Source organism: Struthio camelus, chromosome 21, assembly GCF_040807025.1.
Source record: "Struthio camelus isolate bStrCam1 chromosome 21, bStrCam1.hap1, whole genome shotgun sequence".
NCBI lineage: Eukaryota > Metazoa > Chordata > Aves > Struthioniformes > Struthionidae > Struthio > Struthio camelus.
Genome location: NC_090962.1, coordinates 1,301,992 through 2,263,117, shown reverse-complemented (window position 1 = coordinate 2,263,117; position 961,126 = coordinate 1,301,992). Strand labels below are relative to the sequence as shown.

The following is a 961,126-nucleotide window of genomic DNA, read 5'->3' as shown; positions in this document are numbered from 1 at the left end:
TGCTAGAGCCACCATGTTAATGTGTTTACCACTGTACCCCTTTAAAAACCCAGATAAGACAATCATAGAAAATGTCCTTTCTCTCTGGCACTTTTAAGTGGTTTGCATGACAGGGCTGTACTGCCAGCCTTGAGGACTAAATTCCTGTAGGCATCCATAGACGGTGTAAGCAGCAGGGTAAACTTTCCTCCAGCCTCCAGGCTGGCAAAGGGGCACATGTGGAGCATGTGAGTGAGTGTTCTGGCCAACTTAATGCAAGAATTATGCACTCTTGCATGTTTTGTGCATGACACCTATCCTCCTGCCTCTGCCAGGGAACTCAGCTACATCTTGCTCTACATTTATGTTAATCAGTGCCATGTGAGCTGCGGTCTCATTAACATAAGTATTTCCCATCTCAGCAACAGGGCTGAGACCCAGCATTTGTCGTGCGTATGCCACCAAACAGTTTTGAGACTCTAAAGCAGCCCAGATAGTGGTAACTCAGTGGGAGCACAAATTCCCCAAAAGTGCTTTGAAATACCCAGACCCCATCAGTCAGTCACCTTCTCAGCTCTGGCCAAGGAAGAAGAACAGCTTTTGACTTAGACTGGATGGAGCAGAGAATCTGCTGGGTTCATGCACTTCCTTCATCATTTTTTTCAAAGGTGGTGCTACTCGATTTTTACAATGGGCTCAGCATCTTTGAGGATCTGGCATCATTGCCAGCCTTTCAAATGTCAAAATTTTGGCTTCAAGAAATCAGGAAATGGGCTGAGTCATAGACATTTATAATAATATTTTGATGTTTTTGATCAAAGGAAAAGTATTTTGATGGATATTTCACTTGCTTTTTGATTGTTGAGCATTTGGACTATGTTTGGAACACACTGTTAGTTTTATCTTTTTAAAATCATGCTGCTTGGAGGCAGTATTGGAGGCCATAAGTATTACGAGTCTCATGATAAAATCACAAGACTTACAAAAAGGTGTTGCCAAGCGTTTTGGGAAGAAGTTACCCTTCAGAGAGAATATTTCAGAGGACCAGGTTTAGAATCAGAAGCGCCATTCCTAAAGTTGGTCCCCAACAACGACTTGTTGCTATTGACAAGATGGGAATGACACGTTCATGACAGATAGGATGGTAGCCATCTCTCCCCTTTCACGAGCAACAGTGAATGTGTCAGATATGAACTTACTCAGCCTTAGCTGGGGTGGGGGATAATAGTCGCAGACCTTCCTGGCATCCTGTGAGCCTGATTTGATTGTTCCTGACCTTGGGAACAAGTTTGTTTGTAACATGAAGCTGATTCCTCCCTATGCCCCAGTGAATCCCTCCCACCCCTCCGTGGCATGACCTCCCCCTTCCTTTGAGGCCAGGCTGAGTTTTGGGATGTGAGCTTCTGGCTTCCTGTGCTTTCTCATGCTCGGTGGCTGTCAGTCACCATGCTGGGGAGCACAATGGACGTGTGTCTACTGAAAGTGTCTAGGGACTCAGTGTCAGATCCCACCCTGCTGGACAGGTGGGTTTTGCAGGGTGGAGGCATATCTTTGACATGTTCAACTGGCACACGAATGAAGAGATCATGTCTGCTAAAAGCTGGCAGCTGCCTTGCCAAAAGGGTTTTTCAAAAGCAGGTTTAACACAACCCTGAGCCGGGCAAAGGACTAGCACAGGAACACATACAGTGAACTGAAAGCCTTTGTCCACACATGGCGTACAAAGCAGAGCTGGCTCCCTCACCACCACATTGTCAGATGTCAGAGTTAAGGGAATCTAATGCAATCAGCATTAGACTCTCTACAGAAAACAGTCTAGGGGAAGATTAAGAGTGGGACCAGGACCCCCAGAACATCACCTAATAGTTGATATATTATAGTTGCCCTATAATCTTTTGCAGCAGCAGGTGCTGGGAATCAGGCACAAAGTCTCCAGGAGCTGCCATCAGGAAACTGTGCAGACACCTGTTGCATGCAGTCAACAATCAGCCTCCAACACCGTGGCTGCCTATAGCACCGAATTTGTTAACCGAAGCAATACAGAGCTTTTCATTTCTAAGTCACTGGTTTTACCTAGGCCAGGCCTCTAGGGCCAGACATTGCCTTGTAATCTCAGGGCATTTTCTGACAAGAGAGTTCATATCTTTCAGGGCACGCTGCACCCTCTCCTTGGAGGAGTTCCAGGCTTAGAATAACTGGAACTGCTGCGAGGCAGCTGATCAAAATGAGATGGTGCCGACAGATCTGCACAAGGACTGAGGACAGCTGCAGCTTAAGACTGAGATTTCTGGTGGGTCTCCAGGAGTAAACAGAGTAAAGCTTAGTTTACTTTCCAGAGAGATCAAGTTCATTTCTATTGAATAGATCATTCAGTTCAGTATTTCCTAATTGAGCATTTTAATGCATCTTCCTTTTCAGCCATTTCATGGGCTTGAACATATTGTTTCGAATAACATTTTCAGAAACCACTGCTGAACTTGAGTACAAAGGAGATGTTTTGCATCTGCTTATCTAAATGGTGCATGACTGCAAATGTAGTGGCAGGTACTCCGAATTCTCCCACAAGCTAGAGAGCTGGGTCCTTTTCAGAGATGACAAAGCTAATAAAAACCAAAGTGGGTGTTGAGAATCTTTTCAAACCAGGTATCTCAAATGGGCCACTTGGAAACAGAAGCGCTGCAACCAATAGGCTATTTGAAATATTTTGGTTTTTTTTCCTCTCTGCCTCATCTTCTTCCTCTGTAAAACTTTGATAATAATACACCCTTATCTCACAGAGGAGGTCGCTGAGAATTCATTAGCTGGTATTTGTAAAGCACTTTGAAAATGCAAAGCCAGTGTAGTATTCCTGGTCCTCTGAATGCTTTCCATGTTATTAAAATCAGGATTTCTGAAAGGCTTATAGGGGATCAAAACAGCATCCCAAACTTGAAAGGAAGCAAGACTGTTAAACCATCAACTGCCCCCTCCCCCTCCAGCCAGACGTTAAGCCCTAAAGAACTGAAGTGGCACAAGGAATTACTTTCCCAAGTTCCCCCAGCTGGGCTGACAGGCCTTGATCAATGGTTTTGGCCACAGTAAGTGCTATGCAGATGGCCTACCCGGAGCAAGGTCCCTCTAAAGTACAAAGAGAAGTCAAACACCATTTCTAATTCAGCTTGTAGCATGGCACACTTCCTTTATCCTCTGCCTGAATGCAGTGAATAGGAGAGTGGTGTGGGAAACTCGAAGGAACTCCAAACTCACACAGTCTGAGGGTCTGTAAGACACTCCTGTCCTCAAACCACATCTGCCTGTGACAGAGAGAAGGAGAAAGAGTGGCAGAACGAAAAATCAGATTATAAAAACCTGCACAAGGGGAAAATAAAGACCAGGTGAAAAGAAAAAAGTGAAGGAAGCTATACAGACAGATTGAAATCACGACAGGCTCAAGCAGGGGACTGCCAAGCAGCAGACTGTGGAACAGCTAGCAAGAAACGATAGAGAAATGAGCTGCAGGAGCAGAATCTTATTCAACAACCAGCAAGGCCAAAGCAAGTTGCCCCAGTGAAGGCTGCAGAGGTGCTTTCTGAGCCACACACTCCGTTTTGCCTCTTGAATTCTCCAGACTAGTTTAAAATGTCCCCAGGAAACAGAGACCCTTGACAAGTGCTTGTGTATTTATATAAACTGGTGCGACTAGTGAAGCTCGTCCAATCCTAATGTGCCCTGACGTGTTAATCTGATTTGCTATTTGTTGTCGCTTAAACACGGCGTTTCATCACAGGACTAATTTCCTCCTGCCAGCTTGGAGATCCTCTGCTGCAGATGAGGTATTACCACAGTTCAACATGGCCCAAAAGAATAACATGATTTTTTCCCAGGACCATCCGGACAGTCACTGGTAGATCCCAAGAGACTCGGCTGCCATGTGCCACTTGACACTCAGACATCACACATCCCAGGCTAGTCAATACCTCTGTCCCGCTGTTTTTTATCAAAGGCTGGCCTGCTCAAATATGCTGGCAAACGTTACAGGTCACTGCCAATAATGGGACAGCAAGACACTGACTCTCTGTCTCCATGTGCCAGTCAGTGGGCTTGTTTCCTCAAGCAAACTTGAAAATGTCAGGCTTTGAAACTCCGTCCATGCAGGTGCCCTTTCAGGTAGCCATCACTGCAGTTTTGCAATGGGACTTTTGCATCCCTTTGGTGCACAGTACTAAGGACAAAAGATGACTCTTAAGGAGCATGGGGATATCATGATACTTCTGTGTGACCTGCATACACTCACCTGGGCCTTGTCTTACCTGAAAAGTTGATGCCTGCTTATGTGCAGATGTTACTCTGGTGCTAATTATAGCTCAGACAGGGAACTGCATGCCAACTGAGGCACCTGTGTCTGCAATCCCCCTGATTTTTACTCTCAGGTACTGACCATGAACCTATAGAAGCTGGGCTTGGCTTTTAAGAAAATTAGGAGACAACCTCTAGGTCAGACTTTATGCCACTTCAGGTGAAGAGATCATTTGTGTTTATATCATTTTACTAGAGATCAGAATAAGGCCCTTGAAGTACAAAGGCTACAAGCCAAATTTAGCAGTCCTTTTCGCTCTTTATGTAGGCCTGTCTACTTCCATAAGGAGTTGAGAAAGGTCACCAGGATCAGACCCATTTTGATTTTCACCTCAGTGTGATGCCCTCAGTCCTCTTTAGGACTCAGCGCTGACAGAGTCTCCTACATCGTGCTGTCTTTCCTGTTCTACATTCAGTACCTTTGCTCTGCCTTTACTGCCAAGCATTTTGGCCCTGTAAGTGACTTATTAACATAAGGCTATGGAAGTTTGCATGCATCTGAGTTTCCCACACCATTTCTTAACTATATGCATTCTTGTCACAAAGGAAGTGTGCCTGACTACAAACCGCATTAGCAATGGTGCTTGCCTTTGCATTGTATTCAGTGGGAAACCCTGCTCCCAAAAGGCCATCTGGGCAGCGCTTATCAGGAGGGAAGCCATGGAAGCAATGACCATCTCTCACGGCTTGGGAAAGCATCAGCTTCTTTCAGTCCTTCTAAAAAGTTAACATCTGGCAGAGATTCTGGGGGGAGGCTATTGCTGATGCCATATTTTAGATGTTATCAAGACCCAGTATCTTGGGATCCTAATAAATACTCTATCCAATATCGTATATGTTTGGAATCATAGTAGAAAATGACTAATTAATTCCAAATTCATTATCCTTGCTGTAAACGCCACTGTCTCTACTAACCTTATACTAGGGATGCATTTTTGTTATTGCTTTTCTTTGGGATTTCCAAGTGAAGCAAAAGTGAAGTATTTAAGTATCTAATTTGGATAACTCTTCCAAAATGGTCAGTAACTGGATAGTTTTTTTCCCTCACAGACTACAAAACTACAGAGAAAATAAACTATTCTAAATATATATATATTTATCTGAGATACTTCAAAAACCATGGGTGACACAGAAGGAGGAACTAGGAACCTCAGTGGACTTATCACCTAGGGGAGATTTTGCAACATTCACCATTTAGAGATTATATTAATTAATCCTCACAACAACCCACTGAATATAATAATCGTTATTATCCCACACATTCTAAAGATAGGGGGCCTCTGGCAGGGAGTGGTTAAGTGACTTGCTCAAGGCCACAGAAGAATAGCTAGCATTCAGCCTGCTCAGGGGCAAGCTTTGTGTCAGTGGAGAAGAGGCCTTGAGCGCTGACACGTGGAGTGTGCCAAGTGTGCAATCACTACCACAGCGCAGTCAGGCAAAGTGTTATTACAGCCTTCTACTACTGTCTTTTCCATACGGTTGGCCAAACGTGAGGCAGGTAAGATGCTGTGGAATCCCTCCTAGGAAAGCTGATACTGCTTTTACTGGGCTATGTTTTTGGTAAGGTTCCTATGCCATGATTTCATCTCCTCCCAGACTTGCACTCCACTGAGTCTGTGGCCAGAAGGCAGGAAGTCTGAGGGTGTGTGTTAGAAAAGCAGTGTCCACCCATGTAATTACTAAACAGTAAGAGAAAAAAAGGTCCATCACATCTCAAGTACATAAAAAACAAACATGGAACTGGGGAGGGATTTTTTCCTCCAGGACTTGATGCTTAGGGTCCTGGAAAAAAATCAAGCGGGCATTTTATCCTATACAATTCATTTCTTCAAGAAGCTATGTGGCATTTTACTTTCTTGGAGCAAGAAAGGAGGCGGGGGGTTTTCATCCTCTTTTCCTTTCAGCTAAATGTCACAATACTGAATTAAGCAAAATTTCCGTGAAGACCAAGGAAGTAAGGTGGTTCAGACTAGTGTGACTGGTCCCTTAGAGCTGCCTTTGTAATCCCCCGGAACATGAGTGGGAAAAATAAGAAGTTTGTGTGGAAAATCCTGCTCTAGAGATCCCAGGTGGAACCGTCGATGGGAGCTGTGAGCAGCATGCTCACAGCAGTGCGCTCCATCATGTGGCTCGGCTGAAGGGCAGCAGCTGGCTGCTCCAGCACAGGCAGTGACAGTCACTCTGAGCTCTCACCTCTGTTTGTCACAAACATCTCTTCAGAACCACTGCACAAATCCCAGAAACCACCAGAGCTGGCTGATGTGACAGAAGACAGACAAGTGCAGTCTGAATCACCTGTGCTTTACACACATCAGCTCTAACACAGTTCTATCATAGAAAGTTAATTTTTTCTCTCCCAAAATAAAAGTCCTAGATGCAGGAATGCTATAATGCAGAGATTCCTGAGAAGTAGGCTTAGTTTCATTGTTCTGTACTGTGGTTATTGCAGAAAAGGCATCAGATATTTTAAACAGCTTTGTTAGACTTAACCTGGAGTGGGTGTTCATGTGAATTGCACTGGAAGGGGAAATTATGGCTCTTCTTATAGCTGCTTATTAGTGAGCTAATCTGGCAAACAGAAACTGTCCTAGCAAAATTGTCAGTGGACTCTGCTGATTGAGGGGTTGGCACATTTCTTCTTCATGCACTTGATTAGTGAGCTCAAGAGATGAGTTTACTACTCAGGAGTTTCTGTTTCAGAGAGTTTCCCCAAGAGGGACGCAGAGAGCGCAAGATTGGTTTCAGAGGTGGCATAACATGGGCTCAAAGATAATCCACAAGCTTTGGGGAAAACATGTGAAATGGCGTCACAAAAACTTTCCCACAACTAGACATAAAAGACTCAAAGCTCAACAGCTGCTGCTCTGTAGAAAAAGAAGGGAGCCTATTCAAGGGCAGTACAATGGGAATGGAAAAGCAGATCCTGGAAGAGGTCATTTAAGCCTTACCTGGTCTTAAGAACAAATGAACTGGAGAAAGAGTGAGAGAGAAATGTATGCATGTGTCTGTGTATTCACATTAAATAAATGCATGAACACACAAACATACATCTATATTAATATAAACACAAGCAGCGCTTACTTAGTACCTTTTCTATTTCAGTAAAGGATCCCCAAATATTGAACAATAATTTATCTAATGATTACTATTCCTGTATTGCACGTTACAGACAGAGATACTGTATCGTATGTTATAGACAGAGATATTGAAGCTCACAGAGACAAGTGAGTTGAACTGATTAGGTCACATAGCACATCCGGAATAAATCTGGGACCAGACCCCATGAGTCCAGATGTGTGGTTCATGCAGCAGCCTGCCCACTCCATCCTTTTTGTAGTATAATAAGGGCAACACTGCTGTCAGCCTTTCTGCACGCAGTTCTAAACTGCAGGTACAGAGCATGGAGAAAACTGCAGCCATTTCCTTCTCTGACTGTTTTGTGGGTGTTGGTTTAGAGCTCAGAAAAGAAAGCAGTGCTTGCACAGGCGGAAGGCAGGATAAATGTAGGCAGATCTGGTTCACATGAATCTCTAGGTGTGCACTTATACTCTGCAAATCGTAACACCATTAATGCATCTAGCTGCAAAAACCACTTGAACAGAGACGGTTCATCTCAATACAGATAATGGCCTAGTGGAAGATAATGATGACTCAGGAATTCTACTGCTAACAATCTCACAAGCTAAGGGAATTTGTTCTGCACCTCAGTTTTCCGGTGTGCATAGCTGAAACAAAAACAATCAGAGTAAACTGAGCGGAGGGGGCAGGGTGAGTGAGAAAGCAGCATGTGAGACTGAACTGATGTTCTGAAAACATTCTGAGATCTTTTCCCTCTAAGACTTATCTTACATTTCTTTAAAAAAAAAACCCCATAAAATACTTGCGACATGTTTTGTGAGTGGCCTGAAGAGGTGCGTAAGATCTTATGGGCAGAGGGAACAAAGATCAGAACAGAAAGAATTTTGAATAACTGGGTGTGTTTAAATTTAAATGTACGATACCTTTGTAGTGAGCCAAACTGGAAGCTGTTTTCTGCTTCACTTGGGCAAAGCTGGTGTCTCAGTCATCTGAGGGAGAACAACTGACTCTGGGTTACTGTGACAGCAGGGCAACTGAATTAATAGAAATTCTGCTCTTTATTTCAGAAACCCCGAAACTGCTTGTGTGTGTGCATGTGCCTCTGTGGGTCCTCAGAGAGGCACGCATCCCCCTCCCCACCCCATAAAGCTGCCCAGATTAGTTTAGTTCCCGCCATCAGCACCTGACCTCTTCCTTCCCAAATGCCGTGTTCAGAACGCTGCTGATGGGTGGCGTTAGTCAGCAGCCTTTTCTCACTGAGGGCCAGCTCTTTCCCAGCCTCTGACACGTAATTCTGATCCCAATCTTTCACGTAACACACACTGCCCACCTGCTCATCTGGGAGAAGGTCATTATCCCCAGGCTATTCATTGGCAATGGAGCATGCAAGAATAGATGCTTCTTCTATTGTGTTGCCTATCTCTCTGATTGGCTATGGAGTGTGGGAAACTCAACCAAGACGGAGACCCACAGGCTCTCCGTGAGGTTACGCGCTATAAAAGTGGGGCAGAGCTGGCTCCCAGCAACACGCTTCTCCTGGACTTCCACGCTTCGGAGATCTTTCTTCCTTGTTCAGGACAAATGGCTCCCAGCACTGTTTTCATGGCACCTGACAATCTGCTGACAGCGAAAGAGAAAAATAAAGTAAGTACAGACACAGCAAGGCAGCTTGGAGCCACACTCTCAGCTGTTGTGACAGCAGTTTTCACCAGCTGAGAAACTGGTCCACATCGTTTAGAAACAGTGATGTGCAACTAGTAGTCTTGTGAAATGGCAGAGAAAAGATCCTTCTAATAACGTCTCTTTTCCTTCGCTTTTTACAGCTCAGGAAGCCAGTGGTGGAAAAAATGCGCCGTGATCGGATTAACAGCAGCATCGAGCAGCTGAAACTGCTCCTGGAGAAGGAGTTCCAGAGACACCAGCCCAACTCCAAGCTGGAGAAAGCCGATATCCTAGAGATGACTGTCAGCTACCTGAAACAGCAGAGCCAGCTGCAGATGAAGAGTGAGTATTGAATTTTGTTGCTGTCTATAGCTTATTGTAAATCTGTGACAGTTAATGAAACTCTAGCCATGAACAACTGCTCTAAACTATTCTTTCTATCTTCTCCCTCCCTCTTTTCTTCCCCTTTCTAGCTGCAGGATGCTTCCGTAAAAGCTCTCAGTTTGACTTCAGAGAGGGCTACTCTAGATGTCTGCAAGAAGCTTTTCATTTCCTCTCTCTCCATAAAGTCCAAACAGAAACACAGACCAAACTTTTAAGCCACTTCCAGAAGAGCCAGTCAGCTGCTCCAGAGCTTCCCTTTTCTTCCGGCAACCGCAGCACCCCGAAGCAAGGATCTCCAAAAGACGCCAATACTCTCTGGAGGCCCTGGTAGTCAGGGAAGTCCTTGCTTAATGGACCCTTGCCTTTTAGAGTCCAGAGGAAGGATCTGACTGCATCTGATAGTCCAGCTCTGATCCTCTCTTCCGTAGGGAATATTATTTTCCCATGTATTTTATTTGTGTGTGGAAAGAATGGAATACTTTTGACTTTTATGGAATCCTTTGGCAAAAGTTCAGGCATTCTGTTGAGTGGTATTGATGCTGTGTAGACAATAGTACACAGCATGTCGCCCAGTCAGAGGGCAGATGTCTTCATAATGAAGAGGGTATTTTTGTAGATGTTACAGTTGTGACAGGCGGGAATTGCGGTAGGAGTGATTTCTCTAATACTGCTTGTAAGAGCCATCAGCTTTGCTCTGGCTTGACTAGTAACACTCGTTTGCTCAGTCATTCTAGAGAATAGATTTATCACCCCTTAGTTCATGCACACTTGGTTAAACACTGCTTCCCCTACTTGCTTACAACTTATACAGAATCAATGATCAGGGTTTTGTTGTTGTTTGTTATGGTTTTTCTCGAATGACCCTTTCATAGTCCTAGTATACAAAGTGCGACGGATGAACAGAGACTAGGAACTATGTGGAATATTTCTACCATTTTGCTGCTCTTTTCATTTTAGAAAAATAATGTGTTACTGCTTTATGTTAAAGAAAGGATAGTAGATAAAAGGCTTGATTGGTTGATGTTATACATTTTGGCTGTAAGCTATGCTTTTTCTAGCATTTTCATAATAATAATGACTTTTGTCTGTACTGAGTGGTTTAATTCACTGTGGATGGTGTTTCTCCCATTTCTGGGACAGCCCTATGGCTTATATGCATACCGTGTATGCGTCTTGGTGTTTGTAGCGAGCAATAAAAACACATTTGTGAGCAACTTCTGCCTGGGTCCTTTCCCTCTGAATGATATGCAGTCACTTGGACCCCCGAAAAAGACCAATGTTACCTCCAAAGAAGCAGGTTTTTTTGTAAAGTGAAAGGAGCTCTTATTCTTCTCTACTGTATATATTCTCACAACACCCATCCCAACAGTCCCTTATACCTTTAATCCCACGGCATAAGCAAGTACTAGTCTCGCACAGATTCTATCAGCTGAACCAAATGGAGACCTTCATTAGGCATCGCTCCTCCTCTCCACATAAAATCTTCTTACCTGAATAGTTAAGCCTTACACCTGGCCATTTGGTCTCACTATAGGCAGCAGGTACTTTCATGTGATTTCTTTTTCACCTGCTGCTGAGAGGAAAGAGACTAAATCACTGCAGTGGTGTGAATCCTGTAATGCCTTCTGGGAGCTCAGAAGGGAAAGCAAGTCCTCCCCCAGGCTCCTAGGAAAGAGCTGGACTGCAGCTCTGCTTGCTGCAGCACACAGCAGCGATGCTATGGCCGCGGAGGTCCCGCTGACGTGCATGGGTAACTGTTACCCTGGTGAGGACACACAAACCTGTTGTTGCAGTTGTGCCTGGCTGAACTGTAACTACTTGAGCATCCCTTGTCAGAGCTTGCGCAGGTATTCCTGAACCCGCAGGACGTCAGATCCTCTGCATGTCTCTAACACTGCAGCACTAGCAACCTGGGCCTCAGCACCACCTGCAACCCCTCTCTGCTCCTGCACACAGGCATGGGTGGAAAATATGTGTGAGGCAGCTGGTCTGTGCTCAGCTTTGGGCCGCAGTAGTTCTGCTGTCTGCCAAAGGTAGCTAGTTTAAAACTATTTTGGGTATCAGCACAGAAGCAGCAGACACACCCAGAGCAACGAAATGCACTTTGTATATCTACCTGGCCTGAGATCACAAAGGACATTTGTAGTGAGGGAAGACACCTCTCCGGCCCAGGCTATCTCATCCTCTCTCAGCACTCTTTTGCCATTAGCTTGCTGCCTCGGGCAGCAATGTAGCTCTGTTGTCAACACTAATACACCATTCTGGGCCCTCCGAAAAGCCAGGACCCTGATTCTAATCAGTGACGGGAGCTGATCTCTCCTCTCATTGATACAGAGGAGTAGCGTAGAAAAAAGGAGTTGTGGAGCCTCTTCTGTCCAGGTAGCATTTACTGAATTGCTAAATGATAGGTGCCTAACACTTTTTTTAAAAGTCTCTATTGAGTGTTAATGCAAACATATCGTTAGAAATGTTAGGATCTTGATCACCTGGAAAAGCCAAGATCCTCTTCTTGGTTGCGTGTCTTAAATGAACAGCTCCATTTCTTTTGTGTGGTGGACAGGCACTTAGGAAACAGCAGTACCATTAGAAAAAAAATCTCTACACCATCACAATAGGAAACATCCATAGTCTGCCTCCAGATCAGGGAAATTATTGCAGTTTGGGCTCTGTGGTAGGAGATCTCAATGAGTGACAGAGTCCCTGGGCAGCCTATTCCTCTGGAGTTCTTGGCAATATCTTGTAAAATGATCCTTTAATTTCATTTGCGGATCTGAGATGTTACTATAATGTAAATAGTAACAGTAATAATGACATGATGTTATTATCCAGCAAGTGAATTGGCATATATATATATCCACCAGGGGTCACAATTACTGTAAAAAATTTCCCCTGGGGCCACTTACACTCAACTGCAAAAGCAATAAAGAAATCAGCTCAAGCAGAATTTTAGGGTTTTCCAAATGTATGTTTCATGAAATTTTTTGTTTGCTTGATTTTTAATGTCCAACTATCAGATGTCAATGAATGCTGGAGGTTTGTCATGACATTAGATAAGAAATAAAGCACTGGAAAAACAGGGAATGAAATTCAGAAGACACGCATCATGACCACAGACCAAAATGATATTGGAAATGCATTTAGAATGCTTTTTTTTTTTTTTTTAAAGGGCAGAACTTTACATTGACTGTGTCTTTTTAAATGGGTTCGTCATTACCCACAGCACCTTTGTAGCTGGTGCATCCTGTTTTGCAAGATGAGTGTTTGCACAGTCTTCATGCTAGTTTTTGTTCTCCAAATACAGATAAGCTGCATACAACCTGCTTGCATTAGAACACTGATGCAGAACTCCGATGTTCTTTCTTGAAGCAGCTAATGTCTTCTGCAAAGACTTCAAGCCCAAGCATTAGGCATCTGAATACAAAACTAAGTATATAACAATGTGATGGTAATTAAACCAATTTCCATCTTCCAGACAAAAAAAAAAGGTAAGTATGAGTCAACAGCCTGCGTACTGAGATATCTGTTTCTAGACATTTGTCCAAATCTTCCAGTGCTCTTAGTGTAGAAAGCAGCCCTGAAAATGTTCTGTAACTTCGGTCTCATGTATACATGAGAATATTACATGATCCAGGATTAGCTGGAGCTTGAACTGCAGTGGATTCAGGACTCCTGACCTGGGATCAGAGCTTTGGTATGGAAGCAGTGAGAGGGTTCAGACAGCTACAGAGGGCACAGGGGCTCTGGCCTCGGTCAGCTCTGTGACTAAGCAATAACGGTTGGAGAAGCCTTACCATAAACAGATGAAGGTGCTTGCAATCCTGTCCATTTTTAGTTCCCACCTGCAAGGGAAAACCTGAACCTTCCTAAAAGCATCAGACCTGGGCAGATCAAATATAGCCTGCACCTATTAGAAACACAATTGGGAGCCTCTTCTAGGATGTTGTCGTTCCCCCCCCCCCCCCATAACAAGGCCCCATGGAATAGATTTCCCTCTTACTTAGTCTTGAACTAATCCGTTCTTATCCCCTGCCCAAGTAGTTTTAGGGCTACTTTTTCCCCTCCTCCTTCTCTTCTAGCAATGAAATTGGATTCTAGCTTTGACTTGGGCTCCACCTTCCACGTCGCAGAAGGCCATAGCTGTAAGGAAGTTCCTAGGCAAGGACACGCATGTAGAACCTCCCAAACCCCAGACTAGAATTTCCAGTTACTGCACTGTCATCATCTTACCTCAAATATCAAATGCTCTTGTCACAAGACTCGGTCACAGGATCAACTGACTCCACTGTCATGTGAAGCAAACAGTGTGGTTCAAATCGGAACTTACTCAATATTTCAGCTCATTGTCTGAGGAAATAATGCATGTGTGTCCGCAAGCAGGAGTTAAGACATTAGGGTAAGTTAAGCAGGGCTAGAATAGGCCTGTGGCACTATGCAGTGGTCCTGCAGCAAGGAGAAAGTAGCAAACTTCAGTAACTACTTGCAAGAGTTGTTGATTGGGATGTTCACTGAAAAAAGACAAGAGCAAGGGAACCAGTCCCAGTTTGGAACTGGTTGTCTGGTCCCTGCCGCATGCTGCAGCCTGCCTCCCTTGCCCTCTGATGCGTCTAACAAAGACACGCTGTCTGTCTCAGCCTCACGTTATCTGCTTGGGGAAGCTGAAATGCACACTGCTATGCCGGCGCTGCTCTCGAAACAGGAACAACAACAAAAGGCTGAGTCTGACTGGCTATTTCAATGAAACCTGAGAGAGGGTTGGAGGTCTCAGGAATATTATGTTCCCATAAATTTCGGGAAAATAGGCTACTAGATAGAGAGGGGGATTCCAAGTTGCCATTTTCCTGAGGGAAAGGCTGAAACAGGAAGTCACCTGTATTGTTACGTACTAAAAAATTCAGAGAGGAGAGGAAATGGTACAAGTCTTTCTACTAGAAGAAAAGCTTTGATCTGAGCTCGTACCTAATTAGGCACAAAATAATTCAAGCATGAGACACAAAGCCACAGGAAACTTGTCCTCATAAGTTCCACTTCAGAACTTATCAGTTGTTCCACATTTGATCATAATAGGAAATTTATCTATTTTCATTTTTAAACAGAGGCTGCATCAAGTTTGTTCATTTTTTCCTAGGACAGAGAGTTGCACTTAAAGAGCACAGCTGTTGAATTTTAGACCAAAAAAGTAAACAGACCAATAACATTATAGGCAGTTAAAAATAACCGGAAAGCGTGCAAAGACTGCTGCTATGTGAACTTCCAGGTGCTGTATGTTTTCTACCAATGACCAACCCCATCCCCCCCCCCAAACCCTATGGTATCCAACTGGTGGTTTTTAATCTTCTGCTAAGTGACCAAGGACACATAGGAGGCTGTTTACAAGCAGCTCTGTGTGGCCCCCGGCGCACGTTTCCCTCACCGTGCGCTTGTGTTTCCCTACAGAAGCCGGCCGCCGGCGAGGCAGGAGGTGAGGCACGGTTACAGCACCTGCCTTGGAAGTGTGTCTTTGCCCTTGATTCTGTGGCAATTAACTGTGTGGAGCCGAAAAGCATCTCTTCCCTTTCCTATACGGTAAAGTCTTTGACCAAAGAAACAAAAGGCCTAACGGCTTTAGTGTTTACATTTTGTTTCCAGAAGGCATGCTGAGTTTTTGAATACTCACTCTGTTTTGCACGTTAAAACCAAGGAAAGAGAATAATGTAATCTTACTTGGTATTTTGTGAACTACAAAGTATTTCCTTTTGAGACATACGTGTGGCAGGGATATTCACATTCCAGGAGGTTTTATACTTGCATTTGTTACAGCTCCAAGTCGTGTTAGGTGCTGTACACAGGTGGGGGAGCTGCTGCCCTGAAAGGTCTAAGATCTAAATGCACAAAAAAAGACACAATGAGGGAAGAAAAGGTGTACTATCTCTGTTTTACACGTGGGGAAACTGAGACACAGAGTATTCGGTTTGTCCAAGGTCACGTATGAGATCTAAAACCAGAAAAATGTAGGTCTCCTGAATCTCACTTTCATTTCTGCTCTTCAGTTAAAGCAAACTCTCTTCAGAATCCTGGCTGGCTTCTCCTGGTCAGCACCCGGATCGTGGAAAAGGTGAATGAGAAGGGCCAAGCTGGCACTGTTTCTTGCCAACAATACTGCGAGGAGCAAAGCCCCCCCAACCTCCTCCGTTCCCTAGGGTGTCACTTTACTTGAGGTCTTTATGGTGCAGCAGTTGTTGTCCAGAATTCTAGGAGCGGTGCTCTCGTCTCGTCCCTAGGTTATGACTTTGTGCCTTATCACTTTCTGTTCTCACAAGCTATGCCAAATATCTAGGTGGCGTCCATGTTTTGTGGTGTCTATGTTATCTCTGGCTGGGGTTTCTCTGCTTGAGGTCTCCACCCACACTTTACAGATATGCACCTGGCTGGTGCATCACTGATTAGACAAACTGCAAAAGAATCCCAGTTACAAATGTCTAACCAAAGCTTGTGTGAGTCTGCATTCAGCCATTCACAAAAACGGCCACCTCTGCTCTCTAGGCCTTGTCTCAGAATTGGCTACTGAACTGGACCTTGATTACTGCCCTTAGAATCACCACTGAAGCATTTTTTGGTCTTGTTACTTTAAATCTATCAATTCCAAGTGGACTTCCCATATCGAATGAGAAGAAAGGATGTGCCTTTTGAATAAACACAGATCAAGAGGTGGCTGGCAGACATGTCCTTTCCACCAGCTGGATGAGTGCTGGATAACCCTCTGTATTGACTGTAGAATTGATTAAGCTGATGACTTTCCATTTTTCAGAGTACTGCAGTGTACTGATGGCATAACCCACTGGCCCTGCCTGCCTCTTTGGTTGTGCACTCAGACATATGCTGAGCAGGGTTAACTTTCCATTGGTGCGCAGGTCACGTGCCCTGCCCTGCACTGTGCTGTGTTGCACTGAGCCACAGAGGGACAAATAGAGCCTGAGACACTTTCACTGAGTTGCATCCCCCATGGAGTTTTGCAAGACTCAGAGGGATGTTCCATGGCCTCTTTCCCGAGAGCTTGGAGATACCTTGGAACATTATCATATACCTGATCCTTATCCTTGAATAAGGATCCTGGCTTATGCACTTGTGTAAAGGAAGGGACAGCTGCGTGAAGAAGGGAAATAAGGCCTTTGCCTTCCTCAGAGTCCTAAAAGGCTTCTCTCAGGACCTATTTTTTCTTTTTACTTATGCCCTGCAAATCAGTATTAAATCATGTGAAGACAATGACTACCTACTGTCTCCTGGCACTTTAATGCAGCGTTTCTCTGCCCTAACACCCAGGAGAGTCTCTTTGCTTTGGAAGAAGCAGGCACAGCTGCCTGTGGTTGCTGGAGTCTGATGGAAGCTGTTATACACTTATAGCAAGCTCAGGCTTCTTGTATCCAGAAATGGTGAGGGGAGACATGGAAAAAAATGGTTAGAAGACCTTGGTCCGCAGTTAGGGAGACAATCAGGAATGACCTGATTGCTGGAATACGGCTGAACTAAATATGTACCTCCCAACCAGCCATGGGGCCTTTATGTAGGACAGCCCCTTGGTTTTCCAAGATCCCGTTAGATCACACTATTAGGCAGCATTACTGATTTCTTGACTTAAAAAGTCAGTGCTATATTAGGGCTGAATGCTGCCACAGCCTGAGGGGATCCTAACACTGAAAACCCTGTTGCAATTGTGGTAATACCAGTGAATTCTAACTGTGAAACCCATCCCAGGGCAAGGCTAAGCAAGCTCCGACCCTTCCCTGTCACATGAGCAGTGATGTGGAGGAAACTGAGGAAGCTGCAGTACAATAAAATCAACTCGTGTCAAGAAACCACCTGCGATGACTTTACTGTGCAGGAAAGTAACTCTGTCTCCCAGCTACCATGTCGAGAAACCCTCAAGCTCTGTCATTATGTAAAAAAGAAGCTTGACATTAATATTTTCACAATTGTACTTCTCCATTTTTTAAGTCTAAAGCAGGTTTCACTTTCTGTCAGCTTATTTTGTCCACCCTAAATAGCAAAACACATTGGCATAATCAGAGGAAAGTTGAGCAAGCAACACGTACAGCCCCATCAACACCAGGAAAAATCTTCCTTCAGACCACCAATTTATACAACCTGAGCATTAACCTACTGAAAAATTAAAATGGCAGCAACAGGATTTTGGCACATAAACTCTTAAGGGAATCGATCATAACATTGGGAGTGATAGTAGTGAGCAGCCTATTCATAGAAATGTGAGGAAAAAGGTTTAAACTATGGCCAAAGTGGGAGCAACTAGCTTTCTCCCTAAACGCTGTGCTGTGCTTAACTGTAGGTAAAGGAAATATTAATGACGGAAAAAGTCATTTTTTGGCCATTTTCCCTTGCACTCTAGCTACTGTGTGCAGGTCTATACCAGGTTGTTAGCACTGAAAACTTGAGAGAACATGTACATATTTACAGAGGTACCTGGCATCCAAGATACTTTCACCCATAAATAACTGAAATGGAGCTTACCTCAGTTCTCCCTCTCGTTCATCAAATATTAACACTTGCCATCCTGTAAGGATAGCTTGTGTTTGTGCTGCAGAATGTAGTTAGTGAAAAAAACAACACCACCACCAGAATCAATGATGGGCCTTAAGGTCTTTGAGAGAAGTTTTAAGAATGTGCACTTTCTCTTTAAACAGCCTACCCAGCTTATCCTTTTCAAACCAGCTGGCAAGCAAACGGCAAAGTTACAGCTGGGACTGATAACAGTTTAACTAGGCTTGTGCTTTGTGTACAGATACGCTCCATGCGCTGAGCGCGTGCCAGAGACCGCCAGCCACAGCACGGCCAAAGTCAGCCCTGGCACTGCCTCCCGCTCCTGGGCGCTCCGGTCGTCGCGAGCCACGGCACCTCGCAGGCGCTGCGAGCCAGCTACGCGTGCTGCCGCTGGCACAGGCCAGCGGTCCTGCCACCGCCACTGCCCTGCTCCTCGAGCTGGCACGCTGCGGCTGCAGGCGGGAGCAGGCCCGGGGAGGCGGGATGGACACTTATGCTGCACGCAGCCCTCCGACCGCCTCGGCATGATCAGTTCCAGCCTCAGCCCTTCCCTTCTCGCCTGCTTGCTCTAGCGCAGCAGGACGGGTGGAACGGGACGGAAAGGAGCCAGACCTCCTCCTTTCACTGGCACTGTTGCTTGGTGGCAGGTTAAACCGACCGGGAACCTCTGGGGTGATTGCTCTGAGAAGTTTAGACAAAGGTGTTAACAGAATCACGAAACGCTAATAACTGAGTTTAAAGCCTCTCAGGAAAGCTGTCTTTGCTATGCAGGCAGGTATTTCACTCTTAACAGGTTTGGACTGAACATACAATGCATGAAACGTTTGAGCGGAGTTGGCTTTAGCTGCTGAACACCCTGGTTTGCCTGCTCCGAGAGGGTCACGGGCGCTCTGAACGGCAGCACAGAGCCCCCACGCTGTGTGCTGCTTCAAGAAATGCTGTTTGCTCCTTTCAGAAACCTGTCTTTCCACGTGTCTTTTTTTTCTTAAAGAAAAAGGTGGAAATTTGTGTTTACATATAGTGCTTCCCTGTAGCATTCGAGGAACAATGACCCATTTCAACAATTCACGTTTAATATTCATGGCAACAGCTGTTTTAAAATACTCCCTACACCGGACGGTAATCCAACCATCTGCTGAAAGGTTGAAGCTGACTAAAAGCAAGAACCTTAAGTGGTTTATAAATCAATCTTGCAAAGACCGAAAAAACCCATAAACACTGCAGAAGGAACTTGACCAAATTGCTACTGCAGACTTTGTTGTTTTGCTCTCAAGCTAAATAATTTATCAGCTACTCATCTGCAACTTCTTTTTTCAATAATTGATTATTTTCCAGTTAGTCTTGCATACATTTGTGAACATGTTTTCACAAACAGAGAGAAAAACTCAGCCTCCTAGCCCACTTTTGGGCCTGATGGCTTCACTGCCAGAATCTTTGCTGGCTTAATTGTTCTGGAGACTAAGAAAAGGCCGCTGCGGGAAACGCGTAGCCGCTCGCTGCTCGTGCCTCTCCGGGGGTAGAGGGTGCCTGCTTCTGCCTCGCTCAGCGCGCCCTCCCCGCCTTCATGCTGCAGCGCTGGAGGGGCCGGGAAGCAGGGCCAGCTCCGGCCCAGGGCCGCCCCGCGGGGGCGGCGGTGACCGCTGTCCTGGGCGCCCGGCTGTCCCCGCCTGGCGGCTCTCGCCCTTGCGCTTTCGCTTTCGCTGCCTCCCGCAGCGGCTGCAGGTCCCGCTGCCGCTGGGGCCCGGCCCGGCCCGGCCCGGCATGGGGCGGCAGCTCCGGCAGCCGGCGCGGCGGACCGCGCGCCTGGTGAGTGCGGAGGGGCCGGCAGAGGGAGGCCGCCGGCTGCCCTGCAGGAAGGGGGGGAAGGGCGCAGCAGGCGGAGCTGCGGCCGGGAAATTCACCACATGAGTGGTCGGGGCGGCGGTCTGCGCATGTGATCGCGGCCCCCGCGAGGTAAATAGGGGCCTCGGGAGGGAAGAGCGGCCGAGCTCGCTGCCGCTTGGCCCCCTTTTCTCTGAGCAGGGCCCTGAAGCGTTGACTCCTAAACGTATCCTCCTAGGTTGTGAAGGTTTGCTGGAGCTGCAGATACAGTTGGCTGAAGGATAGGCCGCTTTCTGAGGAGTTTGCTGGGAACATTGACAGTGGGGATATTCAGGGTGTTTCAGATAAAAGCATCTTATTGGTGATCAGTGCCATATATTGCCAAGAGTCCCCTTGCTCAAGATGGCAATGATTTCGATAGGTGAGCATTTTGTTGGTAACCTGCAAACTGGAAACCCTTTCTTGTCTTGCCTAAAGATTTTTGCGATTTTCCTGGTAACGCAACTGAATCGTGCGGATGCGTTGGACTGTGGGCTAGGAGAATATCCCATAGGTGCTGAGTGCTGCCCGATGTGTGCTGCTGGTATGTAAATGTGGGGTCTTTGTTTAAAGTTGTGTCCTGTGACTTTAAACCCTTCATTCACCATGTCTGCTTCTCAGAAGGGTGCCCTAATCCCTGCTGTGGGTCATGGGGTTGATCTGCTTTCTTTACTGTAGCTGTCTATGCCCGTGGCCCCCTGACGATAGTCTTGCAACTCACAGCTGTGAGCATCATTCCAGCATGTCCTCTTCAAGTTTGCCTTCAAGCTACTCTTGAAATAGCACTTTCATTTTGGGTTTTAGATTTTGTTTTAGGATTATTCTTGCAACTGCTACTGCTATTAGGATACTTTGGAGGTCCTTGTATTTTATCTATAGTAGCTATGTGTGGTTTATGCTGATGTCACTCCCTGGCCACGTAAACTTTGCTAACAGAGTCACTTTTGTTAGTTGTTTTGTTTTTTAGGACTTCGGGTTTTCAAGCATTGCACTGCAAATTCCAGCACAACGTGCATGCCTTGTGTTGAGGATACATACACAGACCATCCCAATGGTCTAGAACGCTGCAAGAAATGTAAATTGTGTGATAAAGGTAAGGAGGATAGTAAAGGACCAGTTGAGTTTGAATGGGCTTTTCATGCCTTTCTTGGGTATGTTCTCCCCTTCCCCTTTCTCCCCCCATTCTCTGGATGATATGGTTGAAGCATGAAGAGTAGAGAGGCTCCTGTCACTGTGCAGACTTCAGAAAATTATTGATCTGGGGACTGAAGACAAAACTGGCATAGATCTCAAGCTGGCACCACTGGAAGTATGGTCTGTAGCCTATAACATTTGAAGGTTGCTTTAGATTGCAGCATGGTGTCTAACGAGCTGTCTTGGAATATTGGGATAAGGCAGGCTCCTCCCTCCCGGGCAGGTAATTTGAAAACCTCTGAGTTGGGGGTACTTTGCTTATGGATTTTAAGTCGGTTAGCACAGATGTAAATGTGACACAAGATGCTGTGTCTGTGTGGGTGTGAGGAACAGCGCTCCTTTTATACATTTAAAAAAAAGGAGTCACCATCACTAATCCTGTTAGTTCTGGTCCTTTCCAGTATATCAAGGTGAGACTGAATGTACGCTTTTGTTCTTGTATCTGTTGAATTTACCTGTGTTAATAATGTGGTTGTACATGTGAATTTCTTCTAGGAGCCAACCTGGTGCCAGAAGTAGTATGTACCTCTACGAAGAATACAGTGTGTGGCTGTCCCCTGGGATATTTCTGCAGTTATTTGGGGACTGAAGACTGTGAATTTTGCCAACGCTACACTGTCTGCTTTCCTGGCACTGTGGTGAAAGAAAGGGGTAAGCCAACACAGCATCGCTAACAACCAAAAGCAAAACCTTCCTCTTGCAGAATGTATTTGGAGCTTGACTGGGAGGAAGCTGGCTGTCAGTTCATCCAGAAAAAAATACCGAAGAATCAATGAGAGTGTCTTTCAGAGGATCAGTGCACAGCTGAAAGCTTGCAGCATCCATGGAGGTCCTAGATGCTGAGGTAGCTGATGTGGCCAAGACTTTTTTTTCCCCCTGTATGCAAAGACAGAAGTGTGTGAGCTTTTGTCTATAGTGAAGAGTCTGCAGTAATCACTTGGTCATTTACAAAGACCATGCTGAACTGAAGCTCCTTTTGGTCACGGGTGCAGGTGGAAATCCTGTTGTCTTCTCCTCTTCTCCCTCATAGGCACAAAGACCACTGACAATGTATGTGAAGCTTGTCCTCCTGGAACCTTCTCAGCAGCCAACATGTCAAATAGCTGTACACCATGGCCTAGGTAAGCAACTCTCACTCTTCGTCAGCATGGGACTGTTCTCATTAACTGTTGGGTCTGCATTTTGCTTTCTTTGAAACAGCAGTTTCCTGCTTCAATAAGGCCTTGAGTCTGTCCCCGGCCACGCTTTCTGGGGAACAGCTTAACTTCTCTCTTACTTATAAACCCACTAACATGACAGATTTAGCCTTCAGCCCCCTGTCCCAACTTATTACTGCACAGGGGAATCTCAGAGCTCCTGCAGAGTTGGATTTGGATGCAGGAGGAGCAGTGCACTCCTCCAGGTATCTGGGTTTCAGTAGACATGTTCCTTAATTATAGTGGAACACATTACAGTTTGCTTCTGAGGAGAACCAAATTGCATTTGCATATAATAAAGAGTAAAAGTCAGTTCCTTCTTTAATTAGCTATCAAGTCGGAGAGACCTTTGTGAATGCCCCTGGATAGGGATGTGTGATGAAAACAGTGCAACGTTTGCTGACGTGTTTCAATGTGAATGTTTCTCTCTTCACATCAGGCTTAAGGAGAATGGCCTGGTACAAGAAGAGGAGGGGACTCCTTCAGATGCAGTTTGTGCAAATTGCTTGCCTGTTACAGCTATTGTTGGTGCTGTTCTTGGAGTTGTGCTGGTTGCTGTTGCAACTGGTCTTATATATATCTGGCAAAGGAGGAAGAGGAAAAATTATGTGCTATGTAAGTAAGAACAGCATATGTCTGAAGGGGTAGTTTTGCAATAGTTAGTATTCTGAAGAATAGTGTTTGTTTCAACCAGAAGATGTTGAGCTATAATCTTAACAGTCAATTAGAGATGATCTGTAAGGAAATTGTATCATTTCTTTGTGCCACAGTTAACTGGTTGTATTGATGCCTCCCTTAGAGGCTGTGCCCGTGCGGGCTCACTGCTGAACCACTTGAACATACATCTAAGGACAAGCTAACGTGATTAGAAAAAGCAGTAGTATAGAATTCATCTTATTGCATTTTGATGGGACTATTACCTTTTCTTTGCAGCGGTGCAGGAATCAGAGGTGAGTAGCTCTTCTTTTTTGTATGTTGAAATCTGAAATAGGTTTTTGTTTAGTGTTTGCATGTGCTATGTGTTTTGTGGGCTCAGTGTGTATCAGAAGAGCTTGTGGATAAGGGGAATGTCTGTGAGTTCCAGAATCCCCAAGACAATGCAGTATAAGTTTATTTTATGTGACTCTCATTAGAGGATTTGGGATCTAGTCCCAGTGCTGTCATTATCTCATGACATTGTCTAAGAACAGATGTCCAGGGGGATTTAGGAGATGGACTCCTACTGAAAAATAGGAGTCTGTCTTATACAACTGTGTTTGTTTATCTCTCCATTCCATGACATTGTATATCCTCTAAAAGTTTCCAATAGCTATTTGCAAGATCTGAGATTTGTGCAAAAGGTGGGGTCATGTTTCATAGGAAAAACATTGAATGGACTGTATAGTTTGCACTTCTGATCTGAGAGAGGACCAGCAATAACTTTTGGCCTTAAGGAAGGGGAGCAAATGAGAGCTCAAGCTGTTAGCAGTGCCTAATGGAAGCTGACTCTTCATACTCTCTTTTCCTCTGTCGTGTTCTAAAGAGTGGACAGCAGGGGCAGGCATTGATATTAACCGTGGAGAACGGGGATCAGACAACTGTTCCCATGCAGGAGACGAGCCAATTCTGAAGAACCCAATACCTGAATAGCCATTTTTGTCTGAACTATTGTAGTCAATGGAGATGGCAGAGAAAACTTCCCAAACGTTTGTAGGGAAAAGGACAGCTTATTGGCTTGAAAATAAAAAGGAGGACCTACAAAGGAGCTAAGGAAATAGCCAGCTCTAATGGTATCTTCTGAAGCATCAAAGCTGAGCGATCAAGGACACAGCACTGGTCAATGTCATCAGAGGTTTTAAAGCTTCTTCCTTTTACATCCTCACTTTATGGAATAGTGGCCTGTGTGGTGCTTCAGGCATTTCTGGATTAACAGAGCTGGAGTTTCTTTCTTTGTTTCTTACCAGCTTGGACAGTAATTACTTGGTATGCAGGTAATTATTCCAAAATGTCTCAGTGGGAAAAGATATTTTTTTCATTTCAAAGATACCACATAACATCTACATAACACATTTTCCAAATGAATTTTGTGCTTCTTTTACTTTTATTTTAAAAAGTGAAGATTGATGGAAAATGCATCTGGTACTGAAAGAAAGAGGTTTTTAATCACCCTTCATAAATGAAATGTACATACTCACTGCCTTTTGCTAGTCACCTCTGCTCAAATCTGTGATCATGTGTTACAACAAAAAAATGTAAAGGTTCCACAGGAACATTATGTCTAGAAATAAAGTTCTTAACAGTGAAATCACACTCTCCTTGTAAAGAATCCTTCCCGTTAGCTGAACAAGTGAAAACCCTGAGCTTCTTGGTTATTGGCACTCTATTAGGGAAAAGTATTATTCTTATAGAACATCATGATGGAAGTAGATTTCTGAGGAAGGTTTTGGTGAAGATGATAATGCTTTATTTATCAGCTCAGCCTGAGGTGAAGAATTGTGTATAAAAAGAGGTGTGAAAGAGATGCAGAGGGGCATGGAGAAGACAGATGATGATGGATACAGTGGGAGGCCTGAGCAAGTCCTGAGGCTGATGGTGTGAGCATTATGAAAGCACCAGAGTGACAGGATGAGAAGATTGTGTTACATGGAGTGCAAAAGGAGCTATTCATGGAATTACAGAGAGGCTGACATGGGAAATGTCTTTGTAGTTTCACTTTGAATGGCTCTAAGGAAGAGCAGAGGATCATAAGAGAGGGAGGAGAACATCTTGCAGTAATGGAGATGGTTTGTCTATGTCTTTATTGCATTGAAACAATCTGAATTCACATTCACCCAGGCCATGGATATAGAGGCCACTGCTCTTCGACCAGCAAACTTGCACAGCATTTTCCCATATAACTACGAGGAATGGAAGAAAATGGGAAATGGTAGTCTCTTTGCTGAGGGAAAATATATGATAGACAACTTCTTTTTTTCTTTTTTTTCTTATCTTTGCTAGTTCTTTCAGCAGAATTAGTTCTATATCTCTTTGTAAAATAGTGACATTTCAGAAGTGCACTCAACATTACAATTTATAAGAATGCTTATAGGTGGCTATACAAAAGTATAGCAACATTGTAAATCAATCTGCAAGCAATAGAAAGTTAAAGGTTTTAGAAAATGCCTTAAAATTCCTTAATTTCTGCTCAGTATGTGCAGATCTGTCCAATGAAGAAATTCAAATTCTAAGAATGAAAGTGTGTTCTTGTTTTTTTAGTCTTTTTTTTAAAGTCCCAATAAAAGTTAAGTTTATGCAAACCTTTGCCTTGCAGTAATCATGGAAGTGCGAACTGTCCACAATTTCTTTTACTCCAAGCTATTTTTCCATTTAAAAAAAAGAATGCCTACAGTGTTTACAGTTTAAATGTCAAAGCTCTGCAAGTGACTAAAACCAGAAGAGATACAGGCTCATTGATTGTTGTGTGTATGCTGCAAGCCAGGTAGAAAGAACTTGACTAGCCCTGACTACACTGCATTTTTAGAGTTAGTCAACTACTTTCAGTAGCTAAATGCGTGACTAGTCAGTAAGGCAGCTCTAACATACCCTTCTGAATGTCAGTAGTATCTGACAAATGCATTACTAGTTTTGTATAATGTTGGCCACTTTTGTGGTGGGTCTGATATGACTTACTGGATAGGTCACAATGAACAGTAAGGATATTCACTAAACAAACACAATTTTTTACCTGACCTTATTTCTCAAAATTACTTCTTTGGTAGCTGGTTTATATTTCATAGGGTTGGATGTCTTCCACCTTTTGGCTCACTGTAGAACGTGCTAACTGTTAACCACTGGTTGGTCCTCTGTAATGCGTGTGTATGAAGAGTTACTTCCATTGTTGAGTAAAAAACTTTATTTAGCAAACTGTGAAATAAACTCAAAACCCCAAATGGAAAGAGTTCAAAAAGCAGCACCAAGAACACTTCAGCCCTCTCTGTGGCTACATGCCAGCCATGGGGTAAGTACTGGCTGTTTTTTATCTTATAACTTAACCTCACTATTAAAGACCTACTTTGGCAATGGTAGCATCCTGATTTTGCACCTGCACTAGTGATATGTGTGGCTTTGAACAGACTTCAAATCTTACAGCTTTGCAAGTCACAGTACTACTTTCAGCTCATATGTAGCAGATGTTACTCTGCGCCTTGCTGGCTGACATGTAGGTTGTTTTCTTCCTTAAACGCAAATTGTGAAATTCATTACCTGGCAGTAACATTTCTGACAGGATGCCTGGCTTTTTGGCTGGCGTAGATCTTGCTCAGAACATGGTGGTGTTCAGGTCTGAAATTTCATTGCTGTTCATCTTTGCATAATCAAGATCTGTTAATTCTCACCTTGGGTCAATTAGAGTTTGTAAACCTCAGCTGAAAGGTGCTAAACATATGTAAACCTTTTATAGGTGTTGCAAGTGTGCTGGCAGGCTGCTGGACTATGGGCTGTCTGGTTACAGCCTTACAGTTTTTGTGTGTGTGGGTTTTTTTTTTTTTTAAGATGATGATGATAACATACACCAGATCCTGAGTTACTCAGCATTACTTCTTCACTGAGATGAACTTTTTAATTAAATAGTTACAAAAGCAGATGAAGATCTTCAGATGGGAGAAGAGCTACATATTGCTGTTATTCAGTGCTGTCATTTGGAGGAGGGATTTATTTTAATGTTTAGGCAGCAGTGGCTCCCATGATCTTCTTACAAGGAAACATCTGTCCTCCAGCCTAGTGATTACTAGATGGTCAGAAGTTGGAGACAAATAATATAAGGGAGGGATTTCCTGTGCCTCCTTCTCTCCCTTGCCCCCACCAGCTTACTTGCTGCTCTCTTATACAGGGTTCAAGTCCTGAAATCAGCTGGAGGTGCAAAAAACAGTGTCTCAGCCATGCCCTCTCCGCTGCTTGAGGCACTCACAGTTTAACTTGCCCTGAAGTCTTTCAGTAACAGGTGCTGCCCAGACTCTTATGCAGCTTGGGCATGGCTTTACAATATCGGACTGTTGCAAATGTCTTAGAATTCCTCTTGAGCAGAGATACGTTATGCCTCTCTTTTGCAATACTTGCCAGATCTTTATTCTTGCATGCCCTTATTTCACAGGTACACAGAATACTTCCTGATTCCAGTAAAAATATTCCTATATGAGCAGTCCCTGCCCATTCATTACCCTCTTCACTAATGATGCCTTTTTGCAATCTTCATCACTGCTTTTTGCCTCCTGACTGAAGTCCCACTTAACTCATTTCAGGATGCTGCAAGCAACCTCTTGCACCAATTGTTCGTCAGCTGCTCCAGCTTATTTTATGCTGTCCTTCAGACATTGCATATACCCTGCATGCTTCTAGCCTAACTCTTGCATTCTTTTACCTGTTTGCTAGCTCTGCCCTCTTCCCTCACTAGAGGGAAGCTTGTTCCTATTTGAAGTGATGGCTAACTTTTATCCCATACAGATGGATAAGGAGGTGCATCCTGGCTTCTTGACTCATGTAAGTCCTGGGAGTGCAGATGATGGCCTTAGCAAGCCCTGTGGAAATCCAGAGGGGAAAGGAAAGTGAGTGCCTTGGAGCTTGTGTGGCTGCAGCTGGGTAGCTGCTGTGGATCTTGCTGAAGTGGCAGCTAATAAGCGGAAGCATGTCCTGACTGTCAGGAGAAAACAGCTGACAGGAAGACAGGGTCCTTGGGCCTTCATTCCTCGGAAGGGCAAGGGGTCCCTTTCACATTTGCCTCTCTCTATAGAGGTTAGCAGAGCTCTGGAACAAAAGCTCCTCTTGGAGTTGTTTTGGGGGTGTTATTGAAGTATTCACAGGTATGACTGCTATGCATATAGCAGCCTTCTTCAGAACAGGGTTTCCATGATCTTTCCCTCATCCCTTCTCCATCCATGGGACAGAGCTTATCACCAGTCCGCAGTGAATTACCTGGTCAACGGGGTTGAAGTATGTCTTTTCATTAAGTTGTGATGTGACAGGTGATTTAAACTTATTGGGCATATCTTTGGAGAACCATTAGATGCCATCTTTAAAACAGCCTGGAAACGTTACTCCTTCATTGCTCCTGAGACTGGAGAGAGAAGACTTGTGGGGAGAAGTAACCTATGATTAGTTCTCTGGGACTAACACCAAAAAGAATGGTTCTGCTTGTATTTCCTGTTGACTTGAGAAACGAAGTTAGTCCTGCTGACCACTAAAAAAACGTTTAAGAGATACTGTCAGGCAGTTGGGCCTGGGTGGGAGCTCTTGATTTCTATGACTTCATCTGCAATTGAGACAAGACAACGTAGATAAGCTGGGAGCTTTGCACAGGTAATAGGAGAAGGGATGCAGCATCAGACTAGGATCAGCAAATAACTAAGTCACAAAAAGCATGCTGGGTGCCTGCCCTAGCAGCAGTGTGTGTAATAGCTAAAGCAAAGGTGTATGTTTGATGTACTTGGGAGTCTGAAAAACTTACTTAAATGTTTTGGTGTGTCTTTTTGTGCTTTAAAAGTTGGAGCCTGATATGCCACCAGGTGGCAGCATGGGAGAAGGAAACACTCCATTTCCTCTCATTCTAGAAAACCAGGTATCAGAGTATTTCTTCCTGGTAAGTGTGTAGCAAAGCTTCTCCAAGGCTTAATGGTTGCCTAGGAATCTAGAGTGGAATGAGATCTCTAGCCAAACATCTCCAGGTGCAGAATTCTTCCACTGGGATAAAATATTTTCTGCAGGAGCTTGAGATTTCTGTATAATCGCACGTATTTGTCCACCACTTTAGTTGCTGGAGGTTCTGTGTTGTGGCTGGGGATGAGGGGGTATTAGAGAGGGCTAAAATGCAGGCTGTTCCACAAAATCTCTGACTGAGGACAGGTACAAACATATGTTATACACAGCTTAGCCTGGAAGTGACCTCTAGGAACAGGCTGTAAATGACAAACAAAGTACTTTGTGTAACTCAGGCTTGCTGGCTGTCATTTTTTTGTTGGCTTGGATAAGGCACAGTATGTGGTTGGAGAACACTGTGTGTAAAAGCTCTGCAGATTATGAATATGCATCTTGTTACTTGGAGTGCATAAGCTCTGATTCAGTAGTGAGAGCTCTGGATTACTGGGCATTCCTTTTTGAAGTTATTACAGATCTTGTTTTGGTGGCAAACAGTTGCATGTAAATAGCACTATATACGTTATTTCCTTGTGCAGGTGGAGAAAAGATGGCCTTGTAAAGGACTCCCTAAGTGACTACGTTCCTTTGAAAACAAGTGTGAAAAGTCACGATAAATCTGCAACAGATGAAGAAAGCATGAAACTTCAGGTAGGAGCAGTTGTTGCTTATAGCTGAAATTGGTGTCCTGATTTAAAATGGGGAAACTATTTGTAGCCTAAACTTTACCCGATTACAGGGTAAATGATAATTATTATCATATGAGCAAATGGTCCCTGTACCACTAGAACTGGGACTCAGACATAGAATGCTTGTAAGGCTGTGCTCTGCCTGCTCTAAAGCTTGTGTCCACAAGCTGGGAACGTACCTGCTGCCACCAGGAACAGGTGCTGTCAGATGCTGGACTGTCCATGCTGTTTATCTGGATGTTTGATTATAACATGATATTTAGCAAGCTGTGCTGAAAAATTTCATGTGACAGACTGGAGGATTTTGAAGCTTGGTCAAGTCAGTACCAGCATCTTGCTAGAAAGATGTTATCTGCTCTAAGCTTTGAATCGGCAATTCAGTTAAAACTTATATGCGAGGGAAACTTGCAGATGGAACAGATGTCAGACACCTAGAAACCTAATGCCATGAAGTGAACTAAGCATGCAGTAACAGACCCTGCTTAACAAGCCACTGTCTTCATTTGGAAGAGCCCTCTGCATTTATCTCTTTGTAGATGTTCACTCACTGATGGTTTAAGATCAGTGAAATTCCACTGCTGACTCTGTCCTCAACTTGAACAGTTTCTCACTTATGGTAGCAGATCTCCTCTTATTCTGCAACCCTTGTGCTGTTTTCAAGAGGCCTCTGGACAAACCTTTCCAGATATGCAGCTTTGATTCTGTAAAGAGAGTTGTGGATATGGAGCTTGTGTGTCAGCTTTCTAGCCTCTCGGCTATTTGGATTTGCAGGGTGGACTCTTGTCATTTTAGTGTTGAATTCTGTATATGTATCTGTCTTAATACTACAATATGTAATCAACAGTTTCAACCTATTGCTTAAAGGGAAGTGTCTGTTCAGAAGTATTTGTGCCTAAATGAATCCTTGGTAAAACTGGTTTAACAAAAGCGAGCCTTGTGATCTAGCATTTCTTCCCCCTCACTCTTTAATCTTTCCCTGGAGCACTTAAACAAGGCTTCTGAGACTTGTCAGTTGCTTGGTAGAGGCTGAAGAGGAAATGTATCAGGGACTCTGCAGTTCTTGACCGGACCTTGTACTGTGTCCTTGCTTTTTTCTGACTTGTGCTCTGCTGCCTGTGCTATGTAAAAACATACGATGAGCATTCTTTTTTTTTTTAAACCATACCTATAAGGCTGCCAGCCAGACACTATCTCAGTCTTGTGTTCAGTCTTCTCTGTCCAGAATAGTATGGTACGTCAGACTTTGGATGAGAAGTTGTTGCAACTACTGAAGCAATACTCTCCAAACTGAAGAGGAAAAAGACAGCAGCTTGTTGGACTTTGTATGTATATTCATTATTGCTCCTCCTAAAGAGCGTGGTATGTGTAAACAGCTCCTCATGAATCACTTAACAACAGCTTTCCAAAGTAGTTGCAATTGTCCTTATCTCTTCACTTACACATGAACTGGTTTTAAACTAATTGTATATACCTCCTGAGACTGGGGGATGTGGGAACAGGACAGTAATTAGTGATGTACCCTTGTCTTTATTTGTCATTAAATTTAATAAAAGTCACTGATGTTTTGCTTTGGAAAAGGTAAGTTTTTTTGTTTGTTTTTGTTTTTTTTAATCAAGTTGACTAACATTCTTAACTCCAGAAGTAGAGGAGGAGAATCAGTTTCTTAGAATCAGAATAACTCTTTGCAAATGCCTGAGAGGGAATTGGAGGTAATTTGAAAAGAAATTCAGGTCAGGGCGTGGGCGTGGGACACTCCACACATCCCTTAAGGGAAAGATGTGGACATCACAGCTTGAAATGACTTGGACTGTTCTCCTCTGCGGATGGTGGTTCTCCTCCTCCTTGCTAATTTCTCAGATAATAACACAATTGTACCAGTCTCAATGGGGTACACTGCACAGAGGTTAATAAGGGATGAGACCAGTGCCTTGATGGTGATTATTGGGGCCCTGGAGAAAAGGAGCCAGAACTGCATAGTCTATGAGAACGGGTCTAAGCTGGGTTTTCTGGAAGAAGCATGAAGAGTCTCTGTCTTATCTTTAGTATCTTTGTAGCAGGAAATAACTGACCAAAAGGAGGTACAGGAGTTTATCCTATATCTGTTTAAACACTTCTGCATATAAGAGCTGTATTAATTGCACTGAAGGAAATTATTTTTTCTCCTCTTCAGCCTGTTGTGTCACTGGGGTGCTGGCTTTTTCTGCCCTTCTCAAAATTTTGAAAAACCTCAAATCCTCGATCGTCATCTTAAGTCCAGTAGCATCCTACCAGCTTGTGTATAATGCTGTGGCACAGCAGGACTAGCACCAGACCCATCTCTGGGTGGTACCTGATAGCAGAGCGCACTGAGGTCAGCAGGATGTCCTCCTTACTCATTTCTAGACAAGTTGCTCTGTGATCCGCTAAGCATCAAAGTCTTATCAGGCTTTGCAAAGGCAGCCTGCTGCAATGAAGCTGATGAGGTTTGACAGTGGATCTCTAGAATTGTCATAGCATCAGTACCTTGCTGTAGAGCTGTTTTGGTGTCAAGGATCCCTGCTTGGAAGCTCAGACTGAGTTTCCTTCCCTCTGAACCCAAAGGTACTGACGTATAGCAATACAATGCTTGATTTCATTTAATGTGTGTTGCAGGAGGACAAGACTGAAGGCATGAAGTGTCATTAGTGTCCCTGTGGCTTACAAGCTTTCAAGACTCCTGTTTTGCCAGTCGCTGCCTGCACATGATTACATGCCATGGAAAAGTAACACAGTTGTCAGTAGGGAGTGCCATCTCCTAGCTTGTTTAAACTGACTGTGAGCTTAACTCTGTTCACGTTTCATCAAGGTCACCGGCACCTAGAGTGATATAGGGGGCTTTAACTGTGGAGGGGAGGTGTGACTGCAGAGCCAGCAATAGGGATAAAGTAGAAGGGCACGCGCAGGACTTTAAAGGAGGTTGTAGCTTCTGCACTTGGGTTGTGCTGGCACAGACACAAAGTGACAGATGGAAAGATTCTTCTGCAGGTGGGAGGCGTAATAAACTTGCATGAAGAAATAAGTAACTTCCATGTGCTGTAATAATAACTTGGAACAAAACCTCCCAGGCACATTTTAATTATCCCTTCAGCAGCTGCACGTGCCAGAACTTCTAATGGCACATCTCCAGAGCTTAATGATTTTGCAAAGTAATTAACTTGTCAACCATGTGAACCTCCTCCACCTGACCTCTGCACAGTTGTACGCTCTTTCCCTTGCTTGGCATATATATATACAGTGTTGTCGCTTTCCTGAGTTTCCTTGCAGTAGGCAGCTACTGCCTAGCAATCTAGTATCAGAGTTTCATAGTCCCTCTGCTAAGACTTCAGTGAATGAATACAAAATATGTGATTCTCAAGGACAAAACCCTCTGGTGAAAATGGTAACAAAGAACAATAGTTTCTACTTTCAGATAAGGATTATGTGCACATCTTACTAGCCCCAGGAACACTTCTGATAACTATATAACAAATGCTAGGTAAATATTACTTTAATAGTTATAGTATAGTGGTAACTGTTACAGTATTATAATAACTGTCAATAGTGCTGTATTACTGATCATAACTTCGATAGACTCTCTTCCCCTGTAATCTCATGGTTTCGCTCTTGTACATAACTCTGATCTGCCTCATGAGCAAGAGACCTTTCCAGCATGTTGGGGACATTCTGGTCTATATTACCTGTTCCCCAAACATAATCACTTTTTTATTTCTTGCAGTACATCAGATGACGAAAAACAGCAGCATGAAATATCTAAGCAAAAAATGAAGCCACAAGGATGCCTTTTGTTCTGTTACTATTTGTGGTAAACTTGCCTTCTTGCATTAATAGTCTTGTATCATAGCTGAACCACTGCAAATAGGAATAAGTATTATATGTAACAAGATACTGTGCCAGATCCTATCTATGAATTTTTAATATTGCCAATATGAACAATCAACAGTACGTATTAATTTCTTGGGTTTTCTCCATATGTTGTCTCCTGGATTTTTACATTAAAAAACTCCTCCTCAAATTCCCTTCTCTTTTCAAAATCTGCCACTAAAAGATACAGGCTACCTCATTTTTAATCCTAGGATAACATTTTTCTCAGAACAAGCTGAGAGCATGGGTGTCTATTACTAATGATAGCTAGGGACAAAGAATAAGGACCCTTTTCCCCCCGAGAGCCTTGTTGTGCTGTGAACACCTGGCTTCTCAAGGCTCGTGAGGACAGAGGAAAGAAAGGTACTTTAGCCAATTTAGCTTACTGGAAGACCCACATGAAAATATCAGATACACAAGGGAAATAGTCTTTAATTACCCAAATATGGAATTTAATTATATTGTGTGCACAGAAATAATAGGGCATGAAAAATCTGGGTAAGTGAAGATAGACAAAATGCAGTTAAATACACTTTATTTTGCCTGCCACCATACACAAATAATTAAATTACAAAAGCTGATTTTTCAGAGCCCTTCACTCTCTTGGAACCAGCCATTTAATGTTTAAAAAAATAATTAAACTCCTTCAACTAGGAAACAGTAGTCAAATGATCTTTCTATGAGCATCAGTTTGAGATGTGATGAGAAATGCGAACCACACTCTATAGCCAGAATAAAATTTGGACAGCATTTCATTCAAACAAAGGTTGCAGATCATGTTGAGTATGTACTTTTGAAATACAAAGTTTCTCCCCTAATGCATGTAGAATCCAATCCAGGAGCAAATGCAAACCTAGTCAGTGTGACCTATCAGTTTTACAACACATGGAACAGGTGCATTGGGTTAATTAAAGAGCAAAAACACTTTTAAAGTGAATAAAAATGGAAAATAATTAGACTTGTCTTGGACATCCAGGTGTAAACATCTTAAAGCACAAAACTTAGTCTTCATAATTCTCTTCCCATCCTTCATATGCTGGCATCTTTCCTCTTTAATAGTTGTATATGGAGAGTAACATAATTGGCATGAAGCCTTGTAGGACATCAGAATCTCACCAATCCACTGCTACATCTGTAATCTACTTACATAGTTCTAGACGAGTCAAAAGCTGGTGGTTGGTCAGAGTTTGAGTTGAACCTGGATTAATATCTAAATTAAACTAAGTTATTGTTCATTTGTGTTTTACAGAGTCTATGTTATCTCCTAAACTGGCTTTTCCACTTGTATCATTTTCCTAAAAATTTTAAGTAGGTATGATTTACTATGATATTCCATGAAACTGTTTCATCTCCTATTGTATTTTGGTAGCATCCTTAAAGAATCTGACTTCAAATGATTTTGATGGTCGCTATTAGAGAGAACTAGAACTTACTAAAACTGAAAAGTAGTAAATGTAGTGCAGCTACTGTGAATTTTGGGGGTTTTGTATCCTAAGCTAATCTAGCACTGAGGGGAAGTACCAGGAATGCACAGTACCTTATCCTACTATCCAACAGGAAATAAACATCATCTTATGCATCTCAGTAGAACCACAGTTTTAACATATGAAATCCTAGAAACTGTACAGAGGTAAGAGCAGGACACCTATGGGCCAGGTTCTTTACCTCCAGGTTTCCTTCAAGAGCTTTTAAAGTCACTTAGAGTGAGCTTAATCCTAGTGTAGAAAATTGTGACCTTTTTAAAGAAGGCTCTTGGAGCTTGTTAGTGCACTCTCCTAGTCATTTTTTTTTTTGTTTTCAGTGCGGATCAGTTCTTCTAAGCTCATCAGGCACTTACAGCAACTCCCATCTGAAAAATTATCCTTTTCTCTCACCTCTCTGCCTTGAATCTGGATCCTTGTTCAAATTAATGTGATCAAGTACAGTTCTCCTCAGTTAATAGACCTAGCTGAAATTAACAAAACAACAAAGTGTAGTTCAGGTAGCATTCCCTTGAGGAGGTCCATGTATATAGTCATCTGAGGTGCACCACAGAAACGAATTAGATTTGAAGCAGTTTTTGTATTACTGTTAACTGAGGTGAAGGCCAAATTATGTCTGTGCTTTGTGTAATATTTGCTTGCAACAGACAGCTCTGTTGGTGGGTGCTGAATAGCCTTTTCTGAATCTTTTGAGGAGATATTAAATGAGCATTCAATAAACTTGCAAATAAACCCTATGTTACTACTTAAGTCTCTCTTCTATATGTCACTCTCAAACTTTGAAAGGCATAGAAGAGAGGTTAATCCCTGAGGTAGTGCCGATTCTTTGAGAAAGTAATCCTCTAAGATTACTTCTAAGGTAGAAATTAAATGTAAATGAACTGTATGTTCTCACCTGCAGTAAAAGCTGTAATTCTTTACAGACTGATTTCACTGTAGGCAGTAAAACTAACATTCATGCAAAAGTTATGAGGCTTCATTTAGTGATCTAGCCAGCTCTTATTGTCAAATGGCCAGAATACTTCAGTGGGTCCTCTCTTACAGGCTAATCTGCTACCATTAAATGATTTTCATTTCCTTCTATGGTATTTAGATAATCAAACATTTTGCTAGTGGTGCACTAACTACTTTAAGCAATTGAATAATGTGATTTGGCACTTCATAAACTAAGCGCTAGTAGTGATCATCTTGCTTTCCAGTGATTTGTGTGCCAGAAAGAAAAGCATTTGCAAGAAGAATATTTAAAACTCACTATTAAGGACTGACACTTTAACGTAGTATCATTATATTAGAAGGAAGCCACCCAGAATTTTCTATAGTAAAATGCTTGCTGAATTGGTGACTGTGATTTTTTTTTTAAATTAAAAATTAATACTTGTTACATTTTCAAGTGTAAATATTGAAAAATAGCCTATTGCGAAGTGAAAAGGCACAGGTTTAAAAATAGTGTAGTTGTTTCCATGGATACGTTTGCTCTTTGGCAAAAAGTATTTTATACACTTCTACAAGAATAAGCATCATCTTCAATATATCTCTCAAGGAAGGGACCCTGTAATTTTAACCATAACAATAGAATTCGTACTTTTAAAAATGTGATCTTTCTACCTTACTTCAAGGTCATGTTACAGTTGCTCTTTGGAGCAGAAGAACTCAAGTGCAGTAGAAGAGTGCAGCTTTGTGTTAAGCCAGCAGCCGGCAGGCATTTTAACATATAGCTCACTTTGTAAAATATCAAGACAAATAGCAACCTCTTACAACAAAGCAGTAATCAAAGTGCAAGTGGACAGTGTTAGACAGACAGCACAAGAGTTTAAATTACCACTAGCCTGAATTTGGGGAAAAAGCACCAGAAACTGAACCAGACTACTGAAAAAATAGTTTTGTGAAACATCTTAAGTGGGTTTGCTGAGTCTCAGGTATAATTGAAAGACACATTAAAATTATTGTTCCTTGCTGAAAAATAGATGTATAGTTGTTTGTTGGTTTGTTTTTTTTAAGAACTAGTCTTTGTAACCCTGATGTGGTTTCTTAGTAACAGTCAGGATGTCATTTGATACAGTCATTTTTGTTCTGGAGCATACTGTGGCTTTCAGCACAGCCCATCAGTCACTAAGATACTTGCATACTTCCCAGTGGAACCATAAGAGCTTCAGTGCTGTAGTTTCTTTGATTCTTACTACAGCAGCTGCACCATTAGCCTTGGCTGTGACTGAACAGGAGAACATCAGGCACATCATTGGCATATTGTATCGCCAGAGTATTTGTTATTCTTGCCAGTTTTCTATTTGGCTACCACACTCTGCATTTCTCTGCAGGATGCATGGCTGTACCCTTTTTACAATGGAACACCTCCGAGAAGGCCTCAAAGTTCTGCAAAGATCCCATCACCCTAAACAAAGAGAAGGAACTTATTTACATGGATGCAGTGCATGGAGACCATTGCTCTGGAAAAGAGTAAGCCATATCCATGAAGTGAATTAGAATCAGATACTTCAATTACGGTCTCAGTGTGTGAGACATTCTACCTCTATGCAAGAAGAACATAGCTAATATGACTAATGAAATTCTAGAACAAACAGACAGCCTATTAGGTGGATTCTGGTGCATTCTCTGTAACTTGACAAATTAACTAGGCAAATCAAAGGAAAGTACCCTTCTTCAGCAGTTTCCTAGGAGGTATCGGAGAAATTCTGAAAGTTAGTCTAGTTTTTCTTGCTTGTTAGAATATAGCTGCTGGCAGATGAGCCACTCTCTCCTTTTGCAGTATATTGGAGTGATGGGTTGACCCAAAACACATCATCAGTTAGTAAACCACTTAGTAAAACCCACCTGTATTTCAGAGGGCTGTGAACATCTGTCTTTATTGACTGGCTAGCATATTCTGGTCGGTAGGAACCACACCAAACCTAGACAAGGAGGATTAATAATTTGCAGGTCAGTATTAAAAGGAATTGAATTTGGGGCCGTCTCCCTGTTTTTCAAAGTTTTTTCCTAAAAGCCATCCCAATTTGTTGCAAGATAGCTGGAGTTATGTTTTATAGTGGAGGCAGACCAAAATACAATTAGTTACTAATTAGTTTATTTTTTTTCAAGTTCTTAGATCAGGATTTGATGCTTTAGGACAGATATATTAGCTCTTGGTTAATGTCACCCAAGTGTTTCCTGAAAGAGATGAGCTCAAATCAGACAGTCTACAAACTGCAACGCTAAGTCCCCTACTGACAAATACTTGTTACTCTTAAGAATGTAAACACACAGGTGTTTCTTGTCTAGGCCAGAGGGTGAAATTCAACTCAGCAAACGCCTTGTTTCTGCATTGGAATAGAATGGCCTAGAGGAAAATAAACGGAAACAGTGGCAACATCTGTTACTTGAATACTAATTCAGATTCCTGGGTTGCTGAATTTATATTTCTCAAGCATTAAATCTACTCAAGCACATAACCATAACACATATGGCAATAGCAATTGCAGAGAATGGATGAAACCCTGCCTGTGTTGAAAGCAAAAGCAGTTTTTTCATCAGTTAGGGGAACCAATGCTTTACATGAAACGGCAAGCCCTTGAAAGTTGATGTCCCCCATATGTTGTTGTCTGACAGTCCTTTTGGTTGCTAGGTGCCCTATTTTCCTGTATCCTTACTCCAGTAGGTTTCAGTAATGCCCTCAGACAAATTAATGAAAACTCTTTCCTCCAATCATTAAACTGTCTTTCACATCTGTCTTGCAGACCTTTTGATGAGTACTGCCGATGGTGAATCTCTTACCAAATGGAGCTCAAGACTATGATTTTCTCCATAACCTTTAGGATAATCTAATTTATACTTTCATGTAGCATGTGGTGGGTATCCATATGTTCTCACCTGGGCAAAGTTGAGGAAGAAAAGCTGTTTGTGGGACAGATCCAGTCCAGGCAACTTTGGCTCCATCCCTTCCCGTTCAAGCCATTTCAAATAGGCCTAGATATGATCAGAGAGTCAATTCAGAAGAGCAGCAGGTCTGCTGGTTCAGACACGATGGGTTTTTGAATGTTATTTTTGGGGTGATACATTTCAGTGACAAGGTATGTGAGTCCAACATGTTTTTCCTTCAGTATTTTTATAACTTTTATCTGCATAATATAACTGGTATGGCTAATTTTTTGAAGAACTTGTCATTGTAAGTATTTTGTTACTTTTCCATAAAAAAAGATGAAACACACAGGTATAATTTGCACTCATCTTTTGAAGTACAGCACTCTCTGAACTAAAAGCTGTTCAGAAAATAGTTAAAAAAAGAAAACCCCATAATCTAAATGGAAGTGGAGTTTTAGATTAGTAGTTGTTATTTGCCAGTGGATCCCCATTGCAAGTATCTACTTGTGTTCTTTAATGAGTCACCTGGAGATCTACTCTGAATTTCTGCAGAAAGGTGGCACACACTGTTTTTCCAAAACATAAGACACTAGCACTCTGATGGACCACTGGTGTGCTATTGTGTCTCAACAAGCAAGCATGACAGCTGTTTACAATTACTATCTTCTTGAAATATTAGATCAATACAATAACTGAGATTGAATGCTTGTGATTGCAGTGAAGTAAAATCATCAGCCTGGATATGACTTTTTCCATTAAAATTTGTATCTGGTATTAGAGTGTTAAGTCTTCTCCCCACTTTTATGGTGATGATTTCTATCTCTTCAGGTAACTGCTCAAAAAATAGCTGGTAATAACCTTGCTCAAAGTTAAAACCACTACCCATTATCATTAGACATTAATTGGCCAATTTTCTTTTTTAGGAATATCGACATCGTGGAGACAAGTTAATGTGTCCTCATGCTGGTTAATTTCAAATGTTTTATTACCTTATCCTCTTAGTTGCTGAGATAGTCCCAAAGCACACAAAACTTAGGAAAGGTAGAGGTAGGGGTAAAAATACATTCAACACCATAGTGCCTCAGAGGATTTTGTACTCAGGCCTTTTATGTCAGGCCACACTACTTTTCCACATTTTAGAGCCAAGTAAGTATTCACTTGAAAAAAGTAATTAATTTTAATGGTATCCATCAGAGTCAGAAACATCATTTTAGATTTCTGAAAATTAAGGATGTTCTTCTATAAACACCCTTAACTGTTCCCACATTCAAAACACCAGGTATAAAAAGTTTTACCATGACAACTATTAGAATTATTCAGAGAAAAGAACATTCCATGCTACCACCTTAGCTTCACATAGGAAAAACCTTCCTGCTGATAAATACTCTGTTCTTATTCAGAGTAAGGGTTTGTAAGCCTGGAGGATTAAAGATATTGGACCTTCCTGAGGCTGGAAGGTGACTTTTCCTGATACAGCAGGAGAAATAAGATGACATACAATAGCATTTTTAAAAGATAACACCAAGATGGACAACACAGTTTTTCAACTTGCAGCACGAAGGTAGTGCACTGAAATACAAATTACATTTCTCCTGTTTTGAAAATAACTGACTAGTTGTAAAAACCTTTTACCTTGGAAAGAGACAGCACTTCTGAGATTATCAGTCCTTGCATTTTTATTCTACTTACAGGCTGCACGGAAATAAAGAGTAGCAAGCTAGGGGAAACTTCTTTGTGTTAGTTTCCTATAGCTTATAGGACACATAAAGAAAGCAACAAAAGGAGCCAGGCTTTCAAAGCCAAATGTTTTCATAGATATGATCTGTATCCCCTTTCAGGAGGAGATGGTATATCCATCAATTCTTTCCATGTCCTACCTTACTTGTCACTTTTGAGATCAAAGATGAAAAGCATGAGAGAAATAAACTTGGAAAAAAACAGCTGCTGTGCTTCATAACATCATCAAACTGTGTTGCCAATAAACTGGTGTTCTGTTGCCATGTGAAAAGCTGTTTGAAGTTGTAGCTCCCACTTTCAGAATTAAAGGAAAATTAGAAAATGGAGGGTCTTTTACCCTTTCTCCTACGTAACACTGTGACTGTTTATGAACATAGCCTTTGTTTATCTGAGAGATACATATGCAGCATCAAGCATTTGGTGGGGCACCAAACTATAGCTAGGAGAATTAGGTCATTTCTCCTGAGTGCAAGAATGCAACAATACTGCCATATGATTGCATCCATGGGGACATAAGATTCCAGACATAAAACTGAGGCTTTAAGTTTTTGAATATGGTAATAAAATGTTAATTGTGATATTTTCTGTGGTCTATGACGAATCAGTGACCCCACTGCTGGATCCCAGGGAAAAATTAACTCATAATGTATTTGAAAGTTACCTTGTAAGCCTGCCGGACTCCTCCATTATCTGCAATATTTTCTCCTAATGTGCTTATTCCACTGACCTGTAACAGAATAATCATTCATTTAGCCTATAGTCAGTAACTTCAGTCACCCTAAGGACCACAAGTTCAAGCACAGTCATAAATCACAGATAAAACAGTCATGTCTGGAACAGAAGGCAACAGTGACTTTGTGCAGGACAAAGAAAAGAAAGAATGAAAGTAAATAATAATTAATAGCTTTAAAGTTAAGAATGAAAGTAAATAATAATAGCTTTAAAGTTGTAGACTAGAACAGAAATTTAGCTAAGAATATAGCAGGAACAGACTGTGGGCTGCTAGGAAGAACATATGCTAGCAGGACTGAGGATAGTATTTCCTACTACAAAACACAATAGGAAATACTAAGTTTTCTCCTCCACTCTCCCCAACCTAACAGGGTCTTTCAGCAAAAGCACACATGGACCGAATTCACCATCAACCCAATTGCACACATATATTACTGTTTTTCTAGGCTCTATTAGCTTTCCTGATTTAAGACAAACAACCTTTGTCTCACATTTCCAGAATGCTTACCATTTTAGTATTTGGAGTTTTATGCTTACTGTCTAAAGAGAGTCTCCATTTTCATTCACTTTTTTTGTAATAAAATCCAGTGGTGTGGAGGTGGTTGCTTTTAAAGGCAGCAGCCTGACCAGGCTGGAAAGGATGCTGATGGAGCAGGGCAGGGAGATGCCCTGAATCAACTTTTAGTTTGTTGTCTTTTTCTGAGTCTGAAGAAGTGATATGGAGAACATTTCAAGGCAAAATCTTGCTTTTAAAAACATAGTTTGGTGTTCTACTATTTTAGTTCACCTTTTCAGCACAGCATTCTGGGAAAAGTAGACCTATAAATATGTCTCCTCAAAGCCAGCTGAGGTAATTGAGGCTGAGGGTATGGATAGGGAATACTAGCCTGATTCAACATGGGATTTTAGCATTAGGATTAGACCTCAACTTAAATTTATAGTTTCTATCTGTAAAAACCTTTGACTTCTCTCTTCAGAAAATTTATTTTAGCCTTGTTTTCATATTGTGTCAAAGAAATTGTTTTGAATCAGCATTTTTCTAAAATATAGTTTGTTTGTTTGTTTTTTTCAAAAAAAAGGAAGCTTTTACTGTCTGTTTCACTCAGTGGCTAGCACTCAGATGATTCTTTCTGGCTTTATCTCAATAACTTTTTCAGAAACTATTACTTTAAATCCTAGAGAAATAAGAATCTGTCCCATACTACCAAAATAGAACACATCATCTTCCTCCTATTTTTTTAGACAAAGCTATTTAATTGCTTTGTTGAAGATAGCTTTTATAAAGGAAGTAAATGTAAGATTAGAAGTTTTTACTTCAAATGATAGTGGGAACTACTGAGTTATCTTCTCATCTCTAGGCACTAGTTTAAACCCTGTATTACAGAATTTGAACCAAGTGCTTGAAGCTTTGTTGTTGTCAAACCAGCAGCAGCTTCTGCTCCCTCTGAATGTTCTAAATAGTACCGTTCCTGGGGACTACACTTACATTTTGTCCTCCAGCCAGCTCCCATGTGTAGTTCCCATACTGATAAACCATGCAACGAGACTGCTCCTTGAAGTGCATAGCTGAGAAGTTGCTCCACCAGTCATACATATTTCCATCTTTATCAAAATTCCGACCTGTGTGTAAAGCCAAGAAAAATGGAAAGCTTTGAATGACAGCATGGCCTCCAAGTTAATCTGAGCAACCACTCTTCTACAGTGGCACCTGTTTCCTTTTAATGTTAGCGCTACACTTCCTCCCACTCTTTCCTCCTTTGATTTAGTTGATTTAATACACCCTTTTGTATTGTCTGCGCTCCAGAGATTTACCAGAAATATTTTTAGTAAGGTTGGTATTGCCACAGGACAAGGGAATGGACTAGATCACTTGTGGCCATTTCATCGCTACTCCCTATTTTTCTATCATTTCGTGTTCAGTCAACACACCTGACTTCAGTTATAGCACTAAAGCCTAGTTGTAGTTTCAGCTGGATTATGCAAACACCATATAATAAAATTCATTACCTCCTTTTAAGTGTCTAAGGTGCTTGTTCTGTGCGTCCATGTGAGAAAACTGAGGATCATAAGAGTTAATGACTTTGCCACAAAAGGAGAAAGCTGGAAGTACAGTTCTGGTGTTGCTGCTCTCAGCCATGTGGCTAGAGCATGCTTCTTATTTGCTATGGATCTAGATTCACTAGGCTGTATTGTGTGCTTATATATAAACTGTGCAAGCTTGATTAACGTAAAAATATTCAAGAACACCCATGTATAAGACATTACTGACTTAAGGTATCAAAAGTGAGTTTTTGCCCAAAACTATTTTAGATAGTGTTCTAGAGAAATGATAAAGTCAATTTATTTTGAAAGTTTGGGTTTAAAAAGTCTCCAGTGACTTTAAGACGCTACTAACAGCTCTTCTATCCCAAGAATGTAGTTCACACATTTCTTTTATGTTAGGAGCTAGCATATCTGCTTGCACTGACAGTATTTCTGAACTGATGATGCTGCAAAAGTAACAGGTTTTCTTAAGAACTCTCATTAACTCAATGTATTTTTAAAATCTGGTTACTTCTCGTGTGACCTGCTAAGTTCATGAAACATTCACACAAAAGAATGTTAATACAGTGTGACTGCATTGTTCCCCAACAGTGACTTATTGGGCATATGTACATATGTGCATGCATACTTCAGTCACAGCAGTGTGTACATTTAATTTCCTACAGAATAATGAGAGAAACTGTAAAAAGAATATTTTCTCAGATATCTTCTCACCGTTGTCATCAAAGCCATGAGTTATTTCATGCCCAATAACCATTCCTATCCCCCCGAAGTTTAGTGCTTGTAGTTGATGTTTGCTGAAGAAGGGAGGCTGTAGAATCCCTGCAGGAAAAACTGCAAAAAGAGAGAGAGAGTATGAGTGAGATAGATAGCTTTATTTTTGCATGGTGGCAGACAGGTTGGTTGTTTGGTTTAAGGGTCAAGAAGGAATCTAAAATATGAGGTGATTAAAGACACCATCACATCTCCTTATGGGAAATTGTTTCTCTCTTGGTAAACAGACAAGGACAAGTTATTAGTGGTTTAATTCAGCACATCTGGAACTACAGTATCTGCCTATTTGAGAACCAAGCATCATTTATATTTCAGCTTTAGCCTCATTTTATATATAATGTGTGCTGAAGTGAGTAAAGCGCAAAATGTTTACTACTTGTCCTCTGGAAATAGGTACAGTTTGTGGTTTAGAGCCATTTTATAGGGGAGCTAATGGATGTTTTATTGCTTTACTTTTGTTTATGTTAAATAAAGGTTAGCAGTCTTATGCAGGTTACCAGCAACACTCAGTGTGTAAAACATGCTCAGCAGTACTTCCTAGTGACTACCAATGTGGATGGCACTTGGATGCCACTCTTTAGGAGGGAGGAGAGGGAAAGAGATCTATCTTCCTTCAGTGTACTGAAAAAAGCCTCAAATAGAGTCAATAGGATTTAGTCTTCATCCTATGTATGTAAGATGAAATACAAATAAGCTTCTAGAGAAATTAAGATGCAAACACTTCATTCTAACAAGATATTCTCTAAAAAGTGACATACTGAAATTATATAGCAAATACTCCATTCAAAGACACAAGGCTTTTGACTATGCAACAGATTTTATCCATGCAGTTTTGGGGAATAATGTAAGACAGACTGCAGTAAGATGAAAGCAGAGTACTGAAAGTAGTTTGGAAAATTAGTTTCTTCAGACTGGAGACAAGAAGAAATAGGATTTAGCCCACATCTACACTAATGTGGGTAGCTGTGCTTGGATTTTGGCTTGTATATTCGGGTCCAAGTAGCTTCAGCCAGTTGCTTCCACTCTGCTTGTAGGGGAAAAGCTCTAGAGGGAACCAGTCTTCAAGGTTTGAGTTCTCTGCCTGGAAAACTGGCTCACAACTGATTACAGTCAGCATAAAAGCAGTGTGAATAAATAGGGAGTCTGACTTTAAATACAAGCATAGCTCCAAAATGACATGCGATAGTATCAGCAAGCCACAGGAGCACCCCATTAAGGCTGAAGGACTGGCTGTAGCTTTTACTGCAATTAGTAGCAAATAATCTGCAACAGCAACTACAGCCTTGAGCCGGACTTCTGGCCACCTGCACCAGCTCAGAGCTCAGTGAGCATGGGGAGTGCAAAGCCAGACAGGTTCATCATGTCTTACCATGTCTGAAGATCTTTTTGCCTGCTAAGAACAATAGAGGTCAGGCTAGCAGCTGTGCAAAATCTCACATATCTGACATCCTGTCTGACATCCTGCATGTTTCTTTAATCTGGTGTGCCTCTTACCAAAATAATTTCAGTACTGTCTGTACAAATGGCAAATGGGGAGCTGCCCATATGATTACCAGGAACGTGGAAACACGAGCATAAGCGGCCCAGAATACACTGCGAACACACACTAGTCTCTGAAGCTGGCACTCATATAGTTGCAGGTAGTGTCTCAGGTTTTCAAACATAGGGCTGTTTCAATTACAGTACATGAACTGTGCCTGCCAGGTTGAAAAAAGTTGAATATTCATCAACAAAGCAACTGCTCAAGAGAACAGCCTGTCTACCTCGCTCAGAATTTCCATAAGGGCAGAGGCAGGATTGCCTCTGGATAGCAGATTCAAGCCCTTGTGGTACAGCAAATGATTAATTAGTTCCATACAGCTGTTCAAATGGTTTTAAACCTACCTATCTGGTTCCGATTGGGGGAATAGAATGCATTGACCACTGCAGCTCCAATTATCCATCTGAAAGTAAATATTGAATGCAAGTTAGCCATGAATTTTTGGAAACATTCTCTTCATTGAATTATTCTTGTTCAAAATTGTAGGTGGCACAAACGGAAAGGATTGGGGTCGGGAAGAAGGATGCCACTGGACACAGCCATATAGAGATACTCATACCAGGAAATAACTGATCTCTCATTTATTGGCATCTTTCATGCAAGAGAAATCCAAGTTAAAGCAAGATATATTTTTGTGCTTCAGTGTTGAATAGCCACATTAGGGTGAAATGTGGTAGCTGTTTACCAGGTCACCTAAGCACTATAGGAGAAAGGAAATGAATAGTATTACATCCAAAAAGAAAATTGGCATTTAGAGGACTTTGTGAGGAGCAGAAGGCAATTACTCAAATTGGAAGTTAGAACCAAGCTTATCTGTTGAAAAAATATTAATTAAAACTGAATAACCATAATCATTGCAAATCTGCAGTCAGAAATACGCAAGTGTCTACATTTGGAATCCAGATATTTCATAGATAATGAGTATTAACTTTGATAAATAATTTTTGTTTGAAGTAAGCCACTTTGGGAAACTCTCTCTACTGGGTTTAGAGAACTATTCTTGGTGTCTCTCTTCCCCTCCTTCTCTTTTACCTGCCTCAAACACTCCCAGCCATCCTGCTTTACTGAACAGTTCAATAACAGTCTGAAATCATGAACTTGGGATACACATTCAGCAGCATTAACGTAAGACATTCCTCTTCCCACACCTCTTGTCCTTACAGTATCTTGTGGTGCCCTGGTTGCTGAATTACCCTGACAAAATTGCTTGTGCACTACTCTGGAACTGAATCAAATTCCCTGCTTAAAAAATACAGAACATGTTTATGTCTTTCAGGAGTTTTTAAAAGCTGTTTAAAGCCTGGACTGTCTAGCAGAATAAAGAGGATGGCTTAGCACAGCATGGGAACAGGAATAAGTGACAGGAATAGGTTGTTCTGATATTGCCACTAACCTCCTGTAACACAGGCATAGAGAGGGAGCAGGGATCAGCACCTAGGTTTGAGGGGAGACTTTGGAAATTTTCAAGACAGTTTTGCTCTGAAAGCCAGTCTGTTGTCAGAATACATTCTGTCTTGGTCCATAAGCTTGAAATGAAATGTTTGTAGCTGGCTGGGTAGCTTGCAATAATTAACCCTTCCTCTTCTCCCTATAAAAGAAGAGTCTATGACTGTGAATAATGGCTTCTTTTTCTTAATTGTAATAATTAGCTAATAACATCAGCAATTTTAGTTGTACGCTCTCCTTCAATGTAATTAATTAAACAATGATCTGGAGTGATAAGTGGTTTTATGTCTCCTTGGGGAAACCTTCTGAGCATCTGGGTAGACATCACTAGAAAGCTGCAGATCATTACATGAGAAAGTGCAAATTACTGGTATTTGACATGTCACCAAACCACCAGGCAAAGAAGGCCCAATTCAGAGCACAGAGAAATCCATTAAAAGACTCCCACAAACATGCTTTCAGCCACACTAGATTGATCTAGAACAGAGTTCATGGATCAATAAAACTAACGTTGTGCAAAAATTTTTGCCACAAAGAGCCTCAGGATTGGTTCAGTCAAGTAATGAGGAAGCAGAAAAAATGCTGTTATTTAGCTGACTGATCAGAAAACTCAAAATGTGAGCACACAGTAGACACTTAAAAACTTCCAGTGAATTACTGATGAATAACTCACCACGAGAGTTATAACCACTGTCACAGGAAGAGGGACAGAAAAGACAAACAGGCTTTGCAACAATTAACTTGACCAGTGCTTCCCTTCGGAGAGTTTTTGTTTGCTTGCTTATTAATAACTCTGTGTTATTTTACATTTTGTAAAGTGGTGTTGTTTGAAATTCTTTTGGGAATTTGCTTTCCTTTGTCTCAAGACATTCTCATAAGCATCACGCAGGCTGGAAGCACACTAGTGAGCAACACATATAGTTGGTGTTAACTCCCTTGCTTCTGCCTCCCATCCCAAGTGTCTTTGTCGCTAATGCATTCAGCAGTAGCTTTGCCAGATAGCTGTGTTGGAGGTGTCCAAGTCAGGTTACCAATTAGACTAATAAAAATTCAGATTGGCTAGCTCATAGCTCAGGAATCAGGTCAGATTGCAAGGCATTTGTGGTTGAACATGCAAGTCAGTGCTTCTGGATATATTCCTGCCATAGACTTGGCAGGAACTCATCTACATTTGAAGGTCTGGAGGGGTGGCCCTGGTGAAGCTGTGCAGTAACGCTTCTTACTGGCTAGCAATGCCTACTGCTCATTTTGAAGCTGTTTCTTTTAATTTATAAACATGCAACTTTTATTTGATTGTTTTAAAACAAGCGCTAGCCTCTGTCTAAAAGTGGAAAACTGCGAGGCAAGAGCCAGACAAATACAGGAGCAAGATCTAAGATTCACTCAGGATGCATTCAGGGAGACAAAAAATGGATCATGAAGCAGCCAAACCTGCACTTACGACAATGAGTTCCTGAAAAATACATTCACACCTTACTAACTGCAGACTGTGAAGTGATTGGCTTGAAATGCAGCTATTTAACTTCAAGTGCTGTATCACTGGATGCTGCAAACTGAAGATGGTCTTGAACTGGATCCAGGGCTCAATTTCCCCAAGATTGGGCCTATTTCCAATAGAATTTTGGCGAGAGTATTTTAAGCTTTTTTTTTTTTCCTGGTTATTAATTTTAGAGTCTCCATAATAACGGTTAATTCACCTCCTCCTTGCTGAGTTGCTGGAAAGATCTGTCACTGCTTTTGTGTTAAGTAGCTTCAATGCAATATATGAATGTGAAGCAGCTCGATGAAGGATTAGAGAGATTGAGAGAACTGGATGAACCCTTACCACTAAAGGCATGTGAAGAACTGTTTAATTTTAGGAAAAAACTTATCATTAAAAGATCACAAACATAAACTTTCTCACTTATCCACAGCATATTACTTAAACTTATTCACTGTTATTTCAGAATTTAGGATGTGTATGTACTGTGCAGTCCGGACACTCACATATCTTGGTCAACTCTCTCTCGAAGTTTCTTCAGGCTCTTTTGGGCTCCAGCTCTCAGGTTTTCCAGGATGTTTTCAAAGTAGTTGTGCTCACTGAAGTTTAACTAGAGAAATAGATAGCCCAGTAGATTAATAAGCTGTGTTGAATGAGGAATTCCTTGTGCCACTGAATGTATCTTCTAAAACTATTTTGATTGCAATGTATCAATAGTTAACACTTTGCAGGCATTTATTTATAAAATATTCAACACAATCAAGTTCGTATGCTGTCCATCCATTTGGAAATGGCAGTTGCATAGGTATAATTAGTTTAAGTAGCACGGCAGTATGTTTAGGCTATTATATGCACTTATCGAGGTGCATATAGCATACTTACATTAGCATATTCCTGATCTAATTTTTCATTATGATCTTCCAAAATATAATCTGGATAGCCAATTTGTTCTTTAATTGCCATTGCCTACAAGAAAAGAGAGTTTAATGTTTCCTCTTAACTGTAATTTTTTAAAGTTTCAATGCATATGGCGGTTCAAATTCCCACCTGTTTGTGAGAATTTGGATACAAATATCGGATATACTCAGACCTTGATAAAATGCACCTTATTACCTAGTGAGACTTTTTTTAAAAAAACCCAGGCAACATACAGTCTTCCTCTCATCTCCAAATAAGTTCAGCCACTATGGCAGACTTGCTAAAGCACCATATGACAGGACTTGGGCTTAACCCTTATTTAATCCCTTTTCTCTTGCTATTGCAACAGTGCCGATGGTCCTAAAGTCAGTGAAAAGTTTGCTTTGGGAGACTGGATTGGATTCAGTTGTCATTTTAGTTGATATGTAGGGTATCATCTTTTCTCCTCATTTCTAACTTGGTTCAAAGGACTCATTAAAGGAATTAAAAATGTTTGTGAGCTAATGAAGGATTAAAAAGAAAAAGCCAATTTAACAAAGGATAACAAAGGATAATGTCCATAGAACATTAATGTTTTTTTCTCTCCTAGGGAATAGGGATTCTACAAAATTCCAAAGATTTCATATTCACAACAGAATACTGAAGTTGCTTGTTATCTCTGACCTTCTCACGAGCTTTTTCTTTAGATGTCTCATCCATCCACTGCAACTCATCTAGGGTCTCAATGAACACTTCACGGATTTTGTCTATTAAATCTCGGACCTAAAGAAGAGGCAGTAAGAAATTAATCACTGACATGCTATTTTCTCGGTGAAAGGCTTCCTACTGAAAGCTGATCTCTTCAAATTGTTTGTTCTAAAATGCATTCTTATGCCTTGTAACTCCTGGCTGATGGACACTCCTTTATTTGCGAGATACTAACTGGAGGCGCTAATATGGAGCCAAGGAAGATTCTGACTGAAATAGAGAAAATTAGTTTTTTGGGAGTATATATTACTTTCTTTTTTCAGGGAATTTGACCAAAATTATATCATCATATGGTTGCCCATATATTTTTGTTCTTGATGGAATACATTGTGTCTTGCAAAAAGCAGAGAAAGTTGATTTTTCTGTCATCATTTGGCTCTGTTGGTACATATGCAGGGAGAAGTGGTGAATAACTGCTACAAATATTTCTTAGGAAGTTTTACACAGATGTTCACATGAAACAGGTAGTGGTAGTAATGAAGAACCCCATGATGAGGCAGCTGAATGGACTGTTCACACCACAGCCTGAGCCCATGGCTCTTGCCCTTCAGGATGGCTTTGATTAAAGATGCCTTTGGAAAATACACTCCACATCTTTAGGGTATATAAAGGAAACAGAAATGCATCCTGGGAGATCTGGATAGGTCCTGGGCAACTTGATCTAGGTGACCCTACTTGAGCAGTGTGGTTGGACTAGATGAAAAAGGTACAGTAGCATAAAGGGTATATATACTACATACCATCCTCTTACTCTCACCAGCAAATGTCTCCCTGACATACAATGCTCCCACTGCATTCTCCATGTTGTTGTTGACATAACTCACACACTCCCTCCAGCGGGCTTCTTCCAGTGTTGTCCCATAAAGTGCCTGGAATATACAACATCATAGCATTAATTCTGCCTGCACAACTTTTTTCCAGATCCTCTGCCAAGTCACTGCCTAAAGAGGAGGCTAACCTAAGACAAAGGTTTCCATTCTTGTGATTGCTCTTTTCTCAAATTTATGTTTTGGGATTACATGACATAACCATGTCACTGTATTGACAAGGACTGGATTTGGTGACAGAGAGTCTCCCCCAGTACTACAGTCTATGGTCTCTTTAGGAAGAGAAGAGATACCTTCCTGTAGCTGGCCCGAGCATCCTTGAAACGCCGACTCAAGCTACTGACTCGATCAATTATCAGTCGCCAAATGAGGTAGTTCTGGATGGTGCTGTGTGGAAAAGCAAAGTTGAGTTTAATCCCCTTTAAAAAGCAACTCCAGTGCAGTCAGTCAGAGAGGAATCTTAATTTTGAACAGAGATGATAAAGCAAGCAATTGCTGCCAGTCATCAGTTTCATAGCATCTACAGGTGTCTTGCTGTTATTTAGCACAGGCTGATTAACTGTAAAGGCATCCAGACTGAGGACTGTGCTTCCTGGTCTGTTCAGGGACTACATTTCTTATTTTTTCCTATTTTTCCCTTCTAGAGTGTAACAAGAGCTAAACCCCATGTCCTATTTTTTATTCCAATGATGTAACCTTTTCTAAGCATTCACCAACTAGATGAGATGCTTAGTACATGAGATCTCAGAAGATACTAATGGAATTTTTCTTCTAGTGCCCTTTGGAGAAAGTGAAGCATTACTCCTGTTTTACAGTAAAGTGGTATGATTTCTTCTCAGAGAAGCTCTGGCAGAACTAGAAGGTGGGTCCAGTAATTTACATTTTTGCAATACTTCTGTGACTCTTGTGCTAGATCTTCCCCACTTTCTTTACCTTGCTGAGTACTTTGAGATAATTGCTTTCAGCTCCTGCAAGTAGGGCATTCCATATACAACAACCTCCTCTTCTGGGTAGACCTGAACACTTACTGAAGACATGACACCTTGGATGAAGAAGGTCCAGTTAAACTCCTAGGCAGAGAAAGAGACAGACACACGGACGTCAGGTGTTTCAGTGCCTTATAACTGTCTTGCCTTTCTACATTCTCTGGGACTGTACTTTCTACTGTTGGCCGTAAAGCCTATATAGGAGTAGGGCAAGCCTACTGCATATACACATCCTTGCTTATTGTTCTAGCAGCACTGAGGTCCAGCTGCTCTTAGAGTATCGTGCTGGAAGAATTTACTGCATTCACATTTATGTTGACTGACTATTTGGAGGCTTGGCCATGTTATTTCCAGAATTTGGTTTGGAACCACTATGAATCAAAGACCTGGTTCACTTGTTTCTTTTATGCATAGGACTTTAAAGCATTTCCTTTTCCTTGGGATTCATCGATTTCATTTCCTGCTTGGTGTAGAGACAGAAAATACAACAAATGCTGTAGATATAGTGTTGTTCAGCAAAAAAAGGCTTTTTAAAGGACTGTTAAGATTAAGAATTGAAATTATTTTATAGCCATTTTTGTTGCATCACTGTGATGAATTCACAAAGCCATTACCAATTTGACATGATAATAAGAGGAGGTTGAAAGTAGTGGACTGCTCATTAAACACTTACATTCAATGCAAACTTTTCCTGCAACTGTTTCAGAGTCATTTTGTTGTATAACAAGGTCACATCATGCCTTTCTTCTGCAGGGATAGTTGCCTGAAGACATTCACAAGGTTATTACTAGAATCAACTGACACAAGTGTCAATGGATGGAATCACATGAATGCACATATACACACTTAAATATTGAGAATAAACCAGTTTCTTTTGGAAAATAAAGTTCACTTAATGGTGTCCAGTGCTGCTTTCTACATTTAAGTACAGCAATTCATGCCCCACTGATTAACTCAATAAGAAGTTTCAGTAGCATGTTGAGCCAAGAGATTCCCTCCATCCTCTTCAGAACAGAAGACAATGCTTTCAGGAGTCTACAGCACCCTGAAATTACTGAGGATGCAAGGAAGTTGGCCATGGGGTTACCATAGTGTATGCTTAGCAGAAGGTGGGTTATCCTGCTTTAGCAAGCTCCCAAGAATAAGCATGGCTGGAACTAGAACAGACATAGTAACAGTGTATACAGTAGACATAATTACAGACACAATTATACATACAGAAGCTCTGATTTCTGGGCTGCCCAAGCCATAGCAAGTCTCCTTCCTCCTGCTCTCTTCTAGGCTATGAGTTTTGTGTTGTGTTGAAAAGCTCTGCACAAAAGAGCAAGAGAGACTCTTTTTTCCCCGAGCATCCTCACAAGTTCTTGATTTCTATACTCACATTTGCAATCTCGGTTTCAAGCTGCATAACTTTTGACATTTCTTCTTGGACGAAAGAATCATCTTTAGACATATTCTTGTCTTCTCGGATCATTTTGGCAATGGCGATCATGAACTGCAGGTAAGCTTCTCTGACCTGCACATACAAGAAATAAAACCAGTGCATCTAGCATCACGAGGAAAAAGTATGCTGTCTGTCATTCCTCATTCAGCTATCAATTCATGTTATTTTAGCTTTTACAGTGTCCTGTGCAAAAGTTTGGCCCAGTGCAAATGATATGGCACAGCGTTTGTCCTTATCGCCACTGCAACCCCTCTCCACTCCATTTTCTTGTCTTTTTTCTACTATAGTGGATACTACTGCAATACCTAGGAACTCGATTGATCCTTGAATACATCACAATGCAGTTGCCAGTTTCTAAATATGTAGTGAAAGCAACACTTCCTGTTTTCCTACGTAATCCAACTCTCTGGAGTTCTGGTTTAAAATTACTACTTGAGTAGAAGGCTCTGTGTTTTGAAATACACTATGGGAATTGTGATCCCTCCTAGCTAAAACATCATGGTAAAAAAGGAAGTTTAAAGTTCTCAGACAGTAATACCATAAATCCTCCAAACCCTTTGTTTTCAGTGGCTGAAAGAAAAGCTCTCTGTCTCATGGTTCCTAGTGATGTCTTTGCTTATTTCTAATAGGAAGGTATAATTGTGATTTATGCCTCAGAATGGGCCTTGGGAAGATATCTGGCTGCTGAGGGAGTACAGTTTTTTGATATAGGAAGGCTTAATATTACCTATTATCCTTTCCTCCTCCATAGACCTTGGAAACCAGATAAACACAATAACTGTTGTGAAATGGAGTCTGGGCAGCTCCATGATGATGATTTATGTTTTTAGGCTGAATGCGGAGGCCTTAATCAGGCCAGACTCCCACAGGCTTCCGTAGGAGTTTTGCCAAAAGATGCTGGACTAAGCACAGGGGGAGTACAGGTCATCAGAGTTTGGTTCATTGTTTATGGGAAGTGAGCTGTTAAACAGCAAATAAAAAGGGGTTGTCTCTCCTCTTTATTCATTAGGATTAAAAGCAAACCCTTAGCCCCCCCCCCCCCTTTTTCTACTTTTAACTTTAAACTATATTAAATACTACTTGTTTTCTTTTGCTAATTTGGGATCCTCTATGTATTGTACTTTTTTACCTCCTACAAGTCCTTCTAAGTCTGACTTGTGTCCAGGGATGTATAAATATCCCTGTTTTCTAATATAACTGTTACTATAAAAGTGAAAATTGCAGAAGAGAATCGTACTTCCAGCAGCTACCAGCGCACTTCAGAGCAGCTCTCTGCTGTTCCCAATGCAACTATATGTGGAGGCTGTTAATCTGTCTCATAATGTACAACTCAAGACGTTGACAGTTTACAAAGGTAGCCAGAAAAAAGAGGTGTTAAAACACAGTCCTTTCAAAATTTCATAGCACTGTATTTTAGACTATATTATATCTGGAAATATATTCAAATATATTGAAGTCAGTGGAAAGACTCCCACTAGTCTCACTGACTTTTGGATCTATCTTTACAACCGCTAGACAAAACAGAGTGTGAAATGCTGATTGTTGTTTCCCTGTATTCCTTTCTATTCACGTTAGGAAAATTAGTTTAATGCTAGGTTGCAAATCCTCCCTATTAACATGATGTAACTGAGAAAATAAAAAGTACTACAGCAGTATTTTCAGTTTGGAAACTGATAAATTTTCTAGCTATGTTTGCAACAGTTTACTAACTATTAGCAACTTGAATGGGGCCTCTCATAGCTTCCATGTAATTTGGCAGAACAGAGAAAAAAGAAAAAAAAAAGAGAAAAAAAAGAGTAAAGAGTAGCAGATTCTCACCAGCTGATAATCTGTTCCATGTAAAAACTTGAAAATGTGAAAACTTTTGTATATTTTGCAGTTTAGCAAAATGCATTTTGAGGTACTGTATGCCCAGCTATGGGAGAATTGTCACACTGGATCATATCTATAATCTCTCTTTCCAGTATCTTGTATAATAGTAGCCAGAACCAGAGGCTTTAGATTTAGATGTAAGTGAATCCAAAATAATCTACAGCAAAGATGTGAGCCTATGCTTCAAAATTAGAAATTGTTTTAAGCTATGAAATATGCCAATTTTATTTTCCCACAATGCTCTTCTTGTCCATATGAATTAGCTAACTCTGGGTAGACTTGATATTCCTACACATTTTCATTTCTTCTGTAAATCATACAAAATTTTGGTATAAGTAGAAGAAATGTAGCAATGAATGTCACAGTCTAATTCTGATTGTTACATAACGTGAAAGTTTATATATTTGAGTTTTCCAAAACACAGGGATAATTAATAAAAGCTGTTTTAGTAGCATGCTGTAAACAAATTACAAGGAATACATACCCTTTGATAGTTGCCCCCATTAAAGTAGTAGTCTCTGGATGGCATTCCTAAACTAGGTTGGTCAATCTGAAGGAAATCATACACATTTCTATAGTTAGTGATGAACAGGAACTGGTGTTGTCAAGGGGTCCTTGAAAGGCATCACGAAATGCTGCACATGCCATCCTTTCAGTGTCAAAAGGACCAAGAATACACTCTTACCAAACAATCAAGGAGAATGTTAGCCTTCTAGAAACCGGGGTGAGATTGAAGCTATAACCTCTCTCTCTGAATTTCTAGATAAGGACAGGATGGCTACTTAGCATGAGTTATTAAGCAGATCTTTCAGTAACCACTGAGATTTCAGAATAAATCTGAGCAACTTAGAAAAGAAGCTGCTTCACTCCAGGACTAGACTTCATGCGTAAGAATACATGAATGAGCTCTTAAATATTATTTATGTACCTATTTTAAGAACATATGGTATCCTGCTATATATTACACTGCGCCAGCATTTTGCAAATCGTAAGACTTTACAATCCTTAAACACTGTAAATCAGCAAAGGTCCACAGATTTCATTAAAAGCAAAACAAATTATGGTACCAACAAAATGTCTCCCAATGTGAATTTGAGATAGATCTGCAGCTTGGGGTACACAGAACTGTTGTGTACATTTTGCCTGTATTGTGCATACCCACTGATTTATGGAAAGCTAATCTGTGTGCAGTGCAAATAACTATCCAGTATGATTTTGGGATACATAAATAATGCCCTGCAACCTTCTTACATAAATGATGTGTCTGTTGGAATCCCGGTCATCATTCCATACAAACATGTCAATCAGGACACGTTTGTTAAATCTGGAGTTCATTATGGAGAGTTTTTCTTCCATGCTCCAATTTGACTCTGGGAGATAAAAGAGAAAATATTCATTATGAATCAATATATATCAGGACTGATTAAGCTGTATAACCTGCAAGCCTATTGCCGAAATCTTTTAATACCAGACAGGACATCATGTGAAGATATTTGTACAGGACATTCCCAGAGTGGCTAGAAATGGCTAGACAGCATTCTCACAGGTGTTACCTATTTCAATGATATATTAATCATTTACTGATTACTTTATAAATGCCCATACATAGTATAAAGCACCTTGACCTTGCCTAGTTAGGCAATGATGCTGCAAACTCTAATTAATATGCAAGTATTAGAACATAGCTATATCGATTATATTCCTTTTCTTTTCCTTTTTCATATTGATCCTTCAGCTTTCCTAATAACATCTTAAAATGTCCAGTGCTCATGAATGAGATCTTCTAATACAGGTATTATATTTATAGTATCTTATTTACACAGGTCACTGCATGCTAAACGTGTCCAATACCCTGAACTTTTGTTTATCAAGAAAAAAATAAAACTCAAGATGTAATACAATGACATCAGCCTAGTTAGTGCAATAAATAATTCTAACTACACACTACTGAACTGTTTAGGGCACAGCATTACTTTTGGTGTTATTCCAGTCTGCAGAAGCCACTGGCCAATCTCCAACCATCGTTAAGACCTCTAGTAGAGGCAATGAATCTCGCTGCTCTATAAGACCTGAGAGAAGAAAAACAAGTACTGTAATTTTTTTTTTCATTGAAAAAGACGAAGAAAAATAAGTAACGTCCTTAACATATTAATTCTGCAACTGAATCTGTCCTGGCGGAGAATAAGAGTAATCTGCATACCATGAAATCATCTGTCTACTATACCAGTTTTCGGAAAAGCAGTGAAAATTCTTCTATTCACTTCTGTAGGGATTTAGATTGAAAGCCTTTGGAAAGAATGAAATGGGGCACATTTCTTCATCCAGAAAAGAAGGCTTTGCATTATTAACAGAGGTAGATAACCAACATTCATCCTTTTGGTGTCCCAGAATGTATATACTAAGCCTTTTAGATGCATCAATGCATCTTTATTCACCTGAATGAAGATCAGCTTTCCAGGTAAGGCCATGTGGGTTAGACAGCTATTGACTCGACTTTTGCTTGAGCTGTAGGTTTGATATTGAACAAGAATACCAATGGAACAAGAAGAGACTCACTCTCATTCATGCATGACTTGTAAAGTATTTTAGCTTTCTGAAATGCTTCTCTGTCCCCTTGATCTGAAGTCTCCAACACACCTGGGGAAGGAACCGTTGCAGTGAGATTTTGCCCTGGAGAGCTTTGATCTTTCCATAGAAATGACTGAGAACTCAGGGCTATGATAAACACTTGTTATCTGAGGCTTCAACTACTGTGAAACCAGAGTGCTCTTTAAAAGTGCTCTTAAAAAAAAGAAAGTGTCAAGAAGAAGGACACACGCATAGCTTGTCCTGCTCCCTCTGAAGTCAGCACCAAATCACCTATGGCTAATATTTCAGTGGGAATAGAATGTTTTCACAAAATTGATGTAGTAAGAGATGGAGAGATTAAAGGACTAGAGGATTTCTCTGTATAATGTGCAGTAGACAACATCTGAAACTAAACACAAATGTATAACCAAAGAGAAAAAACAGTGCAACCTCATTCCTACCTTTCAGGATGATCTCCAGCTCATCTCTCAGGATGTCAAAAATGCTGTATCTGGAGCTAGTTTCTGGGATAACATGCCGGTTGAGCCAACCCCCACAGGCATACTGGTAGAAATCCGTGCAAGGTTCAGCTGTTGGGTCCATATTCTGAATTATTCTAGCAGCTATATATCAAAATCAGAGAGTTAAGTTCCACAGACTGCCCAATAACCTCTGGGATTACCAAAAACTGCTAAGAAGGTGCTTGGCAAGAAGGCACCTTGCCTATACTGCTCATCCTGGATAACACTTATTCTCATTGTGAAGACTCCAAGAATCCTGTTCTCTATTTACAGATGCAGGGAAGTGTCTGACAATAGACATTTGCACTGCGATCACATTGCTTGCAGATGGAGCCTCTGAATGGCAGAGTGGTAATTTTCCCACAGAACAGTGCCTTATAAGCATGTTCACGGGGCTAGGCACCCTTCTCAGCCTGAGCTCCTAGTTCAGGTACCTAGCTGTGATGCCAGTTTCCAGGGGGCAATTGAGAATACCTGTGTTGCAGTCTTACCTCTTTCGATCACATGGGAGCGAATAAGTTAGATGCCAAAAATGAGAAGGTGAATAGCCCTATGTGTACAATGCATTCTCTTCAAGAGAAAATTAGGTCTAAGGCAATTTTTGTGCTGCTTTATGGATGACTTATGTTGGTTATCAACATCCTTATGGCTCAGGCTAAAGCCAGAGGACTGTTGACCACACTGGAAATTTTCATGTTCTACTTCTTTATGTACGATATTCCTGGCAACAAAGGAAGTAATACAATGGAGAACAAAAGAGGACAGCTATACTTGCTGCCTGAGAAAATAATAACAATGTGCATCTGCCCCAACGGAAAGTTTCATTCCTTACAAACTTCTTCAGTCTTAGTGCCTGATCTATTGTTTATTCAGGGTGGGTAGAACTAACAGCAGGTAAAACATCACCTCTGCAGTAATCATTCATAATAAGAATCATTACCTGCTGTAACACATCCAGGTGTGGTGCATATGTTGCCTGAACTGGTGCCATAGTGAGTGACTGTAGGGAAAGGAATAAGAAAGGAGATAAAATTAGTTGTTTAGGAAAAATCACCGCCAATGCCATTCACCAACAGCCATTCACCAACCTTAGTGACAGGTGTGTTTAATTTCAGAGCAAATGAATGTTACTGCCAGTAAAAAATCCAGTGACAACTGTGAAGATTTCACTTATTGTCAGATTTATGAGGAAAAGTTCTGTGAAAGCTGTACTACAACAGTCCTGACGGTGAGTTTCAACTCACCTGGAAGGCGGATGAGAACAAGTCGGTTTCCTGCTAACTGGCTCCGCAGTCTCTCCGACACATACTGAAAGTATAATGTCCACTTCTATACAATATACTGAGATGCTCTGAGCATCTGAGCTTTTTCTTGACCCTCAGAGCCACAGTGACTGAGCTTGTAGAAAAGCTCATAGCTGGATTACTGATTTCACACTGTTTTTGAGTCACAAAAATCAAACTGAAGCAAAGAAATGATTTTCACTTTTTAAAGTGTGAATAAAAGAGACCTGCGGCCTGGCCAAAATTTCAGGTATGCCCTGTAAGGATACTCCTTTGCTGTTCAGCAGGAAGGTTGTTCTCTTCAGTAGTGCTTAAGGCTAGTGAAACAGTGTGTACCAGAGCTCTCCCTTAGGAGACTGTGGACCCATGTTCAAGTTTTTGCTGTGCCTCTTGTGAGATGAACTGAAAAGCCAATTTCCAGTGATCCCAATACAACTCAGCACTCCAGAAAGCATATCTAAGTGTAGAACAAAGTGCTAAGAGCTACGATTGTACTCGTATCTGCTATTTCAGCTGTGACATAAGCAAACCTCTCTGATAAAATATGAATTTTGTTCCATTAAGACCTAGGATAAGCCCCATTTATCACTTTCCTGAATAGTCTGAAAGCAAACAAACTTAGGAATCCTAGAGACCTTAGCGATTTGCCAGTTTCTCCCTGCACAGGGGGGGTGATAGAAGGAGTGTGAGAAGAAGCATGAGAGGGAGCACGGTCAATGAAACCTCAGTAGAAGCATCTTGCTGCAACTTCTGAAAATAATATGTGTGTGCTTCTATTACATGGGGAAATGGGTCTGTCTCCTCATTCCAGCCGAAGCTGAGAGGTGTAACTTGTAGGCGTCCTTTTCTCTTTTTGACCCCTCAGTCTTGGTCTGTGAAATTTCTCCAGCAAAGAAGATACACAAAAAGCCTATGTGCTGCTGATGCATCCGTGGTGAGCTGAAACTGGAACTGGAGAAGTGCTAGCTCTTAACGCTTGGTCCTCTATACTAAAGGTACTGTTATGAGTTTGAAGGCAGTGATACAGAGGGTTTTGCTGTGAATTCAGAGCTGTGAGTTCTGCTGTGAACTGATGCTGAAGTCCTGGTATATGAATGCATAATTTTTTTAGGAAGAGTACTCAACTGAATGTATTTGTGATGCTGGTCATGTCATTCCCTTGTGTGCCTTTAGCTATAGAAAAGGAATGGGAGGTATCTAAGCATCCCAGCATGATGAGTGGCCTTGGCCCTGAGCACAAGAAAATTAATTTTGCTGTCTTAATTTCCATCTGTGAAAATGGAAGAGTTTAATATCTACTTCTGTCTTCTGTTATGTTAGATAGAGCACTACTTTTGTCCACACTGGAAAAGGGAAAACCTGCCGCCACCACCACCTTCCAATAGGATTAGCATGTTTTTAAACTTTTTTAAAAAATATCCTTACACTAGAGTGCTTGCAGAAAAGTTACTCAAAAAAATTCCTTCCAATGAAAACAAGTGTTTTACACGCGAGCAAACAAGATTACATTAATTCAGAGAGAAAAAAAAACAGTGGGGAAGAAAAGAGGGCTTTGAAGTTCTTCAGTGGAAACAACATAAAAAGCCCCCACTGTGATTGGGAATGTAACATTCAGGGTTCAGTTCAGTGCGGTTGTGTTGTGTGAGGGTAGATCTGCATTAGAATAACTGCATGCCTTATTAAGGTTTAGTGTCTAGCAATCTCAGCTCAGGGTGAGCAAAGTATCTGTAATAATTTAAAGCTTCACATACAGAAGTTTTGCATTTTTGTAGAGGATGAAACTAATGAAACTTTCCTAAACTCTGTAATAATTACCAAAAAAAAAAAAAAAAAGAAGCCCATGGTCTTTCCTAGTAAAAAAAATCTCCCTTTGGAGAAAAGGAACTAGTAGTTCAAAGCCATACTGAAATTTTCCATAAAGGGGAAACAGTAGAGGGCAAGGTGAAAGGAGTTAGATGCACTGTAAGTATGCCACATTTCTTTCATCATTTCTTAGGCACCAGACAGGACCCATCTGTCCTTTTTTAATCAAAGCTTCTGCCTTTAATATACCCTGAAAATGTATAACTTCAGTTTCTGGAACCAAAGTGCTGTCAACAAGATTCTAACTCCCCTCATTCAAAAAGCCCTTGTGATTGGGAAAATGTAACTGAGCTGCATAAGCAGGGAAGCTAAATCTGTTTTGAAACCTTGGTTGCACATACAGAGCTCTGAAACTATGCCACAAAAACAGATAATTAAAAATGGCTGTTGAGGGGCTCAGTTTACTTTGAAAAGTGGCTCCTTTGTTTTTCTATCAATTATCTCTTTTATGCCTCAGTACCATTCCTCACAAAGAACCAAGCCAACCTGACTCTGTATGAGATATAACCAACACTGCCCTGTTTTACTTCACAACGTATTTATTGGGACTTTGCTCACTTGACTGAGGCTTTGTGACTGCACCTCTTGAACCTCAAATAACTAGAAACAGAAATGTAAAATGCACCCTCTGAAAGCCTTGGCTGCACTACTTTATGAACTTTACATTCTCAACCTACTTTGCTAGAGAACAACCCCCTGGTTTTCAGCATAAACATAGGTAGTTCTTTGTATATTTGTTTTTCTTGCTGGTTAAATTTTAGTGACAGGTTCAGCTAAAATGACATAGAGACTCCTGCTTTGACATCCACAGAAAAAAAGCTGCTGCAAGTACGGAGATGGGAAGGATAACTTATGGATTTAACAATGTTCTGTAAATAAAACCTAAAAGCCAAAACAAAGCAAATATCTAGCAGGATTTAGATGGATGTGATATGAAATTTCTGAGCATAAAATCGTAACAGCGAGGCATGAGCTCATGTCCGACACTAACGTAAGGCATAAAGACAGTGATCTATAGCAGGGGAAAATCAGTACAATTTGTTCAGTTCTGAATTTCATGTTCTCCCTGCTGCACAGAAAGTGAACATTGGGGTGGAAGAGTTTGCGGGGAATCAAAACTTGTCTCTTTTCATATCTAACCTTAACTCTCAGCTAGCTGCATACTGTCATTGTACTACTTTCCAGTACTCTCTTTTTCTCTCTCCAAGATGGACTGGAGAAATGTCTTCCAGGGAATCTCATTTGGCAGTCTCAATAAATATCAGCTTCACTCACAGATGCCTGATGCAGGAGGGGCTTTATTTCTAGGTTTATGGTCCAAGATGGAGCCTACATACTCTGAGCACAGATTGTTCCTGTACCACTTCAGGATCCAACCTCTTACAACATTTTTTCTGTTTTAAAATTAATCATTTAATTTTCCCACCTTTCTCTTCTTAGCTACCCTTCCTTGGGCACACTTTTTAAAGGGCTCAAGGAGAGAAGTCAGAAAAACAGAAATGGACCAGAAAGATTTCATCATTGGAACTACTTTGTACAGCACTAGGTTCTTTCATGGCTGACAAAATTCAGCTCAGCTTTGTTAAGCTTGCATTCACTCCATCAAGAAAGCCATACTCTTCTTCTGCAGATAGTCCTGTAAGGAGTAAAAAGCCAATGAACCCTCTGCAGCCTGAACACTATATTCTCATCTGACAGAGCACCTGACAGAGCACCGTCTGAGAACTGACAAAGGAAGGTAAGCTTTCATTTAGCTAAACAGAAGGACTGGCCAACTGGTCACCAGAGAAATGGCAGAATTCAGCTTGGACCTGCTTTAGACCCCAACAGATTAACTCTAGAAAATCCCATTGTCTTAACTTGGGTTTAGAGGACGCTATAGAACAGTATGACATTTGCTGGTCAGTAGCAGGTTTTAGGAGTAATTTTCTGAACGTTCTAAGCACTGTAATTCCCTTCAGCAGTTTATCTTTATGAATGCCATTTTTTTTGAACATACAAGTCCTTTATCACTTTTCACAGCCTTAGTGAAGTCTCTTTTTAGACAACAAACCAAAGCAAATCATGCTCTAAAGACTCTGAAGTTCACTGTGTTTAGTATTTTGCCACTGTGTTTTTTGAGGATTGCAGATGGCTGGGGATGCAACACATTGAAACAATTAGATCCACAGTTGTCATCAAGCAGTTAAGTGTGAGCTTCACCTTTCAGCACTTTATCAATCTCTTGCACAGTTCTCATCTGCATAAGTGCTGTCAACATTGCAGACTGCCTTTGTGGCTATTATAACAGAGATTTGTTTGCAACAAATAACATAACTGCTGAATTTAGCTTCTTTTTCTCTGAGAGGACTGCCTCTATCAGATGCCACTTTCTTCAAACTGACTCCATAACAAAATACTTTCTTTTTTTCTTCAGTCTTTCTTAGGAGTTATTATCTACAGTCTATCTGTGAGCATGGCTGAAAGAGACAGAATTGGAATTTCAAGCAAGGATCAATAGATTGTGAATATCTGCCCGCTTTTGAGGCCCTGTGTTTCCTCTCATTCCCATTGGTTTTACATTCACATAGCTACACCTGAGTAGAACTGAAAAGAGCCTTGTCACCCAATGTCGTTTCATTGTGAGTTTTATGTTGGCTGCCACTTCTTTAAATTCTCCATCTCCTTTGAATAGATGCCTTAGTAATGAACACTTATGGAGCCAAAGAATGACAAGGCATCAGTCTAGGAAACAAGTTGGATCTCAGCCACAACCTTTTCTTAGTGTGCTAGTGCCCACTTCAGGTATTGCCCTCAGTCAGCATGCTCTTGTGAACCCATTCTTCAGTGCACATTTACTCCATTCACAGCACAGGAGATACAGGGGCACAACATGACTTTGTGAAATCCACTCCCAGAACAAGATGCTCCCCAGGGGTACAGGCTTCTTCAAGCAGGGGCTGTATTTCTATTTTTTGTCTGTAGACTGCCTAACAGGAGAGGGTATAGGGGCATGAGCAGGCCCTCTAGCTCTGTGACAGCCTGTATAATAGATGTGAATAGTGACAACCTGTGGAGTGCAAATAAAATATCTGCTATCTGTGAGAAATACTACAGACTTGGAAGCCAGAAAGTGAATAAAAAATTCAACTAAATGAATAATCTGACTTTCAAGTAGACAGGACTGGCAATTAGGTGGCAATGTGAATCTTTTTGCTGAGCTATAAATGCTTTGGAATAGAGAAAGAGCTGTGAAAAGGCTGCCAAGATATATGTGTGGGTGATTATGGAAAGATGTAATAGAGAGCGTGGTACATTCAGACTGAAAAATGAATGAGTGCCTCTCTTTCTGTATTCACCCAAATACTTCCTTTTAGCTTATTTAGTCGCGTTTTTTGGGTATGAAAATTTTGTAAATCCAAAATCCCCTTCTAGAACTGTTTCTAGAACTGTATAACTGCATTGCTGTGTGAGCTGCCGTGTTTTTGCTGTCTGGCTTTATATATATAAAATCACAGTCATTATTAACATGTATTACATGCATGGTTGCTGTAGCCAGAGGCCCACAACACTCTTTCGCAAGCTATTATACGATCAGAACAAAAAATATACACCCTGAACCACAAAGCCTATATATACACGTTCATATATTTTAAAAAAGAGAGAACACAAGGCAGGATAGGTAATCTTTTTAATTCTCCATTAGCTAAATAACATTAGTTTTTAGGAGCCTGTCTGGTTAGTATTATTCTGATAAAGGATGTATGAAGAAGGCATGGAGAGATCTGTGAGCTGAATCAGCTTTTAATAAGCAATCCAGTGTCCCATTCACATTTCCACCATTAACATTTGAGTGAAATCAGAAATAGAAAAATCCTGAAGATAACATTCTTGGTTCTATCACAAGAATGCTGCTCAGCTGCATTTTCTGTTGCTGTGTGGGATTTGTCCAGCTTTGAGCAAGAAACGCTTTTCTTTTGGTAAGTTTAAGACAGAGTTCAGCCTTACAACTGAGTGCTGGGTATGGGCCTAAATGTAGCTTCCAGACAGAAATGAGTGGAGCATTTGACAAAACTTCTAAAAGTACAAAAATTGTTCCTGTTCTGCACTGGAACATCCACAGGATGCACTGAAGAGCTCCTGCTTTCTCAGTTTCTTAGCCCTGAATACGCATACAGGCACTATGTTCATCTCAAAGATGGTGTAGACTAAAGCTCCTGCTGCCTGACTCCTATCTGTGAATTATGTAAAGCTAGCAGCTATTCCAAGGTATGACTATATCCCAGTGTCTCCTGTTGTAGCAGTTCAACGCTGTATACCTAAATATGCATGGAGGGAGAGAGAGAAACTGACTCTAAGCCAGTGCTGAAGACATTTATCTAAGGCATGAGAAAACAGCCAGGAGGAGCTGTACACTGTACAGGACAAGCAGGTTATCAGTTATGCTACCATTTTGCACTCACACTGTGCTAAGGAATGTCTGTCTGTCATTGAAAATTTAATTGCAGCTGATACAAGCCTGCAAAATGTTTACATTTTGGAATTGCTTTTTCTCAGATATGTCTTTCAGAAAAAAAAAAAAAGAAAAAAGCATTTGCACTGGCTTTATTTTTGAGGGAGAACATAGACTCTTCCCATGGATTTTGGATGAGACCCACATTTGGGCAAATTTTAATAATCTTGCCTGAATTTCGATTTGCCTGAATCCAAGGAGCAAGACGTAGACCAGGTTTCTCAAATGCTTTATGGATCCAAGCAGCAGATGTCTGCATAGCTCAATATTTTGATAAAGGAATTTCTACCCTAGGACCTAGCTCTGGGGATTTTTTTTCTTCTGCCTCCTGGGGTAATAGGCTAAATATGAGGAACTTTCTGCTGAGTATTATGAATACCTGAATCATTATGAATATCTGAATACTCAAAGATTTCTTCTAGCCCTGGAACAAATGCTGATAACATTCATTTGCTGGCAGCACACGAGTAAAAACAACAAAAACAGCTTTTATCATTGAATTGGTACTTGGAAACGTGCAGTGCTGGTGCACTTACGAGTGCTGAAGAAAGCAGTTCACTGCAGGCAGGGGATGCAGAGACAATGTAAGGAGAAAACAGTGGCTTGCTTTAGTTTTGCTATTTGAATATATTAACTTTATTCTCTAGTATTTCAACAAAGCTCTGAAACCAAGAGGCCATCATGAAAACCACAAACATGATGCAGGTGCTGCTACCAATCCTGTTTATTGCTTCAGAGAATTTTTAAATAGGACTTTGCATTTAAGGTGCTAACGAAAAACTTAGTTCTGAGAGTAAGCATGCTTTCCAGTGAAACATATTTAGGTGAAACACCTGGAAGAAAAACACCTCGTTATCAGGTTCCTGGCAAGACATTTGCACAAAAGTCACTGAACCACACATCACCTAGAGTGGAAAAAGCCCAATGTAATATAAAGAAAGGTATCTGTCTCTCCAGTAGCTCACTGAATTTTAAAAAAGAGCTTTCACATTGTAATAAGCAATCTCTCACGTAGATTCACTAAGCAGTTGTTGCTTTATAACTTCTGGCTATAATAAATCTAGACTCAGGCTTCTACAAAATATGGAAATCTCAAGCCTTACGCACACACATACACACACACTTTACCCTGTTATTGCAATTTTTTTTTTATCTTTGTCAAAACAGTGTTGGATACAATAAAATGCATAGAAAACCTAAAACACCCAACTCTTGCATCACATAATTTAATAATGAAATAAAATCCAACATAATCCTCTCTGTGCATAAGCTTGAACAAGGCAGAGATAGCGAAGTCCCTCACATAGGTGAGGTCACCTTCTTCCTGTAGTTTTCATTTAGCTCTGCAGAAAGCCTTATATGTTGTTTGCAGGGGGAAGGAGGGGAATTATTCATAGGTTCCTTACCTCTGCTGCTGGCATACAGAATCACCAGGGCGACCGCTGCACAAGTCATAATGAGCAGCAAGACAGCCAGACCGATTGCCACAATGCTCCAGGATTGCTTTCCAGATTTTGTTGATTTTTCCACAATATCCATTTGACTTTCTGATTTCCCCATTATTGTAACTCTAAAACGAGGAGGGGAGCGTAAGAAATCATTAACAGCACAGCTAAATCAATATAGGGGTAAATGCATAACAAATCAGGGAGAAAAAGGAAGTAGAATAAAAGCAAAGACAGACAAAGAAAACTTCCAGATTATTACATGTATTTGTCCATTTGATTGTCCACAGATTTGCCAACCTCATTCTCCATCTCCTGTGCCTACCAGATGGATTGCACCCAGGGTGTGCTGCTGGGGGTGCTGCTCTGGGTTATGCTATCCTAGACTCTCTGTGGTGCAGTGTCATAACTTCAAGAGCTTTCTTTGGGAAGTGTGGAAAAGTCTCATGACCAGGTTGGGCAACTCCTTTCTCCCAAAAGCCAGTCCCCAAAGGGGAAGGAGGGAAAAGATTGCCTTCTTCCAGTCCCGATTTCAAGAAGTATCCTGCTGTTTCAAAAAACTTTCCTCTTTTCCTCTGTGGATGTGAGTAGCTCTGCTGGGCTCTGTTAGCAGCAATAGAATCCAAAAAGAGATTCTTCCAGGTGTCAGCGTCTTCAAGCTGTGTCTACTCTGTCCTTAGCAGAGATGAAGGGTTTGGAACGCAGAAAGCTTACAGAATATGTGTCAGCTCCTAGGTTTGCAGGAGCTTCCGACCTGCAGCTTCTCGGTCTTCTCAGAGCCATACCCAAACTTCTGAGCTCAGCTGTGTGCAATTCCTAGCTTCAAGCAAACGCTCCTGAGCAGCAGGGGGAGGAGAGGTTGCATCACGGAGGCAGACTGAGGGCTATGTACTCAGAGCCTGCAAGCAGCACAAGCTACACTGCTGCAGCTTCTACGAAGTTTCCCCTAGCTTTCCTGAAACCTACTTCATCTCAGCTACCAGATTATTTGGCTGTTGTGCTCACAGGAGGGGTGTGAAGTCAAAGGGGTGCAAAACTATTGAAATCCCCTTGCTCTGGCTGTGCTGGCAGGTTTTGGGAGTGATACATGGAAATAGCTTCTTGTTTGAAAATACAGTGATATACGGATTGTTGCATAGAATTCCTCTTGTATGCTGTTACTTGGAAAATTATTCGGTAACAACTCTGAAGGACGGTAAAAGCAAGGGCAGAATGGGCATGTGATTTCCCTTGGATTTTATTTTATTTTATTTTATTTTATTTTATTTTATTTTATAGTCATATCCAGAATTAGCTTTGGAATGAAAGGAGTAGGAGGTTGTTTTTTCCCTGTAGGCTGCTTTATTGAGCTAATGTAACTCACTGCCAAAGTTAACACTACATAAATCCTAAGGCTGGTACCTCTCTTGACCTGAGCACTTCACCAACACTGAGTTCTGTGTGTGTTCAGGAGGAAGTGCTGAGGACAGAGCGGCAGTCCTGTTTACTGGGAATGCACACACAGAATGTTCCAAGACTAACAGCACAGCCTTGCTTCCCTGAACGGAGTAGGAAACAAACAATGAATTCCAGTCTCTTCGGCCAGGACTCCAAGCCTCCTCTTCTAGTCAGCACTTGCCTCAAAACCTCTCTGAGTGTTTGCCTTTGTTTCAGGGTCATGTTACGTTTTAGGCTTCTGTCAAACGTGAAGGCAGCTATTCTGATTCCTCCATCTGAAGAGGAGCATAAGAAGACAAAGGTCTGAAAAAAATGGATGCACCATACTATATTCTCACCACACTTGTAAATATGCGAAAAATAGCTACAGAAGGGAAGGTTATCTAGAAGGACAGTTATACAACTAATATGAGTTAAATGATCTCTTATATCTTCTTGAGGGAGTTCCACATCTAGCACAAGGTTATTTCCCTATGCATGTGAACCTTACTGGTGAACAGATTTATTATTACAATGCAACGTAGCTGGCTCTGAGGAAGGTCTACCTAATTAAGGCCCATAATACTGCAATAGACAAGCACCTCACAGGATTTAATGTAGTTATTCTTGCAACATACATACCTGTGGAACACTGAAGGGCATTACTCTTCCCATTTCACAGCATGGAGATTCAAGATGCTGAGAATCTAGGAGCTTTATTCCTACTTCTTTCTGCGGATGCCTGCTGTAGGCACTGTGACTAACATAGTTTCTGAGGCTAAGAAAGCTAGGAGGGATTTGACCGCCTACTACTCTGGATGTAGACCCTAGCTCCCCATGTAATCAAGAGACAGAGTTATTATGAACACCTAAATAGGCATCTATAATAAATAACTTGAACATAGCCCAAAGTGCCTTAATCAAGCAATCAATGGCCACGAAGGACATAGATCTCTCTTATGTCCCCAGAAAACTCATTGATTCCCACAAAAAGCATTGCCATAATCATAAAGAAAATCCTGCAGAACTTTGAGGGGAGGAGGAAATGGGAACCATATCAAGAATCTTTTCCTGCACCTCTAATGGCTTCGCTTCCTTGCAGAGCTGAGGAAAAGGTGTACCATTTCCAATAGGAAATGTAGGGAACTTTGGGTGTAGCAATGACATTGGCTTGCATTTAATAAAGATTATCTCAGGTCAATCTGAACTTTAGATGGGAAAGTCAGTGGTGACAGATCAGTGAGGACAGATAGGTATCAGTGAGGAATACTTTAAGTAGGGCTGAGCCTGTTTTGGATTAAAGAATGTAGGAAAAAGGAGAAATGGATTAGTGAGTTTATCATGTCCCTTCAAGTCATATTTTAGATTATTTTTTAACATTTTTTTCTACAGTAGGTCAGTATCTGGGTGAGCAATAGCAGTGGACCACTCAGAGCAATCATCTAACAAAAGTCCGTGGTGGTTGGGGAGAAGTAAAGGAGTTACCTGACTATTGATACTATACTCTATTGGGAATATTTTATCTATTTTATCTTCTTAAGCTTCAAATCTGGACTGACTGGCAAATTCAGCATATGCTTTAAGTGCCGTAGGTATATTTACATTGTCTTTTCCAGGCAAATATAACCAAGTCAACTGGAAGCTGCAGGACCGTGCTCAGCAATAAGCCTGAGCCAATACAGGCTGTTAATACAACCAGAAAGGTCTATAAGCTTAGTAGTGTTTGTAGCAGCTAATGAACATCCACCCAATCAGTGTGTGCTTCAGACACTTAAATTATACAGAAAGCAGATAATGAAATCAAATGTACTGGACCTAAAAAAGTTGCGACTGATAGTTGTTTTTAAGGTATTAGTGAAATAATCCACTAAGCAGTTTGACTGATGAAACAGACTGGAAAAATTTGGCATGGAAAATCCTGAAGAGAATCCCTTTGTACCTTTTAACTCAGGAGGAAACATTTTTTTTCTATTTGACACAACTATGGGCAAATTCTCCCCTAAGGAGAGGCAAGCAGAGCTACTATTAAAATCAGTCAAAGGAACTGTGAGTATGTATGTGAGAGCAGATTTACGACCTTAATGTAGACATACTGAGCGTGGGAAGACTTGAATACTTTTAAAAGGTCTTTTATTGGTATGAAAGGATCTTGTCATTGTTTGTTTTATCGGTCAGGACATTATACGCTTTCAATTTGTGCTAAAGTTTGTAGAGGGAGACACGAGCTATAAAATACAAGTTGATAGACACAGACATAGCAATAATAGGCAGTATGAAGGATTTTGATTTAAGACTGCATTATCTTGTTTTTATTAGATGTTTCTCTTCATGATGGGAAAGCCGATAGCAAGTGTTTAAATTGCCATGCTGTAAGAAAGTCAAAGAAGGACAGTACTTTTCTCCTGTATGAAGAGAAGCATCAGCCACTGTAAAGAACGTATTCGCAAAATCATTAATTCTGACTGTCTTGCAACTTTGTGTGGCCACTGAAATAGAGTAATCTGTCATTTCAACTGGTCTCCACCAGTGCACTGAGGTCCCTGTTCTGTTCATTGCTTTTAGGAGGGAGGAATTATTTTAGTCTCTGATATAGTGTCAGTATCACCTTGTACCCTTTATGGTAAAGGAGACCTGGTGATGCAAGGTGGCAGTATTTTTTTTTAAAGTTTCACAGACTACTACACTATTCATAAACCTTTTCCCTTCTGAAGTGCCTTTCAAACAGAAATGACTAAAAGAAATTCAGTTCTGTTGTACCCTGATGGGAAAATTGAGGCACAGGAAAGTGGTGTGACTTGTAAAAGTTACAAAGGAAGTCACTGCCTGGGAAAATGTTCACATGCTGGTCCTTCATCTGCTAGTCTAGTTCCTGACCCATTAGACCCTTATTTTACAAATGAGTTTAAAAAGTGTAATCACTATTTAAGTGAAGGAGAGTACCAATCTGGGGAATTCCTTTTCTAGAAACTGAGAAAGAGTTGGTATGAAAATGTGTGTTTTTCTTCCCCAAAAGCAATTTAGACGCAAAACATATGAAACAATGAGGCGTTTGCTGTTTGCATTGGGTTACTTTGAAATGATTTTCCCCCTTTTGCTTGCTTTGTAACTAAAGGAGGTCCCTCTGTGAATTGGCAGATGATGAATTTGGATTTGTAAAGAGCCTGCAATGACAAGATTGCATTTTTTAAAAAGCCTCAAATGATAGATTTCATATTAGGAACCTGAGAGGGTGGCACGTGAGTTGCCAGTCTGGACAACTTCCTACAACTGCTTTTACTGTGGATGTTAAGACCCCAAACACAATTATTTGCTAAAGAGATGCTTCCTCAGCCATAAGAGATCCCAAAGCACACAGAACTATTGCACTTCTGGTAGAGAAGGAGGGAAGCTAGTCTGGAGTTCTTACACAATGCTTTTCTTGTTAAGAAAATTTCTCAAGTCTGGGGGGAAATTATGGTCAGAGAGCTCCAGCCCAGAACAGCAAATAGTCTAGCTGTTACCTCACTTGCTTGGGAGACTCTACTTGATTCACAGCTGTGAATATTTTTGTTTTTAGATTTCCTTTGGAGAATCTGGAATAACTGTGGCTACAGCTGGGACACTGCACTGGGAGGAAGAGAGTATTCAAGTATACTACAATCATTTTTCTTAGAAGTTTGGTTGCTGTGTCTTATTTGCCTACCATGTCAAATTAACCTTCAACTCTTGGTTTAGAAGGAATTTTTTTTCTAAAGACAAAATTGTGGAGGGTTATGCATATGCTTTTTTTCTCCTGTGTGTTTGCTTTATGGTCAGCCATGTGTACATCATGAACCACGCACTAGCATTACATGAGTATGTATCACCTAATTAGTTTTCTGCCACTCCTGGGGTTTTGCACAGTCTCTCCCCAGTGTCCTCACTGTGGCCTTCTGCATGTTAGTCTCTCAACAACTCATTTAGGTTACTCGTAAGACAATTTGTTGTGTTTAGTACTGATATAACTGCGTGGTCTGAGTCACCTGAATAGATGATATAATGGTTGTTACTCTCTGTATACTCTAAGAAATCAGGGGCTACATGGCCAGTATGGCTGCTATTCACCAGCTAGCACTCTAGGGGTTCTCCTGCAGGTGCTAAGACAGCCAAATGTTTAAACAGCTCAACCTCCTAAAGCAATCAGAAACAAACAGGATGTGGTGCGGGCATCATCTTTAGTATGATGTGGTTTAAGCATTGTTACCTTGGAAACCAGCTTTCCAACTCTTATCTGCAACACTTTTTATCCCCTTATAAACTGATCCATACTAAGATATGAGAGAAAATTACATACCTCTGGATGCCAGGGTTTTGTTCTTTGCTCTGAATACATGCAAAAGGTCACATACAAATTTTGATTTCTCAGGCAATCATCCAAAGCCTTTAGAATGATGTGGGCATACAGCTGCTCTTATGTAATCACTTCTTTAGAAGGAGGGTAACGCAGAGAGTTTTGAGGGGCTCTAGTGGGCTGGCTTTGGCAACTACTTGCAATGTAACTCATATCCTTGGCTAGTATCTATTAATATGTGGATATGCCAAAACAACCCTGGCCAAGCCTCCCGTGGGACTTTAGAATCACTGAAAAGTTTTTGGCACTACGATGTAGTCTGTGTTTATTCTATGCAGTCACTCCAGCATTAAGCAACTACTAACTTCGGGAGTTCCTCAAAGACTTCCCTTTTGTAGGAACTACTTATAACTAATGGCAGTGGAAAGAGTATTCCTCTTCCTTTTCTGGCTTGTTAGGGTTGATAAGCAAATTTACCCAGTGAAAGATATAAAGCATCAAGATATAAAGCATCCAACCTGATCTCTCTAACAGCTATTCCAGCTTGAGCACTGACAATAGCCACGCTCAGGGAATGTGGGAAAAGACAGCAAGTTCATTCCTGCTCCGAGGAGAATTTATCCCTAAATGCTGCATCCAAACAGCCCGTACTCTTGTAAAGTCAGAATCCAGACATGAATGCTGATTTGCTGTGTGATATGGGGTAGGAGCTGACTCATATTGTTTAAGTACTTGGAATTAGTCATTCTGGCATTGTCATGTAACTCCTGACTGGAGGGTTAGTTGATGGAAATAGGTCAGGTGGCAAGGTAAATTGGTGAAAGTTTTCCGTTCTTAAATCAAACAGACAAGTAATTCATCACTATTCTTCACACAAAGTCCCATTCCACAAGGGGCTACAAAACTTCAGCAGAACTTCTAGTGGAGTGTAATGTGGCTGTGATGTGGAACTTCTCTCTGCATTTATTATCCTGGAATGGGCAAACACGCTATTCTGGCTGCTGCTGGTGCATCGAAACATGAAGAGCTATCTCTTTTTTGACACAGTAGCGCTATTGTCAAATAGGCAAAATGAGATGCAGCTTCCAAGAAAGGACTGGAGAATCCCCTGCACATCATCATACAGTAACATCTCTGAAAATTCAGCACAAAGCTTGCAGAAAGGGTGTTGCTTTAGTAGTTGTTAATCACGTCTTGACTCTGGCTTTAGAAATGTTAACTGATTAGCTGGAAAGCTTCTGTTTTTGCTGTTTCATTTCCCAACTCTTTAATGTATGTACATATACAAACATCATATCTACATAGGGACTGCTCTGACACACCTGCAAAAAGCAGCACACTGCAGAATGTAGCAAACAAGCATTCTGTAATGTTTGTTGGATGGACATTTTTCTTCCAATACTAATTCAACAAGATTGCTATGTGGAAAGATATTTTCTCTCTCTCTGATAGAAACAGCAGAAGCAGCTTGTTTTGAAAAGTCATCCATAGATGAGAAAACAACAAAGACAAGTACTTTTCCTAGAATTTCTTACTTTTTTGCCCTTCATTTTCCTTTGTGTTTTTCCTTTCTTATTTCTTTCTGAGCCCTTTCAGTAGAGAAAAACACAGTAAAATGGGATCTTGTGTTCAATTTAACTTAGGAGATTTTTAAGGTGACACCTTAATTCTAGTGGGGACACAATAAAGAATGTAAATGAATGTGTTAATATGCAAAGCACATGGTTATGTCACCTTGCATTGCAGCTTTGCATTTCGCTTTATCTCTTCTATTGCTTTGGATTCTGTTACTGATGGATATCAAACATTATGCACTCAGAATAGATGCGTCAATTAAGAATGAGGTTTCTTTCAACATGTGAAATCTTCATTTTTAACTTTCACTCAGTTTTATTCACCATATACAGTCCAGCAACAGTCTCTATCCCCATCCAGGTAGAAGTGCAAGAAGAGATCTGAAATCACTTGCATGTGAAACATGTGGTATTTCCTCTTCAGCGCAGATTAGAAATTACACCTCCACTGTTTCTCTGTGTGTGAGGCCAGGGTGTGGAGAGCATCTGGGAAACTCTTCCAAAAGACTGCTTAAAAATTCTTTTTTTACTTACATATCTGCCTTTAGGACAATAAAGATCCACAAGTCTGGAAAGATAGCTAATTTCTGTTGTGATCTAATTTCAATTTTCAAGTTATACAAATGCCAAGCTCTGTATATTACTTCTGTGTATATGAATTAATGTAAGTAGGAACTCACCTAAACCAAGAGGTATAATGTGTGCCTAAAACTGACAGGCTTGCTATCAACATCGCTAATATCATTTAGTAACCAAAACGGTATGCAACATTCCAAATCCGTAAAATGTTGGTAAATGTCCTTATTAACCTCACAGTCTCCTCCGTCTATGCATTTGCTTTCTGAAGAGTGCAAGGAGTATTTAAGACACTATCATAGAAATAACTCTACATGCACTTGCATCTATTTAAAGAGGTAGAAAGTACAGTTAGATACAGAAGACAATCTGAACCTATAGGGTAACATTAAAAAAAACAGCATAGCTCCCAGGAAATAAGCAATAATACAGTGAATGTCCCCAGGACAATGGCTGGATGCTGCTGGATACTGCTTCATTGTAGGGGCGATGCAGACTACAGAACACAACTCATTGCTCAAAATAATGGGTTTGTCTTTGAAAGTCAGTGTAACCTATGACTGTCAACTAGTATATAAAATAAAATCAATACTCAAATATTTTCTGCTAGCTGGCTACCCGATGTGTGTAGTGTAAATAATCCACAGTAGATGCACTTCCAAAATAGATTAGAAAAGCTCAAAGTTCAGATGCTGTTTCAAAACTCTTCCTTAACCTCCCTGTACAGAGAATGATCTTTTGAACATCATGAAAATAAAAAATATCAGATGTTAGTGGTAGGAGGTGTAAAAGGTATGCAGTGATTTCTGCTGTGAATTTCTAAATTGCATGCACTCTGCACAGAGAAGCAGGTGAAAATGAGAAGCTGTCTTACCTCTGTCTTGTGGAGAATGATTTTCAGCTGCAGAAGGCAGGTGGCCTGTGTAGTTTCTGGGACGTAATTGGAATGTTTACATTTTCTGGCAGTGGGAAACAAATAGTTATCATCAGTACTGATCTTTTTAACATGCTTTCCCCAAGAAATGGTTTTGCAAAGTACTGTGCTTACATCCCCCCCTCATGCATTCACTCACACGCAGGGGGCTTAGAACGTCCAATGAATTAAATGCTCTGCTTGAACACTTATCAGGGAGCACTAGAAAGGAGTTTTAACCCTTTCCAGCATATTTGAAATCAGTTGATTTTATATCTAGACTAGGAAAAAGATGGTGCAGCAGGCACGATCAGTGCTGTTCTTAATGGGACAAGATGATTTCCTGGCCTTTTAGAATTCAGAGATATCTCTCTTATTACAGCAATTAATTCTTAAGAAAGTTGGGTTTAACAATAACATGCTTTAATTCTTTCCCAAGAGATTTTCAAGTACCTTTAGCAAGAAGACTTCTGGAAGGAAATGTCTCATTTTCCACACATTTAGTTTCACTACAGTGCTGAATGCTTCAATTATATTTATAATGATACAACATTCTCAAAATATATGTGCATGACAAAAAGTATATGCCATATTGCCATATGGAAAGATGGATTACAAACAAAATGACTGTAAAACATTTTAATTTAAGTTATTTTCATCTACACATCTCTTACATGAGAAATTTCAGTGGTGTTATCCATGAAATGTACAGTTTATAGCTTTCTTATGAAAGAAGGTATTTCCTTTTAGAAAGGAAAGATATTCAGATCAGTTAAAAAATTTAGAGTATATAATCATAGTCATATGCATCTAAACAACATATGTATGTCATTTAATTAAACACAGAAGACGAAACTCTTAAGATCTTTCTCAATAAATCATTACACTTAGTCTCAGCAAGACTGTCCACGGTGTGAAGTCCTGATTTATTAAAATGCTTATACACAGGCTTAACTTTTAGCAAACTTCCCCTTTTCACCCCTTCCTTACCTTCTTCCTGCATGCCTACTGACAATTAGGACCCTATTGTGGAAGCTGGAAGGCTGCACTCAGCCTGAAGATGTATTGAACTCACAACCTGAATGAACAACTGGTTCATTACGGTGTTTTTGTGGAAAGTGGTTGCGACAGTATTGGAAGCTGCAGCATAAAAGAAGATAGATCTGGTCAGTTCTATCACAGTGCTGGAGGTGCCAGACATCAGGAATGGACCCTGGCTCTGGAAGCCAGAGGGAGACTAGTGTCTGCCTGCCCAACAATGCAGACAATGACAGTCCATCTAGATGCATCACTGTGGTCAGAGGTTCCTCATAAGTACTATTTGGTTGGCATATGGCTCACTCTCTGAAGTGAGCCATCTATGCATACAGTATAGGATTTCTAACTGGCATGCAGATTCCAATTCATAGCAAGGACTCTGGGGCTAAAACCTGGGTGTTCTCATGCCTAATAAGAAGGTATCTAAATGCTTTTATGGTTTCTCGCCCCTTGTCATTATCAACAAAACAAACACAAGATCTGTACCAGTGGGCAAAGTGTTCGCCCATTTTGTAGAGCTGACATTCTGCATTGCTATCTATCTTGTTTGGCCTTGCACAAAATAATTGATTTTATCTGATATTTTGTTAATTTTCCCCTTGAAGCATCTTATTACTCATATGAAGGGTTTGGTTTACAGAAGATGCAGCATACTGTGGGGTGCCTAGGACACTTCATTGTTCTCACTGTGGGGTGAGGCTCTGACTTTACTTGCGCAGAAAGAGTTGTTCAAATAAACGAGTGGAGGTGCAATATCAGTCACAGACAAAGTGGGGACCTCCACCAGCATTGCTGATTGGGGAATGGGTTTGATGAGAATCCATACCTCTTTTACAATAACATATCATCTTAAAAGCACTTTGCACCCAGAACCAAGAGATACTGACAAGCCTCTGAAATGGAGTATTATCCTCACTTTACAGATGAAACGAGTCACATAGGGAACCAAAGTCAAGATTAGATTAATAGACATTGATGCCAGAAGAGCGATTATGTTTTGCCTGGCATCTTGCAGAACAGAGCAGAAAATTTCAAACTGATTACTCCATTAAATCCATAACCTCTGCTTGAGCTTAGAAAAAGACCTCCAGAGCTGACATTAACAAATCACACCATCTTTAGTTAAGTGCTTCCAGGTCACTATTGGAAGTGTGCATCATATTTCTAGTACGAGTTTACTTAACTTCACTTCTAGCTGCCTCATTTATTTTTGTTTGATTTTTTTTTGAAGAGGCCCCTCTATTGTCTAAAATTTCCTTTGCCTTTCTACTTCCTAGAGATAATTATTAAGTTGTTTCTTAACCTTCTCCCAGATAAGCTGACAACATCGAGTTTCTTTCTTTCTTTCCTCTATAGGAGTTCTTAGCTCATTCTTGTAGACAACATAGGACTTAGTGGATTTTCAAAATAATTAAAAAAAAATCCTTTAAAACGTGAATTTTAAAAAGTGTTCATAGTATTTACTGCTCATTCCTCCTCTCTGTTCCACCTTGTCCATTTTTTTATTTCTCTGCTGCATTTTATTTAATTTTTGGCCCCAATCCTATTGCCATGCCTACAGTATGGGAGTTTTAGAAATGTGAGTGGATCAGTATTTGTAGGATTGGAGCCTTCATTAGTACGGTCTTTATGCATTGCTACTGATATGCAATGTAATAAAAATAATAACAATGCAATCAACTTGAGAATCCTTAACTCTACAGGTGATATTCAGGTGACTGATCACAGACTACTAAAAGGCAGTTTTCTGGTAAAATTACCAATTTAGTTTAGCTTGAAACAAATGAGGAATCAAAGATCCTAATCTCACCTCTGGAACTCCTACCACTTCAGATATTTGTTTTCCTGTTTAATACATTGTTTAGAATGTGTATGAGCTGAATAACCTGATGTTCCTATGAAAGTTTGGAAAAGTCTAGGAAATAGATTATTTCAGAAATGGCAATACATTTTTAGTAGAATATTATGGAAAGGAGAGGATAATTATAGGTGAAGCTCTTATGAGGATCCTGAGTCATCAACAAATGAAAATGTTTTGTGTATAGGAATAGACTTAAGCATGTGCTTAATAGATGTGTTGAATCAGGACTGAGCTATCAGATCCACTGCCAGTTATAGTCAGTTAGAAGCTTTCCTGTTGAGAAGTGACTTGGGTCCTTCAAAATGACACAGTCTATACTGACCTGTCAATTCTGTGGCATTTCCCTCTACATCTCTACTTAATGTGTGATTAGATTGCAGTTCATCAGTCAGGTTTATTAGGAGGCTTGACTGGATTGCATTAGCTGGCATTTAAGCCATCCAAAACAGTTGAGAATGCAATCAATGAAAACATCCAAACACATTAATGATGTGGACATAGCATAATGTATGTAAATGGCTAATTACCTATTTTCTTCAGTAATTAGATTTTATTGCCCAAGGATGGACAAAAGATGCAGAAGAAGAAATAGCAGTGCAAAAATACAGTTGGCAAGATTGCAAAAAACAGCAAAGGGCAAGATATAAATGTCTATATTGTTAAAACTCTGTCTTAAAAGAACCAACCCTGCACTGTTACCAGTGTTCAGAAGTGTTCCTAATATTGTAAGATTTCAATGTAATTTTTAGAAAAAGTACTGAATATATTACCAGTGTTTGAATGTCTCATAATATGACATCTGAGGTTTCTAGGCAATCAAGATGCTCCATGAGATGGTCATTTTAAGCAGGAAAAAAATAATCGCTGGCTGTTTCTCATTTTATCCACTACTGATTTGGATCTGAAACTGTGGCTCCCTTGTGACTTCAGATCCCCACACATCATGCTGTGTGACACTCACGGAGCATATTTGCTGGTTTGCGTTAGGCATACACGACACTTACCTGGAGATGAACGTGCAACTAAGGGGCATAATGAAACGCAGAACAGGAACAGAATGGAATCATTAACAACCTCCCATGTTTCCTGCTCCTTCCCACAATCCCCCTCTGGTTCTACTGCTAAATTTTCTCCTTACTTACTATGATGCAGTTCAAGAATGAGATGTGTAAACCTATTATCAGATACTGTTCTTAATTTCCTCTGTGCTCTGTGGGGAAATATATTAGTTTATTCTCTCTAACTGTTGACTTTTTGGAGTCACACAGGGAGCATATGAATACAGAAATTTTCCGGCTGGATCTTTCAATTATTAAGGTGCTAAAGGTAAGACACCTAATCACACAGTTAAGCTGGCAGGTTAAATTCTTTCTTGCATTGTGTGCAAAACAAAAACTCAGTCCTTCTCAGGGAACACAGAGCAGACTTGCATTGTAAAACTGAGCATCTTCCACTCTCTGCTGACGAAACTTTGGGATTGGCTCATGTTCTCTAACCTTGCCCTTTAGGATGGCAATTTGTTCTCCAGCTCTCCTGATCCCTTCTCACCTGCTGAACGCGACAGATGATAACCACATCCTGCATTTGTCTTCTACCCTCCAAGCACTCTAGTGGTAAAATAAATCACCGGTCCCAGGCTTGGGATGTCAAGGATGTACACATCTATGAGGCAAGTGCAGATCTGTAGTATTCATTGGCATCCTACAGAGCAGACAAACATGAAAAAGCTGTTTCTGGAAGCCACAGCAGGAGTAGGAGGAGAGAGGAAGAGACTTCTGAATCTCACAGCTTTGGAAGGCTGTGCCTTCTAAGTAACGAGTCATTTTCCTTAAGGTGTCATTGAGTAATGGCGGACTGAACCAACAGATTCCAACACAGACCACTTCAGCAGAAATGGGATTAAAATAGCCAAGACTCCAAAGGCAGACTACAATGCCAAGGATAATTTCATGTAATACATTAAATTAATGGCGACAGTGACTCCTTAGAGCCCTGGCAAATTGGAAATTGCTTGATGTAGAAGCAGTACAATGATAACACAGTTAATCTTGCCCAGAGAGATGACAGTAAAACAAATGGCTTTTAGATTAGTTGTCATTAAAGTGAAACATCTGCCTCTGCAAGTCAAGTGGAGTATCCTCACTTAGACACTAGGAAACTCATTGAAGTTACTGGGTCAGCATGACTGTAAGTCAAACCCAAATTTCCACTGTGATCTAAATCTGAAAAGCACAATGGATTAGACTGAAAGTCAGGAAAATGACTTCCCAGGGAATGTGTTAACTTCAAAAATGCATTTGATCAGAAGCTGAAGTTGGCTGATGTATTTAGATTCTCTCAGTACCTGGGAGCACCTAAGTAAATGAAATGGGAAAAATAACAGAAGTTATATGAGTTCAAAGGAAATAAAATCTTCTTTTTAAATAACAAAACTTCAAAGTTTAACCCTGTATGAGTTCTGAAAAAAGTTTCCAGCTGAATATTTAATCCCAACCAATTTGCCATCATTTCTAAACTGTTATTTGCCTGCTGGGCTGCAGAACATAAGGTCAGGAAACTTTATTTTTGTAATTGCTATTTGTTCTATAAATATTCTCACATCTGCTTTTCTTTTTATATCCTTGTAAGGAATTTGAGTACTTTATAAAGCCAAGATGGTTTCTACATAAATGATTGCTTGCCAACCTCAATCATGATTTCAAAGCCTTCTTTCATTATTCATTACCTGGTGACAATGTGCAACAAGCTTTCTCAGCTTCTCTACCTCCCCATGCAGATGAACTGCAATTATTACACCCTAAACAGTGCATTGCTGAGGTTGCAGAATACTTTAAAGCAACAAAAATCAGGAGAAGACAAATGTTTAGTAGTGTCTGCACACAGCTCAGAGCTGAATGAACTACGGGCACTTAATCTTTCCTGGGGCTGAATGTAGCTTGAGGCTAGTTTCAAAGTAAATTGGTACCCAGTTCCACTATTTACATATGTTCACTAGGCCATATTCTCTTCTTGATTAATCAATGTTGACTCATATGAATATACTTGAATTCTTCACAGTTGTCCAGCATTTATATCACATTGTTGTAGAAATATGCCCTAAAGGCGTTGTTACGCAAGAGACTTTCAAGTAACAGGTGCTACGACAGAGTTTCTGTTCTAAACATCTTCAATCATGAGTTGTGCTTCTCAAAGCAGTTGGAAACAGCTCCATAATCTTGATAAATTGCAGCTTATCCTTAAAAAGAAACATACAGAAGTGACCACTGCAGTTTTTCTATCAAGATTCTTCAATCTCCTGTTAGAAAGTGGCATTTATATAATGAAATAATTGGTGATTTAGCCAAATGGTCCCAGTTCCAGCTATGGGTATCGTATGACAGATAAGAATGAGATTTATTGTCCTGAAGAGGGAGGGAGATGTTTGTTAATAAATATTGATGGATTTTTGGTTCATAACCATTATTGGTGGGGAAAACTGGCCTGAAAGGAAAACAGCCAAAACTAGCTCCCTCATGAGAACAATGCCCTCTCTACAGACTTCTGTGATAGCTTGTTTAATGGAGCAGCAGTCTGGCTAGAGCCAAACTCAAGTGCAGCAGTACCATTAACACATCTGGGATAGTCTTCATGGCCTCACTAGCATTAATGAAAGACCACAATTAGCCTCAGAGTTATAACTAAAGCCAGTGACGGAAATTTTCTTTTAAAAATGCTGGGTACTCAGGATAGATTTCTTCCCAACAAACTGCAGCATGTTATTTTTGAAAGATATCTTCTGGCAAAGCCTAGTTATAGAGCAGTGCAGGTATGTGAATGTGAAGGCACGGGAATGCTTTTGGTCTTTAGGTGCATCGGCTGGACAATAGCTGACATGAATGGGTCACAGTTAATCCTGCTTGCTCCCCAGGATTCCAGAAAATGAGTGTTAGAACAGGTTGTGGTAAGCGTGAAATTCTGCTGGGCATGCATAATGCAATTACACTGCTAATCAAACCGCTCTGACTGTGACTAATCAAAAGTCCTATCTGATATTCCAGTAAATTAGTTGGATGAGCAAACCCATAACAGAGGAATAAAGAACAAATCGTAAGCTTAGGCACAGGAAGAGATAAGAGTTTTGATCACAGTGGTTTAATGGGGACAGAAAGAACACAGAGCAGATAAAGAAATAAAAATGCTGATGAAAATAGTTAGGACCCACTGAGAGAAGCAGTCATTAATCTCCACCATGGCTAACAGATAAGTAAACTGGTAATTGAAAGAGGAGTGCTAACAGTAACGTAGACATGAAGCTGTAAAGAGATTTATTATTCTGGTCAGTCAAAAACTCCCAAATAAAAATTAAGCAAAAAGAATCCAAAGCCCTAAAAAAGTACTTCTCAAAAAAGGCCAGCAGAAGACATGGAAAAATTCCTACCTGTTGATTACTATTGAAGAAAAATCACTATTCTTACCAAGCTTGCAAGTGTAGCCAACGTTAGTTTAAGGATATAATTTCCTGCTTGGAAAGAAACTGCTCTATAGCAACTTGGTGCCAACAGGAAGCAAAAAGTACTCTTCACCGTTCCTAGGATTAGAATCATAGTAACTTTTCTTGGCTTTGAAAGGGAAAGAAGCTCATTTTTAACTGTGTTCCTAAGGCAGAAAAAATGAAGTATTTGGAGAAGAAAAAAAAAGATGTAAGGTTACAGATGTGATCATTATCTATTGGGTTGATTGCACAGATAGATGCTGAATGCAGTTTCTTTCTGGAACCCTGTCTTTCAGAAAACAACATAACAAAGAAGGAAATGTTCCATTTCCCTTTCATCTTAATCAAAGTAGGAGAGCATTCTTCAGTGTTGCTTTAATCTTTATTTTTGATAGTAGTTTTTATTTTTCTCCATGGTTGTATTACCACACTCCAAAAACATTGGGAATAATTCCCTTGGAGCTGCCACTTCAGTCAAAACAAATATACAAGCTTGCTGTTTTGGGCCCCAATTCATTGTTTCCTTTTCGCAGAACATATGCCTACTGCTCCCAAATCAAGCTAGAGACTCCCACTGCATAGGTGAAACAGAATCGTATAGAAACCGGGTATATCAACACTGTCTTTGTGCAGCCCCTTAAGTCTGGCTGTCCATACAGGTGGGGAAGCTACTTATGTAACAGCGGGCAAAAGCCCTGAGAGCACGTGAGATGCTGATTGTCAGGGCTGCCCAGCACGGATAGTGGAGGACGGAAGCTGAATCACTGAACAGAAATCACATTACCGTTGTGGCTACTGCATCCAGTCCCGATTTCCTACTCATTTACCTTGTACATTGATTCCCTCTTGATTAGTTCATGCTCCAGTGCTGCCTTTCATCCATGAATATCCAGGGATGTGAAAGATCATATTTAGCAGGCTCTGGCAGACACCCTTATTAAGAAATTATTATTTCCATTATCTTCATTGGCAAACTGAGACAGAGATCTGGAAGTCAGAGGTAAAGTCTAAAGTATAGCTGCCTGTGCATCCCTGATAATAGGGTATTAGTCACAAGATTGGATGTTTCATCTGTCAGATCTCATCCTTCCTATCACTTACGTTCTTTGGGACAGAACAATAGTTTGCTTTGCATTTGTACTGACCACTCCCCTGTATTGGTGCTGAGCATTCCAAATCCAACAGACTATGACACTCAGAAGGGGGATAGTCGAGTGGTGTAACACTGATGATGTTTCGCACATATAAAACACATTTAAAATGTTATATCCTAATACTTCAGACTGATCTTTTTGCCTAGCTCATAAAAAGAAGGGCACCTAATTGAGCAGTGTGTATTAAAGGAAAACAAATAAATAATAGGAGATATGTTATTATTATTCATAAACTGCAAGCTATTTGAATGTTTCCCTTCACTGTGACTGGAATCAATGTGTTAGAATTAGTCTAGATTAGCCAGACAAAACAGTTATTTCATAAGCAGAAGTTTAGGTAAATCCACAATAATTAAAAAAAAATACTGTAATAATGCAGTTTGCCATTCTTGTCCTGTTTTCTTCACATGGCTCTCTTCGTCAGTTTTGTTTTACTATCTGAAACCTTCTACTTCTGGTCTTGCTGTGCCATATTCAATGATATGTAATCCACTGCATATTTATCATGAGCTCCTCATCCTTCCCTTATTCTTGCAGCCTCAAAAACAAACTAGTAAGTAATCAGACACTGGAAAAGCCAAAACTAAATAAATTAATGTATGCTACAGCCTGATGCCTCTCGCTTAAGTCTTGCTTTCAGCTTCTTAAGTTCAGTAGTGTTTTTATCGACTATGAGACCATAATCTGTGATTTTCCAGGCCTCCTCATAACGGTGCATTTCAAAATAATATTGTGCAATCTTATGAAATGCTTTGGCTAAAATTTCCCTACCAGGGCCTTTCATGATGCTGCAAAGTGCCACAGATTCCTCCAGCTGCAGTGCCTCAATATACTCCTTAACTGCTGCTTCTTCCTCTGATGCTGATAATAGCAGGTGTCCTTTTGAGCAGTGGTCCTCAACACGCGTTTTAAGGCTGTTACAGCCATGCTTCTGAATCACTTTCTCCATGTCTTTTAAAGCTCTGCCGTATTTTTTCAGATGCACAAGGCAAGCAGCTCTCTGTCGGAGATATCTTGGATTATCTTTGCTTGACAAGATAGCCAGGGTATAATAACCAAGAGCCTTCTCATAGCGATATTCCTTAATCAGCATGTTTCCTTTTTGGGCCGCTACCTATGGACAGAAAGTTAGCTAATATTAGTGATTAAAAGTGAAAGAAAAAGTAAAATATCTAGTCTGGCTTGGCTACAGACACAGATAATAACCTAAGTCTTAGATACTTTTTCAAATGTTAAAATTGCATCTAATTGAAGAATGAATAACTGGCACAATTTTTGCATGCAGATACAAAAATTCTGGACCAAGGGGCACTTGCTGATCTTGACAGTTTCTGAACCAGACTCTCCTTTGCTCCTGCATATTTTGCCAAAAGTTTAAGTTTTGTACATTCTTTAAAAATGATAGTGAAGTGAAAACTGAATGATCAAACTACAAGTAGATAGTGTTCATCTCATGAAAGCAAGCCTCTGCCCCGGTCTGCTCTAACAGGTAACTATATGGAAATAGCATCTGCTGGTCAATACAGTTAGCTCCATGTAATAATAACATAAGATACTGGGATTGTAACTGAAAGTGAAAAATTCTGTTTCTTTGTCACTTGTGAGGGTATAGAAGATAAAAAAATTCTTGTGTGCTTAGAATCACAGCTGCATTTTAGTGTTGGCTATAAAAAAACTTCTCAGCCTCTCTCAGTGCAGTAAGCAAGAGCTGGTTAGCATGGAACCTTAACACTGAGTACTAGTTATCTCTAAGAGCATTTTTGAGACATCACTTTTAAAAATGCAAACATGATTATGTTTTGTACTGTGCTATTTGGATTGTGCTTTTTCACCTATAGAAGCAAATTAATTAGTTTCCTTTGTGCATATGCAATTCACAATTAAATGCTCATTAGGTCCCCATTCTGATGGTTCCTTTTTTTCAATTCTCTTTAGCTAGCAGAAGTGTTCTATCTTGTTCAAAACCAGCTGATCCTGAGATGAACATGATCAGATCCCAAGGGAGAATTGCCCCACAAATATTGCATGTGCTAATAATGAAGGTCGGCCTCTCCCCAAAAGTGTCCCCAGGCTATAGGACGATCTAGCCAACTGATGACTTTGCTAAGCATTAATCTTGAGAGCAAGTGAACTATCTGCCCTTACTGGAAGGGAAAAACAACAAGAAGGAAATAGAGAAGGCTGAAAGAGCCACATATTTAGGTTCATAAAAGTCAATAAAGAAAACTCCATTAGAACTATTTGCCTCTAATGGACTTCTCATTATTTTCCTTTACTGCAAATAAATGAAGCTTTTACATGCTGCAGCAGAGTGAACATTTAAGTTATAAACAAGACTGTCACCAGCAGTCTAGGTCTTGAAAAGGCTGAGCCAAACAAGCTGAGACTTCGAGTATAGGATAGATTTTTTTCATCAGTCTCATCCCATGGGATATCACACATTGCCCTCATATGCTCATGCTACCTAAAACTCAGTTAGCACAGCCACTGTCTCAGTAGCCACTCCCTTAGCCCTCTCCAAAGGCCACACATAACAGCCAGCTCAGGTCGTCTTCCACTCTGCTTGTGTGCATTGTTTTTGTATCTTGGTTGACCTGGATGAAAACCAACTGCTGTTTAATGGAACTAAGGAAAACAGGCTCTGGACCAAGTGGGTCAGTATTGCAGGTCAAATCTGAGCAACTCATGTGAGACCAGTGACCTGAAATAATTTAGCCATTCCTAACAGTTTAGGAAGAACTCTAGTCCAATTATTTTGATGCAAAAGAATAAAATCCTCCATGCAGTCATATTTATTAGAGACAAACTCTCAGGTTTCCAACACTAGAAACAGAGATGGGGTCCACCTCAAATAATGTAAATCACTAGCTTTAATACTTCTGGCCATAAAAATGTAAGGCAGCCTGTCCACAGACATCTCGGCTCTCTGATTACGTAGGCATTTAGTATACTTAGTAGAGTAGCAAATTTAATTTGTCCTGTCAAGTGTTTTTCAGGCAACTAGTCAAAACAGGTTTTCTTAGTGGTAGGATTTTAACAGGGGATCAAGGCAGAACTGCATCTTCATGTGAGCAGCATCCTGACAAGAGACCTTTTTTTTTTTACTAGAAATTCTAAAATGCTAGATCACATTGTTCTAAAGAGCTCAGTGTGGTTCCTCAAAACACATAGTATTTGTATAGTTAAATGGCATTTTTTCAGTCCTCTAAGTGCATTTGTTTTCTCAACGGCAGGAGAAACGAATATATATTTTTTTATTCTCCTGGTGACTAATCTTATGCTGAACCTGGTAGTGTGCAAACCAGAATCAAGTTGGCTCACTGCATCACATATGACAGTCATTACCAGCTAGGATACAGCTTTGGCTTCTTCACATTTCTCTGATAACGTCAAATGTAAGCAAGTCATTTTCCTTCCACACTCACAGGAGAAAGAAGCATCTGAGAAATAAATGATTCTGTCATTCTGATTTTCAGTGGTGGAATAAGCATGGTGATCAGGCTGTTGGATTCTCTTTTGGCTCTGCCTGATTTAAAGGAACTGAGCTGGTACCCATTTTTTTGTGTATGACACAGATTAATTAGCAGCTTGTTCACATATCTTCTTCTGAACAAAGACAAATATGAAACAAAGACCTATGGAGAGGAAGTGCCCAGAAAGCCAGAAGGATTTTGCACTACTGAGCTCAACTTCTGGTCTCTGTCTTAGTACTGAGTCTTTTTTTTTACCATCAGCTTTGTTGCAGGTGACTTCAAAAAGCCAAGAGCAGGCTACAAAAGTCCATTCTCAGATAAACTTACATCCATCTTCAAACTCATCGCTAAAGGTTTGATTATTGTTTCCAGACTCTGAAATACTTGTCTGAAATCTGGAAGGGCCTTAGCAGGCCACAGCTAAGAGGTAGTGATAGGACCACTTGCTGGATAGGTCTCTGTGTTCCCTTTCTACCATCTACTTTTCTCACTATGTGGTAAAGGTCTGAAAATACACATACATTTTTGTTACTCTCTTAGTTCTGGTGCCTAGTGACTAATCTTATGTTGAAGCTGATTGACCACGGTTCAATTCTTTAGAGAGAAAACAGGAGTGAGGAGTTTAATGGACATGGAATTACAGCCAAGGGTTAGTCTGGGATCAGTAATACTGGAAGAAGCAATGATAAGCCTAGAGCTTTGAAAGAGGGAAGGATGTTTTCAGAACAGTCTGGAAAAAGTCCTTCCCTTCTTTACCTGCAGACCCTATTTTGACCAGAAAAGCCTTTGTATTCTCTGAGCACCTATAGGGTGATGCTCAGGACACAGGCACAGGGCATAAGAAATATGCCTGGCGGTATTTATGCAATTATAAAGGAAGTCATAGCTTGCTTTAATCTGTATGTCCTAGTGAAGTCACATCTTTTACAGATTTCAACAAAATAAACATTTTAAATTCTCTAGTTGGCAAATTTCAATCTCTTATTTTCCATGACAGGCAGTTCTGTAACTGCTGCACAGAAGGCATGTGGAACGATGAATTCTACCACTTTAGGCTGAAGACCTAATTCAGACACAGCCCACATAGCTTTTGAGATCATTTCTGCAGGACGCAGCTCTGGATAACCTAAGGCATGTCACCAGCCAACAGAAACTGCAGCTCTGAGGAGCTGGGCAAGGAGCTGGCAATCAGTCATACATTTAACCTTTGACGTAGGAAACTGAAGGGATGAAGCTGTACTAGTGACAAGCAAACTCCCTTCCTCTGACCTTTTGCAGTTTAATAAATCTTTCAGATTCCTATTCCCATGTGGCTCTCCCAGTTGTTTTACAGATTCCTTAGCATGGACCCCTTGGACTATAAATAATGAGAGTATTTTATTACTTTGTTTTTCATGAAAAAATAAAAAGTACCTCAAGGAGCTCTCCTTCCTCCACCCTTTCCTATGCAGCTCATTGTAGAATTATTTTTAGCTTTTCAGACCAGACTCCAGGACAATGATGATATATTTCTACAATACCTTTAATCTCCAAGCACTCTAAAAACAATGTGACAGTGTGTCACATGTGCTTTTGTGTGTAGAGTGCTGAGTGAGGGCTGACAGTCAGCTATAGCTCTCCTAGAAACACTCTGGGACACTGAGTAAACCACTAACCTCTTCATGGCTTTAGTCTCCTTATTTCTGAAATTGAGATAAAAAATACCCTCCCCCCAGGAGTGTAATTAGGAGCCATGGCACAGTACAGCCATCTTTGATTTTCTGGCACAAATTCTGTCTGTAAGCCTTTTTGCTTTTAGAGATCTGCCTTTCACACATGAACTGGAATAATCTTGTTGGCAAAACAAAGTGCTACAGGAAATCCTTTGAGACACCATGCAGGTGAGTTAACCCATTTCTCCCCCACCCCAACAAAGTACATATTTATCCCCTTTGTGACAAAATATATATACAAAAAAAAAATAGTGATTCTGGGCTACTCAGTGATAAAAGTAATCACACTCAGTAAATCTTTGCAGATAAGAGAATGTGGAAAGACCCCAAGGTGCTTGAGTCCAAATGTTTACTCAGTCGCACAAAAGCCCAAGATCAAAGATACAACAATTAGTCTTATTTTATTTCCGACACTGGTATTGAGTTCCAGTTTTGAAATCACGCCAGCCAACCCTGTTCTCTCAAGTGGCAGAGAAACTTTTCAGGCTAAATAAGCTACCACTAAGGAGTTTTATTCCAGACCCACTTCCACAGCTGCTAACAAAAGACAGAAATAAAATGCCTCTCCCCTTTTTTAAAGGTTTCACTAATCTGTGGCACCAATGAGTTCTTAAAACAGCTGTGCAGTTTAAGCTATACAAAAATTACAATTTTTTCTTATTGACAGCATAAAAATTCCTCCTACGTTTTCTCAGGAAGCAGCATAGAGAGCCTTAACTGTGAGATTCCCATACAGTTAGAGAAATGTGGCAGCAAGGGAACCTCAGCTCTAAAACTTTTTTCTTCATTTACAGACATTTCCTTAAGGCCTTCAAAGACATTGCAAATTGGCTCTAAAATCTCCTAACTCTTCCCCAGAAGACTGAACTTTCTACATTATCTGGAAGAGAAGGGCTCTTTTCACTGTAATGGGGTTTATCTAGGGACTGGTAAATTAATACTTGTTTACTTATGTCCTCCTGCTGTTTTGCTAAAATACACACAAAGTACTCCTCTCAAGATGCATTTAGTATATCAGCATGTTGTTTGTTTTATAACCCAGGAGAAAGCATAATAATATAGCTTCTCACCAGGGCATGCACAATCTACAAATTGAATAAAAGGAAGCAAACTGATTCTCAGAACACGGAGCTTCTGGATAATTAGAATTGCAGATGCTTGAGTGAATGTTAAAACTGCTCACCATCAATCTCACTTTGTCCTAGCTTATTACTGGACATGGTTTTTCAGAGCTCGGTGCAATTTTGGGGAGAAACTTGAAAAAAATACTGAAAAGTCCACACTCACGGGGACGGGAGCAATGTGCCATTTTTGTGTTTTAACTAAGAAAACCAATATCAAACCTCTCCAACCTCAAAGACAAGTCATTTTATAAAAACATGAGTATGTTTAGATTCCTAAAGGTTACACAAAAGAATAAAGGGATTGAAGCATTTAATGTGACTGAATCAGAACCTTCAGTTTCATTTCAGCAGGAAAATGAACAAAACATGAATTCCCTTTCCCCAGGGGTCAGCTATGTGCACCATGTAACTCATGCAGAGTATAATACTAGCAATGACCTTGTTAAATCTGTAGCTGTCCTTCACATCGCCTGCATCTTAGCCTTGGGTCTAAACAGGTCTCATGCTAGGGAGACCAGCGAGAAATTTCCTCAGTGGTAAGAAGTGGATATTGATGAATTATTAGAGACAGAAACAAAGTCACTGCAATGAAAGAAGCCTGGATTCTTCTCTATTATCTACTCTGACTGTCTGCAGTCAAGGTTGGAGGAAGAAGCTAGTTTGTTCCTCGTTCTGCCGAGCAACGGTGTTCCCACAAACTTCTGTTCAAGACAAGGCAAGGAACATCCATATAGCATAATCTTGCTTCCCATTTCTTTCCCCACTAAATCCACAGATGTAGCATCAAAAAGGGTCATACCTGAGAGAGATGCTGCTGTTGCTTAGGGTCTAGGAAGTTCAGGAGAAACCCCAGCTCCCTTTCATCCTTCTCAGCTAGGTCGCTGAATGAGTGAGCTGCCACTGGCACGTTCCTCTTCTTCAGCTGAAGCACAGCTAGTCTTGCATTGGCAAACTCATCAGCAAGAGAGTGGCCAAATGCCTCCTGAAGGTGAATAAGGGCCTCTTCATACCTTCCTGTTGGTTAACACCAGTACAAGCTATATAACCCATTCCATGTGCAGACAGAGACACCAGCAAAACTTACTAAAGCAGGATTTAGGTAGCTTCAGTGTTCAGTCAACATCTAGGGGTATTAATTACTTTACACCTTTTCCCAAAACATTTGCAAACTTCTCTTGAAAACTGCTACATAACAATACACTTACACTATTGCTGCCAAGAAACGTTTACCATCTATAACCCTGGAAATCTCATTACCTCTGCAGCTGGTGGAATGATTCCTGCATATAGAAGTTGAAAAGCACTTCCAGGTATCCACAGCAATAACTGTGCCCATTCACTTAGTCTGATCAACTGTATAAAAGGATGGGAGCTTACCATTTGCAATCAAAACATCTATATAGAAGATGTGATATTGTGCATCCTTGCAAATTTTAATTAGTACTCCTGCAATCATGAGAAGGTCCCTAAGAGTCTCTTCCTTTGAAAGATCTTTAGTAGCAACAAGCTCATTTAACACAGTCCTGCCATGCTGAAGAAGCCATTGAGTGATCAACCCTTGGGCTTCATGCTTTAAGGACAGGATTGCTGGGATCACCACTTCTGCCTCCACCTTCAGCGCCAAGGTCAAATCTTGCACTGCCTCCTAAATAAAAACAAGAGACTATGATGAAATGGTAACAATAACAATGTATTGATAAACTGCTCTTTTCTAATACTCTCAGTTCTCAGCTATCCCACAGGTCAGCTGCACATCTTTGGAAGCTCTTTGCTCTCCCCTATCCCCATGCTGTGGGTTTCCATTTGCAAAGCTGATGTAAGAGTGTGAAGACAGATTTGAATGGCTATTTGCAAAGTGCTTTGAACTCCTCAGATTATCATTTGCCAAAATTCTTACAGCAGCAATAGAGATGCTGAGAATGACAGTCTTTCTTAGTGCCCTTCAGTTTTGGTGTCTACATTTAAGAAGCAGTTCTATTTGATGCTTGAGAAAGTAAGTCTGTGAAACAAAAATAACCAGACAGAGATTTGCAGTACAGCAGTCATCAGGGGATTCTGTGCTCAAGGGAAAAACAAAATAGCGTGTTAGAAGAAAGTTAAGCACACTGACCCCAGAAACAACTGACCTTGAGGAAGATGGGAGCCACATGTTGCATGCTGTGGTATATTTACATGGGAGGGACTCTAACAAGGACACAAATAAAAGATTTGGAACATCTTAGTTTCTTTTCTTGCTTTTATTCATTTGCTTTCTAACCCAAGAGCAAATCTCCCACACAATTCTTTGCTCTTCCTTATTTATTTAGATTTTGAACAGTAAATACACCACCACCATGCAATATTATGGAAAAGTGGCCAATGAGCCCAGATACAAAGTCTCTCCAGTCAGGAGAGACCTTTTGTCTTCTAGATCTCAGCAAGAGTCCAGCTGAAATGGTCTTCCCATGCTTCCTCTCAGCAGCCAGGAGAGAGAGAGGGAAAGACAAGTTGAACATAAAGCAAAGAGCTTATTCTTCTCCTAGACTGGATTCGGTTCTAGCTCTACCATTCAGTCCATTAGAAAAATATTCTCTGAAAAATTTAATTAGACTAAACAAGACCATTGTGGCTCATTTTTAGGGTCCTTCAAATTTTTTTCTTCTTCAAACCCAAAATGGCACCTAATTACAGCTTTTAGAATTGGTTTAAAAAGCAAAGAAACCAGTGCCTTCTATTTTCAATCAACGACTAAGCAAGCAAATACAACTAGTAAAATTAAAGCCTGTTCCTTACTGTCATACTTTTGCTATCTCAGAAAACAGGCAGGCAGGCAAGCAATCACAGTATTATCAGTGGACCAGCACTGAGGGCTTCTAACTTGGAGCATTTTACATTTAATGGACAGTTAATAATTACAGTTTCCTTATCAAAACAGTTCAACTTTCATAAAGAGAGATGATTTCATAAACAAGAGTTGATTTTCAAAATCCCCTTCAAAGCTGTCCGTTTTGGTTGGATTTGGGAGGGCACAATTCTCCGCACCTGCTTCACTCTGTCTATAAATTAATTCAATATGTATAAACATCATCAATTTCAGAGGTTCTGAAAACAGAGGCTATTTGGTCTACTCTTGCAATGAGCTTTAGATCTGGCAGCACACACTGTTTGTGTCCTTCAGCCTATTCATCTAAGGGAATATTGCTTCTAAAAATGACTACAAGGGACTTGGGAGTCAGGACTCAGGATTTAAGAAATACGGCTTCTATTTCTACCTGTCACTTACTATCAGATAATAAATTGTTAAGTCATTTATTCTTTGCGTCAACTTTTCTTTTGCTGGGGTCTTGTTCTTTCTCTCCTTCATAGTCATGGATGTAGGATGAGTAGATGTTTCAAAGCTGCCTTGAGTCTAATAGCTTTCCTATCAGTAGGAACAAAGCCATAATGGTAAGAACTCAGGGTACCAGGAAGATTAGTACCATCTCTGCTATACTGATTGCATACATTGACTTCTCTTGGAATTGGATCTACCTTGTTGAAGGCACTGTCTGTCCTAAGAGATAAATCAAAATTGAGACTTGTATTGAGACAGTTCAGCTAGGCAAGTTTTAAAATGTTATGAATTCTCTACAATGTTCTGGTACATAATTATGGAACAGTGGGTGTGTGCATAACTATATATATATATTTATTTATATATACATATCTGGGATGGAGGTAGTAGTTTAATTAATTAGATTTTGTGTACAAAGCCTATGTAGGGGAAGTTCTCTTATAGGAGATTCTTCTCCTCACCTGGACATTTACAAAGCTGTGCAAACAGACATGAAATCTGCTTATGGAGCTATCTACAAGAGAATAAAATTAGGCCCATCTTTGCAAGCTGTTCTCTATGAAACAGCTGGGACAGACCTGGGACTTTCACTTTGCAAGGATATGAAATGAGAAATTTCTTTTCTACCTATAAAATACTGAACATACTCTGAATTTCAAGAATTAATTATATATAGTATTTTTAAAGGAATGCTGATATTGACTCCATTTGGGTCACTTTTTTTCCCAGCTTGTATGTAAAGTTTTACTAATTTCACTTGACATGCATTTGCTTGTTTGCTCATTTGGAAAACTGCAGGTTTTTAATGAGAGTTCAGGAAGAGCCATCTAACGGGCCACAAAGCTGCACAAGAAACACCCTGCTGCAACTGAAAGTAGACTTTTCATGGACTTTGAAGGGAAAGAGCAGTTAGCTTGTGGAAAATCAGAACTGTCAGAGCTCAAAGAGGTGCTGCTAGTGGTACTGAAAGTCAAAGGATGTGTTTTTCAAACTTTCTTATCTTAATAGTATCTTTTATTTTCTTTTTCTTTCCCAGATCTCAAGCCCTAATCAAACTAAGCACATGCTGCCTCAGTTCTAAACTTTAATTCCAGTAAAAGATCAGATTAAGCAGCACTTATTTCCTCCAGGGTTTCCTTTAAATTGAAAATCACAATCACTGGAACAAACAATACAATAATACAATAATACTTACAATAATAGTGATATGCGCTGTAAGGAGAGTCTGAGATAGGGTTATCACTTTGTAAAACGATGAATTTTACTTGCTCGGTGGGACTGGCTAGTTGAAGAAAAGGCTACTGTCTGGATTTCAGTACAATACCCTAATGTGAGAATAATCTACTTCCATTCCCAAAATACCAGCCATTCCCCTAGACTCACTAAAAAAATGATGGTTATCTGTTTGTGAGAAAATCTAGCAGAGCAATCCATCCAGTGGTCTGATAGGGCTTGGGAACCAGCTCTGAAAGTATATCATTACTCAGATGCAACAAGGTTATTTATAAACTGCTTCCCTACTGGGTAACTCTGAGCACTGCAAAACAGCAGTAGCAAACATTCCAAAAATTAGTAAAAGCACAGTAAAACAGGGGAGGAAAATGAGACAACGCCCACAGAGAGCAGGTGTCTGAGACATCTTCTGCAAATACTAAAATAACTGTACATATAATAAACTGGCAAAGGAAAGTATTCCTGGAATACTCAGGAAAATAAATGAAAACAAATTGTGATCTTGTACTCCTAAGCACCTAGTTTCGAAAAAAGTGAAGAGCTTGAAAAGAATGAATCTGTTCTGTTCATGTGTTGCAGAACAGAATTGTTTCCACCAGCAGAACTGGTCTTCAAAAGAGTAAGTGCAACCAGGATAAACTAGCACAAATCCACACGCTTGGTTGGAGTTACGCCATTTCACATTTGCAGGGGAATTGGTGTGATATACAGATAAAGTGTAAGGTTATCAACCATATTAGAAACAGATGACTCACACAGACATCTGACATGATTTCCAGGTGATCAACTGCAATCTCCAAAGTGCACTGTAACACTAATTGTACACATATAAACTTTCCACAGATGACGGAGAAGGACTCATTAAACCTTGGAACAAACTCTTCTTTTTGCTTTTGTTTTTTGTTTGTTTACTGCATGTCATCTAACATAATATCATGCCATGAATGTCATCATTGTCTGAGCAAATTCTGTAAGAAACTCTTTTGATTTCAGTGGGCCCGTGATCAAGTCTATGGTACCTTATGCTAATATTGCTTAATACAACTAGAAAAATCTCCAGTAAATCATACAGCGATAATACCTTCTGCTGCTTCAGAGCAAGGTAAATGAATCCTCGTCCACTCAGAGCTTGCACATTCATAGGGTCCTGCTTTAGGATGGCATTAAAATCATAAATAGCAGTTTTCTTCTGGCCAAGGCGTGCATAACATCGAGCCCTAATGAGGAGGGAATCTTCTGCATAGCCACCTAGAGGAGAGAAATGTAGCTATCCTTATTTGAAAGGTCTCAAGTACTACTGCTCTACAACAAGGTGCGGTAAAATCCCACTGTGTGCAGATTGCTGATCCCCACCAAAGGGTTTCAGAGGAGTTAAGTGAAAATGATGTGGTAAACCTGCATGTTATGGAATGGTGATTGCAAGGATGAAAAATAAGCACCATTTTATTCAGAGCTGTAGCAAGGGTGGAATAAGAGAAATGTGCTGGATGGAGGTAAACATGCTAGGGCAAGGAATCACAAACCACACTGTGACTGAAAGGAGGGTAAGGGGGGTGCTGGAGAGGATATCCTAGGGAGGATGTCCTTGGAATGATGATATGTCTCCTGATCTGCATCTGCAGGACTAGAAGGACCCCTGGATTTTTTTGCAGTTTGCAATGCTGCAGTCAACATTCATATCCTTGTATTCCTGCTTACATTGTCATATTCCTAAATATTGTTCTGTCATCCATACATCCACTGAGCCATGTTTGGTGCTTGTAGGAAGGCAATGAGCTTCCAAAACAAGGCTTTAAATGAGCACGGTGAGCAAAATCTACCCTGTAGTCAAATGTAAACTTACTCTTCAGTTTCCCCGTGATTGTTATGCTTTGGGATGTTTATCAATCAAATGTCTAAGCTCTACTGTATCTTCCCTCTGAAAGCATAATTGGCTGTTAATGCATATTTTTAATAGTGTAATTTGTATTAATATTCCATTCTCATTCTATTCTAAGCTGATGTGCCAAAAGAATATGGAAGGCAAGTGGTAATTTCCTAAGTAAAATTTCTACAGTGATGTTTTCCCAAGGCATCCATTTCTAACTTCCTGCCTCCACTGGAGAGGAGGAGAAGGCTGTCAATGCTACAACTGCAATAAATGCAGGGGACATGGAATCAGGAAAACATATCAGTACTGTCCCAGTTGGAGAAGTTTGACTGTTTAGACAGACTGTAGCATTTTGAATTGCACAAAGTTCTGCATGCAGATAAGAAACTATGCAGCCAATCACACGGAAGAGTATGTGGCTCTCTAATGAGTCTGACCATTTGCATTTTCAGTCCTCTGTTTGGAACCTGGGTTTGGTGCAATGGAAAACGAAGAGAAGCTGTGCACTGAAGGTATGTGGCTGTGCAGTGATAAAGTGTCCCATCCTTAGCTGTATGGCTTGATCCATGCAAGAATAAGCAGCCATTTCATGGACAAAGTCTAAGCTCTGCCTCTCCATGGCTTTGCTTAGTAAGTGTGAAGTCCAGTCGTAAATGACTAGCTCCTGGAAGCATCCGGGGATAATTTGGGATTCAGAGGGGGTATATTTTTCTCTCTAGCTTTTGTGAATCAAAGCACCTGCAAGTCTGTTGATCACATTGGGGCCAGAAATACGGTTCATATCACTGCATTGTAATAATCTCCTTGCAAGTTGCTGCCTAAGTTGACTGGCTCAGCTGCTAACCACAGCTGCCTTCCTTTACTGGCAACTCTTGTATGAATTTCTTATCTCTTGGATTTGCTTTGGCCAAAGGTCTTAGTTCTCTATCTTCCAAAAGAGGTGACAGAAAACCAAAACAAAATAAAACAAAAGCAGTTGTATACCATGCTAACCTAAGAAAGAATACAGAATTTATATAGTATGCTGAGTTTAGTATGTGGGGTATCTGGTTACACATACAATGGATATGTAACACACCTCTGCTTCTGAAAGTATGTAACTAATGCTCAAATTCCAGGCTGCACAGACTTGCTGCAATTCCAGGCAAAAAAAAAAACGTACTTGGAATGCAGCTATTTTGGCGCTAGATCCGTTTCTGAGATTGGCTGCAGGAATGGGAATAAGCTGGCAGATGACATTTTCTATGACAAGTCAGCCTCATGGTTGAATGTTTTTACAACATGCACATGAAACTACAGAGTAATTCCACTTTGCTTGAGGATATCTGATGAAGTGCAGTAATACTTAAGTACTAGTTTCCCTTATTCTTGTTGCCAGCAGAATGCCTATCACGTACTATTGAAAGGAAAAAAAAAAGTCTATGTCAAGTTGGTTTCCAAGAGACAGTTCCCTACCGAGACTAGCAGAATTCTGTCAAAGAATGACTTTTTCACTGCTGAAGTCTTGGAAAATATTTTCTGGAGTAAGTTACAAAGACAAGTTTGCTCTGCTCTAGTGTCTAGTGGTGTACATGTGTCAATGGCATTCTGCAGCGAAATGGTGAGTTGTGGTTTCAGATTGCTGCTCAGTGCTGGAGTTCAGTATAGCTTTGCTAAAAAATCCCTAACCTCAGAAAAAGCACTCAGTTTCTCTGTATCTCAACATCAAGCACTCAGTTTCTCTGTATCTCAACATCTAACTTGTGAAACATCTTTCATGGCTTGTTGGGATCATCTGAATGTGTTTGATACAGGCCACAGAAACATTAATGAGATAGAGAGACAAAGCAGTTTGGGTGTTGTGCTAGCCTAATACTAAAATCTGCCTAAAAGCTCTCCTACACAGCCAGCAGACCCACCCATCAATGTGAACCTGGTTATTCTCTCTGTGACATGAATCTAGCCATATTTCTCCCTTATGTATGGCTGACAGCAGAAACCAGTGTACTTTACACTTGCTCTATAGGCCACCAAGGAACAGGCAAACCTGGAAAAATAAAAAAGCCTGGGCTACAATATGTGCAAAAAACCTAGTCAGGGCACATATTTTGCCACTAGGATGAATTTTTACATCAGTGAAAATTGTTGCAAGTAATAAAAAGAAAGATAATCAGTTCTGGAAATGGCTAAAATGATGTGTACGTACATATCTATATACACACAAAAAAAGTAAGTCTAACAGTGATTTACAGAAAGAAAGTAAAGACTCTTTGCTGAGAGCAGATGTATGGCTGCAATTTGATTTATAAACTGTAACTGCCCTACTGCAACTGAACTCTAATGTTCCAGACAGGAACAGGAACCACACTGTGCCAGGCACACAAAAAACACAGGCCCCCACTTCAAAGAGTCTTCAGTCTAGTTAAAGATGCCAAAAGAAAGTTGTAATAAAACATGGAATGAGTGGAAAAGGTAATAGAATGAAAATCATAAAATCACATTGCTCAAAAAGCTCAAAAGCTTCCTGGCTTCTAATAAAAACAAATACACGTCAATAAACATTGTTTCTCCTCAAACAGCCATGACTGCTTTTCTGATTGCCTCAAGGATTCAGCAAGAGAGGATCTCCTCAGGAACAGCCAAAGAAAGCAAAAGCACTGGCCTGTAATTATTAAGCACTGAATGTTCAAATGCAGGTAATATTTTTTTCTGCCTTCTTGGGGATACCTAGACTCAGAGGGCTGGCAGTACAGAGGAATTCCATGTTTGCCAGTTCTCGTGAAACTACTTTAGTGAATTTTTGAGGAGATCTGGAAAGTTTCACCCTTGGTTATTGTTCCCTAAGGTCTTCCATGCATATTTATGGGGACCTCTAAAAGGGAGTATTGTGATTCTGCTCTGGAAAGCAGGAAAAGTAAGATGAGGCTGCTGTAAGAGGGAATGTATTCACACCTCCACACCTATCCCTCCACCACACCTTTCTCCAAAGATAACACTAATGTGCAACAAATGGAGACAAGCTACCAATGACATGACCATTACTTCAGGATGTGAGCTGGTTTAGGATCCAACTGTTCAGAAAGAATCCCTGCAGGTTCTAGTATGTTGGTGCAAAAGCAGCACAAAGGAGAAAAGAAAGCTTTACAGGGAAGATATGTAAAGGTGGAGGTACAAGGCCACTTTGCTGTTTTGATCAGGTGAAGTTAGAAGATATATATTGTTTTGGTTAAGACAGTAGCACAAATGAGACTGTCTCATTTACTGCCACACTTATATGCACCAGAATTTGTGATGTTAAGATTCTTTTTTCTGTGCTTTCAAATAAATGCTGCCCGAATAAACACATGCAGTTGAGTATGAAAAGTCTGGTCCATTCATCCACTGGATGCAGAGCATATCTCTCTCTGCCATCCACACGCCCCTTCCTTTCAAGGTGATTTTGATAAGGATCTTAATTTGCTCAGGGTTGCAATCAATAACTGTGGCATCCCTATATTGGATGACCAATCTTCACTGCCACTGTAAATATTTTTTCACAGGGAGGTGAGCAAATGCAGCCTCTTGCACAGCAGCCTGCAGAAAAGAGCCAGCAGACAGGCTCCTAGCAATTCTTTTTCAGAACTGAAGCCTTTTCTCCCTCCTGATATGCTCCAGAACTTCTGTACCAAAGGTTATTAAGGCTCTGAGGCTCTATCAATTGGCTCCCATGAAGACAATGTCTATTTCTTAACAAGCATCTGCTCTAGCATGTGGAGTGTTGATAAGCGGGAATGCACTGGCTGGAATGGAACCATCTCAAAGCAATTAACAGTTTTCTTTTCCATTTTCATAAAACAATCTCTCTTCTCCTAAATGCTGCTGTCATAATATGTGCTTAGAGCAAAAGGCAGATTTCTACACAAATATGGTTTTACTTGGAACATGCCAGCAGTGTTTCAAAATTAGCCTAATCTCTCTCCTTAGGAAAAGCTGGGATAATGATGCATGTAACTGGATGCATTCACTCTTTTGCACTGGACTGGAACCACACTATCATTGCTGTGCTGGTACAAGAGGGCAGCTTGTTTGCTGCAATGACTGTATTTACAGCAGGTTATTTATGACAAAACAGGAGGTACCAAACAAATTTAATTGATGGGGAGGTTTTCAGGACTAACAGATTTAACAAACTGAGGCTGGAACAGATGGACCTTCTACACCTCTACATCGTTAAGTTTAAAATCAGCCCAAGCTGGCTGTCTTTCAGTAGCCTTTTCAAATCACTTACCAGCTAGCACCTCCTCTCAAAGTTACATTAAACAAATGGGATGACGGTGTCCTTTTTCTTCGAGGGGAGTTTCTTTCATTTACATGACATTGTGAAGTGACCCCTCATTCAGTCTTTCAAGGACTAACTGCTCGTGGGGACCAAATTCCCCTCTCTTTTATCGCCAGTTTGGCCTTAGCCTCTTTAAGAAACAATTATATTGTATTTTAGAGGAAGTTCTCATCCTCTTCTAGATTAAGATTAACTTTCTGGGAAAATTTCCAAAAATTGTCCAACCTAGTAGCAGGACAACAACAGTGCCAAAAAGCCCTGGCTTCTCTTCTTGACGTTACCAGTCTTTAATCCTTACTTCATTCACCTGGGTCCAATGAGAGTTACTTACTGAAAATCAAGTTTTATAGAAAGGAAAGTCATTCTGGAAGATTTCCTTGAGATGTTTCCCTGTATTCTGAGCATGTACCTGTTGCTTTGGTAAACCAGCCTCTCTGCATTAAGTACAGAAAAATCCCCCTGCCACCCTACTTTTCCTTTACCATGAAAGAACAGCACTGCACTGCACTGCTTAGCTTAAAAGGGTCTTTTTTCCCCACATTACAGAAGGAAAGTATAGCAAATAAAAAGGAGAAGAATGATCTAGTGTCTCTGAGAAGATAACTTTGCTAACATTAAAACATGTGGTTTATTCAACAGCATAGCTGTATGTACAAGAAACCCTGTAATCATATTCATGAAAAAAATTACGCTTACAGATCAGCTTGTCCAGACCCATTACTCAGAAGCAACCTATAACAACAGAACTGTAATTGCAGTCTTATGTTCAGTAACAGTTCTATTGTAACAAAAGAGTATAAAGTATGAGGAAGAAAAGCATTGCATTTCCTGTGCACTCTGCATACTGCATTTCTGGAGCAGGAGAAACAGGGAAATGTTTATATAGGAAATTCAAACCACCAGCTGGAAATAGATGCGTTAGGGGTATTAATGATCTTTTCTAAATTACATAGGAGCTGTGGGTTCTCTGCTTAAGGTTCTCTGTGCAGTCTCTGTATTGATGCGACCTAGTAGAGGAGGGTTATGCCTGAATTTAACTTTTAGCATGTGAACAGTGCAATTCAAGGTTATTCTCAGTTGTGCCTCAGGAGGATTTCATGTGCTAAACGACAGAACAAAATCACTTGCCGGGTCTTCTCCTAAACAGGCGAAGAAAAGGGGCTGATGTCCCCAGACAACTAAACTGAGCCCTGGCAATCCATTTCAAGGAGTTCACAGGCTACTTATTAGGCATTAAGAATTACAGCCACTGCTTAACTGCACTACTTCAGGGTCTAGATGGGCTGATACTCTAAACAGATTTTAACCTGTTATTCCCCTTCTTTTGAAAGTCTACCATTTCTGTCTTCTCATTGGGGGAACTGATGGATGAGAATCAGACATGCTTGCCCACCCATTGATCTGACCTCCCAAAGAATTAAATCTCCTGTCAAAATGTTGATAAGCCTACCTGATGCAATGATGGCAAAGGAAAGGTAGGAAACAGCTTCTTTGATGTCAGCATCCTCCTCTTTGTTCTTCAAGATGGTTAGCGCTCTGAAATGGCAGTGAGTTTGCATCAGCTTTCGGTCTTCATCTTTGAAAATGTCCATGATTGGCAGGAGGCAGGAGGTATCTCCAGTTTTGATCACCTTCTTTAGCAGCTTAACAATGTGAGAGAAAAAGGGAAGATAGTTAAATTGATGTGAAAAGTCAAATGAAGTCAGAAGCTGCTAAAAACAGAAACATTGCTGCCAGGTGAAACCAACATGCTCTTTCCCAGTACTTCCCCACACTTCACTGGGGCTTCAACCAGCCTTGGACTAATTTTTGCTTCATATGCATATGAATGTGAATCTGTTCCAGTTAATTCCTCAGCTGGCCCTAGAGTAAAAGCACGTATGAGAGAACATTACTTCTTATCTTTTCTCACCACCTCTGCAGCTGTGGAAGACATTCTGGGGAAATATTTATGCTGCTTTGCTTTGGGCAAGATCAACTCTTCCAGCCCGGCAGTTAATTGCTTTGATAAAGAGAGCTGAACCACAGGATAATTGCCCCAAAGAGGAAAACTTTCTGGAGAACAGAAGGATTTCAGTGACCCTTTTTGATTATAAAACTGAAACCAGTGAATTTATGGAAAACGAGTGAAGTTTCTTTTAGTATTGCTGCTGGGAATCTGAGAAAAGTATGGATGCAAATTCACAAACTGTGGTCCTCCTGGAAGAGAATTTTTGCTTGACACACAGTCTCCCTGCCTCCATTCACTAGATTGCTAATCACTAAGCAGCTTTTACCACATTTCCTAAGGAAAAGAATCAAAAGACTCAAAATCTCCCATTAAACCAAACATGCATAGCACGTACTTAACATTCAAATCTGAGCCAGAGAAGCCAGAAAGGCAAGAACAAAGTCATCTGGATGCACCAGACACATCCATTCAACTTATATCTTTCTCTATTTTTCCTAAAAGATACAAGTGTCTGGGTGCTGACAGGCAGCAGGTGGGACAAAAAGATTTTGAGGAGAAATTTTCAGTCCCACCTATGTTCCATCCAGGATTTGTAGCAGAAGCCACAAGTAGAAATCCAGCTTCCAGGGACAACTTATGGACTCTGCTAAGTCAGGGTATTCATTACCCACCCTCACAAAGGCAGCAAATTATACAAAAACTTTATTTTTCACAGTGAGTATAGTGGTGACAATAAAACTTTTCTCTTAGTGGCTAGTAGAATTTATCATGGCATTTTAAAAAATGCAATAGTTCCCTCTGATGGCAAAAGCTGGTAATTCAGTTTTGTAATCTTTGGCAGGAAAATCAACATGTTGCCTTCTTCTCCACGGTTTCAAACACAAGTCATTTGTCACTAAAGAAAGAGACCTGTGGATTGTTATTTGAATTTCTGTCCTTTCCCCACCCCCACCATGCTTGATTAGGGTAATCAGGAAGGCTCATGGCTTTATCTTTTAATTTCCTCCAATGTTATGTTCATTTCTTCTAACAATTTCACATGCAGCCTCTTTATTTTTCACAGAAATTGTCCAGTGAACCCAAACCATTTTTACAGTGAGACAATATTGAATGTATTATTTTTCTTAGCCTATATATGCAATATATGGTAAAGTTCTACTTATATTCGCAAGAATATATTTCCCTCTGAGACAGCTCATGCTACAAAGCAGTCGAGTAAACACTAGACTGTCATTAATAATAAAAAAAAATCATCATTTTTGATCAAATGAATTCTAGAGGTTAAAGAATTAGTCAAATTCAAGCTGGCAGTTTGTGTCTAAGTCAGGAGTAAGTTCCCGTTAGGAATAAGTAGATATTCCGCCTCTTAAGCCTTTGCCAGACCAAGTGCCCTTTGTATCATTCTTGTTGGAGGCTTCTGGTTCCTGATTTGTTTTTTAAATGTATATACTGCTGCTGCTCTATCCCACAGATACCAGGCATTTTCAGTGAGCTATTTTGCATGTTGTGCTTTTACAGTGACAACACGTGCCTTGTTAAATTCCAGGCTTGATTATAGCAGAGGCTGTGTTCATGCATTAGACAGGATAACTTCCTCAAGTGCCAAAAGGAAAACTTTGTAACTTGATTTAAAATGCGGTATGTCAATAGTTTCTCTCAAAATTGCAGGAAGAAAGCAATTTCTGGTTCTGTAATGCTATACCTTCGACCCACACCAAATCGGAGCCCCTTACTCTAATTGCTCAACTTTCACTTTTTGGCTACCTGATGGGTCAATATTTGACGGAGGAATGCAGTTATAGGGTTTACATTTGATTATGAGATTTCCACCAACCAGCTGGTGGGGATGGAGAGGTCGGGATGGCAGCAGATGCTTAACAACACTCAGTAACTTTGCATGCATTTACTGGAGAATACACTTCACATCTACACCACTTTATTTTCAGAGTCACATCTTCAAATCCTGACAGACTTTCTGCTTCAAACAGATAGGGTCTTGCCAGCTTGTGAAACATTAAGATAAGGCAATTGTTTATTAATTTTCCTGTTTTCTCATATAGGCATGAGAATTGCAGAGGCCTGTAAGGCTGTATCTCTGTGAAAGAAATGTAGTTGTTCTCCCTTCCCTCCTCTAGGGGAAAATTACCAAGCCATCAATATTGTCACTCAGGGCAGGATGCCCAGTCATGCTCTACTTAGCTAAAGTCTCTGATGAAAAGTGTCATTAAGTATAATGTGATGAATGGGCTGTATTTAGCTAAATGTCCTTGTGTGGCCTGTGCTAGAGACAGAAAGTGCCACCTATGAGGCCTACATTTGGATCATAAAAGTTATGCTGGAGGTTGAACTACCTAAACCACATCTGAGCTCTGAGTTTCACTGTGCCAACAGTCCTCAGTGTTGCTGCTCAGGGAACTTCCTCAAACACCATACTATTTAGTTTAAAATTGGAGATGCATACGACAATGACATATTGCATATGACAATGTAATTTGTAATTACACTGCAGTATTCAAGATTCTGGAAAAAGCAGTATTAAGTTAGGATCAGACACAGCTATTCAGAAGGGAATGACCCTGAAGATGAAACCGTACACTGCCCTGAAAATGGCTGCTTAGAAAGTTGCTTGAATTTTAAAATTGCCCAGCAAGAAGGGAGGTTAATTTTTCATGAAAGTCATCAAGGAAATTTTCCTAGCTTTTCCTGTCTTTCTCAAATAGCTCTGCCTAGAAGTTTGCAGCCATTCCTGAGGAATGTCTTTAAGCACAGGCTGGAATGGATGTAGCCCCATTGGAAAACCCACCATAGGCTGTGTAATGGGGTAGGTTCCCACTTTGTATCCGCTGATGAGGCAGCCCCACAGTGCAGCTTATGTTCACAGCCTTGCAGTTGTCATGTAATGTTGAGGAGCAGGAGACAAGCAAGGCACTGTGCTGGAAAACTCAAAGCCCTTGGAACACTCTCTGGCTCTCAAAGTAATCCTTCCTGAGTTCTACCATGCATCTTCCATTGAGCCAAAGGGGTTGTCAGCCACCTTCACCATACTGTCACTGATCACTCTCTCACTCTCACTGCTAGCCAGCTGGTCTTTACCTGGTTGCCATCATACAAGAAACCTTTCTTCAACTGCAGAAGTGCAAGTCTAGACAGGATGGGAGCTCTTTGCGGATTTTTGGAGAGAGCTACCAAGAGGAGCTTGTGAGCTTCTTCTACCCAGCCCATTTGGTACAGGGCATCAGCACAGAGGATCCGTGATGCCTCATCAGAAGTGTCCAACTCCAACAAGAGAGAAGCCAGCTGGTAAACCCCAAGGGCATCCCTGAGGAAAAAGGAAAAAAAAAAGACCAGCTTTAGAGAAAATATGCTAATGACAGTAACAGAACGTTATTGTCTCACCTGTCAGTTAAGGAGCAGGAATCAGTCCAGTATCAAAATGGATGATATATTTTGCCATATCCAGCATCACAGAATTCTTTCCTACTTAAATGCATAATCATCATCTCTCTATAAAAACATGTTCTTAAGCAGCTGTGGCTCTAAAGAAAGGCTAACAAAGAGTTAGTGATTCGCAACTGGGGTTGCAGCTGATACCACAATGGGAAAAGTAACAAGTAACAGAGATAGTGAAAATAAATCTGTTGTTTCTGCTGAAGAAACGTGTGTTAAAATTAGCATGGACTAGAGAGAATTGTTTTATTAGGTAACTTCTTGTTCCAGAAGCACTAGTCTGTGTCTAAGGAGGCTTGTGTTTGTGCCCTGGCTCTGCCAGTGGTATACTGGACAAGTTATCACATTTTTCTTTGCCTCATTTATACCATTCACAAAATTAGAGTACAGATCCCAAGTGCTGGGTGTGAAATGCTCACCATGTATCTGAAGAAATTTAGACAACTGAAGCGGAAATCTCTGTCTCATTCCATTAATAAATACTGAACAATCATCAAACAAAAATAGCTTTTGCTGACTCCTGTCTTAGGCCAACTGGTATCTCATGGATTAACTGCCATAGAAAGACTGAGCTGATTTGGCTACATGGGATCATATCATATTATGACATAGCAGCAAAACAATATTTTCCTGGAATAAACACACCTATGAAGCTTTATTTCAACCAGTTATGTCCATTAGGAATGCTTTAAAAGGGTCTATGTCCTATTCTCAAGTACCCTCCCTATTACTTAAGCTACACTGTCTTTTTGTTAGGAATCCAATCAGCCCTGTTCCTTTTTCTGTCCATGGGCTGAACCGTCTCCTGGGTACCTCTTCTTCTGGAGCATCTTTTGTCCTTCTTCTTGGAGGACCTTTACCAGCAGTCCTCTTTGGTTCCACGGCACGTAGGACTTGACTGTGAAGATAGTTTCTTCCAGCTTCAGCTGGCAAGCTGTGATATAATCTAGGGCTGTCAAGTAACGGCTACCACCAGAAATCCGGATAAGTCCACGCCCACATAAGGCTTTAATGCAACTGTTAGGATGCGGGGAATCATGCTCAACAACCTTTTGGAAGTCCTTCAGGGCTTGCTGATGGTCATGAGTGTGGAGGAAGCAGAATCCTCGCAAGACTAGGAGAGTGTTGTAGTAAGTTTTCTGCTCTGCTGCCAAGAGCAGGTCACAGATATCCAGGGCGTTTCTGATGCATCCACACAGCAGCTGACAGTCTGCCAGCCGGACGCTGAGCTCACGCTTGGACCCTGGGGAGATCTGAAGGAGGAACTGGACTGTCTGGATGACAGGAGGGAGCAGTTCAGCACCACCATTGCCTCGGAGTTCAGTCCGAGCACGCACAGCCTCCCTGTACGCGGCGAACTTCACCTCCAGGAGAGTTCTGGCCTGTTCTTCTATCCTCTCAGTGTCATGTGATGAGAAAAGCTCCTCAAAGTGCTTCTTTGCCTGAGCAGGGGTTTCTGTGAAGGCTTGCACTAAATCCTGCATCATTTCCTGCATCCGTCCACCCAAGAAGAAATATGCTGCAGCCCGTTCCAAGAGCAGACCCAAAGCTTCTTCATCTCTGAGGTTTTTATCAGCTGTCAAACGCTTGAGGGCCTTGCTACAAACTGCCACACACTCCTCGAATTTGCTTTTCTTAAAGAGATAAGCTGCATGTGTCTTGCAAACCCAGATATCATCCGGTGCCACTGCAGAGAGGAAGTCATAGCAGTTGCCCAGCCATTGGTCCAAGGCACTGCTATCTGTGCTTTCTTTCTGACGTGCTGAGAGATAATTATGGAAAGCCTGGATGACCTGTGGCAGGTGTTCCCTTTGTTTGGTACGCACGTAGGCTACTGCCTCCGCCTGATGCATCACAAAAGCTTGGACATAGTCCACAACTCCATTTCTAGCTTGCGTCCCTGACAGCACCCATGCCAACGCCCTCAGCAACAGCAGCTCCACTGACTGCTTTGGGCGAGCCTTGAGCAAAGCATTGCATCTATTCAACACCTCCTCTGAGTGCCCTTGCTTGAGCAAGGCTTCAAGTTTATATATGGAGGACACCACATTGTTGGGACTTAGGGTAGAGAGAAAGGTGGCAGCTATTCCCACACCGAGGGACACAAAGGCCAAGTTGTTGCACCGGATCTTGGGAATCTGACTGCTGCCTTTGCACCACATCTCCAAGGTGGCTATCACTTTCTCCCAGAGCCCTTTGTCTAAAGACTTCACTTTCTGTATTGCCACGGGGGCACCGCAGCTGAAGGCAGCCATGTAGAAAGCAGTGGCTATTGGCAAGTCCTCCTGGGCTAGATGCCAGTCTCCCTCTTTGCAGAGCAGTGTGGCAAGCCCCTGAGGTGACATTTTCAGTGCTTAGATCTTCACCAAGTAGCATCACAAACGTAACGCTGCTGGTGCCTGTAAAACAGAAAATCAGCAACATGAGGGACTGCGGAATGCCTTTTTTTTTGTTTTTTGTTGCGGGGGGGTGTGCTCTAGCTGACAGACCACAAGCAAGCTGAAGCCCTGCAAAAAGGCCAATGCTTTGTCATTGACAGACATTGGAGAGCAAAGCCAAGAGAGGAAACAGGCTACAGAGATTTTTAGTTCACATCGGCATCACAGTAAATCAGAAGGCAGTCACATAAACCTGGTTAGTGTTCCCTGCCCCATCGATGCTCCAGGGAGTGGGGTTTGGGGGGCCTGCTGGGCCTTTCCCTCCCTGGCTGAGATGTCAGTTTGATAAATTTTTAATCATCAGATGAGATGTCAGTCCTGGTCAGGGGCAAGGAGGAAACAGAACAATCCCTTCGTTGTTTGTGTGCTGTTCGCCTTTCCTCCTTTGCCTTGGAAAGGGAGGAGGAAATGTCCACTCTCTCCCCTTGCTACCCCGGGGGGTCAGCAGGAAGGATTAGTTTTAGTGCAGAGTCAAGTTCACGCAGAGCGCCTCTTGCGTAGGGCCTAGACACCTGGGGTTTACTCCTCCTGGTGAGGGGCCCTCGCGCGTGCTTGAGATCCCAGGCTGGGACCTGCCACGCACCAGGTGCCAGGACCAAACAGCAGAGAGCACAAATACCTGAGAACAGATGTCCGACGGAGGAGCTGGGCACAACCGCGCAGGCCTGGCGCCTCCATGGCCCTGAGTTGGGGTCCGAGGGCCCAGCACGGCCTGCTCCCGCCGCAGAGCCTGCGCGGCGAGGCGAGGCGACGTGAGGTGAGGCGAGGCGAGGCGAGGCGAGGTAAGGCTATGTGAGGTGAGGCGAGGCGAGGTTAGGCGACGCGAGGCGACGTGAGGTGAGGTGAGGTGAGGCGACGCGACGTGAGGTGAGGCGACGCGAGGCGACCGGGCGGGCAGGGAGCGGGGCCAGGCCGCCAGGCGCACCGGGCCGCACACCGCGTTGCCCGGAGACCGCAAACACTGCCACCGGCTCTGCTCCGGGCAGGCAGGAGCGCGGGGCGCAGCCGCCGCCGGGCTGCGCGGCGGCGGGGGCGGCGGCGGAGCCTCCCCCGGCAGGTGGCGCGGGCGGGCGGCGCTGGGGGGGCGGGCGGCGGCCGCGCGCGCCGCCTGTGAGGGAGCCGGGTGGGGGCTGCGCGCGGCGCGGCGCAGCGAGCGGCTGCTCCCGCCAAGCGGCGGGGCGGGGCGGCGGGCGCCTGAGGGGAGCTGAGCCCTGGCGGGGGCTCCGTCCCCCTCCCGGTGGCGGGCTTTCAGACAGGATCTGCCCTGCAACAGGCAGAGGAGACTTTAAGATTTGGTTCAAGATGAGCTTTTTTTTGACAAGGTTTGGTTTTCGCTTTTATTTTCTTCTCCTAAGAGACCATTTTAGATGCGAAGTGCGTTATACTGGAAGGGGCAGCCAGAGGGAGAAACTGATACGTAAAGAAAAGTAAACCTGATCACTTGACCTTTGGTGTGACTAGATAAAGTGAATTAATTACTACAGGCAGCAGACAGTGTCTGTGGTGGATCCTGAGTTTTTAGCCTTAGTTTTTAATAGTCAGAAACGTTTTTAGTAGTAGATCAGTGATATTTTTAGGATGTGTTGAGGCTGACAATGTTCCTTTAAGCCAGGGCCAATTCTAAAGTCCAGGCTTCTCCTTATTCTTTGATGTTCAGAGGAGAAAAAAGGCTCTATGATTAATAGATATTTTTGACACTGTATTAAGGGATTGACCTTTGCTTTGATTACTTTCATTTTAATTAGCCTAATTAGCCATCAAGATATAATTTAGTGTTGCTGTCACATTAGGCCACAGGTGATATTGTCAAGAAAGACTTGAGGGCATAAAAAGAAACAGTTCTGAAATAGAAATCACATTAGAAGGAGCTGAGTTGATCAAACACACGCGCCTCTTTGCCCCTCCGCTGAGGTTCGAGCGTGGCTTGTGGGAATGAAAACGAGACTGGTGCTTTCAATGGATTGTGGTCCAGGCTACAAAAATCATTACCTATAATTTGACTTTGCTGCATGACTGAGTGGTGTGGAAGTTGCTTCCAGCCACGTTTTGCCTTGTAGATACAAAGACAATGGAGGATACCAGTATCTTCCATTCATCATTTCTAGCATAAAGAATGCTCGGTCTGGGGTTGGTTAGGGATCCGTTGTGCTCGCTGATACACGTGGGTGTTGCAAGGGATGCTGTTACAATCTGTATCAACAAGACTGGCCAGAAAGGTAGCGGCAACATGAAGAAATGATTCTGTTTATTTAGGGTCATACACTAGGTGGTATGAATGCAGCCAGTTCTAAGTTACGCATCTAACTTAAGCTCGAATGAATTTAGGTTCCTAACTTTGGTCCTCATAGAAGTAAGAGGAACAGGATAACAGCATCTGCAAGAACTCAAAGATATAAGAAGGAGAGGATATCTTTCTGGTGGAAAGGGTTGTGACCTGGTATGATTGTGCAATTGATACCTGAGGTGTGTGAGTAGAGGTTGGTGTGAAAACCTCTGTTTGTATAAATTGCAGGAGCAGGACTTCAACTTAGAGGTCCTGGCTTCTAACATTGTTCTTAAGCCACCAGGCAATTTACTGCTTGTCCCATGGGCAGATGTGCCAAGCCCTTTTTCTAGGAACACACACACAAAAAAGCATGGAGAATGTTTATCTAAACACTTATTAAATATTAAGCATACTGCAATAGCTCCTCCTGATGTCTCTAACTAGTGATTAATCTTTAAAGGCAGGTGAGTGGGGAGGGAGTAAACACAGCACTAACAGGTGGAGGGCCCTGCAAAGCAGGGGATGCACTAGTGCATATCTGCAATACCCTTTTCCAAGGAGACGTGGCTCAGAAATCCCGCACTTATGTTTTTTAAGTGCTCTCAGTGCCTGCAGTACATATAACAGGTTCTTCCCCTCAGGGCCTATAAATGCCAGACGTAGCCACGTCTGAGTGTGAGAAACCATGATTTGGGAGTCAAATGCATGCATTTGGTACAGAAGATCAGGCTTAAAAATGAAGAAGATAATGAACTTTCTTTGATAGTATGGGGCCATTAGCTATTTAAAAAAAAGCCTGTGATTTATTTGACTGTCATTCTTTGCTCTGAGCTGTATGTTGGTTGGAGAGTAGACACCAAATTCTGCTCTTGTATAGCCTGATGTAAGCATGCAAGACAATGGAGTAAACTAGTATAAGAGTGGGCTGAAGATGGCTTGTACTAAATTTTTCAGGCTGGGTGACTGAGTGCCCACAACACTGAAGTGAAAAAGCTCTGCTGATGTATTTAGCCGTTAATCCACATGATGAAATTTCATCTCTATCTGTATTTAGTTCCACACCCACAGTCTGCCAGGAGAGTTAGATTTCTGATAGCTGTGTTGTCAGACTGAATTAGGATATTCGTCTCCTTCTTGTGAGGGAAATCTGCACCTCGGCATTGTTTCCCTACGACCACAGCTGCTGTTATTCCTTTGGGTTAAAACAGCAGATTCCAAATGGAGACCTCTAAACTTTGCTATGATAGATCTTTCTGAAACTTTTGATTTTCTTTTTTAAGTAAATATTGTTAGGAAAACCTACATGAAACTATTCCAGGATATTCAAGTTTTCAGTCAGCCTTATATATATTGTTCTTTATACCATACAATAGTCTGCTGTTTAGTCAAACCTTTCTATACCCCAGATAATCACAGAGGCATAATACATCCTGGGAAAACTATAAGATGATTAAATTGGTGTTTATAAAGGGCTCTGAAACATGTGGGTGAAAGAAGGCACAGGTAAGAGAAGAAATTTTAGTTTTGTCATTTTTATAGTCCAACCCAATTACTCAGAGAGCTGAATGAATTTTCCAAAATTTACTCCTTTGCTCAAGCTCCTCAGTAAGGCCTCGAAGAAGCGACTATCTGAACTCTTCACTTGGCTTTGCCCCGAGTAAATCATCCCCATTTGCAGACAGGCTTAAATATAAATGTGTCAATACATTAAACATCCTAGAACTCTCTGTGTGCATAAAGCTATATGGTCACAGAAAGCCAACACTATCTCTTTATGTGCTAAGCTATTTTCATCCATATTCACCCCAGTGAGAATGACAATGCAAAGGATTACAAGGCTCCCTGGTAAAGAGCAGGATTAGGATGCACTTGAGCAAGATTACAAGAAAAAAGTTGTCACTCCATTAGAGAAAGAAGTAATCCTTTTGTTTATATTCTAGAGATTAAAGCAATAACAGCACAAGACCCCCAAAGGTCACCACACACATACTTTGCTGTCACAGTCATTGTCTATGATTTAGCTGTGGGATTCAGCACTGCAGCTGCATAAATTAATTAATTTGCTAACTCTCTATGCTAAGGGTGCTGAAGCAGCTCTCTGTATGGGGCAGTAAAGAGGATCTGCTTATTCCAGGGGCAGATTGGTGTATTTGATTTTGAACAAAAGTCCATGATATGAAACAGTTGTTTCCAAAGATTAATAGTAACTCTAAAGTAACAGCCATTCTTGGTTGCTGAAACTACATGTGGTTCTTGAATACTGGTGAGAGGGCTCATCCTAGAGTTTCTGCAAGGTTTCTGCTTTCCTTGTCTACTCTCACAGTTATGATGTTTATGACCCTCAGCAGTAATTACCTTTAATCAGCTTACTTTCAATTCAAAAGCAGTTATCTTAACTGAAAAGGACAAGCCAAGCATTGCATTGTCTGAGATCTGAGAAGGAAAAACTCCTTTAAAGCACAGTTAGGTCATGCCCAGCAGTCCACTTCCAACGTGTTCATAGCAAGCGCACACACCTTAGTGAAGTTATCATGTGATGGAGCAATCCATCAACAGCTGTCTTGCTCTCTGATGCCACATCCTCTGATAGAACAGCTCAAGGGTAGACGTTTCTAACTGAAATTTCCCACTCTGTTTCACTAGAATTTCCCAGCCTAACTTTGCAAGTGCAAGATTTTCTAGATAGAGAGTCACTGCTGAAATTAATGGCAATTGCATCCTGTATGATCAGGGAGCAAAACTAGCCTCTGAACAGCAAACATCTCAGCTTACTAAACTTAACATCTCTTGCACCCTTGTCCTTAAGACAGCCGACGCGGGTCCTGATTTTTCAACTTGCTCAGCACCTTTGTGTCCACTGGGGAAGTCACTGGAGGAGCCTGGAGCTCACTTGAACGAAGTCCAGGATATGCCCAGGAAATGGCAGTCCAAACAAGTGATTGTGCTCTCTGCTTCCATTCCTCAGAATTCACAATGGCCATTATCAAGTTTCATTTCTGTTGTATGTTTTTTGCCTTGCTTATTTAGGCTATGAACTGCTGAGGCCAAGGATAGTGCCTGATGTGGTGGACTAAATCGGACCACCAAGCACTGATATAATAAAGAATAACAAACCGTAAGGTATGGAAAAGGAAGCCTTTTCAACATCTCATTAGATAGTCTGCCAACTCAAATTAAAGCGACATTGTTAATCAGCCCATTTTATTCCTTCTCTGTTTGAAACTTCCTACTTTTATTTTCTCTCATTTTCCCCTCCCCTCTTTATAGGCAAATGGATAAAAAGCATTGTTAGGGGGTACACTACTTGGTTACACTAAGTTTCCAACGTACATTGGTTTGAACTAAGTTTGTCAACCAGGCATGGAAACATTAATCACCCAGAAAAATAACACACAGTGAAATGACTTTTCAAAATGTCGTTGGTATAATTATCATCTTGGCCATTACATTAAATGCCACCATTTATAACTGTAATGTTTAAGTATGCAAACAGTAATTAACTTGGTAATGAACTGAGGACCCCTGTGCCTCTCTTCCCTCAGCTAATTTGCATGTTAATTATCATTAGCAACCGGGGAAACAAGTTATAAACAGCTTAATTAGCAGCTTAATCATTTTTACAAGAAAATGCACTGCACTTTGATACATGAGCAAGAGTTAGATTAATGAAGTCAGATGAAAATGTTTTTCCTGTGCTATTCCCTGCTGTAGCACTGTGCTTGTAATTGGGCGATCTGGATTACAGGCACACTCACAAACATACGTACACACAGAGATATGTATGCACACGCTTATGTTTCAGGTGTCTGTGCCTCATTTTACGAACAGGCATTGTTTCTGCAGGAAGCTCTACCAGCATTCTAAGAGGAATTGCCATTCTCTTCCATATCTCCTAACAAACATTTATGTCAAATAGCCACTAGAAAAGCATGTATTCCAGTGTGATCAACCTGAAAGCCATGAGGCTGTTTTTGTTAACAATTCTCATTTAATTATGTTGTTTCTAGGCCCTCTTTGCTATCATTCGATTTGTTTCCACTTGTGGTCACTGCAGTATGAGGAGGTCCCTTGTTCACTCACTACTGCGTTGGCTCTGTTTCAAGTGCCAGTGTTACCCTTTTCACTGTCCCGCCTCTAGCTACAGCTCAGCTAGGTGCTATGGATGCCACCTCCTCAGGCTCCATGGCCAGCACTGTGTCTGTTGCTTCAGCCAAAAGCACATACGTTCAGAAGCAGGTGTTCCAGGCTTGCTGCTGGTGCTGTCATTCCAGTTAAGGCTTTCACATTTCAGGTTGGGCTCCCAGTCAAGGGCTGAACTTGTCTTCTTGAACAGCAAGCATTAACTGTGAATGCCATTAGCAGTTCTGAAGTTCATAAGAAAAAAATAATTTGCTTTCTCTTTTTTTTTTCTTTCTGGCAGAAACTTTCTGATGTTTTAATGGTAAATTTAGGTATGAGAATTTGAGGTTTTTTTAGAAAATCATGCTTCTACTCCCCCAATATAAATTATAATGAACAATAGTTAGCTCCCATTTATTTTTGAAGAGTTTTTATTTTTAAGCCTTTTTTATTACATCCAGAAGTAGAACAAAAGAGCTGAAAACAGGTCTTGTTACTACAAAGGACATAACGATAAAGAGAGGAAAAGCTCAGTAAGAAGGAGAAATGCTAACTGTGGTTTTACCCTAGTATGTCCGACTGTGGGTATACATACATGTAAGCAGTCACTGATCCTCTGTTCATCCATTTCTATGGGTGTTTTGAAACCTTTTTGAGTAAAATATCCGGATGAGGATCACCCTGTTGCTTATACAATGAATAAAATGTCAATCTGGGAATTATTTCCACATCTATTTGCCAGGAATGCCTTTCATTTGATCAAGAATCAATCATTTGATGAAAGACGGTAGAGATTTTGTCAAAACATGAGAATTCATTGTCCAAGGAGGCTGTGGAATGTCTATCATCAGAGATTTTAGGAATAGGTTAGATAAAGATGTCTCAAGAATGGTTTAGGTATTATTGATCCTGCTACAGGATAGCAGGGTACATGTTAGGTATGAAATCAGACAATTTTATGTCATGTTATGGTTGCCCAGAGAGGTTGTAGAGTCTACTTCCTGGAGATACTCAGAAATCGTCTGGACACAATTCTGTGCAACATGCTCTAGGTGACCTTGCATGAGCAGGGGGGTTGGACTAGATGATCTGCAGAGGTCCCTTCCAACCTCAACCATTCTGTGATTCTCTGATGTGGCTGCAGAACAATGCTTGATTGGGAGATCTGGGATCTGACAAAAATCATTTCACTACAGGTTTGCTTCCTTGTTCAAAGAAATCCAGGGACTCTTTCCATAAAAATAAACATTTTTTTTATAATAAGAAATATCTGCTTGTACAAAATTAAATTTAAAAAGTATTATAACCTTGATGCTACTCTTCAGCTATAGTGATAATATAATGCCCTTCTGCCTTGCCAAACCGTTGCCAGTAGAGGGTACCAGTGCACTATTTGTAAGGATAATTTTCTTTAGAAACCTTGGAGTTTTTTTATTATTATTTTGTGTAGTTAGCTGAGACTAGCACAAAAGCAGGAAGCTGCTACTTTGTGCGGCTTGTCAGTTCAGCTCACAGAATTTGAAATCAAGTGACTGGTTGCAAATTCCTGACTGTTACAGGCAGAACGAAGGAGTTTAGAGAGGGAATCTTAAGCTGCCTTTTTTTTTTTCCCCAGACAGAAAGGTTTTGATTTTGGACCTTTTGGACCTGCTACATCAGAGTGTGAAAAGATTATTAAAGTGAACTCTATGGAGCTAAGGGAAGTTGGGTTTCTGAGTCTGAATGACAGTTTAGCGAGATCTTACACTGCAGGAGCTGCTTCCTCTCAAACTAGTACTATGGAATTTAGCCAAAAATGTTTCTTCTTTAGAGCCTATGTAATTTATAATAATGCAGAACATCCCTGAGGAATGCCCTCTAGAATGCTTTATTTTTTGGGTTCGTAACTGTCCTGCCTCCCAAAAACAAAATGCAGCCATAAGTCACTAAACACTGTTCAAGTCAGTTTTGCCCCTGACTTCAGTATAGCCAGCTTTTTGGCTCTGAAAGTTTGTTTTAGTAGCTTTGAACCCAGCGAAAGTCAGCTCTGCCAAAGTCAGCTCTGCTTATTGAGTAGTAGCTGTGTCACTAACTTCAGTTGACTGTGGTCATGCCCTGTTGAGCCACAGCACTTAGTTTCCGTATGAACAACAGCTCGATGACACTATCCAATCTGTGAAGTCGTCGTCTGTTGAACTGAGAAGAGAACCCAGGTCCGACTATGACAGTCCCATTACATCTCTTGATCTGCAAAGTCCCGGAGTTGAGTGCATTTGGAGACAGAAATAGCTTATTATTGCTAGAGGTAGCATGCAGACTTCAGGGCTCACCCAGAAAGGGGGAAGCTTGCATTAAATGTTCATTGCTTTACCTAATCTCTTAGTTGACAGCAGGGATCAGACACTGGGACTGGCAGTTTGTCCTTTTTCCTCAGGTACCTGAGGAACAATTGTCACATATTTTACAAATGCACACAGAGAAAACCTCTATTCAGTTAATTTACTAGCTGAGATGATGAGTGACATAGGTAGAAGAGAGATACAGCGGAAAGGCTGCAGTTGTTACAGGTTAGTGTGTAATTTTACCAAAGAAAAGAAAGTAAATACCAGAAGCGGAATAAATTGTTGCATGAGCCCAAGAACAGCAAGCAAGCGTAGAGTGCTCCAGTCAGATCAACAGCCCAGCACAGCTCAAGCAATGTCCCAGTCAGTGAAGCATGGCTGATTTACACCAGCTGAGGATCCAGCCTGGTGTATTTTATCTCCTCTGCCACTAGCCCCATCATTTCCTCATGAGGGGCACTGCCCTGTGGAATGGCAACCAGTAAAGAGAGAGCTTCCTGTGCTATGTTCCATAAATTCTTTATCAGCTCATGTAATCAGATAGCATAGCTGGATGTTGACTTTGTTACGGTACCTGGAGCAAGTCTCTATATGTTAATTTAAAGCCATAAAACTACAGCTTAGGGTTTCAGCATCCTAATTGAAACTTCCTCTTCTTGAAGGCATTCATGCTACAGCAGAATAATAATCATCATAAAAAAAGCAAGATGCAGATAAAAGGAAAGTGCACTGCTTCAAGTAACCCATAAATGCCAGGAGAACTCTGACACCTAATGTCAAGCATACAGCAGTGCTGAAGGATCTACACTGGACTTTCTGCTTTCTTTTGCCAGCAGTCCAGCATGAAGCCCCATAAGGAGTTCTGTCATTGTCAGAAATGTGGTGCTTTGTTTTCTTTGACAGAGAGTGTCCTATATTTGAACTGTCATTGCATGAAAAGTAGCATTGCTTAGCACAATGGGGCTATCTTCTCTAATCAGTTGCATTTAATGACCCCTTTGACATCTTGCTCTTCTGCTGTGGAGATGCTGCTGAGATCACCAACAGAGCTGAAGAGCAGAATGTTTGCTCCCAAACTGCTAAATCTGGATCCTGAAAACATTCGCTGTCAAGGAGGTCCCTCACAACTGCAGGTCATGTCCTGAAAGTCTCTCATTTGTTAGCAACGGAGTGGGATAGGGAGTATCTAGGTGGAAATAAAGGAAGGAGTCAGAAAAAGGAGCCAGGACAAGATGGTAGCATACTCAGCACCAGAGGAAAAATGGATAGGGATTGATGGAAGTTTCTCATTGATTTCCCTGGGGTGAACTGGCCCTTTGGTGGGGCCTTTCTGGACACAGTCTCCAACCCACGTGCACTGACAGTGATGTCTGAAACTAGAGGCTGGAGCCACATACTCTGAACAGCCTTTGTCTCTGCAGTCAGACGAGGCCCCAAATTTAACACTGATAGGCTTGAGCCTGGATTCGGGCTTGGTAGCTGGCTCCCTTCCTTTGATCTGCTGTTTCTTCTGTTTCAAGGCATAAGCTCTGCTCTGTTACACCCACCCAACCCAGGGTCTTCTCTCCAAGAAGACACTGAAGCAGCAGATGCTTAATGAGGAGTTTAAGAAGTAGTGCTTGGAAGCGAAGCAGAAAACTTCAGCCTGCTGACTAGACTGTGAAACAAATGCTATAACAGATCAAAGGGAAAACGAACTTATGGATTGATAGATGCCTGTAGTATATAAATTATTAAGCACCAGGTAACAGGTTAGATTGATATTGTGCCTGGAGGTTTATTTTTCTTTTTTCATTTTTGCTTCCTTTTTTTCTCTTTTTTTTTTTTTTTGAAGAATTGGAGAAAACAAAATATTTTTCTAATTAAGTAAATCTACAGTGCTTGCTAACGGGGCCCGTCTGTGTGCTTGTCACAGGGCACAGGGAGAACTGGAATAATGATTTTATTTTTTCATTAAATAGAATTATAGGCAGTTACTCAAAGCAACTGTGAGTCTAATTGAAAGAAAACCATTTCGTTTTAATTTACTTTCACGGTTCTGGATGATAAAAGAGTATGTTCACTGGAAAATTAAATAAAAAACACAACATGAGGAAGCTTGAAATAATGTTGCTTAGGCACAGGTGGGCAGGGAGAGCACCGTGTTTTCCTGCTAGTTATTAGTGAATTCAGATACTAGCACTTCCTCTTGCCCCTCTAAAGGTGCTTTTCTCCTCCCTCAGGGCCCTTCCCAAGCTTTCATTTCAGCTTCCCCTCTTTCACTTCAAAGGCATCCCTTTGTTTTCCAGTTCAGTCCTCCCTACATTAACCATTTAAGTTTGCCTCTTCCTGTAGGGTTAAGCTATAACTTCCCCTGTCCCTCCATATATGACAACAATCGGATAGTGAGTACTCCTTTGTATTCCCCAAATGGTTCTGAATCCCAGGCACTGGGATTACCAGGGACACTAGGAACAAGTGGGGAGCGAGCAGATTGTATGGAGAATTAACTGAGGCACTAAACCAGCCTAGGACAATGCTGTGTTACTGTGTTGCTGAAGTCCAGAAATCACTTCACATGAGTATGAGAGCAGCAGGATACTAAATACAACTTGGAGGAGTGCAAGTAGGGTTACTCCAGAATGCAGTATGGGACATAAGATGTGTCTGAGGACACAGTTAACACCCAGAGAGAGGGTGCAAAGGAGCAGTCAGAGCAGGGAGCTGTAACTCTGAATTCCTATCCATGCTTCATATTACCCTGGTGAGAAGTGTGATCCAGGGCACTGGGTTTTCCTTTCATTGCCATTAATAAGCCCTTTCGTTCCAAGCACCGGTCTTAAGCTCAAGGCTGTACTTTTCTGGGCCCAGGCTGCAGGGGCTCTTTACAGATTTGCCAATATCTCATGAGTTGATTGGATTTCTATTCTCTCAGTAGGGCTGAAGTGAGCAAGCAAGGTTGGACCTGATCCTTTTCAGCCCTGAATAGCTCCAGAAGTCTGGACACTGCTCAGTCCAACTGCACAAGCACATGAGGGGTTAAGAAAATGGGAACTGATTAATCCCATCATGAGGGTAGTTATCTAGCGGTGGTGCTGCCTTTGAGACAGACACATCTGGCAGGGTCACAGCATCAAGCAATGGCTGTAGCACTGAGGCAAGGGTCTGTTTCCACTAACTGTTTCTGCTACTTCTTACACTAAGTACTTCCTCAAAAAAGAATGAGATAATGTTTCACTGTGGCTGCTGTTAGACTTACAGGGATACCATTTGCTCCATCTCTTGGATTCACTCAGGCCAGGACAAGATTAAAACCAACCCTTCAATTTCCTTTTTTCTTTAGGAAATTAATTGTGGCTTTTCTGCTAGTGAGTCAAGACACACAAGCTTATTCAGGCTCTCTCCTGGCCCTGTGTTTGTCTAATATACCTTCAAGGTGCACCTGAGGAAAACAAGAAGTTAAGGCAGCAAGGCTGCTATTGGCAATTAACACTAAACATCATTTTCTGCCTTTTATAAGCTCCTGTGTATATATGGAAGCCAGAGCAGGGCCTGGGCTTGTCACTTTGGGAAATGCTTTGTGTTTACTATTGGAAAATATGAAAAACAAAAAGGCAGTAAGAACTTTCCATGAAACAAAAAAACTATTTTGAGTCTATGTATAGATATCCTGTTACACTAAAAATCTGATTCATTCCAGTTTCATCTTTATTTCATAATGTTCCCTAGTACAAAATTTAAGAGACCATTTCAAAAGAAAATTGGAATCTTCTGTTTTGCTTTTATTGAACTGCTTTTAAGAAATGTTTTTGTTACTGGCTTTGCTTGAAAAGAGCTTCTTTCCACAAACTATTCTGCTGCTGATAACATGAGGCATTCCAGGGAAAGAACTTTCCCTATAATGCTTCTTGATGAGCTCTATCTTGGGACAGGATGGGGCAGGCAGTCAGGATGATTCAGAGCACTGGGACAAGATATCTATACTCTCCCGTGGGTAGACTTAGTTGGGAGTTTTCCAACAAGAAGGGATTTCATTGGAAAATGCTGGTTAGGCAAAATTATTTTTCTTCTATCCCATTCCCAGAAACACTAGTTTCTTTGTTTCATGCTAGCTTACCTAGCAGGCTGCTGGAGAACCTGGGCCTCTGGGATCAACAGCTCCAAGGCTGTCCCAGCACAACCATATCAACTCCTCCCTTCAGAGAATATAAAGCCTTCCAGGTTGTCTGGGGGAGAGCTGTCTGCCTTAAAAATCTCCTCAGAAGCAAGCAAGCTGTCACTCTGGGATCCATTTGAATCATGGCTTGTGTTGGTCTTGCAAAAGTCTTGCCAAAAGAAGGGGTTAAAAATTTTTTTTTTTTTAATTTTTAATCAGTATCTGAATTGATGGGTTTAGTTAAAGAGAATCCCTAGTGAATGGATTCACTGTTCTTTACAGACAGTTATTACACTGGGAGGAATGGATGACCAGGTCCTGTTGGATTAGGTGCCTTTTTAGATTTGGATGCTTCCAGTCCAATCTGGTGAGATGAATAAAAGACAGGAGAAGTGGTGCTGAATCTCCTGTTCTTATCAATGGGGAAGTTTCTTCCATTCTGAACATCCTGACAAAGTGCTCTGACAAATAAAAAACATCTTATCAGCTACCTGATAAATGCTTCCTTCAAATTAAAGATTTTTTCCAAACTCTTTAATACCTTCCTAATGTGAAGCACAATTTTTCTCCTCTATAATCACTATATCAAAATTTAATAGCAAATATTAATAAAACACGCGTAATGGCAACCTGCATTCTGAACATAGCTGCCTTGCAAAAGCTGTCTGTGAGCTCAAGCAGGAGAGTGTTTAACCCTTCCCAGGTGCTCAGTGGGTAGTGAAGACACTTAGTGTTTGTTGCTACCACATGGAGCAGACCTCAGTGGCAGCTTGTTAGCAAGGAATGTATCCTCTTCATCTGTCTGCTGGGATCATTTCTGTTTTCTAAAATATTTCTTCTGAGTCCGTTCTGGTAGGGAAATTTAGATTGACAAGATGAAGGACAGGGGAAAACATTATGAAGGGAAGGCTATTGCTTACGTGTATATGTTTAAATAATGACAGGGTGGAGGAAGAATGAGGAAGGAAGGTAAGACCACTCCAAGAAAGAGATAACTAGGGAAACAGGAAAGCAAGCTTGAACTTACTTTCTTGGCCCAATCAGCAGCATGGTTAATTACTGTCTTTTTATCCTGACTATCACTTGGGTTGTGTCTCTGTGTGTGGATGTGTGTGTGGGTGCTTTGTGCAAAACGCCCTCTGAAATACAGGAAAGCGCTTCCTCAGCTTGCTTCTTGTGTGCTGCATCTCCCCGCACTTCTTCAGATGTTCAAGATCTTGTGCTTTGTTCCTTCTGGAGATGGTACAGCCCCTAGCACAGTGAGCTTCTGATCTCAGCTGTGTTCAACAGACAGACAGATGTGCTTCCTTCACCTGGCAATTTGCTGACTGATTTTGCCCCTTTTTATCCCAAGCCCTTAGAGCAAAAACTGACAAATGTAATTTCACTTGGTATGTCTAGGGAATTTGGATAACTGGCTTTTAGAGTATTTTTAATATTGGAGCTTCAAATACTGGTAGAATTACAAGCCCAGACGCTTTAAAAAGTTGCCTGAGCCCCAAAATAATGAGGTTGGCTTAAAAACACGAGTTTATTGTTAAAAGTTTTTGTTTTAAATTATATTGCATTCTGGGTTTTGAAGTTTTACATTTTCAGTGTTCAAGCTTTAGTCTGTAACATGAGGGGTAGAAACTTGCTATAAAGGAAAACTCGGTTAACATGTAAACACAAACATGTAAACACAAACATACAAAAGCTGCAGCTAAATGCCAAACGCTGAAACTCATGACAAAATCTGCATGGCTGACAAAACCATAAAACCTCAGGTACACTTAGAGGAACAAACACAGGAAGCAAATATTTCCGTGGAGGTTTGGTTCTGCTGTTGCCTCTGTGTTTTGCTTGACTGTTTTACGTAAGCATGTTCTGAGGAGCTAAAAGCAGTGGGAGCTCGTTCTTTTACGGTCATTTTTTAATCGAATCATGGAGTAAAATATTCTCACCTGGAAGAAGTCTGTGCTGCGATGGAGGGAGGAGAGAGCAATTAGAAAAAGAAAATAAAGACATAGGCAGTGGGTGGCAAAAGGGAGAGAGGTACACAGTGGTGAATGTGAAGGGTGACTTGGAAAGTAGAGGGATGCTATTGAGGAACAGCAGTAGGAAGGAAAAAGGGGGGGGCTGAGGGGAAAAGCAGGAGACATGGTAAGTTAAGTAAATTCACATTTATTTCTCCAAGAATTTGCTTCAAACGCTCTTCCTGCCCTCACTGAACATTTGCTGTTTGGACACCCTCCACTATGGGGAGGAACAAAACCGCTCTGTTAAAAGCACCAGTGGCGGAGGTGAATACCAGGTCACTGGCAGGCTGCTGTGTTCAGTGTCTGTGTGCTCCACCTGAGGCACACTGTGCATGCAGAGGGGTGAACCAGCAACGTATGAAACCTTTGCAAATGCCCCCTGTCCACGGTCCACCCTGTACTCGTGGTCTGGTACAGGAAACCAAACTCCGCTGCTAATTATTAGTTATCTCCAAAAACTCCTTGGCTTTCAGGGGAGCTAGTTCAGATCTCCAGGGAGCAGTGGTCATGGTAAGGTTTATTAGCATCGTCTTGACAGTGTTTAAATGCCTAACGGACAAGCTAGACCATACAGCTGTAATTCTATCCTGCACTGCCAGTCAGATGTGTTCAGAGAGAGATGGTCCCTGTTTAAATTAGGCCCTTGAATATCAGTACAAATGAAAGGGTTTTCAGCACCAAGGAGGACAGAATTATTTTTACCCTTAGCTAACCTCAACTGTTGCCTGCACAGCAGAGAGCAGATATGTTCCAGCTTATTGGGACTACAACCAACCTATTGTTTTCGTCCAGCGTGAGATAAAATGAACAATGGGAGACATTGTTGTTGGGGATCTGTTGCTGAAGGTTTTAAAATGCATCTTATGTTGTGAAGGCATAGGGCATCTGCAGTGTAACTGTCTGGAGACGTTACTGTACAGTCTTAGGGGGTCTCCTTTACACACAAATCACTGTTTTAATGAGGACTGCCTATGGAATCCTACATGATTTCAGCTTTCATTGCCCTAGGTTTAGGGGCTTCTCTAGACAAAAGCGATAACACTTTAATAATTATAACCTGTTATAATTTATCTACTATGAACTCCAGTCATGCCACTATAAAATTTATTACATCACAATTGCCAGTGCTAGCACAACAGGAAAGTTATGCAAGGAAAACTATACTTTTATAAAGCATATATCTAATGAAAAGTGGCATACCTGTTCTGGGCCAGTCCAGTTCAGCTGTCGTTGATACACGTAAGCTCTTTGCTCCCAAAGTTGCACAATGAGAGAAGAGTTAAATCTACTTTCATTAAAAGATACCACTTCACTGATACGTGCCATTTAGTCCTTTATGGATGAGATCTGTCATTTTAAAGAAAGCAGGACTACCTGTAATTAATACCTAGTCCAGTGTGATTTTGATTTTATTCTTTTCTTCCAAAGAATTTATAGCTGATGAATTCAATTCTGCTCTTTTGAGAAAAGAACATTTTTACTTCAAAAAAATATGGTTTTTAATTTACTTATTTCTACTTTTGGTGGGAAAATTATTATTACTCTTTTCATGAGGAATTTTGGAAGTTTTATTTGAAATTCCCTGCAAAAATTATTTGGCTTTATCACCCACAGACAAAGGTCTCTTACAGATGCACACTGAATTGCTTTTTGGGATGGGGAATACCTTCCCTGCCATCTGAGCTAGAAGAGAATAGTTTCTGTAGTCCGCATGACTGGCTGATGATCTGACAATTGAGCAAACCTAATATTTCATCCAGTTGAAGCCTTGGTGCCTGTAATAATAAGTTTAACACATTCTGTCCAATAGGTAGCTTTTCTCTTTTGAATGTAAGGTGCACTGGCTTTCCAACAAGGTACTGGATCCCTAGATCCCAGGCATTTGCAGGAATGTGAGTTTGCTAGTAGGGTTCAGTCCCTCTGTGAGGGCTGAACAGGGTAGTAGGGTTCAGTCCCTGAGAAACAGGGGCAAGATTTTGAAATATGACAAGTAAATTTTTTTTTTTTTGGAAAGGCAGCTGATTTATCTAAGTACCGCAATGACAAACCAGCTCCTCCAGCCAGGGTGCTCTAAATCACTACTCATTGTAGGAAACGTGGGCCTAAAGTTTCATTGATCAGTTATTGATTACTAAAGGCAGAAGGTGGAGGAGGATGAAACACAGGATATTTCTTGGCATGGCATTCATCCGCTCTCTCTGAAAAATTGCTGGTGAGCCCTGAAGCCCTGATAAGTAACACAGACTCCATCCAGGACAGAATGCAGCTTACAGCTGGATGACATTTTACACACGTTTAGAATGTCTCGCAAGATGTTCTCCAATTAGTCATCATCACTCACAATATGTTTTACATATTACCACACAGTTTACAGTCAGCCAGACTAATACAATTGCAGCGCAGCTGCTCACAGCAAGACACAAAGGTTATGGCACTGTGTACATAAGCAAGCTGTGAAAGTTACAGGCATCCAGCTCCTTTACCCTCTTATGCTTTTAAAAGCCAACAGAAGCAGAAACAAATAGCAAGCGCGCCTCTCATTTCAGCCCTGGAAAAACATTTGAGAGCATGGAGTGAAAGGAGGGATTTTGTTTTTATAATTTGATTCCCATTGCTGCGGCTGCAGCCAAAGCCTTTGGATTCTGGAAAAAGTTCAGAAGTGCTGCTTTTTGGAAGAGGTGGTGTTTATTGGAAAATTACATCTTGCCCAGTAAAAGCTGACAGTATAAGTACTCTAGTCTATTAAAAACTACAGAAGACACCGTTAAGAGTTTATTTAATGATTGCTACAGATGGAGTTTGGGAACTTGGAGCCTGGCATTGGTATATTGGGTTTGGGTTCTATTCTGAAAACACAGCAACCATCATTTATTATTGGTGATCCCTCACATCCACCTACATTGTTAAACTAGAATGAGCTGCCAGAACCAGGCTCTGACTAGTAACCAGGCGGATTTACCAAAAAAAAAAAAGGATCAGAGGTCAACATAGCAACTTAGAGAGAACAGCTAAGACACTGGGCCAGAGGAAGCCCAAGGCTGGCAAACTTGGGATGCTGGCCTGAGAGCAGACTCTGGCTCAGATCAGGCCTTGACCCTATGACATTTCCTGGAACTCTTTGGATTATGGGAAAAAAAAAAAACCACGTTGTGGAAAGGGAGGAATCTCTCCCTCAAAACTGCCAGGCCTCATCTAAACTCCATTAAAATATAACAAGTGTCACAGCTATCAACAATCTCTGAATCAAGCCCTTAAAGCCCAAACTATCCTTGCCTCAGAGAAAGAGCTCTGTGTGGTTAGAGGAAGCAAATGTCACAACCTTGAGTACTAGGAAACACAAAAATGTATTGCTAATAGCTGTTCTGCCAGTAAGGAAGGGAAAGATCTTCCCCCTCTTTGCTTGTGGAAGCCTTCTACTCTTTTTCCATTAGTTGCCCGGTCTCTGTCTGCAGATCATTAGAAAACCCAGATATGTCAGAAGAGGCTGAGTGCTTTCTGTCACTGGTGTTACAGAATGGCAATCTTAGATGTCAGCTTGTAGTATTGGAAGAAGCAGGTAGGGCGCTGTTCTGTTGTACTGTACTGTACTGTACTCTGTTCTGTTCTACTTCATAGGCTTTCCCTGCTCTTCTCCTTGGAATATGGGGGCTTTCCTGTAGTACATTTATGGAGCAGGAATAACATCTTTCAGGTGTTTGTCAGATTTTCTTTGGGAAAGGAAATGTATGAAATGAATTGTTAGGATTTTGGAACTGTTTTGATAGGTATATACATGTTGCTCTATATATTCATGGAAGAAAACAGGACAGAACAATGGCCTTGATATTTACAGCAGAGAGTGGTGAGTACTATGAAGTTCTTACTTCCCAGGGAACAGGCATAGATAGCCGCATACACACCTTTTCCTCTCCTGCCGCTGTTCATTTTGTTAGTTTTTAACTACACAGATGAGGATATCATGTTGTTAGGAACACCTGAGCTTCTATACATAAGATGGGTCAGGAGGAAGTTCCCTATGAGCAAGTAATTCCAGCATTGTCCGTTACATGGTGTCACTGATGTACTGTGATAGCATAGCAGGACATGATGCAACCACTCTTGCCCTATGTCTCTGCTCCTGGCAATGCTGGTCAGCCACACTTAATTGGAAAAATAGATAAGCCTTCAGCAAGTGGTTGCCTCTCTAGTGGTATCAGATGTTTGAGTCTAGTCCAGCCCTACTGCTTTCCCTTAATTCCAACTACTATATTTGCCTCAGTGGTGCTTAATGTCTGTGGGCTTCACACGCTGACACAAGCTTATTGCCTAGAATTTGTATGATTCCTGCTCTAAGTGTATTGGCCATTAGTGGTAAGTTCTTGTGCCATGGAGTGGAAGGGTTATGAAAGTTAATGTTATGTTTTGGTTTTGGGGTCTATTGGCTGGATGGAGATTCCAGGGATCTATGTAAGTTCTGCTCTCTGTTGCTATGATTTACCTGACTTGGGATCACCTACAGTGATTTAGAAGCCAGAATCTCCTGTGAATTCTGTCTTCTCTCTTTACTGGCCCGTGAGCCTTGGAAAGTGGGGGAGCTTCCTGTGCTGCTGAGAGGAGCTGCCTTTCCCCTGAGCATCAATTGCATTTTTACTGTAGCCAGCAATGTGTGTGTCTGCATAAAGATCTGACCGTCGCAGCTGTTTAGGGCAGGTTCAGTGTAATTCAGCTTTACAAGCAGTGTTAGGCTAAATCCAAATCAACATTGCTTTCAGCAAAATAAAGTTATAATTCTTTTGGCCTGCTAACAAAGTACATGTTGCCATATTTGTCTTTCGGAAGCAAAATAAAATATGACACTTACTGACAGCCTGCTTCAAAAGTGGAAAGGCCTGATCTCACTTACATGCTGAGACTCTGGAGGCAATCCATTATTGCTCCTGACTCGAGGGGCACAGCTGCCATCAGAATGTAACACAGTGCAGAGGGGGAAACTCATGTAACAGGAGTGGCTGTAGCCTCTTGTAACTAGACAACTTACTCTGCTGGACCACATTTCTTTCAGGAGCAATATTTTCAGCATTTAGCTCATATGGTGGAGCCAATATTGAAACTCATCCATGAGACTTTCCTGTAACTACTACTGAAATTAACTACAATTTTAGTACTTAGTTCAAAGTTAATGAAGGGGCAGAAATGCTGTGGACTTTTATCTTGATGTGCTGGGCTCAAGCTACATTACTGACTTGCAAAATCTCACTTAAAAATTAGCTGTAAATCTGATGAAATTCTATCACAGAAAACTGGAGAATCCTAAGTCAGTGGTTTGAATTCAATAGTATGAACAGTGTTGTGTGACTCCTCAGAGAGCATCCCTAAGACCCAGACCACTATTTACTCAGTTATCACAATTTTAGTGACATCTCTAGACTCTCATCTACCTAGCCCTTAGGGAGTTCTATTCTCTGTGGGTGGAAATAGCCTCATTAGCCTAGTCTACATACTTGAACATCATCTTGTAGTGCTATTTCTCTCCCCAAAATTAAGCCTGGAAAAAAAAGAGAAAAAGAGAGGTATACATGCACACACCTATGTTCTCTGTCTCTCTTTCCGTTGGAGATATTCCCCTTGTACTCATGCCACTTTGCACTCTTTGGACTTTCTTCTACCCAGCTGCATACTCTCTCATAATACTTCCCCTTCTGAGCAAGTACAGAAGATATCCTCCGCCCCTCCTTGTTCCCCCCCCCCCCCCCCACTGTATGGTATTTAGGGAAGTTCACAGCTAAGACAATGGCTGCTCTCCTAGCATTATTCTGTACCCCTTCAAGTCTGATTATGTTACTTTGGTGATAAATAGTTATAATAAATTTTTTAATAGTATGAAGATAGGTCGTTACTTATCATCGCAAGGCTGTGTAAAGATCATAAATCTGAAATAAAAGCCAGTCGTTTGGTTAGAGAATCCAAAGCCTCTCTATTTAGAAGGATTCATTTCCCTCATCCCCTTCAGTTAATAATTCTCTAGGTCCTCATAAATATCACAGGCAAAGGAAAACAATGGCCTATTCTTGCAGTTCCATAAAATGTATGATGCTTTGCCATGAGTTTTTACTTCTCAGCTTACATGTGAAAAATTCAGCAGCAAACCAGAGGTTGCAATGTGAAGATTCTTGCTGAGAGATTCTTGCTTTTTAGGCCAAAAAAGGAGGTGGGCATAAAAGTATTCAAAGAAAAGATAATCTCGCAGAAGAAAGAAAAGAGGCAGCAAGGAACAAGTGCGTGCATCCTTACATGTTCATGTGTGTGTGCATGCATGCGTATCTCTGTATTTTCTTATATTAGGTTATAAAATCTGTATTAGTAGTACAAATCTAAAAAATCTTGGTCCAGGCTTCTCTGTTTCAGCACCTCTAGCAGCTAGACTTAAAACAAGCTTGATTAATTTATTATTTTATCAACTTACATTTCTGAATATTAGGGCAGAGGAGCATTTTCCAGTTCAGCTCTCAACTGTAAAAGGGAGAAACAGACTTCTGTTAATGAAAGGTGAGATTTTGATCAGACCATGTAGTTTCAGAAGCTTATGAAAAGTGTCTTATGAAAGACACTGAAATAATGGCAGTTGAGTCATGAAGATTTCCATACCGAATAAAACACTGGAGAAAAGCACATACTGTATTCCCATTATAAAGAAAGATTAGGAGCACTTAAAGCCAAAGTGTGAGCAGGCTTCATGCAAGAGTAACTAAAAAAGCTATAGTGCCTACTGTATGGCTGGCTCCTTAAGTATCTAACTATACATCCGTTACAGGTGGGACTGCTGCTAGCTTGACCACAGTTCAGGAGTTAGTATTGGCCAAGAATTTATAACCCAGATGTACAAGCTTTTATCTTTTCCTAAAAATACCAGTTTTTCTTGTGGGAAAGGTTTCTGGCAAATTCTTGACTTGATTGTTTTTTGGGAAAAAAATACTTTGAGTTTGTCAAAATGTGTTAATTTGACATTTTAAAAAATTAAATTGTCATTTTTCTGGTTGAAATGACTTTTTGCTTTGAAACTTAAGCTAACTGAAGTAAAACCTACTTTCAAAATGTTCAAAATCAAAATGAAATGTTTTGAAATTATAGAAAAATATTATGTTTGACAGAAGTGATAAGATTTTTTCAAGCGTTTAGTTCAGGAAATTGTCAGTTTCTAGTTTTTGTCACATTTAAGCTGATTTTTTTTTCCATATTTTGAGATTCTCTTGCAAAAAATATCCTGCCTATAGAGCTAAAATCCAGAATTCTCACAGCATTCATCCCTTCCAGGACCATATGAAATAGCCTCTAAATTAAGTACCCCAATTTGGATGGTTAAGACCTGTAGGACTTCCTAGCTGGTCAATACATAGGCTTCCCTAGGAAAGCATTCAGAGCTGGAGCTTAGTGTGACTCTATGGGGGGAAGAGGAGCCTCTATTCTGTTCATACTGTGGAAGAATCCCAGGGAGATTGTATGGGCTGAAATAGCTAGCTAAGCTGGGTACCTAAAGCTGTGAGATAACTTCCTCTTGACCTTCACGTCTGCCACGTGATTATTGCCTTCCCTTTTCCTTCCTCTCCAAAGGGAAAGGAAATGGAATGAGGAATTAATACCTTTTTTCAAGCAACCGAATATCCTAGATGGTTACTGTGCGGCATTCTTCTGTTACAGAAAGGCCAGACTTCAACTGCAATCCACTTGGAATGGAAAATGGTCAGATTTGTGGTTCCAGAGCTAAGTTGTGCTTTGGTGACATGAAGATCCGCTCTAGATTCTGGTTACCAACAGCAGTTGGTGGTATTTGTTGCTTGTAACCTAAATCATAGCACCATTTCTGATTGTTAAGAGCATAGTAACTATTTAATGTGATCGCACCTGCCCTCCCTTCATTTGCCTGTTATTAGCTACCCCAGTATTCTGCTATCTGTACTGCCAATACAGTAAAGGAGGACTATCTTCTCTTATATTTCTGCTCTCCTGCTTAAAAAGAGGGAAGATTGGGAGGTGGGGGGCAGGAGTGCCATTGTGGGATGGGTGTGCTAATGCTCAGAGTAATCCAGAATGAACTTTGTTGCGGGTAGAAGGGAGGGAGATTGCTGTGCTGGTGCTCAACAGAGAAGTTCAGGAGAACATATTCAGGAGAGCAGACACCCTGATTGAGTTATGTGCCTTGCTTTGAACCAGAAACTATATAGGCTATAATAAGTCATGGCACTGGAGGAGAGCAGAGCTATTGCTTGGGACACGGCAAGTTGTGAGAAGGAAGTATAAAAAAATAGAAAGGAAGAGAAAGAAAATTGGCTATTTTTAATAAATTGTTTGAGCGGTAGTATTAGCGGGCTAGGCTTTGCCTTGGGATTAGGAGCCAGCTTGGGAATCAGTAAGTGCTATCTTTGCTTCATATAACCTCATTAACTCTCTAATGTCAAACACATTCTACAGCTGGGCTCCCTGGTTGTGTCTCTGTGGCCTGCCTTCCTCCCAGGCTAGCAGCCCATCTCATAAGCATCTCTGTGAAACCCTTGTAGTAAATGTTAGTGATCTGTTCTTAGCTGTTATTGTCTCTGCCTTCAGATATCTAAGCAGGTATACACATAAGTCCAAGATAAACACTTCCTCGGCCCCTCATTTATTGCAGATATAAACTCCTATAAAGCTCACCACTGTGCTAGCTATCATGCCCTCTATCGCCTTTTTGCAAAATGTAATCCATAAAATGCTTTCATGGTAACCTTATACATCGGCAACTAGTGATAACATCTCTAGGCCCCCGTGACAGACAGGAACTCGCAAGCATGGAGTTAATAATGCAAACTTTCAAAAAATGAAACTGGCAGAAAGAGACGAGGAGGGGAATAAAAGGGGCCGGTGTGGCTGTAATTGGGACCATGTGAGCTTCCTTAGAGAGGGATTAAGGGAAAGAGACAGGCCTTGCCCGCGAAGATTAGTTTCAATTAGACGGGCTGGAGGCGAAAGTCAGGACTTGGTGAAAGATTAAAACAAGAAGGGAGAAAGTTTCCATTGCTTTTGCTCCGGGCCTACACAAGAGGGTTCAGTGAGATCATGCTAATTGAAGGCAAAGCTTGCATGGAAGTTAGGAAGAACTCGCATTAATTGATTCGATGCTGTGATTTTTTTCTTTATCCGCAGTGTTCTTTTGGGTTGTTCCTTTTTTCAGTCTTTTTTTTTTTTTTCCCAAAACATAAAGAGGGAGAGGGTGAAATCAGCCACTGTTTTCACTATGATTAAAATGAACCAGAAGAGAGAGCAATGGACAGTCATCTGGTGCCATCTAGTCAGTGTTGTGTTCCCTTTCTGTAGTCCTCTTTCAGCTTAGTATCAACTATTAGAACCAAATTGATGGTGTCGTTGTTACTACTGTACAGCTAAGCTCCTTGTTTCACAAATTAAAATGTCTGTTCCCTTGACAGATTCATCTTTCCCACAAGGAGATCTAATTTAGAGCATTATTTAAAAGTACTCTCTGAAATCTATGGTATGGGAATCAACCAGGCTTGCATTTTCCATTTCTGAGGTTGAGTAAAGAAAATGCATGGTTTGCCTACGGCTACCATGAAGAGGAGCTTTTCAGGAAAGGGTGAACAAAATAGTTTAGTCCATCTCTGACTGGGAGCATTCAGCACAAATAGAATTGTGATAGTGGTGAGGAAATTCTATTGCTTTTCTCCTCCTGCTGCTCTCTTCCCTCCTTCTAGTTTCAGTGAAAAAGGAAATCGTGAAATCAGAGAAATTAGAAATGGAGAAAGTGTGCTTATGTCCTCACTTAGTACAGCAAGCACTGAAGTTATGATTGCACCACTTCCTTTAAGAGAAGACTATTCCAAATCTGAATAGGCTTCCATGTTAAGAATTTTCTCCTCTACCCCCTTGAAAATACTGAAAGTTATAGCAAAATGTACATCCCATCTTCCTATATTAAATCAATATTTTTATTCCATTAAACTTGTCTCTGAGGGGCAAGAGACATCATCTTTTGCCAGATTTCTGCATCAGATTGTCGCTCTGTGGATTTTTTGTTTCATAAAGCTTTGGAATTACAATGCCTAGTCAATTATAGTTAAATGCATTTTCACAGCCAGCCAGAAAAACATTAGCACTAATCAAAAACATCACATCAACAGGGATTCCCAAAGAGTTTTTTTTGTTTGTTTTTTAAAAATGTTCTCTCCCTAAGAGCATCAAAAAACAACTATGAGTGTGATCTGCTAAAATATGAGAGAAAGAATTTATGCGCTAACTGCAGTGAGATCTGTCTTTCTTCCAGATGGCAGCTGATGCAAAATGTTTGCATTTAAACTAATATTGATAATCAGCAGGGGAGGTCACTCATGACAGTTCTAATGCTCTAGTAGTGGTTTGCTACCATCCTCTGTTTTTGGGCTTCACATATGCACATTGTTTCATTTCAGTTTCTTGGTTCATGTTGCATTTTTCAAATCCCCGGTGAAATTAGATACTGGGGGCTAATTGCTCACTTTTTTTTTTTTTTATTTTTCAGTTTAGAAAATCAAAATGCTTCCCTGCAGGATCTCACTTGGCCACTAGATGACTCTGTGTGACGTTTTGCTCACCAGTGAAAACATGATACAAAGCTGGAACCCAAGCTGTATGGAGCAGTGTTTGTGTGTACAGTCGTGACTGTTTTGTCTCTTAAATATCCCTTGTTAAATACACGCATCCTTTCAATATGTCATGGCAGCCCATTCTTAGAAGGGCACACAGCACCGGTGGCTTTCCTGTGGCACATCTGCAGCAGGAGCTGGCCTTCGTGTCTGACAGGTTTTTCCAGCTATGAGAATGACACTATGAACATTTTTTCAGTGAATGTGAATGCATCTGAGATGTGGGAGGCTGCAGCTGACTGCAGCTAAGAAAAAAAATGCTTAAAAGTTCAGTGTAAGACTGCACTGTTGTTAAACTAGAAATGAAACCACTGAGCAGAACAAATTGACCTAATCTGCTACCTCTGAATGGCACCTAGATACAAGCATTTCTTTGTAATTACCATATTTCTTTTGAATGGAAACACTGACAACGTTCCAGTTTTTCCCAGTTGAAACCTAGCATCCCTGATTTCCTCTCCTCACCTACCATGCCTTCAGGCCCCCCCCCCCCTTTTTTTTTTGGCCTGGAGTTATTACATGGAGGCCTGATAAATGGATGCTATGAGTGAATGTTTTCCAAACATTGTAGGGACTATTAAAAAAGTGGTTTTCCTTCTTCCCCTTCTTCCTTTCTCCCTCCCCCACAACTAATAGCGCACAAATAGCAGTTCATGTGATTTTGGCCACTCTCCACTATTCCAGGCAGACTTCAGGAAATCTTTTGATTTATAGTTGGGGCATCCAAAGGCAGCATGCTGCCTGCTTCCTTAAAGGATGCCTATTAGTGACATTTAATAAGTTTGAGGCACAGTATTTCAGATTGGGAATATTCATATTTTAGTCTGATAACTCTATACTTAAAAATTGATTTAGTAATGAAATAAGCTCCTTTCATGATGCTTGTTGGCTTTAGGGTCTTTGTTATGATAGACTGTTCTTGAAGTTTAATTTACCAAAGTAGAGCCAAAGTTTTCTATCATTATTCCGTGAGCAGTCCAGCTGAATTCAATAGGGCTATTCACGTTAATAGGTAAAGCTAAAGGAGCATTTGGGACCCAGTTCAGAAAAGCCATTAAGCATGTGCTTAAGGCCCACTGTCCTTTTGGTTCCCTGCCGGCGTAGGTGGCTATTCTAGGAATATCACTTCTGGAACGCTCTATTAGGTTTGTTGGTTAGTGAAGTGACACATCTGGTCTCCTGCAGAAGTGTCACCTGGAATGAGTCTAGCTCAGGCCAAATTTGGAGCTATAGCTGAGTAGCATGTGATTTACCCTTGTATTTGTTTTTCATCTTCCTCTATGGCATGGTGATAGTTCACTTGTAATGGTCATCAAATAAATCCCCTGCTATTGCAGGGTCTGCAGATGTTAACAGTGTGATTGTTTTTTCTTACTCTCTCTTTTAGTACAGAAGAACTAGTTTACTACTGGACGTTAATGCCTTGTGGCATACAAAAAACCTTGGAATTGCTCATATTTGACTTCTCTGGGCTTAATGTATATTGTATAAGTTCCTTTACAGTGAAGGATAAAATTATCCTACTTGTCCACTCACATCCTGGTTACTATTTTCAGTATAATATAGTCCAGTAAAACCATCTGAGATGGGTGCTAGCATTGTGATAGCTGCTGAATGGGCTGTTGTAGAAAAACACCTACACCTCATATAAGACAAAATGAAAGAAAGAAAAGCAACATTACTATCTAATAAAGCAACATCTCCTCTCTCCCTTCTTTCCCCATCTTCCAAGGTCCAAGGTTCTGACTGTGCACCATGAGGCCTGAAAGTACTGAGTGGGATATTGGTATGAAAACATTTTGGGTGCTGTATAGTATTAAATGGTCCTTTGAACATATCAAAATTACAAAAATCCGATACAAGTAGAGATACAAAAATACGTCCTCTGTTGTTGACTTTCTTAGACATTACCCATCTGCCAGTTTTAATGACATGCTAATAGCAATACAACCTAGTTACTTACAGAAATGCGTAATCGTTGAGTAGATCTACCTATGTCTCTGGCCTGAAAGTTGCCGATAAGGCAATGACTTTCTGATGCAGGGTCAAGGGGTTCCACTCTCATTTAGGGGAGATTTATTTTCTCTGTTTGGCAGTGTTTTGAGGGAAGACTTATCTTTCTTGTTGTTCTGTACAACAATGAATGGTGCTTACAGCAGTGAGGTTCTGTCTCTTTTTGTTTCTGGCGGTACCAAATTAATGTTAAGGTTAATAGTAATTTTTACAATAAAAATAAGTCACTGACTATGATGCACTAGCCCAGCATGAAGTAATCAATTTATATCAGCTAGAAACTTGCACACTTTTGTGAAATCATCCCCTGCTGATTAAGTCAAACAGGGCAGTTGTGAGTTCAGGAAGCCAAGTGCTGTTCAAAAGTCTTAGTCTATTTTACAGTTTTGACAGGTGACCTTCAGCATTCACTTTTTCCTGAGATCTCCTGGTTCTCACTTGTAAAAAGAGGAAACAGCACCTCTATTTATAAAGTGCTTTGAAGACAAGCCCTACATGGCCTTGGTTCTGCTGACCGCTTTATAGAAGGTGCTCAACTTATGATAAAATGAAGCTTGATACAGTGAAAGCATTATTACACACTAGGCCAAACTGTGAGATCCTTGGCCAATTCTGACATGAGACTGAGAGTAGCAGGGATTTACCTGGTTCAAGAAATATATGGAATTCTGCCCAGAGGTAGGAATATTTTTATCAGTTTCGACCTTTTTTTGAAGGGAAAAAGCATAACTGCACTCACAGACATCTAAAAGCTCTTTTGGGGAGGTAACGTCATGTTTCCCACCAATTTGAAAAATATGCTTATTATGAAGTAGCATTTCTCTTTCTCTCTTTCTAATATATTTCTCCTTATATAATTTCTTTTCTCCTATACCATTCATTCTTCATCTTAAGTGGAAAAATTTCAACATTAACTATGAAGCAAATGCATTCATCCTTTGACACAGCACTCTGATATTTGATTTATCTGCTTTACTTCTTCCTGGATTATCCTAGCAGGTAAAGTTTCTCCCAAGAATAAAATAAACCATGCAGCACAGAGTTAAAGAAATCGGAAAGTTTGTGCACTCTAAATTCAATCTTGCACTCCTGAAGTAGGCAAAATTTCCTGATGATTGTGCTCCAAAATACATAATGTGAAGGCACCATATTAAAATTTTTTTGACAAGTTTGATGAAGAGGCACATGTAATGAAGAAATACAATGCAATACAAGCTGCAAAGACTTTATTCCTGCAGTCTCTTTTGCAGAGCCCTTTGCAGGACAGGGGCCTTTGTCTATTGAAAAAATGGACCAACTAGCCCTTTCCCTTGTCCCGCTCCTCCCTCTGCTTCAGTTAAATTCTCAGATCGTGAGGGCATGTAGGGAACAGCTGCTTATGATCTCTTCACAAGTGCTGGGTCATTGGTAAACAACCATCCCTCCACCCTCTTTGAGAAAAAAAAATTATACAAAAAATGTATTCATTTTCCCTGATGATGAAGAGTAATGAAGAGCACGTGCAAGCTGCAGTAAGAGAGAGAGAAAAAAATGACAAATTAAATCATGTCTCATTTGACAACCCTTTAAGTGTAACAGATCTGCACTTGTGCTGTCTGACAGGCATGATTGATACCACGGAGCACTCGTCAATTTTTAAACACACAGACTGAACAAAGAGTCACTTCATCCTAGTCCTTGTAGTTTACAGGCAGCCCTGTGCTACACCGGGTAAGCACCCCTTCATGCCGTGGTGTTTTACTTGGCAGCACACTACATCTCACTGTTTGGACAACTATATTTATTTTTATGATCCTTAAAATATTGTAACCCAGTCAACTCAACAGTCATTTAAGGTAATTTTTGGTCTGAACAGAATTTATTTTCTAGACTCCTTTACGATAATATATGTTTGTTGTGGGCCAAATTCTTTGTGTAGGTACCTCTGTTTCTGTGCTGCGTTCATAGCTGTTAACTGGGAGAGAGTCACAGCAACTAGTAATTTCTAGTAACTTGGAGTCTAAACCTCTTCATTTTTTTTTAACCATGCCAGTCATGGATAATATTTAACATGGGAAAACAATACACTCTTCCTTAATCTTATTTGTGTATAAACAAACAAAACAAAACCACAGCTGAGCTATGTAAGATGACTTTTTTGGAAAAACTCAGTCTGAGACAGACTTCAAAAAATTCAGCGTGAACAGTTCAAGGTGGAAAATGCAAAATAGGTCCTACTGTATGAAAAGTCAGAGTCTTTAATTATCAGTGTTTTGCTATTGCACCACAGTAACACAGCTACTATAGGACTTTCAAATGGACCATTAGGAGTTGGAAGGTAATATCCTTTTGAATTTCACATTTCACTTTGAGCAGTCTAAAAAAAACAGCCTTTGCACTTGCACATCTTTCATCCTGAAATGATTATATAACATCATCAGGATGTTTTTGTATGGGATGAGTCATCCATCAATGAAATTCATACACCTCCATGGCAGGACTTGTCTGCTACATGGTATCGAGAACTACTCAGCAATTTAAAGCAGAAGAAGTGGCAGAAAGACCCCGTGCAACAGCACTGCAAATAGACTAGAAAATATATGATCCTGTGGAAAGAGACAGATGAGTGTAATAGCCTTGATTTTTAAGGGCTTAAACTGAACGATCCAAAGTAGAGTTCCTGGAGCAATATCTCTTCTTACACTGGGCAAGGAGTTCTGAGTTTATGGGGAGCATTAATGATCTCTCTTATCTCTAGATGTGCTTGACCCATGTTTGTATGTTTCTATGAAATGAGCTATTATCAGCAAAAAAATCAGTATACCATCATAGCTTAGTATCATAGTGGTGTCGTGAACTAAATTTGCGGTCTCTGTAAGTCCATAGGCCCTCTTTAGACTGGGAGTTCAGAGATGCTTACATACATATCAGCTGTGTCTGCGCAGGAATGAATTCCATCATCTAGGCTTTCGTTCTGTGTTTGTATCTTTACTGCTAGTGCTGGGCCCTTAACTCCATTAAGGGTAGATGCACAAGTCTGTTTATTTAGACTTTTTAACCTGACAATTCCAATCAAGCTAATTCATCCGAAAGAGACCAACCATCCTTTTATTTATTTTAAACTATTTTACCAAGGTAACCCAATCCAGACCATCTCCATATCTTGTTTACAAGAACAGCCTTGGTGACATCTGTCCTGTGTAAATGTCAAAAATAAAGAAAAAAAAGAAAAGAAAGACCCAGCAAAAATCATAAAAACATCAGAATTGTTATTCAGACACACATACCAAAATAAGCCTCAAATGTCATTGCCTACACAAATCAGAGGAGAAAAAAAGTCAGAAAGAGGTATCAGAGCCATGAAGGCTATTGTCAGGGCTGGGATTCAGGCCACAATAATTTTAGTCAAATTTGTTGAACGCTGTGGATAGTGGTTGTTCATCCTCTTTAACCTCTGGAAGGCAGAGGCAGAAGTGATGATGAGAGGTAACTTTGCTAAGCGAATTGCACTAGGTTGTATCTTTTGTCTTTCTCTGATGTTTCTTTGAAGGTTTAAGGTTGATGATATTTTTATTACTTTTGTGAACGTATGTGTCTTCTACACAAAATGGAGCTCTCTAACGGATAACTTAAAAATCAGTACTATGCGAAGGTAGAAGAAGCATTTCTCCTGTGGAAGAAATGGTTGTTTCATGCTTGTAAAGGTGAAGTGTTTATGAAGCAACAGGAGACTGTCTTTTCCTGATATAACTGAGCAGATACATCAGCAGGAGAAAGGTAAAAAGAAGTGAAGAATGCTATAAAATTCAGAGCCTTGGGCCTTCCTATATCTGAATGGTCAGAAAGAAGTTTGTACCATGTTTGCGAATATTTAGATATTAAGCTACACATCGATTCTGAACTGTGCTAGAGGGATTTTACCTCTTGCTAGAGAAAACCTATTTATTTTAAATGATACTATGACGTAGCTTTCTAATATAATCTGATATAATTCCACTACAAGAGATTAATTTGGACTAAAATCACAATTGCAGCAGGATATTTAGGAATACTGCAGCAAATTAAATTAGATTATTGGATGTAAGTGTGACCACACTTTGTGGTGCACAAAAGCGGAGGAAAGCTGAGCAGCTCCCATTGCTGAAATGCTTCAGCAGTGCTTGATGGCTCATCTTGATCCTTGCTGATCCCTGAAAACTCTTGTATTTCAGGAAGAGATGGAAGCCTACGGAATTTATTTGTCACTTGAGCCAGCAGTGGCCATCAGAAATGAAATCTATGTAGTCCTTTATTATTTGACATTGTGTTTTGGGTTCTTTTTTAAATTCACTGCTGCACAACGTGTGGTTTGGAGTGTATTTTATGTTGGTGGAATGCTTCTTATTGACAGACTGTAGAATAACAGTTTCTGCTTATGCACAGAACGCGTAGTACAGTGTGGGTGGCAGCTGCACATTCTTGCTCTCTGCCACCTTTGGCTCGGTGCTGGTCTGGAAGGGCCACCTCTACAGTATCTGAAAAGAGAACAGACACTGTGGGTAGAGCTGGTAGAATTTTAGAATTCCTGTAATTTGGGAAATTCCAACACACCCCCAAACTAAGAAATATGGAAATTATTATTTTGCAAATGAAAATTAAAATGTTTGTTTTGTTCAAAAAGCCACTTCTGACTGAAGAGAAAAATTTTCACATGAACTGTTGAGTATCTGGCAGATATCCCTTTGTTACTGAAACTGGAAAAAAGGATGTTAAATTAGGGAGAGAAAAACTGCCCCAGTGATCCTTTGGACTTTAACCAAATCTGCCAGAAATAAATGTAATGAAAAACATTGTCTGCATGTTATGCAAGTCAAACAAACATACCTGAGAAAGCTCTTTAAATGTATTATGACTGAGACAGACTTGCTCTACATTAAATGAGCCACATCTGCTATTGGTATTGCACTCACATCCATGAGAAAGGAGAGATTAAAACAAGATACCAACATAAAAATAGATTGATACAGGAGAAGTGAGTGGGAACTCCTGGAAGGAGATTGTTAGATAGTGGCTGTTGGAAATAAATCCAAACCCAATTGCAGTAGAGAGAAATGGACTTTCTGTTGTACCATTTTCTGTAATGCAAACCTGTGTGGGTGTGTGGGTGGGTGGGTGGGTGGGTGGGTGTTGGGGGGGGCTGTATGTGATTGTCATTATGAAAAGCTTTTGCCAGCACAGTAGCTCAGACATCAGGGGATAATGCATTACACACTGATGCTTTCCAGGATATTGATTCTAAAGCAGTTCTCGTGGGTTGTTTCTGTCAGCAGATGTGAGTTTGTGAACCACAGCTTCCCACAGGCTGTTGTACGAGGTTAAGATCCTTCCAGTCTTACTTCAGAGGAATGCCTCCATCTTTCTGTAGTCTTCAGGTTTCACCCAGCACCACTGCTCTTTGAGTTTGAAGGTTCGTATTTCAGACAATGGAAAGAACAATTGGGAAAGCAAACCCCCATTTCTGTTACAGCATAATCCTACCTGGGAGAAAGGCTCACTTGTTACTTTAAACCCACCGCCTGTTAGAAGAAAATACTCTGCTGAGATTAAAGTACCTCAAAGGGGAGGTGTGTCACTTCCTGCCTTGTCAGTCCCTGCTCAGAGCCTACGCTATTTCATAGGCTCAGTCGTGTGGGGTCTGGCCAGAGTTCGGCTATGGAACTGCTCCTGAAAAATCAGGGACCGGGTGAATGGGGTTGATGACCCTAAGACGAGAGCATCAGTGATTCAGTGGTGTGTCACTTAGAGCTGCATTACAAGCAGTGGCACCTTTTGGATGCAGTGTAAATATAGGGGCCTTGGTCACCTGTGGCCATTAAGGAAATCCTGGAATGTTGACATTGTGTTGAGTAGTGGTAAGATCAACAATTTAGCTGAAAATGAGTAATCGTATATTACTAAATCCTTACCTTCTGTAGTTTCAGATTAATGCAATAAACTTTGCTTCCTGCCCTCAGCTAGTTTACTATATGCCTTTAGACACTGCCACATTCCACTTCAGAGGCAGTAGCTGCTGATTGTTGGGTAAATTGATCCATGTATCAATTGTAACACTTCGTAAGAAATTTATCTTACAGTCACAAAAATATAAAAGGAAGTCAGCAAAATGAGATTTTCTTCCTTGGGACCTGGAGAACCTGGTGGTGTCTGTGGTTTTGTGAAACCTCTCATACTTTATTTATTTTTATTCCTTTGCTAGCCTTTGGGTAAGGATTACTTTCAAACAAGCTGGTTTAGTGTTTGCATAACACAGGCTTAAATTCACTTAGAGATGGATCATTTTTCAAGTAAAATTCCCCCGAAAATAATTACAAGTATTTGGGGGCTCTGGGGAAAACATCAGGAAACTTTCTTTTTGAGGTCTGATAACACCTGATAATTAAAAATAAAAATCCATTTCTCAATCCTGACCTTCCTCCCTCCGACTAGGGCAAATTAAACTGAACTGCAGAAGTTCAAACATGCTTTTAAATCCAGCATCTTCACTTTTGGGTAGGTTCTGCATTCCGTGAATGATTTCTTCCTGGGAAAGTGTCTCAGATTCATATTAATGAGGATTTCATGTTTGTGGTTAGGAGAAATTGGTCTTGTGGCTTAAGCAGCCTCAGGACTCTCATTAAGCACAAGAGGTTAATAATCCAAACTAGCAATTAACTAGCTATGGTCAACTGAGCCCTATTGCTTTTGGCTCACAAGCAGCTAGCTAAGCTGGTGCCTTGTCCTTTGCAGTCTTAGAGATGCAGGTGAAAACAAGGAGACCAAATGAGGTTAGCTACAGATGAGTTATTTGGAGATGAGAAAGGAAGGGGAAGGATTGCCTCTCTGAATCTGCTGGCTGCAGTCTTACTAGTACAGCCTAGAATGTGCTTCATCCAACTATCAGCAGGATTAAGTTTTGTTTGTTAGTCGAGAGCTTGAAAGAAACAGTGCAGGTATTCCTGACATTGAAGAATTGCTGCTGAAATCGGAGGGCATTCACAAATTAGCTTTATCCTTCTACAACCAGTGGAAGCTTTAATTTTAATTGCATAGACCCCAAACAAATTAAAAAGAAGCAACCAAATCAGTTATCGGGTGGGCTTCCTCCAATGTCCTGATAGCCCAAGGTCCCAGAGGCCTCTGCAGAGACAAGAGGTGCAGCTGGCTTCTGCCATGTCCCCCCTGCTTAAGTTTAAAAAGGTAAAAACAATTCTAATCTGTAAGTGATCTTTTTTTTACAGTTGTGGAGCTAACTCTGTTCCCAGCAGAAAAAAGTTTGGCTGGCAGGGGAGAAGCTTCAGCTGCTGGTTACCTGAAAGGAAATGTGTTCTAAATGCATGGGAGCCCCCAGCTTACTGCAGTGTGGGCCCGTTTCTGAGGCTTCTCTCTCCTTATGTCAGGAAAGCCGTCTCTGCACTAGCAGTTCCCCTCGGGAAGAAGTGCCTGGGACTCTAGCCTAGCCATACATCTCTGTCAAAATCTCTATGAATAAATTAACCTTTCTAAAGATTAGTGCACCCTAATACCTCGGGGTTTTTTTTTCTTGTTTTTTAACAGAACAAATGCTAAAAATGCCTTGACAGGCCTTGCTAGGTTTTGTGCTGTGGATCATCTACAAAGCGTTATACTGGGAATGGCTTTAAAGGCACAGCCATGTGATTATAGACAGTACTAACTTGTCTTCTCCTTTGGAGAAGGACTTTAATGCATAGCAAAACATACCATTATGAACAGGAAATCCTCATTAGGATGAATAATAAAAAAAACTAACAACAACCCTCTTGCTTTTCCTTCTAGAATGCCTCAAATTAAAACAACTCCCAGTGCTTCTCAAGTGTTAGTGCAGCAGAGCAAAGAAATTATCTGATTGAAACAACTTTGAAGATTTGGTAGCTACACTTAACGTTCAAGTAGCTAAAACATAGGTTGCCAAATATATCTGTGAAACAATGGACTCAGTGTCAGCATCCTAACTGGACGCTGTCCTGCAGACTTCTGCTTGTTTGCTTCTTTACTCGAGCCCTTATTTCAGTAGAACAAACTGTTGGGAGGTCAGGTATCTGTCTCTCTGTTCTCTTGCCACTGAATTGCTGGAATTGATGTGATACTTTCCAGGCAGTGTGTGGGGAGGGTGGTCGTGGTGAAGCCATTCCAAAGATGGTAGAGTGTGTTTTGATTTTTGATCCTTTTGAGATGCATTATGGGGAGGAAGCTGTCTGCTATCAGAGGAATTAGTCAAATTCCTTGTCAGATGTGCAATCCCATTAAAAATGCATTATCTGTTTTCAAAGCTTAAGTATGGGTGTTGGTTGAGAGTCTTTAAAATATTATTGTAAACTTTCACTGAGAAAAAGTATCCATGAGTCTTTCATGAAGGCTAATCTCACTTCAACTACCTTAAACCATCAACTTCTGGGGTGGCCTTCCCAAGCAATACTAGGCGAGAGCGTACAATTATTCTGTGAAAATCCTCCTGGAAGATGTATGCATTTGTTTTAAGGCATTGTTAGCAGCAGCTCTCAGCACTTAGCTGATTTATTGTGAAAATGATTCTGTATCTGCATGCCTCCTGAAATTCTCCCTTTGCTTTTCAATCTGGCATCTAGAGACCAAATAGCTATCTGAATCCGGGACTGAATGTGTCCTACATGAGATACCTAACAGGTTTCTGCAAAGATTAGTTCAGAATACTTTAATGTATATACACCTAATTTGAATATCTAAAAGTAGATGGGAGGAATCTCAGTAAAAGCTTTAAAGTATGAACTTGTGAAGGGAAGCCCCACAGTTTTTTCTACAAAGGATGAGTAGGCTGCACTGGAGCATGCAATATTGTTTATTTTTTGAGATGCATGCCTAGGGATTTTTTTTAAATAAACATACACTGATGGCATGCAGAACTTTTTCTCTTAGTAACTATTAGTTGCAGCACCATACACTCTTACTAGCCTTTCTTATTATTTTTGACATAAAAACAGGATTTCCATGAAAATCTCATAAATTTGTGATGCTTTTCACGGACATTCACAATCATAAGATTATTCCAATTCAGTATACAGTAGCCACGACACATGATAAACACTGTCCTCTGGCCAGTTGAATACCCTTACACAGGTAGTTCATCTAGACCTTTGCTTAGCTGAATTGTTAGAGTCTTAGAACAATGGTATTTCCACCATTTCTCTTTGCAATCTAACAGTTCATTCTCAAACTTTTTTAAAATAAGCAGTTTAACTCAAAAGTTTAAATTCAGGGCAAGATGGGATCACTTTGTGGTAGTCAATTTGCTTTATTCAGCAGTATAATACAAACATCAGAAAAAAATATTCTCATTCTGTACAATTACTTTAATACCTTTGTCACCGCATTATCTGACCACCTCTGGAATAGCTAAGAATCTGCTAATCAATCTATGCAATGAAGCAATGTATTTTAGTGATGATAAATTGGGCTGTCACCTTTTAAGAGGAAAGAAACAGCCTTGGACTGGCCAGAGATTCTTGCTAGAACTATGTCAGCACAGAGGGACATGTTTCGTGCTACTTTGTTTTTCTGTTCCATGAGAGCGGTTGGCAGAAAATAGGCAAATTCCACAGGTCTGGCTGAATGCTCTGGCACCACACAGTAACCATGTTTCCTGCTTGGTTCTCTGGCAAGTTGGTTTCTATAACAACTTCAATCCTCTGACTGAAGTCCTCTCCACTACAGGTGAATGAAACACAGCTCAGTACTTATCTCTTGAAATGACAATAAAGTAATGGGTTCAATCCCTGTTGGACATCATTGCCAGTCCACCTGTTAAAATATTTTTCAAACAATAAAGTATGAAAGTAGTACATACACATCATAAATATTTGGGATAATGTGTTATGTTTGAAAGCTTTTACTGTGCTTTGATTTTATTTTGATTATGGCTAAACTCCCAAGGGAACATTTTGGGGCCTGCAAACAAAGTCTGCAAAATGAAATAAATTGTGCTGGAAGGTGAAAACCAGCTTCACTCTATCTTTAACCAGTCCATATAAAAATTCAGCCTAAGGTTTAGCGACTGAGAGGTTAAGGAGAGTTTTACTTTCCCTTCTGCTTGGTAAATCAAGGAGCACCAGCAAATATTCTCATGCACCCATCCAGGTTTGGTAAGCAGTGGGTCTTGAGAAGCTAAGCTGCTTTCCAGTACTTTTTGAAGTCTTAGGTCTGCAAAGTTCAGATTGCCACAAACATCAGAGGTAAAACGCTGCCTGATATTCTGTTTAGACATCTTTGTAACCAGATAAAGCTGTAAGAAAGGAAATATCCTGGCATTGTAAGTCTACTATGTACTCACAAAGCAAAGAAAATCAAACCGGTAGGAGCACCTCGGTTTTCTTCCTTACTATTTTCATTAAAGCAAAACACATGTGGTCCTCAGGTCTTTGATAGCATGATACTGTGCATTCAACTATCTGCAGCATGATGCAGCTGCGATACAACTTATTTTAATGCTCTAAAGCAGAAAGGGTGGTGGCACTTTAACATTTCCTTGCTCGAATAGGTTTATATCAAAATTTTATGTTATTTCAACAAAGTAGAGTGTTTACCATAAATACTGGGGCCTGCAGAAAGCTCGTGGCAGCACTGTTCCTACTGTGAACCAGCAGTATGTCAAGCCTGAACCAATTTAAGAAGCTATTGGCCATATGATTTCAATATTCACAAGCGGAGCAAATTTGTGAGTGGGTTGTTGGCCAGTTTCATAGTGAGGAGCACCTGTAGTTGATCAGCACCGCTCATACAACTAGGTGTCAATGCACAGGCAGAATAATAACAAGAATCCAGTGTGTACAGGGATCACTCAGCTCGTGGGGAGGTGTTAACATGCGAGAAGAAAGAAAACATTATGGTGAAATGTTTTCATTTGTTGGTTAGTCAGCAATCAAGTAATTCTCACAATAGTGAAAGAAGTGGGGCAAGATATAAAATATGACAAGGCAGATAAGGAATGGCACACCTGCAGCTTCTGCTGCCCTGCTGCTAGCTGGAAAGCTCAGAGGTGCATAGAGTCAGTTAGATGTAAGGCTGACAGTGGCAGAAAGTGATCATGAACTTCTTTTGCCAAACAGGAGAGCTACCATTACCCATAGATTTTGCCTATCTAAACACAAGCGCTCTTAAAATGGCAGTGCACTTGTGAGACCCAATCAAAGGATTGGTGAGGGGGCCTGAGTTCTGGGCTCCATCTCCTTGGAAAACTTGGGTGGACCTCTACCCAGTCCTCAGAAACATCTAATGGTTGGCTAGTACGGTTCAAGGAGACCATTGCAAGGACTCAGTCATGTCCATTTGTCAAAGAAGAGAAGGACATGAGGAACAGCTAGCTCTGGAAAAGCTTATGAAGATACAAGAGGGATAAATCTCTTAGAATCTTGCAAAATGGAAGTGGACTCTCTGGAAGTCACTTTAAGACTTGTGCACCTTAGGAAGGATCCTTCCTAGCTGTATCCTGAGCTATTACTTACATTTTTGGCAAGGATGTAATTTCTTACCCTATTTCATAGATTTCTCCTTCCTCCCAACATCCAAAAGGGTGCTATCAGCATATTTTTGTATTCTTTCCTTTGCAGCTGACTTTTGGTATTTTTTGCCACCTGGAATGATTCATTTATCTGAGTAGTCATAGCACTGCAGTGTCATGATCCAGGATTAGAAAACTTGAACTGTCACATGAATGTAGGACTCTGTCTGAACGAACATGGATAACCTTCTGATCTCACCTTCCCCTATGGCAAATGCCTAGAGCTGCAGTGTCCTGCTTTAGTTATTTTGTCCCTTTGACTTTATCTCTGTTGCTTTTTTTCTACGTTGCTTAGTTATTCTTAACTTTACAGAATGTGTATAACCTAATGCAGGTCACCCATACATGCTATTGGCAATGTGTGCTAGCTTTATTTTGTTCATAGCATGCTCTTCTGCACATCTGAAATAACACCAATCTTTTTTCTCCCTCCAGATGAAAAAAACCCTGAGCATACATTTTGTTTTGCCAGTCGCTCTTTCCTGTCACTTGCGATGGCCTCTTCTCAGGAGGTAAGAAAACAACTCTGCGTACTTTTTACCAGTGGTAATCTGTTGTTTTGGCATTCTGTGAATGACTGGTTTCAGGCAATTCTGTCAATGTGCCTTGCCAGCGACCAGGTTTTGGATGTTTGCTTTGGGAACATTTTGTGGTTGAGTGGCTGTGTTCCATTCCACATGTAAACATGGGCAAAAATTCACATTTAACAGTTCTAAACAGTTGGACAGTGGTCAAAGAAGCTATCCCTCTTCTTTTTAATACACTGAAATTTTGCATGAAGTACAGAACAATTTAGTAGCAGGAATGCCCAGGTCCTGCCAAGCGTATGATTTCGTTTTATTTTATTTTATTTTTAAAAATGCCTAGCACAAAGACTGAGCCTTTATTTGGAAGGAGATGTCAGGAAAGCAAAGCTTAATTGAATCTCAGACCTTCCAATTGGAGTTATGTCAAAAAGGAAAACTGTCTTTTCCCTCAGCATGCACTTGTACTGGAGGCCAGTTTCCACTCTCATTTGCATGAGTTTCAACTGCAGTATCACCATGTGTGACTGTGCCAGTGTTGCTGAGATCAGAATTGGGTCCTCAGCTATTTCAAGCTTTGTTTTTACTTTCTTAATCATTTGATTGTTCACAGTATTAGCCATTTGGTTACTTGCCTTGGCCACTCAGAATTCTGAGTCTGGCCCCAGCCACAGGACCTATTGTGTGCTCAGCACTTTTCAAATTCCAGATCTGTGTTACTATAGGTTGCACACTGGGCCCCAGTGGGAACATGGAATCTATGCATCCCTCAAAACAAAAAGCACTGCCGTGCAAGGGGCTTGTGACAGCCCTTTGCTGAGGGATTATTTTCTTTTGGGGGTTTTCCAGCTGTCTAGTGGAGGCATCTCCCTCAGGTCCTCAGATAACAGAGCCCAAGCTTCCTATGTAGAATCAATGGAAAGTGGCTTTTCCCACATCACAGGGCTGGAGCCTGCCTGCCACACCAGGGAGCAAGGGAGCACTCACAGCCCATGTCTCTTTGCTTCCCAGGCAGGCCCCGCTCTGTCCACCAGGCTTTTATTGCCTTTATTAAGCATTGCTGCAAGGTGCTGTGTTAGTTCTTGGGGGAGACATTCACTATACAGAAAGTGTGAAAGGCATTTGGAAAAAGCGATTTCATTCGCAGAGTTCTGTGCGCACTGTGAGGACCGTTTAAATGGACGTGGAGGATAAAAAGGCCTTTGTCCCCAAACTCTGCCCTGGTTAAAAGGGAGAAGGAAATGGATGTTTTCCTGTCTCCAGCATGATGCATTTGGGTACCAGGCAGGAGATGAATATGTTGGGCCCAATGTGTTTGGGCTACTTTGTTTTACACCCTGGATCATTTGTCCAAAGCCAAGCCCTTAAGCATGTAACTCGCACTCCTTTTATCCACTCAGTGATGGCCATAGCTTGTACTGTGTAGATTGCACTTCTTACTCCAACACATATTTATGATAAGCTGACATCCACTGTTTAATATAAAACTGCATTTCCATCACTGTTGATTTGAGCTACAAATATGCCATTTAGGCCTCTGACAGTAGGATCTTTTCTACAAGAGACCCGGGAATAGCATAGCTCAGCATTTCAGGCATTTGTAGTTTAGAAGCACCTTTTGGGTTGCTGAATGTCCCAGGTATATTTCTATCATGAGTTTTCATGCATCGTCTACAGAGTACTGATGATCTCTGGTAGCACTTGTTGGTGTTCCACATATTGCTTGATCACATGATGCTGGCATACGGCCTTATTTCCAGCTGCTAAATTGCATTCAAAGGCCATTTAAAATACTTTCCTAATAATACTTGCCTATAAAAATAGTTACTGTAGCTGCTGCAAGGATGTTCTAGGAGCTGGTCCAAGAGACAGTCCCTACTTAGATGAGATCCACCCTGCTAAAAAATAGCTGAGAAATTTCAGCCTTAGCAGAATTTCAGCAGAAATTAACAGACAGCAGCAGAGAACTGGCAGCGGAAGTGTTAATCAAAGCATGTGCACGCTCACTTCTGCAGCTGATGAATAAGATAGGGAGCTTTGCTTGTTGGGCAGAGTTCCTAAGCTGTTTAAATATGTTACAGCTTTGCTTTTAAAGCAGAAGAGCTTGGATTAATTGAGTAAGTGGCACTTAAGAGACTGTAGGTTAGGAGGGAGCAGAGTGTGGCTAAATGCAGCTTGGGTGTTCTCCCTCTCCCTCTCTCTCCCTCTCCTTCTCCTTCCCTCTCCCCCGCCCCCTCCCTCTCTCCCTCTCTCCTTTTTTTTTTCTTTAAATCTGTGGTTGCACTTTCCCTGTAGCTGTGGGGTTAGGACAAAACCGATCAACTGCAGGTTTTATTGCCAGTGAGCTGAGACATGCAGCTGTTTCAATTCTTTGATCACAGAAGATAGGAGAACAAGCAAACCCAGTGCTGATGCAAACTTCTTTTTTATTTGAAAAACCCCTCTGTACATGCTCAGGGCAGCTGTTTGGACTCCCAGAAGGTGGCAGGGATAAGGGGGCAGGGGCCAGGGGACATCTGGCAATACATACTTACGGCATCTCTGTGACAGATGGTACCTGTTGATTCTTCTTTCTGGCCAACTATAACCAATCCTCTGCTTGCCATTTCCTACCAGTTCCCAAGTATGTTTGAAATGCAGCTAAAAAGTGGTTTTCTCCGTATTCAGAAGAAACTCTTGGAAGCTAGCATGCTTCAGTCTCAATTTGCACATCTTGTTTTCTTTCTCATAGACAGGAAGCATGTTTACCTCAGCCTTATCTGACCAGTTAGCTTGACGCTTTAACTTATCCTTCCGTTATCATTAGTTCGTCAAGGCAAAACCTTCCAGGACTTTCTGACTCACATCCTGGAAACCTCTTTTTTTTTTTTTTCTGGATACTGTCTTTTGTTTTGCAATGGGGATTTAAGGGCAAACATTAGAGAAACTCTTTATTTCAAGCACTAAGCCCATACCAAGGATCTGTATTATAGAGCAGGCAAAATTTTTTAGAAGCAGAGAGGATGTTTTCCCCATATTGAGCTAGCACATCTCCTCACTATGAACTTGCATTTCTAACTAGATTCATGGCAGACCCAAAAACACGGCAGATGGTTGTACTGGACAGATCTGCACAGATCTGTTCACATCTTCAAGGAGACCTGTAGCTGTTAAGGGCCTTCTACTGTGCTGCACTCAAGAACATGTGGAATAGTCTGGTAATGCACAGTGTCTGCTGGAAAGTCAGTTTGGAAAGTGATTATTCTGAAGTTATCAGTCCTCTTTGGAAATGTGCTGAAAGTTCTCCTGTAGCACCCTCTTCTTGTTCTCTCCTCAGCATCATCAGTCTTTGACTGTGATCTTTTGAGAGGACTAGTTTCAGCACTTTGTTGTGCTCTGATAGCATCAAACATCTGATGTTCTGGGTTGATGCTAATATAATGATAGCGATGGGGCAACGTGGAGTGTGTGTTCTCTGTGCTTGGAATGGTCTCTGTTGTTTTGAATGCAAGGGCAAAGCATCTCATTTTGGGATGTTAAAATGCTGATTTGCAGTGTTACGTACTGTTTTCTCTGAGTTTCTTTTTCAAATTAGTTAATTTGGCTCTGAAACACTTCAAAGTTCAAGTATTTATATTGTTAATTGGACAACTTTAACAAGGCAAGATTGCATGTATGTTCTCAAAAATGGGATCCTTTATTTTTGTTTTCAGGGGAAAGCTGTAATGCTGGAAGCAATGGGATTTTTGTAAGTGAATTCTAAATGAAATAAAAGAATTCTTTCAAGGTTGTCTAATTCAGCTGTAGGTATTTGAAATAATATTTTGTTGTGTTGCCTAATTTATTGCTGTCTTCATTTTTCATTTACCATAAGTGGTATGACAGAGAGAGACATCACTTATTTCATCCTTGTGCATTACTGGAATATGATACTTCAGGCTTTTGGGATCATTATCTAAGTAAAGACTATGTAGTCTGATTTGACCTAACTTTTCAAAATTAAAAAACTAAAATTACTTTCCTAAAGCTGAAATTTTCTGAAGTACCATGTGTGTCGGGAACATAAGTCAGATGGCTCCTAAGCAGTTCCTGCGCTTTTCCTTGACGCACTGGAATGACGGGTCACTTTTAAAGGTTTGATTTTATAAATTCTAAGCATTTATTGACAGCCCATATTGACCTCAGTGGTACTCAGCATATATGGAAATCAGACCACATATTTAGGAACCCCACTCTAGGCATATGGCTTTTAGTCATGGAAGGAACCCTGCGTGAGTTCTTATCTTGACATTACTATAACAGTCTTTACCAGTAGGTGGGGTTCCAATCCTGTTTAAAAGAAAATGGAAAACCTGTTGTCTGTAAATGCTCGCTCCTCTTGCACTTACATACACAGGCTGGCCACATCTGGAAATGTTTGATTTGATATAGTGTCGTTTTACATTGCAGAAATGAGCGTAAGCGGTTTTTTAACCCACCAAGTGAGAAATGTGATCTGGGTTTTACTACCGACCCTTTAAATAAAAAACAGATCTCTTATTAAACCATTATCTATCAAGGATATGGAGAGAGTTAGAAATATCCCAGGATCAAAATCAAAATTGAAATGGACACGTTTCTGTCTACTGTCCGGTCCTGACAGCCTGGTTCAGTCATGCAGAAGTGCAGAGCTGAAATACCTCACAAGGGGAAAACCAGACCCAGAGATACAGGATAAAGAAACACAGCTCATATCCTATCCCTGTATCTGTATTTGCTTAGACCATTACCATTTAACTACAGGGCACTACTGCTCATAGGAAATCACTGAAATGTATGCTTCTTATCAAGATTTGGATAAAACCCTCTCTTATGAGCTCCTTGAGCAGCAATAGATCAGGAGATGCCAACTGGGTTCCTAGGGTTCCCTTCTTGCCAAAGCCAGTATATTGACATCTGTGTCATCTATGCAAGCAAAAGAAAGCCAGTGCAGCAAACTCCTGACTGGCAAAATAGAATTCAGAAATGTACTCTTCTGAGCCAGTTAAGTTGAATTTGGTCCTGTGTGTATCTGTGCTTGAAATGGAATTGCAGCTGATCTAGAGCTCTCTGGGTTCCTGTTTAAAGGCTGCATACTAGCTAATGCAACTAATTCAATTACATGCTTTCACCTCTATTTGATCAAATGGTGCTTCCTCTTTGATATGAGTACATCCCACTGGCTTTAATACAGTTGCTCACGTGAGCAAAACCAGAAGGATTTGACTCTCTGTAAATTATGACAGTTGGCATCTAAAATGAAACAAAGATCAGATCTGAGATGGATTTTTGCCATCATGTTGCATTTAAAAGCTCATATTACTTTGGTTGTATTGCATTGCATCACACTCGACTGAGTCCAATGTGTCATAAAGCTGCCTAATGTAACTGTACACTGCATAAGTGCAACAGAATGCTTCCGAAAAGCAATATTTCATGCTTGCTAGTTAACACTTTGGCAAAGATTAAATCCACGAAAAGTAGGTATGTCCAATTGTTCTTTTGGATCAGCAGATAATTCATTACCCACATTATCTTTTTTTTGAAATGTCACTCCATGTTGTAAATCACTACAGTCCTGCTCAAAATGGCAGCACAGTGGGTTTTTTTTAAAGAGCAAGTTAAATTTTAGGGCGAATTGACATAGCAGTTTTTCCCTTCAAGTGGAGCTGCCCATTTCCAAAGTCAAAATTGCTAGTCAGATGGGGATTCTCAGCAGGAACACGTTATTCATCTCAGAGACTTCTCAAGCTTCAGCCTTTCTCTGGGAGCTTTGAGAAGAGAGTACCCCAGACAGGCATTTACCTGGGAGGAAGGAAGTGGGTATTGGGATTTAGGCGCTCAAGAGCTCTTGTTCTGCTTTCGTGTTTTGAATGATCTTGGGAAAAAGGATCATTTGCCACTCCTTGGGCCTCAGTATGCCTGTCTAAAAAAGTTTGGATGACTGAATGTTATCTTGGTGGTGGGAAGTGAGGCTTTCATAACTAACTGCTGGAAGCTCTGACGAAGGCACAGCATTGGGATATAGCTGACAAGCTAGGGAAGGGGAAGGGATAAGCCAAGTAGCTGGAGTTGCCAGTAGTTCTCTCCCCGAGGAGGAGGGGAGGTCGGTCAGTGAAATTGTTGGGAGAGGTGCTGCAGATAGCTGCTCCATGTGGTGCGAGGGAGAGACAGGTGCCTTCCACTAACGCAGAGCATTAGAGGCTCAAAAAGCCATGGAAGGGGAAGAGAGAGCCTGCCGTTTTATGTAGCAGTTTGAATTCCTGAAAGGGCATGGAGAGTGGGAGAGGCTGGGAGGCAGCTGGGGCTAGATAAATGGGGAAAGGGAAACCCTCCTGTCTGGGTAGAGCTTACTAATGGGAGTGGTGTGAGAACCAGTTTGCTGAGAAGAGTCGTTTTTGCTGGAGGTTCAAATCTGACTGACTGGTTAGCAAATGAGAGTAGCCTGTTGAGGCACAATGGCACTCTTCAGTGTGGTATAAACCTGAGGCAATTCCAAAGGTGTTAGATTACAGTAAGAGCACATGTCTGCCCGTTACAAAGGATTGCTCTTAGAGTGCATGGTGAAGCAGGCATCTTTCACCCAGTAGAGGAGACTTCCAGGCCCAGGTTGTTTTTCTGTGATTTTGACAGGGGAACAGGAAATATCTCAAGTTAAGAGTTTCTCCCACACTACTGAAACTGGGGAAAAATATAATCCAAGTCATACCTTAAGCACTAAGAACTTGATCCAGCCCTCAGTGCCTCTTTCCTTCACGGGGAGTTGGCCTCGGATAGCCTCGCTGCCAGCCTTGTGCCTCAGCCACTGGCCATTCTGTCTCCACTCCTGGTCAGGGCCCAGACAGGCCCGCTCAGAGCTGGACTGCAGCCAGGTGCAAGATTGCCAGCTCACAAGTCCTAGTTTCTCCCTACACCGCTGATACCAAACAGAGCGTGTGCATTTGTGTGGGTGGGGGTCCTGTGTGCAGTTGCTCCTAAAACCATCCAGTGGGACCATGTGCAGAGGCTGCTCCACAGAGAAGGATGCCCGTTTTAAGATTTCTCCACCAAATATGTAATAAGTCCACAGGATTTCAGTACCTGCAAGGCTGGCAAGGAGGAAATCTGTTTCTCCGCATGTGCTGACTGTGACACACGGCCTTTCAAAGCAAAAATTGACCTTTCTCAGTAGTGATAACTGAAATAACATTTCACCATATTGTAAAATTAGAGACACTTCAGCAACTGCTACAAGTGTTGTGAGTTTCCCGCTTATCGAATTGAAGGGGTAATTCTGATCTCTCCTGTGCTGAATCCTTGATTGGCTGTCACCCTTCTTGACATGCCCTGTTGCCTGCAGTGGATTGGCCAGGGGCAGATTTATATCCCCCTGTCACAGCCAATAGAAATATAGTGGGTTTTGAGTCACTGTTTAGTTACAGTGACAGAACCCTGATTGGGTGAAGCTTGTGATTTATGGGTTTTTGCTGAAGAGTAACTGAGTTTTATCAGAACATAATGATGTGGTACTAATACTCATTGCGAGGCAACATGGCTGACCAGTTTTGAAAGGTCAGCTTTTGACCTTGCCTGTGTTTTCAGTAGATCTTGTAGTGTTGCATGCTGGCTTGGGTTACCTACTCATAGCAAACAAAACCCCAAATCATATCTTTCTTTCTTTGCTGTGGCCTATAACCAACTACCTTTCTCCTCCTGCCCCCACCCCAGGGAATTACTTTTAAAGAGGAGGGGGGAGCTTTTCAAGTTCATGAGTGTGCTGCAGTTTTCACTGGCTCCATGTGATTGATTTCTGATATAGGGGCGCCTTACACTTTCCAGAAAGAATGTCAGCTTCCATTTTTCAGCTTGGGAAACATAAAAGTGAGAAAAGGAGGCTATCTGGAAGAAAAGGATGGAATCCAAGATATCAACTGGAAGAAGTGTCCATGATTAGATCATCAGGAAAAAACACTTAGTAGACGTGTATCTTTAATCTGAAATGCATATAGAGACTAGGTTGATTCAGAAAGGAAGATAAGACAGGTAGAGAATGCTATTTAACTGCTGCTTTTAGTAACGGGCCTGATCCAAAGCATACTGAAATCAGTAGAAAGTGAACATCTTTGAGCTCACCTTGTAAAAGCACCATTCAAATCCATTTATTGTTGCCAGGGATGGTAAGAAATTGCACTTGTTGCAAATAAAGCAGGATTTATTTTCTGCATTAGTTAATAGTACTTCCTTTCTTCAATCAGCCTTCAGACTTGAAGGTACAAATCTCAAATAGAACAGCCAATCTCTTAGTAACATTTTAACTAAGCTTGTTTCCTTGAATAAACATTAGGATCCTCCAGCACTTTCTTTTTTTGAAGATTAACAACCTGATTGCCCAACCATGGTGATTTTGGTGTGATATGAGTGTCTTTTTCCCCAGGTTCCTTTACAGATCTCCAACTACATCATTTTGTAGGTATCATAGGGAATATTAGCCCAGATGTATACAGCTGTATTGGTGAGTTACCAAGCTCATGGGTAACGCATTATTTCTGCAGCTGCTTTGTAAGACATTTACTGTCAAGTAGGTTCAAAAGATTCTACATGCACATAAATCTCAGTGTCACCAGTATAGACTAGTACAAATTTGCAGATATTTACACAACACAATACCATTACATACTAATTTTCTGAGTCATTTTTATATCACAGGGAGAGGGAAAACATACATACTTTTCCTGTGAGCATCAGTTTGGAAGAAATAACATTGTAATTCATATACATACATAAAATCTTATAGCTATTATTTAATGCTCTTTACGCTTCAACTCCTATCTGCACGTGGAACTTGTTTGCTCTTTATGTTTCTTCTTGGACTTTACATTCAGCTTCTGATATGTCTCTTATGCTGTTAGCCTTGTTCAGGTAATGACCTATTTCACATTTGGTGCCAATTAGGGGACATTACTGGCTACTGATACAGTTAAAAATACCCAGAAACGTGTTAAATGTGTGGACCAGATTCTGATCCATTCACTCTAAACTAAAGCAACATTGATAACTTCAGCTGAGTCACTCCTGATTTATAGATCTGATTTATACACAATAGATGAATTTGGCACTAAATTTTTCCCTGCTATAGTTATATTTGCTTTAGAGGACTAAATATACTGCAGGCTGCTGCTTGTGTGGGTTTGGTTGTAAGTGCGTGGGCCAAACTCAGTTTTGCATATGCTCTAGTATTTATAAGAAAGCCCCTTGGGATTGGGTTTGGAGCTTGAGATTCATAGGTTACATTCTTACTTGGAGTGATCCTAGGCAAGCTGCTAAACCTCCTCTGCTCTAACCCCCTCTATTCAAGTTCTTAGAAGAGGTATAATTTCTTTATCCAAAACCCATGATGATTGCCCAGGAGTTCTGATTTTTGAAACAATTTGAATGTCCCCAGTTGAAACTTTTTAGTTTTGAACACTTAGTCTTTTTAAGCCTATATTGAAAATATTAACAGACTGTTTGTGAAAGAACATTTCCATTTCCATATGGAAAATGACTGAAGGGTATACACAAAATTAAGACTTGCCTGTTGAAACTTTAACAGATTTGTCACACTGTTAGTCTCAGAGCTAATCCATGCAGAGATGAAAAGAAAGCAATTCAGTATGGATTTGTAACCTCCTCACAGTCTGAAGGGCTGTTCTGAATGCTGGGCAGGATGCCTTTTAAGTTTTCTTAGATATTTATTTGCAGCTGGACAGTCACCTCTTAAGGAAATGCGTTGTGTCTACCTATTATAAAACAACTGTTGTAGAGGATATGCCTTAACTTCTAGATTCAGCCTCTGAGGGGATCTGGCCTTCAACCCTGCTTCTCTTCAACCCATCACAGATAAACAGAGTACCAGAATGTGCCTTTGATACCAGGATTCCTGGGAAAAGGAGTGCAAAGAGCTCCAGTGGGTCTGGAAACCCGAGAAAGGGAAACAGCTGAAATAATGTTCTTGTACTTGGGAATTTGCTCCTGATGCCCTGCCATTCCTGTCATCTAGATGGTCATATTCAAACAACTTTTGATTATATAATCAGCCTGAAATGTTGTCCAAATTCCAATGTGTCTTTGTCACAGCTGACAATGGGGGAGACCAAAGAGCAATGGAAGTTTGACCTGCTTTAGGAAAATATGCAAGAAACAGTGCTTTGTAGTACCTTGTTCCACAGTGATGAGCCTGGAAAATAGGCTGGTTAATCAGGAAAGAATAGCCTTTCTGCCATGGCCCAGACAAACTCTAATAATTTATGAAAACATACCTTTGTTCTAGTCAAAATAGAAGAAGATACAAAGAAATCCCCTGCACAGATATGCAATTTCCCTTTTTATTTGCTGGAGCAATAGCTGTGAAAACTACATGAAGTTGTCTAGGTTTGGCTAGATCCTGGTGCCATGTGTCCCATCTCTGGTTTGCAGTTTTTCTCTTTCGTTCCACTCAAGAAGGCAAAGAGAGCTACCAAGGTCAAGATCTGCTTGACAGATACTCTTAGACATCTGCTGTCCAAATCACTTGCAAAAGGTTCAGGCTTTGCCATGACAAATACAGTAGGCAACCCAGCAAAATATGTAGCACCTTATGATGAGATTACTTTAACCTCAGAGAGAGAAAACTTGGAAATCAGTGCATTTTGCTGTGTACCCCACTGCATATGCGTGATTAAGGACAGCAACTGTACATGCTGGAGCAGTACTTTAATCTCAGGGTGTTGCATTGTAATTTCTGTTTTGTTAGCTCTTATCCCAAAGTATTTCTGCCTGAAAACTGGGCTTTTCTGTGCACACTGTAGTTTATGTATGCAACATGGACCAAAAGAGACAAAGAGTGAAATTTGCAGGCTGCAAGAGGCTATCGTTTTTCTTTTGTTTTGGTGAGTTTTTTTGTTGCATTCCAGTTCTGATCCTATCTGCTAATATTGTAGTTTGGCTTCACTCCCTCATAGTTTGATGTCCCAACTTTTCCTTGTTTAGCACAGGGAAATCATAAGCTTGTAGTGAGTGATAGCCAGTAGGTCTGGGATTGATTACAAACAAAAATCCTAGATAAGATCATAAATTTAACCCATCCCTGTGATGTGATCGTATCAGGATTCAAGTACGTCTAAAAAGTTGTTTCCGATTTTCAGCCACTTCATCTGGTTTCCATACATCCCAGCTGGGAGCAAAGTACTCTCGCGGTGGACTCTAATCCATGCCAGCCTGGCTTGGGAGAAGCCCTTGTTTCTGTTATTATTGTATTATAAAAATGGATAGGAATGATTCAGACAAGATGGACATTTCAAGGAGGATCAGTTCAAACACTGCCGAGATAAAAAGGACTGGTCGATAATAAGAAAACAAGGCTGCTTTTCCACCCTGCTTTTCCACCCCACTGAATCAAAGCAGATATGGCCAGTCTCAGCAAAACCAGACACTATGGTGTTTAGCGCCTACTTCTCCGTTTCAGAAAAAGATATTTGTACTCAGCTCACCATCCTTCTGAAACGGTTGTTTATCTCTTTTTATACACATCCTACATCTGAGCTGCTGTAAATGACTGCTGGGATCCAGTCTCTTTGCCTGAAACCAGATTGAGCCTTACACCTTCTGCGGTGCAGGAGCCGATGTTCTCCCATCCATCCCCTCACCCTGTGGTACCAGGTGATTTAATGTTACTGTTGCTTTAACAGCCTCATCGCTGCTCTGGCTACACAGTAGTTGTCTCCTGTGTGACTGTGCCTGGGAAAATCTATTACTGGAGTGCCATTAATCTGAGGCTGCCGCCTCTGGCACTTTCTGACTCTTCTATTTAATGGGCCTCTGCTTCCGGAGCTCTGGAGACATGCTGTTTTCCTCTCTTGATCAGCTTTGTTTAATTATCAAAATATTTGATGCAGAAAATTGACATTAGTTGTGAAGGTTTCTGCCTTCCTCCTCCTCACAGCCTCCCTCCCTGCTTTGTGGTGACATTGAGATCTTCTGCATGTACCACCTTCACCTTAAAATAGAAAATCGCTTGAACAATCATTTGCTTGTCCAGGCACAAACTGCATTAGCAAGCCACAAGTAGAGCTGCTGTAACCCCTCGGCGGTAGCCTGGTGCTGCGCCCCACCAAGCATGAAGAGAGCCCGCTACATAGGTAGCCTAGCTGGACCTTCACCTCTTCCCCGCAAAGGTAACGGTGAAGCCAGCCACCATTTTTGAAGAGCTTGGAAGGGGGAAGCCCCTGAATTCCTCTATCTGTCCTCAGAGTGAGCTTGTCAGTCAGTAAGCAAGAGACTCAGAAAGATTCAAAATCATGGAAGTCACTTAGGAGCTGAGAGTTCCTCATCCTCCTCCTATTGTGAAAGCAGGAAGCTTTGATTATTCTTAATAGTAGAAGTCTTTCGCTCCTGGAACTATTGTCAAAGGGAAGTGATAGGTTTTCTGTGCCAGAAATCTTTATACTGAGACTGGGTGCCATTCTAGAAAATACACTTTTTACAAACACAACTTACTAGGTTTAGTGCAGGGTAAAGGGGGTGAAAATCTCTGGGCTCCATTGTTCTAATCAGGCCAGAGGAGCTGATGTTTCTTTTTGGTCTTTGGGTGTCTGCCTCTTCCACACTCTTTTCAGCGCTGCCTTGTTACAGAACAAAAGGAATTTAAAGAAGATCCTAAATTAGTATCCTTCTTTTCACAGATCATGCCTTTTATTTCTGCAACCTTTCTGTAAAATGCAATGAACAACGAAATATGACTGGGAGACAAAGCAGGAGAGCTTTTTATGTAATGCTGGAAGACATGAGTACCATTAGCATATTCTTTCGTTATGTGTACCTGTCTGCTTCACTATACTTACTGCCTTTCCACTAACATTTGCTGCTCCCTCTTTCTCTCTGTATTTATTTCTCTCTTTCTCTCTCTCTCTCTCTTTCTCTCTTTCTCTGTCACATGTGCTATACTTTGCTCATCAAACAGAGAGGCTGAAAGGAAGGTGGGTAAAGTACAGATGGAGCCAATAAAAGTTATCCAGCTCACTGTTATAGTGACTTTCAACAACTAAATCACATTCCGGCAATAATTACCCTCTTCTACCAGCAACACCTTAGATGCTGTTACCCATCAAACTGGGAATAACTGCTATTTGATGTTAATATAGTTTGTCTGGGTCCCACTATGAGTATAAACATTTTCAATTCCACTTATTAATTCATATTAGAGGAATTATATTTGCCAATTAATTCATATTAGAAGGCTATCAAAGAGGCTGGAATGTTTGAGCAAAGTTTTTTACAGTGAAAAGTAACATTTGATTAACTCCAGAACATTTTGTAGATGAACATGGATTTTGATGAGGAAGCGTCTCAGCATCAGGTTGTCTTCTCCAGCCAAAGATGGAGGGATACCCTGCAAGCTCCAAAACAGATGATCTGACAGAACTGAAGTGTTCAGAACAAAGTGCTCAAGTGGTTTTGTTTTTACCTCCATGTAAACAGAAACAATGGCCAAGACCTCAGAAACTGCTTTATTGCAGTATTGTTCTCTAGCCTGGTCTTGTGCCAGGTGACCACTGGCAAGTGAAAGGAAGCATCTAGGTTACTATTCTAACCTACCTCACAGCTTAAGTAGCGCATATGATTGATTGATTCTGCGTTCTCTCTTCTGCTTTCGACCATTGCCCTTCCTTTATGGTGTATAAGAAACACGGTGAGGAAGAGTGAGATGTGCAGGCAAAGATACTTCTCAGAGATGTCCTGCTACTCGGTGCCAAATGAACTGTGGACCATTTGTCCACAATATGCTGCTGACTGTCTTGTTACTCAGTCCCCACAGATGATAGAAAGTCAGGGCTAATGCAGACAAGGTGCTTGGGAATGTGGGAGTAAGATGGGGAGAGAATATTCAAAGGAATACCTGCCAGTTTTTCTCACCGGTAGATCTGTCTGTGTCCCTTTCTTTGTCTTACCTCCCTGTGATTCAGGGTGCAAAGAAGCAAAAGGAGAGAGGAAGGCTGCCACCAAACTCCCGGCGTGATCTATGTATAGTAGACAACCAAAATGTTGCCCTTTGGATTCAGGTTTATTAACAAACTTTTCATTAAAGCTCCCACACTTCTTGAAATAAAGGGGAAAATCTGAGGATTTGCAAAAAGCCTGATTAGTTACTCTGGCTAATCCAAGGCTGTATAATAATAATAATATATATTTATATATATAGACAGAAAAAGACAGAATTACACATTTTTTCCTGTTTGCATGGATTAATCTTGTATGGTTTAACATCTTCAACCTTTTATCTTTCTCTCACACTGCTTTTATACCAGGAGTATTTCTGGTAAAGTCAGTGAAGTTACCAGTGTGTAATTCTGAATTAAGCCATGGATGGCAGCTATGCACACCTCTGGTAAATAATGAGTGCACCACAAGAGATAATCAGACTCAGACTCTCCTTATGAATATCCACTGTTGAAAGATCAATTATGTTGAGACGCTGTTTGAGACTCAAAAATGCAAAGCCTAGTCTAGTAATAGGTGTTTGTTGCATCACAGATTTGGGCGTAAGGAAAAAGAATATCGCCAGCTTCATTTTTACTGCAAATGAAAATAATCATAAAGATACAAACCACCAAGGTGCAAAATGAGTTTTCCAATTCATAAGCACAAGCCACCAGGAGTTAAAACCTCTTGGTTTCTTCCCATAGTGCCCCAGGCAATAGTTTTCATATATATTTCTCCATGGTCAGAAGTCAGAGCAGACCACTGCTATCTAAGACCTTGACTTTTTTTCCCTGACAGTTACAATTATTACAGCCCGGGGGACTCATTTTCTCAGTCTGGCCACCCGCTGACCTAGCCTGCAACCAGAATACACTTTAAAACAAACAAACAACAGCTCGGCTCCCTTCGTCTCCTCCAGCTCTGGAATATTTTTACACCGCACCCTTTGCAAAAGGATATTAGCCATTACTGCTGAAGGCACAATCACATTATCAGCACCATTCTCTCTCCCTTCCTCCCTCTCCTCCCCCTAAAGATAAATTTTTTATGTTGCTATTTTCTTCTCTTTTATATTTGGCATTCGATATTTATGTGATAAACTGCAGAGCTGCTACTAAATGGGCCCTGATACAACTTAGTAAATATATACCAACATCCAGACTGCACTGTATTACTTCACTGTGTCCTGGGCTGCTAAAGATCCTCGGAGATAATGTTTTGCTAAATAAAGTTTATGCCTTAGTATGGGGAAAATAGATAGATATTTATTTATTGTGGAATAATTGCTTGTGTATTAAATGACTGCTGTTGTTGCTGATAAAATGACCTGACTGATAATCCTGTCTCTCACTGTTGGTCTTTCTGAAGTGCACTCATGCCCTGCGTTTCTCTCTCATACACAGAACATTGCTATGCTGGAGCATCTATACACTGCTGGATGAGTAAATAAATAATCCATAGCTAACAACTTTTCAACAGGCGATTGTCCACTGTTGTAGTCAGGAAATGTACACAAGCAAAACCTTGACTTTTGTAGGCTAAACTTTTAGACAGAAGTCTGTGGTTAGAAACTCTGCTGAACTGAGGTGTGATTCAGTAAGTGATCCCAACAAGATCCAGATACAGAGGCAGGCCTCATTTAAAAAAAAATATTTAAAAAAAAGAAGGAGATATAGCAAAAAGTTACAGATCAAAACTGAGATGGAGGTAACTCACTTTCCTCTAAAATGCACAAACATTTTGGTACCCTCTCTGTGTCATTGTTTAACATACCTAAAGTTTTTAGCCAAGTTTGTAGCATCCTTAGCTTTTTTTTTCTCTTGTATGAGAAAACCAGTTTAAACTAGGGAGTTGCTAATCAGTCAGTATACACAATATTCCTTCCATATACACCAAACAGTGGCCGATGTTCAGTGAATGTTCCCAGCTGTGCTTGACTGATGGGAAGCATCACTCAGTGTCCTGTAGAAGCACTGCATCCTGTGCCTGAGACCCCATATGGACCCACATTTAGAAGCTGTTCATAAAGCACTGTTTCTTCAGGGGTAGGTACCCAGGCATGTTATTAACCTTAGCCAATGCTGAGATGCGTTTTTATGGAAGGAGCATTTCCATTTTTAATGATATGCCCTTCCTGATAATAGGATTTGTCAAAGCATCACAGAATTGGAAAAATTAGAATGGGGATGACATATGAGAACTATACACCCAAGATTCACAGGGCATAACATTAGTTCCTGTACTGCTTATACTGGAGCTGATGTTTTATCTAAACCAATTTGATCTTTCCAGGAATAAAGGGGAAATTATTCCAGTCTGGATTCACCACAGAAAAGCATTAAACAAAATACTCGAGCAACCTCTAAAATATATATATTTGTGAGATGACCTGTTTCCTCTGTGATAACATAGATGAAGAGGGTGTATGCATGTATAAACACACACACACAGAGATGTACATTCAGGAGTCATTCCTGTAATCTTCCTGCTACTTTCCATTTCCAAAATGGCTGGATTTTCTTTACTAGCGCCTTTTCTAGCAGTATTTTAATTGCTGAAATCATCAGCATAAAGTACCATCAATCAAAATAAGGTTTGTCAGACTCCCGCAAGCTGCTAAACTTTGCAACACAAAGCCACCTTACAAAGAGTTTAGCTCTATAGAAATCGCAGTGAAATGCTGTGAAGACTCCCAGAAAACTTTGCATGATGCTTCAAAATACTCCACAGGGCTCCGGTGCTCGTTACCTTGTGACACCATCTTCCTGTAACAGATGCTGTAAAAAGCATACAGTGCTCTGTGGAGTGATTACCCTGGGGTCCTAAACATTCAGCACTAATATTGGAAAATTTCAGATCTCACAAAGAAGACAACAAGGACTTTGATTGTGCCTGCTAAACCTCCTGGTAAGGAGCAGGTCACTTCTTTCCAGCCTTCTGAGCCAGATGCGTAGATATTTTCATGCCCACTTGACAGGTGACTAGTTTACCAGACAGGGTTGTCAGCGCTGCTGGGGGTTATCTGGATTTAGCTGTAGGCAGGAACTGAACCACAATGAGCATTAAGAAAGCTCGCTGTTCTTCGTTTGTTTAGAGACAAGCCATCTCATACTTATTTGAAGCCTTTTTTATTGAATTCACAGTCTTGTGCCAAGTACTGAAAGATTTACTTTGGCTATTGCTGTAAGATGGAAAGCATATGAATGCATGGCTGACTGCCAGCCATGGGTAAGCAGTGAAAGGTCTGGTACAATGGATGGTTACATGGAGCAAATGTGAATGCGCTGGGCAAACGTGACTAGAGAAGGGCCTTGGCATTCAAAGAACTGTTTGAGATTTAATCCAGTGACTGAAGTAGGGTCAAGAGATAACACGTCTAACCTGCAAAGCTTTTAACTGTGCAGCAGCTGAAATGTAGCAAGCTACAGGTATACATATGCATGTTGTCTGAAGTAACAGCTGCTTGCCTCCCCTTGCAGACTCTAGCTCTTTCACAGGCTCCATCTGCAAAGGCGAAGACCCAGTTGGGCTTATCCAATGCAAGGCACCCCAAATGCTGTTTTATATTTCTTGCAGATGTTGCCATCATTTTGTTATGGTACAATTTCACATATGACTCCCTGCTGCATCTGAAAGGGGCACATTATCTCAATTAATGTTTCACAGCAAACATGGCACTGATAGTATTCATGGGACTAAAGACTATTACCATTTGCATGGTGACTAGCACAAGAATTATGACTATGTGTGTTTTCTGCAGCAAAATTTGCCCTCAGGCTCCCTTTTTTTTCTTTTTTCTTTCTTTTTTTTTTTTTGCTTGTGACAATGTTCCCTTTTTCTTCCTCCTTCTGTTTTGATTTCTACTTAAAGTTTTATGGCTCTGTCCCCTCCAGGGTGCTATTATCTTGTATGCTAATAGGGCTATGCATATTCTATTAGCGTTGTCAGTGTGAGATAAGAGGCGCATTCTGTAAGGAGCACTCAGGGGGTAATAATCACAGCAAGGGGTCTCAGTGTTAGTACATTATCAGTCATCTTCACATTTCAGTGGAGCCTGTTTATGCACCTCTTCAGCTGCGCAACTCAGACACTGAAAATTGCTGAATGTTTACGGAAACTGTTGTAGAGGAACATAATGGGATTTAAGATTGACTTGATAATAAAGGAGCCTTCTCCCTTGTTCTTTCCAGATACAAGATGTTTGTAACTGCAGTAAGTAGGATAATATGTTATATGGCTGTTAGCAGCTAAAAGCAGACTCAGATCTGTATTTCAAGCAATAGAATAGCTATCTAGGAAGAAATTTCAAAAGAGTCCACACCATCTCAGAGATTTCTCTTTCTTTCTCACTGTTGTACATGGTAATGCACTAATGCATGCACATCAAGAAGGCTGACTATTTTTACATGCTTTAGTCTTGAACTTTGAATGACTATAAGTAAGTAGGCTCATAGAAGGAAAGCCTGGTGACAGCATGTGAAGGGTAAATCAGTGACCATTTGCAACGTTCTTTCTTACTTAAATAACGTTCCTTGGTCTCGGCAATGGCTGACTGCATGTAAAATAGGTATCATGTGAGCGTTTTCTTCAACTGTTGATGATGCCACAGACTGATGAGGCAATGGGTTTCCTGTTGTTGGAGATGCCTGTTATTTCTTCCAGTTCACCTGTGTTCCCACTAAGATTCATGGAGGATGTAACCCTCTATGCAATCTACTGTTGTAGCCATCCTGTGGCAGCCATCAGCATACGCTGCTGGCAAGAGTCCATCTACTGGGGTAAGGTTCTGGTCCCACTCTTGTCTGTGGCACTTCTGGAACTGGTAATAGGCAAATCCTTAATTTGCAAAAGCTTTGGGAAAATGCAGTCTCTGTTTCTACTTTTCTGGCCCTCGCAGTTTTGAGGGAGCCTTACACATTGATAGATTTTCAGTGGAACCTGTAGGAGAAAAGGTAAAGCACAGTGCTACTTCTTTGTATGTAATGTTAGCAATATATATATATGGCATTGTATATAATATATATATTATATATACCTGGATTCTACTGGGACTCAAAGTTATAATTTACTTGGACTAAGGATGGAAATTAAAGTGTTTGTTGTGCATTTCTTAGGAAGGTGGAAGCTGTAATTAGGACCAAAAGTCAGGGACTCTGCAAAAAATTCAGTGCCTGATTATGCAGACCATGTGGCAATAACCTAATGAGGAATGACAAAATATACTGAGGTGAGAAACTAATCACATATTTAGAGTGAAGAAACAAACAATTCTTGGAGACAAATAACAAATCTTTACTGTTTCCTTCCTACAAACAGAAAACTAAGCATCCTGCCATGGGCAAAGCCTTTAGGAGAGCCTTAAAATGTCACTCAGTATAAATATGCAAATTCCTAAAAGCACAGGTGCCTAGTTAGATGTTCTAAACTTAATTCCGGAGAAGAAGGAGTTATATGCTAGTTACACCTAGACAAACGTAACAAGGAGGAAAGGGCTATGTTTTGGATCACATCTTTAGTACTTAAGATTACACGTGGATATGAACACTCCTTACTTTAAAAATATTTGTCCTTGACATTTCCAGGCACATGGCTCACACTGAATGTATTCAGCTCCATCTCCTGAGGGTCTTAGATTAAAACCTCTGCTTTCTCACCTTGTGATCTGGCATTAATAGCTGATAGAAAAATCACCTACATGACTGACATCTTCCTAGAAATGTGAAACTGTGGAATTAATGAATGCCATACTGGAAAGCAGGGGTCAGTTTGGAAATAGGATTTCTGTTGCCAGCCATCCAGTCATGAACTGGACAATCTGCCATTAATTTTTTTTTTCTTTAGCATTGAGAAAAATTGGTCTGGAGAATAAGGCAGTCAGAAAATAAGTAGCTGTGTTTCTTTGGCCACTGGAGGTTGATGGACTTCTGTGGCTTGTGGAAATCAGGCTGACTTCTGCCTTACCAGCTTTATTCAACAAAAGCTGGTAGCACAGTCTGGGTAACTGCTATATTCTTTATCCTGCTGTTAATAAAATCATCACGAAATCTGCAGCTTCAAGAAGCTTAGGTGGCTCAGAGGATTGCTAGTCAGACACTATGTCACTGTAGGGTCAATGATAGCAGTGCAGTATTGTTAGACAGCTGAGCTACCAACCTGTGGATGGTTAATGACGTGTCAGGGAAAGGATGTTTTATGTTTATGGGAGAGAGAGACTTTCAGCTGATGGAGACAATTGGAGAGAATGGGCCATGGAAAAGTCTGTTCTATATAATTTAAAATTACTTTCAGCAGGGCAATATGAGAGAAGTGTCTTCTTGTCTTGGTGTTTAGAGATCTCTTATCACCACAGCAGCAGTGCTAATATTGTTATTGCCTGTTTTCTACTTTTCTTCTGCATCGTCTCCAGTTTTGTCAACACTGATCTTGTCAACGTGGCCATGATGAAATTATGCAACATGCTGAAATAATACTACTCAGAAATGAAACAGCTCAACCCCTATACAAGTCTTCACTAGCATGGATTTAAATTGCTAGGAGTTCTGTGGAACTAATGATGATCTCAGTCGAAGAACTGCACTTTCCTAGAAACTAAAAGAATTCATTGAAGAAATAAAGTTTTTTTATGTATTTTTCAGGTGAAATCAAAACTTGGAAGCATTTGCTTTTCAGATCTTGGGGAGGATGGATTTGCTTTTTCCTCTTACTTTCCTTTTTCCATTTTTCTGTTCACCCTCTTTTTCTAACAGCACATGAAAAAAGAAAAAGAATGAGGATAGATACACAGGGAGCTGGAAGAAAAGAAATGGAGAGGAAAATCTTTTACTTGCTTACACTTCTTACTTCGGAAAGAACAGGAACATTTGACCAAAAAATACAAGAATCCTGGAAACACTTCATTTGAGAGTGGAGTGACATTTTTCATTGTTCTGTCAAGATAGCTGCAGCTACTTCTTTCTAGCTCTGCTGCAATCATTATTATTGCTTCTGGATTCACATTGGTTATTTTGGCTTCCACAGGTGAAACTGCAGAACTCCCGAGTCTGTCAGCTAAGCCAGAAAACAAATGCAAAAAGGGAAAAGAATGAAACACCTTTTACTGCTCTTTCTACTTGTCATCAGAAAAAAAGTTGTGTATGTGCCCCAGTCCCTTTCTGCATCCACATTATATTTTTGCAGTGAATGCCAGTAACTTAAGCAAGGGTTAAATTTCCTTTCTGGATTCCCTCTGGGTTCCCATCTGGATTCCCTAGATGTGTTTGAAGGAAGGTTAAATTTAATCAAAAATAAGTTGTATTAAGCAATCACTGTAAATAATCTTTCTTTTTAAAGGGTCATAATAGCTACCTTTGAAAGAACTAAAAGGTTAAAAATGGTAAAAGACTTGAAAACAAATCTATCTATCTGATGTTTTCTGCGAGTTCGCTCTTGATACAGAGCAGCTTTTGGAAAAATAAATCCTGAAGCATCCTGGCTACCTCAGTCTGTGGGATCTATAGGTGATTTATAAGAAAAGCACTGGGCTACCGGCATATTGCAGACCGCCTTATTCTGTCTGAATTGTAGAACTCCTCCTAGAAATCGTGCAGGTCATAACCAGGGACCAAACCTCTCCATCTCTGAGAGCTGTGCAAGAGTCATGATGCTGGAAGACAAGAGGGGACTCACATTTACTTGCACATCTGAGAGTCATCCCATTTTGATCAGTGAGCACATGAACATTGCACGGGGAGAAATGTGGAAGCAATTACTTTAAGAGCCGTCTTTTGGGCAATTCCCAAAGAGACATCAGACCCTGTATTTATGAAGCCTATTGCATCGGGCCCTAATGAAGCAATTAAGCAAAGGGTCCTCTGCGTTTGATCTAAATGTGGTAATTTTTACAAAAACATCGCCGAGTGATAGATACCCATAACTCAGAGTCCTTAATTGTACTTAATTTGTTTGGAATACGAATGTGCATTTAATTAAGCCAGGGCTTTGCCCACATGTTTAAAGTAGGGCTGTCAAGGAAAATTAAGACCCAGTTTGTTTTCAAAGTTGCTGGTTTTTATCAGGCCAGGACAGAGATCTTCGAACAGAAGGTTATAGATAATTAGGCAGAGACCTCAAGCCAAAAAAAAAAAAAAACGCAGAGACACTGTACAGCTGAGAAAGCAGGAAGAAAAACTCCTTGATGAAGAAACATAAGAATCGGCTGTTCACATAGTAAAGTCATGCATGGCTAGTATTTTGTAAATGTGACCTGTTGGTTAAAATGTGTTTTGCATTCTTAAACTCCAGCAGTGTGGATGGAGTCTGGCTGAGTGTTTAATGGCAGAAGCGGCTGGATCCAGGATGAGAATTCATACCACACTCAGGGACCACTGAGTAGGGAGAACTCATGGCATCTCCATCAAAAGACAGTAAAAAGGAAAAGGCAAAAAGCATTTTGCTTGTTTACTTGGATTTATTGAGTCTAAAGCATTGGACATGAGAGTTGGTTTTATAAGTGTCTCTTCACAAGCACAGAAATTTTGTGGATGTTTGTTATCCTCTCAGGAAGATAATTAGTCTGATGCATGGAAAGGGAGTTTATTCCTGGATAAGTAGTGCTTTTGACTCGCTGACTGTATCACTGCAAGCAGCAGAGTGCACTTTTTCACAAGCAAAAATATTTCAATAGAAGTGACATTTGGGGAGGGGAAATGTTGACACAATGCGGATTTAAATCTGCAATCTTTCTTGTTTAGTGGGAAAAAAAATAATGTAGTTAAAAGTGAATAACACTTCAACGCTTAAGAGAAAAAGACGATCACAATTCTGAAAAGTTAGTTTCTCAGCACAATAGCAAACAAAGTCCATGTGTAGACACTGTAACTTCCAATTTCTATGACTCCTTCAAGAATCACATGCTGGCTATCAGTTTCTCTCTACACTGTCATTTTTAATGTTATGGTGAAGCATTTATGTCAAGAGACCCTTATTGTGGAAAAGACTTTCTGTGCTGTTACCTTGCAGTCTAAATAGATTACATGGCCAACAATGCTAGCTGTGCACAAGTCATTGTCAGATGGCAAACTGTGTTACAAAGAGAGTGACTTGTCTACTGAAAGAGGATGCATCTGTAACAGAGCTGCAAATTGAACCCAGATTCCCTGCACTGAGGGAATATAGGGCCTGAATGGCAAAAAACATACTTTCTCGAGTGTTTTGTTGGGCAGCCACTCTGAGGACAGCTGCAGTTGTTTCTTAACTATGGATCACAAAACATATGGAGAACCAATAGATTTTTAAAGGAAGACTCACTATGGACAGAATTATCTCCTGTTTCTGGATCCATCTTTAATTGATCTGCAGATAAATGAAGCTAGTATCTCACTTGGATATGGTGCCTGGCCTTCTCTTCTTGGGTGGCTCGGCTCAATTTAAAAGCTGGCAAAATACCCGGAACGGCACCAGATCTAATTTAGTATAAAATTAGTCGACTTCAAATAAACAGAATAAAATAAAATAAATCCTATGGTATTGGAGTCCTCTTGGCTGGATTGCTGCATGTCTAGTAAAGATTTATGACATGCTGTCACTAGAACGCTAGAAGGAATGTGTAGCGCTGGAGTGCCCTGCAAGCACTTTACCAGGGACCTCTAAGCCTGCAATGTCATGGGCATGTAACAGATTTGGAGACCGCCAAAATAAGATGAAGGGAAAGAATGCTGTGGGTGCAGAATGGCAATAAGTGGGAAAGGTGAGGCGAAGCAAAGGCAGGGAGGCTCTCAACTGTGACTGAGCCAGGGGTGCCATCACACGTTCCAAAGCCACTCGGAGGAGGTCTCTCTGGTTTTTAATGTATCTGCTTAAGCACATTGCACGAGTTTGCAAACACAGGCCCAGAACACAATTCTTCTCATGGTAAATGAGTATGTCAGCCGTTTCACCCTCTTACTGGTGTTTAAAATTTTTGCAGCAATAACAGAGAATTTGAAAGGACATCAGAGGCAGATTTACGGGGCTCCTGGGAAATCAACTGTTTCCTGTTTCAACAGCTTCTTCATCATAACTTGCTTTCTCAGTCATTGAATGATGTTCTATTAATCTTGGTGTGCAGTGATTACTATTAAATGCAGAGCTGGGTTGAACCTCAATTTGTGAAATAACCTTTTCTCTGTCTTCAGTAAGTCCAACACAGTAAACTTTGGGCAGAGGTCTACTGACCAAGTGGGTAATTGTGTTCCAATTCATCCTGTGAATAATGCAGATAAAAACCTTTAGTGAATAATTCATTTTGCCTCCACTCCTTTTAAATTAGTCTATTCATGTATGTATCCTTTCCAATCTGCCTTTCTGTATGTATGTGTGTATTTACATAGCAATGCTGTAATTCTCAGCTGCTTAAATATGAAAGTAATATAACTATTACACTTTACACATGTCCCTGACTATGCCACAATTGCATATGTGTAAGTAAGCTTTGAATATTGTACCATAAAATTCAGGATTTGATTGCAAGATGGCACATGACACACTGTATTTGCTGCTACGATAGCTGTCTAGGATTGATGTTAAAACAGTTTCAAATGAGGGCAAATCATTTTGGCCTGGCTATGAGTTACAGAACAAGTGTTTTGGGGTCTTTAATGTTCAGATGAAGGTTTTCTACAGTGATGGACGTTGCCAAAGATCAGATCAAATGTCCAGAACTTTACCTTCCCTTTACCTTGCCCAGTGGCTTCTGGATCCTAGCTCAAGCAATGCCACAAAGCCTATGAGCAGGAGGAAGCACTTGCCTTTGGGGGTGGCATTCCCTCAGTGGTATGGATGGCACTGAGTTGTTTGAGCATCATTGGTATGTGCCTGCCGGTCAGAAGCATTTGTAACAGGTGCATTTGAAAAGCCGAGGGAAGGAACTTATTTTCTGATGGGGTCAGATTTGTCAGAGAAGTTCCAAGAAGCATCTGAACTTTCATGCCCGTCTGACTTTGCGTGGCTCTGGTCTGTGGCAGTGTATAAGTCACATTCAAAAACTGTCACTCACTGAGTGGTGGGTGCTTTTGTCAGCCAGGCTGCTCAACGCATAGTTCTGGAGACCGAGGTACCATGACAGCCCATAGGACTGACTGAGTGGCTAAAGGTTTATAGTAACTCCAGTGGGAATCATTCTTTTGCCTCAGACAGCCAACAAGTTGCAAGAATGCAGCTCCTAATGAGACCTGACAGGGCAGATGGTTTGTCTTTGACTGCTTGAAAGGTCCCACTCTGCAGAGACAGGCAGACACTCACTTTGTCTCCTTGTTGTGGCTTCTTCAGTTTCCAGTCCATTAAAAGTGACATATCTGATACAGAGCCTGTCTGTCATGCTGTCCCTGGAGGGGCACATCTTCTTGCCTTCCTGTACTCATACCAGGGCTACCTGCTCACCCTTTTCAGGCAGTATTGGGCCTCAGGTGAGGACTGCTCCACTGGGAGCTGGATCACAGCTCCCCAGCCCTGCCAAGCCCCATCACACACCCCTCACGGCATTTCATGGGCAGTGGCAGCTCCTGAACAAACCTCTTCCAAGGTGGAGATGTCAGTGCTTAAAACAAATCTACTGCCCTTTCTTTTCAGAGTGGGTCAGAAAAAGTCATGTATATATATATACACACACACACACATATACATGGAATTATGTGTGTGTGTGTGTGTGTATTTGTATTCTCCTATATCACACTGGAATTGTCTTCTTTTTCTCTGGCTCCATAGTACACTCTGTTTTCCTATTTTATCGGGTATTTTTTCCATTTTATTACAGTTTTGTGTCTGATGTTCCAAAAATTATTTTCCTAAGATTAATCTCTAACCCACTACATTAGGAAAGCTACATGGCAGTCTTGAAATAGTTATTATTTGGAGCAAGCACTTTTTTCAATTCATAGAAATCTTGATTTATAATTAAAAGATTGGAGAAACTGAAACAAGTTTTCACAGTATAATGCATTACTCTGCTCTGGTTTTGTCTGACAGACCTGTGCTAATTACTCTGTATGGCTTTGATACAAAGCCAAGAAAGGGTTGTAGAAAAATGTGTATCACTAAAACTTAGGTCCCTGAAGTCAAAAGTAAAACAAACAGTGAGAGATCATTATCCGAAGCAGATCCTTACTAGCTGTGTAGAGAAAAAAGTCACTTTTTTTTTCCTTGAGATCCAAGTAGTATTCCTGTCTGTATTTGGAAATATCATGAGTTTGTAGAGTTAGGGCAGACAGTGCATTTATTTTGCATTATCCCTTTTACCAATAACATTTTTGGGATTATGCTTTTCCTTTTGATGACAAAAAGTTAGGAACCCAGGGACCAGCTTCTGGCTCTGGCAGGGACTCTTTGTGTGGCCTTCAGCAAGTCACTTAACCTTCCTGTGAATCAGTTTACTGATTTGTAAAAGGAGTATTATAATAATAGGCACCCCTCAGGGGCTCTTCTAGATTTAAATAATTAATGTTAGTAAAGCAGTTTGTGAGCCTCACATCAAAGGTGCTAAATAAAGACCATATATTAATATTTTTGTTCCAGCTCTTTACAAAAGAAACAAAGCAGTAGTCTGACAAAGGTTGGATTTAAAGTTGGGAGTTAATGTTACAGTGCTCAGAGTATATTTTAATTTCTGTGGTCCCAATTTGGCAGAGCACTTAAATCCATTCTTAATTTTAAAAAGACCCATTGGTTTCCATAGGCATGGCTCACAGTGCTTTGTTGAATCAGGCCCTATAACAGAACTGGCAGAAGTAAAGGATGGACTGTGGATATATGTGTATACGTGTATCTATGTGTGTGTATCCTTTTGTGTTTATGAACTCATTGCAACAAGAGTATAATCAGCAAGTCTCATAAAGGTTGCAAAATTCATCTAGGATGCAAATCAATAAATGTAACAGAAGAGAAACTACAAGCTGTGCATTTCCACAGAGGCTGAGATTTTGTGGGATGGATAGATGCTGCTGAGCATGACCTAATGCCAGGGGAAAAAAAAAAGCAACCACAGACCTCAGCATCTAAACAGTATAAATATTGAACCAGAGGTCCTTGAGTAATTGTCCTTTCTTCACTCTAGGGGTGAAAAGGGTACATTAGACATTCACTAGCAGCAAATGGCACCTGACATCTCTTTAAGTGAAAGTCAGCTTGGAATTTTTTTTAATGGCCAAGCATAAATCTTTTAAATTATAAATCAATAAATAGTTAATTCAATAATAGGAATCTTTTAAATATTTAATGAGTCATATGCAGAATGGCTCTGTAACTGGATGTTGATGAAATTGTGTCAAAGGAATTTGAATCAAACTTTTTTAAACTCCTCATATGAAAATAGTTATTGATTCAAAGATAAACTATGCGGACTGTAGCAAAACTAAGGGAGGTAGAAGGGTTTAGTGTACATTTTCTTACCCAAGAAAAGATAAAACTACTAGCTTATTTTTAATGATGTATTCTTGGGATTTTCAGGTTTTATAAATGTTTCCACACAGCAAATGAGTAAAAACCTATGCAGTGAAGGTTTTGTGTGTGCATATTCATTAAACTCCTGTTTTAACGGCAGCTGTACTCTCAAATAAAAGCGTTGGCAATCTGCCTCTTATTAAAGGACTCTGCTAACCAGCATTGGCCTGGGTATCTGTGAAGTACCTCCATCTGAACCCGCCAAAGTTTAAATGCATCTAACAGAGTTTCCAAGTGAAAGAGAATGGGAATTGTATCTAACTATGCTAGCCCTGAATTTATTCCTTTGTAAGATAAAGAAAATTATGTCTGGGGAGGTCTGTAACAAACAGTCACACCAGCTAACTATGTGCTACTATAGGTCAACAACACTCTTCTTAATTACCCTAAATTGGAGGAATCTCATGCTCAATCCTCAGACCACATTCAGTGCACTGTTATTTTGTAGCAGATGTGGCATCTTCAAATTTTGTGGAGTCTAACCTTTACTTTCAGAATAACAATCTAGCGTTCATGATTACAGTTAGTCCTCTAAGTGGATACATCAAGCCAGTGTTACTCTCTCCTCAGCTGTCTGAATATTAGGTCTGGCAGTATGAACATAGTCAATTCTTCAAAATTCATTTCAGTGTTGATCCTGGATATTATTGACAATTCTTATTTATGTATCCCTGACCAGTCAGTGTTGATCCCTTTTCAGATAGCGTAGTAGAAAGGATAGGGTTGAGAACAAGAAACAGGAGTTGCTTCAGTGGGGGAAGTACAGACGAGTAGACAGGAAAGGTGCAAAGAGGGAGAGAGAAGAAAGAATGAGGACTGTCTGACAGACAAGCTGAAACTGTTTTTTTCAATGAGATGCTGAATGACTAGTTGAGTTTGCTCTGGGTGTGTTTTGCATGCATTCAGTGTCACACAGAAGCAGGTCCTGGCATTAAAGGAGCAAAAGAGGATTTTACATAAAGCCTGTTCACCATTTTAAAAGTTTCCTGCTTTTAAGCCACTCACCAGAAGAAATGATGTCTCTACATTCCTTTACCAAAGATAGTAACAAAGGTATTTCATATCACCATCTGAAAAAGTGATACATGCTATCAGAACATTCAACCTCTGTAGGAAGTAACACCTTATTGTACCCATTTTACAGATGGCTAAACATGTTTATGTTCTAAGAAGGCAAAACATGATGGCACAGAATTCATCTTACTGCCTTCAAGGGGTAGTCAATACCAGCCGAATCAGTACCTTACCTGAAGTGTGACCTATTGTTTGCTCTATACTTCTATATGTAATCAATTCTAGTTGGTTCAATATTTCTAGCAGATTAGCGATTCATTTGTATTCTACACACCTCTGCTCTCCCTCTCTGTGTGTATACGTCTAGAGAAGCTGCCTGCGTATCCTTGTTTTTTTTCCCCAGGATGACAGCTACCGTAACAATGACAGTAGATTAATATCTCCTTAATCAGCCAAATGAACATGACATACAAGGGTGACAGTTCAATTTTCTGCTAATAGCTTGTGCCTATCAGAGCCCTTCTATTCCAACAGAGGTTTATTTCTGGCAGAGATCATATGGTTCTGGGAGGACCCCAGCTCCCCACCAGCTCGCAGACACCCATTAAATACATCACATAATACATAGGTGTTACTCACCCGCCTGTCAGGACACTAGCTGCTTGGGAAATTAAATGAGCCCTGACGTATGGAGAAACACTGTCACTTAGCTGGGTGAAGCAGCAGCATGTATTATTGACTACATACTGCTGCAGGTCCCTCTCTCTATTGCTTGTTTTTTTTTGTTTGCTTGCAGACTTCTTGCTCTTGAAACATGGATCAGACACTGAGTCTGTCTCCTGGGGAGACACATAAAGAAAAGTAATGATGAGGAAGAGTGGAGGGGATAGTAGTTTAGGTTGAAGTAATACATTAAATGTTAGTCCCAGAACTGGTTGTGCTCAGGGTTTGTTGCAGGTGGGATTTCAGGAGGATCTGATTTCCAGTTTGAAACGTAATCTGCAGAGTCTAATTCAAATCTTTCTTTTTCCGCTTCCTGTGGCATTTCGACTGAAGTAACCCCTGCTACTGTAAAAGAAATTGCAATTCTTTCCAAAGGGTAGCCCTAACCCCTCCCCCAGGTTAAGCCAGTGTCCAGCCTCTCTTTTTCAGGCTTGTAATGCAACACCTATGCTTAGGTGGGTACCACCACCGAGAAGTTGAAATAAAGCTTGGAATTTGTCAGGCTGCATTTCTGTGAATACAGTACCACTGTCTGCAGCTGAAGCTTCAGCATACAAACTGCACAGTGCTGATAGTCACTGTTACACTGGGGGGCCAGAATGATAGCAGTGTGTATACTGAAGGCCTGGCTTTGTTGCTGATGTGTAAATGCATCTTCAGCTCTTGGAGGTCCCATTCTGTACCCCTTGCTGCTCCCTGTGGGACCATAATTGAGCAGGAGTTTGCTGGATGAACCCCAGTTATTTATTTCCATAGTGACTCATATCAGCCATCTGCCTGCTTTTGTTTAGGCACCCTTACAGTGCCCTTCCCACATACATGCAACTGCTTAATTTTGCACTGAGTCCCACTCAAATATATAAATCACATTTGTAGACCTCTGCAAACCTCTTCCACAGGCAGGGATTTCTCTGAAACCTAATGACAGACTCATTTCATCACATTCTGGTTTTCTTACTGAGCCTTTTTGCACAACTCTCAGCAGTTTGTTTCACAGAAGACAAGAGATGTGTTTATTTTTGAAAGGTAAAATGCAAGTAGTTTCAATGAAAAGGTTTCCAAGACAAAATTAACAATAAATTACTCAAACAACAACATTAAAAGATATCCATATGCTTGTAATTATGAGGCCAAATCCTTCCAAAGAAGGGTTCTGTCATTCCCTATACTTGTTACAATCGCTGTCATACAAACGTGTTGGTTATTTTTATCATTTTTTTCTTCTTGTTACAGGTTTTGTCATAAGAATAAGTCATTAAGGTTTTACGCCTAATAAATTCTCTGAATTACAGTCTAAGGATGCATTACTTTAATTTTTTCCTCCGTATTCTGTATTTTAATTGCCTATTTCCCACTTGCCTTTTTTTAATGACTCATTAGGCTTAAGGGGAAAGAATAAAATTTAGTCCACCTAAGATATTGCATCAAGGTTTGGACACCTCAGAAAAGGAATGATATGTTACATTGTGGAAAAATGTCACTTTTCTGTCTTGAGAGAACACTTCAGATTTTGAGTATTAGAGATATTCAGAACAAAACAAAAATTCTTAAGTGAACTCTGGGCAAAATTATTTATTAAAATGATTTAAGCAATTATTTCTAATCAGAAACACGTTAAAGATGTGCATGATTGTTATGAGAGGTTCAGAAAACCCTTACTTAGGGTATAGATGCGTGCATAACCTTGAAAGTGTAAATGGTTCTTCTGGGTTCATTGAGACAGTTCCAAAGATTAAATTCAGGCAAGTGCTTAAGGACATTGTGAAATCAGGACCAAACGGAATTAGAGGTGAAATTTTTGGTTAGAAATTCTTTCATGAGCTTCATGGATTGCTGTCTGCTGTCTGGGAGCGAGGTGCAGACTGAGTCCACATGATGGTAGACAGGCAGTCACACTGATACAGCACCTGCTGGGTCTCTGTTCTGGAGCGACGGGAAACACTGAGAGCTTACTGCCTGTCCTAGCACTACCACACGCCATCAGAAATGTGCTCCATGATAACCTACCACAGTACATGCGTAAGCAAACTAGGCCCTGAAACGCCTCTTCAAATGCAACTGCAGGATCAGTTTACCATCCTTACTGTAAAAACCCACATCTCATACACAGAGATACAAGCTTATCCTTGATGTTACACATCAGAGAGATGTGAGCCCTCTGTAGAAGATTAGCCACAAATTTGAGCTGTACAAAGCCTTTTCTTCTAGGTGGTCCTAGGGATCCATTTTCCTGCATGTACCATGCCTACTGTAGGACTGTCTCCTGGCTTGTAGCATGTGATCAGTTAACGCACATAAATGTGGCCCCCACATGCATATGAAGTAAAGAGTTTCATGAGCTTCTGCTTAAATTTTGTCAGGCTATTGCCCTGGGAAACTCACTTTTTTTCTTTCCTTACCTTGACAGACTTTTTAAATTGGTCACAGATTTTTATGAGCCATCACTGGTACAGATATTTTTAGAGCATTTCAGCTTTGACACAAAGTCATTAACAAGCCAGTTTCAGGCAGAGTGAAACCCTTGGCCTGCACACTTAGCAAGCCTCTATTGAGTTTACTGAGTTGGCACAACTGTAGTGTAGAAGCAAGAAAGGGGGTTAGGAAGTTGCAACAAGCCCCTTTGCAATTGCCTCATCATCTGCCTCAGCTTCTCTATTGCAAGGTCTTTTCAAAGCCGTAGCACAGTGTGTGGAAGACTTCCTGTTATTGTTTGTCTTGGATGTTCCAGAGCAGAGACATTGCACTCTCACATTTTCCCAGTGTAGCATCGCTGCCACAGGCTCTCCTGTTTTTTGCAGGAGAGGCTTGCAGGGAATTCAACTGTTGCACTGCCCAACTCAGACAAGGTTTTTGCTTACACTTTCTTATACTACTTTTCAAAATATCCACATGGTACAGAGGCACTGAAGAAATGAACTTGGAAAAACTGAGACACATAAGATCCGGTAAAATAGCTCTATTTCTGCTACAAACTTTGAGACACTCAGTTTTCAACATTTGAAATATAGTCATTGTTTCTGTGGAGCTTTTTTGGCAATAAAAATAGTTCCAGAGAGTGTAAATCACCTTTCAAATTTACAAATATGCTAGTTGTAATGCACAGTTTGCAACCTGAAAAAGTAGAGCTTGGCAGAACGTTACCTACATTTTCAATAGAAACCTAACTGGAACTAGGGAGCAGCTGCAAAAGAAGTGGCTTCCATGGCATTGTAGCCTTCTTCACTTTGCATTGATGTGCTTTCTGTGTTCCCTTTTCATGAATAGTTCTGTAAATATTATTTACAGAATGGTTATGATAATCAATATTTGATACTTGCACATTGAATTACTTGTGGAGAGCGAGTTTAAAATGTAACTGTAACGGTAGCTTCTGCTCTCCCAGCCACTAGGAGTGATAGCTAATCCACGGGTTCTGCCCCTGCTGCAGAACAGCACAGCATGTGGGAGTGGTGAGGATGAAGCTGTGTGCTTCAGATGGCAAGACAATAAATAACCGAAACCGAGAAAAACACTGGAGTTATGTAATGCTGAATAACAAATTATATTTAAGAATGTGGGACCTCTGATATTGGGCAGGTACAGAGTTAAAATTCTTACTGTCAATGGGCAGCCATTATTTGTTTCATGACTTCAGCAGGGACTGGGACTGGCGGCCAAACTATGTTAGGCTTTCTTGAACGCATAAAGTGTGCCCACAGTGCCATAAGAAGAGGGACCAAATATGATGAAAGAGCTCAGTGGATGGATTATCAGTTATTTAGGTGTTGATAGTTTAAAAAAATTTTAGGAAGACCTAAATAGCAAGTTAAAAGCCTATTGACTACACACTGGCAAAAGCAGTGCCGTGGCATTAGTTTTACAGTTGTGAATACCACACGAATCTCTCTAGAGGGAGGCAGAGAGCTATTTCTCTATGAGGATTTGATAGTTGATGTGTGCAGCACAATCAAGAGCAACAAAAAAGCACTCTTCATGAAGTATGTTTCAGGTGGTAGCACAGGTTATGCTAGTGGCAAAGTCCTTAAATATTCACCTCCATCACTGGCTCAGCAGGGTTTTGCTCTTGCAAAACCCGTATGGCACTTTCCCTGCAATTGCAAATCTCCGATTGTAGCCCTTCTTGTGCAGAGCCGGAGGGTGCTTTGAAGAAACCTGCTCTGAATTGGGTTCTGTCTAATGAGGACTAGAAGTCACAACAAAGTAGTCTAGTCCTCACATCTGTGTTTCCAGGATGGTGGCTAATTATTTCCCAAATGCAATTATAATTTAAATGCACTTCCCAATACTTTTCCTTCCTATGCTGACCGTGAGCAATTTGCTATGAATATCTTCTCATGCATATTCAGTGATTTCACCAGGTGCTTACTTGGGCTTCATTCATTCACTAAATCACGAATTTTGAGAATTGCTCGGTGTACTCAATGTGAGATAAAATCCTCTCTCATTGAAGCTGATGACAAAATGCCAGTGAGTTTCAGCCCAGATTTTCAGAAAAGCTTCTCTTCCACTAAAGTACTTTTCTCAGATCCTAAACCAGCACAATGATCTAGATAGTAAATAATTTTATTTAGGATCCAGGTTTTCAACAGCGCAACGTTTGCATACATAGTGAGGCCTGTGCTTTTTTGAAAATTAGACTTACAATGAACACTGCTGACTGCAAACATGGCCATTTCATAAGCCCTATGTCTTGGAAACCCAGCCTCACCTGGTGGGTACAGGAGCAGGTGAAATCTGGCTGGCACTCCTGTTTCTCCGGCTGATTAGAGCATCATGAAGTCCTGTGATCTGAAATTCATTTCACCGCAAAACACAGGATAAAGAAGTCTGCAACTTGTTAGCTGGAAAAATCCATACCAGTGTGTGGGTCTCACAAAAAGTTTGCAGAGGCACTGCCACAAAGTGATTGGAATGCAGGCCCAGTTAAAGCACAGACATCTGCATGTTTGTTTGCAGACCATGTTTTGTCTCTGAGAACCCAAGTCCCAACGTACGTTAGCTGTTTAAAACCAATTTTATTGCAGTTAAAATTGAATATGACCATTATGCTAGAAAATATGGCCTATTTCCTTTTACTAGTTAGCATTTAAACGTGTTTTACAATTCAAATGAGCCATGCAATTAAAGGTGACATTGCCAAAAGTGGACAGACTAAAATTAGACATTCCTGCTGTGCGTTAGAGCTTGGCCCACATTTAGATCATGCTGTCTTTGTGCTGTACCTGTCTGCTCCAATCTTATGAGTCAACAGGATACTGAAATGTTCCAGAATCCTGTTCCTTCTGTTTTTCTGTTCTTTCTATATTCTAGTATTACCCTATCCTTCTTTTCCTTTGCAGTATTTAATGTTCATGCACATGCTTGTGCACATGCAAGCACATGCACATGCTTGTACACGTGTGCACCCAAACACACATGCACAAGCTGCAATGTTTTAGCATTTTTGCATCGAGAGCTAGAAGCGCTTCGTTGTTATTATACTTTGTGTGAGCTCTTAATTAGAAACAATCCCTGTGTCAAAGAGCTTACAATCCAAGCAGCAGGCAGCAGATTGGCAGAAAGGAAGGACAGTTACCTGTGCTTTTTAGATAATAAACCTAAACCAAAGGGAAGCTTCAATGGTGCTAGAGCCAGGCCACAGTCACTTACATGTGCTTTGATCTATGTAGCTCCAGTTTAATATACAGTTAGAAGGCTTTTCAAAAAGGTCGTCTTTCTACCTGTGGATGGGAAGATGGAGAAACACGGTGGGTGTCTGACTCTGAGGAACACACAGGAGGTCACTGACAGCAGTGGTAACAGTACCCAGAGTTCCTGACATCTTACCTTTTAAATAGCCGGATATATTAATTAAATATATAACTGTATAATCCCTAGGTAACCACTGACATGATTACTAGTTAATATTTAACAATGTAAAGCATTCTGCCATGGTTTGGGAAGGACATGTTAGTGTGAAAAGTCCTGAAAGTTTCTTTATTCAATAGCACACAAATTACAAAGTCAAAAGTGATGAACACCTCCCAGGAAATGCTTGCTGTTCTTTGCACGCAGGGTGGGGCCGTAGGGAAGTTCTCCCTCATTTCAGGCTCGGCTCAAAACATTTAGTGTTGGCATTCCTCAAGTCAGTGAAGTCAGTTAAGTCCTTATTTAGCCCACTGTAAGGTCAGGCCTTGGCTATGTATGAGGTAACTTGGGTTAATTCTCTCAAACTGGTTTTGTATCAGTACAACTGAATTGCCCTGCATGACAGTATTGCTTTATATCAGGCAGGTGAGGAAAAAAGTTAGCACCTTTATGGGAAAGCAGGCAAGGTTTTAGTATTTGCAGTTTTGCACTGTGTGTGCACAGATATGTGTGTGTACCTCAAAGTCAGGCATAGAAAGGGCATTCAGATTTGGGGGGGGGGGGCAACAACTCAGAGTAAAATAAAATAAAATAAAATAAAATTAAATTAAATTAAAAAGTATGCTTTAAGTCACCCAGTACAGTTCCCTGCCGAGACAGAATTATATTCTACGGTGCATAATCATGTAGTGTTTGCGTAGTACCAATAAGGTACTAGGTGCTTTACAATGTTCTGTGTCACAGAATCACAGAACAGTTGGGGTTGGCAGGGACCTCTGGAGATCGTTTAGTCTAACCCCTGCTGAAGCAGAGTCACCTAGAGCAGATTGCCCAGGACCGTGTCTGGATGGCTTTTGAATATCTCCAAGGATGGAGACTCCACAACCTCTCTGGGCAACCTGTTGCAGTGTTTAACCGCCCTCACAGATGAAAGTTTTTTCTTATGTTCAGACCGAACGTAAGACTTCCTGTGTTTCATTTTGTGCCCACGGCATCTCATCCTGTCACTGGGCACCACTGAGACAAGTCTGGCTCCGTCTTCTTTACAGCCTTGCGTCAAGTATTGCACACGTTGATAAGATCCCCCTCAGCCTTCTGTGCTCGAGGCTAAACAATACCAGCTCTCAGCCTTTCCTCATATGACAAACGCTCCAGTCCCTTAATCATCTTAGTGGCCCTAATCATTTGACTTTTATGTTATAAAATAGCATATAAATCTGCTAAGATCTAGCTGTATTGCTTTTCTTTTTCTGAAATGCCCTTAACTACGTCTCATTGGAGTGCTAAACCCTGTCACGGGGAACATACATGTAACCATCTGATTCCAGGAGCAATGAACTTCTTTTAAAAACTAGTCACTTTTTTATGGCACCGGTTATAAGATCCTGGTCTTTTCACACTGGGCCAGTCATTTGAATCCGGACCAGGTTGGTAGTTATGTCTGCTGAGTGACCTATATGAAAAGAGTTCTTGGTTTCGATCCAGCTCCTGATGGAAAGATGCCCAAGTTGCTGAAATGACCCTACCATCTGGCAGTGCTGTTAGGCATGTCAGCAACAGGGTGAAATGGGGATGTGCCATGGAGCGAGAGCCCACGCTTCACTCCTCAGGGTGGTCTCCTCAGGTCAAAGTTGAAACACACTGGTGATGGTGACACAAGGTAGCTTGCAATGCTGTATCTGTTGTACAGATGTGCAGAAAGCTTCTCTCTCTTGCAACATTATGGTGGCACTGTTCTGACTCACTTTAGAGTTTCTGTAGGTTAATAGGTTGTTGCTACAGAGTGAACACTTGAAAAAGTTAAGGACTGCAATCTGATGCCAGATTCTGCTCCAAGTGTAAAGGACTTTTCTGTACAAGTAATTCCTAGAGTGAATAAGATATTTACAGAGGATTATGGCAATGCAAAAGAAACTGAAATTAGGGTGCATATCTGTAAGACTGAAACCGCCTCCTGCAGGACATGATGAGCTCTGTCTCTTGCAGCCTTGAGGTCAAGGTTGCTGTCTCATTCCAAAAGAGATGCCACAACCCAAGCAGTTGTTACAAATTTGATGTAAAAATTACTGCAGGAGGTTCTTTGGTCTGTGCTGTGTAAGAGGTCATCCTAAGGCATCTTTCTGAGCTGGCCTTAAAATCTGTGAATCAAGGGACTCTTTATAGTGAAAAAATTGACATGTGGCAATATTTCCTCCAGAGATTTTTATTGTCAGCAGTAAAATGCCCTTCTGCTTACCCTTTAATAGCTGCAGGCTTCATAGCTGAACTCAGAGCTCTTTCAAAGACTGAGGTTAGTATGTGTTAGCACTCTTATTTGAATTCTCTAAGCCCCTCCAGCTACCACACTAGCATGACTTGAGATTTCTAGTTAGCCACTGGACTCTTATATGACAAGCCAAGAGTTCCCACCGCATGTCACCCTCACCTCTGCCATCATGTCAGCAAGTACAAATATATTCCCTGACAGAAAGACGTATAAATCCCAACTGTCAAGAAACAAAGCAGTTTTTAAACTTTAACGAGCAGATGAATGGAAATAAAATACCAAGAAAGTGAAAAAAAAATTGACTAAAATGTTTTTTATTTTGGAATTCGGGGAGAAAAAGTGTGTACACTAAATAATAAATAAGTTATACAATGTTTTTACAGCTTCTTTCATATGCGTGAATATTTAAAACATGCAAAAACATGGAAGAGGCATTTACTAAGAACAAAGAAAGAATTTATTTTATGTACAGAGAGTAACATGGGGAAAACAGAGAAATGCATGTTTAATGGATTGGTGCTCACAGAAGGGAGATATTTCCAAGTGTGAACATATTTGTAGACAAACCAATCTGACAAGTTAGCTTGGAGAAGATGCATTTACAACGGAATTGGCCTGGGAAGCAGAATTTTGTTGTGAGGGTGTTCACTGGTGTAAACAATGCCTGTTGCTTTTTGGCAGCCAAACTGCCAAGTCTCCCAGCTATCTTGGAATCCCTCAGACCTGGGTTTTCGTACCTGAGTCCTTGTTATATGTAGCCAGCAAAAGAGACACTGCTTCTTTTCATACTTTTATCATTTTTAAAGCTAGACAGGACCAATTACGACCCCTTAAAGTGTTTTTGAAGCACAAGAAAGAGAGAGAGAGAGAGAGAGAGAGCGAGCGAGCGAGCAAGAAAATACAGAGAGATTTTTTTTTTGCCTAACATACACCACAAAGGCAGAGTATTTCTTTCAGCATGCTAACAGGTATTATGTGAAATTCAATTACAAGGAAGACTTAGCAGAAGTCATTCCAGCTCCGGAAGCTGCAGAGAAGCAAAAAACCAAATCACAGATCTAGAATCCCTTAGTTATTAGGTGAACGCAAACAGCAGTCCTTGATGGTCTTGTTTTGATTCTGTAATGGATCTCAAGAAATCTGGGTTCGACTCCTGTTTCAGCCACTTGCCCCTGCCTGAGACTTTGGGCCTGTCACTGCATTTACACTGTGTCCCCCATCCCTATGAGTATCACAAGCATGGTAACGTTTTCTTTTTTCCTTTTTGTGGAGACCTGTTTCTTACTACTGGTGTTTGCAGCATCTACTGCAGTGAAGCCTTGGTCTTGGCTGAGGACTTTCCTGCTGACAGAGTGGTGAATGCCTGTGCTGTGATTGAGGAAAGAGAATAATATTTTCACAGGAATAAGGAGGGTCACAGCCTAGAGAAGTGTGGTGTATGAGATTATCAAGGACCTTCTCCATGGCTAACTTGGCTTGTACCTATGTGTTTGGAAACAGCTGAAAACACTGGCAGAAAGGCCTGTTGCCATGACTGGCAAAGTCTCATTATTCACTGTTCTGTGGCTTAACATTTAATGCTTGTTTAACTGGATTTTTTTCCTGACTTTTGATTTCTGTTTGCCAACTTCATATTTTAATGCTTATTTTTATGGAAATATTTATAGTGCACATATTGCACATAAAACGCCATCATAAAGCTTTTTTGCTTCAGTCCTGTTGAAATAAATGATGATATTATTATAATCATTTTATAGGTTTATATCTGTTCTATAAAGAAAAAGACCTGCGGCTGCTTGAACCATCAACCCAGCCTGCTTTTACAGCTTTCTGTAGTTGCGGTGACCTCATGGAGCTGCTCAAACTCTTAGTCCGTTTCCCAGCTGAGGTGGGCATACAAAGCAGAATGAGCAGATAGAAGATACAGGGCATTGCATGCACACATACAGCCTGTCTGATCTCTGATCAGAAGCTAGCATTGACTTAATATTGCACACAGTGGTACGTGTTATATTTTATGGTACTTATTACAACATGAAAATCACACTAGTCACTTTGCAAGTGAGGTGCCAGGGAAACTCTGGCCTGGTGAGATAAATGCATGAGCTGAATTAATTCTCAAAGTTTGCACAACACTTGCACTTGTTAGTATAGACACTGCTGGCTTTTGTGTTTGTGTATGCAATGTACTGGTTTGTGGATGGGAATACCCAGAGAGTTTGCTAATGCAAGGGGGAAGCATATATTTGGCAGACTGACTGCAGGTGTTTTTGAAGCGTTACCTGTGATGTACCTCTTTCAGTGAGACGGAATTAGAAAGCTGCTGAAGAAGTTCTCTTCTTTGTGGGTGTTAGCAGCACTGTATGAATTGTGGTAATTCTCTGAAGCAAGTGCTGTGTTTTCTTCTTCCTGCCTGAACATTATTTGAGGTGCTGGATGAGTTTTGCTCCTCTAACTGAAAAGATAGGGAATCATTTCCAGACCCAGGACTTAGCTAGTGGCAAGGCATTCGAAAGCTAAGCATACTAAGCATGTGTTAGTCCTTTTCTCAGCTGGGACATAGACGAGAAGAGGAGCAAGTATCAAATTAGAAAGATAAGGGCCAAATAAGAATACATATGTTTGTATATGTTTATATAAATATGTGCATGCATGTACACTCACAGGCTTTATAGATAAATTTAAAAAACACTAAGCAAACAACTGTAATGTACTGTGTAGGCTTACAGCAGATTTTAAAAATTAATACTCAAACATGAAATTGCTTTATACAAGAATGAAACCTTTTAGTAACTTCTCCATCCTAGGAAAAAAAGGATAATGAATAATTCAGCTATGCACCAAGAAAACCTATTTGCAGGAAAAGTGGAAAATAAATCTGAGTGGGAACTAATCCAGACCACCTATGAGAATCTGGTTTAGGAATGATAAGGATAATGCTAGATACAGCATGAGATTCTCTGTCATATTTTTATTATTAGTGTTATTTACCATCATTGATCTTATTTGGTGTAATAATGCCAAAGAATCATGTGTCTGTTAGCACTGTGACAGGTCCTTTAGAAACCCAGAGAAGGGAAGGGCTGTCCTCCAAATGCTACCTAGTCAGAGAAGGCAGAAGGAAGGGGTATCACACACATACATAGTTTCTAACATGTTGGACTAATGCCATAATGTAAAGGTGATTTAAACACTGTGTTTAAACTGACTTTTTACACGCAAAAAGAATAAACACTGAGAGAAAGAGACAGTGGAACAGTGGATGAAGTCAGCAACATTTGCCACTCTGTGAAACTTGTTCATAGTATCGTCCTGAAGACTTTACCTTAAGTTTGCCTAATGTTTATGGATATAACAGAAAGGAGATCTTGAGCAAGAAGGCTGTCATTCTCTTATCTTTGTCACAGTTCACAGTTCAGCATACTCTACTGTGTGCTTATAGCCAGCGTTCCTCAGCAAAGCCAAGCACGTGTTAGAACAGCTATGCTAATTAGGACTGGTTTGCCTGTAGGACAGGTCCCAAATTTGCTCTGTGAAGAAATAAATGCCTTAGTTATCCCAGAATAAGCCTACAACATAACCCAGTGTAATAAGCCTCTATTGCAGTGTTCAAATAATACTATAGAATTTAAAGAATTTTAGAATCGATCGGTGGCATTTTAGAACAAAGTACACCTTTGAAAACACTTGCTGTGTCCTATTTATTGGAGCTTCAAAGAGGAAGTATAGTTCAATGGTTCAAGAAAAGTTGATACCAAGACTCGCAAGTAGGGGAGGATAGCATGATCTATCTCATAGATTAAGGTCGTTACCTTTGCACAGTGCTTAGAATGGCTGTGGTGGGTGAGTTTCAGATAAACAAAGAGAAGGTACAGGGAGAGTACAGTAGAAGATGAAACTGGGATTAAAACGTTTAGGGGATGGGTGGAGAGAAAAAATGGAATCTATTTTGATTTGATCTGAGCCTCCATGTTAAATGTTTTATTTGTTCACAATATTGAACATGATTTATTCTCCAGTTCCATGAATATCACACTCAAGGCATTTATTGTTGCTCTTCCTATGCTTAAGCGTATCCATAGCCAGGAGCCTACATTTGCCCCTACTAATGCTGTGCAGCTGACTTCTTAGCTGTGAGTCAATCAGATCTGAGCAAAGTCACTTTAGCTGAATAACTGGGAAGCACCTTTGTCTCTAGCAAAGACCGCTTGAGGTGTGCCACGCTGTGTTTGAACTGGAACTCTGTTGCAGCGCTCACAGTATGAGCCCCGCACTTTGTGTGGCCACTTTCTTTTTGACCTGTACGATGGCATTGAGCAAAGGTGGGATGGGGAGGTATTCCTGGTAGAAAGGACTAGTGTTTCCTTACTTGACAATTTACTTCAGGCACAAATTTGTTTGCTGCCCTTGAAGCAACCTAGTCAAGGCTGTGTGGTCCATTTGGAAGCCCGATCCTGTTTCTGATTCATATGAGGCACTGTGCACAGACTGGGTCCTTTTTCTGCCATGCTATAAAAGAGCTGGGTTTTGCGTACTGTGCTTTGGAATGAGCCCCTTGGAGGAACAGGCTCCATAAAGTTTTTATAAGCCATATTTTATAAGGTATAGTGAGTTGAACGAAAGGAGTTTTTTCATGTGTATGTATGTGCATATGATTCAGCGCTAATACACTAGTTCAAGTAATTCAGCCTGGCAAAGAAGGCTGGACCACAGTCCCATTTTCTGTATAAGTTGACCTGTAGGATGTAGATCAGAGTAAAGGCTATGGGGAATAGTACGGCAATGATTAGAAAGACATCATCTTAAGAAACCTAATATCTTCATAGGAGGAGAAAGAATCTCCTTGTCCTAGCCCACCATGTCCTCTAATGATGCAATATGAGGATTTTGTAAGTGAAGGACCAACCTTTTCCAGATTAAATTTTGTGGGTTTAAAGAATTTCTTGTAAGAAGTACTCATAAAGTGACTGTACCTTATGTATCAGATTTATTACCCTTACTCTAATTATAAAGGATGGTGTAGGTATATTAATGCACTCCTGCTGTGGTAGAGTGGGAGTATGAAAGAGAAAACAATACAAGGGATTGTTTCTTTTTTTTCTGCAACAAAGATTTATTCCAGTAAAGCCTAGAGCTCTTGCAACTCTGTGCATCTCTGAATGCAGAAGTCCTTGTATTGGATGTTGGGCACATGACACATTTACGCATCTCTTAATCTCATGGGCTCGTAGGAAGATTCCACAAGAGCAAATCATTCCAGTTACACTCCCGCCTTTTCATAGGAACATCATCTGGAAACAAGCTTATATTTTCACTCATTGGAAACTAAATGATTCATGTATTTATTAACATTTTATGCTGGGATGTCCATGAAACACTTCTTGTTTGAAATCTACTCTAAGAACTTTCCCAAAGAAGGGACGCTGCAACCTCCACAGAAATTAAAACATTTCTGCCCCAAAAGCGGCAGCTGTTTCACACGGCTTAGTGAAGCGTAAACTGCTCTATTCAAATGAAACTTCAGGAGGAATTTAGGCTTCTGGAATTTCCAAATTGAAGAATGTCTCTAATACCTCTACAGCAAGAGAAAGTGCCATGGGAACTTTAATGAGCATGTGTGGTCAGGAACTCCATCTTACATCTTACATGAAACTAATCTCTTCTAGTGGCACAGAGCTCCAGGGAAACAATCTTCTATCACTCACATTTTTTATAGCTCCATTTCTGGAGACTTGGAGACCTGCATGGGTGGATTTTACAGCTGTGCGGATTTCCATAGTGGGCTTCATACAAAAGCAAACTAGCTTGAAGTGTTATGAGAATGGAGGTTGTGTCGTACACAGGTGTTTTGCTTTTGAAACTAAGGATATTCACTGAAAGAAGCAACTGTAGACCTCCAGTATTCTACACAGCTCAAGTTTCAGCTTGCCTCTGGGTTTCACAATTTGCTGGGAACGTTGTACATCTCACAGAGATAGCTAATGACCATGGGACGTACTGTATGTTAAGATACACATGAACTGGCTGACAGAATAGAACACAGCATCTCTTTTCTTAATTGGTTTACTTGCCACAATTGGACAGTTTTCTCAGAGGAGCATTTTAAATTAACCTAACACACATTGCATTAGTTTGGATTTCATTTTCTTTATGATTCAAAAATTAATCACATTGTGAAAAACATAGTAGAATACAGGAAGCTTATGTGGATGAGCAAACAACCAACAGCATACCTTACCTTTCCTGCTCAGTTCCACATAACTCGGACCAAGTCAGAGTTGTCCGAAGGAAAAATAATCAGTCATTAACACAATTTTTCTGCCTAACTTAGGGGGGTGCACGTGTATTTCACAGGTTTAATTTCTATTCGGCACTAATTTCAAGCCAATATGCACACCAGAGGTCCCTGCAAAGTGTTAAGTAGAAAAATGAGTTGTAGATTTAGTGTCTGAGGTGGTCTGCCTGATAGTTGTGACGCTGATTTAAAGCATGGGCAATAGTGGAGGAATTGTTAACCAGATAAAACTGTTTTTGTGATTTTTCGGTTTGAATTTGTTTTGCACTCTGAGACCTGGCCTGTGGTTTCAAATGTTAAAAACAGCCTCGAGAGCAAAGCTCAGGAAAGCTAGAATGTGAGGCTGAGGGGGCATGTTGCACTGCCTAGTTTATGGCACCTAACTCAGGAGGTGAATCTTCCTCTGTAGTCAATAGTGAAATTCCTCCAAGGAGTCGCAGATTATGCAGTTAGGAGCAATGCATGGGGGCAAGAGACTGAACCTCACAGTGCTCTAAGCACAACCTGGGCTTTAAGCACAATTAGCCCCTGCAGAAGCTCAGCAGTCTGCCACATGTTCTTAGCTCTCCAGTCCATGTTCCAAATGGGAATTTTGCTTGTAGGACAGAGTGCCTAGCGGTAGCTACTTAGAAAAATCATTGACATGATTCACATTGACATCCTCAGCTTAGTGTAGCTGAAAGCAAGCATGAAATACTCCTGAGTCAGGCTCCATAGACTTACGACATTTTAAATGTAGCCATTTAAAATGCTTTTAGAATTTAAGTTTTTAGGAGTCACATGTTCAGTCTTTACTCTGCAACCGCAAAGCCTAGAAATGTCTCCACCTTCCTCCCTCCTTTCCCTTGCAAAGATGACCACGAGGCTGGTACGATCATACAGCTCCAGCAGCAGCAGCTAGAACACAAGACCTTGGCCCATTGAAATACACCATGCTCTTTGATGTGTAAAAAACATGTGTAAAAAGCTTATTCTGGCTCAGTGCAGAATTCTACGGTGGAAGCATTTCATAGAGTTGTATATAATGGTAGGAGCTGCAAGAGAGGAGAGAATTTGGTCTCAATATTTCGTAGTTAAAAGAAAAAATTAGCATCATTCCGCAACAATAATTTAGAGGCGGTCAAGATTTTAGCAGTTGTAAGGAATATTACCTGCTATAAAGTTTGAGTGGTGTTGAATTTACAAAAAGTGCCTGATGTAAAATCATATTGTCAGGAACAATTAGCCATGGCGCATAAAAAACCTCTTATAGAGATTACACTTCCCAGATTGTTTTACAGAAAAACTTTGCACTAATGTTATGCTTTGAATGCCTTTTGCCGTGAAACATTTAAGAAACAACAGTTTATAGTCTCAGATCTTTATGGTTTGGAAGAATGAACACTCCCCTCATGTTAGGCCAAATTGATGTTTTAAATTCAGGAGAAACCCCATCAAGTTATAAAAAGGAGAGAACGTCCTAAGAAGAAAGTGGTCAAATCATTCCAAGATGTTATGGGTTTAAGGGGTTTTTTGAGTTTTTTTTTTCCCTACGGAAAATTTTTCATGATCCTGGGCATATGGTCAAAAAACACAGAAGTGAGATATTTTTAGACAAGCACATTTGGTATAAAATTACCCACGCCAGTGTGTACGCAGGGGCAACCTGGTCTGTCCATACCACTGTGGGACATTAATGTAAAAGGGTGTGCCTTTTCAGTGCTGTTAGAATGGACACTTTTCCTGCTAGAGCCTAGTGATCTGGCCTAGGAATGCAGAAGGTGAGCCTGGAAGTATTCTGCTCCTCTTGTGTTCTTTGATCCACTGTATCTGCTCTGAGAGGCTCCATGTATTCCCTGGGCCAGTCTCAGGGGAGAACTGCTGCAGGGATGTATTAACCATCTCAGTGCAGAACTCTCCCTGGTAGAAAAACACGGGGTTGAGAAAAAACAAGTATCTACAAAAAGCTGGACCACTCCACCCGCATTCCTCTGCTCCCAACCCCTGACATAACCATGACAGTGGAATGGGGCTGAGATATTGGGCTGCCCAGGCAGGAGAGGAACCCGCCTGTTCCCTTCTTAGCAAGTAAAGGACAGCCTTTCCCCACAGAAGGACAACAAGGTTTGGCAGATCCTATAGGTATTTCTCTTGTGTGCCACAACAAACCAGAATAGTCCTTTGGGCAGCTGTAAACCCACAGAGAGAGGGGACGGTGGAGAAGCAATCTTAAGATCAGAGAGATGCCAATGGCTATGCTATAGCTTACCCTTCCCTCACCCATGGCCAGCAATTTTGGGGTGCAGTCATAATTCATCCCTCTCTGTCTTAGAGCCAGCAATGCCTGTCTGTTTCTGGGGCCCAGTCTTGCAGCTCAGACTCATTTGAGTGATTTAGGATCCAACTTTCTATGATCTGCTTGCAGTTTTTTCCAGCCTTGTCAGCACCACAGAGCTAAGGCATCCCTGGCAGCTCAGACTGGATTCTTTTGGGCCTCACGCATCATCACCAGTCTTGCCAGTTAATTCAGGCTGAGGGTGATGATGTGTGAGGCAGAAAAAGCACAGCCTGGCCTTCAGGTGCTGGGCACAGTCACCACAAAGGCAGGCAGGAAAATGTTGTTTCCATTTGTACACTTGAGCAAGCGTGACCTGGGAATCCTTGAGGCTGGAAGAGATCCTGGACCACAGTGAGGCTTAGTGCTCAGCCACTGATGCATTTGAATTACTGAGCAATGACTACGGGAGCATGGCTGTGCCACTCTGGGCCATATAAAACCAGGATGGCACTTCAAGGCCAGGTGAGAACCCTTAGCAAAGAGAAATTTATTCAGCTTGGGAAAACAGTGGGGAGTCTCTACCTGACAGTGGAGCAGGGGTCTGCCAGTCCGCTTAGCTTAGCTGCCGAGGGTCACCTTTCTAAAAGCTTCGTGGTTGGCAGTAGGACTTACTTGTTGCCTTTAAGCTGAGATATTGGAGTTGACTGGACTTTTCTTTTGTTGACTGCCCTGGAAAATGCTGCTTTTACCCTGCCTGGAGGGCAGCAGGACAGGCTTCTTGCAGCTAATTCCTTTACACTGTGCGCTGGTGGAATAGGCAGGTGCTAAAAGAATAAAGAGCCTGTCCTCTGCTGTTGTCTTTCTACTGCAACCAAGAGCAAATGGCTGTAGATCTGCAATGTCAGCAGTCAAACTCCCAGCCTCTCCTGAGTCCTGTACCCCCATGCTCCTGGGTGTAGAGAAGCCTGCCAGGATAACTCCAGGCACAAGGGAGGCTTGACTTCTGGTGCGGCAGGGACATGTCACTGTGGTCAGGGCCTCGCTTGTTTAATTTGTGTGTGTCTGAGTGTGTGCATGTATGTGTGTATATGTTTGTGTGCAGAGGTGTATGTGGAAGGTTTAACTTTGTTTTGTTCTGTTTAAGTGGTGATGGACACATGACTATTTTTAGGAGTGGCCAGTAGCACTCCTGGCATTAGATAAGTAAACGTACACCAAGATGAACTCTGAGTGGTATTTCTAGTTCCAGCCACCCCCTATTAGGAGATACGGGACCAAAAATAACTGCAAAAGCCTATAGCCATGCAGAGAACACAATATAAAATGCAGACCAGGAAGCAGACTGAGGCATGATCGTCAATAATGCTTAAATAGCATTATCCACATGGTTTCTGGCAAGAACGAAAAAGGCACACCACACGAGATCCTGAAATATGTGTGCAGGTATGCACTGAGTTTATTCTGGTGCAAGCCAAAGTACGGCCCTAATAAAGAAGCCACATGTCTCACATTGTGTGTTGTTCTTTTGCACTGACACAGGAAAGGCTTTATCAAGATGGCAGCCAAACTAGATGAGGCTTTGGATGTGGAGGTTAGAAAGAAAACTTATCCAGGCATTGGATAATATGCACGTTTGGGAAGGTTGAGGGCATCACATACAGTCACAGCCCTGCAAACGCTCACATGCATAACAAGACCATTGTGAGTAAAATTAGTGGGATTATCTTGTGAGTTGTCATTCTTCTGTTCATAAATTCAGGCTACATCCAAGAGAAAAGAAAAGGTGAGATGGAAGACATATATCTGTGAGGTGGCTGCAAGATCAGACAGAACTCCTCCTTTCAAAAGTGGTATTTAGAGTGACTCACACTGCCCAGAAAATGCCAGGACTTGATCCAAAGATGACTGACATCAATAACAGTTTCTCCAGTGACTTTAAGGAAAGCTGCATCCTTTTACTTGGTAGTAACCACTTCTTGTGATGAGCTTGGTACTCAGGCAGTGGTGTCATGCACTTAGAAATGCAGCCTTAAGCTCTCCTGGATACACTACTGTTTACTCCTATTTCCATTAGTTTATTTATAGACCTAAAAATCTCGTCACAAAAGATTTCATGAGAAAGATGGTGGTACTCTAAAAAGTAAAATACCTCAATTGTACTAGTTTGTTAAAATACTTATAAAATTAGAAATCAGATATAAACTAGGCATCTATGCCTTCAAGGTGGGATTCCTCCAGTGAAAAACTGGAGTGACAGTATTTCTTTCAATTTAAGATTATGTGATATGTTAACTTGGTCTCAGAAGCTACAATGTTTCTCTTATTTATGTGGCTTTGATCTAAAAGCTGTTTATTTATGCTTTATTGAACTATAAAACATCCAGTAAACATGCCTTATGCTTTTATGATGTTCTGCATGAATTCTGTCATGAAAATGTCACGGAAAAATAATGAAGATCTTTATCACGTTGCTGCTGGTGTCTTCCTTTGGAAATTCTTATGCTTTGTGTTTCTGTCCAGATGACTGTAAAATTCATAAGGCTTGCAGATGTTTTGCCTGCTAAGCATCTGGAAAAGGAAGTTTTTCTTTGAGAAATCCCAGTGGCATGGTATCATGCTACTGAGAGCATTATCAGAAAATAATGATTTGGGACATTCTCTCTTTGGAAAAGCCTCTTGCTGGATATCTGTTCTGACACTCTGAAGGTATTATTGTGGTGATGGGAGTTGCTTTCTATGTTCAGATACTTGTGACAAGATGAATTTTGCTGTAGGACATGCTTCTTATTTGCAGTATCTCACAGCAGCCAACCAACTACCAGAAACACCTGATCCAAACCTGAGTCACAGGCTCTCTGCCCTAATTGCACTGAATTCTTGCAGTGTGGCTGGATAAGAAGTCTCAGGTCTGTAGAATATCAGTAGTATCCTGAAGTACCTAACAATGTAGTACCTTCCTTCCTGGTTTTAATATTATCAGTGTTATTTTAAAAGAGCCAAGAAGGAAATTCTGGTAGACCAAAGTCAATGTAGGTCTAGTTGTTCTAAACTCTGCATCATAGTTTAATCTAGCAGACAAAGGGTTAACCTTCTCCATTAATGAACTAAGAGGAGGCCCAGGTGAGCTGCAGGTCCTTTACTGGCTTGGAAAGCATGGTGAAGCCAGCTGTGGGTCGAGCTGTGGGTCAGGGATCTCTAATTAAAGCAGGCTGTGGTTAGGCCTTCTCATTCTTGCTAATGCTCCTCTTGCCAGGGAGGATCCATGTTCTTTGGGTTTCCTCTGGTACGTTTAGGGCTTTTCTGTGGGAACTTGAAGAGCTTCTTTGACTTTGTTAACTATCTGCTCCTGCAGCAGGAGCTGGTTTTGGTACAAGGGATTTGCTTGTGTGTGTGTCTGCCCGTGCTACCTGCTGTTGCATGGCAAGGAACTTTTGTGAGCTGAAGCTGTGTGGCTTGCATGAGGAAGCGTACCTTGTGCCTTTGCAAGGAAATGCTCTCTCAGTCCCTCATGCAGGTGGTCCTGAGAGGATAGGCGATGTTGTGGTTGTGTGAGCTCTGAAGTAGGGGTATAGGAGGGTAAGAGAAGCTGTGGATGTGCCCCTCTAGACTATGCCTAAGAGCCTTGTGAAAAACATTACAAATGGCATGTCATGTATGCTTCTCGGCTCTCTTGCCAATTGATATTAGCATTGCTGCGCCCTGTCTCACCCTCATTGTAGTAATATAGTAGTCCCAAACTCCTACCTCGCATACTTGAAGTAGAGAGCTTGGAAATTAGAGGGTTCTTATTTTGGGAACACAGGCACCTCTGGATCACAGGCTTCTCTTTGAGGGAACGTGGCATATAACCCTTCTGTTGAGGTAAATGGAAGCATATTTTCACAATAGCGGAAGTGTCTGGGTTGAGAAAAAAAATACCCCAAATGTCAGAAGGCTCGCTCTTTAGTGTTCTTCTTCAAGTCCCCTTTTATGGAGTCATGCGTGGATTTGCCATAGATGTGTAAGAACTGGCAATACTGGGAGATGGGGTCAGCACATGAGCTTGTTTTAGAAAAGGGAATTGGTACAAATGAAAATATAGCTTCCTGGATTACATATGGGGAGAATGCAGGGCTGTAAGGGTGGCCAAGAAAGCATAGAAAGTTGAGTTTTCTTTCTGACACCCCTTCTTACAATTTCCATTTCTTATGGCTATTTTTCCATCCTTTTTCAGTGAAAGGAGTCTTCCTGCCACACAGAAGACAGAAGTGCTGTCAAGTGAAGTCCTGTACCGTCATTAGCCAAGCAGGTTAGTTTTATGTGCATGAGAAGATATGAGTGTTATTAAAGTTGTGGGTCAGTAGTGAGAAGGTATGGGAACCCGGAATATTTCAAACAGAAATTATTATGGTTCAGTATTTCATAAGTATGAGACTACACCAGTCAGGATCTGGGGCTAACATTGATAGTTCCTTCTGTATAAAATGTGCACTTCGAGTTACTCTGAGACCTATGCGCACAAGTCCCTTTTGGCAGTCTGAGGCAGGAGCGATTCAGAAATGTGAAAATTTGCTTCCTTTCCATTAGAAGAGAGAGCGAAAGGCTAATTCCGTTTTACAGTCGTCTTTGTACCAATATAGTTTGTATGTTGCATTTGACCTCCTAAAACAAGGTTAAACCACAAGGATCCCCTTGAGAAGCTGCTATTCATCTTTTATATGTGAAGATTTTCAAGTATAGAAAGGGGATAAACCTAATACGGTGTTTAATGGAAAAAAATTATGACACCAACAACACATCTGTGTCTGTAATTTCACAGGTTTTCTTTCTGTATATTTATATATGTATATATGTATAATTTAATATCAGCCTCAGGGTTGTGGTCTCACATGTCATCAGCCTGCAGGAAACTGGATCCTTGGACTAAGTATCAGATGAGTTGCTAATGTTTGGAAGAAAAGCAAAAAACATGCTTTAGGTCTCTGTTTTATGGCTGTTATTGAAGTAAGAATTTGCGATTGTAACTTGATGCTTGCCTCACCAGCATGTTTTCGTTATTGTCTGGATAATTGAAAGTCCAGGCAAATTTGGATGTTAGGAGTATTATATGTGAAAGTCTTAGTGGTCTGCACAGCTGAATGTTGAGGTCGTTCAGATTAAGGATGAACATGTTTCACCATTTTATGTAGGCTTAAAGATTGTTTTATTCCTCACCGCCACCAGTTCAGACACAGGCTGATTAACGTGTGTGGTTTACTTCCAGGTCTGACTATCCAGCAGACTGTCACACACAAGCTCTCAGACTCTCGTGACTTGTGAACACAAGTATAGTAGCTTCTCAGAATTACGTTGCAGCAATTCACAGTACACTATTCACAATAACGTTATCAACAATAAAGTCGCAACAGCTTTTATTCCGTAAGGAAACGTGCAAAGGGAAGGGAAGTGAGAGTGTGGTTTGAGCTACCTTGTGTGGCTCTAGGAAGAGACTTGGCTAGAAGTAAAACTGCACAAGATTCCTTTTAAACTTGAAAATGACATACTATTATTACTGTTCATTGAGGTCTAAGTCCCTGAAATGTGTTGTCCTTTCCAAAGGTTCTTGGCAGAAACTTACTGCGTTATGTTATAGCATTCTAATGATACTTATTGGTGTATCAAGGAGCTGCCTTTGTGACAGCGCTTGTGGTGGGGAGGGCTGGTCTGTTGTATGAAAGTGTACTTGTAGAAGGAAGCTGCTAGCTGCAGTCTGAAAAATGAAGTTTTAACATTTCATCTTCTGTTAGTTCGTGTAGAAACTCGCTTGTCTCTTCACATTTATGTGAAGTGGGTGGTCCTGGTCCAGTTCATGGGTTCCAGGGTCATTTTTAAAAAATAGAAAATAAAAAATTGGTTGGTTAGCAGGAGCTGACAGTTATTGAAAATCATCTGAGATCTGAAGGGACAGATGATGGGGAGCTAACCTGAAAGGTGGCCCTCCATGTCAGGGTGAGGCATAATGACAGTGGCACCTCTCTCTGCCATACTCCAGGCCTACTCCTGTTCCATGGATAAACACATGATTTCAGTCCACAGGATTTATGCCTTTAGCAGCTTCCCCACTAAGTTCACTCAAAAGCTGACATACATAGAGGAAGGTAAATGAGGTTTATAAGCTAATCCTTATTAAATGGGCATAACTGGAAAATTAAACCAAACAAAAACCTTAGGCGGCTTTGAAAAATGCCACAAGACTTTTTTTTTTTTTTTTTTGCCAGATTTCTGAATCCTTTAATTAGATGCACATGTCTCCACTGTCTTAAAAACCAGGATATGATCATTCATTTACCTTCACACACGAGGGGCAGCTAGTTCAGTGCAGTGTTCAGTCACGGAACAAGCAGACACAGGACAATGTGAAAGCAGACCTGCTTATTGCTAACCCACTGTTTGGGTAAAAAGCCTTTGAACAATTGGCAAAAGCTAACTCAGTATTTGAGTTCTGCAAGGAACTAATTACTTGCCTGGACTCTACCCACATACCAACTTCTACCCCCATAAATCCACTGAACAGCAGGCATCCATGAAAGTCCTCCACATTTCATTTTTTGAATCAGGCTCTTTATGTGTATCTCAACTTGCATGTGGAAGATTCATGGCCTGAGCTGCCTTAAGTATTTTTGTTATGAATAGGAACCCTTAAACATTTCCTTCTCATTTAATTTATCATTTTTTTTCAGGCTTTCAGCACTGTGTGCAAGCTAGAAATAATGGAAGGCAAAGTTCGTCCCTGAGAAAAGGGATCTAAAATAATAAAGCATACAGTGGGAAGGAGAGGAACAAGGAAAATAAATTAGCCATTTGCAAGTTGGGAAGACTTCTATGTTGTGTGACTGCTACGATGCAACTTGGTGTCTCTCAGTATTGACCTGATGCCATGGTCAAGTATCCTACTGGGCACAAATAGAGAAAATGGTAAAGAGAACAATGACAATAATAGCAACTGTGTTCTGTGCTTGCAGCTGGGCTTTAGGATGTGAAGGTGTGTAGAGAGGTCGCTGTTGAAATAATCTCATAAGGATGACCATTGCCAGAGATGTATGCAGCTCAGTAGTTCCAACTCTCCAAGGTTCTCGTTAATAATTAATTATCAAGTACTGGTGATTTACTTACACTCATGCCAGCATTTTCTCTCCATGTGGGCTGGAAAAGTTAAAGCTGTGTTTTGAATTAGAGGTTCAAACAAATCTGTTCAACTCAAAAGGAAACCGAGTTGAAAATACTGACTTCCTTCCAGTCAGGCTTCCCAACAATAAACCTGTTGAGATTTCACTTGGAAGACAGTCGTGGATTTGCTAATACTTTTAGTGAATCTTATTTTTCAGCTTGATTTGTCTGTTAAATTAATAACAGAACACAAAAGCCTATTTGGCTCAATGCTTTGTTTACTATATTTTAAACAGAATAAGAAATGATAAACTTCAAGAAAATGTAGATGGTATAGAAAATAGTGTTCCAATCTATACAGAAGTCCCTGGAGCATGCAGTGAGAAAGACTTGTATACTGATGATGATAATGTTGATGAAACACGTGAAATATTTCAAGTCGCGAGTAAATGCTTTGTGTGCAGCTGGGCCATCAGCTAAAAAGTCAGACTACTTGTTTCAGCTGCTAACAGAACTTTTTGCAGGGGCAATTTTGTTAGATTTTTTTTTTAAGTATAAATTTTATCCATCTAACGTTCAACTATGTACTGTGTAGATGTGGTGTATGCACTTACAAAACTGCAGATCACCACCAAAGGAAGAGTGAATCTTACCATTAGCAAATGATGTGGTGTGTGCAATGTAAGTTTTCAAAAGTTTCTTTTTCAGTCAGATCATGCTTTTTATAAAGCAAGTGACAAAGTCCCAGTTGGCTTTAGGGGGAGCAGTTCTCATCTTGCTGGTGAGCTCACCTGCCTACTTGCTATCTGCAACTCACAATCTGCTGCTGCTTTGAACACTCCAGCATCCCTGTTAAGCTGAATGTTGGAAATGAGGTGCCCAAACAAAATGTGGTTGCCTTCCCAGAAATCTAGGCTTATCACCTCCAGGGCTGCTCTGCTTTCTACTGACTCAGAAGGGGAACATTCTTCACTGGTGGTTCCAAACCACCCAGGGAAGTGGAAGAAAGCCTTTATGGTTTCTTCTAATCTGGTGCTGGAACTCTGAAGGCATTGCATTGGTTAGCAGTGATTCAGAATGTTAACCGCTAAATCCATTAGAGGAATTTATAATTCATTTCAGCTATTGCAGAGTTTTAGCACAATAAGATCATTATTGCCGTGAGATATCCTTCAGCTCGTTAATTTACGCTAGAAATGCCTTCAAACAGGATATCGTGCACAGCTCCCCCCATAGGTTTTAGGGGTTTAAATAAGCTCAAGAAATAGTTCCTGCCAGATACTATTTTTGCAACTGTGCATCACTACTTGCAGGTTGTGTAAAAGCTGACTTAGCTGACTGTTTGCAGTTGTCAAAGGTGGCATTGCAATAAGAAGTGCTAATTCTTAATTCTTAATTGTGCTAATTATTACTGCTGGTGTTCTTTAAAGGATTAAATTCTCCCATAACTGAATCAAGCTCTTCAACATTCTGTAGCGGTTTTGCATCAAAGAGATGAGGTTTCTGTTGCTTGCAAGACTGGATTCTAATTTAGGTGATAGTGTTATAAAGCCAGGGGATCTCCACTATCATTAACAGTTCATTTCAGCTATTTCATAACAATGAGTTGTGGTGCAAGGTGTTAGAGAAACAGTTATTGTGACCTGGTAAATGACGTGGACGTTTATGGAAGAGGGACTCCTGTAATAGTGGTACAACCTTAGGCTAGGGAGCAGCACTTGGTAGGGGGACCTTTAACAACAAGACATGGCAGTATGATGTGGGAAGGTGCTAATATTGAAGGAAGGACTGGGACCAACCTAGAGATATGATGGGAGAAACTGAGAATGAAGCCTGCAAAATGCTACCTAGGGCCCCAAGAACCTCATGCTGCAGAAGCCATTCTAGTGCAAATAGGGTTATTGTAAAGGCAGTCATGAAAGTCAGGTATTTGGCTTACTCTGGGGAAGTTAAAAATTAGTATAAAGGCTAGGGGTAAAAATCATTTGCCAAAACAAATTGATATGCACCAACCAGCTTGAAAGTTAGAGAGTTTACAATTTATGAGCAGTTGCTCTTTGAATGGAGAAAACTTCTAAAATGTGAGGAGAATATTGAGATGTAGATATGATTGGAGTAGGTTTTATTTCTTTTTGCCTTTTCTTTGCTTTTTGTTTGTTGTCTGTTTTTTGTTAGAGTCTTTTAAGGGTGGGAGGGGAAATTTGCTATTGACTGCTCAGTACTTCTGACGGAAGAGACCTAAAATTTGCTTTTGAAAGCTATGCTATCTGTGTGGAGGGAATGCTTTCACTGCACTATGAACTGAGGTCTTTCATTGCAGCTCAAACCACTCTCCTCTGTATCTCTGTTTGTTTGGTTTTTTTAAGCATTAAAAAAAACAGGCTGTCTCATTGGGATTCAGAAGGACTTAGTCTAGTTCAGCTGGTTTTTACCCAGCTGCAGATGTATACATCCAAGCTTAACCCACTCGCAGAGAAGGCTCAAATAATTTTTTTTTCCAGTTTCTCTTCTCTACACTGACAAGAGTGAAGTTCTCTCACTGGGGAGTGCAAGGGCACCTTAGGGCATCTTGACATGAAGAGAAATGCTCCTGAAGGGAGGGATGAGTGAGAAAACACTGAGGACACAGTAGGGCTTTGCAGGAATCCCACAGCTAGGTTAGAGCTCACTGAGGTTGTGTTCTCCTTCCCTGCATAGATAAGCTAGCATAGATACCAATATATGTCTGCTTTCTGAAGCAAGGACTGTGGAGGACTTTTTCCACAAAAGGAAAGGCAGTACCAACCTGGATGCTTCTGCTTGTAATAAATGAAAGTTGTAGCTTGTCGTTCAGCATGTGTTTTAATTGTTAACATTTGAAATGTATCCTTTGCAATGTTATTTTTCTTTGGAAGACTCTAGTTAGGGCATGGATATGAGGGCGCAATAAGCTGAGCTCTGTGCCTTGGCTGTTGCAGCCTTTCTGCACTGTTTAATACCTGCGAGATAGATTGACTTGAAAAATTTGCCCCGAAACTTAGCATATAATTCATGCGAGGATCAGCAGGAAAGACTCGGTGATATTTAAATTAGCAGGCCTGTTCTGTCAGTTATACATTTCAGTTTCTTAGTGATTTCAGATAAGTCCAGCCTTTGATTGGTAGTCTGAATTTCCCCCTTCAGACTTAGGATTACCTCAGGTCCACAGTCTGTTTCACCTGGGTTTTAAGCAAAGGTCTGCACTGAGCTGTCAGTACTACAGGCATCTGGAGAAATTTAGCATTTGGGTTTGGGCATTCAATCAGATGAACGTAAACCTACCTGCAGACGTGTTCTCGGTGAGTGTTAGGTGAACACAGAGCAACCATGAGTTCAGGCAGCTCTGAAATGCTCTTAGGATTGGGTTGGGATCCCTTGGCAATTTCTCCTGCGTTTGTGCCCTTGATTTAGTGTTTGATATTGTTGGGGCTTCTTGGACAAGTTACCGCTCAGTGGTGGAAGAGAGGCATTCACTGTTTGGCCCACTAGAAACACAGTGCAGTTTGCCTCTTAGAAAGCTGGAGTAGAGACTGGTTGGTCGTAGACATCCCTGATTGTTTTCTTTCTTCAACCACCTCTGTGCACCAGAGCCATCTCAGTCCTCCCTGTTGTCTTCAGCTTTCTTGGTTAAATGGGGAAAAGAAAGCTCCTTGGCAACTTGCCATGCTTAACCCCCCCTACCCCTGATTTATTATCACTGAAACCAGCTGCAGATGTTGGCTGGGCCAGTGCTCTGCAGCCAATTAGGGAGTCTCATGCCGAGATTACTGGTCTGTTTGCTTGGCATTCAGAAGAGAACATGGCTGAGGGGAGTGGGTCTGTGCAATAAAAATGATTTTAAATGAATTTTAAGAAGAGGAAAAATCAGATTCACCTAGGTAGGTTTAAAAATAAAAAATAAAAATACAAAGCTGAGTGGCTGGAACACTGTTTGAGGGCAGGTTGGCTCAGACTTTGAGGACTTCCTACAGGTTTCCGTTTCTTAGGTCTTTCACTGTGCTAATGAACCCTAAAATTCCATGCTGAAACTCACCCGGACAGTGTGTCTGTTTGTGTGTGCTTTCAGGGCTTGAAATTTATCTCGGGTTCACTGAAAGTCTGTCTGAACTGCTTTTGTGTTCAAGAGAAACTTTCAGTAAAGCTGGCCCGAGCTTTCAGTAGCTAACCAAATCCCATCTCAGTCTGTCAGCATGGGGAGTCAGTCTTGGAAGTTGTACATTTTAGTTCCAATGCCTTTTTGCTGTCCTGTCCGCTGTACGTGGTAGTAGAGAGATAAAATGTAATTTCCAGGGAACTCTTCCATGAATAGAAACAGTATTACTGATGACTATGAAAAAGGGTAGATGGGAAGAAGCCTAGTACTGAAAATGTTTGTGAAGTGTATACTATTTTCAAGACAGACATTTCCTTCTGAAGTTAACCCATCATTTGATTCAAATTAGTCATGATTCTAGATGATGGAAACTCTTCAAAATTAGTCTGACTTAAAACCTGGTCCCATTTTTATTTCCTTGGTTCCTTTTTTACTGTTATGTTTTTGGTCTACAATCTATTGTTGAAAATGTGACAATAACTTTGTAGTACTGTATTTCCAATGCTCTACATATTGCCACGTGACCTACTGTATCAAAAGCTTTTCCAGCTGTATGGATTTAAGGTATATTGCCAACTTATAGTTGCGATGCTATATGTATCTGACTGAGCAATTGCAGTTTGAGGAAAGTATAGCTGAGAACCATGTGAATCAAACAGGGGAAAAAAATCATCTGACTGTAGAGTGAAATAAAGATTTGGAAAAAATTGAGAAAGAGTAAAAACTGAGAATTTTATCCATAGATACCATTATCACCTATAGTGGCAGGATGCTCCCTTGCATAAAAATGATTGTATCCCTTTTAACCCAAGCAAGAGACTTAAACTTTACTTTTCCTCAACACTGCTTTTTTTTTTTTTTTCCTTGGCTAAAATACTACAATTCAGGAAAACAAAATCTGAAAGGTATGTTCTGCTAGCTCTTTTCTGCCACAGACACTCTTAAAGTCAGGTTAGTGAGTATTGTGTGTACTTGTTGCCTACCCTTTGGATAAAGGTATGATTGCTCTCCTTTACTAAGTTAATAGGAAATAATGAAAAAAATGCTTAGAGTATTAGTTTAACTCCTGTATTTTCAGATCTTGATATCTGGATTTAAAAGTAGCCCATATTGACCTACTCAGGTATCCAGTGTGGAGCACTCCAAGTGAAATGCAAAAGCTAATCTCAACATTTAACCAATTGGAATGAGTTGCTTACATACACAAGGAAGATCAGAGCCCATTAGCAACCAATATTAGATTAGATGAGACTAAACATTACATAGTGTGATTTTTTTTGTTTTTTTTTTTTTTTACTTTTAGAAGCGGTTTATTGTTGCTATAAGGCAAAGCACTTCTCTGCAGCATGGTTCAACTGTTTAGTCTTTCCTTGAGAGCTCCCTCGCTGGTACGCACGGGATGCATGAAGGAGATCTCACAGTTTCAGTGGCTTATCTGGAGAGCAATCTGATGCACTGGCCCCAGAAGAACAGAGGGATGAAATCTGATAACCAGGCTTTACTCAAAAACTTAATAGCAACATAAAAGACTTTATTTTCTCTTTTAAGGTTTGAAATGTATTTCCTTATGAAAATGTGGTGTTATGTTACCATAAATGCACAAAAGGGTTTTGCAAGCAAAGCCTTCAATAAAGTGTCACAGCTACTGTATCCTATGGACAGTTAGAGTAGGTGCAGCGGGACACTTCAGAACAGCTGAAAACATGCACCTAAAGTTAAACTAGGAAAATGTTTGAATGCTGAAAAGATTCCCCACTAATGAACCTTAATATAGCTGGCCAATCTTCTCTGGGCCAAGTGAGAAAAGTATCTTCCCCGTTGGCAAAATACGGTCTTTTTCACTTTGGGAGATGAAACACTGGAGAAATAATTATTTGTTTTGTCTTTGCTTTGTTTATTTCTAAAACTGAAAGTTGGTTTCTTCCAGTAGGAAGTGCTGTCACCACCTGGACAAATAAACTGTGTCTGAAGTATCATTGTTCTGCTGACTGAAAAGTTGTGCTTGTAGGCAGAAATGATAGAATGCTAGATAGCTTTTTTTATATTTCTAGTTCCTCTCTTAAGTGAGATGACACGAACATGGTCTACTAGATCTCATGAGGGAACTATGTAATATTTGGCCAGTTGAGTTGTACCTGGATTTCTGAGAGCCATGAGAAACCATAACAAATAAGGTTGACTGAGGCTGCCTCTTGTTCTTTCCCTTGCCCATTCCTCCTCCCCCCCCCCCCCCAAAAAAAAAAAAAATCCTTTAGGCTCTCAAGAAGTTGATGTTGATGAAGTTTCAGGTAACTAGGGGTAACTTTCAATTGTGAATGAAAGCTGAGCAAGGCAAATCCCACGTTCTTCTAAGATTTGTTGCAAACAATGTGCAGCTTTAGTCTAGTGCTAGGTTGAGAAATGTTGCCAAAACCACATTACATCAAAATACTTCCAGGTTTTTTGATTCAGAAGAAAAATGTAAGCAAAAAATTCTAGCAGAATAGAGGCAGCCCATTTTCATACTATAACCAAGTGTCACTAGGGATTTTCAGTGATTTCTTGTAAAGCTTTTTTGTATTTTCTATAGTACAGTACTGCTAGAAATTTGAAATTGAAGTGATGTTTTGATACAATCAAATATTTCAATCAACCCAGGCTTTTAAAATTATTTAATAGATTTTGATGTTGTGGAGATTTACTCTCATCTAAAAAGCCCTGAATTTTGAAATCGCGTAATCCTTCATGAATTGGAACACCCTCTTCTGCACAAATCTGATCTTCCCCTCCTATAAAATGGTGTAAAAGCCTTTCTTTAGAGGAAGAGTGTAGTTCATATGGACCTGCCATCCACTCATGTCTGTAGACTCTGTGGAATGATGGCCTTATAACAGCAGGCACCATGTGCCTGCAGTCACAGCTCCAAGGGTCTGTGCGCTCTAGAATGGGTCTGTGCTCTCTAGAACAAAGGAAATAGCATTAATATACGTATAAGTAGACACCTGGAGAGCCTAGGGTCTTTCCTAACATCAGCAGTCTAGAAGTAGCTGTCTAGTGTCAGAGAGTCATCCATGTGTCCTCTAAAACTGATAGAGTAAGAAAGAGAGGGACACTTACAAGTTGTAGTATTATTTTTAAGCTGGAGTGAATCATCCCACTTTAATTCCCTCTGTCTCCCCGTGGTCTGGGGAGGATTTTAAGTGACTATCTTAGATCAGGTACCTAGTTTTCTGGGTGCTAATGTGTGGTGGGGATGAGTTCCCACAGAGTGGTTTGTGCAGGGTCCAAAGGACATCAGCAAAGCAAGGAATGGTCTTCGATCTCCCAAATCCTAGTAGACTGTCTTAACTATAATATTATTCTTTCTTTTGGTACTTTTGTGGTATATGGAAGTGTTTTATTAGTATGTGGTTTTGGATAAAACATAAAAATATTTGAACAGACCAACAGCAATTGCATTAGTAGTGTTTGGTAAAATTGAAGACACAATATTCTGTTACTTAGTAAGCCTTCATGGATGATTTTAATCTCTCCAGTTTTTAATAGAATGGAAACTACAACTCAAACTGTAAGTCGGTCTGTTGGTTAGCTTTTACACTGTGCATGAACAAGCTAGGTGTACAGCTTTCTGGTGTGAGTGACAGAATACCTGTTTGCTAAAATGCAGTCCTCTAGGTCTTGAAGGGCTCTGCTCCTGTTGAGTTTGGGAGATACTGCCAGCTGTAACATGCGCTGCTGCTTTTGCACCTTGTACCTTTTGCACATTAGATGTGAACCAATAAAGAGCCCTATAATATACAGAAACAGTCTGGGTAATTAAAGGTGAGAGTTTTCCTTGCCTTATACAGCAATCTTTCATTTAATAGGGTGCTACATAGTATAAATTCACTATTTAATTGTAGCCTGTCAGAATTCCCTTTCATATTTGCAAGAGTAGGATAATTGTCTTTGCAGTGTTTGTGGTTCTCAGTCAAAACAAAAGGAATATTCATTTACAGCATACAAATTCATAACAGGATTAGACTGGGTAAAAGACATGCGCCTATTATAAGTGGTTAACCTAAGCATTATTTTGCCACTAGTATTTAATTTTGGATAGACATTGAGAGAGAGATGGAGTGAAAAAAACACGTTGTAAAATCAAATGGAGAACGCTTTCCCCCTAATGAAGCGCTAGAGCATAATCCCTCCTAAAGTACGCTCTTAGCGAAACTGCCGCTAACAAGAGAGAAGCCAGGAGAAGTTGGTGGGCCAGGAGCGACAGGAACATCCCGTCAATGCACTGGGTTTAATTGAGTTCTTTCACTGCTTATACAGTTTTCATAACACTTGGAGATGTAGAACGAAGGCAGTGGCTTCTGTTTCTGATAGACTCCTTTGCAATGAGATTTAATGGATTAACCAAAATGTTGTGAAAAAATGGATCTCTGATTTATTACCTGCAATTTTTCGCTTACTGCAGCATTTTTTATTCAATCAGTGTTTTCCACCCTGTTAAAGTCTTGTGTGAATAAGTGCTATGTTGTGTTTCTGGATTTGCCTGGAGGGCTCATCAGACGACCCTTTGCCTACAGTCCCCACCAGGCCATTTAAACAGGAAGTTTAATTTTATAGTATTAAAAAAGAGAAAACGGTACTTAATTATCTGGCTGTGAAACAGCAGTACTCTTTCTTAATTTTAGTAGCTAATAAAATGCTGTTCCTGCAGTTAACTACTTCTGGTCCAAATGCACTACAATTTTGGCTATTTGAATAGAATATTTTATGAACTGTTATATATTGCACTACAGTTTTTAAGCTCCACTATGACATATTTCTCTCAAGATTTATTAGCATTTTTTATTTAAAACAATATATTAAAGAGAGGAGAAAGAGTAATCTTAGCTAAAATTCAAATATTAGAAAAACATAACATAGACCAAATCTTTTCATTTAGCTCTCCCCCTCCCCATTGCTATAAAAAAGTTTTTTTGGAACAACAACCCACACCTGCATCATTAATTCAATATGTCTTCCAACATGACTCAAATCATAGTATCAGTTTCAGGGGCCATTTGCTACTTAAATGACTTTACAAAAACAGAACAATGAACTACCCCTATGCAATCCTTACCTTTACTCCGGGTAAAATAACCTTCAAGATCTTTTATGTCCCAGTATACCTACTCCTCTGCTAACAGTTGCCTTTCTGCCTCTTATCCCTTACCCCCTAAGCAAACAGTCCCTCATTAACTGTGAGGTCTGTTGTGTTGCAAGTGTCTTTATGAACTTGTTAATGCCTAAAGCATGGGTAGCCTGTCTGCGTTGAGAGAGAAGCCCCTCTGGAGGCTTTCAAAATTGGAAATTATTTGGGGAAAAGGCCTTTTGTCACGATTGTTGCTGCTGGGAGCTTCCAGCCTATTGACATGAGGGCGGGCAGAATGATCGGACAAACCAAATATAGATTTCCTACTGAAACAAAATGCACGCCGAACACGGACAAGAGAACAACAGCCTCAGCCTGGGTTTCCCTTGGAGTAGTTCACATCTATGCAGTGACAATGAAGGCAATGTTCCTGCAGAGAATTTGCAGGAACCTCAGTGGGGAAAAAGCAGTTACCCCTTCTCAATTAGTGTCGTGTAATGACCTGGGACTTGATCCAGGAGAGCACTTAAGCACAGTGAAATCAAGGGGATTAGTCATGTGCTGAAAATGACACATGTTCTGCTGCACTGGGGCCTCGGCGCTCGGTGCAAACCAGTGCCGGAGGAAAAAAGTTCGCCACTCTTTTGATAAGGCTGTGACTTTTTTCTTCCTTCCCAAGATGCTGGTGAAAAGTTAGCTTAAACATGGAGAAGCAAGATGAGTGAGTTTGTTCTCTCTGTTTTTCATGACTGAGAGAAAGATCTTTTGCTTCTGTCTTCAGTTTTATTCCCGTCAACTGATTGGAGGCATAAAGGGATTCACTTTGCTGGAGATGGGCATCCAGCAACAGGCGTTTTGTGATCCTTCATCACCCTTTTAGCCAAAATACTTTCTAAATAGGAAAACCACTGGAAAAAAAAAATCAAAACAAAAGGATGAAAGAAGAAAACCTCATACAAATCCAGCATGGCTACTCAAATTCTGTGGCCTTCTCAGCAGCACTACTTTCAGTGAATGTGAAGGAATATGTGCTAAAGAGAAGATGCTTAAAGAAACAGTGACAGGGACGTGGAGACTCTCAGATCAAGAGATCAGGGACATATATGAACAGCTGAACTCAAGCCTTTAATGAACAGGAAATTCTAATTGCAAAAAAAGTACACTAAACGTTATGTTCTCAGCTTTCTTCCCTTTGAAAGCCTTGGACTTCTTGCTCTGTGTTAAAACAGACACATTTTTTGTTTTCTTAAATATGAGTCTTAACCAATGGCAAGAGGCTTTTTAAAGTTATGTCACTTTAAGTGCTACTGAACCAACATGCTACCTTTTAGGAGCAGCACAGGCAATGTGAGGGAGATGAACTGAAAAAGTGGGCTGTATTGTAATGCAGAACGAGCAGTCCCATCCGTTTGGCGCTAACCAGTATCTCTTTGACCCTCCTGAAGTAGGAAGACTTATGAAAGGAGGATTTAATAGCTGCATTGGTTTTTTCATTGTGATTTAGGTTGCCATCACTGCATGTGTTGTATTTTGCATGGCTGAGGATGACCACTGGAAAGCTGATTGCTGCTTAGGTCTGGGATGAGGAGAAATGCCTATTTTAAAGCAAGTGCTGATAACCTCCAATAACAGTTTCTGTGACGCTCCACCCCAACTCCACCACAGCTCATAGTCCCCTTGTAGCGGTTGATTCTAATGGAAATAGCTTTCATTTCAAGAGCATATCTTCTTTTTGCAAGGATGGGTATTTTGGAAGGTAGAGGGACCACTGCAAGTCAGTTTGCCACCTTTTGTGAGCACCCTTAACTTGCTTCGTCAGGGCTGGAACGTAAGGGTGGCTGCAACAAGCAGTCCCCAAACAAAAGAGGGGATTTTAAAGGGGAAAAATAGGAATCATCTCTTCATGTTCTGGAAATATGTAGCACATGAGGAAGACTGCCTGTAGTTTAAACTCAAACCAAATTTATCCTTGATTTGAGTTTATTCACACCCATGTATTATACCTCCAAAATAAACTTATCCAAATACTACTTAGCCTGCAACAGGACCCTGTGATTTGGGTTTTTAATGCAGCTTTAAATACTTGCTGTTCATAATGAAAAAGCTGTGGCTGTGAGAGTGCCTCTTATAAAAACCATGTAAGCAGCAGCTTTAATGGATGTGCTGGTCTTTGTCTAACTGAACTTTTCCAATATCTTTTTTAATGAGTCTAATTATTCTGAGGGCTCCCACATGGCCTGTACCAGTCTTCTGTTCAAACTTTTCCTAACTTATTTAGGTAGTTCTCTTCCTAGGTGCTTTTTTGAGACATTAACATATCAAAGCTAGCAAAATTCCCATTATGAGACTGGGGCCATTTTCCTTTCTAGCTAACAGTACTGCACTCCAGTTACAGTAGTGCATCAGCATGTCAAAATCCTCCAGGCACTTATTTCTGTCACAAGCTGTTGGATGGAGGAGTGCTGTTAGCTTTATTTTACTGATTAGAATTGAGATCTGAATCCTCAGAAGTATTTATTAGTAGGAACTGTAATGGCAGATTTCTAACCTACTTGCTTTTGCCGCAAATTGTAGTGTGTACGTGTACAGTCATTGGAAAAGAGACGCTTAAATGCATGTGATGAACTCAGATTGAGGAATTTGCGAAATGAGGCTCAAGAAGGCTATGGCGCAGGAATAGAGTAGGATTGTAGTCTTCAGAGCTGCACGCTAATGTTCATCACTCCCTGTCAAGTCCTGTTATGTCCTTACTCTAGACTAGTTTGTCTCCTTCTAGCGGACAAAGAGTTGCACGTTTAGTGTGCAAAAACCACATGATCATAGCCATCCTTTCGTTAGCTTTTGCAGTTTTCCAGTAAGATATTCTCAGTGCCAGTCCTTAGTTTTTCCTAGGGTTGCATCTTTTTTTTTTTCCTCTTATATTACCCTCACCTAGGTACAATCTTGCTAACTTCAGCAGGATATGTCTTGAGTTGTTCAGGGATAAGTGAAAGTTCCTGGGTGTCCTGTCAGGTGGGCAAGAAATTAAGAGTGGATGACGCAGACCACACATACATAATTCCTTATGAGTCAGGTTGCTTATGAAGGAAATTATTATTTGTTTGCATAAGGGATAATACCCTAGTGAGCATCTGCTTAATCTTAGCTGTCACTTAGCAATAGAGGATATGCAATTCATGCTGTCTCCCGCTATATCTAGCAGCAACCAGTTAAAAAGGAAACTATTGTCATCAATTACATGAGTCAATGCTTTAGAGAAAGTGTCCTTCACAGCTGTGTTTCCATAATTTAGTTGTGTGTAGTTAGTTAATTTGCAGGCTTTAAGAGATTCGGGCAACTATCAATATTAACCATATAAGCATACTTTATACCAGCAAAAATAAATGAGGTTATCATTAATATAGAACAGTGTCTGTTAGAAAGCATGCTGTACTGTCCCTTCCTCACACATGCTTTCTCATGTGTACTCATAGCAGAAATGCTTCTAGCAGTTTCCCCCCACCACCCCTGCAAAAAAGCTTTCCTTTTTATTAGCAATGCAGCTTCCACACTGCTCATCATATATCCAAAGCCTGGCTATGAATTGCTCAGGGAATAAAGTTGCCTATTCAGTGGCTAGAAGCTGCTGCTTATTTTATCCATTCTGGTTTATTCAACTCTAATATTAGTGACATCTAAAAATCTTCCCAGGTCTATTCCGGGTACTCTGTCTGAACATGAAAATATTTCTCTGATGACAAAAAATGCCTTGTTGGTATACTTAAGAGTCTTCAAAGGCTAAATTGGGATTGGATGGGATCCAAGTTTCTGAAGCGAGAAGGCACTGGGGGCAGAGAGAAGGTTTTATACAGTCTATTCCGGGGAGAATGACAAGGAAGCTTGTCAGGTTTAAAAAAAACATATCTCTTATTTCTGGAAGCTTTGGGCCTGAAGCAGAGCTCGTTGTTCTGTTAGAAACTGGAAAAGCTCCACTGAAGCTCATAAAGTAACTGTAACCAGAGTAAAGGGTTCAAAACCGGGCTTAATGTATCTGAAACATGAAAAGGTACTGAAAATGGTTTTCATTTCACATCAGAGTTGTTTGTCATCTGTATTACAGTTACATTGAATTCCAGATCTAGAATTCAGAATTGAGAGGAAATATGTCAATCAAGAAGGGCTCTGCAAAGTGTCCCTCTGGGATGAGGTAACGGCAGATAACTGTCTGCAGAAAATCGTGTGCAGCGCTACGTTGGAGGCTTTAGATTAAGCAATGAAGGAAACGGAGAGAAAGTTTGAGAATCGAACACGAGATCACTCCTTGAACGCTCTGAAAGTCTTGTGGTCAAGGGCATTAAGAGGAGCTGACAGATCGAAGGGTAGTGAAGCAGAGATCCTGGTCTTGTCAGACGGCATATGGAGATCATTACTGACCCTCTGTAAAGTGGTCTTCTCTCTGCCAGTGCACAGTAAACCCAGAAAAAAAAGTTTGAAGTTGTACAGCAACCATTATCTTTCTTTCTGCCCCAAGTTATAGTATGGTAAACTGACTTATTCATAGGCAAATGGAACTCTTCAAGCACTGGGGCAACATTAATTGATTTCAGAGGAGTAAAGAGCGTGATGTTAATTGGTAATGGCTGGACTTCATTAATTTTAGGAAAATGCCTGAGACTCCATGTAAATTGTTAGTACTAACTGTTGCAGTGGTGATTGCTTAACTGAAGGGCCTGGGATAAGGAAGTCTGGCTAAAGCGTAACCTGATATTAGATGTTAGACAATAAAAATCATGCCCATTCTGCATGCGTCGCAGAGGGGGGTCTGCTCTTAGTTTTTGCAGCTGGGAGAGGCTGTGTGAAGATCTTACTTAGCCATGTTCTAGTGCCTCTGTGAGGGGGCAAAGAGTCCTAGCTGTCTGAATAATGCTGAAAAGAAAGATGGTTAGTAGGCATACAATTAGAATGGAAGATGCAAAAAAATCACTAAGCAGATAAAGGTCTCCTTCTATGACTGCACTAGGAAAGAAAGCTCAAAATCTAAGAGCTGGTAAAGTATTCTTGAATATCAAACTTGCCTGCAATTTTTAAGGAGACAATTTCACTTACATTTCTGACATCTGTCCTTAACTTTCCAATCTTGTTCCAGAGAGATGTGGTAGAGATGATTCTGTTGTTGAGAAATTTAAAACTTTCTAGTTATCAGAAAAGATTTTATTCGTAATTGCTTAGAACAAATATAGTCTCTGCATGTGAAGGCCCGGAGCGGGAGAAGCTCTGTAGCTCTAGCACAGGTCTTGCTTTGGCTTTACGCATGGTGCGTCTGCCTGTCCTCCTGACCAGACCTACAGCTGTGTGTGCCACAGGCCAGATGAAGAATGAGGATATATCACTCCTCTGCTGGTTCCCTTCAACATTCTTAAATTATCCAGTCAGTGGTAAAGAGAAGGCACTGAAGAGAGCATGGCAAGATCAGATGCCCCCATTTTAGCATGTGTAATGGCTGCCTATTGCAATAACTTAAACAAGGCCTGTGGTGAGTTTGTGGTCCATTCAACATCTTTCCATCAATGCAGAATTTATTCCTGAAACTCATGCATTGATTCATCCAGAAGCTCAGACGCAGGAAGCGTTAGGAGAGTTTCTAAGACTTACATTTGGCAAAACATTGAACTACAGAATCCTGACAAGCCCTTCAATGTTAATGTCTATGACTATATGTGAAAGAAGACTCAGAAATCCTCCCAAATCTACTTTGTCTTGAAACCATACAAAACTGTGCACCTTTTAAGCTGTTCTTTATGCAGAGTTCTCTTGGTCTTAACTCCAGTGACGCCTTTGGTTTCTGACTCCTTATAATTTTTGTATTAAGATAATATACCATTAAGTAATGTGCTGGCCAATCACATCGTGATTGCTTCTTGTTATTTTAGATGCCTATCAGGGTTAAGCAGCCATTAGTGTTTACCCACCTGAGCCTTATCACTATGTGCACTTAGTAACCTGGATTCATTTGCCATTATGTAGATTTCTTTCTTTTTTTGGTTGACACACTCATTCTTTAAAGACAACAACCTGAAAGAGCCTGTTATAGATGTGAGCTTGTCAGTGATCCCTGCTAAGCAGGCTGAAATCAGACTGTTTGTACTTTGAATTTGCTCAATTGGTGCTTTTCCATTATTCAGCCTGGATTGCTGCTGTGCACCACCCCTGTCCACTGCATTAAATGTCTATTACCTTGTTTACCATAGTCATGTTAAATGCCAGCTTATGAATGTCAATTTGTTCTCCAATTAGCTATGCCTTATTGACTTGCCCTTAAACTTTCAAGCATAAGCTTTCTGAAGTGCCTATCACTATAAAACTCTGATTTGTTTAATTTTTTAAAGGGATATAACTTTAATGTGTCCTTTTAGTTTGCAGCAATCTTGGTAACCTGTATTTAAAGTGTGTTGTTTATGGAATGGGGTTCATTCACTAGCTTCATAGTCACAAAATATTAGTACAGATACGCGTTTAACTTGTATGGGTAACGCGTTAATTCTCTTTTCCTTCTGGATGTGGCATACTAGCGGGAAGATGCAAAGATTTAACTGCCTCTTCCCAGAGCTCTGAAAGGTAAATGTAAATGCTTTGTCAAAAAAAAAAATTAAGAAATCCATTTACTTGAGCATCTTGCCTATTTTCTCTGCCACTTATAGGAGGAGAGGCAACTAGGCAGCAGGCCTGAGAATGCTGCAGGGAAGGTGGGCAAAGAAAACACAAGCTCTTGGCTCTATGGAACAAGTGAATACACACCTGCGACAGAATCCCTGTGCTTTGGGCAACCTCCCACAAACAGTGTCAGCGCAGGACTAACTCATTACCCTGTGAAGTTCTGCAGTAGGATGCAAAGAGGAATTATGTTAAGAATCAAACATGCTCCTTCCTCTGTCCCACCAGGTGCATATTGGATTCTGTAAGATGCAGAGTACCCTCATCTCCACAGGATCAAAAGTCCTCAGCACCCCAGGGCACGTTGATGATGAGGCACGTCTCTGGCACAGCCTTGGTCTGTGTACCACAGTCTTAGTGTGGTGCTGAGCCTGTGCCCCCTGCCCTGCCAAGGGGCTGGTGTGTAGCTCAGCATCATGCTGACGTGAGCAGGCAGCCCTGGGATCGGTTCCCCCGGCTGGAAGCAGAGGCAGAAAGAGCTCCTGTCTGTCTGTCTGCAGTGTGCCATGTCAGCAGGCTTGCAGCGCTCCTGCCTTCTTGTTGATAACTGGCTGACAATGACAAGAGACGCTTTTCTTTCATGGCTGTGCTGACTATCTGTGGCAAGGTTTTTAGCTAATCTATGGGCCTGAACTGTGTCCCGTGCTTAGTCTTTTGGACTCGCTCTCTGTAGAACAGCCTCTTGTGTGGGCTACCAGCAAACACTGAACTGAATATGCTCAGCAGCACAAAACTGTGACTGTTACTGAGCTGCAGGAGAAGCTTTATCTTGAGCAATCAGCAATATAATGCTTCTTCCCCACTGCACACACCGGTCACTGGACGGGAATCGTATGTGTTGCAAAAGCATGACAGGTGTGTGCTGCTATCACATTTGTGACAAGCTACCAGAAAAGCAGAAAGCAAGCTCTGGGAAGGCTGAACTAAGTGGTTAAAAACCAGCCAACCTGGTTTCTGGCTTTTCTCAAGTTTCTCAGATGGTTTGCTTTGGACGTCTTTGACAAGTATCTCAGCACTGAATATACCTAGAAGTAGTGCTTGCCTCGGACTTGCTGTTTGAGTGGTTGCTGGGAATTGTTTGTCATGAAACAGATAATAACACACTGGCCCTGATGGCTTATTTTTCTTTCTCGACTCTTAACTTCAAACATCCTTTTCTGCCTTAGCTTTTCCTTCCCCCCTGCCCTTCCAACTAGGAAGGGTTCCCTTTGATTTAGAGAATAATGCCATGAAGATATGACACCAGCAACATTTTATTCTGATTTCTTGTGGCTGTCCAAAGGTGGTTTTATTGTCAATTTTAAAGGCTATTGGCTGGAAAATCAGAATTAAGAAATGCAAAGAAATTTTTACTCAGAGCTCTTGGCGAGGTAGGCGTCATTTCAGTTTTTCTGTCTGTTGTAGATTTAGCTCATGAAACCTTGAAGGAACTCGGCCCTGGATATCTCAGATACCCTCCTCTCTGCCAGTGTGATACTGCTGATGTTCAAGCTGTTTGACTCCCAGTGACCTTCTCTGCACCCTTAGCAGTGCTAGATGTTACTGCTGGAAGCAGAGCTTTTCTGAGGGATTCAGAACTGCAGTTACTTCTTACAGTGCTTAGGCTGAAGTCTGTGACCCTCACGCTGTTAGATGCAGTGGGCTGGATCCTGCATTTAGCCCTTGGATTTTAATAGCTATCAACTGCTGAGAGTCAAGCATGGTGAAATACATAAGTAACGTTATCTTTCTAATTCTTCTGTAGTCTCTCATTTCCTCCTTTCTTCATCCATTTTCTCCTTTCTTTATTTTGCTAATACATCTCAGACCCCCCCCCCCACCTCCTGCCCCCCAAAACCTGTACAGTTTGGTTCACTGGTTCCCCGAGCTCCCCAGATATTGCTTTTACTTGCTGAAATGCACATTCCAGGTCAGTGCTGCTTGATTGTATCAGTGCTATCCCTGAGAAAAGAGGCAGGAATCCTGGTTCAATTCAAGTCAATCAGACCAAGATTTCTCCTCTTATGGAAATTGAATACACTCCGAAAATAACAAATCTTTCAAGGTCAGCATTGGAGTTTTTCTTTTGTTTTCTTTCTTAGCCAAGCTATCCAAAAAATTACTTTACTTTTCTGAAGAAATCTCTGGCACAAAAGCATAGAAAACTCTTAGGAAGGATGGAAAAACAATGGCTGTGGGCTTTTTGCTGCGTGGTGTTTTTTTTTTCTTTTTCTTTTTTGTTAATGAGTAGAACAATATAAGACAAGTGTTAGTCGCATCAGAGCAGTGTCAATAAATGGCTTTTGCAGTTATCTAAATACTTAAGCTTCGCTTGGGTGTTTAATCTCTTGTAAAAGCTGTTTATTGCCTTCTGTACTGCTCTGCAAGGCACATTATCCCTTAAGTATATGAATGACACAATTAGTCCTCTTAGACTTACCAAAATACTGTTGATTAAAGGTCAAGCATAAAAATTCAGATGCCACTCTCCTTAATTAAGAAAGCTAGCCCTCCTGCGTAAAGATCAGTATCAGTAGTAGAGGAAATCACAGTGACGGGAAGAATCAAATGGATTTGGTTCTATGGTGAGGGTAAATGCTTTGTGGCCACGTTTGGTTTCTAGGTAACAAATTGAAATCACAAAAGGTGTTCATAAAAGTCCATTTGACTATTAGTGATCTTATCAAAACAGATTGTTAACTTCAGTATGCTGTAAAATGTAAACGGCATTTATAGGTGGCATCACAAATAACAGGCAATCAAACCTCATTAACACTGTAGTTTATAATTGCAGATTACTGTAATTTGTGAGGTATTCAGGATTTTGCAAGGGTGTTATTTCTGCCATTGGGGGCTAATGAACAGTGGAAGAAACTTACAGCAAGTTTAGTCTTGTATTCTTCTTTAGAAACTAATTGACAAAAGATGTCAAGCTTTGGTTTCTAATCGGGGAGAAAAAAGGAAAAACAAATGTTACATTGAAATCAACTCATTGGGAGAACCTAAACGTTTTTGATAAACGAACAGTCACCTATAAAGGCTGCTTTTACTTCCCCCCTTTCAGAGGGAAAGAAAGAAATGGAAAGTAGGTAATGTACAGTGAGGAGATATCAGTTCATGTGTCTGTTCTTTGAACTCTCGGCTCTTTTAACTCGCTAGCCATTTAATAAACTTTCATATTTTGGCTTGTTTTCTGTCTTCTAGACAGCAAGATAAATCATTTCTTGTAGCCCTTCCTCATGATTTCAACAAGCTTGGGCAGTTCAGATGATTATTCCATAAGTATTCAAACTTGTGGGTGTACATCCAAACTCTTAAATGTTTGTTGTTTGTCTTGCACTTATTTACTTTCAAGTAGCATTTGATTGGTACAATGAAATGACTGTGACACATGTTCTAACTAGAAATTAGGAAGGAATCCAAACCAAAAAGTTTAGAGCAGAATTATCTCAGATCTTATGAATGTTCATAGTTAGTTACTTGAATATGCATGGTGTTATGCATATTAATTAGTGTGTCTTTCTCTAGGAGCTCAGTATCCAAATAGGAAGGAAAATTTTGAGGCCTCTACATGATACATTTGCTGATTTATACCTCATTCATGCATGGTTTCCCATATAGGGAAACCTATCTAGTGAATTAGGCATGCAGCAACAATTTGGAGATTGTGTCTGTCAGTGATCAATGTGATTTGAGGCAAGTCATTCAGCTGCTTTTTTTCTTTTCTTTCTTTTTTTTTTTAATGTGACTGTAATTGTTTTGAACTCCTGATATGAAACGTTTGCCAAGGTCTTGCTTTTGTGAGGTGCCGAGTATCTCCTTTAATTAAAGAGCTGTAGGTCTTCAGTCCTTCTACAAATTTGCAGCTGAATGCCCATAAACTGAAGCTGATGCAATCAGTGGTCAGTTTTGAAATGGTGGAATTTGTTGCTGTAAATATAAAGCAAGAGTCAGCATCATCCTGAAAGTTATACTGTAGCTCAGGGAAAAATGATGGGATGAGTTTGTAAGGTCTGTAGTATTTGAGAAGCTGGACTAGATACCCTCAGTAGTGCCTTTTGACCTAACTTGCTATGAAATGTCTCACCTTAACTTATCAGGTTCAGAGTCCCCATCTATAAAAGGGGAAGAGTTATAACTACCTCCCACTCCAGAATTTGCTAGAAAGGAGACTCCATAAGAAAATTGGTTACATCCTCCCATGTTTGTCATCACTTCTAAAGTCACCCTAGAAACGGAAGTACCTCTCTTTGCTTTGCATGATCTTTGAGGGAAATGTGATCTGTTAAATAGTTAAGGCATACACACCTATGCCTTGCTGTTGATGGAAAACATTTCTTCCAAAGAGAAAAAAACCTTAGATTATTGTCTTGGCTTCCATGCCTTACCACCAAGGAGTTCTGCTGCTTTAATTTAGTCTAGTTATAATTGCTGAGGTAGATTAAACTTGTAATGATATTGACCCAATTACCGTACAGAATACACTGTTTTCTTACCCTGGCGTTTTACCTGTGTTGATAGATTTCATGTCATCCCCGAACCAGTTATGTCACTGTTACTAATGCAATTTGATCTGCAGGACTACCTCTGCCTTTTTTTTAACTAAGCCTCTCTGTTCCTTAATTCCTCTCTGAATTTCTGATTCTTCCATAGAGCTTCTCCTAAAGTTAAAAGCAGAAGTCATGTTTCAAAACAGCGTTGACTGTCTGCCCAGCTCCCAAGACAAATCAAAGGGGGAGCAATCATGTTGGTCGAGTTGAAGATATCTTCAAAAAGGAAGCTTATCATTTGGTAGAATAACAAAGGTAAAACGTACTCTGGCAGTGAACAAATCTTGGAGGATCCTGATGACCATCCACATATTTAGAATACATCCCAACTATCTACAGGAAAGAAAAGTTAAAAGAATCAATTTGATCTGCAGGATTCCTGGGTTTTGGTACTATCAGAACCCCTGCAAGCCCAGATGTACAGCTGGTTTCAGACCTGGAACTGGGCTGAGGACCACACTAGAACTGGCAAAGCATCCTGCCAGGCTTCTGAAACGTAAAAGATTGCAGCCTTTAGTATGCACCACCAATAGTAGCTGCAGCATGAGTGAGTAATCCTCTTAAACCCCAGCAGCATCTGTGCACATTCATTTAGCATGCCTCAGGACGGCCTGCAATTGCTTGCAGATTTGCCTGTACAGCAATGACAATAAAAGATGTAAAAGTTTTGCTTTTCTACTGCATTCATGATTCACAGACAAAGATAAAAATGCAATTGAAGTTGCAAATCCAGCTGAATTCCTTCAGCCAAAAATACCTCAGTTTGCAAAGCAAAAAAGAGCAATGCTCAATATTCTCGACAAAGCTAGTTTATCTAAATTTAGGAGATATCCTCAAAGGTGAGCCTGGAAGGATGTCATATCTAACTCTTATCTTTGAATCCCGTATACTTATGTTTATTAAAATCAATATAATCCATTAGCCTACATTGTTTCCATTTTTAATAATCTATTGATATATTGCCTGGGCTTTTATGGGACTAAACAAATTTCCTCTTTATGTGCCCTGTAATAGCCGGAGGTCAGGTTGGTTGAGAGCAGTTGCTGTATATAAATGTTTATTTACTGCCTGACTACTGATTGAGAACATTTCTGGTCCACAGGCTTCAGATGGCTTTTAAACTAGAGATTTATGGCTTACTTCCTGTTTTCCAGACGCAGTACGCTATTTTTAAAAAAAAGTAATGAATGCAAGGTATTGTGAAAATAATAGCCAGGGATTGCCCCAAACTAAACATTTAGAACATGGACTATCGGGACCTCCGTTATTTCGCCATTCATTTGTTTTCTGCTGGGGTGTGTTTATGTATGTTAAACTTTCTTCTGTTTCATTTTTCTTCTATGGTCCTCTGAAAGATGACAAGCAATCAAGTCTTGAGGATGTGATGGTACTAGTATGTCTTTCTCGTCTGGAGTTAAGCTTCTCGAATAGCTGAAGTGCCCACCTCAGCCACTCAGTGGCCAGTCTGGAAAACTGAGTAAGAACCTGACCAATTTTTGCCTAGCAACTATCATTTTATGGCAGCCTCTCTTCTGTTAGGTCCTAGTTCAGCAAAACATTTACATATAGGCTTTGCTTAAAACGTGAATGTAGGTCCTATCTTCATGTGCTCTCTTGCTTTTGTGCTTCTCACTAACAGAGTTTTGCAGAATGTGCTTATTTTTAAGCTTGTAAAAGTAACAGTTGAAGTAAAGACTTGTTTGGTTTGGAGCTTCGTATATGTATTTCTTGGAAGCCACATTACATGACACATCAATTAAGCAGACTTGTTTTCCTGTATCCCACGTGGGATATGCATCTGCTTCCTCTGTTAAATGTTAAACATGCTCCAGTCTTTACTCCTTCCACTTAAAGCTGTATCTGAAGTAATACATTCCGAGTTGCCATTAGGTTTTTGTCCCCCAAAAGTGTGCAAATTCACCTGCCTGGCTAAATGCTAATAGATCCTCTGTCCCTACTGCTACCGGACAAAGAATTCATGTTTTTGTGACATTGTGATCAAAAACCTTACTACTATAGTATCTTAAATTGATGACAACATATAAATAGCTAATATTGCTACACAGCTGCAGCAACAGGATTTTTGTAACCAGTATTCTGCATGAAGTTCTTTGTCCCACACTTGTATCTGATGCACAACCATAGTCAGTAATTATGAATGACAAATCATAATTCCATACAAGAAAATCAACCGTTATCTAGGATGTTCTTGCATCCCAGGGATTCTTCCACGTGTAAATCCTGATAGTCTAAATTTCTTGGCAGCAAATTGGATGCAAGTACAAGAGCAGTTGACTATAATTGTCCCCTGGGGATGGGATCATTTATTTATTTGTTTTTACAGTTCTCATTTACCCAGAGAATATCACTTCCCTCTGGATATAATGTGGCTTAGAATCATCATTGTTATAAGTGTGTTTTACATCCTTGTGGAAAACTGGTGATTTTAGAGTCGAAGTGTAGCTTGCAGGAGGCAGCAATTTAAACAGGCAGATGGGCTGTAGGTCTAATGCAGAGAGAACTGCTGGCTATAACATGTTCCGTCCTGTGTACTGAGCCAGATCTGGCGCTATTGACATCAGAGGGGAATTTTTCGCCTGGTTTCGGAAGGGCTAATTATATCTACTACTGTGAATACCTTTTCCCTGAGCCTGTGCCTTACTTGATGATTTAGATGGCAGCCTTGACCGGCAAGGGCTAGTGGCTGGCTGGCTGACTGGACATATGAGTACTGAGCAGGCATGGAGTAAGCCAGCTTTGGTTTGGATGTCCTACAGTTGTGTTAGCTGGATCTCTGGAGAGCTTTTAAAACAAGTTCTCACACCAAGCTATCATGACTCAGCAACCCTGGACAAGGCTATTGTGCATCCCCTGCAGCTCAGAGGACAAAGGCAGTAAGCTGTGCGCTGCGTAATCACACCTTCCTGGAACATCACCTAAAACATAAGCTCCATTCTTATTGGAGACTCCTAAGAGCTGCAGTAGTACAGATGATTCATAGTAATGAACCAGCTGAGTCCTGCTTAGTTTTTCTTGACCTAAGGCATTGCACAGCATGTTGCTTCAAACAAGAATCAAGCAGTGGACCTCTCACTTTGTGATAAACTGTCATGCTCAGGAGTTTTGTATCTTGACAAAGGAAAACAAAGTTCTTTTTATACATCTTCACAAGCTTCTTTAAATGTGTACATGTGACTCCTAGTGCTGTTCTCTGGCCCCTAGATGATGCTGTTCATCTGTCAGGGAAGGTTCTCACGTTACAGAGCATGCCCTTGACAGCATTTGAAGTGTTTTGGTGATGCTGCGATATGAGAGGCTTTGGGACATATGTGCCAGCTACTCTGCGTTTCCTGCAGTGGAATGAGAGTGAAAAGAGGTTGCTGGAAAAGCGTTGTATTAGAGTGGCCCTGGCACACCAGCGTAGGCCATTTCTGTGGGTTTTATGTGCGTTTTTTAACCTGATACTCTGTAAAAGAGTCCTAATCAAAGCAATACACAGCACAATGTGGAGTGTATCCTGCCTGGGAGAGACAGAGCTCCTTCATGGAGAATATGCTTGTTAAAACATGTAATGAGAGACGTAACAAATCCCCAATACCTTGTAAGTTGTTCATTAAATCTTTAATTATGCCAACATTTTCTGTAATATAAATGTATTGTTCTTTATGAATGTGCTGGGCACCAGCAAAAAAGCAGCAGAGAGGCACTAGACCACTCAGGGCTGAGAATACACTGACCACTCGCCCCCATTGCGTTGCTCGCAAAAGTTCTAGGAACGTTTCTGCCGTCTCTCTGCATAAGAGAAGCTCAACTCTTATGCAGGGGTCTTTGGTTTTTTTGGACAGTGAGGCATGGATCCTGATACACGTGTGCACTGACAAGACAGAAGAAGTTAGAAAGCATCAGGGGCTTGATTCAACACCTGTTAGACTCAAGTAGACACTAATAGATTTTAAACAGAACCTGCAAATGCTTAACAGGATTTTCAGAAGCACTTGGGTGTCTAATTTCCATTGATTTCACATGAGGGAATTGGCCTTCACTTACAGAACATATTTACAAACAGAGATTCCTCCATGTGTAGATCCCACTGATCTGTAAATTGCTTGGCAGCAAATTGAATGTGAATATGAGCACAATTGGCTGTAATTGTCCCCAGGGTATGGGATGATTTCTTTGTTTTCACAACACCCACAATATCCAGATTTTCCTGAAGGGATGAAACATGGGGTTCCAAGAAGAGCAAGTCTCCTGACTGCTTTAGAAAATCCTTGCTTTTATTTTTAAATGTCTGGATAGCTTTAAAAATCAGTGTGTCTTCCCATTGTCTTCTGGAACAATACTCAAAAGTTGAGAGGCTCACCTCAGCTTCTCAGCTGCTGAAAGGAGCTGATAATGATATAGAGGAGGATTCAGTTTCCAAGAAGTATCCCCTTTGAGGAACAGGAAACAGAGTACCTGTCTAATAACTTCCAGATTCCACCTGCTTCTGAAAAATACTTGAAAATAAAAAATACATATTTTACGTCAACACTCAATTTTTTACACTTTCACCTTTTTACCTTTAGCCTTCATTTTATTTTGAAGTGGTTGCCAGCTTGAGTTTGTGTGATTAGAGCATGAATGTGATTGTAACTTCTCAAAAACTTTTGGTGAAAACGTCCCTTTAAAAGATTTTTACTGTATGAGCTGCTTGCCAAGTATAGTTTTGTGTGCTCATGACAGCTAGGAATTAACTAGCCCAGTTTGATACCTGGTGAACGTAATTACTGCATAAATTCTGAAAGTTGTGTCCCGGCTGTTCCAGTGGCTTGGACATCTCAAGAAAGATGCCTGCTTAGGGGCAAAGCTGCTCTTGCCCCTCACTGCTATGGATAATATGATTTATTTCCCCAGAGTAATAAGTAAATGCTGTAAATGCAAGCATTAGCGATGAATCTGAAGAGTACCAACTTCTCACATACCCAAGCTAATCCGATCAGAAACTTAAAACCATTACATCACAGAATAATTAACAGCTTAGTAACTGGAGCAAAGTAGCTAAGATCCCAACTATTCACTCTGGCTATGCATGTAAACAAAGCCAAACTGAACATAACTCTTTATTCGATCTCCCAAATAAAAGTGATCAGATGCTTTGCAGGGAAGTGCTGTGATGAAATAGGATGCAGTAGTGAGTTGCAAGTCCTAAAGGAGACTTGGTAATTACTTACAGTTTAAAGGAAACGGAGTAACTGTCCCAGAGATCGAGGAAAGCTGAGAACAAAAGCAAATGAACTGACTTGTTATTAGCTTTAAGAAGCTAAAGGTGGGCCAGAGTTGAATACTAATGATCCACCTGCAGGTCAGTCAAATGCCCGCATAGAATAAGCATGTAGTCTCATTTCCCCAAGTTGTGAACAGTGGAGTGGATCAATTCTTGCTACCACGACGAGAAATAAGCAATTATTTATCAAATCTGTTCTCTGACTACTTGGAAAGGACTCTTGCTTTCCAGTGGCAAGGGTGTGCCATCCCTGCGGTACTCAAATCTTTTCAAAATCATGTCCATGAATATATTTTCTTCAATTTGTTGAGCATAATTTTCAGCGACTGCTAAGGCAAGTGAGATACCTGATCACTGTCCTAACCAGCATGGAACCACGCAGACACATTTTCTCTGTTAGAAATGGCCAGCAGACTTGAGTGTTTATGTCAGTATTTGTTGTACTGAAGAAAACCATCTGTACTGTGCTAAGCCTAACTGGGAAGCTCTTACTGAGAGCTTGGTCACATATACGCTGTCATTTCTTTTCTTGGGGGAAAAATCATTGTTTTAAATGGAAGCCAATCTGTATCTAGGTGGGTTAAGCACTTATTCAAGAAATTAGGGTTAGAATAGTAGTAAGTGTCTTTTCGGTCACTGTAAATGGTAATACTTGACTTCAGTACATTCAGATGGACTCCAGCAGAACTTGATGCCTCATACTGCTGGAAAAACGTTCATCTCACCCAATATGGATGTGACATTGGTTTAGCCCTTCTGTGGCTCTGTGTTGTACCATAAGACGAGAGTATCCACTGACTTTAACAGATGTTGAAGATTCTCTGCGCCAGTTAGCATCAGGCCCTTACTCTTCATTTATTTTTTCCTAGGTTGCATCTCAGGAGTTCAAATTTTTCATTGTTAATTATGAAATAGCTATGTGGATAACCCCACAAAGAAGCCCTCAAATTGTCGCTGTGACTAGCACCGATTGCTTGTTTTAACTATACTACCAAGCCTGTCAGAAAAAGATCGGGGCCCTGCTGCACCAGGAACGGAACAGCTAGGCGATAAGCAGGGTGTTCTTGCTCCTGGAAGTTCACAATTCTGCCCTGCGTATGACCAAAATCATCATCTGTGGTGGGACTGAATTAGTTTAAAGAGTTTTACACCCTGAATGAACTTGGCTTAGAGCATTTCTGTTTACTTTCTTCCCTTCCACAATCTGCAAGCTGTCAAGCTTCTATCCTTTGTTTGGATGTTAATTTGGATTATCTAGTCATCAAGGAAATCATTAACTTTTTATTGCCTTGTAAAATCAAAGTAGGCGAGGAGTGCACCCAGTGATTTTGGACTTCGGCAGCAGAGTTGCCTGAGAGCTGCAACAGCAGGTTTTGATGTGTTTCTTTTTCTTTCTCCTCCCTCTCTTTGCTTTTGAGAGAGGTCTGAGGCTGTGGGTGCCAGAATGAGCAAAATGTCCAGCAAGTGCAATGTGTAAATTTTGAAAAATATTAAACATGTGGTTTGTGTTTCAAAACCCAGAAAATATTATGAAAGCAATAAAATATCCCTACTGCAGGCAGCCTGAGAGGGCTCTCCCTTTGTGAGCACATACATTCAGATTTAGTTATATGTCATTCTCTAGCCAGCCTCATTGCAGGAGAGACAAACTGGATCTTATTTATGTTGCCTTGAACCAGGCTGTGCAAAGAAGCTGTAGAAAATATTGAAGCAGCAGCTGCACTGTGTCCCTAATGGAGCCCATTCCAGACCAAGGTAAAAGGAAGGTAACAGAGCTGTATCTCCATCCATGGATTTTGTGTAGAGCACCTGTGGTTACTCCACCACCAGGAACTCTCATAAAAGACTGATACATAACCTTTCGAACAGAGTTGCAGAGAACACAGGTGCCTTGTTAAGGTCTGCAATGCTGATAATAGTTAATAATGGTCATGCGACTCACCAAATCTGTCTTTTTATCTAATGCTTGGTTTTCAATGGGAATTTGTTTTATCTTGCTGAAATCTTACCTCATACTGATGGCCAATATGAGACCTCTGAAATTAATCCTCACTGTCTTAAAGAGGGGCTTGAGTGGCGTACTGACCTTAACAAATTGTGGAGGGGTATATTTCATCTTGCTGACAAGATACTTTGGCCTGTATATGTACGCACAGAAATTCAATGGCCAAGAGATGCCTAACAGTGTCGTAAATTGTCATATAAAAACTTGAGAAGAAAGAATTAAGTCACTGCTGCATCTGCTAGAAACAGTTACAGCTCGCGATAGGAATTGGTGTTGCTGTGGCTTCAGATTTAATCAGAGCTACAGCTAAACAAATCATTGTTTAGGGAGCATGGACAGTTTATTATTGTATTTTTTTAATAGTCTGTGACCTGCAATAGACTTTAGGTTGGGTGTTAATGACCAAAGGTTTTGCAAGTAATTAAATTAGCGGAAAGCGCTATCCCTGAGAGGCTGAAGAGTGCATTTGAGAACAGGCATGCATCTATACTTTGCTACAGAGTCTTGTACTTACTCTACTAGGCTAGCTATGCGTAGCTTAAATGGAGTTGACACTCATTGATCCAGGTGGCTTTTTTTAACCAAAGTCTTTTGAGTTAAACAAACCACTGCTGTTGCATTTTATTAACTTATTAACAAAATATTATGCAATTATGATATGGCCATTTAAATCCTAGAATACAACCATCTGTTCTTTTTCATTAAACAAAATACACAACGTGAGTATACATGGCGTGAGGTGTATAAACTCATGTATACATCACAGAAAGGTTTAACACATTCCAGTTGAGAATCTCATGCATGTTTGTATGTGTGTATGCATATATATATAAAATATATATATGTATTTTTTAAGTTGGACTCAGACTTTACAAAGAGAAGGCATGGACTGATAATATTTACTGCAGTACAGGCCTGACACATAGCTTAATAACATGTGCATTGTTCTAGGATCCAGGCACAAGTCACAGTGAGTCTTCTCAGCTTCAGCAATTCTGTTGTTTCTATGAAGCCATTGTTATCTTTATCTATTGTTATCTTTATCTGTGCAGTGTCATTCTCCCTTGGTAATTTGTTAGGCCTCCACATTTCACTTATGGTTTTGTGCCTGTATCAACAAGATTTTAAAAGTGGATGGGAGGTCTGTAATAAATAAAATAAGGAGCAACCTTAAGTTTCACCCAAAATCTCAGATCATAGCTTTTTTGAGGGTAGGAAATAAAAAGTCAATAACCTGCATATATATAAAATTTCATTTCCTTGCTTCGTTAAATATCCTGGTTCCATGAAAGAAAGTTGTGATAGTTCTGCTTGAAAAGAGAGTGAGATTCATTGGAAACCTCACTAGAAGGCCAGTTCTTCTCATGGCTCAAACACCGATTTTCACACCCTGGAAGATCGGATTTATTTACTTTATTTTATATCAGGGGCTGCTTTTATTAAGATCATACATTATTCATCCATTTCTGGCTGCCTGATATAGAACCACCTCTTGCATGTGTGATGAAATCTGTGGGGCCTACTCTGAAATGCTGACTTATGTGGAGTTAATTAGCCATGAATTAGAAAGAGGGGGCAAAAAAAGCCACAGAGGTGCCACCAGGAGGAGGTACTGCCAAGACAAGCTAAGCAGCAGCCTGGAGTATAATGGGTTAATTATTATGTTGGATTCTTAATGAATCAGAGAGGCACACTCAGTTGGGGTCTAATTAGTGCTGCTGAGCCCTTACCTTGCATAGGCTGTAAGAGGGCGCTGGGAGATGTCTGTAGCAAATGGAGTGAAAGCGATTAGGGAGGGGGAAAAGAGTTGGCCTGCAGTAGGGCATTAGAGGATGTGACTGTGAAGCCATAGAGGAAACCCTGGTGATTTTACTTTAACCTGCCAAAAGTGCCTAACCCAAATTCCTGGGTAAAGTAGTTTGTGCTAGCAGTGGAGTCTCAGTTAAGCTCTTAATTTTTTGTCACTGCTAATTGTTCTAATTCATTTTCTTCCCTCAGTGATGGTGAAGTGCCCTGCAGAGGATCTTTGCTGGCTGAGGGACTGCTACAGCAGTTGAGTGCCTCTCTGACTATGAGCTGTTCTATGCTGTTGAGATCTTGCTTTTGCAGCTGGAGCTCAAGTTGGTGTTAATGGCCTGTGTTGGCCCAGTATTACTCATCCCCAGACAGCTGTGAACCTCAGATATTGCAGGGGAGAAATGCAACAGCTTTTGAAAAGTGCATGGCAATATATTGGGAGAGAAAGTAAAGGTAGGCTGTAGCCCCCTTGGAGCTTCAAGGGAAGGGATGAGGGGCAGCATATTCCTTCATGTCTGAAAGAAGGCCTTCACTTTCTCAGCCATGCGGACTCTGTGTCCGCTATACAGTGAGGCTGTGAAGGTCTATAGCTTATCAACTACATGGCATCACCAGTAATGCATGTGAGGTTTTAGACCACCTTTTCCATGGATCGGGCCTGAAGAGCTGTTCTAAGTTATGTGAAATGATTCTTGAGCATTTCCTGTGCAGTGTGCTCTAGATGACCCTGCTTGAGCAGGGAGGTTGGACTAGATGATCTCCAGAGGTCCCTTCCAACCTTGGCCGTTCTGTGATTCTGTGAAAGAGTAACTCCTGTTAAGGAAAAGTTAAAGAACCTGATGGTGAGTGTAAAGAAACAAAAGCCCTAACTCCTAAGTGGAAAAGAATATTAGATTACACCCACAAGATCTTTCTGTTGTCCACATCAACAAAAGACAGTATGTTCAGCTTGAATATTGCTTTCCTCTGTAATAATGAGCTGCTACCTTTTTAAAGTAAGTTTTTGTGTGCAGTACTGGACCTTATACAGGATAAAGAACAGCAGTGCTGCCTGTCTTCCCATCTTGCTCCTTCTGAGAGTATCTTGCTAAATGTGTTTTGCATCACGGGGGTCTCTGTTCAGATTGATCATCTGACCCTTCTATAGAAAAGCTCCTTGCAGATACCTGTAACACAACTATTAACTGAAAGTAGAACAAATGTCAAAACCACTCCTCTTCTCCCCATACCTGCTGAGTGTGTGTTTAACCCTGTAATATGCTCTATTTCTATTAACCGGCTGGTCCAGTCCCTCCATCCGAGCCATGTAGCTCAGTACAGGATGTTTCAGGAAAGGATACTGTTAGATTTTCACAGAGTAATACTTGTATTTTACCTTAAATGCCAAAGGTCTGGGGATTTTGTGTAATACTAGGGCAAAAGCCTTAGGATTTGGACCCAAAGACATCTGGTGACTGGTCAGGTAACTCTACTCCTTCCTAAATTTCTTAGGGTCAATAGCTAAACATTGTCATTCTGAGCCCTGTATGTAGCAGCCTCCTTAGCTGGAAGATTCGTACCTCTTCTTGGACCCTGTCACTTGGCTGTGCTGTATTACCACTAGGGCTAGCCGTGAAGTAGAGAATGAGAAGTCCTCAGCAAGAACAGAAGCCAAAAGAACCCAGGAAAAGGAAAGGGTTTTGTTTTGTCCTTTTTTTTTTTTTTTTTGAAGTCCAAAGAAGGGATGGGAAAAGGATGTAACCATATAAAATCAATGTATTTAAAGTATTCTGTGCTGAAGCTTTGCATGTAACTTTGCCTACTGTGTACTGTATCTTTAAAACACTAATGGGCCCACTAAAAAAAACCGAACCCATGACAGTCCACTAGCAGCTAACACACTAACAGGTTCTCATCTGACACCAGTAGGGAACCAAAGATATTTTATTATTTGGAAACTCCATATAGGGAAAGCCAGCCTTGAATCTGTCATTACTCCAAGAACCACACCTCCCCTGGGAGTTAATTATTTTCTTAAAATGCAACTTGTACTGTTAGTTTAAAACATTCCAACTGTGTTCGCACTCTTTAAATCTTCTGTAAACCTTAGAGTTTAAATCACTTGCAGATAAGAGTAATTCTATTAGAAAAAAAATGTTTGGTGGAAGGGGAAAGAGAAGGAAATAAAAGGGCATTGATAGAAGCGTCCTTTGGGTGCCCATTGCCCTGTCACCTTTAGAACTTGGCAGGAGTTGGAGCCCACAGTAACTTTATAGGTCCTGGCATGGAATGAAACGAAATAGGTGCATGCCACATTTTCCTTCCAAAAAAACACCAGAGAGACTTACCTCCTTTGTAAAAGAGGCTGAATATCTGAAATTATATGTTAAATTAAAAAAAAAAAAAAAAAAAGTAGCGGGACTGACAGCTCCTAGCCCTTTCTGAGCTTCTGTTTTGAAAGAAGGCATTGGGCAAAGGGCTGTGTCTGGCTGTAGTCACATTTGGTAACTGAAGGGCTTGCAAAAGTGTTTAAATAAAGGGCACTACTGCCGTGTTTGACCATCTTAGCTCCTCTTGCTTTGGCTCCTTTCTCTACTTTCATGGGAATTCCAGGGCATTAAAAAAAAAGAGCTCATTGCTGAGGGTTTGCCATGAGTGAGCCAGGGCGAGAGCGTATGTGTCGTTTTTGGAACTGTCTGTACAGTCATTCGAATGTTGTGTTGGCCAGGCTCCTAGAGTTAAGGGTAATTCAGTGGTTCCAGAGCTTGGCCTTCTCCCCCCCCCCCCCCCCCACCCCAACCCGTCTCTCTCAAATTTGTTTGGGCTGAAAATCAGCTTCCCGAGTTCTTGGAGTACTGTTTTCCTGTTTAACCAAAGAGTGTATTGGTTGAGCTGTTTTATTTTAATCAGTGCTGTGTACCAAACACCACAAACCTGTGGGAACTTTCCATGAAAGAAGAGAGCTGGGTAAAAGCAAAGTGCACACCGTTAATAATTTGGAGTGGCATTGACTATGGCTCTAGTAGCGCAGCTGTAGAAAAAAGAAGTACCTCTCTCTAGGAATCTTCTTCAGATTGACTGACTCCACATCCCTACAGCTGGGTGCTACCTGCTGGGGGGGACAGACAAGGGTTGTGAACATAACTGTCCTCTGGTGCTTGTGAAGCCAGCAATGATAGTGTCCAAATGCTGCTATGACTTACAGGAGTTCTCTAGTAGCAGAATTAATAGAAGCCATTATTTTGTGAAGCAGAAATTCTATCAATCCATGATAAACGGGGGATTTTATGGAGCTGTTAAACTCAGAGATATCCTGAAAGTGGAACCATCCCCCAGGCTTTTACTGGGTCAAAGGGACTTTATAGGAGAAGGAGAACCATTTCCTGCTGAATCTCAATTTCTGCAAATAAGAGCATTACACAGAATTATTCCCTCCTCTCCATCCCTCAATATCTCAGCTTTGTAAAAGTGATTTTGATATTGCACACATACCTTAAGCACACATTGAAAGAAGTATGTGCTGCTGAACATCTGACTCAGAGCCTAAATGTTGGAGCACTATACCAACAAGCTAATTTACAAGTGACTCTAGTAGCAAACTAGACCCTGAAACCGTTGGGTTAGTTACAGAGAAACAGAAAGAAAAAAGATGGTCTGTGAATTATAGGGCTTTCTTTAACTTGTTCTGAAAATAAGCATGTATGATGCAATAAAGAAATTTGTCATGTGCTTCTGTTTTACTTTAGATGGGTGTCTTTATGAATATTCCTAATTTAAAGCAGATGAGATATCAGTGCTAAATAAGTTAACATATTTGCTGTGCACATAGTTTGTGAACAATGCTCTGCATAGTGAAGTCATCAGGCTGCGGATGATGATGATGGTGAACATTACACCTTAACATGTAAGAGAGTCAGGAAGATGGATTCTTTTGCACATTGCCATATAGGTCAATACTCATACACTGCACCCTGGGATTTCTCCTCAATGAAGTATCATGTCCATGATTTATGTCTAAAGGAATCTGAGTTGTGATACCGTGTTGCCTTGGCTCTGTTGGTAACACTGTCACCTTCAGGCTAGAAGATTATTTAAATCCTGCGCTAGGATTTAGTTTCTGGCTGGTGGAGTAGAGCTGCCCTGTTAGCTGAGCTATTCTTGGGATGACATATTGGAAAGGTATCTCCTGTGGTTGTGCGGGTGGGACTTCAATCTTTTGGCACTTGGAAGAAAAGCAGGTGTCAGCCAGAAGTGAGGAACCCCTCTCACAAATTTAGTTGCATCTTTCTCAGGTTTTTCTGGCTTTATTTTTTTCAGGTGCCTTGTTAACTCTATTGTCACTGAGACAGTGTGTGACAGCATAGATACAGTATGTGCTACGTCACCTGCGTATACAGAATTGATGAAATTGCGTTCTGCTCACTGGGAGCAGACATGCTGCTTCTCTCGTGGAAGAGCACAGTTCTTTCAGTACAGGCCTGTTGTCTTCTCCTACCAGTGAAAGTACTGCTCGTGGGCCTGATGAAAGTCAGCGTTCAGTGGGCTTTGGTTTATGCTGTAAGTAACAAGTGTGGTGGTGGTATTTGGTTTTAATTAATACTTTTTATTTTGGGGGCCCCCATGCATTAAACCTGTGTGGAATTTGGCAGAGGTTGTTCAGCGAAGGTCATGCAAACTTTGTCTTTGGTTGGGCTCTACGCAACTTCTTACCTCCTGAATTTTGCTTTGAGATTTTGAGTTGAACTGACCCAGTCTCCAGGCTGAAAGTGGCAGCTGCCATGTTTTATAAGCTTTGATGCAGATTTGCAAACTTTATCGAAGTGTACTGGCAGGAGGCTGTTCCTTGAACACATCCCACAGCTTGAATTACCATTTAACAGCAAGAAACTGAGAAAAAGACAGATCACAAGACAGACACCCCCTGCCCCCTTCCCCCCCCCCCACCCATGGACCTCAGTGAGAATTAGATGTGAGGAGCTCTGCAAGATCATCCTGTAGCTGAGCACAGAGCTGTTTCAGGTTCCTCGTGCAACACAGTCAAAGGACATCTCTAATTTAAGTACATTGGAAGTGCAAGAACCTCCAGGAAAGAGAGGCTGACACATTTTGAGAAAATGATTCTGCCAAATTTTCCTCTCTGAATTAAATGACACCAGAGTCAATGCATGGGATACGGCAGACATCATTGTAGCACGTCTTTGCCACACCTGTCTCTTCTCTGGACCAAAGAAAAAGCAGAAAGAGACCAAATAATAGTTTGTGCCATCTGAACTTACGGACAGACTGGATGATGCCGTAGTGAAGCAGCATAAGAAAAGCCTGTTTTCACAAGCTTTTTTGCATGGTTTTGCAGATGCCAGAAAATTTGTGTGGTGCACCTGTCCAGCTCGAGTTTAGGTCTCTTTTCTCTGCATGTTGTCTATCTAAGCTAACCTTCTCTACTTTTTATTCTGTGCCCATTTGTCTTACAGAGAGACCTAGGAAGGTGATGGCTTTTATGATACAGATAGAGTTCCTCTGTTCTGTAAAAATATCACTAGCGATATAAGCAATGAAAGGATTTTTTTTCCCAGATTAGTTTTATTGAATGAAAACTCCTTGCACTTAGGCTAAATCAGAACAGATCAAGAATATTTTCTGGAGACATTCATGTGCTTTTTCTCCAGGTTACTTAAAGCAAGGAAAACATTTTGTACAAAGGGATTCTAACATAAGCACAGAACAGTCTTTATAGACTACTCTCAGCAGAGTAGGATACATTTAAGATTATCTTTTTAGGCAGGATAAACCTGTATAAAGGGCAAAGCTCTGCTTCACCAAACTAAACTGTGTGTAATGAGACACCGAAGCACCCTGAAAATAATGAGCTGCTAAATGAATATCGAGTTAAAATAATAAGGACAAAATTCCTAACAGCTTTGGAAAGAAAAGAAAAAAAAGTGGTATAAAGAAATGCTTACTTGCTTACAGAGAAGAAGGTAATGTGCTTGAAACATGAGAAGCCCTGGGTAATATTGCTGCTCTTTGCAGTTTACCCAGATGGGCTAAAATATTCTATTAATAATTAATAATTTATACTTGGAGCTTGGAAGTACTTTGCAAACTTTAAGTATCTTTAACTATCTCTTTAAAATCTCTCTAAGAATGAAAGCGATTCTATTTGACAGAGCTGGAAGTGAGGCGCTGACCTGCCTGCAATCACAAGTTGACGGAAAGGAAGAGTGTGACTGTGATTGTGGTCACTGGGCGTTATTAGGTCTCTTCATGCGCGCACGTGTGTGGCGCAATGGAAAGAGAAGAGAGGTAACCCAGGTTTTATCTAGCATTTCCATGTGAGTCACAGTAGACTGCCAGCAGACAATCTTTGTCCAAGTGCTGCAGCTGAATAGGTTACTGAAATGATTAACACTGTGCAGGTCTCTCTTACAAAACCAGAAAAGAGCAAACTACACATCCAGTGAGTGCCTATTGCAGGAAAGTATATAGCATTTTGAAAGCTCCAGGCACACTGAAAACCCCACCGCATGCGAGCTGAGGCTGGTAACACCAAGATCGTCACTGGCCCCTCAGAGTTGGACTTTTTGCCCAGCGAGGCGCTGTGCTCCTCGTCAGCCAGCACGGGGCACTGCTTCTACAGGTTCTGCCTCGCTCTCGCAGCCCGACGAGACCTCTCCCTGTCTTTTTGCCTTATCAGGGTATTGATTTACAATTAATCTTTCATGTTGTTTTGCAAGGACCTTGGGATAGGATTCTATCACTTTTGTTTATCAGAAATCATGACTGTCCTTGCTGCCTAGGTGAGGTGCAGAAAGTACCCAAAGTTTTTCAGGAGACAGAATTTAAAGGAGCTTGTCTAGGCTGCAAACGCAGAAATTGTGTCTGAACTGAACATGTACTTGGCTGAATTTTACCTTTTTCAGCATACTTATTGACTATCATGTTTCTGCAGTAAAGACTGTCATCAGTAGCTTATTTCCTGTAGGGGAAGAGCTGAATCTTTTATTTAAAATGCGAATCTAATAGATTTTTTAGGTACTGTGCTCGTCTAGTCAGGTGACCTACAAAATAGTCCAGGGTTCACCCCACACTGTGGTCCGCCATTGTCTTCCAAGTGTGAACTGAAGGGCAGCCAGGGAGCTGGTTAGGCCCTTTGCTTTTTATTAAAAGCCTTGTAGATGCTGCTGGGGCAGTAAGGACACGTACGCCTTAGCCACAGTGCTATTATATACTTAGATATGATGACACACAATATGTTGTAGCAGTGCTGAAGTTGGGATTGCTTCGAACTGGAATTCTACCACTGGCTGCTGACTGGTTCTTTCTTTTCACACAGTAGAAAAAGTTGTCCTCTGGCATTAATTCCTATCCCAGCTTAATCAGAATTTCTCATCCTACTGGAGCATAAAACAAGGAGTAATTAATTTTAATGTATCTACAGCTTCTTCAACAGAAAAGAAATATCTTGTACCCTTGGCTCTCCTTGGTGTGACTAAGCTTCATTAAGATTCTTGAAGTTAAAAAATATACATAAAGAAATGTGCTTTGTATGACATAAAATCCCCTTCTGTTTTAACTTTTGCCTACTTATCTTTTTTAGGGGAACATTTTCCCCTGTGAATATCTTCCCTTCAGAACACCAGTGATATAGGACAAAGCTGTAGGTATAATTTATACAGATGTAGATGCATTGCAACAGAAAACAAGTGTCAGAGCCGACTACTGGGAGGTGGTAAAAAAGTTTGTGGAGTTGCAGGGAAGGTGTCATTAGTATTTGGTAGGACTGGGACTCAGCACCTAGCACTCCACAGACAAAGCTGGACAGGCTGTTACGCTGTGGACCTTGTAGAAAGTGGCTTCTGCGCTGTGTTGAAGGCAGCTCAATAGGCAGAGATGATTTAATGAAGGCTATGTGAGATATTTCATCTGGGTAATGAAGTATGAATTGCGTTGTCGGCCATAAAAAGATCTCATTCCCTTTCCACTCCACACACCAAGAAATGGAAAAACTAACTGGCAAAACTGGACAACCAAGGCTGAGCAAGGCCAAGGAAGGGGAGTTTTGGATACATTAGCTAGCTCAGAGAAATTCAGAGTATTGTACAAAGGGAACAGCAGAACATTTATTTTGCTCTGCCTCAAAACTTCTTGATTACTCTCTTCATCTGTATGTCTCTATTTTATACTTTTAACATAAAAACAAGGCTTTTTTTATGCTTGGTGACCTGAATATTGGGCACATGTTATAGCATTTGAGTGAAGAGACAGCTAAGTTGGCCGAGGATAAGCTTAGGAGTTGGCCAGCCTTTCCAGTGTGAGCACATTACTCTTACTGAAGAGCTGAGGCATCTGGGGAAGTTCATCCTTGTGCCAGCTTTCATTTGCAGTATCTACAAGTGTGTCCAGCACTATTTTTTAGATTGCATTTGCTTGGGTATGGTTTTTTCCCCTCGCTGGTTCCATTCTAGGACCCTTGAGCTGATGAGGTTGCAAGTAAAGTAGCATTCCTTGCTGCCTTAATTTTGTCAGTTGGGAAGATTTAAAAGTTAATATTTATGTAAAATGATCTAATATTCATCTTGCTTGACACGTGTTTATTTAACGTATTCAGGTGAGGGCTGTATTTATTTTTTAAGCTACTTACATGTTAAGGTACTTCAGTGATGCATGCAATTTTAACAAAACCTATCTTCCTCTAAAACCTTACAATGGCAGTTCTTCAAAAGATTTTTATTTTAGTTCTGTAATTACCTTTTTTCTAAAAAAAAGTTATAGATATTTGTCGCTTCAGGACAAAAGCATTTTAATGCAAAAGTCCTATAGAGTGAACAGAAAATGATAACTTTTTACTGACTTTTGGACATTACAATGGGATTCAGCAGAAAATACATTTCAAATGCTCCAGAAAGTCTTAGTTAATTAAATTCCATAGACCAGATCTTCAACCTGTAGTAATCATTGCAGCTTCATTGGTTTGCACCTACTGCACAGCTAGACCCAAATATGTCCTCTGAAGGTCTGCAAGCCCACTAAATTTCTAGAGAGCTCTATAGGTCTGAACTGCTGTTAGTTCTGTGGGGCCTTTTCTGTAAAGGTGGCCAGAGGTTTTCAGTATTTGCTGAGAAAGAAGAGCAATACTGCATGAAATAATCTTCTAATCAGAATTCCCTCTTCACTTAAACTCTGTTTAGATGGACAGTTAATTTATCTCTGTTTAACTGCTGAATCAGTCCATCCATCAAAGTTACAAAAGCTAATTAGCTGGCGTCAAAGCAGCAACAGCTCTGATACACAGTGGGGCATGTAATATCTTACAAAATTGCAGTAAGGGATACAGGGCACATTCCTCTCCATATGCCTGAAAGCTGCCCGTGCGGCCCAGGCGTGGAATCCCTGCTGGTGTTTGCGAGGGCTGGCTTTGGTAAGAAATCTAACTTGTGCTGTCGTTCGAGAAACTTTGTTGGGTAGCATCCCCTCTGGGTACTTGGCTTGACCTGCCCCGTCAGGCGGAGGGAGCTATCAGCGAGTGCAGCCGTTCTGCTGAGTCCGGAGGGAATCCATGGAAGCCCCCTCCTGCCTGCTAGCAGAGAGCAAGCACATTGCCTAGAGGCCAGGGTGGAAGAAGATTTTAACTGAAGGAGAGGTAGATGGAGGACTTGGAGACTGAGCTCAAAATGGCATAGATTGTCCCTATAATATTACCGCTCCCCGGGCTTGGACTGTAGTCTGTCACGTACATCCCCAGAGCACTATGTTGTTTGAAATTTGGCTCATTTCTTGGGAGTGAGGCTTCCTTTTTGCAAAGCCCTTGGTGCTATAGGCACTTTCCACAGTACTGCTATTGTAGCAATGAGTTTTTAACTAACTGCAGACCATATACAGGTACAAAAAAACCCATCCACTGAAGCCACAGAGACACAAGGAGGAACACCATGGGAAGAATAGCCTGTGCATGAAGTGGAATTGTTTCCTTAGGGTGTTTCCTTGGCTGTTTGTTTGCAGACTTTCCTTTCTTTTTTTTTATTGCTCAAGAGTGGGCAGCAAGGCAAAATGTGAGGGCGGTAGCTGACTCAGCAGAAACTGCTTGAAGTGCAACATCTTAGACAGATTTATGGAGGGATCTGGATGAGGGGAATGAGGCACTTCTGCGGACATCCAAAAGCAAGGAACAGCAACCCTCAGCAGTCTGTGTGCGTCTTTTCCGAGTTCCAGGGTGGGCCAGATATGTCAGCTTTTTCCCTTGATAGAAATGAGAAAATAAAAAGAAAGAACATACATTAGCAGCATCTCAGGTGATGCAAATATGCTCCAGCAGTAGGGCAATTCTTAAGAAACACGAACCTTGCTTTCATGCAGCTATCCATTAAGAAATATCACACTCTCAACAGTATTATTTCCTAGCAAAATGTCTTATAAAGCTTTCTCGCTCCTATAGCCATTTTCTATCCCTGTTCTTTAAACCAGAGAAACTATGTGCTACTTATTAATATCCCTGCTCTCGTGCTGTATGCAATATGGTCCATTTCACACTAACTCACCTTCGTTCGGTGTGTGTTATCATATATCCATATCAGCCTTCAAGCTCTCCGCAGTAAATATGCACTTTGTTGAGTACAGAACGCCCAGGAAAAGTTCTGCTACCTACTAGTGTCGTGAGCCCGAGGTCTGAGGCTGTCTAATGCAACACCCAAACAGAAGGTGAACGTGGGCCTTGTCTGGTTTAATACTTCAAGGACTCTGTGTTGCCAAACTTCAAATGATTATTTTAACCATATGAAAGTAGCATGGTTCACCATTCTTGTGTATTGTTTCACGTGCACTCGTTATAATCATTAAATTTGGCGTACATTAAATCCTGATAAATTACTCGATGCTCTATTTGTCATGCTCTAAGACAGCACCCAGCCTGTGTTTTCTTAACACATGTTCCACGTTAACTGTTTTCATTGATTATGAATCCATAAAAATACATGTGGGACAGAAGGTATATAGTACGGTCATGTCTGCCGACTCCTTCCCATTCTAATTGGGTAGCACAGCTATTTAATAGAGTCTGTGGAGTCTGTTTAACTACATACTGCCAGAACAATGCTCTATTCATGTTTTCAGCAGAACACTAGTGATTGGACTAATATCTTTAAACTAGAAAACAAGTCTTAATTGGAACAGATGCTGCAAATACCAATGCAAATGGCCAGCTCTTGTGTGATCAAAACCAGGTACAGTCCATTGATTTGTTTTTAATAGCAGCTTTCATTTTTTATTAGTGTATACAAAATTCACTAACACTATGCAAAAAGTCAGTAACAATATTCTGAAAAATCACCTTGTTTAAAACAGGCTCTGCCATGCATTGTTTCTGGCAAGGTGCTATTAAAGAGTTTCCGTCCTATTTGGCAGATTTTGTTTCATATCACGTTACTGAAACACCCTTCTTTATTTTCCTCTCTTTTAGAATTTGAATAATCCCAGAATAGCTTGGTAACAAGCTATTGACGTTATATTTAAAAATCTGTTTAGATATGCACATACATTGCAGACAGACGTTCAGGTTAGATCAAGCTAAATAAATCCTCCGTCCTTGTAAGCAGATGTATGTGTTAGATTGTGATCTGCTTGCTTTCGGTACATGCTTTAGCAAAACAGAACATGCATTCCCCAGGGCATAAAGCTTTTGTCTTGGCAGTGTTTGGCCTGGGGAAGTTCTGAAATGTTAAGAATACAATGATTTTTAAGCTGAGAATAAAAGGGGTATGTGATTTTCTAGAACAAACTGGCTATGTCTTTAGGATGTATGAGCTATTTGATAGCAGCAAGAATATCACAACCTGTTTGAAGGAGAGTAGAGATAAATGTATTACGGTACACCTGATACTTGTGAGTAGTTTATCTGTCTCTTTGGGTATGCAAATATTTTCAGTCACCTCAGCAGTCAGTGTTTATAATTGGAACATATATGTGCATATTTATATGTGTTATTGCATTCCCATACCTTTTCAGTGCCACAGTAGAGCACAGAGTTATAAAAGGACAGAAGAGTGTCATCCTGGGATGGTCTCTTTGTTCCAGGTCAAAAATCTCCGTAAGTCCGTATGTTGTTAGGGAAGGGCTCTCCTGGCAAAGGTGCTGTAGACTATAGCTCCGAGCCAGCCCCTGAGGAGCGCTGCCAACCAAAAAAGGGGGCTGGGTCATGGTAAGGGGGAGAGGCAGGGAGGAGTGAGACTGTAGCATAACATGATCCATCTGTTGTGGCACCAAAGTCAAGGGACAAAGTTACAGGAGAGGCCCTCCAGCCCGGGGGTGGCCCGCTGACGGGCCCAAGCGGCCGTTGCCCCTCTCGGCTCGTCTGTGAGTAGTTTGGAGCCTCGTCCCCAGTCGCACAGGCGCCGTTGGGGAACACTGACCGCCGAATACAAAAGCTGTGGCATCCAGAAATTTTCTTACTCGGAACAAACTTTATTTCTGTGAGAGCGCTGCTAGAATTGCCCCTGAGAAAAAGGTGCTGTTTCTCAGTGCAGACTATGAGTTTTTAAAGAAGAGGAAGTGTAATTTTTGCAGGTTCTCAACTGGAAAATAAGCATGTTATTGCGAATTTTCTGTGAAGAGAGTTTAGCTTTGTGAGCTACAGCAACACAAAACAGACGAGCAGAAATCTCCTTGTGAAATTCTACCGAACAGAACAGCATTCATTTCAAACAGCGCTAAAAAGCCGTACAGCTATCAACAGGACCTCCTGCTTAAAACTCAGGGAACAAGTCATGCACGCTGACAATGACACAGCTTCCACCCTTAATTTGTATCACTTTTGCTCGCTTTCACGTCTATTACTGGCTAATTCCACTCCTGAGTACAGAATGCCAACATTTAATTCCACAGAGAGGGGTCAGCACTCAAAGTGAGACAAACGAAGAAACAGCGAGAAGATGATCTGTGATAACAAAAGAAATGAGAAATGAAATGGGCTAATCAGGCATTGTTAGTAACATTTCAAAGACTGCTGCAAGGCCTAAATTTGAAGCTGACTGCAAGGATAAGATGCTATTTCGGTCAAAATGAAAAGAGAAGTTGCAAGCGAGGAAAGAAGGAAAGATGGCCCTGATCCCTATTTTGAAATTTATACTTTTGTACTGATTTTTATTTTGGAGAACTTTGTATCACTTAGCTTTGCAAGTGAACATGTCACAGAGGCTTATTAGGCATGGGGACCTGTGCTCTGATGCCTTGGTGAGGTGTGGCCAAGGGTGTGCTGTGGGTGGAATGACTCCATAAAGGGGACCTGTGAAGCCATAAGATATCCACAGTTACAGATTATTGGGAACACAGCTAGCAAAGCAGAGGATGTAATTAAAGATAAATCCTACTGCCCTGTCTTTCTCTCCACACTTCAACAGGGCCAGCATCCCTTAGGCCTGCACACAGTGCTCCTGCGCAGACACGCTCCTACAGGCTTGCTGGCGGTGGGCAGCACCCAGTGGGCTCCCGGCACGCAGGAGGGGCAGACCACAGCATAATCGGGCCGGTACAGCTGGTCCTTGGCTGAAGTGCTCGGATTTCCAACAGCGGGACTGAGGGCCGCACTCACTGACCTGCAAGCAGGCTGCTCCGTTCATCTTCTGTAACCACAAAGATCACGTACAGACTATTTTGAGCGCTGGCCACTGATGTGACAAGCAGAGGCCCTTAAAAGGAAGCCCATCCATTCAGGTGTGGTTTGAGGTCTTACGAACAGAACAAACCTTTAGTCTCACTCATCTATTGTTCGGTTTCCAGCAAAGCCATCTGAATGCTTGGCTTCAGCAGAGAGAGCACCAAGGTGTGTTTTGTCCCGTCAGGTATGTTGAACAGATGCGACATTTGAGGAGGCCTGGGGATTGACTTGAGGAAAAAAGGCTTTGCTCACTACCTACCGCAGCAGGGACGGGTCAGAAGCAGGACCTGTGAGAGAAGGGATTTGGACTGGTTTCAGGAGGGGTGTCCCAAAAGGGAGCTGGATTCAATTTGGCATCCTTAGGAAAAGGAGGGCCTGTCAGTCATCCCCCGCTTTGTAAAGAAGTGAAAGGTATTGTGCTCGGCCAATGGAACGCACAGGGACACTGAGCACCGTGCAAGCGGAGGCATTTGCAATTTAAACAGCAGTCACTGTGGGCTGGACAGTTCTCTTCCTGTCTACTTACACTGGTATTTTTTATTCCCCCAAAGAGAGAGAGGGCACAGTTTGTGTTAGCTATTGTTACTCACCAGGCAAGAGGACTGTAGTTTTTGTAGGAGGGCTTTTCAAACACTATCTTTTAATGTTTATCCAAAGAAAATTAAATCCAGTATTGTGCGTTATAAAAGAATCTTCTCTTGAATGGCTGGTACAAAAACATTAATTGCAACAAATAATCAAAGGGCAGTGAGTAGCTGTTTGAAAGTCGGTCTTTTTCTTGATATGCTTTTTTTGGAATAAAAGCAGCTCAGTACAAAAGCTGTGAATTTCTCCTTTTATTCTGAAGGACATGTGAAAAACTATAGGCTTGTAGCCAAACAATTGACTTAGTTTTATGTAACCAGTTTAGATATATCAATGTATATGTATATGAATTGATTAAGCCCACGTAAAATTATTCAGAGGCTCTGAAATGATGCTCTGAAAAGATTTGGTGAACTCTATTATTTTTATTTAATCCTAATATTGTTGTAGGTGTGCACGGAAAAGATTGCAGGTTGAAAGCTAACACTAATGAATCCGATTATGAGCAGCTTGCTTAAGGCTGCACTGTCACAGCATAAGCTTTGTGTTTAGTGAATTTTATGCTGAGAAATCATACAGAAAATTGTGTTCTACCATAGTCACAATTTCTTTATACCATGGCCAGAGACACAGATTTTCCCGTATTCCCACTGATGTGTTCCTCTTTCCTAAAGACATGCTGCTTCTCTCGTGGAAGAGCACGGTTCTTTCAGTACAGGCCTGTTGTCTTCTCCTACCAGTGAAAGTACTGCTCGTGGGCCTGATGAAAGTCAGCGTTCAGTGGGCTTTGGTTTATGCTGTAAGTAACAAGTGTGGTGGTGGTATTTGGTTTTAATTAATACTTTTTATTTTGGGGGCCCCCATGCATTAAACCTGTGTGGAATTTGGCAGAGGTTGTTCAGCGAAGGTCATGCAAACTTTGTCTTTGGTTGGGCTCTACGCAACTTCTTACCTCCTGAATTTTGCTTTGAGATTTTGAGTTGAACTGACCCAGTCTCCAGGCTGAAAGTGGCAGCTGCCATGTTTTATAGGCTTTGATGCAGATTTGCAGCTTTTCCATGAGGTAGACACACAAGCTTTTTTCACTCCCAAGTTTTCAACTGGGCTGGTGTTCACATGGAAGGAATCTTTTTGTGGGATACAGCTTATGGCAGGTATAGTCAAGATCCATGGGAAGGTATTTTTACTCTCTATCACTAGTGTCCTTAATCTGTGACAGCTTGGAATGGAAAAGGGGTTTCTTCCTTTAGTGGCAAGGCTGAAAGGGCTTATCTGCCTCACCACATCACCTTCATGTGGAGCTCCACGAATGAGAAGGGCTAAAAGGAAATCAAACTGGGACTGGCGCCCTAGAAGGGTGCCAAGCAGCCAGCTGCTTCCTCCATACAGGCATCTGAGATTGATGGAGCTTTCCATCTCATTGGGGCTTTTTCCTATCCCAATTTTGAACTAGAAAATTCAGGTGGGCTCTTGCAGAAGAAGGAGGCTTCAGCAAGCTTTTCACCAAAGTCATGCTGGGAACAATCTGATGCTAACTCACAAAACATGGTTTTCTTTTTTCCTCTGAGACTACTTCCTTCTTTCACTAGGACCTAGACTGCAACCAACCAACCAAACTCAAGCAATAACCGTTTTGAAATACAAGTGAAAGTACCAGCGATACTGGAGAATAAAAATACCAGAGCCATGGGAAATCCTAGGAGGGTAGCCAGTGGAAAGTACAGTTGCTCCTGTAGGGAGCGTGATCTGGTTGTTGAACTGCTGAATTAATGAACTCTCACCAATGAAGTTCCTTTCACATAGCGCTGAAAGGGGTCCAGATTTCTTGCGTTGTCTTAGTGGTTGCTCTCTGATCCCAGAAGGGTGGATAATAATGTTATAAATGATTTACTGCCATACGGTATATGTTATGGGAGGTTTATAGAGATCAAATCGCACAGTGAGCTGGAAAATCCTCTTGATTGTTGAGGCTGTTCCCTGGCTTCTGTTGGCAGTAGTACATTAATGGCGTGTGAGGGAGTTTGTCTTATTCAAACAATAGCGTAGGCATTATAATTTAATTACTCCCATCATTAGGCCAGTTTTGTTAGAAAGAAAAAAAACACCCACAAATGAAAAAAACACTGAGTTTTTTTCTTAGCTGCATGTAATGAAGGGCTCAGTCCTTTCTGTAGGAAGTCTTCTTTCCAACACTGAATTTGCTGATAGTGTCACAGAAGGCTTTTACTTTCCACTCCTAATATCCTGGACCAGATTTCTTCCCTGGTTTCTTTATCCCTGAGATTCAGTGTCTTCCTAGCAAGGATATCCTGGGCCAAAAATAGCAGCCTCCTAGCTCGATCCTTGGAGTAAGAATAAAGTTTATTCCTTGAGAAGAAGAATTGTCAGATCAGGAAGAGAAGACTCAAGTGAATTTTAAGTATTACAAATACCGTATAACAAACAAGTATATAACGAATAGGAGTAAAGTGTTTCTTGACCTGTGACCCTGCAGGCTGTAACATGAAGTTCATCTCTGCTTCAGAGCTAGTATCCAGTGGTACTAGCGTGGGATGATCGTCCCCAAGATAGTGGCACACTTTCTCTTTGATGTATTTAAAGGCTCCTTTCATTTGTTTATTTTTGCTGTCAAATTACTTCACTTAGTCCCTTGTGTAAGTCAGATACTGAAGGATATTATTACATTCAGTAAACAAGGAAGTGGAACCTGACACCTGAATGACAGTAAATTAAGTTAGTTGCCAGTCACAAGGGGCCAGGTTACACATGTGCTGGACTTTACTCAGAGGCATGTCCTGCGCACGGCCCTCCAGCGAGAGAGCCCAGCTATTCGTTGGTTGCCCAGGTCTGCAGAGAGCTTGTATTTCCTGGAAGGCACTTAGCACTTCACATGCCATATATTACAGGGGATTTCTCTCAGTGAACTCATAGAAAAGCTGTAGGAAAGTACTAACTGGAAACATTTCCGGTATAGCACAAGCGATAGACAATGATGGACAGTAAGTTATTTGAGACAAAGGCTTCTATCTGTATTTATTATTAAATTATTTATTTATATTAAGAGTTCCTAGCACAAATATTGTATCTAGTAATACATGTATGCTTACTGTCTAAGTAGGGAAAGCAAGGGAGAAACGGGATGGGAGGAATTGAGGCAAGAAATAGTAAAGAGAACAAAGCCCTGTGAATCCCTGTAGGGCACTCAGTGAGCCCTTATTGAGATGTTTTATTTATGATAGACTGTTCTATTGAAACGGTATCCCAGGTCTCCCCCAGGAACTCAGTAGCACAAGGCAGCATGTACCAATGTTCTCAGGTATCTTTTCTTAGTGTAGTCCAAAACTGAAGAGTAGACAGTTCTCCTCCATTCCTGATTGGACACGGCCTGTCTGTTCTCATTCACAGCTGCACACAGCATTTAATTTACGTGTATGATCCTCTAACACCATGGTGACACCAGAGGCTTGTGTGGAAAAGTTTTATCAGTAAAATATTTGATGTGTTTTTTCATTGCTTTCCGCTGTAATTAAGCAGCTGATGGTGTTCTTGGAACGGTACTGTGAGGAGGAGGAGTTAGTTGGTTGGAAAGTGTTTTGAGGCTCTTGGTTATAAGGTGCAGCGCAAGGTCTAAGTATCATTCTTACGGCTTTCTACTGCTGCTATCATTTCGGGTTCAATACTCAGCTTCAATAATAATTTCGCCAGAATAATTTGTGGCATTTGTAGTTCCACAGTGAGGCCATCTCTAGCCGAAAGATGACAAAAGTCATTAGTGGTCTTGATTTTTATATCAGCAAGCATTCTTTGTGCCCATTACCAGCAGAGGACATCCTCCGCTTTACTGAAAATGAGCAGGCTTTCTCTCGCAGGACGAGCGTGACCCTGAAGAGCGCCCAGCAGAATCCCTTGGAGCGGGCAATTGGTTTTCCACTGTTTGGGTGAGAGCCCTTCATCTGCGCAAAAAGGAAAGTGAGCAAGCAGTGCTGTGTAGAGCTGTTTGCCGAATGAGCCTCTCCAATCTAACAAACCGCCTGCTGTTCCTTTGGGGGGGTGGCTCTGTGTTTTTTGTGAGCCTTACCTAGCGTTACCTGTTGTGCTGGCACAGAAGGCCAGGGGGGCTTATGCTGCCAGCTGTAATCACTGCTCTGTGGCATTGTGCAGCATGAGGCTCTTATTTGCTTTGTTTATTCAATCTCTCATCACCCTGTAGGCATTTATTTCTTGCCCCAGAGTCACGATTACTGCTTTAATTATTAGCGTTTCCTTCGCCAGCAGTTCCATAGCTTTCATTCCCTGAGTCAGCAGGGCCTGCTGCAATTGAAAGCCTTGAGTGCTTTACCCTACCGAGACACAACTGTAACTCGATGAGCCATTTGCAATGGCAAACCCGTTTTTAAACTCCCAAACCTGAACAGCCTCACTTCAGTAAGTGCTGCTGCCAGGAGTCTTTGGAAATAATGACTTTTCATGTCAAAGACTGGGATAATTTGAAGGGACAATGAGGAGTAGTTTGAGGCCTAAAGTTTGAAATACCTGAAAATTATTCTAATTGGATGTGTTGCAGGAGGGGGAAACCTCTTTATTTTAAATACCTCTTTAAAAACCAAATTCATCAGTTAGATTCTCAGAAATAGGAGAGCAAAGTCATGGTTTATTTGGGATCTGGGCAAAAGAGACAGCGACTGAATTCTCTTCATTGGTTCTGCAACAGAGATTAACTTGCAAACACTGGTCTGGGTTTTGAAGTCCTTGCTCAGTTTGTACTCAGACCAAACTCTGACTGAGCTACCTCTAGATATATGGTTGAGCAGCTGACAGATGAAGTCTGATACGAAATCAGAGAGCACAGGAGTTTTGTGAGGATCTAATTAAAACACTAGCCTCCTGATGCTGGAAGAGTGCCACAGTTGCATTCAGCAGTTGCTTGGTGCTTTCTCTTTAAATGGCTTATGAGATTTTAGTTTTAGAATTAAATTTCTCTCTCAGTATGCCCCAGTCTTTTGACTTCTGGGCTAATTTGAGTAATCATGGTCCTGGTTTTGAATATCTTCGATTGGTAGAACAAAGTTTTTCATTGCAACCTAAATGTCCCAAGCCATTGGAGAAAAACAAATCTAAACAGATACATTAAAATATGAGAATTTGAAGATGTGCAAGGGAAAACGACAACGTTTATCCAGAAATAAATCTTCTAATAAAATGATGCTTTCTGTTAAAGGAAGCTATGAGTGGCTCCCACAATACTTCTGATTGCAGCATGATGGCTTTTACCTAGTAAAGTTCCCAATTGCTTATGATTTTTCAGTCAGGAGGATCTATTTCTAAACTCTATCTGCATTAGGTGCTTTTCCGGTTTCCATGGTAACTAGGCAATTCTTCATCTTTAGCCTATCTGGCTGTACAGTATCTTTCTTAGGGAAATACTGCTACATCCTTTTTATAAATGCGCAACCAGAAGTGCAGGGAACTAAGTAATTCGCCCAGGGTTATAGAGTTCGTCTGCAGCTGAATAGGGATAAGAACATTGCTCTTCTAAGTTCCAAGAAAATGCCTTCACTGCCAGGCTGTCCTTTTTCCCAGGAGGTATTTGCTGTATCAAATCAGCACCAGCTGAAGGTTGTTTCCCAAGTGTTCTTTTTCTCAGACTCGGAAAAAGCGACTTTCAGAAATGAAGAGGCTGGAGTTCCTGAGTGATACAGAGCAGGGCAAGTAATGAAACAAGAAATCAAAACTTCTAAGTAATTTATTCAGCATAAATGCCAGCCACATTCTCTGGATAAATAACTCACAATGAATAATTCAACCAGTGCCATCACTGCAGGACCTAGGAAGAGGATTGGTTTTGAATCATTTGGCCTTTTTCTTCATGAAAAGTCCAAATCAAAATCCCAGATCCAAGCACAGTGTGTTCCAACTCTGGATCTGGATTTTGCTTTTGGCTTGGCTTGAAATGGCCAAGGCTCAGATTTGGGCCTGTACTGAGCACTTTCAATCCCTTCTGAAATTCAGAGAAACTCCAGGAATTCAGTAGCTTGTAGGATAAGATTCAAAGCCACCCATGCAAAACTGCATCTATAGCCTCAAAACCTTTGGAAAATAGCGAAGCACATTGGAAGCTATTGAGGAATCCTGGGTTAATACAGCACACAGAGTATGGAAAGGGCTGGTGGCCTTTGGAACAACTTCTCACATTAATTTTCTTCCAATGCTGACAGCTTTGATTTATTGCATTAAGGCTGGTTAGAAAACACCCAGACGTGAGGGAAGCCAAGAGTTCTGGAAGGCGAAGGAAAATATGGTAAATGCAGTGATGAATAGCACTGGTAGATAGACAAACACTGCTCTGCACTCCTACTGCACCCAAACATTGTCTTAGACAGAGTGAAGATGGGAGCAGAGGTTTTGCTTGTAGTTTGAGTATTTCTCCTTTCACTGCTAATAAGTTGAATATTCTGCTAGAAATCCTGTGGGAGCCGGGCTTTTCTTTTCATGTCAGGCAAATGCCAGTCGAAGCACCAGCCAAAGGAGGACTTTAAAATTTAAGGAATAAATACACAGGGCTCAAGAAAGTTCTTTAAACTGTTTTGTTATGTGAATTCAGTGAAATGGTTTCCTGCCTTTCCCTCTCCCTGACGCACAGCAACAATCAAACGGGCTCTGTATCTGTAGCTGGTGCCAGAATCCTGAGACTGTAGCTTCCCTGTTCACCGGTCCATGCTGTCTTCTGCATCTTGTATGTCTGTTTTAATGTCACAAGAGTTGCTAATAGCCAGTTCTAAAATGAGACATGTTTTTTCTCGAGCCTAGGTGCAGGGAGAAGCACATTTGCAGCATTTTGCCTTTACAGGTACCATCTCACCAGCTGCAGAAAATCCATCTACCACATGGCAGAGCACCTGAGTGTCTGTAGCCTTGAGAACAGCCCAGGTGAGGACTATCTCTGGAGATACAGCACACTGAAGATCTTTCTGTACTGTTTCTGGCAGTGCTAGCTGGAGTTATCCTCTTCAAATCAACAAGCAGAGGAAGTTTTTCTTTAGATTTGCTGCCTTATCTTCTCTCAAATAAGATTTGGTGGTGGGCTGCTGCACCAGTGTAGGTGTTTGAAGTTGAACTGATCACTTGAGATGGTAAAAAAAAGCAGATATATGAACTTAGTGGCTTAACTTCTCCTTCAGCTGCTTCTCCAAGTAAATGTTTGTAAAGGACATAACTATCAGCAGCATGTAAGCACCAGGCAGTGGCAAAATAAGGACACAAATGTGGTAACTGAAAAGGGTGCTGAAAGCCTAGTTGCCTGTCTGTGCTGGTGAAAGCATAATGTTGCTTGCAAATTTTTCTTCATGAGGGATCAAATTAATGTCTTATTTCCCAACAGAATTTGGGGGAGATCATGTAAAGAGGGTTTTCTTGGTTACCTAAACAGTCTGTTGAGAAGCTCTGGCTGCTCAGTGCTCTCATATCAAATTCATGTTTGCGAAAGAAGAATTTTCCCTGCAAACTAAAATGAACCAAATAGCTGAGAAACAACGCATCGTGAAAGTTTTGTCTTTGATTTCGTCAATGGTTTTAAACATTTAGAAAGCACAATGTAAACATCTTAAGAGAAATCTGTGCACTTTCTCTTGATGTTCAGAATTTTTGGGATTTATAAACAGAAAGGCTTCTCTCAGGGTGTGGAACTGATGTTTCAGACTTTCCACCAAGGTTATATATGTTCATGTCGCTTGCAGCTCTTCTCTCAGCCTAAATTGCTGGCACAGTTTCCTGAAATGTTTCTCATTAGTAAACTCTTCATAACCTCCAAAACTGCAATAACTGTAGAATAAAATGCACCAGAATGCCAGCTGGAGTTGGCACTTGGCACAGAGCTCTCTGAGCTGTTTGCTTAGCTGGATTTGAAGGATGTTCCGGACCAACTAACAGGACATGTGACTGAGTTTTGACCTAAACCGCTGGCCCATTTCCAGTGATCCTGCATACTTCATGGGAACGCTTTCCACTTGTCACTTTCATACCTCAGACACAGCTTTTAACAATTTGTGCATAAACCCAAGCCCAACAGCCATTAGAATTAAAGCAACGAGGAGTTTCCAGACCAGTTTGTTACGTATTCAATGCTGAATTAACAGTTTTCCAAGAGTAAGGGAGCCCTGCTTTTCCTTTTTCGCACCATTCAGTCTCAAAACTCCCAACATCTCTGATGTCTTGTATAAATGCTCTTACCTGTGCAGACATGGAGCCACATATGTAACAGGGAACAGCACACACAAGCTGTAAGCAGATGTCAGATGGCCAGCTGCAGGCCATGTCTTCATGCCATCCAGCTGTGCTGAAGTGGTGTGATTTGTCTGGGAGGGGGAGAGGATGCTTGCAGGATTATAAAAAGTTTTGCTTTGCTTTTATTTTCCTGTCAAATGTTATTATTTGTACTGCTCAGGTGCTGAGAGGCAGCAGGTGCAAGTTGGACTTTCCTCTCTGTCCGGATGCAGGAGATGGTGTGTGAGATTACTGCAGTTGTTTTATAGGTGGTCACTGCAGTACAGAGCTGCAGGCACAACGTTTATGCTCTGACAGGAGCTAGGAGAACTAGAAGTAGACTGTGCATCTCTTGGCTCCCATACCTGTGTCTTAATTCTGAAATCTTCCCTTCTTACGTTAGTATTCTGGGGCAACCTGTAGGAGGTGGAGTTACTTCAGAGTGGAGCTGTGAGGCTTCAGTTATACCGTTTCCCCAGGAAAGGCTAATTTGTGGCTGAGTGATTGGAGTTCAGCTTATCAAAATTATTTTACCTGATTCAGAGCATTCATACAATAAGGAATAACAATCTTCTCCTGGCCTTCTGTTCATTTTTGAATAATCAAGTGTATTATTTTAAATATGTGAATGTTCAACCAAGACCTTTATTTATGCATAATTTATATCATTTCTTAGCTATAGATCTTTTTTTTTTTTTTTTTTCCCAACGTGGAAAATGACACGCAAAGTCTGAGTGGTTCTTGGATGCTGAATTCCAAATTCCTTGAATTAAATTTGAATCCCAGTGGGGTCTGCACCTTCCCAGCTCTTCATCACTTGCAGGGCTTATTACTTTTTAGATGATACTATTAAATCCAGCCACCCCCAGAGATACTGGTTAGACCTTGTGAAACTCAAGAGTAAGAGACCACGAAAGAATCCCCAAAGCTGTTGCAATTTAGCAATGCAGTAATTTAAGTTTCCTGTCAAAGGACAATGAGTTTTAATTTTTTATATAGTTTATAATTTGTATACAGTATCAATTTGCCTCCCTCCAATACCTTTTAGGAAGTAGAAAATAAACATGTTTTCCCCACTGACTTAGATCCTTTTTTCTATTTAGCAAGCATTGATTTTACTCCCTTCCCCAGTGTTTTTGTTTGCAGCCCAAATTAACTGTCTTTGTGGCTTTGCCTTCCAGAGGGCCTCGTCCAGGGGCGTTAGAGGGAGCGGGCCCGGGCGGAGGAGAGCTGCCCCTTCCTCCCCGGCGCCCGGCCGTGGAGCTGCCCCCGCGCGGCCTCGGCGGTTTGCCGCTGAAAGGGTCTCGGAGCCAGTGCGGGGAGTGCGGGCCTGCCTCTCGGGTTATCGCGGGCACTAAGAAACGTTCTGAAACGTTTGTGTTTCGTGCGGAAGGGTGGAGAGCCCAGCAGCCTTCCTGGCTCTGAGTCGCTCGCTGACCGCGGCCTGGGGCCCCGAGCCTCCGGCGGCCTCCTGGCTGACTGGGCACTATCCGCTTCCACGTGCCGGCTCGCCTGCTTCCTCCGGGAGCTCGGCAGGCAGATAGTCCTGCCCGGCTTGCCCGAGCCCGACCCCCGGAGGGTGGCCAAGCCCGGCCGCAGGCCCGAAGGGGAAGCGCCAGGCAGTCTCGCGCTGCTCGGGAATCAGCGCAGCTGGGCCAGGCTGCCTTCACCGGGCGCAAGGGACCGACGCGTCCATGGCGCAGCCCGGGCCAAGGAAGGAAGGGTACCGCCACCCTTTCTGGCGCTGGGCGAGTGTCTGAACTCTTCCAAAAACTTCCCTTGCTGCAGATTAAGCCCACTGCTAGCATCTGGAGATTAGAGGGAAGCCTCCTCTGGGCCAGGCTGTCGCGTGAGCAGTTAACCCTGCGTGTGCCCCTGGCCTCGGTGTCACGAGAACTGCACACGCGGAGTTAACTGCTGGGTTTCACATGGAAACCCCGTATCGCAAGTCAAGGATCTGCAAAGAAAACTGAAGAGGATTTTGGCCATGTAGTGCCCTTAAAAACGAATGCAAAAGGTTTCGATAGTATGTGAAATCTGCGGATTGTTGTTTTACATTTAAAAAGTGTTGCATATAAAAAAAAAAACCTCAACAGGAGTCTAAATAAACGCAGGCAAGTGAGTCGGCAAGAAGATGTAAAATCATCGGGAAAGGCAGCGTTTGCTTTCATATGGGGATTACTGTAAACACTAGGAGCGCATGGTAACAATTTGTAGCCCATGTGTTTTGAAATATCATAACTGGTGTCAATAAACACATTAAAATTTGACTTCAAAGAGCATTGTGGATGTTTGGAGTGTCACGAAAACATTGCAAAATGGGGATTTTAGATGGAAACAAGTATGGGAGCAATCAAACACAGCTCCTGTGTGAAGAAAGGGATCTTGTCGAGTTGTTAGAGCTAAGCATCTGTGATGGTGATTACTGCTTCTTACTGGCTACGAACTGCACTCAGCGCCTGATTCCTTTCACACTGTCGCCCTTGCCTTCCACCCGGCCTGCTTGTTTGTCTCATCCACCTGTTATGTCTCATTTTACAGACTGAATTCTTTGGAGCAGGGCCTGCCATTTGCTCTTTATTCCCATAGTGCCCGGGTTAGCCTGATTGATTTCCATGCACTATATCAATATAAATAATAAATTCATGTTGTATTTCTACCAGAATGATTTGTGGCATAGATAAAGTGTTGTTCTTATATGCTGACAAGCTGCCTTGGTGAAAGTTTCTAGTGTCACTGCAGCATTTGATGCCTTTTTAATACTTCAGGCACTGTGAACCACTGGCCCAGGCTTTTAGGATGTGGAGAAGATGCCGGTGAGCAGCCTCCCTTCCCTGTGAATAGTGGTGTTCTGAACAGAAGTATTTTGCTGCTTACTAAAGCCTTCCTCACTTACACTTCCCCTGGGTTGAAATACCCTCTTTTCCTCGTATTTTCCCTTGAAACATGTTTCTGATGCATTTGGATTCACTCTATGCGTCCACTGCAATTTATTACACAAATCACATGTATGCTCCTGGGAGATGGGTCTAGAGCTGTGATCTTTCAACTGTGTAAGAATAGACTTCTAACGTGTGGGCTTGGCTAGTACTGTAGATAAATCCCTTGGTTTGTTTCTGGGATACCCCAAGTGCTGGGATACCAAAAATGCTGAGTTACTGCTGTACGTACAAAGGCAATGTTTTCCTGCTTGTACGACTCTCTGCCTTGAGATTTATGCCGTCACATGCCACCCTCTTGTTCTTTCTTATTTTGTCCTTGTTAATGTATTTAGCATATCTGAGGTCAAAAAACCTTCTCCTGAGTTACAGCTAAACAGCGACTGTTGATTTTACTTTTGCATGCAACAAAGATACTGCAAAAAAAATTCTCAACTATAGTACCCAGAAATAGTCCCCAACCTAGGCTTGTTATCTTTATACCTAAAGCTAGTTCCAGCTAAATAAAATGTGCACATATATACACTGGACTGATGCCACAGGAATATGTAATGATTAATGAGGAGGTTTGATTGTAAGAAGTGAGATACAGAAATATGATTTCTTTGAAGCTTCATGGCAATCAAAAAATTGCAGCTTAAAATGCACTTGGAAAGCTCTATTGGTCACCCTGTTGACAGACATGCTGTCACAGATCTTTCTTAGCCAGCAGCCTGACATCTGTCCTCCCCGTTCACAGAAGGAAACAAGCAAACTATAAGCCGAGAAGATACCAGCATTTTAGGGAGGATTCAAAACAAGGGTGGAGATGAGAGGAGGTAGAGCAGGAAGAGGGAGGGTGGAGGTGTGCCCCAATAAAGTGGCAGGTATAACTTGCCTAAGAAGCTCAGTTATTTCATGGAGAAATGTATGCCCATTCATCAAGTTACTTGTCAAGGTTATGATGGATATGACAGGTCTTACTTGGAGAGGCATGTCTGAGATTTCCTAAGAACTGAATTAGTCAAAGAAACTCGATTGCCTGTGGAAAACTGAGAAAGAATCTGAGTGGAGTGAGTTTGGGGTATGACCAAACCTCTTGGGTATGTCCCCTTTCTGTGTGAAACAGAGAATATCATGATTGTCTGGGTTTCGTGGAAGGCTTCTGTGATGAAAATTAGTATTTCAGAGGTTTCCTCTCTATTTGGTATACTATAATCATGTCATCTCCACTGCTGCCCTGTACTGTGCCTGCTCTCAGTTAGGTTACGCTCAGAAAACAGTCAGCTGAGGATGACAAGGCCCACTGAAAAGCAATGAAAATACAGAGAACACTCCGAAATAACCTGGTGCAGGAAAGGATGGAGAGCAGCATCTCTCAGTCAGTCTCTGGTCCTATTTGTCTCTCTCTGTCTTTGGTAACTCCTTCTAGGTTTAGAAAGACTTTTATCCCCGTTACTACGGATATTACACATTAGTTCAAGTTGTTGGGGTTTTCAGGCATACAGGTATGTGGGCATACAGGCTATGAGTTACCATGGGGCCTGCTGTTCCTTTTCCCTACCTCCTGTTTCATCCCAGGTAAACTCAGACCTTTCACAGGGGCTCATTGCCCCTTTCTAGGTGCTTTCCAGGCTGGCCTGATTCACTCAGCATCTGGCCTGAGTTACAGGTTTGCCTCCGGTAGTATTTGGATAGAGGACTGGTGTGGAGGAAGGATGAGGCCTAACTTGCCTGGGGGAACCATTTCTGTGCAGGCAACATGGTCAATAAAGTGCAAAGCCTCGTACAAGCCAGTAAGTGAAAATGTGTGCTTAGCACTTACATATATTATAGGTGAGCAAGAGTGGCCTATAAACAACGTGTTTAACTATCTATGAATTTTTACAATCCAATATCTGTGGGACAGAGCTCATACGTTTGGTATGTCGTGAAAAGTACATTACTGTGTTTCCAATGCACCTCTCAGCTTTGAATTCATGTGCAATCCCAGTGAGAGGTGGCAAACAATGTATACCATCGAGTTAAGGCATTTGCAGCTACTATGAGAGGAATTTGGTTGTCTCAGTCCTGTTCCTGATGTCTCTCTCCACACTGACAGTGCCTGGTAAACCTCAAAGGCCAAAGACAGATGGGCTCTCGGAAAATGAGCTCTCTGCTTTCCTGAGCAAAGTCCTCTCGTGTCAGGTTAAGCTACACTGCCAGGGGAACGTGCAGAACTTTTGTTGCCTCAAGGTGCCTCTCTTCCATGAGCTGAGATCTTCGGTTTGCACTGAACACAAATAGCAAATTCACCTATGTTCTTACAAATCCTATAGTAACAAAGCTAATTCACACATGCCCTTATTAAGGTGAGTTATGACAGTACCAGTATGAGGGACTAGATGAGCATTTGTGTATCTAGGTTGAACTGCCATTTAATAATCACAGTCAATATTCCCTTGTTTTAATACTAAACATCATTTTCAAAACTGAATACTTCGCTGTAAGCTGCATGCAGACCATGCTGGATTAAATGGGGCTTCCAGTGGGATGACTATAACAACCTCTTAAATGATTAGGACACCTGTTGACATTAATATAGAAGCTTGCATGAAAATAAGTGTGCCACACACTGAAATATATGTACACAAATAATAAGAGGATTAGAGAAACTGCTAAAATGGATAGAGTGGCATTTAGCATGAACATGTCTGGAATCTAAGCAAAATGGAAATAACATACACAGAGCTGATCCCTTGTTAGACGGCTTCTTTTTTTTTTTTTTTTAAGTAGTTCATCTGGGGCATAAAAGTCTCTGCACCAAGAGGTCATTTGCTTACTTTAAAATTTTTGTTTAATATATATCTTTGCTTGGAATCTGCCTCTGATTCATAGCCACCTTCATTTAGTAGCTGGCACCTTTGCCATGCAAGCTACAAGAAAAAGTAATTAAATTTAATAGAAGCCACCCTCACTTTGAAGCTGACTTGGATTTAGAGCCACAGGGAGAAGCAATTAAACTCCAGCAGCCGAGGATTTGAAATGAAGTTATATAGTGATTTTTTTTAAGAAGAAAGTTTCTCCCTAAATGCATTTGGATTGTCAGATCTGATTGGATCCAAAGGTATAGCCTGAAGTTTCCTTCTTTGGAAAATTTTCTCTTGAAGCAAAAGAAAAAAAAAAGTAGATATGAAGCAGGGTCAGTTGTGAAGGTTTAGGGTATTTTAAATCCTCTTGAACAAACTTCCAAAGACGAGTTTATTCTTCTTCAGCAAAGTGCTGAGTGGGAAAGGTAAGCACAGATGGGGCCATCTGCGTGTCTTATTTATTTACAAGCTGGCCAACACAGCAGCAGCCTAGGCTGTAGGTGTGTTAGGAAAAGGCATTTATTTGCACTAGAAGGTATTACAAGCATTGTTTAAAGCTGCCAGTGTTTTTTTAAAGCAGCAAGAGTCAGAAATTATTTTTTTCACATGTGTGATTTCACCAGAAAATATTATTTAAATTAAGTAACAGGGACAGAAAAAAAAGACTCTGAAATGCTATTGCCAGTGCCAAACATAGTCCTAACTATTTAAAAATATTCTTTGAGAATTTCCTATAAAGGATCAGAGAGGATTCAGTAACAAATATCTGCTTCTAATGCAGATATTATTCAGAAAAGCAAATTGACAGTTCTGTTAATACTTACAAGGAAGTAAAATTTTCCTGAGCTTCACCAACTCTTGGAAGTATTTGTAGGCTCTTAGCTAAGCCAGAGGCATGTGTGAAAAATGTAATTATTGTCCTGCACGTATTTTGCAATGCGTGCTTTTACTTTCTGGTAAAAGACTTGATTTTAAGTTCAGTACAGGAATAAGTTTCATGGTCCATGACCTATGGATCAGACCAGGTGAACTGACAGTCCTCTAACTGGAGACACAGTAAAGCTATGCTGACCATTTTTCAGGGAAGCGTCTGGGATTGGGTGACTCCCTGGGAAAACATATTATTATATCACTGGCCATTATGAGGTAGTTGGGGGCAGACATGTTAGAAACAGCAAGCTATGCATCCCTGAAAAGACTTCCCTGGCAATGGTGACCAGCCTGTAAAAGGGGACCGGAAAGACAGCGCCGTGTGTGACGTCAGCACTCCCCGCGGTGCCCTAGGCTCCCCGAAGTAGCTCGCAGGGAGCTACTGGCTCTACGAAGAATGTTTGACCCCAACATTTTGGATGTCCCAGCTGTAATCTTTGACAATGGATCCGGGTTATGCAAGGCAGGTATCGCAGGTGACAGTGCTCCAAGGTCAGTTATTACAGCAATTGTTGGTCGCTCAAAAGCCAAAGCTACAATGCTGGGAGCCGGACAAAAAGAATATTATATTGGAGAAGAAGCTCAGTCCAAAAGAGGGGTCCTATCTTTGAATTATCCAATCGACCATGGCATAGTTACATCCTGGGATGACATGGAAAGGATCTGGAGACATGTCTATGAGTGTGAGCTGAGAATCAAAGCTAGTGAAAGGCCAGTGCTGCTGACTGAAGCCCCACTCAATCCTCTACAGAACCGGGAAAAAATGACAGAGATCATGTTTGAAGGCTTTATGGTGCCAGCTATGTATGTTGCAGTCCAGGCAACTCTGGCTCTCTATGCATCAGCACGTACCACTGGAATAGTCATGGACAGTGGGGATGGCGTTACCCACACTGTCCCCATATATGAAGGATATTGTTTACCCCATGCTGTCTCCAGGCTGGATATTGCTGGCCGGGATATCACTGAATATTTTATGAGGCTCCTTTTGGAGAGCGGGCACTCTTTTGTTAGCACAGCTGAAAGGGAAATTGTGAGAGATATCAAGGAGAAGTTGTGCTACGTGGCTTTAGACCCCATCCAAGAAATGAAAACAAAACCAGAAGAAATCATGAAAGAATACAGACTGCCTGACGGCAATATCATTAAGATAGGCAATCAGCTCTTTCGTGCCCCAGAGACCCTTTTTATGCCTGCAAACATTGGAGTTGAAGCCCCTGGCGTGCACAAAATGATCTTCAATAGTGTCATGAAATGTGACATTGATGTGCGCAGGAATCTTTATGGCAACATCCTGCTCTCAGGTGGGTCCACTCTCTTCCCTGGCCTGGATGAGCGGATCCTGAGGGAGATGCAGCTGCAAGTGCCTCCTGGCATTTCTGTGAGGATCATTGCCCCCCCTGAGAGGAAATACTGTGTGTGGATTGGGGCTTCCATCCTCACCTGCCTGACATCTTTCAAACAAATGTGGGTCACTGTGAGTGATTACAAGGATTTTGGGGCAGCCGTAGTCCACCGGAAATGCTTTTAAGGAGAATGCCAGACCAAATGAATGTCTTGCTACAACATAGCATGAGCAAGAAACCCTGCTGAGGGCTGACTGACCTAAAAGGTGCTGCAGTTGTTTGTGTGTTTATTGGCTGAGAAAACCTTTATGAAAATAAAACATTAAACACATTGGTAACGAGGACTTTGAGACATCTTACTGTTTATCGTCTCCAGGGTGGGCCCAATATGTTCATACCTACCTCATTTCACAGCTTGGAGCTTTGTCTGCACATTCTCTTCCAAACCCTTACCGTGGGGTAACTGGAAGCATAACAAGACACAACTGCTGTTTTCTTGCCTAGTTTAAGAGATTAATCTGGAGTGATTAGAGCTGTTGTCACTGATTCCACAACATTTCTAGCCCCAACCATTCTTGCTGGTCTCATCAGACTAGCATTGGGACTAATATATAATATTGGGACTGCTGCAAGTGGGCCTGTGGGAATCTGCTTTTGACCTTGGGATTTAAAATCCACCACAGCCTTCAAGCAGCAGCTTCTGCACAAAATTAGTCAGCATCCCACATTTTTTAAATTGAAATTAAAATGAAGTTAGATTAGATGCAAGGCATTTTAGAACTTTAATCTGTGTAATCTGTAATGGTCATCAAACAATCGGCGTGTAGGCTATTCGTTGTTATGCGTTGCAAGAGTAACCCTGAAGCACCACATGAGCAAAGGTAACAATTGTGAACGCTAGCCAGAGAGAGAGGAGTCACATTGATCTTTTGGACTAGTAGGACTTGTCTGGTGAAACCAAGAAGATGCATTTCGAAGACAGATCTTCAGACCTTTACAACTAAGCTTTCCAGGCTTGATCTTTGCATAAAACTATTAAGGGGATGTTGTAGGAATGTTTAATTCAAAAGCTTTGGGTATTTCAGCTGTTATTTTTGACAGTGAGTCACAAGCGTGTAAGGCTGGGCTCTCAGGGGAATCTGGCCCAAGACATATTATTCAGTGTGTCATTAGGCATCCTAAGGAAGAAGTGTCAGTGTCAGAAGAGAGTCAGAAGGGATGGTGTGTGGGAGAGGAAGCCCAGCACAGACCAGAGGTGTTGTCTTTGAATTATCCTGTTGAAAATGACGTAGTTACGTTATGGGATGACAGGGAGAGGATTTGGATGCTCATCTATGAACATGAAATGGCAAAACAAGCAACTGAGAGGCCAGCGCTAATGACTGAGAGCCCTCTGAGCCCTCTAGAGAACAGAGAAAAACTAATACAGTTGCTAAGGTTCAGGGTGCCTGCCTTTTATGTGTCTGCCCAAGCCATCCTGTACACACTCTGTGCCTCGGGGCGCATCACAGGCCTAGTCACAGACAGCAGGCATAGCGTAACCCACCCGATAGCAGTCTACAAAGGGTGCTGCTTACCCCATGCAGTCTCGAGGCTGGACATTGCAGGCAGAGACATTACAGAGCTGCTCACAATGCTATTTTTGGAAACGGAACCTTCTTATGCAAAATTTATGGAGAAAAACAGTTTTGTGGAAGATGTCAAGGATTGTGCAATATGGCTACAGGCGCGGAGCAGGAGCTGGCCAAGAAGCCAGAAAGCATACAGGCCGCCCAGCAGAAGTGCTGTGAGGATTGGCACTCTGCTCTTCCAAGTATCTGAGGTCCCCTTTGAGCCACACAGAACCAGCAGCGAGGGACCTAGCCTTCCTAGGATGTTTTCCCACAATGTTAAAAAATGGGATGGCAGCGATTGTAACGCTTCATATAGGAACATGGCGCTGTCTGGACACTCATCTCTTTTTAACAGATTAGACAAGTGGATTTTAAAGGCATTAGAATACCAGGTCCCCAAAGGTGTTCCTATAAAGATTATAGCCCCTGAAGACAGACAATTTTCTTCCTGGATTGGTGTTTCCTGAGCAGTTTCAAGCAAATGTGGATTGCTGCAGCTGACTGTGAAGAGTTTGGCCCTGGCATTGTAAATAGAAGATGCTTTTAAGAGGACTTAAATAAACCCAGCTGTGATCTAGGTTGGACATGAAAAGGGAGAGTTCATGCTTTTGTTAGTTAAAATGAATTGGCTTTAAATTATTTCTCCTGCCTTTCAGCTAACAGTGTCATAATAAATCGGAGTTAAGTTTGACACATGGGAAATGCTCCTGGCCTTTCTCGAGGAAGCAGTATTGTCAGTGCAGTGGCGGAGGGCTGTGAGCTCAGAGGAATCGTGCCTATTTGTGACTCAGGGATCTAGAGCATTTCACCTGATGTTCTGTGTTGGCAGTTGCTGCCAGGGAGAGAGCTGCCGCAAGACAGCCCCTATCCTGCAGAGAATGTCTGACCCTGCAGCCGCTGGGACCCCCGCAGTGATTTTTGACAATGGCTCTGGACAGTGTAAGGCTGGTCTGTCGGGAGAGCGGGCACCCCGTTCGGTTATTTCTACTGTTGTGGGATACCCGAAATCCAAACTTGTCATGTGTGGAGCCGGTCATAAGGACTATTATATCGGGGAAGAGGCCCAGTCCAAAAGGGGCGTCTTATCTTTTACTTACCCAATGGAACATGGAATAGTTACATCCTGGGATGACATGGAGAAGATTTGGAGATATCTGTATAAATACGAACTCAGAATGAAACCCAATGAGAGGCCAGCACTGCTGACCGAGACCCCTCTCAATCCTCTGTCCCATCGAGAAAATATGGCTGAGACCATGTTTGAAAGCTTCCAGGTGCCTGCCCTTTTCGTGGCTCTGCAAGCACTAACAGCCCTTTATGCCTGTGCCCGAACAACCGGACTAGTGCTGGACAGTGGCGATGGTGTTACTGTCACGGTCCCTGTCTATGAGGGCCATTGCTTGATACAAGGCATTACCAGGCTGGATTTTGCAGGCAGAGATGTAACTAAATACCTTGCTAGGCTCCTTTTGGAGATTGGGCATTCCTTTGTAAGCACAGCAGAGAGAGAAATTGTGAGGGATATGAAGGAGAAGCTGTGCTATGTGGCTTTAGATCCTAGCCAAAAAATGCAGGAAAAGCCTGCAAAACTTATACGCGAGTACCTTCTTCCTGATGGAAATGCAGTCAGGGCAGGAGACCACCTATTCCGAGCTCCTGAAGCCCTTTTTGTGCCTGCTGAGGCAGGCATCCCCGCACCAGGGGTTGGGGGGATGGTCCTCCAGAGCATTGCCAAATGTGCTGGGCGTGTCCAGATGGACATCTTAAGGAATGTGGTGTTATCAGGAGGATCGACTCTTTTCCAAGGTTTCAAGGAGAGGCTTCTGAAAGAGCTAAAGACACAAATTCCTCACACAACTCCTGTCAAGATCATCTCACCAAGAGATAGGATGTGCTCCGTGTGGATTGGTGCTTCTATCCTTACCAGCTTAACAGCATTTAGAAAAATGTGGGTCACCAGGGAAGACTATAATGAGGTTGGACCAACAGTTCTCCACAGAAAGTGCTTTTGAAACGTATGACTATCCCGGAAATTTTTTTAAGTGCTGATCTGAACAGCTGGAGAGCAGCTAATAAATCAGTGCAAAAATAATTGATTTGTAGTAAGTTATTTTATAGCTTGGTAAAGAAAGATCCCTTGTGCATTGGATTAAAGAAAGAGTCCTTGTTCAGAGCATTTTTGCTATCCAAGATGTTGGTTTTAGTTCTAGAAATGTGTTGATCCCTGCTAGAACTGCAAACGGTTTGTCGGACTTTTAAACACTTGAGAACAAGCCTCCTCCATCCTATGCCCATGGGGGCTGGCTCCCTGCCATTCACTATAAACTTCCAAAGGTTGGAAAAGAGATCTCTGATGGAGAAATAGAGGGCTCAGGGGTGTTGCTGACCCTTTGCTGTAGCACTGGAGATCTCTTGTAGCAGTCTTGGAGAAACCCAGAAAGGACTGAGCTTCTAAATTTCTTTTTGCACATGCAATGAAAATAGGCTGATCTGGGTGTTAAAGCAGAGCTCTCAGACCTAGAACACTTCTGTGCTATTAGTGGCCTTGCCGTGTGATTCACTCTGTCACACCATGTAAAATGTTGCCCTGGTTTGTCTATCTGCAGGATTTAGCTAATACTCTAGCGTAAAGACTATATGGGTCTTCATTTAGATAGCTTAATATAAGTTTAATTGAGATTAGTAAAACAATTTGAGAGCATGGGATGATATATACTTATTTTGGTTTTAATCTAGGAGATCTCTGAAGAAATTTTGTGATGTCAGGCATCTAAGAGAAGGTGAAGGCAGCTGTCCCTAGCTGACACTGATTCTCTTTTGGGAAAAAAACGAACATGTTAGGAGAAATTGCTGTTTCACTGCCTCATCAGTGAGAGCTAGGGAAACTGAGAACATAATCCTGCAAATATTTGCTGAATTACTAAACAAATCTGTCTTGCTGAGCTCACTTTTTGCAAATAATTACAGCAAATAAACTTAACTAGAGTAAATATCATGGATAATTGATTGGATTTCTGAAATGAATTGTGAAATTCGTAACAAAGTTGTGAATTTTTAGTAATGAAAGTTGCATTTAAAATAAACAATTTGAAATTGATGCAGTTTTAGAGATCACCTTTATCCATATCTGCAAATGTACATACTACATCCAGTCAGGCAATAGACATCCTCTTGCAATTTATGAAACTCATTTGCACTATGATTTATATGTTGTTCAAAAATTATTTGTGAAAAAGATTTGAAGATACTTCTGAGAACTTCATGTGTTTGTTCTAGACCAGTATGAAAACAAGAAAAGAGCTGATATCTGTCTTGTTAGTTATTCAGTACAGTGTCTGGGTATTTTCATTCAGTGCTAGAGATGAATCTTCAAACTCATTGATGCCCTCTGCTGCCTTGGGACTGATTAGTCATCTCTCACCTCACCTCCCTGCCCTCTGAAGAATCGCAAGGTTGTTTTCTCTTTCTACAAGATATTTGCAAATGCAGGCTCTGAACGCAGGCAAAACTAGCTCCTTGCCCCGTTGTCCACAGAGCCCTGAAGCATTTCTTCAGCAGGGCAAGGGGAAAGTAAAAAGAGCTGGAAGAGCCAGCTGCAGAGAACTGTGAGAAAGGGAGCGGAGGACAGTTCGTGGATGAGTCCAGAATTGCGAGGGGGTTTTTTATACCTACACTGCAAAGTGTGAAGTGTAGGAAAAGAGTTGGGTGCAGAGCAGGCTTAGCTCACATTTTTTAGATTGCTCTCAGCAGGTTATGTAATACAGCACATGTTCCTCCCAGAGCCTATTTATAAGGGTTGAGGGTGTAGATGATAGCAGGATATGGACAACTGTATGGATCAGGACATGCAAAGAACCTGCAGTATAGATCTACCCATACGAAGTCTCTGTAAGGGGTCAGTGTCTGGAGTAGGCAGCAGTATTAGTAATGCCATCTGTCCCAGCAATCCTTGCTCATTATGGAGGAGTTTTTCCAGTTACTGCTCTGGATAATCCAGTAAAACAGAAAGGAAATGCTTTCCTGATCATGTCAGAAATGACCTTCCTTTACACCAGTCAAGTACTTTTTCCACAGCTCCCCTGACTGTGCCAGCTGCGCTTCTCCGAATGTGTGTGGTGGTTTGCTAGTACACTGACATCTCCAGCAGCAACTACAGCAAGACCCTCTTAACCTCATTTTCCCCGATTATCAGAATTAAAGAATAAAGCAAAGAGTCCAGAGTCAAACACATAGCTTTTCTGCTCCACTTGGGCCCTAAGGCTTCAGATAGTTAAGAAATGTGTTATTCCATCAAGTTAATGCAAGTACTCAGAGCGCTTTTAGGGCTGTTATGAAATCTGAATCAGCAGTCTTGAATCTTTCTTCTATTGCAGTATGTTACCTTTTAGCAGCCCACTGGAAATGTGTAAACAAATGAGGTACAACTGTAGACAGTTTAAATATTTTACAGCTCACTGACTTCCATATGAGGAGGGATTTGCAGTAACTTAAGTGTTTAGACTCTTGCTCCAATAATCTAAGGCAGATAAAAATGCAAACAACGGTGTGCTGCAAGGTAGGGGAAACCTGAGAGAATGGTGCAACTCAAGGTTGTTGTCAGGAAAGAGAAAAGAAAGATGAAAAGAATGATAAGCCCGCAAACACAGATACAGACAAAAAATGTATTTGGAGTGACACCTAGCAGGGCTCTTGTGTGTGCTTTTAATAAGATTTCACACTTGGAGAGCAAGATATTGCCTGATGTAATCCAGTAATTCACTGACACCAAAACTGTTTTACATCAGGGAACCTGGTTCAGCTCCCCCCAGCTGAAAAATCATTCAACAAACCGCTATTACAGGCACAGAACACCCACACTACTGGTTTGGCCTGGCTGTTTCCATTTACCTGTGAGACATGACTTTGCTCAAGGACACAGAACCAGATAGCGTAAGTTGGCATACGTTCCAAGAGTCTAGACTTCCTATCAACCTCTTCAGCCTTTTGATCACCTTGTGCTTCAGAGTCACTGTGCTGGGCACTGTGAATTCATTACTTTATTTCATGTTTACATTGAAGAAGTCTGAGGTCTTAATCCTCTGGGACTGCATCCCCTAGGCTCTCATGCCATAGGACGTGAGTTGGAAGAATACTTCCTTATAATCTAGTTCCACCCGTATTCTACCTGTCCTCTGGATACATACAGGAGTTTGCTTGTGAATGCCTGTAGTGTTTCTGGCCTCAAGAAAGGAACTAATCTGCTGAGTATAGGAGCGGTCGCAAGGACTGAAGAGGGCTGTATTAATTCCTAGATTTAGCAGTGATTCCTTGTGGAATGGGGAGTCTAATCTTGGGCAAATCAGTTGAGAGTTCCCACTCATAAAAACCCTTCTTTTGGTCCATCCTTTACTTCTGCAAGCTGTTTGGGGCAAGTACTGTTTCTTGTTACCTACCAGGCGCAGCACCCTGCAGTGCTGCGCTGGGCTGGCTCATGAAGTGACAGCCACCACGCATTACCCTTCTCCAAGGCAAACCCAACTTTAAGAGCCCATATCAATGCAAAGATGTGGGACTTTGGGGCTACAAAATCAGAAACACAAAGTCATTTGTGAAGTTTGCACTGGAATTACATAAACATCTCAACCTGCTCTTGGCAATTTTCCCCTCCCTCCCCAAGTCTCATTTAAGTTTCAATCCAGCAGCAGCTCTTTATTTTCTTTTAAATGTCAAACAATTCATCATTTTGCACTTTCCACATTCCCTGTGAATCTAAAGGTTTTATTGGTATGCAGTAATGTCAGCCTGGGACAATGCGTACTGATTACCCAAAACAATGTGGTTCCTGTCACCCTGCCCATTTTTGGCTGCGAGCTCTTGAGAAATGTACAAGGACTCTTGCTTTCTCTCTCTCCCCCCTGTTATCATATGCACAATGAAAAGTTGTTCAAATATACGCTAGACAAATAGTGATTATCTTTATTATTCAAATCACCTGTCCCATGCCCTCGTCTGTGTTGAGCAGTGTGAGCATGCTGCCATAAAAGGTGACCTCATCCCTGCTTTGCAGATAGGTCACGAGGAGGATATTGATGGGCAGGTGTTTCTGAAAGCAGCTGGGTAGAGACTGCCAAATCTATTTCTTTAGAAGAGGCATAGAGGAAGGCAGGGAAATGAGCCCTCTGATTTCCCCACATATGACTATGCTTAGAGCATCGTACAGAGATATCTGAAGTTGCAGATGTCCAAAAATGCAGCCCATACTGTCTTACCATGGGAGTGCTGGTAGCCAGGCTTAGCAAGCAAGGCCGGATGTGAACTGTCCAGGTAAATTTGGTGTTTCTTTACCATGCATGGTCAGAATGAAGTGATATCAGCAGGCTGGTGCATGCAGCCTACCACTTACAAAAACAATCGTTGCTTTTAGGAATATGGCAGTTGTCAAATAAGCTCAGCAATGTGACCATAGAGATCAATAGCTATCTCAAAGACTAGCTGAGACCCAGTGCAGTCAGGAGCACCTAAGAATTAAGCAGTAAGGCAAAGAGTCCCACAGTATACAGACTTCTCCAGGGTGTCCTCATGAGCTGGCTGTGAAAAAAAGCTCTACCATCATGTAGAAGTGTCCAGAAAGGGTAATGGTGTTACCAAAAGCAGATATATACCGGTCCTGTTGTTGAATACAGGCAACTCCGTCAGTTCATTTACTGAACAACTGACAAGCCTACTTCCATTTCTCCAGCTCTGTGTATCTCAGCGAGTACCTGAGTACGAGGGTTTTGATGTGAAGGAGTTAAGAATACTGCAGAGCTTTCCCTGGTGGAGATGTTGCTACATGGAGTATTATTTACCTCTTGCTGAGAGAGGCTCTGTACTCATTACACACACACACGCACGCACGTGTACACGTGCACCCACACATATACACACACACACACTGACTCTATTAGGCCATTCCATACAAGTATTCTATTATAGAGAGGTATATTTTTTGATTTGGAAAACTTCAGAGTGCTTTTTTTCACACACAAAGTTAGCTTCGCTGAGATTCATTAGTCCCTTTTCCCCCGGAGTGTAAATGGATCTCTCTTAGTTATGCAATGCGAGGGTACACAACCATGAAAAGTGCAGAGGCAGCCAAAAAAAGCATTGTTCTGAACTCAGACGTGTAAAATATTCATATTCAATAATAAAAAAATAAAAAAACAGCCCTTAATAAAAATTTCACAAAATAAAATACGCATCGTTATTCCATCCCCAGGGCTGCAGCAGCTTCCAGACCAACATGTTACATGGGTTTCCACAGCCTTGTTTTACCCAATTAATTCAAAACCAATTCGCTCACAGTATTAGGTACGTAAATTGATCCTGATTTCTCAAAGGGCCATGTATCTATGACTTTGGTTATAGCTGGTAGAAGCTGTGACTGTTCAAAGCCTCCACCGTGTAGGCCAAACAGTATGTATGGCAAGACTGTCCCTGATGCTAATGGTATATCTGTGCATTGAAATGCAGTGCTAGGCATAGACACACAAGCCAGCTCTGAACAAGCAAGAGAGCTCTTTTAGCACGGTGCTTAGACCAGCTCAGTACACCTTCTTTCTTGAACGGGTGAATTAGCCAAAGAAAGAAACATCTTAATATGGCTGAGCAGCTCTCCATAGCAAAGGTAGCACGTTTGAAACAAGCTGAGCCCTCTCCGTACAGCACTGAATTATACCCTGCAGAACTGCCTGTGGAGCTTTCCACACAGAAGGCAGAAGAAAAGAAATAATCCAGTCCCTGTTTTACTGAAGGAAAACAGAGGCAGGTGGAAATAACTGCCTGGTGCGGGCCGTCATCAAAAGATGTAGCAGAGCCAGGAATTTACTTCAGATTTTCTGCATTCCCATCAATTGTCATAGCCGCGGGGCCAGTCCCCAGACCTCTGACCCAAGCAAGGGGTGGCTGCTGTGGTCTCCACCCTATCCACTTGGCTATTTTTTAGCTCTTCAAAACATTCTGTGGCTCTGCTTTTCAGGAGGTGACTCTGAAGCACCGGTGGCTTGGGGGTTTCACCACAGGTTACACCGCTGAGCTCCTCTGAACGCTGACGCCAATGGAAACGGCAAATTCATGCACTTGTCTCAGGGACTTTGTTCCATATCCTTTAGGGCAAAATCAGAACTAAACACTAATCCCCTGCTTCAATAGCAGCACTGTGCTGCCTCCAGTGACTAGGGGCTACATTGGCCCTGAAAGCCCAGCAGCAGGGGAGAATATTAAATGATACTATAAATATTGCTAAAGAAAAGAGAATTCAGGAACTAGAGGAAAGGTTCTGAACTTAAAACATTGTGCCTGGCAGTGAAATTTTATCAAGATATATGGGAGAAAAGAATGAGAAACTCCAAAACAACCAATGCTTCAGATGTTTCTTTTATCTAAAGTATAGCTAGTTAAATGTTTCACATAGAACAAGTCCCAGGGAACATAAATCAAGGATGTAAGCTACGTTTTATAAAGACCTCAGAATATAAGTTCTTTACCTCCCACATTCTCAGGCCAAATGTTTTAACTGGAAAAGTATGTGGGACAATAAGCATGCATACTACCCATCTCTTTAATGACCATTCCCACCAAGGTGATTTGTTCTGTGCCCACAGTCTGGTATTTATATACAAGGAAATGAAAGGAACAAAAACCAATCCTTCATAAAACCCGATGCTGGAAAAATTGTAACCACAAGTGACAGTTTGGAAGGAATGAAATATACTGTGATGTGACAGCTGTCAGTCATGTTTGTGATTTTTCTGCTTGAGGAGGGAAAAAGAGTGGTAGAAACTGCTTATTCTCTTGCAAGCTCCAAATACGCTTCTAATAGGTGTCGAATATGAGAAACATCACTGGGCTTTCTAAAAAGGGGATTGGGAAGAATTAAATATTTCAGTGATTTTGGGTATCATTGTCATTTGCCTTTGCTTATTACATTTTCCAATGGCATTGGATAAAAAGCATTTTTCTTCTTGAATTGTTCCTCTATGTAATTCATATACAAAAAATAAAACTAACTCACCAGGAGTGTAAAGAATGTGCCATTCAACCTAGAAAAGCCTAAATCCTAGGCTGAGTCCAACTGCTCGGTGCATGTGGTCAGAAAGGGAGAAAAACTGGTATGGATGTGCTATGCAGGAAGGCAGTCTCTCAGGTATTTCCACACGGCAGGCATGCCAGTACTGTGCGTTACAAGGGCTCTATCTGTGGTCAGCGTGGAGAAGATGGGCTGTAGGAAGAGACTTACCAGCTGGCTCCAGAGGACGGGGGCTGGAGGGAGAAATCTCTTGCACAAAGGGGAATAGGAGTACACAGAGCTGGAAAGAAGAGGTCATTGCTTGATGGCTTCCTAACAGGAACATAATGGCTGAACGTTCATAAAGTTGGCTAGAGAGCTTCTGCAAGGTGCCTGAGCAGCCAGCAGAGCGGGCTTCAGTGCAGGGGAGCACCCTCTGCCTGAGGGTGCAGACTGATGAGCTTGCTTGTCGCTGTTCAGCTGGCGCTCTGAGAGCTCTGCTTCTCTCCAGAAATCTCCTCAGTTTTTCTTCCTTATACTTTGTGGCTGTGGTTTCTGCAGAGGCAAATAGTAACATGCTGACAAATCTCCCTCTTCAGCAAGACTTCCTGAAAAATCTTTTTCCTGTCTTTCGAACACTTGGCCACACTTTCTTCCTATGTATTTTTTCAGGATCGTGTTATTACACGAATGTGCTGAGCAGTATGAATCTAGCTGGGAAAGTCAGTCGAGCAGTGGAGTCCCTTTGCAGGCCCTAAGAATGGCTGCAGGTTTGCAACCTCACCCACCACAGTCATCTTGGATGCAATTTATTGTGTCTCATTATGCTATCTGCCTCATTCCTGTGTCTGAGAAGGGAGGATGTTCTGAGAGCCTTCACATGGCCTGCTGCACAAAACCACTTCCTCGCTATCCCAAAGTTCAGAACATCTGTCTTAATTTGTCTGGCCCACGGTGCTGTGCTCTTACAGCCTTACAGAATTTACTGCTTGTTTTTGCAATGAATCTCTCTCACCAAGAATAAAGAGAGGAATTTGCTGGTGTTAAAAAGCATTATTCTCTCTGTGGTTCTCAAGACATCAAATGTAACCCCGATAACGTCAGAGCCTCAGACTAGCCAAGGAACCACTGGTGAGCCACTTAGTCCTTATAATGCAGATGAGTTGAGAAGATTCTGCTCTTCAGACCCTTTGCTGCCCTGACAAATCCACAAGGTAATGCACATGCTGCCAAAGATGTTTCTATGGGTCATTCCTGAATTCCTGCAGAAAATAATATTTCTCAGAACAACACTGCTAAACTATTAAACTGTGCTGGTGGTCTGATGATACTCTCTGAAGTCCTGTCTTTTAGCCAAAGTCATATATATTTCCTAGAAGCACATGGCCCTAGAGAGGAAATCATGGACTTTTAAGGTATCCAAGACAATAGTCCAAATGCTGTTTTCAGCTACACTGCTTTAAACTCACTCTATTCAATGGATTTACTTTGAACCTGAATACTTTGCTGATGTGAGTGAGATCCTTATCCCTTTACAGGGATCCTTCCCAGAGGGGAAGAATGGATCTCTGTATACACAGAGTGATTGAATAACCTCCAGATTGCTCACCTGTAGGTTTTATTCCCAGATCTGCCACAGGCTTTCTAGGGCAAGTCACCTAGACCTCGACTCATCCCATCTGACCTTATGCAGTTAAAGGAAATAACTTTAAATTCAGGTAAAGAAGATAATCAGTGGAGAGAGGGAGAGGGAGAGGGAGAGGGAGAAAGAGAGACAGAAGTAGGTGTACTTCTGAGCTGCTGGGCTCTTAACACTTTGCTGAAGAAAAAAAATTTTGGGACTAGCTTCCAAATTCAGTCACCTTCCTAATGCATATCAAGGAAAATGAACCCGAGTCTTTGTCTTCCTGAGCCTCAATTCCAGTTGTGTGGTACATAAATACTGTGAAAGACATTTCAGTAATTTAGAAGGTACATTTTATTTTTGTTATTAGAAAATTGTTTCTGAAGTCTTGAAGAAACAAACAAATAAAAAATGTTATCACTAATACTTAAAAGCAAAGAAAGATGTTAAAGTAGTTTCTGTTTGAGGTGGTGATACTTCAGGGCTATGCCCTGCTTCAGGGTAGATCTACCTGATGTTGAGTATTTGCTGAGTTTCAGGTACTTCACTTTGCCAGGTCAAATACTCAAAGGATGGTTTCACCATCGGAAATGGGGGCGAGGGTGGGAATAGTCAAAAAGGGACCTGTAAGGGAAATATCCTAAAATAACTGAAATATTGTAAAGGCTTTCACTTTTAAACTGCCTTATCAAAGCCACTACTTCTAGTGCCTAAACGTTGGATGTCCTGATTACATGCAGTTAATTAGATGTCCAGCTGACAAGCAGAGACATCTCTCAGTGAACTAAAGTTTGGGATAGCTGACAAGGTTACTCTTCGAGCTGCTTGCCTTACCCCTCCTGCATGGACATCCATGTAGCAAGCAGATGACTCAGCTCCTGAACTACTACTGTGTACAGCACAGCGTCTTAAGGCACGCTGAAATCAGTGATGGTTTACCTCAAAATGTCAGGCTGTAATTGCAGAAGAACAGGAGCTGTTGGGCTGCTGTGTGTTACGCCAGTATGTTTGACTGAGTATTCATACAAAGGGCAGCTTCTCACCAAATGTAGCCTTTGAAAAGCCATGGGTTGTCTTGTGCCCTGTTGCTCCTCAGTGGAAGGAAATGACCAGATACTGAGTGCAAAGAGTAAAAAACCATGGATGTGCCCCAGCATATCTGAAGGAAAAAATCTACTAGTGTACATTGTTCTCCTGTGTTTTGGCTTGAGTCTTTCACTGTCTGTCGGGAGGAGATGCTGTGAGCTGCCACAGCAGCAGATGTGCCTTTTCAACTTGTATGGAGCTCTCCTGATGCTCTAGGGGTCCCATGGACAACAGAATCTGTCCTTGCAGGGCAAATGAAGGGTGGGGGGCTGTTCAGAGCAAAAGGTTCCTGAGAATCACCTGGTCTTTTATCCTCAAACAAGGAACAGCGGATCACACCCATAAATAGAACTAGCACAGCCCCAAATGGCCAGTATTACGTACTGAAATAACCAGTCTCACATATCAGCCTGCCTGAATCATTTAATAGTAGTTCCACCAGTTTGACTTATGTCCAACTGCTTTTATTTTCAATTTATATTTATAGAGAAGTGTCCGTGGCACGAGCAACTAAATGTGTGGAGATTTTCTTTCAGAAGCCACAAAAGGGATTAAAACCAACAATAATCCATGAAATTACTTCAGAATTTTTTTCTCCTAGAAAGTCCTGCGGAATTCCCCAGCTCCTGACCTGTTCCAGTTGGCACCATCATGCACTGGAGCTCTAATATCAATGGAGTTTGTAATGTTTCCAATTTTTCTGGTGAGGGATTATATGAAACCGAAATAATTCTTTCCATGGGGGATTACATAGCCACTTTAGTTGTGAATATTCCACTCCATGAGTAAGGAACTTTTTCTTGGGTACCTGTTTCTTCTTTGGCTGGGAGACCTAGTGCTGTTTAAAAAAATCTAGGCATAAATCCATTTCATTAATTTCATTCCTAATCATTTAATTCCTAAAGGAACCTGATTAAATAGCATATCAAAGGATCAGCCTTTACTTTTTGGCTGGATGCTCTTGGACAATTAATTCTGTATAAATCATATGACACATTGTTACCCATTTCAGTGATGAAATGCATCTGCACAGCTAATTAGATAAAAACGCACCTTGAAAAACTGTCATCCACTGATGAAAATGATTCATATTTGCGGGAAGATTGCTACTGATTTACGAAAGTCTGGATCAAATGTCTACTCTCCATTTTTTTTTTTCTGTTCAAGTACCAAAGAGTGCTTCAGGGATTTTTTTGGCAGGGGGTTTTGAGCAGGAAAATAGGAAATGAACTGGAAAATTTGAAGACTACAGCAAACAAGAAAATCCTGGAAGGAACACACTCTGTAGATCCACCCTAGCCATTAATAATATGGAAAGATTTCATTAGAAAAAGAGAGGTGAGGGAGAGAGAAAGAAAGAATGTAAGAGGAGGCAGTGTTAGCATCAGCATGCACAGGATTTCCTCACTGGTTGAACTTACAGACTGGGCTTTTGCAGTGCATTTCTGTCATTATAGGCAACAGCCGCTGCATTAAAAATTCCACTTCTCAAAAAGCTAATAAGCCCCAAGTGTTGTAACACATAGCAAGTGGCTTTTGCAACAGTTCTGTGGAGGCCGATCTGCTGGGGACTGTGTGGAGAGGAAGGTGCACAGGTGAGAAGCTTGTTTGAATTGGTCATGCGGCAGCAGTATTTGTGCTGAACTCATTCTGCCCTGGGTACAGCACGCCTGCTTCTCCTCTTTGGTTATTCTTTTTTTTTTTTTTTAATTTCAAGATTTCCAAGAGCTCACTTTATTCACTGAGCTCTGCATAGTGAGTTTATTTAGCATTAAACATTCAAGGTATTATGGTTTGTCTTCTGCTATGGCCAGAGGATCAGGCGAGGTGCTCCTCTCTGCCTGGTTTTCCAACAACAGCACACCCAAAATTCCTTAATTTTCTGCTCTCTTGGTGAACTGAGTTGTCTCAACATGCGTATTAGATCTCCCTTTGTAATGTAATAGATCTCCATCAATTATAACATGCTTTTCTGTTAATATTCTCAGACTAGCTGTACTCCATGCAATAAAAATATATTTGGTCAGCCAGTATGCTTAGACAATGTATTTATGGTGGCAGTTCTGTCTCTTCCCTCTCAACCATTGACACAGCCATGAAGAAATTTGCCACGTGTGCAAAGCTGCCTCCACAGGTGTTACAACCACCTGTGTTTGTTGCTGCTTTTGTAGCACAGCTCACTCGAAAGTGCAAGGGAGGACTGATTGTACCAGCGTTTGCTGCTCTGTGCGGTGCTTTTCACTGCCAACGGGCGACAGTGATGCCGCAGGCCCTAACGAGGCCCAGCCCAAAACCTGATAAACTGAATCCAGCTGGTTCCATTCACCTTAATTATAGCACCTGCTTCAAGTTAACTAATTCTATATAAGCAACTGTGAGCCACTTCCTAGAAGGGTCAGTTTGCTGTCAGAGAAGGGCTTATTGGTTCTGAAGTTCTGTCTGCACTCAGTCACGAGCCAGGAGACTTCATAACCTGTTTTAGGTTTGTATGTTCTTCCATTATTTTGAGGTGGTGAATTGAGGGTCAAACCTGTAGCATTCAAAGACAAACTGTGTTATGTTCTTTTATGCATCAGTAAAGCCTATGCAGAAAAGATTCCTTATGGGCACCCACAAGGGATTGGAAAATCTGCAGTCCTAGCGGGAAACTTGTGATGTCTGTAACTTTTTATTGTGTGTACAAAGAAAGCTCTGCTGCCCTGTTAGGTTTAGAGTCCCTACCCTGCTACCACAGAGATTAGTCTGCAATGGGATTTGGGGGGAAGTTATTCCATTGCAAGGGAGTAAGCTACTTGCTTAGCCTTCACAATGTAATATTTCTTGCAGATTTGATGGTCTCTGATGTTATCATTATGGGTGCCTGATTTCCCCTGTGTCAAGAGAAGTCTGTTTTCACTGCAGTGGAAGAAGGAAACAGCAGATGAGGACCTTGTAAGTAAAAAGACAAAATCTGTTTCCTTTCTAGGAAATCTGAAATATAGAAAGTTTTAAGGCCAAGTGCACATCAAAGGAAAAGTGGAAGAAGTGAAACTAGGGAGCTAAGGCAGAAAGTTATTTGGGAAACCTGAACTACTGCAAGGGCCTCTATAATCTGTGATTGAAATGTTGTTGATTCTGAGGCAGAACATGCTGTATATTCAACAATTATGAGTAACAGTTTTGGCCACATCTAACTGAAGCATCAACTGAAAATAATTAACAAGGGTTGTGTGGTTAATAGGCAAGCACTACTGCTCTTGAAAAATACAGCGGGCTCTCCTGTATTGCACTGAGTCTCATGAGCTTGCTGCAGTCGCCGTGTTTCATGTATGTCTAGATGAATTGCTGGGGTTTTTTTAGTGTCTATCTGAATCTGCTGTTTTGAAGCTTCCATACTTCTAGTTCCTGATAGGATGTTGTGTGGGTTTTTTGAGGAGAAAAGCAAGGTTTTTGGTGGTTTCTGAACTGAATAATTATAAAAGACCTTGAGGTGCATCTCGCAAGGGGTATGTTGGAGCCAAGCTGCTAAGCTCTGGTTGCTAGATGCTGAGGGTAGAACTTGCTTGACTTGATCAGGACAGCCCAGTATCTCTCCACCCTGCTCCCCTACCTAGCCTGGGGATAACATGCAGAAGAGAGCTGAATGTTTTGGTACTATATGAAACAAAATTTTGGATTTTTGTTTGGTGGTCACCAGAGCTAACCGTGAAGCTTTCTGTACTGTTAGAGGACAAATTGCGCTTCAGCTATGTTGTTGGAGTACAGGGTGAAGGGAAACTTGTTGTAATCCAGGTGGGAAGTCTCAGGAATTGTCCCTTTCTCTGTGAGGACATAGCCATGTTTAGGCTACAAATGCATCTGCTGCTATTAAAGAAAAATACAACTGCTTTCTCACTGCATTTATTAATTCATTCATGCTGCTTGTTGGAAACACCATCATTAAATTCCTTCTGGGGTATAGTCTGTTTTAAAGAAAATTCTCCATGGAAAAGGCTTTCCTTTAAATTTAGTACAAAACAAAATCCCAGCTAGTTCTATTTATAGATCCAGGGCATGAGAGATTTTCAGATTTCAGGGTAGCTCTGTATCTTTCTCCCATAAAAAACATGTTCAACATTTTTTCTCATCCTTGCAGTACAAAATTACTTTACTGTTGTGATCTCTTTACTAAGACACAGGCACTTGAGTGACAAAGATGTTGATTTTACCTATTGAATAAGCAGTTCTGCAAGTTGTGATTCTACTGTTGACTGATGTGTTCTGGGTTCAGTTTATTCTTTAATAGATCTTTTGCTTCTGTGAGCTTGTGACAGTTCAGATGCCAAAGCTGTTATATTTGAGTATTTGCTGCATCTTGACTATATGTATGACAAATTTTGGTGTATTGCTAATATAGAAACATTCAGGATTTCATTGAGAGATATGTGCTCAAATGGAAAGTAAGAAAAACAGCTAGATGGTAAAATAGTCAGAAATGTGAATTTCCAATAACTTGCACGATGAGAAAATAAACTTAGCGTTAGTTCATGTGTATTTAATAGGGGAAAAATACTAAATGGTGGTTTGCTTGGAAAACCAGCAGTGCCTGGGTGAATGACATCACTGAAAACATAAATCTTGTTTTCTATGATTTATTTATATTAAGACAGTTTTGAATGGTTTTGTTTAAAGTGATAGTTTTCCCTCTTTAGTGAAAGTTAGGCTGTGATAAACAGGTCCAGCTGTAAAAATTAAAGGCTGAGGTGAAGCTGAGGTGATTACAATGCAGAAATGCTGACCTGCTTTGTTGCCACAGTCTTCATGAAGCTGAGTGTTACATGGAAGGTCTCAAACAGAGCAGCAACTCTTAATTATTTTGAAAAGAAATAATAGAAGACACTGGTCACTTTTTCCCCTGTTGTGACCCAAATGAGTTTTACTAGTTCGCAGTCTTTGTTTACGCCCTAATTGTGCCCTGCCAGCCCAAGTTTAGTGGCCAATATACTCGGCAATAATGTGCTTCACTGCCTGAATGGTTCATTCAGCTGAGCTTTATGACAAATTAATTGATTAAGACTCAAATTCCCTTGAAAATGTCAAGCCCTTTTGTCATCTTTAATTGATTTGCATTTTGGGTTGCTTAAGAGCAGAGTTAAAAAGCTGTTAGTAGTAATGTTATAGAAAATATGTTCCCCATATGAATGAGTGTTATCCCTCTTGTAATGTACCCAAATGGCTGAAACTGAGTAAGCCTCCTGTTCCTCAGGATATACTTGCTAAAGGCAAGTGCTGCTCTTATTTAAGCCATTTAAAATCACTGCATGGGTGATCTCACTCCATTATTTTTTAAGGAAACTTCAGTTCACTCTATTTAACTTTATTCTTCAGAGGAATGAAACTGTTTCCCCCTCTCACTTATACTAAGGGAACAAAACTGCAGCTGAAGGGTGGTCAAGCAATTCAGCATACATCTGTTTTGAGGTCATAAGAATCTGGAGTGAAGATAAGAGAAGGTCTTGAAGTATATTTCAGAGAACAGTATTGGCAGTCTTTGGCAATTGTAGCCAATAGCAGAAAAACATAGTAGCTTTTTCTCAGTCTGATCACAAAGAAGTATACAATAGTGTTGCGCAAAGATTCTCTGCAGGGACTCAGAATTTTGAAAAGTAATGCATGATTTTGAAAATATACATTTTAAAAACAAATTTTAATGAATTTAGATTTGAATACATTTTATTTAAATATTTGGGATACATTTGAGTGAAATTGGAAATAGATATAATTTTGAATACATTTGAGTGAAATTGAAAATAGATATAATTTTGAAAATGGTATCAGAGCCAGTGTAATCTGACCACAGGACTCAGAGCCAGGGGGTTTGTGTTGGGTTGGGTTTTGCATTTGTTCCAGTGCAATGTGCTTACCTGCTCTGTGACAGGTAAGCTATTGCCATTGTTTACATGGCAGCTTCAGAGAAGACTTGTTCTGAAAACTAGAACCTCTCTTAGAGCACCATGCATAGCTTTGTTATTGCGTAGAGGATGCATATAACCTCCTGTAACACTATTTAGTGTCTATTTTCTTTCATCATTGGCTCTGAAGCTATTATTCCAGGCAGTAGAATGAGCAACTGAGTTCTGAATGTCTTGTCATTTGGGTACAGTTGTACCTGGGGCGCTCTTAACCTCTACAAAATGTCTGTCGTGGGCTGGAGCTGAGTGTCTATGAAGTGAAGGGCTTGAATGCGTGCTCCTTGCACACCCCGGGCTGCGTGGGTGCTGAGCTGTGGCAGTTTGAGCTCTTGGGCAGCTAGGTCCCGTGTTGCTTTTTAACGGTGCAGGTAGAGAATAAATTGCCCTGCAGAACCCAGGGATCTGCAACATGCAGACTAGGGGACACAGGTTTGTTTGCAGTGTGTTTCTTGGGAGTTACCATTCAGAGATAAACTGATAGGTATTTAATTTCTTCTTGCATTCAGCAAATGCTGCCAGTAAGGTGTGGTAAGCTTTTTCAGGGAAGTCTGATTGGAGGAGCTTCCAATCAATAGAATGAAAGTAAAGTTAATCTCCCATGCCTTAGCTGGATAATTTATGAGAGTTTGTTTCTTCCCTGAGTATATTCCTCTAGGAAGACTATTTTTTAGGTATTGAGCAAACGCTATTATTCAGCAGTGTTATTTGACTCGAGTATCAAATTAATTTTTATTTTAATGCTCTGCCAATTGTAAAAAGCCCATTTCCTACACAGGATGTAAATGAGCACTTTCATTTTTGACAGGGCATGGTGAATGTGTCTAGTACTATCCAAAATGCAGCGTTTCTGCCCCAAAGGTCCTGCTCTTTCCTCTGTTTTAACACGAGTCTTCACAGGAATAAACTCGGGGGAATATGAGTCACTGTAGGAACAAGAATATGGGCAAGGGTGGGCTAATGGCTTATAAATGGTACAGTTGTAGGTACAGAAGTGCAAAGCCTGCACTGGTTGGAAAGCTGGTTGGAAAATGGCAGTCATAAGGGAGAGGGGCGTTTATATTCAGAGAACCCATTGAATGTTTATGTATATGTTTGCATTTCATTTTCTAACCACTTTTAAAACTGAGCTCGATTTCTTCCTTTTTTTTTTCTTTTCCTAAACTGTTCCTCAATTTGCTTATCACTAGCTATGCCTCACTGCTCTTAATAACAAAACTGCCAAACACTGTTCCCGGTGGGATTGCAAACAGTTCTCCTGTAGACAATTTGTGAAGTAAAAACTATGCATGAAATGTCGAAAAGCCCAGTGAAATCTTGCTTGTAGATGTTTGCTCTTCGTGAGTTAGCAGAAGTCGGAGTCTGAGGGGTCTGCGAAACCTCAGGTTTCGGAGCGCCGAGACTGGAACGCGGGCAGTGCATCGCGATTCGTCCCTCCGTTGCTGCCATCGCTAGGTGCTGAGACTTCAGCCCCCCGGCTCACACAGTTAAAGTAATAAGCAGGTCATTCTTACAGCTGTAAAATAAAACACCGCTGCCACAGCGAATGTGTATGTGTGACTGGAGAAAGGTTTCCCTCTCGCTTACTTAAACATGATCCTCTTTCCTCTGAAGTTGATTGCCGTCCTCTGTAGCGCAAGAATAGAGCGGGGTAGGAAATATTTCAGTGGCTTGAATTTTGATCTCCTCCATGAGGACCAAACGAAAACCTTGTGAGGTTTAACACTAAAAACGTGGGTAAAGGAGGGGGAAAAAGCAGGAGGACTAACAGCCCAGAACATAGGTGTTTCTCTGGTGTGTGGAGGTCTCTCTATCCCTTGTGCCCTGACCACTTGCTCTTCTGCACTGGATCATGTCATCTTGCGTTTGACTCCGTAGCTGTCAGGATACATAGTCACTTGTAAATAACATTGCAAAAAAAATGTGGGTTCTCAAACCATTATTTTCCGACGATGAAAAGTGTCTGAAAAATTCCCAGGTAGCTCTGTCTACCCCATAAATAACACTGAAGAGAAAATTAGGTGGACAGCAATACATGGGATGAGGGGAAATGAAATGATCCAAATTCATGTGTGGTGTAATTCTCTTAGTTCAGTGAGTTCTGCTCAAGGAATGAAGTTGACTCATTCTTCCTGGATACAATCCACCTCTCATGGAAATCGATGAAATTTTCTGTTGCATTTTAATGCACGTACCTACAGTTACTTTCTACAGTAAGCCTTCATTAATTTGTAAATCTAAATGAACTCCTGGTTCCCTACGGTTAAAAAAAGTATTTTTGGTGCTGATGGCTTTCCCTTGGGCTGGGAAATATGAAGGCAGCACCGGTCACTTAAAGGGTGCTTTTAAGTACTTTACCATCTCTGGTTATGATCTACAAACCCGAGGACAGGAGCTCTTTGTACTACATACACATATTATTTCATAGGCGCATTTATACCGCTTTGGGGGTTGGAGGGGAAAAAACGTGGTCCTGCCAGTGCTCCTGTGAGCCGGGGAGGTTCCTCTAGAGGTGGAAAAACGCATTTGCGGAGAGGTTCGGCTGTGCTAAAGGAGTTTTCCCGAGGGCTGCCCGGCAGGCGGCCGGGCGGGGCGGGGCGGCCCGAGGCGGCGGTGGCGGGCAGCTCGGCGAGCACGGGCTCGGCAGGCGCTGCCGCTGCCGGAGCCTCCGCTGGGAGCCGGCGGGCGGCGCCGATGGCCCGGCCGGGCGGAGCGGCGGCCGGCGCCGGTGAGGTGGCTCCGGAGACCTGGCCGGGTTCATGGCACGTGCGGCGGGGCCGCCCGCGCTTCTCGCTGCGTTGCGCAGCCTCGCGGGTGAAGGAGAGAGCACGGCACAGGCACTTCGCACCCCATAAGTTTTTTCCTCTCCCGCTAGCCCTCGAGTTATGCTCTGAACTGGCCTTTTCTTTCTGTTTGCTTTTTCTTTTATTTCGGGCGGGGGGGGGGGGCGGCAGAACTGCTTTGTCTTAAATGAATAAAATATGTTCGCGTCCCGTCGGGCCCCGGTTTGCTTCCATTATGCACCTTTATAAGAAAAGGAGTTAATCATGAATGGGTTGTCACCGGCTCTTTGCACTTTATCGCGTTCCCCAAAGGAGTTTAACGCCCTCAGCTCTTTGGATCATCATCTTTTAAGATGATTACAAAAAATGGGGGGAGGAGGGTTTGAAGGACCAGATCCTCTTGCCTTTTAAACAGCTTTCGAAAACTCGGGAAGAATTAGTCTGCTGCGTTTGTTATGTGTCTAAGATGCAGAGATGCTTCTAGGTCCGCTCCGTATAAACACGTCTCACTGCCTTAATTTGTCGTTCCTCTGTAGATGAACACCACCTATTCAGCATGCAAAATAGTTTTATCTATCACAAATCCACCTGAAAATATTTCTGAAGTGCAAAACTCTGTGTTTGAAGGAAAGGGAGCTTTTGGGAAAGCATTTGATTTTTACTTCTCCTGTTTGCTAGCAAAAAAAATCGTGTTCTTAATTATGGCTTGGGGAGGGCTATGCTTGGAAAGTTCTTCCAGAAAAGTAATTCTAAACAGTGAAGGGGGGGGGGAGAAGGTCTACGATGTTTTATTTTAATAATCCTTTGCAGGCATGTGAGCCGTGCTTTGTAAAAATTAATGAATAAAAAAAAATCAGGAAGAAAGGCACGAACAATACAGCCTTTAAAAACAAAATCTGCGAACTTCTGAGAATATGCACTCTTACTGAATACACCGGATTTCTCTCCCTGGCAAAAGGGGAGGTTTTGTTCGTTCGGACAGTCCTTGAATACTGTTCTAAAACTTCTTTCAAGGGGGAACTGAAGAGAGAAATGTTAAGTTCTAAGAGGAGACAATACGTTAGCATCTTTGAACGGTCCCTTGCATGCAAATAAGGCTTTCGGCGGTTTAGAGGAAGCTTAATTGGAAGGTGGAGACGCGTGAAGATAAGGCTATATGGGGACCGAATCTGCAAGAATCCGTTCCCTCCCAGATCGGGATCCGGGCGGGAAAGGAGCTGGCGCCCGCTGCGCCAGGCGCTGCCGGGGGGGCCCAGCGCGGAGCCGGGCCGGGGCCGGGGCCCGGCGGCCGTCGCGGGCGGGCTGCCCCGCAGGGGCCGGGTCGGGGCCCCGCCTCTCCGAGCGGGCGCTGCCCCGGGCCGCGCACCCCTGCCTTCCCCGGCGCTCCCGTGTCAGCCCCCGAAGGGCTCTTGTAAATAAATCCGTCGGTTTAAAGTTTCTATAATTTTCACCTAATGAATTTTTTTCGTTAATGCTTTCCCCGCCCCCAGGGGCATTGTCAGGCCGGGCCCAGCCAGCCCTGGATGGCTTTTTCATAGCTCTTGGCTGTGCACAGACCCTTCTCGGGATTAGTGGTCGGACTCCTCATTTCCTACAGCCATAAAAGGTCTTGAACTCAATTAATAGCTAATAATTATACAGCTAACTCCGCTGCAGCCGTCGTTAGCAGGGGAGGTGCGGGCAAAGCAGTGGTCCGCCGCATCTGCAGCAATGGCAGTTGCAGTGGCCTCGTGTGAAGCCGGGGGAGCCACGGGGCCGCCTCGCCCGCTGCCCCGCGCAGCTGGCGCCGGCGCGGGTCTTGCGCGCAGCGGAGGCGGCCGAGCGCCGGCGGCGGCTGGGAGGGCCCGGGCCGCCGCCTGCTCCGCCGGGTGGGACAAAGCGAGGGGAGGAGAGGCAGCTCCGGACCCCGCTGCGGTCTCGCCGGTAGCTCCGGCGAGGCTGGCCAGCTCGGAAGGCGCTGGTCTTTGACAGGACAGCACAGGAAATCTGTACGGGTTTCGCCTCACCTCTCCCCCCCGTAAAACGTAAAGAAACTCCCCTTGCGTTGCAAGCCCCGAAGCTGGTGCCCGGATTGCTGGCTGCGAGTTGTGCGCGTTTGGCTTCAGACTAGTTTGAGCAGAGCAGAGCGGTTGCTGCCCTTAAGGAAAGGAATTTCTGCACCGATCCCGCTTTGCTGATTTGCCTCTCCTCTTCAAAGAGGCATCTCGCAAGGGTTAACACGCCAAATCAGCGCATTTCGCCGAGTGTTACAGCTCACTTATACCTTTAAGTAGGGGGGAGCTCGGGCAATTTAAAGAAGAAAGCTGAGAGAGACCGTTTTAGCATCTTCAGAATGGCGCGTTTCGGTTGAACAATGTGTCTGATCGAGAATCACTTGTCCAGCACCTGCTTCCTAGTGACACTGCTTCTGCCTCCCGCAGGAGAGGACAACCCCCAAAACTCCAGGGGAACGAGAGCCCTCTGCCCTGAGAGACCGGGGGCTCAGGCTCCTTCCGCTACGAAACGGGTTTCTAAATTAGAGCGCCCATCATTTCCATCTTGCTTTCATTTGGCAAGCATTCTCTGGGCAAAAATATTTTGATCCAGAGTCTAAAAAAATTGCTAAACTCTTTAATTTCTCTTTATTCCAAGAGGTCGTCATGGTTAAAATTGCTGTGTTTGCATCCTTCCAAAATTATTTTGGGTTATAGCCTGGCATTTTAAAGAGAACAGTGCACGATCTTTTACAATTATAATTAAAATACCGTTCAAGATATATGCTTAAATGTGAATGTTTTCCTTTTACGACCTCTCCTTTTAGGACATGCATTTTTACCTTACCCTGGACCAGCAAAGCGTAGCCTTGCACAGTGGAGTGTAACGAATTTGAAGGAATTCTTATAGTTGAACATGTTTTTTTGAAAAATCTTAAATGGCAATTTACACGGTATATTTTCACGGCCAGAGGAACCAGTGCTTTCATCTGGAAATAAGAAAAAAAAATCCGATAAACATTTTGATGCAAAGACTTGATTTCGGTGCAGATTAAGCATCAGGAAAGTGAGCTGCAGGACAGTAACATGCACGGACAGGTTTTGCAATGATATTAGCCTCATTTCTTCTTCCCCCTTCCCTTATTTCACTAGTGAGTGAATCAGTAAGGATGACTTCAGAAATGCCTGCGTTTTGTACAGTACACCTTTTTTGTACTGTACGCCTTTCCTCTATATCTTTTTCCAAAAAAAGCGATGTTCCTTCAGGAGCTGCTTTTAAAGGCGTTCGGGTAAAAAAAAAAATTTTTTTTAAAGCGAAGAGCCTGCAACTGAAACTAGGTTTCCCCAGGAAAGGAGCTACCAGAGTGTATTGGGTAGACCATATGCCTCCTTAGGTCTAGCCGGAATCAGTGTTTACCTGAGCATAGAGAGCGTTTGCGGGTGGCGCCACAGGAGGCACAACGGGTCCGCTCCCGCGGGCGAGCGGCGGCCGGGCCGGGCTCGGGGCGAGCCGGCGCGGCGCTGCCGGGCCTCGAGGGCTCGCAGCCGCGGCCAGCCCGCAGCCGGGCTCTGGTTTTCCCTCCCGCCTCGCCTCGCCTCTCCGCGGCCGCTCGGTCGCTCGAGGAGGCAGCAAAGCTGCTGCTGGGAAAGCAAACAAACTTTCTCCCCGCCGACCGGCGGGCAAGGGGGGCGCGGGCTGCTCCGGGCGGGGGGCGCCCGCCGCGGCCCCGCTGCCGCGGCTGCTGCTGACCCCGGAGCCACCCGAGCGGCGGCGGCCGGGCTTCCAGGCTGTCCTTAACTGCCCCCTTGCGCCTGCATCACGCAGGGACCCGGGGCTTTAAACCACGGCCGAAAGGTGTTGAAATTCCTTGGCACCGGCGCGGATGAAAGGCAAGCTGTTCTTTGCTTGCGTGGATTTAAGGCAGATCCCGATTACAATGCGGTGGTTGTGTGTGTGCTTCCTCCGCTTATTAATGGCAGATTAGAAAGGAAAAATCTCTAGGGAAGCGTGTGACATTCTTACCGCCTAATCTGTCCGGGGCTCTCTGACCCTAACGGGAGCAGTCCCTTCGTATGCCGCGGGGGGCTTGCGTAGTTTAAAATATTAATTCTTGGTCTAATCTTCCTGCCACGCTGAGCAGAAACAACAAGTATTCTATGCGAAAATCCTTGGGAAGAGAAACGGGTTACTCTGCATGTGCGGCAGCTCCCGCACAAGCCGAACTATCTCAACCATTTTAATCTTCTTTACTGCTTAAAAGTACTTGTGCACAACAGCTTGCAAAATGCCCCCCCTCCCCCGGCGGCGGGTTGCCGAAGCGGTGGAAAGCCCGAGCGCCCAGTCCTCGCACCCAGGCCGCCCGCCCGCGACTCGAGGGAGACCGAGCGGCTTTACAGCTGTTTTTAAACAAAATCAGTCAGGCAGGCTTGCACGCAAAGTTTCACCTGGAGCGTGTTTTTAAAGCCGGCTTCATAAAATACCTGGGAACACAGGGCTTTGTAGTGAAAATGCCAGGCAACCCACCCGTAAATTACACCCACTCCAGCGCCCCCCTTCCGCGAGTTGCAGTGAATCCCCGTTGAAATGCATGTGGCGTGCTACGGAGTTTGTGTGTGTTGAAATGTATATTAGCTGAGCGAGGAAGCAGAGATGAAGGTGCAAACAGGGGCAAGGGAGGATTATATAAACTCTTAAAAGTGCGTTTCACTAGCGTCGGCTTGTCTGTGCCCCCAGACAGAGCTGCCACCAGCTTGCACCCCAGCCCGGCCGGGCGGTGGCCCTTGCTCGGCGAGCCGCGCTGCAAAGTGGCGAGGCTGCTCGTTTCCGCGGAGGAGAAAACGATCAAGGCTCCGCGTAAAAGCAGCCACCTCCAGGGGAGTCATTTTCCCCCCCGGCCAGCTGCAGGGGCGCCCCGGGCGCGCCTTAGTGAGGGCTCCGCGCACACTCGCGCTAAGCTGCGGGGTGTGCGCGGGGGCCGCGGCCCCTTGCCCTTCCTGGGCGCCGGCCGCAGGGGCCACCCGCTCCCTGCGCCGCGCCAGCTCCCTGGCGGCCACCTGGGGTGACTCCAGGGAGCTGAGAAACTTCCTGGCCCGTCTCCCCTCTCTCTCTCCCTCCCTCCCCCCGCTAATTAATGCGCCGCTCTCCGTGCAAGCAGTACGTACTCAAGCAGGTGCAAAGCGTGAACCTCGGTAGCAGCCGCGGGATGCTGGCCGGCCGCGGGCGGGCTGTGCCCGGCGGCGGGGAGGGCTGCCGGCTTCTTCGTGGCTCCGGGCTGCGCACCTTGCTCCGGGGCTCGCTGTGCGCCGGCCTTTAGGAGTCACGGACCTTCCCCGAGGGATTCGAGCCTGAAATGCAGCAGAATACCCTTCGCAGTTATATATAGATCTTCGTACCGCAGGGAGAGGGGAGCGGGTACCGAGCGTGCGGGGCGGGCGGCCGCCCGCCCTCCGAGAGGGTTCGCTGTCACCGACAGCCTCCCCGGCTCTCCTACGAGCCGAGCCGGCTCTAGAGCGTTTTTAGCGTAAAATGAGGTGGTGAAGCGGGGCCCTCTCCCGAGGGCTCGGGGGCCCCTGCTGAAATGCAGCCGCTTGCCCGTGCCCGGGGCTGGAAGGGGCATTGTTCGCGTCGGGATGGCAACGGGTGTCCCCTCCCGCACGGGCTGCAGCCCGCCGCGAACGCACCTCGGCATCTCGACTTCCACATTCGTTCCCGGCTCTTTCCAAAGCCGCCCCGCAGCCCGATGAGAGCCCAGCGCAAGCCCGAGGCGCTGCCGCCGCGGACGAAACTCCGCCGGAGCCCGGCGAGCGCTTCGCGTTGGCCTGCGAGTGACGCGGCTCTAGCGAGGGAGAAATGTAAGAAATGAAAACTGATTTCCGAGGCAAGATGAGGGCAGCCCCGACCCTCGGCTCGGCCGGGCTTTCGTCGGGTCGCACGCCGCCTTTTCGATCGCTTCTCTTTGGCTTCTTCTGCAGAAGCATCAGCTAAGCCGCAGAGGACCCCCCACCCCCTCCGACAACCTTTTGCATCTCCTAAAATATCTGCGAGCGGGTCCTGGTAAAGAGAGCAGTTCCTGGGCAGCCCGCGACCGTGCCGTTAGTACATGCTTATTTATCGTAGGGACTATTTATTATAGGGAATCTAAATAGCGGGGATGCAGAAGGTTTTGGCAGCAATACAAAAGCCAGGCTTGTGCCGGGGGAGGATGGCGGGAGAGCGCCGTCCGCAGCCCTAGGGAGCCGTGCCTGCAGCTGTACCCCGGTACAAACCGCCCTCCGGGACACGCACGCCGCGACCGGCCGCTTGGAGCGAGCGAACGGGCCGGGCCGTCCGCGCCCCCGTCCCTCTGCCCGGCGAGGAGCCGCGGCGGCGCCGCACCTGAGCGCGGCCGGCCGCGGGCTCCCGGCGCCGCGGCCCTTGCCGCTCACCGGCCGCCCTGCTCTGGCGGCTGCCAGCGGCGCTAGCGCGTCCGCTCTCGGCTAGTCGCCCTGGCAGTGGCTTTTCTTTGGGCCGGGGGAGAGAGTACGTCTGCGGCGAAACCAGCGCCTTTGCGAAAGTGACCGCTGGAATAATAGGGAAAAATAACCAGGGACAGCGGTTTAAAACTGCGGTCTGTCTGTCCCATTAGCAGCTCGTCGGGGGGATGCGGGAGACAGCTAGCGTCCAGGATCGCTGGGAGAAATATTTCAATGAATTGGAAACATTAGGGCTCCTGTTTCAACAGTGAAGCTCGGAAGAGCTTGTTTTTCCAACCTTGGAGTCCCTGCCATGAAGTGAAACAGCTACCTGTACACTACGGCGTTCTCGAGGAAGGAATTCACAGGCACCATTTCAACATTTTAGGCGACACGTGGCTACAAGTTCCCTTCAAGCGTATTTATTTTATTTGGACTCTTGCTCTACCACCCTTCCCTTTAACGCAGACTCCTAAGTAGCATCTGAAAGGGCCCTACTCCCATTTTCAATTAAAGAGTTTATTGAGGAGGGGAAAACCGGTAATTAGCGAGAATATTCCCCCCTCCCCAGTTCCACCTGCAGGGCAAAAGTTCAGCTGGCAGAATGGCTTCCAGCAGAGACCTGACGCACCCACAGAAGTTTTGCTTTATTTTTGCAGTGCCCCTCAGTGAGGAGGCTCCTGACTTTTCTGCTAGCCGAGTCCCGGTATGGGTTAGCACCTCGATCGCAAATCGGAGAGCGTTCCTAACCCGATTATTTTACTGAATGTTTATGAAGGCGCGCTCTCGCTCTCTCCATATTAATCTCATTAAATCCTACCTTTCAACCTTCTTCCATGACCATCTGACCTGGCCACTTGAATTAAAATAGTGCTTTCTCCGCAGTCAAAGACAGCACATCAATCATTGGGCTATTTACACTTCGCTCCTTTCTTCAAAGAGGGTCTGCCTGGTCTCCCTCTACCTTCGTTTCCGGGGCTGACGGGCAGCTCCTCTGCGTCTCGCCGCGACCGCTTTATTCCCCCTTCCCTCGGGTGCCTGCGTGTCCCGGCTCGCCCGGCGCCCTTCGCGGCGGGAGCTCTTCCCGAGCGCACCTTCCACCTGAAAGGCACAAGAAAGGGGCGCCGCGCCGCGCCGCGCCGCTCCGCCGGGCTGCGCGGGCCGGGCCGGGCCGCTGCTCCGCGGCGAGGGGCCCGAGGAGCGGGCGCTGCCGGCAGCGCAGCATCGCAGCCCTCCGGGAAGCAGCGGCGAGGAATTTGGAAAAGCGTGGGAGCAGGGCTGCGCTGCCCCCGCGGAGAGGCGGGGGGCTGGCGGCCGGGCCGGGGCTGCGCGGGCGCGGGGCGCGCCGCCGGCCCCCCGGGGAAAGGGAACCCGGCCGCGGGTGAGCGTTTGCAATCGAAACGTTCGCAAAGGCAGACAAATACATCGGGGTGGAAACAGTAAAGCCTTTCTAGCGCCGGTGCTGAACAGAAAGATTCTAGCGCAAAAGCGAGAAATGACAGCAGGACACAAAGCGCAAGTGCTTTTTAAAAGCTATGTAACCGTTTGAGCCAAAGGGGACGAGCAAAGAAAAAGGGTTAAAAAAAAGTAAGAAAAAGAGGAAAAACCTTGACGGAAGAGTTGCGTAAATAAATTTCAAATAAAAAATAAGAACACGTTTAAAATACGTGCAGTTACAAATTGACACCCGTTAACAAACTCCCTCCACGGCATTGTTATTTAGTAGTAGTAGCAATAATAATAATAATAATAATCACCTCTTTATAGGATGGCACCTTGATCCTTAAATATTGTCCAGTGTGTAAGGTCAGTGTGCAGAGGGTTAGGAGCAGAAAGGGCTGATTTTTCTTAAAGGGACAGATCAAGGGAAGGCTATGATGGTGCTGGGAGAGAGGAGGGGGGAGAGATAAGTGGTCTGAAGAAGAGGATAGGACAAAAAAAAAAAAACCCCGATGATGATGAATACATTGGAAAGTTTTTTTGGCCCTGGTGAGGGTGTCAGATTGAATGCTCTGTGCGCATGTGCGAAGGTGTCCAAACTGACAATGCTTGGGAGATGAAGATAGTGTGTAGCTGCTTCTGGGCTCAAGGAGGAGGAGAGGAATCCGCAAGCCGACACGATGAGATCCAAGGCGAGGGCGAGAAAACTGCCCAAAAGTAGGTCCTTTCTCTCCCTTCTTCCGCGAACCACCTCCCCGGCGGCTCGGGCAGGACGGCGCGGAGCCGGGCCGGGGGCTGCGCGGGGCTGGGGCTCCTCTCCGTCCCCGCGCCCGTCCCCGCGGCGGCGGCGAGCCGCGCTGCCCGCCCCGTGGGCGCGGGGACCGGGCGCCCCGCGCCGCGCTGCCCCGCGCCGCTCCGCGCCGCCGGCGCCGCGCCCCGGGCGCGCTATAGCGGGGCGCCGCGGGCGCACGGCGAACCGCGCGGGGCCGGCGGCCGGGGGAGAAAAGCGAAAGTTAGCTCAAAGTTGACGAAAGGGGATAGCAACTTTTTTTTTTTTATTGAGTCGTTCCAAGTCTTGTGAAATAATATTCCTGGCTTTTGAAATAGTGGGCGCTAGAGGTCTGCGTTTGGCATCTGCCTGCACGATCCGAAGAGACTTAACGCTGGAGGGAGAGAGGGGGAGAGGGAGACAGACGGAGACAAACGGGAAAAAAGAAAAAAGCAACCCTTCTAGTCTCAGGAATAATTATCAAGGAGAGGGAAGGAAGAGAATTTGTAGCAAAATGGATCCGTTCTCAGGGAGAGCTTTTGGATTCCCAGGTCCAGAGGGAAGATCCTGAACGCAGCTCGGGTGTCCCAGTTGGGGGTTAAGAAGGTCTGGGGGAGGGGAGTGTGGGGGAGTGTCTTTAATTTTTAATTTTCTAAAATTTACTTGGGAGGGTGGAATTGCATCTCTTAAGTCTTGCGCAGGTTTTTCCTCCGTCTTCCACTGGACTCTTTTTCTTTCTTCTTTCTTTCTTTCGAATTGTTTTTAGACTGGATTTTCAGATGAGAGTTTGGCTTTTGTAGGGAAGAGCGGGGCTTTTTTATCCCTCGTTTCTGTAGAGTCCAGCTGTAAATGATCCGTGTGTTTCCTCGCAGATTAACCGTTAGACTTGGTGCAGCAGAGGATCCTAGCGCCCGGGCAGCCTGTCAGTACTTCTTTTACTATAGTTGTTATTTAGTTTCTGTTTCGCTCTGGCTTTGTGCGGAGCGTCTGGAGGCTGCAGAAGTTCCAGCGTAGTCTGTGCCCTGCTAGAAACTCCGCTTTCAGTGCTTTGAGGAAGATTTGGAAAATAGCGGCGCTTGGCTTGTTTAAATCGCGTGCATTTTCGCAGGGAGCCTTTCAGGAGGACTTTGACGTATTAAGAGTTGGACGATGAAATTGCGCGGAGCCGGGCAGCAGCCCCTTTGCATGTAACTGCCTTGGCGGTGGCCCGGGGCCGCTCCAAGGTGAGAGCTCCGCAGGTGAGGCGGGCGCAGCCGGCGGCCGCCGCCTGGGCCGCGCCGGGCCGGGCCGGGCCGGGGGCGAGGCAGACCTCGCTTGGGGTTGAATACTGTCCGTAGTTTCAGACTCTCACTTTCTGAAGGCTCATACGCATGAAGAACACACGCAGCTCACGCACACGTGGGCTCAAAGGTTTATTCTGTAATTCAAGTTCGTTATTCGGGAGCCTTTTACGTTCTTCAAGGTCAGAGGGGATTTCTTACTGCAGACCTGCTCCCGTCTCCAGCGTACAAACCGTAGTTCCCCCCCTCCCTTCTTGAGGAGGATATCGCTTTTGCATATTTTGCCTGAAATAACATTGCAGCTCCTCGGTCAAGCTTAAAAAAAAACCAAACAAAAACAAAAAACCCCCCTAAACTCCCCAAAACCAAATCGCTTTGTTGCTAGAGTTTTCCTGCAGTCGTGGGGAACCCACGGGAGAGGGAAGTCCCCTTGGTAGCCAAGCACTGACCACGGCTCCTTGTTTTTATTTTTAAAATGGCACACCATGCAGGCGACCCCAAGGCCCAACAATTTACCTTTATGTGGCCACGTTTTGCAATGCGCTCCATTAAGATTCCCCAGCTCCCAAAATAACCGTGTGCATATGTATGTTTGATATCCACACACCTTCCTCGCTCTAACAAATGCAGCTCTGTACGTAGAAACGCTGCTCAGAGGCGCGGATGTTTTACAGTTCGCATGATCAACATTGTCAGCACATCGCTGAAACGCTGTTTGGGAAGTTGTCTTTCAATTAATCGTGGATTTTTTTTTTTTTCAATAAACATACGCTTTAAATGCCCCCGTACAAATAATAACTTTAAAATGTCAAAGATCACTTAACTTTTGTTTTAGGTCGTTAAGGAGAGGAGTGATTTTCAGGCAGAGCTCGCTCTTGGCTGGGAAAGCGTGGCTGAACATAGCGAATGTTTTTCTCTTTCGCCTGCTCCTCGGCGCCGGTAGCTGGGAGCGCGGGAGCGTGTCCGCAGCGCGCCGCCCGCCTGCCCGGCACGGCTTTTCGGGCGCTGTAAACGTGTGCCCGTGCGTGCAATGCACACGCAGCCTCTGTCCGGCTCGCGTTTCAGCGTGAGTGTGTCGCGCACGCGGCACCGGACTCTCCCCATGAGCTCTCCTAGCCTGGTAGCGGTAAGTAAGCTGCTGCAGCTTAAGGACGAATAGGTTTTCAGTGCCTGGATACCTTAAGTGCTAGGGAGATGAGTTGGGACTTCGGTGCCTGGAATCAACTACTTCACTTCTGTACAAGGAGCTGCAGCTAAGAAACCTCCGCTCTTTGAGTGAGCACTGCTAATACAAACTGGAAGTGTCTATTTGGAAGGCTGAGCTCTGATTAAAATCAGGTGTTTAATACAATACAAGGCCCAACGGTTTATGGGGTTTCAGCTGAGGATTTTTTAGGGATCACAGTTCAAAACAGTAGTCCAAAGCTAAGGTTTCCGTATCCCAGGAGTATTTATTTGCAAAACAGATTAAACACGGACGCGAGTGTATGGATCTTGCTGTATTTATTTCGGCAAGGTAGTGACAACTGCGGTTATTGCCTGAAAACCCGTACGTTTCTTCCCAAGTACACCTCGGCGCTCCCGCCTATTAGCGTGTGCTTGTATTTATTAATGCCAGCATATATCCTGTGGTAAAGCGATACACCCGCGCTCCGCCGGCGAGGTACGCAAGGCAGCAGTATACAGTATATTAAAAACACAATATGTTGTAGAATTCCATTTCATTGGACAATATTTTAAGCAGATGTGCGGCTCCCTCGGGAATTCGACTCTATTACCTGACCTCGAAGGGGGACGAGTGTGCGTGTGCGCTGGGGTGGAGATTAGAGTGAAATTCTCGGTAATTCTGATCTGACGCACAAAGAGACAGGCCAGCATCACAAGTGGGAAACTAAACCGGCGATGGGACTTGTTTTAGATCGCTTTACCCCCCTTCTACGGGGGGCAGGAGCGTCTCGGGCTTGATAGCTGTGAACCAAAAGACGGGGCTTTGCAGCGGGGCGAGGAAGGGCCGCGCTGCGGGCTGGCTCGGGAGGGGAGCGGCGGGCGCGGGCGCCGCTGCCGGCGCCAGGTGAGCGCGGCCCCGGGGCGGGCGGGCGCCCGCAGCCGCCCCTCGCGGCGCGCTCTGGCCCTCGGGGGCTTTTCGAGTAAAGGCCCTGGACGAGGGTCCCTGACGGAAGACGGCTCATGCCCCGGCGCTCTGGGAGCCCCGAGGGGAATCGCAGGTAGAGCGGGCCGAGTCGGGCCCCCGCCCCCGTGTGCCATGGGCCTAATCCTTTGCACAGAAAATAAAATATCGGCGACTAAGGAGACGCTGCCGCAGAAGCTGAAAATCTGTTTCTACAAATGAGAAGGTGGAGAGACGGCCAATAAATTGGCTGCTGCACGTTTAAATTTAATTTAAGCAGGCGCGATGTGGACTCTTCGTTTAAATTCGAAATCGCTGAATTAGGTTTGCAGGGCGCAGACGCAATTCCGGGCACATGGATGGGCCTGGATTTGTTGGACTTTAGGTTCTAAATAAGCATCCATGCTCGGAGGCGGTGGCTGCTGCTTCTGCACCTCCGTTTGCCTTCCGTTATTAGGAGTATAACAAAGTTAGTTGCAGGTCTGCCTTTTCGGTAGGGCTGCTGCGTCCTGCCGGGCTAGCCGGACTGACGGAAAAGCGGTCGCGCATCAGCCCTGCCCGCCCTCACCGCGCACATGTCGTAGCGCGTTCCCCAGTACTGCTTACTCGGGTTAAGACTTCGCTCTTGAGGAGGACAGGTTTGAGGTTTAACGTTGTTTTTTAAACAGCTGATGCGATTGCGGAGGGAAACGAGAGCGGGAGAGATGTGGACGCAGAGCCTGGAGTCCAAGTGCTACTGCTCAGCGTGCGACTGCATTTGTGCTTGGACAGACGGTTCCAGTAGTGCAGCGCACGGAGGATGAAAATGTATGGAGGTTTTGGGGGGCTCAGGGTTTTTTCCTCCTCGAGCCTGCTACCTCCTTTGCCCTGGCTCTACCTAGATCCCTGGGACGCGAGCTGGAAATAGGCTCCCAGGCCTCTGGGGCTTGAGCGCAGCTCACTCAAAAGCGGACAGCAAGCGGCGGGCGGCCGGGGCGCGGTCGGGGGCCGGGGCGCCGGGGCCGGCGGCAGCGGGGGGGGCGCTGGCGGCGCCCGGCTCGGCTTGGCCCCGGCGCTCCCGGCCGCCCGCTGCGCGGCAGCGCTCCGAGCCCGTCGGCTCGCTCCGCTCCCCGCCTCGGTGGCGGAGCGCCGGCGATGGGGTCAGGGAGCAGGCGCTGCGCGCTCGGCGGCGGAGCACGCGGGGAGCCGCGCGGCCGGGGCCGTTGCGCGCTGCGGGAGGGCGGCGCAGGTGCGGGGCGGCCCTGGCGCTGGGCCGCGGCCGGCCGGCCGCGCCGGGGCCCCGCCGCCGCGGCCTCTGCTGCTTCGCCCTCCCCCGCCTGCCCCGGATCTGTTCAATTAGGCAATTAGGGATCCCGGGGAGGGAGGGGGTGATCCTCTAATTAAGGTGATGTGTAATTAGCGCTTCAACAAAAACTTCCAAGGATTTAAATTCAATTTAGTCTTTAAAAAAAAAAAAAATCCAAGTTCTACAAATATAATTTATCAGGTCTTTTGCCCCTTGATTTGTTTGGGAAAGTGCAGAGGGAACAACTGCAAAGCGCTCCCTTCCCTCCTGCCCTGGAAAGACACTTGGCGAAGTGAGGGATGCATTAGTTATTTGATGTGGGAGACTATTCGAGCTTGTCCATGGACTGACAGGTTTAAGGTGCCCAAGTGCTATTCTCAAGCTGAAGATGTGGAAATCAGAGATTTATTTTCTGTCTATAATAAAGTCCGTGCTTCTATGCATGTGCAGTGCATGTGACGTTTTATCCACGTGTGTGGATATCACAGGGAGCTTATATGTGCCTGTATAAACGTAAGTGTATAAAGTGCATCAAAGGGTAGTATATTATTCCCATTTCTCTAAATTCCTGTGTCCTTTAAAAACACTGCGCAGATGCAAAACACCCATATGTAGCTGTGTCTATTTCTTGAACTGGTAACACGCGTACAAAGATCTCGTAATGCCTAGTAAAATCACAGGAACTGTGCATTTGTGAACCTGTATCTTATGTGCAGAAATGTAGTGACTTGTTTTTAAAGCTTTATGCTTTTTTAACGACAAATAAAGCTTTCTTATTTTTAGGCTTTGCATTGGAACTGTAGTATAAGGCCAGTTCAGCAATAGCAGATGAGGTCTTTAGTAAGCCAAGGGGAAGAAGAATTAGAACAAGCATATTTCTTAAAGGCTGCTATTAAAAATATCTGATGAAGAAAACTAAAGTCAGAGCAAAGAATTACTCTCCTGTCCCGTTTCCCCCCCCCCCCAACAGTCCCATGTTCAGGCATCTGTTACTGGTGTAATAACAAACTTTGTTCGGAGCGCTGCCTGTCTCAACCAAATGGGAGAGAGCTAAGCATACCTGAAACGCACAAAATCTCCACTCGCTTCTGGGCAGAATGCAAGGCAGGAGCTAGGATTTCACAACATTGGGGCAGTGTAATTCATAGCTGTTGCGCACTGTAATACTATCGCAGCTCCTCGGTCGGACGTAACCGTTCCATGACCGGTGGGGGATAAAGGAGCGCTCTGGCCTGCCTGCTGCCTGGAGGTTGCACCTGCCTGCGCGGGCTGCGCAAACGGGCTCAGGTGTGACGTGAAATACCTGAAGCGAACAACAAGAGACTCTTCGGTTTAGCAGGGAAGCATCCTTCTGCGGCGCGGCTGCGTTCGTTAACGTTTGTAAAGCACCCTGAGATTCTCAGAAGGAAAGGCCCTCTTGAGTGAAAAGTATTATTATTGTTATTATGCTATGACTATTATGGCTTATATATTTTATAAAAGCTCTGTAATGTTTAATATGGTGCTTCAAAGACAAAGGCCTCAAGAAGTTTGCAAACATTAATGAGGTAAGTCTCAGCAGTTGCCTTTATGGTGAGGAACCTGTTATTAGTTCCACGGGGAAGTGGAGGCAAAGTGCGATGACTTGCCTGAGGATCCCTGCCTGTTCCTGGTGGCAGGCTCAGGAAAAGAATCCCAATTTTTCAGTCTTGGTTTTGCCTTTCTACTGTAAAATTTACATTCTCTGCTTATTGCCCCCCCACCCCGTTGCAGTAAACTTCTGGTATGTGCAATTGTTTAGTGGAAGAAAAACAACTACATTTACAATTGGGCCTTTTCTATGGTTTTGGGGGGGGGGGGTGATAACACGTAGGAATGTATGTGCTCTCTGTCGGCCAGGACACGTTTATGCCTCGCTTCCACAACTTGATGGCTAGTCCGGTATTACTGGGAATGTTTAATTTTCTCCAGTTAGAGATTATTGATAAACTCATGTAATTCTGAAAGCAAACTGAAAAGATCAAAATCTTAGCTGATTAGTAGAGCTTCTCATGCCTGTTTCCCCCCCCCCCAAAAAAAAATGTTTTTAATCTCACAGGGGTAAGTAACCGCGATATCAATAAATACATTGTCCGTCAGCAGTTAAGAACAAAGACATCTGAAGAATATGTGCAAATACATTTGTTTCCACTCTCTACTAACAGCCTGTTGATATGTCAGTGCTCCACAGCATTCCACACCAAAATTACTGCTGTTTTCTAATCTTAAACACGCCCTGTTTTTCTGGAGGAATTGCAGGTCAGGGATGTCATAGTGGAAAAGATCTATGACCTTATTATTTCTTTTATTTTCTTAATGGATTTTCATGCATCACCGTTACCTACTCATGGGCTGTTTATTTTTATTTTTATTGCAGTAGGTTGTGCGTTATGTAGTGTCCAAATCTGTAACAGAGTGTCCCTGTCCTGAAGAGTTTTTTTCTTCTCTTTGTTCACTGAATGATATGGCCCTGTTTGCTAATAAAAATGAAATATGACTTTTATCCCTGGAATAAGTGTACTTCTTTGTGCTTCTGAATGCTCATACCCTGAATAAGCTGCTTGCTTCTTTTTTTTTTTTTTTTTTTTTGGAGTGGGGAAGAAATTTCCCTGTGGTAAGAGTCATGATGTGCGTTTAACATTAGTAGGTAGGGCTAAAACGTGAAGTCCTTTCTCATGGAGTAAAGTACTTCTCTGGGCAGAGGTACCAATTCTCAGCTGCCGTTTCCAGCAGCGCTCAGTGCCCAGGGCGGTGCAAGAAGTGAAAGTTTCTGTTCAGAGGGGGGCCAGCTTCCAGCGCGCTGCCCTGAAGATGTGCTTCACCCCAGTTTCTGACAGAAAGCTGGTAATGCGTTTTCTGTACCGCTGGACCCGCTCTTGCCTGCAGACAAGGCCATCGGTTCTCCTGGGGAGATATTTTCCAATTGAGAATGGGCTGAGACAGCCAAATTACTTCCAGGAGGCCAGAGAATAGTGCTTCCACCATGGTAAATCTTGGTCTCTGTTGAGCTGGTGTGGAAAGACTTCATCTTCTCTCAACCGTTCACTTTTTGTAGCGCTACAGATAAAACTGGGGGAGGCTGGACCACAGTGCTCAAAAAAAAGCTTACCAAAAAAAAAAAAGCTGGGGTGTAGTCTGCCCAAGCATTTTAGGTGAAATATCAGACCAAAATAAGCTGGCTGGTGTTTTATTTTTGCCTCGAGAGTTTTGCATCTTTCAGGTGTGTTGTTTTAAGGTAATATTTTGATGTGGTAGGCTTTTTCTGGCCTATTTTTGTTGGCTTACAAGCTCTTTCACCAAGACCATGAGACACAATGCCCTGGCATCAGTTATTGGGGCCAATTTAGCCATCATTACTAGATAACACTGTCAGCCCATTTGAGATATGTATTTGTTTAATAGTTAATGTTCTGTACAAAAAATAGAGGGTGAGGAGAAGTCAAACTGCAGTGAATGCTCTGCTTATTTTATATCCACTATAACTATTTTTGTCCATGGAAATTGGCTTAATTATATCAATGGAATGTTTCTTTTTCAATTCTGTATGCAATTAGTCCATCTTGCTGGCTGCAATTTATTTTAATAAAAAAATAAACCAGTGGCGTGTTCAGTTCCTCATCCCCTGGGGACAAATGCGATTGGTGTGTTTAATTTCATTAACTACAATGCGGCCTACTGGAAAAATGTATAAAATCAGCTTTATACAGCTTAAACACTGGCATTTGAAACAAATCATTACTGCATTAGCTGTCACACTGGTAATTCTAGAATCCAAGACAAAAATATTATAGCTGTTTTTATAACCCTCTGCAAATACACTGTTAAAATAATTTGTAATCATTTTTTAAACATGCCCTGATGTTTTTAGTTAAAATATCTTATCACCTCCAAAGAAGGTTGGCTATTCATCATCGCATGTGTGTTTTACTGAATGATTCATAGGTCGCTTCCACTGTAGAAAATCCACGCTCGTCTTTCTGACACTCCCCAGATTGAAGAGGGACTGTTAGCTCCGAGTGAAACGCGCTTCCTCGTGTATTTTTTCAGCCAAATTTGCTTGTGCCAGTTTGCAAGCCTCGCCTCCCGTGCGAAGAGCGCAAGGAATAGTTTTTCCTAGCAGCGTAGCTTAAGAACACGTATGAAATCAGATGTCGTTTCGAACACGCCGCCCTCATCCACTAGCTTTTGGTTGTATGCTAGCCGGCGTGCGACACCTTAGTGAAGTAGTTCTGAATATTTCTTTGGACTTTGGGGAGGGGGAAGAGGAGGGGAGGATGCGTGCATCCCTCTCCTGGCATGTTCCTCAAAATGTATTGCTATTGTGAGTCCGTGAAGCAGTGGTCTGAGCCAAATACTGCTTGTCTTCAGCAGTGCAGAGCCTCCTGGGGCTCAGCGGGACTTTTAACCTGAACAAGGGGGTCAGAATTTGGCACTTTACCTGATGTGCAACTGTATTTCCTGTAGTCAGCTTACTTGGACAGGGTATTTTTCAGATACCGTGATTTAGCTACAAAACTCTCCTTTACTCCCTTTTTGTTAATATGTATGTCTTTCATATGTAAGCACACAGAGTATAGGTTTAAGCTGCATGTTTAATCATTGTATGTCAGTGAGTAAGGTTGAGCAGAACACGTGCCTAATTCTTCTGTTAAAACTGAGGTTAAACTGATAACACTCATGTTTTTTTTTTTTTAATGAGAGGCCAGATTCTCAACTCATGTAAATCAGTATCAACATCAATGAAACTAATTTTCAGCAGCTGAGGACATGACCCAAGAGATTTTGTGTGTGTGTGCATAAAATTTACAAATATTGGTATATAGCTGGTTTAAGGGGATGCACTTTCAGCATCTGCAGATCAGTGCTGCAGTGGAGAGACGTAGTTTGGTTTCTTCTGTAACTTACAGAATGATCAATTGTACAACCTCAGCATGTTTTACAGAGATCGCTATTTTCCGAAGTGGCACGGACTTCCTTTCCAAAGCAGCAAAGTGGTAATCTGCAGAAGATGGGCCGTGTTGGACATGAGCCATCTGTTCTCTTGCGCGCGGGGTTGTTTTTTTTTTTTTTTCCTTCCACTGCTGTCATGAATAGTAGCCACTTTTGTTTTCTGTGTCTTTGACTTTCTGGCGGCAGTGTTTTGGTAGAAAAGTGATGCCCAGGTATTGTTTTATTGGCATGAGGGGAAAAAAATCGGCTTTATTTCCTGCTTGATATAGAAGTCACACTGCGGGGCGGGGGGGAGCTCACTGCGGTTCCCCCGCTCAGGCTGGGGAAGCAGCTGGCGCTGCGGCAGGGTTCGGACAAACTGCGTTGCGGAGCGGCCGCCCGGGCCCCGGCCTGTGCGGGCCCGCCGGCCGCGCTCGCGCCTCCTTCCGGCGGGCCGGCGGCCCCCCGCTCCCTCGCTCGCGCCCACCGCCGCCGCCGATCACCAAGTCCCGTTTTTGCTAAGCTGCTGAACCAGCTTCACCGCCTTAAACAAACAGCTTACCCTCAGCTCCTTCATCTGTAAAATGGGAGGGATATGCATACCTGCCTTTGTGATTTCAGATAAATGTATCATTAATGATCTTTGGGCTCGTTCCAAATCCTGCTGAGGTCATGGAGAGACCTTTGCTGAATTTACTGGATCACATTTTTTTTTCTTTCCAGCAACTGCTTCAGATTTTACTAAAAATCTTTTCTTCCATCTCAGATGCTTACAAAAATGGTTTTGTTTACATGCAGTCTGGCATTTTTTTTTCCTTTGGGGATAATACTTAGTGGTTTTTATTCTCCAGTGAATGGACCTTTTGGGCTCAATCATGTAAACTAATTTTTTAAATGGCTGTGCTTGAAGTTCATGTATTATCATAAAATGGCTTTACTATTTTTTTTCTGTTTATAGAAAAGGACTGGTTTCATTTTATATTTTATAACAAATGTGAAACAAAGGACATGAAAACTAGCAAGTGATCATATATTTTATTTTAGAATTATCACATAGGAATAAAATACATTTAAATCCCTACATGGCACAGTAGCTGGATTTAAAAAGCAGCTGATGCCTCATGGAAAACTTTGAAAGGCCTTCTGCTCAGAAGTAATTCTGCTCATATATCCCGGATACAGGGAATAAAAACCAGATCTTTGCTACTTCAGGAGTTCTTAAATTTTTTCTGCTAAAATACTGTTCAAGTATTTATTCAGAGAAAATTCAGAACAGAATTTGGTCCCTCATCTTCTGCTCAGGAGAGCAGCATCTATTAATGAGTAATGTGTTTTTAACAGGTTTGTTAGTACTGGCAGCTGAAGGTGAGCCATTAAGAAATTCAAGTTAATCTCGTGGTCGAGTCCTTAAGGAAATGCTTGAACAGCTACTGAGGCTTCCTCAGGCTTTAGAAGACATGTCGTGCTCCAGACCAGTAGAACATCTGTGCAGCTGTGGCCCTTTAGGTAAATTCTAGTGTTTGCTCAAATAGTTTATTGGCGGGGGTTTATGATTTGATTAAAAAAAAAAAAAGGCAAAACCAACAAACAAACAAAACCTGGGAGCAAAATTGATACCCACCCACCTGTTAAAAACACATCAGAAAACTGACTTCTGGATTCTTTGCAACCCTTCAGACAGGCAGAAGGGAGGGTGGTACAGGTATTAAAGGCCTATATACATTTCATGGTTTGCCTTTTGTTTCCTCTTTAAACTTTTGTATTTCTTTTAACTTTTGTTCCGGATAAAATGGCAATTTTGTGTAGCTCTTCAGTTAATGCTGTCGGTGTAGATCTCCGTGTCCTGAAAGAACACGTAAGGCTTCGGTGTAAACCTTCACACGCGTAGCCTCTGGCCGTAGTCAGAACGTTTCTTATATGATCCAGCAGGCAATACATTACCTAAATATTGACCCATGTAACAGCACTGCCCGTTCCAGTAGATCAGAAAAAGGAGCATGCATTTGACAAATATCTGTAAATCTATTTTTACCCAGTGGACAGTAACTCTTTCTTTCAAACTGTTGCTGTGTAGCAGTTTGTGAAATAACTCTCGAGGCATCAACCAGAGAAACATCCTGCCCCCGACTTCGTTTTATTAAGCGTCTCTTCTGTGATGTCCATTGCCGTGCTGGCTGGATGACTCACGTTATGTTAATGAGTTTATTTGCTCAGCGGTACAGTCATGGAAAGAAATATGTGTGGCTTCGTTTGGGGAAGCTGAGGTTCTGCTAGGTCAGTAAGTCACCCCGACTCTCGCACCTGGAAACGGAGCACGGAGCTCCAGAGAAGCAGACCTCTCCCCCTGCACCTACAGACTTTCCCCCTGTGAAATACTGAAGAAGCCCATATGCTAATAAAGGCAAAAAAAAAAAAAAGAGGGGAGGGGACTTCTGGAGTATTTCTTTAGTTTGGAACGCTCCTTTCTTCCCTAATAAAAATACTGACTGCATAATTCAGGGCAAGTTGAAGCTCATGTCTAAGCTAAGACCAGGAAATACACATTTCCCAATGAAACCTTGCGTAGCTGATCGCTTTTTCTACTGTTCAGTAGTATCAGGCCTCATCCTGTAGCTGATTTCTGAGAATGTGCAGCATTAGCATTAAGGGTCCACGCACAGCTTGAACTTTGAATTTGTAGCCTTCGCTGCCTTTGTCGCTTGCCGCAGAACGCTGTCTCAAGGGGACTCTGGCTGCAGCCGCGCAGTTACTTACAAGGGCGGCGCTGCAGCCTCGCGGCTCGGGACCTGAAATCTGCTGAAGTTCATGGCAGTCTTTCCATTGACTTCACTGGACTTTGGAGTAGGCCCTCAAGGCACTGCGCTCTTTGGGGCATCAGTGCTTTTGGTGTATAAAGATTTTCCATGTATCTGAGTCTGTATGTAATGCTCGTTAATGATTATCTACCAAGAGTCTGGTATATGATGTACCTCTTTCCATTGATGAAATTAGCTATGCCTTTGTCTCTTCTTCTCAAGTCCTTTTGAGAATTGATCTGTCTTTTCAAATATTGATAAATGAATATGGATTTTTACCTGTAATTTGAGCTATGAATATATCCGGCATCTCTCAAACAATCCAGAGGAATGTATATTTACTGCCCCGTCAGAATCCTGGCATAAGTGAAATAATCCCGTTCCATAGTCGCATTTCATTAAGCGAAGGCTCGAGGGACAGCTCTGAAGACTCCACTGTTAATGTATGTATATCTAGTTCTCAGTCTCAAGTTGTAACGACGGAAGGGGTAGTCTCCTTGTGAATAATGACAGATTCTTAGTCTTTCTTTTTAGTTCTTTCACTGAAATTACACCCATACGCATTTGAAATGAGAAGAATCCATAAAAACACAGACAAATACCTACCTGCTGGTCTATCTATCTAAAGACTAAATATGGGAAAAGAAAGAGTGGTCATTTACATCTATCTTGTGCCTCGGTGCTCACATTAGAGGAAAAAAAGGCACTCTTGAAAAATTACAGAATTCTCCTTGCAGTGTCAGGTTCCAAGATAATGATGTGTCTGTGTGTGAAAATATTAAATTGCAATAACATGCAGAGTGAGTGGCTTTCTGAATGGGGTATTCAGTTCACAGCTTGGACTATACATAAAGCTAGTGAGTGACAGAATACAAATGGTGTCATAAAACATCAGGGGAATTTACAGCCAGTCTTAATCTTTTTGATCTATATTCTATCTATGCAGCTCTCTCTATCTGTCTTTAGTTAATGAAACAGTTAAACATATTTAATTATTTATCACTGTTTAATGTCAAGAGTTATCAAAACAGATTACATTTTTTCCTCCCACTTAAAGGTATTAGAAGAACTCTAAATTGTATGCATTAAAGTCTGGGATGTTTCCTGTCCAAAGGTAGTGCTTTAAGACATCATCTTTGCACATAGCTTTTTTAAAAATTGTAATTATTCAATGAAAGCACCCCTTTTAAATTCTTTGCTGAGCTTGCTTTATTTCTAAAACTTTGCTTGTTTCTTGCACAAAGTGCTTTCATCTTTCATCGAAAAAATAGGGAAATGAGAATTTGGTTTTGCTTAAGTTGAGAAATGAAATATAAAGGGCAGTTTTCAGAGGGTATAAGCTGACGCACCTCTCTGATATGGTCCAATAATACAAAGTCAAATTGAAAAATCATTTGAAAAGTAGAAGTCTGCTATGCCCATCCTCCTGGCATCTAGAAATTAGCCGCAGCAGGGTATACGTACCTCCTTTAATGACAATTTTTAAGTCTAAGCATGCCACATCATCTTGTGATTACTTACTGTCTGGAGGACCTCTTTATCCACACGTATGTATAAATTTTTATATGTGTGTGTGTGTATGTATGTATATAAAATAGCTTTCTAAACAGATGCTTGAAGCTGACCCCTCTTCTGAAATGTTGGACATGGATAACGCAGCTAAGCTGTGAATCTCGTTTTGTAGATAGAAACGTCAGAACCACAAAGCCTGCAGGGCCTTTAGGTTCCTTCTTTCCTCCCCTGCCCAGCAGAGGTGTTAATCTCCACCCTCTGAAGGTTGTGCTGAGCTGCCAAAAGCCACTGTGTGTGTTACTGAATCTCATCTGCTAATTCTGGGCTAGAGCTGGGTGCTCAGGGTCCCTCTCTGCCATGCCACTTGGGTCTTCTCTGTTGGCAGCTTTGATAAGGAATGGTTCGTTCTTCTTTACCTAAGCGCTCTCTTTACCAGCGGTTTTAAATTGCTTTCTAATCCTGACAGACTACCCTCGTTCAAAGAGAAACGTGGAGGAGGTTGATGGTTCCAGTGTTAGGAGTCCATTACCAGAGGACTGAATTCTGCTGGGATCTCCTGGGAACCCCTCCTTGGCCCACCAAACAGAGTATGGCATTGTGAGCAGAAAGGGCAGGACGATAAAGGAATCCAGCCTCACTTTTCTCTGACAAAGAATCCTCAATACTTTTATTCAGCAGAAAATGGAATAATATTTCTGGGTTTGCTTTGAAAGCCACTGCCACTAGCTACCTTACACACTGCTCTTGGTTTCTGTATGAGGAAGAGGGTTTTTGAGGGGACGGGACTTTACACGTGAAATGAGATTAAAGGCATCTCTGTGCCAACATGCTAAACGTTCTTGGACTTGCAAGAAGTATCAGTGTTTCACTACAGTCGTGTGCCAGGCTGGGATAAGACCCCCACTACACAGATGTGTAGAAAGCAGCCTAGTCTGCTGGAAGTAAAAGTTTTGCTGTATGCCATGTTCTCTTTAAAATGTGCTATGTAGTCATGCACTTTTAATGAAGGCAGGTCAGGGACTACTTCTGATATTACAATACTCTTAGTGATGCAAAATTTCCCCTTTCTAAAGGGGAATCTCTATATCTTTAAGGCAGACTGCCATGAAAAAGTAAAGCTTGTTCTACTGTTGCAGCCGAATGCTTATGCAAGGAAGCACATCTTCCTTTTGCGTACCAAAAACTAGTTCATGCTGTAAGCCTCGCTCAGAAAGAACACGTGAGCTAGATTTAAAGGAGGCTTTGGGGTTTCTGTCTGTCGTTTTCTGATGTCTTTAAGTCTATTTGAAATCGTATGATCTCAGTAAGACCAAAAAATCTATTAAAAGTGGAACGTGCGATTATGTCAAGGAGCAAAATTCCCCCTTGTTAACGGAAGTAAAATATTGGAGTTGGCACACTGGCATCCGGCTTGAAATACTGTATCATCTAGTGTTTCATTTCCCGATTGGAAAGATACTGGTGCGGTGATGTTATACTGAGAGTTGATGAAAAGAGATGGTGGGCCAAGCTGAGATGCGACGTAAGCGGCAGACGTTACCTTGCTGCGCCCGCAGAGCAGAGCTTTGGCAGACCACGGGGACGGCAGAGCAGTCAAGGGGCAGCGCGGTTCGCTCCAGCTCTGAACTGACATGTCTTGGAACTGGCTTGGATTTAATCTTGTCTAATTTCTCTTTCACAAGGGAAGGAAAAACGCATCCGTGCACCTGCCTAGTTCGTTGTGTCACCTCTTACTATTTTCAGTATTGTAGGCCCAAGCTCTAACACGCTATGCAATTAATTAGCATATTAGATTTTTATGACTACGGTTGATGAAGAGCACAATATGTAATGCAAGACGTCAAAGCTAAAGGAAAGGTGTTTAGCGTCAGAAGCTGACAATGAGGCGATCCAGAATAGGGTTCCTGCCTTCAGTGTCTTGCTGGTAGTTTAATCACAGTGAGCATGGGGTGCTTTAGATGAAGGTATACTTGAGTTTAAAATGAGGAAGATCCATTTTCCTGTGGGATAGGAGTGCCTGGGACAATGTCCATCATGAAATACCCATACTTGGTGAAGTAGGAAGAATGTTTTGATGGCTGCAGTCTAGGCTTCAGCCCCGACCTCCTGAGCAAACATGTCCTTCAGAGCTGCTGCTGTTCCTTACCAGAGCGTAGTTACGCTCGTACTGAAGCGTTTGTGCGATGGAGCCCTGTTTATGTTCCTCTACTTCCCTGCCTGCCTACCTCTCTCTTTCAAAGGAGAAGAATGCGGAGTAGAGATGAGGGAGGAAATGGAGAAGGCATCACTGGTTTATATATTTTTTCTGCCTTATACCCTATTTTGCCAAAATGTGCTTACTGCTCTTTCTTATCTGAGTTCCCGAATCAATCACTGTTGTACGTTAGCACTTGAAGGAAAGAAAGTTCAGTCCCGAATACGTTGTTTAGTTTTACAACAGTGTAAAGTTGTAGTGGGAAGCACTGGATGTTTTCAAATGCAGCTGAAACCATGTTGACCTTAGACCCTCCAAAACTGGGCCCAGGAGATTTATGATTGCTTGCAGTCATTGCTAGCTGCAGTCTTGAAACTAAATCAAGACATAGTATCTAAAAATCAAGTTTGATATTTGAAATATTTTAGCTAGGTCACACAGATCAAAGTGAATCCATTTTTCTGGGCTTCAGAAATGATATTTTCATTTCTAGTTCTTTAAAAATTGCAGTAAGCCTGATTGTCAAGCCCAAGTTTGCATGCAGAAACACGGGGTAAAAATAAGCGCTAATCTCACAGTTAGCGTTGCCAGTGGGCCACGTGGTCTCATCAGGAGGAACTTTTCTGTTTGCGTTTAGAAGAGGAAAAAAATCGATCAAATTTTGTATGTGTGTGAAAGAGAAAGATTAAGTTCTGATTCTTGTCAGACTACAGTTGATATTTCAGTGGGTCGAATTTCCTTTTATTTTGATCCTTTGTAGCCAAGAACTGGTATTTTATATGATAAACTCTTCAAGAAAACGATTATCTCTCTTCATCTTTCCCTCCTTTGCTAAGGTAGAAAAGTTTAGATGCTTTGCTACAAGCTCTGTAGCACCTGGCATGTTAAAAAGCAGCACAACTGCTGGCTGAGGTGCCAGTCTCTAGGACCAGTTCTTTTCTGACAGCATCTTTTCTTAGTTAAAACGGGTTTTTTTTTCCTGGCAGTCCATGAAAACTGGAGAACACAGTTCTCAAATGAGGCCGTCCAGCGCAAGCGTAAGTGCTGTAGTCAGAATTAGGCCTTTTAAAAATTTATATAAGCAAGTTATCTGCGTTATTGACACTGGCTTTAAGTGGAAATTGCAGAGGTGTTCAGAGGTAAGTTGTATCTTGATGCGCGCGTGCTTCGAAACTCTTACTATTAAAGGAAGGTCAAAAATGTACTCTTGTTTTTTCTGTGCCGTGTCGCCTGGTACATAAAACAGTCTAATGAAGACTATCTTCCTTAATCTAGCCTTTACACTTAGTGTTTTCCTAATGTATTGTATTGTAGATATACAAAGTGAACTGCAGTTCCCAGGAACTGTGCTGTACAGACCAAATCTGAACAGAAATTTATTTCGGAGGCCAGTGTTGTGGTCAGATCCCTTTCTTTGGTGTAGTAAGGGGATTATTCATAGTTCTGCAGAAGACTCAGTGTAAGAAAAACCAGTGTGTCCATAATGTCATATTAAAAATGTTGATAAACTATTGATTATTATTTAGGCCAGGCTTCAAGTGTGCGTAACTGGTTTCTATAAATCAGCTGATTCTTCCAGGGCTCCAGTGAAACTGAATGTTGCTGCTCAGGCAGTTTTCATTTAGGAGTAAAATTCTGGCTGCGTTTCAGAAAGCGAGGAGTGAGGTTGCATGTTCAATGCCATCTACTAAGGCTGACACAAATGCTCAGCCCAGATGCTTGCACTGTTTAGCTGCTGCTTCTCTGCCAAGACAGGTGATAATTTCGAAGTTGCTGTGATGTTTGAGTAAAATGTTGTTCAAAATAGGTTTCTTCAGTAAACGTATTCAGAAGTCTGAACGCACCACACCGGCTCTCGGGGCATAACTCCTCTAAAGACAGGGCACTCGCATCAGTGACGATACCACCTTTTGGATAACCTATTGTAAAGGTCTCCTCGTTCAATACTTACTAATCTAAGGAAAGCGTCTTCATTTTGGAAGTTACTTCTGAATGAAGTCTGTGTGCACAGTTATTGTAGGAGCAGTTTCTGGCAAAAGGAGTTCTTGCCAATTAAGTACTGGAATTTTAGAAACGGTCTCTTGGACTGCCGTGGAGCTGATTTGCACCGTGCAATAAATAACGTCCGACTGGCTTTGTGGGAGGGGGACAGCTGGAATGACAAGAGATACCAGTTTTAGAAGCCAGACCTTTGTGCGTAAGGGAAATTAATTCTGAGGGGTTTTTTTTATAGTTGCAGGATAAGCCCAAATTACATCCTATAGCTCAGCCTACTCAGATCCTGTAGTTTTCTTCTCATAAAGATATGGGAAGACGAGTTAAAATTAAAATGAATTCAAGGATAAAATAAGATGAGTCTTCCCATTTTAGTGAGAATGAATGCAACTTCTTTTAGTATATTGCTGTTTCCTGAATTCATGTCATCCAAAATAGCTGTTAAGATTTTAAGCATATAAGTTGTTGCTTTACCCACTGCTAAACCCCAGAACGAATATATTTAGTTCTGAAAATTTCTGTACAGAAGAGGGAGCAAATTTAAGTTAAAAGAAAAAAACTCTCTCATCATTGACATAAAAGTCAGATATTCACTCCTGTTATTTCTTTTTCGTTTCTTGCTTCTCTCCTTCATTCGGAGAGAGTCTGTCTTCTGCGCGCTGCCTCCGCACTGGGAGAAGGAAAGTGCTGTAACATTGCTCCTGTGTGCTGCTGATTGTTTTTTATTAAAGCCCTGTCACCCAGATCCACTTGAACACATACTGATTTTTACTTGAAATAGTAAAAGCCCCCACTGCAGTGAGCCAATGGAGTTTCTAGACCTTGCCTAGATAAAAGCCTTAAGAAAATAAATTGAATCCATAGCAGATTTCCTGGGAGAGAAGAGGCGGGTAGGTAAGACGTATTCCACATGAGGACTGCTTGATAGAATATAATATGTTGATAATAATTGTCCTTGCCGTGTGGCGGAGGGACTGGTCATGTGCGACTTCTTCCCTGTGCTCTCTCTTCCCCCATTTGGATCATGACTTCCCCCCTCCCCCCCATTATTTTACACCGAGCATATTATTTTGCAGGAACCTGGTTCACACTCTTATATACTTGGGGCTGGCTGTACTGTGAGAACACTCTGTGTGCAAGTGATTCACAGCACAGTTTTTTGTAGGCCAAACAGATTTAGATAATTTGGAGGAATACCCAGTCTCTGGCAGCTACCGGAAGCAAATGCCAAAGCTTTTGAAGTTTGCCCATTTACATGCGGCATGAGTTTCCCATTTGATTAAACAAATGATGCTTTGCTTAATTTGTCTATGTTGGCTATTTTTATGAAATATGCACTTAATTACGTAAAAGAAATACAGAAACATGTTTATTCTCAAGATTTATGCAAAAAATGAGAACCCCACTGAAATTTCCAGTAGTGAAGCAATTAAGTAATGGAATTCCACAGTATAAACATAATATAATTCAACTATAAAAATGATGCCTAAGTTTTGTTAATGAGCTGACTTGAAGCTACAAAAGCTAGAAAACTTCACAGTTACAGCTGGAAATTGAGTTTGTTCTGAATTACAACTGAATAAAGTTACTTTGCATGAGAAATAGTCTGTGGTCCCATCCCTGGCTCTGTCCGTACATGCAGTATGTCAAGCCCGACATCAACTAACTGTCGGGTAGTGAAACTGGTCAGGAGCGTCTCTGGGTGTTGGGCGTGCGTGGCTCTGATCCACAGCTGCATGAGCACGCAAATAACCATCACGATTTGCTCAACTGGTGTTTGTTGAGAGAGTTAAGGGAACGGGATTCTGAGAAGAAACTGGCTTTTGGGGTTTTGTATGAATTAGCAACTCCAAGGAGCCAACAAGATGCTTTTTAATTCATTGTGAGTTTGTTTATATAATCATCCACTTAAAACAAACAAACAAACAAACAAACCCCAAAACAAACACAAAAACTAATTCTCTCCAACCCTCAGATAGCCCCTCAGATAACTTATACATGCTTTGGACTGACAGCTTGCAAAATTTGTGCTGTAGTTGCTTGTTTTAGTATTTTCTTATAGTGTGTACTTAAATATTTTATTTGCTGAAACGTAATGGAGCCTGAGAGCAATAAACCAGTAATAATATATGTGGAAGGAAGCTCAAACTAATCTGGTAATTTAGCAAAATTTCAGCCTGAAAATAGACAAAAAAATTTTTTGGATTTAAACTTGAATGATGGATTTGTATTGAAATTTGGCAAATGCTGGATCAAATTTCATAGCTGGCAATTTAAACTTCCCCTTTCTGTATAATCTTCCCACTTGCAACCACTGGTTTGTGATAGAGTGCTTCAATAGGACAAAGGAAACCAGGCCTCTATAATAACACATAGATTTTGAGGACTTAATTTTTGTGTATGATAGTCCTTCCCTTTGCCACTAATTCTGATTTGATTTTTTTTTCCCCTAAATTCTTATCTGTTTTGGTGGGTTTCTTTAAAACCTTTTTCCAGCAGTTTGCTGTGAAAGCTTGTTTACAATGTTGAAGTAAATCCTACCAGCCATGGCTGTGCGAAGATTAGGCTAATGCTTCTTTTACAGTTGCGTTTTTAGCCAAGTCCCGGGTGATTTTGCTGCACTCTAGCCTCCATGCTACGTTTTCTTTTCTTTTCTCTTTCCACTTCAGAATGTTGTTTCTGTCACCTTCGCAGCCTAGTAAATAGCACACTGAAGATTTATGATGTTTAAACTTTTAATGCCGTAACATATTTTATATATTCTTCGCAGTATTATTCCGATGTGTTATGTTATGGTTAGTTCAAGCCCTAGTGCAAGTGCTCTGAGGAACTCTTTCCTTGCGGGTAGTTCTTCTTTGCCAAATAGTATTTGCACTTGCTTCTGAGGAGCAGGAAAGGAATGTTCCATAAAAGTTGCACAGGATTAAAATTGTAGAGGGCTAAACCATTATAGATGGAGACTAAAAACCTGAACCTGCAGCCTAGACTCAGAGAAACTGTGAACCAAACTTTTCTTTTAAGGCTAAGCGTTTATACCTGCTTCTCCAAGGCTTTGCTGGTCCACATAGAGCACAGCACAATTGTGTTAGTGTTGGCAGGTGGCGTCAGGAGGATGTGAAGACCAAAACCATGCAGGAGTCCTGAGGGAAGAAGCGGGTGAAGGCTCAGCGGGTGAGTTCGGGTGAACGCTCCGGCTTTCATCTCAGTTGTTGCCCTGCTGGACCTCTCCCTGCGCGCCCGGCAGCCGGGCTGGCAGTCTCCTCCAACGGGGCGCCAAGCGCCCCTGCGCTAGCAGGAGGGCCAGTTGCGCGTCGCAGTAAAGCGGGCCTCCTCCCTTGGTTCCTGGGGTTGCCTGCTTCTCGTGCTGGGAAGTGTGTTCGTCACGAAAACGTACAGGGAGAGCTGAATGAGCCACGTGAAATGCTAGGAAGGGCTGCATTCAGCTTTCCTTTCAGGAAAAGTCCTGGTCTGTCTGTCTTTCTACTATATTGTCGCTATTGATACGTGACTACCCCCTTCTCCACCATCCCCCCAGAAATAGTTCTTAAAAAGGAGGAGTAAGAACTGTGAGCTTTAATTTCTTTGTAGCGTTGTCGTTTTGCAGATATCATTAATTGTGGACGTATTGTGAGACCTCTCTGCCCCCAGTTACTTTCACACAGATACTCATGTTGTGTACAGGCTCTCGGGTTTATAAACACTAGGTCCTTCCAAAAGAACAGCAGACATTTAGGATCTGTGCGAGGAGAGCACAAAGGCAGCTACCAGATGGATCAAGGCCTGTACCCAGCAAGGAAATATTAATTTTGATGGAGAGAGTCTTAGTATTAAGCTATATGCCTTGGGAAATGCAGCACAGTAGATGTGTGTTTGTACTGAGTAGTGTCTTTGTTTTTTATACATAAAAATACTAATTAAAACACAATGTAAAAAACTGAAGTATGCTCGTTACATTTTAGTATGCTGCTAAGGTAAATAAAAATGAAACAAAAGATATATATATTGGGTCATTAAAAGTGCATTGTTAAATCGCTCTGTGCCACAAAATTTCTGAATTAAAAGCTGAACAGAAATACATCTGGAATTGGACACAAAAGCAGATTACTGTTACTTTATCCGGAGGTCTGCGTTTGGTCTATGGTTCATTTGTGTTGCCGGTAACCACCGTGCAGAGAAACACAAGCAAGCACAGCTCCTGGAACTGTACCTTGCAAAATTTCCTTTTTACAACATCTCCAGTGGTCCAGCACAACTCCTAGAAGTTTTACCCTAAGGCTTAGAGAGCTGAACTCCATATGCCGTCTGGTGCTTTGGATATAAGATCCCGCTTAATATGGTGAAAACAGAAACAGCTTGGAATATTAACTTTGCTGTACTTTACAGTATGTAATGAGAAAAGTAGACAAGCTGTCAAAGTTAGCAATGAAGACTGATTCTTTACCATTTAAATGTGGAATACTGCATACTAAACTGAACTAATTGATGTTATTTAATCATGGCGTGTTCATTATGGCAAATCTGCATTGGCTTTTCATTTTGATGTTACCTTCCACGTAAGCAAGAGCATGACCTCCTTTATACTGCTTGGAGCCAATGCAGCACACACTGGGGTCCCTTCATCTCTAAAGGCCAAAGAGGGGATGAGGCTGTCCCCTCCAAAGTTGCAGAGGGTCTTGCCAGCATCTAGCAGAGGGCAGCATCCTCTCTGGGGTGGAGCACGCGCCTGTAAAGCATCCAGCACGCTCGGTGCCCTTTCCTGGCACTGAACTCTGAATCCTCTAGAGGAACGAGTACTCCGCACGCTAACGAGGCCCGCAGCGTTGCTGTCATGGGCATCGTAGGCTCATCCCCATGTTTGTAAGGGGTAGCTTCCATTTTAATGGCAAGGAGAAACCGAGTCTAACAATTCCTTTGAAATACCAGATTTTTGGTTTGAACTATTAACCCAAACCAGAGACTTGCTTTCCTTTTGTTATATGTGTAGATATGGAAAGGGGACTCACTGTTACCTAGGGTACTACCCAGTTCAGGAATTTGATGTCTTTCGTTTAGAAACCTCAGGGAGAGGGAAGACTTCTCACTGTCCTGGTGGGAGCAGCCTGGAGCCCTGCGGAGCAGAGCGCCCTTCCGGGCACGGTAGACTACCACACTGGCCATGCCTGGGCAGAGCCCTGCGCTGATCTTGAATTCTGTTCAAGCGTTTAGGTTATCACAGAGCAACTGTTTAGCCCAGGACGGTCATCTCGGCAGCTTCTGAAGGCTTAATCCAAAGCCCTTCAAAAGCAATAAACATCTTTCTAGTGGCCTTGTTGGGTTTGGGATTTGTTCCTCAGCGTGTGAATATAGTAGCTCATCCATAGTACTCGCAATATTGGTCGCCTTATTAGTGTTCTTCCTGGGCAGAAAGCCAAGGTTAAAGGCCTAGGGTACAAATAAGGTTGCAGAAGGTCACTTCATTGCCACCATTTTGCTGTAATAGCATTTCAGTCCCCTCCTGCCCCTTAGCATCCTCTCCTGGCCCTCCTCGCACAGGATACGGCCACCTTGGTACAGGGATAAAAAAAATCTTTCTTTGTGCCACTATTCCCCTGAAGAAAAAGTTTAACATCTGACTTAAGTTTACTGAAATAACAGCAGATGTTTATCTTGTATTGTATGGCACATGGCACTACCTCTCCTAAACCCCCTCCTGGAGCTTACAGCAGTTTCTCGTCCCTCATTTGGACACTTTCAGGATTTGTGCTTTTTTTCTCCCTCCTTAATGTTTTCATTTCTCTGCAGCTTAATCTGCTACCAAAGTATTTATAAGTATCCCGTTATAAACCGTGAAATGAGGAATAGCAAAGGAGATTTTCAATACTTCCTTCCATTAAGCACAGGACTATGCAGCTACTTACCTGCAACCTCAGATAATGAAAAAATTGTGCAAACTTTCTACTGTGCAAGCTTTCTTTTTTAAAAAAAAAAAAAAAAACCACACACACACACACATGCTTTGGGAGAGGAAAAACTAGGGAGCTAAAAATTGGTTTTCTGGAACTAGTGAAAAAGTGAAAGATTTTTGCTTCTAAAATCTCTCTATATTTTACTGTGAAAATAGTGAATTTCCACAGCAGGTATAATCTTTTCTGTCTGTGCACACTCGTGTTTTATGCCCCTCCTTGACTACCGAAAACTCTGCTACGTGCCAGAAATGACAATCCATTCCCGCGCTAGTAGGTGCGCGCTTGTGAAAATGTCAGTGTTCTTGTGGAAGCAGTAGTGCAATTCAGACTAGCAATTTCATGTGACTCTGCTTGATGCATCAGAGAATTAATGATGGATTAACTAGAGGGAGTTTGTGTCAGAAGGAAGGTTGCTGGTATTTCAGACGGTAAAATAAATAGGGTCTGAGAAGGTGCCTCTAAAGAAGGCAACATGCTGCGAAGGAGGAAAGTAGGTGAACGTGCTGCTTATTGCACAGCAGGTGTGGTCCTGGCAAGCCCAGCACTGAGTTAAAAAGAGGAGCTCCTGTAGTATCTCAGAGGGGTTAAAAAATGGAGAACAGAAAATTGAGCTGTGGAAAGGGAATCCAGGAGCATGTTGCTTATATGCTGTTCACCTATTCACTTAGCTCTAAGTTCAGTTTCTGTTTCTCAGCCAAATGAGAGGCTGAAAGGTACAGCAGGCAAGATGACAGCTCCTCCTTGACCAAGCCTGGACATCTTCCCTTGAAGGCTCAGACACGCAGCATACATGCGGCAGACTCTCTCACACTGTTCTGTAGATGCCACATTACTGTCCTGAACAGAGAGACGGATTGTCCGTTGCTCTGTAGATACTTCTGAGTCCTACCGATCCAGGAACATTGTGGTTTCCTTCTAGCAAACTATCCGAAGGCATGGTTGGTTTTAAGTTTGAATAAATTCAGTTCTCTTTTGTTTCCTTGGCTGAATGCTTTATTTATTGTTTCCTAAAATGATTTGATTCTCTCCCTGCCCTCAAACACATATGATTGCAATAAGCAGATACAAAATAGAACCAAGAAACAAAGGGCTGAACATGCTGATAATGTACATTTGGTTTGTATTTATAGTTTTAAGATGTGTTTTAATTGGTTCACTACCAACATCCTGTAACTTTCAGTCAGTCAGAAGAGAAACCTGTTTTATTTTAAAGCCAGTTCATTTCTACCCTCTTTCAGCTGTGAGCAGTGGGTAAGCCCCTACTGCAGTATCTTTAAATTTAATTTCATTAAAACATTTAAATAAAGAGGATTATAATACATCTTGTTTTGCTATTCTCAGTTGGTGATTAGGGACTGGATCTCATTGTGGAACAGGGTTAAAAGAAAACAACTAAGAACACATTTTACTACTTTGTAACATAAACCTTCATGCATAAATTCTAACAAACTATGCAACTATAAGCCTAGAAATAAAGAGTTTGCTTGTTATTCCAGAAGCTCAACCTGTTTAATTTAATGTAGGGAAAGTGCATAGGTGACATGATTGCTGTCTCTAAATACTTACCCGACAACAAGACTTGATTCGATAGACAAAGGTGTGGAAACCCCCAGTTTAATGCATGTCTGTATAAAAAAGGTAGGAATCAAAGGAAACAGGGTTGGAAAAGAAATCTGAAAGATCACCCAGGACGTCCTCCTGGACAATGGCAAAATAAACTCTGCCTACCTGTTTCTGCCAAATATTTGTTGAGTATTTCCTTAAACCTCCAGGGACAATTTCCAACTGGGTCAACTTAGCAGTGACCTGAGGAAGTTTGGCTGTTGCTGACAATTTAAACATTGAGGTTGGATGCCTTCTAAAAGACCTGATTGTATTCAGAGAGGGATTAATTTGAGGAAGCCCTGTTATGCAGGAGCGTCAGCCTGCAAAACCGCAACAATCCCTTTTGACCTTAAGTGGAGGAGAGAAGGGAGATGGTCGCCTATTTGAAAGCGCTTTGGCTACTACTCTAGAGCTTGAATCTGAGGTTTGGAATTTGGGTGTGAACTAACACCTGAAGGGCGTTTGGCTTTGACCTCTCATTTACGCCAAGTTAGCTTTCACTGCCAGAGCGCGGTCCCTGCTCCTGTTCTCCAGGCTTGTTACCCCCACGGGGTTTTTCAGTTGACTGAAATGATCACGGGTCTAACAGAATACCTTGATTTTTGCTGTGGTGCTTGTCTCATCGAGGAGGTTCGTGTCACTATTTGTTGGACCACCAGCTCTTCTCTTTTCAAGCTATAATTTTGAATTAGCAGTTTTCATAAATATCTTTAGATGTAAAAGCATCCTTGCAGCTCTTGCTCAAAACAGAGCTAAAAAACAGATCCTAAGCCTGAAGGAGGACAGTTACTTGTGTTTCTATGTTCTGTCGCATTGTAACACACTTCACCAAAAGTCTAGACTTTGTTTCATAAATGATTATTCCAAAACCTGTGTTTAATCACAAAACTTTGTAATCGCCTGTCAAGACAAAAAGAGAGCCTGTGTCTGGCGGAGTTTGCAGAGTTTTTGCTTTTAAACGTATGGCGTTTGCCACGCAGCTGAGGTCAAAGCTAGGACCGCGATGACGGCAAGAGTCCTCCCACTCAGGTTGGGTTAAAGATGGCCTTTGGCCAAGACAGCTTTCAGATGATTTCCTAACCGTCGCTGTCTCCTCTCAGGTAACGCGAAGGCAGAGAGGTGACCGGAGTTTCATGCAGACTGGAACAAATTCCTCTGTGGGAAAAAGGGTGTCCTTAAGCAACCGCTGCCTTGAGTGATAGTGAATGTTTCTGCTGTGTGGTAAAGCTGTTTCATGTGGTTAGTCCTTTTCAAGAAGTTTGTTAACAGAAGTGGTGACGCGGTGGAATTACCTGGAAGTTTACCTTAGCTGGTGTCACACAGTGGCGCAGAGGCCGGGAGGAGGCCAGCAGGAGCTGCCAGAGCCGAAGGGAGAGCGAGAAGAGCGGCCGGGGTGGACGGGGGGAGCTGGAGAGCGCTGCCGCTGGGGTCCCGGGGGCCGGAGCCGCTGCAAGCGGGCAGCGGGGCCCGGTTCCCCCCGCACGAAGTAACTTCTGTTTCACGGGTTTTGAAAAGGAGCTTTTGCGCTTTGAGGAGGGTGGGTAGCTGGATACTATTCAGAAAAACATACGGACATTTTTGTTTTCATAAATGTTATTAAGTTTCCCTTTTCCATTTGGCTACTGGGAACATGGGGAGGCGGAGAGATGGAAAAAGGTTCGCTTTGCTTGTTTAGTGGTCAGTTTGATCAAGAAGAGAAAAAGTGGGAAGCATATTTTTCCGAAAAAGTTCTTGTTGACAGCATCTGTCCAGCTCTATCATGACTGAGCCCCAGCTCTGCGAGGAGCTGAGGCCAGCAGATTCCAGTCTTGCGAAGACATTTCTGTCGAGTCTCTGTGATTTTTGCAAACGTGTGTGTGAGCGATGGAAAAGCCCTGAGATGAGCTGAATGCAAGCCAGAGTTTGAAAGGCCCACGTTAAAGATGAAGAGCCAATGTTGCACCACTGTGGGGTGTAGACTTACTCCAGAAGAGAGTTATTGCTCAGATGTTGTGATGGTAGTATAAATTGTTCTCTGCACTATAAAACAAGTATGGAGTCATTTATTTAAGTCAGTGTACTAGAAATCTGCCCAATCTGTGTTAATTATAATATATGTGATAAAATGAAGATACAAATGCTTTATGTTACACCAGAATGGATGGACACTTTTTTCCAGTTTCCTGTTATTAGGCTGCTTATATTTTTATTTCTCACTGTTTTCTCACTGGTATTGATATTCCTCCACCTCTCTGGAAAAAACTATCTTGTTCGTTACCTGCGTTATCTGTCTTTAATAGTTACATGTATTCAAGTAGTTTTCTAAAGTGGTTGGTCATCATAGAAATATATGCTAATTCCAAAAGTATTCTTTCAGTTTTCTCCCTTTTTGGCTTATCTTGTTCAGAGTCTCACGGTCTCAGTGCTTGTTATTCAAGTTCTCTAAAAGTGTGACCTGTAAGAGAGGAAGGAACAAAGAACGAAGGGCATCTTGAGACTAGCACATCCTGCAGTATATTGGTCTGCAGCTTACGTGTTGTCTGCACAAACCTGTACTATGTGTTTTCCATTTTTGAAATAATACAAGCTTTATTGTGCATAAAAAATTTTACAGAGTAGCATGAAAGTCAGAGTAGGTTTACAGAGATGGAGATGGCTTTTATTTTGTGATACTCAGTGCAGATGTAGATAAGCATGGTGGAGATTGGATGGCAGGGAGTGGAGGGCAGTGTTGGGCCAGAGCATTGCAAAACTTGGAGAGAGAAGAGTAGAAGTAATGGAAGATAAGGATAAAGAGGATGCAGAATATGATCAGATGCAAAAGGGGAAAAAAAGGCCTCTAGAGCAAGTGGGGTCAAAAGGGCACAGAAAATAAGAAGTGGGAAAGGGGGGGCACTTCTATGCTACACTTAACAATTTTTTTTAATACCCGTGAGTCTAAAATGTTAGCTTGAAGAACCTCAAAAATTATTAAATTTAATAATTTCAAGGACAATTAGTTTTAAATCAACATTTAAACTTTTTACCTTGAAAGCTGTAATTTGGAAAAGAGATAATTCTCATTGCAGAAGCAGAGGATACACGGACACAAGAGTTACCAGACTGTTAAAATGTCTGAAATACTGTTAGTCCAGGTGTCCCTCCTGGGCTATACAACCCTGTTGCACAGTCTGCATTTGCTCTGCACACAGACTCCTCCGTGAACAGCAGTGACCAGTGTGGGTGCAGAAAACAGCCAGAGATTTTTGCAATGGACAGTATATCTTCCTTGTGACTTAAGAATAATTTTGCCTTAATTACCCATCAGATGCCATATGCATACCCAGGTCAAGGGAGATGTCAGACAGTCACCTAAAGATGACAAAAGAGTCCTTACTCCTGAGGACTGAGGCGCTCATGAAACAGATTTTGAACTTTCTGAGGTTTCTTTGGTTTTTCTTTTTCTTCTTTTATTTTTCTTGTGGGGTTTTGTTTTCTTCCTAAGAACAAAAAAGCAACTTCCCATGTAGTCCTAGTCTGTACAAACTAAGGACTCTTTTGAACTATTTGCATACAGTCCCTAGCCCAAAGACTCTTCTTGCAGCTTCCTTAAGGAGCGCTGACAAGATTACATTTGACTAAGGACTGTATGAGCCCCCATTTCACGAGGAGAACGGTGGTAGGACTGGTTGAATAACACTAAAGGAGTTCCTCCGCGGAAGTAGCAAGTCTGCTTTGCCACGTTTTACGGAGCGCTATTCACTTGCTCAGCAGTGCAATAGATCTGAATGCTGAAACTATCATGTATTTTAGCCTCAGTGTTTGCTCATCCAAACATATTTAACAGAATTATTGTTTGTTAGTATTAGTTATTATTTAGTTATTTATTAGTTATTATAATAGCGTGCACAACTTCCCGCTGTGTCCAAGACCTCTGATGGCAAGAGTGGAAGAGATTCCAAATTAAATCTAGTCAGAAAACCTCAGGCATGTTTTCCATGCGAACTTCTTAGATTCACATTTTCTTTAGTGAAGAGATGCAACCCCTCCTATCCCCCCACCCCCCAATGATTATAATCTGTTTTTCCTTATGGATAAAAATAAAGAAACAAATTGATATTTCCTTCCCACAGGATCTGAACATCTAGCTGGTGAGGTTTTTGCCAATTCTCCCCTTAACAAGTTTATGTCTACACGGGAATTGTCTTTGTGAGAACTTATTTAGCTGAGACAACATTGCAGAGGATGGGGTAAGGAGATCCTAAGCTCTTTGAAATCTAAGTAAAGATGACAGAAAAGCCATATTGAATATAATGAAACATAAAATGCAAGTGTATCTAGAGATGTGAGTCCTACAAGAGAACGTGCTGTTCTTCCTTTTTTTTTAACGTCAGGAAGTAGTACGTATTGTGGAAAAAACATTGCAGTTCTGCTTGGTGGAGTTATTTGAGATTTACATTAATGGAGACACCAGTAACTTACTGATGATCTTAGACTGTGAGATGATTGCTACACTTTGGGACTTTTGCCAGCTGATTTGCAAATAGCGTGAGCATGTACACTGAAATCGAATCCTTGCAGTGCAGTAGATGCTCATGCCAACTGGTCACCAAGGATGTACTTCATCCTTTGCAGTACTTAAGCCATGCTTAGCAGGTCAGTAGGTGGTTAGCAAAGCTTTGTTTGATAAGAAGTTGCTTAAATTAGGCTAATGCAGGAGAGAGAAAGTTCAAAGCCCAGTATTTTATGCACACAAAATCCAAATACCTGGCAAGTCTCTTTGATGAAGTGTCTTTGTCAGAACAATTAAATGAAGGTTAAAAAGGCCAGACCTTTTCTCAGCATATTTGACTTGCTCTTTCTTTCCCCTCTTCAAGGTGTCTTCATGTTACTTTTATTTCCTTCATGAATTCTTTGTTACACTAATCAGTCCTGATGTACAAGCTCATTAGAAAATGAGCTGGAAATGTAAGATCTGTCAAATTTCAGAGAGTTCTGACATGGTTAGGCTCAAGGGCCTTTTTGCAAAGAAAAGAGGGAAAGGAAAGAAGCTAATGAGGAAATGTCAGATAATGTAGAAGTCAGTCCATTTGGGGATAAAGTTTTACAAAGTTCAGAGAGAAAAAAAAGTTGTAACGTTGCCAGGGTAAACACTTTTAACTTTTTTTACGTAAATTGTGGCACAGAGGAATTTTTTTCTTACTGGTAGTGCTGAACACTTCTGGTTTGGTTTTGTATCTGACATCTCAGTTTACCATGTTGCATTTTCAGTGATAGGAAATTACGAAAAATAATTATTTGAATTGATTTTCCTAATTATATGAATTACTTGTTTGTTATTTTGGATCTTGTGCCAACTTCAGCTGAAATCACTGTCCTAAGGTGCAAGGCCCTATATGGACATGCAGTGAAATAATTACTGCTGTAAAGCAGACACTAGACTGCTTTAAAATGAGCGAGACACACGTAAAGTCTGTCAAATTAGGTGGTCAAAGGTCCCATCATTAGCCTAACTTAAGAAGACAAAGGTGGGAAAAGAAACGTGGGCAAAGAGAGAAGTAACTTGCCTGTGGTCATACATTGGTCTGTGGCTCAGATAAGGAAAGAGTCTCAGTTCACTTCCCAGTCACTAAATCACGCTGTCTCCCTTTGTCTGCTGGCTGCAAGGATAAGCACAGGTGTTCTGTGCAGTGCTAAGAGTGAGCAAAAAGGGACAATTAGCAGCACAGAGGATAGTCTTAATATCTAATGAAGGGTAAGCTTGTTAGCATTTATTCAGCTGAGGTTGCATGTGCACAAGGAGATCAAAATGCAAGGGATTTATCCTGCCTCTTTATGGAAAAGCTGGGGATGTTATTGGAAGACTTATTAGAGAAGCCCTCCAAGGAGGAGCGAGTGTTACTTTCCTTTTCTATGCAGACGACACAGTACAGCAGAACAGAAGGAGACTTGATACCTTTAGCTGTTAAATCTTTTTTTTTTTTTAATGCTTTTATCAATTGGAACATGGAAATGTCTATAGATTTGCCTCATCTGCCTTAGAAATATCAAATACTGTGAACTGGCAAGGAGCAAATCTGTGTTGGTCAGTGCCACTGCTATGCACCTGTGACACTTGTGATATACAAGAGTTACTGAGGAAGAAAAGGAAGAATATTGTGTCTGACAAAGTGGACTGGGATGCAGGATGTTCGGGATCTGTTTTGGTTTTGTTAGGAGCTCCCTGTGTGACCTTGGACAAATCTCTTCATCTTTCTCATTCTTTCTTGAGATACAGACTGTATTAAATATGTTACTTACTACACATGTATGGTATTTGGCACATCATTCTCAGTTACTGCTGGGTCTCACAATCAGCAATTGCAATATGCCTAATACAAATGAGTTGTTCTTGCTTTTAGATAGGTTTTAGTCTGAGGTACCCACAAAGGCATTCCCCTTGGAGCCTAACAGGGGAATGCTTTGTGACTTTGAGAGGAGCAAGAGCTGCGTGGACGTGCAGGCTCACTTGAAAGCTGAAAGTGATGCTAGCGGTTCTGAATTGCAGCGTACAAGAGGGCAAGATGGGGCGAGAGTGGCAGCTCATGTGTGCTCTCACTGCTTTTGCAGTCCTTGCACTCCCCAAATCAGCAGGGTCTGAACACGTAGACAGGTGCTTATCCAACATGAAGGGAGATGATTTCATAGACAGGGAAGTAAAAGCATTAGGTACCTTCCACGCTTTGAGCATCGAACCAGCAATCTGAGATTCACTTTACTGTAGTCACTAAGGTATGTTAAAGAAGGTGCAAGAGAAAAAGAGATAAGGGTCGGTGCGGGCATTTCCTCCTTCCACAGGTCAGCAGCTCCTGCTTCAGGAAAGAACTGTTTGCTTTGCTGCTCGTCCCCTTTGTTTCTGGTATTTTGGATGGCAGATTACTCAGTTCCTTCGCATCAGCAGAGCTCTGTTTCCTGGAAGGGAAGTTGGGAGAAGGGCTGTGTGTCTAAAACAGAGGAAAGGTGTATTAGCTGGTGACAGAAGGATAGGTGGCAATTCTGCTTCCCTCTCATAACCCCTAGTTATCATGTCTGCATGGACCCACCCATGTCTGCACCAAATCTCTGGCTCAATTTTGTTTATGTCTTCTGACAGGCAGAAAATGTGTGTTAAGGATTGTGCGTGAGGACCCCTGGGCATTGAAGAAAGCACTATCCAAGGCAGTCTGTGGCATTTCTCGTTCCTTTGGCTGAGAAAACTAGGAGTCCGTTAGTGCCACTGCTTAGACAGACTGCAGGAGTTTCGAAGGCCTTTCCTGTTGGCCAGGACAAGAACCTGTTCTTCCTCGGGGTTCTGGAAAGCACATCCTTTCTATGCTGCTTGGGATGTTTATCCTAATGAGATTTCATTTTAGTAGTGATCCTTCTGGGAACGGGTTGAGTCCGTTTCTGCTGGGATGCGCAGCTTGCTCTACTGTAGAGCAGAGGAGCAATGAATGAAGGGGGCGTTAGTGAGAGAGGAGATCTAGGTGTTGACTGAGCAGATCTGAAGAAAGAACTCTAGGAACAGACCCAACAGAGCAGAACTTTATTGCATGGTTGTGTTGTTAATAATGAAATAAAACCTAAACAGAGGATTAGTTTACTGAGTACAATTGCCAGTAATACCATTGGAGAACGTCTTTAGCCTTTGCATTAAGTTATATTATTGCATTGAGTTTAGAGCAGGCAACTTATCTCTTTATATAAGGTAGGGGAGAGCTGTATGCCAAGAGAAACCTTTCTCCAAAGCTTGTTCCTTCCCTCTTTCACTGGTAAAGAGCCATGAGGCAACTGAAATGCGTAGGTCCAGAAGACAAGTGCTTCTCAGTCTGGGTGAAGCTGAGGGTCCCACCTGCTGACTTGGGTAGTGTATTCGCTCAGGACGTGGGCAGCCTTCTTCCTCAGGGCCTGCTTCTCGGAGGTGCTGAGCACCCCCTCCCAGCTGCAGTGTAAGTGAACAGGAGCTGTGGTCGCTCAGCACCTCATAAAAATCAAGCCTCTGTGTTTTCTTTGATAAATGAGAGAGCAACAGAGCTCAAGCAATAACAATTTGCCAGCAAACTTATCTTAGTAGCAGTGAAAGCAAAACCCCAGGCATTTACATAGCCATTAGAGGGGGATTTCAAACCTGGACTCTGGCCTGTTTTGCAGTCATTGGTCTCCAGGGGCCATCCTGCCATACCCACATACAGCATGCTGAAGGGCAGCTGCCATCTGTGTTCGTCCTTCTGATGGCACTTTAAACTCCTCCGTCCTGAACTTGCCTGGGGATTTATGGCCACAACTGCTTCCATGAAACCCACGTCAAGGGGTGCAGCTAATTCCTGCACGGTGCTGGGGAGGTGTCTAGGCTCTAGCATAAAGGTGAACGCCCAGGACCCCTCCAAGGGAAGACTGTTGCAGCACCGTGTTCGCATGGCAAACAGTGATGATTCATTTCAAGGAATTCTTTTAAAATCAGATTAGACAGTGTTGGCTAGTGAAAGGGAAGGGGGCATGTTCTGCTTTGCAAATCTAACTCCATCAAAAAGGTGTCAAAGAACTGCTACTTCCTTCTTAGTTCTTCCCCCTCTTTCCTTCCTCTTTCTATCTGTAGCTGTTGTCTTGCCTTTTTTGCAGACAAAAACCACATCTCAAATTCCTCCTCTTTGAAGCCTATGGCTGGTCAGGAAAAGTATTTTCAGTAGTCCCTCAGAAAAGGGTCTTGGGTATTTTCTTTACCTAAGAGATGTGGATGTGACTTCTGAGGGACAGTCTAGATCTGTCTGCTGCATCAGACCTATTCTTAAGGTTTCCAGGGTAAGAGAACTTGAAGAGCATTGGATCAGACTGGCTGGTAGCAGAATTCTGGTAGGTGTTTCCATTTGGTTTACTGATGCCTTTAATTTAAAAGTCTCTATATTCAGAAAAATTTTGTAGGCTTTTTCTTTGCCCATGAGTCTGTTTAAAATCATCCTAAACTTTTCCCTGAATGTGCCACATGGCTGTGATATTATTAGCCGTGTCTCTCATATGTCTTAGGGCTTCCTTTCATTGCTAGAGTTCTGATCAGTGCTGGCTTGTCTCTGAGCATCTCTCTGCTTGATAGCCTTTAACATCCTGCTGCTCCAAGTATTTTTCTTGCCAAAATAAAACTGCATTACTGCAGGTATGAAATTTAATAGACTTCAAACACTTTTTTTTTTTTAAAAAAACTTTTCTACAGCCTCTCCCTATCCTTCGTTTTTTGTCTTAGTCTTCTGTCTTTAGAATTTCAGCCTGTGACAACCCACTTTGGCTTCTGGCTCTATTCTTCTGAATTTGGCTATTGTGTTTTCCAGATTGAAAACCAGCCTGCAAGCCACAAAGTTTCTCTCTGGTCATCCTTTTCTGAGCTGTCATGTTTGCCCACTGAATGGTTCCAGGTCCTTCAATAGCTGTTTGGTACGGCACTGGTTGTTTTCTGCTCCAGAGTAAGCATGGCTACAGAAATAAGAAGGAAAGGGACTATGCAAAAAATATCATGAAAGAATTGACATATTTTCTTTCACTGGGATCCAAGATTTTTTCTATGTTTCATGAAAACTTAAAAATCAAACTTTTTGAACAATTTATTCTATTGTTCATTCTATTTTAGAATGCATCTTGTGAAGAACTGTAGAAATTGAAGAAATGTGTTAGGCCAGGAACTTTCCTCTCCAGAGTCAGGTCAGCTCTTAGTGATCTACACTTAAAAATGTTCAGCATTGCTAGCTGTTTCATTCCTTCTGATTAGACAGTTCTTCATTTGTGTTTTTCTTGCCTGTCTTATCTGTTTCTTCCCTCACCTACCTTCTCCAGTTGGGCCAGCCAGTGATGGGAGGTTGATTAGACCAAATTCTTCATTATCTTTTGATTCAGATTTGCACCAGTAGGTTATATCTGTAGATAAATAAGCAGCATCAAACCAATTACGTTCATATGAGAAAATCTTCTGATGCTTTCTTTCGTCCTTCTCCTTTCCATTGTTACTGAAAAGTACCCAATATACTAATCTTGTCACAGTCGTTTCCCCCCTGCCCCAAACTTAAAAATTTTACTTCTACAGTCCAGCATTACCTGGGTTGCCTTTCTTAGCAAGAATCCTAGGCTGAAGGGGCCAGTGAGTTTTAACTCATGGAGACATCTTTAGTTGATTTTTCGGTTAGTTCAAACATATTTATGAAGCCATATATGGGGAAGTTTACATTTCTGCCAAGTGTATTTTGATAAAGAGGAGACTTTGATCCCCTAGGCTGTCAGTTGTAACTCTCGTGTACTAGGTCAGGACAAAAGTCTAAATATATTTCCCTTAACAAATGGATTGTGTCACCTCTAAAACATTGCATTTGTATAGCGATCAGTGCTGGGTTGGCATGATTCAATTTTGAGATATTTATCTGGGGAAAATCCTCTGAGTAAAAACTGATTCTTAACATCAACATTAGCCAGGTTAATATGAGTTGTCAAACAGCTGATGATGAAACAATCTTTATTTGTGAATGCTCTGCGTAGCTATATTGAAGCAAATGCACATGCCTGCATGTGTAACTGGAAGGTCCTGCAGATAGCACACCTGACACTGTCTCAGTTAGGAGTTGTGTTGTTGCAGGGACTGCAGCTTACATAGACAAGTGTTTTTTGTTTAAGTGGATTACTTGAGGAAAAGGAGTAATTTCATGAAGAGTTAGTGTTGCTGCCAAAATACAGCAGTTTTAAGGCAAAGATGCTTCCTGGGTACTTTTGCTTTTACGATAGCCTGACCTGGGGCTTGGGAAGTTAAGGATGCTTGAAACAAAAACCTATTAGAGAAACAAGGTGAGCGTCTATGTATAAGAAGCATCATGTCACTTAGTAGCTTTGGGCAAAGACTGGTGAAGGGCAAAGGATTTTATATTTCCTGTTGAAGTGCTGAACTCCAAGGCAGCAAACAAACTACTAAACCAGTTTAATATTAAATGTAGCATATAATCCAAGCAGTTGATACTGGGATTGTATGCCATCTTGTTCAACGCTTTGGTGAGTAGAAAGTAAATAGATGGATATGTTCTACTCTTTTTGCATCTTTTACCTGAAGATCTTGAACACTTGCCAAACTTAATTTAATCTATATAGTCCCTTCATCTCCAACAGTTTCCTGGCCACGGCAGGACCGTCACCATTCAAGTCTTCCTCCTTCCTCAAATTTACCATTTATAGCCAAACTTTTAAGAAATTCACTTTTTCAAGGTGTCGCGCTCTCTTCCTCCCTCCTATGGGCCTCTGAAATACTGATCCCATGCGAGAGCCAGAATGCCTTAAAGTCTCTTCCAGCAATTGCACTCAGGGCACGTGTGCATGGTTGGAACTAAGCTTTTCCTAGCTAGGCTAGTTCAGGCTGAGATTCAGGAAGGGAAGTTTTTTGGATGTGCCACTGCCCTGTAGGACCTTTGCTAAGTCATTTCCTTCACTCTGCACTCTTAACGAACAACATAAGGATTTGTTACTCCTGGGGGCGGGGGGGAAGATTCACTCTTATAAACAACTGGTACAATGTGTAGTGTCGGTGTGAGGCCTCTGGGGATTACTGCAGCATGAACACATGCCGTAATAACCTTAGAGCAGTTAAGACAATGTCAGGTTGATTGAACAGTACCTGTTAATTTGCCTATGGGAAGTGCTCCAGTTGATCAGAAGCCCAAACAAAAAATGCTGGCAAGTAGTTTAAGCTGTTTTTTCCCTTCAGGTCTTGTATTGCATCTAGGTGACTCGAATGACTGGCTTGCTTTTGACGCCACAGCTCTGGAACTGCTTCTTGGAAGCCCGCTCATAATCACCTGGAGACCAAATAGAAACGTGGTGGCACAGTGCTGAGCGAGTCCCACGGATTCACTCCAGGGACTGTAGAGGGTGCGCAGAGCCTGGAGAGAGGAGAGCTGCCTATGAGCAATTGCTAGAAAAGTGGGTCTGATGAGGTTCCCGACCTCCTCCCTCAGCAGCTTTTTACAAAGCAGCCAGCCTGAATGGGCTTAAAGCGGCCACTGAAAATATTTATTTAAAGTCAAGAAGGTGAAGGGAGGCTGGTTATCGCACACGGGTGTAGCTTTCCTTCTGTAGAGGAGCACCTTCGCTCCAGAGGGCTCCTCTGAAGCAGTGGTTAAGGGGGTTAGAAACGCTATTTGCATGTACTGTCATCGCTGGATATTTTGACACATGCAAGCTGAAAACCTTCTGAGTCGCCCAGTTCAGATGCAGCAACAGGAAAAACATGCCTTGCCAGACTGTACCACGTTGCCAGCTTGGCTCAGTGCGTCGTGATTACTTGTGTCGTTCGCCACTTGTTACTGTTCAACAACCTGGGCCTTTTAGGGCCAGCTGGAGTTTGAGCCTGGCAAGTGGCGATCATCACTTTGGCTCTCCTGGGTGTAGGTGGATGTTAAGGGAGCACCAGGATATGGCTAATGGGATGCTGAATTGGAAATCAAAAAACACTGCAAGGACCAGAAGTCTCTGTGCAACCTGCAGTGTTATTAAATGTCTGACTTCTATTTGGAGATCAAAGGTATTGCAGTGTCTAATTGCATTAGTTTTGCATTGATACGAATCACGGATTTGGCTCCTTGGGTCTGAGATTACCCATCTGGGTATTTGTGCACACTGGCCATTTGTTCCTGTTGCTGCTGCCTATGGCAGTTCTTGCTTCTTGGTTCTCTAAAAGAAGGCCTTAGTATAGCTTGCTGTACTCAGAGCCTCTCTCCGTTGCTGCAGAGAATTTCCTGACAGCGGTCCCGTTGTGCTGAGACCTTGTCACTCGCTAAGCTTTGGTTGCTGTATTGTAAATGAGAGAGAGTGGAGGGAGAGCGTAGCTTCATGTAAAGGGTAGCCCTTGCTTTTGATTTCAGGATCAACTGCAAAGACACCTGAAATAGAAACGGGGCTCTGCAGTGTGAAAGAGCTCCTCTGACCTTTTGTTGATCGCCGACACGTTCCCTTCCCAGAATGGAAGTGCAGTGATGGGTATGGCCGGGGCAGGCCTGGGTGCAGACCAGAGTGGTCTGGGGTTTGCAAAATTAATTTGATTTTCATGGTGCATTTCTTCTGAACACAGACCTGGTTTACCCTGCCCCCACTGCCACAAAAATCCCACACAGTTTTCAGGAAGCCTGTACAGACTAACTCTCCTTCTACTTTCCCCACTTCCTCTAAATGCTGGGCCAGACAAAGGTGCTGAAAAATTATGAGCCGCAGTTTGATCTCTCCAAGTTAAATGGAGCAACTCTGGGTTCACAGCGGCTGAGATGACATGAGAATTGAGTCTGCATTTGTTTTTCTCTTGGCTCCCTACATGGTCTTTTATTTCAACCTTATTTTTGTTCCTCATGTTCTTTTTTTTTGTTCCCCCCACTCTCCTCTCTCCTTGCACTCACCATTTAAAACAGAACAGGAGGACAGCATTTGAATTAATTTGGAAGGCAAGGCAGCGTTTGCGAAAAAGTAGTCCAGGATGAGGAAAAAATAAGCAGTGCAGCCCCAGTTACTAATTTGCAGTGAGCCCAGTGTTGCTGGTGAGCACTGATGCTTTGCAGGGGAAGAGAAAGGGACATGGCTTGCCCAGCTATAGGCAGTATTAGTCACTTACTGGAGGACAGTGGTCTCATACATATCTAATTTACATAAAGTGATGTGGAAGACAGGGCCTTTATCTTTCAGACAGAGGTGCAGCAAAAGCAAACCAAAGCCCTTCTGCATTTAGAGCGTGCCAGGAGAGGGACAGCTGTGTTTCTCAGCTCAGTATGTTGAAGGCCCATTTCAACACTGTATAAAGGTGTTGAGAAGGTTCCCAGGAACTACACTGAGCCCTCAAAGGAGTCTTAGATGGATTCACAAGAGCCAAAGACAAAAGGAAGAGGGCAAAGAGTGAAGACGGAGTCACTGGTACAAGACAGTGAACTGTATTAAGTTGTTCAAGCACCTCTTGATGGCATCAGCTTTAAAGGCTTTGCATTCCACAAACTTGCGATTGTTGTCCAGAAGGTTCCCCAAGTGTCCCCGAGGGGTGTTCACAGGAGTGCTCTCTTGTGAGCAGGGGTGGGGTGCTTGTCCCCAGTGTGTCCCACAACAAGAACATTTTGATTAGGGCCAAACTAAAAACTGATTTAAAATATTCTAAAACCTTGACGGAGGGGGGAGGTCCTTTGATTTGGTTTTTTTCTGTGGGTATTTTGCCCATTCATATTTTAAGGCCACTCAGAAAAAGCACATTCACTTAGTTGATTGCATTAAAAAGAATGAAAAACTCAAATGACTCCTAAGGGACTTAAACTTGTGGTTGAGGGAGGCAAGAGGTACCAAATAAGATGTTAGAGGATATAGTTTAAGATTTACTCAACAGCCTTGTATTAATATCTCTGTTGAGACTTAAAGGCTCCGATTCTACCTCCACATTATTTTTTTATTGCAGAAATAAAAACAAAGTAGTAAGAAAAAAGTCTGCCATGAAGGTGCAATTTATAGCAGTGAAAGGTGTCATCATCTCCTCTAATTAGTAATGGACAAGCCTTAGTCACTCCTGATGCATTCAGATCTCTCAGAATCTTCATCCGTCTCCTGATCAGTCTTATGGCATCTTGGTTTTTTGTTTATAACTGAAACCTGGAAATTCAGAAATTTGGAGGTACAAAAAGAGGCCAATTCATTGTGATAACTGAGCCAATATCGAGTAGTAGCTGATAATAAGACTCAGCGGACAAGGTCAAGCTTCTCAGTTGTTTACTTGGGCCATTACGTCAGAGCCTGCAGGATCACCCACCCCAGGACGCACAGGCGCTCCTGCCCTTTCATGCGTGCTTTGGTTTCCAGGATTTGGTGGCAAAAATGATTCCAACTGGAGAGAACGTGGTACGGAATATTTTTCCGTGCTGTTTGCAACAGCACCCCAGAAGTGAGCGGAACTGCGAACGCAGCAGCTGGAAGGGTAAAGCTTGTGTGAAATAGCACCATCTAGTGATTCCCCCCCCACCCCATTCCTCTTTCTCTCCTCTTTGTAAAGCAATAAACACTAGGCCGCTCATTAGTTGCCCGTTAAAGATTAAAATTTCCAATCAAAATAGTAGCCACCTTTTTCTCAGAGGACTGAGAGAGTATTTTCTCAGAGGAAGTTATGCCGTCCTTTGGGCATCTTGTGTACTAACATTCATATTCCTAGCAAGTGGGTCAGTCAGTCTGTTGGTGGCCTTGACTCAGCTGTGTCTATTGGATTACACAGTCTTCTCCACTCTCAGCATAGAGCAAAACATATGCTTTTGCTTTTTGGCTCAGCTGCTCCCAAACATTCGCACCAACAAAAGAGAATGCTGCAGTGATTTTTTTTTCAGCTGATTGAGTCATCCAAACATGCAGTTGTAGGATCAGAGAATGAAAGATGTGTGATAGCTAAAACAAAGCATCTTTGAACCAGTTCCCTGGCCATAGGAGAAGAGCTCTGCACTGACACATCTGGCAGAAGCGTTCAACACTAGCTGACTCTTTGGAGCCCGGACTGTTTTGGCTGTGGAAGTACAACACCCAGCAGTGTTGTGTGGTAGTCCGCAGCTTATGCCTCCAGGTACTAGAGGAGTGACGTCTGATATAATGATGAGCCTGTGCCCCATAGCCAGCTGGTGGTAAGAAACCTATGGAAGTGTCCTCTACTGTTATAGAACTTATTTTCTTCAATTATTGCAAGATATCCTGATGCACAGGTCTTGAGGGTGAAGAGAATGATTCCTATTTCAAAACCCTTATTTGAAAACATGCACGTTTGGTTTTGTGCCATGTGTGTTTGTGTGCAGTGGTTCTGTTCCGTTTGCCGCTTTGTTTAGTGGTTCAGGCAGCAGAGGCAAAATTAGGATTGATAAGGTATTTATGAACCAAACACATGAGCCTGCATAAGAGTTTCTGGTCTAATCCAGTGCCCATTGAGACGGATAAGTGACTGAGCATTTGCTTCCCCTGATGCCATTGAGCGCTGGAGAGGAACTCTTCAGTTCCATCTCCCCACCCTGTGTCAAACTGTTACTGTCGTCTTCTGAGGGAGTTCAGAAATTCTGGTGGAAGTTGCATATAGGAATCTAATTTGCATAATACATGAAGCTCTTAAATAAACACAAACTGCGAAAAAAACTCCAACAAAATGAAAAATGACAAGAAGGTATGAAATATATTTGGCAGGAATTTTTTTTTCCTTGTAAAAAGATCTTGGCACTGCCGTCCCTTAATATTGACCATTAAGGCTGCATTGGCTGACATAGAGTTAGTGTAACAAACATATGCTCAGTAGTCTGATATTTTTTCAAGACTGAATTTGTGTTTTTGTTCATTATCAAAATTGAAGCATTAGTGTCCAAAATACTTTTTTTTCAATAAGAAGGACATAAAACATTTTTCCTTACTAAAACTAATTTATAAAAATAGAGTAACAGTAACGGTCGCTCCTTGCTAATGACGAGAAAACTTAGGTGCTGCTCATTCTAATATGAAAGTGTCTTCACTGATAAAATGAAATTGTCCGTCTTTGTGCCATCCGCAATGTATGTATGGAGATAAATGCCTCAATTAGAAGGTGTGTAGAGTACCTGATATATTTTCAAGGTGTTTCTGATGTACCAGCTCTCTGTGTGGTTGGCCTTTGCTATGGCACCTGAGTACCTTTGCTGAGAAACTACAGAACTTCAGTTCCCTAGTATACGCGTGATTGAAGACCAGACTTCAGAGCGTGCTTCAATTCCTGCTTAGAAAAGCACTTCAACTTATGCTTAGCTTTAAGCAGCACGTATCTACGGACCAGTGGATTTCAGTCTGTGACAAGTGCTTTTGTAAATAAAGACTGTAATGAAATAAATTAGGAGCTTCTATTTGTTGAAGTAAATCAATAAAGCCCTGCCCACAGTTATCCCAGAGGTGACAATGCCGGTATCCATCTGCTTTGTCAACCAGCCCTGCCTACTGCAGATAGTGCTGGCATCCGTCTGGGCCCAGTCTTCAGCCTTGCAGCGTTTCTCCTGGATGAGTTAAACTTTTCCCCCCTCCTCTTCCTTTCTCTTCTTCCCACCTCCCTCCCTCCCTCCCTAGTCCTTGACAGAGGCGCAAACACTCTTAAATGAGAGATAGTGGCTTCCATCCAATGGAGCCCCGGTTAATCACCGAACATCGTGGGAAAAGCACAAGATGAGGGCCGAGAAACAGCCCATTGTCTGGGCAAGATTAAAGCCCCAAAAGCCGTATTGTCTACTGAGGGGATAAATCTTCCTGCTGTCACTCAAGCACTGAATTAAATTCCCCTTCATTTCTAAAGGGGCTTATCTGTACTGAATAGGCTGTTGCGCCACAAGCGTAAGGGAACGTATTAAGTGAGCTCCTGTCTTGGGCACCTTCACAAATAGACGAAAAACAGGAGCAAATCTGGAAGGGGCGGGTGGGAGGGGGAAGAGCAAAAGTGCTTTGGACTGGGGAAAAGAGGAGAGCTGTTAATTGTTGTTGCAGATTGTTATTACAGAGCGAGATAAGTGAAATGGCAATTTTGCTTGACTCTCTGCCTTGCCATTGAAGTAAATATTAGGTGGAGCATTAGGGTGGTTCAGGCGTAGGGATGGGCTTGCCTCTGGGGAGTCGCAGAATGACAGTGCGGTTCTCTCTGGGGAAGGGTCAGGAACCAGCCTCCGAGGGAGGCTGAGGCGTAGGTAGGTGCACTGCCACCAAGGTTGCCTTGGAAGGGGCGCCAAGCAAGAGGGAGAGGGATGGCTGTAGCAGCCTTGAGGCAAATATTTTGCACGGGTTTCATAACGCAGAGAGACTTGCTCAGCTGCTGGAGCTGGCTTATCCTTAGCAGCCTGGGGGCTGGGCTCTGGTGGGAGCTGGAGAAAGCAGGAGTGTTTTGAGCAGACATAATGTCCCAAGGAGCCCACAGGCAACACTACGGCTGCTTCTTCTCTGAACGCTTCCTCTACCCTTTGGCAAGAGGCCAGCGCTGTGAGGGCATGCGGCACAGTCACAGCTCGTATCGTGGTCCTTCTTTCTTCCTCCTCCTTTCTCCCCCTCACGCAGCTTTCCTCACAAAATACTGGCACGCTCTGGCATCCCACCTGTAGATGCCTTACTGGCAAAGAGTGCTGCCCTGCTGGTTTTGGTGGTTCACAGAAGTACTTCTGAAATGCAGCAAACGGGAACATAGATGCTTGGTTGACTGGCTGGGTGTCTGCCTTAGATATTGACCTTGATGCGTTAGGAAATATGGCATCGCGTAGGGGTCTGTTCATGGGGTCCTAGAAGCTGAAGGTTAGGTACAGCTTCCTTTGCGCTCCAGATGGTGAACTGTCGTTCTTCACGAGTATGGTTATAACCCAGAGCAAGGCCAAATAAACTTCTAAACAGAAATCAAGCATTTTTCGTGTGAGCTGTGATTCTTTAGTGCTGAATTATGATAATTGTACTCAGCCAGTTTCTAATGTTTGCAAACTGAGGGGTCATCCATTATAACTCTGTCTCTTTGTTGGTATTCTTTTTCCCCTTTTTTTTTTTTTTCCCTTCCCCAATTAGTATTTGCTTGTTTCTGTTAAATGTTGCTTTGTCTTTGGGGATGCTTAGTGTGTTTGAGGTTGTGGTTGTCCTCAGTTTCTATTGGTAGTCTAGTCAGTTTATATTTTCGAAAATAAAGTACGTACAGAAAAAGGTCTCCACTGCAATTGAAGGTTGGATATCAGCTGTTTTTAAATCAAAACTGAGTATCCTACTGACTGCAAATACAGTGCAAATGTCAAAGGACAGCGACCTTTATGTTTCTATTTATGACGTAAAATATTAACTGTGCAAAAGATATGTAACATAGTTCATCGGATTTTTCAGTTCAGGAAGACAAACGATTATACGTCACCGTCATGTTAGTATATTGGATTAAAAGCACACTGCATTTAGGATTTGGTACGATTTGGTAAGTGCTAAACAGGATTTTCTGCATCCTGAGTGGAGTTTCCTCTTGTTGATGGGGTTTAATGCTCCCTTGTACAAATCTCTTACTGTGCAAATACCTCCAATCTCTCCTTTTAGCAACCCAAACCATTGCTTAAACAAGTGGGTTTACACCTGCTTACCAGATTAAATTAATTAGCCAAAAATAGAGTGAAAGAGCTGGCTTGAGAACAATAGCCTGTAAAGAATACTTTTTTCCTTTTCTTGTTGAATCTCGTAATCTAGAGGAAGCTGGATTGAAATATTATTCTTCTTAGTTTCCTGGCTTCTTATTTTTATAAATTAGCTTGAGAAAATGAATTGGATTGAAGTAATGTTTTGAGCTTTTTGGATTTGAAATAATAATGCAAAGAAAACTTGTTCTACTTTTCCCAACAATCATATGAAAGAGATGATCTAGTCCCTTGCTACATGAGGAAAAAGAGTTTATTTGATGTCTAATATTGATGTCTCATTTCTAAAGTTTTGCTCAAGGAAAACCTAGGGTTGTTTTCTCACTAAATTTGCGCTATTTACAGATGTGTGCGTTAGGGCAAAAAAGGTCATAATTAAATTGCTAGAGTTACGACGTTTATTGTGGTTGCAGTTTGTGCCCATTGCACGCTCGCGTTTGACCAATGAGGGAAAAGGAGTGTTGGGGCAAAACTGCCGTAACCGTCCTACCCAGCCCAGCGCTTGCTCGGTGGCAGTCGGTTAGTGCTGTACTTTGCTGCAACCAAAGAGTTTTTGTTTTGTGAGAATTGCCTCTGCTTTGAGCAGTCCGAAATGGGTTTGAACATTTTTTTTTAAAACCCTCATGTTGTTGTCCGTTAAAAATAACTACTTAAAAATGGATCTTGTCAATAGAAACATTTTATTTCAGTAACCTTATTTCGATTTCACTCTTATTTCTTAATTTTTTTAAGCAGACGGCATTTTGCCCTGGAAAAGGAGCTCTTAGTAAATGACCAGTTGTCCTTTAACACTTGGATCCGCCTTGATCTTTTAAAATTTTCTTAAATAGAAACCAGACAAGTTTCTGTTTTAATAAATCTGCATTGTCTAATAAATACAGTTATTTAGAGGTACACTGGATTGGACAATTATAAAACTACTGAATTATATGTATTTAGTTAGAAATCAGCTGGTATTTTCCTACTGAATTGAGATCACAGTCTGTTTGGTTCATTTTTCTTCATATTGCAGAATCTTTTGGAAGAAGCACAAGACTTAAGTAAAGCACCTTCAGAGTCCTACATAATGCTACTTTTAAAGTAATTTGTATTTAAAAAAAATAATAACAAGCAAATAAACTTGTTAGCCCATAGGATGCTTCTGCCCCGTGGCTTAATGGCACAGGTCTTTATACATCCAAATCCAGCAGCTTTCAATAACAAAGGATGAAATTCACGAAACAAATTGCTTCTCTCTTCATAAGTCACACACTCGTGCGCCAGGGTAAAGATGTGTTGATAACATTAAAATAGTTTGGTCGCCGATGAATTGTAAATTCCCACCGAGCCTTGGGCCTTGTGAGTGAGCTGCTAACAGCATGATGCTGGACACAGAATGCATTCAGATTGTGGTATTCACTACTTGGTTTTTTACAATATTTTTAGGATAAGAGCTAAGGAACACCACTGAGAGATTTTGGTAGGCAGCTTTGAGGAAAAAGAGAGCAAAATATGCAGAGGCGATTTAATGAACATCCATGGTTCTTTAAAGCTGTAACGTTATAAATGTGATCTCTGCTGATTGTGACTTTTGGGGGCAGGAGGAAACAAAGGAGACATTTAAGTGAATTTATTTTTTGACAAAAGGTGGCATGTCTGTGCTCTTTAAACAGAGAGCTGCTGTTTATCCCCAGAAAAATTATATAAAACAGATATTGCTTATGAATGCTTCACCTGTAGTGCTCCATCAAAGTGTCTGCTTTGGGAGGAGCTCTTCTGAAGGGGAGGGAGAAGTCCGGTTTTCGGGTATCTCGGGGCCCTTTTGCTGATGTGGTTAAGGGAGCACGGAGGTGCCTGAGACCTGGACTGCAGAGCTCCCGCTTCTTATCCTCCCACGCGTCTGAGAGCTACTAACTGAGAGTATGCGGCGCTGGCATTTGTACCTGATCTATTGCTCGGACAGATACATTAGGGGGACCGTTAGCCCATGTGTTGCCTATGGTGTGATGCAATAGCCCCGTGTTTTCCAAGAGGGCATAGCGAAGACCAGTGGTTAGCTTTTCACTTGACTAGCAAGTTGAACTCCTTTGTAAGTGCTGCAGGGTGGGGTGGCTGGCATTACACAAGGATGTCTTGTTTGCAGGATTCCACACTGCATGGTTGGGGAACAGTATTTTAAATAAATGAATAATGCTGTATTCTGCTTTTTTAGTTTTTCCCATTTGCTGTTTTAATCACATCTTTAAATGATCCAGCACAATTTGAATCCAACCTATCTACAAGTGAAAAAAGCAGTAATAGATGGCTTGCCACGCCAGTTTTGGTGAATACCTCACTAATTTCAGCACGTTTGGAGGACAGCATTCAGCCTGCCCTCTGCAATTAGAGCGCTGAGTTCTGCAGCAGGATGCTGTGACTTCAAACCAAGGGCCAGGGAGGGGGACCCAGCAGCGCTGGGTGCTTTGCGCAGGTCAGGACACTTTGGCAAGGCCCAAAAGGGTTAACAAACAAACTGCCTGAATCGCTTTGTTCACTGGAAATCTAATCAGATGTTAACCTACAGTCTATATCCAAGCAATCCTTTCCTTATGATAGTGATTAGTATTACACTCGGAATGAATAGACCAAGGAAAGATTCCTATGGTAACCTTCAAAATGCATTCCATCGGCAGGCTCTGCCTACTCACAATAATTACATTCTTAACCCGTCTAACAAACGGCATGCTAATTAGCTGCTTAACCAGCCTCAGCTCATTATTACTAAGGTTGGGCAGGCCTGAGTAAAGTGACCCAGAGAGAACAAGCTCACTTAAAAAAAATAATAGTAATAATACGACATTTGTCAGGCTTGCCGTGAAGATGGACCTCCTCCACAATGACAGGACTCTTTCTTCAGGGGCCTGGCCTTTAGGCAAACCAGGCTACCCTCCGATAATCGGCAGCGTCTTTCACCACCTTCTGAGCTAGGCTTCCGGGACTGCATGTGCTTTAGGTTGGCATCTGCTGGTCTTAATAGCCGGCTGCAGGACTGACCCCAGGGATTGTCTCTGGTTCGCTAGGCACGCTTGTGAACCAGCAATTCTCTCTCTCCAGAACAGGCTTAATGCTTGCGCCCCAAGCGTGGCTGGACCTTGCTGTCTTAGCTAAGCTCTCTCCACTTCCACACCTAGGAAATCCAGGCCAGTTGTGTGGTGATTATCGAACTCAAGTGTTTGTGCTTGCTAAGTCTTTAATGTTTTTCTCTGCAAAATGTCTCCGCTTCTCTGACACTTGAACCCAGCACCTCGTGTGGCTCAACACAGCAAAGACATCTCAGGTAGGACCGTGGCAGACAGCATCTCGCTCCTTAGTGCAGACTAAGCCTGTATGCGCTGGATCACGAAAGTGTTGGTGCGAAAGGATCTCTGGAGGTCATCTTGCTGCCTGAAACATATTAGTAGCTGACTGATTACACGCGTAATGCTGACATGTAGAGAAACCATTTTGCTAGGGTTTGTTATTAAACAACGTTGGAATTTTCACTAATTGGAGTGGTCTAATCAGACTGTTTTTTTAGAGAATCCGCTTAAAGTGTGATCTAAAAGATTTCATGGGCATTGCTATTGCAGATTAAACCAGGCCTGGCTTGATTTAATTCAGTTTAGGGCAGGTTAACTACAGCAAAGTTGGATTAGTGAATAAATGATGCCTTAGCACAGAGGGCGCCTACGGAAGGAAACTGAGCTTCCTGCCTTCCTGAAACGAGCACAGTAATAGCATGAGGATGCCTGTTGCTCGGGGCTCGCTCTCTCTCCTGTGATTTGAGAAGGCCGTTCTTCCTGGGATGACCTGTTCAGGGTCTTTTCCTGGATCCCATGTTTCGCTCCTGCCAGACCATATCACCCAGGTTTCTCGTTCTGTAGACTCTGATCTGTCTCAGACATCCTGGCTTGTGGTCTCGCCTCTTTGAGGGTGAAGGAATTTCGTTATGGTTCTGGAGTCCGTCCACTGCCTCGAGATTTAAGTAGCGTAGGATGGGCTCACTAGCTACTGAAACCTGAGTGCCATTGGGCATCTTTGCTGTTTGTCTCGGGACAGCCTGTCGAGTCCAAACGAAGCTAATCTGAACCTCACCTTGTGTTTCATCAGCTGTGTTTGCTTTCATTGTTTTCTCACAAAACGTTTAATTTCCTGCTGGTCCACTGTTGTATTTTCAGCATGAGGAGACTAGTACTTTCATCACTTTTTGGGGAGAGTTTCTTTTTTTTAAACACCTGAGCTGGGGAAAACCCCAACTGCTTTGCCCTCTGCAGTCCTCGCAGAGGCAGAGTTCCCAGATACGGGTGCTCTTCTGGGAAGCTCCTGCTTAAAAAAGGACTCAAAATCGCATTGTCTTTATTGCTAGTCAGGTTAGCTTACAGTAGCTAAAGTGGTTAATAAAAGATTACAAAGGTGAGGGTTTTCAAAACTCTTTTTACAGTTCTTCAGCGTCAGTCCACAAAGCTAATCCTAATGTAAACAAAGAATAGTGCAACTACAGTAATGTGCCACTAAATGCAAACTTGTGATGCTGCAGAACACTGCGATGGTAAGGCTTGCTCTAAATACCATCTGTCTGCTTCTTATGTCCTTAAGCCTGCTGGAAATGCAAGCTCTCTTACCACGATTTCAAATATTGATTTGGTTAACGTATATCGAAACGTTACTTTGATACATTAAGCAGAGTGTTTATTTTTGGGTTTCACACCTCCAACCCTTTAAACGCCTTAATGTGCTCTTGTATTCTGTTGCCCTCCCAATTATTTTTTTCCTCCTCCTCATCTCTATAGTTTATCTTTACGTTGTTGAAATCTGAACATTTAAATAACGGAATCAAGTTAGGCACCCGATCTCCAACAGAATATAATTTCCTTTGTGTATCTGCTTACAGGGAACCACAGGCCACAGAGGAGTGCAAAAATTCCAGTCAAAAAAGTAGTTGTGTTTACAGTTTCTGTGATGCGTTTGACTGTCACAAGATAGTTTCAAGCGGAACAGGAGGCCGTTTCATGCTCAAGTATGGGACTGGTTTCACAGTTCATACAATTTTAACTATGCTTTAAATATGCATTTCTCTTATTGACAATAGTGACTTTCTTCATCTTTAATCGTGTTTCTCAGTAGAATAGAAATACACAAGCCCTAGAATAAAATATATTGTAGTCTCTCGCTCTTCATGAAATATTGGCAAAATTTTCCTCTGTCAGCAAAACCTAAAAATATTTTTTATTCCCATGTGAATGTGTGGATTTTTTTCAATTGCTAATTCATGCCCTTCTTTGTAAAGATGAGGTTGGAAAAGAGCTCTGTGCAACTCTCTAGACAGATGTTAAAATGATTAGGATTTGCAAAGTTTCAAGAAGTCAGACATCTTTTAATAACCCTGTAAGTGCTCAGTGGTCTTAGTATTCCCATGAGCGATGGCTACTCGTGAACCGGAAAATATCAGTGCAGGGATGGTGCCAGACAATCAGCCAAAGAATGATTAAGGGATGAACGCGTATTTTGCTTATCGTTTTTCTCCGATGTAGTACCTAACTATTTTGTATCTTGCTACGGATATATTTATCTTGGCTGGATGAGAATGTTTGCTAGTGATAATTTTCACAAATATCTGCTTGGATTTTGATAGTGTGTAGCCCTTTGGTTTTCATTGTTAATGTCTCTCTGACTAGCTGGTCTTCCCTGCAGGTGGAGCAGTGTTTGGGAATGGTGTGCATCTGTGGCAACAGAACTTAAATTTGTATTAGAACATTTAAAAAAAAAAAAAATCCAAAATTTGCATCTGAGTGTCTTGTGTATTCATCAATTGCAGAAGAGAAATGATATATCATGTGAATGATGCATCCAGCCAAATAAGAATAACAGGGCTCATATTTCAGCTCTTGCTCGGAAGCTGCTTGTTGCTGCAAGTTGAGAACCGGGCTAGTAAAGTGATTCAAAAAATTACATGTTGTTTGCAGGATCGTTCGCACGTGGGAAGAACTCAGTGCATGCGACTCTGCTATGAGCGGCTGGGCCGGCTTTAACAGCTGCAGCTATGCGCTGTGGTGCAAAGGGGAGAAAACCCTGAAAACGATCACGCGAAGTGCAGTATTTTTACCCAAATTCCCTGTTGCATGGTGAATACGAGTTTAACCATTGAATATGGAATGAGAAATAACCAAAGATTTCCCCTCAGTAGTGAGTCCTTATTGGTCAGTCAGAAGTTTGGCTGCTCTGGTGGCTGTTGAAGGAATGCAGCTCACTGAATTCCCTTCTTCCCACTGGAACGTAACAAAGGCTCAAGTAACGTGGTCAGTGGAGAAAGGTATTTAACAAATCATGCGGGGCAATATAAGCTGCCTTAAATGTATTTTTTGCTTGTATTTTGTACTGGGAGCAAGTAGGGCCGATGACAGAGTTTGCCTTTCGGGAAGCTGAGCAGATTTGTATGGAAGTGGTTCTGAGTATTGCGTTTATTTTAAATTTGCAGCGGACCTTCCAAAATGCCATTGGCTGCTTCGGAACGGTACCCAAATAGTGCCACTGAGACTGCTGGACAGGTTCGTAAATGACACTTCATGCCCAACGCACAGCAGGCCAAGCACCGACCTGTCTGGCTTCCCCTGCTCCCTAAGTGTGTAAAACGAACAAAAAAATCCCATCCAACCCCCCAGAAATAAGTTTAAAAAAAAATTGCGCCTTTCCGTAGAGCCATTAAGGCAGTAACAGATTGAACCTACTGAGAAAACAAATTTAACCTGGCCAAAAGAGAAAGAAAGTGGCCAGCTTTGCGCTGCCCTGTCAAAGGGAGATCACGATGCCTGTTCTCATCTTGGCTTTGCGTGGGCCAGTCGCTTCTGGTAAAAGGTCGGTATTCCGGTAGCACCCGGGAACGTAGCTATTTCGCAGTTTCCCACCCCCGGAGGCATGCGATTTGAAGCTACGAATTGTTTCTTTAGTCGATTGGTGGCTTTCTTGTGGCTACTGTTACTCCTTAAGGTTGGCATTGGTTTTCGTAGCTATCACCTGCTCCCTGGCCCGGGCTGCGCTACCCGAACCACTTTGTGCGCGGCGCCGCGAGCCGGGCGCCAGGCTGAGCTGCCAGCGCCCGGTGCGGCGAGGGGGCTCGCCGAGGGCCTGGTTGGCAGAGGCTGTCATTTGCTCTGACAAAGCTGCGGGCCAGCTGACGCGGGCTTGTTTGCAAGGGGAGGGTCCAAGTGGATGTAGCAACTGGCACGTGAAAGGCTTTTATCCCTTCCGAGGGGATGCTAACCGTTAGGATTGCGTAGCGTGCCGTCTACGAGAGCTCCGTGACCAGGAAAATAAACAGGTCAGCCAAGTGGGTGCAGAAGACTTCAAGTCATCCGGCCGCAGGTTTTTCCAGCAGCGTCAAGTGATTTTTGTATCTAAGAAATTTCCTTTCACCGATATCTTGAGCAGTGACGTGTTTTTAAGAGCCAGCTGAAACTTCTGCACTGCGCAGTCTCCTGTTAGGTTGGACACGTTCTCTCCCTCTCTCTCAGACAAGCTTATAGCTTCCGATTTTCCCAGCCCTGTTTGGCAGGGAAAGTGGAATTACTAGCAAGGAAACACCTAGTTTGGTAGAAGTAAAACAGAAAATGCTGGAACCACTCCTTGCTGCTTGAGAACTGGTGAGGCGTCAGCCCGTGTAGCTGTAGGTAGCCAGGTGCCTGCAGGTCTGGGGGGCTTGTTTGCATGGCACCACAAAAGCTGGAGCTACTCCCTCCTGATACGGTTGGAGCTTGTGGTCCTGGAAGTGCCGCTGGCTCTAAAGTGGAGCATATTCATATACCGCCCCCATTTGTACAATGCCACAAGGGAACAAGGAATATGAAAATACAGCTTCTGAGATCTCTGTGAAAGATTCTTATTATCCTGCCCCAGATGGCACCAGCTGTACTCCTGGACCAATACTAAATGACCGTAGCGTGTGCCAAATATGTACTTGAGTGGGTTGCACATGCCCTTTACAAAAAGAAGTTGAATGTTAATAGATACTGAATGAAACCCATTGCCAAACCAAACAGAGCCCCTGGATATATACAGGGCATGCAGGGAAATTATACATTTCAGCAGCGCTTGCTGCAGAATGCATGCAAAGGATTTCAAAGCGTTGGTGGATTTAATGTGGTTGTTGCTAATTCTCTGTATGCTAATAGCTGTATGAAGATGCAGGAAGAAGAATGAGTAAAGGTTAAAGACCACTGCACTGATATCATGTAAATTCAGGATAGGGTCAGCGTATGGTGTTGTAAACAACATCACATCTCGGGGTACATGGAGTTCTGATCCTTTCAGGTATTTGAGCCTTTGTCTGCTGATATAACGCTTGCCTGTCAGCCCCACGGTCAGAGGCCCAATCTTTTTTTCTTCAGTTGCTGAAAAGGTCCCAGCGCCACATCGGGGCAACATACTGGCTGCCTATTCTCCTTCCCTATGGAACGCAATCACTGGACAACTCGGCTATAATTCACTCCCTGGCCAGCCCTTTGAAAAGGTGGGCTGCCTCGGTGCTGTTAGCCCAGCAAGATAAATCATGTACTCGAAATTAACTTCCATTGAAAGGAAGGGGTGGAAGAAAAGCCGACTGGTCAGGCGGAGCATGCTAAAGAAAAGATGACTAGAGTTGATAAATGTCATTGCGGATAATTTGGGGGCTGTGATTAAGATCTTATCTAGGTAGGAAGTAAATAGAAAAGACTTAATAAAAGTCCTACCCAGGGATCCGTCCTTATGAACTTGTGAAGTTTTAATTTTATTTTTTTTAAGCGAATATTGGAGAGAGCACCAAAAAGGTCTTCGTTAAAGGGAAAGTTGTTTTCAGGGTGCTGCCGAAAGAGGTTTGAAAAGCCCCTACAGGAAACAGTACGTCTTCCCCCACCTTTTTTTTCCAGAGCAGAAAGAAAGCATCTTTGTCTAAAAATTCCTTTAAAAAGTTAAAGGATAAACAACTGGGGGAGAATTGATGAGGACTTCTGGGTAACAATCATCTGTTTTTTCTCTTTTCTTTTTCCTTCTTTAATGAATGGACTTTACTGCCATAAAATTCCCTACAAATAAAATGTAACCTTATCCCCAATACGTGTAAGGGAGAGAACGCAGAGGCCTGTTTGTCCATAAATACACGTACTGTTCACTCAGAAAGCATAAACTGCCTCCTATTTTTTTATTGTACTGGGTAGAATTTGCTTTTATTATATTATTAGTAGCGTTTTGCTTTTTTTTCGGTTGAACCAATTACTGCAGCAACCTGCAAGCAATGAGCAGAAAGCGGTAGTAAAGGGGGTTAACATGTGTGCGAGGGAGTGACGGGGATCCAGGGCGCAGTGTGAAGCCGCTGCGGCGGGAGGGGAGGGGAGGGGAGGCCGCCCCTGCTCCCCGCCGGTGCTCGGCTGCTATTACTGCACGGGCCGCGTTTACAGCGCGCAGGGAGCGCAGACAGTCCTTAACAGCTGTACAGCTGTTTTCTGTGTATAGACCTCTGTTAGCTAATGAGAATGTTTAAAATTTTATTGAAGAGTGTATCCTGTGATCTATAACCTACCTAATCCAAATCTCTAAGGGATATTGAACTGCTAGAGGTTTCCAGACCCTTGAAATGCCAGCTCCTAAATTACCCAGGTTTCTTTTTACTTCCTCCGTATCCTCTTACTGCTTTCCCCGGCATACAGGATGCACTTCTGTGTGAAAACCGGGTAAGTTGCTCAGAAGAAGGCAGAACCTATTGCAGAAAAGAACGGACAAGGGCACGTAGACGGGAGACGTGAAGAACCAGCGGCACCGTGTTACGTATTGCCTAGACTCGAGCAAGATAAGTGGGAAGAATTTTAGAGTCAGGAAAACGTATTGGTGCATCTCTAATCCCCTTGCATCCTGCTGTCCCCCCAAACAAATGGAGAAAGGCAAAAGGGGCGAGTCAGATACAAGCGGTATGTCTTTTGGAAAGTCTCGGATTTGGGTAAATCATTATACAGTAGTGAGGGACAGAAAAACAGAACCTGCAGTCGCAAAGTGGTGTTCCTGGGCACTCAGACCCGAGGCCGCACCGTGAAGGAGCAGCTCCTTTGGCGTGATGGGGACCGTTCTGCAGAAAGTAGGACGCTCCAGGAGCGTGGCTGCGGCTGGTCTTCAAAGCAGATAAATTAGCCTGTGCGCGCAGCGGTCGGTGGGATATAGCCTGTGCCTCAGTTGCCGCAGCCGAAGGGTAAACCTGCCCGGCTGCAGGTGGGGGTGAGCGGGGAGCAAGCGCTCTGCCGAACCCGGGGAAGGCAGAGGGGAACGACTGTTACGAGGCCTTTACGAGAGCTGCACAAAGTTTACTAGGTATGCTGGCTGCAAGATGTGTTAACTGCAGTTTCAGCTCCTAGGTGCCTACAGGTTTCTTTGTAATTAAACACTTACTTAAGTGTGTGACCGCATTGTTGCTTCTTTAGCCTGGGGAGAATTGTCTCGCTTGTATTTATTTTAAGATCCTGCCATAACAAAACCTGTTAAGTTCCAGTGGAAACTGCAAATTTTAAAAAGTGTAGATTCCACTTAAAACAAACATGTTCAATTATTCCCCAGGAGCAAGAGCTGAAAAATTAAGTCGTCGTCTTTCTATTTGCAAATTCTTTGCGCGTTGATCCAGAATTCTGCCAGCGTGTTCACCATTTACAAGTATGAGCCACAGTTCAGAGTTTAGTAGTTTATTAAAACAAAGGTCTGCCTCGAGGAATTAGCTGGGGGCTATTGCCTTCAGCGTGCGATCGGTCAGTTGAGCCACAGGCGACTCTGCTGCTCCAATATGGGTTATCTACATTAAAAGAAAAATCATAAAATATCTATAAATGTTGGCTAGCTGGCAGTAAATAGGTGAGGTCTTTGTGGTGCTTTTAATGCCCATAAGCACAGAAATACCTGTAGAAACGAGGAGCAAAACTTTTTTGCAAACTAACTACCGCTAATAACCAGCTAATAGTGAATAATAAGGTATATGAAGGTGATTAACGGGACCTTCGTCAGATTTTGGAGGAACGCTTGAACTGTGTTATGAAATGCAAAACATCTCTTAAACATGAACTGAAAGTTTGAACCTTATGAGCATACGAAGTGGTTCCGCGTTTGGAGATAGCTGAGCATCATCTGCGATTTGTCTGCTACTCCTGTTTTCATAACCGATGATAGTGCAGGTATTTCCATTCTTCCTTTAAAGAGTTCGTATGTAGTTACTGAGCTGACGTTTTCTTCATGAATAAGCATTCTTACAGCATTAAATCAACTGCAAGTCTTCTGCTGGCCTGTCTTTTTCAGAACGTTTGTTGTAGAAAGTGCAATGTTCTGCAGAAACTTCTCAACTGAAATGTACTTTCAGATATACAAAAAGCATGCCCTCTTTCAGAACATGTTTTGAGTCTAATTCATTAAGGCTTTCCAAGCTATCGACATCATCGTTTTCCAGTGATCTCATCAGCATGTCAGAATCTCCCTTGTTAATGACTCTGAGAAAACTGTGGACCCAATAAACTCCGTGTCAGGTAAAGAATACAGTGAGGATTGGAAAGTGACAGATAAAGCAAATATCTTGCTCCTAAACAAACACAGCAGGACAGGAGAAGATGACAAATGATGGGATTGTGTCAGCTTGAAAACAGATTGGACTAATGGCATGCTGGACTTTGCACTCCAGGGGATCGATACTCTATCAGGCAAGAGAGCTGGAGACCTTGTGAATAGTGTGTGTACGGAGAGGAGAGAGATCTTTGCTGATAGTCTGTGCGTCCGTTGCTAGCACAGAACTGTCTCCTGTGCCCATAAGACTTAAATTTAAGCCTAAAAGGGGACTTCTGCGGAGTAAGGTTTCTGTAGACTGATGGGTAACTTCTCTTCTCAGGATTTTTTCTTCCATGATGGAAGCAGGGATGTGGCAAAGTTTATGTTTTTGCACAGTTCCCGCACCGTGCTGGGGCTGCCAGGATCTGGACTCACCTAATTTCTTTCTTTCAAGCCTTTTCTCTCTTTTGTTTCCTCTTTGGGGAAGGGATGTGGGATTTGGAAGTTAGGAGAGGGGAAAAAACAGGTTTATTTTTTGGACTTCAAGGCAGACTGTGCACGTAAAAAGAATACAGCATATTTCCTGTCTTTGTGCGCTTCTGTTCCTAAAAGTTCCAGTTGGTACAGATTGGGCTCCCTGAACGTGAAATTCAGAAAAACTGATGGGACGTGTGATTTTTCTGTGCTATTCAGCTGCATGTTGCAGAGACGTGCCCCTCCTTTGATACAAATATATGTCTTCTACATATCTATGGAAAAAAATAGCTAGCAGGCAGTAGGTAGAGGCAGGCGAGTCTCATCTGCTTGGGCCGCAGACGGTGGGTCTAACGGCCAGCTGCGAGCCAGGCAGGTGCCTCGTGTCGGCCCTCGGGAAGCTCTCTGCTGCTCCCCGAGCTTTATCTCCTCGTGGGGCGCGATTTCTCTGTTAGCTGGGGGCAGCTCTGCTCTTCGCATGCAGAAACATTTCCCTCCGCTGGGGACACGCAGAAGGTGCAGAGCTGCAGACCTTTTCAGGTTAGCTGCTGCAGGCCTGGCCCGAGGCAGAAACGGTCGTCCCTTCCTTCCTCCTCCTCCTCCAAAAAAGAGCAGTTTGGGGCTTTTATTCGGCAGCGAGGAGAGAGAAGCAAGGACGCGGGCGTGACGCTGAAGTGCCGCTGTACCAAGAGGAGGGGAAGAGACTGGAAAACGCCTGAGGACGCGAGGAAGGCGGAAGCCACCGCCTGCCCTTCACAGGATGGCCGCTGCTAAACCTCTGCTCGGGGCGGGCTGGCGGCGCTGAGGGCTGACGCCACCAGGCAGGTCGCCCCTCTTAGCGCCTGGCCGCGCTGATCCGGCGACGCCTGGTGCCCGGCCCCCGCGGGCGACGCTGCCGGCTTTTGTCTGCAACGGCGGGCGCAGGGCTCGCCAGGGCCCCGGGGGCCTTTTGGTTTTGTTTTGCAGCGAGGCTCAGGTGGCTCCTCCCCTGGGATTAGCAAGTCCAGAGTCCCGCTGCGATCGCAGCCGAAGGCTGCGCCCTTCCTTTCCTTCCTCTTCCCCGGGCCGCCGCGACGGTCCCGCTTCCCCCGCCCCTGATGCAGCGCGGGCAGGCGGCCGCCCGCCGGCGAGGTGGCCTTTCGCCGGCGCCCCTGCGAACCGCCGAGGCTTTAACGTGGCCGTCCGACGTGTTGCGCAGGCAGCAAGGAGGTTTACTGGGGAGGCTTCGCCAAGCCCAGAGTTCCTGCTGGGCCTCTCTTGCTGCTGAGCGTTCAGCGGCCCGGCCCGGCCCTCCTCTTGCCGTGCCTCCTCCGTAGCCTCGGCCGGCTGGAGGCCGAAGCGGCCTTGAAGAGCGAGGGAGGCCGCGGCGCTCGCGGGCCCGCCTAGGCAGGGCTCGGAGCCGCGCTCCCGCTGGGGCGAGAGCGCGGACCCTGGCCGCCGAAGGAAGCGAGCTCCCAAAGAGGAGCGTTTGCTGCGTTCGAGTGTGTTTTATTGCAAGCGTGCGTTCCTCTGTACGGGCCTGAGGGCTTTTTCCCTTTCATCTGGCGTCGCTCTAAAGGTTAACCGTTTTCTGATAAATCGCACTCTTCTTGATAACTCTTACCTGGCCTCTGTGTCGCGTTGAATACGGACGGAAAATCCCTCAGACCGACAAACGCGTGTTTGTGCCTCTCTGTGCTGATCGTCGTGAGCGTGAAGTGAACGGCAGGGAGACGTTGCAGGAACACTTTCGCGCGGTCGAGAAAACAACAAGGATTAACAGAAACGTCAGTACGACTTCGTAGACCCCGTCCCGCTCACGGGAGCGCGGTCAGTAGGCCTGCTCTTGTGAGTAGGGTCTGTAGGATCAGCCTTGAAAACGTGTATTTTTAACTTTCAAAGGTCAGGTTCAAAACCCGGGAGATCTGTATATTGCTTGTGCTTTTCCAAGGTGTTTATTCAGCTTTAAAGTCTCTTTGGAAAAAGGAGGAAAGAAAGCCTCTTGTGTGCCTATCAGTTTCTCTGTTGATATTTCGCTCTACCCATTTGATATTTTAGATAAATAGGCGTTATCTCATCTGAAGGAACTCTTTGGAAGGCAGCAAATATTTTTTATTAGAGTCTAACAAGCTGCTATTTTAGACATTGTATATGTAACTGTGTTGTAGAGAGGTGGGGTTTATATGAAGGGCATTTAATCGAAAAAGCATGCAAATTAAAATCCGAGCAAAGTATATAGAGTAAAATAAATCACGTGGAAATTTAGCTGGGAACAATGTATACCTCTGCAATGGTATAGTATTTAATTATAATCAAGTATTCTCAGTTTGTGCAGAGGTCTCAGAATGCCCCAGCTGCAATAACCTACACGGACGATTGTAAAATAAGCAATTAAGAAATGAATGCGTTCTGGCCTCTGAAAGGCTGTGTGTATTCCTCCTGTTTCCCCTGTCTCTGCCTCTGTTCCCAGCCAGTCCTAAAAAGTTTGCAATGCAAATTAAAAGAGGTGATGAAGGAGAAGCTTAAAGAGAAAACACAGTACAGCAGGAATCGTACAGAAAAAAGCTCTGCAGGTATATTGCATGCACACACGTGTCCTTCAGAAATGTGGAAGATTTGATTGTAGTTCTTCCTTATGAACTAGCTACTGACTTTCACTTCTATTTGCTATGATTGCTAAACCTTCAAATCATCCAGTGATAGTCTGGTATTAATGCTCACACTCTATAAATAAATTCCTGAGTTGGATCTCCTGCAATATGTGGGGGTGAACTGTGGGAGTTAGGAAGGGCCAAGGTTTTATTCTCTGCCTGAGCCGGTTGCTCGATGACGAGCCCGCGACACTAGTGCCCGGGCGCTCAGCTCCAGCTGCACCTCCCAGCGCGCCCCGCTCCCTTGCAGGCGCGGGGGGCCCCTCCTGCCTTCCTACCTGTAACCCGGCCTGAGGGCGATGGGGGACGCTCTCGCAGACTTGCTAAGGCGCCCGAACCATTGGGAAGCTGCCATTTGCTCCTGAAAAGCTTTTCTGATTGACTTACTCTCCCCGCTTTTCCAGGGCTACTGGGGAAGAGGGGGAGCTCGCGCACCTCACTTCTGCCGCTAGAGAGGAGGAGGTTACTGCAGAGCGCGGCCAGCGTAAGGCTCCCTGCTCCAGGGGAGCTGACCTGGCTCAAAATCAGATTTAGGGGTGTGTGCTGGGGAAGGGCGGAGAGGCGGAGAGAAGTTTAGTCTCAGTATTGTCTGGCTGGCTTGGTTACTGACATGATCTCACTGCTCCCGGTTGTCAGACAGCACTAAAATAATAGAAATGATATGCTGAGAACGAGAAAGTGAAGCCAATTTAGGTATATTTCAAATGTTGTCTGTCTCTTTCTGGTTTGTATTGAACACTAGCAATTTAAACCACCAAACAAACAGAAAACCCCTCTTTTACTACCTTTTCTCTTTTTTCTGTAATTTATGCATAACGTGTGTTCAGAGGAGCCAGAGGAAAGGAGGGTCTTGCATTTACTTTGGCTCGTCTTTCCTTGTAACACGCTTGCTTGGGCCAGAGAAACTGCAGGTCATGTGGGTGGTGGGGTAGGGGGAAGCTTTGAGAGTCTCGAGAAACTCTTGCATCCTTTTTCTGCTTGGCTTTAATAATAAATGCATGGCTTCACTGAGGCATTAATTGGAAGCCATTGATGTATACAATAAATTAAAGCTAATTCCCCACTGGTGTCTCAAAGGAATCTACTAATTTTGTTTTCTTTAAGAAAATTAGAGAGCTCAGACTTGTCTGTGACCAGAGCTAGTGGCCAGGAGATTCCTCACCTGTGCAGCATATGGGATTTGCAAGCCCATGTGTCCTGCATGAAGGATGTCACAAATACGGTCACTTCTCAAATCTTCAGGAGCGTTTTGTACGAAACAGAAACTCTGGAAAGAGCCTAGATGCACGCTGCTAAGTTGTGTGTGGCGTATCAGGCGACTGCAGCTAGTTACCTTAACAGCCAGCTGCACACGAAGGAAAGTGTGTGTGTTGTATTTGACAAGTAAAAATGCATTGGATCTGCCACAGTCATTTGTCTTTATTGTAGCCCTAATTGGAATGAAAGCAAGTGCTAATAGAGGACACGGTTTAAGAAAACTATGCACATTGGCATAAATATCTTACAAAGGGAGAAACTCATAGTATGATTTAATAGCCTGGTTTATCTTTGCTCCTGGCCAAGTTTGCTGGCATGGTGATGCTGGTTCCTGCTGCAGTTTTTATCAATGCATAATGCTTCCTATTCCCCCTGCCCCCCGCCAAACTTCCCTAGTGAATTCATCTAGAAACATATCGATTCCATGCTGCGACAGAGTGGGACAGTGCCCTGCTCTGCAGAGAGCTCTCGCTGTTTCCCTTTTATGAACAGTCACAGACTGTATCTGTCAGCATCGCTTGTCCTGTAGTACGTCTTCCTTGCGATGCACAATATGAGCTGCTCATCAAGGCAAGATAGACGTGTTAAATAAAGTGCCATCAGGCCTGCTCGCTTGCACAGTGGTAGCCTATTGTGCTGCCGTACGGGTGAGCTGGGGATGGGTTTGTCCCTTTGGAATCCTTTTTAATTACCTTTAACATGATTCCGGCTTGAAATGATATTTCAATTGAAAAGAACTCGGGCGACAATTACCTTCTTCCGCATCTTTGTAAATATTCATGCGCTGATGGGGAGCGGGGCAGGAAGGCAAGGACAAGAAGAAGCGGGAAGAATCTGGCAATTTTAAGTGCAAACATTAAGACCCTGGATGGAGGAGAATTGAAAGCCATCTGCTTTCAAACATGTGATGGTTGTTTTTTGTTTTGTTTTGAGGATTTTTTTTCCCCCCCCCTTTGGCTATTTTTTTCTAATATAAAGTGAAGAGCACCTATTCCTTAACCAAAGTGCAGAGAGGGCTAAAAAGATCTGTTGCATTTTTGGGAAAAGGAGCCAAATGATAGAAACTTTCTTGTGGACAATAATTAGCCCCTCCACCCCCTTTTTTAGTTACAATCTAATATTGATCCTAATATTTTGCGCTGGATTGAAGAACCTGATCCGTAACCCCTGAAGGCCTTGGAAATTGGTTTAGGAATTCTTCTATTCTTGGTGACCAATTGTAGTTACCTGAACAAAGCTGCAGTTTGTCTTTCAGGTTCTGCTCCCCCCTTCTTTCTTCCTTCTCTCTTCCCGGTCACCTGGCACCTGCAAGCACCCCCTGAAAAGTGGTGGTGCTTTTCAAATACGGGTCTGGGTATCGTTGTGGGCCTCCCTCCCACAGAGGCTGCTGACTGGATGCTAACTTCCCTTGTGACTGCAACTTGGCAAGTTTGTGCTAGGTAGCATCTGAGGATTAAGGCATTAATTTGAATTCAGATCTCGAGAGAAGGATGCTTTGTGCAGTCAAGCCCCTCCCAGTCCCCTAAGAGCAGTGGTTAAGGCTTCTAGTATCATGCTTCCTAGAGTCCCATAGGAGGGTGAGGAAAATAGAAATACTTTTAACAATCAGGTTCTACTTTTAAACAAATCCCCTAAATAATTAAAAAGATGGATTCAGTCTGTTTGAGGCCTCTTGCTTATCCAGCATTATTTAATTTCACAAATATTAAGTTTCCCTTTTCCATCATCAACACCCCTCTCATGGGAGGCAAGTTACCACCAATTTCATTCTTCTGAAGCCTCATTAATGTCACCAGTTGTTCACTTTGACTTATGGACTAAATCACCAGAGACTGGGAGAAGTGTAAATATGGTTGGGCTGCCCTTGGAAAGCCCATCCACACTTGAAACAATCTGCAGCAAGCAAGAGCTGAGACGGTCAGGAGGCTACAAACGTGTTTGGGGTATAAAAAATAGCTCCCTCAGAAACTCCTAGGCAGAGTAGGCAAGACCTAAACCAAACAGTGTAATGATACCAGCTGCAATAACATAGACCAGAAGATGCACTGGTGCAGGGCACAGAAGAAACATAATGCTAAATACCTAAGCAAAAGCAAAGTAGATGGATAATTGATGACTGCTCCTCTCTCGTGTTTGTCTGCAGCACAAGAACTGTTGCTGCTGGCAAGGAACACAGGTGACTGCTCTTAATCACGCCTAGCAATCCTGGCAAAATTTAGCAGGATAGCTAGGACGCAGGGTTCATATTAGCGTACAAGAAATTCATGGGCTAAATGTCTACAGTGGGGCACGTGAGACACCCCTCACCCAATATTTCTGAAGATGTTTCCCCTTACAGAGCAAGGACGGAGCCCACCCAAGGGGGAGGGAGGGTAGCACGCGTGTTGCTAACAGCGTTTTTCTATTAGGGCCAATAATAGTACTTAAAAGCTGCAGAAATGCAGCACAGAAAGCGTTCTGTCGTTCTCTCGTTCTCCTTAGATGCACTGGTCATGAAAACACGTATGTTGTTGGCTTTTGTGTTCTAAACCCTTTAAAGCTTCAAGTTGTAAAATAGAATGTAATTACTTGTGAAACACATGCAAGTGGTCGGGGGTGCTCCAGACTCCTGGATCAGATGAGCTTCAACTAGGAGAAGGCTGAGTGCTTTTAAGAAGTATAGCAAGGATAAAGTGGTTGCACATAGAACGCAGTAATATTCTTAGGCTAATTCGTGTATAGCTGGAAACATTTCCTGCACCTCATAGTTTTACGGGGGGGGGGGGGGGGAGTTATGATAGTGGCGCCATAGCAGGATGATGATTTATTAATAAAAAAATCTGTATTTGACTTGTGCCTGTGGCGTAATGAACGTAGCCACGAGAGTAGTTAAGTTGTTTCACGTACAGACACTTGGTTGTCAGTACGATAGTTAAGCGTTAGGAGTTCTGTCCTTGTTATTTCTTCTTCTCTGAAGAAGAGCTCTTTGGTGTTTAGATTAGCAACAGGATATAATAAGCTTGTTAACATGTCAGAAATCTTGTGTTGGGAAAACATGTGTGGCTGCTCTCTTCTCTTTAGTTTTCTTGTGCAGTAAAATGCAGCAATTAGCGCTGTGACTCTGGAGGGAACAACCCAGACGTAACCGGGGATGGCCTAGCAAGGCGTTTACTAGGAGGTCCTGCCTGCTTTCCTGTATACATCCAATTGCGTGGTGTAGTGTGGTCTTAGTTTTAATGTGTATTAAGCCAGTGAGACCTGAAAACGCATTGTTAGCAGAGTGCTTACACAACTGTAGACGTATAAAGAAACTAGGATCTCAGAAGTAGGAATGCACGGTATTTGCACGTACAACCAACTATTGCTGATGTAAAAGGACGAAAGGCAAATGGGGTTTTTCAGTACAAAGTTTCGCTGGTAACAGACAGTATGGATTTTTCTGTTGCATTTATTTTTCATTTGTTCTTAAAAGTTTTGTAAGAACTTTGAAATTGCAAGCTGCTTGGGCAATTTAATGCTAAACTACAAATGTTCATTAAAAAAAAGATGAATAACACCAAGCAATAGGAAAAAGTTCCTTGATAGGGAACAAAAACATTTTTGTTGAGGCCTAATAGAAGTTTGAGCTTTGTCCTAAAGCTCTCTCTAGTCTGCAGTGCCTCTCGCTTATTGAATAAGTGAAATGAAGCCCTTGGCGAGAGCTAGTGAGTGTGGGACAAAGGGCAGCAGTGAAAAATGAACACAGTTTCAAAATGCAGAGAAACAGATGTGAATTTGCAACAGAGAAAAGGAGGAAGGGAAGCCCATTACAGAGACCATACCAAGGGCAGAATTTAAAGCTGCAAAACATTTTGCTTACTGTGCTTGCTGTTGCCACACAGTGTTTTACAGACTCGTCCTCTTCATTGCCTCTGATACTAGGGTATAAAGAGGCCACTTTTCAGACAGCGTAGAACATCTGAGGATTCCTGAGGAGCACGCATCAAAAGATACCAGGCAGGGTGGGGGGAAGGAGAAGGTGGGTGCTTATTAAGTCTGCTAATGTTAGTGATGTATTGAGTGAAACATCATGAAAAATGAAAGCAAATCCTACTATAATCTTGACAGAACAAAAGGCTTTCAGTTAAAATAGAAAAATGCAAAGGCGGTATATATCAAACATAACTTTTATATTAAATGTGCATGTGGTAGAATATGGATCACATTATAGGAAATGTTGTTTGGCTTTTTTCTCTCAACCAAGCACCTAAAGCTCTAGTTTGGGAAACATTTGGACGGTGCACCGCTTTCTGTTGGTAAAATTAGATTTCCTTGTGTTTTGTAATTAGGAGGGACTTGCCCATCTGCGCTTGGAAGAGAAACAATTTTGCTCATCAGTCATTACGTACAAGGTTTACATGTCTGGCCTGAGTGAAAGTAGTTGTACTTCTCATTCATCTTTTCTTGACGGGATAAAACCAATATATTGGAGTATTTTTTCTTCTTCTTTTTAAAAATCCCACATTTTACAATCAATTAATGGTATCAAATTTATCTCATGACTCTCCATCTTTGAGCACAATTTCCCCAGTTCTAATTATTGCAACCATTTGTCCTAAGAATAATAAAATATCAGCCAGAGTTGACACAGAAACAAGGTGTCCCCTAGCAAAAGTCAAGTGCTTGCAAAGAAAATAAAACTCTCCCTGTTTATCCTTGAAGTCCAGTAGTTCTTGCAGCAGCAGTTGTTTCCTTTAATGCATTTAATTTGTCACAACTGGAAAAGTAAGTCTTTTAAAATAGCCTCTATCCTTAAAAGTGAATGTAGTCCTCTTTGGCTCATCAAGTCTGGTGCCAAAGTCGTCATCTTGGCAGCGAAGAGAATTCATGTATTAGTTTAGGGCTCAAGCAACATAAACAAAACTCAAGTGGCTGGAGGGAAAAAAGGATCATTATGTGAATGAAAAAAATTAAACATCTTGACTCAACAAATGCCACAATCCTGTCCTATAGCAGACTCTCTGTATGCCAAGCTGAAAGAAGTCATCTGACTTAAGGGGGAGGGGGGGAAGAGGAAACAGGGTGTATGTTTCAATGCACAGTAAAAATTTGGAAAGGATTTCTCTAAATATAATTTTATTTCAGCTGGTTTTTGCTTTTATGTCTGTAGAACCGTTTCACTTTAAATACGGTTGTGCCAAATTCAAGTAAGGATTGAAAAGGAAGTTTATGTTCCTTATGATAGTGGAGGGGGGGGGGGGGAAAAACCCCTTAAGCAGATTTCTTTATGAATGTCCAAGGAGGGCATTGTCACATGTTGGGCTGTCTTCTAGAAAGAAACCATGACAGATTGGAGGGAAAAGATTTCTCTATCCATCTTGTTATGTCACCTCTTATAAATCAACGTATCTTAATTAATTACATTCTTTTCATACCAAGACTTTAAAATTGATGAGGGTGTGCCAGTGTGTATTTATTGCTCATTAACTGCATGACTCTACACAGTTTCTGTACTTTATTCCCTCATGTTTAAACACTCCTCAGCATACTGTGGCTATCTCATTTCACTTACTGTACGGATAATCGTCCCAGTCACGCTGACTTAATTGTGTTACTACCCTACAGTAGACATAGGAGATGCATAAAACTATTCTGCGTGCGTGTGTGTGTGTATGCATTTTTATCTGTCACGTGTAGGCACATAAATATCTATACCCACGCAGCCATACAGAGGAGACCCCCGATTAATTCCACTTAAGGACAACAGCTATTCAGGAGAACAAGCTGCATGCATTTTAGTTGCTTTTATCATTTAAAAATTAAATACCAAGTCAGTAGCCAAAGGGTTAATGCTTTATGATACCAGTGCAAGTAGCACTTCCTTAGGCAACCCCTGAATGCAGAAGGCCACATACTGAATATTTTTGTCTCTCGTTTTGATGTGCCAAAATTTACTTGAAAAAAACTGAAATGAAGCTGAAATGGGTCCTTTTACTTAGCTAATAACTAAGTATGTGAGCTACAGTCTAAGCTGCAGAGGTTCATTCAAGCAAATACGGCGAGGTTTAAAGGAAGGCAGTTTAAAGGAGTTCTGCTGGTGACACTGCAACAGAAACGTTTAAGGCTGTGGGTGCAGATGAGCGTAGATATCTGGGCAGAATGTGCTAGTCCTGTCTCGTTATTTCGCCAGTTGTTTGAAGAGCACTGGCCACTCCTGCCAGAGCCGCAAAGGAAATGGTGAGGGGAAGAGGACAACATGGAGAGTTTCCCAGACTGCAGCTAGCATGGGGAGATAGCAACCAGATGGAAGCTGTCAGTAATCGTGAGGATATTGCTGCTGCTGTTTGAAAATGGACAGAGTAAGGACTGAAGGGAAGGAGAGCGGGAAGAGGCTGAGTGAAAGATGGATTACACTGAAGAGCAGAAAAGGAGATGACGAAAAAGAAGTGGGAAGGGGTGTGTGGGTACATCTGGCTTGGAAAAGCCTGGCTCCACGGTGTGCTAACAAGCAAGAGCTTTGTTGAGGAAAGAAATAACGGAGTGGACAAAATTTAATTTTGCACTGGGACAAAATGTAGACCTTTCAGTGTTTGCATTAAAATCTAGACAGATTTGGTCTCCGCAATACTTGGGGACATTAGGGACCATAGGGCAATTGCCTGGAATGAAGGTGCAGGTTCAAATTTCTGTCTGCCTAACCTGGAGCTGGAATTTAAACCTGGGCCTCCCTCAGCATATCACGTGCCTGAAAGCAACCAAACGCAGGCAGCTGAAATGCCTCTGGTGCAATAAACACCAGTTCCATGGGGGCGGTAGGGCACAGGGGAGAGCCACTTCTTCTGCAGCCTGGAGGTACAGCCTGTACCTGCAAGGAGAGGGACATAGGTTCAAGTTCCTCTTCTCAATCAGGAAGGTTCCCTAACCACCATGTTACTAGCTATTTTGAGGTGGAGCTGTGGTTTGGATGAGAAATTGAGAAAACTTAGCCAAAAGTTCCTGCCAGGTGTACTTAAGACTTCCTCCTCATCCTTGGGGCTAAGAAAGGAAGAGTGGCCCTGAGCAGGCACCTACTCTGTCAGAGCAGTTTGCCAGAAACAGCAGCGCTTTCTCTGTGAAGCGATTCTGACTTGGGGAGGAGGAGGAGGACAGCAGCTGAGGTGAGTCAGGTCACTTCCTAGTCGGTATTGAATTCAGATCTCAAAGTCCGATCCGCTTGCTAGTTGATTACCTGGGAGTGTTCCCTGTGTGCTCTTTTTTGTGCAGCAAGATAGCCTCTGTCGTTCTCTGCCCTCAGCTCTGAGGTCCCAGTAATCGCCCTGATGCTGTAGTGCCCCGTGTGGCCTGCTGGTACGTTTGTGCAGTTATCTTCACAGCGCTGGGTGGACCGCCCTAATTTCTGGACTTTGCAGTCAGGGGTGAGACTTGGTGTTTCTACCACAGATGATCCCTGGACTTGGATGCTCTTGAGCATTATTTAAAATAGACGAGAGCCTGGAAGACCAACTGCTTTAAAATGCAGCTCAAAGGAGTGTGAATCTGTGTGAAGGGCACTAAGGGAGGAGTGGGGCTGCTGATGCTTTTTGATGGGAACTGAAGTGCTGGCACTTCTTTACCAGAGCAGACCTCGAGTTTGTTGTGTCCAAAACACCGAGTTTACATATGAGACAATTAGAGGCGTGATAGTGGAAAACAAGCATGTGGTCCTCAGAAGAAAAGAGGAGTCATCTTTAATTTAGCCTTAAATAGTAATTATGTTTTGTTCTATTCATTGATGCTTACCATTTTTAAAATCCACTAGTCACCCCATCTCGTGATTGAAGATGCTTGACAACTGAGTATTTCAAAGTGCTATACAGCACCTCAGCCTTTTTGATCTTTGTTTTGAAACACAAAAATATACTTCTTTAAAAGAGCTTTTATTTTTTTACATTGTATCCTTTAAGCCTTGCACCTCAAGAATGAGTTGCTTGTAGCTCCAACCATTTAAGCATGTGCTTAGCTTCGTCCATATGAGGAGTTTCCCTGAAATCATATCTGCAGGGCTACAAAATGATGAAAGTTTAGGCGTTTGCCTAAGTATTTTCAAGACTAGGACCTTTGTTTCTTTAAGAACCAAGTGCTGGTCAGAGCTCGTTTGTACTTGCATCCATTTTTTAAGGATATTTGAGCCATTGTCATTGTGCTGCTAGATTTTTTGATACGTCTCCATGAGCAGAATTCTTTGCTCAAGAGACTGAGAAATTCTTTAGATGACGTCAAAGAGAGACTGAAATAAGAACAGTTGAGTTCTGGTTTGAGGAGTCCAACTTGCACTTTGGCTTGCTTTGCTTTGACTCTGCTTCAGTGGAGGTCTGTCTGCTCTCACAACTTGCTTGTGATTTTTTACTTTATCCAAATTTGTCTTGTCCAGCAATATGATACAATGTATGGATTCTTAATATAACTGCAAATATTTTCCATGCGCTACAACAGTGACTATTCAGTTACAGCGTAGTTTGTTCAGATACCAGCAGGTTAAGAACGTCAAGAGCTCTGTGCTCTCTGTAAACATGATTATTCCTGCTCTACAGCTGGAAGAGCTGAGAGGCAGAAAAACGGAGAGTATTTTCTAGCTTTACTTCCTTTCTTGTATGTTCACATGAATGGTGGCTATGCAGCAGCACTGAAGATCGGTGCGTTTTTAGGTTTCTACATCAAGAGTGAGATTCCTAACTGTAGTTAGGAAGAACTGAAGTTCTTGGAAAGTATCTTTTTCCCTAAGGCCAAGAGAAGTGCCAAGAGCTTTAACTCAGCCTCTCTTGTAACGAACGGTTACGCTTTGCTCAGGCCGCCGTGCAGAATGATCCATCCCTCTAGCTGGTACCTCCACCTAGAGGTACGCGGCTGTGTCCTTTCGTTGCAGAGACCGCAGTGGAAACGGCTAGCGCTGAGCAGGGACGCAGTCAGTTGGGAGAGGCTGCAGCTCCTTTGCTGTGAAAACGACCACAGTAACGACTCATGGGTTCTCGTGGCAAGGCGGACAGCAGAGGCGTAGGCTTCCAGGCCCCTGCGGCGTCCGATGACGGAGGCTGCGAATGAGATGCCACTTGAGGACGGCTGCAAGTCTCCGAGCGGCGGAAAGTTCAGCGCGCCTCAAAGCGCTCGGGCGTGCGCTGCAGGCAGGGCCCGGCGCGCCGGCACTGGGGCCGCTCCCAACGCCCTCGTCCGCCTCCGGCCCTTGGCCCGGCGCGGGCCGCGGCCGCCCGCAGCAGCGCGCCTCGCGCCTGAGCCAGCGGCCTGGGCGCCCCGGCGGCGATTCCTCGCGGGCCGCTTCCTGCCCGGCCGCTGCTCCCGAGGGGCCTGCTGCTTCGGCCTGCTGCGTTGCGGCTTTTCCTCCCCGGGGGCCCCGACAAACCGTGCGGCTTTGCGCGCGTGCTTGCTGAAAGGAAAGCCAGGGCTGAGGGCCGGCTGGGTGCAAGGAGCGCTCGCTCGCTGCCACCGCCCGCCGGGGCCTCGGCTGCGGCCGGCCGGCCCGGCCCTCGCTCAGCAGCTCGCCGGTGGATCTCTCCCGCGCTAATGGAGCGCGGGAGCCGCAGTCCCTCAGCTGGAGCCGCGTGTTCGGCTTGGGGACGGGCCAGGCCATGCCGCCGCTCGTGGCCCCTCGGGCCGCAGCACGTGGCGGCGCGGGGCGCGGGCGCGAAGGCGACGGGACCCGCCGCGCGCTCCCTTCCCGCGAGGTGCGGTACTTTTTGCCGCCCGTCCTGGTAAGTGTTGAACATTTGTAACTTGCTTTTCCCCCGACGGGTGATGAAACGATAATGAAATGCCGCCCGCTGGAGGCGACGTGCCAGTGCCCGGCTCCAACGCCGGCATTAGCCTAATTCAGTAAGTGCTAGATGCCCGCTTTGTTTGTGTGGAGCTTGCAGCCCTATTGATGTCAAGCAGGCTGTTAAAAAGCATAATGACATGGCATTAGAGACCCCGAGAGCAATTAACAGGCTGCTTAATTAGCAAAAGGAATTAGAATTTGAGTGGCTGATCTTTGCTTAAAGACTTGTAGAAAAGCTGGAGCAGTTATCTGATTATGCATTGATCACACGGGCTAACCCTGTCCTTAGGTAATTCCCGGCCCTCCATTGTGGTCTTTGAATATACAACTGTTTAAATATTCTGACCTGCCCCGAGAGCCCAGAGGGGAGAGGGGGCCGGGCCGGGCCGGGCGCGGCGGCGGCGGCAGGTTGGCCGACGCGCGCTTCTCGGCGGAGCGGCGCGGAGCGGCGCGGAGCTCGGCCTGGCGCCGGCTGCCCCGCGCGGATCCGCGGCCGGGGCCGGGGCCGGGGCGGCGGCAGCGCAGCCGCGGGCGGGCGGGCGGGCGAGCGCGCCGCGAAGCGCCTGCGCCCCTCCTTTAGGCGGCGTTTGCGCGGCGGCGGCGGCGGACGGGGGAGAGGCGGCGCGGGGAGCTGCGCGGCCGCGGCGGGCGCCGGCTCGCTGCAGACCCCCTGACGGCTGCGCTCGGACGTGGCAGAAGCCCCCCCCCCCCCCAATTTTTTTTTTTTACACGCAGTTTGTTTCACGAGTATTGTTTTCCCGTTTGCTGCGCCTGATTCTTGGCTTATCTGGAAGATATTATGTAATGCTTTTTGGTGCAACAAAATTATCTTTTTTTTTTTGTTTTTTGCTGGATTTGCGTGAGCGAGCAAACAGAACGAACCTTCGCCGAGGGGGAGGGCGAGCGGCGCTGCAGCCGGGGCGGCTTTCATTGTTTCGCTCGCAAAATTTTTGCCTGACCCGAGCGTGATTGTGTTTAGTTCCTGACAATTTTATTTTGGAAACTTGAGTTCTAAACATACCCACCCCGTCTCCAAAAGGCCACCATTGTTTATTGTTTGCTTTTTAATATTCTGATTTTCTTCCTCTCTTCTAAATGGCCAGGAAGAGAACAAAGATCAGAGCCCTGCAAGTCAGTGAAGTAAAAGCGGGCGGTGATGTTGATCCCGCGGATCTTGGTCGGGAGCGTGCTGTTCCTGCGGCATCGCCGTCCAGCGATGCAAGCTCTAGCGGAGTCTGATTAGTTTTTAATGCACTGCAATGAGTAAATTGCAATTTGGGTTACAGTAAATCTCTGCTTACAGGAAAATTATTCTGTAGGGAAATACTTATTACTTTGCTATGAGTTCATGTGTGAGAGAGATCAAGTGTGTATTACGTTTCAGGCCCTAGAATTCACTGAAATGCTGTAGAATATGAGAAAACTGAACTTAATCAACTAGCCCTTAGCTCATTTATGATACATCTCAAATTCATCCTCTCGCACACACTTTGCCATACTGAACGCAGTGTTTAGGGTTTTTTAAAGTTTTTTTTTCCTCCCCCCCCCCACCCACTTAGAGGTATAAGTCACCAAAAGAGAAAGAGGGGGGAAATGCCTGCCCGTACTAAAGCCTTTTCATATCAACAGGCTGTATGATGCAATTGCCAGGGAAATCTCAAAGCTGACGTTCCAAGGCCTTGATCTGCACATCAGCTCTGTGTAGGCAGAGCTCTGTGCTTGTGAGTAAACGGGGACTGCTTATGTCGTTGGGGGTCTGCCCGGACGGGCAGCAGCCTGCTAGCAGAGAAAAGCCTAGGTTACGTACAAACGTTTCCCTCGTCTTTCTACTTTGGTGACACATTTCTTCAAGAAAAAAGCTGAATCGTTTCCAGTAACTGCAGAAGTGTATTTGAAACAAAAATCTCATTCCTCTGGAGACTTTCTCACTGATAAATGGACTATTATTCTGTTCAGCCAAAGAAGATATTCATATTCTTCCAAAAATTTAAAGAACGTTAATAAGTGATTCTGTATGTTAAAAAAAATCCATGTTCAGTTGAATGAAATAGTTTTTTTCAGAAAGGGAAATGAGAACAAACCCACGTTTGACACATCAGCGGGTAAATAGGTGTGTGAAGTTAGGCGTGTGTTTAGGTGTTCGTAGGATGAAGAATGAACTGCGTTTTAGGCCTACTGTGCTAAAACTCTGAGGAGCGTCAGCTTACTCAGAGACTTCAGCCCGGAGCTCCCTAGAAACGTTGATAAAACTGTCACTGGGGAAAACGTCTAGTCTTCAGGATTAAATTGCTCGTAAGAGGGAGAAGCAAGCCCCCTGCCCATGCCGTCTTGGTCTGACTCAAGCTAGAGGCTTGTGCCGCCTCCTCCTCTGTTCTGATGCCTGGGTTTTGTGGGGTTATTCTGGATTTTCTCAGCCCTTTATTTAGAGCGTGAGAAAGTTGAAAATATTAAAAATCAAAAAGAAAAAGAAGAAAGCTTGAAAACATCGGCGGGGCGGGAAAACCCCCTTCTTGCAGTTTGCCCTCCGTTTCGCAGCGCTTGCTTAGCGAGCGGATGGTTTTGAGGTGCCCCTAGAGACTCCGGCATACGTCACGCAGCTGGTGCTCCGTTGCCCCTGCGCGGAGGCGCGGGGCTGCCGCCGAGCCTGGCTTTCGGAGAAGAGGCGCGACCCGCTTGCGACGCAAACCTTTCTGAAGAAGCCAGCGCTGGTTCTAGCCGCCTTCGAGCCGCGGGGCCGTGAACCGCAGCGCTCCAGGGCATCTCGGGCGGCGGGGCGGCCGCCTCGTCCTGCGGCGGCGCCCGGCCTGCCCTGCCCTCGCCGCGGCGTCGCTCCCGGCACGCTGCGCCTGCCGGTTCCCCGGTTGGGCTTACGCCCTGCGGTCGCAGCCTGCGGCGCTCCGTTGAAAACACTCGCTTTTCTGTAGCAGGTGGTTTTTATGCAGGTGCCTCGGCAGCGCCAGGTAAGAGGGACAGCTCGGAGGGGCAGCCGCCCGAATGAAAGGGTGGAGCGGAGCAGCTAGCTCGGCGGCAGCGGGGTGAGTTGGTGCGGTTCGCACGCCTCGCGATTCGGTAGCGCTCCCTCGAAAGCTTAGAGCTTAGGCAGCGGTCCTGTGCGTGGGTTTGCTCGGCGGACTTCCTTTTCGCACCTCTTGCTCCTGCAGCTGAAGCGTCAGCGTCAGCATCAGCGTCGCGCTGCGCTCGCGCCTGCCCGGCGCGCGTCCCCCCTGCCGCCGGCTCGAGGGAGCAGGAGGCTGAGGGGCCGCGCGGGTGTTTCGCGGCCGTGCCCGGGGTTCTTCCTCGTCGTCCTTTAAGACTTTGTTGGTAAAGCAAGCGTGAAAAGAGGATTCGAAGCAAAACGCATCAGCCTGCGAAGAATCACCTGGAGCACGTGGGAAACTGGTTAACTGCGATCGGTCGTTCACGTTGTGAAGGATCCCAGCTACCAGCGAGCGTCGCCGTTTTGCTGGACTGCCTGGGGAACGGGTTGCAAGGCCCGGGGAGCAGGAGGTTGGGGCACTGTTTCTAAAGGGGTCCGAAGCCGCCTTTCAGGAGGCGCTTGCGTTCGGTGCGACTTAGACCCTGAAGTGAGGTAGGACCCTTTCTTCAGAAGGAGAAGATGTAGCCTGTGTTTCCCTAGGTAATTGCGCTAGTCTTGAACGGGTTTCGCAGAGGGCCTGCTGCTGTCGCCGCTGCGAAAGACGGGGGAGGGCTGATGGGAAGGCCGCGGGAGCGCAGGGCCGGCGGGACGGAGTGGCGGGGCGGACGGCAGGGACTGTCCCGACAGGTAAGACAGACAAGGACCTCTCTCAAAAACTCCTTTGAAATCCACTATTTTACATCTTGCTGACGCTTTTCATCCGTTATTGGTTGCTTTAATGTGTATAAAACATTCAAAACTTTGTGAAAGCCCCCAAAACTGAAAAGAAAAAATAAAAAAATATCAGCTGTCTTCTTTCACTAACAGGAAGCTGTTTCCTAGTAAAAGTGCTAAGTGGATTCATGCTGTAGACTAAGCAAAATATAAGCAGATGGTTTTTTACCAGTGTAAATGAACACAGTTGTCCTCAAGTCAGGAAATTTTAGTAAAGTTTTGTCTAGTTTGGACTGGATCCTGCTGATACAAGAGAAGAATCCCTTAGATTTTACTCCAATCTTTTCCTTTTTTTTCTTTTCCTTTTTCTTTTCTTTTCCCTTTTTCTTTTCCCTTTTTCTTTTCCCTTTTTCTTTTCCCTTTTCCCTTTTTCTTTTCCCTTTTTCTTTTCCCTTTTTCTTTTCCCTTTTTCTTTTCCCTTTTTCTTTTCCCTTTTTCTTTTCCCTTTTTCTTTTCCCTTTTCCCTTTTCCCTTTTCCCTTTTCCCTTTTCCCTTTTCCCTTTTCCCTTTTCCCTTTTCCCTTTTTCCCTTTTTCCCTTTTTCCCTTTTTCCCTTTTTCCCTTTTTCCCTTTTTCCCTTTTTCCCTTTTTCCCTTTTTCCCTTTTTCCCTTTTCCTTTTTTTGAACACGCTTTGCTCTCTCTGGGGAAGTAAAGAGAAAAAGCCAATAAAATAAATGCTACAATGAAACTTTAGAGACAGGAGGGAGGGAATTTAAATTGAGTTGGTGGAGTCGTACCATTTTAGGTAATCTTGACCTAATTAGTCTAATGGAACGTAGTCCAGCACTAAGCATCTGTGCTCAGATTTTTCAAAAAGTAAAGATTAAATTTAAAGAGATTAGACAAGTTTTTTTTTTTTAACCTCTGCGAGATATTAGCTGTTCAAAAATGACAAAAATGTTCCTAAGCCTCTCTGAAGGAAGGGTGACCAAACAGGCTGCCCTTTGTTTAGCGATGGAGCTTGCTTGCAAGCCGCTGAGAGGTGGTGTCCGGTCACTGTGTGCGGGACCCAGAAACATGACTTATCTATCGCCAATAAAGCGAATCAGGCTGGGGTATTAGCGTGGGGATTAAAAGTCGGCGTTGCTAGTGCAGCAGTGAAAACACTGGCCACCCACAAGGTGTGTTGGAGGGAGAAGTTTATAAAAACTTTCTCTAAATGAGAGAAAAATCGTGGCAGTGGTCTTCCCAGTGCTAATGTAAATGAGCCTTGTATTCATTATATTAACACTGACTTAAGTGCTAAGGTACGGATAACGGTTGGCACTGACTTTAAATAATACTTGGGTTTCAGTATGTTCAAGTGACCTCTGAAAACGAATATGGGTTCCTAAATCTTATTCTGAGGTGTTTTTGAGCACTTCACTGTAAACATAAGCAGAAATAAATGTTTTAAGCATTTAAATCAGGAAGCAATTTTGTGGTGCAGGTGCCAATTTTGCTGTCCGTTGCCTGCTATGTAATGGCGTCTTATTCATATGGTCAGTTTTTCATTTGTTCATGTTTTATTTAAAGTGATAAAAGCTATTCATGAATATGTGACGGTTTGGGAAGTTCAAATGAAGATGAAGGTTCTTTAGACCATATAGGTCATGTGCATGGTATTGTCCAAAAAATATTTCCTCCTGTGGTTGTTTGGTGGTGTATGTGAAATGCGTTTGTGGCTTTAAACTAGTTTCTAATAAAGATAAGTGTATACTGCAAACTCAACTTGATATGCAATGACTGGCTTCATATTTTTGTGATTGAACTGGCCACGAAGGATAAATTGTACTGTAATTCTTACCTTGCCTTTCGTTTTCTGCCTTTTGTGGTCAGGTTTGCATAAGGCTCCGCTGTTGTGCTCGTGTTCTAGTGGAGTTTCGGATAAGCGTTGTACCTACCAGGGTCAGTCTAGCATGTTTCATTTGCGCGCGCACACGCGTCCATCACATGTGTTGATGTGTAACGATGAGCTCCGTGTTTCTGAGGAGCTACAAATGCTTGCAGTTACAGAGGACGTCTTCAAAGTTCTGCTCTGAGATTGAGCAGGGAGATATTTTGATCACAATTTGAACAAGGGCAAGCAGGCTCCCGTGGACCAAGAACGAAGCAGGATATAGTCAAACCTGATTTAAAACAATTGGATTGATTTTACCATTTACACAGGTAGCAACAATCAGATTCTCTAATACTGTTTCTGAGCAAATCTTTATATTGTGTGTTTGTGTTAAGACAATAGAGCCTCAAATAATCTCGGCTAATGCCAGTGTGGATTTTTTTTTTTTTTTTTTAAGTACTGCGTTTTTAAAATATTTATCATGTTATTCCTTATGATTGGCATTAAATAGCATCACTGCCTGAAAATCGCTGGTAATTACAGGGGTCATATTGCCTGATGAGAAACAGGTATTTCCATAATATCTACTAATCCTTCAATGAGGTGAAGCACAGAACTGCGGCTCAGCTATTTTGTTGTCATACTTCAGCAGGAACATTAAGATGGAAAAGAGCTGCCTAAATCTTTCTTTTACCTATTGGTTAAAAATAAGCTTTATTTTTCTTTCCCTGAAGATCAGAAGCTGAGATATAGCACTAAGCATTTTACCTTTATATAGTGCCATTCTCCGTTATGCCTTTGATGATGATCCTCAGTCCTGTCTTAATCAATTTAAATCTGACAGTCATTGCCCTCCTTGCGTATAGTAACATCAGATTTTGGGATGTATGAGGGTTGGCTAAATGATGTTACACCTCTCTTATTTTCTCATGAGCTTGCTTGTTTGAAGTTTGCTTGCTTTTTGCATAATAGATCATTCCAGGCACCCAAGTTTGCTACATGTTGAATCTAGAAAAAATCTCTGGAACAAATAAATCATGAAAATATGAATGGGATTATTTCTCAGCCAGCTCTGTAACACCCTCCAGGGAAATATAAATCTTTCCTTCAGTTGTTGACAAGTGTTGCAAAGAGTTCTTGACCTGCGCAAACCTCTTGATATTGTAGTATTGCAGCCCCTCAGTCTGCTGCCCTGCAGCTCTGTCGTCTTCTGTGCCAGTCCTAGGGCCCGCGCAGCGCCGTCTGTGCTGCAGCGCAAGCTCCTTCCTACTCTGTTTCTTGGCTTGGGAACATGACGTTGCAGCTTCTCTTTCCCTAAATTTGTCCTCCTTTAAATGGACAGGTTGCTGTGAGGTTTTATATAACCCTGGAGCAGAGTTGTCCCAGTCATTTCTACATGGAGAGATAGCAGATGTTCACTGTTGATAGGAATTTGTGAATGAGAAGCCACTGATTTCGTCTCTTCTCCAAAGAGTTTACCTACAGAAATCTATTTTTCTTTAGCTCAGAATTAATACTTGGTATTAAGTACTTGAGGAATATAGGCTTTAGCAAGCTGGAATTGCTACTGCGTTAGCAGTAAAGACATGTCCAAGCTGTGGTGTTATGTGAATTTCTTTCTGTACAATATGTCACTCTAAACATATTTCAGATAGCTGTAATGTTTGGAAGCATAGATTCGAACAAGGAGGGGACCAACTCTGCTTTCTGTAGGAGGTAGTTGGAATAGTAAGACACTGGGATGCCTCTTTCAGACAAAACAGTTTGTGTTAGTTGTGTGTGGATATTATAGACTCTCTTTTTTTTTTTTTTTAAGCACATGGAGGAGTACTGAAAAGGAAAATCTGCCTCTTTTTTTTTTTTTTTGTAGTTTATGAGAGATCTGATTCTCTACCTCCAATCTGTGCTGGATGTGGTTGGCTGAGATCTGACTGAGCTTGGTCTGTAGTGAGAGCTTGAAAAGGGCTTGCGAGTTGCCGTGAGGTTCTTTGAGGCTTCTTGCAGGGTAACTAAATACAACTTTGACATAGTTTTTAGAACAGGCTTGCACTTCTGCTTTGCCTGGAGAATGCCAGGTATTTGTGAACTCTGTGACTATATGAATAAGATTTTGTGACACAGGCCGTGTTGGTTACGTAGTGAAAGCACAGTAAGTTACATGGCATATATTTCAGAGTAACTGTAGACATTGGTGGCCTCTATGGAGTTATTGATGCACTGTAAATTTATATACTAAGTGAATGGCCTGGGAGAGTCTTGTTCACCTAGCCAAACCCTGTGCATAAATCCAGCCTCCCAGAAATCAGAAAGCATACCAGACCTGGCTATAAACTTATTTTCACAGCAAACTTAGTTCTTTCTGTTCATTCCTTTCAAGTCTCTGTTTTTCATGATTTGAAACTTCAAGTATTGGAGAGGTGAAAATTCTAAAATCATTTCATACAATAGAAAATGTCAGGCGTGCTTTACCCATCCTTCAAATTCTGTCCTTGCAAAAATATCCAGTGGTACGTGCTATACTGATTCTGATAGCCTGGGATATACAGTCTGTCAGAGTCTCCAAAAATATATATGGGAGTGAAGCTGAGACACTTGATATACTGTGAGGCGGGGCTGCCTAGAGAAAGGTGAACGGGTTTGCATAAGACAAAGCCACTGCAAATGTTTCTCATTTTGAAGTGTGGATTTGAGCAGAGTAGCTCCTTCAAGATTCTGAGATGGTGAGAGCAATCTGGTTGACAAAGTTAGGATTAGTTTTCCCCGTTCACTTCCACTGGTTACCAATAGCTCATTATTGAGACCAAAGACTTGGGAGGCTTGGCTGTGATTTTGGACTTCTTTAATCTTTACATCACTTAGATTTTGGATAGCTTTTCTGCACAGCTTTGCACTCACAGGTTCTGACGGGGCCCAGTAGCAAAATAAAAGTGTCTCTGTTAGTCCAGAAAGTATTGTTATCTGCCAGCAATCTGGTGAGAAAACCTTTTCTTTTGACTTAGTACATTTTGCATTTTGTTGGACTTGGAAGACTCTATCCCAGATTCTAAATGTTTGCAGCCTGAGTCATCTAAGGTGAGACCCTTAAGTCCCGTCCCGCCCCCCCCCCCCCCAATAAAACCTCACCTTGCTCCTCTACTTCTTGAGGTCTTTAAATTTCTTTGTACAAAAGAATGGGAATGTTTACAGCATCTTTATGAAATCTTGATTCTGTCAGCAGAAATTTTTTTTTTATTAACAAACCCTTTGTGACTTTGAAGCCTCAGCTGAAATACTTCTTGACCTTTACAAGTGCATCGGCCAGACACCGACCATGTGAGGTGGGTCATATGGAACAGATTTAGATACAAACGCGTATCATCCTAGCAGAGGAATGCAAAGTCCCTCCCGATCCCTTCCACAAAGCTGCATCATGTGTGTGAGATAAATCCAGGGGACATGAGGGGTTGCCAGACAGCCGCAAAGGACAATAACGTCGCTATCTCAAACAAAACAGACAGCGCTGCTTTGAGATTTCACTCTTAAAAGTGTAGCAGCTTTCTCGCATGACCATTGTTGAATAACCTAAGTGAGGGAGCGGGGCAGAGGAAGGAAGGGGGATAATAGCTATTTAGAAAATGTGGCGGTCTGGCAAAATATGTAAGGGACTATATTAGCAGTAAGGTACTTTTGGAAAGCTGCGTAAGATTTTAAGAAGTTGGAAGCAATAACTAGTTAAACTTTTTTCTGAAACGCAGAACGTCTTGCAAGAAGGTTCCATCAATTCCTTTTTTACACACACCAAATCATTTTTCCCAGCAGCAAATCTGCAAGGGTAGCAAGTGCTTTCCTGCAAGCTTGGAGGTGATCCCCCCCGCCCCCCATATCATCACTAAATGCTAAAATGTATGCTGTTTGGATACTCATATAAGAGAGGCTGTATGAAATGTGTACTGTGTGCAGAAATTCAAAACAGAGCAAGCTGCTCAGGTGTGAAGTATGTGGATCAGAGGAAATAAGCAGCAGTGTGAACTGTAGAGACTGAGAAGTATCATGCAGTTCAGTGTTTCAGATGTGCTGCTGGTGATGCGGAGCTTCAAAAGGTCAATTGTAACAAAAGTCATTCTATTTTGAGATGTGCTGCTTGTGTAACTCTTTTGCACAATAGTCCCACTGTTAGGTACTCACCTCAGATGTGGGGCATCTCGTTTTTCCTTATTTATCTTGAGAATAGCGAGTAAAGTTATCTTTGAGTAAAGGTATCTTTGAATTTCTGAGTACTCGTTGGAGAAGATTCAGTTGTTATTTTACTTGCACAAAGTCTGTTAATGGAAGAGCATCTCTGGCCCGTGAGGCAGTGGCTTAGCCTTAGGGAGGGACGTTCTCTTGTTGCAGTGCCCCCTGCAAAGAGGGAACTGCCTCGGCAGGAAAGGCTGACTGTGCAGGCCCTGACTGTGATTAAGATATTTTTCTCCTGTCAAAAGAGGAAATTCTGGAACCTCTTCTCTCAGGGCGTGGGAGGGGTGTTACCTTACAGAAGGTTGTTGCAGTCTTTGACTCTCAGGTCTGATAGAACCTTACAGATGCAGGTGAAAGATGGTGCTTTTGACAGAGACAAAGCTTAAGGTATAGCCATTCTTTAGCGTTTTATTGTGACTAAATGTGTATGTGCTCCCCTGCTCGGTGTCATGGTTCCTGTGTATCCTATTCTGGCTTTCCCATTGATTTATGAAGGGAGAGTGGGTGCCTAATACCAGCAGGAGGTCTACAAGCGGGGCGTAGTGGTGCACTGTGATGCTCCAATTCCACGTGCGCTGAAGTAACAGCTCAGTTTCCTGCAGCTTTGGGTATGCAGTGGGTGCTGAGTTCTGTTGAAAATCTAGCCATCCGCGTTACAATGGGAACCGCTGAGGCACAGCACGTTAGCGCTGGACTTCTTTTGGGACTTCTGAACCCTGCGTGACCTGCCTTTTTGTTGGTGAAAGGAAAGAAAACGCGAGCATCAGGGCTGCTGAGACGAACCTTTGCAATTTTAGTTAGAGAGGCATCAGACTCTTCATCACCATCATTCTTCATTCCCTTATTTCAGAGCCTTTTCTTTCAAACTGCTTTTGCCTTAGGACTCTACAAGTCTGACCTCTAGCACCGATATTATACCTTTAATTATGTCTGCTAGACAAATATGTCACCTTCAAGTTACTTTAGTCATGCTATGCTATGAATCTCCCTTGGTCAATGTCCTGTCAGATTCTGGTTTTGACAATGCTATTAGCAGGGAAGCGTTTTAAGCGGTTCTTTGTATAATCATCCCTATAAGATGGCATTTTTCTCTAAATTAATCAGCAGGGCTTATACTTAATCAACAACAATATATGTATATTTTTTTCCAAAGATTACAGTTGTCTGTCCTGGTGTTTCATGGTAAGCTGGATTTTGTGCTTTATCTGATTTGTGAGCCTTTAATAAGTATGACCTGCACATAAGTAAACATACACTTGACCTTGAACATAATAGCAGAAGAGGAGCTAGAGCCTCTTTTGGTATTGCTGAGAAAGCAAATGGTTTAAAAATGAAAATTAACATTTTATTTTCTTTCAGTATGCATCCTTTTTTAGTTAAGCTATGGCAGAAGAAAAATACAGCCTGGGCGACATCTGAACTGATGCTCAGATTATTATTATTCTTACTAAAGCGCAATGAGGATAAAGAACAAACGGGAAAAATAGGAATTTCTTTTGCTTGCTGGCACTTGAGCATAAAACATTACTGAGATGATTTGTTAAATAATAGAAAGGGTTTTTCATTTCCTAATTTTCTAGCTAAAGCTATCTCCCAGCAACCTGCCTCTCATTCCTTAATATTTAGACTTATGGACCAATTTGAGAGTATTTTCTTTCCTGCTATGATTAATGCTTCTATGAAACAATGTCATCGCAAGCCATCTACCTACCTTGTCAGCTCGGCATCGGGCTGGCTGTGCTGTGCTGTAATTTATGGCTTCAGCCAGTAATTTGCAAATCTAATGTTGGGGAGGCTATGAGGATCTGAGATTTGAATGCTTTTTACTGATTTGGTAAATATCTCCCCCATTAGTAAAACAAATGGCACAGGGATCAGACATCATCTCCAAGGCTCAATAAATATTTTATCAGCCATAATGGAAATTGTCAAATTGATCTAATTGTACAATACGTTATCAAAAAGATATCAAAGTTGGACATGGCCTCTGCCCTTGTCTCTCATTTGCAGGCTTTTGTCTTCGATTATGACTTCCTGGGAGAAAAGCAGGAAAGTGCAGAGTTCATTACAAAGTAGTGTGAGTAACATACCAAGTACATATCCATTCAGAAGATAAATTCTGGAGAAATAATTAACTCTCTCCTGCTTGAGTATAAAGCAGGACTGCAGAAGGTTCATGTAAATCTCCCACCCGGCTAGCAATATCCCAAATGGATATTTTTGTATTGAACCTGTACTCATTGGTCTAACACATATAGGCAAATTATCCATCACTGATGCTGCTTTTGAGGAAAAATTCATGGCCTCATTCCTTCCAGAAGAGGCTGAATGAGTGAATTCAGAAGCGAAGTTTAGTCCTCTGGCAGCTGCTCTGGGGTTAATTAATTAACTCATTAATAAAAGTTTAGGGGAAAAATGGCATAGCTTTAGCTAAAATTAAACCTAATTATTACTCTGCTGGAGTTAGTGCAAGTGGTCAGTACTAACCAAGAGCAAATCCTAAACAGTTAAGTGATTAAGGATGTATTTAGCTGTAACAAGGTGAAGTGAGAAACCTTTGCTGCGTTGAAGTTCGTGCTCCTGGAGGTGCCTTGTTAAACCCCGTGCTGTGCAGATGTTCAGTGTAATATAGCTCCTCTCAAGTCTTTGGAGGGAGGGGGAGGCAATCCTGTCCACTGATGGAGAAAAATCCGTTTTCATAAAAACAAAAAGGAGGGAGGGTCGGTCTGTCTGGAAGAGTGTGAGAGAAACAGTAACACGGATGTTTTCAAGTTGCCTGTTTATTTCAGCAGATCTCACTAGGCAGCCAGAATCCATAGCGGCTGTGAGAAAACGCGTTCTGACTTTTTTCAACGTGGAAAGTTTTGTCATCTTTTTCTTCTGAAACATTCATCTTTCAGGTAGCCTTTAATATTTAATAGATAAGGAAATAGAGAAACAGGAACAGAACTCTTCACAAAGGAGCGTTTGACTGCCTTGAGCTGATCAACCAGTATGCAACCTTTTTGTTAATGTGCTCATTTTTCTCCAAGTACCTGTTGTCTAGGAAGTATGTGAAATTTCCATCTTAGACCCCTTTTCTCTGCGTCTCAGGTTGCTTATTACCAAAAATGAGAACGTCAGTTCTTCGCTGCTCCAGTGAGGTTTGTAGACATGTAACGTTTCTCAAGTGCTTGAGATCTTTGAGCAAAAGGTGCAGTAGATACAGAAGGAGTCTTCCTTTCTTTATCTTGAAATTATATGTTGTTTGGGTAACCGCATACCCAAACTTGACATTATGTTGTGCTGGGTAGCTAGCTGAAGAATGTCAGTAGCATTTTCACAGTTAGAGAAATCTTAAACATGTTCTTGGATGCAGCCTGTAGTTATGTTTTGCATTAGGTCTCTTGGAGGCTTAAATAAAAAGTCCACACTCGATATTTTTGGTTTCCTGTCATTTTGAATAAAAATAAGAATAGAGAATGTGGTATCTTAATGGGAACCTTGAGTTAAAGTAGTTTTAGGTAGCCTTATTTTTGAGGAAGCGCTTAAAAACTTAATCTAACAAGCTGCAAACATCCTCTAATGCGATTTCACCATGAGTTTGTCAGGCACAGCTGCTTTCTGCATCATAAACAGGGAGCAGAAGTAAATGGAAGTGTGTGTGGGATTAGAATCAATTTCATGATGTTAAAGCTGAGCACCAGTAAGATTGTAATGTTCATTAACTCGATGAAGGGTAAAGGGGCTATTTTAACAGAATATGGCAGACAGACAGCCAAGACCAAGTTAAGTTTGGGCTTCAACGCAGCCTGTAGCCTTGGGGCTGTTGAGTCAGGTTTCTAAACATAAGCCCTATGCTTTGTTCTTTCTTTCAAACATTGTTTTTAGGTATGCATTCATTTTTCTATCCCTGCATTTGGTCATTGTGTATCTTGCGAAGTGAGCATGCCAGTGTGGTTTTCTCCTGAGGAGTTCTGGATGAGAATTATTTTGCTAACAGGACATCTGAGAATGATGGAGTTAGTAGCACAATCGATAATTCCAAAACCGTGATAGAACTTAAAATTTTGTTTTAAAATGCTGTATTCGGATAGCTTTTAAATTGTATTACTTAGCATTGTAGAGGTGGATGTAATTTGCTTTTTGCTTAAGAGGGGACATTCTAAGTATTTGGCTGACTCCAATTGCAACATACTGTTGCATAAAACAGTGTTTTCCTAGATCTTTTTTCTGACCAGAACCGTGTGCTGTGGAAGAGAAATAAGGGCCTTGCCTGGTGAGAAGAGCCAACGTCAAATAATTTTTGTTAGTGATTCCTTCCTAATACCAGTCGCTGGTCAGCTAGAGACAGGTAGACAAGAAGTAGTAGAGCTTCTCACTCTCTAAGGTGTCTGAGAGATGTCCTTCAGGGATTTAAAACACTAATGCCTCTAGGCGTCTGTGTGCGCCACTGTTAGATTACTGCTTGTAGATGTAAGAACAAATACTTGAGAAATCTCTTAAACTGTACAGCACTTTGCCTAGCGAGTGCAAATCAGAACCTAAAGGTGTTACTAAGTACCAAGCCAAGGTGGCACATGGTCCTATCTGGAGGAACAGAAGAGCTTTTATTTTGCATTGCAGCTTTTGATAGCCTTTTAGCAGTGCAGGTCAACCAGAAGGCCAACTGTTACACATCTTTAAGGGCAGCCAGTGAGTGAGAAGGGCTAGGGCAAGCTTGTTAAACTGTGTGATGCTGGCCATAGATCAGGAGCCTTTAAACGTAGTCTGTATCAGAATATAGTGATCTGCAAGTAGAGATGATGTGAGCTGTGCTCAGCACTGGTCATTTTAGATCTTGCCTCCATTTGTCTTTTGTGTCCATCGCTCTTGGTAGAGGGGCACAGCTGCTTTATATGCTGGGGTGTTAAGGATGTTTCCTCCTCTCTTTCCTGTCCTCCCCTTTCCTGGCACTGACTTCCTTGAAAACGCATGCCTGTCGCTTTGTGGAGCTGTGAGGATTTAGCCGTAAATAAAACCGGGATGATAGGTTCTTTTTTGGCCTGGCTGGGAGGGCGACTGATTCCCGGTCTCTTGCCTCTAACCACAGTGTTTCCTGTAACATCTTTCAAGCGCTGCAGTGTTTTGTCTCTCCCAGCACGCACACCCAGAGAGCACACGCAGCCATTTGGTCTGAATGATTCTATCAGTGATGACAAACTTGGGGGTCTGAGCAAGCCCAGAGTTAAGCACCAGTGATCTGCTGGACATCAGTTAACTTTGGTGAGAGAGCTGTTTATTTTTTAATGCAAAGTTCATGCAATCTTTCTTTCCTCTGCACCGCATGCACACTCCCACCTCCACATCAGCAGACCTAGATTTTTATCTGTAATGGCTTTTGGTGAGAAAACAAAACAAAACAAAGCACCAAATGTTGTTCTTAAGTATTCATTTTCTAGGCCAACAATAACCCCAGCCTAGACGAATAACTCCCTCCTAGTTCCTACAGAGAGAAGTGTTAGACTACACAGACAGTGAGGTCATTCATAGTCACTATTGTTTCTTGATAACCCAATTAAGAACGTGCAATTTATCTAGCCTGTTTCTATTTAATTATCTAATTTGTCTGACTGAGTTGGACTAGCTATCTCCTCTGCACTCCAGGGTTGCTATCGCGCTAAGGACTTGTTCCTGCAGCATGCTCCCCAGGTGCTTTTCATTCATTTGACCTATAGTCATAGACAGTTATAAATCAGGAAGGTGGAAAGAACCATCACATTGCTTTCCCTTACTTTATCATTGGGGGAAAATGTGTGCACTAGATTTAGAGTCACAGTGCTATTGCCCTCTTGCTAATCTAAGACCAAACTTTAATAAAGATATTTTATAGTCTTCCATTTAGAACTAAAGATGGCTTGAGAAAAGATGAGAGTGGGGGGAGAGAGATTTGTCAGTGTAGGTGTTCCATAGTGAAGGGTCAAACCCACAAAATAAAACTCATAATCAGTAGAGAAATTATTAATACTTGTATATATCACTGTTACCTATGTGCTCTAAGGAATGTTGTAGGTGTTTGTAAATCGTGCCTTTACTGCGATGATGAATGCTGCCAAATGCACTTTTGGAGATGGCAGAGGAATAATTTCAAATGAACAGCCCGTTGCCTTCAGACTTCTGAAGCTGTAAAAATTAGCAGCTAAGCTACAGGAACGGACTGGTTTTAATCTGTTTCTCAAAGGTTTGTTCTGGATTCCTTATTCTGTCATTATTTTACCCAGAGCTTTCTCATTTTGTCTCAGTGTGTCTCATTTCTCTTACTCTAGTCTCTGATTCAGGGATTTCACACTAGAAGTGTATTTAGTAAAGTAAACGTGGTTGGTGCAAGAGACTGAGGTCTGGACTCATGATTTTCTTCTTCTTTTTTTTTTTTTTTTTTTTTTTTTTTAAACTGACTCATTAAATCTTCAGGTTTGGCTGGCTAGCTTTGGACCCTGGGTTCCACATTCAGGCACTTAAGTGACATGTTTCAGAGGTGCTAGCGTTCGGACTTTTTACACCAAAGGAGAGCGGTATCCTTAGTGTATCCACCTGGGAAATTGATGTTGATGCTTGGGAACTGGTGTAACAGAGCAGACCCAAGAAGGTTCAGCTGATCTGTAGCCTCTGTCTGATGGTAGCCAGCAATGGGTGTTTTGCAGGTAGGTGGAGAAGAGGGAGAGAGCCTGTGAAGGAAAGATAGTCGCCTTTCAGAGCGGAGATTTCATCTTACTTTAGACAGGAGCGTTTCTGAGACTTAATTCACGTTTTGAATGTGAAAGGCGTAGCACACGAAGTTACAAGAAGTAACACCACTGCGCCCTTCTGCTTCTCCGATACAGCGTGGTTGCTGTTGGGCCTACTGTTCTTTGTAGTCCAGCCCTGTTTTAAAGGCCCACCCATAAATTTTGTGCTAGGTACGCTGCAAACATTTATCAGAGATAACGGCTATCTCGGGGAGATTCGTACTCTGGCTGGAGCGCAGATCTGCAGGCTAGACGCATGTCTTTTGAGGCTCCTAGGCTTAATGTAAGGAAAATGAGCCGCTTGAAAAATTCAGCTTTGGGAGGACTAGGTAGGGAGCATTTCAGGTTCTCTCTGTTGTCATGTTGACTTGTGTCTGTTGCATCGCCGATCTTGGTTACATTGCTTTTTTGCTTCTTGGATGCCAGGCCCGTTTACCTTTCCAAAGGGTGTGGGTGTCTGGTGGTTTTGAAGTTGTTTGAGCTGCTGCCGGTTCCGAAGAGGTGTGTTCTGTGCTACTTGTAGTTAACCATGAACTATCTGCTGATATCGCGGAGATGTTGTTTGTTCTGCTGCGGTCCTGCGCAGTCCAAGCGGGTGGACGGATACCTAAGAAGGGTTTGGCTTTGTTTGTGTTGTGCTGCGTGGGGTTTCCTGCTCTCCCCTCTCCTCCCCTTCACCGAACAGCAGACGTACTCTTGCACCTACAGGTGTGCACGTTTTGTCACGCTGAATCATGTTTGGGGATGAGCTTAACAATTTAATCAGCAACGTGGGGCTCTGCCTGCGTGTCCAGGAAATGGCTGAACGCTGGCTAATGAGTTGAAAGTTGTTCATAAGAAGACCTAGCCGCGTAAGCGTTGTGCCTCTCGCCTGGCAAAGCGCTAGTGTGTGTGAGCGGGAGGTTGCCCGGCCCTGCCCAGAGTAAGACGACGGCTTCTGCTGAAACATCAGTTCTGAAATAGCAATCAGAAATAGGCTTGTAGTCTGTTAGCTGATGCATCAGCTTACTCGGAGCCTTTGCGTTAGCCCTACAGTCATTTGAATGCAGCAGCGATGTTTTTCTGAGGTAAAAGAGATTTTTATGGCCTGTGCGGTGGCAAACCGAGGCCTTGCTCTCTCAGTGAGCTCTGCGCTGGTGGCACAGAGGCGAAGGCAAATGATCTCGGCGTTTAGACTCCGTTCTAGAGTTTGAGGATGAGCTTTGGATAGTTTTGAAGTTCCTGGCATGTAAGGTACAGGCTTCATCGCATGATATTTTGCTTGCTTTTTGTGATGGAGAAGTTGTTTGAATTTATCTGATATATCAACAAATGAGTATCTTGTGCCATATTGATAGTGCGACACGATTCAACATTATCGTATGGTAGGGTGTCACGAAATGTTTTTTCTGTGTGACAGCAGCTATCAGATCACGTGAGTACTGCAGCGTGTTGGACAAAAGGTTTTGAAAAATTTCTGAACGTGCGGATTTTGCCTTATATTTTTCTGAATACCTAAGCATCTGGCATATTATCACAGTAGTGGTAATAACGCACTGACAGCCTGTTTCATCCACAGAGGGCAAATCACCTAAGTGCTTCCGTTATGCAGGCTGACGCTTGGAGGCTGCCCTGGGTTCTGCAGACATTAAGATGACTGTAATCATAGCCCAGCCCTGTTGCTCGTCTTCTGATGTGCTGCCTCTCCAGTGCCTGACAGAGTGTGACAGCATGATAGTTTCTTAAATTGTGATTCCTGGAACTGCCTCCATTCCAAAAGCGTATCAAGATCTATCCATCCAATTTCTGCCTTTCCCAGGCTTCTGGAGAGGAGCGTAAAGGCTGAGGAGAAGGCCCCTAGCTGATTGTCCCCTTGCCAGTGCTGACGGAAGCTCTGTACAGACACCAGATGATTCCCTTTGTTTGCTTTTCAAGGTTCATTCCTTTATTTCTTAATAAAAATGGAGATGTTGCATTGATTCACCTTCACAGAGGCAATACTTATGTGATAACTAGTTGTTCTTCTCGGAGGTGCAGTCAGGAGTTTTAAGCCACAAAGGAAACCAATCCCATCTATTGGTCCTGTCAAAATAAACCATATAGTAATAGCTCATCTTTCATATCCTTGTGCATAAAGGGCTATACTGCAAATTTCAACTTTCTTGCGGTTAATATTTGGGGCTCAGCAGAGCTTGTGCTTCACATTTTCTGGAAGCTGTTAATAAAGCTTAAAGCCAGTTGCTAAATATGCAAAATTATTGCATTCAGTATGCTAATGGCTTTATTTTTTTTTTCTTGTGTAAATGCTGAGTTACAAGATTGGAAGTACTGCATTTTGTTGAATTAATATTTCAAGCTTTCTTTAAATAGTCATTTATGGGTAAAAATAGATTTGTATCTTATTGACTTCATGTTTTTCTCTTTAAAAGTCAATTGTCAGATTAGTCAATAAATGAGATTCTTGTGACAATGCAAAGTGGTTTTAAAATTAAGATCTACTTTGTTATTCCGTGTTAAAAAATTGCATGTTTTCTCTTGAAATGTGGCGTTTTTGAAAGAGCCAGTCGAGGGAATGTTGCTTTCTGTGGAACAACTGGCATACATCTCCATAGTTCTGCCAGTACGTCTCGGTTCTGACTTAGAACATCCTTGGCTGTTTCTTTGATCTTGGGGGGTTTTGTTTTTCTGGTGAGGATGCGCCTCCAAGGATCAAGTATGAGGTCAGAGCTTCCTCTTCTGCTTCTGATGGGCATTCCGTATATTAGATTTTTGATTTCAGACAAGGCTAATTTGCTTTATACTCAACATGCAAAGTGGAGGAGTGAATGGTGATGTGATTGGAGAGTGAACATGATGTCTGCAGTATTCTGTCATTATTCCAGAATACTCAGATGCTTTTTTTTTTTTTTTTTGGCTGTGTAACTACAGGAAGAAATTGAGGATGCATCACCCCCCACCCCTGGCCAGGAGAGCAGAACCTAATTAAATAGTAGCAATGATGCAGTCTGAGTGTTTCAATCCTTGTTACCTGAACAGAAATGCTTCCTTGTCAGGGTCTACTGTAAAGTCTTCTCTGAACAGCGTTGCTACTAACTTGTGCTGTTAGCAGTTCAGTTCCTTCCTTCCACTAACTGGGAAGGATGTTACATTTCTTAAAGTTCCTGTAGGTATTAACCTTGCCGAGAAAAATATCAGTTAGTTTGCTGCACGGTGCCGAGAGCTAAAGACAAGACAGTTCACTCCAGTAATACTGACCGAGAGATTTTTATTCACCTATAAAGAATGGGGTTAAGTGATTTGATCTTGAGACTCGTTTTGTCCAACAGGATAAAATGTTCCTGTTGCATTCCTAATCCCTTGCAGTTGCTGCCAGAAAGCATGAAGTTGCCTAGCGTGTAATAGAATAGAAACAGGCTTACTAGTCATAAGTAGTTATACATCTTCTACTCCTTAATATTTGCTTCATCCTTTCATCCCTTCAGTGCAATGTTCCTTGGAACTTTTCATCAGGCTAAGTAGGAGGATGGCCAGTTGTCTTCTATGAATTTTATAAAGCCCGAGTCTGTTCTCACTGGCTGGAAATGCCGTTGCCACCTAAATCAGCTGCCCTGTTGTCTAAGTGTATAACACACTGTTCCACCTAGATTTGTGATCTCCATCCATCCTGGAAACCATGCTGTCCGAAAAATGGTTAGGAGTGTTGGTATTGGAATGTAACTGAAATGAACAACAAAAGTGGTTGTCATCTTTTCTTCTGTAGTTTGGTTTGTTCTTCACAGTATTATATTCGCTGTTAAGTGCTTGGGTGAATGCCAGGAATTTAGAAAAATGTTTGTAAATCCTGAAAGCTTCACATATTTCTTCTGAGTGATTATTAGTTCAAATATTTATACTGTGAAAAGACAACAGTCACTATTTGTTATTCTTTTGTTTTAAAATGTTGATTGTCCAATTGAGGCAGAAATAACACCAGTGTCTGCAATGACCAGCCAACCAGTTCGTGCAGGTAGTTTCCGAAGGTTCGCTCCCAAAACATTGCATTTGATGGCCCTTTTGCCCTTGAGTTGCAGGAGGAGTCTTAGCAGCAAACAGCTGAAGCGAACGATTTGTGAGAAACCGGTGGCCTGACTGTGATTAGTCCAATCATTCAGCAAATACTTAAAAAATCAGACCCATTCAGAGAAAACACGGTTACTGTAGTTGGGAGCTAAATTTATAATGAATATACTCTGTACACGTTTGAATCCGCTGTAGAGACATCCAGTTTGGAATTAGTCTGTTAGAATGAGTCCTCTGCTTTCCTCCAGTCTCACTTTTCAGATCCTAAGGCTGAGGACCTCCTTATTGGGTCTCTTGTTTGGCCTATTCTCCTCCATGAAATTGAAATACAACAGTGGTTCTTTTGCATTATTGGGCATATGCTTGGCGTATTATGTGTAATCCTCAAGCAAATATTAATTCATATAATCCAAGAGTAGATTTTTGGGTCTTGCAAACCGTGCAAAGTTGCTGTGTTACCCTCATTTAAATATCTTATTTATTCCTTCTCCCCTTGCTCTCCCTCCCTCATTATTCAGAGGGACCAAGAGAGTAATGTCTGCATCTTTTCATATGGCAGAAAGCCTGAGAAGGATCCTGTGCTCATTTCCATTATGATAAAAGACAAAACAATCAAATTAAATTGGAAGCAATCTCTGCATTACACAAGTCTCCACACTCCAAAATTCTCAAAACAAAGCAGGGGGAGGGGGAGCCAATCACCATCAGAAAGGAAGGAAAAAAGTGTCTCTGGGCTAGAATTTTTACTGTTTCTTAACTCAGAACTGAAATATTTTAACCCCTGCTCAGCCAGAGCCGTTGCCGTTGTGGAGTGCACACAGCAAAACCCAAAAAGCTGCCTTGAACCTGGAAGTTACCTGAGTTTGGCGCTCTTAGGAAATTGCATGATTTCAGAGCACATAAGCCTGCAGTTAACATCAGTGACTTTGTTGCAATAGGATGGTCTGAAGCTGCATTCTGCATATGTTCACTAGGGAGATGTGTTAGCCAGCTAGAGGGAAAATGTGCTAGTGACTTGGCGGTATAAAAATGCAGAGGAAATCCAAACTGTCTTCTAGCACTCAGTTTCTTTTTTTCCCCCTTGAAAAAATATCTTTGAAACTTTGAAAGACTAGACTATTATTTGTTACGGTTAAATTGGCCACTGACCCACTGGCATAGAACGCAATCTTTTGCAAAAACTTGTTGCTAGATTTTATTTCATTGGAAATGGAGGAATGGAAAAGTTAACTGATCAGGTATCTCGCCTCATCCAATTTAATTATTTTAAGGAAAAAAAAAAAAAAGGTTATGGGGGATGAGGGAGCTCAAGTCACAACATTATTATCAATTCGAATTCCATGAGCTTTTCTGCCTACCCCTTGACTGGGTGGAACTTGATCTTAGGAAACAGAGATGCTTTACCAGATCCCACATGTGCATGAATGTGCACATTGAACATTGTTGCTAATATTTTTAGCCATCTTTAATCTCTGTGACAAATAAATGAAATAATTTACATTAAAGTAAACAACAATCAAGTTGCATTTAAATAGGTGTAGGAGTGAACTTTCAGCCTTTTCCAAGTTCTGAGCTGTTTGTTCTTGTTTACCTGTGAATTAAATTTTCAGCAGGAATGCAGGAATAGCAGGTCACGCTGTGCCGCAGATTTAAATGTGTCACTGTTAGTGAAAATCCTTGTCAAGACAATACCGCTAATCTGTAAAAGGAACTTTAAAGCTCAGTGCTCAGAGAAGGAGAACTGTTGCTGAACTCGCTGACTGGAAGAGGTACTTCCAGGAAACGCTCTCCGCACTTTGCGGGATAATTCCTCTTCTCTTGAAAGCACTGCATGAATGTGGCCAAGGACTAGTTTTTGCTTTTCTGCTCTGAAGATGACCTGAATGCCTACCATGGCGATCCCTGGCAGCAGACTTCAGCGCTCTTTCCCCAGCCCTGGCCCTGGCTCAGTCACCTTGGCCAACCTACCTAATATCGCTAAGGTTTAGTTTCTCATCTGTAACACTGGAATAAAAATCTGCCACGTTTTTCTGTGTGTTCGGCTCATCAGTTTTTTGGGCACAGATGCTCATCTGTACTACTTGTCTCTACAGTATCTAGTGCAAAATGATGTTAGTCTTAGTTATGTAAATAATGTTAAGCTGCAGTTTGAATGGGGGCTAGGCGCAGGCGTTTGGGGACAAAACGTGACCCCTAAAATGTATATGCAAATAGATCCATACAGGATACCTGGAAATTCTCATGAGCCTGCAGTTCACGGCTCTGTTTCCCTGCTGGTTACAGATGACACCGGCACCAAAAACTAGAGCAGCGGGAGGAACAGGGCTTCCTGGTCTGCTTTAAGGGTAAGCGATGTCAGCCCCCTTTTGCAGGAAAACAGAATTTTGGACTTGGGGGTTGGCAGGTATTAACTCGCTGTTTTAGATTTCTCAGGAAACGGTTTTGGCTGTGAATTGTTCTGCAATAAGACGAGCTTCATTTCATGTCTAATACATCTGGAGTTCTCCAGGAGGGGATCAGAGGTAAATGGTGCCAGGATTACAAACCAAACCAAGCAAAAATGTTGTAATTTCTTCAGACCTTCACATCTGAGCGGACTATGATAAAATATTTCAGCAGAAGTGATGTAATGCCATAGTAAGTTTGTGATGAAAGTGCAGTTTGCCTTTTCAAAAAAAAAAAAAAAAAAAAAGGGAGGAAGTGTTTGCCTTTGGAAAAATAAATCTTGTTCTTTAAAAGCATTTCAAACAAAACTTGAGAATTCCAAGTTCCATTGATAGACCCTGTAGTTACTTAGCTGTGTTTCCTTTGTGACTGATAAATTACAGCTTTATTTAGATGTCATGTACCAATGGCGAGATAACTGAGACAAAGGAGGGGCTTTCTCGAGTTACATAAGTGGCTACCCTCAGGTGAAGCAACTCCGTTGTTCATAAATTGACCCCTTGACCTTCTAATCACTGACAAATTATCCCATGCTTTATTCTATAGTCTTCATTACGCACTGTTATTAAACAGACTAATTTCTGTTTCATTAGGACGGGATCACCGAGATACAGTAATAACCCTTTTCATCGACCTTCGTGAGCGTTTATGGAAGTATTTCTGGGATTTTTTTTTTTTTTTAAATACATAAATTCCAATGTAGTCTGATGGTTCTGCAGGCAGTTTTTCAGACATTTATGATAAGGAAGGTGACCCTGTGGGCTTTCAGGTGTAGTATTTTAAATGTTTTAAAAGGCAGAGCCCCTGCAGATGAAAACTCTTGCCACGAGCTCCCCCCGTGCCAGCAACAGGAGACCCACCGGAGTCCCCCCGCAGCCCTTCCTCGCCCCGCTTGCCCGGAAGCCGCAGGCCGGGTCGGGGCCTCGCTGGCAGCGCTGGACTTGCCCAGGTTGCTGAGCGGGGTTAAACTCCTCTCTCGTAGACCTGCCGTTCGTACCACGGAGCGGCCTGCTGCGGTGGCTGCGTCCACACAAGGGCTTTGTACAGGCGAAGCTACCGCTACAGGAGGCGGTTTGTGCCCTGGTAAAAGCCCGGGATGAGCGACCTCGCTGATGGCTGCCTGACAGAAATCCCCGAAGCCTGTGCTCTGCAGCAGGCTTTAAGTAAGTCTGAAGGGAAAAGAGCAGGAAATATGTTTTGCCTAAAATAACAGAGATAACTTGAAGTTGCTTGCATGATATTTTTTAACGTTTCCCATCAGTCTTTTCACTAAAGCATTCCCAGTTTTTCAAAGGATTTATTGTGAAGGTATTGGGAGCATGGGGGAGGGCAAACAAATTAGGGGTTTAAAATTACTATTAAGTATCTTATTTTCAGCCCCCTTGACTGAGATCCTCAGTTCAGAAGGAAAGAAATCAATGAAGCATAGTCTACCTTTTGAAAGAGAACTAGTGAGCTTAAGTTTCCAATATTAAACGTCTTAAAGGAGCGCAGTTTTTCAGAAAGCTGCAAGTACCTGCGTTCTGCACAGATGTTTCCTTTCTGGTGATTCAGTTGGGGTAGCAAACACTGGGGCATCTCAGATCACTCTTGGAAGTTTACAATAGTCTGTTTGAAAAGCATTTATGGCCCAGTGAAGCTTAGTGTTTGATCTTTTTCCTCCTTGTTTCTGGTTTGTTTGGGTTGTTTGCTGCCTGTCATTAGGAGTGGAAGCAGAACTGTTAGCTACTCGGACAGGGCGTTTTCATTCAGTATGTCCTGTCCAAAAATATCCCAAAATTTCACAAAATATACATACAAACCTTATATGACCTTTCAGAACAATGTTTCCGGTGTCCTGGGGTCTGCCTCTCACCATGTGAGTGGTTTTTTAGTCCTGTGTTTCCGGTTAGCCAAAACACTGCCAGTTAGTAAGTTCTCTTGGCCACGTCCAGCGTGGAGCCTCTGTGGAGCAACCCGGCCTCTTGTGGGAAACACCAAGTAGAAAAGTAGAAACTGAGCTCGGGTGGCAAAATATAGTTCGAATATTGTGATCAAAAGCTTCTCGTTTGAAGGAAAAGGCCTAAAAGTGCCCGAGCCTTTTGGTTTATGAGCCTTGTCTCTAATCCCTGGGATTTAAGACTGGGAGATGAACTTTTTTGTCGGTGGAGGAGCAGAAGCAGGTGCTTAATCTATATTCTTAATCTATATTGTTGCAATACTTCAGTGGCCTTCATTAAGTGGCCTTAAAGCCTTCATTTGCAAACCCAGAAGTCTCCAGTGCCTAAATCCAAGCTGATGCAGAAAATAGAAGAGAAAGCTCTGATTTTTAGACATACCAGTTGTGTGTTCACTCCAGTGTGGCTCATCCTTAGTATCTGTTGAGGGACTTATGCTTGCCTTTAAGCACATGGAGAGAAAATCCCAGTGAGATCTTTGTGATTCTGTTTCATGAGTAAACATCGGTAGGATTGGGCTGTAAGGGAAGTCTTAACCAGAGCAACATACAGGTTATCTGACAACCATCAGTGAAAATGCACAAAACAAGACTGGATTTGTTGAGTGAACGACCTGTAAGTAGTTCAGTTAGCTGCAGCATTAGAAATGAACTCGTAATAAATTCATTCTTGCAAATGGGCAGGTATTTTTTTTTAAGCCATTGGTAAGCGTAAACTATGGGTATTTTAGTCCTAAGAGGTCTTTTGTTGCAAGATTTTAAAAAAATAAATCAAGTGAAATCAAAGGCTTGGTTTTGCACGATGGGAGCTATATCGAGATTGTGTCTGGTGATTAGCATCTCTCACAAAAAGCACTTTCAGTTCAGGTTCACAGAATTATTTCCCTGTTATCTTTGTCGTCGATGGCATTATTGTATATAGATTTCCACAGTAGCGTTCTGTTATTTTGGAGTAAAAGGGACCTGTTGCATTGTTCAAAACACACTTGTTCCAATTCTGAGTACTTTCCATCTGTTTTCCTTTTTCCTTCCTCTTGATAGGAGCAGCATTTCCTCTGCCTCTTACTATGTTGCGGGGGGAGAGGGATATTGTGTGCAAAGCTTTGCTTAGCTCCTTGTTGTAGGGTATTGCCCAAGATTTAAGCCCTGCTTTTGGAAAAATAAAAGGGGAAAGAGAGGGGAGAAAGGGGGTTCCTTTTGTTTATTTTTTGGGTAAAGGGTGTGTGGAAGGCTTTACCAAAAAAGGGAGCCTAGACAGAGTAGAACCATGCTTGTTGCTATCTAACAGCTCGTGGGTGGCCTGTGTGATACAAATTTGGGCCCTGGTCCAGGTCACTGTGGTGAATGAGGGTCCCCATCAAAAAGATCTGCTTCTTCAGAGTGCTAATTTCTCCCTCCTTACTCTCCCGTCACCACACGTGCTTTTCTTGGCAATCCCAGATCGGCCAAACACACTGAGTTGGCAGTGGAGCGTTTATTCTTGTCTCTCACCCTTCTTTCTGTGTTCCTCTGTGGTACTTGGACGGTAATCCCTGCCTGAGGGGCAGTGCTCCTCTTTCGGCCTGTTCTGTGCCCGGTCTGAAGATAAGCAGAGCTCTTCTCTTCCAGGCTGTCAGTCACCTCTTGCCTGTGTTAAATAAAGGTGAAGAAAGAAATTAAGAGGAGAAGAAAATGAAAGAAAATCAAAATTTCCAGAAAAGCATCTAGCCATCACATAGTGATGGTACTGGGATTCTGTCTTCTACTGGCCCCTGGGTGCCTATAGCAGTTCTTATGTAACCTTGTCTTCCCCTCAGAGCTGTATGGATAATGGATTTCTTTAAATTAATAATGCGTAAAAAGAGATTTACACCGCAATGCTAAAATATTGTCTTTGCCTTTTATTCATGCATTTGTCACTGTAATCTCTAATAGAGGTGTTCAGTGGGGGGATAAATAATGAAGGGTAAAAAATTCTGTCATAATCCAGAACCATTTGCAAATTCATCACCAATATTCTTTTGGAAGTAAGGACAGAGGGAAATGAAAAATATATGCTGGTGCTAATATATCTCACTGATTTCCTTCTACCGTTTATTCAGAGAACCTACTTTGAGCTATGATAGAATGTGAATCCTAGAAAGTGCCATTCCTTTTTAAAGAGAAGCCTAAGCCTGCTGCTGAGCTCTCAAGCAACAGATTCACTAGTGCCAATGAATGCTAAGTTAATGTACTTTATATTAGGATATAATACACTTACCTTGCATTTTTTGATTAATTAGGATTTAAGTTATTGTGTACAGAATAGTAAGGAAGTTGTAGTAATTCTTTAGCATATAACCAGTTGTGAAACCTTCTTAAGACAAATTTAAAAAAGGCAAAACAATGAAAACAAATATTTCAAAGAAATACTGTAGACAATGTTTATTCATTATTAAAAGTAAGCAGGACTGAAATAGGTCCGAAAAAGAGCCATCCTGAAACAGATGCAATTTCTCAGGAATTTCAGATTCCATTAGCCTGAAAAATAAAAAATGTTGCAACTCTAAAATTCTGAAATTGTGCTCTTAGGACAAAAGAAAATGTGACACTGCAAAAGGACTTCCCTTGTCATGTTACCAGATCACCTAAGTCTACAAATTATTACAAAATGTGGAGGGTAAAGATTTTTTTTCAAGGGCGGTGCATGACATTATGCCAGGGTTATTTGGGTAAGGTCAGGACGTAGCCTAGTGTGCTTATACATAAAGTTGCAGCTAAACACTGGAGCGGTGGGGTGTGTGTGTGTGTGTTTCACCTTTTTTTGAAGCATTTATTATCGCCCTGGTACCAAAGTAGGTAGTTTGCTCTAATATGATTTGGCTTCTGCGGTGTTCCTGGCATTCAAACTGGGGAGCTGCAAAGGAAGTGCAGGGGGAGGAGATGCTCCATCGCGGGAGGAGGTTTCCTGATCACCAGGTAGCCAGGAGGGTGGTTGCCACTCTGATCGCTCTGCACAAAGACCATTCGGTGTTTTTATTGACTTTTTGGGACGAGTAAAAGGCAATAGTACTGCACCTGGGGTATGGCAACGGAAGATGTTTTGGGGCGTGAAAAGCTTGGAGTAATATGCATACTGCAGCAGTGACCTTGTGTACTGTATCTTGTGAGTTTGAAAGTGTCCCGAGTTGCCCGGCCGAATCGGCCACTGCGTGCGCGGTCGCTCCCTGCTGCCAGCCGGCGGAGTGAAAACAGAATGTAGTAGCACTCTGAAAAGGGGGAGAAGATGAAATATATCACAAGATAATAAGAAAATAAACCATTAAAAGGCTCTGTTTCCTATTATCATGTGGTTTAATGTTAATGAAGTTGTTCCAGGCCTGTTTGAGTTTAACTCAAGCAGGGGAATATGAGTAATATGAAAAATATGTGGGGATGAAGACCCTAAGTTAAAAAGTCTGTGTAACATTTTATGTTTTCATTCAGCATGCGTTTCAGAAGAAGATATAAAGCAGCCAGAAATTGGTACAGAAAAAACAGTAAGCACCAGAGTTGCCTTTTTGTGATCTTCAGATCTCTGAATCTGTGTTTACAGAACCAGGCAAACTTGACAGGGAGGCCAGCCTGGAAAGCCGTGAAGCTCATCGAGTGCACGTTCGTGTGCTCAGTTTGCCTGTATCTGCGTGAATGTCAAGATGAGTCTTAAGAGTTTCAGACAAGGCAACATGAATGATAAACTTCTATCTCAGTCGAGGAGATCCCTGTCCAGGAGTAACGTGGTGTGTAGTTTTTTAATCAGCAAATTGATTGATAAAAGAAGGTGGTACTGGAGGTAGAATCTGGAAAATAGCTTTGATCATAAAAATGAAAAATCATGAAAATGTCAAAACAGAGACTGAGCTATCTTTTTAGAAAGTGTTTTATTTTGGAAAAGCCAAAACATTTAGTTGTCACCTGAAGTGACCTAAATTTAAAAAAAGACAAAAAAAACATGAAAGTGCTCACATATCCCAGGTTTAGAATGACACATTCCATTGTGCATTGAATTAAGCCTTTTGGGTTAATCTAAAGTTATTTTTTATACTTTTTCAGTTAATTGGAAACCTTGAAAAAAATCTACTGTTTAATATGCATTGATCTCCACAAATGAATTTTTGCTTCAACATTGAACCAAAACATTTCTGATTCCTCCAGCTGCATGCAGGATAGTGAGGATCATAGCAGTTGCATCATTCAGTTGCATTCAGTCATTGCATGCAATCATTCAGTTGCAAAAGGCTCAAGAGTTGGCAAAAATAAACACTGAAAAGCTCATTTCCTTGTTCACCATCTCAGACTGCTAGTCATGCATAATACCTTGAGCGTGGTCAGCCAAAAGAGATTTTTACAAGTAACTTTGCTTTCTCTCTCCTTGCTGGTGTAACAGGAGCAGAAAGCTGGTTTCTGAATCTACACCTTGCCCCAGGCAACTAAAACATGGGCTTGTTCTCTTTCAAAGGCAGACATCTGTTTTCTTAAGAAAAATCTCTTAAAAATCAAAGCAGCGATAAAGAACCTATCTTTGATTTAAGAAAAGTAATATTTGGAAATGTTGTTATTTTAAAAAGAGGACTTTGTGGAATACCTTACCTACATGTAGTGTTCTAAGGCCACTGAAGAGTTAAACGGTAGGTAACACAGGAAGAAAGGAACTGAACACACAGAGAGGGAAGAAAATAGATTTTCAGGGGAGATATGAAATGACCTATTCAAATGGGGACAGTGTTGGAATGGCCATGAAAGGAACGTAACAGGAAAGACTTCAGCACCAACCTGGGGCGAGGTGGAGTTTGCAGTTTGGTGCTATGCAACCTACGTGCAAACACTGAAAAGATTCAGAAGATACAAAAAATAGAATTTATTTTAGAAGTGTTCTGTACAGGAGAAAGGATTTTCTTTAGCATCTGGAAATAGGGGGGCTTATGTTTATGGCGTTCCAGGCAGGTCATATTGATAATAGGCAGTATTAGAGGACAGTGGCAGTACTTAGTTCTAATTAAAAATAAAATACTAGTACTGACTAGAATATTTTCAGTGCGTCTGCATTATTTTCTTAAAAAATAAACAGTGAAAAGTAAGGGGCATTTAGACACCTGGTTGAGAGCATAAGAATTTTCCCTCTTAAAGACAAAGCTTCAAGGTAATGCTTCTGATAATGTGGGACTGTTGCTGGCCAGCCAGAAACAAAATGTGAAAATGTTTTTGTCTTAAATATTTTTCTTAATAATTGCTTCAAAGGTAGAAAAAGTTGCTTGTTCAACCGCAGCCGAGCTGTTGTATGCTGTGACCTGGCAAAGACTCGCGTTTTGGTAGTGTTACTGCAGAGCGTGGAGTGTGAATCACTGCACACGGCAAAACGAGTATTTCTAGCAGAAGCTGAGTAACACAGGAGAGCAAAACGTTGTGCTCTGCGTATTTCCGTGTGTGGAGATCTCCCTGGGACTCAGAGGGTTAAACTAAGTTTGATAGTAAATCCTTTTGGATTTAGCTATCAAGTCTTAATGAGAGTCTGCACAAATCAATACTGGAGAGTGTAAGTATTCTGGCCGCCCAGGGGCTGAGCGGGTAGCGGAACGGAGAAGCGACCACCAGTTTCAAAAGTGGACCGTTAGCTTCATTTCACTGCTTACACCAGTGATCTCCTGCCTTCGAGTGAGGCGCCGCAGATGCTGAACGTGATATTAGGAAGGAAGCTGGAGCCTCTCCCGGGCGAGGTGGGGGTGGAAGGTGTTCGTTTGCCCATGTCTCTCCTTGCCCTGTCCTGGCTGCGCTCTTTATGCGAGCCAGGGAATGGGAGGGGGGGCTCCGGCCGCAGCGAGGCGGCTGTTTTAGGCGATCCACGCGTTTGCGTGCCTCTTTGAAAGCCGGCTGGACTGGTCAGCGCTGCTGGGCTAGTTGAGAAGCAGGTGACTGCAGACAGGTACTGCGCGCAGCACAGATTTAAGGCAGAGTGCTTCTTCTTAGTGTTACTGCTGTTTTTGCAGTCATAGCTGATTCCTTACAGAAGGAAAGGTAGCTGGTCATATTGTGCATAAGGCCCTAGGAACCATTGCTGATGCAGATGGGTGAAAAGTACGTCGTAGAAAGAGGCTCAGTGGTTTTCACCTAGAGCAGTTCTTGTTCCTGCTTTGCCGTTTGAGTTCTTGTCAGTTGTACGTGGGACAAAATGGCTTCAGGGTGGCAGGCTATAAACTGGCACCAGGTGGGTGCTTGGTGTCGTCAGCAGCGCGGAGAAAATGGCAGCAGATGGACTCCTCCGTAGCCGCTGGTTATTACTGTAGCTGAGCTGCAGCATTAAACAGGAGTATCACCTTGCCGTCTGTTTGACTGAAATGAATTAACTGACAGGAAATCATGGATTTCCTAACCCAGCTTTCCTCACGACATTCCTGCCTGCAAAAGGAGAATGAAACCGATGAAAGTAAGTAACAAGAAACAGGTTCTGAAATTATTCTGTGTAGTAAAACCGAAGCATCGTCAACCTGTTTAGCGGCAGATCCGCTGCTTGGGAAGGAGGCGCTGGGAGAACGGGGAGGCTGGGGCTAAGGGCCCTGAGAGCGCGGGGGCCTGCCCGTTAGGCTGCGGGCCCTGAGAGCGCGGGGGCCTGCCCGTTAGGCTGCGGGCCCTGAGAGCGCGGGGGCCTGCCCGTTAGGCTGCGGGCCCCAATGGAAGCACACTCTCCCTGTGTGAGAGGTGGTAATTTACGGCAGAAATTGTAATTTACTGGTAACGCCTCTGAAACTGCTGTATAGCACCGGTCCTCACAATCCGTGAGGGCGGTGGAAGTTGTGGTAGGTGTTTGTAAGCTCTGCTTTCCTTTAGGAGAGCACGTGTTTTGCTGTGCGCGTTCATCGTTTGGGGGAGAAAAGAATCTGCTGAGCGCTTTCGAAAGTTCTCTGTAAGATCCCTTATTAGGTCATGAATGAAAAAAAGCAGCAAAAAACTTTCTAAACAGATTTTTTAAATTCTCACCACGGTTTTATTATCTTCCTAACTCTGAATGGCCCCACTGTTGAAACTGCGTTAGTGGGAGTTGCGAACTGATGCTACGGGGTAAGACTGGAAGAACGCAGCTGCGGTGCCGCCGCTGGTGCGGGACCGCGGGGGCGGCTTCCTCCTGTCGGCCCTTCTTCCCCTACGCCAGCGCAACGTGCAAGTCTCTCCTTTCGCACGCGTTCATCTGGGAACCGCCTTCCCCCACATTTCCCTCTGAGGCTGCTTCTGCTGGCAGTGTTTTTCAATTAAAAAAAATCTCGTCAAATACGTGCATTGTTTTTGATTACCACGGCACTGTCAAATAGAAACACGGCTGAGTGCCGTTTAAAAAAACTTCAAGACTGCAGGGAGTGCTAACAGTTGGGTTTTGTGCGCATCTTTTCCAAGTGTTTTGTGCTGTGTGCGGAAACTCAAAACGAGAAGCCATCTTAAAACACAAAGGTTGGGGCTGTCTGTCAGAAAGCACAGTGCGTCGGGGCGGCGGCTCCTCTCCAGGCACGAGTGACTAGGGCTTTGAAAACGGAAAGGCAGCAGCTTTCAGATACCCGTGTCTGGAAAGCAGGGTAAGAGCGTTTGTTAGGTTCGCTGTGAAGCGTAGCTGCTTGCAGTTTGCCAGGCAGGGAGGAGAGGCCCTTGCGAAGGAGCTGTGGTCGGACGGCTGTGCGAGAGGTAGCGCGCTCCAGAGTTTCCAAAGTTAGCTCCAGAAAAGCGCTGATGACGTAAGAGGAACCTGCCGACTTCTCTGTCCTTCTCTTGGACGTCCCAGGAGGGATGGCAGAAGGGCTGGTAGGTGTTCTCCTCGCCCGAGCGTTACCTTGTGCCACCTCCGCTTTTGGTTCTGTTGATACGCAGCGCCCTCGGCCCCGTGAGGAGCACCAGCTGGTGGGGGAAGCTGGGAGGGGAGGGCAGCTCCGGGGGAGACCGTCGCTTACACCCCAGTGGGTCGCCAGAGCCCGTCTGGAGGCGTGCTGCATCCTCGTGAACCTCGCGCGGTGGGCTTCCGAACCACCCAGACGCTTTAACAGAAACTACCGCACTGTGCTTAATAGAAATACCTTGAGCTACAGTAGGTGACGAGGTGATTCTCCTTTCTTCCTCCTCCTCGTGCGGCCTTTGTGCTTCCTCGGTTTTCCTGTGCAGCTTGCTTCTGCTCCGCTGTGACCGTCTAGTTTCTCTTGCTCTCCCCCGTTTTTTCCCTGCCTCAGCAGCTTAAAAAAAAATCCTTTCTTTCCTAGCCCTGTGGCTGTGCTCTCCTTTCCTCTGCTCGTGTCCCAGAGCCGTGCTCGGGTCAGCAGCAAGCTAACGCTTTTGTCAGCGTGATTAATAGCGCTGTGGATTGTCGTTAATTCACTGGCTAATGACTGCAACTCTGGCCGTTCCTGGAGTAATCGGGTGATGTATGTGGGGAGCGCGCACCTCATGGCAGAGGTGAAAATCATTTCGACAAGTCAAATATTGTCACAGGGAACAAATGGCTCTCCCTGTTAATAAAAATTAATGAATTTTTTTTACCACTGGCCTGCTAAATGAAGCTGTGGAGTGACTGAACGGAGGGGACAAGCTCGGTGGAATTAAGCACTTTATTTGATGGTTAAAACTATAAACATCTTTATTATGGTTCTGATAGGATGTGGCAAGTGCTGGGGATTTTGTTTGTGCTCCAAAGAGGTTTGTTCAAATGCACACGGGCTTTTTAAAAGTTTGCGTCTTTGTTTGCATTGGGAAAGAGAAGAGAGGGGAAACAAAAAAGATTTGATCTAGTATAATGGGGTTGAATATAAATATTAGTAAGTAATTCATTCCCCCCTCCCTCCCGCCTCCCACCCGTTCGAGAAGGTATTTGTGAAGTGCTCCGTCTGCTCCCGGGCACGCACACAACTTGGGGAGAGCCTCTTCTCCGGGCGTACCCAGCCCGGCCGCTTAACTGCTTCCTTTCCGCGCGCTCCCCGTCCCGTGCAGCCTCTGAGGGCGAGCGACGCTGGTGGTCTAATACCTGCTGACATTTGCTACCCTGCCTAGGTACGGGATGGTCTTCCAGTAGAGGTTGTTCTTGTCCCTGCTGGCTTCTGAGACTGGGCTGAAAAATGAGGTGAGAGAGCTAGAAATGACATGGCAAAGGCAGCATCTTTGAAGGAGTCGGCAGTAGTTTTGTCAGTGCAGCAGGAACTGGTACACGATTACCTGGTGACTCGTGAGCAACTCACCATAGCTGAGCGTAAAAGAGTTTGGCTTGGTTCACGAGGACTTCCGCTAAAACTGCCCCCTCTGTTTTAAAATCTTTTCTTTACTGGTTGTCCAGAGCTGCTCTCTTTCATTCTGTCTGTGCTTGTGAGACATGTTGGGTCCCGTTAGTGAGATGACTGCCTTATAGATGCAGTCTGTGAAGCATATGACTCTCTTTAAAAATGCAAGGTGTAGCCCAGCAGCACCTCAGTTCCCAAAGAGAGTGGTGGCCCATGGCTTGAATCCTTGGGTTGTAGCTTTTCAGAGCCCAGGTAGATAGGCGCACTCCTACAGAAATGATCAGTGAGCTTTGCTTGACCCCTTTGTACGTGCATTAGCTGCGGTCTCTATGCTTTTGCCACGCTGACCAACCAAGGACCATATGAAAATTTGAGTATTAAGTGAAAATGAGTGTCAAATAAGCCTACCAGAAGGCCTTACTGCTTTACCAAATACTTACAGGAAAACTTTTTCAAGCAATTTCACCATTCTAAGGCGTTATAGAAAAAAACATTTGACCTGTACAGAGATCTTTAACACCTTCTAAGATTTCATATGCTTCTATCTGGAGACCTTTCTTCTCTATCTAGTATCTATACTGCTATCTGGGGACCTTTCTTCTGTTTTCTGCAAAGAAGCTCTGAAAGAGGCACTCTCAGTGAACACAAGGGAAAATATTTGTACTACTTAAAAATATATCTCTTTTAACAGAAAGGTGTAGATATTGTCTTTGAAGAAGTAAAGGCTTTGGGTGGTGTTTACCTTAATGAACTTTATTTTTGCGTGAATTTAATTTCATTGTCAACATTAACATTTGCTTCATCAAGGAAAGCTGTCTCAAAAGGACCCCAAGAAAACAGAATGCCATTTTTAAAGAGTTTTATTCCAAAATTTTGTGGATATCAAAGTTTAGAAATCTGCTTAAATTGCTGAACAAAATTACTGAACAATAGGGAAAACTTCCTGCATCAGGGATTATTAAGTGCCATGTAATTTAGGGTGGGGATGCTCTCTTTCAGGTTACACATAAAGCAAGGACTTTCTTGGTTCTGACTGCTAAAGGACCTATTAGAGTCTTAACTTCTGTTTTCTATGCAAAAATGCTGTAGTACGGTGGATAGTAACTTACTGTCCAGAGTAATGTTTTTCTTTGGGGTGAAATGTTCTTCCCTTATGCTTTCAACAGTGCGCAATGTTTCCGAGTGCTGGTAAATGCTGAATTTTATTCCAAATATGACTGAAAGAGATGCCTTAAACAAAAAAAAAAAAAAGAAGGAATACCAAGTTTATCTGTAAAATGCTTTGAAGACCATGGGTCTGTGGTTATCATGACAATGCCTGACAACACTGAACAACATCTTCCTTCTGCTTTCAAATACTATTTTATCAGTGTATTTAAGTTTACTCGAACACTGTTTTTGCCATGTAGCTCACAGGAAAATATACCTTATTTGTCACTATGAGAGATGAAATAAATTTAAACTTGATTAAGCAATGCCAAGTCTGGGTTAAGCATTATTGTGTTTAAAAACAAATTGTTTGTGATTCATAAGAAACAAGGAAGAACCTGTCTTTTGGTTTGAAAACTATAAATTAAGCTTAGTAACGCCAAAGCGCACAGCTACTTATTTATGTAAAACAATTCTATATTTAATAAAATGCATGTCATTTTGGCTTTGTCTAGGAAGCTGTAGATTCATTCCTCTTTTTAATAACATAACACTAGATATCTGTGTATAAGGCCCGTGATAGGAAACCAGGCCAAGAACTGTGTATGTTCAATCGTAGAAAGTTTTCGGATGGGGTTGGAAAATGCTCGTTGAATAAAACTTAAATGCTTTGTGGTAATTTATCAATATTATTGAACTTCCAGCAAAAAAGTCATTTTTTCTAACAAGGCTAAAATGTTGGCTGTAGAGTCAGGCTAAATATCTTCAACTTGAAATGAGTTGGCAGTGTTGAACTGAAATATTTTGGGGCATGTTCTTAGAAAACATCTGAACTTCTACCTTTCTTCTGAATTAAATAGCATTTCAAGACTGTATAACTTCTTATAGGATGGCCTTCAGGAGTTTTCTTTCTTGGAAAGAATAGTATTTCTCCAAGCACTTCTGTGTCAGCTCCTTGTTCTGTAGAAATTGGTGCAGAGTGGAGCAGCTTAGTTGCACAGCAGGATTTTGCTGGTTCATCTACTTATGAAAGTTGCAGCATGATCCAGCTTACATGAAGCCATGTCAATTAGGCCCTGGATCGATCCCATTTTCAAAGCCTGTTCCATAGAGGTCAGCTGCTTCATCTGGTATGAAAGCTCATCGATTTACTTACTGTGTATTGCTATAACTTATTATTCCATAGTGCTATAATTTGGTGATTCTGTTGGACTCCTTGGAGGTCCAGGAAGCTGCCTGCCTGGTGCTCGTTGCAGGCTTGGATTTAGGCCTTATTGCCAGAAGATGATGCTGGAAGTGTAAGGTCACCTGGGAAAATGTTAACGCTTCCCTGGAGTGAATGTCAGTATGGTAGATCTCCTTAAAAGAACCAGCCTAGCAAAAGAAGGATGAAGCTATCAAGACTCAGGTTTGCGCTCTGCTGTCTTGTGCTTGTTTTTAATTGTAATTTCAGTCTTGCTTTTTCCTTGAAGGAGCACTGTTCTGCTCACTGAGGATCATCTGCTTCTGGCAGCCAGAGTCTGGTTATCCAGTGTCTTTAAGGCAATTGGCAGACTATACTCCACTGTTTTTTTCTCCTTTGGTATGTTTTTGTTAGTCTGGGCTTTGTTTTTTATTTGAAGAGAACAACAATAATTAAAAGCAAAAAGCATTCATGCTGTTCTTAAGTTACATCAGGCTGCTGCAGTACATTTCTCTGAAGGAGTTGTTTTCAGTGCAGAATAGGAGATGGCGTGTCCCAGTTCCTGTACGCTTTGTTATGTATTTTTTCAGGTATATTAGATTCTAATGTACTCTTCTGTGAGTATCTGTGAAAAGTGTTTTTGAAACCACTTGAATCAAATTGAAAGTCACCAGCTGGACAGAAACATTTTACTTTCAAATTTATACTAAATGACTACATAGCTGAATGTACCTCTTTCAGGGATGGCTGAATTTGTTTCTGATGGTAAGTAGGCTAGCTGGAGCTTCTCCTTCCTGGCTTGCTCTTAATCACTGCTGTCCTTTGCCACAGCAGATTGACCAGGTCTGACATGCATCTCTTTAACATAGCCTTGTGATTGTTAAAATCCAGGAGTTGAAGAGTTAAGGCACAAATGAAATCTCAAGTTCAGACTGTCAGCTTAGATAGTGCTTAGCAAGGGTCGAGGAAAAAAAGCCAGTTGTGATTTAGAAGAAAAACAGTGAGATTTGACCAATTCCATGGAATACCTTTCTTAGCCCCAGGGCAAGTGGAAGTGGTATATTAACCAAGGAATATAGCAGAGGAGGAAAAAGGCCAAATCACATTTCTTTGAAACAAAGAGGCTTTTTACCAGGAACAAGCCTTGATAAAAATTACAGTGGCATCGCAAGTCATTTCACTCGCTCTGCCTCAGGCTATATTAAAGCAGCGAGGAAATAGGGGATGCGGCAGCCCTGAAATACAAATACAGGAGTCCCGGGAGCATTTTTAGTATAAATAATCCCTTTTAGAATAACGTGGTGGCTTTAAATGGGGCCAGGTGTGGGTGCAACACCTAAGATTGCTTTGGAAAAAAGTGGAGGTAAGTAGGATCCTGTACCTCTGCCTGTGTGTGGGTATGTGTACTGCAAGCACCTCGTCTTCCTCCTGTCTCCACGTTTTCCCATACCGCGACTTAATGCGGAATCTAAAGAGATGAGCTTGTAAATAGTGATGTTGCCGGATTCTGTCAAGATAAGCTGTAATTTAGATACTGGGCTGTGACCGTGAAGTTGAATGGGTCTGAAGCTACAGCAGCTTTCCCAGGAATCGGGTGACTTTCCATTGGAGATCGTGAGACTGCTGTGAAGGTGTCAGCTGTGATATGGTTGCTGGACAGTTATTCGCAGCTCTTCGGACAAGTCGTTTTAACCCATCTGCAAAATGCTCAGAAAACCTACCTGTTTCATGATGATTGTATTTGTTCACAAATTGTTAGGAAAGAATTATCTGCAGAGTTATGTCCCGCTGTCATTTGTCGAACCTGCCACCATTCTTCTCCTAAATTTTGCAGGGAAAAGTCTAGGAGCACTTTCCTCGATCAGAAGTGACCTGTAAACAGGCTTCAGTGGAATAAAGCACTCACTGGGATTAAACACGTGCTTAGTACTTTGTCGGAGACTTTTGTTTTTCTAATAGAGAGGAAAGCCTGTCTTTAAAGAGCACTTGAGTGATGAGGAAAAAAATGCAGAAGTAGTAGTCTCTGTAGAGAGGTGCTCACAGTGCAAACATGTATTGAAATCAGGAGATGAAAAATGTGGAGGAAAAAGAAGAGGAGATCTCGGCAGAGAGCTGGATTTAAAAAAAATGGAACTGAGTTTCTTATTGTTGTCTCTTGCCCAGTTAAAATTCCCATTTTTCATATTAGTTAAACATTGGTGTAATCCACCAGAAAACTGGTAGCTGGAGGAGGAAAGGTCTTTGATTTTTGTTTTGTTTTGTTTTGGTAGTTTGACTCACCAGTCAAAGGGTGGGAAGTTTTTGGTAGACATCTCCGTCAGTTTCCCTAAGTTTTCCCTAGCTGGAGGTTTGAAATCTGACAGGTTAAACATGAGGTGGTGGTTGACAGAATGGCTTTAGTTAGAGGTGTGTCTCAGCCGTGAAGGTCAGATGCAAATTTTGAGGTTCAGTTGCCATCTGCAGTGCTTGCATGTTTGTTGTTGCAATGTTTCCCCTGCCTTAAAGCCACATCATCTATGTATGGGCAATTACTGTTAAGAAAAAAAATGCTGGTAATTCCTATGTTTAATAGTGAGGAAGAAAGAATGACAGTATGGTCACAAGGAACTCCAGAGTACGCTCACATGAATGTTGGTGACTGACTTTGTGGTTTCAAGCCCAGCGTTGTGCTCCCTGGGCCCTGGAAGGAAGTTGGGGATACACAAGAGCATTAGAATAAAACCCACAGCCAAGCAAGGGCTTGCTGTAAAACGCTGCAGCGTTCCTCCCGTGTTGTAACGGGATGCGCAGAAGACGGGAAAGCCATTTCCAGGTGCCTTTGTAAGAGAAGCCTCTGTTCCTAGCCTCCTCCAGATTCTCCTGACTAGTCTTAACTCTGGCCGCCCAGAGAGGCTCGTCTCGGTGGTTAACTCCTCTCCAGGAGGGAACTCTACACAGTCTGACCGGAGACTGCCATCTCTGCAGATCCCCGTCTGTTCCTAGTCATAGACTTTTCCTAAAGTTTGAGGATTGTGAGTAGAAACTCGGGAGCAATAGCCAAAGCCAGGGTGCTTTCCAGTAGAAGGTAAGGTAAAAAGGCAGTAGCTAAGTGCAATATTATCTGAAGGCAGAAGCAGTCAGAGGTAGTGCTAGCCCCTGGCAAGCAGCCAGCCACTCCGGGGCTAGCACCCCAACCGCCAGGTCCTGACCCAAGACTCGGGTCCTGCGTGTGTGACGAGGAGCAGGCCAGCTCCGAGTCTGCGGCGCGTCTTGAGCCGGAGCTATCCGAGAGGAAGGAATTCCAGCACGAAAGCGGGCGTAGTGCTGCGTTCTTGTCTGTCCTCTGTTCTGGTTACCCTAAGATCTGCTGTCTTTGGTGTGTAAAGGCAGTGCATGCTCTTCAGCCTGCCGGTTAATGCAGGTGTATAAAGTCTTCGGAGATAAAAGCTTCAGCTTTATGTTTGGGAACCCTTTCGGTACGCTGTTTTGGGAGAAGCTCAGGCAGCCTCTCCTGTACAAAGAGGAGGTTTCACACAGACCTTCACTTTGAGTTTCAGGTTTGGAAAAAACATGATTCTTGGGTCAAGCTCTGAGGTTTGAGGCTGCTGCAAAAATATGTCCTTGAACTTTGTGAGTCAAAACTCTGTTGGTCTTATGCAGCCCTGGGAGGACTCAGCTCAGTGACAGAGTGGAATTTATATTCTGCTAAGAGGTCTTGAGCTGAAATGGTTTAATTTGATTTTACCAACAGGAACATTGTGTGGTGGATAACGCAGGAGCCTCACTGATCAGCAGGGCTGTGCGTTCTGCTTCGGGTGTTCATCTGCTGCTAGAAATTAAAAGTATGTGAGATAAAGATCATTAAAGGCATTAAATGTTTGGATTTCAAAAACTTTACTGGGATAATTCTTCAGAAGAATGCAACAAGTTTCACAAGTTTCTTCTGTTAAGATACAATCTGTAGGTGATAGAAAATAATCTGAGTACAAGGCAGGCTTGAAATGCAAATCTATAAATTTGGTAAATTTGTTCATATTTGAATTTAAAAAGGGGTTACGAGTGTCAAGAAAAATACAGTTTGCCAAGTACAGTGTTACTCTGGATGGTAAAAATAGTAAGAAGCAATTTTTCACTGTTCTTGCAGAGCTCTGCTGTTTATTATGTGATATAAAATTGGTGAGCTTCAGTGGAATTTTTTTGGCTAGGAATGGAAAATCCAGCTTATATAGCAGCATTAAAATGTGTGCCTCTGTGCCTCTGAAAATAGAGCTCTGCTTTTGACATCCACCTCACGGCTCAGTCCTCTGTCCTGCATTGATTCACTGATTCCCTTTTTATTCTCTGTAGTCTGTTGACACTGTCCCTTTCCTTGCTCTGCCCTTCCTCCTCTCCTCCATGCCGGGGGTACGTTTGTCTGGCTCACGTTAGGAAATATAAATTGTAATTGATTATTATTAATATTTAGCATGTTTGTGAAAATGTCTTTTCCCACTGCTATTAATCTGTTATGTTAATAATGCCAGGACTCCTGTTCTGGACCCTGGGGAACCCACAGTGAGTAGAATGACAATGAGACGGTGACAACAGCCGAAAAGCTTTCACTTGGCAGAGATGTGAATTCCAATTGCAAGGTCCCCTTTTGGAGACTTACAAATGCTTTATTCTTGTTCTATGGTTTGACGTTCAGGACTGAGGGAAATATCCAGCATCATTCTCTAGTTTTGGGAGACCTAGTCTCACTGCTTTTTTTTTTTTTTTAAATTCTAAATGGGTAACGTTTCTTTTAGGAGAAAAATTATCTTGCAGTCATTTTTCAAGTTTTACCTTATTACATTGCCAACAAAGAAATTTCTGTGGAGCGTTTCTATACGTATAAAGCCTGGATATTAAAGGGAAAGTATTTTGTAGCAAAAATAAGCAAACCACTGAAAAGCAATTGTAATTTTTCTTTACAAATCGGGACATTTTCTTTAGGCATTCCTCTTTCTGTTATATTATTTTTACAGATTCTTCTTCACAAATCTTTATTAACAACTGTATGTGAAATACACTGTACTTTTCTTGTGATGCCTCATTGGAGTTGTTATTTTGTAAATAGGTTAGCCACAGGAATCCCGAAGACAAATAATTTTTTCCGGTGGCTTCAATAATGAGACAGTTTAACCTTTTCTTCTTTAAAAGAGCCCACTTCTGTATACTGCATCCAAATATGCATTGAATTAATTAAACGCAGCAGAATTTGCAGAAATGTCATCTTAAGTTCAAATGTAAAATAAAACACAGGACACAGATGATCAGGTGACGTGTAGTTACAGGCGACAACCTCCTCTTAAGAGCTGGATTCTAATAGGTTCGTATGTGGAAATATTTTTGATGCCTGGCTGAACTAGACTTTTGCTGGAAATATAATACTGGCATTTAGTGGAGAGTTATTTGGACACTTTCCCTGCTGGTTTTACTAGAGGAAAATGCGTATTAAGGAACACTTTGAAATATTGTTACAAGCTTGATTCTTCATTTCTGCCAGCAGAAATCCCTTAATAAAAGAAAACAGTTATTTTTTTACTTAAAACCAAAGGCACTTTAAATCTGTAATACCTGTTCTTTTTACAGCCAAGGTCGGCAGCGACTATTTTGAGAATATTCCTTGAAAAGTGTGGCCGATTAACTCATCGGCTCTTAGTCATTGTCCGTTCTTGTAGTTCACATCTTGTGCGTAAATTGTTTTTTGTTTCTTTTATTAAAACGAACTTGAATCTGCTGTTGCTAAGACAGGTATAAATATGAATTTTCCTGAGTAGTCCTCCAAATGCGAGGGCCTTGCCATACCTGTAATTTGCATGGTTTTATCAGAACAAGTGTTACTTGCCACAAAGTGATGTCACTGAGTTACAATGAGACCTTGGGGATCAGACCCTTGAACAGTGTTGCTAGTTGTGTCCCAACTGTGTTGACTTCTGGGATCCTTTTTACAAAGTCACCATCTTGCTGCTTCGTGAGCATTCCTGAAATCCTGTAGTTCGTAGTATGCAAATAATATGTAAGAATTTAGAGACCTGAATTACACTGTTGTAAGGGAAGGCACAGGCCAGCGAGCTGAGAGAGCTCGAGTTTGGATGTCTGCTAGAGGTGGGTCGAAAAAAAATCCCAGGGACAACTGCAGGGAAGAAAAATATTATTTCAAGCTGCACGTTCCTAGATATTTTCCTCATCTGTTGGGGGAAAAAACCAGAAAGTCATACCAAGTTATAGCAGAAGCGTCCGTTAAGCTGAAAAGTTAAATTCAGGCTTGTATTAACAATATAATCGCTCAAAGATAGAAGCAGATCATGTGGAATTCCTTTGGCACAGTGGCACGTTGGTCCATCTACTTCTCATTTGTGACCACTTACCTCCCTGTACATTTATTCCTTAAGTCTTTCTCTCAGCAGTAAAAGCTCTTCATGAAAATGAAGAGTTTTCATGAATGAATGAATGAAGGAGACATTTCTAAATGGTCACTTAAAGCAGAATCCTCTTTTCCCTCTGGGGAAGCTGGAGGTGCATAGAAGACCTTTGAGGCTATGATTCCTTACTCTGAGAACCACGTAGACCACTGGCCTCCGCGTGGGTCTGGGAGGCTGCTCTTTGGTCTGTTGCTGATGTGTTGCGCGCTCACCAGTATCCACCAGCAAGTGCTGTAGCTGCGTACCGGTGGAGCTTAGGTGGAAGGGAAAGGTTCCTACAGTGGATGGAAGGAAGGAATTGTGTGACAGGTTTAAGAATCTTAAGTAATTTATTATTTACGGCCTTTTCTTTATAGCTATGAAAATTAAGTGATTATTGTCTGTGGATGGAGGTAAATTCAATTTTGTATGGCTGTGAAGCATGTAATGCTTCAGTCCTGTTCTTAGTGAATGAGAAATAACTTGTGTCACCACAGTTTTGGCACTATTTTGCATCCTTTTTGGCAGTGGAAAGCCAAACTACCTCCCAAAGATGGTCTTAAGCTGATTTTTAAGTCTTTTGCTTATGTATTCAAACTCTTTGAAGTGTTACTAATACCAACTATTCTTCTCTTTAGTCCTGAAACTCCCTGTGTGTTGAAGGAAACCTGTCTTTGTGGGTGACCAGCTGTCTTGCAACTGGGGGTTGGTTACCTTAACCACTAACTGGGTGACTGGGAAAGTGTTTCCAGATGAACTGAATAACGGCGTCTTATTGAAGGGTATGCATCAGATGGACGCTTTGACTTTTTTATTGTGCTGCTGCTGTTTAGAAAGCAGGCTGCAGAAGACGCTCATCCTAGAGGATGTGAGCCTGTCTGACATGCGGTGATCTTTCAACTCCAGGTCCCGGTACATGGTGTGGTGCTTGACATTTGTGGAAACTGGGCTTTATAACCAAGGACAGACAGATTCAGTACAAATAAGGACTAGGCTTCTCACCTCCTATTGTATTTCAGCTGTGGCCATCAGGTGGCAATCTGATCACTAATATCATTCAGTGTTCTGAAGTCACTGTTGGGATGGGTGCTCTTTGGTGCCTTAGAGTGCCCTTCGTGACTTACAGATGTGTCTCCTCGGTTTTGATCTTGACTGGCTGTCAGCTGAGCGGAGCTCTCCAGATTGAAGCGAGAGCCGGGGGAGTCAGGTTCGTGCCGAGTTCTGAATGGAGCAAGGCAAAGACCAGCATAGGGTCTTGCTGTAATTTAGCTGAGGTGAATTAGAGATGGGCCGCACAATATTCAGAGGTAATGAGCCCTGTCAGTTGTTGGCGGTAGTTAAGCACATGCTTGCTTAAATATAAGTGTTTACACTCTTGGCTGAATTAGGCTAAAATGTTCATGATTTGTTCCAGCTCTACTGGTCTGCAAATCAGAGGCAAAAAAAGGTTTTTTGTTTTTTGGTTTTTTTTTTTGCTGATGAGACATATTGAGTGTGCAGCGAATAGAGGCAGAATCTTGTCACCTCAAATTTAAACATGTAGAAGTTCTTGTTTTCTGTAGGTATGAAATGTTCCATATTTTCTTTTTGATGTAGCAGTATACCTAATTTTTTGGTTTGTTTTCTTTTTCTTCCCTGGGGAATGTTTCTAAAGGGAAATCCACGGAGTGCAGGAACTCCGGTAGGGTCCGTGGAGCCTTAAAGACAGTGGCGAAGTTCCTCTTTTGGTTGGAAGAGATGTTTGAGATCCCCTGTTGCTCTTCCTCAGGAGTCAAAAACCGAAATGGACCTCGGGGATATCCTAGACTAATGGGTGCTTTAAGTTGCTGTTTTTCTAATGATACCTTCTTATTGTGATAGCTTGGTAAGGAACACTTGTAGACAATACTACAGTACTAATGACTGTATCTGTTTCTAAACTTACAGATAGCAGTGAGTTGCAAATTCTGGATAATTGAATAAAAAAACTTTAACTACCGCTTAGTCGCCTATAACATGTAGTTCAAACTAAGGCAGGAATCTGTCAACCTGTCACTCTTGTTTCCCGCTTAGATACAGAGGCACAATTCGGTGTGCGCTTTTTCTTTCCTACCCTTTTGCTCAAATGCCTTTCCTGGGCCTGACGTGCCATGTTAGCCTCCAGAGCAATGCATGAGTTCACTGGGAGCCTATAGTTCTTCTCATTTAGCAAATGTATATTGCATTTATACAAACCAAATTTACAAGGGAGTCCTTCTGACCTGGCCACGTTGTGGACTTGAGCCTGTTACTGCTTTATATGCAAGTAAAAGAGAGCCGTTTTCTGTGAACATCCAAATCTTACGCTGCCTGCCGAGTTGTAGCTTGGAAAGTCACCGTGCGTCAGTCAGCAGCGCAGCGCTGTGCAGTATGACGGCAGCGTTCGGGCTCAGTCCTGCCTGCCTTCGCTCTCAGCGCGAGCTCGGAGCGCAGAAGGAACGTAGGCTTGGGCCCACGTTTGTGTTTATGACAAGGTCGGTGAAATGCAAGGGAGACGGCGCTTACTGCTCCGGCCCTGGCTGCCCGAGGCGAGTTCCTTCTGGGCACGGCCTGGCGGCCCCCCGGCGCGGGGGGCTGCGGCGTCCCGTGCCGTGGCTGGCAACGTGAAAGCTGCTTAGTCGTTTCAGAGAAACGGGTATTTCCTTGGTGGAATTTCATATAATAATAAAAAACACATTAAGAAACAAATACAAAGCCTGTCCCAAAATCCACCACAAGTCTGACACGTTTTTTCCCTTACCAACACTTCCTTTAACATTGGACTTTTCTTCTTCCGTTGCAGGTGCTTAAAGAGCATGCGTGAGGTGTCTCACCCATAACAAAGCATCACTTTCATTGCTGCACAAACCTCGCTGGTGTCACACGTGTTTTAAACTTGTGCCCGTATCTGATTATCTGTGGAAACAATCTTTCAGTGGGTCTTTCTATTGAGTAATTTTGCTAGTGAGCTTGAAAGGACTGAGTAATTTTAGTTTCACGGCAGTGACAATAAGGTGGAGTTGTATTTCTGCAGCGCTTCTCACATAAACAGGCGCTCCAGACCGTTGAAACAGTTGCCCCTAGAAGGGGGGCAGATGTAGGACAGCCTGGTTGTCATCGGTGCATGGCAACGTCCCACACAGAGCACTTGAAGAAGACCCAGCTAATTTGTGATGAAACTCAGTAGAGCTGAAGATGGCTCCTAAACAACAAAATAGCCTCTGCTTTTTTTTTTTTTTTTTTTTTTTTACTGGTTGTGTTACATCTAGGGCAATGCTGAGGGAGCGCCGAGGGTGATAACTGGTGAAATATGCTGAGAGTGCAATGCAGCAGATTCTGCAGTGCAATGCACTGATTTTAGCACTAAACCAGAAAACAGAGGCATAATCTCTGCTGGAGAACTCTTGTTGGTAGGTGGACTTGTCCCAGGTGCTTCAGCTCTCATCAGAAGTAACCCCCCAGCTATGAGTTTACCTGGAAGAAGCGTGACTTTGAGGAGTACCTGAGCAAGGCCGCGTGCTCGAATGACGCCTGGCTAGCAGTGTCTGGGGAATCGCAGCAGGCCTTGCTGCTGAGGGAGGGGATCAGGCTTACAAAACGAGTGGTGTAGGAGAGTGTTTTGAATACGCTTCTCTGAGATACGTAGCTCAAGCTGAATCTCTTTGTCTCATTTCCAACTACTGTTCTCAAGCAACTTTTAAACACATCAATGTGACAAAAAATAATCAGCCTCGAAATATTTTCAGGTATAAACTCAGCAAAATTATATCCCCATTGCTTTAAGGGCCATCATTTAATCATCTGATAAAGGTGCATGCTTTGCAATAAATTTGTTTAAAGTACTGTGGTAGCGGGTGATATTTAAACTTCAGCTGGGACTTGTTACAGCTGCCACGCCGGGGCTGCTTTATGCTTTGTAAATCTTTGGTAGAAGAAACGTGGTGCATGGTCGTTTTCTTGCTGCTTTGTGGCCTTGTGTGGCAAGGGAGGCTTCCCGCTGACTTCAGCGAGCTGTGGCTGGGGGGCCGGAGCGGCGCCCTGCAGCCTTCGGGCAGCGAGCGGGCCTGCTGGGCTCCGCGGGGTCTTCCCCAGATGCTGTGCTGCGCCTGGGAAGTACCGCTGGCGGGAGGGCTAGGCACGGCGGCGGGCTGTCCCGAAGCCCCCGCCGGCGCCTGGAGCCTCGGGCCCATGCTGCTGCCCTGGGCAGCCCGCCGCAGCGGAGGCAGGCGCGCGAGCAGCCCTGCGCTTCTCTGGTAATCTCGGCCGTTTAACAGCGCCTTATAAAAGTCACTGATCTGAGGGCTCGGTGGTGGGGCGCGGCGCAAAGCGCGCGGGTGCCCCAGCTGGGCGACGCGGGACCCCAGGGCTAGCCTGACCTGGAAATGCGCTGTTTCGTTGGCCTTTCCTGCCCGCTGCCAGGCCCCGAGCACCCCTTGCAGCAGCTCAAAACACAGGAGGAGAAGCTACCTGTGTTTCACTGCTTTTTCTTGAACTAGTCAGTCAGTCCGATGCTGGTTCAAATTCAGAGTAATTGAAAATTTAATCAGAACTGGCCTGGTTGCCCACATGAGAGGTTAGATTAACGGTGTTCGGTAGCGAGCTTGCTCTCTTCCCTACCTGTGCCATTGGAAAACGTTCACAGGTTGTGCTCTGCTAAAGCTGGTTTTGCTTTTCCACTCAGTTGGAATTCCTGTTTCTTAAGTGCAAAAGAGACTAATCATACAGTAGAAAATAATTTGAATTGCTAATGCCAGGAGAGAAAACATTTACAGCAACCACAAGTATTTTCAGGATTATGGAGTGTATAATACTCATGAAAGCTTGTTTCTGGTGACATGTTTGAGTAAGGAGGGCTGCGCTTTTCGGGAGAGGAAACGTTTGTAAGCTGTAGCAGGAAGCTCTGTGTATGTCTCAAAAGCTGGGGCAGAAAGGGTTCGCAAATGGCTGAAAATCCTCCTCTTCGGTAAAGTCTGCCAGAAGGCTTCTTGGGCATGAACTCAGGAAAATCTTTATGAGGTCTCAAAAAATGAAGACTCCACCTTCATACAGAAGGTGTACTCTGAGGCTGTAAAAGAGGCGAAGCGTGTGTACCTTAAGTTGAGCCCTGCTGTTACAGCTATTCTCTCTGGATTTCTGCTTCTGCTTGGCAGTAAGAACTGCCTTCCATGCTGCAATGAAAACTAATTTTTGTTGGGTGCTGTTCTCCCCCCCCCCGGTTGCATCCGAGGTCAGTGATTAATATGCACTGTGGGAGTCCCTCTCATTTCTGCATGGTCCACAATGGAGCAGTTGTTGGACTTGTTATCATAGTGGAAACGACTGTGCAATGAAAGCACAGTCATGCTGCCTCATGTTTAATTGAGAGATGGTAAATCTGTTCCCAAAATACTTCAACTACTTGTATTGTATGACAAATGTATTTTTCTTTTCCCCTTCATCTGTAACCCTTCCCCCACTCCTGCCTTTCCTTTTTCCTTTTGGGTGAAGAAAGCTCCATTTCCCTTGCATCTGAATGTTGCAACTCAGCCATTGACTGTTCTTGGAAAAATCCCCAAACATTTTTACCCAAAGAGTCTACCATTTTTGATCCAAAGCTTCCTATTTCTGGTGTGTTTCAGGCTCGCTCTCTCTCTCTTTTTTTTTTTTTTTTTTTATTAAAGCCTATTCAGAACTGGATTATGTAGCTTGCTTCTCAAGCTTATTTGATGCTCAGATGCTCACGCTGATGCTCAGCATCCTTGCAGGTGTGTTCCTGCCGCCTCTGCTCAGCAGGGATGCCCTTATGCCTCTAAAGGGTGAGACAGGCCATCTTCAGAGCATGGCCTTGAATACAGTATACTTTTGTTAGCGTGGGCCTGGTCCGCAGTTGATTTTCCCTGAATCTTTGCCTACCGTAGTTCTATCGACGCCTAGTAAGAGTTCATGATATGAAATGCTGGGGCCTACCGAAGGATCGTGCTTCTGAGTTACCGTACGCTTGTTTGATGGGAGTGCTTGAGGATGGCTTAGGATGTAACTCGGTGGGGGTAATGTTTTTTTTTAAATCATGAGCAGTTAGTTGTTAAGCCTATGCATAATTTTATGATGAGTGGGAAGTATTTAATAATAAATTAATAAAGGGGAGCGCCTTTGTACCTATTTCATTACTACCAGCAAGAATTTCCAGAATCAGAAGAAGAAATCTCAGCTGATTCTCTAGCCAGTGCTGGTCACTTGCTCAAAGTCTGCCTTTTTCCCGTGTCAGTTTATTCACCCAGCTTGGTCGCTTGCCGCTCCTTTTGCAGTGTTCCCAGTATTAAATTGGGTTCTGCGTTTCAGTGCACCTCTTTTGGAGGGTCTGCTTCGAGACTTGCCTGTTAGGACAATATTTTGGTGTGTAACTAACCACAGTTGGTAGTACCTTGGGATGTGCTCTCTTTCAGTGGATACAGTATCTGCTGTTCAGTGTTGAAAAAGTTGGGTGTTAACAGACATACCTTTTCGCTTCATGGATGCCAGAGCAGGAAGGAAATAGTCCATGTTCAGTTGCAATTAATGGCAGAAATTGTGTATTACTAAGCTGACTCACTAACTAGTGGGAATACTTGTGTTTTTATTAATTTAGGATTAATAACTATGGAATAGATTTGTTATGGTGTGGCTGCAACTAACTTTCAGTGAGGGTAAATTGATGGGAACCATTTTGGCTTTACACAAGAAATCATAATTTTCTCACTGACTGGTATTTTGGAATATTAGTTTAGCCTTTTACAGATCTTTCTGTTAAAACTACCATTCCCTGGCTAGCTAAAAAAGCTTATTTCAAAGTAATATGAATTCTGCTTGAGAATGATATGAGGCATGTGACTATCAGTTCATCACATTCAATTTAAATAGCGTATTCCAGTGCGTATGCTAGCCAACATTGCAATTAATGTGGCAGAAACTTTGAAGATACATAGTGATTCCTGTTTTATTTTCTAGTAACTTTAAGGGAATTTGATTTCTTCCCCAAAATATCAGAATGCAAATACTCTTTTTTATTTAAAGGGAAATCTCATTAACACTCTGTGCGCTGGAAAGCTAGAACTGAATTTGTATGTATGCAAGCGTACAGTTTTTCAGATATGGCAAATCAGGGCCCAGTTCTGATAACACTCAACATTTAAATGTTTTATGATGCCGGAATAACTCTATGCACTTAAGTACAGCTTATGATGTAGCTGAAGTATTATATTTTGTATGATAAAGGTGTTAAAATCTGTAAAAGACCCTGTTTAACAAGACAGAGAGGTAAATGCATTCAAAAGAGTAAGTCCGTTTTCTTCAGTGGAGTTCCTTTGGACAATTTCTCTCTGGATTTAACATTCTCGTGGATGATTCTGGAGTCCTATAGCGGCTTCTAATATGGCTAGTTCAGAAAAGTTGTTGAGAAACCACAGATGGTTCACTCAGGAGTCTTGAAAAGAATCGAAAAACACACATTTCAGTGAAAGATATTCTATCTTATGTAGTTTATTCAGGAGAAGGTTAAGAGGTGACATCCTCAAAAATTGAAAAGGGAGAGATGTTGAATGCGGAAAGCAAAAAGGAGGCAGACTGCTTGCCAGGGAGAGAGGAGACAAAGGGCCCTGTAATTCCCCCGTTGCTGTCGAACAGTGCTTTGTGTTCGGAGGGGATGGGGGGAAGCGCTGAACAAGCCCTTCTCCCTTAACGTTAATTACTGTTGGGCAAAAAAGTATAACTGGTGGAGCAGCGTACCAAGGATTGTTGGCCATCGCTGAAAACACTCAAAATAGGATTTATTTTCAGCCTAAAGGATAAGCTATGTATCACCTTTTGATCTTGAAGATGGAAATACTTCAGGGAAGTCCTGCAGTCTAAGTAATGCAGAAAGTTGCATGGAATTATCACAAATCCTCTTTTCTGTTCTTAAAAGCTATTAATGCCATACCTATTTGCAAATCTATTGGTTTGTCTACAATACGTCTCTGCATCATTATGTAGGATCTCTCTAGTGTAGCCGATCAACGTAGCTCAAGAAACCACACTGGTAAGGGTTTTATAGTCAGAACGCAGATGCTGCAGTGGGTAAGACAAATTAGTGAAGCTTTTCTTTTATGGCAGCAGCCTAGATCTTTTTTCCACCCCTCACACTGCTTTTTTGGCTGCCTAAAAAATGTTTCAGAATGATCACTACAATTGTAAACCTATAACCTGAGACCTTGAGAAACCAAAATACAGAATTTTAGGATTTCATACAAATAAATAACATACTGCTGCGTAGTATATTTTCAGAGTCGTAAAAAAACTCCTGTTCTTGGCAGGGCCATCCAGCAAGCTAGGAGAGAGCGATTGGAAACACTTCTGTCATAATTGAAGCCTGGTTAGCAGTGATTGTAGGCCTATGTTTGGATTGCAAATAGCAGTGGTACTTTTACAAATTACCCTGCTCTGGACTTGTCCCTTTACTGGAAAAAAACCTCCTCCGTTCCTAGGTAATGGAGGTGTTTGTAAGGTTAGAAGTTCTGGTGAAGGGTACTTTATTCGGACAGCAATTGTAGCGGAAACCTTGTAGACTGAAGTGTCTTTCCTCTCTGTGCTACCTTTAGGGTAAGGAGGAGAATGCTTTCCTAATGAAGGTGATAGACTAAGACCTTGGGTTCATTTTCCAGCTCTGTCCAGCCTTGTGCAAGTTTGGGTGACTTGTTTAATCTCTCTATGCATGTATTTCTCATCTGTGAAATTGTATAAAACCATTTGCCGTTCCGGCGGTTTATAAATCCTTTGAGGAAGGAGCTCTTTTCTATCTATGGCTGCTTGATCAGACTAAAGAGACTCTTTCAGCACTACTCTCACAATTATAGTAGTTAACGTTTCATAAGGACAGGTGATCTCCAAGCAGAAATACAAGAGAATGCTGTTTGACTATGGGAACTTCATTGTATGCAAGTCCGAGGGGATGTTGGTCAAAGAACAGTTTTCTTTCTTTTGGGAATTTTGAAAAAAAAAAATCACATCCATTTTGGAACCAAAAGAATAAATTTCAAAATGTCCTATGGTAAGGAAAGCAAAGGGAATAATTCATTTTGAAATGAGTGGAGTATTGGTTCTGAAAATAGGAAAATGAAATGTATTCTTAGGTTCCGCGATCAAACATGATCTTATTTATGATTCTCCGCATTTGCTGGCTGGTTGACAGAGAGCCAAGAGTCATAGTGGACTTCTAGCTATATTGTCCGTACTCCTAATGTGGAAGCGCGGCCAGATCTCTGCTAGAACCGAAAGTCTGAGGGACATTGGGAGCCCATCTGGTACAGCAAGGAGTAGCTTGAGGAGCTCCTGAGAGGTTGGCCTCTTTGGCTGAACAGCAAACGAAGCTGCAGGAAATGTGGCAATTTCCTAGCAGAACTGCACCCAACAAGCAGAGTTTTGCTGTAAATTCTTTCAAATTTATGCTTGCATGAAGCACTACAGATTCAGCAAACTGTCTTGTTCCAGGTAGAAATACTGTTGTTGAAAACTTCTTAGCCAGCTCCGGTTCAGTGCTCACCAAGGGTTTTTTTGTTTAGTTGTCCTTCAGTGCGTCGTGGAACGCGTGTCTCTTGTTATTGAAAGGGAAGGGATATTTGAAGAATATTTTTAGTTTGTACTAGCCAATTTCAAAATAAAAAATGGATGCATGCCGTTTTAGGTTTTATAATGGCATTTTCGTGTGGTTCTCTGAAGTACCATAATTTGTGCTTGCCCACATAACAGTTATTTCCTAATTGTTTTGGAAAAATTTCGAAAAATACACCTTTGCAGGATTAAGAATAATTACTCTGTTGTTTTTTGTTAATTTGTTTTCTCAAAACACACACACACACACATACAGAATACTTTCTATTCTTTGCTCTAGTTTGATTCCCAGTCTTTTTGCAGGCACTGAGCTGAGGTGAAAGGTGCTATAATAAGGTTGAAGAACGCGAAGCACACAAGATAAGACACGCTATTTGTAACTGGATGCAGTACTGTTAATTCCTGCTACTCTTAAAATTTTACCTTTATTCTGTATACATCCCATCGGAATGTTTTATGTGATTGTTTCTACTACCTATACAGCTGAAGGACTTGAAGCACAAGAACACTAGGTGCAAATCAGTCGCTGCTTGTGTGGCAAGGCTACACAAATCCATATTTAAAAAAAATAGTGACTCACCTCTGAAAGTTTAATGCGCTGAACAGTATGAAATTATATCAGCATTTGAAGCACATGATTTTTAAGTTCTTGGGTTTCTTTTAAAAAAATGATGTTGTAATAGTTCTTGGATTAATTTGTTTTTGACCAGTTTATCAAATGTTGCATGGAATATCTGTTCCAGAACAACGCATAAAGCTTTTCCATAGCTTTCTGTTTGACCATTGTAGCGCAACTGCAAACCACATTCCTATCCTCTGGAGTTCTGGGAAACGATACATGTGCTGTGGTTGAGAGTGTAACTTAAAGTGCTCACTGTTCAAGTGCATAGGACGTGTTACTCTTAAAATAGTATTATTAACTAGCGATGCTTTAATTGCACCTGAAAAGGAGCATTCATTGCTGAGTTGCAAGCTGCAAATACAGAGTCATAGCTGGAAGGTGAAATCAGCCACAGCTTTTGCTGAGTGACAAGCTGAACCAAGTAAGCCCAAGTACTAGGCAGATAGTTCTCACCAGATTTGAACCACCTGTGCTGTTGACTACAAAACCCCTGAAACCCATGAGTTATTTTGTCTACCAGATAGCGAATTTGGCAGTCTTGTGCATGCATGGGCCTGGCTGCTACTGGTGTCCTTAAGCCTAATGTTCTAGCTAAGGAACCTGTAGTACGGTCTTGGGATACTCAGGCACAAGATCTTTCGTACATTGGCAAGGCAATACCGTGTTTCCCTGGTACTTTAAGCACAAGCTAGTACCCTGTGCTTTCAGTGCCACGGAGTTCAGCGTGAAGCTGATGATGATTCTTCCTGAGAGCTGCCCAGGAAGTAAGCGACCCCTTTCCATGAACGGTCTCTTACCGGACTGTAGCAAGCTTAAAACTGAGCGCCTGCCAGTCCCCAGGATACACTCTTCAGTACCTCGCAAAGAAGATGAAAGCTCTTTGAACTGCTTATGCTTTGTGACTGTAGTATCTTAAGTAGGAATTTGTTTTAATGTCTTCCCTGTCCTGTTTCCCCTTTCTTGTTTCCCCTTTCCTCTACAAACTATATTGAACCAGTTAAGCCATTAAATGGTTGCAGGAAACCTTGGACACCTCTTTTCTGTATTCATCCCTCTTTCCATTATTGAAGGACAACTGTTAACGGTAACTGTGATCCAGTATGTAAGATGGTAGGTCTGCAGCTAGCTTCCATCCCAATCTTTAAATAAGTCTGAATATTGTGCAAGCAGTATGGATATCCTCATCTCAGTTCTACCTGACTTGTGCGAATGAGGATTATCTTTTTTGTGCCACTACTTCTGTCCGTATAGCATGTAAACTAGACTTTATGAAATTTTGTCCCAAGAAAAGATTGAGCTAATGTTCACGTGAGTGTTTCAGTGTGTTTTGTTCTGCTGTTTCCCCTTTTAGGTGACAGCGAGATTGTAAATAATATGTACGAGACCGACCCTGATCTCCTTGCTGGCGAAAGTGCAGAGGAGGAAACAGAGGACAGTATTATGTCCCCCATCCCTGTCGGACCTCCGTCACCCTTTCCCACCAGTGAGGACTTCACTCCCAAGGAGGGCTCACCTTATGAAGCTCCTGTCTACATTCCTGATGACATTCCAATCCCACCAGATTTTGAACTCAGAGAATCTTCGATTCCAGGGGCAGGGCTAGGGATTTGGGCCAAAAAGAAGATTGAAGTTGGGGAAAGATTTGGACCTTATGTGACAGTACAGAGGAGCACGTTAAAGGAAGCAAACTTTGGATGGGAGGTAAGCATGCCGAATGTGATTAATCGCATACCTTTGTCTTCTCTGCAAGTCGTTCATAAAGCTAGACTGAGTTCTGACTGGCCTAGCGACAGAAGTAGTGACTTTGCTAATGCCATATTTCCCTGGGTTGTTTTATATCACAGTTTATATCACTATTTAGAAAGCAACAGAAATCCTTTAGGATGGCTTCTTGGGCTACAAATACTGCTCTAACACCGTTTTAGGAAGGTTGGTTTTAAATGATGTCGGGTCACTTCTTAAAGTGCTTGTCATTTTCAGATTGTGTTCAGAACTTGTCGCAATGGAAGAAATAAGATTAATCGCATCATGTTTTGTGGTTGGGTGTGCTACCTTTGACTTCCAGTCCATGTTAGCTCTGCAGGCCTTATTAACTGCTCATAGAAAAATAACATGTATCCATTAACACCCTTGATGTTCTTGTGTTCTTGTTCTGCAACAAAGAAAATAAATACAAAAGTCATTTTTCCCTAAGAGCTAAACAAAGAACAATCTTTGATAGGGAAAACTGCCCAATCCCAGAACTCTTGTCTCTTTCTCCCCACTTCTCGGGGATTGCCCCAGAAATCTTCTTAGTCTCTTTGCTCCTGTTTGCTTGATTTGAGAATACCTTTCCCTGCAGGAATTACCATAAATGAAAGTAGGTTCTGTGAACAGTGGGATGCAGCCTAGGGTTTGTGCTCTGTGTCCATAGTGCTATGCCAGGACAGCCAGTGTCCGTGACAGAGAATTGCTTCCCTGTTGTAGCCCCAGTGCCATCCCCCTTCCTCTCCCTCTTTGTGTCTGCTGTCTGTTGTCTTGAGGAGGAGGTTGCAAGTGCTGCTGCTGGTTTAGAGCGAGGGTTGGCTGATTAGGACTCATTTGCCAGTTGATAAGCCAGTTCTGCCTCTCAAAATATGTAGAAGCTGAGTTTTACTGTCCTTTTCCTCTGCATAAAGCACTAATTTGGTTACTTTTCTCCATCAGCCACTAACTGACGTGAAGTAGTGCATTAAAAGCTGTTGGAGTAGGGAGCTGGGGAGAAACTAAGACAGAGCTGAGGCTAGCAAGCGGGCAAGCCAACAGCGCGATCACAGGAGCCTTATTTTCTTAGAAAACCAGGCCCAAAAGGCCATGCACAATTTAAAATGGTAATGCTTGGGCCTGATTATATTTATACTCCTGATTGTGAAATCTGAAAAATCAGTGAGCAGCTAGAGTCTGTGAAGCCCAAAGAAACATGACCAGATGTTTCTGTTTACTTTTTTAATGTGTCCAAAGTGCAGGAAAAAGCAAAAGACACTCGCTGTAAAAACAAAGCTCAGCCATATTTTGTAATTTCCTCTGCTGTAAGGAATTTCTAAAGTGCTAAAATCAGGATTTCGTTGAATGAATGAGTCAAGAATTCCCTTTTCTCTCTCTCTGCTAGCGCAGGGAAAGAAGGGAAATTCATCTGAGAGTTTTGCTTCTTTTCCCTCAGAAGTTCATCCTTGTCTTAGCATCTTTTCTCGTGTATATCATTATGTATTTGATTAGTATTTGATTAGTGTTGCCGCCTTATCTTCAAAGTGTTAATGCTTTGCCATGTCAAGGAGGCTATGGGGCCACTTGAGATTACCTAAAATACTGGTCGCGTTGAGATCTTTCTGAAACCAAGCTCAGTTTTCCTCTAGGAATATGCAGTATTGATTATTTGTAGGCCCTGAGTAATGCAGTAAGGGGTAATTTGAGTAATGCAAATCTTTTTTTCTATTATTTTAACATATAACTTTGACTTCTATATTTCTGGTACATGTTTCTGTTTAAGTTGTCATATTTTGAAGTAATGTCCCTTATCTCCATTACTCACTGAATGCCAGGCCTGATGCAAGCTATAATCTGTTGACTTCCATCTACATTGACTTTCAGTGCTGTTTATTTTTTTGCTGTACATGAACAAACTAACTTTCTTCATAGTGATTCTCATATTTCTGCTGCATTCTTTTCTTCTCTGCTTTGACAGGTACATTTCATACCTGTAAGGAAGGAACATTTGTTCTCCATCAGATGTCCTCAAACACTGTCTTAGACCTGCTCTAACACTATCTCTTGACCTTGCTTTATACATGCAGATACATTAACTTAGAGTTTTTCACTTGCCAGGGTGTTAAAAGACAGTTCTGAAACCAACTTTTAATTCCCAAAAGTCTTCGTTGTTTCACTTCTGAGCAACGTACTTTAATGCTTCCGTGTCCTAGAGAGGAGTCCATGTAATAAATACTACCTCAGCCAGTATGTTGCTTTCTGAGCTGTTTCCTTTGAGTATAAGGTTGGAAAACCCTTGTAAAATTCAGCAGGCAGACAATTGGCAGCAAAAGGAAAAAAGAAAAAGGATTTTTTTGGTCACCTTATAACACGTGTTGACTAGAGTATTGCTTCCATCTGTTGTTTCTTACAACGGTGATGAATCTAACAATTCTAGGTTTTGTAGTATGCCGTGAGAAATGTTCACAATGATCCAAGTATTGGTTTTGTACTTCCACGCTAATAAGCATTGACTGCAGTTTGACATTTTTTGACAGTATTTCTCTGTAACCTGTGATTTTGACTTACAATGACTTGAATGTTGTTTTAAGACTTCTAACTCATAACTTCTTATTCCTTGCTAATTGAGATATGAGTACTGTGGCTGAGTTGCCTATTCTATTCATTATATTAGTATTTTTATCTCAAGGAAGGTGGTAGTTCTGCACATACCACCGTCTTCTATATTGATGGTCCTCCTTTCATGTCCTGTAGTTCATACTCTTGAATGGAAAATAAATGATGCCACTTGTGTCCACAAAAAAAAAAAAAAAACCATAATCCTGAACACCTGGTCTTTTTTGGTCTATTTTTAGCAGTTAGCAGTATCTTAGTTTATAATACTGTTTCTGCCTATCTATTTACTGCCTTAAAGTCTTGCTCTTCCTCATGGGGAGTTTTATATCAGACTTTGACTAAGAGTAATTACAAGTGCCATAAGAACTGGTAGCATCAAAGAATGTTTTACACTACAATTTAAAGGGGACATTCATTAGCAGCGTATTAGTTTCAACAGAAAACACTGCCTGTTATTGCTATTGTATGGCACACATCGTTGTGCTTAGTCATATTGACTCGTATCTAGCTCCTGCATGTGTTCAGTATGCAAGTTGCTTAATAGCTTCAAAATTGTTTTTGTGCCCATCAGTAATGGGCCCCAGTCACTGTGGGTAATGTAGAGGATGAGACAGCACTGGAGAACATCAGAGTCTTTATGTACGGGTGCGTGGGAAGACATGTTGTTGTTGCTATTCTGTGGGTTTTTAAATTAAAACTTACACATGCTAATTCAGCATATTAAAATACCATACAGATTTCAGAATGCCTGAGTCTGTACTTTACAGCTAATGCTTTTTAATCTTTTTGTTAATAAACAATTAATCTTTGGGGACTAGAAAATCTGTTATTAGGGACTTTGATTTGAATATGGATCTCAGTTCTATCCAAGACATAAATGCTGTAGAAATAGCTTTCTCTTTTCAATCTTCAGTGAGACCAGATTTGTGAAAACTAAAATGAAACAAGAGAGTTACCTTCATTTCTTCAAAGTCTTTGAGAATCATAGGCTCCTGTTTTGAGGTAGGGACCACCTCTTTTCTTCATCTGAACTGTTTGATGCAGACCTGGCTATGATGTAAAACCTCTAGCTCCAGGAGGTAAAAGAAGAATGCCATTTGTTGAAACTTCCAGCTTACTCATTATTTCCCTTAATAGCACAAAACATCATAGGCAATGCAGACCTTGACAGAAAAGATACGTAATCTTTTTTATTACAGATGTTTTTCCCTTCCCTCAGATAGAAGCGCTAGGGGTAAGATGGGTGAACACATACTCCACTTTTTCTCTTTCATTTCTTTACTGTCTTGTCTTTTTTATATGTTTTTCCTCAAACATTTGCTTTCTGCAATATATTTTTAAAATATTCTTTAATTTAAACCACACCTGTTATTCAAGGGCTTTTTCAACACGGCATAGCAGTGAATGATTCACTTATTTAATAAAAGTAAATGAGATGTGTTGGTCTTTCACTCCCCACCCCCTCACGGAGATGATTCAGTAAGTGCTTGCATAGGAAGGTGGGCTGTGTGTTTTCTCCCTGTGTCTCATTCCCTGAAACTACTGTGCTGATCGTGTTTCCCTACTTCTGTTTTTCTTAAAGAACACCACCCAGCCTAAAAGCCCTGTGATTATTTTGTGTATGTGAGTGCGTTTCTGCTCTGCCTCCCTGATCCTCTTCCTCCCTTGCCTGGTGGCGCAGGAAGTACCGTTCAGAATACCCCAAATAAATCACAGTGTCTTTTCACGTTATTGCTTCTGGGCCCTTAAAAAAAGGGGGGTGGGAGGAGGTTCATAGGGATTTTGATCACTTTTGTGAGTAAATAATGGTATTTATCATAGCACTGTTTATTTTGCTGATTAAGAGATGAGTGGGAAGCACATCCTGGAGGGAATTATAGTGACTGAATTCCAGGGAATTTGGAAGGATTCACATATGCTCTTAGCTCAGTCTGCTTCACAGAGTACATACTATCCATAAAATCTAGTTGTTAGTTTCTTTATTTTAATTTTTATTTTGAGAGAGAATGTTTGCTGAAGCACAAGAGAATTCTTTTACACTGCAATTTGGGGCCTCATGAAGACATGAGAGACTTGCCTTTTATATATGGAGGATCTGTGCTTTCATTTAATATTTTAGGGTGAAGATGGAAACTGTCCTGTGAAAGACAAATAACTGTAGATAAATTAAGAATAAGCAGCTAAGGCTGCAGCAAGAGTTCCTGGCTTCACATGTGTGTCAGTGGGAAAAGTGCTGGTTGTGAAAGCCTGAGTTGCTTTACAGTGTCAGTGACTCGTAGTAGTTCAACCTCTTTGCTCCCACAAAATAGAATATTTAAATTCTGTGGTGTGCTTTTTTTCTTGTTTGTTTTCTTTGTTTTCTTGTTAAAGAAATATTTACAAATGCCAAGGAGCATTTATTTCACAGAACTAGCTTTGATTCCTGAGAGGAGAATTATATTTATATCTCCTTGGGCCTTAAAAAATCTAGAAGTGGGAAGGAGACTCTGAACATATTTCTAGCTGTGATGGTTTTGTAGTGTTTCTCAGTTAAAAGAACATAGAGCCCAAATTCTCATTTCACTTAAGAAGCTGATAGTTTGTTAAAAAAGCAAATGATGCTTAAGGAAGTATCCGAGTCATTTAGATGAGCAATCTCAAAACCTATTTGCATTCATCTTTCTAATGTTCTTTTAACTTTTAGACGGAAAGGAGGTGGTGACACTTCCTTGTAGATTTTCTTCGTGTGTCTTCTGATTCATTCATTTTTTCTGGCCTCTGCCTTTCCCTTTGGCTTGAGAGTAATGTTAGTATAATAGCCACTGTTGCTCAGGGAAAGAATTTATGAATTGCTATTTTCAAAACTACGTCTAATGCTCTTGCAAGGAACGAGCATTCTTGGAAACTGCTGAAGAAGGTGTGCATGGACGTTCCCTAGATGGAGCAGGTTACCTGTGCAGAAAATTTGTCCCATACAAGGTTCCTTCACAAATTCTGCAAGTTTTCTTTTGCTAAATTCATGCTGAAAAAGTAAGAGTCTGAGGATTCATATGGTAAACGGCATAAGGGCAATTTGGGACTTCCCAGATATACCCTTTGCCACTAGTAGTTGCTGACAGCTGTCCAGGCACATTATTAATTAACTCAGTAGTTAGAAATTATATATATAAAATGGCATTACAAAACTAGGCATAAACTTTTGCTTTGGCCTGAAACTTGGTACTTAAGTAGGAAAAAAAAAAAAAAAAAAAGGCCATCTGAAGGGGGAAGAAAACTTACTGTAATCCTGGAAACTTTCCTCTTTCCAGAGAGCAAGTTTGTTGAGAACCTCAGCACTTCAGTTTTCTCCGCTGTAGATGGCCTTTGTTCCAGTGTTAAGTGACTATCACTAAGAGGAGAAAGAGTCAGCTTCCAGGTCCTGTCAACTGCAAGACTCTTTGCTATGAGTGATTGTTACAAACATGCCATAGGCATATGTTACTGGGTTTGACCCAATAAAGAGAAACAACGAAAGAAGTATCTGGTTTAAAAAAAAAAAGGGGGGGGGGGGGACGGGGACTGATTATTGTATCAAAGGCAAAAATCCCATTCTTCCCAACTAAATCTACAGGATGGGGGCGGGGGAGGTTAATGAATCAGATTGAACTGCGGATAAAAACGAAAAATGCATATAATGATGTCCAAGTGAAATGATTGAAATTTGTACCTTTTTTGGTGCTTCATCAAATGTTTCAACATCAGGGTTAAAAGAGTGAGTCTTTTTTAGGCCCAAGAATGCCAAGATATTTTTCTCTATCTCAGGCACTTCTCTAAAACATGGGTATATAAGGAATTAAGGAAAAAAAGAGACAGGGAAAGGGAATGACTAAGAATACCTCCTGATATTTCTCCTTTATTTCCATAAGGGGTAATAACTCATGCGGAATCCGGCAGAGGGCACTTTCTTTAAATAGAACATTCTGATTCACAAGCAGAAAAAGGAAATAAATATTTTCTTTTCGTCTTCAAGAGACATCCATGAATACCAGCTTCTGAAACAGTATTTTATCATCCACACTTTTTAAAAAAAAAAAAGGGGGGGGGGGGAAGGGGAGAATCCCAAGAATAGTTCGCTGGTGACCACAGGATTTAAAAAATAGCTCTTTTCGTTGTCAGAAGCCTTGCAGGATACAGGACAGTATTTCTTCCTCTGGAATGTTAAGCTTCGTACAGTTCGAACCATTATTTTTTTTTCCTGTCCCTGAAAAGCCTGGCTGATGGAGCATTAGAACACAGTAGGTTTTTGTAAAGGAAATGATCAATAAGTTGGAATTAAACCATAAATATATGTGGCAATTTAAAGGAGGCATCATTCCATGGACTCTTTCGGTTGTAATTTCAGAAGGCAGAAGCAGTGCACAGTAGCTGGCGTTGCAGTTCTTAGGCAGTTTCTGCATTGGTAATTAGCGGTGTTTGAGAGTACAGTCCTTGTGCTACTCACTAATAGGTGACGTACGCGTGATAATATGGCATCAAGGGCCAACATGAGCTTGCAATATACCCAAGATCTCTAGTGAACTTGTAAGCTGCCTGCTGAAGTCTGCTTGTGCGTCTTTCCTGCTGCAAGTGGTGGGCTACCCACACTTTACTCGTGTTGTCCCTGGCTGAAGGGAGGGAACCCTATCGGTCATAACACTTTAGGGGTTCACCCTATTATTTTCTAGGGGTCCTTTTTCCATATAGCTCATCCCTACCCGCCCTGTGTTTCCATGATCTTTTTGTTAGCACGCTAGAGAAAGTCATTACTCAACTTTGAGTCAAGCCTGAAACACTTACAGGCCTGTGATTAGACTCTAAAGGTTTGTGACGTTAGCAAACCTTTCAGTGGTTTATTGTGAAGTCTGAAGGTTTCACGTTTAACTTATTTACCTCAGTCTGTGCTAGACAAGAAATGACAACAAATCTTTCAGAGTAAAAAGTTCCATTAGTTACTTTGAGAGAAAGAGGAAATAACATTCTCTGCAGAGCTTTGGCACTGTCCTCCTCTTCCCGTAGCAAGTACGGAGCAGCGTTGCAGGTTTGGAGAGCTGCTAAACATAGCAACTCTGCTTTGTGGGATTTTAGCGCTCCTCAGATTTTGACACTTTGGCTGCTTCTTACTTGGCTCCAGAAATGCAAGCAATTTATGTTGTTGTGTATAGAGAGGAAAATGAAACATTGAGTCTGTAGCTCTTTATGAAGTAGTGGGATATAGCTGGGTCTCTGTTCCTTGCTTGTTAATATACCGTTTCATTATTCATCCTTTCTTCTTTTTGTTTCATCACAACAAGGTACCGGGGCCTGTACAAAATGAGACAGTCCTTGTACTGAAAGTGTACAACTGCAAAACGTGGATACCTCATCCAGGGAAGGCTTGAAGCGAAGGTTAGTTGAGTCACCCTTAGGAGCACTAAGGCAAGCAGTGAGCCTCCAGGAGAGGCCTGGGGGTCCGGCAAGGCGACCGCTCGGCCAGTCGGAAGGAGCATTTCCGTGCCTAGGGCGCGTTTGGAAATTTTATTACTGACTGTGTGCTGTGTTTCTCAACCTGTGACTAAAGGCAGCTGCTCAGCAAGGTGTCCTTGTAAAATGTCCATGTAGACTCATTTGTGCATCTCTCTTCGTTTCCTGCTTCTCTGTGCCCTCTCTGAAAGTAAATAGATAACAAGATCATTTGAGGCACAGGCCTAAGTGGAAGTTGGTTAGCTTAATTGGGTTCCAGACTGGTAGTAGTACGCTGTGACTATTTAATGTGTTTGCATTGATCAGAGACGTGCACATTCAAGTGGGGCGTGTAAATAAAGGAGAGGCATCCCTCTCAGAGGGAAAGTCGACTTGCGTACACATCAGGAAGCGCAGGCTCGAGCGTGGTTTGTCAGAACTTGCCATCACTTACTCGCTTTGCCTCAGAGATGCACAAAATGTGCTTAAAAAATTAGAGGCGCCTTTCGCTGAGGAGTGTTCTCGCCCAGATGTCCTGCTCATGCACGCTCTTTAGTGGAGCTTATTTGGGCTGCTCTTGGCGACACGTTGCTCATTCTCAAGTAAATCTCCAGGAGGTCCTGGAAACAATACAGTGTACAATAAGCGATGCTTTAGTTCAGAAGCCCTGACCTTTGAGAAATACCGTTGTGTTTAATGTGCTTCATAACCTTTCTGCTGTAGAAACTACAGCATCCCAGTCCTGCGTTTGTTCTGAGGCGGTTTGTTCGGCACAGAGAAGTGGGTGTTTTCTTCCTTTTGATCTGATTAGCGAGCAGTATGTTTCTTCACTTTGAGATAATGCCTGGGCAAGTCGTTGGTTTAATTGTACATCTTATTGTGTCATCCCTGTTCAATCATACCTACGTTTCACCCTTGTCCCCCACCTCCCTGTTCCCATTTAGATCTCACTGAAGTCCATTCTACCTTATCAGCACAGTAATTTCATGAGCAGAGCTAGGATTTCTGCCGTTTAGGCCCCGGCCATTGTCTGTCGCAGCTGCAGTCAAGATAAACCCTCACCCAGAACAAAGTTGGAATGACCTTTTACAAGCAGAATCTGCCTTGTTTCCCTCCAGACTAATTTATCAGCCTTCATTTCAGCCTAGTCTCTCAGCAGAGGCCTGAAAGAACATTACGGAGAGCATGAATGAACAGGGGGATTAAGATGCTTGGCTAGTCCCTCTTTTTCATCAGACACCTTCTGGATTTACTGAGATGTAAGCTGTAAATGACCGTAAGTGGTGAACTGCCTTAAACTTGGAGAAAGGGAAAGGGGAGAAATAAAGATCCCCAAAGCCAAATGTTTGGAAAAGAAGAGTGAGGTGAGGAACTGGATAAAACCTCCTGTCTTGAAATCAGAAAGCGATGGGCCTGAGCAGTAACCGAGTTCCCCATGGCTCTGCTGGCTGCTCAGCTGCAGAGTCCTTATTGGTGGTAGACTAGTCTGTCCCTGAGAGAGATAAAGAGGGTACAGGGTATGCAGAAAATTCAGTGTCACGATGAAACGGGACTCCAACAACAAGAGGTTCTTGCAATTTTAAATCAAATTTATTGATTCAAAGCAAACATTAAAAACTGAAGTACATGTATGTGTACTGAAAGCCTTTTTGTGCAGCAAACCAACAAAAATATTATCGGTAGCACGGTTTTAGTGCTGCAAGATTTTAATTTTTTTTTTTTTTAGTGAATTTGACAAGTGTCAAAGTGTCCAATTTGAAATGAGATAACAGATCCACTTTTTACTGACAACAGCCACAGTCCAAAGGTCTTGCTGTGCGGAAGGGAATAGAGGTGTCTCTCGTTGGGGGTGTTCTGTCTGTACAACATAGGGAGCTGTTGTTCGCTTTAGTGGGGTTGGGTAAGGCATCCTTAATACTGCAAGACATCAGGTCTCTTTTTAGTGCTGATACCTTTTGGCTTTCTTCATCTTTTATATAATGAAAGAAGGGGTTGTTTTTGTTTAACAATTTTCAAGCATTACTGTTAAAGTATGAGCTGCTCAGCTGGGGGTGGGGGGGATTCTTGTCCATGAAGGTTGAATCATTGTGGTGGATTACTTTAATTGAGTTGACTTGAAAGCTTTTGCAAGGGAGGAATTAAATACAGCTCCAGCGACTTAACCTTTGGTATTGGTAGTGGTGGTTATGATTATTTCTGTATTACTGCATGTATATCTTCTGCAATCAGTGTACAGAGCAAAGCACAAAGGTACATGGGTCCCTGCCTGGAGCTTGAGCTCTTGGCGATGCCGTAACACTGAAACGCACGCTGGAATGGGACTACTGGGTCCAGTCAAGTAGCTAAAATGTCTACGCCTGAAAATGTTATGCAGGAGGATTTTAGACTTTTGGTACGTTAATGCTGCCTCATGTTTTAGTGAATAAGGAGAGAGAGGCAAAGGACGGGGAGTGCCAAGTCTGAGGGGCAGCATGGAAACAGTCAAGTGAGCAGTAGGGCAAAAAACATGCTGAAGAACCAGCTTGTCAAATGCATATTGCGTTGACAAGCGATGGTAAGCAACAACTCCAGAATGCTTAGAAACTGGTTTCAGATAAGGGACCAATGTTCTGGAGTTGTTTTAAAGTTATGAGGACTCCAGCCTGCGCACTGGGAAAGCCCACCATTCCGCCTGTGAGACTTTCATATCGTCCTGTGACCCTACCAGTAAATCCTACTGTAGTAATTTCCCTTTTCACTTTGGAGCAATAAAAGTCGTTGAAATGCAGTGGCTTGTGATCATAAGCAAACAATTCAAACCTTTAAAAGCCCTTGGAAGAGTTTTGGTTAAACTTAGACATTTAGGTGGAAGCTTAGTTTGTGCTTTTTTGCATCTTCTGTGTTGCTAATCTGTAACGTATTTCTGCCTTTGCAGTCTTTCAGCTAGTAATATGGAAATTGTAGATGTTTTAAAGTTAAGGTGATGTTTGTTGCCTCAAACCATGGTTGTGTTTAATCTCTCGTTAAGAGAGATTCACAATGCAAAAGCATTACACTGTTATGAAGCTTATACCCTGTTCTGTATTTACTTGCATTCAGACAAAAGATATGTGCATCTCCTCTCTTAAATACTAACTAAACTATTTTTCTAAATACTGATTTCCAGACCACAGGATATTCAGTGTTTTTTGCTACTCTTAAGTGCTTGTATCATCACAAGAGGGTAAAAAGGCTGCCTTTTGGGAGACTCGGTGAGGCAAAATGCAGATACTTTAAACAGGACAGGTTACCTTTGTCTCTTGTTCACGTTCCTGGGAAATAGACAGAGACAAATTTAATATCTTGTAGTCCGCTGTAGCTGTGCTTAGATTTTTAATGAGCTTGCTAGAAGAACGCCAGGAAGTTCCGATTCTGGCCAAGCTGTGTATGTATGTTCTTTGGGGCAGAGATTGGTTTTCACTGCTAAGTAGATTGCCAGTACCTTACAAGTATAAGCTTAAGCACTAAGTATGGCATTAACTGAAACCAGAAAACCTGCAAAACTGAGTAAAGTGCAAAAACATTGGCAGGTGAACTTCTGTGAGCCCAAACGTACAGTGATGTAGCGCGTACAGGGAAGAATAATCTAAACCATGCCTATGCAATGCTGAACTTCAAACTGGCAGCCAGAAATCCTAGGGATTTTAGAGATCCTTGATAGGTCTCTAAAATCATTGGCTGACTATGCAGCGGCAGCCAAAAAAAGCCAACAAGATGCTGAGTGTCACCAGGAATGGTACTGAGAAGAAGACAGAGGACATCGTTCTGCTACTATATAGACCTTGATGTGCCTGTGTCTTCAGTACTGTGTGCAGTTCAAGTCTGAGGAGAAATGTAGCAGAGCTGGAGAAAGAACAGAGGAAGACAACTACAATTATTGAGAGGACTGAGCAACTCTCCTAGGAGGAAGAACTAGAAAATCTGGGAGCCTGGGTTTCAATGGCAGCCTGAGTCTGGAGAGGAGAAGGTGTAGAGGAAATATAGTCAGAGTTCACAAAATCATGGAAGTGGTGGATAAAGTGAATGTGGAATTGCTGTCTAACAAATACCATAATATTTGTACCGGAGGCATTTGTTGAAAGTGGTAGAAAAGGGTTTAAACTAAATTAGAGGAAGTACTTCTTTATATAGTGGAAAGTGAATTCCAGAGTGCACCACTGAAGGAGGCTGCGGAGGCAAACCGGATCAGCAACTTCAGGAAAGGACTAAGACTACGTGAAACCAATCCATAAGTGGATATTGTAGTGGGGCTGGACAGGGATGTTTTCTCTGATGTCTTTAATACAATGGCTGTGACTGCGGGAGGACTGCAGCGAAAAGTGGCCGGGCTCACATGCGCTCCACAAATAGCATCTCCAACTTCCACTGTCATCATGGATGTCATCTTAAGGTCAGACAAAGACCAAACCAAAAAAACCACCTTTGAATCCATCTTTTGGGAGGAGGGGCATTAAGGACAAAGAAAACAGGGAGAAATGAAATGATTCTGAGTGACAACAAAAGATAGAAAGGGAAGAGTATGGGATCGAAACAGGTACCTCAAACAGAGTGTCCCCAGATAAAAGTGTGTGTGGGGGGGGGACTCTGCCGTTGTCCAAAACAAAGTGCTGGGCTAGACGGACCTTTGGTCTACTCAGCGGGGTATTTCTTTTGCCCTTATGAAGACATTAGTCTTTCCTTCCATTTACTGCTGTTTATCAGTACTGCAGTCATGTTAGTGGTGCACCAGTATTTATATTGCAAATCTCATTTTCCAACTTTTTATCATTTTTGTGGGTTTTAGATCCAAGCCAGCTTTCGCAGTGTAAATTCTCATCTTGTCTGCAGTTCATTGCAAGATTGTCTAGTAATAAGCTGGGAAATTTCAGACTTAGAAATGTGACTCAAAATGATTTATTATACTATGGGTTATGGCATATGAGTGGAGAAGCATCTTCAGGTCCTACTACTTAATCCTTCTTAACTTAAATTAATCTTAATTTCACCATTCCCAGCAAAAGTTATTCTCTTTTTCATATTGAAAGAATTTCCATGAAATGATTTATTTAATTATACAAATTAAAGTATTATTTATCCTTGTTAGATTAAAACAAATGTATTGGTCTCACAGATGTTAGAGAAATAGGGCAAGTTCATCTAATCATTGGGCAAATTCAGAATGGTGTATAAGATGCTTTAAAGTCCATCTTGTTAAGGTATCTAGTCTAATGTAGTTCACACATGCAGGAGAGTGTAAAGGTGTAAGTTAAAGTGGCAGAGGAGGGAAGAAAGGGGAAAGCTCCTTTATATTATCTTGCTTTGCGACTCTCCTCTTTTGGTATATAATCAATACCAGTTTATGATGCTCCCTAAGTGGCCAATTCATTTGCATTTGTTTTCCAGTGTTGATGAGTAACTCGCATCCTAGAAGATCCTTTCTGAGATCCTATTTATTGAGATTTAAACCTGCGCAAATATAGTGTGGTTGATATGACTGATAAGTTATGAGTCTTTTCCTGTTTTTCAAAATAGCTTCATTTTATAAAGGATGTGGGATCTATATCAGCAAATGCACATGTAAATTTGCTGCTCACTATAAATTGCAATTGGCAAGAGCACAAATGTAGGGAACTCAGAGCGCGAATGATATAATACTGATACTGTATCTTTTAATTTATTACCTGTATTATCCACACTCTGTGTTTTCCACTTTGTTCTTTCTCCTTCATGAGTTGTGTTTTCACTAGACTGGCATTTTCCTACTCTGATGAATTAACTGTCAATTGAAGTTAGTGAGATAAATCAAAACAAATGGACACAGTGCTCCATATTGACTTTCTCACTGCCTGATTCTGAAAACCACTTTCTGAGAACTGTGCTGCTATTATGCTTACTCGGTCCTAAGCAAATGTACAAGAAAAGGGGAGCTGTGGGGAGGTAGGTGTTCAAAAGTTATCAGTTACATTTCACTATCAATGTTTTATCTAGGATCTCGTCAACAATGACGTGTGTCATTCACCTAAAAAGAAGACGCTTGGCATTGCATAAGATATTAAAATGTTTAATGGCTTGCAGGAAGCATAAGCTAAAGTTTAAATCTTTTACGATGTGATCTTAATCTAAAAAAGAGGTTTTGGTGAAAAGAACACTTTTTTTATTAGCTCTGACACAGATTATGTGTGGGACACACCAGTTTCCGCTCTGTATCAAGTCAGGTTTGTTAACTTTTGCTGTGGGAATTTTCTCTATACAACTGCGTAGTCTTTGGATAAGGGACTTAAACATCTTGAAACCTTGGCTTTTGTCCCAAGATAGGAGAGCCGTTTCTAGTCTGCTTTATTCTGCTTGCGCAAGTGGATAGGTGATGATCAGATACCCCATGACTAGGATCATTTATGTCCCTGATTAGACTAAATAGTATATGGAAATAATCAGTATCATAGGTCTGAAACATGGGCATGTTTAGTTAAGACTGTGGTCTCTTGTAGATGTAAAAATTGCAAAGTAAAGAACATGCGGGTGCACGGGTACAGACATTCATTCTAATGTCGTCAAAGTTAAGTGTTTGATAGAAACATGATTGATTGTTTTTAAATATAAGAATAGAAAATCCATCTACATGTCTTAAGCAGTGCTACTGCAGGGCTGTGTATATCAAATACCAGCCATACCTCTGGCTGACCTTAGTTACTCTGCGTGGTTTCAGCAGTAAGAACAAGCATATGCCTGTCACACAGCAAGTGTTGAAATTCTTTTGTTATTTGTTTACTTGTATCTTAAACATCTGTGCCTTAATATTTGACTTTGAAATGCTTTCTAGATCAACCAGATTATTTTTTCATAACCATCATTTTATTGTGTGTTATGTCTTCCTGTGTAACCAGCACCCCGTTTAGCAAATTAATATAACGCCTCCTCACCTGGAAGAGATCTTAGGCTTTAATTCAAGAAGTAAAAGGTTAAAAAAAAAAAACTTGTGTGTGCAGAAGAATGGATGGAGGAAAGGGGGTAAAGCCTCTCAGCAGTAGGTTAATTGGAGAGTGGAATACCAGTGTAGATGGGAGCACATAGTTTCCTTGGACAATGTGCTAAAGAACTGGGAGCTGGGAAGGACCAGCTGGGATTGTGAGTGAATTAGCTGAAGTCAGAAACCACTGAATGAAGCAAAGAAGTAAAGGGGAAATGAAGGTTAGGGTATAATTCAGTCTAAATTAGGTGGGCCATTCACAATGCATAAAAGGGCTCTGAGCTTCCTTTCTTGGGGAAAATGGGTAGGAAAGCTCACTTTTATTTGGATGTGGGGTGAGTGGTTGATTTTAAGAATGCGCTTACCTAGAGCCAATAATTTTGGAAGTGCATTATCCCGCATGAGTTTGGATGAAGCATTCAAAACAATCTTCCATGTCATGAATGTGAAAGACAACAGGCTTAATAAGAAAGAATCACAGCAGTTATGCTGCAAATGCATGCAATTGTAATCTGTTACGAACTGAAACAAATTCTGCTCATTTATTTTATCTTTGCTAGCTTGTTATTAACAACAGAAACTCTTTATCGAATCACCTCTGAACTCTGGGTGCTTGAAATCCACTCTGGCTTCGGCCCATTGCTTGTTATTTTTGAAAAGATTTACGATACCATTTGTATATGTTAGTTTCTCTTGGTCCCTTGTCCTGTTTCTAAATGGGTTATGCCACTGGCAGTGATGCTGCAAACATGCTTGGAGAGAATGTATTTGTTCTACCTTAAATTTTGAAGTACTAAGGAAGCCACCCTCTCCCTTAGAGGGGGAGGGAGGGAAAGAAGGGAGGAGGAAGAAAATGGTTGGAGTTGTCTTAATTTCTGTCTGTCTGTCTGTCTTTTTTTTTTTTTTTTTTTTGCTTCTTTGATTCTTAAAATAGGGAGAGCTCTTGAATGAGTCTTGTAAACTCAGCTTTCACTTCAGTGTAGTTATGAGTCAAAACAAGGAAGAAGAAAACGTTTGTTTCTCGAGATGGAGAGATTCACATTTAGGGCTCCGTAGCTCACTGAAGCATTGTAATTGTCAAATGTTTTACTGCTACACTATATGCGGTTTCCTGCTTTGTACTTTTTACGTATGTCACTGAGATCAGCAAAACCGAATTGACAATGGAAGTCTGTGTTGACATCGTTCAGTGCACTTTTAATTATTTTTAATTCATTTATTATATTAGCTACAGGATCTTTCAGCCTAAGACAGACATGGGCCTGCTACAGCGAGTCCAGGGAGGGGCCGCAAAGATGATTAAGGGACTGGAGCATCTGTCGCATGAGGAAAGGCTGAGAGAGCTGGGACTGTGCAGCTTGGAGAAGAGGAGGCTCAGGGGGATCTTATCAATGAGTATAAATATCTGATGGGAGGATGTAAAGATGACGGTGCCAGACTCTTCTCAGTGGTGCCCAGTGACAGGACGAGAGGCAGTAGGCACAAAGTGAAATACTGGAAATTCCTTCTGAGCATAAGAAAACACTTTTTTACTGTGAGAGTGGTTGAGCACTGGAACAGGTTGCCCAGAGAGGTTGTGAAGTTTCCGTCCCTGGAGATATTCGAAACCCAACTGGACGCAGTCCTGGCAACCTGCTGTAGGTGACCCTCCTTGAGCAGGGATCTCCAGAGGTCCCTGCCACCCCCAGCTGTCCTGCGAGTCTGTGATCTATTCTGTGTGATTCTGTGATATGTATTGTTTTGGATGTGATGGTTCACATATGTAAAAGCTATATGGGCTGGCTTTCACTTTGCTGACTTAAGATTAACACAAGGTAGGTGAAGCCAGATAACTTAGATGCGTTTGAACTATAAAATATCTGGCAAAAGGAGTTTGCATGGTCTTCTGTTTCCAGGTAGGATTTTGTAATCGTTGACTCTGTGGTTTGAGTGCCGGCATACTGGGAGGTATGGGATATCTCCAGGCACACTGGAGATATCTGCCAAGGACATCAAGAATTTTGTGGTAGAGGAAAATTTGAGTTTACAAATTACGTAAATGTGATACGTTATTGGTTAGTTTCCAGTGGTACCTCATCCAGTATAAAGGTCTTGAACATGTAAGGGGATCTGTTAGGTGATTTGGCAAAACTGCAAAAACTCATGAAATTAAACCAAAACTAGGAACAGAAGCAATAAGCTATAATTTATTTATTTGTAGTTAGGAAATGCCAAATCTAAAGGTAGAGATTAACTGTTGGCCTCAGCAAAACCAGAAAAGTCTATGATGAACGAGAGCTGCCAGATTCGAACAATGACTGACAGCACTGTTGCTACATTCACAGCCATTCATGATGGCTTCCCTTTCCTTCATCAAAATCCCGAAGGAAGACATGGATTAGCAGCAACCTTGGAGATCGACAAACGTAGGTGATTTGAGGTATTGCATGATGTCTTTGGAGTAGGGGTAAGTGCAGATAACACACTAAAACGTCTGTGCAGAGTACACAGTTAGTACATGTTCATGGGGGGTTAACTCAAAGGAAGGCTGTGATTACAGATGCTTTCTTTTTTCTTATAGTAGAAAGCAGAATATCCTTTTAATGATACTTGCCTGTGTTGCATCACTTTCTAATTTGATGAGCAGAGTTTCGCTGCATCACTTCTGGCATTACTATGTTGGATTTCTATGTAAAATTGCAGGATCCTCAAACTCACCCTTAGTTTGCTTGGTGTTCTCCAGAAGTGCATGGAGGCAGTTGATAACGATAATTCACCAATTTTCAACTTTGCAGATGTTTGAACCCTGCTCTGAGATCAGTGCTGCTCTAATCTATATGCTACGCATGTGTGCAAAGTGGTGATAACTTTTAATCGAGTAAGGTGGTCTTCGTGGCTGTGCAGAGCATAACCAAATTACAGGCTCTTTAGCTCCACAGAGAGATAATACTAAATTTCTGTTTTAGAAACCTGGGTGCTGCTAGAATTTGTGTGCATTACGAGCCTACCTGCAGAGACATTGTGCTGGATCATTAATAAATAAACCCTGTCTGCTTGTTGGTATTCTGCTTTTATCAGAGATAAAATGCTTAATAAGGAATCTATTACTTGGCCGCTTTTGTCAGCGTGCAGTTCCACGAGTGCTGGGGCTAGAGGTGGAACTTCTTTTTCCCCTCATGCTGTACCTGCCACAGCCCGGATTCATTTCTCTGTGTTCACTCGAAAGGCTTATGTCAAGCTCAGTCAATTTAAATGAGATTCAGGACTGGAAGGGCAATAAGTGTTCAATCAAAGTATTTGATAAATCACTTAAACAATCTTGCAGATTGCAAATTCTGTAAATGCAAGTTCTGCATTTATTCAAAACTAGTGAATGTGACAAGAGTAAGAGACAGCAAAGTCAAAACAGCAGGAAGAAAAACTCAGATTCTTTGATGAGATTAAAATACCAGCAATTTAAGTGGCAAGCAGGTAGGACTGTGCTGTTCATACAGCTTTCTAACCAATACTTGAGCGTTTATAAGGAGAGTATACAGATGGGATAAAGAAGAGAGGGCTGATTTGATGATTGCAGCATAATTTTACCTTTACTTCAGGGTATGTGTGTTTTCCTTAATATCTTGAATGGCATAATTTAGATGGTCAGGAAAGTTTTCCCTCTTATTAAGGGGAATGACAAGTGACTGTAAAAGTAGGAGAGGGGAAATCTCAACAAACCCCAGATTGTTGGAATGCCAAATGCTTTCCCTTTGGTTAGGCAGATTGTAGCATGAGCTTCCTCGGGGGGAGTTTATTCTGATAAGTGTCTCCGTGTGAAAGATGAAAACAAAGTGTTACAACAAACTCTTCTACTTGACCTTAAACTAGTTCATTACCCACTGCAACCATGAGTATGTCAGACTGTGTATTTAATGATTTTTGGCTACAACTTTGATTATCTTACGCAAACGTGGAAGAAATTAAAGCAAATCAAACTTCGTTTTGACTAACTGCCAGAGTGAAATCTTGCTTTTTCTCTGGCCTTGTTTCTTCCTATTAATGAAAGAAGATTACCAAATTATGAGGGGAGAGGATTGCACTTGTCAGTACAAACACAAACAAAGGCAACAACCAAGATCTGAAATAACTGTTTTCTTGGTCACCAGAAAGAAACTGAGAAATTGTGACACTGATGTTCAGCAGTCTGTTTTGCTCTCAGAAAAGCTGTTGCTTTTATATGCGACTCTCATTCAGTGTTCCTTCATCATCTGTTTCCTTCTTCATACTACTACAAGTGTTTTTACTAAGATCCTGGATCCTAAAATTATGTTTAAAGTGCATTTATTCTGCTTGTTTCCATCATTAATACATTTCTGTTCCTCAGAAATCAGGAAGGCTTACAGCAGGAGGCAGGTGACCTGAGATGGGCTCCGTTCTCTTCCCAGGCATCTGTCTCCAACGACATGAGCAAGCGACTGGTCCTTTGTCTCCTTTTCCCCACTTGTTTTACCACAGATGTGAGATGTCCTAACTGATGCTTAAAACAAGCATTCGGAAAAATGTTTACAGACTTTGAGATTCTTTCACAAAAACTACTAATTGCAGTGTATTACGTATTACGTAGGACAACGTTCTGTGTTCTTTCATATGAAGTTGGACAAATTTGCATTGTGATGGACTTAGATAACATATATATATATATACACACACACATGCACATACATATATAAAAAATAACCCCCCAAACAAACAAAAAACGCTAAATGGTTTCTAGATTTCTTTGGCATCCCTTCTGTGACAGGCTTGGCGTGACCTCCTAGTCCCTGAGAATGTTTCAAGCAATTCCGTCTTAGTTAAACTAATTTTCCCAAAGCTACTCAAATGTGAATTATTTTAATAAATTAGTAAAGATTTACACTCCAGACTGGTATCTACCTAAAAGCCTTACTGCATTTTTTTTGAAAATGAAACATTAAATTTGAAACTAAGCTAAAATAATCTTCTTCATACACAAAAAACTTTTTTCCCCTTAAGTCACAACCAAATTTTCTGCTCTTTAGAAATAGCTAATTTTTAGGACTCACTAGCTGTCATTATTCTTTCTCCCATAAAACATGTGCTTTTAGTGCATTGAACACCTCCTAGCTCGTGGAACTCAGCCTAAAGAGTCCTATAAAACTGGTCCTTTCAGTTGTTAACTGATAAACTAATTGTATGCTATGTACAAGGTAGAGTCATTTTAAAACCTTGATTTGCTTGCATGATGCCAGTGCCTTTATTTTCTGTTATGTCCATGGCTCAGTCTAGCAGATTTGGAGAGGTTAAGCTGTGTGTGTGCGTGCGAGCGTGTGTGTGCGTGCGTCTGTTGTTTCATTCTTCTTGAAATGCTTCACCACAGTAGGCAAAATGGATGAAACAGAGAAAAAAAGAGACAATAAATAGTTTCCTAACCTGGCTTGGATAATAGAGAAAGTTCGTTAGATTTATTAATCCTCATTTTCCTTTGGACTGTCAGGCTTAGAGTGACAGTAAAAAAGCTTGTGACGACTTTGGCTAATTTGCACTCCATTCACTTTCTCGTGAAAACCCATCAGGATGACTGAAGAACTGCTCTGCAATTGACCTTATTCAATGGCAGAGTGATATACTGGGAAACAGGCCAGTTTTTACAATGCCGAAAAGAGCAAATTGGACGGAATCTTTGTTCCTCTCTTTTTTTCTCCTTCCTTTTTATGCCAGTCTTGCTCTAGTTAAGCTCTCTCATTTGTTCCAGCCGTAGCTCTAGGGCTCAGGTCACCCTCTGTGGCTGCCATTGCAGGTGATCCCCGGGCTGCTTGTCGTGGATGCGGAGGGAGCAGAGGGAGGAAGGGCAATGTGGGAAGGCTCCTCCGCGGTGAAAACCTCCAAGACCTAGCGTTCAGCCAGGTATATGCCGATAGGAGGCTATTTTTGTCTTTGAATACGCAAAACTCTGGTGCTCAAACAGGTTGCATGCATCTAAAAGCCAGAAGGCAGCTGATGTCCACCCGTACTGTTTGCGTGGGGTATTGTTTGGGTGAGGCGTTAAGGCGGGTGCCTGGTTGGGGTGGTCGCTGCAGAGCAGAGACGGCGAGGAGGTCTCTCCCCCCTCTGAGAAGCTTTTCCGTGTTGCTGTTACATACACCCAGGCAACAGCAGGATCTTTCACTGTCCCCCACCAGAGAGCCAGAGCAGCCAGCGGGCTGGTAGTGAGAGCTGTCACAGAGGGTGCAGGGGGCTCCGTACAACTGTCCTGCAAACGAACACTTAATGTTTTATGCAAATGAGAACAGCCGTGAATGAGAGTCTGTGTCAGATTAGCACATGAACAGTCAGTAGTCTGGCAGGTATCACATTTATCTGGGATGGTGGAGAATGGCAAAGCAGGAACTTCAGTGGGAGTCTCTGAGAACTGGGCTAGTCTATTTTGGGACTGGATACCTCCCTCCCTCCCTCTCCCTCTCCCTCTCCCTCTCCCTCTCCCTCTCCCTCTCCCTCTCCCTCTCCCTCTCCCTCTCTCTCTCTCTCTCTCTCTCTCTCTCTCTCTCACTTACATTGTCTGAAATTAGTAAAACCGCAGCTTTGTTTCCGGGTTTCATCAAAGGAGCGGTTTCTGTGAAAATTTTTGGCTGGTCAGATACTGCAGTTAGTATTTTTAATAGTAATAATTCCAAGATACGCTGTAGGTCCTGCCTTTCTTTCCTGAAGGTCTAATTATGAAACCAAAAAACTGGCCGAATACAAGGAAGTGTGAGTCTGTAAATTCCTGCTAAATTAAACACTAGTAGCGTAGTCTCAGTAGCCTGAATCGATCCGATCGTTTTGCTGTGGTGTACAAAACGTGCCCTCCTTCACCCTTGGAGCAGGTTTTCACTTGGCTGCACTGTTCTCGGTATATCGGCTTGTTTGAGGAAGCCCCTTTAGAGGAACCAAACTGAATGTCGCAGATGAGTCTAAAGTTTTTAGATTGCTTTTGGTCACCTTAGTGACCATTTTAGCTCTGTCTCAGCCAGCAGCTTGATCTTTCTTCAAAGAGGGCATGGTCCAGCGAGTCAGGCACAAGAGTACTAGTTTGTCCAATTGAACGCTATCTGATCGCACCTTGAAATAAGCAGAATAAGTGACCGCTTAATCTGTCTTCCAGGTCCTAGAAAGACACGTGACAGCTGCCTGCTTATGTCTCACACCGCTGGGATATGCTCATCTTGCTCATCCTCGCCATGCAAAGCCTGGCGGCGCTGGGCCCGCGCGGCGCCCCTGGGTGGGCGCTCTGGCCGCCGCAGCAGCCCCAAGGAGCGCGGGCAGCGTGGTGCTGCTGCGCCTTCTGCCGCCGGCTCTGGGGCCGACCTCTCTGGGTACCCCGATGCTGAGCTGCAGCAAGTTCTTTTGCAAAGAAAGGTGACTGTGGGCCCACGGTAATTCTGCCTCAGGGGTTAAGAGTCTTCAGCGTCTACTTGTAACCCTATGCCAGATGGCATGCCCAGCCTTTGTTATTTGCCTTCTAAGACTTTGTATTAGAATATTTAACCCTGGAAGCAATTCCTTCATTTTGCTTAGTAAATGACTTTCAATTTATCTAAAATTGGAGCTCCACAAAATGGAGAATGGCCCAATCTAGTCCTCTAGGCAATACTCAGTGCAAAAAAAAAAAAAAAAAAAAAAAAAGTCCGAAACTAAACTGTTAAATATAGAGGCGTAAAGTTTGTGTTCTCCAACTGGTACCCTCTTCATTTCTCATACCTCAAAAGGTTCCTCTCTCCGAAGCGGCACCAGTTGAACCCTCTGCTCAAATCCAGTCAGCCTTAGCGGAACCTTCTCTTTGAGGAGAGTCCTACCTGTTACGGACTCCGGCAGAAAAGGCTGCAGACTTCAGTGTATTTAGGTTTTGAAAGTAAATCAACAGGGTGGAGACTGAGGTATGCATGAAAGACTAGAAGAAACAATAAAGCTTTTTCTGTGAATTTTTTTCTTGGGCAAATATTCACATGAAGGAGGGGGTTATGCCGACACAACAAGTCTTGACCTGTAGGATGAACCTAGAGAGAGATGTGATACTCTCTAAAATGCCCCACTGTCACTATTACATATTTCTTGTTATATAAGCTTTCTGTTGAGCTATTTCAGATCTGTTAAGGGTAGATGGCCCTGAGTGGCACGACTTCCTCTGCTCACTGTTTCCATATATTGCGTAGAGTCACTGGCATCATTCTAGTATTCTCTCTGTCATCTCCTTGCCCTCCTCCTTCTGGTGCCCTCAGGTCCTCCAATTTCCCCTTCTCTCTCTGTCGAATTCTGCCCATGTCCGCACCCTCATTAATCAATGTCAAGTCACGGAGTGTACAACAAGGGCTGTATTCTTCAACTGCCCCCTCAGCCCTCATACATCCCATTGTTCCAAAAACTGATTCAGATGGCAAGAAAACAGCCGATGCAGCACATAAAAGAGATGAGACAGAAATGAAAAGAATCAAGGAGGGGAAAGAAAGGAGGAGGCATTTTTTTCCCCTGAAACACTCGAATAAATACTCGGCAATGATAATTTAAATTATTCATACATTTATGAAAACATCCATTGAAAAGTGAAGTGTATGATGCTCTTTGTCTATTTTACTTGTCTCTTGTTTGTGATTAACCTTTACTGTAACTTGGGCTGGCAGTGCCATGCTCACAAAGACCAGGCTTTTCCTTCCATGGGAAAAAAATGTTTCATCGTATCCAAATGAAAAATTAAGTGGAGGTATTTAGTGCTGATGTGGCAATTTACAAAGCATTAAAGATGCAGTATTATCCATGTCTGCAGTCCAAACATTGCCTGTTTAAAAAAAAATATACAAAGCCAGCTTTTAACAGCGGGTTCCCTTACAGCGTAGTTTGACTTACGTTCTACTTTCAGTACCACGAAGTCCTTCAGGAGCCGAGGAGCTTGACACCACACAATATAGGGGATTTGCTGTACTCTAATAAGGAGAATCTGTGTATGTATTGTATGAATACATACAAACACTGTGTCAAAAAAAGAAAGTGAATTGAAAGCAACTCATTTTAATTTCGGCTCCTCCTAAGCTGTGCAGACTCTGTAAAGAGTAGTGTTAATAAGGGTTTCCTTTTTAATTTCCCCAGAAAACTTAAGTGAGACATTTCCGACCTGACGGTCCGTGCAAGCCCACAAGACTATTTCTTTTGCCTTTTAGAGAGACTATTTGCTCAAGCTCTGTGGTCACTGGATTATTTTATAAAAACCTCAGTTTGTGGCACGATGGATAGTAGAATATTAAACACCAGTAGTGATAAACAAGCTAATATCAGGAGTAAGAATAATAACTTGGGAAGTTTTGAAATGCTCAGAGCCTTGGGATTCAAATTTTTTGGTATATCTCTGCAATTCTTACTTTCTGTAGGGACCAAGAGAAATAGTCAAAGAAAAGCTTCCCTTACAACGTTTGTGTCCTGCTTGTAATTCATCAAATTTCTATCCGGCTTCCAAACCAAAGAGGTCTGGATAATGTCATATGATCTATAGATAATCATCCAAACATTTTTATTCTCAAGTGAACGTATTTAGTCCAGCAAATATGCATTTATGCCTTTCCATAACTGGTTGATTACGTGGGAGGGGGAGCCATTGTCTAGCAGTCAAAGCCAAGGGATTTTAAGCAAAGATCTAGTTACTCTTCTGTTGACTCTGCAGTTGACTCTTTGTGTGACCTTGGACATGTCACTTATATTTTGAATGCTTCGCTTCCTTCTGTAAATGGATATAACAGTTTTGAGTACATGCAGAAAAGTGTGTCTGAAACTTAATAAAGCATTTTGAGATTTTCCCTCATAATAGATGCTGTTGGGTCTTGGCAATTGAAACTAATAGCAGACTTTTTAGTAGTGGCTTTTTGTTAAGCGTTATTATTGTGGCACTCATCTTGGGAATGTTGCAGCTTCTCTTTTATGCCTTTTTCAGTCTCCTTCCACTTTGGTACTTTGTCTTCGAGTTTTTAGTTTTTCTCTCTAGCAATTTCTGTACCAAGTGACACTAAAAGTATTTTCTTTGCATCTATCTAGTCTGGGGTTTACTGGTTTTGTATTTTAATACTGTCTCTGGGTTTGCCTTTTGCAGAGGTGAAGCATGTGCCCTTGTTTCAGCAGAAAACATTTTTAGTAAATCCACTGATGGATAAATCTACTAAAAGAGGCTGTCAGTTGTAGGATGCAGTATTTATATAGAAAGTGTGGTGGAAAACTGTATATTAAAAGAGGAAAGGAGCTGGAGCAAAAGTCCTAAATCAAACTCCTGGCAATATACTGTCTTGCTGTGTATTTCTTGTTAGGCTGTGATTCCTTTTTCTTGGAAATTATCCAGAACTTCCTGGCTCAGTGATCTGGGATACTGGCAATTCACAGTGATTTTTTTTTTTTTTTTCCCCTAACATACTGGATATATGGAGCAGTGGGAAAACGTTCTGAGATTTGTTTGGGTATGGAGAGACATCCAAAATTTTGGTTCCTTCTCTCAACTGATTTGCATAAATCCTCCTTCACTGCTTCCAAGCCTTTCTGTAATTTGTGACTAAGTAACAGGCATCAAATCCCTCCCTCCCTCCCATTTACAGCCCAAGCAAAACTGACTTTGCCAGTCAGCCCGGTGCGGAGCCCGCTTGTCCTGCGGCAGGAAGCTCTGCACCCTGACTCGGTCCTTCGTTCACGTGTGGATAAAGATATAACCAAGTGCAAATAACCTCTGCTGTCCTAGCTGGTAAGAGGAGCTGTAAGAGGGGTAGTCCCCTGTGCATGCACAGCCGCAAACACACCCCTAAACTTCTTGATTTTCAGTTTAGATGAAGATGGCTTAATTGGGTCTGGTCGTTCTAAATACAAAGTAGTCACGCTCTTTGGTTCACGGTGCCTTGTCGTTCATAGGTAACCATCGCATCCCTTTTCTTGCTAGGCCTTTCCATTGCTGAGCAATTTAAAAAAAAAAAAAAGAAAAATGTTTATTGCTCACGTTATAGTATTTTAAAAATAGTTGTTGTATAATGCGTTCTGCCAAAGACTGTTTCAGGGCGAACGTCCCCTAGGAGAGTCGGGCTCGCAAGTGCCGATCTGTGGTGGCCCCTCTCCGTTGCACGCGTTTACAGTTGTGCGACTCCCTCCCCCAAGCAGCCCCCGCCGCACTTTGCCCATACAAGGTATCAAGATGCCTCTGTTGTGCAGCGTTCCCTCCTCCCACCCAGCCACCAATGCTGGGGTCTGGGAAGGTAGCCAAATGCCACTGAGGACACTGGAGCAATAAATCATCCTCCTTCCAACATCTGCAGGCCCCAAAGGCTAGCCCCTTGCCGATGATGATCTCGCCTCCCACCCCCTGCTTTTTATCCTGTCCCTCTCTGACAAAACACCTATTGTCGTAGCCTGAGTGAAGAAGAGTCCTTTTTCCTTTACAAAGGCCCTCTGAAGCCAAGTTGTGAGCTGCCAGAGAAGATGCCTATGTCTCTGCAGGGAGTCTATATCTCACTCTTTTTCTCTGTAGTTCATACTTTCTCTCTCTCACGGGGGTCACCCAAAGCCTTTCACTCTGGCTTCATATTCACATAAAGACATCAAGAAAAAAAACCACACCAGAAAGAATTATTAGGCATGGCTGTCAAATGCTTTATGGTGGGGGGGGTGCTGGGCGAAAGAACAGTAACTCTTTATGTGCTGGCATTGTTATAAGAGCTAATGTACTACTGTTTGAATGCAGTTTGCAGGAAGACATGACGTGCCTTAAAAATTACGGAGAAATATTAAACTGAAATATTGTGTTTCGGCAATAGCACTTGACAGAAAGGCATTTTATTTCCGTTTCTAGGTTTTAGTCAGTTTTCAGATTGTAGGAAGCTCTTGCCTGATCCCACTTTCTCGAAGAACTTTGTTTATTTGAAGAAGTCTTTATAGACTGCCATTTGTATGCTATCTGTAAACTGTGGAGCGTTTTTAGGACCAAAAATATCAAAACGAGCCCAGTCCACTTCTGAGCATGAAAGGAATTTAAAAGCTAGGCAAACCCTTCCCGAGGTATTAGTGTTTCCTCACTAAACGGCAAAGCTGCCCTGGTGCAGGCGAGCTGGAGTAGTGGAACAGAAGAGCCCCTTTGCACCTCTTCCGCCCTGGTAGAGAGACATGAGCAGCTTTTCAAACTTCTCTGCGTGTTTGGGGTGTAACTGCTGTGCAAATATACCGATTCAGGATTATGAAATCGCCCCTTTGTGACAGGTTAACACTGGAAAGCATTCTTGAACCTGCTACTCATCTCTCCCCACCATGCTCATAGGGAACTTTGAGGAGCTGTGAACTGAAGGGTTCGCAAACAAATTGCCTGTCCAAGGTTCATCCAGATGCCAAGCAGCCATGTATGTTTTTAACCCTTTGGAGCTGTGCTCCTTTGCTTACTGCAGATGTGGGCCAAACTGTGCTAGAGACTACTTTAAGAAGACCCTGCTGGCCTTGGAGAGGAAGATAAATTAAAAATTTCAGTTAATCCTTTGGAAGGCTGAGACTGTAAAGTTAACAGTTGAGTGCCCTCTTAAAATTTACAGTGCAAGGCATCAAAACAGAAGAAAAGTGCATATGTGTAAAGTTGAAAGCATCCTTATAAAAAGCCGGAAACCTAACACTGCATTCCTACAAATTATTCCCTTAGCAAACATTTTTATTTCCAATTAGTAAAAGAAAAATTGCTAATTTGCTGCAGTTGGACAGGCCTGACGTCTCAATCTGCAAAGTGTCAGTGCTGTGAAAGGAAATGTTTCACACTGTGCTGGAGAGAGAGAGCAGCTCTAAAGAGGGTCAGGGCATTGGGCCCAGAAACCAGATTGACTGGCCATAGTGCTAAATTACTCACACAAGACATACATTGTCTGCGGTGCCAGCTACAGAGTACTCACTTTCTCATTCTTTCCCTTTTTTAGTTGGTGCTTGTGGGGGAGGTGAGGGGATGATATGGCACAGGAGAAGGGGGGGATAGAAGAGAAAAGGGAGGAGGGATGTCTTCAGCGTTAACGTAGCATATGGTCTCATCTTCTGCTTTTGTCTGAAGGCAGCGATTCCGAAAAGTTGTGGCGAGGTTAGACGTCACTGATCTGTCTATAGCTTCTGGGGAAGCAAACGATAAAACAAAACCAGGTACCTTTTTGCAGAGCACACATATCAGACTAAGGCTAATGTTGCGCTGGGAGATAAAAGACTCAAGATGATGATAAACAACCCCCCCAACCTTAGCAAAACAAGATCTCACCCAACAGTAGAAATAGTTTCTGTTCTTTTAAAGATAGCGGTGTTATCCCTGTACACTGCTTGTGTAAAAGTAACAGATTTGCCTGATACACGTCGGTGCGCGCAGAGTGCAATCCTGGAGAACTACTGGAGGATGTCAACAGCGTGACAAAAGGGTGAGCGAGAGAGGAAGGACGGGGAGAGAACAGTGCGGTTCTGCAGGAGTATGGGAAGTAGATAAACTCTCTCTCTGTATACACGCGCGCGCGCGCGCGCGTCTGTGGAGTTTTTCCGTGCTATTAGGGTTTTCTGTTTAGAACACCTATGCTGTATTTATTTTATGGTCTCGTCAATCGCCTCTGAATCCAAACGCTATTTTGAGGGTATTTTAAGACCTTAAGGTGGATGTAAACCTGGATTTTTTGGAGCTCTTTAATGATTTGAACAAAAATATCAGATCTGAATCCTGCGTGCTGACCTTTGGGAGGTTCAGAAGGCATCAGCTTCGATTTTATGCCTTCGTCTCTCCTTGATATTCTCCTGTTATGCAGCTGCATTGAGCAGAACTGAGATGAAGAGGTTGACGTGTCTCAAGTTTATGTTAGGCAGGCTGATATTTGAATTTAAATGATGATTATAATTATTTTATTAATCATGTAAAAAAAAGGCATGGATCCAAGTTCATCATAAAGAGTTACTACTTTATAAATTGCAATCTTATTATCTGCCTACGACCAGGTTTCTTAAACTTTTGGTTCCTATTTAGCCCTTTTTTAGTTTAGTTATTTTACCCCTTTTTGCCCACCCCGCCTTTTGCTCTAACGCAGGGTAGTGTGAGCACTAATTAGCTGAAGTCGGAACAGTGATGCTGAAGTGCAAAATGCTTTTAAGCATCAGGCGTTTATTGCATTTGGTTCATCACGATGGGCAGCGCGTCACAGCACTGAGAGATATAGCAGAGACAAACTTTGTATGCTTCCTAATAAGCTGCTTAAAAAGAGCGTTTTGTTTTGCTGAGATATTGCTGGCTCTTGCAGAGGGACTCCAGTGCGCTGGAGAGACCTCTCAGTTTCCCATTCCTTTCTCCAGGGAATCAGCATGCGGCAAGCACTGATTTATTTGTGCTAAAACTCTTACTCGTGAGCACAGAATCCCAGTTAATTCTGTGGAGGAGCCTAATTTACAGGAGGAGCTTTTAGTTTTGCCTCGAAGGAAGCTAGTGCACCTTGACATAATCTCTCCAGCCCCTTTCCTAACTAGACAGGTTCTGGGTTTCTTTCTACTGATAATCCCATCAGGACCTTTGTCTTCTGATAAAGCCAGGTTCCGCTGCAGAAGCCTAAACACATTAGAGGCTCCATTACATCCTCTGCGTACTACTTAAAACCTGCCCTGTACTTCCTGTCCGTTAAACAGAGCAGATGCCTACTCAGCTCCTCTGTGGCACAGTCCATTCCAGCCAGCCCAGTTGTTACTGATAGCTGCGTGCAGCTGCCATGATAATGCAGTAACATTTTCAATGTGTCCCTATTATAGAAAAACAGCCAAACAGAAAGAACCTCGCCTTTAGTAAGATAACTCCAAAGTACAAATGTGATGGTTTCTTTTTCAAAGAGTGAAGACGCTGGTCTTAAGATCCAGTTTCCAGCTTCTCCGTTCATGTGACTCTCAAAAGGCTCTTGCTTATGATCTGCTAACAAAACATTACTTCTCTTAGTCGACATGAAGAAAGGGAGAGATGAGAAAGTACTTTATTTTGGGCTCAGAGAGACAGGTTTGAATGTTACAGATGGAAGGCCAAACGTTTGTTCCCTTTTTGAGACAGGCCTTTCACAATGCTTACTGCAAGAGCAGTGAACTCCAGCACTTTTTGCATGAAACCAAGCCCATCAGTGAATCCAAGAATTAGTTTCTTTTGAAGAGGCACAGTCTAGCATCTAGCACAGGAAGGAACGGAGAGAGTGATTCAGACTTCTGGAAGGATTTAGAAAGTTTTTGTTGGGACTGGGCGGAAAGCTCTGTGAGCCACACTCTGTACTTGAATGAGTAAGTAACCCCAGTTGCCTCCATTTCAGTTTTCCTTTTTTTGCCTTGAAGTGATTATTTTGAAAAAAAATTATTTTGAAAAATAATTTTAAGAAGTTGCTTTTCAGGGAAGCAGTAATAAATGTTCACTATGTTCTTCCTTTGTTGTTGTTGTTGGTTTTTTTTTTGGTCAACTCTTCTGCTATCCAAAGAATGTGGCGAGAGCCGTGGACTGTTGCTCGGTCTGCTCAGCTAGCATGTCTTGATCTCGTGGGTGCGCGTTGTTTCAAGGGAGGAAAGCATTTGTGGACATTCAGTGAGAAAGGCAGTGGTACTCGTGGTTCAGAAATTGTTCAGCTTAAGGAATTTAGTTATTTCTTAAGTCAAATGAAATAAAAAACACTTAGTTCCCTTGAGTCACTCAGTCATTTGTTGTTCCTTTGTCAGGCGGTTAAAGGGAAGTGCTTGAAACACAATCCAAGAGCGATACAGGGTGTGCTTTCTCACCGTATGCGCCGACATGGACATACACCCTATGCCAGAAGCTAGACGCGATGGCAGAATCAGCCTAAGCACTGTTGTCTTCCTGCATGCTAGTGCACAGACTTTTTTCTTGGTTCTGGAAGACTGGAAGCAGTCCAGGGACTTTCCAAACACGTCCACCTCTGAGCTGCTGTTGTCATCGCAAGGGGTGTCAGGCAGTCCACGTGCGCAGGGCAGCTTCCCCGCAGCACAGAGGGTTACTTCGAATTTGTTGCCCTGCATCTGAGAGATACATATGCTGCGTGGTAAGGATGAAAGGCAGTGCCTTCCATCGTATCAGGTTTCCTGTGGTTTTTTTTTCTTTTTTGTCGTTGTCTTTATTCCAGGCTTTCAACGTCATCCTTCAAACCAAAAAAAATATGTTCTCTGAAAATTGTTGTTATAATTATGATTGCGTGTGGCCACAAAGAGATCTCTTGGAAACCAGTTGTCCCATTTTCTAACCTCTACTGCAGGGGTAGTGGCCACATGCACTTTATAGTACGTACGCATAGGTCTTTGTGGAGATAGCCTTGCTGTCTGAAGCAGCTAAGCAAATTGGCCGTGGTCTGCAGTTTTAAGAAGAATCTGTCCCTGCTTCCCTGTTGCTTGTGGTGTTTTTCATGTACTTTTCGTCTCAGCAAGCTCCGCAGGTCAGAGCCAGTCAACACTTGGCCGCTCGTGGTTGTTTGGAGACAGATGTCCAGTGCTGGAAAACGTGATCCAGCAGCAGGTATTTCCAAGTAACTTTTCTGAAGCCCTGTCTTTGCAGCTAGTACAGGTCCTGCTGCTATTGCCAGTGCAGAATACTTTCTTACCTGATCTTACAGGTCAACTGAAGAGAGTCCGGTACCCTGAAGGGAGACCTTTGAGAAAACCTGGGAGGTTGCCGGATTGTAGGTGTCACTTATTCTGCAGAGTCATTGCTGAATCAGTGCCCCAGAATGGTATTTTGGTGAAACTGTGCTATTTTCTTTCCAAATAGGGTATATGTCAGAAATTTGTCCTAGAATGCTGACTTTTACTGCTGAGAGGAAAGGTATTTGTCCTGGTTTGATGGCCAGATTGCAGCTTGGGTTATTACATTCTGCCTTCTTAAGTGCAGCCAGCAGTTTCAAATGAAAATGTTTCTTTATTACTTATCTCCACCTGTTCTGCAGAGTTGCTTTGGGTTGTTAATACCTGCTGTGGTTCCTCTCCAAAGTTGATCATGTTTCAGTTAGTGTTGAATACATTTCTATGCATGCACGATCTGTAAAGCGTCTTGGGCTTTGTCAGGATGGAAGTAGCATGCAAGGCGGACACTAATCTTAGCACTGTCTCTAGAACTACTGGTAAGATGGTTCGTTCTGGCTTGAGCTGTAGGATGTTGTTTGTTTTTTCTTTTTTTTCCTTCTTTTTTGCTTGCTTGCTTGCTTGCTTGCTTGTTTTTAATCAGGTAGCTCTGTTAGTTGTGGAGAAGGGGACAGTTACACTACTAAGAGATAAGCCAGGCTTCAAAGTCTGAATTGATGTGTGTGTAATTCTGAGCTTACTGGGGTCAAAGGTGTTCGCATCTGAGGAGGAATGACAGCCTTATTGTTAAGATTAGGCCTAAGGAGCTTGAAACTCAATTTCTAAATGCCAGAGACTATCTGTATGATTTGGGCAAGTCACCTGATTTCTGGCCTCAGCTTCCTGTCTGTAAAATGGGTATAGTAATCCTCTTTTTTCCCTTCCCGTTTACCTGTCTTCTCAACTTACTTTGTAAGGACTTTAGAGCAGACTCCTCATATTTTCTGTATCAACTAGCACAACAGGCCTTTGGTCTTATTGCATAGGTGCTCCTGATACTAGATGGTGGGAAATTTGGTCAGGCATAGTGTAGCACTAGGAAGTTTAGTCCCCGGATTATCTCCCGTTGTGCTTTCCCATCACTTGGAAATACCGGATGTGAGGAACACTGGAGAAAAAAGTGTCCCCATCTCAAATTTGAAGTCAGTGGCTTACCACTACTGGAATTTTTTCCCCGTGAAGATGTAGGGTTTTTTGTTATTGAGACTCTGTCTGCTTGAAAATAACTTTTACATGGATTTTTTCATAACTTGAAAGCACGGCACTTTAAGAGAATTATGATTTTCTCATGCTTATTTCCTGCATTTCACAAAACATGCATAGCTTGATGAGTAGACTGTATCACTTTAACAATAGATCTTTGAGCCAAATTTACTTTATGAAACAGAGAGTGGAACTAACTGAGCTGTACTCGGAAGAGACAACAGCACCGGAAGTTGGTACTTGGTTGTCCAGCCGCATAAGGCATTTCTTCAAGTAAATTACCAGATAAAGGTCAACTTGTGTCACCTTAACCATGATGCAGCTAATAAAAGCGTTGTTTGTGAAGCAGCTGCTGATTATCATTGGTGAGCAAATGTCTTTGAATTTTATAGCTCCTGTTATCTGAAACTAATAAAAACACAATGTCAGTGACAAGTCGAAGGTCATCTCATCTCTCCGTTGAGGAGGACAGCACTCAACAAAGCTCAAGATTATACACACTTTTTGTCTAAGACAGTCTGTAAATAATAAAAGAAAAAGATAGATGAACCTGAAAAGGCTTTCCGCCACCTTTTTTTTTTTGAAACTAGAACTTCTAAAAAAATCAGGTGATTATAAGGGATTTTACATTCTGATACGCTAAGTATGAAGCTTTAAAGCTAACTGCTGAAATTTGCTGCTAGAAAATTTGCTTCTGAAAAACGTGCACTCCTGAAAGAGATGCAAACTAGTGTTTGCAGGTGAAGAAGAGAAAGCCACATCCTCGAAGGACACCAGTATTCCTAAAATAACTCTGTTGGAACACATCCCAGCCCTATTTTTTGTATTCATTCTTAATGCAGCAAAGGTTTTGACTTCATCTTTTCTTTTTTCATTGTGAACCTCACTGGTTAAGACTTAGCATACTGTGAATGTGTTCTCAAATATTCCTCGTTTTTATCCTTGCTTAGCTATTTCTCTCCTTTGCCTAATAAATCCTCATTCCGTATGCCTCTTACCTGCTCACATCAATGCAAAACAAGAGTAAAAGGCCAGATTATTACCCCTGCTTTACAATATTGCAACCGACCATTCAGACAAAAAGTAGTGGAGAATTATGCCATTTTTCTTTCAAATTACCAATAACAGGATCTCAGAAACAGGTATTAAATCTCTGTGCCAGGCTCTGTGCCTGTGCCAGGCATTCTTTTGAATGAGGGATATAAGTCAAGGATGTATTCTGTATTATTAACTCTTAAACAAAAGTTTTCATTTTCTGTTTTCACATATGTCTTCCCAACCTCCACAGGCCAGAAGATAACGGAAAACAGCTAGCGTATTTCAGACTCAGGTGCCATTTCAGTTAAACAAGGGCTGGGATGGTTGTGAGCCACTTTTGAAAAATAAGATTTAATAGAAAATCTATTAAAACAATCAAAATATTCACCTTTCAGGGAAGCCATTGTGCAAACGCAACGTAAAGAGACAGCAATAAATCACCATACTGTGCACCTCAAATAGATAATCAATTTAACTGAAAGCATCAATAATCATAGTTTGACATTTATTACCCTGTGGATGTTTTATCTTTTAGGCTAGGGGACAGCGGGGCAATGATGAATACCAGTTCTCCCACAGAACACAATTAAATGATGCAAGGAAAAGGATTTTATATTTGCAAAAAAAGCAGGCAAATTCATAATCGAATCAGATTGCATGAAATCTGTCAGAAACAAATATGACTCAAATGCATACAACTTGAATCTGGTGTTACGGCTTACGAGATAACGTTACAAATGCTGCTTTGTGTATTCCTTTTAAGTGACGACGTAGGCCAGCAGTTCTGCAAGACCAAATCTCCCTCTGCAGAATATCTTTTTCATACAGGCGCAAGAGAAAACAAAAATTACGGCTGAATTGGCTCAAGTGTTTGTTTCATTGTGCATCCCTCAAGGTGAAAAATAATAGTCAAGTTACACTGGTTTGCATAGACAAAGGGCTCTGAGAGCAAAAGAAGCATCAAAAACATAATCACATTTATTTTCCAGTAAAAACCTCAAATTTTGAAAGTTAGAATTGTAGAATAAATTGTTCCAAAAATAAATTGTCTATATTAGAATCTGCTCTGATGCTTATGCATCAGTCCAAGCAGATTGTACCTTTTTTTTTTTCTTGAGGACTTTTGCTTAAACAGCTTTTACTTTCAGAAAAGTGAATTAAACTCTTAGTACCTTCCCCAACCAATACAGCCTGGATAAGTTGTTGTAAAGTTCTGTTTTCACTTTTTATAGTCTGAACGAAAATACAATTAAGAAACCACGTAGACTGACAGATAATACCACTGTCATTATACTCTTGGCAAAAGAAAGAACACTAAAAATAAGTCTTTTGAAGGTGAGGTATTAATCAACTTGAACTCATGCCCCAGCTAAATGTCAGCCGGATTATTGCTTTTGGATGTAATTTTAATAGTCTTCTAACCTACAGGCTAAATGTCTGAATTAGGGAAGGAAGTTGTACAATTGCAAATTCTAATTTTGCAGTTGAACTGACAGCCTTGACTTTAGCAAAATAGATATTGTATAATGTAGGATATTTTCTTTCTTGGTTCTCTTTATTCCGTTGCATCAATCATTCTATATTCCACTCCAGAAATCATTATTTTATTGTTTTAAAGGATTCCGTACCTTCTAAACCATTTTTAAAATAAAAATTAGGTTTGCTTTATAAAAATGAGCAACAAACACTTTAAATAAAAGGTGATAATACTAAGGAGGCCTGGAATGGAAGGATTTAGGGAGAGGACATGCTTCAAGAAATCCAAGACACCACGAGCTCATCCAAAGCCTCCAGGTCTCTTACGGAGTTTTCTAAATGTTAGCAACATTTGCGGTATGAGGCCAAATATTCATAGCACTACAAAGTAGCCCTGAACAGAAAAATGTATGAACGTGAAACTGAGGATGGGCATGTTTTTCTGCGTAAGCCCCTCAATATATCCATTTTACAGCTGCTCATCTATTTGTGTTGGGAGCAAGAGTAGCCAGGGGCTGTCAAACTTGCCAGATTTTGATCAGTTCCAAACTCATTAGAACAGGTGCCATGGGCAAATTTGGGGAAATCACTGCAGCCTTTTGCTAATGACTTCATCCTTTCCTCCTTTAAGTCAAAACAGGACCAACTGACCCTGGTAACCCCGCAGTACAGACTGACAAGCGTTAGGGAGTTTTGTTCCTTTTGCAGAGCTTGCTTTGCACTTTCTCAGTCCCCAGAGCTTTGGGCTGTTGAGGAAGACAGGGGCCAAGTTTGTAAGAATGTTAAGTTGTCATTATGTTATTCCCACAAAGCAACAGTTTCCTTGATGGTGCACGCTAATTATTTGGTGATTAAGATAGAATCTCTAACTATATTCAAATCAGTGATTATTTACTTTGGACTAGCAGTTTAAAAAGTGCTTTACTCTCACATTCAATATGAAGCTTTTTGATAATCAAGGTTGCATCAAAGCACTACAGAAAAGAGAACGTACAGGTTTTTTGTGGTATGTGATAGTTTGAAGTTGTGTTATACTACTGTCAATCCCAATTTTCACATATCTCATCATTTTGTTATTGTATGTACCTTTAAAGCAAAACCAAAGCCCTAGGTCCCCCGAAATCTCTGGTGTGAGCTCAGCAGCTGGCTGGAAAAGCAATACAGTGTGAGACTATGTAAAGAGCTCAGTCTTTCAGGTCATACTGGAAATACAATTGTTATATAAGCAGGTGGGAAGATGCCACCCCCATGGAAAACTGTCTGGGTGGTGCCTTAACATCGATTTTGGCAGAAGCAGGCTCAAGGGCAGAGCAGAAGAGTGAGTTTTATACTATGGAAAGATCCTCTGGAAAAGACAAGTGGGTGGACCTGTTCAGTTTGGCGAAAGGATTAATGTATGAAGGGAAACGGAGAAAGTAAAGGTATCTTTTTGTCCGGAGCACAGGGTGTTTGGCAGAGCTGGGCGGTGAGTACGGTGGACTCAAAGTGGGTGGTTCAGCATCTGCGGTACTTGTGCTGACAACCGGTTGCCACTTCTCCTGGTCTTCAGGCCTCTTTTCTTCAGTTTGATTCCCTAGGTAGGATAGAGATGGGCACCAAGCTGTACCGGTACTGTGTCTAAAACAGAGGGAAGGGAAAGGAAAAGATCCTTGGTGCTTTTCCTTTGGGATTCAGTGTGGGGAGAGAAGCTTAAGCAAAGGCTTCTGTATCTCGGCCATAGTGCCACATCCCAAGGCAGCTTGTAAAGGGCCAGAATTTGGCGCCAATACAATGTGCTACCGCACAAAGGGATATTGAACTACATCTGACAACAGTTCGGGGCGATTTCCAGCCGTGGGTAGTCTTTTTCTGAGGCAGTGATGGAAGAAGGAAAACAGCAGCAGATTTGAGGTTTTGAGATGGATGTCTCCCACCTTGTGAAGCGCGTGCAAAAGCTTGCCTGGCCCGAGCAAGTTGCTGGGAACTCTGTGGAAGAGGCTCATGGCATCTGTAGGGCAAGGGCTCGTAATGAACTCGCATCTTCACAGGCCTGGAGCTCTGAAGTTGTGGAGAGGCTCAGTGAAGCCTTCCAGTCCTAACTGGTGGGTTCTAGTCACTTCTCCCAGGAGTAACTGTAAAAGCCTTGAGAGGCTTTTGAGGATTTTCTTCTTAAGGGTCCATCCTTTCTGGAAACTTGCTCGGGACAAATGCCAAATATCTGCTCGGTTAAAGTTCTTAGTTAAAAGTTTTCTCTCTCCTTGCCCTTGTTTGTCCTTGAATTTTTATGGCAAACTTTGTTTTAGGAAGTTTTGGAAATGGGACCAAACCAACCAGCGGTCTCATGGCTGTGAAGTATTATGTCTCAGTCACTGGTTTGTATGCTTGAGCGCAAAAACTCTGCATGCTCCCTGTTAAGCACAATACACAGCGTAGCATGTGATAAACAGTCATAGGTTAATTTGGAGAAATGATTCACATTTATTGTTTTCACAGATGCTCTAAAGATTAAAGATCACCTTAGCTTTCATTTTTTTAGCTTGCAGTTGTAATTAATTCTCTGATTTGTCAGTTCCTGAAATGTGACTGCTTTACAAACTAGATGCAGAGTGCAGCTATACACACTCGAGATGGCATTCTCTGGGAAGAAGCATTCAAACTACAGCCAGCCCTATTATGTCATGCGCACCCTGAACTCAGATTTCTACCTGTAGAAGTCATCAGCAGCCCAAGAAAAAAACAGAAGCTGATTTCCATTTGGACTCCCTGAATTCCTGCCTCAAGAAAATGCACTGAGATTGCCACCCACTCTCTGTCTGGCTGATTAAATAAAATATTGACCTTTTCCAAATACAATATTATCATTCCAAGCATAATATTATCCAGTTCTGTCTGAGATTGTTTCTGCAGCTCTTAAAAGTGAACTCACCTGGCACTCCCTCTCCATTCAGATAAAACCACGTTGCATGCTTTTTACATAAGCGACTGATTTTGCCGATGCTTGAAGTTAGTCTGTAGAATAATTCCACGTTAACTTTCCTCTACAGAGAATACCATTTCCTTGATATTACTTCTGAACAAAGGAAGGCAAAGCGTCCTTTCTCTGTCCATCTGTTGTTCTCTTTCCTTGCGTGAGACATCGCTGCTGGTAACTTTGCCAAGTTAGCTTACCAATTCAAAATAAGTAAGCGTCCTGGTTTGGAGCTGCAGTGGATCTTGAGGCCAAGTGGCAAAACAACGGCATAAGCAATAGCCCAAACTCTTCCTTGTGGTGAACGTAGCTCATACCGTGACAGAAACACACTGGGGTAGAAAATTCCCCTCCTGTTTAAAGCCCATGCAAGGTTCTTCACAACTTCAGTTTACCAAAGATGTATTCTGTTAAACTGAAGTTAAACAAAAGGCAAGTGATGCAGGCTACCTTCAAGCTCTCTGCTGCAGGTACCCATGGTGGCTGCGCTAGCCACCATTTTACTGTTTTTCTTTCGAAAAACACCTTAGTGAAATGGTCTCTATAAAGGAGCACTGCATATCTGCATCTTCCACTAAATAAATAGTTGAACCTCTCATAATCAGCCTTGTGTTTCTCTTCCAGTTCTTCTCGGGCTTTAATGGGCTGTTTTTCTTACTGCATCACACTGGCAGACTATGACCTTGTCATGTTAAAGTGACAGTTAGGTTATACTGCTGATGGGTATCAAATTGACATATCCCATCCTTTCCGTCTGGGTGCCAGGCAGGGATACATTCCCAGACAGCCTCCCCCCGCCCCGGACAGTACCAGCCATTAGGAAGGCTGCTGTTTTTGTTCGTGCCTTTCACAGGGCGAGCCGCAAAGCTGAGCTGCTAAATGAGACAGCGCATTTCCCACTTAAACTTTTGAAATTGGTGGGAATGTTGCCTATTGGCTTTATTTTCCTTCAAGTGTGATTAATGATCAAAATTCTACGTGTCACAGCTGAGCTCTTTAGCCCTGGTGCACTACCGTGGTTGCACTACGCTGCGGGGCGTTATTTGGATGGAACGGAGGATAAGCAGTAGATACAGATGCAGTTTACTGAGCTGGATCTTTGGCAAATTCTGCACACAGTGAATTGCAGGTTTGCTTTCATGTTTGTGCTCGTGAGTTGACATGCTTGGATATGGGTAACTAGAACGCTTTCAGTGAGCTCAGCAAAGTTATGTGCTATTTGGACAGAGAAGACTTAGCTTTTGAACCAAGAGGGCCAAGCATGCCTATGAAAAATTTATTTTATTGGTTATACGCTCTTTAAATGTGGTAAAGTGATTCACAGTTCTTACTGTTGTCTCTTATGACTGCAAGGGGGAGAATGCAGTTAAGCCATTTTTTCTCTGTTCTTTCTCAAATCCTTAACTGTATAATCATTGCAATTATATAAGCATGGAGGCTGTATCATGTAGCATGGGTGATGGGAGAAGCCAAAGCCAGTTGGGCCTTCCCCTCTGCCTTGAGACCTGGAGGAGAAAATCTGTTCCCTTGGTGGTACTTACCACAATTCCATTGTTTGGCAACTTTAACCGTGGGGAGATTGGTGTTGAGACCAGTGCCAGTGAATTTTGGCATCATTGACAAGGCTTTGGCATTTGATTAAGGGGATTTTGTGGAGAGAAAAAGAAAGACAAGAAAAAAGTAAAAAACAAAAGAAAAGAAAAGAAAAGCAAAAACAGTTTTGACATTGCCATCTAAGTTTGAAAGTACTTAACCTCTACCACCGAAGGGGGAAGGGTGGGGAGTTTCTGGAAGACTTACTGACGGAACTGGAAATGAAGGTGCTTGCAGCGATACCTACCCAGAATGAGGCAGATCTGCTGGGTAGCTGTATGTGGACATCATGCACTGGGAAATATAAACGACTGGTTTTTGAATACTGAGTTATTCAATTCAGATTAGGTGGTGAATTGGTTGAATCCCTTTCAATACCCTTCTTCGATTGAGGGTATTTTGTAAGGTATCCTAGTCATAACAGGTACGATGCTAAGATTAGAGTGCATTGCCGTATATAGATTTATATGTCGATATGTGTCCTGGATCGTAAGTCTGCAATTTAATATGAAGTATGAGCTCTTCAGCTGCAGCCCAGAGGTCCCCATACTTCAGAGCAAGTGCATGTCAGTGTTGCCATTACCAGAAGATGTATGACCTCTCTTTATTTACTTCTGATTATTACTGATCATCTTAACAAACAGGTTATCAATATATGAAGTACAGAGGAAGTTCATTTTTATTATTCTGTCAATATCAAGCCATATTTATAACTAAAAAGGGTTGAGAACAAAAGATAGATGGATCATATATGACTAAAGCTAACCATCCAGTTCAATTACATTGCCGCAGACAGCAAAGCTTTATCTGTTAACCAAAACATCACGTTTCACTCTTCAAGATGATTTTTTGCTCAGATAATAAAGAGCTGTAGTTACATTTATGTAAGTGATTGTGTTATATAATTCTGCGGCAGACAGAATTTAGAGTTGATGACCCTGAACTTCCATTGCAGACCTATTTTTTCTGTAGATATTTGAGTGAAAATGTAACTGTTTTACAGTTCTGAAACGCATTCTGTCAGAGCAGCTCATATTTTATTTAGCATAAATGCCTACTAGTCATATTCCCAGTTTTGAAGATGAGCAAGCTGAGTAAATACAGGCACATTTCAAATACTTCTGACTTCGGTTCTAATCCTTACACTGTACACGCGTCTTACTGCTGGGCATGGAGAAGTGTTGCTTTCACCTTCTCAGAAGATCTTTTATGGCTGTGTTGCCATTTTGAATATATTAATCATTGTACTTCAATTTTATAAGGAAATTTCTCTTCAGGAGAAAAGAGTTCAAGCTTATATTTATATAGACATTTTGAAAATAGTATCTAGGAATTAATTTTAAAATTTTCCTTTTTTCTTACTCTTACATTTTTTCTTTTTCCGGGGGAATTTTGATGAAGTGGCAAAATACTAGACAACAGACCATTTCTTGACTATTCCTTGCCTCAGTAGAAGTAGGAATTATTAATTACCTGCAAAGTTTTTAATCCCCTTAGATATTCAAGGTTACTCTGAAAATGTTGAGAAAGACTTTTTTTTAGTTGTGAAATTCAGGCACGTTCTCTTTCTAGTCAAGCCTAACAACTAATGAAAAGACCCTTTACTCAGTGGTACCATCGAAAGCAATAGGAATTTAGCAATTGAACTCCAAAAGGCCTAATTGCACCTATACAATTAGCTGATGAAAGTTATCTAGGCGGTTCAGGGAATCTTATTGTAGAGATGAGGGTAAAATCTTGTAAAACGTCATGAAAATTTCTGCAGCACTTCTAATGTTCCCATGCTTCTGCAGCTGAGATGCAAAATTCAGAAGGACTTTTCTTTACTGGCTGTAGCAGAATACAGTACTTTGCATGTGAAGCCATCCATGATTGGGAAGTTCAGAGGAAACTCCAGAATCAGGAAAAAAAAAATTAGAAATCTTCTGAATGTTTTCAATACTCAAAAATGATTTGTGTGTGGGAGAAAAGGATTTTTTTTGCTACTTCCCTATTTTATTTTGCTATTTACTTCATCAGTACTTAGATATTGCTAAATAAAATCATGTAAAGGTCTAGAATGGGTCAAATTCATCCCTGAATTCTGGATGTTGTTTGTTCTTCAGGCTAAGACGTTGTGCCTGACCTTTCCTTGTACAGTAGAGTATTCTGAAGTTCTTGAACTTTGAGAGAACTTGGATTTCATATCTACCTTCTTAGCTAAATCCCCTTTTGATGGAGAGTGTAACGTCCTGCAAAAGAACTAGAGATCTTTGGATTTGCCTGACAGTCAGAGCCATGCCTGACTTTTCACTATGTCCTCATTTCTTTTTCTGGGAAAATTCCATGGTCTGGTCTCATTTCAAGAGATACTTCTGTTGTGTTCCTTCTCCAGTCAAGTAATGAGCTTCTGTGGTGTTCCTGTTTTGGCAGTCCTCTTCTGCCCAAATTTTATTGCATGTATCAGGGAGATTGCATTGCTGGCAAGCTCGTTACATGGATACTTTGCCATAACATCACCTTTAAATGATCCTGTTGTGGAATTTAATTTAGAGTGACCTTTTCAAACGGTGGTTTTCTTGCTGAGTTTTAGAAGGATGGGGGAGAAAGAGTTAAAGGGAAGTAACTCTGAGTTATTTTACAGTGAAAATTAGGCCTTAACACTTGAGGAGAAAGCACTGTAATTCATTTAAAAAATTGCCAGGTATGGAGTTCAGCTCTCCAAGGAAAATAAGTAACAGGGACTACAATCTGCTCCCACCAAAAATAATAGCAGTTGTATTTGTGTTCATAGGAAAGAGAAAGGTGAGAGCTGATTCTTCCACCTGTGCATTGAATAATGCCTAGTTTCATTCTGGTGAATGGGACTCATTATACACATTTTTTAGGACTGGGAAAGGTTGACCCAGGTTCATTGGGTCATGATTAGGTTTTAGTTGATTGCAGTGGGACTTTGACTGGTCTTTACTTTGCTAGCTAAGTATTTGATGCTGTCATCAGTACCGTATTTGAAACACAATTAGAGTTCTCCAAACATACTGTCAGTCTGGATTTGTTATTTCCTTCAACTGATGGGTCGCTGGGAATCTGAACGTTTATTTTATTATTGTTTCTGTCGTTTTCCCCAATATTTTACCATTTCTGGGAAGGCTCATATTGCTAACGGGGACTTGCTCTTTTTTTAAGAGTAGATCTCTGTGCTGCAGAAAGAAATGCAACGGGTGCGAGCTTACTACATAAATGTTTTGTCTGCACTCCGAGGTCCTTAAAGATTTCATTCTCTGTAGTTGGTGAAACCTGGTTTTATTTGAGCATTATAAATAAAAGGTCGTTAAGGGTGATGTTAGGTTACTGAGATGGAGAAAAAGAATAGATGGAGGATTCCCTACTTTGGAGTCCTTTGAAAGGGAAAAGCATCTCTTGTTTGCATCCAGAGAACACATGTAGTGAATGATCCGCTGCCTCTTTTAGCAAAACTGCCAAACTATCAAGTGCATTTCTCATGCTCATTAACACTGGACGTTAAGAACCTGATAAGAATGCAATATAAAATCAAACAGCCCCTAAAGACTGTGAGATTATATTTAATACTCTCCTATCACCAGCCCCTGAGTGCTTGGCAAGAGAAATGGTGACATTTGCTAATCAGTACCCTCTCGTATTTGTCTTGGCTGAAAGTCTCAAGTCCTCAGCGTACTGAAGTTATTAGAACTGCTCTCCAGTAGATTCCGTTCAACTTCCTGCTATTTGCAGTCGAACGCCAATGTCATGGAGCAGTTAGCTCTTTAAAAAGTGATACAGAAGTTGCGATACCATGTGTGGAAATTGAATGTTTATTTTCTTTCTTGCAGGCTTTATTCTTATTCTTAATGTTTGACATTCATCTTTTTTCAGCGGCAGCTAACCCTGTTTCCCCGCTCCTTTCTGAGTGCTTAGAAGTTTGCTTCTTGTCACAAGAAGGTGCTGTTTGTTACTAAACCGTGACTTAGGACGTGCCTTTCTTCGGCACACCTTTTTGAATAACCTGTAATGGTTCACCTCGACAAAGTGCAGTTTGTTCTCCTGAAATTTGGCAACCAGGAAAAAGTCCTCTGTAAAGCCGGACAAGACATAAGGCATAAGCAAGCGCAGAGGTGCTCCTTGAGACAGGTAGCCGGAAAATTTGGGCCATGGATCCCTGCTAATTTTCAACATTTTTCATGCAGGATTGGACCACCTTTTTGTTCAGACTTTCATAAGTCTGAAAAATACGTGGTTATGAAAGGGCCTGTGAAGCGCGTAGCCTGGCTTTACAGACCGTTACCGGTCCACAAACCTCAGCTGGGCTGAGTGTTCCCAGTTGCGCTCAGGTTGCCCTTAGCAGGGACTAGCTGGTTTGTTCTTTGTACGCCTTTCAGCCCTGGGCCTGTTTCTTGCCAGTCAGCGCGGTGCTGTTCATCCTCCTTCACTCACCCAGCCGGGAAAGGAAATTCTTCCCCTCAGACGAGAGCTTTCCTCCCGCCCGTTCCCCTTCATTCCAGGCACGGTTTTTTTGAAATTCCCAAGACGGGCTATTGAAAATCTCCTTGATTCAGTAGTACTTCACAAAATTATTTACCACAGAAAATGTAAACTTTTCATAAACCGTTGGCTACAAAGTGATTTGAGATGCCTGTATGTCTAAAATGGACCCAACAGAAAACTATTTTAGTGCCTGAGAATTCTTTCTCCGGGCTCCTTCCCTGTCCGGCTCGGCTGTGAAAGGCCATTGCGTCTCTGGCGTAGCTCCTGTAGGCTTGTTAGCTGATGTGCTTCAAAGGACGGTTCCAGCACCTGAATACAAACTCCAGCAGCGTGCTTACTGTCATCGCCAGGGCGAGCCCGTGCCACGCTGCTAGCAGTTTTCAGAAGCTCGTCTCGCTCGTCCTCCTGGGTCTTCAAAGTCTTTTACCAACAGAGTTAATCTTGTATGTGCAAGTAGCGTTGCAGTGCTTTTTTAATCAATTCGTTTGACCTTCATCAACATGTATCATTTGTGACCTTTTCCCCAACTCCACCTGGAGGGGTCTTGGGATGCCCTTGTTTTAAAGGCATGTCCAGACAAGGTGTTCATAACTGAGTAATGCTGCATTCTGAAGAGGAGAAAATGTGTCAAAGATGGCCATTACTCATGGGGAACATCAGGAAGCTCAGGGAAAGAAAGTATCTTTGCACTGAAAGGTGAAAGCAGATGTGCAGGCTACAGATGATAATGTTTACACCAAAAGCATCTGGATTAAAAGTAATATTAATCCGGCTCCTTCCCTCTAATACTCAGATAACATCAGGGAACTGGATTAACGCCCGTATGCTTTTTGCACAAGGTATTGTAACTCATCAGGCCTGTTGACCACCCATATAACATTCATGCCCAGGAGAGAATTGATACTTCCATTTGTATTTCAAGACTTTCATAGCTTTGGTGGCAATAAACCAGATTATTAATTATTCCAATTTATTGACTAGGGAGGCTCTGTATTCAGTTAGTAAGGGCAAAAGGTTGAGAATTTTGCCACTGATTTCCCATATAACTTCAGGCAACTTAGTCTTTGGGCTTCACTGTATAGGCTTTTAAAGCAGATATATGTTTGTGTGTGTATATGTATAGAGAGAGAGGGAGATAAAGCAGAGTTCAGAACCTACAGAATTTACAGATTTTTTAAAAGTTTTACTTAAGGATACTTTGAAAATGGGTATGTATAGTTCAGCAGATGTGATATTGGTTCCATAAGCCATTTCAAAGTTCTGTGGTATCCAGGATAATGTTCATATTTGGCTAATCAGGTATCTGAAGTATGTGATAAAAGCAGTTGCTGCAAAGTAGCAGTGAGTTTTTGATAACCTGGCTAAAGGCGCTTTATGTATAATGCCAAACTGCGTGAAAGAGCTAGAAAACAGCTTATTTTTCTTTTTCTGTGAAAGTGCCAAAGTGTTGCCTTTCGCACAAAACAGGTTTTTGGTTTCATTTCAAATTTTGCAAATGGGTTGTTTTGAAAGTTGTTAATAAACAAATAAACCCTTTCCTGTTCTTGTGCATTTACTGTTTGCAATCTAGAGAGCTGTTAATGGCAGCGTTGATTAGCTCTCTCCTGCAGCAGCAATAGCATTTGTCAATATAATGAGTAATGGCTTTTCCTGTCTCTGGCTAATAGTAACAATGAAAAATACATCACATGCTTTTCTTGTAAAATTGTCCTTGGACTCCAGGGAGTTGGAATGTTACTGAAACATTGGCTAAAACCAGATAGAGCCAGGCGAAAGTTATAAAGAATGTTGGTATGTGTTAGAGCCAAGTGAGACAATGCATACTGGCAGACAGTTGGCAATAAGATTCATTTTTTGTAGGGCCCCCTTCCCCCCGTGCCCCAGATTATGCACGCTAACCCCGTTGGAGGGGAGCATCCTGAGCGCTGGCCCTTCTCCTGTGGAAATAAAGGTGCTGCAGCTCAGTGCAAGGCGTCTGGCGGTGGCAGCGTTGGCAGTATACCTGAGGTGGGCTGTGGTACTCTGTACTGGAGGGCTGTGTCCTGCAAGGTGCTTTGCACTCCTGGGCTCAGTCCAGAAAAGCACTTAAATATGTGAACGTTTCTATTTCTATTAATTTCTGTAATACTGCTCACTTGCTTAAATATCTGACTGGATCAGGGCCAGTGCTCTCAGGACTTTGCAGGAGAGAACTTTCTGCAGGATAGCACTTTAAAGGAATAATTAATGAAAAGTATGATTAACAAGATTCATAGCTTAATAAAAGTGTTCTCTTCTGAGCTGGATTGAAATAGGGGTGCGCAAGGTAGGTGAAGAACGTGAACGCCCGAGCTGCTGTGGGGGGCTGGACAGAAAAGGTAGCTCCACCGGCCTGTGAAGCGCGCCTTAACTGGTGCATACTGCCGATGGACAAGGAGCGTTTCCTCGTTAGAGAGCAGACAGTCTCCTGGAGGTGGCTGATGCCCGCTCAGGGCTAGGATGCACCGTACCATGCTGGGGACACTGTTCGCCATGAACATTCCTCAGCAGCACAGCTGAGACGTTTATTTTTTAATGCCTGTAACAAGCTGGGATGTTTGCTGTGCATACCCTGGTGTTCACACGTGTACAGGATGAGCATGCAGTGTGCTTGTGGTATCTCAGTCCAGCAGAATAATTTAGCTGTTAACAACAGCAAATTAGGCACCTGTGATTTCATCTGAATTATTAATGTGAGCTTGTGTTCAAGTAAGAGTCAGAGTCCCTGAGCTAATTTAAGGCAAAATAGCTGTTTTCAAGATAGTTTTTTATGGTCTAGATCACTGTTTGCGAGCTGCACGGTGTTTCCTGAAGAACAAGTAGGATCAAGCAAGACAGTGCAGGGGGCACAAGCCAGGTTGCAGAGCTGCAAGTGCTGTAGCACTGTCCATGTAACGGTGCACCTCGGCTAATCGGGGCTGGGCGCTGCAAGCAGCTAATACAAAGTGGGCGTAGAGCAGAGTAGCTTTGGAAATGTGGACCTCGCGCAGCTCCTTAAGCGGTGGTTTACACGTTGAAGCACTTGCTTAAGTCTCACTAGCTTCAGCAGTGATGTGATCCTTTCACGTATTGAAGCCTTATTACAGAATTGGAGATGATAACGTATAAAAAGTAATTTTAATAAGTGGTGTTATCTACACGGTAACTTCTGTGGAATTATTGGGCATTCTCTTCTACCTGCAATTGGGTATAAATCTGGAATTACTTCATAAAAATCAAGATTCACAGTGATGTAACAGAGGCAGCTTCTAGTCTGTCATCTTCTTTGCCTTCAGAGTTTGCTAAATACATCAAGCCATGCCTATTTAAGCTTTTTTTTTTTTTTAATGACAGTTTATCTGAGCTCACGGAATGAATGGATAACATTACTATTTACATAAGCTCATTGTGATCTGTCTCGGTAATGTAATCAAATTAGGGTTAACTGCAGCTGGAGAATGCCAGCTTGTAAACTGTTTTTCAAAAAGAATCACATGGTGTTACTTGACATGTTTAGTATACATTCAGGAGGCTTTGCAAAAATTATAGCACATCCCTAACTAATGTAACTAAGTCAGGATTTTGTTGCCACCAGTTCTCTGAACCCAGGAAGAGAAACGCAATGAAATTCATCAAAACTCGGAGGAGCGATACCTCCAACCAGATTCCTAAAACACAAGTTTTTCTAACGTGGCTGCTGCTGACGTGTTGTCTTTCTTTTGCCTAAAATCAACATATCAGTTGATAGAAAAAGCATATGGTGTAAATTCTGAGTACATTTAAGAACATCTGTGTTAACTGCAAAACTACAGCTCACTGTGCATGTCAAGCACTGTATTTAGTATTATGGCATTCACGTAAGATGAAGTCCAGCCTGAGCTAAAATTACCTAATGAGTAGATTTTCAAAGTATCTTTTGTTATTCTTATTAATAAACATCACATCTGGTACTTACTTTACTTACTTTCTCTCTCTTTCTCTTCTAAATAGGAGATAGTATTTACATGGCTGCATTGCATTTGCCAGCATCTCCTTTTGCTGCAGGGAAAGCTCTCACAGGAAAGTCTCTGCCCCTCAGAGCTTACAGTGTGCACGCAACAGAAGCCGAACTCCTTGAGCTGATCTAACTCTTGAATTGTCGTATGTCTAGAAAGGAATTTGCAAAAAGTTTCCATTCCAAACTGGGAATGCAAAAGCGGAATTTTGAAATTTCCCCCCGAGCCCTAGAAGGTTGCTGAAGGCTCTGTCAGAACCCTGCTTATGGTTTGACGGCAGTAGATTTTGATTTGTGTCTTCTGGAGGGGGCAAAAAAAATCTCTTTCACTGACAAGCCCTCAGCCTGCTCTGCCCGCCTGGGCAAATAGGTGATATAGAAAATTTAGGCACTTTCAGGTTAAGTGACATGTCCAGGCCGAAAGTCTGCGGCAGAACGTAGTCCCATACTGCTGCACTTTCAACGTGATCATCTTTCTTTTTTGAAGTCTAGTGTAAATATTATGTTTGGAAGGATGAGAAATATCATCTAAAAATAGTTCCGAATCTTCCACCATTGCTAAAATATCTTTTCCCACAGGTAAATGTTCTGATAGCTTGGGTGTGGATGTGGCTTCATTGAAAGTAAAATTCTTCATGAAATCAGGATTTCTTTTCCCAGAAATTCTGTATTAGAAGGAAACTGAAAAAATATTTCACCTTGTCAAAAATACACCCTTTAGAAACTTCCTGCATGAACAAGTTTACTTTTCCACTTGAAACAATTTTTTATTTCACTTTTTCTATCACAGTTTATATTAATATTTAGAGTAAAAAGCCAGTGATTCTTTTCTGTAGAAACACAATTTTTGGATGAGTATGAAACACTTTTTACAGAAATTCTGTTCTCTATGAATTTTTGAAATTTGGGATCTGCTATGAATTGAAGAAAAACGATTAAATATCCTTTGAGAAACACAACTTGTCCCTTGAGCCCCAGGTCTATCCAAACCAAAAGAAGGAAGCTTGTGTTGGCATTTCGATTCAGACTCAGGAATTCCTGACTGTTAAGGCTGTTTATATAGGGCTATACCACAGCCCAATTTGCACTTCATTTTATTTTTTTTTCCCCTCTACATTTATGGTCCTGTCCAATAGGTGGATTATGTACTCTGCACATACTTCAGCAATTGTATTTCAAGGTACTTTGCATATAAGAAGTATAGTTGCGTCTTCATTTGGAAGCGGCAGTGTTTCGTGCAGGCTTTTAAGTCAATTAAGCATAGGTATATTTATATTCCGGCTCTGAAAGGTTCGTGGCCTCATTCTCGGAAGACTTTTGAGGGTCACTAGTTTCCAGTAAAAGTAACGGGAGCTGTGAGCGCGCTGCGCTTGTGAGCGATTCCCCAGCAACGTGGTGGCACGTACTTCTAACGGTACATTGAGCTCCCAGTATGTCATGGTGATGCTGGAGCGTGTGCATGTGCACATGTGAACGCACCAGGTTTTGTTGCTCTGGTGGTCACCTCTTGGTCCTGTTTGCAGTCAGCTGCTTTCCAAACCGCAATTTCAGTATCTATTAAAACTGATGTAAAATACAGAATAGTTTAGGATTCCTACTATATAAAATATGACAGGTTGTTATTACAGCTGAACTTGGAAACATTTGCCAACGTTCTTCAAAATTTGTAACTTGGTTGATCTCCCCTGACGTGGTCAAAGGGGCCTAAGAACTTTGGGCCAAAATCCTCAGCTGCTGCTGAACCGCAGCGGCGCTTCCTTGGTTTTAGCGGAGTCACATCAGCTTACACGCAGAGAGCCCTTGGCCCTTTCCTTCCTTTTCTTCTTTCTGGAGTAAAATCCCTGTAAATGATGTAGCCATTCTCATTTTATTTTTGATCTCTTTGCATTTTGATCTCTGTTCCTTTGAGCTTTTTTGCTGTTGTTTGCTAGCCAAAATACGCTGCCCAGGCCTAGGGTACCCTGACCGCAGCCTAGCGCTTGAGTGTATGTTTAACCTTAGACATTTGAGATCCCCGCTGAGGTCAGTGCCACTGTTTAAATGCTTGGGGTCAGGCTGCAAGAGCTGGGCCTGTTCAGCCTGGAGAAGAGAAGATTGAGAGGCGATCTCATCAACGTGTACAAGTATCTGAAGGGGGAGTGTCAAGAGGATGAGGCCAGCCTCTTCTCCGTGGTGCCCAGCGACAGGACAAGAGGCAATGGGCAGAAACTGAAACCCAGGAAGTTCCATCTGAACATGAAGAAAAACTTCTTGACTGTGAGGGTGACAGAGCACTGGAACAGGTTGCCCAGAGAGGTAGTGGAGTCTCCTTCGCTGGAGATATTCAAAAGCCGTCTGGACGTGATCCTGGGCAATGTGCTCTAGAGGTCCCTGCTGGAGCAGGGAGGTTGGACTAGATGATCTCCAGAGGTCCCTTCCAACCTAAACCATTCTGTGATTCTGCTTGATCGAGTCCTTATAGAGCGTGTTTATCTTGATGGAGCTATCCAGTGTTATATAAAGTTTAGGTGCGTGACCCCCCTGAAGGCCTGGCGCCCCGGATCTGAGCTGAGGTGGAGCACAGCAGCTCCTGAACGGTCCGTAGCCCCGCTCGCCGGTCGGCAGCCGGAGTCGGAGGACTTTGCCCAGCTGCGGCAGCGCGGCGAGCGCCCTGGCCTCGGGTTGTGGCCCGGCAGCCGGGATGGGTGCCGAGCTCTGCGCTGACCCCCTGGCTGCAGGAGATGGAGGGTGCACGCTTCGGGGTTAGCTACAGAGGCCGCCAGGAGTCGGGAGCGCGGCGGCCCTCAGGCCCGCGCCGAGGGACGCCGCCAGAGACGGGGGCCGGCTGGCGGGCCGCGGTGGCCTGCTCCGAGGTGCCGGCCGTGCTGCGGCCTCCCCGGTCCGAGCCACCGGCCTTTTGGGAGGACAGCGCAGACGCTCACGCCAGCCAAACGTAAAGAAGTTGTTTTTAGAAGTCGCTGAAAACCTGAAAGTGTGTGAGAGCGAGGGGGAGCAGTGCTGGCGTGGGGCTTCCCGCTAACGTCCACTGCAGCTCTGCTGAAGCAGGCGGCTTTGGCCTTTTTGTATAATAATAATCTTTATTATTTTTTAACGTTCTCAGCTGAAGTTTGACTTGTTTTTTTTTCTTTTTTCTTAGCAAATACTGACGGATCCTGAGGTGACTTCCCAAGAGGGCAACATAAAAAAGGTAGGATATGGATTACTCTTATGCAAGTTGCTTTACCATTTGACTTTTTTCTGTTTTCACTTTTAAACAAAGCTGTGTATCACACTAACGTCTTCAAAGTTTTCCAGTATTTGCTGTTGCTTTTATGGATGAAGTATTGAAGTTTTATTGGTGTATTTTTGTGCCTTTTTTGTGATTGCAGTATGTATGGAAAAGCAAATAATAACTTGAAGTTTTCCTCGATTCAGCCGCCGTAAGAACAGCTGCCATTCGAACCCAAAGGGCTCATTTCTCTCTGTTTCAGTGAAAAAGATGATGTTGGTCCTTCCTTAACCGTGCTAAATTTTTAGGGGTCAGTTCACCCAGCGAATACGGCTTTTGCCAAGTCCCAGGGAAGAGGAGTGGATTTAGGAAAAGGGGTGCAGTTGAACTAGTGTGGTCTCCTGCCAGCGCTTTCCTCACGCTGCGGTGCTCACGCGCTAGTACGACTGGAGAAAACGCGAGCCCCGCGCAGCCCGGCCGCTAACGGGCGGCCTCAGCACCACCCGTTTCCGTAGCTGAGGGTTGCTCTCAGGAACGCTAAAACGACGTTTTTTTCCCCGGCTGTCTCTGGTTAACGGTGTTACTAAGGTAAAGCGTATCAGGTTGTACTTGATTATAGCTACGTTACCGTGCACAGGGGTAGCGTGTCCTTGTCGAAGTAATGAGCTGGCTGTTATTCTTTTCCTATGTGATTGTCTCATCATGGCTATTCATAGATCTAGTCAGAAAATACGAGCTTTTAAAAGTGTAGCGTGTTTTAAATTGGAACTTGCAACAACTGCCTTTTTTATTCATCCGTGTAGGGCATTTTCGATGCTCTTTCTTAACCCTGAAAGTTAAAAGGAAACACTTGTGTCACTCTGCCAAGCATGGTGAAACATGATACTCGTCAGGCTCCAGAGTCAGTCTGGGAGAAGGTATTTATGCCCAGGATGGACCATTCGATGCTCACCGTGTTGAGAAAAATAAGCTTTTATTTTAGAAACTCAGGTTTCCAGTATGAGATGTCCTTTGACCATCCGATGACCTTGCAAAAGGACCTATCGCAGCACTGCTGAACTTTTTACCTTGCTCATCTCCGTAACTCATTCGGTGTTTGTCTGTGCCTCAGTGGGATCCTTTTGTCTGAAGAGACATGGTGACAAGGCGGCAGGTTCTTGTTATCGTAACGCGGTTATCACAGAGAGAGAGTAAAGTCCCCTTGGTCCTGGGCTGCTAACTCTTCCTTTTTCAGCGTCTTTAATTACAATATCACGAATAAACTCCACGTCCGCACCCCACTGAATCCACACAACCCGAAAGACAGCAAGGCTTTGTACAAAACAGGAGTAGAAGGAAACATTAAACTGTCAGCTTTATATGTTGAAAGGATTACCTATTTACACTTCAGTACTTTTATTTCAAAGGCGAATGTTGCAAAAACTGCAGTTCTTTGAAATATACTGTGTCCTCAAATATTTTCCTGTACACTACATATAAAACCGGACAATTATGATATTTGACGGGGGTGGGGGGCTGCCCTTGCACTTCTTTCTTTTAAATGCATTGTAGAGAAGCAGTAGTGGGAGTTTATGAGGTGATAAATTTATTGAAGGATGGGCAGTAGGGTTTTACAGCTGGGGTAAAAAAGGTCAAAGCAGTAAGGTAAAGAGTTCAAGTCTAAACTTAATGGCTTGTGAAGAGACTACTGCTAGACAGCTTTTCAGTCAGAAGAAGATGAAAAATAAAGAATGAAAAATCATTCTGCACAATTTTTTAGTATCTTAAAATTGTTTGTAAGTAGTAGTCTCTTTGCTAAATAGGGTTTTACGCCGGTGGCACCAAACCCGATTGGGAGAAGATTTCCTTTTCTAACCTCTCCAAATCATCCAGTTATCATGTCCCTAAAGACACAGTAGTTGAGATTTGACTTCACTTTATTCCTGTTCCTTCAGGGACAAGTTGGTGGTGAGAAGGTGACTGAAGACCAGTGTAACTGGAGTGGGGTGGGCCAGGTTCAACTAGGAGAAAAGCAAGTCAGAGCCAAGCAGAGGTACCATAATTTTCATGGCTCATTTGATTGACTGCTGTATCACCGATTCTGAAGTGGGTAGTAACGAGGGCTAGACAGAGGAAAATTTAGTAGAAGGGAGAGAAAACCCGTAAAAACATAGTATAAAATTGAACAAGAAAGGGAGGCACAATAGCAGCGGATGTGTGGAAAGATGTGCAGGAAGAAATCTCTGGTTAAAAATTGACCCCAGTGCTATTTTTCGGTGTTAAGTTACCACAAAAAATGTTCTGTTATGTAGCTTTTCATACACTAAAAGGCAGTGAAAAGTCTGAAGACACAGCAGAGCAACAACTATTATATTATATAATAAAGTAGGCCCTTTTTTGGCTTGGAGCTAAATAAGAATTATTTTCCCACTATTCCCAGTGTTTTTCAGTTTGTATTACTCTTATTTCTTCTGGGACTGATAACACCAGAAGGCTGATTTTTTCCTTAGTGTTTGTCTCAAGAATTAGGATTTTCAGCAATATCATTAAAGGACCTATACCCACGATCATTTTTCCATATCTGGAAATGTGTTATGTCATAGAATAAGACGTGATTTATTCCTGCCAAGCTTTTCTTTTATCTACTTTGCGTACTGATACTTAGTTTAACTGGCATAAATATACATGAGCACCTCAGCATTTTTGTTTAGTTTTTAAATAACTGTTTAATTGAAAGAAACGCTCAAATGGAAGATTTGCTTTTTTTAGTGAACTGCATGCATCCGTTCAGACGTGCACAACTGTGCGAGTTATCTCTATGCATGAGGAAGAGTATTTTGCCCCAGATTTCTGGAACTCTTTTTTTCCAAGCCATTTTCCTGCAGTTACGTTTGTTTTGTTTACACAGCAGCTCACATATTGAATTTTCCAAGCATAGCGTTTCCACTGCATTTGAATACAACAAGACAACTTTTTGATGTCATTATCTTCATTGTCATTTTGATTTAACTTTGAGAGGGAGAAGAAGGATTTGGACTTCCTCAGGCAGGAAACAATGCCAGTGTCTGTTACAAAGCACTCTGTTTTCTGAGGGGTTATGCTAGGTATATTTATCTCTTCTCTAAAAGTCACTTTGGATGACGGCTGGAGAATCATACTGAAGGAGGCTCCGTGTAATGCAGCTTCTAGCCAACCTCTTCTGGATGGGCTGTTTTTCTGACTGTGGTGACAAGAGACCTCAGGGACTTCTCTCTTCAGTAGACTCTCTATTTAGTTTCTGTTTACTTAGAGGGAATAGCCTGAGGGGCTACTGGAGAGAAAACATCTGTGGGAGATAATCTATAGAGTTATCTATCTATCACTCTTGTCGACCCTGTCTCCCTTGAGAGCAAGCTGAGAGACTTGTAATAAAAAGGCATCGCTGAAGAGGCTTTAGGGACAAATAAAGAGACATGTTAAGGGCCAGCTGAAAAAGGATGGAAGACATTATTAAAGCTCAATAGCCATCTTATCAAAATCCAATAGGATAGGCGTTTGGCAAAAGGCTTTAAATTTATTCTTTGACTTTCTGGAGAGCTTGAATTTATCCATTAACAAGAATGTACTACACGGGGAGCAGGAGATGCTATCAGATTCAGAAGAGTTGGATTCAATCTGGTATTTAAAAAAAAAGAACAAACAAACTGGAAAACAAAAACAATTTTTCCCCTACTTTGGCTGACTCCATTTTTTATATTGCAAAATATAAGAAGCCAGTAATACAGTGCTGATGACATATAAACTAAAAGTAATTTATTCAGCACCTTCTCTCATCTCCTTCTCCCAAATAACACAGATTTTTTTCTAAATAACATTACTGTTAGAAACTGTGTGAGATTAGATATCTTGACCTCTTAGCCAGTATGAAGCAGTAAGCAAGGAACTAGGTAAAATGAAAGCTTTCATTCCTAAAAGAAAAGTAAAAAATTAGCAATGTTTTGTTACTACAGATATGAAGCAAGATAGGTCCATAAATCCCTCTCGGTTTAATATTATATACAAAATGCTACAGGTCACACAAACCATCTGATACTTCAGAAGCACATTGTTCACACCAGATGATTGATTGATAATTATGATAATTTGCAAAATGATTATTTGGGTATTATAACCATACTTTGTCCCACCGGATTGCTGTGAAGACATTTTCTATATCAGGGGCCGTCAGAAATGGCCTCTGGCAACGAGGGATATGGAAAGGTCTGGGCGGTCGCTCCCTGTGGGATCTCTAGGACTGATGAATGACGACCCAGAGGAGTAAGAAATCAGACTTCAATAAGCAGTCAGGAAGGTAGTTAGAGAAGAGCAAGGGAACTGTTAACTGTCTTTTGTGGAGCAATTACTAGCTAGGCCGTACACCCTCAGGCCTGAGCAGAGTCTGTCATAATATTATACATGCAGAAAGAGATTGACTTGGAGATTTTCACCTGAGCTGTTCAAAGTTCCTGGATTTGCAGCACTTCACACAGAATTACTTTGCCTTTCCATATTTAATACACGTAATAAAAGTACTTATTTTCTGTATCTAATAGAAGAGGCTCTAAAACTGTCAGTGAAATTGAAGAAATCCAAACTTCAATGATATTTCTTCATCTTTCAGTTATGTATACTGAAAATCAAAACCAAGATTTTAGTGCACGTATTTAAAAGTCTGCCTACTTGCTTAGAACCACTATTAAGCAGAGAGAACTTAATTATTCCAGAAATACCACCTGTTTTTGTGAGCTTAAGTTTAGCTTAAAAAAGGAGAGTTCCCCCTTACAAAATGCACCAGTCCCCTGAGCGTTCAAAGGCAGAGCTGCAAGGTGAGCAGACCGGGGCTGGATGGTGCCTCACAAGCCCCTGTGAGACTGTTCAGCGCTATCCAGTTATCGTAGCTAAAATCCAGTTTCAATATGATCTCTGCCTTGCAGTTACTGTTTCCCGAAGAGCTCTAATTTGCTTGTTTTGTAGGTTATATCTTTATGAAATCAAAGTATGTTTAGCTGCCACAAACAGAGGCAGCTTTGAGTTGATTTTTATAATCTTTTCTTGAATAGACTTGCGTCATTCCACTAAGCCCTGGACAAAAGAGTGGACAGTCGTCTGAGAGTCCTTTTTTTAACATTTCTCTCTTGCTATTGTTAGAGAGCTGCTAATAAAAGAACCAGGAGTCCATTAATTCAGTGAATGAACATATAGTAAAGTCAGTTCCCTCTTGAGAACAATAATGTTGCGGTCAGCTTAGGTTTCCATGGAAACTAAGTACTTCTAAGAAGTTTGCATCCTTGATTTTGCTGAAATGAAGCCTATGAAGTAAAAAAAGGTGTAAAGCAGGCACAGAGAAGTCAGTGAAGAAAGTAGTGGTTAAATTATTTTGCAGGATGAACACTGTGGGCTTAATTTCTCTGATACAATTGCTTGGGCTAGGCTGGACGTTCTGATTGTGTAGTGTGTGTGTGTGTGTGTATGATATGATGCTATAAAGAGGCCTCTTGGGGCTTTGAACCTGTAAATCAGGTCAAGTTAAGACGACTAGCAGTGGTTAAGTTTTCTCTTTCAGTATCTCCAGTACCTTCAAGCGAACTGTAGTCACATGCATCACAAAAAGATGTACGTGGCATATTTCAGCAAGGGTTTCTATCTTCAGTAGCCTGAGTGGTACAGATGATTAGGGTGATTGATGGCAAATTACCATATTCTCTGTTGGCAAGTTAATGCAAAGTATGGATAGTGTGTGAACTCCTTACATCATTATAAATATGACCTTTTTCTAAATTAAGTTGATTTTTTCCTCCCTTCCACTCCAGCTGAGTTCATATTTAAATCATTACAGTCACCAGTTTAAACGAGAGAGCAATGAAGTTAATTAATTCTTTTGACACTAATTTATAGCCCACTGTTTTATTTTCTTGAATAAGGGAATAGTGTGTCTGAGAGGGAAGTGGCCGAAGGAACTGTATTACTGAGCTATCCACACACATTGTTCTAAATGACATGCATCTCTGTTGAACAGTGTCTCTTAAGATAAAAGTGTCCATCTGACTTCAGGCATAGACAGTTATGAGAGGTCACCTTGCCTTCTTATAATGCATCTCAAACATAAATACGTTGTCTTTAAGGTGGCCTCAAGTTATTAACAAAAACAGGCATGCTTTTTTGGAAGTGAGAAGACAAGAGGCTGTGTTCCCTTGACAAAACGAACAAAATCAGTCGCACTGATTTGAATCTGCGGTGTGCTGCATCTCTGAAGAGCGAGTGTGCATAGGAGAGTCAAGTGGAGATTCCCGTCTTGCTTAAGCCCTGGTGCCTGAGTAGCAGTCTACTTAAACAAAAACAAAAACAAATACCACTCCAGCAGTAATTTATAATAAGCATCAGAGTCATATTTCAAAATCAGTGCAGGCTCATTCTAATTAAGGCAGAAATGGTGATTCACTAGCTAGCTGGTCAAGTGATTTGTTATAGTCCTTTTTTGGTACGTGCTAACCTAAAATATCTTATGTTGTATTGATCAGTATTCACAGAGTAGCGTGGTAAAATATTTTGCGGCCTCTGGTGTGTTCATCAGTTCACTTTGTTCATGGCTTTTGTTTGTGCTGTGCGGTTGGCTCACTCACCTGTTCGAATTGCCTTTTCCCGAGCTGCCTGGCTGCACCAGCCCCTTCCCAGGAACCGTGGGAATAAAGAAGACTTGTTAAGACATTTTCACCGAGAAATCAGTTCTGCTAAAGATGTATGTAAAGTTAGGATTCATAAACATTTTTATAGCTAAGAGCTTCCTAAATAATATGAAACCTGCGTATCCTGCTAAGGAGACTCTTACTTTTTTGTGTTTGTGAAAACATTCACAAGTGCATGTTAACTACCTTGGCACTTTTCTCACGGTCCTGCTTGTCTCTCTGTGTATGTAGATAGTGTCCGTGATTCCCTTTTAAAGAACCACCTATAATGCCATGTGTGAAATGCAGAATACTCTTCGTATGCGCTTATTCATTTAAACCAAGACATGTTTTTAATTGCTTGCATCCTTTTGAGCACATACTCTTTTCTAGCAAGGGAATTTGCTGCAAAGTAGAAGGCTGGCATTTATGTACCGCCTGTAAGGCGATTACCAGTGAAATAATATTCCGGATGATTAGGAGGTATTACAGCCTCTAGTCAGTTTAAAAATGCCAGAATGCCCTAGAGATCCCCATGAATCTGCTGCCAGCCGGCCCCTGTCAGAGCTGAAGGCAGCACTGTCTGGAGCCCAAAATCAACTTCAGGAAGGTCATGTGAAAGAAAATCCTCAGTCATCAGGAAGCCCTTGGCCTCATGGCCTTTCTGACATTTTCTGACAAACCTTAAATCACCAGAGTAGACAAAACATCACAAATTTTGGAATGATAGCCTCTGGGATTTCAAAACTGTATGTTAACTTTGAAGGTAACCCCCCACCTCAATCCACTGTGCAATTCCTCTTTGCCTGCAGAGGGTGAACGTGCCGTGAGGCATTCCTGGAGTTAGGGCAGGATGCAGAACGGTGCGCGGGACGGAGCGGGAGGGCTCCGAGGGCCGCAACTGATACCGCGGGGAAGGGAGGAGCTGCGAGTGCGTGTCTGTTGCCACGAGCTGGTTACGCGGTGTTTGGAATATACATCAAGGTTGTATACAGTATACTGTACGCGGAACAGGACAGGCTTCTGTTCCAGAACGGAATTTGGAGTGAGGATTTATCCTATACCTTACCTGCCTAACAGGCGGTTCTATTAACGTCATCTGCGATCTTGAGGTGTGTGCGGTATTCAGATAATCGCGTCGTGCAGCTGTTAAAGAGAAGAGTCTGTATCAGGTAGGAGGCCTATAAGGGCTCTCCAGTTAAAAAATAACAAACTGGACAGTAATTGGGGAGAAAATAAAAGGAGGGGGGATAGCAAAGCGTACGACTTGAGGTTTGCTCCTAGCAGCTGTGGTGCTGCTCAAATAAAAAGCCTGTGCAGAGACCTGGATGCCAGTGGCCTACAATTAAAAAAAAAAGTCATAGAACAAAAAAAAAAAAGCTTTTGTTCACCTTTTGTTCTTTTTGTGTTCATATTTTGCTCTAGAAACTATCAAGGATTTACAGAGCGGTAAAGATCTGAGTGTTGCCCCATGCATATTCTGGGAGTGTAGTATATTTTGGTGAGTCAGTGAGATGGGGCTTTAGATTAGATAGATTTTATCGGATTATAAAGTATGTGCTCTGTGAAAAAGCCCCTATTTGTTTTTCGTAGGACAGGCTTGAGAGAAAAATGATTACTGGACATCAGCTATTCAGTAATGTTGGGAAGTACCTTCTCTCTTTATCCATGCAAATTTCCACCTGCAACAGCAACACATGATTAAGTAAATCAAAGCCATTCCTTTTGCTGTTTGTAGTAGATGTAGTAGTTGCATGAATGAATGCTGTGCGCTCAAACCTGCAAAATGAAACTAGACTTATTTGAGGGTAATGAGAAAATGTTGGCTTTGTGTCTTAATGCTTGCTAATCGTCCTAAGCAAATTTTTACTCAGTATGGATGTTTCTTTTCACAAGATCCTGAGTTTTCAATTCTAGTCTTTAGCACCAGGTGAGGAAAATGCAACCTGTCCAAGACTGTAATCTAGCATTGCTCGTTTTCAGGTCTACCAATTCTGTCAGCGTTAGTCCAGTGCTCTACTTGTGGAGGCAGTGAGATCTGTTCTGCCTTGGGTTGTGGTCTACAGCTGACAACCCTGATTGCTTAGCGTCCAGAAAACCCACATGTTGCCTCTACATGCATTGATTGTCCCCTGATTTTATGCTCAGCAGGTTCAGCGTGAGATTCAAGGGACCTGCTACTTTGGTCCTGCTGAAGTTGGCACATCTGTATTTTTCCGTGTGTGCAGGTATTCCTCAGAGGGAGGATACAAAACCTGAAGCAAGCTAAGGCTCTCTGTAATTACGTCAAAGTTGTGCACGCTGACCTAAAAATGATCCGCGTGATTGCCAAACTAGAATTCGGATAGCGGTGTTTTCATTTTTATTCTTTCCCCCTTCTTTCTAACAGACTACCACATATCTCTGCATATAAGAGAATGGAAAGGATAGCATGAAATGTGAACTTTTATCTTGCCATCTTCAGTTATGACTCGAGTAGCTTACACAGACTGTCCAGTCTTAGCTTGATGTTAAGTGCTGAAAACCCCCTGATTAGATTCCTGAGCCAAGAAGAATGAACATCATCTCTCTCTTAATAACAAAGAATTTTTCTTCTGACAACGTCTGTCCACATGGGCAGCAGAGGGGGGTTTGAATTGCGGTTACATTTGTATGAAATTTACAGTTTTTCATGTACTATTTGACCAGCTGTGAATGCATACGGAAAGGTCACATATAAAAAGTAATATGAAATAATAATAATACTGGAAACTAAAATAAGTGCTTAAATCCTTACTTGGCTACCCAAATGATTGGTCTAATTATTCTGAAACTCCACGTAGGCTACTTAAGAAAGTGGACTTAAATGTAACTATCAGCAATCATAAAAGGAAACCTGGCACTGTGAGCTTTACAGTAGTTTCAGGGAACTTTCCTGCACAAGCCAGGCTTTTATGATGTAGTGTAAGATGGCAATGTGTTTGCTAATATGAGTGACAGAGAGAAATGATGAGTGTAAGAGAAAATCAAGGACACCAGAAGTTCTATCTCATGATCTTTTCTAATTCTGCATGTTGAAGCAGCTCATAGCTGCCAGGAGGAAAATCCAAAGAGTAACACTTGGGTAAGAGAGGAAGGAAAGCAATCCTTTTTTTTTTTTTTTTTTTTTTTTTAATAAAATTCAAGGTATAGGAAAGAAGTATGGAAAGCTGTGGAGTAGATACTCTAAACCCTTTGGAATAAGTTCTTCTCGTGCTTATGATTAGGCTTAATGTGTCTTGTGAGTAATTGAAAATGAGAAGTCCTGTGTCATATGGAAGCCAAGGTTCTCCTATTCTCATGAGTTAGCTGGTTGTTTCAGGGTTTTATTACAATGAATGCTGGCCTCAGAGAAGAGTGAGTTTAGCTTGTTAGAGGGAATTTTTCCAGATCATTAATTACTGTGGAGATAGATAGGCACATCTGCTGTCAGAACATTTCAGACCCTGTTGCTGCTGTAATTCCTTCTGTTCCAGAAGAGTGAAACAAATGTTCTAATGGAATTGATGCTCTTTCTTAATTTCTAGTGGAATTTTAGGTTTAGAATTCAACTTGCATCACCTGGAAGAAGACTTAATTCTTCTTTATATGCAGTCTGGTAGAAACGCTGAAAGATTAGATAATACCGTTGTAAGAAAGTAGTTTTTATGATGATATACTATATGCTATAGCGATCTACTTCTCGTTTCCTTAAGAATTAAAAAGTAATCAAGAGGAATATTTCTTTTTTCATATTTCCCCTTGCAATTGCATATATTTATATAAAGCCAGGAAAGTATTGACTTTCATTGCTCATTTGCTTCCCTGAACATTTTTTATTTTTCCGTAGTTATGCCCAGCAATGGTTTAGGCCACCTGCTGTGTTATATTGGCAAATGCAATGCTCCTACTCACCTACCACTTCCTTAAAATGGAGATTAATACTTTTCTGTCTTGGGGATCTTGCAAGGTATGAATCCTGAAATGCTGGTAGAAATAGTTCATACATGATGAGGCCCAGGGCCATATGAGTTTATGCACTAAGGAGAACACTGTCAAACTTCTGAGAAGCACAGCAGCTCTGCTTCAGTCTGTCTCTAGTTATAATATTCATTATTCTGACATTATTCGTTTTCTCTTAGCTCATATGCTTAATATGGGTAGTTGTTTCTTTCTCACCTTGCTATAGGAATGGAGGAATGGAGGTCTGGAGCAGACCTGTTGGGTTATTTTGTCCAATCCCCTGCTATTGCCTGCAGTCAGGATGCAAAAATCTTTCATTAGTAGATTGGGATCCTCCTTTAATAAGATCATTTCTTTCAGTCTTTTGCTGACCAGAACATTTCCACCCTAAATAATTTATTTCTGGTAGCTTATATTTGCTGGTCCTTTTGCCAATAAAAACTTTTAATTTGAATTAAAAGGTATTCTGTCCTCCATTCCTCTTGTGATGTTCGCAGTTCCTCTCTAATGTTCACAGTATACTAATTTGTTCATTGCTTTGATGGGCTGTACTGAAGACAGCATCTTACGTCCTGCTAAGCAGACCTCAGTATATCTATACTGCCCTTGGTAAAAATTGGGTAACCCTGGTCTATGGTAACATTAGGCTTTAAGATCATACGTGCTTTTCCAAGACGCTGCTGTGTTGGTGATGTCTCCATAGAGTTGCCTAGTATCTACAGTAGGGACATCCAACAGAAGCCCAGAAGATCCTTATCCTGAAGCTGGCCTTGCTGGGTGATTTTAGGCAGGACGCTTCTCTTGTTTTTTGCCCCAACTTGCTTATCCACACAACTAGATGATGAATTTTGGTTTTTAAGTGTTTTAAATACAGTAAAAAAGTCATAATATTAAAAAGTAGACATTTTTGTTATTATTATCAAGATAACAAGAATTTTTCAGATTAGCAAAGTCATAAAAAAAAGGTTTTTTGTGTACGTTATTTCTGAACCTAGACCGAGGCGTTAAGCATCTGCCTCATGAATGTTTGTGTTCCTGTGAATTAAAATTGTTGCACAATTTTTGTTGTATGATAGGAAGGCTGGCAAACAGGTCATTGATGAATGTCAGAGGTTTGAAGTCTGTTTGGTTTGGATGCTTTCTCAGAAGTTTGAATGCATCTCTGAAATTTATCTGAACCCCTTTGGTCTGAAAAACATAGATGAAAATCTTGCACATGGCATTTTTTCTAAATTAATTTCTTGTAATTCCTTACACTAACTGGACTGGAAATACCCAAGAAATAGGTTTCCTTGTTGTGTTTTCGCTGTTCTGTTCCTCGTACCAGCCAAAGTTTTAAAGTGTTACAAGCTTATGTACACAAATAATGTAAAAAGAAGCTGAAGGATTTTTCTTTTTCTCTGAAAGTTCAGAGACGTTTCAGAGTTAGACAAGGCTTTGAGTGTGTGTTTTCTTTGTTGTGAAGGTTTAGTAGAATGAAAGAGCAAAGGCTTTTTTTTTTTTAATATGTCTAAATGGATTCTTCCATAACCAAGGAGAACTACAGAAGTGCATACAGTTGGCATGAAGGGCAGATTTTAGAGGAGGACTAGAGTACACTCAAGGTCAGATAGTAAGTGAATGGTAAATATTATGACTAACAAACCCATATGCCAGCGATTTTTTCCAAAAAGGCAGAGATAACCAAACGATGCTTGATCACAGTGCTGGTAGATTTGCCCCCTACCTCAGAACTGCCTTCGGATGGGTGCAGTTCTGCACAGATCCACTTGAATGATTGGGAAGAAATGCTTGTAGTGTGATAATAGTCAGCTGGAGGATGAGAAGGAAACCCCTTAACTACGTTAGACCTGGAAGAGGGAGAGTATTTTTCAGATAATGTAGTTAAATTAATATGTAGTGACAATCAGAAAATGTACTTGACTCTGGATAGGAAAAGAAATCGGCTGATCACCTTCACTATTAGCATCATCATGTATCTCTGTTTGTTCTGTTAGCCTTGGGCTTTTCCTGCTCTTTATCGTGATGCTTAAATGTGTAAACTCTTAAATTATGGCAGCCATTTGTTTGGTAACTCTTTTCCCATGTGTGAATAGCATACCTCTCTTTTCTTTACACAGCCATGATTTATCTCTGTTAGCAGCCCTTCTTCCCCCAGTTTGTTTTAACTCGCATAGAACAGTTCACCTGTATCTACAGTGCTTACACAGTGCTCCCCCTTTTCATGCTAACACAGCACATCAAGCATTTGATTGATTTTCTTTAAATGTCTAGCTTAACGAAGTAGGCGTTTCCTTTTAAAAAAAGAAAAAAACCCAAAAATTTATTTTAAATAAATTAGATCTGATCCTGTTTCGGCTGGAAAATTGCGTGAAGGCAAGCAGATGGCCTTCCGTGAACTAAACAGCTGAAACTAAAATTCATATACTGTGTTAAGCTAAAGGGTGATCATCCGTATCATAAATCCATCAGAGTAAGATGAGGAGCAGCCAGCCTTGTAACAAGCAAGACAGATTTTGGTTAAATGTTAAGAAAAATGAAATATTAGAGGAGCTTAACACCTGAATAGACTCTCTAAGATAACGTATAGGCCACTGCAGGCTCTTAAGAAGAGGTCAGGCGAGTTCCTGTCAGGCTGGACTAGACGTACAGAGTCCTGCGTCAGAACAGGGCATCGAGCCGATGGCTTCCTGGGAGCCTTTCTAGCCGCCCAGGTTTTAGGGGGCCTGCACGTTTGCCTCATGGCCAGCGCGAGCGAGCCCAGCGAGCGGAGGAGGCCGGGAGTCCGAACCCTGCCTTTCCTTCTCGAGGGACGCTCGGCGTGCGCAGGCAGAAACAGGCTGAAAAATGAGATGCAGGGAATGCGCTCCTTCTTAGTTTAGACCTTTTGCTTTTCTTTAATGGTTTCTGGTAAGTTTTGTACTCTTTTTTTTTTCTGATTTTCAGCATTCCTTTTCAATCAAATATTTTTCTCCATTTCCAAACAGATTTGATAGTCAACAGAGTTGGCAGGTTAAGAAAAAAGGTAACCTGAAGGGTTGAAAGTTGCCTCCGAAATTGGCATCTAGGGTACTTTCCTAGTCTGGGAACTAGCTGAGCAAGCTTCTAATCCATGTGGTTGTCCACACCTGCATAACAGAAAATCAGAGAAAAGAAGCAAATAAAAAGATAAAAAATGCCCTCGTGTTTGTAACTGGAAGCCAGGCTTCTGAATTAACATAAAATAATAAGGATAAGCAAGGATGATGGAATACGGAGTAACAGATGCAATAAAGAATAGCAAATGAGTCCTGAAATGCATTATGTTTTTAAAAAGAAGATTTAACATGTCAAAATATTTTCCCATTTCAACATTGAAGTTATTTGTCCTTGTGGCTGACATTGCTTAGTTTCTATGTATCGTTGCGATGGGTGGAAACATCCTTCAACTGCCAGACAGCACTTACCGATAAGCCAGCCAATTAATAATGTTGATTTGAAAAGCCCAAGAATAGGTGAGAAAGCAAAGTCCTTTGGTAAGTCATATTTGCACAGTATTAAGAGTCCCCTTTTACCTGATCTAGTAAACATGGTATTAGGAACTCTGTGCTATTGAAAAGTGGAGAGACTATAATGATATGTGTAACTGATAATTGCCACTCCTAACTATTCAGCACCCACTTATCATGCCTTTTGTACGTACATACCTTTAAAATAGATAGCTTATGGCATATGTGTTTCTCCTTCCTAAATCCTGATGGGGTTTATTTTTTTCAAACACGTTGACCTGCTTTTTTAAAGAAGTTAACGTAGAAGAATCAGCATTTCCCTCAAAGTTGGTTGCCCTCAAATTGTACAAACCACAGCCAGCCGTGTGCTCAGCTGAGGCCACCGTCTTCTCCCTGCATTGCTGCATATGCATTCAAAAGACAAGATGCGTGCAGCTTCTGATGAAAAGAAAAAGTAACCTAAATCTATAAGCAGATGCAAATGCTATTCACTGGGATACTGTAACGGCAAGGTTTTTTCACTCGTGACTAGACTGTGTGGCAGGAATCTGCTGAGTCCTGAGCAGCAGGAAAACTGAAGATGCAGGAGGGTGAAGCACAGTTCTGTCCTGAACGCGGAGGGAGGTCGGGACGGAGGAGAGGCTGGAGCTGGCAACGGAGCGCATGCTGTCCTCCCTCTCGGTGTACGTCCCTGCCCTCTGAAAAAAGGCGTAGAAATGGACTCGAGCAGAAGTATGTGAAGCCGTTGGATTAAATGGCGTGACTGGTTGTATAGAAGTGAAGGGATATGTATAGAAATGCAGTCAGTTTGAGAATGCCGTTAGCCGTGTCGGAGAGCGGGCGAGAGGGGGCTCAGCCCTCACGCCAGCTTTCCCGCCTGGCCGGCCGTCGGTTTGCTGCGCCGTGCAGGGCTGGCCTGCTGCTGGAAGGGCCCCTCTTGCCTCCCGACTCCTCCTGTGGGGCCGTTTCCCGCAACCGCCGCGCCGCGCAGCGCCGGCTCGTTCCTTCCTGCGCTACGCAGGGCTGAAAGCAAGAAATACATCAAAGGCTTTCCGTAACGAAATATGCTAAATACATAAAATCAACAGCTTTCAGGTATCTCCGAGGATCACACAGGGAAAGGAGCTACTCAATTGACTGTTCGTGTGTCATCATTAAGCCGTAGCTATTTGGTGTGAGCGTCTGCCTGTGATACACGTGAGGTTAAAAGTAAGCCTTTCAAAAGCCATGGCATTCGGGTACTGTACTGCGCGGCTGCCTTCAGCAGTTTACCTTTATCAGCTGCTTCCCCAGTTCACACGGATGGCAGTAGAGCTTGTTATCTGCGTTTCTGGTCGGAGACTGGACTTTGACTGCTTCTGTGACCTGTTTTAATGCGCGTCGCATAGTCTGTTGTCTTGCTCGATCTGCAGAGTATGAAGAGGGGAGAACTCACTGAATTTAACCAGTGGCAGTGTTTTACTTGTCTTGGTTGAGTGACTTTCGAGGTTCGGTATTTTCTGCCCGCTGACTGCAGTGTGCGTTGCCACTCTTTAATGAAAGCACCGTAGGCGTAAGTGCTGTAGTGCACGGATCCTACCGCCCTGCTCTCCGCTAGCAACTTATTAATATACGTTGTGACAGTCTGCAGTTGTGCATACTTTGAACACTTTCCGGGGAAGAAATATCGGTGTATGCGGTACTCACCGTGTGAGGAAATGTTCACCACCCTCAGTCAAGGTTGAGCGAAACCACCCTTAATCACCATAAATGTATATTAAATATCTGTTCTTTCCCTTGAGAAAGTGCCTTACCTTAGATGAAAAGAAATGCACTTCATATTTTAGCTGATAATGAGAAGTTAATAAAGTTGGGATTTTGTGCAATGCAGGACCTCTGACATCTTAATCTTTATTAAAGAGACTTAAACTACCAGGAACTGCTGGTGCTGACTGGCACAGCCAGACTCAAGAAACACCAGGAGAGACTGGTCAAATGAACTGTTAAACAACTCTTCCTAATCCATCAGGAAGAAACAATAAGTCCTGGAAACATCTATTTACCATGCATCAATCACGCTTACCTAAGCAATTTCTAAGTAATTATACTTCTGTTATGTAGTTCCTGAGATGACTAGTCTGAAAGAGCCATTTGCCTTATTAAAACAACAAAAATCTACTTTAGTTGACATATCAAATGTTGTTTCACATTCTGAAAATAACACTGACAAAGTAGTGCTTTTTCTGGACATAACCTCTACTAATTGTTGTGTTAAAATCCTGTCTGGAACTCAGCTACTTTTCCCTTTGAAAAGCTTTGCAAAAGGAGGATTTTTAAATGTTAAGTGGTAGAGATGTTGTTTGTTTAATTTTGCCAAGACAGTAAAAAAGTATTTGGACCGCTTTACCAAGATCTGTGATTTTAGCAGACCTGGCGGAAGGCAAGTACTGAGGGAGTGGGGGAATCATAACTGATGTGTGCTGCAGTAAGAGCCTATTGCTTCCTTATTTTTGTTGATGCTTGCTTTCATCCAAAGGTATCCATTTAGGCACGAGGAGAGATGGATTTCTGTAACAGACTCCGATGGTCTCCAGAGCAGAAAAATCGATACATCTATTCTTGTTCATAGTGCTGAAGATTGAAAGTTTTGCTTAATTTTTTTCCTGACCAGTATAACATTCTAGACTAATAGATAAATTAATGAAGAGTAGTTTGTATCTTCATTTTACATAGCTGTACAAGTATAGTCTCTCGTGTCGTGTTGAGCTTGGATGTTAGAATATTGTTGAGTTTTTTATATATGTGTGTGTGTGTGTGTGTATGTATATGTGGGTATATATATATAAATACATATTTATATGTATTTAACAAACCTATCATTGTGTGGGGCTTTTAAATGTCGTTTTCTAATCCACTCAGAGAAAGGGGAGGGATAGAGTCTTTGTCAGTATCCAAGCAATTAGGATAATTAAAAAAGAAAGCTTATTGGGTAAACATGCTCTTAGATTGTGACCTCTTAATTAATGGACTACAGGGAGAAATTACAGCAGTGGCAAGATAATTAACACATGCATTTAAAAAGAACTGTTAGACAAGGGTATTATAGGATAGTAAGACACAGATTTGAATCACCGAAGGACTATGGAGGTGAACAAACACAGTTGAACGAGACAAGATTTGCATGTATGAGTGCCCCAGCACACAAGAGGGAACAGATTAGGTTAACTTTATCACATGTGGGCGGCTCTTTTAGCAACACTGTTCCTTCAGTGAAGTATTTTAAAAGCCCGTGTTGCTGATTTTTGTGCTGTCTCCAGTCAGAAGAATTCTGCCACAGAAAGTATGCTGCCATTTCTAATTCTGCTAAATGTCACTATGGAGCATTGGAAACGTTCTTGCTATCTTTGATATCAATGTTTGCAAGCAGCCATCAGTATCAGAGAGGTGCTTTGCAGCAGAACGTTAAAGGTTTGGGGTGTGCAACAGTACGTGCCCAAGCAAGGCTGTTTTGTGGCTTCTTGCACACTTCTCTGTTTTTGTAGCTCTTACTTATTCTAACAATTCCAGTCAGTTTTTTTTTTTAAAAACTGTATCAGTCATTTTAAAACAAAAAATAAAGAAGAAGAAAGGCTTTGAGAACCAGATAGTTGCATTTAAATGTTCTGTACTTCCCGGAGACAAAGACAAGATCTTATGTCACCTCCTACTTTTCAAGCTTTAAGAAATCCTCACCTTTGCTAACATCACAAACATAGGTGCATACTTTTCTCTCCCTTCACCCTCATGTTGAGACAGCTATTTAAATTGAAACTTTTAATAGATTTCTGAGGGCAATGGAGTACATTTTCAAAGATCCTTCTATATTTTTTTCACTGTATATGGCCAGAAAGAGCTACCCGTAGGATCCAAGCTAGCACAGAACCCCCTGACGCCGTTTCTGGGACGCATAGCAGGAGGGACTGCACTCCGATCCAGAGTGTGTTTGTTTCACAATTGTTTGCAACACCCGAATGTCTTACAGCTGGTCACTGAAAAGACGCAGATTATGATATTCTGGGAGGTAGAAAACTTTTAGTGAAGCGTGGAAGATTATGAGGAGATGTAAGTTAGTTTATTGTCAATAAACCCAATAAAAGAGTATCCTAAGAAGCAGTTGGCTAGTAAAGGGATCTTGGCAGGTCTTGCTTAAAATTAAAGCCTTGTACTGACGGGACGTTTGAGATTGTTTCCCTGCGGTAGGTGAAATCTGTCCATCACTGGATTCTGCTCAACTGTCACTGTTGAAAGGAACACAAAGCCGCCCCCCTCCTCAAATGCCCCAGAGTGAAGGTGGTTCCACTTCATCAGTATGGTTAGTGGTTATGATTGACCCTTAGCTGATGTTGGTCTCTGCCCCTTGTCCATGGGAGGGCCCCTCTGCAGTGGTATGTTTAACCCGAACGGAGAGAGAATTCGGCAGTGCAGAATATCCACTAATTCACATCGTCCCTTAGAGAAGTCACAGGAGTCATGAACAGAGCATGGCTTGATTTGATCCATAGCTGCCATCCAGTGGGATGTCTGTGATACCTCGGCCATCAGCAGTGAAAACTAACTGACAGCTCTGAAAGACAGGTGTGCAATGAAAAGTCTAATTTCCTTTAGCACCTCCAAGTAGCTAGAGGAAAGCAGTGTTGTATTTGCCTGCTTGTACAAAGAACATAATCGGACAAAGCCCAGGGATTTGCAAACTCTTTGTGAAAAGCAAAGTGTGATATGTAGAGTCTGAATCATGCACATACTACTGGGTCCCGGATTTTGAAGTCTCCCCCCTCAGCATGAAACCAGTCCACCCTAAACAAGCTGAAATACCGAAACCATATGGTGTCACATTCATTTTTCACTTTCTGTTACTAAAACATTCTCATTCTTAGCAACTGCAAAAGGGGGCCTTGCAAACTGCAGAGTGGTATTTCTCAGGGCTATGTCTTTGCGTATGAGCAAGAAACTTGCAACCAAAATAGCAGGAGCAGCTTAAGACATGCAATGGTTATCACTCATTCAAATGTTGTAGCTTTTAGGAAATGCTGTATGACTATATGTGTCTGGGCAGCGAGGATCTGAGAAAGAGGAGCGTGCATCTTTTTTTCTCCTTTGGATTTGCTCAGTTTTTTCAGAAAGAAGGACACAATTACACTTAAAGATCAGACAGTTTGTGATCATCAGAACTGTTTCTAGAGTATGCTTTTATCTCTGCTGAGTTAGTGTTTCTGGGACTGGCTGTCAGGACATTTGCACCCAGACAGTATAGGGAAGGCCACACCAGGTCAGAGCTTCAGGTCTGTCTGCGCATCGTTTTTCACAGTGACCAGTAGCCAATGTCTAGGAAGACATGCGTGATGATAGCACACAGAATTGCCCATGAATCAAGCAAAAAGCTTACCCAGATGCCAGCCAGCCTGCAAAACAGGATCTGGACTTCAGTTGGGGTATGGAGGTGGTTGTTCTGTGCTAAATGTATCTTGTGCACATGATACACATGATGAAGCAGTCTTCTGTGCTATCTAATTATTAAATTTCCTGAACTCTTATTAATCTGTAAAAGAAAAGTCTAAAGCTAAAATTACGTGTATGAACAAATTCAGCTAGTTTGTGTAAGAGGAGAACAAACCTCATGTTACAGATGTACACCCAAGCCAAAGCGCGGTGATTATGTACCGTTAAGAACATGTGATTTGCATAAGTCCCCACTCTTACAGTATCATGGGGAACAAAGAGATGCTCTGCCAAGCCCATAGTTCCGATATCCAACTGTGCACTTGTCCCAAATCCCACCCACCTCTTGGTAAGTCTTAGTATTGCTTCTTTTGTCTGTAAATATATGTCACTGCTCAGTACAGTGTTCATCCTACCTTGAACATTAAAGATGCATGTATACAAAAAAAAAGCTTTATGAATGTTTGATTAGTGACTTGAGCCCCAAATTTTTAACTAATTGAGTACATTAAATAATATGTCTCTGAAAGACTAATACAAGACACTTTTCAAAGCTTCTTTAATAAAAATTCTATTTGGGATTTGACCATAATGGCTATCCTTGCTTGCCAAAACATGACTTCTTAGCAGGTGACTTTCATCAAGTACATCTGAAATAGTACCTAAATGAATTAGCAATAAAATGGACTTAGGCCTAGCAGTAGGAGCCTCCATTAATCTTGGGTTAATCACTAAAGAGATGCCATTCACTTTTCTTAAGAAGTCACATTTTTCTCCCCTTGCTGGCGACCAGATTTCATAAAGTAACATATTTCTAATGAAAGGGCTCTGCTTGAATTAAAACCCTGAAGGTTTATGCAGATTTTAGTTTTGATTACTGCTGGCATGGGCTCTTAGCAGACTCCGGAAGGTAGGTCCGCAGTGAAAGAGTCCCAGCATGCAGTTCATAATATTCTTTGAAATAAAATAGTGCACTTGTACTTAGCGGCTTTAATCAGCTCTGACTTTTGATAGTCAAACAATAGCTAATTACAGTAACACCTGCCTTCTAAGTCATGTCATGTAGGTTATTGCCAACAAGAGACCTTGTATCTTAGCTGCATGATTATTATAGAGTCTAAAACCTATCTGTTAAAAAAAAAAGGAGGGGGGAGAAGAGAAAAAGAAGAACTGGGTTTGGTAGCCATTATACGTATTTTTATTGTCTGATGCATTTCTGGATTTTCTATTTGCAGTTTTCTGTGTCTGAAAGGCAAAAAGTTCGGGTTAATTACCAGACTAGAGATCTGGGTTTCAAGGAGAACAAACACCTATTTGCAGCTCTCAATTTTGTATGGAGTATCCATAAATAATGCTGAATGTATACGTTTCTAAACATATTTGAATATTTCTCCCAATTTACAATGTAAACATTTAAAATATATTCTGAGTTGTTCATATTGTCGAATCTCCGGTCTGTAGCCACAGAGTAGAATTTTATTTCTCTGTCATTAAATGTAGTGGTAAGGCAGCGGGGAAGGGGGGACAAAGGGCTGTTTATTTCAGCCTCAGTCAAATTTGGGGGAATATCATAAAAATCCCTAGCCAAGTACCTGATTCCGAAGTAATCGTCGGGGTTTCTGAAAATAAATCCGCCCTTTTTTTCCTATCGTTTGCCTTTCATTTGAAGAATACTGTCAGATGCATTTTAGCTTACGTGCTAGCTGCTGTGGAAGTCATAAATTCTTGTCTCATTGAAGACTTTCTTCCCTCATTAATTTTGTGAGTAAATAAGTCCTTGCTTTCACAGACGCAGTCAAGTGACTATCATCAGATGTTGGCCAGAGGCTGAAAAGCCCCTCTCACGACTGTCCAAGAGTTGGCACTGTAGATAGGAGTACTGATTTGTGAGGGATGCTCCCTCCTCCAGACGCAAAAAGATAATGGGGTCACGTTCTACTCCCAGTTCTGCCAGACTGGAGGCTGAAAGGGGATTTTAATAATCTCAGCGTTCAGAGGAAGCCTGCTAATGGCAAAGGAACGAAAAACAAGACATAGCTAGATCTTGTGCTATAAGGAATAATTGTATGCCCAGGTTTTACAAAAGCCATTGCATTATAATTAGGTTTGGCTGAGGTTGATCATCTGCAATTTGATTGGTTTTGGTAATATTTAAATAAATTTCCTGCTGATTTTGGCAGCTGACTTCATCTTAAATACTTTGAGAACATATATAAAATAATGCATTATTTCTCGTATAATAATAATTGAGAAATGCTGCAGTGGTCCCTTCAGTCCATGTGCTGCTGTTTAAACACACATGAAGACATCAGTGCTGCCTCAGATGAGTTATGTTGTGGTTTTTTTTAGCAATGTAAGATATGTTTTAGATTGTTACATTTCGGGCACAGTAGGCTTTGATGTGGTGAAGTTCTACATTTGATGCTTGAATTTAATTCACTAGCTCTCCAGGAAGCGTTAGTGTTTAGCATTTCCTTTTTTGACCTGTTAGACTTGAAAAATAGAGACAGTGGCCGGAAGACTAATGCCAAACAGCTTGCTTGATGCCTGAGTTGAAGATGAGCCTAGGATCCATATCTGGCTGGGGCTGCCAAATCACTCCTGGTTTTCTACTTAATTTATTCTGGATCCTGCCAGAGTTCTGTTACCAGTAACAGACCGCTGATACCCACTGCTGTTGTCACGGCGGATAAAAAATAGTAAGTGTAATTCCTTGTAAAGGGCAGCGGCACAATGTAGAGGATTTCATCAGCGTTTCTGCATGGTGTTGAAAGCAAATGGATGAAGTTCCGGGACGAGTATCATTCTCAGATGGCTCTGCTTCTAAAGACAATTGAATGTCTCCAAGTATTTTGGGCTTTTGAAAGGATATGGTGCATCTCTGCTCAAGGCTTTTCATCTGAAGTCTTTTCATTGCAGTCAGCAGTGGCAGAGCAGCTACTTTGGGCAAGCCACCTACGTAGAGGCTTCTCTTGTTTAGGCTGCAGCTGAACGCTTACCCCGGATCAAGGCCTTATCTTGCTAGGCAGTGTATGTATTCTTCGTAAGCGACAGTCCAAACCTTTTAAAATGGTAAGTAAATGAGAGAAGTTGAGGGAGAGGCAGGGTGTGTCCGAGCTGTGGGGTAAGCGTACTCTGCAGCGTACCCCACAGTCCTGGTCCCGTCTTCCAGCCTAGGAAGCAGCAGCACATGCCTTGGCTTTCTGCTCACCTTCTCAGTTTTTCTTTCTACTGGAAAAAGCACAAAGGGATGGTAGCTTTGAGGGTGGTATTTTAACACAAAATCAAAGAGCAGCCAGATCCCCCATTGAAATGTATCCGCAGAGTCAGAGGAAGGGAGGGAATCCGTTGTAAAAAAGTGACGTCCTTTAGCTCCATTTCACAGATGGAGAAACAGGAACACAAATTCCAGGGCTGAGCCAGTAAGGCAATGGCTCAACGGGGAGCAAAACACAGATTTCCTCAGTTCCAATCCAGTGCTCTGTCTACAAAGTCATGCTACCTCTGAAAATTGAAGAAAAGACAAATTTGAGGTTGTGTGTGGAATCCTCTGCTGATGTTAAGACTCTGAACGTCTGTGCATGATGCAGTTCAGTCCCCTAGGGTAGAAGGTTAGGTTTTTTTCTTTCTTGGCACCTGAGCAGCTGTGTTATACCATCTTAATGCAGATTTTGCCACTTTATTTAATAGTTCGTACAGAATTTTAAGCTACACGCTGCCCACCCTTCACGTTTCAAGCAACCAAATCTTCATTTCACCTGATACAGTGGCTGCAATATGCAACATGAAGTAAGCCTTGAAGCAATGCATGAGAGAGAGGGAGATTAGATTAGACAGATGTGAAGCATCATATCTGAGCGCTGAAGATGCGCGTAGGTATTCGCTTTCGAATCAGACTGTATGTTTAAAAGGCATTCCTTCTGGCTTGTACAAGGAGCTTGCAAGGAACGCGTTCATGGTTACCGTGATGACCAGGGAATATGAGTGCATGTTACACGGTATTGGTGTTAACTCTGCTTCCTAAAGCTACTATTAAGTTCAGTGTTTAATGGGCTATTTTTTCCCTTGTAAGTTATTCTTTCTCGCTCTGTCATTTGTCATGTTAACCTCAAACTGTGTAGTAAGAAATCTTCTTTATATCAGTTACCATGTTTGCCATATCTGATCAGTTTGATTGATCATTGCCTCAGCCACAGGTTGGTAATAAGCTGTTTTGAGAGAGAGACACATTTCCCATAGGACAAAATTGGCATGACAGCATTATAAACTGGCCATTTATCAACCTTCTCCCTAGTGATCACTGTCTGAACGCTGTTAGGCTTGCAGGCAGGCAAGCTAGACTTCTGCTGCACTACAGGGCGCGTTGATTCGGAGCCAGTGGACACTGGTGAAACCAATATAAGAGGCAGTAATAAATGGCACTGTATGTGAATCAGAATTGTTAGTGCAAATGTCACGCTTAAAAGTCTACCAGCTTCCTTTGCTGAAAGCTGCTCTTTCAGATGTGTGTCAGATTGAACCGTTTCTTCAGCTGAATAGCCCTGTTCCAAATGGGAACAGGTCAAAACTATCAGTAAGATGAAGGAAAGAACTGCTTCACAAGAAATCGTGAGGTACCATTCCTTTATCACAAGCTGATGACACTACACTGTCCAGAATACTGAACGTAAGAAACTTGCCCTAGTTGAAGCTTTACATGCACCAGGATTTTATAGACCCTGTGTGCATGTATGTATGTGTGTGTGTGCAAAAAAAGAAAAAGAACTCCCCAAAGCTATTAGGCAGGCATCCTTCACTTTCTTTCATTTTTATATCAAATGGAGTAAGGTGATGCAGGGCCTTCAGTGCACTGAAATACGTCACGCGTCTCATCCTTGCACTCTTGCTTAGAAAGTAGCAGCAGATGCCACTCTTGGAAAAAGCAGCGGCAGTCCTTACTATAGCTGGACATTGGGAGAACTAGGACTCCTCTGCACTCCGCTGTCTTACTCCCACATGCTTCTGCTGTGCTAGTTAGCAAGGATGCTGAAAGTTGGAACTGTTACTGCAGCTAGTATGAAGATTCAGTAATCAACCTTGGATTAACTTCAGGCAGAGGATTAGAAAAAGGCAACAACAGTTGGAATGATGACTTTTTCCCTTTCTTTTTTCAGTAACTTTCAAAGAATCTTGCCTGTCCGTGATATGGGTAGTTCTTTCATAAATGAAAAATTACTACTGAAATCACCCATCCTACTCTCAGCTTTCCAAGCTTGGAAAGGGCGTGGGGGAAAAAAATAAAGAATAATTCAATTCCATGTCTTCAAGACAGAGATTCCAAGCCACAAGCCTGTATTGGCTATATTTTAATTGGGCCTTGATGAAATTTGATGCAGTAACAGGAACTGAAGAGTCGCTTAAATTAAAACTTTAGAATTAAACATGACCAGACAAATCAAAAGTTTCCCGTATTGGCTTTTACTACACCTGTCCGGTAAATATAAACCCTCATCTTGTTTCTCTGTGTCCCCCCTTAGCTGAAGAGAATGCGCTATGTATGCCTCACTGGTGCCGCATAAAGGAGACGAGCCATAGGGCTGTGATGTACCAGTGTGTCCCAGCTTTATGTCTGTGCACAAACGGAAGAGGAACAGTAGAACCTCTTCCCCCGTGATGCCACTGCAGAATTGCGGGGACCGGGATCTACAGATCCTGCCCAGCTCTGCTTTGTTCCTTGTTAAGTGGGTCCTGCTCCAAAAAAAAAAAAAAAGATATCACAGTAGCATGCCCCATGTGCATCTGTGGAGACTTTTTTTTCTAAGACCTACGCAGTATAGTCTGTTAAGCACGCTTGATACATTCTCCTCCTTGCAGCAATCATCAACAATAATAATAATTTTTGTTAAATAAAATTCAGATATATTAAAGCATTGCAGACTTCTGCTTTATTATTGCCTTCCTCTGCAATGTACAGATCAAATAAAGTTCCAAAGTGATTGGAAATTCTTGTATCCTGCAAGAGAATCTCTGTGTTGCAGGAACAGTAACGGTGGGAACCTGACAGCGCTGAAATGCATATTATGTAAGGAGATATTGATCTAGGAAGCCATTTAATCATATTTAATTTGACTAAGCAGTGGAACTGCTTACATGCTTAGAGGTAACACATACTCGTGTTCTCCGCGGGTTCCAGACCTGAGGTTTTGTTGTGATATGTATCACGCGTGCTTTAATGATGCTCACGTCTCGGTTCTAGAACGAAGGGTTTCCAGCTACTTTGAGATACTCCTTCTATATATCTTGCTTTTCTGTGCATCCGTGGATTGACAGTCTATGCGCTGCACATCAGAGGAAGAAATCCTACTTCTGGACAGAACTGAATAAGGTGTTAAAAAGCTTTTCTTCTTTTAACCTATTTGTAGTGTGTTATGTTTTTTCCCATAGAATTTTGATAGCGTGTCTTTTTACAGGTTGAATGTGAAGTTATTCCCAGACTGCGTAAACTGCAGTTTTTAATCTTAACAATAGATTTAGTGACCACTGAAGTGTAAAATCAACTACTGTGGCCTAATCAATCAAATCTGCGTAGGTCAGAGAAAGCACCTGTATGCGGCTTTTACATCAGGATGTCTGTAATGGTAATAGATGTTTATTAGCAACCATAAAGCTGAATTTAATATCTCTCCAAGTAGCACCAACAGCATTAAAACAAGTCTCTAAAGCAAATGCAACTGTGCCATGAGCAGCCACAGCGTAAGGTTTAAAAACCATTACAAGAATCCTGCAAGATTCACGGTTTGTGCAGTGGCTTTGGACGCTCTCCTGTGAGTGAGAAAACATTGCAGTGATTGTACAGGGCCCTTCTCAGAAAGCGTTGCCCAGATATTAATGAATTGGTAAGTGTTGTGTTTTAGCACAAAATTTATACAGCTATCCTGTAAAATTGAATAGACAGCAGAAGCTTCTTAGAAGGCTGTGTTCATAGCTCAGCTGCATCTGAAAAGTCTTTAGAAATCAGGTTGTAAATCTTACGGCATCAGCTTTTAAACCAAGAACCTGCTTCTGTGAAGTGCCGCGAACACTGATGCCATTTTGAAAGACCAAAGCGGTTGAAAGTACTCAGAACCTGTTAGATTAGTAATCCTTCCTAGTGGGACGTGAACAAGAAGTGCCTTATGACCATTGGGGGGGTGAGGGGGAAGGGCACCTTTATATCTGTAAAAAACATAGGTGAGGCTATAAGAAAATGATAATAGAAACGCAAAACCCTCAGTAAACAATTAAGCCCACGCTAATGAACTTTTGAGGAATTAAAAAGTGCTTGTTCTTTTGAGAGTGAATAGGCCAGGTTTTCTTCTGTTTAATCCAAAGCTGTTCCTTGGTTCCCTTATTTTCCGGGAGTTTTAAGTGACCCGTGGAGGTGGCCGTAAGCTGGAGGGGTCTCAGACCAGCTCCTTTACATCCCGGTCTGCTTCTGCCTGCTCTTCCGGCGCGGCCTTGCGCGCGGCGTCTAGAGCGGGGCGCTGCCTCTTGCTTTCGGACCGTTAGCGCCAGCGGCCGGAGGCGCGCGGCGTGAGCTTCTCGTTTGTTATGTCCGCGTCTCCTCAGCCGATCAGCGCGTTAAATGCCGTCCAGGCCCCTTTTTAAAAGCTATCGCAGGGCAGCTTTTTTTTTCTGAAAAATAACAGTTTCGAGGGAGTGAGTCTGCTTGCGGAGCGGGCTCCTGACTGTTTTGAAAACAAGCAGGCCACCTCGGGAATTTTGTGCTCGGCTCCTTTATTAAAGGGTCACTGCTAATTGGGACGTTTTCCGCCCAGATGAGCGGACAGAGTTGGCGGCGGGGCTGGGCTGGTGGCGGTGCTCGTGCGGCCCGGCTGCTCGCCTCCCCGCGCCGGGGTGGGATATGGAAACGAAGCCGGGGTTGTTTAGCGGTACTGACGCGGTCTTGAGGCCAGGGCCCCCGAGAAGCAGTTGCTTTTTTGGGTAAACGTGGTCAGATCGAAGTGTGTAAAAAGAGCAAGGCATCCGGATGACAGGAGGTCACGGGCACGTGGCAGAATAAGGGGTGGCAGCGTTGAGGCCCGCAGCCGCGGTTCGCCGGCGGGTGACGAGCCGGGCTGGCCCCCAGCGGACCTGCGCGGTGAGCGACCGCGCGCCGCCGCCGGGCTGCCCCCTCCTCGGCGCCCGCCCCGCGCTCGTGGGGGAGCGTGGCCCGCAGGCCGGGCGGCCGGAGGGGAGGCAAGGGCCCTCTGCTGCGGCCAGAGCGGGGCCTAATCCCCGTCTGCGCCGTGGAGGCGCTGGCGTCGCCAAGGGAGGGGAGCGCTCCGGACGCGTATTTGGGTATCCCGCGGGCCGGCCTCGGCGGGGCGCGCAGGGTGCGCACAGCTGCCCGGTGGCCCGCCTGTGGGCTGTCAGCGGCCGGCGGGGGCTCGGCGGACGACCGAACGTCACCCCCGATGGCGGGGACCGTTGCGGGGAGCGCGCCGGCGGCGCCGTTGCCCGCTCTGGCGGTGAGGGCGCCGGCTGCGCGGCTGGAAGAGCGCCCGGCTCTCTCTCAGACGCCGGCCGGCTGGGGAGGAGGCGAGACCCGGAGAGAAGCCTGTCCAATACGACCTCCCAAAGCACCGCCACGTAACTGAAGTGAGCTTCGCTCCTCGTTTACAGACGGTTAAGGATTGACGTGGCTTGTGGAAGCTGTGAAGAAAGCAAGCTCAGCGGTTAAATCTGCTGTCCATCTCCCTTTTCATATGAGTAAGTGAACGGTTTTTCCTCAACTTTTCAACGCAGCTGAGAACGAACACCATGTAACAAGAGAAAACATCCTCTTTTTGCAATAAAGTAGGAAATGAAAAAAGAAAAATCAGACTTGAGCAAGAACATCCCAGGAGTCCGCTACCAGCGCTGCGTCGTCGCGATAACGAGCCATGAGCTCATCTCGGGAAGCCGGAGGAGAGACGGTCCGTGAGTCCCAGAGATTTGTCGTCTTCCTCGGAAGGGAAGGAGATTTGAACAGAAGGCAGGGGAGGACGAGCTTGGCTAACGGGAGCCCCAAGCCCCAGAGACAGACGGTAATTGTTTAAAAGAAGTAAAAATGATGGAATTAGTGCCTGTACTAATACGTTTTGCCTTTTGTTGGGAAAACCACAAATTCTGTGTATGCTCTGCACGTGTTTCATCTATCTATCTATCTATCGAACCGTGCGTTTAAGTTCTGCACGTTTTGTCAACCTTGGGTTAGTTTTGGGCTGCATTCATCCTTGCACCCACTGGGATTTTTCTGATGAATTTTAAAGGTAAATTTGTCATGAGTCTTTTAAGGTCATTCATTGCCTGTGGGTCTCACAAAACGCCCAAGGATCAGCTGAGTGTGATCAGCTGTCATAAAACTTTACATGATGAACTCGAAAATGAAACTGCAAAACCACAGTGACCTGTGATGCCTGGTTCATCTCTTTCCTCCTCACTCTCTTTGCCGTTTCTTTGTTGCATCCACCTTTTTATGTCTTGCTTCATACTTGGGTTATTAATTCCTTGAAATGGGAGCTATTTTCTTTGTCACTTGGCTAAACTACTACAACGAGGTGCTGATCCTTGAGCGAGTTTTCTAGGTGCTAAGACAATATACTTAATGCTAAAGGAGCTTCTCCCTGGAAATGCAGTTATTCTTTCTGAGGCAAGCGTGAAGTGCTGAAGATGCAAGCAGATGTTCTGGGTCTGTTAAGAGGTTACACTGCTTATTGTATAAGCATTTGCAGTTGGGAACAGCTGGGTGCAAAGCTCTACGTTATGTCTGCTAGTCTTCATAAACCCTTTGCGGGAAGATAAATCAGTGAACTGAGCTTGGTAGGTAGCAGACTTATCTGGTGGTGTATCAGGGCAAGGGGAAGTAAGGAAGGAACTTCTGTTTGGTGTGGAAGAAGTCGGCCGTGTTTCGTTTATCCCTGCGTTGTGAGCCTGCCTTTTAAAACAATTGCCATTTGGTGCACGTCGTCTCCAGAAACGTAATCCTTACCATATCAAAATTTGTTCAATTTACAGCCAAGTTCTAATATTAGAATACAGTGCAGAGTTATAGTTAGCAGCATTAGTGTCCAATTTTAAATGCAGTATATGAATGTGTTATTCGATTACAGGAACAGTCATTTTACCTCCTAGAAAATTATTAGCAGCGCTTCAGAAAGGAGAACCCTCTTAAGCTTGGGTACATAGTGCATGAGAGAAAGGTGGTCTTGTGGGGATTTGGGTCCATTTCTTAGCCCTCTCAGCCTGACTTGGTATGACCACTCGAGTGATTTGCTGGATGGTCTTAATTCATCAGTTCCCGTTTACGAAACTGGGGAAGGGGAGACTTTTCTCTTTGAGTTGAGCGGTGCAGGACTGGAAGTCTCTTCAGCAACGTGGTGGCACACACCGCCCTGTGTAGAGAGCCTGGTGCCCTGAGAGCGCTGTTGCAATACAAACTAGTAATAATTATCCCCAAGGTATGTCTTCCCAAATTACGCATTTGTGAATGAGATTACGGTAAAGAAGTTTAAGCACGCTTCAGGATGCCTACTTTAGTATGGAGATTAAATGGCACAGTACAGCGTGGATTCACAATGAAACGGTATAGTGTCACTGTGGCGCAGCGCAGTTAAGACTCTATAACTATAATCTAAAAGACTTTATATGAGTTTTGTTAAAAAATAAATGTACTGTCCAACCACAGCACTCATTTTTCCAAATGAAATAATTTGTATTTAAAATGCATTTTTTTCTACTTCTTCAAATAGAGCCAAAGGCTTTAGTCTTCCTTCAGGATTAGCAGCCAGTACAATTTCAATTTATAAATGAAGCCCTTTTTGATTTGCAAATAAAAAGCATCTGAAACCACTAACCAACTTGGCTTTCATTTTTATGCCTATAAAAATGTCTGAACCATTTGTTTTTTGAATTTTCTAACTGTAGAATGTGCTCCTATGAGCAAATATGTCCAAGTTTCAGCTGGAAGAAAACTTTTTTCTTTTGATGAAAGGAATTGCAAAATCCTGATGTTTTGCATGGGCATTTAGGGCAATTGGCCCACTAGAAGTAGACTAACAAAGAATTTTCTTTTAAAATATTTTCTTTTATCCTGTTGCTTAATCTGCATGAGTGACATGAACACCTAAAGGGCTGGTTGCGCATGGATCCAGAGATCCAGGTGTAGAGTTGTGGCCTCGGTAGCGTGAGGAGGAGTTTTCACGTGGCTTTCAGCGGGACTGGGGTTTCAGTCCAGGCGCTGATCCAGCACGTCTGGAACTCCGGTCTGGCACAAGAGGAAGCGTTTTCACAAGAATCGTCATGCGTGGTTTCGTGCTGACAGAAATACCACAGGCCTGGGTTTTCTTACTGTGTGCCTTTGCACGTGGAGGACTTGAAACAACACTAGAATTACCAACTTATGGCAAAGTCATGGCAGTCTCGTTGCAACTTTATCAGCAAAACTAAGCTTTGTACTAGGTGAGAAAACTGGCCATCAGTAGGTCAAACAAGCCACGCTGTTTAAGATTGTTCTTTTGTAGAAAGACTGTGTCCACGTAAGGGATTTTTCCCAGCACAGGTGTGTCCGTCCTGGGTCTTCCTGGGTTTCCTTTGCCCGGACCGACACAGGTATTCTCGGGATATCTGTGGCCTTGGTTTCGTGTCAAAATGGGAAAATAAAAGGCCTGAAAAACAAGACGAAGCAAACGCACTGAGCATCTTTTTTTCTTTTTAATCCTGAAAGGGTTGATTTGGGCTAGGATTGTGATGGAAAGTTGGGATGATTCCTTTTCCTTTTCGTTGTTTGTTTTATTTTGAAAGATTAAGACCCTCTTCCCAGGTCCCAATTTCATAATTTCTTAAACCCCATGTTTGTAAATGGTTATAAAACCCAGTTTAAAAGTGGTTTCTGCTGACATGAGATGAACATTGCTGTGCCAGGGAAAACACTTTAAATACTTAGGAAACCATTTTCCATTAATACAGAGACCTGAGGCAGGAAACATGACAGCTTGAAAGAAGTTATTCTCTGCATTTATTTATATCTGTTGCATTACAAATTTTTTTTTTTTTTCAAATAGAAGATTAAAACCAAAAGGCTTATCTTTGCTTCTAATTTGTTTGTGTGTTTGCAGTTCCAGGCAGTTCATCAGCTTGGCCTGCCGTTTGTGTGCATCACGGGGAAGCGTTACTATAAAACTGTCCTACAATAGCTGGAGGACTCTGAAGCGTACATAATCCCTGCAGGCCATTTCAGTTCATTTCTTCTTCTGCAGCATTATCTCTTAACCCCGCTTTGAAGTGTTTTCGCTTGCTCTGTACTGCCCATGTGGACATCTCTTTATAAAAGGTGTATTTTTTTTTTTTAACTCAGGCTTAAAACCGGTTCTTTACTGTAAGTTGAAGGCCAGGCCAGGGCGATCCCGCGCTGCTGGAGAGCGCGGCGGAGTAGTCACTGTGATGCAGTGACGGTCGTTTCACACCGGCGCGAGCGGCTGGCCACCGAGACGGGCTCTGAAGCCGCGGTACCCGCCAGGGCAGCGCCAGCGCGCCCCGGAGCCGGCCCTTACCCGGCAACGCGTCAAGCTACGGTAGCTGTCTCCTCGGCTTAAGCTAAACTGTTCTTAAAAGAAATCAATGCGGACCTCATTAAAGTTGTAGGCTATTGAAATATAAATGGAATTTCAATGTGGCGCATGAAATGGAGAGTTTAAACAGAAGCATATAGCATTTTTATAGTGTACCGAGCTAGATCACTTCCCTCGTTTGCGTATGGTCCTTCTTAAAAATTAAACGTGCTTGAATCATACGGAGGTGTCAGCCGATGCTCGGAATATGGAAATAGTTACTTTACAAGGGATAGCGGCCTCTGCTTTTTTTCTTCTCTCCCCCCCCCCCCCCCCAATGATTTTCTCGTGCGATTTTTCCTCATAATTTAGGAAGTTGGGATGAAAGGAAACGCGCTCCCGCTTGGAGAAGAAAACGGGAGGTGCGAATGGAAAGAGGTTGTAGCAGGAGGAAACGGGCTCGCCCGCCCCCCCCCCGCCTCTGCCGCCTCTGCCGCCTCTGCCGCCGCGCCGGGCCGGTACCGGCCGGGGGCGGGGCCGGGGCCGGGGGCGGGGCCAGGCCGGCGGGGGCGGGGCGGGGGCGGGGCGGGCGCTGCGCCCCGGCGGGCGCCTCCCCGCGGCGGCCGCAAGCGCTGTGCGGTGGCGCCCCCTGTGGGCGGGAGGTGGGGGCGGCCGGCGGCTCCCGAGCTCTGAAGAGGCGTCAGGCGGCTGGGGGGGGGGGGGGGGGCCGCGCCCTCCTGCCCCTTCCCGCCAGGCCCCGGGCAGCCCGCGGCAGGGGACCGGCTCGGCCCCAGCCCCCCGGCCGGCAAAACGCCCCCCGTGCCAACGCGAACGTTGGCTAATGGGGGTTTTTTCCCTTTGAACGCCTGCCTTTTGGTTTCAAGCGAAATCCTAAGACGCAGCGAGCGCCCCTTGACAAACGCAGGCGTTCACGTTCCAAACGCGCCCGCCGGTGTTACTGTATTTCAAACTTTTCCGCTGGAAGCGGGAAGGCGCCGTCTTTCTGCTCTCTTTGCAGCTCTGGTCAGAGCTACTGTGCGTGCAGAATGACGTAGCTGAACTGCTCTGGTTGCGCAGGTACTTCTTTCTCTGGAAGAGGTATTCCCGTTTACCTTGGTGCAAGCGGGAGAAGAACGTGCTTCGACCGACACGCTCTTTTGTTCCCATGTGCCGGGGTTTGTTTTCAAAGGCAGCGTGTAGTAGTTTATGTCTCCGTCAGGTCCTTGAGGACTGTGGTTCTGCTCCTAATATTGGATCTGTGAACACTACATCAAAAATGACAGCGCTTTTCTGGATATTATTATTCCAGTAAAACAAACTGTTCCTGGATACATGACTTCCAGGGCACTGAGAGCAGAGCTGTGTGGGAAGATTTGTTAGAAGGGAAATACAGCTTAGACGTTTCTTTATCCACGTCTGAAAACAAAAACAAAAACGGCCCCAAAAAGCCCTGTGATGTTTTTGGTACTAAATCACTTTAAGTTTGTGCCAGAATGGCAATTTTCAGATTTGCCAAAAGGGCAGAAGGTTTAACTAGAAGATTTCTCTGGAAGTCGCTAGATGTTGCCTTGTAAGTCAGCTTATTACATTATTCCAAACGCGGTTGAAAAAATAGCACTTTTTGCATACCAGCGCTCAGAATTTGGCAGCGTCCCTAACTTGGAAGTTTTTGCTTCGTTAGGTGAGCGTGGCCCCCGTACCGCTTTTGCGCGAGGGGCTCCGCTGCGAGCCGAGGGGACGCCGTGATGCGAGCTTCTGCTGCGGGAGCCCGCTCCGCGGCGTCTGCCTCTCTGCCGCACGGGAGCGCAGAAGGAAAGTGCCGTAATGCAAATAGCAAGCGGTCGGGTAGTAACAAGCCTTTTCTGAAACTCTAGATTGATTTCTTGAGATATTAGAGCCTGCAGTAATTTGGGAAAAGTTCCAGGTTTTGCAAATGTTGGGATGTTGTTAGACGTGTTCTGAATTTGTGGTTAACTTGGAGCTGCCTGAACGTTTTTTTAATACTATGTGGATCCCTTTACCCCGAACCGCAGAAGAATAAGGGCCTAAGCTAGCAAAATAACTGTGTAGTACGCTGTTCCTAGCTGTTTGGATTTGTAATGGCACTGGAAATACTTGCATGGCATGTGTGTGTGACATTTGCTAAATCTTATTAGACCTACGCTTGGAAGTTCATTCACAAAGGGCAGAAGTAGGAAAATCTTGATGAACCATTAATCAACCTCTTTTTAACAGCGAAAGCAGCCACATGTTTATATAACCAGCTGAATGTGTGCGACGACAATATGCTTTCTCTGGAAGTGCTGTGTCTGGTTCAGAGCTGTGGTGAATGAAGTTCAGTTATTATTTACGCTTCCGTGAATCAAAAGTTTATTTACTTTAAACTTTTTCCTTTTTATAGCTGTTCTTTGGGCACATTTAGAAGGCTTTATCTTCCGTCGTAAATGATAATACTTCTTTATGCGTGCACACAGCTATGCAGGCCAAAAACCAGGTGTGCGTCGGTATTTATAGTACTTGCAAGTCGTATTCTGGGGGGAGGGCAGTTCAGTCTGTCTCCTAGCGCTCGGCACCTCCTTTTCACGGACCAGGCTAACCCTTGTGTCACGCGCGGCCCGTTCCAGATTGCCGGAGTTTTGGGGGTCGGGAGAGGCGCGCTGCGGCTCCCCGCCGCGCCGCGCTTGCACAGCGCCCGCTGGGGCCCCGGCCGGCGGAAACGCGCGGCTGCTGCGGCCGAACGCTCTGGAGCCCTTCGCCTTCGCGCTGGTGACTGGTGTAAAATTCACTGGTGGCCAGCGCGTGCTCCTCAGAACAGTAGCCTGCGCCTCAGGGAAATCGTAACCCGCGAGATGTTTCGGAAAAGGTTTGTGCAGCATTAGCGGTAACTCACGTGATTGTCAGGGATTCTGAGTACGCCCAGGACACCCTGGTTATAAAAACCCGTGGTTACTGTGCGTTATGTGGAAAAGAGCCACTTCTGGTTCAATCTAAATAACTTGAACTTTTCATTATGGGCCAGCACAGACTGAAGAGCTGCAAAACGTTGGACTTGGTATCCAAGTTTGTTCTCAACTAAAAGTAGCTCTTCAAAAGTTATATATGTTTGTTCTCGTTTGCGTTTATTTTATTGTTCTGAACAGCATGTGTGTATACCGTGCTTTGCAGACAGGTCTGCGGATGCAGGCTCCGGCGCGAGACATTGCATTGAACGTTCGGTGCAAATGCAGTATAGTATATGGCAGTGTAGCACAGCAAGAGAAATACTTTCCCATTTCCTTCTCTTTTCAGCTCGTTTTCAGATAATTTATGAGACACGCTTAGGCTAATTTTATCTTAATACACGTGTAACAGTTGGTGTGAGAGGCGGGAGACCTCTGGGTGTTGATACCTGATTCAGCATTGACGTACTTACCTGAGCGTATTCAGTGGGGATTTGTGCCCCAAATCCAGCGCGTGTGGGCTGTCCCCTGGAGACTTCCGCTACCTCCATCTCACCCGCAAGTGCAAAGCACAGTCCCAGCATCTCTTTTAGTGCGGCTTTCCGCTTCGGAAAAGGCTAAGGGAGCGGCACAAGAATGCCCAGCTTGTGATCAGATCAAACAAGGTGAAGATCCTGACTTGCTTTATCTGAACCACTTGGCTTGGTTTTTTTTTTTTTTTAAATCATGCTTTACTGAAGTGCATATAGTTGAAAATAAGCAGAGAAAATGGGAGGTAAAGGAGCTCAGCTGCCTCCTAGCAGATTTCAAACACCTTTTCTCAGTGAAATTAGCAGTTTGTAACGACGATCTCAGGTCACTTAATCATCCCAGGGTTAACTCTAATTTTGAAGTTCCCAAATGTCAGTGCTCTTTTATCCTAAAATACAACAACTGGCTTTATCAACATATGCTTTTCATTACCTACGAGACTTACAATATTTTTGGTGTCTGTATCAACTTGATTCAATTACTGGTACCACTGTGAGGGAACATTACCTCCAGGGAAAAGGGGGTGAATGCATCAGTGCCCATGGATACAGTGTACGGAGCAGATTAATATAACAGATTTACATCGAGACTGCTGACTCCATTACTTTAAAACTCCTGTAATTGACTTTTTAAAAAATGACATTAGCATTTAAATGGTACTATCGTTACGAGGGTGAAGGTTCAGCAGAATATGATCAATTTATTGAGCTCTTCAAATGTTCTTTTGATATTTATTTTTTGTTGTCATGCTGGAGGGGTTTTCTACTGTTGTGTCAGACATGCAAAAAAGTCTATTGAGATCCATTGAGATGTTGGGCTAGACAGCTGCTGAGCGGAAACGGATGGCAAAGCACACCTAAAACGGCATGACCTACCCAAAGTTAGCTTTCTCACCTTCACATAACCCTCCTCCCCAGCGTCTTTTCCTAAGATTTGAAAGGCCAGTTTGAGAGGAGATTACAGAAGCTGCCTTTGCGCTGTGAGAAGAGACTGATGTTTCTTTACTACTTCTTGTAAAGAAAATAGCCAGGGAGATTATTGACCGTAAAGTCTCTATTTCAGCATTATGCATGCCTCAAAATTATTTAAGTGGCATTCAAAACATATGCAGCTACCAATGCAGTCAGCACAGCTGCTAATTCCAGGGGTTTTCCAGAACTTTCATGAGAATTATGTGCCCCGTATGCCGTTGCCTTTTGGTAAGAGTTGGATGCCTCATGCTCAAGTACCTTTTCAAAGTCTCACCGCAGTGCAAATTTTCTTCTGAGACCTTTGTTTGGAGGGAGGTTAGTCAGAACCTCATCTGCAAGCTCTTAGGCACGTGGACTAGCTTTCTGTATGTGAGAAGCAGAATGTTCATTAAATGCCAAAATTCTGAGTTTTGCTGCACCGACAGAAATTTAGAGTAGTTCCACTGCAGCAGGTGACTTAAATATGATAGATAGCAAATGTTCAACAGGATAATCTTACAACACCTACCACTTTACAATTATAATGCATTAAAGACAGAATTATGGTAAAGAAATGTGGTTTAGGATGCCTAACAAGTCAAATGCATGGCTGCAGAGTATGTTGTGAAAAATTTCCCCAGTGAAAGCATGCGTTTTGCAGAATTACAAAGGCTCAAATCACATATAAATCTAGGTACTTCATTCTTGAAAGAGAAAACAAGTTGAGAAATAAGAATTATATTCTACAGGTTTTTGTCTTTTGGAGGTTTAGCATTCGCTCTGATTCTGACCCTCTTCCCAAGCAGCTGATGTTGAGGAAAGTTTGGATGACTTTTAGTAAACACGAGTATTTCTATGCCTAGTTAGAATTTTCTCCCACAACTGTACATGCTCCTTTTTTTTATCTTAACATTTGCAGTCTGGATAAGGTTTAGCTGTGGATTCACCTTCTGGACATATCCTGCGTGCTTGGGTTTGGACCCGGGAGTGGTGACACTCACTGTGACGGGAAGGAGGCTGGGGAGGGAAGGGTTTAGTTTTGGACCAAGAAAAACAAGCTTTATGTAGCAGGAGAGAGCCTGTTCTCCCAGGATTTCTAACGTAGGAGACTGAGGTGGCCAACAAACCTTATCTACTTGCAAGACGAATCCCTTTCTGGTAGTCAGCACTGACATATTTATCTCCATCAGTATAGATACGGGGGGGTGTGTGTGTATACATGTGCATATATATCTATAGAATCACTTAATTCTAGTCAGAAATATTCTGATGTCATGTGTGGTGCAAACTTTGGCAATCTTTACAGCCAGATCAAGGAATACCCAAGAGACTGGAATAGCCTCAGAAGGGCTGCTGTGATCTTTTTCAAGCTTGCGGCCTAGACAAATGGTGGACTTGCAAGATGAGACTTGATGCGCCTTCATTTGAACGTGTTTGTGGATAAACGGGTGCTGTCTCTCCTTCCTCCTGAGCCATTTAGTGTCGCAAAAGCAAGCACAAAATGTAACCGTCCTTGCGGCTTTCCTGGGTTGCCATCCCCGCCCCTTTTTTTCACCCATTTTAAAAAAGGAAAATCTGAAAGGTAAAAAAGGACTGCGTTTTTTTGCATTTTTGATCAGTGGCTCTTTGGCTGCTGCCGGTGCAATCGATAGACAGCCCCCAACTAGTCTGTGCCGTTCTGCGTAGAAGAGCCGGACTCAGGTGCAGAGCCGGGGTCCGGACTAGCGTGGCAGCAGGTAACTCCGTGCCCGTGCTGCTTGCTTCGCTGGAAGAACGCTTGGTGACGAGCCCGTCCGACCCTGCAGTTCTCTCTGACCTCCTCCTTTCCAGGATGCTGCTTAATTTGCACTAATTACACTCCGTTCTGACAGGAACTTGGACATTGTCTCAAGCTTTCAGGTATTTTCACTGCCTTGTTCCAATGCAGAATACTCTCGAGGCTAAATGGCAATAACTGATCCATGAAAATATACTTTATTCAATATAATACATAGGTAGCTCCTCTGTTGTATAATCTGTATGTGTAAATACCTATTCAAATTTGACTTCATGCTGTACTCTTCAGTTCCTAGTAGGATTCCGGAGGGTTAGTTAAACCCAGCAGAAGTAGTTTTGCAGAAGAATGAGCACATTTTTAGTTTGTCTCCTGAACGGTCAGGTTTAATTCCTAGTTATAATTCTAGGATTGGTGCCATTAGAGAAAATTCTGCTTCAAAGAGATTTCTAGTATAGGAAAGATCTTCTACAAAGAGAAAGACTTACGGGACAGTCTCAGCTTTGCCTCTCCTAAAGTCAGAGTTGGGTGAGGGTGTCTCTGTGCTTGTGTATGGATAGCTAGGTGGAGAATAATTCATTCACATGTGTTTTTCTTTTACAATAGAATGAAAGAAAAACCTGTGCAACGAGTTGTTGGCAAAAACTGAATTTTGTCAGAATATCTTGCTTTGGCCCGTACATAACTTTTTCACTAAGAAGGGATCGGGAGCCTGGCAGGAGTATGTGCGTGCAGAAGACGACGTGTGCTTTCTCTCTTGCTTTGCTCACGTGTTTCTTTCTCTCCTGCTTTACGTGAACGTGCGATTTCTGTTTTGTGCTTGCCGATTTGCATGGAGTTTTTCATCCCAGACCCCTCTGCATCATGAAGCAAATTCTTGTTAAGGAAAAAAAGTTGCAAATACTCTCCTCTCTTTTTGGGCACGTGTGTCAATCAAGAAACCAAGCGTGCTCTTGTGTGCCTATTTAAGAATTAGTGAGTCACAATTCTTCCTTCTACAAAGAGTAAGTAGAAATAATTCCGAGGGGTTTTGTTTAGCAGTGTGACAATTGAGCACAACCCTGTAATAATAGCAATCGAGCAACGACTGAAAAATCAGCTTTTGCCGCTGTGTGAGTGTGTGTGCAGAGCTGGGAGGAAGGGTCTGCTTTCTTTATGGAAGCAGATTTCAATATGAAGTCTCAAAGAGATGGATAAAAAGGTATAAAGCGCACGCCAAGGCTTTGTATTATTTTCAAAAGAATAAGATATGAGCCATTGTTGGAACTCCGCTAAGGCTTTTAGGCACAGACAGTATCAGTAAAGTAGTTGCATGTTTCAAAATATTGTATCATTTTAAAGTGCAGTGCACATTAGATCACTGAAATGGGATACACCAATTTGAACTTTGTCATATAATGCAGCTCTGTGTTTGGAAAGACAGAGGCACCCTGAACCCAAAATCCCTTGAGCTGTCTTTCAAAGAGTGATAGTTACGGAAATTAGCAGTGCAGAAATCCATACTAATCATTCATCGGGAGTCTTATTAACTGTCTTACCGCTGTTATTAGGAGCGGGCCCGACCTCCTGACTGGAGCAACTGGGAAGAAGGCTTCTCCCCGAGCTGTGAAAATGTGATTCGGCCTCTGATCTTAGGACAGCATTATTAGAGCTTTTTTCATAGCGTGAATTATTCTGTAAATGACCGTGGCAGGAGGGAAAAGTGACCTAATCTTTACATAAACCTGCAGAAGCCCTTATTGTGACTGAGGATCCGGTGCCCTCTGCGAAGATGGGACTTGGGGCTGAGACGCGGTTCTTTCAGGAACTCTGTGAAAACCTCTCAGGTAATTCTGCCTTCCGTCAGAACAGAGTTAGTGTTGGGATAGGCCAAGTTTCTTACGAAGCAGCGTTTTTGGGAGGGCTACCAGAATCCTGCTGGCCAGCGGAAACCGTTTTAGCATCTGGATGCCTGTAGTTCGGGCAGGATGGTGCTCGCTTTAATTAGTCGTCCCTGTAAATGGTAGGTGCATGGAAGACATAGACTGTGTCTGTTGATATTTAATCAGAAGTAATCAAAACATTTCCTTACTCACTGACGGACTTTACTTAATCAAAGGAAACCAGTAATATCTGTCCCAGCCGAACTTCTGATAGAGACTTAGTTAAGTTTTGCCCTTAGTGCTATCACAGATATTTTTTCATCTCAACTTGACGCCTATTTCTTAGGAAAAACTGACGCGTATTGTGGTTTCAGAAGTGTGAGTTACAGTGCTGACCCTCGGGATTCCCGTAGTTAGTTTCAAATGAAGCTAAATTAAATTACACAGTTGGGTTCAAGGATTTGAGTCTGTGAATCTTAGCCTAGCTAATATCTCCTCAGTAGGGGAAACAAAGAACATGAGGGAGATAAATAATGCTTGAAAAAGACAGAATCATTGTTGTCTGCTGCGTTATCTGTAGTTTGACTGTGCTCCTTAAGTGTTGAAAGGGGCACTTTCTTGGCAAGTATGACACAAATAACCTTCACCCTTGACTGCACTGTCTAGAGACAGTTATAAATTCGAGGATAAAGGACATGAACAAGAGTTACTTTCTATGACATTTTCTCATGATAAGAGGGGATGGCGAAATGAATGAGAATCCCTGTTGCACTTGTTGCGAGACTGTTTTGCCAGGCAGCAGGGTTTGTGCCTGCGCCGGGGCCTTCGGTTTGGCCCTCGTGGCCGGCCCGTACCGCTCTTCGTTTCCTGCTGCGGCGCGCTGGCTGCGGTGGAGGCGGCTGGGCAGCGTGGTCTTGAGTCTTGCGGTGTGATGGGTTTCGCTTGCCTGTGCCTGATTTTCCCCCAGAGAGGGCCGCGCTTCAGCGGTGGACAACTCTGTCTCTGCACGAAGAAAAAGTGCAGCGTTTGCGGGGAGGGATTTGCGACCTGATGGCGTGAGGACGTTGAAGAGTATGAGCTCGTACGTGGCTGCAGTATTTCTGGCTGTGAGCGTGGGTTCGGTGATGGTGCTTCCACGAAGGTCTGTCTGTGCAGCCCTCCCCGTGGAAGGGAAGTTGCGATTTAAAAGCGGGACTTAGGCGGGACTTGGGTCCCCAGTCAGCGGAGGAGCCCGTGGGAAGTAAGCACCTCATTCCTGGAGAGCCGTATGGCGGTCTCAGCCTCCGTGCTTAAATAACCTGATCTGGTCACGTTGTGGTCTCCACTGGGCAAGGGCAGACTTCTTGGCATGAGGCAGCTGTAGAGAAACCATTTTTTCGGGGGATGTTTGTCGTTTGTCAAAATTAAGCCTTTCTCCTGAGGGTAAATTTATCGTCTAGGATTTGAGTGTCCCACCTAAGAAAAACAGTGGACATTAATATTTTGAAATAGCTTTAAGCAAAGACAAATGGTTGAAAGACAGTCATGAAATTTACCAGTTAAATAGTCTTAGAAACCATTTTACAATCCTTGCCGACTCATTAAAAAGCATTTCTCAAGATTTTTCACTGTTCTGAACATTTTTGTTTAGATTACAGCGGTCCACAGCATGTGGTTGCAGTCTTTAGGCTGCGCATAAATCTGGGGCATTTTCTTTCTGTGTTCTTACTGTAGAGCTTTTTAGGGAATTTGTAAGACTTCTGTAAATGTCTTTTTGAAGAAAGATATTTAAAGAATTGCAGAAATCTGTGTGGCAGGAAGCGTCCCCCCCCGCGCGCCTCGCCGCTGGAGCGCCGGTGCCGCGGGCGGGCTCGGTTGGGTGCGCGGGGAGCGCCGCGGGCTGCAGCCTGGCCCCTGCCCGGCTCCGGAGCTTCCCGCCAAGTGATTCATTCGCCGCGTTACAACAGTTAGAGCTGAAAACGTTCGGGGCTCTCGGATGTGGTGATCAGCATAAATATTTGCATCTCAGCCCCGCGCCTACGTACAACGTAATCATAAAGCCTTGTAGACTCGCCGTGGACCCTGGCGTTGACAATAGTATGTGGCTAACGTCGTAGTGGTGTCTGTCTAGTGATTCCTCCATCCACGAGCCGGGACGAGGCCGTAACGAGAGGCGTAGTACCGCCGGGGCAAAGCGAGGGTGCAGACTTATCTGAGGCACTGGACTTTGACTCTCTGCTTTCAATGTAATTCCGTTGGTATTTCATAAATAGAGATTGAGGTACCGAGGCCATGAACTGATGATCGTGTGGCAATGCATTTTAGCTAAATTCATGAATAATATTTGCTTTGGGGAAGTGGTTGTCTCGAGTGATGGTATGCATTTTGATTTTGTTCGGGAGCTTGTTGAATAGGTTTTTGAGGAAGGCTGTGCGCGTGCAGCTCGGCAGCACAGAGCACCTGTACCTTCCCTGATCCCCCGCTCAGCTTTCTCGTCTACTTGCTTTCCTTTCCTTTCTGAAAGAGATGTGGTTATTTCTCCTAGGAGGGTTTTTTTTTTTTTTTTACTGTGAAAGCTTCACTATTAACCAAAAATAAAATCCAACCAAAGGCAATCTGGTCTGCAGCTGTGGTTTCTCACTTGTAGTTACTTGAATAATAAAGTCTCCGCGATCCACATAATAGAGAAAACCCTCCAACCATTTACTCCTCAGCTAGCTGCCACACTGCTAGTGGAAGGTATGTTGCTCGTCCATAACACGCGCAAATATTTGTGAAAACGTACCAGGATACACTTAATTAGCCACCTAATTAGCAGAGGACTGTCCCAAACAGCTGTGTCAGTGCTGCATCGACTTGACTTGGATATATTTTCTTTAATCCTAACTACTAGGGTGGGACAGTATCACTGCGATGACAGAGGGGAAGGAGTGACTTGGTCTCTTCTCTTCCATCCTGTTACGTTCCTCGGCGGTCGCTTCTTAGCGTTTTGTCCACCCTCGTTTTATATGTGTAAAGTAAGTCTATTTTGTGCATAGGCTTTTATGTAAATATTTATTTAAATGTGTAGTCATTTCAATACTGCAAAATTTCAGTCCCAATCTTGCAAATGATAGCTTCATTTTAAGCACATCTCTGTGTGCGTGTTTCTGTGCAGAACAGCTTCAAAGTACGTACAAGCTCTCTTCCAGTTGTGCTTCCTCACCCTCCCTAAGAGGGTGTCTAAGATTAGAAGCAGCCTAGGATGCTTTAGCAACTTATGTTGTTTGGTTACGAATTTGTTAAAATAAACTCTGTGGGGAGATGGGCTGAAGAAATTGCTCACTTCACAAATGTTTTAAGGTTGTAGAAGTAATGCATTTATTTTCCCCCTTTGTGATGAAAGAATATGTTCTGCTTAAAAACGTCTTTTAGTTGCCAAATGGAAGGCAACATTTTTGTACAAAGATTGAACTTACTTTATAGCCTCTCCAGCTCTAGCCAGTGGAAATCTATCAAACATGCTGCAACCGTTCAATACAAGTAAGAATTTCTTTCTTTGCCTAGGTAACAGTGCTGTTTTCTGAGGCTCCTAACCCGATGGCAAAGTTGAAGAAGGGGAGATATTAGGAGATTTGATGGCTCAAGGATAGATGTTGTCCAGCTCTCTTGCTCTGTCTTTGAATAGCTGCTTGAATTTGCCTGACCGAATTCAGGCCTGACCTATTAGATTGCTTTCCTCCTGTAGGATTATTTCAATACATCACTACTTTAATAGTGTTACAGTTACTACCTAAGGTTGCTGTCTTACTAGCAAAAATGCAGCAAACCTTAGAAGTAACAGCGGTGAAGTAAAGGCAGTAACATATTAAAACAGTCTGTAGGAAAGGAATGCCTTATTACGTGGTCTGTTAAGGCATGCTGCAGTCTGCTTAACCTTCCCGAGCTGAGCAATGAAGGGGGTCCTGTGTTTATTCCTGATGGACTTCATTTTTTGCAGGATTATCCACAATTAGTGAGGCTCAAAGTTTCTGAAAACTCAGATAAGGCAGTTAGAGCAAAGTACTGCAGGTCAAGACTCTTCAGTTTCCCGTTTCCCGCTTTGACACTGATTCACTGTGTTCCTTCTCTGTGCCTTAGTTTACCGGCTGCGAAATGGGTATGGTAGCTTTTTGCCTATCTTTCAGGAACGTCATTGTATTTAATGCATACATCTAAGCAGTTTGCAAAGTTGATTCCATTTAAGCATCAGGTATTCACGTTTCTTTCCCAGAGTTTCTTCTAGTTTTCATGATCCGCTGTTACGAAGCATGGCTTTTCGTTGCTAAGGCGGTGTGGGCTAGGCAAAACAACCTGGAGTGGATTTAGACCATCATCATGTCCCCTCCGTGGCACAGGAGTCCTGTCACAAGTCCTGTATCATTTACTTTCCCGGGCAGAAAGTCAGGTCTCATTCTTCCTTTTTGACCGCAAAAAGTACCTTAAATGAATGCCTACTTCAAAGAACCTGTAACTTTAGTGTGCAGGAGGAAGGTTATCTAATCTTCCTTAGGTGTAAAAAAAAAAAAAAAAAATTCACTTTGTTGGTGATAGGTGTGATCTTTTTTTTTACCCCTCCCATCCACACTCTTATAAAATACAGCAGTATACCATTGTTTTATATTTTTGAAAAATGTCCTTATTTTTCTTATGGTTACTTAAAGCTAAAATAGAAATGTATTTTGATTTAAAATAGTTGGAATGGCAATAAGAAAACACAGAAACAACCACAGGCATTGCAGAGATTGTGGCTCTGATTAGGAGTGCAAATTAGATTTAGATTTCCTGAATATCTAGCAGCAGCTAAGCATTTTTTTTCCTTTGTGTATGAACATTTCCATTAAAATTTACCAAGGGTTTGAACTGGATTAGACTCCCACAGTCACTTTGAAATAACAAAATGCAACTTGGCTGACAGGGGCTGTTTAGAAACCTTTTGCAAAAATTATCTGCAGAAACGCTAGCACTTAGCAGTTACAAAATGTCTACTTTTGTCTTGCCCCCTCTGCCAAGTTCCCTTTTTGTCTTGCCATGAGGAGGATAAATTATCCGACTTGCAGAGATAAACCGCAGAGAGGTGAGATTACTGAAGCTGAATACTAGAAACTCCCAGCACTCCGTCCTCCTATACAGTCTGTATTTGAAACTCCGTTTCTGGCTGTGTCAGTCAGCCACTTAATGAGTACATTACGAAATGTAGTTGTTTTTTCCTTTCTAGAAGAAGCAATTAATGTGTTGGCTTAGGATACCAAATTTGTAATAAATGTATGGAGTGCAGCAAAAGATCTTTGATGTAATTCAAGGAATTATCTGAACAGAAAAAAAAAGGGCGTACAATGCATTGCTTTGAAGAGTCTGAAATGTGTTCGCATAGGGAAAAGAGGGGAAAACGCTACCTTATACACGCTACCATAAATACTTTGCGACCTGACGTACTGTGGTTATGCTAAACATTAGCTGAGGATTGGGCTGCGGGTGAGGACACAGATGGAGGCCTGTTACAGGCTCGGTGCTTTTGCTTGGAGTATGTCTGAAGACTGTGTTCAATGTAAAAGGAAGGTTTCCCTCCCATAAGAGGTCTAGCAGGATTTTTCTTCCAAGATACCTTCTTCCAAAGAACCTATAAAATACAGACTAGCTGAAAGAAGAAAATAGAAAACAATTTTAACAGTAGGTGGTGACAGTTTCTTTTCATCTTCTGTATATACTGGTTCGGTGGCTGTCTAACAGTAGCTTTGGATTTGTCTGCCCAAGAAGCCTTTTGATAGAGTAACTTGTTTTCCCGAAGTTAAAATTGGAGCGCTGAGGAGGTGTCGGGGCGACATGGCGCGGGGCAGAGGCCTGGGGGGTCCCTGTCCTCGCAGCCGGGACCGAACGAAGAGCAGTGCCGCAGGGCACGTCTAGTCGCAGCAGGATAAAAGAGGTCACTGAATGGGGTGGGAGTATCATTTTATACCTGAAGTCTCATGTGTGAGTAGGGTTGTGACTGATGCCTTCCAAGTCAAGCGTGCTGGGGTTGGCAGGCAGGGTGGCCCGCGGGGGAAGGAGCGGCGGCTAGGCGATCTCATTTCAAGCAGTCGTGTTATCCCGGTGCACCCCAGGTAGTCTGAAGGTGAAACAAACCTCTCCTCAAACTTGGACACAACATTCAGGTTGAGTCTAATTCTAGTTTTTTAGCACCAGATCTGGGGAAAATTTTTCTTTTGGGTCTCTGTTATGCCAATGAAGTCTGTAGTATTAGATCAACTTGCCCCTGAAAATCTCTTCTCCGTGTTTGCTCCATTTCTCTCTTGCCCATTTCTTCTTATCTTGAATATCCTTCAGCACTTCAGCGGGATGCTGTGTAGGCGTACAGTGGATTTACTGCAGAATAAGGGGCTTTGACTGTAAATTCCTCTTGGCAGAAACTGTGTTTCTTGGGTGTTTGAAGAGCACCCAGAACAACGGGCCTCATCCTGACGCCGAGTTTCCCAAGCACAGCGATGAGGCAAGCGAGAAGCCGTAGGAATAAACTCTGAGATCAACACCACAGTTTTCATTGGTGCTGTTATTGTTCGCTGCTGGAGCTTGCGAACTTTTCAGCAGGTTTGTGTCGAATTTAAGGTCTGTAATGAAACAAGCAACAAAAAGTTTTGCATTTCAAAACACAAATTTTGCCCTGGTCTGTTTGGGGGACTACGGTGTGACAGTACTGTATAAAGGTAGGATGTTACTTAGAAAACTACCATGAGGAAAACTTTAGGGATTTGTAACCAGCTGCAGGTGATTTGATTCGCTTACGTTATTCTGAAATCTGAAAAATGTAATAAAATGTTGCAATATGTAACTGCATTCTTTTGGACTACTTTCTGCAAAACGCATGCATTTTTTAAAATCCTTAGGTTGAGAGTGTGCTGGTACCCCCGTACCGTTTTTTCATGACATTTTATACCTCCCTTCCGGGCCTGATGTGCACTACACCTCTTCTACTTGTTCAGTATGAGTTTTGCAGGCCTTGCTGTGTGGTCCCTCAACTGCTACCGTGCTAGAGAGCATGACAGAGCGCTTAGGTCCAGGTGGTGCAGAACTTCCCAGAGCAAGCCTGGAAAAGTTCATTCCGCCTTTGGTGGAGCACCTTGTGCGTGGTTTGGACGGTGCTTGCTGCAGAGGGAGCAGGCGAGTGCAGCTCGTTCCCAGCACAGTCTGCCGTGCGTGAGATGCACGGAGCAGGGCAGCCACTTTCCACCCGGCAGGACACCCGGCCCCGTTGCCTCCGAGCGCCTGAGCCGCTCCTAGACACCCTCTGAGGCTGAGCTGTCTTCAACCTTTAGACGTGAACAGTGCAAACTCCCTCCAATTTCTGACTAGAAAACAAATTTGCAGAAATATGGTTTAGTAATGCAAAGGTTTCCAAGTCTTGGGCCAAATTCTTGTCAGTAAATGGTAAATACCTTAACAAATTGAGTTACATTTTTAAACTCCTGTTGCTGACTGCCTTTATACCCATTTGTTTATTGCATTTTTATTCATGAATGAAATAAATTATTTTGTTAGCATGAATGTATTTACAACAAATAGCGCAAAATACGTAGAGCAAATAGAGCAAATTTCAGTGCTTGTATTGTTGGCTTGTGCAAATTTGACACTTTATGCATAGAAATTTGTGAATAGAAAAAGAAGTGAAATTAATCCAATAAGCAATTCACTCCAAACGTCTAACTGTGGGGTTATATTATATATGGGGAGCGTGAACTTCCACGGGGCGCAGAATAACGCTTTCCTGGCTGGAGGAATTAGTATACGCAATGAAACTGGGCAGCAGGGCTCCCCAAGATGGGTTTCTGCGTTTATCATCTTAGCAGCTAGCTAGGCGAGCGTGAGGTGGTTGCCTGTCAGGGAGTACGTTTTTTGGCTGGCATGATGCAGTAGTTCTTTGCCGAGAAGAAGGACGCGGGACTTGCTGGGCGTAGCGGACTTGAGGAGGAGGTCGTCTTGGCCGTGGGGCTTTGGAAGCTGCCTGGGGAATCGGCGGTGGCCTCGAGGCCGGGGCTGGTCGCTTCGGGAGCTTTCAGAAGGGTGAATTCGCTTGAAGGGCCACCTAGTCGTGGACTTTGCAGCCTGGTCGTCCTTTGTGTGCATGCAGCGGTAGCCCCATTTATACATGTGTGTGAGTGTGTGTGGATATGGATGGATGGATTTTATTTTTTTTTGTAAATCACTCCCTCCAGCCCCTAATCAATTTCTTAATTCTTTCCAACTTGAGACCAGAGACAAAAGCTTCGCCTGTCCACGAAACGTGGCTACAAACATTACCCGAGGTAATTTTGTACTGTTTTGCGTAGACTTCCTGGCCCGAGAGCGCCACTTCTCTCCGGTACACGCAGTGCCAGGAGTGGGCAGGACCTGGATGGCAGCCTCCCCCGGTCATCGCTGAAAGGGTTAACTGCCAACACAGAACACAAACAGGAGATGCAAGCAAACAGTCAGAAATTGGACCCATCGCTTCCCTCTAATGAAAACCAGATTCGCCCCTGCAACAATCATTCCACTGTTCCTAGATACCGTCCCTAGTTTGAGAGAAGCAGCATCATTGTTTTTTCTGTTAAAAGAAAAAAATCCTAAGCCCATACATTATATTTGTAGAGGCGATATATTTTATCATCTGCTTTTCTTTTTGGAAAAGGAAAAAGTAATGGAAAAGGTCTGCCAGGTCTGATCCTGGGTGCGCAGTCTCTAAACAAAAGAGAAAGGGAGGGCATTTGCAGTGCCGTTGGTCCAGATCCTAGTGCAAGTGAGCTCAGGTGAAATAGCTGAGATTGCACTAGTTAGACTATTACCTATCTGCCCCAGAGTCCTTAATGAACAAACCCATGTGTCTGGGCAGTTTACAGGGGGAGTGTATTTCACTTTGTTAAACAAATGTTGTAGTCCTGCTGTCTGCTCCGTTCCTTCTTGTAGATGAGCTTCACTTACAAACCAGGCTGTGCACCGGAAGGGACACTTGACCCAAGAAATGCTCGGTTGGGCTGTCAGATTTAGGACGGAAGATTAGAGCTGTTTTGGACTGGATCTCTTTGGCGCTTGCACTGACAAAAACACTTGTTTCTCATTTCATTAGGCACATTTAAAGTGACTGTAATTTTGACAGATTCTCTTGAACTTAGGAAGAAGACAAGTTTTCTCACACACTTTTGCATGGGCTGTGAGTATTTTCCCATATCTGCATACGTTAGGCATGATGCATCCCTCTCTTGTGCCCGTGTTTCTTGGATGGCGCATGAAGGCTTTTGGGCGCTTTCAGCTAGCTGACCTTGTGAGCACCAGAAACTTGGTCTTCAGCAACCTGATCAAACTGTCCAGTGCTGAGGCTTTTTTTTTAAGCTGTTGCTGGAGATTTCATGCTTTATAACTGATTTGGTAGAGGGTAGAACGGGCTTCAGCCCTGCCTGCAAAAGTATCAGAAATCAAGCTTTATCTTACTGAGCGATTCCTTTTATAGACAAATCAACTATGAGGTCTTTATAAATTTATCCTTCTCTTTGATATCTCTCAATAGTCAGTGTGTTCTTCTATGAAGGCTAGTATTTCAACCTTACGCAAATATTCCAGCGCTTTTTAAACCTGTTCCAAATAGACATTTATTTTGGCTACAATGATATTTTCCTTTTATTGCTGCTATGAGATTCAACATTTCCAGAAATAACTTCTGAAAGGTGCTCATGGGTCTTGGATATAGGTGTTGTCAGATACAGTGGAGAAGTATTTTAAAATGCCCAACGTATACTAACATATATTTTGAAAAGTAAGGAGCACGTTTGTGAAACTGAAGTAGCTTTTCAAGAAATTCCTCTTCAGTCACTATGAAGCAGTGTCTTTCCCTTGTTATTCCATAAATTCATGACATTCGGGGTTTACTCAGTGTCTCTGCGACCCCTAGCTGATGCTTAAAGATTTGAGTTTATTCTGAATACGCTTAGTACTGTATACGCAGTGAATAGGACGCTATGTGTGAAAGCGTCTTCTGGGGTTCGATTCAGAGTAACGTGTGGTGGCGAAGTGACTAGCAGCGTTGGAAAGAACAAAATCTCTTTTGTCATCCACCTAACGGCGTGTTTGGCTCTTTCAGTTTGCAAAGCGCTGTGTAGACATCAGTTAATTCCCATGGTATCCCTATCAAAAAAGCAAATATTATCATCGCTTCTTACAGATGATTAGTTGAAACTCTTGAGAGGTTAAGGGACTTGCTAAAGGCTGGAGCGGGAAGTCAGTGGTGAAAACACAGGCTGTATGAATCTGAAGAGCTCCCGGATGGCCGTCCCTTGTCCGGTTTGTTAGATGACCTGGCTTCTCTCATTTACTGAGTAATGGTCTCGAACACAAGGTGTTGAGAGGTGAACGTCAGCAGTTGCACGTGAACACACAAGCTATTAAAGTATTCTGTCGCTTTGTAGGGTATCTTGGATTCTCCTGCATCCTTCTGGTGTGATCTGGGTTTTGGAAGGCAGTGAAACTTCCCCCAGCTCCACCAGGAGCAAGACGGACTCTGGTCTCTGCAAGTAGAAGCTATACTTCTTATTTTGACTTTGGTTACAAAGGGATTGCTCCCCAATTGTCTTCCTGCCCAGTCACCCAGTGTTTTGGGGTTTCTCTAATGGGACTTGCCTGGAATCAGATAGTTTGGACTTAGGAAAAATCAAATTCTAGTCTATAGCCATTTCAAATTCATACTTGTGTTTGTAGGAAAGCTGTCTTGAACACTACGCAGTTCTTATTTTTGTGAACAGCTTCCTTATTTTTACAGAAGCGTATTGTTTAGGGTCATATGGTGGTGCTTCTCTAGGACTGAAAGAAAATTTGTAGCGGTGCATCTCTTTACATTAAAAGATTTAGTCCTGGGTTTTTTTGCCGGTCATTACATAAGTGTGCGTATGTGTACACCTATATCCATGAGCGTATAACAGAAAGAACATTTATGAAGAGCTCTCACTGTTAGGGCCTAATGTTTAAAGAGCACTGCATCATTTCCCATTCATTTCTGAAACACTCTGAAATCTGCTGACCCAAGCCAAAACCTCTCCACTCTCTTCTGCTCTTGGGGAGGAGTTAGGGATTTGTGAATGTGTGAAAGCATTAGCTGCCAGTTATAACTGGAATTGAGCCTAGAGGAACCCAGATCCTTCAGCGGGAAAGTTTGTAATACATTATCTCTGGAATTGGCCCAGCTTTCAAAACCAGGAAGCATTAATAGGAATAAATGTGAGCACCGTTAGCACTTCTAAAGCCGTGATTTATTGTCCATTCTGGTTGCAAAATATTGTTTAGTTGCATAATGTTGTTCATTTAAATAGGAAGTGTCATTAATGGATTAGCGTGCTGACTGCACAGACCCGAAAGCAAGAGGAATCCTGTTAGCAGGCAGCCGGGACCGGCGGGCGCTTTGCACTGTCTTTGCAGAGTTAGCAGATTAAGGGTTTGCAGCTACACAGCGTCTGCTTTGAGAGAGAGAAGGCATTCAGGTTTTCTGCTTAAAATAAATGTCTGTGCTTTCTGAGAGGAATGAAAGTGGGGGCGAGGTTGAAGTAAAGGTGGTGCGGTGTCCTTTGGCCGTGCGGCGTGGGGATGCTGTACGTGTGCGTTATCAGAGGGGGGTCGGAGGGACTAGGCGTCGTAGGAGCGCAGGGTTTCGGTGCGAGGCAGTGGAGGAGTGAAAGGACCGTGCCGTGTTTAACGTGGTCTTTTCAGGTAAGCGCCAATCCTGGTCTGTGCGTTTGCGCAGATAGCAGATGAGAACGGGTGCCTCGGTCCTTGCCCGGTCGCCGAGGACCCAGAGCGCAGAGGCGGCTGCGGGAGGGAGCACCGCGCAGGCCCGCTCCGGGGGGCTCGCGGCGGGAGGGAGGGCGGCGCGCCGGTGCCCGTGCCCGTGCCCGTGCCCAGGCTCGCCGGGTGCCCTGCTGCTCCCTCACCTCCTGCGGGCACCTCCTCCTCCCAGCCCCGACACGCTCGTGCTCCGTCCTGCTGCAGCTTCGCTTCCCCATTAAACGAGAGGCGAGTTGTGCAGCGCTTAGTAGAGAAAGCTTACTTCAGTAAAACATCAGCATGCTCTACTTTGCCCAGTGATCGTTAACTTTAGTTATCTGCTAAGTTTTGCTTCGTAGCTGAGTGATTCGTGGAGGCAATGCCAATTATACTGGCTGTTTTCTGTTACAAGAAGTTATTATTTTTCCCTGATGGTTGCCCCTGTGTCAGTCTGTTCCCTGTAAAATCCCCTTTTCCTTTCCTTTCCTTTCCTTTCCTTTCCTTTCCTTTCCTTTCCTTTCCTTTCCTTTCCTTTCCTTTCCTTTCCTTTCCTTTCCTTTCCTTTCCTTTCCTTTCCTTTCCTTTCCTTTCCTTTCCTTTCCTTTCCTTTCCTTTCCTTTCCTTTCCTTTCCTTTCCTTTCCTCTTTCCTTTCCTCTTTCCTTTCCTCTTTCCTTTTTCCTTTCCTTTTTCCTTTCCTTTCCTTTCCTTTCCTGCTTTGATCTGCTGGTTAGGGTTCACCTCCTTCATTTTCTGCAGTTGCCAGTCTGGAGTGAGGATGCCCCTGACCTTTTACCAGCAGTCTGGCAGACACATGGGACAGGAAGCTTGGCTTTTATTTCAGGCTTTTTCTTCTATTCAGCTTGGATGGATTACAACAGTAGCAGCTCCAACTGTCTTGAAGCCCTTTTTATGATAAAGAGAAGGTAATGTCACACAGAGAGAGAAATGTGCAGGCTGGTGCTATCTGATTTGGGGTGGATTGAATGAGCACGCATCGCTGGTGTGTAATCAGATGCAATCGTCCCTCATATTCTGAGTGCTGCTGTCCTGGAAAGAATTTCTTTTGTGTCAGGTTCAGCGGCAGCTCCCCTAGAGCACAGCCTATTTTGGAGAAGAGTCTAGGTGGGGGTCAGCGTGGCGAGCGAGTCATTTGCTCCCCAAAAAAGGACTCGCTTCTGTTCCTCGGCTTCTTCGCTGCGTTCTTCTGCTTTCAAAGTGTTGAGTCTACGGCAGCAGCAGAGCAGGCAGGGTAAATCTAGCTGCCATAAATACTTTGCAAAAGATGAGGGGAGAGCCTGGGACTTGTGTTCAACTTGCAGGGAGATAGGTAAATTTGTCCTAAAGGAACGCTGCCTCCGCTGAGCCGAAGTGTTGAAAATTGCGTTGTTGCCACATTGCAGAAAGAATCAGGATAGCTGACACTCTGCGGCTTTGCACCTGTAGCCCTCGGCTGGGAAAAGTGGCAGTAGCTCTTACTTTCCCTTCTCTGTTTATACAGCTTTAAAAATGAAAAGGAAATCATTTTTTCACACCTCGTTTTAGCAGACAGGTGATTAAGGTGTGTGTGTGGTGGGGGGTTGCCTCCCTTTTTATGTTATCATCACAGCAAAACCTATGAAAACGGGCGGACATCCCTAAAGAAAGAAAATGTCGTGATTCCCTTAGAGGCACTGCAATTTATAACACGCTCTGCACATTTTTCTTGAATCGTGAAGAAACGGGGATTATTTGCTTTAATATTAGTAAGCCACAAGCAAGATAGCTTTTTCCAGGTATCTCTGGTTTAGGTCGTTTAGAGTCAGGTCCTTATTTTAAAATAGGGAAAAACAAAAGAAAAAAGGGAAAAAGAGAGTGAAGGCAGGCTCCTATGTGAGAGGAAGGGGGGGGGGCTGGAGAGATGAGCCTGTGCAAGGACATTATGACATTACCTGCTTGCCGAATGTGTCTGTGGATTTAAATGACATCTCAGGGGACAGTATCAAACTTCCAAATTCCATTCATCCCTCAGATGGGGGAACAAGACCTGGCTTTCAGTCGGACAGGGGCTGGAGTTTTCTCCTAGAGTAAATGAGCCCAGACCACACAGATAAAGAACTTCTTCTGTTCCATTTGAAAACATTTCAGAGTAGAATCATCTGTCACTGGGCTCCGGGCTGGAGGCCTTTCAGCTCTGATTAAAGTATGGAGTCCAGTGCAACAGGGAAGCTTTTGAAATTCTTTCCAATCCTCCTTTCCGTCTTAACTTCCAGCATTTGCTTTACAGCTTCTCAGAGCTTAAAGCAAACTGCCCAGCATTCAACTACTGCAGGTAATTGCCCTGCATGTGGGCAGTCCCCTGGGAAAGGATGGGCTGGGTCACGCCTCGCAAGCGCTTTGCTCCTGGAAGTCTTGCAAAGCAGCCGTTTTATGAATTCTTTGTCCATTCACTTTTTTCCCTCCGGCAAGCATCTTTCCAGCCTAGCTAAAACCAAAAATGAAATAAACCAAACAACAAGTTAAGTAGATTTTGTACGGGCAGTCGTTTCTTCTGGGTGGCACCTCAGTTCATCTGCATTGTCACAAGTTTTCTCTAAAAATTTGGATGTGAAACTTGAATTATCAGGATAAAGATATTCAAGTAAATCTGCTAATTAATACAGATTCAGCATAGACAACATCCTGTACTGTTAATGCAGAATAACGATTAGGGGTGAACCTAAGCTTTATATGTTAGCTCAGATAAGTGTGCCTGTGATGTATCTTTGGAAAATGTTAGCACGTTTTATTACGTCTTTTATCTTCATCTAGTCCAGACCTGCTGGTACCCCAAACTAGACTGACGTTTTTTTTTAATGTTAAAAGCTATTTGTTCACTAGAAAGTTCAGTTTCAGGAGGCCAGAAATAATCCCAGATTTGGTCCTGCTGAGCTGCAAATGTGCGAAATGGGTGTTGCAGAAGGCGACCACGGCGCAAGGACTGGGGTGACCCTTGTAGCTCATTTGCCTGCCCTGCCTGGTCAGAGCGAAGGAAGAGCGTCTTCTGCACTCAGCTGACCGTGCGGCAGCTGATCTGTGTGTAGGCTTTCCCTCTGGTCCCAGCAGCTCACTTAGACTTTGCACAGGTGAGGTACAAATAGCTATTTCTGAAGATAACCAATAAATAATAACAAGGAACTCAAAACTTTGGTGAAGCCTTGAGCTCAGACCCAGAAATTTGACAAGAAAAAGTGGGTATAGGGGTGGAAGAGACAAAAAGAAGTTCTTCCATGATGAAAGAATTCGGTATGTAAAAAGGAAATCTGGTCTCCTGCGCGTTCCGGTTTCATCTTTAAAGAAAAGCAAAAGCACCAAGGTGTAATGAGATGCCCTCATAGTCCCAGGCTGTCAAAACCAAGAATCACTGGAAAACTCTTAAGTCTATTTTTTGTTAAATATTTCATCTTGATTTCCAGAACAAATGAGTTTAGGTAAACTTGAGATAAGGATCTGAAACGTGAATCACTGGCTCATTTCATTGAAAGCTGCCATGGAAACATATCCCTAGTTAGCTCTGCTATCTACAAAGGCTCAATCAGTATGTAGGATCCTAATGATTTCCACCCAATTCACAGCTGTCTGGGTCAGACACGATTCATACAGTACCACAAAATAAGGTTTGCATCGTGTATTTCTGGTAGGTTTTCCACGCAGAATGAGAAGAGCACGCTGTGGGGAAGGGAAGGGGGACACCGAAAGCAAAATTTCGTTTTGATTAAAACAAAAAGGAGTTTTTCAAATGTGAAATGTCAGGCTGGTTAACCTTGCCTCCTGAGCCTGGAAAGATACATTTTCATCTTTGCAATGCCTTAGTTAGTGGTTCCTGGCACATTACATTAACTAATTTGAGATCGAATTATCAAATTTGCTCATTGCTGCTAGCACTAATTTGAAACCTTACAATAAAGAACAGTTTGAGAGGCACATGAAAGGTTGCCACCCACAGAGGCTCCAAGACCCGTCCCTGGTGTATCACAGCAAGGTTCGGAAAGATTTGGGGTAATTGCAGTCATGAGCTGGAGTTGATTGAAGAAAATTATACTCCAGTTTTTTACTGCAAGCTTTTTTTCTTCTTTTTCTTCCTTTTTTTTTGTGTGCATGTGCCTTTTCTTAAATTATGCTCTGAAATTCTATTACAAGGAAAACAAAGTATTGCATTTTTAATAGCTTTATTAAAACTTCATTTACAGCTCTGCTTTAATACTACTGACGTTTCTGAGAAATTCGTTGCTTGTTTCCTGTATTTTCCTTATGTTTTTAAATTTTATCGTGACTGAGCTTTTTGCCTCTGTTATACTTTCAACTTTTAGCAAGAAAAACCTGTTAATAGATTTCCAAAAGATATGAAATCTTTTACGTTCTTATTAGCAAAGAAGATTTGGTGCCTCTTCCGAGTCTTATGATTTTATGAGAGTAATTTCCAAATTGCTAGTTCTAAGAATTACAAATGTAAGCTGAAAGCAATTTTCTAAACTTTAGGATTTTCTAATTGTTGCAGAAGTGATGCATCAGTTTCTTAGCTGGCTTGCTTGAATTAGCATCCTCAAAGACCTTGAATTTTAACAAGCTGTGCAGGCTGAAGCAGTCGGGGGCCTGAGAGAGGCATTTTCTTTCTGACCTTCCTGAGATAAATAATTAAGATGGAGTCTAGATAAAGATCACTGTCAAAGGTGAGGGGTCAAGCTGGCTAGCTGACCTAAGAGGTAAAATTGCCCTGCTTGCCGTAGGAGCAACTTGAAGGCAGCTGTGTGTCAGCAGGGAGCAAAGTTTTTTGCTCTGTTGAGTAGGCAGAGCACTCGAAAAGAAGAGATGGGGCTGTGAAGGTCTTCTGTTTACGGTGTGCTTATAAAAATCTCCTTCTCTAGTCAAGGTTAAGGGAGCACATTAGGAAATGGTAACAAGGCTTGAAATTTGAAGAGTGCAAAGGTTAAGATAGTCTTCTGATTTGGGGCCCGTGGGCGTACCTGTCTTTAGAGTAGGCTTTTCAGCTGTTCCGATTTTGTTCTGTGAAATAAGTCATTATCGAACACGTGCTTCTGCATTAAACCCTCCCCGGAGGCTGTGGGGTAGTGGGTATGCTTAGACACCCCGTGCCTCCTAGGAGTTCGCGTAAGGAGGCTCTAGCTCAGCCGCCGCGGCCACTTGCTGCGGGAACGCCTCGCAGTGGGTACCTGCCTCGAGCTCCCGCTCCTCACTTGTCAAGGCCCTCGAAGTCCTTTTCATCCGGCAAGCATCGTAACGAAGCCGCAGCACCTGAGCTGTGCCACCACTCTGTGGAAGGGAACGTGCCCTGGAAAGGCAGGGTGCCCCTCTGCGTGGGACGCAGCGGAGGCGCGCCTCAACTGAGCGCCGGAGCATAAACTTGGACCTGGCCCTGCCCTGCCCCTGCTGAGCTCCGCTGAACGCCACGGCACTTAGTGCCTGGGCTGAGCTGGGAGCCTCCGGCGGGAGGCTTTGCAATGACTTTCGAGGCAAAAAGAAGTTTCACCAAAATTAAGGTGCCCTGGAAGGAAAATCATCCCTCTCTGCCCCGCTTCCAAAGTTGTGCTGCCGTTTCGTAGACGTCACTTCATGAGCCATCAGTTCCTAACTAGCAGTTAGGCTAAACTCGTATTTTAAGGGTAATTTTGAGATTGTTTGTAATGAACTAATCCATTACCTTTAGAAGAACTAGAATGTAAGAGGGAAAGGGGAAAAAACCAACCTCCCATTCTCACAGCGCCTCCCGCCACGCGTTGTTTCCAGAGTTCATTCCAATTTGGGAAAATCCTACTTTGGGAAACTTTCTTTTTAGACAACTCAAAATGTTATTTTGCCCCTATAACGTAATTAAGGAGTAGCTAGCTGTAAATGCATGGGTCTTTGTCCCTAGGATGGAGCAAATCTACACGTGCTCGCGGTCTGCAGGCAAACGCCAAGCTTGCGAGTGCAACAAGTAGATGCAATTTCCGGGCTCGTATGAGAAAATGGGAGCCCAGGCTGCACGTGGCGGTGCTCACACAGTGGGTGCCTGTGCAGCCAGCACAGGTTCGGGCTGGCCCCCCCGCTCAGCACAAAGGAAAAAGGAGCTGTGCCTTTAACTATCCCTGCAAGATGTCTGCAGTGGGGCTGCCTCCCTTTTTAAGGAGCGAGTGCTTGGGGGCTAGTTCCAGAGCTCAGTGACAGAGAGGAAACAGGGCCAGGAATAAATGGCCTGTTGATTTACTCAAGTTACATCATTTTCTTCCCCTCAAGAGCCTATAAATCTCACGCTCCTTGTAAAAACAGAATTTAAAAACAATTGAGAGCTTCTGAGACGACCCCATAGCTTCCAGCCGCTGTGGCCTCCGAATATAGAGCTGCCTTTCACAGCCTGGACCACTTGTTTCGTATTAGATACTAGGGAGCCCCGCTTCCAGCTAAGCAGCAGAAGCTGTTAAGATATTTTATAGTCGTCCTAGTGGTTTAGATAACACTCTCCTCATACATATCACGGGGCTTTAGTTAAATAGCAGGCTTCCTGACTTGGCCGTGAAGCTCAAGGAGCCATTAATTCACACATTCGAGTTTCTCCTCTCTTCAATAATATTTCTGATCAAAGACACCCAGGCTGGCAGAGGTGCCTCTGCTAAAAAGTGGGCTCTTCTGATTATTGTGAAATTTATGGCCTCTTTGCTCTAAGGGTTTACATTTTAAGAAAAATGCTCAATTGTTAAGCTGGCTGCAGCGCTCATTAATTTTGTCTTAAATCTCACATCTGAGGAGATTTTTTAATTCAACGGGGATTTTCATTTTATTATTCTTTCCTTGCTAATGGGATTCAGCGGGCTTCAGCTCTCTGCCCAGCTGGGTTAACCTCTTGCGTGGTTAGGGGTGTTCTGGAGGGTGCAGCAGGGACCTCAGTGGAGCAACGCGTGGCTGAACGCCGCGGCGCTCCGGCTCAGCGGCCTTTTGCCACGTCTCGCCTCTGAGCTAGCCGCTAACCAAGAGGAGCTGGCATTAACATGCCTTGGTGTTGGAAGCCAAGCCTTAGTGATAATGTATAAATTTCTTATCCGGGGACGTGGAGTTTATGGAGAAACGGCTGCAGTTACTGAAGCTGAGTGAGTCCTCGTTCCTTAATCCGCGGCAGTAAAAGCTCCCGTTCAGGACTCTCTAGGAACCTTGCAGAAACAGAAGGGGCTTTTCTCAGTCTATTTACAGCCTTTTGCCACTGTGTGCAACAATGTGATGTCTTAGGTAATGATGTCAAAGAGGCATTTCTTAGCCTAATCCAAGCTTTCTAATGGTTAACTTCGAAGCCTTAACACCAAAGCACTGCAGTTTTACCCTCCTTTATTGTAGCTGATAAGCTCTAAAGTGGATTCCCTACTATTGGGTATGTAAACATATAAAAATCTGTAATTTAAAAATACTTTCTTAGACATACGCTGTGAGCAAGGATTAGTTTTTTTCATTCAGCGAAAAGGAGCTGAACGGTTACTACACTTGGCTGGGCTGTTACCTGCTAAACGTATAGACGGCAGAGTTTGTAGTTTATATATCAAGGAATGCTTTGATAATGATATTGTGGTTAAGTGCAGGAAAAACAAAACTAAATAATGAAACCAGAAATTCCTTATAGACTGATTTTTTGCCCAGAGAAAAGAAATAAACATACAAGTTGACATAATTCAAAAATGCTCGTATTTGCTCGTTTCTGGCTTACTGCCACCCCAGCCTGAGCACAGGGTGAGGAAGGAGGAATCCCTGCAGGCACAATTCACATAAACTAAGTGGATTTACTTATCATTTATGAAAACAAAAAGAAGGTATCTGATTAATCGTTTTGTGGGCTGAGGTCTACATCCTGATGGTTTAAGCAGCGGTTTATCGCGTGCTGTGTTCCCACTACATTCGGATTTCGGTTTGCACTTTCTCTTTAGAGCTTTCCAAATGACTCAGTGGCGGCCGTGAACATCTGGTGGATGCTTTCCACCCAAAACCTTTTAACCTGATGGAGCTCTGTTAACAGAAGGGGATTCCTGTAGGCATTAAGCTGTAGATGCTTGTGTAGATAGAGATTCAGGGTAAAACATATAAATGTGGGCTGAGCAAGTCACTGCCGTTGCAGGACAGAAAACAGAGGCAGAAGAGCCGCCCAGCCAGGTGGAAACTGTGAGGAGGAATATGAGCGAAGGAATGTGGCTTGGTGGACAGGCTCAGTCTGTAGTTTCACTGTGGCCTCCATCAGGAGGAGCGAGTCGTGGAGTCAGAACGACGGTTGAAGATTTTTGTGTGGGTGTGTAGCAGGCTGTGATCCACAGCAAAGATCTTGTTTGTGTTCCTCAGCAGTACCATGCGCGTAGTCCTTCCCAAAGAATCCTTAATGCTGGAAACCTAATCCTCTCTCTGGGTAAAAGATGGTTGGGCCATGGCTCGTTGCTCCTCAGCAATAATCTCAACTTCCCTTTAACAGGGAGTCTAGCTTCAGGCCTTTGAGGCCTCAGAGCTTTCAATTGGTGCACCACACTGCCTCTAACCTGGAATGAAATAAAAAGGGGCAAAACTTGTCTTTTCATGTATTGTTGAAAAAGATGTCTGTGGAGACACGTTATTTAAGGTAATTCAGGGGGAGCAGCAAGGTGTAGGTGTAGGACTGAGCGGCACCGGAGGAAGGGTCAGCATTACTTAGATTCTAACAAAATGATAATTACCCAGGACTTAGATTGACAGTATGACATAAAAGTATAGATCTGGGCGTCGGTATCAAATACCAGAGACTGCGAGACTTGACATCAGTTGTTCTAGTGACAGGATGTAATCCATGGGCCTCAAAATAGAATTTTTTTGTAGGTCAGATTTGCGAGTGAATTTGGAGGTCGTGTGAGCCAAAGGAAAATGTGTCCAGGGCGATACACCCACGTGCAGGTCCCTCTTCTGCTAGCCCTGCCGCTGGAGCGGTACCTGTTACCACTTTCGGGAGCAAGGCAAATGAGGAGCGCAGTGTAGGACTCAACCAGCAGGCCACTGGAGCAGGGACCCCCACGTTTCTGTTGCCGCTGCATCTAGCAGTCCCCGTGGGCTTTGCTCCAAACTGGTGCACGCGCGTGCGGCTTGTTACGGGTCAGTTCGGACGTGAAAAAATTGTCAGCCAGAAGGCTATCAAAGACTTCGTGTGGTGTTAATTGCTTCTCAAATCATCACCACATTTTAGGATAATGTCACAGAAATGTTTCGTTTTACATAGCGAAGACTATATTGTGTTTATGATTTTAAGTGCACTTGAGATGGCTGACACATAAATATTTAAGTAATGTTTTGTCAACTCTCACTCACAGAAAATATCCACAAGGATGCACTAGGCTGACACATGAACAGTCAAGTCGTTTTATAACATGTGGAGTTAAGCCCTAAAGCAGTGGTAGGGATTATTGTAGATGGTATTCTTTGTTTGTGTGTCTGTCTTGCATACTGTCCCTGCACACCTTCAATTTTAAATAAATTATGCCTCAATCAATTACTTCTCTTTCAGGACCTAATACCTAATTTAATGTAATAGTTTGGCTGTTTACTCCAGAGAACTGGTGTTATAAAACTGTTTTTTTCTATATACCTTTTTCTAAAGACACACGCACGTGCTACAGTTTGGTCCTCTGCAGTCTGGCACAGAGACCTACCTTTCTCATTTGTCCCCTCTCATTTGTTCCCCAGAGGGAACGTGAAAGGCAGTAGCACCCGAAATGGGGGACAGTCCTTCGAGGACAGCGGAGATCATGCAGCGCATGAGAAGCTGAGGACAAAACTTTGCCAGTTGAATAGGAAGGTACAGATTAATTTGCCAGGGGTAATTTAAGAATCTGGAGTCTGTACAAATCCTTCCGTTCTGAAAACGGCTGTCTATCATGGAGCAGAGAAATAGCCGTAACGCTGATGAGGTCCCTGTCATAAGCTGCCTAGGAAAGCCTACCGAAGAACGGGGAGCAAAAACTCTGTCTGCTGACTATTCGTTTTGAACTTGACTCTGCCTTACCCTAAGGGCACGGGTTTTGCACAGGGGTTGGTTTGTAGGTGGGTGGCATAATCAGCTCGCGACTAATCCACCTTCCGCTGATTTTCAGGAGTTTAGGTGACTGGACAGCACGGTGCTTTCCTTACGTGGATGGCATTTGCTTTCTCTTCATTCTCAAAAGCTTTATAAAAATGAGGGGTATTTTCCATGTATTTTAGGTAATTTACTTCACTTTGTACTCTCGGTGCTGTGTAAGGCAGTTTAGCATGTTTCTTAATTATTGGAATGGGCATTTTTTCTTTGTTTCCCACTGCGTACTGCTTTTAACATACTTTTTTTGTGCAGCGCGTTATTTTCTTTCTTCCGAAGAAATGGCAATGCTTGGGGTTTGTTCTGTATGATCGTGATGAACTACAGTAGCTCTCACCTTGATTGACCGGCTGTCATCTCTGAACCCAAGAGGTGGGGATCACCAAGAGTGCTTAGCCTTTGGTGGGAATGGAAGATACGTTGGGAGCCTGGCCTCGTAAGCCGCTACCCCAGAAGGAGGTGTTAGGTGGAAGAAGGTGGGGACCGTTTCCTAACAGCTGTGGCGGTCAGGTTATGCCGGGGAGGAAGCGATCTCCTGAAAGGAGGAAGAGGGCTTTTGCAGTCTGTATACATGCTACGCTCCCGCTCTCTAGTTTGAGGTCAGTGCAGACAGTTTAGTGTATAATTTTGTGGCATAACTGCACTGCCAAAGCCTTGGTGCAGAGAGTACAACTTGTCAGCAATGCGTGTTGTTACTCTTGCGACCTTGGTGCGCGCTTGTGGTTGTCTGCGGGTCCGTTTTTCTGCGCTGCTGAGCCCAGCACTGTAAAACAGGTTGGAAATCTGGCTCGCCTTCGCACCAGAAGCTAAAGAGTCTGCCTTTTTCCCCCTTCCTTTTCAAGAGGGACAATGCCTGCTTCCACATCGCCAATAAAAAACCAGTTGAGCAGCCCCCAGATAACGTGGTGAGCAGAAAGCAGGGGCTGAATTCCGCTGGTGTATACAGGATTTTCTTTCACCAGGGTATTAAAGGGCGACTGAAAAAGAGACCTCACAGATGCCAAGAGCTGTTGAGCATTGAGTTGTAGCCTTGATGGTGCTTCAGTTCCTCTGCTTGGTAGATAGGCAGCGTTTTTCATGCCGTTTGACAGTTATCTCCTCAGCAGCATTACGGGGCTTATACATCTCCTTTCAGCAGCCCCAGATAGAGCTGACAGCAGGGGGATTCTGTTTTGTCTCAGCGAAGGAAAAAAAAGGTGGTCTTTTGGCAGTAGCCGAGGCCACACTCGAGCACCGAGGGGCACAATGTCTCTTCTGTCTCTGAGAGAAAATAGCTTCTGACAGGAATCAGCTTTCAGCGGAGGGCCCGGCACCCCTCCTTGGGGGAGGCCCCACCTGCAGGCTGCCGGGCAGATGAGCGGGCAGCCCCAGGGCTGAGCGCACCCTGCTCTCCCTGCCCGCCCCGGAGAAAACACCAAGTAGATCCTTAGCCAAGTTTGTCACGGCGGGAAAAGCTGAAGCTGAAGGAAGGCAGCGCGCCTCAGTGGGTGTATGGGCCGTGGGAGCCTGCGTGGGACTCGGCTTGTTCAGACAGCCCTTTCGGTGCACTTAAGGCAGAAGCGCTCATCCGCGTGCCTGTCGGGTTGGTCGTCACAGACAAGGCTGTGCTGGGATGAGCTCTGCAGGGCGTTGCACCGATATTTTGGACTTTGGTTAAGAGCTTTGCAACTGCTGCGATTGTAATGCGAGAAGCCTCAGTGGCTTTCACGGAAATGTAAAGTGTTCCCTAAAGAAGAGTGCCTTAACCCTTGCAGTGCTCTCCTGAGATGAGCGTGGCTGGCTGGGCGAGCGGAGCGCCAGGGCAGGGAAGGACAGCGCTTCGGAAGCGTCTGAACCCTGCTGCGTTCCAGTTGCCTCACTTGAGACTTAGGGTCCGACTTCTTGAAGTGTTGCACAGGGGCATCTCCTCCACGTTTCCGTTAGATGTGGGCCGTGCAGCCCCACGGAAATCCAGCACACTTTGTTTCATGTCAGGCATCCACAATATCCAGGCACTTACAAACAAACAAACAAAACCAGCAAAGCTTATTGTCAGCTCCTCAGGTCAGGGCAAACCCAGCAGAACCTTATGACTGATAGCATTAGGCCAGCTTTTCATACGCTTACGCTAGTCTCAAGCCAAGCATTTTCTTTAATCCATCTCTCTCTGCGTCTAGTACGAAAGGAGTCAGCTGCTGCACCCACTTCATTGAGCCCTTACCCTCCCGCCGTTTCTGCGCACTGGGAATCATTTTTCATTGAGATCGTATACAATCAGGGCCAACAAAGTTGGATGAGCCTATTATAGTAATTCTGTTTATGCTGACAATAAGTTATTTGACCTCCGGGCTGATCGTGTTTCGGATAGGGAATGTATCAGCTCACTGACTTACCTGCTGGCGCTGCGAAACCCGTTGCACTGGCACCTAGGGTTCGGCAGCTGGGCTGCGTTTAGAGGCAGAGGAGGAGGATCAAGGAGGAAGACCTCATGTTAAGAGATGGTTTTACAACCTCTAGTAAAACTATCTTAAAGTTAGGACATTCTTCTATCTCCTGACTGGGGAGAAAGGTCTTCTGAATAATTCATTCCAGATTAACTATACTAGCTCTTTGTTCAGGCGGCCTCGAGAGGTGATAAACCAGTTAAGAGGGGATGAAAGTGAAGCTGAAAACCTCTGCTAAGCACGTGTAGACGCAATTGAACATTCATAAGTAGAGCTGAGATGCTTTAATTACAGCAGCATTTTGAAAAATGGGTGCTATATTAATCTCACTGGCAGTCTCCTTCCAAATTCTTCCTTCAAAGGCCCTAATGCTTCCCAAATGTTAAATACAAAATATCCACTCACAGCCCACGGACATGCCCTTGAACAAGGCTCTGGAAGGAGTCTTTTGTGAAGGGCCTGCAAGAAGGTTTTGTCAGTGGAGCAAGTGATGCTTTATGGATTGAAACTCGGTTGCCTGCTGAAGAGCTGGCCTCTAGCTGACGGTCAGAACTTCACGGTTATGTTCCTGGCTGTCGCTTTTATTTTCTGATTAGCAGCGAGTCACTTCCCTTTCTTCCCTGCGTTCCTTAATCCATCTGCGAGTGATGAGTATTGCACCTCACGCGGCTGTGAATGCTTACAAATCGCTACAGGATTCTCGGGGAAAGGCAGATACTTTTGAGATGGTATTTGTGTTTTTCTGTCTTCGTATCAAAGCAAAGGAAATAGCTGCGCGGGCAAAGACGTTCCCTTCTCCTGCTGTGCGCCCAGAAGGGCCTATCGGAGATCCTTCTGTCATGGGATCGTGCTTGTATCCGTTGCAAGAACACCGGCCTGTTCCTCTCTCTTGCCCCTCGGTCCAAGCCTCGGTTGCTCCTTGCAGCTCTGCCTTGCTTTTTTTCATCACCTGCCTCCGAGTCTGGAGCAGTTACAAAAATAAAGAGGAGAAAGCACACAAAGCTCATCACGAGTTCAAAGGACTTTGTTAAATACAGGCTCTTTATGCTATCTTGTACATGGCATAGTTTGCTGAACAATTTGGTGACTACTGTACACTGTCAGCTATCACTGCTCTGCCATGGCACACAAGGGAGCCCTGAATGCAGGGAAGAGAAATGCTTTTATGTCACTTTTATCTGACATTGGACGCCTGAGACAAGTTCACAGAGGCAGCGCCGAATTCTTTGTGCTGAACGGTGGTGAGGAAGGCTGCGAAGCCTTCCTCAGGTGCACCCGCACCGTCTCCTGTTTCGCTGGGCCCTTCCTCTGGGCAAGGACTGCACCGTCCTGCGTGGCGCAGCCTGCAGGATGGTTCCCTGGGGAACTGCTTCCTCCCATCCTGCGGGTGACTCCGTGGGTAAGAAAGGACGGGGAACTTGGCTTTTTACCAGCTTTAGTCGTTTCACTGGGTCAGGTGCTCTTGGCTTTCCTGTGGCTGCGCCGTCAGCTTTTAACCTAGAGGAATAGTTACCTCCTCTAGGTATTCTTCCTGTTAAAGATGAAAGGCACGTGTGCCAGATGCTGTGTATAGGCAAAATCAGAGGTGGTCACAGCTGAGGCTAAAACAAAAGAAAGACAGATAATGGCTGGTAGCAACACTGCTGCTGTATGTAGGGATGTTTGTGCTTCACCGGCTCAGACAGCTGGGTTGTGTCTTTGCATGCCAGAAAGCGTGTTTCTGTGGGCAATTCCTGCTCAGGGTTTTTGCACTGCTGCTTGGCAGAGGCTGCGGCTGCTGCTTCCTGCAGAGCCACTGCCAGGGAAGCCCAGAGCCGGAGGTTGAAGGTTGGTGTGGAGAAACCTGTCCCCAGCAGCTGCCAGGGGCTCTTCAGTGCCGGGCTGGCTGCCGGCACGTGGCCTGAACAGCTTGGCTTCACCGGCTGCAGGGATTCAGTTGTGCTGAATGCTCACGTCTTCTGCTCTCTGTGAGCTGCTGGTCATTTGCAGGCTCTTTCCCACCAAACCGCTTCCACACGTGCCAAATTACGGATCTGATTTAAAAAACAAGAAAGAAAAGATTATGTCAGTGTTTCGTTGAAAGCTAGCCTGTAAGATTAAGAAATATTTGCAAAGAAGTTGCTACGAGAGCGTTAGTAGCCATAAATCTGGGAGGCAACGTTACCATTAGGAGTGGAGTTTTTGTGTGTTTTTGATTTGCAAACCATGGAGCAGAGCTGCAGGCCCGGTTAGCAAAGCGCGTTGGCGCACCAGGGCAGCGCGCTCTCTGCTGCCAGGATGTACGCCCTGCAGAAGGTAAGCGAGAAAGCTCTTCTCGATAAATCCACTTTGGGAGCTACGTGGACTTACTGTCCCTTGGAGAAGGGAAGCCCCCGAGCTCGCTCTGGGGTCCCTGTGGCGCAGCCCGACGGCAGCAGCCGGAGGAGTTAGGGGGCTTTCTGGAGACCTTCGGCCATCTGCCTGGCCTTGTGGCCGTCGGGCTCCGCAGGGTTGCTTACCCGTGGTCTGCCCGTCGTGGTAACGCTTTCTCTAAATAGAAGTCTGAAAAGAGAGGTAATCCTTGGGCTTCTCAAGTTTAATAGTTATTTTTGGAAGGTAGACGTTGAAATGCTGTTCACAGTATAGGATATCAAAGGTAAATGATTTTTTTCCCCAAATCATTAACATACAAACCCACTTCTGCCACTTTAAATGTTCATTGCCACTCACTCACGTAGCAGTTACCTTAATTGTCTTGTGTCCTCTGCCCACCAAAGCTTTTCAGCTCAAGTGGTATGGCTGCGAGACCTGATAAACCTCTTCCAAAGTCAGGCTAAGTATAAAAGCAAGTTATGATAAGAGCTGTTGTGTAGTGTGGCTTCAATGAAGAGCAGGACAGTATCTGTAATTTCTATTTGTATTAAAAAGCAGCAAGAAAAATAGGATACAGAATATTTTCAGTGAAGCTTTAAATCCTATAGTATTGCACAGTGGGAAACTCTCTCTTTCATAAGCGCCGAAGATTTTCATAATGATTTCTTAAAATGTTATTGCCGAACAAAAGGCTTTAGAAGGCTCTTGCTAAACGAGGTGGAAGTTTCTGTGTCGTCCGGGCTTTGCCACTGTCAGGTGGGTGCCTCGCTACCCTTCGGCGTTTGCGGTCTTGCACTTAGTTTTGCCATTAAAAATGTAACCTAGGTTATGGCTTCATTCCTTGCGAAGCAGGAGTTTCGTAAGAGAGAGTGGATCATTCTTCTGCAGAAAAACACCCGTTTTTCTGAAACATGAGAAACTGCATGTACGTCTACATTTGTATGAACCTTTCTTCTCCTTATCTGACAGTCACGTTGAATTTTGGGCTCCAGTGCAAGGAAAAATGCACACAAAACAACCTTTCCTGTTGCTGAAAATTCTCAAAATGCAGAGTGCCTCTGATTTGAATGCAAACGACTTCCTAATTTCTAAGATGCATTTATAAAAGGTAGAGGTTTGGCAGAGCTAGGTTTAACGTGTTCCACGACAACAAAACCAGATCTGAAGAGTACGTTTCTTGTACTCGTTAGCGGCCCAGAACCAAAGGACTTTGTCCCCTGGGAGCTGCCTGGTAGGGCTAAACTCCTGTATTTGCAGCCGTGGTGCAGGGTCAAGAGGTAAGGAGATAAGGCCCGTCCTTTGTGAACGGGAGCTTGGTTTTCAGCGCGCAGGAAGCGGGGATGAATGCGGGGAGGACGGCAGGAGCCCGGACGCTGAAACTCCAGCCCCGTTCCCTCTGATAAGAAAGAGTCACTAAACGTAACCCTGCCGGGGCGAAGGGGAGAGTTTGCTTTGTGTGTTGACAGTCAGACCCGCAACAGCGTTTCGGGTTGGCCGGGAGGGCTGGTACCGAGCGCCGCTCCGGCCGCGGCTCTTCCCGCGCCGCGCCGCTCCGGGTCGGGGCCTCGCGCTCCTGTGCGCCTCCTCGCCCCGCGGAGGCCTGCTTCCCTCTCTGGCGACGTCCGGAGCCCGTCGCAGGAGACGAAGCTTCCAGCGCTGCCAGCAGAAGTTTGCCGGGGAGGCTCCGGAAAGGAGCTGCTACCTCACCTCGCTGCGTATCGAGCTACACGCGGGCTAGGCCTCCGGAAAAGCCGGTTATATTTGCTGAAGTACCAGAAACGTGCTGCCGTGGAGAAGGCAGCGGTGGGTGAAAGCAGGGCCGCCGGGTCCCGGGGGACGCCAGGCTGGGCGGGCGTCCCGGCGGTGGCAGCGCGTGGCCCCGCGCCGCCCCGCCAGCCCAGCGGGTCCTGGGAGACCCTGGCCCCGGCGCGGGCTGCCTTTGCCGTGGCTGGCAGCTCCGCTTCCCGGCCTTGGTTTCAAACGCGCGCTTGAACAGAAGCTGGTCTGACGGAAATAGCGCAGCGTTACTTAAACGTAATTACAATTTGCCTGCACCAGGCAGCGGTTCCCAAGAAAATCATCAATTAATTGATTCCAATTACTCGTAATTGTTTCTCATACATTTCAATTAGTCTGCTGTGTTGTTACCAACAGTACCAGTCAATTACACAAGTAATCAACGTGCATTTAATAACTGTCATGAAAAGATATTGTGAAAAAGAGTTTGGGGAGCAAGGACAACATTCTGGCTGTCAAAAACTGCCTGTTTCACTGATTTATTGCTCAGCTGCAGAGATTTCTGGAGACAAAGAAAATAACCAAACTGTGCGAGTTAGACGTCTTTGCTAGGCAAAGGATTCAGAACCGGGGCCTACGCAAGGTGCCGTCGCATCCCTCTCATTCCACAAACGGTGGAAGCGGTTAAGGCTGAAAAAGCTGTTTACTAGTAATTAACATAAAATACATTATCTCATCACCCATGAAGGGCAATTACATTTATGTTGTGAAAAAGGAACTCCAGTTTGCAAGGGAGCCAGAGTTTTGGACATATCTGAAAGCCTTTTATGTGCACGTGTGCTATGGCCTATCGTGTATGTCATGGTTATCTGTCTCAAATGTAAGAATAAGCGAAGGACGGGCTTGTGGACCTCCCAGTAAGTTAAGAAGCAAACCTATTTTAATGGAAAATGTTTCTGAAAACATTGTTGTCCAGCAGCTTTTAGCACTCTCTCCTTTTCGGTTTTCTGCTGTAAATGGACTCACTAAGGTCATAAAGAAATTCCTCTTTTCGCTGCAGACCAGTTCGTTTTGTGCCTGTTCTGCACGGAGTATCGTTGCAGTCTGTGAACAGAACAGCGAGCACTGTATACAGTTTGATAAGAGCTTTAGGATTTTGTGTGGCAGTCCCAGGCTCTGTGTCTCCAAAGGGTGCTATCGCCTGATTTGTACATGAGAATCTGTAAGTTGTAAAGTTTCATTTTACAGGCATTTTAATGCAGGCCTGCTTAGCGATGCTAACAGTGAGCAAAATGGAATTTCTTGTACAGATTGGCTCATAAAATGGTCAGCTTAACCACGGCAGAAGTCACTGCGGGAGGACGAGTTCCACGGGGCTGAGCACATGCAATCCGAGCACACGTGTCACCGTTAAACGTAACCCGAGAGGGAAGGAAATATTTTGCTAAACTCTCTTAATGACAAGGCAATAATACTTGCTACTGGTACATGTCTACATCTGTGGGGCCCTTTGGAAATGGGGGAAATACTTCTCAAATTAATGTCGTGCTGTCCTAAAATGCTTTTCTCCTTCGAGTGGCATCAGATTGTCATAAAACTCTGAAACACTTTGTTTGAAGTCTTTTTACCTTGGTGGCACTGGAGATATGGCAGTACGCAGACTCTGTGACAGGCGAGGGCTGGTCCTGAACGCAGTGTCCCCTGTGCCCTGGAGGCCTTGGTCTGCCCGGTGATGGTGCTCCAGCCTCCAGGAAGCCCGTACAGCCCTGGCCAGCAGTAGCGAGCTGGAGCTCTAAAGGGTCGTTGCCTTCTCAAGGACAATTTTTGGCCTTGCCTGGGCCTCATTTTTGGTTTGCTGAGAGCGCTGCCGTGTGACAGACCTTGAGGTAGGCATCCAGGGGTAGCACAGACCTTGCGGTTGGTGAGGCAGGCGTCTCCCTCGGCTGCCCAAAGGACAGAAGATTCAAAGATTTATCAAACTAGTAAAGGTAATAAAATAAATAACAGGGGAAGTATTGAATTGATTATAGTAGATATTTTCTTATTGAGTAAATTGTGGTTTTTATTATGAATGTTTAAAAATTGACTCATAACTAGAGTAGCAGCCTCTAACGCTGCATTTTATGTAGCATCAATCTTATAACTAAGATGCTTGCTTTGTGCTTGCAAATTATTTCTCCAGCTTACTTGTCTGGGATTGCCGACCCTTACTCTCAGGTTTTTCATTCCCTTGAGTGGGACTCAAATTCACATTCAGTCCACACAGAAGGCTTTGAAGCTCCCAGCTCTGGTTCCCATGCAACAGAAGTCTTAGTAAGCCATGGCACACTTCTTTTTCCATTTCTTGTTCTGTTTCTTTTTGTATTTCAATCAAGTTTATTGATTCTTTTTTAAAACCAGATAAGTAAGCCGCTGTTAAGTTGTTTAATAAATAAGAGCTACAAAGAAAAACAGTAATAGTTTTTCAAAGTAAATTAGAAAGGTCAGGTTCTCTACTTATACCTTGAAGTAGTCGAGTGCTCACTTTATTTAGGTTTGCTGTGTTTCTGTCCCTTTGCACCTTTACTAGCTCTTATTTCCCCTCCTCCACACCCCCCCCCCCCCCGTTGCCAAAAAATGACCCTAATATTGGTCAGAAGTGTTATTCCGGGCTTTTTTTCCATGCCGTATTCTCAGGAGATCTATGAACGACATAGAAGCTGACAAGTAACCAAAGAATGATTTTTAAGAATTTATCTTTTCTGTGTGAAGTGAACCCACTTTACCTTATATCCTGCAGTTGAGAAGCCAAGTAAGAAAGACGAGCCAAAATTACATAAAAGTCTCTTTTGCTGACTGTCCGGTTCCTGTTCTTGGGGTCGGCAGCGTTGCATTGCAGTGCTGCTGGCTGGGTCCATTGATAAACACCGAGGTCTCTCAGCTCTGCTTTTTACGGGCTTCCTGAACAGGCCTTTAATGTAGTTTATTTTCCATTAATGAACGTTTGCATGTTTGAGTTGCTTTGCTTTCTTACCATTTCTGCTTTTAGATGTGGAGATTAAAAAGGAAGCTACATTTCTTTTTTTTTATTGTTGTTATTTACCTTTCTACAGTTTTTAAGTTCCCTGTCTCCAAGTAAGTCTCTCTCATTTTCTAAAAGGAGTAGATGGAATTGGCTGGCATTGGCCAGTCCTGTTAGGAGTAATTAAATAATTTAACATAGCAATCATCAGTGGAAAGAAAGTCAGATAGCTCTCACTGTTGTGACAGCTAGACCTGGCTGTGAGGTTTTACAAGAAAAATCTGCGCTCCAAATGTACTCTCTAGGTTTGCCTCACACTGAGAACAAGTCTGAGGTAGTTATACATCATGCTTAAAAATCCCCTGATGAGATGATATTCTGCCTTAGCTATAGCAGCTCGTGTGTGCCACAAACGGTGCTTAGAGGTAACATGTTTAGTTCGGATGCACTGCTTGAGCAAGTCGCTCAGGAGGCAAACGGGGCTCCCAGATTCTGCTCCAAGTTCTTTACCGCCTTGCAGAGTCTGCAGTGGATACTCTGCTTTGTCATCTCTAAAAGAGTTGTAATAAGCGTCAAGACTGAGCGTTCGTTGTATGCTGAGTACCCTGTAAAAAAGTAGTTATGGTATTGATCCCAGGCAGTCCTGTTATTTCCATTATAGGCACTCGTAAACCCTAAATTCTGCCGAGGGATTCTTAGTGCGTCAGTCCCTGCACATTGCCAGAATATCCGTTTTGTGTGGTAATATTTACATATCTAATAAATAAGTTAGCTGTTTTTTCCGTTGGAAGGTGAATCATTTTTGAAGGGCTCTAAATACATGTCTGTAGAGTATGTGCTAGGGGTAGGTAGGTTTTTAGCAGGTTTCTAGCTGTCGTAATTTAGTAGCCACCAATTCAAATAGGTTGTGGGTAGGATGAAAGAAAGTGAAGTTTTGGAAATCTTATATTTTGAAGGATATCAGTAACGTGAGGTTGTTACAAGTAACATGCTGAGGTTACTCAGTGTGGCTTGAGAAAGCCCATTATTCAGGAAAGTGATAACAGTATCTGTGATTTAATTAATACTGGTGATTTTTTGATGTGCATGGAGTCCATTCTCAGCAGAGTAAAGATGTAGCACTGAACAAAGCCTGGGGTCCTTAGGTCAGGGACTGTCACTATGGAGCTGATATCAGTTACAGAACAGACAGGAACAGATTTCGTTTATCTGACACTGAGCATTGTGCTGGGAAAGTTGGCAGTGCTAATAATTAGAGATGTGAGTGCTTGCTAAAGAAACCCTGCTTAGCATGTAATCAATCTTTAAGAAAAAAAAAGAAAAAGAGAAAAAATGAATCAGCCCACACCTGCGAGGCTTAGAAGGAGCAGAGAAAGTAAGATCCACCTTGTGCAAGCGGTAGCAGCTTTCCGAACGCTCGGACTGCAGTGCTGAATATTTCAGAGAAAACAGCCCAATTCACATTTTCGTATCTATTTCCTTTACTGGTTTTTGTTGTCCCTCCTGGAGGGCTCTTTTTGGTGATTCTTATCTACTTGAAGAACAGCATATGGCATGATTGTTCCCGGTTCAGTACTGAGGCACGTACAGGGCTCAGAAACAGGAACATGGTGCAGTCTGAATTTTGGTGCGTTTTAGTCCTTAGGAAAGTCAGGGGGAAAGGTGCCCGATCTTCAGGTGAGGTGTTGCTGCTGGGAGGCTTTGTTACCGTCTCGTCGTGAGGTGGATGAACAGGGCACCCCCTTGGCAGACACCCTGTGTTTCCAGCCGAATTGCTCCAGCGCTGCCTGCACCTGTGGGCTGAACAGTCGTTTCCGCCTTTATCCTTGCTAGTGTACCTTCTCTTTTGGATTACTGAACCATCTGTTTCTTGCTCGGTACTGACAGATACTCAGGGCAAAGCGGACATCCGCAGCAGGACTCGCAAGCTCATAGCTCTGGAGACTGAGGCCTTTACTTTAACCTTACAAGTGGCTGGTCCAGTTTTCTGCATGTGATAACTTGCCTTCATGGTTCGGAGGATCCCATCTCAAAGGGGGCCCATTTCCCAGGTTCACGGCTACCTTGGCCTCCTGCTGATGCAAAGCTTAGCGCTTGCAAGCAGCTACAGCAGCCAGGGCGAGCGCGTTGAAGTGTTCCTGCTCTGACAAGGGAGAAGAGAGGTTCTGGAGCTTTCTGCTTCAGCTCAGCAGTACGTACGCCCATAGAGTCTACCTTCCAGCCTCATCTTTCTCAAACTGATAATACAAAAGTTAAAAGTCATGTAATGACGCTTAGATGTTTACTTGGCAAAACCGCTAACTTGCTAACAAAACACCAATACGCACAAAAGTATTTGCCCTTCCCAGGATTCAACTGTAAGAGGTCAACGTATCAGAGAGTGTCTTGAGCATACCCTGAGAAAATAAAACAATTATTTTTGGCAGACTTGCCTCAATGTAGTCTAATTTTTTAGCAGTGTGCTCTGCCCCGCAGGTGCCCTTCACGCTCTCTTCCGTGTCTTCAGGAAATAAAACTGACAGAAAACTCAATAAACCAACTATTTTCCCATTGATCATATTTTGATTCAGAAAATGCAGCGAAGAGCGTGGTGCTAAATTATTAACTAAACCTCATCATTCACAGGGGACATGTTCTTCTGGATGATCTTTAGAAAAACAAAATGATCCTTTAAAAATAATAGACAAAGGAATCCCAGCAGCTAATGAAACAGAGCTGCTACCGTGAAAACAAAAAAGCAGGGCCACCTTGCCTGGGTGTTCAAATTCAAGGCAGTTGCATGGAAAAGGGAGAAACTGCATTCGCAAATACATACGTTGTGTGTGAGTATGTTACTGCACTGTTGCCATTCTCAGCCTGGGCAGATGAGCTCAGGAGGCCTTGTCGTGGTCTTACACTTTCCACGTTTAAACCTTTTCATGCTCAAGTTTCATGTGAAATTGTATGTGTTCATATGTGTGCGTGCGGACATCCACATGGGTGGAAAGGGCAGCTATTCACACGCTCGGACGTGTTCGTATGGGCCTAGATCAAAAGCGGCTGCCAGCTCTACGCATTAAATTATGCCTGAGAGCAAAGCCCCTTGGTACAACCAGTTGAGACACTGCTGAAATAGCCGGTTGCTGTGTCTCATACCGCCATGCTTGGCTATCAGGGAATTAGGCATTATGTATTTGACTTCTAAGAAAGGCTATATTAGGCCTTGAGATATTTGACATCATTTGAAAAATATGGCGAAGAAGAAATTGCACAACTTTTCTCAGGCCAGAAACCCCGCAGGCCTTCCGTAGGGATATGGGTGAGGAGAGCTAGAACAAATACTTCCACGCTGCGGTAGTACTTCCCCAGCGCTTCTCTCTCAATCCCGTGACCATGCAGAAACAGCGGGCACATATTCCTGTGGGGCCTTTTTGTTTTGCTTTCGGGAAAGAAAAGAAAAACTTAAAAAGGAATTGGCACAAAGAATTTTACTCGATATGATGTGAAATGTCATTTTGGGATTGGGTTTTGATAGGAGAGACTTGGCCACAAAGCCGCTGTTGCGACTCCTGCCGACTTTTTCCTTGGAACAGTCGCTCTCAAAGGTGGGCTGGGTCTGGCTCGACTTTGTCTGACGACAGATAAATTCACAAAGCTGTTAGGGCTGAAGGTGCCAAATACACAGCAGCGCGCGTGTTGGAGTATACCGCACCAAGGACAGGCCTTAGAGCTCCCCGGGACAGCCCCGTGCTTCTCCATCGTCTCACCGCTTCCGGGGCGCTTCGGGCATCCGAGCCATGAGTGACGGTACGATCCAAGGGAGGGCGGAGATCAGTGGCCGCTTTCGAAAACGGCAAAACCTGAGATGCAGAAGGGTTAAGCGAACTGCCTAAAGATCCTGGGAAAGCTGGGTGGCTTGTCCCGATCCCTGCGTTAAATCCATTAGACAATGCTGCCTCTAGAGTACACAAAGGTGTATTGAATAGGTGCAGGTTTTAAACAATATAGGCTTTGTGATATACTTAGTTATTGCTGCTGAAACTGTACCTTTTTAGAGCAGCATGACTTTTTTTGTTTCAAAAATGCCTTTTTTTCGCATGTTGGGTGTGGAAAATGTTTACCAGGTTTTGCTTTTGTTTATACTATTTTGAGTAAAGTCATCATGATGTTCCTGGTCAGTTTAAACCATGTAAAATATGTCAGCCCGATGTGTTTATGTTTTCTCTTCTGTGCGTTTAGTCAGCCTCTTTTACAGCTTTCAGCAGGACACTGAGTTTTTCTGGCAGCTCGTGTTCTGACATGGTGTTACCCAGCGGGGGAGAAATAAAGGGAGGATGTTTAGGTTAATGTGGTTTAATAAAAGATCTGGTTTTAAGTCTGGAAAGAGCATAGAGAAGAGTCTTTATCCCACTATTGATGGTAGGGGATCTTTTAGTCTCTGGACTCGCTCACAGTTTTTGGAGCAGAGAGGAGGAGGAGGAATATGGAGGATCTAGTGGTTTCCATAGTTTAGCTGTTGGGAATCAGACTGTCAGACGTGAATTTCACAGTTATTAGATCCCACAAGTTGATGTTTCCTAGTTATGCTGCTAAATTATTTACAAGAGAGAAAATGTAGCTGAGGACAAGATGCCCTTTTAAAAAGCAAAGAATAAAAGAGAAAAGAGAACATCTGAGTCAGTATGCAGGCTACATTTTAAGGTTCTGCAGATCTTAAAGTGGCAAGAAAAGTGTACCTGTTCATTTAAAATTAATTATATTTTATTGCAAGAGCCGCAGACACAGTATTCTCCCTACACGGATTTCAGCTGTCCAGTCCAGCAACCATTTTTGATGCACTATTTAGCTCACATTCAGTGCTAGACAGGCAACAAACAGGCAACATTAGGCAGATGTTTTGCAATATGATGCCAGGCTTCAGTGGTTTTTTTCTTGTTGTTGTTTTTTTTAACTCTAAGTGGTGCACTTAGCAAAATTTGGAGGTTGTCTGCTGCAACATGGTTAGGTGGTCTGCAGTATAACGGTCCTGAATGCGTTCTGATGGATTAAGCAGTCGTTAGGGCGCTGGTCTAGGATTCGCAGAAACCCTTTCATTCAAGTCGTTCTGTTTTCAGTTCTCAGTCTGTAAAATGGGAATTACAGTTTCTGCTCACCTCCTGCAATTATCCCAGAGGCAGCATTCGACCGACATGGCGATCCTGTTTCTGGTCTGAAGGCAGAGCTGGTTTGGGATCCTGCACAGTACTACGTGGGGCAGAGACGTCCTTTTTGCTGCGCGTCGATGGAGCAGTTAGCGTGCTGGGGATTGACGGTGGAATTTTTAGGTGCTTTTAAATACGAGCAATGAAAATAATGAAATGTTTTGTACACAAGAGAAATCAGCTGTAAGTATACACAACTGAAAATAACAGTGGAAGTGCTGGGCACCTCAGCACTGGCATCTGTCAAGTAGTGTGACTAAAATCTGCGGTTTTCAGTTAAGAAGCAGATTCAGACGGGGTGCTAGGTTGCGAATAACGCGTGAAGGAAATGAAGAAGCAATTGACTGGGATTCCTACCAGCTCCAAGAGCTGGTGCTGACCCGTGATGCCTGGAGGATGGATGCCCATCAGAACCAGGTTCCTGTGTCCCACAAGGCAACCCGACATCTATGAGAATTGTAAGTCTCACTGGGAAGTGCTGCTGTTTTTTAAAAGCTCTGCCTCCTTTTTCTAGACGGATGAGGAAAGAGGTCTCCTGGACACTCCAGAGCCAAAGCATGCAATCATTGCTGTCACTTAGTGATGTCTCTTATTGGTATTGCAGTAAGATCTAAACTGAAGTCAGGATCTTCTTGTGCTGGGGGTCAGGAAGGTATATAATACGGAGAGTCAGTGCTTGTAAGACCTAGCGGTCTGAATCAAGTTAGAGAGAAGATGGAAGAAAGAAATTATTAACCCAATGTTGTAGATGAGACATTAAAAAAAATCACAAGGCTTTCCTGAAGTTGCACGGAAACTCAGCAGCACATCGTGAAAGTTGCCCTAGCTTTTTGCCATCCCAGTCCAGTGCCTTGAGCAGCAGATCCTCTTTCCTGTGCAGTGCTCTGAACAGAGCGGGCTCGCCAGCTGCAAGCCCAGGTAGCAAAGAGCGCCGGGTAGTGTTCCTGTCCGGGCTTGACAGGATGCGTGAGCTTTTCTGCAGCCGTTGCCTATTTCAGTCTACTAAGCGCTCCTGGTTCAGGTCAGCAGTGACCAACATGCTCTCCCTGTGTGTTGTGTTGCTTCCGTTTAAGTCTGAGAAATTTTTTCCATGCCTTCCGGGTTTGTTTCTGTTTTGTGCTTTTGTTTTGAAGGACCGTAGAACAGCTCCGTTTGAGTTAATTAAAATATGCGTGCCCACTGTCTTGTTTTAACAGCAGCAACAACAACAACAAGGTGTGTAGAGGGTTCCCTCTGAAAACACGTATGCAGGTGTCTGAAAACCCCCCTGTCCCCACGCTTGACTCCCTTCCATGCTGAGTACTCTTTGTACACCAGGAGGAGAATGCACAGCTTCTGCCACTTAAATGGGCCATTTTCCTAGCAAAATACACCTTTTAAAAACCATCTCTCAGAGTCTATTACTTGGTGAAACGAGGTAAGACTTTCTGGCATCATTTTAATCTCCACTCTAGCTGGCTGGGAGCTGCTGTTTTGGGGGTGTACTGCTTTTCCCCCCAGTGTCCAATCTGTGAGATGCAAAAGAAAGATTTTTATGTGAAGAAATTGGGAGAAAAATGCTGTTGCTACTTCCAAGTATGGGAGAAGAATCCCCTTGCCCAGCCACCAGGAATAAGAGTGCGTTTTTGTAAATGCGAGATACTGGACTACGCTCACGTAAGGGTGATGATAGGAGACTAAAGCAGCTGTATTCTGGATGCAGCGTGATGGAAGTGTCCCGGTAGCTGTGGCCTGAAATTATAGTAATAACTTTTGAATTATAGCAGTCAGAAGTTAATGTATTTCTGCTCAGCATTGTCAGTGGCAAGGCAAAGCCCATTAATTTCCCACTCAGTGTTTGTTTGAGAAATCATCCCCTGTCAGCTGCTGCTGGTGAACTTGTCTCCTAGCCGCATTCCTAGACATGCTCTCTGTCTCCCAGTGAGGGTCCTATCCCTACAGGCGATAAGATACAACCGGCATTCCCTGTGAGGTGCCAACGGGCTGCTTTATGACACATGATGAGTGATAAAGGCTGTGGAGAGGTGCTGATGTGGCCACATTAGTTAATGAGGTCATAGCTGAAGTTGCTGCCCTGCTGATAACCTGCAAATCCAAATAATGTGAAGATATCGGTAGGGTGTTTAGAAGTCCTGTCCCCATATTCTCCTGCTGTCCGTCACATTAAAGCACCCATTCAAAAACCGACAGCGATGCTGCCGCAGGGTAACACTGGTTGCTTCCGCGGCCCCGGAGCTGGCCCAAGCGACGCGAAAGCCGCGGGGCGCGGGGCGCCTTCGGCCGAGCCTTCCCTCTGTGCCCGCTGAGAGACCTGCTGTGCTGCATTAACGGTTCTGAGTATCCTGGAGAAAGCGAGGCTTCAGTTAGCTCTGGGTGTGTATCGTGGGGAGTGGGTAAGTTCATTTTAAATGTCCTGAGGCTCAGTGAAGTCTTCTGCACCGTCGAACGTGCACCCAAAGAGCTGCTGTCCTCAAACACTGGGCTTTTCACAGAGGCTCTCCATCTGTGAGGGGAGCAGTCTCTGTGTCTTGTCCAAAGCGCTGGGTTTCACTGACCATATTTCTCGTAAGGAACAGAAGGCCTCTCCTGCACGTCCCTGGGCAGGCTGGGGAAAATGGGCACGGAGGTGAAATTGCAGTTCACGCACACGATGCTCACTCTTGCCTGCTGCGGGGGGAGGTGAGGGAGTGGGAGCCTGGGCCACAGCTGTGTGCGATAGCATCAGTGATCAGCTGGAGGCCTGCTAAGCATTTGGGAGGTGCCCTGCAGGGCTGAAGGGGTGGGAGAGCAGAGGCTTTATAGGCAGCCCCACAACGAGCTTATACAGGTAGCTCAACTCAGTGGCTGACGAAAGCGTTCTCTCGGTTTGCCAGCACGTCAGTTCTTTGCGCTGCGTTGCTGTTTGTTTCTCCTCTGCGTGGAGGATACTTGCTTGGTCCCTTCTCCCTCAGCGGTAACCGTTGCTGCTTGACCACCATCAGCTGCGTGGGAAGAGGGCATCCTATTTGCTCTGTTCAAAAATCGCGTATGTTGTTGCAGATTTGAGAATCCTATTGTCATTTAATAACAAGAAATGCCTGGCATTTGGAAATCTCTTAAAATGTGCTGTTTTCCTCCTCTTTCGCTTCGTAAACAAGTCAAGACCTGGCAATGTCTTGTCGTGCTGGTCGTGAACTTCCTGTCCTTCCCCTCTTAGCAGCTCAGGTCTAATTTATTTAATCATTGGAGCAAACTTTCAAAGTGTTCCTTTCCACCTCTTTTGTTTCTAAGGTTCAGATGTATTTTTAGCGCTTGTTACTGAACTGGGTCTGTGCATTGGAGAAGAATTAATTATTGTTTTGGGTTTGTTGTTATTCAGACATTGAAAAAAAAGAGGCTTTGCAGACTTTGAACACCTCAGGGGCTTTGTTATATGTCATTTGGATGTTGTTGGGCTTTCAGTGATGATTTGATTCTTAATACAAAATTCAGCACTGTTGAAAGATGACAGGCCGAGGAAATAAAGTCCTCTGTTAGCCACATGGCAATTTTAGCCTCGGCAGCAACGCCGCCTCCCCCATGAGGCCCTGCCAACCTGCCTGAGGCCTGGCGCGCAAAGACCAGCTCGAAACACGGAAGGAGTGTCGCCGCTCCAGAGAGGTACCAGCACCCTGCTTTAAGAACTAACCTCTCACCAAACACTGTAGAAGTAGCTGAAGTTCTCCCTTTTTCTTCATTAACAAGAAGTAATGATTCCGTCGAGCTGTTTTTACATGTTGGTAGCTTTGCTTCGTTCTAAGCCAGAAGTTCTGAAAGAAATTCAACAAAGAAAATTTTTTACTGATCTTTTGAATCCTGCTAAAAAGTTTAGTAGTCAAAAAGTCAGGCTCTAGATTCCAGATCAGGTTTGGGCAGCCCCGTTTTAGGCAGCCCTAGCTTTGGATGCCTTCCCTTCCCCTCACCAGGTAACTAACGGGCTTCCGGCCCTGTTGATCTTCCAGGTTGTATCTGTTTACTGAAGTTTTAAGTAAAGAAAGGATGTCGGGGATGCTAACTTTGCACTAGTGTTGGTCAAAGTATTTTTAACATGAGATTTGAACCTTTAAGAAGTATTGGAATCAGTTGGTCTTTCAAGTTCAGCATATTATTTATGAATAGAATATCTTCTAGTTGGTCAACGCGCTATCAATTTCGTGTGTCAAATCTTCTGATAATACTTTGAGTGGATATTCTGAACCTTATGGATTCATGAAAGAGATTGGTAAGGCATACACGTGAGCTCAGCTGTGTCCTTTGGAACACAAATTGAATTTTTGTACCACTGGGTCGTTGCGAAACTCGCTTTCTGGCTGGCCGTTCACACGTGTGAATGCAACCTTCGTTTTCCAACAGTATGTTTGAATGCAGCCTTGTACCAATGTCATGCAAACAGAAATTGGCTTTGTAAGATTTTGGGGGGAAGTGGAGACTGGCAGGGTGTAAAATGGATGGGGAGAATTCCTTAGAAATGGTTGGAAATTTAAAGAAGAAAAATACACTGGTCACCAAATTGTATCTTCTGTTGTTTCACACGTGCGCCTAGACGCCATATAGCGGGGGCATTTTTATACGCTTTAGAATAAACAGAGACAAGTCCAGGTATTTCAACTTTTGGACGCTTACTCTTAGCAAGCCTGCAGAAGTTCACCCACTTACAGGAATCCATGTAACGCTTGGCCGCTTTGCTCAGCGTGCTGTGGAGGGTGCCAATTTAGTAGTTGCAGTTTATTGCTTTTCTGCATTGGAGGGGACGGTTGCCTTTGAGGTCAACAGACAAACTATAAAAATAATAATAAAGTCATAAGTCCATGCTCACCAGAATTAATGTACCATTTACTCTGGAAAATATGGAGCTGCTATCCTTATTCCAGTTTTAAATTAAGCTCCAGTTCTTTCTTTTAAAGTCCTAAAAAAAATCAGTTCTGTAGTGGACGTACTATTGGGCCTTTTCTCTGTTTTGGCCATGTTTTTGCAATCCATGGCTCGAATTAGTGGCAGGAGTACTTAGAAAGGATGCGGTCTTGATCTTGTTCATTGCATTCATTGAATTTTATCTGTACGGAAGAAAATAACTAGGTGTAATCTGAAGCTTCACAGCCAAAACAATAAAATGGCAGTACAATAGCATTTATAGTATCTTGCTTGTGCTCGGTCTCAAAATAGGAGAGGGGTGCTGTGAGGGGGCAGGGGATGCTGCCCCTCTGATTGTTTATGCCGGGTGCTCCTATCCGCTGAGCGGTTGGTTCATCTTGGGCTGCTGTAACTACTGCTGCTCCCAGCAGGGACTGCAGCTCCCAGCTCTGCGGATTCAGGAGAGCGTAAAGGTGTTCTGTCCGTAAGAGTAGCTCAAAAACTCACAGCTTGGGCATTTTGCAGTGCGGCTCTGAAGCTGTGTACCCTGTGAAAAGCCTTGGTCTTAAAAGGCCTCATTTTTCAAAGTGCTAAGTACAGAACATCTGCCCTTTCCTTCCGTGGGAGCTGCTAAGTACTCACCGCTGTTGAAAACAAGACAATTTGAGGGGTCTTCATAGTTTTAGGAACATAATCTATATATGGGCAGGTGAAATTACAGATTTTAGCCGTTCTCTTCAAAGCAGAAGGAGTCCCTCCTGTTTGGTGTCTGTCAGCATGTTACCGGCAACGCATCCCATCCTTCGTGCCAGCACGCTTGGTACTTGTAGCAGACCAGGTGAGTAACGTGCAACGTTTTAATGGCCCAACTGGTCCCATAAAAGCTATCCCAATCCGTTAATCTACTTCTCTTGTATATTTGGTCTCAAGGAGTAACTGTATCGAACCTTTGTATTTAGCATGTAGGTATTTTATAGTTTTTCTTTACAGTACATGAGCTATGCTTCCCACAACGCTCTTGTGATTATGAAGCCAGGCCTGCGACGTGAGCTGCCTCCTGCTGGCCCTCGAGCTACTGCCCCTGCTGCCCCCCCGAAGCAGCTGCAGCGGCAGGCGAGGTGGGTTGCACAGCTGGAGCGGGTGCCCGTGGCCGCAGTCGTGCGTCCGCCCGGCACTGGTCCCGTTCGTGACTCTGTGGCTCTCTTCCCGATTCTGAGGGATGAGGAGTGAGTGTTGGGCTTGCTGTCAGCAGTAGGCCGTTTGGCAGGTCCTGGGATTTTAATTGCGATGATGGCTTTATTTTGTCAGAAGCCTGTCTGTCGTGAGACAAGCATGCGAACTGCTAGCGCTCTGAAAGACTAGTTTCGGAGTCACGGAATGAATACACAGCCCTTGTGGAAGTTCAGGTTTTTTTTAGTAAGACGAGCTCAGCATCGCCACGTGGTTAGCTTGGTTTTCTCTTGCGGAGGGTAAGATGGTTCTGTAGCCTCCAGTCCTGCACAGAGTCATCTGAAGAACTGGGGGAACAGTGGTTATGGTAGTGTGTAACTAGTATTTGATCACTAGTATTTGAAAGCTCTTCTCACCAGAGAAAGAGATGAGAGGAAGTAACTGATGAGTGGAGCACCAGGAGTCAGAGAGGTGCCAGCACCTTATACAGTGGCGTCGATCGGCCTTTCGTCCTTCCTCACCTTTGGAGATTGTAGTTTGAACAAAACCAACGTCTCAGCTCTGTTCTCTTGGGTTAAATTAGGCAGCTGCCACGGCCGTTTCTCCTTTCCTTTGCCCACCGTTTGGGGCACGTGCCTTCCTGCAGCTGAGAAGTTGTGTTGGTCTCGGTGTCTCTTTGGTTTCCTCTGTGCTATTATTCTAACACAGAAATGGCAGAAAATACCCACTCTCTTTGCCATGCATGTTGCTCCTGAGTCCTCTGATGAGGAGACCATCTACACTTCTGTACAAGGCGTCATTGATTGTACCTAGGAGAAAGGAGCTGTCACACCATGGCAAGGGTTGGGAGGCTACGCAGGTTTCAGCCTCGCTGCACTTGAAGCTGTCTGCACTGATGCTGAGTTGGGGACACCTCAGTTGGGTTTGTGCCTTGTGATGAGGTTTCCAGCCATTCAGAGATGATTCTGACTCTGTGAACTAATAGGAAGGCACCAAACAACCATCATGAGTTACGATGCCTTGCGCTGGGTGGCTTATTGTATTGGATTTCTCTCCTAAAGCTGTTTAGATGTGTTTTGCCAGGACCTACAGCCGTTTCAAGCATTAGTGTTTTCTGTCCTGCTTTTGATCTGTCTTCATGTCTCTAGGTTTTTGCTGTTAGACTTTAAGTAATTCTCCTCCCCCCCCCCCCCCGCTCTTTGGGACTTTCTTGTGCGTTCTTCTAACCTTGCTTGCTTTGACTTCGAAAGATGTTTTATATTTAGATCATTTTTCTGACACAAATTAAAAAAAAAACACCTACTTTTATTGTTGGTTTGAGTATGAGTTAAACTGCTCTCCTGTACCTCTGTTCTATCATTCTATTCATTCTCTCGCCTTTTTTTTTTAATCTTGCTCTTCCTCCCTCCATGGGCCCAGCCTCTGTGATTAAGTCTGCAGCTCTCCTGCTGTTTTTAATAGGCCTGTAGACCTGACCATCTGATGAGAACCAAACTGCACAGCGTGCTCCTGAATACTTTCACTGGAATCTCCTAATGCAGGGTATTAATCATTACTGTCAAACCATTCAGGCCCTAAATATGTCCCCCCAGTATAAAATTATACTAAGCAGGAGGGGAAAAAAAGGACTTGGCCCATATTAAAAACAGACATCAGACAATCCCCTGACTTCTGAGGCACGATGGCCCAGGGCACTGTCAGGTTTAATAAGCAATAGGTTACTCAGAAGAGGCTGTTCGTGATTGACATTCATAAAAGTTTCCCAAAAGAAGCCGAATGAGTTAAAGGCAATGCAGAAAGGCGTGGCTTCCTCTCTCGGGTGGAGAGGAATATACATACTCCTGGGAGCGAGTTCTTGTGCGCGTGGGTCAGAGGCATCTGCCGGGCGATCTTAAATACCTTGTGCAGTTGGGTCATCTTTTGCTGCAATTAAAAGTGGTAATTGCTAAATCAGTTGCTGTCATACTGAGTTATGGTATATACAGAGTTTGAGGATTGCTTCAGTATATGGCTCGAATTTGATCCTGGGAAGTGCAAAGCACAATGTCTTAGTAAAGCATGGGGTTACTTGTCAAGTCTCAAGAAAGGTAAGGCTCCTTCTCTGTTAGCTGTGAGGTGCTTATGTATGTTTTAAGCTATGTTTGTTCTTGACGTTTCCAAGCTGCCAGTGAATGCAGCCCCTAATAGCAGAACGCGCCTTTTTTCCCTCTGAAAGACTGTTTCTAATTCTCTGCAGTAAGAATGCCTTTATTCTTTGGAGTTGGTAATAAAAGTTAATCGAGTGTAAAATAAAAGTTACATAAGGTGAGTGGTAAAATTTTACTATTTCTGATGTTGGATTTATTGATGACTCCGTTCGGAGCTCCGAGCATCGCCGGCGCGCTTTCCTGCCGGGCGGCTGGAGGGCCGCGCGTGGCTGCTGCCTTGCTCAACACTGCCGCTTTCAGGTGCGCCTGGCACGGCCAGGGGAGCGTGCAGGGAAAGCTGGCCAACGACCGAGGTAAGCGCAGGAAACTTTACTGGCAATTTCGAGGGGCTACCGTTTATTCCAGCAGGGCCACTTGTGTTTTGACTGCCGGGCTCCGCGCGAGAGCGCTGTTAGAGACGCGTCTGCCCGCTCTCCGCCGAGCAGGCTAGCGCGAGTGGGCAGCGGCGTCCTCCGTACTTTCTCCCTCCTCCACACAGACCTTTTCCAAGCCAACCTGCATACATAGCTCAGGTACTGAGCAAGGACCCCTTTGCGCAGGCTCCCGGAGAGGGACAGGGCAGGACCCGTCCCCGGTCCTGCGCAGCACTTCTGACAGCAGACAAAAGGCTCTGTTTTTCTCAGGATCCCTTTTTTTTTTTTTTTTGGCTTGCTTTTCACCCATTATGTTTAGCAGGTCTTCACTAGTCTTTCTCCTGTTTTACCCCTTGCCTGTCATAAGAATACATCCGCAGTAAAAACAAAATGAAAAAAAGCAGTGCGTGTTACTGTGTGCGTACTGACAAACTGTGTCGTCTTTTAGGTGCCAATAGCTGTATTAATTTCTTTGAATGACTAATAGGATAACGTGATCATAAGCAGCTTCATTTATACATTTAGTTCAGTATATTACTGATCTAAGGATTTGTTTTCCATTAGGTTGCGTTCCTGTATGTATGGCTTAAAAAGTCAGGGTGTTTGCCGCTTCTGAAAAGCTTGCTAAGTTTTTTCTTTATTTAATAGCTTTTGCATTTGTTCCTCTAAAAGCCAATAACTGAAGCAACAATGAAAAATAAATAAGCCCCCTGATACTTGGAAGAACAGTAAAAATGCAGCGTTTCTTACCCTGACTTGTATTTCATATTTACCTTACTGTGAAGAAAAAAAAAAAAGGGAAAGAAAAACCTAAATCCTCCTAGAATTGCGGTGCAGGAGGCTAGTTGTCATAGCTCTTGGCAAGAATGCTTGGGACTGCCAACTGTGTTATATGCTTGAAGTCTAGACTAAAATGTAGCAACCAAGTGCATTTCAGCTGGATTGTGCTGTCGAAATTAAGTAGAGATTCCAGAAATTGGGGTGGAGGTCAGTGCTCAAACTTCACCGCTTCCCCTACAGAAGATTCTGTCTCACTGGAGCTGAGCGGATCCAGCTGCCAAAATAATGTTTTTATGGTGAAAATAAGAGAAGAGCCTTCTTTCCCTTTTTCCATCACCTCTGAGTGTTGATACCCCTGAGTATCGAAGGAAGGAAAAAGCTATTTATACAGTCACCGGGACATCAGCCGAGGCCCTGCAGGTACTTGTGGCGAGCTGTGTGACAGGTTGACCAGGCCCTGCTCTCTGCCAAGGGCTGTTTCCAGAGAAGTCACTCCAGGTTGCAGCTGACCTACAGCAACGTAGGACTGTAGGATTTAAGGGATCGTTGATACAATTCAGATATGACTACAGAAGTGACAGTTGTCTGCCAGTGTCCCATGTGTAGGTGCTTGGATACAATGGGACACCACAAACTAGGAACACTAAATAAAGTCAGCAGCGTGCAGCTAAATTTCTGTGCGGGAGTTACGTTCAGCGTTCCACCTAAAGTCTGTGTTGACATAGACATGCACGCAGAAATTTTGGAATGGTCAGAAAAGTTTACTGGCTCTGAGGCGCGGGGCACCAGAAATGTTGAGTATGGGCACCTCAATGTGTCTTTCCTTAGCTTGGAAGCGTTCTCGAAGCGTTTCGGCTAAAATGTTCCAGAGGACAAAGAGCACAAGGAAGGGACCCATATTGTCAAACATAAGCTCTAGTGGCTACAATTTGGTAAATTGAGGAGGAATTAAAAATTAATGTAGGAAGATTTCTGGAGTAAGGACTTCCACCCCCTACTTGCAGTCTGCCAGCTCTATGGTCTCAGCATCATAGTTTTTATTGTCCCCCTTACCTGCTACCACCATTGCTACTGCCTCTTAGTTGCCTTTTTGGGGGGTGGGGGGTGGGGTGGGGAGGGTCTGTATCATCTTCTTGCCAGTTCCATCAATCTCTGGACTTACTGGTTTGATCTTTGTGCTCTGCGTCCCCTCAGCTCACCTCAATGCCGGCGTGTTACCGTTTGGGCACTTCTGCTCTGCAGCATCTGCCTTCTCTACCCGGGGAAGGAGTGCCGGGTTGGATGGGTCTGGGTTTCTGAGTGAAATCCCCCATGCAGCATTCCTGCGAAGCCAGGTGCGTTTCAATACATGTGCCCTTACTGTGCCACGCATCTCTCTCTAACCCTTGAGCCCAACATCTGTGCTTTGCTTTTATCAGTTTCCAAACCTTTCTGAAGGTTTGTGTTGCTCCCTAGCGGAAGCATGGTTGCATTATATTAGACTGCTTTCAGGAGTACTTGGCAAAGGCTTCGAACATGCCCACCCAGCTCTACTGTCTTTTCTTGCTGCAGAGGCGGCAAAGGCTCCAGCGAGGACAGACTTGGCCCGCGAGCTTTTCTGCAGCGTAGTTGTGCTGGGGAAGGTAAGGAGGGGAAAGGTTGGGTTGTGATCAGAAGAGAGGTTTCACTGATCTGTGAGTCAGATGAGCCCTTTTCCTTCTCATCCAGCCGAGTGAGACGAGACCGTCTCCGCCGCACAGTCTCGCGCGCCCGAGAGCTGTGGCAGGGAGGTGGATCTCCGTCCTCCACAGGCGGACTGCGGGCTGGGGTCCTGCGAAGGAACGAGCAGCAGCGGGCTTGTGCCGGGCCGCCTGTGCCCGTGGCCGGGTCGAGCCTGGCGGTTCGCCAGCCCCCGTGGCCTGGCCCAGGCAGCCTCCTTGGCGCCCGGGGCACCGAACCCCGTGCGAGAGGCAAGGTGACTTATGGCCCTTTTCACCGTCCCGGTACGTGTGGCTTTAAACGGGCTTCAGCATCTTAAGCAGTGCAAATACTCTTGAAGAGGGGAACCGGACTGAGTTTGTATGAAACAAACCTTGCTATATTAGTAGAAGCAGTTACTGGCGATAATTTGGCCTAACAAAAGGGAATTATGTGCAATTTTTACCTTATTTCTGTTCTCTCCAAACTCACTGCAGTATACATGATGATTCATACCAAGAGAGGGAGGAGGATGTGACACACAATTCAAACCATTTTGGAGGAAATGGTCTCTTGGTGCCCTGAATAGAATAGAAAATTGTTAATAGCTGAAAAATGGCCAAATGCTCCCTTCTGAAAAGTCATTGTGAAACAATTATAACCACTAGTGCTAATATTGTCGCCTTATGCTTTCTTTTAGCAGAGGTGAAGGGGGGAGAAACCCATTTGTCAAATGCAGTCTTTAGAAAACAGAGAAGAATTATTTTCCAATATCAAAAGATCAGTGGCACAAATTAAACACATGCCAAGACCGAACGTTTCCATCTCGCACGCGCACACGCGCACACACACGTATGAAGAGAGATGTCTTTACGTATGTGTGTGTCTATGGGAGATTTGCTTGACCTCACCTATTTCAGATGTGCGCTGTTGCCTGTTCCAACTGTCTCTTTATCAAAACATTTTTCTTGAGCCCTTTGTGCTCTCCTAAGATGATGATATATGTATATTAAAGGACTTTTATTCCTAATGTATCCGCGCTAGAGTAACATGCTTCCATAACCGTATTATTAGTTTTGTCCAGCCTACAGTAAAAAGTGATACTGTAGCTGGCATCCTAGTGTTAGGTCATATTAAAACCATCTGTAACAAATCTTTATTTGCCGTTACTTTGGAGTTCAGATTTCAGCTTCTACTCCACCTGTCATCAATGTTTATCCTCATAAACTTTCACAGCTTCTTTTATTCTGCTTTTTTTTTCCTCTCTCTGAGAGACCTTTTCAGGATTGTTGGCAATCTTGCTCTTATTTTTTCTAACAAAATTTCACTCTCTTTGATTTAGCAAAGACATAGGTTTAATATATCTGCAACGTCTTTAGGAGAATAAAATCTTCTTTTGATGTGATTTCCAAGAAGAAAATAGCACCGTTGCTAAATAAGATTTCTGTGTAGACTTTGGCATAGGAAAATACAATCTTCAGGGCAGTTGTCTGCAAACTGTTCCAGCACAAGCATGCTTTTGTTTTGATGTGGGTAAATTATTCTGCTCACACTCTGAATAGCTCTGTAAAGAGGATGCTGACAAGTTACAAAGGTGAGTTCATTCAGGTCTGTGTGGCTTGCGGATTGAGATTCTAGCCAGTTGGTTTTTAGTCTTGTCAGATAAAGGCAATGGAAAGTCTAATTAAGTTAAATGAAAAGCATTGTCAATAAAATACGCAGCATACATTTTAAAATGTTATTACACTAGACGATATCAAGGAAAAGACTTTACCCACACGAACACATGCATTAAAAAAATCCTTTACTGGCCCTCATCTAGGCTACGTTATTATAGGAACAACCATGTGAAAAAACTGAGTTTGCGTTTTGAACCTCCCAGGAAGTTCTTGGTATGCTGAGACCTCTTTGTTTGGTGTCTTACGTGAAGGAATACGGCCTAGAAAGTGCTGTTGCTGTAGGTGACTGTCAAATACATGTAGTTATACATGGCAAGCCTCCCTCGAACCCTGGAGATTTTAGAGGACAATTTTCCTGTTCTTCGCAAACATCTACCAGCGACAGTGTTTGAAACAGAAGATACTATGCTCAAGCTAAACTTGTTATCTGGCACGCCGTCCAGCAAGGGGGTGCTTCCTTCTAGCCATGCCACTGCCTGCTGGTGGTGGGGCCTGCTGCCCTCAACCTGCCGCGTGGGGGCCGGCGCCTGCCGCCAGAGAGGCCGAGCGCCCTCCGCCTCGGCCCCGGAGGGGAGAGCGCTCCGAGAGCCTTCCTGAACGCTTGTCCTGAAAAGGCTTTTATTTCAGGGCAGTTGTTTTTTTGAAGTTTTTTGGTCTTTTTGGTTAGTTCCTGGGGGCTTGAGGATGCTGCTGTTGAGGTAAAGCACCGGCCTGCGGAGGAAGCTGCCGCGGCGCCCCCGAGGACAGCGAGGCCGCGGCCCGGCGGGGCCGTCCGCCGCCAGCTCGCTCCCAGCGGGGTGCTCCGCTCAGGCCCTTGTCTCGCCTTTCGGATCCTCGCGGTCCCGTAGCTGGTCCGACAGGTCAGCGATAAAACCGTGTCAGTCGTCGGTCGCTGTGCGGCTTTGGACTGACGCGTCGAATGGGCTGGTGAGGCTGTTTACAGAAAGGTAATGGGATCTGAGGGTGGCCCTGAGGCATTTACAGTAGTCTTCGACACGGGGGGCCGGCGCCTGTGGGGTGTGCTGAAGGAAGACTGCGTCGGCGCCACGCGCCCTTTCTGACGCTAGCAGAAGCTGGAGGTCCCACTGTTTAGATGCCTTTCTTTTAGACGTTGGCTTTTTTTTTAATTTTTCATTTATTACCTTATCAGTATCTGTATTGATTTGGAAGTCCTGTATTGATTTGGAAGTCCTACCTTCTATTGATACTATTGATGAAGTTTGTGTTTGGTTGGGTTTGTAATACGCTCGTGTCCCAGGAGGCTGTGTCTAGCGGTGTGGCCTACGTGCCATAGCAGTCTTGGAGGCACTGGCTTCCTGGAAGGTATTTGAGACCCATTGTTCAAAAGGGAGCGGTAGCTCTGGTGCTGTGATTTTAGCGCCTTGCTTGAGAAAAAGGAGGCTGCTCCTCACTTCTTTTGATAGGTCTGAGGTATAGCTGTCTGCCGTTGCCTGCACCTTGCAGGCTGACGTGCTCTTTGTCAGGTACGCCACATCAGCCACCTGCCGGAGCGCTGGAGTCCCCAACCCACCAACGAGGGCGCTTTAGTAACTTTAACGTTTGGCTCACTAGTTAGGAGGTCTGCTTGGTTTGGGTATGGTTTTGCAGACTGGGCTCATACACTGTACGGCAGGGCTTTTAAAGCATTTTTTTCCTAATTTATGTTCCAAGCAGAACCGTTTTCAAGTGTTGGACATTGCTGACTGTAGCGTGTGCTGTCAGATTGCTGCGGTGCACAAAGCGTGCCTGCCAAAAAAAACAGCCGCTCTACTGTATTGGAAGAGTCGCGGTTTCAATAATTCCCTCTAAAGTATGTTTTCCACTGTGATATCTGCTGCTGTTCTTTCAAGTGGGATCTAGGGAACAGTTAATAAGCACATGCTTTCTCTCCGAGTTTCCAGAGCTGCCCAGAGAAGCAGAGCCAGGCTCTAACATTCCTCTATCAAACTGGGGTGCAATCCTGAAGGAAATAGGACACTCTTACAAGCGCTGGGGTTTTTATCATGGTCTCAATAGTATTGTAAAAGCACTGCGATCTGAGGATCATGTAAGATCTTACTTTATTAAGTGAATGAATCCATGTAAAAGAAAGCAAAGCAAGATTCACTTATTCCGGAGAAGAATGCAGTTGAATCAGGGGATGCTCACGGTCAGGAAGATTATTATACACGCCTATGTACATAATTTGTCATATTGACAGGTTGCAGTCAAAGACGACCATGCTCTGGCTTCTGATAAGTAGAGTCTGCCCAGTTTGTGGACTTACTGTCCTCCTCCTAGTCTTTCCGTCCTCCATCTCTCCTTGCTGCATGCAATGCAAAGACCATGCGAATGTTTAGGTGACGTGCAAGTGCTCCAGGATTTCGTCTGAGCTGTCTTTGGAGCAGTGTGTTTTCCACCTTGAGACAGGTTTTATTTTCTTGGAGATTGCTGTGTTTGGTCTTTTCATTATTTTTTGTGACACTTTCTGCCTCTTGTCCGCTGAATAAAGTTTCTCAGAGTGAGAGAACTGAGCCAATCCTGAATCTCTGCATCTTCATAGATGGCTGGCGTAGCGGTACCTCATCCTTAGGCCAAAGAGAAACGCGTTTCTGTTGGCGTTGCTATTTAATACCAGCAGAAGGAAGCTAAAGACCAAGTTGTTAAATAAGTCAGTCACTGGCTAGATAGCACGTAGCTGCGCTCAGCAGCGCGTGTGGAACTATTTGCAGCGATAAGAGCCTTCCAACGCGCTTGACATCAGAGCAGCGGGGTTCAAAACACAGACCAGACAGGTTGCTCGCCTGGTAGTCAGCACGCTGTGGTTTGGTAGCAGAAATAGCACTTGCATCATTAGAAAGACTGTACAGGTGTCCTTCGGCTCAAACCGCACTGGTGCGCGCACTGGGCGCAGACGGGAGACTAAACGCTGGGACGCAGGCGAGACTAGTTCGGTTGTGTGCATTGACAAAAACGTGAGCGCGGGAGCAATTCCACACGACGGTTAGCGTGCCTGCCTTTGGTGACGCAGGGTTCGATCACTTTGCTGCAGCCGCCCGACGCCTGAAAGGTTTTTGGTCTCCCGTGCGAGACGTATGCACGCAGCTGACAGAACAAAGGAATTGCACAAAACACTCTTTAAAATGTAAATTGTCACAATCTGTATTTAAATGGATTTTGCCAAGTTTTTAAAAATCTGAAAAGTTTTTAAGTAGTTCTGTTCTTCTGGGTGTTTCCTGGTGGCGGCGGGGCAAGGGAGCAGAGAGGAGTCCTTCCAACGCCAAGCGAGTCTTGCAGCTTGCAAGCAGAGACGTTCAGCTTGCAATCCTGAGACTCCCCCCTCGGTTTTTAGCTAAGCGAAGCATAAACAGCCATACTGTGGATGCTTAGCTGGAGCTCTCGAGCTTCTTCTGTCACCACTCGTCTGTGTTGGCTTTCTTCTGCTGAATATATATATTTTAAATAATTGCTGTTGTCTGTCTTTTGAGATCGGTTTTCTTTTTTAATGATTCGGTTTGGGATGAAGGAGAGGTGGGGGAGCCGGCTACAGCCATAAAGTGGACAGAAAACAAGCTTCATCTTTGTAACCCAGAAGAGCACATTATGGATGTTTTTAATCTCCTTGACCTTGTGGCAGAGAGAGGGGGAAGTGAAGAAATTGTGACAAACACCAGCTCTTTAATGCCAGGTTTGTTACTGCTTGGAGTGCCCTAAGGGTTAATGTAACAGTTTTAAGTCCTTCAATCACACCCACCCCCAACTACAGAACACTTCCAAATAATCCCTTTATAATAGACCCTTTTCCACAGATTGTATCTAACCTATGCATTAATGGGGCCCGTTGGTGTCAAGCATTTCAACAAATACGGGCCAGCAGACTGCTCTGGGAGCCCCTCTTTCTAGCTACATACGTTAATGATCTTTTGCCCCTCTGACTTAGCTCCCCTGCTGCAGGGACAAAATTAAACTACTGCGGATGGCAAAATAGTTATTTGCTGCCCAGGCAATTACATACTTCCAAAACTCTCTGTCGCGGAAGGCCAGATGGACTTTATAGAAACCAGACCCAGGCCACAGTTTTAATTATCATGGTCCTGTCAGAAATGAGTGAAATTCGGAATGACCGCATGAAACAAACCAAAAGCCTTACACATGGATTTTTTCCTCAATAAAATTTTATGGCTTCTTAAAGAAACAGCATTCATATATTTTACGAGGCCTAATCATTCACTAATGCCTATATTAGTGCACCTGTGGCACTCAGCCCCATGGAAATTACAGCACTGGTCTCAAGCATGTTCTTTTGCATGTTATTACAAACCCCTTGTCAAAAATGCAGCACATGTTCCAGGGATAAGCTGGGTTCGTTTTAGTCAGCTAGCAGTCATTGTAATAAGGTACGGAGATTTATGGGCATTTATCTGCTGAAATTTTTGTTTCACGGTGTGAAAAGACTTGTATAAATAAAATGACCCTTCATATTACAAGAATTTATAAAATTTGTCACAGGACAGTAAAATTATTTGAAGGGATTGGGTAAGTTGTGTTGCCGACCTAGTTCTATAGGCGGAAGAATTTCCTTCGAATGCCTTCCCCCTCGAATGGTAGCGTCTGCCGAATAAACGCTTGGGAGTAGCGTGCAGCTATTTCCAGAGGTGACCATGTCACGTGAAAAATACACAACTTTGTGTTATTCATCTGCTAACTGATGATTAAACCACCTTGATGTTCAGGTTCAAATCATTCCAATAATGCGCAGCACTGGTTTTCTCCGTCAGCGCCTCGACGAACTTCTCCGCACCGCGCTGGTTGCCCTCAGCGCGGAGGGGGTGTTGGGTTCGGCCCCCAAGGCTCTGGAGCACAAAGCCAGAATGGCGGAGGCAGGTCTTTTTATTTTGCCTTAAAACGTTTGATCATGCAGAGTCTCTAGAAGTCGGCTGGTACCCGTCCCTGCCCGGCACAGGCTCTCGGGGGCGTTTCTGGCAGGTGTTGGTCCAAGCAGAGAGTCCATGGTGGTCTTTAGGTGATGGGGTTTTGTTTTTGCTGTTAGACTGATGTGATGCTGATGCCTGGTGTGAAGGCGGTTTTGTCGCATCCCTCGGTCTTCCTTGGGCTGAGCAGCTCCGGTTCCTCCCGGCTTGCCGAGACCTTGGCTCCTTGGGCCGCCCTCCGCTGGGGCGGCTCCAGCCGCTCCGCCTCTCTCCTGGCGAGCGGAGCCCACCCGGCGCCACACCGGCATTGCCGAGGGTGACGAGTGTGCTGCTTCTCTCCTGAAGGCTATGGTCCGTTTTCTCCGTCCGGGTCGCGGCGGGCCAGCTTTGTGCCCCAGGCCGCAGCGGCTTGGGCCCTCCTCGCTGCCCGGGGCGGCGGCGGCGCCGGGGGGGATCCTCGGGGCTGCGACGTGAATGTGACGGCTGCTTCCTCGCTGTACGAGCCGAGCAGAGGAGGAGGAGGAGGAGGCGAGGCGGCGCCCGCGGCCGCAGGAGGGTGCCCGGAGGAGCGGCTCCGGTCCGGGCGGGAAGTCGAGCCCGCTAATGAGGTCCCCTCGGCAGCGCGCTGACAGCCCCGGGACGCCGGGGCGGGTTTCCGCGGCGCGGCCGGAGTGAAGTCAGCTTTCTCTCCCTACGCTTTCTCATTACTTCATGCGTTTGGCAGCTGCTAACAGGCTGGACAAGCTTAGCCAAAATCAGAGCTGATGTTGAAACGTGGAAAAGGCTATTTAGCGTTTCCAAGCGTTTGTCCCGGGGAGGTGGCGGAGTCGGGTTTGCTTTCCAAACGCGCTAGCTTTGGGCGGCGCTCTCGGATGGGCGCGCGCCCCTCGGCCCGGGCGCCTTGGGGCCAGCCGGGCCGCCGCTCGCGGCCTGCTGCTCCTCAGGGCCCTGCAGCGCGCTTCTGGAGATACAAAGTGTCCTTTTATTGAGCCTGTCCATCCCGAAAGGGCTAGTAGGAAACTGAGAATATTTGGATAAACTTGTTGGCCCTTAGTCCTAGAAAAGGACTTTTGTTCGTACCAAGAAAAAGACTGTTGCATTAGCGTAGGATCACTGGATCCAGTCCAGTAAAAACTGAGCTCGAAGTCTATATATATATTAAAAAAAAAAAAAAAAAAAGCCCCGATTAGGGGTGTCAAACGAAGGATCTTTTACTGGAGGTCAAATATTTATTTTTATGCATGAGAACGTGAGATCTACCTCCATCGCATAGCTTTGGTCCGTCTGCAGCGCCGGGTCTCTTAAGAATATTGTCCGTCCACAAAGGGAACGTTGTGGCAGGGAGGCGGGCGGGCGGGCCGCGGGGGCCGGGGCGGGCCGTGGGGCGAGCCGCGGGGGCCGGGGCGAGCCGCGGGGGCCAGCCGCCTCGGTGGGCCGCGGGGCGAGCCGCGGGCGGGCGTGCAGCGCCGGGCGCTGGAGGGGTCTGCAGGGCCCAGGCTGCGCGCCGGCCCCGGTGCGGCTGCGCCCTGCCCTGGCCGGCTCCGTGGCTGCCCCGTGTGCGACGGCAGGGACCGCGGGGCGCGCGGCCCGGGGCAGCGCGTGCCGGCCTGGCGCAGCCGTGCAGCAGGGCGCGTTGACTTTGCGCGGGGAACGCCAGCGCGGCCCGGCCCTGCCCTGCCGGCCGCCCCTCCGTCCCCCGCTGCTGCGCACCCACTTGCGTGGTTGTTTACGGCCAGATTCTTCCTTTTTGCTCCTGGAAACAAGCAGGCAAGCGGAGCTGGCCGGGCCTCCGCTGGCCCTTGCAGCTCTCGCTGGTGGGCTGGACGCGGCCAGCGGTTCCCGCCGGCGGGAGGCCGGCGCGTCGTGTCGCTCGCCCGCGCCGTCGGCGGCCTGCGGGGCCGTCCAGGCGCGACCCGCGCCGGGGCCGGGCTGGCCGCACGCAGCCCTTGGCCCGCGGCCGGCGCGGCTTTACCGTGCCGTCGCACCCCTTCCTCTCCCGAGCAGAGCAGGAGGCCTCCAGCGTTACCGGGGCCGGTTTTCCGAAGCTGAAGAGACGAGGGAGAGCGAGATGGGCCGGGGGGGATCTCGCCCAGCAGAGGCAGTTGTTAACCAAAGCAGCAGAGAAGAGCTGGCGGAGGCGGGGGGGCTCGCCGCCGGGGGGGCGCCCACCGGCGCGCTGAGCCCCTGCCCCTGCTCGCCTGGCTTTGTCGCCTGCTCCAGTGTGAAACCTAAGAGACGTTTCTGGTGCAAATGTTTGCCTAAGATTTATTGTATCTAATCAGTTACGCGAGTTTTACTGACTTTGAAGAACGAATTTACTAACCGCCCATAAGCCACGTTTTCCTACTTTAATTAAACCGTTTTTGTCCGTGAGGTTTTATTCACACACTGACAACGTCAACATAAACATCTCTCTGCCACGGTAATTAATAAAAGCTGGCAGCTCAAGGGAGAAAAGCATATGTGTCGTATCATCTTTGTAGACTCTACTATTGTATTGTTCTTCCCAAAAAGTTAAGAATTGCTCCAAATAAAATGTTATGTGGCTTATATATGTTCAGATTAAATTTGGTGTAACTGAGTTTATGTTCATCCTTAGAGAATTCACGGGGATGCCAGAGACGCACAAGAATCGTTTATACCATAGAAATACTTTGCTATTAGATTTTTTTTTGAAGGCTGTAGGATTAGGTCTTAATAAAGTGTTTCAGCAGCATTTCAAGGCTTGCATAGATGCTTGAACATACTGTGTGGGTATTTTCAAAGGGAATGAAGATAATATTGTCATTTTCTCAGTATGCTTCAATTATTTTGCCTGCTAAAGAACTGGTAAAAAATGTGATATGGTGCGTCCTACTTAGCAATGCGTTAATGCATTTTGTTGTAGTTTGAAGGCGGTTTTGAAGTCTTTTGTTCTGTCATCTATGCTTTTTGACTTCAAAATAAGCTAAGAAGGAGGCTGTCTCAAAAAGTGTCTCCGTCTGTCAATGAAGAAGACTTTCAGATTATTTTCAGTGGAGCCTCCTAAATACCTAGAGAGTCTTTGAAGTGTTTTCCAACAGTATTTCAGTGGTGGAAAAGTGTTCGTTCTGAAAAGGGAAAGCCATCCTCACTCAGAATGACTGTGGAAGGGTTGACTTGAGAAATAATGTCATTTTCTGTCCTGCCTTGTGTTTGACTGCCATGAGTGAGTTTTTGTGGGGAAAGGTGCACGTGCCTCGGTAGGTGCTCACTTACTACGCTAATAGTCATGGTATTGAAACTCTAATAACAAGCAAATTCTGGATGAGGAGCAAATGTTTCTCTGGTTAACTAGCGGGAAAAGAGAGATCTAGACAGGATGTAGGATCCCTTTTGCAGACCTGAGATTCCTCATGTACAGTCCTTTATTTTAGGCGCAGAAGCATGTTCTCATACTATAGTGGGGCCAGTTGGGGATGCAAATATTTGTCATCTTTAGCTCTGCCTTCTGGGTGGAAGTCTGGCTTTCTGAGAGTTGAGAAAATTGCTATAAAAAGTAGATGTTGCTAACTTTTTTTTTTGCCATTTACCTTCAAAACAGTTCATTTTACAAACAGAGGAAGTATTTTCCCGTTGGATTAGAATGTGGCTCAAAATGCAAAATGTTGGCTTCAGTTGTTTGGCAGTGTCTCTAGGACTTGAGAAGAGCGCCCACAGAAGACAGAAAATTCTGTGCGGAGGCTACCAGAATCTCCTTAACTCAAACCTGACTTGCTGGCCGTTGCAAGATAAATGGTATGTCAGATTATGTATGGCTTTGAGACCCTCTGCCAGAGAACTAGATGTGTTGGAATTGCCTAAATAAAGGAGCCTGAACAGAGGTATCCGCGTACCTTGCATTGGACGCTTTGCTGTGGCTTTCTGTCTGAGCACTTACCTTAAAAACATCATTCTGCTGAACTGTCTTTTGACCCACAGATGGCATAAGATCTGATTTAGAGATTTTGAAATGTGGTTTCTCAGCATGTTCAAAGGGCAGATTTATCATTAGAATCAACTCCCAGCAGTATATAATTTCATAAGTAGGTGAATTGGCTTGGGGTAAAGTTCATCCAGATGGCACTTGGGACTATGCAATTTACCCTTGTGATTGGGTTGCAAATTTGTTGTGATAAGATTGCAATTTGTGATGTCAGACAAGATATTTGTTTAGTTTCAGCTGAGAAGAGGTCAGATCATCAAACTTCAAAATAATATAATTGAATCAGTCTCTCATTAGTCATGATTTTCAAAGGAGCAACAAGTTTTGGCTTGAAGGATCATAGGGCTTCATTGAAAAAAAGCAGGGGGAGAGATTGCCACATAATTGCATGAGAGGTGAATAGTCAAATTTCTCTGAAAGATGCAAATGTCAAAAAAAGGAAGGTAATTGTTTTAGGATCGTATATAGCAGTAAAAGAGCTGTAGATAAGATGCTCAGTGAGCCAGGTGTATTACATGTCACTTCTCTTTCTAGTGAAGAGCATTACAAGGCGTTGTCTTGCCCTGGGCTTTCTTGTGACTGATATAAGTAAGAGTAACAAGGGGTAGTAATGAGATAAAATTGAGCAGTGGAATATTGAGGTTCACTTGGACTACGGAGTTCCTTTGCCTCCCACTGAAGTGGTGGACCCGCCGAGGCTGGAGGTATTTAAAAGCATTTTGGAAAAATGGCTTGCAAATGTATTGCAGAGAGTAATCCTCTCCTGGCAGGGAGAGGGACCAGATGATCTAACGTATCTAACTATTATGATTCTATAGCAACACTCAGAACATTTCAGAAACTGAAACACGATCAGCTCAGGGATGTCATGGTGTCTCATAAAGAGCTGTTAATATTAGAGATGCCAAAGTATGTGGATAGCTCTAGTCCAACCTTTCGGCTGCCCACCTTCCTTACCAGGACACGCTTCCTGCCAGGACCTGTCATAGATGCTGTGTTGTTGCCACCGGACTGGTAAATAACTTGTGTTACTGACCCTGACACCTTTCGCCTTCAGAAGTACTTGAGGTGTATCTGAACAGCTTTACGGATTTACCTTGGATGTCCAACTGTGCAGCTAGTAGGAAAGTTATTGGATCTGAGATTTTGATGAAAAGTGAGCACCCTGGAATTCCTTTACAGTTTGAGCAATTCTGTTAGAGGGTAAAGTTACGTACAAGTTAGGGTGGGTAAGTCAGGACTTACGGGCCTGTCCTTAGTGTTGAAGTTTGAAGGAAAGCCACTTTACTCATTTATGTGCATCTATTGAGTGAGAATAATGCTTCCTTGCCGGGAGCTGTCAGAGTTGTTTCCCTTCTGTAAAAGATACCCGAAGATATCTTCAGACAGGAAGGGACTCCAAAAACCTCATTTTCTAGAGCAGAAGCAAACTGTTTTGGGCAAAGATGTCCAGCCCTGGTGTCCCAAGTCTTCATTTCAGTGACGCTCGGATTAAGGAGGAATCATGTGTGGGGATTACGGATCGAAGCAGCTCTCCTGTAATGCTTAGAGCGTATGAATGACCTTCCTCTCCCGGAAGAGGCAGATTGGAACAGGGGCAGATCCTCTAGGAGCTGGCAGCGCTCGGAGGATTTGCTTTCCCTTCCTTGCTTTTGTTACTCAGCAAGTTGTTCTGCTGCCCGTGCTGCAAGGCAAAGGCGCAGGATAAGCCTGGATGCATGATTGCTAGCTCCTCGGAGGGCAGAGCAGAGAGGAGGCCAAGTGAGGAACCACCTCCCTGCCCGCAGGCGCCCCAAAACACGACAGTGGTCCTTCCACTTCGGTGAGCAGCTGCTCGCCATGCCTGGGCTGTCTTTCCCAGCCCAGCACGGAGCCCCTCGGGGTCTCCTCCGGCTCGTGCGGTCGGCGGTGTCGCCGTGGCCGGCCGTGCTCCTCTGGCACTGCCGCGGTGGCTCCGAGGGGTGAGGTCTGCCGGGCCGGGCCGGGCCACCGCGCGGCCTGCGGGGAGCTGCCTCTGGTCCCGCTGCGCCGCCGGAGCGTCCCCGGGGCACAGCTCACGTCCTGGCCTTCACAAGTAATAGGTTCTGCCTCGGTGCGGGGAGGGTCTCTTGCGGTCTCGTCTGTATATGTTTTTACAAGAAATCAATAGGCAGCTTTTATGCAGGATGTAGCTCGGCAGGGTGGGAGCCTCCGGTGCTGCCGTGGAACGGGCGCACGGCCTTCATCGGCTCGTTTTTGCACCTCCTTTTGGTAATGTTTTCGGTAAATATCGGCTCTAAAGAGATCGCACATCTCAGCTGTATGAGAGGTGAGCAGTACAGCGTAGCGGGCGGCATCAAGGGGAAACGTCTCTTTGGCTGGGGGCGAGGCGGCTGCTTTGCTCTCGGGGCCCCTCGAGCAGGGCTGTGCTGTTCCTGTGCCGATCCGCTGCGTGGTGCGGAGGGAGACCTGCCACAGCCTTTCGCTCTGCTTCTCCGTGCCAGCCCGGTTCACAAGCTCATCTATTTCACACCTTCGCACGAGCCCGAGAATAGCCTGCAGAGCAGTTGCCTTACTCATTTCTGATGAGAAAGGCTCCGTGGGCTCCGCTTCCTCGCTCACCTGCGGTCCTTGGCGGGGGGATGTTTCCGGTGCGCGTGAGCCCGGCGCAGCTGTGCGCGCGGCGCCGGCGGCACGGGGGGAGGGCACTGCTTCGCTTTGCTTTCGCCCTTCTTCGGCTTTTCTCTTTTTTTTTTTTTTTCCTTCTTTTTCATCTCTGTTCAGAAAGTGTAAGGTGTGCACCCTTTGGGCTGGTAAATTGAAGCCTTTTAAAGCTAAGATGAGGAAAAAATACATACTTCCAGATGAATATTCCTGGACTGTTTGATTGTCATTATACATGTGGATGTGACAGATAGAAGGGATTATAATCCTCTCTGTTGTATAGCTGCTTGCTGGTAAATTTTAGCTCTCATTTAGTCTAATTTTTAAGAATACTGAATTTACAGTTGGCAAGATGTCGAGACTCATACATATAGAAGCCGAGTTTCTCGGCACCTCTGAGCAGGAACCGCGCGGCTGCTATGCAGGCTTCGCCTGTGCGGCCGTCCTGAGTGTCCCACCTGACGAGGAGAAGCTGCTGCGAGCGTGCTAGGAAGGTGTGACGCCGGGCTGCCGTGGAGTCACCTGCTCTTGTCGTCCATGCTGGTCTGAACCATAGCGCCGGCAGCTCTTGTGGTGGGACGGCCCAGCTGTTCGCTGTCACACGGAAGTAAGTGTCCGTCGTGACCCCCTTGCGCCTCGTTGGACGTAGTAGCTCAGGCAGGTGCCCGCTACTTTTAATTCCCTGCCAGAAAGTTTGATTTGGCCACCGTGATAAACTGCGTAGGCGTTTGAGATAAGAATAGGGCCCTAGCACCAAAACAGGAAGGCAGGATAGCTTGACGTGTTGAGCTTTAAGAGTAATTCTTTTCTCAGTTTTAGAGCGAGTGAGGCACACAAGTCCTGTGCAGCAAATCTCTCACGGGACATGGCCTTAATTATCAGGCATCAGTTATCTGAATCTTCCTGTTACTTCAACTTGGGCCATATCTCTCCAAATCCATTAATTAAATTGAAAATACATGCAATTGCAAGAAGGTCAGCTATCTGAATTCATTCACCTTTCCCTGGGTAACTGGATAATTGATGTTATAATTTGTTTCATATATTATTAATGATCAAGTACAATCTGAGGGTGCAGGGGTTTGCAGGGAAGGGGAGAGGAGCTGCCAAGACTGCCAAATAACAGAGAAAGAGGCTTGCGGGAGACCCTAAGACAATGTTGTTTCGTATGGCTCTGCTCAGGCCAGATCCTTCGGTGGACTTCGCTAGAGCTGTAAAAAGGCTGGTATTTTGTAATTAATTTTAGCAGTATGAATGGACATTTGAAGTTTTTACTTCAAATGTAGTGCTACTTTTTTGGCCAGTGTGTAAAATGTGGCAAATGGTTTTGGCACTCAGTGCTTCCGTAAATCATTCTGAAGAGGCCTACATGCTAGTGGTGTTCCACAACTCCATTCCCAAAACATTATTAAAATAAAGATGTAGTAATAAGAAATGATTTAAAACAAGCAGCAGTAGCCTCCATAAATACTGATCTAGCAAAATACCCCAAATACACCTGAAGAACCAGAGCAGAGTTTATTCTTAAGATAGGCTTCGTTTTACCTTCTGGGCATGAGTAAGGGGAAGGAGCTGATTTCTTTGGTTTGCTCTCTGTTGTAACAGAGGATGCATGTCTTGCCATGTCTGGTGTAAAGCCCTGGTTCCTGGAAACAAGCGATTAGGACAGAACCTCAGGTTTCTTAATTGCTGAGGTGGGGAGAAAACCCTCCAGGGTGAATCAATTACGGACAGTAGTCTCAGAAAACAGAAAGACACCAAAAAGAACCCAGCAGTAATTTTTTTATAATCTCGTGAATTTTAAGACAACCGCATGATTTGGAGGCCCTGACTCCTGATTTGTAGTGTTTATGGAGAGCAAAAAGAAGCTGCTTTGTACTACGTATGTCGCCATGTACCTAAGGATGGAGTAAGCTTCTCTTTGACGTAGTTACAAACGATGCACTGTAACTTCGGAAGAGAATCATTTGTTTTCAGGCCTAAGCAACACACATGTGAATGCTTCTAAGAACAGACCTCGCTGGCAGCAGCATCTCTGCTGTGAGGCACCGCTGAGCCTGCTGAGGGCCTGCGGGTACTGAGCAGAAAATAGCAGAAGTGTCAGAAAGAGTGCTCTGGCTGTTGCGGGCACCTGCTTGTTTCTTTGGCACCAGGAAACAGATACTTGTAGGATGACATCCGCCATTTCCAAAAAGCATATGTTGCTGCTAAAGGTGGCAGAATCCCAGAAGCTAATCATCACTGGAAGGCCTACAACAAGCTTGTAGAGCAATGAGGTTGCGTCTTGATGGCTCTCGAATCCATTTAAAGGGATGTTGAACCAGATGTTTTGCTTGGTGAGCGCTCCAGAGTCACTCTTCCAGACTGGACTGAGGGTTGGAAGTTGCCGAGTCTTGTGTCTCTGCTATGACAGACAAGTATACTGTTTAGGGAAACGTATGAGGAAAGCTTATGTATCAGATGTCAGCAGCACATTCAGCTGGATTATGGAAATTGTACACTTTTGAGAAACAGCAAAGCTCGTTTAGCTGGACCGCTGGGAAAGCAAGGCTGAGGAGGACTGGTTGGGGATCTGTGGCTCAAGTACCAAGAAGACTCCTGGAGAAATTACGGGCAGAAATCATTGCAGTCTTACCACAAGAAGGTTCTGCTCAGCTTCCGTGCCCGCATGTTGCTCCCTTTTGCCAAGAGTGCTGCTCTGGCCCACCTTCCTTCCCCTTGGCTAATTGGCGCACTGTCCTTAGTAAGAGCCCATAATTTCTCCAGGAAGTGTGATGTCTTGAGCCCTTTGGGAGGGAGAAAGCTTCGAAGTTTGTGTGTGTGTGTGTGTGTATTGCAAAGAACTGGAAACCCCTTTATGACTTGTGTATACAACATCTGAGGCAACCCTGTGGTTTGATTCAAGCCTAATTTTTTACGGTTTACTATTTAATTTAAATCAGTATGGTATGAATTACATTGCTAGTGAAAAATGAGCTTTCGTTGAGATAAACGCTTGCCATCATCTTGAAAGTCGTCTTCTGTTTTGACGTTTTTGCTTTATGTCTTACTGCGCGGTGATTAGATGTCACTGTGCGAGTTTAGCCACTTCTCCTCAAACAGAAAAAGGGGGGAAAGGGAGAACAGGCATGGAGAGGAGTAAGAGCGAGGAGGAATTTGTTTCGTGCCTCAACAGGAATTATGGCACCTCCTTTGACATACCGTGTATTTAGGGTTGTCGTCTGTGTGGAAGAAGCTGCGCCTCTAAAACAGGAATAAAAGCAGTAGTGTATACAGGAATAGGAATGCAGAGCAGTTGTTGATTTTTACCAGTAGTTCTTAGCTCCTCTTCTTTATCCCTTTGCACAAAGCTTGCTCTGCCATGTGACTTCTGAAGCCCTCCGGTACACGCTGCATGAGGCTGCTTTGTAGTAAAAGAAGATGCTTTCATGGAGATCAGATTTAATGAGCTCCGCAAATGGTTTACTAAGTAATTATTGCTGCTGTTGGTTTCTCCTAAGAGGTTTTGTATTTACAGTCAGGTCTAACGTAAATGCAGCTGGAAGGAATCTGCTGTGCTTGAAAGACACATCGACGACACTGCAATTTCAAAGACTTTCTAACCTCATGCAAAGCTAACTGATAATGCAAATTACTCACTGGCTGTTTTGTGCTGCTATCTAAGAGAGCAGCAATTAATAACGGGCAGACCTTTAACAAGGTTCTGTTTGATTCAGATACGGACAAGAAATTCCGACTCGTTTACAAAGCTTGTGTCTTCCAGACTGCTTTGCTTTGGAAACGGAGCGGGACGTTTTAGTAGAACAGCCTTGTTTCATGGTAGTCTTTAGATATGGTGGAAAAAAGAATGGGAAGCTTATTTCTCTCTTGGCAAAAGTATGTCTCAGTGACAGCCTTCCCTGTAGGTTGCTGATATTTTTCCTTCAAATCCCTCATGAAACCAGGAAATGCAGTGGCAAAGGCGGCAGATTCAGAAACTCCTGTGCTAATGGAAGAGTCTGCTCCAGACGCATGTGGCTTGAGTGGGGCTGAAACCTCGAGGCCATCTGTTCTTTTAAAACTCCGAGCTGGTTTCTTTCCCACCAGCTGCAGTGGCGTGCTGCCCTGCGCACCCCTTGCGCATGCCCTGCATGACGGATCCCCTCTTTCTCAGTATGTGTCTCGCTGGGTCGCCCCAAATGCGTGGTCCTCCCACCTCAGTCTCAGGAATGGCCAGGCACGATCGTGCCTGTTTCACGGGAAGAAATCATTAAAGATTTCTTTTCATGTCCTCTGAGCTTTCTGAATGATTGAGCATACTGTGCTTTTGTCGTAGAGGCCTTGCTTCCTATGGGCACTGAAAAATCTGAGAGTATACTTGCAAACGTGAATGGATGTGTTCTGAGGACAACCCTGAGAATAGTCCCATAACCAGTTTGCAAAGCCAGAAAGTCAGTCACAGATGGATTAAGCTTTCTGATCCTGCAGTCATTTAGTAACACTTACAATTTCACTCATATGAGAGGTCCCTGAAATCACCAGCGTTGTTTGCGTGCGCACATCCCATGGGCATGCACAAGTGTTTATAAGATGAGGGCCTAAGTAGCTTGCCCAGGGTCATGCAAGGGGTCTACTGCACAGTCATAAATTAAAGCACAGGTAGGGGTTTTTACAGGAACCATATTTTCTGCAGTCCACACTCTCCTTATCACGTGGCATTTTTGATCTGGATGGGGAATTGTCTCTAAGCTGTGCTGGAGGACCTGCCTTTGGACAAGAAATTTCCTGTACGCAACATAAAGTAGTTCTCGCCGAATATACTTAGAGCTTTTCCTGTGGCCCTAAGCTAAGGGGGAGCAAGCAAGTTGGGTTTGGCTCAGCTGCTCTTCCCATCAGTTTTCAGTCCTGTGACCTGGTTTTGTCTGACACGTTTCTCATTAACTCTTTGTCAAATCACCAGGAAGCTGGTTAATTGCAGGCAGAGTGCTGAATTTATGAGTTCATCCAGGCTTCGTGTCTACACATTGGCAGAGGTGTTTCTCTGGATGAAATTTTTTTTCTCTCCATTTTGTGGTAAGAATGGACTTTCTGTTTCAGTTACTTCTGAAAGTCATAAATTGTAGCAGCCCCCCCCCCCCCTTTATTTAAAAGAAACACAACAAAACTTCATGGCAACAGTTTATTGCTCTAAATCAGCTTGTGGGTCATTAAAGCAAAAAGAAAAAAAAAAAAGAAAAAATCTCCCTCGAACTCCTGCCAAATAAAATTCGTACATCAGCCAAACTGTCAAAGGCAGATCCTGCAACTATGGGATGAGAAGGTTTATTACACTTTCAGCTTCTGGGGAGGGATGTTATAGCAACAGGACGCTGGGTCACTGATGGCAAACTCATGGTTGCTTCGTTTCTTCATGCACACTAGGAATCCATTAAGCTAACTGACGACAGATCCCTAGGCATTCCAGGGCTACAGCACACCTCTGCTGAGGCCAAGTGTTGGACTCTGCCCATTAAAACGTGAAAGAAACAACCCAACAGAGAGCCCACAAATTAGAGAAGCAGGAAACCTCAAATGATGTGCAAAAAAAATGGTAAATGTTCAAGAGAATTTTTCCATAACTTTTGCTTCATAACTCAGCATTTCTGATGTTAATAAATTATGAAACAGAGTCTCTGCAAGATCAATGAGCCTTTTGGATTCAAATCGTGAATGCTGTTCAGCAGAAAGCAGATGAAGCTGCAAAGTGAGTCCTGGAACATGACAACAATTTCCTTTTGGCTGGATAAAGATGAGTCTGAACCGCAGCCGCAGCCAGCGTTCTAGGTCTGGATCCAAAATTCATGCCTCTGCTGTGGGCCAGTTTAAAACCTTTTACTCCAAATGAACATGAAGGTGCGTTTGTCTTAACCAAATAGACTGCAGAGGAGAAGGGCAGGGACTTTGCTCTAGGGAAAGATAGCAAATGGCTCAGCAAGACAAAATCACGGTGCTCTTATCAGCAGGCAAGGGGGAGTGGAGCTGAGAATGCTTGGCTGAACTGTTGGATTTGAAGACAAAAATGAAGGGAGGTGATTTAGGTTAGAAAATGCAAAGTGTGTTCTGAGCTTGCCATCTGCAGCAGAGGGAAGTCGAAAAAGGATGAACTCAGTTTTTGACATGTTCAAAGAAAAAGAAGCAAAGAGGAATCCATGATAAGGTGTTGGATGGATGGGATGAAATGGAAGACTGACTGGGGGAGATGAGTCGGAGGAAGTGCTCTCACCTACAGTAAGTAATCTTATGACAATGCCCACAGGCTGCAATCCAGGTGAAAGCCTTGTTTTTCCAACAGATCTGCAAGTTCGTATGTCTGTCCCAGAGGGCCTGTAGTTAAATTTAGGGAAAAGGTGAGACAAAGCACAGATAAATGCGTTCTTGCACTGAGCACAGCTTTGTGGGGATAACCAAGATGGTAATGTGTATTGTCCCGAAACTGCCTGGAATAGCAAGGAAAGGTGGTTTTTGACTTGCAAAAATGCTACCAGTTACTAATTGCAAAATGCTTCCCCCCACACACCCTTTTTTACCCCCTTCCCTCCTCCCCTCCTTTTTTTTATTTTTCCCCCCCTTTCTCCACTTCTCTCGGTGTCTGGGCCAAATTATCCATCAGCTACCTCTGTATTGCCTCACTGTTCTCAAAATTTGCCCGAGTGCAAAGAGCAAGTGGAATTGAAAGTACTAAATTTCAGCTCCAACAACTCACGTTCCTGGTAACTGTACATGTGGTTTTCTGTTTTCTCTGCGGCATCTTTTTTTGCTGTTGGTGCTAAATATCTGAGGTCAGCCTAAACCTGCTCAGGAGAACAGGGATTTTGATGGGTGAACGGTCTTATGGTGAAAGCCACAGATTAGTCCTTGGCAGAGATGAACTTAGTGCTGGACTCACCTGTGAATTTCCAGTTGGTTTAATAGCTCTGGAAATGGCTGTTTTGAGGGGTACAGCCCAAATCGGGTGGCTGTGGTGACCTGAGCCTTCCCGCTCTCCATGTCAGGATGAATCCCTCTGTGCTTTCCTCTGCTCTCTTTAAAGTACCGATGGATAGTACTCCCTTCCTGTGTCTCCCTTTTCTTTTTGCATTGGAAGTTCTTCAGTATATCACGTACCTCTTAGTGCTGGTCATGCTTCTTCTAAAAAACGTAAATAAAGTGAATCATTTCTGTGCGTTACAAAAACAAGACTTATAATAGGAAGTCTTCTTTGTTGTTGACAATGACTTGTAAACAGTCAGTTTAAGGAAATGTCTGATTTTCTTCTGTTTTAAGCTGGAAGAAGATGCAGTAAAGGTTTTCAGCTTTTGTTTTTCTGCAGGTTTTTAAGGGGGGAGAAGAGGGACTTAGAAGATTTTTCTGTGTGTGGGGGGGCTTGACAGGGGGAAAAATAGACACCGCACATTTGCTCTGTGATCGCTATTGGATTTGTCAGTATTTTTCAGATTGCGATGTGACTTTCATATAGAACATCAGGAAAGAGCGTGGGTGTGTAATCTTGATCTCGTTAGAGGTGATAACCACAGAGCTGGACTTACTCAAGAATGCCTCTACTCTGTAGCTGGTGCTGCAGCACTCTGATCAGTCGATTATATATACTGTATCTCACCAAGTCTGAGAAAAATTGTCTCTTTCGGACAATTTGACCCACCCTTAGGCAAACAGAAAAGCGTCATGGTAAATTAACATTTACGGTGAAAACACGCTCTTTGCCAACCCTGGAGATATCACCTTTGTTTCTTACTTCAGCTTTAAGGGAAAGTCAAATACTACGTGTTTGCAAATACTGGCATTTTTATGCAGCAATTGTCGTTTAAAGGCTAGATTTATAAGATTAACCTGTGTTCTTGTAGACAGTATTTCACTTTTATTTTTGAACCGAGCAACTAGTGAATGCTTCACTGCCAGGGACTAAGTAGTTAAGCCTGTATCTACTACTGGCTTCCCTTGCTGCTGATCATGGGCACACAGTAAAAACCACTTTTGTTAATCAGACAAATAATGTTCCTTGAAAATTAGGAAGCTAGATGTCTAGACTTAACAGGCTGTGCACCAGATAAAACTGTGCCATTCTGAACAACTTTGTTAATCTGTTCCATGTCATTACATCCTATTGTGACTGATTTTTACTCATCCCTGATGAATGTTTCTTTCCTTGAGCTAGTAGGCTAGTGAAACTGCAGCACGTGGAAGAAGCGAATGTCAGAGTCGGGTCTCCTGGCTACGCATGAAAAAGCAGCACGCTTTAAAAGTACCGCTCTCAATGAGTTTCTGCCTCTGCTACAGGTAACGCTAGCCCCAGGCTGTGGAGGAAGCCTTGCCTCTCTGGCTAGAAGGCATGACGTTCAGGAGTAATTTCCCTAGCGGTATGCGTTATTTATACGACAAAGCTGTCCCTGGGACCAGGACCCTTTGTGTCTGGTGCAGGGTGAATGGAAAGGAAGAGACATCTTTCAGGAAAGACACAGGTTGAGAACTTGATCCTACATGAGGAGTCTTGAAGGCAGGGGTCTTGACTCCTCCTTCAGTGGCTAAACTGCAAGCTCCGTATTTCCTGTCCCCATGTGCTGGACGCTTCCACGCTACAGGGAAGTGATGCGAGTGGTACTGCTTCTTTTCTGCTGTGTTTCCTGATTCCTCGTAAGCTGTGAAATTCTCCACGGAATCAGCTCAACTCCGTGTGCAGATACTCCATTGCACGCTGCACTCCCCCTATCACCATCTCAGGGTTTGTCCACGTGCTCAAAAGCAATTATGTTTTTTCATCTTGAACTGTAGCCTTTTATCAGTGGACTGCCTGCATGCTTGCAGCCCATTGCAGTTGCAAAGTAGAAATGTATTAGCACAAACCTAGGAAATTCCCTATGAAAAATGAACGCCTTTTACTAATACATGTAATGGGACAGGAGAATTCGCATACTTACTTTACTGTGGTTCGGCTGGCAAGTGGTAACTTACTGCCATTCAACAACTGTACAGCTTGTAATGATCTATCCACTGTCTTCTCCTTCTGTAACAGCTGTTTTGTTTTCCAGCTGTCCTAATTTCAAAGGTTCCTTATTGAAAGCAAGGAAAGCGTACCGTAGAGTATGGAATAGTAATATGCAAAATACAGTTCATTGCTGGCTTTGGTTCATCGTATTTTGTTTTATTTATGGAGTAGAGTGAGTGTGTGTGAAAAACAGGGGCTGAAGTTCCCAGGGTTTCATGCAAACTTTTTTTTTCTCGTTATGATTTGTGAGAGTTCACGCCCCCGGTTTGGGTTTTAAAGCTCCACTCAGATAAAACCACTGAGTTTCAGGTGATTTCTAGCTAAGAGAGGACCTCATCCTGAAGCAGAGCTGTCAAACTTTGTGCATGGGCCTTGCAAAACAGTTGATGCATTTGAGCTGAATTCTGGGTTCTTCCAGATCTATCTGAAATGTCTTCAACCAAACCAGTCGAGAATATGGAAGAGAGCCTGTAAAATAGGATAGACTGATTTTGCAGTCCTTCAGTTTGCCATCTTGTTTTCCAGACTGACCTAACTTCCCTAATTGCTGCTCTAATCTACAGCCTAAATTGCCTGTATTGGGAGGTTAGTGGAGTGCTGCTGCAGGCTACCCAAACTATTCAGTGTCTTCAGATCAGCAGCTGAACATCGACGACTCATCTCAGCTTTGTTATCCAAACTGTTTCCATAGGTGCTGATATCGCTTACTTTCTCTCTATGTAGGTCTCCCCTCCTCACCCCCTAAGATGCTGGTTTGGATATTTAGCAACTTTAGCAAATTTGGGATCAGTAGGGCCAAGAGAAGTGCTTTAATCTTAACAAGAGTCAAGAGCTTTAGTCAACCTCCATGTTCCTAGAGGTTCCCTGAGATAAAACACAAGTTGCTATTATTTTAGCTTAAGTAAACTCAGTAGAATTGTTGAATTCCACATTAAGAACACGTCTCTCTCCTTTTTTTTCCTTGCAAAGTCTGAGTGATGTTAGACTGGCTTCCTCTGACACTACTGCCTGTTCTCAGGCATTTAAAATTGCGGGTAGAGATGAAGAGGAGCTAAACCAGGGCAACAAGAAAGTACTGAGAGGTGTTGAGAAAGTGTCTTGCTGGGGAAGAGCAGGGACTTGGGTGCCCCACCTCCTCTTTGAATCCCTGAAGAAGGGTAGGATCATAATAAATTCAGCATGTCCCGGTGGCTCTTTCAAAAGCTTCAGCTCCTTGAAGAAACGCGACCAGTTTTGGGGGTAATAGCTACAGTAAAAACTAACAAGCAATGAAGCACTTTCCCAAGCCCTGTGCATGCGATATGTGTCTTCAGTTTGATTCTTGCATATTTTTCACCTATGACATTAACTGGTGTGTTCCTGCCTAGGTTTTCACATTATCCTTTACTTTGGCATGTAACCTAACCGTGGTGGTCCTGGTGCATCCTGGCACGTTCTGGTAGATGGAGGAGTAACTAATACCGTACAGTTTTACGTGTTCACTGTGGAAACCGCAGGTGTAGTTAGACCCGAATCTGCAGCTTTTCTTCCCTGATGTGGCCCTCACCACATGAGTTGACACCTTTGCAACCTCAGGCCAGTTTATAGCAGTTCAGGGTAAGGATGTAACACTTGAAGGCTACCGAGAAGCTTTAGTTAGTGCAAAACGTAGCAGCTCATCTTTTGAACGTGAAGAGCTTGAAACCACGGCGCGCTCTGCGCTGGAATCGCTAGCTCGTACTGCTGGGCTCAGATCTCGGTTACCTTCCGTGACGCGCTTTAATGGTCTGAGAGTCGCTTGTGTAAGAAAACTTCTGCATTCCCTTATTCTTTTCCCCCTTTAAAAAGGCACTGGTGTCCACTGGGGAAGACTCCTGCAAAGCACTCCTGGGCACACAGGCGTGCGGCTGCCCACAACCTGGAGCAAAGGAGGGAGCTGAAGGCTAACGTCCGTGAGAGGGAAATCAGGAGAGCCTCCGGGCACGGTAGACGAGGCGATCGGGAGAGGAGGAGAAAGCAGGGGAGGGGTGAGGAAGAGCCGCTGAGCAGACGAGCAGTGGGATCGAGCGTGACTGAGGCGGGGGGACTGACAGGCAGGTGGAGAGCAGCCCAGAGCTCTGCGCGTGCGGGAACCCTTCTGCTCAGCGCTCGATTCAGCGAGGGGGAAGGAGGGAGCGGGGAGACATCACATGAGGAACTAGGAGACGAGGCTTAGCTTGGCAAGGGAGCAGCCCTGGGAATGTAAGAGGGGAGGTCCGCACGCTCAGGAGCGTGCGTTGGGTCAAGGCAGGGCTAGGACTGATGAGCAGGGAGCTTGGGATTTGGAGGAAAAACATCTGAGCATTGGAAGTTAGGACTGTCTGGCAAAAGGCTGGAGACTAGGATTCGGAGCCAGGGCTGGACAGCTTGGAAAGAACTGGGTGGAGCGGGCTGAAGTTTGAGGGGGCAGGCAAGATTGGTGCATGCTTGTCTGCAATCCCCTTGAGTGCCGGGATGTATGCCATTTACCCTTTCCACCAGCACAAAGCCTTTCTGAAGCTCAGTGGCAAGGAGCCTGAGAAGCACTGCGAGAAGGGAGAGCTGGCGCCGCTCTCGCTCGCGCGGCTGCTGCTTTTGCCGTGTGCTGTGTCCTGGCGCGCTCTGCCCGGGCGAGCCAGCGCGTGACGCGCAGCAGCGCCGGGAGGGATTGCTGCTGCTCTAATTCGCTTTGAAAAACAAAACGAACAGGCAAAACAAAACAGAAAAATGAGAGTGCGATCAAATAAAATAGAATTTACTCATGTAATATTACTGAGGCCGCCGGGACAAAATGCATCGCAGTGCAATCTTTGATTTGTGAATTGCGTGCTATTTTTAGCCGGGGAGCGCTGCCTCGTTTACCGAGCGGGAGTAGATGGACAGATGGGAGCGAGCCGGGCCGCGTGGCGGAGCGCGCTGCCTGCGCGGCTCCCGCTGCAGCCGTGCAGGAAGCCGGCGGGTCTGGAAGGAGCCAGGCAGGGTTTGCTGGGAGAGGAAGGGGGGTGTTTCAGGGCCGAGCTGAGAGCTAAGCTGGGCCGCTGCTTGGGCTGCTGTGGTCTGGGGGAGTCGCTGGGGGCAGGCTCGCCAGAGGCGGCCGGCGGCTGCGCCCTCCTGCCGGCGCGGGGCGGCGAGGCCCGGCTGCGGCGGGGGAGAGGCGGGAGGCACGGCGCGAGCGCTTCCCACCGGCAGCGTGATCTCTTTGTCTCGTTTCTTCAGCTGTAAAGCGAGATTATTAACAATCGCTCGTGAGCGTCTTGTAAGAAGCAGCGCAGCGGCTGTGAAGTGCTCTGGTACCGTCACGAGCCCCACGGAAGGGCCCGTGACAGGCCGGACAGGCACGCGTTAAATAAAGCATGGTGGCCCTTTCCGAAGGGTGGGGCGGGTAGGGGCCTGCCTAAGCGCTCCTTAAACGCGCGTCGAGTAAGAGCTGTGGAGGCGCCAGCCCGCGATCCTGCCGCGGCGCGCGCCAGGGAGCCCGGCTGGGGGCGCGCGGACCTTTCAAGCGCCCGGCTTGGCGGCGCGGAGTCTTTGCTCAGAACAGCTTTGCGCCTCCTTCTCATGCAGCAGCTCTTGGACCTTGCTTTGCGGCCTGACGGTTGTCACAGGCGGGGCCAACCCTTTTAGCTAAACCTGCGGGAACCAAGCTGGTCAGCAGCAGCGAGGGGGTTCCCAAGCGGGGTGGGAGCGCAGGGAGGGTCGTTTCCCTCCCTTACCGCGTCCCAGGCGGACGCGTGTCCTGGGAGAACGGACAGGCTGTGGCCGAAGCTTCGCTGCCGTGTTTTCCGTTGGGGCAGACTAAGCCAAAGGCCGAGTGCTTGATTTTCCCTCGTCCCTTTTAATACGAGCAGCTTGAGGAAGCAGAGCTGGTGCTTGCGGTGAGGGAGCAGGGTGTCTGCAGGGCCGGGGCTTCCTCGGCCGCGCGCCGAGCTGCTGGGCCGCGAGGCCACCGCGCTGGGCTCGGGCGAGCCCGGACCTCGCCAGGTCCTCGAGCGGGAGCTCGCGATGTCACGCAGAGGTTTCTCAGCCCGACCTTAGGGCCGATCTGTTGCTGTCATCGCTGTGGTTTAAATTTCCCTTTCCTTTGTCCCTACCTCTTCCTCCTCCTCCCTCTTGAAATAGGTGGGAAAGTATTATCGTATCCCAGGAGACTTTGGGAGAATTAATTGCTTGTAAAAGCACGTTAAGAGCTTTTGATGACTGAAGTGATTTGCAGCGACACAGGGTCTAGTAGGGGTAGAGGGAAATCTAAGTCTGAGGAAGAAGGGAGTTTCTGCGATAAGGAAGGCCCCGTTAGGAGCTGACTACAGTCTTGCCATAGGAGCGTCTCCAAGGGCTTTTTCCTCATTTTGGCGGTGTTTTCTGTAACGTTGTGAGTGTGCTCTTTTGAGCGAGTTGTCACGTGGATCGTCACGAACCTTGGTATGGAGCGCGGAGCATCTTTTCTACTTCTGTATCGTCAAAGTTGCCTTGCTGTCTTAAGAAAGAAAAAGTCCTAAGTCTCTTCCTGGTAAAAGGAGGGGCGAGGTTTAGACCACAGCCCTTTAATTAACCCTTTTTTCGCACCTGGGCTTTTAAGTATTTGTGAGGGTTTTACATTGGGAAGGGTGCATCTTTTACACACTAGCCAAATTTGACCTCACTTTCGACCACACGGGTCCTCTCGCATTGCTGAATTTCTACAGTCTTGTAGTTGTATAAATGGAAGTATCACTTGCTGCCGCATTTGTTAAAATACAGTTTCACGGCATGATGGAAAGTGACCTGTTTGAAACTTTCACTGGAAAAAATGATTTTTTTTTAAAGTTTATAATAAAAAAATGTGTATACGTCAAAGGGTAAAATAGATTATTTGAAGATGGAGCAGTTTACGTAGCTCATCATTAAAACAAATGCAATTGAGAGGAGTTGATCCGTTCTGATCGTTGAAGCTGAGGTGGATGTTGGCATTGTGTTTTTGTCTCCGTAACAAGCCTGTTACTCACAGAGAGCTCTGGTTTATGTCCGTGGAGGTTCTTCCGACCAGGGAATTTCTGATTAGCCCTTAAGAGCGGATTTTAATGTAGTCATATGTCTGTCTGTATTACACATACCATCGAGCTTTCTCCTTCTTTGTATTTCTTTTTTGGAATCCTGCATTGCAAATAATTCTCCTTTCTTTCTTCTTTCTGTATCTATCATTTGGTATCAGATGACCCATTTTCCACCCCCTCTTCTTCTACAGATTGCTGATGACCTGGGAAATGAGAAATTCTGTGTTGATGCTAGCCAGAGTGGAGCTGGGAACTGGCTGAAATACATCCGTGTGGCCTGTTCCTGCGATGAACAGAATCTAGCTGTGTGTCACGTTAATGACCAGGTAACGATTTTGGCAATTGTCAGGTTGCTGTGTTCACCTCACCCCTTCAAGGGATCCCAGGGTGGGTTGTTTAGAGGAAAACTAAAACATCACAGGGAGGATTCAGGTGGTACAACAGCCGAGTCAATTGAGATTACAGGCCTGTCCTTCACTTGCAGCTTTAACTCGCTCCCTTGTCTGGGAGTTAGGCCAGAAACGTGGTGGAAGCTCGTCTTTGCCACGAGACGCTCAGAGCTAGAGCCACTTAGAAAGGCTGCCGCTGTGGTGCTGTCGCTTACACTCTTGAGGCCAACAGACGCTTCCAGGCTTCGTTTGACTGCCGAAGGAATACAGCTGGATTACTTGGGTTGCTGTCTGAGGAGGAGGGAATGGGATATTAATGTGCAGTAAACCGTGTGTTTACGAAGCACTAACTTTTCTATCATGGAGGACCTCAATTCTCTTTGCAAGCAGAGTGGGTTAACTGTTCCTGGGCCAGTTCTGTCTCTAATAAGGGCCAGTGAAATGCAACCGGTAGCCACGTAGATTTTGAGATGTGCTGTTTCTCCTGCCGGTGGCTGCAGCCCTCACCGTTGACTCTTCCCGTTCCCTGATGCTCTTCACGTGGAGGCAGGGTTATCAGCTTTGCGTGTGCAAGCCAAGATGCTGGCGTGCGCTTTTCTTTGTATTCGCGCGGCAGAGAGGATCTAATTATGAGCAATGGAATATCTAAGTCATTCTGGAAACCACAGCAGAGGGTAATATGTCCCAGCCTGGAGTTATGCTAGGTATTTTGTCTGCAATTTAGCCAGATTTATATCGGAGCAGCACTGAATGAAAGTGGCCGAGGGGGACATGCGTTCAGCAGCTCTGCTGCTGGTGTGAGTAAGATGATTTTTCTAAAACCCCTGGCGTCATGGGATCTGCTAGCCCTTGACCCCTCCTGTGGTGGGGGAAGATTGTGTGAAGTGTTGACAGTTGGTGTGAACATAGATTCTGTTAATAAAACAAAAATGAGACAAATGGAGAGCCGTGTTGGTATTTCGGTGCCATCAAACCTGTAGAAAGTTCCTGCTATGCGTTGCGAGTGGTGGATAGACAGCCTGATCCCAAGCTGCGAACTCAGTTTTTGTTTGTATTTAAGAGGGGCTTGAGGGGGTGGTTTGGGAGGCTGCTGAGAAAAAACAATAAAACTCGACTAGGCATGTTATAGAAATGCCAGTCTGCAGATGTGGGTATGTGGGAGAGATATTACATGGAATTAATATGATTATGATAATGTTACTCCAACAGACCCAGTAACCTTTCCCCTCTATGCAGATGACAGGGTATTCCAAGGATTAATTAGCTAATGTTTGTAAAATTCTTTGAAGCTTAAAACCGAAAATGGATTCAAGATGAGCAATCCAAGTTGCGCATTTCACAAACCTCAAATTGAGTACAGTTCGAATTCGAGTTGCTGGTTCAGGCCTAACTTTAATGAGAAATGCCGTCAATATTACTGCCAGCTAGCAAACAGGGGGCATATCTGGATAAACAAAAGAATGAGCTGAGGATGGAAAAACGTATTTCTAACAAAAACATTCAAAAAATGTGTAGCTGGCCTGGAAGCCAGAAGTAAGCCATCTGAAGTAAGCTAACGCATGTAAAATGAGAATAGCTCAGGTTGCGCCAAAACACGAGTCCATTTTGTAAACTTCTTTGTTTTAAATAACTTAACTGTGGTTGCAGAGAAATTACAAGGATATCACAAATGTTCGTGACTGTAGCAACCTAGAAAAGCTTGAGGCAGAAACCTCTAAACTTCAGACTGCTTTGTTCCAGTGAACTGCTGATTGCTCGGTGCCCGCTCGCCGCTACTCGCAAGCGCTCTTACAGCGAGGAGTTTATCATCAGCCCCTTGGCGGGCACCGGGCACTGCTCCGACACGGCTGGCCTCCATCTCGCAGTCCCTCAGACTGACAGGAGAAACGTCGTAGGGGCTGTTAGGTTTCCCCTTCCCTGTTAGCTCTTTCACGGTCCCTCATTCTGTGCAGAAAATACTGGTGTGCAGGCAGCCTGCAGATGGCCTGACCTCCTTTGCGTGCATCCTGCAGAGCATCTGGGCCCAAGCTACTAGACTAAGTGAGACCTTTTTGGACTCTCAGAAGATTTAACAAAACCAGTGCAACTGCATAGGGTACCTAATACTTTCTGGCACCACTTCATATGTCGCTAGGACTTTATCCAGTTAGTTACGTTCACTTTTTGTCTCAGCACTGCAGTTTTGCTCAATGGTCTGCTCAGACGGTGCTTTCTGCCCGGCCTTGACCCCTGCAAGGGTGAGGACGCTGGTTCCAGGGATCTTTAACAGCAGTAGAAGGAAAACACAAACAAATCTGAAAGGAAGAAAAAACTATCTGAATTTAGGCTTCCTAAAGAAATTTTAGACTGGGGAGAGAAAATGAGTCGGTATGTGTCATTGTGACATCAGTTGATGCTTTTTTCATTTTAAAATGTTAATTTGTGGGCTCCTGGCTTTTCTCAGGCCCTTATAAATGCTTAGGTTAAGGGTAACATATATGTAAGTTTTGGCAAAAAGGTTGAATAGCTGTTTGTGTCACATTTTATCCTAAGCGCAGTCTGCTGCACGCCTTTCTGTCCTTTTCCCTCGTCGGGAGAGTTTGGGGTGTGCGTGTTTTAGCGTATGCAGCACTCTGATTGCAGAGAACAGCTGCCTCGCATACACGCTCATCCTCTTTTCTTTACTTTTTCTTCGTACTAGCCACCGTGTTACAACTTTTTAAAGCATAAATTCACTGAAGCTTGCATGGGTGAGGGGGAAGCAAACGGTCCTTCAGCAGGGAGGGAAAACAAGGGGTGGAATATCATGAAACGGTAGCGAAGCAAAACGTTTTCTCCCCCTCAGCCGTCCTTCCTGAGCGAGTGAAGACTCTTAGGTCAGGCAGCTGGTGGGAATGAAAAAGTCCAGGGTACAAAACGTGGCAGACAGTGGTGATTGATAACCAGAGGCACCCGCCGCTTCGGGAGAAGGGGAAGTAATGTCAAGGTCAGGATATACTTTTTCCTAAGCTATTGGTTATGACAGCGCCTGGGCCCGTTTGAATGGCAGCAGTAGTTAGAGCGTCGGCAGCGCGCCGAGATGATCTTCGTGGGTTTTTCTGTCGCTGTTTATAGGGGGGGCGATTGTCTCCCTTATAAATAACAATGTTGGTCCCGGGACTTGTAATTAATGCCAAGTGTTGTCTCGCCTGCTCTGCACGCGACCGAGCCGACTGCTTTCTCTTCTGGAAGCAGTCCGGGGTTAGCTGCCGGCTGCTGCCCCAAAGGAGGCTGCGCCTTGCGACGCTTCGGAGGAGAGAGGCAGCTGTGGGTCGGTTCGCTTGTGAAGCAAACGAGCAGCGTAAGGTGCGAATATCAATAGAAAAGGAAAAACAAATCCATGGCTCGGCAAGCCCGTACGCCTGTGGGCTGGCCTGCGTTTGCCTTGAACGCGGTGAAATCAGACCTCGCGCGGAGCCGCGCCGCCTTTGGGATGCTGGCGGCCCTGCGGAGGGAAGCTCGGGCGCCGACCGTGGCAGGGCCGCGCTCCTCGCCCGAAGAAAATGCCCTTGAGCTGGGCTCCTCGCAGAAGGACGTGTTGCTGGGCCAGGCCCCCGTGGTCTTTGCATCCCCCCCCCCCAGATAAGACCACATTTTGTTCTTCTTTTTGCTCTTACAAGTTGGGAGTAATCCCGGGGACGTCTAAAGAGTTGTCCTGGATTTTTGGTGAGATGGATAATTAACAGCAGAATCTGGACCGCTGAATGTTTTTTTTCAATTTACAGATTAAAATGCTGTTATGTAGAAGGAGATTAGCTGAGAAATTCCATCAACCGGTTTTCCATTGGGAAACCATTTTTCAAATGCAAAATAATTTTAGCCTGATTTTTTAATATTGATTCTTACTTGATAAATATGTGAAAAGAATAGAGGATCCTTGATTGACTGAGATAATTGTGTTTCTAAGCGAGGACTGGAAAAGGAACGCAGACAAATGAAATAACTTGCCAAATGCATCTGGGAAATGATATAAAACTTCTGTTGTTTCATTTTTTCCTGTTGCTACTGCGGCCTCCATGGCGTAAATACTCAGCAGTTTAGCTGTACTTACTCAGAAGACTGTAACGTTGAACAGAGTATATGTAATTAATATAATAGCCGTGAGCTGGCTTTCAGTACGCTAGCTGCTGCTTTCATTCGTGCTACGTATGCGTGAAAAAAGGGGGACTAACAGCTTAGGAGCTATGGTGATGGAAAAAATGAGGCCTCTGTTTCATTTATCAGCATTTTACATGTGTGTGTGTGTGTCTACACAATCTATACTCTGTTTTATATAGATTATGCATAGATAATCTGTTGCTGTGCGTTCAGGACGCCTAGGTACGTAATACAGTGCCTTAAAAAGAGGAAATAAAAGGCAACGTGGCGTAGCTGAAACAAAGGGAAGGCTAGTCCAGGGCAGGAAGACATCGGAACAAAAGCAGAGCAGGCAGCCGCGCTGCGGCCGGAGGCGCGCGAGGCCGACCTCGGGCGCTCGGGCCCGCTCCGGAGGGCGCCGACCTCGCGGGCGCCTCGCGCGACCTGGGCAAGGAGAGCAGCAGCAGCGGTTCTCGTTCGGCATCGCCTGCGTGCATCACCTCGGGTGCACGCTGATGCAATTAGCGGGTGCCTTTTTTGATCTTTAGGTAAACACTGCGGCTGTTTCCTCCGCTCCCAAATGTTCTTTTCTCTTAAAGTGGAAGAGTGTTACCACAATGCAGCTAAAATAAATAGCAGACCTAACTCATACTGCAGGTAAACAATGCTGTGTCTAATGAAAGATACTTAAATAATGAGGTAATACGCAGACATACTTTTCTCACTTGATGTGTTTCATCTCCATCTATTGTCTCGATATTGGAAACAGTTGAAACAATTACCATATTGTTTTTGGATGTGTGCGTGTGCGTGTCTCAAGAATGCTTTTTCTCGGCGAAAAGAGGTACAGCTCTGCTTACTTTGTGCTCCGCGTTCAACGGCCTCGGCCCGGGCTGCCGTCGCGGCTCTGCGTCGGCCGGGCGTTGCAGCAGTTGCAGCCCGTAGATGGTTATGCGCCCCGAACGCTCGAGCCAGAGCCAGCTCCCCGGTGCGCCGAGCCCTGACCCTTACAAGTAGTTACAGAGCAGATCTGCAGATCAGCCCCCAGCTGGAGAGAGGTTCCTGCGTTTTACTTTCCCTTTTTTCTTTCTCCTCTAAAACCCCACATCTAGAATACAAAGTAATTCCTACAGAAATCAAGAAATGTAGTATTTTCAATCCCCTGCGAGAGCCTTACCCTCAAAGTGGTGATGTTGTTAACTATTTTATGTTTAGTAATTTAAGAGGGCTGTTTTGTTGTGAGAAATAAGAAAAGATAATGCTTGGGATTTTAATATAAAAAATGACATAAAAGATCTACACATGTAACTGTTCTGGTGGGTTAGTAAATCTGATCTTTTTCAGTGCACAACAAATAAAAAGGAAACACAGCGGTAGTTTTAATTAATGCAGACCTTCAGGAGCATGATTGCAAGATGAAGTTAATTATTATAATGAAATGTTTGATGAAATTAATGTGGCTCCAGCAGAATCCAACTTTTCCCTAATAATTAATGAGGCTTGCACTGTACTTCTGGAAAGGCTGTTGCAGAAATATTTTTACATGCAATAATTATATAGTTTATGATATACCAAGTTAGTGGTGATGTTAACATTTAGTGCTGTAATTCTGAAGGATTTTCAAAGTAAAACTGATGAATGTATCTATGATCCAGGTATACCTTTAGATGGTGGGTTGTATTTTGGTGCTCGACTGGTTTTTGATTACTAGCTGATGGAGAAATGTTCATTAAGAGCTATTCTGAGTTTTTAATTACCTTAGGTAGCTGCAAGCGATAGCATATTATCAGTTTGGTTTTACCGAGTCGAGCCCCACGGTCAGTCCTTACTCCTAGCCTTTCTTTTTTTTCTGGCAAATTTGCCAATGGGACTCGGTCTTGGGAAAAGCTCAAGTAAAGGATGTAGCTTTTGTCTTGTTGTGTAAGACAGGCAGGAAACAGACCTGAAGGGACGTAAAAAATAATTAGAAAAAGGAGACGTTCTTTCCGCTCGTTTGCAGCGGGATCCACAGAAACGCAGCTGATCTGCCTAGAGGCGTTGAGCACGCTCTTCCAGGGGTACGCTCACCTATTGGCATCGATATGTGAGCATGTATCTACCAGTTTTGCACTGGTAGATAGTTAAGCTTTCTCAGCCGAGAAAGCATTGCAGGGAGAGAGCCAGATCCTGCCAGTGAGCTGCACAAGTTCAGTTCTCCTGCTTGGGTACGGCTGGGAGAGGTGCAGGATAAGGATGGTTGTATCGTCACTGGAAGAATTAGTTACAAACCAAGTGGAGAAATTGTGGTGAAACTGTGCTAGGGATTCTGGCACGTCCAAGCTTCTGGTCGGTTTGGGATGCCTTGCAAGTCGCAAGCAGTTAGTTTTTATTTCTCCCCGTAAGCATTAGGTTTTGTGACCGTGTCACTGCCTGCAAGGGAGATTTTACAGCCAGAATTCTCCATGGGGTCATATTACTCTGCTTGTTCGCAAGGTAGCGACGTCTGAAGCAGCCTGCAGCTGAAATGGCCGGGTTCTCAAAGGCGTCTCAGGGAGGACGACCAGAGGCAACCGGAGAATTCAAGCGCGGCGCGCGGACCTCGCTTTCTCGACAGGAGAGCCCGCCAGCGCCCGGCCTCGAGCAGCTCGCTGTGTTTCCACGCTCGCCCCGTCTCGGGCGCTGCAGGGACGAGAGCGCTACGCGAGCAGCCCGCCGGGGGTCCGGGGGGCCGGGATGCGGCGGCGGCGGGCGGATCCTGCCCCCTGCCGGGGCCGGCGCGGCTCCGCTCCGCTCGGGCTCGGGCTGCGGGGGCAGCGGCCGCTCGGCTCGGGGCAGCACGGTGCCAGCTCCGCCGCCCAGGCGGCCGCGGGGACAGTCGCGTTGCGGCGGCGTGGGAAGCACAGCCCGCGCGGGCGATGGAGAAGTTGGGGTGCGTGTTGGTTCCCTGGGAGCAGTAGGTTGGCAGAGATTTGAGTTGTAGCTGATTTAGGCAGATGTTCTCGGTAAATTCTGGCTGATACCCAGGAATGCTGATAAAACCTTGGACCTTGAGGTTAACGGCTAATATCTTTTCAGTTTTCCCGGTACTACTATAAGAGGAGGGCAGGGTCCAGCATACTCGAAAAGGCTGGGAGACCCCGAGGCAAGGGCCTGGCCCCGGGAGCTGCTGCGCTGTAGTGGCCTGCTTTGTCCGGCACACACACTCGCACCCTGCTCTTGGTTTCCCGCTGCTGCTGGCGTCTCTTGCGTTTTCCCTTGCTGCTGCTTTTCATGCGATGGCCTCCCAGCTCTAGTTACTGAGCACACGCTCTCTCTTTGCGCCCAGAGGTGCCCTAGACACCATGTTCTGTAGTACCCTCCAGCAGCACGTGAGTGTGAGTACAGATGGAGATACCAACCAGAGCAGCGGCCAGCCAGCTCGCTGCCTGCTCGCGCCAGTAAGCCACTATCGGCACGCTCTCCCTCCCCGCGTCCTTTGGCCTTGTGTCACAGCAAGTGAAGGCAGGGGCAGTCCGCTCACACGTAACCGTTTGTCCCTGGACGTGAGACCGTGGCTTTTACCTGTTTGGGGTGTTGAACAGTAAATATGAGCGTGTGGTCCGTATATGTATAATAAGCAGCGCGATGAACGCATATGCTAATGTGCTGGTACTTGCTGCATTGCAATCTGTTGCACCTTAGATTAAGTGGATCTCTTTCTCCTTGCAATTCCTGCTAAGAAATGCATCCTCGGAGTTGGAGAATTCATGTTGGTGCAGGAAACCTATATACAAGGTCTAGATACCGTTTAAACCCTGCTCTACGTGCTTTCAATGGATAATTAAATGGGGCAAATGGCTGTTTCGTGGTCTCTGCACTTGCATAAAGTCTGTTTCTATTTCTGGGTTTGTTCTGCGGTGTAATAACAAGGATATGTTAGGTACAGATTTTGTGAGACAGTAAATTTGAATGAGGATAAACCGCTTATGCGGACTCGTTCGGGCATTAGGAGTCAGCTCCTCGGGTGCTAGATGAGCCTAATCCATCAAATTCTGTGAGGATACGCTAATTCAGCTCTCTAACCACTAGGCCAGTTGTGGCCTAGAAAAGCAGAGATTTAAACGTGTCAATTGCATCAGTTTAATCCTACCCTTACTCTAACAGGTTTCACTAGGCTTCTGGGAGGCAGGAAAAGCAAGAAGATGTTGTGTGATTTGGGTGGCGGAGGCTGGTACTGTCAATACTGCTTTATTGTTCTAAGTGTGTGAAACTGTGGCACGCGTTCTGGATAAATAAAGGTGGAAAAAAGAGCTCTCCCGACCAATTACCGCACAAATCAAGTGACAGCCTCCCCTGTTAGCTGGAATCATTTGGGTTGTTCCGTAAAAGTGTGAAATGCAAGTCTTTGCATATTTAACATGTCTCTCAATTTTTGTTTCTCATTCCCAGATCTATTATAAAGTTATTAAAGAAATTGAGCCAGGGGAAGAGCTCTTGGCATATACGAAGGAAGGTGGCTATTCGCTCGGGAACATGGCGCCCAGCATGGAAGGTAAGGCCTTGTTCTGCTAGGCAGGACCTTCTGCACCTCTCGCCAGCAAACCCAGGAATGCTCAACAGCCTGAATGAGTGCTAAACTGCGACAAAAGCCTGAACCTGTCCTCCTGTGTAACGGCTTTGAAAAGTTGCAAACTTTTACGCTTATTTCTACTCTTTTTCCCTGGCAAGCGTAGCTGTCTTAATCAATGATATCAAGCAAGTTTTTATTAACTTCAAGGCGTCCAGCAGATTCATTTACTACTTTTTTTGGAGGAATGTTGTGGTTTTGCGTATGATTGGAGGTGCCTTTCAAATCCCTAGGGGTCACCATGTTTCTTTGAGCATGATAGAAAGAGGCCAAAACGTTCCAGGGCTTTGAGACCGCTGCTCTTTAGCACTTTGCGATTACCTGGAGAAGGGGGACCGGGCAGAGGATGGAAGAGTCGTTGCTAGAATTGTTCCCGCAAGAATATAGATGTGTCTGAAACACTGAAATGATGCATGAAGGCTAGAAGAATGATTACAAAAGCAAGCTCACATTTTAATTGCTGCAGTGTCTGTTGTGCCTTGCGGCAAGTTAGTGTGCCAGGATGAGGTGCGCGGCTCAAATAACCTCGCCGAGGGAGAAGTTTGCTTCGTGCATATTGTGTGCGGAGCAAGCTGGACGAGTAAGTATTACTCTCTTGTTCATATAGTGGCATAACCACTTGCCTCTAAATGCACTGCTATTACTGAAGTTCAGTAATCACATGGCCCGCCTAGAGACCATTTCGCTCTCCTAGCTGAGTGAGTGTTTTCTAGTAAGCTAGGGCAAGGAGCTATGTGCTAAGGTTTTAGGGTTCTCTTATTACCCCCAAACTGTGCTGGGGGAAACTGAAGAGGGCATGCAGAGAAGGATGGAGGAAGAGAAGGACTTGAGTCCTCCTTCCTTTTTATGGTGCACAAAGCGGGCTATAAAGTAGTTTTTAACAAAGAGTAAAAAGCACAGGGGTTTCTGCTTGTAATTCTGTTAGACTTTTGAAGGGTTCAGGTTTAATTTTAGTTTCACAAAGCAGAGAAACATTTGGTTATTGAAGAGTAAGAAAATTCAGAGTTCTTACAGTAAGGTGAAAAAATAAAAATCCAACCCAGGGGTTGGGGAAGGAAGGCACAGAGTGAGCGCGTTCAGTTCAAGAGACTGTCCAAGGACGGTCGTTCCCTAGGGGGGCAGGCTGCTACTCACCTGCTCCTCGCAGAGTCCTTGATGGTTTTCTGGAGTAGCTGCTGCGGGCTCTTGTCAGCAGCAGGAGAGCAGCAGGGTAGGAGGACTCGTGGCCTGCACCAATTTGGCAACCTCAGAACGTCTCAGAGACGAGCACCCTGCGTAGGGGAAACATCTCTTAGGAAAACCGGCCAAGACTCGCTGCCCCGTGCCCAAAAACATTCAAGTAAAAAACGAGACAACGACACAGGCATATCAAAAGGAATGAAACATTATACTAAAGTTCTGATTTTAAAGTGGTCATTTGCAAGTCCTTTTCCTGAAGTGAGTTCGAAACCTTCCTCACCAGAACACTGTGTGAATCTAACCTAATGTGCAGTACGTCATGATCCTAAAATGAAAGTCAGTCCGGCCTTGCAAAGTTCCACTGTATTTTATGTGGTTCTTAGTTTCCTTGACATTTGGTGACAGCGAAAGTTAGAGAACAATATAAAAGGTACATGAATGATCTGAAATGAAGAGATTGTTGGGGTATACTATTTATGTCTTTTTCTTTTCTTTCATTGCATGTAGAGCTTGTTTCAGTTTTCTTATTATAATTTGCTGACTGTTGTCTACAACTATATTCTCATCTATCAGTTCTTTTTTTTAAGTATTTGTTGCAAATATGGCTTTGCATAATTAATTGCTGAAAATTAAGTTACTTCACCTGGACATCCTAATGTAAGTGTAAAATAAATACATTGCTTTTCTTTTACCTGTAAACGCATATAATTTGCAGATTCAGATTTGCAGTGGTACTCTAGGATTATAGATACGAAATGTACTTTTTGCACTTAGTCTGAAATCTTTGTCTAAAAATGGATAGTTTGAGGATTAGTGCTAGCGAAAGCTCTCTTGCTGGAGGTCCATGTGTTAGACGAATGAACGGGCAGTGCAGGAGCTGCTGAGATGTCAGGTTTGGAATTATTTTTCCAGTGTTCTCTCAAAAAACTTAGTAGTTTTCTTGACTACAGACATGAATAATTTCTGTATTCACAGTGATGGGAATAACACGTATCTTTTTTGATGTCGGGGAGAAATCGGAAAGAAAACTTACCATTGCTTTGCATTTCTGTTTCTAATTGTCTTTTTTTGGAACAAGCAAAAAGAGCTGTTGGTTACCTGTATTACCCCACCTTTGTCATTATATACCATTTATCTGTATCTTCCTGGTTATGTCTAGTGGTTTTGCCACCTAATTGCTTTCAGATTATAATAGGCCAACATTAAATATTTGACTTCTTAATACTTTTTACTTCCAGTAAAGCTATCTTCCTGCTGCTTCACCTCCCCCATTTCGATTCTGAATTAACAGGAAAGAGAATGCAAAATTGTTCCACACAAAGATAATTATCATAAAAATCTTTTATCCGAACCTCAGCCAAACACAGCGGACCCCTTATCACTGCAGGAATTTTGAGTAGGGCTCTTGAACTCCTTTGAGATTCGAGTCTGGTAGATTAGCATGTAGATGCCACATAATTGTGTTCCCCTTGGTTTCTCTGAAAGCTATTAGGCGCTGATTTATTTTTCTGTTACATTCCTGCTTTGTCCTGAGCGTTACTGATGGAACTTAAGATAGACACATACAACCATAGATTTGACAAGACATAGAGAACAGGCAGCAATTTTTTTTGTTACTGAATTTTTCTTTTCTTTTCATCCCCTTCTCCCTGCAAGACGCTGAAGTAGTAATCTTTTTTGGAGGGCAGTGTTTTTAATTTTTGTGCTTATAGAAAGAAAAAGAACTTTAGCAAACCTAAATGCCACAAGCTAGGTGTCTCGTGTAAAGGCGCGAAGCAGACGTCGGGAGCTCTTAGCTCGGTGCTAAGCCTCCTTGCTTGCTTCAGGCTGCTTTTTGCAGGGGGGTGAAGCGGCCCTCAGCCCACCGGCCCGTTCCTTTGCCTGCCGCAGGGTTTAGTGAGAAGCCGCAGCTCTAGGGTGCTGAAATTCAGAAGCCAGCAGGCAGGAGGAGCGAGCGGGGCTTAGGTGTCGGTAAGGCGTAATCAGGTACGCTACTAGCCAGCCGTTTCTGCCTCTGTTTAACCTGTCTGAGGATCGAAATAATATTTGCAGCCGGTGAAAACACCTATAACACGTGACTACCAGGCTTTTTTTAATTGCATTTTTGTCAGTCCTTTAAATGTTCTTTTTCAATAAAATTTTCCAAATATTCTGAAGAAAATGCATTTCTTTTCTTACCATCCATCTTTCCTGCCTATGAAAAAGCTGTTGCATTTGATAGCAGAAAAGGAACGTCGTTCCCGAAACGTGAGCCTGCAGAAAATAGATACGTTTTTCGAGTTACCTGATGCGCAGGGTCTAGCTCTATAAAATCTGTGTGGCCCAAAAGGTATGAAAGTGGAAAAGCAGCAAATGCACACCTCTCCGCTGAGCTGTCCCGTTTCTTTTGTTGTTTCTGAACAGAGGTCGGATGGGAGCAGCTCCCCGGCTCGTGTACGTGCGGCTGCCTCTGCCAGCTGAGGGTCGGGTTTGCGCGAGCTCCGTGCTTCCGCTCGCAGCGGGCAAGGGAAACGGCGAGCAGAATCACTTGGGTGGCAGCTACTACTGGCTGCTGTCGACGTATGTCATCCGTCCACCCGCGCTGAATAATCTCGGAGAGGAGAGGCAGCACTGTGCTGGGCTCCTCGATGCCGAGAGGTCGTGCGGCGCTGCGGGCTGGGGGAGGCAGCGCCTGCCTCGGCGCCGCCGGCTGCGCGGCGAGCTGGTCTGCAGGCCGGGTCTGCCGCGCTCGGACGCCGTTACTGCTTCCTAGAGGGGGGCTTGGGTAGAATAAAGAACAAGTAATGACGTGCCTCTCAAACGAAAGTGGGAAGAATTTTGTGTGGATTTGAGGAAGTTATTCTGATGCGTTTTCTCTGAGGCAAGAAAAAAAATGCTGTCCCCCCGCCTCTATGTTTCGAGTTTGGGTCGTAGCCGCAGTGTTAAAATGGGCTCGAGAGATCCTGGCTGTTTTCTTTGGGGTGAAACTTTTTGGAGGTTTCCAACGCAAGAGGGCTCGCAGCCCCTGCTGTTTAAGCACTGCTGCTCTTACAGAGGGGCCGAGAGGGGAAAGACGGGGCTCGTGGGACGCGTCGTCGCGGAGGCAGGCGGTGGCCTGGCCTGGGCCGCTCCTGCCCGGCGCCGGCACCGGAGCTTCCCTAGGAGACAGAGCGGGCCTCGGTCCCCTTCGCTGTCCGGCCGGCCGCTAATAAGCGGCTGCAGAGTACCCGAGCTGTCAAAACTCGTTGAAATGGGAAAGGCAGGGATATCTTCCTGCCGTATGTCTCCTTTCTTAATGAAAATTCGCCTGCCTTGGGCCGCCTCCCCCCCGAAAAAGGGACCTGCTGGACTGTGTTTCTTTTTACATCGCGCTCTGTCGGTGCAGGAAACCCTGTAACACCTCCGTGGCTTGTTTGTTCGTCGGGTAAACGGGGGCGGTGCTTTGGGAGATGCTGCTTGGATGAACAGCAAGGCTTGGCTGCTTGTGTCTGAGCGATAACTTCTTTTTCAGCTGCTTTTGACTTTTTCCAGTCGGGGGGCATGGCGATGCCCTCGCCGGAGGTGCGGGCCGCTGGGGGTCTCAGCCGCCCGCGCAGGCGCTGCAGCGGCCTCTGCGGCCTTGTCCGTCTTAGTCAGCCCCGAAGCAGGTCGCAGACGCCCAGCGGCGCGGGGCGCAAACCGCGGAGCTGGGCCGTACGGAGAGACGCGGAGAAAGGACGTGCTGCCTGGGCCTAGGCAGGGAGGCGGCCGCCCTCCTGGGTCTGCCACTGCCTGCGCTCACGCTTGTCATCGCGTTTCTGCAGAACGAATCCTGATTTATATGAAACACGCTTTCAGGCCGTATAAAGCACAGGCTTAAATGGTAATGACTGGTGCAAAACTTTGGGCAGACCAGTGCCCGTAGTACTTTAAAGCCAGGATGTTTGCTGAAAGGTTGCAGATTTTAGAAACGGCTTGAGACGGACGGACGGACAGACGAGGGGCCGAGAGCGTGAGCCTGGCGCGCGGGCGCGTCTCCACCTGCCTCTCCCCTGCCGCGCACCCGCAGTGCCCGCGGAGGGCTCAGCTCCGCCGCAGCCTTCGCTCGCCGTTCCAGCTCCTCGAAAGGCTGTTTCCCCTCTTCCCTCGGAACAAATACGTTTTACCACAAGCTTTAGTTTGCAAGTGAAGTTATCAGAGCGAGGGAGCAAAGTGTAGCGCAAAACAGATCCCCAGGCTGCAAGGGGAGAGGGTAGGGGAGGACAGGGGCAGGCAGCCCGAATGCCTGCCCGGGAGCGGGAGGGCGCCTGCTGCCTGCCGGGTGGAGAAGCCCTCGACGATCCCCACTCCCTCGCAGGAGTTGTTCCCTGGAAAATTTACAGCTCTGAGCTGATTGTTTGACTTGGCTCTGTGGTCAGGATGCTGCCTTGTAAACTTAATAATAGCTGCCCTCTTTTTAATTTGTTTGACCTTGACTACAGTAATTTATTATGTGCATTAGATCTTTTTAAAAAAAACACACAGCAACAAAGAATTTGGCTCCCTTTTTGTCCTTCCACGGTACTCTGGTTTTGAACTCCTCCTGCGTGACGGCACCCGGTGCGTCTGCATGACAACTGCAGAGGACAACGTGGAAAGGAATCTTCTTGGAAAGGAGATTCTCCAGGTGTAGGCTAGCGAGAGCTGCTTTTCTCAATATCTGTCTTTATATGAGCTGGGTTTGGTCCTTTTTTTCCTGGCAGCTCCTTTTGAGGAAAAGCTTGTTTGTATTTTTGCAAATGATTTTGCTGCAAACAAGCAAGCAAACCGATCAGCACCCCCCGGCAGGGACCCTCGGCTTTCGTATAGCTGCTCAAACTGCGTCTTGTGGGTTTTGAGGGCTCAGCAGAGTCCAGGCAACTGCTCGCGGGGCTTCTTGTCTGCTGCCCAGGCCTCAGCAGGCGAACAGGCTCTCTCCTGCCTGTGTGATTTCGCTGTGATGCTCAAAATGAAACCACTTTGCTGTCTCAGCCTACCCTGGAGGCTTGGTTTCTCTAGCCGATCACTTGCAAATTTGTTGCTTTTTTTTTAGACCCTCGTCAGAGTATTACGTTTTCTTTACGAGCATAACATTAGGAAAATAATTAGAATTGTGTGAGCTTCCTGATGCATAAGTCAATCCTCCTATCTGTCTGTTTTAGAAGAGCACACGTTTCGTTGCGAGGACTGCGATGAGCTTTTCCAGTCCAAGCTCGACCTGCGGCGACACAAGAAGTACGCCTGCAGCTCCGTGGGCTCGCTCTATGAGACGCTGAACGAGGAGATCAAGCAGGAGGCTCTTGGAGATGGACAGGTCTATGAGTGCAAAGACTGTGAGAGGATGTTCCCCAATAAATACAGGTAATGGAGAACTGCCGGCTGCTCCTCTGGCTGGCCACGCTTCCTCACCCACGCCTGGCCGGGCTGGTTATGGCAAATGCGGGATCACGGGGGGAGCTGGGCAGGTCAGGACCGCTGCTAGAAGAGACCTTTCCTTTCTTGGTGGCCCCTTCAAACTGGGTTCTGCAAAGAGTTTTTAGAAATGGTTCAGTGTCAGTAGCTATTGGACAGCTTCTTGTCTCACTCCAGTTTCGCAGACTGGGGTGTTACCATCCGTCTTTTCAGCACCCATCAGAAGAATCATCCGCTCTATGTGGCAATGATTTTTGCAATATCAAGTTTAAATGCTTTGTTTTCTGAATTCCACACTTTTTCAGGGCTGTGGCAAAGACAATTGATAGCGCTAGTAAGCTTGGAGCTCCCAGGTGGTCTAATTCTGGGTGAAAACAGCAGTATTGCATTTTGTCAGAATTTGCATGAATTTTTTTTTTTTATGTAATTCTTGGTCATTTGAGGTCAATGGATAATAAAGAGACATTGTTATACTAAAGACTAACATAGTCATGACTTCCTACATTTGATCTTACAGAAGCAATTTTAAAAATTCTCTTAAAAATATTTCAAAATAATTTTTAAATGAAAATGTTCACGAGAAGATTTTGTGTTCACCAAGCATTTTTATAATGGAATCATAAAAAAAAAAAAAAAGGAAATGGGATACTGTCCATCTCATATTGTTATTGTCGATGATTAGTCAATTATTGTGAGGCAACTCAAAATGAGAATTAAACTTTTTTTGAAGGGAAAACTATTCGTCCCATTAAGCGTTAACTAAAAGTTTCCGTCTTTCAAGTGGAAAGTGATAGTACTCAAGTGCAGCTTTAAAACAGAGATCTTTGAGCTTTCTGATTCATTTGCACTGTGAGACTCAAATGGTTAAATATCAGGAGCCAGCTTTAAAAAATGAGTATTTTTGTTCTTTAAGCATTTTAGGATTCTGTTTATTTGCATCCTGCATCTGTAACATTTGGGCTGAGCTTTCAAGATTTTTCCACAACACGAGCGCTAGAATTTTGTCTTTTTACCAGAAGCTGAAGTTCACCCATCATCGTTTGATCCCAGGAGTTAACTCCTTTAACAAACAAGCACCACGCAAAGCAAGATTTGTTATAAAATTGTGAGAACTGGCAATACTCTGTCATGTAGTACATGAATAGAGCAAAAACTTTGAGCTTTATGCCAATTTAAAGCCTGTTTCGTTTCAATTAAAAATTCAATAAGCAGATGTTGGCCAACGTAGTTATTTTGAATTTAATTGTACTATTGCTCTCAGATCTTTTATTTAGGTGAATAAGTGAAGAAAAACATAAATTAAAAAACAGAGCACCAAGGAAAGTGCAGTGTAAAAGACATTCCACCGCTTTATCCATCTGCCTTAAAAGAGGGCCTGGCTTTTGGCTATGTGGTGGGCATTTAGAAATTCGGTAATGGGCGTTGTCTCCCAATGATATCTGTATAAGCTTTCTATCTGTACAGTTTGCTGACTTTTTTCCTCACCTTTTGTTTCCATGTTGCCTGCTTTTCATTACATACTGGAAGACTGCAGTTTCTTAGATTTTTTTTTACCTAGGAGAACCTCATTCAGGTGTTTTAAAAATGTGAATTTTTCAGTAGAAATTCCGGTTCTTTTTCTCTCTCTAGCTGTGTCAGGAAGATTCTCCTCTTTAGCTTCCGGCATTCTGTACTTTGCACGTTAATTTAAGAAATACCCTTTTGAAATTTCTGTTATATATAGTCTCTTCCTGGCAGCAGTTGCGTGTCTCCTGGCTCCCCTTGTGGGCTTTGGATGGCACTCTTTCCACTTTACGGAGGTTAGGAGAAGCTTAAAGATTTTGAATCGCTTTTTCCCTTTAGTGACAGTGATTGTATTTAAGTTAATGATGATGTTTGTATTTTTGGTGATTGTTATTGTTAACTTGAGTGGCTTCTCGACGTGGGCATTCCCGGCAGGGAGCCGAGGGCTCTCGCGCGGCTCCTGCGCGGCCGTGGGTGAAAGCAGCTGCAGCGGCTGCTCTGGGCTCCAGCACCCTGTGGCATTTTGGTCCGTTGATTGCAATTTTTTTTTTAAAGCAAATAATGAAGTCAGTTTTTTGACAGACAGAGAAAAGACAGAGTCGGCGATATCACCGTTCAGTGCTCTGCTCACTGACAAACGCGGGGGTACTGAGGGAGGGGATTTCCAAATTAGCCCTCCGCCATCGATCTCTGGCATCTGATGTGCTGAGAAACCCGCTAAAACCTGCGAAGAAATCCAGTCAGCATACCTCGATGGTCTTACGCTTTTTCAGAAGTTAATACAGATCAAATCAGGAGTGCCACTGGGGAACTGAGACGGAGCATTTAGCAGCTGACTAAATAAATAAATGTTTTGCTAATCCCCGTAGGTGCTTGCCTCTAAACAGTTTATTAGTTTGTCCATTTTTGCTCTAAATAAACTCATAAATCACGGTTAACAGGAACATATTTTTATGTCTATGTATACATATAAATATGAAAGGAATATATTTATTAATATATGTAAGCAAATTCACAGTGTTAAGAACACCCTCTCTTTATGCAAATGCCCGTTGCCGCTGTGGAACGAGCGGGCTGCCGCTCCGCCGGGGCGGGCGGCGAGGGCCGCGGCGGGTCGCCGGGCGGCCGGCGGGCTCGGTAGGGACGGTGTAGCGCGGCTGTGGGGGCTCGCGTTCAGCGGGGCAGCTCACGGGCGTGTGTCCGCCCCGAGGGCTCGGAGGACGCCCGGAGAGCTGCAGCGAAGATGGTGAGGGCTGCAGGTGGCCTCCTCTCTCCGGGTGGGACCTCTCGCAGCGCTCAGCCTTCAGCGGAGGGCCCCCCGCCCCTACCCCTGCGCCGCGAGCTGCGGCTGCCCTGCGCCCTCACGCCTGCCTTGGTGGCCCCGCGAGGACGGTGCGCGCTGGCACGCGCGCGCCCGGCGGCGAGGCAGGAGCGGCGCTTGGCGCAGGGAGCAGAGCCGCCTGCCGGGGCCCAGCAGGGCCCTGTCTGCCGGGGCCGCGCTCCAGCCGCCGCTTTGCTTTGCCCCGTCCTCCTGGGGGGGGAGAAGCTGCCAGTTGGCAGGAGCTGGAGTTGCCGAGTTAAGTAATGAAAGACGTCTGACGTTTGGAAGCGAGACGTGTTTGCGCCTTACCGTGTTTCTTTCCGACGTTAGGTCGCCGTGTTCGGGAAGCGGCGGGCTTCGCGCCCGTGGAAGCGGCAGGGCGATAGCCTGGGCAGCGGCGGCCGCTGTCTTGTCTCTCCCGGCGGGGTGCCGTAGCAAGCGCGGTCACAAAGTGCTCCTTTGTCCCTTCAGGAACCTGCAGCGGCGCGTCTGCTTTGGCCTCCTTTTCTTCACCGTGTAAAAGGCGTCAGTTTTTGTAGTGAGAGCAATCATAAAGCACCACAGCATTTCGAGGTAGAATAAGGCGGTTTGCAAACGTGCAACAAATACCAAAGAAACGCCAACTCTGCGTCTTGTTGCACCTTTCCTGCTGACTGTGCTGCTCGCCCTTCTGAAGGGCTGTTGAGGCCCTGGAGTGGGGCGAGCGCCAGGCCGGCCGGCCAGCGCTGCCCCCAGCCTCGGGGCCTGCGTTAGCCCCCGCGCTCAGCTCGAGGACAAACCTCCCCGGGACGGCGCGCCTGCGGGACGGTGGCTCTGCCCGGCCGGGAGGCGCCGGGCTCGGCTGGCCGACCGCCTCGCCTGCCTTTGCCGTGTGCGGTCAGCGTGTCTTTCTTTCCTAGCTTGGAGCAGCACATGGTAATCCACACGGAGGAGCGGGAGTACAAGTGCGACCAGTGTCCCAAGGCTTTCAACTGGAAATCAAACCTGATCCGCCACCAAATGTCTCATGACAGTGGGAAACGATTTGAATGTGAAAACTGTGTGAAGGTACCGGGCCGAGCAGGCGGGCTGCGGGGAGCGCGGGCGGTGGGGCTGGGGCGAGGCCTTCCAGAGCGCGGTGGCCCGAGGAAGAGGAGGAGCATCCTCGGCCGGCCCGGGCACGTGAGCTTGAACGTGCAGCTCAGCCCGGCCACCGGCAGCCGGTGTGCGGCCCTTCCCGGCGTGCCGGCGAGGCCGTGGGCGGCAGCGGGGTGCGCAGCAGCAAGCGGCCTTAGCCTGGGAGCCCCGCGCGCCTCCGAGAGGGTGCTGGCAGCCTGGCCGGACGCAGGGCACTGCTGCGCGGCTCGTTGTCTGCGGTGGGAGGGGAACATCCTGCTCTCCTAATGCCAGGAGCGCTGCTGACCAAAAAAAAAAAAAAAAAAAAAGCACTAATAGTCCAGCTTTTCGCATTTACTCTCTTCTCCCTACTGCTGTGTTTGCCCTCCCTCAAGGCGTTTTCTCTTTCAGGTGTTTACCGACCCCAGCAACCTCCAGCGGCACATCCGTTCCCAGCACGTCGGCGCGCGAGCCCATGCCTGCCCAGACTGCGGCAAAACCTTTGCCACCTCGTCCGGCCTCAAACAACACAAGCACATTCACAGTACTGTCAAACCTTTCATATGTAAGTTGTCATGGCCATCACCGAGTTCTGCCTTTTGCTATAATTGCCCGTATCCTGCGGGGGCCCCCCAGTACTAGCTGTCCCTCTGTGAGCAGCCGCTGTAATTTTATAGGTCAGAGCACAAGATGAAATTCCGCAGTGATTTTTTTTTTTTTTTGCATGCTCCCTGTTTTTTCAGTAAACATTCGTGGCAGTTTTTGACTTTCTTGACAAGTTAAAAGCTGAGTCTCTCAGCAGTCCTAGCGATGCCATTTTCTCATATCTTTTCTTTCTCTCTCCTTTTTTTCCTTAATAATTTTTGAACGTTCATGTTGGTGACATAAATAAATAGCTGACAGAGCCTGATCGAAATGTTTTGCAGGGGTGCCTCAAATCATGGAGCAGTTGTAAAGAATTTTGAATAGTCAGAGAGGCTAGAGGAAGGTGCTTCATAAAAGAGTTTTTTCCTTCTTTATTTACTACTATGTTTCACCTGGATAGTACGTGGAAGCCAAATAAATAGCAGATTAACTGTGTCGTTAGTGCTCTCTTTGGTGGAACGTTTCCAAAGGAACGTTTTCCCTTGAGCGCCATTCATCTCCTCCCTTGTCGTTGTCAGGGTTGTATATTTTTTTAATTGACGCAGCACCTATTAGGTTTTGATAACCGTGCGGAGAAGTGGATTGTGTCACAACAAAGCTAGGGAAACTTCAGGGACTACTCACGACGCTCTTCCGAAAGTGTAGTTAAAGCACAGCACAGGATCTGCGTTTGATTCCAGGCTTTGATGTTACGTTAGGGAAGCCACTGAACCCACTTTTGCCCGTTGGTGTAATAGGAACATTATGCAAGAGTATCCTGGGAGACTCATTTCATTAGTGTGTTCTGAGATAATCAGATGGGTGTCAGTGGAGGAAGAAGAAATACTCTTATTGCTCATTTTGATGCAATCTTTCATTTGATGACGGGCACATGAAAGAGATCATTTGAATCTCATAGTATTGCTGCAGTGAAATGAATGATTTCTTCTCATAATCTCCTCACTCTCACCTCATAAGAATTAGGGAGCTGTCAGTCTAAATCAGCATGTAAAACAACTAGAGCCTGACTCTGCCTAGTTCATACGTATCGAGTGGACTCACATGTGTTAATATGGAATCCATTAGCAGTTTTAGGGGAGCCATGAGACAGGATGGTACTCTGGACAATTTTTCTTTCCTATTCAATGAACAAAGGATATTTTTACAATGTTATACCTGGTTTAATTAAAAAAAAAAAAACACAAAGCTGTAACTTTGTAACTGTAGAACACAGAACAGCAGGAGAGGATGTTATACACAGAGTTACTAAATCATTGCATAACTGGAGATTTAAACCAAAAAAAAAATCCGGTTTTGCTTGTTTTAGAATGGGGACGTGAGCTCTTACACCTGTAGCGCTTCTCTAGGGAATTCTGTGCAACGCTGCATATATCGAGATGCTACAGCTACTCTTCCTGGGGTGGAGAGTGGACAAAAGGAACCTGATTCCCTTGAAAGACGTTGCTTGTATTCTCCATGTCTTCTCATAAGGTTTTGCCGCATGAGAAAAGTGTAACTTCTTCATTTGTAGTGTTATGAATGCATACAGTAAAAATAACACAAACACCACAAGCACAGCGTTCAGCCAGTGAAGACTGACAGAAGCTGCATTCAGTCATGGTACAATCTGCTGAAGTAGATTAGCCGTTTGGTATAAACTTGTGTGGATCTTCCAAACCACAGTATAACATCCCTTGGCACATGGTAAGGGAGGCATAGTTAAAATTAGGAATGTGCAAACATCTTCTAAATAAATCCACCCAAAGGTGACATTTCTTCAAAAATTATTAGTAATTTGAGAGAGAGCTATATCCAAAAAGCTATTACCCAAACTCTGAAACTATGTTAAGTTTCAAAAAACTTGGATGACTTTTTAGTTCTCCTTCCATCCGTGCTTGCTTCGCAGTTCCTTGCCGTGTCTAGGCCTAAAAGTAGAAAAGCTGAAATATTTTGAGGAAAGATAGTTCACATTAAATTTCAAGTGCAATCAGAAATCAGACAGAGCAGCAGCCCCTTCGGTGACACGCCGCTGAATTTTGCAGTGTTCATCTGAGGTGTCAAGTTTGCTAAATTTTCCTAATCTGTGCTTTGAATTTCAGTAGAACAGGCTTCCCCCTCAGCCTTCCAGAGCGCCTAGGAAATATTCCTAAAGATTTAGGAAAAAAGAGAGCGAAAGTTGGGCTTGCATGTACCTATCAGTAAAAGTTGGGAGGGAGGGAGGGAGGGAGGAAGGAAGGAAGGACCAGGACTGGATGTTGGGAGACTTTGGATTCGGTTCTGTGCCTGACCACAGCTTTGCTGTCCAACTCTGAACAATTCACTTTCCCTCTCTTTGTCTCAGTTTCCATGTTTACAAAATGGTGATAACAGCAATTCTCCTGTAAAACAAGTGTAAGTGTTAATTGGTTGAGAAGTAGAGTTTATTCCTATGTTGAAAGAGGCATCAGATAATTAAAAAGTCACAGTGTTTTGACTTAGGGGAAAGTTTGGGTGGGATTTTTTTCTTACTTTGCTCCTGCCATGCCTATAAAGTCTGTAGGTGAAAAAGGCTGTAACAAGTAACATTTTGAATGCTTGGTATGTAGAGGTCATTAAAGAAAATGCTGATGGAGCGTTAACTAAGCATCACTAGGGTGTCTTACTAATTTAATGAATACAAAATCTCACCCCACTTCTAGCTGAGCTGAGCCCTGGCTGGTGAAATATTTACAGACCATCCCTATGGAGTGGTTACTTACTATTAATGGCATTAAAGAAAAGGTAGATTTGATGAAATGAGGCAAAGTTCTACTCCCTTCAGCCTTCGGTACTTCCAGCCATGCCAAGACTACAGGGAAAGCAGACTAGCTAGTATAAATAGATATTATCATTAAAATGCGTGATTAGTTAAAAATTCACAAAAATAGTTTGAGCTGAAATAGCACATTATGTCAAATTGTAGAGAGTAGCATGTTGAGAGATTGTCTAGGAACAAGGTTTATTTGAAAGGGAAATGTGTTATTATTTCTAGGAGGGTAGCCTCTGTGAATGCCACCCGTGCCAGCTTGGTAATGGCTGGGATCCAAATGCATCATGACTTGCTGTCAGCTGCTCTTGGGGGTTTCCAGTCTGCTCCCCCAAGCATCTCTTCCAGCATCCTAGTCCGGGATTCCCAGGGCTGCTGCTTCCTTTTCTGAATGTAGCCGTGATCAGAGCCTGGGGATGCCGAGTCCTGTACAAACATTTGAAGAGCGAGATGGCCTTTCCCAAATTCTTGCAAACCAGAGACCGGATGGGCTCATTAGCCTCACTTTACACACAGATCTGAAGCACAAAGGTACTGAATGATTTACCTGAAGTCGTATAGGGAGTCCTTAGCAGAGGAAATGTGAAGCCCGTCCAGCAAATAACTATAGCCTGTATTTTTCCTTTTTTTTTTTTTCTGTCTTTTGGAAAAAGAGATCTTGGGGGCAGGATGAAAGGAGCGGGGGAAGAGAAAAACACTGATGGAGCTCTTAATTACTTCCACACAATTTCCTGTTAATTTCATATCGCTTTTGTTGTTGGTTTCTGTTGATGCTTTAGGTGAGGTCTGTCACAAATCCTACACGCAGTTCTCCAACCTCTGCCGTCACAAGCGGATGCACGCTGACTGTCGCACTCAGATCAAATGCAAGGACTGTGGCCAGATGTTCAGCACTACCTCTTCTCTCAACAAGCACCGGCGCTTCTGCGAGGGCAAGAACCATTACAACCCAGGGGGAATTTTTGCCCCTGGACTACCCTTGACGCCCACTTCCATGATGGACAAATCCAAGCCCTCTCCCAACCTCAATCACGCCAGCCTGGGATTTAATGATTATTTTCCATCCCGTCCACACCCAGGGGGTCTTCCATTCACCCCTGCCCCCCCAGCATTTCCTGCCCTCGCTCCAGGGTTCCCGGGGATTTTCCCACCCTCCCTGTACCCCAGGCCCCCTTTGTTACCGCCCACACAACTGCTCAAAAGTCCCCTCAACCACACTCAAGATGCAAAGCTTCCAAGCCCCCTTGGGAACCCGGCACTTCCTCTGATTTCTGCAGTAAGCAACAGCAACCAGGCCACTTCAGGAGAGGAGAAATGTGAAAGCAGCCTGGAAAACTCCTATCTGGAGAAGCTAAAAGCCAGGAACAGTGACATGTCAGATGGCAGTGACTTTGAGGATGTCAATACAACCACAGGCACGGATCTGGATACCACTACTGGCACCGGCTCTGACCTGGACAGTGATGCAGAGAGTGACAGGGACAAAACAAAAGAGAAAAGCAAACAGATGGAGAGCAAGCCGGATTTTGTCAGCAGTTCTGTGTCCGCAAGTTCCACTAACAACACCAGCGAGATCCCTCTCTTCTATTCTCAGCACTCCTTCTTTCCTCCCCCAGAAGAGCACCTGCTACCTACCACAGGAGCAGCCAATGACTCTATTAAAGCTATTGCCTCCATTGCAGAGAAATATTTTGGTCCTGGCTTTATGGGGATGCAGGAGAAGAAGATGGGTTCGCTCCCCTATCATTCCATGTTCCCCTTTCAGTTCCTCCCCAATTTTCCCCATTCACTCTATCCGTTTACAGAGCGGACCCTCAATCACAACTTGCTGGTCAAGGCAGAACCAAAGTCACCCAGGGACCTCCACAAAGTAGGCAGCACCAGCTCGGAGTCACCCTTCGATCTCACCACAAAGCCAAAAGAGATTAAGCCAATCTTGCCACCACCTAAGGTCCTGCCAGCCCCAGCCTCAGGGGAAGAACAGCCACTGGATCTAAGCATTGGCAACCGCATCCGAGCCAGTCAGAATGGAGGAAGAGAGCCACGGAAAAACCACATTTATGGGGAAAGGAAACTAATGGCAAGTGAAGTCCTACCCAAGATTTCTCAGTCTCAACTGCCTCAGCAACCGTCCCTGCATTATGCTAAGCCATCACCCTTTTTCATGGACCCCATTTACAGGTATTAACATACCCTGCCTTAATCATTTCCCCTGGCAAGCAAGGTCTGTAGCTGGCATGCAAAACTCCAGGCAGATCTGGATAGGGGTTGTTTAGAAAGGGCAACGACAGTCCGATGCAGGTGATTGCACTTGTCTCTCCTTTGTTACAGCATGTTGAACGTTCTGAATTGAAAGGTGTGAATAATTGGAAAGAGTAATCGTAATCAATATATGTAAAGAACGTATCCTTATTTTGATAAAGAAGAAGCTTGGCCTATTTAGGGACTCTCCCACGAGCCAACGCTAAGATGGCACTTCTGGTGGGGAAATTCCAGCGGGTTTGATTCGATAAGAATGCAGAGTTCAGCTGCCGCAGGACCCTTGCTCTCGCGCCTTGGGAATGAGTCAGGAGCCCTGGGAGCCTAGAAACGCAGCTCTCCCACTGACTTGTTTGATGGCCTTTTGTGAGCCGCTTCACCTTTTCCTTTCCCCCTCCCTCCTTTCTTTCTAATCCCTTTTCTTAGACTTATGCAGTCTATAGGAAGTGCTGTTCTGGAACTGCTGTTCTGCTGCTGAAGGATTTTGAAGTCTGGAGTAACAAGTGCTGTGTAAATACGTGGCAGCATCTTATTATCCAGATCTCTCCCACGTGCATTTCTGGCATAGTTAGCTTTCTTTGACGATGTCAAGGGTTTTCCAGTTTCACTTTGAATGGATGTATGTTGAGGAAGGCCCGACTTGCGTATGTCACTTCTAGAGCGAGCAGGCATGTGTAAAGAAGACGAGGTGAGGTTCACCGAACTACCAGTTAAACTTCCAGAAAGAATGAATTCAGAAGAAAATGTAAGGGGACGGTTTGAGTCTTCTGTTATTTTAAAGCTTTTTATAAATTCTGTTTCTGAAGGAAAACTAACGTAAGGTGAGGGTGCCCGTAAGGATGGCTGGCACCGGCGCTGCCTTTGTGACCTTCCCGCTCCTGAGGCGACGTACCTGTCACGTAGCAAATAGTGTTTGCTTGCTTCAGCCGAGTACAGGGAAAAGTGATGTCCCAAACCGGTGTGATTTAGACACTGGCATGGCAATTAATTCTCTCTTGGGATAGACGGACTGCTTAATAACCATCCGTTTCAGTGTGCAGGTTTGGCCCAGAGGGCTCCCAGCTTCTGCTTCTAATTGAGCAGTCAGTTCCTGGAAGCTGATGGTTTGTTCTTGCATTGCTTAAGTTCAAGGTGAATAGCATGCTGCCGGGTTGCACAGACTGGGTCAGCTGCGTCGAGCCGTAGCCCAGGCTGCTGGAAAGGTACTGGGTATGCTGCGGGAGCTGGCGTTTTCCTAACGCTGGAAAGACTCAGCGTCACCACAGAGCGATTATGTCAGCGCGGGGATGGTTCGACTGAGTGTTCAGAGGATTGCGAGCAGCGACGAGTAGTGTGGCCTTCGCTGCTGGGTGGAAAAGCAGGCCAGCAGAACGGCACCTATGTCACTGCCTCGCTACTATTGTACGGTTGATAACTGTGGGAAAAAATGATGTCAATGTCTAACCAGGCCAAGGAACTGTCAGCTGAGATGAGGATTAGTGAGCCTTCATTGCTTGCTATTAAGAAAGCGTCTCTCACTTTGCCAGCGCTCGCAGGGTTGATACGGTGTTGTTTGCTTACATGCTTACCATCTGTGATGGAAATGGCTACATCACAACCTGGGACACATAATATGTTCTGTCTGGGATCAGACATCGCGATCATCTTCTCCTGGAAACATACGTAATGATGTAAATAGGGCAGTGTTTATTTTTGTAAAAGCTACTTCTGGAGAAAAATGAAGAAATGGGATAGAAAGGCAGAAGCCTGGAGTTAGCTTAGGATTCTACCACCTCTGGCCATTCTCAGTAGGAATGTTAAAACAACATGGGTTGCAAAAGCAGTTGCCAATTAAAATAGCAGCCTCGGGAAAACCATAAAGGTCCAGGAGACAGATGGAAGTGAAGGATGAGGGCATCGCTCGCTGCATTCCATGGGATGCATATAGTTTTGGTAATATATTAAAATAGAAAGTCAGCGGTGGAGTCGCTTGCAAATCAGACTTCTGATGTAATGAGCTAAACAGCAGAGCTTCCAAGTCCCAGCTTAAAAAATATGGAAATATTTTGTTTCTAAACTTCTCTTTATCAGACTCTCTCACATCATTTGGCTCCTTCATTTTTCTCCCAAAGGCCACTTAAATCCTTGACATTTTCTCCTGGTGATATAATTTAATGCAGCCAGACAGCCTGAAATCTGTGCAGTTTTTAGCTCAGCCTTGTTAAGGTAACGTTCTCAGGCACTGGGCTGAAAAGATCAGCTTAATCCTTTAGTCACTGCGGAATTCAGCTCTGACGAGGAAATTTGTGCTTTATTGTGTTCTCATTACTTGCCCCTGGAAGATGATGAAGCTTTGTGCAGCGCGAGCTCTTCACTAAGGGCTTTACTTTTTGAGGCAGGTGGGGCTGTCTCACGACAACCCTGCTCCCGAGCTCTAGCAGGCATTCCCTTGTGCATCATAGCTAATTTCAGCGCGTCACGGAGCATAAAGCCTCACGGCTTGGGGGTGTTACTAGCTGTGGTTTACTATTTTACCTTGCATCAGGGAGAAACTTAGTTTTACAGATTGCTGTTTTTTGAAAACACAGGCCTGTAAAAAGGCATGCCTTCCGAAGCACAATAATTATGACTGCAGTTCACATCCAGTTCTTTTCTTTTCCTCTGGCTAAGAAAAATTAAATGCAGATTAAATACAGTTCGCTAAATAGCACTCGGCATGACTCTTCTTTTAAACTCTTTTTGTAATTTTTGATCCACGCACCAATCAGCTGAAGTGCAGCAAAATAGTTTGCTCTCATTTACTCTGGACTAATGGAGTTAAAATTACTTTTACTATTGGATTTGTACCGGTTCAGCTGAGATGGACTCTATTCCAGTAATGCAAAGATGCAGCTGCGTTTTTGGGAGTTATTTTGATAACACCTTTTCCCATAGAGGACGTTTCAGTTTCTCATTCTCGGTGATTCCATGCCATGGCTTCCCTGCAGGTAGAAAATTTTGTCAACGCAAAGCCAGTATTTTCCAAAACAGGAGCCTAAATTTCGGATCACTGGTCCATAGTAAGGTGCATAAGTGTGGGATATCTGAACGGTGCTAAGTGACAGTAGGAGAACTCGTGTGCCTAGGTCACTTTGGAAATCTCCCACCGGCTCCTAACTTCTAAAAGTATTGTCCGCATATGCTAGCCAAACAAAGTCAGTGCAAATTATATCTTTAGCTGCAAGGGAGGAAATGACTATGAAACACCTAATGATTTCAGCACACGTGAGGGCTGCAAAGTCTGGCCCAGTGGTAACTGTTAAGATGGAGACAAACTCGCAAAGACAAAGGTTGTCCGTGCAGTGGCTGCTGTGGGCTCTAGAGCTACTCCTGCTTTTCTACAGCGAAAATGCTGCTTTTGCTCTAAGTGTAGTTTTCCTTATCAGCAGTTCACAACAGCAGTGGCCTTTAGACCACTGTAGCAGAGGCCTCAGGTCTCACGTAGAAGAATGAAAACATATTCTTTGTCATTCAGTTCGAGGGCTAATAAAATACTGCCAAAAATAGGGGCTCGATTTTGATACCAGTACCTCTTGTGGGGTAATGCGTGGGCCACCCTTGTGGTAGGCAGCAGAAGGGGAGGTAAGACGTCTGTGATAATAGGCGAAGAGCCTTGTACGTATAATCTAAGCACCTCAGCACACGAGCTGGCTATTAGTTTTCTTTCCTGCTTGTAGCCCTGTAAGGTATGTAACCCTCTGTGTTGTTGTCCAGCAGGGTGGAGAAGCGGAAGGTGACTGACCCTGTGGGTGCCCTAAAGGAGAAGTACCTGCGACCCTCCCCGCTGCTTTTTCACCCCCAGGTAAAAGCAGTAAAGTTATAATGCAGTGTTTGATTGAATGTCAAGAAATTTTGAGGTGGAGATGGCACAAACAAGTCACCTGCATCAGACTTTTCCTGGCCCGACTGAGTCCTCCGGTATTTTCCACCAGTTACTTCTAAAGGCTTCTGATTTTATCCCAGGTTGGAGGCTAATGGTGGGACTGCCTTCCAGTTCCTTTCGCATAGGCAGAGAAGCAGGGACAAGGTCTGGGCAGCTCGTACGGTCTGTCTCAGTGCGCTTCCCCTCGCCAGAAAGGCCACGCGGTTCCTCGCGGGGGACGCCTGGTGCAGCCGTTTGCCGTAGCGCAAAGGGGGGAAAGGCTCTCCAGCATCCGAGCGGCAGCATTTTGTGCCCGTTCGCCTTTCCCTTTGCGGCACGTAGAAAGCGTGGAAGTGCAGGGCAATGGGGAATCAGGGTCTAACTCCACCTGCTCCAAAAGGCGATGGGTCATTTGACTGGAAAGTTGCATATCCCTCTCCTACGCAGCTGCTCTCATCTCTGTTCTCCTGACTACTCAGGGGTTTTTGCTCCCTCTGTGTCTCCGTCAGGTCTGAGCCACTGCAGAGCAATGGGAAACGCGGCCGGGCAGCTTTCCCAGCTGAAATTAGACCAGGAATGTCAGCCCACGGTGCAGCCATGCTGGCCGTTAGCGTGGAAGCGCTGAAAGGCACGACTAAGAGCAGCGCAAGCAAGACCGTTGCTGAGAGTCAGCGCGGGTTCACAGGAACCTCATCGGCGTGCCCCGCGCGGTTTGCTGCGTGGCGGTGACAGCGCAGCTGGCCTGCGCCTGCGGCACGGCGTCCCGCTCAGCGTGCCGGGCACCAGCTCTCCGCAGCCTCCCTCTTGGGAACCCGCGCTGGCGGCCGAGCCCGCCGGCCCTGCTGCACTCTCCTTTCTGTTTACGTGCATTGTTCTCCTTTGATAACGTTTCCCACCTTAGATAAATAACTTGCAGGTTTGTGAAAGCTGGGTCCTGGTGGCTTTCACAGCTAAACTTAGTTCCTTCATTGTTTTGCGTCAGCCCGAGAGTTTGGTTAATAACTTCCCCCGATTTTTCCTTCGTGCTGGCTGGATAATGGCGACGGGCTGGCCAGCAACATCCTGTGTTTGTGTGAGTTAGAATAGCGGGGATATCGGCCTGAGAGGGAGCTGATAGCGGGGAGGAGCGAGCGCCGCAGGCAGCCAGCGCGGCCGGCCCGCCGAGGGGGCAGGCGCTGCCTGCAAGGCTGCTGACATTGTTCGCGAAAGCAGGCCGCCTCCTCTTCCCAGGGCAACGACAAGACGTGGAAGGTCTGGTTATCTCTAACGATTTACCGCACGGAATAGCCTAGAATTAGCAGGCGCTCGAGTCCGAAACTTCCTGATAACTACTTTTTACTAAAGTGTGCCGAGATCACTTGCTCTCCACGGAGCGCACCGCTCCCGCGTCGTGTGCTCGGGCAGAGCTCAGGCGCGCAAGGTGCGCGACACGGGATGCTGGCGTGCCAGGCCTGCATCCTGTATTCGCCTGGACGTCCCCCTAAGAAGCTGAGTATTCAGAGGCTCCTGCCCCTGTCTGAGGGGCCGGGCGCTTGTAATTAAGCCAAAAGGCGCGATGAAGACTGAGCATGCGGAAGATACTTTGTCTCCTAAAAGGAGTTTCCGGCAACTTTTATTTCTTACCCGGCTGTTGACAGTAGTTTCTCTGCTATGATGCGAGTTACTCCTGCGTTGTCTATTTTAAATGAAACTCTGGACGACATAAATAAATGGTGTAACTTTTTGATTACTTAATGGAAAGCCTTTTCTCACCTGTTAAGTTTCTTTTCTTCTCCCCTTCTTTTTTATTATAACCAGGCAGTTGTTCCCTGAATAGCAAAGTGCCTTTACCGCTAGAGAGGCTGTGGCCGGTGTTTAGAATTGTAAAATAAGCCTCGGGCTCTCAGGGCAGCAAACATCTCTGCCTAAGTGCCTGAAGAACAGGGCTCGACAAAGGCTAGCTCCAGGTACGCCGGCGGCAGGCTGAGCGGCACAGCTCTGAAAGATCCGCAGAGCATTTTAACGTGATGGTTTTGTTACATGACTGGCAGCTGGGGCAGAGCTTTTGCTGTAAATGATCGAGTAACCTTTTCAAGTGGCTGGCGCTAAGTATTACTTACTATTTATCATGGGCTGGGAGCCTCCAACTAAGGGGCTGTGGATCTATTAACGAGAAATGGGTTTTACTACTCCTCTTTTTTACGGCTTATGAATGGTTGTCAGCCTTCCACAATGTATTCTTTGGTGATTAAGACAACTTTTTTTATAGTCATACATTTTAAACAATATCTTGGCTCTCTTTTCCCCCCTGAGCCCAGTTTAATAAAGTGTAAACGTGCAAAAGGTCAGCCCTTCCTGTACAATAGAGCATCTAGTTTTGATATATGGCTTCCTACTGCCTTCCGCTCGCTCGCTGTCTCCCCGGGTCCCGGCCTGCCGCTCCGGCGCGCTCCCCGGCCCCGCTGCTCCCTGCTTTCCTGGTGAGGTCATCCGCAGCCAGGAGGCAGCTTTAGTGCTCGCTTGTTTGTTTTATCCGTGTGTGCTGCTGGGTGTCTTGAAAGTGCTCTCGAGAGTGCGCGGATATGACCGTTGAAGATGGTGGCGTAGTCCTCTGAGCTGCGGCTCTCTCTTGGATTTGGATTTCCTGTTTTGCTCCAATGAAAGTAAAAGTGTTTGCTTTAGGTCGGATTTTTACGAATAGTCATTTATAGACTGACTTTTTTTTTTTTTTTGGCTTTCCCCTTCTCTGTGCTTCTGGTCTGGTATTTAATCTCGGTATTTAAGTGAGAATGTGGCCATTGCTGAGTCATAGAAACTGCAGCTGATGTTATTCAGTGTCACATCCTAGGCCTGTGTGCCTGCCACTCCCATCTGAACGGGTTTTATGTCTGGAGGTTATGGTCCTCCTAACCGTAACTCACCCAGCTGCAGCTCCAAATATTTTGGCTGGAATTTCCTTTCACTCCAGGAAGTTCAGTCATCTCCCACCCATCCTTCCATCACCTTTACTGGCTTCTGAACCCTTCTTACATATAATTAAAATGTTGGCCTCGTAGCTAGACAAACTCTCTGTGGACCCCCTCCATCCTGAGTCTGATCTTAAATCCACCTCTTCCCCAGCTGCTGCTATTCACCCCTCCAGCCCCAGCCTCTTCCCTGCCTCGGCTCCGTGGCTGGCAGTCAGGCACCCCGGGGCTCCCTCCCGCTCCAGGCCGGCCCGGATCCTCCTGCCCAGGACCTCTGTCCTTTTACCCTGGGCTTGTCTGTCTGTCTGCCCGCTGCTCGCTGATGTTTGCCCCTGAGGCAGCGTAAGGGTAAGGGGTGCTGTATGGAAAATCAGAGCTGCTTGCGTTGTAAGACTGTTTGTGCGGAGGGCTTGGGCCGTGAGCTCTGCATCCAGCGTTTGACCCTGGTATTTAATTTCAGTGTCATCCCTGGAAAAAGGGAAGCCAAATGCACTCTGAGATAATTTTTTAAGGTGAAAGTAAACACATGCGCATTGCAGAAGGTTAAAAAAAAAAAAAAAAAAAAAAAAAAAGATCTGGTGCTTGGTGCTTGGCTTTATCAGCTGTATTTTACCTGATCTCTCTAAGCCCAGTAACTTATTTCGCCCTTTTCCTGGCCGGATGCAGCGAGTCCATTTTACTCTGAGCGTTCTGGGGATAAGAGTAAGCACCAGCAACAGACTTTGAGCAACATACTGCAGGGAAGAGGCGCATCTTACACATCAGGTATTATTCTTCCTGTGGTTTGTTATGACATGAGGTCTTTCCTTGTCCTTGTAGATGTCAGCCATAGAAACGATGACGGAGAAGCTGGAGAGTTTTGCAGCCATGAAGGCAGACACCGGCACCTCCCTGCAGCCCCTCCCGCATCATCCTTTCAACTTCCGATCCCCCCCACCTACGCTGTCCGATCCCATCCTGCGCAAGGGCAAGGAGCGTTACACCTGCAGGTAAGGGCCGGGGCCCAACCGCAGGGGCTGATGGAGGCCACCCTGGGAGAGCAGCACCCAGGTGGGGAAGCTGCATCAGACCCAAGCGTGCCACAGAGAAACTTCAAATCACGTTGGCAGGGGTGGAGAGAAAAACAAGAGGTAGGAAAATTAGAACAGAGCATTCTCATGACTAATTCGCTCTGAAATAGCTTGTTTTGTCTGGGAGAAAATCAGCATCTTCTATTTTCTTTGTATTTTTTAATAACTTTGAGGGCAGATCTGGAGAGTCTCAAGCAAACCAAATTTTTCAAGCCAAGTCTCCTATGTGTGGTAGCAGAGGTCACAGTTTCCAATGCAAGTGCATTACAGTCTCAACCATGCAAAATAATGTACTTTAAAAAGTAGCTTACAGGAAATCAGCATTTCACACACAGTTGTCTCCACAGAAATACTTGTGTATCCCCTGCAGCTGTAAAACCTCATATCGGGGCATATCACCCAGAGATTTAAAACCTGTATCTGCTTATCGAGTTTTACCCGCAAATTCGAATTTATTGTGGAACAGAGTTCCTTCTCTCATTTTGCTTCCTGTTGATACGTTTCCTTATTCTAAGCAGACGGTCAGACTCATAGCAGTACATCCTGATAACAGCAGTGCAATGCTGCAGCATTTGTCTAGAGGAAAATCCTGCAAATTGTAAGAAGGATGATCAAGTTGCTTCTATATGATAAGCAACGAGCTAGGAATATCAAAGAAATCTATAAACATCTCCAGTGACAGGGAGAACATGAATAGACAGTGATTAAACAGTATTTATCCTAATGCAGGAACGAGGTAACATCAAACCAAGTTACTAACTGACAGGTCCAAAGCAAACAGGAGGTTTCTTGACACAAAACACATAGACCAGCAAAGGAACTCATTGCCACAGGATGTTGTGGATGTCAAAAGTTTTTATGCGTTCAAAAAGGACTTAGAAAAAGAGATGGAAGAAACTCAGCCAAAAGGTATTGAACGCAAAGATTCATCTTTAGGCTCAGGAGGATCTTTAAGTGTGCGTCTGTGATGCAGACGGATTGCCCCAGTGTCCCGCCACTGTAGCTCCCAGGCTTCAGGCGGGATGTAGCTCTGCTAGTTCTTACCTCCACGTCTGCCTGCCCCGGTACCTCTGTGCCTGGAGCTGTTGCTGCACAAAGTGTTTTTCTAATTTTGGGAATGGTATCAAAATGAGCGAGATGGATAGCACTCGGTGATACAGTGTTTGCAAATGATCTCATGTGACAGGACTTTCATGCACTGATGGTTACTTTGGCTTTCACTATCTAGGTACTGTGGTAAGATCTTCCCGCGCTCAGCCAACCTGACACGGCATCTGCGGACACACACTGGAGAACAGCCCTACAGGTGACGTTGTCCCCCAAATAATGTCCCTTTCCCAACACACTGGTCGTTCACCGCTATGTTATTCTTTTGCTTTCTATAAAGTTGTGCCAACATAATACTGCAATCCTGTAGCGTTACATGTAGTGATTCATAGGATTGTATATAATGTGTACCAGCCAAAAATAATCAGACTTGGCAGCTTCAAGATAGACACTTAACTTATATTTAGATATATGCTGGCAAATGAGTGGTCTGATTTTCAGTGTTGTTTAACACTCACATTAACCATTCATCTCAAGGACAGCTGAAGGTGCTGAATGTCTCTGAAAATCAGGCTGTTTTGAAGGGCTTGCCAATAAATTAACTGCTGGGTCTAGCTGGATTCTTTTTTCTTTTCCTAATGCATGTCAGAAGTCCCTGGAGTAATGGATCAAAGAAGACCTATAGTGTATCGACTTTAAAATCTAAATTAGGGAGCGCCCCACCTTAAGTGGCAGAGTTTAAAAGGCGTGATCAGAGGGTGGGTGTTCGCACACTCTTATTTCAGGTGTTCAGCGAGGTGTCTGCGTTTGAGGCCTGCACTACTGTTTTCTGTTAATTGCGGGAAGAGGCCGGATTTTTAGGTTTCAGCTGGCCCTTGTGTGTATAGAGAAGGGCACGTTTGCAAAGGGGCTCATCTCTCCCCCTAGACAAAACCCTGCGTGCAGCCACCACGCTCTGAGCGCAGCACACAGAAGTGATGGATTCCCATAAAGGGACTCCTGTTTAAGCGAGTGTTTTAGATTTCCATAAAACTCACGAGAAAATATGTGTGTGTATGTATGTATATATGAAGAAACATTGTTCACTGAAGACTAAATGGGAATTTTGGGGTCCAACATTTTTTCTTTTTCTTTGGTAGTCGGTTTCGAACAACTGTAGCAAAAACTGCTTTGACTGATTTCTTTTTAGAATAGGTACGTACATAAGCAAAACTGACTGAATGATGAATGGAGACGTCACTAAAAATCAGGCGCTGTGTTTTCCGTAATGTGGATAAGTGTTTTGCACGTTGTCAAACAATAGTAACAATTCAAGCAATTGCATTTTTGGTAGCTAATATTATGGTACTTCCATACAGAGTCATAAGCTCACAACAAAACTAGCATGTCATAGTTATTATATAAAGAGAAACACAAACAAATTTATGAGCAGCAAAAGGCCATCTGGTCAAATCTATGGAATTTTTATGCTAAGCTAAGCTACTTTCTCCCACATTTAAATCCCTGGTACATAAAGTCAAGTTTTTTTTGTTTTGTTTTGTTTTGTTTTTTCCATACAGAGTCAAATTCTGACTGTAGACATTAGGTAAACTTTCAAAAAAAAAAATCCTCTCCAAAACAGACATATATTTTGGAACCATTCCCTGTTCTTCTAATTTTTCACTTGCATTATTTGATAGGACTTGAATGAATACTGTGTATTCACTATACACCCCTGTCTGACTAAAATGCATGCTCCCGGTTATTCAGAGGTTGTTAGTCCAGTTTTCTTCCAAAAAAGGAGACTTGCAACTTAACAAAGGTTAGAAAAATAAAGATTTATTTGATCTGGTCTTCTCCCAGAAAACGGCCTGTGTGTTTTTTTTGTAATAGAGGTTTGACTTCTGGACAATGTTGCAGTATAATAGCACTCCTGAGAGTTAGTGCTACGTTTACAGAAGAGTTTAATTATCATTGATTTTCTTTTGCTCTTTGAGAACTGAGATTTCCAGCTCTATCAGCAATAATTGTTTTGAAAGCTTGTTTTGTAAGTGCTGACTTTATCCAGGTATAAGCAGGTTGCTGATTTTTCAGTATTTTATTGTTGTCATTCTTGTAATTTTTCTTTTGAATGTTTAAATATTTTTTGTTGACTCTGCTAGTGTGAAAGTTCATCCAAATATGAACTACACTCTTCTTAAACCTAGTACAAACTGATCCAATGTCCACACAGAGATCAAGAAACATGCGGATCAGAAAATCAGGTGCTTTCTGTTTGATTCCTAATTGTCACTGATAAATGATGTGGTTCTTGCCATGTCATTTAAAGTTCCTACGTTTCCATTTAATTATGTATAAAGTAGGGATAAATAGCTCTTGAGCATTGTGGAGGTTAATTAGTTCTTTTTGAAAAAGGAAAGTGCTACATATATTTTGGTGACTGAGACATACCTGGTAACGCATTGTGCTTCCTTAGAAGCAAGCGGGTTTGAAATGACTCACGGACATCATCTTATGTAGTGGAATTAGACAGAATTCTTTTCTTTCCGCCGTTCTTTTCCACACTGGATCTAAAATGCAACAGTATGTATTTCAAAACCCCAGAGTAAAAAGGACTATCAAACTTAACTATTTCCGTTTCTTTCAGAGGAATGCAAAAGAAGTTGGGCTTGTTTGGAAATAGTGTCAGACTTCTGTGGCAGCTCGGGCAGTAAAAAAATAGGACTTTGTTGTCCTTCTGAGATTGTGAAGAAAAATCCAGAAGAGGCAGTTTTTAATGAAGCTCCTTGTGCTTCAAGCCTGTGAACATAAGGGTGTATTGTAGTTGTGGGTTTGTATAAAAACCCACATAAATAAAATTTTCATTTTTTGTTTTCATTTTCTGGAACTACGTAAAACCTGAACTGAGAACAAGTAAAGGCTATTCGGCTCAACAAGACTTTAGTTTCTTCTTTCAAATGTCCATTCCCTCCAGGATGCCATCTAATTGATTCTTGAATTACACCCAGTCCTGAAGCATTGCCTGTAAGGCTGCGATTCCTTCTAAAAAGATGTGCTTCCTGACGTCTGTTTTGCATTTGTTTTTCTTTAATTTCCTTTTAGGCCCCCATGTCCTGTTATCTGCATTAAGCTGAAACTAACAACTAGAGCTGACATTTACCATGTCCCGTAAGATTGCACATAGTTCCATAAAAAACTTTTCTTTTTTTCTTTTTCAAAATATAAGCTAAATTCATCCCTGGGGTAACTGCACTTGAGATTAAGGAATTACTCAAAGGAAGAGTAGCTATCCATGTGTTTTATGGTTTGTTACTGTAGTTCTGTCTTTACAGCTCACATTGTCTGATCCTCAACTGAGTGTAAAGTTAGTTCTGCAAGAGCAGCCGTGCTGCTGGAACTTGAAGAACGATGTGGGACGTTACTAGTACATTTGAAGCGTTACCAAACTGTCTTAGTCTTACGGTGATGAGCTCAGTTACTCATTCTTACATTGCGTGTGCGTTTTTTTGTTTGTCTTGGGGTTTTTTTTGTTTGTTTTTTTGCTGTCTATTTTCCCCTTCCAGTTGTGTATTGGATTGGACATCTGGGTTCCCTCAAGGTCTTAGGGCTGTCTGCTGTGGCTCTGAGCTCCTTCTCGAAGTTCCCTGGCTCTGGCTTATTGTTAGCTATCGTTCCCTCCTGCTTTATTTTTTTTTAGCCTGTTGGTGTGTTACTTTAAACTGATAAGCAACAAATTTTACTTGCATTTTGTCAGTGTATTTACAAAGCAAATACAGCTTCTTTTGTATTTTACTCTCCTGCTGCCTCTGTGTTCACCTCTTCCCTGATTTTCAAGTGGGTTCCTCTGTCTAGATCGTTTATTTAGATTAAAACCAGCAGAGATCCGAGTAGTGACCCCTCTGGGACCACAAATAATACAGTACGTCTCCCTCGTCCCTTTACTTTCAGACATTAGATATTGCTCCTTTCGAATGCCCCTCTGTTTTCTATTTTTTTTAACAAGCTCTTTATCCTTTCTCTGTATCTTAACCTGGATCCACATAGCTCATAGTTAGAGCAAGGACCTGTCAGGAGAAACTTTTCAAAGACTTCCTGAACATCTAAATAAATTGACATACAGGAGGCCAGACCGTTCCTGCCTGGCTCACGTGAGCGCTCCCTTTGAAGTCGCTGCAACTGCTCGCGTGAGTGATGCGCGCGCGAGCTGGCACGGACGCCGGCGGCGGCGGCGGCGGAGGCCGCCGCGCTCCAAGGCCCCGAAAGCCCCTGGCCTGCCAGGCACCAGGCAAACACGGATAACGGACAGCATGACTTAGAAGGGCATATAGCTGAAATGGTGCGAGGCCGGAATAACGCGGTGGAGAGCTGCCCTAGCTCTGGGAATGTCATGACTCACCAGCACTGAGAGATAATTATTAACTGGGGTGGAAAGACGTTTTAGAAAGTGGAGTAATTAGGGGTATAGGAAAAGAAAGCCAGAAATACTGTAGCAGCTGATACGCTTTTGTGAGCCTTACGGCAAGGGCGAGTCTCAGACTCTTTGGTGGCTACTACAGGAGAGACAGTAGTGATCTGATTTAGAAATGTGTCTCGCATATAAGGGGGCGACAGGCAGGGAATGAAAACCTTGAGCACCAGCAGAGGAGGCAGCTGGCGATGCAGCGTCAGTAGAAGTAAGGCAGGCGAAACTGCTTACGTAAGTCCTGTGGAGTAGCAAGTGTATGGGGGTGTGGGGCTGCTTTGGCCCTTTGCGTGTTCTGCAGTGCTGAACAGGAGAAGCTGCAGAAGCCCGGCAACTCATGGCATCAAATCCTTTGGTTGCTAGCAGGTAGGAGGAGAGTAGGAGCTGCAAATCTGTGCGTGTTTCACTCTCAGTATATAGACTGTGCTTGTTCTTGCTAATGTTCAAATAATGTCTTGTTTTCTTCAGTTATTCGATTCATTTTCTGGAAAAAAATAAAAAGAAAGCATTTTGAAGTCTGAAGAAACTATGGTTTAACAAGACATTTTGCTTGCTTTCTAGGACAGTCATGATGAAGTTACATTGTATGAAACATCTTGATTCTTTCATTATAGGAAACCTCTTAATTCTTTTTTTGTGTTTTAACAGTAGGAAATTTGGAGGTGGACATGGAATCCATAAACACTGAGAGAGAGAGTGTTTCATAAGCGTATCTCTGCTATTTCCAAAAATAATATCAATCTATTTTTAGCAGCTGAATCAAAATCACAGCTGTAGCACATCTGGAAGCTGTGTGTGCGTGTCTGTGCGTTTCACAAAGTAGATTTTTCTACCCTTACACCTCCTTTCCCCATTTGAATCCTTTATGTTTGTAGAAAACAATAGTACGCCCTTACTGTCAAGCCTGGTGCAGTTTCAATCTTGACCGACTCGAGCACAAGATTCAGTTCTGTGCGCACTCTTCAGAGAGTGGACTAATGGCATTCCTAAAACATGTACAAACTGACCCACCATCTTTACGGCTGATCAAAAGTGGCTTAGTTCAGTGGGACAAATTTTGCTCTTAATTACAGCAGCATAGAGCAGTTCTGCTACAGTAAGTCGCTTTACTCTGAAATTGTGCCAGCTTAAGACCAGGGTTTGCCTTGTCCCCTAAGCGTGAAGGGTTTGCAAAGGTGTGCAGCGGCGAAAGGATTCTACTTCTTCTCATGGGTTTTGGCAGTAGAGCCATGAGGAAAGTAGCTTTGTTGAGGTATAAATGACGTATTTAAAGAGAGATCTAATGAGGGATTCGTGCTGAGTCAAAGAGGAACTCGGGTTTCTCTAGCTGTAGTCCCGAAACTCTTTGTTGCGGCTCGAAGCTGCCCTCTTCAGTAAGTTCGGTGCATTCTTGTTCTGCGCTGCAAGCGGATGCAGAGGTCCAAGTTCCCAGCGCATCTTGATTTAGCAAAGCCTTGTTTTTATTCTGAGGGAATCTGAATCCAGAGAGGGCAATCGGGACTTTAAACAAGCTTCCAGCGCATCTACTGTGGGTCCTGTAGAGGTTCGTTTCAAACAGGGAGCGTTTCTTCACTCAGCGGTTTCCCCAGACACTCTGCCTTGGCTCCTTACCTTCGACGTTTTCTCATTGCGAAGCAGATGCTCGTTACATAGGAGTAAATCTCACCCTCTTTAGAAAGTATGGTGGTTTTTTGGGAGCTATTGTACCATAGTAATAACCGTAATTACCTGTAAGACACGCTCTGCTGCCCGCATCTTGAGTTCCACAAGGAGTTTCACAAACAAATCTAGAGTTTTGTGTATCACCAGATAACTGTGTCATGTGGGGATACACTGGCTGATTTACATTTTTAACGTCCCTTCTTTCTTCTCCTTCTGTCTTCCTTCCACTTCCCCCATAGCTCTGTTTCAGCTACTTCGCCTGCAGAATGAGAAGGGCGGACAAAATAAATTCTCCTTTCATATTTTTACATTTCTGTGTGGAAAAGTAATTATTTTATTTTAAATTCTTACTTGTTTGGACGGCTCCCTTTTTAATTAATCCTTATCCCTTCTTTGTGCTCCTTGAATAACAACAATATCAGATTGGTCTGGAATGATTAATGCCTCGTGCTTTCCAGGTCCTCAGTGGAGTCAAGATTTATAGACCAATGTTTTCTGGTTTTCTGGTAGTCAGATTTTTCTTTTTGTTTTTTTTTTTTTCCCTCACATTGCGCTCATTGGCATTTGCTTCTATTTTTCAGGTGTAAATACTGTGACAGGTCATTCAGCATTTCCTCCAACCTCCAGCGGCATGTTCGAAACATCCATAACAAGGAGAAGCCATTTAAATGTCACCTGTGTAACCGATGCTTCGGGCAGCAGACCAACTTGGACCGACACCTTAAGAAACACGAACACGAGAATGTTCCAGGTAGCAAACAGCAGGGCCGTGCCGTTCTGCTGGGGCAGAAGCCTTCGTGCTTTAATCTCTTTGGTCACTTTGGGAAGCCTTTATGGAAAGTGCTGTTTCTTGACACTGAGTATCTTTAGGTAGCAAAAAAAAGATATGCGAGCTCCTCCTGCAGCAAAAGATGCATTTGCCCACGGTGCATGGCTATACCACGCACCCGCGCGCATGCACAGTACTCAGTTCTGCTGAGCGCTGCTCAGCTAGTGCTTCCAGGTCCCCTTTTGCAAGCCATAAAATAGTAATCATGATATTAACTTCCTGGGGACTTTATCCAGGGAGCACAACGTCATGCTGTGAGATCTTCAGGTACAGCGTTAATGTGTCTGTCTCGACATCAAGCTCTGCCAAGGGTTTTCAAGCTGAAAGGCGTTTGTAGATGCGTGTGCAGTTCAAGAAGCCAGACAGTTTTTGCCCTGGAAACGGGATGAAGAATCTCCTACCCTGAAGCCAGCTAAGTAATCTTTCAGCCTAGGGAAAAAATTTACAAAAAATTTACAGGCAAACAGCTGTACAGTGGATAGTGATTCTTAACCTGTATATACCATCCGTAAATGCTAAATACCCTCTGTGTTTCTCTCTGTAGATCAAATCTGGAAAATACGAGCTTCCTTTGGCAGCTTTGGTCCATGACATTTCTCTTAAACGTTCAATTCTTAATGTTTAGTAAGAGGATTATTGCATAATGTTCTTCCCCTGTTTTTTTCTCTTTGTAATAGGTTTGACAATATCTGATTGTTTCTTCTGTTTGTTCTCTTTTCTTGTTTCCCTCACTCAGTGAGCCAGCACTCTGGAGTCATTACAAACCACCTTGGGACCAGTGCCTCTTCCCCAAACTCGGAATCAGACAACCATGCACTTTTAGATGAAAAAGAGGATTCCTATTTCTCTGAAATAAGAAATTTTATTGCAAATAGTGAGATGAATCAAGCATCAACTTTAGCAGATAAAAGGTAGGCAAGTAAATAAAATTTATCTGGTAACATGTATTGTTAACATGATTAAAAGACCAACTAGCCTCTGTCCTGTTGTCCTTGATTTAAAATGCTCAAAAGTGAGAAACATAACAGTTTGGAAAGTGCATTCAGCTTGAAGCTCTAGGCCTAGTGCTGAGTCTTCTCAGAAGTGCCCTAAGTTTGGAGGGCGTGCACTAGAGAGCTGAAACGTTGCCGCAGCATCTGTCTGAGCTGCGCTGCGGTGCAGCTGGCAGCTGCTTGTGAGGAGGGTTTGTATCTCTTTCAGTTTCCAGTCTGGCATATTGAGGCAAACAGGCACGGATTTCAGTGCAAGTTGGGTAGGACATCTAGAAACCAAACCTCCCCATCAGCTCTTCCAATGCAAATCGCACGCACTCGGAAATCTCAGGAGCCTGGTAGAAATTCTTCTGCATTCCTTCCTATTTGCCACATCAGCTCAGTTAAGGCATACAGCCTCCCAAGGTAGAGAACGTTTGGAGAAACCTTCATCAGCCTCGTGGTATAAACATCTAGTAGAGGTCACAGGGGTGGTGTTTGCTGGAACTTCCTATTTCTCTTCCTTCCATGTTACATGTGCCTAGACAACTGCCTCAGCTGTAGAGACCGTGTGTGGTGCACACCTTCCCTGTAATGACATTAATCACATAACTCTTAATATCTAAAGAGCTTAAACAAGGAGCACTACAGTTTGCAGGCATGGCTGTAACCAGTGGGAACAACTGAGGAAGCAAATTTGAAGAGAAGAGAGCTAGTAGTTGCGGCAATAAGAGGCAGGCAGGCAGATTGCTGCAGAGTTAGCTCCTGTATGATAGTTTAGAGAAAACTCAATTTCTTCACTACATAAATAAGTCATTATCGAACCATTACCTCCCACTATAAAGCCACTTGGCCTACTCCATCAAAGCCCAGAGATTACTGATTAAGGAAAGCAGAGGCACCTGCTTTTTTAATCTATTAGTTTGTTTCAAATCTATTTATACTACAAGGCAGAAGAGAGACCTGTGGCTTTCAGCAAATCAGAGTGTATAATAACCTGGCCATTTGCTTTGTAAATGATGTTGAGCCTGTCTGTGTTTCATTGTTGAAACTCAGCTTGGAGGGAAACAGCTGAACGGCCACAACTTTTTGCCCTGTTGTGAGTAGGTGCAGCTCCACCAGCTGCCGTGTAATTGCACCTGCTCACATCCAGCCTGCAGTCCTCTTCCGTCCAGTCCCTCTCTAGAGAAGCAGCGCTCTCTGGCTCACTAGGTTGTTAAATTCCTTCATATGTCTGGGAAAACTTCCCAAGGAGCCTCTCATCCTGTCCTCTATGCCCAGGCCCAGGAGATTTCAGTTGCGTTTATAAATGAGAAAGCTGGGCAGATGTTGGATGACTGTTGTGTGCATGCTGAAAATCCTACTTTGCCAGCCGCAGCCAGTGCCAATGCTATCACAGCGATATCCTTCTGGAACTGCATGGGAGACTGCAGGACTTTGCTTTACCCCGAGCGCTTGTAAAAAAGCTAAATTTAGGCAGAGTCTCCATTTCCTTTCCATTTCATTTGCTGGATACGAAAGCAGAATTATCTCATACACTGACTCTTCACCAGAGTTTTTGTTGAGACTGTATGCTTGGAGCAAAACAAGGGGGATGGTGAGAACTAAGGATTTGCTGGAATTTCCTGGGGGAAATTAGGAATCTCTTGACATTGCATGATGTCGAGAAAAAAAAACAGGCAAGGGGAGGAACTCTCAGCAGCCTGGGGAAATTGATCCAGAGGAAGAGTCAACTGTGGACCTCCACCTTAAAAAAAACCTATCACAATTCTGTAAAACAAACATGCTGCTGAAGTGCTTAGAGCAAGTGACAAGATCCAGGGCTTGGGAAACATCTGAGTTTCCCCTTCATTTTTTAAACCTTATTTTGACGGAGTGATATTTTATCTGCCCACGAACCCAGTGGGATATTCTGGGTTGTACAAATGTCATTTTTTTCTAGGGCCAGTTGTAATTACATTCCTGCTGCTCTCTTGTTTTCACAAATAGCTATTTAATGGCAATACTGAGGCTGAAGTCTAAAATGCGAGTATGAGAAATGCACAGAATGAGGCAATCCACCTAAGGAAAAGTAAGAAGGCTGGGACACCTTAACATGTAAAATGGGGACGATGTTAAGCTTAGCTTATGCCACCTGGTGGCATCCTGCTGTTTTCAAAGCCCATACCATTGGTGGTTGCACTCTTGTCCTCTTACCCTAATCCAAAACCACTAGTCTCGTAGAGACCATTCGGTCCAGACAGGTGTGACTAGGAAAAGTGATGCAAGAGAGAATTTAGGCTGGCTGTTAGATTAGACAGTGAGGAAGCTGCTGCTTTGGGATTGCTTGCAGGGAGATTGTTGGAATACAGTAGGACAGGGAGAAAGAAAAGCCCTTTGTCCCACAGATGTTGTATTTTAAGAGATGAAAATGCATCACTTAAATCCAGACTAGACAAAAATCAAGTTTAAAAGGCATTTGGGTTGGTATATACTCGACATGCACATTGGCCTTAGACACTGCAAAGGCTAATTTTTAACTGGCTAAAAAATGTCAGTTGTCCTTCTCCTTGGTGGTTCAATCGGATGTATATATACATATATATGTGCCTGTATGCATGTACATATGCACGTGTATAAAATGAATTAAGGCTTGTGTTACGGTGGAAATGCATGACCTCACTCATTTGGCATCTCCCCCCCTTTTTTTTCCTTCCCCTTTGACCCAATATTTCAGGCCAGAAATCCAGGATATTGATGGCAATTCCCAGTGTCATGGATTAGCGAATGAGAAAACAGAAGATGTGGATGACGAAGATGAAGAACTGGAAGAAGAAGATGATGACAGCCTGACAGGGAAGTCGCAGGATGAAACAGTATCACCCACCGCAGAGCCCCGAGGCACATTTGAGGATGAAGAGGATGAAGAGCCCACATCTCTCACCATGAGCTTTGACCACACCCGAAGGTGAGGTGGGCTATTTCCTTTGAGAAGTCAAATAGGGGTCAGACTTTTGACCGTGTCAGTGGTAGATTGTGAGTGCTATTGTTTTTATTTTCCAACCCATGTATCATACCTCCCGTTTGATTTAAGCATTCACTTGAGAGATTCCATTTTCACCGTGGCGGGGGACACGAAAGACTCAGACTGCACGAGAATCTGTGATAAGATGTATATCCAGGACTTGAAAAGTTTGCATCAGAAGAACGATTAGTGCAAAGTAGAAAACCGCTTTTTCAGAGTACCACCGTTCAGTGGATAATGTGTTTGACTCCAAAACACAGGTCAGGGCAAAGGGAGGGGTGTCTGCATGCAGTCCGTTTGGTACTACTCTACCCATTTTAGTTGTAGTAAAATGTTGCTTTCAAGTGGATTCTTAGAGCTCTGGGAAAAAAGTGAAGTTTTACTTGAACTCATGCCAGGCCTAGAGACCTTTAAAATTAAAATTTGTTGCTCACAGTATAGGCTTAGCCTTCCTTTTTGCCCCAGTTTCCCAGCTGGTATTGATAACAAGTGTTCCACGATGCAAGGAAGTATTATATTTCGTCTCAGTGCATCACTACTTTCATTGCAACTCAAAGAAAATATGGTAGAGCAGGTTGCTTTAGACATTGGTCAAGTGTCAAACGTTTCAAGGAGCAGACAGCATTTAGACATCTCCCCACAGAAGACCAAAGTGAATTATAAGCACGCTGAACGGCAAGCGTATATAGCACTAATGCTTGTATGTGTGTAATCATGCCCTCCGCTTTTTCTTTGCTCTTGCATTTTGTGTCATTTTCTTGTTTGTCTGTGTGTCGTTTCACGCATGTGGCTTGTGAGACCCCCATGGTATGTGCATGCAGGCACTCAGTTAGCAACACTCACGTTGGCTAGTCTGTAAACGGCGAGATGAGCTAACAACAGGTCAACCCCTTCCCCTGGTCATTGGTACAGGTGTATTGAGGAGGACGAAGCCGGCTTGTTAGATTTGGAGCAGATGCCGAATTTTGGGAAGGGGCTGGATCTTCGCAAAGCAGCCGAGGAAGCATTTGAAGTTAAAGATGTGTTTAATTCCACCTTAGACTCTGAGACAATAAAACAGACTCTGTACAGGCAGGCTAAAAACCAGGTAGGTGTTTGACAGAACATTTTTTCTAGCTTGCTGCCAGCACGTACTCTAGGATTAGCAACCTGCTGGCCTCCTTTAGCTAAGGGTTTATTTTGCCCTTCCAGTGAGTTGGAGTTCTGACTGTCATGAGCGAATCTTATGTGAACCATGCCATGTTGCAACCGTACTGAAGGAATGGAGTGCCCGTCAGTTTTAGGTCACTAGTTCAATTTCTCACTCAGGCTGTACCGTGAGAGCATGCTTATATAGAGAGACAGTGGCATCTGTCTGTTTTTATCTGTCTGTGTAAATGTTGTTGCGATTATTATTTATTTATACTTTGGGCTAGATCTTCAATTGGTACCTACCCAGAAACTCAAGATTTGGTCCAGAGCAACAGCAAAAACGTACAGTTGTGTTTGGTGATAGAAAGTGTAATAGACAACAGTATTTTCTGGACTTGCAGTCCAGCAGGTCTAGAGAACTTCCTCATTTATCTCTGTGGTTTCTGAAAGCAATCCGTAAAATGAAATTCTGCCTTGTCGGCTAGACCAGTTCAGACCTACCAAGAAACCTCAAAATAACACCGCAGCATCTCCCGATGAGAAAAATCTGGAGGTGTGGGGTAGAACTGTTTGTGCTTTCTGCTTTCTCATTAATCAGAAATAGTCAGTCTTTGGTTTTATGAAGTTCATGTCTCGATCCATATGAAAGCACTCTCACAAAGGAACTGTTTAACAGAGTTGCATCACTGGACTGGACAGAGATTATATTCAAGTCTTCCAACTTTTAGCTTCAAGCCCCTAACAAGGGTGCTCTGAATTACTGTCCAGCTACCATCACCGGCTGCGTAGGGAACTTGGGCTTCTGCTTTCAGAATACCGCTTTGTACCTAACTACCTGAAGTGGCCTAAAGCAGATGGTGTGCATGGTACCCGTTCTGACAAGCGTCAAGGAAAGCACTCCAGGAAAATTTGTTTAGGAAGAAAATTTGTTTGCCGCTACGTTTAGGAAGACGTAGGCAGCTCAGATGTTAGCAGAGGTTCGACTATATTTAATATTGGAGATGAGTACAGCTGTTGCCTTCGAGTCCCTCTGTAGCCTTCAAGCAACAGAATTGGTCATGAAATCTATTTTAAATGTCCAGCAGCACAGTGCCTTAATGCAATTGACAAGCAGAACATGATTTTTGATGAAAGATAGCTATGACTTGGGAAAACGTTGACCTACTTCACAGTGGGTACTAGCACTGAAGCCGAGGAAGGGCCTGCTTGGAAGTAGGACAAGGCATCTTTCCTGGTGAACCAAATTTAAACACAAGCCACTTGTCTGATTCTTTTATGTGTCCTGTTACTAATATGCCAACCGTACTAACTGTTTAGGAACAGCTTGCTCTTTTAAAATTTGTGCTACGTCGTTAGTTTTAGACTATGCTTACTTTTCTTCAGGGGAAGGGGGTTATTTTATTTATATTTATATATTTTTAGAACCAGTAGACTGGTTGCAGTTCAATGACAATAAGTATCCTGAATAATTTGAACAATCGCTTACTCAGGGAATGTAAAAATAAAACAACATTTAGGTGAACAGCACAGCACTCTTAAGCACACTTTCTCTTAAGCAATTTTAGACGCCTGTATGTCCATAATACTACAAAGCTGTACTTCTTTCAGCACACACCTACAATAGACGAATGTGTTGACTTGACAAGTAGATCTGATTCAGCTTGTAAGAGGAGAGGCTAAAGCTGGATAACTGGTTAGTACTGTCACCATTACAGTTGCATTTCTAAGGGTCCTCCTGTACTGAGCAGAGTACTGATGAACAAGAAAAAAAAATCCGTGCCCCAGAGAACGTATAGTCTTTATCTTTTGCCCTGCAAAAGATTACGTGCGGGTGGGTGCAACCTCAGTGCAAAGGAGAGGGCCACACAGCCACAAATTAATCGTGAAATAGGAGCATACATTGTACCAGCTAGTGCTCGCCAGGGAGGGTGGGGACTATGTCCTCATCTGGTTTAGATCACAGGCTGCAATTTCATTGGCATGAAATTATCACCTGCTTGCTCTGAAAGGATGCAAAGGGTGTGTAAGATAAGCAGTCTTGGAAGAGGGAGAGCATCTAGGTTGCAAAGAAGCAAGCAGGTTATTCTAGAGAAACCCAAAATCGCAATGGTTTTTTCAGCAGACTGTTGTTAACTTTCAGTGCAGCAATAAAACTGTCCCAGCAAGAACGTATGAACGCACTGGCAATACTAGTGAGCATTTCATGCCTATTTTCTAAAATATCCACGAGCAGGTTTCTACAGGTACCTGTGGGCTCATGCCAAGCACTGGGTCAGGACTGTTAGCCTGCTGCCAGCACCTGCCTGTTGGGTCCCAGGTAGTTTGGATATTGCTACACCAGTTCCGTGGCACGTGACCGGGCCCTACCCTCGGTTATCCCTTTGCTTATCTCTAAGTGTGTTATAAAAAAACAAGAAAAGCCGCAGCATATGGCATTCTGCATGTAGCTGCTTCCTCCTGAGAGCAGAGCCTGGAGTCAAGTGCCTGGGCTCGTTGCACAGCGCAGAGCTGGCCTGGAACGGACTGGTCCCGTGAAGGGCAGTGGGAATTCTGGCCTTGCCCAGCTAGCCCGACAGCTGCCCGTGGACTCCGTGGCAAGTGTTGAGAAGCGAGAGTGACGGGCATCCTTCTAGCATGTGGACGTAAAGTGAGACCTGTTGGCAAAGTTCTTAGCCCAGGCCAAAGGATGCTGGCTGTCTTACGTTTCCTGTGTGGTTAAACGGTGTTGTGCTTCACACGGTTTATTAAAGACTCTCCTGCGTGTGTACTCACACATGTCCCCTGCATTACTCTCTCTTCCTCCAGGCTTATGCAATGATGCTGTCCCTGTCTGAGAACGCTCCCCTCCACACGTCCTCCCAGAGCTCTCTGGGTGCTTGGTTGGACATGGCAGGAGCAGCTTCAGAGTCGGGGACCTTTAACCCCATCAACCACCTCTGAGAGGTCACCAAGGCACTGGCCAGAGTCCAAGCGAGGAGGCGGTGGTGCTGCAATTGTCCTAGCAAAAATCCTAGCAAGCAGAAGATGGATGAGAGGGCCTCAGGGAGTCGTCTGGGCTTTTGACTGGGAAAGAAACCTGTCGCATCTGACCTGCAACTCCTGAATTTTTTATCTATCCACAGTTTTCATTTCTAATTTATCAGAATGGACCTCTTCAAAACTGGATAACCCTGATGCAGCCCTAGGATTTCACAGTCTCTTAAGAGTAGCATAAACAAGACATGAATTGCAACGGTGCAATCAAATATTGGCCCCTTTACCTTTACAAGACAGTATCACCGAGCCAGTAGCGTTTGCCTGTAAATGAAGGCTTGAAGCTGTTTGGTACTCTAGCCTTTCAATTCAGCTGAAATATGAAATAATTAGGGAGAAAACCGAGTGGGGGGTGACCTCTCCCTGGTGCAATTCTGTCACAGTCACTGGAGTTACACCAAGGAAGGGTAAATGCAACCCATTTAATTGACCTCTGAAAGCATTTGCAATTCTGTGCTCCCACAGAAATACCATCGTGTCCCTGGTAAACACAACAACAAAACATACCCGCACAGTGCAAAGCCTCTTCACTGGGAGGCCACACTGCATGCAGTCATGACACGCTATATGCAGTGTCCGGCCTGGAGCAGTGCTGAGGTTGGAGGTGATGTATCATGCGAGTATGTGGTTCGTGGTCGTAGGACGTGACCTGAACGCCCCTCTGTCTGGGCCTGCGCTGCAAGGTTAAGAGCGCTTTCCATCTCTGTTAACGCCTGTTAGCTCAAGCTGCTGCTTGAACTCAGAGCGTCCCGAGCGTTTTTCAGGAAAAGCCACGGTCAGAGTTATCTGCTGGCAAGGACAGTATTGCTCTGCCCCGCTCTGGCCTCGATGTCCTCAGGACTAAGCTGCTGAAAATGCTTGGCCTTTTTGCAGACAGAGAGCTCCCATGGGTAAACCCGGACCTGAAAAGGTGTAGCTGTGTGTAAGAAAGCATGTACAGTGGGCAGGTCTGGCCTAAGGCAAGGAGGGCAACTTAGTCATATCTTCTAAGTTATCTGCCAGGGTTTTTTTTAGAGTGGCAGCCTTTCAGTGGTGGTAGGATCCGGGGACTGTGGCAGACATTTCCGACTCCAGCAGGTGTTTGGGTTTGCTGGGTGGTTGTTTAGGCGTAGCACACTGTCATAATTTGACCCATAATTTCAATAGAAAGTTTGAAATCTCCTTGCTTCAGCAGCCTCAGAGGTGCAAGCTCTCTGTCCAGGCACAGAGCGGAGAACAGTACTGGCTCTCTAAGGTGCTTCAAAGTCTCATCTTTTTTTACTGATGTGAAGCAGTCTCCAGAAATACTGTGATGTTTGTGCTATTCTCCCTTGTAATGACAACCCGATGTTGTAGCAGTGATGTTACAGGTAAAGCTGAATTACAGAATCGTCTGGAAAGGCAGGAGATCTATTGCAAATAGCGACAACATTGGCTACACAGATGAAGTTTATGATACGCGTCCTGAGAATTTTCTAGTTACAGCGTCATAAGAATTAAACAATGCTGAGGACTGGAGCGCTGCCCCCGCCGACTTTGAGCGAAAACGGGTCTGTCTCCATCTTGCGCGTTGACGTGCTGCCTCCGCAGCTTGCTGCGAGGCCGGGGATGCTCTGACAGTCCGCCTGGGTAAAGATCTCGTTCAAAGCCAGTGAGGTCGAGAGGAGCTTTCCGTGTTGGTTTCAGTAGGCTTAGTGCTGGGCGCGCTCCTGTTAAGTGTTGTATCTGGTGGTAACTGCTTCCAGGCCTGGCTCAATGGCTGATTTGAGAGAAACTGCACACAGCGGTCAGTATATCTGCCCGTAAATCCTAGCGACGCGCGGCTTCTCTGCCTCCTTTGTATGAGAAAGACGAGCGGCCGCCGCTGTGCCAGCCCGGGACGGGGTTCTCAGCCAGACAGAGAAACCGAGGACGGAGCCGGGTTGCTGCGTGCTGAAACAGAGGAGAGAGCGACTCCGACCGAGCGGAGGTGCTGCTGGCATCTGCAGCCTTTGCAGTTCCCGCTGTGTGCCCCGGAGCAGCCCCGAGGCTGAGGAGCCTCAGGTGGTCCAGGAAGGAAGGAAGGCGTCTGAGGTGTCTTTGGTGTACCAGGAAGAAAGGGCAAATTGGCAGCATCAGTTTATTTTCCAGGAAAAAAATACCCTTCCTATTCGGTTTTCCACATCACCCTGTGAAAGTGCCCACGGCTCGGGATCCACCAGTCAGTGAAAGCCCCGCTGGTGCGTGTATTTGCACAAAGCTCTTGGGCAAATATAGCCCAAGAACTGCCAATGTCAAAGAAACCAGGCTCTGAGAAGGAGCTGGCGCGGCCCTGCCCCAGCCCAGCTGCCTCCGCCGCTGCTGCAGCACAGCCCTGCCCAGGCGCTTGGCCGTTACATTAGTCCCACAGGGGCCAACTGACAATAATAAAAGAATTGTTTCTTTTCCTGATGGAAGTTATTTTAATCTGTACATAACTTGTAATTTTTGGCTAAGTCTTTTCTTATTTTATTTCTTCCTTAACAGTATTTTTGCATTAGATATCATTATTGTGAAGAAATGATGTTAATATAAGTATGTAGTGGAGGACCAAAATTGCGTAATTCAGGTTGTGTGGTGTGACTGAGAACCCGGCCGTAGGCAGGTGTCGTTAATGACGTGCCAAATGACCCCCGAGGCGCCTGCTGCTCTTGCCGCCGCTTCTCCAGACAATCAGGTGCCGCGCTGCGCGTGCGTCTAAGTGACGGTTGCCGTTGGCCCGCGGAGTCGCTCTAGCCGTGCCTGCGCGGGGGGCAAAGCGGCGGCGGCGGCGCGGCCGGCAGGAAGACAGAGGCTCCCCGAGGCGCCTGCCGCGGGCCCGAGCCGGGAGAGGCGGCGGGGCGCCAAGGCACGCAGCGGACGGCGCCGCGAGGCCCGCGCAGGTCCCTCCGCCCGCGCCGGGCGGCAGCAGGCAGGCCGGGCGCAGCCCTGAGGGCGAGAAACGCCGGCGCTGCCGTGGGGTTTCCCGAGGGGCTCGGCCGGCCCTGCGGCGCCGCGGCGCTGCTGCCCGTCGCCGGCGTCTGCGGGGTGCGTCCGCCCGGCCCCGGCACGGCCGGCCCCATCCAGCCGCGGCGCGAGGACATGAAATACAGGTGTTAAAATCATGAAATAAGTTGTTGTTTCCTTTTGGCCGTTCCCAGTGCGGTTTGTTTTCCTCCCGACTCCTCGAGCTAGCGCCCGTGTTGGCCGTAGGATCCCGCCTCCTCTAATTTAGCACTGATGACAAGATTTAACTTTTCCGCAGTTAAGGCGAATAAACAGAAGGCCTGACTGAATTTCTATTTATCTTGTAGCTCTCCTTCAATTGCACTTGAAACATGTTGCAGCTCGTGGCAGACGTTTGGTTTTTGCTTCGCTTTTTTAGGCACAAGGAATGTGTCGTTGCGAAGGCCGTGTCCCGCGGCCCTGGGGACGCGCGGAGCCTAGGAAGGCGGCGGCGGCGGCGGCGGCGGCAGGACGAGGGGCTGGGCGCCGCGGGCCGCCCCGAGGCGCGCCGCCGCGGCCCGCTGGCCAGCGAGGGCCCCTTTCCAGGCGCGATTTAGAGCCGGAGCATTCGCGGCCGCCGCGGTGGCGCTTCCGGCGGCCGCCGGCGCAGCCCGAGGAGGTGGTGGGCAGCTGAGGCGGCAGCAAAGCCTCGCTCAGCGCTGCCGCGGCGGCTCGCACCGGGCCGGCCCCTGCTTCGCCCGAAAGCTGCTTTGCCCCCCCGATGTTTCTGTAGGAGCCGGTGGCAGAAGCGTTGCAGCCGGGCAGAGCGGCGCGCCGAGGGCTCGCTGGGGCGGGCGCGGTGGCCGCGGCGGGAGACGGGGCGGGCGGCCGCCGGCGCGCCACGCGGGGCCGAGCGGTAGAACGGGCGCCCGGTTTGCTGAGCTGCGTCCCAGGGCAAAGCGCGAAGCTTGGTTTCTGTCTGGCGACAAGCAGACGGGTGGGATCTGGCCGCTTCTCCCTGATCAGCACTTAGACTGTCAACAGACGTTCTTGAAAACTGCTTCTCTCTCCCTTCATACGAAGCGTTTCTGAAAGCACTTGCACAACGACGGTAACGTGTTTAGACTCTAAGCATCAAAGCACTGGACTGTGAGCCCCCCTCCCCTCAGCCAGTTTCGACCTACTGACTTACATTCGATTTTTACGTGCTGTATTTTGTGTGTGTGTGTGTGGTGGGGGAAGGGGGAAGCACCATGGTGCAGGAACCTGCACGTCGCTGCCTGTTCAACGCTGGCGGGGAGCGAAGCAGCCTGCTCGGCTCAGCGCTGGTCACATAAGGGCAAAACCCTCTGCTCCTAGACGATGGTCAGTAGTGTTTCCATAAAGCCATGAAACTCTTTCTCTGTAGTGTTGAGTGATACTGTGATTAAAACGTTACTGAGTGATTCCAAGGTTATTTTTCTCTTTCTTCTGTCGTTGATTCTTATTACCACTTTTGGAAGAAGAATGAAAAAGAAAGAAAGGAAAAAAAAAAAGGCAGCTTTGATTTCCAGATGTGCAATTCACATGTGAACAAAGTAATTCTGAAGATAATTCTCAATGTATTTAACATTCTCGATGCTCTCTTCACAGCAAGAGATGTTTTGCCCTGATGTCATTTCCAGCCTGCAGAAGATGTAATTTAAAACATATATATATTGTGCTTGCAAGAATCATAAATCTGTGCATCCTATGTCATTCCTTTTCCCATTGTTACAATACAGATTTGATTTAGTTTTTTTGCTTTAGAACTGTATAGTGTTTTTTTAAATCAATTGTAAATGTCTGGTTTTCATATAATGTTTAAAAAACATTGAGAAAGAGGATGGTGCTTGTTCCATATCATTCTTGATTGTATATTGCTTCTGTTATGTTTATAAGTAAACTGTGCATGACTTGTGTTTAGCAGTCATTATTGTGTCTGTTTGTGAAATTTTTATTAAAAAGAAAAAAATTCCGTAGATGCACTTATTGTATATGTGATTAGATTTTGCGTCCAAGGCTAGAAGCCTTGAACTGCCAAGGAAGAAAAAAAAAGAAAAAGTGATGGCAGTTATTAATTAATATGAAATCGCTTTGTGGGGAGCATAATGAAATAAAAGATATGAAGTGTAGAAAATAATTAAAAAAAGCGATTTTACAAATTTCATTTTGATGCTTGTGATAAAAGACAAATGTACTTGTGTAGAGAAATTCCTTTAAAATAATGACTAGAAAAAGCTGATTTTGAGGTTAATGCTGTAGAATAGGAATGTATACCAAATGTAATCTTTCCAATGCTACAATGAATTTATACATGAGATTGATATGCAATAAACCTGTGTGCTTTTATAAGCAATGGTCCCGTGAGCTTTTTTTCTGGAAGACTGGCAGAGGCGCGACGTAAGGCACCACAACGGGACGCTTGGACCTGAGCTTGTATTTGCTGTTTTGCTAAAAAGGGTGAGTCGCAGTGGAGTGATTCGTGCAAGCGCTCTCGAGGCTTCGAGGGACGTAGTGTGAGTAGGACTCCTACGGGATCGCTTTGGGGGTGGGTGGCTGGTGGGAAGAGATGGTCTGGTCAAAACTTGGACTTAGGATTTTTGCAGGCTGAGAAAATAACATCCGTTATTCCTGGCCTTCCCAAGCAGGCCGTTCAAGCAGGCGGGCAGGCAGCGCCCCGAGAAGGGGCCGGGCTGCCCAGCGCTGCCTGCCCTGCCCGGCGCCCCGCGTCTCCTTTGGCGTTCTCCGCCGGGAGGCTGCTGTCCCCAGCGAGGGCGTGCAGGCGCGCCGGCCGCCCTGGCGCGCTCGGCCGCGTCACGCCGCTCTCGCCCGCGAAGTACGCGGGGGGACCGTCGCAGCGGGAGGGGAGCCGGAGCTGGCCGAACAGTTAACGTTCGATAGACAACGGGGACCAACTCTAAGGAGCCTTCGCCACCTCTCCAGCAGCTTTGCTGTCTCATGTTTTCTGTGCCTGGTTTGAAGCGCTCCCAAAGAGCCGCCCGCTCGCCCGCCGGGGCCTGGGGAAGGGAAGGGAGGTGGGCGCCCGCGCCCGCCCCTCGCCGCCGCGCTGCCCAGCGCGCCCCAGCCCCCAAGGCGGCGGGCGGCTGTCGCGTGCCTTGGGGAAGGCCGCGCAGCGGAAGAGCCGGGCCGCGCTGGAGCGGAGGAACGCCTTAGGACAAAGGGGTAGTGAGCTATTTGAAAATGTCAAGAATATTTCCTTTCAAAACTCTGAGCTGAGAGTTAGTAACTATCTAGTGATAGCGGTCAGATGTTTCAGCGGGGGCGCTGGGAGCAAAAATGACTTGAAAGCAGGGTCTTTGAACGAACAACGCGCATTACAAAACTGATGAATGGTCTGTGCTTCAAAAAGTCATTCATCGTGATCAAATGATGGTATCCTACATACAGCATAATAGCACTTCCCTGGAGCTTGCCACGTAAGGGGTTCAGTCTTCGCTGAACTCTTGAGTAGAAACCCTCTGCAGCTCCGTGGCGGCTGGCAGCCTCTCTCCTTATTAGCCCTGGAGGGAAAGAGAAAAAATCTATCGGATGAGAAAGCGCTGATAATGGAGCGATTGTCAGGCAGGCCTTAGAGAGGAGAGAACAGAGTCTTTTAGGGGACCGTTGCTGACAAGTGGACTTTGTCATCCAGAAAGCACTTGAGATTCACCATCAACCAGTGAGAAAAAGGCTCCATTTTTTAGGGGGGAAAAAAATCTGTTGGGGTGGGCGGGGGGTGAGGGGGAAGGACACAAAAAGGAAGGTCAAGGAAAGCTCTGTTCCCAGTAAATGCACAGAGCACTGTTGAGACTGGCCCTTACAGGGCAACTCTGCCAAAAGCCTGACCCTGAGATCCCCTTTCTTCCCCTTGTAATTGCGAAACACACCTCCAAAGAGAGACTGGTGGCTACCAGAGCCTGTGAGCCTGGCGCGGTACGCCTGCAGAGGGGCAGCCGGCGCCGGCTGGCGAGCGCTGCAGACGAGCGGCTAAGGTGGGCCTTGGACGGGCCTTTGGCAGGAACCATCCCGGCCCCGCTGGACGTGACGGCGCGTCTCCGAACTCCGGCTCCGAGGAGACGTGGCGGAGCAGCAGCGCTCTCTCACCCTTGAACACGACAAGCGACCATCTGACAATGTCGAACGATCCTCGAGCTTCACCCAGCCCGGCAAGGAGGCTTCCAGCAAGGGGCTGTTCTGCGCCTGCCGAAGAAGCACGTTGGAAGCAAGTTCTCGAGGAAACGTCAAGAAGCAGCAAACTTTATTTCTTAATTAACCAGTTTTTAATTCCTACTGAGTAGAGCTGGACCGAGGGACGGTGCGCGGGAGGCGGCCGGAGCCGGGGCCGGAGCCGGAGCCGGGGCCGGGGCCGGCGCCTCCCCCTCGCCGCCACCGCCGCCGCCGCCGCCCCGGCTCGGGGCCGCGCAGGGCCGCGCTCCCGCGGCAGCCGCCGGCCCCGCCCGCCCCGCTCCGCCCCGCCGGGCTCCGAGGGGCGCCGGGAGGTGCGGGCGGCGCCGGCCGGGCCGGGCCGGGCCCGAGGCGCCGCGGAGCGGAGCGGAGCCGGGGAACGCGCAGCCCCCCGCGGCCCCGCGGAGCGGGCGGGTCTCGGCGGCGGCTCGGGCGCCGCGGGAGTCTCGGCCCTGGGAGCGGGCTCGGCTCGGCTCGGCTCGGCTCGGGCGCGGTGAGTAGCGCGGGCTCGGCCGCGGCCCCGGCGCGCCCCCGCGGAGGGGCCTTTGCCGCGCGCCCGCGCCCGGACACGCGTGTCGAGGCGGCCGGGGACGCGGGGGATGCTGCGCGCCTGGTTCTTACTTTTAGGGCCAGAGCGGGAGGGTGGGCCTTACCTTCAGCCAAGACAGGGTTAAGGGCGGGATATGGCGCTTTTCTCGTCGGCTGCGGGATACTTGGCAGAGCTCTGCCCAAGAGGCACGCGTCCCCCTCCAAGCACGGGAAAATGAGGGGCATTGTGGTCCAGGGGGCTTTTGTTCGTGGGCCCGGTTTGTCCTTTTGCCAGTCATTGATACAGGAAAGTAAGTTCAAGTCTTGGGCTGTTTCCTGGTCCACGGGCTCTGAAAAGGAACAGCTCAGGGATGGCAGCGGTGCACAAAGAGGTCTCAGTTCGGACAAGCTGGCCCATGGTTTTTCCTCAGATTATGTAACAGGGTGGGTCGGGGGTGTAAAATGCTCCAACAGATGTTTGTTCTGCAGACGGAAGGTGTGAAGCATGGGATGGAGGAAGGTGATGAGTAAGGGTACCCGAAGTAGGTGCCTTAGGGGGGACAGGTGTTTTTGCATGCTCCGCGTAGAGCGTGCTCTGAGACAAGTAAAACCTTTAAGGCCTCTGAGGCTCCTGGCAAGCTGCACACCTGGATTTTCACAGCGCATCGTCCTGGCAAAGACAGCGGGGGCAGTGCAAAGCGCAGCAGACAGCAAGGCAAAGGATAACGCTAATGACTCAGGGCAGCTGAATTTCTGTTCCCCGTAGCGGCGTCAGTGGGGCCCCGCAGGAACGGCAGTGCCAGAGAAGCTGCCCACATGCAGCTGCTTCATTTCTTTTAGGCCAGAAGTCAGCACTTGCTGAAGTTACCAACTGTGAGTGGTGTGCAAGGGGTGGGGGGATGAATCACAAGTGCATTTACATTGACTCTACTTGCATGTAGCACGTGAAAGCAGATAAGGACAAACACAGGTTATTCCACTCTGTCCCTGATTTCTTTGAGCCATTCAGGCTCAAAACCACCTCATTCACTGTCTGGGATGGGAGAAGCTCTGAGGAGCAAGGGGGTAAAATGAGGCCCTTCATCTCTGCAAAGGCGCTCAGGGATAATGGTGAACATACACAAAGCAAAGTTGTGTGTTCGGGTACTTGTGTCTGGCTTTCTGGAGTCAGCTCCTGGGCTGGTTCGTGGGTTCCTGGGGCGAACTGGTGCGCTGCCTGCAATTAAATATAACTGTCTTCTGCCACAGTGGAAGAAGGCTTTTCAGTTATCTCTTTATTTGTCTTAGCAGCTTCCTGGTTCCCTGTGCTGCCATCATGTCTCAGAGCCCCCCTGACAGCTCTGTGGACGACAAGAGCTTTATCCTGGAGTACCGATGCCACCCGGAGCTGCGGGTGCCCCCATCTCCCACCTCTCCCCCCAGGAAGCATGGCTCTGTCACGGTGCTAGACAGTGCTTCACTCTCAGCAGTGAGCTCTCCCACCGCGTCTGAGCCCCGCCGCATCATCTTGAGCACAGAGAGCCCGGTTGCACTCAAGGTGGGAACCCAGCAGCTGATCCCCAAAAGCTTGGCTGTCTCCACCAAGACCAAGAATCCTTCCCGTCACCAGAGCTTTGGGGCAGCGGAGTCAAGCAAGGAGCCCCTGTGCCCCAACCCGAAAAGGATGTCTGCTCCCAGTGTTTCCCTGGAGGCAGAGGTGGAGGATGACTATGGGGGGGCTCTCAAGCGCAACCTGAGGAACATGTCCTACCGCGCCGCCATGAAGGGCCTGGGTGCAGAGCCAGAGCCAGCTAATGCCGTCGCCCCGCTGAAACCCGTGGCAGAGGAGGGGAGCGCCCTGCCAGCCCGTAGCCCGGGCAGAAACAAGGTAGGCTGCGGCGTGATTGCTCTCGCGCAGGGAAGGAGCTCCTCCTCTCCCAGGTGATGAGCTGCTCTCGGGGGATCTGCAGAGCTCTTCTTCTGTAACTTCTGTTGCAGGGTAAAAGCTGGCAGAGCTTGTTGAGCCTAGTGATGTGGCTTGTGCCGGGGGAAGCCTGCATCTCACCAGTAGATGCTTTAGGTCCCCTAGGAGCACAGAAGTAGCTGGCATGGCTTTTGTGAGGAGTGTGACTGGCTGCTCTGGGGCTCCAGCTCATCTGAAGGTGGCCGGGTACATGTTTGCGGGGTGGGGTTGGTGGGGCGTGCTGCTCTGGGGCTGTGGTTTGTGCACAGACGTGGGTGAAGCAAGCCTGGGGAAAAGGAGACTCGACGCAGGCAAAGTCCAGGCATGAGATATAAATACATGAAAGGCAGTGGAGTAACTAAAAGGCTGTTTTGATCATGACCCAGATAACACGAGGTGAAAGCTGAATCACTCCAGTAAGGCAAACAAAAGTTCAGGCGAAATCAGGCTGGAAGAGCAGGGTGGTATTTGTCAGCTGGCCACTTAGGTAACTTCCCCCCTTTCTTAAAGGAGATAAGTGCCTCCTAAGGCCACGGCAGCCCAGTAACTTAGAGCCGCTACAGCTGGGGATGTTTGACCCTGGGTACGTGTTATTCAGAGAGACCTTTGAAGCTGCGTGTCCTAACCGGTCTCGTAAAGCGTCCTCTGGCTGTGCTTGTGACCGGCGGCTCTGTGGCGGGGCGCTGCCCTGGATCCCCGTGCTCAGCGTGGGCACCGCTTTGTCCTGTCCTCGCCCGCCTCCCCGTCCTGCCGACGCGTCCGCCAGGCCTGCGGAGAGCGTAGGGCTACCTGTGCCGCAGGGCCTGCTGGGCCTGCGGCTCTGAAGGCGCGCTCGCAGCCGGCCGCTCCGCGCCCGGGCCTGCTGCGGGGCGGCGCGCTGGCGGGCCAGCAGCCGCTCCGGCATCTTCTCCCTCTTTCCTCCTCTTGCAGAGAACCTTTGGGCGGAAGCGAGCGCAGAAGCGTGGTGGCTCGTTCAAGGACCGTGAGTGCCGCTTCCCCTGTCGTCTTGAAAGCACCAGCTCTCTGACTGCCCCGGTGCTTGAGTGCTTCTGGTAGCCCTGTCCCGCTGGTGTGGGAGCTGTGGCCCTCAGCGCCCTCGCCCCTGCAGGGGACAAACCAGTGTCCGGTTCAGAAAGGGGCTCTTCCTCCTGGGCCCCACCGGGGCCCCGTGCGCGTTCGCAACGCCTCGCCGCGCCTGCCTTGCCCCTCCGGCCCGCGGCGGGCAGGACAGCGCTTCGGAGGACAGCGAACCCCTCAGGGTCGCTTTGCCGCATGCGCTGCTACTTGTCCCTGGCCTAGGGCAATTGCTTTTGCCTCTGTTCCCCCACCTTAAGAGGAGCACTGTGGCACTGCTTTCCCGTTCCCGGGGCGCAATAAACACAGGGCCGCTGCTGTGCTTGGAGCACGTCGCACCTGGAGCGCGTCCCGGCTTTGTTTGCGCTGGGCAAACACTGCTGAGAGGTGAGGGTGGTGCGCTGGCGCCCAGGGAGCCGTCCGCAGCCGGAGCTGCGGGGTCGCTGCCGCCGTGCAAAGCCCTTCCCCGGCTGGAGGGCCTGATCCTGGGGCGCAGGCGCTTGTGGCAGCCCTGGGCGGACGGGACGGGAAGCCCAGGCGGGGCTGGAAGAGGCTTGTCTGACCGCTGGCTTGCCTTGTCCTCCGCAGAGCCCCGGCTGTATCAGGAAATCCGGGAGAGAGGTCTGAACTCCGTCAGCCATGAGTCAGACGAGGATTTGCTGGAGGAGTCCATCCCAGAGGAGCAGTCGCCTCCTGACGCCGCGATCGTGGTGCGGAGCTACCGCCCTGCCCAGGCCACCTGGAGCCAGCTGCCCGAGGTAGGAGCGGGAGCCGAGCGGGGCGCTCCCGGGGCCTGGCCTGCGCTGGCGCCCGTGCGGTGGCACAGCGCCTCGCTGCCTGGCGGCGGCCTGGGCGAGCGCCGCGGGTGCTCGGGTGCGCCTGCCGGGCCGGCCGGCCGGCGCGGGGCCGAGGCAGCCCTGGCGTGCGGGCCTTGCCGCTCCCTGGGGATTAGGAGAAACCGAGTAAGCACTTGCTGCAGCTTTGAGAAATCCTGGCAGCGAGCAGCGCTGGTGTCCTCGTGCCTGGAGTCACTGGGTGAAAGCTTGCCTCCTGGGGCGGGGGGGGAGTGCTGGCTTGCGTTTGAGATTTTTCCAACACTCCGTTTGATCTGGGAAGCCCTAATTTGGGGAGGCAAGGTTGTACCTCAGGCAGTCTCCATGTTCTTAATCGTTATTCCTCTGCTTATCCCTTCTTAAAAGTAATCCTCATTGCACAAGAGGAGGATTTGCTTATTTAAAAAAAAAAAAAAAAAGCGCACTGTGTTTAAAATCACTCTGGGCTGCCAAGCAAACAGCGAGCAGATATTCTACAGGACCAGTCGGACCTTTGCTCCAGGCTGTCTTGCGCTGGTTAGGGATTGCAAGCTTTTGTCTAGGCTTGTCGGGATGCCGGCTAAGCCGATGGAGTTGTGCTGGCGAGAGGGCGGCCAGCAGCCTCAGGGAAGGCAGGTGCCTTTGCTGGAGACCTGGCTTTCACCGCTGGCCCTTCAGCAGAGAACGAGGTCTTCCTAAGAAGCGGCATCTGCTACCCGCTGTTGACTGCGAGAGCCGTACTTGGTGCGCTCGGAGCCTTTGCAGCAGTAGCAAATGCTGTCTCTGCGTGGATGGCAGATCCTGGAAGGGCTGGGGAGAGCCCCAGACTTCACTAGAGGGCGTGCAAGAACCGTCAGTCGGCAGCGAGAGCTTGTACTAATCCCTGCGCTTCTCTGGCTCGCAGGTGCTGGAAGCAGGCATCCTGGACAAAATATCCCCGGAGGAGCGCAAGAGGCAGGAGGTGAGAGAAGCCGCAGGAACGCGGCGCTGATGGTCGAGGCAGCTGCAGCGTGTGCTGGTGTGACCGCGTCTGAGTGCGCGTCCCAAGCACACGCCGGCTCGGCGCAGCGGTGGGCTCAGCCCTGGTGCTTGCTGCTTCTGGCGACGCTGCTGCTGTTCCCAGCGCTGCTGGGGCCAGGCAGCGTTCGGCGTGCCCCCCTGCACGTCTCGGCAAGGAAATGCTGGAGGAGGCAGCTCCTTCAGGAGCTGACAGGAAATGGCTGGTGAAAGGGGAAACGCTGTAGTGGTGTGGCTTTTTAATGAATGTCTCTCCTAAAACATACCGCAGTTAGTGGTGTAGGCCATGCAGGAGATGGTAACAGGGAATGCTGTACTGTTGGACTGAAGGCATTTCCAGTGACTTTGTTCCAGCCTAAGGGAAGTAAGATGTAGCAAGTTTTATTTCACTCCCTGATTTTGCCGGTAGTAATAGTTTGCCTTGTTATATCTTCACTGCCTTGCTTTTATTCAGGCAATGTTTGAGATCATCACTTCTGAGTACTCGTACATGCACAGCCTGAGTGTCCTGGTGTGCCACTTCATGAGGTCGGAGGAGCTGAAGGAGACCATGACTCAGACAGAGCACCACCACCTCTTCTCCAACATTGGCGACATCCTAGCAGTCAGCACGAGGCAAGTGTGGGACACCCACAGTGGGGTAAGACTGTGCTGGTGAATCCCCCACAGGTCTGGAGGAGTTGTTCTGCAGCTCCATTCGTTTGCCGCGTGAAAACAACCATCCCTTGGATTTGCTGGGTTGTAACACTGCTGCTCAAACACACGGCCGCGATCAGGCGGTAACAGCTGCCTGAGGTCCCTGCCGTCGTGTCTGGGACGCTCCAGTTGGCTTGGCAATTCCTCTGTGGGTGTTCTGGCTCTGTCGTGAAGGTGGTGCCTCCCTCTGCCTCAGGGCTGGGGAAGCGGGGGCAGGTTGAGCCTGTAGCACTGCATCGCAGCTACTCGGCTCCGGTCGAGGTGTGACGTGACCGAAAGCCTCAGCTTGCGGGGCAGGGGATCCAGCACAGCCAAGCCTTCGCAGCAAGCCGCTGCTTGTTCCAAAGTACAAGCACGCGGGAAGCTGCTCAGATGCTGAAAACGAAACTGCCTGTTCGACGAGCCGGTGTCGGCGTGGCCTTTGCTCCTTGGGCGGTGGGGAGTGAACCGCTTAGGAGCGAGTGCTCAGGGCTGTCGGCGAGCGGTGCTGCTCTGGGAAAAGTAAACATGGGGAGAGCAAAGGCTGCGCTGCAGCATGGCGTGAGAACTGGTGCGGGGGCGGCGGGGCTTGCAGCTTCCTGCAGCTGGTGGCTGGCTAGTTAGCAGCTGAGCCTGTGACGGGATGCATCAGTGGCCCTGATGGGGCAGAAATGAATCTTCCTGGGAAGCAAAAACAGATTAACAATCTAGCCCTGGAATGGAAGAAGCAGATGCCCCTGGGGATTTGAAAGCTCACGGGTTGCAATCCCTTCGCTGCAGTGAAACTGCTGCACACCACGGCAGTCACAGGGGTGTCTCAGTTGCACTGAGCTGACTATGCAGAACGGATCTAGGGGCTTTTCTGCTGTGCATGACTAGTTCTGGGCTGAAGTCTCAGGAGTGCCCTCATCACAACTGCAGCATGTGGTAGAGTCAGCCTATGCTGTAATGCTGCTTGACTGCTTGCAACTTCCACCTGTAGATTTGCTTTAGAGCTCTAAAAGGTCCTGTTTGTCCAAGGTGGTGGTTTCATAGGTTTGCCAAAGGCTGCACTGAGTTTAGTTGAAAATGGAAAGGCGTTTGGCAGGCAAAACTGCTGCTCCTGGCTCTCTGCCTCACGTGTCCAAACACTCCTGCTCCATCCAAGTTGTTAACTTGTCCTAAGAAGAAGGATTTGATTTTAATTTGCCAGTAGACGAGTTTCCTTGGACATGATCAGCATCTTGAGATGTTATCTACATGGACAGATAAATAAGGGAAATGGATCAGTGCTACAGTGAGAGACAGAAATACCTTAATGTGGGAGTAGGACAAAAGCTGCTTTCCTAGTCCTTTCCCAAACCCACTGCAGTTGCATGATGTTCGCATCATCCCACCTATCATACATCTCTGTGTGTCTGCTTATTACCATGATGGCTTGCTTGGTCAGTAGGCCCAGGAGGAGATTGCTGCCGCTGTGTGTGGCAGGGAAGGCGCGTGGCTCAAGTGTGCAGCGTCCCACCGCTACAAGGCTAGGGAGAGCTGCATATGTGGAGAAATTTGAACAGCTGTTGTCAAACCAATTTTTCAGCTGTGGCTACTTGGGAATAGCTCCTAGGATGGAAATAATCATTTTAGAGTAGATAATTCCAGGAACTGTGCTGCTTCAGGAACACTTGCCATCCTGGGAGAGTCCAAATGGAAACCTGTCTATTGGCAAAGTTCGCTCCAGTCTGTTTCTCTCTTTAGCCAAACCCCTGAGCTTTGCAGCTTGAATATTGCTCTGGCCAGTTAGCCACAGTTGTACAACCGTATCTTTAACTCATAATCCAGAAAGCTTTTGCTACCCCGAATCTCTTCTCTGCTTCCTCAGAAATAGTTGGTATCCATGCAAAATGTTATCCTACTTGCAGAACTCTAGTTCCAGAGTTGAACTTTGTGGTTAGCAAAGGGATTCTGTGCAGGGCTATTGGATCTGGAAGTAAGGTGAAGCACATGTCTGAGATGAGGGGTGGCACTCTGGAGGTAGCTTTGCAATGAATGGTGGAGGAAAATGAATGGAAAACAAAAGGGAAGACTCTTCAGTGCTGTGGCCATGTCATTTTCATGGGACCAAGAACATGTCAGGCTCCACATGGTGGAAAGAATTAAGCCCCCCTTGTAAAAGAGTAAATCAAAAATTGCTAAGGTGAAGTCAGGCAACGTTGTGTAAGTGGCATCTTCCAACTGCATCTTTATTGATACAGGAGAAATTCCCAGATATTTCATGGGAAAACAACTGGAGTGGGGGGAACCAAAGAGGAATGAGGTATTACAGCTGGGTTCCCAATCTGTCACTCAACACTGCAGCGTATTCTATGGAGTATATCTGCCCTTCAGCAGTGGTAAAACTAGGAAAACTTGCTGTGGGAACACTGTTAAACAAAGTTCACTGCGTCTTGCCCCAGTCAGTCACGTAGTGAGATTATCTGAAATTCTCTCTTTAGCTTCTTTGAAGACTTAGAAAAGCGACACCAGGAAAACCTCCTAATGCCTGACATCAGTGACATTGTGGAAGAACATGCCTCGAACCACTTCAATCCTTATGTTAGTTACTGCTCCAATGAAGTCTATCAGCAGAGGACGCTTCAAAAGCTGCTGTGAGTACTGCTGTGTGCTAAGGCCTTGGGCTCTTTAATGACCTGCTTACGCAGGAACTCTGAGCTACAGTGACACTGGCTTATCGCAGTCAGGGTAAACAGGACCATGAATTGCATGGGGCCCACTCTCTTGTTGCTTCCTTTTCCTAAGGAAGCGCTGGTTCCCATCTGAGGGAGCAGATGAGCCTAGTTCAGCTTCTAGGCATAAGTGAGATGCCTGTGAAGCTGGACATGTGCTGTAAGAAGGGTGAGGGAAGGGGATAAGTGGGGGTAATGCTGCGACCTACTGAAGTCAGATGGGACAGCTTTGCTATGAATTTGTGATCTTGCCAAGGTCAGTAACATGTATGGGGTGTGTTAGAGACACCTGCCTTTTGGAGGACTCACCATCTCTAGTTACTTTTCCACAACCTGCTAATGGATCAACCCATTAGCGTCAGTCCATCCACAGCACCAGCTGTGTGCTCTGAACTCAACTGACTGCTGCTGAACACCAGAGGTCCTGCCTTAGCTGCACTGGATTTCTCATGTATGGAAGTCTTCTGGAAAGTTTTAGTGTCAGAAGAGCAGACTTAATGGAGATTTCTTGTCCTGTTCCAGAGCCACAAACCCCACATTTAAAGAGGCCTTGAAACAAATTGAAAGGAAGCCAGAGTGTGGAGGCCTGCCAATGATATCATTTCTCATTCTCCCTATGCAGAGAGTAACACGGCTTCCTCTGCTGTTAGATGTAAGTAAGCCACACGGTGGTGTTCCTTGGCACCTCTGCAAAAGGTGACTGTGTTATTCCCTTCATCTGTTTGGTGAGCCCAGGACAGCGTTCTGCTTGGACTTCCATCCCTCTGCGAGCTGAGGCTGGGATACTGACCTCAGCTTTTATTCAGGTTTTAGATCCAAACAGAGTGATCCGCTATATTCTCTTCTTCATGTGGATGTCAGATGTGTAGCTTAAACCTTTGTAAATACTGCTCCATCTCCCTGAGTGGCTGGGGCTCCAGTGCTGAATTAGGAAGAGGCCTTGGGCAGGAGACTGCCCAGACATAAGGTTCTTCTGTGCTCCCCATGCTGCATTTGGCATCTGGATAACGAAGGTGGGATAGCACAAGCTTCCTGTTTGGTTAATGATCTGGTGGCCCAGGAAGGGAAAGCAGGTCTTGCACAAGCTTCGTTTGAATCTGTGGCATCTGGACCCAGCTGCTCTAAACAGCAAAAAAAGCTGGCTGGGGATTTCTAATACCTAGCTCCACTCTGTAACAGCCAGCAGGTGTGGGAGCCAGGTGGGTGCCTGGTGTGTGAGGTGACGGTGATGGTCAGGCATGCATCTCAGATGCTAGAGCCCCAGCGGAGAGCATCACACCTACCAGCATTGTTAAACCTTGCTTTGAATGCATGTCTGTTCCTCTGCCAGCCTGACAGTTGGGAACAGCTTGAGCATTTGTCACATCCTTAAATCAAAGGGAAGCAATTGATGCACAGTTGCTCTGTCTTGCAATATCACTAAAGCATATTATCTTGAAATTCTAGACTCTCTGTCAAAAAACAAAAGCATGCACTGCAGCATACGGAGCTGCCACCAGAGCTCTGAAAGCCATCAGCAAGGTGAGGCACAGCTGCCAGCTCTCCACCTTTTCTCCCTTTCAGTGCACCATTTCATTACTCTGGTCCCAAGCCTGTCATCTGCCCTCTTATTTTTCCTTCTTATATTGGTTCACTTGAGACTTGTCTGCTCCAAATAGCTGTAGGATGCACACGTCTTCTCCCTTGCTTGTCTTTCTCCACTTGATCTTGTTTTTTTCCTTTTTCTTCACCTTTCTTCTTTTCTTCCTTCCTTTCTGGTCCATCCTTTGTCCTTCCCCTCGCTGTCCTCCTCTCTGTTAGTGCTCTCCTTGCTTCAGAACCTTCCCTTGAGGTGATAGCAGACTACGACAGCTAGTTGCCACATCTTTTGGAGCTTTAGGCAAAGACAGTAAACAAAGCAAAGAGGAAAGGGTAGAGGAGAGAAGGAACAAAGGAAGCACTGACAGCTGTGAACCTTGCATTATTAGTTCTCCAGTTGTCTCATCTCCATCTGCTTTCCTGTCTGGTTATCATTCAGGGTGATACACCATGGCAGGTTACTGCTACCTCTGTTTTGATGGCAGTAACTCCCTTTTTGTCTCCCTAAAGTCCGACTCTTGACAAAGTGCCCCTGCTGCCTGTGGTCTGTCCAGCTCACTCATCCAGCAGGTGAACAAAATGCACAGAAATCCCCGTTCAACCAGCCAAAGCTTGATAGCCCTTTCCTGGGTTAGTGGTATATCTCACTGAGCTACAACTACCTGGGAGAGACAATGTGAGGTGGCAGGATGCTGCAAGGCCTCCTTTCAGTGATGTAAAAGGTGGTGGTGTGTTTCACCTGCCTGGAAAGCTTCTGTCCTCCCATCTTCCTGTCTGTTCAGTCGTTCACCCTCCTGTCTTAATCTCTTCTTCTCAGATGATTAGTTCTTCCTCCTCTTATTGTTCCTTGGTTTTGGTGCAGTTTCAGTTTGGTCCTTGTCCAAATAGAGGAAACCTGCAAACTCTCTCTTTGAGTTCTCTTGTGGAAGGAAAACTTCCATCCGTCTTTTCCCAAACCTAACTTGGAATCTCTTTTGGGAATCAGCTGTTTCGCCTGTTCAAAGAAAAGGGTCAACTGAGGGTTGTTTGTTTGTTTTTTTAAAGAGCTTGAGGCAGCCTGCTCTGCCTGATGCTTTGCCTTCAGTACTTGTGCTCATGCAGAGGAAGGGTTGTCTGAGCTTCCTGGCATTCACTTCTTGGTGTTTTTCTTTCCTAGCTGGTTAAGAACTGCAACGAGGGAGCTCGTGCTATGGAGAGGACAGAGCAGATGTACACCTTGCAGAAACAGCTCGAGTTTGGAAAAATGAAGGTGAGGACTTATCAAAGTGGCGGGGGGGGGGAATCCTCTGGGGGTGTGCTGTTGGTTTGTTGGGCCTGTTCTGGGAACCCTTCTAGAGAAGCTTGACCGGCTAGAGCTGGTCTAGCTCTGAAATAAAAGCTTTCATCTAACATCTAGTATCACTGTTGTCATGCCCAAGGTGACCACTTTTTTTTTTTCCTGGTGTTCTGTCTTAAATACAAATTTATGGGCATTTTTCCTGCAAGACTGGAGAGTTCAGTAGAGTAGTCCAAGACAGGCCAGTCTCCCTTAAGACTCTCCACTTCCTCTTCTGTCTTAATCTGTACCTATGTCTCTTGGATGTGAGTAGTGAAAACTGCATTTGCCTCCAGACAAGAGAAGGTTTTGTTTGTGTTGATTTATTGGATGTCTACAACAGCTGTGTCGTTCCAGACAAATATAGGGGCTCGTCTGTCTTTAAAAACTGTCAGATGGTGACAGCATTCTAGAGGAGTGTAGTAAAGCCTTGAACTTATCTGAATGTTGACCTTTTTGCTGTTGCTCTGGGATGACTGAGTAAAGCCTTTGATGTTCAAAAAAGCACCTCTTTGAGGTGGATGATAGGAACAACTGCCTGTTTGTGCTGCTTACAAGGACTTGTATCCTGAGCTCAGGCTTGTGATAGCTCCAAGAGCAGGGCTGGTCTGGAAAGCAGAAGAGAAGGAAGGAATGCTCAACTGCTTGTGTTTTAAGGCAGGGGATTTCTAGGCCTGCTGGAGCACTGCCACTGCATGAGATCCACCAGCATGCCTTGAAAGGAAATAGTCAGGTTGGGTGGAGGGAGAATGTGACTCTGGTCCGCTTCTCAGCATGTCTCCTGAAAAACGTGGCTCCTGTTGTTTCAAAGTTTATAATGTTTCCCTCCAAACTGACCCTAGGATCTGTTATGCATTTAGATATAGCTGCTTGTCTTGATTTTGCTTGAGACAAACACTAAATTAGGCTTCCTCTGGATCCATTTCAGCCTTTTCCATTGATTTCTGCTTCCCGCTGGCTGTTGAAGAGAGGGGAACTCTACCAGCTCCTTTCAGAAGAGGCAGGAATCTTCCGCAAAGGCTCTGGCAGGGTTTGCTACCTCTTTCTGTTCAACGATGTCCTAATCATAACCAAGAAGAAAAGGTAAGACTCAGGGGTACCTCTTTCTATCCCATGAGCTGGTTGGGCAGAACCTGCCCAGGACTTTGTCCCTCAGTGGAGAGCTCTGATCCACCAGAGCTGTAGATACTCATTACAAGCAGGACTGAAATGCCAGTAACTTCCTTCCCATCACTGGTTGCTGTGCTTAGTATAGCAGCGGGATGGGTGCTTGCCTCACCTACCATCTGATATGGGTGCAAAGCTAATGGGTGCCATCCAGTGAAACGCAATCAAAACAAGACAGCCGTCTTGCAGTGTCATGGGTGTGCCTCTAATCCCTGGAAGGGATGTCAGGAGATTAACAGATCACTTTGCTCACTCACAGAAGTGCTTCCAGCTGATAGTAGATGAACTGGGAGATTTATAGGAGATGATCAGGCTGTACTAACTGACTTGAGTCCCCAAACAGTTGATCTTCCATCAGACCTAAAGTACAGCTCTAAGGCTTAAGGACTAGATGGGTTAAAACCTCAAATTTCCCAGGCAACGTGTAGTGTAAGAAATTCTCAAGGTTTCCCTCTTGCGGTCTTTATTCAAGTGCTTCTTTTTAGTCAGAAGGGAAGTGCCCAACTCCACAACCATGCAACTTCTATTCATGAATGGCCTACAAATTGCAGAGCAACGGTCAACCCACTGGTCACCTCGGGGCCACAGGTGCTGCCTGCTTAACTCTACTTATTAAGACCTAACTGTTTTGTGACATTGCAGGTTAGCAGGTTTAACAGAGCACTCATAGGACTGAGGAGACACTGGGCAGCTCTGTGTAGTGCAGCGCTAACTTCAGTCTTGTTGTAGCAAGCTGGACTGAACTATGGTGCAATACTTGATGCTTGTTGTTGGACTGGGTGAAGACCTGTTAAACACCATGTACGGTATCTTTCACACCCTGAAAACTGGCCTAAGGAGAAAGGTAGGAGGATCAAGACCAAGGGTTTGACAAAGGTCACAGATCCCAGGATTCTGTGCTTCCAGGATAAAACCCCTAATAAAAACCAGCTGGAACTGCAAGGCTAAGTAACAAGAGAACAGGCGATGGATTCAGCTCTGGCTCTTTATCCAGTGCTGGGAGGAAGCCGGTTCCCAAGCAGACTGTCTGCTCTGAGTGTGCCCACGGCTGAAATGCTAATCCTATCTTTGCTGTAGTGAGGAGAGCTACACCGTAATGAACTATGCTACACTGGATCAGATAACAGTGGAGAAAATAGAGAACGCAGACCCACCTTCCCCTCCTCCTGGCAAAACAGGGACCAGCGGCACAGCCCGCAGCGCAGTGAGCGGGCACCTCTTCAGAGTGCTCATGGAAAAGAACAGCGAGGGCAAACGAGAGGAAATCGTCCTGTCGGCAGAGACTCTGTGAGTGGTCCTGTGGCTTCCTTGTCAGGGGAGATTTAACAAGGCACACTTTCTTGCGTGCGGGGTAAAGCCATGAACTGGAAGTCGCCAAGGAGGCTTCTGTCAAGCACCCTTTCTCTCTCGCCCGCCCTTATCCTAGAAAGAGGAACCTGCACAAGTGTTTTCCCTTGCTCTATTTCTTTCTCTTTTAGATTTCCAAAACCAATCCTCATATAATGCTTCCCCTGTGCAAATTAAGCAACATGGCTGAGCTCTGTGTACTACTCATGAAGAGTCTTTACGTGGCCAGGGACTTGAATGCTCCGAGTCTGATGGCTGCTCAGTCCAGCTTCCCTTGAAAGACTTCATCCTACTAGGAAGTTTCCAACTACTGCCAACAACATCCATGCTAAGTCTCTATGACTTTCGGTGTAATGTGGGCTTTCTCTTTGCCAGGAGTGACCGGGCCCGGTGGATTGCTGCACTGATGCACAGAGAAAAGGAAAAACCTGACACCACTCCTAAAGGAGGTAAAGCTATGCTGAAGGTCAGGCCTTGCTGTGAGGGGATTAGTAGTTACAGTAGAACCTGAGTATTTCTGAATACACAAGGCTCATACAGGTTTCTTTTTGTGGGTCTAAGTCCTTCACAGTCTTGGATGGACTAATCCCACGTTTCTTTACTGTTCTAATCCACTTCTACTGGAGAAAGAGATAGGCATGTGTATCGGTGAAGAGGACTCAGGGTACAACATCTTGCTAGTTAGGAATTGCCTCACAGACTCTTCCTCAGTCATAGTAAATCCTAGGTGTGTTTCCTAAAAGACAAAGCAAAAAGTCTAGGAGTGCATTAGACCATCAGTAAGTAGAGATTCTGCTTCCCATGTACTTGGAGGGAGGGAGGGAGGAGATGTGGGGAGGGAGATAGAAAGTGAACGAAGAGCAACATGCTGTTGCCATAGAGCCTGTGGGCTGGGTAGCTCCTGGAGGCATGGGCCGTGCCGGGACTAGGCTCATCTGTGGAGTAGCTTTTGCAGCTCTGGCGCGAGCAGTGCTGGAGCGCCGCTGTGCAGCCCTCCTCGTCTGGCCATGGTGACCAGGAACCCCGTGAAGCTGCTGAGCTGTGTAGCCGAAGGGCAGTTGCAGGGCTGCCTGGCCAGGGCAGAGCACTCTGGTGCACTTCCTACTCATGTTGGTCTGTAACTTACTGCGTTTTTTTTTTTTTCCATTCAGTCCCTGCCTTTCACTGTTCTCCTCTGCAGATCTGAGCCAAGTGGAGATAACCCGGGCCTACCTGGCTAAACAAACGGATGAGATTTCACTACAGCAGGCAGACGTTGTCCTGGTCCTGGGTGAAGAGGATGGTAAGTGGGGAGCTCTGGCAGGAGATGGCTTGGCCTTAGGCAGACATGTGGTGAAGGGAAAAACCTTTGGAGGTCCCAAGGAACTGTGCAACTTTAGCAACTTTCAGAAGCTTCCACGAAGCCATAGCAAGTGGTATGGTCCGTGCCCCTGACTAGGGGCTGCTTCTGTGGCCGAGCAGGTGACAGCAAGGCTCGGAAGGCTGGCTGAGCTGGTGCTGGTATGGGAGCCAGTGACAACTGCCAAAGCTCTTGCTAGTGACTCCTGTGTGAAGATAGACACAAGAAGGGTGAGGTCTATGTTCCTGTACCTGGTGGCCACTACCAGAGACCTCAGAAGTGATTCAGTAATCTCCATAATATACACTAAAGCAGAAACATCCTTCTCTGGACACCTCTAGCTGGCATCTCCCTGAGAATGGAAGTGCTGTAGCTGTCTGCTTCCGTATGTGGCTGCAGAAGCTGTTATCCTGTCTTGTTGACTTAAGAGCTCTATTCTTCTCCTAGGATGGTGCTGGGGTGAGAGGCTCAGAGATGGTGAAAGGGGCTGGTTTCCCCAGTCCTGCGCCCGGCAGATCACCAACCGCATGGCTGTAGAATGCAACGTGCGCCGGATGGAGAGGCTGCGGATAGAGACAGATGTGTAGGTTTTGAGCCAGGGAAAGAAGCCTCTGTCCTGACTTGATTTCAGGGGTCTTCAAGCCTCTGCAGACTGAGCCCACAGCAAGAAGAAACGAGGAGGTCCGTTCTTGAATTTTGTCTCAAACAGCGAGAGAAGGCAGATCTTACTGTTCAATAACGGTCTTTGTAGAAGCAGCAACAGCAGTTAGTTAATGTGAGACCTGGCATCCAAGCACTTCTGGCCAACGCTCTGGTAATCACCTGGCTTCAAGAAGTAGCCAATGTATTGGCTCTTGTTCTTAAAAAATTAAACTTGAAAAGGCTGTGGCTGTGTTCCAGGGTTCAGAGCACTGGCTCGTGTTGCCATTGGGCCGCTGCTGCACACCTTGCTTTCGAAGACACATGGCCTAGAGAGAGCACCCCTGAATCAAGGATTTTTAGGAATTTAAATCTGTATGCTGGGCTTATTCCTTGACACAATTTCTCTTCCCTCCTGCCCCTTTTTTTTTCCTGAAATTATTCCTGGGTTTTTTGAACACAATTGTAGCCTCTGCAGGGGAGGTGATTCCCAGTCTCTTTCAGTCATTTGCTAAACTAGCAGATGCCAGAAGCTGGTGCAATTGAGTCAGTCTCGTGGACTCAGCGCTAGGGCCAGTAATCCTATGTTCCAGCCAGAGGGAAGGGCATTCACACAAGGAGAGCAAACCCAGAAGTATAAAGAGCAATGCCACAGTTCCTGGATGGCCTTTCCAAGCTCCTTACTCCGTCCTTCTTCCTCGCTGCCACACAGCAGCGAAGGGGGAGGATAGCAGGTGCATGTGTCCAGAAAGAGCAAGAGGAGATGTACTCAAGGAGGTTGAAACCTCAGCCTTCCAGCATGCAGAAGGGTCACTTGTCCTGCTTTTTTGCTCCAGGCATTAGCCCTTTTCTTTAATCACTTGTAGGCACTGAGACAGACTGGTTGTTTTGTGGTAGCGGAGTAGTTCGTATATGGGGTTTTAATGGGTCAAATGCTTAATTTACTGAGTCTTTCGAAGATGTGGCAGAAGGCAGGTCCGTGGCGGCTCTGTTGGTCGGTGTGCATTTCAGATGCAGCCCTCCTAACCAGAGGGACATCGCTCCATGTGAAAAGGAGATGGTAGTTCTACTGTTCTGAGTAAGGCAGTTCACTTTGCCATCTTGATTTGGATTCTAAATGGGTAGCATTGCTCCAATTGTCCCATTTCCACTGGACTGTTTAGGGATTAATTACACTAACAATAAATTCTTGGGTCCTCATGAAAAGTGTGTCCTTTCTTCTTGCCCCAAATTAAATGGAACCCAACATGAGTAGCACTGGATCCTGGGCTTAATATGTTAGTGATGTGGGATGTCCTCGAGAACTACAGCGCCAGTCTGAAGGAAGCCAAGGACTTGGATCTTTCCTGCTGCCACTGCTCCAGGGAAAGCTTCCTTCGGGTGGCAGAATCTTTCTAGCCTCTACTTGTTCTCGACATGTGCATGTCTTGAAACAGCTTTCAAAATCGATGATTGCTTTTGTTTAAAAAAAAAGACTAAAACAAGAACTAAGCATCTGCTATAAACTGCAACATGTTTCAAGTGTAATTGAATGAGAGCTACAAAATAAATAGAAATTCAGTCAGGCTTTCTGTTTATTCATCTTAACTGGAAAAATTCAAACATGTAATCATAGCTAAATTAGAAGAGTTGGGATCTGAAAACAGAGATGCTAGCTACATGAAAACATGAAGTAAACAAATGTACTAAGAAAGACAAAAAGGGGAAAAAAAATCATGATTTTAAAAATAACAACACAGGTACAGAGCGCTGCGGTGCCGAGGGGGGACGTCACCCCAGCAGCTGGCTCCCGCCAGCGTCTGCGAGGAGCGGCGTGCAGGCCTGGCAGCACAGGCTCAAGCACTTTTTGCTTCGCAGGGGCTGCCGCAGTCCCACGCGGGAGCCGAGGGCTCAGGGACCGCAGCCCTTCGGCGGCAGGGCGAGTCTGCCGCGTCCTGGCGCAGCTGCCAGCTCCGCCGCTGCCGAGGCTGGCGAGCCCTGGGCGGCCCGCCGGGCGGGAAGTCGCTTCGCGGCACCGTCCGCTGCGTGCCTTGGCGCCCCGCCGCCTCTCCCGGCTCGGGCCCGCGGCAGGCGCCTCGGGGAGCCTCTGTCTTCCTGCCGGCCGCGCCGCCGCCGCCGCCGCTTTGCCCCCCGCGCAGGCACGGCTAGAGCGACTCCGCGGGCCAACGGCAACCGTCACTTAGACGCACGCGCAGCGCGGCACCTGATTGTCTGGAGAAGCGGCGGCAAGAGCAGCAGGCGCCTCGGGGGTCATTTGGCACGTCATTAACGACACCTGCCTACGGCCGGGTTCTCAGTCACACCACACAACCTGAATTACGCAATTTTGGTCCTCCACTACATACTTACTTATATTAACATCATTTCTTCACAATAATGATATCTAATGCAAAAATACTGTTAAGGAAGAAATAAAATAAGAAAAGACTTAGCCAAAAATTACAAGTTATGTACAGATTAAAATAACTTCCATCAGGAAAAGAAACAATTCTTTTATTATTGTCAGTTGGCCCCTGTGGGACTAATGTAACGGCCAAGCGCCTGGGCAGGGCTGTGCTGCAGCAGCGGCGGAGGCAGCTGGGCTGGGGCAGGGCCGCGCCAGCTCCTTCTCAGAGCCTGGTTTCTTTGACATTGGCAGTTCTTGGGCTATATTTGCCCAAGAGCTTTGTGCAAATACACGCACCAGCGGGGCTTTCACTGACCGCTGAACTCAGCCTCTGGGCCGCTTTCAGGGGGAGACTCAGAGGCCGGCGTTCCCCATTGCGGTAGGTGGCAGCCTAAGCTTTGCAGTGGTTGCACGCTTGCTGCCTGGCTCCGGAGCCCGAGTGCACCCTGCCCGGGCTAGCGCTCTGCCGCCACCTCCTTCCAGCGCTGTTTCAGCTTCTCGCTTTCAACTGCAAATGGAAAAAACAAGGGAGGGTGCAAGGCTGGGGAAGAACATTTTCACAGGGATTGGCATTTACTAGGCCTAGGAAGAGCTTTATCTCTAGCCATAAGGTAGCCCTGAGCTTTACACTCAGTTCAGACTCACTTTTCTGTGGAGCAAGTGCCATGGGAAGCGCAGGTGGGATGACATGTGCCTAGTACAAAAAACAGGCTCCTGAAACCTTCCAAAGCTGGCCAAGAGCAAACTGTATTTTCAGCAAAAAACCTACTTCCTTTTGGATAAGGAAACCACTTGACTATTATTCCCACAACAACATTAGGCTGCAGGCACCAGCTCTCTGGAAGTGACACAGTAAGGGCTAGAGGTACAAAACTCTGCGCTGCACACCTGGAGCAGAGATTGGACGCAGAGTGGGCCTACTGCTGTGTCTCCAGCAAAGCAGCTTAAGTTCTGAAACAGTTCATGCTTCGTAAAAGACGGGAATCAACAGCTGCATGCGCTGGTGCCGTAACATAACCTATCGTTCTTATGTGCGGAGACATCGCCTGTTTTAGAAGCCTGCACTGCTAGGAGGTGGTTACCCAACAGCTCGTCACTGCTGTGAGGATGACTCAGGACCCTGCCTACATAAGCCTGCTTTGCGGCTATGGCAAACAGTAATTTACAATATAAGACTAATTGCAAAGTCAAAAACAACAACAACAAAAAAAAATCTCAAGTCAGGTGCTAGTCTGCACTAGACGTGGTTGCAGGAGAGCAGGGAACGTTCAGCCATCATTTGTGCCAACACAATTGTACAGCTTCCCATAAATATCTTTACATAAATACATCTTTTTGACTATACTTTCAGGCCTCCCCAAGAAAACCTCTGTACCCAAAAACCGAAAGAAGAGAGCCAGCAAATTCTCACGTGCTTTCCAAGACCAGTAGCCACTGACTAGAAGCAATAGCTTCTGAACTGTTCCTGCTAGTGCCTGGACAACAGCAGCCTGCCCCAGTGCCGGCATGTTTGCTCTCATGGAACACTTTCGAAGGCCAGACCAAGCTGGTGGCCACCTCCCTTCAGGTGTCTCGCTGAGGTGAATTGCTTATGAGCTGAACCTTCAGTCTCAGTCAAACAATTTCAAAAGCAGCAGATGATTAGTCTGTCATAAAATGATAATCACTCATATGGCTTGTAAGCAAGGTCTCTAAACAGGTCATTGGCTTCTTTAGGTGTCTGCTTGGTCGTGTTCCAAGAGAGCATTCCTGGTAAGCGACCCCTCCAGATGCTCCTAATGCTTTACCAACTCGAAAGCTCCCTCAGGGAAGGACGCTCTGTTGAGTGTCTGGGGTTGCACAGCTGCAAGAGAAGCAGGAACAGAAGTCAGACCCTGTGGGCTGTACAGTGGCCACTGTAGATTGCTTGTAGTTTTGGATGGGTGATGCTACCTAACTAACCAGCAAGCACAGCTGCTGGAAACACCCTGCTGCTTTAGCACAAGCCAGCACAGATAAATGCAGTAATTCTGCGCTCAGGCAGGAAGGCTTCCCTCTTTGTCATTGCTGCCCAGTGGTGCGCTCAGCAAACACAGCAACAGCAACAGGATAAATTTCATTTGAAGGTGAACCAAACAAAAAAAAAAGAGAGAGAGGGGAAAAAAAGAAAGAGAGAGAGAGAGAGAGAGAGAGAGATTGAGAGAGAGAAAGAGAGAGATGCCTTCCAGACTTCATGGAAAATTTGGTGCAAAGTGCCTTGGCATGTGGGCAGGTGTTCTTGAAGCCCTATGTGCTCTTTCAATGTGCTTAGTGCCTGTGAAGAAACAGCCTCAGCTGTGCTCTGTGCTGAGGACGGCACAGATGATTTGCCCGTGGCAGCTCTGGTGTCAGCCTGCCCACAGCACTGGTCCCACCGGTCCCGTTCAGAGGCAGGCGCTTTAGGCTGTTCTCTCAGCGTGGTTTCGAAGGTGTTGTCCCAGGCAGCTATGGGGTGAAATAGGCTCCTTGAGCTTGTCGGGGTCTGTTACTGACCTGGTGCCAAAGGCTGCTGCTCAGCTGCTGACAGACGAGGCAAACCACCTGCAAAAGAAAGGCAGCCTGCCCTTCCATCCCCTCTGCAGCAATGCAGCAGGGCCCACTGGGAATTCCCTCTAAGCCAAAGGGAGACTGTGATTTGATTATTGTTTGGGCAGAAATAGCTTTTTTTTTCCTAAGTCTGTTTAGTGCACTGAATTGTTTTTGTAACAGAGTGCCCAGAAACAAATGGGCTCTGAGGCCCACGTTATGCTATGTTACTGCTTTTAGTTAACAGTACCAGTACCAAAACTAACTCACCAGGACAGCCAGCAATGGCCAGAGCAAAGGTACTACAGTGTCCTTGTGCAGTAGGTGCTTTTGCTTTAAGAACCTACCACTGTTTGCATTCAGTAGCTACTTACTGTGTCATTGAGCCTATATATTACCTTCTTGACATGTAGGTCCTATGTACCCATTAATACAAAGGCATTGGCCATTCTGAGCATTACAGTAGGAGCTGCTGGTGGCACAGGCACAGGTGAGCGTGCAGCCGGGGCCATACTTGTTCATTTGGCAGTCTGCAGGAGGGGAGGGAAGAGAGGCCATTAGGCTGCTACAGCTTCAGCATGTTTCAGCGTCTGAGCTGAAATGTTTCTTGTTATACAATATATAATATTTATATATCTTGTATAATATCTTGTTATACTTGCAGTGGAGGCCGAGTGAAAGATAAGGCAGAACACTTTTTACTCTTTGAGGAGACACACAAAAAGGAAGCCCCCCCCCCCCCAACCATGAGTTTTCATCTCCAACAAGAGAATTTTTGCATCTATTTTAAGACTGTATTTCCAGTCTACTGTAAAAGCCCCTCTTGCATGTACCCCTTTCTCACCTCCTGAAGTTGCAGCTAAACTCACCTGAACCACATTTAACACCAGTTTTTCCAGGAGGACATAGGCAGCGTCCAGTGGCTGGATCACATGGCGCGTTTCCTACGCAATCACAGTAATGCTGGCATCCCTCTCCATATGTTCCTTCCTTACAACCTGTTGTGAGAGATGAAATACAGCACATCTTAAAAGACTAAGTGTGGGGTTCTTGCCTATTTCTAGTAAAAAAAAAGCAATAACAAGTACCTGTCTGACAGCGCTCTCCATAGAAACCAGTAGGACACAGACACCGACCAGTTGCTGGGTCACACGTTGCTCCATTCTCACAGTCACAGAGCTCCTGGCAGCCAACTCCATGGAAACCTGGGGGACAGCCTGGGACAGGAGCCGGTTAGAGAACTGATTGGCAAGTACAGACGGGTTTAACAGAGGCTCATCCGCAGATGGCCTCTGCAGCAAAGCCTCCTGTGAGCCCACCAGCAAGGAGCGGTGAGCCTCTCTCTCTGAGCACGTTTGAAGTGAATACAGCTCGCGGTGCCCTGGAGCAGGGCTAGCAGCCTTCCTGCCGGCAGAGTCTTTGTTCTAGGGCACGACACCTCAGCTCTCAGCTCAGTTACCTAACAGCTAAGCATGTGCTCGAGTGATAAACAGTCTTATCCATAGTTGAATGGCACCTCTGTACCCAGGGGTCTTAATGCACCAAGAATTAAAATGCAATGTCACTGCAGCTACTTCTATCGCCCAGGAAGGGATCGCTGTGAACATGACTTCTGAGTTTCAGTGAGATAGGGAAGAAGAGTCCCTTGGCAGCACATAGTTGTGTTGGTGAGTGCAGGGGTGAGCGCTCCTTTTCCTATGGCTCTGCTCTCTGGAGCAGTTTTGGAAAATGCCCCCCTTGCAAAGCTAAAGGAGCCACATTTGGGCTGCCACAACTTACTGTGTTCACACAAGTGCCCGTAGTGGCCCTTGGCGCAGCGGCAGGCTCCCGTTGCTCGGTCGCACGTCGCATTGTTCTGGCACGCGCAGCTGAGCTGGCAGTTTGCACCGTACCTGCCGGGAGGGCACTCTGTGGGGAACAGGCGGGAGTGGAGCTCGTCAGCAGCCGCTGCAGCCTCAGCGCCACCGGGGAGCAGCTCCTGCCCCTTTGTGGCACTTGTGCAGTGCCGTGATGTGATGAGGGAGCACAGGGACAGTTACACAGGTGGGAGGGAATAAGAGACCGGACCCAGTGTAAAGCAACACTGAACAAGCTCAACAGTTACTGGGCCAGTGCAGGACAACGCGTCCAAATCAGGTTTACCTAATTCACAGGATTTCCCCGTCCATCCAAGCCCGCAGGAACAGGACCCGTCTGCTGCATTGCAGAGCCCCCCGTTGCGGCAGGAGCAGCGCTGCTGGCAGCCCAGCCCGTACCGCTGCTTTGGGCAGCCTGCGAGACAAGAGGAGGGCAGCCGTGGGCACGCGAGCCGCCGGGGCGGCAGGCAGCGGCACGCAAAAGCAGGCAGAGGGCAAGGAAATCAGCCAGGGGTTCCTGCTGTAGGACCTTTTTCAACCCACTGCCATGAAACTGTCCAGTTGACTTGATCTATTACCCCGCAGCTAGAAGTTACCTTGCTCACAGGTGGCACCAGTTCTCCCCGGAGGGCAGACGCAGGCTCCCGTGACGTGGTGGCAGGCAGCTCCTTCCCCACAGAGGCACACGTGCGCGCAGTCTTTGCCATAGCGACCGGCCAGACAGCCTGCGGGGAGGAGAGTTTTAACTGCCTTGGGACTCAAAAGCAGAGTTTGGCACGGTTGAAGGCTACAAAGGAACGACTTAGTAACTGCACAGACAAGAGTGTGTCTAATGAGCAAAGCAAGGGGACAGCGGGGGGGGGGGTGGCAGGAGGACACTGAAGCTCTGTGGCTAATGCACAGTGCAACCGGCAGAGCAGGAACCAGCCCTGTTAAGTTTCCTTCAACCGCAGAAGCAGAGCATTTTTAGCAGGAAGACAGCAATACAGCGACGGCATGATGCGAAAGCCGAGGTGGCAGGCCTTTCATAGTGAAGAAACCATTTTGGCACAAAAGAAATGGAGTAAGAAAATGACTCCATGGTTAAGCATAGCAAAATAGATCATCTACAACTTGTGCTCTTGCAGGAAGGTGGGCGCGATGTGCACTGCCTCGGCACTTAGGCGGGGGAGAGCACTGCCGGAGGTGCAGGGCTGCGAAGTGAACTGAACCGGCAGCTCTTGCTGGCTGGTGAGCCCTGCAGAGCCAGTGCGGGAGCCAGTCGCTGTAACCGCCTCTCACCTCCTGCAGCGCTGGCAAGTGGCAGCCTGCCTGCACACAAGGTTTGCAGAAGTGCCTACTAGCATTCACCTCGTAGTGAGCAAACTCCTGTGGCCCCGCATTTCCCCTCCGGCTAATCCGCGCACTCACCGACGCTGCAGTCAGCGCCGACGTAGCCAGCAGGACACTGACACGTCCCCGTGGTAACGTCACACAGGCCCCCGTTCCTGCACCTGCATGGCCTTTCACAGTTAGGGCCATACCACCCAGCGGCGCACTCTGGAGAAAAAAGAAACAGTGACCTCAGTGCCTAAAGGGAGAAGACCAAAGTGCAAACAGTGTGGAGGAGCCCCCGACATGTACTCGCTCAGCCGGTGCATCAGGAAGGCGGCAGACAGCTTTGCGAGAAATGGCTTCTCCACAGAAAACCCATGAAAGCACTTTTCAGTAGTCCCACGGCAAGCGCCACAACACTAAGGAGCATTGCCTTTTGAGGAAACTCTGTTGACGGCACTAGCCAGCAAATTTCCCACAATTCCCACAACAAAGGGGAAACGGCAGAAATCTGGCCCCAGTGCACGAGAATGATTTTTTTGTTTACATGGCCTCCTACTTGCAAATTAGTCAGCAAGAGGCACTGCAGAGGTCAGAGCCGCTGTGTGTTTGCGCACAGGGACAGGCTCAGAAAAGGAGCAGGAAAACCCTCGCTTGGCCAGACCCATCTCCCGAGCCGTAAGAGCTGGGCAACAGTTAACTACCAAAAGGGGGGAAAAACCCTCAGCCACATTAATCAGGAGAAAGGCGACCGCAGCAAGAATCAGGAAAGTTAACCAGTCAAAACAAGTACTTTGCAGCCACTCCGAGGAGCTGCTTCATTTCCTGAGCTTGGCTAAGAGGCAGGCTGAGGCACGGCACTTCCGCCCCGGCCAGCGAGCTGGGACTGCTGCATGGACAGCGGCTTCCCCAGTGCCGGGGGTGGCCAGTCTGCACCGTGACCCTCGCTGCTGGGCTCTCCCGGGACGCTGCGGGCAAGCACAGCGCACAGCCTTCGGTGGCAACCTGCAGACTTTGATAAAGCACACGGCAAAACGGAGCCCAAACTCACGCAGCTGGCAATTCGGCCCGTGGTAGCCAGGAGCACAGACACACTCCCCTGTGACCGGGTGGCAGTCCTGGTTCGCTCCTGGACACTGGCAAATCTGACCACAGCTCTCTCCAAAGGTCCCGGGCAGGCAGGCTGTCAGGAGACAGATACCAAGGCAACACACAACTCAGTTAGTTAGTATGAACTCTCCCACCCCGGAACATAAGACTTTTTTTTCTTTTAAAGCCAGGACTAGAATGCTTTTTACTACAACGAAAGCTCTTTGCCACACAAAAAACAACGGGAACCGGTTCCCAGCATGGGAACAGTTCCTTCAGTCCAGCAACGACTCCGAAGAGAAAACTGAGGACTTAAAGACATTAGATGCCTTTGGCAATGCCAGCCCTACCTACCCTAGCTTATGTCCCTGCAAACCTCCATCCCAGCACATAAAGACATCACAAATATACCCATTTCCCCCAGGGAAAGAATGTGCTCACATGCCTCTGTCTCTTCCAGACTTGCTTGTACCCACAGGAGTTCATTTTAATTCTGATTTATTGCTAATCCTCTGGATAAATACATAGCTCTGATTTCCCACTTGGCTCGCTGTGCTTTGCTAAGATTATGTGGGCACGCACCCAGCTGCCAAAATGTGAGTTACTCTTTGGCAAAGCTTGCTGTTGGGTGTGGGGTGTTTTTGTTTGTTTTTTTATTTTAAGTAGCAATTGCCTGACCACCAAGTTCCCAGAGCCTGTCATCAGAACTATAAGAGGATCGTTCCCTTCTTCGTACATTTTTCACATCCTGAACCTGTAAACCCTGGAGGGCAACCACACTGGCCCGTGATGTGATTGCAAGGCATTCCCAGGGGACAGGCGCAGCGGCTGGCACAGCTCTTCCCAAACGAACCAGGCAGGCAGGCTGTGGGAAACATGCAAGGAGACGTAAGTCTCTTGACTGCATTTCAAGTTATTGTTAATGCCTAAAAGTGTCAGAAGGAATTCTGGGGCCCAGAAATAAAGTTTAATTAAAAGGTTTAGTGTGATGCAGTTCTAGCCTGCTGTGAAATACCAAAGACATTTTCCTACTAAATGAATCAGTTAAAGAGATGTTGTGTGCTAACTGGGTGACTTCTGTCCAACAAATCATTAAGAAACTGATGACTAGTGAGCAAATCTCAAAGCTCCTCTACTGAACTTTCTATTCTCCCCACTTCCCCTTTTAGTATACTGAGACAGTAACTGGCAGGCTGGAAAAAAACACTTTCTGCATGGGCTTGGGAATGGCTACGCTGCCGTGACACCAAGAGACCATGCAGCCGCAGCTAGAGGCCCCTTCAGGTCTGCAGAAGCCAGCTCTTCATGCTATGCTGAGCCAGAACCCCTGCACTAGCAACCAGCTAGGCGGCATTTTTTGCAGCAACCCAAACACCCAAACACCTCTTTTAGCACATCAGCTCCTCCAAGTATCTTGTTGCAATCTGTAACTCTTGAAAAAAAAGGGGTTTCTTCACCTCCCAGAATTGTTTTCCCAGAGCCAGAACCGTATCAAGCAGCAGTGTGGATGCCCTCCAGCTGAAGGACTGCACCGCTCACCTTTCTCACAGCGCTGGCCCCTCCAGCCACGGGGACAATCACAAGTGCCAGTGATGTGGTGGCACGGCACCTTGTCCCCACAGTCACAGTGCTCTTCACAGCGCGCTCCAAACAGCCCCTCTGGGCAAGCTGCAGAGATGCACATACAGAAGGAGAGAGGGCAAGTTGTACAAAACAGCTGACCGAGTTGTTATTTCACAGCACAGCCGCAGGCACGCCAATCACCGCCTTGTTTCTGTCCTTTCCGTTCCCACAAGTCAGAGGTAACGTTGTGACAAGTCAGGGGGGATCTGCGAGCCTGCAAAGGTATTACTGTGCTGGAGAGCGGTGCAGCTGGAGCGACCAGCACACTCTTGTCTTCGTTTCGGTGGGGACAGGCAGGACCAGCCAGCCAGCTCTGGTGGCTGCAATCCTTCGCTCAGCCCACAACAGGGACGGCATGGGGAAACAGCTGTGTGGCTTAGGGGTTTCAGTTGCGATCTGGAAGCATGCCACCAACTCCCACTGCTTTTAGGACTGTGAGTGTCTAAGCACCATCACCAACCAAACTCTGGATTCTCTGCTGAGACCATCACCCCGGGCTAACCAAGATGAACTGTCCTGGCTGCTCATATGCCATGGTACAAAGCTGTCAACTAGGAACAAGCTCATGTCAAAGACGCCATCAGATAGCCTCCAGACAGTAAAACCAGTGCTCCTCAAGGTGCAAGAGAGTGAAGCACTGGAGCTCACCAGCTGTGCCTAAACTGCAAGCCTGGAACCCCAGGGCGCGCTCCAAAGCCGTGTCCTCTGCCCCAAGCCGCGCATTGAGAAGGCCCTGGCACACATCCCCACTGCTTTCCTGCCACGACGAGGTTTCTCCCAGCTGGGTCTGTGCATTTGGTGCACGCAGAGGTCACCAGCTGCCAGGAAGCTCTTCGCTCTCCCCAGCAGCAAGCCTCAGAGCCACCGTGCACAGGAGAGCCTGTTCCCTTCATCTTGCTTTGTGATTCCTGCTACTGATCAGCTTGTTTTAATGAGGCCTTCCTTCTCCCCTGCTCCTGAATCTTCTACTTGGCTAGCAGGCTCATAAAGGCTGTAGTATCAAATTCAGCCCCAAAGGAGCAGAACCACTACCGACATTCATGGAGTTCTGCACACTTGCCTCAAGGGTGAACTTGGCACAACCTGCTGAAATCGTGACATCCCTGTTGTCTTTGAGACAGGTTAGATGACGTCAGAAGCTTTACAGGAGTGCAGAGGCAAAACTAAACTAGGTACTAGGGAGGAAAGAGTTTAGCCATGCAAGAGAGAGGAAAAGGAAGTTGCGAACAAAGCAAACTGGTCTTTGTGTAAATACTGTCTCATGCCTAATTTGGTGGAAAGTCTCTAACTGTGCCAAATGTTTTCGGAGTGTTACTTCTGGCACTGTTTGATGAGAGCTGGGTGCCAGCATAACATATTCTCAGTCATGGCTGCAATGGTTTAGTTTTGCTGTGGCTTCTGTTGTCAGAGAAGTACCTGGTTTCTAAAGCAGATGCAAACCAGAATGCAGTACCAGAATTATACAGCAGTTAGCGCTACAGGCACAAAACCTATGAGGCTAATTTGCAGTTCTGCATCATGAGTGAGTGTAAAAATTCCATAACTTCTTGTACAACTGTCAAAACAGGTTTCTTGTCTGTGCAAGAGCCTAGTTTGCATATGCAATTGTGATGGGAGTATGGTTGCACAGTGCACACAGCTAGGCAGATATTTGCACATACACACATTTTGAAACATAGCCCTTTAGGAAGCCAAATACAGGACTCTAGTTTTTGTTAAAAAATGGTACACTGTTGCTGAGTTGTGGGGTGGGGAGGTGTTTCATTTTATCCAAAAGAAATTATAAAAGTGAAACTCCGCCGATGTGGTCGGCGCAAGCAGCTCTGGGCAGGATGACGTAGGAAAAGTCCCTGTGCAGTGCAGTGTCACTGCAAATTGCCATTCTGGTTATGATGGCCAGAATCCTAGCAGCACTGGGAAACCAAAAACGCCCTGAAAGCCAGCCTTTGTAATTGCAGCCCTGGCAGTTTAAAGCTGACTTGAGAAAAGGGACCTCCCTAAGAGGATGATTCCAGGCATAGGGTTTTGAGAGCATGTGGCATCAAGCTGGGGTGTGATGATGTGCGCTGAGGCTGACTTCAATAGGCAGAGAGAACCACAGGGCTTGCTTTTGGACAGTAAAGTGAGACGAGGGGTGTTACAGGTCCCAAAGCTGCCCGGAGCTGTCCCAAACCTCCGTACGGCACAGAGCTGCTGGCCAAGGTCCAAAGCAAACCCCATGTAGCGAGCAGGCTCTACGTGGCAAGCTCTGGGAGTTCTGCAATCTGAGTTTGACTCTGTGGCTAAATCTCTCCTGTCCAGTCAAACTGGCAGGATAAAGAGGACCACCCCATGGCACCGCCACTACTGATGTGCATCATGATTTCAACACGGACATACTCTGGAACAACGGCAACAGACAAAATGCAAACCTTCAGCCTGCCAGAGCATCTCAGCAGCCGAGCTCACTTGCACTTTGCTGAACGCTCCATATCTTACTTGAAGGAGGTAAGAGGTAAGAGGCTTTTGAAACTTTGGCTCCACCTAGGAGCCAAAACACCTAAGAGTTTTCAGATCTGATATCTCAGGAAAATTTATCTTGCACTTTTCACAAATCCCAAAGAACACTTGAGCGTTGGGATAGCCAGAGTAGAAAAAAAAACTGCTTAGTAATGGTTAAATTATTAAAACTATAAAAAAGCAGAAACTGAGGGATTTAGCGAATGGGATCAAGAACTAGCACAATCCTGGACCATGATCTCCAAGCAGAGAGAGGGCCATTCTCTCAAGAGGGTGTACTTGGTTCAGAATAAGGACACACAGGCAACCTCCTATTGCTGGAATCTGGGCAACAGCAGTAGCGTGTGGTTGCTGCATGCACTGCTGCAGCTGGTCAGCACAGGATTTGGGAGTTGGTCAGGAGCTTAAATACTGTACAGCTCGGACTGACAGCTGTGCCACAGAACCTGCACTGCTACCGCTTTCAATGCTAGATTTGATATCACATTTTTGATTGCAGGATGGACACACTCTCAAAGGGTTGAAGAAAGGACCCAGGAAGAATTTTAACATTTCTCAGCTTTGCAAAGCTTTGAAACAGTGTTTGAAAGTTGCTTGCTCTTCATTCCAGATCAGGAAATGCTCTAAAAACTTCACGTTACAAGTCACAGTCCTGCTCTAGCTAGTGAGTTCTCGACCTAGGTGGCAAACCAGAGAACAACAGCAACAAAGCCCTGATGCAAAAAAAAAAAAAAAATCTCCAAAGGAAGACATTCCCAGGCAAGAAACTTGAGAGCACCTTGATGTGCCGGATGGCAGACTGCAGTGGGGAGCTCACTTATGACAAGTAATGTCACCAAAGATGTGCCTTTTACATTGCAATATGAAGAATATACCAGCCTGAGGTGTCACGACCTGTGAAAGAGGAAGAAGCTAGTGGATCCCTTCTCGGTGGTCTGATACTTGATCAGCTCTTGGCTGCTGCTTTTAATAAGGCCAACAGCCTTTTCAGCACTTCCTCATAGCAAAGGGATTGCCAGGGTATGCGTTACATTTAAAGATACGGGGAACATAACAGTCTGTAGAATGACAGATATAATTATTGGCTGGGGCTTAGGACCAAAGCCAGGCATTTTGGGTCAGTGCAATCAGGCCAGATGCAGGTAAGTGTAGAAGCAAGAACATACAGGAGATGATCTCCAGCTACTGTTAAAATAAACGACCTTTTGGTTTTACTGCATTGGCTTCCGTGTCAGACAGGTACCGGGGGTACCTGCTGCGATGCGTTGCATCCCTGAGCGGAGCCTGTGGCCCCGCACTCATGCCTGGGAGCAGGGCAGCGGCCTCAGGCCCCGGCGCCTGGGGGAGCCTACCCCTCTCCTGCTGGCACCGTCCAGAGTGGTTGTGCAGCCCCTCTATGTACCTTTGCCTCTAGTCTACTTTGCCTTTGCCTTACTACCTTTGCCTTACTCTAGCATTTCTGAGTGCCTCTAGAGCAGCCCTCAAAGGAAAGTAGAAAGCACAGCAATGGGAAAACTAGTCTACACAGCCCAAACCACAGCACCTACAAGCTCTCCTCTGAGCGTGGAAATCCAAATTGTATGTCTTTACTTAAAAATTCCCTGGCATTTAGAACAGACTTGTAAAGCACCAGGTCACTCTTCCAGAATGAGGTGGCCATCTGGAGGACGTGTGTGCCCCACTTACGGCTTTCGCACTTCTCGCCGGTCCATCCGGGCGGGCAGAGGCAGTGCCCCTTCCAGCGGTCGCACCACCCGCCGTGCTGGCACTCGCAGCTCCGCCGGCAGTCCGCCCCGTACTGCCCCTGCGCGCACTCTACGAGGAAGCACAGGGCAGGAATGTAACCCTCACGTCCACACACAGGAAGACACACGCACGAGGACAGTCAATCGATAGGATGGGTTTTAGTCAGTCATGGGCACACATCCCCAGCTGCAGTATATGCCATTCCCCAGCTTTCAGAGAAAACGTTTTCAAAATGGGACAGCTTTGTGCCAGAGCCCACTTCTGAGCGCTGCCAGCCGCACCTTACTTACCCAGCTCGCAGGCCAGTCCTGTCCACCCTTCGGGGCAGGCACAGTGCCCTGTGACGGGGTCACACCTTCCACCGTTTTGGCAGAGACACTGCTGGAGGCAGTTCGTTCCATAGAAACCAGCTGGACACACTGAGGGAAAATTGGTCCAAACAGCCAAGTCAGAAAACAGCTCCTGGCACTGCCTGCCATGTGCAAACACCAAGCCTTTGATAGCACACCAAGGGAGCAGGTGGACAGCCTGATAGAAAATGAAGCCATTATTGTCTGCAGTGAGAGGCAGGGAAGGAGCTAATGACCCTCGGAGGCTGCTTAGCTGCCCACACAGAGAGCTCGGGTATTTTACCATGCTCAGGAAGGAGGCGTTGATGCCACAGGTGACTGGGTGGAAAGTGGAACAAAAAAACCCCAAACCTAAACCAAACGCAACCCCCACCCCAACCCAGCACAGAGCAGACTGAGTAATTGAATACAGGATGAACCCTGTAGCTATACGTATTATCTGTAATTAAACCCGAGTGGGTGTTGCTGGAAAAAATAGCTAAGCTTTTGAGTATGTATCACAGGTACAGAAAACATTCTGTAACTTTCAAGCCCCTCTCAGAGGTTGCCCAGCCTCTGTGAGCCCTTCGGCAGCTTTGCGGTGGTGCTGGTGGCACCGAACAGCCCCGAGCTGGACACTTCCAGCGGCTGCAAGCGCAGCCACAACCAGCAGCGGCTGCAGCTCCTGGCTCTGCCGCCAGAGAGACTAATGATGATCACAGCATGAGTGTATGCCAGACTTCTTTGCCTCAGTATTTTCCCCTGCTCAAACTTTCGCTATGAAGCTTACTGCTTTCTGAAAGGAAAGCCAGGGGAAGAACGGTGTAGCTAGCGGAGCAGCCAGAAAGAGAAACGGTGTCCTCAACAGCTTGCTTGCAGAAACCTAGCCCAGACTACTTTCCTCTGCGGCGCCCTTTGGCAGTGAAATGGAAGATCAGCAACAAAGCTTTTGCCCTGCCCCATCTGCTCTGGCTTCCAAATCATTTTGGGAGGCTTCTCTAGTTAGGAAGTGCCACCCTAAGAAAATGCTGAAAGACCCAACACAGTGATAAGGGAAGGGAAGGGAGGAAGGGGAGAGGTACCGAAAACCTGTCACGCTGCTAAGGAAGCTCAGGGAGGTCCCACAGAGGTGGCAGTAAGCAAGCTGCAGCGCTGGAGATTTACACCCTCTGGAACAAAGAGGGTGGTTTTGGCTCAGCTACCAAGCTACATGCTTTTCAATTCCCTCACCGTCTAAACAAAGCTTGGCAAAAGGTTGCTATGAACCTGGCTTTTTCAAAGGCCATATGAAGGGGTCTTTCATAACAGCAAACTTGGATGACATGAACTAAACAGTGAACTCCACTTGGCCTGTATTTTCCTGTGTTTGCTTTCCCATTAGTGAAGGGATTTGTGTTCACTTTCCTCGTCCTGCAGGGAGGTTCACAACCCTGTGTGAGCTGGGAAGTCCCAAACCAGGACATACTGCAGACCTGCCAGGCCCAGTTATGGCTAGCAGGTAGGTAAGCAGAGACAGAATACAAACTTTAGAACCTGTGCTCCTATTTTGGGGAAACTTCCTTAAAGTTTAAGAGGCCAGTAGAAGAGTCACTTAGTGAAACAGAATTTAAACAACCCATCAGTGTGTCTGATATCTTTGGCGGTAGCAAATATAGAAAACAAAAAAACGTCGGGTGAGTCAGCAGCCATGAAAAACGCTCAGTTGGTAATCGATGACTTCAGTCCTGAGTTGCAGAACATCCTCAACTTCTAGACCCAGGTAGCACCACTGCTTAGCAGGCAAAAAGCATTTAAGCACGCAAGTAACCGTTGTCGTCTGCACAATTTCATTGAGCTTGCTTGAAAGCATTGCTGGCTTAGTGCCTGCATGCTCAGTGCAGTGGAAGATGAAGCCTTATTCTATGTGTTGCTACAAACTGCAAGTCAAGCAATTTCTGGTGCTCTTGGAGAGGGTAACCTTTTGACTTCTGTCTTTATGAATGAATTAGTAAGTGCTGCACAACTAAGAATGATATTATTTGCAGTCTTGTCCTGCTATCATACTGCCTCAGCTCTTGGGAGGTGCCAGCCTATTGAAAACTCTGACCCATCCAGAAAAATGGCATTTTTAGTGTACATTGGCACAGTTTTCCCTCAGGCCGAGCAGGCAGACAATCTGGATTATCAAGTGACATTAAGCTGTGTTACCTTGCTGGCATGTGAGTCCTGTCCATCCAGCCGCACAGAGACATTGGCCACTAACATGGTCACAGGTAGCGTTATTGGAACAGTTGCACGTCTGACTGCAGTTCTCACCGTAACTGTTCTCCTGGCATGCTTCATGGAATCAGAAGTAGGCATAACTGTTAGATAATAGGTATTAATTACATCATCCAGACTCCTGCTAATGATCCAAAATGCACTTGTCTGGAAGAAGAACCAACAACCAGACTGACCCAAAATGGTGCCTGGCAAAGTTGGAATGGTTGTGTAAGTTGTTTTTTATGGTGTCCTGGAGAAATAACAACTGTATCCTACATAGGGCTGACACTGATACAACCGTACACACACAAGCACTGTTGTTACATCAGCTTATCTACTAGGAAACTGTTTTGCCCCAGCCCTAGTTACATGCAGCAACAGCTGCTCAGACAGAGAGCCATTCAAATCTTCTGGAAGTAACCCCCCCCAGACAGAGAATATTTGTCAAAAGAGTCCCCTAAGGCTGGGAAGTCTGCTTCAGATAAACACTGAGCAGTCCAGGTCCAAAGCACCTCTGAACTGTTTTAGCCTATAAAACTTGAATAAGAAGCTTGTAAGAATAGACTCTTCTGAGATTTTCTGGTATTTCCTCCTTGGCGTCATAAGAGATGCAGCACAAAAAATTGCCCGTCTTGGCACTTACATTTCTGGACTTGGCCAGAATCTGGCGGTATTAGGCAAATGTAAAAAGAGATGTAAAAATGACAAAAGCTAAGTCAGCATTTTAGTGTCTCCCTCAGGGCTGAAGTTATATAAGACAGTGGGGCTCACCCTTTGTACTTGGCAGTGCTAATCTTAGCAACAAAAAATACAATTAAATAAAAGCACATAAACTAAAATATGCAAGCAACCCTGTAGAGGGAAAACAAGCAGGGCGATAGGAGACTGTGATGTCTGCTTACAATCCAGTTTCTACTGGACACATGTACATTATAAATGTATGCACACACACACACATACACACGGTCTCGACTACAGTTGAGTTGTTAGAAGAGGCCGTGTGAAGATTTGCCCATTTATGCAATCTGCAGAACTCCAGACTCCTCTTCGAGGACACTCTAGATGAAGGGGCAAAGCCAGTTCCCTCTGCTGGTCCATGTACTTGCTGGTCCTTTTGCAAGAATGTTCTGAATGTAACATTAAACAAGTTACGTCTACAAACACATGCTGTCTGGCCCCTCTCGGAAACCAAATTCTTCTCTGCAGCTCAGAATTAACTTCTACACACAGAAAATTACATGTGGGGAATAAAGACCTAAACCTCCAGTCTCAATGATCTAGTAGCAAGCGAGACAGACAAGGCTCCCACGCGCTTTCTTGAGAGCCGGGTTTTTGACTAGCTCTACCATCAGATGCACCTTAGCTGGATGAGAGCGCAAGGCCAAAGCGACACCTACTCTGGTTACAGCTGGGGCCAGCCCAGCCTGGAGGGCAGTGGCACTGGCCTGTTGCGTGGTCACAGTGGGCTCCATTCAGACATTTGCAGGTTTCCTGACACTCTAGTCCATAAAATCCATCTGGACAGGCTGTGAAAAACAAAAAAGAAAAGCCCACCCAAATGTCTTTCTTTATAAATGTCAGTCTGTACAGAGGCTGGGAAATTTCCCAACAAGGAGGAGATACTGCTCAGTAGCTTTTTTGCTGATAAAATGCTGTGCAAACGTGACAACGTTGTAAATCACTTGTTTCCCTGACAAGGCAGCAGAATATTAGATGCATGTTCCTTATGGGAATTCAAGGCCCACAACAAAGTTCTGCTGGATAAGAACAGCAATGGCACTAGGTTTCTGTCCACCAGGAGATGACCAGTTTGCTAAGTGGGCTGCAGTGACCCCTTTAATAAGCACCCTGGTACTTGGAGGACATGGGCGTGTTTGTGTGGACTTTGAAGGCATTCTGCCTTCGGAGACTTGGCCTGCGGTGTGCCTCAGCTAGCAGAGTTTGTCTTAGCACTGCATTCTCACTACCAGGCGGCAGCTGCAGTAAAAAGCCAAGGCAAGTAATCAGGGTTTCTGCTCGAGCATAATGGAAAAGCAAGTGTAACAGCTAAGCTAACCAAGGCAACTGTGCACATACTCCTTGCTTACAGGTTGTTATTACTTTTTCCTAGACCTTTTCTCTTCAGAGTTAGAATCCAAGGAGAGAATTAGCAGCTTATGGCTATGCAGTTCTCCCCATTACCATCCAGATGCGTTCTCTCAAACAAGGAGCACAGATCCCATTGCCAAGGAGATGTGATATGTGAGAGAGTTTTACAGCTTCCAGTTCCCCCAGCAAAGGATACTTACTGTGCTCACAGAACGTGCCTCTCCAGCCTGAGCTGCAAGTACATGCGCCGCTGACGTGGTCACACATAGCCGCATTGTCACATTGACACTGCTGTTGGCAGTTCAGTCCAAACCATCCTTCTGGACACTCTAGCAAGCAGAAGCAAAAAAGGTTGAGGAGCCTGTCTTTTCCCAGCTTCTCCAGGAAGCTATGCTAAGGCAGGAGCTCAGGCTCTGAGTGGAAATAATAGGATTTGGGCTCTATCCTACTCTTTACAAGTGAGTATCTATGTCACCAAATCACCCATGAGAGCAGGATTGTACTGGCAACATCACAGATTGGGCATAGGAACTGAATTTCTGCTGTTGAACTGAGGAACTAATGCTGGTGAAAGCTGTGCTACGGATTTCTCTGGTATCTTTACAGTGTAAAGGCAAAAGTCTGCTGGACTGCCTATCCAATGCCTTTCCCCTGCAAAGCAAACCTGTATAATTCGACTTGGCTTAAAGCTGACATGAACAGCTTGTTGGCAGCACTCACTCTTATCACAGTGGATTCCTGTGTAACCAGCTTCACAGATGCACTGCCCTGTCACCATACTGCAGCTCCCATCACTGTTGCTGCAGTTGCAAGCGTTAGCACAGTCCGGGCCCCAGCGACCTGTGTCACAGGCTGAAAGAGAGGAACGAACATATTCTTAATGCCGTGCTTAGCTTCCCAGGTGAGCAAAGGTACAGGAACAGCTCTTCTGTCTCCTCAGGGTATTACTTCCACTGAATAAAACTGCTCGCATCGGCAGTAGGAGAAACATGGCTGTAGGTTCTCAGGAAATGCAGTGGGGACAGCGAGAGTTTCTGCTACTTTAGTACATTTTTTCATGTGAATTTATTCTGCAAGCAAACCCACTACAGAAAGGAAAACAGAACTGGGAGGCACTGGCAAAAGCAGAGAAGCTTAAAGGATTTTGCAGAGATTTTTCTGTCAGAGGCACAGCACAGAGACGATGATGAACTGAATCACAGCGTAGCTTTACACAGGTCCGTCTTCTATGAGCAATGCTTAATAAACAGAGGGTACAATACCTCTTCTGCAGTTATACCCTGTCCAGCCAGGTGCACAGCTACACTTCCCTGTCACAGGATGACAATGTCCATCATTCCCACAGCTGCATCTCTGCTGGCAGTCTGCACCGAACCACCCAGGTGGACACACTGCCAAGGTAAACATATACTAACTGCAAACTGTTGCTGGGACGCTGGTGCAACAGCTTCATTCCTGACAAACCTTATGCGTACTAGAGTGTGGTTCTCCAGAGCGGTCATGGGCACAGGCGCTCCTTGTCTGAGCACTGATGCTCAGTTCTGGGCTGAATGGGCATAAGTACGTAAGGATTTATGTCCCTTTCTTATGATGGAAAAGGTACCCATAGGAGCATAGGACTAGAAGGATCTCAAGGGACAAACCCAGTCCGCACCCCAAGGCCTGAGGCAATGCACTGCGGTGTGGGAGCACACAACGCTAAGCACTGTTCTGAGGACTGTGTTGGTGACTGATGGGTAACCAAATGCTCTCCTCACTACCGCACACTGCAAGCTAACCTAAGGGAATCATCATCCCAGTTGAACACAGCCATTCAGTCGTGACGAGCCCGGCTGGTGCACAGCACTCACCATCCTGGCAGCGACTGCCAGTGTATCCCGGTGGGCACACACACCTCCCTGTGGCAGGATGGCAGCTGGCGTTGTTAGCACACTCAGGACAGATCTCCTGGCAGCCCAGTCCCCAGTGACCATCAGGGCAAGCTGGAGCACAGGCAGAGACAGAGGACAGTCAGCTCATCACTCTAGTTCAAAGCGTACTTAGCAGAGCAAAAGCTGCCAACCTGAAAAGCCCTGGAGGATGAGGGTTGTCTTAATCCCTAGAGCAGCAGCAGCAGCAGGGCAAGCTCCCCTCTACTGCCCCAAGCAGGTGCTGCAAAGGCCACCACTGAGGACCTGCAGGGGAGCATGAGGACAGGCACAAGCACCAACAGCAGTGCAGACCCTGGGCCAGGACAGCCCAAGAGTTGCTGCTGCTGCTCTTCGTGCGGACAAAAACAAAAGCTAAAAAGCTCTTCAACACCCATATCATCCTAAAATCTGTGTAGGGGTTCTTTTTTTTTTTTCTTAGCACAAAGAAATCTGGAAGAAACCTAAGAGACAAGTTTCCACGACTGGTCCTATATGACCCCCTAGCTGGTCCTATATGACCCAAGTGAAGCTTGGGTGCTTTCAGCCCTGTCCTCTTTCAGCTGAGCGCAGTTGGGTGTAGACAAGACATACTTACCAGCTGCTGGGGCCACTTACGTAACAGTCTTTACAAATTTTGTCATCTTGCACGGTTCCTGTCTGTCTGAAACACTGCTCTCTTAGCAGCCAAAAAAGTTCCTTCTGTTCTGTCTGAATAAAGGAGGCAAAGCTTTTCCATACCCGGGACCAAAAGCATGCATATTATCTCCAGAGTGTCCATTGATGCCTTGCAAATTGGAAATGCTAATCAAGCCTGCTTTGTCCTTTATGGGCAGTGGATCAGTTCAGTGTGACTCCTTGACCAGAGTCAAGTAAATGGCATAGCGTCTCAACCACCAAGCTACCTCTGATAGGCATCTTGCATAGTGTTCTCCACAAAGTAAAACCATTCATCTATGGCCAAGGAATTTTAGTGGCAATACTTCAGGTACAATTAGAAAGCTGGCATAGGACTTCTACAGTTCAGGCTCCTAAACTTTCTGGACTTTTGACCTTTGTCATTTGTTGCCAACCACCATGCACTATTGTCATCAAGCTTCTAATTAAACATAATTATGTAGCATAAGCTACATAATTCTGCAGACTAGCTGTGGAACATTTCCCTTGTGGATATCCAGTAGTCAATGGGCCACAATTTGGGAATTACTACCTTGAGAGCCCTCTGGAGACCCAAGGCATATGGAAATGTACTGCTGATTAAGGTGCTGAAAAACCATGGTGCAGTACATGAGCTGACGCTCAAGGGGAGCAAAGGAAGAACAGCATTACGACAGCCTGGAAACACCCTGGGTACATAGAGGGCACATGGGAGCCTGAACCTTCAAGGAAGATGCACAGCGTCATCTCCCACTCTTTCTAAAAGTTCAGTGCCAACTGATGATGGTGCCTAAAACACTGCAGAGGTGAGGTAGTTCTGGGAGCCATTCTGGATCACGTACTAGAGGTAAGACTTAAGTGTCTATTTCGTCGTGCACTGAAATGGGCTCCCTTTCCTGTCAGTGCTTTATGCAAAACATACCCTTTTGTTTGGGAATACCTGGCCACCAGTAAGGACAATATTGTTTTGTTTGTTTTATAAATAGCATGTAAGTCTTCAGTAAGCGCTAACCTGATCTCATTCCAGTATTTCCATGTCAATTTTGGATTTGTATCTACTTCTGGTAAGCTACAACTGCTCCTTGCAGGAAATGGTGTTTCTGGCAAAGAGTCCTTATAGATGCCGTCACTCTGCTAGACAGCACATTATTCAGCGTTTCCAAGGTCTGCCTTTAGTTGCAAAAGGGAAGCAAAAGGCTAAGACCTGATAAAGCCGGGATAAGAATCCTTGTTTAACTGCTCCAGGGCCTTGAAAGAAGTCAGTTCCAAATATAGAGAAAGTACTGTGCGTGTGCATTTTTATTGTCAAACTCTAGAACCAAGCATTATATATGACTAATATCTTCTAGCTGCTGTAATACTACATGACTGTGAAAAAGTATAGGTTTTTAATTTAGGATTCTCTAGTTTTCCAGCAGTTAAAGAGTAATATAGTGAAGTCAATGAAAAATATATATCTGTAAAGAAAGACTCCTTACCTATGTTTAAGGACAGCAATAACTGAAAATATCTTTATTCATTGCATATGTTGTTTGCTTACGTGTTTGTACTTCATTCAGCTTCAACAACAGAGCTAAGCTAGCTGATTCTCCTGTTTAAGACTTAAGATCTAAAGTTGCATTTTTTTTCTAAATTTCCATGAAGATGATTCCAATTGCACTAGATGTTTTTAAAATTGACTTTAACAAAAGTAAAAGAAGCAATTGCATGTCTAAATCCCTAGCCTCAGCTCATCTGTTCCTATTGCTTTCTCACCTTGTCCGCAATCATGTCCTGTCCAGCCTGGCAAACAGATGCACTTGCCAGTGGTGCGGTCACAGGGAGATCCCCCACATGAACAGGAGAGCAGACAGTCAACTCCAAACCTTCCTTCTGGGCATTCTGCATGTAGAAGAGCAGCGTTAACATTGTGGGTTACTGAGACACAGCTTCCAAGAGAATATTCTCAGGCAATTACTGATCAGATCCTGCACGCCAAAAGGAGAAACCTTTGATTCCATGAGGAAATTACAGTTGTTAAAGGTTTATGTAATGCAAGGAAGACTGTGCTAACAGGCCCAGATGTGACCACTCTGTTATCCACACTGGTCACCGTATTTCCTCGCAGGGAGGGGTTCTGGCATTTCATAGCACTACCTTTATTTTTTCTGTTTGAATGTCAGTGCGCTGCTTGTCCTTTCAACAAGTATTCCTCCATACAGCAATGGCTGATCACCTGCCCAGCAGCTGAGGCCAAGCCACTCTCCACTCTATGAACACTATTCTGCAAAAAGGCTGTGCAGCCACTGCCCTTCAGTTGCATTCCTGCATTGCTGCTCCATGGCGGGCAGACAGAGCTAGCAATATTGCCGTGCCACTGCAGGGGCCAATAGCTTGGTAAGCAGGTCATGGAAGAAGCACTTCTGCTCACGCTTTGAGATACACATATTCATCTCACGCGAACTGAACCTGAGCAACTCTGCACTTCATATGCTGGGGTGCAGATGCGCATCTATGTCAAAGCACCAGGTGCTCAAGATCCAAAACTGTACCATCCCTCAGTTTTTGCAAGATACTGTGAGAACTTTTCACTTCTGTGGCTGAATGCCTCAGGAATCTGGAAGGTGAGCTTTTAAGCAGCAACATTCACAGCAGGTACACTGATGTGAAGCAATAAAGAAGAGGCATCCTCATCCACAAGAGGAATAAAGACTTTGCCTTCTCTCTGCTCTGAATGGCAAGATGATACTGCTGATGCGAGAAAGCTCAGCTTGCTTTTTGTACCCCGTGACCCAATTTAGCAGCTAGTTAATTACAGCAGAGGGCCTCAGACCCAAAGATCCTTAAATTCTATTTGAGCCTCTCAGGAGAGCCCCATGCTTGCCGTTCTTTTTGTTCAAAAAGCCAATGTTTCATAAGGCTCGGCAGACATAAACACGCCAGCATTCAGAAATAATGAAGGAAAAAGCATACCAGCTTGTAGATATAAAATGACACAGTGGAGATTTTTGTTATTCCTGCTCTTTGCTAATTGATGGCAGATGTTCATCTTCACCCTTTAATAATTTCCAGATCTGAACAACAGCCAAAAGCCTACTATTTCAATACAAATATTTGTGTTATTTCCTGTGACTCTCCCCTAAAGGATTAAGTTCCTTTCTTATTCTTTTCAAAAATATCCCTGCTGAAAGTGCCCAACCCCCCAGAGCAGCTCAGTGGCTCCGGAGGCAGCGAGTGTCCTGCCACGTGGAGGATGGGAGGCCAGCAGTGGCCTCAGGAAAGACCCCTGCTTCCCAGGCTGCCGGGAACTCCGTGAGGAAGCACAAGCTTTGCATAAGCTCTCTGCATCTCTCCTCATCAAGTTAGTTTGACCTTTTAGCACTTGCTTAAATAGTTACGCTCAGGAGGAGGAGAACAGTCCTACCAAAGGGGTGAAATGAATGCACGCAAAACAAGGTGTATGGGAAGGATAAACTGTAGCAACCTATAGCTGTGTTGAGTCTGTGCTGCGGGACAGCGTGCCCTGCCGTGCCCTGCAGTAACGCTAGCTCCGAGCAGAAAAGGAGGGCCGAGGGCGTGCTGAGCAGCCCTGCCTTTCAGCGGAGCCGAGCCGCTCAGATGCAGCCGTGAACTGATGGGCTCCTCTGCTTCCAGCTCTAGCACAGCCTCAGCCCCTCTCCCTCCTGTGCTCCATCGCACGGTGCAGGCAGTGCCGTTGGTCACCCTGAACACGGACAGACCCGTGTGGGCAGAGGCTGGAGGGAGAGGGGAAGAATCAGGATGTCCTTCCACCCTTACCGCAGTATTATGCCTCTAACTTTTGCCTTTTCTCCAGGCAACAGCCCTTCAGACTAGCATCTCTCAGAGACAGAAGTTGGTAAATACCGGAAAATGCTGCTTGCCCAGAGTGGAAAGATGGAAAAAGTGGAATCATTAGTACTATCTTCTGGAAATGTCATTCGCACATCCTGTACTGGGATGGAGAACACAACCAGAAATTGAAATATCAGCTGGTGTTGGAAACTCCTAACTAGTCAGTTCAGACATGCAGTTCACTTACAAGATGGGGTTAGCTCCCAAGTTTGAATTTCTTGAAGAGTCTAAGGCTGGGCATTATCCCAACTTTCATTCAGACTGAAAAAGCTCACAAAAATGATCTCCAACTGTCTAGGGTCTATTACTTCCAGTCAGATGTGTTTTTGACATAGCCACTTATATTTCTGGATGGAATCAGGAAGACTATGAAAGCAAAACTCTGTTACGGGGGAATAATAAAACAGAGCAACCAGAAAACATCAAGCTGACTTAGTGAAAATTATGAGTGAGACAGTGTCTGGGCTAGGATTGTTTCTGACTTCTGCAATTTCTTTTCACAGACTTGTATTACTTAAACTACCAAGTTGATTGGTACGAGGACATTCCTGCCAGGAGAGTGAGCAGATTGCAGGGCATTAAGCACAGTGCTGCAGCTTATCAAGATAAACTGTTCACTGTCAGTTGCTTTACAATGAGATCGAGCATTGATATAAGTGAAACTTGTTTTGTTTTATTGCAACTTTTTGTGGCAATCTGCAGCTTTTGTTCTGACCAAAAGAACAACTCTGCTCTATGTGTTAAGGTGTTACGCAAGATAATCACATGCTAGCAACTTAATTAGGTTAATAGTTGTAACGTCTGGGTTGGGCATGGATGGAATGTCTGGTTAAAAATAAGCGAGTGCAAAAACTCCTGGGATGCTACAGCCAGAACGCAGCTACTGAACGCCACAAGCCTCTGAATGCAGCATGTCTAGTCCATGCCTGCAGAGTACAACGTTTTGCGTTTTCTGTCAGACCCAGCTGAAATGTGACTAAGAAGAAAACAACCTTGTGACAGGGGAGGATGGCTTTTCAACTCTGGATCAGCTCTGAGGCTGGCACACATCATTATTTTCCAACAACTGTGTTCATGTTTTCTAATCATCGCCTCAGTTTTCATGCCAATGATTCACTCAAATAATTTCAATGGAAAAAAAACCAAGCTCTCTAACACCCCAAATATCTCCCAGGAGTTTGCAAAGCTACTCCCTCCGAGTGCAGTACACTGCACACAGAGAGCCATGTAGTTTACTTATCATATTGCTGACTGGCCCTTTAACTGAAGAGCAGAAAACTGGTAAGAGGTTCATACAGAGGCCAAAGTTAAAATCCTAATGTAAATGAAATACAACATTTTCTTTCCACTTGCAGATCAAATAGAACTTTAATATGGAATAGAGAAGAGAATGGAAAAATTTGATACCATTCTGCTGGGAAGTAAAAAGACATCAAAGGGGGAAAAGATAACTAGATATAATCTTCATCTACAAAAGGAAAGATGCCCTAGTGGCAGGATAAAGCGAGACCTTGTTCTCCTTCTCTGGGTAAGAATCATTATGCACAAGAATTTCTGCTTCCCTGCTTTAAAGAAATTGTAGTGTTTTGATACAGACCTGCCAATGGCAGCTCTTGTATCATCTAAAGCCACTCCAACTCTCCACCCATTAGATCAAGTGCAGTGGGCTAGGAGGTCTGAATAGGTATTAATGGTATCTGGGGAGTCCTTTCATGTTGTTTTGCTAAGACGGAGCCTGCATGTGTGAGGCAGAGTGAGCTCTCCCTGACTCCTCAAGAGCGTGCAGGCTGCTTAGATAGGAAAGCTAAGTAACCTAACAAAGTACTGAAGAAAGGGGTTTGAATGCTTTGGACCCGAGGAGAATGACAGGAGAAACCCCTCCAGATTCATTTCTGAAATTCACAAAACCTTCTTGGAAGCAAAGATGAAATAAATGGGAGCCAAGCTTTGGCTAGCTAACACAGGCAGCATGTCATGGCAGAGCACCAGTTACCTGGCTGTGCAGGGGCAGGGAGCCGTTTCAGATGCAGTTCAAATGCGATCAGCTCCCTCAATCCCTGCGCTGGTTTGGAACTCTTCCAACGCAACAGGCGGAAGAGCAGAGCTCAGCAGAATTCAGACGAGACGCTGGAGAGAACGTTACACAGAAGAGACGTACACGTGCCTTGCAGGGACCCTGCTCCTTATGGCCTTACCTTGATCACAGTTCTCCCCGTGGTAACCTCGGGGACACTCTTTCCAGCACTCTCCAGTAACATGGTCACAAGACACTTCTGGACGGCAGGCACATTTCTTCTTGCAGCCATCCCCATAATAGCCAGGGTCACATTCTGTTAACAGTCATGATTAAAAAGAAAGAATATTCAGTATTACTAGACTGGTCCTGGAAGAGCAGGCAGCACAACACGAATGTCAGAGCAATGGCCATGGACCAGCTCCATACTGAGCCAACAACCGGACACAGCAGGCTGGACAGGGTCACCCTCTTCGTCTACACGCACTCACATCCAGCTGGACAGGTTCTGGCATGCTAACTTAACTTGACTGAGTCTGATAACCAGCTTTGTTCCTAAGCTAAATAACAAGAGGGGAGATGGTCTTAGTGGGACGGAAAATAAGCCCAAGATAATTAGTTAGGGGAAAAGAGGTTGTAGGAGGAGAAAGGGTGTTGCTTCATGAATCCTGCTTGACAACTCACTTGTCTCACACCACTTGCCACGGTAACCAGGTCTGCATGTGCATGAACCATCCTTCTTGTCACAGTCCTGAGTGTTGTGCTGCACACAGAGGCATTCTTCAGAGCATCCAGGGCCAAATGCCCACTTTGGGCAAACTAGATGTAGAGGAAAAGAACTGGTAAGAGACCTCAGAGGCCAGATAAAACAGGACAAGGAATAAGGTCACTGCCACCTAGCACTGGTCTTTCCCAGGGGCAGTACTTTCAAAGATCATAATCTGAGAACAAAATATAGAGGGTAAAAACAGCGTGGATAAGCTCACCTAGATGGCAGTACCGTCCATATAAACCAGGATCACACAAACAGGCTCCATAAATCCGATGACACCGACCTCTGTTGGCACAGTTGCATTTTTTCCTGCACTGTTTCCCATAAAATCCTTTAGGGCAGCCTATTAATAAAGACAGAGAGTCTGGGAAGGTGAGTCAATTTAGAACTGTCATTTTATATCCTGGGGAACACAGGAAAAAAAATACAAAAATCAAAGCCATATATCATTAGAAATGAACCTAGGCAAAGGATGCACTGAGTTTTGAAAAGAAAGCTGGATTGATTTTTGACCAAGAATATGCTTGGGTCTCTATACAGTAAGATAATGATTAAAAACGATCAGATTTCATGCATCAAACTGCTTCAACAATCAGCAGTCCTGTCCGTGATCCCCCTGCCCAGTGCACTATAGTGTGTTTTATTTACTTGCTTATCCATTAGCACAAGAGACAGGACACCCAGCTTGCTGGATGTGCTGTGCTCTGAAGCTGCTCAGATTAATGCACTCCAGCATGATGAAAATGCATCTGTGAAGCAACGAGCAAATGCTGTTTGCCAGTAATGATTCACATTTCCATGTCACTTTTCACTTCAGTTGGCCGTCGAGCACATTACACAAAACACACAATACAACTGAAAGGAAGCTGTGCTCAGAGCTTTGGTAGTAGGCAAGATAGGGGGAATAAGGTCAGTGGGGGGGACCACATGGGTAGACAGGACCTCTGTGTAACAAAATGTGCTATATCCTCCAACCATGAGAGGTGTATCCAGAGCACCCATAAGCATTAGTACTTCACTTGAAAGTCAGTTGTGCTAGAAAGGTATCTTGCAGGGCTCCAAGAAGTCTAGATTTTTCATATGTGAGAAAATGATCCATAAAGCCATCCCTATTGATAAATAACATCGTATTTGCACTATTAAAGGAATAAAACTATTCTTTCTCTTTTATGCTGAATATCTTAATATTAGAAGCATATGTCAAACATACTGTGTCAGCAGAATGCCCAGCCATCATCCTTCCAGGCAGCACAAGCCTTTTCCCATTTTCCAACAGGAAATGCCACCCTGGGGCAACACATCAGTTCATCTTTTTTTTTTTACCTTACCTTCCTGTTCTTTCTCTGTACCCCTCAATCACCTCCTTCCTAGAGAAAGAAAAGGTCTGGGTACCTCTTGAATTCATTTATATTCTGCTTCAGTCTCCTCCTTCAGTAATAGATTCCATATGCTCTTAACATTTGTCTGAAGTCGTTTTGCCTGAATTTCTCATTGTACCACTATTTCTGTGTTTTTAGATTATGTTCTCAAGATTTTAACTCTCTGAGAGAGAGAAATAAATACTTACCAACAGCAACAGATACCTTCTTTTGTAGCCCTTTGGGTAACTGCTATTGTTGCAACTGCAGAGTGCTTTCTTTTTCCTTCAGTGGGAAATACCTCCTTAGTTCTTTAAATTTAGTATAGAACGTGTACTTTTGACATTCTTTCTTTGTCCTTCACTAAATGTTCAGTAAAATATAGTTGACTGCCCATGATCAGAGTGCTGTATTACTGAGTAGTTAAGCCAGGACTGCAAAGAACTTCCGGTGCAAAGATAAGGCATATTAACTGGAACACCGTTCCATCTTTTTCTCATTAAAACATGTCTTTTTCATGTAAGACTATGTGACACACCAAGTCAGATGGAACAGTGATGTGTTAGAGTCACTCAGACACGGAGATGAGTCAGTAAAAGAGTTTAAAGATGCTTTTAGCAAGCAGCTACAAACTGACCATGTAGGGCATTCTGTGGAAAACATTTTAAGACTTCGGAGAAGCACAACTAGAGTATCAAACAGTGGTATCAGAGTTGGCTATAATATCCATTTATCAAATTATGGTAAATGCTCCACTAACATGTAACGACAAACAGAAATATGAGCTACCTCCTCAGTCCAAGAAACATCACTCACCATTAGCAGCTAAAGAAGATTGCTACCTTAGTCTGCCCTTTCTTTCCTTTAAAAAACAAACACCCAAGCAAAAAAGAAAACTGCCCGGAAGGCCCAGCCCTCAACACGCTGTGCTTGGCTTCAGGGCCCTTTCTGCATTTTTGCACCCCTGCAACTTCCCTGTGACTTGAAAAGGGCCGAGGTGAGAAAAAGGGGGATCTTACTGCATGAAGCAGGTGACAAAGTACCTCGATCTTACCATCTTCACACTGGTCTCCTGTGATCCCAGGCGGGCAGCGGCAAGCGCCTGTTACCGGATCACATGTGCCTCCGTTCTTACAGTGACAGGCAAAGCTGCAGTTCCTCCCAAATGTGCCTTCTGGGCAGGCTGCGAGGAGAGAAACAGGCAGATGTCAATAGGCTGCTACAGCCCTGCAGAGGGAGACTGGTGTTGCTTTCCAGACTTACAGGCTGTCTGTTGCCGAGTCTCTGCTTCAGTGTACCCCAAAACAGGTACAAGACAAGATTATAGTTTTTGAACATGAGATGAGATTCAGCTTTTTTTGACAGGAAGTGTTTTGCCTTGTTTGGACAAAGGAGCGAAGACACAATGAATTGACGGGGGAAGCCAGATTTTCATAACTTCAAACCCTTACTAAGATTGTACATAGTCACCTAACAGCAGACTTTATTTGGGTCACTAGAAAGGCAAGTGAATTCTTTCTTAAGGACAAGTAGGCTAAAGGGAAAAGCATTCTTCTCCTTAAGGCAGAAGATTAGCTGGGAGAAGGAATTAAAAGGATTATCATTAGTATCTTGAGTATTTTCTGAGTCTCAAAGAATGTAACATATCTAATACATTGTCGATAGGCTTATACACAGTCTGAGTGCTAACCTTAGATTCAATGCCAAAGACATACATTTGCAGGTTTGAACTGTAGACTAAAATGCCTTGAGATCTATTTTGGAAATGAGAAGGGGGAAACTTTACTGGAGATTTTGTCTGGTGACTAACAGCCAGGCTTTGCCAAGATAAACATGGCAAATAAAGGCAACTGGACGGACAAGAAAGGTAAGCGGCGTTAGCGCTGCTTTTGGCCAACTGTAGTTTTGCGTACTCTTCCTTCTCCTCGCTTTTGACTGACTTCTGGAAAGAACAGCTGACAGCCAACAAACCACCCAGCCTTCTCCTCCTGCTTCTCTCCAGGGTAACTCACTCTGGTTACATATGATGCCACTCCAGCCGTCTGGACAATCACAGCCAGTCTGATCCTCGTTGCATGTTCCACCGTTTCTACAGTCCTCACAGCTCAGGCTGCAGTCATGGCCAAATGTGTGCTCCAGGCAGACTGCAACAAGAGAAGCTGAGGATAGGAAGGCTTTCCCAAGGCTGCTTCAGCAGCTTTGAGGGTTTGGGCAGATAAATCCCCCATGCTCAGTCTGCAGCAAAGGTAAATGTATCTGTGTTATAATAGGTTCTGTGTACATAGAAAAGGTACTTGACAGAAGTTGTGGGTATGTTCACCACACGCAAACAAACTCAACATGTGTGATTAATTCTAAAGAATTCAAAGTAAAAGTATGACATCTAGCACTGCCGCAAAATGCCCACCAAATTTTTCTGAAAGTGTGTGCTCTCCTCTTGCTTCCATCTCTTCCTCCTCCTCTTCATAATCCTCATTAAAGAGCTGGGTAAATTCATCTCGCAGGATTGCAACATGAGGGATTGGGCGGATAATGGGGCGCCGACCATCCAGGGCTTCCACAGGGCCATCCAGAGCTAGGGAAGCAGTCATGCAGAGTACAACGTCAAAGGGGAAAAAGTGAAAAGAGATCCCCTAAGAGGTGAATAGCGGACAGTATCTTTGTAATGAGAAAGGAAAACCAGAAATGGTATCTCGATAGGGTTGGCGCATCTGATTTGCAATGGATCACTCCACTGATTTCTCTCTGCATTCCTTGACGTTGCTAAAACAATGATGCATTCCTTCTTTCACTCCAACTTTGGCAACTTGTTTGCTTGCCTTGACTAGAACGTGGCACGGGCCAGCCAGGTGACTTAAAAAGTTTTTGAGAGTTTCTGATCTTAACCTTGACAAATGGATCTGACTTCTCAGGTGACTGAGGTCACCACTCATTCTAATCACCTTATTCCTGCAGTCTTTCTGATCAGTGCCACTTAGCTTCCTTGAGATTTCAGAAGTTACTATTTTTCTAGAAAATGAAATAAGAATGCCCATCTAACAAAGTTCAGCAATCCATTTCAGGTTGATTCTCCTTTTAGAAAGAGTTTTTATCAGCTACAAAGTCCTCAGGTGGTGCAGACTTTGGGGTTGGAAAGACTTAAAAGTCCCCCAATCAAGCTAAGCATAAACACACTTGGGAACCACAAGCAGCTGATGGGGGCAGCCTATAAAAGCCAGCCGGCCAGGAGGGAGTTAGGTGTTCTGCCAAAATGAGAGGGGGGTATGGTGTGCTGCTCTTTTGGATCCAGACTTTAAAAAGCCTTTCTGAGAATGGGAACCCTGACAATACTGCTATGTCTGGGGTCATTAGAAGATGACAACTGGCTGTTGGCTACCCTACTAAAAGTGAGTGAGCTGGAAAATAGTTGGCTACCCTACTAAGTGAGTGAGTTGGAAAATAGTGTGCTTGGTGGTGGGATAAAGAGGGTCCCACTAAAAAACAAAAATTATTTCTTGAAAGGAAAAGCTGTAAAGGCTGGTGGCTGTGGAAAGTGTTCTGTTCTTTGGCTAATTTGGGGCCATCACTGCTCACTGCAGGCTATTTTAATTGTGGCTGTGCCACAGTCTCCTAGGCTGTTTTGAAAAGCTCTGTGACATGTCACTGAAATAGGAATGACCTTGTTAAAGGAAAGGTTTCTACTGGTGGTGTGAGTCATTTCAGCTACCCATGTCAATAAGTGCTGTGAAAAGATGGCAAAGGTTCTGTGCAGGGCTGATTAGTCCAGCATAAGTTAGTTGACTCTGACTCCTCTATTATTTCTCTGGATTCTGTGCAGTGAAGAGTTTAAGTGAAGAATGGGGAAGAGAAAGCATGCAGTAGCCTAATGGTTTACCTGTGCAATAATATAGAATATCCACTTACAAATGCAGGTCCTTCGGTCTTCATCCAGTTTGTATCCAATTTGGCAGCCACACTGGAAAGAGCCTATCTGGTTTTGACATGTGTGTTCGCATCCACCGTTATTTGAAGAACACTCATCCATATCTAGAAAACATACAATGTTTCTGTATAATGGAATGATGTCCTCTGTATGAGGCAGAGGCTCCAGATGTGTGTATAGATCCATAAGCATTTGGGCTCTAGAAGTGGTAAGACTTCCTTCCTCCAAACTGACATGAATTTTGTGTTGAGGGAATAAGCCAGGTGTGAATTCTGTTCTTGCCATGCCTCAGAACAGCTCTGCCTGTGTTGCTGAGGTATTTGCCTAATCTATAGGTTAATGGCATCCTCTATGGGTATGTGAAGCCATTTCACTCTAGAAATTGAGTTGAGACTACACAAGTTACTCGGGGAGGCATAAGTTTCAAGATATGGTGTGCTCAGGATCAGCCCACACCTGCCACTAATGGTGCAGAAGCACGCAGATGAACTTGATGATGAACTTCACCTTTTGTGAAATGTTTCTGGAGAGTTTTGCTAGTGAAAACAAGTTAGGAGGAAGTAAAAGCCCCAAATCTTTCATATTAAGAAAGCTAATCAACAGAGGGCTGATAGGAAAGCTGACATGAGCTGGGAGAAATTGGAAGAAATGCCTGGCTCTCTACAGCCAGGTGGGAAAACTTAATGTCCTCTTTCTTTAGAGCTTGCATTAGCCACTACCTTTCTTGTTGTATTTTATGTAGACATTTATATTTGTCTATACCTCTTCAGTGGTGCAAAAAACTGGCAGAACTGGCCTCTGATATTCAACAGAAAATTAGTTCTGTGAATTGCTAATGGAGACAGACTGGACACCTGGACTAACTTGCTTTGAGACATCATGATTTGGATTCACATGGTGTTCAAAAGTCCTGTTGTTGCTCTTTAGTTTAATTGGGGTAATGTATGGGTTAGAACAGCTGAGCTGTCCTAACACTTCTGAAACTTGGGAGGTTCATAAAATATGGAAGAACAGAATTAGGGACAGACCCAGCCTGAGTTCCTCTCTTGTGGTGCTGCAATCTGAGGATTGCAGTATTCCCATTTTACTTCAGGAGTTCAGCTAGATATTTCTGCTTACCATCACATGCACAGCCATCTGCATTGAGCCTGTATCCAGCATAGCAAGCACATTCATAGCCTCCAGGATAGTTGTAACAATCCTGCTGACAACAGGAGTGAGAACCACTGTCACATTCATTGATATCTAAATAAAAAACAAAAAGGGTACTGGATGTTAATACACAGCTAGCTGTGTAGTGGTGATAGTATTTGTTAAACTTGCTTTGTAACTAGCTCTAAGTTCTTCCTAGTCTGACTTTTTCAAATACCACCTGCAAGAGACTAATCACAGATTTGAGATGTCATGGCTAAATAGGCTTTGCCAACTTAGGGGGCAAAAAGCTTTCAAAAAGGCAATTTCACCTCCCTTACCCAATTAGCACTGAGCTAGTGTTCTTATGTAGGTTCATCAGAGCATTCACTCTGAGCGAGTGCTCTGACTGATGGGCCTACATAATCCTGAGAAAGCAGAGCACCTATAGCTCTAAAATTTGAGCCCTTTATCTTTATGGGACTCAATCTGCTCACCATTAAGCAGACTTGCCACAGTGTATTAGAGGGGCTTGTAAAACAGCTCACTACCACCACCAAACAAACTTCGGCTGAGGAGGCCTCTGGCAGGGAAACACTGATAGCAGCACTATGGGGCTACAGGAAATTTACTAGGTGTTGTAGTAAGCAAAGGCATAATGTTTTTTTGAGTGGACTTAGGTCCTGGTCTCTCTTGCTCTTGTATTGGGATGGCCTGTGGAGACAGTTTCTACTGCTTTCTGAGAACCAGTGAGGAAAGTAAGCTTCAGGTGGTTTTCGCTTTCCTCTTATTTGACGGAGGAAAGAGTCCCACCTTTGCATAAGCAACTGCTGGTGCCTGTGGCAGCCTGCTAAGCAGTACATCTGTTCCTCATAGGTGTCCTGGGGAGATGAGCTCCCTGAAAACTGCAGAAAGAAGGTGGTACTGAGCAAAGAAACAAATTTGAGAATTACTTCCTGAGTCATGTGATCACTGCATGGAAATATGTAAGTACTGCTGTGCATCACTAAACACACTTACCCCTTGAGAGCAACCTCATACTTGCTGGCTCATAGAAGAGGAGTCTTTCAGTATAAATACCTCAGTATGCTGTTTGAGGCATAGAGCCTCTGACTAACCTGCAGGTGCAGGGCACCAGGATTTCTTTCAGTTTGGGGCTGAGGGAGTGAAACATCCACCCAGCTTTGTACAAGTCTGCCCACAGCTCCATTGTGAATGTATGAGTAAACCACAACCCTGACACCAGTGCAGGAAATGTCTGGCTAGTGAGCACTACAGTGAGGTTCTGACTAGGTTAATTGCTGCAACAGACTCAGTACTGCAATATAAAGTGCATACATAACTTTACAGTGTTTACAGAATTGAAGGCGCACTTTACTCTTATCCTCTCCATTCATACACCCATAACCAGATGGGGCTGAATTATACCTTGCTTGCAGGTAGTGATTCATCTACATCACCCATTTACTCAAATTACTCTGCTGCTCCCTTTGAGATAACAGGCAAGATGGCACATCTTAAGCATCATCCCTTCTGGACACAGGTTTCCTGGTATCTGAGATGTGAGTATCTACATTTGCCAACACCTTCCTAGCTCAATTTTTGCAAGAAAAACTGATTCATTCTGCATGCAAAATTACCTGTCCAAGTAGGTTGTGAGCAGAGGTTTGAGGCCTGCTCAAAGTAGTGCAATACCTCATCTTTTACTTTACATCTGTTTCTGGACTGCTTAATCTGTTATATGGTGTGTATATATACATTAGCAGCTAGCATATAAGGATCTTCCTCATAACTTGAACTATATTTGTAAAAACAAGAAATAAAGGTTTTTCCTGTCCTTACCAGTGCATGTCTTCTGGTCCTCTTCAAGCTGGTAGCCAAAGTTACAGGTACAGACTGGGCCAGAGCTGGTGTGATGGCATGTATGGGAACAGCCACCATTATTGTCTTCACAGCTGTTCACAATCTCCATTTCTATCCCTGGAAAATGCACACTGGTTAGGCTCTCATAGGGTTTACTGCCCTGCTGTACCCACTGTGCTTGGCCCAGGCCTGCCTTCCCTTGGTGCTGTGCTCCAGCAGACACCTGCACAGGAGTTCCCAGCTAAGCTCCTTGCATGTGTGTTTCTGCACATGCAGCCCTGCTGAAGAAAGGAATGATCTGCAGTGGGGAAAGGATGAAAATAGCTTTGCAGAGGCCACTGCTGGACTATGAAGTGATGCATAAAAATAAACCAATGGATCCCAGGCAACACCATGTGTAGCCTTTTAGGGATAGACTTGTGGAGTAGGCTCTGGACAATTTGAAATGACCCAGACAGCAAGCAGACAAAATAGCTTCCCTTGCTGACTGTTGATTCCTGACAAGCTGTGGTATGTACTGCCAAGCAAAAGTTGGCTTGATCTTCCCAGGTTCAGAGCTGTTTTGATGCCAGCTAGAATTGGAAGCAGCAGAATATGGGTAGCTACAGAAACATCCAGGATGCCTACAACTAGACAAGTTATTGACATGTCAATGTTAGGTGCAAATGTCAATAGCAGCTGTATATCTTAGACTGGCAAAGGTTATGTAAACTTCAGTCCAGTTAATTAAGCTCCCCTAAACTAAAAGGAATTTGTACCACAGAGCTTTGACTCAGGCCTGAAACTCAAAATCTACTTCTACCTACAAGAACATTAGGGGGTTTCTAGCACATTCAAACCCAAGAAGGGTGAGAGAAGGGGAGCTTGAGGCTCCCAGATGCATCTCTGCAGGTCAAAACCAAAAGCTGTGCCATGATGGAAAGTTATCTTCCAGATTTCACAATATGAATATATTCCCTCTTTCATCTTTCCCCTTTGGTACTAGTGCAAGTTCAGCCAGTGTTTTGTTTAAAAGAAACAAGCTAAAAGGGGTGTGGTGAAAAGGCTACTTTAATGCTAGCACTAAAGCAGAGCTGCTGCCAATGGTTAGGGCAATGAGTCATGATCCTTTCCCTTCTGGAGGAGCTGTGTTGGAACATGACAGAGAGGCTTGTACTTCCACCACTCTTGCTGTCCCAAGTGACTCTCCAGGCTAGCATCTCCTGCCCCTGGCATACCTGGAAAACCAAGACCTGAGAGGCAATAAAACTACTTAGCTTTTCAAAGGCACTTGTGGGTATGTTAGCTGAAGGGTAATCCTCCCCTGCTGGGATAGTCACAGTGCTAGGTGAGGTAGCTAAGAGAATTTACTAGGAATGGACTCTGCTCCCTCATCTAATATCCTGTAAGCCTAGCTGGCTTTCTTGCATCTCCACCCAAACTGAAGGGAAATGTGCACTTGCACATGACAGTGATAAGCTGTGGGATTTCTCACAGAACTTGCAGTGTGAAATAAACCCTGCTGCTAGGAAGAAAGGTGTGTGCAATGCTTGGGCTCTTAAAGAGCATGTTCTCAGTCCAGTCCTTCACATTACTTGTTTTGATGCTTTTAAGGCCAGGTTGTGGTCTGTGATGCCTTCCTCTGCTCTTTTTCCAAAAAGCACCATTGCCCTGGCATACTCTGAGGGAGAGCTGCAGGGCTGGAAGAACACTGTTTACACTACCACTAATTATTAACATTGGGAATGCCAAGGTGGCTCTCTTCTCTGCAATGGCTGACAGTGGTAAGTGCTGATAGCTTCACTTTGGACCATCCCTGCTGATGTATATTAGCTGAACAAAGACATTGTGTGGAGGATCTGGCTAATAAGCCAGATATAAGACTGTTTATCTCCTTTCCTGATGGGAATAGATGCGATTGCCCCATTAGCTCAATTCCTTCAGTCACAGATCTGCAGGTGACTGAATTCATCCAAAGTCGTCCCCAAGAGCAGAACTTGGCCTACTGCTTTCAGATAGTTCCAAATAACTTACTATAAGCACTGAAAGTAGCTTCACGGTAACTTTCAAGATCAGACAAAAGTTTTTATCCCTGGCAGGAGAATAAACAGCCCCAAACATGCTTGTGAAATTACCCACAAAGACTGTATAATGCTAATGCAACAATTCACAGGAGATAGTGCCTAAACACTTGCCAGCTGCAGGGGTCACCTGACTGTCTACTTTCCTTTCTTTAACACACAGAAGCAAAACCACCTCCCTTTCGAGCCTGAGCATGAGGTCTGCTAACAGTACTCACGATAGCATTGTTTGCCATCTGCCCCCAGCTCATAGCCTGGGTTGCAGGTACACTTAAAGGAGCCTCGAGTGTTGAGACACTGATGTGCGCACATGGCTAGTCCAGTCAGGCATTCATTCACATCTAAAACAAAAATAGAGAATTAATAAGAAAACAAGCAGGTTGTGTCACAAATTCTTTCAAAGCAGCAATTGTTACTATATACCTTCAAGTTTTTCACCAATTTCTTGCACCCTAACTTCATTGGTGCCAGGACCGTACTTGGTCACCAACAAAGAAACACAGTTAGGAGTTCAGAATTATCAAAAAGCTTCCTGGAAAATCTGATCACATGAAACTAAGTTTTGTTCCAGATAACTCCAGCAGGGCTCTTGGACAGATTTCAATGAATCACCTGAAGGTTTTCATCTTACCCTTCTGGTAAGACTTAGGCATCACTCCATTAAATTCATAAATTCTTACATTTACTAACATTGAGCGCTACTTTACAGGAGAAGTAGCTGCTTTTCCCCATGGATGCTTTGTTGCAAGCAAGGGGGGGTAAGGGAACTCACCTTCACAGGCCTTATTATCCGCTGCCAGTCTGTACCCCGGTTGGCATTCACAATGTGCTGTTCCATGATGGTTGTGGCATTGGTGCATACAGCCTCCGTTTCTATCAGCACAGGGGTTCCTCACTAGAGATTGAAGTGAAAGAGGCAGCCTTATTTCACGCTATTCCTGTCTCTTCTTGGCCTTATACTTAGGGAGAACAAACATCAAGCAGTTACGGAAAGTTTAAAAAAAGCAATCCGTTCTCCAGTACGACATAACTCTGCTACAGTTCTCTGTACAGAGAAGCTTAGATGTTAGTCTCGGATGTCAGTCTTAGTGAATCTTGAGCTTTTAAGAAGAACTTCATGCTGCTGGTTGCAGGGGAGGAGAATCCCTCAAAGTTTAGATATGGGCTGCCACTTCCTCAGATTCCTACACCATATAACATAATCCTCCAGCAAACTGAGGGCTGGAAAAGATTGAATGTGGCAGTATGCTACAGAAGAGGGTAAAACTATTATTGATACCATGGGGCTGTGCAAAGGCTGTGAATTTACTAGGTGAAAATGCACAAATGATCCTAAAAAAACAATTAAGGGAATTTATTTCTTTTAAATTGCAAACAGCAGCACAGATTATACATATTCCCTGCTCAGAGACCTCCTGGCCAAGAACCTTTTCTGTGAGCACCTTAAGTGCCAACTACTAGACCACTTTGTAACCGAAGTGACCCAAAGGTACTTCTGCAGATGGTCTCCCTTGGCAGCCATTGACTAGGTCACAGGCATACTATATGGTGTGTTAGGAAGAGAAAAAAACACTTTTTCTAGCTGAAAGCACAGGAAGATATTCATATATATTTAAGGTGTAATTAAGTCAGGACATCAATGATGGCATGCACAGGTGCAGCTCTAATTCATTTGAATATTCAGATCTCTGGTATAACGCCCCATGCAGGCAGAAGGACGTACGTGGTGTGAGATCCTGGAAAAGTAAGGGCATAGGCTGAGTTGAGTAAAACCTTTCCAATAGAAGGCTGGTATGGGCGTGTCCCTCTGCAGAGATTATGGAGCAAGTACCAGGCAAATTCATTTCAGCTGCTTCTATCAAGAGGTCTGCCAATTTCTGACCTGTTCCAGGATGTAGACAGATGCTACAAAAATCACACTGCTGAATTTTTAATATCCCAGATGTTCCTTTTCCCTTAGTAAGTTCACAGCAAAAGAATTCCCTCCTCTCCCCTCTTGGATGCCAACTGCTATGAATGAGAAGATTAAACTTCAGCTCCTTCAGCCTCTCTCCCTTCTGCAGCAGGGAGCAGGTCAGCCAGAAAGCTGTCTGCAAGCAGAGGGAGAAGATCCTGTTCCACTGAGACATGCTGCTGCTCTGTTACTTTCTCAGAAGCATGTGCCCTGATAAAATTTCATTTTTGTTGGCTGGGCTCCCTCTGCTCTTCCTTGGCCTTCAAAGTAATCTGCAGAATATGGCCATGACATTATAACATGCAGAACCGGCACCAGTTTTAACTAGAGAGAAACACCCCAGTCTGGCTTGACATCTGAGCGTGCAAGCACAGAGCACCCACAGTTTTTGGTCTCAACACTATTATTAACCACTTAATTATTCTTCTCCTTTTCAGAGGAGATAGGACCCAGGTTCTGAAACTGGCATAGGCCATGATTACCTCTGAAATACTCCAGTTATTGGAGTGTAGCAAGAAAAAAATTAGGGGCTTTATCCCACTTTATTAACACCAGCCAGTGCAGCTCATGCACTATTTCACACAGAGATACTGCAAGTGGACTGCTCCCTCTTGCTTGCCCCTGCTGGAAAAAAAGGCCAGAACAATGCTCCAAATTCCCGGTGTCCTGTAAGTGCTCAAGAACTCACAGACGCAGCGTTTGCCATCCTCCTTCAGCTGGTAGTTGTGTCGGCACTGGCACTGATGTTGTGTCAGAGTCACCTGCACGCAGTCATGTTCGCAGCCCCCGTTGTTCACAGAACAAGTGTTCACAGCTAGAAGACAAAGACAAAACATTCATCAGAGAAATACTGTGTCAATTGAATGAGTATTTTCAGAGGACTAGGGCAAATCACGTGTATTTATATGCACTCACAAAGAGATAGCTACTAACAGGAATTTTAACTGGGGCATATTCAACCTGTACTAAAAAGAGAAGTTCATGGTAAATCTTTAAACTATGATGAATGAAAGTGAGCTGTTATTGCAAAAATCACTTCTGCATGCAGTGTACAAGAGAGGCTGCCTTGCACTGTGCTAGAAAGATACCTTGGGCAGCCCCCTGCCCCAAATGGGGCTCCTGCTCTTTGAAAACGAGATCTGTTCAGCAGTGTCAGGTAGCAGCTTGAATTCCTCTTTGCTACTATAAGAGTTCCCATATAGCTTCCAGCAGCTCTCCTGGGAGGATATGCCAGGATGTCGCTGGCTTGGGTTATGTAATCCAAAGTTAAATTTGGAAACACCCTGGGAGGGAAGCTAACAAAGGCACGTTTTTGTAACAATTGTTAATCTTCCCCTAACAGGTGCCAATGTCAGAGGGCAGAGTTTTGCTTGTTTACTCGCTACTTGGGTTTTTTGCTGAGATTCTTGTAATTTTGCTCAAAGATAAGTCATCGCAGATGCAATAGCACAGCCAGTTCAGCCTAATAATTAGTGCTCAGAGAGAACGGCACTCGGGTGTATTCAGACTTCCTTGTAATGGAAAAATGGCTTCAAGCCATGCCAAAACACCCTCATTATGCATGGCTAGGCCAAGCGGGTACCATCAGTTCTTTCTGGACCACTGAAGGATACATGTTTTAAGATGCATCCTGCCTGTCCACCCTTAGATCTGGTACGACAACTTCTAATTCAGAGCTTTGCGTGAAGGATTTCTACACAAAAATTAACAGATACATGTAGTCATTCACATTGTAAGTAACTGATGCTATAACTCGCAGAGTCATCTAGCTGTTTTCTTGTTAGCTGAGCCAGTGTTCACAGAGAGCGATGCTGGCAGCAAACATGATTTTGGAGTAAGCACAGGCAGGACTGAGACTTGAGATTCCTGAGTTATGTTCCTGGCCGTGCCACAGCATTTCTGTGTGGCCTTGCGCAAGACACTTAGGCTCTTCCTGCCCAAACATTTGTAAACGAGCAGAAACAAAAGGTTTTTGCCTGGGCTACAAATGAAAACAGATCTATGACCAAGGATGTGGACTACCTCCTCTTTAAAAGCTGGGTTTTTTTTTTTTAAAAGTATGATTAACTATCCTTAAAAAGTAGTCTTTTTCTTCTGTTCCTATAATCTGGGATTTCTCTGCAGAGCAAGCAACAAAGGTGTGATGGTTAGCTGGAGATGCGTGCACCTTGCAACTCACAAGTGGGCAGAGCTTGCCACCTTATTTTATATTAGGTGGCAGCTACCTAGGAGGACTAACTTTTTGTTATATCCAGGAGAAACTTGAGCCAGAAAACAAAAGAGGGAAGAACTTTCTGGCCAGGGAGTCACAAACTCTAACAGATAAGCTATCTTAGGGCAAATACACGTTTCCAAGTTGTTGCAAGTCTCCTTTTGGACTATAATGTCCCTCCTGCAGTAGCCTACCTACTTCCCTTAATTGGTGAGCATCTCAAATAGAGACTGCTCCAAAGAGGAGCGTCCCTTACAAGAATTGAGCAACAGGGCTTTAAAGGCCATGCTCTCTCTTGGAAGACACGAATGTGCATGAAACAATACACTGCACATCAAAGCTGTGGGGGTGCAACACAACCAAAACCCCGCCACAGTCCGGAATGGGAACACAGATGTGGTTTCCATAAACACAGCGGGATGACAAGTTTTGGCCTCGAATACTTCCAACCTATTCTTCAGACTTCAGATGACACTAATGTGCTGACTATGAGGAATCTTATAAGGAAGCTAAAAATATCTCTAATGAAAAACATACATCTACAAACTAACACTTCTCAGGTAATCACAGTTCTCTCAACAATCTCATGAGTTTTGCTCATCAGACGAGCCTGGAAAGCATATGCTAATAAAAGTCTCCTGTTTTAATGAGGCCTCCAAATCCTGGTAAAGTTTTGTTCTATGAAACACATGTGTCCTGCAGTGCAGATGAGCCTGCAGGGCTCGTTTGTGCTGACTGGCTTAGCCTACAAACATGCCTGCAGTCGGTCAGTGGGCAGTACCGCTTTGGACCCTTTGCTCTTAAGCAGGTCAGTAGTTTTACAGCTTTTATGACTGAGGCCAGTGGGAAGGAGTAAGGCACCTCAAAGGGAAAGCAGGACAAACTTATATGAAACTCAGACAGCAGAGCTGTAAGAGGGTCATTGCAATGTCCTTGTTGGACGGAAGGTGCCAAGTGCCCTTACGCGTCCCTCTGACGGGAAGCTGTGCTGCGGGGCGGCCCAGTGCACCCTGGCCCTGGTAAACAGAGCTTTTATTTGCCAGCTACTTCCAGGTGAAAGGACTAGCTCCTTTGGAAAAAGGTTACGAACAGATGGAACAAGGGCCAAAGAAGTACCTCCAGAAAAAAGACAAACAGCTGATAGATTAAATGAAATGTCAATCTCCGGCTTTTATTACTTTTTGGTCAAGTGCATTCCAGCTTTTAATCTGTGCTATCAAAAATCGCCTCTGAGCTTGGATTTTTCAAGCTTGCTCTGTGCCTTCCATTTACCTTCTTAACTGTTTCACCTGCACCTTTGAGCCAACTACATAATTTAAAGAGTGTTTTCTATGGATAAAGTACTGAAAGTAATTCGATTAAGCCTCTCTTACTCATATATTAGTGAAAACGAAATATTCCTCACCGCAGTTATTTGGCACAGTGTACAGAAGAAAAGGCACAACAACACACACTTTTTTTTGCTGCAAGCAATTCCCTGGGGGGGGTGGGGGGGGGGGGGAAATCTGCATTGATTCAGAGCTCAGGAGTTCTCGGATTTAGAACATTTAAACTAAGTTCCCTTTTTATAGCTCTAATTAACCAAATAGCCTTTTGGGGAATGGAAGTGACTTAATTGGGTCAAAGCATTGCCATACACAGCATACAGCTGGGGCAAGAGCTATCAGTTTATGTTAGTTTTGCTGACGTTATTTCCATTAATCCATTTGGAAGGAAACAACAGAAGTTCTTGACATTACTGAAAAGCTGTAAATCAGAGTTGCATTACTTGAGCTTTAGCACAGACGGGTGGTCTTTTAAAATATCTTGATATATTAAAGCATTTAATATTATATATTCAAAAAAGTAATGAATGTGGTTGTACATCTTGGGAGTTTTTATTTATTATTTTAAAACAACAGTAAAAAATGTTGAAGCCTGCCAAAACATTCCTTCATAGGGGAAAAATACCGGGCCAATGTTTAATAAACCAATGCATCTTAGATCTTAAAAAAAAAAAAAACACCCAAACCCTTCCAGTATGCAGTTATTCACATAAATCTGCAGTTTAAATAACTGTCCTCCTCATATACCTCTAAAAGATAAGTTTCTAACGTAGAAAAATCTGAAGTCCAAGTTCTTCTCAGTACAATTTAGGCACACAGAGGAAGCAGAAAGAAATCCTTTCAGGTTGAATACAGCAGGCTGTCCAAAAGCCCATGGAAAAGGATTATTTCTATAGTTAACGAGATCCACATTTATCTCTGGGCTCCATTTAGTCGCACCTTGAGGCATGCCCACAGGCCACCACATGGTAGCTGTGTAATTATGGCGTTTTTTGCAATGGCAAAACCTTCTCCCTAAAAGATGGATGAAACTACACTATAGAGTTTAAGTAAGTATACGGTAGTGTTCAAGTACTCTGACAGATGGCATCACTTGGCCATCACAAGCAACTTGTGTTAGATATGAACAATTGCTAAAAGGCCATGCATTTCTGTTCAAGCAAGTGCTCCTTGTCTGATGTCTTTAAGCGCAACCAAGAACCAGAAGGTTTACTGTAGATCTTAACTAAAGCAGTCTGTGGACCACTAAGAGAAGGTAAAAGGTGCAGCAGTGAGAAGGTAAGGGTCTTGCAGAGCATTTTTGTTTCCTCTTGCGTTTTAATCTCCTCAAAATATAGCATTTTGGGGGGCAAATTTTCTTTTAAAGACTAATAACCCCATGTGAGCCTCATAATCCTGCAACTGCACGTGATGACTGAGGCCCTCGCGTTCTGTTTGTCTCTACCACAGCAGGAATGTTCCACACCACTAGCACTAATAGGAACCAGAAGTCCTTCTCTGCCGAGAGACTTATATACAGCAAAAAAAGTAGCTGGCATCACCGGCTACACAGTACTTGTATGCTTAGGGCACATACATGAGGAAAAGAGCAAAGCAGTAACACCCCACAGCATTTAGTGCAGAACCACCCACTATGCATCGAGTAGCAAGGGTGCTCACGAAGCACTGAAGTTTTACTAAGATATGGTTTAATTCACTTTAAGAATTAGGAATATTGAGACAAAACCAACAAAACTTATGCTAAAATTGCTTTGGGTGTCTTTCGTCCAAGCAAGGGCCTTCTAATTCTGGGTCTCCTTAGTTGGCTTCTCTCTGAGTAACAGCTAGTAGACCTCACTGCTGGCCTTGTTTTAATTACTGCTCCTTTTCTTTTTTTTTTTCTGTTTACAGAACCTCTCTAAAAATATTTCCATTCCCAGATGCTTTTCCTAGCTTAACTTTTCTGTGACAACATTGCCAAATCCAGCGTCATCCTGTACATCACATGGATTTTAGTAATTAAAGTTCAGACAGATTTTCCACAGATGATATTTCATCGTCTGCAAGACAGACATTACTTCTAGCCCCTCTGTGTCTAAAGGGAGCGCAGTGCTGCTGAAAGACACTAGATCCTAGAATCTGATCTTCTTGGGCCCATGAAACAGATAAAAAGACTGGACAATGTTACTGCTGTTTCCACACGGGAAGCGGGTCAGCAAAGTAGCAGTCTAACACAAGAGCAGATTTAACAGTTGAGCAGACAGAGCTATGCGCCCAGCCCAGCGCTGACCGTCAAAAACTCGTAACAGCGGAACTCGGCCCACTACAGTTACACTGCAGTGCTCCCGGGAAACATCAGGAGCTGTGAGAAGTGCACCCTTCCCAGTCCAGAGGCACTCATCTCTGTTAGCACCTTAAGATTGTCCCCCTACACATCTTCCTAGACTTCCCCAAAACTCCCCTGAAGAAGCTGGTTCAGCAGAAGCTGAAGGTGTACATATGCTTCGCTGCTTTGTGAACTTGGAGCTTAACGCGCGCGCCACACTGAGGACTATACTTGACTCAGTTTGACTCAGACTCCTCCACTCTAATGTCTCCTCTTTCCTGTCCGTATCATCTTTCTTTCAGATCCAAGTAACCAGCCATCAGAAGCAGTGAGCTAATTCTTTAAAAATACATGTAATCAGATATAACCAGAATTCAGCACAAAATTCACTTTTCGCAGCTTCATACAAAACCATTGGCTCTACAACATGTCTGTGAGTAGCATGCCACTGGACAAAGACGTGGTCAAATTTTCTAAAATGTGTATGTTGTCTGTATAACAAACACAGGCAAATGAAAAATAAATCTTTAAGACATACAGATATGCAATTACCCTTCTGAGCATGTAGTTTAACCATGCACAAACCTTTATGGCACAGTCCTTCTGTTCACTACATAAATCACTGGTATATTTGCCATTTCTTCATTTGAAACACTTAATATAAATAGGGATACACCATGTAATCTCAAACTGATTTATTCTAACCTCAGACAATTTCCAGAAACATGTTGTGTGTTAATTCAGACCATCTCTCTACTCTGCAGGCCAACAAAAGCAAATGGCTCAGATTAAATTCTTTGCTTTGGAGTGGAGTCCATCCCATTCCCCCCCCCCCCCCCGCCCTCGAAACAGTGGAGAAGGACCTGAAGATGTCAGCCTCCTGCCCATATGTTTTTGATAAAGAGAGAGGTAATTTCAGGACATCCAATTACTCTTTTTTTGTTTCATTTCACTTCCAATAGAAATGTCTGTGTTCTTTTTTTCCTTCCCTTCTGTATTAAAGACTTGTTATATTTGAATTGCAAAAGCAGATACTTACACAAGAATGTCACACAGCTGAGCTGCTGATTACCTAAAGCATCAACAATGGTCAAGATTCTCCACGAAGATACAGAACAGGATATATGAAGGTGGCTTTAGACCATTTCTGTACCTCTCAAAGTGGTTCCAGGTACAAGTTAACCCTAGAGACCTGCCTCAGCCTCTTTGGACGCTTAGCAGCATCTCTGGGTTGTGGCCAGTGGCATGTTCCTGACAGCCCTGCCTTTATCCCAACATTAAGGTTTGCCTGTAAGTTTGCCCTTGGCTGGAAGCTTTTACTTCTGTCCTTGCGCCACAGGAATCTCTGTGAGACTGCTGGAGCCTTCATTCCCCTGCACAGGATGGAAAGGGAGCTGAGAGCCAAATGTGATTGTAGCAAAGGAAGTTATCTTGAGGTGTGAGCACAAGGTGAGAGTAGAAGTCTGCTGTCCTTGACAGCCATGGATTCTCCAGGCACTGTCAAAGAAGATTTAAGAGCCCCCTGTTAGCCTGTACATAGAGGCAAACGGAGGTTATGCTGTAAAGAGTATCTGTTTGAAAAGCTGTACTAACACCCTGGAAGAAAAATGCTTTAAATACCAAAATATTTCTGCCACCCCCTACCAAATTTAAGTGCTGATATAAGACAGCTATTTATATTGAGCTGCAATACACTTCATAATAAATTGCTTTGAAAGGTGCCTAAATAACTTTTGAGAACTTTTGCTCATTTGTCTGTGAATTGTACCTTGCTCTGTCATCTGCAACACTAAGTACAAAGGTGCGAATAACTACAAGGGAGCAGAGCCATCGAAAGAAAGTAGCAAAACATTTTATCTGTTTACCAGGTCTTTAACACCTTCAAGAATAAAATAGGCTTTGAATTTCTATCATAAGCTTGGTATAACAGTCCAGGCAAAGCACGCAAGAGGAATCATCATCTTGATTCCATCCGCCTTAAAATTTGAGCTCTTCCATAAGTTTTGTACCTTGGGGGGTTAACAGCCCGTCAGTCTCCCATAGCGGAATTCTGGAGACAGCCTACGCTTTAGGCAGTACTACTGATTAATTGAAGCCTTAGTGGGTTTTGTGGTGAATGGAAAACATTTAAAGAATTAGATCCACGGCTTTACAGATCTTAACTAGAAAATTCATGCCAATAGCCTTTTTCTTTCTCCAGAATGCTTTCTGGCACTGCATTACTGCTCACTGGGTTTGCCAACAGCTTCCTAAAGCTAATATCCATGCCTGACCCCCCCAGCTCCAAACTCCAGAACTCCTTGCTACCCTGGCTTAGGACATCAACAGCGGCTGTCCTTGCTTCTAAGGGCAGAGCTGTGCTGGAGCAGGAGGGAATAACAGAGTCTCAATATAGCTAATTCTCTTTACTCCTACCTGATTCAAGTTCTTTAGTGGCATTTTTTTTTGGTGCGTCTTAGCTGCATTGAATCTTACCTTTACAGTAACTTGGAAGACATCCCAAACTGAAGAGAAACACATAGCATGTATCGGTGGACCTAATCCCACAGAACCACCCAGGGAAAACATCTCCGTGAAGTCAGTTCAGTGGCTGGAGCTTCATAGGAATGCAGAAACACGGTTCAGATCCTCCTGCTCCAGAATCACAAACTCTTACTAATTTAACTATGAGAAAATGCCCTTCAGCGATTAGGCAATACACAGTCTGAGGTCTGCTTCCTTACAACAGAAGTTACTGGTCCAGACAAATGTATCGACCGCTAACCTGTGTTATGCTACAAATCTAGTTACTGGTGTACAGCAAAACAAATCTCTTCACAGGTATCAACCGATGCAATAACTACAAAGCAGTTCATCATCAGGAAGAAGTTCAACTATCTTATTTTACCCGCAAAGAAGCTATTGTGCCACCTTTCTACGTAGCCCTTAGCCAGCCTCTGTGTCAGCGAAGGGCTCACCTGCTCCTGGAAAGGTTTTGTTACATGTACGCCCAAAACGCCTGCTGCTCGTCACTTTGCCTTGGCGGTCAGGCTTCTCTCTGTCACTCGCTCACGCTGTTCTGCCTTTCTGTTACAACTCAGGCCTTAAGCTCAATGCTCAGCCAAGAGAAAATTCCTTCTTCTTCCCAAGCAGTGTCAGGAAAGAACTTCTGAAACATGAATTTAAAGTGCAAACGGAGGTTACTGCTAAAGGGAGGCCTCCTGTCTTTTCTGCTGTTGACTGCACGCTACCCAGTGCCCCTTGATAGCTGGCCTGGTGCGCTTGTCAAGAATGCCGGTTTAATAAAAAACATGTGATTTCAAAGATCAAGTCAGAGCAAAGCCTCTGACTTTGCAATGTAAATATTTATGTAGACTGAGCACTCAAGGAATGAACCACTTGCATGTACTTGTGAAAAAACACCAGAAAGAAAGCATACGTTCATGGGCCAAGGATTATTAAAAATGACCCACGGAAGGACACCTGGCCTAACTGCTTGCACTTGCCAGACTTGCACATGTAATCAGGCTAAGTAGCAGCAAAGGCCGCAAACATCAAATCTCCACCCAGCTCCCCAGGGCAATGAAGAGGAATGAATAATCCTTGAGTGAAAGGATCCTTTCCTTGGTCTCCCCAGTTTCACAAGATGAGGTGCTTCCTTTGGTGGGTTTTTTTTTTTTAAAGGCACAAACAGCATGTAGTTATACGACTCAGAGTTCTGTAAACCCCAACCACCTCTCGCCTGGGCTGCTGCGCGTGACTGCTCGAGCGCAGCCAGCAACTGGACAGGACACAGCTGCTGGGGTCTGGTGCCAAAGAAAACCACCATCTAGACCAGGAGGGTGCAAAGCTATCCATCAGGAAGCGAGTATCAAATAGCGGCATTCATTTCACTTGGGCACCAATGGCGTGAGCCACCCTTATGTCTCTGAGTGAACACCATGCCAAACGTTTCACAGGGGAACAACCTCTGCTTCTGTGTTCCAGTCTGAACTTTTACAAGAAAAAATGTGTTTACTTCCATCCCTCTACACAACTGATTTAACAGGCTATTACAGAGCTATAATGAAGGCACTATATATAATATATATATATATATTCACACACATAGATAAATACATATACATGAATACATACGCATATGTATATTTCTGTCACAAAAGTGTAAAGGACAAAAACAAACCAGTCCTGGAGTGAGAAAGCAGGATTTTTTTAGGTCTGCTCTGCTGTTATTTTAGAAACAGCATTGGATAATTATCTAGCAAGAGTTTTCACTCGCTCTGCCTGTTCTGCATCCACTTGCCAGTGTTCTTTGTTGATCACAGGGGCACAGGCACTGCTGAACTAACAGCAGATCGCGCCAGCGCCAATCCCCAGAGATTCAAGAAAATGCCTGAGTTATTCCCCTGTTAGATCAGATTTCATGAATAGAGATCCCCTTAATTTTGGCACATGAACGCCAACGCCGTGCGCACGATGGCAAGTACTTGCTCAGACGTTTAATGCGAAGCAGGTTTGCAGCACTCAGAGCAAGGAACACTAAGCAGGAAACTCCCGCCTGCATAAAACTGACTGGCTCCCCATCAGAAACACTCTACGTAACATCTTCGTATCAGTAGGTATGCCTGAAGTACAAAAGCAAAGAATGAAGCTGCAGGAACTAAATGGAAATTTCTTTTAAACAAAAGACTTCTCCATGTAATCTTCCCTTTTACACTTTCTCTGGAAATTCTTTCATGTTCTGAGGCTGATTCTGCTGAGAAGGCCAAAGCTTCCCAATGGCTGGGCCTTTCCTTCCGTTTGCCTATTCTTTTATTCTATGAGTCAGAGGTGACAGAATCACTATACCACCAAAACAAACAAGCAAACAAGCCAAAAACAGAACTATCTGTAATAATAATAAAAACAATTATTAGAAGACAGATCATATATACTTACATGCAAAGAGTAGCAACGCATAGCCATGGACACACGTCTTCATGTTCACTGCTAGAGCAGTGGACTGGCAATCAAAGAAACACTGGCTTTTTTTTCTTTATTTGCAATCCTTTTGCTTCTGGATTCTCCCAATGACATACACAGCACTCAGTGAGCTTACAGCTAAATGGGAGTCTCACCGAGCTCATTAGAGTATCACTGCATATAGGTGAAGCTGCAGAAAGGTGTGCTGTTTGTACTTGGTACGTGTGTGTTTGGACATGACGTGTACCACTTCCTTAGATTGCTTTTTTGCTGGTCACATCACCGCTCCCAACTGGTACACACATGCTTAGACGTTCATTTTTAACAAACTCTGGAATGTGACTATATTCTGATAAAATCCAGTGAACGGCCTTTAAAATCCCACCACCCTGGAATTCTTTCCACTTGTATGAATATATCCCTCAAAAAATGGAAAAATGTGTCAAACAAATAACACTGTAAGGGAGAAGTGGTCTAATAAAAACAGCAGCAGTAGCAGATGCTGGAAGGCAAACATTAAGCTCCAGCCCAGCGTCTCTGAGCCACTAGTCTGGGGAGGGAAGGCAAAAATATTTCAATAAATTGACCCAGAAATGAACTACAAGCCAGACCTGGCATCTGAATTATAATGTCTGGATATGCACCATCCAAGCGGACACATGACTGAAGTCTTAGGGAAGAGGTTTCTGAGAGTACTATGGCCATAATTCCACACACAGTCATTCTTACTTTCACTTATTTATCACAGCTAATGCCTGCCATGCAGACATGGCAAATTAGTTCAGGTAAAAATGAAGACTGACCTGAACCCTTGCTTATAGGAAAAGCTGTTATGGGTGTCCAGTTTGAAAATGCCGTAGCTGATACACCCTGTAGTGACAGCAGAAACACCAAAGCACTGTGAGCTGAAAGTTGCTTTTCCTGAACCAGAATAAGCTGAGGAACTACAAGGAAGCCTACATTGTACATTTGCACACTGAAGAACAGCGGACATTATGGATCTAGTAATAGAAACATGTTAAGAAAGACTACCAGGCTCCTGAGAGATGAAGGAACAGGCAGCCCATCACCACCATCTCAACTTCCCCTCCCAGGGAAAGACGTGAGCGGGTGAGCCAAAGGAACCCATTTTGGGCACAACGCTGCTCAGTTCCAGGGATGAGAACGGCTGTGAAGGATCGGAGATTCTCAAGAAGTCTAAAACTTTGACTTACGAATGCAGGTCCTGCCATCGGTGTGCAGACGAAAGCCTGGCTTGCACTCACAGTAATAGGACCCAAGGGTGTTCACGCATCTCTGCTGGCAGCCCCCATTGTGAACTTGGCACTCATCAACATCTACAAAAGAAAGGGGAAGAGGGGAAAGAAGTCAGAGGAGTGGCCATGACAGGATCCAAAGTGGGCACTGTTTACCCTCCTCTGACTGACTCCAGATTTGAGGAACGAATGCAGAAGGAAGGAACCTTCAATCTCGTCATGCTTGATCACTCAAGCTATTACGAAATCCCAAGGACAAGCCGGCAATCAGAAAAAAAAAGGCAGTGTAAACCTTCTTTCATCTTGTTCACTTTGCAGTGGTCACTTTTTGCCAGATGGACGCATATCACCGTATTACCAGGGTGTGCAGAGTAGAGCGACTGAGAAAACTGCTGAAATATTTTCCAAGAGGCATTTGCTCACAGCCTACAAGACCTATTAACACTTTACACTTCCTTACTCTTACCCTGCTGAAAATAGGCTGGGCTAGTACATCCATTACTGAAATACATGTGTTAATTGTGAGAGTAAACACCTAACATGACAGACCTCAGTGAAGGGGAATGACATAAATCAGCAAGTTTTTAACCCCTAGATGCCATGGCAGCAGGTGTTCAGATTCTATTGAGCCAGTCTCATCTTCTTGCAGCATAAAGACTGGCTTCTCCTGAGCTGGGCAAGGCACTAAAGGTGGAAACATTCTGCTGCTTCACAGCAACAGTAAAGTTCAGCTCACTAATACCCGCCCTGAAAGCCTGACATGAGCACGCAGGTTTGCGAACTGCAGGCTGTTTTGCCCACACATACAGTGTCACACAAGTAACTCTGGAATGCACAATTATATGTCCAGTTCTGAAAGCATAAACTGCTAGTGGGGTTAAACACAAGTGGGATGGTCTGTATGTCCTGCACTAACACTCCCCTTCCTCCAGTCTTCGTGGCTGAATGAAGAACTGAAGAAATGGTGTTGATATATGAGGTGTAAAATGAATTGACATGCTTCAGGATGAACGACTGTATATTCATTTAAGTAAGTAAGTCTTTTACTATCGTGTTTCTCATCCCAGTATTTCCCAAAGCACTTAACACCTTTCACACCGTACATGCTTGCAACTCACTTCACCGGCTGCTGAAATGCAGCAAAGTCTGGGATGGCAGGTGATAAACTGTGCTCAGCATTGCTATGCATCACTAAAGATGAGAAAGAAAAAACACATAAGGTCTGGAGAAAGTCACTACAACGGATCAATTGTACCATAAACAAGGATTTGTTCATAATGATTGGATATTTAAGAACATGACCAAGTCCAGCTTGACCCCAAAATACAAAAATTTGAATATAAGCTGTGAGGATCTTCAGTGGGAACTTTCTAATCCTCTCTTCCTAGTTCCATGTAGTACCATGACTTTCACACCAAAATAAGCCTGAGGAAACTGAGGCAGTGGTTCCCACCAAAAGAAATCTATTTGATCAGTGCTAGTTTGCATGTACATTCCTATTGTTGAAACTAGATGCCCTTGAACAAAAGACAGTCTCTGTGCCAGAATACTCTTCTGCCAAACACTGAGCAATCTTTCAAGAGTTGAAATGGGCCCTAGCCCATGACTTCTTGGTAAAATATCCTATTACATTTAATTATCAAAGCTCCAAAAGCAGAGAGGTAGACAGTATACTGTGTTACAGAAAGAGATTCATTCCTGTTTTGCAAACCTTAAATTGTCTTTAAATACTAGAAGTAACATTCCAGAACTGAAAAGAAACACAAAAATCTTTGGAGCTTCAAGTTACACAGTGTGAAGATGCATGTCAAAAGCTTGTCAAAGGCAATTTCAAGTTTCAGAGACATAAGACTCCTTCATATGGGTGTAATTAGAAATAACAGAGATGTATGTGGATGTGTCTATGCAGTTCCTCAATTCCTGCTATTTTTATTTCTAGGTCTGTGTGTGAACATATACATACATACTACTTTTCAGACCAGAAAGGATCAAAACTCTTTAGTTAGAAGGAGGAACCAGATCACATTCACAATAACAGCAAAAAGAGCCAACCAGGAATTCCTTTTTTGATAGAAAGAAAACTTTGGTAACTTTGGGTCTGTTAGTATTCTCATGCGCTTTCTACATTTCACAAAGGCGGCTTGAGCATGCACGCTGATTTTCTGCTGTTACACAGCATCGATTTCATCCCATTACACCTTGTCATAGGAGCTCACGCCAGAATAGAGGACTAATTTCCAAACCACAAGCTGAGGACAGAGCTCTGTACGCCGGCTTACTAGCCAGACCTTCTCTGAGGGCTGCAGTCTTGGCAACCCAGGCAGAGAAAAGGGAGCGTAAGCCCTCGGACTGTGAAAGGGGTGGCTGAGGATAAAATCTCTAGAGGATGCCAGTTATCAAACATGAAGCTGTATCAGTCCAGCATCGTTTTTCCACAGTCAGCACTTCAAAACAATTTCACAGAAATAAGCAAAGTTCAAAATACATGAAGTAAGAGAACCGAGATGACAACTGACCAATGCAACGAACATGGCTGAGAAACAGCAGGTCTCAGGGGAGTCATAGTAGATATTCTGGATAAAGGCATGCATGGTCTGAGTTTACTTAGGATACTTCAAGCCACACAAAAGCCATCACCAGTAGTTATACATGAAGATAACAATCATTAAGACTCCTCCCTCCTCTTTGAAGACACAGCAGTCTGTGATCTGTGATGTTAGACAGGATTTAAACTTGGATTTGCCATAAGCGAGATCCACATTTTCAACACGGAAGACATCATGCCGTGAGTACCAAGCTCACAGTGCTGACGACACGTGACTTTTTTGCATGCTAGATTCTGCCTGGCCTATCACGCCCATCACCTCAGTAAATCTGCCAAAGCCACCCAATTTATTCAATCGGAGCTTCCCAGGTCTCATTCAAGCTCCCTGGAGCTTTTGAAGCAGTATGCGATGAAAAGCTTAAAACAGTTAGAGCAGGAAGAGGATTTCTGTGCGCCAGGCTTGTACATTTGGCTCCTTTCCAACACGCAGGATTTACTGCTGACAGGGGAAGCTCTCTCCTGAGCGCGGTACTAGCCCATGCACTGCCCAGCGCCCCGCGGCTGGGCGGGCTCCCTGACAGCCTGCCTTGTGCTGCACAGCGAGAGCAGCCAGAGGGCAGACGCTGCCAGCAGTCAAGTAGGTCAGGCAAGCACTAGGACAATCCCCAACCATGCAGAGCAACGGACCAAGGACAGTTTCGTCAATGGCTGTTACTGACAAGATAAAGAAACATTTCCCCAACGAATCACGGCAGGGCGTCCCCTTTACCCGTGTCTTTGCGTGTGAGCAGCGCAAGAACCTGCGCGGGCCTCACACCCGGCGCAGCGTCCGCGGCCCGGCCCGTCTGCCTGGGGCAGCGCCCGCCTCGCTCCACTTGCCTTCCTCTCTTACCCTTAGCTCACGGCAACAAAAGCCATCATCGGGCAGCAGCTCTCACCGGGAGACAAACTGCACCTCAGACCGCAGCAAAGGGAGAAAAGGGACCTCGACCGAAGCCGTTGCTAAAATGCTAGATTAATTAGCTTAATTGCCAAACAAAATTAGTTAGCAACAAGCAAATAGACTGCGTTAGGGAAGAAACAGGAGGCTAAGCGGGAAGGGCAATGTTTGTTTGACTCAAATTTGTTTCTGAGCTACACAGTAATAAACAAAAAATTAAAACATTTGTTCTCTCAGAACAAATTTCATTAGAAGGCATCTCACTGCTTAAAAAAATTAGGAAACTAAGGAGCAGAACACATGAAAACGGCTCCCTCCCCTTTCTGGTCCAGCTCTGGTGTGAGGCGGACGGGACACCATAGCAGGACTCTCGACTGTGTGCTATTGCTCTGACCAATAAATCGACCAGAAGAACCCACAAGCTTGACTTCTAACCTCTTGCTGTGATGGCCATACACAGCTCTTTCCTCAGAGCTCCCTATTAGGGACCACGGCTGAAAATCCCAAAGCAAAATCTAGCTGTAGTCTTCACTAACCCCAGCAAGTTCTCTGCTGTCAGGATTGTGCTCGTTCTGCAAACTGCAAATTCCTTCCCTGGGCATCCAGAAGGCTTTGGTGCTTGCTTGCTTGCTTGCTTTCTTTCTTTCTTTCTTTCTTTCTTTTTTTTTTTTTAAAACGGACTTAATTTTTAAAGAAAGGAAAATCAATAGATTTTTGGAGGTGAAACATACGCTCCAAGCGAAATTCTCCAAAGAGCAACCCAAATCCAAACCAGCTTTTTAGGGGGGAAAATGCTGTGGCATGTACCTGAGATGCCTGTCAAACCAGCCTAGCTAAAACGAAATCAGTTTCCTCCTGGAAGCCTTTAGACAATTCAAACTCTGTAGGGTCCTGAAGTCCCTGATGTATTCACTACACATGCAGCTGGGTCAGTCAGGCTGCCAGTCAGGCTGCCACAAGCTTAAATTTGCACGTTCAGATTGGAAACTGCGCGGGGACTATCCACTCCTTGGAAGGAGGACAGCATCTCCTCACTTTAGCATGGTGGTACCAAGAAAAGTCCACTAGCTGTTCAAGTCCAGAAGAGAAGCTAAGTCCCTAAGCGCCGCATCAGCTGGAATAGTGCCAAGCACCCCACCAAGCCCCCGCTGCGCTGAACGACTCGTGCGCGACTCGTGCGCTGCTCAGAGTTCACTGGAAACTCGCCACAGCCCTCCAGCAGAGGAGACCTGGGCCACAGTTAATACTTGCAATTCCAGCAGAGATACAGAGGTGCCTATAGAAACATGTAGAGATGTCTACAGACAGCTCTGAGGAGTTACCTAGTGACACAAGGAACAGGCATAGAGCTGGCTGTATTTAGCCATAGGATAGCATCAGCCTTAAACACATAGAAAATAACGGGCAGTGAAACCAGGCCTACAGACTGACCTCCATCCACCTGCGCACAACACACGATAAATCACTGCATTTGTGCTGTTCGTTAACAAAAGTGCGCGCACGTGGAAACGTGTTTCAGCAAGTTTTCCTCGCGCTGAGCCTCTCTAGGACGCACGGAGAGGAGGAGGAGGACAAGGAAAATAGTACAAGACTGAAAGAAAGAAAAGTGCTTGAGGAATGAGCAAACAGTATTCTGAATGATTATGGTTCCTGGAAATCACAATAGGATATTTTGAGTAAAGCTGCTCTGAAATTTTCTGACAGACCAATTTTTCCATTGGAAAAAGCTGCTATAAAAAAAAAAATCACTGTTCTTTTTCCAAAAAGCACACTGGAATTTTTATTCTGCATGAAATAACATCCCTTCATTTCGATGTGGACCAACATTTTCTATTCTGAATTAGATCAAGAACAAGAAAACTGGGGTTTGAGAAGATTTTATATAGAATAACAATTGTATTTAGTCTGAATTTAAATGACTACTCTACTGCTTCCCTTCAAGTCTAATCTAAAACCATAGAGATTTCACTATCAGAAAAAGTTAGTGATGTGCTGAAAAAACTTCTTACTTTCATTACTCCCAAGCTGTAATTATATCTCTCCTCTCTAAATCTCTCTCCTTCTCCCTTTGTATTTTTCACACTTTAAATCTTTGTAAATACACAGCTGTCCCTAGCCTCCCATCTCTCTCCTGCTTCCCACCTTTGCCTTGGAAAGCAGCCAGTCCCTCCTCCCAGCCCTGTCTCTGGTTCAGCTGCAGAAATGCACGCCACCACCACGGCTGCATACTTCTCACATCACCAATCATGTCCCCTTTTTCCTTCTGGAGTCTCTCTTATCTCCTTCTGCAGTAACAGAGACATTTTGGACATATACTACATGACGGCATGACGAAAAGAAAACCTCCAATCCCTCACACCCTTGACGGGAAGGTAATAATGTTGTCCCCTAAGAAATCCTATAGGTGTGTCTTTATTCATACACATGTATGAAAGCAGAGAGAAAAGAGATGTCTTCTGGGCTGATGTTCTACCTACTAGAGGGCTGCTGCCACAGATGAAGAATTCATATTTTCTGATGGGCACCAGTTGCTTTTGGTCCTCAGACTGTGAAGTCATGAACTGTAACTGCTGCAGGTTCATGAACACTCACAGCATGGGACAGCAGAAAGCTGTTCTCGTAGTTCTGTGAAACAGCAGGACTTTTTCTATTTTCACTTTAAATACACAGCTAAAAAGAAGCAACTACTATACAGGTGTCTTCAAGGTCAGTTTTACAGGTACACATGCAGCACCAGACTTGACAGAGGATCATTCTTCCGCAACGACAGCACTGGATTGCCCGGGGGAATCTGCAATTGTTCCAGCTCCGTGCCGGAGCCTGAGAACGGTCAGTGACGCTTCCGACGCTGTGATGGCCTTGTCCTGTCCTCTGCTGCACACCTACCGCTAATATTCTCCTTGCAACTGAGACTGCACTCCGAACTCTGGGACAGATAACGCAGTAAGCAGGGGAGGAAACAGGAAGAGCTCCATCCAGGTGGAGTGTAGGATGGAAGCAGCGTGCGACTCCTTGGCCTTAGGTCCAGGCGAGAGGGACAGCCAGGTCAGTGCCCACAAGGACGTGACCTGCTAAGGGGTGAGAAGGCCTCGCCACCTAGTGATTAGCCCAGGGATATAAATTGTGCTCCTTGCAGCATGGGAACTGTCTTCAAGGTCAAGGAAAGATCATCTGCAGAAGCAGACATCACGCTGCACTGTGACACATTCTGGCAGTACAAGGACCTGAAAATATATGCCACATTTCACAAGATGCAATCTCGGATGCGCACAGGTTATTTTTCTATCGGTCAGTTGACAAAATCCAGTTGAAATTGATATGCCAGCAGATGGGAAACTAGAAGCAAACAGGCATCTCTTCAGAGAAGGGTAGTGGGCCCAGAGCAAAACAGAGTTACGCAGGCTGGAGAGCAGTAGAGCGGGCTGGACACGGGCATTTCGCTGTAAGCTGACGGTCAGCAGCAGGCAGGGCAATTGGGTGGCACTGCGTGGGCAGGGGAACAAGCACCGTCAGAGACTCCGCCGGGGCAGACACAAAAAACATTAGCAATGAGAACCGAGGAGAAATGGGAGGCCTTGGGGCCACACACCGGCTGAAAAGTGGGACTTGGAATATTGGGCAGGAAACTCCCCTGCTGCTTCATTCCGGCAGTGCGTAGGAAAACAGGATTTCCAGACGTTATCTTCAAGGGTACGGGGTTCATGAGAGGCAGAGAGGATGCTCTCATCAGTTTCTTCTCCTAACAGAAACAATTCATCAGACCTCAAACTCTGCCCAGCTGCTTGGGCCAACAGGGGTAAGGCAGTAATCTAATGTAGGGAAGAAAAAACACAAGACAAAAAGAAGGGGAGGGTGTGAGGAGATAGCTCTGATTAAGTGCACTCTCTGACTGTGCACAGGTCCTTCTTGAAGAAATACTAAGATTTATCTTAAACAAGAACTCTGTGTCAGAGAGGACCAGAGGAAAGAAAGTGGCAACAGCAGCCCTGGAAATTGCTCAACTTTGTACAGAGGCAGTTTATCTCCTATGAAAGGCTAGGGAGGAGCAGACGAATCCCAGCTGTAAGCACAGGCAGTAGATATGCTTCTACGGTTTGCTCTATCTGGCTAAATAGCAAGTGCCATGTTGTAATCCCTGTGGCAATTAGCCTGGATTACAGAGCAGGGCTGCAGGGAAGAGGTTAATTAAAATCCATCAGGATGAGCATGTGTGGGATTTAGCTACTTTATCTTTTCAGTACCAGTTTGTTAAAGCCAGCTCAGCAATTTTAAGAAACGATGAGACTGAAAGGAGACAGAATCGACAAAGCGGCGTGCTGGACAACCGAACCAGACTGCTAGCGGCTAGAAGACCACAGCGTTAACAGTGTCTCACTGCAACCGTCCCTCACTACAGACACCACCTAGAAACCACCCAGGGACAGAGCGGTGCCAATATCTGTTAGAAGGGAGCAGAAAAAAAAAACCCAAACAGGCATTCTCTCTCACTTGGTTGTATTTTATAGTCCCTAGCACAAATAAACCAGAGACATTAGAGGCCCTGTTATTCCACGCATCCATCTTAGAACATGCAGAAAGGACTCCCAACAGTGCAAGGATCACACAGAGGAGAGAGCAATGTCTTATCCCCTCTCCGCTAACCCCGAAACCTTTTCCTCCTCCAGGACAAGGGTGAGGCAGAATGGCAACTGCCTCAAGCCGATCTTGGTTTGGAATCCAAATGATTCATGTGAGTAAAGAAGAAAGGTAATTTTGGATGCTCAAATGTCTCCACAGCCTCAGACTTCACCTTGTTTAAAGCAGCCACTTGAGAAAGCCTTTCAAAGATCCTAAAGAGCTCAACAGAGTTGTTCTGGGCTGACTTTCCTTCCACTGTAGGCTTTTCTAGACAGATGCGAGGTCTCTTTAGCTCCAATCTTCACGTGCTACCTGTGCTCTCCTCAACTATAGCAGAAGTTTCCAAGGACCCTTCAGGAGCAGATGCATGGATTTCACCGTAATCTGAAGAAATGAAGCTATAACGGGGAGCTCTTTTGCTTCAAAGTCACTCGGTCTGCCCTTAGCCCACCTTTGCTTTTCCTTCAAGCAAGTTGGGAGAGTCACTCAGCTCATTTGTGAGCCTTGCTCACAAGTCAGTCTCCTGACAGTGCTGAAAATTAAGTATTACGCAGAACAGAACAGCAAGGCAGCCTGCTCTTGACCTGCTGCTACATTCATCTTCTCAGACCTCTTTTCTCAACTCAATTTCATCCCACTCTTCCCTGTATCGTGTCATTTTGTAGAGAAAAGATACCTGCACATAGAGAATGTCAGCTTAGTCCTGTACTGTGCTATGGAAGTTAACAGCACATTGGTAAACATAGCCATATACCTGGTACACTCTGCCAGAAAAGAGAAGCAAGATGGTTACCTAAGTCAAACATCACCCCTCCGTCTGGTGATTTTATCAAATTTTTTTCACCATTCAGAGGAAAGGCGTTTCATGCTGCAACATGTCAAAAACTCAGTTATTTTCAGAGATGTGGAGAGAGAAGGATATTTTTTGGTTTTGTTGTTTTTGGGTGGGCTTGAAGACTGTAGTGGGTTGAGGGTTTTTTTTATTTTATTTTGTAATCTGCACCTACCTCTTTGTAAACTATGCATGAATATTAAACATACTTTCCTGGAAGAAAGGAATACTCAGCTTAGCTACCAGATTCTGTCCTGCAAATGTCTGGGCATTTTACTGACTCTTTTCTCAAGATCAAAAAAGGCTCCTGGGAAAGAGGACTTAGAGATTACACATTTTTCAGTAGATACATTACTTTCTTTTTTTCCAGGTTGGGAGAACTTTATCCTAGGAAGAACAGCCAAAAGGCCGAGATCAAGGGTTTCTTGCTGCCTGCTTTAAAAAAACATTCTTTTCTGGCATTAGAAAAATACCTCTGCCCTGCCAGACTGACAGATATCTCACAAGAAAGTCAGGATAGACCCACCAATGTGGATGCAGCCACATATCTGTGGAACTGAGGTAAACAGAATGAGGAACAGGTGAATCATGCAGCAGGAAAGTGAAGGCCAGAGGTTTACACTCCAGGACAACGCTTGATCTCAGGAGCTTGTCTTGGAGAAACTGCAAGAGCTAATGGAGTGGATGGAGACATCAAATGTGATCCAAGTTTGAGACAAACATCTGGTCTATAAATAACGGAAGAGTACTCACCCCTTTCCAAAGGTCTGTCACATCTCACAAATATACTAGCATCACCTTTATAATCAACTGCTTGGGGCCTTTATCTGTTAGGATTATCTTCTGATGAGATAATGCATTCCTGGAGATCTACGTTACTCACAAACATCCAAAGTCTCTGGTGGACTGTGGACTTCATATATTCTCCATTATTTTCTGAATTTTCAGATAACCTCAATCTTTATAATCTGATAAGTCAACTGAAGACACAATGAGGAAGACATAGGAGCGTGTGTACTCACAGAATTTACACTCGACACATAGTTGCCCATTGACCATCAGGCATAAGCCAGTGCACACAAAAATGTTTAGCACAAGATATTGGAAACCAGTAAAAGTGTATTTACTTTCTCTTTGCAGTGCTTTACCCAGTACAGCACGAAATATAAGTCCCATAATAATCCATTAAAAGTGAGCCTGTTGATGACAGGGGAGAACTGGCTATTTTGCTCCCTACTGGTTAGGAAATGGAAACATGGAAGTTGATCTCTTTCCTTCTGGTAACTAGTTCTGATCTTTTTACCTTCTGTGCTTTAATCTCCATCCACTGTTAGCAGACACAGCCTGTTAACGCTTTTGATATCCAGACACAGAGGACAGTCGATAAAACGCTGAGCTACCCTCCGCAGAAGCTTCTGAACGTAGGCAACCACAGAGTGTAAAACAACTCCATCGCCTCCACCTTCTGGGTGGGAAACTCCAGTTGGCCAGGAACTATCCACACAGCAACAGGCATGCGATGCAGCTGCTGAGAATTTCTTTCGAACAGACACTAGTAACTCTGCCCGTTTCAGTGCAGACAGGTGAGCTGCGAGATGCTGCAGAATACGGCTCTTGTCACTGCACACAGCGGCTACAGTCCCTATGCTCCCTCGCTCCCGATTCTAGCCTCTGCTGTCAGAGGATTCCCCTTTACATCAAACGACACTGAATAACACAGAGCTCTACCCTTCACAAGGCTCCGCTATACAGTACAACTCAGACAAACTCACATAATCCCCGAGAGCAAGCCAGATTTTGTTCCACGATAAAAGCGTATCATCTTTCATTTATTGCCCTGGACCAGGGTGAGACCCTTTGAATTTGGGGAAAAAAACAAATCAACAAACCCTAATAAAATATGTACCGTTATTCTTAAAACGCATATTGCGCAGCAGCTATCTTTCCATCCCGCTAAACAAAGTCACATAGCTGCACAGCAGCTGACGGAAAGAAGCGCTGTAAATCTCCCCTCTCTGTCAAGAACGACTTTTCAGAAAAATAAATCTGCCAAAGGCAGCCTGTGCCTACAATAACCCAAACTGACAATGCATGCACACAGCCACACGTCACACGAACACTGAGGTCACTGGTTTGTGCCTTCAGTTGCTGCCGGCCCAGGACGCCCACCTGGTGCCCCCGTTACCTGCCTCCAACACACTCCCGAAACTGCCGAGGCCCCGCGACGAGACCCCTGGAGGGGAACTGTGCCGGGCTACGTACCTGGCCTCATCCCAGGGTGGCCAACTCCATATCCCGCGCGCCCCAAGTAGCAGGGATAACAGTTTCTCCAGAGGTAGCGGTAGTGGTTGCCGGCAGCACCTGGGATGCCGCCCAAAAAGCCAAAGCAGCACAGCAGCATCCAAAAGTGCCTCTGCTCCGGTCCCATGGCGCAAAGCGACACAAGGAGAAACACTGGAGCCCCCCTAAAAGCAGGGTGCCGCAGCAAACTGGCGAGGCACCGCCGGCAAGCCGCAGCCGCGCGCCAGGAGCGCAGGACACGCAGGGCGGCCCCGCGGGCGGGACACGCGCAGGGCGGCCCCGCGGGCAGGACGCGCGCAGAGCAGCCCGCGGGCGGGACACGCGCAGGGCGGCCCCGCGGGCGGGACACGCGCAGAGCAGCCCGCGGGCGGGACACGCGCAGGGCAGCCCGCGGGCGGGACACGCGCAGGGCGGCCCCGCGGGCAGGACACGCGCAGAGCAGCCCGCGGGCGGGACACGCGCAGGGCGGCCCCGCGGGCGGGACGCGCGCAGAGCAGCCCGCGGGCGGGACGCGCGCAGGGCGGCCCCGCGGGCAGGACACGCGCAGAGCAGCCCGCGGGCGGGACACGCGCAGAGCAGCCCGCGGGCGGGACACGCGCAGGGCGGCCCCGCGGGCAGGACACGCGCAGAGCAGCCCGCGGGCGGGACACGCGCAGGGCAGCCCGCGCACGGGACGCGCAGGGCGGCCCCGCGGAGCCGCCCGCCCCCTGCAGGTAAAGGCCCAGCCCAGGAAAGCTGCTTCCTCCCCTCCGCGCAGCACACGCTGCCTCCCTCCCTCGCGCTGCCTTCTCACTGTCCGAAGCCAAAATCTGTGCGTGACATCACACGCCTCAGAAAAGCCACACAAACTGGGAGAAAGCCCCACAATTCCTGGCTGACAGCCCCCGGGCATTATTGCAAAGCTGGGGTTGGCCCGAGCGGGGCACCTATAATTGCTTGCATTAATAAGAAGAAGGAGAATAAGTGAGCTGGGATGAGGCATGAGGGGTGGGCTCTAAACGAACGGTACATTTTGGAAAAGCCACCTTAGATGCTGCTAGTCACTGTGGGGCAAAATTCCCAGAGAGCAAAACACAAGGGTACCAAAACAGTGCCAGCCCAGCTGGATTTGTCCTGCCAGCAGCTGCTCCCCAAGGACTCGGGGCGCAAGGGCAGAACGGAGCGAGCCTCCGGCAAGCACAGGGCCTGCTGCTGCATCTGCCTGCCCAGACTCTGGAGGCTCAGCCAAAACTCAAGCAGAACCTTAATAAAATTACACATGCCCAAAATATGTCTGGCAAGCAGGTTCCACCAGACTTCCAGGAAGGAGAATTCCCTTCCATCCTTAGGGACTGTTAAAAACTGCCCTGGCGTGCTAGACTTTTCCACTGCACTCACTGCCAGCACGTACCTGAGAGCTCCCCTAACACCGGTCCCTTCATCCGCCAGGGAGGTGGCGAGTGCAGCCCTAGGGAGACGAAAGCACAGAGCTGGCCGGGAAGCTCGCACAGGACAGTGGGAAACAAAACGCCCGTCGCCCATACGCAGCCCTTCTCCAGCCAGTGTCTTGTGTGAGTGGACAGTCTGGGTCAAAACACTAGTTTGTGTTCACAAAGTGGTAAAATCAAGTTCCTCCATGAGAAAGCAAGAGCCCTGCGAGTCTGTAACTGATATCCAAAAGAGAGCTCCACTTTGGCTATGCCATCCCATAATGAGCAGCCCATCCACCCGGGGACTCCCGTGTGGTGGGCTGCTTCTGTCTTATACCAAATCAGTAACATTTCTCCCTGAGTGTCTGGTGTTATCATCACACCTCCCTGAGATAGCCAACAACTGACGAACCTGCAACAAGCAAAATAACTTTGCTTTTCTTAAAAAGAATTTCTTAATCAACCAAATTAAACTCAAATTAGGAACAGCCACTCTGAAAACTCCAAAGAAAGTAACAATGTTACCAACCTCCATATTATGGAGCCTAGAATTTTATTTTACCTTTTCCATTAAACAAGAAGTAAGGATGGCTTGTTGGATTTTCCAGCAGCAAGCTCAAAAGCCTCCATTCACTTTCTGGAATGTTTTGAAGCAATGTGTTTGCAGGCTTGAGACGGGGAGGGGGGTAAAGAGCGGTGGCCTGCTAACTTTGAGACATTGTAGAAGTATTATTTGGCTGCAGTAAATTTCCAAATTAAAATCTGTGGTTTAGACTGTAACGAATAGCACTCCATGAAGAATTTTGAAACACCAAGAGAAGCTGAATCCAGGAAGAAAATAATTTAAGGCTATGGCTGCCGCAGGTTCCAAAGGAAGGTGGACTGTGGTCCCCAGACCCATTAGCAGATTGTTCCAAACATGAGCAACTTCCTAACATTTCATGGACCACTTCAGCTCATCTTAATATTCACCCATTGTAACATTCCACATGCTTCTCATTATATTTTGAGTTTAAAACTCTGTCAGTTACTCTGTAGAAAAACAAGGAACTGCCTAAACAACGCTGCAAGTTTTGAGAAATGGTCTGCATAAGTACAATCAGTACAGACTGGTGCTACAGCGCATCACACTGCGGTTCTGACGTTGACCTTTCCTTCCTTCCCTGGTGGGTCTTCTCAAGTCCTACACAGAAAAGGCGAACGGGGAAAGCTTCAGCAAACGAGCTACACTTTTACCATTTGTGCAGCAGCCTCTGAGCTCTAACCTGCTGCCACTGGGGAGAAGGGGAACCAGGGGAGAGGAGGGAAGGAAGAGGAGAGCTCGTACTGTGGGGACTGGAGACCTCCGAGGAATGGTAGCAGTGACACTACTGAAATGAAACGGCAATTATACCTGCATTCTCCGGGTCCTGTGATGAATCGAACGCCCCACTTCATTTTTGGTCTTGCTTTGCAAGACTCCTCTGCACAGTTGTATGCTGCCATCCTGCTAGAAGCCACTTTCTGATATATTAAATACTTCACGCATTTAAAAATAACGCATTACCAGGCACTCTGAATTTTCACTGCTGGCCCAGATCAGTTCCTTGGGAATGCTCCCTCTGAACAGTGACATTTAAGCCATTAAATGGCTAGTGTTGACACTTTTTCTGAAAATGTTTTTTAATAGCGTTGACAAGAAAAAATGAATGACTGTTGCCACAGAGCTATGAAAAATGTTTTAGACTGACTTCCTCAATTCAGCAACGTTATTAAGCCATTGTCTATACTAAAGTATTTTTGCCTGGAATGCCCACAAATCACAAGGAGAGCAGTTCTCCAGGTGACTCATTGACTCCTTAATCTCCCACCAAAAGGACCTTCCAACTGACTCCACGACCTGGAAATTCTTTATATGCGGGCACACGCTAAGTTGCTACAAAGCGTGCTCGCTTCTGGCCCTGCAGGATACGAATGCTATCATAGACACTGATGCTCAACAAATTTTGTGCCAAACTCGTTCAATCTCATATCTTCTTACACCGCTAAAAAAAATCACAAGAGGCTCAGCCTTTTCCCAACTGCTCTGTGGTATAACACATGTAGCAAAAGTACACCAGGCTCGAACACCAGCTGAATTCTGCTTATGTAATGAGTTATGCTTGGCCAGGTTTGAGCCAGTTTGAGCTTCCTTGTCACCTAATTTACTTCAGCTGATTAAGTACTAAGAGTTGGTTTGAATATGGTAACACATTACGATCGGCAACAAATCATTACTGCTTCCTGTGGACTTAGCTATAAGACCATTAGCATCAAAAGGATCCTTTAAACAGTGACTGAACTGGACAGAACCTGTAACTCTAATGGGATTTCATTCGGATTCAGTCTTTGCATTAATAAATTCTTGTAAGAACCCAAACAAATTACAACCAGCAGTGTGGTACTTCCCAATTCGACAGCGTGGTAACTGCTGAAGTTAATTCATCTGAGCACAAAGACGGGTCAGCTACCTTAGGTAAATACGAACGCTTGAATCTTCACCCCAAATTACCCAAACCCTGAACCAGTTTTCTTTGACATTTTAAAAAGAATTCTGCAGTTAAGGAAAAACAGCCAAACAGAGAAAAAGCAATTGAGAAAAACTCAAGAGGTACTGCCCAGAAGGGGAACTAAGAACAACAGCCTCAAGGCTGTGGCCTTTCAGCACGGTGCTAGTCCAACGCCTGCTGTTGTGCACAGAACACGGCTGCCAGTGAAGATGAACAGTGCAAGAAGATTTGCAATCTTCTCTCTGCGTAACAAAAGAGCACCCAATGGCTTTGCCTTTAACAGGTCCTATCTCCAGAGTCCCATCTTTCGCCTACTTCTCCCTCCCGTGAGGGACGCTTGCTGTGGCAAATCATCTCAAAAATCCCGTCTGAGGCAACAGATAGTAGTTTGGGAGCATGTAAAAATGCCATTGTTTCAGTCCAAAATGTATAGGTTCTGGCGAAATTCCAAGAAATAGGTGAGCAACGCAGACCTCTACTTTGATAACGCTTTTAATACTTTCGGTGGGGCTGGCCTCTTCTGACTTCAGTTACACAAATGTTACATGTTTCACCCTAAAGGGCAGTTAGTTTCCCTTTATAATCACTGGGGAGAGGCACTTCCTTCTAAGGTAGATGCCCAAAATAGGAGGCTAGAGGAATCACTTTTGAAGGTACTCCACTGACCCCAGAAGGGCCTGAGACAAGAAGCTTGCACCAAAACGCTGCTTTTAGGTGTTGTTAGTTAGGAAAAAAAGATTCTCAGCTTAGTTCATTCACAGTATTTCCCCACTCACTCCAAATCTCCCAAGGGTTAGGTAGGAAAAACTACGTGCAAGGCTTCTGTTTTCCTGTGAAACCTCTTACGACAACAGAAGATTGAAGGTGAAATTTCAGGTTAGGAGCAAAGCTGGTGTTAATGTTATAGGCCAGGATGAGGATGTTACTGAGAAATTGGTTTAATACCACTGCAAAAACAAACTCCTTCCCAAGAGCTTTAGGAATTTTCTTAGCATCAGATGACTTAAGCCTGAATTGATGGTGGCCAACGGACCTAGAACAGGCGCTGCCACATCTTTCAAGTCCCTAACATTATCATATAACATCACGTAAAGGTACCTCAAAGAGACGTTGCTCAAACGGAACTCAAGCACTCTAGAATTTGCCATAGCTCAAAAACAGTTGTAAAAAAGAAAATCTGCTTTTTTCTCATAAAAAAACAAACACATAATATATTCAAACCACTGTACCACAGACAGCTCTTCCAGTAAAGACAAAATTAAAAACATAGAAATACTTGAGAGGCTCTCGGTTACAAGTATGACCATCCTATACTCAGTAAAACAATGACACTCTATAAGCACCTAAACCAGCTGTATAGTATTGATAAGGGTAAATCATATGAGAATTAGTATTGTATAAAATATAGTTGCTTGCAACTCTAGATCACTAGCTCGAATTCCAACCAAGTAAATAAAGATGAAAGCTGGAACCATCCAGGCTCTAAGGGCCGGTATCAAGTGAGTTTGTCAGACAGTTCCCAGATGGGCACATCAGAAGAGCTAATTGGCTCCTCTACTGGTGGTATTAGCAAAGAAGCCCAGGACTGAATAAATCCAAAGGAGGATTTTGTTTCTAAATATAATCCCTTTAGCTCAGGAGTGAAAATAGATTGGAGAGCCAAACACAGCGGCTGCAACTGCTTTGACTGTTTCACGGGTAAGATTAAATCAACATTGTTCTATAGGCTGCCAGGTTAGTTCTGAACCACCATCGTGTGTAAACCCCCCCCCTCCACACACACACACACACACACACACACACACTCTCTACTTCAGCCCTATGGTGGGTTTTGCTAGCACTAGTTCAGTGGCAGACAGCAGGAAGTAATGGAAAGATCCTGTAACACAGGAGAGTCGCATGTGATCTTCTCAACTTGTCACTGCATCTGACAAATTTGTCAGCCTCTGGACAGCCAAACATTTCAAGAAGTTCTTATATCTCTTCACAGTGTTGGCAGAGAACGTTTACACTTATTGTAAGATCTCAGTCATTAGCCAAATCAATCAACAACCTGGCATGAAAGAAATTCCTTTTTTTGCTTCTCGTTCTTGAAGTGGTATTTCCCATCTTCCATACTTACAGTGTGAATGAATCAACATAACTTTAACCAGCTCGGGTCAGGATCAGCAGCAAGGTCTCCCAGAGCTTTAACATCCCTCTCTCTCAGAGAAGGGAGGGGGCTGGGAAGTCCTCAGGTTGTTGAGATTAAGTTTTTCTTTGAAAAATGTCCTACCTTAAAACACAGTATCCCAGTAGTTTCTACCTCTCCACACAAAGCATCCTGCTGATGTTATTGTGTAGCTGTTTATTTAACAGATACTTCAAAGAGGAGGACTCCAAACAGGCCAGCTTGATGCCACCCAAAGCAAGACAAGAGCTATTAATCAAGTCACATTGATGAAGCAAGTAAAATGCTGGCCTCTGAACCCGTGTCTCATCTTCGCAGGACACTCAGACAAGATGAAAATTCTGTTTCTACTCTCAAAACCTTGTGCCCATCACAAAGCCAACCAGAAAAGCAGAATACTTAACCTCACGTTCTGGAGCCCAGGCTGCTTTATTCCAGCTCCATCAGGATTTCTACTGAGAAAAGCTAAATATTTTGCAAGCCAGAAATGTTAATCAGTGCCTCCTGTGTCCTTTCTTAGCTCCCCTGTCTGTACAAATACAAATCTAATCCCATCCACTCTTCTTCATATGTGCCTTAGCATACAGAGTATTTGGAAATAGTTTCTTGTTTGATGGGAAAATAAAAACTAATGTAAAAAGTGGCAGATATAGCAGAGTACACCCAGTACCACAGTAGTAAGAACGATGGGGAAGTACAAAGAGCATAACTAATACCCACTTTGCTGGTATGCAGAAATGCACACTTGAGCAAATGAGAGTGTAGTTTGCCATGAGTGATTTGGCCTAATGTAAATTCTGCTCTCATTTCATTTGGGGCCTAATTTTTTCCTTCTTTTTTTGAGTGATAAAACCTCCAAAACAGAACTTTCCTCAGAGAAACAAATACATCTAGCAAGAGTATGAAGTTCCAGGAGGACCATGGGACTTGACGCACTTCATTCCACCCTATAATTGCTGGTGAGGAAAAGGTGGAGGGAGCGAAGCAACAGCCGTCTCGGTTCTGCACTCCGGAAGACAAGGCAGGGAAAGGGTGCGCGTACAGGCTCTATGGACACTACTAATTACAAAAGATTCCAAAACTGCATAGCAAAAAAAGCAGATTGTTTGTTTCTACCAAAATCCTGAACCTTTTAATCATCTGAGAAACTAACCCTCATCAGGGGACTTCTGGGGAAATTGAAAATATTTTAGCTTGGCTAAGATAAGGGCAAAGCTGTTTATTTCACACATCTCTACAGTGGTAGAGAGCCAGGAAATACTTTTCAGTTATTTTCAACAAAACATGACAAATGTACCAAACTGGCAAGAAAGTGACATTTTTCTGAAGAATTCTTTAATGTCCAAACCACTATCCACAGAAATGACTCTTTCCCAGCGTGTCAGTAATCTTTACTAATTATTTTGAATACTTTTGGACTTGTCCTGCTAAGCAAACTGGTGCAGAAAATATCTGAAAACTCTACTACAAAAGCATGATAATACTAAACAAAGAGAGTACACTGTATTGGGAATTTTAATGTCTCACTAGAGTATATGAAATCCTCAAATTTCTATTCTGCAGGAACCTAGTAATGTGTCTTTCTGTAATTTTTTCAGTGAATCCTAGACCTGCAATATATTCTAAAAAATATATATTGTTCTTGGCTCTGATAAGCAAATAACCTTTTGCATTTTTCTGACTCCGAGCTCCAGCCAGCTCAAGCATGCAGCACTTGTACAGAAGATAGTTTCCAGGGAGAACAGGATGGGAAACCTACTAAGTAAGTGCATAACAATAGAAATTCAAGCTGTAGGAGCTGAAAAGTCCATATGACACGAGTCCTGCTCTAGGTACTCTGCTATACCAATCACATACACTATTTTCATGTTGCAAACACAAAATTGTGTCTTCTCTTTTACTGCTGTTTGGAAACAGCAGACTTAAAAGTGGAAGACAGGGAACGGAACTATGTGATGATATAGACTCCTAAGGTGAAATCCCAACTCTTTTGAAGCAACCATCAACTTCAGCAGGGCCAGATTCTCAACCTGAAAACTTCATTTTTTATTCAGGTCTGTCTTTTCCTCTATTACTGATATCATTTATACATCTAAGTATGCAACAGAATGGCAGCATTTATTCTAGATGACTAAACAATATCAAAAGTGTGCACAACATCTGAGAGGAGAGGGAAAAGCTGAAAGTCTCTCCTTTAGATATCTGGTCATGACTGCTCTGTAAAACGTGTTCTCTGCAGATAAACATAAATGTATAATTAGAAATTTAGCGGTCATGCCTAAGACTCTGATAAAGTAATAGAGCGTCCCTCAGCTAAGGGCAAGAAAGCAACAATGCAGAAGTCTGAGGCAGGCCAAACAGAGCTCCACTAAGAAACATTAGCAAAATAACCCATTAAATTTATCATTAAAAAGAACATTTCTTCTCATCTGAGTGGGAACACCGCAACACTTTTTATTGCAGTCTTAAACCATTTCCATTTAGAACAGCAAACAATTCATTCCAAGGGTAACTCAAACAACATGTGCGTGAATGTATAGAGATATATTGCATTGCTCAGGGATAATTTTAGAAGAGATTAAATTGATGATGAACAGCAGAAGGCTACATGATTTGGTGGCTACGCTCTGAGAAGCATTAAAATGGCATTCTACACATAGTCACTATGACATGATCATTTGAAAATGACAGAGGGTGAGGAAATCTCCGTAAGGGGTTGTAAAATGGGTATCAGCCAACAGGTCTTAATAGATTAACACCCTGCTGAAAGATAATTTTTAAGTAAACATCAAGAAAAAAAAGCAAATATATGCAGAAAGCAGGCTCAAGGTGGTGCGTACGTCTGCAGCTGCTGAGGACGTTACAACTAGAATTTCTATGCAAGCTAATACACCAGAACTTATTGAAATACTAAGTTCTGTGCTCACATTTCTATTCCACTGTTAAGGAAACTTACAGACTCTGAAACCAGGAACACAGTCCTCCTTTGCACAGAAACAGATAGAGCCGGGAACAGGCTCTGCAGAACAGTTACATTCCTGCAGGGAGAATATTCCCTGATTCCACTTCAGAAAAGGAAGCTTGATTAAGAGAGAGATAACAACACCTTGTCTGACAGAGAGAAAAGAAAGAGAGAGTAAGAGAGGAGCAAGGGAAAGAGAGAGAGAAGGAAAGAGCAGACGGCTTCTTTGTGCTAATGGCTTTTCATCCCCTTGGAAATTAGATTGAAATTTAAAGCACCATTGCTGCCTGCTGGTAACCGGAAGAAACTTGCAAAAAGGTGATGGGCAAAACAAAGGAATAAAACCTGCAATTTAATTAAATACACAGTCAAACTGAAACCTAGGGTCTATGGAAGATCTGTTTGCTCTGTGTTTTGGATTGGAACCCTGAATTTACAAGAAGAGAAGAATTCTCTTAGAGCATGGAACTTCTTCCAGGAGGATGAAATGAAGTCCCTGGTGTACTCAAAACATGGCTTCACATGAAAAGGTACACTATGTCTTTTCTCTTTTGCCCATTTAATAGCATTCTTCCCACATCCTATACACCCTTGTTCACAGTAACTCCAATACTCCTCACCTTTCTCACCCCACCGACCCATACTTTTCCACCCTTGGCTTCTGTATAAGCTTGCCCTTGTTATTGAAATAGAGGCACATTTACGCCATTGCAATATTAGTTTATCTGGAATACTGTGTGCAGTAGCAGTCGAGTACATTCAAGAAAGTTGACTTGAAGCTGTAAGAGGTGCAGATAAATCAAAGTTATAAGCAGAAGGATGACCCTGTTTTGTAAATGACTCCAAAGCTGAGAAAGGACATGACTGCTGCCTATAAAACAACAGGACAGCTGAAACACCAACCAAGAGAAAGGACAGGACAAATTGAAGGCCAATGCTGGCACAAGAGCAAAAGGGATATAAGTAAATATTAATACATTCAGACTGGAAGTTAGAGGAAGCTTCATAAACATTTACCTTCAGATTCTAAAATAGCCTTCCCAAGAGAGTACTGAGGACACAGGAGAACCTCAGCTGCTTTTCAGAGAAGGCTTGATAATTCCAGGAAAGGCACTACAAGAGATGATGCTTTCCATTGGGATCGCGCACACCTGTTGGGCAGCTTATGCAGGGGCAAGTTTACGCAAGCTCGGCTCCCTGGGGGCCCTACCTGTGCATGCCTTCCCGTCTTCCCCCAGCTTCAGCCCATCCGGGCACTTGCAGTAGAAGCTTCCAATAGTATTGCAGCACTGGGATTCACAGCCGCCGTTTCCAGCTTCACATTCATTCACATCTGGAAGAGACAAGAAGTGGGGAGGACAGATGAGATTCTGCTGCCACATCAATGGGATAGGTCATGAGACAAAAATGACTATTTTTAATACAGCTTATTTTTCTACTATTTAAGTTTTCAGTGCTGATAAGAAAAACATGAAGGTTACATGGTACAAAAGAATGCTTCTTAATAATGTGCTACCTTATGCATTCAAGCACTTAAAATATTACTACAGAAAACAGTCCTACCCTCTGCGAACACTGGTACATGCATTCATAAAAATATATTCATTATCACAGAACCATGCTTCACTCTGTAATGGCCATTTTGTTCATGAAAATGAGAAGCAAGACTAAATTTCATTATGTTAACGATCCATTTTTACAAGTATTTCTTTTCTTTCAAACTGTCTTAAATCAATAAACTATTATACATTTCCACCAAAATTCCTTGAAGGAAACTCACTAAAGTTGCCTGAATAGTACTAATCCTGAAAAAAATAAGCTAAAAGGTTGTAAAAATAATAATATCCACACAGTACACATTTTCTACAAACTTTTATAATTCAACTCAAGTCCAGAATAAATCACGTGATTATACTTCCCTACATATCCATAGCAATGACTGCAGTACTAATACTTGGTTACAAGCATTTTTCATTTCATTTGTATCGATACCATTTTACATCGATTAAAAAGCTGAACTTCATAAGCTGAATCATTTCAGGCAACAGGAGAGAACTCAGACTAATTATGCATTAACATAAAAATCAGTAATTTAAGTAGAAGATAGTTACTAAACTCATAACACTGTGCTAGAAAGCAAATCACTATGAATATGTCAGATGCTTCAGCTTAGCTTCTTCTCCATGTGACCCATCACCTTCGGTCACCATCATCATTTGAAAACTCAGCAAGTATTTGAGGGAAATAGAAAGGCGGCGTACCTAGATCAGTTCTGGGAGGAACGAGGGGGGGATGCAGAAGGCAAAAAGGCACCCTTTCGCTCAGCAGAGCGGCCCCGATTCGGCACCCGCACCCTCGCCCTCACCCTCACGGGGAGCCAGACCAACCTCCCCTGCTCACTGACAGCTGCAGGGGCTGTGCAGGATGGTTGCCACCTCCAGACCGGGATGATCGACACAGGAGGCTTTCCAAAATCAGCTGTCAGCAAGTCGACATCCTTACAGACTATTCCAGAGCTTCTTGCAACCAAAGATTTCTCTCGACCTCAGGGGGGTGTGGGCCAGGTCTTTAAGGAACACTGAGCAATTACCTTTCTCAACCTACCTTTTAAAGAGAATGAGTGACTAATCACCAGGGGAGAAGGGAAGAATCATCCTTCCCATCATTTTCCCTATTACTTAAACAATAAATGAGCACCCTCCACTCTTCAGCTCCCACAGAGAAAAGGGAATTCAGTGGAGAAGTGAAGCTGCCTCCTTCAGACTCAGAACTAGGTTTAACAAGTGGAGACCCAAACAAACTTCTTCTAACTTCCCCCTCTCCTAACTCTGAAGCAGTATCCTCCCAAAAAGTTCATCTGGAAGCTATTAATAGGCACTGGAGATGCTTTCATTGCTGAAGCATTTTCACACCTCACTGGAATACGTGATAGCTACTTTAATGAGTCCAAAACAAACAGACTAACTGTGTACGTTGCCAAAGTTCCCTATGTACAACATATCGACTGGCTGTATGACCCCAGACTAACAGGCTCAAATCTCAGGGACCTGCAGACTACAGCGCCCCAGACTCGGCTGCCCAGGTTTTTCGGGAAAGCTTGTCGACAGCTTGGCATGCTCAGGCAGACGGAGGGCCTCTCTGCAACCAGGGCCTCTCCTACCGCCTGGGCTGCAAATTCCCAGCCCTCACAAATCGTGCAGTCTCAGGCTCTCGGGAGAAATGCCGCATGTTCAGCCAGGAACCTCGAACCCTGCAACAACCCCTAAAATATCTTCTCTACACAAAATGGCAGAGGGAACAGAGCCTGGCAACGAGACCGAACGGCGGGAACTGGGGTGCCACAGCAACATTAGGCCATTTCGTTATCGTCACTTACAGCATCAAAACCAAAGCCAGACTAGACCCACTGAAACTCTAAGTTTCAAGGAGACATGTGAAATGTATGGGGAGGTTTTAAAAAGATTTATCAGCTGCTGTCAAATTCTTGACTTTTGGCTCCAAACAAGGCACTCTAAAAATGTATTTGTACTCAAGAAGCTACTTTTTTTTGCTCTGTAAAGAAACATTTCCTTCTTAAAGTTAAATAGAGAAATGGAGACAAATGCTATTTAAGGCTTTTGGTCTGGATGGGAGAATAATGAGCTGTAGCTTTGCCAAAAAATGCATGCTTCAGCCACACTGTGCTCTATACATTTCCTTCTGCTACTGTGGATAAACCTTCATTTTCTTTCGCTCACCCAGAACCGACAGAGCACGCTGCGTGTCAGGAGAGCGCCCCCCTCCCACATGTCCTTAGCTCCGAGTCTAACTCAAACTCTGCTGCCTCGGCAGCCCAACTAAGCCGGCCCTTTGTCAAACCACTGGCACATAGCTACAGAGGGATCATCTACAGCATCCCGAAAGACAGCCACTCAGAGTTTACTTCGGGATGTGAAGCAGAGGTGATCTGCAGGCAGCTTGGTACCCGTGGACCTCAACATGCATTATTAGCAAGTCACACTGAAAGAATAAAAATAAACGGTATCGGGGTGAGCTACTGACATGCTTAAAATTAGTGGTTCCCAAACTGAGGGCCACAAAAGAGTGCAAACGGTCTGCGTATGATCTACACAGCCATATGAAAACAAACAGTGTTACCTACTTACGTTGTTCTTGACTGAAAGTTACGGTAAGGGCGCAATCCTGGACTGCAAGAAATTCTGGCAGTTGACCATATCCTTGGTCCCTATGGCTGGGGAGCTGCTCTCACCGTCTCAAACAAAACGTGCCACAATTTTGCTCAATTTAACAAGCACATATGAAGTGAGTCATTTCTGTAAGTGACACAAAATTTCAATGTAGATGCCAAAGAAAGAAGGATGTTCAATTAGGGGGACTGCACAATGCAGCACACCAGCAGTCACACACAGTGGTCCTCAAAACCTGCGGTTCTGACAGCAACAGCCTATGCACATCTAGGTTAAAAAATCCTACCTCTGCTTGAGAAGATTCACGCTGCTGTCACCAGCAGCTTGCCGACCTCGGCTCCAGCACAGCAGAGAGCACGCGTTCAGGACGACGAGCGAGCTGGCAAGGCCCATGCGCCCTGCTGCAGGCGGGTGCCTGAGTCGGACTGCACACCCGGAGGGCAGGGGCAACGCAGGGGCAAGGGCAGAGGCAGGCGTCAGGGCCGAGCCACCACTACCTGCCCTCTGCCGGCAGCGGCTTCCTCCGCTCATGGAAACGTGGTCCACGGAAAAGCAATTTGCAAAAGCATCCTTTTCAGTGGTGCTCTTTATTCAATATAAAACAGACAGTAGATCACTCTTACGACAATCTTAAGAAAAAGTGAGTGCTTGCAGCAAAACGAACCTGCCAAGTCATGAAGGTGAAATGTGTTACCAACTAAGAATAAACTAGAAAACCTCCGAGTTCCACAGCAGCATTTCAAGGGGTGACGTGCCCTGGACAGTTTCTGCTTTTTACTACAGCGTTACCCAGTAGGTTCAACATCTTCAGTTTACGTGAAGTTGAATCCTCTGCTAGAGGATTCTCAAGGCATTTTGACACACGGCAATACACAAATTAGGACATTTACCGTGCATGTGTTTGGATACAGCTTAGCTTTTTTTTTGTTTTGTCCCAAGCTACTCTGAAATACAGAATCTTAGATAACTTACGTTGGAAGGGCTCTCTGGAGGTCACCTGCCCAGCCCCTCACTAATAGAAGGCCACCTCTGAAGTTAAAGCAGGTTGCTCAGTTCATATCCTGCTAGAGTTAGAGAAAGACAGTGACCAAAGCAAGGCTGATCAGAGGCCCACCATTTAATTCACTCAGCCTCTTCTAATTCAGTCCTCAATATATTATTCATGCAAGTGCTACTGGCTCAGTAAAACATACAGAAAGCACAGCACTTGCAGCTTGGTGCTTCATAATTGCTTTTCCTTGAATCCATGTTTCTTTATGCTGAAACCTGCAAAATTCCAGAACAAGCTTTCAGCATGCAGGTATATTCGCTACAACTTAATTTCCAATTAAATTGGCATATACGCAGTCAAGTGAGTGATTAGAGGGCTTCTGAAATGAGCCCATAAAAGTAGAGAGAACAGTTTCATCTTTTTTTGTGAACTGAGACTTTATAAACTATCTGTAACATATGTCACAATAAGTACAAGGAAAATTCCCCCTATAGAAAGTTAATATTCAATATAAGAAAAAAACAATCAAGAAATATTACCTGCTTTGAGATTTAACAGAAATCTCAAACCTGTACAATGATTACCAAGAGATGTGCTGAAGGTCACAAATCTGTCTAGTTTGCCAGGCCACCGGAGGCAAGAAGTGTGTTTTGTTCTGTTCCCTACCGCGTGAATTGGAATAGCTGAAAAAAATTACTTTTGTACCCTTTGAGGTCTGTCGAGCCAAATAATTTACCTTACGTGCAGAGCATATAATCTGTAAGTCGATAATTGTATACATAGTTTTAATAGTTGCGATAATAAAACATTCCTTGTTATTTTTCTGAGTATGGAAGACACGGAGAAAATAACCTAAAACGCACCATGTAGGTGGAGACGGGAACTATAACAGCATCTCAGGAAGCTCACGGGAAGAAAGCAACATAACAAAAGCACGGGTATAAGAAGTACTGAAGAACGTAGCCTTAGCAGCATGTTCCTCCAGCATTTAAAAATCTAACGAGGTTACGCACTAAGACTTCATCCAACCCATTCAAAGGTGGCTCTCTTGCCCTCACCTCCCAACAGGACAGTCCATGTGTTTTTGACCACCTTTTCCATTTGCTTTGCCAGAACAGTAAGTATTTATTCTTTTCCTTCAAGTTCGTCAGATTTTCCGCTCCCTTCCAGATTTCTGAATAACTGTGGGGTTTTTTTGAATTACCTTCCATCTCCTGAAAGTGCACTGAGTCACTGAAACTGATTCCATTAGGTAACACTCTTTGCTGCAAAGTTAAGATTAAAATTCAAGATCTCCTGACGTATAGCCTCTGTTCCCACACTAAACCACAAACTCAGCCTGTCTACCACATGGCTGTTTTAAAGTCTTAATAATGTTTTGCTGCTGCTGAAAACTTGATGTGGCTAAGTGGTATCTGGAGGTGTAGCGTGTCTTGCTATCTAGCACTATAGCAAGTTGGCCCCCAAAGTTGCTTTATTTACTCATCACTTTCGAGAAAGTCATTGCAACAGACAAACTGCTGGCAACACAGTCCTTGGCAGCAAAGGGTCTCTATTTTTCATAGCTGGGGTTTGGGAAGATGGCAGTGCTTCCAGAGAGCTTTCAGGGAGACAGGAAAAATGCTGCAGCTGAAACTGAGACCTCAGTTTCTTTAGCACCGTGCACATGCAGAGCTGAGCAACAGCCCTCATTCTGAAGAGCTTACAGTCTTAAAAGGGAGGAGAGAATAAGGCTTATTATTCTAAGGCTAAATGAATTAGAAGAAATATTTTCAGAACTAAGTGGCTGAGATTCCTCTGTCTCAAAGCACGCAGGAGCCTGTGGAAGAGGTGGGCATACGTCCTTCCTCTAAGGTCGCCAAACATAAGAGCGTCCTTCTCTTCAGATACAGGTTGTACAACAGAAACGTTGCCTGTTGGGAATTTTGAAGTACTCCCACAAGCTTCGTTGTCTCCTGCCTCAGAACTCCGACATCTCAGAACGGCAACCAGGGCAAAAAGGACAGCTGCCGAGAAATTCTTCACACTGGGCAGTTTTCCAGTTGCTGGCTTCAGCTAAAGCAGACTTCAAAACATGGTCCACAGGGAGCACAGGTACTGAACAAGAAAGGAGCCAAGAAGCCGGCTTGGACTTGTATTTTTTGAATAAGTATAACATATAAGGATGAGTAAGCTTTCCCTCCTTTTCCCCAAAGACTAAAGAGTCAGATGATTAGTCTGTAATTAAAAACTTCCACCCTCCATCCACACCAAAACTGGCCTGGCATGCCTGTCTGGGCTCAGAATTCCCCAACTACTTCTGAAACATCAGACCGTGCAAGCTTTGTTATACTTTTCAGGAATCCTAAGAACTGCTAGAGCTTAACGAAATCCCCAAGGGTTTGTATTTGTTTAATCCTCTCATTGCAGCAAACTGCCAGGGTTAGGAGACCCACAGTTCATTCCAAATACATTGGGTAAGAGAGAAAGGCTAGTACATGGTTAGCAGGAGGGCTACTCAGCTAATCCTTCCCCTTCTCTCTGAAGAAGGATTTCCACATTACATATATTTAAAAGTATGAATTGAGCATCTCAATAAATTGTAATTATATTTTTATGTAAAGTAACTGCCTGTACGCAGTACCTGTTTGAAGAAAGATAGGTTTCTGTCATAACTATAGTAAGGATAGTTTTTCTAAGCTGGTTCTCAAAGCAACTATCAATTACTTTGTAACTATCAGTTAAAGGCTTTCCTCCTACTTTCATCCAAAAATGGCTCAGCTTGTGCACATGACTGTCCTACTGCAACCTGCTTTCAAGACAAGAGGCCAGCTCTGGCAGATACAGTAACAGGTGACAAAACACACTGTTTTACATGTTACAAGAAAAGTGATCCTAAAATGCTCTGAGTGGCATTCACAAATACAAGGAAAATTTCTTGTTCCTACTCTGTCCTCTGTTCCTATAACCATTATCACACGGTTTTTATTCACACAACCAGTAGCTGTGGTTAGATACATTGGGGAATGCAGTATTTCAGAGAAATACTAACTTGCTATGGAGAACAAGGTGGGAACAAAGAAATAGGACCCTGTGGGATTTGTGTTAAACTTAGACAAACCTTAAGAATTTGAAAACCCACCTGATGCTAAAAGGGCATCTCCAGGCAACGAAGCATCTGCCATGCTGAGTTAGACATGGAAAGAGAAGTAACAGAGGCATACCAGTCCGTAATGGAAGTAAGCCTGCCCAGCGCATTCAGGGAGATGTTTATGAAGCAAAATGTGTCCACCTCGATCCTGCTCATCCTCATAATGTTTTATGGTTTAATAAGCCTCTTGCTCAGCTTCCCATAAAGCAACAACTTAATGCTATGCTTGTGACATCAATCTATTGTTGCGAGGAGACCTTTTTGAGACTATAAATCCAGATTATAACCTCACGAAGAATCAGATAGGAACCGTAAGGCCAGAGGGAAAGCCATCTTAAACTCCAGGCAACAAACCCAATTAGGGCAACATGAAGTACGTTTACCTTGAATGAATGCCTACAGAAAACAGTAGCTACGTTTTGAAGGGATTCAAATAGATGTTCGTTTTGGGTGTGATTTGTATGTTGGATCTCGTGCCTCCTGGGCATTGCCTTATTTTTCAGAGGTGAACAAATGCAAAAAACAACAGGTACCTTTTTTTTAAAGTAATGTTTCTATAAAATACTCTTTAATCTTCTAAATAGACACAACATTTCCACAGAAGGGTAGAGAGATAGCAGCAGTTGTTCTTGTTTTCATGTTGTTGATGTTTTGTAAAAATAAGCATTGTGGTTAGATTCTGCAAACATTACTTTCAATTATTAAAGCTTGTATTTATCAAAGCATGATCAGAGGTTATGAAACTTCATTTCTCCATGACTGAAGCATACTATTACTAGTGTTCCTCATCCCAGAGCTCACAAAATTCTCCACAAACACAGCTGTCTACCTTACATGTTTGCATCATGACCTCACTTTCCCTACTAGCAGTCACTACAGCACAGAGCCGATGGCTGTTCTAATTTCATTTTGATTCCATCTTACTATTTCCAGTAAGTAATCCTGGATTTCTGAAGGATAGGAGACCGTGTGAGCCTCCCAAGCATGTACTAGAAATCCCAGCATTTGTTTCAAAACCCTTAAGGAAAAGCAAGAAAGCCCACACCAGAGCGGAGTCCTGCACCAGCCAGCACGCCGCCTGGGAGACTCAGCGGTCCTTCCCCTCCTTTCGTGATGCCACATAACCAGCCTCCTGCCACTGTTCCACGAGTCAGCCAGTAACAGTATCACTACATTCAAGTGTATTAATTGCCTCCTACTGCAAATAAGTGATTCTGAGAAACTAATGAGGCATATTTGTTTCAAAAGGGGGAAGAGGCCAAGGTTAATTATTTTGCTACCATAAATTAAGGGCTGTTTGGCCATCCAGAGTTATAAGAACTTTGGACAAAGGATACTATAAAGTTCTAGTCAACCCCCCAGCACAGCAGAATGAGATTTATTTGGCCTCTGCTGAATGGCTATGAATCAGCTGTCACCGTCAGCCAGGTGTCACAAACAAAAAGAGGTAAAGGTTGGTCACTAAATCAAACCCAAATCTCTTGAAGCTCTGCGCTAACTAGGAGCAGCTGTGCTGGAATTGGGCTTAGCAGACCCTCTGAGCTCTCAGTAGAAAAAAATTACATATTACCCTCTAGAGGTTAATGTGCATCTTTAAAACGATTCATTAGTATTTTAGAAAGGTGTGATGGCTGCAGGCATGCTCTCATTCAACGTGCTTGGCCTACATTAAAGATTTTGGTCATGCCATATACCACCCAAAATTAAAAAGGCTCTCCTCTTCTTCTTCCCTTGAAAGAACAGTGAATTAGGTGCCAAAAATACAGTTATAGGAATTGGTATAGGTTTCACGGGGAGGTTATATTACAACACTTACAACTGACATACCAAACCACTCCTGGATACTCTGAACACAAGTTCACTGCTTCTCCCTGCTTTACCCACCGGTGTAACTCCAGCGTGACTTTGCTGGCTTCACTGCAGTGGTTAAGATTATCCGCTGATGCAATTCAGATCAGAACCCGGCCTATGGACTATATATTTCTGAAATATTTTCAGAAATATCTGTTTTCTGAAATAATGCTTCAGAATCAGTCCTATCTAGTGCTCCCTCAGATTCATATTTCCTGACAAACTCAAAACTCAGTTCAAGTTCACTGAAAGGTCTGAAATTCTTTCAAGTATATCAGGCCTAGATCTGAGCAAGAAAAAGGCCAAGTTATACTTTCCTACTGAAGTCATGCAAAACTTGCAAATTCTTTGTATTTTTTTGTAAGGAATCCAGTCAAAATATGTTATTTGGTCCAAATTTTAATGTCCAGGCTTGTTCAAACTCTACGATTCAAATCAAAACTGTGAAAGCATGATCCTCGCTTGGACTTGAACATAAAACTTTTTTATAAGAAAATTCGGAGGGAAAAAAAAATGCAAAGTCACGTGTTGCTCAACAGCTTAATATAAAATGATTGCTAAGAGGATTATTAATGCTTGGAAAGGTGATCGTAGGTATGTGATCACCCTTAAATGGCCAAAACATTAAAATATTTATTTCATAACTTTACCTGACTTCATTGAGGAAATGTTTAGGAAGGTAAAGAACAAACTAACTGGAGACAAAGAAAGCTGAAGGAAATGCAAGTTCACACAAAACTTCTTGCAAATCAAACCAGATAACTACTACTCAGAAATACAGACCACGTTCTATTTGTTTGTCAAACTCTCTCTCCATTACCATACAAATGCCTCCAAAATGATTCCCACTGACTGCACTAGGATTTCTTTCACTGCCTTTGCTCCAACTGAAGTCTTCTGCGTTCATAAATCAGCTTTCATTTTCAGATAATGGCAGGTTTAAGGAGCAATTTTGTCCATAAGGAACATATGCCAGAGTCATTAGAAGGTGGTAATTTCATGCCTAGGATGACAACAATGTTTCTTGTGTGTTTCAAGCCTCTTCTGGAGCTCAGCAATCCTGATCCAAAAAAGGGACAAGTTTGCTTTGCTCTACAGGGAATATTTGCTGGGAAGATCATTTACTTAAGATTGCTTACTATGGATTTAGAACTGCTATTTCCTGAATTAAAAGAGATGGCTATATCACTGTCTCATCTTTACATGTAAGGTCCCTGTGTGAATACAAAATTGGTAACCTTGGAAAGATTATTTTGGGGTTAAGAGCACCGCAGATTGTTCAAAAACTCAGCTTGGATGGCTGGGGTCAATGGAAGTGTTTAAAGGAGGACTGTATGAGATGGTTCAGGTTATTTGGATTCAGTTTCTGTGTCCAGAATATTCCAATAGTTTAGTTCACTCGGGAAATGTATATTTTCATCTACACTAGATAATTTCTCAAAAGGAAAAAAAAAATCACTGTCCAAGAAGACTAATGAGCAAATGAAAACCTGCCAGAATGAAAGCCCGGTATTTCATATACTTAGTCAGTTCTGATGTTTTCATTTCATTACTAGAGCAGAGAAGTACCATGGCACTTGACAGTATGTTCAGCACTTTGTTCTTCTGAAGATTCCCTGCTGACCCTTGAAACCAAGTATGGGTCGCCTACAACTATGCCAACAGGTTCCACCTATACTTGATTTCCAAGGTCATGAACAGGAAGTGTCAAGGAGCTCCAGGAAACCTGTTCCCTGAAAAAGGCTTCTTGCTGGCAGTGCCATGTAAACGGAAATGAATTCAATATGAAACTTAGTACAAGACTTTCACTGAAACTTGGTTTCAATTCATCTCTGTTCCTAAAACAAGTACAAGTTTGCTTTTTAAGAAAAAGGTATGAACAGAAAAGAGAATACTGTACTCAACTTTCATGGACGTAAAACATTTTTCAGATGATCTCTGCTCATTTATCAGTACCGGCCTTTAGATAACTCGCATGCTCACTGAATTAAAGGTAGGGAGGAATCATAGCAGACAAAGTTCAGGGGACAGGTATATGAGATACATACTCAGTAAACACGAGCTGCTACCAACCTGTAGGAGAGTTCATGTTTGTTTTCTGCTTGTCTTCTAAATAACTCACAAACACACATAAAAATAGAGTACTATACATGCAGCGTGATGCAGTATAAGCAAATTGTCTGCAGAATTCCCCCAAGTAGCTCTTCCAATGCACCTCAACTCTGACCAGAAACGTTTCTAAAAACACACAACAGTGCACCAACAAATTTCAATTTTGACTTCAGCTATTACTTGCTTTTTTCAGCCCTGCATTCTCTCTAAGCAGGGACTATTTTAGGTTTTTAAAGCATTTGAATAGTTTATATTCATATTCATTATCTTTAGCAATTGTCTACTTTCCTATGAAATCCTCTAAGCTAACCAAAAATAACCCCAAGAGTCATATGATAAAATTTCAACCAAATTATTAGATTTTGCCTCATTAATGTTAGAAAATCGCTTGAGAGGCTGCCAGCTCCATCAGAAGGAATTCCTGTCACCAAGAAGGAAAGACGACTGATGGGGGTGGAAGGGAGGGGAGAGAATATGATGCAGACCACACGGAGGAAAGGTTGAAATTAGGAAATTAACCCCTTTCATGCCCTGGCCAACAATCTTAATAAAGAAACTTCATTACCTTAGATAATTTACAAGTTTTTGCAGTTTCAGTTCCATTCCTATTAGAGAAGAATTAAGATCTCATGCACTAGAGCTAATGATCTTTTCATTAAATAGTCTTTTAAATAAATAAATAGCCTGAGAAGGCTTTTAGAAAGTAGGTGGTGGGTGAAAGGTGATCCCTTGGAGGGGCCTTCTGTTGGTCAGGACTGAGGCTGAAAGCAAACAGTAGTGTCCCACCTGCACCAACATGGATACAACACTCCAGCATTCAGAAACTCCCTTTGACACCTTTCGCTAGGAAAGACTGAAAGAAAATACTGGTAAGAGCAGATATGCCTATTCTGTATGAGAATCCCCAAGTCATTTAAAAAAAAAAACAGAATTCAAGCACATCTGGTATTTTATTTATGGAGGTTACGCACTCCCAGATGAAAGAAATCACCAACTTAAACTGATAACACCCCCCCCCCCCGCCAGTTTTCCATCTGCCTTTGGGCTAAGGGACCATTAATATTCACAGCCTATTCTCAAGTGACTTTACAACATCTTGCAAAAAGGCCTGAAGGAAGGTTAAATACTGAGAGGCCCCAGTTTTCTAGCATCTGGCTTTCTCTGGAACAATGGCTGCCCCCCTCCCGCATACCCATAAAACACATCATGAAGCGACACAGTAATTTTCCTGTTCCAAAACACACATATCAACCAAGTTTTGGGGACTCTAGGCACAAACAGGGCAGAGATCAGAGAACATGACCTCAGGAGAAAAAGGCATGTCTTTGCACATTATTCTTGAGAGCCATAAAAAGTGAACGCACTGTAGACCACACAAATCTAGGCATCATTGGAGCTATTTGTATATTCATGATGCACTAGAAAGGAGGACCAAGGTGCAGAGTTTGGGCCCAATGTACCAATCTCTTCCCTGGATGAGAAAAAGAGGGCCTGAAGGAGTGCCAGGATATGTTAAAAGCATGACCATAGGATTCAGGCTACTAATAGGGAAGTTACTGGCACCAAGTTGTCTCTGCAAATTAGAAAATAACAGTCACAATTTAGACTGTAGGTATGTCAAGAAGACAAATGGAAAAGGCTTCTATCTGCATCCAGTCATAAAGAGAAACTTGCAGTGCTCCTACTCCCACTAGGGTTAACAGCTTTTGCAAAGACTTTCTGTCCAACCTGGTGGCATCACAGTATATAACCTTACTGAGCTGGAGGGCTGTACTGCAAAGGCTGAAAACCTGCAGCTGGTCGATGTACTCAGTGGGCCGACACAAACGTGCAGCACGCAGCCAGGCAAGGGCTCTGAAAAAGCCCTTCAGACAGGACTGAAAGGGAGTATCGGAGACTTTGTGTAGGGCAAAACCAAAGGGCTCCATCAGGCCAACTGTTTGGATTCCTCTTACCCTCTCTAGTGCTTTACACTCGTCTTGCCTTTTCTCTGCCATTCCCCTGCCTCGAGTCACTTCGTGCGGCCAAGTGGCACTTGGGGGCCCCAGGCCCTTCGGAGGCCCCCGGCCTTGCCGCTGCCTGGACTTTTCCCACGAGCCACGAGAGGGACCCAGACACTGCTATTCTTTCTGCACAGCAAAGCGACTGCGGCTCTTTTGTCTGAAACAGAACGCTTGAAAAGCAAAATCTCAAGCACAAACCTTTCATTCTCAGTCCCCTGCAAGAGGGTCTTGCTCACTTTTCGTGTGCCCATTAAAATTAGTGAGTCATGTTTTTCCACCGCTTTGCGGATGCCATTACAACTCCCTGATGTGCCCCAGAGCCAGGGATCAAAATGCCTGACTGTTACCGCGAAGGAACAGTCTGCAGCCCCCAGGAGCTCACCCCAGGGTAGATAAGCACTCTGGCCAGTATACGAGAGGAAACTAAGGCACAGAGGTTCAGTAGAGGGCCCCGTGTCATGCAGCAAATCAGTGGACAGACTGGGAACAAAATTAAGGAATCTTATCTGGAGTAGGGGACTGACAATCACTTCCTCACACTGCCAGCTCCCCATGCGCTCGAAATACTTAATGCCTGCTGGACTAGCCTAGTCTCTGTTGGGCTCTTAATTCACACTCTTTCTGTTTCTGGCAGCCCGTTTCCTCACCTTGGATATAGTAGGCAAATTGCCTTTGTTAGTGTTATTGCCAATATTTAGGAAAATCCCTAAAGAGATCTCCCTGCTGAGATTATTCTTTTTGCACATCCTCTAAAGGCTGCTTCAGTGACTCTTTCCTCCCATCACTGTCAGCTGAGACATCCCTGGTGGATATCCTAGCAACTCATTAACCCCAAAGCCACTTGCAAGTGACTGCTAATTACTGGCAGCTCTCTTCTCTCTCTCTCTCTATTCACTTTAACATATTCTTTATTATATATGCAAAAGAGCACATTTCTGAGATCAGCTGTGCATTCCCAGCAAGACAGCTGCATGGTTTCACTCTTCTTTCTGGTTAAGTCATCCCCAGAAAAACAGAATTGTTATCTGTAAGATGCAAAACACGTATCCTTAGCTGGCTCAGCCCCAACTACCTCTCAGGAATAGTGTCCTGATACTTACAAAGCAAATCATTTGACAGGATGCTGTGTGAATGATTGCTGGTCATTTCTGCTCTGTGATTGTCCACAGAGCAGTCTCACTGCCCAGGACCAGGCTTTCATTAGCATTCTCTCGGCTTACAAGAGAAAGGGAACGACGGTCTTGGCTTCGGAAACACAAAATGGGTGTCCAAGACAGGGTTTTCACACCAATACCAATTTATATACAGGGTTCTTGTGCACTAAAGGCTTCGCCCACTTCGGGTTCAGTGAGCGTCTTTGCATTCATGTCCAACTGTTCTAGCAATGTGGAAAGTTCTAAGATAAGAAAAACAGTAAAGACCAACTCTGCTGCAAGGGAGTGTAACATAATGCAATGGCTCACAAACACGGAAAGACAGGAATACAATCAAGATTTCTTCAGCTTGAGTACTGTAACTTAAGTTAGGAAAATAGCCTGTCCAAACTCCCCACCATAGTGATTCTGTCTGCATTTTCTTGTGACTCTCAGCTGAGTTTGGGAAGCCAAGTCTGGAACACAGTAACTCTTCCACAGTTCCTACAGGCTTCAAGCTTTTCATCTGCCTTTTGCCTCCCCCCCAGTATGGTCTGAAAGGTGAATCACTAGTTCAGTTGGCTGCTTCATGGCAGCAGCCTAGTACCAGGCATTTTCTTTTTGGTTTATATGAACAAATGAAGTGATTGCTGTGAGGAAAGAAACTTAACAAGAAAGGCCAGGGACCGAGAAACTGTTTCCTCGTCACTGACTCCTCGCCTGACCTTGGACATGCATAAATTAGAGACAGCACTTGTCCACATGCTTGTCCCTGGCTGCTGCACAACTTAAAGGTGGTGTTAAGTGAAACGGTGAGTTGGAGGATGACTACAGCCCACTGCAAGGGCACAGGGAAAAAGTTGTGATGTCCTGAGAATTTGTGTACTCTGCTTTATAGCTATTATAATACAACCTGTTTAATAGAGTTGACATAATACTATTCCAATAAGAAGCACTTGCGATAATCTTAAAGAAAAAAGAGAAATATGATTTATGTAGTGTTAAAATGTAAGCAGTTAAACGTAGCAATAGCAGAACTGCAGTGGTTCTGCAGACACTTACACAAGGCTGAATTTGGTTTGAAAGAAAACATTTTCAGCTGTCTCTCTGAAAATCCGCTAAACTGATCAGCCAAGAACAGGCTGCTGCACAATCACGTCAGAGTCGCAGCTTTGCTGCTTCTTTACTAGACTTGTTTGAAAAGTTGTCAGCAAATCAGAAATTACATTGAAGTCCTTAGGGGAGGTCAGTCAGGTCTGTTTGTTTGTTTTTTGTTTTCTTTTGTATTAGGTTTTTTTTGGTTTTGTTTTTGTTTTTGTTTTTTTAACAAACCAGCACCCTCTGGAGCTTGGCTTCATAGTATTTCAAAAAAACCTTTTGTTGACAGTATATGACAGAGACCAGCCAGAGATCATACCGTTGCCTAGACAAAGTAACAATTTTTGGTTCCAAATTTGGGGATCGTGAACGCCCAAGGACTGCAACCAAGAGGACAATTATTTCAATTCAGGATGTGGAACCTCATGGATGGGTTTTTTCCTTCACTGCAGATTTCTTACCATGGCTGCAGAAAAAGAGCTGTCAGAGCACCTGCTTCAGGTGAGACAGAATTGCTTCTGGTACAGAAGGGTATTGAAGACAGAAAAGACAAGGTTGCAAAATCCAGCAAACGTTGCTAAGTGTTGTCAGCACCCCCCAGCTAGGATCAAGCTGCAGCAACTTCAGCAGCAACTGTCTTAGCGTAGGGGCTGTACTGGCACTCGTAGCAGCCCAGGACACAGACAATGCTTAATTTCAATTGCTCTGCCCCAGTCATGCAACTACCCAAAAATCTCATTCTGTAAATTCAGCTCAACGTTACTCTAACCATAGTCTTACTCTCATATTTTTGACTCTTGCCTGAATTTTTTAAAAGTAACTAACATTTCCCTCAAGGAGTACATACATGCATAAAGACATAAAGGGCCCAACACAGAAAGCAATCACGCTAAAGCATACATACATCTATATATATGAAGCGTGCATATATCTCTATCTCTGTTCAATTATGTCAGCATTTTGGAGGCCAATTGCAAATATAACAGCAATATTTTAGGTATATTCTGATGTATTTCAGTGTAATGAAAGAGGGGCTTTTTTTCTCCAGACAAAGAGGAGATGAAAAAATGTGTGTAAGATGGTATTTTATGGCTGTTATACAGTTAAACTCTTTGCTGGATAGGACCAGATACATAAAAAGGAGAAATAAGGATGTTTTATGATATCATTTCCTGTCTTTCAAGAGTTCCTAACCAGACTCTCGTCCTTACCCAATTAACCATCTATAAACTTAATGTCGTCCCATGAATTACATCAAACGCTCAGACAACCTCAGCCTACCTCCTTCTGATCTGCAAACAATAGAGACATAATATAGCATCCATGACAGATAGAAATCATCTCTTTCAAAAAAAAGCACAGCCGTTCAAGAGAATGTGTCCAGAGGAGATCTACTGTAGTCTACAGGGAGCGGATTGTATTTTAGAAGTCTGTAGCTTCCTGCAGTGGTCAGATAAAACTTACTCTATGTATATATTGCTATGGCAAGATACAGCAACTAATTGTGATCTCATTTCACAAAACAATTCTTTGGTTCCTTTCCCCCCCGTTTTCCTGCCATCAAGCTTTTGTCGAAAATGGGAAGTTTGATCTTGCCTGCCAGAAATCTATCTTCATTTCTTCAGAACCTGATGCCAAAGGGAGTCAGACAATTTAATAGGTAAAATTACCACACATATGACATAACCACTGAACAGCAAGCTACACTTTTAGAGGTCAAACTGCATCTCTGACCTCTTTGTAACAAACAAACTCATATTACTGATTGCTATTTGTATTGCAATACAGCAGAATACCAACAAGTCACAAAAGGCTCAGTGGGAAGACAGCGTCAGGGATCCTGTACGCTGCCACTGTAAGAGTCGCAGAACAAAGACAGCCTGGCACCCCGACAGCCCACAGTCTCACCAAATGAGACAAAAAGCAACTGCCAGTCAAAACGTTATAGCCAAGAAACAGATTAAACACACCTACTTCAGTCCCCACTTAATGAGACTGGTCTTCATATAGTTCCCTGGCAGGGACTAAGTTCAGTTTCATCTGAGAATTTTGCACGGAATCTCAATACTTCTTTAAAAAGAACTAATATAGCTTAAATGATACCTGCAGGTTGCTCTTGCTGTACTAGTTCATTCTGCTCCTATGATCTAGCAAGGTATTGGTACATTCAGTATGCACAGTGGCTGGACTTTTCTCCTTTAGAAACCATGGGAATAAGCAATTTCATTAGGAAGAGAGGAGCAAAAAGAACAAAGTGGTGGAAGGACGCCTTCCAGCGAGCTCGCAGGACTAAGCCTCAGCAGACGAGAACACCAGCTCCGATTCAGGTGCACGTGGTGTCCAGAGCTATGCTACGGCACTCTGTGCCTCAGCTTCCACGTACGCAGTTTTTGCATTGCCTGCACATTGATCTTGCCAGGCATAATTCAGTACAGCATCTAAGTAGGCAGGCAAATCAGTGCGAGTGATTAGATGCTACAACAAATGCCACATAGGAAATGTGACAGACAGATTTTAATTAGGCTATAAATGAAATCACAGCCCTGAAAAGCAGTAATTCCTACTTATAGAGTAAGCAGCACAAAAGGAAAAGAAAGACCCCTCCCTCGCACTCGAAAACGCTACAAGTCTATTGTTGACAAAATACCACTCGCTGCTCCTTAGCAACTCGGTGAACCCTGTTGTACTAAGCCCCCTATCTAATCCTTCATGTAAATTTTTTATAGGGGACACATCCTTGAGCTGGTATAATTTATGAAAAAAATGAATCTAAAAGATTATATTAAAGAAGAAATTAGAAAAGACTGAAGGCCTCAAAAATGTTTGAAAGACTACATGTGAGCGACTGACAAAGCTAACGTGAGGACAGATTGGAAAGAAAACTAAGGCAGAAATCATGGGTGAACAAAAAGGCCTGTGAAAAACTAACTAGACCAGAAATTTCAACCAAAGTTCAAACTGACATTCAGCACTCTTCTGATGTAGGATGATGTTAAAGTAACATTTCACATAGTTTCACATTTCAGGCTTCAGAGCAGGACCAAGGAGGAGAATGCTATGGAAAATGTCTGTGACTAGACTGTGCTGTAGTATGTAGAAACATAGGAAACTTTGGTGCAAAACTTCCAGTCCAAAAGCTTTCAAACAAATACTGAATAGGATTAAGTTAGCTCATATTTCAGCCACTGAACCTTAAACAGAAGAAAAAACCCATTTCTAGAGTTTGTGAAGTAAGATCACTGCCTCCTTTCTCAGGCAAGAGAGAATGAGGGACATTAGCACTGGAATGTCAGTAAAGGACAGAAAACAACTTCAGTATTCAGTAGACAATTATTTCTGAAAGAGGTTTCAAACTGTCAAAGGACGTGAAAAGATTTTCCACACTTGCGGGACATAACAAGCAAGTGGGCTACCACATCCGGGTAGAAGATGAAAATGAGGAATTACAAATGGCTCTTGCAAAATGGCAGTCTCCAAAGGCCTGAAGCTGCTGGGAAAAGAAAACGAATGAGATAGATAGTTATAATTCTTGATCTTCATGTTCTAAGGTTTTCAAAAGCAACAGTTATTCCTTTTGTCGCTTTAGCCAATATTGCAAGAACAATTGGCAAAACACTCAATGTAAGTATCTCTCCATCCTGTATCATATGCTAATGATGAGTCTTAGCTTAACTAATTAATGTAAACAACATCGTAACAGCGAACAGGAGATACACTGCTACACTGCTGATATCTACAAAGAAAACGAGAGAAAGAGAGAGACAGAATGAATGAATAGGAACAGCAGTAATGTGTGGGCCGTTTCTGCGATGCTTGTTCAAAACGTTGATGTAAAACGCACTAGGCATAATATACATATAAATCTACATATATCTATACACATACACACACATATATTTGTATATATGTGCACTGCCTGTTTGAAGCAGAGGTTTGGCAAGTTACAGGAGCGAGATTAGAGACCAGAGTTTATTTTATCACAGTGATGACATTCCCACACATACCAACCATGTCTATGCAATCTCAAGTCCCCTGTGCCGAAATAGTCAACCTTTCTGAAATGACTGCATTATCATTTTTGGCTCCTGTTATATTTCTCACAAATCTAAATATGTAGGATGGCCAAATTACATTTAATCAGTATCACTGTTAGGGCAAGTTGTGCATATTATAAATTGAAAAAGTTGAATCAAGAACACTGCATTTTTTAAACACTGCAAAGTTTGAGCAGAAAAGCGGTGGTATCTATATACAAATTAACCTTACATTTTTATGAATTTAAAGTTGTATTAGACAGTGAGTTGACCTATGTTGACCATAAACTTAGTCTTTTTTAACTCAACACCTGGACACAATGGGCTATGCCACAAAGACGTATTTTAAAGTTCCAAGGGATTTGGTCTATTCTTTAAGGTATTTTAAAAAAAAAAAAGAAAGAAAGAAAATTAAGCTCAAGCATTTCAGTCGTTTAGTTTGGGTGAACATGGACAAATCTAGTTGTTTGTCCTTACTTGGACCCAGCTATTTAAAGGCTGAACACGTCTCGGAAACAGAGTTTGTTGTTGCTTTTTTTAATATGTCCACCCAGGAATCTCTCGTGTTTGGTAGAAAGGGAGAAAGGAGAGCTGTATGGAGCTCAGAAGCTGGTTTTCACCAGGATGTGATGAGTCTGCATGCCTCGGGATTCAGAGCTCCCAGACACATACACAATGGGAGGAGAAACTGTAAGCTTATGTTTTTCCCCCCTTCCTCTCCCTTTCTAGGGGGTGGGGGGCTGCATCCAGCTTGGGAGCTGGACCTTGAATGGCATTTTCTACCAAGACGACATGTCACAAGAAGAGTCCTTGAGTGGAAATAGACAGGAACACAAATGCCTAAAAACATACAAATATAATCCTGTCCCTCAAAAGACAGACTCTTTCCTGCATCACTTCATGATACCTAAAAACTGACATAGCCACCTGCTGAAAAAGCCAGAAGACACCAACAGGTCTTTCTTATGTTGTGACAGTTGCAACACTGGATCGCATCTCTGTTGATTTTCACCATTTCTGTGGGTGACACAGAGATCTATTTCTGTTCATCGGTTTGCCTGGCTTCATTGCCTCCTCCAATACAATGTAACTATACTTTCAGTGAAACTGTCACCAGGTGCTTCCCAGAAGTCTCCCTGATTTAATGGAGTTTCAAAATAATGTCTGTGACCTCTTCGTCTTTCTAGTTCTAAAAAGCAGGCTTAAATCATCTAGCTGTGCCTCAAAGCATGAAAAGCTCTTCAGTGCTCCCGGCAACATCTGCTTAAAGGAAGAAATAAATAATAGAACAAAACTAAAAAATGTCCTTATAGTCAACCCTGTCACCAGCTAGTAGCTGAGAAGCCCTTCTCCCAGGAAGAGATTTGCCTGACCCTGAGAAGAAATGAAAATGAAGAAGCAAAGGGCTTGTTTGGAATCCCTCCTTCCCTGCTGGAATGTGTGTAAATACCTGTCAGATTAGCGTGAGTTATTTCTTTTAGGTTGTGCAAATGTTCTGGAAGAACAAACATCTGCAAGAGATAACAGTTATACACTCTGAAAATACTTCCATATACATAACTTAAGGTGTTGGGTACCTTCCATGCAGAATCCGTTAACGGATGAGATAGATAAAGATTTTCACCCAATATTCTTACTCCACTCAAAACAAATGCATTTATTTACTCTAATACCACAGATATTCTCTTCTTTCTACCAGTTCCTCCCTATATTCTGTCACCGGTTTCTACCCAGGCCCTCACTTTCCACTACTGTGCCCAAATTTGCAATTTAAATCTTAAAAAAAAAAAAAAAAACAAAAAACTTTGTGGTTTCCACAGACATGCTCCTGTCTTCTTACACATCATCACTCCAGTTCACCAATTTTGGCAAGTTTCCACTTTGTCTTCCTGAAAGTCCTCAGGAGACCGAGAGAGGGATGGGTAACAGGACTCATATGGGCTACTTTCATTATAAAAGCTACCCTCACTCGTTAAAGCTCTTCTCCTGTTGAAGTCTGACTAGCCTCAGTGAGATTAGCATCAGACTCTAACATTTTGCCATAAAACCTTATTTGTCCTCCTGAACAATAAATGTTTCTCTGCAGCAGAGAGAATTCTTTTTTGACACATAATATAATGGATACAAAAATATATAAAAATATAGTTTATTTGGCAGGCATTCCAAGACCTCCCTTTGGGAGCTCAGCAAACAGGCTGGTGTGTGATGATTTTGTTTCTCGCTGTATGGCCAAAGCTGCATTTCAAGGAAAGGCAGAAAGATGACTCTCATGGGAAAGAACCTATGTTCCTGTTATGGAGAAGCTGAAGTGACTTCCTTCAAAGCTTCCAAACTTTGAAGTGACCGCGTGACCGCAGCACCATGAGATCACATATGTGTTTGCCAGGGCTGAGTATAAAGGTGTGTATGTCAACAGTAGTTTTATCCTGTTATTAATTGCTTTAGGGAGCACAAACTTATACTGAGCACCCCTATATTTTTGTATATTGGTCAAAAAAGAGAGCAACACGTTGACCAGCAGTCTACTATGCAGCTCACCACAATAAAGCCTACCTCTGCGAGGACTTCATCTACCATAGGACAAATGTATTTTGAAGATTAAGCATTTGGATTCTACCTTTTTAAGACTGAAAGAGGAACAAGAAGAGCTGCAATGAACTTATATGTAAAAAGTATGCGCCTTCATAAAATTAAAAAAAAAGAATTAGGTGAAATATTAGTTTTCTTGTAATTAACCTTGCTAGCGTGAATCATAGGAGTTAGAAATGCAGTCAAGCAACATCATTGCTTATTTAAGACACAACCATCCATATGCAAAAGCCATCGTTAGGGGTTATTCTTTACAGAGGACTGCAAATTTTTAGTATTTAATTAAGATAGAGACCTGCAAGTGGTATACCATTTGGTTTATCAAAGCACAATTTGTTCAAGTGAATCAACATGATTTTCCCACTTTTCTTCCCCAGCTTATTTATAAGGTCATTGCCCTTAGCTGACACAATGCAATGACCTGGAGGCTCATTGCTCGTTTACCAATTCCGATTCATAGCCTCATAAGCAGGAACAATCCCATGCGATAGGGTGCCTTAATTGGCCCCTTGGATGAAAATTCATTATCAAAACAAAATAAAGACTATACGCCACACAGAACTACTCTGTCTCAGCAACTTCACATTTGCCACAGCTGTCATTAGAGTGACCCACAAGGAAATGACCCCCCGGCAGAGAGTCCTGCTTGGATGCTGCAGCGCATCAAGGCTTAGGGTGCACCGCTTATTCAGAGGGACTGCTATCAACTCTTTCAGACCTAAATTCTCCACGTCATTCACCTCCTTCACTGTCCATTCCTGCAAGTTGGGCTAGCAGGAGGAGGAAAACAAGAACAATACAGGTATGCTGAAAGACACACACAGTCCTTCATACTTCTAGTGCAAACTGGTTCATTCAGGTCTGTACGTGGTCCCTCTCAAATAGACATTATCTAACAAGGCACATGCAGTTAGTGCAAAGTTGGTACTAGATACTATTTGGCTGCTACTATAATAACTACAGACAAAACTAAAGAATGATAAATCCTGAAAATAATACGAGAGAACAAGCTCTTAACAACTTGCCTATATGGTTTAGTAATCCCAAGGTTCTAGGAGCTGTGCTTCAAAGCTTTAGATTTTTTCCTCCAAATTGGAATAGATATTTTGATTTTTTGAGGCTCACTTCTGCAAGAAAATTTATATGAGGTTCCTTACCTTCAAGTTCAAAGCTGTTTTCAAAGTGTCATGTAGGATTTTTCCAGATCATTTTTAACATTTCTGATATACATGGCTTCTTCACTTCTATTCACTGATTATCTAGGGCTCAACAGGGCACATTCTCATTTTTCCAGTATCTGGTTTACTTTTTTCCCTTTAAACTACATCCAACTTTGAGTAAAATATGCCTCTGCAAGAGATTTTCCTGTTACATTAAATCTTTCACAATGCTTTCAAAATCAGTGTTCCGTCTTTCCTGTTCTTGCCCTGAAGCAAAATAGGCCATTGATTCACTAAAATATGCTGTTAATAAAAAAAGAAAAAGAAAGAAAAGAAACTTAAAGGATAGGAAAGGAAGGGAAGGGAAGAGCTGGATCTTTCTGATCTTAGCTAGCTTTTTTAACTTGAGTTAAACTTTTATGCTGAATTAAATCATTGCAGATGCATAGAGAAGCAGAGAAGCCAGCGTCAGGTTCACAGCTCTTTGCATTCACCAGACAGCTCCATGGTGATTCTTCAGCTATATGTCACCATGATACTTAAACAGAATAAAATATTTTTATACGGAAACCAGTTATGCCGTCTGCTTTCAAAGAACAACCACCAGGCTAGGCCAGACTTACTGTTATTAATTTGACAAGACAAGAAGTAAGCACGGAACTGCGTTAGTACCAGTTGTGTTGCCCCGATCCCACACCAATGAAATCCACACAGAACCAAGGACAAGTTGATCAAAATCTAGGTGGGGAGTTCAAAAGAAATAACGTTACAGTAGTTTAAGATGTAAAGAGTTCAGATACACCAATTCACTCATCTTCAGTCTCCAAGTACCAGATGCACATGACTATGGAAAGCAGATCTGGATTCCAGATCCATCCCAGACTTGCGATATTATCTTTCTATAGCATACTCTGCCTTCCTGATTTTTCCAGCTAAATGAATTATAATGAGATTTCAAAATATGACTTATGGCCTCTTTTTAAGCCGTAAACTTTACTGAAAACTCTGAGTGGACACTGGTAGTGAACTGACAAAGAATGTTCAACCAGGGAACCGACACTGAAAACATATATTTTCAGGAGTAACAGTGATAAAGGAGAAGGCTTAATGAAACTAGAAAAAAATCTTCCTCTGCTACCAAAAAAAGAAATGAAAGCTAAAGAAACTGGAATAAGTGGTCTAATATACAGGTGTTTTACTAATCAGATGAAAAAGAAGGTACAAGAGTCACACTCCTTATTCAGAAGGAATTTTAAACTCAGCATCTTTCAAAGCTCTGAAATATTGACTATCAGTTACCCCTTCCAACATTCATCCATGTTTTGGCTGGAACAGAACCAGAAGTGATGAAATACCATGAAGACGATTACATTCCCAAGTAGAAAGGTTAAAACCAGAATGCTCAGCCTGAGTTTTAACAGGCCCAGCCTTTCTAGGCAGCGTGTACAACTTTGGTTGTATGCCACACTGATGCAAACAGTAGCTCTTTTTTGAGGTTTCCTCCCTCAGCTAGTAATGCACAATGGGCAGTACAGATTTTATTCTGAACAACTGGAAAGTTCCTGGTAAGAAATCATTTTCTCCCAGTCTCTTTGTCTCAGTATAATTAAGATCAATACTACCCAAGCAGGGAAGCATTTTGTAAGGCTCCCAAGGGCTGCAGTAACATTTCTCAAACAAGACTGTCTATGTAAAACTATTGATTACTGATTTCATTATTTACCTTTTACTGCAAAAGCCACTTAGGGTTCCCAGATGCATAATAGGTATCAAGGGCAAAAACCTTGAAAAACAAATGGCTTGTTTGTGCCATAATTGTATTAGGTAATTAATTGTGGAATGAAATATCATGTTGCTTCTGAAAACAAAAAGCAATGCCGTTAAGAACATTTATCGAGCATGTTTTATGTTATCCTCAGCAAGCTTACTGCTAAGCCACAGAAGACATTTACATATACTTCCTTTTGTCTCTAAGGAAAGGGTTGTTACTACTTGTTTTTTGTTAAAATCATGAAGTTAAAAAAAAAAAAAATCAAATGTAATGCTTTAAACTCCCAAATTCACATTCTCAAAGCAGTGGTTGTTTAAGCTCATATACTTTGTTATATAGAGGCAGTAATAATGCTGTGCAAGCTATGAGAATTCCAGGGATGAATAAAACACATACATGGCAAAAGGTGGGATTCAGTGACTATCTGTCAGAGGTCTATTGTATAGCTTTGATGTACAGATACTCTAAATATTTGACATTCCAAATCTTCAATATTAATGAGGTGAGATCCTGAGCAACCAGGAAAATTGAAGGAGGAAATAATGTATTTATTTTCTAGGACTAGGTCTTCTACTACTGTGCAAGTCAGGGACAGCTTCCCAGACTGCAATAGAGGGGGATAAATGCCTAAATCATTTACAACTAGATAAACTACCTGATTTACTATCCCCCAAAAACTATTTTCTACATCTGTTTTTCCTACTCACTTCAATAATCAGTCTCTGCTAAACTTCTCTTCCTGAAAGAGAACCAAGTAATGCTAAACACCAGAAATACAAAACAGCCGCCACTGAAGATGTCTGCCTCCAGTTTTTGCCTTTATCCACGTGACATTTATTGCTGCTGGGTAATAAGGAATGACAGAACTGTTAGGAGCTGTCCTAGTAAATCCACTCTCCTCTTAGATACAAACATTTAGCAAGGTAACAAAGGCCTCTGCAGTCACATACTGAGATCAGGTGTCCAAAGCCAGATGTCTTAACTTTGAGAGCTGCTCCTTATGGCCCTCTGACACATCTCATTTTTGTTCTGTTGAACGCATTCCCCGCAAAGGACAAAACCGAGTTTCCACAAATTCAGCCTTTGGAATCGCAAGCCTCTGCCAAGGTCCCCTACCTCTGGAAGGGACCCGGAGTCCCAGGACATGAGCTTCGCTACAGCAGCAGAGCAGTCTGCAACCTCAAATTTCCCACCCGTGGGGAAAAATCAAAGCCCTGGAAACAGGTTCTGGGTTTGCCTCAAGTCACAAGCTCAGCTTCTGTTCTTGTTCCAGATTCACTTTTACAATGGCCAAGAGCAACGAGCGTATGAGAGAAACAGTACTGCGCAGGCTGGAAGAGTCCTCTTTCCACGAGTTTGGTGAGATTATTCACACACAAGATGTGTCTCAGGTAGCCACGTGCTGTTGGTAGCTTTGCAGATCAGTTCATTTTACTTCTGAAGTAAGTTAATCTCTTGCCACTGCCTAGCTAGTTTGCTTACTGGAAGGCAGCCCACCCTGCTAGTGCTGTTATTTGGCTAAGTCATCAGAGCTGAAGTGGAGACTCCTGACAAACCGAGTGGCCGCTTCCTGCTCACCAATTCTGTGTTCCTTTAGAAGAAACATTTTGATTTAATACAGATTGAAGACTTCGAGTAGTTGGTTAAACAATGATCTTCACAGGCCTGTACTGCTTCAACTTAGAATAGAAGAGACCCATGCAAGAGGAATATAGCATAGCGATAACAAGAAGTGTTAGGAAAAGATAAAAGATACCTTAGCTCCACAGAGGATGGGTGTGGGTGAAATCTTAATATTCTTTCCTCAGCTTCTAGACCACATGAGAAGAGGACTGGTAAGCAAACCTATCACGTGCTTGAAATGTTATAATTTTATTGCTATATGTTAAAAAAGATCTTCAATTTTTTTTTCAAAGCAAATACACTGCACTAGAAAGGTGCTGTACTTCAGCTATTGAAACTGAGAATTTCAGTACTGCTGAATGGGAAACGGCAGTGCAGATATCTCCAAATACCTTTCTTTTAAGAGACTATTTAAAGTCCTTATTTTTCCTTAGGTCTTGCAATTTGACTGTAGTGGCACCATGCAGGGGTCCAGATAACAACGCTTCATGAATAGCATTTAGCTCTCACCTTCTTCCTTCTGCACCAGCTACAGCCATAATGGAAGTTCAGCAAAAGTGTTAATGATAGTAGGAAAATTTGAGTGAAATAAATCAGTGGCACTGTTGTCCTTATAATGCTCAATTTTCTAAGTTTTAAAGAACTGACCTTATCAACTATTTCAAGAAAGGGATTTTCAGGAGCATTCTATCTGGCAAATAGAGGCAGGAAGGAATGAACTTCTTAAGACCTAGAAAATAGTATATTCACAGAACTAAGTAAGTGCACTAGGGAGAATTATTATACAAAAGACAGAAAATCTCACATATGCCTCAGATTCCCTCTGATTAAAATCCTACATAATATTTGAAGATTTCCATGATGAATTTATCCCTACATATGCCATGATACATTCTATATTCATGCGGCCTGCATGGCTGAATGTCCTATTTTTAACCATTTGCATTCTTCAGTTGAAAGATGTGCATTTTAAAGCACCTACGCTATTACTCTAGAGACTATAAAGTGGAAAGCCAAGTCTTCTTATTCTCGTACAAATGAAAAAACATCTCTGGCATTCTTTCAATTAAATCCTTGGAGTTTTCTAGGGATTCATTCTACAAGTTAAACGTAGAATATAATTTTCTGGCAAGTTTACTAAGGAAAATCATAATTGAGCTCCTGAACAAAGAGAAATTGAAATACAGAATTTGACTTTTCCATGTGCAACTGGTTTGGGCTACACATGCCACTACTTACCAGTTGAAGAGAAGTCTGATGAGATCTGAGATATCAGTAAACTGTGAGAATTCAAGCTTCTCATGATGCAAATGTACAGTAGAGGAAGTGATGGACAATTTGCAGCTGGTAGAAAGAGGTATCCTCTAATTACATACATCTGGCATCCATTATCTTAGCATCTGCTGTACTGAAATCCAATATACCTCACAAAACACAGTGGTATGCTGAGGAAAGGCACAATAACCCCAGGATTCTCTTTAAGAGCTTAGGACTCACCCATCCCCTTTATCCATCGCACACTGTATTGTTAAAACAGCAAAAGGAACCGAGGATCCTACTGATTAGATGCATTCATTATGAAAGACCGTATTATTCTGGTACTTTGATATCTGACAATCAGCTTGGGACTGTGAATCAACGTAACTGGTCTCCATTATCAGTGATTCAAAACCGCTCTTGGCTAGAAGAGCTGCTTTGGATCTCTGGTAATGATCTATCCACTCTTTAAGCAAGCCACTTAAATCTCTTTTAAAAAAAATTCCATTTTCTGATCTGCAAAGCTTAGGCTATTCTACTTCTTTGCTGCCATTTTTTACTTGTCTTAGCATAGCACGTGTGGAGCAGACTCCTACCTCAAAGCAATCATGTGAACTTCAAATCACTGCCTCTTAAAAACTGCTTTGAGAAGCCTGGACTAAAGGCATCCAAGGCAGGCAGATGCACTTAGCATAGTTAAGAACATTAAAAATTGCTTTTGCTGCAAAACTGCTGAGATCCACCGAACGTGTGTAAACAGTATTGGACCACACAGCCTGGTGATCTGCACCGACATTAGCAAGACAAAACCCAGCAAAGTATGACAGTGTCCCGAAAGGCTGCAAGATGCTGGAAAGCCTTTTCAGCTAATGTTCCAGAATAAATGGGAAGCAAAACACAATGTATTTTTTAAGAGAATTGCTAAAGGACAGCAGCACAGGAGTCTAATCCATGAGTCTGTTAGACAGACCGCCACAGAGAAGGGAGCTTATTTCGAATTCTTGGCACCCACATGCAGGGCCGCCTGCTGTTCTAGTGTGGAGTGGAGGATTTCCAGATCTCAGCTGTGTTTATTTGCCTAGGGAGTGGGGGAGAAAAACAGTTAATACAGATTCCCATTCACCAAACTAGAAACACCTGTTGGCATTCAAAACCATTTTTTGGCTGGCTTATACAGACTGAGGGTCCAACAGGTGTCCTTGTAGCCAATGGGAATGTAAAGTGGGTTACAGAGGCCCCATGAACATTACATTACGCACTTGCGTAACTGTATGCAGCACACGTGTCTCTGTGTGCAAATTTAACCACAAGAAACTGAAGTCCCATAAAGTTAAGCACCTCTGGGAGGAAATCAGCTCAGCTAGGGTTGAAAAACCTCACCCAGAAATAGCAAAAGTTGATTGGACGCTCCTTTCAATCTGGAGCTGCTTCTAGTGATGAAAGCTTTCCGTGCGCCTCCTTTCAGCTACTAGCACTCCTGCCTCAGTCCCTGGCAGGTGGAAAAAAAAAAAAAGCCACAGAGCCTTAAGAAGAAAACAGGGCTCCAGCCTCCGCACGGCACAGCTTGCTCCCCAAACCATTTTCCTAGGAACTATAATATCTGCTGGGCATGGCGCTAGTGCCATCAGCACCAGTAAGAACAGCGCCCATAGAGTGCAGAGATAAGAGTACATGGGGCAGTCTGTGATAATGTTAGGTCTACGAGGACAAGGGTCTGGCCTTACCTTCCTGTGAAATTCAGGATATCGGCTGTGTTTGAAGTGTCTAAGTGTACGTATTTAGCTAGAAAGACAAACTGCTCCACAGGGAGGTAAATATTCGCTAAACTGCAAATCATTTCTGTGTTTCCAATGACAAGAAGCCTCCAAACACGACACTTTTAAATACTAGCAACAATTAGCATTAACATACTATCTAATATATATACTTACATACATATATAATATGTATACATATACACATGCTAATATATATACACACTATAGTATTGGTTTAAAACCATGACATAGTTGTAAGTAGTTATCACAAGTTAAGCACACACGAAATGGGAGGATAACGGAATTGTGCAAGTGCAAACTCATAATTTCTTTGAACTCGATGTCACAATATCAGAATAAGAAGGATTCTCCTTTTCAGAGACATCATTTTTCATTTGAATTTTATATCATCATTAGCAATAAAAAGCGATCATAAGAAACTGCTTTTCTGCCTGGCTGGTGCCACCCTTGATTTGTTTGCGTGGACTGTCAGTGGAAGACTTTTTTCCCCCTCCTCAGTCATTTAATAACTTAGCTTGGCTTGAGGTTGCACAGAAGAGCAAGCTTCATCTAAAGGAGAACAAGTACAGAGCACAACAGGAATGCACAAAACGTCCAAGCACTTGGCTCTGAATCAAGGATGTACAGAAAGCGTCCTCCCTTTCTCACATAACTCTCAATAACTATACTTCTGGAAGCTGGACTCCTGAGAGCAGCTTCCTGGAAAACACAGCTCCTGTAATGACTGTAATCTCGAAATATATTTTTGCTTCTTGAACTATTCCATGAATAATACTGACACCATATGGAAAAGGAGAGGCAGCACGTTAGATTAAAACACAATAAATGAGGCACCAATTAAAGGAAAACCTATGGCTGAGGCAGTGATAAGGAGTCTCAGAAACTGGTCAGAAGGTGTTATCAGCTGTTACAGAACACCACTTTAAGAAGATGCCTTGAAGAAGATAATGCATAATGAACAGAAAAGAACGTCTTTGCCAACCTTTCCAAAACCAGAAATTGAAAGTGTAAGATACTCAAGATTTATGACAGACGATAGCACATCATTAAGCATAAACTGATCCTAAAAATTTCAAGAAAGTTTGCAGCAATGCCTAGCTTTTCTGACCTGGTCCAATTCCTAATTTCTCTCACAAAATCATCTGTTTGCACTGGAAGCTGTTTCCCTGCGCCTCCAACCATTGTGGGTCCCCTGCACTGTGAATTTTCACAAGATCCCTTGAAAACAACAGAAGATTATAGGTCATGAGAAATAGATGGTCCTGTGTCATTTCTCTCCCATAACACAAAACAAACAAACAAGCAACAGAAGAGAGAGACCTGAAAAACCCTGGCAGGACTGAGAACAGAAACAACTCAGCAACACACTGATCAACCAGAAGCTAGTAGTATTGTTAGGGACAGGGGCCTGAAGGTGGAATTTGCTTGACATTCCTAAAGCAATTGAGAAAGTGCTTCTAGGAAACTGGAGCGAAACCTCTCTTCTTTTTTATTTTGTCCTCTGTACAACACCCAACGCACTTCAGAAGGCAACATCCCCCCTGAAAAAAAAAAAAACAAATCAACCCCCACACAGAGTGGCATTTCCTTACTCAAATCCTTCCTCAGTTTCTCCCTTTGCCCTCTTCCCCAGTAAGTCACTGTGGTTTCAAAAAGATTTTTTCTGGGAGCCCTAAGATGGGATTTTGGCTTTAGCCTCCAGATCCTACTAGCCAGACAACCATGACACTCCAGGAATGAAAAGGCTGTTTCAGACATATCTCCAGAAACAGCTGTTCTTCCCAAAGTGGACTGGGCTACGTTTTGATCAGCATTCTCTGTTGTTTCAAAAATTCAGATGGTTGGGTCAGCAATTTTAAGTCTTGAATGGCCTGTGGCTTCCTGACTTTAGGGATGGCCTCATCCCCTCAGGTAACAGTTCAAGGATTCAGCATTAATTCACTCCATTTGGCATACATACATCAAATTCTTCTTGTTACCACTTACATCATGGGATTTCAAATGGTCCATTTTTAGACTGTAATATTTTTCACTGCTTGGAAAATAATCTGTTTTTCCATATAAATATCACTTGACTCACCTGCATGCATACAGTCTGACTTTCAACAGATGGTTTATGAGAAGAAAATATGTACGGTAGATTACATAGTTCACAAAACAAGGGAAGAAAAACACGTTTAAAGCTCTTTCGACCCCCAGCTTAACCTCCCAAGTTGGCTAAAGTTTTTCCCAAGTTGCTGAAGTTTTGCAAACACAAAACTCATCCTTTTTAATTGGTCAGAGCTGGCTGCGAACATTCGCTTGAAATCCTTGCAGGGAAAATTAGAGTGGGGCCTGACATTTAGCTATTGCACTTATACTACAATAATTAAGGAGAGGATCACGCAAGGCGCTGTGTAGTTTCAATCCTCACTGAAGTCAACAAGAGGGAAAACATGCATCACTTTTTGAAGGTGACATCTAGTACCTCACATGACTTGGCCCAACATAAGAATCCTAAAAAACAAAGCTTAGACTCAGTCTTGGTGGCAAAATAAGCAATTTCACCCCAAGTTTGTTTGTTTTTTAAACTGTTCTCAGATCTTGTTATAACAGGTTGCTGGTTGCTACTTCCCTCCAAAATCTAAATCTATTGTGACTGGACTAACAAAGCAGGTTTCCATGGTATCTCCATAGGAGATGGGAGCTTTATCAGCAGGGACGCAAGGTATTTTCACTATCTTGGCTACTTTCTTACCCTCATTCTGGCACACTTTCCACAGAGTGCTGGAGACCCTGTGAGCAACATGAGTACCTGCTGGGGCTTGAAGGTCATGTTCTTACAGGCATCTACGAGCTGAATTCACTGAGGGCAGAAGAATAACCATATTCAAAACCAATTAGGCCGTATTAGATTTTCAGACTGGCTGACAAGCTCTAAGTAATGCACAAATATTGAAATCCAAATCTGCTAAAGATAGAAACATCAAAAAAAACTTTTTACAAACCTCACGTCGGAGTTCACAATTTGCAAATGTTCACTGCATTTTAAAATACATCATTTGATATAGCCTGAGCTTCTCTCAGTCCCTATCACCTGCAGTAGGAAATACAGACTGGCGCCTCTTTAACATGAAGTGCAGTGAAGATCTGCATGAAAATTTCAAACCGGTGCAAGGCCAGTGATACAATTCCTCCTTCATTTGTTTGCAAAAATCTAAGTAGAGGGCTACAACTCACCTAAAGGAGATTAGCCATATATTTTCTTTTACCTCGTATAATCACCTCTTTTAAATGATTATGAAATCATTAATTCTCCAGTTTAAAGTAAAGGCTTGAGTCAACCCAAGGAAAGCTTGAAAAGAACAAAGCAAGCCATATTTTGAATTCAGTAAAGCCTTTAAGATTATCTTCTCTTAAACTAGCAGCTCTTTTTCACCCACTAACATGTTCCTTTAACAAATGCGTTGGTGATATTTTTGTTATGCATATGTTACATCACTCATCGACTAAGCTGGACAAGTTTAAATAAATTTGATAGTATGACTCCAAAAGGCTTTTTGCTGTACTTTAGTTAACCTTTAGAAATTCAAATCATATAAACTATAAAATTATTCATAGACTAATTCTCCTACACTTACATCTAGATTTTTAAAATACACTGCATGTCACTGGACACGTCCTGCCAGGAACCTTACAAAGAACGCTGAGTTGCGGTTCTGGCGTGAATGATTCTGGACTCAGACGCACACTAAAAATGGAACGGCAAAGACGTGTTTCTCAGGTAGAACCCCAGCTGTTCCTTCAATGTAAGCAAGTTTTGCTTTTTCCTCAAAACTCCCTTCACAAAATATATATGTTTTAAACTAAATAAACCCCGACATAGCCTTGGCTTGTTTCCTCTCACTAACTTTTTCAAAAAGAGCTCAGCACTACCTGTTTGCCAGCTATTAAATACCTAATGTTTGGCTGATAGACAAGTAGATAGTTTAGAATGAAGCAGAGCTTTGCACAAGCTGCCCTTGTTCCATTGCCTTTCTGAGCCAAAAAGAGCAAGAGAAAAAATCCCAGCCAGGCACAACTGCACAGCAATGCTGCAGACTGCAAGAAATCTACTCTGGGCTCAGGCTCTTCTTCCCTCCCCAGCAGAAAGCCAACCCTCTGAATCAGTAGGCTGTTTGTAAATAAAAGTATTTCGACTCCTTGGCCGTTGGAAGCAAGTGCTCTGCTTAACTTAGCCTTGATATTATTAACAGTGGAAGTGCCTGAAAAACAGAGAGCTGAAGAACAATTGCTGCTATTTAATCCCACAAACAGATTTTAAATTGGCCTTGTGAACTGTAAAGCCACGGAACATTAAACACAGTATCTTGCTACTGTCAGATCTAAAGTTTGTGCTGGAGTTCAGTTTGGGCTAGGAAGTTACCACAGCTGAAATAAGAGTTATCACACATACACGCTCCCTGGAGTTCTCTCTCTGTGTCGGAAAGGTGAGCGTCCAGCTCTTGGGTCCAAGAGGAGTCTACAAAGCAGACTCTTTTGCTTCCAAAGAAAAACAAAACCCTTCCAGTTTTGACTTTAACGTCTTCAAATCTCTTGCAGTCCTTTGTTTCCTTTTGAACGTCCTCTCCTGCAAAAATGCTGCATTTAACCTATTTAACCCACCCCTCCACTCCAAGCCCCTAAAAGCAGCCCATGCAGAAACACTCCAAAGGCTTCCAACTGAACAGTTTGAAGGGATTAGCGGGAGAAATAGGGTCATTAGTCAATCAAACAACACTGAGGGCATGTCAAGTGCTTGTGAAAATGAGGGCTGTACTCTAAAGGAAAGAAACAATAATGTTCTCTTGAAGCAGTGACAAAGCCATTTCAGCTGGCCCTGCAAAAGCAGACACTAATAACAGGCCCTGCTTGCTCACAGCTGACCTGTCCTTTGTGCAAAGCCCAAGAAGATTTGGTCTGGTCGACTGTTCAAAACATAGCCAGGCTAATTAGGAAGGGTCTTGTTTCTGAAGCACAGCAAAGTTCCCACATCACAGCGCCTGAAAGCCTGAGTGTTGCTGAAACGATCCACTCCGCAGTGGAGCATGCGGTAAGCGAATGTGAAGCCAAACAGCTGATTTACAGTATGAAATGCAAATAACAGCCTTTACGCTTTCAGCCCTCTTCACAAAAGGTCCCTGCAACAAATACACAACTTCAAAACATGCAGAAGCCTCACTCTCCACTGGAGCAGTGCGGTGGCCTCCTCTGTCCTGGCCTGACGGGGCAGATGAGCGTCTTGCAGAGGACTGCGCCCAGGCCAGCTGGCGCTCCCTGAGGACACACTGACCACCCACATCTGGGCCACCCCTGCCACACCAGCGCAAGATCAAACTGGCTTCTGCAGGGGCGCTCCCAGGCTGCACCTGAGGACCTCACCGGGAGGACGGAGAGCAGTGGGAAGAGCTCTTAGAGCTCCCGGGGGCTGAAGACACATCACAGGCTCCAGCAGCTGGACCCTCAGGGTTGGGGCGAAGATTAAGATAATAAGAGCAAACGTCAATAGCACTGCTTTGCTCTTTTCCTTCTTTTGCAACTTTCATTCAGGTATGTGTGAGTTCACCAAAACTTGACAAAGCAGGTACCAAATTGTCAGGTGGTCCAAGGAACCCTGGGAAGACGAGGCAGACTTGGAGCAGAAGCCAGCTTTCCTGACACCTGCTCCCTCCTAGAAACGTGCCTATATAGAAAGACTATTTATGTCCAAGCTAAAAGAAATGAACTGTGAGCCTTGCTTTAGGAATATCCCAACCTCAAAACCTCCATTTACAGCCCTTTCATCTATCTATTAGACATGGAAAATAACCAGGGAGTCTAGGACAAGCAAGCCGCTTCCTCAGTTCAGCAGCAATCTCCGCAATTGTTATATTATTGTACAGTTCAACCTCTTTCTGTGTTTTGCTGCACTAACACAGCTCAAGGACATAGAAAAGCTCTGAAATATTTCATGAAGGATACCTTTAGTCTATTTTCTATCATGGCGCTGTAATAATATCATCCTTCCCTTCTAAAGCACTTTGCGGGACACTCCAGGAGCTCAGTATCAGGATTACTCTTTTTTTCTGTCCCTTCTCCCTCACACAGCTTTTTTCCCTAACCTTAAGTGTTGCAAGTGGCACTATTATCCACAAAATGACCCAGCTTTGGTAAACAACACCAGTTATTTTGGAAGTTACAGTACGGGTACAAAAGGAAAAAAAACCTAACTCGTTAAAACTTTTGAAGAGCTCCTTGCACATTGGCATTCAAACACGCTTCCACTGGAGGAAGAAAAGAAACAACACAATAGACCTAACCTTCACTCACAAGAATACTTCAGCTTAGACCACTACACAGTTACTATGCTGATGCCTCTTTAGACAAAAAATGCAGGAATTACAAGATAATACAGGCACTATATTATTAGCATTCAACCTACAGACACATGTATAAGGTGCAGGCTCTGTTCCAGATATTGTGGGTAGACAATGCCATGTTGGATGAGGGGGGGGGGAAAAAAAAAAAAAAGAGAGAAATCCATACATCAATGGCACTTTACAGTATCAAAAAGCCACCGTGATGTAAGAGACAACAGAGGAGCTGTTGAAACCCTAATGCATACACATGATGTACTGCAGTCCTTCCTGTAAGCGTTCTCAGCCTTATTGAGAGGTCTCATTTCAAAGTGAGATGACTTAATGCAGAGTCTAAATATGATCACTTTCAACAGCTCAGGAGACCAGGAAGGTCTTACTCCTGGAAGTCAGACTGATTTGGTATTGCCTATTTTCTAGCCAGGATAAACATAGCTATGCTGCTGCTCTAAGTTGGCCAGTAAAAACATCCCATACTGAAAGGTATGGTAAGAGTCTGGCCAGGACAGAAAATGTCCTGTTTTTAAAACAAACATTTTTGTATTTCTTTCTAGAAAAGAAAAAGTAATACCATTAAGATCAGATGCAAAGATTTCTGGGAGACAAACAACAATCCAACACATTACTGTGGAACAACAGTCACTCATTCATTTCATTTAGGACTATATTTATTTTGCATTCACAGAACTGTCTCATCAGAAGCCCTCAGAATCACATCCAGATTTGTTCCAGTCCAATGCTGTAACAGCTCCATTTTGTGAGAAGTATTTCTCCAGAAGATTTCTTCATCATCTCAAATGCCAGGATAGCTTCTTTGGTAGGTGACAGATAGAAAAAAATGATTCGCTGATTAACCATTCTCTGACTTTCTCCAAAGCTATCTCCTCTGAAAGACTTCTTGGAGCATATAGCGTCTCCAGTCTCCAGCTTCCCACCCTATCATTCAAATTCAGCACAAACGTTGACTGACTGGCTGGCACAGAAACTAACCATCCAGATAACTTTTAACAGCAAAGGAGAACATGAGATTCCAGATAATTAGGTTTCCACCAGAAGTTTGTCCAGTCAAAGTATTTATCAAGGAAAATCGTTTACAAAAGTAAGTAAGAAATTAAGATGGAGGGAGGAGTTTGTGACTGGGATCTTCCAGGATTCTTAATCAGCACATTCTCTGTGGCAAGCAGCAGAGGGCTTTGAGAAGACATTAGGGATAATGAAAAGCATCAAGAGACAAACAGAAAGCAACTCTCTGCAAGCTAGAGCTTACACAGCGTTTTCTTTGGTCTTTCTGAGCCTTTCAGGACTCTAGAGCTGGGGTAGCACGTTTAAAAGCTAGATGGCAGGAAAGTTTAAAATGAAACTTGAAAGCCAGGAAAGTTTTCTGAAAACGCTCTTGCAAAATAAACACTGTCGCCAATCTACTATATCCGTTTTCTTCATCCTGCAGCTGATGAAAATGTTCCACGGTTTGCAGATCCTCCATCAGTATACAGGCTTTGGGTTATACGAACACACACATTCTCTCAGGAAGCAAATTAAGTACCTGGTTTCATCTCTTTTTTCCTCTCTCCAGCCTCAGAGCCATTGTTTTCATGGCATAAATGCAATATTTCACCTGATGCTAATAAAACCACAAGATTTTGCGCAGGATGACCATTGTCATAGGAGACAAACCTGGAGGCAGACAGCTAACAACAGTACATAGAGAATCTTCAAATACCTTCTGCTGGCTAATACTACGGAACAGACACATACCCAAGTTGATTTCCTAACTATCTTCTGCTGCTCCCTCCTTGTTTATCTCCTATAACAATGACTGATGTGAGCATTTTGCCCTTTATTCAAAGCCTGAACCCAAGTCCGTTACAGGAGCTGACACAGAAGAGAATATCTGCAGCTCGATCCCTCTTCTCTTAAACAGGAAATGCTCTCACTACACGAGCTTCATTTGTCCCAGCATGATGATCACAAAACAGCTGTGATTCTGACATGACAGAGCTTTGGAGGTATGCTTTCTGCAGAGGTCACTCTTCAACAGTCTATGTGAATCAGAAAGCAGCAGAAGAAAGTGTGGCAAACCAGCCTGTTCTCTAGAGTGGCCGAGACTATGAGACAGTGGCCCAAGAAGATAACCACCCCTGAATAATGCAAAGTAGAGAGTTCTCGAGGTGCTCCACACCTTCTGGCTCAGGAACCCATAGTGCTCACACACCACCTGCGACCCAGCTTTTGAGGTGTGGTGGATTTGTGATGTCATTCTTTAAACCCAAGTGAGTTAAGGAACCTAGGATCTGTTAAGGAGCTGTGCTCACTCCGTGTAGACATATGCTACCCTTCATTTGGCCAAATCCTTCCAAACTCCTACCATCTCTCATATTCACCACTTGGCCTTTTCAAAAAATTCACTGAGGATACCAATTCGTATTGATTACATTACATTTTCCGCTCCTTTACCAGAAGACAAGGGAAACAATAGAAGTTACAAACAAACCAGCATTTCCTGTTTAGGTCTAAGTTTTCAAAGGTCCATCTACTTCCTCCTAGCCCTTGAAGTGACCAGATAGTCACGTCTAGATGGATTTGCTGGAAGAAGCAGGATGACCGTGCCTTTGCAACGTTTATAAACAACAGGGCTAGGGAAGTGTTATTGTGGTAGAATGGGATGTCAAGAGGTTACTGTTGCCATAAGCTTGAAACATAAGTCACTTCACTAAAATAATATGAGGATGCAAAAGTGAAAAGTGACATACCCAACTCATGCATTGTGAATTGGTAGAAAAATCTTGGGCATTTTACTCAGTTTAGCACTTCAGAAAGGTTCAAACACTGTTATACTTTACATGATTGTCCAAACTGCAACTCTTGGAGGTCGATCCACACCTTATTTTTAATTGGAGATTATAATTTTCCACTTTCTCCTACAGTCACCTCTTATCTGACCAGTGCCCTTTTGCACTAGAAGTTTCTCTTTACCTTGAAAATCTGTTAGTGCAAAGGGAAAATTGGAAACCAGCTCAGAAAACTGTGATATTAACTAGTGATTTGCAGTTTACTTGCCCTGTTCCACTTGCCCTGTTCCATTTGCCCCTTTCTCTTTGTTTCCCCCTTCTCTTCATCAGCCCTGCAGAAGTATATGAAGATGGTGCACCATACTGATTGAGCTGGTAACACAAGCTACTATTGTCCTCCTTTTCTGGCTCATGGTGTTCCTGCAAAAAGCTTTACAGGGAAGTAAAATAAAAGCTAATCTTCAGTCTTGCAAAGTCTGACCTTTTAAAATCGAAAGCATGGACTTCAGGTTCCTTGTTCAAGGAGGGTAACATTAGTGGAATTTACAGATGTATTTTCTTCCTCTCCAAAATAAACCAGTCATTTCCCCTCTAAATAAATATTTGGGGGGGTCTCAGAAATGGGCTCTTTGTTTTAAAATCTGCAAGCAGTTATAATTTTGGGAATTGCTAAATATTTCCAAATGTGAAAATGCTTTTGCCACTTATGTTCTGTACAGGAAGGTGCCCTGCGTTTATTTTATTAATTTGTATGAGAAAAGCTATGACAAAAAAATTGCACTGGACAATTTAAGGACTGTTTATTTCCTAGAAAACCCTGTAATCTAGCCTTCACATGTGCAAACCTAAGCAGTCAGTGCAAGAGTGTGTACATCTCCGAGAATTTAGCTATGTTCTAATCCTTCTCAGGTCAAAGGATGATGCAGAAGCAGTATCTTAACTAGCAGGTTTAAATTGCAGATAGTGGGATATCACTGGGTGGATAAATAATTTGGAAGTATGTTACTATGAGTTTGACTATCTTAAGAAATGCAAAACAAACACAAAGCAAAACAGACTGAGAATCGTTTCCAGACCAACAGTGTCATTTTCATCTTAATCTAAAATGCAGAATTTTAACAGTTAACATTAAATTATCCACACAGTCTTAAGTGACTAATGGGTTAAAACTGGGCTGAATCATTTCCTGGGAAATGCTTTGTTTCCTGTCAGCACCTGTGGGAAGGTAGAAACAGTGCCAGTCCAACACTGTACCTGCCTTGTCTGCAAGCTGGGAGCAGCTCTGCATCGTTTGACCTAAATGCAATAGAAACATAAGCAAACCTCAAGGAAATTCCCACCCTCCTGCCATCTCTCCAGGTCACAATGTGCACAAATAGTATACAAAACAGATTTTAACTGCTAACATCACGGTGCTTAAGACAAGCAGAATGTTATGCCTCCTTCTGACACGATGACACTTTTTTTAGAATACTAACACAGGAGAGACACCCCCCCACACCCCGTATGTCTAACATGTGGCGTTTACCCTGGATGGCATCTTTGAAAATGTTGTAGAGAGAAGGACAGTCAGTCTGGGAGAGATGTCACACCTTGCTGTGATGGGAGATGAAAGCTTGCTGGTGGCACTAGGCACTAGCACAGGATGTAGACCCAGCCCCCATGCAGAAATGAATTTTTTGAGTCTCAGACACTCTACTAGTGATTTATGCACCATGTTAGATGAGTTCGTGCCACCTCTATGCTTCAGAATGCCTGTGCTGCAGGGCATAACAATCACTGAAATCAGTGGAACTACTAGAGGAGGAAGGTTTTGCGCTTAAGTAACACGGTAACATGGCACTAGCACTAATTGCTCTCTATGGCCTTGCAGGAAATCACAGACCACTTTGTGGGTTCAGTCATCCTAGATGATAGACAATAAACGTCTTTTGCAGAGAAACAGGGAAGACATAAAAGTATGCTGATGCACACACACCACAGGGCTGGCTCTGTCAAGGGGAATTCTACGTGATAGCAACGGACAGAGCTGCACACTCCACCCGCACAACGTTCACTTTTCAGCTGGAAATTCAGTGAGCTGGGGGCCCTCAGAGGGTTATTTAAAAAAACAAACAGAAGAGAACTGAGAGACAGAGGCCGCCCACTCCATGGCAGGATGCGAGCCTCTGAGGCAGGAATAAACTTACCACAGCAGCTCCGCAGTATCCCCCATCCTGTTTTTCTTCACAGCCTTGCACCAGTGCATTCAGTTCTTTTGTGGAACTCTGTTCAAGTCACCTCACAGAAAAGCCAAAAGCAAGTCAAGAAATTCCAGTCACCTCCAGGAGAATCAGGAGGATGCTGTGTTGCTGCTTTACCTTCCCTGCTCAGGGGGCAGGCTGTACAGTCAACTTAGAGCAGGCCTCTAAAGAAACACTGCAACGAGTATTTGTGTTGGGCCCAGGATTGCAGCAGCTGGGCCTTAAGCATGTTACAGTTCTGCAGGCAGCCTCACCATCAAACAAAAAAGAAGCTAGGCTCCAGACCCAAGGAGTCATTCGTTCACAAATGGCATCTGCATTTCTGGAAATAACTCAGGTTTGGATGCCCTACAGAAAAGGGCAGCAGCCAGGTTCACAATCCGTACAGCTGGGCTTGAGGAGATTCCTTCCCCCCCCCCCCCCCCCCCCCATATTATCAAGGAAATTGTTTCATTTTCTAATGGAGAAGTTGTGCCATCACACAAACACCGGACAGGGAACTCTAATAACCATTACACACAAACTGGTGTTCCAGGCAAGTCCAAGGAAAGCCTCAGCCTCTCTAATAAGTATAATTTTAAATCCTGTTAACAATATACGTTAAAGAAAGAACAAGGTATGAATACAGCCTAAAGTCAAGAGTATCAAGGACTTTTTGATTAAACTACAGTTTGTATCTGACTGAGAGAAACCTCCTTCTTTAAAGGGATTATCTGAATGAGACTTAAGGGCCTTTTAAGCACTTCTAAATTGACACTTGCAACAATAATTAAAGTTCCTTAAAATAGATGTACCATGAAAAATGAGAAAGAATCGGCTGAATCAGCAGCTGAAACCTGGCTGAACAGAATATCAGGTGATTATGAGCTTCCCTGCAAGCTGAAGTGGTAAGAACTCATATCTACCCTCTTAATAGTGTTAAAACACTCTCTTTCTCTGGAATTGGTCATCTTTCTGTTTTCTGTTCCGATTCCTCTGAGAAGGATGTCAAAGGGTTTCAGGCTCTGCGGAAAACGTTCTTCTCCAGCCCTGGGTTTCCCAGAGACCTAAAGTCCTTCTCAGTGGGAAAAGAGCAGCTCCTGCTTATGACCATTCCTACGTCAACGACCAGTCTCGCCTAACTCCATAAATCTGCTTGGAGTTCTTAAAAAGCAAGGAACTGCATATCTCTGAAGGAAGAGATGTTTACCTAATGGTAAAAAAAAAAAAAAAAACCTAAAAAAAACCAAAATGAAACAAAGAAAACCTTTCTTATTATTTAATTTGCTGTTATAAATTCATACTGTCTAAAGTGAATGTGAGTAACTGTTACTGCCTTGTACCTTTCAGACTTAACAGTCAAAGAAAGAAAAAGTATGGATAGCTGTTTTTCTCTAGAACGGTACAAGGTACATTTTCTTTTACTGTGTATAAAGCACAGAGTACCAGTCCCACTTTTAGTGGCTGTTTGCTACACGCTATCACATTAACAAATCAGAACATCTCTGAATTACCAAACGTAAGAAACTCAATAACCTTGAAGAGATAATTTCTATATTGCACAACAGTTAATTAAATAATGCTTAACAGACCCAAACTAAAGCCTAACCAGAGACATAACTGATCTAGTTAGTCACAGCTTAACTGTTTTCCTTTCTGACGGTGGCAGCCCATTGCCATGCTCGCTCAGGCTGCGATTCACTTCACAGGAAATGACCCCAGGGTTTCTTTGTTTGACCCAGCTTTAATCAGCTGCCTTCTCAGATTCCAACAAATCCCTTCTGCTGATGGCAGCCAGGAATAAAGGCTATTGTACAGTATGGAGAAACAGCGCTACATTTCACAGCAAGTCATGCTAGGCACTTCCTTTCCAAACATTCAATTCCCACAACATTACAGCGTCCAAAAAAGTACAGGGCAGATTATTGGAGTTTTGTAGATAAAATAATGGCTAGTGAAAAAAAGGGGGGGAGGTATCCCCCAGTCTTTATCCCCTCCACTTCTAACTCAAAATTCAAGAAAGGATTTGAAAAGACTACTCACCATACTGACAGCGAGGTCCCTGGAAACCGGAGGGGCAATGACAGAGCTGAGAAGATCCTTTTATGCAATTTCCACCATTGAAACAAATGCCATAATTGCAGATAGCTGCAAGTTGGAGGCAGAGAAAAATTCTTGAGATCATGATCGTAAGAATATATACACTAAAAATGCCTATTCATTGTGTTAAGTTCCTAAAGTTCCTGTAACAAACTTCCATAGTTATAAAAACACTGTTAAACCATTTTTGAAATGCAACTTTCTTTTGGTTGACAATGCGATATTCTAACAGTACATAGAGTCTTCCAAAATTTAGGACAGAAGGTAAAATATCTTAGCTAATGTCTGCTTAGGTGTTTAAATGGTTTGCACAGGTTTGCAGGATGATATTAACACCTAGTTTTATTAAAATAAATAACACCAGGATCCCATTCCAGATCTCATCTGAAAAGGATTTTATCAAGCATGACCACTTTTCCAATACTCCATCTGGAGCCCTGATTTCCAGCTGAATCAGAAAAAATGTTGCCAGCAGTTGAATCATCAATGTCACCTGCCACATAACCAGCAGATTTTTCTTGAAGGTCTCCCATGTATACCTTCAGCAAACTAGCCTGATTTGCATAAAGCTACTTGTGACACATAAAAGAGAATATATTGCAGTACTGATAACATTAAATACCAGAACTGCGTTACTTACGATGAAGAAGGTGAGGTGCTTCCTCACCTGCTAGGTCAGTTATACAGTAGCAAGACCTCTGACAAGCAGCAGTTACCTGCTGCTTTCAAATTTCAAGGCAAGTCTGGGATCCCCAGTCAGCAAGTACACACATAAAGATTTTAACATTTTCACATTCCTTTTCAAGGACTTCAAATTTACTCTTCAGATTTTGTGCTGTTTCTTCCACAGCAATGGCGCAGCAGTACAAGCGGGAGCCAGGACCTACATTCCTCGCATTCCCTTACTCTTTATTAGGACATTAGTTGCTTCAGTAACTGTTTTAGGGAAAAAAAATTCTTGCTCTTGTCACTTCACACTTGGAAAAAATCACTCAGTCCTTCCAAAGTGATGGCGCAGAATGAAACACTTGTCTTGACTGTGTTAGGTGTGTTGCACTGCATTACGTTCTCACGGTGGACACACAGAGCCAGGAAACAGAAGACTTCTAGTGGAGACAGAACTTACCCAATCAGCAAACTTCTTTGCTCATGTAACTTATGGCAGTTCCCCCAAAAAAGTAAGCTAAACTAAGATGACTTTTTCTACTAAGGCTGCCCTCACGAGGCCGTTTGTCAGTAAAATGATAATAATCCTTTTCTTTATGCTCCTTGCTGAGGGAATAACAGTAGCAAAATTCTGAAGGACAGAGTAAGCCCCTATCAGCACAGTGGAAAAATTAATCTTAATCATCTCACATAGGCATTTAGAAAGTCCATTCACTAATTTTCAGAAATACTTGAACTAAAGGCAGTAACACCTAAGGAACTAAATCTGCAAGGGCTGAACGCTCACATAGACCCATCATCTCTCCTGCATCTGCCATCAGACCATGAGGGTTAGCTTGGTCTACAAGTACTTTTCTTAAAGCGTAGCTAACTTAATTATGACAAAACAGTGAGAATTCACACAAAAATATTTACAAAGTCTGAAGGTTGTTTAGAGCCTGTTGCTCCCTCCCTGGAAGTAAGTCCGTCCAGTCAAAGAACCCACTGACCAGAGCCCAGAGCTGATGACGGCAAGCAGCCATCTTCTTTCTCGGCATCACCTAAGCTGCTAACCTGTCCAATGGCCGCTTAGGAAAACACGTTCTTTCCTTAAATTCCATCATGCTGTTTCTGTTGATGTAATATTTGCTCTCCCCATCTGGTCTAAAAACACTCACAGAGGTGCTATATAAAATTAAACAGCTACCACCTCTAGGCCAGTGTTGGCTGGATTTCAGCTGATCTTGAAGTTAATCTGATATCTGTCTCCTACTTACCTAATGAGGGTGTTCTGCAGAATAATTTATGTGTTTAAAGTACTTAGAAACTGTCAGGTGGAAAGCATAGTAAAAATGAAGTGTTATTTCTCACAGTACTATAGTTCTACATGGCAATATCCAGATATAAAGCTAGACTCCTTCTGCGAATCAAGAGAGAAGGCTGCTAGGGAAAGCTGCAACGTGTTCCTTATGTCCTCATTCAATTCAGACTCGAAAGACTTTTGTTCCTGCTTTTTTTTTGAGGGGCATGCTTCCCAGTGCTCACCTGGGCTGTACCCAGGGCTTTTTTGCGGCCTTCTCCTAGCTTGCCTTTAATCCTTTTTTCATGCACAAAACACAAGAATATCAGGCTAAGAGCCCTCTGCATGCAAGTATCTAGAAGGGCCTTTATTTTGGGTAGGGACGTATGCATACTCGAGGTGAACTAAAACTCTGATTCATGTCATCATTTATGTACTGTTGGCATTTCCATGTGAAAACAGCCAGGAGTGGTAACGACAGTATGTTACATGCCTTACTTTCAAAGAGAATCCTCAGCTGTTTGAGAAAGACATTTCATAACAGTGCGCATTTTCCTCCTAGACAACCAGCTTCATCCCCTTACCGTGACACTGCAGACAACTCTCACTTTTATGAAGATGAACCAATATCTTCAAGAAGTGAAATACCTGACTACACACAACTAGTTGACCAGACCAGTAGCAAGATACATATCCCACCTCCCCACCCCGGTCTAATCTGACAACATTTTCTTTCAGTACTGTTCGTTTATCCAGCCCCCCGAATGGAAGTGCTGAGACATCTCCTACACGTTATCCACACATTTCTTCGCTCCCTCTGTGCCTTCACTACCAGAATCTCTAGCTTTGAGGTTCAACTGTGTTTTCATTCCATGCATCTCCAAAACGTGCCACCTGACTGCCGTTTCAGGCCCTAGTTTCAGAGTGATTTCACAACTCCCTCACGGTCCTCTGCTGACACACGGGCAACTCAACGCAGAAAAAAGGCAGCAAGTACGCCACTGAAATGTGTACAGCAAACCTTCAGAGCGCTGCTTTCTTTGATTAAGCGTGTGTTGAATTGGCATTTCTGGGAAAACTAAATAATAAGTAATCTCACATGGACTCTGGAAAGTGTTCTACAACTGATACTTCAACAGGTGATGCACTGAGATTTGGCACTAATAGTAAGTAACATGTCAGTCCCCACAGTAATAGAAGTGGCAGGACTTAAAACTGTCTTAAAAGTAATTTTTTAAAAATCACAACTGAACAACAACAGGTGAGATTTAAAAACCAGTCTCCCTTTAAATCAGTCTCTATTTTAAACAATATTTCATCCTACATCGAAATGTCGTGGGTATCATAGCCATGACACCGACTTGCTCTGGAGGAGTAACTATTCCCTGTTAAGAGTTTGCTCAAGAAACGCATCAATTTTTCCTGCACGTGTTATCTGCAAACAATCAGATACATGCAATTGCTCATTAAATAAAGTCTTCTAGCAAAGGGTTCACATAATTCAACCCGTAGATATGTCCCAAAGAATTCACCAAGACTGCTGTTTTGAGTACTCAGCTTGTTCCCCCGTTTCTTATTGAACAAAATCCTCAAGCAGAAACTCAAGAGCACCAGGTCGAGAAGGGGCTAGACACAAACGCTCTCACTCTGCAGGTAGGCTGACATCACCAGTTTACACTGTCTAGATTTTAAACAGGAAAATTATTCAGCCTTGGCCAAGTAAATAACTTGAACAGGAAACCTAGAGGGGAAAGCTGTATGTTTTCGTCCCAGCCCCTACAGCCATCCATTTCATTCATGGAAAGTCTTGCTGAAAATCACAGTTTAATACAATTAAAAATACATACATATACACTCTTGCAAAACTGTCCTATAGTTGGCTGAATGAAAGACCACTTTCACCAGAAGGGATATTGTCCCCTATCTTAGGGCGAGAAGACAGCCATATAGCTAATTAACCTTCTGTTCAGAGCTCAGATTGTTTCTGTCACTGAGAACCAGAGATTAAATATGCAACTAATTCTCTGGTTCTCCAGCTTGTACTTTAGGAATTCCAAAGGGACTTCCTCATCAATTTTTTGCTTTCCATAAATAAACCCAGCACATTTACTTCTCAGTATCAACATACTTTTGTTAAAAGAGGCATAAATTGCAGAGTTAGTGGTCATACTGCCTAAGCAAACATCAAGAAATCAGTGCGCCTGCAGAGCTGGAATTGCAGGAAGGGGTGGCACGGGCCCAGGAGCGGCTGCCCAGGCTGCGCGCTCCAGCATGCCCCACATACCCACGCAAGGCCAGACCCACGGCCCATGCGCAAAGCAACCCTGAAATTCAGCACAGGCGTAGCACCGCAGGAGGCCCCTGGCACACACACAGCCCTTCAGGCCCGAGTCACTCGACTGCCTTCGTACGGTGGCAGCGTGCTGCTGGGTGCCTTAGCAAATCCCCAGGGATGCCACAAGCCGCAGCTGAAGTCCCTGGGGCACAGGGACAGCGCTCCGTTCTCCCAGCCGCTCCCAAGAGCCGTTCTCCGAGCAGCTCACAGACGTTGCACCGTGGTTTAGAAACGGAAAGGCTAAACAACTGTATTTCCAGCCAGCAAACGGGTAAAACGACTCACACAGGATCATACTGGCTCTTGTAGCAATAATGGAAGCTTATTTATTTTCAAACTGGAGGGCTCTTTAAGGAAAAGAATGCTAGAAACTGCTTTCTACTTCTCCGTTAAGCTTTCCTGGAGAGCTGGCTATCCAAACACTGCGTCCCCTTTTGAATGGATGAGGGAATGAAACAGAGCTAAACTGTAAGTCAGCCTGAGTCGTCACATCTCACTGTGCGCACCAAGTGAAGTGTCAAACGTACACAGAGTCAGAGAATGCTCAGTTACGCTTTTGAAATCCACCTTTTCAAATAATCTAAATAAAAACTATAAACAAGGATTTTCTTCCCCACAGAAAAAAATATTTTGTATAATTTATGAAGTGCAAAAAATATTTTATACTTCCCACTAGGAAATACTTATCTCAAAAAGAGAAATGTTTTCAATAAATTATGTTGTAATGTGTGCAGTACTTTGTCAAAATGTAAGAAAGCTGGACAAGTGCCTAAGTCCATTTAAAGATATGGACAATGAAACTTTTTTCTCTATTCGCCAAGCTGGACAGAGCGATGTTGTGCCCTACTTCCTCGTTTGTTTCTTTTTCTTGCATCTCCTTTCTCCCTTTCCTTTTTCACTTTCCTTAAACAAATTGTGTCACAAAATCCAAGAATAATGGAATCGGATAGGGATGCATTTCCCAAAAGCCATGGCAAACCAGTTAACAGGCAACAAAAAGAACTTCATGCGCCTGCATGGCTAGGAATACGAAATGTCTGCATGGTGTGAGCTGGCAGATACACATCTGTAACAGGCGTCTCAATAGTTCCTGGTCCAAACTGTTCCCACTTAACTACGCTGAGATTCCTGCTCAGCTTGGGATGGATTGCGGACAGGGTTGGCCAAGAGCAATGATGTATTACAGCTTATGCATCCCAGAATGGAATTCACTGCAACTGCCAACTGTGTCATGGTCACCTGTGTTAGAGGCCCTGGTGTCTTATTGATCCAGTTTATGGATCCAGAGACCATAATTATTTCAAGTAGCTGAAATTACAAAAGACAGACCTGGCAATCCAAAATGTGTTGGCTCAGAAAGACAAATTTACTAGAAAGAGCAAAGAATGCAAGTGACCCAGACAAACATTAGGAGCTTAATGAAAGCCAAGTGCAGCTTACACTGAGATTTAGTTTGGATTATGTTCCGGCTAAAACAGATTGCTGTCCTGCACAGTCGCTGACTACAGCTTCTTGCCAACAGAAGAAGTGAACCATCAAACACATACTGCATCCTTTTGAAGATGCAAAGCCTTCTCCACCAAAGTAAAGGTAAGATTTATCTTTGGCTTTAGAGGAAACAACAGTGGAAAGAATGACTGCAATGTCTTTTTCCTGCCAAGACGGTTTGGGATTATTGCAATACCAAATCACAAGTGGGAGTAGTTGAGTTGCTATGTAATGTCAACTGATCACAGTCAGTGACGCCACTCCCGACCCACAGCCAGAATCTGCCCCAGAAAGTTACAGCTAGGTTTGATGATGCAGCATACGTAGCCAGAACAATCCTTCACACTCTTTAAAACCAGCCTCCAGAATAACACTCAGAACTGGGTCCTTTCCTTGAAACTTTAACATTCACACTCGCTTTAAACAGTTGGACTCCGTGGTTCAGGTTAAAGGACATTTTCAAGGATTTTACTTCATAAAGAAAAGGCCCAGGAAATTTTGGCCTGACGGCAGAGACCCATGTGCTTCTGGCCACTCTCATTACATATCTGCAGCTCTTCACACCAAATTCATATCAAGTGAAAAAACAACACTATCTCCTGTCAATGTTATCTGGGCTCATGAGTGCACAGGCAGAATAAACAAACAAATAGCAACTTCTGGAAAGGCGATTCTTTCGTCTCTAAACCTGCAAGGCTGCCAGGTCTGTACGTTCTAACTGCCACTGAGGAAAATGCTAGAGAATTAAATATGTCTCCAGCAGGTATAGCCTGGAAACCTACTGTCAGCTACTCAAGTGTGTTCACGAGGCCCTCAAGAGACAGTGGAGACATCGGCCAGCACAGAAAGCAGTGCTTGGTGCTGGGCATAGGCCAGTGGGAGAACTCCCCAGCCAGGAGGCACTAAACCCTGCTTAAGGCCAGCAATCAAATGGTATCTTTTCAGTTAGTGACTAAGCATACAAAATCCTACGATTAAATTACATTAACATTAAATTTACATAACATTGAATTAAGAATAGTAACTAATAAAAAAAGCAGGTCTTGTGATTATTCAATTCATTCTGTATCGTCGTAACCGGGGAGGAAAGGCACTCTGTGAAGCTTCAAAAACGGCTTCAAAATACTTGGTGCAAAATACTTAATGCATACCGCAGAACACCGATTGCGCATTCAAAACACAAAAGAATCATGGATGGAAAGAATGCAAGGAAGGATTTGCATTTTTTTGGTTCATTGTCAGAATAGTTTGTGCACAGAAAAGGATAAATTCGCAATCTTACCAATGCATTTTTCAAAGATGCTTTGAATGGTTGACTTTAAAGACATACCCACAAAATCAGCGAAGGAAAAGCAAAGGCTACTCGTTGCACAAAAGCAAGCCAAAGCATGCAGGTTTCAGCTTGTCATACCTGAAAAAATCCTTCCCTCCTGATTACAGGTCTCCTAATATTTGCACAATTAAGGGCCACGTTTTGATGGTACTGGCATTCCCTATAATCAAAAGGAGACTATTTGAGCAGTAAAGGCTAGTCCCTTTTACCTCTCCATTCCTCAACTCCAATCTCCTACCCAGCTAAGGAATTAAGATGATGTAGTTAATACTGCAGATTCACATCCTCAACACTGTCCTAAAGGTTTCATCAGTTGCACAAAGCTCATAGACAACTCGCATCAAGCTGACCGAAATATTCTGCGTCCTGAAGTTAATCTGGAGAGAGAGAAAAATCAACACTGCAGCATGGCCTGATGTTGGGAAGATATATAACTATGTCACCTTGAGTTACATAGAAGGATGTGTCCCTGCCAAAGCAGACCCAGGCAACAGGATGAGGATCAGCAATGGGACAAAAAAGATCCACCTAGCTCCCATGAACAATTCACAAAGACTTTAAGCTTGTTGGCAAGATGGTAACTAGAGATTTGACACAGAGCTTTTGAGACGCAATCAATGGTTTAAAAGAGATCAAAGCATTTTTGTATGTGAGCACTGTGACCAAAGATTAAAAGGACAGAAAGAAAACTTCAGCCGGCGGTGAAGATATATTTCTATTGGACAGACAGAAAAGTGGGGAAGAAGAGGGAAAGAGGTTTCATGTCAGATAAGCACCTGAGCTCAACTACATGGAATTTGCAGGCCAAAATTTGGTATAAACACCTGCAAATGCTAACTGCAAGGGATGTAAAACAGAAAGGGAAAAGATGTTCTGCTCCATTTTCTGCAACTCGATCCCAAAGCAATGAATCTAAAGAATAAAGCTAATCTCTTCACTTGTGTTTATGAGTAACACTGGAGCCACAACACAGAAACTATGTTAATTACCAGGGCAACTGATGGATTACAACGATGACAATCAGCAACATGCCCAACACGTCCCCTGGCCTTTTTATTCTCAAGTATTATATATTTATATAGGGCCTTTACTTCCCAAAGAGCTCAGAGCACTAAAATACTATACTATAGAGCTGCAACAAAGGATCAGCTGCAGCAGTCTTTCTTACGAGTCCAGCGCAGGAGCGGAAATTCCACTTCTACAAGAGTTTTTCACTTCTACACTGCTATGCTCTGTGATGGTTGTAAGAGTGCCAACCAGTAGACATGGGGCCTAAAGAAAAATATCAACAAGAAGAGACTTTTAACAAGCTTTTCTCTCAGAAGCACAAATCTCCCAAAATGCTGTTCTCCATAAAGCAGAGAGCCATCGTCACCGGAAACAGCAAGATATATTTCTACTGTAATGGAAGGATATACTTCTCACACGTATCATCCCAGTTTCTTGGCTACATGTGCAATAAGTTGCCTTGTCACTCATTGCCTCCAGGCCTGGAACAAATCCAGTGCCGTTGTGCTCCTGCTACGTCCCAAGCTGGAACGTTAATAGGCAGAGACAAGAGAGAGAAGTGACGTTCTGCTGCTCAGTGTAAATCTTACTCTGGCCCTTGCTCAGGGGAAGCAAGAGCTGGCACGCTATCAAGAACTGAACTTCCAGCCTTTGGAAACTGTGATAGCCAGAGCAAGCTAGAACGGGTGTTGTGGATTTTAGCACCAGTTACTTCACTGAAACACAAAATGGAAACATAAAAAGCCACTAGACCAGTTACTTCTGTGTATAGCAGAGGTTCATTTCCCTGGGATAAAAGGAATAATTCTCCCTTCCCCCTTCCCATATCCAGATATTGTACTGATTGCCATGCAATCTTGGAAGTAATAGAACAGAAATGTTTCCAGAAACAGTGAGAAGCGTGTGGTAAAGTTTTGTGATGTTACTGTGTAATGGATCTGTGGCCCAGGACAAAAATGTATTGGTCTAAATATCTAATTAACTAATTAAGCTATAACTAGAGCAACCCTGAACTATAACTTTACCTGGTTCTAAGTCTCATTCTAACTGACATATGAAGTTTGCACAGTTTGCACCTTAGATGCATTAGTGCTGAAATACTTAAGCCTCACTGTTGACTCTTTCAAGGACCTGAAGCTTTTTCAAATTCCCCTTCCAAAAAAAAAAAAAAAAAGACTATTTAATAATACAAAGGTACCATTGAAGTTCAAATACTCATCTAGCCAAACTAATGAAATGGTGATGAAATAATGTTTCAGAAAGCCAGTTATCTTCTTAGCTAATGTTTTAGTCACTTTTCATAGGCACGTAACCTTGGGGACCTAGGCAATCCTGTATCAATCACATGCTAGCCTGCTGGTGTAATATACTGGAACCAGGGAAATTTTTTCACAAGCATCCTGTTCAGTTGATTCTTGCACTATAACACCTATTATCATAAATACTTCCCAGTGCACAGGCCTCTTCCCTCCCCTGTAGCAAGGCAGAAAGAGCCCATGGCAATGAAAGTTTCGCTGGAACTTCCCATGCCCTGGGGTGCTCCAAGATGCATCTTTCTAAAGTACTGCAGAATTAAATTTTTGCTACATGTCTAGTCTCGCGAGAAGGGATATCTTTTGTTTTCTTTCTTTTTCGCTTAGTACTATTAGATAGAACTGATCAAGTGGTCAAATGGCATAGTAGCCAGTTGCTCGGTTTGACATAATTTAATGCAATAGCAAGTTGGGAAAAGGATAACTACACTGTTCTGGCAACAGAAAAGACAGGATAAATTACAAAAAGTATCATTATAATCTATTTAAAATATCTTTTGCAAGGATTTAGCAAGACAGGATTCTTGGGAAGTTGGAGACAGAGACTGAATTAAAAGGAAAAGTGATGGAGAAAAGCATTTCTCTTACAATGTACAGATTCAAAAAAGTAAAATATGGCCATCCCCTGTACAGACAAAAGATGGCCTCCCAAAGCAGAATACATTATAAGTTTAACCAACATTAGGCTTGACCCCAGCAAAAGGCTCAAGAGTTCAATTAAAGCCTTTCAGGTGACAAAACAGTGAGCCTCCAGGAGCCAAGAGGTGATGCACAAAGGAAAGTCAGCCTGCTAGGGAAATCATATTGGTAACTGAACGCATTTCCTGTGAAGCATTCCAACCTGTGTCACAAAACCATTGCGCATTTGCCCAGACATCTGGACAGACGTGTGTCTGGGCATGCATACGCTCGCACGCATGCTTGGGGCAGCCAGGATTATGCACCAAGCAAGGTTTTGCCACGTTTGCAAAGTAGAGATCAGCAGCTAGCACAGCTACTGCAGCAGGCCCTGCTGAGTGCTGTTTAACTGCTCACTGAATCATATGTTAAAGCTAAGCAGAGTTGGCAGTAAGAAAAGTGGATCAGTGCAGGGTAACTCACTCTAGAGCCTTTTAATAGGCCATTTATGACTAATAAAAGTTTCTCTTTTAATAAGGTGATTAAAATGCAAGTGCTTTCTACTTAGCCTTCAGGAACGCTCAGAGGGGTTTTCATCCTGTCTCAGACTCCGATACTTCCTCCCATCTCCTCATCAAATGAACATTTATTCTACCTCTTTACTTAGGGCCAGGCCTACACCTCAGGAAACATCTGTACTAAAAAACAGAACAAAGTGTGATCTTAACTAGGACTGGCTAAAAATTCAAGATAAAAACAACTAGGCGAGGTGACTAACGTTTTAGACCAGCAACTTAAGCCCAGCTCCTCCAGCAGCTCTGGGGGTATATCTAAACAGCAAACTGCACTGTAGTGCAAGGTATCAGGCAGTATGAAATGCATAACCTTAGGCAGCAGAAACTGTCTGGCATGATGCTCAGAGCTGGCTAATTTTCGTCTTGGCCAGGCTGTGCAGGCAGGCTGTGCTCACCAAGGCTGTTTCATTTACCCGACTCTCATCTTTCCACCCTACTCTGCAGCAGAAACGTGCTCTCCTCAGAAATACAGTCCCAGTTACAACCCAGGTTACTTTGCCCTTGTTGCTGTTTTAATCTGAGTCAAGAGCTCATGTGTTTTGCAGAAGGGTGAACTCACGCCAGAGCTGGCACTAGTACTTCCTGCACAGTTCACAGATGACAATGGATCCCTGGCAAGATCAACATACGCTGAATCTTCTAGTAATCTTTTTCTTTTTAGCCTTTTCCATCCTTACTGCTGTCTATGGTGCCTTTCTGCCTCGTTGTCTCATTTGTGGAAGGGGCAGGAGTTGGCACAAGAGCACAGGCATACTCTCTGCTGCTGAACTCCAACTGCTCTGGGCAGACTGAGAGCTATAGATTCTGAAGACCTGGTGGGACTCAACTTTTCAACGTCTTGAGCTAAAAGTAGAGATCATGTAGATAACCAGACATGTAGGCCCCCCGTCCTAATCAGCAAGAGATTTAACTGTGTTATTCAATCCATGTGGAATTTATATAGCATCTCAGATGCCACTTACAACTGAGAAGCTTAGTCGGAAAAATCAATCTTATCAGTAATCAGGCAGGAAGGGAACCTGATGCCAAGCTAAAAATGCAAAGGGTTTCTTGACTTCTGACCTTTTTCCTTCCCATATTGGATTGAGCAGATCAACACTCCAGGACAAAGGTCAATGAAAATGCAACAAGTGGTGACGTAGTAATGGGCTACCAGCAGAAGAGATGAGACAAAAAGCAGGCATTCTGCAATGGAACCCTGTATTCTACATTTATAAGGTGAGATCTGACAGCTCCAGGGGATGTTATGAGCAAGCACAGCTGTCACAACGTCAAATGGCAAAGTAGGAGAATAACAAAGAAATCAAATACTCTTTGAGATGCATGCAGATCTTCACGGAGCCATTAGTGTTTAGACTTCTTGGCTTCAGTGCCATTTTACAGAGTGTTTCTATCAAATTTTCCCTCTCTTTCCAAGTTATTTGTTCCCAGCAGAGCCCATGCACTCTGTGGATCGTTAAGAGAGTACGGTCCTCACAGCTCAGTACCATTTTCTCACCTTTAAGTGCTTAGAAACACAAGACCGCATGCTGGGAAAAGAAATACACCCCTTCTTTCTACAGACAACAACCAGCCTAAACAAACAGTGACTAAGCTGAGCATGGTAGCTGCAATTGGGCAAGCACTCTTCTTTCAGGCAACCAGTCTGGAACTAACTGATTGAACTAATACCCACAAAGGTGCTGGGACCTGGTGTTTCATAATGCTATTTAACACATCCCATCAAATCCTAGGGAGTATGTCAGAGAGCATCACACATGTTCTTTTTTATTCCCTAAAAAAAAAAAAAACTTGGGGAAAAAAAGAGCCACAGCTAGAGAAAAGTGAAAGAATAGTGGAGCGTCTGAGTGCTGTGGTGGAAAAAATGCCAGCCACAAATGGAAAGCAAGATACAATGTACTTCTTGGAGTGATTCCACCTCACAGGGTCTAACAACTCTAATTAAATTATCTAAATTGGCCTTACCCACCTTTGCACTCCTGGAACATGATCAATGATCTGTATAGACAGATAGCAAGGGCCACAAATTCTGTTGACATAATTTGGCTTAGTTTCATTGCCTTCAGTGAACACAGGCTGACTCTTGACTGTTACATACAAAACAGAAAATTCTCTAACATATATAATGCCCTGGCTAGGTTTCCCTATCTCTGCGGCTCATCAATATTGTCTACTGACTCACTTCCTCTGTCAGTCCTTCCTACACCCTCTTCTGCTTCAAAAGAACGTCTTGTCCACATGCTTATACTAAGGTCCAGGCCACCAGCAAGAAAAGTAATCACAGCCATGCAAACCAAAAGCTTGGAGCTTCCGTATATCTGGGAGTTTCTGGAAGAGGGGAGCAGGATTCACATTGCTGCACTTTGGCCTCCAGTTAGGTGACTGGGCTTTTGCTGCTTTCATCGGATTCAGAAGATGATTTGGGGCAACGTAACTTGACCTTCCGGCCCCGAGTAACCTTCTGGAAGAGTCCCTTTCTCTCTGCTAACTGTGTAGGAAGCCCAAAGAGACTAGCTCCCTAATGGGAACGTTGGACTTACTGTATGTGAATACCCCTTTTTTCTTTCTCAAAAACTTAAGGTTACATCACAGTCCCCCCTCCAAATCAATGGTATTAAACCACAGCCAAACGTCTGGATGGAGGCAAAGCACTATACATCAGAAACACACAGTTCTCCTGGTGAATGGGTAATACAAAGGATGGAACATTTATATTTGCAGGAACACATAAGTATAAAACAGACTTAAATGAAAAGAACCCAAATATAAAGATGCCAGCATGTGAGCTCCAGAAAGGCACTTTGAAAACCAATGCACACTTCTGTGTGAGCTTATGCCAGATATGATTGATCAGGGCAAACTTTTGACTCTGGAAAGTGAAACTTCTCTGCCATAACACCAGCTCCACGTTATCAAGTCAGTGCTTTTGCATTCTAGTTTCTCCTCCTTCAACCCTCAAACCCTAGCAGTGGTCTGGCAGCTCCTTCTGTTGAATATTTCAAGTTAGTGTCACTCTCCTTTTGCAGACAGTCAGGGCCAGCTGTCCCTTGGAGCTGTTACAAAGGAGATTAAAAACACACAAGCTGCCTATCATGAGAATTATTGAAGATGCTTCGAGCACTCAGGTTTAGCTAAACACAGAGGGAGTTGGCTGAAAAACTGCTAGGATGGTAGGGGGGGGGGAGAGAGAGAGAGAACAAGATAGAGAGAACAGCTCATCAACAGCCGAAGCACAGAGACAGGAGCAGACTTCCAGTTAACCAGTGCTATGCCAAGGCATAACGCATATTGCTAGCCTCTGACTTTCACATCCATTTCTTTCCTGCTAAAGTTTTATTTAACTGATAATATCACCTTCATTCTCACTTTGAAATGTAAAGTTTAGTGAGTGGAAGCAAGGGAAAAAGCAAGGACTTTGAAATCTGTTCTTCAGCTTACATTGCAGCTGCAATACATATATACTTCTAGCTCTGCTACTCTTGGGAACAATATGCAAAAAACATGTAAACAAGAAACAAGAGAGCAACAGGAAGTTCTGACCTATGCATTATAAGAAAACAAACACCAATGGCTTGCCTGTCACATCACCAACAAGCATGAAATCAATTCGGAGAGTCAAACTATTTTCTCTCCAAAAGAGCTGGATCGCCTTCGGATTTTTATTCCCTGACCGATTTTTATTCCCATACTGAATACAGAACATTGCCCAGCCTTTGAGCGTTGATCTCTCCGATCAGGATGACAAGTTAAGAACACGTTCTGAACAGCTTTACTTCTTTTCTACTGCTTCCTTCCTGGATGGAATTACTCACTTCCTCTACAGGAAAGTCATTACAGAACTCACTGCTCTGAGTTCATACGAGGTTATTACCTGCTCACTGACAGTACGTTATTAGGCACCCACAGTGTTTCCTTTGACACAGGGGGTTGGTCTCCTGTATTACAGGCTTTTGAATAAGAAGAATAAAGAATGGCTTGCTAGGCACATCGTACTTTTTTTCACCTTCACTTCAAGCATCAAAGCACAAGGAAGGTATAAGCAGCATTTTTAGAGAACAAAAGGAGAAAGAGAAAGAAAAAGGGGGAGAGAGAGAGAGAGAGAGAGAGAGAGAGATTTTCTTATATTGTAGGTCAATGACAATCAAAATCATTTTTACAATGGAGTCGAAACCTGCTAGCTTTCATTCCCTTGATGGCAAGGCAGCTAGGACTCTTAAACGCTTTGTTGGTTTGCCTGCCTATTACCTAAAGTGAAAGCTACTTTTCTACAGTGAGGGTAGGAGCGCACCTCCAAATTTCAATTCAAAAAAGATCCAATAGTGCCATTTTGCAACTGGGCACAAAATTAATAGTATATCATAAGGAATGTATGTGATTCTGCCTTAATAGTGACATTTATTTCTACACATATGCTCAGACAAATCTCTGTTTGATTCAAGAGATTTTATTTGCTTCTAAATTCTCAAAAGCTAAATTTAAACGTTCCCCCTGCTGGATGTGGCTGAAGTGTTCATCGGAAAGGGACAGGAGCGACGCAGCACCTCTGTTTCACATGTCAAGCACTGCAGCCTACAGGGGAGGTGTGAATATAGGGGTCAGGAGGATAATGCTGCCTCTGTCTTGTATAATAATAACAAAAAAAATCATATATACTTATATTTGACGTCTATAGCCTGACTTATCTGCAAACATTAATACATATTGCAGCTTCTCAGCATAGCTATGACGCAGATAGTTCCATGCCTGTTTTGCAGATAGTTACACTGGGGCAAACACAAAAGAGCAGAAAACACAGCCACAGAATCCAAAAGCCTCAAATTGTGGGTCTTTGCCTCGAAACTTATTAGTGCCATCATTTCATTCATGCTAGAAGTTTGCTTTTTCCTCTGAGGCTGATGCTTCAACACTTTTGTTAGTCTCACCTGGCCTAAACGCCAAGCACTTAATCTTTTCACTGAAGGAGAGAGCAGGCTGAAGGGAAGGACTGCAGAGACCTCCAGAAGGTTTTTCAAGCTCAAACATCCTAAAAATAACAGAACTAATACCTGATACAAGAGCCTTTCCAAAGTAGTTGAGGAGTCACACCCCTTTAAGAGTAAATTAATGAATGAATCTCAGTCTCTCATTCTCATTTAAAGGTGAAGAGAGGGGGAATGGTCAGGAAGTACACTCCATTAAGTGACCATATATTTCCAGCCAAAATTCACTGGCTTCTGGAGCACAATAGCAAAGCCCATTTTCTGACGCTTTAAGTAATTCACATCTGCTCTAAAGCTGCATTAGTGAAAGGCCTCCTCTTCCAAGGAAACTGTTATAAAAAGCTCCTAAGAATGCTGAGTAAGAGCAACTAGCGGGTAAATTAGCTATCACTGGCATGTTCCATCACACAGACAGCAATTAATGTTGCGCATAATGAAAAGTCCACTCAGGGCTCACACTACAGCTTTCCAGAACTTCTGCCAGTGGCACCCTTTAAATTACCGGTTTGGGCTTTATTTTAAACATTTAATAGCATTTGGCAACGGGGTAATTGAATAATGCGACTCTGAAAACCTTTTCATGTTGCAACAAGAAAGTTCTACAAAAACAGAAAGTAACACACAACAGTTCATGGAAAGCCAGAGAAAAACCTCGCTGTCACCCAGCAAAAAAACCAAACAACCTCCCCTCCCCAAACCAGTTCTTTCTAAAGATAATTTTACATCGTTTTTACAGCATTTGCTGCAGGTACACGACTTGAAACGAGCATCCTCAGGCAAAAGAAACAACACTGATAGTACCAAAAGTACTCATCTCAACGGAGCGATACTTACAGTAAAGACAGCCAGCATCCCCTCCACGCTGGGCCCACCCCGGGCAACACTTGTATGCTGTCTGATATTTCACTGCGTACACCTGTCGGTAGGCTGTGTAATATGCAGTTCTGAAACAAAACAAAACATCATCCAGCCAACGTTAATTGCCATAGAATGAAGAAACTGGAAAGAACAGAAAATCTATCTCTAGCTGTGGCACATAAGTAAAATGAGGAATTCAGTTTTTAAATTTTTTTTTTTTTTTGCACCTTGTCTAATATGGTCACTGATCCTAAGAAAATACTCCTTAATTTGCTGTAATTAGGAATATGAGAGACCAGAGTGCCCAGGTCCTCATAACATTCCCAACTCTTCTCCTTTTCAGAGTCATTTTACAGTCCTGAGCGATTGTTTTCCTCCTCTCTCAAACCACTCATTAACAAAGGAAACAAATTATAAAACAACAGCTATTTCAGTCAAGCCTTACTGAGCACGAGCGGTGGCTCTAATGGGGCTCTAATAGTGGCTCTATTCTGTAGCGAATAATCCAAAAAACCAGCCCAAGCCCCCATATCTTTTTTGTGTTTCTAAAAAAAATTAAAAGATTTCCCAGCGCAGTGCAGCATCGTGACAGCAAGGCCCTGCTGCCTCTCCAGAAGCAGTGGCTGCAGCTCCAGCTTTTACCAGGGCATGGAAAGCTCTGCTGCACCCGTCAGTTTGTTGCAGCAGACCTTGTGCTAAGACAGAAAGTTGAAGAAGCCTTTAACAGCTCCTACTAGTTACTTCCAGGGTGGGAGTTGCAGTAGTAACACAGGGACTGAGCTGAAATGTAAACAAATAAAAGTGACACTTTTTTCCCCGGAAATTTGATGTTGCGTGCGTGAGAAAATCAACACAGAGATAAAGCTTTTGAAGCTGATTTTTGAAAAGATACTTTGGCAGAACATGAAACTATTTCCACCAGAGCAAATCAGACAAACAACAACAAATATTTAGCAAAGCAGACGTGTCGTACATGTCCACTGAAAATATTTATCCTAACTCATTCTAGTTGTTTGATTTTGTCTGAATGTTTCTACAAAAAAATCCTAAATAACGGTGAACCGTTAATTCCCATGAAGGAAAACTTCAGCTATTCTTCTCTGCCAATCAGCATACGGAAGTACAGCTGAGAAAAATAAAAGCAGATACCAATTTCTGTACAAGCTGTTAACAAATTAAGAAGGAAATAATCATGTTCCAGAAGCAGCTGAGAAGGCGATTCACAGTCAGTCAGGCACCAGAACAGCTAACAGTCCAGCTGGATCCCCTTGGAACCAAGAGCTATCTACCAGCCCAGGGCTTTTAATGTTATGGCAATATGCATTGCAAAGTACAAAAATAACACTATGGATCTGGGGTAGTGCTAACTCCAAAAGTATTCACAGAAGTGAAAGATTATTGACCCATGTGCAAAGATATCAAAAATGTCCCTGTATTTTGAGGTTCAGACAATTCTGCAAAACACTTTTTTTCCATCCAAAATCAGAAAGACTGTACAGCAACAGGCAACTTTTTTCTTCTGCCCTGCATGAGTACTGCCATTCCTCAAACTTTCATTACTGAGGGCTAAGTAAAGCTAAATTCTGTTGTTACTTAATTTAGTAGTGTCAGGAAAGTCGCACAATCAGTGGCAAAAACATAACTTTACCAGGAACGACTAAAAGTGCAGCCCAAAAAGTGCTTAGTTTATCCACTGAGAAGCAAATATTTAGCCTCCGAACTAGTAAGGCCTGTGTCCTAAGGTATCTATGTTTTAGCACATTGAGCAGGACAGAAGAGTCAGCTCAGATCGTACCTAGACAAAGACATCAGTGAGTGAGACCACCACCACAATGATAGGGTTTAGGCCGATTATGCCGTGTAATAGGGTTTATGCTGATTTCGATGAAATGTCACAACTCTAGGCACAGACACAAATGTATGAAACCAGTTGCTATCATTTTTGGAACACCCAAACTCAGCAGACAGCTGCCCTCTAAGCTATCCCTAGCCTGCCCTGGGCCAGCCTCCCTCCACTTCCCCAGGAGAAAGCAGAAAGGACAAAACTGGGGACTTGTCACTGGACTCTGGCTCACACAAAATGCCTCATCTGTGCTAACAACGCCATTTAAAGTTTAGGCAAAGTAATAGGACCTAACAGTACCTTCAGTGTCCCACGCCTGCCCGGGAATTTGAGAAAACAGCTAACAATTATGAACACTGCAGTTCAACGAATAACTGGTGTTTCGGTCGCTGCAGACAGCTGCTGCTTGCTGTGCAGGTGGAACTGGACAGAAGCACTAAATGGTGCACTGGGGAAAGGCAGAGCAGATGCTGTATTTTCCTAGCCACATACATGAACTCAAAGACCCCGAGGCCAGTTTTAGGCCAGCCCTCTGTCTGTCAGGTCCTGAGGCAGTTACTATGCTTCCCAAGCCCCGTCCTGCCGGAGCACGGTCCAAGTGGAGCAGCTCCAGCGGGTGAAACAGAGGCTGTGCAACATCCACATGAATGCCATAACTATGCGCTCCAGTGACTTAAATCGCTCAGCACAAGGGAGCTTAGCATGAGATCTTCAGTCTAATGGATTAAACCAGCTGCAATGGGAACTCCCAAAAGAAGTTCAGAACGAAGACATATGCGACAAAATCCCACCTAGGAAAGTTTTGCTGAAACTCCTTTTACCACACTTGTCTTAAAATTCCATCTCACCCTCCTGCACATCACCTCTAAGGTTCACCTCCATGTTTTTAGCATGGACTGAGCTTCAGCGCTAGACTATTCAGATATTTATAATGCAGCATGACAAAGTTGTCTTGTTTTAGTTCCTTGATTTACAATGTCAAAAGCATGCATTAAGGAACTTAAAGGAACATCTGTGAATGAAGAATTCCCAGCCTTTGAAGTAGAAGCAGACAAGGAACCTATCATTTCAAGGTCCTCTCTTAAAACAGAGTCAAAAGACAGACTGTTTGCTGCTTTATTACCACTACACAGATATCATCACCAAGATAATTACAAGCAATTACAGGTTAGGAGGAATTCCTAAACTCCAGACTTAAAAGCTGTCTCTACTCCAAGATGCTTCCTTGGAATTATTACTATTACTATTATTTTGCAAAGGCTTGTAACTGTTTAATGAGGCAGAAAAAGCAGATGGATTACAGAAAAAGATTATGCCCATTGTAGCCTGGACTTCAGTGCAGATCAGACAAGTTCATTATTTGCACTGCTGCACATATTCATAATCCTCCATCCACAACCTTCTCTAGTTTTGTCTACCGGCTCTCAGTTAAGGCCTGTTCACTACTCAAACGATACTATGATTAGCTGAACACTTGCATCATTTTTCCACTTAGAGTACGCTCAAATTCACTTCTGACACATGCAAGCATAACTCCCCTGACTTATGCATCGCTCTTACATGGGACTGAATTAGGTCCTGCACACTGTGTCATGTAAAAGGAAACCCTACGACTCTGCACCAAAGCAAATGCCTCAGAAACTACCATCATGACAGCAGTTACCTGTGCAGGAGTTGCTCCATGAAGACAATTGCCTCATCTCAGAGATAAACTTAAAATCTCCTCTCCTCTCCCGACTGTGCCAGCCCATTCGCATAACTGATTTCATCCACAGCCAAGCAAATAGCCTTCTCCAGCGGTGTTCCGGGCTTAGGGATGATCACTGATGTGTGTCTGCTGTTAACAAACCCCACACCACTGTGCCAACAGCAGCTGAAGACCACAGCTGAGCTGCTGACAGCATCCTGCACTCATCTCATTTTATTCCAACAAACCTTACATTCAGACTTCTCAGTGCTAGCTGGAAGCCAGCCCACCAATGGTAGCATATATTATTTATTGATTCAGAGGATTAAAAGCCAGAAGGGGCCAACGCATCAAGCAGGCCAAACTACTCCACAACACGGCAGAGAATTTTGCCCCAGGATTCTATAGCCAAGACCATCCAAGAAGAATTTTGACGATTAACAGTCATTTAGCAATTAAACCACTAAATGTTAAACATTTTGGTTATCTAAGCAGAAATAGGAATGCTGTTCATAAAGAATGGGAGGGTTTGACCACTGAGACCACTGTTAGCTCACGACTGGAGTGAAAAACAAGGGCATAGTAGGCAAAGATACACTTGCCAAAGCAGCAAATGGACTCACACAGAACCTGCAGTTACTGCCTGGCACTACCATCTCCCTTCCAGAAGCTCTCCAGGAACACAGTCAGACAGACACTGTTCAGCCGTTTTGCAGGACTTATTCAGCAACAGCACATGGGCTACAATGAACCATCTTTTAAAGAATGAACCCAATCTTTTGAACCGTGCCAAGCCCACAAGCCTGCTAACAGCCCTACAGTTTCTCAGGACAAACGGAAACCCAGGGCTCCCCTGCTCTGATGCAAGCCCTGGTTTAGGCACCACTCCTGCTCACTAGGTCTCTTTTGGTAAGCTTTTAAAGAATTGAAGTGTCTTTTGAAGAAATCACCTCTTCAGGAGCTATTGAACAAGCAGATGTATGCTGTAACTCCAGGTAGCCTTTCAAAAAGGAGAATTTTTAATTAATCAAGCACAACTGTATTTTAGAGCCTTTAAATTAGACAAAAACAAAACTTATGAGTATGTCTAAGAGGATAGCATCACTTGTCCAAAACTTCCAGACTCTGAGTGTCCACATTTCCTGAGCAAATGACATCTTTTAACAGGGTCCTGATGTCTGAGTTTTGTTTCAAAAAAAGACACACTGTCTTCAAATACAGAGAGGATCTCAACGCTGGTTTCTACATCTAATTGCAAGTAAATTGATACATCTATTGATGGTTTTGGAAGTTCTTCTTTCTGACCAACACCCATCTCTTATATTAATTGCTTCATTCCAGCAGCTCACAAATCTAAAGCTAACATATAAACTAGCTCATGAAGATAATACAGGAATTCTCCACATTCTCCACAAGAACCATGCAAGTCCTAATTTGGAATAAAAGTTAAAAACAAAATGCTCATGAGCTTTCCAAAAAATCTGTGGTATCTCAAGATTTATATACTCTTGAGCTAGTCCTCAATTCTCTATGTAAAACCTCATTACACCTGAATCAAGAGAAACAAAACCTCGAAGCATGCCCCTTGACTGAATTTTCATGGTTTGGCTGATTGTTGCATAGTACCTGCTTTAGCTAATCCTATCATTTTTCCAATTATTCAAAAGTCTTTGCTTGGAGGACATTTAAGGAAAATAGGACCATATTAATTTTCCTATCCTCTCTTCCCCCACTCTCCCCAAAAAGGATGCGATTTCCAGCTCAAAATGATTTCTAATACTGTCAGTTTAAATCAGGTCCTAGTCTTCAGCATGACTCTTTCAACACAGTCCAACACGCTGTCCAAACTCAGACCATCAGAGGGTGCTCCTGCAACACATACTGTGTACAGATGTCCCCCAAAAATCTCTTGAGAAATTCCTTTACGCAGACTGTAGCTTTCCATACAGCATTTTATGATTACAACAGTGCTCAGTAAGAAGCACTGCTGCCTGACTCTTTTTTTTGAGTTAAAGTGCTTTCTGGTCCTATTTCTTAAAGGCCTCCTTTCTCCCTCAGGCTGCGGCACACAATCAGCTGGGACACACAGCCATAAGGCATGCCTGCACAAACAGGGACAGAGAGCAGACACTTGCTCTGCACACACTTCAAGCTGGTCAGTGGACTAACAAGAGGCAGATTGCTTAGGCAGTACTAGTTCACACCTGAGTGGCTCAGGGGAAAAGCCAAGGGAACACTGCACAGACATCCTCAGAGCTGCCAGGGTCCAAGAAGAGCCTATTCAGAGAGCGGACTAGGCCCTACAACTCACTTTTCCCAGTGGTTTAATACTGCCTGTTTTTGTTGATCACAGGATGAACTGAAAACATGTAAGCTTTTAGAGGGATGGAGAAGAAAAGAATTCAGCAGAGAGAGTTCTTGTTCCACAGGGAACAAAGAGCATCCAGTGCCTCTTGCAATAGCTTCTCCAAGTTTATTCGGGAGTATTTTTTCATTGATTTGTTACATGATAAAGTCTCAGGACAGACACATTTCAAAAGGAATTATATCCATTCAGTCTAAACTATAAAATCAAGTATGTATTTCTTATTAGCAGGCTGGAAGGAGTAAATACAAACCAAGAAGGTGACTTAAATTCCACTCTGCCTCCAGATTCATAACTAATTACTTGGGAAACAGGAAGAATGCAGCTTGCCTAAAGATGTGGCAACTTGGACGAGGCAGAGAAGAATTTGCCTCCATAGCATCTTGGAAGCTGGAAATGGACATTTTCATATGAACATTTTAAAGTAGGATTTACATTTTCAGATACTTAGATGAGATAAAACACTCTTCAAACTTTATAGCTCTCAGTTTCTCTTTCGTGCACGGCAACATTTCTAAAAACGGGCCCTTCTCTTGATTAGATTAAGGTGTTCTCTCTTGTCATGCTCCTGGTGCCAGTGAAGGTGATTGTCTTAGCCAACTCCATCCAAGGGAGAGCAAGTGCGGAATACTGTTTTAACTGAAAATACTGCAGCAGAGCTCCAAGTAGAGCAGGCCCTCTCTCTTTGCTTTCTTTGGAAAAGCCATTTAAATAACTGCAGTCTACTGACCTGCAGAGCTTTTTTTTCCCTACAAACATTAACATTCAGTAACGATCAGTCTAGATATGCAATTTCTTTCACATGTGGAAGAGATTTGGGGGGTGGGCTGTCTCCAAAGCACTGGCGTTTCAGAGCTTCGTACCAGGAAGCAGGCAATGGGATACAAAGTTTTTATATAGCACGAAACCTTTTTCCTAATAGCTTCTAGCTCAATAAATATGAAATTGAAGTTTGTGATACTCTATAAAATGGAGTGCTCTGGATCTATGCTGTATTGAATTCAAACCTGTTATCTAAGTCAGCCTGGACTAGTAATAATTACAGTGAGTGATTAAACATCACTCTGCTATGGAAGAAGCCAGTCGCCAAACTGCAGCACGCATCTCTGTTTTGAAGCCAGGACATCTAAAGCTATTGGAATAATAGCTGTGATGTTATTAAGTAATTTCATTAACATGGCGTGATTATAGGAAACAGACATAATACATAGTCCAAAGAGTAGGAAGAGTTAACCAAAATGACAGAACTTCTTTTGAACAAAGACAATATATCTTCTGATCATGAAATCCTTAAGCGTTTAAAAATTCTCAAGAGAGAACTCTTATTAGTAGCATCACGTAACACAAAGATCCCAGGTAGGGTCAGAATCCTCTTGAGCTAGAAGCACACAGGGTTTACAAAAACTCCCAGCTTCTCCTGGCTTTAGCCAAGAAAAACATCTAATTATAGAGCTCTATTACTTACAGCTAATTTATGGCTTCAGAGCCACTGTGCACATAGCTTTCTGTTTGAGTCGACCCCTAAATGAACTGTTATGTTACCCTAATGCCAGACCCTTTGAAAGTCAGGTACCAAATATCTTTGTCTGAAACGTGTTGATTACTATTTAATAAAGCAGTTGTGGGTATTTTCTCCTCTCTCCCTGGAGAGCTGCTGGAGAGCACTCACGTTGCTTAGTCACTAAAATTTGTTAGAGAGCACTAGGTGATTATTGAGACTGTTTCCAGTGCCACGCCATGCCTGGACAGCAGCAGAAGGGAAATGATGAGCACAAAAGTGTGTATGACTTTTCACAGTCCCAGCAGTCCTCACTTCCTTTCAACCAGACCCTGCCTGACCTCACTGGCAATACGCAAGCTAAGTGTGCAGCTGCTGTATAAGTGATGTTCGCTCTGCTTTGCATATACCCACGCACATACCAACCACCGACGTCACGCTAACTGTAACAAGCTCCCTTCCCACTTGAGAAAAAAATCAGTTTTCATCACACAAAGAACAAATCAAGCTTGAGAAGGAACACGTACCTCCGTTCGTAGCCTGTACACCACAGTTGTCCTCCACAATCTTGTTTCCATACTTTGACCATACGAGTAAAGGCCTGGACACACGGCTGCCTGTGCCCCACTATCGCCAGCTCTTGCTCCGCACAAACATTTGGCCTGTCACAGAGAAGCAGATGTTTACTGGAATCTGCACGTCACTGAGAGACGAGTGCAATGCACTCAGCTTAAACAGTTTAAAGAGGCACCAGGTATGGGTAACTTCATTTACTTATTGGAAAGAGGAGGAAGATCTTAAAATTATACAATATTTGTCTCCTTGTTTGATTAAATCATACAGGAGTGCAAGGAAAAGATGTGTGCCAGGTACACCAGCCAAAAGTCATCCAGTGGTTGTCAAATATAACCCTTCAACCTCTTCCTGGAAACTCACGGGAGCCAATTCAGGTGAGGAACCTGAATTTCATGCTCTTGTGAAAAGATACTCTGTTCACAACATGGCACTTGCACCAGCAAAACATACAGTACAATGTTGAGATCTATATTTCTCAAAAGCATGGCACTAGACCTCCATGAAACACTTAAGCATCAAAGAACTCCTACAAAGTAAACATCACCATCCAGTATTTTATAGACGGAAAACTGAAACGCAGCGAAAAGATACATTTTGACTAAGTCTATGCCATGAATCAGGAGCAGATATGGAAAGCCTTCTCAGTTTTGAATCTCTTCCTCAAAATGAATAAACATGACTCAGTGCGCGCCGTATGTCTGTTCTAATTGTAACTCTTTTTCACCAATAACGAGTCAGTAGTTTTTATCTAAGAATGAAGAAGGAAATATTTGTCCCTGAATTAATGAGTTACAAGCCATTCATTATTTGGGACTGTTTCTGGTTCTAATTCTAAAAGGGCTTGTGAGTTTGCACAAAAAACACTTTCTGTAACAGAAGTTTAAACTAAATAATTCAGACATGGTGAAGAACAGAGACTGCAGCTGGCATCTCACTGCTCCAGGACATTCAATTACACTACTGTTATAGAAAGCCTGGAAATGCCTTTAGGATTAATGGCATGTTTCCCCCAATAGCTTTGCTGGAAAATCTTTCCTTGTCATTCCCACATGTGGCCACTGCAGAGCTGTTCGACTAGTAAAGCCTCCCACACATCAGTTCACTAGTATAATAGACCCAAGTGCTAATGGTGAATGCCAGAGAAGCTGTTTTATTTCGTGATTGTCTCCATAAACAGAAAGCAGCAAGTTCATCCATTTAATAAATATGTAAGTTTGTATTAGAGGAAACTTAGAGAAGGGTATTCCCCTGTACCCTGGATGTCTCTTGCTGTTAATGCACAGATACCGTAACTCTTAGCTCTCTGCATTTCTGAAAAAAGAACCAAAAGGAACACAAAAATGAAGTTGGCAGAGGCAACGTTTTGGTGTAATTTATTACAGTGGAGAAGGGCGGACAAAAACCTTAAACAGTGGTTTTGTGTCCAGCAGGCATTGTCTGCAATGCCCTATGGGAAATGACAGCACTTCCCAGTCCCTGGCATTTTCTTTTCTCTGATACCTTGGCGCACATCTCATCTCTAGTGCCTCATCCAAGATGCCCTAAAAGTATTTGTCAAGGCAGAAACATAAAATCTCAGACATAGGGAGAAAAAGTATCTTTGCAAAAACCTCTCCCTGCTGAGGAGGAGTCCCCTCTTTCCTAAATCAAAAAGTTAGAATCATAAGAGAGAGTAGTTTGGAGTCAGTACACTCTGCAATGCCCGTTTCATTTACAAAAAGAAACAGAGCAGTTCCCCTGCATCAAGAGATCATCTTCTGGCAGGAGACCAAATTTGCAAGGAAGTTTTCCAAAGGAACCAAACAATTAATGCCAAACCGTAACTGTAACGTTTAATTAAAAGGAAAGAACTAAGTGCTTCTGGAGAACTAGCAAAAGGAGAAAATGAAATATTAAGAAGAGTGCAGTAAGAGAGATGCAGGAAAGAGCAATGAAAATAGCAGTTCTGTGAAAAAAGGTCAGACTATTTACACTACAATAATTGCCTCTCATGCTCACACAATAGCAACACTTCAGTTAAAACAGTGAATTTCCTCATACAAGCAATGACTATCCAGATTTTCAAGTTTCTATTCACCTTTATGTACATTTGGTACTAGATAAAGAGACACAGAACAACCCCTCCCCCCTACTTCTCCCTCCACCCTTGATTTTTAAAAATTGTACTTTGCTTCTGCTTTACAGTTTTCCTGCTCTGTAGAAACACTGTGGATACTCTTTTCTCGGTACTTACATGTGAGGCTGAAGCTTGTTCCCAGAAGCAAGTGATGATATTTGCAATGCAAGGATGAATGATAGCGCCAACACGTGCAACTCCATCGCAACAGTTCCTCTCTCTTCCCCAAGGTGCTTCTAGCGGATGCCTAGAAAATTTTGCAGCCTTCTTGAGCAAGATTAGCAAGTTCCTATTCCTCAAAGGAAAACATGAGTTGCCACCTCCTGTTTCCAACTTGCTAGTTTCTCTCTTTCTTGCGAAGAACAATGCTATTGGAGCACACAGGGATTCTTGCTGGGGTTCACTGGGAGAGCAGATTTATCACTCCTGGATGCTTTCTCCCAAATGGACTCAGTTCAGCAAGTTTCTTCAGTCTGTGGAAATTATTATATGGCAGATTGTCACTGAGTTTTTCCCCAAAACAAATCTGGCTTCTTATGCTCATTTGATAGTAGTGACATACACTGAAGTGACTTTTCCTTCTGGCGTTTGCTTCTTGACAAGGTCCAAAGACCTGATGGCTCACAAGATCTCGGTTCTGTCCAGGAATGAAGTCCCATGTGGATTTAGCTGATTTGAAGTCCTGATCCACTTCATAAAGCAATACATAATCAGCACTCAGGAAGGAATAAAGGGGGGGGGGTGCTCTCCTATGCACAAAGTAGTCCACTTTCCAGAGGACTTTTCCAAAAGTAGGCAGAATTTTCATTTAACCCATCCACACAGCTAAAGCCATCCTCCCGATACGGCTTCCCAACTTTCTCCTGAGACGATACTGAGTTAACGCATACACAAAGAGCAGCTTTCCTGTATTTCAAGAGAGTAACAAAACTTTCCTCCTGCCTTTCCCAGGTCTAGCTCTTTTCACTCACATGCCCTCTTGTTTCTTTTCTTGCTGACAGTCAGAAATCCCTCCCACCAGCTGTGTCCAACCCCAAAGAGAGGAGGGGGAAAACCCTGCAGAACAGTAGCAAATCATTTGGTTTTGTTGCTCAAAAGATAGTTCTTTTACACTACCCAAGGACAACTTCTGTACACACCCTCCAAAACCCATTCCCCAGCAGGTCTGAAAATACCCCAGAGATGTAACCTTTCCGATGCATTCTAACAGATGACAAAACTAACGACTTCCCAAGGAAATTCTGATGAGCATGTAAAACTTACAGGGAAAAATCCAACCTGCACTTGGCTGGTAGAGTGCTATTAAATGATGAGTTCGCTGCAGGGGGGAGGGGGGATACACTAGCCAAAGAAGAAGGTAGGGAACAAGATTAAATTGTTTTCTGCCTTCTCCTATCAAACTCTCTACTATAAAGGGAAACTGGACAAAAAGAGGAGTTGATTGGGATTAGACTGAAATAGGGTGATGGACAGAGAAAAAAGGAAAGTGTTTTACTCAGCTGTGCTACCTGAGGAGCATAGCTGCTATTTAATTTTATTTTAGCCCTTGTAGCTGGTGACATGACCGCCCAAAGGGCCCTTTTCGCCAGAGTATAAGCACTAATAAACATAGCAGCCTTTTGAGGTGCCTGCACAGCCTACTCTTCTGCACTACACCTTTTTTTTTTTTTTTTTTTTGCAAATACCATTTAAGAGCAAATATTATTCACAATTCTCTTTTTCTTTCAGACTTGACATGCAGAAAAAAATATCCTGCTTGCAACAGATATTCTGGTTTGGGGTAAAAAAGAAAAGTTGTGCCTCTAAGCACACTTCATATATTTATTTTGGACTCCTGTTGAGAATGGCCTGGCTGGCTCAGGAGGAAGGATTCTGAAATGTTCGTTTTCAGACTCCTGACTCAAACCAAATCCAGTTGTGTTCCCATTCCATGACAGTCAGCTGGCCGCTTTGAAATGACAAAGTGGGGAGAGAAGTGCCGAGGTCTAATTCTCAGATGGTTCGCTGCTGAGTTCCCTCTCCCCTCCCCGTCTTCTCTCAGCTTCTCCGCATCCCTCCCCCAAGGGCCCGAAACAACTATAACAAGCATCGCTAATTGTTACTGCCAGTCTTAACAGAAACGGTGAGGACTGAAGAGCTTATGGAAGACTGATTTGCCTTCTGACTTTCTTCCAGAAAGGAGGGACATACTGTGGCTGATACAAAAGGAAGTGGGAAGAACATAGCAGTGTGGGAATGCTGCAGTAAAACTCTTCCACCTGGAGAATCTGTTGACATAAATACTCTTACTGAAAAGGAGGAGGAATCAAAGAAGCAGATGAGCACTGCACCGTTGCCCATGTGTAGCCCTAGGCAAAACTGACCTTTCACAAAAAAACAGAATATAACAAGGAGGCTTATATGAACAACTGAAAACGTAGATGACTTACAAAACAATGCATTCTTCTGAGTGTTGCAATTAGTGTCACAACTGTCCGCATTCTACCTATGGAACTCAAAGTGAGGAAAAGCTATATACATTCCAATTCAGTCTTGAGCAGTGCTGAAAAAGACCAGATTTGCAGTATCCTACCCCCACTTTGTATTTTATTGTCTGAAACAGTATTGAGTAGGGATCTTCACTTGCTGGGTGCTGAACATACATACAAAGTACAATTCTTGTTCCCAAAGAGTTTACTGGAAAACGAGGGCAATCAATGATACATAAGATTCTCTAAGTTCATTGCACAGAACTATTGGTTGCCCTTGAAACACATCTTATGTTTACCCAAAGAAGTGAATAAGAAAGCAAATTTGCTTTTTAAAGCAAATTATTAGCTAAAATGACCACAGAACCGAAACCTTTCAATGCTCCACACTACTTCTAAGGGCAGCGACCCAGGGAGCCAAAGAGAAAACTCCAAGGTTCTTTGCTCATGTTTCCACCTCCCTCTTGTCTCTCTTGATGGTGAATTTAGTACGGCAAGAAGAAAGCTAGAATAGCAAAATAGCATGCTTAGCTCAGAGAGGAGAGAAAAGCTAAACCCTGACATACACAGGGAAGATATTTCAGTTGTAATAATATATTTTAAGGAGACTTCAGAGTCCACGCTGTACATATATTTCACCACCTGAATGACATACTATGAACTTTATACCAAGACTAAAGCCACCAGTGATCCATGACCAAAAGTTGATAGCAAGTAGAAGAAACTGAGGCAGATGGGTTTTTACACATATTGACCCTTCTGAAATCCCAGCAGTTATATAAATCATTTTAGGTTAGAGAGAAAAGAGGGCAAGATCAGCTAACATCATCACTTAGAAATAAAGTATCTGCCAGGCCTAAAAAGTAGGAAGACAACATCTTTCATTGTTGCTGGAAAAGAAAGGCAACTACATAAAAACGCTCTATAATGATGCAGAGAACTTCAAGATAGAATAAATTCAGGCCTCCCTTTTCCTGTCAGGTCTTTAAAGGTTAGCTTGTGCTTATAACAGGGAAACTGTAGGACTGCTCACAGTTGTTTTCTGTTTCACTGATAAATTTGGGGGTTTTTTCTTTTAAAGGCAGATAACTTACTATTGTTATCTGAGAATCTTTCTTCAAATGTAGTTTGATGCTCCGCTTAGATCCGAACAGTAGCTTCGACAAACGTAGCACCAGGTACGTTGTGTCTATATTTTTAAGACATCCAGATGACATCTGCTTTCGTTCTAAATTAAAAGGAAGAAAAAACACCCCAAAAACTCATTGGATCTCAATTCCACTGCCCCAGCCTCGGAAGGGGAAGTCAAAATGACTCCCCTCTGATCAGTATATCACCCTAGAAAAAACTCCACTCTAAGCACATTGCAACACCAGGGCACCCATCTCCCTGAGCACCAACTGCGCTGCCTGGCATGCACGTACCTTAAAGAGCATGAGGCAAGGGGAAGGAGTCCATTTCTAGGGCGCTGAGAAGGGTAAAAAGGAGCCTTTTCTCCACCACAAGCAGGTCTGGAGCAGTCAGAGCTTGGAGTGTGGCTCCCTCTCCAGGACACAGCTCAGCCCACGCCCTGACGGGGTGGACAGCCAAAGCTCCAGGGGGCAGCCTGAGCCCTAGCGGGGACAGAGAAAGGAAAAATTACTGCAGGGATTATTCCACTTCCAGCCATAGCTTCCAAACTCAGGTCTCAGGTGATAGGCCTGGCTACAATACAGAGAGGAGACAACTTACAAAGCAGCTGCAGGCTGCCTTTCCGGGGGGAGGGGGCAGTGACATTGGCCAGTTGCCCTATTCTGCGGCTCTGCCACAGCCATCCTCAGCGGCTTGTCCGGGAAGAGGAGGGGAAACTCTGGTGGGAAAAACCGCTTTAAACGTAGTGGTAGAAGTTACTGAATGCAAAGCCAAGTCTACGTTTCTTTTGTAAGTCAGGTTAAAGAAAGCAGTGAGGTTTTCTACTGAAACATGTTCACATAGGCAAGGGTTGCAGAGAGTACAGTGCAAATTCATGAAACACATGTAAAAGATGGATATCTGAAATCCAGTACTATGTGCAAAGTCCACTCAGTATGCTTTCAATTTTTTACTGTTTCCCAGCACATTTGCCTGCTAAGGATGTCATCCTCTGGCCCAAAGTAAAACAGCCCTGGAAAGTGGTCAAAGATACGATATGGTTTCATAAACAGTGCTGATAACGTCTGCAGTAAAGCCGGAGGCTACAGAAATGTTTTAAGAGCTTGCTATTTGTTCTCTAACGTTGTTTAGCCTTTAACGTTAAGCATGCCAAGGACGGCACAGGTTTTAGGGCTGCATTTAGACCTCTCTAGGCCTGGTGTGTCCGGTTTTCCCACCCGGAGTCCCTGGCGTGAATATATGTACAGGTTCTGTATTGGGGGGGGGGGGGGGTGCGTAGTCTTCACCCTCGGTTTCAGCACGGGTAGTGATCTGCGTTACTTGCTCAACAACAAGAACGAGCAAGCGACTGCTGCGGTACCCTAGGCAGCAGCACGGCACGGACGCTGCAGCCCCGAGCAGCCGCGCAGGCCAGGCCAGGCCAGCCGCGCTAAGCTGCGCCGCCGCCTCCCGACGCGAGCTCCGGCGCTCGCCGGCACGAGCAGCCGGCGCCGAGGTTTCCGGGCGAGCCGCCGCGCCCCGGGCCGGCTCCGCCCCGCGGCCCGCCCCGGAAGCCGCGCAGCGCAGCGCAGCCCGGCCCGGCCCGGCCGCCGCGATGCTGCAGCTCCGCGACTCGGTGGAGGGCGGCCCGGGCGGCAGCCCCGCGGCGGCGGCGGCGCTGCTGGTGCCGGCCGAGGCCGGGCCGCCCTTCGGGCTGCCCGCCGCCTGCGGCACCCCCGGCGACCTGCCGCCGCCGCGCCAGACGCTGCGGCCGCTCAGCGTGCGCAACCCGACCCGCGCCGGCCGCCTCAAGGAGTACTTCGTGTTCCGGGTAGGGCCCGGCGAGCAGCCGCCGCCGCCCTCCTCCCCGCGCCCCTGCCAGGGCCGCCGGCTCGCAGCGACAGCCCGCCGCACCCACTAACGCGCATAACCTCTTCCGTTTCCTGCTTTAGCCCGGAACGATAGAGCAAGCCGTTCACGAGATTCGCGTTGTCGTGATGCCGACCGAAGATGGAGAAGTGCAGAGCGTATGGCTGCTCACCGAGTAAGTAGCAGCGTGAACGGACGAGAGGGGCAGTGCTCTAGAGCAGTGATGTGCAGGGATTTGGCCCTGGCCGTCCCCGCGGAAGCTATTTCAGGACTGGTGTCTTCGCCTAAGTGCTCTTACATTAATGACAGGGACATATTAAGACTTTAAAATACTTTTGCCAACCACTTACCATGGCTGTAGAAATGCACAAAGAGGCCTAGGGTAGGCCAATCCCATGACTACTTGTGTCCTCTACCCACTCTATGATTTAGACAAATTGCCTCGTACAAAGCAGAATCCACTCTATTAAAACTACACAAAAGTCCTGCCTGTATACCAAGCTAGTGACTGTCTCAGGGATTGTAAGAATACTCCATTAGCTCTGTCTCACCAGTCAACCACATGAAAGCTGAAAGGATGTCTTACATAGCCAGACTAGGAGATGGAAGCAAAACACAAGCTGAATGTTCCTCCCTCCTTCTTATGAATCAAATTTGACAAGACTTGAAAGCTCAGGCACTCCTTAGAGCGAGGAGCTAACACAGCCAATTACAGCCCTTTCAAGGTGGCACAAGTCAAACTGGCAGGGACTAATGGAGAAAAAGTTTCAAATTTTGGTCTCAGCAGCTTTATCTTAGTGTTCCTGCTGAAACATTAGACAGTTACTAATTCTGGCAAAGACCATTAAATCAATAGCCATAAAAATAAGCTGTAGCAGATTTTGAAGGTGCTCTTTTGAAGTCTGAGCTCACTACAGTTAGAGTGAAAATAGGACCTACTCTAGACTAAATAGCGTTATAGCTGTGGTGGTTCAAGACTGGAGGATGGCAAAACATTTAGGGAAAGGTAACGCCTTTTAAAGTCTGAAAAAACAGACAAGCTTTTGAATGTGCAAACTAGTTATAGAAGACTTTCTCTCTCCCTTGAGCATGAACAAACGTGGTTGTTCTTAGTAAACACTTTAGTAAACACAGTATCAAGCTAACAGCACAGTATTAAACACTTACTGGAAGAGTTGTTGGAAAATGCCATCTGCTCCATTTAACACTGAGTAGCTGCAGCATTTGGTCTCAAACAACATGAGGTAGCTTTAGGGCTCTTACTTGAGATCTCAGACTTGTTCCAATGTTCTCAATATTTTTCTATTTTTGTATTTTTCTATGTTATGGCATTCAATCTCTTAGTAGACTGGCTGATTCAAAGCAAAGGCTGTAATGGAAAATATTGCGTTACTAAGACTTCAGTTTGTTCTCCTTAGTGGCTCTTCTATTTGACAAGCTATTAAATGATTCTAGACAGACAGGAAAACTGCTCAAACTCACAGCCTTTGTTATCTTACCAGAATTGATCACTGGAATAACGAGAAGGAGCGTCTAGTTCTTATCACAGATTGGTCCCTTCTGATCTGTAAATACGACTTCATTAGCCTGCAGTGCCAGCATGTGACAAGAATATCACTCAATGCAGTTGATACCATCTCTGTAGGGGAGTTTGAGTTCCCACCTAAATCTCTAAACAAGTAAGTTGACATAGTAGTACTGTAATAATACTGTTATTGTAAATAGTTTGAACTGTCAGCCTTTATCACTAAGCACTAGTCAAGCTTGAGAATTCTTTCTTGTGTTGATGTCCACTAGTTGACTTTGTAAATAATTATTAGAAAAAAATTAGAGAGTAGCTGCTGTCTTGGTGGGACACTTATTAGTTACATTAAAAGTGAGTCACTCAAGTACTTTCAGGATGAGATCAATAGATTTTAGAGCAGAAGTTCATCATCATTACATAATGCAGTAGGTGGCAATAGTACAGCAGCATTATTAGAAATGCTGTGTCTAAATATCAGGTCATGCTTAAGTGTAGGTTATCACAGACAATACTGCTTAGGCTCTGTCACCTAGATGTCTAATGAGCTTAACCTTTTTGCACTCAGCTTGTAAGAAAATATCTTAAAGTATTTTTGCATATTTCAGGGGCTGGATTTCAGTAACAGGTTTTCCAGATGTTGAATTACTCTTAACACCTTTTCTAGAGAAAAGCCTAATATTAAACTAAATTTTAACTTCCAGCTTTAGTTAGTGTTCATCATCTTCAGACGATACATGTCTAATAAAACTTGCTGCAAAGACTTAAGAGTCTTACCATATCAATTCTTTGTAATCTAATTCAGGCGAGAAGGTATTGGTATTCGAATTCAGTGGGACAAGCAAAGTCGTGCCTCCTTCATAAACAGATGGAATCCATGGTCCACAAATGTTCCATATGCCACATTCACTGAACATCCAATGGCAGATGCTGATGAGAAGATTGCATCCCTTTGCCTAGTAAGAAAATCACCTCTCCTATTCTAGATGGCTTTTAGCAATCAGAGGCTGGATACTACTTTGATTTGTCTGCTATATCTTTTCAAAATAATCAAGTGGAAGCAATTAAATCAAAAATATACAGAACTTGGAGTTGCAAGCTAAGTGTCCCCATCCTCCAAATTTTGACTCTGCAAAGCAGCACAACTAATGCTGCAAGTCAGTTTTTGCTGATTAATCATAACTGGTTTATACAAAAAGGAAGCTTAAACTTCCAAACATGCAAAAGTCCCATATAAAACTCCAAAGAAAATACATCTTGCTGCTATTCATACTTTTGTTTTGTTTACATGATGGGCAGATGCCTGACTTTTCATCTAGAACTGCAAGCTAATTAAACAAATAATCTATAGCTTCTAAATTTAAACCTTCACTTATTAAAAAAAAAAACACTGATTGCTTTCCTCTGGAGGTTTCTACTTGAAAATGGAATGTTACCAGTAATTTAGCTTCATTACATCAACTACAAAGGCAAGAGAATTGTGTGGCTAATAATAAGCAGTATTTGGTACTGATAAATCTTTATGCACCTAGCTCACATGTTTAGGTTTACATATAGACAGTGTCCACATATGAAAATAACAGCATCATAAGAGGTTAATGTCAATGTAAAATTTATTATAGAGTGCGAGCTCCAGAACAACTACAGCTTTAGTGTTAATCCTTTACACTTCAACATCAGAAGCTCTTTGCCTATGAAAGCACAACAATTAAAAGAAAGGAAAAAATAACACCACAGTGATCTTTTCTTTCAGCTAGAAAACTTTAAAACTCAACTAATTCAAGCTGTGAAGAAAGCCCATAAGGAGTCACCATTGCCAGGAAGAGCTAATGGCGTATTAGTGCTGGAGCGTCCTCTTCTGATTGAAACTTACCTGGGATTGATGTCCTTCATCAACAACGAAGCAAAACTTGGCTACTCCATGACAAGAGGCAGAATTGGATTTTAAAGTTTGTTGCTTTTAATGTTTTCAAAGCAAAGCAAAGCTATTTGAAATTAGTCTCCTGGAGAGAGTGGCAGAATACTCAATAATCAAAATGAAGTTATGGGAATAAAAGCAGTTGGCTGCAGAACCATCAGTTCACAGAAGTTATCTGTGATTATCATCATGAAGATTGCTAGAATGCACATCAGATTAATCTTAAGTGGACACAAGGTAGCATCGTTCTTGTACTTTGTATCTAGTTTTCAGTTTTTACTGGTTCATATGCAAGGCTAGTGAACAGTGGTATTTCCTCTTCCTTTCTAACTACATGCTCTTTGCCTGTTAACTAAGCGTGACTGTATCTGCTACAGACACTTCACACAAATATCCAAGATACAGTAGCATGTTCATGCCATATCACAGTTGTATCCCTATATATAGTGTCAAATCATGTGGTGTGTTTAGGATTGATTTGTACTGTTCAAAGAGGTATTAGTGGCTCAAGATTACAGTAATTTTAGTATTTTGATTATTTCCATATCAAGAAATTTTATGGTTGTCAGTCATTCTGTAGCAAAACACTGAGACAGCAAATTTGGTTAAAGCCGTACTGTTATGCCCTCTCAGAAACAGCATATTTGAACTATTACTTTATAAACTGAAGTATATGGCTGAACATAAGTTCATAACTATTTTTGTAATAGCCTCCCTCTCAAAAATCTAATTGAATCTAAGTTGCAAGTTTCTTGCATACAATTTCTTGCTGCAACCATAATAAAGACCTGTCTTGAAACAATAGCCAAAAGCCTCGTGAACACATTTGCCTTCAAAGTTATTTACACAAAACATTTTTTATAACTTAAATTCTACTTTAATTAGATTTATATTCTTAGCAATTTTTCTTAAATCTACTCTAGTGTGGGACAGCAGCAGAGCAGGACTTTCTAATGGAGACTGATAAAACTAAGCAGTATACATCAATCTTGATTTATATAATCTTGCACTTAACCTCATACAAATCCTGAGTACAGAATGAATTTCAGATGCAGCATAAGAAATACAATAATCTCGAGCAATTTTGGTTGGAGTAACAAGCTTTTTCACTGTGTATGACCATCTACGTGTCATTTTACCATAGCATCTCTCTGCTACTATAATGCTGAATAAAATTCTGTGCAGCCGTGGTATTTTTCTGAACTTAAATAAAGTAGATGTATGTTTCTGAAACTTATGTAAAATGGAAGTGATGATGGAATGAATGCAACAAACTGCATGGCCTTCTTGATGCATTTTCTAAGATATCTATTTAACTTTTGTTAATCTTGTAGTAAAGTTAAATTCCAACTTAACTATTGTTCTTTATTCTTCATTTTGTGGAGACTGAGGATCTCAAGTTAAGCAGCAAAAGAAAAAAATGCAATAGATTCCCAAGGAAGGGAGCCCATTAGTTGGCAAAGAACAGTGGCAGGCTATTCAGAAGAGAGGTAAAAGACAATCCAGTCATTTGTTCCATACTGAACTGTCCACTCCAATTTGACACTAAACAGTCATTGTTCGCTCTCAACACAGTGGGTTTACAAGCTCCCACTTCAGTTCCCTGTTGTATAGCATGCCATTCTAGAGTAAACAGATAATGATCCTTTTTGAACCGATTCTATGTAATAAATCTAAAGTAGTCTAGGCACTACTACCATTACTGGTTAACATCTTAGTCTGGAAAAGGAAAGTAATTATTACAAGTGACTTCATTTGCTTTCTAAACATAGGACTCATTTTGTTTTAGCAGTAATCAACTCACTAGAAAAAGTGTCTTATTGATGTATCTACTTCTGCTACAATATTTATTTCTAATAGACAGAGAATCTATTGCCCTGCTGGGGTAGATATAAGTTGCATATTGCTATGTGCAAATAACTCTTTCCTTGTTTTGGGATACATAATAGCTATGCAATCACGTCACCAACAGTATTGTGCAGTTGCAGTTAAACCAAGAAAACTGTAGTGAAAGACTTTTATTTTCTCTCAGAACTGGAATGGAGAAATGCAGGCTTATAGTTAGGGTCATGCAAGGTATATAATTATCAAAATATTCATTGGGAATTATCAAAATTAAATAATGTCTATATATTTATACACACAGCTACAATTTTAGAAAAGGAGTTTCATAGTTGAGAAAGTTCAAGAGAAAGTTCAGCTACATCAATATTGAAGTTTCCTTAAAATCCAGGCTTCATTCTCTACGCTTTAGTTGCAACATCAGTTCATTCAAATACAATCACAGTAGTTCACACAGTGGAGTTTGTGCTCCTTCAAATAAATAATTTATTAGTACAAAACAGTTTCAAACTGGACAATAGGGTCTGACCTTTTCTCACTTTCTCTCAAACTTACTTTATGTTTTTAAACATAAATAATTATTTTACCTCTTCTCTTTCTAAGTAACACACACAAAAATTATCCTTACTCAGAAGTGCCACAGAATCTCCACTAGAATGCCAGCAAAGAGAAAGGATCTGGAAGTCACCTGTAGAAACAGATCAGTTTGTCAACAAGTCGTCCATCATCTTATTCGAGCCATCTTTTCTTAGGGTAACGGTCAGATAGACTGCTAAAGATACCTGCTCTCCCTCCCCCAGGAGGCTTAACAGGGTGATTGATTGATTACACTGCTATACTAGACCTGGTTTGCTCTCTCAGTATTTCAATACATGTAGGCTGCTGCAGCACTCACTCTTTTCCCCATTCAGGTAGCAAAATCTGCAGTTACTTTGTGCTCCATGTACAATCACAACCGAGTTTGTGGCCACATCGTTTTAATGCAAACAAATGCCACAGGTGTCCAGTGGTGCAGAGCTGCATAACCTGACAATATAGGTGCTAGCTGTATAGAAAAGACAAACTTATAACTTCGTGATGTTTTTCTGCCTAATACACAGAAAGATGTTTATGTGGTCTAGCTAATGGCCTGATACAACTCATTGCAAAACACAGAACACTTTCCATCATGCAGGCCGAGTCAGAGTTCAGGTCCCTTGTGTTCTTAGGCCTATCTTTATACATTAGATTCAACATGTTCATTCCCCACTGACTAGTGCTTTGTTGCAGTTTGTTTGTTTTCAGAATACACAAACTCATTCTAGGCATTTTAAAGGCTTTATTTCAACACTTGCCATTCTGGACAGCTATTGTTTCTATGTAAATAAACTGATAAGAGTATAAGTCTTGAGAAAGACGTCACCATATCATATAATTAAGTACCAATAAACTATTTTTAACCTGTGTGCCCTGTTCTTGATATATTTTTGCCATGTTTACTATGTCTCACTGTGAATGCCTTTTCTGTAGATAGAAATACCTGTTTTTAAGAAGCTCCAAGTACATTTCGAACCTTTACACAACAACGCTTTAGCCAATTTATAAGTGGCAAATATTTTGTAAATGAAAAGCCAATAATGACTTGTAGAGGTTGTTGCAGGCAGCCTTACCTTCCACTGGAACCTGTACTGACACACATCCAGCTGGGGACCATAAGTACACTTTGCTATTTCCTGTACATACAGCAAGTCGAGGTTGTCGTGGATCCCATTGGAAAGACTGGATTGCACACAACTGCTCCAATACTACAAACAGTTTCAGCTTTTGAATGTCCCAGATCCAGACAGCATTAGGAATATTATCTACAGAAAAGGAAAGAGCAATCATGTGACTATCAGAAGGAAAAATGGAACATGCATATATCTTTCCTTAAGAAACAGATATTAAATGAGGCCTAGCAATACACACACCATGTACAACATGGTGTACATGTAAACCATGTACAACACAGGTTTAACATCACTGCGGTTTCACCTAAACAGCACCTTAAATTTTGCTTTGCAGAAACTGCAAGAAGAATAAAGAGTTTATCTTCCGGTCCTTCACTAGCTTTATGAAATTATTTACAATTATGTTGCTGTTAGTAGGTTTTGCCTCTGAGCCACAAGTTTTGTATCCTGCAGTAAACAGCTCTCAGCCTTGTCAAGAGGCAAAATTAAGTGTTAGTTCCGTAACTTTATTTGTGCTAAACAAAACCCATTATAGACTTTGATAAATTCTGCCTTTTAAGGAGATATTTGCTGTAAATAAAGGCAGAAAGATTTGTGTTCCATTTTCTAATTACACACACACACAGGAAATTAAAGCACATATTAAACAAAGCCAAGATTGAGAGTTAAAGCAATGATAAGCAGGTCACAGCTCAAAATTTATTATGATGCTAGAGGACATAGGCCGATTTCCTCTGTAGCTGAGGAAGTCTTTGCACAATGATGGGCCAATTTTGAATAGGACCATGAGTTTTCCCATAGTGCAAAATAACTCAATTGTCCTTGTTTATTGTATGAAAATAATACCATTTACATAATAGATTTCTCCTCTAATAAGAGTCCATTAGGAACTTACCATTTTTGGTTGCCAAGAAACAGTTATCTGGACTGAATGCCAGCATTCCAATCCCGATTTTGGGATTTGCCCTATCAGCAATTGGTTTGACATACTGTAAAGAAACTGGCACCTGGGAAATGTCATCTGGAATTTGAAATAGAAGTACTTTACTAAGCAAGCCTGGACGGACAAAATAATATTTACATTCCGAGCCTTAGAAGTCGGATCTCCAAAATGAGAGGGCAGTATTTTACTCTCTTGCAAGATACTGCAGTCAAAAAATTCTCAATAGTTCTAAGGCTTTGCATCTCTCTTTTTTTCCCCCCTCTCTCTTCAAACAGCTTACTATTCTTGCCCTTCTACACCAAAAAAACCTGGAAATCCAGGCAAGTCTGAGATTAAACTATAAACAGTAGTCAAATCACATTTTCACCATTTTTTAACTGGTGTTTCAGACACCAGTGCAAGGCAAAGGAGTCAAAGTTATAGCCCCCTAAGTAATGAGACACTTAAAGATAGAAAAAATATATATGTAAATCAAAAATTTTCTATGACCATTTCACTGTTTGAGTCTGTTATCCGAAGGTAAGTTTAAAGTATTGCTAGGACTACAGCCTCTTAGACAAATTGCTTTGTTAAATCCCTTTCTTCTTGCTCTGCTTTTTCACTTAACCTCATACCTAAGGCATTAATTACTATTTAAAAAAAAGACAGCAAGAGTGCCTTTTGACACCTTTTCATTTTTGTTATTGTAGGAATCACCACACACAGGTTCTTAACTGCTAAAATAAGATGAACTATCAATTATCTGCAATAGTTAAAGTAATTGTAAGGCACAAAGCAATATTGTATAGACTGAACAAAAGAGGAAAAAATTCACACAGCGTTAAGGCAATTTTTGCAAGGAACCCCAGCATTGAATATCCGCCTGCTATTTCTCCTCGGCCCAAGCAATTACAATTCTCTTCTATAGTATCTCCCTACTCTCTACTCTACCTTCAAAACACCATATAGACAGCACCCTATCTATTAGGACCCTTACTGTCCTTGGAAATATTTCAGATAATTCAGGAGACTTGAACATCCAGAGGATGTAATATCAAGAGACAGAGTTTGCCTGTAATGTTTGTTTACAGAAAGACTTCCCATGACAAACTCAAGTGTCTCATTTAGTAAACTTTGGCTTACATTTACTCTGTGTGCTGAAGAGAGAACTAGCCAATGCTCTCGGAGGGAAAGAAAGTCTCTCTGTTTCAACAGCTGGGGATTTCTCCACTTCTTTATACACAATCTACAAAGAAACAAGCGAGAGTTCTACAGAAGGGCTTAAGAGAATTGGGTATTACCAAGTTATCCACATCCCACTAGCTTATTTTCAAGTGTATTAGAATGCAATATCCCCTATTTCATCAAAGGAGGGAAGAGTTTCAGCAGGCAAATAATGAATCTGGAATTCTCAGTCATTCATTTGTAGTTTGCAACCGTGATCAGGAAAACACTTCTGTGATAAATAAAACCGGTCTATGAAGAATGAATCCAGCAGACTGCACCTCATTCATTATCCCCGAAAGTTAAATTTGGTAGTACAATAAATCTTTATTAGGTTAGGAACATGCACTTCATTTTTGTAACAATCTTTACTTGTATCCTATCATAAATAAAAAAAGTGCAACGTTGCAGGAGACAATAGTAAAGATATTTTAATACCGCACCTATAACTTAACTATTCCCAAACACAAAGCCCTGGAAAAAAGCATCAATGGAAATTCCAGTCTTTGTAATAAGGGATTAACAAAGCAATTCCCAGCTGTTTTCTACTACATATTTCACATCTAAGACCATGTTTCAGTAGGGAAACTTTTTGCTGATTTTCATTTTACAGATCCTACCTCTGCTTAAGAGGCATCAACACAGTCATGTTCATTTTGTAGATTTACAGTCTACATATGTAAATGCTTGCAGGATACCTGCAAAAACATAAGACTAGTCCTTCCTTTAGTTAATAGCATTGCATGCTATTGCAAGTGTTTTTTTTTTTCTTTTAAAACCTTGAAGGATGCAAGTAATTTATGCTTTTTTGAAGCAAAAGCTACAGCTCTCTGCCTACCGCCAACTATCTAGAGACTATATACATACGCAAGAATAAAAATAAGTGATGGCAGATGTTTACAAGAAATCCTCTTTAGGCAATCTGAATGAGCTTGTAATTACAAAATCTAAGTGCAATCACAATCGGTTCAAATGCTGTTTAATGTTGTCAGTTGCATAAAACAGACACACCTATCCCCTGCTAAGTTTCCCAGCTTGGGAGCTATAATGCAATCAACCACCTACATCAAAATATGTTGGTGTATGACAGAAGACCTCTGAGAATCCATTAGTGGATGAGAGAGAAGATCAGACATGCGTATTCCATGAAACTTGAAAGGATTTCTCTATTTTTCTTGTAACTGGAAATTTTCATGCAATTCCTCAAGCACTATTTACAGATCAGCAGGAAAAAAAAAAAGGTAAAGTCTCCAGAATGGAATGGAATTACCAGTATCTTTCAGACAAACAGCAGCACTAGCAAAGTGTTGCTAACGATTCAGTGGATTTTGGACCTATACTTACAGTCTTTGGATTAGTAATGGTTGCTGGATGCTCAAACTCTGTGATCTTCTTCCAAGTTACATGGTTCAAGATACGCACCTAATTCAAAGAAAGCGTTGCAGAAGAGAACTGTTATGACAAAGTTTTGCAAATGACTTAAATACACTTAATTTCTCTTTTCTGTTTCTTACCTTTTCATCATAGCTGCCAATTGCCAAAAATTGACTGCTGGGACTCCAGGCAATTGATTTTATGCCTAGCGACCATTCATAAGCCTGATATGTGGACAGCAGTCGGCCATCAAGGGAATACAGCAGTATTTTATACTGAAATATAAATTGATTAATTCTCAAGACTAACAATATCATTAAAAGCCACAGACAGGCAGAAGCATTCCTGCCAAATCCTCACAGCTTAAAATGTAGTAAGTTAAATACAGAAACCATGGTCTCTGTTTCTATCTGTGAAATGAGTCAAGAGGTTCCAGGGCACCTCTTTGGTTCTTCTGGCACTCTAGGAACATGTCACTCTGACCCTACAAACATAAATGCCCCACTGGGTCAGACCAATGGCCCACCTAGCCCGACAGTCTCTTCAACAATGTCAGTAGCAGATGCCATTAAGGGAGACCCTCATACTCCTTCAGCATCAGCAGTCATATGATGAAGGATGCCAGAGGCACATCCCTGCTCCTTCCCAGTGGTATTTGTTTTGACCATGTTGCCCATATCCGTAAACTCATATCTCCTCTTCTGCATCTAGAGCTTAGTATATTCAGAGCAGTAAGGATAGCAATTTATGTATTCCTTGCTAACTTTCTGGATGAGTACTTTTAATTAACTGTAAAGTCACCATGCAATGTAAATTAATACTGTAGAAAAGTCTAACAGAAAAATTCATTCATTATCTTAATAGTTGCTTACACAATGTTTAAAGTCAAAACTAAAAATATATTTTAGTTATATTAGAAAGAATGCTAATAGTCTGTTATCATTAAAAAGATTTACATAACAGTTTCACATGCACATGAAAGGACATCCATTGCCAACACAAGTATTATATTTTAAAGGATTTCTTAGAGTTGCAGCATTTGTTGTTTGTTAAAAGATATTACAATGTAAGGTTTCTTTAGTTACTGCTTTACACATAGTAGTTACAAAAGACAACTTGAACTTCAAGGAAAATCTGCTTTTTGTCATACCTCCAGACACGTATCCCACACTGCCAGAACACAGCCATTAGGAGCCCATTCAATCCCAAACAGATCCTGTGTCTCAGTGTCAAAATGCTGCCCCCCACAAAAAAAGACATAAAACTATTTACAACATTATACCAAGAGATACTGTTGCATCTGACTTAAAGTGATAAAATTGAGGATTTTGTTTTGAAGTCCCATCATAAATGTAACAGAGCCTTTTTTACTAGTGTAGAAATAGATTTTTTTTTTTAAACAATATACTATATTCACTACCACTTTGGTTTCCCTTTCCAAAAAAATCAAGAAGTTGGTATGTTTTTAAATGAACAGCATTTTATAAAAAAAAAACCACAATATTTACACTGAATTAGTTAAGAAATCTATCTAGCCTAAATCCTTTTCTCAGAAAGACTGAGACAGGATCATTATGGAAGAGCTCAAGAACATGGCAAGCTTTTGGTATTATTTCCCAAATTACTCTATCACTCTCCAACGAAACTCAGAATTCCTGAATCAGAGGTGATGCTATGTACAGACGAGTACTTAATGGGTTTAACTTCCACAGATTCATCCAGTTCTTTAAAACATGCATTCTGCATAGCCCATTTTCACTTTTAAGTAGAAAATGAGAGGATTTACACTATACATTTCAAATTATTGCTTTGTCAAATGGTCAATACTTTCACAATTATTACTGCAGAATAGCTTATTGTAAGTAAGCTCACACAAGAATTCGGAGGTGAAATTATTGCATTCCATCAGGAGTTCTTTACACACATATATGGCTTCCTGAACAGAATTCCTCTGCCACAAAAGTATGCCTGCAGGCCAGTGAAGGAGCCAGATACTGGCAAATAAATACTAACAAATACTCCACTGATAAATCTAAAACCAGACTAGCAAAGTGACTGTGTATTTAAAGGAGCACGCAGGGTATACTTGTAGTCTATGCAGATGCAATGGAAAATAAGGACATATCTTACTCTCAGTAGCTGCCAGTCACTGCATACAAAGAGGCTAATGAAGTCTTTGCAGTCACGTCTTTCCGCTAAGGCCATATAGCGGCCATCCTTAGTGAAAGCTATTCCTGGCAATGAGATAGAAAGTTAATGAAAAAAACAATAATAAGAGAAAGCAAAGCAGTTGCTCCTAATTCAAAGAGGAACTAAAAGGAAAGGAAACATTAGCTTCACAGAAAATTTGATCACAGGTCAATGCTTTTTTTTTAAGCCACTTTGCTTTGTTATCTTGGCAATTCTTAAAACTTTCAGTATACTATTTCTAAAGGCTGCAGCTTCACAGCTATTGTAGAACTTCAGCACGCTTCTGTAAAACCACCTGTTTGATTACTGACAGACAGTCATTATATAAAATCCACAGTCAGATTTAAAATATGCAGTTTGTCTAACTGTATGAATTAGTTATTACAACCATTGGCATTCCATCAGCTTCCAGGCATAGGTCCCTATTCACTCCCTTATTGTACATGGAATATAGAATTATCTTTGTGATACATGGGACATAGTTATGCATGAACAGCAGGAAAAGTAACTGCTAACCACAGTTACATGGTTACCAGTTCTGACATGAGCTTCCTTTTCAAACCTTTTAATATTTAAAATAATGATAAAAATTTTGGATTAGTGCTTTTCCTCAGAAACATATCCAGCTAAACCTCTAAGTGCCACAATTGTTAATTTAATGTCTTAAAGCACCCAGAGACGCAACAAAAATCACTGCCGCAAAGAAATAACTATCTAAAGTTTTAGGCAGAAATTTTACGCACCATTTTATGCAGAAGACTGACCTTCGATGAGTATCTAACTAAACCATTTCCCAGTGTCACTTCAGTGATTACACACACAACACACCCAAAACAAACAAAAAACCTACACCCCCACACACCAAACCAAAAACAAACACCCTCCCATAATCTTATCTCAAACTTTTTGGTTTCCCACACAATTTCTTTTAACTTTGAACCTGTAAAAGAACCTTTCACCTTCTCCCTCCTTCTACATGAATTTCTCAGAGGCCCTTATTCTCTGCACAAGAACTATCTGCAACCCTTTCAACAGTCTACCCAATCCATGTGAAAGTCTGTGTGGGGAAGAAAAAGTATGGGGAAGAAAAAGTATAGGGAAGAAAAAGTATATTAACGTTTCTCCTTGGGTTTACTTTGACATAACATATTCTCCGGCTGTTCTAGTTACCTAAAATCTAGTTGATTGCCATAAAGCCTGGCAATTTGCTTTCCAAGAACATTCTTTTACCTGACATTCCAAGAACAGGTATGTAGACCAGATGTAACCTTCCTCCATGCACAGCGAGGATGACAACTGCAGATCAGATCTCAGTGTAGCACTTGCAGTAGGTGGCACACTGGTACTGATCTCAAACATGCATCCCTGAGGATGAGCTAACCCCTCAGCTGGGAGGTACAAGACCATATTCTGATCAGAATAGTGCTTCATCACTATATGTTTCGTTTTCCTTTTTTGCCATGTTAAAAATACCATTCCTTGTACTTACCCTGCTGACAAGCTTTGGGATACTTGATATAAGATACAGATTTTGTACACAAGGACCACACGGTTATCCGCAGCTGTTGCAAAGAGATAGAGAGAGAGAGAGAAGGAAGCATTTGATCTTTTTTAATCTACAAAAATGAGAAGTAAATAAAAATCCAAACAACTTAATTCAACAATGCAAAGTAGGTCAATATATGTTCTGTGCTTTAAGCCTTGCAGCTATTCTACAGAGCGCTGAATCCTAAAAAAATAACTTTGAGGAATTATCACACCTTCTCTTCCCTTTAGTTTGGGATGCTTCTTACTCCAAATTAATATTATAGGCACATCACATACTCTGGAGAAGTATGAGATGCAGAACATCAATACACACAACAACACTTTGTTAATTTACATTAAAGTCACTGACATTAGCATAAATCCAGCTACAGAATTGACAGTGTATGATACACATTTTTCAGTTGGATAAACAGTTTTGTCATAGAATCTGGAAAAAAGATGAGAAATATATCTTGCATTTATGAAGAGATTAGAAGTTATGACAACTTAAGAACATTGTAGCTCTTGGGACACAGCTACTAAGTATGAACACTTAAAATCATACTCAGCTTTGACAGCTAATTTGCATTTCTCTTCCCTCCTCAATCACCCGCAGGAAGGCAACATTATATAATTATTAGAAGAACTAGAAAAGTTCAAATACAGTATGCAAAACAAGGCATTAAATATCATATTTGGGATATTTGGGGAGGCTCATGCATCCATATGATACAAAAACTGCAAAGACGGCAGTCAGCTGCAAAACAAACCTCTCCACAGCTCTTCAAGGTCACAGCCTGCATTCTGGAAGCTCTGTGTTGCCATCTGCAGATTATTCAATTAAAAACAAATACTTACTCTCCCTTAGCAACAGCAGCCACATGAGACACATGGGCATTAATCAATATGTCATGTGAACTTTCGCATTTATGTCTGAAGTGAGGAATGTTTCCAGTTTAATTTTTTCCCTAGTTTTTTCCCATATTTTATGGCACCAAAAGAGAAGGTAAGAGACTCTATTGCAAGAATAGTCTTACCTGTCTTCTAAAGAACCATGGTCACAAAATTATCTTTCCTAAAACTACTGAACAACAATGCTAGTTCTCATTTAATATATAAGCAGAATCCCAGCACCATCTAACATGACATCATCATACAACAACCCTGAAGGAAGGTATGCTCTTCCTGCACAAATTGCAGGCTGATCACAAGCAGTGTTGGGAAGAAGTATCTGCTGTACTTGCTTTGCGTTTGTCCTCCATATACATTTTCCTTCTCTGAAGTATTTGGTGCTATTCAACCCTGGGACTCCAGTGTAGCATCCTATGTATTTTTTCCCCATCTAGGGACTTTATACACTGCAACAGAACTTGGCAAGTTTTTCTTCTTTTTTTTTTCCTTTCTCCTTTTTTTCCTTTTTTCCTCCCCTGCCCCCTTCCTTTACCTCCCTATTACTGAAACTAACATTTTGGCTGGAAAGCATTGACTAAATTGATCACGTTCCAACCCAACCACAGAATCCTAATAAATGCTGCCCCCGTCCAGAGATACATGGAACCCCAAAGCAAAAAGAACTGCATTTACTGTTTTTCCTAACACTTTTGCCTAAACAGAAGCTTGTGAAAGGAGATTTGAAGTAGCACAAAACTTTCTTTTTCAACTAACAGGAAAGAGTACAACCAGATTGGATTCCAATTGTCTTCTGTGCAAAGTTTAAAACAAGGCACTATTGGAAGAACATATAACAGCTTTTGTTCCCTTCCTTTATTTAACAGGTATGAAATTACTACTAGACATCTGGAGAACTATCTTTAAGTTTTTAACAGGCCCTAGAGGAATCCACTGAATGAACAACATTAATCAAGGTTTATCACTCCAACTGCTCACTTCCGGACATACAAAAATACAGCATTGTTAGTCTGCTCTTCATGCAATATTTACTTTAAAAATACCAGCACAATGCCTACTCACATTCTTCTCCAACAACTGCAATAGTGACATGCTGCTTGTTCCTATTAATTGCAGCGTTAAATGTACTTACTGCTGTTCCTGCCTTGATCAAACCATGCAGTGCACCCAGCACACATTCTACAGCCACTTAATACAAGCTTAGCAGCTGCAAGCTTTGAATGCTGAGATCCGGGTCATATTTTTCCCAACAAAGGCATTCAAGTTTACAGTGGTGTTACTACTTGGCCTCACAATCAACTCACCTGGTCTGCTGTGTGTCAAATACACTTCTATCCTGTGCCACACAGACCATCTCACATGCTCAAAACAAGGCAAAACCTTAAATGAAGCCCAAGTACTTGGGAAAAGGGAAATCTCTATAGGTGGGAAGCAGCACATCATGTGCAGAGTTCCTACTGCAACCACTGCCTTGTCTGAGATTCCAGCTCAGAAGAGAAAAGGCAAGTACACCTTTGCTGTAAAAGCTATTTCTACTGCCATCACTGTTTGGTCCTTGGACACGTTCCTCTTGTTCACTATTCACACAGAACCTTCTCTAAAATGGTCAAGTACAACTCCCCAGAAAAGACATTAATGATGGTTTCCCTCTTCATTCTTGTCACATTGCATTTAACTGCTAAACATTTGCTTACTTCAGAGACACTGAAACTTTCAGTAACATTAAACATTATTATTGGAATAGTATTGTATCACTCCCTGTCTCCTTAACATATCCTTTCTAGCACATAAGGCATAAATTGCAATACAGGGTAAAGACTACAGCTAAACAATACAACCCCTCCTAAACATCCATGGGATATTTACACCTAATGTACTCAAATACAAAAGTACACTGTTAAAAACAAAGACTTATTATACTGGATACATACAAAGCACTTGATCTTCAAAATTCTAAATTAGTCAAGATTTGACTGATCTAAATCAGTCACAACATATCCGCAACAACTAAGATCCTCTATTTAACTTAGATAACTCCCCTGTGAAAAAGCTGCAAACTAGTAAAAAGTGTACACAACTGCAAGTCAGAGAGCACGTACAAGCTCTCTCATTTCATTGCAACCTCTTCTCCAAGTCACATAAAACACAACTTGAAAGTTTTGGCCTAATATTAGAAACATGTAAACCATTTTGATTTCCCCAAATTCGAATTCTTTTCGGTTGCTCGCTTTGTGTACAGTCAAAAACATTTCCTAAATTGGAAAAATTACACTGTATGCTTAACCTGTGGACTTCAAAGCCATTCTACACATATTAACAATATGCTTACAATTAAATGTGACAGACAGGGAGAACCTTCAAATTCCCAGCTGGAACTGCAACATTATTTCACATGCTGGCCCAAGATGACAGAGTAAACTAGATCAAGGATTCTTCCATGGCTAGCAGTGATTGAAAGACAGACATATAAAATGCATGGAGGATGAAAAAAGGAAGTCAAACACATTGTAAAGACTTAAAGAAACTATGTTGCTCTTGTTTGATTTTCTCAGAGGGTTTGTGGGGAAGGACCAATTGCTTTTAAAGCAGAAGAAAAGATTGTACTCAATTAAATCAGGGGCAGGCACTTTGCTGATCATTTTAAGAAGTACTTTCTCTTTAGTGTAGATGACTAGATTAAGTGGAGTTGTCAAACTCAAATCCAGATGATAATGGTGTCTGAAAAGCTTTCAGCTGTTGTTTTGCAGTGGAAAGACAAACCAAAAGCAGAAACATTTTTAAAATAGCCTAAAAACAGCTGAGAAATAAAAAGTATTTAGATGGTAATGTGATAAACAGTCTCCCATGCTGGGTTCAGGACTACATCCCAATTTTGACAGCTATAGGCAGGTGTAAGACTGGTGATTTTCACCAGATAAAAACACACTTTTAAACAACCTTGCATCTCAAATGACTGTCAACTTTTGTCCCAGACTTGACTGGGTCACAAGTCCTCCTTACATAGCAGCGTCTGTCAGCACTGGATTTCGGAAGATTATTCAGAGCACATTCCTCGACAGAAAGTATTTTTCAGCCAATGTAGCCATTTACAGTTACTAAGGATTAGCTCCAATATACACAGGAACACACACTTTTTTTTTTTTTTTAAAGCTGCTGCTGCTATAATTTGAAAGAAGCTCATCAATGCTTCAATTCCTAAAGCGGAACTAGAAAAAGTATAATGTATATAGTTCATAAATATGGTTTCTAAAAGAAATACTACAGGAACAACGTTAATGTTTTTCAAATTATTTATCACCAAACATCAAAGCCATGAGGAATCAGAAGTTCCATTCACTTCTCCTGTATTTTATACCTGCAGTTCTTGTTCAAGCTCTACATACATCTCTGAATCCATACAGTGAATGATGGCACTGTAAGATAGCTAGCTCAACATCTTTCATAGGAAAAATTGATAATATGGACTCTTCTAGCAATCTGTTGTTGTGTTAGGTATGTTGCTATACAGCAGGAGTATAGAACTGTCTTGCAAATATAGAGTGGATTTCAACAGGAGAAGCCCTCACAACAAATTAAGTAGCAGACATACCTACGGAACAACAAACTGGTTTACAGTGTAATACATAAATCAATACAAATAACATATTCCAGCTTTTTCAGATTCCAGATAGATTTTGCAAAGCAGGCTGCCAGAAAGTGTTTTTCTAATTATTTAGATTTGCTCTTGATTAAATGAGGAAAAAAAGTACCTCCAGAACACAATTTTTCAAAACTGCTCTCCATTACAGAATTGTATGCTATCTTGCTATAAATAAGGTGATTGGGGGGGGGGGGGGGAAGAGGAACCACGTTGCAACTATGCTGACCACTTCTCATGTGAAGCTCTAAGATATAAGCTGACAATTTAAAAAAACCCTACCTCCCAAGCTTTAAAGTAGCTTTGAATGTATACAGCTACCTGTTACAACTACTTTTTGCCTGGCCAAACCCAGCAAGCCTGTACCTCACCTTGCAGTTTGGCAGACCGGACAGCAGCACTGACAGTTCCAAATCAAAAGAAATCCTCTAACCCAGAATAACAAAGGTGCCAGTTTAAGGGACAAGCCTACAACTTTTCTACATCAAGAGGATTGCACCCCAGATGTTTACAGAAGGTTCCCTTAAAACATAACACTTAGGCTAAGATATAGCACAAAGATGCTTTCAAAATGTTTATACAAGTAAGTTGGTACTTAAGTTAGGGATTTACACACACACATGCATGTATATATAAAAATATTTAAAGGAAGTAAAGCACAGTGAATTCCTCTGCATCTGCCATTAATTGATAATTGTGGAAAACAATCCACTATTGAGGGAAGGGATAGCACTTCTCTGAATACTTCCTCTGATAAGACTGTACTATTTAGTTGCCCTGCGTATCATGCCGTCTATTGCAGTAATTAAGGATCTAGATAACTATCTGGACTTTTCTATGTTACTGTACGTTGTGTAATAATCCTGGAAGTCAAAAAACTACACATTATTATCTTTATTGCAAATGAGTCTGTAATCATTCAAATGCATACAGAGCATTGCTGCCAGTCTTAAAAGATAATAGGTCAAAATGGATGTCGAGAACATGTGCCAGAATCCTCATGCCCTCATCTTGAGTTAGAAACTGCACACCAGTCACATCAAAAAAGAAAAAAAACACACTACAACGCTGACCACAAAAACAACTTGACTGAAAGCAGATGAAAAACTAAAACTTCATATGTGGCAGTAACCAGTACAGATTGCTAGAAATAAAGTAGCATAACCATATCCTTTTAAAAGTTGCTAGGAACAGTAAGAAAGTTATTTGTGAGCCTACAGTGGAGCTCACATGTTGACCTGAAGAATTACAAGTATGAGTAATTAGTTGGTGCTGTTTGAAAATGTCAGACTACCAAAGCCAAACTGAATTGGTTGACATGGAACCTTTAAATCCTTCAAGCAATCCCTGAACTTGATAATGTACATAATACACCAATATTAAGTATCCTGACAGTTTCTGTCTCAAGCACTACTCATGTCTGCCCCACCAGACTATGGATTTAGCATACTAGAGAGTAAACACAACTCAGACATCGGCATAACCCAGGCAGCTGTCTGACACAAGCTAATTTAGCAACCTGTTTACAGCTGGAAAGAAAACTTATCCTGACACAGATGCCAGCTTGGCAAAGGCTTAATGAAATCCTCTAAGGTCAAATCAAGTTCTGTTGGGAGGTAATAAATACTTGCTAGTCCACCCCCACATGCACATGCCATAAGAAACTCACTTGCAGCACATAGCACCAGCCTTCAGTTTGAGTTACTCAGACTACGACACTTCTGCCCAGTAGCAGACATGCTTTCACTCACTTCAGGTTCTGCACCAGATTTTTTTTTTTTTTTAATTATTTTATTTGCCATATCAAGGTAAATCACTCCTAGGAAAACTCAGGCCTAAATTTATCACTTGCAACTCATGCTCTAATAGAAGGAATGTGCATGCATAGTCTGCGAGACTACTTTATAGCCAGAAAAATCTATACCCTAGCCAGCATTAAAAATCTTTGACAGCACTAAATATCCTTGCCAGACAATTCCACCATGCTTGCATCACGAAATAAACTTCAGCTGTAAGCAAGTTTCCTCAGACTCCCATTTGCACTACCAACTCCGGCCTGCATACACAAAGTCCCCCATCCTATATTCCATTGCCTGAGATTAAAAAAAAGGAAAATTTTGAAGCTTAACGTTTGAAATCAGTGTTAGTGAGGGATATAATGCAATAACCTGGCATCTGAAATTCTCTACAGTTTTGAACACACTAGATACAGCAAAGAGAAAAGTTTCTTATATGTTCGTAGCTATTTTTGACCGTTCCTCATTGTAATGAGCTGCATCAGTCAGTTATAATCCAAAAACTACAAAATTGGACATTCAGACTTTCACATGCCTTCCAGCAAGCCCACAGCATCCAACGTACACATCAAACTCTGATCTGGATTCCAGAATATGGTTCTTAACCAACAGCCATTTACATGTGTTTAATTTTAATCCTGCAAGTAGTTCTAGCAACATCAGTCTAAGTACTGTGTGTGAAATTAAGCACTTCTGAAAATATTTCCAGGTCCTGGATAGGTCAATAAATCTAACACTATACCTTTTAATTCAATAGGCCTTCTTAATTTTTCTTTCCCTGAGCTACCAACACATTTGATAACTGGCATTCATTACAGTAGTTTTAGTAATCCCTAAACTTCTCTCAAACAGACATTCTTACCTTTAAAGCTAGGGGCCCCTTTTCTATCTCTTCATCAAAAGCAAGAGAACAAAACACTAACAAAATAACTAATGTCTAAACTGGAATTAAATTACATCTGTGGACTTAGGGAAACTACATCTGTGTTTCTTTACCACCACTACAGCTTTAAGAGCTTTAAGTTATTTTAGGAGGCAAAGGGCAGACAGTAACATCTGATACTGTCGAGAGTAATCATGACTTCACACTTACATGAAATTCAGTTGTATTGAGAATGTGACGACCATCCGGACTCCAGCATGAAGCCACCAATCCTGCTGATCCCTCGTCAATCTTACAGTGCCAGTCTGGCTGCTCTAAGGACCAGACCTAGGTAAGAGTGGAAGTCAGTCAGACAGTGCACCATACGAACAGTTCATCAAAACCTCTTCTTACAAGAATACGCCACAGCTGAGAAAGAAAGTTCCTGCATCGCATGCTACAGAGGTCAGGAAACCTCTGAAAGCCTGTGGCCATGAAGGACTGGCGCTGGATCCCACTACAAAAGTAAGCCACACATCTCTCTGTTAACATAAATTGTAAAATAAATTTTCTTCTGTGCCAAATAATATGAATATTCAACACTTTTTAAGAAAAGCATACTTTAGTCCATTCAGCAAGCCTGCATGAATTTATTTCTTTCCGAAATAAGAAATTCCTAAGGTGCTCTCCAGCTTTGTTTTAAATACTTTTCCTAAATATTTTTATTCTAAATCTATTTGTTTTCAAACTAACATTTCTGTCATGGTTTCAAAAATAATGGCATGCTGGGTTATTCTCAAAGTGACAGCTACTTTAGCAAAAACATTGAAGTAATGCTTGCCATTAAGGAGCTCTCACTCGCATCACATGTGAATCCCAGAGAGCAAATATATTCTATTCTGTATTTGCCTTACCTGAACAATCCCTCGCTTGTACATGGCACATAATATAAAGAGAGAATCGGATGACCATTCTATATATTGAATCTGATCCAGGCAAGTGTACAGCTGAAGAATCTGGAGGGTGTTCACATCTCGAATGACCAAACGGTACTGCACGCATGAAGCCTGACCAAAATTAAAAACAAAGCTGAGTTCGTGCATCAATACTGGATATAAGACAATCGTGATTTTTACTGTATCATGACAACCTGCCGTGCTGTTGTAGAGTTGAAACGTTTTAAAAGCAATTAGGATTTTTGCTTTTAGAAAGATTTGGCATAAGCTTTGTTCTAGTGCAAACCACAGGAAGAATAAGCAAGCCAGGAGCGGGGCCTACATTCATTACAAAAATATCCTAATTCATTCTGTAATTGCTTGTTAAGTATAATTAAATCTACTTTAAAAAAAGCCTTCATCCCATAACTATTTAGTTAACCTTTATTAGGTCTCAAATATTAAGACCTATTCTGACTAAAAGTTTCTAACAACTAAGTTATCCTACATATACAGTTAAGTTTTCACAGGATTAATATCACTATTAGTGTTTCAATGTATTGGGATTCTTTTATTCACACAAACAGTGTGCAGTGGAAAGTTTGGTTGACTCAGCCATAACACTGATCAACATAAATTAAGAATCATCAGTGCTGGCAAGGTGATGAGTTTTGAACTACTACAGGCTAAGTTTGTGTCCCACTGCAGTCATTTGAAAGAAGCCTAACCCTGGAAAATTATATTTCAGGGCACACATACATCAGTCCAAAAAAGAAGCTTTATGTTCCAGTATAACTCACTAGCCACACAGGACTAAACGGTCTTCAAGCAAGAACTTTACCATTGGGTGTCACTATAACTCTCACGATGGCATTTTCCTCACAAGTTGCTAGAGGAAAATACAAGTTACAGCCCATAAATTCTCTAGAATTTTTCATTAAATTTAGTTTACTGTGACTTTAGTAAACTTTTAAGTTATCGCCTGCAACAGAAAAAAAACCCAAAAATCCATCTGAGTCCAGTTCAGTGCTAAACTCACTGGTCTGTGCGGCTTTTCCTTGTTTCTTCATAAAGAGAAACTCCTGTGAAGCGCTAGCACTTGCTGATCGCGAACAGCTTTCGTTCGTGCGTTTTTTTTGGCGAACCTGCTGCTAGACGTTCAACTAATCCTCACAAAGTAGGAGAGAGACGCCCCCGCCTGAGCGGCTACCGCCCTTCCCGTCGGCTTCTTCAGCCCAGCTCGGGCCGGCGGTGCCGCGGCAGCCTTTCATCTCGCGGCCGCAGCCGAGCCTGCCTCAGGGAGCGGCGACGCCGCAGCCGAGCGCCCGCCGGCAGCACCGCCGCTCCCGCCGCGGAGGCCGCAGGCGGCGGCCGAGCCCGCCCAGGCACCGCCGCCCCGACTCACCAGGCGCTTCCCGTCGGGGGAGAACTTCCCGAGCAGGCCGGAGAGCTTGAACAGCTCCGAGAAGTTCATGGCGGGCTGCGGCCGCCGGCCTGAGGGGCCCCAGCGCGGCCTGCGCGGGAGGGAGGCGGCGCCGGGCCGTTAGGGGCGGGGCGCGGCGCCCGATTCAAACCCGCCCGCTCCGCCCGCCGCGCCCTAACCGCCGCCCGGGCCGGAAGCCGGAGGGAAGGGGCGGGAGCAGGCGCATCAGGCGGCCAATCAGAGCACGGGAGCCGTCGCGCGGCACGCTGGGAGTCGTAGTCCGCGGAGGAGCGCGGCAATGGCTCCTCGCCGTCGTGGGGTGCCGGCCGCGGTCCGGGGCGGCCGTGCTGCGGGAAGGGGGCTCCGAGGCGGCTCCGGGAAAGAGCTGACGAAAGATCGGTGTGAGGAGCCGTCAATTCTGTAAAGCCACTTGCCGCCGCAGGTTTTGGACCCAGGCAGACGTGACATGCGCGGGAACAGGTCAGTCAGTCAGTCAGCCAGCCAGCCAGCCCGCCAGTCAGTCCGTCAGCCCTCAGTCGGTCCGTCAGCCCTCAGTCGGTCAGCCCCTCAGTCGGTCCGTCGGTCAGCCCCTCAGTCAGTCAGCTCCTCAGTCAGTCGGTCCGTCTGTCAGTCAGCCCCTCGGTCAGTCAGCCCCTCAGTCGGTCCGTCTGTCAGTCAGCCCCTCGGTCAGTCAGCCCTTCAGTCGGTCCGTCTGTCAGTCAGCCCCTCGGTCAGTCAGCCCTTCAGTCGGTCCGTCTGTCAGTCAGCCCCTCAGTCGGTCCGTCTGTCAGTCAGCCCCTCAGTGAGTCAGCCCCTCAGTCGGTCCGTCTGTCAGTCAGCCCCTCAGTGAGTCAGCCCCTCAGTCGGTCCGTCAGTCAGCGCCAGGCTGCAGGCGGCGCAAGGTGCGTGATCACAAGCAGAGATGAAAGTAATTATTATGCAGATGGGGTATTTAATAAGATGCGATGTGCAGCGCTGTGTGATTAGACAACAGTTTTCTCATCCCTGCTTCCACAGGCTTCATCTTCTGTAGTCCACAAAAGTCAGCAAAACCTTTTCATGATTAGAAGAGTTCCCTCTAATTTATTTTCTAGACTTTTTGGAAGGATGCATGTCCCCACTTGCTTCCTGAGTTTTAATTTCTGATCTCATGCGGCTTCCTGACTAATTATTGATAGTAATGAACAAAACGGGCAGGAAGTTGTGACAGTTTTCTCAGCTGTTATAGAGAGACTGCAAATTGCAAATGAAATATATCAGTAAACAGGATGCGAATTGAATTTAGAAAAGAAGACCATAAAGATTTGTGAGAGAAAAATCCAGGAATCATCACGTAAGGGAGAGCAGACGGTGTGGCCCATGTTGAAGGGTATGTTCTGTTAGATAATGCAGGTGCCTGCCGGTTTAGCCACGGGGTTTATTTGTTTCAGCTCTTCGGAGACTGGGATGTGCTGGCCCATGTACGATTCATGCTAGATATCATGGGGTTTTAATAGCCCACTCAACAGTGATAGCAGTTGAAATCGTACCTACTTCCTTGGCCGCCTCTGTTACTCACTGAGTCTAACAGTCCATGATAAGGCTTTGTCTATCTCTCTTTTCATGTGGCCAAAATCACAACTGGATAGTTGTTGTGGGCAAATAGGAGCCAACCTCTTTGCAGAGGACTGAGAGTCCCAGCAAGTTTCTCTGAGGTTCCTTCTTTCCTATCCTGAAGTGTGAAAAGTGATTTCATTGCAAGTCTCACTGGAGGATGTACTTACACTGCTCTAGGTCAAACTCTGAAATCAGTATTTGTTTAATTGCTGCAGCTGGCAAGGTGGAAGGACGGGGTTTATTGGCCGCACAGGTCCCACTCTAGCACACCTAGGTACATTTAGGACCTGAAAATGAGTCAGTCCTTCAGGCCATGAGCACAGAAACCAAGGACACCACCTTTGCTCTTGCATACTGAACTATCGCCTAGTAGACCAGCAAACTGGTGAGGTGAAGAGCCACATTCAGTCGTGTGGTATACACCGAATCTTTCTTACTTGATCTCGTTCAACTGCCACTCGGTACCTGAGCTGCACTCGACCATAAACATTTACTTATAATAACCAGCTGAGCTGATGAAAGCCCTTTGAAAACTGAGCTGAAAGCATGCCCTATGGGAGCTTGCTTGGTTGTGCTCGATGGGGGACAGTGAGTCCCTCGTAGGCAACAGCCTGCCGCTCAGCCTGGCTCACGCGCTGAGCAGCAGCGTGCGCTGAGCGGCAGCACCGACGTGTTCACAGCAGTGTGGCAGTTCAGCAGTGATCCCACATTCGTGTTTGGAAAAATATAATCATTGCCATTTTAAAAATAAACCTCAGCATCAGAGCAAACATTTGAGGCTTGTTTTCATGATACATTATGGGTTATATATTTAGCCCCTGCAAAATGAATGTAACAACTCTGATGCATTTAGTAAAGGCATCGATTTTCTGGTCCTACCCAGGCACAATGAAGGAGTGAAAAATGACAGCTGGTCTAAAGACACAGTCTGCCCCAGAAAAGGATGCGTGGGTGCCTATGGGCAGAGTTTTATCTGTTAGCCTCTGAACAGAGAGTGTAATGAAAACTTCCCAACTTTTTTCCCCAAGTGGTTGAGTGCAGACTAAAGGGAAGATGAACAGTAAAACTTCCACTTATGAAAACAGGTGTCAGTTAAAAGGTATTCAGTGGGTCCTCAGAGCACAGACGATTAGAGCCATAGTTGGAGAACGCCTCATGGACAATGGTTGTTAATTGGAAATACTCAATCTTTATTCACTGCTACTCCAAGTGCGTCTTGACGAGTCACTTTTTCCCATATCTATTCAGATGTCAGCAGAGTCTGTGTGTCTGTGTGATAAATTATCCTCTGCAAAGATAGACTGAGAAAAGAGGGGAAATTCTTTAACTCCTGCTGCCTCCTTGTGAATGTTATAAAATATGTTCCATTTGGTCAATGCCTATGAAGTTGTTATATGCAAGGAAAAAGGCACTCAGTCCTACTGTCCTTTGGAGGATGATGTCCCACTGCAGGAAGCAGCTAGGTGAAATGCGGTGCCCTTGCTGGTCATGGAGGCAATCTGCCCCTATTCTTCTAATACCTCAACAAAGATGAGTGAGTCATTTTGACCAATGCAAGCACAAGAATTAACTCCGGACCAGCAATCTGTTGTGGTATACATCAAGTCTCCTTTCCTATTCAGTCATGATTAAACACTGCTAACAGTCTCTGGCTCAGCATTGCTCCGTGGCTGGCTCTGCTGGAGCCCCTGAGGAGCCAGCTAGCCCTGTGAGTCGCTTTGGCGTCGGTGACCGGCTTAATTCCCCAGCACGCTTGGCTGAGCATTCCCCACCCCCTTGTAGCTGCCTTGTATTCCAGGAAGGAGCACACAAGCCTTTGCCACACTTTTCACATAGCTTTCAACAGCTCCAATGTCATTGCCTAGGCGACCGGGACGCTACTTGATTGTAGTGCAGTAAATAACATAGATCCTCAATCCCAGGCCGCTCCTGTCTGCGGGAGACCTCCGGGGGAACTCGAAACGCTTGGGGAGCCAGAGCAGGTAGGAAGAAAAAAGACAAAAGGAAACCCCTTGCTCTTTGTGTGTGCGAGTTATTCAGCACAGACCCTCTCCCAGTTGCTCAATAATGCAGCTGGAAGGCGATTTGTGGCTGCTTTGCTCCATAGGGTACTTACATGATATTAAAGGATCTGGGAAAGTTTGCTCCAAAGTGTCTTAGATCTAGTTACAGCACTTGTGGAAGGAGAAACAGCAAAGCTTTGAATGAAAAAACAGAGGTGGGGATAGATACAGGCAGGATGCTGTGGCTTTTTGCTCACTGCCAGAGTGCACTGCAGGGCTGCCAAGCTCCATGGGTTCAGCAGAGTCAGGTTTGTACTCAGAGCTGAAACTTAGCTGGCAGGTGTAGGGAATGGGAGTTACTCTTTTAGTCTTCTGCCCCAACACAAGGCTGGTAGGGGTTTCTCTTCTATCTGTCTGTTGACTCCTCTCTCCATCAGATAGGATTTCTAACCTACCTGCTCCTTCTTTTTTCTGGGCACTGCTGTCCCCAAGAAGCACCTGATAGGGCTGGCTATTTCCTTGGTACCTCAGGCTGCTTCACTGTATTCTGTTCCCCATCAATGCGAGGGGCTGTTTCTCACTTGGCTAGGCACCAGCCGTCATGCAGTGGCCAGTGGCTGCTGCTGCTCTGGGGCTGACCTGTTTCACATTGTCTGAAAGAGCACCCTGCTCTGGACCACAGGTAAACGCTGTGTCCTCCCGAGGAGGTGCCTGTGTGTGAGCAAAACCAGAGAGCAGCGAGCCAGGAAGAGCACTGGCTTGGCTGAGCAGCTGTCAAGAAAAAGAGTGAAAGGACTTAGTGCCTCTTTCTCTGGGGACATTGAAAAGAAATTTGTTAGCAAGCTGCTGGACACTGAGGATTGCTCCTGAGATTCAAGTGTACTGCAGCAAAACTCACTGGCTCTTGCTTACTTTTCTAAGCTCTGTGTTGCAGGTATGAATTTAATAATCTGGGATGAATGAACAATAACACTGGGTAGTGTTGGCACCTGGGGATCCGCAAACATTTTGCAGACATTAACCTCTTTGCTGCAGGGTGGATGAGCCTTACTGTTCTCATTGTGCACTGGAGGGGGGGAGAGAAGGGACAGAAACAGGTCAATATACCTTCAAGCAATATACAGCAACTTGATGTGAGAGTTGGAAATGACTCTTGGAAGTCCTGATCCCAGTCCTGTGTTCTCACTGCGAGACCACACAGCTGCCTGGGAACAGAGTTATTCCTTACTCATCATCTCAACAATGCAGATTTAAAGACATGTATGGCTTGTTTGGGTTACTTAGGTCTTCCTCTCGGGATGAGCCAAGAGCATTTAGAAATTAGGAATAGCCCTGTCACACAGTTTTCATGCACTTATCTCCCTGTAAGGTGGCTGTAGAATATTGTCACATCTCACTTTGGGCTGTTAGAGTTGACAGGGTAGTGGAGAACATATTATTGCTATGTGAAATAGCAACACAGCTTTCTAGGTACCTAAAACTGAGGCTTAAAGTTAGTGGTCAGACTGAAGATGTTCCTCCGATGAAGATGTTCCAGTCTCCTTCCAGAGACTGCAGTAGAGACAGGACAGCTCAACTTTTAGGCATCATCTCTCAACAAGGCTTCAGCCCCCTAGTTATGCCTGTGGTACCCTTTACCTACCTTATACTGATGAGAGAAAGGAGCTGGATTTATAATAATTCTAAAAATATGTTCAGAGACTGTGGTCAAAACACAAACTGTGAGTATGAATAAAGCATGGTTGGATATATGCAAGTTCACCTGCTGTTTGTCTTGGAATGGCTGTCATGAGTCTTGGTGCATGCTTTTTATTTTCCTTGTATCCCGTAAGCTGGGATCGAAAAGATTGCTTTGGCTGAGCTGTAACTGGAGCTGGCTTGGAATTTCTGATATAGCCAAAGTCACAGCAGTGCGTAAAAAATAAGGACACAGTATATTTCCATACTAATCCTTTGGAAATCACTTCAGTGACAATTCACATGGAAGGTAAATGTACAGAAAAAATCAGGTCCCTGGAGCGAACCAACCCATTCTACACTACACGATCCAGCAGCACAGTGGTGGGACATGGTAGCTCCCAGGTGATTACTAACCTGGCAATATACTGAGCTAAGTCTCCAAAGCAAGCAAAGGTGGGAGACTTGCTCTTTCTAGTCTTTATGTCTGCACTCCAAGCCTTTTCTTCACTCTGCAATTTCCCTGCAATGCACTAACTAGCAACAGAGGGAAGCAGCAATCCAGTGAATGGCGGAGTTAGCTTGAGAAAGCATGTGGAGAGGCAGCTCTCCCAAGCGAAAACAAGCAAATCACATAAGCAGCATTAGTGCCAAGCACCAAACCCCCTAGTTTGCATGTTTCAGATTCTCCTCCTCTAAAAGCCTGAAACAAATTAGGTGCATGTCCTACTGGCAAACTCCCCCCGAGCTGTGCTTGTGCTCAGAGGCTGCAGCGCTCCATGTCTGCCATCCCTGAAGGTCACTCCAAGCAGTCTTGCTCCCCCACTATGTCCCTGGTCCATAGGTATAGAAGGGAGAGAGAACCCCCTGCCATACCCTTTCCCTAGACAAAGAGATCTTCATTTTACTAAACAGATTTAGGTCTTGGAGATGTAAGTGCAGAAATCCTCCTGGTGGAGGTTTTGCTAGAGAACTCCCTCTTGCAGAAGTCCCGGTGTAATCTTAGCTCTCTTCTCAGACTTTGGTGCTGAGAAGAGGCATTCTCTAGCAATGTAGGCTTAGTCTCTAAGGCTCTCCCTAGTTCATTTTTAAATAACCCGTGCCACCGGGCCTCCACTATTTCCTTCCAATGGGATATTTTTTTCCTTCTGCTAGACCTCACCATCAGGACATTTTCCAGACTTCTTTTAACAGACCTTCCTTCCACTTCCTATCCAGCCTGAATGCCTCCGTCTTTCAGTATATGATGTGGGTCTAAACTGCACCTAATTTTAAATTACACTAATCAGCAAATTACACTATCGTCAGCACTGCTGCTGGCTTTGGGGAATACTATTTGCAAAGTCTTTTGTGGTTCTTTATCATCTTAGATGCCAGGCTGTCAGAGTGTCATTATTGCTGCTGAAATACTTTCACAGTAAGTACAGTGATCACTGCATTATGTAAGTGCATTAGCAGTACCGACAGCCCAAGCTTCTCTTTGTACCATAGAGCTTTAGTGTGGGAAGATACCAGCCTGGCTTTGCAAATACTCATTGTGCTTCTGAAAGAGAAAAGGAACTTCCACAACGCCCTTAAAATATTCAGATTTTTTTTTCTTTTGAAAACGAGCACAGCCACGTGGTTAGACTGGTGTCACCCATCATGACCACACAGTACAGGGCGGTGCTGAGGTGCTTTCTCTGCTGAAAGAAAAGGCCTGGCTCATTCTTGAAGTTGCCAATATCCTGGGCCAAGGAAACCAGCATGGAACCCGGGTAAGGCCACCAACTGCAGCTCTCAACTTTTCCTTTTTTCAAAACTGCTGCTTACGTCCTTTTGTTTCTCTCCCTTTTACATATGGGACAAAGAGGGATGGGAGGAAATGATACTTTCACAAGCTAGTGATTCCGCAATTAGATCAGTGGGGAACGAGTCCTCTGCTGCTTTGGCAAACCCTCCTAGAGGAGCATCTGTAGATACTGTATCTCGCCGGCAAGTCGTAGAGGGAGCAGAAACCAGAATATGGGATCAACTGTCAGGGGACACTGTCCTGCTTTCGTTTTAACTTCTTATGTCGTGTCAGCCACTCTTGAACTCATCCAGACTCCAGCTGACTCAGACAGAGCACAGAATGAAAGGGCCTGAGCCAGGGGGACTGCATCTGTGCTAACACAAATAGATCATTCAGCTAGAAAGCTGCTGCCCTCAGATTGGCGGTCTAAGATCGAAAAGCAGGAAGTTTTTTAGGCTTTCAGTATTAGATGTCGGTACTGAGTTGAAATAAGATGGTAACACTTGTTGTGTGGATAAAAGAAGTAGCCAGATCATGTCTGGCACAGGTATATTTTAGTAGGTGCACAGAAGTAGGTCCTGGTATTTCAGAGGGAGCAGGAAAGCCCGTGAAGATAATGATTTTACAGCCCGGCTCGGAGCAGAGGAAGACAGCACAGTGTTCAAGATGGCTGCAGCCTGGCCATTCCACAAAATGCTGACTCTTCTTCTGCTGGAGTTTGGACAAATGATAGGCCACAAAGGAAGAGTCAAGGCATGCTGAATGCTTTCTTCGCTGCTTGAAAGAAGCCAAGAAAATGTGGGTCTCTGGGTTTTGCATGGCTTGCAGCGAACTGCAGGTGATCCAAGCACGCTGTCAAAGGCAGGCTGTACATGCGGTCGTGTCAGGTTTTGCCACAGATCAGCTAGCACCGATTTCTCCAGAGAAGCAGTCATGCTGGCAAACAACAAAGGTTAACAGAGAATTACAATGCCTAAAGTTTCTACTGTGCATTGCCTTTTCTGTCTGATCTTTAGGCTCTTGGACAGCTGTAGTTGCTTTTGTTCTTACAGAGCTACAGTTTCGCAAAGCAGGATCTAACTTTGCTGACAAAGTACATAACCGGGCATACAAAATGCACACGTTACTGCCACACTTGGGTATTCATAGATGTATGCATTTCTGGTGGGTTTCTTCCATGGACTCCATGGACCGTAAACAAGCCTGGCTGTGATGAGCAGAGGTCAGATAAGCAGGAGCGCACCTGGGCGCGCAGCGTGGGTATAGGTGCCTATACCCTTCTCGCAGAAGGGAGCTGTTCTGAACTCGAGAGATCTCTCTCCAGATTTCACTGCCAGACAGTTTTGTCCAAAGGCAAGAGGAACAGATAGGATTAAAGATGACTCTGTGGTTATGCCTGTGCAGTAAGATTCAGAAGGCTTTGGTTGAAGAATTGGCTTTCCCACAGATTTCCTGTATGCAGTCCTGGGCAAATGGTGCAGTTAATAGTTCCGCATCTGTAAAGCAGAGGTAACATTCCTGCCTTAGTTTACTTGGAGGGCGTACTATTACATTCAGTAATATTTGCAAGATGCTTAGATGTGGGAAGGCCATTTTAATGTCTAAACATTTAGGACATCTGTATTGCGCCTTCACCATAAGCTTGCATTATACTTTTCCTGAGTGTGCTTAGCCATTTTCATGCCTTCCTCAACTGTGTAGTATGTACAGGGAAGCAAAGGTTACCCAACTTCATGGGGGACTTATAAATACCTGAACAATAAGTTGCAATCTTTGGGTGAGAAGTGTTAACAGTGGCTGCTGTTACCAGAAAACACTTCACAAAGATGCTTTCCAGGAAAGCTTTTGAAACACGGACCAATAGGCCCTGCTTTTGCTAGTTAAGGTTAGTACTAACCTGACACAAGTCTGGAGACGTTCTGTGGCATATAGCAGGAGTATTTGGAGATTAAATTGTTCTCAGTGGTACTTTTGGCTGAACATAAATTTTTAATGGAACTCATGACTATTATGCTGGTTTTTGAGATGGTAGTAATGTTCTTATGTTATCTTGTTTCCTGTATTTAGGCAGTCAGTTCCCTAGTGATATACGTCATAGATTATGCAGTTTAAGGAGATCCATATAAACGCTGGAATCCTGTGGTTACACCAAGCTCAGATGTGTGAAGGTGATAGCACACTCGCTGTTTTAATGAGGGAGCTCAGATTCTAAAAGCAGTGATGTGAGACTGTGCCTGACTTCATTGTTCCTCATTATTATTTGGCTTCATAAATAACTGGCCAGAGCAAAGGCTATCCCGGAATACCTGTGGGGATTTATGGGCGTTTGCAACTACAACTTCACGAGCATCAGCCTACTGGCAAATGATGTTCCTGGGATGAAAATTGTGCTCTGCCCAAAATGAACAAGGCAGGATTGGGACTGACAGGTCACATCAAAACAGAGCACAGGCAGACTTTTCCTCTTGAAGTTTGTTTAAGTGGCCATTGGATACTGGAGATGCCTGAGTTCCTGCCAGTTCTCAGAGCTCCTACAATCCTGCTTTCTTGGCATGCCTTGCTCAGAGCCGGTGGAAGCCAAGGGCATTTCATAAACTAGCCTGTGGGATACGGCTCTTGTCCAGGCAGAGTACAACCTGGATCTGTGGTGCTACCATGACTCAGAGACATGAATGTCTCTCCCCTACTCACCAGATTCGGAGGAAAAGGATTTCCTCACTTCTCTGTGCAGCCGCGCACACAGTGTTCTTCTCAAGGGAGTAGAAACCAGACTGCAGCCTAGCAGCTAGGACCTGTAGTTGGACCAAGGGTGTCATTCATTCTAGTTTTTGCTGCAAAACTATTTTTGTCATCTGACTTTGGTTTTTGGTTCTATTCAGAGGCCTGGTACTCATGAGTTTGGTGTTGCTGTGTCTAACTGGGAAGTTTAAGCTCTTTACTGAACCTAATCCAAAATGATTACTAAGAATAATTGTGCAAAGACTACTCCAGAGTTGAGGGAGCTGTTTGCAGTTATGGTGAACGCTCTGCTGAAGTGTACTATGAGCATCTTAAATGGAGGCCTTGAGTCACGGAATTAGTTTCTAGTAGAAATCGACTGAAAGTCCAGCACGTGCCACTCTGACCCCCTGCAAAATACCCACGTATTTTTAAGAATTTTTCCTCCTGCTTCCCTGAGCACTCCTCCCTTGTGCTTAGACCATCTGGTTTTCTAACATGCCCTCCACCAGCATGAAAGTGTACTCAAAATACTAGGCCAGGTGATTAATGAAAAACCTTAGGTCAAGTCTGATCCTCAACCTCGAAGACAGCTTAGGCAAGGGTATATCTTTTCTGCAACCTTTTCTTTTGCTAGAAATGAGCCCTGGGTTCTTACAGCAGTCTTTGTGGAGCAGCGCAACCCAGGATCTGTACTCATCTGCAACGAAGGTGTTTTCAGTCACTTTTCTTATGCAAACTCTCTTTCAGTACAGCAAACTCCAGGGCAGCACTCACTCCAGTGGGTTAAGTTTGGGTTCCCCTCTTGTAAGCTACTCGTTGTCTGCAGCCCATGCAGTAGCCAAGTCCTGCTGTGGTATGCAAGTGCTAAGTCACAACAGAGCAGCATCCATGCAGCAAAGCTGTGCTGGGACACGTGTTGGTAGTACTGCAGAGTGTGTAGTGACACTCTTCATTCAGAAAGTGCTTGGGAGCCTTGCAAGAGCTTGCTGAAAGGGGCCAGAAAGAGTGGATGCAGTGAAAGAGCCATGTGCCCTCCTTCTGCTGCTCCTCCTGGTGACCGGGTCCCAGCAGGCCCAGGCACGCAAGGCTTGGCAGCACCACACCAACAGGAGAGGTAGCTGTAGTTTCCTCCACACACATGTGACTCCAGGGCCCTCGCACTGCTAGGTACCAGGAAGAAGTGTGCTGGACCTGGGGAGGAAGTGGCAGCATTTCACTATCGTGAGTCCTTTGGAGCTCCAGGCTCGCACAGCACCGCTGAGGAGCTAGGTGTGAACTTCCTCGGCCACCTCAAGCTCCTGCACTTCACCAGCAGCTTTTGCCTCTCTGAGACTGTGTCAGTGACAAAGCAGGAGGGAATTGATACTCAGTGATATGGTGATATAATATGACATTTGCAACTCACTTTGTCATAAACTGAGTTTAGTGCAGCTAACTTGGATCTCCAAGCATTTTTCAGGAATAGAAGAGTATAAACACAACATCAAATCATCTGCTCTGTTCCGTTGCAGAACAGACAAAAGGTTGTAAAGCCTCCGGGAGAAAACTGACTTTTTTGTTTGCACTCTAGCAATATTAACATAGTTTTTTTTCCCCCCTTTGTCCCTAGAGTGATTTATCCTTTGTCAGACTCCCCTTCTGTGAAGATGTCCCAGTCATCTCCAGCTGATGAAGGTACAACATTTGAACATCTCTGGAGCACGCTGTAAGTGGTATTTGACCATTTGTGTTAAGAAATATTCTGAGGCAGAAATGGCCCTTTGCTGTGTAGTCTATATTAGCACATATTATCAATATGACCTGAGGGAAAACATTTTTTTCCACATGCTCTAGCTTTCATATTCTCATTTTTCATACAAAGAATTTTGCTCTCAGACTCAGATCTCTCTGCTTAGACTATTTCATTTGCCAGACCCCTTTGCCTCGATGATGCTAGATAGTTCAAAGACTGTGGAGCGTGCATTTGTAGAAAGCTGAGCACCACAAACGTTGTTTCCAACTGAAGGTGTTTCTGGAAAGGGATGTGCAAATGCCGGCATTTTTGATGTGCACTGTAGATGCAAAGGAGTGCTGCAAGCACTGCAAAAAGTTACTGTAGCACAGCAGTCTTTCTTGCACGTCAAAGGTCACTATCAGGGCACACTTCCTCTTGCTGTAGGAAGCAAAGGTGTTTGAGGCATTTCTGATCATGCTCTCCAACAGCAGCTGGGAAGAGGAGACACTGACTCATCTTCGCTTAGAGAGAAGCAGTTGAGCTGTGTCCTTATTCACACCTTGCCTGCTGAAGAAAGGCCCACTGGCCCACAGCAGCGTGGTGTAGAGTCCCCCACCTGTCAGCACAACACACTGCAGAGAACTAAAGGAGCATTGCACCCAACAGTGCTGCTCAGGAGCCAGCACTAGCCAGCCTGGGTTGGGTACTGACAAACTTGGCCAGTTTTCCTGAACTGTGGCTCTTAAACCTGGCATTTGTACATGACACCATCTATCTCATAACCTAGGTCCATCTGTAGGCAGTGCTCCAGGGCTGCATGGAGATGGTCTCAGGGCCTGAACAAACGTCCCCTTTTGACTAGGACCCTTCCCAAGGGTGAGGCAAGAGATGCTGGGACCAAGCCTGGGAGGATACGCTCTTACTGGTCTGTCTCCACTCCTGAGGCCACGAAGCTTGCTAGCTGCCTAATTAAAATGGTTATTTTCAAAAATTGTGACTGGAAAACGCTTATCGAGAATTTTGCAACTGTTCCGGCCTTTGAGCCTCACTCTAATCAAACAAGGAACAAGGACTGTACTTCATTTCATCCTCTTTCTTCCTTGCTATCCCATAACTTAGACATCCCAAGATGACAGATATGCTAGAGCAGCTGGGTAGACAAACAGCTTCCTAAGTCTCTCCTTTCTTTACCCACAAGGGAACAGTTGCCTGCTTTGCTACATGACAATATAAGCAAAGGATGGAGGGAGAAGTGGAGAATGAGGCAAGGCTTCAGGGAAATACAAGTTCTTGGGTATTATTGGTGCAGGCTTTGTTAGACAACTGGAAAACTGACTGTCATCACTTTTTCACAGGGAACCAGACAGCACCTACTTTGACCTCCCTCCATCCAATCATACAGGCAGCAATGAGGCGTCCAACTGCACAGAGGTCACGATGGACGTCTTCCAGATGAGAAGCATGAATGACTCAGTTATGGTAAGTGGGCTTAGAATGCAAAAGAGGGTTACATCAAAAACAAACATTTTTTTTCTCCCAGTGGATTAGATGGCTATAGAGTAGGGAATGGGATATTTGCTAGTTACAAATGATAGTAACTTACAGGCACAGAGTTACTATCATTTGTAACATGTCTGATATCCTGAAATAACTGTATTGCATTTTCACAGCCATGTGGTACAGTGGTCAGGAAGGTAGCGGCTGCTTATTAATAGATTTTGCTGGACCACCTTCCTATTTCAGAAGCCAGGCTATTAAGAGGCATGCTCTAGACAAGCAGAAAACAGCTAGACTGAGATTATTACAGTCCTACTTCTGCCAAGCATGGCCATAACACGATGCTCTCTGTCAGATGTAGTTTCAGTGATGGTGGGCCAAGCAGTGAGCAGTGTCAGACCAACCCCTCAATGAAGTACTCCACACACACGGCAGAGGCAGCTGTCTTCTCCATCCTCCAGGTTAATCCAAACAGCAGCAACTGTGACAATCACAATTCTGGGGTTGGGAAGCAAGAGGATTACTGTCATAGTCTGAAGAAAGTACATCAGTCACAGTGACTGTAGCAAACAGGCTTCATGTTGGATGGTTGCATCTTACTTCTTGCTTGAACATGCAGCAGCCGTGGTTCTGTGCTGTAATAAAAGTGGAGTGCAAGGACTTTGACCTAAATAGAATTTAATTTGCTCAGGTATAGACATGCTGTGTAGCAAGAGTCATTTGTAAGCTGTTGCAGAGGCAGAGCTTCTGGAGGGTCTCATCTTGCTCTGAAAGCACAGCTTTGCTTCTGCCTGCAGTGGGATAACTGAAGGACTCCTACTGCTAATGGTGCTTCCCTCCAGGAAGTTAGTGCAGGAAAAGAGATAAATTTCCATTTAACACAAAAGAATTTTAGAAGTGCAGTGAAAATGAAAGATAAAAGGTGCAGAAAATAATTACACGGTAAGAGGATTTCTCTAGATAGAGTAGTCTTTGCCTCTGTAAAAAAATACAGCATCAAAATTGGAGAGTAAGAACTTTTGCCATAATTCAGCAGAATAAAACTCCAGCCTTGCAGGTCTCCGCTTGTGAAGACACCTGCCCTCCCAAGTAGAGGGCTGCACTAATGAACATGTGGGCTTTGCCGATTCAGACCTCCTTTTCCTTACATGAAACAGGACAACACATAAAAACAGATTGTATGAGCGTTTAGAAACAGAAGGCATCACACCACATTCTCAGCAGATTCCTGCGTATAGCTGTTGCCATCAGCTATATCCCTCATTGTATATGACCCATTGTTAAAAAAGGAAGAATTAAATGACATAGTATAAGTGGCTTTATACTAACATGTCACAAACAGGTATCAGGATACCTGTGGTAGTGTCTATTAAACACAGAGTATAGTTGAACACATGATCTGGAAGAAAGCTGGACTTATATGTCAAGAAGAAAATATTTGCATTTGTCATACTGCATCTATCATCTAATGATCCGGGTTGAAGTCAGCAGCAAGTCCTGTGCTGCCCTGACTGAGAGATCTGAGCTACACAGAGCTCAGGTATATCGCGTGCCTGTTTCTCCCATGGTTTTTTTCCTCAGGTGGTTCCCTGCTTAGCCTGCAGGCAACATTTACATGTAGATGACCCGCGTAGTTCAAAGCGCCCAGCTCTGCCACCCTGAATTACTTTGCTGCCTAATGCGTAGCAAGTGAGAAGCCCATGATGATGGTGCTCTGGGTCACTCAAGTACATCCAGTGCCCCATTTTGTCCTGATCAGTGGTGGCCAGTCTGTCTCCTCTCTTACTGTCATTAGGCTGAATGGGTCTGTGCCCTATTGGGTGTGGTGCAGGGCAGTCCCCTGTGCCCATGAAGGCTCACCCTGTAAGCCAGGGCCTCTGTGAGGCTAATGTATTACTGTACCGGGGCTGCAGCCAAGCTCCATTTCTGAAGGGACCTTTTAGGGAGGAAGGGCAAGGAGGGAAAAAAAATTGGTTAAAAAAAAAAAAAGAACAACACACAAACCGAACCACCACACACCTTTCTGATTTGCTGTTTAGAGTGTGCTGTATCAGAAACTGGCCATCTTTAGACTTTTAGACTTTACTCAGTCTGAAAATTACCTAGGACATTACCTAGGCTTCTCTTCATTTCCTGAGTACTGGAAGTGCACCAGGAATAAAACCCCTAATGAAAATCAATTTTGCCATCTATCTAAAAGGAAAGCACCTGATTTGCACAGTGCTCAGCAAACTCTGCTCTTGTTGCATCAGAATCTCACCCAGCCTGACTCGGAGGCTGTCTAAAGGAGACCCGATTCATCTGTATCTCCTAGACAGCCATTGGAAATCCATGACCAGATGTCATTAAAGACAGTATGGGCCAGCTTCTCTAACTGTATATTGCCCTCCTGGGCATGTAAACTGAATGATTTCAGCAGCTTATGTTTGGAGTAAGGTACAGTTCAAACTGAGAAAGAATGGGCAGAATTTGACCCTCAGAGAGTAAAATATTTGTCTGATGAAGCATCACTGTCTCACTGAATTTAGGCATCTCAGGTGATTATGGCTGTGAGCACATTTTTGTTTGGGCAAATTTTAATGGGAAGCAGTAGTTAAGTATAGGTTGCACAGGTTTAATCAGAACCTGTTTGTATTGCAAGGCTCTGCCCTGGATGAAGAAGTTCAGCATTTCTGGAGGAGAGCTGCATCTGTACCTGGGAACACCAAGTGTCAAAAAATTGGCTACCTGCCCCTACCCATTTTAGGGCCCATCTGTGGTCTAATATGGCCACAAAGTTGAATATAGTTGTGGATTAGTGGCTAAGAACCTGCCATTCTTCCTGCTAGCTTGGACCACTTCCTGGTAATTGTAGAACTTTTTTTGCTTCACCCTTCCTGCTGATCCAGGTCATGCCCTGCGGTGAAGGAAACTGGGCTGGCACAGGCAGCGTGTCCAACCACCAGCTGCGGTGGCTGCTCTGGCAGCATGAGGGTGGCTGGGGCTGCAAGCAGCAGGGCCAAGCACACTGCAGAGGCGCTGGCAGAGCAACATTGCTGTGCTCCTCACTGGGGCACTCCAAGGTGTCCTGCCTTCCTGCTGCTTTTGCTCTGCATTAAGCATGCTGGTTTAGTTCATGTGGATAAGGAAAGCTTCAGCCCTCTTCCTTCTCCTTCACTGCCTGCCTGGATCTTGCTCAAGCTGCTGCACATGTTTCCATACCCATAGAGGTTGCACTACTCTCTACCTCTGTGGGACACTGGGGAGGACAAAGCCTTTTCATTTATCATGCCACAGTCAAGTATGAGATCTTATTTGTCAGGATTAGAATGCCTTGTGCCATCTGCTCCTGCCCCTGAGGCGAGCACAGTCTGCAGGGCCTCTCTAGACCTGCTGTTCAGAGAGCATGTTAGTGTGTGAACGCTTTCCCCCAGCAGCATGGCCTCCAGGGAGCATCCCTTCTTCAGCGTGAAGCAATCCCAGCGGTTTACAAACTCTCCCTCCACAAACCTCCCATTTCCCTCCTCACCAGCTTGCATCCCCTCCCCCAGCTTCCCTTTCCCTCGCTTTTTGCTTGCTTTCCCTCTCTTCTCTGGCCTTTGTCTGCAGCAGGGCAGGAGCACACAGACAGATCAGGTGGAGACTGCACTACTAATTGTGGGGCTGCCCCTGCACTGAGGTTGCAGTTGCCTTTCTTGTTATTCCTGCTGTAACCTAAGCCAAGCACAGCAGGAGCTCAGTGCAACCTGTCACTGCTGCCGAGCGCAGAGAGCCAGTGCCAGGCAGGCTTGCAAGAGTCCTTGCTGAGAGTGGCTGAGCACAGACAGAGGGGAGAGCCAGTTCATGGCCCTTGCTCAAAATAAAGTGCCAATAGTAAATATTTATATTGGCCTGATTGTGCAACTAAATGCTGTGCTGCTGAGCTCAGAATGAGTTGAGTCCAGCTCTTGCTACCTGTCATCACTGCAACATGTGGCAGGCTGACATGTATAAAAATAAATGCACCGATAATGTGATCCAGCTGGCCTGAAACAAAGGTTAAAAAAAAAAAGACGACCAGTGAAAGAGGCAGCTCCTCACTCTGATGCATGGTGTTTGTGGAGGTCAGCAGAGTGCTGGACACAAACATGTAGGAAGCAGTGAAGTGCTGTAGCTCCCAGACCTGGTGCAGAGATGCTCGGTGAGTGAGAGCAGGACACCTCAAAGCTCTGTGATTTGGACTCCAGACAGAAGTGATGCTCTATGACTGCATCACATGGAAGCTGCATTGCTCCACAAATCCTGTAGAGTATTTCTAGGTCCTCTGGGAGGAGTTACCATAATTATATGTGAACAATTCCTCAGCCTTACTTTTTTCTTAGAGAGAACAGCTTTAGAATCAATAGTTTGTTTAGCAGTTGAGGGTTTAGTTCAGACACCATTACTGACCCCTTTGTGCACTGGTCAACACCTACACACTAGTGTTAAGATGCAGGCAACACACACTAGCTCCATCTTTGTAAATATGGCACGCCATTCTTTAAGCTGCTTACCTGTTTTCCTGTGCTGACCTCCATGGTGAAGTCTGGCTGACATAAACAGCATTCAACCACTAGTCTCAAATCAAAAAGGAAATTTGACTAATTGTGGGCTGTGAGCTTTATGCTGGAGCTGATGGGTCTTCCTGCTTTCAGCCTCATGCTCTGCTTTTGACCCAGGGTGCTGAAATAGGCTCCATCGATATGGCTGGCCAGGTGTAAAATGCATCCGTTAGAGGAGCTCCCCAGCACCTGGCTCTGTCAGGCATGGCAGGAGCCTAATTCTGGAATTAAAGCACCTGCAGAAAAGTTCACGTGAGCACATCCTAGTGGCAGACCTTCCAGTTTCCAGCTTCACAGTAGTTATACACATGCACTGTGCACAGAACAACAGTGACGGGGCTGTAAGATGTAATGTGTGAAAAACTTCCTGCTGACAGGAAGGACCAACCATTGAAAGTCTTTGACAACAGCTTGTGTCAAACAAGCCCTGAAATGATTTCAGCTAGTTGTTCTGTAAACGTCTGAGTTTTCCAGGCTTCCTAAAGGAAAGTAGATCATCTCTCAATGAAAAATATTAAATCCAGTGAAATAAGGTGGGATGATAGGGAAGAAGAGAGCATTTTTTGGTGAACATAAAGCCTAGAAAATCACTTGTCTCTCAATTAGTTGTTCCCTTGCTCCAAACCTCCAAGAATGTCCTCGATAGAGAGGCAGTATGTTCTCCCTCTGCGTGGCCTTGCTGAGTTCATTCCTGTTTGATCAGTGGATCATGGCCTGTTCAGTTTGGCCTGCAGCAGTGGGACAGTTGTGTGACTCCCTGCTCTCCGGGCATTTTTATCAGTATGTTCTCCAGGAGCATTTGAACCAAAGGCAGCCCTGATAACACTGTACAGGGCTGACGATGTGCGGTAATGCAAGTGATGCGCAACCAAAAGAAAACCCCAGGGTCCCAGCTGGGATGGATGGAGGGGCAGATGGATCAGAGAATGATGGCCATAGCTGATGTATCCAGCTCCCACTTACAAACCGTGGAGTTATTTTGGAGTCACTGAGTGTACTAGTCAGTGCAAATGTAGCCACCTCAGTCAGTTGATACAGGGTACTGTTCAAATGGGTTTTAACTCTCCTGACTCTGCAAGCAGCTTTCTGGAATTATAACTGGCTGCATTTGATTATGGAGCAGGACCCCTGATCTCCCCTCAACGAGAATGGTTGGTATAGCCCAGTCCACCACTGGGCAAGCTGAGGCCTGCCCTGTGTTTTAATGAATAGTCATGAGGGACAGAAAGGGGTGGGCCCCGTTTTGTTGTTGGATGCAGCTAGTTGACAGAACTAAGGGAGATGAAAAAAGCAAAAAAGCCAACAAACTGCACACAGGTAGCCAGTGCAGCATCCCTGGTGCTGCCTCTCTCCTGGCCCTGCTCCTTATGTTCCATTATTGCATGTTCCTTAATACCCTGTTTATTTTCTCCATCGTCCCCCGACCCCATGACTCCTGTGGCGGGAAAGTTCCCAATTATCTATAAATTCCAAGAAGACTAAAATGCTGTACATTAGCGACCCAATGCAGCATTATACCACGGTAGGTGCTACTTTTTATTAATGGGTTTTGCCTTGTTATTTCTTATTTGGAATCGTCCTCTGATGCCAAAGCAAAAGCTTGGCAAAGATGCATGTTGTAGTTCTATCTTCTGAGCTTGTGCACCCGTTGCTGCTTCAGATATGTCAGTTATGCGATTCAGTGCTGGTTCAGGAAGGGCAACCGATTTCAAGGAAGGGCTGAAGCAGGGCTGAACTGGGAGCCATCCTTCCTCTGTGCCATCGGATACACCAAGTACCTGGTGCTCTTTGGGCACCGGGAGGCAACCAGTGTGCTGGGAGAGATTTGTATCAAGGTGGGGTGGTTACAGCTTTGGCTCCTTGGTTAATCTCTCTCTCTCGTTTTGTTACACATTCTCTGAATCGTGCGTTGTGCTTTGCGGAGTCTTAAGTATGATTTAAATCTTCAGGGTAAAAGGCTGTCGGCATAGGCTGCCTAAACCCTCATATATACAAACTGTTGCATGTGTTAGAGAAATCAGACGGAAAGTGTAAGAGCGGCTTTGAGCGTCCGTCCAAAGAAACACGCTACTCAGAGCCTGTAGGTGCTCAGCACCACCGGCACTAGCTCATCTTTCACTGGGGACTTTCAAGGACAGGGACTGCCGAGGCAGTGGCATCTGCGCTGAGCTCTCACCATGGACCTGTGCTCCCAGGCAGGTTTTCCTTTCGCAGTGGAAAGTGACTGAGAGAGTGTAGTGACTGGCATGGTTCATAAGATTGTAGGTAATAGGACATATGCTAGTACGCAATAGATTTGCAGCCCTGTCCTCAAGTGCTGAGATTGCTTTCATAGTCAAAAGATTATTGTATCTGCTCTCTGGCATTCAGCATACATGAAATGAAATCATCTTTAAAGGATCTTTGCAGGCAAGGAAAGACACTTCTTACCTTTGTACACCCTTAAAAATAACAAATTAGCTTTCCTCTGGGTGTTTTTCTTCTTTTATTCACTGGTAAAAAATTAGATGTAGAGATAGACATAGTTACAGGTATAGATAGAGAGGTACAGTGTTGTACTTCATGACCAGAAGTTATTTAATGTCTACTTTTTGTCTTATATGTGTAGTACAAAACACATATGTACCGGATGGTTTTGTGCTGTAATCCTGTTTCTGGAAATATCATTACTGCAGTCATGTGAATGAATACACACACACACGCATGCACACAAAACAGGTAAACATATATACATGTATTTACACATGTGCACACACAAACACTCATGTGCTGGATTTGTCTTTTAAAGGAATGCTTCCAAGTTGTAGTCAGTCTTAAAAAACAAGTTAGTCATTTTACCCACTATACCTGACTTCAGTATAGCTGCCAACAGTTTTACAAAAAAAAGTACATCTCTCTCTCTCTATATATATGGGGAGTATGCCTTTTGCTTTGTAACTAATCCATACCATTAACAGGGTGAAACAGGAAACTGACTGCCTATAAAAGTGTTACACATACAAAGAAACCATATTCATTAGAGTTTAAGAAGACTGAAGGAAATATTTCCCTCTGATCTGCATAGGCTGGTTTTGTCACCTTTGCAGAGTCTGAGCATCAGCTGCCTGGAGAGAGTCTGATTCACTTCAACTGATAGATTTTCTAAGAAAAAAAGCACTCTTTTATGTTGCATTCATCTTCCCCTAATCAGAAAATTATCTTCAACATTGCAATGTAAAGTAACAGCCTAAATCCGCCGCTTTCTCAGACAGCCCAGCATCTGTGCTTGCCAAGCATTTTGACGGGACGGCTCTCTGTGTAAAGTGTCGCTGCATCCCTACTGCCAACAGGACCCCGGTCCCAGTATGTCCTCTGAGATGGAGGGTCTAAGAGGAGCAGGGACACAGCAATGGAGCACCCTGGCAGAGCTCTCCAGCTCAGGGATGGCCAGCTGAGCTTGCAAAGATGACGCTCCAGTTTTCATATCTCAGGTATCTTTTAAGAGATTGCCATTGTTTCTAGAGGAAAGGCTCTTTCTGTGTGGCGGTCTTGATATTCTTTTCAGTGGATCAGTCCTGATTTAACTGTACATTGAACTTTATTCTCACACACTTGAGCTGTATGCAGTTTTGACCCTTCATTGGAAACTCACAAAGCCATTGAAGAACGACTTTTGTGGTTTTTTTTCCCCAGACATTTCCAAGAGATGTCTCGTCTCTGGTCTGCACTGCAGTTACAGAGCTCTTCTTCCTAGAAAAGTAGATATTACCAAGAGGCAAAATGCTTCCTGTTTGTTTCCCATTTCAGCAGGCCATGACTAACTGAAGCAGTGCACACTTCATGCTCTACCTGACAATCAGAACATAGCCTATTTTTGTTTAAGAATGAGTATGTATGCAATAGCAGTACTAAAAACCAGGTTTTTTGCTCATTGAGTTACAAACAGTTACTCTCCATTTATTCCTGAAAAAATACACTTGGTTTGGCACAGGACATGTTTCAGAGAGATTCTCTGGAAGTCCTTTAATTGTCTCAGCCCACTTGATATTCCTGGGTGGATTATTTGGGCTCGGGGTTAACTGTGGTGCCTAAAAAGAAACAATCTTTTTCTCCTTGCTGTTCTGGTCTTGTTCAATGTCTAAGCTTTATTTTTCAAAGGTGACTATATGCTAAGTGCCTTCCAGCCTAACTGACCTCATTGTGTGCTATGCCTGTTTATCGAGGCTGTCCTGTCCCTGCCAGTCCCGCACTGAAAGCTGACTGCAGTGGTGCAGTTTCCTAGCTGAACGGGAATGGCTTGCCACGTGCATTTTTAATATCTATTTTGCTGAAGTTTCTTGTAACTTTTTCTCCAGGTAAATTCTGGAATTGTAGAAAAATTGTTTATCTCTGGCAAGGCTCTTTATAGAGCAGTGAGAAGGAAAAGAGGGGTTGATGCACATGTTTTAGGGGAGAAAATGGCTCTATTTGTAAAAGCAAGTCAGATCTTGTTCAGCATTCCTCCAGTTAGTCACAGACTCCAACGACCTTGTGAGAGATGCAGACAACAGGAGAACTCTCCTGGAGAAGGATGATTGTATTTAAACCATTATATATTGTACACGTTTGGGTGAGGTTTGGATCCCAAGTTAAAACACGTCTCTTGATTCCAAAGCTGTGAGCTTTGCAGCCTGACAGCATTCAGAGGGAAAATGCAAATAACTGAGCAAATAACTGAGCCTGCTGGTTGTGTCCCATCTTAGATTAAAAAGTACTGCGGCTGGTGACCTTGTCTTCTCCTAACTGTCCATTTCAAAGAGCTGCCATAGCTGTGATAGCAGGCAGCTGCAGCTAGTGGGAAGACAGCAGCTGGTCAGAGCAGCCGCTGTGGTCCAGGGTGAACGTAGGTGGTGATTGTGACAGGTGAAGGTGCGAGGGCAGGTCGAGTGGCACCAATTCTCCTCCTACACACGATGCTCCGGGGAGCTGGAGCAACAGGTAGGAGTAGCATCTCCTCTGTGTATGATAATTAGCAGAGCCCCGAGAGACTCCAGGAGCCCTCACCTCTGGGATTTCCAGAATGCTGTTGGCTTGGAAATACCAGAAGAACAACCCTTGAACCATCCTGGAACTGCAGGTTTCTGGAAAAAACATTCTGCTTGCTTGGAGAAGCAAGTAGGTTGCTTGAGAAACAGTTAAATTAGATTTTTTTTTTAAACTATTAGTTTATTTCTCTGCCATGAGAAAATTGATTTTTTTGGTCTGATTTTCAGATGAAAGATTAAGTACATTTCAGCCATGATACTTTTGAAAACAGCTTTCCCTAGGCTATGCCTTTAGAAAAGAGTGAGCTGCCAGCCCGTATTGAAAACATCTGACAATGATAGTTTAGAAGAGGAATAACAACAACAACAAGAGTCATAATTTGGCCCAGCCTATGTGGAACAATAAGAGCTAGTAGATGTATAAATAGGTAAGTTTGCTCTGTGACCTTATTTGCAGTGTGCTGCATCATAGCTGTGTACTTTGTAGCTTTGAGGTTTTCCCCAAATTAGAGCTGCATCAGTGAAAGCTACTAAAGGCAAACACCCCAGCTCTGAAATGAATTGCACAAACCACCATTCAGAGCTGATTCTCAGAGAGCTCCGGGTTTTCACCTCTGGATCCCAGGCTGTTTTATCAGGACTTGTGTTAGCTCTGGAGCCAGCGGTGGCCACAGCCTTGATGTGCAGGGGTGTGCCGAGGCAGTTTTTTGGGCAAATGGGTGGTGCTAGTAGAGGCAGTAGAAGCTAAGGCTTTGCTGCTTCTCCCCCACCCACATAGATCTGTGGAGGCTGAAGTCTTTGTAGGATCAAGCTGTAGGCATCTGAAAGCTACTGCTTTCCTCATACTAGTGCTAAGTACCAGAGCAGTTCAAGAGATTTACAATGCCTTGGTGCTCTGGCTACCGGCAAGCAAACCCTTCCTTCCCGCTTTGGAAACATGATCTTCACGTCCAACCAACAGCCCAGATCCCGAACTCACCCCCCAGCAGCGTACAGCAGCAGTGAGCTGAGGGTTAGGCTCGGCTCTTACAGAACAGAAGTACTTAACCGGGTTTGGACTCTGATGCTATCTTCGTACCCCACATGAGGTTTGGGTAAGCTTCAGTCAGGGCACAGATTTGTCTGGCCTCATCTGTACTGTGAACTGCAGCTATGGAGGTCTGACACTGAACAGTCCTTTACTGGAAATTGGTAATACTGATGGAACTAACGGAGTTCTAGAAAAATCCTCTGCAAATCTAACTTCACAGAAGAAAAGAGCCTTTCTGTGGTCATTGTCTAGGCACTCAGCAGAATCCTGTATGTAGGATGGTGTTTATCATTTCCCACTCGGTTCAGTAGGACATTTCCCACATCTTAGCACATCACAGAAAATATGTGCCTGCTCCGAACAGTGGAACAATCCCCCTCACTACCAAAAGTGTTATTTCGCATAGTCAAAGGCTCTGGAAATCCGAGAATCTTGGCATCTCGCTGCCTTCAGTAAGGATGAAGCTGATAAAAGGGGGTGATTTAAATGTATTAAGTTTATCCTTTACACAAGTGGTGACCTGTTTAAAAAACAAACCAACCCAGAGCAACTATTTTGGTTGACTTTCCAGCACGCTGGCCCTTTAAGGGAGCTGTAACAGGACACCTGAAGTCCTGAAGAAGTGTAGCTGAGGTTTCCATGTCTCTAAACTGGCTGGTGTTTTCTTTTTTTCCCTCCTCCCCTTTTCCCTTCCTCCAGTCCCAGTTTAATTTGCTGAACAACAGCATGGATCAGAGCATCGGCAGCAGAGCAGCCTCCACCAGCCCGTACAACTCTGAGCACACCTCTAATGTCCCAACGCATTCACCCTACTCGCAGCCCAGCTCTACCTTCGACGCCATGTCCCCAGCTCCCGTCATCCCCTCCAACACTGACTACCCTGGTCCCCACCACTTTGAGGTGACTTTCCAGCAATCCAGCACGGCCAAGTCAGCCACTTGGACAGTAAGTTGCATGTGTTCTTGCCTTCACTAAAGAGAAGCTTTCTAGCGTAGTAAATGTTTTCAATGAATCTGCTGCAAACACTTGAATGTGTTAGTGTTGTTTTGTGGAGGGATGCACAGGGCACGTTTGTGTGTGGCAACTGTTGCAGTATCAGCTGCGAGATGCATGGTTATTGTGCAGCCACAGCCTGACAGCTTATTTTGCCTGACATCTGTGCAGGCGGCAAATAGAGTTTGACCCTGAAAAGCAAAATATGCGGGAACCATCAATGCTTACATTTAAGGATTTTTTTTTTTTTTCCAAATGGAGAAAAGACTGTTAACACAGTGATTGGGATATAACTCCTGGCTCAGAAATTCCCTAAACTGTAGGTAAATGTCCCTGAAAATCACAAAATTGGAAGAAAGTACTGGGAGAAGTACCTGCCTTGTTCTCATAGTATTTCCCTAAGCATTTGCCAGCAGCTGCTGTCAGAGATGGGGCAATGGGCTAGATGGACCTTTGCTCTGACCTACTCGAGCTGTTCTTTGCTTTACCTTAAATTTTTACTTTTCATTTATAACCCTTTTTCATTTCATATATCAGAAGAATGACTTACTCTCTAGAAGCTAGAGCAAAATAACAAAGGATATTTTTAATCACAAATGGATTACTACACAGCATCATGCTGTGTGAGATATGAACACAGTAGCCTGATACTACTGAGCTGAAGTTTGGTCCAATGTAGATTTTATTGCATGTCCTAAAGGCAGTCAGAGGAGTCATCTGTACAGAACAAGAGACCTAAGAGTTATTTGGAGAATACAACAGCTCTTTTCCTTTTTGTGGAAAAAGGTCCTAAATTCACATTCTGGCTTTTGAGTTCATATAAAACTGCCCTTATTTTTTTAAAAAGCATTTTCAGCTATTACTTAAGGTATTTCTGCTATAGATATTTCTTTGGCAGTGAGGTGTGCACCTCAAACCCTCCTCACTCAGCAACTCCAGCCCCCCTCAGGTTTCTGCCACCTGGGAGATGTCTTCATGGTCACACTTGAGACAGGCTTTTTTTCCTCTGGGAAATGTTAGCAGAGCAGAAACGCTGAGGTGAGACAACTGACACAAAGAGGGAGCAATGGGGTTTCCTTTGAGGATGCGATTTGACATTATCACTAAACAGGCAGCGCAGACCACGAGCGATATATCAGCCCAAGGTGTGATAATGACTTTTATTTTTGGAAGCTGATGTGTTTAATTGCCAAGAATTCCTTTCCACAGTAGACAGAAAGCATCTTTGGATGCTTATGTGCGCACAATCTTCCCCCCCCCCCCCCACGCCGGCACGGCCTCCCGCTCTGTCGTCTGGATGCTGTTTTGCTAGTTGCTTCTGGGTGTAGCAGTGGAAACTCTGCAGCTGGTATTTGTTGGTGAGAGCATGGCAGGAAGAGCTGATCTTCAGCAGCTCTCGCTAGCTCTTTGGTCTGTCTCTACAGCTGAGCTCTCCTGTGAAAACCAACAGGCAGGCAAAGTAATGAAACCCTCTCTGCGACCTCAGGTGAGCTCGCACAAAGGGTGAAGCAGGCATCCTGCAGCAGGCTGGTTCACTTCAGGCAGTGCCATCAGCATTCAGGGACCATGAGCACTGCTAAAGCTGATCCCTGGCAGCTAGATAGCCAAGTATTTGGATGCGCAGTCAGGATAAGGAGTCATTGTCTCTGAAGCAAAGGAAGGCAGAGTTGATCAGTACATGACTGCACTGACATCTTGGCTATCTGAAGTAGTAGAAGGATATCTCAAGCAAACCAGCAGTGAACTGGTGTTTGAATAGATCCTAGCCAACATCATGGCTGAGTTAGCAGGGCAGAGTCCATATGTCAAGTCACCAGAGTTTCATGAATTCACAGGTGACTTGTGGTTACTGGGGGCTTGGGACAAAATCCATGTGCTCATTGGTGGTGATTCTGAAAACCCAAAACATCTGAATGGAAACAAAAGAGACAATAATGCAGTGCATCTGGTTCCAGCTATCCTAACGTGGGAGGAAGAGGGCTGGGAAGTGTCTGATATTCACTTGCCACCATCGCTAGCTGGAAATGCTTGGGGGATAGCTTTGTGATGGAGAGGAGCTGCAGTCCACGCTACCAGCCACATCTGGGGGGGCAGGGCCAGGCTGCGTGCTGCAGAATGCCTTTGGACAGCCCTGTGGACCTGAAATCTATTCATACGGGTGAAAATAAGGAGAGAACTCCTTTAAAAATACGCTTTTTCCTTGCCTTTACTTAGCAGTAAAGAAATACCCTTCCCTTATCCCAGACGAATTTTGCAGCTGCAGTGAGTAAATCAAAACAGACACGGGCTTTTTTGGCCTCTTGTCCCCAGGCCAGCAAAGGATGGAGCAGCAAGACGCTCCCTGAGCCAGTTCCACATTGTGAGCAAGCCAGTGACTGCACCTTTCCTTCACTGGCACCTTCCCCTGTGGGGATGCACTGTCCAGCTGGTAACTGCATCCCAGCCTGGAAATGCCCTGTAGTTTCTGGGACAGGCTGTTGCTGGGAGGAGAGGTTCAGGCAGTCTGCACTGGACATCACCCGTACAGCACTAACTCCAGTCTAAAACCTTGTCCTGAGCGTGGGTTGCTCCACATACAAGGAGGAATCGGTTATATTTGGAGGGAGAAAGCAGGTGTGTAATTCAGTTCTCCTTCTGCTATGGCAGAGCAGTGACCAGGGACCTGGGATCTTTTCAGGACTCCAATTATACTGAGCCCAAAGTGTGTCAGCATCATCCCGTGCTGACTGTAATCCTGAAGCTGCTGTGTCCTGCTTGGAGCTGTGCTAATCTGGAAGGGAATGCTTTCATTCTCGAGACTTTGCAGTGAGATCTGCTTTGTACGTTACAGTAGCCAGGGCCACGCTGACACTGCCATCCTAGCCCCTACACCTCACGGGAGCAACTGGACTGTGAGATAGACTCAGCCAGCCCGCTGTAGGCAGCTCTAAGCAGCTGCAGTGAATGCACCCCAGCAGCCAAAGCTGGGAGCTGACATTTCTGAATGCTCTCTTGGAGGGTGGATACCTTATGGGAAATGATTCAGACCAGAAAAGTTAAATATCTGAACTGTCTTAAATATTTGACAGGGCAGTTCATTAAATGTGTGGACCTCTGAACCAAATGCCAGGGTTGTTATGAATTCCCTTGAAGGAGGCTGACCGCAGTACTAGCATTAGTCGGCCCACATATCAAAGTACTGAAGTTGAGCATAGCTGAGAACAGAAGTGGATCAGCAGGGTCTTGCATGCTGCAAAGTGTAGGATTTGAAAGAGTAACTCCCACAGGACCTCTGAAGCGAGTGTAAATTGTCAGACACTTTGAGGTTACCATCTACACAAAGAAAGATCATCCTGCATTGACAGTGAGATTCACTCCAGCTTCTCCTAATTGACAGCCGACACGACTGTGGAACTTTCTATTTTCTGCTGAAAGGCCGGGCTGCTTCCTTCCTTCCATTCAGCTTGAAATCTGAATGCTTTATTACCCAGATAGGTACTGAACTCAAGAATGAGTATCTGACTGCAAGAAAGAGCCAGAGTAGCCAAAACAGAGCCCAGTCTGTTGAAGTAATATAAATATCTGATGCTCTTAAAAAGCCATCCTCCCAGAGCGAAGCTGAAAGAAACATAGTTAAACATAAAGAAGAAGTTGTTTAATGTTGCATTATATACCTAAGAAAACAATATTACACTATTAAAAATTAAAACTGCTACATTTAAAAATCTGTCCTGGTTAAGAAGGGAATGAATTCAGCAAAAAATCATACGTCATCTATTGTCAGTCAGTCAATATGCAAATAATGATCTATGTGTGCAGTATGATTATATAAATAATGAATGTATGTATGGAAGTGTACAAATAAAAATGTGAAAACTGTTAAAAAATACAGGCACTTGGCAAGGAAAAGTTATGGTCAGTAGGGTGAGGAACAGTGACATCTGAAAACTCAGTAACGCTCCAGTCTTTGTCAGGAACAGTTAAATTAACAATCAAGGTGCACGAAAGCACAGGAACGATTCTGTTCAGCATTTTGAAAGAAACGACAATAAAAAATACTTCCTATTTCATCAGTAGCTGAGGAAACCTCATGGCTTTTAAATATTTCAAGGCTAACTGCACCAAATAATTTACAGCAAGAACACTGGAAGAGTTCACCGCAAATTCCCCTGAATCGGTCTTGTCATGCATCATTTCAGAGCGCTGGGGAGCCCTTCATGATGAGGAGAAAAGACTGTGGCAGACCAGAAGTTCTGTAGGTCTCTTACAATGTTGGGACAAATCATTCAGAATGCAGCCAATGAAGAATTAAAAGTCGGATGCATAGGCAATACCAAACCAAATAATTTTATGGAAATAGTCTTGTCAAACTATTTGACATAGTTCTTAGAGTCATAAGCTTTGGATTATAAAAGTGTATAACTTAATAGATTCATATTTTTACTGAATCCCTCTGGATACACCAGAGAGGAGAATCAATATTATCCATACTCAGGATAGCACAGTTTACACCAATGAATGGATCAGCTAGAAAAGGAAAAGTAGCAGGGAATCACATCCCATATTCAAGAGAAAGTCCCACAGGACCCGCTTGGACTCCCTACTTGCAGTGCCGTTACCCATAGTCTTGAAAAATCTATGAATTAACTGTTGGTAAAATTTGCAGGTCAAACAAAAAATGGTAAATAGTGTTGGAGGCAACTTAGCCTACCCACTGGTCTGTATGGGGGGAGGTCACTGGAGTGCTGTACAGGCAGCACAGCTCAGTGCACAGCGAGACATCAACAACATGAATATTGGTACCACATTTGGGAGCAGAGACTTTGAAGGAGCCCAGGGCTCATGGTCAAAGAAGCATTTGGACATGAGCTCCCTGTACAGTGGAGTAACTAGCTCAACAAGGGTCTAAACAGGAGAGCTGACAATGCAAGTTTACCTACAACTATATCATTACTGAGACCACTACCTTAGAGTGTGCAGTTCTTGAGTCCACACTTCAAAAAGTATGTTGACAAAATAAAAAAGATTGGCGCGGGAGATCCAAAGAAGATGAAAGATTTGGAACACATGCCTTGTAGGGAGATACCAAAGAAACCTACTGTATTTAAGTTCTCCAAGGGAAGAGTAAGAGTGGCTTGATCATAGTCTGCAGGTACCTGCATAGGAGATGATTTCTGATAGCAGACAATGCTTTAATCTAATAGAAAAAGACATAATGAGATCCAGTGCTTGGAAGATGCAGCCAGGCAAATTCAGACTAGAAACAAGGTGGAAATTTTTTAACAGCAAAGATAATTAACCATAGGAACAGTTTACCAAGGAATGTGGTGGAACTCCTGAAGTATTTAAATGAAGAGTCTACATATCTTTCTAAAGATAAGCTCTACTTCAAGCAGATACTGTTGGCTTAACGTGGTGTTAGTAAGCAGGAGTCTTAGGCCTGCAGTGTAAGAAAGCAAACCAGAGGATCATGATTTGTTCTTTCTAGCCTTAAAATGGTGAATTTCTAAATTTATGAAGAAGTCAAATGGAGAAGAGATGAAGATTCTAAACACACATTTGGGCCTTGCATTTGCCAGAAACGGTTCCTTTCTCGTGAAACGATTCCAGGCACCAGGTGGGTGCGATGGGATTCCTGACTTCCTGGGCTGGGCTCTGACCACTGTGTTAAACCTGGCTTTTGAAAAGTGCTTATTGCAACAAACATTGAACCAACGCCATCGGTGCTGGTCTGTTCTGTATGAAGCCCTCAAGGCTGCCACCGCCTTCTTTTTCATTTTTAATGGTCTTCTTATCAGCAGAAAGCAATGAGTTTGAACAGACACCGAAAATAAGGTTTTTCCCTGTACTTTAGAAGCCCCCCTCTGGTAGGCTGTTTTGATGGGGCTGGGAGGAGGACTAGGAGCTGTAGCTGTGCAAGACGGGGCATGCCTATAGCCTGCCTGTTTGTTGGAAACTATCAGGATTCTCGGTTCCCTGGAGCTGCCCATACATGCTAGAGTTGTGAGCCGATCTCGGCTGTTTTCTCGCAGGCAGCCCCTCGCCACGCTGGCCAGCTGGTAACTGATAGATAATTAGTATTTTTCTCAAGTCTGATTTGATGCGGATTGGTGCTCCCTCCCTTCTAAAATGTTATCATGTGGCCAAAGCTAGCAGAACTGTTAATAGGGTCTTTGGCCTCCTGTGGCCTGACTGCAAAAGAAGCCAGGATATCGAGCGATCCAGCATGGTGTAATTGCCTGGTCTTGCACAAGAGCCCGTGGCATGAACGGCGAGCTCCCCAGTGGCGCCTGCTCCGCTCAGAGAATGAGCGCTTGGGAGAGCAGGGCATGTTCACCTACAACGTCTGCTTGTGCCTGGGCTCTTGTTCTGAAACGAGAAATAGGATAAGCCTCCAAGTTTAACAAGCAGGCTGGACTCCCCTTGACCTTGGCCCACAGGCAAGGTCATGCCCAGGCCCCTTACAGCACTCTGCCTGCTGTTTAGGTGAAAGGACAACCTGCCACAGAAAGCTGTAGTCTCCATGGCTGGAGAGGTTCAAAGCCAAGGTGGGATACTCTTGCTATGAGGGATGGTAATGGAGCAGTTACCCAAAGCAAACCAATCTGCATCCCAGCACTTGGCCAGCTGGAGGTAGTAGTGATGGGAGGGTTTGGCTGAATCTGGTGCTGTTTACTCCATACATCTTGCAGCTGGAGCGTCAGCATGGGGAAAGCAGGGAAATGAAATGATTTATCTGACAATAACTGAAAAGGGCGGGTTGAAATAATTGGTGCCATAGGAGGTAGGTACTCCCTTGCTAGTTCCTGTTTAAAGTATGCTGAGGTAGAGAGGACTGAAGTCTTCAGGATTATCTGTAGAAAATGAACCCCCTCACACTCCCTGAAACTATCTTCTGGCACCTCATTATATTTTAGAGATGTTCATGTCTAACACCAGTGGCCTGGTAATGAATAAGAGGCACACAAGGTTCAGTGTATTCTGCATCTGAGCCATAAACATCTTTGTTTTTATCTGAGTAGCTGGGCAGAAGAGCATGGATATTTTGGCATGCCAGAAATAGGAAAGCAACCTCAGCATCAGCCTGCTCCAAAGCCCATTGAAGCCAGCCCACTGGAGGCTTTTCATGAGCTTTAGCAGGGCGTGGATGCGGCTCCAGGAGCTCCAGACACAATGAAACTGAGAAAAAAGGCAATGGAATTTGGCGTGCAATGTTCCAACATGACTGCACTATCAGCTCCACTATCTTGAACGTGTATGGTATGCACAGGTCAAGGGAATGACTTACTGGCAACTGCCTCTCCGGCAAGAAGGTAACATTCTCCTGCAGGGACTACTGCGGAGATGAGATAGGATGCACTCGGCAAAATGAGGCTGCTGTGGAAAAATGGTGGTAATTGTTCTGCCCAACTCTTTTGTGAGTGTTTGGATCTGAAACTCACAGAGGAAACAGTGGCTGGGAATATGAGGGATCTGCTGGAGGAATCAAGATAATAAATAGGCTGCAGAGAGGAATGTATCTCCAGGACCTGGCCCTGAAGTGACCTTGGCTGGTGGTTCCAGCAGAGCCAGTGGAGCTCCCCACAGTCCTGCCAGGCTGCCGGGGGGGCTGAGGACTTCCCCAGCAAAATCCCTTGGGGAACAGCTGCAGGCTTGCCTGTTGTTGCACTGGTGGAAGCAGAGGGTTTTGTTTTTTTTTTTAACCACTTAGGGTCTGTTCAGCACCATGAGAAATGCATCTGAAAGCGTTCTTAGGAGCCTGTTTTCATAGGGGAGACCATGCACTCACATGCATGAAGGGCACCTAATTTGGCACACAGCTGCATACAGCTAGTGCTCATGTGTTTGTGAAAAAAAAAATCTCTCCTCAACTCTCTGGCTTTGAGCCAAAGGCAACTAGAATGAAGGCCAGGAGCTGAGCAGCTCAGGGACTGGCATGGGTGGAGGAAATCTTGAGGTCAGGTGTGCTACCTTGAGCATACCTTGGCAGGGGCCTGGTGACCTCTGTGAAGACCAGGTAGCTCTAAGATCTGAGCCTGTAAAAGCAATATTTTATGAAAAACTAGCCTTTTTGCTCTCCTAAGCTCAGTCCTGCAGTAAGGATTCAAACACAGGGTGTTTCCTCCATGGTGCAGTCAGCTACCCCCGAGTGAGTCCTGCAATGCAAGTCTGGTCACCTCTTTTACCAGGAGCTTTCTCTGATTGTATGCATGTAACAAGGGAAGGAAATTCCCCTCTGAGCTTGGCACAAGAGCTAGCAGCAAAACTCTCTAGGAGCCAGGAGTGCAGACTCAAGCCCTTCAATGTTTGCATGGATGATTCCTTCTTCCACTGCCAAGTGGTTGTAGAGTTTGTACCACTTCCCGGAGGGACGATGAGACTTGGCCAGCTGAGAGGCAAATGCTCTGGGGGCCCAGGAAGCTACAAAGATGCAAAAAGGCATCTTCCAAACAGCCAAGGAAATGGTTCTTGAACTAGCAGTGATGAGCAAGAGCAGAGGGCCAGTTTTGTATTAGAGGAGAGATGAGGAAGAGAGTATCTTGACTGTGGTCTGGTTATTATATATTCAGTGCCCCCAGTTGTGCCCACGCACGTGAAACACCCTGGGAACACCAGGCCCCACTCGCTGCTCAGGGAGCTGGAAGAATTTAAGTGACAGTGATGCTAAAAATGAAAATTGTGCACTGCCAAGACCAGATCTTTTTGCTCTGGTTTTTGCATTGCTTTTTGAGCAGTGATTCTCAAGCTGGATTCCCAAACCATTCTTCTTCCCTTCCTTCCCAGCTCAGTCCCCATATACATGAAAGCATACATACATGCAGCATGAAAGAACTGCATTGTTGATTTTTTGGTTTACTTTTTTGGATGACACTGAACTCCAGTGCAGGACTCATCATGGGACCAAAGTATCCAGATATACAGAAGGAGTGAGACTCAGCAGCAAAGATTAGAAATTCCCTAAGTGTACCAGTGCTGGCTTAGCACTGACTAAGAAAGCCTGTGATTCTAGTTGGCAGTTATTTTAAGGATGTATACACCAGGGGAGGAAGGGACAGAAGTCCTTTGTGGTGAACTAAGGGATTTTAATTAGGGGCAATGGCATGATAGTAAAGGGAGAAAAATGCAGGCTGGAGCGCAAGCAGAGTTTTTGAGCTGTAACTGTTCTGCCATGGTCCTGGGCTGCTCTGAGACGTCCCTGGTGGTCCAGCTCTCATGGGCAGCAGGGCTGGGAGTATCTGCTGAGTGACTGAAGTCTTCTGCAGCCACACATGGCTGCGGTGACCAGGGGCTCTGTAAAGGATGCAGGGATCTCTGCCGGGAGCCTTAAGAAAACCCCCAGTGTCCTGGGCACCTCTGCCTGCTGCAGCGGTTGGGCTGAAGGTGTCCTGGCTGTCACCCCAAACAGGTGCTCAGAGTCCCTGCTCACGGTGACACTGCCATCACGGTCTGCCCCTTGCAGCGGGGAGCCCAGAGAGCTGGGCATCAGGGAGAGGGCTCCCGCAGGGGTGGCCAGCGTGTCCGGGGCCGCATTGGGGCTGCGGCGGTGCTGCTGACCCTGAGGGTGACAGGCTCTGCAGCTCTGTCTCCTTAGAGGAGGTTACCAATGCCACCAAAGCATCTGGGGCTGTAGACGCACTGGCTACATGGTCAGTATTAGTGCATCCGCTTACAGCTATCACTGATGCTCTCTGCTGCTCTAGCCACCTGAGCTGGCAAGCCTGTGTGTATCAGAGGCCAGTGGATGCTCACCGGTTTGGGACGGGGGATGTACTGGACATATCCAAACCTCAGCTCATAGCAAAAGAGCAACGAAGTAACTTTGGAAGGCGTTTCCAGCTCAGTGAGAAGTTATATAGGCCAATGATTAAAAAAAAGGTTATTAAAAAAATTAGAAAGAAAAAATAATCTCTGTAGTCGGCATGTCTTCCAGGATCTGTCGTAACAGATTCGTCCGAGCCGGTTAACGGTATTTGCGGTTTGCAAGATGCTACATGTCTGAGTAAGATGACAGACACATTATTATCACCTCTCTGCTGTGATCTGTCCAAACCTGTCCCAGGATGCAGCTCCGCAGCTGCTTGCTAGGGAGTGCAAGGAAATTAGCAGCCGGAGGCAGCACTTTTCTTCTCTCTCTCTTGCCAGGCTAGTGGCTTTATTGGGATCCATTGACTGCAGTCCTGGACACGTCTTGAGTAGAACTAATGAGGAGACTGGAATGTAAAAGAGGAGGAGGAGAAGGCTTGTAGGGAGGAGGGGGGAGGATTTGTGGAAAAAGTAATTGTTGAGCAAATCGTTTCCTTCAAGAGAGATAGAAGAACTTGGCTACAGCCCTCTTGAAGCAGGCAAGTCTAGACGCTTCGGTGTCAACAGTTGAAGATAAATAAGATTTTATCAGTTCAGAATCTGTTGGGACACATCCTCCTAGCGGTTCTGCTGCCCAGGGAGGAGTGGGAGGGAGATGGACTTTTCTATTAGGTCTTTTCACGCAGAAGATTTAGATTATTTTTTGTGTGAGGCTCTCAACATACTAGGGAAGAAACACCTCTCCCATCTCTTGCTTCCTGCACAGGAGCAATAGCCACAAATCTAAGTAGTGAAGTGTTCTCTACCAGAATTGGTCTTGGACATTTGCTAAGGATGAACAGCAGGGAATGTTAAAAGTTAGTTAATTTTGCTGCTTTTTCACAGATGTAACCATATTAGGCTCTGTGACTTTTTGTGGGGTAGTAGCCCTTTTGGACCTAGTAATGTGCAAAACATTTTACTGGATAGTTATAGGGGTGCTAAGGTAAACCTTGGAACAGAGGGCCGAGGAGTCTCTGCAGGAGTTGAGTACAGCACAGGGCTTTGTTGCTCGGGGGTGTTGATGTCCTGTTAGGTTCGGTACAGATGCAGCATGCTTTCTGTCTTATCCAATGAGTAGCTCCGTTTCAATGGCAGAAATGAAATGAACTCCATCTAAGGACACTTTGGGATCCCAGTTCCCTAGAGGAATGAAGGTTAACACTGATATACTCGAAAAGTGAAAGACTGCTGGTGTTCAAATATTTTGGCTTTTGCAATTGTTGCTGTTGCTCTGGACTTGCTCTACAAGACAGATCACAGTTGCAGAGAAGAAACAGCAAAACAGGTGGCATTATAATTTCACAGCAGCGAATGAGGGCATGCTGACGCTGAAAGCTGTCTGACCACAGAAAATGCCCATAGGAATATACGTTCTGTAAGTTTACATAAGCTTAAGCAGATTACTCAGTGATATTACTGCTATTTGCTGCTCATACTGTACAAACACCCATAAGCCACACCAACATGTGAACTTGCTCTCTACAAACATACAATAAAAGACAATCTCTGACTTTCTCCTGTGAACAGAAATTTAACAATAATGTTATTGGAAAGGAAGCTACTAGCCATTCAAAGGCTAGTAGCTTTTTCAAAAAAAAAAAAAAAATGGAAGGAGGTGCCCAGAGGCAGAACATATTCAAGCTCTTGTGTAGATGAGGAAAAAAAAAATTTTAGGATTAAGTCTTTAACTGCTGTTGTACAAGTCCATGCTGGGGAATGCATTCAGATGTCCTGAGCTATTGTTCCCTGCTAAGACAGAGACACTAATCCCAAAGTACAGATAACTTCCACATCTGGCTTCCCATATACCAGGGACAGCTCCTTTGGAAGTGGGCCAAGGCTTTTTTTTTTTTCCATAATACCTCTTCAGCAAGCGCTTGCAGGACGCCATTGTTTTCTACATATGCAGCTGAGGCTCAAATAGGAACAGCAGCGTCTTACAACCGTGCAAGAGCAACAAGAATCACAACTCCTTCTGAATAGTGATGAGATCTGCGGCGCTGCAGCGTGATGCTCTCATTAGAGATGCAGGCGGCCATGCTAACAGGCAGGCCACTCGGCTCACTGCTAGACACGGTAGCGTACCTAGGAGCCAAGGTCACCTGGCAGCACTGTGAATGACAGGAGCTTTGGCTGTGACCCAGTTGCCACAGGTAGCCTATCGTAAGAGGTCAGTTTTTCCAAACTGTGCAGAACAGAGAGACTATGAAAGAACAGCCAGAGTTTTGCCCTTATTGTAGGCAGTACAAATGTGGCCATGGCAAAAAGGAGAGTAAGAAGCCATGAGGTGACTGTAGTAGGCTGTGTGAAAAGGATTTTGGACTCCTGGGTGCTGGTTTTGTCTTTGCAACTGTCTTGTGTTGAACTTGAGTGAAGCACAGTGCCTTTGTTGCATTCCTTGTAAGCCAGGCATGCACACTTCACCTGTGGCTTGTAAAGTACTTGCAAATCAAAGCTATTACATAGCTCAGACATGCCTACAAATATACATGTGATAGGTTTAGTGAATATAGATAACCATTTAGGTGCCTCTATTTGGAGTCTGAACAAAACATGCATTTTGCTAATCTTTATGAAGAGAGTCCATTGGCAAAAGCTCTTCTTGGTTGAAAATATGGAGATGCAGAGTTTCCTGGGATACTGAAAATATCATGCTCACAGCCCTTGCAGCTGTGAACAAGCTGGATGTGAGATGCAGCCCTTGGCTCTGCAGCCACCGCTGGCTGAGCGTGCAGCGGGGAAGCATGCAGAGCGAGTGGCCAGAGCACAGGCTGCAGGACTGCTGTGCTCAGCAGAGGAGCCATACGTATATTGTGTGCAGAAGCAAACAGGATACAGAGCTGACTTTTCTTGCCCAGAGTTATCAGCACAGAGTTCCTTAAAAGAATAGTTTGTTATTGTTGAAGGATCTTTGAAGGCAATCCTGGAGCTGTTAAGACATGATAAGGTTATCAGTGGAGGCATGCCTGTGTTGAGCGGCAGCCTTTCTCCCTGCAGGGCAATCGCTGTGCTATTTAACAGAGATTTATCCGTGTCATAACATGGTATAATGAGAGAATTTGTTACCAAAGAACTTGCCATAATGCACCTCTACTCTTCCAGAGCAGTTTTATTTCCCAGGCATGTTGGGGACTGCCCGGGAATGTCTACATGAAAGAATCCTTTGACAGGAGTTGTCAGTATTTTAACACCTGGCAAGGAAGAACCACCCCCCCCTCCAAATAACCCTTGTGTTGCTGTGTCCTCTCCTCAAAATGAACGCGTTAGACCCAAATCACACAGAGCCTCAGTAGGTTACATGGACTAAAGCAATACAACAGAGCTTCTCTCTTCTACCCAGGCAGATGGGAACTAAGCATCTTCCAGGGAGAGACTGCATTTTGAATTTAAGTGTAATCCTTGGTTTATATACAAAATCACATGAGGAAACTGATCTGACTACAGCGTTCAGATGTAGTCAGAGTTATCAGGTGTTAGAGCAAAATCTGGGAATGTCAATGAACTGCAGTGTTTCTAAGTATCCTATGTCTTTTGGCAAATCTGTGTGACTCATATTCAGGGTTAATTCTTGCTGCCAATTTCAGCTTCACTTATTGCTCCAGATCACTGTTTCACAGATCACACCCTCTGATGATTGCAGCATCTTTCTGTTCTTTATAATGCCAGACTGGCGTCCACAGGAGTTACCTGTGGATGTTTGCAGGCAGCTCACTGGCTTTCCCTCTCCGTGCTGATATCTCTGCTGCTGACTAACATTTTGCGGATTCAGCCTTGGTTGCATGAAAGTTTGTGCAGTCTGCCTCAGCATTAACCTCTCCCCTATACATGTTCTCTGAACTTCTTTACAAATACCATCTGAAAATGGCTTTTAGTTCGTTTGCCTCTTCTCTTTCCCCCCTTTCAAGCATTTCACATGGTGATATGTGCTTATCGAGTCCTGCAAGGCATGGTGGAGCATAGTTTGCAAAAGAAAAGGCAAAGAAAATGATGTTGCCTGGGTCCAGAACTGGTGGGGAAGGGGAACGCTCACTCAGGTCATGGAGTGGATCCCACTTGGACAGAAAGGGCAGAGGGATCATGAAACACACAAAGCAGCTGCCCTCTGTGGTTGCGTGTTCCCTTCCGTAAACCCGTCCTATGCACAGGCACACTGGATTCAGCTCAGGGTATCAGTATCGGGAAGGGGAAGGGCTGTGATCCCTGCTGTGCCTCAAGCCTGTGCTTCCAGGGGGTCTAGGGATTGCGAACACGCTGCTTAAATCACCAGTCATGCCCTGGCACGTCACAGCTGTATGGTATAATGCGAGCAACTGTGAATGCCTCACGCTATCACACACGTTTATCCGTTATGCTTTTATCATGTAACATGTGCCTCTGCATGAGTAACTGAACTGAGAGAGTGAGGAGAGCTACCAAGCCTGTGGGCAAGAGAGCCATCAGCCCAGCCTCTGCTCAGTGATCCCCTCCCGTCTCTCACTGGGGGCATCTGCTCTATAGCTAAGTCCCCTAGGGCTCTGCCCAAACTTCAGGTAATTCCAGCCAGTACCGCTGTCTGAGAGCTGAAAGCAAACTAATCTCTGAGAGCTCCTGTCCCCAGGACATGGTATTGCTAGACACTGAAGAGCAGCACACTTTGGTGAGGAGCAGCAAGGACCTCGCGGTTTCCAGCCTCGGAAAAAGCTGTCATTGCTAGAAATGCGCTGCACCGCCACCTTGTTTCCTGTTATGAGCCTTCTCCCCAAAATGCAATTGCCTAAGAAATCAAGTGTCCTACGAGCAGTCCTGCATGCAGGCAGCTTGGCTTGCTGCAGAGCCCTGGTGCCCTGCTTCGGGCAGTCCTGGGTGAGAACTGAAACCCTCAGCCCTCAGGAGAATAGAGTGGATTTCTTACAGCACAACATTGGCAGAATGAACCTCACTAGCCTTCACACACCTGTATTTTGATGGCTCAGGACAAGCTTTAACATCCTCACAAATATGCTGCACGGTGGAATTTTTTTGGCATAAAGCGTACGTTGTGGGGATGAGATAAAATACTTTGAGCAGAAACATGCCCTGCCACGCAGGGACTAGCTTCTCTCTCTGTGCAGCAGGGGTGGGCTCTTGTAGAGCAAACAAAATCTTTGCTAGTTGGAAAACAGCATGGCACTGGTGAGGTGGAAGGGAAGCACAAATCCTCGCACGTCATCTGAGCCACACACTGGTAGAAAGTAACGGACAAATTCTGCCTTCCCCACTGCCATTCGCCTGCCTACCTTCAAAACGGTCTGCAGCTCCTTCCCATCCAGGCACAGATTCCCAGTCTCTCCCTTACTGCTTCTTGCTGTAGAGGGTAGTCTTTTGTGATCAGACTGCTATCAAAATTCAGGACCCTGTGCTGCCTTCCTGCCGCCTGCGCACTGCTACCCAAGCACAGTGAACGCAGCTCGAGCTGTGCTGCTCTGCAGTGTTTTCGCTGCCTGCTCCCTGCATCCACACAGCTTCTCTCCTAGCAGGGCTCCTTCGCGGGAGCCGGCACTGGCTCAGCGCAGCGAGCAGGCACCTCGCAGCTCAACGCGGACCCCCTGCCTGGCCGGCAGCCCGCCTCGCCCAGCCCGGGGGGCAGGCACACTTGCTGAGAAGCATAGTAGGGGCTGTATGTACGGCCAGGACCTACCTGACCCAAGAAGGAACCTGCATTATAGCCTCTCTCTATGGCTTTCTTACCCTTCTCACCCAGAGACCTGGCTCCCTTCAGCGTAGGGAAGGACAGAGACCCCAGCTCCCTTCATCACAGGGAAGGGTATTTCCTCTGCCTCACTGGGTGCCTGAGCATCCCTAGCACATTTTGCCTTAGGAGAGCTGCTTTCTCCAGCCCTTCTTTTCTTTACTCCTTCCTCAGACCTTGCACATGCCCATTGCCACCAAAGAAACCCCTGTGCTCCCCAACCCTCCTTTTATAGCCTCTGCAGGTCCCAACGCAGAGCATCTGGGCTCAGGCAACCCCACCCTGCTCCCGGGGCAGGGAAGCGATGTTAACTCCTTCCCGGCCAGGGCAGCGCCTGGCCCTCAAAAATGGGGCCCTTTCTTGGCATTTCCGTGCTCAGCCAGCACTGCGCCCGCCAGGCATTGCTCAGCACGCACTGTCACCTTGCCTGCAGGTCGGTGACAGGCATGTATGGGTCCTCTATGAGCCCATGTGGTCTGTGACCTCTGTTTCTAATGCTGGAGCACGCTCATGCAAAAAAACTCAAGGGACTGGCAGGGCCTTTTGCGAGGAATTTGTTGCTTGCTCATGACTGAACACATCCTGTTGTGTCCGCACAAGGAGCATTTCAGTGGTAATAATTTGTTTTCTGTAAGCAAACTGCACCAGGTGCAAGCTCCAAGTGCCCGCAGAGCCGCACGGTGCGCTGCTTCGCGCCCGCCCGGCAGCGCGGCTCCCGCTCCGCCGGCGTTTCCCGCGCAGGAGCTTGAGTCCCTGGGCTGGGACCACTGCGACCGCTGGACGGACAGGCGGCTCCCTCCCAGCGTCCAGATCTCTGTGGCTGCCTGCGCACCGGCTGGGCGCCCAGAAAAAACTCGACCCCCCACGATCTGAGCAATGTGCCTCCAACTCTAGAGCGGGAATTTGGGCAGGGCCAGATGCGGAGGTCGTGGCAGCGCTCGAGAGCTGGCAGCCCAGGAGGCACTGCCAGGCCCTGGGCGGAGATGCCGTGGCGGCCAGGCAGAAGCAGGGACCTGGGACTGCCAGCGCTCTGGCGTCCTGGGCCGTTACGTGCCTTAACCTGGTAACGCGGCCTGTCTCCTTTATGACGACAGCTGTGCCTGGAAGCGTCCGTCCGTGAAGAATCCAGTTGTGGTCAGGACAAACCCCATTCAGCATCACACTCGCTAGTCATTATTAAACTCTGAGGTCTTGCATGACTAGTTGTAATTCTATTACACAATGTTAAGTACAGTTTTCCTTAGCCTGTGGTGTCAGCTCTCTTAGTTCTTCACAGCCCTAGTTTAAACAGGAACTGTGTGTAATACAGAGCAGTCATAAAAGGACACAGGTAAGGTTTTCCAAATGGGCTTAGTGATTTATGAGCTAGGGTTTGAGCCGCTTTTCAGCAAGAGTTCCTCAAAGTCGCAAAGCAGCGGGTGTCTAGTGGCGCGGCGCAGCCACGCTTCACCACAGCTCTCAGGCTGCATGGGAAGTCCTGCGTGGTGCCTGCAATTACCTGCATTGCATCAAGTCGTCGGTTGTATCTGATTTACCTGGAAAGTGGATACTATGAAGCGTAGGTGAATTTGGTCGTGTTTAAACACTTCCAGGGAAAAGCAAATATTGGGTCTAGAGCATAAAAAGCTACTGCTAAGGCAACAAGTGGAAATTGCTTTGGTCACTCCCCAGTGATGAGGCGCTGAGCCTATGCAATGGTGCTTTGCAAAGCAGTGATCTGTTACATGGCTTCAAAGAAATCCCTATATTGCTAAAGCGATTCCCTTCGCCAGGAGACAAAGAATCTTTACACTGGCACAATACCTCCAAAGTGGTTAGGATACACAAGGCAGTAATTGGTCTTATAACAAGTCATTATTTTAATTTGGTGCTTTACTGCCATGTTGGTATTTCACTTGGAGTATTCAGAAAGCAGAAAGTGGGTGGATCAGAAAACCGGAAAGAAAATAACTGCCTGTCTCTCAGCACAGTGCAAGGTGCTGGAGCACAGCCTGAGCTCTCTTTAGATTTGACAGGATCCTTGAGGCCTTGGCCAAACGGCCTAAATTATCACGCAGCCCTCGCTCTTGTGTACACACTACCAGTGAGCTTACTTGATGCCTTCTGAAGCACCAGACCAACAGGAAATACGAGATCAGAAGGATATTTTCCATCATTGAAAATCCCCTTTGGTTCACAAGGCTTTTTCTGTATCTGAAATTAGCACTGATTTCAGCCATTTGCACTGCTGCATTTGCACAGTCCCAGAACGCAGGGAAGAAAGCCTTGATTTATGCCAGAAGCAGTCAGCCTTGTTTTTCAAACGGAGGCAAACTCTCTCTACACAACACAGAGTTCAGTTTAATTCCAAGTGCAGAGAAGGACTGAGAACACACGGCACGCGTTGAAGTTGGCACCACTGCAGCAGTGCAGGCTGGAGGCCTTAAAAGCCGATGCCGTGGCGAAAAAGCTCTGCTTCTGACAGTAAGCCTAAAACTCTGCGAGCTGGCACATCTTCCGGTTGAGTTAGTGGACAGGCGTGACAAAGAGGGAAACGTTTAAGAGCTCCTTTAGGATTTCACCACTTTCCTCGTGCCTGCTTGAAACAGAGCTGATCAGAGAGTAGAGGTTGCACTTTCCTCCCCTCTTACGAAGTCTGCCTGCAGTGGATCTCATCTTGTCGTGGCACACCTGCACAGGCAGCCAGTACAGTACAGTACAGAGCAGTTCCTCTTGCTCCCGGTGGATTGCTGGGATCCATGAACAAATTGCCTGTCCGAGCATGCTGGCATAATCCTCTCTCTCTGTCCCCTTCAAGAAACATCTCCAAACAGATGCTGAGAGCTGAGGAGGTAGAGTAGGGGAAGACCACTTTCCTTTGCAGAGCCAGATGCGAGAAGCAGTGGGGCACAGAGGACACGTGGGAGGAGGTGAACTTTAGTCTCAGTACTTTTGGCTATCTAGCTCACAGATCTCTCATTACTGCAGGCCTACCTGCAAAGCTGATCTGAGAGAAGCTGCTATGCCCTTTCCCATTGAAAATGTGACTTAAAGACTGTTGGGAGCATTGCTTCCTTCTGCAGGGGAAGCAGATGGAAGGCAGGAGTGCTTCTACCTTCTGTTTAGGCTGGGAATTCCCAATTGCATTCATCTGCTGCCAGGAGGAGTCAAGAGCTGAAAGAAGAATTAAGGAGTTTAAACAGTTGGTTGGAGCAGGCTCAGCAGACACGGGTAGGGATAACTGTGCCCAACTCCTCCACTGAAGAGATGGCTGCTGCACTAGCAGCAACCTTCATGCAAGGGGCAGCAAAAGTCCAATGAGCCTTTCTGCCCACATCATATTTTGTCCCTGTAGCACTTTCTACTCTTTCCCTTTACTAGTCCTGGGCCATACAAATGCAGGTGTCTCTTCTTTTCCAGTACTCCCCTCTGCTGAAGAAACTCTACTGTCAGATTGCCAAGACATGTCCCATCCAGATCAAGGTGTCCACCCCGCCACCGCCAGGCACCATCATCCGGGCCATGCCTATCTACAAGAAAGCAGAGCACGTGACAGAAGTGGTGAAACGCTGCCCCAATCACGAGCTTGGGCGTGACTTTAATGATGGTGAGTGCTGGTCTTGCACCCCTCCGCTAGGGATGGCCCCATCTTTGGGCCAGCAGAAAGCAAAAGAGAGTAGTAATGGTGCGCCGCTGCGCCCGCAGCGATAGCCTTGGGTAGCTCCTGCTCCTCTGGTAGCCAGAACTGGCACAAAGCCAACGCGCCTGTAACCGGGCCTGCCGGCTGTGCTTTCACTCCAGGGCCGGGGCTGCCATGAACCTGTGGATTTGCAGCAGGAGCCCAGCACCTCTAGCCCCTCCGTTAAATTCTCTGTGAGGAGGATTAAGCTGCGTGAGCATGGCGGGCAAGGTAGTGAGCTCAGAAAGAGCTGGGGGGCAGGGACTCCTGCCTTGCACTGCCCCTACGCAGGTGTCACCACCTCTCATGCCCGAGGCTCTTGCGCAGGAGGGCAAGCCTCAGCGCCGGCCCTGCCCTCTAACACAGACGTTTAACTTCGCAGGCCAGTCAGCCCCAGCCAGCCACCTTATCCGGGTGGAAGGCAACAACCTCTCCCAATACGTGGACGACCCTGTCACAGGAAGGCAGAGTGTGATGGTGCCCTACGAGCCCCCACAGGTACCCCGTTTGCTTCCAGGGTGGTGGGGAAACAGAACCAGCATTTGTCCTCCTCTGCCTGTGCTGAGGGGTAACCCCGCTGGTGGCACGGCTGGGAGCAGGTCTGCTTGGGGGGAGACAAACATTGTTCTGGGCAGCAGTCCTGCTTGCCCTAGCATGTCTAAGGCATCCCTCCACCTCGCTCCCAGCTCTTGCAGCAGATGTGTTTGAGCACACGCTGCCCTGGGGCAGTGAAGCATCCCAGAGCGTCCTGTTGCCAGGAAGAGTGGTGCAGAGCTGGTGCCCAGGGACATCCCTCCCAATCCTTCCTTGGGGGCAGGGCTGGAGGCCTGGAGCCCTCCCTCAGGGACCACACAGTCCTTGTACAGTCACCTCTTACCAGCTGGGACCGTCCCATCAGTGCGGGCTAACACATCCCTGCTATTCCCCAGTACTCCCACCGGGAATCTCCCCTCAGATCTCCTCTACTTGCTGGCCAAAGGGTGGGCCTGGCACCGGCCTTGCTGCAGCCTCTTGCATTGGGGCTGAGTCCCAGCCTGCAGGACCCGATTTTCACTCCCTGCTCAGTATCTGCTCTCCTCTCCTGGGGCAGGTGGGGACCGAGTTCACCACTATTCTGTACAACTTCATGTGCAATAGCAGCTGCGTGGGAGGAATGAACAGGAGACCCATCCTCATCATCATAACCCTGGAAACAAGAGAGTGAGTCACTGTCACAGCACCATCCCTGCCCAGGGCAGGCCTCCTTCCCTGCTGCCAGGAGGGCTGGGGGCCTCGGGAGGAGGGCTGGGCTTGGGAGGGTGCAGTTTCCCAGGGATGGAGTGTGATTCCTCCCTGGGAACATGCTCCAGAGAGTGCCACTGTGGGGAAGGAGAGGTGGCAGCCCTCAGTCTCTGCACTGCTGAAACCCTCCTCTGTCCCAGGAATTCCTCATCCCTCTCCAGAGATTCCTGCTCACGCTCTCAGCAGACGTACAGGGTTCTGTACACATAATACCTGCGGGGGCTTTATTGTGGCTTTTTGAGCCACACCATAAAGTGTTGGACTCAACCAATGTGAAACTACCTAGAAGAAATAAACTCATTGATTTTTCTCTCCTCCCAGTGGCCAGGTCCTGGGAAGGAGGTCATTTGAAGGACGGATCTGTGCCTGTCCTGGCAGAGACCGAAAAGCTGATGAAGACCATTACCGAGAGCAACAAGCCCTGAATGAGAGTGCAGCTAAAAATGGCAACGCTAACAAACGCAGTGAGTCCTCTTTCCAGGAAATACAGATGGTTTAGGGTGCCATCCTGTCGCAGTCCAAGGCTGCTGGCCAGCGTCTGGGGTGCCTTGCTGCTCAAAGCGACGCAGCTGCTTCTGTGTCAGCTCGTTCCCTCTCACAGTTCCTCTCAAAGTTACCGCGCTCCAGAAGTTCAGACTCAAATCCATATCTGGACGTGACACACTGACCTTTCTTGACTAAGTCTCAAATCGCAGAAGCTGGACCTGCTCCCCGCTTCCCCCTAGAGTGCAGTGCTATTAGTGAGAGGCTTTTATGTCCAGATATATTTGTTCTTCACTATTATCATTAATAAAGGGGCATGAGTGCTAGGACACAGTTAAGCTGCTAGCATCCCTGCATGGTTTGGAGCTTAAATACTGCAGGGAACCAAAGTGTTCTCAAGTGTGTTCTACTCTGCCAAAGACAGCCCAGGAGAATGGAAATGAGGGGAAAGGGGGAATCCTCTGCATAAGTTTGTCATCAAAAACACAAAAACCAATTCGCAAAGCCACAAACCCTGAATGAGAGAGCACGTTTGGCATGTGTCAGGTTAAGTCTGCCAGAGGTAGTTATTTCCCTGTTTTCAGTAAAGGTTTGCAAAGTACTCCAGTTACCCGCTTCTGCCCCAAGGCTGCTGGCTGCGCAGTCCTACTGCTGCTAGGAGGAGCTAGGCCACAGCAGTTCCCATCGCTAGATTTGACTTTTGTTTTCCACTAACATTTTTTCCTCTCTCCTTTCCAGCTTTCAAACAGAGCCCTCAGGGGATCCCAGCCCTGGGGGCTGGCATTAAGAAACGGAGGCATGGGGAGGAGGAGATATATTACGTGCCTGTAAGTGTCAGTGAGCCACATTGGTTATCACCTGTCTGCCTTGGGACAGTTGTGGCTTTGTGCCCTCTGAGGGGAAAGCCATGGGGATGCTGTGTCAGGAAGGACAAGGTTGCATGGCTGGAGGAGACAGTCCTGAGGTCTCCTGCAATGCGTCAGGCACAGGGCCAGTAGCATGGCCCATAGGGCTGAGAGGAGGCCTAGAAACAAGGAGGGAAGCATCTGTAAATGCAAACGTCTGAGGGGGTCCTGGACCAGTGAACATTTATTGGTCACAGTGACATTGTGCCCTGCATGACTGGGCAGAAAAAAGGGGAGATAGGCCACGTGAAAGGGCCTGGTAAGACGGGCCAAAGTAAAGGCCTGGGCTTGTTCCCTCTTCCAGGTGCGAGGCCGGGAGAACTTTGAGATCCTGATGAAGATAAAGGAGAGCCTGGAGCTGGTGGAGCTTGTCCCACAGCAGCTGGTTGACTCCTACCGACAGCAGCAGCAGCAGCTCCTACAAAGGCAGTAAGTATTACTGCAGCAGCCAGCAAGGCTTCCTGAGACCCCGGCTCTGCCAGCTGCAGCTCTGCAGTAGGCAGCAAGGCACAGCGAGTGGCCAGAGAGCAGCCCTGGCCCTGGCTGTGTGACCGGGGGACCCCTCAAGCAGCTGTTCCCTAAGTGGTTACGGAGATGAGATGGAAGAAACCTTGGAGCTGGAAACTTGCAAGTCATCAGCCTATGTCTGCAGAGGCCAAAGCTGGGACCCGTCCACAATACCGCTTTGCCTCGTCTTCCCCTGCCTGTTAAGTGAAGAAATCCATTTCCTGCCTTTACAAGCAGTTGCAGCAGTGCAGATCAGGGTTTTTTCAGGACATTAGGAAGCACTAGCTATAGCATTGAGTACAAACCTCTCTAGGGTGACTGCCCTGCAGTGAATAGCACAGTCCCTCAATAGCAGAGTCTTTCTGTGGACACGCTTGACTGCTGTCTGACATACATGCATGCCACCCAATTCTGCACGAGTGCAATTTGTCCCGGGTTGCTATCAGTGCTTTTTTGCTGCCACAGTTTGCATGGGTACAGCTGGCTGAAACCTCAGGCCAGAGAATCTGTTAGGGCAACAGCCAGAAGGGAGTCCTGGGGAAAGGCAGGGTGGCTCCCTTGCTTCCTGCTGGAGGCTCACTAACCGCTTTGTTTTTTTGGAGCAGGAGTCACTTGCAGACACCTTCATCCTATGGTCCTGTCCTTTCACCTATGAATAAAGCTCATGGAGGAGGAATCAACAAGCTGCCATCTGTCAACCAGCTGGTGGGGCAGCCACCGCAGCACAGCTCCAACTCAGCGCCCAGCCTGGGGCCAATGGGTAAGGTGCCCTCGTCACCACTTCCCGCAGCCCCAGGCAGCTGAGAGGCAGAGCGGACAGATGGCAGCCACAGCTCTGCAGCGCACAGAGCAGCGCGAACTCCCTGGAGCCAAGCTCTACTTAGCTTTCACCCCTCCTCGAACCCTACACCAAAACAGAGGTGTCTCAGGCAAAGGCCAGGCAGATTATGTTTGTACACGACACCCAGCTGGAACCAATCTACAGCTGAACCACCTGGGAGAGATCTTCCCAAATGCCACTGCACGGGGATGAGCGGGAATTTATTGTGTAACTCTATGTCTGCAGCAGATCTCCTAGAAGCTCTCAGGGAAGGCAGTGGAATCAGCCACAGTCAGCTCAAACCCCAAAGTCCTCAAGCTAGTGCTCACACAGTCCATGCTTAGAGTGGGCTCTTCCTGCCTGTCAGTAGACTCCCTGATGAGGGACAGGGTGGTTATAACCATTTGGGTGAAGTTATGTCTAACTCTGATCTATTTGTTGCATTGACATGGCTTCTGCATAGGACCTGGAATGTTAAACAGTCACCCCATGCAACCCAACGGAGAAATGAATGGAGGCCACTCGTCCCAGTCAATGGTCTCAGGATCACACTGCACCCCTCCTCCACCCTACAACCCTGATCCCAGCCTTGTGAGGTAGGGAAGACATCTGGTACCTGTTGTGCGTTGTCCTCTGATGTTTCTTGCTGTTGTCCCTTACCCTAACCTTCAGATCTGTCTAGCAACTGGTCAACTGGCCACTGGTTCCAACTGAGAAATCACTGCTCAGGAAATCACATAGACCATTCTTCTCATCTCAGAAATCAAAGCCCAGCTAACTACCAGTTAGAAACATGTATTGCCTGCAATACAAATGTATTGCAAAAAAGATAGTAATCCATCCTTACTCAGTTAAAAATTAAATACATGTGAACAAGAATCTGTTTCTGAATGTAAAACTGGCATATAACTTTGTAGAACTTCCACTTTCCTCTCCCTTACCAGTGATACCTGGAAATTGTTCCACATGATTTATTTCCATGAGGAATATGTTATCAGCTCTGCAGACATTTTTTCCTGTTCTAGTCTTTTAAACAGACCATAGATGTTTCAAAAGACATCCTTCCAGAATTAGGGAGGCTGTACATGCAGCTACTAGAATTGCACAGCTGCAGCCCAGTGCAATGTGCAAAATATCCCTGCACCAATCTGTACATTGCAGACTGACTGTCACTGCCCAGGCCAAGGCTTGTCCCTCTCTCCGTCCCCAGACAGCTCCAGCTCCCTCAAGTTATTTAGTGTAAGTTATTCAGCTGAGACCTCTGAAGATCAGGAGAACTAAAAAGTAATGTTAGGGATGAACATGGTCCCGTTAACTTCTTTACTCTGACATTAACGGCAAGTTAGGCCATACTTCGGCTTTGCATCAGCCACAAGAAAAACTCTATCCAAGCACTCTGAGCAGCCCAAGTTCCCTACTACGTTCGGTTTGCCTGCATCCCACCTGTGTTGCAAGGGTTTGAAAGGGTTGCCAGTTCTTTAGGAGGCAGGAGCCTACTACAGTCTCCTCCTTGCCTTTTCAATGAGCTGAAACATGGTTTGCCACTACAGTGATGGTTGAGAGCACAGCTTATATTCATGAGAAGTTAATGCCACTTTATTCTCCAAATTTTTTCTGCAGTTTTTTAACAGGATTGGGGTGTCCAAACTGCATCGACTATTTCACCTCACAAGGGTTACAGAATATTTACCACCTGCAGAACCTATCCATAGAGGTAAATGCTTTGGGAAGATCTGTTCTTACCACTTGTTTCTATCAGCTGTTGATCTTAAAAGCAAGGACAAAACAGTTTTAAAGGAAAGGAAAAAAACTGTGCACCAACCTGTCACACAAGCTATACGTGCCCCATGATTGATGTCTTCCATTTATGCATCCTTTCTAGTCCTTCAGATTTAGTGGTAGTTCAGCCTTTGGTAGCAATCCCAATAGTCTGTTCCATTGATTCTTGCAGACAGTCAGAAGCAAGGTCCAACAAGCTTATAGGATAATGGGGAAAAACAAAATAAAACCTACTTCTTTCTGGGACGTCTAAAAAGAGCTAAAAGATTCCCAAATCAGACCTTAAATACATTTTTTTACCTAACATACAGGAGAACAAACTGAGGTACTCTGCAAAATAATCCAAAGCCCACAGAATCAGTGGAAAGATTTCCATTGTATTTCAGCGAGTTTTAAATTAGACCTATAGCTCTGATCTTATGTCTTGTCATGTAAATCTTCAGTATGTCTGTGAGACAAAAGAAGATAAATAAGTGAGTCAGACCCAGGATATCTGTATTCCAGGACTCGGTGTTCCAACCCTGGGACCAAATACCGCAGGTTAGGCAAAAGCTGGAGTGAAAAATTGTGTAAGATATGTTAGAAATAACTGATATTACATTGTGTGTAAGCCCTCTGCTGCTGGGGGGAGAGGGTTTGCTACTGTAATTCTTGGCTAAAGTGCAACTCTTAGTGCAAATACCGAGGTCGCTCTTAACCAGAAGAGGAAAAAAAAAAAAAAATCTTAAACCTTTTCGGCCATAATCAATCCCAGAGCCAGTATTTTGGCCAAGTCAAAGCTCCTACCCTGATTCTGTTTTGCCTTCTAAGTAGTTTGTAGCAGTTGTCTTCTATCTGGCAGCTAAAATAAAATATGAGAACACGTTTTGATGATGCAGTTGTTGAAGACACAATGATTTTTCATTGGTAGCTGGGGCCAGTTGCGTAATCTTAGCCTGGTTTTGGAACATTTTCTGAACTAACTCCATTATTATCTGTAAGCTGTCAAAAGAAACGTTTGGTATGGTCAAAACTTGATACCAGATTGCTGAGCTGTGTGTCCAAGTTGACATTTGTAATTACTAATTGCACACTTGCTGTCTTCTCTAGTTAACGCTACGTGAGTCTCTGTGTTTGGCATTAACATGGATCTCTAGCAGCTCTCCACTACGATGGTATTTGTTCTGATGCAGGCATCTGCACATAGGCCACCATCCCTGAGATTTTCAAGCTCTTGTTTAGCATTATAAGCACAGCCCTTCATGTCTGTCATAATAATCTGCTATTGCCCATCTTGGTGTGTTAATACACGTGACATAGGATTGGTCCCAAAACAGCCCGAGTCAAGAACAGTTTGAGAAGTGTGGCACATCCCCAAAGCCATGAGTGCCCACCTGTGTGGAGCATATTACCTGGAAATGCAGTTCAAATCTCTCAGTCCAGGACCTGAGGAGAGAAGTGACCACAGACCAGCTAGGCTCATGGCTCCTTATCCAGGTGAACAGATCATGACACTTCACATGCTGCTCCGCAATCTATCAGAAAGCAAAAGGCCCAGTCCTTCCCATTTTCACATTAGTTGTATGTGAAACAATAACTTGCTTCTCCCCCTCCCACCCTAAATAAAAAAAACCCCAACATTTTCTAACCTGCAAAGCTGTGTTTGAGTAACTAGTCAACTGGCCACTGGTTACAAATGAGAAATTACCCATCATGGAAAAAACCCGTGGGCTCAGTGCCGTGGCATGGGGGAGGCCCAGGAGCACGGTTTTTGCATGCTTTGACTTCATGCCCATATGCTGCCTCTGAACCACATACTCAGAGGTCCCAGGGCTTGTTCCCATCCTTATTCTTGAGTCTCTGCTGATTATCGGCTATGCCTTAGCAGCGTTGTTCTTCCAGGATCTCGGAGCACTGAAGATCCCAGAGCAGTACAGGATGATTATCTGGAGAGGCCTTCAGGAACTCAAACAGAACCATGACTATGGGGCCCAGCAGCTTATCCGCTCCAGCAGCAACGCCTCCACAATTTCCATCGGCAGTTCTGGTGAGCTGCAGCGGCAGCGTGTCATGGAGGCAGTGCACTTCCGCGTGCGTCACACCATCACCATCCCTAACCGCAGCGGGGCCGATGAATGGGCAGACTTTGGTTTTGACCTCCCAGACTGCAAATCTCGCAAACAGTCCATAAAAGAAGAATTCACAGAGGGAGAGATCAACTGAAGGTCTCCACAAGGCAGCAGTAAGAGACTGGATGCAGAGTTAAAGGAATATAGAAAAGAATGAAACCCTGAATGCAAAACAACATATTATTTTCAGCCCTGAGTGCCTGGCTGAAAACGTAGTGTCACTGGACAGACGGGAACTCCGAGCCACGTGAGCAAGCGTGGCCCTGATCCATTCATTAGGTGTCTTCCCCAGAAAGGAAATTCCAGGGGTTTTAATCAGAGGATGAAGGGGAAGGAAAGGGCAGCTGAAATAACTCATGAAATGGAATGCAGAGATTTTCTAACAGAGGACGAGTCCTTTGCTCGTTTATAACGCTACTTTGCATTTTACTGGACCATCCTTGCATCAAACAGATGCAGCATAAAAATAATACATACATTTTTCTGTTAGCAGGACTCACCTTCTTTTCTTCTTGTCTGTCCCTGCTCTGTATTCTCAATGATGTCCAAACTCTACAGGTCTTTGTCACCGTAAAAATGGGGTTTTACATCTGCTCCGTTTTCTGTAAAGATATCTGCCATTGATGGATACACAGGGACAAAACCCATCTGCTTTCCTGATGGACTGCCAAAAAGTATCCATCTCCCTCAGTTCTTTGTAGAGCAGAAAAAAAACCTGTTTTTCAATTACAGATGTGTTCATGTACTTAAATATTTGTGTATATAGACAGACCACAATGTACATACAGTATACTTGTTGTGTTGTAAGGAGAAAAAAAGATTTATTTTCATGTAAGCTATAAAAATTGATACTTACTCCTGAGACACTATAGTGTCAAGTAAATTAATTTCCTGCTCTAGCATGCCAACATGCAGAAATCATGTTTTCAAGCCTTTTCTACCAAAAATTCAAATGATTTTTTTCCCCTCCGAGTATCCTTCACACAATTGCAGAGAAGGGGGTGAGCCTGCAAATTCTCGTTGGGAGTCAGAGTTCTGTAAAATTATTCCCTGCACTGCCGGAGGAGTTTTGAAGACAGGTTAGATGGAGCTATCGGGAATGAGGTAGGTGTAAACGTCATCCTGCCTTGGTGTAAGGCGATGGACTGGGTGACTGCGTGAGATTGTTCTAGTTTTGTTTTCCGTTAGCTCAAGTCTTGTCCAAAGCTCCCTGTATTGCCAGGTTATTTATTGCCCAACCTGACTCTGGCCTTTTGCATTAGCTTCCTGGAATAAAAGCTGTTCATAATTGCCCCAGTAATCACCTTCACCACACTGCTGGGTAGAACGGTTTTTATTCCTTCCCAGCTGTTGCTGACACATGTTCTGGTGATTTTTTCAAGGCATAATTTGGCTGTTGATTCAACCTGAGAACTCAGAGAAAGCAATGATGCAAGCAGCTGTATTCCCTCCCCCTCTGCCTCCGAGTAGTAAGCCAAACATTTTGAAGGGTGAGAGTCCACAGCAAGGGTCTGGAAGGCCCATCACAGAGGCTAATGGTCCATGGAAAGAGGGAGGGTACTAAGCTACTTCATGCACCTGCCTAAGCTCGGGCTGCTCTAGATTTCAGGCAGCCTAAGGGAACGCAGGCAGAAGTGATGCTGCCCTCCCAGTGCTGCATCTCCTCTCCCGTGTTTCCTCTGTGCTGGATACCTCCAGGAGGCAGACCTACAACTGTTTCCCATAGCGCTGGCACGAGAGACACCTCGCCAGGCTTGGGGAGGAACTGTGCCATCCTTTGCACAGCCCTAGCCCTTCTATCCGACAAACTTAGAGAGAAAAGCGAGAGTCCCAACAATGGAGTTCAGTGCTCACCTCACAGATACATCTTCTCCTCCTCGTAGGTCGGTGTTTGTCCTCACTCAAAGGAAAGACCATAGGGAAAACAAGTGCGAACACTGCATGTGCCATGCCTGGAGCGCTGGGGCCCAGCTCCTTCCTCCCCTGCATTCACCGTGGCTGCCGAGAACAGCTCGAGGCCTCGGGCGTGCAGGGGAGCGCGGGCAGCGCGGCCTCCTCCCTCCCTCCCTCCCGCTTGCCAGGCCACCGGCCACCAGCCTCTGCCCTTCTCTCCTACCCCGAGGGAACAGGAGGGACAAGGGCACCGCTGCTTCCAAAGCCGCTCTCCGCTCTACACTACACCTAGCGGGCACTGGACTCCTTTGTCCTTTGCTGAAATGTGAACCTATCTCCTAATATAACGGCTTATTAAAGCACTTTAAGGCTTTAAAGGCTTTAAAACGTTCATTTGTGTTTTCAATGTTAACTACGGCTTTTTCCAGCAGTATTAATTGATATACTCCAACCATGCTATGAATGGTATTTTTTGTAATGTTATCTTTGGAAAATGTGTTATTTTTATAGATGTATTTTTTTTTTTGGTAACACAATTAAAGCACATGTCTGAATTACAACATCTGGCAGCTAACGTCTTGCTTATATTGCATGGAAAGTGCTCTCATAGTACTGGTGTCGGTCTCCAAAGCCACATTGTGTCCTCTGGAAACGGTCAGAAGTTGTTTTGCTTCATCAGCGAAGCACAGTTACGAACAAGCAGTTCTGCCAAGAACAAGAGGACCCGCCAACGCAAGAGTGCCATGGAAGCGGCTCCTTCCTCCTCTAGAGGCATTGGAGGAAGTGGCCTGAGGGAGCAGAGCGCTTCTCCCCACAACTAGACGTTACCGCTGCAGGAAAACGGGTGCGAGCAGTTTGCTCCCTGCATGCAGGAAGTCAAACAGGCCCCAGCTCGGCCGTGCTTCCTTCCCTTCCTCGGGCCCTCCGAGAGGTGGCACGTGCGCTACGGAAGTCTCGCAGAACCTCCCCTTAAATGTAAAACCCCAGCAGAAGCACAAGACACCGGCTCGCCCCTAGCAAGTGCCTTCCTTTAAAGGGGTAAATGTCTTACTTCTTTATAAATGAAACTATTTTCTCAAGAAATGACTAGAGTATGAAATTGATAGCAATCTTTATCATTAAGACATAGCTTTCCCATGTTTGAAAAAATTACACCGTTAAAAACAATTTCCACAAGAGAATTGTGTTTAGTTATAAATGTCACAGCTATTTCTAGTTTTAGTCTTATACGGCAAACATAGGAATGGGAATCTAGCAGAATTAAAGAGTCTTTCCAGAAGAAAAGTGACATGTGTATCAACTAACGCTCAAGGCAAAAATGTTCTTTTAATACAGTAAAAAAGCTTTCAAAAGATCTTGAAAAATGGCATATGAGAAATACAGACAAGAATAGTCAAATCTATATATCTGCAATAAGCTCAACATAAGAATAAAAAGAGAAAAATAACCTGGCTTTAGAGCAGACTTGCCTGTTGTTGAAGGCACTATCTTTTTCTGCGATGTATATTCCAAATGTGCTGGACTGTAAAAAAAAAAATCTTTACAATATGTAATCACCACCCCTCCTACACTCAAGGAAAGCGATTATTAGTCCACTTTTGCTACTAATATATTAACATACAAGGCTGGCATTTAAGCAAGGAAAACAAAAGCACGCAGACAGCTACCTTGCTGTTGCAGTGCGTGATCCAGACAATGCTGAATGCAGGTGCTGAATAACCCAGCCAACACACACACCTCAGTGACAGGGGTTGTACAGGGCCACTGTACAAATTCACAGATTGCATTCTGAAAAGAAAAAATTAATAATGCAACGTTTATTACAGAAATGCCCAAGTGTGTTGCTTCTCTATGGAACAGTCTTAATTCACAGCCTTCCTACAGTGTTTCTCCTCTCACTACAGCCAGTACAGTAGCAAGACTCCCTCCCTGCTTTTTCATTCCTCTTCCCCATCCTCCAAGAAAGTTAGGAGATCATAACTTTTCAGCTATGTATTTGAAAGATATTAGAAAACCCATTAAAAAACAACAAATGAAACAATAACTATGAGGCCAAGGAGCGAGTTCAGCACAGAAGTCACACTCCTGCATATACCGAAGGGAAGCGAGCGTGGACCAGATGAACGCTCTCATTTTCTCGAGCATTACGCCATCTCGTTTCCACAGCTGCCACTCGCACAGCTCCCATCGCAGCGGGTGGTGGTTTAATACCTCCTTACCACATCCCGAGGAGCACTGGTCTGTTCCCAAGAAAACAAAACTCCACAAGCAACAAAGCTCTCCAGAAGAAAATGCCACCTGGACAAAACCACACTAAATTTCTCTGGAGGGTCCTGGCTGACGTGCTAAGAGGCATCTGCAACATCAGCACGGAGCCCTTCTAGCTCAAAAGCGCCTCCAAGTTCTCGGCGTTTCCAGTGGAAATGTAAAACAGTAAGTCTTTTATGTAAGGTAACAGTGGAGACATCACTAGGTAAAAAGACCTCACTGTAGCACAGCTCAAAGATTATCCTTCACCTCAGAAAACAGCAGTGTGCATCACATTATTTCAGTCTTGATCACAGATGAATCTATTGCTTCATTGCGTAAGTCAACAGCAGATCCATTTCTCCAGGACTGTTCAGCAGCTGCAGCTACCTGAATTGTCCAGAGAAACTGCTCTTTGGTTATCATGGGAGGTTCTTTGCCTGCAGAGATGAGGAAAACCAGTGGATAAATCTGAGGTTCTACTGTCTGCTTTGCCTCTGACCTGCTCTGGCTTTCAGCACGTCCCTGCACGCCACCGCACCCCTGCTCAGCTCCAGGAGTCGAGCACTTCAGCAGGAACCGCCTCTTCCGCCTCTTCGCCCAGTGTCTGGTGCGAGAGGACCCCCTGCGGCCAGGAAGTGCCGGTCAACTGAACAGAATTTTTTTAATCATTAAAAATGGCAACAGCCTCCCACATCAAAAGTTAAAGGGTTGTCTTTTCTACTCTTTCGTTCCTCAGATTTTAACAAGAAAATATTTCTATTCCTTCTCCTGCTCCTGTAACTAAAATCCTGCACTCTTCTCGAACGCAGTCAACTTCAACAGAACATATTTACTTTATGTCACATCTACTCATTTTTTCCTCAGGATTTCAGACGCTAACACCAAATTGCAACTGCTATTGCAACAACTTCCAAGTCAAGCTTTGGCTGAAAGCAAATCTAAACCAGTATTAGCCATAAGTTTAAGCTTTGCCTTACCTTTCAGGGTTCTAAGAAAGTGTCGAAAGAGCTCTCTGTGTGCATCTCTGTAACGATCGGCTTGCGTCTGTGAGTAGATGGATACAGAAGTTCCATGCTCCGTAATTCCCAAGGGATTCTGATTATCTACCCGTAACGTTCCTTGAGAACCATGAACCTGCAAGGGAGAAAACAAAGAGGAAGGAGAACAAAGTTTTTAAAATTACCATTATTTTTGATCTCAGAAAGCTAACTAGTCTACAAAAGACTCCGGTTTGTATCACCAAGTAGAAAAGTAGCTCCTAAAATGAGTAGCCACAACTGATATATCCTCTTTTATGGATCAATCGTGATGGAAGATACTCGCAAACATAGTACGGTGGCCTCTGCTTCTGCAATATTTCAATTATTTTTGACCAAGCAAAGCCCCTCCCCGCCTTTTTTTAAGATATAACAGATATTACTCCCCAAATCCAACCCACACGTGTTATAATTCATGACTTCAGGAATTCACAGACAATAAGCCTCTGAGTTTATACTTTTCCTCTCCTTTAATATCCTTGACGTTTGTGAGACCCTGACTCTTGGCTTGCTTTACTCCTAGAACATTTTGGAAAGGCAACAAATCAACCGTGTAGTAACATTTCAGCCTCAAGAGAGCTGACAATTCCTGCTCTAGTATGATTGCATGTAGCTTATAACTCCAGGAGAAGGCATGTAAACAGAGGCAAGATTGGGATAGCACAATAGAGTGGATTGTAGCTTAAATAGCTATTACAAGCAATCCACCGCTGCTGTTTCTGAGGTACGGAGCTATTTTGCAAAGTGTATTTGCAGGTATATGCTTGGGGCACGACACACGTTTCCCACGTAAACATACACTTGGGAAAACTTACTCTAGCCTGTGGCATCTTAAGAGACTTAACTTAAAAATAAGAACGCACCTCTAGTCTCTGATCACAGCTTTTAGTGCAGTGCTGACTGACGTCCAAAGTAACAATTGCTCCGCTAGGAAATTTCATGCTGACTGCTACAGTGTCTGCATCCTTCAAGTAGGCCATATCTGAGTGACAAAAAAGGCGCTCACTCATACCAGGAACAGCAAACCAGCAAATAGCTGCTACAACAAACTGTTTTACTTCCTTTAAGAGGCAACGCTGGCTCTAGAATACCTTCAAACAAAAAGCACGGAAGATGGCAAAGCGCATATGGCAGCATACACCGGTTGGTTGACCTTTCTCAGTCAGAACAGAGAAAGGTGTAGTCCCTGCATCTGACCTCCACAAACCAAGCCCACGGCTTTCGCTAAGGACTTCCATTTCTTCTTTCAAGCGCATTGGCTTTTGCAACTTTTATGGCCAAGATTAGGCAATTTTCAGCACTTAGTATGAGGCAGACTGTACAAATTCTTCCCTGTGGCATTTTGTTGCATTGCAATGCTTTACCTTAGACTAGACCATTGCATATCATACCTCATAACAACTTTAAATTTACCTTAAAATTTAGCATTTCCACGTAAAAACTGTCAGCTTCCAGTTTTACAGTTGGTCGAGATTAACCTTGTAACCCACAAAAAGCTCATCAGCTTAAATTAAATTCAACCAAAGAACTGAAAAGACTGCATTAACATTGGCGTGAGCATAAAGCTTTGCTAGTTGCCTTCTGCATGCTGGCTTCTAAATGGCAAACACTTGCATCCCTCAGGTCTTTGTAGGATACAGTTCAGTGATATCGCTACAGCAATCATTTCACAGCAGCAGGGAAGTGACCAAATTCACAAATAATCACCAAACACTCAGTCTACAACAAATTCTTTAGACATTTGTCTTCTATTTCACTAGACTATTTTTTCAACAGTTCTGTGATGGAATAATTATGTCATGGCTACCATGCAGTCTTTTTTTCCAGTCTTAGTACTGAAATATGAAATAACTGAAAAGTTCAAAAGGTACAGAATAAATTTTCCACATGCTTAGTCTTACCTGCACAGAACGCATGTCCCAGTGAAAATACTGTATCTGGTGCACTCTCTCCCAACAACAAACTGATAACATCTATGTCATGCACAGCAGCATTATAAAAAATTCCACCTAGAAGAAGCAAAACTGGGCATTAAGGTCTTCATATTTAAAACCCACAGTAAATTTACATTTCTGAACTGCACTGAGACCAATACAATAAAATCCCCCAAAACAAAAGCTAATACAAAGAGTAGACAGAAATACTCACGCAACAGAAAGAAAGGTTAGTAAAGAAAATAGTCCTCAAAAGAAGAAAACATGCGTCTTAGGAACACACAAACAGAAGGAACTTTCTGCTAGAACATGGGGCAAGTAAACTTCCAAAAAATTTATTCTCAAAGGAATAGAAGAAAGCTGCTCAGTACCTGACTTTTTTAGGAAGCTAAGAGAAGCTGCCGGATATATGCTGCTAATCGCTGATATCCGGTGAATCCTCCCCAACGCCTGGCTGTCACGGACTTTTTTATACAAGAACTGCAGTGCTGGGTCAAAACGCCTTCAAAGAGAAACAACCAACGTGGAACAGCGTTTGGGACAGAACACGGTCACCCGGGCGGCTGTGACGAGCGCAGTGCGGGAGGCTGCCTGGCTGCAGGCAGCACCGAGCGTGTAACACTTGCACCTCTCTTGACAGACAGGGGTCAGATCCAGTTTTCTGATCCTGTTTTGTAAGTTCAGCAACTTAGTATATATCACCTTGCTTCTTGCAAAAAGCGTTAATATCTGTTCTTGACTAAACTTACTGAACCAACAACTTAAAAGAGGAAATTAAACCACAAGGACTAAAAGGATTTAGAAGTCCAGTAAGTTACCTACAGTTGTTGTTCAACTTAGAGCCCTACTTACAGGTTTTATTCAGGTGAGTGTTGACCAAAACCTCTACTCAAGAGCAGTTCACATTCAACTTTATGGCTGGGGAACAGACCTGTACATATAGCACTCAAATTGAAAAGGCAAACATTAGCGCGGATATTTTGTGTAACTACACATTAAAATTTACAAAATACATACTTCATCCAAATAATTGTTGTCTGCAATGAAAACAATCGTTCTCAACAGAGGAGCAGTAAATGATCAAGTGCATTTACTAACAGCCCACATCCACACTAAACACATGGTGTTAAATTCTAAGTTTAAAGTAGCGTTCTTCACTTGTAGCAGAGTTCCCCGAGGTTTAACAGAGCTGAAGTGAATTAAAATTTACCTACGTTCTTTCTGTTTCAATTATTCAATCTTAGGGGTTGAAACGTAAAGTCACAAGCAGAAACATCACTTTATAGAGACTAATAAACGTACTCCATCAGATACGCCAACAATTCTAACGTCAAGCAGAATTTTCACAGACGCGTACTTTGCAATCCTACGCGTTACAAGCACCACCTCTTCTAAAGGCATTGTAAGCAGTCACAGCTAAAATATGCCTCTGTGCAGAGCCCAGCGTACGGAAATTCAGTTCAAGTGAAAAGTTGAACAGTCGATGGGGCCGACACCTCCCTAGAGAGAGTCTTCTAAAAGGAGCGTAATGAGGTTGCTCATTCTTTCGTTAAAGAGTTACTGTAAGCCTTTGCTACTGTTTGCTAACATATGTGCTTATGCTTCACAGGATCATTGTTTGTTAAAACAGTACTGAGCTAAAGGTTACAATTAGCATGTCAGTAAAAATACAAAAAAGGACCAGCAAAAAAAAAGGATGTGTTTCCAATATTATGAAAACATAGTCAACATTTCAAAGAAGATTCTTTTTCCTGTGCTGTTTTGAAAAATGTATTTAATTCACTGCCTTCTTCCCATTTCATTTCTAGTCTACTGCAACAAAGCTGTCCAACAGAGAAAAAAGGGATACAAGACCCTCTGATCCAAAAAAAGTATAATACACAGGGCCAGAAGTTTCATAAAGAAGCCTGGAATACATGAATAAAGCTTAATGCCGTAGCGTATGACTAGGCTGAAGGGAGCTGTACACTAAGCGTTTTACTGAGAAAACAAAGCAAAGCAGATCTCGGTAGCTGTATGTGTAACAAAACCACAGAGCTACCTAGCCGAGTGGTTGTATATACACACAAGAAAAACTGTAAATGAAAAAGTCCTTTTTTTCCTAAAACCCCAGACCAAGAAGTTGCCTTAGCAAAAGGCACAGCATTGCCAGAACATTGCCTCAACTTCAACTAGGTGTAGCGTTTCCAAAACCTCAAAGTGTCTGCAAAAGCGCGGACTGCTATTGCCTATGTCCAGTCTAGAAAAAACAGGGCTTTTGTTTGATGGTTTGAGTTCCATTATCATCCGTTCCAATAAGTATGTATTTTAATCCTACAACAGATCAAATTTTTCCTACATTAAGCATGAAGAATTAATCAAATCCAAACTCCCTGCTGAAGAACATTAACAAGCAGCAATGAAACAAAGTTTATTTGAGGAAATCAGTGCTACTTTCAGACATACACTTCTTAACAAGTATAGATCAGAAGAAAAATGCTGGTCTTACTTGTAGAATCCACAAACCAATGGTCTTCCACATCTGTCAGCTTCATCAAAACAAGCTTCTGCTGTCTGCCTGTCTAAACTGGGTAGCCTCTCGCAAAATACACCTTTCCCTATGCAAAACGTCACAGAATATAGAATTGAAGGCAGGACACAATCTGCGCTAAACGTTTTTTATCTTGCAATATTGCATACAAGTCATTACAGTCTAGAAAGCATGTTTCGCGAAACCGAAGCACGGCTTTTACAATGATGATGCTAATCCCCTTTTTGCTGCCAGCGGCTATGGTTTCATTAACTATTTACAAATCCCAAGAAGTCAGACTGTTTTTATAGCTAGCTTTCTTTTTATTCCTAGTTGTACTTCTAGGCCTAGGTATCTGAAGTGGCTGTAGTGAGAACAGCATAGTACAAACTCCATTTGTGTTTGACTCAATAACATCACTGTCATTAGTGGACTAATTTCTCTTTAATTATGCAATTAAACGGTCTGTACACCTCAAGGGACACTGCTGTAAAGTACAGAGTTAAAAGCACAAGTGACTAGTGAATGGAAAGGTGTAGTTATTCCTAGGATAGATGCTATAGATGCTACTGGGAGGACCTTTGTTAATAACAACAAGTTAAACAGCACTGTTACCAGTGTTGCTTGTACTGGGTATTAACAAAGCTACAACCCACAAACTAGAATTCCTACTCTGCTGGTTAAGTCTCCTGGCGCTCTGCTTTTTGATCATCTTACTCCGATTCTACAGCCATTTTTACCAGTGTTGGCAGTCAACAGAAAACATACCAGTTGAGTGATTCAGGCTTTCCTTCTATTTATACGTGAAAAACTGTTGCAGCTGCTATAAAATTCGGAGTGGAGGAGACAGATGCACGAGGCAAATATTAAGATGTCCCTACTTTCAAAGGGCTTCACAGCTAGTGGATTACTGGATCTCCAGCTGAGTATGGAAACAGGAACTTTACAAACCTGATTATGATGCTCATCTTTCTGATATAGCCATTACAAACAAAAAGTTTTACTGATTTTTTTTTTTTAAACTCTTTTATAAAAAGATAAATTTCACACTCTGCAAGTGTACGAACATACAAGGCCTACTTCAATGTGTGTTACTGATTACAAATAAAAGCTGAATTTGGAGCAGTTCGTCTTACCAGCTCGTAAGGCATCTATTACAATCTCAGAAGCTTCCTCAGGTGGTGAACAAATGATGGCTCCAGAGACACTGCAGGAGTTAAAAGAAAGTTCTTCAGTGAAGACAACAGTTCTACTGGAATAACAGTGCTCCCAATTCTCCTTTCAGATACAGTTATTTTTCAAGTTAGTTTTCTTACATTTTGAGGAAGAGTTAAACAAGGCATAAAACCCCATCCATCTGGTACAAAAAGCTATGTTAGGAAAGGGACTGCTTGTCTACGTGCCACGTGGCATAGTCTGAAGCAGTAATGCTTGGAAGAGACAGTAATACAGGAAGCCAAGCTTTAACAAAATCTCTTAATTCAAAGTCAGTAACTTCCTTAGGTTTTCTTAAAAGCATGTAGTTAGAGAAAGAACACATGTTCTTAGTTAAAATGAAAATAGACACAGTTAAATTGCATTGGCTTTCTTGTATCTTAGAGAAGAAAGTCTTTTAAAGATGTCTTTGCAAACTACTTGAATTCTGCTAGTTAAAAACGTGCAGAAATATTGAAAAATATTTATGCGGTAGAACTGTTGAAAACATGAGAAGTTCATCTTAGGGTACTTTCATTTTTTCATTTCTAATCTCAAGTCTGTCTTTCTGAAAAGCTTTGGCTTTCCATTTTGTAACAATACTTACAATACTAATTTAAGAACTGACTGTAACCACAGCACTAGATATTACTTAATCGGTTCAACTCTAGAGCAAAATGCCACAGTCGTCTATATTTACAGTACTCTTGCTTTTTTGAGACAGTTTCAAAAGAGCCACTAAAATCAGCCAGCTGCTCTGAGGCAGAAAAGCTGGTAGGCAGCAGGAAGGCACGTTATATGTTGCTACACGAGAAGACAGGAAAATAATTTTTTTGTACTCTTCCACAGAACTGCCTGTTTTCATCGATTCCTCCAGAAACCCCAGACATAGAAGTCAAGCTAAGCTTCCCAGGAAATCCGGAAACATATGCAATCTATCATGTAGACCATAATTTGACTTAGCCTGCAACAGCCCCTTGGTCCCACAAAGAAACCGGAGTTTCCCTCTCACAGGGCTGAAGATTTGTGGGCAGAGAAGCAAGGTCTGGGCACACTACTACTCCAGTAGAGTTTTCCAGACACAGGAAAAAAGCTTAGTGCAAAGACACTTGCCCTAAGTCTTATATCAGTGAAGAAACATGCACGGAAGCTAGCTGTGGACTGTACCGTTGATCATTGAGCACAATGTCAGCATCTTGCTGCCGCAGCACCCTGGTATTGGCCAAAAATTCTGCACTGAAGGCACGTTCCACCTCTTGCAGCTGATCTTCCACAATGTAAAGCAAACAGCAACTGTTTTCTTCCATTAAACTTTGAAACAAAGCTTTGTTAACGAGCTCTACGCCGAAAAGGGCGAGGCCGATATCGCTGGCAGCACTGCTGTACTGTCCCACTGCCCCTCCAGGAACCGCACTGTCGGGGACCTCAGGAACGACGAGCCTTTGACTGGCTTGTTTTGAGGGTGCGGACGCGCTTCTCGCGTGGAAGGCAGCAAACGCGGAAGGGTGACCGGTGGAGGTAGAGGGTTTTTGGTCTTCTCTGGCAGATGCGATGCTTGTTGTGGAGCTGATAGCGCTGGGATGAACAGGGATCAAAGACTTGTGGCAGGAGGGTGGAGACGGGACCATGCTGTAGCTTGTGCTGGTCCCGGCACTGGTGATGCAAGGGTTGGTCGAGAGGATAAAGGAAGGCTGAGAAAGCAGGGCAGGAGTATCAAGCTGGAGGGGAAGGCTAGCGCCAAGGTCCGGACCCGCAGATCTATGTGGAACAAAAAAAACCAAACAAACAAGGTTTTTCTCATTTCTTAAATCATACAGACTCTACGCCAGCAAGACACGCGCGCTCATGAGCAGACCCAGGGTCGTGACCCTATTCAGCCCAGTTGTCACCACGCACTAACCACTTCCATTTATCAGATAACTTCAGCGATTCCACTTCCCCGATAAGCCCCGGAAGCCAAAGCTTCGCGGCTCGCCCGTGCGCTGGAAAACTGGGAACGGGGGCGCTGGGGGCGCCCCCGAAGCGCGCCTCCAGCCCCCAGGGACGCGCTGCCCGGGCTCCGGGGTTATCCCGGCAACGGGGAACGCGCCGGGCTGGACCCCGTCCCCCCCCGCCCGCCGGATCCTGCTCCGCCTGGGGCTGCCGAGGGACTGGGGCTCCCTTGCGCCACGCACCCCTCAGCCCGGGCTGCCCCCAAGGCTCGGGCTCCCCCCTGAAACTACTCCAGGGCTCAGCTCCCACATGGCCTAGGCTCCCCCCAGGGCCCCCCCCCCACAGCCTGAGCTCCCCCCAGAGCCCCAACTCCCCTCCCAGGCCTTGGGCCCCCCCAAGACTCCAGCTTCCCCAAGACCCCCCCCCCAGAGCCCCAGCTCCCCTACCAGGCCTTGGGCCCCCCCAGACCCCCCCCAAACCCCCAGCTCCCCTACCAGACCTTGGGCCCCCCCAGACCCCCCCAAACCCCCAGCTCCCCTACCAGTCCTTGGGCCCCCCCAGACCCCCCCAAACCCCCAGCTCCCCTACCAGACCTTGGGCCCCCCCAGACCCCCCCAAACCCCCAGCTCCCCTACCAGACCTTGGCCCCCCCCAGACTCCGGCTCCCCCCAGACACCCCCCAGAGCCCCAGCTCCCCTCCCAGGCCTTGGCCCCCCCAGGACTCCGACTCCCCCCAGACACCCCCCCCGAGCCCCCGCTCCCCTCCCAGGCCTTGGACCCCCCCAGACCCCCCCCGGAGCCCCAGCTCCCCTCCCAGGCCTTGGACCCCCCCAGACCCCCCCCGAGCCCCCGCTCCCGTCCCAGGCCTGGCCCCCCCAGGACTCCGGCTCCCCCCAGACCCCCCCCCCAGAGCCCCAGCTCCCCTCCCAGGCCTTGGACCCCCCCAGACCCCCCCCGAGCCCCCGCTCCCGTCCCAGGCCTGGCCCCCCCAGGACTCCGGCTCCCCCCAGACCCCCCCCGGAGCCCCAGCTCCCCTCCCAGGCCTTGGACCCCCCCAGACCCCCCCCGAGCCCCCGCTCCCGTCCCAGGCCTGGCCCCCCCAGGACTCCGGCTCCCCCCAGACCCCCCCCCCAGAGCCCCAGCTCCCCTCCCAGGCCTTGGACCCCCCCAGACCCCCCCCGAGCCCCCGCTCCCGTCCCAGGCCTGGCCCCCCCAGGACTCCGGCTCCCCCCAGACCCCCCCCGGAGCCCCAGCTCCCCTCCCAGGCCTTGGACCCCCCCAGACCCCCCCCGAGCCCCCGCTCCCGTCCCAGGCCTGGCCCCCCCAGGACTCCGGCTCCCCCCAGACCCCCCCCAGAGCCCCAGCTCCCCTCCCAGGCCTTGGACCCCCCCAGACCCCCCCCCGAGCCCCCGCTCCCGTCCCAGGCCTGGCCCCCCCAGGACTCCGGCTCCCCCGCCCCCCGCCGGGGCGCTCACAGGAGGAGCGGGGCGCGCAGGCCGTGCTGGCGGCCGAGGCGGCGGTTGCGGTAGTGGCGGCCCGAGGAGAGGTGCTCGAGGATGCGGTCGCGCCGCACCCGCATGGGCAGCTCGCAGGACGTGCAGTAGAGCGTCTCCACCACGGCCGCCTCGCCCCCCCCGCCGCCGCCCCCGCCGCCGCGCTCCAGCAGGTGCCGCTTCACCGCCAGCTCCGTGAACTCCGCCGCGTAGTCGTGCAGCGTCTTCTTCTTCCGCCCCATGGCGGCTCCCGGCGGCTCCCGGCGGCCGGGCCGGGCCGGGCCGCCCTCCGCGGGGCAGCGCCGCCGCCGCCACCCGCCCCGGAAGCGGAAGAGCCGCCGCCGCCGCCGCCGCCGCAGGGCGCTGTCCGCGCCGCCGTGCTGAACCCGCCTGGCCCCGCCCCCTCCGTTGCCCCGCAACCGCGGCCTCCATTTTGCGCGCCCCGCCGCGCCCCCTCCAGAGCCCGCGGCCCGGTCCCCGCTCTGCCCTTCCCTTCTAGCGCCCACAGCTGACTCCCCCCCCCCCGCCACCCACCTTCCCAACCGCCGCCAAAGCTTGCGGATCACAGGCACCCCTTCTTCTGCTTCTACCTCCCGGCCTCCAGCCTGCCCCACGCCTCACCGCTGACCGAGCGCACAAGCCTAGGCGGAGGAGAGCGCGACGCTCGGCGGCCCGCCCGGGCCAGGAGACGGCCGCCCCGCTGCCCGCTCCCAACGGCGCTCTCCCCGCAACGCCGCGCTTTAGGTAAACGGAAACGGGAAGAAGCGTTACCGAGGCAAAGGAGGGCGTAGGAGCCCGGGATCTTGAATCGGGTCAGATAGTGTAACGCTTACGCGAAATGGATCGGCGCTAAAACGGTGTAGTTGATCCACTCCCTGGTTCTCCCTCCACCGCTTTCCTCGGCTCTAACAGACCGTTCAGCTACAGCTGTGTCGTTTCCAGTGCGCACTGATACTTCTCTCTGCCCAGGAACAGCATCTAGCAGCCCTGGGAGGAGATTAATAGTCTTGCACAGTATGGGACAGCGCGCAAGGAAGGACAGGATGATCTCTGTCCTCTGAGAAGGGGCGGGAAGCCTGAAGCAGCAGCGGGACCTGCTCGAGGACACTGGCGCCACAGAGGTGGTAACTACCCCTACGTCGCGCACACCGAGGCTGTGCGCTGACAAGTTTGCTCTAAAGAGCGGCTGTAGGTCACGTGCCCTTCAAAGACAAAAACCCTCGCGGCAGGAGCAGCGCACAGGCAGTGATATTCAGAAAGGCCACTGGCTGGTTACGCTCGTCAGAGCCACAGTGGAACGGGCAGGCTCGCTGGCAGCGGCGAGCCTCCCCGGCTCTTCCGGTAAACCCGCCTCTCCTGAAACCCCTCTGACGCCCTGAGGGTCTTATATACTTGAGTTCCAACTGAGAAAGCAGTTTCCTGTATTGTGACCTGCGTTGCTTCTGTCGCCCTCGTTTTTCCCTTGCAGAAAGATGTATCCTCACAACTGCTCACTGGTAACAGCGAGCCAAAGATTTTTAGTTTAACAAGCTCAAGGGAGGACAGCGTAGGAGAAAGCAGCATCAAGAAAGGTTTGAGAGAGGAAGCGGCATGCTTAAAATTAAAACTCAGGTATCATGATAAAATTTTGGACTCCAAGATTGCTTTATAGGAAGCCAGCAAGGACTATAGGAACTGGAAAAGAAGGTGAAAGACATGCCACATGCAGACAGGCATATCGAAATAAGTGACATTAAAATGGCACAGGCACAGTTACACACCCACTGTATCCCTTGATTACACCTATGAAGCTATCTTCTTCCCACCTCCTTGCGGGCCAAGCAATGGCGTACAAGCTTTCCCCAAAACATTTCGGCCCGCCCCAGTTAGGAATCCATGTCTCTCTACACAAGGCTTTGTTAAAGCCTCGAAAATCCTCATTCCTCTGTCTTTATAGCATGCAGAAATGGAACAAGAGAACTCAAGTAAAGAAGTCACCGAAGAAGATCTCAGTGACGTGGATGTTGAAAAGGCCCTTCAGGAGCAGTCAGAAGCAGAGGTGCAGGCACTGCTGGCTAAGCTCACTGAACTCGAGAAAGCCAACCAAGAACTCTCTGAAGAACTACAGACAGCAAAAAATGACTATGACATGGCCACAGGTATCATGGGGAAAGGCAGCCAGAAACCTGAGACCGTTTTTACTCATTCCCAAGTTTGTCCTTTTGCAATTCTGTTTCTTTTCGCTTGAAAAATAATCTAGCTTAGGTTCTCTTGAGGGTGAAACCTCCTGCTTTCAATTGTTGCTTTCAGAGTGGTTCAGAAATGACACCTATTCTCAAACCACTTTCTCTCTCTCTCTCTCTCTCTCTCTTCTTAGAGGTGCATGAGGAAATCTTGCACAAAAAGTCCTGATCAGTATCCTGGGGTACCCAAAAGCATTTTGGCACTCTGGCAAACTTGTGCTTATGTAACTGGCAATACTAGTCTTCAGAATAGCTTCTACTCACAGGATGAGGTTAGATTAATTTATTATCTATCATAGCAAAGTACTATGACATGCATTATTAATTAATCTCATCGTGGCTGCAGTTTTAAGTTCATCCACAGTCTATACTCAGATGGTTATGACAGCAGGTCTGCTTATGCTTACTTGAAAAAGGCTTCATGCAGTTTTTAACAGGGATTCAGTTTACTTACAGTAGTACTCCAACTTTACAGGTGCTATCTCTTCCTTGCAAAGACATCTGGAGATCCAAGAATCCCAGCTTCGGAGAATCAAACACGAAAAGGAAACCCTCCAAAAGGAGCTCAGAGAGCGAGAAAATCAGCTACAAGCTATGTCTACCAAGGTAGTGCCCTGGCAGCACAGTGACCATTGCTGTTAAGGGAGCTGGCAGTGGGGAAGTCAGTCTTGGTGAAACAGTTCTTTTTCTAAGGAGACAGGAAGTTCAGTTTTGAACTGCAAATCTGAAGCGTAAAATCTTTTCTCTTAGTTTTGCAGCCTGAGAGAAGAACGGAAACACGAAGAAATGTTGGCGACAACAGAGAAGGAGAACTGCAGTCTTCGACAGGTGAATTTGATGCAAAGCTATGGAAAATTCTAGTATTGACCGCTCAGCTATGCTTGTTTTAGGCCTGGGGGCATCTGTGCCATGAAAAAAAATCCAAATGAAGTTACTGTGAATATCTTACTTCCCGAGTTTAATTTACTACTCGATTACTTTTTCTAATAACAAACTACTAATGGTTACTAGTAATGATAAGTTTTGTAAATCTGTAGATTCTGTCTGGGAAATACAAGAAGGATTTGGACCAGATATGGGAAAGATGTGGCTGAGCCTGATCACCGTTCATTCTGTAATGGCTTGATTTTTATGTCTCCACAGACTGTTAGAAAACAAGAATCCGAACTGGCTGAGCAGAACAAGCTCATCAGTGATTTACAAAGCACAGTCAGCCAGCTGCAGGCAAAGGTTCTGGTCAGTCAGTACCACATCAAGGAGCAGCAACGTGCACAAGAGGCGATCCAGAGCCAAGCTGACACACTGCAGCACATGGAGCAGCAAACTAAAGTAGCACTCCAGTGCATCACCAGCAGGGTAAATGCAGCTTCTCTCACTTCGCGTTCCTCCCTCCCTCCCTCTTAAGAGGCACTTCAACCATTTCAAGCAGAGAATCAGAAAGCGTAGAGCCATTCCTGGGCAGAAGCGCAGCAGGAGACTTACCTGGGGACTGCAGTCCCTTGCTTTCAGGGCAGAGAAGGAAGCCGGATTTGCCTTTGCAACAACAGGCCTAAAGGAGCAGGCAATTCAGTCCGTTTGCTTCCCAACTTTTTAGCACGCATCTTGTTTCAGTGGCAAAACAAATAGGCTTTACATACCAGAAACGCTCAGGAAACTTGAATACAGAACTGTTAACATCCCCAGACTTGTAATATCCTTCCTGACGTAAAGTAACAGGTATCACCTTAACGCCATTTGGTGTGTGCAGACTCCCTGTGGGCCTAACTCAAGCCTGCTGTAGGAAGCACAGCTCCGATACCTGAAAGGTACTCAGTCCATCTGGAAACACATCATTATCGCAAAGTACACGCAGCTCCCAGTGAAGCACTCAAACTGTCCATGCCATACCCTGGCCGTAATTTCACAAAAACAGGCTTTTCATCATCACTCACTAGTAACTTGAAATTTCCAAGTCTGACAGCATAGAAGACATGTAAGTACCTCTGTCTCCTAGTAAACTCCACGCAAGTGCTAGGCAATCACGCATAAAGACTAAACATACCTACTTCTTTCCTCTTTTATCAAAAGTTTGAAAGATTTCGAAGCAAAATAATTCAGGCCACGTTCAGTACCGCAGGCAGCAAGTCTCCCCAGGCAGAAGTGACTGATGAGGAGGTGCTGGAGGCAATGCAGGTATGTGGCTGGTTGGAGTTCTGCTTCTCTGAGCTAGCGGGGAACTGATGGGACAAGAAAACTCTTCAAATACCACTGTCGCTCTAACGCTTTTGTATCCCTTTGCACATCTCTGATTCTCAGAAAATAATTAATGACCGGATGGAGTTCCATCAGATGCTGAAACAGAAAGGTGTCAAGGTCCCATCTCTCTACGGCCTCGACACGTCTACTTCATCTCCTACCAGTTCTAAGAGTAGCAGGAGGAGTCCCTTGAAGTAGTATCTTCTGATGCCTGAAAACAAATCCTAACAGCTGAGTCAGTCCTTCAGGCTCCTATCGCTTTGCTTTCAGACAGGGACTTACTGACAAATTAAACTGTTTAATTTGACCTAAATCAAGTTCTGCAGCAACATCTAGATTGTTATCCGATAGATGAAACTGGGAATAATCCTACAGATGAATAGTGCTCAGAATCCCACTTCACAAGGGAGTTTTAAGTACTACTTAGTGCCGATCAGATAAAAGTAAGCAGAAGAAGTTAAGTTACCGTTTTTGTGGCATACAATAGCTGCTTTGGCAAATTTACTTCTTTGTTGTCAGTTGCCCTCCTTGTCCATATAATCACATATGTAAAAGGATACATCACTAAGTTTCTCTAATTAGGATCAGGTCAGCCTTGCAAACCTGCCAAAATTTAGTAGTCCGATCCATGTCTTTTAGGAGAGTTAAGACAACATTGATATTAAAACACTCTAGAGAGATCACCAGTGCCAAGCTCAAAATTCAGTAGCTGGCGATCCTTCTTTACCTTGGCAAACTCCTGGTCTGGGCTTTTATGCTACTTCCCATTTCACTGCCCATTCTCTTCCCTTGACGATGGGACAGAATACATCCTCGCCACGTTTGTGGATGAGACCAAACTCAGGCTAGGAAGAATGAAGAAACAAGCTGAAAGAAATCTCATGAAGTTCAAAGACAAATGAAAGTGTTGCACCTGGGACAGAATAATTCTCAGGAAACGGGATAGGCTGGGGGACAAACTGCATAGGGAACTGATTATGGGTTCAATTTGTATAGTTACACGAGTGGAAAATTCACCAACGCTGAAACAAGCGACTGTGACATATCACTGCAAGAACCATTTTATTTTTCCATTCAGTCTGCAAATCCCAACATGTGAACACATTTGACAAAGTATCTAGAAGTTCAGTTAGAGCTATGTGACATTTTTAACAGGAAAAAGAAGTGAACGTGTAGATCACCCTAGCTAGTGGAGAGGTTTGCATTTATATAGTTAGTAGCTAGGATGTAAAAAAAAAAAAAAAAAAAAATCACCCACAGACTGCAAAAATTAGAACCGCTCTACCTGTACTTTGGAAGGTGGCCCCCACCCCCGTTTCACCTTAGAGTGTGATAGAGAATTCCACGAGGATCACTTTGGGGCAAGAGTGCTTGTATTCTAGGCAGATAGGGGAGCATTAACAGTGGCGACACAGACCAACGTTAGCCCTCAGAACAGAGCTAAACTTCATGAGCAAGAATAAATGCAATGCTTGATCAACAGCTAACTCAACGTGAACCCACACAAGTTCACTACACCACAAACATGGGTTATAGCTGTAAAATGCACTGGGAAACAAAGCCCCCTGCAGTCAATTCAGCTGACTTCTTTTAAAAAATGGAAGCTGGGTTAATGTGAGATCACTTTAAAGCTCAAGTTTTGACAGCAATTAGATTGAAGCTTTTTTAAAAGATGCAGAATTTTCAGTGTTTCATGATTACTCCAGATATAAAGTTATGCAGAACCCCACAAAAAAACCCAAGGCCCTAATTAACGTAAATCTTCCCAAATACCATACCTTTTGATGGTATGCTAGCTAAGTATTTTGGCATTCTGTCTCTAGTACTGGTATACAGCATATAGCTTGGCTAGTTTCAATGCTGTCATCTTCTGGATTTCTCAGTTTAGCTACTAAAATAACAATCCAGCAGAAAACTACCAGGAAGAAATAGTGATCTTGCAGAAAAATATGACTGCACCCATTTTATAAACTGCTATCATGCTGTTATGATTCTTTCTACAAGTTAATGCATTCTAACTTCTAATACCACTTTTTGGTTTAAGTTTGCCTTTGGAGATACCGATATCTCTAACTCGTCAGAATAGCGGTAACTTTTTATTAAGGCTGAAAGAATGCAATACTCATTGCCATAGCTTGTTCGAACTTAAAAGTTTTTACATACCAAGGCAGGATACACTGCACCTTTCTTTAAAAAAGAATACATATATATAAACTAACAATCTCACCGTGTACAAGTTGCATTCTTGACCATGAAATAGATGAAAACTGAATACCTCTCTTAGATTTGATAGCTGCTAACGTATTACAGTCAGAAGAGAGGAAACTGTGGTTAGGTCAGTTTTTGAAGGATAAAGTACTTTCAAGTTTCCATCTGTGTCCACCACGCGAACCTGCTCCGCTACCAATGGAGAATTCATTTGCTGTACATTTTGGCTGGGATTCAAATTCACTGGTCCACAAAGAGCATCAGATTCATTATCTGAGCCCGAGTCTTCTTCCCTATTTTCCAAGGTGAATCTGTTTAGTTCTGCTATTTTCTGTTAAAAGCAAAATACAGAAAAATAAGATTAAAGTAAGTGTGGATACTGCATCTACGCTCTCTGAGCAGTCCAAAGTTGTTTTCGAGATACAAATCTGGCCTGCCCCTGGCGAACTCTTTGCATGAAAACATTCTTCAGTGGCTTAGAATCTTTCAGGAAATTGGAAGAACTTTTGAAGTTACCACGGCTGCATTCTTATTGGGCACCTGCTCCTTCTGCATAGTTGAACTGTGGGGGGAGTTGTTTTAAGTACCGAAGTGTCTTTGTCAAAGCACTTGATTCTAAGCAAAAAGAGCCTGCTACAGGATCACCATTGACAAGTTTGCTTTCATTGCGTTTCAAGTTGTCTCCGTTACTGCCTCACGTCAACTAGACATGCCAGTTTACCTCCACTGGTAAGTTCTAGAGCTCACATGAGCTAGATAAAACACATTTATTTATCTTGCAAAATACTCAACAGGATGCTATTCTGTACTGGCTGTACACTAACCTTTACCATCTTCAGTAAGAAAGCTTTCATTAAAATAAAGCATGTTGAACAGCATTTACTGAAACCGTCTCACTACTACTATAGTTTTCTTAACATAAAATTAACTACATTTGAAATAACGTGACTTTGTTTTAGGTAAATGTCTAGGTTTATCACCAAGCTCCTGGTGCATCTGCTCTTTGTATCCGAAAGATAATTCCATAATAATGCTAGGAACCAAGCAAGCTGAGGTGAGAAGCCTCCCTAAAAGAATTTTATAGTGGCCAGTGAAGCCATGAGTTCACTAACGAGGTGAAAGTGTTGAAAGTTGAGCCGTATACTTCCAACTGTGGTAACACAACATTGTTTATCCCTGGTGAGTTTTTAAAGTCTGCCAGTCACTCAGGATATACGAGTATAAAAACCTTGAGAGACAGCAAAAATAGAACAGGAAATAAATAAAGAAATCAACTCCTGTATTCTTTTCTAATACACGTGAGCACTTAAACATTTCACTAAGAAGCACCCCAAGAACGGAGGGGATTTACTGAATTACCTACCAGAATTAGCGCATCCATGACATCTTTGCATATCTGCAAACTGGTATCACTTGTCACTTCTAGAAATAGATCACACGTGCTTTTTCTAATCTGTAAGGATTTCAAAGGTAAAGCGAGTAATGAATCAGAGCATACTCATGCAGTTACTTGGCAAAATTCCCTCAGAATACATAAACTAAATGAGAGGCGTTCAGAACCACATGCAGAGTACTCCCTTTCCTTACAAGTAAAAATCTGTATTCCTGTCCTGTTCTTTGCCACTCAAAAAAGGCATATCTGCAAAGGAAAACTGGTACCTTTGCCACAGCTTCACGAATTGCAAATGTAAAATTTAACCCTTCAAGATTCATCTCAATCGGATACTCTAGTACAGAAGATCCAGGCTTTGAAGATTTGTATTTGGAATGGGACTATAAGCTTCACAGACTCGTATATATCTTGGAGCCTGGAGTTAAATGTTCCTCAGTAGGAAAAAAAAAAAACACTTTTTAATTCTGATTAATGTGATTCCACTCTAACAGAGACTAGTAGTTTGTACCTTTGTTTTCTCGCTATTGGTTATTGGCGGGAAAGAAATAACAACACCTTCAGCATCCACAAGACACGGATAGTTATCTTTGCCATCCAGTAGCTGAAGATACCTGCCAAGAAAAAAGCAAAAAGGCAGTAACTGAAACAGCAGCTGGACACGTTGGCAGAAAGTAGCGACAAAACTGTTAGTGTGTTCCTGAGCTACCACGTACCACAAACAGAAATTAGAGCACCAAAATTCAACAGGATGTTATCATGGCGATACAGCTAATAACAAGAGAAAAGCCGCTAGCTAGAGGAAGCAATGGGCTAGTACTAGGAAATAACTCCAATTTTTATATCCACACTGTCAAAGCAAATGGTCAAGCTTCTAAAGCTTTCAGAAATCCCAGTGCTCAAACAGGAACGTCAGTCCATTTTCTGATTCTTCCAGCTGACTCAACTTACTTAATTTTCTCTATTACTTACTGCAATATACAGTTCTCCCACTAGGTACTGGGCAGATTTCCCCCAAGCTGCATGAGGGATGGATATGGGTAGTAATCCCTTCGTAAGCAGTAAACAGAATAAGGCAGAGGGACACTTTGCTTCAGATATAGTTCATCTGCTGTGGCGTGCTGATTTACAACACCTGTCAATCGCTTAATTTACTGAATGTGCTTGACACGTCATTTCTCTTTGGCTCCCTTTTATTTGCTATTCTATTCTTTTATTTGATGTTCATCTTTAAGGATAGTTCACGTGACATGAATTTAGTCTTGATGCAGCCAGAAATAATGGAAGTCATTCATCGAGCTCGCTATACTCAGTGTTATTGTTTGTGCAAAATTTAGCTCAACGTTTTTCACCTCAACTCCAAGAAACTCATGCTGAGTTTGTTAGCCCAATTAGCATTAAAAAACTTGTTTCGTAATACGTTTGATTGCATTTTTCTTCTATGCTCCTTTTCCACGTGAATATGAATTCGTAAAAATCACTCAAACTAAAAGATTAGTATACTGACTTGTGCAATCCAGAGATATTTTGACGCTTCTTCTGTTTCCTCTGCTCCTCAGCTTCTAACTGCAGCTGACGGAGAAGGTCCTTTGCCTTGATCTCCTTTCGACCTAGTGGCATTATCTACACCATACAAGAAAAGCAAGCATTTGATATTAAGAGCAACTCAAATACTGCAGTTGTTAACAGACTTTTCTAAGCAAAAAGATAACTGAAACGTACTTACAACCAAATGTTTATTTCCATATACTGCATAGAATCAAACAGCGGATTCTGTCAAGCATTCAAACATATCATTGTTGCCCTTAACAGTCTTCCTAGCTATTACAGTGTAGTTAGATCGTGTACTTTATCTTGTCACCTTAGCAACACAATGGAATTCTTTGCATAAGAAAAAGCAAGTGATTTTAATTGCTTTTGAAACATCACTTATATTTCAGGGCATATCCCATGACACTTGCTGCCAGGGCTTCTTTCTTTGATCCAGCTACTTGACACAAGAAAACCACGTGCCAAGCATTTTTCCCAGCTCTGTTTAAGTACTGAAGACTGGCTCCCAAATTTTATTACTATTCATGCCATCCAGCAGATTTTACAGCAAGTTAACATACTTCACGTAATGACTACTCAAAGTCTTTTTGATTGAAGATTATTTTCTATTTGCTCATGCAGCATATTAGTCCAAATGGCCCAAGCAATTGAGATAAATGGGTTTGCATCATGACCTATGGAGTCATCTTACTAAAACTGAAGTTTCGGTAAATCCTGTATCTTTTTGCAACAGGGTTTTCTCTCTTCCAGGGAAGAAAAAAAAAAATCTCTGAGTATCTGCTAAACTGTAAACACAGAAAGGTTTTTTGTTATTGAGAAAATGCCATAATTCCTAACCTCTTTCAGTCTGGAAACCTACTTTCTATTTCACGTGAACTACTAGGATCACCTTCAGCCCAGAGCTTCACAGGAGCTACAACACCTTCTCAAAAAGCCGACTCGTTCACCAGTACTAAGACCGTTTTCTTAATCAGTTCTGTCATTGTCGTCATACATGGAAGGACATGAAAAGTTCCTGTACCGTAACAGAAGCTATGTCCAAATGGCTCTGCATACTGTCATGAAAACGAAGGCTACCTCCCTGAAGAGCAGGCTTTTTGCCCAGAAAAGTTACAAATCCAATGAGTCTAGTGAGCAGAATGCAACAAAACCCTTGGGTCAGCTCCACAGAGTCAGGATATTCTAACTATTCAATCTTCAGTGAGAGCAGTTCTGGAGGTAATGTGTTCAATGAGATCCTAAAATAGGTCTAAATAGACAAGGATCACCAGTTTGAAATAACATTTTTATATCCTGGATTGAAGTTTCATATCGAGTACAACCTAGGAGCTTGTCACATGAACTCAACTTATGAACTCACATGAACTCAACTCAACTGCAAATTTTTTTTCTTTGAAAGCAGCAACATAATTAACTGAAGAGTGGGGTAAACTAACAGAATATGATTTGATTTTAATTAGGTTGCCTTGAAGGCGGCTACCAATCGAGGTGCACTCATATGAACGAGCACCTGCTTTGCTGTATAACGCTCCAGGTACATCCTAACATGTACAGACCTCCAGGGAACATTAAGATGTTAACACCACAGCACAGGAGAAAGGGTGACTGAGGTACTGGTGTTTCACTGTTGATCCTAAGCAAAGGCACACATTAAGTGAGATCGGAACATCTGTAAAGAAAAAAAAAGTCTACGGCTGCTTTCCCTGTTAGCATGTTTAGGTTTCCAACTACTGTCACTTTAAGTCCTCGGGCAAATGCACTCTGGACTGGTCCTGGAATAACACTAAGTAGCTTTGCGAGGCTTGTTTAAGCAGGGTTTGTTAAAGCAGGAGAGCAAGAACACTAGTACAGCCGCCAAATTAAAGCTCCTGGTGTCAGTTTTTTGAGGCTCTATGAGGGTTTAAAAAATAAAAAAAAAAAGTCTGTTCTACACAGTTCCAGAAAACAAAAGAAAAAAAGAGGAAAAGGGCTACAATTGCCACCGGCCCTACCTTCAATTCACTAGGAGGCTGAACATCGTATATCAGAGGACCTTTGATCAGCTGCAAGTCATGTGTGGCAATTGTGGCTGCTGTTCGCTTTTCACAGATGTCTTCGTGCAGTTTAGTCTAAAACAAAGAACGTCATCAAAATACACCAGCATGATTTACTTCCTTCTAGAGTTCAGCATTCTTCTGTATTTAAGGTTTGTAGCGTTATCAAACTAATTTAATAATCATAATTCGGATGGTGTCTGAACGCATCCCCACACAGCACTTAATCTCTCTTCAGTTTGGAAGAGCTTTTTAATACAAAAAGCTAAGCATGGATCTCTTCTCTTTACCTGGGGAAGTTAGTTATCTGAATTACAAACCAAATATAAGGATAGTCGAACATTACATATTAATTATTTCTCCATTTGGAAAAGAGCAGTTTTAGATCAGAAAACAAACCACAAGTACACAAGCCCTGTGAAGTTGCAGGAAGCTAACACCTGCCATCTAACGGACACACGCGCAGTATGCCAACTGAACTTCTGTGCCTATGGTACCTTAGTCTGCAGCTTAAGCGTACAGAAAGAAGTTTTATCACAGATTAGAGAACTTCAAGCCAAACCAGGATAATTCTAGCATGAATGTGTGTTTATTATTAATTCTCAATAGGTTCAACGACAGTAACAAGCTGTCGTTATATAGGCAACGTGAACGCACGCATGTTCGTTGCCCTCTCATAGCAACATGTGAACTCCTACTACGTTTTTCATAAGAAACGGGTTTGGTCATTACAAACCAGGACAAAATGCTGACCAAGAGGCCTGTCACAGAGACAGGCATCAAGGGTCATTCCGCACTGCCCTCCTACAGCAATCGTATCACCTGCCGAGCGCAAGAAAAGTCCAACCTAAGTTTTTGAAAGATTTTTGGGTCACTTTCTTCATAGGAAAAAGACAGACACTGCACTTTCCTCCGAGGTTAATATTACGATAACACCGTTAATCGCATTCTCATTTCAAACGGTCACTCATGTAAGACTGCAGTAGTTACCTGGGCAGAGAGAAACCTCTTCAAAGCATTTCCTGGCTTCAAGTTTACTCCTTTCAGCACGCAGCACACAATGAACGGTCGGACGTCTTTGATGCCGGGGCTCACTTTGACAGTCAAGGGCGCAGGATTTTCAGAGACATGCAGAACCTTAACCAACAGCTTGTTGATGTCTTCCAGCTCGTCTTGCTCCCCGTCCCCGCTATCCTTCTGGCGCCTCTCTCTCTTCTTTTTCCTGCTCTCCTCTCGCGCGCTCTCGGCTTTCCCTTTCCCACCTCCGCGGCCTCCCACCCGCAGATACTCCAGGATGGATTTTGTCTGGCAGCCGTTGACCATCTTCTCCAGCCGCTTGTCCTTCAGCCTGTTGCCCCTGAAGTTGACCTCCTTCAGCCGGGGGCAGTCGGCCAGCTCGGCCGGCAGCTCCGTCAGCTGGTTGTTGGAGAGGTCCAGGCTCTGCGAGAGACCCCCGGCGTCAGGCTAGGCTCCCCCCTCCGGGTCCCTTCCCTGGGACCTGGCCTTGGTCTCCCCCAGGACCCCCTCCTTCTCCCCCTGGGACCCTCTCTCTCCTCTGGGCTGAGGACCCCCTCTCTTCCCCCCTTTGGACCAGGAACCCCCTCCCTCTTCCCCCCTCCTGACCCGGGACCTCCCCTCCTCACCGAGGACCCCCCCCTTCCCCCCCCTCCGGACCCAGGATCCTCCCTTCCCCCCTCCTGACCCGGGACCCCCCCTCCTGACCTGAGACCCTCCCCTTCTCCTCCCCCGGACCCGGGACCCCCCCCCTCCTCTCCCCCCGGACCCGGGACCCCCCCCTCCTGACCCCCCCCTCCTCTCCCCCCGGACCCGGGACCCCCCCCTCCTGACCCCCCCTCCTCCCCCCCCCGGACCCGGGACCCCCCCCCTCCTGACCCCCCCCTCCTCCCCCCCCCGGACCCAGGACCTCCCCCTCCTCCCCCTCCTCCCCCTCCCAGACCCGGGACCCCCCCCTCCTCTCCCCCCGGACCCGAGACCCCCCCTCCTGACCCCCCCCTCCTCCCCCCCCCCGGACCCGGGACCCCCCCCTCCTCCCCCCCCCGGACCCGGGACCCCCCCCTCCTCTCCCCCCGGACCCGGGACCCCCCCCTCCTGACCCCCCCCTCCTCCCCCCCCCCGGAACCGGGACCCCCCCCCTCCTCTCCCCCCGGACCCGGGACCCCCCCCTCCTCCCCCCCCGGACCCGGGACCCCCCCCCTCCTCTCCCCCCGGACCCGGGACCCCCCCTCCTGACCCCCCCCTCCTCCCCCCCCCGGACGCGGGACCCCCCGCCTCGCCCACCTTGAGGGCCGGCAGGGCGGCGATGGCGGCGCCCAGCTCCACCACCTCGTTGTCGGCCGCCTCCAGGCGGCTGAGGAGGGGGAAGAGGCCGGCGGGGGGGGCGGCGGCGGGCGGGGGCAGGAGGCCGCCGGGCAGGGCGCGCAGCCGGTTGCCGGAGAGCAGCAGCGCCTGGAGGCGCGGCGCGGCGCGGGCCAGCCCCGGGCCCAGCTGGCGCAGCCGGTTGCCGCCGAGGTTGAGGCTGCGCAGCTGCGGGAAGGCGGGGGCGCCGGCGGGCTCGGGCCCCGCACCGCCCAGCGGCGGCGGCAGCTCCTCCAGGCCGTTGCCGGAGAGGTCGAGGAGGCGCAGCGCCGGCAGCGGCCCGCCCAGCCCGTCGCCCAGCCCGGCGGGGCCCAGCGCGTTGCCGCGCAGCACGAGCGTGTGCAGGGCGGGCAGGGCGGCGGCCAGCCCCGGCCCCGGCCCCAGCTCGCGCAGCGCCGCGCACCCGCTCAGCTCCAGCGACTGCAGCAGCGGCAGCGCCAGCAGCGCCGCCGGCAGCCGCCCGCCGCCCGCCGCCACGCGCGCCGCCACCGCCGCGCCGCCCAGCGCCACCTCCCGCCGCCGCTCGCGGGCCGCCGCCTCCAGCTCCGGCCACGCCGCCGCCGCCGCCGCCATGGCGCCGCGCCCCGCCCAGAGCGCCGCGGGGCGGGGCGGGGCGGGGCGGGGCGGCCGGTGCCGGTGCCGGTGCCGGCGGCGGGATGGCGCCGCGCTGCCGCCGGGGGAGCGGCCGGCCCGCTGCCCCCCCCCCCCACCACACACACACCCCGCGGGGAGACGCGGCGCGACGCGTCTGCTGGCGGCGGCGGCGCTGCTTCGGGCCGCGCCGCGCCCGGCCCCTCCTCGCCCTCGGGGCGCCGCCGCCGCCAGCCCTGCCGCCGCCGGCAGCCCCATGGCCCCGCGGAGCGCCAGGGCGGGCCTGGGCCTCGCCTGCCTCCTGCTCGCCCTGCTGGCCCTGGGCGGGCGCCGGGCGCCGGGCGGCGGGCGGGCGGCCACTCGCGCCCCCGCCGCCGCCTGGGGCGTCGCGCCGGGCCAGTGCGGGCCGCGGCGGGCGCCGGGCGCGCCGGGCTGGCAGCGGCGGGTGGACGGCCGCTTTCACGCCTTCCTGCTGCACCGGCACTGCCGCTACTTCCCGCTGCTGCTGAACCACCCGGAGAAGTGCCAGGGCGGGCGCGTGGCGCTGCTCATCGTGGTCAAGTCGGCGGCCCCCCACTTCGCGCGCCGGGCGGCCGTGCGGCGCACCTGGGGGCGCGAGCGGGAGGCCCCCCGCCGCGTGCGCACCCTCTTCCTGCTGGGGGCGGCCGGGCAGGGCGAGGAGGCGCGGGCCGTGCAGCGTCTCCTCGAGGAGGAGGACCGGGCTCACCGCGACGTGCTGCAGTGGGACTTCCTGGACACCTTCTACAACCTCACCCTCAAGGAGGTGAACTTCCTGCGCTGGCTCCACGTCTACTGCCCCGCCGTGGACTTCGTCTTCAAGGGCGACGACGACGTCTTCGTGCACACGGCCAACGTCCTCGACTTTCTCGAGTCCCGCCGCGGCGACCCCGACCTGGCCTCGCTCTTCGTCGGTGACATCATCAGCAGGGCCTTCCCCATCCGCTCCCCCCGGAGCAAGTACTACATCCCTCGGGAGCTGTACGACGGGCCCTACCCACCCTACGCAGGCGGGGGTGGCTTCCTCATGGCTTCCCCTTTGGCCGACAGGCTGTTCCTGGCCTCCGAGCGCATCCCGCTCTTCCCCATCGACGACGTGTTCCTGGGCATGTGCCTGCGGAGCCTGGGCGTGGTGCCCGAGCCCCACCTGGGCTTCAGGACGTTCGGGATCACCAGGCGCAGGGCCAGTGCCATGAACAGGGACCCGTGCTTCTACAAAAGCCTGCTCATGGTGCACAAGCTGGACCCGGACGCCCTGCTGGCCATGTGGGACCTCGTACAGGACGACAGGATCGCGTGTGCCAAGACGCTCCACCTTACCTAACTCCACAGCCCAGGCCCCTGTGCTGCTCTTGCGCCCTTGGCCAAGCTACGGGCACAGAGTGCTCTGCCAGGCCGAGCCCCCTGTCCTTCCTCCGCTACGGACACCTCTCGGAGCTGCCACCGTCACCAGAGCTACAACGGGACCCGAGCCTGCAGCGTGCCCTTCTGCAAGAGGCCGAGGCTCCGCTTTGAACCGCGTACGGGAGCTGTGGATGGGCAGGAGCGCAGCCCACGCTTTAGCTAGGCTCTCTCGACCCTTTCAGTTGCTCTCCAGCAAAGGATTGACCGGGCAGAACGAACCAGCTCCCCAAGGAGCCGGCGCTGGGCTGCACAACGGAGAGGGCAAAGCGCCAGGACAGACTCGGAAAGCAGGGAGATCGCACTCTCATGGGAGGACCCCAAGGAGAGCCCCTAAAGAGAAAGAGCAGTAAAGGATAGCAGATAAGAAAAACCACCCTCTCCTCTCCCCTTTGAATCACCCGTTCTCTTGCGCGCTGCAGGAAAACGGTGAACCGGGTCATCTCCCGGTTGCCGTGTCGTTTCTAAAGGGTGCTTGCTGCATTATTTCGAAAGGGTGGTGACGGGGATTGCTTAAACGTCACGCGAACAGCTACTGACGCTACAGCTGCTGACCTGGGACTGGGGGCTCGCATGCAGCACACGCAAAACATCCCTGTCTCGGAGGATGCTGTGACGCAGGCACGCGAGCCTCCTTCGCTAGCACAGCCCTGCCTCTGCCTTCTCGCCGCCGCCAGGTTAGGGAAGGCAGAGGTCGTGCAGCGCTGCGCTCAGTTGCCGGGGGACAGACCTCCTCCTTCCGGGGTGGAAGGAGTTGCTGGCGTCTCCCTCTCTTTCTCCTGCTCCCAAACTCTTCCCAAAGCAGAAGGGTTTCGCTCGGCCACAGCCGCCGCGAGCGCTCTCTGCAGTACCCTGCTTTCAGCGTGCCTAACAGTTCCTCAGCCCGTCCATCCCCAACCTGGGCAAACCCGCGTTTCCCATCCCAGCTGCGGGAGGGCCAGGGCACTCACAAAAGGTGTTTTGCTCCTGGCTCCGTTTCGTCCGCTGGACCACAGCGAGCGGCACAGTCCGCCACAGTGCCTCCGCTGTGTTCAGGAGCGCAGCGCTGCGAAAGCGGAGCCTGCCCGGTCCCAGCTAGCAAGCCTGCTGCGTTTGCACACCGAAGACGGCTCTGAATCAGGCAGTCAAGGGGGAGGGCAGGGCTGCAAGGCCGTTAAAGTAAACTTAAAGCTATCGCCCAAAGAGCAGATTAGGCTGGTCTGTATGCTGACGAAGGGGATTGGACTTCTCAGAGATGGAACAGAGCAAAAGCTGCGTTAACATCCTTAGAGAACTTGAATCGAGTTTGGGGGAAGCGGAAGGTGCCTAGCCACGTCGCAGCACTGCGTAAACGGTGGTGGTGCGGGGCGGAGGTAACTCGTCTCCATTTGAAGTTACCCAAAACGCTGCAGGACAAGGTTTAGCACAGCACTGGCATAACGGCGTAGAGAGCTGGGCTCTGCTTAGCATTACACCTTCAGGTCTTCCACTGGGGAAAGTGCATAAGCTCTTCAAATATCCCGCAGTACCTCTAAGCCAAAACCAAATGAATGTTCAAACAGGATGTCCCCTGGACACAGCCCTCAAGAATTTGCGCGAAAGTAAACTGGCCAGTAGGAACAGCATGTGCTGAAAGCTGAATGCAATGGGCACTTGTACTTTGAAAAACCTCCACGTCGAGTAATAAACACAATATGAAAGGCCGAAATTCCTGTGCTCTGCCAACTACCATATTCTGAGACCCACAGCTGACAGGGTCCAGCAAAATAAAGAGGCTTCTTCTGTAGGGTCACAGGGGGAGAAAAATAAACAAAGCAGATTTTTGTTCAGGTATGAAACATCCCTGCAACCAGTCTGTGCTATCCATGCTTGTGCCTCTGTATTTTAAGAGATGCCCTGCGGTATAGGTGATCTCAGTAAATCAACACGGACGCCGTTCTTTCCTTGATCAGCTTGAGGGCCTCAGGACAGATAATGTGCTAATTCACAGGAGTCCGAGTAGAAGCAAAAAAAACAACCCCATGTGGACAGTCTGGGGCAGTTTTTTGCCCAAGAGGGATGTGAAATGTGTGATCGTGTGTGGTGGGTTTTTTTTTTTTTTTTTAAAATAAACTGGGCCTTTAGCCAGTAAAGCTTGAACCTTGCAATAATCCCCCAGGTATTAGACCAGACAGTCTTACAGGGCCCATGCCGCATGTGAGATCCTGCCTGGCTGTGCACTGAAGGGGTGAGAGCTGCCCACCAGAGATGTACCAACTTTTTGAAAGCACTTCCTCGGAATGGTAGTAAGCAGATTCTCTACTTTTGGAATGCAAAGCAGTAAGCAAAAAACAAAAAACTTACATTTACTTAAACTCCCGTAAGACAGAGATGCTGTTTTAAGAAGTTATTTTAACACAAGCACCTTACATTTCTGTCACTTTACCGGAGGTAAAAATACCTTGATTAACAGCTCTGGACCCTGCCTGGGCAGGGGGGTTGGACTAGATGATCTCCAGAGGTCCCTTCCAACCTCAACCATTCTGTGATTCTGTGACTCTGCCTTGTTACAGTGTATTCTGGCATTTTTATATTACTTTTTCTAATTATTGACAGTAAGATGATTTTTGGTGCTTTACTTTAATGCAATCTGTCAAAGATGGGAGCTGCTAATTCCTAAGCACTCCGTATACAACGCATTGTTTGCCAGCAATTGCTAGTGCATTCACGACTGAAGCGCTTTCTGTCCTCCTGTGCTACCTCCTGCTTCTCGGCAGCAGCCTGGGGACTTCCTTTGAAATCCTCCTCCAGGGCTTGCACAGCATCCTCAGGACAACGTGTCTTTCCAAAGGGGCCAAAGTAAACTGCCTTAAGGCTGCTGTACAGCGGGGAGCGCCAGCCAAGGCTGCAGCCTCAATGCACTCTTCTTCCCGAGGCCACTGATCCGAGCACAACCGAGTCACAAGGCCCTGCTGACTACACGTGTCTTAACAGGAAGAGTCTCCACCAGGCCGAGCGAACAGCAATTGTGCTCTCCCGTCCGTACAGGGGGTTGACGGCAGCTGAAGCGCACGGGAGGAAACAGGTGCCTCCATGCCTCACACCACGTTTTAGCCCAGCACCACATTGCCCAACATTGCTGCAAACAGTGTAATTTTTCAGCACGTGTAGCCAAAATAACACTTACGCTACTGGTTCACATACAGCCAACCCCGTTAAAAAAAAAGAAAAAAAAAAAAAAAAGCTCAGGCCTGCTTGGTATGAAAAGTGAAGCAACCAAGACCATTGAAGAAAACAAGTAATTAATCACATATGCCAAGACCCAGTGCTATATAAATCTCTGCAGGAAAAGAGAGAGAAAACTGGCCACCGAGATCCCACCTCTCAAATGAAAGCAACCAGCACCTGGCCAGCAACGTGCTCTGCCTGTTGATTCAGCAAATGGTATTTCAAACACCAAAGTAAGGCATGAAACTGCTAGAGAATACCTTGTTTCCTGTACTTGTGCAATGCAGATTTCCTAAGACGCTAGAGTGTCTGCCTCTGTCCTCTGTGGCCACGCTCTGGTCTCACAGTACTGTGACTTCTCTTGTAACAGCTTGTAAATACAGAGATCCATCCAAACTTGCTAGACAGTATTTTATTAAATAACTGCAATAAAAATAATTTACATATTTAATACATGTGACTTTTTCTCTTGAAAGGTAGTGACAGAGTCTCTAGGACTTAAATACCTTACTTGCTGGTCCAATACTTAAGAACTGCATAATTCAAATAAACTATTTCTTGTGGCAGAAGAACTCCAAGCAGTTGCTTGAGATTAGACAAATTCCTGCAAGCAGGGACACTGGCTGCTCTTGAACAGTCCCTGCAGTTTAGATGGATGAAAACAAATTGGTCGATGTTTCAGCATACAGTATGGAAAAACCTATCAGATGGAAAAAAACACTAGCTGGGGGCCACACTCTGTTCGTTCTTTAATAATGATGCAACATCATCGTGGATTTAAGTCTTCCAGTCCAACAGTTTGGAGAACTTCTTTCCGTTACCGAGACCTGCCCCTGTAAATAATTCTGCTCTGGAATATTTTGCTCCAGACTTCATCGCACAGGAACACGCCTGTGTTTTACACTCCAATATTTATTTTGTCACAGCAGAAAACACAGGCTGTTTATAAAAAGAAAGGAAGCAGTCCAGTTAAATCATCCTTTAAAAAAATTACATGAATGGTACTACTTTGCTTAATAAAGGCCCTTTCAGGTCTTGAAAAATTTCCACTTTCTCACTTCTATATCATTTCCAGTTCTTACCTCTGAGTAGTTTATATCTGTAAACCTTACTTTGGGAGTGCATTTTTAAAGTTTTTAAGATACCTGCCAATCTCACCCAATGTTACACGCTCTAAAATTATTTAATAATCAATTTCTTTAAAATGTTGCTAAAACGCTATTCTTGATTGGAAACAAACAAAACACAATCTATTAAGCAACAAGACGACTAAACGTGTTGTGCCCAAGCATATGCATTTTTGTTTTAGAAGACTTTATAATGCTCTTGCCTTGTACGTATGTGTTTTCCGTTCTTTAGCGTGGGTTGGTAAGGTATGTAAGTTGGGTGGTGAGAGGCACAGGGAGGAGGCAGGAATCTCCTGCAGGAGGGAAGTGAGAACTTCTTGCAGTGAAAAAGCTGCAGAGATTTGTTGCATAGGTTCCTATCTAAGGCATAATTACTATGCTCTAAGGCAGAAAAAAAGAGAAAAGCAATTATTGTGCTCTCTCTGGAGCCTCAACAACTGAATGGGCATATAGGTAGCCTGAGCACACGTCCTTGATGAAAAGGGTGGCAGTAAAGCGTCATGACTTACAAACAGGAGAAACAAGCGCTGCCCAAAGGATGCTTCAGAACCATAAACAAGCCTCAAAAAACCCCAAACCAAAAACAAACAAACAAAAACCCTGAGAGAAGGTCTCTAAAACATTGCCTCATACAACTCTCAACTTTTCTGCTATTCAGATCAGTCAGCACTAGGAAATACGACTCTAATTCAAATCAATAAGGTTTATTTTATCAGGTCGTAAATCTTTTTTTTTGAACCATATTTAAAAAGGGTAGCCCCAAAATATCACATCACCGCAAGCATCCATCTGCTACATGCAGGATTTAACCGATTAGCTTTATTTTAATTATTCTTCATTTGAGTTTAAAAGCCATGCTTCAAGAGCAATGGGTAGTCTTATTTACCAATTCAGCATACATATGATATTGGCCAATCCAGAAAATATGCAGGTCCTTTGCAAACAGGTTTTGCATTCCACTTACAGACAGAAAATCTCAACAGTTTTACTTCCAAAAGGAAAATATACTCTGGGGAACAGCCCATGAGCCTACAGGCCATTGCACGTGCTTATCTCAGAGCAAAATCAATGGTTATTTTGCTTGCATAAGGAATTAGGTCCTAAAATAGGAACCTATGTCACTTCAGTGGAAATAAACACATTTTTTATATATATATATATATTATACACACACACACATATATATGTATGTATGTATGTATTTCTTTATATATTAAGAATTAAAGAAACAATTATATAAAAGACTTTTAAAATGCAAATACTCTGATCTACCTGTAAAATTCACAAGCTTGTATATCAGACTGCATGCAAACTATAAAAACTGTACATTATAAAAATCAGTGCTATATATACAAAACATTAACATTACTGCAAATTCACTCTGCAGTGGCAAAAAAACCAATCCCCAAAACCTCTTATATTACCATGATTGCATATTCCTGAACCTGCGGTGCACATAGGTATAGAGCAATTAATTCTATCCTAGAAAGAAATTGCCTAAACTTTACAAGTAGAAACGTTAGGATTCTTGTAGGAGGTATAAGGCTCCATATATTGTGCCTTAATATAGTTTGTTCTCTTTGAAGCTAGTAAAACACATGCTGTAGTCTATGGATGTTCTTCAATCGAGATCTAACTAGAGAAACTCAGAGGTGGATTTAGAAATGAGCTGAGAAGTACGCTAAAGTAGAAAAAAAGGTTTTTAACGTACTAATTCAAGCTTTCCAAGACCCCACTCAGATTTTTTTTTTTTTTTTTGTAAAAGGGGTCATCTTTTGGGGAAGTATTTCAAAATTGACAGCGTGAGATTTTAAAGCACAGTTATTTTATGGTAACTCCAGAAGTACATACTCTTACTAGGTACCAAAGGAGACTCTCGCAGTTTAGCTTAATCCTCTTGTCAAGTGGACTAAAAAAGGCACTTCATGCACAGCAGGAGAGGCAGCACGGAAAAGCTGTTTCTGGTTATTTCCCACATAAAGGCATGTCATATGGCAACATCCAGCCAGCCTTTCAGCTTTCTTATTTGGTGCTAATTTTTGGCATCGAGTAGCGCTTTGGGAGTTGCATACTAGTTTAGAAGCCTAAACTTAGTTTAGGCCAGGCTGATTCAATAGCAGAACCAAATCCTCAGCCATAAATGGCTCGCATTATGATGTCTGGGGCCTCGGCTGACCTAAGGAGAAAGATTCGTTTCACTGAAGACTATTAACGTGCCTGAACTCGTAAAATTACAGACTCCTTTATTACTAACAGGAGCAAAGTTATCTTTCAAAGTAATGCTTCGAAGAATTTTAAAACCTAGCGTAAGCATTCCATGAATGAATAGGCCTGATTCAATTCCTTTCCTTGCATGGTCAATTAGCACTTTCAGCTGACTACCCAGGTGCTCAAGGATACCAGTCTGTTTCAGAAAAATAAGAGTATCCATTTCCAGTGAAGGAATCTATGTTAGAGCCCAGCACAAATAAATGGACTTGTGAGCTTTTACAGTGGCTATAAATTTGCCCCTTTTAGCTGAAAAACAGTTTAACATGACAAAACCATGACAGAAAAAGGCAGCTGTTGTAAATACACTAATAGCAGCTCACCTACCATCAAAATATAGTAGGTCCTGGCACAGTGACTAAACTAATCTCCAAAGAATGGCATGATTCTTCCATTTATTTACTCCAAAACATTGTAACTGAGAAACAGACAACTGAAAAATCTCTCCAGTTCTTGGCCCTACCTGTAAACATCCTAACTGGCAAATACACTGAAGATTAATGCTATAGGATTTGGGGTAGGAAAAAACTCCAAACCTACAACTTTTCTCAGCTACGTTACAATTTCTCCATCATTATTATTATTATTATTAAGCAAACTGATGTGGAAGAATTTTATGTTATGGAACTGTTACTTAATCCATTAATTGGTTCAAGAGTTTATCCATACATGATCGTATGGGTCTTTCAGATCAACTGAGATATATACTTCATATCACATGATATGTATTTCTTTTTACAGGTGACCTCATTTGAAAGCATAATTTATGCCTTCGACTTTGAGATAAATAGACAAATGTCTATATTTGCAGAGATTTGTGAATATAGACATAGGTGCATTCTTACTATTTAATTAAGTTGGGCACACAACATTTGGATGGCCAAGATCTTGCACAGTTTAACTATACTGGTTTCAAGAAGCTTAAACTATTCTTATTGTTTCACGGCCTCTGTAACAGAGAACAAATTTTGCTTATTCATTATGTTTGTAAAGGAACCTTTTAGCTAATGAAGATGTATTTTTCATTTCACCTTATTCTAACAGCACATCATAGCAGATAAATGATGGTATTGCTAAGATACCAACGCCATCATCGCACCAAAGGAACCCACGCAACTGTAACAAGCCCGCTCTGTTGTTCATCATGTATCTTGGTGTTTTCAGGGGTGTTTTCTCAAGCCTGATTGTGAGGAATTCTCTGTAAATATGCGGATGTAGTGCAGAAATACATACAAAGAGGTATCTCACAAGCCAACCAGTATACTCAGTTCATCTCATGACCTATTCCTCTATCGCTAATACGAGCTGCTAAAACAAACCAAAAAAAATTAGTGACACTATTACTTTCAGTATGTTATAAAGTCAGTTCCTGGTAGAAAACTATTAGCAATATATCTCAGTTGTTACATTGAGGTGATCAAGTGATAAAGTCAGGAAAAACAGGTATTATTTCCCAAACTTTCAGGATGTATATTTGCAAACAAGTGTTATATTTAGTTCAAAAGAAGTAATGCTTTTCAGCTTTGTCCTGAATATAATGGTGTGATTTCTGCTTGATGCATTTTTTGCTCTTCCCCAAGAGAAAGCCAAAACAGGAACGACTGTGGCTTTGGGATCTTGGGGAAATTCCTTACTGGATCTCAAAACCAGTCTGCTAGAACCACAGCCCCCGAGCATTCCACTAACTAGGACACAGGCCTCTGCACTGGTTGTAACAACAGCAAGTACAGATTCTGGCCTTGTTAACTTTATACTCATTGGGGGAGCTTTTTAATACGAGGAACCAGTGAGTAAGAACAATGCACAGCCTTCTTTGTGCCATATAGGGAACGTGGCAAGCCAGATCTGTCCTAGAACAGTTGCATGTTCCTAACAAGCACATTCTGGGAGAAAACCACAGCACGGCAGACAGCTAGCATAAAACCTAGGTACCAGGATACTCAAAATAGGCAAGTACTGCTCAAGACTGGTAAACAGCTCTGAGTAGTCAAACGGAAAAGATGACATAAGTTATCCACAATTTTTAAACAGCTATTAACAGTTACACGCCCAGTTATTAAGACAAAGGAAAAATACTTGTCACGTCATCGCTTTGAGTATGTTTTGCCAGTGTTTTTATTCAGGCCCCCTCTTGGGGTTGGGATCTTGCTTCCTACAGAGGAAGATTGAGCTTTTGCTCCTGAAGGACCTGTTTTCATTAAATACAGGCCACCTGTTTTGCCTGTGAAGAGAACATACAGATCATTATTTGCAAGCACATCTAGTCCGAGTCTTGAATTTTATTTACTATTTTGATTGCCAAGGTATGTTTTGTCTGAAGGATCAATACTAGTAACTCAGTGTTGGTGGGCCTCCAGTTCAAGAATCCTTAACCTCCGAGGAGTATAGCGAGGTGCATCTCATACCAGGAGCGGTATGACTGCATGGTCAGAGTTGCCTTCCTATCTCTAGGAAATTACTCTGGAGTTTCAGATTTATCCGTACACGATTTAAGTTCCTTCTGACCATTATTTCCAAACTCTAAACAGCAACTAGCTAATTAGCTTTCTTATGAATAAGTATAAACAGCAAGGCCAAAGACAGAAAGACATGATGGTAGGCTGAATTAAAAAGTTTGGAAATGTTCGAGTTTAACCACATTCATTTCTGACAGCTGAAAAAGTCAACTGAACACTTCTTTCCAGGAACTTGGAGTAGCTGTAAAATGCAGATAGGAGCAAAACAGAGCTCAGAGTGAGAGAAAGAGAAGGAAACTCTAGCAACAACCTGAATTTGCAGCAGATTAAAGAACGCAGAAAAAAGCCTGACGGACGAAAGGTTTTGGAGGTTACTGGCCAAAAGAGCTTTGATACTGCAAGCAGTGAAAACAGCTTGTTTGTTTAACTTCTATGTTCAGGATTTTGCACATGCTTCGTAAATAAAGACGACTGCATTAAAAAGGGAAAAAAAAAAAAGACATCAGCATCGATTTCTCTTTGCTGGACAAGAAGCTACACAATCATAAATTCTGCCTAGCTCCTGGGTCCAAGCTGAAAAGGAAAAACACTACGCAGCACGAACTATTCCATTCATCCTGTAGTTAGGATTAGATTCACATCCTCTGATTGGACATTAAAAGCCAAATCAAGGTTTCAGTTCACCGTGTCAGTGTTCAGGAGCTTTCCATAATGTTAACTGTTTAGTATCACAGCTGATAGTTTTGTTCATGATCTTCCCTGCAATGAAAGTGCCTAAGAGCAACTGCAGCAAGGAAACAGTTTTAGAGCATGCTACTGCACAGAGAGACAACTGAACTGACAAAATTAAAAAACATGCCAGTATTCCCACTCAATTAAACTAATGCCCTCATTTTGAAATTATTAGTATTGAATGATTTAACAGTGAGGAGAACTTGCTCTTTAAGTATATATTATAGCCTATACCAGCATAAGAAATACCAATTAGGCTACGCAAATGCAAAAAGTATGTTGAACAAGTAATGAAAGGCCAATTTGTTTTCAAGGATGAAATACTCTGCCTAAATAATGGCAACATGTTGAAAAGCATAACCATCACAAAAAATATCTTACCAGGCTGCGCTGGAAAAATTTTATTTATTATGGGTAACCTCCGCAGATTCATTCTACAGCCATCTTTGCCCATTAAGTGAGACTTCCAGGCCTACAGTGAATTAAAAAAAGTAGTGATATTACAAAACCAGCAAATTTAATAATCTTTTATCTAATCACAATGTACACATGCATATACTTTTATACACGGGAAAAATTTAAGTTAACATATACGTCATGCAATAGTGTTTTAGTTTGCTTGCTCATAGAAAGTATGAGCATCATATGTGGTACTAAAAAAAAAAAAAAGAGAATAGAAATTAATGCATCTGCTTGTTCTGGTATTATAAACTAAAAGGAACACCACAGTAAAAAACAAACAGATTCTAGAAGCTGAAAGCAGGTGTGGTGTTTGGGTTTTTGTTTGTTCGTTTTTGTTGGGTTTTTTTTTTTAAACTTCTTTAATTAGTGATTGCATTCAAAGTAGTAAAAAACATATATAATCCGAGTAGAAAATCCTTTCATCGACGCGTATTTTATATTGAAAAAGTGTTGACATAACTGCAAGAGTAACCACACATACATTTCTTTCAGACATTTCAAGCTTAGTAACAATATCTTCAGGTTTATTTTGTGAGCTTCTCATTCTTGGCAAAGCCAAAAGGATTTGGAAAGAACTTCTTTTGAGAAGAGAAGCACTACTCAACGGCAGCATCCCATTCTAAGGAAGAAAACAGCACAGACTATGCATCACCCTTTGACATCTAGGTGGAATTAATACTCAGTTCAGAGTTGCTGGCTGCCTCCTGGTTAGACTTTTCCAGAAAATTAAATGATACACAGAACTGGTTAAATACTACATTGTAATGAATGCTAGATGATTCATACCAAATACTGAAACGCGTATGTTAAGTATTTTCTGAACTACTAACTTTTGACATAATACCAATTATTATTTTCAATTGCGGAAAGCATATTTTGGAGCTAGTATGTCAGAGATTTCATAGCGTTAGGCAATTACAGGAAACAACATGTAGAAAGTAGAGAGGGGTCATCTCAACTCTCTCTCTTGACGATTAGAGCAGCTCTTGCTTACTTTACCCATGTTCATTTTCCCCTCACACCCAAAGCAGAGGCATCTTACTTTCGAATTGTCTTTTAGATGTGCTCAATCCTGCTGCAGTATCTTAAATTGCATAATGCCACTGAAGAATGCCAGGGCTGACAAATGAACAAACAGAATCTCCTAGGAGTTGGGAATTTAGAGGGCAGTAAGCTATATGGCTGCCTAGAACTCTTCCAGGCTACTAGCTTAGTCTTGTTTAGGTGATATATATAACAAACAGACAATTTTTTCCCTAAAAATTCAGAAAAATCTCAAATTAGGCCAATTCATGTCATGATAATATGGAACACTTTGGACAGAGCTAAATTTATTTTGGTTAATGATTCGTAAGGGAAAGACAACAGACGTTTACTTTTCTCCGAGAGGTGACAGGAGGAGAAAGACCAACACTGAACAGCCTATAGCCCTATGGTTCCCATATACACCTGGTGGGTAGAAGACCCAGGTTCAAATATGGTACCTAGAGTGTGGGATAGCCATTAGAGACCCTGGTAATAATCTAGGCAATTTCTTAAATCTTTGTGTGATGCCCAGTATTATAAGAGGACACTAATTCAATCCCAGTGATGTAACAAAGATCAGTCCGGAAGGCAATCCTACCTCCTCTCCTGGGGAAAAGTTGTCATGACACAACGGACAGTGGTTTGCCACTTTTTCTGGTTTGGCAGCTGAAACGATTGGAAAAAATAATATGAGAATGGCAAAGACTGGCTGATCTTCAAAAAAAGAAGGAGGACTTGTACAACAAAAAGCATAACCTACACTATGACTAAAGCAGCTCCTATCCTATTATCATTAACTGCTCTCAAAGAAGTCCTGTGTTCAATCATCTTCATAGAAATAAGATGAAAAGGAATGGAGGACAGTTATCACACAAGTGTCTGGGGCTTAACTTGCAGGGACCGGGGGGTAGTGGCTTTCCACTCTTTTTACCCACCCTCCCCACATGCATTCATGGAAGTGAAGCACTTGGAGCACTGGTAAACACGTGTTTACACTGAAAGCGTTCAGCTCCTGAAGATGTAGTCAGGATCCTAAATCCACAGTGCAATACCTAAATTGAAGTGGTCTGACTTGCCAAAAATATGCAGTATTTGAAAGTGTATATACAGAGTATCTAACCGACTTCACTTTTGAACTATAGCTTTCCTACTTGAAACTACTCACAATTGCAAGTCTTGCTCTTAATATGCTTGGGCAACTCATCTTTTGGAAGGGCCTCACTACAGCGCTGACATTTCCCAAAGCTGTCCTTTTTATCACACTCGGTCAACAAGTGCTCTGTCAGACTTGCTATTTCGACCACCTGCAACACAGCAAGAAGGACACAGAAAGATTGGTACTGTGCTGAGTAAATAAGGACAGTGTTTAAAAAAAACTACTTATGCGATTTCTGGAAGTAAAATCTCACTTTTCAAGGTGACTAAGGGGAACTGAAATTGTAGTCAAGCTTTTAATCCAGTTCATAAAGCTGCTCTTCTCTAAAAGCACTATCCAAGATTACACAATTGCATTGCAAATTCAACTGCCATACTGTTAAATGCCTTCTAGCACCTTAAAACCAGAATAACAACATGTAATGACTGTACTAGCTATAGAAAGTTTATACCTGACCTGTTTGCAGTGCTCACATCTGGTTAACATAGGACAGTGTTTCCAGTAATGGAGATCCAATCCTTCCTCTGTGAAGGATTCATCCCTTTCACCACAAAAAATGCATAAGCTAGGAATAACAAAAAACAATGAGAAAAAAACCAGCAAACATCAGTAACGCTATATACTGAAAGAGGATGAGCCCCATTTCTTCTATTCTGAAAAGCAGCTAACATTGCGGTACAAATTATTTTCCCTATATATTACGGACCATAAGGTGGGGCATAACCAGATACTGCTATATAATTTATGGTAAATACAACTTAAAAGCATTTATTGCTATAGAAAGACATAATTCGACAAAAGCATTGAGAACAGCTGACTTAAATGGCTTTCACGATCCCAGAAGCTGTAAGCGCTTTCTCTGTGCCCTAACCCTACAATATGCATGCGAGCTCCAGTACGTCTTTGCCTTACTTTATACTGTCAGTAAAGCATTACATTGTAGCAACTTCTTATCACACAAACAACTATTCAGAAAACAAGTTCAAAGTCACACTGTCCAAGCAGTGAGAAGCCACACCTGGAATTGTTTGGTGATATTTCCAAATCTATTAGAAGAAAATCTGTCATTATTTAAACGCTCAAGGTATTAGCCTCTATCTAGCGAGGAAATCTTATTATGGCTATTATGGCTATGGTAAGTTACACTGTTTAGTGATCTGAAGCTCTCATCTAACTTACTTATCTAAGTAATTTGCAACAGAGGAATGATCATCTGGAGTCTCTGCTGTTGCATGCTGTGGCCCTTCATTTACCTGATAACCTGTAAAAAAGAAAACTGTTAAAACCAAGATCACATTTTCATTAAATTTTTGTGCATGCAAAGAACTGCTGCTTCTCCAGATCTCAACAGCAATAGACCTAGTAGAAGTATACTGTTTCCATGTTGGAAAACAAACACTGAAGCTGTTGGAAAACTGCAGCTTTGGTGATCTACATTTATAACACGTTGGTGATTATTTTGAAAATGTAGTAGATTATTTACTTTAGATTGGAGAGAAATCTTAAATGGTTTCGAGGTGAGTCACTCATTTGTTACATGACATTAACCAGTTAGCTGATGGTAAGTTTTGTTTTGTTTGTTTCCTTCAGTAAACTTAATGGTTATCTCTTGGGCAGGTGGAGCTTCAGCCAATCCAAAGCAATTAGACACGTTTTTAACTCAGATGATTCAATAATCCATTAAGCATCTGCAACGCTTCAAGGACAACTTGAAATTTCTCTACACTTCTTAATATTATTTGAAATTACCTACCTTGATTCTTTGACTTCGGCAAATCAGATTCTTTTTCCTATCGAACAGAGAAATTTAAGTCAGTAATTTCCTTAATGACTGTGACGGACATGCAGTACAGAATGCTTGTGGAGGGTCTTAAGGCACTCAGCACCATTCCTATGCTCTAGCTGGTACAAGAACACTTAAACCTTCTAGAGACACTCTCGGAGTTACCATAACACAGACAAAACTGTTATAGAAGAAGTCAATCTTCATACTATGTTAGGAAAAACAAACTGCCAAATTTAAAAACCGGTTGCTAAGGATGAAAGTCGGTCCCTTAGTGTATGTCACAGAGACTTTTTATTTATTTACTTATTTTACTTTACTGCTGTCTCATTACAGACCATCTCAGCCTGGGATACCTGGGAGGGAAAAAGGAAAAACAAAAACACCCTCACAACCCTAACCTTTCCAGCTTGAACCTCTGCTTGTATCTCCTTTAGAGCTGCCAGCTGCCCTTGCAGAACTTTTATTTCTTCCATCTTCTGTTTCTCTGCTTCTTCTGTGGCTGCCTTTTTCTGTGCCTGTGAAGAAACACTCTTACAATTACAACAGCTTTGCAACCATCTATCATATAGGGGAAGACTGCAAAACATAAAACATCAGCACAGAACAAATGATTAGTGCAGTAGAAGCGATATCCTCCTCGATTGAAGGATTGTTCAATTATACTAACAAGCCACAAAAAAATCCTCTGTACTAACTTGAAAGAAATGCATTGCAATTTTTCTGTGCTTACTGTTGCCAAGGCCAGTCAACATAAAATAGTAAATATATATTTGTGAAAGATATTGTGTATTTTTTCACAAGAACTATCACTGTATTTTATAAGCTTTATGCAGAAGTATATGTAATAATAAACTGAGCACTAGCTTTTTAGACTAATTGTAACTATACATTAAGATATACAGCTGTCATTCAATATCTAATATAGCTATGAAATCAATATATTGCTTAGCTGAATATAATGTTTCAAGTCGCTGCATATGATCTACAATCTTATTACATACCCTAATTTCAGTTTCAGTAAGTTTCCCATCTATTTTAGTAAAGCCATCAAAGAGCGTTTTATAGAGAACAGTCTTGCGAGTGTTTGCATCATCTGGAGGAAGATATTCCAGGATAGCAGCCTTGTGCTTCCTATACATATTAAAGATAATCCTCAGTGCTGTATCACGTACTTCATAAACTCTGTGTTCCAAAGCCCCTGTTGCAAACTGAAAAGGGGAAAAAGAAAAAAAACAATTATGCTGTTTCCCATCTCCTCTAATCTTTTTTAAAGACTTGTTTCTTAGTCTAAGGCAATTACTTCACTGCTGTGAGAGAAGTCTTCATACAGACAGTTTTTTCCAAACCAATTTTGAATAACTGATGCTTTTTTTCCTGTGTTGGCATCATGCTTCCTCATAACATTGGGCGGCATCACCTCCAAGAGGCTCGTTAGTTCTCTCTTAGTAATTTGTCAACCACTAGAACAGATAGACAAACACGTACCGAACAGCAACAGAAAAGAACTTAAAATGTTGTACACTCGGACTCCTACCTTCATGATGTTGTCAATGGTAAATCCAGAGTTTTCAGTTCCCATTTCTTTCAAGAGGCGTTCCACTAATTCCACCTGACTCATTGCCAAGTGTGTTGGGGAATTCGGTTTTAATGGCTGGACCAAATGAACTGGAATAATCTGAAGAGGTTTAACCTCATTACACAGTGCCATTTCCTATAAACATATAAAGAGATAGCACGCATGTAAGAACACTAAATATGGAAGATGAACAGCCTTTGCAAAGCAGAATGATTCTAAATTACTTTAACAAGTTAAGTAAAATGAAGCAAACCTTCCCCACAAAGTAATTGCTTGTTGGTTATTTTAGGAGTCAAAAGTTGTTTGCATTGGCTTTAAAAAGGAGACGATATAGATGTTTAGTCTTGCTTTTGGCATTAGAAAAAGCCACTGAGAAACAAGTAATATGTGTTGAAACGATCAAGAGGTATAGAACCGTGAAATGAATTATCTGAGCAGGAAATAAGAAGTGTCACAAAGGATTACAAGTCTTGACAAAGCATCAAGATTGATCTCAGCTGTTGGAAGACGTAAGCCACCTTGTAATTTTGCATTCTATTTTAGAAAGAACCTCAAAGGCTAACTTCTGCTGTTATTTAGAACCCGGTGTTTATCTCTTTGCTGGCAGCAGAATGATTAATAAGCCAGAGCACCCCTCCCTAGAGCATCTGTCAGCTGACAGGATGCAGGAGAAGTGTCCTGCAGTCCCTCTTCCTCACTGACAGATGCAGTTGTCACAGGGTTGGTTGGTCAGTCTTGGTTATATTTATTTCTGTTTGGCACCTTCCCCAGAGAAGTACTTATTAGCGCAGTGCCTCCTCTATTAGCATTGATACCAAATTTTCCTTCTCTGCAGGCCAAGCCCTGCCCTGTCTATGAAAATACGTCCGCAACCATTTTCTCATTTCCTTTTGAGTATTCAGTTACAAATCTGTTGTAAATAAGCCAGGTAGTATTCATAAAATAATCAGTCCCCTTTGGGGTTCTGGTGACATTGCCAGAGCATTTCACACAATAACCGTGTTAACAGGATTTTTACTTAAGTCTACAGTGAAAGACAACTCTTATCCCCTCTGTGTGGACACAAATAATCCAGAGCCAATGACTCACCCTACTGCTCTCCTGGGACTGAATTAACACACATTTTCACACAGAATTACTGTTCTTTCTTCTAAATTCTACTGGAAAAGAGAGTTTGTAATCCTCTAGCAGTTGTTCACAAATGCTCATTGCCAACACTCAACAAGGAACGGACTGTGTCTTTTAAAACAGACATCCCTTTTTCTGATGTTGCTACGTTCGATTTTTTACACCATATACTTATTTCAATTTTATTCCTGTTTGCTAATGAAGCTATGTTTAAGTTACTCCATAAAACTCATACTCAAATGCAAGAGGTTTATTTACAATTTCACACCAATAATTTTGAGAATAGATCTAACTTCTTATTTTAGTCAAAAATGCAACCAAATTACAACAGAGAAGTCTGACGAGCATGTAGGGACTTGCTTGCTCTCTTCTGTGCAGATCACTTGCAACTAATAAAAAGAATTAATGAGCAACACCATTCTTGCATCTGCAGCAGCAGATTACAAGATAACGGGTACTTCCTCACGCTCTCTCCACAATAAAGGTGAGGGTTAGGGTTCAAAAAGATACTGCTAGAAAAGACACCGCAAAGAAACTTTCTACCACTTTGCCTTGCGTTTTGAGGTATAATCCTTCACAGTAGCAAGCTCTAGAGTTGAAGGCAGGTCTGATTAGATGTTATTCAAGTATAACTTCTGTGACACTCTCAAAGCTAATGCAGTCAAAATGTAATTGGAAGAAAAACTCCAACCTGAATAAAGTTAGAAGCCACAAGGCGAAGACGAGTTGAAGAGTCTCCTGTTCTAGAAAGCAAACTTGGAAGTGTTTTTTCCACGCAATGAGAAGTTTCTTGTTTTCCTAATTTATGTTTTGGTATATACTGTGTAATGATCATTTTTAAAAGTTTTAGGGAAGCTTGAAAAACCTGAATTAAAAAGAAAAAGGGGAGGCACTGAACAAAAATACCATAACGATCACAGTTTTCAGGTAATATTGTAAAATCTTTTCTGTACTTCTAAACAACAACAGCAGGAATCTAGAAATAAGGCAACACTTACCGGAAGCTACTCCAGATCTCTCTTTTCCAGAAAAGATGTGCTTAGGTGAAAAGCTTCAGAATTTATTTTATAATGATTAACATAGCTCTTAATATTTCCTTTGTCTTGTTTGAGGCCTAGTTGAAGGCTAAGTCTCCTTAGGCCAACTTTAATCTCCTAAATTGGAGACTAAATTGCTTACTCTGTCTGCTCCTTTGCTCTATTTCAACTTTTTAAAAAAGCTCAACCACAGTACATATTTACTGCATGAGCAGTCGTTTCTCCAAGCCCACTACTCAGGCCAGGACACACTACTTTCCATGCTGACAGAAGCCAGACTTCACCCTAACTAAAGGCTGGCATTCCGTGTTTCTTTTTTCATTCATTCATTCAGTAAAGTTTCATAAACTATTTATTTCAATTAGTAGACAGTTTCAATTATTACACAGTTCTACAATTTTAGTTGTTAGATGTTTGCTGGAGCATTTTGCATAGTTAAACTGATAATTTAAGATTTGGCTTCTCAATTGCTGTAATAGCAGCTTAATTAGTCTCTGGGAAAGATATATGACATCAGCAATAATATATATACAGATTCTATTAAAGCATCCCATATAACACTTTTAAATTCAGTTCTGTCAAGTTTTTGATGATCTGAAGCTTACAGAATTCAGTCTGCAGAAATCGCAACTTAAAAATACTGAAACATTTCTCTCCTCTATGTGTGCATTTCCCTAAATTCTAAGTGTAAAAACTTATGTTTATATGCGTATGAACCCACGTTTCTTTCGTTCCACCTGTACTTTTAAGCAACAAAACGTTTTACAGCATAGGACACACTTTTATTTTTTGTATTTATAATTATTCTCTCCACTAACATCTGTGATTTACCGCTGAGTAATCCCAGGTTTCAGTGGGACGGAGCAGATGCAACATTTTGCGCAAATCACAGGCTAGGCAGCTTTTCTTATCACATGTATCACTACTTACTGAAGACACTATGTCTTTTATGGCTCTCCTTACAAGAAAAATGGCAGCCCTCAGCATGTTCTTTAAATCGTCCTTTGGAGCGCTTACTGACATTTCCATCAGCTTCTTGTACACCGCAAGTAATGCATCTTCTCGATATGACCATGTCTTGGAATATGCTCCTGAAACCTGAACACAGAACAAGATTACCTCTTAAATGGCCAATACTGATATTTCCATGCAATATTTACATATAGAAACAGCCTTAAAAGCATACATGAAATTAAGCAGTCAAACACCAGGAATCTGGGCTCTTACAAAAAGAGGTGTTTCTGCTCATATTTTTGGAAATTTGACCAAGAAAATGGATTAACCGTACAGGCTCAAGGAACTATCTCAGACTGGGACATGATTTCTCTCCCTGCCAATCCTATTCACAGTTGCAATAGCTACAGATATTCTAGCAGAGGGGGCACCCTAAAGCAGGCTGCATGTCAACATCTGCTACGTTCTTTTCTACAGAAGAGTGAACTGAATCCATGTAAGATTTCTGAACTGCTCACAAAGTAATCAATCATAAAAAACTACAGAGTCATGCAAATGTTGAAGACAGGCACCCACGTATCCAAGGTCAAATTCTAATCTCTAGTATTTAGGTAACAGCTTCAAACATGTTAAAAACCATATCAGCAGGTCTTTGTTCACAGAGTGACTGCCAAGTCAACTCAATACAGATTGCAATAATCCACGTGCTTGTTTTGCTGTTCTTTACCAAGGCTTCTCCAAAAACTTCAATAGCAGGGCTGGCCTCCCTCAGTGCCTTCTCTGTTAATGGTTCTGGCTCCCCAGCAATGCCGCTTCTTGGAGTATCACTGACGTTCCCTTCAGCCGTCTCTGGCTCCAGGTATGTAATTCCTTCCTCAGGCTGTTTATGGATAGCTGGAAGAGGTCTTTCATCATAAGGTAAAAATTCAACCTAAAGAGAGAAGATTAAGCCATTTCTGGAGTAACAAACTCTGAAGTGAAGTTGTTATATCACTAACTGGATTCACCTCAACTCAACTGCTGTTTTCCCGCCTTTAAAGCGGTATGACTTGACAATTAAGGACAGATCGGGAAGTTCCCACAATAACACCATGAAGAGATGGAATCAGTGTTTGTGAATAAAACAGTTATTTCTATAGAATATCATAAAACATACACAAAATGCCTTTTGTGGAAATACAAATACCTACAGAAGAAACCCTCTGTTGAAAGGAAGTCAGCAAGACACAAAGCTTTACTTGTTGAATTATTTTATGTCAACACGCTGTTAAGAGAGTATATTACTGCTACTGAAGTCAATGCAAGTCTTCTTATTAGCTTTGCAAAAAGCTGGAATAGCAACAAAATGTCAGTCTAACTAGATACTATGATTTTCGTCTTCTCCTTAGAGAGAGATTCCCATGCTGCTGTAGATTCACACAGTATGATCTCTGAGAATACGATTTATTAAGCCATTAGTGGAGCAGGCAGAAATCTGCTGCCTGTTCTCCCACTAAATTGGCTGTGTGACCTCTGACTAATCATTTACTGTCCATTTGATTCCATTCATCTACTTGTAAATCAGGTATAACCCTTATTTACCTCAGTCTCAATGGACGTTTGTAGAAACTTCCAAGCGATTCAGGAAAGAGAAAGGCTAACAGCAATTAATAGCTGGGCATTGCTCAGCAATTGAGACAATTTCAGACAGTATACGAGACATCAGAATAATCACAAAAGACCAGGTTGTTTCGGAAGACTGAACGCAAGATCAATTGTTGCGCTAGATTTCTACAGAAACAAAAGTACCTTACTCACATTATCTTTGGGAAACCCTTCCCCCAAGGCTGTGGGATGAGCCACAGGAAGAGGAGACTGCTGGGGAACAGAGGGCTCGGGAGAAATGAGTTTTACTGCCTTCTCTTCCAGCAAAGGCTCTGCTTTCCGTGGCTCTCCTTTTTGTGGTTCTGTTTTCTCACGAGGAGATGAATTAATGGCTTTTGCGTGCTGAAAACTATCAGCATAAATCACAGGCTCCAAAGGCAACTCAGGTGGTCTTCGAACCTGAAAAAGGGAAGGAGATTTTGTAGGCTAAGGTGGTACATTGTACTAAAACCAAAGTTATTACAGCTACAACTTTGACAGTCACTAAAACTTTTGCTACTTTCAAATAAATACCAGATCTCATTCACAGAAGCGCAATTACTGCGCTCAATACAGCTTTATGAAACAATTGCAAAATAATTCTGTGCATATGCGTGTGTCAAGAGAGAGAGACAGAGTGTCAGAGAGAGACTGCAAACAGTCCCCCACACTAAGAACAATACAGAACTATATATACACCTTATGCTTCTTCATAGGTCACTCTAATTACGTATGGTTAGCAGTACGCCAGCGTAAGCCTCTCGTATCCACAATGAGAAATACTTCAAAATATGAGAAAGTAGTTTATGAATGGGGACTGAGTAGCCCTGAAATAACGCAAAGAATTTAGGAGTCAATGCTATTGGGTTCAGGCCTTAGCATCACGATTTATGGAGGACTAAGCACGGTCGTAAATTGCCACGTGCAAGTCTTTCGCTGAGGAAATTCACGGTCTAAACAGAAATCATAAAATCTTTACATAATTGTCATATAACACTTGTGCAATGTGTCTTATCCCCTGAATTTATTTTGGCTGTTCTTCCATCTCCATTTACAATACCCACCTGATAAAGCATTCAGAGTTTTGGAACAACACCCACCATGAGCTCTGGATCCAGAAGGTTATGGAGCTCCAATTGCTGATACACCTTCAGGCGATACTCTTCCATTTGCTGTTTCTTCTTTTTAGCAAGATCATAATCCTCTTTCTCTACAGCATAGCGTTTCTCTACCTCATACCGTCCAAGTCGTTCCCCTACCTGGGAAACATTTTAACAGGTTAGCTTGGGAGTCACATTATCACACACATGCATGGGCTTCAGCATTTCCAGACAAGTTTTGAAACCAAGTTATCTGATTTTAACATTACTCTCTTAAGAACATACTGGAAATCATTACAATTCCATTTTGCATTAAGGTTAAAGACTACCCTAATGGACCACTGGAAACCTGTTTGGTCTAAGAGAAAAACACTCGTTTGACAATACCTTTTGCAAGTCTGCGATAGCTTGTTTGAGTTTCTTGGCATAATCATAGCGTTCATGATGGGCAGCTTCACGCTTCTTCTCATCTAGCCTACGTATTATCTGAGCGACCTCTGGATCCTGGTACATGTCAAAAGCCAAATCATCCAGAGGTGAAATGGAATCAGGCTTCCTGAAGAAATAAAATTAATAAAATAAGCTTTCAACTAATCCAGAATAGACCAGGTTGAGCACGTGTCTTTTTCCTACCAGGGAACTAACAAAATATAGCGATTGAGAACTAATTTAGACTGCGTCAACATTTTGCCAGGGTATAGGCAAAATAGCATCCTTACCCAAAGTATGTCCCATCTAAGGCAGGATCATCTGATTTACTTCCTAAGTAGTGGTCTATTAGCTTCTCTCTTGAAGCCTTTGTGGGGAAACAAAGAAAATCTTATGCTAGTTCAGCAACATCATGTGTACGTTCAGGACAGAAACCATGACTTACAACAATCAAAAGAAGGGATGAGCCTTAGCATGCTTCTGTTTTGGGCATATGGAAATAGGTGAATTTTAAGAGGCTGAAAATGCAAGCATTCCAATTAATTACGTTTTGGTTTTTGCTTCCACAAATAGGCATACATTTTATGGGAGCTTTCTTGCTTCAAAATGAGATAAAAACGGATATATGGCAACTCTGCTGAAGCACAGAACTATTAGAAGAAAAACGTCCTCTGTTATCTCAAGAACCCTGCAACTGAACACATGCAGCAATATTAAAAAGACAAGGATGCTTGCCATTACACACTTACATTATTAATGCTGTCATTACTGTAGTCTGCAGGATCTCCAATAATATTTATGGCTACTAGGGCAACCTGGGATAGATTTAAAGGAGATGTAAGTGCATACAAGGTCATTATTTCTTCCCTACCCTATGAAATCAAAATGGCATGCTTAAATATACACGCACATTTAGTCACTAGACAGTTTGTGCTGATATTCCCTCAAAAGTATAATCTCCTGAAAATTAACAACTGGTGATTTACTTCAATTCATAAAACTCATCTACCTTTTTCTTTGTTTTACTTAAATATGTGAAAAATGTATAATTCTTAATACTGATTACAAAATTAATCTGAAAACAAACATTTGGTAAAACTACTTCGGATGTTAGCATTATCATTCCTCCACTTAATTGCTTAAAGGTAAAAAGCCAAGATTTGCTTTGAGATTGTTTTGCTTGCTTCTTTTATGAAAAACGCAGATCATGTTTCTGTTGTCAGAAATGAACTTTGTGTATTTTTTTCTAAGGAGATTCCCAAATACTCTTCATGTTTACATGTGAATTATGTTTGTCTTCATGAGTTTAACTTTGATGAGCCAGTAATAACGTTTTTCTTAAATATATGAATATTTTCACTTGGAAAATACCTTATGTGCATAAACCAATGTTTTAGTGAGTGAATTTGCTTGGTTATGACCAAATTGTAATGTCTCCTGCAAAATCATCTTCATATTGACCTGGATAAGCAGATTAGGACCTGTTGTCTTTTGGGTGGTATGCATCCAAATAAAAGCTTTAAGTGCTAAATGTACCTCACGTTTCATTAAAAAAAATTATTGCCAAATTCACAGATTTTCTTGTCTGGAATGGAAATGAAAAGAGCCTATGTAGAACTATGAGGCAAATGTTCACCTTTTCTGTATTTGGATGACTTCATAACACCTTAACTTTATGCCACATCAGATCTTAAAAAGACTAAGAGCGGGTTTGGGGTGACCAAAGAACTGCTCTCAGAGGAAGTGTTTTGCTTCACCACAGAGCCTACTATGCAGCCTGAAACTCAAAATGAAAAGCAGTAATAGGCTGCGCACTTGACTCCTTAGTTCTGGATAGGTTGCATATTTTCAGTCACGATTCTAACTCATTCCAAACGTTTTGTGGAGGTTTTTTGTTTGTTTTAAAGGAGACCATAAACAAACTTGAGAGCTTTCAATCAGCATTTTTACTTTCTACAACTCAAGGAAGCAGACTTCTATACCTGTCCTGTACTACTGAAACTTACTTCATCTAGCTTATCAAGTAAGGACTCTAATTTAACTTACCTGGCTGTATATGTTGTATTTATTGACATAATTTTTATGGAAAATCAGCTTTAGGTACTGGCCAACTGCATCCATATATACAGATTTTAACTCTCGTGCTTTGAATCCAGTCTTTTCATTGTCTGAGAGAGGAACATAGCTGAGAAAGAAAACTTAACAAGTAAGCAGGTAAAATGCTATGGTAGAATTTGCTCATAACTAAAACAAAAAATGTTGTCATTTGAGAAAAGTATTCATGATCTGCAATACGCCTTAAAAAAGCAAAAACAAAAACAACCCACCTCAGCACCACTTCAGAGTTGTTTCACAGCAAGGGAGGGAGGGATCCCAAGTCAATGCTTCCAGTGAAGCACAATATGAATAAAATATATAATAAACAACACATGTGTTTTCTTTTCAGTGGGTGCACCACTCCCTTGTGTATCCACAAAGGTGAAAATACGTTCATTTAGTAAAGAGGGATAACTCTAAAACTTACTGAAGCGTTTCAGAAAGAGCGCTGTAGCTGTCTTTTGTGATCTGAACACCTTAAGTAAAATTCTATCCCCAATTACACCTGTGTCTTCAGCTTCATTACACAAGCTTAGAATCTGTTCTTTACAGCTTGCAGCACAGCATATCAATATTGCATGGAAAACATGATGAATACTATGAACACCTGAGGCTTTTCTGATTAAAGTAACATAACCTTTTAGAGTCTTTTGACTTACCCTAGTCTGTGAAACCTCTCTGACTGATAAGGAGCAAAGTATTCGGGCAAGTTTTCACTGATGTAGAACTCAATTTTGCTTGAAATCATATACTGGTGAGCAAGTAACTGTAGTTTTCGTATTCGACATCTCTCCACCAACTGCAGAACAATTTCCTGGGGATACTGACAGAGTCTAAAAACATACACAGTTTCTGAGTCATCTTTGAAGATGACTTTACTTTCAACTTCATTAATACTTAATCATAAAGTCTTCCGAAGTTATAATAGTTGAATTTAGCATTACAAACATTGTAAACATAAAACAAGGAATAGAAAAGAAACATTTTTCTCTTCATTTTAGTTTGCGCGTGTTCAAGTGCACCATATGCATCAACAAGAAGCATCAAGAAGATTAGATTTTTTAATATCAAGCTAAAGCAGCTTCAAACTCCAAGACGACTGACAAGAGCAAAAATAGCGCCCTTCTTTCTTTTAAAGGACTTTGTTTAAACGTGATGTTACATCGTTAGGTAGTAACCAAGACCTTTTTCAGAATAAGGACTTTATGGGATCAAAGTCATTTAGATTTTTGTTTTTATAATCAGTTTCATCTGGGATGCTGTAAACGACTCTGAACATGCACGTTACTTCTCCTACTCATTTTAAACTCACTTAGTGTTTCAAAATTATGCTCTTTGCCCTTAGTTGCAGTACCTTGGTGATCGCCATCCATTCACCGTCGGTGCATGAACCATCAGTTCTTTTGCACTGAAGCCATCTTCGTGTCCTGATGAACTAATGACTACAAAGCCAATCTTGTGTGGCATCCTGCAGGGGTGACCTCCTCAAAACAGTGACATTTTAAACTTAAATTAAACCCTACAAGAACAAGAAAAGAATACTGAAACACTACGATCAACAAATTCAACCTTGCGGGTCCCTCAAGTCACGCACTGTAGCTGATGAATTTAAGCATGAGTTTTCTTTAATTAATTAAACCGGCTAACATTAGTGGCATAAGCCACACCACATCCTCACGCTGAGCTTTTGGTTAAGTCTTACTGAAACGTGGCTTCGGCTGACCCGTGTAACGGGCCAACGAACCCAGTAAAACCTGCAGCCCTGAGCTGGAAGATGAAACTGCTTGAACAGACGTCCAACGCTTGCACGCTCGCTTTTCCGTGCTGTCTCGGGGTGGGTTTTGGTGAGCGCTCTGACACACCATCCTCCGTGCCTTGGAGCCAAACGGGGGGGGGGGACCAATTTACCAACAGTTATTGTTAAGAAGCCACAGCGCTCTACCTAGGGCCCCGGGGGTTGCGACAAGGCAAGGGGGGAAGCGGCAGGAGAGCGGCGGACAGCGGCCTGGGGCGCTAACGCCGCCTTCGCCGTTACGCCGGGCAGGCCGCGGCCTTAGCCACAGCGCCGGCGGTTCCCCGCCCTCCGCGGACAGGGCGCTGGCTCGAGAGAGGGCCGGGCCGGGCCGAGCCCCCCTTCGCACCGCGGCGGCCGGGCCGGGCCGGGCCGGTCCGGTCCCGGGGAAGGCCGCTGCGGTCCGCACCCACCTGCTCCAGCGCGGCCCCACCGCCGGGACCGCCCGTCTCATGGCAACGCGGCGCCGCGCCCGCGCCTGCGCACGAGCGCCCGGCCGCCGCCGGAGCCGCGAGAGGCGCATGCGCGCGGCGGCAGCAGCAGCGATGGCGGCAGCGGCGGGCGGCAGCGTGCCGGCGCCGCTGAGGGCCTTCCGCCTGCGCGGGCGCGGCGGCGCGCAGAAGTTCGGCGTGGCGGCGGGGAGCCTGCGCGGGCTGCTGCGGAAGGGCTGCCGGCTGCTGCAGGTGCGGACGGGCAGGGAGGGGGGTGTGGGGAGGGGAGGGGGCGCGGGCGCCGGCGCTCACCCGCCGCGGGGGCAGCTTCCCTTGGCAGGCAGCCGCCTCTGCCTCTACGAGGACGGGACGGAGCTGACGGAGAGCTTCTTCCGCGCCCTGCCGCCGCAGACGGAGCTGGTGCTGCTGGGCCCGGGGGAGACGTGGCGGGGCTGTGAGTGCGGCGGGGCGGGAAGGCGCGGGGCCGGCGCGGCGCGGCCAGGCCAGGCCAGGCGCCCCCGGGCCGAGGCGCCGCCGCCGCCGCCGCCCTCACGCGGCTCCCGGCTGCGGGCGCAGGTTTCAGCGACGTGGGGCAGTTCCTGGCCGCCTTTCACAGCCAGCGGGACGCCGTGGTGGAGGCCGCGCAGAAGCTGCTCTCCGGTGACCTGGCCCCCCAGAGGCAGAAGCTCCTGGTGGACCTCCTTCACAACTTGGACGAGAACATCCTAGCAGAGGACAAGGAGGAGGACAAGAAATGGTTTGAAGGCAAGCTCTGCCTTGTCTACGCTAGACCCTTTAAGGACAGTAGTCTTACTTCTGCTGAGAACAGTCGTTTCTGTCCGTTTCAGATTTTCTGAAGGAGGAGAAACTTTAAAGTGTGGCAGTCCTTCTGGTTTATGGGATGTGGCACTTCTTGCTGGTCAGGGGAAGATTATTTTAACAACTTACCTTAGCATTCATTTTTCAGTTTCTTTAAAATACATACATATTTCAGTATCAGAAATTGGTTAAAAAACCAACTTTCTCTATTGCTTCATCCAGTGTAACCCTATAATATATAAAAGGGAGATTTTTCCCATTAACACTAAGTAGAGCTGCACATACAATCTTTTAACAATCAGCTCATGAAGTGTTGATAGTTTGTTGAGTATCAACTATGGGTTGATAGTTTGTTTTTTCTCTGTAAGTTCATCTTCCAGTTCCCAGCTCATGCTAAACTCTTCATTCTGAACTCTGCGGTTCTTTCCGAACTCTTCAGTTTTTTATCGGATAGTCTTTTAACATTGTGCGTGTATGCACATTAATAAGAACCATTTAACAACTAAAATATCTATTACTGCTCTCAGAGCAGTCAGTCCGCTTGGTCCTCCTAAGCGCTAAGAGCAGGGTAGTCTTGTATCAGTAAAATAAAAATGGGAAAGAAAAAATTACTTATACTGAGTTTTGTGAAAAGAAGGGATATATCTAAGCAGAAGTACAGAATTAAAAGTACTGTCCACTGTTACAAAGTAACTCTCTTTAGGTCTAGAGTCTCGTTTTAAGAATAAGTCAAGCTACATGCGATACAGTTGTGAAAGCAGAATACGAAGCTACATGAAAGAGGTAAAAGTTTCTGTAATGCAACTTATTTTCAAGCTGCTAGTAAAAGTAATTCAGTAATTGCATATCTTAAAAAAATGTTTCTGTAGCGCAACATACTTGTAGGAAAAAAGCCTCAACCTGCTATAGGCACCAAGTAATGACTGTATTTTTTTTTTTTTTAAGGTTAGTGGTTTTATTTCAAATGTTCATCCAACAGCAAGAGATGCATATAAAAGGATAATTGACCTTATGTTGGATAAACTGAAATCTGTGAAATATAACGGGTGCTACTTTGACAGAAGAGAGGAGGAAGCAGTCCGCCTGTGCACTGTGGAGGGATGGTTCTCTTGTCAAGTAAGTTGAGCCCTTTCTAAAGCGCAGAGTCTTGACTGCAACGAGCAGTGGCACGGTTTACAATGACAATATTAGAGGAAGGAGACAATTACTTTGATGTTTGTGTAGTCAAGTATCAATCAAGTTCAGCAGTGGGTAATGCTATAGCTTGCATGATCTATTTCTGGTTACAGCAAATGAAAGCTTTGTCAATACTGGGCTAGGACCAAGCTAGGATGAGAAGCTGTACACCCTTCATTGTATTGATCTTGTTTTTCAGGGACCTTTTGACAGGGATTACTGCCCGTGTAAACATTCTATCAACCCCTACAGTAACAGGGAAAGCAGAATCCTCTTCAGTACCTGGAATCTCGATCACATGTATGTATAAAGTATTAATCCAGACCTACCTGTTTCATGCTCTTCCTCTTAGATAGCAAAGGTGTTGCCTGTGAGTCTTTTCCCCCTTCCTTGCCCCCATCATACGCTAGCTCCACTATGAACTGTGCGTTGCTGTAAAAGATGCTTGGATGCTGCAACAGTGTCTGGTAACAAAATCCTGAAGACGGATTATAAGGCAGTCTCTCATTAGCTGCTTTGCCTGTGTTCCGATTTTCGCTGTATACAAACATGCCCCTCTTCAGCATATTGCCCTTTGGGAAGGCTACTCTCTTCTATACACCTGTGTCTGGCAAAAAAAAAAAAAAAATCAGGCATTGTGCACTTGTGAAACAAACAGGATTTGCTAAACCAGTTTCTTCAGGGAGAAAAAAAGAAAAAAAAAACCCAAACAACCAAAAAAGCCCAACTTTATAAAACTACTTATGGCAAAAGAATTCAACTTCTATCCTGCTTTTAGAGGTATTATAACAAGTATTATATCAGACTAAAATAGTAAGACTAAGACTAAAATACTGAGACTAAAAAGACTGAGCATAGGGAAAGGTGTTTATGAGTGAGGCACTAGATACTTCTTTGTGATTACCATACTTGGCTCATCTGTAAGGCATCTTCCTTCATGCAGTTGGTCCTGCTTTTAGAGCAGATGGAAACGTTATCACGAAAAAAATTGGTGGTAATGCTTTTTTCCCCTATTGTACATTGCAGAATAGAGAAGAAACGAACTGTTGTCCCAGAGCTGGCAGAAGCTGTCAAAACACGAGATGGAAGAGAAGTGAACTGGGAATACTTCTATCAACTGTTGTTTACCTTGGATAATCTGAAACTTGTACATATTGCTTGCCATAAGAAAACCAATCATAATCTCAGCTGCGACAAAACTAAGATTTACAGGAAAAGGAAGCAAACCCACAAGATTTCTTAGCAGTACCCCTGAAAATGACTTCTGTTTTTTCCCCAAAATCATGCAACATGACACCATTTTTAAATAGCTCTAGTTTCTTAATCAAAAACATATTTAGCAAGTCTAAAGGACTTGCTAAAGGACCCCAAAGTAATTCAATTGCAGTCTCACAAAGCATACATTCAGATTATGTCTAATTCTACTCTCCCTCCTTCCTGCTTACTACAGGCCTTGCTTAGATCACGCTACGTTAAGTGTGATAAAGTACAGCTATAAATCATACTATAAAAATGAGACGCAGAGGCTGCTACTGATGAGACCTTACAATCTCTTTCTTGCCATGATAAACGTAGGCCCAAAACTCATGCTACAGACAAATGAAGTTTGTACAAAGCATTTTTAAAAAAATACTCTAAACAATGAATTTGCAGATTCATATTCCTTCAAACATTAAGGCAAACAACGTTTCAGGATAATTTTGCTCTGTGCCTCTTGCAGGTAGACAACCATTGTACTTCGAATATGCCAAATGCCAATTCAGTGACAGAGGTGTTGACTCTTCTGTATTTTGATACACTGATCCACAACTGTTCCATTTGCTATTATTTTAGATGCGCGCTTTCTAGGAGTAGTAAGGCCACGGCACATCTTTGCTTTTATGATGTTCTCTATCTGTCATCCCTCCTAATGATTTTCTTCTCCTTTCAGACAGCTTCTGCCTCTTGAGCTCAAGTTTGCTTGAAGCAAGACATGCAGCTTTACTGTGTAAGCATCACATTTATGTGCTGCTTTAGAATATTTATTGCTTCTATAACACACTCCCTACCTCTCATATAACAAAATACATCCATTTTCGTAATTTATTTTTTTTAAATATCAGCTGATGGCAATTGAAATCTCAGGGACTGTCAGCATAAGCAACATTTGAATTTTCTTATTAAAAAAAATCATGGGCATCTTTCTCCATGTGTACGTGAAGGTAGAGGTGTGCGAGCAAGTGGTTAATAAAACATTAAGTAGTCTTACTATTTTAGTCTGATATAATAAGACTAAAATACTGAGACTGAAAAGACTGAGCATAGGGAAAGGTGTTTATGAGTGAGGCACTAGATACTTCTTTGTAATTAACATACTTGGCTCATCTGTAAGGAATCTTCCTTCATGCAGTTGGTCCTCCTTACCCACATAAATTCAGCTAGTTCAGGTGGAATTGTATTAAGATTCATAGTGCTGTGTGAGCCATGACTTATTAAGTCTCAGAAACACAGGAGCTTTGCTACAAAGGGCATTAAGTTATTTGAAAGGCAAACGACAAACTCAAGCCCCCTCCAAAACTTTTCAACATTAAAACCAAGTAGGTGCATTTCTAACGTAGGATTTCTAAACAGCACTGTGTTGAGTTCACTCTTCCTGTTCACCTATTTTAAACATGCATGTCACCTCTAAGTAAGATGGAAACGCACTATACACCGTTTTGATGTTCCAGAAGCCATGACATCGAAGATTCTGATGACAAATACTGTGAAATCTACATGGCACACTTCCCACAAACTGGAAATCACCGTTCTGTACAGTGCTAGAACAAAGATGAAGGTCTATATATAACAGCGTATTTGCTAAAAAGAGGAAGTAGCAAATCTAAATGGGATTTCAGAAAATTTGGAAGGACTGCTTCACAATGGAGTTGTGTTGAAAACCATGAGACCAGTATTAAAATTAAATCTTTGTGTATTACTGAATTAGTGAAAAGGAGCCAAGAAATATCATCGACAAACAACATACCAGCTGAATGGGAATGTGAATGAATTAACATGTCATGCATAGACAATTTGTTTGGCTAACAATTTTAATATGAATGCTTAACAGGCTGTAGCTGTAGAAATTAATATTTAAACCATGTGCTGATTTTATTTGCTTTCTAGAAATGTAGAGGAAATTAATAAAAATGTTCTGGAAGCTTATTGCATAACCACACTTTCAAAGAAGTATTATCATAAACACTGGATGAATGAACAGTTCCTGAAGTCTCTGAGGTTGCTCATTATTTTCCAAAAATACAAGGAAAAACAATAAATTTGGGGGACTGAGCACATCTTTAGCAGTCAATACTCACTCACCTACCAATAAAGTGCTATGCTGAGAGATTTTATTCTTTCTTTATCACCACCAATGACCACATTCTCAAAAATTCCTATTCGTAACCCTTGGAAGTAAGCTGAAGACAACATTGCACAACTTGCATTACACAAACATTTAAAAGGGCAATTTTTGTGGCTGATTTGATGGAAGAGAGAAGCCATGGGATTCACATGGTGGTTGTTCATAAAACTGACATGCAATAAGAATATATTTACCATCTTGAGACCAAAGCCATGGAACTCACGTTGACATACGTGCGTTTAGTTTTGCCAGCAAAACTGCGTTTTAAAGGTCTGAATTGCTTTCATTTTACAAGTAAAAAACGCAACACTAAACTTAAGGAACAGAGGCTGGTATCGCTCCTTGTACTGGGTAGTCTACTTGATCTATTAATAACCAGATGCCAAAATGGTAAACATCACAGAATTAAAAGGAAAAGGACTATCCAGCTGTGTTCTAGGATTGCTTGCTTACTTTTAAAGAGGAGGGAGAACAGGCCAACTGTTTCCTGGAGGTGTTGGCTCAAATGTACAGCACACTAGACCAAATAGACCAATAGACTTTTTTTTAATAAATGAAAAGCATTAGTGGTAAAATGATAAAATACAATTTATTCCAATTCACTAAAAGTTCAGCCAAACTCTGTTCCCCCCCCCCCCAGATAACCAGAGGAGAGTACAGTATCTAACGAGCTCACAGAAAAACTTTACCAGTTCTCCCTCTGAGAAAAGGCAAATACAAAACAAATCATGTCAGTGACATAGCCAACCATTACCTTTCACTAGCCAATACAGTGGCGTAAAATCCTTAAAAAAATAGTTTTGTTTGTTTTACATTTTGTGGTTAGAGGACATCCTCTTCCTCCTCCTCATCTTCCTTTGCAATGAAATGCAGCTTTCTAAATTCTCGTCTGCTCATTGTTGTGCTTGCAAGTGCAACTGCTGGGAGGTCCTTTAAGAAAAAGGATAAAAACTTAAGAAAAACCAATTGCTGCAAATAGCACACTTCCTACATGTCCAGTGCTTCCCGTTCCCCTACGCCTCATACATGAGGTATTAATACAGACCTCTTAGAAGTGATGGCATCTGCATAAACCTTAAATAAAAGCCTAAGAGCTCTGAAGGGAGCCTGCTATAAGGCAGTGCTGGCTCACGGTCAAAGTGAGGGCTGGCATTCCTTCTAAGCTTTTAGAAAGGGATTCAGAAAGGGTTAAGCGCTCTACAAACAAATCCTCCCTATCCACGTTAAATACCAGTCCTCGCTAAACACCAGGAAAAAAGAAAGCATCACTTGTCCAAAGTTACAGTATGTTAAAGGCAGGACCTGGGATTTGAATTTATAATTCTGTCCCTTGATCAGTCCAAAAGCAGAGCTGGTCAGAAACCAGTTTCTATTCCAAAGAAGTAAAGTAACCACAATTAAGAACCAGTGAGCAGTGAAAAACTACCTCATTAAAAAAAAAAAAAAAACTTTCTCCATAGTGCAGCTATCTGTATCTTTATGAGTAAAAGTATTTATCCTATGGAACTGGAATAATAAAATCCGAACAGGAAAGTCTTTACTTCTGACATAGACTCGGCCAGACAAGTAATTTCATCTCTGACTGAGGTCAGTCTTTCTATCTAGAAGACAGGGACACTTCTCCAGATGACTACCAATATCGGTCAAGTTTGCCAAAAATTTTGAGGCTAGACTACTGGCGTTTGGAGACACAAGGCAGGAGCAGAACAGAACCCAGTCTGTGAGCAGTAAACAGACTTTCATCATCTCACCTGTATAAACTCAACGTTTCCAAAGAATCGGTCCACTGGCATTGGTTGGTTACTGTCTTCGTCTAAGAAAGCACTATCATCGCGCTGTACTGGTGTCTTCGGGGCACCTCTGTCCTCCAAGCCGGACTCACCCGAAAGCACGCTCTCGCAGCTGCTTTCCTCTCCGACGCGGCAGGCACAGTTTTGCAGATCTTCAGCGCTTCCCGCTTCTGACGGGGCGCTGCTCGAATCCACCGCAGAGGGCTTCGGGGAAAGGTCGCCTTCCTTTCCCTGTCCCTCCGCCCTCGTCTCTGCAACGCTTTGCCCTGCTGTCCGCCGCGTTGCGTCGCCGTCTCCGGCGTCTCCCGAGCGCCGACCCTCGGCCGAGCTGCTAGGTGCTTCCCTCCGCGCAGCCCGCGTCCCGCTCCCACCTGCGCGTCCTGCTCGCGCCGATTTCACTAGACCGCTTTTCTCGCCTTTTAGCCTCTTTGAGGGCCGGGTGTCAGTGGCTTTGCGTGGGCAAGGCTGTCGCAAAAAAAAAAAAAAAAAAGACAAGACAAGGCCCTACAGCTTACTTCAAGTAAATAAAGGATTTAAAAAAGAGAAAACCACCCAGCGGCACTAGTTGCTAGGCTCGCCACGAGACCGAAAGGAGCAGCAGCCAGCGCCTAAGCTACCTCACTAAGACAAATAACTATTAGGAAGCGCAGGTAACAAGGGAAACAAAGGGAGCGAGGAGCGCCTCAGGTGAACTGCACGCTGTGGACTGGTTCATCACCAGCAGAAAAACCTCTGCCCCGAGCACGAACCAAGGCAGCACGCGGCTAGCGGCCTTCTCGCGCTCTCACGGGGACGCGGCGAGGCCGCCAGCCGTGGCACAGCCAGCTCAGCAGCGAGTAACCCATCCAAAACCCGGCCCCAGGCAGGTGAATGCGTCTCCCGTACCTCTTTTTTTTTGTTTTAAAGTTTAAAATTCACTTAAACCCTCCAGGCAAATCGATCACGGTGCTGCTGAGCACGGCGGCGCCACGCCGCAGCCCGCCCCCGCCTCGGCCCCGGCCCTCTCCTACCAGGCTCACCGTCCGGGCCGCCGCCGCGGGACCGCCCCGCTCCTTGCGGCTCTTCATGGGGCCGCGGCCGGCGCCGACCGGCCCCACACGCCGCCCCGGCCTCCTCGCCGCCGCGCCGCCCGCCGCCATCTTGGGGAGGGCGCGCGGCCGCTGGCGCCATCTTGGGGAGGGCGCGGGCCTGGCAGCGGGGCCGCGAGGCTCTGCCGGGGCGGCCGGCCTGGTCCTGTGATGGCGGCGAGGCCCCGTTACAGCCGCTGCCGCCCAGAGAAGAGCGAAGGCAGGAGCTTGCTTGCAGGCTCTCCCCGAGGGGCAGCTGCCCGGAGGGAGCGCAGAGGCCAAAGCTGGTTCTGGGCTCTGAACGTTGCAGGCCTGCCGCCTCCCGCTGCGGCTTCCTCCCGGAAGATGCGCAGCGAGGGACTCGCTACGCGGATACGGCCGCCGGTTCACTGCTGCAGCCCTCGGGGAACAAATCCTGCTAGCAACCGAAATCCCTCTGTAACTTCCAGGGCTCTCGACGCCCGCGGACGAATTTCCGTGTCGCCAAGCAGCAAGACGCCCGGGCTCGAGCACGTCGTCACCCGCGCCGTGGGGACTTGCGCGCGTCCCCACGCGCCACGGGTGGGGGAGCCCGTTCCTCGGGGCAGGCCGGTAATGTTCTGCTCGTTTTGGAGCTGTGCCACAATTCCGGTGGTTTGAAGATGATACCTACGCTCCTCAACTGAACTGCGCCGGCAAAAATCCTTGCCCGTGCCTCCTGGCCTTAAAAAACACGAGCAACAGTTTGAACTTCAGAAATAAATGGGCCCGGCGACCTTGGAGGATATTCAAAGGCGAAATTTCTTCTCAAAAGCAGGAAGTCTCCCAGTTAAACTGCAGAGGTTCAGAGACAGGCCTGATATGTTGTTCTGCAATTTCACACAGTGCTCAAGGGTCCTTCTGTGCTTTGTTCTGTGGTGGAGATAATTCATATTCTCCAAAAGCATCGTGACTTGCTCCACTCTCTCACAGTATTGTTGCTTGCAGCCAAGGAATACAGATGATTGTTTTTATTACACAGTGAAAACTTATACTGTCTCATAAACAGAAAGGGACTGGAACTGGCGGAAAAAAAGCAGCATTTCTGCTGCTAGAAAAGAACTTTGTTGTTTTAATTTCCCCATGAACTGAAAATTGTAAGAAAAATCTAATTTTGGAGAATTGGAATTTTATATATTGTTTCCATAACACTGTTTCTCATTCTTCATGCTGCTTAGCAAAATTGACGTGCTTATTAGAGCAACGCGGGCAGCGATGCCTGAGCTGGAAGCAGCCCCAGCACAAAGGTAGCCAAGCGACTGTCGGTACCCGAGCTAGCGAGCCGGGTCACGTACCCCTGCAGGGGCTGCCCCTGCCATGACTGCAGCGTGGGCAAGCTTTGTGCGAGGGGTATGCCGCCACGAGCGCCTGAGATTGTGCACTGTGGCCGCAGGCACTACGCAGGAACTAAACACCTTGCACGGACAAAGGCAGAAAGTCTGGGCTCCTTTGCAAAGCTACTGCATTATGGTCACTCCATTCTCTCTCCCACGATAACCCTACTTCATGGAGAACCAGCAGTGATTTTGCAACTGCAGATGTTACTGCTTTTTCTGAAATATCACTGACCCCTTTCTGAGAAAACATCCATCATGGAGTGCAGAAAGCACCCCAGGAGAGGCAAGCGAGAACAGAGATCCCCTCTGAGATTAGGCCACGTTTCATCAACAGCCAGCGTCTCCCGAGTGATTTGAAAGGCTACACAGCGACTTCAATCAGAAGCAGAGCAGCACCAACTATTTATATTAAATTCACATTTCCATGTAAAAGAGGACTTATTTTCAACAATATTAAACAGTGTTTTTTATTAGGATCTGTTGTGTCTAAGCAGGCAGGCAGGCAAAGAGGAAGATTTTGTGAGCTCCCTCGTTTCTCTGAAAGCTGGCTAGCAGCTATGAAGAAACAGCTGATGAGCTTATTGAGCAGGAAGGAAGGTTCAGGCTGTGAAGCTGAATGTGTAAATTAGCTTCTTGCAGCACTTTTCTCTGTGCCTGTCACTTTCCCCAGCATCCCTGTCTGTTATAATCCTCTGAGTTCATTTGGCTAAACATTAGTGACATGTTAGAGACAGCAGCCAAAAAAAATAACGTTGCCTGTAAAAATAATGGCTGTTAGCTGTTGAATGAGTGATCTATCAAGCTAAACAATAATCCAGCAGGAGCACTGACTGGTCTTTTCATGCATTGGAAAAAAACTATTTTTAGTTACGGCGACTTTTTTCATTAACACACCTGGGGAAAGAGCAGAAAGAATATCTACAGTCTAATAAGTAGCATCAAGCGCTTGGCCCCCTGTCTAGCCCGTGGTACCGCATCCTGTCTACCTGCCACTTTCTGTGCTGCTTTGGCAGAGCAAGCTCCAGCAATACGAGCTAGACGTTAGCTCAGCTGTAGAAGACAGCCTTTTAGCTGCAGTTCTAGCCAGTCACACCACACTGACGTTGTCATGCCAACTCGGTTAAGGACAGCGAATATTGAACCACAAATTTTGGGTTTCCTTCCTAGATGCGGTCTCCCAGCAGAATTTCTGATGAGCTGATACCTCAGCTAGAGCTGAACATGCCGAGGGGTCTGCAACCCAAACACACCTCTGACGTCTGCCATCACTGTCTGAAAAATTACTATCTTGAATATCTTTGCCCCACTCAGATCTGAGGCAGTGTTTCATTATTCATATCAGAAACCAGAGAGTCCTGACATGCAAGTAACAGGGAATTTATGATATATCAGGAAATTTTAACTGCCACATGAAAAAACCCAAATGTCTTGGTTTAGATTTATTTCTAATGTCACCAAGGAACAAATGTGGGGTGCAGGTATCTGAAGAAATTAATACAACTGAATGAAGTGCATAGGCTTTGTAAGAAAGAGAACAAAGAGAAATTATGAAATCCATTACCTTAATGCAAAACCTTAAGGGAGATCTGCACAACAGAGACTTGGTCTCAAGTGGGATGGTCAGAATACATGTCTGACTGAAGAGCTGCTCTCACTGACCTCCCTGGGAGGGATACAGCCAGAGAGACCAGCTCCTGCCTGGGAACAGGTTGGTGGCAACAAGATCCTCCACGCTATTTATACAAAATGGCCAGTTTTCATCACAATCTCTAGCATTTACATAACAATAATCCTTTCCAAAGCACTCTACAAATGCTACCCAACGAATTCAGGGCAGCTGATTTGCCCAAGGTTTCATACCCTTCCAAAGGCTTTAATTGGTTTGGGCAGGGCTGCTTTTTAGAGCATTCCATGAAACATAAGTAAATCTCTCCCTGCACAAGACATCCCACTGAGCCAAAATCATTACCATTGCTCCAGGAACCAGTTTGATTACATGGACTATGACAACTGGTGTTGCCACTAAAAAGCAGAATAGCGACTCACAGAACTTCCTTCTGCCTTAGTTTAATAGTTGCTTTAACTACAGTTATGTAAGCAAGCAGTCTCTTTCCACCACGTTTTTCTTTTTCAGAACATTTTGTCGCAAGGATTATGGTGTAAATTACATCTCAAAAGTCGCTTTTGTTTTGTTCCCTGTTTAACTATTCCGAGAGCCAAAACTGGGCACAGCATTGGCCTAAGTGGGTGCAGAGATAAGTGCTACAATGCAGATTTGGGGCAGATTTCCCGCAGTTAGCTCTAAGAGAGAGAGCAAGTATCCAAGTATCTAACCCTAGACTATTTATGCTGGCAGCAGCCACCCAAGGACCTGAGCACTTCATGATCGGCGACTTCCCCTGTTTTGTGGGATAGGGAATTATTGCTGCAGTTCCCTGTTCACAGAAGGGCAGTTGGGGTGTGGGAAACAGCCTGCCCAAGGTTACAGAGAAGAGATGAACAAACTGCAAAGCAACTTCTCACCCAGAGCAGAGCAGGGCTCAGTTACCTTCGCCAGGAGAAGGGGAATAGGAGCTGCAGCCTCTGCTCATGCTGCGTCCATCAGCACAAGCCAGGCCCTGCAGCACCCAGCCGCACACTGGCATGTCCCTGGGGCTCCCATGCTGGCAGCCAGGCTGCCCACTCAGGGACACATCTCCAGGGCTTCTTAGACCTCCTGGCTCCCAGACACTGGGGGTCAGTATTAGACAGGAAATTAAGTGCACAGACGCACAGAAAGGAGCAGGAAAAGCAGCTTGCAGTCCCTAAACTTTCCCAGCACCAGGCTGGAGCTGGCACAAAGGAGCTGCCCCAGCAACAGCCAGCAAGGGGACCAACGGCACAGAGGAGGCAGCGCTCAGAGGGACTGCAAAGTTGGCAGGGCCTGCAGAGGCTAAGTCACGTTGCAGCTAAGGAAGCAGTGATTTTTCCCTCTCTCCTCTTGCCGTTTCCCTCTCCGCACCCTCAGACACGCGGGCAGCCCAAGCACAACACCGAGAGCGGGGCAGCGGGCGAGCAGCAGCATTGCCCCACGCAGAGCTGGGTGCCACAAAGGGAGCTCACCTCCAGCGCCGAGCAGCTCCGCACCCTGCCAGCAGCCCAGGCCAGGCTCCTCGCGTGGAGCTGCACCGGGGGCTGCAGCGGTTGTATTTAGTCGTTCTGGTAATCTGCTGATCCCAGCTGGCATGGATCTTGGCAACGAGCAGCGTTACCCAGTTTCCTTCAGCCCACCCCACCTTTCCTGTCTCCCGGCCGCAGGCAGTTAGCCTGTCCTGGCCCTGCTGCCGATCCCACCTGCCAGCCGGACGAGGTGGGACAGCTTTACCGTCAGCAAGGCCAGGCTCGCCTCAACCTTGAGGCAGACAGTCTTTTACCATTATTTGCTTAGTAACCGTTGAACTTTATATTAAAAAGAGGTAGGTCGAGGACATCTATCAAAACGCACAAGCCTTTAGGTGGGCAGAGATGGCACAGCCTCTGAGAGCGTCCTCCCAGCCCGTGCCCGCCGGCCTGCTTTCCCACGCCAGCCCGACGCGCTGCCACCCTGCGAGCGCCCGTGCCAGCCCTGCTGCGCAGGGAACCTCTGCGTTCGCTCCACAGCCTAAGCATTTCGACTCTCGGTAACAGGCACCCCCTGCTAGCAGGGCTGTGAGCCTCCTCCAGGGCCCCGGGGAAGGCAGGGGCAGCATGAAGCACTAGAGCCGCCCCGCTTCTGGCGCGCGCCCCGGGCGCCCGTCCCTGCACCGGAAGGAGAAACCCCGCTCCGTGCCCGTCCTGCTCGGGACGGCGTTCCTGGATTCACCTGGGCAGCGCTTGGCAAAGAAGAGGGAGCTGGAAGAGAGCGCCTCTTCTGCTGCCCCGCGCACTAGCACGCCTCAGCCCTACTTACCTGCACCTGGATTTCCTAGCAGTGACAGGAAACGTTTTGGCGAGTGCTCTACGTTATTTAGCGTTGTTTCTTTGCTTTCAGAGATTAAAAATGTTTTCTCTAAACGTAACTCTTCCACATACAGACACGCACACCTGACAATAGAAGAAGCTGTTTTACAGAAGGCTCATTAAAAAACCACTATGTTGATTTCAGCAGCTTAAATTACTTAAGCCAGTGTAATAGGATAAATATTTGATAGTGAAGTTTATTCAATTTCCGCCAATGTTACACGGCTGCTAAAAATAAAAAGGATTCTTTAAAACCTGCTTGGTGGTCTCAAAAGGGGAATTGTTGAAAACGCAGCTCAAAACCCTCTTGTAGAGATTGCTTTGGGGACAGAAATGAATTATCTTCTTGCTTCTTTTGTCTGCAGGTAATAACAAATTCTTTCTGCTCCCGCCGGAACTACTCAGCCTCTGTTATCAACACAAAGGTAGCACGGGCCACATCTATGCTGCTGTAAACAGCTGGTGAGTTATAGCCACCGAGGAGTTGTTCTGCTTCACTCCTCCTCCCGAGCCCTGGGAAATCCGTGGAAGGAAACCCTTCCCACCCCAGCATCTCCACTTGTACCGCAGAACGGCGCTTAGGGGCGGAAGCGGTGCGGTCACGCTGCAGGCAAGGGGAGCCACAGGCGACTGGAGGAGTAAACGCTTGCGGGAACCCTGCACGTGCCCACAATCTGGGCTCCTACGAGGCAGCAGCAAGCACTCTCCCAAGGTGACCCAGTCCAAGAGAGCGGCGTGCAACCTTGTCCCAGAGAGAAGGGGGCCAGGGCTCTTGTTCCCACCGTGCTGCTGGCTTGGCACGCTGGGGCAGGCTTGGTCTGCGCGGGGGTCGTTCCTCAGCACCCTCTCACCCTGCAGAGGCAAACCCCTTGGTTTGCACCGATTTCAGCTGCACTGGCTGCCAGTGAACTGCACGCATACGGAAAGCTAAAGAGGGACTGAAAATAGAAGATTGCCAGGAGGTTTTAAATTCTGATTTTACAAAGTCTTAAAAAGGCCTATGTGATTTTAACATGTTGGCACATCCCTTTGAACTCAGATTCAAATGAAACTTCCCTTTTGATGGAGCTACAGCCCAAATGACTGCAGGAGCCCCATCCCAAAGTGTTGCTCTGTGAATCAACAGCACATCTCGTGTCAGAGCTCAGTGCAAGTTTTGCAGTCCTGACTCTACAGATATTTCTATTTGCCTTTGAAGAGGTTGCTACGCAGTAGCACTCTCCCTGTCACTGAATTAATTGTGGATGTTTATGTTATCTTGTGATAATTCAATAGATACAGTTTAGAAAACCTCAAGCATTTAATTTTTGGCTCTTAAGAACTGCCAATTGCTAGGTAGATGAATCGTATCTCTAAGGACAGAGTCAGCCAGGGTAGAGGTGCAGTCCCTATAGCAGTCACCAGTCTGAGATGCAGGAGGCAGTTGAGCCACGTAGCACCTTCTCATTGGGCAAAGGAAAAAAAAAAAACACTAAAAAACCCTAACCCGTCAGTGTTTTCCGAGAGGCATCTTTTTCTCTGGCATCTTACAGGAGTGGGAGTTTCAGCCACTATAGAAATATTACCGTTCAATACGTCCACAGATTAAAAAAAGGATAATTAGAGATGAAGTGCTCTGGAGAAGAAGCGTGGGACTGGTCCAATGAGGTCAGTTTGTCAAATCCTACAGACTCTTTCCAGAAAAGCAGCATGCTCCATGTAAAAGGCAGTTAGAGGGTTTTGTTTTCCTTCACGACTGATGCCAGGGGTTTCATGTAAAAAGCCGCATCTGTAGCTCAGAGAAGATCTTCCACCAGTGGGGATCCTCAAACAGCATCTATCTCAAAAGAGCAGGAAAAACTAATCAGAGGAGACATGTTCTGTTCATGCAACAGCAAGCAATATTGTACCATTGGAAAGATTCATGCTAAGACAACTGCTCTAGTGTCCTGGAGTGCAGCGCATTTATGCACTCATTCCAGCTGGAGACATCAGTGCAAGAGGAGCAATTCAGTTATCAGTCCTACAAGGCTTCAGTAATGATGCCACATCTTCATTATAATCTGTTTGTCTATTTCCTGCATGCCAGGATGCCTCCATCACCTCCGGCAACAGATCACTGGCGGATTGCCTACATATCGACTCTGCAGAGGCATTTCTCCAGGAGTAGCCCTGGTCTCGTAATGCCACGCCACTGAGGTTACCTCCTGCCTCAGCTGCATTGCTTGTTATCCACTATATATATATATATATGCACACCATAAGGAAAATGTAGCGCAACCGTTCAAATACTAACCTGCGCTCTTGTGCGCTAGCTGCACTTCAGCCAGAGACAGAATAACTGTTTAAGTGGATGAAGTCTTCCATTGAGAACTCCCTCACAAATCGCACATTTTGGGGGCTCTTTCTGGGCATACTGATAGCCTTAACGTTGAAAACAATCACCCACAGGCAGAATTAAACAAAACCTAGGAAGACAGTTTAGTGCTTCAGAAGTCTGGTAACAGGAACACTGCCATGTAGCTAGGAACTGAAACGTTGCATCCTCCTGCCCCTCTGCTGACCTGCGTCTGCAGCCAGGGAGGATGCATGGGAACGCAGACTGCCTTCTCTGCTCGCGCGTTTGCTGTTCCAACGTGCCGTGCTAAGTGCCTTGCGGGTGCCCTGACCTGCCAGGGGAAGGAGTGTGCTATAGCCAAGTACTCACAGGACTTGTGAGGGCTCTTTGCTTTGGGGATGCAAGCGGGGTCCAGCACTGCCTGGGTTTGTCTGGTAGGCGGCTGAGATGTAGCAGGCCAAGTGGTGGGTATTGCAATTCCAGGGATTCGTGTCCTCAGTCTGCTTGTACGCAGAGTGTGGTAAAAGTTTGTGCGTTACAGTTTTTACTTACCATATGTCCTGGGCCTTCCTCGCTAGTTCTTCTTGGCCGACCCTTGCTGGATATCCTTTTCAACTGAAAATATCAGTTCTTCAGATGTCCTTCTAGTAGCCAAAAGTTGTGGCTGGCACACAGTGGATGTTATTTTTACATTTTGATTTGATGTGAGGATACACGAATAGAAAACCAATGAATAGAAGAATAAGCCTGTATATTCCTTCTCGTCACTTCAATTAGCAAGCAAAGCCTGCAGCTCTCTTTGGGGAGTCAGAGACTGTTTGGACAAAAGTTTCCCCACGGGTAGCTTACTTATGGGAACAAAGAAGTAGGGCTACACAGTATGAACAAGTTTCCTACAGTCAGCGTGATCAAAAGAAAGTGCTGAAACAGAGTGTAAACCGGGTTAGGTAGGAGATTTAACAATGATCCAGGCTGCACAAGAAATGTATTCAGATACTGGTAGGTTCTGAGGGAATTTAAACAAGCATCAGCTTTATCATGTCTCAGAGAACAGCATACGCAGCCAAAATAGCGTTCACTCTAGAGACAATAGCAACGCATAAGGAGACACTACTACAGTACTTGTGGCTGTGATTTTGTCATTCTGCTTAATAGGAAAAGAAATGGGAAGGTACTGTGCAGTGTTCAAAAAGGCAGCTCATAACTTACCAGTACATTACAATTACAGGTTGCCATGTGTTTTCATACATTTGCCAAGGCTGTCACTGCTTCTTTATGTCTTGCAGAAAGATAGTCATAATGTGACCAAGGACTTCTGCTCTTCTGCTTAACTCAGCACATTTTGATGGCAGTGAAGTTTGTCAGGATGGATTTTAAGGTGAAAAGTGGCAAACGGTAGAGCAACATTAAAATCCCTGTTCTGGCTAATTTGGAGCATCCCAGACTGCTCTGAAGCGCAGCAGGGGACAAAAGCTGCTTTCCAAGATGGGTAAGTCGACGTCAAGCAGCGCTGCTGTTCTGCGGCCGATCCGTGCAAGCTCACGGTCACGCCGCTGGAGACCACTCATCTCTGCCGGTGTCAAAGCCAGCCGAGCATGGACTTTCGCCATCTAGCATCCCTGTCGGGGTGATCCTCTCAGTAATGAATTTCTCACCCTGAGCCAAAGAAGCGAGATGTCCCTCCGTTGCCTCTGCCCAGCCCCACAGCAAGCTACAGCTAGTCACCGGTTTCTTCTTCCCGCGGCGTGCTGCAGCCATGAGGCAGCTCTGCCTAACGAGCCCAAATGCAGCTGCGCAGCAGCAGCTCTCCAGTCCCTGGACCTCGTTATTCTCCAGGGCATGCCTTGCTTTCACTGCTGTCTGGCATTTCCACTGCGTTGTCAAGGTCAAGCTCCCTGTGCTCAACACGCAGCTTCCCCAGCGCTTGACTTGTGGCAAAGCTCTGCAACTGCAACTACACATTCCTGTTTGCTTTGAGCTTGACATGAAACATGTGAATTCCTTAATTTTGTCTCGGTGGTTGGTGAGCAGGGAAGGAAAAAACCCTCAAGAATTGCCTAGGTTGCATCCTTGGGAAACAAAAAGGTACAGGTGTGCACTTCCATAAATAGTTCAGAAAGGAGTTTATTAGATTCCGCTAACATGGCAACTGCATTAAAGATGCCCAAGACTTTGGAAGGAAGCCAACCACTAGTTTCCTAAAGAATATTTTTAAAGCCATTCCACTGCGCTGAGCAGGAAAGCTTCTCTTCAAAGCACAGAGAGCTGGTCAAGTGGATGAGAGGGGCCACCAGTCAGGTGGAAGCATTCCCCCCCGCAATGTAGTGTAGTGGAGACAAGATGCGTTTCTTTCTTGAGGGATTGAAGGATAGTATTTGTAATCCAAGGACTGTAACTGAACTCAGTTATAAGAATTATACTTCTCTTCGTGAATATGTCTTAAAGCTCGTTACAAACTATTTTTGTGCCAGCATCTTTGCCAAAATCCCTAGGGGACTGGAGTTAGCTTTTTATTCCACTACAGTAGCAACCTTAAAGGGTGCTCCTGTAGTTCCAGGATAACAGAAGTAACCACAACCGGTAACTTAACTTTACAGAGAGGGAAGCCAAGTCCCAAGTGGTAAAATGAATTGCCCAAAGTCCTCTAGCCGGCCGCGAGCCACCCTACAAACGGGAGCCGCTGGGCTCACTGCTACAGTGCCCCAATCCTGCAGCACCTTTGCAAGACGGCAGGCGGAGAGGGCAAGGGCAGGGCTGGTCTCCGAAACCCTGCTCGGCCTCCGGGGGACTGCGCAGGGGGGGCTCACCTGGGTGCACCGGCTCCCGGCCCTGCCGCGCATCCCGGGGCCGCCCCGCACCTCGCGATGGGGCTCTGCCGCACGAGCGAGCCGCTCGCCCCGCGGCGCCTGGTTCATCCCAGCTGCGGCTCCTCAGAGCGAGGACCTCTCCTCCAGCATCAGGCAGCACTGCTCCAAGATAGAAGGTGACCGATAGTGCTCCTTCGCAGAAGGCTTTGCTTGAATTTACCTCTCTGCAAAAGGGGGCTCTTTCTAGCATTGTGAGCGTTTCTGGCTGAAGGAATTACTGAAACGCAAACCGCTGTTGGGATACAGCTGTGCTCTCCGTATACAGAGCACAAATAGCAGAGACCAGGGACGAGTCTGTGTCATTATATACCCTGAGGAGCAGACCTAAAAGCAGATGGTTTTCAGAACAAGAATGTCTATTCCAGATGATGAGTCTGCAATTAAGATGAAAAATTTAGACTCATTTTACTTAGACAAGAGATACCAAGGACGCAGTGCATTAGGATATGTTCCAAACTTATAAATCCCATTAATGCTAAAGTAAGTTCCCCATGCAAATCCCTGTGTGCAGAGAGGAAAATATTCCTTAGATTTAAGGTAATTGTAAGCCCCTCTCTGCTATAGGAATGCTGCTCTTTAAATATTTAAGCTCAGTCTGTGAAACATGCAAGTTAATAACGTTCATTATCTTGTTTGTGCCTGCATCTTTGCCAAATCCCCAGTGGACTGGGGAGAACTATTTTCTTTGCTACAGTAACAGCACTAAGGTGTGCTATTGCAATTACAGGGGAACACAAATTTATAGCTCGCCTGAAATCACAGCAGTCCTATTAAAGCAACCCACTGGCTATGTGCTAAATTTGCCAGACAGCAGCACAGCCAGACAGCGAAGGCCTGTCGAGATACTCGGAATATACCAGGGTACTGCTGAACTTGCTTGCGGATGAAGTGAACTCCTCTTTCCTTCCCTGCAGTCCATCTGCCAATTTCAAACAAAAAAAAAAATACGAAAGAGGAGCAGACCAAGTGACAGCAGCCACAGCAGGCTTTGTTTTCAAGTAATTCTTCCGGTTATATATGTACTTGCTCCTTATGTCTGCAAGTATTTGTCAAATAAATTCAATTCATTTTCTCAAACAAGTAGCACCGCTTTTTTTTTGGAAATTCTTCCACTGAGCTCATCTGTGATGCTTTAAGTTGCTATTCCCCCGAAGCGCCCTGAAGCAGCAGGAAGCGCGAGCTCCTTGGGAACGCCGGGAGAGCTGCCGGCCACACGGCCGTTCCCCTGGCCCCAGGTGGCCAGCAATGTGCCGACGGGGTCATCGGGTGCAAGTGGAGCTTGCAGAGACAGAAGAAAAGCAGACAAAAAAGCAACGTTTAAAATGGTGACGTGAGGTTTGACTGGCAGGCACAATTGCCTGGAAAATCCTTCCCTTGTCCTGTCTCGGAGCAGAGCAGAAGAAATGGCAATAGGCGTCTCGACTGCCAGGAGACCATTCCCTCCTCTCCGTCACTAAGACTTGTGTCTGCACAATACGGGGCTTGAGAGCCCCAAAGCGCAAAAAGAGCGCCACAAAGCCCAAACAGCAGCTAGGTTAGCTGAAGACAGCAGCGTACCCAAAAGAACAACTTGCAAATAATTTTTGTCTAGCTTCGAGCTGCCTCCCTGCTGCCTGGCACTGCTGTGCATGCCGGAAAGCGTGCGGGAAGCCAACATCTGGATTCGGAGAGGCACAGCTGCTCGCCGTTGCTTTCCGAAGGGGATGGCGAGCAGCACAAGCCCTGCTCCTCCTCAGCGGAGATCTTTCCAGGTGAGATACCAGCAAGCGTTCATGTGAGGGACATCCACGCGCCATTGCCTCTGATGGGGACCAGCACCCGATTCTCCAGGGTGGCAGCTTTTGGCAGCGCTACGCTCCTGGGCAGCACACTGTCCCCCTCTTCCCCCCTCAACAGTCGCATACTCGTTAGGGATTTCTTCCTTTCCTAATGAGGTAAGATGTACCCATCTCAAATGCTTTCATTGCTTCAATCCCGACTCGACCCTCCGGAGACTAATTACCTTCCTCGCGCATTTGCGTCGTTTACATTCAAGTCAGTTTAAGGGCTCTGTGATTTCTGGAAGGAGAGCTCAGACAGAGACAGAAACCTGCTCAGAACTAGACGGCTCAGAAGGAAGACGTGGGCGCACACGTATGGTGAGCGCGGCCCCCGGCTCGACGCAGCGGCCCCCGACAGCACGGCCTTCAGGGCTTTGCCCCCCGAAGAGAGAGGTGGGGACGGGGCAGGCTGGCGTCCGCCGCCCCTGCTCGCGCCGCGTGAGCTCTTCCTGCTCTCGGCCACGGCTCCCCGGGGGAAAGTCCTTCCCGCCGCCGGGAGCTGCAGCTGCACTCGGCTGGCTGGGCACACATGCTCCAAATCACCCTAACGACACTTTGCAAATGCATATAAAAGCGAGATTATGATATTTTACGTAAATAAGCAATGTGGCAACCCTGGTCCAGCTTGGCCTGCCAGGGAAGCTCACTGGAGAGACATTAACACGGAAACACGTGGGCCTGCTCTCATGGAACATTTATTGTATAACTCTGGGCTCCAATAAAGGCTGGATAAATTATTCATGCCGGAGCGCGGATGAAATGCCAGACCCGCACCCACCGAGGGACTGCTGTTGTCGCTACCGGCGCCCCAGCCTCAGTTAGCAACTGAGCTATTAAGACGGCATGCAAGGCAATTAGGAGAGGGAAACGAGTAGTTATTTCACTGCACCACTGATTATACACCTCTTACCCCCCCAAATCAGCTGCTGGTCATGCCTACGCACGGCTGTTTGCGGGCGACACGCTCAGCGCTGCAGGGGACAGGCCGCCACCGCGCTGCCCGGGTGCCGCCGCCGGGGCGCGGGGAGCGCGGCACCAGGGCTGCGCCCCGGCAGCTCCCCCCGTCCAGACGTACGTTCCTTGCTGAACGGCGGGCGGCAGAGCAGGGCGACGGAGCCCGGCCTCGAGGCGCGCGAGTTTTGGGGCTGGCTGCTGCCTTTCCGGGCGCCAGCGAGGCATCCCCCGCCCTGAGAAGGGCCTGAGCCTCCCTCGGCCCCACCACCCCCTTGGCCGAGCCTCACCTCCGGGGCCGCCCGCGTGGCGTGGCGTGGCGTGGGGAGCCGTCTGTCCGGCCGGCCGGCCATCCGTCCGGCCATGCGCCAGGGAGCAGAGCTCGCAGCCCCCCTCACACCCGCTCGGCCCCCAGGCCCAGCTGCAGCTTTTCATGGCCCCGCTCCGGAGGCTG

General features: G+C 43.8%; 20 protein-coding genes and 3 long non-coding RNA genes across 95 annotated transcripts; 13 read left to right on the top strand and 10 right to left on the bottom strand.

The window, feature by feature from the left end:
• The first annotated feature begins 8,826 nt into the window (after positions 1–8,826).
• Positions 8,827–10,656, top strand: LOC104141951 (transcription factor HES-5). The gene is made up of 3 exons (XM_009671608.2): positions 8,827–9,036; positions 9,216–9,396; positions 9,528–10,656. Exons 1-3 carry the CDS (start codon positions 8,827–8,829, stop codon positions 9,767–9,769), a joined length of 633 nt encoding a protein of 210 aa, XP_009669903.2. The 3' UTR covers positions 9,770–10,656.
• Positions 10,657–19,640: 8,984 nt separating this feature from the next.
• On the top strand, positions 19,641–52,881 carry TNFRSF14 (TNF receptor superfamily member 14). 35 transcript variants are annotated; one of them, XM_068915539.1, is made up of 12 exons: positions 19,927–20,371; positions 20,795–20,920; positions 21,517–21,672; positions 22,052–22,142; positions 22,657–22,832; positions 23,151–23,167; positions 27,675–27,775; positions 29,399–29,510; positions 30,721–30,870; positions 33,282–33,368; positions 34,677–37,362; positions 38,637–41,075. In XM_068915539.1, exons 1-9 carry the CDS (start codon positions 20,191–20,193, stop codon positions 30,817–30,819), a joined length of 1,059 nt encoding a protein of 352 aa, XP_068771640.1. In that variant the 5' UTR covers positions 19,927–20,190; the 3' UTR covers positions 30,820–30,870; positions 33,282–33,368; positions 34,677–37,362; positions 38,637–41,075. The 35 variants fall into 35 exon arrangements, with proteins under 35 accessions (XP_068771642.1, XP_068771640.1, XP_068771638.1 ...); XM_068915537.1 differs by adding an exon at positions 32,180–32,300 and having other exon boundaries at positions 33,282–37,362; XM_068915536.1 differs by having other exon boundaries at positions 30,721–32,300.
• On the bottom strand, positions 30,672–68,448 carry MMEL1 (membrane metalloendopeptidase like 1). Of its 3 annotated transcripts, XM_009671609.2 has the most exons (24): positions 67,741–68,448; positions 67,440–67,603; positions 59,336–59,395; positions 58,336–58,497; positions 57,863–57,943; positions 57,280–57,375; positions 56,558–56,676; positions 55,791–55,856; positions 53,372–53,506; positions 53,209–53,301; positions 52,664–52,753; positions 51,938–52,074; positions 51,298–51,391; positions 50,918–51,046; positions 50,094–50,192; positions 49,395–49,478; positions 49,019–49,122; positions 45,931–45,989; positions 43,987–44,106; positions 42,716–42,849; positions 41,159–41,224; positions 38,770–38,865; positions 37,738–37,814; positions 30,672–37,297 (listed from the first exon to the last, which is right to left on the bottom strand). In XM_009671609.2, exons 1-24 carry the CDS (start codon positions 67,788–67,790, stop codon positions 37,198–37,200), a joined length of 2,415 nt encoding a protein of 804 aa, XP_009669904.1. In that variant the 5' UTR covers positions 67,791–68,448; the 3' UTR covers positions 30,672–37,197. The 3 variants fall into 3 exon arrangements, with proteins under 3 accessions (XP_009669904.1, XP_009669905.1, XP_068771628.1); XM_009671610.2 differs by lacking the exon at positions 53,209–53,301; XM_068915527.1 differs by lacking the exons at positions 30,672–37,297; positions 53,209–53,301 and having other exon boundaries at positions 37,369–37,814.
• Positions 60,244–73,156, top strand: LOC138061780 (uncharacterized). The gene is made up of 3 exons (XR_011135691.1): positions 60,244–60,673; positions 62,982–63,279; positions 72,451–73,156. It is a non-coding gene; the product is annotated as an uncharacterized lncRNA (long non-coding RNA).
• Positions 73,157–84,028: 10,872 nt separating this feature from the next.
• Positions 84,029–110,621, bottom strand: TTC34 (tetratricopeptide repeat domain 34). The gene is made up of 8 exons (XM_068916218.1): positions 110,268–110,621; positions 108,024–109,609; positions 106,857–107,082; positions 103,263–103,455; positions 96,727–96,893; positions 92,477–92,744; positions 91,899–92,113; positions 84,029–85,904 (listed from the first exon to the last, which is right to left on the bottom strand). Exons 2-8 carry the CDS (start codon positions 109,553–109,555, stop codon positions 85,383–85,385), a joined length of 3,123 nt encoding a protein of 1,040 aa, XP_068772319.1. The 5' UTR covers positions 109,556–109,609; positions 110,268–110,621; the 3' UTR covers positions 84,029–85,382.
• A 147,320-nt stretch (positions 110,622–257,941) lies between these two features.
• On the top strand, positions 257,942–262,380 carry LOC104141955 (actin, cytoplasmic). Its single transcript, XM_009671617.1, has 2 exons — positions 257,942–257,957; positions 261,278–262,380. The coding sequence occupies exon 2, from the start codon at positions 261,388–261,390 to the stop codon at positions 262,378–262,380; it is 993 nt and encodes a 330-aa protein (XP_009669912.1). The 5' UTR covers positions 257,942–257,957; positions 261,278–261,387.
• An 869-nt stretch (positions 262,381–263,249) lies between these two features.
• LOC104142005 (actin-related protein T2-like) lies at positions 263,250–264,275 on the top strand. Its single transcript, XM_009671677.1, has one exon. The coding sequence runs from the start codon at positions 263,250–263,252 to the stop codon at positions 264,273–264,275; it is 1,026 nt and encodes a 341-aa protein (XP_009669972.1).
• Positions 264,276–264,686: 411 nt separating this feature from the next.
• LOC104141956 (actin-1) lies at positions 264,687–265,820 on the top strand. Its single transcript, XM_009671618.2, has one exon. The coding sequence runs from the start codon at positions 264,687–264,689 to the stop codon at positions 265,818–265,820; it is 1,134 nt and encodes a 377-aa protein (XP_009669913.1).
• Positions 265,821–286,860: 21,040 nt separating this feature from the next.
• Positions 286,861–292,845, bottom strand: LOC104141957 (uncharacterized). Of its 3 annotated transcripts, none has more exons than XR_011135767.1 (7): positions 292,723–292,845; positions 292,436–292,561; positions 291,643–291,779; positions 289,908–290,062; positions 289,389–289,571; positions 288,250–288,394; positions 286,861–287,215 (listed from the first exon to the last, which is right to left on the bottom strand). It is a non-coding gene; the product is annotated as an uncharacterized lncRNA (long non-coding RNA). The 3 variants fall into 3 exon arrangements; XR_011135765.1 differs by having other exon boundaries at positions 292,645–292,733; XR_011135766.1 differs by lacking the exon at positions 292,723–292,845 and having other exon boundaries at positions 291,499–291,779.
• PRDM16 (PR/SET domain 16) lies at positions 292,730–639,391 on the top strand. Of its 5 annotated transcripts, XM_068915932.1 has the most exons (17): positions 292,730–292,835; positions 417,972–418,321; positions 469,827–469,877; positions 585,052–585,186; positions 593,752–593,854; positions 600,247–600,445; positions 604,220–604,367; positions 604,827–604,980; positions 608,604–610,005; positions 613,819–613,903; positions 617,728–617,897; positions 619,207–619,284; positions 625,710–625,879; positions 626,694–626,868; positions 629,645–629,875; positions 630,845–631,019; positions 633,869–639,391. In XM_068915932.1, exons 1-17 carry the CDS (start codon positions 292,799–292,801, stop codon positions 634,001–634,003), a joined length of 3,798 nt encoding a protein of 1,265 aa, XP_068772033.1. In that variant the 5' UTR covers positions 292,730–292,798; the 3' UTR covers positions 634,004–639,391. The 5 variants fall into 5 exon arrangements, with proteins under 5 accessions (XP_068772033.1, XP_068772030.1, XP_068772029.1 ...); XM_068915929.1 differs by lacking the exon at positions 630,845–631,019; XM_068915928.1 differs by lacking the exon at positions 630,845–631,019 and having other exon boundaries at positions 613,816–613,903.
• A 2,169-nt stretch (positions 639,392–641,560) lies between these two features.
• ARHGEF16 (Rho guanine nucleotide exchange factor 16) lies at positions 641,561–658,917 on the top strand. Of its 2 annotated transcripts, none has more exons than XM_068915709.1 (15): positions 641,561–641,717; positions 643,040–643,619; positions 644,625–644,676; positions 645,357–645,526; positions 646,485–646,541; positions 647,052–647,212; positions 649,738–649,890; positions 650,491–650,620; positions 651,415–651,489; positions 652,703–652,795; positions 653,790–653,944; positions 655,106–655,315; positions 655,751–655,824; positions 656,556–656,657; positions 657,162–658,917. In XM_068915709.1, the coding sequence occupies exons 2-15, from the start codon at positions 643,068–643,070 to the stop codon at positions 657,299–657,301; spliced, it is 2,124 nt and encodes a 707-aa protein (XP_068771810.1). In that variant the 5' UTR covers positions 641,561–641,717; positions 643,040–643,067; the 3' UTR covers positions 657,302–658,917. The 2 variants fall into 2 exon arrangements, with proteins under 2 accessions (XP_068771810.1, XP_068771809.1); XM_068915708.1 differs by having other exon boundaries at positions 641,579–641,717; positions 643,043–643,619.
• Positions 658,904–806,477, bottom strand: MEGF6 (multiple EGF like domains 6). Of its 7 annotated transcripts, none has more exons than XM_009671624.2 (41): positions 805,533–806,477; positions 805,203–805,336; positions 801,758–802,330; positions 799,476–799,610; positions 791,532–791,641; positions 775,047–775,151; positions 732,112–732,234; positions 710,556–710,678; positions 699,247–699,372; positions 697,377–697,499; positions 696,823–696,945; positions 694,524–694,661; positions 692,670–692,795; positions 691,532–691,654; positions 690,036–690,203; positions 689,641–689,772; positions 688,683–688,811; positions 686,485–686,613; positions 686,183–686,317; positions 685,680–685,814; positions 681,388–681,513; positions 678,919–679,050; positions 678,331–678,459; positions 677,789–677,920; positions 677,269–677,397; positions 676,378–676,506; positions 674,927–675,055; positions 672,701–672,829; positions 672,351–672,479; positions 668,082–668,210; positions 667,279–667,407; positions 666,505–666,636; positions 665,550–665,678; positions 664,736–664,864; positions 664,426–664,554; positions 664,063–664,191; positions 663,372–663,500; positions 663,153–663,281; positions 662,682–662,813; positions 662,251–662,298; positions 658,904–661,582 (listed from the first exon to the last, which is right to left on the bottom strand). In XM_009671624.2, the coding sequence occupies exons 3-41, from the start codon at positions 801,841–801,843 to the stop codon at positions 661,515–661,517; spliced, it is 4,845 nt and encodes a 1,614-aa protein (XP_009669919.2). In that variant the 5' UTR covers positions 801,844–802,330; positions 805,203–805,336; positions 805,533–806,477; the 3' UTR covers positions 658,904–661,514. The 7 variants fall into 7 exon arrangements, with proteins under 7 accessions (XP_009669919.2, XP_068771803.1, XP_068771804.1 ...); XM_068915702.1 differs by having other exon boundaries at positions 801,758–802,277; XM_068915703.1 differs by lacking the exons at positions 662,251–662,298; positions 805,203–805,336; positions 805,533–806,477 and having other exon boundaries at positions 801,758–803,304.
• Positions 806,478–806,809: 332 nt separating this feature from the next.
• Positions 806,810–811,882, top strand: TPRG1L (tumor protein p63 regulated 1 like). The gene is made up of 5 exons (XM_009671679.2): positions 806,810–807,049; positions 807,171–807,262; positions 808,590–808,766; positions 809,415–809,568; positions 810,363–811,882. Exons 1-5 carry the CDS (start codon positions 806,834–806,836, stop codon positions 810,555–810,557), a joined length of 834 nt encoding a protein of 277 aa, XP_009669974.2. The 5' UTR covers positions 806,810–806,833; the 3' UTR covers positions 810,558–811,882.
• On the bottom strand, positions 810,585–831,069 carry WRAP73 (WD repeat containing, antisense to TP73). 3 transcript variants are annotated; one of them, XM_068915743.1, is made up of 12 exons: positions 830,860–831,069; positions 829,434–829,586; positions 828,751–828,867; positions 821,278–821,350; positions 819,729–819,832; positions 818,749–818,835; positions 817,739–817,873; positions 817,569–817,646; positions 816,144–816,246; positions 814,974–815,099; positions 814,019–814,210; positions 810,585–813,057 (listed from the first exon to the last, which is right to left on the bottom strand). In XM_068915743.1, exons 1-12 carry the CDS (start codon positions 830,926–830,928, stop codon positions 812,948–812,950), a joined length of 1,347 nt encoding a protein of 448 aa, XP_068771844.1. In that variant the 5' UTR covers positions 830,929–831,069; the 3' UTR covers positions 810,585–812,947. The 3 variants fall into 3 exon arrangements, with proteins under 3 accessions (XP_068771844.1, XP_009669920.1, XP_068771845.1); XM_009671625.2 differs by having other exon boundaries at positions 830,494–830,958; XM_068915744.1 differs by lacking the exon at positions 818,749–818,835 and having other exon boundaries at positions 812,531–813,057; positions 830,860–831,015.
• Positions 831,070–831,133: 64 nt separating this feature from the next.
• TP73 (tumor protein p73) lies at positions 831,134–885,951 on the top strand. 5 transcript variants are annotated; one of them, XM_068915792.1, is made up of 15 exons: positions 831,134–831,357; positions 834,396–834,455; positions 842,258–842,353; positions 843,718–843,841; positions 855,151–855,396; positions 874,376–874,562; positions 875,017–875,132; positions 875,725–875,834; positions 876,237–876,379; positions 877,137–877,225; positions 877,608–877,732; positions 878,416–878,570; positions 879,094–879,226; positions 880,251–880,344; positions 882,291–885,951. In XM_068915792.1, exons 1-15 carry the CDS (start codon positions 831,344–831,346, stop codon positions 882,609–882,611), a joined length of 2,013 nt encoding a protein of 670 aa, XP_068771893.1. In that variant the 5' UTR covers positions 831,134–831,343; the 3' UTR covers positions 882,612–885,951. The 5 variants fall into 5 exon arrangements, with proteins under 5 accessions (XP_068771893.1, XP_068771894.1, XP_068771898.1 ...); XM_068915793.1 differs by lacking the exon at positions 834,396–834,455 and having other exon boundaries at positions 831,150–831,357; XM_068915794.1 differs by lacking the exons at positions 831,134–831,357; positions 834,396–834,455 and adding an exon at positions 837,792–837,910.
• Positions 872,806–882,292, bottom strand: LOC138061803 (uncharacterized). Of its 3 annotated transcripts, XR_011135733.1 has the most exons (4): positions 881,801–881,925; positions 880,710–880,857; positions 880,453–880,606; positions 872,806–874,129 (listed from the first exon to the last, which is right to left on the bottom strand). It is a non-coding gene; the product is annotated as an uncharacterized lncRNA (long non-coding RNA). The 3 variants fall into 3 exon arrangements; XR_011135732.1 differs by adding an exon at positions 882,038–882,292 and having other exon boundaries at positions 880,453–881,923; XR_011135731.1 differs by having other exon boundaries at positions 880,453–880,857.
• Positions 885,505–897,070, bottom strand: LOC104141964 (myo-inositol 2-dehydrogenase-like). 4 transcript variants are annotated; one of them, XR_011135730.1, is made up of 11 exons: positions 896,742–897,070; positions 894,502–895,092; positions 893,277–893,347; positions 892,120–892,228; positions 890,003–890,133; positions 889,599–889,706; positions 888,561–888,679; positions 887,638–887,794; positions 886,928–887,097; positions 886,078–886,198; positions 885,505–885,932 (listed from the first exon to the last, which is right to left on the bottom strand). XR_011135730.1 is itself a non-coding variant. In XM_068915799.1 (10 exons), the coding sequence occupies exons 1-9, from the start codon at positions 896,999–897,001 to the stop codon at positions 886,949–886,951; spliced, it is 1,695 nt and encodes a 564-aa protein (XP_068771900.1). In that variant the 5' UTR covers positions 897,002–897,070; the 3' UTR covers positions 885,505–886,198; positions 886,928–886,948. The 4 variants fall into 4 exon arrangements, 2 of the variants coding, with proteins under 2 accessions (XP_068771900.1, XP_068771899.1); XR_011135729.1 differs by having other exon boundaries at positions 886,078–887,097; XM_068915799.1 differs by having other exon boundaries at positions 885,505–886,198.
• Positions 897,071–897,997: 927 nt separating this feature from the next.
• CCDC27 (coiled-coil domain containing 27) lies at positions 897,998–904,300 on the top strand. The gene is made up of 7 exons (XM_068915486.1): positions 897,998–898,100; positions 898,696–898,897; positions 899,457–899,587; positions 899,732–899,809; positions 900,125–900,337; positions 901,049–901,153; positions 901,277–904,300. The coding sequence occupies exons 2-7, from the start codon at positions 898,705–898,707 to the stop codon at positions 901,412–901,414; spliced, it is 858 nt and encodes a 285-aa protein (XP_068771587.1). The 5' UTR covers positions 897,998–898,100; positions 898,696–898,704; the 3' UTR covers positions 901,415–904,300.
• LRRC47 (leucine rich repeat containing 47) lies at positions 902,262–911,347 on the bottom strand. The gene is made up of 7 exons (XM_068915482.1): positions 910,697–911,347; positions 909,389–909,838; positions 908,357–908,473; positions 906,322–906,437; positions 905,326–905,428; positions 904,788–904,877; positions 902,262–903,755 (listed from the first exon to the last, which is right to left on the bottom strand). Exons 1-7 carry the CDS (start codon positions 911,345–911,347, stop codon positions 903,513–903,515), a joined length of 1,770 nt encoding a protein of 589 aa, XP_068771583.1. The 3' UTR covers positions 902,262–903,512.
• Positions 911,348–911,621: 274 nt separating this feature from the next.
• Positions 911,622–912,846, top strand: LOC104142009 (UDP-GlcNAc:betaGal beta-1,3-N-acetylglucosaminyltransferase 7-like). Its single transcript, XM_068916351.1, has one exon. It carries the CDS (start codon positions 911,622–911,624, stop codon positions 912,705–912,707), a length of 1,086 nt encoding a protein of 361 aa, XP_068772452.1. The 3' UTR covers positions 912,708–912,846.
• A 5,432-nt stretch (positions 912,847–918,278) lies between these two features.
• Positions 918,279–939,586, bottom strand: CEP104 (centrosomal protein 104). 10 transcript variants are annotated; one of them, XM_068915480.1, is made up of 22 exons: positions 939,133–939,199; positions 938,282–938,446; positions 937,587–937,760; positions 936,877–936,998; positions 935,580–935,645; positions 935,121–935,197; positions 934,789–934,957; positions 934,402–934,560; positions 933,476–933,721; positions 932,406–932,609; positions 931,655–931,822; positions 930,379–930,552; positions 928,518–928,694; positions 927,985–928,191; positions 927,382–927,498; positions 926,951–926,987; positions 926,377–926,458; positions 925,654–925,762; positions 925,207–925,345; positions 924,640–924,707; positions 922,935–923,025; positions 918,279–921,586 (listed from the first exon to the last, which is right to left on the bottom strand). In XM_068915480.1, exons 4-22 carry the CDS (start codon positions 936,949–936,951, stop codon positions 921,450–921,452), a joined length of 2,502 nt encoding a protein of 833 aa, XP_068771581.1. In that variant the 5' UTR covers positions 936,952–936,998; positions 937,587–937,760; positions 938,282–938,446; positions 939,133–939,199; the 3' UTR covers positions 918,279–921,449. The 10 variants fall into 10 exon arrangements, with proteins under 10 accessions (XP_068771581.1, XP_068771575.1, XP_068771576.1 ...); XM_068915474.1 differs by having other exon boundaries at positions 921,184–921,586; positions 936,877–937,015; positions 939,133–939,251; XM_068915475.1 differs by having other exon boundaries at positions 921,315–921,586; positions 931,688–931,822; positions 936,877–937,015; positions 939,133–939,225.
• Positions 939,238–944,385, top strand: DFFB (DNA fragmentation factor subunit beta). Of its 3 annotated transcripts, XM_068915485.1 has the most exons (9): positions 939,238–939,402; positions 939,478–939,604; positions 939,727–939,915; positions 940,673–940,752; positions 940,915–941,085; positions 941,345–941,445; positions 942,172–942,292; positions 943,076–943,132; positions 943,815–944,385. In XM_068915485.1, the coding sequence occupies exons 1-8, from the start codon at positions 939,241–939,243 to the stop codon at positions 943,091–943,093; spliced, it is 969 nt and encodes a 322-aa protein (XP_068771586.1). In that variant the 5' UTR covers positions 939,238–939,240; the 3' UTR covers positions 943,094–943,132; positions 943,815–944,385. The 3 variants fall into 3 exon arrangements, with proteins under 3 accessions (XP_068771586.1, XP_068771585.1, XP_068771584.1); XM_068915484.1 differs by having other exon boundaries at positions 943,076–944,385; XM_068915483.1 differs by lacking the exons at positions 943,076–943,132; positions 943,815–944,385 and having other exon boundaries at positions 942,172–942,957.
• Positions 940,985–947,427, bottom strand: C21H1orf174 (chromosome 21 C1orf174 homolog). Of its 2 annotated transcripts, XR_011135688.1 has the most exons (5): positions 947,328–947,417; positions 946,279–946,782; positions 945,341–945,457; positions 941,475–941,752; positions 940,985–941,120 (listed from the first exon to the last, which is right to left on the bottom strand). XR_011135688.1 is itself a non-coding variant. In XM_068915487.1 (3 exons), the coding sequence occupies exons 1-3, from the start codon at positions 947,382–947,384 to the stop codon at positions 945,350–945,352; spliced, it is 669 nt and encodes a 222-aa protein (XP_068771588.1). In that variant the 5' UTR covers positions 947,385–947,427; the 3' UTR covers positions 945,098–945,349. The 2 variants fall into 2 exon arrangements, 1 of the variants encoding a protein (XP_068771588.1); XM_068915487.1 differs by lacking the exons at positions 940,985–941,120; positions 941,475–941,752 and having other exon boundaries at positions 945,098–945,457; positions 947,328–947,427.
• Positions 947,428–961,126: the final 13,699 nt, after the last annotated feature.

Coding starts and splice junctions, on each gene's coding strand:
- LOC104141951 (XM_009671608.2), top strand. CDS start 8,827: ATGGAGTGTGGGAAACTCAACCAAGACGGAGACCCACAGGCTCTCCGT. Junction 9,037..9,215: donor CAGCGAAAGAGAAAAATAAA/GTAAGTACAGAC, acceptor CGCTTTTTACAG/CTCAGGAAGCCAGTGGTGGA. Junction 9,397..9,527: donor GAGCCAGCTGCAGATGAAGA/GTGAGTATTGAA, acceptor TCCCCTTTCTAG/CTGCAGGATGCTTCCGTAAA.
- TNFRSF14 (XM_068915539.1), top strand. CDS start 20,191: ATGGCAATGATTTCGATAGGTGAGCATTTTGTTGGTAACCTGCAAACT. Junction 21,673..22,051: donor CACTGTGGTGAAAGAAAGGG/GTAAGCCAACAC, acceptor TCTCCCTCATAG/GCACAAAGACCACTGACAAT. Junction 22,143..22,656: donor AGCTGTACACCATGGCCTAG/GTAAGCAACTCT, acceptor TCTTCACATCAG/GCTTAAGGAGAATGGCCTGG.
- MMEL1 (XM_009671609.2), bottom strand. CDS start 67,790: ATGGAGAATGAGGTTGGCAAATCTGTGGACAATCAAATGGACAAATAC. Junction 49,479..50,093: donor AAGAAAAAGCTCGTGAGAAG/GTCAGAGATAAC, acceptor CTTTTCTTGTAG/GCAATGGCAATTAAAGAACA. Junction 37,815..38,769: donor TCTTCCTCAACTTTGCCCAG/GTGAGAACATAT, acceptor CTCCTTGTCTAG/GTTTGGTGTGGTTCCTACCG.
- TTC34 (XM_068916218.1), bottom strand. CDS start 109,555: ATGTCACCTCAGGGGCTTGCCACACTGCTCTGCAAAGAGGGAGACTGG. Junction 107,083..108,023: donor AAGATGCTCCAGAAGAAGAG/GTACCCAGGAGA, acceptor CTTTTTCCTCAG/GGATGCCCTTGGGGTTTACC. Junction 96,894..103,262: donor CTTTGCCATCATTGCATCAG/GTAGGCTTATCA, acceptor TCTCTCCTCTAG/GTGGCTATGCAGAAGATTCC.
- LOC104141955 (XM_009671617.1), top strand. CDS start 261,388: ATGCTGGGAGCCGGACAAAAAGAATATTATATTGGAGAAGAAGCTCAG.
- LOC104142005 (XM_009671677.1), top strand. CDS start 263,250: ATGTTTAATTCAAAAGCTTTGGGTATTTCAGCTGTTATTTTTGACAGT.
- LOC104141956 (XM_009671618.2), top strand. CDS start 264,687: ATGTCTGACCCTGCAGCCGCTGGGACCCCCGCAGTGATTTTTGACAAT.
- PRDM16 (XM_068915932.1), top strand. CDS start 292,799: ATGAGATCCAAGGCGAGGGCGAGAAAACTGCCCAAAA. Junction 600,446..604,219: donor ATGTTCCCCAATAAATACAG/GTAATGGAGAAC, acceptor TTTCTTTCCTAG/CTTGGAGCAGCACATGGTAA. Junction 604,981..608,603: donor TACTGTCAAACCTTTCATAT/GTAAGTTGTCAT, acceptor TTGATGCTTTAG/GTGAGGTCTGTCACAAATCC.
- ARHGEF16 (XM_068915709.1), top strand. CDS start 643,068: ATGTCTCAGAGCCCCCCTGACAGCTCTGTGGACGACAAGAGCTTTATC. Junction 655,316..655,750: donor GTCCTGTCGGCAGAGACTCT/GTGAGTGGTCCT, acceptor TCTCTTTGCCAG/GAGTGACCGGGCCCGGTGGA. Junction 655,825..656,555: donor TGACACCACTCCTAAAGGAG/GTAAAGCTATGC, acceptor TCTCCTCTGCAG/ATCTGAGCCAAGTGGAGATA.
- MEGF6 (XM_009671624.2), bottom strand. CDS start 801,843: ATGGAGTTGCACGTGTTGGCGCTATCATTCATCCTTGCATTGCAAATA. Junction 799,611..801,757: donor AACAAGCTTCAGCCTCACAT/GTAAGTACCGAG, acceptor TCTCTGTGACAG/GCCAAATGTTTGTGCGGAGC. Junction 666,637..667,278: donor AGGTTCAGGATGTGAAAAAT/GTACGAAGAAGG, acceptor GTCTCCTGACAG/CCTGCCTGCCCGGGACCTTT.
- TPRG1L (XM_009671679.2), top strand. CDS start 806,834: ATGCTGCAGCTCCGCGACTCGGTGGAGGGCGGCCCGGGCGGCAGCCCC. Junction 807,050..807,170: donor AGGAGTACTTCGTGTTCCGG/GTAGGGCCCGGC, acceptor TTCCTGCTTTAG/CCCGGAACGATAGAGCAAGC. Junction 809,569..810,362: donor AGATTGCATCCCTTTGCCTA/GTAAGAAAATCA, acceptor CTTTTCTTTCAG/CTAGAAAACTTTAAAACTCA.
- WRAP73 (XM_068915743.1), bottom strand. CDS start 830,928: ATGAACTTCTCGGAGCTGTTCAAGCTCTCCGGCCTGCTCGGGAAGTTC. Junction 817,874..818,748: donor TGTGGGATACGTGTCTGGAG/GTATGACAAAAA, acceptor TTTATATTTCAG/TATAAAATACTGCTGTATTC. Junction 815,100..816,143: donor CTTCAGCACACAGAGTAAAT/GTAAGCCAAAGT, acceptor TTCAAATTCCAG/ATGACATTTCCCAGGTGCCA.
- TP73 (XM_068915792.1), top strand. Junction 874,563..875,016: donor TGGGCGTGACTTTAATGATG/GTGAGTGCTGGT, acceptor TTAACTTCGCAG/GCCAGTCAGCCCCAGCCAGC. Junction 878,571..879,093: donor GCCCAGCCTGGGGCCAATGG/GTAAGGTGCCCT, acceptor GCTTCTGCATAG/GACCTGGAATGTTAAACAGT.
- LOC104141964 (XM_068915798.1), bottom strand. CDS start 897,001: ATGGGGCGGAAGAAGAAGACGCTGCACGACTACGCGGCGGAGTTCACG. Junction 892,229..893,276: donor AATAGATGCCTTACGAGCTG/GTAAGACGAACT, acceptor CGTTTTGCATAG/GGAAAGGTGTATTTTGCGAG. Junction 890,134..892,119: donor TTGGTTTGTGGATTCTACAA/GTAAGACCAGCA, acceptor TTCTCTTTGAAG/GCGTTTTGACCCAGCACTGC.
- CCDC27 (XM_068915486.1), top strand. CDS start 898,705: ATGGAACAAGAGAACTCAAGTAAAGAAGTCACCGAAGAAGATCTCAGT. Junction 898,898..899,456: donor TGACTATGACATGGCCACAG/GTATCATGGGGA, acceptor CCAACTTTACAG/GTGCTATCTCTTCCTTGCAA. Junction 901,154..901,276: donor AGGTGCTGGAGGCAATGCAG/GTATGTGGCTGG, acceptor TCTGATTCTCAG/AAAATAATTAATGACCGGAT.
- LRRC47 (XM_068915482.1), bottom strand. CDS start 911,347: ATGGCGGCGGCGGCGGCGGCGTGGCCGGAGCTGGAGGCGGCGGCCCGC. Junction 904,878..905,325: donor CCAATAGCGAGAAAACAAAG/GTACAAACTACT, acceptor AAATCCTTACAG/ATTAGAAAAAGCACGTGTGA. Junction 903,756..904,787: donor TCATGGATGCGCTAATTCTG/GTAGGTAATTCA, acceptor TGCTTTTAACAG/AAAATAGCAGAACTAAACAG.
- LOC104142009 (XM_068916351.1), top strand. CDS start 911,622: ATGGCCCCGCGGAGCGCCAGGGCGGGCCTGGGCCTCGCCTGCCTCCTG.
- CEP104 (XM_068915472.1), bottom strand. CDS start 938,394: ATGCCACACAAGATTGGCTTTGTAGTCATTAGTTCATCAGGACACGAA. Junction 926,459..926,950: donor GCCGAAGTCAAAGAATCAAG/GTAGGTAATTTC, acceptor TCTTTTTTACAG/GTTATCAGGTAAATGAAGGG. Junction 923,026..924,639: donor ACTTTTCCCCAGGAGAGGAG/GTAGGATTGCCT, acceptor AATTCACTGTAG/GCCTGGAAGTCTCACTTAAT.
- DFFB (XM_068915483.1), top strand. CDS start 939,241: ATGCGCGCGGCGGCAGCAGCAGCGATGGCGGCAGCGGCGGGCGGCAGC. Junction 939,403..939,477: donor AGGGCTGCCGGCTGCTGCAG/GTGCGGACGGGC, acceptor CCGCGGGGGCAG/CTTCCCTTGGCAGGCAGCCG. Junction 940,753..940,914: donor TACGAAGCTACATGAAAGAG/GTAAAAGTTTCT, acceptor TTTTTTTTTAAG/GTTAGTGGTTTTATTTCAAA.
- C21H1orf174 (XM_068915487.1), bottom strand. CDS start 947,384: ATGAAGAGCCGCAAGGAGCGGGGCGGTCCCGCGGCGGCGGCCCGGACG. Junction 946,783..947,327: donor CGGCCCGGACGGTGAGCCTG/GTAGGAGAGGGC, acceptor TTTTTGCGACAG/CCTTGCCCACGCAAAGCCAC. Junction 945,458..946,278: donor GAAACGTTGAGTTTATACAG/GTGAGATGATGA, acceptor TTTTTCTTAAAG/GACCTCCCAGCAGTTGCACT.